Source organism: Geotrypetes seraphini, chromosome 8 (assembly GCF_902459505.1).
Source record: "Geotrypetes seraphini chromosome 8, aGeoSer1.1, whole genome shotgun sequence".
Classification (NCBI taxonomy): Eukaryota; Metazoa; Chordata; class Amphibia; order Gymnophiona; family Dermophiidae; genus Geotrypetes; species Geotrypetes seraphini.
Window position 1 is genome coordinate 94179338 of NC_047091.1, and position 1086234 is coordinate 95265571.

The 1086234-nt window shown below is 44.6% G+C and overlaps 4 protein-coding genes and 2 long non-coding RNA genes across 10 annotated transcripts; 3 read left to right on the top strand and 3 right to left on the bottom strand.

Annotated features, from left to right (window-relative positions):
• Nucleotides 1–9465: 9465 nt before the first annotated feature.
• SF3A2 (splicing factor 3a subunit 2) lies at nucleotides 9466–36710 on the bottom strand. 3 transcript variants are annotated; one of them, XM_033955137.1, is made up of 10 exons: nucleotides 36455–36710; nucleotides 35926–36205; nucleotides 31516–31673; nucleotides 28576–28647; nucleotides 27214–27260; nucleotides 26383–26492; nucleotides 19911–19960; nucleotides 17633–17773; nucleotides 16175–16243; nucleotides 9466–10210 (listed from the first exon to the last, which is right to left on the bottom strand). In XM_033955137.1, exons 3-10 carry the CDS (start codon nucleotides 31639–31641, stop codon nucleotides 9683–9685), a joined length of 1143 nt encoding a protein of 380 aa, XP_033811028.1. In that variant the 5' UTR covers nucleotides 31642–31673; nucleotides 35926–36205; nucleotides 36455–36710; the 3' UTR covers nucleotides 9466–9682. The 3 variants fall into 3 exon arrangements, with proteins under 3 accessions (XP_033811028.1, XP_033811029.1, XP_033811030.1); XM_033955138.1 differs by having other exon boundaries at nucleotides 36387–36691; XM_033955139.1 differs by lacking the exon at nucleotides 35926–36205 and having other exon boundaries at nucleotides 36455–36691.
• Nucleotides 36711–36758: 48 nt separating this feature from the next.
• Nucleotides 36759–92268, top strand: PLEKHJ1 (pleckstrin homology domain containing J1). Its single transcript, XM_033955141.1, has 6 exons — nucleotides 36759–37080; nucleotides 48723–48790; nucleotides 54386–54452; nucleotides 68784–68874; nucleotides 77721–77784; nucleotides 90705–92268. The coding sequence occupies exons 1-6, from the start codon at nucleotides 36987–36989 to the stop codon at nucleotides 90768–90770; spliced, it is 450 nt and encodes a 149-aa protein (XP_033811032.1). The 5' UTR covers nucleotides 36759–36986; the 3' UTR covers nucleotides 90771–92268.
• Nucleotides 92269–144187: 51919 nt separating this feature from the next.
• DOT1L (DOT1 like histone lysine methyltransferase) lies at nucleotides 144188–748580 on the bottom strand. Of its 3 annotated transcripts, none has more exons than XM_033954025.1 (29): nucleotides 748281–748580; nucleotides 681976–682019; nucleotides 664638–664712; nucleotides 654874–654937; nucleotides 645593–645821; nucleotides 617038–617132; nucleotides 569964–570026; nucleotides 552105–552160; nucleotides 482389–482468; nucleotides 453983–454051; nucleotides 436604–436710; nucleotides 408723–408764; nucleotides 394823–394906; nucleotides 364414–364645; nucleotides 344681–344794; nucleotides 334023–334114; nucleotides 333613–333714; nucleotides 327243–327380; nucleotides 304298–304423; nucleotides 285396–285877; nucleotides 249849–249984; nucleotides 213878–214024; nucleotides 206097–206223; nucleotides 186055–186668; nucleotides 183607–183812; nucleotides 171103–171173; nucleotides 168857–169810; nucleotides 167261–167878; nucleotides 144188–144372 (listed from the first exon to the last, which is right to left on the bottom strand). In XM_033954025.1, the coding sequence occupies exons 1-28, from the start codon at nucleotides 748359–748361 to the stop codon at nucleotides 167286–167288; spliced, it is 5223 nt and encodes a 1740-aa protein (XP_033809916.1). In that variant the 5' UTR covers nucleotides 748362–748580; the 3' UTR covers nucleotides 144188–144372; nucleotides 167261–167285. The 3 variants fall into 3 exon arrangements, with proteins under 3 accessions (XP_033809916.1, XP_033809915.1, XP_033809917.1); XM_033954024.1 differs by having other exon boundaries at nucleotides 168857–169813; XM_033954026.1 differs by lacking the exon at nucleotides 167261–167878 and having other exon boundaries at nucleotides 168857–169813.
• Nucleotides 748581–749136: 556 nt separating this feature from the next.
• On the top strand, nucleotides 749137–813118 carry LOC117364630. Its single transcript, XR_004540287.1, has 3 exons — nucleotides 749137–749261; nucleotides 778875–778975; nucleotides 812713–813118. It is a non-coding gene; the product is annotated as an uncharacterized LOC117364630 (long non-coding RNA).
• A 186599-nt stretch (nucleotides 813119–999717) lies between these two features.
• LOC117366125 lies at nucleotides 999718–1000252 on the bottom strand. Its single transcript, XR_004540496.1, has 2 exons — nucleotides 1000004–1000252; nucleotides 999718–999923 (listed from the first exon to the last, which is right to left on the bottom strand). It is a non-coding gene; the product is annotated as an uncharacterized LOC117366125 (long non-coding RNA).
• Nucleotides 1000217–1002902, top strand: KLF2 (Kruppel like factor 2). The gene is made up of 3 exons (XM_033957257.1): nucleotides 1000217–1000654; nucleotides 1000983–1001892; nucleotides 1002197–1002902. Exons 1-3 carry the CDS (start codon nucleotides 1000457–1000459, stop codon nucleotides 1002370–1002372), a joined length of 1284 nt encoding a protein of 427 aa, XP_033813148.1. The 5' UTR covers nucleotides 1000217–1000456; the 3' UTR covers nucleotides 1002373–1002902.
• Nucleotides 1002903–1086234: the final 83332 nt, after the last annotated feature.

Sequence of the window (1086234 nt, forward strand, 5' to 3'; positions counted from 1 at the left end):
AACACCTGCCATTTGGCTAGTAACTGTTTAGTATCCGCAAGGAGTTTATCCAAGTTAAGACGATACAATTGGGCCACATCCATAGTCAGCAGGATCCCCAGATATCTAAAGGAGGAGTCAGCCCAGCGCAACGGGAAACTATCCCCCCAAAACCGCCGAAGGTGAGCCGAGGAAGCCAGCGCCTCAGATTTCGCGAAATTCAAGACGAAACCGGAGAAATCTCCATATTCCCGAAGGCTTTCCAACAATACTGGCAAAGATCGCTGCGGTTCCGTTAAAAAGACCAATAGGTCATCCGCAAACGCCGCCAGTTTAAAATGGGAATCTCCCAAGACCAATCCCCGAATATCCGCATTTCCCTGAAGCTCCCGAAGAAGCGGGTCTAAAGAAAGCACAAACAGGAGCGGCGACAAGGGGCAGCCCTGGCGAGTCCCTCGGCAAATAGGAAAAAAACCCGAGCAAGTCCCACCGACCGAGATCCTCGCCTCTGGATCACTATACAGCGCCAGGATTGCACCAAAAAAGAAGGGGCCCAATCCGTACGACCTCAGGACCGCAAAAAGGTAGCCCCAACGCACCTTATCGAACGCCTTCTCGGCATCAAAACTAATGAGCATGGTGGGGCTACCGTCCTGTCCCACCCGTTCCAACGCTAACAAAATGCGCCGGATATTCTTAGCCACCGGCCTATCCCGCACAAACCCCACCTGAGAGTCAGATATCACCGATGGCAAAACGCGCGCCAGGCGGGTAGCCAAAAGTTTAGCCAAAAGCTTCTCCTCATAGTTCAACAATGATATAGGACGGTACGATTCCGGCAAAAGAGGGTCCTTACCAGGCTTCGGGAAAACTACAATAGACGCTAGATTTACGTAGCGAGGGAGAAAGCCCTTAGCAACACTCAGATTGTAAACCTCAGCGAGCACCGGCGCCACGTCCGTCACCAACAACTTATAGAACTCACTCCGAAACCCATCCGGGCCCAGCGCCTTTCCCAACGGACTGACCCCAATCGCCCCTTCCACCTCCTCTGCGGTAATGGGAAGATCCAAAACGGCCGCCTCCCGCTGAGATAAGCTAGGCAAATCGAGGCTGTCAAGGTAAAGTTGCCCATCCAAAAGCTCAGGGCCAGGATCTTTATACACCTCAGCGAAAAATTCCCGCAACAGTTCACAAATCTCCTCCGGCCTATGATGCAGCTTCCCAGAAGGGCCCCGAAGCACCGATATGCTCTCAGGTCCACCCCTCGGATGCGCCAGGCGGGCCAACAATCGACTACTCTTATTCGCAAATCGAAATAAATGAAACTTAAAGTACTCCCTCGTCCGCAGAGCCCGGAGATGCAACAATTCATTCAGTTCCTGCTGGACCTCCAAAAGTTGCGCTCGAAGCTGGAATGAGGGCGCTCTACCGTACTGGCGTCTCAACACAGTCGCCTTCCGCTCTAACGCCAGAATCCGCCTATGCTTCAGCTTCGACTCCCTGGCCACATAAGAAATGACATCCCCCCCTTAAAACAGCCTTAGCCGTCTCCCAGTAGAGAATGGGATCATCACGATGCTGCTGATTATTAAGTTGGAAATCCCGCCAGCGCTGTATCAAAAACTCGTGAAAACGGGTATCCCTATACAGGTAGCAGGGAAACCACCAGGACCCTCTGTTGTTCGGAGAGTCTCCCCAAGTCCACCGAAATCCCACCCAAGCGTGGTCAGATATTTCAATGGGGCCCATAGTAACCCCCAGTACCCGGGGAAGCAGCGCGCGAGAAATAAGGATAAAATCAATTCGGGAAAGCGTCCCGTGCGCCCTGGGCAAGTGGGAGTAATCCCTCTAAACGGGTGTAGCACCCGCCACGCATCAAGCAACCCCAAGGAGGATTCCAAAAGTTGGCCACCCGTATAAAGTTTAGAGGTCTCTCTGCCCGACGAAGCAGAGCGATCCAACTTTGGGTCCGGTACCTCATTAAAGTCCCCGCCCACCAGCATCGGAACATCTCCAAACTGTAAGAGTTGATTGCGAAGCCCCCTAAAAAACCTGGCCGAAGGATTATTAGGAGCGTAAACATTGCAGAGCAAAAGTGGCCGATTATCAAGGGACACTAAGGCAGCTATGTAACGCTCGCTGGGGTCGCGGAGCACTTTCTGGGTGAGTAGGCGAAGACCCTTACGAAACAAAATAACAACACCTCCCTTTCCCCCCACAGCGGGCGCCTCCAAATAGGAACCCACCCACCAGGTACAGAGCTTGGCATGCTCCACTGATGATAAACGGGTCTCCTGTAAAAAGGCAATAGAGGTTTTAGAACGATTTAAACGCTGCAATATTTTGGAGCGCTTAATAGGGGTGTGAATCCCCCCAACATTCCAAGAAGTTAAAGTGTATTCCAGAGTAAACCTCTCAATAGCCAAGTCACACAAGAAGAAAGATACAATATAATGCCAGAGAAGCGTCCCAGCCACCGCTCCCCCGGCTTCTCGCCCCCTCCTGCCCCAAGAATCAAGCCATACCCCTGCCACCAAGTCAAACCCCTAGCACAGAAACCCCCAACCCAACCACCCCAAAATTCCACCAAATCCCTGACACCCAGCAAGACCCACTCCCACCCCCCAACTCCCCCCTCCCCACCCCACTATCCCCCCTCCACCACCAACCCTCACCCAATCTACACCCATGACACCCCAAAAAGGGCATCACTTCCAGGAAACTAGGTACACCTTCCCACGGGATAATGACCAGTACCCCCCAACCCACAAACCCCTAAATGCAGAGAATAGTAAGAGATATCCTCCATCATCCAAACCCCCAAAGACCCTCAGCCCCCCCTCCCCTCCCCGAACACCACAGCCACAACACCAACCCTCGAAGCCCACTCACCATCCAAATTCCCAACGCTCAAACCAGACAGAACAGGAACAGACCCAACCTAATAGACAACAACCAGGTCAACCCCCCTCCATCCACACACACACCAACCAGGCAGTCCCTCAAAAAAAAACCCAAAAAAAACATAGGGACTCCACACAGGGGGAAAAGAGAGAAACCCCCAGTCCAAACTCAAACCACAGACCAGTCCCCAAAAATGGTTCTCCTCAGTCCACAGCAGCTCCCGGAGGTGGGTCTTCAGGCATCATCTCCGTCACAAAACGCTGAGCGGCTTCCAAGGTGTCGAAATGATGAGCTCTACCCAGATGTGTCAATCTCAGGCGCGCCGGGTACTGCAGAGAAAAAGCAATGTGGCGCTGGATGAGACGGGTGCAGAGAGGTGAAAACCTGCGCCGTGCCTGAGAGACCTCCGCCGAGTAGTCCTGAAAGCAAAGAATTGGCTTGTTGTCATACAAGAGCTTCTTGCCCTGCCGCAACGCACGCAGGACCTCCATCTTGTGATGATAATTCAGGATACGGCAGATAACCACTCGAGGTCTGTCGGCATTCTCTCTCCTCTGCCCCAAGCGATGTGCCCTCTCCACTCTCAGGGGGCCCGAAGAAGATGGTAAAGACAAAGACTCAGGCAACCAGCGTTCCAATAACGCCCCCAGCTCCACATCCCGCACCGATTCAGGCAGGCCAACAAACCGAAGATTATTACGGCGGGACCTATTCTCCAGGTCATCCACCTTGGCACGCAACGCCGCCAACGCTGTGGTGTGGGCGGGCTGCTCCTGGGCAAGCTGCTGGACGTGATCCTCAGCAGCACTCACCCGCTGCTGAGTCTCCTTGACCTCTGATGTGAGGGAGGCAAAGCGCTGGTCCAACGTGTCCAGTTTATCAAGGATGCGCTGGAGTTTGTCCCCCAGAGAGCTCTCCAGGGCAGCCTGAACCTCTGCTGTGACTGCGGTAACCCAGGAGGAGTGAGGAGCCTCCGGCGACGGGGGCGCCCCGGGATCCGCCATCTTGGCCTCTGGCGGCTTACTCCGCTCCCGATCCTTCCGGACCGCCTTAGCTGCCATGGTGACCCCTCCCAGGCCCCCAGATCTCGCCACACCACCAAGAATCGTCCCAGCACCAGGAGGAAACCGAGCCCAAAATCAGTCTTGCGGTGGAAAAGCCACGCCACGCACCGGCGGGCAGCGTCGCAGTCACACGCCTCCCGCGGAGCCTCGTGTCCGCCGGGAGTCCCGGGACCAAATCAGCAGGGCCACCAAGCAAATCAAGGCTGAGTCGCGCCACACCTCCAGCTGACTCCCCAGCACAGGGAGATTACCGCTCCCGACAACCGGCCTGCAGGTGAGGAGCCGCGCCGCATGTCAGTGGGCAAAGATGCTGCCGTTCCCCGTCGGCAGCGCCACGTGGCCTCCGGGCGTCCCGCGACCGCAACAGCAGGGCAGCAATGAAAATAGAGTCGAGTCTCACCGCGTCTCCAACACGCTCCTCAGTGCCGCGGGAGACCCGAACCAGAGGGAGTAAAGCAGTTTAAGTGCCGCGCCGTGGTCGGGTGTATCGGAGCCGCAGCAACACGCTGTCTACAGCTCCATGTTTCCGCCGGAAGTCAATCGTTTGTCTTTTAGGTGAGCTTACACATCACTAATACAAAACATTTAAAGCTTTAAAGGATTCTCATTACAATTAAATTGGGTCTCCTGAAGAAGAAAAACGAAACGGGGCCACGTTGGGACCCCTAACTTTTCATAAAGCTAAGTAACAGCATTACAATTTATCTATTTAAAGTGATGTTTGTTTTATGAAATTCATGAAGAAAGAACGCCATCAAAGTTTTGAAGTGGCTTTAAAAGACTGTGACATCTTCTTTAAAAAATTTTTGCGTTCTGTCTTGGAGCGTGATCAGTATTGTAATAGCTGCAATGACTGGAAGGTAAAACTCTGTACCAACACTAGGAGGGTGCGTACCTTCCTTGTAGAGTTTCACGTCTCTGAGCAACTTAAAAATTCTTGATCATTCTCCATAGACAGATTTTAAAGTGAGGTCAGTTTACTTTTTCATATAAGCATTTTCTGAATTCCTTCTGTTTTCAATCAGAAGTTTCCCTGTAATTTCTAAAGGAACATAGAGGTAGGCCATTCTTTTTTTTTTTTTTTTAAAACACCTCATTTGGGATGTTTTTTTTTAATATGGACATTTTCCCTGCTGCTACTTTCAGCGTTTAGGGCCTTAGGCCAAAAAGGGATTTAGATGGTTTTTTTTTATTATGCCCCTCTGTGTACATAACTGTGTATTAGGGCTGTACATTGATTAAATATTTTAATCACACAATTATTCACATAAAGCGTTCCCTATACATTGCAGTATAGAGATAGATGTAAATTCTCAAAATTGACATATTTCAACTAAACAAATCATTTATCTTACCGTTATCTTCTCATTACCTGACTCTGGTGCCGTTTCCCTGTGTACGCAGCACAGTTCTATGCTGTCAACTCTGGTTCCAGGGTTTCCAGACTATTCACTATTTCTTTTTTCTCCTTCAGTTCCTGCTCTATATCAATCTTTCATATTCAACTTCCATTCATTTTTCTTCCTCCATCTCAAATTTAGTTTCCATCTTTTCCATTACCTTCCCTTTCCTGGGCACCATCTCTCTTCTCCTCGAGCATCATCTCCACCCATCTCTCAGGTCTACCTTTCCTCTCCTCGTGCACCATCTCCCCTCCCCCTTCCATGGGCACCAGCTCTTCCATGGTCCACCATTTCTCCCCTCTCCTCCATCCATGATCATCATCACCTTCTTTAATTTTCCACTTTCTATTTCCAGCATCTCTCAAAAATACCCCATCCACATCTCTCATTCTTTCTTCTGGCACTTCTTAACTTTCACATCCCCCCCATCTTGTCTGTATTCTCACTCTTCTACCTGGTCCTCTTGGCCTTACAATTTTGCCTTTAGCGCTGTAGTGCTGAAGGAATGTTATTTATTTATTTAGATTTATATCCTGTCCTCCCCAAAGAGCTCAGAACAGGTTACAGTTTACATTCAGTGTAATAATATAGGATTTACATAGTGTGTTGCAATATAACTTCATACATGATTACCTACTAATGCTGGTGAAGGGTTGAGGGAGTAACTACAGGCACCCACCTAAAGCTCCCCCCTCCCTTCGTAGCATCCAATTCCATGTCTCTTCTCTTCACCACTCCACTCCCCACATCTGTCAGGCACCTGCCCCCCCCCCAATGCATCATCATTCTCATATAAATAAATTATTATTATTATATCTTGATTCTCTTCCTTCTTTCCCCCAGCAGTTCTTTAGCCTCCCAGTGCCTTCTTGTTGGCATTGGTGCTTGAAGCAGGGAACCGCCAGCCACTCCAGGGGCTTATTCTCTGGCACATCCCGCCTACATAGAAACAGAAAGTTACATCAGAGGAGGCAGGAGGTGCTAAAGGGCCTCTAGATCCAGTCAGAGGTGCCCTGCTTCAATCGCCTGCCAGGGAGGTTGGAAGACCACCTAGAAAGAGGAGGAAGGGAATCATGATCCAGCTGGCAGCGCCCTGCTTCAATCGCCTGTGCCACCAGGGGGAGGTGCTGGGGGTTGGAAAACCACCTAGAGCAGGGGTGCCCACACTTTTTGGGCTTGCGAGCTACTTTTAAAATGACCAAGTCAAAATGATCTACCTACAATAAAATTTTAAAAAACATCAGGCCGCCAGGTGGTATAAATTAATTTCCGAATTTGTGAATAAGAAACCCAAAAACGCGCTTAGAGACATTTGGAGCATTGAGATTAAGCAATATATTTCTGCATCTCGATGGCCACGCATTTGGTCTTGGAGAATAAAGTGTACAACGTCAGCATCTATGAGACAAACTTGGTTTTTTCTGTTACATCGTTCTTATTAGACCCCAGTTAAATGGAATAAGTTAGATAATTCTAGGTCTAAATGATGCTGGCACTGTCATCTAGACATAGGTACTTTGGATCATTTACTGTTTTATTGTCCTATGATTTTGAGCTTTTGGAAGTCGATTTGGGGACATATTAATAATATTTTAGATTCTGAGTTTCCTTTAACTTATGAAGTAGTGATTTGTGGGACTATATTGTATGTTAAAGATCACTTAGGCATAAGAAGTGGATTTCCCCAAGCCATCTCAAGAATGGCCTGTGGATTTCTCTTTTAGGAAATTATCCAAGCCTTTTTTTTTTAACTGCTCCGTGTGCAGTGTATGGCTTTATAATCGCATTTGATTTTTCATATCGGTTCCTAGCAATGAGGCTGTGAAATATTGTAAAAATATCCGATTAGTAATGGCTTACTAGCCATTGCTTACGCCCGCAGGGGTGTCCAATGTCGGTCCTCGAGGGCTGCAATCTAGTCGGGTTTTCAGGATTTCCCCAATGAATATGCATGAGATCTATTTGCATGCACTGCTTTTCATTGTATGCTAATAGATCTCATGCATATTCATTGGGGAAATCCTGAAAACCCGACTGGATTGCGGCCCTTGATGACCGACATTGGACACCCCTGCCTTAGATAAATATAGGAGGTGATTGTTTTTAATTATGACAGGTACAGCTATACAATTGATTATGCGAAACTGGAAAAATTGGGACCGTCTAAATTTCACATTCTGGTGGGCAAATTTATGTTTAATTTATAAATATGAGAAAATGAAAGCTGATTTGTCAGGGAATATAAAAATTTTTAAATTAATATGAGGCCCATTGATGTCGTTTGTAGAATTATTATAGTTTTGAATTTGTTGATATATCAAATGCACATCCAGGGGGAGGGGAGGGGGTTGATTTTTCTTTGAACTTAATTTTTGAATTTTTTTTATTGATTGATGGGGTGGGTTGGATTGGTTTGGGTTTTGAATAATTAAATATTTATATAGGTGCTTACTATTTCCTTATAAAGATGAAAAATATGCTATTTGCACTTTTTGAAGGATATGAATATATTTCATTAATAACTATATAATAATTTTTGATGGGAAAAATGTGTTGATCTATTTATATATTGTAAGGATTTTAAGTGATGTATAAAGTGTAAAATGAATTTTTCTTGTATTCACTTAATGAAAGTGTTAAAAATGAATAAAGATATTTAAAAAAAAATTTTTTTTAAACAAAGCACACTGTACACATACAAAATGTTAATTATCATTCCTATTCCGGGGTTTTTTCAAAAAGGTCAAGACAGATGACTCTATGCACCTCAGTAACAACCATACAAAAATAGACAAATATACCCCCCTCCCTTTTTACTAAACCACGATAGCAGTTTTTAGTGCAGGGAGCTGCGCTGAATGCCCAGGGCTGCTCTCGACGCTCATAGGCTCCCTGTGCTAAAAAACAGTATTGTGGTTTAGTAAAAGGGGACCATAGTATAAAATATAGACAGCAGATATAAATTCAGACACATTTTGATCACTAAATTTAAAATAAAATCATTTTTCCTACCTTTGTTGTCTGGAGATTTCAAAATCTCTGGTTGCACTTTCTTCTTCTTCTTCTGACTGTGCATCCAATCTTTCTTCCCTTCTTTCAGCCTTTATGCTTCTTCTCCTCCAGACCTCATTCCCTCCCCCAACTTTTTCTTCCTTTCTCCCTGCCTCCCTTTCTTTTTTTTCTCTCTTCATGCCCCTTTTCTTTTTTTCTGTTTTTTTTTCTTTCCTTTTGTTTCCCTGCCTGCCCCCTTTCTTTCTTTCTCCCTGTCCTCCCCCAAGCCACTGTTGCTACCATCGGGGAACAGGCCCCCAAGCTGCCGCCACAAGCTCTCCCTGTACTGGCACAAAAATGCTTAGAGGGAGAAAGCTGCGTTAACTTGTGTCAACATTTTTAACATACGTTAAACATTTAACACATTAATTGTGTTATTAACATGTTCAGCCCTAATGTATATATTTATATAATTGATTCAATCAGCAAATGGCACCAAATTTGGGCACAAAAACTAAAATGCGCAAAGCCCTATTCTATAAACAGCACTCAAAGTTGGGTGCTGTTTATAGAATAGTGCTTGGATCCATGCCCAATTTTGGGTGCAAGGATTTACACCAACTGAACCCTAGTGTAAATTCACGTGCCTAAATTAGGCATGGATCCCCTGAATTCTATAACACTGCTTGCAAATCCTAGAAACATCCTTGATCTGCCCATGCTCTTCGCATGGCCATGCCCCTTTTGGATAGCATCTATCAAGATGTGCATGTAAATTCCAATTATTGCCAATGATTTTTAGCACCCATTATTACTAATTGTCTCGTTAAGCAATTAAATTGCACACACAATTTGGCCCAAATGTGCACACTATATCTAGAATTAGGGGGAATATGTACCTACATCAGATCTTGGCCTCATCTACATCCTGGAACTGCCCACATATAATTTACTTGAAAGTAGGCACTTTCTATGCATCTACATTTTACATGAGTATTCAGCCACAACAATTTAAAACAGCCCTATTCTGCATATAATGCATGCTTTACACATGAAAGCTTTTCAAAATTACCCCATGACAGTTATAAACCAAAGTCTTGAGCACATAAATCACTGCACACTTTTTCCAACTTACATTTTTACTATTTAAGATTCAAGCAAAAGTTTCAATTTCTCAAGGTTATTAACCAAATATACAACCCAAAAAAGTATTTGCAACTTTTTAATAAATCTACACAAAATTCCAATGTAAAGTTATTTAAAAAATTTCTATCTGACAGAATGCACTGTAAGAAATACTAAGACAAAAATCAAAGAGTAGATGAGTTATGTTCATTTTTAATTGCCTGGGGGTGGGGGTGGAACATTTCCAGGCCCTTCATTTGGCAGAGGTGGCCTCATCAATGTAGGCATTGGAGCTGGTGGGTGCACTCCTGGAGCTGGAGGTGGCACTGACGGAGGTGGTACTGACGGAGGCGGCACGGATGGAAGCGGCACTGAAGGAAGTGGCACCGATGGAGGCGGAACCGATGGAGGCGGAACTGATGGAGGTGGCACTGAAGGAGGCGGTACTGAAGGAGGTGGTACCGATGGAGGCGGAACAGATGGAGGTGGCACCGAAGGAGGTGGAACCGAAGGAGGCGGCCCTGTTGGAGGCGGCCCTGAAGGAGGAGGCACCGATGGAGGTGGCCCTGGAGGTACAGGGCCAGCAGGTGGCATCGGTGGTAACGGCAAACCTCCTGGAGGAGGGGGTGGCAATCCATTCATTAGAGTTGGTGGGGCTGGCCTCTTCACAGCAGGTGTTGCAGCAGGAACTGTTTGGGGTACTGCAGGTTTCTCCATTTTAAAATGAAACTGAAGGAAAAACTAGAAAAAAGGAGGAAAATCCATTAGAATGATTAACGCTTCTAATGTAAAGGTTTCTTCTTCCAGAATACAATAGATTAAAACATTTCTCTTACTCTTCACAAGAACCAATGCTTAACTTCTAACACAGTTCTTCAAAATTGCAACACTCTTAAAGTAAACATCAAAACTATTGCATTCAGTTTTTTTCAATTTCTAATATGCTTCGATAAATATTTTCATTATTTCACATCTTTAAAACCTCTCATAATCTTCTATTCCTCAATTGACCTCAGGGCTACATTCGAATAATCTATTTCATGTATAATTCGAATATATTGTAGCAAGCCTCCTCATAGAAACATAGAAAGATGACGGCAGATAAGGGCTACAGCCCATCAAGTCTGCCCACCCTATTGACCCTCCCTATTAAGTCTAATGACCCCCTTAAGTATGATTGTAATTATACTTCCACTCTACTGACCCGCTCTTTCAAGTCTATACCTTAGTGACCCTATCCCTTGGCATGACCCTCGTAGGGATCCCACATAGGTATCCCATTTTTTCTTGAAGTCTGAGATGCTGCGTGCCTCGATCACCTGCACTGGAAGCTTGTTCCAATGCTCAATCACTCTTTCCGTGAAGAAGTATTTCCTGGCGTCTCCACGAAACTTCCCTCCCCTGAGTTTGAGCGGATGACCTCTTGTGGTCGAGGGTCCCTTCAGAAGAAAGATATCATCTTCCACCTCGATCCGTCCTGTGATGTACTTAAATGTCTCAATCATGTCTCCCCTCTCCCTACGCTCCTCGTCAGTCAAATTTAATCAAGTACTTTATAAAGATTAATATTATGCATGTAGGCACTTATCTTAGGTTAGCAGCATGGAGGGACTCTGACGTGAATTCGCGTTTCGCTATTAGCTGTTTCAAGGAAAGTCCCCTATTACAAACATGAAGCACCATTAGAACACACCTAACAAACTAAACTACACCTTAAATTTGTATACCGCATCATCTCCACAATCGTAGAGCTCGGCACGGTTTACAGGAACTGGTATAAAGAAGGAACTCCATAGCAAGGGTTGCAGGAACTTAGTATAAAGAAGGTTTACAGGAACTTAGTATAAAGATAGATTTTGAGAACAGCCAAGTTTTCAGAATAGTTGGAGGAGCCCAGATTCCGAAGTGGGGTAGTAAGGTTATTCCAAAGCTCTGCGATTCTGAAGGAGAGAAATGTCCCTAATTTTCCTGCATGGAGGACGCCTTTTAACGAGGGGAAGGATAGTTTGAATTTTTGGGTGGATCTTGTGGTATCAGGACTTGAGGAATACCAAGATAGTGGCTTTAGGGGAGGAAGGATGCCGTGTAGGATCTTCAAAGTTAGGCAGGCGCATTTAAAGTGAACCCTGGAAATTATTGGAAGCCAGTGAAGTTTGGACAGAAGCGGGGAGACATGGTCAAATTTACTTTTTGCGAAGAATAGCTTAGCCGCAGTGTTCTGAATCTAACAGACAATTAACTAAATAGGTTAAATAACCCAACAGCATATATCTACATAAACATATTCTCACCATTTAGATCAGACCACCACACTCTCCGTGCTGTTCTAATATGGCGTTGTCGTCTTAGTCTGGCAGGTAAATGTAAAGTCAGTTCTCATTCATCCAATCGCAAAGCTCTCCATGCAAAACCCTTCCACATTCAAAGCAACGTCATCCATTCAACCTTGGCGTTCAGCCCCATAGGTCTGACAGCTCTTAACTCAAAGATCCACTTCTGCTTGCGGTAATTAAGAAATGTTTCCAGATCACCACCCTCCCACCCTACTGTGATCTGATCAATGACTCACCATCTAAGATCTTTTACACTATGGCCCTTTTCCAACCAATGTGCCACTATCGGGGCTTGTTCAGACTTCGTGACAATCCTGGATTTATGTTCCGTCAGGCGGATCTTGATCTGCCTGCTACTTCTCCCTATATATACTAAATTACAGGGGCATACTAAAGCGTATATAACATGACTACTAGATAATTCTTGTAGTCATGTTATATACGCTTTAGTATGCCCCTGTAAACTTCACTGGCTTCCAGTAATTTCCAGGGTTCACTTTAAATGCGCCTGCCTAACTTTTAAGATCCTACACGGCATCCTTTCTCCCCTAAATCCACTATCTTGGTATTCCTCGAGTCCTGATACCACATGATCCACCCAAAAATTCAAACTATCCTTCCCCTCGTTAAAAGGCGTCCTCCATGCAGGAAAATTAGGGACATCTCTCTCCTTCAGAATCACAGAGCTTTGGAATAACCTTACTACCCCACTTCGGAATCTGGGTTCCTTCCAACTATTCTGAAAACTTGATTATTCACAAAAATGTAATACTTCCTTCCCTTTTTGGTGTTTTATCTTTATATTAAGTTCCTGTAAACCTTCTTTATACTAAGTTCCTGCAACCCTTGTTATTTAGTTCCTTCTTTATACCAGTTCCTGTAAACCGTGCCAAGCTCTACGATTGTGGAGATGATGCGGTATACAAACTTAAGGTTTAGTTTAGTTTGTTAGGTGTGTTCTAATGGTGCTTCATGTTTATAATAGGGGGACTTTCCTTGAATAGCTAATAGTGAAACGTGAATTCACATCGGAGTCCCTCCATGCTGCTAACCTAAGATAAGTGCCTACATGCATAATATATTAATCTTTATAAAATATTTGATTAAATTTGACTGACGAGGAGGCTTGCTACAATATATTCGAATTATACATGAAATAGATTATTCGAATGTAGCCCTGAGGTCAATTGAGGAATAGAAGATTATGAGAGGTTTTAAAGATGTGAAATAATGAAGATATTTATTGAAGCATATTAGAAATTGAAAAAATTTGAATACAATAGTTTTGATGTTTACTTTAAAAGTGTTGCGATTTTGAAGAACTAAGTTATTAGCTTCACTCAAAGATATTTATACATTATACAGTAGGCCTAGTATTTGGTGATTAACTTCTAACACAAACATGAATAGGCACATTCTCAAACCATGTGACTGAATATATATGGTTGGCAAACATCGCAGATAAAAAACAAACAAAGACTGGGCAAAAGACTGCTGACGGATCTATTTGGTGCAAGGTGCGAATGAACTGGTATATTTTTACAAAGAATTCTGGGCATTACATGAATTCTGGGCATTACCATTCTGGCCATCAACCCTAGCACTATATACAACCACAATTAAGCACTGGGTTCTGCCTAAACTGCTCCCAGTCAAGAAAGGAACTGGGATCTAACAGATATTAAACTGGGTAGAACCTTCATAACTGACCCTATAGGCTACCTAGAGCTCCCTGTTATATGTAGAAGTTAATTAAAGTTCTAAGTGCAAAAAGGTGTTTGATTTAAAAAAGTCATCTTTCTTCTTCTTTTCCTTATCTAGCAGCAAAAGCGTGGAATATTCTACCAACTGATATAAGATTTCATCTCTAAATTTGACAATTTAAAAAAAAATCTGGAAAAACCATACTATTTCAAAAGTATGTTTTATTATATTAATACCATCTATAACGGTTCTCAATTCCTAGATAATTGATCTAGTCTCTTCTTCTTTGAACTGTGAGGTATTGATGGAATATAAAAAATATATGTGATGCAATGTAATGTACCATGAACATCCAAAAAGCTCCTTCAACTCTACCCTTAGGAATGGGGGAGGGAATCCCAGGTTGCTAGGATTCTTCAGAAATCCCAGTGCACAATTACTATACTCAATGGCCCTAGGGCAGTTGTCAGCAAACTGCGGCTCACGGCTCTGGTAGCTAGAGCAGGGGTGCCCAACCTGCTTCCCTTCCCTGTAAAGAGGACGCTGAAATGCTGGGCCAACCAACCTTCCCCACCCAACATCAATTCTGACCTCGGAGAGAAAGGTCCAGGCCAGCCAATCGCTGCCTGGCTGGCTCGGAACGTCGGGTGGGGAAGGTTGGTCAGCCCGGCACTTCAGCGTCCTCTTTACGGGGAAGGGAAGCAGGGAGACCTCAGAACTCAGTGGTGGTTTGGGGGAGGGCAGGGAGACAGAAAAAAAGAAAGAAGGGAGGCAGAAAGAAAGGGGGCATGCAGAGAGAAAGACAGAAAGAAAGAAAGAAAGGGGGCACGGAGAAAGACAGACATACAGAAAGAAAGGGAGTATGGAGAAAAGAGTGAAAGAAAGAAGGGGACAGGGAGAAAGAAAGTTGGAGTAGGGAATGAGGTCTGGAGGAGAGGAAGCATGCAGGAGGCTGAAAGAAGGGAAGAAATAGTAGATGCACAGTTAGAAGAATAAAGTGCAACCAGAGACTCATGAAATTACCAGACAACAAAGGTAGAAAAAATGATTTTATTTTCAACTTAGTGATCAAAATGTGTCCATTTTGAGAATTTATATCTGCTGTCTATATTTTGCACTATGGCCCCCTTTTACTAAACCGCAAAAGCGGTTTTTAGCACAGGGAGCCTATGAGCATTGAGAGCAGCGCAAGGCATTCAGCACAGCTCCCTGCACTAAAAAGCGCTATCGCGGTTTAGTAAAAAGGGAGGGGGTATATTTGTCTATTTTTGTATGGTTGTTACTGAGGTGACATTGCATAATGTCATCTACCTTGACCTCTTTGAAAACCCATGGAACATAAATGATAATTAACATTTTCTCTGCGTACAGTGTGCTTTGTGTTTTAAAATTTTTTATTGTTGGTAGATCATTTTGACTTGGTCATTTTAAAAATAGCTCGCAAGCCCAAAAAGTGTGGGCACCCTGAGCTAGAGAATGACACGTCACTGATCGGGCATCTCCCTTCCTCCCCCTTACCTTCGTGGCGATTTTCTTTTTTGTCTTCCAGCTGCCCAAGCCAGTTATCATCAAGTCGCGTGTGGCTGCCAAAACTTCTCCTCTGACACAACCGGAAACAGGAAGTTGCATCAGAGAAGTTTTGGCAGCCACACGCGACTTGATGAAAGCCAGCTTGGGCAGCTAGAAGACAAAAAAGAAAATCGCCACGAAGGTAAGGGGGAGGGAGGGGAGCTGCTGAAAGACATCTAGTAATCCTTGCAGGCTTGACTGTGCAGGGAATTATTTTAGTAAAATCATGTTTTGTTATATGACTGGCATTATTTAGCCTTTAATTTCTATGAATGAATAGAATGAAAATGATATAAAATTGCTTGTTTGATTTTATGCACGTGCGCTGAAGGGAAGTGGAGACAGAGTGGACTGAGGATGCTGAAGGGAAATGGGGAAGAGAAGTGGAGAATGGGGTGAAGGCGCTGAAGGGAAATGGGCAAGAGAAGTGGAGAGTGGGGAGAAATGCTTAAGGGAAATGGGGAAGAGAGTGGGGAGAAGAAGCTGATTTATAAATTGACAATTGTACAGAATATTGTTTCTTTTTATACTTTAATAAGTTTAGTATAAAACTATTCGAGGCTTGTGTGGATGAGATCAGATGGTTTGCGGTAACGGGTCCAAATTTTTTCCCCATGTCATTCTCTAGGCTCTGCCCCGAATCGATTTAGACTATATGCGGGCGAGCGGGGTGTCATTAAATACATGTTTTGTCATATTTATATTTTAATGTAAAAAATATTTTTTGTCAATAAATAAGATTATTATTATTATGATATCTGGTTTTATTGAATGTTAGCAGCTAGTTTAAAACGATTCCTAAAAACATGGTTCTTGAAAAGAAATTTAGCTCTCAAAAAAATCTTAAATCGTTGTACTGCTGATCTTTGGCTCTTTTGACTAATGAGTTTGACTACCACTGCCCTAGGGTGTCTTAACAACACCTTCTTTCATCCAGTGATAGACAGGTTAGGCACCGCATGTAAGATAGAAACCGTAGGGGGAAATAGGCAAAAGCTTAAAAAACCAAGTCTACCTGGTACAAAAATGCCAAAATAAAATAGTGAATATCTGAGAAAAAGAACAGATGCATTACAATATCAGGTAAAATTTCAGCTACCTGTTTTGTTTCTCTGTTCCAGTGGGTCCAGAACTTCGTTTCTGCTTTGTCAATTTCCCTGCTTGGTACCTGCAGTTCAGAGGGTTTGAAAAGAAAAATTAACAACTCTGATCATTTGGTCGCCAGCTAATCAGAATGCTTATGCTACCCATATTCTTTGTCACAAAGTGGAGACAGAGTCATGGACAAATTCTGAGACCATATCAGCCAATGTGACTGGTGACAGTAGAAAACTACAATTTGAGGTTGCTGCTCCTATACTGTACATAATTTTAAACTCAGACAAAATCTGCTTCCACCTTCCCAACAGGAAAAGATCACAAAGACAAAGCACTTTTTAAATTTAGGGACGCTTACGACATGCAATATCCTCCTACACCACCACCTCCTCTGAAAATCTAAATAAGGACGATCATAACCTCCCCTCCCTACTGTGTCGCCCATCTCTGTCTTTCTTTCCTATTACGATTGTAGTTCTACCCCCCTCTCCTATTCATTCTAGTACATCTTGTTTTGTTTCTTGTCATAATTATATACCCCCAAAGTTTTTATATCTTAATTTTTTTAATGGAATGTACACCGCTTAGACAATTTTTAAGCAGTATATCAAATTTTATTAAACTTGAAATATTAACTATGGAGACTGCCAAAATTGTTTTTCTTTTCTAGACATGTCAGTTTTTTTGTTTAAATTTTTGCTGTAGACTACTTTGAGTCCCATTTTTGTTAAGAAAAAGGTAGTACAGAAAATTCTTCCTCTTTTATCTTGGTTTTTAGATCAATTAAAACCATCTAATATTGGGCCCCTTCCACCTCCTTCCCATCAGCTTCCCCACTACAGCAACAATCCTCTCACTGGTCAGATGGATGAAAGAGTTCTATATCTATGGGAAAAATGCTTGATGCAGATCCCTCTAAGAGGTACAAACCATAGTTTCCACTAGAGCATGCTAAAAGCTTGCTCTTAAGCTACTCAACTAGTGTTACTGTTGCAAGATGGCTTGGACCTTTCCAGACTCATGAGGCCGACATCACTGCCCCTTATAATTCATATCCTCAGACAGCCCAAAATCAGAGGGACATATACTAAATTTATAAAAATATGGGGGCCATTGACAAAATATTGTAGTGAATAGTCATCACTTCTTTTCTTTCTTTTGGCACACCAAAGGGGGGAGGGTGTTGGGTACAATTTTACATAATATGTTATAATATATTCTATAATATGTGTATATTCTGATTGAAAATATGATGAAGGTTGGGAGGTGGGGGGGGGGGGGTAAATGTATCACTAGATTTTTATGTAGTAGATATCAAAGTGCTATTGTGTAATAACTTGTTGAAATATATTATTTTGTGCACTTATCGTCAAATTTGAAAATGAATAAAGAAGAAAAAAAAAAAAAAAGAAGCTGGTTCACAACATTAGGTCTAGCTATGAAGGCCACCGATTCTAACCTTGAAAGCAATGGTTTCATAGGGCTCAGCTGCCATGAGAAGGTACTGCCAGCGTCTATCTGGGGGTTCAATTCTTTGCTCGTATGCAGACATGAACCGATGCCGGGGCATGATGGTTTCTGCAATCTCTGGATAGTCAATCTGCGAGGAAAGAGGCACCACATTAGAAAAAGCCAGTTGAAGTTTATTTTGCTGGTGACTCTCACAGTAATAAGTGGAGAAAGTTCTGCATACCTCTGTCTACCAAGGAAGGTTAGCTATTCAGCATGGGCAGGGAGGAGGAGATTGAGAGACACGTAAATAGTATCCTTTTTGAGCAATGGAGAATAAATTTGGCAAAGAATAATTCCTTCTTTTTTAGATTTTTATTCTTTTCAACTCAATGGAATTTTGGAATTGTACATAAAGGGGCTCATAATCGAAACAGAAAAACGTCTAAAAACCAGCCTAAATCGGCACTTGGACAATCAGTAACAAAAGTCGTCCAAGTGCCGATAATCGAACCGGGTTTCAGATGTATTTAAAAATGACCTAGGCCTTCACAGTGCTGCTGAACGACCAGAGCTAAAAGGGGCGTTTCAGGAGGAGTGTCAAGGGCGGGATTTGGACGGGACGTGGGCCTTCCTAGACTTAGTCATACTGCATTTATAACCAAAAGTTTTACAACACTGCCAAGACGGACGTTGTGACTTAGGCCATCTAAAACCAGGTCTAAGTCCACAAAAGATATCCAAAGTGACCAGATAAGTACTGCAGACACAAAGTACAGATCCCACACACACTGCCCCCCCACCCCGATAAAAATCATAACAACAACTTTACATATCTGCCTCCAGAACATCAGCACCTGGCAAAGGAAAGCCTAGTAGAGCTGCATAGAGGTGGCTTACGTGGTCTTGGGGGTGGGTTAGTGAACCATGGAGAGGACCCAGGCCCATAAGCCACTTTAATTACTGCATTCATGGTGAAAAATGTGCACCCCCAAAAAAAAACCATTTGTACTGCCATATAAGTGGCTCCTGCAGGCATAAGGGTTATTGGGGTGGTAGATAGGTGGGTCTAGTAGATTCTGGGGGTGTTTTGGGGGCTCACCATGACCTATAAGGGAGCTGTAGTGAGATGTTGATGTGGGACCCTTTTTGTGAAGTTCACAACAGTACCCCACTACTCTGGTGCCATGTCTGGGTGTCCAGTCCATCACTTTTCTGGCTCCTCCCGTGCCCAAAAGGTCTTTTTCTAGGCGTTTGTGACTTGGACAAATTTTTGGACGACTTAATGGTTTGAGTGATCAGACGGCTGCATCCACCATGCACATGAGGGGAAGAGGAGAGGAAAGAGACAGGATAATAGTAGATGTGAAAAGAAATGGGGCAATGTTGGCTGGTAGGAGTCAGACAGAGATGAGATCAGACCAGACCAGACAGGGTAGGGGGTGTGGGTCAACAGAAAAAGAGGGCAGATGCTGCATGGCTGGGGGGAGAGACACACACAGATGAGATGCTGCATAGCTGTGGAGAGTCATACATACAAAGTAGATGCTGTATGACTGGGAGAGAAAGACGTATACACCAAATAGATGCTACATGGTTGAGAGGGAGGCACACTCAGAGAGGGAATGATGCAGGGCTGGGGGAGAGAGTCACACAGAGTGTGGAGATACTGGGAATTAGGAACGATTGGGACACAGAAAAGGATGATAGATATGGAGAGAGAACTGTCAAATGGAGAGGGACCCTGGAAAGAAAGTTAAGATAAAAAACAGAAAAGCAGTTATCAGATACTTGGACAACATGACTAGAAAAATAAAATGACCATGCAACAAAGACAGAAAAATGTAATGTTATTTTCCGTTTTGTGATTAGTTTTGGAATGCATATCTGCTAAAACCGAGCAGAGCTTGGGGGTACTTGATTGAAATTTGTTTGACATAGGGGGCACTTGGCTTGAAGAAGTTGGGAAACACTGGGTTACATGACAGGAGTTCAAGCCTTTTTTTTTTTTTTTAATAATCTTTATTCATTTTTAAAAACACTTTCAACAAGTGAAAATAGAGATAATTAAAACATTGTACACGTTAGACATATTACAGGATTAATACAGATCAATACCTTCCCCCCACCCACCTTATTCACTATCATTAAGATATCTATTAAGAAATCTCAGGATTCCAGATTGCTTAGTGAACTCACTAGAGGGCTGTAGAAACCTGAAAATGTGCATGTGCTTCTAAAGTGTCACACTCGGTTGATTGGGGGAAATGCCATACTATTTCACTTACCTGAAAGAGGAGACTCTGCTGGCCTGTTTCTGGATCCCTCTGTTTTGTTACTGTAAGAGAGAAAAGGAGCTGCATTTTATTTCAGAACCTTGCTCTGGCACAAGACTTTGCACTGTGCTGAAACACTACTCATATTAGTTATTAGCACTCAAGGTTTTTCTGTACCACTTGTTTCCAGCTACACACAGGGCCCAATCCTCCTTCCTTGCTACCACCAGTCAGTGAAGTTGTTTACTTTTATAATGTAGATTCTCTGTGGGCAGCAGGTTAAAACCACCCATGCATATGGAGTTGACTAATGGCTGCAGACTAGACCCTCTCTCCCAAAGCCCAGAAGACTAGAAAAACTCTGGGCATTCAAGAATACTCCTGTCCCAGCAACTAATGCACCTCCTCTTCAGTCTGTTCTATAAGAGCAACTTCAAGTGAGAGGTGAGATGGTTGTATGGTGATCACAGAGGACCTATGTTACAAGCAAGCAATTTCACTTGCTCCATGGACAAGCAGGATATAATCAATCACACATAGGGCAAGTCCCAAACCAAGGGTACATGGGAGTCTACTATCTATCTATCTATCTATTCTATATATATATATATATAAAATCAGATATGTTCCAGCATAACTCTGAAACGCATGGACAGATTTCAACCAAACTTAACTTGGTATACATATCACTTACAATCTGGGAACAAACACTGTGGGGGTGGGAAAGGGGTGACATGTAAAAATGATCAAAAACAACAGATTTTAGTGTCTACCCCATAGTTTTCATAGTATTCAGGCTCACAGAGATGAATACTCAACATAACTCTGAAATGCATGGACAGATTTCTACCAAACTTAGTATACATATCACTTACTATGTAGGGACAAATACTGTGGGGGTGGGAAGGGGGTGACATATAAAAATTATCTATAAACAACAGATTTTAGTGTTTTCGGGCTCGCTGAGATGAATAATCAGCATAACTCTGAAACGTATGGAGAGATTTCAACCAAACTTGGCATACATATCACTTACTATCTGGGGACAAATACTGTGGAGGAGGAAGGTAGTGACATGTGGGTGGGGAGCAGGGGGTGACATTGAAAATGACATATATTAGTGCCTTATCCATAAACGCATAGACAGATTTCAACCAAACTTGGTATACATAAGACTTATTATCTGGCCACAAATACTGGGGGGGGAGGGGGTAACATGTGGGTGGGGCGAAGGGGGTGACATCGAAAATGACAGATATTAGTGTCTAATCCATAAACGCACGGAGAGATTTCAACCTAACTTGGTACACATATGACTTACTATCTTGGGCACTTTCGCCTTCTAATATTCATGTCCCCTATTAACGAAGAAGAGCTGCAGAAACGAACCATAACTACCAGGAAAAAAATTGAATCTGAATTTATCTGGTCTAAATTAATAAAAATATTACCAGATGTCTCCACTGATAAATTATCAGAAAACATCTGGAAGGATTGGATGAGACTGTCTGAAAGTACTTTTCAAGCATTATCCATTTAACAACAAAAACGATGAGCTATACGCATACAGCACCCTGACATTCAGCTTACCATCGGGAATTGAAACAGGGATGTAGAAAATTGGAACGGAAATGGAAAAAAAATGAATTTAGATTTGGATAAGAGGATCTGTAGAGTTAATATTAAGAAATATAATCTGGAGATTAGAATTGCAAGAAAAATTATGGTATTAAGATAGCTAAATCAAATAACCAAAGTAGCACTCTTTTTAAACTTTGGCGTTCATTATCTTCAATAAAAACAAAACTGAAGCAAACTGTATTCCAACTGCTGAGAAAATTTTTAATAGCGAAATCACTTTTATTAGAGATACTTTTCTAGCTATCAATCCTGATGATTTCTCCTTAGGCTCTAATGGGTTCATGTAAACCCTTGTACATCACTTTTGGAACGTATTTGATCCTATTTTGGAACTGCAAGTTCTAAAATTATATGATAAATTGAAGAGGTGCAGTTGCACTCTGGACCCTTTTCCTTCCTATCTCTATGGTAAGAAACCTTCACAGGCTATTTCTTGGCCAACTTCATTATTAAATCACTTTCTTAGTAATGGCCACTTTTCAATGAAAATGGGTAATATTATCCTAATGCCCCTGTTGAAAGGTGCTGATCTAGACCCTTCGGCTTCTTCTCACTATCGCCCAATTGCGAATATACCTTTAATGACAAAAATGATGGAATCAATTATTTCTAGCCAATTTTCCAACTAGAGAAATTTTCTATCCTATTGCCATTTCAACATGGGTTCAGACTGAACTTTAGCACAGAAACTCTTTTCATTTCTTTAATTGCAAAGATTAAAAATTTACAGCTGTATAACAAGTATGCAGTGTTGTTACAATTTGATGTCAGCTGCATTTGACATGGTCTATCATGATATTTTGATTCATATGTTCGCCGATATAGGTCTAAATCATGTGGTTTTGGACTGGTTTAGCAAATTTATTTCGCAACGTTCCTATGAGGTATGTTTAGAGAGTGAGGTCTCCTCATGGACACCCAAATGTGGGGTACCACAGGGCTCCCCTTTTGTCACCAATTCTGTTTAGCATCTACATGACTTCATTGAAAAGTTACTACCTTTCGTCTGCTGAGACTATATTTACTTATGCAGATGATATTTTCATCCTATTAGAAGTTGGTCACGATCTTAGCGATTTGGTTATAGGCATCGACAATTGAATCTCTAAACTTCAGAGATGGGCGAACTCCATCCAAATGAAATTGAATGCTTCAAAAACCAAATTGCTTTGGATCGGACCCAGACTATAAATTCTCCCCGCTAATGTCATATTGAAGTCAGGTAACCTATTACAACTTGATTTCACTTCTAGAGTCTTGGGCATTATTCTGGATTCCTCTCTTACTTTTAATGACCAGATAAACACTCTGGCAAAGAAATGTTTCTTTAGTCTGAGTATGCTGAGAAAAGTCGGGTCATTATTTTATCATGAACACAATTCATTATTGGTACAGTCCACCGTGCTTGCTCAGTTGGACTATTGTAACTCTGTTTATTTGGGTATCAAACAAGGTAGTCTAGACCAACTTCAGTTAATACAGAATACAGCAGCTAAACTTATTTTTGGAAAGAGAAAATACAACTATGTATCCCCTTTATTAAGAAAGCTTCACTGACTTCCAGTCCATCATAGGATACAGTTTAAGTGTGCATGTGTTGTTTTTAAATTCCTCTATGGAATATTTGATCCTTTAATCCCTCTATATTGGAATGCTATTAGATCTTGTCACTCAAGGATTACAACAATTTATAAATTATCATTTCCATCTTCTAAAGGACTTAAATGTGCTGGGAAGCTTAGTAAATCTATGGCATTTAAATTGGTGGCGATTTGGAACAAACTCCCAGACTCTTTAAGATGGTTAAGTCAGCTACAGCAATTCCAGAAAATTTTAAAACTTGGCTGTTTACACAATAGTATTCAAGATTATCAACTGACAAACTGTAATAAGTACATTTTATTTTTTTAATTTTCTATCTTAACTTAATTAATAGTGCTGATTTAGGAATTTTTATTCTATTAGTACTCTTCTCCTTATGGTCTATTATTATGTCATTTCTACTTTTAATAATAATAACAACAGCTTATATACCGCAATACCGTGAAGTTCTATGCGGTTTACAAAGATTAAGCAAAGGTACAAATTGATTGACTTTAAGAGGGGAGGAAGAAAAAGGGTTACCGAGTTGAGCTCCTTAGGGAAATGATCCGGTATATAAAATGAAGCTTAGATTAGATTACTGAGTGGGTAATACGTAAAAATTATCGAGAACGATAGATATTAGTGTCTAACCCATAGTTTTCGGGCTCACTAAGATGAATACTGACACTCCCGATGCTGTTTTAAGTCCAAGTTCAGCCCCATAGAGAAGGACATTCCTGTGGGACATGTGGGGGGTGGGACATTTTGGGATAAATAAATATCTGGACAATGCCGGGTAGTCTACTAGTATTCAATAAACCCTGGCATCCTGGAAGTAATGCTGTGGTAGGCTGAAGTTAGGCTGCCATGTGAAGGAGAAAATTACTGGGGAGTGAATCAAAGTAAATGTGAAATATGAAGGACTAAAATGAAAAGTGTTAAAGTATTCTATCATTTCAAAATACAAAGAAAATGAGAAAGAGTTTTGATGTATTTTGGAGATGGAAACCTATTAGCAGTGATAGATAACTGCATAGAGGATTTCAACAGTGAATATATGGATATAGACTAGCGTATGTTTCCTGCTTCTCATAATATGGAAAAATATCTACTGGACATTCCTATTATGTTAGTGTATTAAGAAGGTACAATCCTAATAAGGGAAGATTAGGTTGTTACTTTGATAATCTTCTTTCTAATAGAAAGACATATGAATTTTGAACAGCCCAGAAGATCTAAATAAAAATTTAAAAAATTCAGGAAAAGGTTTTCTGGAGGTAGGGGAACCCAAATCCTAGCCCCAGAAACCTACAAAAATGCAATTAAAGACCCCCCCCCCCCGATGTTTCCCATAGACTACAATGGACTGTACTCACATTTCAGTTGGTGTTGTGCCTATTTCAGCTTAAACAGTGTTTGGAACTTGGAGAAGATTACTGCCTTAGACAAACATATTAATAAGATTCAAATTCTTGTTTCTTTAGGCTGCCCATCAGACCATCAAATGGACTGAGATACCGAACTTCCACAGCAACATGCTCATAGTTGGGAGGGCGGAGAGAGTGTTGTGGAAACACAGCCAGCACCTGATAAAGTCCTTAGGATTGACACAGGGCCACACAGCCTGCACTTGAGCTCCGGTAATAACCAGGAGCGAGCCTTACTACTAGGCAAGCTGTCCCCGAGCCTTCCAAAAGTGCTAATCCAGGCTGGCTAGGTAGGCACATAGTATATTAGTACACAATTTGGTTCAGAATTTTTTTTTCTTGTTTTCCCACTCTAAATGTAGGGTGCGTCTTATGGTCAGGTATGTCTTATGGAGCAAAAAATACAGTACATTGATATATAAAATGTTATATGGTATGGGACCTGAAGGTTTATTAAGATATTTATCCTTTCCAGTAAGTAGGATTGCTTCTCATTTCTAGCATTCTTAGAAGCTCAGTTATTCAACAAGTATTCATTTGAAATATTTGATAAGTAAATCTTTTGAATGTGTAGGAAACAAACTTTGGAATGATCTTCCTATTGAATTAAGGAAAGTTTCTTGATATATATTTTGAAAATTTTTAAAAACTCATTATTTTTAATTGGTTTATTGTAAATTTGCTGAGAACTTTTTTAAAAATTAGGTATTTATATCTATCGAGGTTATCTAAGCGGTTTACAATCAGGCATTCAAGCATTTTCCCTGTCCTGAAGGGCTTGCAATGGAGGATTGAGCAACTTGCCCAGGATCATAAGGAGCAGTTTTGATAAATTCACTTTGAGTAATAAAAAATATGTGAGATACAACTCTCTATCATTGAATTTTTAAACAATATAATTTTAATTTATTATAACCAATATTATATAAAATCATCTCAAAGTTTTATAACCTCATACATAAATCTTACAAAAGTTTAGACATGAATGGAAAACCCCAACCCCCACCAATCATAACATTCAGCATTCAACCCCTTCACATAATCATTCACTTTGTTTTCTTTATCATATACACTTCTCCCTCCGTATTCGCGGTTTCAGCAATCCCAGTTTCGATTATTCACGGTTTTTAGCTTGCTAGCTCCTCCCCCCAAATTATGTCAGCTTGCATAGAGAAATTACTGATTCCAAGCGTTTACAGAAAATCGCTGATTCCCGGCACTTTCTTCACCGTGTTTGCCTCTCCTTCAGGAACAGGCCAGGTCTCCCACCATGTTATTTGCGGTTTCACCATATTCACGATGGTTTTTAATAGAAAAGAGCGAATAACATATGAAAAAGTTATTTGCGGTTTTTCTGTATTCACGGGTCTGTTAATCCCCTATCACAGTGAATATGGAGGGAGATGTGTAAGTCATTTATAACCACCACTCAGGTATATTGAATGCTACTGGTAACCAGTGCAACTTCCAAAGGACTGGGGTTATGTGCTCATTTCTTGCAACACCCATAACCAACCGTGCTGCTGCATTTTGAACCAACTGCAACGCACTGCTCCTTGTTTTAGTTATTCCAAGGTACAGTGCATTACAGTAGTCCAGTCTGGAGATATCCATTCCCTGAACTACAGTTCTAAAATCAAAAAGTGTCAGAATCAGTTTTAAATAATATAGCCTGCTTGTCCATGGAAAACTGCACATACTCAAATCTTGGGCTGGCAAGCATCTCCTCCACATGTGGGGTACTTCCTCTTGATAAAAGCATCCTTCTGTGTCCAAACAATTCAGACCAACAAAGTGGAAAAAAGAATGTGGTTTTGAAAATCATTCTGTACCTTTGTAACCTGGTCGGCCAATTTTCACAAACTTTTTCACCTCTACTTTAACTTTTTCTGGAGCAGGCTGGGCAGGTGCCTCCTTTGCTTCTTTAGCTGCTCTGCGAGCTCTGAAATTGATGACAAAAGGTCATACTAGTGCTTAAAAAGAGCTTTTTCACATAATACAAGTAGGAATGCTGCAAAACAAATATTTCTCTCCATTTCTCCACTAATTCCCTTAATCCTGCTACAAACCCAATACTTCAGACACCAGCTGAGTGCTATAGCAGTCCATACTATAGTAGCTGAGGAGGGAAGCTTAAAGTTTTTCAGATACAAACATATGACTTTTCCCTCTCTTTGCTCAAAGCATTATGGCTGAAATATATAAAACTTCTTGACAGTATATTCTGCAGAAGCCCTGCACCAAATATATTACTGCAGTCCACTGTATGCTATGACTCCATCACATTAAGTTACTTTGTTTTTTCTTCTCCCCTCCCATCCTCACTGAATGGTAGATAGCAATCCTTATTGCAACATGAAACACACAATTCCAGTGAGCGGTGGGCTGACAACCAGGGAAGTCTGGGTTCAAATCCTACTCCTTGTGACCTTGGACAAATACTTGACCCTTTACTGTGCTTAAATGTGCAATTTATCTTGAGTTTGGATTTGGACAGGCAAATAATCACATTTAAAATTCAGTCCAAATTCAAGAGAAAACTCTGCTGGTCCAACTCCAGAATAGGAAGGAGTTAGTTCCTCAATGATTCTCATAATGATGCTTTCTGCACCCTCCATGCTATCAACCCGCTGATATATTGTACCAAGAACTGTTGAACTTACAAGTTTGTCTGATGCTTTTTCCCTTGAGTATGTGCTAAATAGCTTCCCTGAAACAGAATGAAGAGTTCAGTATTATACATAAGAATTTACAAAAACAAACCAAAAAGAAGGATGAGTAATAGCAAGTAGATTACTGAAAGATAGCTAGTGCAGCTAGGTTTAAAAAGGAAGCATTTCTAAGTCATTACTAGTCATGTAGACTTGGGAAAGCCACTACGTATCCTTGGGAGTAAGTAAAAAGGAATGGATCTACAGTATTCTTTGGGATTCTGCTAGGAACTTTCGAACTGACTTGATGGTTCTTTAGAATTAACTAGTAAGCCAGTTCTTTTTTTTTAATCTTTATTAATTTTTCAAAACTAATACAAAGTGCCAGGAATTATACAGACATTAATAATCAAAATAAGCACTTATATTCAATCAATAACAATGCAGAAGAAAAATATCCCTCCCCTCTCATCCAACATATTTAATCAAAGAATAAACCAAAAAGATATCCCCCCCCCACCCACCCTGTCCTGGATATATATGGATATAAACAAAAATTAAAACAAAAGACAACTATAATGAAGTAACAAAGGATGTCAACTGGCCCCCAAACCAGTTTAAATAAATTGCTATGCCCCAACATATCCACATTCATCTTTTCATATCTGTAGCATAAACATAAACTTGCCCACCAAAAAGGAAAATTGAGGCGATCGCAATGTTTACAATTGCGAGTTACTATTTGCATGGCTCTCCCTGTCATAATTAGGAAAAGCCTGCATTTGTAGCGATCCATGGGGGGGCTTAATATGCAGTAATGTACCACAAATAATTACCTCATGTGTCAATGGAATTGTTGATTACAATATGAGATTAATCTGTCCCCATATTGACTTCCAAAAGTTAAGTATCAAAGGACAATAGAACAACAGATGATCCAGTGTCCCAATGGCTAGATGACAGTGCCAGCATCTATTAGATTTAGAACTGTGTAACCTAACAGTAAGCCAGTTCTTATACTTGTTTCTTCTTCCTACCTAGATTTCAAAACATCAGCACTCATATATCCCATATTATATGACAGAAGGTCAAGAAAGAACCAGCCTGAGCTCAACTTCCTACCAACATTTGATCTTATCGTCAAGTTATTTCAGACACTCAGATAGGTTCCTTCAATAGAATAAAATAACACTCTTCCTCACCCCCCTATTTTGTCTTTTGAAGAGATGACTGTGAAATTTTCTTGGTGCAAACTGATAGAATAAGTTATCAAATAACATTAGTACCAAAGAACTAACCCTCCCAGGATATTCTTTCATGCTTCAGTCTAAACATCAAAATATAGTGTCTCGGCACTTTCCTAACCAGACTCACCTCATTGTTGTGAAGGGTTAAACAGAGTTTGCATTCATAAGAACCCAGGTGATTTTTCATAAAGTAAGGATCCTGAAAGGGAAGGAAATAAAAAAAAATGAAAGGAACAAAACTGCATGTATTACTGTATCAAATTGTTTTAAAATAAATAATTAAATATGAAGGCAGAGTAGGCATGCAGACACTATCTTTAGCGAAAAAAACCCTGCACAAGGTAACCCTGGCAGGAAGATCATTCCTGGACTGGTCTGGTTGTTCATAGCCTGCACAAAACTATGGAAAGACCCAATCACTAGTCGGACACAACATAAAGCAAACCAGATTCACCTTTTTCCCATAGAAAAGTTCAAAAACAGTTTAAACAAAATATCAGAATAACATGAAGAGACCAGAATTCACAATCTTGACACTTTGGGTCACTCACAGATCATCCCTAATGCCTTAATGGGCTACTCATAACAACAATCCTTGGTATAGAAATGATGTTGTCCTTATCACCTAGACCTAGACAGCTGACCCACTTCCCTCTTTCCCCTCTCTTGCCCTTTCTCCCAATTGTTCCCCACATCCCTTAAGTTAATTCAACTTGTACGTCAACTCAACTTGTACCCCAATAATCTTTTGTAAACCGCATGGAACTTAACGGTATTGCGGTATATAAACTGGTATTATTATTATTATTATTATCATCACCAAAACTTGCAATCCTTAAAAAATCTTTTATTGATTGAATTTTTAATTTTTTTAATCTGTTGGTGAATCATTGGAAATGCTTCTTGGGCATGATCTGACTTCCATAGAAGTGCAAGAGTAACCTAATGGCTAGTGCAAGTGGCCTAAGGACCAAGGTTTGTAGCTCCTTGTAACTCTTAACCCTCCAATGCCCCAAGTACGAAATAAGTATCTGCATATAATATTTAATCTGCTTTGATTTTAACCACTGTGATACAGTATATCAAAATCCCACCCCCTTTCCCTTTGGGAAAAGGTGGTTTCTCCCTCAGATGTGGAATCCTGAGAGTTTGTCTGACATTGTTGCCTGGATGTCCCTCCACTACCTAAAACTAAACATGTTCATAACTGAGCTGCTCTTCTTTCCTCCTAAAACCTCCGCTCCACTCCCTTAATTCTCTTTTTCTGTAAATATGACATACTGTTATCGTTCCCGTCTCCTCTGCTCGTAACCTTGGAGTCGTCTTCAGCTCCAACCTCTCATTTTCTATGTACATCCAACAGACTGCTAAAGCCTGTCGCTTCTATTTCTACAATATCTCCGAAATTTGCCCCTTCCTCTTGGAGCACACTAGCCAGACCCTTGTAACCTCAAGCTTAGACTACACTTCTCCCTCCGTATCCGCGGATTTGCTTATTCGCGATTTTTTGGCTGCTGACTCTGCCCCCTAATTTTCGTCACTGAACCCGGCATTTCACATTGGAAATGGCTGCTCCCAGTGGTTCATGGAGGAAATCGCTGCTCCCGGTGGGTTCTTGAAGGAAATCGCTGCTCCCAGCGTTGTACGGAGCAAGTCGCAGGTCGGGTTATTCACGGTTTACTATCTTTTCAGGTATATTTTACCGAAAAACAGCGAATAACATGCAAAAAGTTATTCACGGCTATGTTCGACCCACATCCCCTGCGAATACAGAGGGAGAAGTGTACTTCAATTTACTTCCAACAGGTCTCCCGCTGAACTGCCTCTCCCCTTTGCAATCTGTACAAAACTCAGCTGCACAACTTATCTTCTAGCAACCTTGCTACATGCCTGTTAACCCTCTCCTCAAATCAGTTTACTGGCTCCCTATCTGCCTTTGCATACAGTTCAAACTCCTAGTACTAACATACAAATGTGTTCATTATGCAGCCTCTCAGTATCTCTCCTTAAAAGCTCCCCCGAGAACTCTGTTCCGTGGATAAGTTGCTTTTATCTGTACTCTTCTTCTTCGCAACCAATTCCAGACATTGTTCCTTTCATCTTGCTGTCCCATATGCCTGGAATAAACTACCTAAGCCCGTGCATCATGACCCTTCCTTTACCTTGTTCAAAAGTAGGCTGAACACTCACTTTTATGAAACAGCCTTCAATTCATAACCCTAGTCCCCCCACTGCTCTCTGCTTATCACCCTAGCCAGCTGTTTAACCACCTCCACTAATTGCAACCTCTACCCTGACATCCTGTCTGTATTGATTGTGAGCTCATTTTGAGCAGGAATTGTCTCCTCTGTGACTCTGTACAGCGCTGCGTACATCTGGTAGCACTTTAGAAACAATTAATAGTAGTAGTAGAGAAGGAAAAGTGCCTCTTGTATGTCTTTCAATGCTATATAAGTGATAAGCAGTAGTAACAGTAGTCTGATAGCAATGGGTCTGAGGCCAGAAAGTCAGCCACTACATATTATTGACAATGACCATGGCTCCCATCCCTTAGGGGCTGAACATAGCTATCTTTGCCACATCCCTAGCCCACTCAGGGGCAGGGGACAAACCCAATTTGGGAATAACACTATGGATCTTCTGCGTGGCAGTGCCACTGACCCCCTGGGCCAACCGTGGTGTTCTTTTCTAACTTTCATATCCTGCTGATTTTAAATTCAGACTTTCAGATTTTGCTTCAGGTCTTCCGAAACATTCTAAAAACCATGCTGTTTCAACGTTTTTGAAACAATAATTTTTAAGGACTGTACTGCTCTCTCTTTTAGATACATTGTTGTAAAGTGTAAACAGAGTCAAGCCCTATTTTTCTTAGGGATGACTCGGTATATAAATCTAAGATTAAATTAGATTAGAATACTGATGAATGCTTTTATGTCCTAGATCCAGAACCAGTCAGCAATGTTTTTTAACACATGAGCCAAAAAATATCCACTTTATAAAAAGAAAAGGAAAAGCATGGAAAGGACCCCATGGGGAGCCACCTTTAGAAAAAACAATTACAACTTACTTTGTTAATATCTATAGTTTCCAAGGCCAGCTGTCGTAGTCTCTCCCTGCGGTCTCGATTACTTTCTGAAGAGGAGGCGACACCCCCACTTCCAGTTTTACCACCAGGGCGATGCTGGAAATCCATGATGAGAACCTTTGCTCTTCAGTAAATGAAATCTGGGAGGAAAAAAAAGGACAAACGGTGAAAATATATAAAAATAGTTCTAAGGAAGAAAATCCTATATATAAACCAACAGTCAATCCCTCTTTCCCATGTCCATATTAAAGAAAAGTACCATTGCCTTTTAGGGATGCAACTGTCACTCCTCGTACAGATTACCACTAATGCTACCACATTCTTGGATTTTAACTACCGTGTTTCCTCGAAAATAAGCCCTAGCATGATTTTCGGGGTAGGTCTTAATATAAGCCCTAACCCCCAAATAAGCTGTAGTTATATTGACCCCAGAAGCCTAACCCAAATGTCCCTGGATTCACCAGCAGCAGTACTTCCCCCTGCCGTGCCGCCCAATCCCCACTGACCCTCCCATCTTTCCATCTCTCCCTCCCAACTGAATCCTATCGACCCTCCCACCGTAAAGAACCGACATACCTCCTAAAAGCAGTGTCGGCAGCATTTTAAACAGGCTGCTTTGCGGTATTCTCCTGCCAGGTCTACCCTCTGCCACGTCACTGATGATGTCATCAGCGATGCAGCACAGGGAAGGCCCCGGTGGGAGGCCGTGAAGCAGCCTGTTTAGAGTACTGCTGACGCTGCTATTAAGGAGGTATGTTGGTCTTTGCGGTGGGAGGGTCAGCAGAGTTTGGATGGGAGGGAAAGATGGAAGGGTCAGCGGGGGTTCGGCTGCAAGGGGGGGTGAGAGGGAGGGAGGGATAGAAAGATGCTTGCTCAAGGGTTCTGCTGCATGAGGGGAGGGAGGGATAGAAAGATGTTGTGCAAGGGTTCTGCTTCACAGGGGGATGGGAGGGATAGAAAGATGCTGCAGAGGGAAGGAACAGGATGGGTGAGAGGGAGAGGAAAGATGCTGCATATGTGGGGGAGAGAAAGGAAAGAGGAAGAATTGGGTTGAAGGAGAGCTGATCATTCTACATGAAAAAAAAAAAGACCTACCCCGAAAATAAACCCTGGTGCATTTTTTGGACCCAAAATTAATATGACACTGTCTTAATTTCAGGGAAACACAGTAGGTTCTAACTGCTGCTCTATGCAGGCTTCCCCAGTGTTTCATTTTCATTCTTTTCCATCTAAGGATCCTCCAAGTTTATTCCATTCTTTTTTGAGTTCTTCTATTTTTTTGGTCTTAAATCATTAACTATGAGAACATTTTTTGTCTTAAATCACCAACTTATGAGAAAATAAATTAGCAGCAATATTATGGTATCACTAGTCTTTAAGCCCGTTACATTAACGGGTGCTAGAATATATGTTTGTCTGTCTTTCTTTATTTCTGTCTCTCTCCCTGCCCCTTTCTCTTTTTTCTTTCCTTTCTGTCTCCCTCCCTCCCACTATCTGTCTTTCTTTCTCTCCCCACTTCTTTCCAACATCTGCTCCTCCTGTCCCTCAGACTTCCATTCAGCGGCTGTCCCTCCTCTCCCCCACACTTTCATTCAGTGTCTGACTCCCTCTCTCACCTCTTTTATCTACTGTTCACCCTCTTGTTTTTCCCCTTCCATTCACTGCCCTCTCTTCTCTTTCCATCCAGTGTCCGCCTTCTCTCTCTCTCTGTTCCATTTGGCATCTCCTCCTTCCTTTTCACTTGGTGTGGCATACCTTCCTCCTTCCCTGCCATGTCTTTTTCCCTCTAAGCCATTCTCTCCCCCTCTGCTCCCTTTCCTCCTTGAACTTCATCGGGCAGCAGCAGCATTCATAATTCATTGCTGTTGCCAGGCTTCAGGTCTTCCTCTCTGGCCGGTCCTGTCTTCATGAAAACAGGAAGTAGGCAGGACCCGCCAGAGAGTAAGGCCTGAAGTCGGCAACAGCAGCAAATTTTAAATGCTGCTGCTGCCCGAAGAAGCCAGGCCTTAACAACAAAGCTCCCTCCAGTGTTGGTAGCCGCGAGAGCGAGGTAGGGATACCGCTGGACTACCAGGTTTAAAAAAAAACAAACAAAAAAAAACAACTTACCAACGATGGCGGCGGTGCTGTGGGGGGGGGGGGGCGGTTTGAAAAGCCATCGGCCATGAAGTATTCCACCTGCATACTTCATGGCCGACGGCTTTTCAGGACTTTAAAAACTTAGCAACGATAGTGGCAGTGCTGGGGAGGGTTTGAAAAGGTGCCGCAGCTCCTCTGTCGATCCCCGCCTGACATGTCTCACAACAGCAGTTTAAGTCTGAGGTAGGGTGAGAGGAGCCGACATGGAGAGCAGGAAGTCCAGCGCTAGTGGCGAGTGGTAGGTGCTGGAAACTTAAGTAAGGCTGGGGACTCGCACATGCGCACTCCTGCAAAGCCACGGACCTACATCTCACGGAACAGAGATCACAGAAGCACGCAGTTGAGTGCGCATGCGTGGCTAGCGTTTTATTATTTTAGATAGAGAGGCATTCTGATCTTGGTTTTAATATGAGGCAACTACAGTAAATATAGCTGTGAACACATTAGTGAAAGCTTTTACACAGTGGAACCAACATATATTAAATTAACCCCACTGGAGCCTTAACAGTAAGATTGATTCCCATCATTATATACACAAAACTAACTCATTTAGAACATTACCAATGTGAAATCTATAAGGCATCAAGCCATACAGCCCAAAGTACAACATTCTCTCATCTGCAGAAAATGAATAGGCTCAAAAAACTAACGGCCTCTTTTACAAAGCCGCGTTAGAAGCCCATAGAGATTTAAAGGGCTTCGGGGCTGTTGCCCCACGGCAGCCGCTAGCGCGGCTTTGTAAAAGAGGCCGCAAATAAAATCTACTCAGGAATGTTAATTATTATTACATATTTTCAGCATTTCAAAAGTACTTAATCTGTAGTTTTTTCAAATGATGCAGAAGGCTGGGAAACGGCATTACAGCAAAGCATACGTAGAAGAGATTTTGCAAAATCACCTACGGCCTCTTTTACAAAGTCATGCTAGCGGCTGCCGCACGGCAACAGCACTTTAAATCTCTATGGACTTCAGGGCTGTTAGCGCAGCTTTGTAAAAGAGGCCACTAGTTCTGTTAGTCCATTCTCCAAGCTGGATCGTCTGTTTCCAGTCTACACCGAGAAAGGCTGAAAAGCTACCAGTAATAATACTCCTGCCTGTCCATAGCAAAAGATGTTTAGGCACCACAATACAGAAAATATGCTCATCCCTCAATTTCCCCTACAGTATTTTACTGTCCCTCAGCAAACAAGGAAAGCTGCTACTGTGACCCATTCTGCAGGTTAGAAATCGGTTTCCTCAATCCAGGGCTCAAGATCTACTGGCAGACTAGGTTTTCAGGATATCCACAATGAATATGCATGAGAGAGATTTGCATACCAAGAAGGCAGTGCAGGCAAATCTTTCTCATGCATATTCATTGTGGATATCCTGAAAACCTAGCCTGCCAGTAGATCTCGAGGACTGGACTTGGGCAGCCCTGCCTCAATCTACCTCCAGATCCTAAACGTTCCAACCAAATAGCTATCTTGTAATCGTCTGGATATGACCAGAATCTCCTCTTATTGTAATCCACCTAGAACCGCAAGGTATTGGTGGAATAAAAGACACCAATGTAATGTAAATCTGACTTCCCGTTACAAATCCAGAGCTGCCAAGTTACCCAGTTACAAGAGGGAACTTTCAATCCAGTCCTGGATTTCTAACATCTCCATTCTATTATACTATGAAGACCCACAGCACTAATTATGTATGGTTGTGACTTTTTCACTATCAATAAAAATATGTAAAAAAACCAAAATGATAAAATTAGGGAGTACAAATACCAAACTGCTCATCTTGGTTAGAGTTGTCTCCTATATGGTCTTCTAGGCATTTTAGACGAAATTTGAAAAACTATCTATATTGTAAGTTTATGTAGGAGTAGTACGTTTCCTCTTTTTGTATTTGTGCTGAAAGATGTTCAGTATACTAGAATTGTTAACCGCATCGAATTATGTGGTGTATTGCGGTATATAAATAAAATGTTATATTATGGGATGTGAAATCAAGACCAACATTGGCCAAATAGTCTCCCTCCTAGAATTGGGTAATTTAGCAGCTCCGCCAACCAAGTACAGTACCACTGGAGGTAGCTGCCCCTCCCCCATTCTCAATCTCTAGTCTAAACGAAAGAAACGATCAAATCAATAACCACGTCATCAATCCGCATAAAACCCGCAGGCCGAAGGCATCCAGCGCTTTGTCCGTAGAAGGGGGGTAAGGTAAGGCGCACACGTTTTGGGGGAAAGCAGCACAAGCTATGAGCGAGATTACCTCTCGGCGACCCCTCTTTTCCGCTCACCCAACGCCGCCACACGTTCAGGCCCAGGCCTCGGCGCGCATGCGCCTCAACGCAGCCAACTTTTATCAGCACCGCCGGATGCCCGTGGCTGCAGTGACGTCTCAGGTTGCCTTCTTAGGACCCGTTTTCAGGCTTTTTTTTTTTTTTTTTTTGGTATCGTGATATTGGCTGTGTGGACGAGGTCTTTTCGTTTGCGCTGTCTTGTGACTCCCCACCGCTATACTGGGATGGGTGTTGTCAAAAAGTTTTAAGCTACAATGGAAAAAGAAAAATTGCATATACCTTGTGTGATTAATCATGATTACAAATTTTAATAAAAATGCAACCCCCCCCCTAAAAAAAGTACAAATTTAAATTACAAAATTAAGGACTCCTTTTACAAAGCCGCAGTAGTGATTCCCACACGGCAAATATGTTGCAGCCTATTCAGTACCTATGGGCTGCATCACTTTTGCTATGCTGGGACTCAACCCAGCCAGCTGATTAACCGTTCCCCTTAACTGTATCTGTGACGTCCTGTTTGGCTGTTTAGAGTGTAAGCTCTTTCCAGCAGGGACTGGTTTTCTTCTTCTTGTGACTCTGTGCAGCGCTGCGTGCGTCTGATAGCGCTATAGAAATAATTAGTAGTAGTAGCAGTAGTCCTTCCTTCCGAAAGCATGAATCGAGCGTGATTTTTGATTTAAAGAAACAAATATCCAACTTCATTAGGACAGGTCAGATTCATACACACAAAAAAAGGGAAATACAGTATATGTCGATTTACAAAAAAAAAACAACCCAGAAAAATCATAAATATCCGAGGGCGTGACCGTTGCGTCACTTCCGGCCGCGTTTGAATGTTTACTGAACACTCGCCGCCGCACAGGTAGGCGGAGTGGGTTACTGGGAATAATGGAGAGCAGCCGGCTTGTGAGGCACTGAGGGGGGGAGGGTCTCTCAGACTTGTACGTGGCTTGAAAAGAGACGCCAATGCCTTGCTAATAATAATAAACGTACTGTCTGCTTGGGCCGCGAACTCAATGCTGTAGCCATCATGAGGTACAATGAGAAGGAGCTGCTGACCCTGGCTAAGCAGCCGGCCGAGAAGGCGGACGAATTGTGGATGAAGGGCCCCAAGAAAGGAAGTGGTGAGTGACAGACACGCGCTCCCCTCTTTCCCCCTACCTGTGAGGAATGCCTAGGATAAGTGTCGGCAGTGCTTATAGAGAGAGCCACCAGAAACCCTCATCTTGACGTTAGTGAAGCGCCCTGTCCCTTTTACTTTCATTTCTGGCTAGGATTAAAAGTGGGTTGTTGGTTTGTTTTCACTTCTTCTAAGGAGGCACCAAGACGGACTGGCATATTGCACCTAGAAATGCATCCTCTTGCCCAGGGCAGGATTAATTCTTGGGCCCCTAGGCACACAAGTACACTGGGCCCCTAGCCCCGCCCATACCCCACTCATGCCCGCCTATGCCCCGCCCTTATTTAATTACCTGATTTCTTATTTACTTATTTATTTCCACTTGTATTTCTTTTTTTCTTTTATTAGAAAATTCAAAACAACAAAGATTACCATACCAGTGCCTGTATACAGTTTTTATTCTATGCAAGCCCCAAACATCTGAACAAATTCCCCCTTCCTTACCACCTATTGCCCAGGACTTTAACTCTGAACCCTTTCCATATGTATATAAAAGTGTTCAAATGCATTGTAAAGCAGTAATACTATCCAAAATATGTCTATATTAATAACCAAGTTTGCAACTCCTCTCAACTGCCTCACTCTATGTTGTCCAACTTTAACCCATATGTATGTATAAACAACCAAATCTGTAACTCCTCTGGTACGTTCCACTCCATGTATGTTAAATTGTAACAAAACAACAAGGCAAGTGGTCCACCAAAGAATCCAATGTGGAACAAAAGAAGATTGGCAGACAATAAGGAGATTGAAATCAGGTTTATTCAAGGTGCTCCCAGGAGCCATGCCTGATGCATTTCGCCAAACAAAGCTGGTCACTGCTAACAGAAAACCATGTCTTTCATACATACGGGACACAGAACCACCCTTATCCAGTATGGAATAAGTAATCACAAAATACCCTCCCCCCCCTTTTTTAACAAAAGCACAGAAGAGGTTTTTAGCGCTGGCGGGCTGAATGTTCTGTGCTGTTTTGACAATTATAGGAATTCTATGACCATCGGAGTAGTGCAGAGCATTCAGCATTCTGGCTTGTGCTACAAACTGAAGGAACTGTACAGTTTAGGGGGTGAAGAAACAGTAGTGCATATCCCCCAATACTGAACAAAATATAAAGATAGCAGATGTAAATTTGAAAAAAGATAAAATAACAAATCACTTTACAAATTAAATAAAAATAAAACAAAAAATGGAAAATAAGATACCATTTTATTGCACTAATACATTTTTAAATTAGCTTTCAGAAGTCAAACCCTCTTTCCTTAGGTCAGTAAAGCATTACAGTATCCTGTCCTGACTTGAAGGAGAATTTGGTCTCTGAAAGTTAGTCAAAATGTATTAAAATTAGTCCAATAAAACAATCGCCGTATTTGCATTTTCTATTTATAAACACATATATCAAAATTGAATTTTTTTTCTACCTTTGTCATCTTGATTTTCATATAGGCTCTCTCTCCATCAGCTGAATTATGTGTTTGGGTATTCCCATTTGCACTAGAGTTCTCCATAGTTTATTGTAATTCACATAGTCAAAAGCTTTGATGTAGTCAATGAAGCAAAGGTATAGGGGGTTTTGGTATTATTTGCTCTTCTCCAATATTCATCTAGGATTCGAGCACGAGTTGATGGCACCTAACAACCTTTGTCTCCCAGTTTCTGATTTCCTCATCTTGTCATTTTCTTTCTTCCATCTACTGCGCCTTCCAGAAACTGTCAGCCAACCTCCTTCCATCTTTCCATTTCTCCTCCTGCCCTCCCCCTGTCCCCTTGGTCTGGCATCCATCTTCTTCCCTCTGTTCCCCTCATGGTCTGGCATCTCTCTCCTTCCTTCCCCCCTCTCTTCTCATTTCCTCCACTCAGATCTGATATTTGTCTCCTCCCCCTTTCCCCCCCATGCTCTGGCATCTCTTTTTTCTCTGTTTTCTGCTTCTGTCTAAACTAAATTCTCTCTTGCTATTCAGTCCTCAGTTTCCTTTTTTTTTTTTTTTTTTTTTTACTGTGTCTACCCATAGATTGCTACTCCTTTCATTCACCCCTCTACTATTTCACTAGCTCTCTTCTTCTTCCATCCAGTATATGCCCTTTTTGTTTATCCCCTCCTTCCATCCAGAATGTGTTCTTTCTCCACTTCCATTCAAGCATTTGCTCTCTCCTCTGAACTGATATCCATCTGCCACCTTCTCTCTCTCTCTCCCCGCTTCCATCATCTGCCCCTTCTCTCTCTCCACCCCAGGCCCCTCTCCCTCCTTTCCCCTCACCTTTGCGGGTCACCATTCATCTATCTTTTATTTTTTTGTGTGTTTTTTTAAAATGGTGACAAGTAAGATCAGAAATAACCCCCCCCCCCAAGAGTGGCAATGCCCTCATCCCTCCGGCATCAACGACATGTAAGATCAGCATCGGCAACGACCTTACCATCTTCCTTCAGCTTGCCCTTTTTTTCTTCAAACGGCTAAGGCAAGTAAGATCGGCTACGCACCCCCCCCCCTTAAGATTGGGACAAATGATGTCAGCAGGAGAGACTACAGTAGGAATGCACTGATCGAACAGTTCAAGCACAGTTCTGGTAAGGAAGTTGAAGATGAGGACTCAGAAGATAGTGTTTTCGGAGATCCTACCAGTACCGAGGACAGATGTGAAGAGGCAGACGGAACTACAATCAAATGCATGAATGAGGAGATGGTGTAAGGAAGAGGGGTTCCACTTTGTGAGGAACTAGACAACGTTATGGGGCAAAAACAAGCTCTTCAGGAGAGATGGACTACATCTGAGTGCGGCGGCAGGAACAAGACTTCTAGCAAACAATGTCAGAAGAGGAATAGAGCAGGCTTTAAACTAAGAAGAAGGGGAAAGCTGACAGTCGACCAAATGTAGATGATTCGGAAAAAGGTATCCCGAGAAGATACTGAGAGGGAAAAATGCTGGTAAAAATCAATGGGCAAAAAACAAGACTTGACAGACCAAGAGGACGATAAGAAGAACGTAGCACAAGGGGAAGACACAATGGGCAAAAATATAAGAGCTGACAGCTCGAGATGAGGATGATAAGAAGAACGTAATGCAGGAAAAGAAAACAAAGACAAAAAAACACCAGGACTTAAACTGCATTTATACTAATGCAAGGAGCCTAAGGAACAAAATGGGAGAATTAGAAGTCGTGGCCAAAAATGAGAACCTAGACATCATTAGAGTCTCTGAAACATGGTGGAATGAAGAAAACAAATGGGACATAGTACTACGAGGGTACAAACTTTATCGCAAAGACAGGTCAGGTCAGAAAGGAGGAGGAATAACCCTATACATAAAGGATAACATGCACTCGACCAGAGTGGACACAGTGGCGACCGACAAATTGGAATCACTATAGGTTAAAATATCAGGAAGAAATGGGCCCGAGATAAAGATAGGCCTGTACTATCGTCTACTTGGGCAATCCGAAGCAAGCGACAAAGAAATGAAAGCCGAGATGAGGCGAGAATGCAAAAGTGGTAACATGATTATTATGGGAGACTTAAGTCTATCCCGGGATAGACTGCAGTCTTGGAGACCTAAAATGTGCTAGGGAGACCAGATTCCTGGAGGCTATACAGGACTGCTTCATGGAGCAGCTTGTCAGAGAACCGACGAGAGGAAATGCCACTCTGGACCTTATCCTCAATGGGCTAAGAGGACCTGCAAAGGAAGTGGAAGTAGTGGGACTGTTGGGAAACAGCGATCACAACGTGATCAAGTTCAAAGTTGAAGTAGGAATATCGGAAGGGAAGAGAACCGCAGCAACAACTTTAAACTTCAAGAAAGGAAACTACGAAGCGATGAGAGTAATGGTAAGAAAGAAACTTAGGAACAACTCAAAGAAATCCCAGACTATAGAACAAGCCTGGTCACTATTCAAGGACACGGTGAGCGAAGCGCAAAATCTGTACATCCCTAGATTTAGAAAAGGATGCAAAAAGAACCGAACTAGAAACCCAGTGTGGATAACCAAAGAAGTGAAGAAAGCGATAGGAGACAAGAAACATTCATTCCAGAAATGGAAATAGGACAAAACCGGGGAGAACTGGAAAGAACACAGGAAGCATCAAAAGAATATCACCGCGTGGTTAGAAGAGCAAAAAGAGAATATGAAGAGAGGCTAGCCAGGGAAGCAGGAAATTTCAAAACTGTTCTTCAGATATGTTAAAGGGAAGCAGCCGGCTAGGGAGGAGGTGGGACCGCTGGGTGACGGAGATAGAAAAGGAGTGGTGAAGGAGGAAAAAGAGGTGGCGGATAGACTAGACTAACCTTGTTCTTTTTGTCAGTATTTACAAAGGAGGACACATCCAACGTGCCGGAACCTGAAAAAATCTTCACAGGGGACCAGGTAGAGAAAATGGAGGTAAGCCTCGAAGATGTACACAGGCAGATAGATAGATTAAAAAGTGACAAATCTCCATGCCCGGATGGAATCCACCCCAGGGTTTTGAAGGAACTAAAGGAGGAAATAGCAGAACTACTACAGCAGGTTTGTAACCTATCCCTGAGTACAGGCGTGGTCCCAGAGTATTGGAAGATAGCAAATGTTACGCCCATCTTCAGAAAGGGATCAAGGGGTGACCCGGGGAACTACAGACTGGTAAGTCTGACTTCGGTTCCGGGGAAGATGGCGGAAGCGCTGATAAAAGACAGCATCAATGAGCATCTAGAAATAAATAAACTGATGAAAACAAGCCAGAATGGCTTCTGCAAGGGAAGATCGTGCCTAACGAACTTATTACACTTCTTTGAAGGAATTAACAAACGAATGGACAAAGGGGACCCCATAGACATCGTATACCTGGATTTACCTTTGACAAGGTACCCCATGAACGCCTACTATGGAAACTAAAGAGCCATGGGGTGGAAGGAGACGTACATAGATGGATCAAAAATTGGTTGACGGGTAGGAAGCAGAGGGTAAGAGTGAAGAGCTACTACTCTGACTGGAGGAGGGTCATGAGTGGTGTTCCGCAGGGGTCAGTGCTCGGACCGCTGCTGTTCAATGTATTTATAAACGATCTAGAAATGGGGATGAAGTGCAAGGTAATAAAATTTGCAGACGACATCAAACTATTTAGAGGACTGTGAAGATTTACAAAGGGACCTGAACAAACTAGAAGAGTGGGCAGTGAGATGGCAGATGAAATTTAATGTAGAGAAATGTAAAGTCCTACATGAAGGAAACAGAAACCCGAAGTACAGCTATACGATGGGAGGGCTGGAAATGGGTGAGAGCACCCTAGAAAAGGACTTGGGGGTAATGGTAACAGTGTGTAGCGACCTCAAAGAAGGCAAATAGAATGCTAGGTATTATGAAGAAAGGTATTACAGCCAGAATGAAAGAGGTTATCCTGCCGTTGTATCGGGCGATGGTGCGCCCGCATCTGGAGTACTGCGTTCAATAAGAAGGATATGGCGTTACTCGAGAGGGTTCAGAAAAGAGCGATGCAATTAAAAGGTATGGAAAACCTTTCATATGCTGAAAGACTAGAGAAACTGGGGCTCTTTTCACTGGAAAAGCGGAGATTAGAGGGGACATGATAGAGACTTACAAGATCATGAAGGGCATAGAGAAAGTGGAGAGGGAAAAATTCTTCAAACTTTTGAAAACTACAAGAACGAGAGGACACTCAGAAAAATTTAAAAGGGGACAGATTCAGAACCAACGCTAGGAAGTTCTTCACCCAAAGGGTGGTGGACACTTGGAATGAGCTTCCAGAGGGTGTGATAGGACAGAGCACGATATCAGGATTCAAGAAAGGATTAGATAAATTCCTGAAGGAAAAAGGGGTAGAAGGGTATAGATAGAAAAATGCTATACAGGTCCTGGACCTGATGGGCTGCCACGTGGGCGGACTGCTGGGCATGATGGACCTCTGGTTTGACCCAGCAGAGGCATTGCTTATGTTCTTAAAAAATAAGAGAATTAGAGTAAGACCAAGAGGCTGAGGCGCCACAACGAATATTCACCACAAAGGGATTGTCAAAAGGTTTATCTCTACTGAATAAACTCCTCGCCCATTTTGGAGACATGGACCCAAACATTGAACAATTTGCAAGGATTGAACGGATGACACGCGACACATTTTGTCCTTATTGTGAAATTTATGAAGAGAAAAAAAAGCAAACAATTCAGACGAAGCTCACTATGTTTATGAAAAGAGCTACTCTACCCATCACACCGTCTGCAGCATCGCCTAATGAAGGAGATATCGACAACCTGCAGCCAAGCACCAGTGGTGCCAGGAATTAAATGTACTTTACTGTATTTCTTATTTTTGTATGTTTTTACACAATTGTACTGTGGTTTGACTTAGAAAGAAAATGTTGTTAACAGATTTCTTTAAGATGATTAAAATATCATTGCCTAGTCTAATATTCTTGCTTTAATTTAACATAGGCCGACTTACGTTCTCATCAACTTATGACCTGTCAGTCGGAACCAATTACGGTCGTAAGTCGATGAGTACCTACCTGTATATTAGTTGTGTTGATAAACAAAGCCCTGCCGGCTGAACATCTCTTTCTCTAGTTCAGCTGCCAGAACTTTGATTTATAAAATGGCAATTGTACAGAATATTGTTTCTTTTTATACTTTTAATAAAATAAGTTCAGTATAAAACTATTCGAGGCTTGTGTGGATGAGATCAGATGGTTGCGGAGATGGGGTGGGGACAGGGACCGAGCTCGCGGGGACGGGACGGGTTTGACCCCTTTGTCAAATTTAAGAATCCATTGTGGCCTACAAGTCAAAAAGTTTGTCTACCCCTGTTCTAAAGCATTAAAAAAAAAAAATCCTTTTTCTAACTATTATCATCTCTGGTTTCTGTTTTCCTCATTTTCTCTTCACTCTATTCCATTTAGCATCCACCCTCTTTCTCTATCCCTTCCATTTTTTCTCTTTCTGTCTCAATTCCCTCCCCTGTGCTCTGGCATCTCTCCCTCATCCTTCCCACCCCAACTCACCCCATGGTCTGGCATCTGCTCCCTTCCCCCATGCCCTGCGATTTCTTTCCTCTCTTCTCCTTCCATCTCTCCCTCCATTCTCTGGCATCTCCTTCCTTTCCCTCCTTCTCTGATGCTCTGGCATCTTTCGCCTCTCTTTCCCTTCCCTTCCCTTTCCTCTCTCCCTCTCCTTCCATGCTTTCGTATCTCCTGAGTGTTTTCTTTACCTGCTGTTATTATGAAACGCAGAGATCGGGAATGCCCCTGTGACTGGTCAGATAGACCAATTTGTTCAGCGAGCTTTGGATTCTATGTCCAGAGCAGTGAAGAACATGAAAAAGCAGGAGCTACAGGTGAACCTTTTGGGCATGATAATCTCATTAAGCCCAGACCTGGAGGATTCCTCTTAGCAGTCGTCCACATCTAATGATGCTTCAGCCTCCCTAGCGTCTCCTTTATCGAAGTGGTTTCGGTTTTACTGGGAGGAGGAAAAGTAAGTAGAATGGGAGAAGTCCCCTGCACAATGTATGAACGGGGCGCTGAGCTGCATTTACAGGAAGTTTCGGCACTGGAGTTGGAGGGAAGCATGTCTGGTGCAGACACTCTTAAAGGCTGTTAGGATGCCGTGGAAGTGCTGAATCAATTGTAATATTACCTATTCCTTTAATTACTCTGGATGCTATATGGCAGTGTATTGCAAATGGTGTGCTTCCTGAGATTTCAGGTGTGCAGCAATATACTAATCTAATCTAAACCTTAGGTTTGTATACCGCATCATCTCTACATTCGTAAAGCTCGACACGGTTAACAAGAGTTAGGGTAGAAAGGAACTCCAGTGGAGGGAAGAGGCAAAATGAAGAGAAAATTTAGAGGACTAGAATAACCAGAGAGGGAGGAGGAGTTACATTTTTGAGAATAACCAGGTTTTCAGATGTTTGCGGAAGAGTTGGAGGGAGCTCAGATTCCTAAGAGGGGAGGTAAGATTGTTCCAGAGCTGAGTGATTCTGAAAGGGAGGGAAGAACCTAGTTTTCCTACAAGCGAAACGCCTTTTAGAGAGGGAAAGGAAAGTTTCAGTTTTGGGGTGGATCTGGCAGAATTGGGGTTAGAGGAGTTCCAAGAAAGAGGAATGAAGGGAGGGAGAATACCGTGTAGGATCTTGAAAGTGAGGCAGGCACATTTGAAGTGGACTCTGGAGATAATCGGAAGCCAGTGGAGCTTGGATAAAAGCGGTGAGACGTGGTCGAATTTGCTTTTTGCGAAGATAAGCTTAGCAGCGGTATTCTGAATCCGCTGGAGTCTTTGAAGGTTTTTCTTTGTTAGGATAAGGTAGTTAGAGTTGCAGTAGTCCAGTCTGGAAAGGATGGTGGATTGGACAAGGAAGGCAAAGTGTTTTTGATGGAAACAGGATCTCACTTTTCTCAGCATGTGAAGGCTGAAGAAACATTTTTTTACTAGGGAGTTGAGGTGGTCGTTGAAGGAAAGTGTAGAGTCAATGATGACTCCCAGAACTTTACTAGAATACTCAAGATTCAGAGTGGGGCCAGAGGACAGTGGGATGGTGAGGAGGAGAGTCATCCACGCCAGCTGACTGCCTACACGACGTGCTTCTCGATGACTCCTCCTGGCTGGCGTCTCCTCCTCCTCTCCCCATACCTCCCGGATCCCTCCACTGAAGTGGATTGCGGCCAGATGGGCCTCCACGCATGCACGGATGTCAATACAATGGCACGCGTTCGCATGACATCATGCCGACGTCCATACACTTCCGGGTGCCTTCCGGCTGGGGCAATAGATTTAGTGTGCCGCCGGCTGGAAAGTTTGCGAGACACTGCTATATGGGAAGCCTTGTGCTAAATACTGGAGTCCAAATGGTGGAAGATAAACTAGAGAAAATTATTGTGGACATTACACTTTGGTCTATTAAAGTGGAAGATTTGAATAATAAAATTCGTAATATCCAGCTTTAAATGAGAATTTAATGAAAGATAATTTGAATTTAAGATTCAAGGTGGAAAATTTGGAGAACACTTCTAGAGCTCAGATTTTTGAATTTCTCTAAGCTTGTAACAGCTTTGCCACAAGATATGTTTAAGAACTATGTAATAATGGAAGTCCTAAGAGTGGCAGCTGAACTTCTGCCAACTATTAAGTCATAATTTAACTGCCTTTAAGAGACAAACAGAAAAAACACAGGGAGAGACTGCAGTAGAGATTTTCTAGATATTTCTAATATATTAGAACATTCAGATGCTGAAAATGTTGTATCATCCACCATGGTGGTGACTTTTGCTTTAATTTCTGATAGAGTGATTACTTAGGTTGTTTTCCGTAATTGTCCTAAGATATTTCTTAATCTGAAAATGAATGTATTTTCTGATATCTTGTGAGAGACACAAAAGAGGAGGTAATTTCTTTTGTCAAAGCCCAGAGTGTTGTAATTGGGAGCATTATTATACTTTTAGAAATTTCCATGTGAATGTATTGTTAAAGTTGGTTTGTGATATTTTCTTTGATCCAGCTCATCTATCTAGTTTTCTCTTGGCAAAGAGATCTTTGATTCCAGCTACTCCGCCTGTTTCTAGTGCTGGTGGAATTACTCAGGATAAAAATTTTGGAAGTATCTTCTGCCATGTCACAACTCTGGTTAAAGTATTGTCATTAATGTTTTCTTTTTGTGATTTCCTTCTCTGCTTCTTTATATATAGTGGACTTGTGCTAAATCGATTAGTGGATGGTTTTATTTTCTCTCCTTTCTCCTTATTTATCCCTCCCCACCTTTTTTATTTTTTTTACAAAACCGTGCAAGAGACTTTTAGCGCCAACTGATGTGCTGGACGCTGTGTACTGCTCCAACAGTAATAGAGTTCCTATGAGCATCGGAGCAGCGCAGAGCATTCAGCATGCCGGCCGCTGCTAAAAACGTCTTGCGTGGTTTCATAAAAGGGGGGGGGGGGTAATTGTTATTTATGCTTTCGAATGGTATTGGCTTTTATGTACAAACAAGATTATTCAAATAACTAGTCATTAAGCCCTTTACATTAACGGGTGCTAGAATACTGTTCACCCTCTATGTTGCCCCTTCCATTCACTGCCCTCTCTTCTCTTTCCATCCAGTGTCCGCCCTCTCTCTCTCTCTCTGTCCCATATGGCCTCTCTCTCCATCTCCTCCTTCCTTTTGCCTTGGTCTGGCATACCTTCCTCCTTCCCTCCAAGCCATTCTCTCCCCCTCTGCTCTCTTTCCTCATTTAACTACTTCATTGGTCAGCAGCAGCATTCACAATTCATTGCTGTTGCTGGCTTCAGGTCTTTCTCTCTGGCCGGTCCTGTCTTCATGAAAACAGGAAGTAGGCAGGACCGGCCAGAGAGGAAGGCCTGAAGCCAGTAACAGCAGCGAATTGTAAACGCTGCTGCTGCCTGAAGCACCCGAGGCAGACGCTTCTCTCGCTTCCCAGCCCAACCCCCGCTGACTCTGCGACCCTCCCAGCGAGATGACTTTAATAACAAACCTCCCTCCAGCATTGGCAGCCGCAGCACGCTAAACAGGCTGCTTCAGCTTTCTTCTGCTGTTGAGTCTCTCTGTCGCGTCATTGATGATGTCATCAGTGACGCGGCAGAGGGACTCAACTGCAGGAGAAAGTCGCGAAGCAGCTTGTTTAATGTGCAGCGACTGCCAACGCTGGAGGGATGTTTGTACCGGTGCAGAAGCGATATGTCTCTCCCCCTCCAGTACCTGTGCAGCACTTTGCTGCGGCGCATCCTCCCATCGTGAGTCGGCCACAGCGCTCGAGTCTGTTTCTCCTGCTTTGTCTAGCCACCGCATATGCACTCTGGCCACGGACCTACAGATCACGGATCAGGGATTACAGATCACGCAGGTCTGAGTGCGCATGCGCGGCTAGCGTTTTATTATATAGGATTCAATCAAGAAATAATCTATTAATATTTAACCCCCCCCAAAAAAAAAAACCCCCCACAAAAAAAACAACCCCTCAAAACAAACCAACCCTGGAGTGGTGGTTCCCAAAACTATCCTGGCTGGGGGTATTCCAGGATAGGGTTGGAAACCACTATCTTAATAGAGAGAAGAGACTAGTTCTGGGTAAGATATTATTACCTTGTTTCTTTCATAACACTAAAAGGAGCAAACCTTTTTCAGAGGAAAAGTTATTTTAGAACATGGAGGAAACTAGGTAGAGTGTTTTAGCAATGTGTTATATTGTAAGTAGGATTCACTGGACTTTAAAGCAGGAATACTAACAAAAATGTGTTTGTTATTAAAGGAAAACTGTTGAAAGTTTAATTTCTATTATTAATAACTTTATATATATTGGAGGGAGATTAGCCAATTACTGCTTGTGATGTTAAATGATAGATAGATTTCATTTCCTATTCAATACTGGTGACCATTATAATGTGGACTATATCATGGTTGACTTATTTCCTTTATATGAAAAGTTGTATTTTATATACAGAATTTGGTGGATATTTGTGAATATTTGTTATTGTAATGAATAATCAAATAAAGAATTAAATATAAAAAAAAAGAAAATGTGTTTGTTACAATATCTGACTTTGTGCCACTTATATCTTATCCCCCATCTAAAATATTTGTAATTATTGTGCAGTTCTGAAGAAGCGCCTTGTGAAGCTGGTGGTGAACTTCCTCTTTTATTTTCGCATAGATGAAGAAGAGGTAAAAAAAATGCAGACTTCAATAATAGTAATCCTTTTGATAGTGACTTTGACTGGGGGGGGGTTAAACAGCATGCTGGTGTCATGGATTTAACTTTCCCTTTAAAAAGTTGTCTAGAAATGTTTCCATTAATATAAAAAGAACTTATACCGAAAGGCTGGAGAAGCTGGGGCTCTTTACCCTGGAAAAGCGGAGACTTGTTTTTACTTTACTTTGTTGATTTGTATTTTACTTCCCCATTTACCCAATGTTATGAGTATGCTTAGTTAAATTTCAATCCCTTGTCATTATATAAATTTTGTTTTGTATTGTATTGTTTCCCATCAAATGTAATTTAAACTGTTTATCGCTTAGAAGTATGATTAAGCGATTAATCAAAAAAAGCTATTAAACTTGAAACTTGAAACATGATTGAAACATATCAAATCATGAAAGGTATAGAGATGGTAGAGAGGGACAGATTATTCAGGCTAGCAGGGACATCAAAAACAAGAGGGCACTCAGAAAAACTGAAAGGAGACAGATTCAAGACGAATGCTCGGAAGTACTTCTTCACTTAGAGGGTGGTGGACACCTGGAATTCGCTTCCAGGAGAGGTGATAGGACAGAGTACAATAATGGGTTTCAAAAAGGGCTTGGATGACTTCTTAAAGGAGAAAGGGATTACAGGGTATAGATAGAGGGGTACTATACAAGGTACTTCAGGATTAGTGCATAAACAATTCAGGTGGTGGGAACTTACAGGTCAAGGACCTGGAGGTCCGCCGCGGGAGCGGGCTGCTGGGCGCGATGGACCCCTGGTCTGACCCAGCAGAGGCGATACTTATGTTCTTAACTGCCTCACTGTTTTTCTCAAAGTACTTTGTTGATCACTGAAACACAGTTGGGATTAATTGCAAAGTTATTTGTTTAATTGTGAATAGAATACAAATGGATATTCAGTAGTTAGTTTTCGTCACATATTACAACCTTTAATAACCCAAAGTCCATTTATTTATAGCCAGCAACAGGACAGTTTTAGTTCAAAACTAGAAATGCCAAACTCAGAAGCCCAAGTTGATGTCAGTGTGACTAAGGTCACACTGGAAATGGTGAGAGAGTATTCAGTTCACTTCAGGACTTCTCCTGGATTACAGTTTGAAGGTCTAGTATTTTTTTTTTTTTTTTTTTTTAAAAAGCTTATTACAGCATCTTATCCATTTCCAAAGTGAAGTACAATCATATTAAGAAAATACAATATAGTAAAAACAAAATTTCAGTTAAACTGTACTACCACAACAACCATCTCCCCTGACCACTGATTAAAAAAACAAACATAAGTCCACCCCCTCCCTCACCAATAAAATCTCAGAAGAGGAAATTTGCCCCACTTTGGCTTAGAAATAACCTTACCATCAGCATGTAGTGCTGTTTCACTATATTTCCTTAGATCTTGCAGTTTGAGTTAGATGCACTGTGTTATGCTATGTGTTTACTGATTTCCCTAATGTATTTTTCCTTTGTTTTTCTTTATTAATTGTATTTCAAACCCTTATCTTACCCTATGTAATGAGTATAATGTACTATGTATTAGTTTTCCACCCAATTATTTTTTAAAGTCTGTATTGTATTGTCTCTATTTGACTATATTTTAATATGTTCATCGCTTAGAATTTGATTAAGCGATCAATCAAGAAAAATAATAAACTTGAAACTAAAAAGGGTTGGTAGTACTGTGTGGGTCTGCTGTGATCCAATTTTTGGCTGATCCCAAAAAAGCAATTGATGCACTAACAAATTTCCATGCAAATGATTTGCACAAAGGTTCACTGTAATCCCCGTCTCGCCTGTCTGATGGATCGCTGTGAGAGCGACTCACACATGCGCAGAGCTGGCAGGGGAAGCCCCCCCCTTCAATGTTCTCTGGGAGCAAGGATGCCCAATCCCTCCTGCCAATTCATGTGAACCCCCCCCATGTTCCCCGGAAGGAGGGATGCCCAATCCCTCCCTTCCCCCCTGAAAGTTCACCCCTAACCCAACACCCCCACCAGGACCCCACCCAGACAGTTCCTGTCTGCATCCAGCCGGCAGGCCCACCTTCCAGTGCATCTTGGAGGGGCCTAGGGTGTTCTGGCCAGTTAGAATCTTAGGCCATGCCTAGTGCATCCCAGAATGCACTGGGAGATGGGTCTAACATTCCTGTTAGCCCAGGTGCCTATGGAGGGGCCTTAATAATAATAATAATAATAATAACTTTATTCTTGTATACCGCATTACCATGGAAGTTCTATGCGGTTAACAGAAGAAGAGACTGTACATTTACAGCGATGTTACAATTTCGTTAATATTAGATTTACATTTTGGATGATACATATTTGGTCAAGTTGCCTTTACTTTTTTGACAGTAACTATCCTGTGAAGTTATTTTGGCAGCTAGGTTATATGTTCAGAGCTGTTACAATTGCTATACAATTGCTATAGTTAGATACAGCAGCGTTAACAGGTAGCAGTGTTGCATGAGGCGGTAAGGGTCAAGGGGGGGGAGGTCAGGAGGGAAGGGAGGAGGAGGGAGGGATAATCAGAGGAACTTGTCAAAGAGGTAGGTTTTGGTTAGTTTCCGGAATGTTTGATAGTGGGGGGAATTGGAGATGAGGGTAGAGAGGCATTTGTTCCATTTGCCAGCTTGGAATGCTAGAGATTGGTCAAGGAATTTTTTGTAGAGGCAGCCCTTCAGGGAGGGAAAGGAGAACAGGAAGGCCCCTTCCTGGTGTATCCCAAGATGCTTTGGAAAGGGGCAGGCCTGTCATTCCTTCAAAGGTGGGCCTGCTGGCTGGATGCAGGCAGGATCCAGCTAGCTGGCCAACAAAATCAGGTTGGGGGGTTTGCGGGGTGTCAGCAGGAGTGATTGAGCATCCCTCCTGCCATGATTGTTGGGGGGTGGTAGTGGGGATTTCTGACAGGAGGGATTGGGCATCCCTTCTCCAGGGGGTGGGATACTGTTAAACTTATTGCGACAGGGAGATCTCTTGCCGCTATAAGCTCAGCAGCAACCCGATTCTCTAACTGGTGCTTGTAATATGGACATAGGTTAGAGAATCTGTTTTTTAGGTGGGCTTAGGTGCAATTCTTTATAGGATGCCCATGTGCGATTCTCAAAAGCCGCTTAGGCAGCTTCTGAGACTGGGCGTCCTATACAGAATCTGAGCCTAAGTGCTGAGTATCTGCATTCCTGTTTCAGCCACATGTTAGGAGAGAATGTTAAATAGGGCCACCTTGTGCAAGAATAATTAGCAGTGGCGTAAGGGGGGAAGGTGGTCCACCCCAAGTGCTGTCTTGGTGGGGGGGTTCTGGCACCCGTCTTCCTCTCTGCCCCCTCCCCCGTACCTATTTAATTTTCCTGACGCGAGCAGCATCACGAACCTGCTACCTTCTTCAATGTTGGCTCTCTCTCTGATGTCACTTCTGGGTCCCGTGCCTAGAAAGTGATGTCTGAGGGAGAGCCGACACCGAAGTGGGCAACAAATTCGTGATGCTGCTCGTGCCAGGAAAATTAAAGAGGTATGGGGGAAAGGAAGGGGCGTGTATGGCAGACAGGGGGATCGGGAGGGGCACCACTCGCCCTCACTACTCCACTGATAATTAGAATGATTGAGACAGACTCTTATAGGACATAATCCTATTTGAATGGCTGCTTTTTTTTTGCTTAGCGTTTCTCATTACTACACAAACCATAACTACCTATTCTTTCCCTAGTTTGTGGGCTAGGAGGACAGCCCCCCCCCAATGCTATGGCAAGGAATATAATTTAACTATAAAAGAAACCCAAAGGAGGGTTGTGTGACAAATGTTACCAAATATGAAAAAGCTTCCACATAAACGTCAAACAGGAGCAGACAGAATATATTCAAAGGTTTACAGTTTTAGTTTGTTCTACCACCTTTTCTGTAGACATAACAAGATAGTTTACAAACCAAGATTAAAATTAAGAAATTAAATGAACGCTATTCAGTTGATAGGAAAGAGGTTAGAGAGGGAGAAAGTACTGTATTTTTCGCTTCATAAGACGCACCTGACCATAAGACGCACCTTAGATTTAGTGGAGGAAAATGAGAAAAATAACATTCTGAACCAAATTCTCCCTGCCAGGCTCGGCACCTAACTCCACACTCCTTGCCAAGCTCTGCACCCTGTCTCACCTCCCTGCCAGGCTCTCTACCCTGTCCCCCCCTCTGGTGGTCTAGTGGTAGGCTGGGACAGAGCAAACAGGGATAGGGCAGGCAGGTCTAGTGGCTGACAGGCAGGTAGAGACAGGTCAGGCATGCAGGCCTCCCCCCTCCCAGGCAAGCAACTAGGCAGGCCTCCCCCCCTCCCAGGCAGGCCAGGCCTCTCCCTGCTCCCTCCCTATTTTTAATTTGGCAGGGCAGGCCCTGGCCTCCCTCTCCTCCTCCCCCATTACTTTTTTTATCATTATGGCGCCCCCTCTCGCTGCGAGAACTCAAGGGAAGCAGCGCAGGACCGGGCAGACAGGAAGCCTTGTGCGCCGCTCTGCCTCAAGGGAAAATAACGGGACTCGGAGGCAGCCGCGTCAGCTGTCACTGTTCGCGGGGACCAGGCAGGAAGCTGCGTCCAGTGAGGGAGGGCGCTAGATTAGAAAAAAAGGTAACCGGTGGGGTGGGGGGGGGGTGTTATTTGCTCCATAAGACGCACCCTTATTTTCATCCCCTTTTTGGGGGTGAAAAAAGTGCGTCTTATGGAGCGAAAAATATGGTAATTGCAACTGAGGTAATAGAACGACTGGCATAATGATACAGGACCATTTCCAATCAGTGTTAAGTTGTATTTGACTATTTTTTATGAATGGTTATAACTGATTTCCAAATGACCATTATCATTCACTTCACTGCACTGTGCAACTGTGTTTCAAATATAGCTCAACCATTTTTCTGTTCATTGTATAAAAAAGAATTTTTATTCTTACTCCCACTCCGATCCAAATGTGCAGCTTCGTTGTTCAAATGATATCAGCAAATAGTAACCGTTCATACAGTGCAGTACTTTTATCAACTATTGAAAAACCGTCCTTATCTGAGCAATAAAAATGCAGTGCAGACCAACACAGCATCAGGAACTAGTGTTGTGTAATTGTCTGACCAATTTTTTTTGAATGGTTATAATTGAATACCAATTAACAGTGGTTCTGGTAGCTATTTTTTATTTTTTTATTTTTTTTTTTTATGATCCTGAGTTTTTCACTTTCATTTGAGGATATATATATATATTTTTTGTGATATTCCTCTTGGACACACATTTATGTGGTGACAAGGCAGAAGGAGAGGTGGGGCCGCCCTGCATTCCTTGATGACCTAAAATCTAGGGCTCACGTGTTGATAGAAAAGGACCTCCCCTGCAGCATGCAGCCTTACCTCCTACCCCACTCCCTCTAGCTTACCTAGATAAACTGTAAACCAGTACATCATGCTTTACTGATTCAGACTATCGCACGCCCTCTCCTCCTTTTCTTCTTGCCCCGCTCTGCTGTTTTTTTAATGTTGATATCTGGCATTAGAGTTGCTATGGGAAGTAGTTTCCAAAAACTTGTCTTTCTCATTCTTTTAGCCCATTGGTGCCCTTCTGCTGGAGCATTGCACACTCACCCAAGAAGATGACAATGCCTTCTCTATTCGTGAGTTCCTGCACAATATCTTCATGTTTGCATGATGTGGTCATGGGGGGAAGGGGGAGGGAATACTATTGATCACTTTTCAAGAAAGTTGTGGCAAAAAACCCTGGGTAAGAGAGACAAGTATAATGAAAAAATACATAAGGGGAGTGGAGTAGAGCCTCGTGTAACATTGTTTTACTTTTCTTTCTTTGTATAATAATGAACTGAGAGCACTATAGCTGAAATAGGGAAAGTGCATCAGATTTTTAAGTCAGTTGTGAGAGTTTGGTTTTCTGCAATAGTACACTTAAATATTTCAAACCAATCAAACAATAATATAGTAGTGCAAAACTATGAAACGGGACTCCTGCATATCATGACAAAAAAATTGTGGCGAAAGAGACCTAAGAACAAAAGAATAGCCTTACTGGGTCAGACCAATGGTCCTTCAAGCCCAGTAGCCCGTTCTCACGGCGGTCAATCCAGGTCACTAGTTTCTGGCCAAAATCCAAGGAGTAGCAATATTCTATGCTACCAATCCAGGGCAAGCAGTGGCTTCCTCTGTGTCTTTCTCAATAACAGACTATGGACTTTTCCTCCAGGAACTTATCCAAACCTTTCTTAAAACTGGCTACCTTAGCTCTTGCCACAACCTTTGCCAATGCTTGCCAAAGCTTAATTATTCTCTGAGTGAAAAAAAAAATTCCTCCTATTGGTTTTAAAAGTATTTCCCTGTAACTTCATCGAGTGTCCCCTAGTCTTTGTAATTTTTTGCCATCTCTTAATGTTACCATCGCAAATTGATATGATTATTCAAATCAGAGATTGAATGACTAGAAACCAGTGCAGAAAGCAAAATATTTTGTCCTTATGGAGCAATGAATTAACTTGAAATATATTTGATTTTAATTTCACTTGGTTATACATCATGTTATGCAAGTGTAGATAAGCTCTTTGAAAAACCCACCTTAGCTGAAAGACAAGAATATTGAATTTGTTGGCTATTTGATGTTCTTTTAATCTCACCGTACTATGCTTGGAGCAAAACACTAGAGCATTGTTAAAGAACAAGAGATGATAAACCTATTTTGGGGATGAGAAACCAGATTTTTCCTCCCTCTTCTTGTCCTTGTGTTGATAGCAGTAATTCCAGCTGCCTTCGAGTGAATTCCTTTTTAAACAGCCCTTTCATCCCACAAACGTTCCTTGTGAGGCACAAAGAACGGCATGGTTGGTATCAAGGACACAGCAATCATCTGCTGGCCTGACTCACAACTGCTTCAATAGGAAGAAAAGCCTGTACTTCAGGGAAGATGGCATCAATCCCAGATAAAAAGCCTGTTACTTTTAGGACTGGAGAGCTTAAGGGCAAGCCAGAGGAATACACAACCTTGTTATCTCTAGGACTGAAGGGCTCAGGGATATGGATCCTGTTTCTTCAAATACTGCTGGGCACAGAGATACCAAGCCCTGTCACCTCTGCTTATAGAAGTGGATACAAAAGCTATCACCTGTAGGACTGGAGGGCTTGGGAGCCAAGTACAGAACCTTTTACAGTTTACCTTTACGTTGCCTAGTAAATCTGGCTCTGTTGCATAGAGACTGTTATTCCAGTAAGCAGCAAGAAATTTGATGATGGTTAATTTCAGTGTCTTAGTTGGTTCCGGTTATTAGCTCATTTCACAAGGTTGACATCCTTTTCCAGCCTTAGAAAAGACAGGACAGTAAGTGGAGGACAGTTAACAGACAGGTAATCTCATTCATGAGGGAAACAGCTCTTAACATCCAGTACCTTTGACTACTCTTGAGCTTAACATTACAGTATATGTGAAGTTGGTCTTCCAGATTTAACAAACATTCTCCCTCTTTTTTTTATTTTTATTTATATATCTTTATTCATTTTTAAAGTATAAAAACAAGTGTACATTAAATCAAGTCTTAATATACATTCTTCACTTGAAACTCTACAGTCATCTTATACTATAAATTACTTCCCATCCCACCCTTTCCAAATATTTTTGTAATTACCTATCACATATCCATAAACCCCCCCCACCATATACATACTAAATGGGGATAAATACAATTATTTATTATAGTAATCTATTAATGGTCCCCACATATCTTTAAATTTCTTATAATACCCTTTCCTAACCGCCAATGTTTTTTCCATTTCATATACATGACACACCGAACTCCACCAGAAACAGTAGTTCAACCCTCTATAGTCTTTCCAATTGTGTGTTATTTGTTGGATGGCAACTCTTGTTAAAATCATTAACAGCTTATTATTATTCGAGGAGATTTGACTTTTGGCCCTCATAGACATCCCAAACAAAACTGTGTCATATGACAGGGCCACATGATTCTCTAACATACAATTTATTTGACCCCAGATCAATTTCATTCTCCCTCTTTTACAAACGCACAGCACGAGTTTTAGCGCTGGCAGCGGCAGTAACTGCTCTGACGCTCATAGGAATTCTATGAGCATGGAGCAGTTACCACCGCTGCCGGCGCTAAGACCCGCGCTATGCGTTTGTAAAAGAGGGAGATTATGAGTAGTCTTCATTTATTATTGTACTTTACATTAAGGTAAACCTGTATGTCAGCTAAAATTACTTATTTATTTAAAAAATTTATATACTGCCTAAAGTCTAGGCAGTTTACAAAACAAAAATAAATAATAACAATACAACATAGACTCTCCTACATCTACCACTATGTACATACTTGTTTCATTCACATAAATGCATTGTCCTATAATTAAACCTTATATATTTAAGAAGCGGATGTTTATGTTGGGAGAGCAGTTTACTAGAGGCCATCTGTAAATAACATGCGTTCTACTTTCAAGGGGGTATAATCGGAAGTACCCAAAACCCAATCCCTTAGATGTCTAAGCTCACATCCTATATAATAAAACCCTAAGCGCGCATGCGCACTTAAGGTTTCGTGTACCCTGCCGCCGTGTTTTGTATTCTGTGGCCGTATTCCATTTTGGAACACAGCGGCAGGGAACACGCTGGCGACTCCCCCCTCCCGCCCTGACTCACTGTAAGGCCCCCGTTGTTCCTCATCATCACCCCCCCCTCGGCGCACCTCTCCCCGCCGCATCCGAATCCCCGTTGACCCTCCCATCTGATCCACCCACCGTGAGACGACCAGAAACCTCCAGCAGTGCCCTCGACGCAAACCCCCCCTCCCCCCAACGACCGCCCCCCCCAAGAACCTCCGACCGCCCCCCCAGCCGACCCGCGACCCCCCTGGCCGACCCCCACGACACCCCCAACCCCCTTCCCCGTACCTTTCTGTAGTTGGCCGGACAGACGGGAGCCAAACCCGCCTGTCCGGCAGGCAGCCATCGACGGAATGAGGCCGGATTGGCCCATCCGTCCCAAAGCTCCGCCTACTGGTGGGGCCTAAGGCGCCTGGGCCAATCAGAATAGGCCCGGGAGCCTTAGGTCCCTCCTGGGGGCAGGGCCTGAGGCACATGGTCGGGTTGGGCCCATGTGCCTCAGGCCCCGCCCCCAGGAGGGACCTAAGGCTCCCGGGCCTATTCTGATTGGCCCAGGCGCCTTAGGCCCCACCAGTAGGCGGAGCTTTTGGACGGATGGACCAATCCGGCCTCATTCCGTCGTTGGCTGCCTGCCGGACAGGCGGGTTTGGCTCCCGTCTGTCCGGCCATCTACAGAAAGGTACGGGGAAGGGGATTGGGGGTGTCGTGGGGGTCGGCCAGGGGGGTCGCGGGGCGGCTGGGGGGGGCGGTCGGAGGTTCTTCTGGGGGGGCGGTCGTTGGGGGGAGGGGGGGTTTGCGTCGAGGGCAGGAGGGCCTGGGATCCCTCCTGCCCGTAATGTAGTGCAGGGTGGGGTTAGGGGGTCGCCGTGGCCAGGAGGACTTGGGCTCCCTCCTGGCCCGATATTGTCGGGGAGTTGGGGAATCGGCGGGGCAAGAGGGCTTGGGCTCCTTTTTGCCCCGATCGTGTCGGGGAGTCGGGGGGGCAAGAGGGAGCCAGGCGGAGAGAGGGCAGTTAAGCGCAGTGCCTGCGCGGAAGGATGCAGCTCGGGCGACTTCGTTGTGTGAAACGAAGTTCGTTGTACGAATCAAGACATAAAGTTCGTTGTGCGCAGCGTGCGCTGTGCGAGGCGTCCGTTGTGTGAGGCACCACTGTAAATCAAAGTTCCTGCTGCTGAACTAGAGAAAGAGATGTTCAGCTGGCAGGGCTTTGTTTATAAATTTTTATCAACACAACTAATATACTACTTTATCCTAAAGCAAAAAATAAATAAATAGAATTTTTTTTCTACCTTTGTTGTCTGGTTTCTGCTTTCCACATCTTCTCATTCAATTCCTTCCATCCACTGTGTGTCTTCTCTCTGCGTCTTCCATTTGCTGTTACTGTGCCTTTCCCTTCACCCCCCCCCCAATTGGTCTAGCACCCATCTTCTTCCCTCCGCTCCCCCATAGTCTGGCATCTGTCTTCTTCCCATTCTGTCTTCCACATTTCCCTTCAGGGTCTGTTCCTCTCCACCCTCCTTCAATGTCTGTCCTATTCCTTTCCACCACCACCCTCCTTTACCATCTGTTCCTTTCTACCACCCTTCAGCTCCTCTCACGTGGCCTATCTATCTACCTTCCTCCCTCTTATTTTCATGGCACGTTACAATGTAATTTGTGCAAGCCACTGGAGCCTGCAAGCTCGGTTCCTGTCCCATCCCCACAAACCATCTCGCTTCTGTGCTCCTATTTTCCCCATTTCTAATATCTCCCCTATGTATCTGCCATTGCCCCCCCCCCCCTGTGTCCCTATGTATCTGCCATTGCCCCCCCCCGTGTCCATATACCATCCCCATGGCATGTCCCCTTTATGTCTCTGTCCCTTTGCCCCATGCACATAATTTCCCCTCTTTCTGTTACCTTTCTGTGTCCAGATTTCCCCTATCTTCCTCTTCCATACCAGTGTGTCTCTTCTTTTCGACCCCATCTAGCTTTTTTCCCTCTTTCTTCCTCCCCCCCCCCTGCTTCTAGTATCTGGCTCACCTGCCTGTCCTTCCCTTTCTTTCCTGCTGTGGGTTTTTCTTTCCATCTTCATCCCCTTGGCCCAGAATCCTTTTCCATTTCACTCCCTCCTTCCAGTTTGAGCCGGGAACATGGGCGATCGCACGGTCCCCGCAGCCCCCACCCGCCTTCCTAATCGATCCTAGTGTTTAGCCAGCTCTCTCCCTTCTCCTCACCTTAGTTTGCAGGCTTTCTTTTTCGGAAACCTGCACGCTTTCCCAAAGAGCCGCGCACGTGCGGCTGCTCAGTCTTCAATCTTCTGCTCTGCTGCAACTTCCTGTTTCCGGTTGCGTCGGAGCAGAAGATCGAAACTGAGCAGCAGCTGTTGCGCGGCTCTTTGATAGTGTGCGGGTCGCCGAAAAAGAAAACCTACAAACTAAGGTGAGGAGAAGGGAGAGAGCTGGCTAATCACTAGGATCGATTGGGCAGGCGGGTGTGGGCTGCGGGGACCGCGCAATCCTTCATGCCTCACTGCGGGGATAAGACCATTCACCGCTCCACGGGGCGGTGAATGGCCTTGTCCCCATCCCCGCAGCGACTGCTAGTTTTCGTTCCCCTTTTTGGCGGGTTACCCGCAGCTAAACGTGGTGGCCGCGGGTAAACCGCCACCGTGTCATTCTCTAATTCATACCACTATTAGGCTGTATATAAAAAGGCCCTGCTTTGTCCTAGAGAGCATAAAGGTAGTACAATGTGTTTAGTAGTCCTGAACCCTAGGGTTGTGCATTTGAACCCACAAATTGCTTGCAGAATGTTGTCGATCATCTTTCAACATCTGTCCCAGGAAGCAGCTCATGGCCCCTCCGTTTTTTTTTTTTCTATAAGCAAGTTAAAGGCTCTGTGCCCTGCCTGGAAGAATATACAGACTCGTGCGGCAGAAATCTGCTGCTAGCAGGATTAGCCCTCAGGGACACCTAGCTAGCCAGCCTGCTTTCATATTTTTGGATCTTGGGGGCCATCCCTTGTGTAGCTGCTCATATTCCTGATTTATCAGGAACTTGAGCGCAGGCTGTTTGGCTCTTTTTCCAGCTTGGGTGGGTTAATAGGCTAGCTGTGTGGTTTTCTCCCCCCCCCCCCCCCCCCATTGCCACATGAGGTTTTCCAAGGGTTGAGGCTCAGTCCAACATCGGTCCAAATGGCAGCACAAATACCAAGTTTGTCACATGTGTACCAAGTGTGACAGAATTCTCCATTTGTCGTAGCTGCACTCAGGACACTCTCTAAAGTTAAAAGGGGATAGATTCCGTACAAACGAAAGATAGTTCTTCTTCACCCAGAGAGTGGTGGAAAACTGGAACGCTCTTCCGGAGGCTGTTATAGGGGAAAACACCCTCCAGGGATTCAAGACAAAGTTATACAAGTTCCTGCTGAACCGGAACGTACGCAGGTAGGGCTTGTCTCAGTTAGGGCACTGGTCTTTGACCTAGGGGCCGCCATGGGGGGTATCTCCAAAAGTAAGATTTGAAAGTTTTTGCAAACAGAGTTAGGGTCCCCCACCTCTAAAACTCCTTTTCCTATATTTTTTGTACCTCAGATTAGTCTTCACGGGCCGTTTTTGGTGCAATTTTGCTGGTGATGGCCATCTTGGATTTTTACATTATCTTTTTTCTTTTTTTTTTTTCTAAAGCCTTCATCTGCCTCAAAACCCTTCGATTGTACTTAAAATTGATAGGGAGGGACCCCTCAGACCTTTCTCCCCCTGTATAATGCCAGGTTTGCACTGGATGGCCAATTGAAGAGCGTCCATGTCCCATGTGTGGGGGAGGGGCGGGAGCCTTGGACTCGACCTCCTCTGAGTTCTCCAGGGCTGGGGATTTGCAAGATGCTCAATCCCAGGGCTGGGGATTTGCAAGAGACCCTTTCCAGAGCCCTCCAAATGCGCTTTGGTGAAGTGCAGGTGTGTGGTCGCCATGGAACCTAGGAGAACCAGCAGGGTGTCCCTGCCTAGGTCCAGTATAAGACTCTGTGGGCCTGATGTGGAATGCCTGTTTGAACTGCCAGGGGTCCTCAATGTCTTCATTGGGTGTGACGGAGGTAATGGCACAGAGGATCAGTCATCAATTTCCGCTCCTGTCAGAAGAGGTCACAGAACTGAACCAGGAAGTTTGGCTGACATAGCCTAGGAAGATATAAAGTCTGTTTCCATGCCATTATTGTCCCAGGATGCAGTCTCTCTGGCAGAGTCTGGTTCCTTGCATGAGAACATCAGTCAAGAAGCAGTAGTGACCCTAGACCAGTAGGAAGATCACATGGTTCACCAGCTATTCAAAGCCTCCGCACTTCCAGGCATCATATCTACCTTGTTGCGAGAACTGGGGCTGGAAGTTCCTCCAGCCCCCTCATCCCAGTGCTCAATTATGAGTGGCTCAGTTACTCCAGTTGTGTTCTTTCTCTTACATATTGTGACAGGGAAGCTCCTGTCACGTTGAAAACTACTACTAGAACTCCCCAGAATGCAGCACAAGGCTGGATAAAACCAGGCATGGAGTCAGGACAGCTGGCTCAGGCAAAAGAAAGCAAGCCCAGGCAGGTTCCAGCACAGCTGAAGAGCCAATTAAGAAAGGCTCTGCAGACCACTGATTTCCCCTATCACTCCTTTCCTGAAGTCAGGGAGAAACCTGAGGCTAATTTAGAAGGGGGTGGAGTTAGACCCCGGGGTTGGCCTTATAGGAAAGATCAATTTACTACAGGAGGAGGAAGGGAGGAAACGAGAGAAGGAACGAGAGTGCGGAGAGAGGAGAACCAGAAGGAGTGGTTGAGAAGCCAAACTACTCACGTGGGTTCCAGGTCACAGAGGGTGCCTCAAGCCCAGCAGGATAGGGCAAGAAGCCCACACCTAGGGAAAGGTGTTACTGGCCTGGAGAGGTATTGTGACTGGCAACTCAAGTCCCAAAGAGCAGGGCTGGGAAAGTCTCCCCAGAGAAAAGCTGCAGATAGTTTTGCAGACGTACAGAGAGGGGGAGGGGAAGCACAAACAGAAAGAAGTGAAGAAACTTCAAGCCAGAGTTCCCGGGAGTGTGAATGGGAAATGGGCAGCGTGCTAAGTAATGAGATAAGTGAAGAGGGCATGGACCTGGGAGAATATGATGTTTGCATGTCCTAAGTTAAACTCCTGAAGAACGGTCTCCTATTGTTTGTATACCCGACAGCATGAGCAGTGCGGGCCAAGTTAACAAGGTGCTAATAAAGTGTTAAACAAATGCAGGGAGCTGAGAAGGAAAGGCTGGACGCAAGCCGTGCTCAGCTAACTAGGCTGTAAAAGGTGAAGACCAGAGTGAGAGCAATCAAGCCCGGCAGGGGCTACGAGCCAAGGAAGGCATTAACTGACTTATACGTTTGCTGGTATTTTACTTGTGATAAGGAAGTACAATCTTGCTCCTTAATAGCACCTGGACTGTAAGAGTATAATGTGGGAGAAGCACTCGAAGCACTGTAACCAACTGAAGTGAATGTTTTATGTTTTTCCTTCGGCTGTTTTATTTTCTTTGAACTTTGGGTTAGTAATAAACCTGATACTTTATTCTAAAGAATCCGGTATCCGGGTCTTCCTTCCACTGCCCTATAAAAGGCGTATCAAAAATCTTACTTGTGGTCCGGGCCGCAGTTTCCCACTTACTCAGGGACGGGCCCGGCCACAATATGGACATCACAAAGCTAGTCGTGGACCACATGAGTCACTACGCTGGTAGCGCAGGTCATTAAACGAACTTCCTTGCCCAATGAAGGAGGTGTTATAAAGCAAAACAGAATTGTAGTGTCAAATTTTTTTCCCATTTCCCTCCTTCCAATTATGTCTTCCATTACAGTGTTGCTTGATTGCTTTTGTACAGAGAGGGCAGGATTAGCTCCTTAGGAAGGAGGCAGAGTTGAAAGATGGTTGAAAGCATTCTGCAAACAACTTGTGGGTTCAGATGCATAACCCTAGTGTTTGGAACTACTAGACACATCCACAAAAAAGAAGATTATCGAGGTAAGAACCTAATCTTTCTATAAGGAAGTTAAGTGGGAGCTCACGTAATGCTTAGCTAGAGAGCAGACGTGCATGCCTTGAGCTCCTGAACCCTTCTCTCCAAATCGGCATTTTTATCAGCTTTAAACTAACCAAATTTCGCTTCTTACATTTGCTCAGGAATGGTGCAGAGGGCTGCTTTGCCTGGTTACTGCCTGTACTGCGATTATGACCTCTAAATCTCTCTGCAAGGAGAAAACCAAACCTGCGGAGCCCAAGATGGCGGATGGCAACAGCCTGGAGGGCCCCACGGTGAGCTCCTTGTGGCTGCAGGAGATAGTGATTGAAGTGAAAGAGGTGATTAAGTCATCCTTAGACCAGCATCTCCAGGCCCTCACAGACAAGCTGAATGTTGTGGATGGCCGAATGGAATCTTTGACTGGGGAGTTTTCGTCCTGCTGTCAGTGAGTGTTGGCGCTGGAGGACTCAATGGCCCAGGTCGCGACCACGCAATCTGCCCTGCAAACTAAACTTCCGCTCTTAGAAGATAAGGTGGATGACCTGGAAAATCGATCTCGTCGGGGGAATTTATGCTTGGTGGGACACCCGGAATGCATTTCAGAAGCCGATCTTTGAGCCGATCCTGGAGCGTTGGCTGGTGGACACATTAGTTTTGAGTTCTGCGGTTCATATTGAGCGGGCACACCGGCTTGGGCCTAAAAGATCTCCATCAGAAAAACTGTGCATTGTGATCCTGAAGCTACTCAGTTATGCTCATAAAATGAAAATCCTCCATGCAATCCGGCTTAAGGGGCCCTTTTGCTATGAGAATACCACCGTTCTTTGCTTCCAAGACTACTCACCTAGAGTTTCTGGTCAGCATCAGGCTTATGCTCCCCTCTGCAGTTTTTCTTCATCGCCGGCACGTGCAGTTTGTTCTCTTGTACCCTGCTAAATTGAAGATTTTCTATGAGGGTAAACCTAATTTTTTTGACCAGCTAGCCAATGCCACCTGCTTTGTAGCACAGATGGCTACCCCATCTACGAGTTCGGCGCCATAACAATGCCCCGGACTGATTCTGGGACTCTGGGTTACTGTTGCCTGTTGAATTCTGGGGTGGCGGCTCCCGCTTTGGTGGTCGAGCCTGCTGTGCTGGCTGCTTTGCTTCGGGGTTTTGGGTTTTTTTTGCCTGCCATTTGGGATCCCTGCCTGCTCTGGACTACCCTTCCTTCTTGTAACCCTGTGATTCTCCCCTTAGCGGTCCGGGTGGTGTCTCTGGTTTCAGCCTTTTTTTTAAGGGGGTATCGGGCTTGCTTGTGGTTGCCACTGGTATGCCGGACGAGAGCTTCTCCCGCGGGCTGCCCTTGGCCTGCCCAGTGCAGTCGACTGTGTTCTGCCTGGTACAGATGATTTCAACTGGGATATCAACTTACGGGACCTTGAACTGCATTGGCTCCCCTTTTGCTCTCCTAAGCATGCCCCATTGGACATTATAGAACTTGACTGGTTGGTGGATAAGGGGAGGCATTGCTGGGGTCCTTTGTGGTAGGCTGTTGGGTGGGGTGTGGGAGTTGGTGTTATACACGATCTACAGTAAGTTATGGAAACCTGGGGGAGGTTTCTTTAGAGGGGGCTTGGGCAGGTGGGCTGGATTTTATTTGTAATTTTTGGGGACGATGGGGGGTTTAGGTTGGTTTGTTTCTGAGTCAGGTGGGCTGTGGGCTTTGTATGAAGGTTTGCCTGAAAGTGCCTGGACACTGTATAGGGCTTTCTGGCCCTGTTTCTTTCTTTGAGCATTCTTTGACAGCATTATCTACTCCTTGGTTAGGATTCTGATTGGGGGGGGGGGGGGATTGGGTGGCTCTGGGCATCCCAGGGTTGTCCTCAGGGACATAGGAATATTTACTTAAGAAATGGCAGGATTATCAGTTACATAATGGGGCCCATCTGGATGATCCTGTGTTATATTGGGATGTGGCTAAAGCAGTGTTGCGAGGCGAAGTTATTGCATATGCTAGTTTTAAGAAGAATGCACGAGATAGGAGATCCTACACCTGGAAAGACAGGTTCAGGCGGACAGGATGTGGTCATCCCACCCCTTTCCGCAGGAGCACTCTGTTGGCCTCGCAGGCCTCCTTAAATGAGTTATTGCAGGCCGGTACTGCCCGCTCACTTCAATACTTTAAGCATCAATTTTATTTACATGGTAATAAGGGTGGATGGCTTTTAGCTCATTTGGTATGTACTTCGGATGGCCCTCGGCAGATGCTCTGGATGAAGCGATTGTGAAGGTTTTTCCTCCAGTTTTATCAGCAGCTGTATACTAGTTCTGTGGATCCAGAGATGCTGAGTGAGTTGTATCTCGATTATATTTCCACTCCCCGAGCATCTGTTCATCATCTGCAGATGTTAAACGCTCCTATCTCAGCTGAGGAGATTGCTTTGGTAATCCAGTCTAGCGAACTTTGGAAGGCTCCCAGATCTGACTATTTTTGTGCTGAGTTTTATAAATTGCTTTCCAAGGAAATTACACTGGTGTTGACCTCTACCTTCAATGCGTATATTGAGAGGGGGTCTTTACCACTGTCTTTGCGTGATGCTCATATCGTGGTGATCTTGAAACCAGAACAGGATCCCACCTTGGCCTATATCCCTTCTTAATACTGAGGCAAAATTTTTTGCTAAGATCTTGGCTAACCGGTTGGCCCATATTGTTCCTGATCTTATCGCTGACCCTCAGGTAGGCTTTGTTAGACACCGTTGGATGGTGTGCAACATTAGACACATTTTAACCTCTCTGGAATATGTGGCTTCTCGTCATGTACCTTCTCTGCTGGTCAGCTTTGACGCAGAGAAAGTCTTCAACCGGGTTTCTTGGACATTCTTGCTTCCCACGTTACGCCATTATGACTTTGCTGGATTTTTTTTTACGCTATTTCTGCTCTTTATGCTTCACCTTTGGTGGCTATTTGGGTTAATGGGCTGCTCTCTGACCCTTTTGAAATTCAGCAGGGTACTAGACAGGGCTGTCCTTTATTCCCCCTTCTGTTTGTCCTTACCTTGGATCCTTTAGTGCGAGATGTCTTGCAAAACCCTGGTATTAGTGGGGTGACCATTGGTATGGTGAAATTTAAATTATCGGTGTTTGCGGATGATCTCCTGGTTCACCTTACTCATCCTGTCACAGCCTTGCCTGCTCTCTTAATGGTGATGGCTGAATGAATATATATATATTGTGACAGGGAAGCTCCTGTCACGGTGAAAACTACTACTGAAACTCCCCAGAATGCAGCACAAGGCTGGATAAAACCAGACATGGAGTCAGGACAGCTGGCTCAGGCAAAAGAAGGCAAGCCCAGGCAGGTTCCAGCACAGCTGAAGAGCCAATTAAGAAAGGCTCTGCAGACCACTGATTTCCCCTATCACTCCTTTCCTGAAGGCAGGGAGCAACCTGAGGCTAATTTAGAAGGGGGTGGAGTCAGACCCCGGGGTTGGCCTTATAGGAGAGATCAATTTACAGAGAGAGGACGAAGGAGAAGGGAGGAACCTAGAGAAGGAACGAGAGTGGAGAGAGAGGAGAACCAGAAGGAGTGGTTGAAAAGCCAAACTACTCACGTGGGTTCCAGGTCACAGAGGGTGCCTCAAGTCCAGCAGGAACGGAGGGCAAGAAGCCCACACCTAGGGAAAGGTGTTACTGCCCTGGAGAGGTATTGTGACTGGCAACTCAAGCCCCAAAGAGCAGGGCTGGGAAAGCCTCCCCAGAGAAAAGCTGCAGATAGTTTTGCAGACGTACAGAGAGGGGGAGGGGAAGCACAAACAGAAAGAAGTGAAGAAACTTCAAGCCAGAGTTCCCGGGAGTGTGAATGGGAAATGGACAGCATACTAAGTAATGAGATAAGTGAAGAGGGCATGGACCTTGGAGAATATGATGTTTGCATGTCCTAGGTTAAACTCCTGAAGAACGGTCTCCTATTGTCTGTATACCGACAGCATGAGCAGTGCGGGCAGAGTTAACAAGGTGCTAATCAAGTGTTAAACAAATGCAGAGAGCTGAGAAGGAGGCTGAACGCAAGTCATGCTCAGCTAGCTAGGCTCATAAAAGGTGAAGTCCAGAGTGAGAGCAATCAAGCCCGGCAGGGGCTACGAGCCAAGGAAAGCTTTAACTGACTTATATGTTTGCTGAGATTTTACGGGTGCTAAGGAAGTACCATCTTGCTCCTTAATAGAACCTGGACTGTAAGAATATAAAGGGGGGGGAGAGGCCCTCTAAGCACTGTAACCAACTGAGGTGAATGTTTTATGTTTTTTTCTTCTGCGGTGTATTTTCTTTGAACTTTGGGTTAGTAATAAACCTGATACTTTATTCTAAAGAATCCGGTATCCGGGTCTTCCTTCCACTGCCCTATAAAAGGCGTATCAAAAATCTTACTTGTGGTCCGGGCCGCAGTTTCCTACTTACTCAGGGACGGGCCCGGTCACAATATATATATATATATATATATATATATATATATATATAGCTGAATTGATAGATAGATACACACACACTCACCCTCACACACACACACACCCTCATAGAACCTGTAGTATAATCCTTAATACCTTGCCTGTTTAATTTGCTTTGAGCGGTGAGGGGTTGGTGGTCTTGGGGTGGCCTTTCCCCAGCTGGTCTGTCCTTCCTTCCTCCCCAGAGTTGGGTTTTGTTAGTTGCATAAGGCCTCCTCCCCAGAGTCCCATCCCACACCCCCGAGAGAGAGAGAGGAACTCTGGGGAGGAGGCCCTATGCATTGTCTCTTGGGGCTCAACAGAGTCCAGGGCCCCGAGTGTCCAGCTTTCACTTTGGTCTTGTTCAGGCCTCTTTCCTCATGCCTGCAGCATTTTCTGTCATTTCTTGTGCTTGGTTCTTCTGACAGTTCACTATTCATTTGTATATTCTGATTTATCTTGTTATGAAGGGTGGGTGTTGGGAGAAGGTGGGGCTGGGATATTGGGATCGGGGAATACATGCTGTATATAGTTCCTGAACGACTGTTATTTTTTTACTGTGTTCATTATCTGTTTTTTCTGGCTTGTTCAATAAAACTTGTTTCAAAGTAAAGAAGTTAAGTGGCTTAGGGTGATAAAGAAAGTGGTAGCAAGAGGCCTGGACACAGAATACCAGGATTTAAGCACTTGTTAAAACTGCTGGTATTGTGCCACAAGCTGCTCAGAGCCTGGCTCAGATTTGCACTGGCTGACCGAGGTGAGGACTGCACTCTCTCTCTTCTCAAATTCCCAAACCTAGGAATCCATGCTTTGGAAGAAGTTTCTTTTAATCTATTTTTTTTTTTTGTACCTTCACAGACTTCGGAGAAGAGTCAGAGAGGAAGTACTTTTTTAAATGTGCCAGTAAAGACCAGTGTGGTGAGTGGGTAGAAGCCCTCACAAATGCTAGGTAAGGCAATGTTTAATTTGAATTTCTTTGCATCTGTCACGATGCAATACAGTAAAAAATAAAAATCAGTATTGTCATTGTCAAAAATCTAAAAAATAAAAAGATGCATAGACTAATACAGTGCAAACAAAGTAGTAAAAATATATCTGAAGATAAATCGTCAAGAAGCAGGCACATTAAGAGAATCATTTGAACAGGCTGAGCCCATAAATTAGTGTAATCAGTTCTTTCCAAAGTATTCTTAAATTGTCTGTCTGATGCTCAATGGATAAGTATAATGTATTATCCCAGGACAAGCAGGCAGCATATTCTTAACGCATGGGTGACGTCACCGACGGAGCCCCGGTACGGACACTTTTAACTAGAAAGTTCTAGTTGGCCGCACCGCGCATGCGCGTGTGCCTTCCCGCCCGACGGAGGAGTGTGTGGTCCCCAGTTTCTTCATTTCCGCGGAGCGAAGAAGACGCATGTGTTTTCAATGGCCGTTGAAAAATCAGTTTCTGCCTTCCCGCTCGTGTAATTTTTCGTTTTTCTTCTATTTTTTTCCCTTTGGATTACTTTACTTCTATTTAAAAAAAAAAAAACTCGTCGAGTTTTCTTTATTTTTTCAGGCCGGCCCCGGCGGGGCCTGTTGCCACCATACAGGCCTCCGGCTTCGATTTTGCGGAGGCCGTGTTTCCCTTCATGCCCCCTCAACTGGGCTTTAAGAAGTGCCAGCGGTGTGCACGCCCGATCTCTGTCACCGACCCGCACAATTGGTGCCTGCAGTGCTTGGGTTCGGAGCATCGGGCTGACACCTGCACCCGCTGTGCGACTCTTAAAAAGCGCACCTTGAAAAATAGGCAGATCCAGCAAAATATTCTCTTCAGTACCAGATCTGCCATGGAACCTGCCGCGACGTCGACGGCACCTCAAAAGTCGGCACCGACTATTTCGACGCCACCGGATCCTTCTTCGGGGTCACTGGCCCCAGGTAAGCCGGCTAAGAAGCCTTCCACTTCCCTTGAGTGCCCTCCTGCCACGGCTACGACGCCGGTCCTCCCGGCACCGCACCGACCCCGCAAATGCTCCGCTCCGATATTGGTGAGTGCCTCGTCATCGGCCTCCTCATCGCCGGAGCGTAGAGCGGCACCTATGGTACCGAAGAAGAAAAAAGCGGTACCGGTGCCTCCCTTGGACGACCACATCGCGGCCATACTCCAAGCCCAATTACAAGAACAGCTGCAGCAGCAACTCCAGTAACTGTTGCCGGTGATGTTGGCCCCACACCTTCCGGTACCAGACCGGTCCGAGCCTCGCACGATCCCATCGGTGTCGACCCCCTCGGTACCGCTTAACACTTCCATGCCGGTGCTCTCGGCTGAACCACACCGTTCCCAACCTACGGTGCAGGCCCGCTCTGATACCGACCCTTCCCGGTACCAGGAACGGCACCGATCTTCCTTTCCCGGTACCGCCTCAGTACGCTCCGGCAAGTCTCTCTCTAAGACCCGCCATGCCGAGCGCTCCACACCAATGTCCCGCCGTGCGCACCCCGACATCAGGGACCCGGACTTATGGGAAGAATGCCCGCACGGTACCGAGGAAGATGCTTCGTCGACAGACGAGGAACCCTCGGTGGCTGATACCGGTTCAAAACCCGAACAGTCCTCTTTCACCAAATTCCTCAGGGAGATGTCGACGGCTCTTTCCATTCCCTTAGAGTCCGACTCTAAAAAGTCCCAGGCTTTTCTCGATGCCCTAGACTTTGAACAACCTCCCAAGGAATTTCTTAAGTTACCCGTCCACGACATCCTACGGGAAACTTTTTATAAAAACTGGGAGAACCCCCTCACTGTCCCCGGGGCCCCTCGCAAACTGGATAGCTTGTACCGGGTCATTCCAATCCCAGGGTTTGACAAGCCTCAATTGCCCCATGAATCTCTCCTGGTAGAGTCCACCTTAAAGAAAACTCAGGGCTCCAGTGTCTATGCCTCCACCCCTCCTGGCAGAGAGGGAAAAACTATGGATAAGTTTGGCAAGCGCCTTTTCCAGAATGCGATGCTGGCCAACAGGGCAAATAATTACACCTTTCACTTCTCCTTCTACATGAAGCATCTGGTGCAACAACTCTCCTCCTTACAGAAATACATTCCTGAACGTAAGGTCCCCCTCTTCCAACAGCAAATTTCCAGTCTGCTCCAACTCCGGAAATTCATGGTTCGCTCCATTTATGACTCGTTTGAGCTGACCTCTCGAGCATCTGCCACGGTTGTTGCCATGCGGCGTCTGGCCTGGCTGAGGGTTTCTGACCTCGACATTAACCACCAAGACCACCTGGCTAACGCACCTTGTCTTGGTGATGAACTCTTCGGGGAGTCCCTGAACTCAACAACCCAGAAACTCGGCACACGAGACCAGGTGGGATACTCTGGTGAAACCTAAAAAGAAGACTCCGCCTGCTCGCCCCTACAGACAGCAGTCTTCCTACCAGCGCAGGTTCTCGGCCAGACCTCTCAACCTGCCGCCTCAGCAACCTCGCCGACCTCGTCACCAGCATCAATCTCAGGCTCGCTCCCAGTCTCACCAACCTGCCAAGTCTCTCCCTCCGTCAAAACCATCTCAACCCTTTTGACTCTTTTCTCCAGGACATAGCCAGTCTCCCACCATCATTGCCTCTTCCTCAGCCTATTGGAGGACGTCTCCATCTTTTCCTCAGCCGTTGGGAGGTCATCACATCGGACCAGTGGGTCCTCAACATCATTCGCCACGGCTACTCTCTCAACTTTCAGACTCTTCCACCAGACAGTCCTCCCAAAGAGTCTGCTTTCCGCTCCTCCTGAGAGAGGTCCACTCCCTCCTTCTTCTCAACGCCATCGAAGAGGTACCCTCAGACCAAAGGGGTCAGGGATTCTACTCCCGCTACTTCCTGGTTCCCAAGAAGACAGGAGACCTCCGTCCCATCCTCGATCTCCGGGACCTCAACAAGTGTCTGGTCAAGGAAAAGTTCAGAATGCTCTCCCTTGCCATGCTTTATCCTCTTCTCTCTCAACACGACTGGCTATGTTCCCTAGACCTCAAAGAGGCCTACACACACATTCCAATCCATCCGGCTTCACGTCGCTACCTCCGATTTCAGATGCAGCACCGCCACTATCAGTACAAAGTGCTACCCTTTGGCCTCGCATCATCGCCCAGGGTGTTCACCAAGTGCCTTATTGTGGTGGCGGCCTTTCTCAGGTCTCATAACCTCCAGGTGTTCCCATACTTGGACGATTGGTTGGTGAAAGCGCCTACGTCTCCTCTTGTGCTACAAGCCACTCAGCACACCATCTCCTTCCTCCATCTCCTGGGGTTCGAGATCAACTACCCCAAGTCGCATCTGCTTCCCACACAGCGACTTCAGTTCATTGGAGCCGTTCTCGACACCACTCTGATGAGGGCGTTTCTCCCCTCCGACCGCCAACGGACCCTGCTCCACCTCTGCCGTCAGGTGCTCCTTCATCACTCCATTCCAGCTCGGCAGATGATGGTCCTCCTGGGCCACGTGGCCTCGACGGTCCATGTGCTTCCTCTGGCGCGGCTCCACCTCAGGACACCTCAGTGGACTCTGGCCAACCAATGGTCACAGACCACGGATCCTCTTTCTCGTCCCATCTCTGTGACATCATCTCTTCAGCAGTCTCTTCAATGGTGGTTGAACTCCTCCAATCTTTCCAGGGGTCTACTCTTTCATCTACCCCCTCACTCCATGATCATAACCACAGATGCCTTCCCCTATGCATGGGGAGCTCACCTGGGAGATCTTCGCACCCAGGGTCTCTGGACCCCTCAGGAGCGTCAACATCACATCAATTTCCTGGAACTCAGGGCCATGCTCTATGCTCTCAAGGCCTTCCAGCACCTTCTCTACCCTCAGGTTCTTCTCCTGTGCACAGACAACCAAGTCGCCATGTACTACATAAACAAGCAAGGCGGCACCGGATCTCCCCTCCTCTCCCAGGAGACCATCCACATCTGGACCTGGGCCACGGCCCACAGTCTCTTCCTCAAGGCTGTCTACATCCAGGGCGAACAGAACTCCCTGGCCGACAATCTCAGCCGCATCCTTCAACCTCACGAGTGGACTCTGGATCCTCCCACACTCCGCTCCATCTTTGCTCGGTGGGGCACTCCTCAGGTGGACCTCTTTGCAGCTCCTCACAATCATCAGCTGCCCCATTTCTGTTCCAGACTCTTCTCTCCTCATCGTCTGGCCCCGGATGCATTCCTGCTCAACTGGACGGATCGGTTCCTCTATGCCTTTCCTCCACTGCCTCTGATGTTGCGGACGTTATTCAAACTCCGCAGGGACAGAGCCACCATGATTCTCATCGCCCCTCGGTGGCCTCGCCAACACTGGTTCTCCCTCCTGCTCCAGCTCAGCTCCAGAGATCCCATTCCTCTCCCTGTGTTTCCTACTCTACTTACACAGCAACGTCAGTCTCTACTGCATCCCAATCTGTCCTCGCTCCACCTGACAGCTTGGTTTCTCTCGGGCTGACCTCTCCAGAGAATCTGTCTCAGCCTGTCCGTCGTATTTTGGATGCCTCCAGGAAACCGGCCACCCTCCAATGTTACCATCAGAAGTGGACCTGGTTCTCCTCTTGGTGTCTACTACATCACCACGATCCCACCTCATTGGCGGTGGAAACTGTACTGGACTATTTGCTCTCTCTGTCTGACGCTGGCCTCAAGTTTACCTCAATCAGAGTCCACCTCAGTGCCATCACTGCGTTTCATGAACCTATCCTCGGAAAACCTCTCACGGCTCATCCCCTGGTTTCCCGGTTCATGAGAGGCCTCTTCAATGTCAAACCACCTCTGAAGCCTCCTCCAGTCGTCTGGGACCTGAATGTGGTTTTATCAGCCCTCATGAAACCTCCTTTTGAGCCTCTTGCCACAACTTCGCTCAAATTTCTTACGTGGAAGGTGCTTTTCCTCATTGCCATCACCTCTGCCAGGAGGGTTAGTGAGCTGCATGCACTGGTTGCCGACCCACCTTTCACTGTTTTTCACCATGACAAGGTGGTTCTGCGTACCCATCCTAAATTCCTTCCCAAGGTGGTCTCGGAATTTCACCTCAACCAGTCCATTGTGTTGCCTGTCTTTTTCCCTAAGCCCCATTCTCATCCTGGGGAACAGACGTTGCACACGCTGGACTGTAAGCGTGCCCTTGCATACTATCTTGACCGTACCAGGGCTCACCGCTCGTCACCTCAGCTCTTTTTGTCCTTCGACCCTAACCGTCTAGGTCGTCCTGTCTCTAAACGGACGCTTTCCAACTGGCTTGCTGCCTGCATTGCGTTCTGTTATGCTCGGGCCGGTCTCTCACTGGAAGGTGCTGTTACGGCCCACAGGGTCAGAGCTATGGCTGCTTCTGTGGCTTTCCTCCGTTCCACGCCCATCGAGGAAATCTGCAAGGCTGCCACTTGGTCCTCAGTTCACACGTTCACTACTCACTACTGTCTGGATACCTTCTCCAGACGGGATGGACACTTCGGCCAATCTGTGTTACATAATTTATTTTCTTAATGGCCAACCATCCCTCCTCCCTCTCTGTTCGCTTAGAGGTCACCCATGCGTTAAGAATATGCTGCCTGCTTGTCCTGGGATAAAGCACAGTTACTTACCGTAACAGGTGTTATCCAGGGACAGCAGGCAGATATTCTTACGTCCCACCCACCTCCCCGGGTTGGCTTCTTAGCTGGCTTATACTAACTGGGGACCACGCACTCCTCCGTCGGGCGGGAAGGCACTCGCGCACGCGCGGTGCGGCCAACTAGAAACTTCTAGTTAAAAAGGTCCGTACCGAGGGCTCCGTCGGTGACGTCACCCATGTGTTAAGAATATCTGCCTGCTGTCCCTGGATAACACCTGTTACGGTAAGTAACTGTGCTTTCATGTCACTTTTTATATACTGCAGAGACAACTTTGCTGAAGAAAAAGAATAAGCCTCCAAACTCTGGATCTTTCTGCCCTCTGATATAGGAAGGAAAGAGAATTGCATATAAAGGCTTCAAGTTTTTTTTTATTTGTGTAAAACAAAACAAAACATGAATCCTATAACTAATTATCTTAAGTTTGATTTTGGAAACATCTATTTTTAAAATGAAAAGGGGGAGAGAATACAAACATTCTGGCCATCTTATCTAATAAAGCCTTACCCGTGCATAGGCTGTTAAAACGGTATGATCCCTGCCGCCGTGATTTCTGTTCCATGGCCGTATTCTATTTAGGGCACGTGCGGCCGCTTGCCAAACGCACCCCGGTTTCTGATGTCTTCAGGTGCGTGCAGGCATCTCAATGGCGGTGGCGGTTTGTTATGGTACACAGGAACGACAGGAGGGTGTCGTGCGACGCAGGTGGGGATCGTAAGAGGAGCTGTGGCGGCAGCTTTAAACTCAAAAATAACTTCGGCCAGGGTAAGGGAGCCGGCCAGAAATAAACAAATGCTGCTGCACAGGGAAGTGGGGTGGGGGGAAGTGAGGGAAATGCTGCTGCTGTTGCACAGGGAAATGGAGGGGAGAGAATGCTGCTGCTGCACAGGGAAGTGGGGTGGGGGAGGGAAATGCTGCTGCTGCTGCACAGGGAAGTGGAGTGGGTGGAGGGAAATGCTGATACTGCACAGGGAAATGGAGGGGGAGGGATTGCTGCTGCACAGGGAAAGGGTAATGCTGCTGCTGCTGCACAGGGAAGTGGGAGTGGGAGAAAGGGAAAGGGGCCAAGGAGCAAACATGCTTTGCTTTTGGGGGGAGGGGTGTTCTGGGGGGCCACGGAGAAAGACAAAGAAAGGCAGGCAGGCAGGGGGCCTTGGAGAGAGACAGAAAGACAGGCAGGCAGTGCACGAGAACGGGAAGAGAGACACAGAAAGACAGACAGACAAAGGGGGAAAGAGAGAGAGAGAGAGACAGACAGAAAGAAAGACAGACAGCGGGAGGGGGAGAGAGAAAGAAAGAAAGATAGATAGTGGGAGGGAGAGAGACAGAAGGAAAGACAGACAGACATATATTCTAGCACTCGTTAATGTAACGGGCTTAAACACTAGTTTATTATATTTTACTTACAGACTATATTGAGTAAACGGATCCCTTTGAGAGCTGACCTAATGTTATTTTTTAATGTAAGGTCATTGGGTCTGTCTAGGGAGGAAATGCATTGTTGTATAAAGCTTCATTTATTGTATTTATTCAATTTTCTGTACTGTTCTCCCAGGGGAGCTCAGAATGGTTTACATGCATTTATTCAGGTACTCAAGCAGTTTTCCTCCTCTGTCCCAGCGGGTTCACAATCTATCTAATGTACCTGGGGCAATGGGGGGATTAAGTGACTTGCCCAGGGTCACAAGGTGCAGCGTGGGTTTGAACCCACAACCTCAGGGTGCTGAGGCTGTAGCTTTAACCACTGCGCCACACTCTCCCCTTAACCACACTCTTTACATTAGAGACAATCTGATACCCCCACTTTCACCTTATGGAGAAATGTTTACATTGTTAAAAATGGAATATTTGGATGTTAAGCAAGGGTCACCTCGATTGTAGAAATGGTATAAAGAAATTTGGTCACCTATATGGGATGGTTTGTCCCATAGAGCACATAGTCTGCTATTGAATTCATGATGCTGGAGCTCTCAGGGAGTGGAAGGGGTAGGGGGAGGTGGGTTGTTTAGTTTCCACTGTTACTTGTTACATTACTCAAAGCTTCCCTGAAGAATCCACGTGGATAGCTTTATATTGCCTGTTTGTTTTGAAGATTGTTATTTTTACAAGATGTATTCCGTTCCAGTGTATATTAATGGAAAATCAGTAAATATAATTAAAAAAAATGAAAAGGGGAGGGATCCTTTAGGATGCCTTTTCCAATCATTTTTCAGTTGTTTGATATGGTGCTTGTAATTGATTTTCAGAGTACTTGATAAATGGGATTGGGCTTTTGATGTCAATCTGGGAGAGCAGCACTTTGCAAGAGATGCTGTGGCAAAAGCATGCCACAGGAGGACAGCATCCCACAGGGCATGGCTGTGGCAAGTGCAGAGACATACAGGGGAACTTATAGTGAGTTGGGGGGGGGGAGGAAACAGATTGGATGAGCCTGAGAATGGTGGCAATCTCAACAGTCTTCCTAGCACTTCATGCTTCCTTCATTGTCAGAAGTTCTTATTAGCAATTGGAAAAGTTGTGACTGTCTCAGCTTTCCTTTTTGGTGGGCCAGTTTATGTTTAGGTTACAAATATGAAAAGATGAATGCTCATCTATTGGGGCATAGCAGTTTTTTAAATTTGGTTTGGGGCCCGCTGACATCCTTTGTTACTTCAAAATAGTTGTCTTATTTTATTTTGTTTATTTCTATACATATCCGGGAGGGGGGGAAAAATGTTTTTGCTTTATTTCTTGATTAAATTGTTGGGTGGGAAGGGAGGGATATTTTTCTTCTGCATTGTTATTGATTGAATTTAAGTGCTTACTTTGATTATTAATGTCTGTACAATTCTTGGCACTTTGTATTAGTTTTGAAAATTAATAAAGATTAAAAAAAAAAAAAAAGAAGTTCTTATTATCACAGTATTGCACAGAAAATCCGTTTCCATATTCCCAGATTCATCTGATAGCTTTAATAGTGTATTATAGCCATCATGATAGGGCTGTTTCCGTCTGAGGTTAGTCTTGATGGTGAATGAACGGGACTCAACTAATTTCATGTGACTAGGTAGAGGATGTGCTGTCTTCTCCAAGAAGAGACTCTGCCTGATTTTTTTTAAAAATTTTCCTTCATGCAAAACATCCACTCCTCCAATGCTCACTGACCTAAATCTGCTTTTTGTCTTCCAGCTACGAGTTCATGAGGAAGAGTTTAATCTTCTATCGCAATGAGATTAAAAAAATGACTGGAAAGGTATGTGCAGTGTTTTATAGACTGCATACTACAAGAGCTTTTACCCTGTCTGCCTTTCCATTAACCAATAACCACAAATAATGTTTATTTAAAGCCCCCAGTGCTGTTAACTCAACAGCCAATTTGAATTTCCCTAGCAACAGCAGCAGATGAATCCAGAGACCAATGGGATAGCCCATATCTACTAGCAGGCGGAGATAGAGAAACTGATTAACAGGTGGTCCTATTGGCTGGCACTCCTCCTGTTTATACAGTATTCTCTATCTCCCAGCAGGAAAAGGTCGCTATTCAACTAGCTCCTGAATTCTGGCTGTGACTGGAACTTTATTTTCTCCTGTTGAGATTTTCTCTTCAGTGAGACAGGGGTGTCCGGCTGAACGGTGCCGCCTTTAGGGGTTACATCTGGCCCCCCCAGGTCCCTGCCTCACCCTCCCTCCAGTGATAGAGGGTCTGACTGGGTCTCAATTTTTTTCTTCTTTCCCTTCTCTGTTAAAAAAAAAAAAAAAAAGAGACCACAGTTCCTCCATTCTGCTCGGTTACTGCTGATCAACCAGCTTTAACTGGCTTCAACCGGCCCTAACAACAAGCTTGTGAGAATGTCTGTTTGAACTTTAGGTTCTGTTTGGGAGTCTTAGTAATGTGGGTTCAGTCAACGTACGTTTAAGGCATAGATATTTTATTAAGGCTAAGTTTTTTATGACTAGAAATCTGTGGAGGGAGCTGGGACTTCCCGCCCTTTGCATGCACGCGCTTGGTTTCCTTGTTGGTTACAGCGCGGCAGTAGTGGTGCGATTTCATGCTCGCACTTGTTCTCATTGTTGGGTTTCAGTGTAGCAATAGTAGTCCTGTTTATTCTGAGGCTCTCTTTCATCGGTGTTTGTCACGGCCATGTGCAGCTGATTGTGCAGGTGCCTGTTTATGGCAGCATGAGATGGCACATGTTTTTTCCGGCGCTGTGGGACGTTCTTCTGGTTATTCCCTGAGTCTGATTTTATTTCTATGCAAGCCGCGGCAGGGTAAATTTTGCGGGGCTTGAATCCGACTATGTTTCTAGGAGCGTTGATGCAGCGGCCACGTGTCAGTGAGAATCAGGCGTGCGCTTGGGTCTCTGGCGATGGTGGGAGAGCTGCAGCATTCCGGTAGTTTGTTTCCAGCTGACTTTGGTCAGGGTATGCTGGGGCTTTTCTCCTTTCCGGTTCAGACAAGTTGTATGTGTTTCACCAGCTTTGGGACAAGCTTGGGCAGCTTTATATGTCTATGTCTGCGTTCCTGCTGTACTCCCTTGAAGGAAGCTGCTTGTTTAATCGGACTCTGGGGTTAGCACTCAAGGGGTTTACCAGAGAGACCCTGACCTGTGCTAGGTCACCCAGTCTCGGTTTGTCTCCGGACTGGGGCGACATACGGCAACTCACGGCACGGTGAGATCAGCAGTAAGATAGTGCCCTGTATTTCACACAGGTATCTCATTGTCTCTCTTGGGGTCCCTGCAGATTGAGCCTTTGTCTGTTGGTAACTGTCCTTATTTGGGCCTCTGTGCTGAGCTTCATGTGTCTAGTAGTGGCACAGGATATATATGCCTAAAGGTAGTACAAACAGTTTCCAAGTTCGGGCTGTCTCTATGGGCATAATGACACTGCGCATCTTCCTGCGGCCAGGACTCTTTCTCTATTTCTGAGGGGGCCTGGACTTCAGATTTCCATGCTTATCACGCTGGTTTCTCCCGTCACCATTTTCTCATGGCACATGCTAGACGGGCCCCCCGACCAGACAGGAAGGGCTGTACAGCTCCTTTTAACCAGGAGCCAGTTACCTATTCTATCAAACTCGCGGAGGATCACGCGCTATAATAATAATAATTTATTTTCTTATATACCACCAAAGCCATGGTAGATCGAGGCGGTTTACAACAAGAGGAGCTGGACAGTCAGCGATAAGTTACAAAATAGAATCAATGAATACAAGTACACTGGAAGCTGTTAGCCTCATCCCTGAAGCTCTCATTAGCGATGTGAGCTTTGTCTGATATCTGTAAGGATGCTATTGTTTTGCACAGGGCAATAGATGCAGCATCTTGATTGAGTCTAGTACGTATTCACTTTAAAGGACATACATATTTCGCTCATGTTGCATGGGGTTAGTACTGTTTTCATGGTTCCAGTATATTCCTCTTTACATTGTGAAACTTGATTTTTCCTAGGAGAATCTTCTTGCAGATCCTTACTATGCGCCATCCTTACTATGCGGATTTGATGAGTCTTTCGACAGCCGGACTAAGAAGTTTCCTGGTATCTCCGGCTTTGCTCGCCTAGGGTCCGATCAACATGGATATTTGTACTACTTTAGTATTACGACCTAGTTTTTTGAAAAATCTTGGCTGACTTGTAAGGGTTATGCGAAGCAACTATAGACCTGTGAGTCTTACGTCTGTCCCCGGCAAGATGGTTGAAGCACTGATCAAGGATAGCATGGTCCGGCACTTGGACGCACACGACTTGATGAAACCCAGTCAACATGGATTCAGGAAAGGGAAATCATGTTTGACGAATTTACTCCAATTTTTTGAGACCGTGAACGAACCAATTGATAGTGGGAAGCCGGTGGACATAATATACTTGGACTTCCAGAAAGCGTTCGACAAAGTTCCACACGAAAGACTTCTCAGGAAACTACAAAGCCATGGCATAGAGGGGGATATACAAAGATGGATAGGCAAATGGCTGGAAAACCGAAAGCAGAGAGTGGGCATAAATGGGAAGTTCTCCGACTGGGAGAAAGTGACTAGTGGTGTACCCCAGGGCTCGGTACTTGGGCCGATCCTTTTTAATATTTATATCAATGACCTGGAGGAAGGAACATCCAGTGAGATCATCAAGTTTGCAGACGATACAAAACTATGCCGGGCGATCAGATCGCAGGAGGATAGAGAGAAACTCCAGAGCGACTTGTGTCGGTTAGAAACATGGGCGGAGAAATGGCAGATGAAGTTCAATGTGGAGAAATGCAAGGTAATGCATTTAGGCAATAAGAATAAGGAATACGAGTATACAATGTCAGGTGCAACTCTGGGGAAGAGTGAACAAGAAAAGGACCTGGGTGTACTGATAGATAGGACCCTGAAGCCGTCGGCACAATGCGTGGCAGCGGCAAAGAAGACAAATAGAATGTTGGGCATGATAAAGAAAGGAATCTCGAGTAGATCGGAGAAAGTTATAATGCCGCTTTATAGGGCAATGGTCAGACCACACTTGGAATACTGCGTCCAACATTGGTCTCCCTACCTAAAGAAGGATATAAAACTGCTGGAGAGGGTGCAGAGACGAGCAACAAAACTGGTGAAGGGTATGGAGAAACTGGAATACAAGGACAGACTTATAACACTAGGATTGTTCTCCCTTGAGAAAAGGAGACTGCGTGGGGATATGATCGAGACCTTCAAAATACTGAAAGGAATTGACAAAATAGAGCAGAGAAGATTATTTACATTGTCCAATTTGACACGGACTAGAGGACATGTAATGAAGCTAAGGGGGGACAGGTTCAGGACTAATGTCAGGAAGTTCTGCTTCACTCAGAGAGTGGTTGACACCTGGAATGCCCTCCCAGATGAGATTATTGCGGAATCGACCGTCCTAGGCTTCAAGAGCAAACTAGATGCATATCTCCTTAAGAGAGGCATATAAGGATATGGTGGACTATAAATTACGTGTGGATTTTGTACGTATTGTTAAATATAGTTATTAGCAGGGACTCATTCAAGCTGCATCCAACAGAAGCATTGACGTCACTTAGAACATATAGAAAATCAAAACAATAATAATAATAACAATAACACGGAGAAAAATAAACCTCAATTGTGAGAGGTTGGGACTACACAAGTACCCAGCCCTCAACACATCATCACAGGTTTATAAAAAAACTCCGTATACGATTATATAAATAGGATTTTCATTCATTCATAGTCACTTTTTTTCAAACACTTTTTTTTAAATATATATAGAGCAACTGTGAGTATATCAAAGATTCATGGTAAGAACCCCAAGCTTAACTAAATTAGTGATGAAGGCTACAGCTCAGTTTCATTTGTGCGAGAGGTTTCGGAGGCACAGAATGCAAAAAATCGCAATTAAGGGAGAAATACACTCATCTGAAAAGATGAAGATTCCAGAGAGGCTTTCAACTCCTAACCCGACAGAAAAGACTTTCTGTTTCGCCTAAACCGGCTACTTCAGGGGATATATGCCATCTTCAAGTGTCTCCTTATTTCTTGCAATCCGTTGGAAATAAAGCTGGCTCTTCTCAAAATGGAAGAGCCAGCTTTATTTCCAACGGATTGCAAGAAATAAGGAGACACTTGAAGATGGCATATATCCCCTGAAGTAGCCGGTTTAGGCGAAACAGAAAGTCTTTTCTGTCGGGTTAGGAATTGAAAGCCTCTCTGGAATCTTCATCTTTTCAGATGAGTGTATTTCTCCCTTAATTGCGATTTTTTGCATTCTGTGCCTCCGAAACCTCTCGCACAAATGAAACTGAGCTGTAGCCTTCATCACTAATTTAGTTAAGCTTGGGGTTCTTACCATGAATCTTTGATATACTCACAGTTGCTCTATATATATTTAAAAAAAAGTGTTTGAAAAAAAGTGACTATGAATGAATGAAAATCCTATTTATATAATCGTATACGGAGTTTTTTTATAAACCTGTGATGATGTGTTGAGGGCTGGGTACTTGTGTAGTCCCAACCTCTCACAATTGAGGTTTATTTTTTCCGTGTTATTGTTATTATTATTATTGTTTTGATTTTCTATATGTTCTAAGTGATGTCAATGCTTCTGTTGGATGCAGCTTGAATGAGTCCCTGCTAATAACTATATTTAACAATACGTACAAAATCCACATATATTGACTATTACGATTGTATCCCAGAAAATTGCTAGTCGGACTATAAATTACGACAGGTGTACACCTGGCAGGGCCTCCGCGTGTGCGGATCGCCGGACTTGATGGACCGAAGGTCTGATCCGGAGATGGCAGTTCTTATGTTCTTATCCAGGTGCTACGGACGTCTTCTCCTGTGGCTTCTGCTTCCTTTTGGAGGTTTTTCCTTTCTTGGGTGCTTCTTAACGTTTGAACCACTCCAGAGTTCCTTTCTGGCGCAAGTGTATTGCCGAGGGCTTAGCGTTCAATTCCCTTCAGCTTCTAGTGCCATTCTTGGCTTGTTACAAGGGCTAGGTATATTGCTCTTCGCTTACTTCTCAGCTTCATGTAGTTCAGTTCCTAAACAGAGTGCGGTATATTCATGCGCCTCTTAGAAAGCCCGGTTTGGAGTACAATCTTCACGTACTTCTTCTCAGTTTACCGAAGGCTTCATTTCATCCTTGTCTTTTGGGACTCTAAAGGGCTGTGCCGTTGAACATGGGGTTTCTTGTGGCCATGGCTTCAGCTCTGCAGTTTTCTATGTTGCAGGCCTTGTTCAACGGGGATTCCTATTTCTGATTTCCGAAATATGGGGTATCAGTTCGGATGGTACCACTATTTCTTTCTAGGGGGGTGTCAACCTTTCTTTTATGTCATGCTCGCTTTTCCTTCCTTCTTCCTGGGAGGAGAAATTGGGAGCAGTGCTTTTATTCACTGCATTTTTTGATACGTACATAGCGTTCTCTGTGAGCTCGGTTTCTAACGACTTTTAGTTGTTTATATCTCCTTTTTGTATTCTTCAAGGGACGCCTCAAACGTATGGCGGCGTCCGAAGCCTCCATCGCTCGATGGGTCCAGGAGGACATTCTTTATGCTTGCTTGCTGGCAGGGAGGCGGTTGGCGAAAGAACTTCATGACCATTCCGCCGGAGCGATGGCTACTTCTTGGGCTCGGCCCAGAGGTTTTTTCCTTGGAGGAGATTTGTCTCGCGGCTAATTGGTCTTCCGAGAGTGCTTTCTCTCCGCATTTCTGCTTGGATGTGGGGGCGCATGCGGTAGGGGCGTTTTGTGCTTCGGTTGTTGCGGAGGCGGCGTTTACTTCCCACCCAGATTGAGGATTGCTTTGCTACATCCCATTGGTCTCTGGATTCATCTGCTGCTGTTGCTAGGGAAGGAAAAATTATGTTCTTACCTGTTAATTTTCTTTCCCTTAGACGCAGCAGATGAATCAAGAGCTCCACCCTTTCTGGATATTGTCTCTCGGTTTTTTCTTTTGCAACTTTCGCAGTTTGTTGTTATGGCAGGTTGTTTTCTGTATTATTGCATTTTGAGATTTGTTATGGGAAATAAGTTTTTTACATGCTATGCCTATTGATGGTTACGGATGCTTGGGCAAGGAGTGCCAGCCAATAGGACCACCTGTTAATCAGTTTCTCTATCTCCACCTGCTGGTAGATATGGGCTATCCCATTGGTCTCTGGATTCATCTGCTGCGTCTAAGGGAAAGAAAATTAACAGGTAAGAACATAATTTTTCCATATGTGCCAGATAAGAAGGTAACGCCTGTAAACAATGTTTTAACATAAGAGGCATGAATCCATATATAGGACAGATAAGAATCAAGCATGGAATTTGGAATGAACCTCCTGATGCTTAAATTCATGTGAGAAGGAGCAGTCAAACCCCAATATTAGTGCAAGGGTAGTAACATAGTAAATGATGGCAGATAAAGACCCGAATGGTCCATCCAGTCTGACCAACCATACATGCTCTATAAATTAATAATTTAATTTAAATGGTCCTTTTTCTTAGATATTTTTGGGCCAAAAACCCAGAGTTCTGTCCGGTAGTGTGCTTAGGTTCTATCTACTGGAGTCTCCGTCAAAGCTCACTCCAGCCCATCTAAACTATCCCCAGCCCATCCTCAACTGAATGGCCATATACGGGACACAGACTGTAAAAGTCTGCCCAGTACTGGCCTTAGTTCCTTCAATATGTACCCATTTTCTGATTAGAGATCCTCTGTGTTCATCCCATACTTTTTTGAACTATGTCACCATTTTTAAAAGTCCCTGAGATAAAATGTGGAGCTCCCTAGACACCTTAAGGAAGGTCTCTATGCTATCTGTCGCGTCTTTCTGTCCTGACGGCCATTTCAGCAGATACTTTTTGATTGAGTTGGATGACTTAGCAGGCAAAGAGCTCAAGATCTTAGAGGGTGGGGATTCTAATTAGCAATTTATTTTATTTATTTAAAATCTGCTTTATCCATTGGGAGTCATAATCCATGTGGCCAGTTCTCAGTGTGCGTTTTATCTTTTAAGTTGCTCTGCTTGGACCAATCCTCATATGGGTAGATCATATGATTATGCCAGAAAACAACTTGTAAATCTTCGTGGGTGGTGTACATCATCATAAGTCCATTCAGTTTGATTTATGTAGGGCAAACTAGTAGAAACGTCAGAACTAGATTATTGGAGCACAAAAGTAGAATTCATTTGAGAGTTCTTATGGCTCCCATTGTCCTTCATTGCACTGAGTTTGGTCATACTTTTGAGGACCTAAGATGGCTAATCATTGAACAGATTCCAGAAGATTACATTGGTGACAAAACAGCTCATGTACAATTGAGAGAACAATTTTGGATTTTTGAATTGGATGCTGTTATGCCTAAGGGACTCAAGGAATTCATTGAATGGAACACTTATTTGATGATAGTAACATCAGTAATAATTTCATAATAGTGTTTTCTCTTGTTGGCTTTTAACTTTCCAGCAAATCTAATTTATAGCAAGCGTCTTTACCATCAAATGTTCTGTTTCAAGTAACAGTTTGGTTTTCTAAATGGCATTGCTTCAAAGAGATTTATCAAGTAGGCCTTTAATATTTAAAAATGGGTTTGGCTCCGGAACAGTATATGGGGGTATTGTTGGGTTGTGGGTTTGTTTGTTTTTTGTTTGTTTGTTTGTTTGTTTGTTTTGCATTAAAGGAATTAATAAAGTTGAGTGAACTTGACGTCATGGAGTACGTTTATCTTGCAGAAACACGGTGTTCTTGCTTCTCAGGCAGCACTAGGTTTACACACGTGTAATAGCAGCACGCACTACAAACACATTCCAAAAGAAGGAAATTTGGGTTCCTGATTAAGGGGAACCGTTAACCTCAAAAATGAGCTCTGTCAAACCCTGGTTTGTAGTGCAGGTTTCTGCAGCGTGAAAAACTATTTAATTTGAAAAGCACAGTGGCCGCCATAGATTGATCACCAAAGAAAAATGTTATCTATATTGTGTTATTGATCTGCCTAGCTATTCTCTGGAAGCATAAGAATACTGATGTACTGTAGCACATTTAAAAAGCACACTTTATTTTTATATCACATATTACACGCAATATGTATTTCTCATGATGGTGTGTGTCAATTTATTAAGCCCTTGGGAAGTCTTAAGCAATGAAACCAATTGAGCGCTACCTTTACAGGGTGGGCGCTCTCAGTGCTTATGACTAGAGAATGATACGGGGACAAATTTTCCCCCATCCTGTCCCTGTGAGTTTTGTCGCTGTCCTTGCCCCATTCCTGTAAGCTCTGCCTTAACAGCACAAGCCTCCAACACTTATGATTTTAAAGTGTTTGAGGCTTGTGCAGATGAGGACAGAGCTTGCAGGAATGGGGCAGGAAAAGAACTCACAGGGAAAATTTTGTATCCATGTCAGTCTCTACTTATGACTGACATGAGGATATACATTCACAATATATAAATTTAATGTGAATGAGTTATTTCGTTTTTGTGTGCTTCCAGAGTTACTAGCTTACTTCCATTGGATTTTTCGATTGTGAGTTTCTTACTCGGCATAGGAGGGGTCTACCTGTAGTGATATTTCTATCCACAGTTCTAGGCAGAGCAGAGGTTTACGTTCATGGTATTAACTATTGGCAATGTAACAAAGATGCACAACCATAAACATTAAAGCCCAATTGGAGAAGGCTTGATAAAAAGAGAGCTGCTTTTAAGATGTTTAAGAGCCAGTTTATTCTATTCAAATGTACCTTTGTACAGGTAGTCTCCAGGTTAAGAACGAGTTATGTTTTTAGAAATGTTCTTAAGTCAGATTTGTATGTAACTTGGAACATGTGAGAATCTGTGTGTATTTGGCCTAGTTAGTTTGAAGGAGCAATGGATAGGGATGTCGGATTTTCAGGGAGAGGGAGAGTACAAATCTCTCTGGACTAGCATGGAGTTGTGAAAAACTTTTTTTCCCTCCCAAAGTCTGATACTACCGTATTTCCCTGAAAATAAGCCCTAGCATGATTTTTGGGGTAGGTCTTAATATATGCCCTACCCAAAAAATAAACCCTAGTTAGATTGCCCCTGAAGCCCCTCCTGAATGTCCCCGCTCTCCCTTCCCCATCCCCCTGCGCAGCACCTTTCCATCTCTCCCTCCCATCCAAACCCTGCTGACCCTCCCACTGCAAGATCGACATACCTCCCTCCAAACAGCATCGTCAGCAGCATTTTAAACAGGCTGCTTTGCGGCCTTCTCCCGCCGGGTCCTACCCTCTTCCGCATCACTGATAATGTCATCAGTGACTTGGCATAGGGAAGGCCTTGAAACAGCCTGTTTAAAATGCTGCTGTTTGGAGAGAGGTATGTTGGTCTCGCTGCGATGCAGCAGAGAGTAGGTCCCGACGGGAGAAGACCACGAAGCAGCCTGTTTAAAATGCTGCCGACACTGATATTTGGCAGGAGGTTTGACGGTTTTGCAGTGGGAGGGTCGATGTGGTTCTGCTGCGAGGATGGGAGGGAGGGATAGGAAAGATGCTGCTCAAGGATTCTGCTTCACTGGGGGGAATGGGAGGGAGGGATAGAAAGATGCTGTGCAAGGGTTCTGCTTTACAGGGAGGGAGGGAAGGTTATAAAGATGCTGCAGAGGGAAGGCACAAGGGGATGAGTGAGAGGGGAGGAAAGATGCTGCACATGTGGGGAAGAGAAAGGAAAGAGGATTGGGGTGGAGAAGAGGAAGGGAGAGAGATGATCATTGTACATGAAATAAGACATCTCCTGAAAATAAGCCCTAGTGCGTTTTTTTGGACCCAAAATGAATATAAGACAGTATCTTATTTTCGGGGAAATAATGGTAGTATTTTTCCCACCACCTCATTGAGGCCTCTCTCCATCACCATATCCAGTTTTCTTCCTTCTTACTTAGAAACATAGAAACATGATGGCAGATAAAGGCCATCCACAGTAACCATTATGTCTCTCTGAGAGATCCCATGTGACTATCCCAGGCCCTTTTGAATTCAGACAGTCTCTTTTTCCACCATCTCTTCTGGGAGACTGTTCCACACATCTCCCTCTCATCTCTTTCCCAAGCATCTCTACCTCGCTCCTCTCCCACCATTGCGTCTAATAATTCTCTCTCCCTCCCTATACCCAACAATTATTTTCTTTCTGCCTTTTCCCTTGTGTACCATCTCTTTCCCTATCACTCAAGACACCAATGCTCAACAATTCTCCCTTTTTATTCCCTCCCCCATCTCAGCATCTCTTTCCCTTTCTCCCTCTATCCTGTGTCCCAAGTTCATGCTCGCTTCCCTCTTGTGGGTATTTACTTTTGTTCTGGCTTTAAAATGTCCAAGTAGTCCTTATCCCTTCCAGCTGCAGGCAGCGGCTCCTACATACTGCCTGCAGCTGAGTCTGAAGCCTTCCCTCTGATTTCAAAGGGAAGGCTTCCAGGTCAGCCAAGGGCAACATGTAGGAACCGCTGCTGTGACTTTGAGAAGAAACAGTTGTAGCTGGAAGGGAGGAGGCCTAGTTGAGAGGGGAGGAACAGAGAAGCCAGACCCTCATGTTCGTAACTACAAGTCTGACGTAAGTCAGATCCATAACTCAGGGGCTGCCTGTGCTTTGTAGGATAAAGGGATAACTTAAGGGGGGAGTCTTTCATCAGATAATCTCTAGCTGTATATGTTGTAGGCCATAGTAGCAACCAGTTACATACAATGCAAGTAAATTTTAAACCAAACCCTAATCTTACTGGTTCATTTTTATAGGAGACAATGCTGTTTTTTTTGTACAGTTTCCTCACTAGCACAGATACTATATCTGGGTGATGACTGATTACCATGCTGCCTTGTTCTGCATTCAGTTGAATGTGAGGATTACCTGGTCCAATATCTTGGTCTAAATGTTAGCTAATTCTGTGTATACAATGGCTGTCTGTCAGTTTACGCCTTGTTTTAAACCAAGATGGTTTAATTTTAACTGTAAGTTATGAAAGCAGCTGGTGTCTCTATTTCTTTGCATTCCCAACCCCATTTTGTTAATTCCTTGTTTGTTTAGTTTGGTACTTACAGATACCACTTAACTAGAAGTGGGGGGATATCGAGAATGAGAGATGAAAGGAGGCAATCGGAATCTTCCAGGGGAGGTTGTGTCTTAGCTCACAGTTAAATTTATGATGGTACTTGTGTTCGTTTTTAATCCTAAACCTTTCAATAAAAGTCTTGTTGATACTTCCTTCTCCGTTTGACTGTGTTGGATATACAACCACAACCACATTTAAAATATCTTGGAAAGTTGTGGCATATTGCCTAGACCAGTGTTTCTCAACTTCTACCCCTGCCCAAGCTCCGCCCCAGACCCCACCCCCATAATAATAGTATTAATTGTAATGCAGTTTCTTCCATTCATTTTTCTTATACACATAATATAATCTTATTAATACATAATGGTAACCACAAAATTTTAAAAAAACCAAAGCACATGGGGTTTTTTTTCCCAGAGGTCAAGGCAGATGACTTTAAAATATTCAATGTCACCTTAGTAACAACTATAGAAAAATAGACAAATGTAGTGCAAAATATAGACAGCAGATATAAATTCTCCAAACTGACACATTTCGATCACTAAATTGAAAATAAAATCATTTTTCCTACCTTTGTTATCTGGTGATTTCATGAGTCTCTGGTTACACTTCCTTCTGATTGTGCATCCAATAGTTCTTTATTTCTGCCTCCTACACGCTTCCTCTCCTCCGGACCTCATTCTGTTCCCCAACCAACATCTCTCTCTGTCCCTCCTTGAGTCCAACTTTTGCTGACCAAAAAGGCTTCCCTCTGATGTCAGAGCTTACGTTAGAGGGCAGGCTTGGACATAGGGTGGAGGGCAGGGAGAGATGGTGCATGGGAAGAGCGAAAAAATGTTGTATGTGGGGAGGAAGGAAAGGAAAGATGCTGCATGGAGGGGAATAGAGAAGCTTGACCCAGGGCACAAAGCAGGGGGAGGGGGGAGAGAGAGAGAGATGGTAGATAATGGGAAAGAAACAAATGTTGGTTATGGCAGTGGAAGGTAGAAATAAAATAATTTATTATTTTCTGTTTTGTGATTACAATATATCAGATTTAAAATTGTGTAACCTGCCACAGCTGGTGTTAGGTCCTAGCTCATGCTCACTGTCTTAGAGAGAGGAAAAGTCTTTTTTGTTTGTTTACACCACAGCACCCTCATGGGGTTGGAGAGGGCAAAGAAGGGTGGGGTGGGTGGAGGCTACAAAATGAACCCACTAGGATGTTTAAAAAAAACAACCAAAACAACCGCTTGGGCAGGAAAAGCAAATCGAATTAAAAAAAAAAAATCAATTCAATAGGCCAAATTGAATTAAAAAATGTTCCCCTGAATTGGGCAGCACTACTGTGTAGGGGAAAATTGTATTGATTGATGAGAGAAATAATATCCATGACACAATCCCCGCATGATAGTGGGAAAGGACCAGTTGCAATCACAACACAGCAGGCCATGCCATGCAGCTTGTTGTTCTGTGAAAGGTACAGCAGGACAGGACTGGGATCTCTAGCAGAGGCCATGTTAGGTGATTCACATTTTTCCCCTCCCTCCAACACTTGGGCAGATAGGCCATGTTTGTTCATATCTCAGATTGCATTCTCAGGTCTTGCGCACACATTTCCCAGTAATTTATTCCGTTTGACATTTTTTTATTTTGCTGTAGGACCCGCTGGAGCAGTATGGCATATCAGAAGATAGCAGATTCCAGCTGGCAACCACCAAAGTGTGAACATGATTGGGGAGGAGGGTCTTTCCACAACTGCACCTACACTCCAACTCAGGGAGTCTGAACCCTCAGCAACTAAAGGCCTATGTAACATTCTTTTTAAATAATGAGACTTAGTGTTGTTTTATTGACTGTTAGAATTTTTTAATATTTCTGGTACAAATCTGGGATTTTATTTTTGTAAAGATTTTGCTGAAATGCCTTGATCTAACACTTGATTCTGTAAACGTTTGGTTAGACTACTTATATGTTTGCTAAGCAAGAGCCTACAACACTTCAAAGCAGTGCGCTACAGACTCAGGCTCTGGACAAGGAGAGAGATGTGGATCACTCGCACAACTAGTAAATTGGAAGTTTCAAATTCAAATTTATTAAAATTTGTTATACTGTCTAATTAGTCTTCAAGGCGGTTTATAAAGATAAAATACATAAACCAATAAACAGGAGACAATATCATAATAGAATACAATAGTACACAGGTGCGACAGAAACAATAGGATAAAGGGAAGAACTATAGTGTTTAAAGAAAAAGGAGGAAATAGGGAGGGAAAACAAAACAACCAGCAATTGTGCAGAATTAAAATGCATCAAAGACGTCCTTAAAAGGATGATTATAGTACAAAGGCATCTTTGAACAGGAATGTTTTTAAGCTGATCTTAACGGTATTTAAAGATTTCTCCTCTCTTAGGTGGTTAGGTGCTGAATTCCAAAGCATTGGAGCTGTTACAGAAAAAATGTTAGTTTGCATTGTGCAGAATATCAGCTTTGTTGCCATAAGTTAATTCTGTGCTTTCTGGGAACCATGTCTGTCTTCAAAAAAGGTTGAGCTAGTGTTGTAGCACATAGGAGCCAGCTCTGGGGGTGCTGAGTGCTCCCAGTACTGTGCAAGCTCCTTCATTGTGTCCAGGGAGGGTTATCTTATAGTGTGTGGCACCTCCAGTCATTTTGAAATATTGGTGCTTGTGCTATGGCATGATCGGTGCCTAATGTTGCATAAGGCAGGGGGTTCGCCATGCAACTCTTTTGTACTGCTTGTTTGCTTCCTGGAGCTTATTTTATTCTGATCACAATATTTATTTTAAAAGTGGTGTCAAAAAATCCTTATATGCTGTTTAGAAAACCAGGGCTGTGTTCTACATTGGTGTAGAAGTTATAACAAAAGAAAAGCCCATAGGCTGGTGCAGAGCATTGCTCCTGTTTTTATTTGTTTTGGCCTCTATGGATAGAGGGGAGAAACCTTTGGCTTAAAGCTGGGCATTTTTAACTCCTGTACTCGGCAGTCTAGGGATGGGGCTGAAAAGGGTACCCCTCCTTCCCCCACTCGGCCTGCTTTTGGGTGTAGGGCAGCCTAGCAAACAGACCCCCCTTTGAAGCTGCATTAGGGTTTTTTATCGCCAGCCATGGTGCTAAAAAGCTCTGCAGTGCATAGAATTCTTGTGCATGTTGGAGCTTTTACTGCCATGTCTGGCACTAAAAAAACCATAATGTGGCTTTTTAAAAGGAGGGTGAGGGTGAGTGATTGATATCTTGTGGCACTTTCTCCAAAATACTTATGAACCCTAGACATTTATCCATTGTTTTCACTATCTTTTCAGTTGGTCAGTTTTTCAGTTATGTTCTTTAGTTGTAAAAATAGGCCAAAGACATGTTCTTAGCTCCTGCTGGACAACTTCCAAATCCTTGCTTATCCCAGGACAAGCAGGCAGGTATTCTCACTAGTGGGTGATGTCATCAGACAGAGCCCCGGTACGGACGTCTCACAAGCACGTGTTGCTTGTAGAAACTTAAAGTTTCTAGATGCCCGCACCGCGCATGCGCCGGTGCCTTCCTACCCGGAGATCCGGGCGTGTCTCCTCAGTTCTTTCTTTTCCGCGGAGCTGAGAAGTTCAACTTCATCATGCGCTAGCTGAATTCAGTTAAATTTGCCTTCCTTGTCCGCGTTTTCGCTTTCTTTTAATTACAGTTAACAGTTCTTTTCTTTTCGGTAAAAAAAAAAAAAAAAAAAAAGAAGATTATTTCCTCCGGCGGGTCGAACGGGCCGGCCACGTGGCTCAGGCCCACTGGCTTCGACCTCGCGGCGGAGATTTTCCGGCCTATGTCCCGGCCAATCACCGGGTTTAAAAAGTGCAGCAAGTGCCAACGCGCGATTTCACTCACGGACCCTCACTGGCGCTGTTTGCAGTGTTTGGGCCCTGACCACATTCCGAAATCGTGCAGGCCTTGCTCTACCCTTACGGTACGCTCATTCAAGCGGCGTTGCCTATTGTGGGAATCGATGTTCAAGATGGACGCAGCTAAGGATCCCTCAGCCTCCACTTCATCCGATACCTCCCCGGTTCGGGCAAAACCGGCATCGACCCCTCCTGCATCGAGCGTGGTGAAACCGGCATCGCTCGCCCCGACACCATCCACGAGCTCGACGTCGGTGCCTGCCCCGGTCTCCTCGGTTCAGGTACCTCTTCCTTCCACAGTGCCACCAATGGTCATCAAAGTGCCGAAAGCTACTAAGCAGAAGCACTCGGCCTCGAAGGAGCGCGATGTCCGTGCAGGAGGACCCCCTTTCGGTGCGGATCCCTCCTTATCGGCTTCGCTACGGTCCGTGCTGGAAGCTCAATTCGTTGAGCTCATGCAGACCATCGGACCCGGGCTCATCGCTGCCATACAGGGTGACCTCCCGGTACCGATCCAAAGGGGCGGTCCGCCCCCTCCCCCTCCCCCACACCGTTCGACCTCGACAACCGACGAGGACGAACGGGGGAGGGCGGCGATGCCCACGCGGCAAGCCTCGCTTACCGATATGCCGCCATTAGAACCCATTACGCCTCCGCGCCAACATGGGACCAGACCTCCGATCGATACTCGAAGCCCTGGGCATAGTCAGGAAGAGTTCTTCCGTACTCCTTACCAGACTTGGGTAGCATCGCAAGAACCCGCATCGCAAACCCAGTTACGATCCACCGCTTCCAGCCCTATCCACTTGGGGGCCTCGGGAGACCATGCGATGCACAGACGATCCCGATCCCCGTCCCGCCACCGAGACGGGCACCGATCGAGACACTCATCCTGGCACTCCTCACGCCATTCGGAGGTGTCACCGCAGAAAAAACTGCAACGTAGGGGATACTCCTCATCAGAGGTGTCCCCTCCGAGGGGCCCGGAGTACGAGGAGACACCGGTGCCCGATTCTCCTTGTCACTCCCCGATGTCCACGGACCTGGAGGCCTCATCCTCCTCCAGCCCGTCCCACAGACCGACGCTGGCGGAACAATTGTCCTTCTCATCATTCCTCCGACAAATGGCGGATGATCTGGATGTGACCCTTGACACGGGCTCCAGATACTCCAAAGAGTATCTGGACACCATGCATTTACCTAACCCTCCAACGGAGTCGCTTCGGCTCCCCTTGCATAAATTACTGGACCAGACCTTCATGCAGTGCTTCGAAACGCCGTATTCCATACCGGCGATCCCCAGCAAACTCGATGCTCGATACCGCATCGTGCACCATAAAGGGTTCGAGGGCCCTCAACTCTCCCACCAATCCCTACTGGTCGAGTCCTCCCTTAAACGCTCTCATCCCTCCCAGGTCTACGCCTCTGTACCGCCGGGCCGAGAGGGAAGAACGATGGACAAATTTGGTAGAAAATTCTACCAAAACTCCATGATGGCGTCACGGGTGCTAAACTACAACTTCTTTTTCTCTTCCTATCTGGAGTTCTTCTTGCCGGTGCTCCGCAAGTTCACTCCGTTCATAGACAACCAAGCTCGATTCGAGTTCGAGGAAGTGGTAGCCTCCCTCTCCCAATTACGCCTCCAGCTGATGCAATCCTCCTTCGATGCATTCGAACTCTCGGCACGCGCCGCCGCAAGCGCGGTAGCTATGCGTCGCCTGGCATGGCTCCGTACTATCGATATGGATCCCAACCTACAGGACAGACTCGCCAACGTACCATGTGCTGGAGCTGACCTGTTCGATGAGTCTATCGAAACTGTTACCAAGAAGCTGTCGGATCATGAAAAATCCTTTCAATCCATCCTACGGCCCAAACCCAAACCTCAACAGTCTCGACCTTCCAGGCCACCCCTGATTTACCAGCGGCGTTACATGCCCAGACAAACGCCTGCTGCGAGACAGCCTGCGAAGAGACAACCTCCCCAGAAGTCTCGGCAAAAACTTCAGCCACCGGCTGTACCTAAGGCTCCCCAGCCCTTTTGACGCCCCTCCCGGGAGCATAACCTCGGCCTCTCCCATAGGGGGCCGCCTCCATCTTTTTTACCACCGATGGGAGGCCATAACCACGGACCTATGGGTCCTCTCCATCATAAGAGAAGGATACTCTCTTCAATTCCACCGGGTCCCCCCGGACCATCCTCCAAGAGAGTATCCTTCAAGCTCGACGCAGACCGCCCTTCTTCTTCAGGAAGTCCAAACCTTACTTCAGCTTCGGGCTGTCGAGCCGGTCCCGTCAGACCAATTGAACCGAGGGTTTTACTCCCGGTACTTCCTCGTCCCGAAGAAAACGGGCGACCTGCGACCCATTTTAGACCTTCGGGCCCTCAACAAGTTCCTGGTCAAAGAGAAGTTTCGCATGTTGACTTTGGCTTCTCTATACCCCCTCCTCGAGCAGAACGACTGGTTATGCTCCCTGGATCTCAAGGAGGCCTACACTCACATCCCCATTCACCTGGCCTCCCGAAAGTTCCTCAGATTTCGGGTGGGAAATCTGCACCTACAGTATCGAGTGCTACCATTCGGCCTATCTTCGTCCCCCAGAGTCTTCACAAAGTGCCTGGTGGTAGTGGCCGCAGCACTCCGGGACAGGGGTCTACAGGTGTTTCCATACCTCGACGACTGGCTCATCAAGGCCCCGTCAGCCCCAGAGGTCACTTCGGCGGCCTTGGCTACAACCTACTTCCTCCAGAATTTGGGCTTCGAGATCAACTTCTCCAAGTCTCATCTACAACCCACCCAGTCCCCCCCCTTCATCGGAGCGGTCCTGGACACCACCCGACTCCGAGCATTCCTGCCCCGGCAACGCATGGAGTCTCTTCTTCATCTCTGTCAGTCGGTGGCTACTCGCCAAACACTACCGGCGAGACAACTGATGGTGCTCCTGGGCCATATGGCCTCCACAGTACACGTGACACCCTTTGCCAGACTCCACCTCAGGATCCCCCAGTGGACCCTGGCATCACAGTGGAATCAGACATCCGATCCACTATCCAAACGCATCGTAGTCACACCTGCTCTTCGGCAGTCTCTACTTTGGTGGATGACCTCTTCGAATCTATCCAGAGGTTTGCTGATGCACTCTCCCCCCCATCAGAAAGTTCTCACAACCGATTCGTCGAATTACGCATGGGGGGCCCACCTGGAGGGTCTCCGCACCCAAGGATTCTGGACCAGTGCGGAAAGACTACACCAAATCAATCTACTGGAACTCAGAGCCATCTTCAATGCGCTCCAAGCTTTCCAACACCTACTCCACGACATGGTAATCCTCATTCGCACAGACAATCAGGCTGCCATGTATTATATCAACAAGCAAGGAGGCACGGGCTCGGCCCTCCTTTGCCAGGAAGCTCTACGAGTCTGGGACTGGGCGGTGCGCCACAACGCCCTACTCAGAGCAGTATACATCCAGGGGGAGAACAACGTCTTAGCAGACAAACTAAGCCGTCTGCTACAACCGCACGAATGGACTCTCCATTCCAACCCCCTTCACCAAATCTTCACGCAATGGGGGACGCCTCAGATAGACCTCTTTGCGGCTCCCCACAACGCCAAACTGCCTCAGTTTTGCTCCAGGATCTACACTCCTCATCGCCTCGAGGCAGATGCTTTTCTACTGAACTGGGGGAAACGATTTCTATATGCGTTCCCACCATTCCCGCTGATCCAGAAGACTCTGGTCAAGCTGAAACTCGAACGGGCCACCATGATTCTAATAGCTCCTCGGTGGCCCAGACAACCTTGGTTCTCCCTCCTACTTCAACTCAGCAGCAGGGAACCAGTACCACTTCCAGTGTTTCCTTCACTACTTACTCAACATCAAGGATCACTACTTCATCCCAACCTGCAGTCTCTCCACCTGACAGCTTGGTTCCTCTCAACGTAACCCCTCACCAATTCTCACAAGAAGTGAGGGAGGTCTTGGAAGCTTCCAGGAAGCCCGCCACTCGACAATGCTACTCCCAGAAATGGACCAGATTCTCCTCATGGTGTGTTTCTAAGTCAAAGGAACCTCAGCGAGCTTCCTTATCCTCCGTGCTGGACTATCTCCTACACCTATCTCAATCTGGGCTCAAGTCCACATCCATACGAGTCCACCTGAGCGCTATTGCGGCGTTCCACCAGCCTCTACAAGGGAAACCCCTCTCGGCCCATCCGGTGGTCGCCAGATTTATGAAAGGACTCTTCCATGTTAACCCTCCTCTCAAACCACCCCCAGTAGTTTGGGACCTCAATGTAGTCCTTTCCCACCTCATGAAGCCCCCGTTTGAACCACTCAACAGGGCCCCTCTGAAGTATCTCACCTGGAAAGTGCTTTTCCTTGTAGCCCTTACGTCCGCTCGCAGAGTCAGCGAACTCCAGGCATTGATGGCGGACCCACCATTCACAGTATTCCACCATGACAAGGTGGTCCTCCGCACTCACCCGAAATTCCTGCCTAAGGTGGTCTCCGAATTTCATCTCAACCAATCCATTGTACTTCCAGTATTCTTCCCTAAGCCTCATTCTCACCACGGAGAATCGGCCCTTCACACTCTAGACTGTAAACGTGCCTTGGCTTTCTACCTGGATCGCACCAAGCCACACAGAACCACTCCTCAACTTTTTGTCTCCTTCGATCCTAACAAGTTGGGAAGACCCGTATCAAAGCGCACCATCTCTAATTGGATGGCGGCTTGTATCTCTTTCTGCTATGCCCAGGCTGGATTATCACTTCCTTGTAAGGTCACAGCCCATAAGGTCAGAGCAATGGCAGCCTCAGTAGCATTCCTCAGATCAACACCAATCGAGGAAATTTGCAAGGCTGCCACCTGGTCCTCGGTTCACACATTCACCTCACATTATTGTCTGGATACCCTCTCCAGACGGGATGGACAGTTTGGCCAAACAGTATTGAAAAATTTATTCTCTTAAGTCGCCAACTCCCCCTCCATCCCACTGAGGTTAGCTTGGAGGTCACCCACTAGTGAGAATACCTGCCTGCTTGTCCTGGGATAAAGCAATGTTACTTACCGTAACAGTTGTTATCCAGGGACAGCAGGCAGCTATTCTCACGTCCCACCCACCTCCTCTGGGTTGGCTTCTCAGGCTAGCTACCTGAACTGAGGAGACACGCCCGGATCTCCGGGTAGGAAGGCACCGGCGCATGCGCGGTGCGGGCATCTAGAAACTTTAAGTTTCTACAAGCAACACGTGCTTGTGAGACGTCCGTACCGGGGCTCTGTCTGATGACATCACCTACTAGTGAGAATAGCTGCCTGCTGTCCTTGGATAACAACTGTTACGGTAAGTAACATTGCTTTTTCAGTAACTACCTGGACTTATATATATATATATATATATATATATATATTTTTTTTACTTACATAGTGGACCAGGATCGGTCCCTATTATTTCAATATGTCAAATTGACTGATTATGGAACTTATGTTCTGTTAATATTTGTCTGTCTTAAACATTTTAAAGATTTAAATGGACAAAAGTCACATGGCAGCACCTTGATCTGCTTCTTTCATGCCCTGTGTGACATTACAACCATGTACTAAGCAGCTGCCCCTTCTGTGAATAAGCCTGCTGCTTTTGTGATCCTAGTGCAAAGGTCATTTAGGAGGGGGTGGTACTGCTTGGTCTTTTTACTTACTGAATATTACATAGCACCCAGAAAGCTTTCTGAAAGAGGCATAATTATATACTCTCTCCTCCAGCACCTGTGCTATAACCAAAAACTCCTTGAGATTAGGCAATGCCAGGCTGCCTGCCTTCTCCTTTACCAAGCATGCCATTTCACATTATAAGTGCTAACTGAGGTTGTGGCAGCAGTGTTTTGTCGGTTTGAGTATCTCATTGTTCCCTTAGTTTCTATCGCACATTATCCCTATAATATAGATCTTATGCATGGTGTGAGAAAATGAGACAAGCAAGCAAAGCTTCCATGATTTTTAAAGAATTGGACAAATGTACAAATCTAAATGCTGTAATTAAAGTGACAGTGAGTGACCTTCCCCTGTTGCCCTCTTGACTTCAGGGGAAACAATTTTTCCTACCTTATCTCTATCACTAAATACACTGGCCAGTGAGTGGCTTGATGCTGACTTGTTTAAGAATAAATCTTTTTTTTCCCTCTGCCCATTGCTTATGAAACAAGTGGAGGAAATGTTTCAAATAGTTTATATCCTCCTTAGCGGGTTATGTATTGCAAATCTTTATTAAAGATGTCTCGGCTGCTGCTTTAGAAAAGTGTTCTTGAACAATTTGTGAGGCTTGGGCTATAATGAGGGTCTATGACAATTGACAGATCCTACTGACTGTTGCCCTACTAAGTGTTGTCCCACGTCTTACATATACCAATTGTCAGAAATAGGAAGCTGATCCTTTCCCCCCTGCCCTGCAAGAAACAGTAGCAGCTTGGTGGCAGGGGAGGGGAGGCCATGTCCCCCCACCACCCCCCCAGAAGAAACAGCAGTGTGGTGGCAACTCCTCTGGAAGACCCAACCCCCTGGAAGAAGCAGTTTGGTGCCATGGGATGGCCACTAGAAGAAACAGCAGCTTGGTGACAATTCCCTAGAAGACCCTCCAATCCCCTGGAAGAAAAAGCAGAGCCTAGGCCTAGGCTTGCTCCTTCTCTTTCTCCTCCTGCACAGTTGTTCACATATCTGAAGCAGTGGCTGACCTGGAAGTGTTCCATCTGATGTCAGAAAGGCATGCTTCTGGGTCAGCTGCTGCCTGTGGTTTTCAATGTGGACCCTATAGCTGGCAAGGAGGAGGAGAAAAGAGAAGGAGTAGACCTATGCAGAGAGGTACAGGCTTACATGGAAGTACAAAATCCCATGGGAGCGGGACACAAAGTAGTACATATAACAACAGGGCCTCCTGTTCTGACACAGTAGGCTAATGCAAAGAGGTACAAAAAACCCTGTTGGGGGAGGGGGGGCAATGAAGAAGTGGAGCGGTATAAAAAAAAAACCTGTTGGGGTGGGGGGGAGTCATGAAGCGGTACGTATAACAGGAGAGGGCCTGCCCCCCCCCCTCCTGCAGGCAGACCTCATTCTGACACAGTTTAGCTTATGTGGAGAGGTACAAAAAATGTGGGAGGTAGGGTAACAATTGGTAGGATTTTCCTTCCAGTTGTCTGGTCCCCGGCATCAGTCTTTGCTGATGGCCAGCTAGTTCAGGGGTAGGCAATTCCAGTCCTTGAAAGCCACAGGCAGGTCAAGTTTTCAGGATAGCCACAATAAATATGCATGCGATAGATTTGCATGCAAATCCATCTCATACATATTCATTGTGGCTCTCGAGGACTGGAATTGCCTATCCCTGATCTAATGAAAAGCATTTATACATAAGTCACTATATAATATATGACCACCCTTTGCACTGCCAGTGCTGTGATTAGGATTCTGGTTAAACCGGTTAGGAATAGTTCTTTTCATGCAGAAAGATGGAATAGATTCTGGTTGGTGAAATGAAATCACAGAAAACTTATAATATAATGTAATCTTCAGTTTATATACTGAATCATTTACAGAGGTAACATTGAAGCAACTTTGATGTGGCCTTAACATATTTCAAAGACAATTTTCAAAGGAAATTTTCTTTAGCAGTCATACCAGCCCAGCCAAAAGCATGTGGGTTATGTTCATCAAAGTAGTTCTGTGTAATATTCCTCTTGAGGGCTCCTGTTAATGCTCGGTATTAGTTGAGCAGAGGAGTACCTTATTTGAGGTTTTAAGTTCTATTAAAAAAAGGGAAGCAATTTGATTTGGATGATATGTGTAAGTTGCTCTGGCTTCCTGCTTCACTGCTGTTTTCTTCCCACTGAAAGGGATTCAAAAACTTAGATGGGAAGTTGCTTCCTCATGTCAAGATGGCAGAAGAACTCTGCAGGATTTGTCCCAGTGAAATAGGTAGGAGGGAGTATGCACCTATACAGTAAAGAGGGAAGGATGATTTCCTTTCTTCAGCTAGCCCGTAAGGAGCTTGGGTTAGAGACCCTGTTCAGACTGGCAGCGGTGTTTCTGCCAGAGCCACTAGGCTGAAGCCCACACAATTGAGGTACTTTTCAGGGTGCATTTCTGGATCCATGCTTCAGTGGAAGGAGTTACAGTGCAGGAAGTGGTGTCCCTAGCGGTCATTTTAAATGCAATGCCTGTGTGTATTGTGAATATGCTCTGGAATGTGATCATGTGACAGTTCTGTCAACAGGCAAGCAATTTCAACTACGTACCCACATGGATTGTAACACAAAGCAAGTGGTATATATGGTATCATATGCCCTTATAGAAAGTGGTATGTGGGGGCAGATCAAACAGAGGGTTAAACTAAGGATAGCCCAGTATTTGAGCAATATAAGATTGGGGAAAACTGATATGCCATTGGGTTGAGGCAGGTCATCAAATAGGGGAGGTGCGATTCTCAGGTATTCTGATGGGGTGGGGGGAATGTGAATGATGTTTTATTTCATAAGGAACAGTGGCTTATCCACCAATGGAAAACAGTAAAGCCTAGAGGACTCAATAAGGAAGTGGAATGGCACGCCTTGTGACTTTTTGGACACAGGTGATTGCAATTCAGATTGAGGAAGGAGGAGGTCCATATAAAAAAACCAAAGAACAGAAGTGTGGCAGTATTTGTCTTGTGGCCCCAGTATGGAAAGTTGATACAGAGGCTATATGATAAAACAACAGCATAGCAAAAAACTCTGAAAAAAATGTCAAATAACAAAACAAAAAAGCATTGACAGTGCCCAATATTAGATTCTCAAAAGAATATTCACGGACTGAATAAGAATAATAAATAAATAAATGTGAGACACCTCAGTTCGTGCCTAAATGTGTATCGAGTGACTTTTTTGGCCCCGGGCAGAAACTCATGGGTGACCTGTACCAGGTTTTCAACCTAAATAAGCTCTGCCCCGTACATCATATGGTCTCAGTTAACACAAATAATTAATGTGCACAAACGATCAGTGAAAAATTCTAAGAGGAAATAATAAAGGGACGGAAAAAGCGGCTCACAAAAGCCCCGCCCATAAAGAACCTTGATCAAAAAGTGCAAAGTGCCTTCATAAAAGTGCAAAAAATAAAAAAGTTTGTATATATATATATATAAATTATTTATCATTCAAAAATTTATCCATAGGAAAATTCAGGTATAATGCCAATGCTACAAAGTTCCAGTTCACAGTTAATGATTCATTGAGTAACTTTATCTGAATCCCAACAGGTGGGCATCCCGGTTCAAATCACAATTCATTCAAAAGAATCCAATTCAATATACTTCAATGTAGTTCAATGTCCCAAAAAAAGGATCACAATTCAGGTCAAATCACAATTCATTGATCCATCAAATCACAATTCATTCGGTCTATATAACAGACTTATCTAAGTCCCAACGAGTAGTTGTCTCAGCTCAGAATGACATGGTAAATATTAAAAAATATTACAGTAAAACCTTGGATTGCAAGTAACTTGGTTTGCAAGTGTTTTGCAAGACAAGCAAAACATTTTATTAAATTTTAACTTGATATAAAAGCAATGTCTTGCAATACAAGTACATACGATATACACACATCACAACTGAGCCGATGGTTCTTCTCTCTCTGACGCTGCAAGAGTGTAGTGACTGTTCTAAACAAGCAAAGTCTTGCAATACAAGTACATACAGTATACACACGTCACATCAGCACAACTGAGCCAATGGTTCTTCTCTCTCTGATGCTGTGGGAGTGTAGTGACTGTTCTAAACGAGCGAGGTCTTGCAATACAAGTACGTACAGTGTTTTGTATTAAAGTTTTTGGGTTGTGGAATGAATATTCTGAGTTTCCATTATTTTCTATGGGGAAATTTGCTTTGATATATGAGTGCTTTGGATTACAAGCATGCCTCTGGAACGAATTATGCTCACAAACCAAGGTTTTATTGTTATTTGTATTTGAACTGATTTATATGATTTAAGGAAGTATTAAGTATGAATGAGTCCACACTGGTAAATTGATATTTATTATGTAGATGGAATAATGCAATGAAAACCTGAAGCATTTGCAGCTCCTGAAGACACTGGCTCAGCAAAAAACAGTGCGGTGTCGAGCTGGTTGAAGAAAAATTTTCATTAAGCATTGGAGTGGTGGAGAACCAGGACATGAGTTGCAGCTAAGATCATTGGAAATTTTATCATTGAGGCAACATACAGCATACAATATTGAGACTTTAGGAAATTGGTAGTGGTAAAGTGAAAGGAGCAGTTGAAAGAACTTAAATCCACTCCGGGTTTTCTATCTCACTGAGGATTTTTTTTTTAAATTTCTCTGAGCTTTATAGGGAATAGGTGAATTTATTTATGTGCACGTTGTGGTTATATAAATGTTGTTTATAAATGTACACTTTCCCTCCTTATTCGTGGTTTCAGCAATTTTTACCATGCTGGCTCCTCCCCCCAAATTACATTACAGTAGGCATTTTGCAAGTGCAATCCGTCCTCTGGCAGCTTCAGACCATCAATGTTTCTGGCTTCTTCCCCCAACTTTTTAAACTTTCTGTTATGTTTGCGGTTTTATCATATTCTCGAAGGTTTCTAACAGAAAACCGCGAATAACATATGAGAGTTATTTATGGTTTTTACATATTCGCTGTTCTGGTCATCCCCAATCACCGCGAATATGGAGGGAGAAGTGTATGTAATTTAAAAATCTTAAATATCTGATTGTTTGACAATAAATTTATTAGAAATTACCCAAAAGGTGGCTTATTGATATTGTATTGTATTGTAAACATAAGCAGGAGCCATTTTAGTAGGTTATAGCCCTAGTTTGTATTGTTTGGGTATGCATATTCAGTAGGGATATCTTAAAAACCCAACTGGCTGGTGGTCCTCCAGGACAGGGTTGGGAACCACTGGTATAGACTCTAAGAAAGGAGAAATTATGTCTTAATTGTCTTTTTGTTAGTCCTACCCAACCAGTCCAGAAAACCTTCCTATTTTGAAATTCTTACTTATCAGATTTTCTGTTGGAGATCTGTGTGGCAGTAGAGTTTTATAGGTGTGCATAATGGATGAATGCAACATTTGATCTGATATGTGAGTATAAGCTCCATTTTTTTGGTCATTCAAAATACTGAGTAATTCTAAGGCTGCAGGGTGCCCAAAAAATGGAGCTTAAGGCAGAGGTAAGAATCCTTTACAGTATTTTTCTTTTTTAGGTCCTCTGGGTCAGTTTGATTGATACAAGCTTGATTTTGGTAGTAACCTAGAATTGTATATATTCCATACCCTAATACAAATCCTTGAATCAGAAAAAGTGGATAAGCTTATTTAATGCATTTTAAAAAATTAAATATTTATGGTTGTTGCTCTTGTAAGGAAAAATTATGATCTTACCTGTTACTTTTCTTTCCTCTAGACACAGCAGATAAATCCAGAGACTAGTGGGATAGCATACATCTACCAGCAGGTGGAGATAGAGAACTGATTAACAGGTGGTCCTATTGGTTGGCATGCTCCCTGTATCTTCAGTATTGCTCCTTGCTAAGCAGTTGGAACCAGAAATATGGTTAACATGTAAAAAACTTCTTTCCCATAATAAATTGTAAAGGTAATAATAGAGAAAACAACTACCAACTATAACAAAACTTCTGAAACATGTGAAACATAAACAGAGATCCAATAGTCAGAAAGGGTGGGGCTCTGGATTCATCTGCTGCATCTAGAGGAAAGAAAATTAAGTTAAGAACATAATTTTTTCTTCCTCAGCAACAGCAGCAGATGAATCCAGAGACTAGTGTGATGTAGCAAAGCAATCCTCAATCAGGGTGGGAAGCGAACGCCGCCTCTGCAATAACCAAAGCACCAAAAGCAGTATCCGCACGCATCGCCACATCCAACCAGTAATGCTTAGAAAAAGTATTATTAGAAGACCAAGTAGCCGCACGACAAATCTCCAAAGAAAAACCTCTGAATGAGCATGAAGCTTGTCCGGTAACCACTTATCTGACGTCAAGTAAGTGGAAGCAATGGTTTCCTTGACCCATTGAGCAATGGAAGCTTTGGACGCTGCTATACTTTTGTTGTGGCCCGCAAATAACACAAAGAGGTGATCTGAACGGCGAAAGTTGTTAATAAGCTGGAGATAATGTAGAAGTATCCTACGTACATCTAGGAAATGCAGTGAAGAGAATTTCTCCCCCCAGTCCTCCTTCCGGAAGGCTGGAAGGAAGAGAGACTGGTTAACATGAAAGGTTGATACCACTTTAAGACGAAACGATGGAACAGTCCTAACAGACACATCTGAATCTGAAATGTGCAAAAAAAGATCTCTACAAGACAACACCTGCAACTCAAGACACCCACCTGGCCGAAGCCATTGCGACAAGAAAAACCGCTTTCAATGTCACATCCTTCAAAGTTGCTTTTGACAAAGGCTCAAAGGGAGGTTTTTGTAACCCTCCCCAAGGACCACTTTAAGACTCCACTCCGGACAGATCTTTTTAATAGGGGGGACGATTATGTTGCACCCCTTTGAGAAATCGAACTACATCAGGTTGTGACGCAAAGGAAGAACGAGCCACGCAGCCTCTGTAACAAGCAATAGCGGCCACTTGAACTTTAAGAGAATTATATGCCAATCCCTTGGTTACTCCATCTTGAAGAAAAGAAAGATGTTTGAGAGAGAAGCCCGGAAGGGGAAAAGATCCCGAGTAATACACCAAGAATCGAAAACCCTCCAGACTCTAGCATACGAGGCAGAGGTAAATCTCTTTTGTGCTTGAAGAAGAGTGGAAATAACCTGTTCTGAATATCCCCTACGTCTCAGCCGTGACCTTTCAAGAGCCAGACCGTAAGACCAAAGTGGGATGGATTTTCCATGTTGATCGGACCCTGAGTTAGTAAGTCTGGAGTCACCAGAAATGTTAACCGATCGCCCTTCGACAAATGTATCAGGTCCGCATACCAAGGACGATGTGGCCAATCTGGAGCTACCAGGATCACCTTGCCTGGAAAGTGAGATATGCGATGAAACATAGAAACATAGAAGATGACGGCAGAAAAGGGCTACAGCCCATCAAGTCTGCCCACTCTGCTTACCCACCCCCTGTCTATGCCCTAATGACCCAATTTCCTTATCTTGACCCTCGTAGGGATCCCACATGGGTATCCCATTTATTCTTAAAGTCTGGCACGCTGTCTGCCTCGATCACCTGCACTGGAAGCTTGTTCCAATGATCAACCACTCTCTCTGTGAAGAAATACTTTCTGGTGTCGCCATGAAATTTTCCGCCCCTGAGTTTGAGCGGGTGCCCTCTTGTGGCTGAGGGTCCCTTGAGAAAGAAAATATCATCTTCCACTTCGACACGTCCCGTGAGGTACTTAAATGTTTCGATCATGTCTCCCCTCTCCCTACGTTCCTCAAGAGTGTAGAGCTGCAATTTGTTCAGTCTCTCTTCGTACGAGAGACCCTTGAGCCCCAAGATCATCCTGGTGGCCGTCCGTTGAACCAATTCAATTCTGCGCACATCTTTACTGTAATGTGGCCTCCAGAATTGCACACAGTACTCCAGATGAGGTCTCACCATGGCCCTATACAACGGCATTATGACTTCAGGCTTTCGGCTGACGAAACTTCTATTGATACAACCCAACCTATCATCGGCCAAGGAGGAAACACATAAAGGAGACAACTCGGAGGCCATGGAAGAGCTAACGAGTCTACCCCTTCTGCCGCCTGCTCCCTGCGTCTGCTGAAGAATCGATGAAGTTTGGCATTTTGAGATGAGGCCATGAGGTCTATTTCCGGGAGACCCCACCTTTGCACAATGAGGTCGAATGCCTGATTGGAGAGCTCCCATTCTCCGGGATCTAGAAGATTTCTGCTGAGGAAGTTTGCCTGAACATTCGCCTGACCCGCAATGTGAGCCGCCGAGAGTAGAGGAAGATGAAGTTCTCCCCATTGAAGGAGAAGCATTGCTTTGTTTGCCAACTGAGGACTTCGGATACCTCCCTGCCTGTTGATATATGCTACAGCTGTGACACTGTCTGAAAAAACCCTCGTTGATCGGCCCTGAATCAGGGTTTGGAACGCCTGAAGTGCTAGCCTGGTCGCGCTCAACCTAGAAAGTTGATAGACCACTGAGTCTCCTCCGGAGACCAGACTCCCTGCACTGAGGATTGAAGGCAGTGAGCCCCCCAACCCAACTGGCATCTGTGGTAACTATAATCCATTCTGGAGTCGCTAGAGGCATGCCTTTGAATAGATTGAGATCGTTGAGCCACCAATTCATGCTGAGCGATGCTTGAGGAGTCCTTTGTAGACGACGAGTGTAATCCTGAGATACCGGGGACCACCGGGAGAGAAGAGATTGCTGCAGTGGTCTCATGTGAAAGCGCACCAAAGGCACCACTTCCAGCGTTGCCACCATGGATCCTAGAACTTGCACATAATCCCATACTCTCGGTCTGGGCGACTGTAGAAGAAGGCGAATTTGAGACTTTAACTTCTCTCCCCGGTCTTTGGGTAGAAACCCGTTCCCCACCTTCGTGTCGAACAGCACCCCCAGATGTTCCAATGACTGGGACGGTGTAAGAGAGCTCTTTGGAAAGTTGATGACCCACCCTAAGAATTGAAGAAGGGAGATCACCCTTTGGGTTATGGAAAAACTTTCCTGTCTGGAAGATGCCCAAATCAACCAGTTGTCCAAGTAAGGATGCACTTGAACCCTTCCTGGTGAAGAAAAGCCGCCACTACTACCATGACCTTTGAGAACATCCGTGGAGCCGTGGCTAGGCCAAATGGCGTGGCTCGAAACTGATAGTGCTGGCCAAGGATGGCAAAGCGAAGATACCTCTGATGTGGCCATATGTGTAGGTAAGCTTCCTTGAGGTTGAGTGCTGTAAGGAATTCCCCCGGTTGAACAGCCACTATGACCGACCTCACCGTTTCCATCCAGAAATGCCTGACCTGTAGAAATTGATTGACCCTCTTGAGATCCAAAACTGGTCTGATCGAACCCCCCTTTTTTGGCACTACGAATTTAATGTAATATCTTCCTTGTCCCCTTTCTTCCTGAGGAACTGGAATTACAGCCCCAATCTCCAAAAGAACTTGAAGGGTGGACTGAACTGATGCTCTCTTGGCTGCCCCTGTACAAGGGGATACCAAGAAAGAATCTGCGATGGGAGAGGAAAAAAATTAATTTGTAACCTTCTCAAATAATGTCCAATACCCATTGATCGGACATGATCTTGGCCCACTCCGCCAGAAATGAAGACAGCCGACCCCCTATGGTCACGACGGAGGGAGCCGACATCCCGTCATTGGGAAGTACATAAGGCTGGGGTTCGGGTCGGTTGAGCAGCTTGGAGTTTTGCAGGACAAAAGGAATTCTGAGGAAACCCTGGCCTAGAATTATAGGAAGAACCGTAAGATGGCGTAAAGGACGGCCTTCCAGGCCTATATCTCTTAACATCCCTGAAGCGATTTCTGGCAGACCAAGCCTTCAAAGGCGCTTTAGGGTTATCTTCTGGTAACCTCTGCGTTTTGGTATTACCAAAATCTTTTACCAATTTTTCTAAATCATCTCCAAATAACAAATGACCTTTAAAAGGAAGCCTCACGAGTCTAAGTTTGGAAGCAGCATCTGCTGCCCAGTGACGTAGCCACAATGATCTTTGAGAGACAACAGAAAGAGACATTTGTTTCGCAGAAGCACAAATAATATCATAGAGGGCATCCGCCAAATATGCTAGACCCATTTCCATATCTGGAAAGTTGGATGGAACAGAAATCCCTGTCTCCATCATTTTATCTGCCATACGTTGAGCCCATTGCAGACATGCCCATGCCGCATATGAACTGCACACAGCTGCCTGTAAGGTAACCGCCGCTACATCAAAGGACAATTTAAGTGAAGATTCAAGCTTCCTATCCTGAATGTCTTTGAGCGCTATACCTCCCCTTAACCGGCAATGTAGTCTTTTTGGTAACCGCAGCCACCAAAGCCCTGGGGTTTTTAAATTTGTCTAGTTCATCCTGAGATACTGGATACAACTGGCGCATGGCCTTTGCTACAAGGAGACCTGCCTCTGGCATGTCCCACTGAGCTGAAATAAGTTCTTGCAGTGCTTCGTGGACCAGAAACATTTTAGCAGGTTTTTTTTGTGCCTGCCATAAGAGGATTAGCCGATTCTGTTGCTTGCGGATCATGCTGAGAGATATTAAGGCCTTGCAGCGCCTTGGAAATAAGAGGGCAATTCCTCCTTATGAAAAAGATGGAGTGCTGTAGGATCATCCACCTCCCTAGCCAGCGCATCTTCAAACTCTAAATCTGCCACTTCACCATCTTCCAGAGATTCTGGAAGAGTAACAGATAAGGTGGAGTCTGAGGGAGGGTCACCTCCGTCCACAGGCGCCACTCTGCGCCTTTTTGCTGCCTGAGACTCCAGAGGAGGTCTACCGGCCTGGAGCACAGAAAACCTGCTGTGCAGGCCAAGAGCTCTGCATTAAAAATGCCTTATGCATCAACATAAACTTCGGGAAAAATGCCACCGTTATTAGTTTGTGCCCGCATCGAATGAATCTGCTCCTGCCCAGAAACTGGCCCCGCACAGGAAGAAAAACAGCTGATATTGGGCTCAGCCGCTGACGTGCACTGAATGGAATCGGCCGTGAGTGCAGGAGAAGTAGGCCTGACTTCAACTGCACGGGGAAACAACCGCTACCTCAGGCGTGATCTGCACTTCTTCCCCCACGGCGTCTGCACAACCTGATGAACAGAGGCCCGATGGTGTTCGCCGCTTCACACAGTGGGAACACCTTTTAACTGCTTCTGCTGCCATTCCCCTCCGAACAAAACGCTGAGCAACCCGAAACAGAAAGCAAACCAAACAAAACCGCGTTTCAATTAAATCCCAGGAACAAAACCGGCAGATCAAACAACCAAGAGTAAAGAAGGCAATAAAGAAAATTTCTCTCACCCGAGCTTACTGTTGTTAAAACTGGCAGTTGTAGACTGGAACGACAGGAAAGTACAGTCCAGCTACAGCACTCTGGCCCAAATTTAGGTTTTTTTTTTTGTGGAAAGAAGAAAAATAGAGGACCAGGAATAAACCTCAATCCATTGGAGAGGAGGGTGGAGTAGGTACCTAGGGGAGGGGGGGGGGCCCAGGTGTAACTCCCAAAGTTGGCACTGCTCAGCCAAACACCCCTATCTACCTGAAGAGAAAATTCTTAACAGAAGATGAAATAAGATTCCAGCCAGAATTCAGGAGCTAGTTGAAAAGCGACCATCACCTGCTGGGAGATAGAGAATACTGAAGATACAGGGAGCATGCCAACCATTAGGATCACCTATTAATCAGTTCTCTACCTCCACCTGCTGGTAGATGTGTGCTATCCCACTAATCTCTGGATTCATCTGCTGTTGCTGAGGAAATATCATTTGCCACTCTCACTTTGCTGCCTGTGTTTGTTTGTTTTTTTAATTGGAGCAGCACAAGACTTACCCCAGGATGCTAGAGGAAACTTTTCAGGTAATGTAAGTACTGTGGCCTACAGTATAAAGTTTAGATATTCTCTTACTACCGTAGTAGAGAGCTAGGCCCTAGGCAGGTAGAGATATTCAGTCACTAAGACTTCTTGGTGGTGGAGCTGTTTCATGTAATGAAATTAAAGGAAATTAGAGCTGCTCACCACCAGCAACACAATACTTAAAAATTGGTGGCGTCATGGTATTCCCCCTCTCCCCCCTCCTTCCCATCAAGCAGGATTTCTCCTTACCTAATTCCTGCTTTGCATCAAGCATTAGTCTGACAATTTAATGCAGCCTTTTTGTGTAATACTGTTTTAACCACTGTGCTGTGCTGGCTATCCAGTGTAGCCAGCAGTGCTGTCCCATTCCTGCTTCTGGCTACTGTGTGGAGAAAAGGTACCTAGAGCTACCTTCATTAGCAAAGATTGGGCTCCATGGGAGAATTACAAAGTAAAGCCCTCACTTAATAGCAGGCATCTGAAACAAGCTACATAATATTTCAGATGCAGAAGACGAGGAAGATCATTGGTTTTAAGCCATGAGGGAAAAGCAGAGATGGTCCTCTTATTAAATTTTTTTTTTTAAAGCACAATTTTTTATTTTTTTTTAAGCATAAACCAATGCACATAAGTGATCAGGTGTAGGGCACAACCTGACCGGTCCACTCAGCCTTGGTTACAGGTATTATTTCAGAAAACAAAAATCTTCATTCAAGAAAGTAGGATTAACATTGGCTTAGTACATGTGCACTGATATCAGGCCACTTTGACATGCCAATGTCAGGTACAAGACTAAGGGCTCCTTTTATGAAGTTGCGGTAGCGGCTTTAGCACATGCAACTTTTAATCACGTGCTAACCTCCGCGCTAGCTGAAAAACTACCGCCTGCTCAAGAGGAGGCGGTAGTGGCTAGTGTGTCCGGCGGTTTAGCACGCGCTATTATGCACGCTTTGTAAAAGGAGCCCTAAGTGAATTTACCATCCTCATAAGCAGTCAGATGAGCTGGCCTTGAATCTCAGACCTAATCTAGTAGGGGGATGACTGGAAGTTTTTGGATCCAGTAGTAATTTTCTGCAAGGCTCACCAACCTAGAACCTTTTTTAAAATTTGGTTTCTTTTATCCAGTTGCAACTGGATTCAAAAGGTAAAAGCTTCCTCAACTCATCCTGACAACCCCCCCCCCCTTTTTAATTTTTTTTTTTTTTTTAAATAAATTATTGTCTAGTAAGTATGCTTTACAATAAAACCTAATGACTGTCTTAGCAATACTACAAGGGCCACATAGAAGGTGCTGTAGCTAGCATGGGCTGTGTAAAAATGCCTTTGCTACCCTACAAATGAGTGTCTTTGAAAATTGATAAAATAGTCTTGTTGCAATACAAGCCTATAATTTAAATGCAATGCAAACTCATACCAAACTTAACTACCTCATGAGAGTTTAAAATTTTCTGAGCTCTACATTTGGCTCCAATTGTGAGTTTTGTGGTGAGGTGTGTCTCTGGTGTGAAGCAATTTTTTCAAGCTACACTGAGGTTATTTTACTTCCCTCCCCTTCCCTGAATAATTGCCCAGGTGTTGGCAAGATGAGATAGAACCTAAATGCTGCAAATACTAAGGAAAAATGTTTTAACAGATCACATGTTACAACACTCAAATCCATTTTAATAAAAGACCAAAAATTAATCTGAAATATGGAGGTCCTTTTATCAAGCTGTGGTAGGGGTTTAACGTGTGTAATACCGCGCGTTAAACCGCCTGCCGCGCTAGCTGCTAACGTCTGCATTGAGCAGGCGGTAGTTTTTTTAGCCGGCTGCAGGGGTTAGCGCGTGATGAAATGTCTGACGTGCTAACCCCGCTAGCGCGGCTTGATAAAAGGACCCCATAGTTTCCTTGACAAATAAGAGATAATTGAAACTCCAAATTCCATGAAAAAGAAAGGGTGAGTCTTAAAACTATACTGTGGAGGATCACAAGAGAATATGATAGAGTGGTCACTAGTTCCACAGCAGATGCTTGAAAGAAAAAGTGAACAAGAAAATGTCAGTCATTCCAGATAAATGAAATGAGCTTGCATGTGGAACCTTAAATAATTGACAACAGCATCAGTAAATGTGTAGAAACTAAACTTTTACAAAACCATGGTAACGATTCACGGCACAGCAAATGCGACAGCCCACAGGAATTGAATGGGCCTTGTTGCCAAATGAGAATTGCTATAGTGGCTTTGTAAAAGAAACCCTAAATTTCTATCCTTTAGGAAGACAATGGCGTTCATTTTAAATTTATTTAAAAATAATTTGCTCTTCTTTTTGTTTACAAGAATTTTATTTTTATACATTGATTCCTGAGCATGAATTTTAGAGCCTGCCTCATGCCCCCAACGATGCAGAAGGCCACAACCTGAAAAAAAAAATCTTTTTAGGAAAATTAATTAAATGTTAAAAGTTTTATTTCATAAATCACACTCTCTGAACAAGTGCATGTATACTGCCTTTGTTTTAATTTCTAGGCTTTCAAATTTTGAAATATTATTTCTCTATGATTGGTATTTACAGTGCTGGGGCAGGTACGAAAATAACTGCCAAGACTTCAAGGGGCAGTCTCGCGAGGCTATGAGTAGCCTCACGATACTGCTGCTGGAAGTCTCAGCAGCTATTTTAGTCGCTGACACAGCATGGGCAGGAGCGAGTAGGATTGCTGATACCCCAGCGCTGCCGCTAGACCACCAGGGAAACAAGCTAGGCCTGGGGTCTTTCCTCTGGGTCTGGGAAGGGGTTGGTCATGCCTGTTCAGGGAGGGAGGGGGAATGCTGCCTTTTCTTGGGGGGGGAGGGGGGTGCACTGAAGGTATTTTTTAATCAACAATTATTAAACCACAGAAAATAAATTCATGTCCAATCATCTGAATTTTTGATTATCCGGGCTACCCACTGCTGAGGTTAGTCTGGATAATCAGTGTTCCACAGTATATAAACTTCTGATGCCACCTAGTGGCACTCAGAGGCAAAGTCAGTTTCCAAGTAGCTTCAATACCCAGATACACCACATCATCCACCAAACCCCCCTTCCTCCCCCCCCCATAGGCATGCTCACCCCCCTGGCATGCCAACCCATATTCAAACCCCCCAGCCTACCCGTAAGAAGCCTCCCTCTACCCAGGAAACCCCAAATCCGCAGCCCCACAGGACTAAAACAGAAAACTCAGAAGAAAAACAAAGCAGAACATGAGAATGCAAAACAAGGCAAAGCAGCCGGACCTGGCAAGCAGCAGAGTGACAGAAAGCCTGGACTGACTCTCCCATGTTCCACCGGGTCTAGCCCCTCCAATGCACTGGCGTGAATCAACCCACTCCCATACATGCGGGTCACAGGCCCCCACCAGAGGCCCTAGGACAGGAAGGCTGGCCACATTTCCCTGATGACGGCAACACCAGCCCGCCAGGAAAAACAGCAGGCCTAGGATGACCCCCCTCCAGAGAATCACACTCTGGAAGGTCCCTCGAGGGCCCGGAGACCAAATCGCAGATCCCCAGGGCAGTCATTAGGCAGTGCCAGGCACGATCACGGAGCCCTCTTGTCCAGCAGAGCAGGACCATTGTGTGCAAGCAAGGAAGTGCTGCCAAGGGAGCTTGGGTGCCTCCACTTCAGGCCAGTAAACAGTAGCTTCAGGCTGACCTCTGGGGTGCCCTGTGTGCACCGCTCTGCCAATGCAGAAATTGTAGCAAGTCAGGGCAGTTCATAGTCATAAGGCACAAAGAAAAGGACGTTGGGCCCCCACAATGCATGACCCAGCAATCAGGCACCTAGGCAGCCTGACAGCAGGAGACAGGGAGGTCCATAAGTCCAGCGGACCAAAGGCAGATATCAGGCGGCCAGCTGCTCCACAAAAGCGCAGGCCTTGTCAACCATGGAGAGGTTAGTAGTCTTACCAGCGTGCCAGACTCGCAATTTGGCTGGAAAGACCAAGGCAAATTTAAATGCCCTTATTGTGCAGGGCTGTGCGGAATGGGGACATGATCTTACGATGGGCTACTACACGGACAGAGTACTTGTTAAAGACCAGTACCTTATGGCCTTCATAATCCAGGGCTCCTGCCCTCCGGAACATCTTGAGAAGGAGCTCCTTGGCTCGTCAGTTGGTGTAATGGGCTATGGCTGTTCGTAGTCGCCCCTCACCCGATGGCCGCACACCAATTCGGTAGGCCTGCTCGTATCAAAGCGTGCTGGGCCATCTTTCTGACCCAGCTTCTCCAGCAGCCACTGGCTGAAGATTTTATAGAGGTCCGGGTCACTCACTGTCTCTGGGAGTCCCACCAAGCAGAGGTTGTTGCGCCAGCTCCGGTTCTCATATTCCTCCAATTTGTCAGCCAGCTCTCCCGACTGCTTTTTCAGGTCCGCCACCTGTGCTGCCAGGCCTGTGCACGTCTCCTCCTGGTCGGACACTCGCTGCTTCACTTCCATTAGCCGCTGACTGTAGGAATCATATTTCTCATGCATCTCGTCAACCACGGACTGAATTTTATTGAGCCGATTCGCCAAAGCAGCTGACACTGATTTGGTGATGTCGGTAATCCAGTCACCACCTGGAATAATGAACGTAGTCTGTTCAGCCGCCATCTTAGGAGGATGGTGCTTGTCTTTAAGGCCTCTCGCCAATTTAATAGGCATGCCCAGTGTGGCTACCCAAAACAAAAGCTCCCGGCGAAAGCAAAGATGCTCTCCCAGCACCCAAGCGCAGAAAACACACAGGGAACTGCAGGTAATACAGGGTAAGTGGCAGATTTTAGCAGGGTAGGAGCGGAGTTTTCCTCACACACGTCCAGTTAGGTAGGTTGCATCACATGACCCCCCCCCCCCAAATAGCTTCAATACCAATGTTAGCTTATATACAGCCCTTAAGTGGTATACAATGTTCCAGGCTCATAGAGTCTGGAAACCAATTAAAAACACACAATTCTTTGGTGAAACTAGTTGAAATCTAGTCAAGTGAACACCTATACAGTTTAAAGATGCCAGGGAGTTAGGACAGTGGAGTTGATTCTTTAATCGCCTGGTGAGGGAGAGAGAGATGCTGGGAGGGGGCAGGGTAATCATGCCCACCCAAAATTGGATATCTGGCTATACTCCTAGTTTTTTCAATGTTGTACAACCACCTCAGGCCAGAAAGACTTCAAAACAGTAATTGTTGAGCATTTTTTCAGTAAAAAGAATTGAAGTACCCCTTATCTATCTCAAGTCATTGTTTGAAAGGACTTCTACTCTAGGGCCTTTGAAAAAAGGCATGAGTGTGCTGAGAGCAAAGGGTGAGGAAGACTGAAAATAAATGTGTGTGTGTGTGGTGGTGGTGGGGGGGGGAGGGGGCATGGAGTGAGAATCTGTCAATGGACTACTTCACAACCACGCCACTCCCCTTACACATGTCTAGGGTGTAGTGCTGCCTGATTCAGAGAAAAAAAAATTTGATTCAGCCTACTGAATTGATTTTTCAATTTGATTTGCTTTTCCTGCTCAATTGGGTGGGGTTTTTTTCCCCCCCCCCAAACATCCTGGTGGGTTTATTTTGTAGCCTCTTCACCCACCTCACCCCCCTTTGCCCTCTCCAACCCCACTTCAGCGCTGTGGTGTAAACACACAAAAGACTTTTCCTCTCTCTGTTAGGGCCTAGCTCACACTCGCTGTCTAACACAAAAGATCTGGCAGAATACACATTTCAAATCCAACATATTGTAACCACATAATGGAAAATAACATTTTTTTCTACTTTTTGTTGTCTGGTCATTTTATTATTGAAATCATGTTGATTCCAGGTTCTGGTTTGTTTGTCTTCTGTTAACTCGCTCACCAGGGTCTCCTGCCCATTTGATGTTTTCGTCTTTCTCAGTGCTCACTATCCATCTTCCATCTCTGTACCTTTCCTTCCACTGCAATATCCAAAATTTCTTTATCACTGTCTGTCTACCATCTCTCTCTTTCTCCTAGCTTTGTGCCCTGGCTCAAAGCTATTTCCCTCCATACAGAATCTCTCCCTTCCTCCCCTACATTATTATGTGAGATATTTCTCTCCTCTCCCCTATGCACCATCTATCCCTACCCTCCACCATATGTCCAACATTTCTCCCTCTCCTCCACCATATACAGGATTTCTCCCTCTCACCCCTTTCTACCTTTTTGTTGCACTTCCTTCCTCTCTTCCACCCCATGTCCAACAATTCTTCCTCAATGCCATGTGCAACAGTTTTACATCCCTCCTTTCCCTGTGTGGCAGCTTTCCATCCCCCTGTGCATCACTTCCTTACCACCCCCTCCTCCCCCCCCCCAAGATCTGACATACCATTGGGTCTCCTATTGCAGCAGCAGCTGCAGGCACTGAACAGGCTGTTTGCAGCCTGCCCTGCCAAGGCTTTTCTCTTCTGCATCATCAGTGATGTCATTAGTGATGCAGCAGAGGGAAGGCCCCAGTGGGGCAGGCCATGAGCAGCCTGTTCAGGTCCTGCGTCTGCTGGCCATCCACTGCCACTGCTGCTTTAGGAGGTCCTGGAGGTATGTCAGGCCTCACTGGGGGTGGGGGTAGGACTGTTAATTGAATTGGTGAATCTGATATTTTAGGAAAGTGAATCAATTTGAATCTGTGAATTGGGCAGCACTACCAGTGAGGAACACATTCTCCTTCAATAGCCCTAGTACCTTAATGCTTCCAATGTTCATTGTCTTAAACAATAGAGGGCGATTGTTAGGGATATAAGGAATAGGCTGATCAGGTCCTGGATTTATTCTAAAGCATCTATGGACATGTAGCTCTAATATCTTCAAAATTAGCAGCAGTCAAGTACATTATTAATCTGTGGTAAAATCAGAACTAACTCACCCCTCTTATGATAAACCTTGGCAGGCTTGAAGACATAAAAATACAGCACAAGCAAGAGGGACAGGTAAAACATTCTGTGCTAAGTACTGAAAGTAACCATGACAAGTCTTTAACAAAAGATCTTTGCTATAACAATTGGCACCTTCAGGTTCTCATGAAATTTAATTCAGACGATAAAACAATAGTTTAGAAAGCAGGAATTTTCTTCTTCAAAAGGAACACGTTGATTCCACTTAGCCCAAGTCTCAAAACTAATAGCTAAAAGGCAGTGTATGCAAATCTCTTACAAATTTTCATTGTAAATACTTTGAAAATCAGACTGGTTGATCCTGCAAGGCAGGTTTGGGAACTAATGTACGAGTCGAGTCTACAGTAGAGAGCTGCATGGGAACGGGGATGACGGGGATCCCGCAGGTTCCCCCTTTGGGTCACGGGGATCCTGTGGGGATGCCCCCTAGGGTCACAGGGATCCCGTGGGGACGCCTCCGAGGGTTGCGGCGTTCCTGCGGGGTTGGATCGCACTCGAGCCGCGAGGCTAGTCTCCTTCTCCTTACCTGCCCTGCCACAGCCGAACGGAAGTCTTCCCGATGTCAGCGCTGACATCAGAGGGAGGGCTTAAGCAAAGCCCTCCCTTCCTCCAACGTCAGCGCTCACATCAGGAAGACTTTCGGTCGGCTGTGTGCGGCAGGGCAGGTAGGGAGAAGGCAATGGCGTACCAAAAGGGGGGGGGGGGTCCGTCCCGGTTGTAGCCATGGGGGAGATTGTACACAGCCGGTCAGGTCCCCTTACCCTTTTGGCGCTTCCCCCAACCGACCGACAACAGGTCCGTCCGATAAACCTCCCTGCCCTGTAGCCGCGAATCTAAATTACCTTCTTACAGCAGCTTCAATATTCCAGCTGCTGTAAGAAGGTAATTTAGATTCGCGGCTACAAGACAGGGAGGTTTGTCTGACCGGGCCTGTTCTGTTGTCGGTCGGGTGGGGAAGCACCACAAAGGTAAGGGGCAGGGAGGGAGAAAGGGAGGAAGGTGGATTGGAGAAGAAAAGACGCTTAAGGGAAATGGGTAAAACTGAGGGGGGAGAAGGCCGCTGAAAGCACTGGGGAAGACAAAGGGGTAGAGAAGGCCGCTGAAAGGACATGGGGAAGACGGGAGGGGGGAGAAGGATGCTGAAAGCACATGGGGAAGACAAAGGGGTGGAGAAGGACGCTGAAAGCACATGGGGAAGACAAAAGGGTGGAGAAGGACGCTGAAAGGACATGGGAAGACGGGGGAGAAGGACGCTGAAAGGACATGGGAAGACCGGGGGGGGGGGAGGATGCTGAAAGGACATGGGGAAGACGGGGAGGGGGAGAAGAACGCTGAAAGGACATGGGGAAGACAGAGGGGGAGAAGGACGCTGAAAGCACATGTGGAAGGCAGAGGGGGGAGAAGGATGCTGCCTGACAGGACATGGGGAAGATGGGGGGGAGAAGGACGCTGAAAGGAAATGGGGAAGAGAGAGTGGGGAGAAGATGCTGGCAGGGAAGAAGACAGAGATGCCAGACTATGGGGGGAGCGGAGGGAAGAAGATGGGTGCCAGACCAATTTGGGAGGGGGGAGAAAGGGAGAGGCACAGTAACAGAGCAAATGGAAGATGCAGAGAGAAGAGAGACAGTGGATGGAAGGAATTGAATGAGAACATGAGGAAAGCAGAAACCAGGCAACAAAGGTAGGAAAAAAATTATATTTCTTTTTTTTTTGCTTTAGGATAAAGTAGTATATTAGTTGTGTTGATAAAAATTTATAAACATTAGAGGCTCTGGTAGAAACCCGTTTACAAAGTATGTATTCTTCCCACATAATAAGTTAAAAATTAAAATCCACCAGTGATGAAAACCAACCCCAATTGGCTATGGTCTTTTTGATTCATATTCCAGGGGTTTTTTGAGGTCTTTTCTCCTCTGTTTTAAACATACATTATATGTAACAATTAGGTGATCCATCCTGTTCATTGATAAAAATTTATAAACATTAGAGGCTCTGGTAGAAACCCGTTTACAAAGTATGTATTCTTCCCAATTAATATTTCCAAATTAATAAAGTCTTTTTGCTTATTTTTAAATGGGTTTCTACTAGAGCCTTTAATTCAGTAGCATAATTAAATGAAATAACTATTTCTGTAGTTTATAGGGACGGGCGGGGACGGAGGGGATTCCTTGCGGGGACGGAGGGGATTCCTTGCGGGGACGGGTGGGGACGGAGGGATTCCTCGCGGGGACGGGTGGGAGTCCTCACGGGGACGGGTGGGGACGGAGGGATTCCTTGCGGGGACGGGTGGGAGTCCTCAAGGGGATGGGTGGGACTTTGGCGGGGACGGGTGTGATTTCTGTCTCCGCGCAACTCTCTAGTCTACAGTAGAGAGTTGCGCAGGAACAGAAATCCCACACATCCCGCCAGAATCCTGCCTGTCCCCATCCGTCCCCACCAGAATTCCGCCCATCCCCACGAGGAATCCCCTCCATCCCCCCTAAAACTGACCTATTCCCATAAAATGCAGCAATTACTTCTGACAGTTTTGATTTATTTTAATTGAGGTTTACAGAAAATTCAAAACAAAATCAGACATCTGCCAGAACAAGCATAAAACCAATACCCCTTCTTCCTTTCCCCAGTCAGGTGGGGTTGGCATATCAACAAAATGCTATCCCAAAGTAGATTAAAGGCAGAATTTGATGAACAGAAAGAAGATGCCCCCTGCTGCAATTCTCTCCCTCTCTGCTCTTTTTTTTTTAAGTTACATATTTAATGTTGGTACCTGCTGGGCTGAAGCAGTTTAATGCAGGGTAGTCTGGCTCTAGAGATGCACAGTTATGCTGTCCAGTCTCTCCCGTGCTCCTCTGCACAGCCACAGTGAGTGGTGGTAGGCTTGAGCCAATGAGATTCTTGAGGGGAGGTCTCATGCCAAGGCTCACTTCTGGGAGAGCTCTGCACATCCACCAATCTAGGAACACTTCTACAAGGAAGTGCTCTTGATTGGCCTTTAAGCTCCAGCTCTGTCTCCCTGATTGGTGGATGGACAGAGCTCTCCCATGTGAGTGGCAATCAGTGCGCTGAGGGATCAAAGAAGCTTAGAGGGAACATTGGAACAAAGATAAGCTGGCATTTCTGTGGGAACCCCGGAGAACCAGTGTCCATCCCCATGGGAGTCCCGTGGACCTAGGGGGGATTCCCATGGGAATCCCATGGAACTGGGGGGATTCCTGCAGGACTCCCATAATCCCCGATCCCGTGCAGACCTCTAGTCTACAGGAGAAGTGTCAATTCTAAAAAAAAAAAAAAGTGTGTTCTGTAAATTATAACAAGATATTTATCTATCTGTGTGTGTGGTGTGTAAATCAGCACTTGTTAAGATTGCTATTCATAATCCATAAGTGAAGACATTTTAAATATGAAATGGGAATAACTGCTAATTACAAGTTTAAAAAAATCTGTTAGAAATAGCTTAAAGGAACACTCAATCCTATCAACAAAAGCCACTCCTATTTTGTGGTGGATGGGTTAAATGGATTGTCACCCAAAGAAAACCAAAATAAAAGTAATAATTGTTACTTGAACGCAATCTAATATGACTCACACACACTGTTCCTCTGCCAGCTCTACAGTAAATGACAGCACCAGGGCTTTGAAAATTACCTAATGCTGCATTACCAGAACTGAATCCTTTTATCCTTTGTCCACATTTTAGTGGGGCTTTCTTCAAGTTTTCTTTGCAAGGTAGTTCCAGGTCAAGTCCCAGATTTTCCACCTTTAAGTTCAATAGCTGGAAGATTTAAGGTCACCACTAGCTGGGGTCAGACATGGCAAACAAAAAAACAACAACCCTAAAATCATCAGAAAAGTCTGAAGACATATGGCAAGGATTAGACCTAGAACAGTTTGAACCCTGTTCCTGATACTGGAGTTGCAACATGCTTTGATGCCAGCTTTCCAGTTTATAGTACCAAAATTCAGTCATGAAGGGATCAAAGTTCAAATTGTCTGTACTGAATAGATTACACTGACCGAGAAACACAACTCAATTTTTGCTAAAGATCTTGCTTTTCCAAGTACAAAATTTGCAGAGGCGAACCACGAAGCTAGTAAAAGGCATCAAGAATTTGAGCTACAATGAACGCCTCGGAAAACTGGGATTGTTCACCCTCGAGAAGAGAAGGCTGCGAGGGGATATGATAGAGACTTTCAAAATACTAAAAGGATTCGACAAAATAGAGCAAGAAACATCATTATTCACATTGTCAAATGTGACTTGGACAAGGGGTCATGGACTGAAACTGAGGGGCAACAGGCCAAGGACAAATATCAGAAAATTCTGTTTCATTCAGCGAGTGGTGGACGCCTGGAATGCTCTCCCGGAGGAGGTTGTGTCGGAGACCACCATTCCAGGATTCAAGGGCAAGTTGGATGCACACCTTCTTGCAAAACACATTGAGGGATATGGGTAAACAGGGTCTTCAGCAGGGAACGCGTGTGCGGGTCACCGGACTGGATGGACCTAGGGTCTGATCCGGTGAGGGCATTTCTTATGTTCTTGTTCTTTGTGTAGGCAAAACTTTTACAGGAAAGGTATACACCGATTTAGAAATTGCTATCTATGCATGTATTTTTCTTCCTTAAACATTTTTTTAGTGCAGCTAAATGCATAACATGCACACTTTTAGCCATTTGTGTAAAGGAAAGTTTCAGACAAGGGATTAACATGCTAAAATGCTTTCAAATTTTAACCTCAAAACTCTTAAAATGCAATAATAGAAAGTATAACAATTTTATAGTAGTCCTTTTTGTATTTAAGCCTGGAAAGTTATTTTACTGCATGGATTTTAGCTTATTCTATAAGATAAGAAAATTGGGTCATTAGGGCATAGACAGGGGGTGGGTAAGCAGAGTGGGCAGACTTGATGGGCTGTAGCCCTTTTCTGCCGTCATCTTCTATGTTTCTATAAGATTAAACTGCTGGGTCTCCTGATTCGAGGTACGTGCCAAGGGTGTCCTCTGCTCTATTTGAAGCCTCTTCTTTGTACACTCCATGTAGATCCGGATGCAGCTGGTGTAACTATGGGAGGACAGACTGTGAAGGCTTTAAGCGGATGACTTTCTTTTTTATTATTATTTATTTATTATTTTCAACTTAAATTTCAAGTATTACACTTGTACAGAAAGCAAGAATAGGATAGATATCAAATACAAAGCAATATAAATCTTAAATTAAACAAATATACTATTTATGCTCAAGTCCACAATTAGGATCCAAGAATTATTGAAAATTGGCGAAATTATCTAAAAAGAAAATTGTAAAAGAAGCTGAGAACTATAGCACTGAGATGAGGTCACAATATCCTAAATATAGGGCTCAAAGATTGTTAACATTCAGGCGAGACATAGCCACAAAGTTTGTCAATTGTGATGGTTCAAAAAACACATATTTAAGAGTACGGTGATATACATTTACACGGATGTCTCAAATAAAAGGTTGCTCCCAAAGATAAAACTCCAGGTTTCAAAAGAAGAAATTCACGGCGACGCCTTTGCGTCTCCCGTGCCAAATCTGGGAACATTTGTATTTTATAACCAAGAAAGCTTTTTTGTCTATTTTTAAAGAAAAGTTTTAACAACCATGTTTTATCAATTGGCAAAGCTAAAGTAATAATCATGGTGGCTGGTGATGCTAGATCTTTCTAAGATCTGTGATATATTTGGAAGTTCTTGATCTGAAGGTTTTTCTTTTAGTTGTTGATTTTGTTCTTTATCAGGCAAATAATAAACCCATGAAAATGGTGGTAATGAATCTTCGGGTATCTCTAAGTTCTCTACTAGATATCTCTTAAGCATTTCTCTAGGTGTTACTAACTCAATCCTTGGAAAGTTAATTAACCTTAAGTTATTACTGCGTGAATTGTTCTCAAGCATTTCAGTCGGAGTGCCGCTTCTGCCTCGTGGCGTTCTGGAGCCCCGGGTCTCGGGAATATTCAGGATTTACTGCGGCGCATGCAGGAGGTCGCAGTGACGTCAGATGGCAGCCCGCTGACAACACAGGGAGGCGAAACCAACGTGGATGTTCCTGGGCCCGACACTACCCTGAGCCCCGACGTTAGGGCACCGCCCCCGCAACCCCAGACGACCAGCTCTCCCAGGGGCGGGGAAACCCCGGATTCACTGGTTTTCTCCTCTCCAGAGGCAAGGGAAGATTTACTCGAGAGTTTGGAGACTGGGGCCCACTTTTCTAGGGCCCCTATGGAGGTACCTGGGGGAATATCATCTCAACATGAGGGGGAAGGGCTGAAGACACCCCCCGAAGGACTTCAGAACGGTGAGCACTCTACACCTACACAAATCTCAATTGAATTGATTAAACCTGCAGAAGTGACTTTAGACTCTATCTGGGACTTATTGGCTGGTTTTGTTAAAAAAATTACTCCTACACTTCAACAAATTGAAGGGAAAATTAAGGAACATGATAAAGAATTGAAGGATTTAAGAAAAGAAACGAATATTTCTAATTTATCTGTTCTAAAAATGGAAAAAGAAATTGTATCATTGAAACAAGTTCAAGAGGCATTAGTTAAAGATAATATTAACCTAAGGAAGCGGATGACTTTCTTTTGGTTTTAACTCGGGTTCATTTCTCTATCCCAGCAATGCTGGGTGTATTGGATGAGTTTTCTTTTTATTCTGGGTTTCAACTAAATCTACTGAAATCAGTAGTCATTCCTCTCCCTGGCCAATGGGTTGGGGAGTTCCCTTTAACCTGGACCACAGATGCTATTAAATATTTGGGCTGATCTGCGTGATCAATAGGGTTTTATGGAATGAGAAAAAACCTCGGCTGTCTTATTCAACTGTAGCCTCTCCAAAGAACAGGAGTGACTTGGGTCTTGTGAATATTCATCTCTTGTCTTGTGTATGCCAGCTCCGCCATATCGATTGGTTCCATTCTGTCTCTTATTTTTCCTTTATTTCAGTAGAGTTGCCGGCAGACCTGGCATTGGCTTTGCACAATCTTAAAATTGCGGGCCAACGTATCTCCTTTGTTACCCAAAACTGGTAATTCAGCCTTTGTACCTGGAATGATGTCTGCAGTCTTTTAGCACTGGACTACTAAAAGTTTGTCTTATGTGCATCAACTTGTGCGGGATGATGGCTTTATCTGGATTTGAAGTCTGAGTTTCGACTCGGATCTGGAGATCTTTTTGATTATTGGCTCTTTACCTCAATCTTCTCTTTCTTTGGAGGTCTTTGAATCCTTTAATGAAGCTTTATGTTTGGAGGCTCAAAGGGCTATCCCATTGCATTATCATCATCGGTATATACAAGAAATGCTATGATTATACGTGGCTCTGTTCTAGGTGGTCCAGGGATTAGTGGGTCAAAATTTTGGAGGACTGTCAGGCTTGAAACTATCTATACCTTTGTGTGAAATAGCTTTAGAGTGACCATGCAATTACACATGTCTCTAAGCATGCTCAACGTATTGGATTGTGGCTGAATTCTTGTCTGAAGTGTCGGCAGGATGAGGCCTCTTTAGGTCATATGTTTCACTCTTGTCACTTCATACATTTTTGGAGGAGGGTCTTGATACTTATCTCTCTTTTGTGGTGTGCCAGCTGTCTCCTGTCACCACAATTACTGAGCATGAGAGGCATGAGAGGTTTTCCAAAACAAGCATTCCTGTTGGGCCAAAATCATCCTTATGGTAGTTGGAGGTGGAAGCTCCTTCTCTGGCACACTGGAAGGCAACCATGATCCAGCTTCTACAACTGGAGAAGCAGTGGGTATCTAACATGGATTCTCTGGAGGGCAAACTCTTGCAAATTACTTGGAAGCCTTTCTAGTCTTCATTGTCTGTTGCTGCTTGAAGCCATCTGCTAAACTTATAATGTGACTCAGTCCCGATGCTGTATACCTGACAGTCTGCTATATTTGGTCATTTGTGTGGGATGGACGGGGCCCTTAGGCAACTAGGCCAATCAGGCCCTAGGTCCCTCCTCGCTGCATCCCATAATGCACCGGGAAGGGGCAGGCCCATTTGGAAAACAGCAGGCCTGTCGGCCGGAGAACCCATCTGTCCAGCCATCTGTTAAGGTTAGTGGAGGGGGTCTGTCAATTTGGGGGATAGTCCGGGGGTGCGTTTAGGGGTTTGCCTTCCGACAGGAGAGCTTGGACTCCCTCCTGCCAGCTCAGGGTGGTTCGCCTTCCGGCAGAAGGATTTGGGCTTCCTCCTGCCACAATTGGGCTTTTGTTGGCTGGGGGGTGCGGCAGGAGGGTTTGGGCTCCCTCCTGCTGGTTAGCAGTTTGGGGGTGGAATTCTTTCTGGCAGGAGAGATTGGGCATCTCTCCTGCTGCTAATCGTGAAATTCAGGGGGGAAGGGGACAGTTAAAGGATTCTATAACCGGCGTTGTGACAGACGCCGGTTACAGAATTCTGCTTTTAAGTGAAGGATTAGCCCCTCCTTCGCCTAAAAGGTTTGGTTTTTGGTATTTGGGACTTGGGAGATTTTTTGGTCAGGAATGTGTTCTAGGGATAGACATAATGGCAGTCTGGGCAAGTAGATTGCTGAATGTGGAGGTAGGCCATTCTAAAAAAAAAAAACTCATTTTGGACTTTTTTTGCCTACTTTCTGCATGTTGGGCAGTGTATCACAAACTGTGTTCCTCCTGAGATTCCAAGTATGCCACAGCTCATAGAGGAGGAAGAGAAGCACCGGCCAGCTGACTTGCCTCTTGCCGCGTATCTCCCTGGACTCCTGCCTTCCGTGTCTTCTCTGAACCTCTGGAACAGCAGCGGCAGCTCAGTGTGCTTTTTAACTTGGAAAATGGCAACTTTGTGATTTTAAGGGGTGGGGGCTAGGGCACACTCCTAAACCGACTAAAACACCCTTTTTAAGATCCCCCCAAATTGCTGATTTAGGCTGTTAGCCTTTTACTCAATGTACCATGTGTTGCCTGGAATTGCATGGAGAGAAGCTGAAACTGTTTACAGGGAGATCCTCTGTCTGAACAAGCAAGCAAACTGGACTGCTGATTTTCTGACTGCCCCCCTCCCCTGGCCCCAATACCCATGGCTGGGACCTCTGCCACTCTCAGACACCCCAAAGACATGCCTGATGGAAGAAAACACAGTCAACCCCGATCCTGGGAAAACCTCCATGGAGCCATGCAGCCTGCACCCGACCTACTATTGGACAAACCTGGGGTAAGCTCCAAGGGAACGATCCCCGAGCCCTGATCTGAAGTACAGGCTGTCCAGCAGACACTGCCAAGCAGCCAAGCCCCTGGAAGCAGACTTAGTGTAAAGTTTGAAATCTCCCGCAGTCAGAGCTGTCCCTGCGGGGAACCTCTGCAGCACAAGGGCCAAAAACGTGATTGAAAGGACGGAATAGCAGTTACTTACCGTAACAGGTGTTATCCAGGGACAGCAGACATATTCTCATATATGGGCGATGTCATCCACGGAGCCCCGATGCGGACAGCCTTGCAAGCAGACTTGCTTGAAGAACTTTTAGAAAGTTTGCGACTGATGCACTGTGCATGTGGAAGTGCCTTTCCGCCCAACGTAGGGCACGCATTTCCTCAGTTCAGATAGCTAGCTAAGAAGCCAACCAGGGGAGGTGGGTGGGTTGTGAGAATATCTGCCTGCTGTCCCTGGATAACACCTGTTATGGTAACTGTGATTTATCCCAGGACAAGCAAGCAGCATATTCTCACATATGGGTGACCTCCAAGCTAATCAGAATGGGATGGTGGGAGTGTTGACAATTCAGGAAAATAAATTTTGTAATACTGCCTGGCCAAAGTGGCCATCCCGTCTGGAAAAAGAATCCAGACAATAATGAGAGGTGAAGGTATGAACCGAGGACTGAGTGGCAGATTTCCTCAATAGGAGTAGATCTATGGAAAGCTACAGATGCCGCCATGGCTCTAACTTTATGGTCTGTGACTCGACCCTCTAGATCAGGGATCGCGTAGACCTTCCTTGAGGGCCGCAATCCATTCGGGTTTTCAGGATTTCCCCAATGAATATGCATTGAAAGCAGTGCATGCACATAGATCTCATGCATATTCATTGGGGAAATCTTGAAAACCTGAATGTATTGCAACCCTCAAGGAGGGACTTTGAGACCCCTGCTCTAGATGTAGTCCAGCCTGAGCATAGCAGAAAAAAATGCAAACAGCCAACCAGTTGGAGATGGTGCGCTTGGAAACTGGATGTCCCAACTTGGATCAAAGGAGACAAAAAGTTGAGGAGAAGATCGCTGTGACTTAGTTCTTTGCAAGTAGAAAGCCAAAGCATGTTTACAGTCCAGAGTATGAAGAGCTGTTTCTTCAGGATGAGATTGAGGCTTTGGAAAAAACACTGGAAGAACAATGGATTGATTGAGATGAAATTCTGAAACCACTTTAGGTAATAATTTAGGATGAGTATGGAGGACCACCTTGTCGTGATGTACCTATGGGGAATTCAGGAAACACCTAAAAACACATCCGTTCCTGAAATACTTAAGAAACCAACCTATACAATCTTAGTCCTCAACAAACGATCGCTAGAACTATCAATCACTAAGTCTGTACTTTGTTTATTCCATTAAATCCGTAACATTTCCAATCATTGTAAACCGCATAGAACTTCACGGTCCTACGGTATATAAACTGTTATTATTATTATTATTATTACTGTGAAAGGTGGGTCCACTACTAAAGCTTGTAGCTCACTGACTCTGCGAGCAGACTTGAGAGGAAGACCACTTTCCAAGTGAGATGTTTTAAATGAGCCAGACTTGAGAAGAAGACCACTTTCCAAGTGAGATGTTTTAGATGAACCAAAATATACCACTATAGACTCGGGCTAGAACAACATTAACCAGTTTTTTTGTTGCTGCTAAAGGAAAGCCTCAGCCCCACCACTCCACCGCTAGTTATGAAATTCAAATGCGGGAAGAATTATGCAGGAACTCATCATCGGCTGCCAATAGCGTGTTTTATCAAACTAATTTTCTTGTGTGTATATATCTTAATACTTATATAGTAAATATTTTCAATTGTCATGTTTTTAAAGCTTGTACTTAGCTCATTCAATTACAGCCAATATCCAGGAGTGGAACCCGACATGCATGTTTCGCACCATAGACTAGTGCTGTGTCAAGGGTCTCCCTAGGACAAAAAGGGAAAAAAGGGGGCCATTAAAAACATTCATAACCCCCTCCCCCCACCTATGAAAACATTCACATCAAATTTACCACTCTACCCATGCCTACCAGAAATGCTCATGTCATCCGACTCCACTAGTTAAAGGAGTAAAAGATGGCTGCGGCGTCCTGACCGGGAGTTTAAATAACCCGCTCAAACAGAGTAAAAGAAGTCACGCCCCTAGAGTCCCATTGGCCTGAACTCTTACCCAATCAAAGAGACCCACTCGATTTCACCATTTAACCCCCGTGGCTCCACTGTATCAAGCATAAAAATATGCCTCTGTTCGCATTCATTGAGTTTGAAAGGATCCTTAACCCCATCCCTCCCAACCACCTGATCAATAACTCGCCACCGAATTTGATCCACTGTATGTTGGTATCTCAACCAATGGGCAACAAGGGGGGCTTGGATGACAGAATTGGCGATGCGGGACTTGTGCTCAGTAAGACGAACCCGAATCGCCCTACTTGTTCTGCCAACGTAAAGAAGATCACAGGGGCACACGATGACATATACCACGTCCTGTGTCGTGCAATTAGTGACAAATCTTGATTTTAAGGTAATATCTCTCCCTGGAACCTTCCAACTCCCCCCTTGAATAGCTAAAGAGCACCATTGGCACCTGCCACAGTTGGTATGACATCCCACCTGATTTTCACCCCCCTTCCCATACCACAAACAACTGAATTTTTGTCCCAGTGTCATGCCCCTAGAGAAAGCCACCCGTGGGAACTGCCTCAACACCTTATGAGCTTGAAGAATATGCCAATGACGTTTCATAATGGATAAAAGCGGATTGGCTGCCCTAGAGAAAGGGAGTATACAAGTAAGTACCCCTTCCTCACATTCCTGGGACTTGTCGGATGCGTGCAACAATAGCTCACGCTGGGCATATTTAGCCCTTAGATAGGCCAACCGTATAGACCGTTCAGGATAACCCCGGGTTTTAAATCTACTTGAAAGGGCACTGGCTTGTTCCTTAAATTCCATCAAAGTGGAACATACTCGCCGAACCCGGAGGAATTGGGCAATAGGAAGGTTAAACCGGAGCTTGTAAGGGTGGAAACTATCAAAGTGTAGAAGAGAATTTCGCGTGACAGGCTTCCTATAGAGAGATGTTTGAATTCTATTATTAACTACAGTAATAGCAATGTCAAGAAAATCAATACTCTCTAGATGATACTTTCATGATATGGGGCGGTACTAGGGAACAGCTCCAACAATTTTTTGATTATCTTAATTCCGTTGACAACAACATCAAGTTCACCATGACTTGCCATCTAGAGAGTATTGATTTTCTTGACATTGCTATTACTGTAGTTAATAATAGAATTCAAACATCTCTCTATAGGAAGCCTGTCACGCGAAATTCTCTTCTACACTTTGATAGTTTCCACCCTTACAAGCTTCGGTTTAACCTTCCTATTGCCCAATTCCTCCGGGTTCGGCGAGTATGTTCCACTTTGATGGAATTTAAGGAACAAGCCAGTGCCCTTTCAAGTAGATTTAAAACCCGGGGTTATCCTGAACGGTCTATACGGTTGGCCTATCTAAGGGCTAAATATGCCCAGCGTGAGCTATTGTTGCACGCATCCGACAAGTCCCAGGAATGTGAGGAAGGGGTACTTACTTGTATACTCCCTTTCTCTAGGGCAGCCAATCCGCTTTTATCCATTATGAAACGTCATTGGCATATTCTTCAAGCTCATAAGGTGTTGAGGCAGTTCCCACGGGTGGCTTTCTCTAGGGGCATGACACTGGGACAAAAATTCAGTTGTTTGTGGTATGGGAAGGGGGGTGAAAATCAGGTGGGATGTCATACCAACTGTGGCAGGTGCCAATGGTGCTCTTTAGCTATTCAAGGGGGGAGTTGGAAGGTTCCAGGGAGAGATATTACCTTAAAATCAAGATTTGTCACTAATTGCACGTCACAGGACGTGGTATATGTCATCGTGTGCCCCTGTGATCTTCTTTACGTTGGCAGAACAAGTAGGGCGATTCGGGTTCGTCTTACTGAGCACAAGTCCCGCATCGCCAATTCTGTCATCCAAGCCCCCCTTGTTGCCCATTGGTTGAGATACCAACATACAGTGGATCAAATTCGGTGGCGAGTTATTGATCAGGTGGTTGGGAGGGATGGGGTTAAGGATCCTTTCAAACTCAATGAATGCGAACAGAGGCATATTTTTATGCTTGATACAGTGGAGCCACGGGGGTTAAATGGTGAAATCGAGTGGGTCTCTTTGATTGGGTAAGAGTTCAGGCCAATGGGACTCTAGGGGCGTGACTTCTTTTACTCTGTTTGAGCGGGTTATTTAAACTCCCGGTCAGGACGCCGCAGCCATCTTTTACTCCTTTAACTAGTGGAGTCGGATGACATGAGCGTTTCTGGTAGGCATGGGTAGAGTGGTAAATTTGATGTGAATGTTTTCATAGGTGGGGGGAGGGGGTTATGAATGTTTTTAATGGCCCCCTTTTTTCCCTTTTTGTCCTAGGGAGACCCTTGACACAGCACTAGTCTATGGTGCGAAACATGCATGTCGGGTTCCACTCCTGGATATTGGCTGTAATTGAATGAGCTAAGTACAAGCTTTAAAAACATGACAATTGAAAATATTTACTATATAAGTATTAAGATATATACACACAAGAAAATTAGTTTGATAAAACACGCTATTGGCAGCCGATGATGAGTTCCTGCATAATTCTTCCCGCATTTGAATTTCATAACTAGCGGTGGAGTGGTGGGGCTGAGGCTTTCCTTTAGCAGCAACAAAAAAACTGGTTAATGTTGTTCTAGCCCGAGTCTATAGTGGTATATTTTGACTTGTTTGAATGACCTGGGCTTTCATCATTATTTTGCTTTAATCTAAGCCATTTATTTTGTTAGATGAACCAAAGACATTGGTTCAAAGGGAGGCTTCATCAACTGAGCAAGAACTACATTGAAATCTCAAACCACTAGAGGTGATTTGACATTGAAAAGTCCTTTCATAAATCTGGAAACCACAAGATGAGCAGAGAGGGGTTTCCCTTCTATAGGCTGATGGAAAGCAGCAATAGCATTGAGATGAAATCAAATAGATGTGGATTTGAGGCCTGATTGAGATAAATGCAACAGGTAATCCAGAACTGAAAACGAGGTAGATTGAGGCTCCTTGTGATGAATGGTGCACCAAGCAGAAAATCTAGTCCATTTCTGGTTGTAACATTGCCTAGTGGTAGGCTTCCTAGAAGCCTCTAAAATGTCCTTGACAGATTGAGAGAACTGGAAATTGGCAGTTATGTTGAAAGGTACCAAGCTGTCAGGTGTAGAGACTGTAGGTTGGGATGAAGCAGAGACCCCTGACTCTGTGTAAGCACAGACGGAAAAACTGGTGGAAGGAATGGCTCCCTGCTGCTGAGTTGAAGTAGAAGAGAGAACCACAGTTGTCTGGGCCACCGAGGAGCTATGAGAATCATGGTGGCATGTTGTGTTTGAATTTGACGAGTGTCTTGAGAATAAGAGGAAATGGAGGAAATACATACAGAAACTGATTCCTCCATTCCAGAAGAAAAGCATCTGCCTCCAGACGTTGAGGAGAGTATATGCTGGAGCAGAACTGAGGCAGTTTGTTGTTGTGGGGAGATGCAGAGAGATCTATTTGAAGAGTTCCCCACTGAGAAAAAATGTGATGGAGAGGCGACGAAATGAGCGTCCATTTGTGAGGTTGTAGAAGACGACTCAATTTGTCCGCCAGACAGTTTTTCTCTCCTTGAATGTTGACCGCTTTTAGAAAGATGTTGTGAAGAATTGCCCAATTCCAAACCTTCTGAGCTTCCTGGCAAAGAGGGAGAGATCCTGTTCCTCTCTACTTGTTGACATAGTACATGGCAACTTGATTGTCTGTACGAATGAGGACTACTTGATCGTGAAGAAGATGCTGAAAAGTTTTGAGAGCATTGAAGATCGCTCTGAGTTCCAACAGATTTATGTGACACCGACGAACTGTGCTGGACCAATGCCCTTGAGTATGGACACCATCGAGATGAGCCCCCTAGGCATAGGTCGAGGAATCTGTTGTGAGGACCTTTTGATGAGGGGGCGTTTGAAACAGTAAACCTCTGGAGAGATTGGAAGAGAGCATCCACCACTGGAGAGCAACAAAGGAGTCACTATAATGTGCTGAGTGGGTCGAAAGCCTGCGCCCACTGAGATGCCAGGGTCCACTGAGGAATTCTGAGGTGAAGTCTGGCAAAAGGAGTCACATGAACTGTAGAGGCCATGTGACCTAGCAGAACCATCATATGTCTTGCTGAGAGTGAAGTGAGGGATGAGACTTTTTGACAAAGTTAAATGAGAGCATCTTGACGTTGAGGAAGGAATGCTCTGAATTTCACAGTGTCCAATACAGCTCCAATGAACTGTAGAGTCTGAGAGGGCTGTAGCTGGGATTTTGGAAAGATGATTTCGAACCCCAAACTTTGGAGGAACCAAGTAGTCCGTTGGGTTGCTACAATAACCCCCAAAATCTCAGGAAAGACATACAAAACTCCTAAAACTAATGAATTATGCCCTATTGGAAACCAGGTCTACCCACTGCACTCATACAAAGACCCGCTCATTCACATAACACACAAACAACAAGAAAAAAAGTGGAGAAAAAGCCTCAGTTCATCTTCATATGGCAAAAAACTCCACTTATAAACAACCAATAGCAAACTAAAAATTTAGTCGGATGGATCCTGATCTAAGGCAAGGTAGTGTTGCCCCTGTCCCAACTGGGCATTAGCCTCAGACAAATACTGACTACGTCCCCAAATAACTATAGCACCCCCCTTGTCCGCCTGATGACTACCGAGGTAGCAGAACGTAATCTAGTCACGGCTTCCCGTTCCTCACAGGTAAGATTATGATGGAAACGACCATCAGCCCTTTCCACCACCTCAATGTCCTTTAAAACAGCAAGGCGAAAGGCAGTCAAAACAAGATCAAGCGGACCAGGGGGGGTCCAAGTAGATTTATTCCTCACCACCGAACGGTCCAAACAAGGGGGGTGCTATAGTTATTTGGGGACGTCGTCAGTATTTGTTGCTGATGGAGTACGCTGGAATCATTCTCCTGACACAGCTCAGCGAAATGGAGGTTTCCCCATCGGGAAAGAGTGGCTACGGGGCCAGGCAGGCTTGCACTTTTTGGATGCATGGAAGACAGCCTGGATACCGTCTGCAGCTAAGTGTTTGTGTTTTCCTGCTTACCATTGACTGTGTTTGAGACTCATATATGTGCTGCTTGCTTTACTCACATTTTTTGAAGCTTTGTTATTTGTTGTGCTAGATTTTTTTTGAGGTGGTTCCTACGAGGGCTACTATAGTGTTTCTCACTGCTGAGTGAACTGATACATTTTGGACCTTGCTTAATGGTTGTTTATAAGTGGAGTTTTTTGCCATATGAAGATGAAACATAGAAGCATAGAAATAGATGGCAGATAAGGGCCACGGCCCATCAAGTCTGCCCACCCCAAAGACCCTCCCCTACCTTTCTCTGTGAATAGATCCCACGTGTCTATCCCATTTGGCCTTAAAATCAGGCACGCTGCTGGCCTTAATAACCTGAAGTGGAAGACTATTCCAGCGATCAACCACCCTTTCAGTGAAAAAGAATTTCCTGGTGTCCCTGTGCAGTTTCCCGCCCCTGATTTTCCACGGATGCCCCCTTGTTGCCGCGGGACCCTTGAAAAAGAAGATATCTTCTTCCACCTCGATGCGGTCCATGAGATACTTGAATGTCTCGATCATGTCACCCCTCTCTCTGCGTTCCTCGAGTATAGCTGTAATTTATCCAGCCGTTCCTCGTACGGGAGATCCTTGAGTCCCGAGACCATCCGGGTGGCCATTCTCTGGACCGACTCAAGTCTCAGAACATCCTTACGGTAATGCGGCCTCCAGAATTGCACCCAGTACTCCAGGTGGGGCCTCACTAAGGATCTATACAATGGCATAATGACTTCAGGCTTACGGCTGACGAAACTCCTGCGTATGCAACCTATGATTTGCCTTGCCTTGGATGAAGCTTGCTCCACTTGATTGGCAGTCTTCATGTTCTCACTGACGATCACCCCTAAGTCTCGTTCTGCTTCAGTTCTTGTTAGGATCTCACCATTAAGGGTGTAAGTCTTGCATGGATTTTGGCTGCCCAGGTGCATGACTTTGCATTTTTTGGCATTGAAGCTGAGTTGCCAGGATCTAGACCAGCGCTCCAGTAGTAGTAGGTCGTGCATCATGTTGTCGGGCATTGAATTTGTGTCCGTTGTGCTTTTGCCCACTACATTGCTTAGTTTGGCGTCATCGGCGAATAATATTATTTTACCTCGCAGCCCTTCTGCCAAGTCTCTTATAAAGATGTTGAATAGGATCAGGCCCAGGACAGAGCCCTGCGGCACTCCACTGATCGCCTCCGTCATTTCAGAAGGGGTGCCATTCACCACTACCACCCTCTGAAGCCTACCTCCAAGCCAGTTCCCTACCCATTTCGTCAATGTGTCGCCCAATCCTATAGAGCTCATCTTGCTCAGCAACTTGCGGTATGGTATGCTATCGAATGCTTTGCTGAAGTCCAGGTATATGATGTCCAGGGACTCCCCAACATCCAGCTTCCTCGTCACCCAGTCAAAGAAGCTGATCAGGTTGGATTGGCAGGATCTCCCCTTAGTAAATCCATGTTGACGGGGATCCCGTAGATTCTCCTCGTTCAGGATCGTATCCAATTGGCGTTTGATTAGAGTTTCCATTAGTTTGCTCACTATCGATGTGAGACTCACCGGTCTGTAGTTTGCCATCTCCATCTTGGGACCTTTCTTGTGGAGTGGAATGACGTTACCCGTACTAAGGAAGAGATTGAGGCTTTTTCTCCACTTTTTTTTCTTTTTGTTTGTGTGTTAAGTGAATGAGCGGGTCTTTGTATCAGTGCAGTGGGTAGACCTGGTAGTGTCTAGGCAGGTCCCTCCTATGATTTCCAATAGGGCATAATTTGCTATAATAACCCTCTGAGATGTTGAATCTTTGATGAGCCAATCATCCAGGTACGGGAAAACCTGAAGACCATAGTTGCGCAGAGCTGTTGCTACTACTACTAGGCACTTGGTGAAAACTCTGGGAGATGATGCCAGGCCGAAAGGTAGCACTCTGTATTGAAAATGATGATTTCCCACCTGAAATCTGAGAAACTTGCGAGAGGCTGGATGAATGGGGATGTGAATGTAAGCCTCTTTGAGATCCAGAGAGCATAACCAATCGTTGTGATCTAGAAGGGGACACAAGGATGCTAGAGACAGCATCCAAAATTTTTCTCTGACAAGAAATTTGTTGAGAGCTCTGAGATCCAATATAGGTCACAGATCTCCCATCTTCTTCAGGACAAGGAAGTAACGGGAGTAAAACCCCCTGCTCTTCTGTTCCAGGGGAACTTCCTTGATGGCACGGAGACGAAGCAGAGCTTGAGATTCCTGAAGAAGAAGGGTGGTCTGCGACAGATTGGAAGGATACTCTCTTGGGGGGAAGATCTGGTGGAACCTGGATGAAGTTAAAAGAGTAACCTTCCCTGATGATAGTGAGGACCCAGAGGTCGGATGTAATGAGCTCCCATCATTGGTAAAAATGATGGAGACGACCCCCAATGGGAAGGGGAGAGAACAGAGGCAGAATGATTGCGGTTATGCTCTGTGTTAGATGGTCAAAAAGACTGAAAGGCCTTGGGTGCAGCAGGAGTCTGAGGTTTTTGGTGCCGTTGCTGTTGCTGCTGTTGTTTCTTAGGAGGCGGCCTTGAATAAGGTGCTGCCTTCTGAGGAAAATACCTCTGGTAAGAAGCAGTAGGCCTAAAACCCTTAGCGGTGGAAGGCTTTGGCCTGATTATGGAAGCAAATGACTTCTCATACTCAGATAAGCGCTTTGTAGCTGCCTCAATAGAGTCATCAAACAACTCATTGCCCTGGCATGGGATGTTAGCAAGTTGATCTTTTAGATTAGGGTCCATATCTACAGTGTGGAGCCAGGCCAGTCGGCGCATCGCCACCAAGAACGCAGTGACTCTAGAGGACATTTCAAATGCATCATATGCAGCTTATACCATATGAATGCGAAGTTGACCCAGAGTGTGATGCATGTGTTGAAACTCTGGAAGCCGATATTGAGGAAGATATTTGAAAAAATCAGGCATGGCGTTGACCAAATGCTTCAGGTAAGATATGAAGACAAAGTTGTAGTTCAAAATTTGGTTTATCATTGAATGTTGATACAGTCGATGACCAGACTTGTCCATTGTCCTGCCCTCTCTTCCAGGAGGGTTGGTGGCATAAACTTTGGCAGGATTGGTTCTTTTTAAAGACTCCATGAGAAGAGACTGCATCACACTCTGAGATTTCTCAAATCTCTTACAATGAACCATCTTGTAGCGAGATTCCAACTTAGCTGGCACAGCAGGAACGGAATATGGTGTATCAAGATTTCTTTTGAAAGTTTGAGAAAAAATGGCATTCATGGGTAATTTGAGAGACTCTCTAGGAGGATGAGGCATACCAGTTCTTCCAAATATTCCTTAGAGTATTTTGAGTCAGATTCCAAAGTGATGTTGAGGTCTTTACTCATTTGACATAGAAACTTGGTAAAGGATACTGGATCTGAAGAAGTATGACCTCATTGAGAAGGTAATTGGGAACCCCTCGAGGTACCTCTCATAGCAGAGAAGGAAGGTGAAGCCTCTCTGGAGTATTGATACCTGAGATCTGAGTCCATAGGCAAAGATGACCCACTTCTGGAATGTGAAGAAAACCTCGCATGAGAAAAACTCGACTGATGAGAATGGCGGGGCTCTACAACAGATCTCCTTAACAAAGGAGTTGGTGGTCTCTAAGAGTTTCGATGCCTGGTTAAATGAAACCTGTCTCGAGAAGAAGACCTGGGTCTCGATGAATGCTTCGACAAATGATGTGGAGAACCATGCCTCGAATCATAGTCCTGTGATTGAGTCGGATCCAGCCTCGAAGATGAATGTCAATGAGTTCTCATCCTGTGCCTCAAAAAGGGCAACGCCTTATGTGAAGAGGCAGGACTGGAAGTCAGAGATCGACGTCGAAATACTGATACAGACTCAGCTCCTTGTGTAAAGGTATCTTGAGGCACTCTTAAGGACTCGAATCCTTGTTTAGAGTGTGTAGGTTGAGCTCGAGACACTCTCAAGGACTCAACTCCTTACATAGAGTGTGTAGGTTGAACTCGAGACACTCTCAAGGACTCGACTCCTTGTAATACTGCTGAGAGCTCAGGCTGGACTGCAGGAAGCAAAGTCGAGGCAGGAGTTAATTTGGCAAGCATGTTACCAAACTCCTGTTGCAGAATAGTTTCCAACATATTCTGCAAAGCCGGCACCGAGACCTGAATCTGGTATATTTGGTGTGTTTAAAGTCTCTGAGGAAGACGACCTTGAGGAAGAGTGGTGCCTCGATTTTGAGACACGTTTCCTGGGCAGCCTAGGACCCACTGGTTCTAAGGGTGGCATGTCCTGAGGGAGACAGTAAGGATAACGGCGTCTCAGGAGAAGATTTAGCTAGACAAGGATTTCCCCACCGAGGAAGGTTTAAGCGAGGTTGAGGTTAAAGGTTTATGCCCCTAAAAGACTTTGCTGGAGTCAAGGTCAGGGCCGGAATCGGGGTCAAGGCCTTAGGTAGAGGCCGATCCATTCCCCCGAATATTTTTTCAGCCTGAACTCGACGACGTTTAAGGACTTGATTTTGAAGTGTAGCACAGCGGGTGCACGACTCTGGACGGTGATCAGGTCTTAAACACTGTACACACCACTTGTGTAGGTCAGTGATGGAGATTGCGCGTTGACACCGGCTACACTTCTTGAACCCTGTAACCGGCTAGGACATGGAATGAAACATGGCTGTGGCAAAATCGAAGTCTGCAGGTTAAGGCCGAGTAGGCCCCGCCGTGACACAAACAAAAAAAACAACAATAAAAAAAAAATCAAACGCATAAATAACACAGCGACAATGCAAATAAGATACACGAGCTGCGGTAAGAGAAGGCATGAGTTTAGAACTAACTCTCGTGCAAAGCTTTGAAACGAGGGCTTCTCGGCTTCACAGAAAACTTAGAACTGAGGAGACGTGCGCCCTACATTGGGCGGGAAGGCACACGCAAGTGCGGTGCGGCAGTCGCAAACTTTCTAAAAGTTCTTCAAGCAAGTCTGCTTGCGAGGCTGTCCGCATCGGGGATCCGTGGATGAGATCACCCATTTGTGAGAATATGCTGCCTGCTTGTCCTGGGATAATTAAAGAAAGTAAACACAAGCAGAAAAGACAAGCTCCTATAGTCAGGCTTATAGGAAAGAAACTGATTTCCTGGTGGGTAGTCCTGAGGTAAAAGGGGAGAGCCGGAGGCTCAAGACTCTGTGTTATGAGGCTTCCTACAAACTCTTACAAGTATGGGAAAATAACCCACTAGTCCAGGAATAGAGTGGGATTGTACAAGAACATTTACATAAGTTTGATAAAAAGCCACATAAAATTTTCAGAGTTCCCCCCCCCCAAAAAAAAAAAAAAAATTCTGAATGTTTGTGAGGCCCTAAACTTTAGCTTATTTAATTTATAGGTAAATCCGGCATTAGTTGCTATGCTGGACTCTGTTGGATGACATCACACATTGGTGTGGAGATATCATTCTGCTTGTTCTCTGGGAAACACTTTCTGCATAAAACAAGGCCACATAAGAACAACAAAGAACAGAAGCCACAAAACTTGATCAAAACAAGAAAGACAGACAAGTCCAAGCATTTCTTAGATCTTTTATATTATTAAAACATTTTCACTTGCCACTTCCTTAAAATATATGCAATCATAAATTAGGATTTTCTCTAGGAAAAAAACAAAATATAATTACATTTAAAAAGTTTTATCTCATGTGGGAGCTTAAAAAAATTTAAGCCATACAGAATTTACTGAAACCTCTTTTTTTTGTAAGGTCTTTGTCACTATGCACAAAATATTTATTAAAGACCGCATAAGAATTCTATAAATGATTTCCTTCGGGTTTATAAAACAGTGCATGCATCACACCTCTGTACACAGCTTGCCACCAAAATCTGAATACATATATCTATATATTTAGATATATATATATAGTTTTATTTTAATGCACCATTTCCAAAAGAAGGCTATAGCAAAGCCTCTTTAAAAGGGCTGTTTTTGTGAACTACCTTTTAAAAGGTATGTATCAAAAGTAAAAACAAAAACAAAACAAAAAAAGCCCAACAAAAAACCCCTACCTAAAATAAAATACAGAACACGATCTTAAAAATCTGTCAACTTTACAAAGACTGAGTTAAGCCATTTCTTTTCCTCTTTGTATCAAGTATCAAAACTTTATAAACAAGATAGCACAGCCAAAAAATCAAGCTCCATTTCATGTGCAGTGGACAGTGCGCCAAATGTGCTGCATTGAATAGAATTACTATTCTGTGTGATTCAACTATTCATTTGGGCACATTTTTTTAAACTCCTTTCCTGCAATTCCCTGCTCTCCCCCCCAATAAAAAACAACCCTCAAAACCACCAAGAGCAGTTAGGTTCAGGAAAGCATCAAACAGGATTAACCAGCTGACCTCGTCACCCAGAAATCAAGGTTTTTTTGCTAGATGTTTTCCACTCAATGGCAAAGTTTTAATACAATAATTAAAAATGATCAACCCAAAGCAGGCCAGATCAGTCAATGCAGAGAGATTTAATTCAGATTTCCTATCCATGCACTAGCACCTGGTTTATACAGTAAGGCGTAAACCTGGACACTGCTAATACAGATGTCAGATCTGCATGAGATCCAACCTATGAAACTTGGCAGAGGAAGACGTAGTACACTTGCTTAAAGTATTTAAAATATGATAAACTCACAAGCAAACTATTTCCTTGAAGAGCATGATGGCTGTTGCTGTGTGTCACATCTAACACTGTACAGTGCATCATGGGGAGGAGCTTGCTTTTCAAACTGGAGCAAAAAAATTCAGAGACAGTTTCCTGTCCCAACTCAGGCATCTCTGCTTCTTAAACTCTGCCTGAACAATAAAGAAGGGACTGACCAACACCTTCAAATCTGCAAAACTCCTCAGGTGTCAAACATCCTCAGAAGCTAGCAGTGATATGAAGAACAGCCCAAGGTCTGAGGTTCAAAGCAACAGCAGCAGCCACCAACCACTGCTGGCTCTAGGAAACTTCTAAGGAGTCAAGATGCTCTTGCATTCTAGCTTCCTTTTTATGAGGCTCTGATCACCACAGCTGGACTGGTGGCTACACATGGCATGGAGCATCCACGGAAAACATCTTCTACAACTAATAAAAAAGGACATGTGTAAACATCTTCATCTCTTTCTTCAGAGCAAGCATCAAGTTCAAATGTTCATTTTCTCAAAATGGAATTTGAAATAAACACAATCTGGAGTTCCGATGAAGCATCTGTCCTAAAGGCATTATTTTATTTTGGTTCCTTTAGCCTGAAGAAAATTTATCCTTTCTAGTCAAGTTATCCAGTGTTTGAATTAGCAAGAGAGAGGCACCTGAAAGTGAAGCTGAACTGTTGCAGAGCTGAGGATATAATTGGATCCCTAGCCCCTTGAACATAAGCTGCATGATGTTTAGTGCCATTTAGTCAGCTGTGAACAGCTCCTGCCAAGCTAAATAGTGCTAAGTTGGCTATCTCCTGCTGAATATCCTGGTCAGTGACATTATTCATTTGCTGATCGGCTAACTTTAGTAGCCAGACAGATCCACCTAAATAGCAGGTCTATCTTTGGCCGCCATGAAGATGTTGATCAGCAGATGAATATTGCCTTGGCTGGCTATGTCTACCGCGGCTGAAATCAGACCAGAATTTAATACCAGTGGGTGGATATGGTCATGGCACTGAATTTCCGGGACCACCGCCCACTGTGGAAGATAGCCAAGCTGCCTTCTTGTGATCTGAATAATGACCCATGGTGCTTACAGCAAAGGTCATGTCAGAATGCACAAAAATTAAACACTTTCAAAAATATGTGCAAAGGCAACTTTTAGGACTATACACTTCCCCCTCCCCATTCGTGGTTTCGACACTCGCGATTTCACATATTTGTGATTTTTTTTGGGGGAGGGGGAAAACCCCCCCATAGTTTAGCACATTCCCGCCTCTTTCCAGACTGCAAAATTTTACACTTTATTTTTTTACTTTCTCTGTTGCCTGCTTTTTAAATACACTTCTCCCTCAGTATTCACAGGGAATAGGGGCAGAGCCGGACCGCGAAATGAGAAAAACCTCAAATATCTTCTCATCCGGCTCTGACCCACCCCTGCCTCCCTCCCGCCTTCTCCTCTGGCATCCAGGCCTTACCTGGTGGTCTAGCAGGCTTTCGGGGCAGGAGCGATCTTCCTACGCTCCTGCCCCGTGTAGAACGCCAATAGGAAATGGCTGCCATGAGCTCCTGTCGTAGTCTCGAGAGACTACGGGAACTCACAGCAGTCATTTCCTATTGGTGATCTGCACGGGGCAGGAGCGTAGGAAGATCGCTCCTGCCCCGAAAGCCTGCTAGACCACCAGTTAAGGCCAGGATGCCGGAGGAGAAGGCGGGAGGGAGGCAGGGGTGGGTCAGAGCCGGATGAGAAGATATTTGAGGTTTTTCTCATTTCGCGGTCCGGCTCTGCCCCTATTCCCCGTGAATACTGAGGGAGAAGTGTATTTAAAAAGCAGGCAACAGAGAAAGTAAAAAAATAAAGTGTAAAATTTTGCAGTCAGTTTGATTGCACAATTCTGAAATGACATCTTAATTTAGGAATTTTAATTTCTTAGCTTCTGAAAAGGGTGCAAATTCCACAAACAAGAACTTTCACAGAAAATACTAAAATGTATGCATTGAGAAGCTGCCCCTGCAATGTTTTTTTGCAATAATTCTGACTCGCATAAGATTTTTTAGGGCTTCTTCTCCATTCCATAAGTTGTGAGAAATGAAAATCTTGGACTTAAGATGCATGTAAACTGATGACCTTTGTCTCTCTTGCTTTCGTGCTCAGTATCTTCACTCCTCTGGTTTCTGCCTGAAGGATGTTTCAGCTGCTAAGATACAGAGGTCACTTCCAGGGGAACAGAGATGCTTCAAATACCTAGACGTTGCACAGTTCAGCTAAATAGACAATGAGAGAAACATGGAGACAAAACTTGTATAGTGGACAAAAGCTTAGTCAAAACTCCAGTTTGATACGGGAAGTAGAAATTATACTTCTGTATTTGGCTAGAATAATACCTTGAGACAAGACATGAGATTTTAAGGCCTGGGGAGAGGGTCATTTCAATGCAGTTCAAAATTTCTGCTTATATCAGCAAATGAACTGTACTTTTTTCTAGTTACCCAATCCAAATTTCTCTTAGTTTACTGCATCTCACTGAGAGACCATAGGACTATCCCCATTGTCTGCTCTTCCAAACCACTTCCAAATGTTGGCAGTGGTGTCCGAGTATATATTTTCAGTGTATTGTACATAATATGTTGGCCTAATAAAGTGTAGTGTTCAAAGTTTTAACCTATTACTCCTATACCCTATTAAAAACCAAAAGCCACGTTCAAGAAAATAGATGATGCATGCCCAGTCACGGAAGCCACCAGATCCTCTGCAAAAAAAAGCTGCTTTGCAGTGATTCCAATAAAGCTCTCTATATGGTCGAAGGAAGCTGAGTTTGTGCCACCTGACTCTATGGCACATCCATCATATATGGGCTAGCTGCCACGAGTGCATTCTTTGAGTTATGGACTACGTTTGACACCAGAGTTTTACAGAGCTCTAGAACAAAGGAAAAAGAAAGCCAAACAAATCTTTCGACCTCTATTTGTTGCAAATGAACAAACTTTGGTATATGAAAAAAGTGAACTCAAATAAATAAAAAATAAAAATTTAGCAAAATATACATATATATATGCATATAGATGTTTTTTCTTTTTGAGAACTGGTATTGGTCAGCCCTCCCAGAATTCAGCACCATTATTCAGAGGCACAGTTCTGATAGCCAGTAGCACCGAAGAACAAGCTTTATCATTTATCTCTGCTGGTGTGCCAAGCAAAGCCCATAATCTCACCTTGAATTACCAAGGGATGCTTGTCCAAGTCCTTGATTTTTAAATTCCCACCCCAAGCTTTACCTAGCGTGGGCTGATTCAGTTCAGGTTTTACCCCAATCAATGCATGGAGATGCTCTTCTGACTTTCCTAAGACAAGCAGTCATGCCCTTCTCCATGTGTTATCACAGGATAAAACCAGGATTGATACAAAATTTCCCAGGTGAAAATCACATGTTGACCTTCAGTTTAGGGTGTGTGGGTGGAACAGAACTGGACCAAACTGCTTGGCAAAATTAAGTAAGGCAAGCAACAGTGCAAGTCCTACTCAATTTTATTATTATTGTCATTTATGACTTAAGATGGAATAACTTAAGCCACACTTTTGTCTTCTCTTTTAAAAAATAATCCAGATAAATACAATATCTAAAGTATTAACAATCAAAACTGGAGCCGGCGATTTGTTGCCACTTTTTACATTTCCATTTGCAATATTTTTCCATTCACAGTAGAATATTCTTTTTTTTTTGTACAGGTCTATAACTTGTGTGTGTCCAGTAGTAACATAAAGGCCAGTCAAGCACCTTTCAGTGGAAGCTGAGTAAACTTGGTCCACATTGTCCTTGCATAGGTCCCATTGGGTTGAGGTAGAAATCCTAATTACCTGTAGGGAATAAATAAGGAATAAAAACTCTTGCATATTGTGGTAAGACAAGGGTGATTAAAACCTAATATTGTAGCTCAGTGGTTCTTAAACCTGTCCTGAAGAACCCCCAGCCAGTCAGGTTTTCAAGATATCCCTGACAGGTGACAGGCATGCAAATCTGCCTCTTGCATATTCATTAGGGAGCCATTAACGTCTTTTTGTCATGATTGATGCCATTTTTCTAATATTTTTCTATTAATTATGTAAGATTTAGGGTTGGGTGGGGGGTGGGTTTCCATTTTATGAAAATATAATAAGTAGAGGAATTCGAGGGTGGGAGGGGGAGGGTTATATTTTTAATTATAAGATATAATGATAAGATGCACAAGTGCTTAGATTTATTTTATTTATTATAAATTTTTGTACACTTGATGAAATTTTTAAAATGAATAAAGAATTAAAAAAAAAAAAAAAAAAAGGGATATCTTGAAAACCCAACTGGACAGTTTTAAGAACCACTGCTGTAGCTAACTGAACATACTCATTAAAGCAATTCAGATCAGTGCTAAAAAAAAGGGAGACTGCAGCTATTTAGGGGCAGTGCATGCTTGCATATCTTTGGATAAAAATCCTATACCTATGCATAAAAACAGGCCTGACCAACCAAATGGATTCCAAATTCAGTTAAGTATCCAAAGGGAAAAAAGTTGTTTTCCAAAGAACACCTTATTAATACATGCAAACCATTTCTGAAAATAAGTAACAATTACTGCATTGCTACACTTACTTAGTAAATGTGAGATGTTAGAAGCAACAGGAGTAAAGAAGCAACAAGTCATCACAGATGAGCAGCAGCAAAGAGCAAAAAAAGTGAGGTCCAACAAAACGAGGAATTCAAAGATGTGAAGACAAATATAATTTTATTCAGAAAAATCAATGGGCTAGATTCACTAACCCCCGAGTCTGTCTTTGATCCGTTCCAGATTGCAGGCAGGCCGACAAATTCACAAAAGGCCTGCATGCAAATGCAGATGATCGTTGACATGCCCCCCACCCATGATCCTGGAGCATGCGCAGATGCTGACAGTAGTGACAGGAGAAGCAGCCTCCTGTCACTGCTGTCAGGGCTTTCGCAGGCTTTTTTTTTTTAATAGGCCACAAAATATCAACAGGTCTATAAAAAAAAAAAGAAGAAAAAAGCCTCCCCCCTATACGCCCCCCCCTCGACTGGCACAGCCCAAACCGACACCCCCAAACTTTTAAAAATTGGGAGCAGGAGGGGTGCTCAGTCCCTCCTGCTCCGTAGGCCTCCCTCCTGCGACTGGCACGGCCCATGGCCCTCACCCGGCACCAAAAAGTTGGGAGCAGGAGGGGTGCTCACTCCCACCCGCTGCCTGCCCCGGCCCGGCACCCCAGTTCCTCTACTTTGGGAGCAGGAGGGGTACTCAGTCCCTCCTGCTCCTTAGGCCTCCAGCAACGTCTTCTGTGCATGTGATACACGGGGAGAAGCCTAAGGCCCTGATTGGCTCAGACACCTCAGGCTCTTCCCTTGGGAGGGGCCTATGGCGCCTGAGCCAATCAAGGACTTCCATAGGGCTGAGCCTAAGGAAGTCCCTTATTGGTCAAAGTAATAGCCAATAAAGCTGAGCCTAAGGAAGTCCCTGATTGGCTCAGGCGCCACAGGCTCCTCCCAAGGGAGGCGGCTGAGCCAATCAGGGCCTTAGTCTCCTCTCTGTGCATCACATGATGCACCGGGGCAGGGTCTACATTTGCGGTGTGTCATCCATTGAGGAGCAGGAGGAGGCGAAGGAGCAGGACTTTGTGGTTCCTACTGCTCCGGAAGACGTCGCCTAAGGAGCAGGAGGGACTGAGTACCCCTCCTGCTCTCAACTGTTAGGTACAGAGGAGGTGTCAGGTCAGGGGGTGGTGCGGTGGGCCGGTCAGGGGTGGGCCGAGGGAGAGAGTTGGGGGGTGACTCAGTTGGTGGTAGGAGGAGTTGGCATCCCTCCTGCTATAGTCACAAGGGCAGGGAGGGCAGCATCGGGTGGTGGCAGGAGGGAGTGGGCATCCCTTCTGCTATTTGTGGGTCACCGGTGAGGATTGTTTCTTAGGGGGCCCTCGGCCGTTTTTTGACAGGCCTGCCTGTCTTTTCATTTTTTTTTATGGGGCAGATATTTTGCGTGTGTAACACACACAAAATATCTGTGCCATGGAAATAAAATAAATAAAAAAAGACAGGCAGGCCTGTCAAAAAACCTGCATACCTGTCTGCAGCAGTCGGGTTTGCCAATTGTAAAACCCGATTCAAAATAGCCAATCGCTTGGCTATTTTGCATGGGATTTTACTAATTTGCATGGGAGGATCAGGATCGGATCACTACAGGCGTTAGTGAATAGTGCAGGAGGGAAATCTGGTCGCAAAGGGGTCGCAAACCGATCGGTTTGCTTTGTGAATCTAGACCAATGTGTTAAAAAGACAACACAGCAGTGTTTCAGTGATAGCATCTGCATCAGGAAACTGTTAGTATCTAAAAATGTCATTAAGAATAAAGTACTTTAATATACTCAATTAGAACATTTTGAAAACCAATTACAAACAAATAATATTGAATGGTAACATTACAGTGCTCTTAAAGCACAGTTACTTACCGTAACAGGTGTTATCCAGGGACAGCAGGCAGATGTTCTCACATGTGGGTGACATCATCTGGTACGGACAGCTGTACAAGTGCACTGGCACTTTAAGAACTTTAGAAAGTTTGCAACTGACTGCACTATGCATGCGCGAGTGCCTTTCTGCCCAACATAGGTGCATGGCTCCTCAGTTCAGTAAGCCAGCTAAGAAGCCAACCAGGGAAGGTCAACCAGGGAATTCACAGGAGCCAGTCAAAGAAGCCGTTGAGCACCGAGCAGGTGCATCAAAGCACACTCCTGCTCGTTGCTTCTGAGCGGCAGAAGAAACTAGATCCCGCAGGTGAAGAGCCTGACAGGGGTTGGGAGGGAAGGGGGCTGGGGCTGTGCTCGTTGATGCTCGTTTCGATTCCGTGGGTGAAGAGTTGACAGGGGAGGGAGGGATGGAAGGAGGCTGGGTGAAGAGCCTGACCAGGGAGGGAAGGAGGGGAGCTGGGTGCAGAGCCTGACAGGAGGGGGAGGGAAGGGAAGGGAGCTGGGTACAGAGCCTGACAGGGAGAGGCTGGGTGCAGGGGGTAGGGAGTTGGGAAGGCAGGGAAGACAGATACTCAGGGGATTGGGAGGACAGATACTGCACATACTGGGAGAGGGTTGAGAAGGACAAATGCTGGGGTTGGGGTAGGAAAGGAGAGATGCTGCACAGGTGGAGTAGTAGGAAGGGAGCGAATGAAATGCTGCCAGTGGGGGAGAGAAAAGGAACAGAGAATTTTTGGGACATAGGTGTGTGGTGTGAGAGGGAAAGAGAGATGATGTATATGGGGAAATGAAGAAAGAGGAAGAACTGTTGGACATGATAGTGGTGGAGAGGAGGGAGGGAGAAAGGAGAGATGACCCAAAGAAGGGAGAGATGTCAGACCACTGGAATGGGAAGGAGAGAGAGATGCCAGACCACAGAATGGAAGGGAAAGAGGGGGGAGAGAGAGATGCCAGACTGCAGAAAGGAGAGGAGAGATATATTAGACCTTGGGAAGGGGGAGGGAAGGAGAGAGACATGCCAGACCATAGGAAAGGAGAAAGATTTCAGGCTTTGGGAAGGAGAGGAGAAAGATGCCAGACCATGGAAGAGCGATGAAATGGTCTGGGTGGAAATGGGATGGGTGCGGCAGGGAAGAGATAAGAAGAAATGCTTCTTCTGGATAGATGGGAGTAGGGGAGAAGAAAGAGGGAGGAGATGGTACACATGGATAGATGGGAAGGGAAGGCATGGAAAAGTAGTATTTGAGAAGAAAGTTTAATGTTAAAAGTTAATGATGGATGTATAACTTCGTTAGAAAAACATACAGGGACTCATATGTAAATACTAGTCAGTAAATTGAATGGAATAATAGGTAAGAGACTGACTATAATGGTACTATATACCAGTGGGGAGAGAGCAAATGACTCCTAAAAACGCTCAGAGAAGTGAAACTCTGAAGGGGAGGTGGATACCTTCCCTTGGGACAAGAGTTTACCGTCCAGTCATTGCATTTTACTTTGTAGAACTTCACTTTCTGGCCACTGGTAAAATTATGAACTGTTTAAATGATTTGTTAAATCGACAAAAAATTGTTCAAAAATGTTATACAAAAAGACTCTTGCTCATTGGAAACTATACACTTATCTGTGCAAGCTTTTTTAAGGTTTGTGGTTGTAAAGGCTCTTAGGGGTCTCAACGCGGCCCCGTTTCGAATATTCTGCTTCAGGAGACCCGATGCTACACACTGTGAACCTCTGTTGTAACCACATTTCTTTCCAAGAGATGATCGTTTATCAACTTCAAAGACTTCAAACGACCAGCTTGCACAGATAAGTGTATAGTTTCCAATGAGCAAGAGTCTTTTTGTATAACATTTTTGAACAATTTTTTGTCGATTTAACAAATCATTTAAACAGTTCATAATTTTACCAGTGGCCAGAAAGTGAAGTTCTACAAAGTAAAATGCAATGACTGGACGGTAAACTCTTGTCCCAAGGGAAGGTATCCACCTCCCCTTCAGAGTTTCACTTCTCTGAGCGTTTTTAGGAGTCATTTGCTCTCTCCCCACTGATATATAGTACCATTATAGTCAGTCTCTTACCTATTATAAAGATGGATGTATGGCAGAAAGTGAAGGAGAGAAAAACAGCAAATGCTTAAGGTGGCCTTGGATACACAGTTAAGAGCACAGACAGAAGGAAGTGCAGCCAGAGACTGGGAAAGATAGTTTGAAAACCAAAATCACCATAGGGGAAATGATTTTATTTTTAATTTAGTGATTGAATTGTGCCAATTTTGGGACTTTACATCTGCTGTCTATATTTTGCACTGTTAAGGAAGAAATGCACTTGTTTCTATTTCTCTGGGGTTTACTGCAAGCAGAGTCTTGAATCTTAGGGTTTCATTTATATCTTAGTACTTTTAGTTTGTAGTCCTGTATTTGCATAGGGGTTATCTGTGTTCTGGTAGGAATGAATGTTGAGAAGCATAAGTACAGTGTGATTTGTGTAGTTTAATTTTGTTGTTAACCATTATGTATTGTTAATAAGATTACCGTATTTTTCACTCCATAAGGCAGTGGTTCCCAACCCTGTCCTGGAGGAACACCAGGCCAATTGGGTTTTCAGGCTAGCCCTAATGAATATGCATGAAGCAAATTTGCATGCCTATCACTTCCATCATATGCAAATCTCTCTCATGCATATTCATTAGGGCTAGCCTGAAAACCCGATTGGCCTGGTGTTCCTCCAGGACAGGGTTGGGAATCACTGCCATAAGACGCACCTGACCATAAGACGCATCCTAGATTTAGAGGAGGAAAAAAAGAAAAAACCCATTCTGAACCCAGGCTCTACACACAGCCCCCCTCACTCCTTGCCAGGCTGTGCACCCAAGCCCCCACTGCTTGCCAGGCTCTGCACCCAACCCCACACTCCTTGTCAAGCTCTGCACTCTGACCCCCTCCCTGCCAGAGTCTGTACCCTGCGCCCCCCTCTGATGGTCTAGTGGTAGGCCGACAGGGCACAAGGTGGACAGGGCATAAGTCAAGCAGGCAGGACCCCCCCCTACCTGTTTTTAATCCCAACAATGAAAAGAAGTAGCAACTCGTACAGCACTCCCACCACAATGGGTCACCTGCCTACCCAGCCCATTACTGAACCTCCATCCAGCCTCCAATTAAGTTAGGCCCCCTGGAGGAGGCACCAACCCCAACAGCAAGTGTGAGGACACCCACACTAAGATCCCACAAAAGCCAAGTGCCGCGCCTCTACATCACCTGCAGTCAGAAAATGGCAGGAGCCATACCCCACAAGCCAGACTGTGTCCAACACTCTCCACCAAACCACCGACTCCCCCCTTGAACCCCAGCTCCCCGCCATCACTCGATGCACAGCTCGCAGTCCATTCTGAAGAGTGACTTATGCAACTCTTAATGGCAAGGAATGGTCGGGTGGTTGGCATGAATGGACTTGATGCCAGAATGATCTGCGACTGGTGGCTCGTGGAGCAGAGACACCGGTACCTTAGGCTTCTCTGTCAGTACTGTTAGTGTTGCGGCTCGCCTTGAAGAGGGTGACTTGGATAAGTTGCGACCATATATGGAAGATAAGTGAGCCGCAAGAATGGTCGCTGTAAGGACGGCATGAATGGACTCGATACAATAATGACCTACGACACCGTTGTAACATCTCCGACACTGATGTAGACGTCTTCGATGTCGATGATTTGTCGACAACTGATTGAAAAAGTGCCCATGGCACCTGCTGCACTTATCAAAAATCCCATGAACAGGCAGGACATCGACAGGGAGTCCGTCTCAGCCAAAATTAAATCAAAGGCTGAGGCAAGCGAAGAGACCCTCCGACCGAACGCCTGTGAGGGAAAAGTAAGGTAAAGAATAGTAGACTAAAAAAATTAAAATAAAATATGCGTGAGTGGGAAGGCAAAAGGCAAAAACGAAGGAATGTTTGAAAACACGACTTAGCTCTGCAGAAAACTAAGAACTGAGGAGCTGTGTGCATACATCACGTGAGAAGGCACTCGTGCATGCGCGGTTAGTTGTGAACTTTCTAAAGTTCTTAAAGTGCCAATGCACTTGTACAGCTTTCCGTATCGGGGCTCCATGGATTACATCACCCACACGTGAGAATATGCTGCCTGCTTGTCCTGGGATAAGACATGATACAAATTTAAATATGGTTAACAATCTGCATTCGAAAAGCATAGAGTACAGTTTACAGAGTTTGCTCTTTGCTGCTGCTCATCCATGAAGACTTTTTGTTCTTTTACTTCTGTTTCAAATACTTCACATTTATTCTTCTTCTGTCTGGTGTACTCTCTATATATCTGTATTGTGGTATACTGTTCTACTTTCTAACCTAGACCTCTTTATTCCTAAAAAAAAAAAAAGCTTTTCCTTCCTTTTCTGGCTAACCCTGGTACAAGTCTTTCTTGAGCTGCTAATTTTTCTAAACTTTCCGAACTTGGGTTCTAGATAAGCTCTGTAAGGATTATTTTACATTGCCAAAGCTTGGATAGGTAGCAGATTAAGTCTTGCAGCTGATTTATTGGGCAGGCACTTGGAATATATACATCTGCTAGCCTCCTCCCCACACATCCTTATTGTAGGCAGGCTCTATTACAGTATATAGAAAGGTGTTTTAATAGAAAATTACATTGAAGATAGGTTTCATTGCTAAAACAGCTCACAGATCTCTGGTTGCCTAGGTCCACCCACCCCTGTGCTTACACTACTTAAATACCTAATTCTCATTTGCTTGGTTCCCTGCAGAATTAAGGACAAATTGTTCCACCCATCCCTGGATTATCACTGATAATTATTTTTCTTGTCTATATATCAGTCACTTCATATACCATCCAATCAAGATGACCTTTATTCAGTGGCGCTTTAGTTCCAAGGATGGGAGAGGGACCTTGGGGTGATAGTGTCTGAAGATCTAAAGGCGAAAAAACAGTGCGACAAGGCGGTGGCTACTGCCAGAAGATGCTGGGCTGCATAAAGAGAGGCGTAACCAGTAGAAGAACAAAGGTGTTGATGCCCTTGTACAGGTCGTTGGTGAGTATTGTGTTCAGTTTTGGAGACCATATCTGGCGAAGGACACAAAAAGGCTTGAAGTGAGCCAGAGGAGGGCAATGAAAATGATAGGAGGTTTGCACCAAAAGATGTATGAGAAGAGACAGGAAGCCCTGAATATGTATACCCTAGAGCAAAGGAGGGACAGAAGAGATATGATTCAGACATTCAAGTACTTGAAAGGTATTAACGTAGAACAAAATCTTTTCCAGCGAAAGGAAAATAGTAAAAAAACAGAAGGCATAATTTGAGGCTGAGGGGTGCTAGGCTCAACAGCAGTGTTAGGAAATTCTACTTTACGAAGAGGGTGGTGGATGCCTGGAATGCGCTCCCGAGAGAGGTGGTGGAGAGTAAAACTGTGACTGAGTTCAAAGAAGCGTGGGATGAACACAGAGGATCTAGAATCAGAAAATAATATTAAAAATTGAACTAAGGCCAGTACTGGGCAGACTTGCACAGTCTGTGTCTGTATATGGCCGTTTAGTGGAGGATGGCTGGGGAGGGCTTCAAAGGCTGGGAGGGTGTAGATGGACTGGAGTGAGCTTTGATGGAGACTAATGGCCACGGAGAGAACACATACAACAGCCGTTGGCCATGGCTGAACCAGAGCATCCAGGTCCTCGGCCTGACTGTCTCTGCGACGAGTGAAGAAGCGGGGCGTTTTGGCGTTGACACTTGTGGCCATCAGGTCCATGAGGGGCTGACCCCCAAGACTGCACTATCAACTGAAAAGCCACGGGGCTTAAACACTACTCTCCAGGATCTAGCACGTGACAACTTAGGAAGTCTGCTTGAACATTCTCCACTCCGGCTATGTGGGAGGCTGAAAGTTCTTGAAGATAAGACTCCGCCCAGACCATGAGCAGAGCTGCCTCTTGTGCCACCAAAGTGCTCCTGCTGCCCCCCTGATGATTGACATAGGCCACTGCCGTGGCATTATCGGACAGAACCCTGACTCACTTGCCCATCAGAAAGGACTGGAAGGCTAACAGCGCCAAAGGGATGGCTCTGGTCTCCAAAACATTGATCGACCAAGAAGCCTCCTCCGTGGAACAAGTGACCTAGGCACTGAGCTCCTCAACCGAGAAGACTGGCATCCGTGAGAAGCACTGTCCATTGTGGCTGTCCAGACTTGCCCCTTGCACAAGATAGGAGGTCTGGAGCCACTAATGAAGACTGTGCCGAGCCAAACCCAGAAGTGGAACAGGATGATCCAGATTGTGCCTCTGAGGCGACCACCTCCGAAGAAGAGCATACTGAAGAGGACGCATGTAGACTCGTGACCACCTCACTACATCGAGGGAAGCCGCCATCGACCCCAATATTTGGAGAAAATCTTGCGCCGAAGGACACCGGGATGCCATAAGCAGGCGAATCTGAGATTTCAATTTGCTTACCAGGGCCTCCGGAAGGAAGGCCTTCCCCAGGGAGGTGTCTAACAGTATTCCTAGATACTCCAGACGCTGAGAGGGAGACAACCGGCTCTTGGAAAGGTTGACGACCTATCCCAGCGACTGCACAAACTCCACCACCCGAGCCGAGACCAGGGTGCTCCCCTGGAGCAACTTCGCTCGAATCAACCAGTCGTCCAGGTAGGGATGGTCTAGAATGCCCTCTTTTTGCAACGCCGCTACGACGACCTCCATCATAAGAACATAAGAATTGCTGCTGCTTGGTCAGACCAGTGGTCCATCGTGCCCAGCAGTCCGCTCCCGTGGTGGCCCCCAGGTCAAAGACCAGAACCCTAAACGAGACCAGCCCTACCTGCGTACGTTCTAGTTCCGCAGGAACTTGTCTAACTTTGACTTGAATCAAAGGGTGTTTTCCCCTACAACAGCCTCCGGAAGAGCGTTCCAATTTTCCACCACTCTCTGGGTGAAAAAGAACTTCCTTACGCTTGTACGGAATCTATCCCCTTTTAATTTTAGAGAGTGCCCTCTTGTTCTCCCTAACTTGGAGAGGGTGAACAACCTGTCTTTATCTACTAAATCTATTCCCTTCATTATCTTGAAGGTTTCAATCATGTCCCCTCTCAGTCTCCTCTTTTCAAGGGAGAAGAGGCCCAGTTTCTCTAATCTCTCACTGTATGACAACTCCTCCAGCCCCTTAACCATTTTAGTCGCTCTTCTCTGGACCCTTTAGAGTAGTACTGTGTCCTTCTTCAAGTACGGTGACCAGTGCTGGATACAGTATTCCAGGTGAGGGTGCACCATGGCCCGGTATAGTGGCATGATAACCTTCTCCGATCTGTTCGTGATCCCCTTCTTAATCATTCCAAGCATTCTGTTTGCTGTTTTTGCCGACCAGTACTCCCAAATTTCTTTCCTGGGGTGTCTCTCCGAGTACTGCACCAGACATCCTGTGTTCATGTACAAGATTTTTGTTACCAACATGCATCACCTTACACTTGTCCACGTTAAACTTCATTTGCCATGTCGCAGCCCATTTCTCGAGTGTGTTTATGTCCTGTTGCAAGTCTTCGCAATCCTCTTGCGTCTTTACTACTCTGAATAATTCGTATCATCTGCAAATTTAATCACCTCGCTCATCGTTCCAATTTCCAGGTCGTTTATAAATATGTTGAAGAGCACAGGCCCAAGCACAGAACCCTGTGGCACTCCACTGATGACGCTTTTCCAATCCAAGTATTGTCCATTTAACCCAACTCTTTGCTTTCTATCTGCCAACCAGTTTTTGATCCACGTGTGTATTTCACCCTCAATCCCATGGCTCTCAATTTTTTGAAGTAGTCGTTCATGCGGGACCTTGTCAAATGCCTTCTGAAAATCCAGATATACAATGTCGACCGGGTCACCTTTGCCTATCTGCCTGTTAACTCCCTTGAAAAAGTGCAGCAAGTCCGTCAAGCAAGATCTTCCTTTGCTGAAGCCGTGCTGGCTGGTTCTCATCAGATTGTGTCCTTCAAGGTGGTCAACGATGCGATCCTTTATCAGTGCCTCTATCATCTTTCCCGGTTCCGAGGTCAGACTCACCGGCCTGTAGTTTCCTGGATCTTCCCTCGAACCTTTCTTGAAGATCGGCGTAACATTCGCCACTTTCCAGTCTTCCGGAATCCTGCCCAATTTGATCGACAGATTGACTATTAGTTGAAGCAGTTCAGCTATAACCCCTTTCAATTCCTTGATTACCCTTGGATGGATGCCATCCGGTCCTGGGGATTTCTCGCTCTTGAGCCTATCAATCTGCCTGTATACCTCTTCTAGACTGACTGTCAACCCAGTCAATTTCCCGTCTTCGTTTCCTAGGTATAGCCTGTCAGCTTCTGGTATGTTGCATATATCCTCTTCTGTAAATATAGATGCAAAAAACGTGTTCAGTTTGTCGGCTATGGCTTTGTCCTTCTTTAGCACTCCCTTTATTCCATGGTTATCCAACGGCCCCACCGCTTCCTTCGCAGGTTGTTTCTCCTTAATATATCGAAAGTACGGCTTGAAGTTTTTCGCCTCCTTGGCAATTTTTTCCTTGTATTTCCTTTTGGCCCCTCTTATCGCTTTATGGCACCTGCGTTGATGTTGCTTGTGTTTTTTCCAGTTTTCGTCTGTTTTTGACCTTTTCCATACTTTAAAAGAAATCTTCTTGTCTCTGATTGCTTCTTTCAGTGCTACAAGGATCCATGCCGGTTCCTTGTTTTTTTTCCTCTTGGATCCCTTGTTGATACGCGGTATATATAGATTTTATTCCTCGGTGACTGTGTCCATGCTTGCTCTAGCGTTTTTACAGCACCTATCCTTTTCTTAATCTTCTTCCCCACCATGAGTCTCATCCCTTCGTAATTTCCTTTTCGGAAGTTCAGCGTCGTTCTGGATCGTTGTTTCACCCCCGTGTCCAGGTTGAAGCAGATCATATTATGATCACTGCTTCCCAGTGTCCCTTCTACTTCTAAGTCTTGTGCCGGTCCTCGTAGTCCATTTAGAAGTAAGTCCAGAATTGCATTTACTCTTGTGTTTTCCTTGACAAGTTGTTCCAGGAAGCAATCGCCCACTGCATCCAGGAACTTGGTTTCCCTATTGCAGCCGGAGGTGCCCAGGTTCTAGTTTATCCCCGGGTAATTGAAGTCACCCATGATAACTGCATTTTCTCCCTTCCAGTTGAGTTTAATCTCAGCCGTCATTTCTTCATCAATTTCTTCGGAATGCCCTGGGGGGTCGGTAGTAAATGCTGATCTTCATTTCCGTTCCATTTGTTCCCGGAATTTTGACCCATAGAGATTCTAACTTATTCTTTGTTTCCAGTGTGTTCTCTCTGGCAGACTCTATTCCCTCTTTGACGTACAGGGCAATGCCCCCACCTTTTTGACCCACTCTTTCTCTGCAGTATAGCTTGTATCCCGGTAGCACAGTGTCCCAGACGTTTTCCTCGTTCCACCATGCCGATGATGTCAAGGTTCTCTTTTTGTGCCATAGTTTCTAATTCACCCATCTTATTCTTTAAACTCCTTGCATTCGTATATATACATTTGAGTTTCGGCATGTTACTTTCTTACACTTTCTTCCTTCTTGCATCCCATTTAATCCATCCGGATTTCTGTCCTGTCCATGATCTGCTGAGTCTTCCCCGCTAACTTCTTGCACAGTATCCTCTGGGTATACTGGTTCCCGAACTATCGACTTTCGGTCGACTGTAGGCTTTCCCCTTCTTCCTAGTTTAAAAACTTCTCAATCTCTCTCCTGATGTTACTTGCAAGAAGCCTCGTTCTGTCTCCGCTGAGGTGGAGTCCATCCTTCCTGAATAGTTTGTTCTTCCCCCAGAACGTCATCCAGTTGCGCACGAAGTGAAATCCTTCTTCCTCACACCAGTGAACATCCGTGGAGCCGTGGCCAGACCAAAAGGAAGAGCACAGAATTGATAGTGTTTCCCCAAGATCGCAAAGTGCAGGAAGCGATGATGGGAGGCCCGAATAGGAAAGTGTAAGTAGGCCTCGGTCAGATCTAGAGAGGTCAGAAACTCCCCTGGCTGAACTGCCAGAATCATCGACCACAGAGTTTCCACGCGGAAGGTACATGAAGAGCCCTGTTGACCCCCTTCAAATCCAAGATGAGTCAAAAGGTCCCTTCCTTCTTTGGCACCACAAAGTAAATCGAGTACCAACCTATGCCCCACTCCTGTGGGGGAACTGGAACCACCATAATGAGATCCAACAATCTTTGAAGGGTCTGGCGAAAGGCCTCCTGCTTCTACGCCACCTGCGAGGGTGAAGCGAGAAAATGGTCTGGCAAGGAATGGGTGAACTCCAGAGCACAGCCATCCAAAATCAACTCCAGAACCGACTGATAGGACTTGATGTCTGCCCATTTCAGATAAAAGTCTTGCAGCCAGGCGCCCACCAGAACCAGGACGGGCGGAAGGGGACCTGGCGGGGGCGCTACTCGCACCCCGGTGGGCCCCATGAAAGGACTACATGCGCTGGAAGAACCTGCCTCTAGAGAGCCCAGAAGACTGAAAAGAGACAGCCACTCACCCAGGGCATAAATCACGCCCATGAGCAATGCCACCTTGAGCCAGTGGCCTAGGCCTATCATCAGGCAAACGAGGCACTTTAGAGTCAGTGAAAGTCTGAACCAACCTGTCCAGGTCCTCACCAAACAAGAAAGATCCCTTAAAAGGAAACTTTGTTAACTTAGCTTTGGATGCTGAATCCGCCGACCAAGCGCAAAGCAGTAAGGTACGGCAGGCTGCCATGGAAATTGCCAACGACTTGGCAGAAGCTCGCAAGAGGTCATACATGGCATCTGAAAGATAAGAAACACCCAATTCAATCTTTGCCACTTCGCGCTTGTGCAATTCCACAGCAAAAAAACACCCGAGTCATTAGCACGCCACACATCGTCGCCTGGACTGCCAGAGCTGTCACATCAAAACTCTATTTAAGGAGGGACTCCAACTTATGCTCCTCCGGGTCCTTCAAGGCCGCACCGCCTTTAACAGGTACGGTATGCCTCTTAGAGATGGCCGAGACCACCGCGTCCACTACAGACAATTTCAGGAATGGGATACAGGCAGGCCATGGAGCACACAAAATGAAAGGGACCTACTGGCACCTGCCACTGAGCGAGCATAATATCCCGAATATCCTGATGCATAGGAAAAGAGTGAGAAGCAGAGCGGATCCCCTTAAGCAAGGGGCTCCGACACAGTGTCCTCAAAGTGCAAAACCGAGGAGACCTGAATTAGCTCATGAAGCTCATCCTGCTGAAAAATGCGCACCACAGATGCATCTTCGCCAGCTGGGGGGTGCTCGAACCCCTTGCTGCCGGAGTCCGACCCCCCAAGAGGATCCTGGAAATCTCCCTCAGGGTCCAGGCCCTCCTCAATTACATCCTGCTCCTCTGTGCAAAAATCCTCATCCCAAGAGACCCTCGGGCGTTTGGATGAGAGAAGAGTAGAGGGGAACAAAACCGCCGGTGTGGGGCCGCACTGGGGAAGATGTCGAGGGCAAACCCCCCCAAGACCCCTGAAGTGGACAAGGAACCTCCTGCCGCCAGCACATAAGCTTTACAAAGTGCTAACATAAATTCAGGGGGAAAGACCCCTGGCGGCCCCAAGGGACTCCCTGTATTTCCAGAACAGGGGGAAGGTCACCTGAGGTCACTGAGATGACAGAGGAGGTTCCCGCCGAAATTGGACCCAAACCTGCCAAAATTGGAGCTCCTGCGGCCTGCCGCATCTGAAAAGCCTGGGACTTTCCTGACGCTGAGGCCGAAGAAACAACCGATGCGAAAAGGGAATCCTTTGCTTCCTGACTATCAGCAGCTGGGGAACTCTCCGCGTGGGCATTGGGGGAAAGCCCGGGCTTCCTCGCGATCCAAAGCCGACTCGCGAGGCACCATCAGTGGGGCGCCCTGGCCTCCGGCATCCGCTGCCCCACTGCTCCAGCCTGCACAACACTTGCACAAGCCGGACGCGAGTACCTCACAGCTGGAGCACAATGAGCACTTTTTCCCTTTAAGTGCTCATTGTGCCGGAAAATGCCCTAGCTGAAAGAAAAAGTGCCGGTTAGTTGAGAAAAACACAGACAAACAGTCAGTTTTACAGGGAAATGATCCCTGCAGACCGCCACACCTCAGGTTTGTTTTTCTAAGTCAGAACAGACTCCATGGCTCTCAAAGCTGGAGGGCTGACCAACCAGGGGGCCAGGCCAACTGCTGAGGCACATCTACAAAAATATGGGGAGGTGGAGGAAGGTGTGGGGAGGGACCCAGCACGAGACCCACTGGGTTTAATACCCCCGAGGTCGGACGGATCCCCAAACAGAACCCGTCCAAGCTCTATCCAGTACAAAAGGGGAACCCAGGAGTTCAAACAAAGTTCCAACAGTGCTAAGACGGGAGCTGAAAAGCCTTACCACCTGCTATGGAGACTGAGATAGACTGGATTTCTAAGGGGGAAGCTATACCGATATTTTTAGATACTAGCAGACTCCTGATACAGGCACTATTGCCGAAACAAGGCCATGTTAAGTTTTTTAAACACAGACTTTTCTAAATAAAATTACAGTGACATCTTGGTTTGCGAGCATAATTCATTCCAGAAGAATGCTTGTAATCCAAAGCGCTTGTATATCAAAGTTTCCCAATAGGAAGTAATGGAAACTCGGATGATTCGTTCCACATCCCAAAAACAGGCCCTATGTTGCACTCAACTTCAGTGACTTAATACATCTCTCATCCCCTCCCCCCAGCCTAAACTTGACCAGAAACTAGCCAACCCCAGCTTAGCTTTCGCTAAATCTGCTACCAAGTTCAGCTCAAGAGGCCTTATATTCATGTGAGATTCTTGGATGTTCAGAGAGAAAAGAGATTCAGCATCCTTCCCTTTGTGTCATAGTACCTGGGATGAAATAAACAGGGCTGCTAACACTAAACCTGCTTCAGCAGCGTGGGATAAGTCAACCCCTCATTTAAGAGTTTTAAGCTCCGTTTGACTCCCTCTAACAGCTGCAAGCACTCCTCCCTAAGAGCTAAGAGCTTCCAGCCTGACAGTACCGCTCGTAAAGAAGCAAAGTTCCCCATTCCGACACAGCCACTTACCACACCTCCATCCTTCATCGTATTCCTGTGGGCCACCATGGCAGTCGAAGGGCACAGGACCCTCCGTTCTCCCAAGCAACTCACGGCGCTGCCATCGCTGCACCTCGCATTCTGCACCAAAAGAAGTCCAAACCACCCGGGCTACAGCTCTTGCACGTCACAAGCAAAACTCCACCCACCCAACACCACCCGTGAGAACCACAACGCATGAGCATTAACATCTAGAAGGCATGGTGTCCGTTGGACATAAGGGTTTGGGGGTGGGCCGTGGGGGGAGAGAAGCCGGTTCCTGGGGGGACGCGCTTGTTGATCGAGTCAACGCTCGTTTTACGAGTTAAAGTTTGCTCGAGTGTTTTGCTCATCTTGCAAAACGCTCGCAAACCGCGGTTTGACTGTATACTGTATTTGCTTGAGATCTTGGATTTTTCGTTTTGTTGGATCTCACTTTTTTTTGCAGATATTTGAAGCACACATTATAATATGCTAATTAAAATTTTGACACCGTCTTCCTTTTATCATAGAACCATGATGGCAGATAAAAGCCAAATGGCCCATCCACAGCATCCATTATCTCCTCCTCTCCCTAAGAGATCCCATGTGCCTGACCCACACTTTCATGAATTCAGATACAGTCTTTGTGGAGGAGTGTGTGGCGCAGTGGTTGAAGCTACAGCTTCGGCACCCTGGGGTTGTGAGTTCAAACCCCACGCTGCTCCTTGTGATCCTGGGCAAGTCACTTAATCCTCCATAGCCCCAGGTACGTTAGATAGATTGTGAGCCCACCGGGACAGAGAGGGAAAATGCTTGAGTACCTGATTGTAAAACCGCTTAGATAACCTTGATAGGCGGTATATAAAATCCTAATAATAATAATAATAACAACCTATACCAGAAGACTACCGAAAGAGTGGTAGAAGTGTGAAATAGTCTCCCAGTAGTATTTCTTAGATTACTTCTGAGCCTATCACCTCTTAACTTCATCCTAAGCTCTCTCATTCCAGAGCTTTTATGCCACTTAGGTATTTACCATAAATCTGGCAGATACCTTGCATGACCTCTCTGCTTTGGACAGCTTTTTTTATTCAAAGAGCAAATCAACAATGCACAAAAGTATAAGCAAGGAGTCCAGACTCCGTAAAGAAGTTCTGCAAAATGGAAAGTGACAATGATTAAATCAACACACAATCCCCTTTAACAAAACCACAGCTTTTTCCTTCCCATACCCTTATGATTTACTTTTGAATAACTCTATACTGAAACATATGTTGTGACTTACCCCTTTTGTTATCTCTCAACTTCATTTACACAGTTATTGCTAATTGCTATAGGTAGTAAATTTAAACAAAACCAACTGTTTAAAAAACTGAAAACTAAGCAAAAAGAAACAAACAAATATCATTTCCGAGCAGTCACGAAATGGTAAATTCCTGTGAAACCCATCTATAAACTGGGTTTTGATAGAATATAATTTTTGTGTTAATCAGACTGGCTTTGATCTGTGAGATTTTTTTTTTCTTAGTTTTTGATATTAATATGTGTGCAACAAGAACAAGCTGTCAGAAAATATATAATTTTTCTTCTCCGTGACAACCAGTGCTACGGCAAAAAGGGGGAGGAGTTTTCTGAGGAGGGAAAATATCAATGAGTATTTTCTCTGCTTGGGGAAGGAGGGAGAATTCTGTGGAAACTGTCAGTGAAGTTAGAACACAGAAGAGAGAGTGAGACAGGTTTTAAGAGCTGAATCTACATAAGATTTGTAATTTCCTGATGGGAAGGGAGGAAAATCTTGCCCATAATACCTTTTCCAGTGCAATAGGTGAGACATTCTAGACAGATTGGTTATTTCCCTATAGCTGTGTGCTGCTGCAGAAGGAATTCACTTTGGATTTTTAACTCTGCCTCTGCTGTACTTCACTGGGTTCTCTAGCTCCACCTATAGTTCTTTCCTTCTACACGTGTGCCTACAGGAGTGTTTGTTTCTGCTCTCCCCATTATTTTTATTCGGTGTAATTTTGTCCTTTTTTCAGAAATTTTGTTGTTTGGAATTTTAAAGCTCTGCCTGTTTCAGAATACACAGACTTTGGTCTGTAGCTGACAGGCCGATCCCACTGGATACCTGTTAGCCAGCCTACATAGTTTTCTCTGGAGCTCAGGGTTGTCCCTGACATGGTCTTACCCACTGTTAAGCAGGGCTCGAGTGCAGACTGTTGGGCACCCATAGGAGACTTGGCGGTGGTCCCTGTTACTTCAAAACTGCAAATTTTGCCCTAGAAAACTGCTGGGATGGAGTCATTGGACTCTCCTCATGTGGATTCTTGCTAGGATAACATAAATTCAGTGCTTTTAGAGTATCCTTGCGCCATTTGCTGCATGGTGCAGTCAGGGCGGTAGCATCAGCTTAGCCTCTCTCCTACTGAAACAGGTGACCAAACGCTCAGCTAGCCCAGCAGGACAGCCTTCATTGCTTTCAGGGCTTAGCATGGCTGGCAATTCTGTTTGCCAGGCTGCTGACCCTCCGCAGCCTAGGAAACGCAAATTTAAGTCAAATAAGGATGACTCTATGCCCCAGGAGCCAGATACTTTTCCAAATCTATGACATTTTTGTGGTGTGAGTTTCAAAACAAATGTTCTCCCCCTGAACAGTCCCAATCTGTCTCTGCGGCATCTCTGAGTGCTTTCGCACTGCCTAACCCTGATCTAGGGGACCTTGATGCAGATGGTTTGGCTTACTTATCCTTTGTTTGCAGGTACAGTGCTTCCTGGAGTGGCAGATCAGAGGCTGTATAGTGGCAGTGCTTGCTGGATATTCAAGCTATATAGAGCTGGTGCTCGGGTAGATACTCTATATACTTTATTGTGCCAAAGAAAGGCTCCGAAGATTGGAGGCCTATTATGGATCTTCAGCATGTGAATGCGGCTCTCAAGGTTCCAAACTTTCATATGGAGACCATGCGTTCAGTCATTGCAGCAGTGGCCCCAGGAGAGTTTCTTGTCTCTCTGGATCTCATGGAGACATACTTGCACATTCCCATTTTTCTGGCTCACTGCAAATTTTTGCAATTTCATGTTCTAGAACAGTATTATCAATTCTCAGCTCTGCCTTTTGGGCTGACGACTGTGCCCCAGACCTTCACCGAGGTGATGATGGTAGTGGTGGCTTACCTGCGAAAGATGGGTTTCCAGGTTCACCTTTACTTGGATCACTGACAGATCAGAGCTCCCTCGTTGGCCAAGGGATGGTGCATTGTGGAACAGGTGCTCCAGGTGCTGGAGAACCTGGGCTGGATTGTCAACTTCAGGAAGAGCCATCTGACGCCCACGCATTCTCTTTGACACAGCTGCGGGCCGCATATATCTACCAGAAGCCCACAGGCAGAAACTGTGTGCCCAGATTTTTTCCCTTCTAGAGTGGCCAACTCCTTCAGCATGGGATTATCTTCATGTTCTGGGATCCATGGTTGCCACGCTGGATGTGGTTCCTTGGGTGAGGGCGCACTTGCATCCTCTTCAGCATGCTTTGTTCTCTCATTGGGCTCTGCACAGGGATGCCTTGCAGGCCTGTCTATCTTGGACTCTGGAAGCTTGAAGAAGCATGGACTGGTGGTTTCTCCAGCAATTGCTCCGCAAGGGCATACCGCTTCACATTGTCTCCTGGATCCATTGTGATGTCAGATGCCAGCCTTCAGGACTGGGGAGCCTACTGCAATCGTTGTCCTGTTCAGGGGTGTTGGATGCTCTCGTAGTGAAAATGGTCAATCAACCGGTTAGAACTCAGGGCCATTTGGCTGGCTCTGATGAGATTGGAGGATCAAGTGGTCAGGGTCTTCTCTGACAATACGACAGCAGTAGCCTACATCAATCACCAGAAAGGGACCAAGAACACTCCTCTGGCTCAGGAAGCCCACCTTCTTTTCTTTGGGCAGAATGTAATCTCCTAGTGCTGAAGGAAGCACATGTGGTGGGAGTAGACAATGCTCAAGCAGAATTCCTCAGCAGATAGACTCTGGATCCTGGCGAATGGGCCCTGTTCGCAGCAGCATTCTAAGCAATAGTGGACCGCTGGAGTTGGCTCCGCTTTGACCTCATGGCCATGGCATGAAACAAGAAAGCGAATCGTTTCTTTAGTCGAAGATCCGAGCCCGGAAGTTAGGGGCCCAACACTCTGGTACAGCCGTGGCCTCAGGAGATTCTCCTGTATGTCTTTCCTCCATGGCTGATGATCGGTCAGGTCATTTGATGGATCGTGGCTCATCTGGGCCATGTCATTCTGGTGGCTCCAGATTGGCCTCTCAGACCGCGGTACTCAGATCTTTTGTGTCCGCGTAGAGGTTGCAGCTTTCAGCTGAGTGCCAATCTGGACCTCCTCATGCAGGGTCGAGGGAGGATCCGAGTCACGTTGCTCTTACGTCATGGTTCTTGAGTGTGCAGCCTTAGATCACAAAGGATATTCTGCTCTGGTTTTTGATACTCTACTCAAGTCTAGGTCGTCGTCCATGGTTTCACCTTTCAAACATTGGTGTGCCCAAGACCAGGTGGACCCCTTATTCAGTTCCGGTCTCGCTGATTCTTGCCTTTTTTCAGGCTGGTTTGGATAGAGGCCTCACTGTGGATTCTCTTCGGGTCTAGGTGGCCGGGCTCTCTTGCTTTAGATTCCGGGAGCATCAGTCCTTGTTGCCACCTCATCCTGTCACCAGATTTCTGAAGGAGGCTATTCATGTCAGACTGCCAGTTAAGTAACCTTTGCCTTCCTGGGACCTTAGCCTGTTGCTGTCTAGCCTTACCAAGACTCCTTTTGAGCCTCTTCAAGATGCTTCCCTCTTTGACTTGATGCTCAAGACCGTTTTTTCAGGTTGCCATTACTTTGGTGCATCGTGTGTTGGAACTATAGGCTTTGTGTTGCAGACACCTTTTCCTCCATATTTTGGAAGCTGGGATGTCCCTTCAGACTGTTCCTTCCTTCCTGCCGAAGGTGGTTTCAGTTTTCCATATTAATCAGGAAGTGCGTCTACCTGCCTTTCAGCCTAATGGTTCCAGGACACAAGATCGTCTGTTGAAGAAACTAGATGTGTGCAGAGTTCTGCATTATCTGGAGGTCACTAACGAGTTTTTTTTCTGACCATTTGTTTGCGCTGACTCATTCAGTTAAGCATGGCACTCCTGCTTCCAAGGCCACGATTTCCAGATGGATCTATAGGGCCATTGTCAACCTACATTCTTTCTGAGAAAGTGTCCCCTGTTTCTGTCAAGATGCATTCTATCAGGAGTTTGGCTTCTTTGTGAGACGAAGCTAGATCTGTCTCCCTTGAGGTTTTATTTTCAGGGTATGCACATGATCATTTCTCCCTTCCTCTCTTTCACCCCAATTCTTCCTCTTTCCTTTCTTTCCCCCACATGTGTAGCATTTTTCCTCCCCTCCCATCTTCCTGTGCAGCTTCTATCCTTTCCTCCCTCCCATGTGCAGCATAACCCTTACCCAGCTTTTATCCTTCCCACCCTCCCATCCCTTGTGCAGCATAACCCTTGCCCAGGTTCTATCCATCCTTCCCTCCCTCCCTCGTGCAGCAGAACCCTTGAGCACACCACCCTCACCTCCACCATGCAGCTGAACCCCTGCTGGCCCTCCATCCTTCCCTTCCCGCTGACCATTAGCGAGCCCTACCTTCATCACTTAGAGTGCTGCCGGCCTGATGTGGTCAGCAGTGAGGGAAGTATGGAGGGTCACCAGGGGTTCGACTGCACGGTGGGGAGTGTTTGAACAGTTGCTGCCGGTGAATCTCGGGACTAGGGCTTATTTTTGGGGTAAAGCTTATATTAAGACCTTCCCTGAAAATGATGCTAGGGCTTATTTTCAGGAAAACACGGTAGTTCGATTTGGTTCTGATGTTTGTTGGGAGGCTGTTCCATGTTTTTGTTCCAATACATGTAAATGTGGTGTTAAATATGCATTTGCACTTGAGGTTTTTTGTTGGGGGGAGGTTCAGCTGGAGTTTGTAGAGATTTCTTTGCAAAGAGAGCCATGCCGAGGAGAATAAGTCATGCTGCTGCAGAGCTTCCGTTGAGTATGTGGAACATTGTGCAGGAGATTTTGAAACTTATTTGGGTAGGGATAGGTAGCCAGTGTAGTTGTTTGTGGTAGGTAGAGATTGAGTCATATTTCTTCAGCTTGAATATGAGCATTATTGCTATGGTCTGTATGAACTGCAGTCTGTGTAGATCAGTGGTTCCCAACCCTGCTCTGGAGGACCACCAGCCAGTTGGGTTTTTGGGATAACCCTAATGAATATGCATAAGAGATATTTGCATATAATGGAGGTGACAGGCATACAAATCTGCTCCATGCATATTCATTAGGGCTATCCTGAAAACCTGACAGGCTGGTGGTCTTCCAGGACAGGGCTGGGAACCACTGGTGTAGATGGAGTTGCAGTAGTCCAGTTGTATTAGGATTAGCATCTGTATAAGTAGTACGAAATGTTGTTGGTGGAAGTAAGGTCTCATGAATCTCAGCTGGTAGGGATCAATCAATACTCACCAACTATTGTAAAGTTTAGGGTAAATTCAACTTGCATAGAGTACCTTAACCTTATTTGCCAGCTTTAGAACATTTATAATATGATCATAAGTACCTATTATTATTTTAATTGTTTTGTTTTTTATTTTTGTATTGATCATGAAATCACTTTGGATGACTTTCAGTCAGCAAGGCAGTATATAAATTTGTTACATAAAGAAAGATTGACCTCATAAATAAACATATTAAAGCTTGTAATACAGTGGTATCCAAGACCAAATTATAACTGTAGTTCAGGAGCAGTATTTAAATTTTATCATGGACATCACTGAAGTTCATCAGTGGTAAATCCCAACTCCCCTTATCCAAATTTCAACATATTATCTTAACTGACAGTACTTAGGTATTGAGAGGCTAATGCATGTGCCCACTGTACCATTTTGCCCTCTCCTTTAGTAACTACTCCACCCCATTTCTACTCTGGTATATCTCTGTACCCGAGACTGGTTCATGATACCAATCACAGATTCTGAAAAGCCTGAAAAAAAAGAAAGCCATTGAAACTGCCTAAAAATAAAACACACCTGTTTTTATTCTAGCCTTACCTTACAAAATAGCTAATCAAGTTCTTTATCGTGGCTTTACCCCAGAAAGGTGCGAAGCATAAGGAGACTGCATGCCAAGTGTGACCCACATAGCAGATGAACTTGAAGTGTTGGACTGTGGGATCAGGGGTGTGGACTGTGCCACAGCCAAGCAGGGCAAAGGCTGATGGTGGACTGTAAAAGAAGGCAAGGATGCTTTTTGCTGCATGGATGCTAGCTTGATAGATAAGGAGTTAGCAGATTGGACAGGAACAGTGGAACAGGGTGGTAAAAATGCATCATTAGTGGATATAGATGACAAGCTTGGTAGACGTGCAGGCTCAGCAGAATTTGAAGCAAGTAATGGAGGTGGCAGAGGTAAAGAGATGTTAAGGGGTGGAGGGGTGCGAGGGACACATTGTACAGAGGCTGGGCTCCGGTGATGTGTGGCCTTGCTCTCACTACTAGGAACAGAGCTAGAGGAAGCTGGCTGAAAAGGAGGGGAGGTTTTGGCAGCAGCGGCAGCAGCAGCAGCAGCTTGAAACTGGTTTAACATCATGCTGCTAGGACTTGCACCATTGACAAAACTGGTTCCAAACTGATGAGAAGCAGCAGAAGACATCGCATGGTTAAAAATACCTGCAAACAGGAGAAAAGAAAACAAAAAACAAAACAAAAACAAAACAAAACACAAAATGTAGCTTCAAATGATGGGCAGTCACAGTACAAGAACCACACACAAAAAATGAAATCAAAATTATAGCTGGTATGATTCAAATATGCAGCACAAAAAGCACAGACAGCAATGGAGCTTTAATTGAAAGGCCAAAGCACTAGCTATATGGGTGCTGAATCTTCAATTTCTGTCTCTAAACTTTATCCAGGTACAAATGTGACACACTTCTACAGAACCAATATCTGTAGGACAATGGCATTAGAGACAAGCAACAGTAACACTTGTATCATCCCCTTACTTCTGTTTCAGGTGACTGCAACAATATTTAAGAGGGAAGGTACTAAAAGATAGAGGGATTCCAGCATACTAAGGACATTTGGAGAGTCAGGATTTTACCACAAGCAGCTTTAACATTACAAAAAAATGGAAATTAACTTCTGTTGCACAGATGTGAATTCTGACAGTCTCCAATTAAAGAATTCATTGAAAAGGTACTAGTACAGCAACAGTTTAGATCAAATTTTAAAATAGTCACACTTAATTAATTTGATTTATATATGTACTAATGCTGGACATCTATAGTACTGACTTAAAAAAATATGTGGTGGCATGCAATGCACCTTCTGGTGTGATGCTAGGATGGATGGCAGCTACAGAAGAGTTTGGATAAGAACATAAGAAGTTGCCTCCGCTGAGGCAGACCAGAGGTCCATCTCGCCCAGCAGTCCGCTCCCGCGGCGGCCCATCAGGCCCATTGCCTGAGCAGTGGTCCCTGACTAGCTCTATAACCTATCTCCACTCCTATCCCTATACTTACCTCTTCTCCTATCCCTATAGCCTACCTCTACACCTATCTGCACTGCAATGTTTAGTTTCAATCCTAACTATGTACCAACACCATTTTAAATATTTCATATAAGAAGCAGCAAAATTCTTCCTACCTCCAACAGTTCCACTTGTCACGCCAGGAGTGGTGAAGTTTCCCACAGCCTGTGAATTGGTCAATCTGGTTGCGGCAGATGATACATGGACCAGGCTGGCCGCAGCTGGCATAGAACTGAACAGTGACTGTAACACCGATGAGCTGGCCACAGAGTTGAGGTTTCCCTGCAGGGAAACTGGGCTAAGAGGGAACTGTGATCCAGTGCTGAGTGTGTTTAAGAAGTGATGGTGAGCCTCAACAGATGAGGCCAGGCTCCCTAGGGATGATACTGAGGTGGGCAGGCTTTTGCCATTGAGAAGACCTCCAGAAGCAGTGGAGATAAAACGGTTATGACCATTTTTAAACTCCACCTCTCGGTCCCGCCCTTTGCAAATCATGCCATTGTGCTGCAAGGAGCCCTTTTCCATCCGGAGTCCTAATTCTGCTACTTCTTTGCTCTTGATCAATAACCTAGTGAGGTCATCCCCTTTTATGCTGTTTAAGCCCTCCAGCTGTCTCTTACTCAAAAAGAGATTGGCCTCCGAGATGCTGGCATCTTTGTTACGCTGGGATTGAAAGCTCAGCCCAGAGTTTAAGATCGCCACATCTGATATTTTGTGTGAGAGAGAAGCACCATTGTTGAAATTGTGTAAACTGCTATCAGCTGACAGTGCACCACTGTAAGTATATCCATTTGTTAGGGTTGTGTTGGGGCTAGATCCATCCATTACTGAGAAGATTGCAGGGTTCTTCCTTGTGTGAGTCACAGTCTTGGCCTCAGCACAGAGACCATCCTCAGGCAATGGCCTATGAACAAACATAGCATTGTGGCTCAAAGGTGAGAGAGCCTGTGATGGGCTGTCCGGAGTTCTGATCAAGTTTATGTCAGATATTGGGGAAAAAGTTGACTTCCATTTACTGCTATTTATGTTCTCATTGGTTTGTGCTTGCTTCCGCCCAGATAAACTTTCTCCTGCTTGAAAATACAAGATAAAAAAGTCAACTCAGTTAATACAATCTAATCATAATAAAAGGAGAACAGGACTATTTAATGCTTCTAACCCTTCTCTACAACTTCCTTATGAGAAATCAATGGGACATAGCAATCATATAGTATGTCTTTACATTTTTTCCTGTCCAGTTCAGATCAGGAAGAACACCCTCAAAATTTCATTTTATAGAAATTTACCTGAAAAGGTGATGTGTGGTAACATCCCATTGTGGCCAGGATATCAGACTGCATCTCTTCCAAGAGTCAATACAGCTGCTCTCCAGCCAATCAAAAATAGCCACTATAAAACCAGACTTTTACTTCAGTAACCAAGGTGATTCCAATTAATCCACTAAAGAAATTCACTATGACAGCAGTTCTCAGTTCCTTACTCAAGGCCCTCAATAAGGTCTGATTTGCATATCATGTTACCATTAAAGTCAGACCAGGTTAAGGATCTCAAAATCCTAGCTTAAAAATTACTGTACCCTGCTATTAAAATGTAGAAGATGCTGGCAGATGAAGACCACACTAGTCCACTCATTGAGCTAACAGTTTTGAATAGAAAATACAATAAGCAGTTTATCCTGCCACTCACTCCAGCTTACTAGCTCATTTAAAAAACTTTTCTATATCACAAGTCAAGGAACGCGACTTGAATGTTGAGTTTGAAATTTTCTGTTACAGTCACCAACTATAAGTTCCAAGCAAGCCTTCTCCTCCCTAACCAGGCAAACATGTAAGATCCAGATTTCTTTTTTTTTTTTTTTTTCAAATTCTTTATTCATTTTTTGATCTTACACCAAGTGAACAATATTACATCAATTAATTTATATACATCACTTCCTAGATTTCATAGTAATGGGGGAGTAATCCTTTCTACCAGTGTAGAAAAATAAAGACAATAAGTCAGTGACAGATATGGAAAGGGATACTGTACAGGCATGAAACCTTCTCTTTAATCTAATGTGAAAAATATACATAAACCACTTCTCTTCTTTCCTTCTTTCCAGATCCTAGTCCTACTAATTCCCTTTTCCCAAATCATCATGCATCAGTCAATCTGACTTATATTTCTTGTAGTGAGAGATGATTGTGGGTTATATTGGCAAAACGATACAATTAACTTAAGGACATCTACTCATGACCTCCTATGTATGTTCCTTCCCCTCTATACATACATTGCTCCCTCCCTCCCAAGTCCAAACTCCAGTAGACTGTGTGAGATCAGCTTTTGATTCTAGGTAATTTACTAAGGGTGGTACTGCATTTACCTTTCTCACTGTCGCACTTCTGAGGAGAATCTCTGCTTTCCAGTGAGATTGTTGCAATTTTTCTTTCAATCCTATAAGGATAAAAAGTTTGAATAATTTGTAACCAAAGTTCACCCATATGAAATTGTCAGATATTCAATATTTATTTTTAGGTACACCTTACCCTTCACATGAGCTTCCAAGTCCAGTTGGACCTGCTCTAGCTCCTGTTCACTGTCATTTATTAAGAGAACATCTGAAGTCGAGATGCCAAGACCTATCGTTCATTGCCAATTGAGTCCCTCTTCCTCCCCCATATTGCTCTCACTTTCTTCTTCTTATATCCCAATCAACATAATGGAAATATTAATTCTTACTTGATAATTTTTCTTTCCTTCAGACTATTGCAGAACTTGTGGGTAATGTGTCCATAGGCCAGCAGGTGGAAATATACAACACTGTGCAATTCTATATGCTCTAAGTCAGTTTCAGATACACACAATATAATCTTATTAACAATACATAATAACTACAAAATTAAACTACACAAAGCACAATATATGCAGCGGAAATGTTAATCATCATTTATATTCTGTTTTTTTTTTAGAGGTCAAGGTAGACTTTAAAGTTGTGTTTGATTCCACGCTGTCCTTTAAAGCTCAAATTAAGGCTGTTATATCTGCCATGTTTTCCAAGTTGCATTTATTACGAAGGTTGCGTGACTATCTTTCAGACGATAACTTTCGAACAGTCATCACATTGATGATAACACCTTTGCTTGACTATTGTAATTCCATTTATTTAGGTTTGCCTAAATAAATGAAAGATGCATACCTCCAGGGGAGGGAAGGGAAACGGAAGGGGAGGACAGAGATGGACGATGGATAGTTAGCACAGAGAAAGAAGAAATTGACAAATGGGCAGGAGACCCAGGCAAGCGAGTTATCAGAAGACAACCAGAGCCTGGGACCAACATGATTTGAATAATGACCACACAACAAAAGGTAGAAAAAATAATTTTATTTTTTGTTTTGTGATTACAATATGTCAGATTTGAAATGTGTATTCTGTTAGAGCTGGTGTTAGACAGCAAGTGTGAACTAGGACCTAAAAGAGAGAGGAAAAGTCTTTCTTATTTATTTTGTTTACATCACAGAGCTGGCGGGTTGGAGCGGTTGTAACGCTATACTAAGACTAAGGGGTCCTTTTATTAAGGTGCGCATTTAGTACGTGCTAAATAGGTTAGCATACCTTAATGAAAGGACTCCTAAGTATCTTAATTAAAAATCTGGCCATTGATTTAGCCTATTGCTTTAGATTTCGGCCCCTTTTGTGATTGAGTTGGACACCGCTGTCCTAGGATAACAATTTATACTCTATATACCATAGTCAGCCAATATAGGGTAATGAAATATGAGGAAACATGGTCATATCTCTGCATTCCAAACAAAGCACGAATGATAGAATTCTGTGTGACTTGTAACGCATGCATAGTAGAAGATGACATTGCAAGAAATACGTTACAGTAATCTATACTAGATAATGCCACACATGATAATTACCAGATACTAGATACCAGATAATTACCAGATATGTATTTCCGAAGATTACTTAAGAACTGTAATTTCAAATACCGTATTTTTCGCTCTATAAGACACACCTGACCATAAGACGCACCCTAGATTTAGAGGAGGAAAACAAGAAAAAAAAACATTCTGAACCTAGGCTTTGCACCCAGCCCCCCTCATTTCCTTCCAGGCTCTGCACCCAATCCCCCACACTCCCTGCCAGGCTCTGCACCCAACCCTACGCTCCTTGCCAGGCTCTATCTCCCCCTCCCTGCTAGGCTCTGCACCCTGTCTCCCCTGTATCTTTTAAAAACACCCCTGCCCACCTGTATCTTTTCAAAACATCCCCCAACCACGTCATGTCTTTTTAAAACACCCCTGCCCGTCGTACCTTTTGAAAACACCCTTATAGCCTGGTAGTCCAGCGTGTATCAGCATGGGCAGGAGGCAGCTTTCCGCATTGCTGCCTATGCCCACGCCGCTTCCTGACTGGCTGCCGTCAGTTCTCGCAGGACTTGGGAGAACTGACGGCAGCCATTCAGGAAGCAGCACGGGCCCAGGCAGCAATGCAGAAAGCTGCCTCCTGCCCATGCCGATACGCGCTGGACCACCAGGCTATAAGGGTGTTTTTAAAAGGCAGGAGGGGGCGGGGGGGTGTGTGTGTGTGTGTTTTAAAAAGGTACAGGGGTTGTGGTAAAAATTTGTATCTTCGCTGCATAAGACGCACTGACATTTCCATCCACTTTTGGGTGGAAAAAGTGCCTCTTATGGAGCAAAAAAGGCAGTAGGTCTTTATTTAAATCACATTTTGTATATGTGATTTGAATGTCAACTGCAAGTCTAAGATCACACTGAAGTAACGAACTTCGCTAGAGAAGTTCATCACTACTTGCGGCCCGGAGGCCACATTTGGCCCGCCAGGTACTAAACTAAATTAAAACTTAACCAAAGGAAGCTCGACGCGGTTAACAATAAATTTAAAAAAAAAAGTAAACTGAAATACAAGAGTTAGTTTTCAAAATGTTTAGCGAATAAAAAAGTTTTTAGATGTTTACGGAAGAGTTGGAAGGAACTGGGACATCTCAAAATTAGGGGAAGTTCATTCCATAGTTGGGGAAATTTAAACACCAGAGAGCTGCTAAAAATCTTAACTGCTTGAATTCCTTTCTTAGAAGGAAGAGAAAGTTTAAATCGATGAATGCCTCTCGCATATGAAAATCTATAAACATTCCATAGCAGAGGAACAAGAGGAGCAAAGATACCATGTAAAATCTTAAAAACAATACATAAACACTTAAACTGAATTATAAAATAAACCGGGAGCCAATGAAGAGAGAAAAGCAAAGGAGTCATATGGTCAAATTTGCTCTTTCCATAGATCAACTTTGTGACAGTATATGAATCAATTGTAGTGTTTGAAGGCAGTTCTTAGTGATGCCAAGATAAATGGTGTCACAGTAATCTAACCAGGATAATATAATAGACTGGACCAAAACAGAAAAATGACGTTGAAACATAGAAATAGACGGCAGATAAGGGCCAAGGCCCATCTAGTCTGCCCACCTTAATGTCCCTCACCTACCTTCGCCCTATGAATAAATCCCTCCCCTACCTTCGCCCTGTGAATAGATCCCATGTGACGATCCCATTTGGCCTTAAAATCAGGCACGCTGCTGGCCTCGATCACATGCAGTGGAAGACTATTCCAGCGATCAACTACCCTTTCTGTGAAAAATAATTTCCTGGTGTCAGCTCATAGTTTCCCTCCCCTAATTTTCCACGGATGCCCTCTTGTTGTCGTGGGACCCTTGAAAAGGAAGATATCTTCCTCCGTCTCTATGCGGCCCGAGAGAAACTTGAACGTCTCAATCATGTCCCCCCTCTCTATGCGCTCCTCGAGTGAGTATAGCTGCAATTTGTTTAGCCGTTCCTCGTATGGGAGATCCTTGAGTCCTGAGACCATCCGGGTGGCCATTCTCTGAACCGACTCCAGTCTCAGCACATCCTTGCGATAATGCGGCCTCCACAATTGCACACAGTATTCCAGATGGGGCCTCACCATGGATCTATACAGCGGCATAATGACTTCCGGCTTTCGGCTGACGAAACCCCTGCGTATGCAACCTATGACTTGTCTTGCTTTGGATGAAGCTTGCTCCACTTGATTGGCAGCCTTCATGTCCTCACTGACGATCACCCCTAGGTCACGTTCTGCTTCAGTTCTTGTTAGGATCTCTCCATTTAGGGTGCAAGTCTTGCATGGATTTTGGTTGCCCAGGTGCATAACTTTGCATTTTTTGGCATTGAAGCTGAGTTGCCAGGACCTAGACCAGCGCTCCAGTAGGAGTAGGTCGTGCATCATGTTGTCGGGCATTGAAACATCATCTATTGTGCATTTGCCCACTACATTACTTAGTTTGGCGTCATCGGCGAATAATGCTATTTTACCCCGAAGCCCTTCTGCCAAGTCCCTTATAAAGATATTGAATGGAATTCTTTAAATCCCCAAATAAAAAGTCTGGATAAAGAATTAAAAGTACAAAAAGAAGAATTAAATGTCCTAAAGCAGGATATGTCACAACTTAAAACCGAGTCACAAAATACAAATAAGGAGCTAATGCTTTTGAAACAAAATCAAGATTTGTTGGTTAAAGATAATATAATACTCAGGAAGAAGTTGGAAGTGCAAGAGAATAATGGTCGAATTAATAATTTGAGGTTTATAAATTTTCCAAAGATCCTGTCAATTTCTCCTAGAGAAATGGTGAAAAGGTATTTTATGGAAATATTGGAAATTTCTGAAAGTTCCTTACCTCCTCTTACAAGAGTGTATTATCTCCCTGCCAAGCCCCAATTCAAAGAAGAAAAAATTGAAGAACCCCAGGAGAGGTCATTGGACATTTCCGCAATATTAGAACAATCAGATAGAGAACTGGCCGTTCCAGCCACTCTCTTGTTGTCTGTCGCTTTGGCCCCAGACAAGGATTGGATATTGAAACTTTTCTTTAAAAATAGGTCCAAAGACTTCCTGGGACAGCACATACAGATTTTCCCTGATGTCTCTAGAGAGACTCAAAAAAGAAGGAAATAATTTCTACTTTTAAAACCTGGAGTGACTCAAATAGGTGGCATTTTCTTCTTGAGATATCCATGTAAATGTGTGGTTAGATATTTATCATTGAAGTATATTTTTACAGAGCCATCTCAACTAATTGGTTTTCTCTCGGGGAAACGTCTTGAAAAAGGAATAACAACAATAGCGCCCATGGAAAGTTAACTCCCTGCACTTTAGTAACACATGGACTTTTTCTTTTAAATTAATTTGTATTACATTAGTTCTACTCTTCAATCTTGGATCCAATAATTTCGAGGACTAGTGTGAGATCAGCTAGGATATTATTACTTTACTTAATCATTTTTATTTTTCAATTGAATTATGATTGTGGTATATCTTAATCTTGGAATTTCAGTTTAGTATGTTGTTTGATCTCACTTTACTGTACAAGATGTATATGCTTGGTGATATTGTAAAATTCTATAAATAAATAATAATAATAAAAAAAAAAAAAGATATTGAATAGGATTGGGCCCAAGACCGAGCCCTGTGGCACTCCACTGATCACCTCCATCATTTCAGAGGGTGTGCCGTTCACCACCACCCTTTGAAGCCTACCTCCAAGCCAGTTCCCAACCCATTTCGTCAATGTGTCACCTAATCCTATAGAACTCATCTTGCTCAGCAACCTGCGGTGTGGTACGCTATCCAATGCTTTGCTAAAGTCCAGGTACACGATGTCCAGGGACTCCCCAATATCTAGCTTCCCCGTCACCCAGTCAAAGAAGCTGATCAGGTTGGATTGGCACGATCTCCCTTTTGTAAATCCATGTTGACGGGGATCCCGTAGATTCTCCTCATCCAGGATCTTATCCAATTGGTGTTTTATTAGAGTTTCCATTAGTTTGCTCACTATCGATGTTAGACTCACTGGTCTGTAGTTTGCTGTCTCCATCTTAGAGCCTTTCTTGTGGAGTGGAATGATGTTAGCCGTCCTCCAGTCTGACGGGATGCTGCCTTTCCTAAGGGAGAGGTTGAAGAGCTTGGATAGTGGCTCCGCCAGGACATCACGCAGCTCCCTTAGCACCCTGGGGTGTAGGTTGTCAGGCCCCATTGCCTTATTAACCTTGAGCCTTGATAGCTCACTGTAGACACTGCTGGGCATAAACTTGAAGTTACTGAACGGGTCAACTGAGTCAACCCTTGTCTGTAGCTGAGGGCCAAGTCCCGGCGCTTCTCGGGTGAAGACTGAGCTGAAGTATTCATTTAATAGTTGGGCTTTTTCTGAATCCTTTTCCACATAGTCTCCATCTGGTTTCCTAAGACGTACAATCCCGCCTGAGTTTTTACTTCTGTCACTGATATACCTAAAGAAGGATTTATCTCCCTTCTTGATGTTTTTTGCCAGAGACTCCTCCATGTGAAACTTAGCCTCCCTGACTGCCGTTTTGACGGCTTTTGATTTGGTCAAGTAGTCTGCTCTAGAGACCTGTTTCCCTGATTGTTTGAAAGAGATGAATGCTTTTTTCTTCTCCTTGATAAGGGCTGAGATCTCCGCAGTGAACCACTTCGGCTTATTGTTCCTTCGCCGTTTACTTACTAATTTAACATAGCGGTTTGTCGCTTCCTGTATGGTGGTTTTCAAAGTTGACCACATTTCTTCCACACTATCGGTTTCTGCTTGTCCTTGTAGCGCCTAGTGAACAAAGTCTCCCATTTCTTTGAAGTTTGTATCCTTGAATTGGAGGACCTTGGTCAGTGTGGTAGATTTAGTGAAACCTTTCCTAAGATTGAACCATACCATGTTGTGGTCACTGGAGGCTAATGTGTCGCCCACCGAGACCTCTGTGACACTTTCTCCATTGGTAAGTAATAGGTCCAGTATTGCCTGATCCCTTGTTGGGTCCAACACCAGTTGCTTGAGACCAGCTCCTTTCATAGAGTTTAATAGCCTCCTGCTGCTGCCGGAAGCAGAGGTAAGTGTATCCCAATCCACATCAGGCATGTTGAAGTCACCTAACACTACTGTGTCCCCACGCAAGGTGATATTTTCTATATCACTAATTATTTCCATATCCAGGTCATCATGTTGTCTTGGGAGTCTGTAAATTACGCCAAGATTCAAGCATTTGTCCTTCCCTCTGGCCAAATTAACCCAAAGGGATTCACCAGTGTACTGGACATCTGAGATTCTTGTGACCATAATGTCATCTTTAGTATATAATGCTACACCTCCCCCTATTCTGCCCTCCTTGTCCCGGCGAAGCAAGTTGTAACCCGGTAAGACCATGTCCCACCCGAGTCTGTGAGCCAGGTCTCAGATATTGCCACCACATCCAGGTCGGCATTCCTTATTTCCGTTTCTAATTCCAGGATCTTGTTTCCCAAACTGTGTGCGTTGACGTACATAGCCCTCCATGTTGTATTTTTGTTACGTCTCAGTGGGGATGTTCCTGCTTGAGCTACTTGAACACCTTTAGCATTGTTTGTATTCTCCCTAGACTCATAACTACAATGTGTACTTGTATTCTCCCTAGACTCATAACTACAATGTGTACTCCCCTTGGACCCAGAATTACAATGTGTGCTCCCTCTAGACTCAAAATTACAATGTGACCCATAATTGTCATATAAACATACCCCCGATTCGAAAGTTTTCGTACTCGCCCCTGACCCAGAATTACGGTGACTACTTTCCTCAGCCCCAAAAAAGTATTGGCAGTTTAGTTCGCCAGGTATGTTGTTTTGTGTGCCTGTACCCTCCCCCGACTTACCTAGTTTAAAGCCCTGTGAAGTAGGCGGGCTAGACGGTGTCCAAGGACATTCTTTCCTCTTCTGGTCAGGTGTAGCCCGTCGTGTCCCTGTAGACCTTGCAAAGCTTCTCCATGGTGCAGGAACCCGAAGTTCATCTCCTTGCACCATCCTCGCAGCCAGTCGTTCGCCTTCTCTATTCGATCCTCTCTGGCTCTGCCCTTGCCCCTCACTGGGAGAATCGAGGAGAAGACTACCTGCGCATCCATCCTCCTCAGCTTCTCCCCCAGGGCTTTGAAGTCTTCAGATATGCTGTCTGGGGTGCTCCTGGCGGTGTCGTTGGTCCCAACGTGGATTAGAATCATGGGGAAGTGATCAAGGGGCTTGATGAGTCTGTCAAGGCAAGTGGTTACATCCCGGATCCTAGCCCCTGGCAAACAGCAGACCTCTCTTGATTGTAGGTCTGATCTGCAAATTGGTCCCTCGGTGCCCCTCAGCAGCGAATCTCCGATGACCACTACTCTGCGCTTCTTAGGGGTGGGCCTTACTGTTGATTCCGGAGCTGGAACTGTTTGCCGAACAATTTCTTGAACAACATCTCGTACTTCGTTCTCAGGACCTTCTTGTAGCAGCTGATATCTGTTCCTCAGGACGATTTGTGGTGTCGATGTAGAGCTGCCCTGTATGTGAGAAAAAGAGACAGAGTTAGGTCCTCTGCGTTTTCCTGTGGAGGAAGTCACCAGCTGCTAGGAGTCAGCGTCTCCAGTAACTTCCTGCATTCCGATGGTTTTTCTCAAGTTAACAGGTTTGGATGCTTTGGGTGTTCCCAGGGTGATCTTATCAGGTTCCTGTTCCGTGATCTGTGACAGCTCCTGGATGACTCCATCGATGAAGGTCTCGTCGTCTCGGATGCTCCTTAAGCGCTGAACCTCCTCTCTCAGGCTCCTCAGCTCCATCAAAAGGCTTTCGTCCGGCTGATCAATTACTTCTGTCTGCGTTGAGACTGTAGCCATCTTTGAGGGGATGGCCTCGGTCTGTACAGAGATCTGACCTTCCTCCAGTGGCGTACCAAGGGAAGGGGGGGGCGCGATCCGCCCCGGGTGCACGGCCCAAGGGGGTGCACAGCTGGCCACTCACCGGGGAATAGGCTGCCGCTGGAGAAAGGCTGCCATTGCCGTCATCAGAAAGAAGCCGGCGCCGAGTTCTCCCTCCCTGCTTCTCTTCCCTGCGAGCCTACCAACTCTAGCCGTCCAACATCAATTCTGACGTCGGAGAGGACGTTCTGGGCCAGCCAATCGCTGCCTGGCTGGCCCGGAACGTCCTCTCCGACATTAGAATTGATGTCGGGCAGCCAGAGTTGGTCGGCCCATGGGAAAAGAAGCAGGGTGAATTCGGTGCTGGCCTGTTTCCAATGGCCAGTGGCAGCAGCAGTAAGTTTCCCAATGGCGGTGGCATGGGGGAGGGCAGGGAGAGAGAAAGAAAGAAAGGGGGGGGGAGACAGAAAAAAAGAAAGGTGGGGGGACAGGGATCCAGAAAGAAAGGGGGCAGGGTGAAAGAGAAAAAAATGGGGCATGGGGAGAGAAAGACAGACACAGAGAAAGAAAGGGGGCAGGGTGAAAGAAAGAAAGAAATGGGGCACGGAGAGAGAGAGAAAGACACATACAGAAAGAAAGGGGGCATGGAGAGAGAAAGAAGGGGGCAGGGTGAAAGAAAGAAATGGGGCACGGAGAGAGAGAGAGAGAAAGACAGACATACAGAAAAAAAGGGGGCATGAAGGAGAAAGAAAGAAGGGGACAGGATGAAACAAAGAAAAAGTTGCGGGAGGGATTGAGGTCTGGAGGAGAAGCATACAGGAGGCTGAAAGAAGGGAAGAAATATTGGATGCACAGTCAGAAGAATAAAGTGCAACCAGAGACTGATGAAATTACCAAACAAAGGTAGGAAAAATGAATTTATTTTCAATTTAGTGATCAAAATGTGTCCGTTTTGAGAATTTATATATGCTGTCTATATTTTGCACTATGGGCCTCTTTTACTAAACTGCAATAGCAGTTTTTAGTGCAGGGAGCCTATGAGCGTTGAGAGCAGCGTGGGGCATTCAGCGCAGCTCCCTGTGCTAAAAAACGCTATCGTGGTTTAGTAAAAAGGGAGGGGGTATATTTGTCTATTTTTGTATAGTTGTTACTGAGGTGACATTGCATGAAGTCATCTGCCTTGACCTCTTTGAAAACCCGCGGAATATAAATGATAATTAACATTTTCTCTGCGTACAGTGTGCTTTGTATTTTTAAAATTTTATTGTTGGTAGATCATTTTGACTTGGCCACGAAGATAAGGGGGAAGGAGGGAGGGGAGCTGCTGAAAGACATCTAGTATTCCTTGCAGGCTTGACTGTGCAGGGAATTATTTTTGTAAAATCATGTTTTGTTATGTGACTGGCATTATTTAGACTTTAATTTCTATGAATGAATAGAATGAAAATGATATAAAATTACTTGCTTGTTTTTATGTGCGTGCGCTGAAGGAAAGTGGAGAGAGAGTGGGCTGAGGACGCTGAAGGGAAATGGGGAAGAGAGAGTGGGGAAAAGACGCTGATTTATAAATTGACAATTGTACAGAATATTGTTTCTTTTTATACTTTAATATAATAAATTCAATATAAAACAATTCAAGGCTTGTGTGGATGGAATCAGGTGGTTTGTAGGGATGAGGACCGAGCTTACGGGGATTAGTCCAATAAAATGGTATTTTCTTATTTCTCATTATTTGTTTTATTTTTATTTGTTAATTTGTAAAGTGGTGATTGTTATGTATCAGTTTTTTCAAATTTACATCTACTGTCTTTATATTTTGCACAGTATTAGAGGACATGTATTACTGTTTTTGTGGTGTTGTGGTGTTGCATTGTATGCAGAGTCTGGTTTCTTGGCAGTTCAGTTTAACTTTTGTCTACATATTTCTATTTTTAGTTTGTGATTATTCCATATTGGGCGAGGGTGTATCTGTCTGTGTGTATGAAAGGGACATGGCTTTCTGATAGCATCGACTGTACAGGATCAATTGACTGTGCAGGATCTGGTTTGTTTAGTTTTACAATGTATGTGTTGGTGTTCTAGTGCTCACTGCAGTGTTTAAGATGCTGCCTTTTCCTAGGTACACTCTTGTTGTGCGATATGTAGATTGTTACTAAAAATCATATTTTTCATATAGATGGGGGGGGGGGGGGTGTAAAAAAATGATGGGACCCGGGTGTCACATATGCTAGGCACGACACTGCCTTCCTCAACATTCGTAAGCTGAAAAAACATTTCTTAACCAGAGAGTTTATTTGATCCTTAAAAGTAAGAGAAGAATCAAAAAGTATTCCCAAAATCTTAGAGGAAAACTCAGTTTGTATTTTGAGGCCCTCGGTATATTTATCATAATCACAAAAGTAAAATAAAGCAGCTTCTTGATCATATGTCTCTTAAGCTATAAATTACAATATTATTATTAAGACTTAGCCAAAAGGAAAGATTTATAAACTATAAAGAGTTACCTCATCCAAATTGTCATTTCTTTAATAAGATATTAACTATTTTTTCTGAGGCCCTCCAAGTACCTACAAATCCAAAACGTGGCCCTGCAAAGGGTTTGAGTTTGAGACCACTGATTTAAAGGGACTTGAGTATCTAAATCTGGATCTTTCAATATCTTTCATATCATTTGATCTCTTTTCGCCTGTGATGATGAACATACAATTTAAAAGAAAAACTGAATATCATCAGCATACAACCTATATGAAACCCCAAGCTTTTTCAATGTACACAATGGGAGGAGATACAAGTTAAACAATACTGCTGATAATGCAGATCCTTGTGGGACACCTGCTCTAACTATTCTTTGTGTTGAACTGGGCCTCCTAATACAAACTCCCTGTTTTCTATCAGTTACAAATGATTGAAACGAATGGTGTACAGTCCCACAAAGTCTGCATTCACAGAATCTTTCTAATAAAATCATGTGGTCAAGGGGGGTTGGAGCTTGGATCGCTGAGAGATGGCAGCATAATTCAACCTCTCTTCTCCTCCTGACTAATAATTTCAAAGTTCAACCAGCTCATATCTGGAATCTGGATACTGCACTTTCAAAAAGATATAAACAGGATGGAGTCGGTCCACAGGAAGGCTACTAAAATGGTCAGTGGCCCAAGTCATAAGTCGTATGGGGACAGACTTAAAGATCTCAATATGTATACTTTGGAGGAAAAGTGGGTGAGGGGGAGATATGAGACATTTAAAAAATCTGCATGGCATAAATATGCAAGAGATTAGTCTCTTTCAAATGAAAAGAAACTCCAGAGTGAGAGGGCATGGAATGAAGTTAAGGAAACACTTTTTTACAGAAAGGGTAATAGATGCATGGAATAATCTCTTGGTAGAGGTGGTGGTGACAAAGACTGTGTCTGAATTCAGAAAGCATGGGACAGACTTGTAGGATCTCTTAGGGAGTGGGTGGATCTGCGGATGGGCAGACTGGATGGGCCGTTTGGCCTTTATCTGCCGTTCCTTACGGAGAGGGTGGTGGATGCCTGGAATGCGCTCCCGAGAGAGGTGGTGGAGATGAAAACAGTTACGGAGTTCAAAAAAGCATGGGATGAACACAGAGGATCTAGAATCAGAAAATAATAGTAAATATTGAAGAACTAAGGCCAGTACTGGGCAGACTTGCACGGTCTGTGTCTCTATATGGCCGTTTGGTGGAGGATGGGCTGGGGAGGGCTTCAATGACGGGGAGGGTGTAGATGGACTGGAGTGAGCTTTGACGAGATTTCAGTAGTTGGAACCTAAGAACAGTACCTGGCATAACTTTGGATTCTTGCCAAGAAATAGCTAATTAGAAGAAGAAAAAAAAACCCAACAAATTTTTAGATTGAATCAGGTTGGGCAGACTAGATGGACCATTCGGGTCTTTATCTGCCGTCATCTACTATGTTGTCATCATGTTTCCAAGAATTGCACAAAACATAGATTGAGTTTTCAACTAGAATAGAAGTGCTACTGCTTGCCAAATGAGTACTAGCATGTCTAACTTACTTGAAGCAAAAACTAATTTGCCATAATCCTGTTGCATGCGGTATTTGTATACTATGACGCATTCCCAATGACTCACCTAGTGCTATTGTGCTCATCTTCAGATTCTTGCTCTTCATCGGAGGTCACTGGCAGAAAATGGATGCCATTAGACTGACCAATTGGTTTCTCTTTTTTCAAAACTGGGGGTTGGTCATTGTCTTGATAAGGGGCTGGAGAATTTTTCAGCGAGTTCTCAGGTGAAGAAATGGCTGTTATCTCTAAAGGCTGGTTAATGTTACTGACCTGTTATTAAAATAAAAGGCAAAAGCCTTTCATAAGCATGTTATAAAAAATATTATCAAGCCTGTCAGGTGGGTGTAATACAATTTGCTAATGAAATTTTTCTAAGCATGTTATTAAAATTCTTTGGTCCGGATTCTGTAACTGGTGGCGTTGTCGGCAGCTGCCGATCCCATGTCAATCCACAACAATGATACAGAATTACGCCTCCAGCACAGATAGGCACCGGAAATGTAGATCAGATTTTCCAGGCCTACATTTCCAGTGCCTACCTTTGATGTGAATCATGCTTCCATAGGCACTTTAGGCTACCTAATGCCACTTCCAGCATTAAGCACGCCCACAGTGGTGTTAGGCAGCCTAAAGTGCCTACAGAGGTGTGATTCTGGCGCCAATTTTTTAGGTGCCCTGAAACTCAGTTAAAAATGTTGTTTAAATGACATTTTTAAATTGAGTTTGGGCACCTACCGGTACCTAAAAAATTGGCGCCGATTAGAAAATCTAGGCCTATATTCATACTTTTTCCCCCCCATCAAGTCCCGTGTATTTGGTCAAGACCATGACTGGGTAAATCATGTACCTCTTGGTCAGAGAGAACACCTTCTTTTGTTTCCATGGTCAACTTAGATAGAGGGAAGCAGCAGTTGAGCTATGTCCCAAGCAGCTACCTAATTTGCCTGCTTCTTCTGACAACTTACATCTTTCACATGTAAGATATATTTCTTTCACATGTAAGATATATTAAGAAAGGACTCATGTGGTATCAAAAGCTAACAAATTTAAAGCAGGAGTTTTCAACCCAGTCCTGGGGATTGCATTACATTACAGGATATACATAGTCAATCAGGTTTTCAGGATACCCATAATGAATATATGTGCCACAGATTTACATATAATGGAGAAAGTGCATGCAAACTATTTTGGTGTGTCCCGAGGACTGTGTTGGGAACCTTTGATTTAAAGGATCAATATAAATGATGCAAAATTATTAGCCCCTAGCAAGAATCTAGCTTTCTCCTGGAAAGTTTGGCTAGTAGAATTACAACATATAGGTCATCTGAAGGAAAACAAATCACAATGTAAACAGATCAAGATAATACCATCCAAAACTGCTTCAATGAGTCTTTCTAGGTAAATACTACACATCCCTATTAAATGCAGTATTTAATTTTTTCCTCCCGCTACTACTGCGTGAGCTTGCTGTTTTGGCAGCACTTCCATCTTTGGTCTGACCAAAGAGAAGACAGCGGACAAGTTGACCTGATTGTTGACCCGTCGGTGTGAAACAATGAGGCTAAAAGATGAACACCTTTCCTAACTAATCTTCAGAATGGGACGTTTCATTTTGGCTACGATGAAATGTCCCATTATGGAGAAGCTGGACTTCAGGTGGTAAGCCGGGAATGTAGGGAGGGAGAGAAGTGGAATGTAATTTAAACTTGCTTTGATTGCTGAAAGCTCCGGCGGCCTGGGCTCCCCATTGAAATCTTCTCCTGCAGGGTCCAGGCTCCCCACCAGCCATTGCCACAGAGATGCCCCAGCTCCCTCCCTGGTATCTGGACTCCCTGCCAGCCACTGCCGCCCAAGCAGCTGAAGGATGCAGCAGCTTTGGTGGCACTTCTCCCCCCAGGGCCTGGGCTGCCCGCCTGCTATCGCTGCCTGCTTCCTGGTCTCGCCCTGCAGCCTGTTGCGAGGGGGCTGATGTGAGGGGAGTGTGTGTGTGGGGCATCACACCCCTAATTCACGGTCAATTCATTGTGCTAACAGCTGCGCTGAATCGTTCTAGACCCCCAATCTTTACATTTACATTTTCTCATTCCTACAAAGCAAATTCCAGGCGCAACACAAGCTGGGATCGACTTACTAATTTCCAAAAATGCAAATACAGAAATAGGATTACATGAAATCAGATACCCAAGAAAGCTGGACCCTGGAATAAGCAGAAATGTTTTCCAAAAGGAAAAGGATAAATGGGCAGATGCTCCATGACCACTGTAACTGTAACTTAGAAATCTCCCATTCAAATCTATCTGGCAGGACCTGGACAAAGTTCATAAGCTATATGCTCAGACTTTGGAGAGTTCTGCTAGGAAACATTCTTTAAAAGGGCCTCTTTTTTCCCCAGTTCCTTATTAGGAACTGCACCAGAGATTCTAACCAGAAACTAAAAAGAAATAGTAAATGGGAGAAAGGGTGGGACAGCTCTGAGAAGCTAACAACTGTCCATTTTTTCTGTTCTCCTTACCATAGAGTTAATGTTGAGTGGGGAACCAGAGGACTGAGCAGACAGACTTGCTACAGTAGGCAAAGATTTGCGTTTGGGTGACACTCCCAGATTTGAAGTCCCATTAGACAATCGCTTCCTTCTGCCTCGTTTCTTGCCATCCTGCACAAATGCTGGCCCACAGTCCATCCTGATGGTTGCTGTTAGGGGGCTATACTTACTTGAGGGAGACTGCCTTGCTGAGCCTGAGAGGGTTAAGATTATTCTCCTCTTTGACTCACTCTCTGGATCTGAAAACCCACTGTCATGTTGTAAATCCCCTTTTGCTCCTTCAGCAAATATTTTTGGAGGATCAGAATACTGTAATACTCCTCCTATACTCTGAGAAGAACCATTCAACCTTGGACTTGCTGAGTGCTGGTGGGCAGGGGAATTCTGCCCAGAGCCCCGAGATTGCATTAAAAGCAAAGCAGGATGTAATGGAGTAGAGCTTCGAGATCCTGATGAGTTAAACAAGGAACCCGAACTTGATGAGTCTTCAAAAGCTGCCTGATCAACACCATGGTTATTGAGCTGAGCTTGGGCATTGAAAACTGCTCCATTCACTGCCATCGAGCCAGAAAAATAAGAAAAACCTAAGAGAGACAGAGGAGACAACAGTTTTATTCTATGCGATTCATGTTCCAAGATATATACATACACATTATATAATCAATCAAGAAGGGGCTCTAAAAATTCCTCCCCTTTTTTAATTTTATTTATCAGTTTTCAAAATAATTTACAAGAATTAACTCTTGTGACAGCAATACAGCTTAAATTTGGATAACCTCCCCTTTTTAAAAATCAGCAATAGAAAATAGAACATTTATGTCAGGCAGTCAGCAGTAGGGAGTTAATATGCATTTAATGAAGAGCGCATCAATAGCAAGCAGCCTCTTATGACACCAGACAATCACATGGACCTGAAGTCATATGCTCTAAGACAAACCATGGGCTGTGCCGCACAGAAATTTTTAATTTTATTTACATTACAGGCAGTCCCCAGGTTCTGGGCGGCTCCCTCCTCCTAGCTGCACTTCTTTTCACAAAGTTGCAAGCACCAGTTCCTACATGTTACCCGTGGCCAACTCAGAAGCCTTCCCTGTAGACTTCTGGGTCAGCCACGGGCTGAATGTAGGAACTGCAGCCACTGCTTTGTGAAAAGAAGTGCGGCTGGAAGGAGGGAGCCGGCTAGAACAGGTAAACACCCGTGGGAGGGAGCTTGAGACACAGAGTAGAGGGAGGGAATGACAAAGAGGGATGCGTTGGGACATGACAGAGAGAAGGCACATTGGGACACAAAAGAAAGGGAGGGAGCACAAACCGGACAGAGGATGGAAAGTAGGAAGAAAGAAGGGAAGAGGCATGAACTTGGGATACAGAATGGAAGGAGAGAGGGGGAGCATGAACTTTGGGACATAGGATGGAAGAATGGAGGGAGTGAGCAAAAGAGATGCTGAAGTGGGGGAGGGAACAGAAAGGGAGAATTGTTGAGCAGGGGTGTCTGAGTGAGAGGGAAAGAGAGATGGTGTACATGGGGAAATGAAGAAAAAATTGTTCGGCATAGGGAGGGAGAGAGAATTAATGGACATAGTGGTGGGAGATGAGTGACGTACAGATGCATGGGGAAGAAAGAGATGAGAGGGAGAAATGTTGAATGTGATGGTGGTGGAGAGGAAACAGTGGAACAGATGGAAAGGGATGAAAGAGGGGCCTCAAGGAGGTGGAGAAGGTAGGAAGAATACTAGGATCAGACTTTAAGAGGGAAAAAAGTTGCTCAGAGGGCAGGCTTTTGGGTTAGCTGTGGGCAGCATGGTGTGAGGGAGGAATGTTGGACTTGGTGGTGGATGCAATGGAGGGAGAGATGAGGCATGGTGCTGGAGAGAGGTGATACAAGGAGAAATGTTGGGTATGGGGCTGGTGGGCAGGGGTGAAAGGTGCTGTACATGGTCCTGATGATGAGAGAAGGAGAAATGTTGGATGTGGCAGTACAGGTGGTGGGAGAGATGCACCATGAGGGGGGAAAAAGAATGTGCTTTTGTGTAGTTTAATTTTGTGGTTACCATAATGTATTAGTAAGATTATATTGTGTGTACAGTACAATGGAGATTATATATTATGCACTTTATTGATTATGTGCTTGAATCAAGTTTCAAGTTTAATTCTAATTTGATTAAATTGCATTATCAAAATATCAAAGCGATGTACAATTTATTGAAAGAAGGAAGGACAGATAACATTTAAGGTCACCCAGGATGCAGACGAAGTCATAAACAAACATTGATGGAGAACAAAAGGGATGTGGAGAGAACTACAATATAATATAGAAAAGGAGTACATAAAAGGGAAAAACATAAAGCAAGGGCATGTTGGTTTAAATTAAGAAGGAAAAGTCTCGTATTAGTTTTGGGATTCAAATGCATCTTTAAACCAAAAATATTTTAATTTTCCTTTGAATCGATCTAGGATCTTTTCCTCCCTCAATTGTACCGGTAGTAAATTCTAGATTTGGAGGGTTGTGACTGAAAAAATAGTGTCCCATCATGTATTAATGAATCTGAGGGAAGGAACAGAAAGTAAGCTTTTATCTTCCGATCTTAAAGTTATTGTTGGAGAGTAAGGAATAAATACTCTTTCTAAGAATAGTGGGGCTTTAACCATTTGGACATTGAAAGTTAATAAGGAACATCAATGAGGACACAGAGTCAAATTTCGTCTAATAATAATAAGCTTTTATTGATCATGACAGGAGTCGCCATACAACAAATCACATTTAATTGGAAAAATTGGAGTAGACTTAATTATTGCTTCTGGTGGAATTCATTATGTCATATTTATAAAATGGAAAGAGTAATTGCTATACAAAGAGGAAACTATAATAAATTTAATGAAATCTGGGGGTCATTGACAAGATATTGTAATGAATAGATACCATTTTTCCATTATAAATACAATAAAAAGGAAGGGATGGGGAGAGATTTTATAATTTTATTAATATTTAGACCAATAATAAAGAATATTATATAGTTTTGAGAATGCATAGATTATGGTTGGGTTGGGAGGGATTGGGTTAAAATTATAATGTTTTAATGCTGAATATGATAAAGTTACAAGTGTTATATTCAATTTTAACTGTTATTTATTGTTACATGATGCAAAATGAATAAAGATTTGTAAAAAAAAAAAAAAAGAAAGTTAATAAGGCTAATTTGAAAATGATTCTGTGTATAATGGGCAGCCAATGTGCTCTCTGTAAGAGTGGCGTTACATGGCCAAATTTTCTGGTTTTAGAAATAATTTTTATTGCTGTATTTTGAATTTAAAGCTGCCTTAATTCTTCTAGTGTAACTCCCTTGTATAATAATAATAATAACAACTTTATTTTTCTATACCGCCATAGTCAAAATGACTTCTAGGTGGTTTACATTGAAAGAAGGCTGGACAATCAGCGAAGGAGAGAAATGTTACATAAGAAATAGGAGTTGCGTGAGGAATTGTATAGTGAGTTGCAATAGTCTAATTTTGATTCATTACTAGTGAATGTATTAAAGTATTAAAGGAAGGTGGATCAAGAAAATTTGCTATGGATCTAATCGTACGCAATCCATGAAAACTGCTTTTAACCACAGCACTTATTTGTTTGTGGTAATTGGAGTTTTTAAGGATGACACCTAGGATTTTAATCTTACCAACTTCTTGTAGCAGAATGTCTTCAATATTAATTGGTGAATGAGCTTAAGTCCGCTTTTCCAAGGGAAAAGCATGGTTTTTGACTTGGTGACATTCAAAGACAGCATGTTTTCATTTAACCATTGGCAAATTTTGGATAATTTCTTGTTGATACTAAGAATTTTTGCGATCGAGTTTGAATTTGTGTAAGAGCTGTAGATTGTCTGCATAGGCCAAAATCGTGAACCCAATTGATTGGCTGAGTGTTACTAATGGAGCCATGAAGATATTAAACAATAGATGGGATAAAGTTGAGCCCTGTGGAATACTATAGTTAGAGGAATAAGGTTTTGAGGATGAATTAAAAGATAACCTTTGACGATCATTCAGAAAAGTAGGAGCGAAACCAATGTAAGACTTGTTCACTGATTCCTATAGACATAAGTCTATTTAATAGAAGTTGGTGGTCTATTGTATTGAAAGCAACAGATAAATCAAGGGATATAAGAAGGATTGATGATGGTCTAGGAAATAGAGAACTGAGGTTGTCACACCAATCAGAGTCTTCAGTTTAGTGATTCTAATGACCGCCGGTCTGATTTGGATGCAGCACTTTATTTTTTTCCCCCCAATTCTTTATTCATTTTTTCATCTTACATCAAGTACACAATGTTACATCAATTGAATCATACACATCAGTTGAAATTCTTTCTATTATCATCTTAAATACATAAATTATCTCCCTCCCCCACCCACCCTTCTCACAAATATTGTAATAAAAAAAATCATACATGTGCTATATTCATAAATATTGATTAAACCTTTGATATAACTATATACCACCCCTTCCCATAATTATACTTTCAGTGTAAAAAGGCGTCTAATCATTACAATAAGTTATCAATGACCCCAAATTTTTTTAAAATTATTATAATTCCCTTTTTGTATGGCAATTGTTCTTTCCATTTTGTATATATGGCACAACAAATTCCACCAGAAGGTATAATTAAATCTAGTGTAATTTTTCCAATTTCTGGTGATATGTTGAATGGCGACTCCTGTCATTATCAATAAAAGTTTATTATTGCTTGATGAAATTTGACTTTTTATTCTCATTGACGTCCCAAATAGAATTGTATCATATGATAGAGCTACATGGTTTTTTAATAAACAATTAATTTGAGACCAAATTGATTTCAAAAAGGACATGATACAGGGACAAAAGAATATTAAATGATCTAGAGACCCTGCTTCCAGATTAGGATGCAGCACTTTAGTTTTCTTTACAAACTCTGATATTTGGTTAAATACCACTGTCTCTGTTAATTTGGCTAGAAATGGAATGTTGGCAATAGGGTGAAAATTTGCACAATCATTGTGGTTTATCTTTGCTAACTGAGTGAATAAGTGACTTTTTCCATGATTTTGGGACAGCCCCAATATTGGACTGATAGTGATGAATTTGTGTATAAACAGACCACAGCAAGTGAAAAAAATGTTTTATAATGAATGGAGGAATTGAGTCAGTGCTAGAAGCGTTTGTATTTACGAAGGTGCGCTAAGCGTTTTAGCGCACGCACCAGATTAGCGCGCGCTATAGCCAAAAATCTACTGCTCAAAAGGAGGCGGTAGTGGCTAGCGCATGTGGAAATTTAGCATGCGCTATTCCACGCGTTAAGGCCCTAGCGCGGCTTTGTAAAAAGAGCCCTTAATGATGGGAGAGTGATTCGTGAGGATTTAGATAAGAGGAAAGGAACATTCATAATCTAATTCAGTGTTCTTCAACCTTTTTACACCTATGGACCGGCGGAAATAAAAGAATTATTTCATGGACCGGAAAACTACTAAGACTGAAATTTTAAAAAACCCCATCGCCACCCCGACCCCACGAGCTCGGTCCCGCAAACCATCTGATCCCATCTGCACAAGCCTCAAATAGTTATGATTTTGTATTGAACTTATTTTATTAAAGTATAAAAAGAAACAATATTCTGTACATTTGTCATTTTATAAATACAAATAATACAGGGCAATGATCAACAAAACCCCCGTCTCCCCTCCCCTTCACATATATCCCCTCAAGAAAACTAAATAAGCCAAATTATTACAGAATGCTACACAAATATCATGCTAACAGAATACCACAGTCACATATGGCAGGAATGGTGTTAGGGGGAGTGCAACTTGGACAACTGCCCCCTGGTCAGAGAGAGCCCTAAGCCAGCTGGAAGCTAAAGAAGCACTGTGCTGCCTGGGCTTTGCACTCCCCAGTTATGTCTAACATCAGCTCTAGCAGGATACATATTTCATATCTGATATATTCTAATCACAAGATAGAAATAAAATTATTTTGATTCCGGAACTTGGAGGCTTAGCAGATGGCAGGCTAACTGCTGAGTTCCCTCCTATGGGCATACTTTATTAGTTTTAAAGTAATAAATATTGGGGGGCGTGGCTTGGAGCCGCAATAAGATGGTCGGGTGATAGCGCAGCTCCTCCATAACAGGTTAAAGAACTGTAATTATAAGCTACAAAACTTGAAATTTTTATCTGATTTTGTGCTTCTGGATTGTATGATGGTATCGTCTAAACATCTGAAGGAAGAGATGGCTGGTACAAGCGTAGTGTGTGCTAAGAAATCAAAAACAGAGCTCATGGCCCCCTCAAAAGTTCCGTTGCCGGGTGATGACAGTTGCGATATCGTGGCTGAGCTCAGACAGATTAAAGAAATTTTGTTAAATAACTCAAAGAAGATACAGGAGGCTATAGATTAAGTGGATAGCCTCACACGTCAAATGGCAGTCATGGATGTTAAAATGGAACAACTAGAAAAAAGAACTGAGGCAAATGAAATTGAAATAAGACAGCTGAAACCAGATAAAAAGTTAATTGAGAGTCTGTCAAGGGATCTGGAGGATTGCATTAACCGTGGCAAACGGAACAATTTGAGAATAATTGGTTTGCCGGAAGGCATAGAAAAGAATGATCCGATCTCGTTTTTGGAAAGCTTTTTACCAAAGATATTACCGCTGAAATTCAAATACCCGATGGAATTCGAGAGAGCCCATAGAATCCCGAATAAAAGATCAGACAAACAGCTGGGACCGCGGCCTTTGATCTTTAAATTATTAAAATATCAACAGATTACAGAGATTCTTAGATTGGCAAAAGAAAATCGTAATTTAAAATGTCAGGATTCTAAAATTTTCATTGTGTCTGATTTTGCCAAGGCCATGGCACAGAAAAGGAAAAAAATTGCTGGAGCTGAGGCCAAAATTGAAAAGTCTTGGGGCTAGGTATGGGCTGCTATACCCAGCCATAATGAGAGTCACCTATGAAAATAGGACTCTTAATTTTGAAGACCTGGTGAAATTAAATGAATTTTTGGAAAACTGTGATCACCAGATGTCTATGTAATATACATTCATATATAAATATTTTGATATTGGATTACATGAAGTCCTTTTGAATAAGCATTCTAAACGGTCCTGTTCATCAGACACAGTTGGCAACATTCTCTGTTAATGTGGATAGAATGTTGTGGGGTTTTTTTTTTTTTTTTTTTACTGACAGCATCTCTAAGTTTTGATGTTATTATTCACAGATTATATAGATTCATGAGAATGGGTTAGATAGCTCAAGTTTGTTCTAAGGAGATGAAATTGCTATGATATGATAGAATTGTCATTGGATTTGAACTACTCACAATAAAATCATTAATGGTGACTCAGGAAATATAATGGTCAGTCATGTGTTTTAGCGATATCAACATTTCACAGCAGGAAGTAGATTTTTTGAAGGAACCACAGCATGGCGGCTTATTAAGGATCCAGATATATATATGTCAATCAAAATAAATGATTCTTCTGGAAACTGTTTAAGAGGAATTTAAATGCATTGATTTGACTGCATCTTTTATGATTCAGGATAATATGGATACAAAGGATGGTTTTGGATATATTAAGTTCCTGGTTTTCTTTTGGTGATGCAGAGAAGGAAAGAATGCTGTTCATATTTTGATATTTAATATGCTATGTTCCTGAAGGCTGACTGAAGTGTTGGTTTATTGAAGACTGAGAGTTACCTGTATTGTGGATGAAGATTGTACAACAATGGCAGTTCACATTTAACATCAATATACAGTTTTGTTTGCACAATAAATTTTTATGTGCAGAATATTAGTTTAATTTGAAAGCCAGACTGAGACTGATAGGAAATTTTTTATTATAATACTATAGATTGTGTTTTTATTTTGTGATTTGAGGTTATGGTTGTTTTAATTTTTATAAATCACTATATATGAGTTCTTTTAATTTTGTTTTATTTCTTTCAAAAGTAATTGATATGAATTATATTGTTGTTTTTAAATTTTAATTGGTTAAGAAATATTATAGTTTCTTGTTTAATTAAAAAGTAAGATATGAAGCTTAGATATTTTCATTGCTATTTATGATTATATTTTATTTTTGCATAATAAGAAGATAAATTTGAATAATTGATATTTTATTGATATATTGCTAGTAGCTGAAATGTATTCATTGTGATTTTGTTAAAAGTATTGATTTATGGGGAATCTTTTATGATTGAGCAATATGGTGATTGGTTTTATATTGTTATGGAATGTTTTATTCTATAAGGGTTTGATAATTAATGACTGGGTAATTGTTAATTACTTGTTTTGGGTTAGTTTGGGTATTCCTAATAGTTTTTATTAAAGTCAAATAGTTTTACACATGAGGAAAATAATAATTAACATGAAATATGGGCTTTTGTTGGGTAAATTGGGTAAATGTTATCAAAAAATTAATTTTTAAATTTGTTAATTTTTATTGGAGATATTTTGGATGGACTAAATTTAGGTAGCTTATTATTTTTAAAGAATGTGATATAATATAATTGACCTGTAGGAGTTTCTTGTCACTTGTTACCACATGTGTGTTTCCAAGTTTTCACTTTTATTGAGGGGAGGGTGGGTGGTGGTAGGGTGGAGGAGTGGAAAGGGGAGTGTGGGAGGGGGGATTTACGTTTTTTTAGTTCTTGAATTTGGGAGAAGTGTAAATTTTGATTTGATTCAATATAATTTTATTTACTGGATGATTTCTGGATGTATAATTTATACATATTTACAATGATTTTTAAAATATTTTCATTAAATGTAAATGGTCTAAACCATCTGATTAAGAGGAAAAAAACGCTCTTATTCTTAAAACAGCAGAACGCGGATATTTGTTTTATCCAAGAGTCTCATCTGTCTGCTGAAGAGTCCAAAAAGCTGGAAGGGAATTGGGTGAAGCATTGTTTTTTTGCCCCCGCGGTGGAGAAAAAGGCTGGAGTCGCTATTTTGGTTAATAAAAAATGTAATGCAGTGTTTAATATGATAGCTTTTGATCCTTTAGGAAGATGGGTACATTTTGACATGAGTATGGCACTTTTCAATGTGTATGCCCCTAATTTGAACCAAATAGAGTTTTTTAAATCTCTTCAACAGTTGGTTTTTTGCCACTGGCTGCTTCTAATTTAGTAGTGGCGGGAGATTTTAATGCTGTTATGGATCCTGTTATGAATAAAAAACCTAGTAAAATTATAAAGTCATTAGGTTTAGATAATTTTATACAATCTTCCAATTTAAAAGATATACGGCGTAGTCTTCATTTTAATGATCGGGAATTTTCTTTTTGTTCCCATGTTCATAAATCATTTCCAAGAATTGATTATGTTTTTATTTCAGATCATTTAGTACATCAAGTAACACAAGCCTCCATAGATCCAATTGTTTTATCTGATCATGGGGGTGTGTGGGTTGAATTTAACGTCATTGATCAAGATAATAGTAGACCAATGTGGAGATTTGATAATGCTTTGCTTGCAGATTCCCTTATCCAACAGTAACTCTCTTTCCTTCTCCCCTGTCCAGCAGTACCCCTTTCCCTTCCCTTGTCCAGGAGTACCCCTTCTCCTTTCCCTCTCTAGCAAATGTTTCCTTTCTTTAGGCTAGCGGCAGCTCTGTGTGCTTTTAAATTCGGCACACAGCTACCCCTAAGCAGTAGTTTAGCCGCAGTTTCATGAGGTAGCCTCTGGGCCTTTGGGAGGATGGCTCACATCGCATCATCGAAGTGGGCCGGCCTAGCAAAGGCCCCGAGACTGTCTCATGAAACCGCGGCTAAACTACTGCTTAGGGGCAGCTGTGTGTCAAAGTTAAAAGCACACAGAGCTGCCGCTGCTGGTCTGGGGGTGCAGAGACAAAGGCAGGAGACATACGCGGCATGAGTCCCGGCATACGCAGTGGAAGCAGGAGTCCCGGCATAACGACGGCAACGGGAAGTTGCAAATCAGCTGACGCCGTCACCTTTTGTTGCGGCGGTGTCCCGAATCCTTCATGGACCGGCAAGATTTTTTTGCGGACCGACACTGGTCCACGGACCGACAGTTGAAGAACACTGATCTAATTCACTGTCTGGGATTAATTTGGATTGGATTTGGCTTTGAATATTAATTACTTTTTCTGTGAAGAAATTGGCCAAATCCTGAGCAGTTAGCGAGATATCTGGTACAGAAACATTTTTTGGTTTGAACGCCGTTAAGGACTTTAGGATTAAAAAGAGCGCTGAAGACTTTCTAGATTTGGGGATGCGGTTTGTGTAGTACCATATTTTTTGTTCCATAAGATGCACTTTTCCCCCCCAAAAAAGTGGGAGGAAAAAAGGGTGCGTTCTATGGAGTGAATACCCAAATCCCGCCCCCCATTACCTTGCAGGACTGCCACCCGCCCCTCGCCTGCTGCCACTGGTTGCTCACTGCCGCCAAAAGTAGAAGGGAAAGGTCAGGCGAGTGCAGCGATTGCACGCCGCCAGCCCAGAAGCCTTACCCCCGTTGTCAATTCTGACGTCAGGGGTAAGGCTTCTGGGCCGGCGGCGTGCAATCGCTGCACCCGCCTGGCCCTTCCGGGAGCCGCACTGCTGAGCCAGGAGTCCTCCCCCTGCTGCTGCTACTTCGGCGACATGTCCTTACAGCAGCGGGAGGTAATTAAATCCAGCGGGCAGGCAGGCTTTGGGGGGGGGGGGGCGAAGAAGACAGAGGCTGAAAGGCAGTGAGAGGAACAGGAGGGAGAGAAAAAGGGACAATTGTTGGGCCTGAGGAAGGAAAGAAAAATCACCAGACAACGGGGGGGGGGGGGGGGGGGGTTGGAAGAGGACAAAGACTGAAAGGCATTGAGGGGAACATAGGAAGGAGGGAGAAAGGGACAATTGTTGGGCCTGAGGAAGGAAAGAAAAAGAAATTACCTTACAATAAAGGTAGGAAAAATGATTTTATTTTCAATTTAGTGATCAAAATGTGTCAGTTTTGAGAATTTATATCTGCTGTCTATATTTTGCACTATATTTGTCAATTTTTCTATAGTTGTTTCTGAGGTGACATTGCATATTTTAAAAAGTCATCTGCTTTGACATCTGTGCTCTGTCCCTTCCTGCTCTATACTCTGTCCCTGCCCGCCCTGTCCCAGCCTACCACTAGACCACCAGAGGGGGGACAGGGTACAGAGCCTGGCAGGGAAGGGGAAACAGGGTGCAGAGTCTGGTAAGGAGTGTGGGGTTGGGTGCCGAGCCTGTCAGGTAGAATTTGGTTCAGAATGTTTTTTTTCTTGTTTTCCTCCTCTAAACCTAGGGTGTGACTTATGGTCTGGTGTGTTTTATGGTGCAAAAAAATACAGCGATTCTTTTTGGCTACATTAATTTTACTTTTGTAATAATTAGCCTACTCTAAATATTTTGATAAGTTAGCTGATTTTTTTAATGTTGCCACTTCCTTTCCAAAGAACGTAATTGGTTTTTAATTAATGACAATTCTGCTGTATAACAAGAATTTTTTGAGCTCTTTGCTGGAATTGAGCAAGGGATAATGGGTGCGAGGTTATAAAAGAAAAGGAACTACGACTGAATGGTCAAACTTTCTTAATTTCTGCCTCTATTAAAATCTTGGGTGTTATACTGGACTGCCATTTAACTCTGGATGATCACTCAAATCTATTGACAAAAAAATGTTTCACAATTTTGTGGAAACTTCGGACGATAAAAAATTTTTTTGATAGTGTATCATTTAGATTATTAGTACAATCCTTCATTTTATCTGTTCTGGATTATTGTAATATAATATATGTGGGATCTCATAAAAAGCTTCAAAAGAGATTGAAACTTTTCCAGAACATGGTGGTCCGTTTGATTTTCAGACTGAAAAAGTATAACCATGTTACTCCATCTTATCGACAGCTGCACTGGTTGCCTTTTGAGGCTAGAGTATTATTTAAATTTGGTTGTATCTGTTTTAAAGTATTGTTTGGCGCCTATTTATCTGTCCTCGTGCTTTGAACGATATAAACCTACTAGGATTACTCGAGAGCAATATTTATTTGTCTATCCGACTATCAAATCTTGCCGTTACAAGAGATTTTTCGATAAATTGCTCGGTTTTCAGGCAGGTAAAATGAACTTATGGTTAAGTACCGTTATTTCTCAGGCTCATTCATATATGTCCTTTAGAAAACTGCTAAAAACTGATTTGTTTGATAAATTTTTAAACTGATGTTTTAGAATTTTGATTGATAAATAGTACACAGTTTTTACAGTTTGTTTATTTTAGCTGATTTTAACGCATTCTTAGTAAATTGTATTCTATCTATTGTTTTTTAATTAATTGCATTTTACTTACTGATTGTATAATTCTTTACTGTATGTGAACCACCTAGAACTATGTGGTATGGCGGTATATAAAAATAAAATAATTATTATCTAGAAGGGCTTTACATGTATTTTCTCATTTGGTTACTTGGTCTTCAAGGGGTAAATTATAGAGATCATCAATTTGTAGTTGAAAAGATGATGTTATGAAAGAGGCATGAAGCTTCCTAAAATCTCTGAAGGTTACTGTTTGGATGAATGGGATATTTTAGGTGGTTTATGATGATATTTTATCATGATTAGACTATGATCTGACCAGGGGACCAAGCGAATCAAGGGGGTGGAAAAATCAATAATTATTGATTTAGGGCAGGGGTGCCCACACTTTTTGGGCTTGCGAGCTACTTTTAAAATGACCAAGTCAAAATGATCTACCAACAATAAAATTTTAAAAAAACACAATGCACACATAGAATTGTTAATTATCATTCCTATTCCGGGTTTTTTTCAAAGAGGTCAAAGCAGATGACTCTATGCACTGTCACCTCAGTAACAACCATACAAAAAATAGACAAAACCCACCCCCCTCCCTTTTTACTAAACCACGATAGCAGTTTTTAGTGCAGGGAGCAGCGCTGAATGCCCAGCGCTGCTCTCGACGCTCATAGGCTCCCTGCGCTAAAAACCTCTATTGCGGTTTAGTAAAAGGGGACCATATTGTAAAATATAGAGAGCAGATATAAATTCAGACACATTTTGATCACTAAATTTAAAATAAAATCATTTTTCCTACCTTGTCTGGTGATTTCATGAGTCTCTGGTTGCACTTTCTTCTTCTGACTGTGCATCCAATCTTTCTTCCCTTCTTTTAGCCTCTCCTTTAGCTTCCTCTCCTCCTGACCTCATTCCCCCCCCCAACGTTTTCTTCTTCTCTCCCTGCCCTTTCTTTCTTTATTCATGCCCCCTTTCTTTTTTTCTGTTTCTCTTGTTTCCTTCTGTCTCCCTGCCTGCCCTCTTTCTCCCTCCCTGCCCTCCCCCAAGCCACTGCCACTGCCATCGGATAACAGGCCCCCAAAGCCGCCCGCCGCCGGCCAGGCTCTCCTTGCTTCGGGCCCACCAGCATTCCTCTCCCCAACGTCAATTTTGCTGTCGGAGAGGAAGTTCCGCTGGCCAGAACTTCCTCTCCGACGGCAGAATTGACGTCGGGGAGAGGAAGGCTGATCGGCCCAAGATCGACCTATTGGGAGAAATGCTGCCGGGTCCTGCCTTTGAGGAAACAGAAAGTAGGCAGGACCTGGCAGCATGAAGAGCAAATCGCAAGCTTCACTGACCTGTCTCCCGCTTTAGCCCGCGAATGGGGCTCTAACATGTGTGTGCCGGCTTCCCTTCTCTCCCCCCCCGGGCATAACTTCCGGTTTCAGAGGGAAGAGGAGGGAAGCCGGTACAAGCACACGTTAGCCCCCGGAGCATAAATTCTCCAAGCATTTTTTTTGTTTGGTTTTTTTTTTTTAAATGTTGAGCAGCGGAGGCAGCAGCAGAATTCAGGAGCAGGCCAGTCAGGAGGGGAAAAAAGAGAAGAGAAGAAGGGAACCCGCTCTGCGATCAACTGGGTCGCCTGAGCGAGCGACCTGTCGATCGTGATCGACGTGATGGGCACCCCTGATTTAGGGATTAGGATCATGTCTAGGGAATGACCAGCTACATGAGTAAGCTCTGCTTTCGTTGGGAATATGTCAGTGAAGAAATTTAGTAGTTCTGATGAAATTGCATTGTTATGTTCGTCAAAATGGACATTGAAATCACCAAGAATTAATGGATTTCTAGCAGATGTACTAAAATCGAATAAGGTTGATTGCAAAAGTGTGAGGGTAACGCGGCTGATCAGGGGAGAAAAAATTGTCTTGCATGAAACCAGCCCCTGGTGCAAAAAAGGTTGGGGACCACTGCTCTAAGACCAATGACACAAGGTATGTAATTGTTACAGGAAGGTTGACTGACAGAAGAGCCTGCTGACAAAAGAACTTATCTCTAGGAATTTATTGAGAGTTTTAATTTTGTTTTAGAAAGTTTCACATCAATATTGAGCTTTAGCTAGCATCTGTCAGAACAAGCAACTGCAGTTTTGTTAACAGCTTCAGCACAATTATGTATAGTATAGCATATATTTTTGTTCATGAATAACATGATTTAACTGCCACAAAAATTTGATGACATCATCAAGTCGCTAGGACTCGAACTCGAGTTGATGGCACCTAACAAGTTATTCTAAATCGATCAAAAAAAAAAAATAAATAAAAAAATTACAGCAAATGGTGATCAAAACCAGGTCCAAAGTTTAAATTGGAACATAAATGTACCAAGGTATAAATGTAAAAGTAGATATAGAAAAATGGCACAGTCTAACGAAGTACTCTAAATACAAACAGGCCCAAAGTACAGGCTTACTGATTAGATGGACATGCAATGGATATGAATAAGTAGGAATACAAAGCCAAGAGTAATCTTAAGAGGTCTTTTGGGACAGTTTGTACTCTACCCCACCAAGATAAATGTAGAGGATTCCATTGCTGGAAAACATTGTGTAAGATTTGCTTGACCCCATTTGATCGTGATTGGCGTGTGTTTGTTATCTTTTATGCAGTTTGCTTTATACCTTAACCACCATGGACCCCTGAGGAAGGCGTGTTATCCGAAACACGGACTGTGTCGGGTCCCTTGGTTGGCTATAAGGTTGTATATGTTACTGCATTTACTAATAAACAACACCTGCATCTTGTACATTATCTGCAGTCTGTTCGTTGTTTTGAGGATTCCATTTCTCACACATTTCTGTTACCTTTTGTAATAAATTTTTTTCATTAATTTTCATTGTATCATCCACTGATTTTGCAATCCAAATTCCTAAGTATTTTATACCATCTTCCTTCCAAATAAAAGAAAATGGATCAAATAAACCTTTTGTACAGTGTACATTTAGTGGAAGAACTTATGATTTATTCCAATTTATCTTGTAACCGGAAAATTTTCCAAATTTCTCAATTAACTCAAGCAAACATGGAATGTTTTTTTTCTGGATTTCTCAAATAAAGCAAGATATCATCCGCATATGCCGATACTTTATATTCTCTATCTGAACGCGGAATACCCTGTATCTCCTTCACCTGTTGAATAGCTAACAACAAGGGCTCCAAAACAATATCAAAAAGCAAAGGAGATAGTGGACAACCTTGTCTAACCCCCCTCTGCAAATTAAAACGTTCTGAAAATGTATTATTAATATATAATCTAGCAGGAGGGGAGCTATACAACATTTTAATTATTTATATAAATCCTGAACCTATACCAAACCAGTCCATTGCCTGATACATGAAGGACCATTCTACTCGATCAAAGGCCTTGATGATTTTACCTGTAGTTTGTTATCAAATGGGTATGATACCAATTTTTTTTCAGGGATCTTTTTATAAAAAAGTAAATAGGGTTCTAACCAATTTTATTTGGCTGGGAAAAATTCCTAGAATTGCTTTAGTTTCTTTGCAAAGGCCAATTGTGGAGGGTGGGGTAAATTTTCCAAATTTTTATAGGTATCATCAAGCCTATATTTTGCGTCAAGGTATGTATTGGATCCTCCCAGAGCCCATTGATAATATACCAGATTGGTTCTGGTTAGAGTGGAGACTCATGTTTCCTTTGCGTCTTGGTCATGTTGTTAGTATCAAAACGCCAAGGTTATATAAAGATCATAAAATATTTGTAGATACCTGGAAAACTTTAAAGTATATAAGTAGTCTGACTCCTATTCCAATAAATAAATCAACAACTCAAACGATTTGGCTAAACCCCAAGATCAAAATAGGCGGTTTTAAAATCATTTGGAAGCATTGGATGTTGGCAGGGATACGTATTTTAGAGGATGTAATAATTAATGGTAAACTGCTTGAGTTTTCACAATTGCAACATAAATTTGGTCTAAATAAATCACAATATTTTAGGTGGTTGCAATTGAAGCAGGCCATTCAGGCGGGGTTCCCTGAATGGGAAAATCTTAATAATTATCATAGCCTAGAATTCTTGTGCTTTCAAATGGTTTCTACTGGTCACCAGGCCACAATGTGGTACAAATTAATATCTGGATTTGTAAATAAAAAGCCAAAACATGGTCTTAGAGACATTTGGAGCATTGAGATTAAGCATCAAATTAATGCATCTCAATGGCCACGACTTTGGTCTTGGAGGATAAGATGTACAGTTTCAGCATCTATGAGACAAACATGGTTTTTTCTTTTGCATAGAGCTTTTTGGACCCCTGTTCGTTTACAAAAATTAGATAGCTCCAAGTCTAATAGATGTTGGCACTGTCATCTTGAGGCTGGGACATTAGATCATCTTTTATTCTATTGTCCATTTATATTATTATTTTGGAAATCAATTTGGCCTCAAATAAGTAGGATGATGGATAATCCAGTAGCCTTGACTTATGATACTATTTTATTTGGTACAACAATGAGAGCAAAGAGTCAAATTTTGTCACATAATAACAAACTTTTATTCATATTGACTGGAGTAGCAATTCAACAAATAACATACAATTGGAAAAATTATGACAGATTAAGTTATAACTTTTGGTGGAATTCGGTATGCCATATATATAAAATGGAGCGCACAATAGCAACACAGAAAGGTTATTTTGGTAAATTTCAGAAGATTTGGAGACCATTAGCAGATTTTTGTAATGATTAATAACATTTTCCCATAATAAGATATTTGTTAAGTGGGGATGGGGGTGGGTATTATTTTATTTATCTCATAATATGTATGAATTAATTAATACATTTTGATGTATTAGGTTAGATTTTCTGAAATAGGTAGGGAGGGATTGGGGGGTTTTCTATTTTATTTACATTTGTCATATTTATTAAATGTATTACATAATATTTAAATCATTATAAAATATGAATATAAGTATGATATATTTTACTTAAAGTGTTCATGAAGAAAATCAAGTGTGTATTTATAAGATTATATGAATTTTTCTGATACACTTGTTGTAATATGCAAAACTGAATAAAGAAATTAAAAAAAAAAACAAGAGGTCTTTTGGGAATGAAAGACTAAGAGCTCCTTTTACAAAGATGCGCGAGTGCTTTTAGCGCATGCATCGGATTAGCGCGTGCTACCCGATAAACTACTGCCTGCTCAAGAGGAGGCGCTAGCGCATGCAGCATTTTAGCACGCGTTAAGACCCTAATGCACCTTTATAAAAGGAGCCCTAAGTATCTAGTATAAGTAAGAGAAAAATAAATCTATAAGAGGCAATTTTCACCATGAAAGGCTAAACAGAAACATACTACAGAAAATTCACATTTACTGTAGATGTCAAATGGTTTAAAAAAAAAAAAAAAATCCACAAAAAATTCTTTACAAGCTCACAATTTAGCTCCAGTAATTAAGGATAGGTCAGCATAAGTACACATGGATCAAGTGAAAAACAAATTTTGGGATTAAAAGATCTGACCACTCCTTTTTGCCAAGAAAGTGAAGTTGCTTACCTGTAACAGGAGTTCTCTGTAAACAGCTGAAGAATGCAGCCACACTTGATGGTGAAGTCCTCAGATTGACCATTTGTGCAATGCTCATCCCTAGCTATAGTAAAGCCTTTAAGATTACTGGGCATGTGCAGGAGTTTCTGTGTTTGAAGTGCTCTTTCCCACTGTATTCATTTGGTTCCTAACTCGATGAATGAGAAACAGAGGGGATGGTGGAAGGGTTAAGTGTAGCTACATTCCTCTGCTGTCTAAGGAAAATCCCTGTAACTGGTAAGCAAATTTGCTTTCTCCATAGACAAGTGGGAAGATGCAGGCACACTTGATTGTGTCCCTAGCTGTTGCTGGATAGCTGGCGATGACTTCAGTGATGAGAAAATCCTAGCCTCCAAGGAGTAAATAGATTAAAGGACAAATTGACCAAAACACATGTCATAAGATAAGTCCTGCTCCACACAGTAATGTTTAGTGAAAATATGTATAAAGTAGAGAGCTGAACCGAACAACACCCCACAGGAATCCCCTCCATGTTTAAAGGATTCCATGGGGATGGATGCAGGCCTGTGGGGTTCTCGCAGTAATCCAGGCTAGCATAAGACTTTAGATCATTTATTATTCTATTGCCCATTCATTTTGGCTTTTTGGAGATCGATTTGGGGCCAAATAAATTGTTTGTTAGAAAATCCTGTGGCTCTATCCTATGATACTATTTTATTTGGAATGTCAATGAGGAAAAAAAGTCAAATTTCTGCAAATAATAATAAATTATTACTTATTATGACAGAAGTTGCCATTCAGCAGATTATGTTTAATTGGAAAAACTGGAATAGATTAAATTACAGTTTTTGGTGAAATTCACTGTGTCATATGTATAAGATGGAAAGAATGTTAGCGTTGCAGAACGGAAATTTTAATAAATTTCAGGAGGTTTGGAGACCATTAATAGAATATTGTAATAAATGAATAATAATTTTTCCCAAGCTGATATAATTGTACAGGGAAGTGGGGTGGGAGGAAGTTTAATTATAAATTGATGGGTTGAATTAATAAAGAACAATATATATATGTAATCACATGTGTAAGAATAGGGTTGGGAGGGAGGGATTTATTTTTAATTGTGAAATTACTAAGAACAGATACTCAAGTGATATTGTATAAGTTTAACTGTTAATATTTGTTGCACTTGTTGTTAGATGAAAAAATGAATAAAGAATATTTAAAAAAAAAAGAACATAAGAATTGCCGCTGCTGGATCAGACCAGTGGTCCATCATGCCCAGCAGTCCGCTCATGCGGCGGCCCTTAGGTCAACGACCAGTGCCCTGAGTCTAGCCTTATCTACGTATGTTCTGGTTCAGCAGGAACTTGTCTAACTTTATCTTGAATCCCTGGAGGGTGTTTTCCCCTATAACAGCCTCCGGAAGAGCGGTCCAGTTTTCTACCACTCTCTGGGGAAGAAGAACTTCCTTACGTTTGTACAGAATCTATCCCCATTTAACTTTAGAGAGTGCCCTCTTGTTCTCTTTACCTTGAAGAGGGTGAACAACCTGTCTTTATCTACTAAGTCTATTTCCTTCATTATCTTGAATGTTTCGATCATGTCCCCTCTCAGTCTCCTCTTTTCAAGGGAGAAGAGGCCCAGTTTCTCTGATCCTGAAATTTATTCCACAGTATTGTTCTAAAGCAGGAGGGACTGCTCCACAGAATGTGATGGTGAGGAGTCTTTGATGGATGGAAGACCGGGGTGGGGATGGAGGCAGGGGTGAAGTTGAGATGATATCCTGGACCCACTTCTCCAAAGTGATGGCCTGTCAAGGGTGAAATGGCTAAGCTGCTCACCCACAGGCAATGTGTCAAAAGAGAAGGAAGAGCTCCAACCGACCAGGAAAGGCCAGACCCCCCCCCCCAAAAGAAACCAAAATGAAGGCGGGGGAGCAGCACACCAGATATGGGAACTTCTGCAAATACCCAGTAAGCTTAAAGGTTTAATAGGAGGACAGCACTAACAAACAGGATTAAACTAAGGTCTTCACCATTAAGTGTGACTGCATCTCCCTTGCTTGTCTCTGGAGAATGTAATCTCTTCTGGTGAAACCACCTTGTTGTTGGCAACCCTACAAAACGTGGAAGGCTATTATTACCTGAGGTAGCCAAGGACAGTGGCTTGTTTCCTGCAGCATTGCTTATACTGTTATTGGAAGTAGCACCAAATGGTTTGTCAAGGACAGATGACTCTCTGCTCTGATGAACTGGACTAGGTGTGCTTCTCTGAAGGAGGAAAAATAAGATTTTACTGAGAAATCTAATATGCATCTATGATTTGATAAATATTCAGTTTTTCAGGTTTGAGAAGGAAAATCAGTCTGAAAACTTCTTTAAGCGTTCTTTAAGGGTAAGCTCTTAGTACTTCTAAAAGGAAAATTTTTAGCATAGTAAAGATCTAGACATACTGGGCAAAAGGTTTATGAGACTTTCAATCACAATGTCAATCTATTATCACAGATGTTATAGTAATATTGTACTTCACTTACGTTTGAGCATAAAATAAATTAATTAAAAAAACAAAAACAAACCCTAGACTTCTTGTATAAGAGCCTGCTTTTTTTAACATTTCTATTAATTTTGAGAGAAGCTAATTTATCACAGGTTACTGAATCTCAGTGACAAGTTCTGGATAGGGAAATTCAAACAAGAGGAAGTACAAAATGCTATAGCTTCTCTTCAACCAGGAAAATCACTGGGTTTAGACAGCTGGACATTAAACATTTTACATAAAATTCTTTGGAATGTTAATTTTTTTTTCATTCTACTTTTTTTTGTGCATTTGATATTTGGTTATAGAATTACTGCATTTTTGTTTTGTTATTGGAGAGGAAAACAGTGACAGAGTTTAAAGAAGCTTGGGATGAGCATAGAGGATCGAATCACACTTCTGGCAGCAGCCACCGCCTTGTCACACTGTTTTTTCACCTTTAGATTTTCAGACACTACCACCCAAGGTCCTCTCCCATCCGTGCATATCAGCCTCTCACCTCCCAGCACATATGGTTCCATCCGATTAATCCTCAAATGCATTACTCTGCATTTCTTTGCATTGAATTTTAGTTTCTAAGAAATGTGGGAAAAACTTTGCGTATATTATACTGTGATGGTAATGTACTTCTCTCGGGAGCATTAAATTTTAGTTGCCAGATATTAGACCATTCCTCTAACTTTTGCAGATCCTTTTTCATGTTTTCCACTCCCTCCTTGGTGTTTACTCTGTTACAAATCTTGGTATCATCCACAAAAAGGCAAACCTTTCCTTCTATAACTTCTTTCAATGTCACTCACAAACATATTGAACAGGATCGGCCGCAGCACTGAACCTTGAGGGACTCTCTATTCCAGGGGTAGGGAACTCCGGTCCTCGAGAGCCATATTCCAGTTGGGTTTTCAGGATTTCCCCAATGTGCATAAGATCTATCTATTTGCATGCACTGCTTTCAATGCATATTCATTGGGGAAATCCTGAAAACCTGACTGGAATATGGCTCTCGAGGACCGGAGTTCCCTACCCCTGCTCTACTCACATTTGCGAATTTCAAGATACAATTAAAGGCATACTACTTCTCCTTGGCTTTCTTTTCTTAATTTTCTAGGTAACCTTTCTCTAAAGCTCTATCTTTGGCTTTATCTCAACTAATGTGGGCAGAACAAATTTTACTTTTTTTCCCTTACCATATTGTTCATTCCTTCCCTTTCCCTAACCTTTTTTGTTTTATTGTAACCTACCGACTCCCTCCTTTACTCATATTTCCTAGTTGGTTCGACTATTTAACTGTATTTTATGTTTTGGTTTTTTTTTTGTTCCCTACCCTATTTAATATTTATATTTACTTTATTTTAAACTTTTATTGTAAACCACTTAGATTTACCTTTGATTTTATATTTGCGGTAAACAGTATTAAATAAATTTAACTTGATATTCTAGCCTCCAAGTTTCTTTCATCTCCACAGAAGATTATTTTTCTTTATCTAGAAGAAGCACCCTCCTAGAGTGGAATGGCAAGTTTTAAAATATAGGAGGTCTGTAGGGGGCATGGGGTGTCTGATTTGAAGAGGTATTATGGTCATCTCAGGTTAAGCCTTTCATTGAATGGTTTGAACCTAAACTTAAAATGTGGGTAAGGGTAGAAAGGATATATATTAATCAACATCTCTGACCTAATTTGCTGTGGGCTTTGACTCCTCCAAGTCTTTCATGGGCACCATGAAGTATATGGAATATCTGCCCCAGCCCAACTCCCCTGACTTCACCTGTTGCACAATCTGTAGAGCTAAGAGCCATCTTATTATGGCTCTTTTTATTTTTTGCTTTCTCCAGGCATCCACCGGGAGAGTCCACAAATACATTTGGAAGAGGGGATGAGAATTACAGCTTGTAGCCTTCCTGAATGATGTTCAACACTCCCTGGTCTGAGCATATCGCAGTCCAGGCCTCTCAGTGGGCTGACAGCCGCGCTCCTATCTGGGGTACATTGACCTTCCTCCTGGCATCATTGGGACTTCTTGGGGGCCACTGCTGCATGCGAAGCGGAACCCAGAGAGCATCTGGCTCCCCTGAAACATTACTGGGAAACTGAAAATGCTCTCTATGTGGAATAGACCATCAATCTCTGGTGGAAATGTTGAGAGCCTCGAAAGGAGCCCTGACCGGTCCCACAAGGGTCCTGTGATTTACTGTTGAGGAGAGCTCTAGGCCACCACTCCATCACACAGATCATGAAATTGTCCAGGCCCTTCCCAAACAGAATCTGACCCTTAAAGGGTAGCTGACAGTGTGGCTTTAGATGAAGAGTCTCCAGCCCATTGCTAAATCCAGAGCAATCTGTGAGCCGAGATAAAAAAAGGCTGAGACCTTATTCATAACCTGAAAGATGTCAGAGAGTATCCATTACATAATCCACCCCCCAATAACAGAAACTAGGGATAGGCATTCTCCTCCTCCTCCTCCTTTGTGGGAGCCTGATTCAGGAGAGTACGGTAGGTGCAAGCCATGAAAGAGGCTACCACTGTCGCCTTCAGACCCAATGACAGTGCTTCAAACTGTCTTTTGAGTGCCAAGTTCATCCTGCGGCCTTGCGCATTCTTGAGAACCACCCTGCCCTCAATGGCCAAGAAAGTGCGGCGGGTGATTTGCAATACCAAGGAATCTACTTCAGGCAAAAACAAAAATTCCTCAGCCAGGAGGTACAATTTAGACATGAAACATCCCACTGCTTTGTCAGCATCATGGAGATAGTCGGATGAGAAGAGAAGCAGGTAGACTGAAGGCTTAGTGTTGCGCACGACATTCTCTGTACAGCAGCAGTCTGAGGAGAATTTAATTTTAGAATTTGCAAGGGAAGTTTAGGTTCTTACTTTGATAATCTTTCTAGATCATGGACAGGCATATGTGTTTTGAACCATTCACCTCTAATCACGAGTTGTGTAGAAGGCATCAGCTATATTTTTTGGCTCTGAGGGCTGTGCTGTTGCTCCTCAGTTCATACCAAAGTAGTTGACAACCACTATAAGAGGATAAATAAAGAGGATCACAGGAAACCCCCCCAACAAATCCAAGTCTGCACTGCTCTTAAACGAGTACAATTAAAGAAATCAGTGCCAATAGGAACATAACATAAAACAAAGTAGAACCGAGCAAGCCACCTACCTAAGTGCAACCAGCACTAATACTTGTGTAGTTATCAGTCTCCCCATTTGCCTTTTTGCAATAAAGAGTTAGCTCATCACTATTCAGACCTGTAGGATAAGAGAAAGTCAAGCATCTAAAAATACATACGTGTCTGAGATATTAAGCAGGCTAATTAAAATCTGACAGGGTGGGCCTTCAAGACTCATATGCCTTTCCTATTAGAAAGAAGATTATCAAGAACCTAATCTTTTCTTCTAGTGCAAAAGGCATACGAGTCAAACCAGTGGGACTTACATGTCCAAAGTACCTCTTCTTCCTGTCCAGCAATACCGCTCCTCTCCCTAGCAAGCAGCTCACTGCGTGCTTTTAACTTCCCCACACAGCTGCTGCTAGTGTTAGTTTAGCCGCAGTTTCATCAGGCAGCCTTAGGGCCTTTGCTAGGCTGGCCCGCCTCCAATGATGCAACTTCCTCTTTTGTTGGCGGTGGTCCAGTCTAGCAAAGGCCCCAAGGCTGCCTGATGGAACCGTGGCTAAACTAACGCTAGCGGCAGCTGCGTGGGGAAGTTAAAAGCATGCAGTAAGCTGCCGCTAGGAGAGGTACTGCTGAGCTAGTGATTCAATCAGGCAGCCTCGGGGCCTTTGCTAGTCCGGCTCGCCTCCAATGATGCAACGTCCTCTTTTGTTGGAGGCAGGCTGGCCTAGCAAAGGTCACACAGTGAACTGCTGCTGCTGTTCGGGGGAGGGGAGGGAGGCTGGTGAGAGAAGATGAGGAAGGGGGGAGATACATGACGGCAGGAGGGAGACACAGCATTGGCGCTGCATATATGTGATGGCAGAAGGAAGTTGGGAGACATACAGCACCAGCGCTGCGTACCCCTGTGTGAGGCAGATGCACTACGGGAGCCCCCGCCCCTTTGTGCACCTTCAGGAGTGCTGCCAGACCTCCCTTTGGAAGTTTGGCTGTCCTGAATGACTCTCCCCATCAAACTAACAAATTCCACAAAAATGCTGTACTAGGCAGTGTTGAGACTCCTGTACAGGACTCCAACTTACATCTCCTGGGCTACGCGCCCCTGCGTTTAGGATGACCCCCATTCTGGGGCTCTAAATGAATTTAGCCCCAACCGGCTTCTCGCCCATTCCTCAGCCCTAGAGTGCAAAGGGGAGAGTAAGCTGAATGCTCCCGCCCCTTCACATGCTACGTGGCACAAGGGCACTCTTCAGGCACCCATCCAGTGCAAACCTGGCATGAAGTAGGCTCAAAAGAACCTTTCAATCAACATACTGATTCATACACTCGTCATCTCAATCCTAGGACTATTGTAATGCCCTTTACCAAGGAATAACCCAGAAAGAAATCTGTCGCCTCCAACTAATACAAAACACTGCTGTTAAACTTCTCTAACAAGCAAAAAAATACGATCATGTTACTCCCCTGCTCTGCAAAGCTCATTGGCTGCCCATCACTTACCGTTTTACTTATAAAATATTACTTCTTGCTTTCAAAACAAAAAACACGCATCAACCAGCCTTCATTGATAAACTTTTAATTCCATATGCATCTAGTAATCAAAACCTGCTCACCATTCTTCCAATAAGAGAACTCTTACGACACTACATGCAAATCCATCTTCTCTGTCACAGCTTCCACACTGTGGAATGCTCTTCCTACTGATCTTCGTCTAGAAAACTCTTTAGATAAATTCAAATCCAAACTTAAAACGTTCCTTTTTAAAGACGCCTTTACCTTGTAAATACTAGTTCCTTTGAAATTCTATTGTCCTTTACAGAAATCTTAAGGCAACTAAAACGCTTTTGTAGAAGCGACCTCCCCAGCCTAACTGTACCTCCCTCTCCCATTTTCCTCTTTTATTTTTATTCTCATCTCGATGTATTTATTAATCTTTCGTTCCCATCCACTCCTAATGTATCATGTACGTTCATGTGTAAATGCTTCCCTTTTTTTTTTTTTTAAGTTTAGATAAGTTTTTATTCTTTTTTTAACTTTTACTACATATTGTACACTGTTTTTATTCTTTTTTTAACTTTTACTACATATTATTGTAAACTGTTTAGATACCAGTATGATAAACGGTATATCAAAAATAAAGAAACTTGAAGGCGATTTGGAGCTTCTGGAGAACTTAGAAAAAAATAAAATAAAATCGGGAAACCCAAGATGGCAGTGGTGGCAGCATTTTTGTACCAAAAATGGCTCCAAAACGCTGGTTTGCGAGTGTTTTGCAAGACAAGTAAAACATTTGCAAAATTGGTGCCTTGCAAACCGAGCTTGCCTTGATGTACGAGCGCCTCCCCCCGCGATCCGGCACCCCCTACGCTGCGATCCAGCACCCCCCCACGTCCGAACACTTCGCTTACCCTCCATCTGGAACCCGGCACCAACGCACAGGACATGCCAGTGCCCGAAGATCTGCAGTCCTTTTTTGCTGGGCCTTGAGCATCTGCGCATGCTCAAGGCCTTCGAGTTCCCTCCACTGTATGTATGTATGTATATATATATATATATATAGCGATTTTATAGGTGGGGGAACAGGCAGAAACTTTTAAAAATAAAATTTACAGCCCCCCAAAAAAATTTCCCTCAGAGTTTGTAATAGCATTACTCCCTGTGACCTGTGCTGTAGCCTGCCTCACCTCCAAAGGTTGCTAGCTCTGGAAGAAATCATTGCCTCAAAACTATATGCCTTTCCAGTGCTGAATCTTTGGGCTGCCAGTCTGACCAGTGTCTGACTGAGCTTTCAACCCCCGCTGACCTGCGGATGTGAAAAGGGGGAGGTGAAACAGCTAACACCCTGCAAGACCTTGCTAAGTCACCTTCGGATGCCTAACAGCCTGCACTCAAGCCCTTTTAAAAGCAGTAGGCGAGCAATGCTACAAGGGGAACATCCCCAATCTCCAAAAAGGCTTTTGCAGGGTGTCCAACAGGTACCACAAGGGATCGGCCTGTCAAGCTGCAGACAGTCTGCTTCTCCACTCAGGCAGAGCTTGACCCTCGACCAGGGAAGCTCTTAGCACTGAAAGAAATGAAAAATTCACAAAAATACAAAAAAAGAAATACGCAGAGCAGAGCAGAAAGACTCCTGGCTTGCATGCAGAAGGAAAAGAGACAGCAGAGCCCTCTGGTGAAGTAGGAGGGATTAAAAAACCAGAGTGGATTCCTTTTGCACAGCTCGCAAGCATTGGAATAGTATCCATCCATCCAGAATGATACACCTATTGCGCTAGAAAAACATACTTCTCAATTGAGTCCCAAAAGAAAATGTTTAAACCTACACAGAAACAAACCCACTGGAACCAACACAAAAGAAAACTGTTACCACACTATAGAATTATTTTATTTTTAGCCAATTACCAAACCACATAAAACGACATTAGCCTGTCTACCTATCCATGCTATCCAAGTACAGTCGACTCTGCTTAAGTGCAAGTCCTTCGGACTGGTTCGCCATGTGCACTTAAATGGAGTGTGCACTTAATCAGAGTACCATGTGAAGACAGTCGAGCACCGTCATTTTTCTCGCGATATCAGCAGCTTGGGGGCAGGATTCCATACTTGCATCGATCACTGCCATCACATATCTTAGGACGAGTGACCTATAATGACATTTAAAGTTTGCGATTATCCCTTGGATTTTGTTGCTTTCATATTCAACAGGCAGGCACCTTGAAGCCAACAGCTTTGCTATGTTTGAAAGCGGTGTATAGGTCTCTGGAGTACACCATTCTCATGGGGACAGGCCTTTCCAATTTATGTACAAGTATACTGTAATAACAACTCCTAAGTGGCGTTTGACATCAGCATGGTGGACATATTTAGCCAAAGACAATGATTTTTGTCCAAGCGACGCCATGGTGTGGTTCCGAAAGTTCGAACACATGGCCAGGCCTAGACTGCTGTTCTAAAACATATGGCTCATCTACGTGATTACTTTTAATTGGAGTGAATGTTACATGAAAGAATAGAGGTGGGACCTACGACATCAGTCCGCATAAGCGGATTGTGTGTTCATCAGAATTGCAAATACCTGGAGTTTACGTCCATTGACTTTAATGTAAAAAAAACGGGACCATGGTGGTCTGGTGCGGATAACCGAAGCATGCGCTTAACTGACGTGCACTTAGGTGGAGTCGACTACTTTAAACCATGACCTTCTTACTTCTGATTTCACCCCAAATGTTTTATTTTACAAATATCAAAGAATAAGTTGACAATGCCTTACTCACCACCTTCTCAACACGGCTAGGCAGAACCACGCTGGCCAGTGGGATACTAACAGGGAGTTTGTTAGGCTGCACGGTGCTGAGGGGAATACTGATAGGCAGGCTGGTGATTGTTTCAGGATTACCTGGAGAGGTTCTTTCGCGCAACACCTGTAACACATGAATCAACAGGGTCATGGAAAAATTAGATCTCACTTGCTAGTTTACTATCCTTTGGTCCCACCAGACCAGTCCTAAACCTGTGGAGAGAGAGAAACAAAATACAGACATTCTGGGTGATTTACCCTTTAAAGGCATTGTACAATCTTAGATACTTAGTATTTTAGCATTCAATACAATGGCCAAGTTGTGGCCCCCTTTTGCTTGAGTTGTCGCACTTAAAGTACTCTTATTGATATATTGATGAATGAAAGATTAGGTTCTTACCTGGATAATCTTCTTTCAGTTAATCTACTATGTATTCTGTAAGCAAGATGATTTTTCCTTTCTCACAAACTGGCTTTCAGACAGAAATACTTACAAATTTGAGCACCTCCCCTATAAAGGCAGAGCCCCAGTCCACAGATCAGTTGAGTCCTAAAGCAATCAAGCTTCACTGAAGCAAAAGACAAAGAGGAGAGGAACAGGAAAACTCCCTGCAAACAACAAACAATTCTGGTCTGCTCTGCAACTTAGATATCATAACAACTGAAAACAACCAGAGAAAAACAACCTGCTGTGTGCAACTAGCAATAACATTCAGTGAGCTAGAGGCTGAGGAATACACTTATGCATACCGGGGTTCTTGGCGAATAGCCATCTGGCTGACAGAAGAATTCCAGACCTGGAACAAAGAAATATTTTGAAGTTTGTGGCATCACTGTTGGTGATTGACTCAAGAGGTATGTTGATGTACCCAAGAATGAGCAGTCAGGAGTAGTAGCAGGTAAGGTTTGCTATTATTTCTAGCAATTTTGTAGTTGTGCTTGGTTAAGAGTTAGGGAAAAAGCCTCTATAATGGGGGATTCCCCCCCACACAACACTCCTCCAACAGCAGTACCAATTCTATTAAGTTAAGTGCAGTGGTTTCTTCCTCCCCCCCCACAACTCCCCTCGGAGCACTTTCAAATTGAGTTTAAATCCGGCACGCTGATGTCCTGCGCACAATTGTCAGCCCGGATTTATCTGTGTGTGATTGTCTCGCGCAGTTTTAACTATGAGTATCAGTAGGGTGGGGGTGGGGATATATTCTTTTGTTCTTGATGATATGATTAAGATTTTCAAGTGTTACATTGAAATTTAATGGATATATTATTGTATACTTGTTTATGATTTAAAATGAATAAAGAATTTATAAAAAAAAACAACAAAGTATGAACTGCGTGGCAATGACCATATCAGAAAAACCCTCTTCGGTGTCTACTCTGTTACAAATCTTGGTATCATCTGCAAAAAGGCACACTTTTCCTTCTAACCCTTCAGCAATGTCACTCACAAACATATTGAACAGGATCGGCCCTAGCACCGAACCCTGAGGGACTCCACTACTCACCTTTCCTTCCTCCGAGCGACTTCCATTAACCACCACCCTCTGGCGTCTGTCCGATAGCCAGTTTCTAACCCAGTTCACCACTTTGGGTCCTAACTTCAGCCCTTCAAGTTTGTTCAACAGCCTCCTATTGTGGTATGCGAGACAAGCCTGCTAAGATTGGGCCTAGTACAAACCCCATGCCTAGAGCAGGTAATCCCTATGCTGTTCAAGATAAAGAACATTTTGCCTTCTTGCCTGATATTCCCACTAAATCCAGCAGAGGGAGCTTAGGGGTTGAATTCCAGACTTCCCCTCCCCCTCACCTTCCCAAGGTTGATGACCGGAAATGCTTTGCACCTGGGAAGGTTGGGCGGGGCTGTAAGTTGCTTAACCTCAGAGCTGGGCAGTTGGAAAGGCAGAGGGAGAACTGGAGAGCAGGAGAAAGGTCACAGGAACAGCACTGGCAGTCTAGCTCAGGACTGAGAGCTCTGCAGGATCTTCAAAGCCCTGAATGCATGGAGATTACTGAAGCTGATACTGACCTGACTCCTGACATCTCTGCAATTCCTCAAGCCATGGAGTTGGGGCCGGAACCGTGCTCAGAGGTACCGCTGGAAATACAACCTATGGAAATATGTTACTCCATGCCAAGTAAGGAAACTACATATTGAAGATTTCCATTGCTAAGGAGTTTGCTGAACTGTTTTGTTTTTTTTCTTTTTTGGGTAAAGCTGTGCTTTGTTCTCCCTATTAAGTTGATGCAGGGAATCACAGAGTCTTGTGACTGAATGAACCTAAGTACATTTGTTGGTTATGCTTGTTCCTGTTCTGGAGAAAATAATCCTTTTTTTCCAGCCAGTGTGGTGGGGGATTTAGCCCCACGTTTTTGAGGTGGGATTGAGGGCTCGTTTGTGTAGCAAATTATTACAACACGTGGAGCACACCACCTGGCCAGCATTTCCATTTGCTGCAGGAGCACAGTGCTGTGTCACTGATCTCTGGACCAGTTTCTATTAAAAGGAAGAGACTGTTTATTTTAGTTAGTTTTATTTTTGGTAAGAACTTTAAAGCTGAGACTCATGAATACAGAGTCCTTCTCACTTTAACTGTGAGTTTGAACTTTAAATCAGATAATATTGAAATTGAGTTTTTGAAGACTGCATGATTTTTGTTTGGAATCCTGATGAAAAGTTTGTTTTTGTTTCTTGTTTACTGCTATGCAGCAGAATAAAGTCCATTCCTGATTTGCAAGAAAACTTACCTGACTTTTGGCAAAATCCTTGCTCTAAACCTTTTTCTTTCCTTGTGGAGCCTTCCGCGGCTCACAAGGATACAAATCTTGCTCCCGCAGTCCGGGAGCCATTGCCCTGAGAGTGCGGGTGACACTATGAGGAACCGTATCAAAGGCTTTGCTGAAATCTAAGTAAATTACATCTAGCATATGTCCTCGATCCAGCTCTCTGGTCACCCAATCAAAAAATTCAAACAGATTTGTTTGGCACGATTTACCTTTTGTAAAGCCATGTTGCCTCGGATCCTGTAACCCATTAGATTCAAGGAAGTACACTATCCTTTCTTTCAGCAACACTTCCATTATTTTTCCAACAACCGAAGTGAGGCTCACCGGCCTGTAGTTTCCCGCTTCATCCCTGTGACCACTTTTATGAATAGGGACCACATCCGCTCTCCTCCAATCCCCAGGAACCACTCCCGTCTCCAGAGATTTGTCGAACAAGTCTTTAGTAGGACTCTTCAGAACCTCTCTGAGCTCCCTTAGTATCCTGGGATGGAACCCATCTGGTCCCATCGCTTTGTCCACCTTCAGTTTTTCAAGTTGCTCATAAACACTCTCCTCTGTGAACGGCGCAGAATCTACTCCATTTTCTTGTGTATCTTTGCCAGACAATCTCGGTCCTTCTCCAGGATTTTCTTCTGTGAACACAGAACAGAAGTATTTGTTTAGTACATTTGCTTTTTCCTCATCACTCTCCACATATCGGTTCCCAGCATCTTTTAGTTTAGCAATTCCATTTTTCATCTTCCTCCTTTCACTAACATATCTGAAAAAATTTTTGTCTCCCTTTTTTTACATTTTTTAGCCATTTGTTCTTCCGCCTGTGCTTTCACCAGACGTATCTCTCTCTCGGCTTCTTTCAGTTTCACCCTGTAGTCCTTTCTGCACTCCTCTTCTTGGGTTTTTTAATATTTCACGAACGCCAACACTTTTGCCTTTATTTTCTTCGCCACTAGTTTGGAGAACCATATTGGCTTCCTTTCGCTCTTGTTTTTATTTATTTTCTTCACATAAAGGTCCGTAGCCATTTTTATTGCTCCTTTCAGCTTAGACCACTATCTTTCCACTTCTCTTATATCCTCCCATCCTAACAGCTCTTTCTTCAGGTACTCTCCCATTGCATTAAAGTCCGTATGTTTGAAATTTAGGACTTTAAGTATCGTGCGGCTGCTCTCCACTTTAGCCGTTATATCAAACCAAACCGTTTGATGATCGCTACTTCCCAGGTGAGCACCCACTCGAACATTAGAGATACTCTCTCCATTTGTGAGGACCAGATCCAATATCGCTTTTTCCCTCGTGGGTTCTGTCACCATTTGTCTGAGCAGAGCCTCCACAATTTCCCTACTTCTTTTCGATTCATCAGACGGAACACATTCCAGTCCACATCCGGCAGGTTGAAATTTCCCAACAGCAGCTACTCCTCTTTCCTTCCAAACTTTTGGATATCCACAATCAGATCCTTATCAATTTGCTGCGATTGAGTCCGAGATCTGTAGACTACACCCACGTAAATAGAAGTTCCATTTTCTCTTTTCAGAGCGATCCATATCGCTTCTTCCTCTCCCCAGGTCCCTTGCATTTCGCTTGGATATTGATCTTTACATAGCGAGCTACTCCTTCACCTTTTCGACCATCTTTGTCCTTCCTAAAAAGATTATATCCCGGTATGTTTGCATCCCATCCATCTGATTCACTGAACCACGTCTCTGTGATAGTGACAATATCTAGGTCTGCCTCTAACATCAGGGCTTGCAGATCATGAAATTTGTTGCTTAGACTGCGAGCATTTGTGGTCATCGCTTTACAGCTATTTTTCAGCGGTAATCTCCTTTTTCATATAGATTTTTGTTTCGTTTCACTTTCTGTTGCAATGCTAAGAAATGAGTTGCTGATACTGTTTATGTTGCAATCTTTACTACTATCACATCTTTTCTTTTGCCGGGGGTGGTCTCTACAATTGTCCTTCATACCTACACCACCCCCACCTTCTAGTTTAAATGCCTAGAAACATATTTTCTAAATTTCTCTGTAAGGTTTCTTTTTCCTGCTGTAGTAATATGTAGCCTATCAGTGCAATATAGCTTCTTGTCCTTCCATGTATTTCCCCATCCTCCTATGTACCTGAAGCCTTTTTGATGACACCAGGCTTTGAGCCATCTATTAAAGTCCTCTGTGTTTTCACTCTTTGCTCTCCCTTTCCATATGCAGGCAGTATTTCAGAAAAAGCTAAAGTCTTTACAAAAGATTTCAAGCCAAAGCTAAAGTCTTTACAAAAGATTTCAAGCCTTCACCAAGCTCTCGAAAAGCTTTCTGTGCTGCAAGTGTGGAGTTGATGGCCAGGTCATTTGTTCTCAGATGGATAAAAATATCAGTGTTAAAATCCTTAGTTTCTTCCTTAATTATAGTCTGTATTTGCCTGGAACTCTTGGTAGCTGAGGATCTTGGAAGACATTTCACTATTTTGGTCTCCTCGCCTTGTGTTCCAAGGTTAATGCCTCTGATGATGGAATCCCCCAACAGTAATAGTTTTCTGTTTTTGGCTTTTTTATTTGTGCTTAGGGTGCACTTGCTCTCTTGAGTTACCTTCACTGGTTCCAGTCCCAGTTCCAGTTTACATCAAGGTTAGAGACTCGGAGCCAGGCCAGCTGTCTCATGGCAATGGACATGGCTGATGTTCGAGATGCCACATTGAAAACATTGAATACAGAACGAGCCATGAAATTGTGTTACCTCCTGAAATTGTTTGAGACAGTAAGTCAGGATAAATTGTTCAAAGTCTGAAAGAGATTTAATGAGTTATTTTAAGTAGAAAGACATATGAAAAGTATAACTCAGTGCCCTACTAGTGGTCATGGAATTCTGGAAAAGAAGTCACCCAAACTTATTAAGAGTGCGGATTTCCCTGTATGGAGGAACATAGCATATACTCGAGTTCTAGAAAACTTCTTCAAGGTGGATTCCAGTAGTAGAGGACTGGTGCTGTAACTGCAGCCGGTCAAAACCCAGGCAGGATTGAACTCTATAAGAGCATCTATTCTCCTGGGTGCTGTTGGAAAAGTTAAAGGCGTCTCCCAGTTTTTAAGCATCATATCCATGAGGGGACTCATCAGAATCCAAGGCTCTTTCTATCTGTTTCTATACAGATCGTAACACCTTTTTGAAATTTGACAGCAGTCATCCAATGAAACTCAAAGAAAGCTTCCCATTCTCACAAAGGGTGGTCGACCGATGGAATGATCTTCCACTTCAGGTAGTTGATTGAGGCCAGTAACGTGACTGACTTTAAGATCAAATGGGATCAATACGTAGGCTCACTTCAAAGAAGAACTTAGAAGGGAGGGTTATTTGAGTGGGCAGACTTGTTGGGCCGTAGGCCCTCTTCTGCCGTCATATTCTATGTTTCTATGTTTAATTAGAAGAAATTGTTCATCTTCGAGGGACTACAAAATACAATCTAAAGCATTGCAAAATAAATTAGAATTGAGGGGTTATCCAAGAAAAGTTGTAAATAGAGCGCGAAGGCGTGCCAAGTTTCTAAATCGAGATCATCTACTACACCAACTAAAAGGTGTTACGGCTGAAGAAGAAAGAGACATTTGTTTTGCGATATTGTTCCAAAAGCACCATGGTAGTAGAAATCATCAAAAGAAATTGGGATATAGTGAATTTACACCCTATTTTTGAAAATAAGTTTGCAGATAGCATTTTCTAGAAATCAAAATGTCAAAGAAATTTTATGCCCAATATAACAACTGGGTGAAATTCAAACAAAATTTCTTTACTAACAAAAACAAAAAAGGAAACAAAAAACAAAATGAAAATGCCTTTAAACCTCGAAGGTGCTCAGAATCAATATATGGTAAGAAAGTGACCAAACCGGGGCAACAACCCCTGTAAGTGCTTTCAAAGAGTCTAACATTGCACCATCCTCAAATGGTAGAAAGGTATTTAAATTTTGATGGATATCTTTTTTTACTTTTTTTCTTCTTTTTTCTATTAAATGTCCATTTAAAGTGTCCAATGCTTAAATGAAAACTATGAACCTCAGAGTAGGCAAAACTTAACTGTGAGTCTTTAGGAAGCCAACTTGCTACAGCAAATACAGGTGGGTCAACAGGAAATGCAATTGGTGTAGAAGTGAAGATTCAGGAAGTTGTTGAACTTGATGTTCCATCCAGCATGGGGGTTCCCTGAAGAAGCCTTTCGGTGAAACACGTTAGGACCCACCTATATTTGGGGTTTAAAGGCATTTTCATTTTGTTTTTTGTTTCCTTTTTGTTAGTAAAGAAATTTTAAGTCCATCCTCTATACGTTCCAGAAAAGATACAACAGCAATACGTGACAGGGTGTTGGGTCATTACAAATGTGGTAGTTGTAACATCTGCAATATCACTCAAGAATTTACCATCCCACAAGATCACAAAAAATATGCCCTTAGACATTTCACCAATTGTAAAATGACTTATGTAATTTATCTCATCATTTGTCCATGCGACAAGTTTTATGTCGTATGACATGAGATTTGAGAACAAGAAAGCACAGTTACTTACCGTAACAGGTGTTATCCAGGGACAGCAGGCAGATATTCTTAACGCATGGGTGACGTCACCGACAGAGCCCCGGTACGGACACTTTTAACTAGAAAGTTCTAGTTGGCCACACCGCGCATGCGCGAGTGCCTTCCTGCCCGACGGAGGAGAGCGTGGTCCCCAGTTAAGATAAGCCAGCTAAGAAGCCAACCCGGGGAGGAGGGTGGGACGTAAGAATATCTGCCTGCTGTCCCTGGATAACACCTGTTACGGTAAGTAACTGTGCTTTATCCCAGGACAAGCAGGCAGCATATTCTTAACGCATGGGTGACCTCCAAGCTAACAGAGAGGGAGGAGGGATGGTTGGCCATTAGTAAAATAAATTTTGTAACACAGATTGGCCGAAGTGTCCATCCCGTCTGGAGAAGGCATCCAGACAGTAGTGAGTAGTGAACGTGTAAACTGAGGACCAAGTGGCAGCCTTGCAGATTTCCTCGATGGGCGTGGAACGGAGGAAAGCCACAGAAGCAGCCATAGCTCTGACCCTGTGGGCCGTGACAGCACCTTCCAGTGAGAGACCGGCCCGAGCATAACAGAACGCAATACAGGCAGCAAGCCAGTTGGAAAGCGTCCGTTTAGAGACAGGACGACCTAGACGGTTAGGATCGAAGGTCAGAAAGAGCTGAGAGGACGAGCGGTGAGCCCTGGTACGGTCAAGGTAGTATGCAAGGGCACGCTTACAATCCAGCGTGTGCAACGCCTGTTCCCCAGGATGAGAATGGGGTTTAGGGAAAAAGACAGGCAACACAATGGACTGGTTGAGGTGAAAAGCCGAGACCACCTTGGAAAGGAATTTAGGATGGGTACGCAGAACCACCTTGTCATGGTGAAAAACAGTGAACGGTGGATCGGCGACCAGTGCATGCATCTCACTAACCCTCCTGGCAGAGGTGATGGCAATGAGGAAAAGCACCTTCCATGTTAGAAGTTTGAGCGAAGTTGTGGCAAGAGGCTCAAAAGGGGGTTTCATGAGGGCTGATAAAACCACATTCAGGTCCCAGACGACAGGAGGAGGCTTCAGAGGTGGTTTGACATTGAAGAGGCCTCTCATGAACCGGGAAACCAGTGGATGAGCCGTGAGAGGTTTTCCGAGGATAGGCTCATGAAACGCAGTGATGGCACTGAGGTGGACTCTGATTGAGGTAGACTTGAGGCCAGCATCGGACAGAGAGAGCAAATAGTCCAGTACAGTTTCCACCGCTAATGAGGTGGGATCGTGATGATGCAGTAGACACCAAGAGGAGAACCTGGTCCACTTCTGATGGTAACATTGGAGGGTGGCCGGTTTCCTCGAGGCATCCAAAATGCGACGGACAGGCTGAGACAGATTCTCTGGAGAGGTCAGCCCGAGAGAAACCAAGCTGTCAGGTGGAGCGAAGACAGATTGGGATGCAGTAGAGACTGACGTTGCTGCGTAAGTAGGGTAGGAAACACAGGAAGAGGAATGGGCTCCCTGGAGCTGAGCTGAAGCAGGAGGGAGAACCAGTGTTGGCGAGGCCACCGAGGAGCGATGAGAATCATGGTGGCCCTGTCCCTGCTGAGTTTGGATAACGTCCGCAACATCAGAGGTAGTGGAGGAAAGGCATAGAGGAACCGATTCGTCCAGTCGAGTAGAATGCATCTGGGGTCAGACGATGAGGAGAGAAGAGTCTGGAACAGAACTGGGGCAGCTGATGGTTGTGAGGCGCTGCAAAGAGGTCCACCTGTGGAGTGCCCCAGCGAGCAAAGATGGAGTGGAGTGTTGAAGGGTCCAGAGTCCACTCGTGAGGTTGAAGGATGCGGCTGAGATTGTCGGCCAGGGAGTACTGTTCGCCCTGGATATAGACAGCCTTGAGGAAGAGATTGCGGGCCGTGGCCCAGGTCCAGATGCTGAGAGCCTCCTGACAAAGGAGGCGAGATCCGGTGCCACCTTGCTTGTTTATGTAGTACATGGCGACTTGATTGTCTGTGCACAGGAGAAGAACCTGAGGGCAGAGAAGGTGCTGGAAGGCCTTGAGAGCATAGAACATGGCTCTGAGTTCCAAATCTTGTGGCAGGAAATTGATGTGATGTTGACGCTCCTGAGGGGTCCAGATTCCCTGGGTGTGTAGATCTCCCAGGTGAGCTCCCCACGCATAGGGGGAGGCATCCGTGGTTATGATCATGGAGTGAGGGGGTAGATGAAAGAGTAGACCCCTGGAAAGATTTGAGGAGTTCAACCACCATTGAAGAGATTGCTGAAGAGACGATGTCACAGAGATGGGATGAGAAAGAAGATCCGTGGTCTGTGACCATTGGTTGGCAAGAGTCCATTGAGGTGTCCTGAGGTGGAGTCGCGCCAGAGGAAACACATGGACCGTCGAGGCCATGTGGCCTAGGAGGATCATCATCTGTCGGGCAGGAATGGAGTGATGAAGGAGCACCTGACGGCAGAGGTGGAGCAGGGTCCGTTGACGGTCGGAGGGGAGAAACGCCCTCATTAGTGTGGTGTCGAGAACTGCTCCAATGAACTGAAGTTGCTGTGTGGGAAGCAGATGCGACTTGGGGTAGTTGATCTCGAACCCCAGGAGATGGAGGAAAGAGATGGTGTGATGAGTGGCTTGTAGCACAAGTGGAGACTGTCACAAACCCTCTGCAGCGGCAGGCTGTCGTGTGACAAACACAAGGATTCTGGCGTGTCCCCTCTAACCAGGGGTACCTTCAGGACTTTTCAAGGTAGCACTAGGCAACTGCCCAGGCTTGGGAGAGACAAGGCAAGCAAAGGGCTTCAAAATATCACCAGTCAAACCAAGTTCTTAAGAAAGAATAGGATGTTTATTCTGACCCAGAGGTCAAAAAGATGCAGCATAAAACAAAAATCACTTTTGCATTTCATTCAAAAATAAAGTCAATTGTAAAATAAAGATATCACAAAACAGCAATCTCCTGTAGTTGGTTATTCCTGGAATCATGTGCTCTGACTCAGGATTGCTTTACACTGGTGTTCACTCATAATTCAAACTTTCTCTCAGCATTAATATCAAAGGCATGTAACAGCAGATTTCAGCAGCCAAATAAAGTTTGAAATAAACCTTTGCTGTAAATCCAAATTAAACCAAAACTCTTTAGGCAATATAGCTCTTGCAAACGGATCAGCTTTTCCCTCAGCTCCCTGTGCAGGCAAAACAAACAGCTGAGGGAGATAAGCTAATTAGCTCTTCAGGAACGGGAGCCACAGCAGGATTTCTAAAGTTCAAAACACAAACTTAAAATGTTCTATCTTGAGCTTCTTGTTTCCAAACTTGACTTTAAATCACTTCCATAGTTTAGGATTCAGGTAAGTGTTATTCTTAACCCAAAAATACTCATAAAGTCCAAACCTATCTCACATTCTTCAGGCTTGTTTGCACAGCAGAAAAACATAGGCAAAAGGGGAAAAAAACCCACAAACCACTAATGGTTTCCCAGTTACTCACTTTCTTCATTCAGTTTCCATACATTCTGTCTGGCTCTCTAGCATAGGGCCAGCTACTTGTACCTCCATGCTTTCCACACGGTCTGGAATCTGGAAGTTTGAAGTGGGAAGGATTTCTTCCAAATCCTGCATGGGCAAATCTGGCACGGTTGTCTCTCCTGCTCTGCTCCACAGCTCCTCACCTGCCTTAGGCTGTGGGAGTGACTCACCTTGGTCACTCGCTCCTCCTCCTCCTGCTTGTCTCAGCCTGCTTTTAAACAGCTCAGAGCCAATCCCCTTCAGCCTGTAGCGGGGGATGGGCTTTGGCTCTAAAGCAGCTTTTCTCTGCCTGGGTTTATCTAATGCAGCTATATCCCTTGTGGCTTCTCTAGCTGCCCTAAAGCCTGGAGGCTGCTGTTGCCAGTCTGCCTGCCTCTGCTCCAGATCACTACTGCTCTGATCATAGGGGCAAGGGAGGTCAGCCTCTAGTTGAGCGCCAGAATCAATCTGATCAGCTCTTCTGCACCCGATCCTATTAGGGACCGAACTAGTGCTGGTGCTGGGTTTGTCACAAGACGTAGGTGCTTTCACCAACCAATCGTCCAAGTAGGGGAATACCTGGAGGTTGTGAGACCTGAGGAAGGCCGCCACCACAATAAGGCACTTGGTGAACACCCTGGGCGATGAAGCGAGGCCAAAAGGTAGCACTTTGTACTGATAGTGACGGTGCTGTATCTGAAACCGTAGGTAGCGACGTGAAGTCGGATTGATTGGGATGTGAGTGTAGGCCTCTTTGAGGTCCAGGGAACATAGCCAGTCGTGTTGAGAGAGAAGAGGGTAAAGCGTGGCAAGGGAGAGCATTCTGAACTTCTCCTTGACCAGACACTTGTTGAGGTCCCTGAGATCGAGGATGGGACGAAGGTCTCCTGTCTTCTTGGGAACCAGGAAGTAGCGGGAGTAGAATCCCTGACCCCTTTGGTCCGGAGGCACCTCTTCGATGGCATTGAGAAGAAGGAGGGATTGGATCTCCCCCAGGAGGAGGGGGGTTTGGGAGGAGTGAGAAGCAGACTCTACGGGAGGATTGTCTGGTGGAAGAGTCTGGAAGTTGAGAGAGTAGCCGTGGCGAATGATGTTGAGGACCCATTGGTCTGATGTGATGACCTCCCAACGGCTGAGGAAGATTTGGAGGCGACCTCCGATAGGCTGAGGAAGAGGCAACGATGATGGGAGACTGGCTATGCCTGGAGGAAAAAGTCAAAAGGGCTGGGATGGTTTTGACGGAGGGAGAGGCTTGGCAGGTTGGTGAGACTGTGAGCGAGCCTGAGATTGATGCTGTTGACGAGGTCGGCGAGGCTGCTGTTGAGGCGGGTTGAGAGGTCTGGCCGAGAACCTGAGCTGGTAGGAAGACTGCTGTCTGTAGGTGCGAGCAGGTGGAGTCTTCTTTTTAGGTTTAATCAGAGTGTCCCACCTGGTCTCATGTGCTGAGAGTTTCTGGGTTGTTGAGTCCAGGGACTCTCCGAAGAGTTCATCACCCAGACAAGGTGCGTTAGCCAGGCGGTCCTGGTGGTTAATGTCCAGGTCAGAGACTCTCAGCCATGCCAAACGTCGCATGGCCAACGCCATGGCAGATGCGCGAGAGGTGAGCTCAAATGAGTCGTAGATGGAGCGAACCATGAATTTCCTGAGATGGAGGAGGCTGGAAATATGTTGCTGGAAAAGAGGGACCTTACGTTCAGGAAGGTATTTCTGTAAGGAGGAGAGCTGTTGCACCAGATGCTTCATGTAGAAGGAGAAGTGGAAGGTGTAGTTGTTGGCTCTATTGGCTAACATGGCATTTTGGAAAAGGCGCTTACCAAATTTATCCATGGTTTTTCCCTCTCTGCCAGGAGGGGTGGAGGCATATACACTGGAACCCTGAGATTTTTTCAAAGTAGATTCCACCAGGAGGGACTCGTGGGGCAATTGAGGCTTATCAAATTCTGGGATTGGAATAACCCGGTACAAGCTATCCAATTTACGAGGGGCTCCAGGAACCGTGAGGGGAGCTTCCCAGTTTTTATAGAAAGTTTCCCGTAAGATGTCGTGGACGGGCAACTTCAGAAATTCTTTGGGAGGTTGCTCAAAGTCTAGGGCATCGAGGAAAGCCTGAGACTTTTTAGAGTCGGACTCTAAGGGAATGGAAAGAGCTGCTGACATCACCCTAAGGAATTTGGAGAAAGAGGATTGCTCAGGTTTGGAGACGGTGTCGGTCATGGAAAGTTCTTCGTCAGTTGACGAAGCGTCCTCCTCGGTACTGTGAGGGGAGTCTTCCCACAAATCTGGGTCCCTAACGTCGGGGTGCGTACGTTTGGACATCGGTGTGGAGGGCTCGGCATGGCGGGTCTTTGAAAGAGATTTGCCTGAGCGCACCGAGGCGGTACCGGGTGAGGAAGACCGATGTCGTTCCTGGGACCGGACAGGGTCGGCAGCATCACGGGTATGTACTGTAGGTGTTTCTGCCAAGAGCACCAGCATGGAAGTATTAATCGGTACCGAGGGGGTCGACACCGATGGGACAGTGTGAGGCTCGGACCGGTCCCGTACCGGAAGGTGCGGTGCCAGCAATGCCGGCAACAGTTGTTGGAGCTGTTGTTGCAGCTGCTCCTGTAACTGTTTGGAGTATGGCCGCGATGTGGTCGTCCAAGGGAGGCACCGGTACCGCTTTTTTCTTCTTCGGTACCATAAGTGCCGCTCTACGCTCCGGCGATGAGGAGGCCGATGATGAGGCACTCACCGAGATAGGAGCGGAGCGTTTGCGGGGCCGGTGTCGCAACCGTGGCAGGAGGGCGCTCAAGGGAAGTGGGAGGCTTCTTAGCCGGCTTACCTGGGCCCAACGACCCCGAGGAAGGGTCCGGTGGTGTCGATGTCGTCGGTGCCGGTACCAAACAAAATATGTTGCTGGATCTGCCGATTTTTCAAAGTACGCTTTTTAAGCGTAGCACAGCGGGTGCAGGTGTCAGCCCGATGCTCTGGACCCAAGCACTGGAGGCACCAATTGTGTGGGTCGGTGAGGGAGATCGGGCGTGCACACCGCTGGCACTTCTTAAAACCCGGTTGAGGGGGCATGAATGGAAACACGGCCTCCGCAAAATTGAACCCGGAGGCCTGTATGGTGGCAACAGGCCCCGCCGGGGCCGGCCTGAAAAAATAAGGAAAACTCGACGAGTTTTTTTTTTTTTTTTTGAAAACAAAAATAAAGGGAATCCGATAAGAAAAAAGGAAAGAAAGTGAAAAAATACGCGAGCGGGAAGGCAAAAATTAGTTTTTCAACGGCCGTTGAAAACACATGCGTCTTCTTCGCTCCGCAGAAACGAAGAAACTGGGGACCACGCTCTCCTCCGTCGGGCGGGAAGGCACTCGCGCATGCGCGGTGCGGCCAACTAGAACTTTCTAGTTAAAAAGGTCTGTACCGGGGCTCCGTCGGTGACGTCACCCATGCGTTAAGAATATGCTGCCTGCTTGTCCTGGGATAATGCAAGAACATAAATCTAATCTCAAACATGAACGGTGCTCTGACGTTATCGTTAAGCACTATGAACCACCTATTCAAGGATTTACGGTGTCTTGTCATTGATGTGGAACCTACGTCATCTAGAGGTGGAGATAGATTTAATCGCCTTAAACAACGGGAATCCAGATGGATATTTAGCATACACCCATATTATCTCAACACCAAATTGGAGTGGTCAGCTTTCATTTAGATTTTTATATAAATCGTTTTGGCTTTTCATTACACTCACTGACGAGTTACCCACGCTAGTTGGACTTTGTTGTTTTTTAAAATCGCCCAGTATTCCTTTAAAGCACTTTAAATAATTTTCTAAATTAATAGCATAAATACTATCATATTTATTTATTAAGCTGTATAAATGTGACATACTTTTAGAACCAATCATTACGCTCGAATGTGCATGCCTAATGCGTTCTCTTAGGATTTAAGTGCCATTTTGAGTTGAATCTGATTTGATGGTAAAGGATCAACTGAATACTTGCAGTAAGTTATTTTGTGTGTTATTAGAAATATTTGGCAGTTATTTTGAATTAATTTCTAACATATTTTCTCGTTCTTGATTTATATTTTGATTAGCTCGTTTCCTGATGAAGCCTATCTAATAAGGTGAAACGGGACCCGTTGAGCAATACTACATTCAGCACTTTATCTCCGTGCGAGTAATATTACATTACATTACATTAGTGACCTCTATTCCACCCGTACCTTGCAGTTCTAGGCGGATTACAAAAGAAGCTAACTGGACATTTCCAGGAAAATTACAATTTAGGAAATTATAGGATTACAAAAAGATAACTGGACATTTCCAGGAGAATTACAATTTAGGGAGCTGTTTACATGGTTGAGACTTTGAAGAGAAAGATTGCAAGAGAGGGAGAGACTTTGAGGGGGAATTTATAAGGGAGGGAGGACAAGAGGAAGAGTTAAGATATCTGGATAAATTTTTTGAATAGCAGGGTTTTGATTTCTTTTCCAAAATGATTTGAAGTCGCTCGTTTTGTCAGCAAGTTGGAGATGGAGTGGTCATGTTTCGCTGCTTGCGTCGCTAGTAGGATGTTAAACATCTTCTTGGCACTCAGCACTTTACCTTTGTGCAATACAGCACTAAAGCACTTTAACTTTATGTAGTGCCTCATCAATTGCAGATAAGTTATTTTCTTTTTCTGCATTTTGTTCATGATATTTTCAGGGAGCCATTTTTGAATATTGAATTTTGTGGGCCCCTGTTATTAGATTCATTCAAATATTGTTATGATGCTATCATTAATTTTAAAAATAATATAAAAAGTTAAAAAATGTTTTATTAATGACTAGCAATTAGGATAGGATGGAGGTTTTTTTGATCGATGAAAGCAACCCAACACCACAATATCTCTGGAGCTGATAAGTCAGGCTCTGGCTCAGTGTCATTATGGTGAGAAATGTCAGTATCATACTCAAGTTTACCCAACAATTCTCTATAAGATGGTGGAGAGGCAGGAACCTAATGGTGACTTTGACGTTGAGAAGGTCTCTGATGCTGGTGTCAGTACTGATCTAATGATGAAGATGAAGGGGATCAACGTCTTGAATGCCTCGAGGAAGATTTATGTTGAGGAGTCCGGGATTCAGTACCGATTGACCTTGATGCTCTCCAAGAACTGGCTTTAGCAGGAGGAGAGCGAGATGCGGTACCATCGGGCCTCAATGCGCTATGGTGAAGCTGGGCTGGTACCGAGGGAGACTTAACTGCACCGGTGCCACTTGCATTTGTAAACTAGGTAAGTCGGGGGAGGGCACATACACAAACAACATACCTGGCAAACTAAACTGCCAATACTTTTTTGAGGATGAGGTAAGCAGTCACCAAAATTCTGGGTCAGGGGCGAGTACACACACTTTCGAGTCGGGGGTAGTTGCACATCATAAGTATGGGCCACATTGTAATTCTGGGTCTTTGGGGAATACACATTGTAGCTCTGGGTCTAGGGGGAACACAAATAATGCTAAAGGTGTTCAAGTAGCTCAAGCAGGAATATCCCCACTGAGACGTAACAAAAATACAACATGGAGGGCTATGTACGTCAACGCACACAGTTTGGGAAACAAGATCCTGGAATTGGAAACAGAAATAAGGAATGCCGACCTGGATGTGGTGGCGATATCTGAGACCTGGCTCATAGACTCCCATGGGTGGGACATGGTCATACCGGGTTACAACTTGCTTCGCTGGGACAGAGAGGGCAGATTGGGAGGAGGTGTAGCATTATATACTAAAGATGACATTAAGGTCACAAGAATCTCAGATGTCCAGTACACTGGGGAATCCCTTTGGGTTAATTTGGCCAGAGGGAAAGATAAATGCTTGTATCTTGGTGTAATTTATAGACCCCCAAGACAACAGGATGACCTGGATATGGAAATAATCGGAGATATAAAAAATATCACCTTGCGTGGGGACACAGTATTGTTAGGTGACTTCAACATGCCTGATGTGGATTGGGATACACTCACCTCTGCTTCCGGCAGCAGCAGGAGGCTATTAAACTCTATGAAGGGAGTTGGTCTCAAGCAACTGGTGTTGGACCCAACAAGGGATCAGGCAATACTTGACCTATTACTTACCAATGGAGAAAATGTCACAGAGGTCTTGGTGGGCGTAACATTGGCCTCCAGTGACCACAACATGGTATGGTTCAATGCTAGGAAAGGTTTCACTAAATCTACCACGATGACCAAGGTGCTCAAATTCAGGGACACAAACTTCCAAGACATGGGTTCCTTTGTTCACCAGGTGCTACAAAGCCAAGCAGAAACCGATAGCGTGGAAGAAATGTGGTCGACTTTGAAAGCCACCATACAGGAAGCGACAAACCGCTATGTTAAATTAGTAAGTAAACGGCGAAGGAACAATAAGCCGCAGTGGTTCACTGCGGAGATCTCAGACCTCATCAAGGAGAAGAAAAAAGCATTCATCTCTTACAAACAATCGGGGAAACAAGACACTAGAGCAGATTACCTGACCAGGTCAAAAGCTGTCAAAACAGCAGTCAAAGAGGCTAAATTCCACATGGAGGAGTCTCTGGCAAGGAATATCCAGAAGAGAGAGAAATCCTTCTTCAGGTATATCAGTGACAGAAGTAAAAACTCAGGCGGGATTGTACGTCTTAGGAAACCAGATGAAGACTATGTGGAAAAGGATTCCGAAAAAGCCCAGCTATTAAATGAATTCTTCTGCTCAGTCTTCACCCGTGAAGCGCCGGGGCTTGGCCCTCAGCTACAGACAAGGGCTGACTCAGTTGACCCATTTAGTAACTTCGAGTTTTCGCCTAGCAGTGTTTATGGTGAATTGTCAAAGCTCAAGATTAACAAGGCAATGGGGCCTGACAACCTACACCCCAGGGTGCTTAGGGAGTTGAGTGATGTCTTGGCGGAGCCACTGTCAGCGCTCTTCAACCTCTCACTTAGTACAGGCAGCGTCCCGTTGGACTGGAGGATGGCTAACGTCATTCCACTCCACAAGAAAGGCTCAAAGATGGAAACTGCAAACTACAGACCAGTGAGTCTAACATCGATAGTGAGTAAACTAATGGAAACTCTAATCAAACACCAATTGGATAAGATCCTGGATGAGGAGAATCTACGGGACCCCCGTCAACATGGATTTACTAAGGGGAGATCATGCCAATCCAACCTGATCAGCTTCTTTGACTGGGTGACGGGGAAGCTGGATGTTGGGAAGTCCCTGGACATCGTGTACCTGGACTTTAGCAAAGCATTCGATAGCGTGCCACACCGCAGGTTGCTGAGCAAGATGAGTTCTATAGGATTAGGTGACACATTGACGAAATGGGTTGGGAACTGGCTTGGAGGTAGGCTTCAAAGGGTAGTGGTGAATGGCACCCCCTCCGAAATGACGGAGGTGATCAGTGGAGTGCCACAGGGCTCGATCTTGGGCACGATCCTATTCAACATCTTTATGAGAGACTTGGCAGAAGGCCTTCGAGGTAAAATAACATTATTTGCCGATGACGCCAAACTAAGTAATGTAGTGGGCAAATGCACAACGGACGAAGATTCAATGCCCGACAACATGATGCACGACCTACTCCTACTAGAGCGCTGGTCTAGGACCTGGCAACTTAGCTTCAATGCCAAAAAATGCAAGGTTATGCACCTAGGCAACCATAATCCATGCAAGACTTATACCCTCAATGGTGAGATTCTAGCAAGAACGGTAGCAGAATGAGACTTGGGAGTGATCGTCAGTGAGGACATGAAGGCTGCCAGTCAGGTGGAGCAAGCCTCATCCAAGGCAAGACAGATCATAGGTTGCATATGCAGGGGTTTCGTCAGCCATAAGCCGGAAGTCATTATGCCTTTGTATAGATCCATAGTGAGGCCCCACCTGGAATACTGTGTGCAATTCTGGAGGCCACATTATCGCAAGGATGTGCTGAGACTGGAGTCGGTTCAGAGAATGGCCACCCGGATGGTCTCGGGACTTAAGGATCTCCCGAACGAAGAACGATTAGACAAACTACAGCTATACTCGCTCGAGGTGCGCAGAGAGAGGGGGGGACATGATCGAGACCTTCAAGTATCTCACGGGCCGCATCGAAGCGGAAGAAGATATCTTCTTTTTCAAGGGACCCACGGCAACAAGAGGGCATCCGTGGAAAATCAGGGGCGAGAAACTACGAGGTGACATCAGGAAATTCTTTGTCACTGAAAGGGTGGTTGATCGCTGGAATAGTCTTCCACTGCAGGTGATTGAGGCCAGCAGCGTGTCTGATTTTAAGGCCAAATGGATCGGCACATGGGATCTATTCACAAGGCAAAGGTAGGGGAGGTCATTAGGGTGGGCAGACTAGATGGGCCGTGGCCCTTTTCTGCCATCTGTTTCTATGTTTAGGTCCATCAAGTCCAGCGATCTGCTCACGCGGAGGCCCAGCCAGGTATAACCTGGCGAAAACTTAGTCACCCGTATCCCTCTATGCGTCTTTTGAGGAGATGTGCATCTAACTTGCCCTTAAATCCTAGAACGGTGGGTTCTGCAGCAATCTCCACTGGGAGAGCGTTCCAGGTGTCCATCACTCGCTTTGTGAAGCAGAACTTCCTGGCATTTGTCCTGGGCTTGTCCCCCCTCAGCTTCAGTCCATGACCTCGTGTCCTAGTCACATTTGACATTGTAAATAACTTTTTATCCTGCTGTATCTTGTCGATTACTTTTATTATTTTAAAAGTCTCAATCAGATCCCCTCGCAGTCTGCTCTTCTCAAGGGAGAACAGTCCCAGTTTTCTAAGTCATTCTTTGTAGTTCAAGTTCTCCATACCTTTTACCAGCTTCGTTGCTTGCCTCTGCACCCTCTCGAGCAGTTTTATATCCTTCTTTAGGTAGGGAGACCAGTGTTGGACACAGTATTCCAAGTGTGGCCTGACCATTGCTCTATAAAGCGGCATTATGACCTTCTCCGATCTACTCGTGATTCCCTTCTTTATCATGCCCAACATTCTATTTGCTTTCTTAGCCGCCGCCGCACATTGTGCTGACGTTTTCAGGGTCCTGTCTATCAGTAACCCCAGGTCTTTTTCTTGTTCACTCTTACCCAGAGTTGCACCTGACATGCTGTACTCGTGCTCCTTGTTCTTTCTTCCCAAATGCATTACCTTGCATTTTTCCACATTAAACTTCATCTGCCATTTCTCTGCCCATCTCTCTAACTGGCTCAAGTCTCTCTGTAGTTCCTCGCTGTCCTTTTGTGATCTGATTGTCCGACATAGCTTCGTGTCGTCTGCAAACTTGATGATTTCACTGGATGTTCCTTCTTCTAGATCGTTGATGAAAATATTAAATAAGATGGGCCCAAAAACCGAGCCCTGGGGCACACCGCTAGTCACTTTCTCCCAGTCTGAGAGCTTCCCATTTATGCCTACCCTCTGCATTCTATTTTCCAGCCATTTGCCTATCCACCTTAGTATGTCTCCCTCTATTCCGTGTCTTTGTAATTTCCTGAGAAGTCTTTTGTGTGGAACTTTGTCGAACACTTTCTGCAAGTCCAAGTATATTATGTCCACTGGTTCCCCATTATCGATTTGTTTGTTTACTGTTTCAAAGAATTGTAGTAAATTCGTCAAGCATGACTTCCCTTTCCTGAAGCCATTTTGACTGGCTCTCATCAGGTCGTGTGTATCCAAGTGCCGGACTATGCTATCTTTAATCAGTGCCTCAACTATCTTTCCAGGGACAGACGTAAGACTCACAGGTCTGTAGCTGTCCGGTTCTCCTCTTGATCCTTTTTTGAAAATTGGGGTGACGTTCGCTATCTTCCAGTCGTCGGTATCTGTCCAGTTCTAATTGACAGGTTGGCAAGGTTTTGCAGTAGTTCTCCGATTTCTACCTTCAGTTCCTTTAATACTCTCGGGTGAATTCCATCCGGTCCAGGGGATTTATCACTTTTAAGTTTGTCGATCTGGTAGTATATCTGGTCCAAATCCACTTCTAATATGGTGAGGCTGTCCACTATTTCTTCCTTGAACACTTTCACTGTTTCAGGTATTGATGTAATGTCCCTCTTCGTAAAGACAGACGCAAAGAAGGAGTTTAGTCTGTCTGCAGTTTGTTTGTCTTCTTTAATGCACCATTTTCTTCCCTGGTCGTCCAGTGGACCCACTGCCTCTTTTGCAGGTTTTTTCCCTTTTACGTATCTAAAAAAGGGCTTGAAGTTTTTGGCCTCTTACGCTATTTTCTCCTCATAGACCTTTTTGGCATCCCTCACCGCCTTGTGACATTTCTTCTGATCGTCTTTGTGGCTGTTCGAGGCTTCGGTAGTTCTTTCGCGTTTCCATTTTTTAAAGGAGTTCTTCTTTTCTCTTACGGCATCCTTCACCTTGAGTAAGCCATGCTGGTTCTCCTCTGCTTTTATTTTTCCGTCCTTTGGATATCTGCGGAATGTAAAGATTTTGTGCTTCCGTGATAGTATTTTTCAGTAGGGACCATGCCTGATCCACCGTTTAATTGTGTACATCCTTTTCTTGAGTCGTTTTTTACCAAGGTTCTCATGCTATCATATCTTCCTTTCTTAAAGTTGAGGATCGTGGTTAAGGTTCTGATACGTTTCCCCTTCCTGATGTCAATTTTAAAGTTGATCATGTTGTGATCGCTCATCCCTAGGGGGAATGTGACTTCTACTTCTTTAGCCTGACCAGTAATGCCATTAAGGAACAAGTCCAAGGTGGCATTCCCTCTCGTCGGCTCTCTCACCATTTGATCTAGGAAGCAGTCCCCTATCGTTTCTAGGAACTTTGTTTCTTTGCTGCAGTTTGAGGTTCCCAGGTTCCAGTCTATCCCTGGAAAGTTAAAGTCTCCCATGATCATTACATTGCCTGTCTTACAACCTTGTTTGATTTCCTCTATCATATCCGAGTCTGTCTCCTCCGACTGTCCTGGGGGTCGATAATAAAGGCCAATTTTTGTGTTCGTACTGTTGTGTCTAGGAATCTTAATCCAGAGGGACTCCAACTTCCCTTTCCCCCCCCCCCTGTCTTCATCTCTCTAACAGATTCTATTCCTTCTTGAACATATAGGGCAATACCTCCTCCTTTCTGCCCTGTTTTGTCCCTCCTGTATAGTTTATATCCCTGCAGTACTGTATCTCATTCATTTTCATCATTCCACCATGTTTCTGTTATGCCAATGATTTCTAGTTCGTCGCGTCTTGTTATTGTCTATAACTCTCCATTTTGTTTCTCAAGCTCCTAGCATTCGTGTACATACATTTAAGTTCCCTTCGTGATCCCTTCTTGGACTTTCTGAGCTTTGCAGCCCCTACTGTGTCTTTTGTGGCATCTATCTGCACTTCTGCGTAGTCTTCCTCGTTTGCTTCGTGCTCTTCTCACCCTATGTCTGAGTAGTTGTCTATAGCTCCTTCTTCAGGGCATTTCGTCGCCCGGGCCATCGACTGATGGTTGACTGTCGGCTTTCCCCTGACCTTTAGTTTAAAGCATTCTCAATGGCCCTCTTCATGTTACTTGCCAATACTCTTGCTCCTTCCTTGGTGAGGTGTAATCCGTCTTTTCTGTAGTACCTGTTTCTTTCCCAAAATGCCGTCCAGTTGCGCACGAAGTCAAAGCCTTCTTCTTCGCACCATCTTCTCATCCAGGTGTTGATCGCTCGCAATTTCTCTTGCCTCTTCTCGTCGCTCTTGGTACCGGGAGGATCTCAAAGGCCACCTTCACCTCCCTGACTTTCAGTCTTCTTCCCAGTGAGCGGAGCTGGCCCTTCATTTCTTCTGTCGTACTTCCATCCGCTCACATCGTTGGTTCCCACGTGGATAAGCACAGCAGTGTCCTCTCCTCCTGCGTTGTCTATGATTCTGGTGATCCTGTTAGCCACATCTTTCACTCTTGCTCCGGGCAGGCAAGTGACGAGTCTATCCTCTCTTCCTCCTGCGATGTGGCTGTCCACATGTCGTTTAATGGAGTCTCCTATGATGATCCTCATCTTCTTTATTCGGGGGTTCCTTGGGGGTCATAAGTCCATATCCATGGTGCAGGGCTGATCTTCTCTCTCCTGTGACACATCCCTATGCAGTCTCCTTCTTCCTCTAAGTGAATGGTTGCCCTCTGTCTCTGGTTCAGACCCATCAGTGCTTTTAGTGGTGTCTCGTCTCGTCTAAGCCTTCTTCCTTGGTTTCTTGGGTATAGCTCTCCAGCCCTGGGGCCTCCACATGTTGCTGGTGGGCTTCCTCAATGAATCTCTCGAGCTCCTTGATTTCTTTGTCAGTACTGGGACTCCATTAGTAGCTTCTCCTGTTCATGGATTTCCTCTTCAAAGTTGATGAGTTCTCTTAATTCCATCACTGTCTCCTCTAGCAGCTGGACTTGGCGTTTCAGGCTATCCAGCTCCATGCACCAACTGCAAATGTACGCCCGTGTCCCCGAAGGGAGGTAGTCATACATATTGCAGTTGGTGCAGAAGACTGGAAAGCCCATCTTCTGACTTCCTTGGGCGATCATTACCTGCTCCCCTTCTGAGTTGTCCTGTGAACATAAGAATTGCCGCTGCTGGGTCAGACCAGTGGTCCATCCTGACCAGTAGTCCGCTCACGCGGTGGTCCTCAGGTCAAAGACCAGTACTCTAAATGAGTCCTGCCTCACCTGCGTATATTCCAGTTTTGCAAGAACTTTTCCAACTTTGTTTTGAAACCCTGAAGTATGTTTTTCTCTATAACAGATTCTGGAAGAGCGCTCCAGTTTTCCACTACTCTCTGGGTGAAGAAGAATTTCTTTGTTTGTACAGAATCTATCCCCTTTCAACTTTAGAGAGTGCCCTCTCGTTCTCCCTACCTTGGAAAGCGTCAACAGTCTGTCTTTATCTACTAAGTCTATTCCCTTCAGTATTTTGAACGTTTCGATCAAGTCCCCTCTCAGTCTCCTCTTTCCAAGGGAGAAGAGGCCCAGTTTCTTCAATCTCTCACTGTACTGCAACTCCTCCAGCCCCTTAACCATTTTAGTCGCTCTTCTCTGGACCCTTTCGAGTAGTACCGTGTCCTTCTTCATGTACGGCGACCAGTGCTGGATGCAGTATTCCAGGTGAGGGTGCACCATGGTCCTGTACAGCGGCATGATAACCCTCTCCGATCTGTTTGTGATCCCCTTTTTAATCATTCCTAGCATTCTGATCGCCCTTTTTGCAGCCGACGCACATTGCATAGACCAGGGGTGTCCAATGTCGGTCCTCGAGGGCCGCAATCCAGTCGGGTTTTCAGGATTTCCCCAATGAATATGCATGAGATCTATTAGCATACAATGAAAGCAGTGCATGCAAATAGACCTCATGTATATTCATTGGGGAAATCCTGAAAATCCGACTGGACTGCGGCCCTCGAGGACCGACATTGGATACCCCTGGCATAGACGGCTTCATTGACATGTCGATCAGAAATCCCAAGTTTCTTTCCTGGGAGGTCACTCCAAGTACAGCCCCGCACATCCTGAATTCGTGCATGAGATTTTTGTTACCGACATGCATCACCTTACACTTATCCATGTTGAACCTCATTTGCCTTGTCGCAGCCCATTTCTCAAGCATGTTTATGTCACGTTGCAGATCATCGCAATCCTCCTGCGTCTTCACTACTCTGAATAGCTTAGTATCGTCCGCAAATTTAATCACCTCGCTTGTCGTACCAATTTCCAGATCATTTATAAAGATGTTGAAGAGCACAGGTCCAAGCACCGAGCCCTGCGGCACCCCACTGGTGACACTCTTCCAGTCCGAGTATTGTTCATTTATACCCACTCTCTGTTTCCTATGCTCCAGCCAGTTTTTGATCCATGTGAGTATTTCACTCTCGATTCCATGACTCGCAATCTTCTGAAGTAGTCGTTCATGTGGAACCTTGTCGAACGCCTTCTGAAAATCCAGATAAACAATGACGACTGGATCGCCCTTGTCTATCCCGTTTACCCCCTTGAAGAAGTGCAGCAAGTTTGTCAGACAAAATCTGCCTTTGCTGAAGCCATGCTGGTTGGTCCTCATCAGACTGTGTCCATCAAGGTGATCAATGATGTGGTCCTTTATCAGCGCCTCTACCATCTTTCCCGGTACTGAGGTCAGACTCACTGGTCTGTAGTTTCCTGGATCTCCCCTTGAACACTTTTTGAAGATCGGCGTAACATTTGCCACCTTCCAGTCTTCCGGAATCTTCCCCGATTTGATTGACAAGTTGGCTATTAGTTGAAGCAATTCAGCTATAGTCCCTTTCAGTTCCTTGATGACCCTCGGATGGATGCCATCCAGTCACGGGGATTTGTTGCTCTTTAGCCTATCAATTTGTCTGTATACCTCTTCCAGACTGACTGTCAGCCCTGTCAGTTTCCCGTCTTCGTTTCCAGCATAGAGCCTGATGGGTTCAGGTATGTTGCGTATATCCTCTACGGTAAATACAGATGTAAAAAAATGTGTTCAGTTTTTCAGCGATTTCTTTATCTTCCTTTAGTACTCCCTTTATTCCATGGTCATCCAACAGCCCCACCACTTCCTTCGCGGGTCGTTTCCCCTTAATGTATCGAAAGAATGGCTTGAAGTTTTTCGCTTCCTTGGCTATTTTTTCCTCGCAGTCTCTTTTGGCTCCTTTTACCACCTTATGGCACCTGTGTTGATGTTGTGTTTATTCCAGTTTTCATCCATTTTTGACCTTTTCCATTCCTTAAATGAGGTTTTCTTGTCTCTGATCGCTTCCTTCACCTCTACAGTGAGCCACGCCGGTTCTTTGTTCTTTTTCCTCTTGGATCCTTTGTTGATACGTAGTATATGAAGATCTTGCGCCTCGGTGACTGTGTTCTTGAAAAGGGACCAAGCTTGCTCTAGCGTTTTTACAGCACTTATCCTCTTCTTAATCTTCTTCCCCACCATGAGTCTCATTCCTTCATAATTCTCTTTAAGGAAGTTCAATGCAGTGGCTGTTGTTCTGGTCCGATATTTTGCCCCTGTATCCAGGTCGAAGCGGATCATGTTGTGATTGCTGTTTTCCAGCGTTCCTTCTACTTCTACACCTTGTGCCGTCCATTTAGAATTAAGTCCAGCATTGCATTTCCTCTAGTATTTTCCTTGACAAGTTGTTCCAGAAAGCAATCGCCTACAGCATCCAGGAACTTGGTCTCCCTAGCGCAGCCGGAGGTGCCTAGGTTCCAGTCTATCCCCGGATCGTTGAAGTCACCCATGATAACTGTGATGCCTCCCTTGCAGTTGCGTTTAATCTCGTCCGTCATTTCTCGATCAATTTCCTCGGACTGCCCTGGGGTCGGTATTAGATGCCGATCTTCATTTCCAGTCCATTCATTCCCGGAAGTTTGACCCATACAGAATCTAACTTATCCGTCATTTGTGGCGTACTCTCTCCAGTGGATTCAATTCCTTCTTTGGCGTATATGGCAATGCCCCCACCTTTTTGAGCCACTCTGTCTCTGCGGTATAGCTTGTATCCCGGTATCACAGTGTCCCAGACGTTTTCCTCAGTCCACCATGTTTCCGTGAATCCGATGATGTCAACGTTATCTTTTTGTGCCATTGCTTCTAATTCACCCATATTATTCCTTAGGCTCCTTGCTTTTGTGTACAAACACTTGAGTTTGTGGCCTGATCCCTTCTTGCACTTTCTTCCCTCTTGTGTCCCTATCGGTCTGTCTTGCCTATGATCTGGTAAGTCTTCCCCTATGTCTTTCTGCACGGTATCCGCCGATGAGTCTCCCCCTCTATCTTCCTGTACGGTATCCTCTGGGTATACCAGTTCCCGAACCATCGACTCTTTCTCTTGGTCGACTGTCGACTTTCCTCTTCTTCCTAGTTTAAAAACTTCTCAACTTCTCTCTTGAAGTTGCTTGCAAGTAACCTCGTTCCGTCTCTGCTAAGGTGGAGTCCGTCCTTCCTGTACAGCTTGCTCTTCCTCAGAACGTTGTCCAGTTGCGCACGAAGTGGAATCCTTCTTCCTCACACCAGCAGCGCATCCACGTGTTGACTTCTTGCAGCTCTATCTGCCTCTTCTCGTCGGCCCTGGGTACCGGCAGGATCTCAGAGAACGCTATCCTCTGTGTTCTGGTCTTCAGCTTCCTTCCTAGCATTCGGAACTGGTCCTTCAGTGCTTCTCTGTTGTAGTTCCTGCTACTCACGTTGTTCGTCCCCACATGGATCATCACCACTGTATCTTCTTCTTCCATACTGTCGATGATCCTGTCGATGCGGCTCACAAAGTCTTCAACCTTGGCTCCTGGTAGACAGGTCACCAGTCAATCCAGTCTTCCTCCTGCTATGCGACTGTCGACTTGTCTGATGATGGAGTCCCCCACCTTCTGTTTCTGTTGGCTGGATGTGCCCTGGTTTCCTGTTTGCTGTCTCCCTGTTTGTTGTGAGTCTGCTGGTGCTGCTGTGTTTTTTGGTGAGTGCTCGATTCCCCTCTTGGTGTGTGGTGTGCGAAAAGTGGTCTCTGCTGTGCAGCTAGCTAAAGAAAAAAGAACTTGTGGCTAACGTTCTAGGTCACTCTGCTGGGCAGCCTAGTTTCTTGGCTCCTTCTTAAGGCGCTCTCGCTAAGGCGAGCGCCTTCGCCACTCACCTTTGCTGCGCGCCGTTGGCTCCTTTCCTTTTAAGGGGGAGCCCGGGTGCTGATGCTGCCTCTGATGTGGTGGGGGTGGGCGGAGCTCCCTCTCGCCGCTACCTGCCTTCGCTCCAGTTCTCTGCCTCTCCTTCAGCTTCCTCCCTCCTGCCTCTCCTGTTTGCACGCGGATTACAAAAGATATCTGATCATTTTCTGGGGAGATAGAGAGAATATCTGGTCATTTCCAGGGAAGATAAAGAGTAGAGCAGGTTTTTTTTTTTTGGGGGGGAGGGGGGGCCTGGGAATTACTGAGAGAAAAAAGGAAACTTGTGCTGTTAAGTCTTTTTCAGGGATTTCTTGAAAAGTATAGGCTTTATTTCTATTCTGAATGTTTTGTAGTCTGGGGTCGCTATCAGAGATTTGGTTGTCTAGTTTTGCTACTTGAGTGGCTAGGAGGCCATCATATAGATTTTTCCGTTTAACTTCTTTGATTGGAGGGTGTGTGAATGGGGTGTGAGTTTTTCTATGCCTGGTTGAGGTGGTTTGGATGAGGCGGTTGCTCAGGTAGGTTGGGCTGTCTCCGTTTATAATTTTAAATAGTAGACAGTAGAATTTAAATAGTATTCTTGCTGGAATTGGAAGCCAGTGTGAGTTGAGGTATGCCTCTGTAATGTGGTCGTGTTTCCTCAATGAGTAGATGAGTCTCAGTGCTATGTTTTGAATTGTTTGCAATTGTTTTGTTATTGTTTCAGGGCATGGGAGATAGAGGATGTTGCAATAGTCTAGTAGACCTAGTATTAGGGATTGTACTATGAGCTGGAATTGTGTTTTCTCGAAGAATTTTTGAACTCGTCTTAAGTTTCTCATAACTACGAATGATTTCTGTATTGTTTTATTGATTTGCGGTTGCATGGTGCAGCATCTGCCTATTGTCATTCCTAGTAGTTTTAGGGTGGGCTGTATGGGGTAATTAATTGCGTTGATTTCTATATTGGTTATGGTTGGGACTTTGTTATTTTCGAGGAGGATGAATTTTGTTTTCCTTCTGTATGGCTTGCGAGCAAGGGGGAGAATATTCTACTATCCAGAATGACACACCTATTGCACTAGACGTAGTATTATGTAAGTGAATTACAGCATGCCTGGCTTTTAGCTTTTGAAGTGCATTTTGAGTTCCTGGTACCTCAATTTTTGTATTGTGAATATATACCAAGTTCATTTTTATTTTTTTTAGTTATTACCTATATATCTACAGGGTAAAAGTAAATGCAGAACCTAAGCTTCATAACCTTGCAAATTTGAAAGTATAATCAGAAGTGTACAAATTCATGCTTGCTCCTTTTGTATTTACCCAGTCTTTACCAAGCTTTGAACTACCACTATGATCTTTCATTCACAGTCGCTCAGGCACTTTTTCTCTTATTCTACCTTCCCCCTATATACACAGAGACAGATGCACAAAGCCTACATGTCTCTTAGTTAGACTGGTTTTAACCAGTGTAACTGAAACATTATTTTTGAGGGCAATGCACATGGCCACTGCTTTGTTGTACATAGAAAAAGTGACAGAAATTCCTATGCTAATAAGTTTGCTGGTATTTAAACAAGCTCATTAGCCAATTCTCTGTAATGCTCAGAAAATAATTCCTGCTCTAATGGCCAAAAACTTCAGACAGCTCTGAGCTGTCGATAGTCCTGTGCTAACTTTCCTGTCAAGTGCCTGTGCATTGATTGGATCAGGCACTGACAGGAAAATCAGCACAGGCAGTGGCCATCCTTTACCCCCAAACCACAGCCATTTCCCCCAAATATAAAAATTCCCATGCTGTCTAGTGGACCCCTAATCCTACCTCCAACCAAATTTCCTGGTTGTCCCCTTGACCCCACTCCAACCTTGAGAAATTCTCTGGTGGTCCAGTGGACCTCTGATCCCCACCACTCTGACCTAATCTGACTGCTTGGGGCCTCAGGCCAGGCCCTCTAGTAAACACATTGCCTTAGTGGCCTAATGAAATCCATCCCCTTGTACCTTTAGCGGGAGGAAAGCTACCTCCTTCCTGCCTCTCCTGGGCCTGCCTATGTCAATTTGGTGGTGCCCAGCCCTGCCCATCCTGGGATGTAATGGGAGGGGCCTAGTTACCTTATAAGAAAGGTAGCTTCGCCCACCCCTCCAACGTCAGGCAAGCACTGATCCGGAGCTCCCCCTTAGAAGGGGAGGAGCTAATGGCGCTCAGCCATTCGGCGCATGTCGAAGGCGAGCGTTAAAGGCACTCGCCTTAGCAAGAACACCTTTGCGAAAGGCCTTAAGAAGGGACGAGTCACTGCAAAGAAGAGCAAAGGGCAACCACAGCAGACACACGAGCAACAAGCAAGCAAGGGTAGCAGGTTTAAAAGCAAGAGAGAGATTTCACAGTAACAACAAGGATGCTACACAGATTCCAACACAAGGAGAAGCCACTTCAGACAAAGTGTGAGAAGGCATACAGAGAAACGCCACGTCAGACTGGCAAGCGGGCAGCAATGGAAGCAGCAGACAGAAGCAGGATGTTGAGCTACCCAACGTTTGTCTGCAACATTTGCCATATGTATGACTACCTCCCCTCTGGGAGGTGGTCTTATGTATGCACTCGATGTGATGAACTGGAGGGTCTGACGAAACAAGTCAGACTCCTGGATGGCAGAATACTGGAACTAGAAGCACTTCAAGCAATGGAGGAGGAGGAGGAGGACAGAGAGGCAAAAAACTTCAAGACAGAGGAAACCATTGAGAAAGAAGTCCGGGAGTTAGAGAAGTTCATTGAGGAGACATACAGGGAGGCTGTGGAAAATCACGAACAACAAAGGAACTGCCAAGATACAACTACAGTGAGTGAGAACCACCTGGAGGACAATCACAAGGAAGAGATAGGTGAAACAGCAGCTAGACCTGGAAACAGTGGAGGGAACCCACAGGAAGACGAGTCCGGTGCAAACCAATGCCAGGATGAGGGAAGATGGAAGTGCACAGAGGACATGGACCTACAGCTGGAGAGATGGACATACAACGGGGACACGGACCTGAAACTAGAGAGACAAAAGAAGATAGAGAGGACAGCAATCGTCGTGGGGGACTCCATCATCAGACAAGTTGACAGCCACATAGCAGGAGGAAGACAAGATCATCTGGTGACCTGCCTACCGGGAACCAAGGTAGAAGATATAGGGAATCGCATCTACAAGATCATCGACAGTGTGGAAGAGGAAGATATGGCAGTAATAATCCACATGGGGACAAACAATGTGAGCAACAGGAACTACAGCAGGGAAGCACTGAAGGACCAGTTCCAGATGCTAGGAGGAAAGCTGAAGACCAGAACGCCGAGGGTAGCGTTCTAGGAGATCCTGCTGGTACCCAGGGCTGACGAGAAAAGGCAGACAGAGCTGCAAGCAGTCAACGCATGAATGAGGAGCTGGTGTGAGGAAGAAGGATTCCACTTTGTGCACAACTGGACGACGTTCTGGGGGAAGAGCAAGCTATACAGGAAGGATGGATTCCACCTCAGCGGAGACGGAATGAGGCTACTTGCAAGCAACATCAAGCGAGAAATTGAGAAGTTTTTAAACTAGGAAGAAGGGGAAAGCTGACAGTCGACCAAGAGTCGATGGTTTGGGAAATGGTATATCCAGAGGATACCATGAAGGAAGATTGCAGGGAAGACTCACCAGATCATAGGCAAGAAAGAAATCCTGATGGATTGAAAGGGACACAAGAGGGAAGGAAATGCAAGAAAGTAACAGGCCGCAAACTTAAGTGTATGTACACGAACGCAAGGAGCCTAAGGAATAAGATGGGGGAATTGGAAGCTATGGCACAAAAAGAAAACCTCGGCATCACGGAAACATGGTGAAACGAGGAAAACTTCTGGGACACTGTACTACCGGGATACAAGCTATACTGCAGAGACAGAGTAGGTCAAAAAGGTGGGGGTATTGCCCTATACATCAAAGAGGGAATTGAGTCTACTGGAGAGAACACGCCAGAAATGAAAAATAAGGTAGAATCTCTATGGGCTAAAATTCCGGGAACAAATGGAACGGAAACGAAGATCAGCATCTACTACCGACCCCCAGGGCAGTCCGAAGAAACTGATGCAGAAATGACGGACGAGATTAAACGCAACTGCAAGGGAGGCAACACAGTTATCATGGGCGACTTCAATTATCCGGGGATAGACTAGAACCTAGGCACCTCCAGCTGAAGTAGGGAGACCAAGTTCCTGGATGCTGTAGGTAATTGCTTCCTGGAAGAACTTGTCAAGGAAAATAAGAGAGGAAATGCAATTTTGGACTGAAATGGACTACGAGGACCGGCGCAAGGTGTAGAAGTAGAAGGGATGTTGGGAAGCAGTGATCACAATATGATCCACTTCAACCTAGACACAGGGGCAAAACATTGATCCAGAACGACGGCCACAGCACTGAACTTCCGAAAAAGGAATTACGAAGGGATGAGACCCATGGTGGGGCAGAAGATTAAGAAGAGGATAAGCAATGTAAAAACGCTAGAGCAAGCATGGTCCCTTTTTAAGGACACAGTCACCGAGGCGCAAAATCTCTATATACCATGTATCAACAAGGGATCCAAGAGGAAAAAGAACAAGGAACCGGCGTGGTTCACTGTAGCGGTGAAGGAAACGATCAAAGACAATAAGACTTTGTTTAAGGAATGGAAAAGGTAATAAACGGACGAAAACTGGAATAAGCACAAACAACATCAAAGCAGGTGCCATAAGGTGGTAAGAGTGGCCAAAAGAGACAATGAGGAAAAAACAGCCAAGGAGGCAAAAAACTTCAAGCCGTTCTTTTGATATATTAAGAGGAAACGACCCACGAAGGAAGCGGTGGGGCTGTTGGATGACCATGGAATAAAGGGAATGCTAAAGGAGGACAAAGCCATCGCTGACAAACTGAACACATTTTTTGCGTCTGTATTTACCGAAGAGGATATACACAACATATCAAAAGCCAACAGGCTATACACAGGAAACGAAGAAGGGAAACTGACAGGGTTGACAGTCAGTCTAGAAGAGGTATGCAGGCAGATTGATAGGCTTAAAAACGATAAATTCCCGGAACCGGATAGCATCCATCCGAGGGTAATCAAGAAACTGAAAGGGGTTATAGTTGAACTGCTCCAACTAATAGCCAATCTGTCGATCAAATCAGGAAGGATTCCGGAAGACTGGAAAGTAACAAATGTTACGCCGATCTTCAAGAAAGGTTTGAGGGGAGATCCAGGAAACTACAGACCGGTGAGTCTGACCTCAGTACTGGGAAAGATGGTAGAGGCGCTGATAAAGGACCGCATCATTGATCACCTTGGCAGACACAATCTGATGAGGACCAGCCAGCAAGGCTTCAGAAAAGGAAGATCTTGCTTGACGAACTTGCACTTCTTCGAAGGAGTAAACAGGCAGATAGACAAGGGTGACCTGGTCAACATTGTATATCTGGATTTTCAGAAGGTGTTCGACAAGGTCCCGCATGAACGACTACTTTGAAAAATTGCGATCCATGGAATCGAGGGCGAAATACTTGCGTGGATTAAAAATTGGTTGGCAGATAGGAAACAGAGAGTGGGGATAAATGGACAATACTCAGACTGGAAAAGCATCACGAGTGGAGTGCCGCAGGGTTCAGTGCTTGGACCCGTGCTCTTCAACATATTTATAAATGACCAGGAAATTGGTACGACGAGTGAGGTGATTAAATTTGTAGATGATACGAAGCTATTCAGAGTAGTGAAGACACAGAAAAATTGCGAAGATCTGCAACGTGACATAAACACGCTCGAGAAATGGGCCGTGACATGGCAAATGAGGTTTAACGTGGATAAGTGTAAGGTGATGCATGTCGGTAACAAAAATCTTATACACGAATACAGGATGTCCAGTGCGGTACTCGGAGAGACTCCCCAGTGAAGAGACTTGGGAGTACTGGTCAACAAGTCAATGAAGTCGTCTGCGCAATGCGCAGCTGCAGAGAAAAGGGCAAACAGAATGTTAGGAATGATTAAGAAGGGGATCACAAACAGATCGGAGAAGGTTATCATGTTGCTGTACCGGGCCTGGTACGTCCCCACCTGGAATACTGCATCCAGCACTGGTCACCGTACATGAAGGATACAGTACTACTCGAAAGGGCCCAGAGAAGAGCGACTAAAATGGTTAAGGGATTGGAGGAGTTGCTGCATAGTGAGAGATTAGAGAAACTGGGCCTCTTCTTCCTTGAAAAGAGGAGATTGAGAGGGGACATGATCTAAACATTCAAGATAATGAAGGGAATAGACTTAGTAGATAAAGACAGGTTGTTCACCCTCTTCAAGGTAGAGAGAACGAGAGGGCACTCTCTAAAGTTAAAAGGGGATAGATTTCATACAAACGTAAGGAAGTTCTTCTTCATCCAGAGAGTGATAGAAACCTGGAACGCTCTTCCGGAGGCTGTTATAGGGCAAAACACCTTCCAGGGATTCAAGACAAAGTTAGACAAGTTCCTGCTAAACCAGAACATACGCAAGTAAGGCTAGACTCAGTTAGGGCACTGGTTTTTGACCTAAGGGCCGCATCATGAGCGGACTGCTGGGCACGATGGACCACTGGTCTGACCCAGCAGTGGCAATTCTTATGTTCTTATGTAAAAAACTTCTTTAGTGTGTGGCATAGTGGTTATAGCTACAGCCTCAACATCCTGAGGTTGTGGGTTAAAACCCCATGCTGCTCCTTGTCCAGGGCAAGTCACTTAATCCTCCACTGCCCCAGGTACATTAGATAAGACTGTGAGCCCATCAGGACAGATATGGAAAACGCTCAAGTACCTGATATCTAACCTCTTCTGAGTTTTTTTGGGAGGACATGCTAAAAAAACCCAAAAACCAAACAAAAACCCTAATTAACTAACTAGCTAACAAAGAATATTGTAACTGGGCCCCTTCCAGTGCATACCAGAATGCACCAGGAAGGGCTGGGCACCACCATTTTGACAAAGGTGGGCTTAGGAGAAGCATGAGGGGAGACGAGAGTGAAAGATTCCACTAGGCCACCAGGGCAATGTGTTTGTGCTAGGGGGTCTGGGGTCAGAGGGGTCCACCTGACCACTGAGGAATTTGCCATGGTTGGGAATGGGGGTTCAGGGGGAAGTCCAATAGACCACTGGGGAATTTCAGGTCAGGAGTATTCGGGGGTTCAAGGGAATTTGTCAGGAGGGGTCCAGACTTAGACTTATTGCACAGCTCTTGTGAGCAGGTGTCAAGTTAGGCTTGGATTTCTTTACCAACCAATGCTTAACACTAACAGCCTGTATATAAAATTTGCTTGCTGCTATAATGTTGAGCACTCACTGTTCCTCTACAATGACAGAGTTGTGTGCATCTGCCCATTAGTTGGGTCACTGTAGCAGCTACTCTGAACCAAGAGCTATCTGGTCCATCTCCCTTCAGAACCTTCCTTACAACCATGGGGCCCAACTTAGCCCATCCAGAGCAGAGGCAGGCAAACTTGGTACTCAAGGGCCACAACCCAATCAGGTTTTCACAATGACTATGCATAAGATTTATTTGCATACAATGGAAGCAGTACATGCAAATCAATCTCATGCATATTCATTTTGAAACCCCAACTGGGCTGTGAGTCTCATGAACCATGGCTTCCTGCCCCTGATCTGCCTTCACAGTAAACTCGACCCTAGCTGGCCAAGGAAGCACTACAAAAATCAAACCACTTGGCAGTGTATAGCATGTACTACCTGAGCAACCCAGCCAGCCATTTAGATTTTTTCTGAATCTCCCCCTTTCTTTTCATCCTTCCATCCTTCACCCCCACAATACAGAAAATCTAGATGGATTAAGAACCCTCCTTTAAGATGCATCCTCAGCCAGCTGCTACTGGTCTTCATCTTTCCCTGGCCCAAGTGTTTGTCAACTTTGTTTTCATGTGTTTATTTTTCTATAGAAAACATATACCACCTTGCTTGAAAAAAATAGAGGGCAGTTAAACAAGTATTTGACTAAACAAAACTTCAAGCATGCTGTAAAATAAGTACAGATCGTGCAAGTGGGGTTGGAACTGTACACATCAACCAGGGATAGGTCAAACAAGTAAATCTTTATTAAGATATTACTATAACAGTCTCTATCATCATTTATTCACTGCTTGTCGTGGACCCAACATGGTCCGTGTTTTGGCTAGAAAACCTAATTTAGGGGTATAATCGACATCCAGCGGGTGGTACTCTTGGCCTTAAAATAACAACCTTTAACTGTTTTAGTCGTGGTGTAATCTATGCAGTGAGTGAATAAATAATAAAGATGTACTGTACTTGTTTGACCTATCCCTGGTTGATGTTTACAGTTCCAACCCCACTTGCACGATCTCTAGTGTTTCTTCGTGGGGCTCATTTCCTTGTTTTCTGCATCAAGTAAAATATAGTACCACCAAGGTCCTATTACAGGAAAATAACTCTTATTGTAATTCATGGCTTTCATTTTACCACCCTGAATTGACACGCACCTTCTCATCACTCCTCTCTCCTGCAATCTGTAAGGCCGCTGGGGAAGAAGGGTGAGATTCCTGAGGGCTCAACTGGATGCCGCTGGAATTGCTAGGGCTTGGATGAGTGAAGCCATTCTCTTTTATATTTTCCACTCTGAAAAAAAGTTACTTCCAAATGAATACTTCTAACTTAAGGTCAGTTCATCACAAAATTTCAAGTTATGTCAGATATTTGCTTCTATCACAATTTCTGGAATTTTCCCTATTAAAGTCATATTTTCCTCTAAGTCATGAGAATTTGGTGCAGCAGACTTGTTCATAGAACTGAGCAAACAAGCAAAAACTGAATCAAAGTGTGCCATAGCAATCATGATGGAGACAGAGAGTTTGGGGTGTGTGTGTTAAACTGCAAAGGCACAAGAAACTCACTGCTGTAGTTCTTCCCTAGCACAGAATGCCTGAAGAACTGTGGGTGGGGGACCGTTCAGAGCAGAGATAATGAGAAAATTGGCCTGTGCAAATGATACACAGGCACTATCTCCTGGGGAGTGCAATAAAAATGAACTTTAACTTACACAAGTGCAGTTTGGAAATATTATGCATTGTATGTATGTGTGCATATATTTCACATGACTACTTATACGGTTCTTCAGTGCATTATCAGTGCTGTGAATCTTCTGCAGCCTTGCATCTTGTCTGTCTGTTTATGCTTGGAGCTCTCTGAACCTGCTTGTGCTAGGGAGTTTCAAAGGGAATTGATACAATAATAATAATAATAATTTATTGTTTATATACCACCAAAGCCAAAGCAGTTCGAGGCGGTTTACAATAAAGAAGAGCTGGACATACAGCGAAATAAACAATGAAGTCTTTGAGTACATGAATATTTGTACAGAGTAAGGTAACATTGTAGGGGCGGGTTTACAATAAAAAGTAAGTCGAGACGATTTACAATAGGAAGAGCAGGTCGTACAGTGTGGGATAAGCAATAAAGATTTTAGGAATTCTTGGTCAATAGGAAGTAGATCGAGGCATTTTACAATAAGAAGGGTTGGTCATACAGTGTGGGATAAGCAGTGAAGACTTTAGGAATTCTTGGTCACAAATCGGTTGAACAGGTTGGTTTTAATTAGTTTTCTGAAGTTGAGGTAGGATGAGGAGTGCATGATGATGCTGCTTAGCCAGTCGTTCTGTAGACTTGCTTGGAAGGCCAGCGCTCTAACAAGGAATCTTTTGTATTGGCAGGTTTTTATTGTAGGATGGCTAAACATCCGTATTCTGCGTGTAGGCCTGGTGGAGCAGTCTAGTTTAAAGTGGGAGACCAGGTACAGAGGGGCCAAACCGAGACTGGATTTGAAACAGAGACAGGCGAATTTGAACAATCCTCTTGCCTCCAGGGGCAACCAGTGGAGTTTTTGGTAGTAGGGGGTTATGTGATCCCATTTCTTTATGCCGAAAATCAGTCTACTACCAAAAACTCCACTGGTTGCCCCTGGAGGCAAGAGTATTGTTCAAATTCTCCTGTCTCTGTTTCAAATCAATTCTCGGTTTGGCCCCTCTGTACCTGGTCTCCCACTTTAAACTAGACTGCTCCACCAGGCCTACACGCAGAATACGCATGTTTAGCCACCCTACAATAAAAACCTGCCGATACAAAAGATTCCTGCTAGCTCCAGCAACTGTTAAAGCCCAAGTCAAGGGTTCTGGTAGTTCCTGAAAGCATATTCTAGTAGAAGCCAAGGTAGCTCTTGGATTTTCTGAAGGGATGGGTTAGTGGCAGTAGCTATAACTAGTTACCAAATTGCCTCTTTAGAAAAAGAGGACATGTGGCTCCACCCCATTCTGCCCCTGGCCCCGCCCCCACATAGACCTCATGCTTCTCTCCCCAAACTCCGGTCTGCATCTAGCGTGCCTCTGTGCGTGTGTGGATGTTGACATCACACTTATACATGCATGCATGTGATGTCATCATGTCAACATCTGCATATGGGCAGAGTCTCTCCAGATGCAGCCTTCCAAAACCCGGACAAACTGCCAACAAATATCTTCCTAGTTGGGGCCATGGCACTAATAATGCTTCACAACATTCATTCCTACCAGAACATCTGGCCTTGGTCACACGTGCAGAAAACAGATAAACCCTATGCAAATACAGGATCACAAACTAAAAGTCCTTATATACACAAATGAAACCCTAAGATGCCAGACTCTGCATGCAGTACAATAACAGAGAAACAGAAATACATTTCTTCCTGAACAGTGCAAAATATAGACGACAGATTTAAATTCTAAAAACGGACACATTTCAATCACTAAATTGAAAATAAAATCACTTTTCTACCTTTGTCTGGTGATTTTATTTTTCTACTCATCTTTTCCCAATCTCTGGTTGCACTTCCTTTTGTCTGTGCTCTTAACTCGATTTCCAAGGACTTCTTATTCATTTGCTGTTTTCTCTCCTTTACTTTCTTCCCTACATCCATCCAAGTACGTTATTATAAATCTTCACAATGTATACTTTAGAACAAGATGCTTCTTTAGAATCATAATTTATACTTAGTTTATTCTGAATTTTGTTTATTTTTAGAGAACTGCAGCCCTGATGCAGATAGCGAAACAAACATGTCAGCAATGTGTTTGGCTAAATACCTATTTTAACAACTTTAAAGATAAGTGTGTTTGCTTACAAATATAATTTAATATAAGACAATAAGTGAAATAAGATATATGTTAAAAGATAGTATGGGGCTTGTTCAGAGATCCAAGATGGTCGCTGGCTTGTTCAGCTGAGTAACAGTCTGTTACTTTTTGCAAAATAAATTTTCATAGTAGAGAGAAAGGTTTCTTTTCCCTACCTGCTATGCCTAAGCACCGCGGCCGGAGCGCTGCTGCTGCCTCGCATCGCCCCGCAGGAGTCCCGATGGGCACAATAGAGGATCTCCTACAGTGAATGCAGAGTGCTCCAGTTGCATTGGCGAGCAGCCCACAGAAGTGCCGCGTTTGGGCGAGACCACTGTAGCCTTCCAAGGGCCAGACACAACCCTTAGCCCTGACGCTCGAGCTCCACCCCCGCAGCCCCAGACAATGAGCTCTGCAAGGAATGAGGAAACCTTGGAGATAGGGCTGTTTCCGTCCCCTGAGGCAAGCTTACCAGCGTTGGAAAGCTCAGAGAGAGGGGCACTCTATTGGGAGAGTCCAGCTAAGAAACCGGAGGCGATTTCACCTGCGAGTCTGGGAAATCTCCAGCCAGAGGAGAGGAAAGAGGTCTCTTCAATTGGTGAGCACTTTTTCACTTGTCAGCAACAAATTGTTCTTAACAAACCCTCTGAAGTTACTCTAGAGCAGTGGTCTCAAACTCAAACCCTTTGCGGGGCCACATTTTGGATTTGTAGGTACTTGGAGGGCCACAGAAAAAATAGTTAATGTCTTATTAAAGAAATGACAATTTTGCATGAGGTAAAACTCTTTATAGTTTATAAAACTTTCCTTTAACAGGATGGGGATGAACACAACAATGCTCAGAGGCTGGCAACCCATGAGGAGGTTGGCAGGAGAGCCAAACCACGAGGAGAACCAGCGAAAAAGGCAAACAACCAGGACCTAAATTGCCTATACACTAATGCTAGGAGCCTAAGAGCCAAAATGGGAGAACTAGAAGTCATAGCCAGTACAAAGGACCTGGACATAATTGGAGTCACAGAAACGTGGTGGACTGATGACAACAAATGGGATGTGGCCATACCAGGGTACAAACTCTACAGAAGAGACAGGACACACAAGAAGGGTGGAGGAATAGCGCTTTATATAAAGGACTCCATACCTTCAACCAGGATGGAAACAACAGTAAGGGAGGACGACTTGGAATCACTATGGGTTAAGCTACCTGGAGGAACTGGAGCAGACATAAAATTGGGTCTGTACTATCGCCCACCTGGACAACCGGAAGCACTCGACCAGGACCTGGAGGCTGAGCTGAGGCAGGTATGCAAAAGTGGAAGTGTGATGGTGATGGGGGATTTCAACTACCCTGGGATAGACTGGAGTATTGGACACTCAAACTGCATGAGGGAGACCAAATTCCTGGAAACCACGAGGGACTGTTTCATGGAGCAGCTGGTCACGGAACCAACACGGGGAGACGCCACTCTTGACCTAATCCTCAACGGGCTAGGGGGACCTGCAAAGGAGGTGGCGGTGCTAGGACCCCTAGGAAACAGCGATCACAACATGATCCAGTGAAAGCTGGAAATTGGATCATCAAAGGTGAAAAGAACCACAGTGACAGCACTCAACTTCAAAAAAGGGAATTATGATGGCATGAGGAAAATGGTGGGAAAGAAACTCAATGGCAACGCAAGGAAGATGGAGTCTGTAGAAAAAGCCTGGTCCCTACTCATGGGCACGGTGCAAGAGGCACAGAACCTGTACATCCCCAGATTCAGGAAGGGGTGCAAAAAAAAAAAAATCGAACAAAAAACCCAGCGTGGATAACAACTGCAGTGAAAAAGGCGATAAGTGACAAGAAAGCATCGTTCAAAAAATGGAAAAAGGACCAAACAAAGGACAACCAAAAGGAGCACTAAGAACACCAAAGGGAGTGTCACCGTGTGGTTAGGAAAGCTAAAAGAGAATATGAGGAGAGACTGGCGAGGGAAGCAACAAACTTCAAATCGTTCTTCAGATATGTGAAGGGGAAGCAACCGGCAAGGGAGGAAGTGGGACCATTGGATGATGGAGACAAAAAGGGAGTGGTAAAGGAGGAAAAAGAGATAGCTGACAGGTTAAATAAGTTCTTCACGTCAGTCTTCACGAGGGAGGACACATCCAATATTCTGGAACCGGAGGACATCGTAAATGGGGATCGGGATGAAAAGCTGGTCCAACTAGTGGTAAGTCAAGAGGATGTCCTCAGGCAGATAGACAGACTAAAGAGCGACAAATCGCCAGGTCCGGACGGCATTCTCCCAAGGGTACTCAAGGAACTAAGGAACGAAATAGCAGAGCCACTTCGCCAAATATGTAACCTATCCTTAAAAACTGGAGAGATCCCGGAGGACTGGAAAATTGCAAATGTCACGCCCATCTTCAAGAAGGGTTCAAGGGGGGACCCGAGAAACTACAGGCCGGTGAGCTTGACCTCGGTCCCTGGAAAGATGATGGAAGCACTGATTAAGGACAGCATCTGTGAACACATAGAAAACAATGGACAGCTAAAGTCGAGTCAGCACGGCTTCTGCAAGGGTAGGTCATGCCTCACAAACTTATTGTACTTCTTTGAGGAGGTAAACAGCCAGGTGGATAAAGGGGAATCCATTGACATCATTTACCTTGACTTTCAAAAAGCCTTCGACAAGGTAGAAACATAGAAAGATGACGGCAGAAAAGGGTATAGCCCATCAAGTCTGCCCACTCTACTGTCCCACCCCATTAAGTCAGAGTGCTGCTCGACCCACGTAGAGATCCCACGTGGATGTCCCATTTATTCTTAAAGTCGAGCACGCTAGTAGCACGAAAGACTGCTTAAAAAGCTGTGGAAACACGGGGTGCAAGGGGAGGTCCACCGATGGATCAAAAACTGGCTGGCAGGCAGGAAACAGAGGGTTGGAGTAAAGGGCCATTACTCAGACTGGCAATGGGTCACGAGCGGAGTTCCGCAGGGGTCGGTGCTGGGACCGCTTCTGTTCAATATATTTATTAATGACCTGGAGGCGGGAACAAATTGCGAAGTCATTAAATTTGCGGATGACACAAAACTCTACCGCAGGGTAAAAACCATGGAAAACTGCGAAGATCTGCAAAGGGACCTAACGACACTAGAAGAATGGGCCAAAAAGTGACAAATGAGCTTTAACATAGGGAAATGCAAGGTCATGCATGTAGGGAAAAAGAACCCTATGTTCAGCTACAAAATGGGGGGATCACTGCTAGGGGTAAGTAACCTTGAAAGAGACCTGGGAGTGATGGCAGACACAACTTTGAAGGTGTCGGCACAGTGCGCCACAGCCTCAAGAAAAGCCAACAGAATGTTGGGTATCATTAAAAAGGGTATCACGACCAGGACGAAGGAGGTCATCCTGCCACTGTATCGTGCAATGGTGCGCCCGCATCTGGAATACTGTGTCCAGTACTGGTCGCCGTACCTCAAGAAGGACATGGCGGTACTTGAGGGAGTCCAGAGAAGAGCAACGAAACTGATAAGGGGTATGGAAAACCTCTCATATACTGACAGACTGAAAAAGCTGGGGCTGTTCTCCCTGGAAACGCGGAGACTTAGAGGAGACATGATAGAAACCTTCAAGATCCTGAAGGGTATAGAAAAGGTTGACAGGGACAGATTTTTCAGATTATGGGGAACCACAAGTACAAGGGGGCACTTGGAGAAATTAAAAGGGGACAGGTTTAGAACAAATGCCAGAAAGTTCTTTTTCACCCAGAGGGTGGTGGATACATGGAACATGCTTCCGGAGGCTGTGATAGGCCGGAGCACGTTACAAGGCTTCAAAGAAGGTTTGGATAGGTTCCTAGAGGATAAAGGAATTGAGGGGTACAGATAGGAGTAGAGGTAGGTTATAGGGATAGTCTGGGACCACTGCTCAGGCAATGGGCCGCAGCGGGAGCGGACCGCTGGGCGAGATGGACCTCTGGTCTGCCTCAGCGGAGGCAACTTCTTATGTTCTTATATATAAACTATAAAGAGTTTTACCTTATGCAAAATAGTCATTTCTTTAATAAGAAATTAACTATTTTTTCTGCGGCCCTCCAAGTACTCTATTTTTTCTGCAGCCCTCACATTTAAAGTTTAATATCTTTTCTTTCTCAAAACTGACACATTTCAATCACTATATTGAAAATAAAATCATTTTCCCTACCTTTGTTGTCTGGTGACTATTTTTCTGTGCTTTTAACTATGTTTCCAGGGCCTTCTTGTCCTTTGACTGTTTTTCTCTCCGTCTTCACTTTCTGCCTTGCATCCATCTTTTGGAAGGACTTTTTAATTTGGAAACGGTATATTGATGACATCTTCGCTGTATGGACAGGTCCCTCTGCAGATTTACAGATATTTCTAGCCTGGCTGAACTCATGTGATAGTAATTTACAATTTGTTATGCATACAGATTCACAACAGGTATCTTTTTTTAGATATTCAAATTTGTTTACATCATGGACATTTTTCTACCACCATTTTTCGTAAGTCTACTGATAGGAACAATTTACTAGAATACAGTAGTTTCCACCCCAGACATTTAAGAAATAACATTCCAGTGGGACAATTTTTACATCTCTGAAGACTCTGCACCACGGTCCAGGAATATATTATAAAAGCTGGTGAAATGAAATTCAGATTTCAACAAAGGGAGTATCCTCACTCAGTGATACAGAAAGCATATAAGCGAGCTTTATATGCAAATAGAACTTTATTACTGTCTTCACCATCAAAATCAGATGAGAACTCTCTAGTATGTGTCCTCCCTTATTCAGTTCGGGCGTTTGATATTAAACATATCATTAAACAACACTGGGGAATTATGCAATTCCATGAGGCATTCCAACAGGTGCCCAGATTCGCGTTCTCCAAACAGCGCAACCTGAAGCAGCATTTGGTCCATTCCCAGTTCATTAAACAACCACGGACACAAACATCAGGTCAACATTCTCAGTGTGGTCGTTGCAAAATATGCAAACATAAGAACATAACATAAGAACATAAGCAATGCCTCTGCTGGGCCAGACCTGAGGTCCATCTTGCCCAGCAGTCCGCTCATGCGGCGGCCCAACAGGTCCAGGACCTGAGCAGTAATCCTCTATTTATACCCTTCTATTCCCTTTTCCAGCAGGAAAATGTCCAATCCTCTCTTAAATCCCAGTACTGTATTCTGCCCTATAACATCCTCTGGAAGTGCATTCCAAGTGTCCACCACACGTTGGGTAAAGAAGAACTTCCTGGCATTTGTATTGAATCTGTCCCCTTTCAACTTTTCCGAATGCCCTCTTGTTCTTTTATTTTTTGAAAGTTCGAAGAATCTGTCCCTCTCTACTCTCTCTATGCCCCTCATGATCTTATAAGTCTCTATCATATCCCCTCTAAGTCTCCTCTTCTCCAGGGAAAAGAGACCCAGTTTCTCCAATCTCTCAGCGTATGAAAGGTTTTCCATCCCTTTTATCAGACGTGTCGCTCTTCTCTGAACTCTCTCGAGTAACGCCATATCCTTCTTAAGGTATGGCGACCAAAACTGGACGCAGTATTCCAGGTGTGGGCGCACCATCGCCCGATACAGCGGCAGGATAACTTCTTTCGTCCTGGTTGTAATACCCTTCTTGATTATACCTAGCATTCTATTCGCTCTCTTAGCGGCCGCCCCGCACTGTGCCGTCGGCTTCATTGACCTGTCCACCATTACCCCCAAGTCCCTCTCTTGGGTACTCTCATTCAATAACATCCCTCCCATCGTATAGTTGTACCTTGGGTTTCTGCTTCCCACGTGCAATACTTTACATTTCTCAACGTTGAACTTCATTTGCCATTTTGTTGCCCATTCCCCTAGTTTGTTCAAGTCCCTTTGCAATTCCTCACAGTCCTCTTTAGTCCGAGCTCCCCTAAATAGTTTGGTGTCATCTGCAAATTTTATTATCTCACACTTCGTCCCTGTTTCTAGATCATTTATGAATATATTAAATAACAGCGGCCCGAGTACCGAGCCCTGCGGAACACCACTCGTGACCCTCCTCCAGTCAGAGTAGTGGCCCTTCAACCCTACCCTTTGTTTCCTACCTGCCAACCAGTTTCTGATCCATCTATGTACGTCTCCGTCCACCCCATGGTTCTTCAGTTTCCGGAGTAATCGTTCATGAGGCACCTTGTCAAAGGCTTTTTGGAAATCAAGGTATATGATGTCTATGGGGTCACCTCTGTCCATCTGTTTGTTAATTCCTTCGAAGAAGTGTAGTAAGTTGGTTAGGCACGATCTCCCCCTGCAGAAACCATGTTGGCTGGTTATCAGAAGTTTGTTTCTTTCCAAGTGATCATCGATGTTTTCTTTTATCAGTGCTTCCGCCATTTTTCCGGGAACCGAGGTCAGACTCACCAGTCTGTAGTTTCCCGGGTCACCTCTTGATCCCTTTTTAAAGATGGGCGTGATGTTGGCCATCTTCAAATCCTCTGGGATCACGCCTGTTTTCAGGGATAGATTGCATATTTGCTGCAGTAATTCCGCTATCTCCTCCTTTAGTTCCTTCAGAACCCTTGGATGGATTCCGTCCGGACCTGGAGATTTGTCAATTTTTAGTTTATCTATCTGCCTGCGCACATCTTCAAGGCTCACTTCCATGAATGTTAATTTTTCTGCTTGATTTCCATTGAAGAATTGCTCAGGTTCCGGTATGTTGGTTGTGTCTTCGTTCGTAAATACAGACGAAAAGAACATGTTCAGTCTTTCCGCGACTTCTTTCTCCTCCTTCACTACTCCCTTCCTGACTCCATCATTCAGCGGTCCCACCTCCTCCCTAGCTGGCTGTTTCCCTTTAACATATCTGAAGAACGGTTTGAAATTTCGAGTCTCCCTGGCTAACCTCTCTTCATACTCTCTTTTGGCTTTTCGAACCACACGGTGACATTCTTTTTGATACTTCCTGTGCTCTATCCAGTTTCCTTCAGTTTTGTCCTTTTTCCATCTCCTGAATGAATTTTTCTTATTACTTATCGCTTCCTTCACTATTTTAGTCATCCATATCGGGTCCTTTATTCGACTCTTTTTGCTCCCCTTTCTGAATCTGGGGATGTACAGATTTTGCGCCTCGCTCACCGTGTCCTTGAAAAAAGACCAGGCATGTTCTACCATCTCCATTTCTTGGAAGTGTTCCTAAGTTTCTTCCTTACCATTTTCCTCATTGCTTCATAGTTTCCTTTTCTGAAGTTGAAAGTTGTCGCCATGGTTCTCTTTCCTTTTGGTATTCCTGCTTCAACCTTGAACTTGATCATGTTATGGTCACTGTTTCCCAACGGTCCCACTATTTCCACTTCCTTTGCAGGTCCCATTAACCCATTTAGGATTAGATCCAAAGTGGCATTTCCTCTCGTCGGTTCTCTAACAAGCTGCTCCATGAAGCAATCTTGTGTAGCCTCCAGGAATTCTGTTTCCCTAGCGCATTTTGAGTTTCCAAGACTCCAGTCTATCCCGGGGTAGTTGAAGTCTCCCATAATAACTGTGCAACCGTTTTTGCATTCTTGTTTCATCTCGGCTTCCATTTCCTTATCGATATCTCCGGTTTGCCCGCGTGGACGATAGTATAGGCCCATTTTTATTTCATGTCCCTTTCTACCTGGTATTTTAACCCATAGCGATTCCAGCTTGTTGGTTGTCTCCGCTGTGTCTATTCTTGTTGATTGTATGGTTTCTTTTATGTATAGGGCTATTCCACCTCCTTTCTGTCCTGACCTGTCCTGGCGATAGAGCTTAAATCCCGGCAGTGCTGTATCCCATTTGCTTTCCTCATTCCACCATGTTTCAGAGATTCCAATGATGTCTAAGTCTTCTGCATTGGCCATGGCTTCTAATTCCCCCATTTTGTTTCCTAGGCTCCTTGCATTAGTATATATGCAGTTTAGATCCTGGCATTTAAGTGTCTTCATTTCCTTTCCATGTGTTTCGGTCTTTAGTGTCTTCTCTTTTGGTACACTCCTTCTAACCTCTTCTTCTGGGTTAGTCGACTCCTGTAATTTGTCCGTTGTTTCTTCCGAGCCTTGCATCCCCTTAGTATCATCACGTGATACCTTCTTCCGAATCATCGACGCTAGGTCGACTGTCGGCTTTCCCCTTCCTCTTAGTTTAAAGCATGTTCTATTCCTCTCTTGACATTGTTTGATAGAAGTCTTGTTCCCGCCGCGCTCAGGTGCAGTCCATCTCTCCTGTAGAGCTTGCTCTTGCCCCAGAACGTTGTCCAGTTCCTCACGAAGTGGAATCCTTCTTCCTCACATCATTTCCTCATCCACGCATTTATTGATTGTAGTTCCTCCTGCCTTTTCACATCTGCCCTTGGTACCGGTAGGATCTCTGAGAACGCTATCTTCTGGGTCCTCATCTTCAGCTTCATTCCCAGGATCTTGAACTGTTCTATCAGTGTGCTCCTTCTGTAGTCTCTCCTGCTGACATCATTTGTCCCGATGTGGATCATCACTGCGGTCTCTTCCGTCTCCGCTACTTCCAGGATCTTCCCAATTTTGTCCACGATGTCCTTGGTTCTTGCTCCTGGAAGGCAGGTCACCAGTCGATCCTCTCTCCCTCCTGCTATGTCACTTTACAACAAATGTCTACCTGTTTAAGTCATCTTAGTCATATCAAGTGCCCCGCTAGTAATTGTGCCTCTCGACAAGTAGTGTACATCATCCAATGCCCATGTCAGTTGTTTTATGTAGGGTGCACTACCCGAAGTATCAAGACCCGGATCGGAGAACACATCAGCAGGATTCGCACAGGAGTGAAAGAGGCCCCCCTAGTACAGCATTGGTTGGATCATCAACATGCACCCATGGATCTCATCTTTTCTATTCTCAATGTCATAGTTCCTACTAGAGGAGGAGATGTTGCAAGGATGCTTTGGAAACAAGAACAGAAGTGGATTTTTATCCTCAATACCTTGCACCCACATGGACTGAACAGCGAGATGGAGTGGGTTGCATTTCTATGACTCTTAACATTATTTTGTTCCTTAACCAGGTGGTAACATTGCAGATTATTGTATTATTTTTGTTTTATTTTTATTTTTAATTCATTTTCATTCATTTTTTACAGCATTTTACAGTTTTTTTGCCTCACAGTTTTTTTTCAGTTTTGATTATCGCAAAGGAGCCTTGAGAAGGAGCACAGGCAGCCCAGCAGCAAACCTAACTTCAACCCAAATATAAAAAAAATAAATAAAAAAATATTTCTTCTCACCACTTTCTTCCTTCTCTACCCTTTCGGCTTATCATTCTTCTCTCTCTCTCTCTCTCTCTCTACCCTTGCAGCTTCTCACTCTTCTCTCTCTCTCTCTACACTTTCAACTAGCTGCACGCCAAAAGCCACTCTCAACCACCGAGGGACCGTAGGAGCAAGGAGAAAGAAATGGAGGCTACAGGAACCCAGCAGAGCTACCCAGTTTACTGCGTTGAGTGTCATTTGTATGACTACCTCCCCTCCGGGAGGCGGGCATACATATGCGGTCGGTGTCAGGAACTGGAAAGCCTGAGGATGGAGGTCAGCAGATTGAGGGTCAAGGTCCAGGAACTGGAGGGACTGGAGGGACTGCGCAACATAGAGGAGACGAGCTGGTCAACCAAGGACACAGATGGAGCAGGCCTCATTGTGGACCAGGTGAGGGACCTTGAGAGATTCATCGAGGAGGCCTATAGGAAGGCGGAAGGACAGGACCAGCAGCTGCACAGACGGATGTCGGCAGACGAGACCCAGGATCCACAAGGCGACACCGGGGAAGGACCTAGCGGAGGAACCACACAAGAGGAGGAGACCGTGACTCACCGAGACCCCGAGGGTGAGACACCTCACTACACCAAGGACACGGACCTGAGACAGAGGAGATTGCTGAGGAAAGGGAAGTCTGCTATTGTGGTGGGAGACTCGATCTTGAGAGAGGTAGATAGTCACGTAGCTGGAGGAAGGGAGGATCGGCTAGTGACTTGTCTCCCAGGGGCCAAGACACGAGACGTCACTGATAGGATCGAGAGGATCCTGGACGGAGCAGAGACAGAGGAGACTGCGGTGATAATCCACGTCGGAACAAATGATGTGAGCCGGAGGAACTTCAGCATGGCCACGCTGACTGACCAGTTCAGGGTCCTGGGACGAAAACTGAAGCGGTGTACCCAGAGGATAGCATTCTCAGAGATCCTGCCTGTGCCGAGAGCAGATGCAAAAAGGCAGGCAGACCTCCAGGCTGTGAATGCATGGTTGAGGAGATGGTGCCAGGAGGAGGGCTTCCACTTTGTAAGGAACTGGACGTCCTTCTGGGGAAAGAGTAAGCTCTACCGGCGGGACGGCCTGCACCTGAGCACAGAGGGAACTAGACTACTGGCTGCCAATGTGAGGAAGGAGATCGAGAGGGCTTTAAACTAAGGAGAGGGGGAAAGCCGACAGCTGATCTGATGTTGACGCTTCGGACAACAGTATCCAGAACAGATGCTGAACGGGCTGACTGCACGGAGGAAGTAGAGAGACCAGTGGATCTCAGGATCAGACAGCGAGGGAAACAACAGGTAAAGGGAGCTTGCTGGGTGGAGACTAAGGGGCATGGAGACACAGGGGGACTGGGTGGCAAGAGGGCGAAAGCTGAGGGCATTATAGGGGCTACACAAGGCGAGGGGGATCGAACAGAGGCCGGGACCCAGGAGGGGGCAAGAAAACCCAGAGGAAAAGCGGGGAAGTGGGGTGGCGGAAATGTGGGGAAGCTGAAAGCTACGAGGGCAAAGGCAAAGGGCAAAACAGAAGTACAGGGAGCAGGAGAGGCGGCCCAGGTGAATGCAGAGGTGATTGCAGAGGTGAATGCAGAGGTGAATGCAGAGGTGGAGGAAAAACGATGGGACCTGCGGTGCTTATACGCAAATGCAAGAAGCCTCATTGCCAAGATGGATGAACTAGAGGTCGTGGCCAAGGGGGAAGACCTGGATATAATTGGAATTACAGAAACATGGTGGACAGAAGAGAATCAGTGGGATGTGGCGCTGCCGGGGTACAAGCTCTACAGGAGAGACAGGACCCACAAGAAGGGGGGAGGCATAGCACTATATATAAAGGACTCTTATCTACTCGGTCGGGATGGATATGGCAACGAAGGCAGAGGGGCTGGAATCGCTATGGGTCAAATTGCCGGGAAACAAGGGTGCAGGCATAAAACTGGGGCTGTACTATCACCCACCTGGCATGCCGGAAGGACTCGGACACGACCTGGAAGCTGAACTGAGACAGGAGTGCAGGGCTGGAAGTGTAACAGTGATGGGGGACTTCAACTACCCAGGGATAGACTGGAGTACGGGTCACTCCAACTGCACTAGGGAAACAGGATTTGTAGAAACTGTGAGGGACTGCTTCATAGAGCAACTGGTCAGGGAACCGACGCGAGGGAGTGCTACCCTTGACCTCATCCTGAACGGATTAGGGGGGCCTGCAAGAGGGGTAGAAGTGGGAGGACCACTAGGCAACAGCGACCACAATGCGATCAGATTCACATTAGAAAGGGGGACACCCATAGTAAGGAGAACCGCAACAACTGCGCTCAACTTCAAGAAAGGGAACTATGTTGCTATGAGGGAAATGGTGGGGAGGAAGCTCAAACATCTTTAGGATGGAGACTGTGGAAAGCGCCTGGACCCTATTCAGGGACACCCTGCAGGAAGCACAAAAAACATACGTCCCCAGTTTCAGGAAAGGCTGCAAGAACAAGCGGTCAAAGGACCCGATTTAGATCTCAGCAGAAGTAAAGAAGGCAATAAATGACAAAAAAGTATCTTTCCGGAGATGGAAAAAGGATCCAACGGAGGAAAATCACCAGGCGCACAGGAAATGCCAAAAAGAATGCCACCGAGAGGTTAGAAAAGCAAAAGGGAAATACAAAGAGGGGCTGGCCAGGGAAGCAAAAAACTTCAAGGCATTCTTCAGTTACGTAAAGGGGAAACGACCAGCGAGAGAGGAGGTGGGGCCGTTGGACGATGGGGATAGGAAGGGAGTGATTAAGGAGGATAAAGAGGTAGCTGAGAGGTTGAACACGTTCTTCTCGTCGGTTTTCACGAGAGAAGACACATCTAATATACCGGACTCAGAGGAGCTCATGAGTGGGGAACAGGCTGAAAAATTGGAACACATAGAGGTAAGTAAGGAGGATGTCCTCAAACAGATAGACAGGTTAAAATGCGGCAAATCACCGGGTCCGGACGGGATCCACCCAAGGGTTCTGAAGGAACTAAGACAAGAAATAGCAGGCACAATCCAGCATGTTTGTAACCTATCCTTGAAAGCTGGAGAGGTACCAGAGGACTGGAAATTGGCGAATGTCACACCTATCTTCAAGAAGGGATCGAGAGGTGACCCCGGGAACTACAGGCCGGTGAGCCTGACTTCAATTATAGGGAAGATGGTGGAAGCTATGATAAAGGACGGCATTTGCGAGCACATTGAGAGAAATGGCCTACTGAGAACAAGCCAGCACGGATTCTGTAAGGGAAGGTCGTGCCTAACGAACCTTCTGTACTTCTTTGAGGGAATAAGCAGTCGGGTGGACAATGGGGAACCAATCGACATCATTTACCTCGATTTTCGAAAGGCTTTTGACAAGGTACCACATGAAAGGCTGCTTAGGAAACTGTGGAACCACGGGGTGGGAGGGGATGTGCACAGATGGATCGAGCACTGGTTGTCGGGTAGACTGCAGAGGGTCGGAGTAAAGGGACAATACTCTGACTGGCGGGGAGTCACGAGCGGTGTGCCGCAGGGATCGGTGCTGGGGCCGTTACTCTTCAACATATTTATCAATGACCTGGAAAAGGAGGCAAAGTGCGAGGTTATAAAATTTGCAGACGATACCAAACTGTGCAGTAGAGTTAGCTCCAGGGAGGAGTGTGAGGACCTGCAAAGGGACCTAGACAAGCTGGAAGACTGGGCAAACAAATGGCAAATGCGCTTTAATGTGGAAAAATGCAAGGTTATGCATATAGGGAAAAAGAACCCGTTGTTCAACTACAAATTGGGGGGGGCATTGTTGGGAGAAAGCAATCTTGAGAGAGACTTTGGTGTGCTGGTGGATGCATCACTGAAGCCATCTGCACAGTGCGCAGCGGCCTCAAAAAAAGCCAACAGAATGCTGGGCATCATAAAGAGGGGCATAATTACCAGGACGCGGGAAGTCATCATGCCACTGTATCGAGCGATGGTGCGTCCGCATCTGGAATACTGCGTTCAATATTGGTCGCCGTACCTCAAGAAAGACATGGAGGTACTTGAGAGAGTCCAAAGGAGAGCAACGAAACTAGTAAGAGGGCTGGAACACTACCCATATGCTGAGAGGTTGGATAGGCTGGGGCTCTTCTCTCTGAAAAAAAGGAGGCTCAGGGGTGATATGATAGAGACCTTCAAGATCATGAGGGGCATAGAGAGGGTGGATAGGGACAGATTCTTCAGGCTGAAGGGGACAACAGGTACGAGGGGGCATTCGGAGAAACTGAAGGGAGATAGGTTCAAAACGAATGCAAGGAAGTTTTTTTTCACCCAGAGGGTCGTGGACACTTGGAATGCGCTACCGGAGGAAGTGATCAGGCAGAGTACGGTACAGGGATTCAAACAGAGACTGGATGGATTCCTGAGGGATAAAGGGATCATGGGATACTGAGAAAGCTAACCAGAAAATAAATGTAGAAACCCAACCAGGTCGTGCAGGTGCAAGACCGGAGGGCTAGGACTTTGATAGGAAGATAGGACTCAATTAGGAAACCAAGGAGGCATGGGGGCCCCTTCTGGTGAGTTAGACAGGTCGTGACCTGTTTGGGCCGCCGCGGGAGCGGACTGCTGGGCAGGATGGACCTATGGTCTGACCCAGCGGAGGCACTGCTTATGTTCTTATGTTCTTATCAAATCCCTCCCCCTTCTCTCTATTTAAATCAGGAGTGTACTGCTGTGTCCTTTCTGGCAGTTTGAATACACTTTGTGGTGTGAGAGCTTTTCAGTTTTGGTATGTATTTTGTGCATTCCCTCCTCTAGTTTAGCCTTAAAAAGTAATACTTTTCATCGAGGTGTGGTTATGGATTTTTACTCACACCTGATGTTGTAAATGATTTTTGTATTGCAGAAATGTTGTCGTATCACTAACTTTAACATAACTGAAGTTTAAAAGACTACAGCCAGTTTTCCAGCAATCGTGAGTGGGTCTCCTGACGAAGGACACAAAACGGGGCCGCGTCGGGACCCCAAACCCCTCATTTGAGCTAAGTTATGATTCTATTAATCATGCTTAAGTGATGTTCTGACAAGCATAAAACAAGGATAAGAAGAAAGGAGAAAATCCTATACTTTATATCATTTCAAGGATTGTAACAATTTTTTATTAACTAACATCCTGGCTTGAAGTGTGATTTCTACAGAAACAGTTGCAATGACTGGGAAGTAAACTCTGTTCCCATTCTAGGGGGGTGCGTTCCCCCCTTGTTGAGTTTCACATTTCTGAGCAACTTAAAACATATTGATTACACTTCATAGACAGGTTTGTGTTGAATGCGAAGTCAGTTCATATATTATTTATCAAAGCAATTTCTGACTTCTTCTAGTTTTCACTAGTAACATCCCCGCCATCTCATAAGGAAAATTATTTGCATCCATCTTTGGCATTAACTTAATATTCAATTTTTCTGCTTTCTTTTCAAAATCTATGTTTCCATGTCTTACCTTTCCTTCTATCTCTCTCTTCTTCCATCCCTATTTCCATGGTCTGACATCTCTTTCCTTCCTTTTCTCCCTCCCTCCTTCTTTCCTTTTCCCTGGTCTTGCATCTGTCTCCTTCCCTCCCCCCTTGCCCTGGCATCTCTCCCTCCCCCTCTATGGTCTGATATCTCCTTTCCTTCTCTCCCTCTCATGAACTTGGCATCTCTTGTTCCTCTCCTCTCCCTTGTCTTCCTTCTCCTTCCTTCCCTCTTTTTCCCCAATTGGGTGCAGCAGCAGCAGAAGCAGCATTTCCCTCCCCCTCTTTCCTGTGCAGTAGAGGCATTTCTCTTCCCCCTTCCCTCCCTTTCCCTGTGCAGCAGCAGCAGCATTTCCCTAGGGTCCTCCTTTCCATATGCAACAGAGCATTTCTCTTTCCCCTCCCCTTCGGTTCCCTTCCTTGTGTAGCAGCAGCGTGTCTGGCTGGCTCCCAATCGATCGCTCCGTTCAAAGCCGCGGGTGGTGGCTCCTTGCGAGATCCGCGCCTGCGTCAGAAGCCTCTCTGATGTTGTGACGTCGGAGAGGCTTCCGATGCAGGAGTGGATAGCGCAAGGAGCCGCCACCCGCGGCTTTGTATGGATCGATCGACTTGAGCCGGCCAGACACGCTGCTGCTCCACAAGGGAAGGGGGAAGAGAAATGCGCGAGGAGCTGCCGCCGCTTTACAGTTGATCATCGCGTCCAGACCGCGGACCGCAAAATAGCACCTGGCCCGCGGCCCGCGTGTTTGAGACCGCTGCTCTAGAGGCACTTTGGGATTTGGTGGCTAATTTTGGTAAAGCCATAAACCCACATGTTCAGTATATAGAAGGGAAACTGATTAAACATACAAAAGAATTGAAAGAAGTTAAAACGGAACTAAGTGACTCTAAATCCACCATTCAGAAAGTTGAACAAGATTTATTTTCCTCCAAACAGATTCAAGAGACAATAATTAAAGATAACGTTAACCTTAGGAGGAAAGTTGAAATGTTGGAGAATACAGCACGGAGTAATAACTTAAGACTGATTACCGTATTTTCACGCATATAATGCACGCGTTATACACGGTTTTTACAAACCGTGCATAACCTTGCACATTATACGCGTGAGTACGTTGTACAAAATTTTTTTACATAGTTCCCCCCCCCCCGACGTCCGATTCACCCCCACGCAGGACTGCTCGCACCCCACCCCGAAGGACCGCGCACACGCACCTGCACCCCCACCCCGAAGGACCGCTCGCACGCACTCCCACCCGCACCCCCACCCTGAAGGACCGCTCGCACCTCCACAGCCTCCCGACCCCCCCCCCCATCATGTAGAAGCTCCTACTGGTGTCCTGTTGCTTCCTCTTGGCGGTCCTGGCCCTTCTGTGAGCCTTGCGCCTGCGCTGCTTCTTCCGGCGGTCCCGCCCTTTCTCTGACATCAAGCCCTCTTGCCCCGCCGACTCCCCGACACAATCGGGGCAAGAGGGAGCTCAAGCCCTCTTGCCCCAGCCAACCGCGGCACCCCCGACACGATCGGGGCAAGAGGGAGCTCAAGCCCTCTTGCCCCCCCGACTCGATCGGGGCAAAAGGGAGCCCAACCCGACCATGTGCCCAAGGCCCCTCCCCCAGGAGGGACCTAAGGCTCCCGGGCCTATTCTGATTGGCCCAGGCACCTTAGGCCCCACGAGTAGGCGAAGCTTTGGGACGGATGGGCCAATCCGGCCTCATTCCGTTGTTGGCTGCCTGCCGGACAGGCGGGTTTGGCTCCCGTCTGTCCAGCCAACTACACAAAGGTACGGGAAAGGGGGGTGGGGGTCAGCAAGGGGGGTCGCAGGTCATCTGGGGGGTGGTCGGAGGTTCTTTGGGGGGGGGCGGTCGTTGGGGGGAGGGGGGTTTGCGTCGAGGGCAGGAGGGCCTGGGATCCCTCCTGCCCGTAATGTAGTGCGGGGTGGGGGTAGGGGGTCACCGTGGCCAGGAGGGTTTGGGCTCCCTCCTGGCCCGAACAACTAGCGGGGGGGGGGGGGGGGTCGCCAGGGCCAGGAGGACTTGGGCTCCCTCCTGGCCTGAACAACTAGCAGGGGGGGGGGGGGGTCGCCAGAGCCAGGAGGGCTTGGGCTCCCTCCTGGCCCGATATTGTCGGGGAGTTGGAGAGTCGGCGGGGCAAGAGGGCTTGGGCTCCCTCTTGCCCCGATCGTGTCAGGGGTGCCGCGGTTGGCTGGGGCAAGAGGGCTTGACGTCAGAGAAAGGGCGGGACCGCCGGAAGAGGAAGCAGCGCAGGCGCAGGGCTCACAGAAGGGCCAGGACCGCCAAGAGGAGGCAGCAGGACACCGGTAGGAGCTTCTACATGATGGGGGGGGGGGGGGGCGGGAGGCTGTGGGGGGTGCGAGCGGTCCTTCAGGGTGGGGGTGCGGGTGGGAGTGCGTGCGAGCGGTCCTTCGGGGTGGGGGTGCAAGCGGTCCTGCGGGGAGGTGAATCGGACATCGGGGGGGGGGGGGCATCAGGCTTTCAGGGTGGGGACAGGACTTCAAGGGGGAGAGGAGAGTCGGGGCAGGCGAAAGGAGAGTCGGGGTCTCCAGAGGAGAGTCGGGGCGGGCGAAAGGAGAGTCGGGCGGTGACGGGAGAGTCGGGCAGCATGCGCGGTATACGGCTGTGCGCGGTATACAAAATTTTTTTACATATATTTCGGTTTCCCGCGCACTATACCCATGTGCGCGTTTTACACGGGTGCGCGTTATCTACGTGAAAATACTGTAATTTCCCTAACGTCACTTTGGTGAATCCAAGGGAAATGATCAAGAGATAGTTTCAGGAAATTCAGATGAACTTTTACCTCCACTTTTTCAAGTGTATTACTTGCCTTCTGGTGGTCAAAGTCAACAACAGAGGTCTATTGGTCAAGAGGTACTGGATGTCTCAGTGTTACTTGAGACATCGGACAAAGAAATTGCGACCCCAGGAACATTATTATCTGTAGCTCTCCAACCAGATAAGGCATGGATTTTGAACCCATTCTTTAAAAATAAGCAGAAATAATTTCTTGGACACAAAATACAGATGTTCCCCAATATGTCACGCGAGACGCAGAAGCGTAGGTGTAAATTTCTTCTACTTAAGCCAGGAGTGTTAGCTTTAGGGGCTACTTTTTACTTGAGACATCCCTGCAAGTATATTGTCCATCACCAAATGAATAAGTATGTTTTCTTTAACCTTTTCAATTAACTACTTTCCTGTCTAAAATCCCGGTTGGATAAAGGAAAATCTTAAGCTCGTTAGAAAGATATGCATTTTGCTTTCCGTTTCAAGCAGTGATTATTTAAGTTTATTTCTTATTTTCTCGCTAATTCTGTAAATTTTGGATCCAATTTGAGGACGAGTAAAGTTAAGCCAATGAAATTTTATTTCCTATTATGATTCAATTGTTTAACATCCAATTTTATTGGAATGTGATAGGTTGTTCTAGGCTTAATTTCTTTCTGTACAAGTTATGCTTGATAATTATGTTGAAATTTATTAAAAAAAAAAAAAAAGATAGTATGAACTTAGAGCTGATGAGAAGAAGCTTGTGGCTGAATGAGTGAAATCGGGTGAAATTTTTCCCGTTACCTTGCTGCTTCTGAGTGCTCTACGATAGCTGTATAAAGCTTAATACTATAAGTGTCCTTCAAACAAAGTTTGTATTGAAGACGGTCTAGTGATTGAGTCGATGTAACTAGCAGTTATTTTGCAATTAGTTAATTCTACTGCTGGATAAAAAGGCTACATCCATCTTTGGCATTAACTTTTAATATTCAACTTTCTTCTATTTTTCTGCTTCCTCCTCAGATCTATCTACTTTTTCAGTCTTTTCTTCCCATCTATCCATGCGCACTATTCTCCTCCTTCTCTCTGCCCTTCCCCACCATCCATATGTGCCATCTCATCCTGCTCTCTTCTCCCCTATTCCCATCTATCCATAAAACAGCATTTTTTCCATTTCTCTTCCCTTCCCCATCCCTCCCATCCCTGTGTACCAGGTCTTCCCACTCTCTCCCCTTCCCCTCCTTCCCTATATAACATCTCCTCCTCCTGTGGCCTGACATCTGTCTTCTCCCTTTCCCCCTCCTATGGTCTGGGATATTTATACTCTCCTTCCCACAGTTTGGCACTCTCTCCCCTCCTTCCTTTCCCTCCTCCCCCCTTTGTGGTCTGGAATCTCTGTCTTTAAACACAACAACAAAAAAAAACAACCCAGTAATCCACCATGAAAAAGGAGGGGCAATAAACAAACCACCTGCATAAAAATGCTAGCAAGGGTGGATTAGATGAGCTGGATGTTACCAGGTTTAGTAATAAAATAACAGATTTATTATGATGACAAAACAAATCAATCATAATTAAACCCTTAGCATGCATGCACACTTGAAACTCCGTTCCTCCTTGCCGCCGCATGCGCGGTAGAGTAGAACCGCCCAGCAGGGAAGCAGGGCTGACGTGGAGAGAAGACACAGCGTCAGGAAAGGGAAAGATGGCAAAAGAGGTGAGAGAGTGTGAAAGGGAGAGATGGAAATGGTAGGACTGGAAGCAAAATCTCGCTCCCTCGACGGAGGGGACAGGAAAGGGAAAGATGGTAAAAGGGGTGAAACAGGGTCAGAAAGAGATGGTAGAGGGTGTGAAAGGGAGAGATGGAAATGGTAGAGTGAGAAAATGGGGGGAGTGCAGATGTGCCGCTCATTCCCTGCAGGATCGGGGGTCTGGCGTGCGGCCACCTTTCTGCCCCGCCCGTGTCTCCAATGAGCTGTTGATGGCTGAAGCCTGGCTGGAGGAGGACGAGAAGGAGCTGCGAGAGCTCTGCAGAGGCAGGATGTGCTGGATTCGGGAGATGAAGTGGGAGAAGGGATAGATGTTGGACTCAAGTGAGGAAAGGAGAGAGAGAGAGAGAGAGAGAGAGAGAGATATGAATGAGAAGGACAGAGGGGCTACAAGGGGGACAGGGAGAGATGATAGGGGATAGGGAGAGATAGACTTCAGGGAGGATGGAGGGGGCAGGAGAGAGAGCGCGATGGCCTTGGGGAAGTACGGGGGGATAGGAAAGACAGAGAGATGGTAGAGGGTGTGAAAGGGAGAGATGGAAATGGTAGGACCGCTGCTGCTTTGGGGCACTGAGGGAGGAGGGGTTGGTACATCAGGACTGCTGCTGCTGCCTCAGGTAATTAATGGGGTCCAGGAGGCCAGACTCACATGGAGAGAAAGGCTTTGTTTGGTGATAAATGCAGTGGAGAATCTATGAGGGTCAAAAGGGTACAGAGGACTAAGTAAATGGTGAAAGGTGAGGTGATGGGACTGGGATCAGTGGGATGCAGGATCCGGGCATGGTAGAGGCTGGGCAAGGGTGGGGTCAGGGTATAGGTGGGGCTATTCTAGCACCCGTTACTGTAACAAATGTAACGGGCTAAAACACTAGTATGTATATAAAACAACAGTTATCAATGGTGTCAAATAATCTCTAACAGGTGCAAATAGTCTCTAATAGGTGATTTTTTTGGAAGTTATCACCACCTATATGTATGTATCTTAAATCAGTCCACAATGTAGAGCAATACAGCAGCCGGCTGACGGTGTTAAGGTACCAAAGGTTCGGTGGGACCCTACATGGTCCATGTTTTGGCCTTTCAGAAAATCCGACCTTTCCTCTCTTAGCAGACTACCCTTAACCATGCCCTCATCACCTTGCACTGCAACTTGCTACTCTCAGGCCTTCCACTTAGCCATCTTGATCCCCTCCAATCCATTCAAAATTCAGCTACACTATTCATATTCCATGAGAGTCGCTGTACTTATGTTACACCTCTTCTAAAGTCACTTCATTGGTTTCCCATCCGTTTCCGAATATGATTCAAACTCCTCTTACTGATCTACAAATGCACTCACTCAGCTGCCCCTCACTATCTCTCTTCACTTATCTCCCCCTCCCCCGCCACTGAGCTCCGCTCAACTGGTAAGTCCCTTCTATTTGTGCCCTTCTCTTCCTCTGCCAACTCCAGACTCTGTCCTTTCTACCTTGCTGCTCTATAGGCTTGGAACAAGATGCCTTCATCTCTGGCAGTGTTCATGGCCCAGTTAAAAACCCACCTCTTCGAAAGTGCATTCAACTCCTAACTTTTCTCACCTTGGGTTCTGCACCCCCAACTCTATATATCATGTCTGGCTGTCCAAAATAGATTGTAAGCTCTTCTGAGCAGGGACCGTCTATTAAATGTCAAAATGTACAGCGCAGTACACTTCCCTCTCTGTATTCGCGAATTCCGTATCTACGGATTCGCTTATTCGCGGTTTTAAACAAAAAAAAAATTACTTTCATTTTTTGGGCTATTTTAAGCCCTGTAAGCCCCCCCTTAAACCTTACCAGGTGGTATAGCGGGTTTTCGGGGCAGGAGCGATCTTCCCACGCTCTTGCCCTGTGTAGATCGATCACAGGAAATGGCTCAAGAGACTATAGGATCCTGGGATAAATACATCTGGTCAGATCACTATATCGGCAAGGTCAGCCTACGCTGGCAAAAACAGAGCACACAACCTAAACTCAAAAGCGACAACACGAAAACAATAACCAGTCGCGGTACTATAAACCCTACCGAATTCTGGACTCATTATGAGCTAAGTCCCACAACCAAAGAAATTCAGGACTTCCCAACTCTTAGTGCCTCCCTGTCTGCTGACATAAGCCACCACTGTGGCACTGTCTGAGAAGACCCTGACTGACTGGCTTTCCAGGATTGTCCCCCAATGCCTGCAGGGCTAGACAAATGTCTCTATGTTCCAATCTGTTGATTGACCATTTTCTCAGTGAGGGTAACCAGTGGCCCTGAGCCATCCACTCCTGCAATGACACCCCTAGCCGTACAGACTGGTTCTTACCTTGCTAATATATTTTCTAGTATATAGGTGTGTCATTCTGGACAAGTGAATTATATCCCAGTGCTTGTGAGCCTTGCAGAAGGAATCCACTCCAGAATCTGATTCCCTCCTACTTCATAGTGGGCTCTGTTACCCCTACAGTTAGTTGAGATGTTATTGAGGCAGATTGAGAGAGATTGAAAAATCCAAGATGGCCGCTACAGTTGTGATTTTGCGCCAAAAAGGCCTGGGAGAGCAATATTAAAAGCCAAAAAATTCAGAAAAGGGATTTTTGGAGATGGGGGAACATCTGTTCTTTCTGCCTCTTTAAACCATCTATTAGCTGTAGATGTCTTACATGATGACCACCTTATATGGCGCTCACAAGAGCATATCTTTATAGCTTTCCACTAACTGCCAATAACTCATTTGCACCTCCTTATGGACCTCACTAGACCTGCCTAAACAGGGCTTACTCGCATGCTCAAGCCAAAAAGCACAGTTACTTACTGTAACAGGTGTTATCCAGGGACAGCAGGCAGATATTCTCCACATGTGGGTGACGTCATCTATGGAGCCCCGATTGGACACTCTTGCAAGCAAACTTGCTTGAAGATCTTCAAACTTGTGAAAGTACCGCGCATGCGCAGGTGCCTTCCCATTCGAACTAGGGGGCGCGTCTCCTCCTCGTGGCCTCAGTTCAGATAGCTAGCAAAGAAGCCAACCCCGGGGAGGTGGGTGGGTTGTGAGAATATCTGCCTCCTGTCCCTGGATAACACACGTTAAGTAACTGTGCTTTAGCCCAGGACAAGCAGGCGCATATTCTCCACATGTGGGTGACCTCAAAGCTTACCAGAAAGGGAGGAGGGAAGTTGGCAATTCAGGAAAACAGATTACGCAACACAGACTGGCCAAACTGGCCGTCTCACCTGGAGAAAGTGTCCAGACAGTAGTGCAGATTTCCACAATAGACATGGACCGAGGAAAGCAACAGACGCCGCCATCGCTCTGACTTTATGCCCCGTGACCCAACCCTGCAGCGGGAGACCAGCCTAAGCATAGCAGAAAGAAATACAAGCAGCTAACCAGTTGGATAAGATGCGGTTGGATAAGATGCGATTGGACATGAGACGCCCTAACCGATTCGGATCAAAAGATATGAAGAGTTGAGGAGCAGTCTGATGAGTCTGAGTGCGTTGCAAATAAAAAGCCAACACCCTCTTACAGTCAAGAGTGTGAAGAGCCACCTCTCCAGGATGAGAATGGGGCTTAGGAAAAAACACAGGAAGAACAATGGATTGGTTGAGATGAAAATCCGAAACCACCTTAGGCAAGAACCTAGGATAGGTGCGAGAACCACCTTATCATGATGAAAGACGGTGAAAGGCGGGTCCGCAACCAAAGCTGTAGCTCACTGACCCTGCGGGCAGACGTGAGCACAATAAGGAAGACCACTTTCCAAGTAAGATACTTCAGATGAGCCCAATCGATAGGTTCAAAAGGAGGCTTCATCAACTGGGCAAGGACAACATTGAGATCCCAAACCACAGGAGGAGGTTTGAGGGGAGGATGAACATTGAAAAGGCCCTTCATAAACCGGGAAACTACCGGATGAACCGAAAGCGGTTTCCCCTCCAGCGGCCGATGAAAAGCCGCGATGGCACTCAGGTGGACTCGAATAGAAGTGGATTTGAGACCAGACCGGGACAAGTGCAACAGATAATCTAGCACAGAAGGCAAGGAGGCACTGTGGCTCCAGGCTCAGCGAAGAACACCAAGAGGAAAACGGGTCCACTTCTGAGAATAACACTGCTGAGTGGACCGCTTCCTAGACGCCTCGAGAACCTCCTGAACAGATTGAGAGAGGCGGTCAGGTGCTGAGAAACCAAGCCGTCAAATGCAGGGACCGCTGGTTGGGATGCAGAAGAGAACCCCGACTGAGAAAGCAGAGAAGGAAAAACCGGAAGAAGGAGAGGCTCCCTGGCACTTAGTTAAAGAAGCAGGGAGAACCAGGGCTGCCAGGGCAGCTATGAGAATCATGGTGGCATGCACAGACTTGAGCATGACTAGAGTCTTCAGAATCAGAGGAAAAGGCGGGAATACATAGAGAAACAGGCCCGCCCAGTCCTGGAGGAACGCATCCGACTCGAGACGGCGTGGGGAATAAATCCTGGAGTAGTTTTGAGGCAGCTTGTGGTTCAGGGGAGAAGCAAACAGATCTACCTGTGGAGTCCCCCACCGATCGAACACCTGTCGCAGAATCCGCGAACTTGAGACCATTCGTGAGGTTTCAGCAGACGAATGATCCCATCGGCCAGGCAGTTCCGCTGACCCTGAATGTAGACCGCTCTGAGAAAGATGTTGTGGCAGATCGCCCATTCCCAAATCTTGAGAGCTTCCTGGCAAAGAGACAGGGATCCTGTACCCCTCTGCTTGTTGACATAATACATGGCCACCTGGTCGTGAAGCAGGTGAAGAAAGGTCTCGAGAGCGTTGAAAATGGCTCGAAGCTCCAAAAGACAGCGCCGCTCCCTGCTGGACCAAGGCCCCTGCATCCGGAGGCCGTCAAGGTGAGCTCCCCATGTGTAGGCGGACGAGTCGGTCGTCAAGATCTTCTGCGCCGGAGGAGTGTGAAACAGAAAACCTCTGGAAAGATTGGAACAGCTCATCCACCAGCGGAGAGATCGCTTCAAGGAAGGAGTCATCGCGATCCTGGCGGTGACCGTATCACGATCCTGACACCACTGCGAGGCCAGGGTCCACTGCGGAACGCGAAGGTGAAGTCTGGCAAAAGGCATCACATGCACGGTGGAGGCCATCGAAAGGAGGAAGACCTGCCGACAAAGGCAGATGATGGAATCCTGATGAGGATGAGGCAGGAATGAACGGAGACGCAGCGTATCCAATACCATCCCGATGAACTGGAGAGATTGGGATGGACACATATGGGATTTCGGAAAGTTATCTCAAATCCCAGATGCTCTTTCTACAGCGTCTGGGATTTGAGATAACTTTCCGAAATCCCATATGTGTCCATCCCAATCTCTCCAGTTCATTGGGGTGGTATTGGATACGCTGCGTCTACGTTCATTCCTGCCTCGTTGGATCGCTAAGATAACCTCTGAACGAGACGATGCCTTGATTAGCCAGTCGTCCAGGTACGGGAAAACCTGAAGCTCCTGCGTCCGCAGGGCCGCGGCCACCACCACCAGACACTTCGTGAACACCCTCGGTGAAGGCGCAAGGCCGAAGGGGAGAACACGGTACTGCAGATGGAAATCCCCCACCCGAAATCTCAAGTATGGGTGAGAGGCCAGATGAATCGGGATGTCCGTATAGGCCTCTTTCAGACAGGGAGCAAAGCCAATCCCCCTCGTCCATGAGGGGATACAACGTCGGAAGAGTGAGCATGCGAAATTTCTCCTTGTCCAGGCATTTGTTGAGAGCCCGAAGGTCAAGAATGAGACGCAAGCCCCCGGTTTTCTTGGGGACCAGAAAAAAACAGGAGTAGAACCCCGAGTCCCGTTGATGCTCTGGAACCTCCTCGACCGCCCGAAGGCGGAGAAGAGCCCAGGCCTCCTGAAGCAGGAGGGGAAGATGTGCCCGTGTCGGAGGGAAACTCCCGGAACAACTGGGCTGGAGGCGCATTCTGAACGCGAAAAGAGTACCCCTCTCGAATTATGGAGAGGACCCAAGCGTCGGTCGTCAGCATCTCTCACTGATGGTAAAAAAGACTAAGTCAACTCCTGATGGGAAATGGGAACGGCTCCTGGGCGTAGGACACCAGGGTGTCTAGCCCGTAATTGTCAAAAAGACGGCGTCGGCTTCGCCGCTGCAGGCGGCCGAGACTTAGCCGGATGCTGCTGCTGAGGGCACTGAGGTGGCGAATAAGAAAGAGGAGGAGTGGACTTCTGCGGATAGCGCCGTGGAGGAAGCTTATACTGCCAAGCAGGAGGGGCTTTCGCCTTAGGACGCACCAGAGAGGCAAAGGATCTCTCGTGTTCCGAGAGACGTTTCGTAGCCGCTTCGATCGAGTCATCGAAGAGCTCGTTCCCCACACAGGGAAGATTTGCCAAGCGATCCTGCAAATTGGGGTCCATGTCCACCAGATGCAGCCAAGCCAAGCGACGCATCACCACCACAAAGGCTGTGACCTGGGACGACAGCTCAAAGGCATCATATGCAGCCTGCAGCATGTAGAGACGGAGACTGGACAACGTCTCCAAAAGGCGAGCGAACGCCTGCTGACGGCGGGAGGGGACATCAGGAAGGAAAGACTGCAGATCCTTCAGGCAGTGCTTGAGGTAGGAAGTAAACGTAAAATTGCCATCATCGAGTTTTGATACAGGCGGTGACCGAACTTGTCCATCGTACGGCCCTCCCTGCCCGGAGAGACAGCAGCATAGACCCTGGAGGGGTTGGACTTCTTGAGAGAGGACTCGACCACCAGGGACTGATGGGAGAGCTGCAACTTCCCGAAACCCTTACACGGTACCGTACGGTATCGAGACTCTATCTTGGAAGGGATGGCCGGGATGGCATAAGGCGCTTCCAGATTACGGAGGAAAGTCTGTTTGAGAACTGGATTCAGAGGAAGCTGCAAGGACTCCTTAGGGGGATGAGGCAGCTCCAACTCTTCCAGGTATTCCTTGGTGTATTGAGATTCAGACTGGAGATCCAACTGGAGAGCCCGACCCATATCCGAGTCAAATCTAGCAAAAGAGGAAGTCCGAGATGAAGAAGGGGGGTCTCATGAGGCGAGGAGGATCCGGAACGTTGAGCCACCGAAAAGGACGGGGATGCTTCCCAGGAATAAAGAGCAGGCATGTCCGAGTCCCGAGAGAAGGACAGAGAAGACGTTCTGCTCTGAGGGCGCGGAGAGGCAGAGAAGCCCCCGCGGCGACCCCCACTTTGGGAAGAGCCCAGGGTATGAGGAACCAAAGGGGAAACCAACTTCCCCGAGGGCCTCGAGGGAGGAGTCTGCGACCCTGAACCACCCTGACCCGGGGACAGCTCTCCGAAATGCCTCGAGGAATGCGGGGCAGGGGATCTGCCCCGAGGAGGCGAGTCTCTCGACCTCTTCGAGGGTGGAAGCCTTGAAGAAGGAGCAGACTTAGAGACCTGCTTCGAATGAGGTACAAAGGGCGGAAACCTGGGCCTCGAAGTAGTAGGGGATGAACTGCTCGAGGAAACCCGTTGAGACCGCCCGCAAGGGACATTGAGTGGGCGCTCAGGTTGGCAAGCCGGGTTCGAGGTCGAAGCCGGGGCAAGCTGGCAGGACCGAACATTGGCACTGAGACCATCGGATCAGGTCGAGGAGGTGCAGCAGTGCGCTCCAAGGGCGACCTCGAGGAAGAGTATTCCCTTTGAGTGGAGGCACGCTTTGAAGGAGGTCTGGATGGGGCATAGACTGCTGCACCCCCCTGAGGCCCCAGTGCAGGCTTCTTCGCTAGGGAACCTGAGGAAGGAAGAGGAGACTTACCCGAAGCCACAGGTTTCGCCGAAGCAGTCGAAGGTTTTACAGACGAGGGTGACTTCGATGAAGTCGAGGCCTTCGAGGCCGGGCCCGGAGCAGGATCCATGCTTCCAAACAATTTGAGGATCCTGGCCCTTTTCCTCCGAAGCGCCCGCGGTTGAAGGGTAGCACAACGCGGGCAGCAGTCCAAACGATGGTCGGCCCCGAGGCACTCGATGCACCAACGGTGGGAGTCGGTGATGGAGATCACCCGACTGCACTGAGTGCACTCTTTGAAACCAGAGACCGGCCAGGACATAGGCCTGCAAGGCTCACTGGCCAGGTCGGACCCGGAGCCCCAGGTCAACGATGGAAGTCGGAGAAAAAAGTTTTATTTTTTATTTATTTATTTTTATTAAAGTTGAAAAACGCGCCGCACAGCGACTCACCTGAAAATAAAAAAACGAAGTAAGCCGCGGTGCAAGAGCACTCCGATCTCGCAGAGCAGAGGAACTGGGCTTCTGGCTCCACGGAAAACGAAGAACTGAGGCCACGAGGAGGAGACGCGCCCCCTAGCTCGAATGGAAAAGCACCCGCGCATGTGCGGTACTCTCACAAGCTTGAAGATCTTCAAGCAAGTTTGCTTGCGAAAGTGTCCGATCGGGGCTCCGTAGATGACGTCACCCACACGTGGAGAATATGCTGCCTGCTTGTCCTGGGATAATACAGTACTTCTCAACCCTGTGCCCGTCAGGTTTCAGGATTACCAAATGAATATGCATTAGATAAATCTGCATACCTTATAATGGGTCTCTCTTATATGCAAATTTTTCTCAAATATATTCATTGTGGTAGTTCTAAAAATCCACCTGGTTAAATGTGCACTACCTACTCCTGACAGAATTCTGCGCAAAAAAATTCAAAATTATGTGCACAAAATTTGCAGGTTTATTTGACAACACTTAAGCAATATTTTTCTTATTATGATCCAGAATTTCAGTACAATTCAGTATTTTCATTAAATCATACTAGAGAAAACAGAGCCTACTAGGTTTTCTTGCTTTGTGACTTTCTTCTAGCAGCACACCTTTGTAAAAGTTCAGCTTAGTGAAGTCTGACTAGTTTGTTTTCATTAGTACTTCATTTTGTCTTTATGCTGTTGAAAAACATTTCTGAAAGCCAACAATATTTCGATAACTTCAGAATAAAAAACTTTTTTATACCTTTTGTGGTCTGAGCAGTTTATTTTTTCCTTCACATAGGTCCCAGAGTCCGTTATGCTGCTTTTCTTCATTGTTGGGGTTTTTTTTTCCCCGTTAACTGTGTTCCCAGGATAACCTGGCCATTTTACATTTGTTCCAATCTGTCCTTTCTAGCATCCATCCCCCTGTCCTATCCTGAGCCTCTCCTCTCTGTGACCCTCTCCATTCCCCTGCATCAATCATCCCTCTGTCAGAATCATCCCTTTTCGAGCAATGTCTCTGTTTCAATGCTTTCTCCCCATCAAGCATTCTTCTCCATGTCTGTCTGTGTCCAGCATTGTTTTAGTGTCCCTGTCTCCATGTTCAGTCCCCATGTAGGATCTCTTCTCTATGCTTCTGTGTCTCTCGGTGTGCAGGATCTTCTACCCCTGATCCAGCCTCTCTCCCCTACCCCATCAAGTCTGCATCTTTCACTCATCCTTCTCCCCTATCCCCTCACAAGCCAGAATCTCTCCCCTCCCCAACACCCCCAGCCAGCATCTCATGCTATCTACTCCTATCCCCATGAGCCAGCATCTTTCTCCCCATTCATCCCTAGTTCACACTCTGTCTTCTCTCTATCCTTTCTGAGCCAGCATCTTTCTCACCCCTGCCGTGCAAAAGAACATAAGAATAGCTTTACTGGGTCAGACCAATGGTCCATCAAGCCCAGTAGCCCGTTCTTACGGTGGCCAATCCAGGTCCCTAGTAGCTGGCCAAAACCCAAGGAGTAGCAATATTTCATGCTACTGATCCAGGGCAAGCAGTGGCTTCCCCCATGTCTTTCTCAATAACGGACTATGGACTTTTCCTCCAGGTAATTGTCCAAACCTTTCTTAAAACCAGCTACGCTATCCGCTCTTACCATAGTAACTGGCAATGCGTTCCAAAGCTTAACTATTCTTTTAGTGAAAAAATATTTCCTCCTATTGGTTTTAAAAGTATTTCCCTGTAACTTCATCGAGTGTCCCCTAATCTTTGTAATTTTTGACAGAGTTAAAAAAAAAAAAAAAAAAAATCGATCTACTTGTACCTGTTCTACTCCACTCATGATTTTGTAGACTTCAATCCTATCTCCCATCAGCCGTCTCTTTCCCAAGCTGAAGAGCCCTAACAGTTTTAGTCTTTCCTCATACAAGGGGAGTTCCAACCCTCTTATCATCTTGGTCACTCTTCTTTGAACCTTTTCTAGTGCTGCTATATCTTTCTTGAGATAAGGAGACCAGAATTGAACGCAATACTCCAGGTAAGGTTGCACCATGGAGTGATACAGGAGCTCTTTAAATCAGTAGTGAGTCGGATCACAGAAGCGGCCACAGGAGACCCTTGATAAAGCACGTTTGTGCGAAACATGTCGGGTCATCTTCTCCCGGGTCATTTCAGCTAAAAGATAAGTAGCTTAAAAGTTGGAAATGATTTTGGATGATTAGTGCAATGGCATGATAAAGACTGATATTAATCACCGTAAATAATGTCAGCAGTATAAAAAAAACAAAGACAATTGTTGTTAACCCTCCTTCTATGTTTATCCTATAAACGCATGATATATCGCCCAATTAACGTTTATAATTATATATAATGAGCCTCATCACAAAAATGTGACATGCTAGTGAAAAACTAAACACAGATGCGTTAATTCCTAGCATCCTGTTTGCTTTATTGGCCACCGCCGCCCATTGGGTGGAAAGTTTCATTGACACCCAGATCCTTTTCTTGGGTGTTAATCGCCAAGGTGGATCCTAGCATCTGGTATCTTTCTTACCCCTGTCCCATCAGACAACATCTCTCACCCTTGTGCCTCCCAAGCCTTCATCTCTCTCTCTCTCACACACACCACTGTCCTCCCCAGCCTTCATCTCTCAATCTCACTACTGTTCCCCCAGCCTTCATCTCTCTCTCACCACTGTCCTCCCTAGCCTTCATCTCTCACTCTCTTACCCCTGTCCCCCCAGCCTTCATCTCTCACTCTCTTACCCCTATCCCCCCAGCCTTCATCTCTCACTCTCTTACCCCTATCCCCCCAAGCCTACATCTCCCACTCTCTCTCCCCTATCATCCCCATCCAGCACTCTCTCCCTTATCATACCCAGCCAGCACTCTCTCCCGTATTATCCCCAACCAGCACTCTCTCCCTTATCATCCCTAGCCAGCACTCTCTCCCCTGTCCCCCAATCCAGCATTTGGGGTATCTCAGTGATGATTTCAATTGGGAACCTGCAGCTGAGTCTGCAGTCTTCCCTCCACAATGGTCCTGCCTGAAGAAAAAGGGAATGACATCTTCAAGGGCGGGAATGCAGGGTGCCCGAGGATGTCATGGCAGCAATTTGGGCCACAGAGAGGCAGTGCTGATGTGATTCTGAGCTGCAGAGAGGGACTGACAATGCGATTTTGGGCCACAGAGAGGGACTGTCAATGCGCTTCTGGGCCACAGCAGAGATTCTGCGCAGAACACAGGCATTCTGGGTACCTGGGGAATACTGTGCAAATTCTGCATTGTGCAGTTGCACAGAACTCCACCAGGAGTAACTGTCATAACACATAAAATATAACTAGAAAACAGAGTGGAAGAAAACATAGGGCAGGTGAACCACCATCATTCTTTCTTAAATGTAGACAAACTCAATATTGAAATAGTGGAACATGCCTGAATATCTAAATTACTAATACTGCAAGCCAGAGCTCAACAAACCCCAGATGCTAGGTTGCCATGGCCCCTAAAAAAAAAAAATTAAAAAAAATCAGACCTGGCGCCTGGGTTTGTCTCTCCCTCATCTCCTGTCCTCCTCCTGCCTAGGCAGCCTGTCCAGGCAGCGAGTCTCTCCCTCATCTTCCTGCCCTATGACCACCCTGGAGTCTAGCGTGTTTTTTTCTCCCAAACTCATACGCCCCCTTTCACCAGGGGTCCTCTAAATTTGTCAGACTGCCGGCACTGATTAAGATACATTGCTATGGTGCATCAGGGTCTTCCTTCTGCTGGGTCTCTCTGTGAGGTAACTTCCTGCTTCCACACAGGCGTAACCCAGCAGAGGGAAGGCCCAGACATGAAAGTGCAACATGGCTTAATCACTGCTAGTAATCAAGCAAGTTTAGGTCAGGTGGGAGGGATAGAGACACTGGTTGGACATGGACGGGAGGAAGGAAGGAAGGAAAAGGGAGATGGAAATTGGGGTGGAGGGAAGGGTCATGAAGATGTGTTGGACCCAAGGAGGAGCTGGAGGGACATGGAAATTGCTGGACCCTAAAGTGGGGGAAAAGCCTAGCATGAGCATTGCTGTAACCTTGGGTGGAAAGATGGAGATTGCTGGACCCTGGGGTGGGAAGGGGTTTGAAAGAGATAGAAATTACTGGACCCTTGGTAGGAAAGGAGAGAAAAGGAAGGGGTGGGTAGGGATAGGGAGAGAAAAGTGATGTGCTAGACCTTGGGAGGACTGGAGGAAAATGGAGCATGATGGATACTGAGGTGGAGGGGGAATTAGAGATGTTCCGGAGGGACATGGAGATATGCTGGACCTGCTGGGAAGGAGAACACAAGGGGGGGGGGGGCAAGAGAGAGAGATCAGACTGGTAAGGGATGAGACAGACTAGATGTTTGGAACAGAGGAGAGATGCTGGACCAATAGACGGAGAGGAGTTATGCCAGAATATAAGGTGGTCAGGGAGGAGAGAGAGGAAGGGATGCTGGATCTGGAGTGTGGAAGGGAATAGAAAGGGGAGATACAAGGCACAGACAAGAAATGCTGGGCACAGAATTAGAATAGAGACAAGGACACAGAGCAATAGTGGAAAAGAAGTCAGATAGAAACACCAAGAGGCACTGTTAATCACAGAGGGAAGGATAGGGACACAGAGGACAGAGACACTAAAAAATCAGATGCTAAACATAGGGGGGAAGATAGGAACAGGAGAGATAAGAACGAGATGTTAGAGAGGACAAATAGATACACAGAGAGAAGATAGATGGTAAACATGGGGAGAAGAAATGTTGAACAGACAGGAGACCCTGAAAAGGCAGGAATACAGAGAAAAGCAGAATAGATGTAAAAAAAAAAATCAAATGTTAAAATATAATGCTCAGACTACAAATGTAGAAAAAATATTTTATTTATCAATTGGACAATGTCATCTTTGGGAATGTTTCTTTAGTGTTGCTGGGGATGGAGGGGAAGTATGCACTGAGTGTTTGGGCTACTGGAGGGAAGGGGAGGAGAGTAAAAGCTGACATCACTGTGCTGAGTTGGGGAGGTATGTGCAGATGAAGAAGAAAATAAAGTTGGAGAGCAGTAATGAGAATTCAGTTTGAGAAGGGAGTCCTCAATGAGAGAAAGCTACTGGGGTGGGGGTAGGGGTGTACATGCCACAAGAGATTTTATGGGGTGGTGAATGACAGATCTATGGGTATGTGCATGCTGGGGGGGAGGCAGAGAGCTATGGGTTGGTGGGCATATTCTGGCTCATTACAAGTCTGGCTCCTAGAGCCTAAGAAAGTTTGTTGAGCCCTGATGTAAGCCACCTTGAGAATATATCTGGAAGGTTAAAAATCTAAATTTGTATTATATGAGGCTGAAAAGACTCTCTTACCTATGATGTACTTCATTCACTGTTGCTTTTCCACTGATAGCATGATCCTGATTCAAGTGCCTTCGTAGGGCAATCTTAGCTGGAGAAAACCGGGTGTAATCTGGCAAGGACAAACTGGAGGACTTATCTTTCTGTCTGCTGTTGTGGTTTGGGGTGCAGGGAACAATTTCTTGGTCCATATGAGATGTCAAGTACTGAGGGGTGTTCTGCTTGGATGAGGACCTGCTCAGAGCACTATGGATTTCATATGAGGTGGCATGACCATTCATAGAGAGCTCTGGGCTCATGCCATTTACTTGGGACACAGGGAACTTGGTGCATTCCAGCTCTAGCTGGAACCTGCGGTGATCTGTGTCGGGTTCATGGTTTAAAAGGCTTTTATTGCGTAGGTTCACTGGCAGTGCATCTTCTGATGGCATGCATGACTTCAGCTGCATAAGCTCCTGCTGTCTTTGGGTCTTTTCCAGCTCCACAATGCTGATCTTTAAGCAAAGGAAAACAAGACAAGTTACCTATAATAATTTCACTATGCCAGTGGAACTTTACAAAAGAATACTAGTGGGGAAAACAATTAACATTTAAGGTGGATTTGGCCAGTCCAAGCCCCCCAAACAGATATACTGATCCTAGTAGTCTAACATATGTTGTATTCCCTCTCTACTTCAAAACTAGTCATCTATTGTAAGTAACTGTAAATATTATGAGAAAGGGTTCACACTACTCCTTGCAAAATGCCAACAAGGTCTTGCAGATAAAAGTCCATATAAAAAACAGTTGTGTTAAAACAAACCTAGGTGTATTCTTTCCTACTGGCAAATCCATAGACTAATGTCCTTTTCTTCTTGAATCATACTATGCTCTGTGTTTTACTGCACCAGCATTGCCTGTGAGCCATATAAAAGTGGGTGCTGAGAAGTTCTGAGCCCAACCAACTTCCTAAATTCTGAGTGTTATTTTGCTTCTGTAGCTAAAGAGAGTGCTATTTTATTTTGCAAAGTGCCAATTTACAGAATCGTAGTGCTATGTTTTGACTGTTTCAGATCATTGATTGAACCATGTCATCGAAAAGTGCGGAATTTTCAAGTGTGGAACTCCGAGCCATCATGAAGTTCCAATTCCTGTACAAGAAAACTTCAAAGGAAATCCATGAATGTATGATGCAAAAATTGAGTGACAAATGCCCATCATACTCCAATAGGTGTGCAAAATTTCAGCATGGAGATTTTGATCGAAATCGAAGATGCGGCAAGGTCTGAAAGGCTTCAAACAGTGTCAACTCCTGAAATTGTTGACTATGTCCATGACCTGATTTTGGCAGATCAGTCATTATCAGCTAAAAAATTGATGAGACACTACAGTAATCCAGGGAATGTGTTGGGTGTATAATGCATGAGCAGCAGGGTATGCAGAAGCTGGCAGCCAAATGGATGTCCAAATGTTTGAATGCTGATGAGAAACAACATCGAGCAGACATTTCCAAGCTGATTTTGCAGCATTTTTAGTGAGCTGGAATGACTAGCTACTTTTGACGAAACATGGTTCCACTACTATGATCCTGAGACAAAACAACAATCCATGTGATGGCAGCACTCAGGTTCACCAAGGCCAAGGAAATTCAAGACCCAAAAGTCAACAGGAAAGGTCATGGCCACAGTGTTTTGGGATTAGGAAGGTGTTGTACTGACTATCTTCCAAGGGGCCAAACAGTTAATGCAGAATACTACTGTAACTTGCTGTGCCGATTAAAGGAGGCACTGAAAGAAAAAAGGAGAGGGAAGCTGTGGAAAGGAGTTCTCTTTTTGCAAGACAATGCACTGCTCCCAAGGCTGGCAAAACGATAGATGTTTGACACAATTGGGGTTTCAGTGCATAGCCCATCCCACCCTACTCACCAGAACTTGCACCATCTATTTTCTGTTTCCAAACCTTAAAAAGAGTTTGAAAGGGTGACAATTTTCTAGTGATTTGGAGGTGATTGAAGCAGCTGAGCAGTATTTCAATGACCAGAGTATTTTTTTGTGTTGAACTTAGAGGTGAACATGTGGAATAACTTGTAAGTTTTATGGCTCCATATCATTCCCTTCTTGGTTGGCCTGAGAACTTTTCAGCACCTCACAGAGGAAGTATATGCAAATCATCTCATGTATATTCATTGTGGATATCCCAAAAATCAACTGTGCTAGGTATTAGAGTGAGGACGTCTGTCAAAAATGCTCTTCCTATTTTGGTGTCAATATGTGCTCCTGTAAAGTGTATTGACTGCATGGTAACAAGCATGGGTTATTCTTTGTTGACTAGATATCTTAATGTCTGGAGTCCTACAGAGTCTTAAGGACAAAATGTCATTAGATCATCAGATATTAGCCAATCATCCAGATGGGGATAGCATCTTATCTGCTCCTACACAGATGGGTGACAACTACTGCTAGGCACTTTGGGTGCCAAAGAGTTTGAAAATGAATTGGGGGAATCTGCCATTGCTTTGGATGGATCTAAATGTGGATGAAGACATCTTGAGGCAAGTCAATCATTGTTGTCCAGGAGGGATAAAGTTCAAGGCTAGGGAATTCATTTTGAAATTTTCCTTTTCAAATTCAAATTGAGATTGCAGAGGTCACAAGAGTCTCTACAGAAGAAAGTAACCACCAAGTTGGATGCACTTGCATATGTTCTATGGGAGGTTATCATCATGGCTGTGCTCATTAGAGGGACAGGCTGCAAGGATGCGTTGGGAAATTTAAGGAGAGCTGAAGTGTCCCACACAAAGTACATCATCAATTTCAAGAGAGATTTCTGTAAGCTTCAGAAGATAGTTGCTAGGACTGCCATGGGAAGTTCTGGTGACAGGATGGGCATGGGCATGGACATGGGCATGACCTGGGAGGAATGCAACTTCATTGCTAGTTTGGAAGCCCTCTTCTTCTACACCCCATTGCCCTTTGGTGTTTTTAGTTTCTTATTTTTTCCTGGGCTGTGAGGGGATTTGTGATCAGAGGATTTCTCCCTACCTTCATAATTATTGCTGGTCCAGTGCACTTCCCTACAGTCTGCCTAAAGCAGGGCAGCCTTGTGGGAAGAAGTTTTGTATTTGTCTGGTCAAACTGCCTTCAACAAAACAGAAGAGGGTGAGGGATTATGTAGAAAACCTTGCAACAGGCAAGAATTAATGAAAAGCAATAGCTACCTAACAAGAGCTTTTATTTTGTTTTTTGTGGTTTTTTGTTTGGTTTTTTTTGGGAGGGTGGGGGATGTAGTTAGGTATGTAGTCTGGAACAGAAAATAAATGGGCCTAGGGTGTGGAGTTGGTTTCTAGACCTCAAAGGGTTTCTGAAGGATTGTTTGGACAAACTAACTGTCACATCAGAAGTCCCTTCCAAATAGTAATGGGATATGAATGTGCAGACAAGGATATAATGTATTGAAAACCTTGCATCATAAGGACAACTATAGCAAATTGTAAACAGTAAACTTTATGTTATGCATATTAATATTAGACCCTAGTATGTATCAAGTTAGAATAAAAACTTGTACAGAAATTATATATGTTAAACCTGTAACCCGTTGTTATGCCTATGACCAGGGGATAATTGAAATTCAAAATACTACGTAATGTCTCCTCAAGTCTGCTTATCTGATCTGGGTGTTGCCAAGACAACATGAAAGGTTTCCACAACAAGTATCTGCTATCTTGACCTTTTTGACCTGGGAGTTGCCCAAACCTCATCAAAAGGATGGGAAGCTGATTTCTTCAACACCTCCCAGCTTAACTAACATCCTGACTTCCTTTTGCCTGCGTGTCTCTCAAATCACATCAGTAAAGCCAGATGGGAAACCGGGCTCTGTAACACCTCCTTGATAACATCAAAGTCTGCTTCTCTGACATCCTGACTTCCTTTTGCCTGCGTGTCTCTCAATTAACATCAAAAGGACAATAAAGCCAGATGGGCCGGTCTCTGCAACACCTCCTTGACCTAGGTGTTGTCAAAACAAGGAACAAAAGACCAGCACCAGCTGTTTTACTAATCGTAATAGCAGGACCAGCTGTTTATGCTTTTTTAACTCAACAGCTTTCACCCTTTTAAAAGGACGGGATTCTGCTCCTAACATGAGAATCCAAGATGTCTCCAGGAACAGAATCCAAAGATGTCTAAAGGGGTAGTCTCCCGTGTCTACTCGCCTATCTATTGAGGGATTCCCAATTGTGAAGGAAGAGTGTTTGCCTGAGATACGGTGATGCTATTTTATTCTTATATTCATCTATATATATAAGTATAATAAAGTGTTATTGTTTATGCTTTATATTGTCTGTGTGCTTTTCTGAGTGTCACTGATCATCCCATTTGACAGAAATAAGTGGCGGAACACCTGTTCTGAGCTCCTGGGGAACAACAGAATAGAAATCAAATTAAATAAATAAATATGTCATAGCTCTGTAAATTTCCTCTATGAAGCTGATCTCAAGTGGACTACAAATACAACCATAGCTCTGACATTATGAGCTGAGCTATGACATAACCCTCTAGAGTAAGCTCAGGATGAGCATTTAAAAAAGTAATGTAGTCTGCCAGCCAGTTTGAAAGAGTATGTTTCCAATGACAGCCCCCATCTTGTTTAGGTAAAAAATAAAGCTGGGCAGGATTTCTCTGGGCGTTAGTGCACTCCAAAAAGGCGGCCAAGGCTTCTTGCAGTCCAAACTGCAATGCACCTTCAGCTTTGGGTGCATGAGGTGTTGAAGATGCCTGGAATTTACAGGTGTGACAGTTGTTACCGATGATATTAAAACTGAGACTGTGAATGAATCAAACTTAAATGAATAAATTAAAATACAGTATCTGCACATTGCATTGGAAACTCAGCCTTGAGGACTTGTAATAAATAGATTTAGCTAGCTCACAGATTGGCATTCGCTGTCTAAATTGCTGATTCTACATTTCAGCTAATGCTAGGAAGTTCAGAAGGTTGATTTGGTTGATTTTGTGACTCTTAAGAGACATATATTTATGTACCATTCTTCACATAATCCATGGGGATAAGGTTCTCTGAGGAATTTGGGTGTATTAGAAAATACAATACTGTTTTGAAAGCCATACAGAAGTTAAGATGTGTCTGCAGGAAGAAGGGCTTTTACTGACATGATTGATAATATGGAGAGGTCAAAGATCAAGGGTGATTTAGGAAGAAAAGTGAAACACTGCCACCTGCTGGGTTTAAAAAAACTTAACAGAATCGACTTTTAATGTTAACATTGACGTAAGGCATTTTTGGAAAGGAAGTCATGTGATCAACTGTGCCATTGTATTCTAAAGCATGATAATTATTACAAATGATGTCACATAGGGTATAAATCTGTTTGCCTTGTTTTCTCTCTTTGAAGAGCACTGAAATTCTGAGGGCCTGCTCTTCCCAAGCTATGGGAGCTTTGTCAATAAACATATTCGTTTTTACATGGCTTTTCCTTGTCTGTTATTTGAATTCACAGAACGGAGTCTCTAGCCCAATCATGTGGGAAAGAGAATCCATTCTGGCAATTCTTCTGGCCTCGATGTTCAAGTCTCCAACCAACTTTTTTTTTTTTTTTAATTCTTTATTCATTTTCATATGTTACAACAAGTGTAGCAAATAAACTCATTTAAAACTTAAAGATACACACTTGATTAACTCTCATATAAGCATCAAATTTAACATTTCATTACAAATTAAAATTCTATAATATTTTAAATATTATGAAAGAAATCTAACATTTATATCATCCTTATTGACTCTAATAATCCATCCCCCTCCCTCCCTCCCTATTCAATAAATCATAAAATCATCCTTACTGTGAAATTATTGAAATACTCATGTATTATATAATAACAAGTAAAACCCACCCTTTCCCCCCCTAATCAAATACCTTAACATGGGAAAAGTTAATCATTCATTACAAAAATCTGTTAACGGTCCCCAGACTTTCTGAAATTTACTAATATAACCTTTTTGCGTTGCTATTGTGAGCTCCATTTTGTATATATGACACACAGAATTCCACCAAAAATTATAATTTAACCTGTCATATGTTTTCCAATTGTATGTTATTTGTTGTATTGCTATTCCAGTTAAAATAAACAAAAGCTTGTTGTTATCTGACGAGATTTGACTTCTTGCTCTCATAGTTGTTCCAAATAAAATAGTCTCCAGCCAACTTGAACAGAGGTCTTAGAAAATATGAAGGGAGAATAACTGATCGGTTATGATAGAATGCCAACTCTACCTTAGAAAGCAAATTAAGATGAGTGTGGAGGACCACTCTACTGATGGTACTTTAGGTGACAGGTAGTAGTTCAAAGGAAAATTTCATCAGCTGATTTAAAATGACATTCAGTTCCCTGTACACTGCAAAAGCCGTGATAGGAGGCTTCATCAGAGGCAAGCCCTGTGTAAAGAAAACAACTAGAGCAAGGCTGCCCAAGTCCAGTCCTCGAGATCTACTGGCAGACCAGGTTTTCAGGATATCCACAATGAATATGCATGAGAGAGATTTGCATTAACTGCCTTCTTGGTATGCAAATCTCTCTCCTGCATGTTCATTGTGGATATCCTGAAAACCTGGCCTGCCAGTAGATCTCGAGGACCGGACTCGGGCAGCCCTGAACTAGAGGCTTAGCAGACATAGTTTTGCCTTCTACTTGGTGGAATAAGCACCAGCACCACTAAGGTGGACCCTAATAGAGCTGGTCTTGAGACCTGACTGACAAATGTAGAAGGTATTTAAGCTGTTTTTGTGTAGAACAGGGAAATAGAACTAGGGCCTTTCCCTCATTCCAGACAGCAAATCTCTTCCATTTAAAAGTGTACAGCTTTCTAGTGAAAGCTCTTCTGGAAGCCAGAGAAACACTCAAAGTTCAGCAAGTCCACTACTACCCTCTCAACATCTTGTCTTGGCTTATTGGAAGTTCCTTAAAATGTCAAAGAAGATGTGCAATCTTCACGTTTGGAGTGCTTCAAGGATATCGGCGATCTCGGTGGCTCAGTGCTTTCACGCCCAGATGCACTAAAGTCAGTGAGCATCGCTAAATCAGTTTTGACTGCTTTAGCGATGATTGCAATTGCCAACCCGATGCACAAAACAGCTCACTGCATGTTTTTCCCCTCATTGCCCATTTTACGATCCAGTCATGCAAATTAGCTAAAAACCCATGTAAACTAGCCAAGTGATTGATGCAATAACATCGCTTAGCTGTGCACAAAAAGCCCCCCAGGGGTTTTAATGATCCATAAAAAGTGACTGATCAAGACCTGTGTAACCACAGTTCAGCCCCTTTTTTATTTTAATGGGCACAAATGCTGTGCATGTTACCCATGTACAATATCTGCGGAGGGATGATGTCTATAGCATGGTGGAGTCAAGGTGAGACCGTATTTTGTCTACTTTGTGAGCAAAGTAGTCAGAGCGTTTTGCTGTCGAATTTGGTATTAAGGCATCTGTTGTCTCCTTGCGATGTATCTTTTTTGTTAGTTGAAAAAGGTTTTTTGATCTATTGGGGTTCTTTAATAGTTGATGGGGAGATTAGCCATGGGCTGTGAAATAAAGGAATAAATTAAGTTACCAAAATCAAAAAAAAAGTTGGGGGGGAGGGGAATGATCAGACACTCCAAAATGGAGCACAAAAAAGTACAAGAAGAGAAGCAAAAAACCTGAAGGAACATGCCAAGTCTGGTCAGATCTGCAGGGATAAAAAGACTGGCAGACTTGTGTGACTCTAGTGGGCGGTCTTATCAAAGGCCTCTTAAAGAAGGATGAATGTCGGGTAACATTTACACCAGAGCTCCGTGGGAACATTACCTGTACGTCAGAATCTAAGTCCTGTTTCTCCTCAGAGAAACTCTGCTCTGGTACCCTCTGGGGATATTAACTAGCTAAAAGTTGCACTCTGATGGAGTGCCACCATGATCTATCCAGGAAGCAGAGCCATTGCAGTAAAACCCAGTGTGCCCTGATGCAGTTTTTCTACTGCAACACCAAGAGCAGTGTTTAACTTACTCCACCAGTGCCTCCATAGTGAAGCTGAAGAAAAGCCACCATTGGAATGCAATCGCAAACTGTTTCCATGCTGCTCTCTGGCACTCAGCATGAAAAGAATTTAAGCCAGCAGCATAAAAAGCGCAGTCTGAAGAAATACTGACTTTCCACTCAAGATAGTTCAATACTATGGTCCATCTCCACAGGTTTTTTTATTTTGCTGAGGTTGTGTCCAAAAATCAAGCCCCATGTATAAACTGTGCTGTTTTTTTTTTTGTTTTTTTTTTTGGGGGGGGGGGGTAAGTTAAAAATAGCTGATTCCTAAGGAGGTGGGAATGGGGGCTAGGAAGATGAATTCAGACTCCTCTTAGGTATCCCCTACAGGTGATATACTGAAACAATTCTGAAACCCCCTTCTCCGACTGGTACAGGAGTCATCTTCTAGAAGCTGAAGGGAAGAATCTTAACCATCTGCTAGATATATAGAATATTGAAAACTCAGGCAGTAAAGTGCTCTTATAGGCAGGGCTCACAATGCTTTGTTCTCTGTCTCCATCTGCTGGTCAATGGACAGAACCTACAGATTCTGGACTGGTCTGGTGAGGACAATAAGGATGCATGACTTTAGGTAAGTAGAGTTCAAACACAACTATTCAAAGCCACCTCTCTGGTGCAAATGAAACAAATAATTCAAGCAGCACCACTTTGTACCATACTGAGGGGTAGGGAAATGTAGAAGCTGGTACAGAATTTAACAAGGATACCAGTGTTAATTCTTTTCTGAAACTATGTCCCTGGAATATACACAGCCTCCACAGGATGAGAAAGGAGTGGCCTAGTGGTTAGAGCTACAGTATGGCACCCTGAAGTTGTAGGTTCAAACCCTGCACTGCTCCTTGGGCAAGTCACTTAATCCTCCACTGCCCCAGGTAGCTTATTAGCCCACTGGGACAGATAAGGAAAAATAATTGAATACCTGAATATAAAACTGCTTAGACAGCCTCCATAAGAACATAAGAATTTCTGCTGCTGGATCAGACCAGTGGTCCATTGTGCCCAGCAGTCCACTCACACGGCGGCCCCAAGGTCAAAGACCAGTGCTCTAAATGAGTCCAGCCTCACCTTCGTACATTCCAGTTTAGCAGTAACTTGTCCTACTTTGTCTTGAATCTCTGGAGGGTGTTTTCCCCTATATCAGACTCTGGAAGAGCGTTCCAGTTTTCTACCACTCTCTGGGTGAAGAAAAACTTCCTTACATTTGTACGGAATCTATCCTCTTTCAACTTTAGAGAGTGCCCTCTTGTTCTCCCTATCTTGGAGAGGGTGAACAATCTATCTTTATCTGCTAAGTCTATTCCCTTCAGTATTTTGAATGTTTTGATCATGTCCCCTCTCAGTCTCCTCTTTTCAAGGGAAGAGAGGCCCAGTTTCTCCAATCCCTCACTGTATGACAACTCCTCCAGCCCCTTAACCATTTTAGTCGCTCTTCTCTGGATCCTTTCGAGTAATACCGTGTCCTTCTTCATGCATGACGACCAGTGCTGGATGCAGTTCTCCAGGTGCGGGCGCACCATGGCTGGTACAGCGACATGATAACCTTCTCCGATCTGTTCGTGATCCCCTTCTTAATCATTCCTAGCATTCTGTTCGCCCTTTTCACTGCCGCCATGCATTGCATGGATGGCTTCATTGACTTGTCGATCAGAACTCCCAAGTCTCTTTCCTGGGAGGTCTCTCCAAGTATCGCCCCGGACATCCTGTATTCGTGCATGAGATTTTTGTACTGACATGCATCACTTTACACTTATCCATGTTGCTTAGAGGGGAGGGCTCTTCGAGTGGGCAGATTTGTTGGGCCGATGGCCCTTTTCTACTGTCATATTCTATTCTAACCTCATTTGCCATGTCAATGCCCATTTCTCGAGCTTGATTATGTCACATTACAAATATTCACAATCCCCCTGTGTCTTCACTACTCTGAATAACTTTGTATCGTCCGCAAATTTAATCACTCGTCGTACCAATGTCCAGATTGTTTATATAGATTTTGAAGAGCACGGGTCCAAGCACTGAGCCCTGCGGCACCCCACTGGTGACGCTCTTCCAGTTCGAGTATTGCCCATTTACCCTCACTCTCTGTTTCCTATGCTCCAGACAGTTTTTAATCCACATGAATATTTCACCCTCGATTCCATGGCTCGCAATTTTCCGAAGTAGTCATTCATGTGGATCCTTGTCAAACGCCTTCTGAAAATCCAGATATACAATGTCGACTGGGTCACCCTTGTCTTTCTGCCTGTTTACTCCCTCGAAGGAGTGCAGCAAGTTCGTCAAACAAGATCTGCCTTTGCTGAAACCGTGCTGGCTGGTCCTCATCAGACCGTGCCTGTCAAGGTGATCAATGATGAGGTCCTTTATCAGCGCCTCTACCATCTTTTCCAGTACTGAGGTCAGACTCGCCGGTTTGTAGTGTCAAGGATTTCCCCTCAAACCTTTTTTGAAGATCGGCCACCTTCCAGTCTTCCAGAATCTTTCCCGATTTGATTGACAGATTGGCTAATAGTTGAAGCAGTTCAGCTATAGTACCCCTTTCAGTTCCTTGATGACCCTCGGATGGATGCCATCCGGTCCTGGGGATTTATCGCTCTTAAGCCTATCAATCTGCCTGCATACCTCTTCTAGACTGACCATCAACCCTGTCAGTTTCCTATCTTCGTTTCCAGCATACAGCCTGATGAGTATGCTGTGTATATCCTCTTCAGTAAATACAGACGCAAAAAATGTGTTCAGTTTGTCAGCGATTGCTTTGTCCTCCTTTAGCACTCCCTTTATTAAATGGTCATCCAACGGTCCCACTGCTTCCTTTGCAGGTCGTTTACCCTTAATATATCGAAAGAACGGCTTGAAGTTTTTCACCTCCTTGGCTCTTTTTTCCTCATAGTCTCTTTTGGCCCCTTTTACCGCCTTATGGCATGTGCGTTGATGTGGTTTGTGCTTATTCCACATTTCATCCGTTCTTGACCTTTTCCATTCCTTAAACAAAGTTTTCTTGTCTCTGATCGCTTCCTTCACCTCTACAGTGAGCCACGCCAGTTCCTTGTTCTTTTTCCTCTTGGATCCCTTGTTGATACGCGGTATATATAGATTTTGCACCTTAAAAAGGGACCAAGCTTGCTCTAGCGCAGCCGGAGACCAAGGTTCCAGTCTATCCCCGATACGAAGAGGAAAGCAGGAGTATTGGCAGCAGAAGGCATGAAGTTGCAAGTTAGTTAACGTCGGCGCCGCTCTTCCTGCCCTGCATGCCGCGGCACATTTAAAATCAGAGAAAAGGAAAGCAGGAGTCCTGGCAGCTTCTCTCCTGGACCAGCAGCGGTAGCTCAGTGTGATTTTAACTTACCACATTGCTGCTGTGAGCATTAGTTTAGACTCAGTTTCATCAGGCAGCCGCGGGGCTTTTGCTAGGCCAGCCCACTTCGATGATGCGAGGCAGGCTGGCCTAGCAAAAGCCCAGAGGCTGCCTGATGAAACCGCGTTTATACTAATGCTAGCGGCCGCTCTGTGGCTAAGTTAAAAAGTACACAGTGAGCTGCCACTAGGCTAGAGAGGAGAGGTATTGCTGGACAGGGGAGGAGGGAAAGGGAAGAGAGGACAGTTACTGCTGGCCAGGGGTGAGGATGGAATGAAGAAGTACTGCTGGACATGGGAAACAGGGAAGGGAGAAGGGGTACTGCTGGAAAGGGGGGGAGGAGGGAAGGGAGAAGGGTACTGCTGGACAGGAGGGAAGTAAAAGGAAGGGAGAAGAGGTGCTGCTGGACCTGGCAGAGAGGGAGAGATTGGAAAGGTGCTACACACTGGAGGGGAGGGTGAGATGGTGCACGGGGAGAGAGAGCATGTTGGATTGGAGGGTGGGAAGGAGGGATGCCACTCGAGGGAAGAGGCACGGACAGAGAGAGAAAGCATGCAGGAGGCAGAAAGTGTTGAACTCATGGAGGGAAAAAGTGCGATGTTGGGAGGGAGAGTGCGATGTTGGTTGGGAGAGTGCGATGTTGGTTGGGAGAGGGAAGGAGAACATAACATAACCGTGATTTTCAGACCACATAACCATGAATTTGATGCGGTTAACAAAAAATTATATTTTAAAAAAAAACCCAAACGCATGTTATAATGTGAAGAATGCAAAGGATTTAATTAGTCAGAAATTTTGAAAACAGAAAGAACCAGAGGAGAAGCATGCAGGAGGAAAATAAAAAAAAATGTTGGACTGGTGGAAAGGAAGGAGAAATGTTGGACTGGGAGGGGGGCCCGAAAGAAGGAAGGGAAAGAAAATGCTACACTGGGGGGAGGAGAGATGACTAAAGGAAGGGAGAGATATCAGACCAGGGAATGGAAGGGAAGGAGGGGAGTCTAGTAGCGCTATAGAAATAATAGAAACATAGAAACATGACAGCAGATAAAGGCCAAATGGCCCATCTACTCTGCCCTTCCACAATAACCATTATCTCTGTCTCTCTCTGAGAGATCCCATATGCCTATCCCAGGCCCTCTTGAATTCAGATACATTCTCTGTTTCCACCACCTTTTCCGGGAGACTGTTCCACGCATCTACCACACTTTCTGTAAAAAAGTATTTCCTCAGATTACTCTGGAGCCTATCACCTCTTAACTTCATCCTATGTCCTCGCATTGCTGAGTTTCCTTTCAAATGAAAGAGACTCGACTCATGCACATTTATATTACGTAGGTTATTTAACCATTTCTATCATTTCTCCCCTCTCCCGCCTTTCCTCTAAGGTATACACATTGAGATATTTAAGTCTGTCCCTATATGCCTTATCACGAAGACCACACACCATTTTACTAGCCTTCTTCTGGACCGACTCCATCCTTTTTATATCTTTTTTGAAGGTGCGGCCTCCAGAATTGCGACACACATTCTAAATGAGGTCTCACCAGAGTCTAATACAGAGGCATCAATACCTCCTTTTTCCTACTAGCCATACCTCTCCATATGCAACCTAGCATCCTTCTAGCTTTTGCCGTCACCTTTTCAACCTGTTTGGCCACCTTAAGATCATCACATACACTCACACCCAAGTCCCATTCTTCTGTCATGCACATAAGATCTTCACTCCCTATTCTGTACTGTTCCCTCAGGTTTTTGCAGCCCAAATGCATGACCTTGCATTTCTTAGCATTAAATTTTAGCTGCCAAATATCAGACCATTCTTCAAGCTTCGCCAGGTCTTTCTTCATGTTATTCACACCATCCAGCGTGTCTACTCTATTGCAGATTTTGGTATTATCTGCAAAGAGGCAAATTTTACCCAACAACCCTTCAGCAATATCATTTATAAAAATGTTAAAAAGAACAAGCCCAAGAACATAACCTTGAGGCACACCACTGATAACATCCCTTTCCTCAGAGCGATCTCTATTGATCACTACCCTCTGTCGCATTTCCACTCAACCAGTTCCTGATCCAGCCAGTCACTTTGGGACCCGTCCTGAGGGCACTCAGTCTATTTATCAGACATCTGTGTGGAACACTGCCAAAGGCTTTGCTTAAATCTAAATACACCACATCTAGTGCACATCCTCTATCCAATTCTCCTTCCCATAATCTGGCATCTCTCTCTTTACTACTACTACTACTACTACCTGATGACTAGTGCACATCTAGTCAAAGAAATTTATCAGATTTGTCTTACAAGACCTACCTCTAGTGAATCCATGTTGCCTCCAGTTCTGTAATCCACAGGATTCCAGAAACTTGACAAATTCTCTGTTTTAAAAGCGTTTCCATTAATTTGCTTACTACAGAAGTCAGACTTACCGGCCTGTAATTCACTATTTCTTCCTTACTTCCACTTTTATGAAGAGGGACCATATCCACCCTTCTTCAGTCCTCAAGTACCACTCCTGACTCTAGGGACTCATTGAAAAGGTCAGTCAGCGGAGCTACTAGAACTTCCCTAAGTTCCTTCAGCACCATGGGATGTGCACCATCCGGCCCCAACGCTTTGTCTACCTTTATTTTAGCTAGTTCCTCACGAACACAACCCTCTGAAAATCGATAAGGGTCTATTACTCCTCCATCCCTATTCACGTTTGTCTTCTGCGGTCCCACTCTTGGTGCTTCAGCCTTGAACAATGAACAGAAATATTTGTTAAGCAATTCGGCCTTTTCTTTATCAGCTTTTACATATTCCTCCCCTTCACCTTTGAGTCTCACAATGTCACTTTTGCACTTCTTTCTATCATTAATATATCTAAAAATGTCTCGTCTCCCCGTTTAGCGTGTTAGCTATTTTTTTTTTCTATTTGCATCTTTGATTTGCTGACTACACGACCAGCCTCTCTTAACTTTTCCAGATATTTTTGCCTGTCTTCTTCTTTCCGCAATCTTTTGTAATTTATGAAAGCTAACCTCTTATTGCTTACCTTCTCAGCTACTACTTTTGAGAAACAAAGCGGCCTTCTTTTCCTCTCACTTTTACTTATTTGCTTCACAAAAAGATTCGTTGCCCTTACAATTGCTCATTTCAGTTTTGCCCACCGCATATCCACTCCTTCCAGACGTTCCCACTCATACAACAATTCCTTGACGTAAACCCCCATCCAAACAAAGTTAGTTTTTTTTAAAGTCTAGAATCTTTGCTTTTGAATCAGCCCTCTCTATGCCCATCTTAATATTAAACCGTACCATGCAGTGATCACTGGATGCCCATTTGTAAGCACTAAGTCCAGTATGACCCCATCCCGCTTGGGTTCCATTACCAACAGCTGGAACAATTCTCTTTGTAGAGAATCCAGAATCTCCCTACTTCTAGAAGACCCCGCAATAGGGATACCCCAATCAACATCCGGCATGTTTAAATCACCTATTAGATATATTAGATATTAGATATATTATGAATGTCTACTATTAAATCTCTCTCAATTTCTTCCGTCTGTGAAGGAGGCCTGCGAATGTAAATATATTCATCATTCCCTCTTTCCAAATTGATCCATAGTGCCTCTTCCTTGTCCTGCAAAGCATGCAATTGTGTGGCTTTAATATAATCTTTAACATATAATACTCCGCCCCCTCCTTTTCTTCCTACCCTGTCTTTCCTTAACAGATTATAGCCCAGTATAACTACATCCCAGTCATGGTTCTCTGTGAATTATGTCTCCATGATCGCCACTATATCCAACCCCTCTTATTCCATCACAGCTTCTAGATTCAGAATCTTGTTTCCCATATTTTGGGCATTAGTATATACAGCTTTCCAGACATTGCCCCCTTTTTCCATCTGTGTAGAGGTATTCAGTGATTTACTTACCTGAGGGCATATTCTCACCCAGGAGCTTTGATCACCCTGCACCATCACTTCTAATTAAAGCCATCTTCAGTAGAGGTCTGCATGGGAATGGGGATCGCGGGAATCCCCCCTAACTCACGGGACTCCCACAGGGACCCCCCTCTAGCCCACGGGACTCCCACGGGGACCCCCCTCTAGTCAACGGGACTCCCATGGGGATGAAAGGCTTTGGAAGCAGGGTTCATCCATAAAATATAATGGACACATCAGCCTTAGCAAAAGAGGGGGTTTATAAGTTAATTACCTGAACAGAAAACAAAAAAAGGGTTCCACCAAAGAGATTCTACAAGGAAAACAGCAGTGGAAACACAAAAGAAACTGTGGAATTGATGATCCTGTCAGAAGTAATTGCTGCTTTTTATGGGGACGGGCGAGGATGGAGGTAATTCCTTGCGGGGATGGGTGGGGATGGAGAGGAACCTGGCGGGGATGGGTGGGGATGGAGAGGATCCTGGCGGGGATGGGTGGGATTTCTGTCCCTGCGCAACTCTCTACTCTTCAGTAAATTAGCTAGCCTGCCGGCAGACATTTCTGCCCTTCTTTGATGGATGCACACCATCCCTGCTCAGCAGCCCTTGGAAAATCATCCCATGGTCCAGGAAGCCAAAATGCTTTCGATGACACCATTCACATAGCCACACATTCATCTCCAGGATGTGAGCTTCTCTGCCCTGGCCTTTACCCTCGACAGGGAAGATGGACGAGAATACCAAACGTACACCCTGACTGCTTAACCTTCTCTCCCTTGTTCGCAGGGGTACCTGGCAGTAACGTTAGTGCCAATGTGGATGAGCAGCATCGGATAATAGTCATCAGGTAGTAGTAGTAGTAGTAGTAAAGAGAGAGATGCCAGATTATGGGAAGGAGAGGAGAGAGATGCCAGACTGGGAAGGGGGGAAAGGAAGGAGAGATATGACGGAGTACTGGGGGGGATGGAAGGCCAGAGATGTCAGAGCATGGAAATAGGGAGGGAAGTAGAGCGAGATAGGGAGGGAAGACATGGAAAGTAGATTTTGAGAAGCAGAAAAATTGAATGTTAAGTTAATGCCAAAGATGGATGCAAGGCAGAAAGTGAAGATGGAGAGAAAAACAGTCAATGGATAAGAAGGCACTGGAAACATAGTTAAAAATGGGAGCAATGTAGAGGGAGGAGCCTAAGTAAGATGGCTCAATGACTGTGTTTGGCGGAACACCGTCGACCTTCTTCTTGATCTAAATGGTTAAACACAAATATAAGACCCGGGTCTTTCCCTCTTAACCCGGGCTGTCACCTCAATCTTCAGGTCCGATGGATCCTTTCGTCACTCGTACACCCAGAGGGGAACCAGATGAGAAATCCTCGGTGCAAGACAAGAGCTCGTCGGAGAGTTCACAAGCCTCTTTCGAGGTTGCCAATCTCTCTCCGGAGGAGCGGAGAACGCCAGCGCGACCACTCCCATGGCCATTGGCGTGCAGTATGGCCGGTGAGGGGAGTGAGACTGCGATTTTGGAGAGCAGCGGGGAAGTTGAAGACCCAGCTGTACAGAGGGCATCAGTGGTTCCAGAGATACAGCAATCACCGTGCAAACTCCTAGAGTCGGCAGAGGAACGCCAGAACTTCAGCTTCAGGTACTGTGAAACCAAAACCAATAGAGCCAAATTTTACAATAGCTCCTTTAAAAAAGCCCCCCAGTCATAGACCTGAATTCCATATGGGACACCATATCCCAGTTACAGTCCTCTTTGGGAACTCGGATGCAAAACTTGACTACCTACTGTTCTGGAGTACTTTCAGAAACTGTAGCAAAGAGTGGATAGAATTGAAATGGACCTTGAGCAACAAAAACAGAAAGTGGACACAGTTGGGGTACAAAATAAACTTCTGATGAAAGAAAATGGAAATATTAATTTTAAATTAGAAATGCTGGAGAATATTTCAAGAAAACAAAATTGAGGTTAATAAATTTTCCTAAGATGTTAACAGTTTCGGCTCTGGACATGTTTACGAAATATCTTATTGAGATTTTGAATATTCCTCAAAATAATTACACCCTTGTTTCAAAAATCTACTATCTTCCAACTGGGAAAAAGAAATCATCAGAAGATCAACAGGCTCCGGAGATGGATCTGTTAGAGCTTACAAACATCATAGAAACTGAACAAATGGATGTAGCTAAACTCTTTATACAATTGGCACTGGACTCAGATAGAGACTGGCTTTTGAAAATTTTCTTTAGATACAAAGATAAATTTGAAACAAAAAATAAGAATGTACCCAGATGTTTCTAGAATAACCCAAAAAAAGAGAAAACAGTTTCTTCTTTTAGCTCAGGACTTGAAGCTGGGAGCTACATTTTTATTAAGGTTTCCTTGTAAATGCTATGTTAATTTTCAAGGAGCTAAATATATTTTCTTTGAGTCTTCACAGATGTTAAGTTTTATAACTAGTAAAAATGTGATTTCTGGGAGCTCTTCTGCTAATGTACAGGAGGAAGGCTCTTGAAATTAGATTCTGGGTTGTCATTCTTTTTTTCCTTATGATGGTTTTTTATTTTGACATTGTCCGACTTCTTTTAGCTCGCTCCCTCATATATGGTGGACTAATTAACAGAACAAATGAAATAATTTTTCCTTTTTAATTTTGTTTTTGTTATTCCTTGTAGTACTTGTTTCTGTTTATTTGTAATTATGATTATGTAACATTGAAATATTAATAAATAAATAAATAAATAAAAAAGAAACAGTTAAAAACACAGAAAAATAAAGTCACCAGACAACAAAGGTAGGGAAAATGATTTTATTTTCAACATAGTGATTGAAATGCGTCAGTTTTGAGAATTTATATCTGCTGTGTATATTGTGTGTATATGAAAAATGAATGGAAAAAACTGCATTACAATTAGTAAAGGGGTGGGATCAGGGGAAGAGCTTGGGTGGGTCAAGGGTGGAGCTTGGGAGGTCTGTGGTTGGGGGTACTCAGTTGATATTTGTTAGACTTCCCTGCTGGCATGCCCTACTGGCATTTCAGGGCCTGTCTGGAGGGTCTCTGCGCAAGCGTGGATGTCAACGTGATGTCATCACAGTGATGTCCGCGCACTTCTGGGTGCCTCGAGCAGTGGCCACTACCTTTAGTGTGCCCCAGCTCGAGAAAGTTTGAGAGACACTGCTCTAGAAGTATACTGCTGTAGCACTGCTCTTTAGCTAGAGTTGCAATATCACAGAAATCAAGAGAAGTGGATGAGTAGCCTCATGGTTAAAGTAGTGGGCTGAAAATCAGAGAAGCCAGAGTTCAAACCCCACTGACACTCTTTGGGATCTTGACCAACTCACTTAACCCTCCATTGCCTCAGCTACAAATTTAAATTGTAAGCTCTCTCAGGACAGGTAAATACATAATGTACTTGAATATAACTTGCTTTGAACTATTGAGAAAAGCATGAACTAAATTCAAATCCCTTTAAGCTTTACTTCCAATTAAAAAGCATCAATACCAAAAGACAAATATGAAGAAAGCAAATGACTAGATTGCATTATAAGGAGTCAAAATCCTGCATCATTACCTGTAGTTCCAAGCAGTGTTTTTGCTTCTCGGAAATCTGATTCTTCAGAACCTGCTTTTCTTTCAGCAAGTTCTCCAGTGAAAGTGTATGCCAGTCCAGCTTCAGTTCCTCGCACCGAGCCTTAAGCTATAAGCACATTGAAAGGAAGGGTTAAAAGAAGATCTGAGAATCCTCCAATTAAAGGATGCCTTAGCACTCTTGGAACTAGGGATAAAGATGCTCTCAGAAGAGGAATTATTCCACATGACAGAACACACAAGAGAACAAACATAAGTTGAAAGCCTTATGTTTAGTGTGCTCAGCCTATATACTGAAACCACAGGAGTGGCCCATTTTACTGCATAGCAGTTGGTGTAACACTGCTCAACCAACTGGACTGTTTGGCTTCTTACTCCAGGCCTTCTTGTTCTGTATATAGCTGATGGTCCAGAATAGTCATTATAGTCCAAAGAACAAGACAAACTACCAAACTGTAGATACACAACAGACAAGAGTGGAGAATGAACTGTACACATCAACCTGAGATAAAGCAGAGTTTGAATTCAATCAGCTAATATAGAACATATAGAAAAGGCCAATCTATTTTGTGGTTCCTTCAAGACCCAAATCTTAATGCTTGGTAATAACTTTGAAAATTAATAAATATATAATAAATAAAATAACCAAATCTTGTAAAAAAAAAGAGTAAACAATCAAACATATAACGGCAAAGCAAGATAATAAAACAAAGGCTTAAATATCTTGAATATAAAATTGTTTTCATGTTATATATAAAATTGTTTCCATGCCAATGTAAAAAACTAATACATAATGAAACTGAATAAAAACATCAATATACACAGATAAAATAAGCATTCATTTACCATAGTTACTGAGAAGTCAAGGATGTAATATAAAACATACCTAGTAGATGGCGCAGAAACACTTAAACATCTAAGAGAATATACAACAGAAAGAAAAAAGGAGGAAAAGAAGAGGAGATATCAGCAAATGAAATATCTACCATAAATGTGTGGCATTTACTAAAACCTTGTAATGGTGGGTAAAGTCTAAAAAGCAAACTGTAGACAAACCTCGGACTATTTCTGATTCTAAAACAGAAAACAAAGACATTGGCCAATCACAAGAAAACCTTGGAGACCTTATGCTTTAAAATAAATAATATGAAAAGAAGGGGGGAACAAATGAAACAAAATCTGCATAGCACAGAAGGGTAACCCATAATATACCTATATCTCACAACATGAGAACTTGATGAGTAATCTTTGGAAAAGTAGGGTATCTGTGAACGAAATGGTAGTGTCCATATTTTGCCATTCTCATATACATGTTTTTTCACTAGCGTTAGCCCCTGGACATGTTATCTTTTTTATACATACATCCACTTTTTCTTTTTTGAGCTGCCCTTTATTTGTATGTGTGACCATTCGTCATCACTATGCTGCGTCAGAGTGCATTTTTAAAAAGATTTTCTGCCCCAATTTACCTTCCAAGCATTTCCTAGTTTTCAGTTTCATTTTGAGGGCCCAGGTCTGCTTTTGCCATACTACCGTTATCACTTTTTAGAGATAATTTTATTATATCGAATATTTACGAAGAGCCGCATTTTTTTGACATCACTGATATGCACTAGATCAGTGTTCTTCAACCTTTTTACACCTATGGACCGGCGGAAATAAAATAATTATTTTGTGGACCGGCAAACTAATAAGACTGAAATTTAAAAAAACCCCATTGCCACCCTGTCCTCGTGAGCTCGGTCCCGTTAACCATCTGATCCCATCCGCACAAGCCTCAAATAGTTATGATTTTATACTGAACATATTTTATTAAAGTATAAAAAGAAACAATATTCTGTACAATTGTCATTTTATAAATATAAATAATACAGGGCAAGGATCAACAAAACCCCCGTCTCCCCTCCCCTTCACATATGTAATGTAATGTAATGTAATTTATTTCTTATATACCGCTAAACTCCTTTAAGATTCTAAGCGGTTTACAGAAAATAGACAATAGTGTGGATTAAAATTATAAGTAATATAGGTTTACAGAGAAATATACATTAAAGCAGTGTTTTTCAACCTTTTTTGGGCAAAGGCACACTTGTTTCATGAAAAAAATCACGAGGCACACCACCATTAGAAAATGTTAAAAAATTTAACTCTGTGCCTATATTGACTATATATAAAGTAATTCACTTGAGTGCCACCGCCACCATCGGGAACAGGCCGGCGCCAAGTTCTCCCTGCTTCTCTTCCCCGCGGGGCCGACCAACTCTCGCCACCCGTCGTCAATTCTAACGTCGGAGAGGACGTTCTAGGCCAGCCAGGCAGCGATTGGCTGGCCCAGAACGTCCTCTCCGACGTCAGAATTGACGCGAGTGGCGAGAGTTGGCCGGCCCCACAGGGAAAAGCAGGGAGAACTTGGCGCCGGCCTGTTCCCGATGGCGGCGGCGGTGGCACTCAAGTGGCTAAAGAGCCGCAGTTTGCCGGCCTAGGGACAACACTGGAGGGTGGCCAGCTGTGCACCCCCTTGGGACGTAAACCCGGGGTGGGGCAGACCGCCCCCCCCCACCCTGGTATGCCACTATCTGTACCTCACTCCCTCCCTATGACCAAAAATTCTCCTTTCTTCTATTCCCCGTGTACACAACCATCTCTTTCCCTCCCTTCCTCTCTCCAAAGTCCATGCCTTCTGTGTTCAAACACTCATTCCCTCCCCCACCTCAGCATCTCTTTCCCTCCCTTCCTCTCTCCCAAGTCCATTTCTTCTGTGTCCAAAAACGCATTCCCTCCCCCACCTCAGCATCTCTTTCCCTCCCTTCCTCTCTCCCAAGTCCATGCCTTCTGTGTCCAAAAACCCATTCCCTCCCCCACCTCAGCATCTCTTTCCCTCCCTTCCTCTCTCTCAAGTTCATGCCTTGTGTCCAAAACGCACTCCCTCCCCCCTTTTGTGTTCCGTGTTTGCCTCCCAGCCCATCTTTGCAACTTTCTCAGCTAAACGAAGCTCAAGCCGCGAGGCTTGTCTTCTGCTTCCTGCCTGCCCTGCCGCGCACAAATAGCCGAACGGAAGTATTCTCCGACGTCAGCGCTGACGTCAGAGGGCAGGCTTTGCTTAAGCCCTCCCTCCGACGTCAGCGCTGACATCGGGGAACACTTGCGATCGGCTATATGTGAGCGGCAGGGCAGGCAGGAACAGAAGACGAGCCTCGCGGCTCGAGATGTATTGAATTCCGCGGGTCCCCCGTCCAGCTCTCTCCTGTCCACGTGGGGTGGACCGCCCCTCTCCCTAGACTGGTGGTACTGCCCTGATGGCGGCCCTGACCGTACGGCACACCAGGCAACATCTCGCGGCACACTAGTGTGCCGCGGAACAGCGGTTGAAAAACACTGCATTAAAGGATACAATAAAAATAAGATAAAGAATAGGTACTTAGAAATTCCCTTCACATATATCCCCTCTATTATCAAGAAAACTGAATAAGCCAAATTATTACAGAATGCTACACAAATATCATGCTAACAGAATACCGCAGTCACACATGGCAGGAATGGTGTTAGGGGGAGTGCAACTAGGGCAACTGCCTCCTGGTCAGAGAAAGCCCTAAGCCAGCTGGAAGCTAAAGACGCACTGCCTGGGCTTTGCACTCCCCAGATATGTCTAACATCAGCTCTAGCAGGATACATATTTTAAATCTGATATATTCTAATCACAAGATAGAAATAAAATTATTTTTTCTACCTTTTGTCGTCTCTGGTTTCTGCTTTCATCGTCTTTTCACTCTCTTCCATCCAGCGTCTGCCCTCTGTCTCTTCAATCCAGCATCTGCCTCTTCCATCCACTGTCTGCCCTCTACCCCTCCCCCTCCCATATGGTATCTGCGTTCTTTCTATGCCCCTCTCTCCTACACCAGATCTAGCATCTTTGTCCCTCTTTCCTTATTTTTCATCTGACCCCCCTTCCCAGCATCAATATCTCTCTACCTTGTCATTCCTCTGTCTCTCCCCTTTCTCTCATCTGATCTCTCCATTCCACCCTGACTCCTTCCCCTCCTCTAATCTCCCTGCCAGATGTTTCCTTCCAATGTTCCAGCAGTACCTTCTCCCTTTCTTCCTCCCCTTATCCAACAGTAACTCTCTTTCCCTTTCCCTTCCCCTTCTCCCCTGTCAGCAGTAGCCCCTTCCCCTCCCTTGTCCAGGAGTACCCCTTCTCCAACAGTAATTCTCATCCCTTCCCTTTCCCTTCTCCCCTGCCAGCAGTAGCCCCTTCCCCTCCCTTGTCTAGGAGCACCTTTACTCCCTTCCCTCTCCAGCAAATGTTTCCTCGATGTAGGCTAGCGGCAGCTCTGTGTGCTTTTAACTTCGGCACACAGCTGCCCCTAAGCAGTATTTTAGCGCGGTTTAATGAGGCAGCCTCGGGGCCTTTGGTAGGCCGGCCCGCTTCGATGATGCGATGTGGGCCGGCCTACCAAAGGCCCCGAGGCTGCCTCATGAAACCGCGCTAAAATACTGCCTAGGGGCAGCTGTGTGTCGAAGTTAAAAAGCACACAGACCTGCCGCTGCTTTTCTGGGGGTGCGGAGACATACGCGGCAGGAGTCGGTGGTGGCAGGTAGGAGTGCCGGCATAGTGACAGCAACAGGAAGTTGCACGTCAGCTGACACCGGCACCTTTTGCTGCGGCGGGGTCCTGAATCCTTTGCGGACCGGCAAGATTTTTTTTGCGGACCGACACCGGTCCGCGGACCAGTGGTTGAAGAACTGTGCACTAGATGTCTTCATTGATTTCCTGACACACATGCTCAAATAAGTTCAATTCTGGCAGGGCTTGTTTTCAATTTATGCTGTTTCTGTGTATGAAGGTACGCAGCTCTTAAATGGTAAGTTATACAGTTTTACATTTTTTTCATATCTTTTTGCAGTTTTTATTGATAAGCACAGTATAATCAGTAAAAAAAACACTCATGGACACTTTATTATTTAGTTCACAGATACGCTAGTTTTCCAAAGATTACTCACCAGTTTCTCACGTTGAGAGATATAGGTATTTGCTATTTCCAGCGTTTTTTTGTCAAAGCAGTGTTATGTTTTTGTATGTTATGGTTTACGCTTCTGTGCCATGTAGATTTTGTTTGTTCCCCCCTTCTTTTCATATTATTTATTTTAAAACATGAGGTCTCCAAGGCTTTCTTGTGATTGGCCAATGTCTTTGTGTTTTCTGTTTTAGAATTTGTCTACAGTTCACTTTTAGACTTTACCCGCAATTACAAGGTTTTAGTAAATACCACACAATTTTGGCAATAGAAAAATTCTTTCTTATACAACCCACAGGGAAATAAAGGTTCACTTATATAAATGTTCTTATATCAACTGTTCTATCAAAAGAATCACAACATAAGTGTATGAGTGGTAATGTGAAGGTGGTGCTCAGTATTCACAACTCAATCAGCCAATGCTAGTTATTAAAGTTGAGAGCTTATTAACCCAAAAGAGTCCAATAAGTGTGATACATCCCTGGACCGCAGCATTTTGCTACACAGTCAATTGGAGTTCCTGTTTGCTCCCGGCGTCTTTCTCGTCCTTCAGTGCATTTGCTCCTGAAGAGGGAGGCTGTTGCCTCCGTAACGGAGCTCTGTATAGCCTAATTCTGCACGGACTTATGAGAAACAATATATACAACAGACACTTCACGCCATTGGAGATAAATACCCCTCTTTATTATAAGAATTGTGAGAACTGTCCCTTCAATGTTTGGGCGTTGGATTAGGGGATCTATTTTCTGACACATTTTGAAATAATTTGACCCTTTATTTCCCTGTGGGTTGTATAAGAGAGAATTTTTCTAGTATATCACATTGTTGCCATTCTTTCTACTTGGGTTCTATTTTTGTGAAAGACACAATTATGGCAGACATTTAATTTGATGATATCTCTTTTCTACTTTCTTCTTTATGTTGTATATTCTCTTCCTAGATGTTTAAGCATTTCTGCTCCATTTACTGGGTATGTTTTATATTACATCCTTGTCACTTCTTTTCTCAGTAACTATGATAAACAAATGCTTATTTTATCTGTGTACAAGATATTGATGTTCTCATTTCAATTTCATTATGTATTCGTTTTTTACATTGTTTCCATGTTATATATATATGCCAATTTTATATTTAAGATCTGTACACCTTTGTTTTATTATCTTGTTTTGCCATTACATATTTGGTTGTTTACTCTAATTTTACAAGATTTTCTTATTATAGATGGCAAATAAAGGCCAAAAGGCCCATCAAGTCTGCCCATCCGCAGTAACCATTATCTCTTTCTCTCTCTGAGAGATCCTACGTGCCTATCCCAGGCCCTTTTGAATTCAGACACAGTCTCTGTCTCCATCACCTCTTCTGGGAGACTGTTCCATGCATCTACCACCCTTTCTGTTAAAAAGTATTTCCTTAGAATAAATACTCTGAAGCCTATCACCTCTTAACTTCATCCTATGCCCTCTCATTGCAGAGTTTCCTGTCAAATTAAAGAGACTTGACTCATGCGCATTTACATTATGTAGGCATCTCAATCCCCCAAAGTAACCCACTCAACTATGTAATCTCTTCTGGAATTGTCCAGATAACCTCTTATGTAATCAGTCTTGAACTGCAAGGTAATGGCGGAATAAAAGTCACTAATGTAATGTAATGTCTCTATCATATCTCCCCTCTCCCACCTTTCCTCCAAAATATACAGATTGAGATCTTTAAGTCTGTCCCCATATGCCTTATGATGAAGACCACATACCATTTTAGTAGCCTTCCTCTGGACTGACTCCATCCTTTTTATATCTTTTTGAAGGTGCGGCCTCCAGAATTGTATACAATATTCTAAATGAGGTCTCACCAAAGTCTTATACAGGGACATCAATACCTCCTTTTTCCTACTAGTCATACCTCTCTCTATGCAACCTAGCATCCTTCTAGCTTTCTCCGTTAACTTTTCAACCTGTTTGGCCACCTTATGATCATCACATACAATCACACCCAAGTCCTGCTCTTCTGTCATGCACATAAGATCTTCACTCCCTAATCTGTACCATTCTTTCGGGTTTTTGCAGCCCAAATGTATGACCTTGCATTTCTTAGCATTAAATTTTAGTTGCCAAATATCAGACCATTCTTCAAGCTTCTCCATGTCTTTCTTCATGTTATTCATACCATCCGGCGTGTCTACTCTATTGCAGATTTTGGTATCATCTGCAAAGAAGCAAATCTTACCCGACAACCCTTCAGCAATATCGTTTATAAAAATATTAAAAAGAACAGGTCCAAGAACAGAACCTTGAGGCATACCACTGGTAATATCCCTTTCCTCAGAGCAATCTCCATTGATCACTACCCTCTGTTGCCTTTCACTCAACCAGTTCTTGACCCAGCCTGTCACTTTGGGACCCATCCCGAGGGCACTCAGTTTATTTATTAGATGTTTATGTGGAACATGTCAAAGGCTTTGCTAAAATCTAAATACACCACATCTAGCGGGTTCACAGACAAAATCGCATGAGACAACGGCGCGCAGACAACTGAGCGCAAGGTTGACGGTGTGCCAAAGAAAAGCACTATTTTAAAGGGTTCTGACGGGGGGTGTTGGTGGGGAACCCCCCTGTTTTACTTAACAGACATCGCGCTGGTGTTGTGGGGGGTTTGTAACCCCCCTCATTATACTTGAAACCAAACTTTTTGCCTGTTTTTTAGGGAAAAAGTTCAGTTTTAAGTATAATGTGGGGGGTTACAACCCCCCAAAACGCCAGCACAATGTCTGTTAAGTAAAGTGGGGGGTTCCCCCCCCACTCCCCGTCGGAGCCCTTTAAAATAGTGCTTTTCTTCGGCGCGCCGTCAGCCTTGCACTCAGTTGTCTGCGCGCCGTTGTCGGCGCGCGATTTAGTCCCATCACCCATCTAGCGTACATCCTCTATCCAATTCTCTGGTCATCCAGTCAAAGAAATTTATCAAATTTGTCTGACAAGACCTACCTCTGGTGAATCCATGCTGCCTCCGGTCCTGTAATCCCACAGGATTCCAGAAACTTGACTATTCTCTGTTGTAAAAATGTTTCCATTAATTTGCTTACCACAGAAATCAGACTTACATTACATTAGTGTCTTCTAACCCGCCAATACCTTTCAGTTCTAGGCGGTTTACAACAAGAAATTAGCCTGGGCATTCTCAGGGAGATTATAAGGTTGATAGCTATAGTATGCATCGGGATCTGGGAAAGGTCGATACGCATTGATCATTTGACAATATTTTGAATAGTATGGCTTTCAGTTCTTTCCTGAATGTTTTGTAGTTTGACGTTTTGATCAACAGATTTGAGAGGTGGCGGCGGTCTATTTTTGCTGCTCTGGTGGCTAGTAGACCGTCATATATTTTTTTGCTTTGCATGCCTTTGATTGGGGGGTGGGTAAAGAATGCTTGAGTTCTCCTTGGTCTGGATGTGTTTTTTCTGATTAGGTAGTTGTTCAGATAGAACATAAGAATTGCCGCTGCTGGATTAGACCAATGGTCCATCCTGCCCAGCAGTCCGCTCACGCGGCGGCCCCAAGGTCAATACCAGTGCTCCAAATGAGACCAGTCTCACCAGTTTAGCATGATACGCAACCTTGTCTTGAAACCCTGGAGGGTGTTTTCCCCTATAACAAACTCTGGAAGAGCATTCCAGTTTTCTACCACTCTCTGGGTGAAGAATAGCTTGGTCTATTTCCAATTAGGGCAGTAGAATTTGTGTTGTATGCATGCTTGTACTGGGAGCCAATGTGAGTCTTGGAAAGCTGAGGTAATGTGGTCATATTTTTTCAGCAAGTATATTAGTCTTAGGGCTCTATTTTGGACTGTTTGTAATTGTTTTAGCATGTTGGCGGGGCAAAACAGGTAAAGTATGTTACACTAGTCCAGGAGTCCTAGGATTAGTGCTTGTACTAAGAGTTTGAATTGTTCTTTGTTGAAGCATTTTCGGATTTGTGTTAAGTTACGCATGGTTGCACATGCCTTCTGAACCATTTTTTTTTTCATAGAGTATGACAGCAGTAAAGGGCCAACGGCCCAACAAGTCTGCCCACTCAAGATCCCTCCATCCCTTGAGAATCCATTTTTTAAGTATAACTATGCAGCAACCCCACCTATTTGTTCCATCGACTCCTGAAGTCGACTCTTGACTTCCATTTTTTTAAGTATAACTATGCCGCAACTCTACCTGTTTGTCCCATCGACTCTTGAAGTCGGGCACGCTACTGGCCTCGACCACCTGGCGTGATTTGAAGTTGCATGGTGCAGCCTTTGTCTATCATTATTCCCAGAAGTTTTAGGTTGGGTTGTAAGGAATATGTAATGGAGTTTATTTCTAGGTTTGTTATGGTTGGAATTTTGTTTCTTTCTAGAAGTAAGAATTTGGTTTTGTCTTGGTTCAGTTTTAATTTGTGGTCTGTCATCCATTTGAAACTGTTTCTAGTGCAATGTGTAGTTTGTTCGTTGTGTTGGGGGTGGTTTGGTCGTGGTGATCGTCTGCGTAGTTGTATGACGTTATGCCTATTTTATCTAAGCATGTGCCAAATGTGGCTATGTAAAGGTTGAAGAGTGTTGGCGATAGTGGGGAGCCTTGGGGGACTCCGCAAGGGTTATTCCATGATTCCGATTGTTCACTGTTTGCTTTTACTCTGTATCTTCTTGAGCGGAGGAATCCTTCAAACCAATTGTAGACTTTGCCTGTGATTCCTATTGCCTCCAGTGCTTGCAGTAGGATGTTGTGATCTACTAGGTCGAATGTCGTAGTGAGATCGAGTTGTATGAGTAGCATTTTTTTTGCTTTTGCTTAGGTGTTGTTTGGCTGTGTCTAGGAGAGAGCCTAGTAGTGTTTCTGTACTGTAGTTGCCTCTGAAGCCTGTGTGAGAGGTGGAGTATGTTGTGAGTTTATAAGTATTTGGTGAGAAGTTTTGCTACGAGGCTTTCCATTAGTTTGACGTATAGCGGTATTGAGGCTATAGGTCTGTAATTGGATGGCTGATCTGTTTTTCCCTTTGGGTCTTTCAGAATAGGGGTTATGATGATTTCAGCGAGTTCTTGTGGAAACTGGCCCTCTGTGAGCATGCAACTAATCCACCGCATGAGGTGGGTGAGGAATCTAATGTTGGTGGCTTTTAACAGGTATAGGGGACAGTGGTTGAGGTCACAGGCTGCATGATTGTATTTTTTGTAGAGTTTGTCTAGGTCATGCCATTGTGTGTCTGGGAAGTCTGACCAGTTTCTGTCTGCTGCATAGGCCTCGTTTTCTATAGGTGGTATTGAGATTTCATTGAGGTGGTTCAGGGTCCCGGTGAAGGTATTTCTGGCTGTTGAGATTTTGTTTGTGAAGAATTCAGCCAATTGATTGGCTGTGGGGGGAGGGGCGGTTTTGCTGGCCAGGTAGGGTTTGGAGTCTGTGAGTTCCTTTAGTAGTTTGAAAAGTTTTTTGGTGTCTTGGATTTCTATGCCTATCTGATTGGTGTTGTATGACTTTCTTTTTTCTTTTAGCTTTTGTTTCTATTGTTTGTTCAGTGTTCTCCACGTTGTTTTTGTGTCTTCTCAGTTATTTTTTCTCTATTCTCTTTCAAGACATCTGCATTGTCGTTTTGAGTTGCAGTAGTTTGTTGTAATTCACTACTTCTTCCTTACTTCCACTTTTATGGAAAGGGACCGCATCCGCCCTTCGTCAGTCCTCCGGTACCACTCCTGACTCTAGAGGCTCATTGAAAAGGTCAGTCAGTGGAGCTACCAGAACTTCCCTAAGTTCCTTCAGCACCCTGGGATGTACACCATCCGGTCACATTGCTTTGTTTACCTTTATTTTAGTTAGCTCCTCACGAACACAACCGTCTGAAAATCAATCTGTCTATTACTCCTCCATCTCTATTCAAGTTTCAAATTTATTAAAATTTTAATATGCCGACCATCACAGGTATCTGGTCGGTTTACAATAGTATGAAATACAATTTGTAAAAATAAATAAAAAATAAAAATAAACTGAGGGAGTAACATCGATACAAAAGACTTAATAACAAAGGGTATGAGACATAAGGGAGAAGAGGGTAGGGCAAGTTTGTAAATTACATTGTATAAATTGAAAAAAAATAAGGTGACGAGAGAAAGGGAGGGTAAAACGAAAGGAAAAATTGAGGTATCGCTTCCTGGAAGCTTTTTTGTTTATGAACTTAATTGGAATTTTGATAAGTATCTTTAAAGAGAAATGTCTTAAGGAGTGTTTTGAATTTGCTTAGGGAATTTTCAGAACGAAGATTCGTTGGCATGGCATTCCAAAGGGAGGGTGCGACGACAGAGAAAATGGTGTTTCTGGTATAATATAAATCTTTGATTGGGGGGATTGTTAATAGGTTCTGATTGGTGGACCTGAGGGCCCTGGAAGGGGTGTGTGGTATTACATGTTTGTCAAGGAAGGCTGGCTGATGAGAAATCTTGATCTTAAAGGTTAAGGAAAGAATTTTATAAGTTGATCTATGAGAGGCTGGTAACCAATGAGATTCTCATAGTAGGGGGGTGACGTGGACATATTTTTTAGCTTTATGAATGAGTTTGATTGCTGTATTTTGAATTAGTTGAATTCGACGAGTTTCTTTTTGAGTTATTCCATGATAACGAGAGTTACAGTAATCTATATGTGAAATGATCAGAGAGTGGATTAGGGTTTGAATAGAGGGGGGTTCTAACACTGAGGTTATGGATTGAATTAGGCGGAGTTTATAAAAACAGTTTTTGGTCATGGAGCTAATTTGATCATGATAGGTGAGATATTTATCAAAAGTGATTCCTAGGAGTTTGAGTTTGGACTCGATTTGTAAGGGAACAGAATGGATAGATATTTGTCCAACTAGGGAATCATTGTTTTTAATTGAAAATAAAATCCCTCTAGATTTAGCTACGTTTAATGAGAGTCTATTATTTCTAAGCCATGTGCTTATTTTATCCAATTTGAGATTAATTTCTAGAATGTCGTTAGGATTTGAAGGATTGATAAGGTGAAAAAGCTGAATATCGTCAGCATAGGCGAAAGGAGTGAAACCAATAGACTGTGCAAGAGTCAAGAGAGGGGCTAAGAAGACATTGAATAGTAAGGGAGATAGGATTAAGCCTTGTGGAACACCATAGGTTTGGGAAATGGGGGAGGAAGTAGTTCCTTTAGAATGGACTTGGAAATTCCGGTCAGCGAAATAAGAAGAAAACCAGAAAAGAGCTGAATCAGTTATTCCACTGTTTTCAAGACGATTTAAGAGTAAGTTGTGATCTATCGTGTCAAAAGCGGCTGATAGATTGAGGGAGATCAAGAGAGCAGATTTTCTGTGGTCATGAAAATAATATATGGAAATAGTAAGGCCTAGCAGAGAGAGTTCTGTTGAGTAATTTGGCGAAATCCAGGGTGAAGGGTAATTGTTTGTTCGAAGAAGACTGAAATCTGCTAGAAGACCATTTTTTTCTGTTAATTTGGCAATGAAAGGTAAATTAGCAATCGGTTGGTAATTGACACTTTGACTTGCGTTCAGAGTTTGATTTTTTTAACTTAGGGAAAACTAGGGCTGATTTCTTTTTTTTTTTAACTTTATTTTTTATTGAATTTAACATACTTTACAAGTATAACTACTTGGTTTAGAAATACAGAATCATGTTCCAAAAGAAAACATCATTAAACATTACAATATTTAAAATAAATATATATATGAAACTTAACTCTTCCTTAGACCTCAATTAGGAGGAGGAAAAAGAAAACAAAGATATTATAGGGAGTAATATTACAATAATACAACGAAATCTTTCTTTGATGTTCAGCTTCTCGAAAAAGGCAGTCATCGCTCACTTGAATACATGTTAGCCTCAGTCAACGATGAGCTCCATCCTCACCCACTGGGTATCTTATCATTATATCGCCCGCCCACCCCCTGGAGCAATTCCTCCGAGCTTGTTTATGAAACCATATCTAACGCGTTCCTTAAATTCCAAAGACTCCTGATCATCGGAGATATCAACCTCCACCTCGATGACTCCACCAGCAAGGATGCATCTGATTTCAATAATTTCCTCACCTCCCTTGGCTTCTCTCCCCCCGCCTCCTCTCCAACCCACGACAGAGGCCACACACTAGACATCATCAGCTTCCTCGATCTCACGGATTACAAAACTTCGACCAATGACATCCGTTGGGACCACGTCCCCTGGTCCGACCACTTCTTAGGTACCTTCTCCCTCCCCATCTTCATGTCACACCTTGGAACCTCATCCCATACCCCTAAGTCCATTACTTTCCGCAAGAAAATTTCAAGTGATCAGTTCTGGTCCAAATTTCTCGACAATCTCTCATCCAAGCCTAAGCCTCCAGATTCTGTAACCAACTGGCACAACTGGATTACTCTCTCGGAAGCCACCTACCACTCTCTTGCCCCGCCCTCCACCAAAACCGTCACCTACTCCCGTAAGGCCCCCTGGTACCTCCCACACCACAGGGTACTAAAACAAAAATGTCGATCCCTGGAACGCATCTGGAAAAAATCTAAATCCCCCACAGACAAACAAATCTGGAGAGTCAACATTAAATTTTACAACAACGCACTCAAAAGCGCTAGGAAAAACTTTTATGGGGACAAGATCTCCAGATCAAACAACCAGAACAGCATGCTGTTCAATATCTGACGCTCCCTAATCCCCAACACCAACCCTTCCTTACTCCCCTCCTCCCCATCAGCCGACCTACTAGCAAACTTCTTCAATGGAAAGGTCACCACCTTAAGAAGCTCCTTCCCTCCTGCAGTCTCCTACAATTCTCTAGTGTTCGCCACCCCCAATCCTACTCCAAATGTCATCACCCCTGTCCCAGTCAACAGATCCTGGACTGCCTTTGAGCAAGTATCCGAATCGCAGGTCCTCAAGCTCTGCCAGAAATTGAAATCCTGTAACTGCACCTTGGATCCATTTCCATCCTATCTATTTGAGAAAATACCCACACAGGCCATCTCATCACTCACCAAACTCATAAACTCTGCTCTACTATCGGGCCTCTTCTCACCTGAAATAGGACACATTGCATTGACCCCCCCTACTGAAGAAAGCTGACCTAGATCCCTCCATCCCATCCAATTATCGCCCTATAGCGAACATCCCGCTCCTAACCAAATTGCTTGAATCTATTGTCTCCTCCCAACTCTCAGCCTACCTGGAAAGATTCTCTATCCTCCTACCCTATCAATACGGCTTCAGACCTAATTTCAGTACTGAAACCCTCCTGGCCTCCCTAATCTCGAAGATCCAACAACTCCACTCTCACAAAAAATATGCCGTTCTACTCCAATTCGACCTCTCTGCAGCCTTTGACGTTGTCCATCATGACATTCTAATCTTCCTACTCTCCGAGATAGGCATCAGCTCCACGGTCCTTGACTGGTTCTCGAATTTCTTACGTTCTCGCTCCTACATCGTCACCAAGAATGGTACCTCATCCTCCCCGTGGAAACCGACATGTGGAGTTTCACAAGGCTCCCCCCTATCCCCTATCCTCTTCAACATTTATATGTCCTCCCTGAACCTCCTCCACCTTTCCCCCCTAGAAATACTTTACACTTACGCTGACGATATCCTGATCCTCCTCGAGACCGACGCAAACCTCACCAATCTCGCAGCAAACATCTCTTCATGCATAACCAAACTTCAATCCTGGGCTCTTGCTGTACAAATGAAACTGAATGAGTCCAAAACCAAACTACTTTGGCTTGGCCCTAAACTTGATCATTTACCCACTTCCATCCCACTGCCCACAGGCTCCTCTCTACAACTAGAGTTCTCTAGCAAAGTTCTGGGCTTCACCATAGATTCCTCGCTATCCTTCAACGACCACCTCAACTCACTGATAAAAACATGCTTTCACAGCCTTCACATGCTGAGGAAAGTGAGGTCCTGCTTCCACCAAAAACACTTTGCCGTGCTCGTACAGTCCATCATCCTCTCCAGATTGGACTACTGCAATTCCATTTACCTTAGCTTAACAAAGAAAAGCCTCCACAGACTCCAACTAATCCAGAACACCGCGGCCAAACTTATCTTCTCCAAAAGCAAATTTGACCATGTCTCTCCGCTCCTGTCCAAGCTGCACTGGCTTCCTGTCATCTCCAGGGTCCATTTTAAATGTGCCTGCTTAACCTTCAAGATGCTCCACGGCATCCTTCCACCTCTTATTCCTCTATCCTGGAATTCCTCAAATCCATTCTCCACCAGATCCACGCAAACAATTAAAACTATCCTTCCCCTCCTCAAAGGGTATCTCCCTCGTCGGTAAACTCGGGTCCTCCCTCCACTTCAGAATCGCTCAGCTCTGGAATAGTCTCCCTTCTCCTCTCCGCAACTTGAGCCCCCTTCTACCATTCCGTAAGCTTCTGAAGACTTGGCTCTTCTCCAAAACGTAACCCGTCCCCTCCCTATTACTATCACACCTAACCTCTCTCCTACTTACTTCTATAAATCCACTGGAATTCCGTTGCTTCCCTAACCATGTAAACCGTGTCGAGCTCCACCTGTGGAGATGATGCGGTATATAAACCCAAGATTTAGTTTAGTTTAGAAAAAGTAAAGGCTTAAACACTACAACCCGGCATTTCCTTTAAGCTACGTTCCCTCCACTAGATAAACCTTTGAGATCTAAAAAGGAACGTAGATGATCTGGTGTAAAGTACACATATTTCAGACCCCTAAACTTAATAACACATTTGCATGGATAAGCTAGCAAAAAAGTAGCACCTAGCTTCCTTGTCTCTTCTCTCATGCCCAAAAACATTTTCCGTCTTTCCTGGGTTATTCTAGTTACATCATGATATAACCATAAACGTTGACCACAAAAAAGTGATCCAGACTTCTTAAAGAATAACCTCATAACTGCATTAAGATCTTGTTCAAAGACAAGTTAACAATTAAAGTTCCTCTTTCTTTAACTTCCATAGATGATTCCTCTAATATTGCCGTAAGATTTTGCAAGTCTTTATCAGAGACCAAATTCTCACCCTTAGGTATATCAGAATTTCTTTTTGAAGTAGGTAAAAAGTATACTTTATTTAGGGGCGGAATCTGATCTTGCGGAAAATTCAAGCATTCTATCAGAAATTTTTTAAAAATCTCAATGGGTGATATTGCCGAAATCCTTGGGCAATTTAGGATTCTCAAGTTCAATCTTCTGTTAAAGTTCTCAATCATTTCTATTTTACGGGCAGTAGAATTTTGTTCTTTAACGATAGTGGTAATTGAATTTTTCAATGAAGCTGACTCATGCACTCTTGCTTGACTTTTACTAGACTATCAGAAAAGTTATCCATTTTCTTAACCATTACCTCAATATCTGAGGCAGTCTTCTCCACCTTCACATCCAGTCTCTTGATAGCCTCTAGAAGTGTCTCTAGTGTCACTGCTGGGGTGCTTGTTGGTACTCCTTCTCCTTCAGCAACCCTTCTACCCAGCGTTCCAGCTAGGGCAGTAGCTCCTCCCATTGCCTGCTCCGGGGTCTCCAGCTCTTCTCCCTCAGGGCCAAGCTCAACACTCTGCGCCTCTGCTGGACATGGAGGCGCAGAGAGATGCGGTGGAGACAGTGATGTCATCAAGTCCAGAGACCCGAGTGCTTCCTCACTCAGGTCCGATGCGGAACTCTCCCGCCGCGGGGAACTAGGGCTGATTTCCAGGATTTTGGAACTACATTGCTTGAGAGGCTTCCAGTGATCATTTCGTGTAGATAAGGGCCAAACGAGGAAAATAATTTTTTTAGGATTGTAGGAGGAATACTCTCCAATGGGTTGTTAAAAGTGTTCAAAGACTGAATAGTTTTCAGTAGTTCAGCTAAAGAAGGCGGTTTGAATTTAGAGAATGTGCTAAAAGGGAGATGATGGACCTGGTTCAGAGAATCTGCGAGATTAAAGGAGGAACTGATACTAAAGCTTGATCGGATATCTTTTATTTTTTTGTCAAAGTAAGTGGACAAGTCAGTAGCTGATGGCTGATCGGGAGAGATTGGAGTTTTTTAATTTTTTGGGTAGGGAGAAAGAGATCGAACTATGGCATATAGTGCTGAGGTATTACGAGCTGTTATACAGTTTGAGTAGTACTCTTTTTTTGCTGTTTGTATTGTATGTTTGTATAGAGTAGCTAATTCTTTATATTGGTGGTGGAGGAAGGGGAGTGTGATTTCCTCCATTTATGTTCTGAGGAGCAGAGCTGATGACGAAGGAGTTTTAGATTTTCAGAAAACCATGGTTTCTTTTTAGGGTGAGTGATGAGTTCTTTTTTGCATGGGGGCTATTGATTCTATGAGGCGGTGTGTTTTGTCATTCCAGATAGCTGATTGTTCTTCGGGATCTAAGAAGGCGAATAGTTTCAAATCGAGATGTTTGTCTTCTGCGATCCCGCTCCTTGTGCTTCAACCGTGAACACAGAACAGAAATATCTATTAAACAATTTGGCCTTTTCCTTATCTGCTTCCACATATTCCTCCCCTTCACCTTTGAGTCTCACAATGCCACTTTTGCACTTCTTCCTATCATTAATATATCTAAACAATGTCTTGTCTCCCCGTTTTACCGTATCAACTATTTTTTTCTTCCACTTGCATCATTGCTTTCCTGATTACAAGACCAGCCTCTCTTAACTTTTCCAGATATTTTTGCCTGTCTTCCTCTTTCTGCGACCTTTTGTACTTTATGAAAGCTAACCTCTTATTCCTTACCTTCTCAGCTACTACTATTGAGAACCAAAGTGGCCTTTTTTCCCCTGTTACTTTTACTTACTTGCCTCACAAAAAGGTTTGTCGCCCTTACAATTGCTCCTTTCAGTTTTGCCTACCGCATTTCTACTCCTTCCAGATGTTCCCATCCAGAAAATAATTCCTTGATGTAAACCCTCATCCAAACAGTTAGTTTTTTAAAAGTCTAGAACCTTTGCTTTTAAATGAGCCCTCTTTATACCCAACTTAATATTAAACCGTACCATGCAGTGATCACTGGATGCCAGATGATCACCCACTGTAACATCAGAAACACTTCCTCGTTTGTAAACACTAAGTCCAGTATGACCCCATCCCGCTGGGCTCCATTACCAACTGCTGGAACAGTTCTCCTTGTAGAGAATCCAGAATCTCCCTACTCTACAATAGGGATATCCCAATCAACATCCGACATGTTTAAATCACCTATTAGCAAGACTTCCCCTTTTTAGATATATGCTGAATGTCTACTATTAAATCTCTATCTACTTCTTCCATCTGTGAAGGAGGCCTGTATATCACACCAATATAAATATATTCACCATTCCCTCTTTCCAAATTGATCCACAGTGCCTCTTCCTTGTCCTTCAAAGCATGCAATTGTGCTTTAATATGATCTTTAACATATAACGCTACGCCCCCCCTCCTATTCTTCCTACCCTGTCTTTCCCTAAACAGATTATAGCCCGGTATAACTACATCCCAGACATGGTTCTCCGTGATCACGACTATATCCAACCCCTCTTCTTCCATCACAACTTCTAGATCCAGAATCTTGTTTACCATACTTCAAGCATTAGTATATACTGCTTTTCAGACATTGCCCTTTTCCCATCTGTGTAGAGCAGTGGTCTCAAAATCAAACCCTTTGCAGGGCCACATTTTGGATTTGTAGGTACTTGGAGGGCTGCAGAAAAAAATAGTTAATGTCTTATTAAAGAAATGACAATTTTGCATGAGGTAAAACTCTTTATAGTTTATAAATCTTTTCTTTTGGCTAAATCTTAATAATAATATTGTAATTTATAGCTAAAGAGACATATGATCATGAAACTGTTTTATTTTACTTTTGTGATTATGATAAACATACCGAAGGCCTCAAAATATTACCTGGCGGGCCGCATGTGGCCCCCAGGCCGTGTGTTTGAGACCACTGGTGTAGAGGTATTCAGTGATTTATTACCTGAGGGCTTATACTCACCCGGGAGCTTTGATCACCCTGCCCCATCACTTCTAATTTAAAGTCCTTTTCTGTAGATTAGCCAGCCTGCCGGCAAAGACATTTCTTCCCTTCTTTGATAGATGCCCATCATCCCTGCTCAGCAGCCCTAATTATGTTTTACATTTGTCCAAGTTTCAAGTTTATTCAAAATTTGATGAATCGCTTATACGTAAAATACTAAGCGATTTACATTAAAATCCAAATTTGAACATACGTTAAAATACAAAATAATAATAACAAATAAAATATTAAGCGAATTACAATAAAATCCAAATTTGAACATATGTTAAGATACAAGGTAATAATAATAATAACAATAACAAATCCAAAAAAAAAAGGGGGTTGGACCTACAGACCAACAGACTCAACTGGATGGAAGGAAAGAAGGAATCAGGTTACAATATTAATCATTTTACAAAGAGAGAAACACGAAAGGAAAAAAACATTAGGAAGGGTGTTTTTGTTTTGTTTTTTATTATAAAGGACTGCTGCACTGCAATTATTCCATATAGGAGGTAAACGCATCTTTGAACAGAAGAGTTTTTAAATTAATTTTGAAACGGCTAATATCTTTTTCGTCTCTAATATATTGGGGGAGAGAATTCCAGGTTTGAGGAGCTACTACTGAAAATATATCGTGTCGTCTTGTGCCGATCACTTTCAAAGAAGGGACTACTAAAAGACCTTGAGTTGATGAGCGAAGGGAGCGAGAAGAGTTGTATGGAATAAGTACCCTGTTTATGAATTGCGGTTCGTTTGTGGATAAAGTTTTAAATACCAAAAGTAGAATTTTGAAGATGATGCGATGATTGATGGGAAGCCAATGTGAGGCAACCAGAAAGGGGGATACATGGTCATATTTTTTCCCGTTGTGAATTAATTTAACGGCAAGATTTTGAATAATCTGTAGCCGTTTCTTTTCTTTTTGAGTAATATTTAGCAGTAATGAGTTACAATAGTCTAGCTTAGAGATGATAAGTAAATGTATAAGTATATTAAGGGATTTTGGTTCCAAGAACTTAGAAATGGAACGGATTTGACGTATGCGATAAAAGCAGGATTTAACTATGCTACCTATGTGCTCATGATAAGAGAGATTTTCATCAATAATGACTCCTAATAATTTTAATGATGAAATGATGTTGATAGGAGTGTTATTGATGTTGAAAGTGGAGCACAACTGTATTCCTTGTTTGTGTGAAAAGAGCATGGCTTTTGTTTTATTAATGTTTAACGATAATCTATTGGATTTCAACCAGTTTTTGATTGTTTCTAATTTCTGATTAATCTGATATACGTCTTCTAATTTTTCTGGATTTATAGGATGAGACAGTTGAATATCATCCGCATGTGTGTAAATTGTGAAACCTATGGATTGACATAGGCTCAGAAGGGGCGATAGAAAAATATTGAACAGTAATGGGGATAGTATGGAACCCTGGGGGATGCCGTAATTTAGGGAGTAAGATTTGGAAGTAGTATTGTTAAAGTGTACAGTATATTTACTATCTGACAAAAAGGAAGTAAACCATTGTAAAACTTGGTCGCAGACACCGATAGATTTTAGCCTATTTAGAAGTAAGATGTGATCGATGGTGTCAAATGCGTCCGATAAATCTAAGGAGAAGAAGATAACTGAATTGTGATGGTCCAGATGATAAATTATGTTTGTGGTTAGCCCGATCAGTGAGTATTCTGTATTGTGATTTTTCCGAAATCCTGTCTGATTGGGATGCAACACATTGGTTGCTTCAATAAAGTCAGATAATTGGTCAAAAACTACTCGTTCCGTTAGTTTTGCCAAGAAAGGGATATTTGTGATGGGGCGATAATTTGAGGCTTCCTCTGGGCTTATCTTACGGTCTTTTAGAATAGGAAAAATTGCTGCAGATTTCCAGGGGGAAGGAACAAGGCCTGTACTAATGCTGTTTAGTACAAAGTGATGAATGAATGGGCCAAAACAGGGAAAAATTTTTTTTTAGGATTAGTGGAGGGATAATTTCTAAGCTTGAACCCTTTAAGTTGACTTTGAGGAAAAGGCGTTCAATATCCTCTAAGGATGGGAGGTTAAAAGCGGATCATTTTGCAAGTGGGAGAAGTCTTATCTGGGTTATCAGTGGGACCGTCAGATATAGGTTGATCAAAGGTTTTACGTATAATATTGATTTTTTCACAGAAGTGGTTGGTGAGATCTTGAGCTGTTAAATTGTTTTTCTTAACCTCTGTTTGTGCATTAGGTGATAGGGATTTTAGAATTGAATACAAAATAGAGGGGTTTCTTGCTTTCGAGATTTTTTTAGAATAATATTGTTTTTTTTGTGGAATTGATTTTAGTCTTGTAAAGGCATGCGAGTTCTTTATATGATTTTCGGTTTTCGTCAGATTTATTTTTCTGCCATCTTCTTTCCAGGCACCTCAGTTGCCGTTTAAGCAATAAGAGTTCATGAGAAAACCAAGGATTGCGTATTTTTTGAAAAGGAATGAATTTGCTGATGGTTGGGGCTTCCTTGTCCAATAAAGATTGTATTGATGTGTTCCAGATTGTTAAATGCTCGTCAAGGGTGCCTGCCTGAAAATTTAAAATTTCTAAATTTATGATTGATTGGATATATTTATGATTTATAATGACTTTTTGTTGTACATCTGTATTGAGTTACTTTATCTGGGTTTTGTTGTTACAAGTATATATGTACCTTTTTAGATTGCCATCAGTACCCCTGAAGCAGACTTCTCTTTCAAAGTCAAATAATGGGCAGTGTCGACGAACCGCAAATTAGATTGGCATTTTATATATATGCTCTATATTAGCTGATTGTATTCAAATTCTGCTTTATCTCAGATTCATGTGTATAGTTCCTTCCCCACTCTTTTGTTTGCCCAGAATTGTTATTAGCCATCTAAGGCCAAAACAGAATATTTACCTAGGCTCAGGACTGATAATATCCTTATAGCCTTTTTTTTCATCATACTCTGGATTCACATGATGGTAGGGATTAGAATATAATGAAAACAGAAGGATGATAAATCTTTCTTTCAGCCTACAATGCCCTGATAAGCATGGACAGCCATCAAAGGAAGGTTCTTGAGCTTAATTTAAAATTGCAATGTAATGACTGTTGAATGACACAGAAATCAATACACTGTAATTACACAATTAAAAGATGCAACTTCATCTCTCTAATTTGATCAGGCTTTTCAATTAGGTCTAATTAAAGCATTTCTGTACAGCCAATAGACATGGAGCTAAAGACCTTATTTAAATAGTCTCTCTTAATGTGATCTTCCAACCCATCAAGGATGGACAAATTTAACTTACTACCTTGCTTCCCCAAAAATAAGACACTGTCTTATATGTAATTTTGGGTCCAAAAACACTAGATCTTATTTTCGGGGTAGGTCTTATTTTTTTCATGTACAATGATCATCTGTCCCTTCCTCTCCTCCACCCTAATTCTTCCTATTTCCTTTCTCTCCCCCACATGTGCAGCATCTTTCATCCTCTTTCACTCATCCCCTTATGCAGCATAACTCTTGCAGCTTCTATCCCTCCCTCCCTCCCATCCCTTGTGCAACAAAATCCTTGCGCAGCAGAACCCTTGCAGTGTCTATCACTACGTTCAATAAAGCTCTTTGGTTAACCGCTGCTACAATTACATGCAACTATACCTTTCTCAAAATTTCAATGAGACAATTCAGCTTTGTATCCAATAAGCTTAACTACTGTGAGCACATATTACTAACCATAAGGTCACAGGGGTAGGCATATCTAATACTTGAAAAATGTGCACAGGTTGGGCTTTAAAGCAGAGACTCCCAAAGCTGACCTGGAGAACTCTAGCCAGTCAAATTTTCAGGAAATTCACAATGAATATGCATGGGGAAAATGAGCATGGATCATTTCCAGAATTGACAGGATCCTCACCAGCTGCAAGCTCTGCTTTCTGAGTTCACCATTGTCTTTTGCCAGTTGCCTTGTCTGCTCCTTCAGCTGCTGGTTGTGAGCAGAGATCTCCTTCTGTGCCTGGATCAGGTCATCATATGTCAGAGCTTTCACACCCAGCTACATGCAAAAACAAATTAAAGTAAGATCCCTTTCACTGCATACAGGACACAATTAGAAGTACATTTTCATTAAATCTCCAAATAATGTGCTTATAACTAACAGTGAAAAAAAAAAGAAACTATCACAGAAGAGTAAATGTAGCTATGAAGCAGCACCTGTATGAAAGTCTGTCTGAGGAGTTGCAATTTTACTTTTTAACCAGTGATGAATAAAATCAGTTTCTTTTCCATCAATGCCCTTAAGAACTGATATAACAACACAGGAAATGACTGGTGGATGATGGTAATTATTTTATTAAATTTGAATGAGAGCAAAACAAAATATAAAGCAATAAGCCTTACAAAATGATATAAAATAGCAAGGGCTACCATATTACCTGATTATATTTTTGGCCATTACTTAATCAATTTAATTGTTTTGTAAACCACTTCAAATCCTTTGGGAGATTTAGCAGTATATGAGACACTACATTAAATTAAATATTCTCACTGATCTTACTTATTGAAACCAATTCCAACCCACCCCCCATCTCCCCACAACATCCCCTCCCCTTTCCATAGAACAGGCAAGTCCAACTGAACAAAGGACAACTTTAATGTGTGACAAGCTCCATCCAAGTCTAAAATTATAACTAATAATTCCAGTAATTTAATTCTGATCAGGAGTTCTCCATGATATACATCCCAAACCTTATGAAAAGCAATTAATTGGTCATTATGAATTGCTGTCAGTTTAGTCATCTGATATATACATTGTATAATCCATCTTGTGAAGTATCATGTCCATTGTTGGTACACACTGTTTCCATGTTGCTGCTAAAGTTATCTGACTAGAAGTAAAAAGGCTGGTGGCTAACTTTTGATATTCTGGCTTCAATCCATAAAGGATTCTAAGTATTTTTAACTCAGATGACTTCCGGGTTCTATCTGACATGTAGATGTTACAACACTCACGAGGATTTATTGCAATTTAACCTTTCCCTCATTTCATAAGAAATTACATGGTTCTATGTACAGAAATTAGTCTATGCATGGGATTACAAGGTTCTAACTGCGAGCCAACAGCAATGATTTTCGGTACAGTTAGAACCATGTAATTCTAAGGTCACAAACGCACTAAATTTCATAAGAATCAACAGAGTTCTGTGGAAGATACAACAAAAAACATTTTTGTGGAGTGTTGTTTTTTTTGTTTTTGTTCTGAGCCTGCCAAGTATCCCACCAAATGGATCCCTAACCCAATTCTACCAATTCTACTAAAGATGACATTAAAGTCACCAGAATTGCAGATGTCAGGTACACAGGGGAATCCCTTTGGGTAAATTTGGCCAGGGGGAAAGACAAATGCCTGTATCTTGGCGTAATATACAGACCCCCAAGTCAACAGGAGGACCTGGATATGGAATTGATTGGAGACATAGAGAATATCACCTTGCGTGGGGATACAGTACTGTTAGGTGACTTCAATATGCCTGGTGTGGATTGGAACACACTTTCCTCTGCATCCAGCAGCAGCAGGAGGCTATTGAACTCTATAAAGGGAGCAAGACTGAAACAACTGGTACTGGAGCCAACAAGGAAGCAGGCAATACTGGACCTGTTATTTACAAATGGCGAAAGTGTCACAGAGGTCTCAGTGGGCGAAGCGTTGGCCTCCAGTGACCACAATATGGTATGGTTCAATCTCAAAAAGGGGTTCGCCAAAGCTAACACATTGACCAAGGTCCTAAGCTTCAAGGACGCCAACTTCGAGGACATAGGGGAATTCATCCATCAAGCGGTACAAAACCAAGCGGTAACAGATAACGTAGAAGAAATGTGGTCAGCTCTGAAAGATACCATACAGGAGGCAACCAACCGATATATAAAATCAGTAAGTAAACGGCGATGGAACAATAGGCCACAGTGGTTCTCTGTGGAGATCTCGGGCCTCATAAAAGAAAAGAGGTTTCATTTCTTACAAACAATCAGGGAATCAGGACTCGAGAGAAGACTACCTGGTCAAGGCAAGAGCCATCAAAACAGCAGTTAGAGAGGCCAAATTCCGAAACGAGGAGACGTTAGCAAAGAACATCAAGAAGGGCGATAAATCCTTCTTCAGGTATATTAGCGACAGAAACAGAAACACAGGCGGGATAGTACGCCTTAGGAAACCAGACGGGAACTATGTAGAAGCGGACTCGGAAAAGGCTAAACTTTTAAACGAATACTTCTGCTCGGTCTTCACCCGCGAGGAGCCGGGATCTGGCCCTCTGCTACAGACAAGGGATTGTTCAGTAGACACGTTTAGTAGCTTCGAGTTTACACCAGGCAGTGTCTACTGTGAGCTGTCTAAACTCAAGGTTAACAAAGCGATGGGGCCAGACAACCTACACCCCAGGGTGCTCAGGGAGTTAAGTGATGTCTTGGCAGAACCACTATCCGCGCTCTTCAATCTCTCCCTTAGTATGGGTATAGTCCCGTTGGACTGGAAAACGGCTAACGTCATTCCACTCCATAAAAAAGGTTGCAAAATGGAGGATGCAAACTATAGACCAGTGAGTCTCACATCAATAGTGAGCAAGCTGATGGAAACTCTAATCAAACGTCAATTGGATACGATCATGAACGAGGAGAATCTACGGGATCCCCGTCAACATGGATTTACTATGGGGAGATCCTGCCAATCCAACCTGATCAGCTTCTTTGACTGGGTGACGAGGAAGCTGGATGTTGGGGAGCCCCTGGACATCGTATACTTAGACTTCAGCAAAGCTTTCGATAGCGTACCACACCGCAGGCTGTTGAACAAAATGAGTTCTATAGGATTGGGTGACACTTTGACAAAATGTGTTGAGAACTGGCTTGGAGGCAGGCTTCAGCAGGTGGTGGTGAATGGCACCCCCTCTGAAATGACAGAGGTGATCAGTGGAGTGCCGCAGGGATTGGTCTTGGGCCCGATCCTGTTCAATATCTTTATAAGAGACTTAGCAGAAGGGCTTCGAGGTAAAATAATGTTATTCGCAGATGACGCCAAACTATGCAATGTAGTAGAAAGGAGTGCAACGGTCAAAAACTCAATATCCGACAATATGACGCACAACCTACTCCTATTGGAGCGCTGGTCTAGGATCTGGCAACTAGGTTTCAATGCCAAAAAATGCAAGGTCATGCACCTTGGCAGCCAAAACCCATGCAGAAGTTACACCCTTAATGGCGAGATCCTAGCAAGGACTGTAGCAGAACGGGACTTAGGGGTGATCATCAGTGAAGACATGAAGACTGCCAATCAAGTGGAGTAGGCTTCATCTAAGGCTAGACAAATCATAGGGTGTATACGTAGGGGTTTCGTCAATCATAAGCCTGAAGTCATTATGCCATTGTATAGATCCATGGTGAGACCCCATCTGGAATACTGTGTACAATTCTGGAGGCCTCATTACCGCAAAGATGTGCTGAGACTGGAGTCGGTCCAGCGAATGGCCACCCGGATGGTCTCAGGACTCAAGGACCTCCCATACGAGGAACGGCTGGATAAGTTGCGGCTATACTCACTCGAGGAACGCAGAGAGAGGGGAGACATGATCGAGACATTCAAATATCTCACGGGCCGCATCAAGGTGGAAGAAGATATCTTCTTTTTCAAGGGTCCCACGACTACAAGAGGGCATCCGTGGAAAATCAGGGGAGGGAAGCTGCATGGTGACACCAGAAAATACTTTTTCACTGAGAGAGTGGTAGATCGCTGGAATGGTCTTCCACTTCAGGTGATTGAGGCCAGCAGCGTGACCGATTTTAAGACAAAATTGGATCGTCACGTGGGTTCTCTTCACAGAGAAAGGTAGGGGTGGGTCATTAAGGTGGGCAGACTAGATGGGCCGTGGCCCTTATCTGCCGTCTATTTCTATGTTTCTATGGTTATGCACAAGGAACTTTCAGAAATACTGAAACAGCTACGACCTTCAAACACAATCCTCGATCCATGCCCATCCAACCTCCTCCTATCTATCGAAGACACGCTTATAGAATCAATCCTCCCTGTCATAAACACCTCCCTCTTGGCTGGGAAGGTGCAAATTATTTGGAAATCTGCTGTCATCAGGCCCACCCTCAAGAAACTCACTCTCAACCCCAATGTCCCAATCAACTACCGGCCTGTATCCAACCTGCCCTTCGCCTCCAAGATACTGGAAAAGATAGTGCTTCAACAACTACAACCATTCTTAGAACAACAGGAAACTCTCTCTCCATTTCAGTCTGGCTTCCGAACAAGCCATAGCACAGAAACATTCTTTCTGGACATCGACGACAGCTGGTCAATCCTTGATAAAGTTATCGATGCCCTACTGGTCCTGCTTGACCTCAGTGCTGCCTTTGACATCATTGACCATCAGCTCCTCCTCAACAGACTCACCAACCTCGGAATCACAGACTTGGCTCTCAAATGGTTTGCCTCCTTCCTATCCCAGAGAACTCAAACAGTACTACTAGGCCCGGATAAATCAAAGCCTAAGCCCATTAAATATGGAGTCCCTTAGGGTGCTTTGCTCTCCCCACTCCTCTTCAACCTGTACATCAGACCTGTCATTGACATTGCCCGCAGATACATCAAGGTTCACTCCTATGCTGACGACATACAGCTACTTATCCCACTGGGCAAGGACAGGCCCACCCAACTTTCCAACCTCCACCTCTGCCTCTCCCACATGAAGAGCTGGATGACCTGCAACCAGCTCCAACTCAATGCCACTAAAACTGAACTTCTCTGGATCAGAAAGGACTGTAGCTTCACCCGCCTGACATTATCTTGGGAAGCCACCTCCCTAATGGCAAAGGACCAAGTGTGCAGCCTGGGAGTGATTCTAGATGGCCATTTATCTCTCTTCGTACATATCTCACAAGTAGTCTCCACCTCCTTCAATTATCTTCGCCAGCTATGGAAGATCAAACCTTACCTCTCAATCCCAGACTTTGCCCAGCTCCTCTATGCTTATGTACTCTCACGAACAGACTACTGCAACTCTGCTACTCCCTGTTCAATGGCATCACCACGCCTCCAGCGAGTGCAGAATTCAGCTATCCGCCTCCTGTATAATCTCAACCTCCATGACCCCGTCATAACAGCGCTGAAAGCAACCTACTGGCTACCCTTCAACAAGCGATGTGCCTTTAAGGCCCTTGTACTGGCACATAAAATCTTCCGGCATACAGCACAGGAGAATCACCTCAACAAGTCAACCACAAGCTGACAGTGGAGATTCCCAAAAAAAACAGGCGAGTTGGTGTAATTCATGACTCTGCTTTATTCACTCAGTGACTCGACATGTACATGTTTCGGCCAAACCGGCCTGCATCAGGAGTCTTATCTTTAGTAGAAACCCTGGTAAGGTTAATGGCGCACTTTGTATAATGAGCATGTTTGAGTTTATACACCACTCCTGTGGTGAGGCTCAGACAGGAATCTTCTGTGGCACATAAAATCTTCCACCACAAGAAGCCTGCCTATGTCTCTGCCAAACTTATACAGTACACCTCCAACTGTTCCCTCCACTCTGAAGTAGAGAATCGACTCAGCAACCCCCAGGGATACCTCTCCAAATTAAAACCGTATGCAAACGCTCCTATAGCCACTTTATCCTTCGACTATGGAACCAACTGTCCGCACAAACCAGAAGACTAGACTCACTGATGGCTTTCCTAAAGGAAATGAACACTCTCTTTTTCAGTCAATAATGATTATAACAAACAGACTCCTCTCTGTAGAAATGCCTCCATCAATTAGACTCTAGCCCGTTATGTCATGTCCATGGACTTATTTTGTGTCTGTCTTCTTGTAACCTGTTCTGAGCTTTTTGGGAGGATGGGATAAAAATCAAAATAAATAAATAAATAATATATCCTTAAAAACAAGAGGGTAGAGTATCTTGAACCTAGTACAAAGGATCCAGGTTTGGATCATCTGTGCAACATGGCTAGTTGCACTGAGATGGTGCATTTAGACCTGGGGAAGGAGGAAGGATACACAGCTGCTGCTACAGTAGTAGACCCTGCCTACCAATTGATAAAGCCTCTGCAACACAGTTCCAGAGTCACCCATAACTTGCCTCTCATGCACACACTCTCAAAACACATTTCATAACTTCATCTCAGAGTCACAGAACAAAGTGAAACACTCTAACACACATCTGTACTAGTTTCAAAAGAAGGGCACTGCACTGATGGAAAAAATGTGGACGAAGCTACTTTATTACCTCATTGAGTTTCTGCTGAAACAGCCGCTTGATCTCCTCTTTCTGTGCCTGGCAGTGGCTGAAGAGCTGCTGAGCTGTACCCAACAACTGAGTGTTTTTCTCCTAAAAGCAAGGGACACATAATCAGTCAGCCGATGAAACAGTCCATTTTTGTGCCTCCCTTTTCACTTCCTTTCATTTAGTTTCCTTTCATTTAGTTTTTTTTTTAACAGAAGGACAACTACAAGACAACCATTTTTATTTACATATCCATATCTTCTACAAAAATTCTTTAAAAAAAGATAAACTAACTGAAAACTACTGGTTACACTGATCAGCTTTACAGGTGCACGTGCAACATCTCTGCATCCAAGATGAAGCAAATAGTTCAATGAAAAGCCTAAAAGCACAACATGAATAACACAACTAACCTTTTCCTGTTCCAGTAACTGCTGCAAGTTTGCTTTATACTGAGGAGTTTTCATGTAAGCCATGAACTGCATATACTGGATCTTGAAAGAGTCTACAAAAAAAGAAAGCAAGATGTAAAGACATTCAGGGGGAATAATAGAAAATACCCCAGAGTTCAAAAATAGGGTAGAGTGGATATACTAGTTCTCTGATGGAAGATCAATTTAATGGTATGATTAGGCAGATATCTAGCTTCACTCAGAGAATAGTTAAGCTCTGGAACACGTTGCCAGAGGATGTGGTAAGAGCGGATAGCATAGCTGGTTTTAAGAAAGGTTTGGACAAGTTCCTGGAGGAAAAGGCCATAGTCTGTTATTGAGAAAGACTTGGGGGAAGCCACTGCTTGCCCTGGATCGGTAGCATGGAATATTGCTACTCCTTGGGTTTTGGCCAGGTACTAGTGACCTAGATTGGCTACCTTGGGAACGGGCTACTGGGCTTGATGTACCATTGGTCTGACCCAGTAAAGTTATTCTTTTGTTCTTATGTTAATCAAAATATATCATATAAAACAAAGTAAAATCACCAGGCCACCTATCAGAGTGCAACCAGAACTAACATTTATGGAGTCTGTATACTCCCAATTGTATTTGTAACGATAACAGGGCTTTCTACTCATAATATCTGACTGTCATATTTGTCCAAGACAGCGAGCAGGAAAATAAATACACTGACAGGACAGATTGTCAATCAAGGTAAGAACCTAATCTATTCTTCCGGTGCACGGTTGTGACAGGATGTACGTCTCATCATGGGAAATGAGGTATCTCAGGGAGAATTCCTTTAGGGGAAAACCATATACAAAGACAACCTGGGTCGAGTCTAGATCTGGATAGGTCCTTTTAATTATCAGGGCGAGGGGTTCTATGCTCTGCCAATAGGTGGAAGTAGCTAGTAAGGGGAAGCCATGTGGGAGGTGGCATTAGCATCCCATCCAGCAATATTGACCGAAATTAATTCCCTGAGACTTAGAATTGACTGAGTGATTTCTACTGCTAAAAAAAAGAGGACCTATTTTGAATACTAATTTGCATATATTTTCAGAAAGAATTGCTGTTTGAAAGGTGTTTTGGACCTTTTTTGACTTTAGAGAGTTTGGGGCCTAACAAGTTTGACTCTGGCCCTAGGATTGGGATAAAAAGGGCCGAAAAACTGTATCCTAATTTGGAGTGAACTTTTCTCACACTAATCATAAAAAGAGCATTGAGGAAGGACCTTTGGCTGGTCTAGCCCATAGATCCCCCAACTCTCATCATGAAGCCACCTTCATGGCTCCTTCTTCTCCTACTCTGCTCTTCTCTCAAACTCACCTCCTGCCTGACACCCTCTTCCCCCAACCTCCTCGACCCCGCAAATGTCCGCAGTACCTGCCCTGGCCTCAGAATTCCCACCCTGATACGCCACAAACACCACCCATCCTATAAAACCCCCCGTAAAGTCAACCACGCCTCTCTAAAACCTGTCCCCGCCTCCACTCTCCCCGACCTTACCTCTGATTCTCTCACCCCAGACCCGACACTTTATTGCAATGCCAGATCCGCTTGTAATAAGATTCAAATCTTGAAGGACCTACTTGAGGACTCAGACCCCGGATTCCTATTCATCACAGAATCTTGGATCACAAAAGATGACCAATTTACTCAAAATGAACTTTGCTCCCACGGCTACCAAGGCCTCTTCTCTCCTAGAACTAACCGAAAAGGAGGCGGCCTGGCTCTCCTTTTCAAATCATTCTTCGATGTCCAGCTCTTTGAAAAGGGCAGCCTCTCCTCATTAGAATACATTTTAGCCTCATCCACTGGATATCCTGCTCCTACACCGCTCACCTACCCCTTGGAATAATTTTTCTGAACTCGTCTTTGAAACCATAACAAACGCCTTCCTCAAATTTCAAAGATTACTGACCATCGGAGATATCAATCTCCACCTTGACGATGTCACCAGCAAGGATGCAATTGAATGTAATAGCTTCCTCTCCTCTTTAGGCTTCCCCCCCACTCCACACTCTCCCCAACCCACGAAAAAGGCCACACACTAGACCTCATCAATTTTCTAGATCTCACTACCCACAAAACCTACGACATTCGCTGGAAAATCATCCCCTGGTCCGACCACTTCCTAGGGGCTTTCTGTCTCCCAATCTTCATGTCACATCTTGGGTCCCCATCCCGCACCTCAAATTCTATTACCTTCCGAAAAAAAATCTCGAGCGATCTGTTCTGGACCAATTTTCTTGACAAATTTTCCCCCATCCCTAAACCTGCAGAACCAGAAACTAACTGGCAAAACTGGGTTGCCCTCTCCGAGTCCACCTTCCATTCCCTCGCCCCTCTCTCCACTAAAACCATCTCCTATTCCCGTAAGGCCCCTTGGTCGATTGGAATCAAAGATTTGTAGGAGATTGCAGGTGGGAAGAAGCGCCTCAAGGTGGAGACCTTATCGCTGAAGAACTTTGCTAGAGAATCGGCTGAGGGGGAGGATGGAGTCATTTTTGGAGGTTAAGGAACGCCAGATGTTAAATAATGTGCTACTCTGGTTGTTGGATTTGGAGATTTTGTCACCGTAGAAGTTTTTCCTTGCTTTTTTTAGAACAGTATTGTAGAATTTAATATTGACCCTCCAGGAGTGTCTGTCTGTAGGGGATTTAGATTTTTTCCATTTTCGTTCCAGAGCTCGGCATTTCTGTTTCAGTTCTCTGTGGTATGGGAGGTACCAAGGGGCCTTACGGGAATAGGAGATGGTTTTAGTGGAGAGAGGGGCGAGGGAATGGAAGGTGGACTCGGAGAGGACAACCCAGTTTTGCCAGTTAGTTTCTGGTTCTGCAGGTTTAGCGATGGGGGAAAATTTGTCAAGAAAATTGGTCCAGAACAGATCGCTCGAGATTTTTTTTCGGAAGGTAATAGAATTTGAGGTGCGGGATGGGGGCCCAAGATGTGACATGAAGATTGGGAGACAGAAAGCCCCTAGGAAGTGGTCGGATTATTGACAAGTCAGGGCTGCAATTCAAGATAGACTGGACCTCTCCCCTGAACACTATAAGAAGAAAATTTAGGAAGTGGGACTTCCAAGTTTCAGAAAAGCCTTGGGCCGTGGCCCAAAGTTTGATGGATTTGGGCCATATGTTGGCTCAAGCCATACAGACATATAAGCCCTGGAAATAGTTAACACCATGGCACTGTAACAAATCATAAATATTTTACCTCTTGCTGTACAAGTATGGGTCACTAGACAGACACGACTTTGGAAGAGGTTGATACATTAAAGGGCAGGAAACCAAGAGCAGGGTTCTGAAAAAGAATTATTCTTTACCCGTCCCCAAGGGCCCTCAAAGAAGACCACTGAAGGGAGAGGTTAATTGAGGGGACACCACCTAAAGGGGTAGGAATCCTGGGAAGGGAATGGAAAGGGAGACTCCTCTGACCACACCTTGTTCACCCTAAGATGTTTCAGTTGTAGAGAGGAAGGCCACTTTAAAAAGGAATATCCTTAAAAGGACTGTTCTTTTACAGGGGTAGGAGTAACCTCTGATGACTGGGATGAGATCAATCTAGATCAAGGAATTATGGGGGCGAGGATAATGGGGGTGGATGTGGTAGTTCTTCTGGATATAGCTACTGGACAATCTTTGATGTCTAGACTAGAGAATGACACGGGGAAAAAATCTGTCCCCGTCACCGGCCCACCATCCTCTGTACTGCCCCATCACCGCCATTCCTTTCACCGCCCCGTCACCGCCACTGCCATCCCATTCACCGCCCCATCACTGTCCCCGCTGCATCCATATAAGTACTGTAATATTTAGCTTATTCCTTTCTTATAAATCAAAGTTCCTGCTGCTAAACTAGAGAAAGAGATGTTCAGCTGGCAGGGCTTTGTTTATAAATTTTTATCAATATAATATAATTTTTATCAATTTATATCAATAAATAAATATAATTTTTTTTCTACCTTTGTTGTCTGGTTTCTGCTTTCCACATCTTCTCATTCAATTCCTTCCATCCACTGTGTGTCTTCTCTCTGCATCTTCCATTTGCTGTTACTGTGCCTCTCCCTTCACTCTCCCCCAATTGGTCTAGCACCCATCTTCTTCCCTCCGCTCCCCCATAGTCTGGCATCTGTCTTCTTCCCTTCCAGCATCTTCTCCCCACTCTGTCTTCCACATTTCCCTTCAGGGTCTTTTCCTCTACCCTCTTTCAATGTCTGTTCTATTCCTTTCCACCACCACCCTTCCCTCCCTCCTTTACCATCTGTTCCTTTCTACCACTCTTCAGCTCCTCTCGCGTGGCCTAACTATCTACCTCCCTCCCTCTTATTTTTGTGGCACGTTACAATGTAATTTGTGCAAGCCACTGGAGCCTGCGAGCTCGGTCCCTGTCCTATCCCCACAAACCATCTCGCTTCTGTGCTATTTTCCCCATTTCTAATATCTCTCCTATGTATCTGCCATTGCCACCCCCCCCGTGTCCATATACCATCCCCATGGCATGTCCCCTTTATGTCTCTGTCCCTATGACCCATGCACATAATTTCCCCTCTTTCTGTTACCTTCCTCTGTCCAGATTTCCCCTATCTTCCTCTTCCATACCAGTGTGTCTCTTCTTTTCAACCCCATCTAGCTTCTTTCCCTCTTTCTCCCCCCCCCCCTGCTTCCAGCATCTGACTCACCTGTCTTCCCCTTTCTCTCCTGCTGTGGGTTTCTTTCTTTCCCTCTTCATCCCCTTGGCCCAGAATTTTTTTTCCTTTCACTCCCTTCTTCCTAGTATGAGCCGGGAACACACGCGATCGCACGATCTAGCAGCCCCCACCTACCCGATCGCAGCGTTTAGCCAGCTCCCTCCCTCCACCTCACCTTATATTCAGAGTTTTGCCGGATTCCTTTTTCCTGAGCTGCACGCGTTCAAAAAGACGTGCACGCGCGGCTGCGTGAGTCCATCAAACTTCTCCTCTCCTGCAACTTCCTGTTTCCAGTTGCATCAGAGGAGAAGATTGATGGACTCGCGCAGCTGCGCGTGCACGGCTTTTTGAACGCGTGCAGCTCAGGAAAAAGGAAGCCGGCAAACTCAGAATATAAGGTGAGGTGGAGGGAGGGAGCTGGCTAAACGCTACGGGCAGGCGGTGGCTGTGGGGACCGCGATCCTTAATGCCTCACTGCGGAGACAAGACCATTCACTGAAGCGACTGTTATTTTTCTTTCCCCGTTCCGGCGGGTTACCCGCAGCTAAATGCAGCTAGCCGCGGGTAACCGCCACCGTGTCATTCTCTAGTCTAGACCAGTGTTTCTCAACATAGTAAGGTCTTTATCCAAACCAGCCTGAAGAAAGGTGAGAATTAGCACAATCAGAGCTGAATAAGAGTCCACTTGGTCCTGGACACACCAATGTTGGAAGGCCTTCCACGCCTCAGCATAAGCAGACACCTTAGATGACTTCTTAGACTTCAGAAGAGTACATAAGAACATAAGAATTGCTGCTGCTGGGTCAGACCAGTGGTCCATCCTGCTCAGCAGTCCGCTCACGCGGCGGCCCCTAGGTCAAGACCAGTGCTCCAAATGAGTCCAGTCTCACCAGTTTAGCATGAACTTGTCCAACCCTGGAGGGTGTTTTCCCCTATAACAACCAGGGTAGAATATCTCTTATGCTCTAAGGCTGCGCGCTCAATAGCTATGCCATAAGAGAAAAGTGACCTGAATCTCCATGGATACCAGACCCTGCATGAGAAACTCCAGATAGATGCTCAGCCAAAGGCTGCAACCCTTGTGCAGCCTCATCAGATCTGCGTACCATGGTCTTTGAGGCAAATCTGGAGCCATTAAAATGATGTGGCCCGGATGAGCCTTGATCCTCCGAATGACCTGGCCCAGCTTTGGCCAAAGAGGAAAAACATACAGGAGAATCTCCTGAGGCCCCAGCTACACCAGAGCATCGAGCCCCTCGCATCCAGACTCAGATCTTCGACTGAAGAAGCGATCCATTTTTTAGTTTCTTGCCGCGGCCATGAGATTGAAACGGGGCCACCCCACTAATGCTTGAAATGCCTCTCGGGACAGGACCCACTCGCCTGGATCCAAAGTCTCTCTGCTTGAACGTTGTTTACTCCACCACTCTGTCGCTAGTGCTAGGAGATAATGCTCTGCCCAAGGAAAAAGAAGGTGGGCTTCCTGAGCCAGAGAAGCGCTCTTGGTCCCTCCCAGGCAATTGATATAAGCTACTGCTGTTGCATTGTCGGAGAAGACCCTGACTGTTTGGCCCTCCAGTGTCTTCTCCATTCTCATGAGAGCTAGTTGAATAGCTCTGTGCTCCAACCGGTTGATTGACCACTTTCGCTGAGAGGATGTCCAACACCCCTGAACAGGACAACAATTGCAATGCACTCCCCAACCCCAAAGGCTGGCATCTGTCATCACCACAATCCAGGAGGCAATGTGTAGCAGTAAGCCCCTGCAGAGCAATTGCGGGAGAAGCCACCAGTCCATGCTTGCTCAGGCTTACAGAGTCCAAGGTAGATGGGTATGCAATGCATCGCTGTGCGGAGACAAGTGAGAGAACAAAGCATGCTGAAAAGGACACTTGTGCACCCTCACCCAAGATAGCTCAGCGTGGCAACCATAGATCCCAGAACATGAAGATAATCCCATGCCGTTCCAGAAAGAAGAAATCTGGGCACAGTTTCTGCCTGCAGGCTTCTGGTGTTGAAAAGGACTCCCAGGAATTCTAGCAATTGCGTGGGCGTCAGATAGTTCTTCCTGAAGTTGACAATCCAGCCCAGGTCTTCCAGCACCACCGTGTGTCATCTCTCAGCCAACGAGGGAGCTCTGATCAGCCAGTTGTCCAAGTAAGGGTGAACCTGGAGACCCATGTTCCGCAGGTAAGTTGCCACTACTACCATCACCCTTGGTGAAGGTCCGGGGTTCTGTCGTTAGCCCAAAAGGCAGTGCCGAGAACTGATAATGCTGGTCCAGAACATGAAACCGCAAGAATTTGCAGAGGGCTGGAAAAATAGGAATGTGTAAGTACACCTCTGTGAGATCCAGAGAGGAAAGAAACTGCTACAATAACTAAACGCACAGTTTCCATTTGGAATCGAGGAATCTTGAGACACATTCATGGTACCGCCCAAGGGTACCATGCTGAAGATCCAGAATAGGTCTCCAATCTTGAGACGGTCTGGAATGCTGTGATCCCTGAAAATTAGAACATCCAGAACCAGGGTCTGGGTCTACTATTGAGCAAAGTCTTAGGGCGACAGTCCATCACCGAATCCATAAGATCATCCAGACTTTTGCCAAACAATAACTGCCCCTTAAAAGGCAACCTAGCCAAAATAGTCTTGGAAATGGAATCACCAGCCCATTGGCGGACCCAGAGCATCTGGGGCAGAGATGGAGTACGCTGACACCTTTGTCAAAACTCTCATGAGATCATACAATGTATCTGACATATAATCTGTCCCAGTCATCAGAAGTTGAAGAGGGGGATCCACTGCCTTACTATCCAGGGCACGCAGTCAAGACCGGCATGTTCCACAAACAATGTCGCCAAAGCATCCTTGATACCTAAAGTAGCTGCATCAAAATGTTTCCTGAGGACCACACCACCCAGCGGTCCTGCATGTCCTTTAACAAAGCACCATCTTTACTGGGGAGAGAGATGCACTTAGTCATCTGCGCCACCAAAGAATCTACCCTGGGCTGACCAAAAAGTTGCTGACACTCCTATATAAACGGGACCTAGCTCTAGCAATTTTCAGAGAACCCTCTGGAGAGTCAAACTGCTCTGAGACCAGAACACTCATATCAGGGTGCCAGGGAAAGGTAGCTGACTGCAAGCGCACACCACATAATAAGGAGGAAGAAGTGAACGGAGCCGGCTGAGTGACTAAATTCAATTCTTGCAACTATTCAGAAATAAGGTCTGGCAGGGCTGCGAACTTAAATAAATGCAAGACAGCAGAATCATTCACAGGATCTAAGACCACAGAGGGATCTGCAGATCCAGCACAAAGCCCCTGATTCCCACTCCAGGAAGCGCTGTACTTGCAAACAAGGGATCAGTAAGGGAAACATCAGCATCTGGGTCCCCCAGATCAGGATCAAGTAGCGCAAAAGCCGCAGCAGGCTGTGGCGAGGCCTTTCCCAGAGGCACCATGCCACTAAGAGATGCCACGGAGGAGGATTAAGACTGTTTAGGGGGAGAACACTTGGTCTGAAACTCTGACCACAAAAATTTTATAAATTTTAAAAAAGTGTACCGCTCCTGGGGCAGAAAGTCACATTTAGATGATTTGCATTTGCGTTTCTTTGGCTGCAGAGGGTCCGCAGCCTGGCTGACAAACTACTAAAACACTGAAAATTGGTACAGGAATGATATGATCCCCGTACAATTCTTAACCATCGATGGTGTGAGTAAATGCACTGCCAATTAAATCCTAGGAAAATTAAATCAAGGAAAAGGCACTATTCAGTACGAGCCTGCAGAAACCCTTAAGAAGACCAATGGCTCCAGGCAGGTATTTATTGAGTGACAAGCACTTTAGATTGAAATCTAAATAAATCCTGCCCCGTACATCACCAGTTATTGGCAAGGGAAAACTTTTGGATCTTCAATTTACAAGCATTTTCCCCTCATGGATTGAATGAAAATGTTGATAAGTGCTTTACTTAACCTTGTATATGCTAATTTCTGTTTGCTGGTTCCCCCAGCGTTATGACGTAGGTGCGTTGCGGTGGGTGGGGCCTCTTTGGTGATTTTAAAAAGGGCCCTTCATTCCAATATGTCTGTGAAAGCAGCGTGATTGTGCCGCAGCCCGTGGGCGTCTTGAACCTTTGATTAAGTTTTGGTTCTTTGGACATCCATTCATTTAATGTTTTTCGGTGATTATTCCTCCCTCCTGATGAGGGCATTGGAACAGGACCTGTCGAGCAGAGTGAGTGAGCGGAGCGAGTGGAAAAAAGAGTGGATGGATTCATGACTGCAGTTGAAGATACAGCATGCAGTGGAAACCCAGTGTGGACTAATCACTGAATATGAATTTTTCTCGGATTCATAATATGGATTCGGTATCCGCCTTTGACTGACTTCCCCAGCTGCTTGGCTAAGTACTTTATTTACTCTTTGATGTGGATGGGGCATTTCATTTTATTTTGCCCTTTTTTTAGAGTGAATCATATTATTAGTCCCTTGATTGAATTTTAGGACTGCTCCAGCTGGAGCATCAGGGAGTTTTTGTTTTCAGCTTGTTCACGGACTTCTTATATTACTTTTGATTGTGGACTCTTTCACTTTTCTACATTTTTTCTTTTGGGGGTACATTTATTCTGTCATGCATTTTTTCATTATTTTTTTCACTTTTTTGAGTTTTTCACTGGTTGTATTGTGTGGACTTTGGACTTCCGGGGGATTTTTTGTTTAATTTTTTTGACCCCGGTCTTCAGTTTATGGTTATTTTTGGATTTATATATATTTTTATGAGAATTCCCCTGGCAGGGCTTTTTCTATCATCTCCTTATATGTTGATATTTTCCCTTTCTGGTACCTCTTTGGTGGCGTTCATGCACTTGATTATTGTACCAGTTTATTTATTTCATTTTATTTATAAGTGGCATGATGATGTACGGGGCAGAATTTATTTAGATTTCAATCTAAAGTGCTTGTCACTCAATAAATACCTGCCTGGAGCCATTGGTCTTCTTAAGGGTTTCTGCAGGCTCATACTGAATAGTGCCTTTTCCTTGATTTCATTTTCCTAGGATTTAACTGGCAGTGCATTTACTCACACCATCGATGGTTAAGAATTGTACGGGGATCATATCATTCCTGTACCAATTTTCAGTGTTTTGATTTACATTTTGTGTATTGGTACATATTTAGGTTTTTGTTGGCCGAGTTGACAAAGTACTAGCCATACCAAGCCCCGAAAACAATGATGGCTGCCTCGCTGGGCTAGCTAAGCGTTTAGTCACCTGCTTTAGTAGTGGGGAAGCTAAGTTGGGCACTATGGTAGCACATGGCACAAGAACGCTCTAAAAGCCCTAAATTTGCACAATCCTGGCAAGAATCCATATTAGGAGAGCCTAAGGATTCCATCCCAGCAGTTTACTAGGCAAAATTTGCAGTTTTGAAGAAGCAGAGAACTTTAGAAAAAAAGATAGCTAAAAATCCAAGATAGCCGCCGTCAAAAAATTAATCGTGATATTTTTCACACTTCCCAAACGGTAAAAATAGTGATTTTAGGAATTTTCAGAGGGGGGGGAGAACATAGGGGAACATCTAGAAACCTTCAAAACTCCACTTCTCCAATCTCTCTCAATGATCACTGCTGCAGCCTGCTTTCAGATCTAACAATGACTTCATGATAAACCTGACTTCTAATATCTCAGGAAGCTGAAGATGCAATTTCACAAGACTGCTGCCAAACCACTCTCAATTCATAATCATCTGATAGCTCTAATATTGCTTTAGAATTTTTTGCCTTACTCAACTAAAACACTTGAAACTGTGTCATCCTAGACTACTTGAAAAGTGTTACAATAAAAAGGGATCCTTCATAATATTGAATTCACACAATACATGTTCTTCCTTACCTCTTTTCTAACATTGTCTATGGAAAACAAGTTTATTACCTAGCAGCTTCTGTAGTGCAGGTGGGGTGGGTGCCACTAACAGCTGATTGGATGGATGTCGTTGTACTTTAGGAGGTAGCTGGTAGTATGGACTATGAGGTGACTTGTAGGTATCTGCAAAGAAATAAAAGGTGACTAAGGATTAAAATAGAGACAATGTTTAAAAATGAAATACAATTTTTTCTCATATATATTTGTTTATATGATCAGACCTATTTGTGAAACCATATTTTTGAGCTAAAAGTAAAATCACACCAAGTGATGACCACAATTAATAAAACAGACTGTAAAAATGGAAAGCATGACTAGGGACCCCACTGGTACGAGTATTTTGCTATACAATTATTGGGGATGTGGAACCTTGATCCAGTTGTAGCATGTGAGCCTAGTATCCCTAACAAAGGGATCAATTACAGACAGATATACCATACCACAATTACAGTTATGTTTTCTCAATTAAGTGAACTGGCTGGAGAATAGGGCAAAAGAATGGTGTCAGCAAACATCGGGATACTGAAATCATTGCTCAAAGAAACCTGAATGTATCGTTTCTGTCACCAGAGGAATCCTTTCAGTTTTCCCCTAAACAGAGCAGTCCCTGCAGTTACTGTCCCAGCCCGACGGGCTTATTGTACTTATGAAAGACTTTCTAAACTAGATTGGACTTTCTTTGATTTATCATAGTTACTTACCATAACAGGTGTTATCCGGAGACAGCAGGCAGATAGTCTCACATATGGGTGACATCATCAACGGAGCCCAGTATGGACAGTTTGACAAGTAAACTGTCACTAAGTTTTTAGAAACTTCGTGACTGCCCGCACCGCACATGTGTGACTGCCTTCCCACCCACTGAGGCTGGCGGTACCTCAGTTCCGTAAGCAAGTAAGAAGCTAACCAGGGGAAGTGGGAGGGATATGAAAATATCTGCCTGCTATCTCCGGATAACACCTGTTATGGTAAGTAACTGTGCTTTATCCTAGGACAAGCAGGCAGCATATTCTCACATATGGGACTCCCTAGCTTACTGCAATGGGATGGAGGGAGAGTTGGCCATCAAGAAAATAAATTTTGTAAAACTGCTTGGCCAAATTGCCCATTTCATCTGAAATATGATCCAGACAGTAATGAGACATAAACGTGTGAACTGAGGACTAAATAGCTGCTTTGCAGATTTCATCAATGGGGAGTGGAATGAATGCAACTGAAGCTGCCATAGCTCAAACTTTATGCACTGTAACATGACCTCTGAGCTGCAGTCCAGCCTGAGCACAGCAGAAGGAAATACAGGCCGCAAGCCATGTAAAAATAGTTCTCTTGGTTACTGGACAGCCAATCTGTTGGGATCAAAGGAGATGAACAATTGAGGAGACGGTTCTGTGTGGCTTATTCCTGTGTAAGTAAGAAGCCAAGGTCTTTTACAGTCCAAGGTTTGAAGAGTTGTTTTGCCAGGGTGAGAATGAGGCTTTGGAAAGAAAACTGAAAGCATAATTGACTGATTTAGATGAAATTCCATGACCACTTTTGGCAAGAATTTAGGATGGGTGCAGAGAACCACCTTATTATGGTGGAAAACTGTAAAAGATGGGTCTGACACCAACGCTTGAAGCTCACTTACTCGACGAGCAGAATTGATGGAAATTAAAAATACCACTTTCCAAGTTAGATATTTAAGATGAGCAGAAGACATTGGTCCAAATGGAGGGTTCATCAGTCTGGTGAGAACAACATTACGATCCCAAACCACTGGACGTGGTTTGATGTTGAAAAGACCCTTCCAAACAATGGTCCTACTCCTACTTCATACCAAGCCACTGGAATCGACTGCCATCGCAGATCAGATCTCTTGAAGGTCTCCTCAACTTCAGAAAAGTAATAAAAACATACCTCTTCATCTGATCCCCTGCTCTAGATCCATGGAATTGTATATTGGTAACCAAACCAGTCTGTGCGATGTAAGGATAACTACACCTAATATGTGCCAACTAGGAGGAAAACTTGCATTGTAATCTTATACTGATATTATGTATATTTAACCTGTAAGCCATTCTGCGCTCTTTTGGAACAACAGGATAGAAAATGAATTAAATAAATAAATCTGAAAACAAGAGGATGAACAGCAAGAGATTTATTGCTGACTTGAACATGGAAGGCACTGATAGCACTGCACAACAATTTTTTGGTTAAGTCTTGATTCCTGAAAAGTTTTTGGTGATTATGACAGGTACCAACTTGGTATGCTCAAATATGGTTTTGGTTTTACTGCATCACGTAAGAACTATGAGAAATAGACATTTTTATGTTTACTGACAATAAAATATATAGTCAAGTTTACGTTTCGCACAAGCGACTAAATGAAACAGAATTAAAAGTGTTTTGCTCCCGAGTTTCTTTTATATTCAGTGTCTGGTGCATCACGTTGTAGCATCCAACAATAGTCGGCAAGCATTGACGGATTCCAATTGCCCTGGTATCGTTTCTCCATCGTAGCTATGTCTTGATGAAACCTTTCACCGTGCTCGTCACTCACAGCACCGAGATTTGCGGGGAAGAAGTCCAAGTGTGAATGGAGGAAATGAATCTTGAGTGACATATTGCACTTCATTCTCTTGTATGCTTTGAGAAGTTTGTCTACCAGCTGAATGTAGTTTGGGGCTCTGTAATTGCCCAGAAAATTGTCAACAACGTCTTTCAAGGCTTTCCAGCCAATTTTTTCCGGCCCAACTAACAGATCTTCAAATCGCTTGTCACTCATAACATGTCTGATCTGGGGGCCAACAAAAATACCCTCTTTGATCTTGGCATCAGTTATTCTTGGGAACATCTATCTTAAATAACGAAAACCTTCCCCTTCCTTGTTCATTGCTTTCACAAAATTCTTCATGAGTCCCAGTTTAATGTGAAGAGGAGGCAAAAATATCTTTGTCGGGTCAACAAGCGATTCATGTGCTACATTTTTCTGTCCTGGAACTAACTTTTTACGGAGTGGCCAGTTCTTTCTAGAATAGTGCGACTCTCTGTCTCGGCTGTCCCATTCGCAGATGAAACAGCAGTACTTTGTATAGCCAAGCTGCAGTCCTAGTAACAGAGCAATGACTTTGAGGTCTCCACAGATATTCCAGTTATACCTGGTATACTGGACATACTTTAGTAACATTTCCATATTCTCATATGTTTCTTTCATATGTGCTGCATAGCCAACAGGTACTGAAGGATAAACGTTGCCATTGTGCAACAGAACAGCTTTCAGGCTTAACATTGACGAATCAATGAAAAGACGCCACTCTTCCGGGTTGTGATCACAACCAAAGACCGAGAACAATCCTTCAATGTCACAACAGAAACAGAGACTGTCGACTTGTGCAAAAAATTTGGTTATATCATGATGCCGGTCTCGAAACACAGAAATTTTCGTACCTGGTGATAGCAAACACCATTCCTGCAGTCTCGAACCTAGCAGCTCAGCTTTTGCTTTTGACAGACCCAAATCTCTGACCAAATCGTTCAATTCGGACTGTGTTATCAGATGTGGATCGCCTGATGAGGATGGTTCAAAATCCGGGTCAATGTCACTGTTAGAACCCTGCACTGCAGTTTCTTCATCTGGTTCGTCTAAGGTCCAATCCTCTGGTGGTTTCGGAACTGGAAGACTGTCATCATGTGGCATGGGTCTCATTGCTGAAGGCAGATTAGGATATTCAATTGACTTCTTGTTTTTGGCAGAGAAACCAGACACATTAGTCAAACAGAAATAACAGTCCGTCACATGGTCTTTCTGTTCTCGCCATATCATCGGAACAGCAAATGGCATCGTCTTTCGAGTACCTCTGAGCCAGGCTCTCAGACTAACAGCACATGTCGCACAGCAAATGTGAGGCGCCCATTGCTTGTCTTGATCACCTATTTTGCAGCCAAAATGATAGGCTTTCTTTACAAGGGCAGTCATCGAACGTCTCTGAGGCGTAAGTGTATATTTCCCACAGATATAGCAGAATGTGTCGCGGCTGTTACGACACCGACGAGACATATTGCCCGACACCAAAACGTCTATAGCATCAAGCTTACTTACTGTTATATTGCTACAGCTACTATACTACTATACTTTACTATACTGATACTATATACACACACGGACTATCTATATTAACCAAATGAGCAGGATCGGTGTATGGAAGCCACCATTATAGCATGGTGAGACAGCGCAAGCTCGTTCAGACCTGCCCAGACATGCCCAGGATGTCATCTTCCATAAAACAGCTTCCAACCTGGCTAGATTTTATGCATGGACATACCCAGGCGGCACAAACCGTTGTTGATAAGACACTTATGGGAGAAAAAATTGTTTGCATCCAAATATAAGAAAAAATCACGACAAAATTGAAGATTTCTCTGAAATGGTACGTGATGGGTAATTTTTGATGTAATATTCATGATCAGCACCCAAAATTCTATAAGAAACACCCAGCAGTGTTCAGGAAGCAAAAACTTTGTTGTGCAGTGTAGTACTAAAATGAACCCTTACTGAAGTGGTTTTAAGGCCTGAGTTGGGTAAGTGTAGAAGATATGGAGGAATATGAAGCATCTTCATTATGATCACACCATGCTGAAAACCGTGTCCACTTCTGTGGTAGCACTGCTGTGTAGAAGGTTTTCTGGATGCTTCTAAAATGACTCTGACTGAATCAGAAAGATCAGCATCTACTGAGGTTAGGCTGAGAGGTACCAAGCTGTCAGGTTTAACGACTGCAGACTGGGATGTAAAAGAGACCCTTGACTCTGAGTGAGAAGAGATGAAAAGATCTGCAGTGTTATTGGATCTTTGACCATGAGCTAAAGTAGAAGGGAGAACCACTGAGGTGCTATAAGGATCATGGTAGCCAAATCTTTGAACTTGAACAATATCTTGAGAATGAGAGGAATTGGAGGGAACACATAAAGGAACTTGTCCCTCCAATCCAAAAGGAAGGCATCTGCCTCCAGACGATGAGGAGAGTATTGCCTGGAACAGAATTGAGGCAGTTGTGATTGCTGGGGGGATGCAAATAGGTCTATCTGAGGAGTCCCCCAATGAGAAAATATCTGATGCAAGACCTTGGAGTGGAACATCCATTCGTGCAGTCGAAGATATCTGCTGAGTTTTTCGGCAAGTGTATTTTGTGCTCCTTGAACATAGACAGCTTTGAGGTATAAGTTTCGAGCAACTGCCAAGTTCCAAATCTTCTCGTTTTTTGGGCAGAGAGTCAGAGAACCGGTCCCTCCTTGCTTGTTTATGTAATACATTGCGACTTGATTATCCGTGCGGACCAGGAGGATGTGATTGGATATATTGTGCTGAAAAGTCTTCAAAACATTGTGAATCATTCTGACTTCCAAGAGATTTATGTGGAGCTTCTGCTCTTGCGCAGACCAGTGACCTTGCGACTGGAGACTGTCCAGGTGACTTCCCCAAGCATGAGTCTGTGGTCTTGACCTTCTGATGTGGAGGTGTTTGAAACAGAAGCCCTTTGGAAAGATTTGACAAATTCATATACCACTGAAGAGATTGACACAGCAATGATGTCACAGTAATTTTCTGTGAAAAAGAATCTAAAGCTTGAGACCATTGAGACGCCAGGGACCACTGAGCTGTTCTGAGATGAAGTTTCACAAAAGGGGTAACGTGGACTATAGATGTCATATGATCTAAGAGTCTCATCATTTGCCTGGCTGAGATGGACGGAAAGCACAGTTACTTACCGTAACAGGTGTTATCCAGGGACCGTAGGCAGATATTCTCACATGTGGGTGATGTCATCCATGGAGACCCCACACAGAAGGTCCTAAGTGCATCACCACTTTAAGAACTTTAGAAAGTTTGTGACTGACCAGTCCGCGCATGCGCGAGTACCTTCCTGCCCAACGTAGGCGCGCGGCTCCTCAGTTCAGATAGCCAGCTAAGAAGCTAATGCTTGTTTGCAGTCCAAAGTATGAAGAGCCATCTCCCCAGGATGAGAATGAGACTTTGGAAAAAATATTGGAAGCACAATCGATTGAGATGAAATTCAGTAACAACCTTTGGTAAGAACCTTGGATGAGTGCGAAGCACAACCTTGTCATGATGAAATACTGTGAATGGTGGGTCCGCCACCAAAGCTTGAAGTTCACTCACCTTTCTGGCAGAAGTGAGAGAAATGAGGAAGACAACTTTCCAAGTAAGGTATTTAAGATAAACCGTAGACATTGGTTCAAATGGAAGCTTCATCGACTTAGCAAGAACCACATTAAGATCCCATACCATTGGAGGTGGTTTTAGAGGTAGTTTGACATTGAAAAATCCTTTCATGAACCTAGAAATGAGAGGATGGGCAGTGAGAGATTTACCATCCACTGACTGATGAAAGGCTGTGATTGCGCTGAGATGAATTCAAATAGATGTAGATTTGAGTCCAGAATCAGACAAATGGAGAAGATAATCCAAGATTCGAAAAACCGAGATGGATTTCAGTTGTTCATGATTAAGAAGACACCACAAAGAGAATCTTGTCCACTTTGGGTGATAGCATTGTTGAGTGGACGGTTTTCTGGAGGCTTCTACGTGAGAGGTGAAGATCAGCAGAACTCAGCCCGAGAGGTACCAAGCTCTCAGGTGTAGAGACTGAAGGTTGGGATGCAGAAGAGAACCTTGATTCTGCGTGAGAAGAAATGGAAAAATTTGTGTAGAGACTGGTTCCTTGGTATTGAGTTGAAGGGTTGTCTGGGCCACCGAGGAGCTATCAGAATCATGGTGGCAGACTCCTGCTTGAGCTTGACAAGTTTCCTGAGAACAAGAGGAAAAGGTGGAAATGTGTAAAGGAACTTATTTGTCCAATCCAAAGAGAAAAGCATCTGCTTCCAGGCGATGAGGTGAGTAGAGCTGGGAGCAAAAATGGGGTAGCTTGTGATTGTGGGGAGATGCAAAGAGATCTACTTGTGGTGTCCCCTTTTGGGAAAAAATGGAATGGAGCGTTGTTGAATTCAGGATCCATTCGTGTGGTTGAAGAATGCGATTGAGCTTGTCTGCCAGAGAATTATTTTCCCCCTGAATGTAAACTGCTTTGAGAAAGATGGTGCGAGGAATTGCCCAATTCCAAATCTTTAGTGCCTCCTGACAGAGGAGGATAGACCCTGTTCCTCTCTGCTTGTTTACATAGTACATTGCTACTTGATTGTCCGTCTGGACAAGGAGAACTTGATCTTGTATGAGATGCTGAAAAGCTTTGAGAGCATTGAAAATAGCTCTGAGTTCTAATAGATTTATATGATGGTGTCTGTCTCTAGAGGTCCATAGACTTTGAGTGCATAGGCCATCTAGATGAGCCCCCCAAGCATAGGTTGATGAATCCGTAGTGAGAACTTTCTGATGGTGAGGCATTTGAAAAAGCAAACCTCTGGAAAGATTAGAAGATTGCATCCACCACTGTTGTGACTGTTGAAGAGATGACTCACTGCAATACGTTGGGAGAGAGGATCCAGAGCCTGTGACCACTGAGAAGCCAGAGTCCATTGAGGGATTCTTAGGTGGAGTCTCGCAAATTGAGAACCATCATATGTCTTGCCGACAGAGACTGGAGCTGGACAATTTTATGGCAGAGTTAACAAGGGCGTCTTGATGTTGTTTAGGGAGAAACGCCCTGAGTTGAGTCGTGTCTAGGAGAGATCCAATGAATTGGAGTTGCAGAGATGGTTGAAGTTGTGATTTGGGGAAGTTGATTTTGAATCCCATAGTTTGAAGAAAACACACCGTCCAGTGTGTCGCTGAAAGTACATTTTGATAAGAGAGCCAGTTTTCCATATAGGGAAAGACTTGAATGCCCTGAGACCTCAAGGCCGCTGCCACTACTACCAGGCACTTGGTAAAGACTCTGGGAGAGGATGCCAGGCTGAAAGGTAGAACCTTTTATTGGTAGTGGTGTTGCACTACCAATAGTGAAAGCCGGATGAATTGGGATATGAGTGTAGGCCTCCTTTAGGTCAATCATTGTGATTCAGTAGGGGATAAGTTGCTAGGAATAACATTCTGAATTTCTCTTTGACCAGATCTGTTGAGAGCTCTGAGATCCAATATAGACAGAAGACTGCCCTGTCTTTTTGGTGATGAGAAAGTTAACGAGAATAAAACCCCATGTTCTCTTGTTCCGGAGGAACCTTCTTGATGACAATGAGGAGTAAATTCTCGATCTCCTGAAGAAGGGAGGGCTGAAGGAGAATGGAAACAGACTCTCTTGGAGGATGATCTGGAGGAATGGTGAGAAAATGAAGGGAGTACCCTTCCTGAATGATGTTGAGAACCCAGAGGTTGGATGTAATTAACTCCCAACAATGAGAATAAAGTTGTAGACGACCTCCGATGGATTGAGAGAGAGGCTGAGGAAACTGGATTGAAACTATGCTCTCGAGTAAGCAGTCAAAAAGACTGAGTAGACTTAGCAGGAGCAGACTGTTGAGGTTTCTGAGACATCTGCTGTTTTTGCTTCTTCTGCTGAGGTCTTGAAAGGGGGAGTGTATGGTGCAGTGGTTAAAGCTACAGCCCCAGCACCCTGGGGTTGTGGGTTCAAATCCCGCACTGCTCCTTGTGACCCTGGGCAAGTCACTTCAATCTCCCAGTGCCCCAGGTACATTAGATTGAGTATGAGCCCACTGGGACAGATAGGAAAAAATGCTTGAGTACCTAAATAATTTGTAATCCGTAGAGAATTGTAGGATATGCAGAATATAAATATCAAATAAAATAAAAAGAGGGTTTAAGAGCATAAAGTCGTTGGTAGGACGTAGATGGTTTAAATGGACGCGATGTGGAAGCCTTAGGATTAGGTTTGACTAACGAGACCCAAGTTTTTTCATGAGTGATGAGCTTTTGAGTGGCATTCTCAATTGTATCTCCAAAAAGCTTATCATTAAGACATGATATGTTAGCCAACCAATCTTGAAGATTAACATCCATGTCTGCCACTCTGAGCAAGCAGCCTTCTCATGACCAGAGACATAGAAGAAGCTTGAGAGGACAGCTCAAAAGAATCATAGGCTGATTGAACCAAATGTTGTCGTAACTCTAGAAGGGTGGAAACCAATTGTTGAAACCCCTTAGCACGATGAGAAGGAAGATATTTTTGTTTCACAGCCAATTGCTTCAAATAGAATGTGAAGTGGAACGTGTAGATATTCACTCTACTATTCAACATAGAATTTTGATAGAGGCGTCTGCCAAATCTATCCATAGTGCGACCATCTCTCCAAGGTAGAACAGAGGCATACAACTTAGAGGAGGTAGATTTTTAAAGGATTAGTGAGAATGCTGAGGTTTATCATATCCTGCAGTAGGAATAATTTTGTAAGTGGAGTCCAGTAGAGAATGACATGGTGACAAAATTCATCACCATTCCCGTCCCCGCGGATAACCGCGGGAAATAATCGCTTGTCATTTTTTAGTGTATTTCAGCCTCAGTCTTTCTACACCAGAATTCTTCAAAGCAAAGCTTGAGGGTCAGTGTAATGTAATGTAATGTAATTTATTTCTTATATACCGCTAAACTCCGTTAGGATTCTAAGCGGTTTACAGAAAAATAGACAATAGGGTGCATTAAAATTATAAGTAAAATAGGTACTTAGAAATACCCTTACTGTCCCGAAGCAGTGGTTGTGGCCATTCATACTCTGATTCTTCCCTCTCTCCTTAAAGAATGACATGAAGATTGTTTACCGCGGTTATCTGCGGGGACGGGAATGGTGATGAATTTTGTCACCGTGTCATTCTCTAGAGTCCAGCTTTCTAGGAGCCATTGGCACTGATAAGGGAGAGTCCCAATTTTTATAAAGAGTGTTTTTCAAAATTGCATGAAGAGGAAGCTTGACCACCTCCTTTGGAGGTTGCTTGATGTCCATAGTTTCTATGTATTCAGGTGTACGAGGGCTGTTCAAAAAGTATCAGACCTTAATTTATCTTGCGTAAACAAATAAAGCTAGGGAGGCGTGGTTTGGTGCATGCATGTAGGCAACCCTAATGCACATGCTTGAATTTTTTCCCGCCTACAGAAGCTGTCAGTCACCGGCAGACTGCCGATGAGTGAGGAAGTGCAAGTGACAAAATGAAAGAAAAAACTGAACAACGCTACTGCATTAAATTTTGTGTAATGCTTGGTGATTCCCAAGTGGAAACGATCCACAAAATTCAACAGGCCTTCGAGGACGAAACAATGGGCACCACACAGATAAAGGAGTGGTACAACTGCTTCAAAGATGGCCACACATCAGTGGAGAGTGAAGCACGTTCTTGTAGGCCCTCAACATCCAGAAATGAGATCGTCATTGACCAAGTGAGGATCCTGGTGATGCAGGATCATCGAATCACCAAGGGGTACTACCAAGAGGTTTTGTGTCGCCTTTGTAATGCTGTGAGACACAAACGACCGCACCTGTGGGCAGCGGGCAACTGGCAACTCCATCACGATAACGCACCTGCCCATTCTTCACATTTGATACAGAGTTTCCTGGCCAAACACAACACACCTGTGATTCCTCTGGCTCCCCACACTCCCGACATGGCTCTGTGTGACTTCTGGCTTTTCCCCAAGCTGAAAATGTCTCTGAAAGAAACCAGATTTCAGTCAAGAGAAGACATCATGCAGAATGCAACAGACCAGTTGCGAGCAATCTCAAAAGAGGTGTTCCAGCGCTGCTTCCGACAGTGGTAGAACCGTTGGAAGAAGTGTGTGGCAGCCCAAGGGGACTACTTTGAAGGAGATTAGTATAAGATTGTTATATCTGAATACAAGTATTTTTTATGCATAAAGGTCTGATACTTTTTGAACAGCCCTTGTATATTTGGAGTCAGCTTCCAGCTTAAGAGACATGTCTTTACCAAGTTGTCAAATAAAACGAGAGAAAGAGTCTCTGGAGGGGATGACTCTTTAGGAGAGAGAGGTGGCGAACCCTCAGGAAAGTCATCAACTTCTGTTGTTGAAGGAGAAGCACCAAGCGAAGACTGAAGGTGAAGATCAGAATTCACTAGAGTTAATTGAGATCTATGTCTCTTGTGACATCAGTACCGATCCTGGGAAGGAGAAGGAGTCCGATGCTTACATATTTCAGAATGTTTAGAAGAGAAATGCATGGATTTGTGAGAAGACTTATTGAATGTGAGCGTTGAGGAGAAGGGAAATGATGCTTGGAAGAGCTGCGACTGGAAGCAGTAGTCTTGGATGCATGCCTGGATGACGGACAGTGCCGAAGTCCACGAGATGGTTCTGAAGACTGAGTACTGGTACCGGCATCCCTGGTGTTATTACACTCAAGCTGGACCAGAATCACCAAAGCCAATGCCAGGGTCAAAAGATTGAATATGTGTCTATACTCTGCACAAAAGACATAGTAACATAATAATATAGTAGATGATGGCAGATAAAGACCCGAATGGTCCATCCAGTCTGCCCAACCTGATTCAATTTAAATTTTTTCTTCTTGGCTATTTCTAGGCAAGAATCCAAAGCTTTACCCGGTACTGTGCTTGGGTTCAAACTGCCGAAATCTCTGTTAAGACTTACTCCAGCCCATCTACACCCTCCCAGCCATTGAAGCCCTCCCCAGTCCATCCTCCACCAACGGCCATATACAGACACAGACTGTGCAAGTCTGCCCAGTACTGGCCTTAGTTCAATATTTAATATTATTTTCTGATTCTAAATCCTCTGTGTTCATCCTACGCTTCTTTGAACTCAGTCACAGTTTTACTCTCCACCACCTCTCTCGGGAACACATGCCAGGCATCCACTACCCTCTCCGTAAAGTAGAATTTCCTAACATTACCCCTGAATCTACCACCCCTCAACCTCAAATTATGTCCTCTGGTTTTACCATTTTCCTTTCTCTGGAAAATATTTTGTTCTACGTTAATACCCTTCAAGTATTTGAATGTCTGAATCATATCTCCCCTATCTCTCCTTTCCTCTAGGGCAGCGGTCTCAAACACGCAGCTCGCGGGCCACATGCGGCTCTCTAGATGCTATTTTGCGGCCCGCAGTCTGGACGCGATCAAAACAACATTTCACTTCCTCCTTCCCTTCCTTTAGGAGCAGCAGCGTGTCTGGCCAGCTCAGTCGATCGTTCCGTTCAAAGCCGCGGGTTGGCAGCTCCTCGCACTATCCACTTCTGCATCAGAAGCCTCTCTGACGTCACAACATCAGAGAGGCTTCAGACGCAGGCACGGATCTCGCGAGGAGCCGCCACCCGCGGCTTTGAATGGAACAATCAACTGAGCCGGCCAGACACGCTGCTGCTCCACAAGAAAGAGAACGGAAGGGGAGGGGAAGAGAAATGCTTCTGCTGCATAGGAAAGGGGGACCCTAGAGAAATGCTGCTGCTGCTGCTGCTGTACAGGGAAAGGGGGAAGAGAAATGCTTCTGATGCACAGGAAAGGGGGAAGGGAAATGCTGCTTCTGTTGCTGCTGCACCCAATTGGGGAAAGAGAGGGAAGGAAGGAGAAGGAAGACAAGGGAGAGGAGAGGAACAAGAGAAGCCAAGTTCATGGGAAGGAGGGAAGGAAAGGAGATATCAGACCATGGAGGGGGAGATGCCAGGGCATGGGGGAAGGGAAGGAGACAGATGCCAGACCAGGGGAAAGGAAGGAAGGAGGGAGGGAGGGAGAGAAAGGAAGGAAAGAGATGCCAGACCATGGAAATAGGATGGAAGAAGAGAGAGATAGGAAGGGAAGGTAAGACATGGAAATGTAGATTTTGAAAAGAAAGCAGAAAAATTGAACATTAAGTTAATGCCAAAGATGGATGCAAGGCAGAAAGTGAAGACGGAGAGAAAAACAGTCAAAGGACAAGTTGAAACATAGTTGAAAGCACAGAAAAATAAAGACACCAGACAACAAAGGTAGGGAAAATGATTTTATTTTCAATATAGAAACATAGAAAATGGTGGCAGAAAAGGGCCAGTGTCAGTTTTGAGAAAGAAAAGATATTAAACTTTAAATGTGAGGGCTGCAGAAAAAATAGAGTACTTGGAGGGCCGCAGAAAAAATAGTTAATGTCTTATTAAAGAAATGACAATTTTGCATAAGGTAAAACTCTTTTATAGTTTATATATCTTTCCTTTTAACTGTTAAAGGAAAGTTTTATAAATTATAAAGAGTTTTACCTCATGCAAAATTGTCATTTCTTTAATAAGGCATTAACTATTTTTTCTGCGGCCATCCAAGTACCTACAAATCCAAAATGTGGCCCCACAAAGGGTTTGAGTTTGAGACCACTGCTCTAGAGTATACATATTCAGGGCTTCCAGTCTCTCCTCATACGTCATATCATTTTCGTCGCCCTCCTCTGGACCGCCTCAAGTCTTCTTACGTCCTTCACCAGATACAGTCTCCAAAACTGAACACAATACTCCAAGTGGGGCCTTACCAATGACCTGTACAGGGGCATCAACACCTTCTTCCTTCTACTGACTACGCCTCTCTTTATACAGCCCAGCATCCTTCTGGCAGCAGCCACTGCCTTGTCCCACTGTTTTTTCGCCTTTAGATCTTCGGACACTATCACCCTAAGGTCCCTCTCCCTGTCCGTGCATATCAGCTTCTCTCCTCCCAGCATATACGGTTCTTCCTATTATTAATCCCCAAATGCATTACTCTGCATTTCTTTGCATTGAATTTTAGTTGCCAGGCATTAGACCATTCCTCTAACTTTTGCAGATCCTTTTTCATATTTTCCACTCCCTCTTCGGTGTCTACTCTGTTACAAATCTTGGTATCATCTGCAAAAAGGCACACTTTTCCTTCTAACCCTTCAGCAATGTCACTCACAAACATATTGAACAGGATTGGCCCCAGCACCGAACCCTGAGGGACTCCACTACTCACTTTTCCTTCCTTCGAGCGACTTCCATTAACCACCACCCTCTGGCGTCTGTCTGACAGCCAGTTTCTGACCCAGTTCACCACTTTGGGTCCTAACTTCAGCCCTTCAAGTTTGTTCAACAGCCTCCTATGAGGAACTGTATCAAAGGCCTTGCTGAAATCCAAGTAAATTACATCTAGCATAATGGTACCCTCTCTAAAACATCGGAGGTGACCAGTGGAGTGCCGCAGGGCTCGGTCCTGGGTCCACTCCTTTTCAACATATTCATAGGGGATCTGACTCAAGGGCTTCAAGGTAAAATAACACTATTCGCCGATGACGCCAAACTATGTAATATAGTAAGTGAATGCAGTTTACAGAATTATATGGCGCAGGACCTGTTATATTGGAAAGTTGGTCCTCAACCTGGCAGCTAGGCTTCAATGCTAAGAAATGTAAGGTCATGCACCTCGGAAGCGGAAATCCATGCAGGACGTACTTCTTGAATGGAGAAACTTTAACTAGGACTTCAGCAGAACGAGATTTAGGAGTAATCATCAGTGCAGACATGAAAACTGCCAATCAAGTGGAGAAGGCTTCATCTAAGGCAAGGCAGATATTGGGTTGTATCAATAGAAGTTTCGTCAGCCGAAAGCCTGAAGTCATAATGCCGTTGTACAGGGCCATGGTGAGACCTCATCTGGAGTACTGTGTGCAATTCTGGAGGCCACATTACAGTAAAGATGTGCGCAGAATTGAATCGGTTCAACGGCGGCCACTAGGATGATCTCGGGGCTCAAGGGTCTCTCGTACGAAGAGAGACTGAACAAATTGCAGCTCTACACTCTCGAGGAACGTAGGGAGAGGGGAGACATGATCGAAACATTTAAGTACCTCACGGGACGTGTCGAAGTGGAAGATGATATTTTCTTTCTCAAGGGACCCTCGGCCACAGGAGGGCACCCGCTCAAACTCAGGGGCGGAAAATTTCATGGCGACACCAGAAAGTATTTCTTCACAGAGAGAGTGGTTGATCATTGGAACAAGCTTCCAGTGCAGGTGATCGAGGCAGACAGCGTGCCAGACTTTAAGAATAAATGGGATACCCATGTGGGATCCCTACGAGGGTCAAGATAAGGGAATTGGGTCATTAGGGCATAGACAGGGGGTGGGTAAGCAGAGTGGGCAGACTTGATGGGCTGTAGTCCTTTTCTGCCGTCATCTTCTATGATTCTATGTTTCTAAGTCCTCGATCCAGCTCTCTGGTCACCCAATCAAAAAATTCAATCAGGTTCGTTTGGCACGATTTACCTTTTGTAAAGCCATGTTGCCTCGGATCCTGTAACCAATTAGATTCAAGGAAGTACACTATTCTTTCTTTCAGCAACACTTCCATTATTTTTCCAACAACTGAAGTGAGGCTCACCGGCCTGTAGTTTCCTGCTTCATCTCTGTGACCACTTTTATGAATAGGGACCACATCCGCTCTCCTCCAATCCCCAGGAATCACTCCCGTCTCCAGAGATTTGTTGAACAAGTAGGACTCGCCAGAACATCTCTGAGCTCCCTTAGTATCCTGAGATGTCTTTCCACTTCTCTTATGTCCTCCCATCCTAACAGCTCTTTCTTCAGGTACTCTTCCATTGCATTAAAGACCTGTTTAAATTATTTTTTCAAAGTAGCTACCAGTTCCTGTAGCGTTGTTGCCAGTACCATCTGTGCCGCTACTTGCTCCACAAATGGCAATGGTACCTGTGGCTTTAATGCTGGTACCATTGGTGCTGTGACCCACTCCAAAAAGGATGACTCCAATGAGGAGAAACCCCTAGATTTTGGAGCGAGTCACAAAATGGGTCGTCATTTGACTGACATGACTGGTCTTTCAATGTCTTAATGGCCGACCCCACCAGGGAGACTGGTGCCGCTCACTGCAGCGCCTTTGTAGTTGGTGCCGTAAAAGTTGAAAGCGAAAATGATCCTCTTCCATGCTGGCACTGAAAAGTTGTTTTGCTGTAGAAGGTGGCTTTTTAAGATACGCTTTAAGGTGGAACAATGTGTTCACGAGTCGATGCGGTGTTCCGATCCTAAACATTGTATGCATCAACTATGTGGATCTGTTACCGAGATAGTCTGTTGACATCTGCTGCACTTTTTAAAATTGGTTAACAGCCAGGACATTAAGTTAGGAAATACCACCTCAGCCAAATCAAAAGCAAGAGGCTGAGGAAAGAAAAAAGGCCCCGCCGTCAAAAGCCCAAAGGCGAACAAAAAAGAAATAAAGTCTCTCTTTTTAAGAAAAATAGTAAAGAAAAGAAGAAAAAGTACATGCAAGCGAGAAGGCAAGCACAAAAACGAACAAATGTTCAAAGACGTGACTGAACAGCTTCATGGAAAACATTGAACTGAGGAGCCGCGCGCCTAAGTCGGTTGGGAAGGTACTCGCACATGGTGTGGTTCTTAAAGTGGCGATGCACTTGGGACATCCGTGCCAGGGCTCCATTGATGATGTCACCCACATGTGAGAATATGCTACCTGCTTGTACTGGGATAAGATGGTATACTTGATTGCAAAGTTGAATCAGGTTGTCTTATCTTTGTTGAGGTAGGAACGCCCTGAGCTGAATGGTATTGAGCAGGGTTCCAATGAACTGTAGAGTTAGAGAGGGGTGAAGTTGAGATTTTGGAAAGTTGACTTCAAACCCTAAGTGCTGAAGGAACAGGATTGTTGACTGTGTTGCTGAGCACACCCCCTGGGGAGAGGTGTCTTATTAGCCAGTCATCTAGATAGGGGAAAACTTGAAACCCTTGATTTCTTAAAGCTGCTGCCACTACTACGAGGCATTTGGTGAACACTCTTAGAGAGGATGCCAAGCAGAAGGGCAGAACTTTGTATTGAAAGTGTTGATGGGCAATTCAACTTCCTGTAAGCAGGATGAATTGGTACATGGGTATAAGCTTCTTTTAGATCTAGAGAGCATAGCCAATCATTCTGATCCAATAATGGGTATAGAGTTCCTAGAGATAGCATTTGAAACCTTTCTCTGACCTGGAACTTGTTGAGGTGTCGGAGGTCGAGAATTGGACTTAGACCTCCCGGTTTTCTTTGGGATGAGAAAATATCTGGAGTAGAACCCCTGATTTCTCTGAGAGGGGGGCACTACCTCTATGGAATTTGGTTGAAGCAAAGCCTCTATTTCCCAAAGAAGGGACATCTGCTGCAGGTTGAAAGAGGACTCTTTTGGAGGTATGGTGACAAAATGAAGAGAGTAACAACCTTCCTTAATGACTTTGAAAACCCACAGGTCGAAGGTTATCAGAGTCCAACGCTGATGGTAGGTTTGTAGATGACCTCTGATTGGATGAGGAAGAGACTGAGATAGGGGAACAGCAGCTATACTCAAGAAGCGTGTCAAAAAGACTGAGCAGGCTTTTGAGGAGCTGCTGTCTGAGCTTTCTGAGACCACTGTTGCTTCTGCTTCTTTTGTGGTGGCAGTCTAGAAACAGAAGGTTTAGTAGAATATTGCCTTTGATATGAATAAGAAGGCTTGGCTGACTGTCTTGAAATCGGAGGCTTAGTCTTTGTTCTGACCAAAGAATTCCAACTGCTTTCATGCAAAGTCAATTTTTGCATGACTGCCACGATGGAATCACCAAAAGGCTCATCTCCTAAGCATGGAATATTGGCTAACTGTCCTGAGGATTGATGTCCATATCCAAAACTTTTAGCCAAGCTAGACGTCGTATAGCCAGACATAGCAGATGCTCTAGATGACATCTCAAAAGCATCATAGGCTGACCTTGGTATATATTGACTAGACTGTGAGAGAGTTTGCATTATCTGTTGATATTGTGCAAGGTGCTGTGAAAAGAATATACTGGTCAAAGCTAGGTAATTGCCTTATCAATTGTTTTAAATAACAGGAAATGTAAAAATTGTAATTAAGGATCCTGCTCATCAGCACAAAATTCTGATAAAGGTGACGACCAAATTTGTCCATAGTATGGCCTTCACGCCCTGGAGGCACCGAGGGATAAACTTTTGCATTGGAATATTTTTTAAGGGTTGATTCCACCACTAATGATTGATGTTGAAGCTATGGCTCATCAAACCCTGGACAAGAAATGATTCTGTATAGGGAATAAAGTTCTCTCGAAGCTATCGTGATAGTTAAAGGCGTTTTCCAATTTTTGAGAAGTGTCTCTTTAAGAATGCCATGCAATGGTAACTTGAGGAGTTTTTTGGGAGGTTCATCATAATCCAAGGCCTCCAAGTATTCCGCACTGTGACCAGTGTCAGCTTCCAATTTAAGAGGTAGGGCTTTGCCTGCCTACCTAATGTATCTAGTAAAAGAAAGTATTTCTGAAGGAGATTTTATTTCATGAGGCATTTTTTTTGTGGCGACTGTTCCAAACGAATGCCATAAGACTCAGGTGCAGATAAAGTAGGTGAGCAGTGAGTCAGAATGTAAATCTGAATCAAATAGAAGACTTGCAGACACTGTGCGTTGAGAAGAACGATGTCTACGAGAAGATTTCAGACTTCTTCAGTACCAATCTGAAGAAGACGAGGAAGAGGACCGATGAGTTTCTCTTACGTTTCAAAGCATGAGATTGATGCGATGAGGCGCAATGATATCTTGAAGTCGAACACCCTGAAGAAGAGTATTGATGTTACGAGGTAGAGGATCAATGCTTCAATGAGGAGCGTCAGTGAGACGAGAAAGATATGAAGATTGGTATGAAGATTGATGTCTGGAAGGTGAACGTCATTGAGAAGGGGAATGATGGTGTCTCACAGGAGATCCATGAGGAGTTTGATGCTCCAATGAATAGCTGACAGTGATACCTTGAGGCCTTGTAACGCTATGCTCAAGCTGGGCCAGTACCAAAGGAGTCAATGTTAGCACCAGCATAGAGTGCAGTTTAAATATATTACCGAGCTCCCTTTGGAAGAACTCAAGTTTCTCCCTAAAAGAAGGCACCGGTACTGATGGCTCGACAGCCAGTACCATCGGTGCAGCTGGCTGTCTCGGAGTAGGTGACTTCGATGAGAATGCACACCATATAGTGGAGACAACTTGCAAAGCTGGAGAGCTGTGACATCGTTGTTTGGTCTGCATCAAAAAACTCAATGCTGTAGAGACCTGTAACGCTTGTTTGAAAGCGGGTGGCTTCTTAGCTGGCTTCCCTGATGCCGGAATCTCTTGTGATGTTGAAGTCAATGTGGAGTTTTCAACGTTGACGCCTGTGAAGATTTGGCAATATCTATGGCAATGCCGAATAACTGCTCTTGATAAGCGCAACAGGCTTTAAGAGAGCATTACTTTAAAGTTGAACAGCGAGAACAAGTCTCAATTTTGTGTTCAGGGCCTAAACATTGTAGACACCATTTATGAGGGTCTGCACCACTGACACCTGCCACACTTTTTAAAACCTATCAACAATTTTGACATAAATGGAAAAATTACTTCAGTGAGATTGAACTGAATTGTCGCCGAAATTTACGAGAGAAAAACAATTAAAGAAGAAAAATTGCTTAGGCTGAATGAAGTCCAGTCAAACAGTACTACATCGCTCCGCAGAAAATGAAGAACTGATGTATCACGAGCCTCAGCAGGTGGGAAGGCAGTTACGCATGCACAGTGCGGGCAGTTGTGAAGTTTCTAAAAACTTATCACTTGTCAAACTGTCCTTACTGGGCTCAGTGGATGACGTCACTCGTATATGAGAATATGCTGCCTGCTTGTCCTAGGATAATCCTCTCTTTACCTTCCCATCATCACAGTATATTTATGAGACATGTAGCAACTTTGTTGGAGGAAGAGGAAAGATCCAGGATCAGATTTTGAATCCTGCAATAAAAGTCATGGACTCTCTGCTTACCCTGAGGGGAAGATGTCGTCTGGGACACAGTTTGAGCATGCAGGATATCCAGTGCAGTTTGGTTCTTCTTGGCCTTGCGTTCTGAGTTTGCTATGCTCATCTTCTTGGGACGACCACGCTTCCTGCCAGCCATCTTTCTTCCTTTCTTACTCAGCTTCTTCTTGCGTGGCTTCACAGGAGATGGCTTTTTAACCACTGCTGTCCCAGTTTTATCTTCTTCAGCACCAGAATCCTAACATGAAAACAATAATTAAAAAAAAAGTTCCATGCATGTAACTCTATTGTGTAGACATGGGATATTATTGGGTTTTATTAGCTTGCACTGAACATTGTTATTGGAGGAAACCAACAAACATTTAGCTTTTAAAAAATCTGTATTTAGTTACTTCTGCATGCTTATAAACACATTAGGCAATTCAGAATACTCATTTTATTTGCTTTTATTTCCCTCAAAAGGGAAATAAAAGCAAAAGTACATTTTTCAATTATACAAGCCACTTGTCTTAAAGGCTACCATGACAAGTAAGAGGTAGAAGGGTGGCCTTGCATTTAGAACAATAAGCTGAGAACCCTGCAAAGTTTTCTTTTGAAAAATGGGGGAAGGAAGGGTGGGGAACAGGACTGCCACTGAAGGTCCCAGCAACTATTTTGAGATTGGAGCCAGCATGAACAGGAGCAACTGGGATCGCTCCTGCCACAACTAGGTCATTAGACCACCAAGGCTTCTAAGGTAAGTGCAAGGAGGGTCTTTGGGTCATAGGAAAGTGGCACATTTGTTCAGGGTTGCAGCTTTCTATTGTGGGAGGTAGGATATCCAGCCTGATTTAGATTAGGGAGGGGGCACTGCCCGATTTTGGTTTTGGCCAAAAATGTGTGGCAAATTATGGCATAAATTTCATTTTGGAACCCTTTAACATAATGGATCATTATTTTAAATGGCTTACCATAAGGATGAAAAATTCTCTTCCACGTTTTCAAGTAATTAAAGACAGGGTTAGCATCCACCTCACTCACTGCCTGAACAAATCTAGATATCTGTGGATGCTGATATTGCAAGGCCCTCACAAAACTGTTCTCAGCAGAAGGAACCAGTCTTTCACTTAAAAGCCACGGTAACTAGAAAAGAAATCCATTCCTAGCTTCTATTTTTTAGTGACAGTAGATAGATCTTAATTCTGCTGTTTCTCGTTAAACTATTTGTTTTCTTCTTGCTTAGCATCTATTACATAGTCTGGTCCTCCAAACAACTATAAATTTTGAATAAAGATAACATGACAAAAGCAAACTCCTCTTCTTTTGAGCAGTTGACTTGCACAAGTGAGGATGCATGTTAATGGAACATAACCTTAGGAGTAGATCACCAATGAGAATCACTGCAATGTTTCCCAGTGTTCAGAGATCAGTAATTTTGAAAATATATACATCTCTCTGATAAAAATGATATAAAAACCATCTTACCATGGATCTCTGAATCATCTTACCATGGATCTCTAAATCCCTATTAGTCCATTATGCAGCAAGCAAAAGGGAATAATCAGAAATCCCCAACGACACTATGTTTAAGTCACTGAGTTTCTAAACTTCAAAATATCATGCTCAACAAATTAAATTTAATTAGTTAATATCAGTATATGACTATTAAGGAGCAAAGGAATGTCTATTATTCATGACAACTTATCTAGATTCAAGATCATGCGAGGGAGAAGCATAGCAGGAGAGGGGGGAGAGAGTTCTACTGCTGCACTATGCACAAACTCCTGCAGGCTTCTTCATTTATTAAGTAAACTCAGGGCTATGATATTTACACCAGACACCCCAGTTAAACTGCTTGCTCCAAAATTTTACTTTGTGGGATGTGGGAACTGCAGTCATGCGTTCATGGATCTCCTTTGGCTTTGACCCTTCTTTTGTGAGATTTTTGATCACTAAATGGTGCTCCAATTCTAGTAGTTTCTTACTTAATTTGCAAGACAACTCTCATGACATCCTGCGTCTTGAAATATTAGACTCACACTGAGCCGCAACTATGCATGACTAACCTTGAGACATGATGCAACATGAACAGACTTGTTTCAACACACTTGCTACATTCTTTCTTACTCAAGTAGATTAATTATTGAATGTCCCTGGTACATTCACTATTATTACAGCTTCCTTTCTCTCAGCTGGTCTTCTTAATGTTCGCTCTATTCGTAAACAAACATCATCTGGTAAAGGACTCTTCCTAACATGGAAACTTGATCTTTTGTGTCTTATAGAAACCTGACTCATCTAATGAACAGGCTTACCTATTTCAGGCATGCCCTCCAGGCTACCTGTCCTTTCAAACTTCCCATGACAACCACTGTGGTGGTGGTGGTTGTGTTGCTATTATCTACACTAAGTACCTTCTCATTGCCTCATAATCATCCATTATAACACCTGCTCTTGAAACACTTGCATTTCGTATCTTAGGTCAGGCTCCCTTAGATTTTCTTCTCATCTACCTTCTCCCTCCAGTTAACTGCATCTACACTACTCACCTTATAATCCACTCTATTTAATCTTTATGTATTAACCAATAACCTAGTAATGTTAGGCGATTTCAATATCCACTTGATCATCCACATAACCCAATTACCGTATTTTTCACTCCATAAGACACACTTTTTTCCATCCAAAAGTGGATGGAAATGTTGGTGCATCTTATGCAGCGAAGATACCTTTTTTTTTTTTTAAACACTCTCCCCACACCGAATCTTTTTCAATGCCCACGCCCGATACGGCTCTCCCTAGCGTCAGTGAGCGCCCGGCTGTCTTCCTCCTCAGCGTCCTCTGTATTCCCCCCCATTAAAGCTAATTATGGCTGTCCAGATCCAGCGTCCCGCTGGGGCTCTCACAACGGGTGGGGCCTTACCTCCAAGCTGCTTCATGCACTCAGCGAGAGGTCATTTTCCACACTATGACTGCCGCTGAGCAAATTACGGCAGCTTGTAGAGCAAACCTAGCAGGCTGCCGTCAGTCTCCGAAGCATGTCAGAGGAGGGGCAGGACCACGGCAGAGGGAGAGAGACTGCAGAGAGGTGGAAAGATTCTGGACCAGGGAGGGAGGAAGGAAGTTGAGAGAGAGAAGCAGAGAAAGACCTGGAAGAAATGAGAACAAATGCTGGACATGGGGATGAGATGAAGGGGGGTGTAAACGGAAGAAAGACAGAGAGAGAGAGAGGCCTGGACCAAAGGGGAAAGACAAAAGGCAGATGCTGGACTATTGGAGATGCATACAGAAGAGACAGAGGGGGGAGAGACCCTGAGGAAGAACAGAGAGATGGGAGGGAGAGGGAGACCTGAAACAAAGGTGGTGTTAGGTATAAAGGAGAACTGACACTGGATCTGGGGAGGGGAAGCAGAGGGAAAAGAGATAGAGACCTGGACCCAAAGGGGGTGGGGCTGGATTGTAAAAGAAATGTTGGATGCACAGTCAGAAGGAAGTCCAATCAGAAACTATTTAAATCACCAGACAACAAAGGTAGGAAAAATTATTTTATCTTCAATTTAGTGATCGAAACGTGTCAGTTTTAAGAATTTATATCTGCTGTGTGTATATGAAAAATGAAAGGAAAAAATTGCATTACAATTAGTAGGGGAGGGGGACAGGGTGCAGAGCCTGGCAAGGAGTGTGGGTTTGGGTGTAGAGCCTGGTAGGGAGTGAGTGGGGCTGGGTGCAGAGCCTGGTATATGTTAGTACAGAATTTGATCCAGAATGGGTTTTTTCTTGTTTTCCTACTCTAAATCTAGGGTGCGTCTTATGGTCAGGTGCACCTTATGGAGCGAAAAATATGGTACTAAAAATCTTTCAATACCCTTACAGAAGAATTATCACTTCATTCACTCCTCTTATCTCCAACACATAAATGTGGTCATACATTGACATGATTCTAAACCCCCTCTCCCTTATATACTACATAATATCATCCATTTCCTTGTGCGGGTGGTGCAGGCAGGTATCTCCAACGGTGCCTGAAGCTTCTATGGATAGGTTGGCTTCGGGGGAGTACAGGCAGGCGGGGCAGGCATGGATCTCCAGCATGCAACTTAATTTTGGGACAAAGCTACAAGGTAGGGAAGGGGCACCAACGACAGAAGAAAGGGGAATGAACATTGGACACAGAAGGGAGGGAGAGAATAGAAAGGGAGATTTAATAGGCATGAGTGTGTGAGTGAGAGATGGTGCACATGGGAAAAGGTGGTGAGGAAAATTGGGCACAGAGAGAGGAGTGAGATAGATATGCATGGGGAATAGAAAGATGAGAGTGAGAAATGTTGGATATGGTGGTGGAGAGAGCAGATTGAAGGGGATGCAAGGGGGATATAGTGATGAAGGGAAAAATGTGACATTGTGCTGAAGAGGGGTGATAGAAGGAGAAATGGGCATGGGGCTGGTAGGCAGTGGTGAAAAATGATGCACATAGTCTGGAGGATGAGACAGGGAGGAATGTTGGATGTGGCAGTAGAGGGGGTGGGAGAGATGCCTGGATCTCTCAAGATAGATGGACAGTGAGAGAGAGAGGGAGACATACTGCCAATAGGGGTGGAGGAGAGGGGAAGAAAAGTTGGACTTGTGGAGGTACAGAGAGATAGAGATGTTGGTTGGGGAAGCATGCAGGAGGCAGAAAGAAAGAAATACTGGTTACACAGCCAGAACGAAATGCAACCAGAGACTCATGAAATCACCAAAGGTAGGAAAAATAATTTTATTTTCAATTTAGTGATCAAAATGTGTCAAGTTTTGTGAATTTATATCTGTTGTCTATGTCTCTATAATTGTTACTGATTGCATATTTTAAAGTCATCTGCCTTGATCTCTTTTTAAAAACAAAAATCAAATATAAATGATAATTAACATTTTCTCTGCGTACAGAGTGCTTTGTATTTTTTTAATTTTGTGGTTATCATTATGTATTAATAAGATCATATTGTGTGTATATGAAAAATGGATGGAAGAAATTGCATTACAATTAGTACTATTATTATGGGGTGGGTCAAGGCGGAGCTTGGGTGGGTCTGGGGTAGAGATAGGGCGGTATTTGAGCTCGGGCGGTATTTGTTAGGCTTAGGGGGTACTTGGCTTGAAGATGTTGAGAAACACTGGTATATGGCACATGTTCTGTATCTCAAAAACTAGAGCTGATATGAGAAAACTGGTGCCATTTTTGGAATCAGCATGTCAAATATACCCAGAAACAGGTCTAACCATTTGAGACACCAAAATGAGTCACCAAAATGAGTGTTGGCCAGTGTAACAGGAGTAGCGCTTAGGGTTGTAAAAATGTTTGGCAGATTGAGGTTTAGTAGACTTTGCAGCCGAGAGAGTAGTCATGCACGGTTCATGCTTTGTGATCTTTTCGGTGGTCTCGTCTATCTTGTCCCCAAAAGGTTTACCCAAGCATGGAACATTTGCCAAAGCCAAATCAGAAACTCTCAACCATGCTTGTCTCCTCATAGCAACAGATTATGCTGATGTGGCAGATGTCAGTGGTGTGCTCTATCCATAACGGGGGAATGTTGGGTGCATCCCGATACTGAGACTAAATATTATACCTATGTATCCACTAACTGTGACTCCACCTGTGTGGTTTATTTGATCCAATGTCCGTATAATACAATCTACATTGGGCGGACAATGCGATCTATTAAAATCCGCCTAAATGAACATAAATCCCGAGTTTGCACTGAAAGCACAGTTACTTACCGTAACAGGTGTTATCCAGGGACAGCAGGCATATATTCTCACATGTGGGTGACGTCATCTACGGAGCCCCGGCGCGGACAGCTTTTCAAGCAAACTTGATTGAAGTTTCAAGTTTGCACACTGCACCACGCATGTGCGTGCCTTCTCGCCCACTAGAGGGCGCATCCCACCTCGTGGTCCTCAGTTCCATAACTAGCAAGGAAGCCATCCCCGGGGAGGCGGGCGGGTTGTGAGAATATATGCCTGCTGTCCCTGGATAACACCTGTTACGGTAAGTAACTGTGCTTTATCCCAGGACAAGCAGGCATGATATTCTCACATGTGGGTGACCTCCAAGCTAACCAAAAAAGGGCAGGTGGGAGGATGGCAATTTAGGAAAACAGATTTTGCAAAACTGACTGGCCAAACCGGCCGTCACTCCTGGATAAAGTGTCCAGACAGTAATGAGAGGTGAATGTATGAACCGAAGACCAAGTGGCAGCCTTACATATGTCCTCTATCGGAGTGGATCGGAGGAAAGCTATCGAAGCTGCCATCGCTCGGACCTTGTGCCCCGTGACTCGACCCGGGGGAGGAAGGCCAGCCTGAGCGTAGCAAAAGGAAATGCAAGCGGCCAACCAGTTAGACAGAGTGCGCTTGGAAACTGGGTGCCCTAATCGATTGGGATCGAAGGACAAAAACAATTGAGGAACCTTCCGATGAGGCCTGGTGCGTTGAAGATAAAATGCCAACGCCCTCTTACAGTCAAGCGTGTGAAGCGCCGTCTCGCCAGGATGGGAGTGGGGCTTCGGGAAGAACACAGGAAGGACAATGGACTGATTGAGGTGGAAGTCAGAAACAACTTTAGGTAAAAACTTAGGATGGGTGCGGAGAACCACCTTGTCGTGGTGAAAGACAGTGAAAGGAGGGTCCGCAACCAAGGCTTGCAACTCCCCAATCCGCCTGGCGGAGGTGAGGGCAATTAGAAACACCGCCTTCCAAGTCAGAAATTTCAAGAGGGACTTGTTGAGTGGCTCAAACGGGGGTTTCATCAGTTGAGCCAGAACCACATTCAAATTCCACACGATAGACGGAGGCTTAAGAGGGGGACAAACCCTGAGTAACCCTTTCATGAAGCGTGTCACCAAGGGATGGAGTGACAGAGGTCGTCCCTCCAGAGGTTGGTGGAAAGCAGAAATCGCACTGAGATGAACCCGCACCGAAGTGGTTTTCAAGCCGGAGCGCGACAAATGAAACAAGTATTCTAAAACCGAGGATACCGGAACTGATACCGGATCCAGGTGAAAAGACGAGCACCAGGTGGAAAACCTGGTCCATTTCTGCGCATAGCAAAGCCTCGTCGAGATCTTGCGGGAGGCTTCCAACACCTCCTTCACCGATTGAGACAGGTCCGGAGGAGTCAGGGAACAAGAAACCAGGCTGTCAGGTGCAATGACTGCAGATTGGGATGTAACATGGATCCTTGACTCTGAGACAGCAGAGAAGGAGAGACAGGCAGGGGAAGAGGCTCTCTGGCACTGAGCTGTAGCAGCAGGGAGAACCAGTGCTGACGCGGCCACCGAGGTGCTATGAGAATCATCGTGGCCGTGGACGATTTTAGGTGTACCAACGTTCGCATGATCAGAGGGAACGGCGGGAATGCATACAGGAACCTCCCTTCCCAGTCGAGTAGGAAGGCATCCGCTTCCAGACGGTCCTGCGAGTACATCCGAGAACAATATAGTGGTAGTTTGTGTGTCTCCGGAGAGGCAAACAGATCCACCTGTGGCGTTCCCCAGCGAGCGAAGATCTCGCGTAGAACTGCTGAGTGTAGAGTCCACTTGTGCGGTTGCAGAAGTCGACTCAGTTTGTCCGCCAGGCAATTCCGTTCTCCTTGGATGTAGACTGCCCGGAGGAAGATGTTCCGGGAGGCCGCCCACTCCCAGAGGCGAAGAGCTTCGGAGCAGAGGGGCCATGACCCTGTTCCTCCCTGCTTGTTCACATAATACATTGCCACCTGATTGTCCGTGCGGACGAGGACCACCTGGTCCTGCAATATGTGAACGAAGGCTCGAAGTGCTAGGAAGATGGCTCGCAGTTCTAGCACGTTGATATGACACTGACGGTCTTCTGACGACCACAGGCCCTGCGTGCGAAGACCGTCGAGATGGGCTCCCCACGCGTACTCCGAGGAGTCCGTGGTCAGGACCTTGCGAAAAGGCGGAGTGCGAAACAATAGCCCCATGGACAGATTTGAAGAGTCTGTCCACCAACGCAGCGATTTCCGCAAGGGCGGAGTTACCGAAATGAGGCGAGACACCGGGTCGCACTCCTGGCGCCACTGGGACGCGAGGGTCCACTGAGGGATCCTCAGGTGTAGCCTCGCAAACGGCGTGACATGTACCGTCGAGGCCATATGGCCCAGCAGCATCATCATGCGCTTGGCCGACACCCTCGATAGTTGGGAGACCTGGCGGCTCATCCGTACCAAGGTTTCCGCCCGCTGGGTCGGCAGGTAGGAGCGTAGGCGCACCGTGTCCAGCACCGCACCTATGAATTGAAGAGACTGCGACGGTCTCAACTGAGACTTTGGAAAGTTTATCTCAAACCCGAGAGTTTGCAGGAAGGCAATAGACTGTCGGGTCGCTGAGATAACCCCCTCCCTGGTCGGGGCTTTGATGAGCCAATCGTCCAGGTAAGGGAACACATGGAGTCCACGTGACCTGAGGGCTGCTGCCACCACCACCATGCACTTCGTGAAAACTCGTGGGGACGCGGCCAGGCCGAAGGGCAGTACCCTGTACTGGAGGTGGAGGTCCCCCACCTGGAATCGTAAGAATCTTCGACAGGCGGGGTGCACCGGAACATGGGTGTATGCTTCCTTCAGGTCGAGGGAGCACATCCAGTCCCCTTCCCCCAAGAGGGGGTACAAAACCGGGAGAGATAGCATTCGAAACTTCTCCCGGGCCAGGAATTTGTTGAGCTTCCTGAGGTCCAGTATGGGGCGCAGGTCCCCGGTCTTTTTTGGGACCAAAAAGTAGCGGGAGTAAAACCCCGTACCCCACTGGTCCTTGGGGACCGGCTCGACCGCCCGAAGCTTCAAGAGGGCTTTGGCTTCGGTTATAAGGGTCGGTAGCTGCGAACGGTTGCAGGGGACTAAACTTGGGGGACTGTCCGGCGGCGAGGACACAAAGTTGAGCGAGTAGCCCTCGGAGACGATCCGGAGCACCTAAGCGTCTGAGGTAATCCCGGTCCATGCCTCCCGGAAGAACCGAAGACGGCCCCCGATAGGAAGGGGTTCCTGAGAAAGTGCGGAGGGGAACCCGCCCCGTCCGCTCATCCCGTCAAAAGGAAGGCGCTGGCTTAGAAGGGCCCTGCGCCGGGGCTTGGGGTTGTCCCCCTCTGCCTCGCTGAGACGGACGTCTCGGGGGCGGTCTCGAGAAAGCCGGGGTCGACTTCTGAGGGTATCGGCGCGGTGGAGGCCGAAAGGGTTTCTGCGGCGGGGGCCTAGGTTTGGGGCGGACCAGGGATGCTAGAGAGCGCTCCTGTTCCGACAAGCGCTTGGTCGCCGCATCCAATGACTCGTCGAATAACTCGGACCCCACACAAGGCAAGTCTGCCAGGCGTTCCTGCAGGTTTGGGTCCATGTCGAGGGTGCGAAGCCAGGCCAAGCGGCGCATGGCCACCGCGAGGGCCGACACCCTCGAAACCAGCTCAAAGGCGTCGTACACTGCATGGAATAGGTACAACCGCAATTGAGACAGGTTGGACATAAACTTGTCGAATCCTGCTCTTTGGGAGTCCGGTAACGAGTTCCGATATTGAGGAAGGTCCTTCACCATACCACGCAAAAAGGAGGAAAAGGTGAAGGCGTAGTTTAGAACCCTGGTGGCCATCAGGGAATTTGAATAGAGGCGGCGGCCAAACTTGTCCAGGGTCCGCCCCTCCCTGCCTGGTGGAACCGCCGCAGAAACCCGTGAGGGCTGTGATTTTTTAAGAGCAGACTCCACCAGAAGAGACTGGTGTGAGAGCTGCGCCTTATCGAACCCTTTAGGGGGAATCGTCCTATACTTCGATTCCATTTTTGAAGGCACAGACGTGACTGTAAGAGGGTTTGACAAGTTCTTCAGCCAGGTTTGCAGAAGGACACTGTTGAGAGGGAGTCTAGGCACCTCCCTAGGAAGAATGGGGAGGTCCTGTTCCTCCAAAAATTCTTTGGAATACCGAGAGCCTACCATCAGGTCAATCCCCAGGGCTTGGGCCATGTCCTGAACGAAGGATGAAAATGAGGACGGCCTAGCCTGGGGAGAGGGGGTTCTCGACCGCCCCACCGAGGAGAGGGGGGAGGCCTCATGGGAATAATGAGGATCCCTAACCGATCCCGAATCCCAGGATCCCCTCTCGAGGGCCCTCGAGGGGGAAGGGGAAGTTGTCCTCCTCGCAGAACCCTTGGGTGAGGACCCCGGGGTTCGTGGGACACTCTCCCGTTTCCTCGGCGAGGCGGCCCGGGAAGACTTCCCATGGGGTGAGCGGAGGAGCCTCGGGTTGTCGAGGCGCAACTCCGACACCTGCAACGCCTCGCCCCCGAACGGCAAGGAACGGTCGCGCCGAGGCGAGCCTCGGGGCCGCTTGGACTTCCTCGATCGACGCCCCGTCCGAGGTCGCGTCGAGGGCGAGGCGTGTCTGGAAGACCCGGAGGAAGAGGAGGAAAGACGGCGCACTCTGCGCAACTTTTCTTTGGGCCTTACACTCCGCTCAGGGGGTTCCCCCGAGGTCGAGGTCCGGGGCGGGGCCGAGACCGAGGTGAACGGGGTCCCAGTACCCGAGACCGAGGTCGCCGAGGCCGGGGCTCCCGAGGGAGCCGAGGCCGGGGCCTCCGAGACCGAAGGCGTCGAGGCCGCCGGAACCGCAGCACGCTGCAACACTTCCAGGGCTCCCGACAGCTCCGATGAGATCAGAGCTCGGAGGAGATCCTGGAAGGCCGGAATCCCCACGAAGGTGGGGAGTTCCGAGTCCGGGGCACACTCCCTGGAGGGCGACCTCGGTCTCGAGTATTCCCTCGGGGTGTGCGGAGTCGAGGTCCGATGCGGGGCCGGGGTCGACCCACCCGCCTTGGCCTGACTCGAGGATGGCTTCTTTGCTGAAGGGGATGGAACAGAGGACTTACCCGAAGCTTGCTTCACTGACGACGCCTTCGAGGAAGAGGGCCGAGGCGAGGCCGAGGCCCCCGATGACGCCGAGGCCGAGGTCAAGGCCGGGGCCGAAGCCGAGGCCGACGTCGAGGCCTTAGGCGGCGCGTCGACGGCGAACAATTCGGCCATTCTTGCCTTACGGCGACGGAGGGCCCTGTTTTGGAAGGTAGCACAGCGATCGCACGAGTCTGTCGGATGTTCGGGCCCAAGACAGACAATGCACCACCGGTGAGGGTCAGTGATGGAAAGCAACCTCTCACACCGGCTGCACTTTTTGAATCCCGTAACAGGACGGGACATCCACGAAGAAAAAGAAGAAGGCCGGGAACGTACCGACGTCCCGCGGCCACGGCTTCCGGGAGCCCCCGGAACCCGACGAAAAACGAAAGACTTTTTTTTTTTTTGAAAAGAAACGAAAGGAAAAGAGTACCGCGAACTAATTCGAAGGGAAAAACAAACTAAACGCGGCAGCTAGAAGGCAAAAACACTGGAGCTCAGATCCACAGGGCTTTCTTGCTCCGCGGAAAATTTTGAACTGAGGACCACGAGGTGGGATGCGCCCTCTAGTGGGCGAGAAGGCACGCACATGCGTGGTGCAGTGTGCAAACTTGAAACTTCAATCAAGTTTGCTTGAAAAGCTGTCCGCGCCGGGGCTCCGTAGATGACGTCACCCACATGTGAGAATATCATGCCTGCTTGTCCTGGGATAACAGGATACCACTCTACTGGTAAAACATTGGCAACTAATGGTCCATAAATGGTCCGACATTAAATGGAGAATTATTGACTCTGTTACAGTAGGGTGGGAGGGAGGTAACATTCAGAAAGCTTTAGCTATCAAAGGACAAAAATGGATATTTAGATTAAAATCATTAGCTCCAGCAGGATTAAATGAGGAAATAGAATGGTTATCCCCTCAGTGATTCCTGCTGCCAGGTCTCTTTCGTGGTTTTGAGTCCCGCATTGTTGCTGTCTGTGACTTCAGACACTCCGTTGTGTGAGTCTGGTCAGCTGTATTTAATGGCACTAATTTCAAACCACGGCCATGTTGTAAATTCGGCATAGGCTCCCTCAAATGGTAAGCGACTTATTTTGTATTATTATAGAGGCAAATATTCTGTTGTTAGTGAGTTCTTGTTATACATATGAAAACTTCAAGGAGTTGATAGATATATGAGCAGTGTGTATTTCATTGCAATTTTCCCTCGACCCTGAAGAAAAGTTTCATCTGTAACATGCATGTCGGGAGAAGTGAATGAATAATGAAGGATAGTTCACTATAAGTTAAGTAGCGTTCTTTCGTTTTTATATTTGAAAAATAAGGATAAGGAAAAAAAATCAAACTAAATTAAATTGAAAATTAAATTAAAAATAAAATATGGATACACAATAAAAGTTGGACCAACGAAGAGGTTAGCAACTGGTAGCATTTGGTGCCCGGCTGCGGTCTGAAGGTCCATACAATTAAGTAGAAGGTGATTTCATCTATCTTCAACCTTGTTGAGAGATATAAGTCAAGATAAGGTGTGAAACAATCCGGGTGATTTTGAGCTGACATCAAAGGCATCAAATACTGATCTTATCACAAATTTTCTTGTTTCTAACAAGTTATTAGAAATCTGATAAAAATCAGTCAATTGGTCATCAGGAATATATTCATAATGATTCTGAGCTAGTGACTTCACATAGAAATTATAACATTATTCTATTGTATAACATTGCAATTTGGAATAGTTTATGGTCAAATTTGTCCATCGTTCTTCCTTCTCTGCCAGGTGGGGATGCTAGTGTAGGGTCATGAAATGGTTAACTGTTGTTTAAAATATTGCTCTGGCCTACATAGCTGAAAACAGTGTACAATCTATTGACTTCATCTGCCTGAAATGTATGTCCCTGCCTTACCACATTGTAAGCTAAATAGATAAGAGTTTGAGCCATGATGTACCCTGCCCTTCTGTACATTTAACATTTAGAACTGTAAGAGTTAGATAAGTGACCTGCTAGTGTGAGCTTAGGACCAATAATAATTGTAGAAAAGTTATAGAAGTAACAAATGAAAATTGTAGTTTTTGCATATATTAGTTTGCGAAAAGAGCATAAAAGTCCGTGCATTTCCTGATTCTAACACTCTAGTAGGCAGGCTATTAACTGCACTAGAGTCCGGTATGCTGTAATAAACCTCTCTTGTACTTTCTTCACGCCTCTGACTTTGTGTGTCCAAGTGACCTTTCATTTGGCTTCCGCACAGGGACTTGAAGGTCTCTTGACCACTGGTTACTTGATTGGTCACTTGTTTCTGGCCTACGGCTGATGTGTCTGCTTAGCCGGCTGCCTTCCTTTAGGGGGGTTGGCAGACCTCAGGATGTTTGACCACTTCAACTGACTTATCTAGTCTCAGTTTAAAGTACAAGAATCTGTTATCAGTTTAATTCTGTCCTGGAGTGGCCACCATCTGGTAAGTGGGAATTGATCATCCCTATCCTGTCTCTCATCTCCTGTCTAGTAAGCCACTTGATCAGTCGCTGAAGTCGTGGGGAGGGATTCTAGGAACTGTTATTTTCTGGTTGAATAACTAAACTGAAATTTGTTGTGTTTTGTGTGTTTGAGAGTGTCTGAGACGTCCTTGAGGACGAAGCGAGTGCGGACCTGTTAGTACTGCGTTTCCCTAGTCCGGAGACGGGCAGGACCAGGAATACAGGGAAGTGTTTTTGTCCTCCATTGCACAATGGGGGGATGTCAGTCTACCTGTGGGGACCCCTTGATATGTTAACTAATTTTAAAACGGGATTTGGCTCTGATTACACTTAACAAATCAACCCTTATTCGTCTGTGCCAGTTAGAATGGCCGATATTTGGTGTGGGCTGGCTCTCTCTGGCTCCCTGGAAGAGGACATAACCCGTCAGGTTTTTATGCATTCTTTTGCCCCTTCCAGTCAGCCAATTTTTGCATTCCAATGGGAAAACCCTTCCACTGGACAAACCTCCCAAGTAACCTGGACCCGTCTACCCCAGGGCTTTAAAAATAGCTCCACTCTATTCAGCACCACCCTTGCTTCAGACCTTGCCAATTTCTTCCCTTCATTCGATTCCCAAGTCCTGCAGTATCCCGGGTTCTTTATGAGTTCTGTCTGTCCAAATGTATCAGTGAAGTTTTAAACTGTCAGTTGTTCAAAGCATGAGAGGGGAGTACCCCTCCTCCTCCTTTTGTGTTGATAAGGGCCATGAAGTGTTTAGCACTTCAAATGCGGTTTCTCCTGAAACAGATAAGTGGTTTTGGATTTGTTATGGAATGTTTTTGGCTAAGTTATAAAATGTTTATGTATATTCAGAAATGAATGTAAACAAAAAGTATGATTTCTGGTACTTATATTCCATGCTAAAAAGAAGTGATTTGTCCAAATTTAAGGACTGTCTCTCTTTTAAACCTAAGGAACTAATTCTGAAAAGACTACATCTGTAATTTAATCTCTTTGATCTTTAAGCAGCTCTTTCTCCTTTGTGAAATTCTGTAGGAAGGGGGAATAAGTCTCTATTGAGACCCATGTTGATTGTAAAAAAAAAAAAAAAAAATGAACAATGTTTAAACTTGTGAGTACAGTAAAACCTTGGTTTAGGAGCATAATTTGTTCCAGAAGCATGCTTGTAGTCTAGGGCACTCGTGTACAAAAATATACATACTTGTATTGCAAGCCCTTGCTCGTTTGGAACAGTCACTGTACTTCTGCAGCGTCATATAGAGAGGAACCATTGGCTCAGTTGTGATAATGTGATGCTTGCATACTGTATGTACGGGTATTACAAGACGTTGCTGGTATAGCAAGTTAAAATTTAATCATTGCTTGTCTTATAGAACACTTGCAAACCAAGTTATTTGCAATCCAAAGTTTTACTGTATATTCCAATCTTTGTTTTGTATTTCTGTTTATAAATCATGTAAGTTTAGGTATAAGAATGTAATTTTTAGGAATGCTTTTGTATGGAAGTAAATATTTTTGCCAGTCAGATGATAGTGAAGGGACTGAAGCTGAATTTTAGCTTAATTTTACAAGTCAGCTCTTAGGGGTAGGAACCAGATACAGATAGTGGGTCTGCCTTTTAAATTTTCCTGTGGCCATATTTACATTGATTTCAAGTATGCCTTCCTCGTATCACCTACCTTGGCTTTCAAATCTCCCAGGGAACCAGGTCCCTTCCTACACCCAGGTCCAGGCCGTCTGTAGTCTCTCTGTCCCTGATAACTGCAAGGCTCTGCACCTTCCTTGGTATTGTCAGATACTGTCGTATCTGGATCCCTGATTTCTCTACTATTGCCCACCCTCTGTATGATGCCTCCAAAACTTCTGACTCAGGCCCCTGCCCTCTGGCCCTTCCGCCCAAGCAGCTGAGCTGTATGCCCTCACTTCTGCCCTGCGCCCTTCTGCCTTTCAGTCTTGCAACATCTACACTGACTCCAAATATGCTTTCCTTACCTTGCATTCCCATAGGGCCATCTGGAAACATTGAGGTTTTGTTACAGCCTCTGGCCGCCTGATCCATTATGCTCCCCTCATTCTTGACCTTCTCGAGGCCATCAAATTGCCCTCCCATATTGCGGTTATGCACTGCCGTGCTTACAGATGCGTGACGGACCTTGTCTCTCGTGGCAATGCCCTTGCTGACCGCACAGCCCGAGCAGCCAGTCTCTGCCCTCTCCTTTGGCTCCTCTGTACACCATCATTCCTTTTCTGGACACCCATACACCCAAGACACTTCTCAGGAACAGACTTGGGCATGCACTATTTTGGGCCAGTCTGTCCTGAAAGGGGGGGTGGATACAAAATGCGTGGATACAAAATGCGCCAATTCAAGTGCCAATCCAGACCCACACACTGATACTTCAAATGCAAGCACAGCGGGTACCCTCATAGTTATTCCTCAACACCTGGCCCTCACGATTGTCAAAAGATTATGGTCCGACAGCGTGTTGTCGGTTTTAGAATAAAATCCCCAATCAGATGACTGCCACCTCTTGGACATCAACCCATTGGAACATATCCGATGCAGGTTCTGCCTGTAGATTTCACCCACATGCCCACCTCTCATTCCTTCAGTCACCTCCTAATCTTCACAGACACTCTGACTAGGTGGGTTGAAGCCTTCCCTTCTCGCACTGAATGCGCCGGGGAAGTAACCAAACACTTCCTAAATGACATAATTCCGCGCTTTGGTCTCCCTGTTTCTATAGGCAGTGACAATGGCCCTGCTTTCATTGACAATGTTGTCCAACAAACTGCTCAGGCCCTCCAAATTGAATAGAAATTATATGCTGCTTAACATCCTTAAGAGCTCTGGTCAGGTCGAAAGAATGAACAGAACTCTTAAGACCCTTCTCACAAAACGAATTGAAGAAACCAATCTGTCCTGCTGCCCTCTGTCCTATTTCAGATTAGATGCACCCCATCTAAACCCACTAAATTGTCCCCATTTGAGCTCATATTTGGCCGGCCATCACCCATTATGAACTCAGATCCTGGTTCCTTTGCTACTCTGGGATCAGATATCTTCCAGAGTCAGGTTCAATCTTTAGCTAAAGCCCTTCAAGAACTCCACAAATGGGTCCTGGAAAGGACCCAACTACCGATAGCTACACAAGTTCATGGGTATGTCCCTGGAAATACAGTATGGCTAAAACTTGGAAGTCAGACCCCCCTGAAACCTAGGTGGATAGGTCCTTTTACAGTCCTAATTTCTTCTCTTACAGTTGTCAAGGTGTCCGGACACGAAACTTGGTTCCACTACAATACGGATCTTCAGCTGAAGCTTTCTAAAACCTCAAAAGTTCTGAATATTTACCACTGTACTTAGCAGGTGTTCTGAATATAATTCTTTATACGTGTTTGAGTTTAATTGACTGCCTGTGGTTCACCACTGCCTTTAGCAAGTGTCTTGAGTATAACTGTTTAAAGTTTTCAAAGTTGTGCCTGAAAGAAAAATGAGCTTCTTATGTTAGCATTGTAGGCGCCTTTTGTCTTATATATATCTGATATTTGTGTTGCCCTCACTGCCTTATGCTTCTTGCTTCTGTATTTCTGTCCTATTGTACTTAATAAGCCCCTAGCCCCTTTGCCTGATGTTTATTTGCATGAAGGAGTTAAGTACAGAAAGTGTCAAACATCAGAGGGTATTTTCTGTTTCCAACCTACTGGTGATGAAGTTTAAAAGTGGGCGGAAATCTGCATTGATAATGTTGAGGGTCCACTTATCAACTAGACTCTTAGGCCCTGATTCTCTAAAAGTGCGTCCCGATTTTAGGCAGCTGTAGATGTCCTACAGCTGTCTAATCAGCCAATCGGGATGCACGTTTTTAAAAAAAAAAATGCTCCCCAGGCAGGCCTGAAGGCGCCTCAGGGAGCCTAGGGAAACCCGCAAGATGCCTAAGCTCGTCTAAGGGCCTTAGGCGGGCCTTAGGCTGAACCTAGGCGGCCCTACGCGTCTCCCTAGTAGATGAGAAGCTTAAAAATGGAGGCCAGCAAAATGCTGGTCTACATTGTAACTAGACGCGGCCGCTATACTTATCGCGGCAAGGGATCTCTCTGCCGCTATAAGTATAGCGGCCGCGGCCCCTGACCGATCACTGGCAGGAGGGTGCCCAAACCCTCCTGCCCGAAGACGCACTCCCCCCCCTGCCACTACCGCCCGCCCCCCCCCCCCCCGACACTACCGACCGCCCCCCCCCCCCGACATTACTGATCCCCCCCCCCCCGACAATATCGGTCGCTGGCAGGAGGGTGCCCAATCCCTCCTGCCCGAAGACGCACCTTCCCCCCCCGGCGCTAACAACCCCCACTCCACCAAACCTGTTCTTACAGATGGGTCTTGCACGTCGAGCAAGCAGGCACGCCTCGTCGAAATGAGGCGGGCCCGCCCCTTCCCGGCCCATCCCGCCGAAGCCTAAGGCCTGATTGGCCCAGGCTCTAGAAGCCTGGACCAATCAGGCCTTAGGCATAGCGGGTCCGCCCATCCCCACTTAATCTAAGGCCTGATTGGCCAATCAGACCTTAGACTTAGTAGGGATGGGCGGACCCGCTATTCCTAAGGCCTGATTGGTCCAGGCTTCTAGAGCCTGGGCAAATCAGGCCTTAGGCTTCGACGGGATGGGCCGGGCCCGCCTCATTTCGACGAGGCGTGCCTGCTTGCTCGACGTGCAAGACCCATCTGTAAGAACAGGTTTGGTGGAGTGGGGGTTGTTAGCGCCGGGGGGGGTGCGTCTTCGGGCAGGAGGGATTGGGCACCCTCCTGCCAGCGACCGATATTGTCGGGGGGGGGGGGGTGATTGGTAGTGTCGGGGGGGGGGGGGGCGGTCGGTGGTGGCGGGGAGGGGGGTGCGTCTTCGGGCAGGAGGGTTTGGGCACCCTCCTGCCAGTGATCGGTCAGGGGGCCACGGCCCGCTATACTTATAGCGGCAGAGAGATCCCTTGCCGCGATAAGTGTAGCGGGCCGTGTCTAATCTAACCCGATTCTCTAACCCGCGTCTGTAACATGGACGCCGGTTACAGAATCGGGGTTTAGTTTAGGCCGATTCTGAATAGGACGCCTCTCCCGGGCGTCCTATACAGAATCAGGGCCTAGGTGTCTTGCGGGCCTCGCCTTCAATATAAGCGGCCTGCCTGGGGAGCATTTTTAAAAAAAAAAACGTGCATCCCGATTGGCTGATTAGACAGCTGTAGGACGCCTACGGCTGCCTAAAATCGGGACGCACTTTTAGAGAATCAGGGCCTTATTGTAGACCCCACTCGCCCGGTGTTTGTATTTTGATACATGTGTGCTATCTGATGTTGCCCAGGGTCATAGTTTTGCCCTAAAATAGTTTTATGTGGCTCCCTAGAGTGTACAGCGTTATTATACCAAATATGCTAAGTATATATGTCTGTATAACCTGATGCCTTTAAGAACTGCCCCTATGAGGAAACCTTCACTAATGATGGAGCCTGTCCTTTATGAGAAAGTGTCTCATGGGCTACCTACAATAACCCACACAAATATCCCCCTAATACCCCCTCTGCCTCCCTTACTATAGGTCCTAGCTCCGACCCCTTGTATACTACAGGCTACTGTAATCTCATGGTTTTCACTATCACTGACCCACATAACTGGAATGCCAATGTCCAAGTCCAGAAGGCCAGAGACCGCATGGCATTGTATATTGATGGTAAAAGGTGAGACCCAGGTACTGATGTATATGTCCATATTGTATCCCGCTCATGTGCTCCTGTCCATCACTCTGTGGTGTTTCCCCAGTTTTATGAAATTATGAAAGTAGATACTGATATTCCTGTAATCACTAGAAATCTGTTTATACAGTTTGCTGAAACTATAGGTCAGACTCTTAATGTTAGCAATTTTTTTGATACGGAGGGACTGGTATGGGAGAACAGTGGCTATGGGAGGCAAAGCAGCTGGACATGTTAAACCTGACTTCACAGACCCTCCCTTTTACGTCAGGTCCACGACCTTCACGATGGGCCTTGCGAACCTCCATTGTTGCTTCCCACTGTTTTCAGTGCCCTTCAGACACTGCTTAATGGAACTTCCTATGAATGATGGTCAGCTCCTGATAGTTGATATTGGCTCTGTGATCTGTTTGCCTACTCTTGGTTGCCTGCTAACTGGACTGGTACATGTGTACGTTGCATGATCCATCCCAGCTTCTTCCTGTTACCGCTGGCCGATGGTGAACACCTGGGAGCCCCTGTATTCAACACCAGGGTTCGCCAAAAGTGGTCTATTTCCACCAATTCCCTTAAAATAGGTGAATGGGGTGATGACTGTCCTGCAGAATGGATCATTGCTGTTTACGGACCTGCCACATGGGCTGAAGATGACACCTGGGGCTATCGGACCCCAATCTACATGCTGAACTGCATTATTCGTCTACAAGCTGTACTCGAACTGATAACTAATGAGACCACCCAAGCTATGAGTACCATTGGCAGAGCAAATTCTAAAATGCGCACTGCTATTTATCAGAATCGTCTAGCTTTGGACTATTTACTAACTGCTGTGTCTGTGGCAAATTCAACCTCACCAACTGCTGCCTTGAACTTGAGTAAAGTGATTTAGGACGTTGTGGATCGTATCACCAAACTGGCTCATGTTCCTGTCCAGACCTGGCGTGACCTTACTGCAGACTGGATCTCTGGTTCCCTGGGCTCTTGGTTACCGTCTGGTACAACACTGAAAACAATTCTGCTGATAGCTGCTTTGTCCTCCCTGGTATGTTGTCTACCTTGTTTAGTTCCACTGGCTATGAAATTTCTTCACCGCACTATGGACTCTGCTGTCAACCGTTCCACTGCTGCATTGGCCCTTGCCCTTGCCCTCTCCCAGTATCGTCCCTTATCCACTGAGAACCCCAACTTTCCTGATCCCTAACTTTATTTTGTCAGGCTTGGCTCCTTAGGTACGCCAGCCTGAAAGGGGGGAATGTAGGGTCATGAAATGGTTAACTTTTGTTTAAAATATTGCTCTGGCCTACATAGCTGAAAACAGTGTACAATCTATTGACTTCATCTGCCTGAAATGTATGTCCCTGCCTTACCACATTGTAAGCTAAATAGATAAGAGTTTGAGCCATGATGTACCCTGCCCTTCTGTACATTTAACATTTAGAACTGTAAGAGTTAGATAAGTGACCTGCTAGTGTGAGCTTAGGACCAATAATAATTGTAGAAAAGTTATAGAAGTATCAAATGAAAATTGTAGTTTTTGCTTATATTAGTTTGCGAAAAGGGCATAAAAGTCCGTACATTTCCTGATTCTAACACTCTAGTAGGCAGGCTATTAAATGCACTAGAGTCCGGTATGCTGTAATAAACCTCTCTTGTACTTTCTTCACATCTCTGACTTTGTGTGTCCAAGTGACCTTTCACTAGCATAAGACCTGAACTGCTAGCTTTCTTCAACCCAGATTCTACAAGCAACAATTGATGCTGGAGTTGAGGTTTGTCAAATCCTGGGCAAATTTGAACTCTCTACAGTCTAGTTTTCTTGGAGCTACCGGAACTAGAAGGGGTGCTTCCCAATTTTTAAACATAGGCCCTCTTTTACTAAGGTGCGCTAAATGCTAACGCATGCATGTTAGTCTATGGACACGTTAGCATTTAGCGCGTTCTAATCGGTTAGTACACCTTAGTAAAAGAGGGGGATAGTATCTTTCATGAAATTGTGAAAGGGAAGCTTTAGACAATTCTTTGGTATCTGCTCATAGTCCAAAGTGTCAAACAGCTCTGCCCTAGGTTCAGACTCTTAACTCCATCTTAATTGGCAGAGTTTCTCCTATCTGTCTAATAAATTTTGTAAAGGAGAGGCTCTCTGGTGGTGATCTCCTGTGAGGAGGCGGAGGGGGTGGATTTGAAGAAATCCCATAGGATTCCTCAGCCAAGAGATCTGGACACTCAGAGGAGGAATGGTGAGACAAATCAGTCACATTCCTAGATGTCATGTGATGGAAAGGGTCAAAAAAGTTGACAAGGTGAGTATCGAGACATACGCTGAGTTGGAGAAATCAGTCATGATGTCGAGAGTGTCCAAGATGTACTTCTAGATGTTCTGTGACTTCGATGTGATGTAGATCTAGAGGAGGAACTTTGATGTCTCAATTATGTTTCTCTCCTTGACCTCGAACGACATCGATGGGAAGTGCATGACCTGGCTCTCAATGGCTGCTTAGAGCTTTGCTCAGGCTGGGCTACTAGCGGTTGTTGTCACTGCAGTGGTGTGGAACTGCTTGGGGCTGTAACATGCCAGCCAACTCTCTGACACAAAAGGGGTTAACTAAGAAAGTGTGGCTAAGGGAGCTAAGTTGCACACTCTGTAACCGGTGGTTGCTAAGGGTTACAAAGCAAGAAGAGAACAGGATGGAGATAAATTAGAGTCAGTTGTAGTGATCAGTAGACATCCAAGACTGCCAAAGGAACAGGGCTACACAGAACGGCATGAATGTTCACCAGAAAGAAAGGCTCCTGCTCCTTTATGCTCAAGGAACTCTGCTTTCAGGGAGAACCGGATTGCGAAAGTTCAGATTCTTAATCCCAGGTTAGCAGGTAGGGTAAAACCGGGAGATGGTAGAGATTTTGAAGCTGTCCCGAGTTGCTATTTGTCCCCACAGTCAGAGAGCAGTGAGAAGCCATTGAAAAATGAATGTTTAATGGAACTAGGAGCCAGTGATCCTGTTTGCAGTGACCCAGAGTACAGCATGGAGTGGATATCTGCTGGAGAAGACAGTTTGATTGAAGGTATGAATGATTAAAGCCATATAATATGAAAATGGGTTTTTGAAAGTGAACGAAGAAGTTGGTTCTAAGATGTACAAAGTGTGATGTGAGTGTATGAGAATCCGCTGAGATATGAAAGGGGTTTGATGTGTTTATTGATTAAGGGAAAAGCAGAACCCTGTGAAAGAAAAGCAGAAATTAGGTTCTTACCTGCTAATTTTCTTTCTGTTAGCTTGTAGAACGGTATAGTTCCTTACGGATTGGATGGGTATTATACCTCACTGCTACCAGCAGGTGGAGACTGAGATCAAACTTGTATATCAGTACAGCTTCCCCTCTACTGATCCAGTCTGCCGAATAGCCAAGCAAAACCTAGGAAAATTCGTAACTGAAAAACAGTAAAACACACTCTGAACAGGAAAGGATAAAACAACAAACATCTGTAAACAACTGTTGGAACATGTGTAGAACATAAACCTGATATAGAAAACATCCCCACAGCTCACCAGCTAAGCCAGCGGAGCCATAGCCATTGTTCTTACTTCTCCCCGGCCCTACAAAAATACTAGAACCTGCAGAAAAATTCATAATCTGCACATGAGCAAAAACCCGCAATCACTGCACAAAGACAGATAGGGTGGGGAACTATACCGGTCTTCAATTTAACAGAAAGAAAATTAGCAGGTAAGAACTTAATTTCTCCTTCTGTATCGCCTGATAGACTGATATAGTTCCTTATGGATGGGATGTACCAAAGTAGTACCCATCAAGGGTGGAACCCCCAAAGGGCCGACACCAGAACACATTCACTGAACACCGCGTCCCGATGCACTTGAATATCCACACGGTAGTGTCTGACAAAGGAATGCAGAGAAGACCAAACTGCAGCCTTGCAAATATCCACTGGAGGCACTAGAGAAGACTCAGCCCAAGAAGCTGCCTGACCCCTAGTGGAATGAGCCTTGAGAAATTCTGGAACCGGCTTCTTCTTCAGAAGATAAGCGGAAGCAATAGTCTCCTTGATCCAGCGTGCAATAGTAGCCTTAGAAGCACCATCCTCTTTACGAGGACCCACTAGAAGGACAAAGAAATGATCTGATTTCCTGATCTCCTGGGTCCTCCACACATAAGAACCAAGGACCTGACTGACATCCAACTTGTGCAGCTGTCGTTGCTCAGAAGAGCCCTCCCGACTACCCAATACCGGGAGGACTACAGATTGATTGACATGTAAAGGAGAAACTACTTTTGGCAGAAAAGACGGAACAGGCCTCAAGACAACCCGCTTCCTAGAAAACTCCAAGAAGGGAGCCCTACAAAAGAAAGCCTGCAGTTCAGAAACACATCTAGTTGAAGTAATGGCCACCAAGAAGATCGCCTTGAGTAAGGTCCTTCAAAGAGCAGTCGCCCAACGGTTCAAAAAGAGGGCGCACTAGAGCTGACAGAACTAGATTCAGATCCCAAGAAGGAACAGAGGGCCGCACGGTAGGCCTGAGTAATTTGGCCGCTCGCAAAGAAGCAAATCACAGCAGGAATGGCAGTAAACACTGACCTTTCACTAACCCCTGAAAGGCTAACACCCAAAGAGAAGACCAAGCCAGTCCCCCGTCCAGGCCATCCTGCAAGAACTCTAAGATGTTAGGCAGGTAAGCACGAAAAGAGACTACTCCACGCACATCACACCATTCCTCAAAGAGACGCCAAACCTTCACATAAGCCCGAGAGGTGGAAAGCCTCCGAAACCCCAAGAGATCACTTGATCTGAATACCCCTTCTTACCTAGGGGACCCCTTAAAAGAGTCAAGCCGTAAGACAAAAGGTACCCAGATTGAACATTGGAATGGGACCTTGAGTGAGAAGGTCGTCCAAGAGAGGCAGAGGAAGAGGAACCGCCACCAGATGCCTCACCAGATCTGCGTAACATGGTCGTCAAGGCCAATACAGAGCCACCAGAACCATGAGGCCCGGATGGCGAATTATGCGGAGAAGAACTCTGCCCACTAATAGCCACGGAGGGAACACATACAACAGCCCCTCCATTGGCCATGATTGAACCAGAGCATCCAGGCCCTCGGACTGACCGTCTCTGCGACGACTGAAAAAGCGGGGTGTTTTGGCATTGACACTTGTGGCCATCAGGTCCATGAGGGGCTGACCCCAAGACTACACTTTCAACTGAAAAGCCACGGGGCTTAGACACCACTCTGCGGGATCTAGCATGTGACGACTTAGAAGTCCGCTTGAACATTCTCCTCTCTGGCTATGTGGGATGCTGATATTTCTTGAAGATGCGACTCCACCCAGACCACGAGCAGAGTCGCCTCCTGTGCCACCCCTGATGATTGACATGGGCCACTGTCGTGGCATTGTTGGATAGAACCCTGACTGACTTGCCCATCAGAAAGGACTGGAAGGATAGCAACGCCAGATGGATGGCTCTGGTCTCCAAGAAACTGATCAACCAAGAATCCTCCTCCGTGGACCAGGTGCCCTGAGCTCCCCAACCGAGAAGACTGGCATTCGTGAGAAGCACCACCTACTGTGGCTGGTCCAGACTCGCCCCTTGTACAAGATGGGGGGGTTTGGAGCCACCAACGAAGACTACCCTGAGCTAAGCCCGGAAGCGGAAAGGTTGATCCAAACTGTGCCTCTGAGGCGACCACCTCCGAAAAAGAGCATACTGAAGAGGACGCATGGGGGTCCACAACCACCTCACTACCTCGAGGGAGGCCGCCATCAACCCCATGACTTGGAGAAAATCCTACGCCTGAGGATACCGGGATGCCATAAGCAGACGAATCTGGAGGTGTCGAACAGGACCCCTAGATATTCCAGGCGACAACCAGCTCTTGGCAAGATTGACCACCCATCCCAGTGACTGCAGAAACTCCACGTGCGCTCCTAGAACGACTTTGCTCAAATCAACCAGGCGTCCACGGAGGGATAAACAAGAATGCCCTCTATTCGCAATGCCGCTGCAACAACCACCAGCACCCTGATGAATGTCTGCGGAGCCATGGCCAGACCAAAGGGAAGTGCACACAACTGATAATGGTGCCCCAAGATCGCAAAGCACAGGAAGCGATGATGTGAGGCCCGAATGAGAATGTGCAAGAATGCCTCGGACAGATCTAGAGAGGTCAGAAAACTCCCCCGGCTGAACCGCCAGAATCACAGACCGCAGAGTTTTCATACAGAAGGAAGGCACAGGTAAATTGAGTACCAACCTGTGCCCCACTCCTGTGGGGGAACTGGAACCACCACGTGGAGAGCTAACAATCCTTGAAGGGTCTGGCGAAAGGCTTGCTGCTTCCATGCCACCTGCGAGGGAGAAGCGAGAAACCGGTCTGGCAAGGAACGGGCAAACTCCAAAGCATAGCCATTCCGAATCACCTCCAGAATCCACTGGTCAGACGTAATGTCTGCCCACTTTGGATAAAAATTCCGCAGCCGGGCACCCACCAGAACCTAGACGGGCGCCGGCAAGGAGTCATTGGGCAGGAAGGATGGCAGAAAACACAGCAGGGGCACTACCAGCCCCCCTGGTGGGCCCCACAAAAGGACTGCATGCGCTGGAAGAATCTGCCTCTAGAGAACCCAGAAGAGGGAATAATGTTAGCCCCTCTACCAGGGCGGAAGCCATGCCCACATCCCCGAGCAGCGCCACCTCGAGCCAGCAGCCTAGGCCTATCCTCAGGCAAGCGAGGCACTCTGGAATCAGTGAGAGTCTGAACCAACCTGTCCAGGTCCTCACCAAACAAGAAAGATCCTTTAAAAGAAAACTTTGTCAACTTAGCTTTGGATACCGAAGCCGCCGACCAAATGCGAAGCCACAAGGTAAGGCGTGCTGCCACTCCAAAAGCCAAAGGCTAGGCAGAAGCTCGCAAGAGGTCATACATAGCATCCAAGAGATAAGAAGCACCCAATTCAATTTTGGCAACTGCTTGCATTAGCAAGTCCCAGTCTCATATTTACTGTCAAGGACATGCTGGGCCAAGCAAAAAACACACCCAAGCCACTAGTCCGCCACACATCGCTGCCAGGACCGACAGAGTTGTCACATCAAAACTCTGTAAGGAGGTACACCAACATACGCTCCTCCGGGTCCTTCAAGGCGGCACCACCCTCAACAGGCACGGCATGCCGCTTAGAAATGGCCGAGACCACCACACCCATTACGGGTGACTTCAAAGTGTCCCCATCTCCTTCAGGCGTGGGATACAGGTGGGCAATGGAGCGCGTAAAATGAAAACGGGCTTCCGGCACCTGCCACTGTGCGAGCATAATATCCCAAATATCCTGATGCAAAGGAAAAGAGCGGGAAGCAGAATGGATCCCCTTACGCAAGGGGTTCACCGAACGTAGGGACTCCGACACGGTGTCCTCAAAAGTGCAAAACCAAGACATGCAGAATTAACACATGAAGCTTGTCCTGCTGAAAAATGCACAGCACAGATGCATCTTCGCCAGCTGGGGGGGAGGGACTCGAACCCCCGCTGGCAGAATCCGACCCCCCAAGAGGATCCTGGAAGACTCCAAAGGGTCCAGGTCCTCATCAATAACATCTTGCTCCTCTAGGTAAAAATCCTCATCCCAAGAGGCCCTTGGGCGTTTGGATGAGAGAGGAGTAGGAGGAGCAAAACTGCCGCTGTGTGGGGCCGCGCCGGGGAAGACATTGTGAGTAATTTCCCCCCCCCATAAGATTTACAAAGTGCTAACCTAAATGCAGGGGTAAAGACCCCTGGCAGCCCCAAGGGGATCCCTGCCCCAGCAGGGGACCCTGTCATACCTTGCTCCTTTATGTCCAGAACAGGGGGAAGGTCACCTGAAGTAACTGAGAGGAAGTTGGAGGTTCCCGTCGAAAATGGATCCAAAACTGCCAAAATCGGAGTTCCTGCGGCCTACCGCGTCTGAAAAGCCTAGGAAGCTGAGACCGAGGAACCGAGCAATGCAAAAAGGGAATCCCCAACTGGACCGGTGGTAAAGGAATCCTTACTCCCGGACCATTGGCCGCTGGGGACCCCTCCGTGTAGGCCTTGGGGGAAGCCCGGGCTTCCCCGCGATCTGAAGCCGACTTGCGAGGCACCATCAGTGAGGCACCCTGGCCGCTGCTGCCAACGAGGCTGCCCCACTTCTCCGGCCTGCATAACGCTTGCACAGGTCGGCCGCGAGTACCTCGTGTATGGATCACAATGAGTATGTTTCCCCTCTAAAAATGCTCATTGTGCCGGAAAACGCCCCAGCTGTAAGGAAAGTGCCAGTTAGTTGAGAAAAAACTGTAAAAACGGTAGTTTCAAAGGGAATTTAGCCCTTTAGACCGGCACACCTAAGGATTTTTTTTAACTTACAGAACAGACTCCACGGCTCTCAAAGCTGGAGGGCTGACCAACCAGGTGGTCAGGCCACTGGCTGAGGCCCCTACAAAAATATGGGGAGGTGGAGGAAGGTGGGGGGAGGGACCCAACATGAGACCCGCTGGATTTAACACCCCCGAGGTCGGACGGATCCCAAACAGGACCTACCCAAGCTCTATCCAGCACAAAAAGGGGAACCAGGAGTCCAAATACAAAAATCCAACAGTGCTAAGAGGGGAGCCGAAATTAGTCTACCACTCTGCTACCGGAGACTGGATCAGTAGAGGGGAAGCTGTACTGATATACAGGTTTGATCTCAGTCTCCACCTGCTGGTAGCAGTGAGGTATAATACCCATCTGATCCGTAAGGAACTATAACGGTCTATCAAGCGATACAGAAGAGGGGTTTAAAGCTGGGAAGCTTGCCCTTATCCTAGATACAGGAAACACTTGATAAGGGGATTGGGGGGAGGATTAGAACCAACTGATCAATAAAGGTGGTATGTCCCCTGCACACTGGGCAGCATGCTGAGAAGATTTTTGCTAGTGTCATTAATAGAGCAGTGGAAAAAGTGTAAAGAATACTGTAGGAGATGGCCATGGTGAGAGACAGTGCATTTCACCAGTAAGATGGGGTGGGGGAGGGGGGCTGAGGCTCTAGTTCCAGAGTGGGGTGCTGCCTGGACTGAGCTGAACAGGACAGCCCTATCATATACAGTGGTGCCTCACACAACGAACTTAATTCGTTCCAGGAGCAAGTTTGTTATGCGAAAAGTTCGTTATGTGAAACGCGTTTTCCCATAACAATACATGTTAAAAAAAATAATTCGTTCTGTAGCATAAAATATGCTAAGATGACATAAAAAAAGATAAATTTTTGGTTATTATTTTTATTTAGATACATCTAAAAACATAATTGTTTTTTAAAACAACACACATTTTTTAAATTTAAAGACAGACTAAGTAGAGTCTAATTTTACAGTGAGAGGGCAGAGTCTCAGCGGCAAAAACTGGGACTTAACTGTTCATTTTTTTTTTTTTTTCTACCGTGTTTCCCCGATGATAAGGCAGGGCCATCAAATAAGACAGCCCCCCCTTTTTAGAAAAAAATGTAAAATAAGGCACCCCCCCGCAAATAAGCCACCCACCGATACCTGCGCTTACCCGAATCGGGTGGTACGGTGGGTGACTCCGTGTGGTCCCTGGCACCCCCGACACGATCGGGGCAAGAGGGAGCTCAAGCCCTCTTGCCCCCCCGACTCCCCGACACGATCGGGGCAAGAGGGAGCTCAAGCCCTCTTGCCCCCCCGACTCCCCGACACGATCGGGGCAAAAGGGAGCCCAAGCCCTCTTGCCCCGCCGATTCCCCAACTCCCCGACAATATCGGGCCAGGAGGGAGCCCAAGTCCTCCTGGCCACGGCGACCCCCTAACCCCACCCTGCACTACATTACGGGCAGGAGGGATCCCAGGCCCTCCTGCCCTCGACGCATACCCCCCTCCCCCCAACGACCGCCCCCCCCCAAGAACCTCCGACCGCCCCCCCAGCCGACCCGCGACCCCCCTGGCCGACCCCCACGACACCCCCAACCCCCTTCCCCGTACCTTTCTGTAGTTGGCCGGACAGACGGGAGCCAAACCCGCCTGTCCGGCAGGCAGCCATCGACGGAATGAGGCCGGATTGGCCCATCCGTCCCAAAGCTCCGCCTACTGGTGGGGCCTAAGACGCCTGGGCCAATCAGAATAGGCCCGGGAGCCTTAGGTCCCTCCTGGGGGCAGGGCCTGAGGCACATGGTCGGGTTGGGCCCATGTGCCTCAGGCCCCGCCCCCAGGAGGGACCTAAGGCTCCCGGGCCTATTCTGATTGGCCCAGGCGCCTTAGGCCCCACCAGTAGGCGGAGCTTTGGGACGGATGGGCCAATCCGGCCTCATTCCGTCGTTGGCTGCCTGCCGGACAGGCGGGTTTGGCTCCCGTCTGTCCGGCCAACTACAGAAAGGTACGGGGAAGGGGGTTGGGGGTGTCGTGGGGGTCGGCCAGGGGGGTCGCGGGTCGGCTGGGGGGGGCGGTCGGAGGTTCTTGGGGGGGGGCGGTCGTTGGGGGGAGGGGGGGTTTGCGTCGAGGGCAGGAGGGCCTGGGATCCCTCCTGCCCATAATGTAGTGCAGGGTGGGGTTAGGGGGTCGCCGTGGCCAGGAGGACTTGGGCTCCCTCCTGGCCCGATATTGTGTGGGGAGTTGGGGAATCGGCGGGGCAAGAGGGCTTGGGCTCCTTTTTGCCCCGATCGTGTCGGGGAGTCGGGGGGGGCAAGAGGGAACCAGGCGGAGAGAGGGCAGTTAAGCGCAGTGCCTGCGCGGAAGGATGCAGCTCGGGCGACTTCGTTGTGTGAAACGAAGTTCGTTGTACGGATCAAGACATAAAGTTCGTTGTGCGCAGCGTTCGCTGTGCGAGGCGTCCGTTATGCGAGGCACCACTGTACTGGTATCACCATTCTGACGGAAACTGGATTATAATTGAACAGAGAAAGTTTATTTTTCCCTTCTGCATGTCCTCAGTCTAGGGACTCTTTGTGGACTGTGCAAAGTAATGTTCATGAGTGAATGCCTATGAGAAGAAGAGCTATTTGATGGGAATAAAAAGTGTTTATCTTTTGGAAATTGTGAAGACTTAGGAGATTTGCTTTGTCAGTCTTAAGAGGCCTAGTACTACTGGCACTCCAAGGGAAGTGTAGGATCGGGCGCTTGTTAGACCAGAAAGTTCCCCTTCAGATTTATTTATACAGTGCCAGGAAAGATGGGAAGAAATCAAAAGGTCAGACTCTCAATTGTGAACAGATTAGCATTCTCAGGTCTTCAAGGCATGATATACAAGGTGATCAGAGGATAAAAAGGAAACAGAAATGAAGAGCTACCTTGTTTTCCTGAACCTTTGTTGGAGTAGTTGTGTTGCTCTTGTTGTCTCTCTGCTGTCGACGCCTAGCTGCTTCTTGTTCTTCCTGAAAAGTAAATTTAAGAAACTGATTTGTAATTTTGTACCTCTATTATCACTTTTATTCCAATTTTGGAGCCTCCTCTTTGTACATTTACAATGAAAAGGGAGCAAATTCATATCACCCCTTCAAAGCAAAATTCTACCACTTCATAAGATGCATCATAACATACACTTAAGTTCTACAGAGAGACTAGTATACCACCTTCATGTGGTTACACATTCCAAGCAGTTTACATATATAAAGGTACAGTATATACTCAAATATAAACAGAGATTTTGGGCCACAAAAATGGCCCAAAAATTGGGTCTTGGTTTATATTTGGGTCAGCGCTGGCCCATCCTCCCTCCCAAACCTGTTGCAGGACTCTGCCGAGCCTGCTGTGAAACCTGGTGGTCCAGCAGTGGCTGGTACAGGAGGGATCCCTCCCACCACTTGTTACAGCTGATTCTAAGAATCTTTAACCTCCCTCCCGCCTCCTCCCCCGTGGCGTCTCCTCCCTTTAGTACAGTGGTCTCAAACACGCGGCCCGCAGGCCGCATGTGGCTCTCCAAGTTTTATTTGCGGCCCGCAGTATGGACTGGATCATTCTCTTCCTTTTGGAGCAGCAGAGTGTCTGGCCGGTTCATTCTGTTCAAAGCCGTGGGTTGGTGGCTCCTCGCGCTATCCACTCCTGCATCGGAAGCCTCTCTGACATCACAACATCAGAGAGGCTTCAGACACAGGCGCGGATCTCGCAAGGAGCTGCCACCCGCGGCTTTGAACGGAACGAGCCGGTCAGACACGCTGCTGCTCCAGTGGCGTACCAAAGGGGGGGGGCGGTCCGCACAGCTGGCCACCCTCCACTGTTCTCCCTATAGTGCGGCTCGTCTAGAGCAGTGGTGCCCAACCTGCTTCCCTTCCCTTCTCACCGCTGCCATCGGGGAACAGGCCGGCACCGTGCTCTTTAATCCCCCTGCTTCTCTCGCCGCCCGACGTCAATTCTGACGACGAGAGGATGTTCTGGCTAGCCAATCGCTGCCTGGCTGCCCGGAACGTCCTTTCCGACGTTAGAATTGATGTCGGGCGGGGAGAGTTGGTCGGCTCCGGAGATCTCGGCCTGTTCCCGATGGCGGTAGCAGCAGCAGCCTATTCCACGGTGGCGGTGGCATGGGGGAGGGCAGGAAGGAAGAAAGAAAGAAGGGGGGACAGGGAGCTGGAAACAAAGCAAAAAATAGGACACGGAATCAGAGAAAGACAGACAGAGAAAGAAAGAAAAAGTTGGGGGAGGGAATGAGGTCTGGAGGAGAGGAAGCATACAGGAGGCTGAAAGAAGGGAAGAAATATTGGATGCACAGTCAGAAGAATAAAGTGCAACCAGAGACTGATGAAATTACCAAACAAAGGTAGGAAAATGATTTTATTTTCAATTTAGTGATTGAAATGTGCCAGTTTTGAGAAAGAAAAGATATTAAACTTTAAATGTGAGTGCTGCAGAAAAAATAGAGTACTTGGAGGGCCGCAGAAATAATAGTTAATGTCTTATTAAAGAAATGACAATTTTGCATAAGGTAAAACTCTTTATAGTTTATATATCTTTCCTTTTAACTGTTAAAGGAAAGTTTTATAAACTATAAAGAGTTTAACCTCATGCAAAATTGTCATTTCTTTAATAAGACATTAACTATTTTTTTCTGCAGCCCTCCAACTATCTACAAATCCAAAATGTGGCCCTGCAAAGGGTTTGAGTTTGAGACCACTGCTTTAGTATACCTGATAGTCCAGCGGTGAATTGCAGCAGGATTCCTTCCTTTGCTCCTGCCCATGCAGAGCTGCTAGTTGATTGGCTGCTGCAAGTTCACCTCTTCTGGCTGGCTCTCTCCTCCCAGGCACACTCTTCTTCACAAAGCCGAAAACAGCAGCTCCTGCCCGTGGATGACTCTGAAGCCTTCTCTGACATCAGAGGAAATGCTTCCAGGTCAGCCGCGGCTTGCAAATAGGAACCGTGGCCGTGGTTTTGTGAAGACAAGTACGGCTGGGAGGAGGGAGCTGGCCAGAGTAGGTAAACACACACAGGAGGGAGGCATGAATTGGGGGGACAGCACAGAGGGAGGGAAGGATAACGAGGGTTGCATTGAACACAGAAGCGAGGAAGAAGGGCACGTGGGGACAGGAAGGGAGGAAGAGGGATGCGTGATAACAGGAAGCGAAGAAGAGGGGCACTTTGAGACACTGTGACAGAGTGAAGTTCCTGTGACTAGCCAGCAGAGGGGGCCTGAGCCATGGAGTGTTTGGAACTGATTTGCATAAGAGCTGCAAATGCTGCTGGAAGCTGTCTACTCACCCTTACTGTGGTGCTGAAAAGGACAGTTCCCAAGCTGATTGCTGGAAAAGGCAAGCGCTCCTCTGGGAACTAGGATGACCCTTGGGAGGAGGAATGCTGGCTTTAGCTTAACTCCTGGTAAACCCTTAACGCCAGTGCTGATAGGGGGCCTGGTGCAGTGGAGTAGTGACCAGGCTGACTATTTCTGAGAGGGGGGACTGGTGCAGCAGAGAGAACGTAAAAGCCCAGTGGTGCTAGGGTCCATAGGGACCTATACTTTGGGAGACAGATCTGGTCACGAGTGGGGTCCCACAGGGATCGGTTCTTGGGCCGCTGCTATTTAATATATTCATAAATGATCTAGAAACAGGGACGAAGTGTGAGATAATAAAATTTGCAGACGACACCAAACTATTTAGTGGAGCTCGGACTAAAGAGGACTGCGAAGAACTGCAAAGGGACTTGAACAAACTAGGGAAATGGGCGACGAGATGGCAGATAAAGTTCAACGTTGAGAAATGTAAAGTATTACATATGGGAAACAGAAACCCGAGGTACAACTATACGATATATTATTAAATGAGAGTACCCAAGAAAGGGACTTGGGGGTAATGGTAGACATGACAATGAAGCCGATGGCACAGTGTGCAGCGGCCGCTAATAAGGCAAACAGAATGCTAGGCATAATCAAGAAGGGTATTACAACCAGAACGAAAGAAGTTATCCTGCTATTGTATCGGGCTACGGTGCATCTGCATCTGGAGTACTGCTTCCAATATTGGTCGCCGTACCTTAAGAAGGACATGGCGTTACTCAAGAGGGTTCAGAGGAGAGCGACGCGTCTAATAAAGGGGATGTAAAGCACAGTTACTTACCGTAACAGTTGTTATCCAGGGACAGCAGGCAGATATTCCCACACATGGGTGACGTCACCGACGGAGCCCCGCAGCGGACAGCCTCGAAAGCAAACTTGCTTGAAGATCTCGAACTTTCGAGCACTGCACCGCGCCTGCGCGCGTGCCTTCCCGCCCGAACTAGGGGGCGCATCTCCTGAGAGGATCCTCAGTTCAGATACCTAGCCAAGAAGCCAACCAGGGGAGGTGGGAGGGTTGTGGGAATATCTGCCTGCTGTCCCTGGATAACAACTGTTACGGTAAGTAACTGTGCTTTATCCCAGGACAAGCAGGCAGCATATTCCCACACATGGGTGACCTCCAAGCTAAATAGAAGGGATGGAGGGAAGTTGGCATATTACGAAAAAAGATTTTGCAAAACAGATTGGCCAAAATGGCCATCCCTCCTGGATAAGGTATCCAGACAATAATGAGAGGTGAAAGTATGAACCGAGGACCAAGTGGCAGCCTTGCAGATTTCCTCAATAGGAGTCGATCGGAGGAAAGCTACAGACGCCGCCATAGCTCTAACTTTGTGGCCCGTCACTCGACCTTGCAAGGAAAGACCAGCCTGAGCATAGCAGAATGAAATGCAAGCAGCCATCCAGTTGGAGATTGTGCGTTTTGATATAGGACATCCCAACCTGTTCGGATCAAAAGATATGAAAAGTTGAGGAGATGTTCTGTGAAGTTGAGTGCGTTGAAGGTAGAAGGCCAAAGCACGTTTACAGTCCAATGTATGAAGAGCCGCCTCTCCTGGATGAGAATGAGGCTTTGGAAAAAATACAGGCAAAACAATAGACTGATTGATATGAAATTCTGAAACAACTTTAGGTAAGAATTTAGGATGAGTACGTAGAACAACCTTGTCATGGTGAAAAACTGTGAAAGGTGGATCAGCCACTAACGCTTGTAACTCACTAACACGTCGAGCAGAAGTGAGGGCGATCAGGAAAACAGTTTTCCAAGTGAGATACTTGAGATGAGCTTTGTCAAGTGGTTCAAAAGGAGATTTCATAAGTTGAGCTAAAACAACATTGAGATCCCAAATCACAGGAGGTGGTTTAATAGGAGGATGGAGATTGAGAAGTCCTTTCATAAAACGAGAAATCATAGGATGTGCAGAAAGAGGTTTTCCATCCAAAGGCTGATGGAAAGCAGCTATAGCACTAAGGTGGACTCGGATAGATGTAGTCTGAAGTCCAGATTGTGATAAATGAAGTAAATAGTCCAGAATTGATGTCAAGGAAGCAGATCTGGGAAGTAAATTACGTGTAGAACACCAAGCAGAGAATCTTGTCCACTTTTGACCATAACATTGTCTAGTTGATGGTTTTCTGGAAGCAAGTAAAATATCTTGAACAGACGGAGAAAATTGAGAAAATATAGAAAGGTATATAGAAAGGTACCAAGCTGTCAAATGTACAGACTGTAGATTGGGATGAAGCAAAGATCCTTGATTCTGCGTGAGAAGAGAAGGAAATATTGGTAGAAGAAGAGGCTCCCTGGTGCTGAGTTGAAGTAGAAGGGAGAACCAAGGTTGCCTGGGCCACCGAGGAGCTATCAGAATCATGGTGGCCCGGTCTGATTTCAGCTTGACTAGAGTCTTGAGAATCAGAGGAAACGGAGGAAAAGCATAAAGGAATTGATTCCTCCAGTCCAGTAGAAACGCATCCGCTTCGAGACGCTGAGGAGTATGGATGCGAGAGCAAAATTGAGGCAGTTTGAAGTTGAGAGGTGACGCAAACAGATCTATCTGTGGAGTCCCCCATCGAGCAAAAATTTGGCGAAGAGTAGGAGAATTGATTGTCCATTCGTGAGGTTGTAGAAATCGACTCAATTTGTCCGCTAAACAATTTTGTTGACCCTGAATATAAACCGCTCTGAGGAAGATGTTGTGAAGAATCGCCCATTGCCACAATTTCAGAGCCTCTTGACAGAGGGAGTGAGATCCCGTCCCTCCCTGTTTGTTGACATAATACATGGCTACTTGGTTGTCGGTACGTACTAGAATCACCATGTCGTGAAGTAGATGCTGAAAAGCTTTGAGAGCATAGAATATCGCTCTGAGTTCCAACAGATTTATAGGACACCGCCGGTCCGCTTGGGTCCAAAGCCCTTGAGTGCAAAGACCGTCCACATGAGCTCCCCATGCATACATTGACGAGTCGGTTGTGAGGACCTTTTGATGAGGAAGAGGATAAAACAGTAAACCTCTTGAAAGATTCAAAGAGAGCATCCACCAGCGGAGAGACTTCTTTAATGAAGGCGTGATGGAAATTAGTCGAGTTGGTGGATCCACTGATTGTTGCCATTGAGATGCCAGTGTCCATTGAGGAATGCGAAGGTGAAGTCTGGCAAAGGGCACCACATGAACTGTAGAAGCCATGTGACCAAGCAGAACCATAATTTTCCTTGCTGGAACAGAGGAAAGTTGGCAGAATTGGTGAGACAGTTGAAGGAGTGCATCCTGACGTGGTTGTGGAAGATATGCTCTCAGATTGATAGTGTCCAGAGTAGCTCCTATGAACTGGAGGGACTAAGAAGGAGTCAGCTGAGATTTGGGAAAATTGATGTGAAATCCCAAACTTTGCAGAAAAAGAATAGTCTGTTGGGTCGCTGCAATAACCCCTGAAAAAGAGGGAGCCTTGATGAGCCAGTCGTCTAGGTATGGAAATACTTGAAGACCTTGGTTGCGAAGAGCTGTAGCTACAACCACTAGGCATTTGGTGAAAACTCTGGGAGAAGAAGCCAGTCCGAAGGGGAGAACTCTGTACTGAAGATGAAGATTTCCTACCTGGAATCTGAGATACTTGCGAAAGTCTGGATGAATAGAGATATGAGTATAGGCCTCTTTGAGATCTAGAGAGCACATCCAATCCCCTTGATCCATCAAGGAATATAGAGTCGGCAGAGTGAGCATTCGAAATTTCTCTTTGACTAGATATTTGTTGAGAGCTCTGAGATCCAAAATCGGTCGCAAATCCCCCGTCTTTTTGGGAACTAGAAAATAACGGGAATAAAATCCCAAGTTCCTTTGTGGAAGAGGAACTTCCTCCACTGCTCGCAGGAGAAGAAGAGCTCGAGCTTCTTGAAGAAGAAGGGGAAAATGCGACTGATTTGAAAGACACTCTCTTGGATGGCGATCTGGAGGTGCCTGAAGGAGTCGAAGAGAGTATCCCTCTCGTATGATGGTAAGTACCCAGAGGTCTGAAGTAATGAGCTCCCATTGGTGATAAAAAGTGGACAGGCGACCTCCTATGGGGAGGTGAGAATTTGGAAACAGAGAAATTTGAATGCTCAGGTCGAGATTGTCAAAAAGACTGAGCAGGTTTGGTGGCAGCAGGAGTCTGAGATTTTTGTTGCCTTTGTTGTGGAGGAGGCCGACGAGCAGGAGGTCTAGAAAAAGCAGGAGTTGTTTTCTGCGGATAGCGACGTGGAGTTTGTTTGAAACCTCTAGTTGGTACAGGTTTAGGTTTTGGACGAATGAGGGAAGCAAAAGAGCGCTCATGTTCTGAAAGACGCTTTGTAGCTGCCTCAATAGAGTCATCGAATAATTCATTTCCTTGACAAGGAAGATTAGCCAATCTATCCTGAAGGTTTGGATCCATGTCCACTATCCGTAACCATGCTAATCTACGCATGGCTACTGCAAATGCCGACACTCTAGACGAGAGTTCAAAGGCATCATAGGAAGCTTGTAGCATGAAAAGTCTCAACTGAGAAAGAGTCTTAAGGATATTTTTAAATTCTGATAGGCGATTGGTAGAGATGTCCGGATAAAATGAAGATAAAATCTTTAAAAAATGGTTGAAGTAGGACGTAAATATGTAATTATAATTAAGAACTCTATTTCCCATCATAGAGTTCTGGTATAAACGACGTCCAAACTTATCCATGGTACGGCCTTCCCTACCAGGAGGAACCGAAGCATAGATTTTGGAGGGATGTGCTTTCTTCAATGATGATTCTACAACTAGAGATTGATGAGAAAGTTGAGACTTTTCATATCCTTTACATGGGACCGTTCTATAACGAGATTCTAATTTGGATGGGATAGCAGTGATAGAATAAGGAGTTTCCATATTGCGAGTGAAGGTCTGCTGTAGAACAGGAGTCATAGGTAATCTGAGTGACTCTTTTGGAGGATGGGGAAGCTCCATATCCGCTAAGTACTCAGGAGTATATTTTGAGTCTGAATGAAGGTCAATCTTGAGAGCTTGGCCCATGTCAAAGATAAATTTGGCAAAAGAAACTGATTTTGGATCAGATGTTTCCTCAGGAGAACCACTGCGTGATTTATGTTGAACTGAATAGGATGGAGAAGCCTCTCTAGAATATGGTGAAAGGTCTGATTCCAGACGCAGAGTGACCGAAGAAGCTGCACTGTGAGTTGGAGTAAGAGAATGCTTTCTTTTCAAACTCCTGGAAGGAGAAGTAGCAGGTGTACGAGTTACAGAATGAGTCGAGGTATGTGTAGGACTGTCTCGACGGACTGGCTTCGACGGTGTTCTGGATCGAGAAGGGCTTCGAGTCGAGGCTCGTCGAGATCCATGCTTCGACTTTGACTTCGAAGAACAAGGTAAAGAAGCCTCGGTATCCAAATTCGAAGACTCCCTCCGAAGCTTAGAAGGAACAGGTCTTGAATGCTTCGATCGATGCTTCGGAGGAGGTGAGCCCGGAGAAGACTCTGATGAAGAAATGTTCTTCGGTGTCCGGGATCGGCCTCGGGAGACTGGAAGCTCTGGTTGAGTGACAGGCTGATCAGTCCGAGGCAAGGTCGAGGACGGGACCAATTGAGCTACCAAGGAGGAAATCTGAGTTGTGAGTATAGATTTCAACATGTCCTCTAGCATCGGCACCGAGACAGAAGATTCTGACCTCGTAGGTGCAGCAGTACGCTCCGAAGAGGGCGACCTCGAAGGTGAGTATTCCCTTATCTTGGAGGTACGCTTCGAAGGAGGACGTGCCGAGGACTCTGGTGGCTTCTTGGATACGGCACCTGAAAGAGAACTCGGAGACTTACCCCCCGTAGAAGACTTCGTGGATGGCGTCGTCTTCGAGGCAACCGAGGTAGAATAGGTCGAGGCCTTCGAGACCGAAACTCCAGCCGGAGCCTGGGTCGAGGCCTTCGAGACCACAGGTGTCGAGGTCGTCGGAGTCGAAGCCTTCGAGACCGGAGCAGCCGCTACGGTCGAGGCCGGGTCCGAAGATTGCTCCATGCCGAAAAGTTGAAAAAATTGAGCACAACGTCGTCGAAAGGCCCGAGGAGTAAGGGTGAAGCAGCGATGACAATCTTCTGGAGAATGAGAAGAACCCAGGCACTGTAAACAACGGCAGTGGGGATCGGTGACAGAAATCACCCGATTACACTGTCGACAACGTTTAAACCCGGTAAGAGGCCGGGACATGGAAAAAATAAAGTCCGTGTCGAACGAAGGAGCCTAGGCCTAGGCCCAAAGCTTGACGGCCGAACAAAAAAAGAAAAACAATATATATATATTTTTTTTTTTTTATATTTTTTATGAAAAGAAAAAGAAAGGATTAAGAAACAAGCACAGCGACCGACTTTAAGAAAGAAACAGCCGCGGTGATGAGAAGGCAATTGCTGCAGAGCAAGAGAACGTGTCTTCTTGTCTCCGCGGAAATAAACGAACTGAGGATCCTCTCAGGAGATGCGCCCCCTAGTTCGGGCGGGAAGGCACGCGCGCAGGCGCGGTGCAGTGCTCGAAAGTTCGAGATCTTCAAGCAAGCTTGCTTTCGAGGCTGTCCGCTGCGGGGCTCCGTCGGTGACGTCACCCATGTGTGGGAATATGCTGCCTGCTTGTCCTGGGATAAAACCTTTCATACGCTGAGAGATTGGAGAAACTGGCTCTCTTTTCCCTGAAGAAGAGGAGACTTAGAGGGGATTTAATAGAGACTTACAAGATCATGAAGGGCATAGAGAGAGTAGATAGGGACAGATTCTTCAAACTTTAGAAAAATAAAAGAACAAGAGGGCATTCAGAAAAGTTGAAAGGGGACAGATTCAAAACGAATGCTAAGAAGTTCTTCTTTACCCAACGTGTGGTGGATACCTGGAATGTGCTTCCAGAGAGCGTAATAGGGCAGAGTAAGGTACTGGGGTTCAAGAAAGGATTGGACAATTTCCTGCTGGTAAAGGGGATAGAGGGTTATACATAGAGGATTACTGCACAGGTCCTGGACCTGTTGGGCCGCCGCATGAGTGGATTGCTGGGCATGATGGACCTCAGGTCTGACCCAGCAGAGGCATTGCTTATGTTCCTTTTTTTAATGTCGCATTCTAGAGCATGAATTTCTGCAGCTTGTGATTTCCTAATTTTGGAGTTCAGTAAAATTATTATGCCTCGAATATATGCTTTGAATGCGTCCCATGTAATAATTCAGTTAGTATCTTTTGGATTATTAAACTGAAAAAATTCTTTAATAGCTGTGATCTTTAAATTCCGCTTCAAGTTAAAGACTAGAATTAAATCTCCAATTTCTGGAAACAGTCACTTGAGTAATATTTTCTAAAGTAAGAGTTATTGCAGCATGATCCGATATTGAGATTTCTTCAATAGTGGCGTCTTTTATAAAATGGCGAATAGAATGACTGATAGAAACATGTCTATGCAATGAGGTGGTGAATAAAAAGTGAAATCTTTGTTGGTTGGATGAAGATCTCTCCAAATATCAATCAGGTTCAGGTGTGCCATGAGAATAGACTTGGCCTTAGGTGTTCTATAAGGTGCTTTCGATATTCTATCAATGAGGGGGTTCATAATTATATTGTAATCACCAACTACAATATGATGCAACACATTAGTTGCAGTTAATTGATTAGCAATTTCTTGAAAGAACTCGGTGGAGTCAGTTGTAGGAGCGTAGATGGAGTTGTTTATATTCAAAGTAATTTGTACCCACCTACAATGAACATCATTAGTTGTAGATAGTATTGTAATATCAGGTCGATTTCTAACTAAAATGAGAACTCCATTTTTAATCCCAACTGCAGGAGAGAAAAAGAGCTGATGAGTCCATTTGACTTTTACTTTGGCAGCCTCAGACACATTAAGATAAGTCTCTTGTAGCAGAATTATGTCTGGATGTTTGGAATTTAATTATGACAATATTTTTTTCCGTTTTATGACATTATTTAGAGTGACCCTTGACATTCAGTGAAATTAATTTAAGGGACTTGTGAGAAATAATATATGAGAATCGTCATCAGTATTGTAAGTAGAAAACAAGCAAAAAGATAATTGATGCTCATTGGGAAAATTGTTACAGATGAAAGATGCAAATGAGAGATAGCGTACCACCTTATATGTACTGGAAGTGTAGACACCTGTGGTGCTAAACAGTGGTGCCACATTTTGGGAGAGAGGAAAGAAGGGAGTGAGCAAGCCACAAAAGGCAGACTCCCTCATAGCATATTACAGACAGTTTTTGTAATAATAGAGAAGCAAGTATATTAAATAAAGAAACTTATCAATTTAAAATGTTAGACATTTCAGAGGAATCATACTTCACAGACATATATATATATACTTCACAGTCATATATATATATATATATATATATATATATATATATATATATATATATATATATATATATATATATATATATATATATATATACCTAGACCAGTGGTAGGCAAACTCATTAGTCAAAAGAGCCAAAATCAGCAGTACGATTAAGATTTTTTTTGAGAGCCATACCCCCGTGCCTGCTTGCGCTACGACGGCTAAGTCAACCCGATTGACACCCTGCTCGCACTTAATCGAAATTGATTCGTGGCACAGCCTAGAGAATGTCATGGGGAAAAAATTTGTCTCCGTTCCCGCCCCGTCCCCGTGAGCTCGGTCCACATCCTCAAAAACCACCTGATCCCATCCACACAAGCCTTGAATAGTTTTATACTGAACTTATTATATTAAAGTATAAAAAGAAACAATATTTTGTACAACTGTCAATTTATAAATCAGCATCTTCTCCCCACTCTCTCTTCCCCAATTCCCTTCAGCATCCTCAGCCACTCAGCATCTCCACTTCCCTTCAGCACACGCACATAAAAACAAGCAAGCAATTTTATATCATTTTCATTCTATTCATTCATAGAAATTAAAGTCTAAATAATGCCAGTCACATAGCAAAGCATGATTTTACAAAAATAATTCCCTGCACAGTCAAGCCTGCAAGGATTACTAGATGTCTTTCAGCAGCTCCCCTCTCTCCCCCTTACCTTCGTGGCCAAGTCAAAATGATCTACCAACAATAAAATTTTAAAAAACACAAAGCACACTGTACGCAGAGAAAATGTTAATTATCATTTACATTCCGCGGGTTTTCAAAGAGGTCAAGACAGATGACTTTATGCAATGTCACCTCAGTAACAACTATACAAAAATAGACAAATATACCCCCCTTTTTACTAAACCGTGATAACGGTTTTTAGTGCAGGGAGCTGCGCTGAATGCCCTGCGCTGCTCTCGATGCTCATAGGCTTCCCTGCGCTAAAAAACACTATTGCGGTTTAGTAAAAGGGGGCCATAGTGCAAAATATAGACAGCAGATATAAATTCTCAAAATGGACACATTTTGATCACTAAATTGAAAATAAAATCATTTTTCCAACCTTTGTTTGGTAATTTCATCAGTCTCTGGTTGCACTTTATTCTTCTGACTGTGCGTCCAATATTTCTTCCCTTCTTTCAGCCTCCTGTATGCTTCTTCTCCTCCAGACCTCATTCCCTCTCCCAACTTTTTCTTTCTTTCACCCTGCCCCCTTCTTTCTTTCTTTCTTTCTATCTGTCTTTCTCTCTCTCTCCGTGCCCCATTTCTTTCTTCCTTCCTTTTTTTTGTTTCTCCATGCCCCCTTTCTTTCTTTTTTTTCCTTCTTTCTCTCTCCATGCCCCCTTTCTGTCTGTCTCCCATCTCCCTTATTTCTTTCTGTCTCCCTGTCCCCCCCTTTCTTTATTTTTCCCTGCCCTCCCCACAAGCTACCAACATTGGGGAACAGGCCGGCGCAGAATTCTGAGCTCTCCCTGCTTCCCTTCCCCGCGGGGCCAACAAACTCTCGTCACCCGTCGGAGAGGAAGTTCTGGGCCAGCCAGGCAGCAATTGACCAGCCCAGAACGTCCTCTACGACATCAGAATTGACATTGGGTGGCGAGAGTTGGTCGGTCCAGCGGGGAAGGGAAGCAGGAAGAGCTCAGAACTCGGCACCAGCTTGTTCCCCGATGGCGGCGGTGGCAGCCTATTCCCCGATGGCGGCAGTGGCAGCCTGTTCCCCAATGGCGGTGGCTTGGGGGAAGGCAGTAAGAAGGGAAGGGAAGCTGGTTGGGCACCCTTGCTCTAGATGAGCCGCGATCCGCACTCAAGTGGCTAAAGAGCCACATGCAGCTCGAGAGCCGCAGTTTGCCGACCACTGACTTAGACTAATAAATCATGTTATAAAGATACCTATTAAGTCAGTTCAATTGTCCTAAATACATTTGAATATATAAGTATGTATGTATATGTGTGAAACCTTAATGTAATTTAGTTGATTAATTATCAAATACATGATATTAATTATATATTATATAAAATATATATAGTGGTACCTTGGTTTACGAGTGCACCGGTTTGCGAGTGTTTTGCAAGAGGAGCAAAACATTTGCAAAATCGGTGCCTCGGAAACCGAGCATGGCTCGATTTACGAGCACCCCTCCCCCCCTCCCACAATCCGGCACCCCCCTGCCTCGAACCGGCACCCCCCCCCCCCCGCCACGATCCAACCCCCCCCTCGACACGATTGGCCACCCCCCTGACACGATCCGACCCCCCCCCACCCCGACACAATTGGGCACCCCCCGCCGCTTCTTACCCTCATCTGGGCACTCTTGAAGATCGGCCCTCGTCTGCTGGGCCTTGAGCATCTGAGCATGCTCAAGGCCTGCGAGTTCACGTTCTGAACGTGAATGTGAACTCGCAGGCCTTGAGCAAGCTCAGATGCTCAAGGCCCAGCAGACGAGGAGTCCGATCTTCTAGAGTGCCCAGATGAGGGTAAGAAGCGGCGGGGGGGGGGGGGGCGTGCCCAATTGTGTCAGGGGGGATGTCGGATCGGGGCGGGGGGGGGGGTGCCCAATCGTGGCGGGGGGATGGGGGGTGTCGGATCGTGGCGGGGGGGTGCTGGTTCGAGGCAGGGGGGGCCTTCAAGGGGAGCAATGCCGGTTCTCGGGGGGGGGGGGGGGAGGAACGCATCAAAGCGAGTTTCCATTATTTCCTATGGGGAAACTCGCTTTGATAAACGAGCATTTTGGATTACGAGCATGCTCCTGGAACGAATTATACTCGTAATCCAAGGTACTACTGTATTATAAATTATGTATTGTAATTATTAAATCAATTAATTATTGAGTATGTGTTATGTATTATATATTGTAAAATATGGCATAGTAAAAGAGTTTACTATAACTAGCTTAGTTCAATGATGAAAAGGAGACAACTACTTCTAAGCTATCCCATCCTAAACACAGCCCTGGATTTAGGGCACAAAAGCTATAAGCCAATGCCTTCACTGTGCTACTTGAACTAACAGTAAAAGTTTAAAACATTTAAAAAATGAATAACTTACCCTGAGTTTTGGATTTTTGAGACTAGAAAAATAATTTTCAAGCTGAAAGGAAAAAAAAAAAAAAGTTTATTTTATGATATCCTATATAAAGTGGAAATGCAGTATTCTAAACAGTCTTAACATCTAATATTACTACCATATCTCAAGATAAAAGCTGAATTCTGATGAAAACTATTTAAAATCTTCGACTGGAAGTTCACAGATATTTTCTAGCTTGGGTTAGTTTCTAATCTGTCCCCAGAAGTTTTCCCACTGAACAAATATTTAGAGTTTGTGGTAGAAACAACTTTATAATAAATATTATAAGTTTGGGCCTGATTATATAAGAGTTGAATTCTCCAGGGGAAATTTGGAAGAAAGCTCTTAAACTAAATCAAAAGGCCTTCTGCCTGAGACATTCAGAGCTATATAAAGGACACAGGCAGAGGAACAAATCAGCTGATTAAAACAAGAAAAAATACAAACACCCCCCCATATATCTAGCTCATCATACCATTCACAAATATTTCTTGAAGGTCACACTGATTATCACCAACATAACTTGATGCACAATACCTAAAGAAAAACATTCATATTGTGCAGGGATCTCAGTTTACTACTTTGAGAAATTCACTAGTAGTTCCTGGACACTTCATCTTCAAGTTTTGCCATTATGACCCTCTCTTGTCTGAGTTTTCTATGGAATATTATACTGCACTAAGGGCCTCTTCTATCAAACTGCACTAGCAGTTTTTAGCACAGAGAGCCGCGCTGAATGGCCCATGCCACTCCTGTGCTAAAAATTGCTAGCGCAGTTTGATAGAAGAGGCTCTAAAGTTTTCTAGATATTTGAATATTTCTATCATATCCCACCTTTTCCAAATTATATTCTGACTTCCTTAAGCTTTCTGCCTGGATTTCATGCTTCTAGCCTTGTACCTTTACGGAAGCCTACAAAACTGAACATGGTTATTCAAGGTGGGCTCTACATATAGTGAAGTTACTTACCTGTAGCAGGTAGATATTCTCACATGTGGGTGACATCATCTATGGAACCCGGTACGATCAGTGCAAAAGTGCACTATCACTTTTAAAATGAAAAAAAAAATAAAAATCTCGAACTGACCATACCACGCATGTGCAAATGCCCTCCCACCCACTGCTGGCTTGAAGGACCATCAGTTCAGTTACAAAGCTAAGAAGCCAAACAGGGGAGGTAGGCAGTTTGTGAGAATATCTGCCTACTGTCCATGGATAACACCTGCTACAGGTAAGTAATCTAACTTTATCTAAGGACATGCAAGTAGCATATTCTTACATGTGGGACTTCCTAGCTGCCAGGCTCATGCCTCTCAGAAAAGGGTTATTAATAATTATCATGAGCCTGGCGAAACAACATGGTTAGTATGGAATTTGGCTTCTAAATGGAAAATAAACTTTGTAGAACCGTTTAGCCAAAAGACTATCCCTTCTGGAATGAATGTCTAGGCAATAGTGGGATGTGAAGTAGAGAATGACACGGTGACAAAATTCATCACCGTTCCCGTCCCCGCGGATAACCGCGGGAAATAATCCCATGTCATTTTCTACTGTCTATTTCAACCTCAGTCTTTCTACACCAGCATTCTTCAAAGCAAAGCTTGCGGGTCAGTGGTTGTGGCCATTCATACTCTGATTCTGCCCTCTCTCCTTAAAGAATGACATGAAGATAGTTTCCCGCGGTTATCCGTGGGGGCGGAAACGGTGATGAATTTTGTCACCGTGTCATTCTCTGATGTGAAGGTATGACTTGAGGGCCAGGTGGTTGCTCTACAGATGTCCTCAATTGCCATTGCTCAAAATTTATGTGCTATTAGCACGGCCTTTAAGCACCAGCCTAGTCTGAGTATAGCAAAAAGAGATACAGTCCGCCAACCATGTAGTGATGGTTCTCTTGGTGACAGGAGTTCCTAGTCTGTTAGAAACAGATGAGTAGAAGTTCTGTGAGGCTTGGTTCAATCCAAATAATAAGCTAGATAACGTTTACAGTCCAACGTGTAGAAACATAGAAACATGATGGCAGATAAAGGCCAAATGGACCATCTACTCTGCCCATCCCTAGTAACCATTATCTCTCTCTCTCTCTCTCTCTCATAGTAACATAGTAGATGACGGCATATAAAGACCCAAATGGTCCATCCAGTCTGCCCAACCTGATTCAATTTAAATTTATTTATTTTTTCTTCTTAGCTATTTCTGGGCAAGAATCCAAAGCTCTACCCAATACAGTGCATGGGTTCCAGCTGCTGAAGTCTCCGTCACAGCTCACTCCAGCCCATCTACACCCTCCTAGCAATTGAAGCCATTCCCAGTCCATCCTCAACCAAAAGGCCATATATAGACACATACCATGCAAGTCTTCAATATTTACTATTAATTTCTGATTCTAGATCCTCTGTGTTCATCCCACGCTTCTTTGAACTCAGTCACTGTTTTTCTCTTCACCACCTTTCCCGTAAAGAAGAATTTCCTTACATTGCTCTTGAGTCTACCACCCCTCAACCTCAAATTATGTCCTCTGGTTTTACCATTTTCCTTTCTCTGGAAAAGATTATGTTCTACGTTAAAACCTTTAAAGTATTTGAATGTTTGAATCATATCTCCCTTGTCCCTCCTTTCCTCTCTATTGTATACATATTCAGGGCTTCCAGTCTCTCCTTGTATGTCTTCTGGCGCAAACCTCCTATCATTTTTGTCACCCTCCTCTGGACCGCTTCAAGTCTTCCTATGTCCTTCACCAGATACGGTCTCCAAAACTTAACACAATACGCCAAGTGAGGCCTCATCAACGACCTGTACAGGAGCATCAACACCTTCTTCCTTCTACTGGCTACACCTCTCTTTATACAGCCCAGCATCCTTCTGGCAGCAGCTATCGCCTGGTCACACTGTTTTATCACCTTTAGATCTTTGGGTACTATCACCCCAATGTCCCTCTCCCCATCCATGCATACCAGCCTCTCACTTCCCAGCATATACGGTTCCTTCTGATTATTAATCCCCAAATGCATTACTCTGCATTTCTTTGCATTAAATTTTAGTTGCCAGATATTAGACCATTCCTCTAACTTTTTTGCAGATACTTTTTCATATTTTCCACTCCCTCCTCGGTGTCTACTCTGTTACAAATCTTGGTATCATCCGCAAAAAAGGCAAACTTTACCTTCTAACCCTTCAGCAATGCCACTCACAAACAGTGAAAATTTACATAAATGCATAAAGCCATATTTTCGGATGGTCATATCTTCAGCTTCACTTGACTATAAAAGCTCATATTGCAAATCTTGGAAGTACCTCATGATACATGTCTGCTGGTAAAGTTGTACCCTCAGCAGTATGGAGCCAAACTATGCCAAAATTTTCATTCATGAATTTTTTTTGCCTACTTTGCTGACTTGTAGAAATGGAAGCACGTTCCAAAAGATTTCAAACTTGGCACAGAAACTTACTCCAAGGTGTTATACCAAACTGCAAAATTTCAGACTCCTAGATAGTTTCCTTCTCCTGCAATGCTTAAGCAAAGTTGATGTTTTAGTTCACACGAGGCATGGGAGTGGATCGATTGCTTTTGTTCAACCACCCCTAGCTCCTGATCAAATTGAGATAGATCCAAAAAATTTTGCAGTTTCATTTGAGATCCAACACCCCTGTAAAATTTGGTTGGATTTCAAGGGGGTCTAGCGTGGGAGGTTTTCAGTATTGGTCCACTTGACATGGAATAACCCTAAGGTAACCCGGGGAGGGGAGGGGTTGGGTATTCGTTCCATAAGACGCACCCTTATTTCCACCCACTTTTTTAGGGGAAAAAGTACATCTTATGAAGCGAAAAATACGGTATTTATTTATTTATTTAAAAGATTTCTTAACCACCTATAATTAGGCGGTTTTACAAAAAACAATCACATAAAATTAAAAACATACAACACATATTATACAAATAATAGGTCCTTCATATCAGCCTTATTTTACAGCACTCGAAAATGTATCAATACAGAGCTTCTACATATTTCTCACCTTCACCTTTGAGTCTCACAGTGCCACTTTTGCACCAGGGTGAGAATGTGGTCTTGGAAAGAAGACAGGAAGAACTATAATCTGGCTGTGATGAAATTCTGAGATGACTTTCAGGAGGAACTTGGGATGAGTGCAAAGAACCACTCTCTCATGGTAGAATGTTGTATAAAGTAGATCTGACACAAGAACTTCAAGTTCACTGACTTGATGTGAAAACACAATAGCTGTAAGGACTATCACTTTCCACATTAGATGTTTCAGAGATTAAGTTGAAAGAGGCTCAAATGGAGGATTCATCAGAGCTGAAAGTATAACATTAAGATCACAAGCCACTGGATGCGGTTTAATTGGAGGTCTGGTAGGGAGAACGCCTTTCATGAATCTTGAAATCAAAGAATGTACAATGACTTTATATCTAGTTGTGACTAGATAAAATTAGATTCTTCTAACTGAAGTAGTTTTTAGACCACAGTCAGAGATCTGTTAAAAGATAGCCCAGGACAGATGGAAGAGGACAGGAGACTAGATCTAGTGATATGTTATTGCATCAGACTTGTGAAACGAGTCCCTTTGAAACGATAGCAGCACTGGGTAGCTGGCTTTCTAGAGGCTTCAATGATGGCCAACACTGGTGCAGACATTACTAATGTATTTAGCGGCTGAGAAAGAGATACTATGCTGTGAGAACCAATGAGCTTAGATTGGGATGGAGGAGAGACCCTTTGTTCTGTGTCAGCAAGGTAGGAAAGATTTGAAGTGTGATGGATTCCCAAACATTGAGCTATAGGAAGAGAGGGAACCATGGTTGTTGTGGCCACCGAGGAGCTATTAGAATCATGATAGCTTGTTTTTGGCAAAGTTTAAGAGCTTTGCCAAGTAGAGGAACTGGAGGAAAAGAAAAAGTAACTTGTTTCACCAGTTGAGGAGAAAAGCATCCAACTCCAGAAGGATGGGTGTGTAGAGTCTCGAACAGAAGAGTGGAAGTTTGTGATTGCAGGGGAAACAAAGAGATCCCACAAAGATCTAATGTAGAGTGGTTGAGCTGAGTGACCACTCATGTGGCTGCAGGTGTCTGCTCAACTTATCTCCCAAGATATTCTGTTTTCCTGCTAGATAAACTGCTTTCAGGAAAAATGTTGCGAGGTATTGCCCAAAACTAAATTTTGATTGCGACTTGGCAGAGCAGTAAGACTCTGATCCTTTATGCAGTACATGGCTACTTGGTTGTCCATGCATACGAGCACTACATGGTTGAAGAGACAATCCTAGAATGTGCACAAAGCATTGCATATTGCTCAAAGCTCAAGGAGACTGATATGAGAGCTTTCTCAGGAAGAGACCAGGAGCCTTAGGCATGTAGGCCATCAAGGTGGGCTCTCCAACCAAGCATGGAAAGATCAGTTGTCAATATCTTTTGATGCAGTGTGTCAGCATAGCTATTGCTAGCAATCAGCATTTTCAGTTGGCATAACTAATGTCAGCAAAGGCCTATGGGAAATTATATCAATCTGACTCTGGCATGTGAATGCAGATAGACCCTGAGGGCAGGGAGACGGTTTCAAGTAGCCCTGATTAAATCATGATTAGCTAAAAGGTGTTAATGTGTTAATGTCTGATTAAGAGGGTGCTTAGGACAATGGGTCCAGGTGCACAGATAACTAAAGTTAATCAGAAACTATTGTCAAGAGACATACTGGAAATACATATATGACTTCAGCCTATTATTCGTCTGTCTAGCACAAGTTTACTAAGGAGGGGGAGATTTAACTTCTCTTGAAGCTCAATAGTTTCTATATTCAGAATAAGATTCCAAGCTATAAAAGTCTCCTTTCTGCAACACATCTCTAGCTCTCTTTCTCTGTCTATCTCTCTGTCTATCCTTCTCTTTATCTATGGAACCCGAAGCTTAGACCATCACCCCATCCCCCTTTCTCTCTCTCTCTCTCTCTGGCTCTCCCTAGAACTTCAGACTCTCTGTCTCTTTGCCTCTGAACTCTGTAAAGCAGGGAAATTGCTTTGCTCTCTCCTTAATTGTAATGCTTAATGGTAATGCTTCTGAATATTGCTTTTCTGTAAGCCTATTTCTATAATATATTCTTTATGCAATCACCTCTGGCTGTGTTTCTTATTTGATTCTACTCATGGTGAATCTTCTGTGAGGGAACTGAACCTGGGACCTGGCATTTGTAAGGGTGCCTCTCAAGTGACCCCACCAACCATATATTGTGGGGGCCTGACTAACAATCCTTACACAGTGGTGCTTGGAATAGCAGGCCTGTGGATAGATTGGACAGAAATAGCCACCACTGAAGAAACTGTCACAGTTGCGAGGTTACTCCGATCCTTTGCAATAGTAGACTGGTGGCTTAAGACCACTGGATCAAAAGCACCCACTAAGGTTCCCTGAAATATAAATGGGCAGAGTTACATGTACTGTAGAGGCCTTCTTGCCTAGAAGTTGAAGCATTTGTTGTGCTGTTATGAAACAATGTGAGGCGATCCTCTGACATATCTGAAGTAGAGTATCAAGTCTCTGTTGAGACAGGTAGGCTCAAGTTTGGGTCATGTCTAAGAGGGCTCCAATAAACTCTAGAGTTTGCGTGGGTTCTCAATGTGATTTCTTGTAGCTGACTGCAAATGCTAAAAATTCAAGCTGACACATCTGTTGCATTCATTGCCTGGTGAGCCTGTTCAGGGTAAAGGCTTTGATCAACCATTTGTCTAGGTAATGGAGCACATGAAAACCGTGTGAGCGAAGAATTACAGCCATGATAAGGCATTTTGTGAATACTCTGGGTGCTGATGCCAGTCCAAAAGAGAGCACCTTGTATTGATAGTGTTGTTCTCCCAGTTGAAAATGAAGATATTTCTTGTAGGCTGGGAGGATGTGTTTCTTTGAGGTCTTGAGAACAAAGCCAGTCTTTCTTCTCTATTAGAGGTAATAAAGTTCCAAGAGAGACCATTCAAAATTTTTCCTTCACCAAGTATTTGTTGAGGGCACAGAGGTCTAGAATTGGTTAGAGACTTCCAGTCTTTTTTGATATGAGAAAATACTTTGAGTAGAATCCTCTGTCCCTCTCCTGCAGGGAACTTCTTCTATAGCATTGAGCTGGAGACGCCTGAGAGCTCCTGGCAAATGAGGGTCTTTTGTTGGGAGTTGAAAAAAACACTCTTGGAGGATAATTCAGGGATCTTTTCTGCAATTGAAGGGCACAGCCCCGACTCACCACTTGAAGGATCCAGTGATCTGAAGTTATAAGGATCCAAGTTGATGATAATGAGTGAGTCATCCCCTGATAGGTAGTCTGAGATGAAGATTGAGAAAAGCAAAGTTACTTACCGTAACAGTTGTTATCCAGGGACAACAGGCAGATATTCTCACACGTGGGCGACATCACTGATGGAGCCCTGCAATGGACAGGCTCGAAAGCAAACTTGCTTGAAGATCTTTGAACTTTCGAGTGCTGCACCGCGCATGCGCGCGTGCCTTCCTGCCCGAACTAGGGGGCGCGTCTCCTGTGAGGATCCTCAGTTCAGATACCTAGCTAAGAAGCCAACCAGGGGAGGTGGGAGGGTTGTGAGAATATCTGCCTGCTGCCCCTGGATAACAACTGTTACGGTAAGTAACTGTGCTTTATCCCAGGACAAGCAGGCAGCATATTCTCACACATGGGTGACCTCCAAGCTAAGCAAAATGGGATGGAGGGAGTGTTGGCAATTTAAGAAAAAAGATTTTGCAAAACAGATTGGTCAAAATGGCCATCCCTCCTGGATAAAGTATCCAGACAGTAATGAGAGGTGAAAGTATGAACCGAGGACCAAGTGGCAGCCTTGCAGATTTCCTCAATAGGAGTTGATCTGAGGAAAGCTACAGATGCCACCATAGCTCGAACTTTGTGGCCCGTAACTCGACCCTGCAGAGGAAGACCAGTCTGAGCATAGCAGAAAGAGATGCAAGCAGCCATCCAGTTGGAAATGGTACGATTCGAGATAGGACGACCCAACTTATTCTGATCAAAGGAGATGAAAAGTTGAGGAGATGTTCTGTGAGGTTGAGTGCGTTGGAGGTAGAAAGCCAAGGCATGTTTGCAGTCCAAAGTATGAAGTGCCGCTTCTCCCTGATGAGAAAGAGGCTTTGGAAAAAATACTGGCAGAACAATAGATTGATTGATGTGAAATTCTGAAACAACTTTAGGTAAGAATTTGGGATGAGTACGGAGGACCACCTTCTCATGGTGAAAAACTGTGAAAGGTGGGTCCACAACCAACGCTTGTAACTCACTGACTCTTCGAGCAGATGTGAGGGCAATCAGGAATACAGCTTTCCAAGTGAGATACTTGAGGTGAGCTTTGTCAAGTGGTTCAAAAGCAGGCTTCATCAGTTGAGCCAAAACAACATTAAGATCCCAAACCACTGGAGGCGGTTTAAGTGGTGGATGAACATTAAAAAGTCCTTTCATAAAGCGGGAAACCACGGGATGTGCAGAGAGAGGTTTCCCTTCAAGAGGCTGATGAAAAGCAGCAATAGCACTGAGATGGACTCGAATAGATGTGGATTGAAGTCCAGATTGTGACAAGTGAAGCAAATAGTCCAGAACAGATGCCAAGGAGGAAGACATTGGCTGCAGCTGACGTGTGGAACACCAAGCAGAAAATCTAGTCCATTTCTGGCTGCAACATTGACAAGTGGATGGTTTCCTGGAAGCAAGTAAAATATCTTGAACAGACTCAGAAAAAAGAGAAGAGTCTGTCAGGTAGAAAGGTACCAAGCTGTTAAGTGTAGAGACTGCAGATTGGGATGAACCGTTTAGTAATTTCAAGTTTACACCCAGCGGTGACTACTGCGAGCTGTCAAAGCTTAAGGTTAACAAGGCAATGGGGCCTGCCAACCTACACCCCAGGGTGCTCAGGGAGTTGTGTGATGTCTTGGCGGAACCGCTATCCGCGCTCTTCAATCTCTCCCTTAGTACAGGTAACATTCCGTTGGACTGGAAGATGGCTAACGTCATTCCACTCCACAAGAAAGGCTCCAAGATGGAGACAGCAAACTACAGACTGGTGAGTCTCACATCAATAGTGTGCAAACTAATGGAAACTCTAATCAAACGACAATTGGATACGATTCTGAACAGGGAGAATCTACGGGATCCCCGTCAACATGGATTTACTAAGGGGAGATCCTGCCAATCCAACCTGATCAGCTTCTTTGACTGGGTGACGAGGAAGCTGGATGTGGGGAGTCCCTGGACACCTGGACTTCAGTAAAGCATTCGATAGCGTACCACACCGCAGGTTGCTGAGCAAGATGAGTTCTATAGGATTGGGCGACACATTGACGAAATGGGTTGGGAAGTAGGCTTCAGAGGGTAGTGGTGAATGGCACCCCTTCCGAAATGACGGAGGTAATCAGTGGAGTGCCGCAGGGCTAGGTCCTGGGCCCGATCCTATTCAACATCTGTATAAGAGACTTGGCAGAAGGGCTAAAATAACATTATTTGCCGATGACGCCAAACTAAGCAATGTAGTGGGCAAAAGCACAACAGACATAAATTCAATGTCCAACAACATGATGCACGACCTACTACTCCTGGAGCACTGGTCTAGGTCCTGGCAACTCAGCTACAATGCCAAAAAATGCAAAGTCATGCACCTGGGCAGCCAAAATCCATGCAAGACTTACACCCTTAATGGCGAGATCCTAACAAGAACTGAAGCAGAACGAGACTTAGGGGTGATCGTTAGTGAGAACATGAAGACTGCCAATCAAGTGGAGCAAGCTTCATCCAAGGCAAGGCAAATCATAGGTTGCATACGCAGGAGTTTCGTCAGCCGTAAGCCTGAAGTCATTATGCCATTGTATAGATCCATGGTGAGGCCCCACCTGGAATACTGTGTGCAATTCTGGAGGCCGCATTACCGTAAGGATGTGCTGAGACTGGAGTCGGTCCAGAGAATGGCCACCCGGATGGTCTCGGGACTCAAGGATCTCCCGTACGAGGAACGGCTGGATAAGTTGCAGCTGTACTCACTCGAGGAACGCAGAGAGAGGGGTGACATGATCGAGACATTCAAGTATCTCATGGGCCGGATCGAGGTGGAAGAAGATATCTTCTTTTTCAAGGGTCCCGCGGCAACAAGAGGGCGTCCGTGGAAAATCAGGGGCGGGAAACTGCACGGGGACACCAGGAAATTCTTTTTCACTGAAAGGGTGGTTGATCGCTGGAATAGTCTTCCACTTCAGGTTATTGAGGCCAGCAGCGTGCCTGATTTTAAGGCCAAATGGGATAGACACGTGGGATCTATTCACAGAGAAAGGTAGGAGAGGGTCATTGGAGTGGGCAGACTAGATGGGCCGTGGCCCTTATCTGCCGTCTGTTTCTATGTTTCTATGAAGTAAGGAACCTTGACTATGAGTGAGCAGAGAAGGAAAAATTGGAAGAAACAGAGGCTCCCTGGTGCTGAATTGAAGTAGAAGGGGGTACCACGGTTGTCTGGGCCACTGAGGAGCTATCAGAATCATGGTGGCGTGCTCTGACTTTAGTTTGACTAGAGTCCTGAGAATCAGAGGAAATGGAGGAAAGGCATAAAGGAACTGAGCCCTCCAGTCCAGGAGAAACGCATCCACTTCGAGACGTTGCAGAGTGTAAATGCGGGAACAAAACTGAGGCAGTTTGAAGTTGAGGAGGGACGCAAAAAGATCTATTTGGGGGGTCCCCCAGCGGGCAAATATTTTACGAAGTATGGGAGAATTGAGTGTCCATTCGTGAGGCTGTAGAAGATGACTCAATTTGTCCGCTAAACAGTTCCGTTGACCTTGAATGTAAACAGCTCTGAGGAAGATGTTGTGAAGAATCGCCCAATGCCACAGCTTCAGAGCTTCCTTACAGAGGGAGTGAGATCCCGTACCTCCCTGTTTGTTGACATAATACATGGCCACTTGGTTGTCTGTCCGAACAAGAACTACCATGTCGTGGAGGATATGCTGAAAAGCTTTGAGAGCATAGAAGATCGCTCTGAGTTCCAACAGATTGATATGGCACTGACGGTCCGTTGAAGTCCATAGACCCTGAGTACGGAGACCGTTGACATGGGCTCCCCATGCGTAGGCGGACGAATCAGTTGTGAGAACCTTCTGATGAGGGAGATTGTGGAACAGCAAACCTCTGGAAAGATTGGAAGAGAGCATCCACCAACGGAGAGCCTTCTGCAACAAAGGGGTTATTGTAATTTGTTGAGATGGCGGGTTCGTGGCTCGTTGCCCTTGAGATGCCAGGGTCCACTGAGGAATGCAAAGGTGAAGTCTGGCAAAAGGAGTCACATGAACTGCAGAAGCCATGTGACAGAGCAGAACCATCATTTGCTGTGCAGAAATGGACGGAAGATGAGAGACCTGATGACAAAGTCAAATGAGGATATCTTCAAGTGGTTGTGGAAGGTATGCCCTCAGGAGGACAGTGTTCAGAGTTGCCCCAATGAACTGGAGAGATTAAGATGGAGTTAACTGAGACTTGGGAAAGTTTATCTGGAACCCCAGAGCGTTTGCGGGGTTGGCGCGATGCCGGGAGGACCGGTGTCACCGTTGTGGCAGGAGGGCGCTCAAGGGAAGTTGAAGGCTTCTTAGCCGGCTTACCTGGCGCTATCGACCCCGAGGAAGGATCAGGTGGTGTCGATGTAGTCGGTGCCGACTTCGGTGGCGCCGTCGATGGTGTGGCAGATTCCATGGCAGAACCGGTGCCGAAAAGAATATTCTGCTGGATCTGCCGATTTTTTAACGTACGTTTTTTAAGAGTGGCACAGCGGGTGCAGGTGTCAGCCCGATGCTCTGGACCCAGGCACTGTAAACACCAATTGTGTGGGTCAGTGAGAGAGATCGGGCGTGCACACCGCTGGCACTTCTTAAAGCCCGGCTGAGGGGGCATGAATGGAAATACGGCCTCCGCAAAATCAAACCCGGAGGCCTGTATGTTGGCAACAGGCCCCGCCGAGGCCAGCCAGAAAAATAAGGAAAAAAACTAATTAATAATGGTTTTTTTTTGAACGAAACAAAGAAAACCCGAAGGGAAAAGTAAAATAAGAAAAATACGCGAGCGGGAAGGCAAGGAAAGAGATTTCAACAGCCGTTGAAAGCACATGCGTCTTCTTCGCTCCGCGGAAATGAAGAAACTGGGGACCATGCTCTCCTCCGTCGGGCGGGAAGGCACTCGCGCATGCGCGGTGCGGCCAACTAGAACTTTCTAGTTAAAAAGGTCTGTACCGGGGCTCCGTCGGTGATGTCACCCATGCGTTAAGAATATGCTGCCTGCTTGTCCTGGGATAATAGTCTGTTGGGTCGCTGCAATAACCCCTGGAAGAGAGGGGGCCTTGATAAGCCAGTCGTCTAGGTATGGAAATACTTGAAGACCTTGGGTGCGAAGAGCTGCAGCTACCACCACCAGACATTTTGTAAATACTCTGGGGGATGAGGCCAAGCCGAAAGGAAGAACTCTGTACTGCAGATGAAGATCCCCCACTTTGAATCTGAGGTACATGAGAAAGGCTAGATGAATGGGGATATGAGTATAAGCCTCCTTGAGATCCAGCGAGCACATCTAATCTCCCTGATCCATCAGGGAATACAAAGTCGGCAAAGAGAGCATCCGGAATTTCTCTTTGACTAGGAATTTGTTGAGAGCTCTGAGGTCCAGAATAGGTCGCAAATCCCCCGTCTTCTTTGGAACCAGAAAGTAGCGGGAATAGAACCCCAAGTTCCGCTGGGACAGAGGAATCTCCTCGACAGCTCGAAGGCGAAGAAGAGCCCGGGCTTCTTGAAGAAGAAGGGGAAGTTGCGACTGATTAGAAGGACACTCTCTTGGAGGATGATCTGGAGGTACCTGAAGCAAGCGAAGAGAGTATCCCTCTCGTAGGATGGTAAGAACCCAGAGATCTGAGGTGATGAGCTCCCACTGGTGATAAAAAGTGGACAGGCGACCCCCTATGGGAAGAGGAGAATTCTGAAATAGGGAGATTGGAATGCTCAAGCTGAGAACGTCAAAAAGGCTAAGCTGGCTTGGTGGCAGCAGGAGTTTGTGACTTCTGTTGACGCTGCTGCTGCTGAGGACAGCAAGGTGGAGGCCTGGAAAAAGCAGGAGTCGTTTTCTGAGGGTAACGACATGGAGTCTGTTTATACGCCCTAGCTAGTGTAGTCTTGGGTTTAGGGCGAATGAGAGAAGCAAAACAGCGTTCATGTTCTGAGAGACCCTTAGTGGCTGCTTCAATAGTCATCAAATAACTCATTCCCTTGACAAGGTAGGTTTGCCAAACGATCCTGGGGATTGGGATCCATGTCAACAATACGTAGCCATGCCAGTCTACGCATGGCTACAGCAAAGGCAGAGACTCGGGAAGACAATTTGAAAGCATCATAAGAGGCTTGCAACATGAAGAGTCTCAACTGAGAAAGAGTCTTGAGGATTTGCTTGAACTCAGAAAGACGTGTCTTGGAAACATCAGGATAAAAAGAAGGCAACAATTTGAGAAAATGGTTGAAATAATTGGTCAAAATGTAATTATAGTTAAGAATCCGATTTGCCATCATAGAATTTTGGTATAAATGGTGACCAAATTTGTCCATAGTACGACCCTCCCTGCCTGGAGGGACTGCAGCATAGATCTTGGAAAGATGGGCTTTCTTCAAAGATGATTCCACCATCAAGGATTGATGAGAGAGTTGGGACTTCTCAAATCTTTTACAAGGAACAGTGCGATAACGGGATTCCAGCATAGATGGAATAGCAGTGATGGAATAAGGAGTTTCCATGTTATGAATAAAAGTCTGTTTAAGAAATGGAGTCATAGGCAATCTCAAAGACTCTTTAGGTGGATGAGGGAGTTCCATGTCTGCCAAATATTCAGGAGTATATTTGGAGTCTGAATGGAGGTCCAGTTTGAGAGCTTGTCCCATGTCAAACACAAACTTGGCAAAGGAAGTTGACTTGGAATCAGAGGCTTCATCTGGGGAAGGACTATGAGACTTTGGAGCCGCCGAGTAGGAAGGAGAAGCCTCCCTAGAGTATTGAGAAACTGGTTCAGACTCAAGATGCATGATAACAGAAGAAGCTGCACTGTGAGGTGGAGTCATGGAATGTTTTCGCTTCAGGCTCCGTGATGGAGATGCACCCGGAGTGCGAGGCACAGAATGAGTCGAAGCAGGAGGAGAAGAGTTCCGGCGAGCCGGCTTCGAAGGAGGAGTCCTCGACCTGGATGGACTTCGGGTCGAGGCAGAATGCAGTCGAGACCTATGCTTCGAGGTGGAAGAGCGAGGCAGAGAAGTCTCGGTGTCCAGAGAAGAATGCACTGTAGAGGTCTTACGACGAAGCTTGGAAGCAAGATACCTCAAATGCTTCGAGCAATGCTTCGAACGAGGCAACTCAGGTGAAGAATCACTGGAGGACAATCGCTTTGATGCACGAGACCTGCCTCGAGACACGAGGGCTGGAGGATCCAGTTGGGTCTCAGGCTGGTCTACCCGAGGCAGAGTCGAGGACGGAAGCAGTTGAGCCACGATGGAGGATATCTGAGTGGTCAAGATGGACTTGAGCATGTCCTCGAGCATTGGCACCGAGACAAAAGGATCTGATCTCGTAGGTGCAGCAGTGCGCTCCAAAGAGGGCGACCTCGAAGGTGAGTGTTCCCTTATCTTGGAGACACGCTTAGAAGGAGGGCGCAAGGAGGACTCTGGTGGCTTCTTAGGTATGGCACCTGAAAGAGACACAGGAGACTTACTCATCGAGGACGTCTTCACAGAAGGCACTGTCGAGACCTTCAAGGGCGTCGAAGTCGGTGCAGGAGTGGAAGTCACGGTCGAGGCCTTCGAGACTGAAGCTCCAGCCGAAGCCAAGGTCGAGGCCTTCGAGACCGGAACACCCATCGACGTCGGAGTCAAGGCCTTCGAGACCGGGGCCGCCGCCGGGGTCGAATCCGAAGGTTGTTCCATATCACCAAAAAGTTGTCGAAACTGGGCACACCTCCGACGAAAAGCTCAAGGTGTAAGGGTGAAACAATAGTGACAATCTTCCAGTGAATGGACCGAACCCAAACACTGTAAACGACGACAGTGAGGATCGGTGACAGAAATCACACAATTACACTGACGACAGCACTTGAACCCGGTAAGAGGCCGGGACATAGAAAAAATAAAGTCCGTGTCGAACGAAGTGAGCGGTTGGGCCTAGGCCCAAGGCTCACCGACCAGACGAAAGGAGACGGAGAGAAAATAAAAACAAAATTTTTTAAATTTTTTTTTGTAATTTACAAAAGAAAAGACACACACAGCGACCAAACTTTAAAAAGAAAAGAAACAGCTGCGGTGACTAGAAGGCAAGTTTCGCTGCAGAGCTGAAGAAAAAAACGTCTTCTTGGCTCTGCGGAAAATAACGAACTGAGGATCCTCACAGGAGACGCGCTCCCTAGTTCGGGCGGGAAGGCACACGCGCATGCTCGGTGCAGCACTCGAAAGTTCAAAGATCTTCAAGCAAGTTTGCTTTCGAGGCTGTCCGCTGAGGTGCTCCGTCGGTGACGTCACCCATTTGTGAGAATATGCTGCCTGCTTGTCCTGGAATAATACAGATTATGCTCTCCAGAAGGAAGTAGAGGAAAAACTGCTGTGGTTTGGATTGAGAAGGCACAGAAGCTTTCTGCTCCCTTTGTTGTCTGGATCATCTTTGAGTTGCTGGTCAAGTAGAACTAGCAGGCTGATAATATCTGTGTTTTGAGTAGAAATTTGTGCGCTTGAAAGTGCTTGAATATCTCCTTATAGAATGAGATTAATGACATTTCAAGGACAAGGTCATGCAGTCAGTATGATGTTTGATTTTTTTTTTGAGTGGTCTCCAAATAGATTATCTCCTATGTAGGCATCCAGATGAGATAACCACAGAGACAAGCTTGTCTGCACATTGTGATGGATACTGCAAAGGATCGAGAGGTAATATCAAAAGTGTCAAATGTAGAACAAACCATGTATTTCCTTGTCTCGAGATCACTGACTAATTGATGGTACAAGTGAAGATGTTCTGATGGAATATATTGGTCATAAAAAGATATCTTTTGGACCAGAGATTTCAGATAAAATGTCATGTAAAAATTGTAGTTTAAAATTCTGATTGCCAGCATGATTGCTTGGAACATTTTGCGTCCAAATTTATCAAGGGTTCTACCTTCTCTCCCGAGGAAATTACTGGCATGAGACCTGGTACTGAATGCTTTCTTCAAAGCAGACTCTCCGAACAAAAATTGGTGTTGTAATTGAGGTCAATCAAAGGCAGGGCAGGATTGGATTCTGTAAAGGTTGTCCAACTTGCATGGCACTACTTGGACGTTAAGAGGAGATTCCCAGTTTTTTAATAAGGCAATCTTTAGGCCACTCTTTGTAGTCAGGTTCATTCACGTGTTCTGCTCATAGCAATGCCTGCCCTATTTGTCTGATAAACATTACAAAGGAAAATCTTTATGTGGGCAACCTATGGGGTGATTTTGATGGTGCATTGTAAAAGCCTTCCGTTGACAGGTCTGGACAGCTGTTGGTAGAGCAGATAGACATATCAAAGTCATATCTCTGGACACCAGGTCCTGGAGATTCAGATCATATAGGGGAATGTTGAAAGTGATATGATGAACTCTGTTCCCTCGATAATGGATACCTCTGGCTTGCGCCAACGTTGTGCATCTGTATTATGGGTCGGTATCCAATGGTGTTGTACTTCAGCATCATATATGATGGACAGTAAAAGATATACAGAAAAAAGATGAGGCTCCCTGCTTCAAAACAAGCTGAAAAAGGACCAGGAAGCCCATAAACAAAAATTTAGTCAAAAATCAAAAATTTTTGTATCAAACAAAAGGGATAAGAAGAAAATCAAACATTATGACTCAAAGATGGGAAGGCACAAAAAGTATGCATACAATGTACGCATTAAATGTGTGTATAAAAAAGGCACACTTAAAGGAATTCTAAGAGTATCTTTTCTATTCTACAGAAAATATAGAATTGATGAGTCCCGTGAGCCGGAAGCAGGCAGGAGGGCACTCACGTATGTGCAGTAAAGGAATTTCTAGATTTTTTTTCATTTTAAAAGTGGCAATACATTTTTGCACTGGGATCTGTGGATGACATCACCCACATGTGAGAATATGCTGCCTGCTTGTCCTCGGATAAAAATGTAACATTCCCTCCTTGGTTCCTCTGGTAATATCATTTTTTTATGCACCCAAGTATCTGTTTCTTTATCAATACTGACTGGAAGTTTTCAGGTCATTCAAAATATTATGTCCTATACCCTTGGAAGTTGTAAGCATTCATCCTGACAACGAGGTACAAGAAGTGGTTGAACAGACGGTTCCGGTTCCAGAGTCCACAGGTCGGCCCACCCCTAGGAAGCGCAGAGTTGTGGTCATCGGGGATTCACTCCTAAGGGGCACCGAGGGACCGATTTGTAGACCAGATCTGCAATCAAGAGAGGTCTGCTGCTTGCCGGGGGCCAAGATCCGGGATGTAACTGCTAGCCTTGGCAGACTCATCAAGCCCCAAGATCACTTCCCTATGATTCTCATCCATGTCGGAACCAACGACACTGCCAGGGGCACCCTAGAAAGCATACCCGAAGACTTCAGAGCCCTAGGAGAGAAGCTGAGGAGGATGGATGCGCAGGTGGTCTTCTCCTCGATCCTCCCAGTGAGGGGCAAGGGCAGTGCCAGGGAGGATCGTGTCCGGAGGGTGAACGACTGGCTGCAGGAATAGTGCAAGGAGATGAACTTTGGGTTCCTGCACCACGGAGAGGCACTGCAAGGACTGCTTGGACCAGACGGGTTACACCTGACCAAGAGGGGGAAGAACGTCCTTGGACACCGTCTAGCCTGCCTACTACACAGGGCTTTAAACTAGGTAAGTTGGGGGAGGGTACGGGCTTTAAACTAGGTGAGTTGGGGGAGGGTACGGGCTACCAATACTATTTTGGAACTGAACTAAGTAAACACTGCATTGGGTCACATTACAATTCTGGGTCTAAGGGGAGTACACGTAGCAATTCTAGGTCTAGAGGGAGTACACACTGTAATTCTGGGACCAGCGAGAGTGCACACGCTGCAAATTGCACTAAAGGAGCTCAAGTAGCCCAAACGGGAATACCCCCACAGGGTACACACATTACCAAGTCTCTGATAGGAGCGCACTGCAGTTATGGGGAGTCCAGGATAGGTACACGCTGTAGCTCTGGGTCTAGGGAGTGTAAGAGACAAGCGAAAAATACTAATGGTGGTCTAGTTGATATAGAGGGATTGTCCCCACTGAGATACAACAAGCACACAACATGGAGGGCTATGTACGTCAACGCCCACAGTCTGGGAAACAAGATCCTAGATTTGGAGACAGAAATGAGGAATGCCGACCTGGATGTGGTGGCGATATCTGAGACCTGGCTCACAGACTCCCACGGGTGGGACATGGTCATACCAGGTTACAACTTGCTTCGTCGGGACAGGGAGGGCAAAATGGGAGGTGGGGTAGCATTATATACTAAAGATGACATTAAGGTCACCAGAATCACAGATGTACAGTACACTGGGGAATCCCTTTGGGTAAATTTGGCCAGAGGGAAGGACAAATGCCTATATCTTGGTGTGGTATACAGACCCCCAAAACATCAAGAAGACCTAGATTTGGAATTAATCGGAGATATAGAGAATATCACCTTGCGGGGGGACACAGTATTGGTAGGTGACTTCAACATGCCCGATGTGGATTGGGTCACGCTTTCCTCTGCTTCCGGCAGCAGCAGGAAGCTATTAAACTCTTTGAATGGAGCAGGACTCAGGCAACTGGTATTTGAGCCAACAAGGGATCAGGCAATTTTGGACCTGGTACTTACCAACGGAGAAAGTATCACAGAGGTCTCGGTGGGTGAAACTTTGGCCTCCAGTGACCACAATATGATATGGTTCAATCTCAGGAAAGGTTTCACGAAATCTACCACATTGACCAAGGTTCTCAAGTTCAAGGACAGAAACTTCCAGGACATGGGAGACTTCGTTCACCAGGCGCTACAAACCCAAGCAGATACCGACAGCATGGAAGAAATGTGGTCAACTTTGAAAACCACCATACAGGAAGCAACAAACCGCTATGTTAAATCAGTAAGCAAACGGAGTAGGAACAACAAGCCACAGTGGTTCTCTATGGAGATCTCAGACCTCATCAAAGAGAAGAAAAAAGCATTCATCTCTTACAAACAATCAGGGACACAGGACTCCAGAGTAGATTATCTGACCAAATCAAGAGCCGTCAAAGCGGCAGTTAGAGAGGCCAAATTCCGCATGGAGGAGTCTCTAGCAAAGAATATCCAGAAGGGAGATAAATCCTTCTTCAAGTATATTAGTGACAGGAAAAAGAACTCAGGTGGGATAGTACGACTCAGAAAACCAGACGGAGACCATGTGGAGACGGACTCGGAAAAGGCCCAACTGTTAAATAAATACTTCTGTTCAGTCTTCACCCGCGAGGTGCCGGGAATCGGCCCTCAACCACATACAAGGATTAAATCAGTAGACCCGTTTAGTAATTTCAAATTTACACCCAGCAGCGTCTACTGCGAGCTGTCAAAAATCAAGGTCAACAAGGCAATGGGGCCTGACAACCTACACCCTAGGGTACTCAGGGAGTTGGGAGATGTCTTGGCGGAACCACTATCCGCGCTCTTTAATCTCTCCCTTAGTACAGGCAACGTCCCGATGGACTGGAAGACGGCTAATGTCATTCCACTACACAAGAAAGGCTCCAGGGTGGATATGGCAAACTACAGACCAGTGAGTCTCACTTCAATAGTGAGCAAACTAATGGAAACCCTAATCAAACACCAAATGGATAGGATCATGGACGAGGAGAATCTGCGGGATCCCCGCCAACATGGATTTACTAAGGGGAGATCGTGCCAATCCAACCTGATCGGCTTCTTTGACTGGGTGACGAGGAAGCTGGATGTTGGTGAGTCCCTGGACATCGTCTATCTGGATTTCAGCAAAGCATTTGATAGCGTGCCACACCGCAGGTTGCTGAACAAGATGAGTTCTTTAGGTTTGGGCGACACTTTAACCAAATGGGTTGGGAACTGGCTTGGAGGTAGGCTTCAGAGGGTGATGGTGAATGGCACTCCCTCCGAGATGTCAGAGGTGATAAGTGGAGTGCCACAGGGCTCCGTCCTGGGCCCGATCTTGTTCAACATCTATATAAGAGACCTGACAGAAGGGCTTCGAGGTAAAACAACATTGTTTGCCGATGATGCCAAACTGTGCAATGTAGTGAGCAAAAGCACAACAGATAAAAAAGCAATGACAGACGATATGGTGCATGACTTACTTCTGCTGGAGCACTGGTCTAGGTCCTGGCAACTCAGTTTCAATGCCAAAAAATGCAAAGTCATGCACCTGGGAAGCCAGAATCCATGCAAGATCTACACCCTAAATGGCGAGATCCTGACAAGAACTGTAGCAGAAAGAGACTTGGGAGTGATTGTCAGGGAAGACATGAAGTCGGCAAACCAAGTGGAGCAAGCTTCATCCAAAGCAAGGCAAATCATAGGTTGCATACGCAGGAGTTTCATCAGCCGTAAACCTGAAGTCATTATGCCACTATATAGATCCATGGTGAGACCGCACCTGGAGTACTGTGTGCAATTCTGGAGGCCGCATTACCGCAAGGATGTGCTGAGACTGGAGTCGGTCCAGAGGATGGCCACCAGGATGGTCTCGGGACTCAGGGAGCTCCCGTACGAGGAGCGGTTGGGGAATTTGCAGCTCTACTCACTCGAGGAGCGTCGAGAGAGGGGAGATATGATCGAGACATTCAAATATCTCACGGGCCGCATCAAGGTGGAAGAAGACATCTTCTTCTTCAAGGGTCCCGCGGCAACAAGGGGGCATTCGTGGAAAATCAGGGGCGGGAAACTGCACAGTGACACTAGGAAGTTCTTCTTCACTGAAAGGGTGGTTGATCGCTGGAATAGTCTTCCACTTCAGGTTATTGAGGCCACCAGTGTGGCGGATTTTAAGGCCAGATGGGATAGACATGTGGGATCTATCCGCAAAGATAGATAGCGAGGCTCACTGGAGTGGGCAGACTTGATGGGCCGTGGCCCTTATCTGCCGTCTATTTCTATGTTTCTATGTATCCTCACCCTCCTAACTGAAGAGCGGTGAATAGATTTGTGCCTCAGCTATCTGATTTTACACTTTTTGCATCCAAGCACAACTGTCAAACAATTAATCGCTCTTCTATATTAAGGCTGTGCATTGTTTAAAAGTTTTAAATTGCACAATTAATCTCAAAGTGTCCCCCCTCCCATTTCCTCCTGTAAATAGACAGCAGATCTAAATACTTAAAACAATACAGTTATTTACCGTAACAGGTGTTATCCAGGGACAGCAGGCAGATATTCTCACATGTGGGTGATGTCATCCACAGAGCCCCGATAAGGACAGCTATCAAAGTGTACTTGCACTTTAAGAACTTTAGAAAGTTCTCGGCTGACCGCACCGCGCATGCCTTCCTGCCCGACGTAGGCACGCGTCTCCTCAGTTCAGATACCCATAAGAACATAGAACATAAGAACATAAGAAATGCCTTCACTGGATCAGACCCAAGGTCCATCCTGTCCGGAGACCCACACACGCGGAGGCCAAGCCAGGTGTTCCCAAATGTGTTGCAACATGATTTGCAAGAAGGTGTGCATCCAACTTGCCCTTGAATCCCAGAATGGTGGTCTCTGTCACCACCTCCTCCGGGAGAGCATTCCAAACGTCCACCACTCGCTGTGTGAAACAGAACTTCCTGACATTAGTCCTGGGTCTGCCGCCCCTCAGTTTTAGTCCATGACCTCTTGTTCGAGTCACTTTTGACAATGTGAATAACGAAGTTTCTTGCTCTATTTTGTCGAAACCTTTTAGTATTTTAAAAGCCTCTATCATATCCCCTCGCAGCCTTCTCTTCTGGAGGGTGAACAATCCCAGTTTTTCGGGCGTTATTTGTAGCTCAAATTCTCCATACCTTTTATTACCCAGCTAAGAAGCCAACAAAGGGTGGGTGGGTTGTGAGAATATCTGCCTGCTGTCCCTGGATAACACCTGTTACGGTAAGTAACTGTGCTGTGAGCAGAGCTCGATGACTATGATCGGTGTCGAGAAAGTGGTACCAATGAGGCAGTAGTGTTACGTGCATCTTGCATGGATCAACGTTCAGGCTGGGCCGGTACTGGAGGAGCTGACATGAGAGTAAGCATCTGGAACATATCCCCAAACTCCAATTTAAAGAGAGCATCGAGCTTCTCTTTTAAGGCTTGCATCGATACCTGTGGCTTGGACACCGGTATCAAAGGTGCTGCTCACTCCGGAGAGGATGACAGATGAAGATGCACCTCTCGAAGTTGAAGTGAGCTGCATTAATGGTCTCTGTTTGGCCGGTACAACTTGACTTTGTACTTTAGTGGCCTGAGACACTGTCTGGGAAGCTGTTGACTTTTTAGCTGGCTTAACTGTGACACTGACATGGAAGCAGGTACCTCAGACAACTGTGACACTGACATGGAAGCAGGTACCTCAGACAATGGTGATACCTTTGATGTCAAGGGCTTGGACGGTGTCTAAGGTGCCTGTGATGTCTCCATGGTACCGAAAGGTAGTTTCTGTTGGAGAAGGCGAGTTTCAATGGAGCGCTTCTGAAGCGTAGAACAGCGCGAACAAGATTCTATGCGATGGTCTGGGCCCAGGCACTGGATACACCACTTGTTGGGATCAATTAAAGAAATAGTGCGCTGGCACTTGCCACACTTTTTAAAACCAATTAATGGGTGGGACATGGAAAGGAAAACTGCCTCAGCCAAGCCAAAACCCCAGGGCTGAGGCGGAGACAAATGCCCCACCGTCAGAAACGGCTAAACAGAAATAAAAGGAACGGAAAGTTATTTCTTTCTTTCTTTCTTTTTTTTTTTTTTGAAAAGAAACTATACACAAGAAAAGTAAGAAATTATATGTAAAAAATACGCGCGAGCGGGAAGGCAAGCACACAAAATTAACTTTCAATGGCGAGACTGAACAGCTCCGTGGAAAACATTGAACTGAGGAAATGCGCGCCTACATCGGGCGGGAAGGCACTCGTGCATGCGCGATGTGGTCAGACACAAACTTTCTAAAGTTCTTAAAGTGCACGTACACTTTGGTAGCTGTCCGTACCGGGGCTCCATGTATGACATCACCCACATGTGAGAATATGCTGCCTGCTTGTCCTGGGATAATGACTTTTCAATTACTAAACTGAAAATAAAATCAATTTTTCTTACCTTTGCTGTCTGGGTGATTTTATTTTTCTAATCACTTGTTTCTCGCTTCTGGTTCTGCTTCCATGGCACCCTGTCCATTCATTATTTCTTTTCTCTCCTCCTTTATTTTCTGCCCTATATCCATCTTTCAAATTTAGTTTTCTTCCATTTTACTTCTTCCTGAAATCTGTCTCGTTTCTGTCTTATCTCTTTTGTTCCCCTCCATGTGCACATCTCCTTTCTTCTCTTTCCTCTATAAACACCTCCTCCTCCCTTCCCTTTGCCCGCACTCTGCCATCTCAATCTACACCCCACCCCAAGAGAATGACATGGTGACTGTTTCCCGCAACTAGCTGGAGGTAACTCGCAGGAACAGGGGAAAAAATCAACTGGTTGCTGCGGGTACAGGGGACAAGGCCATTCACTGCCCCATAGAGCGGTGAATGACCTTGTCCCTGTAGTAAATGATCTGCCACGAGTTGACTCCCTTGCCACCCCTTCCGGTCAGCGATTGTGGGTGTAGCAGCAGCCCCCCCCTCCCTCATGAATCCAACAGCCCCCCTCCCTCTCACAGTTTCAACAGTCCTCAAACCCTCCTTCTCTCTCCCCAATCGCCAGCGGCAAAAAAAAAAAAAAAAATACACAAACCCGCGACTCTCCTGGGATGGCACCTTCCCAAGTTCTGTGGCAGGCCTACCAGCCAGTTGGAAGCTTCTTGCACACAGTGCTGCTCCGGGAACCTTCTTGCTGCAAGTTACATTGAAAGGAGGAATTAGATAGCAAGAAAGTTCCTGGAGCAGTGCTGTGTGCAGGAAGCTTTCAACTGGCTGGTAGGCCTGCCACGGAAGGCGGGAAGGGGTCAACCCAGGAACGTCACGGGTTTGTGTATTGTTTTTGTAGCCACCAGCGATTGGGGAGAGAAAGAGTGGGTGTGAGGGGCTGATGGAACCGTGAGAAGGAGGGAGCGAGGCTGCTGGTCTCACGAGGGGGGCTACTGCTGTATCTGTGAAGGAGGGAGGGATTGGGGAGGGGTTTGCTTAGACTGCTGAAGGGAAGGGTAACAGTTATTGGATCTGGTCTGGGCCTGAAGGAAGGGTGACAATTACTGAATCTAGTCTGGGGATTGGGAAGAGAAGAGAAACAGGTGCTGGGCCCATGTGATGGGTGGAGTAGAGCTGGATGGAAGGGAGAGATGCCATGCCCAAACCTGGGCGCTGAAGGGAGGGGATAGAGGTGTAAGACCCATGGGAAGGGAGCTAGAGGGAAGAGAGAAAGGTGCAGGGATAAGAGAGAGAAGGATAGGGAAAGGGAAAAGCTAAACCAAGGGGTTGAAGGAAGAGTGAGTGAAATACTGAACATAGAAGAGGGAGGGAGGAGAGAGTGTAAGAGACACATTACTGTAAGGGAGTAAGAGGGAAGAAGCTGGACACAGGGAGATATATAAAAAGAAGGGAGATGATGGGAATGGATAGGAGCACAGAAACAGGGACGAAAAGGGGAATGCTGCATGGGGGTGGCATATGGACACAGAGGGGTAATAATGCTAGACACTGTAGGGCATATGGACACAGAGAGAAGATGGCTAGACATGGAGGAGAATAAGAATGCAGAAGGGAGATGCTGGACAGTGGGGATATAGGGGAATGATATTCTATACACGGGGGAGGGGGTCATAGAAAAGAGAGATGATGAAGGCAGGGAGATGGGCACAGGGGAAATACTAGAAAGGAATGTATAGGAGACAGAGAAGGGAGATGCTGAACATGGGGAACAATACATACACAGAGATAGAAGATGGATGTGTGCAAGTTGAAAGAAGAAATGTCAAACGGTCAGAAGACCCTGACAAGTGAGTTAAGAGAAGACAAAAGAAAACAGAGACCAGCGCCTGAGACCAGCATGATTTGAAGAATAAAATGACGAGACAACATAAGGTAGAAAAAAATAATCTTATTTTCTATTTTGTAATTAGAAAATATCAGATTTGAAATATGTATCCTGCTAGAGCTGGTGTTAAGACATAACTGGGGAATGCAAAGCCCCTGTGCTTCTTTAGCTTCCAGCTGGCTTAGGGTTCTCTCTGACCAGGGGGTAGTTGCTCTCCCCTAGCACTATTCCTGCCATGCGTGACTTGAAGTACAGTATTCCCCCGATATTCACAGGGGTTCCATTCCAGGAACCCCTGCGAATGTTGAAAAAACGTGAATACGGTTTCTAAGCAGGGGAGACAGGAGAGGGCAGCTGGAGAGGCAGGAGAGGGCAGCCGGAGTGCTGGCGTGTGAAGGAAATCACTCGCGGTATGCTCCGACTGCCTCTTCCTGTACTAAAGTCAGGCCTTACCAATCAGGAAGAGGCGGTTGGAGCATACCACGAGTGATTTCCTTCACTCGCCGGTGCTCCGGCTGCCCCCTCTTGCCTCTCCAACTGTCCTCTCCTACCTCCCCTTCGCTGTCAGAAAATACCATGAATGACCGGGACCACGAATTTGCGGGGGGAGCACTGTATTCTGTTAGCTTGATTTTTCTATGTAGCATTCTATATAGTAATTTGACTTCAGTTTTCTCAAAAGTGGAAGAGAAATTTGTGAGGGGGAGGAGAAGGAAGACAGGAGTTTTGTTGATCCTTGCTCTATGATTTATAAAATGACAATTGTACAGAATATTGTTTCTTTCTATACGTTAATAAAATAAGTTCAGTATAAAATCATAACTATTCGAGGCTTGTGCAAATGGATCAGATGGTTTGTGGGGACAGGACAGGGATCGAGCTCGTGGGGACAGAGTGGGGATGGGGACCAAACTGGCAGGGATGGGGCCGAGCTTGCGGGGAAGGAGACAAATTTTTTCCCCGCATCATTCTCTAGTCTAGATCTCTCCTGCAGGTCTCGGATCTTTGTCTGCCTCTTACTCCACTCAGGCATCTAATTCTTTTCTCCAGTCTTCCGTGCTTGCTGTTATAGTCACCTGCTGCTGCCACACCACCACCTGCGCATGCACGCACACTTACACTTAGCATCTCCTGCTCCTTTCCCTTGCTGGCCCTTCCCAGCTTGCTTTCATAGTCTGCAGCACTAGATACACCCAGTTTCTCTTGAGCTGCATGCTCTCCCTCTGCAGCGTCCTGCCTGCAGGAAACAGAAAGTTTTGTTCAGAGGAGGCAGGATCTACAAAGGGAGTGTTCACAGCTCAAGAGAAGCTGGGTTCCTCCAGCACTGCAGACTATGAAAACAAGCTAGAAGGGCCAGCAAGGGAAGGGAGGGGCCACATGTGCATACAGGCGTGCACATGAGAAGGGGTGGAGGAAGGAGGGAGAGGTAACAGAAGGAGGAAAAGGCAGAAAGGGTGAGACATACAGGTAGCGAGGCAGGAAGTTTGATGCAGTTAACACATGAAAATTAACATGAGTTAAAATTTTAATGCATTAAAAACGTATTAAATGTGCAGCCTTATTATAATTTTTTTTTAATTTACATAATCACCTCCTGGTAATTGTTGTTATCAAATGAACAATTATTTATTCATTTATTAGCATTTATATACCACTTATAGCCTAAGTGGTTTACAGTCAGGTACTCAAGCATTTTTCCCTATCTGTCCTGTTGGGCTCACATTCTATTTAAATGAACGTGGGGCAATGAGGGATTAAGTGACTTGCCTAAGGTCACAAGGAGCAGTGTGGGATTTGAACCTACAACCTCAGGGTGCTGAAACTATAGCTCTAACCACTACACCACACCCTCCCCCCTTCACTAGTCCTTCTACAAGGCATCTAATAAAAGATATTTTAAGGTACCATAAGAACATAAGAATAGCCTTACTGGGCCAGACCAATGGTCCATCAAGCCCAGTAGCCCGTTCTCATGGTGGCCAATCCAGGTTACTAGTACCTGGCCAAAACCCAAGGAGTAGTAATATTCCATGCTACCGATACAGGGCAAGCAATGGCCTCCCCCATGTCTTTCTCAATAACAGACTATGGACTTTTCCTCCAGGAACTTGTCCAAACCTTTCTTAAAACCAGCTATGCTATCCGCTCTTACCACATCCTCTTGCAACGCGTTCCAGAGCTTAACTATTCTCTGAATGAAAAAATGTTTCCTCCTATTGGTTTTAAAAGTATTTCCCTATAACTATTCACAGGGACTTAGTTGAAATGTATATAAATATTTTACAAGATAAATGTGTACAAGCTTAATGGACATGCACACATTTACACCTTCTTCAAAACTGTTTAAATCTGTATATTACTGAGAGACATTCAGTTGCTTTTCTGGATATTTCAAATAGGCATCCTATTATGAAACTATACCTAAATGATACCTATTATTACTACCCATGCATTACAGCTAGCCTACAGTACCAATATAGTAATGTACTGAATCTGTATACAGATATGCTTAAAAAAAAAGAGAGAGAAGATACGATCTCACTATTCATTTACAAACAACCCTTCCTTCCTAAGAATCAGAAATCCTAATGGATCTTTGGGGCAAATGCCTCAGATAATACTCACTATTGTTCGATCAATAGTATGCAGGTAGTAAGAAACTGGTTTTCCGGTCCATGAGACTGATCCCTTAAGTGGTGATAGCTCCACAACTCTCATGATAGTGCCAATATCTGAAGTGGGGGAGGAAAAACACATTTGATGGCCAAGGTGCACTCAGTTTTCACACTCATTTCAAGACATTTAGGACAAGATTCTCAAAAGTTTAACACCGTCACTAAACTGTTTTCTGTCAGTTTAGCCTGTGCAATTTAGCAGTGGATTATCAAAAGAGATTATCTCCGTCTTTAGCGAGGATTCTAGCAGTCTCCAATACTGACATGCAAATGGGCTCTTCAACATTGAAATGAACCCTCTGGTGGATTCTTAAGAAATTCAGAGTTATTTTCAAAAAGTGTCAGCTTTTGGCGACAAAAAAAAACAACTGGTCCAGGGGTGCCAGTCAGTGTCAGAGACTGCTAGAAAGCTCTGTGTTGTGATGCAGCGGGAGAGATGCCCATTCTCTCTGCTGCATCACAACACTCCTTCTCTAAAATCCCACCCGGGACTCTCTCCTGCTGCACTAAAATCCCCGAAGTGACTGCCGCAACCCAACTGCACTCATGCAGCAGGAGAGATAAACACTCTCCTGCTGCACTAAAATACCCGATTTGACCACCCCAACGCGATCTGAACACCACCACGGGAGCAGGAACAATGAGAATCTCGCAGGTTCCCCCTTCGGGTCACGGGGATCCTGTGGAACACCCCCTCATGGTCTTAGGGATCCCGCGGGGTTGGAGACAGCTTGAGCCAAGAGGACCATCTTCTTTTTCTACCTGCAGCACGCACATGTAGCCGATCGGAAATAAGGGTGCATCTTATGGAGCGAATACCCCCCGTAGGCAGCCCCCCCGGTACCTTTTTTTAAAGGTCCCTTTCCGCGCTCCTGCCTGTCTTCCTTGCCGGACAGCTTTTCTTCAGTTTTGGCACAGCGGCGCAGAAGGCAGGTGCGTACTGTCCATGTTCCTGCCTGGTCCAGTGCCACTCCCCAATTGGCTGCAGCCGCTTTGCCTGAACTGAGGAAAAGCCGTCTGGCTAGGGAGACAGGCATGAGCGCGGAAAGGGGACTTTAAAAAAAGGTACCGGGGGGTGCCTGTGCTGCCTACGGAAGGGGGTCCTACGCTGCCTATGGATTTTTTTGCTCTATAAGACCTTGTCCCGGCCTACCACTAGACCACCAGAGGGGGTACAGGGCAGGGTGGTAGGAATGTTTTTTCTTGGGTTTTCCTCCTCTATGGGTGGATGCATCTTATGGTCAGGTGTGTCATACCTTCCAAATCTTTTCAAGATTCAGCTTTACATGCTACTAATCTTGCTTACATTTTGTTGCAACAAATTCCAAAACTTAACAGTGCACTGGATTTTAAATTTAACTCTCTTACTTAGTCACCCTTCCACAAACCTGTCAGATCAAGTTATTAATTCAAGTACAGAAAGTAAGTCCCTAACCAAGAACGTGTACAGTGTTAAAACGGTAGCTGAGGCAATGAAAAGTGATGTGGCTTACCTAAGGTCACTAGAAATATCAGAGAGAGAAGACTGGTGCACTCTAGATTTCTCTAGTATTCTCTACCTCCAGCAGATTGTGCAGGTTGGTCTGGATCAATGCAGCACATCCTAGGCTTGACTCCCTAAGCCACAGTGCATGGCCTGCATGCCTTACAGTTTAGTCTTTGGGCTTTTTGTTCCTATGGCTTTGGTCACAGCCCTTATCTTGTCAGGGTGAGAAGACCTTTGATCCTCTACAACTCCAAGCTTGGTGTAAGACAATTCACTGCAGCCATTTCAGCGTGGCTAACTCATCGTGGCCGTTTCAGCACTGAATCAGCCACAATGAATCATCGTAGAATTATGGTGGCTAGTCTCTCCTTCCCATGGTCCCTCTGCCTCTCTCTTCCACTCACCCCGGTTCAACGTCTCACTCTCTCCTCCCAATGAAACTTCTACCTGAGGTCACCCACCACTATTCCCATGGCTTTCCTTCTCCAGTGCCCCATCCCCTTCATCACAACTTCTCTCCCTCTCAGGCATCCTGCCTTTCAAATAGGAATTTGTGTCTGGAATGCTACAGGGCCTCATTTGGGGGATGTGATGCCACCCCTCCAATACCTCCCCAACCTACAACCTACAACCACCATACCCCCTCCCCTAAATTATATCTGCTCAAGTTGCATCTGGAATGCTGTGGAGCCATTTTTGGAGGGGGTGATGCCCCACACACTCCCAAACTACAACCTCAACACCCCCATAAACTACACCCGCTCCCCTCCCATGGGAAGATCTAACCGTTCTCTCCCAGACAATTCAGCATGGTTGCAATGACACATCCTGCAATGAACTGGCAGAAAAGCACAGTTACTTACTGTAACAGGTGTTATCCAGGGACAGCATAAGAACATAAGCAATGCTTCTGCTGGATCAGACCTGAGGTCCATCATGCCCAGCAGTCCGCTCACACGATGGCCCAACAGGTCCAGGACCTGTGCAGTAATCCTCTATTTATACCCCTCTATCCCCTTTTCCAGCAGAAAATTGTCCAATCCTTTCTTAAACCCCAGTACTGTATTCTGCCCTATTACGCCCTCTGGAAGCGCATTCCAGGTGTCCACCACTCGTTGGGTAAAGAAGAACTTCCTAGCATTCGTTTTGAATCTGTCCCCTTTCAACTTTTCCGAATGCCCTCTTGTTCTTTTATTTTTCGAAGACAGCAGACAGATATTCTCACATTTGGGCGACGTCATCCACGGAGCCCCAGTACGGACACTTCAAAAGTGCATCACCACTTTAAGATTTTAGAAAGTTTGCGATAGCACATGCCGCCCATGCGTGAGTGCCTTCCCGCCCGATGTAGGCGTGCAGTCCCTCGGTTCAGTAAGCCAGCTACGAAGCCAATTATGGGAGGTGAGTGGGTTGTGAGAATATCTGCCTGCTGTCCCTGGATAACACCTGTTACAGTAAGTAACTGTGCTTTATCCCAGGACAAGCAGGCAGCATATTCTCACATGTGGGTGACCTCCAAGCTAACCAGAATAGAAAAATAAATTTTGTAATACTGATTGGCCAAAGTGCCCATCTTGCCTGGAAAAAGATTCCAGACAGTAATATGAGATGAATGTATGAACCGAGGACCATGTAGCAGCTTTACAAATTTCCTCAATAGGGGTAGATCGGAAGAAAGCTATTGAAATTGCCATAACTCTAACTTTATGATCTGTGATATGACTCTCCAGTTGCAGCCCAGCCTGAGTATAACAGAACGAGATGCATGCAGCCAACCAGTTGGATATCGTTCTCTTGGTAATCGGATGCACCAACTTGTTAGGATCAAAGGAGACAAAAAATTGAGGAGATGTTCTATAAGGCTTTGTTCTGTTGAGATAACAGACCAAAGCTTGTTTACAATCAAGAGTGTGAAGTGCCATTTCTCCTACATGAGAATGAGGCTTAGAGAAAAAAACGGCTCGCAAACAGATGTTTCGAGCAGTTGCCCAAAGCCAAATCTTTTGAGCTTCCTAGCAAACAAGGAGAGATCCTGTGTCTCCTTGCTTGTTTATATAGTACATCGCTACTTGATTGTCCGTGCGACACAAAACGGACTTGATTGGTTAGGAGATGCTGAAAAGCTTTGAGAGCATAATAAATTGCTCTGCGTTCCAGAAGGCTGATATGGAACTTCTGCTCTCTGGATGACCAATAACCTTGAGTTTGAAGACCATCCAGATGTGTTCCCCATGCATAAGTTGACGCATCCGTGGTCAATACTTTTTGAGGAGGAGGTAGATGAAAAAGCAGACCTCTGTCTGGAGAGAATTAGAAGCTGTGGCACAAAGGGATAACATTGACATCATCGGCATCACAGAAACATGGTGGACTGATAAAAATGTCTGGGATACAGTGCTACCGGAATACAAACTATACCGCAGATACAGATTGACTCAAAAAGGAGGAGGCATTACCATATACGTCAAAGAGGGAATTGAATCTACTGGAGAGAACATGCCACAACGGACGGATAAGTTAGAGTCTCTATGGGTCAAAATTCTGGGAACAAATGGACCGTAAATGAGGATAGGCATCTACTACTGACCCCCAGGGCAGTGTGAAGAAATTGATGGAGAAATGACGGATGAGATTAAACGCAACTGGAAGGGAGGCAACGCAGTTATCATGGGCGACTTCAACTATCCAGGGATAGAATGGAACCTAGGCACCTTCGGCTGTGCTAGAGACCAAGTTCCTGGAAACTGTAGGCGATTGCTTCCTGGAACAACTTGTCAAGGAAAACACGAGAGGAACGCAATTCTGGACTTAATTCTAAATGGGCTGCAAGGACTGGCACAGGATGTAGAAGTAGAAGGGACGCTGGGAAACAGCGATCACAATATGATCCGCTTCAACCTGGAAATAGGGGCAAAACATCGGTCCAGAACGATAGCCACGGCACTAAACTTCCGAAAAGGGAATTACGAAGGGATGAGATGCATGGTGGGGAAGAAGATTAAGAAGAGGATAAACACTGTAAAGGAGCTGGAGCAAGCTTGGTCTCTTTTTAAGGATACAGTCAACGAGACGCAAAATCTATATATACCACGTATCAACAAGAGATCAAAGAGGAAAAAGAATAAAGAATCGGCGTGGCTCACTGTAGAGGTTAAGGAAGGGATCAGAGACCAAAAAAACCTCGTTTAAGGAATGGAAAAGATCAAAAACGGATGAAAACTGGAATAAGCACAAACAACATCAACGCAGGTGCCATAAGGCGGTAAAAGGGGCCAAACGAGACTATGAGGAAAAAATAACCAAGGAGGCAAAAAACTTCAAGCCATTCTTTGATATATTAAAGGGAAACGACCCGCAAAGGAAGCAGTGGGACCGTTGGATGACCAAGGAATAAAGGGAGCACTAAAGGAGGACAAAGCAATCGCCGATAGACTGAACACATTTTTTGCATCTGTATTTACTGAAGAGGATATTCACAGCATACCGGAACCCCTCAGGCTGTATGCTGGAAGTGAAAACAGGAAACTGACAGGGTTAACAGTCAGTCTAGAAGAGGTATGCAGGCAGATTGATAGGCTTAAGAGCGATAAATCCCCGGGAACGGATGGCATTCATCCAAGGGTCATCAAGGAACTGAAAGGGACCATAGCTGAACTGCTTCAACTAATAGCCAATCTGTCAATCAAAACGGGAAAGATTCCGGAGGACTGGAAGGTGGCAAAGGTTACGTCGATCTTCAAGGTTCGAGGGGAGACCCAGGAAACTACAGACCGGTGAGTCTGGTCTCGGTACTGGGAAAGATGGTAGAGGTGCTGATAAAGGACCGCATCATTGATCACCTTGATGGATACGGTCCGATGAGAACCAGTCCGCATGGTTTCAGCAAAGGCAGATCTTGTTTGACAAACTTGCTGCACTTCTTCGAGGGAGTAAACAGGCAGATAGACAAGGGCAACCCGGTCGACATTGTATATCTGGACTTTCAGAAGGCGTTCGGCAAGGTTTCGCATGAACGACTACTTCGGAAAATTGCGAGCCATGGAATCGAAGGTGAAATACTCACGTGGATTAAAAACTGGCTGGAGCATAGGAAACAGGGTGGGGGTAAATGGACAATACTCAGACTGGAAGAATGCAGAGGAGGGAAAAACGTTGGTAAGGTTATAGTTTGGTTGAGATGAAAATCTGTTGCAACGTTCGGAAGAAATTTTGGATGAATTCTGAGTTGTACTTTAGAAGGGGAAAATTGAAGATAACTAATGCTTGTAGTTCACTGACTCTTCTGGCAGAAGTTAGAGCTGTGAGAAAAACTGTTTTCCAAGTAAGAAAAGAAAGTGAAGCAGAACCCAAAGGTTCAAATAGGACATGCATCAAGATATCTAACACCAAATTCAGGTCCCACGCTGGAGGAGGATCACAGATGAGAGGTTTGAGATTGTGAAGACCTTGGAGAAATCTAGAGATGAGGGGATGATGTGAAAGAGGCTTACCATCCACAGGAATATGAAAATCTGAGATTGCTGCCAAATGGTATCAAACTGAGTTAGATTTAAGACCAGACTGACAAATGCAGGAGATACGACAAAATGTGTTCCGTTAGACAGTTGAGAGGATTGTGATGGTGATTTTCAGACCAGATGGAAAACCGTTTCCATTTAGAATGATATTTCCTGGTAGAAGCAGTGCTGTGGAGTCGGAGTCAATTTCGGGTACCTGCCAAACAATGCACCAACTCCGACTAAATTTAGATTGGGGAAAAAAGTATCCTAAACAATGGCAAAAAGACTGCAAACAACAAACACGACAAAGTCTACTGTTATGAGCACTTTGCATTATCAAGTGATGGAAAACATTACGTGTGCCAATGTATTAGAAAAGATTATGATGGTGAAAAACAATGTGATGCAAAAATTAGCAGTTTCGGTGGGCCTGATAAAAATGCACCTACAAGAGCATCAAATTTAAAAAGACACTTACAGCGTTTTCATCCCAAAGTGTTAGAAGCCTTGAATGAGAAAGATAGCAATGAAAACATTGCATCTACTTCTGTGACAAAAAACGTTAAGAAATCTACTGGAGAACAATCGCAAATAAGAAAATTCTTTATATCTGACAAAGTTACCATAAGGATGACACCAGAAAAATTCAAACAACACATTATTGAAATAGTAGTAAAGAATAGTGTACCACTATCCTTCTTTTCACAGACAGCCTTTTTAGGCCTAAATGGAGAAATGGCAGAAAAACTTGGTGTTTCTCTGGAAATAGAAAGTATAAGGAAACTTACAATTGAGGAGGCAAAATATAAAAAGGAAGAACTACAGAAAGTTCTGAAAGGACGTTTTGTCTTCCTTAAAATGGATGCATGCACACGTCACAGAGTCAATTATTTTGCTATTAATGTTAAATTTGTGGATGAAAATAACAAAACAATAACACGGACCCTCGGATTAAAGGACACTCAGGCACATCACACCAGTGATTACCTTCAGAAGTTAGTGGAGGGTGTTCTAGAAGATTTTGAAATTAAAGAGGAACAGATTTTATGTGTTGTGACAGATAACGCTTCTAATATGTTGAGCACAATTGAGAAGATGAACGCAGATGAAGAAGGTAACAAACAGATATTAGAGTTAGAGGAAGACAGCTCTGCAAGTATTGGAGAAAGCTTAGAAACTGAAGAGAATGCTGACATTTTTTTAGACAACTTTATTGAAGAAGCATTGAAGATTTCTACTATTCATCATATGCGATGTGCTATTCATACATTACAACTTGCCATAAGAGATGGATTAAAAGATTGCCATGCAGCTACACTAATTGGCAAATTATGGCAAGTAACTGTTGCAGCCAGGGCCCCGAAAACAGATGCAATTTTGAAAAGATGTGCAGGAAAAGGAGCCATCTTGGATCAAACAACTCGCTGGGGAAGCACTTATTTAATGGTGAAGCGTTTGCTTGAACTTAAAGACTTCATAGAAGAAATGGACAATGAAAATCTTGCATTAACTGAAAGCCAGTGGACACAAACAAAAGAGCTGGAGAACCTTCTTTCTCACCCCTTCAATGTCACCAAGAGGTTGCAATGTGACAATCTAACCCCGGGCAGAAGTACAAAAAATTGAGGAGTCGGAGTCAGAAGTACAAAAAACTGAGGAGTCGGAGTATTTACCTACCGACTCCACAGCCCTGGGTAGAAGGACGTCTTCCTGCTAGAAGAACAATTTTCACTTGCTACGTAAGTAGGAAACTGTCTAGGACTGAGCTTTCAATTTCCAAGCTGTCAAGCTGAGACTGCGAAGGTTGGGGTGAAGTAACTGGCCCTGCTGTTGAGATAGCAGAGACGGATAGTCTCCGAGAGGAATTGGGGGAGCATCCAGAAGGTCCAGGAGGAATGGATAACAAATTTGACGGGGCCAATGAGGTGCAATGAGAATAATGTGAGCCCTGTCCATAGCAACTTTCTGACGCACCTTGGATATTAAAGGAAACGGAGGAAAAGCATAGAGAAGGTTGTTGCCCCAATGTATGGAGAAAGCATCACTTGCTATTGCTCGAGAAGTTGGACTTAGAGAGCAAAAGACTGTGCATATGGCATTGTCTTGCGAAGCAAAGAGATCCACTGTTGGAGTTCCCCAAAGAAGGAATGACTGATGTAAAATGGCAGGGTCGAGGGGCCACTCGTATGGGTCGAGTTTCCTTTGCAAGGATGTTGTGTTCTCCCGGAATATAGACCACTTGCAGATGGACCCCTATAGAGAGAGCATAAGTCCATAGACAAAAAGCTTCTCTGCAGAGAGGGAGAGATCCTGAACCTTCCTGCTTGTTCATAGAACATTGTGACTTGATTGTCCGTTTGAATCAGAACTTGTTTGTTGGGAAGCCACTGATGGAAGGCCCGAAGAGCATAGAATACTGCCCGGAGTTCCGGTGGTTGATATGTAGCTTTTGTTCACTCGAACAGTGCCCTTGAGTGCACCACTGGTCGAGATGTGGAATGTCGAATGTGGAAGCATCTGTTGTTATCGTGATGGATGGAGGAAGAGGCTGGAAAGGACAACCCTCCTTCAAAGAATGGGAGTGAATTCACCATAGGAGGAATTATTGAATGTGCTTTGGAAGCGGAATCATTCTGGCAAGGGAATGATGACATTGATTCCAATGCAATCTGAGGTGCCACTGCAGCGGTCTCATGTGCAGCCTCGCATTTGGTACTAAGGATAAAGAAGCTGTCATGTGTCCTAGAAGTCGTAAGATGGTTCGAGCTGGCATGGTTGAAACCTGCCTGAAGTACTCTGTTAGGGTAATGATGGTCCGATGTCTTTCTGGAAGAAGATAGGCTCTTGCATGTTCTATATTCAGGAGTGCTCCGATGAACATAAGGGAGCGAGTTGGAAGTAGATTGGGCTTTTGATGATTGATGATGAATCCTAGAGAGTGAAGGGTTTGAACTGTGGCCTGGATGGTTAGAAACAACTGGTCTTCGGAATGTGTCACCAGGAGCCAATCGTCCAAGTAAGGAAAGACCATATGATGTTGTTTTTGCAGATGTGCTGCTATTACAGCCAGGCACTTCGTGAAAATTCTTGGTGCTAAAGAACGGTTGAAAGTCAGGAATTTGAACTGCAGGAAGTGCGAGTGAGAAGGATGAATTGGAATGTGGGTATAGGCATCTTTGAGGTCTAGGGAAGCTGGCCAATCGTATTGTTTCAAAATATGTAGGATAGTTGGTAGAGATATCATCTGAAATTTTTCTCTTTTGAGGCAGGCATTTAGAGGTCTGAAGTCTAAAATGGGTCATAGACCTTGCGTCTTCTTGGGAATGAGGAAGAAACGGGAGTAAAATCCCTGATTTGTTGACTTGATGGCATTGTTGTTTAGTAGAATAGTGACTTCTGCCGCAAATTGCGGAATGTGCTGATGAGGAATCACAGGAGGTGGAGGAGGTTGAGAGGGAGTTACCTTGGGCAGTGGCATACCTAGTATATGTGATACCCGGGGCCCATCATTTTTTGACACCCCCCCCCCCATCTATATGAAAAACATGATTTTTAGTAACCATCCACATGCCACACATGAATATCTAGGAAAAGGCAGCATCTTACATACTGCAGTGAGCAGTACATCAATAAACCCATTGTAAAACTAAACAAGCCAAACTAGTACAGATCAATCCTACACAGTCAATCCTAACAGAAAACCATGTCTTTTCGAACACACAGAACACAGAAAACACCTTCGCCTAGTATGTAATCACAAACTAACTCCTCCCCCTTTTACAAAACTGTAGTGTGGTTTTTAGCCACACTGGTAACAGCTCAGATGCCAACACTAAAAAACGCTCTGGGGGCGTCACGTGCCTGCAAAATAAGATGGCCGCTTAGTGCTTCGTCTCCGCCGCAGCCTCGCCTGTTTAACATTTTTCAGCCCGAAAAAGTGTACGTTCAAGCTGCAAATCGCTACCTGTGCTTTCGGAAATGGCCAGCAAATCTGGTAAGACCGACTCCGCTCTCACTACGAGCTCAGCCACGACGCACCCAGCTCCCAAACGGTCCAAGCATGAGCCGCCATCTCCCGGTAAGGCCCTGACCTCTGACACCGCCGATAGCGGAGGCTCGATCGCGCGTGATTTGCAAGTCCTGCGCGAACTTATGCAAGAGAATTTGGCCGCAACCGCAGATATCAAATCTGAAATGAGCACTATAGTTGTGCAGCTAAAACAACATAATGCCCGCTTAGAACTCGTGGAAGAACGCTTGGCGGCCCATGATTCCCAGTACAGGGACATTAACCGCGACCTGCAAAAACTCACTGTTCTTCAATCTGATATGGAGGATTTATCTAATCGTATGCGCCGGAGCAATGTGCGCCTCATAGGTCTACCTGAATCCAAAGAAGGGAAAGATATGCTCCAATTTCTACATTCTTTTATTCCTGACATCCTTAACCTCCATTTCTCTCCCCCATTGGAAATTGAAAGAGCGCACAGGGTCCCCTCGGGTCCTCCATCACTCTCTAAACCTCCACGTCCCATTGTTTTCAAGCTACTACGGTACCCGCAAGCCCTTCAAATATTACAAGCTGCAAAATCTGCTCAGAGTCCTTCAGTGGATGGTAAAAGGATCCTTTTTGTCCCTGACGTCTCCAAAGCCACTGCTCAAAAAAGAAAGGCCTTCCTATCCATGCGACCTCAGCTTAAGAGCATTGGAGCACAATATGGGCTCTATTACCCCGCCAGGATGCGTATAACCTACCATAACACCACTAAAAATTTTGACTCTCCAACGGACCTCCAAAAATACCTTGATGACTCAGTGGGAGCTATGTCTTGACTCTTAAGTTATGCCTTTCTCCGTATGCGCAGGCTCTGAAAGGGCTGAATCTTATTCTTTTCATGGTTTCCCCAGGGGCGAGCGATGGAGCGGTTCACTGAGCTCCTCTTAACAGCATGCGACCCCATTTCTTGTGCTTTGTTTGTTTTATCATATTAGATCATTGCAAACATGAGTCCGTCAATTTCCCCTTACACTTTCTCCCTCACTTGGCTCATTGGTGTGGATACCTCTCTCCTTTTCTGCATTTATTGACTTTGACCGCTCTCAGCCTGCTCTGGTCTACACTCAGGTCCTTTTTTACACATGGCTAAACTCAATATTATATCTCTGAATGTTAAAGGGTTAAATAACCCAATTAAGAGGAAGAAAATCCTGCACTACCTCAAACACTTCAATGCTGATATTTGCATGCTCCAAGAAACTCACCTCTCCTCCGAAGAGGCACAGAAGATGTCTGGTGGCTGGGTCCAGCATTGCTTTTCTGCTCCGGCTCAAGGAAAGAAAAATGGTGTTATTACCCTCTTGAAAGGATCTCTAAATTTCCAGCTATCCTCCCATAAATATGATCCTGCTGGCAGATGGTCTTATGTTGAGGGCTCTATAGCAGGTCAACCTCTGAATCTCTTCAACATCTACGCCCCCAACGCTGATGACTCCGCATTCTTTCAATCATTTCATACGATCAGCACAACTTCACTGTCTTCCCACACTATATTTGCAGGGGATTTCAATTTCCCCATCGACCCCTTCATTGACAGATCCTCCACCTGCCGCCCAGCTAAACTGGGAGTCCGCTCTGCACTTCGCCGATTAATGGATTCATATGGATGGATTGACTTTTGGAGAATTCTACATCCTACTACTAGGGACTATACCTTTTATTCCGCATCTCATAAATCTCACTCAAGGATTGATTATATATTGGGCTCTAAAGACCTGATGAGTCTAGTTTCTTCTGCAAAAATACATGACATCACTATCTCGGATCATGCAGCTGTATCCTGTACTATTCAATGGTCTGCTTATCCTACTTCTCGTCACTGGCGCCTCAACAATTTTCTCTTGCAAGACGAGACCTTCCTCTCTCACATCAGGACTGAATCGCAAGCTTTTTTCGACACAAATACTTCTTCAGTATCGGACTTTTCCATTGTTTGGGAATCCTATAAAGCCTGGCTTAGAGGGGAAGTCATCAGCTACTCAGCCTATCAACTCAAACAACGCAAATCTACTTTGAACCAATTGGAATCGGACATTCATATTTACGAGACACAGCTTTATCATCGTCATGATCCTTCCCTATACAAAACGCTGCAATCGCTAAAGTTCCAGTACAATGAAATCTTCAGCTCTATGGCCTCAGCATCCATATTTAGAAGATCTGCTACTTACTATTCTTCTTCTAATAAATCGGGCCATCTCCTTGCTAATTACCTCAAAGGACGGCGCTCCAAACAAAGGATCTCTCACATCAAATCCTCTAACGGTCTCCTGCGCACCTCTACCCAAGATATCCTTGAGGAATTCCGCGTTTTCTACAATGAACTCTACTCCTCTGAGTCTTCCTCTGATGATAACTCCATATCGGACTTTCTTCGCTCTCTCAAATTACCCACTCTATCAGCTCTTCAACAACGACCCTTACAACAGCCATTATCTTCAGAAGAAATTCTTCATGCCATCTCCTCCATGCCCTCTGCTAAGACTCCCGGTCCTGATGGTTTGACTTCCGAATTCTTTAAGTCGTTCTCCTCCTTCCTGTCACCACATCTACTATCATACTATCAAGGTCTGATGTCCACCTCAGCTAACCTTCACCGATTTCTTGAAGCCAACATTATTGTTCTGCCCAAACCGGACAGAGACCCCCAGCTTGTTAAGAACTATCGTCCTATTTCCCTACTCAACCTGGACTATAAAATCTTTACTAAAATATTAGTGTTTCGACTAGAGAAAGTTATGCCTGCTCTGATTCACAGGGACCAAGTTGGTTTTATGAAGGGTCGATATGGGGCAGATAATACCAGATTGTTATGTCATATGCTCCATTCCACCTCGTCGAACTCCGAGCCAACCATTCTCGTTTCTCTTGATGCCGAGAAGGCGTTCGACAGGGTGGAATGGAAATATTTATTTGCTGTTCTTTCTGCATTTGGATTACCTCCTATGTTTATCCACATGATCTCCCTTCTCTACAATAACCCTACTGCTAGGCTAATTGTTAATGATACTGCCTCCTCCCCCTTTACACTACACAGAGGCACAAGGCAGGGATGCCCCATGTCCCCTTTATTGTTTAATTTGGCCTTAGAACCCCTTCTTGTAGCTATTAGGCAATCCTTAGATATCAAGGGAATATCTATATCCAACATCGAATTCAAAATCTCCGCTTATGCTGACGACGTCCTATTATATCTCTCCGACCCAGAACCTTCCTTAACTTCCCTAATACGCTTGATCTCCTCCTTTTCTCTAATCTCGGGATACAAAATCAACTGGGACAAAATGGAAATTATGCCTCTTAATGATTCGTGTATCCCTTTCAATGTCTCCTCTCAGCCCTTTACATGGGTCTCCACTGGAATTAAATACTTAGGTTTGCCTTTTGATAGAGATCTACGATCATCCATGCAACTAATCTCCTCTAAACTATTTACACAATTAACCACCACTCTCTCTAAATGGTCACCCCTACATCTCTCATGGTGGGGTCGATTGGATACCTTAAAAATGATGGTGGTCCCTAAAATTACTTATATTTTCAACATGTTCCCATTATTGTTTCCACCGTCTACATACAAACATCTGGAATCAAAAATGTCTCATTTCCTGTGGAATGATAAACCTCATAGGATCTCACTTCAAAAACTGAAAGCTTCTACTCAACAGGGTGGTGTTAACTTCCCAGATCTTTACTGCTACCATAAGGCCTTTATACTGAGACAGGGTGCTGAGTGGCTTTCCTCCCCTCTATCTTCGGACATACCCAACTGGTTAAGACTTGAATCCTCTGTTATGAGCCCTTTCCCTCTTTTACGCTTGATGGGCACTAGGAACATACCCAACCATCTCAATCATCCCATCATATCTACGACCCACAAAGTTCTCGCTGATCTTGACGCACGACTTGATATCCCCTGGATTCAATCCTCACTTTGCCCTATTTGGCATAATAAACTGCTTTTAATAGATAAGAAGCATATATCATGGCCCTCCTGGTTTCATCTAGGTATCTGGGACATTGGATCCTTATGTCACCCAAATGGGACCTTACTCACGTTCCACGAGCTAATGAGTTCCTTCTCTGTCAATGCTTCCCACTTTTATAGATGGCTTCAACTTCGATCCTCACTCAAAAAATCAGGTTTATATCCGATCTTACACACTACTGCTCCTTCTCTATTTACTCTCTCACACCAATTTCTATCCCTAGGTCACTCTGCCTCACACTTTTACAAATTACTTAAATCGTTCCTCCCTGACCCCCTAACTCAATTACAATCCTCATGGGAGAATGACTTGGGTACCCCCATATCCGAAGAAGCTTGGTCTCACATCTATTTTTCCACTTTTCATACATCTCGTTTAGCCTCGAATCTCCAACATATGGTCTTCCTACTTCATAGAGCGCCCTGGACTCCCCTCAAATCCCATAAGATTAATCCCGCTTATTCTAATCAATGTTGGACTTGCCACTCCGAGGTGGGCTCTCTAAAGCATCTTCTCTTCTCCTGTCCAGCTATTTCCTCATTTTGGACCACCCTTTGGGATACTGTCTGTTCCATCTTCCACATAAATATCCCTTTGACATATCAAATGTTACTGCTGAAATCCTTTTCTGTTTCCACCCTAATCTCTGACTCAGATGCTTTTCTATTTGACTTGTTGCTATCCCTAGCCTTGAAAGTTCTTCTTACATGCTGGAAGGACTTGTCTCAAGCCTCTTGTTCTCAATGGTGGAACCTGGTATGTCTTATTTACTGAACTGAAGCTTATTTGGCCAAATCTTCCAACAAATCTCTGAAATTTCATTTGAAATGGTCCTTATTGAGGTCCTATTTGCATACCACTTCTCACCAATAGGACAGCTACTCGCTTCCACCATTCACACCATCCACACATACTTTTCTATTTCTCACTTCTTACTCCTCTTCCTTCCCTCCGCCCCTTGTCACTACATTCTTTTCCACTGTTCTCATGCTTGCACACACATGGATGGACATCCAATCTTGTTATATACGATTTGTTTGGACGATTGATATGGTTAATTGTTTAATTGCGCCCACTATACTGAACTGCTTAGAAAGCTACCTGTTTAACGTTGAGCATATCTAATGTTGTTCACTTCATGTGTATGTACCTTCCTTGTTCTGTATTTTATAAAATACTAATAAACAAACCTTGACTAAAAAAAAAAACAAAAAACGCTCTAATCTAATCTAAACCTTAAGTTTATATACCGCATCATCTCCACAGTTTTGTAAATGGGGAGATAGAATAAAAATACGTAGACAAAGGTTAAACTGAAGCACCAAGAAGCTGGACTCTGCATACAATGCAACATCACAGAAACAGCGATGCATCTCACTTAAAGCAAAAAATAAATAAATAAATATAATTTTTTTTTCTATCTTGTCTTCTCTGGTTTCTGCTTTCCTCATCTTTTTGTCACTCTCTTCCTTTCATCCACTGTCTACCCTCTCTCTCTCTGCCCCTTCTATATGGCATCTTCTCTCTTTCTATTCCCGTTCTAGAAACTTTATGTATCCTCCTTCCATTTCTCCCTTCACCCCCATTAGTCTGCCATCCATCTTCCTCCCTTCCCTCCTCGAATGGTCTGTCATCTCTCCTCTCCTCTTTTTCCCTTTCCTCTCCAACACCCACATGGTCTGGCATTTCACTCTCTCCTCTCCCTTCCCCCCACTTCCATCAGCATCTGCACCCTTTCTCTCCCTCCAACCCAATCCCATGCAGTATCCTTCCCCCTTGTCTCTTTCCCTGCAATCCCATCAGCATCTGCCCCTTTCTCTCCACCACGCTTCCATACCACCCTGACCCCCTTTCTCACCCTTCACCATGATTCCATACCACCCTGACCCCCTTTGTCACCCTTCATCATGATTCCATATCACCCTGACCCCCTTTGTCACCCTTCAGCATAATTCCATACCACCCTGACTCCCTTTCTCACCCTCCACACCCTTCCATGCCACTCTGACCTCTTTTCACCACCCTACTATGCTCCTTTCTTTCTCCATCCCAAAGGTCCCGCGATGACTGCTTCTGCTCTGGATGGAAGAGGTAAGTGACATTAGATGGGGCTGGGCCGGCAGACGCAGTTAGTTGCGGCAAGATCCCGCGATGACTGTGGCTGCCGGTCCACACCCCCCACGTCACTTACCTCTTCCGGAACAGAGGCGGTAGACGGCGCAGTCATTGCGGGACCTTCGTTCACTTCAGTGCAGCTGCCGACTCTGCTCTAAGTACGGCAGCCGCGCTGAGGTGCCGTTTGCAGCAGCGCGGGAGGTTCCGGATCTGGCCGGCTGTGCACCCCCTTGGAGCATGCACCCGGGGCGGACTGCCCCCCCCCCTGGTACGCCACTGACCTTGGGAGGGAAATTGAGAAAGTAACCCTGTACTACAATGGAAAGAACTCAATGATCTGTCGTGATAGCCTGCCAGGTTGAAAGTAAATGATTGGCTGGCCCAGAACGTCCTCTCCGACGTCAGATTTGACGTCGGAAAGAAGACTTCCTGTCGGCTTTAGCAGCAGCAGCAGGGCGGTAAGATAGCAGCCGACCCAGGGAAAGGAAGGAGAAAGGCATTTTTTTTTTTTGCACACGACAGGTAGGGATAGGAAATGATTGCCTGTCCCGCTATCCCGAAGCTGTGTGTAGGGACAACGGGACAGGAGGTCTGAAAACTGGACCTATGGTCACTTTAATCTTGCCGGCCCTGCGTGGACCAGCAGAAATTTCCTGCGGACCGGCGGTTGAAGAACAGTGCTCTAGCCAATAATTTTCCTCTCTGGCAGAGTTGATGAACTATTCATCTTTGTTATGCAAAAGCTATGGTATTATTATGGTAAAGTTATGATTTCTGAGGATTGTTTGCATATTTATTCTATCATGTTTTTGTTTTAAAATTATGTATGTAAATTATGCAAACCGTTTAGTTTTAAACATTATAAAATAAATAATTCTGGTACAGTGATGTTACAGTGTCTACACTATGCCAATTTATTGCATTTTTCATACAGGCCTTCTAACATTAGCATATTACAGGTAGCCATGAGATGTGTAACTTGTTTCTAGATCCATCTTACAGGATCTATGTTTATCTTACTTCAAAGTGCTTACTGTCTACAAACCACAATTAAAGATTTAGCATTAAGTCTGTCTCTAATTCTGCAGTGTATCAGAATAATTGTTTACACTAATGCTCCTGGAGAATTTTATCACATGCTACACTTACGCAATGAAAAAATGGTGTTAAGATGGAATCTTACCGCTCAAGTTTCGACTATTTATTCTAAAATTCAGAGGTGCAAAAGGCTTGGAGGACACGATTCTACCACCTGGCAGAGAAATAAAGGGGAAAAAAAATCCACATATCAAATACATAGTCCTGGAAAAGGGAGAAGGTGAAAATTAAAAGAAACAAGTAACAATATGAAAAAGGTTTACCCAACACTGAACATTTACTAATATCTTCCATTTATTACAGTATTATTTTTAGTCAAACATTACGTTACAATGGCAAATAGCCAGTCACCCTTATATTTCATATGTTGGGCTAGAAAAAAAACAAACACAAAAACAGAAGTTTTACAGCTTTAATCTGCCCTATGCCTTTGCACGGAAAACTTTCTTTTTTGTTTTTAGAGTATATGCCTATTTTAAGTCTATGGATCTTTATAAAATACCAGCACAAAATCAGCTAAAATCATGGCTATGGTGTGACTGCATATGTTTACACCAATTTGAGAGCTGGTGCAAATGTATATGACTGAAGTGTATGCATACGCAAGCATTTTATCCACCCATAAATATGACTACACTCTGATCCTATATAAATACCCACAGATCTCAGCATGTTCTTGAATGCTGGAGGTAATATTTTTAAGAGGCCTCTTATAACCACAAAGGTATATACATATACATAAGAAATAAAAGCCTTTATAAAATTACCTCCCCCGTTAAAGGATAAGGAAAAGAGGGTAACCTTAAAGAAAACACTCCATAACTATTTTTCAAACCCATCATAACTCCCCTTCTCTTTCACCAAAAAGGGAGCCAAAGGAGGCCTCAACGAGACAATCAAGGTACAACAAAGGAGTCGTGAGGAGGAGATGTCAATAATTCAGCCACAGGTATACAATTCAAAGTTCACATTATTGATAGTAGCACTGCGAGGATTCGAAGACTTAACACTGACAGTGTTTCAACATCTATGCCTTTGTCAAGAGCTTCAATGGCTGGTAGTTCTATTACATAAAAAGAGCATTCAATAAAGGTCAAATTAGAAGCGAGCAGGAAAATATCTGGTGTCCAAAGCAAAGCTGAATTACTGACATGTCCTCCTCTTCTCTATCAGCCAGAATGGGGCCGATATAAGGACACATCCAGCTATTTAATATTACAGGAGAATTTCCCTGTAAACTTGCATGAAGGAACTGCCCTTATGTTCATACTGGTACCAACAGTATAGCCTCTCTTCTCCTTCATGTGGTGACATGCTCAAACACAGCCGGAGGTCAAACACAGAAATGAAATTAAAAAAAATAAAAACAACTTGTAGAAAAAGATAGGAATGAGAAAAATCCCCTTTCCTGAATATCTCATTGGTCTCCTTTGACCATTATTATCTTTTACTAAAGGACTGGCTCAAAAGCTCAGCAGTTATGCTAGGATCTGATTTCCAGGCAACCAAGCATGCTCTGTAGACAAAAGCATGATTTACAGGCCCAGGTGGAATCTGCTGGCCACAATCAAGATCAAAGGTTTTCAACAGAAATGATGCTATACAACAGAGGAACATTAGGTGTGCAACAGAAGTTTTCCTGTGCATAAAAATGATGGCAGATCAAAGCTGTCGTTGCCAGCAGCAAAGCCCTGATCTGGCTCCCTCTGTCCCCATGTTATCCCCTCTAGCCAGCAGAGGAAGTAAACAGCAGGACTTGCTACTACCGTGAAAATGGGCTACTGGGCTTGATAGACCATTGGTCTAACCCAGTAAGACTATTCTTTTGTTCTTACCCCTCCTCCTATATCAGCTTTCTTCTGAAGTCAAATCATGGGGTAGGTAGCATTCATAGAACTATGAGGTCCCTAGTTTTCAATTTTACAGGAAATCCAGCGGAGAAGGCTGAAGAAGGTAAGGTAATGATTCACTCAATTTACATGGCTGGCTTAAAGCAATCTGGAGAAGAACATAAGAATAGCCTTACTGGGTCAGAACAATGGTTCATCAAGCCCAGTAACCCGTTCTTATGATGACCAATCAAGATCACTAGTACCTGGCCAAAACCCAAGGAGTAGCAATATTCCATGCTACCTATCCAGGATATGCAGTGGCTTCCCCCATGTCTTTCTCAATAACAGACTATGGACTTTTCCTTCAGAAAATTGTCCAAACTTTTCTTAAAACCAGCTACGCTATCCACTCTTACCACAACCTCTGGCAATGCGTTCCAGAGCTTAACTATTCTCGGAATGAAAAAAAATTTCCTACTATTGGTTTTAAAAGTATTTCCCTGTAACTTCATCGAGTGTCCCCTAGTCTTGACGGAATGAAAAATCGATCCACTTATACCCGTTCTACTCCACTCATGATTTTGTAGACTTCAATCATATCTCTCCCCTCAGCCGACTCTTTTCCAAGCTGAAGAGTCCTAACCATTTTAGTCTTTCCTCATATGAGAGGAGTTCCATCCCCTCTACCATCTTGGTCGCTCTTCTTTGAATCTTTTCTAGCACCACTATATCCTTCTTGAGATAAGAGACCAGAATTGAACACAATACTCCAGATGAGCGAGACATGGGCATTATAACATTCTTAGTCTTGTTAACCATCCCTTTTTTTAATAATTCCTAGCATCCTGTTTGCTTTTTTGGCTGATGCCACACATTGGGCAGAAGGTTTTCATCGTATTGTCTACAATGACACCCAGATCCTTTTATTGGCGCTAACCCTACCCAAGGTGGATCCTGGCATCCGGTAACTGTGATTCAAGTTATTCTTCCCAATATGCATCACTTTGCATTTGTCCACATTAAATTTCATCTGCCACTTGGATGCCCAGTCTTCCAATTTCCTAAGGTCTGCCTGCAATTTTTCACAACCCACATGAGTTTTAACAACTTTGAACAGTTTTATGTCATCTGTAAATTGAATTACCTCACTTGTCATTTCAATTTCCAGATCATTTATAAATAAATGAAATACTACCGATCCCAATGCAGACCCCTGAGGCACTCCACTGTTTACTCTCCTCCATTGAGAAAAATGGCCATTTAACCCTACCCTTTGTTTCCTATCTGATAACCAATTCCTAATCCACAATTGAACTTTGTCACCTATCCCATGACTCTTTAATTTTCTCAGGAGCCTCTCGTGAGGAACTTTATCAAAAGCTTTCTGAAAATCTAGATACACTATATCAACCGGTTCACCTTTATCCACATATTTATTCACAACTTCAAAGACGTCAAGCAAATTGGTAAGGCAAGATCTCCTCGGCTGAACCCATGCTGACTCCGTCTCATTAAATCAGTGTCTCAAACTTTTTTTTAGTTCTGGCACACTAAAAGGAGAAAATGTTTCTCAGGGCACATTATAATTGAAATTATAAAATTGCAAAAACCAAAAAAAAAAAAAAAAATTTAATTTGAGTTATTTATTTAAAGTTCTTTAAGTTATGTATGAGTAATTGTAACAATGGTGAAACTAATGTAGCTAGAACAGAATTGCAAATCAGCTTGATAGTTGACTAGGAAACATGCATTTCATCATCCGCAATCTGCAGTCATTCTCTTTTTTTCGATTTAATTTCTGTCAGCTGAAATTCCAAGTTCGCAAAGATAAGAAGATTCAAACGGTAACAAAGCTACGATTGCTTTGTTGCTCAAGTTAGGATAACTACAGCATAAAAACTAAAACTAAAATTACTTGCCGTTAGTTTTCAAGGACCAATCATATGAAAGAATGATGTTTGTCTGGGCGGTTGTATTCTTACGTAACTTACACCCTCATAACATTGAGAGACTGTTGCGTACACGACGTACATGTCATCTATTCTAGTGTATACTTATGAAGTGACTTTTTAAAAATAAAGTAAAATTCTGGAATCTCTTTTGGCACACCCAGAATCTCTCAGGGCACACCACTGTGCCTTGGCACACAGTTGGAGAGACACACTGCATTAAATCATGTTAGTCTACGTGTTACATAATTTATTTTTTATAATCGTTTCCACCATTTTGCCTGGCACAGAAGTGAAGCTTATCGCTCTGTAATTTCCTGGATCTCCCCTGGAGCCCTTTTTAAAAACTGGCGTAACATTGGCCACCCTCCAATCTTCAGGTACTACATATGATTTTAGCGACAGGTTACAGATCACTAACAGCAGGTCAGCAATTTCATGTTTGAGTTGTTTTAGTACCCTGGGTTGTAAACCATCCGGTACGGGCAATTTATCACTTTTTAACTTGTCGATTTGGCTTAGTACATCTTTCAGATTCACCGAGATTTCTTTCAGTTCCTCCGCATCATCACCCTTGAAAACCATTCCCAGTTTAGGTAGATCTCTTACGTCTTCTTCCATAAAGACTGAAGCAAAGAATTAATTCAGTCTTTCCATTATGGCCTTATCCTCCCTGAACGCCCCTTTTGCTCCTTGATCATCCAACTGTCCCACAGATTCACTCACAGGTTTTCTGCTTCTGTTGTACCTAAAAAAAATTGCTATGAGTTTTTGCCTCTTTTGCAAGTTTCTCTTAATATTCTTTCTTAGCTGTCTTTATCAATGCTTTGCATCCAACTTGCCAGTGCTTTCATTCAGATCCTTTTTCCATTTTTTAAAGGATGTCTTTTGGCTCTAATAGCCTTTTTCACTTCACCTTTTTACCACGCCGGCTCTCATTTCCTCTTCTTTCCACCTTTGCTGATGCGTGGAATATATCTGGTCTGGGTTTCCACGACAGTATTTTTAAATAACATCCACGCCTGGTTTACAGACCTAACCTTTGAAACTGATCCTTTTAGCTTCTTTTTAACCATTTTCCTCATTTTATCATAGTTGTCCTTACGAAAATTAAACACCTCTACAGTACATTTCTTTTGCAATGTCATTCGCTGTATCAGCTCAAATTTAATCACATTATGATCACTGTTTCCCAGTGGATCCAACACAGTTAACACCTGTACTATGCCTTGCATTCCACTAAGGACCAAATCTAAAATAGCTCCCCCTCTTGATTGTTCCCGGACCAGTTACTCCAAGAAGCAGTCATTTATGACATCTAGGAATTTTACCTCCCTAGCACTCCCCACTGTAACATTTAACCAGTCAATGCTGAGGTAATTGAAATCACTCCAGCTTTCCTAATCTCTGAAAACATTTCTTCATCTGTCTGTTTATTTTGTCCCAGGGTCGGTAGTAGAGAGTTGCACGGGGACAGAAATCCCACCCGTCCCCGCCAGGATCCTCTCCGTCCCCACCCGTCCCCATCAGGATCCTCTCCGTCCCCACCCATCCCCGCAAGGAATTACCTCCATCCCCGCCTGTCCCCATAAAAAGCAGCAATTACTTCTGACAGGATCATCAATTCCACAGTTTCTTTTGTGTTTGCGCTGCTGTTTTCCTTGTGGAATCTCTTTGGTGGAACACTTTTTTGTTTTCTGTTCAGGTAATTAACTTATAAACCCTCTCTTTTACTAAGGCTGACGTTTCCATTATATTATATGGACGAACCCTGCTTCCAAAGCCTTCCATCCCTGTGGGAGTCCCATTGGCTAGAGGGGGGTCCATGTGGGAATCCTGTGGGCCAGAGGGGGGGTCCCCGTGGGAGTCCCGTGGGTTAAGGGGGGATTCCCACGGGAACACTGCGGGACCTGCGAGATTCCCGCAATCCCCGTGCAGACCTCTAGACGGTAGTATAACCCTACCTTTATATTCCTGCCCTTCACATGGAATTTCTATTCATAAGGATTCCACACTGCTATTATGTCATGCAGAATGTTTATTTGATTCAATTCCTTTTTTAACATATAGCGCAACCTCCCTCCTCCCCCCCCCCTCCAATTTGATCTACTCTATCCTTGCGATATAATTTGTACTCAGGTAACAAAACGTCCCATTGATTGTCCTCTTTCCACCAAGTCTCCGAGATGCCTATTATATCTATCTCATCATTCAGTGCTATATACTCCAACTCTCCTTTTTTTGGGCTTCTACCATTTGTATACAGACACTTCAAATTGTGTTTTTTCCTTGCAACTACAGGTTGCAGAGAAGACAGGGAAAATTTGAGTCTTTTACTCTGCCTTCTTGTTAAACCGTCCTGGCTTTCTTTCACCATTATTGTAACCTCTCTACTGGGACTCCCTAAATATCCTCTTTCAATAGTATCCTCCAAGGATACCTCACACCAAACCATCCGCTCCTGTGTAACTGTCGGCTTTCCCCCACATCTCAGTTTAAAAGCTGCTCTAAGAACATAAGCAATGCCTTCACTGGGTCAGACCTGAGGTCCATCGTGCCCAGCAGTCCGCTCACGTGGCGGCCCAACAGGTCCAGGACCTGTGCAGTAATCCTCTATCTATACTCCTGTATCCCTTTTTCCAGCAGGAAATTGTCCAATCCTTTCTTGAACCCCAGTACCGTACTCTGCCCAATTACGCCCTCTGGAAGCGCATTCCAGGTATCCACCACACGTTGGGTAAAGAAAACTTTCTAGCATTCGTTTTGAATCTGTCCCCTTTCAACTTTTCCGAATGCCCTCTTGTTCTCTTATTTTTCAAAAGGTTGAAGAATTTGTCCCTCTCTACTCTCTCTATGCCCTTCATGATCTTGTAAGTCTCTATCATATCCCCTCTAAGTCTCCTCTTCTCCAGGGAAAAGAGACCCAGTTTTTCCAATCTCTCAGCATATGAAAGGTTTTCCATACCTTTTATCAGACGTGTCACTCTCCTCTGAACCCTCTCGAGCAACACCATAACCTTCTTAAGGTACGGCGACCAATATTGGAGGCAGTACTCCAGATGTGGACGCACCATCGCCCGATACAACGGCAGGATAACTTCTTTCGTTCTGGTAGTAATACCCTTCTTGATTATACCTAGCATTCTATTCGCTCTCTTTGCGGCCGCTGCGTACTGTGCTGTCGGCTTCATTGTCATGTCCATTACCCCCAAGTCCCTTTCTTGGGTACTCTCCTTCAATAAAATCCCTCCCATCATATAGTTGTACCTCGGGTTTCTGCTTCCCACATGTAGTACTTTACATTTCTCAACGTTGAACTTCATCTGCCATCTCGTTGCCCATTTCCCTAGTTTGTTCAAGTCCCTTCGCAATTCTTCGCAGTCCTCTTTAGTCCGAGCTCCATTAAATAGTCCGCAAATTTTATTATCTCACACATCGTCCCTGTGGGACACCACTCGTGACCCTTCTCCAGTCTGCGTAGTGGCCCTTCACTCCTACCCTCTGTTTCCTACCCAACCAGTTTTTGATCCATCTATGTACGTCTCCTTCCATTCCATGATTCTTCAGTTTCTGGTTCATGGGGCACCTTGTCAAAGGCTTTTTGGAAATCTAGATATATGATGTCTATGGGGTCTCCTCCGTCCATCTGTTTGTTAATTCCTTCGAAGAAGTGCAATAAGTTCGTTAGGCACGATCTCCCCTTGCAGAAACCATTTTGGCTGGTTATCAGAAGTTTGTTTCTTGCAAAATGTTCAATGTTGTCTTTTATCAGTGCTTCCACCATTTTCCCTGGAACGGAGGTCAGACTCACTGGTCTGTAGTTTCCCGGGTCACCTCTTGATCCCTTTTTAAAGATGGGCGTAACGTTTGCTATCTTCCAATCCTCCAGGATCACACCTGTTTTCAGTGATAGATTGCAAATTTGCTGCAGTAGTTCCGCTATCTCCTCCTTTAGTTCCTTCAGAACCCTTGGATGGATTCCGTCCCGACCCGGGGATTTGTCAGTTTTTAATTTTTCTAGCTGCCTGCGTACGTCTTCAAGGCTCACTTCCATGGATGTTAATTTTTCTGCTTGATCTCCATTGAAGATTTGCTCGGGTTCCGGTATGTTGGATATGTCTTCGTTTGTAAATACAGACGAAAAGAACACGTTAAGTCTTTCTGCTACTTCTTTCTCCTCCTTCACTACTCCTTCCTGTCTCTATCTCCTTTTTAAACATTAGCACCAGCAGCCTGTTCCTTTCGGAACAAGCTCCCCCTTTCCCAAAAGGTTGCCCTGTTCCTAACAAATCTAAATCCCTTATCCCTGCACCATCATCTCAACCACGCATTGAGACTTCAGAGCTCTACCTGCCTCTTGGGTCCTGCGCGTGGAACTGGGAGCATTTCTGAACATGCTACCCTGGAGGATCTGGATTATAGCTTTCTATCTAAGAGCCTAAATTTGGCTTCCAGAACCTCCCTCCCACATTTTACTATGTCACTGGTACCTACATGTACCAAGAAAGCTGGCTCCTCCCCAACACTATCTAAAATCCTATCTATGTGACGCGTGAGGTCTGCCACCTTCGCACCAGGCAGACAAGTGACCAGGCGATCCTCACGCCCACCAGCCACCCAGCTATCTACATGCCTAATGATTGAATCAGCAACTACAACTAAATCCTAACTTTTTCCTCCTGGGCAGACAGAGACACATCCTCAGTGCGAGAAGTTATTGCATCAACTAGTGGGCAGGTCCTAGCTACAGGATTATTTCCTATTTCACCAGGGTGATGCTCTCCTTCTAGGAGACCTCTGTCCTCCAAGACAGCACAGGGGATACCAGACTGGAGGTGGGACTTCTCTACAACATCCCTGTACGTCTCCTCTATGTACTTCTCTGCATCCCTCAGCTCCTCCAAGTCTGCTACTCTAGCCTCAAGGAAATGTACTTATTTTCCAAGAGCTAGGAGCTCTTTGCAGTGAGCACACACATATAACTTCTCACCAACTGGGAGAAAATCATACATGTGACACTCAATACAAAAGACTAAATAGCAACCCTCTTGCTGCTGGACTACTGTCTGCATCTTGTAATTGAGCTGATTAATTAATTAACCTTATTAAGCTACTAGGAATATATTAAACTAGAATATAGAGCCTTAGGATTTTATTATATGCTTTATTTAGTGTTTGTTTCTTAGATAGTCTAAGGATTAAATTGTATGCTTATTTACTGTTTGATTCGTTACAGGTAATGAAATATAAAGAGTTCTCCTGTTGTCCTAATTAGAATAATTGACAATAAATTAAGACTAAGTATAGAAATGAGCTAGGGGTGGGCAGGAGAGAATGGAGACTAAGCCAGACCCTGCTCTGCCTGCCAGAAACTATCTCTAGCAGTAGGTTCAAGCTTACAAAACTGTAGAACTATATGGAGACTAGAAAAGTAAAGTTTGTTCTTTTAAGATCTACATAAACATCTACAGAACTGTCTGTAGAAGGGAACCTACAACTGAGCTTTTCTCCCCAAACCTATCAAAACTCAGAGCAAAATAATGTATACTTTACCCAAAGATATGTCTTCTAATCAGAAAGAGAATGCCCTCGTCCCTCTTTCTCTCTTCTCAGAAGGAGGAGGAGGAAGATAATGGTATGCCACAATAAAGTGAACCAGGTGCTGGATTAGCCACAACAGACTAAAGATTGGGAACTATAGCTCTAGACAAATTCAAGCCCCTCCCTCTCCACTCCAACAGACCTGCAGTTTAAGGACTTGATGCTCTAAAGACCACGTTAAAATCCTGTATGTCATTACAGTGCTGGTAAAATTTATGTTTTATAAAAGATGAGCGATGCTCTAAAACAGGGGTGTCCAACCTGCGGCCCGTGAAGTATTTTGTGTGGCCCCGGTCAAGGGCGATGCAGTGTTTTCCTCTGCTGCCCCCGAGTGTTTACCGTCTTGCCGGCTCCCTCCTCTATCTTGCTGCAGAATTTGTGCGGCCCCAGAAACATTTTTTTCGGCCAATGCGGCCCAGGGAAGCCAAAAGGTTGGACACCCCTGCTCTAAAAAGTTCCCATGCAAATGAGGTCCGCAGAAATCCCAGCAGATCAATTGTTGGAGAAAGCGACTGACGTGTAGAATAGTCCATGGAAAGAGGCATAAATATATGCATGTACCATAAAAAGCTATTTTTAAAAAAAAAGCTATGTCATAGGTACACATGAGCATCAATCTTGTGTGCCTTATTGAAGTGCACCATTGGCGGACATCATAAGCTCACGTCAAAGGGGCAGAGAACTACCAGGAAATCATGTAAATGTGAAAACGCCAATATATATGTTTTTTTTTCTAATTAGCTTCTGCAAGATGTACCCTTTGCTTTTCCCTTATTTTTTATCAACTTCCATTCTCATGTAATTGGCAGCCCACCTTTTAATGAACACACATGAAATGCACCTTTAAAACGTGCGCCTCATATGCGCTTTAAATGCGTATATGTATGGTGCCCCACAACTATGATCCTCACTACTAGGATGATAAATATGTTTAAAGTATATTTTCTTTTTGAACTTCCACCTCATGCAATTGGCAGCCCCAGACCACACGCTTTCAATGAACATGCATGAGATGCGCCTTTAACACACATAATAATAATAATAATAATAACTTTATTTTTCTATACCGCCATAGTCAGGCGACTTCTAGGCAGTTCACATTGAAAGAAGGCTGGACAGTCAGCGAATGATAAGGAGTCTAAAATAGAAAAGTTACATAAACAAGGTACATACTAATTTAAGTTCCATGGGTAAAGAATACATGAAAATTGGAGCTTCCTGGGAGATTGAATAGCATTTACGGGTGGTTTGTTTAGTTTAAGGGAGGTCTGTTTTAGTCAATGAATTTGTCGAATAGGACGGTTTTTATTGCTTTTCGGAATGCATTGTAAGTCAGTTTGGGTTCATTTATGCAGTTTCGCAACCAGATTTGTTGTCTATTCGCTTGGAACATGAAGGTTCTATCCAGGAAGGATTTGTATCTGCAGCCTGAGATCTTTGGGTAGGCAAAGATGTTTTTGTTTCTGGTAGTTCGTGTGGGGTTGTACAGAACGAAGTGAGTTTGCAGGTAGGAAGGTGCTAGTCCCCAGACTTGTTTGAAACAGATACATGTAAATTTGAATAGTATTCGCGCTTCTATTGGTAACCAGTGTAGTTTTTTGTAGTAGGGGCTGATGTGGTCTTTTTTTCTCAGTCCGAAGATTAAGCGAACAGCGGTATTTTGTACTAATCTCAACTTTTTTACTGTTTTTTGTGGGATACCAGGTAGATGATGTTACAGTAGTCAAGGAGGGATAGGATCAGCGATTGCACCAACAACCTGAAGGATGTTGGGTCAAAGTATTTTTTTATGGTCCTTAGCTTCCACAGCGTGTAGAAACATTTTTTCACCAGTAAGTTTGTGTGGTCAGCCATGGTTAGATGTGTATCTAGAGTGATACCCAGTATTTTTATGGTATTGGATATTGGGTATTCGTGGTTGTTGATTTTTAGCGATGATCTCGTAATTTTGTCACTGGGGCTTGCCAAAAAGATTTTTGTTTTCGCTGTGTTTAATTTCAGTTTTTCGATTTCTGTCATTTTTCGATTTCTGTCATTGTGTTTGAGAGGTTGTGATTGTGATGTCGGTTAGAGGGATTAAGATGGATATGTCATCTGCGTATATGTAGTGCTTTAAGTTTAGCTTTTGTAGGAGGTGACCTAAGGATGTGACGTAGATGTTGAACAGAGTGGGCGATAGGGGGGAGCCTGAGACGCCCTTTACTACCGGCACCTTCTGACTTGCTGTTAAATTTGGAGCATCATCAGGTAATGTCTGGGCATCGGCCAATTTAATATTGAAGAGCTTGTTGTAATATATTTCCATACAATTATCAGAGGCTACTGAAAAGCAAGGAAGAGACTGTAATTAGCTATTTTTGGCATCGGTGCTGAAATACTTCAACACTAAACCAATCAGATTTGGTTTAGTGTTGATTGTTAAAGGCACAGTAAGCTTAGAGCATCGGGGTCTAAGTCTCCTAATCCCTGAATCAAGAGCTGCTATTGGATACCTGAACTAGATGAGAGAGAATGGTTTTTAAAAAATTGGGGGTAGTATAGGTATTGGCAAATTCAGTTTCAGTCTCACAGCATGGGGCAGATTTCAACAAAGTTGAATGCCCAATGAACAGGTGGAAACTCCTGATCAAAAAGTAAAAACAGAATACAAGGGGGAGAACAAAATACCACATTCGTATGAAAAGGAGTATCAGATTATGAAAACATTGGGGTTTTTTTGTTGCACCGAGCTTTCTGGAGCCTGGTTCGTTTACAAAAGTTAGATAGCTCTAAAACAAATAAATGTTGGCATATTGTCATCTTGAAGCAGGGACTTTAGATCACTTATTATTCCACTGTCCATTCATTTTGGAGATCGATTTGGGGCCAAATAAATTGTTTGTTAGAAAATCCTATGGCTTTAACCTATGATACTATTTTATTTGGAATGTCAATGAGGAAGAAAAGTCAAATTTCTGCAAATAATAATAAGTTACTACTTATTATGACAGGAGTTGCCATTCAGCAGATTACATTTAATTGGAAAAACTAAAATAGATTAAATTACAGTTTTTGGTGGAATTCACCATGTCATATGTATAAGATGGAAAGAACGTTAACGTTGCAGAAAGGACATTTTAATAATTTTCAGGAGGTTTGGAGACCATTAATAGAATATTGTAATGAATAAAATATAATTTTTCCCCAGTTGGTATAACTGTACAGGGATGGGGGGTGGGAGTAAGTTTAATTATATATTGATGGGTTAGATTAATAGATAATAAGATTTATATGTAATCACATGTGCAATAATAGGGTTGGGAAGGAGGGATTTATTTATATTTTTAACTGTAAATTTAATAATGATAGATACTCAAGTGATATTATATAAGTTTAACTGTTATTTTCTGACGCACTTGTTGTAAGATGAAAAAAGTAATAAAGAATTTAAAAAAAAACACAAAAAAACAACGTTTTTTCATTCAGCAGATCTTACACAAATAAAGGTATTTAAAAAGTCACACAATCAATAGGTTCTTAAAACAATAAACTTTACCAAGGAAGTCTATCAAAAAGTTTTATTGAGAGTGAGAAATTATAGTAACTAAAGATAAACAGAACTAACAAAGCTTTAAGAAATGTTAACACCTCTATCCATGTTGCTATTATGTTCCAATACAATTACTTATTTATATAGCACTGAAAGGCATACGCAACACTGTACATTTGACATGTAATAGACACATCTAATTTTGTTTTTATTTTGTTACTGTGCATACACTTTCAGAAATTTGATGAAAGATATGAGACATTACATACTAAAAACTGGCAGATCACTAAACAAAATCTAAAAACATATTTTTTTTGTTAGAGAATTTAGGAATTATTGGGGGGAGGAGGATGGAGTCACACTGATAACTCTCAAAGTTCTACATTTACCTACCCAGAGATAAGGACACAGGCAGAAAACTGTGATTTTCATTTTGGTTATCTGCTTCATTTTACTTTGCATTTTGTTATAATATGCTAAAACTGTCAACTAAATATTAGGGCTGCATTTCTTAAGTAGGCCCTGAAAATTGTAAGGCTGTTTAATAGCTATTTTACATGCTTTTTTAGAGTCTTTAATTTGCAATTTGTCTATTTGTATTTCTTATCTTTTGATGACATTTTATTCTTTAATTTATTTAGGATTGCATTTTGATTAAAATGTGTGATCGTGATAAATCATGCGATTAATTCTACAATTAAAGGTAATTTTTTTATTTTGTTCCCAATGCAGCTCCTTTTGACTCTGGGCAACAAATTGTTACTTGACTTGCTCAGAGTCATAAGGAGCTGCACTGGGGAAAAAATTAACTAACTATACCTTTAATCATGCAATTAATTGCAATTAAAAGGGAAGATTAGGTTCTTACCTTGATAATCTTCTTTCTAGTAGAAAAGCATATGAGTCTTGAACTAGTTGGGTTATTCTCCTTTACTTGCGAGTTTGTACAAGACATCATCTACCTTTTTCTTTTGAGCTCCCCCTCCTGCATCTCTGGGCTGTAGAGGAGCTTTCGCCCATTGAACGGCCATTGTGGATGCCAGCATCGGACCACAGCATCTGCAGATAGTACCAAGCCATGGGGCTTAGCAAGGCCCAGACCTCTGAAATCTGGCATCTTAGTTTCAGTTTGCGTGGCTCTGGCAGAAAAACATGGCTTTCTGCCCTGCTGAAGCAAATCTAATCTAATCTAATCTAAATCTTGGGTTTATATACCGCATCATCTCCGCAGATGGAGCTCGACACGGTTTACATGGTTAGTCCCTAAGTATTCTAGAGACGTGGGCTCCAAAGTGACTCTTACGACAGCTGATGATTCAACCTAGGTCCTGCAGCAGTTGGACAACTTGCGCCCCTACTGTCTCTCTGTGCTTGGACAGAGATCTGATCAGTCAGTCGTCTGTATGGATGCACCTAGATTCTTGCCTTCCACAGGTACACTTGGTTACATTGAAGTTGAATAATTGTAATATCGTATATTCAGGGCTCCCATAGGTATCTATAAAGAAACTTCAGACTGTTCAAAATGCTGCCATTAGAATTCTTACTAATGCTTGTAGATACGATCATGTGTCTCCTCTCTTTAAGGAGTATCACTGGCTTCCTATTACATATCGCTTAATGAATAAGTCTTTAACTTTAGCATTTAAGGTATTGCATACTGGCCAGCCTGATTATTTGGCAAAATTGCTTGTGCCATATAAACCTACTCATACTTTATGTTTATCAACTTCTCACCAGCTATTTTCAACGCTGCCACTAGACCACCAGCGTGCCAATAGACCACCAGGGAAACAAGGTAGGTCTGGGGTCCTTCCTCTGGGTCCGGCAGGGGGAGTTAATGGTGTTTGTCTGGGGAGGGAGGGGGAATGCTCTTTTCTTGTAGGGAGCATGCTGAAGGTAAGGAAAAGTTTCCCGGTTCAGGGGGGAGGGCTGGGCCGATGGCAGCAGCAGAGAAGGAAAAACCATTGGGAGGGAGAGTGATAGGAATGGTACTTCAGGGAGGGGGAACTCAAATATAAACTGAGACCCCCCAAAGCAATCCGTATAATTAGACATCTGGCTAATCAGCATTCGGCTAATCGATGTTCTACTGTATGCATAGACTTTCCCTTTGAAAATATGTATAAAGTCCAAAGCTGCAGTCCAAGAGACTGGAAGATTAGGTTCTTACCTCATTAATCTTTCTGTTATAAGACATAGGATTCTGTACTAGAACTGTTCCTTCCCCCTAGTTACGACCTTTGCAGAAAGATGTCACTCAAATATTCCAACCCCTTCCCTTCTGCACTGGAGAACAACTCCCTCTTCAGTTAATACCAAAGCAATCAAACTCCACTGAAACAGAAGAAAGGAGAATGAGAGGCATGGGGCACTTCCCCGGCGAGAAACCATATTCTGTTTTGCTCTGTAACTAACTTATGACAAAAGAACCATGAATAACAACAATCAAGCACATGAGTAGTTAAGAAACAACATGCTAAGTGTAATAATGAGGCCCCATAAGAACCCCAAAGGGTAAAGGGAAATGGCGCTCTAATGTTACTACTGAATCTTAAAGAAAGGAGAGGTCATCCCATAATGGACAATGGCAATGTCAGAGGCAGAAATCAGGCGATTTAAATATCAGCACAGGGAGAATAACAGAAAGAAAATTAAAGAGGTAAGAACCTAATCTTCCATTCTGTTGCAAAGACATAGGATTCTGTACTATAGCTGATGTACCAAAGCAGTGGCAGACGTCTAGGAAGGGACAGATGAGCATGACCACAAAACTAAGGACCCAAGAGAGGCATCCTCTCGAGCCACCACATCCATTCTGTAGAACCTCATGAAGATATAGAGAGTAGACTAGGTAGCTGCTCTACTGATTCCATCAAGAGAAACAGCTCGGGACTATACCTAGGAAGCAGCCATGCCTCTAGTCAAATGTGATGCGATTGAGATAGAGGGCTGTTTACTACAAGCAATGTAGAAAGAAGAAATTGTCCCACAAATTTATCTAGTAATTGAAGCCTTGGAAGCTGACTTGCTCCATCTTAATTGACTGGTCAGCACAAAGAGATGGTCAGAGAGGCACGAATCATTAGTCCTCTCCAGGTAGTGGAGCAGGACTCTTCGCACATCCAGCCTCTGCAAAATCTTGTCCTGCTTCACCAAACTGGTGAGGTGAAAGGTGTGTAAGCAGATCTCTCCATTGATGTGGAAGGAAGAAACCACCTTCGACAGAAAGAAGGTACCGTCTGCAGAGAAACACCGGCCTATAGTAGAGAGCAGGGCTGTGGAGTTGGAGACATTTTGGGTACCTGGAGTCATAGTCAGGGGTAGCAAAAACTGAGGAGTCGGTGTTGAAAGATTTATCCACCGATTCCTGTGGAGTCGGAGACAATTTTGGATACCTGGAGTTGGAGTCGGCGTCGTGGGTACTAGAAACTGAAGAGTCAGAGTTGAAGGATTTATCTACCGACTCCACAGCTCTGATAGAGCCTGTAACTCTGAGATTCGCCTTGCTGAGACTATGACAACCAAGAACACAGTCTTTACCATAAGATCCAAGAGTGGCACGTCTGGTAGAGGCTCATATGGAACATGAGAAAGATCCTGGAGTACAATGTTCAGGTCCCAAGATGAAAATGACATACGCAGAGGGGTATGCAATATGAGCACCCCCCCTCAAAAACTGAGTGACATCTGAGTGAGACACCAGTGACTGCATATCTCTCTCTAACCCTTAAAGCACAAGAGACCAGCTACTTGTACCTTGCCTTTTTCCAGACAGGCTTGTAGGAATGCTAGAATGACCAGGATGAGCTCCCTCTCAGGCTCCACCTGTTCCTTGGCGCACTGTAACTGGAAAGCTTTCCAGGTCTTAGCAAAAGAAGAACACATCACTAAGACCAAAGCGCTCTGGATTCTCCATAGGGACCAAATCCTGGCTCAGTGGGATAAACCACCAGTCTCAGAGATCTGCCTCTTTGGAGGCACACCAAATCTGCATACCAAGGCCAACAAGGCCAGACCAGAGCTACCAGGATCACCAACCCCTATCTGGTTTACCCCAACTTTGTACAATGAGGGAAAACATCCTCTGGGACAGAAACCACTCCCTTGGATCCAAAGTCTGTCTGCTGAGAAAGTCGATCTTCTGTTCCACAATGTTTTGCTGAGAAAGTCGGCCTAGACTTTCTCTACCCCTGCCATGAGGGCAGCTGAGAGGGCTTGCAAATGAACTTCCACCCATTGGAATAACATCTGTGCCTCCAGGCGTAGTGAAGCACTTCTGGTGCTTCCTTGTCTGTTCACATAAGCTACTACTGTGGAACTGTCTGATAACATCCTGTCCTCCCTTTCGGGTAAGATTGCAACTCCTCAGTGACAAACAAATGGCTCTCAAGTCCAGATGGTTTATTGACACTTGCTCTCTGCCTGGGTCCATTTGCCCTGTAGAGGTTGGTCATAGCAGTGGGCTCCCCAACCAATCAGGCTAATATCGGACGTAAGGATCACTCATGAGGTGATTCTGAGCTGCATGCCCTCAATAAGGCATCCCCCTGCAGCTACTAACGTAAGCTGCTTTTAGCCTCTGAAGTCTAGGGAAGCCGCACCTGTAGGGAGTGCCACTGTAGAGACCATTTAGAGAAGAGAGAGTCCTGGAGAGGCCGCAAATGTGCTCTCACCAGGGGACAACTTTCAAGAAGGCCACCATCAAGCTCATCACCTGCAGGTAATGCCAGGCTGTGGGGCTCGAAAGGGCCAGGATCTCTGAGATCTGTTTCCTGAGCTTCTATTTGCATGGCTTAGCAAGAAAAACACAGCCCTGCGCCGTGTCGAAGCTGACTTCCAGATATTCCAAGCATTGAATCAGCAGAAGCTGACTTTTCTGAAAGTTGACTATCCAACCAAGTCTCTGAAGGTGATCCACCACCTGTCACACTGCATGCTCACATTCCTGACGAGAGAAGGCCCAGATAAGTCAATCTTCCAGGTAAGGATACTGCTACTACAACCATCACCTTGGTAAAGGTGCAATGTGCCATGGCCAATCCAAAAGGGAGCACCACAAACTGGAAATGTCAGTGGAAGACATTAAATCTTAAGACATTTTCTGTGACCTGGAAAGATGGAAGGCCAGGAATTCCCCTGGAGCCACCACTGTGATGACCAAGCAGATGTCTCCATGTGGAAGCAGGGATCTCTCAATGCTTCATTCACAGACTTTAGGTCCAAAATAGGACTTCAATCTTCTGTGCCTTTCTTGGGCACTATGGAGTATCTTGGGCATATGGAGTATCTGCCAGATCCCGATTTTGCTTCGGGAACTGGTTCTATGGCGTGGATGTCCAAGAGAAACTGTACCGTTGCTCGGACTTTGGCAGGCAACCTGAAGGAGAATCGATGAACAAATCTTGAGGAGGGTGAGAAAACTATCATGTGCCCCTCCCAAATAATATCCAGAACCCATTGGTCTGAAGAGATCTGTTTCCATTCCCATCAGAACCCTGACAGCTGCCCACCAATGTGAGTAAACTAAACTAAAATTTAGCTTTACATACCGGGTCATCAGCCAGAAAGGAGCTCGACTCTGTTAACAGTAACTAAAAAAATACTTTAAAGAGTTAATAATCAGAAAATATTAATATGACTAGTTTCCAAAGTGTTTGGCAAATAAAATAGTTTTTAAATATTTACGAAAAAGTTGAAAAGGACCAGGACCCCTTAAAATAAGAGTTCATTCCATAGTTGAGAAAATTTGAAAACCAAGTATTGGCTCCTTTGATTCCTTTCAATGAAGGAAGGGAGAGTTTGAATTGTTGGGTGCCTCTTGAATAGGAGAATCTATAAGCATTCCACAATAAATGGACAAGAGGGATGAAGATACCATATAAAATTATAAAAGTAATACATGCACATTTAAAGTGAATCCTGAGATAGACTGGAAGCCAATGAAGGTTTAAAAGCAAAGGAGACACATGGTCAAATTTACTTTCTCCAAAAATTAATTTTGCAGCAGTATTTTGTATCATGGTGGCTTCTTGTTGGCTGAACCACCACGTGAACCCAAAGGTTGCTGGCATCTGTAGTTATCAAATATTTGTCTGAACCCCTGGAAGTACCTCTGGAAAGAGGAACCGGAGAAAAACTGGCGGGGTCTCTGAGAGGAACAAAAAATTGCCTCTGCTGCTCCCAGTGGAATGACAAACCCTGCTTTCCAAGAGGGATTTTAGACGGCGATCTACCACGCTGGTCATCAGTTCATCCAAATCTTTACCAAAAAGCATCTGTCCCTTACAGGGTAATTTACTAAGAGTGGCCTTGAAAGCTGAATCGCCCACCCACTGTCCAATCGAGCATCCGATGGGTAGAAACAGAGTAAGCAGAAACTTTGCTGATGACTCTAATGATGTCATAAAGAGCATCATCTATATAATCCACTCCCTCAATAATCACATAGGGACAGGTGTCCCCCAGCTCCAATGAAATATTCCACAATCTGGTATGGTAGACTTGTGTTATGAAGGAGGCAGCTGCTGCTGCTTTGATACCCAAAGTTAGCACTTCAAGCTGTCTTTTAAGGATCACGTCCACCTTACGATGCTATGCATCCTTCAGAACTTCACCCTCACTAGGAAAGGAGGTGCGCTTAGTCACTTATGCTACCACAGAATCCACTTTCAGCTCTGAAAACAGCTGTTGGAAGTCCAGAGCTATAGGATAAAGCCTAGACATAGCTTTATCTACCTTTAGGGAACCCTAAGGTATCCACCACTAGTCAGTGACTAAGAAGGTGATGTCCAGATGAGCTGGAAAAAAGGTCATCTGTGAAATGTGCCATTCATAACAGAACACTGAGGGTTGTTTAGAATCCAGCTTCAACATACAGAGGGTGTCAGAAATGGCATGTGAAACGGAAGCATATCTGAAATGATGGCACACAGAGGTATTATCCTGTGATCAACAGTCACCACAGCTTCTTGACCTCTGGTCCCTGAAAGAGATCCCAAATCATCCAAGGACACAGCAGAGCCTTGTGACAACAAAGGTGTGAAAACTGACTTCAGTCCTCCCAGCTCTGCTCTGAATTGTCACTGGCACTAGGAGCTGATGTGTTATGAGGCAGAGATGCCTGCTTGGGACATGAATCCCCATGAGGTGAAACTGATGCACTCACGGGCAGCACAGCGTTTCCCAGGCCCATAAAGCATAGTTACTTACCGTAACAGTTGTTATCCAGGGACAGCAGGCAGCTATTATCACATATGGGTTACATCATCCATGGAGCCCCGATGCGGACAACCTCGCAAGCAGACTTGCTTGTAGAAACTTCAGAAGTTTTGAGTCAGCCGCACCGCGCATGCGCGAGTGCCTTCCAGCCCAGCAAAGGGCAAGTCTCCTCAGTTCAGATAGCTAGCAGAGAAGCCAACCAGGGGAGGTGAGTGGGTTGTGAGAATAGTTGCCTGCTGTCCCTGGATAACATGGTAAGTAACTGCTTTATCCCAGAACAAGCAGGTAGCCCATTCTCACATATGGGTGACCTCCAAGCTAACCAGAATGGGATGGTGGAAGCGTTGGCAACTTAGGAGAATAAATTTTGTAATATTCTCTGGCCAAAATGGCCATCCCATCTGGAGAAAACAACCAGACAATAATGAGAGGTGAAAGTATGAACCGAGGACCAGGTGGCAACTTTACAAATTTCCTCAATAGGAGTAGATCTAAGGAAAGCTACTGAAGCCGCCATGGCTCTGACTTTATGGGCTGTGACTCGACTCTGTATATGTAGTCCAGCCTGGGAATAGCAAAAAGATATACAAGCAACCATCCAGCTGGAGATTGGATGTCCCGTTTGGATCGAAGGAGACAAAAAGTTGATGAGCACTTCTGATGGTTTGGTGCGTTCCAAGTAAAAGGCCAAAGCACGTTTACAGTCCAGAGTATGAAGAGCTGGTTCTCCAGGGTGAGAATGAGGCTTTTGAAAAAAACACTGGAAGAACAACATTGAGATCTCAAACCACTGGAGGAGGTTTGAGTCCTTTCATAAATTTGGAAACCACCAGATGAGCAGAGTGGGGATTCCCTTCAATAGGCTGATGGAAAGCAGCAATTACACTGAGATGGACTCGGATCGATGTAGATCGATGTCTCCCCTCTTCCTACGTTCCTCAAGAGTGTAGAGCTGCAATTTGTTCAGTCTCTCTTCGTACGAGAGACCCTTGAGCCCCGAGATCATCCTGGTGGCCGTCCGTTGAACCGATTCAATTCTGGAGGCCACATTACAGTAAAGATGTGCGCAGAATTGAATCGGTTCAGCGGACGGCCACCAGGATGATCTCGGGGCTCAAGGGTCTCTCGTACGAAGAGAGACTGAACAAATTGCAGCTCTACACTCTTGAGGAACGTAGGAAGAGGGGAGACATGATCGAAACATTTAAGTACCTCACGGGACGTGTCGAAGTGGAAGATGATATTTTCTTTCTCAAGGGACCCTCGGCCACAAGAGGGCACCGCTCAAACTCAGGGGCGGAAAATTTCATGGTGACACCAGAAAGTATTTCTTCACAGAGAGAGTGGTTGATCATTGGAACAAGCTTCCAGTGCAGGTGATCGAGGCAGACAGCGTGCCAGACTTTAAGAATAAATGGGATACCCATGTGGGATCCCTACGAGGGTCAAGATAAGGAAATTGGGTCATTAGGGCATAGACAGGGGGTGGGTAAGCAGAGTGGGCAGACTTGATGGGCTGTAGCCCTTTTCTGCCGTCATCTTCTATGTTTCTATGTTTCTATGATGTAACATCGCCTACTTAGCCATTTCCCAAAAAAATATGCGACGTGTACAACTAATGCAAAATGCAGCTGTCAGATTAATCTTCGGACTAAAGAAATTTGATCATGTATCACCTTACTACTGGCAGTTACATTGGCTACCGATGGAACCACGCATAAAGTTTAAATTCGCCTGCTTCTGTTTTAAAGCGCTAAACGGACTTGCCCCTAAATACATAATTGACCTTTTCTCCTTCTCTGCCAACAGACACAAGAGAAGCTCTCATTCCTACTTCGTTTCCCCCCCCCCCCCCCCCAGTTAGAGGTTGTAAACTGAAAAAACACCATGAACACCTTCTCTTTAGGAACTCAACTGTTCCTAAAGTATCTAGACAACTGACCCATTCATCTTCTTTCTCCTCCATAGCGATTCCTCTGTCCTATTAATCTCTTTCTCCTCAACAACGCATTTCTGGCCCTATTAACTCTCCTCTTCCCCCTCTTAAATTCAATCAATTTGTACCTCGCTTAATCTATTGTAAACCGCATAGAACTTAACGGTATTGCGGTATATAAACTGTTATTATTATTAGACTTGAGGCCAGAAGGTATAAGTGCAAAAGATAATCCAGAACAGAAGATAAGGAGGAATTTTGAGGCTCCTTATCATGAGAGATGCACCACGTAGAAAATCTAGTCCATTTTTGGTGGTAGCATTGTCTAGTGGCAGACTTTCTAGAAGCCTCTAAAATGTCTCTTACAGGTTGAGAAAACTGAAGAGGAGTTATGTTGAGAGGTACCAAGCTGTCATGTGCAGAGACTGCAGGTTGGGATGAAGTAGAGATCCTTGACTCTGTGTAAGCAGAGACGGAAAAAACTGGTAGAAGGTATGACTCCCTGCTGCTGAGTTGAAGTAGAAGGGAGTACACCAAGGTCGTCTCGGTCACCGAGGAGCTATCAGGATCATGGTGGCATGATCGTTCTTCAACTTGACAAGAGTCTTGAGAATGAGAGGGAATGCATACAGGAAGAGATTTGTCCATTCCAGTAGAAAAGCATCTGCCTCAAGGAGAATATATCCTGGAGCAGAACTAAGGCAGTTTGTGGTTGTGGAGAGCTGCAAAGAGATCTATCTGAGGAGTTCCCCACTGCGAAAAAATGTGATGAAGAGGCGAGGAATTGAGTGTCCATTTGTGAGGTTGCAGAAGATGACTCAATTTGTCCGCCAAACAGTTTTTCGCCCCTTGGATGTAGATAGCTTTCAGGAAGGTGTTGTGAAGGATTGCCCAGTCCCAAATCTTCAGAGTTTCTTGTCAAAGGGAAGGAGATCCCGTTCCTCCCTGTTTGTTGACAAAGTACATGGCGACTTGGTTGTCCATCAAAATGAAGACTCCCTGGTCGTGAAGATGATGTTGAAAAGCTTTGAGAGCATTGAAGATCGCTCTGAGTTCCAACAGATTGATGTGACACTGACGATCTGTACTGGTTCCGTGGCCTTGAGTATGGAGACTATCGAGATGAGCCCCCCAAGCGTAGGTTGAGGAATCTGTTAAGAACCTTCTGATGAGGGGGTGTTTGAAACAGCAAGCCCCTGGAGAGATTGGAAGAGTGCATTCACCAGCGGAGAGACTGTCTCAACGAAGGAGTGACTGTAATGTGTTGAGAGATTGGTTCGCAAGCCTGCGTCCACTGAGATGCCAGGGTTCACTGAGGAATTCTGAGGTGAAGTCTGGCAAAAGGCGTCACGTGCACTGTGGAGGCCATGTGACCTAGGAGGACCATCATGTGTCTCGTTGAGATTGAAGAGCGGGAAGACACTGCATGACATGAAGAAGAGCATCCAGACGTTGTTGAGAAAGGAAAGCTCGAAGTTGGATAGTGTCCAGAACAGCTCTGATGAACTGTAGATTCTGAGAGGGCTGAAGCTGGGATTTGGGGAAGTTGATTTCAAATCCCAAGCTTTGTAGGAACCACATAGTCCGTTGAGTCGCTACAATAACCCCCTGAGATGTTGAATCTTTGATGAGCCAGTTGTCTAGGTAGGGAAACATCTGAAGACCATGGTTCCTTAGAGCTGCTGCTACCACCACCAGGCACTTGGTGAACACTCTGGGAGATGAAGCCAGGCCAAAAGCTAGAACTCTGTATTGGTAATGCAGATTCCCGAACCGAAATCTGAGGTACTGACGGGAGGTCGGATGAATGAGGATGCGAGTATAAGCCTCCTTGAGATCTAGAGAACATAACCAATTGTTCTGATCTAGAAGGGGGTAAAGGGACGCTGAGATCCAGATCCAGATCCAGAATGGGTTGCAGATCACCCGTCTTCTTCGAAACTAGGAAGTAACGGGAGTAAAACCCCCTGCTCTACTATTCCAGAGGAACTTCTTTGATGGCACGGAGATGAAGCAGAGCTTGAGCTTCCTGAAGAAGGGCGGGCTGGGATGGATTGGAAGGATATTCTCTTGAAGGCAGCTCTGGTAGAACCTGAGTAAAATGAAGAGAATATCCTTCCCTGATGATTGACAGCACCCAGAGGTCGGATGTAATGGTCTCCCATCGATGGTAAAAATGATGGAGATGACCGCCTATGGGGGGAAGGGAGGACAGAGGCATAACAACGGAGGTTATGCTTAACGTGACCATTTCTTTTTTTTTCATCAAAAGGGGACATCTATTGTCAGTCCCATCCCCAATGCGCCCTAGCCCTGCCCCAATCCCGCCCTAGCCCCACCCCCAATCTCTTCCATTCATTTTTCATGTACACATAATATCTTATTAATTCATAATTGTAACCATAAAATTTTACAAAGCTCACTATATGCAGAGTAAATGTTAATTATCATTTATATTTGGGGGGGTTTCAAAGATTTCAAGGCAGATGACTTTAAAATATGCAATGTCACTTCAGTAACTATAGAAAAATAGACAAATATAGTGCAGATATAAATTCTCAAAACTGAAACATTTTGATCACTAAATTGAAAATAAAATCATTTTTCTTCCTTTGCTGTCTGGTGATTTCACGAGTCTCTGGTTGCGTTTCCTTCTGACTATGTATCCTTTCTTTCATTTCTTTCTTTCTGCACTTAAGCCCAAGAATTGTCCCTTTCTATTCCCTCAATCTTTCCTTCCTATGTCCTTATTGCACCCGGTGCCTCCATCCCATGTCTTTAGTGCCCCCGGTGCCTCCTTCCCATGTCCTTAGTGCCCCCAGTGCCTCCCTTCCCATGTCCTTAGTGCCCCTTCCCATGTCCTTAGTGCCCCTTCCCATGTCCTTAGTGCCCCTTCCCATGTCCTTAGTGCCCCTTCCCATGTCTTTAGTGCCCCCAGTGACTCCTTCCCATGTCTTTAGTGCCCCCAGTGACTCCTTCCCATGTCCTTAGTGCCTCCAGTGCCTCCATCCCATGTCTTTAGTGCCCCTTCCTATGTCTTTAGTGCCCCCAGCGCTAGATGCACGTCGATGGTCAGTAAATTAAAATTAATGAAACTTGAAACTTCCTTCCTATGTCTTTAGTGCTCCCAGTGCCTCCTTCCTATGTCCCTCTCACTGCCTTCCAGACTTTGTCCCACCCCCACTCCTGAAGCCAGCCTGCGTGCCTGTCTACCTCCCCCTCCCTGGCCAAAGCCATCCAGCTTGCCTGCCTACCTCCTTCCCTCCCTACCGCGCCAAAAAAAAATTAAAAAAAAGCTTCCCTCCTTCCTTTCCCCCGGTCTGCTGTTATCTAACCGCCCTGCTATTGCTTCTGCTAATGCTGACACGAAGTCTTCTTTCTGACGTCAAGCAGGTGTACTCAAGGCTAAAGACGATCCAAACAATGACGTTCTGTTGAGAATCGAGGTCAGAGTCGTGGAAGCAGAAGGACCCTCGGTGGAAGGTGGGACTGAGACAGCATTCGAGGTCGAGGGTGTCACTGAAAAGTCCATCCTGAAGAGTTTTTCTACTAAAACCCGACATTTAAGGGCTCAAGGTTGAAGAGTAGCACAGCGCTCGCACGACTTAGGACTATGGTCAGGCCCGAGGCACTTGAGACACCAGAGGTGTAGGTCCGTGAGAGAAATCGCACGCTGGCACTGGCTACACTTCTTGAAGCCTGTTACTGGCCAGGACATAGGAGGGAAGATAGCCGCTGCGAAGTCGAAGCCCGCAGGCTGCGGCCGAGCGGCCTGCCCCGCCAATCAGTCAACGAAGAAAAATAAAATAGTCTTTTTTTTAATTTATAAATTAAAAGAAAATAAGTAACACAGCGATTAAAAATAACACAAACCGCAGTGAGAGAAGGCATGAAGTGAACGAAGTTCAGCGCAGAACGTTAAAGTACAGATTTCTCAGCTCCGCAGAAAACTGACAACTGAGGAGACTCGCCCTGTGCTGGGCAGGAAGGCACTTGTGCATGCGCGGTGCGGCTGACTTGAAACTTCTGAAGTTTCTACAAGCAAGTCTGCTTGCGAGGCTGTCCGCATTGGGGCTCTGTGAGAATGGGCTACCTGCTTGTCCTGGGATAAAGTAAGCTTTTCACAGGAGAATGACAGTCAGAATATCCTTGGACCAGAGGCCTCTGGAGACTGGATAGGTCAGGCCTCCTCTGCCTCCACGTTCTTGAGTTTAGCCCACTTGCTATGTGCGGGATCTCTTTCCCAAAGACCGAGCTTTCTGGGGCTCTAGCACCCTGGAGGACTGAAGAATGGCTGAGCCTGAAGCTCCCGCCTCTTCCTCTCCTGTCCTAGAGCACGGCCACTCTTCAGCTGGTAACTCCACACAAAAAATGCATGTATTAGGGCTAAACTGACCTGGAGAATCCATTACAGATGATCTCTAGCCAAAATGAGGGGTTTTGAGGCAGGAAAAACAACTTTGAAGAAAGAAAAAAAAAAATTCGCTAAAAATTCAAGATGGTCACCGCTAGAAAATTCATGGTAAAAATGGTCCATTGAGAACTGAAAAACAAAAAATATTGAAAAAGGGGGTTTTGGAGGTAGGGAAACCTTGACCCTAGAATCTAGGTATTTCAGAGCCCCCCCCCCCCCCATTTTACCCATAGTGAATAATGGGAATACTCACTATGACTTCTGGTGCCTGTCAGCTTGCAGCAGCCTGCCTTCAGGGAAATTAATTTTGTCTCAGAAAGTATCAGGAATAAGTCCACTGCTGGAAATCTTCTGGATGCCAATCAGTCAGACCCCAACCACAGATGCCAACCCCCAAAAGCTACACAATACATCAGGAGGGAAAATTTGCAGGGTTGTTACACAGGGGCCACTCAGTCTCTAATAAATCAGCAGGCGAGCAAGCTCCCAGTGGAATGGATCCTATGCTCCTGAAGGGACATAAAGCAGGCTAGCTCCACAGGTACTCTTGTGTGAGATTGGCCCGCAACCAGCAACATGGGATTGTGTCCGTTCCCAAGTGGAATAAGCCTAAGAAGGGGACTTCCAAGCACCGAAACCATGCAGAATTATAGAAAATTGATGGCAAAAATACCCAATAATAAGAAAAGAAAGCAGATCAGATCAAAACACACCTTCTGAGTTCACCTGCAAAAGGAAAACCTGAAGAGGGAGCTGTTCTCCAGTGCAAAAGGGAAGGAGTTAGAAGATTTGAATGAAACCCTTCTGCAAAGTTCATGAATAGGGGGAAGGAACAGCTATAGTACATAATTTTGTATATCTTTGCAACAGAATTTGAACTTCAGTGCCTGCAGCTACAAATTTCAGCATCCTTTATATGGAAACTAACCAAATACATTATTCAGCCATCAGTGGTGAGTTTATATAGTATATATTTCTCTTTCTTTTTTTTAAAATGCTGAATTCAGCAGGTAGAATTAGAACCCCGATATTCAATGCCAGGTCATATCTGACCACTGGCATAGATTATTCAGGGCTAACCGGATAGAAGAAAGCTGCCATTAAGCAGGACCTGGCTGATATTCAACCAGAGTCCTTCTTATGCAGGTCCTAATTGCATATCACCTGGGACACACATAAGGCTATCTGACTAGGTCTGCCCCCTTCCCCCTCAAAGAGTATGCCATCCCCCTGCCAACCAACACCCCCCACCCCTCGGAAGATTGATCCTCCTTCTCCAGACACACCTGCACAATCCCATGGTCTAGCACATAAGGGCAGGAATAATGCCCACTCACTCCTGCATATTGTGGATCCTCCTTCAAAATGTCTGCTGCAACCTCCAACAACAGTCTCGTGATACTTCGGTAGTTCTATAAGGCTGCCACCTGAGGTTATGGCAGCCAATGTAGAGGAACCATGATGGGCAAGAGTGAATGGGCATCACTCCTGCTCTCTGTCTACTAGACTACCATGGATTGTAGAGGTAAGACGATGATGGTGGTGGGGAGAAGAGTCTTGTGGGAGGGTGCTTTTATGGTTGGAGGGGTCTGGGAGCAGATGGTATATCAAATAAAGACAACCATAACCATGTGCTGGCACCAGACCATATTCAGTGCCAGAACCAGCATAGATAAATGGGCATAGTTAGGACTGCTTCTTGCGCGGACCTGTTTGCCTGCTTAGCTATGCACTGAATTTTGCTGGTACTAGCATAACTGTTGGTTTCTGCCCCACTCCACCTCTAGAACGCCTCTCTGTTGCTTCAAATTAAGATGGCCTCACTGGCCAATATTAAGCTGTACAACCTGGTTAAGTGCTGCTGAATACTGGTCAGAAGTCCACTGAGCCCAATTTAAGTCTCTCCTGCCTGGATAAATCACTTTGAATATCAACCCCACATTATCTTATTTAGAGTTCAACAAATAAAATATGAGAAAAAAAACTGCATTTCAGATTAATCCTATTACCTTCCTTCATGTTGGCAAATCGCTCCTTCAGTTGGTGATCCACCTCAGGACCAAAGGCAAAATTATTCACAAAAATAACACTGCAAGATAATGTTTCAACATTTTAATATAGAAATTTCAATCTCTGTAATAGCTCTTAACTGTCACAATTTTCAAAGATGTTAATCTTGGCACCTAAAATTAATGGTTTATGATTTTTTTCCCCCAAATAAATCAAAGGTATATTACAAAATTTTCAAAAATCATAACATTAAGAATTCTTGCTTGCACACTGTGATTTCTAACTTGTTATAAAATACTTAATTATAACTTTGATTTGTATCTGCATTCAGTTTATAATCTGCTCTCATATACAACTATACTGAAATCAGAGGTACAAAATGATCATCAATTTTAGCAAGAGGCTACATAAAACACAAAACACCTCATATTCTGACCAAAATTATTTAGCCCACACAATGTAAATAGGGAAAATATTATTTAAAACTTGCTTATGAAAATGCTAAACAAAGAGTACAGCAATATAATCTATAATAATAATATGCTAAGTGCGCATGCGCACTCTTATCCCGTGCTTCCCTGATCCCTGATCTTTCGCGCTGTGCTGGCAGAGTGCGAATGCGCGCGTTGAAGAACCGGCCAGGTAACACACCATTACTCCCCCTCCTTCCCCCCCCCGCCGCCGACCCTACCCAGCACACCACTAACACGCCGCGACTCTCCCCCGCCGACCCTACCCGCCATATCAGAAACCCCCATTGACCCTCCCACCGCTACACGGCCAACAAACCTCGCAGCTCCAGCAGCGTCCCAGGCACACTAAACATGCTGCTTCGGCTCTTCTGCTGCGTAACTGATGACGTCATCAGGGATACGGCAGAGGAAATTAGGCCAGTAGAAGAGCCGAAGCAGCGTGTTTACTGTGCCTGGGACGCTGCTGGAGCTGCGAGGTTTGTCGGCCGTGTAGCGGTGGGAGGATCGGCTGGGAGGGTCAACGGGGGGTTCTGGTGTGCCGGGTAGGGTCAGCGGGGAGGGCGGGGATTAAAAACATACTGCTCAGGGGGATGGGAGGCAGGCAAGCTGGCATGGAGTGGGGGGTTCAATGGAAGGGGGATGGAAGGCAGGCAGGCAGGCATCGGAGGGGAGGTGAAGGGTTTCAATGCAAACATGCTGCTCAGGGGGATGGGAGGCAGGCAGGCAGGCTGGCATCGGAGGGGTTAATGGAAACATGCTGCTCAGGGGGATGGGAGATAGGCAGACTGGCATCGAGGGTTAAATGGAAAAATGTTGCTTAGGAGGATGGGAGGCAGGCAAGCTGGCATCGGGGGTGGGGGTGGGACAAAGTCTGGAAGATAATGATGAGGACATAAAGAGGCACTCGGGGCACTAAGGACATAGAAATGGGCACTGAGGGCACTAAAGACATAGGATGCACTGAGGGCACTAAGCAGGACAGAGGCACTGGGGGCACTAAGGACAAAGGAAGGAGGCACTGGGGGCACTAAGGACAAAGGAAGGAGGCATTGGGGGCATTAAGGACACAGTACGCTGGCACTGGGGCAATAAGGACACAGTACGCAGGCACTGGGGCAATAAGGACACAGTACGCAGGCACTGGGGCACTAAGGACACAGTACAGAGGCACTGGGGGCACTAAGGACATAGGAAGAGGTACTAAGGACATGGGAAGGAGGCACTAGGGACACTATGGACATAGGAAGGGGCACTAAGGACACAGGAAGGAGGTAATGGGGACACTAAGGACATAGGAAGAGGTACTAAGGACATAGGAAGGAGGCAATGAGGGCACTAAGGACATAGGGAGAGACACAGACAGAAAAAATAACAGACAGGCAGCGTGCAAGGAGAGAGACACAAAGAAAAAAAAAACCCCAGACAGACATCTATTCTAGCACCCGTTAATGTAACAGGCTTAAAGACTAGTTCCAATATAAACAAAACAGTTCCGAGATATATTTTATACATCTGTTACCTAAGTCACAACATTACATACAAAAAACTTTCAGTTATACGGCACCCATGGGGACTGATGGCTGCTGCATAACTGTAGTTTATGGTTGCTTGAGAGTTACTGTAAAAATAGTTTTGTCTCCCTTCCCACCTCTATCATCCCCCACTAGTAGGTCTAGTATCTGTTCTTCCCTTCTTTCTAGGTCACTTTATCTCTCCCCCCACTTGTGGGTCCAGCATCCATCCATTTCCCCTCCCCTGCTCCCTGCTGGACCCTCCCACCATAGGTCCACACATACTTCCTCTAAGTTGAGGGTACTGGGTAAGTTTGTCTGCTTACCTTTCATGGGGCAATTATAAACATGTCCTTCAGTCAGTTGCGATGTCTAGCCTCGACTATTGTAATATTGTTCTACTTGGCTTGCCTTCCACTGTTTTTCACGTGTTGAAGGTAGTGCAAAATTCCATCAAATGGACATTGTTCAGATTAACAAAAGGCGAACATGTATCCGACTATTACATCAAGCTATATTGGCTTAACATGTATTTCCGCGTCAGATAAAAGCTGCTGTTGGTAATTTATCAGAGTCTACATGGGCTGGCCCCCAAATACCTCATTGACTATCATATTATGTTGCGCTTCAAAGTTGCGTTCCTCTGACCACTGGGATTTCAAGACCCGTCGAGAAAGGAGCTAAAATTGCAAACAACAAGGGCAGGTGTGTTCTCCTGCACTGGTCCAGAGGAATGGAACAGGCTTCTGCAATATATATGGTGACAGGGGAATTTGAAAAAATTTAAAAGATTACTGAAACGCTATCTGTTCTTCAAAATGAAATATAGGTGAAGAATGAGGGACTATGTTTGTGGCTATGTGAAGATGTGCTTTGAATATTGAAGCTTAATCACTGCTAACCGTTTTATGTTCTTATGTTTTTTAGATTGTAATTCGGAATGGTTTTATGTTTGTAATCCGAACAATAATTGGGAAATATACAATGTTACTCTGTGAATAACTAAAATTAGTATACTACTATGTTTCACAGATATTATAACTATATATTCTTATCCTTTAGTAATTTTATATAAAAAGATTTTTTGGTGATGTGCTCAGACCTGTAACCCAATAAATAGTGTAGTCACTGTATTGAGTTTAACAAGGGGACCATCATTGCAATCACCTGTCCCCGACCCTCCCTGAATGAACTTGAACTTATTCAGATTCTATAATAGTACTTATCTGAATGGAGAGGTATTTGTTGTTAAACTTGGGCTGGTTAAATCTCAATGGTGACTGTGGTCAAACGAATAAAGTGATGCTTAAAATCCAAAGGTGATAATTTATGTAGTCATCAATCCCCGTCCCCCCGACTCGAGTTTCGTATTCTTCGTCGGGGAGGGACACTGAAAATCTAAATCTAAATCAAAACATGGTCATTATTTTATTTTACTTTGCTTAACAATTATTTTATAAGATCCAAGCTTCAACTTGTCTAAATATTATTACAGTTTTTCTAATTAAATTGTCTAAATACCTGTTACTGGCTAACTGAGGCCAGACACGTTCAAAATCTTCTGGCCATCTGCAAAGCACTGCTGTAACTGTGCGCTTTTAAAGGAAGCTAAGCGGAAAAGGGGGTTGATCCTGTTAGACCCCGGATGTAAACAGCGCCATTCAGATAAGTACTATTATAGAATCTGAATAAGTTCAAGTTCATTCAGGGAGGGTCGGGGACAGGTGATTGCAATGATGGTCCCCTTGTTAAACTCAATACAGTGACTACACTATTTATTGGGTTACAGGTCTGAGCACATCACCAAAAAATCTTTTTATATAAAATTACTAAAGGATAAGAATATATAGTTATAATATCTGTGAAACATAGTAGTATACTAATTTATGTTTGTAATGACATTTATTATGTTTGTTAATTTGTACTTCACTTTGTATAAGGCAAGTAATAAATAAACACACAATACAATATAATACTTCAGGTCCACCAGCAAACCTGCTCCCCCCAACCCTCCCTCTGCGTGGGTCTGGCCTCCTGGACCCCCTCACTTACTAAAACGGCAGCCAGTCAGCAGAGGCAGTGCTGAAAACAGGCTGCTCATGACCAGCCCTGGCAAGGCCTATCCTCTGCTGCATCAGAAGTGTCACATCAGAGGAAAGGCCCTGCCAGGGCTGGCTATGAGCAGCCTGTTTTCAGTGCTGCCTCTGCTCACTGGCTGCCACTGCTGCTTTGGATAAGTGAGGGAGGGGGAGTTCACAGCTCAGGACTGCTGCTACTGCTTCGGAGCTGGAAGGGAGGGGGGATTTGCAGCTCAGGACCGCTACCACTGCTTTGGAGCTGGAGGGAGGGGGGCTCGCAGCTCAGGACCGCTGCTGCTTCGGGGACAATTTTATTTTTTTTGCCGGTTAGGTGAGTATGCTAGTTGCTTGAATATCAGTTAAATCGGGATTCTAATGTATCACCAAATTTGAAGAGCAGTTTGTATATTCAGCAAAGAAAGATTAGGTTTATACCTTTGATAATCTTCATTCAGTTTCATCCCTGGAGGATTCCATATGCTAGGTGTTCAATCCCAACCCGCAGTCCAGGTGCTGCAGATATCCACATCTTTTCAGAACACATGCTGCACTTCACCTAGTGTTAGAATTAGTTCAGTCTGAACGCCAAGCCCATTCCTGCAAATCCAGGTCAAGGGGGTACAGGGAAGAATCCCCATAAACATTTAAGTAACTCACAAACTAGTTTGCTCTGTAAAATATTAACAAGTAATAAACAGAGACAAAGGCAACTCAGATAAACATTGAGGAACAATGTAGAACTAACCTGCTGTGTGCAATGAGCACCCCAAGAAAGGCCTTTGGTAAAGCAGTTATTTACCATAACAGGTGTTATCCAGGGACAGGAGGCAGATATTCTTACATGTGGGTGACGTCATCCATGAAGTCCTGGTTCAGACACTTTAAAAGTGCATCACCACTTTAAGAAATTTAGAAAGTTCATGATAGCCCGCATGCACGCGTGTAGCTCCTCAGTTCAGTACACAAGCTAAGAAGCCAACCACGGGAGGTGGGTGGGTTGTGAGAATATTTGCCTGCTGACCCTGGATAACTCCTGATACGGTAAGTAACTGTGCTTTATCCCAGGACATGCAGGCAGCATATTCTCACATGTAGGTGACTTCCAAGTTAACCAGAATGGGATGGTGGGAATGTTGGCCTTTTAGGAAAATAAATTTTGTAATTCTGATTGGACGAACTGCCCATCCCAGTAATGTGAGGTGAATGTATGAACAGAGGACCAAGTAGCAGCTTTGCATATTTCTCAAGAGGGGTAGATCAGAGGAAAGCTACTGAAGCTGAAATAGCTCTAACTTTATGGGCTGTGACACAACTCTCCAGTTGCAGCCCAGCCTGAGTGTAACAGAACAATATGCAGGAAGCCAACCAGTTGGAAATTGTCCTCTTGGAAATAGGATGCCTCAAATTGTTAGGATCAAAGGAGACAAAAACTTGAGGAGATGTTCTAGCGGCTTTGTCCTGCTGAGATAATAGGTTAAAGCCCGCTTGCAATCCAGAGTGTGAAGTGTCGTTTCTTCTGAATGAGAATGAGGCTTAGGAAAAAATACTGGAAGCACAATCAATTGATTGAAATGGAATTCAGTGACAACTTTCGGAAGAAATTTTGTATGTGTGTGGAGCACCACCTTGTCGTGGTGGAATACAGTGAATAGTGGGTCTGCCACCAATGCTTGAAGCTCACTCTTCTGGCAGAAGCGCGTGAGATGGTAGATGGTTCTGGAAATGATATACCCACAGGATACCATGCAAGAAGATTGCAGAGAAGACTCACCGGATCATAGGCAAGATAGAAATCCTGACGGATCAAAAGGGTCAGAAGCGAGGGAGACAGAAGGAGGAAGAAAGTGCAAGAAAATAACAGGCCGAAAACTTAAGTACATGTACACAAACTCAAGGAGCCTACGGAATAAAATGGGGGAAGTGGAAGCTATAGCACAAAAAGATAACCTAGACATCATTGGCATCACAGAAACATTGTGGAACGAGGACAACGTCTGGGACACTGTATTACCAGGATACAAGCTATACCGCAGAGACAGAGTAGGACAAAAATATGGGGGTATTGCCTTATACATAAAAGAGGGAACTGAGACTACCAGAGAGAACACGCCAAAAACGAACAATAAGGTAGAGTCTCTATGGGCCAAAATACCGGGAACATATGGAACAGATACGAAGATCGGCATCTACTACCGACCCCCAGGCCAGTCTGAAGAGACTAATGAAGAAATGACAGATGAGATTAAATACGAATACAAAGGAGACAACACAATTATCACGGGTGACTTCAATTATCCGGGGATAGATTGGAACCTAGGCAACTCCAGCTGCAGTAGAGAGACCAAGTTCCTGGATGCTTAGGCGATTGCTTCCTAGAACAACTTGTCATGGAAAATACGAGAGAAAATGAAATTCTAGACATAATTGTAAATGGACTACGAGGACCAGCATAAGGTATAGAAGTAGAAGGGACACTGGGAAACAGTGATCACAACATGATCCACTTTAACCTAGACACAGGAACAAAAAATTGAATCAGAATGACGGCCATGGCACTGAACTTCTGAAAAGGGTTGAGAGTCATGGTGAAGAAGAAGATTAGGAAGAGGATAAGCACTGTAAATAAGCTAGAGCAAACACGGTCCCTTTTTAAGGACACAGTCACAGAGGCGCAAAATTTATATATACCGCATATCAACAAGGGTTCGAAGAGGAAAAACAAGAAGGAACTGGTATGGCTCACTGTAGCGGTGAAGAAAGCGACCAGAGACGAGAAGACTTCGTTTAAGGAATAGAAAAGGACAAAAACGGATGAAAACTGGAAAAACACACAAACATCAAAGCAAGTGCCATAAGAGGGGACAAAAGAGACTACAAAGAAAAAATAGCCAAGGAGGCAAAAACTTGGGACCCTCGAAGGAAGCAAAGGGGCCGTTAGATGACCAGGGAATAAAGGGAGTACTAAAGGAGAACAAAGCAATCGCTGACAAACTAAACATATTTTTTGCATCTGTATTTACCGAAGAGGATATATCCAGTATACCAGAAGCGGACAGGCTATACACAGAAAATGAAGACAGGAAACTGTCTAGAAGAGGTATGCAGACAGATTGATAGGCTTAAAAACGATAAATCCCCGGGACCGGACGGCATCCACCTGAGGGTAATCAAGGAACTGAATGGGGTTATAGATGAACTGCTCCAATTAATATTCAATCTGTCGATCAAATCAGGAAAGATTCCGGAAGATTGGAAAGTGGTAAATTTTATGCCGATCTTCAAGAAAAGTTCGAAGGGAGATCCGGGAAACTATAGACCAGTGAGTCTGACTTCGGTACTGGGAAAGATGGTAGAGGAGCTGATAAAGAACCGCACCATCGATTACCTTGACGGACACAAACTGATGAGGACCAGCCAGCAAGGCTTCAGCAAAGGAAGATCTTGCTTGTCAAACTTACTGCACTTCTTCAAAGGAGTAAATGGGCAGATAGACAAGGGTGACCCGGTTCACATCGTATATCTAGATTTTCAGAAGGGGCTCGACAAGGTTCCGCATGAACGTCTACTTTGAAAAATTGTGAGCCATGGAATTGAGGATGATATACTCAAGTGGATTAAAAACTGGTTGGCGGATAGGAAACAGAGTGGGGGTGAAGGGACAATACTTGGACTGAAAAAACGTCCTGAGTGGAGTGACGCAGGGTTTGACCTGTGCTCTTCAACATATTTATAAACAACCTGGAAATTGGCACGACAAGTGAGGTGATTAAATTAGAGGATGATACAAAGTTATTCAGAGTAGCGAGGATACAGAAGGACTACGAAGACCTATAACGAGACAAATACGCTTGAGGAATGGGCCACGAAATGGCAAATGAGGTTCAACGTGGATAAGTGTAAGGTGATGCATGTCGGTAACAAAAATCATATGCACAAATACAGGATATCCGGTGCTATACTCGGTGAGAGCCCCAGGAAAGAAACTTGGGAGTACTTGTAGATAAGTCAATGAAACCGTCTGTGCAATTTGTGGCGGTAGCAAAAAGGGCAAACAGAATGCTAGGAATGATTAAGAAGGGGATCACAAACAGACTTGAAAAGGTTATCATGCCGTTATATCGGGCCATGGTACGCCCCCACCTGGAATACTGCGTCCAAAACTTGTCGCCGTACATGAAAATGGACATAGTACTACTCGAAAGGGTCCAGAGAAGAATGACAAAAATGGTTAAGAGAGTAGGGGGTGTTGCCGTACAACGAGAGGCTAGAAAGCAGGGCCTCTTCTCCCTTGAAAAGAGAAGACTGAGAAGGGACATGATCGAAACATTCAAGATATTGATTGAATTGACTTAGTAGAGAAAGAGAGATTATACACCCTCTCCAAGGTGAAGAGAACGAGAGGGCACTCGCTAAAGTTAGAAGGGAAAAAGTTCCATAAAAACGTAAAGAGGGGAAAGCACCCTTCAGGGATTCAAGACAAGGTTGGATAAGTTCCTACTGGAACAGAACATACGCAAGTAAGGCTAGACTAAAAAGGGGACTGGTCTTTGACCTAAGGGCCGCCACATGAGCGGACTGCTGGGCACAGTGGATCACTGTTCTGACCCAGCAGCGGCAAATCTTATGTTCTTATGTAAAGTATTTAAGATGAGCCGTAGACATCGGTTCAAATAAAGGCTTCATCAATTGAGCAAGAACCACACTGAGATCACAGACCACTAGAGGTGGTTTGAGAGGTGGTTTAACATTGAAAAGACCTTTCATGAATCTGGAGACCAGAGGATCAGCAGTTAGAGGTTTACCTTCTACTGCTTGATGAAAAGTTGTAATAGCGCTGAGATAGACTAATAGTAGTAGACTTGAGTCCCGAGTCAGACAAATGGAGAAGTTAATCCAAGAACAGTGAAACTGAGATAGACATCAGATCATAGTGATGAAGACACCAGGAAGAAAAACGTGTCCACTTTTGTTGATAACACTGCTGAGTGGCTGGTTTCCTGGAGGCTTCTAAAAAGCACAGTTACTTACCGTAACAGTTGTTATACAGGGACAGCAGGCAGCTATTCTCACATATGGGTGATGTCATCCATGGAGCCCGGATGCGGACAGCCTCGCAAGCAGACTTGCTTATAAAAACGTAGAAGTTTCGAGTCGCCCGCACCGCGCATGCGTGAGAGCCTTACCCCCCCCCCCCCCCACCACCACCACCACCACAGGGAGCGTCTCCTCAGTTCAGATAGCTAGCAGAGAAGCCAACCAGGGAAGGTGGGTGGGTTGTGAGAATAGCTGCCTGCTGTCCCTGGATAACAACTGTTACGGTAAGTAACTGTGCTTTATCCCAGGAAAAGCAAGCAGCCTATTTTCACATATGGCTGACCTCCAAGCTAACCAGAATGGAATGGTGGGAGCGTTGGCAACTTAGGAGAATAAATTTTATAATACTCTCTGGCCAAAATGGCCATCCCATCTGGAGAAAACATCCAGACAATAGTGAGAAGTGAAAGTATGAACCAACGACCAGGTAGCAGCTTTACAAATTTCCTCAATAGGTGTGTTTCTGAGGAAAGTCACTGAAGCTGCCATTACTCTGACTTTGTGGGCTGTAACTCAACTCTGTGTTCTAACCCAGCCTGTGCATAGCAGAAAGAGATACAAGCAGCCATCCAGTTGGAGATGGTATGCTTAGAAATTGGATCGAAGGAGACAAAAAGTTAAGGAGCAGTACTGTGTGGTTTGGTGCGTTCCAAGTAGAAGGCCAAAGCACGTTTACAGTCCAGAATATGAAGAGCTGGTTCTCCAGGGTGAGAATGAGGCATTGGAAAAACAATGGATTGGTTGAGATGAAATTCTGAAACCACTTTAGGTAAGAATTTAGGATGAGTACGAAGGACCACCTTGTCATGATGGAACACAGTGAAAGGTGGATCAGCAACTAATGCTTGCAGCTCACTGACTCTTCGAGCAGATGTGAGGGCAATGAGAAAAACCACCTTCCAAGTAAGACCCCCACACCTGTATGTGAAGAAGACAGCAGGAGGAATGCCCAATCCCGCCTGCTCTTAGGCCTGCCACTCCAAAATGGTGGGCCTTCCCAGTGAATCTTGGGATGTACGGGGATAGGCCTAGTCTGAGCCATTCAGGTCCTTATGCTCCTTCCAGTATATCCCAGGATGCACTGGGAAGGCCCACCATTTTGGAGCTAACCAAAATGGGATGGAGGGAGTGTTGGCAATTTAAGAGAATAAATTTTGTAATACTGTTTGGTCAAACTGTCCATCCCATCTGGAGACAGTATCCAGACAATAGTGAGAAGTGAAAGTATGAACCGAGGACCAAGTAGCAGCCTTGCAAATTTCCTCAATAGGTGTAGATCTGAGGAAAGCTACTGAAGCTGCCATTGTTCTAACTTTATGGGCTGTGACTCTACTGTGTAGGAGTAATCCAGCCTGGGCATAGCAGAATAAGATACAAGCAGCCATCCAGTTGGAGATGGTACGCTTAGAGATAGGATGTCCCAACTTATTGGGATCAAAGGAGACAAAAAGTTGAGGAGCAGTTCTGTGTGATTTGGTGCGTTCCAAATAGAAGGCCAAAGCACGTTTACAGTCCAGAGTATGAAGAGCTATTTATCCAGGTTGAGAATGAGGCTTTGGAAAGAAGACTGGAAGAACAATGGATTGGTTAAGATGAAATTCTGAGACCACTTTAGGGAGGAATTTAGGATGAGTGCGATGAAATATCGTGAAAGTGGATCAGCAATTAAAGCTTGCAGGTCACTGACTGGTCGAGCAGAAGTGAGGGCAATGAGAAACACCACTTTCCAAGTGAGATACTTCAGATGAGCCTTGTCAATTGGTTCAAATGGAGGCTTCATCAGTTGAGCAAGGAAAACATTGAGGTCCCAAACCACTGGAGGCGGTTTGAGAGGAGGTTTGACATTGAAAAGTCCTTTCATGAATCTGGAAACCACCGGATGAGCAGAGAGGGTTGAGATGAGGTTTGACATTGAAAAGTCCTTTCATGAATCTGGAAACCACCAGATGAGCAGAGAGGGGTTTCCCTTCGATAGGTTGATGAAAAGCTGCAATTGCACTGAGATGGACTCGGATTGATGTAGACTTGAGGCCAGAAGTCGATAAGTGCAAAAGATAATCCAAAACAGAAGATAAGGAGGAATGTTGGGGCTCCTTATCATGAGAAAAGCACCACATAGAAAATCTAGTCCATTTTTGGTGATAGCATTGTCTAGTGGTAGGTTTCCTAGAAGCCTCCAAAATGTCTCTGACAGGTTGAGAAAACTGCATAGGAGTCAAGTTGAGAGGTACCAAGCTGTCAGGTGTAGAGACTGCAGGTTGTGATGAAGCAGAGATCCCTGACTCTGTGTAAGCAGAGATGTAAAAACTGGTAGAAGGTATGGCTCCCTGCTGTTGAGTTGAAGTAGAAGGGAGTACCAAGGTTGTCTCGGCCACCGGGGAGCAATCAGAATCATGGTGGCATGATTGTTCTTTAACTTGACCAGAGTCTTGAGAATGAGAGGAAAAGGAGGGAATGCATAGAAGAAGAGATTCGTCCATTCCAGGAGAAAAGCATCTGCCTCAAGGCGATGAGGAGAGTATATCCTGGAGCAGAACTGAGGCAGTTTGTAGTTGTGGGGAGCTGCAAAGAGGTCTATCTGAGGTGTTCCCCACTGTGAAAAAATGTGATGAAGAGGCGAGGAATGGAGTGTCCATTCGTGAGGTTGCAGAAAACGATTCAATTTTTCTGTCAAGCAATTTTTCACCCCTTGGATATAGACAGCTTTGAAGAAGGTGCTGTGGCGGATTGCCCAGTCCCAAACCTTCAGAGCTTCTTGACAAAGGGAAGCAGATCCCGTCCCTCCCTGTTTGTTGATATAATACATGGCAACTTGGTTGTCTGTCCGAATGACTACCTGGTCGTGAAGAAGATGTTGGAAAGCATTGAGAGCCTTGAGGATCGCTCTGAGTTCCAATAGATTGATATGACACCGACGATCCGTACTGGTCCAGTGGTCTTGGATACAGAGACCATCGAGATGAGCGCCCCAAGCGTAGGTCGAAGAATCTGTTGTGAGGACCTTCTGATGGGGGGGGTGTTTGAAAAAGCAAGCCTCTGGAGAGACTGGAAGAGAGCATCCACCAATGGAGAGACTGCTTCAATGAAGGAGTGACTGTTATGTGTCAAGAAAGTGGGTCGCAAACCTACGTCCATTGAGATGCCAGGGTCCACTGAGGAATTCTGAGGTGAAGTCTGGCAAATGGAGTCACGTGTACTGTGGAGGCCATGTGACCCAGAAGTGCCATCATGTGTCTCGCTGAGATGAAAGAGTGGGAAGACACTGTATGACAGAGTTGAAGAGCTTCCAGACGTTGTTGTGGAAGGAATGCTTTGAGCTGGATAGCATCCAGAACAGCTCCTATGAATTGTAGATTCTGTGAGGGCTGAAGATGGGATTTGGGAAAGTTGATTTCGAATCCCAAACTTTGTAGGAACCAGGTAGTCCGTTGGGTCGCTACAATAACACCCTGAGATGTTGAATCTTTGATGAGCCAGTCGTCGAGGTAGGGAAATACCTGAAGACCATGGTTCCTTAGAGCTGCTGCTATCACAACCAGGCACTTGGTGAACACTCTGGGAGAGGAAGCCAGGCCGAAGGGTAGCACTCTGTATTGATAATGCAGATTCCCCACCCGAAATCTGAGGTATTGACGGGAGGCCGGATGAATGGGAATGTGAGTATAGGCCTCTTTGAGATCCAGAGAGCATAACCAGTCGTTCTGCTCGAGAAGGGGATAGAGATGCCAGGGACAACATTCAAAATTTTTCTTTAACCAAAAATTTGTTGAGAGCCCTGAGATCCAGAATGGGCCGCAGATCGCCCGTCTTCTACGGAACAAGGAAGTAACGGGAGTAAAACCCCCTGTTCTGCTGGTCCAGAGGAACTGGTTCGATAGCATGGAGACGAAGCAGAGCTTGAGCTTCCTGAAGAAGGGCGGTCTGGGAAGGATTGGAATACTCTCTTGGAGGAAGCTCTGGTGGAACCTGAGTGAAATGAAGAGAGTATCCTTCCCTGATGATAGTCAGTACCCAGAGGTCGGATGTAATTGACATCCATCAGTAGTAAAAAAGATGAAGATGACCTCCTATAGGGGGAAAAGAAGGCAGAGTCAGAACGGTAGAGGTTATGCTCTGTTTTAAACAGTCAAAAAGGCTGAGTAGCCTTAGGTGCAGCAGAAGGTTGAGGTTTTTGTTGCTTCTGAGGTTACTGTTTTTTAAGAGGAGGGCGATTGTAAGGAGCCGTCCTTGGAGCAAAACGCTGTTGATAGATAGAGGCAAGGTGTGTAGGTTTGGAAGGATCTGGCTTTCGCTTAGGTCTGACAATAGAAGCAAATAATTTTTCATGTTCAGACAATTTCTTGGTGGCTGCCTCGATAATTCATCAAAGAGGTCATTGCCTGCACAAGGAATATTAGCTAAGCGATCCTGAAGATTAGGGTCCATGTCAATGGTACGAAGCCAGGCAAGGCAACGCATGGCTACAGAGCAAGCAGCTGCCCGGGCAGACAACTCAAAGGCATCATAAGATGACTGGAGGAGATGTAATCGGAGTTGAGATAAAGAAGCAAGGACTTCTTGAAATTCAAAGTGCTTTTGAGTATCCAAATAAGTAATAAAATGAAAATTATAATTGAGGACTCTAGAGCAGTGATTCCCAACCCTGTCCTGGAGGAACACCAGGCCAATCGGGTTTTCAGGCTAGCCCTAATGAATATGCATGAGAGAGATTTGCATATGATGGAAGTGATAGGCATGCAAATTTGCTTCATGCATATTCATTAGGGCTAGCCTGAAAACCCAATTGGCCTGGTGTTCCTCCAGGACAGGGTTGGGAACCACTGCTCTAGAGGATATCATGGCATTTTGATAGATGCGACGTCAGAATTTATCCATAGTTTTCCCTTCCCTTCCAGAAGGAACAGTGGCATAAACCTTGCAAGGATGGGACCTCTTCAAGGAGGACTCGACTAGCAGGGATTGATGAGATAACTGTGAGTTGTCAAACCCTTTGTGATGTACAGTTTTATACCTAGAGTCCAATTTGTCTGGAACAGCTGGTATGGTATAAGGGGTCTCCAGGCATCGACCAAAAGTCTGAGATAAAAGCTTGTGAAGAGGAAGCTTAAGTGACTCTGCCAGAGGTTGAGGGAGATGCATGACTTTAAGGTACTCCTTAGAGTATTTGGAACCAGCATCTAATTCAAGATCCACGTCAACAGCCATCTGATGAAGAAAAGATGAGAAAGATAGCTGATCCGCCAATGCTTTGTCTCCAGAAGTTCTCGAGTACGTCGAGGCAGCCTGGATCGAAGATGAAGCTTCGGCAGGAAAAAAGATTCAAAAGAATATGGAGACTTGGACGAAGCAATCGAAACCACTGCATCCTCGAGGTTCAGATGTGGAGACCTCGAGCGAGGAGTCGGCGGTCTAGTCAAAGTAGGAGTAGAGCGAGGCTTAGTTGAAAAGGGACATTCTTTAGAAGAAGAACTATGCCTGGAAGTATGCCTCGATAAAGGCCTCGATCGTCAGTGAAAACGGTGCTTGGAAGCAGATCTCGAAGATCGAGAAGACTTTGCCTCGGACACAGAAGCAGCCGATGCCACCCGAGGCTTAATGGAGGAACCTCGATACACTCCCAAAGACTTTGCTCCTTGTACAGAGTGTGAGGATTCCTGCCGAGGCAGTTGCAAAGATTATGCTCCTTGCTTCACGTGCTTGGATGCCAGACCAGACACTCGCAGAGACTCTGCTCCCTGCAAAGAGTGTGTAAGCTCAGACTGAGGCAAAGGAAGCGGCTCAACCTCGCAGGAGTCTGCTGAATGCCCAGGCTCGATGAGAGGAAAAAGCTTCGGTCCCATATTAGTAAGGAACTGAATTCTCCAACATGGTCTGGAAAGAAGCCGACAAGGATGGATCCGCGTCTGAAATCGGACCACCTGCTTTGGCTGGAGATTCCACCGAGGCAGTGTAAATGTGCTTCGACTTGGAAGTCTTAGGCACTTTAAGCTCCACCGCTGGAACTTTCTGCTGAGCTATCTGACCTGAGGAAACAGGGGAAGATACAGCAGGTGTCATCGAAGAGAGAGCCACTGCAAATGACAAAGGTCTGATGAGGCTCGAGGTGGAAGCAGTAGAAGCAGGAGAAGTCTCGGTCGAAGGTGAGGCCGAGGGCGTGAGTTCTTCACTTCAGTTTTCATGAGGGAGGACACAACCAACATTCCGGAACCCGAGGAGATCGTAAAGGGAGATCAGGATGAAAATCTGGTCCAACTAGAGGTGAGCAAGGTGGATGTCCTCAGGCAGATAGACAGGCTAAAGAGCGACAAATCGCCAGGTCCGGACGGCATTTACCCAAGGGTACTCAAGGAACTAAGGAACGAAATAGCTGAGCCACTTCGACAAATATGCAACCTATCCTTAAAAACTGGAGAGATTCCGGAAGACTGGAAAATAGTAAATGTCACGCCCATCTTCAAGAAAGGCTCAAGGGGAGACCCAGGAAACTACAGGCCGGTGAACTTGACCTCGGTCCCGGGAAAGACGATGGAAGCGCTGATTAAAGACAGCATCTGGGAACACATCGAAAACACTGGGCAGCTAAAGCCGAGCCAGCATGGCTTCTGCAAGGGCAGGTCATGCCTCACAAACTTATTATACTTCTTTGAGGGGGTAAACAGCCAGGTGGATAAAGGGGAATCTATAGACATCATTTACCTTGACTTCTAAAAAGCTTTCGACAAAGTACCACACGAAAGACTGCTAAGGAAGTTATGGAACCACGGGGTGCAAGGGGAGGTCCACTGATGGATCAAAAACTGGCTGGTGGACAGGAAACAGAGGGTTGGAATAAAGGGCCATTACTCAGACTGGCAATGGGTCACGAGCGGAGTTCCGCAGGGGTCAGTGCTGGGACCGCTCCTGTTCAATATATTTATTAACGACCTGGAGGTAGGAAAAAAATGTGAGGTTATTAAATTTGCGGATGACACCAAACTATACAGCAGGGTTGAAAACACGGAGGACTGCAAAGATCTCCAAAAAGATCTGACAGCGCTGGAAGAGTGGGCCAAAAAGTGGCAAATGAGCTTCAACATAGGGATATGCAAGGTCATGCATGTAGGGAAAAAGAACCCGATGTTCACTTACAAAACGGGGGGGGGGGGGGGGGGGGGGGGGGGGGGGGTCACCGCTAGGGGTGAGTAACCTTGAAAGAGACCTGGGAGTGATGGTAGACACATCATTGAAGGCGTCGGCGCAGTGCGCCACAGCCTCAAGGAAGGCAAACAAAATGTTGGGCATCATTAAGAAGGGTATCACGACCAGGAAGAAGGAAGTCATCCTGCCACTGTATCGTGCAATGGTGCGCCCGCACCTGGAGTACTGTGTCCAGTAATGGTCGCCGTACCTCAAGAAGGTCATGGCGGTACTTGAGAGAGTCCAGAGAAGAGCAACTAAGCTAATAAAGGGTATGGAGGACCTCTCATATACTGACAGACTGAAAAAGCTGGGGCTTTTCTCCCTGGAAAAGCGGAGACTTAGAGGAGACATGATAGAAACCTTCAAGATCATGAAGGGCATAGAAAGAGTAGACAGGGACAAATTTTTCAAATTATGGGGAACCACAAGTACAAGGGGGCACTCAGAGAAATTGAAAGGGGGAAGGTTTAGAACAAACGCCAGGAAGTTCTTTTTCACCCAGAGGGTGGTGGATACATGGAACGCGCTACCGGAGGATGTGATAAGTAGGAGCACGCTACAGGGCTTCAAAGAAGGTTTGGATAGGTACCTGGAAGACACAGGGATTGAGGGGTACAGATAGGAGTAGAGGTAGGTTATAGGGACAGGATTAGAGGATCAGAGGCAGTTACAAAATTAGTCAGGGACACTGTTCAGGCAATTAGACCTGATGGGCAGCAGCGGGAGCGGACCGCTGAGCAAGATGGACCTCTGGTCTGCCTCAGCGGAGGCAACTTCTTATGTTCTTATGTTGATGTCGAGGGATCGGAGGAAGAATCCATCCCGATCAGCTTCTCCACCAAAAGAGGACGACGTTTAAGGGCTCGAGGTTGAAGAGTAGCTCCGCGCTTGCACGACTTCGGGTGATGTTCCGGCCCAAAGCACTTGAGGCACCGACGGTGTGGGTCCGTAAGGGAAATCACACGCTGGCACTGGCTACACTTCTTGAAGCTTGTGACAGGCCAGGAAATAGAGGGAAAAATAGCCGCCGCAAGATCGAAGCCCTTGGGCTGAGGCTGAGCAGCCTGCCCCAGCAGACTGACGGAAGATTGAAAAAAAATTTATTTATTTATTTTTTTTAAACTAGAAATAAAAGAAATAAAGCAAGAACAGCGATTCATGAAGAAAAAAATACAAACCGCGGTTCATAGAAGGCACGAAGTAACAAAGTTAAACACAGAGAGTCAAAGACGGACTTCTCGGCTCCACAGAAAACTGAGAACTGAGGAGACGCACCCTACGCTGGGCGGGAAGGCACTTGCGCATACGCGGTGCGGTTGACCCAAAACTTTGAGTTTTCTTCAAGCAAGTCTACTTGCGAGCTTCCGTATCCGGGCTCCGCTGATGACGTCACCCATATGTGAGAATAGGCTGCCTTCTTGTCCTGGGATAAGGTATTTTACACTTAAAAGTCCTTGTGCAGTTTTGATTAATGAGTATAGACAGAATGAGACAGGAATCGAAAGACCTTGGGAAACCCTTTGACTGGATGACACACTGGTAAAAAGTTCCAGTAATATTGTGGGGTTTATACTTGGTGAGATTTTACTTATCAATAGGCTTTTGTATATTTTTGTTCTATAGACAGAGTGAGATAGGAATCAAAAGACCTTGGGCAACCCTTTGTGTTTTAGACTGGATGACACATTGGTGAAAAGTTCCAGTAATATTGTGGGTTTTATACTTGCTAAGATTTTACTATCAAAAGGCTTTGTAGTTTTACCTGTGCCAGTTTACATTTTATGATTTGCTATTATAGGCTTGCCAGAATGTGGTGCATGCAAAAAAATTTGTTTTAATATTTGAGCTGCTCTGAAAAAAAGCATGGTCCAAAGTTAAAACAGTCACTCAATTAAGACGCCACATCTGAACTAGTAACTTTTACTTTTTTTTTTTTTTTTACTTTGTGCTTTTAATTCTATTTCTTGTCAGTCTCTGCCCTGGTGAAGGACCAGTGCAGACTGGGCTGGAACTGGCAGCTGGAATCTCTGTTCTTTTAACAAATTCCTTATATTTTTTTCTGCTAAACTACTGCCTGTAAATTTCAGGTAGTAACCTTTGCATTTAAAGTGTGGGCAAGTGTGGGCATAAGTGTATTCTTTATGCTGGTGACTCTTGCTTAACATGTTTTACCTCCATCTTTCTACCTATTACTAAAGTCTCCCTCCTCCATAAGTAGGAGCATTTCAATCTCAAAGGCTACACACGGACAGGGCCATTTAGAAGACCATATAAATATATGAGCAAGGCCCACGTACAAAAGCAGACTTCTGCTGCCTCAAATATGGACACTTTTGATTTTCAAGAACTCACAGATATTATACAGAAATATTTTGACAGGAAGGGCGGCCCATATGAGGGTGATTTTCCAGAACACACATGGTACGATATTCAGAAACAAATGGCTAATTATTCTCAGGAGTTTAGAAAGAAAACAAAAATGCCTTTTCAACCAAGGCCTATGTAGGGAAATTATAGGCATAAGACAAGAAAATACTGACTTGAACATTCAGACTCGGATTCTGTATAGGACGCCCGAGAGAGGCATCCTATACAGAATCGGGCCTACACTAACCCCAATTCTGTAACTGGCATCCATGTTACAGACGCCAGCTACAGAATCGGGTTAAGAGTAGACAGGGCTGCTACACTTATTGCGGCAAGGAATCTCCCTGCCGCAATAAGTATCGCGGCCGCCTGTCCAATCGTCGGCAGGAGGGTGCCCAACCTCTCATGCCGGAACGCCACCCCCCCCCCCCCCCCCCCCCGACACCCCCAATCACCGGCAGGAGGGTGACCAACCCCTCCAGTCGGAATGCCGCCCCCACCCCGACACTCCCGATTGCCAGAAGGGTGCCCAACCCCTCCTGCTGGAAGGCCACCTCCCCTCTGGACACCCCCCCACACTAATGCTCCTCCTCGCGCTAACACCCCCCGATGACCCTCCTAACTAACCTCCCCCCAACTAACCTCTAATTGTTGGCCAGCCGGACGGGTCTTGCTGCCGTCCAGCCAGCAGACCCGCCACGTCAAAATAAGGCACGTCCCCCCCTTCCCGGCCCATCCCCGCTAAGCCTAAGGCCTGATTGGCCCAGGCTCTAGAAGCCTGGACCAATCAGGCCTTAGGCATAGCAGGTCTGCCCAACTGCACTAAGCCTAAGGCCTGATTGGCCCAGGTGTCTAGAGCCTGGGCCAATCAAGCCTTAGGCTTAGTGGGGATGGGCGGACCCGATAAGCTTAAGACTTGATTGGTCCAGGCTTCTAGAGTCTGGGCCAATCAGGCCTTAGGCTTAGCGGGGATGGGCCGGGAAAGGGTGGGCCTTCTGGCAGGAGGGTGCCCAACCCCTCCTGCTGGCGATCAGAAATGTTGGGGGGGGGGGGCGGCATTCCGGCAGGAGGGGTTGGGCACCCTCCTGCTGGCGATTGGACAAACGCCTGCGGCCACTATACTTATCATGACAGGGAGATCCCTTGCCGCAATAAGTATGGCGGCCGCGTTTACTTACAATGTAGGCCAGCATTTTGCTGGCCTACATTGTAAGCGTCTCTTCCTCTACGAGGGAGACGCATAGGGCCGCCTAAGTTTGCCTAAAGCCCTTAGGCGAGCTTAGGCGGTCTTGTGGGCCTCCCTAGGCTCCCGGAGGCGCCTTCAATATAGGCGGCCTGCCTGGGGAGCATTTTTTTTTTTTTAAGTGCATCCCGATTGGCTGATTAGACATCGGGATGCACTTTGCAGAATCAGAGCCTCAGTGCCATCAGTTGTCCAGAGACTTAGATGAGGCACAAATTAATATATCCATGCTACGAACCCAAATTGTTCAAGCTACAAATTCCTTTTTAGCTGTAAATAAGAACATAAGAAGCGCCATCTCCGGATCAGACCTTCGGTCCATCAAGTCCGGCGATCCGCACACGCGGAGGCCCTGCCAGGTGTATACCTGGCGTAATTTTTAGTCATTAAACCTAACGTAATATAACCCTGTGGTATTAGCTATAAATACAAGCAATAGGAGTAGAATACCACTCTATCAGACCCTACACCTCAGTATACTCACACTATTATTATCTATTTTTTATAATTTTTATAGATTTTTGTACTTATCCAACTAAATAGCCTCAGAAATGGAGCCTACGCATAGCGACAGTCATCAACTGAGAAAATCTGCGTAGTATACATGCTCCTGCTCCAATCATTGGCCTCTAAATCTAATGTTATCAAACATCTTATATACTTGCTGAATTTACTAAAACTTAATAGAGTAACCCCACACTCTAAAGTGCTATAGACTTAATGACATTAAATTGGGTACTCCATATCAAACTACTGTGTGTAAAGTCCAAATTTGAAAAACTCGACCAAGCAACTTATCTTGTTAGTTGAGTGTTCTTCATTGTCGAAGTTTAAGCAATAAAATTCTCAAAACATTCCGTTCACCAACGCGGCCAGCGTTTCGCGGGTATATTATACAACCGCTGCGTCAGGGCCATCGGAACATTCACACACACATATCCTAACGAGCCTTTGCTCTCGCCTTTACCGGCTCCTCTTCTCCCAAGTTGTAGCTTTTTTTTTTTTTTTCTTCTTCTTTTTCTCTGAAACTGTCAGTCCACCTTTTACCTCTAGGGTTCTCTTTCAACGCTCATAATCTCAGGGAGAAGGGGAAAAAAAACCCTCAACGGTTTTTTTTTCCCCTTCTCCCTGAGATTATGAGCGTTGAAAGAGAACCCTAGAGGTAAAAGGTGGACTGACAGTTTCAGAGAAAAAGAAGAAGAAAAAAAAAAAAAAGCTACAACTTGGGAGAAGAGGAGCCGGTAAAGGCGAGAGCAAAGGCTCGTTAGGATATGTGTGTGTGAATGTTCCGATGGCCCTGATGCAGCGGTTGTATAATATACCCGCGAAACGCTGGCCGCGTTGGTGAACGGAATGTTTTGAGAATTTTATTGCTTAAACTTCGACAATGAAGAACACTCAACTAACAAGATAAGTTGCTTGGTCGAGTTTTTCAAATTTGGACTTTACACACAGTAGTTTGATATGGAGTACCCAATTTAATGTCATTAAGTCTATAGCACTTTAGAGTGTGGGGTTACTCTATTAAGTTTTAGTAAATTCAGCAAGTATATAAGATGTTTGATAACATTAGATTTAGAGGCCAATGATTGGAGCAGGAGCATGTATACTACGCAGATTTTCTCAGTTGATGACTGTGTCGCTATGCGTAGGCTCCATTTCTGAGGCTATTTAGTTGGATAAGTACAAAAATCTATAAAAATTATAAAAAATAGATAATAATAGTGTGAGTATACTGAGGTGTAGGGTCTGATAGAGTGGTATTCTACTCCTATTGCTTGTAATTTTTAGTCACCCATATCCTTCTATGCCTCGCATAAGGAGATGTGCATCTAGCTTGCTTTTGAATCCTAGGACAGTCGATTCCGCAATAATCTCCTCTGGGAGAGCATTCCAGGTGTCAACCACTCTCTGCGTGAAGCAGAACTTCCTGATATTTGTCCTGAACTTGTCCCCCCTTAGCTTCAGTCCGTGTCCTCTTGTCCATGTCAAATTGGACAATGTAAATAATTTTTTCTGCTCTATTTTGCATATTCCTTTCAGTATTTGGAAGGTCTCGATCATATCCCCTCGCAGTCTCTTTTTCTCAAGGGAGAACAATCCCAGTCTCTTAAATAGATCCTCGTATTACAATTTCTCAATACCTTTTACTAGCTTCGTTGCTTGTCTGTGCACCCTCTCCAGCAATTTTATATCCTTCTTTAGGTTGGGAGACCAATGTTGAACGCAGTATTCCAAGTGGGGTCTGACCATTGCTCCATAAAGCTGCATTATGACCCTCTCCGATCTACTCGTGATTCCCTTCTTTATCATGCCCAACATTCTCTTTGCTTTCTTTGCCGCTACCGCACATTGTGTTGATGGTTTCAGTGTCCTATCTATCAGTACACCCAGGTCCTTTTCTTGTTCGCTCTTACTCAGAGTTGCACTTAACATTCTATACTCGTGTTCCTTATTCTGACTGCCTAAATGCATTACTTTCATTTCTCCACATTAAACTTCATCTGTCATTTCTCTGCCCATTTCTCTAACTGACACAAGTCGCTATGGAGTTCCTCACTATCCTTCTGCGATCTGATTGCCCGGCATAGCTTTGTGTCGTCTGCAAACTTGATGATCTCACTGGATGTTCCTTCTTCTAAGTCATTGATATAAATATTAAACAAGATCGGCCCAAGTACCGAGCCCTGGGGTACACCACTAGTCACTTTCTCCCAGTCGGAGAACTTCCCATTTATGCCCACTCTCTGTTTTCTGTTCTCCAGCCATTTGTCTATCCATCTTTGTATATCCCTCTCTATTCCATGGCTTTGAACATAAGAACATAAGAATTGCCTCTGTCGAGTCAGACCGGAGGTCCATCGTGCCCAGCAGTACGCTCACGCGGCGGCCCCTCAGGTCCAGGTCCAGGTCCTGAAAGTGCTCCTACCCTAAAACTCACATACGCTTTTCGCTTTTGTCCTGTAGAGTAACCTTCTATCTATACCCTGCAATCCCCTTCGCTTCCAGGAAGTCATCCAGTCCCTTTTTGAAACCCAGTATTGTACTCTGTCCTATTACCTCCTTTGGAAGCGTGTTCCAGGTGTCCACCACTCTCTGAGTGAAGAAAAAATTCCTTGCATTCGTTTTGAATCTGTCCCCTCTCAGTTTTTCTGGATGACCTCTTGTTTTTGTTGTCCCCGCTAATCTGAAGAATCTGTCCCTCTCCACTCTCTCTATGCCTTTCATGATTTTATACATCTGTATCATGTCTCCTCTCAGTCTCCTCTTTTCCAGGGTAAAGAGCCCCAGTTTGTCTAACCTTTCGGCATATGAAAGGTTCTCCATTCCTTTTATCATCCTAGTTGCTCTCCTCTGGACCCTCTCAAGTATCGCCATGTCTTTCTTAGGGTACGGTAACCAGTATTGGACACAGTATTCCAGATGTGGTCGCACCATTGCTCGATACAATGGCAAGATAACCTCCTTCGTTCTGGTAGTGATACCTTTTCTGATAATGCCCAGCATTCTGTTCGCTTTCTTTGAGGCCGCTGCACATTGCGCCGCTGGCTTCATTGTTGTATCCACCAATACCCCCAGGTCTTTTTCTAGGGTGCCTTTCCCCATCACCCTTCCTCCCATCGTATAGCTGTATATTGGGTTCCCTTTCCCCATGTGCAAGACCTTACATTTCTCCACATTGAAGCTCATCTGCCATCTTTTTGCCCACTCACACAGTTTGTTCAGGTCGCTCTGCAGTTCTTTGCATTCCTCAACAGTTTTGACCCTGTTGGAGAGTTTTGTATCGTCCGTGAACTTGATAACTTCGCACTTCGTGCCCGTTTCCAGATCGTTAATGAATATATTGAACAGCAGCGGTCCCAGCACTGACCCCTGCAGGACACCACTCGTGACCCCTTTCCAGTCAGAGTAGTATCCTTTTACTACTACCCTCTGCTTCCTATCCGCCTTTGAGAAGTCTTTCGTGTGGAACTTTGTCGAACACTTTCTGGAAGTCTAAGTATATTATTTCCACCGGTTCTCCACTATCAATTTGTTCGTTCACAGTCTCAAAAAATTGAAGTTAATTCGTCAAACATGATTTCCCTTTCCTGAAGCCATGTTGACTGGCTTTCATCAGGTCGTGTGTGCCGGACTATGCTATCTTTAATCAGTGCTTCAACCATGTTTCCAGGGACAGACGTAAGGCTCACAGGTCTGTAGTTGCCCGGTTCTCCTCTCTATCCTTTTTTGAAAAGTGGCGTGACATTTGGCGTGACATTCGCTATCTTCCAGTTTTCCGGTATCTGTCCAGTTCTAATTGTCAGATTGGCAAGTTTTTGCAATAACTCTCCGATTTCAACCTTCAATTCTTTTAAGACTCTCGGGTGAATTCCATCCGGTCCAGGGGATTTGTCACTTTTAAGTTTGCTGATCTGGTAGTATATCTGGTCCAAGTCCACTTCTACTGTGGTAAGGCTGTCTTCTATTACTCCTTTAAACACTTCCACTGCTACTGGTATTGTTGCGGTGTCCTCCTTTGTACAGACGGATGCAAAGAAGGAATTTAGTCTGTCTGCAATTTGTTTGTTTTCCTTGATGTACCCTTTTCTTCCCTGGTCGTCCAGCGGTCCCACCGCCTCTTTTGCGGGGTTTTTCCCTTTTACGTATCTAAAGAAGGGCTTGAAATTTTTGGCCTCTTGCGCTATTTTCTCTTCATAGTCCTTTTTGGCATCCCTCAAATCCTTGTGACATTTCTTCTCATCATCTTTATGTTTGTTCCAAGCTTCGATTGTTTTCATGCGTTTCCATTTTTTTGAAAGAGTCCTTTTCTTTTATGGCTTCCTTCACCTGTCTGGTAAGCCATGCCGGTTCTCCTTTGTCTTTAGTTCTCCTTTCTTTGGAAATCCGCGGAATGTAGAGATTTTGGTCCTGATTCTGTATAGGACGCCCAGGAGAGGTGTCCTATACAGAATCGGGCCTACACTAACCCCGATTCTGTAACCGGCATCCATGTTACAGACGCCGCTTAGAGAATCGGGTTAGAGTAGACGCGGCCGCTACACTTATCGCGGCAAGGGATAAGTATAGCGGCCACCTGTCTGATCGCCGGCAGGAGGGTGCCCAACCCCTCCTGCCGGAACACCCGCCCCCAAACTACCAATCGCCGGCATGAGGGTGCCCAACCCCTCCTGCCAGAAATCCGGACCCCCTCCGAACCCCCCATGCTAATGACCCCCCACCCCCCGATGACTCCCCTAACCTCCCCCCCAACTAACCTCTAAATTGTTGGCCGACTGGACGGGTCTTGCTGCCGTCCAGCCGACTGGCCCGTCTCGTCAAAATGAGACGGGCCCACCCCTTCCCGGTCCATCCCCGCTAAGTCTAAGGCCTGATTAGCCCAAGCTCTAGAAGCCTGTGCCAATCAGGCCTTATGCATAGCGGGTCCGCCCATCCCCACTAATCCTAAGGCCTGATTGGCCCAGGTGCCTACGAGCCTGGGCCAATCACACCTTAGGGTTAGTGGGGATGGGCGGACCCGCTATGCCTAAGGCCTGATTGGTCCAGGCCCTTCCTCCCTCCGACGTCAGCGCTGACATCGGGAAGACTTCCGTTCCGATCGGCTGTGGGCTGCGATCAGCAGTGGCGTACCAAGGGAGGGCGGGGAGGGCAGTCCGCCCCGGGTGCAGCCATGGGGGGGTGCACTGCCGGCCAGGTCCCCTTACCTTGGTGGCGCTTCCTCCGACCGACCGACAACAGGCCCGGTCCGACAAACCTCCCTGCCCTGTAGCCAGTAATCTAAATTACTTTCCTACAGCAGCTTCAATACTCCAGCTGCTGTAAGACGGTAATTTAGATTTGCGGCTATAGGGCAGGGAGGTTTGTCGGACCGGGCCTGTTCTGGTGTCAGTCGGGCGGGGAAGCGCCACAAAGGTAAGGGGCAGGGAGGGAGAAAGGGAGGAAAGATGGAGTGGAGAGGAAAAGACGCTTAAGGTAAAACTGAGGGGGAAGAAGGACGCTGGAAGCACTTGGGAATACAAAGGGGTGGAGAAGGACGCTGAAAGGACATGGGGAAGACGGAGGGGGAGAAGGACGTTGAAAGGACATGGGGAAGACAAAGGGGTGGAGAAGGATGCTGAAAAGACATGGGGAAGACGGGGAGAGAAGGACGCTGAAAGGACATGGGGAAGACGGAGGGGGAGAAGGACGCTGAAAGGACAGGGGGAAGACGGGGGAAGAAGGACGCTGAATGGACATGGGGAAGACAGAGGGGGGAGAAGGACACTGAAAGGAAATGGAGAAGAGAGAGTGGGGAGAAGACGTTGGCAGGGAAGAAGACAGAGATGCCAGATTATGGTGGGAGCGGAGGGAAGAAGATGGGTGCCAGACCAATTTGGAAGGGGGGGAGAAAGGGAGAGGCACAGTAACAGAGCAAATGGAAGACGCAGAGAGAAGAGAGATAGTGGATGGAAGGAAATGAATGAGAACATGAGGAAAGCAGAAATCAGGCAACAAAGGTAGGAAAAAAAATTATATTTCTTTTTTTTTTTTTTTTGCTTTAGGATAAAGTAGTATATTAGTTGTGTTGATAAAAATGTATAAACATTAGAGGCTCTGGTTGAAACCATTTACAAAGTATGTATTCTTCCCAATTAATATTTCCAAATTAATAAAGTCTTTTTGCTTATTTGTAAATGGGTTTCTACCAGAGCCTTTAATTCAGTAGCATAATAAAATGAAATAACTATTTCTGTAGTTTATAGGACGGGTGGGGACGGAGGGGATTCCTCGCGGGGACGGGTGGAAATTCTGTCCCCACGCAACTCTCCAGTGTGGTTGTTCTTTCCTGCCTTGTCTCCCTTATTTGCTGTGAGGTCGTCCTCTCCTGTGTATGAGTAGTTGCCCGAGAATTCATGGGAGCCAATAAGGAAGCCGCTCAGCACCGAGAAGCAGCACAAAATCGCACTGCTGCTCGTGCCGCTGATTTAGACTAAGTGGATCCGCGCAGCCGGTTAGCGGGGTAGGAGTTCAGAAAGCTTGCTCCTCCCCACTGCACCTCCACCAAGGATCAGCAGAGGACCCCCTGCACCTCCACCAGATTGGCAGATGTAGGAAGATAGGGCAGGGAGGAGGAGGGAGGCAGAGCCTGGCCGCGGCTGCCTTAAAAAATTCTGGGAGGAGGCAATGACCCAAATATAAACAGAGACCCCCATTTTTTGGGTCAATTTTTTGGCCCCAAAAATCCTGGTTTATATTCGAGTATATACGGTAAACCAGTTGCAGACAAAGAACAGAAAAATGAAGGTGAGGAAAATTCACTACCATGCCAGAGCAATATCAATAGTGACAAGGAGGATACAGTAACCCCTATAAGTGGCACAGCACCAGTAACAGTAATGCTGCAGGGACATATGAAAGACAGTGACATTGAAAGAATAGTGGAGAAAGTGGGCCCTATGCCTTTTAACATAAATGAATGGTGGAAATGGGCTACTGATATACTGATTCACTGGGGTCTAGGGAAATACAAAAGAAACAATGAAGATTTTGATAAGCTTATGCACCTAGCCCTGGGACCACACTATTTTAAATTTGGCTCTCTCACTCATCCATACCAGTTTGTAAAGATAGGCATTGAACAATTATTTCGCTGCACCTCTTTGCAAGTACTTAGAACTCTTTCACTCCTGCCAACTGATACACTAGAGCAGTTTGCATATAGGATGTGGGTAATACACGCTGTACTTAAAGAGCATGAACACTGGCCCAGTTCAGCAGATTATGGTCAGAGAGAGCATAAAGAATTTCTATTAGAATTATTATTCCCTGAGATTACTAAACACCTTCTGTTGTTTTTTGAGGACCCTAAAGCTACCCCTTTCGACACTTTACTGCTCAGGATTGGGTCTGTGTGAAATACCCAGCCAGATCACATTATTTCAGTATCAGAAGCCAAGAGATGGCGTGCGGAGGGATCGCCCCAATACAAGAAAACACCACACACAGGAAACATAGGGCATGGCAGAGGTAATTACAGAAATTCCTCTACTTACATTCCTTTCCATGAGCTCAGAGCACAGACAGAAGCATTAGAAAAAGAGAAAATTAAATGGGAACAGGATAGACATACAATACAGTTAGAATTGGACAAAGTAAAGAGTGATTTGACAGCCAGGAAAAATAGCACTACAGCTTAGGGATGTCCTGACTCTCTGTGTCCAAATACCAGAGTGACTCAAGCCTTCACAGCCCTGCCGGACTCCTTTCACTTACCAGTGGACTCACATCCGGAGATGCAGGATAAGGGAAATAAGTCAGACTCAGAATTCAGCTTGATATTGGACACTTGCAGCAGCCCCAATGTTAATACTACCATAGAGTGTCAGGATAAATTATCTTTGATTGATAAAGGGGCCAGAATCAGTTTTACAGATAGAGCACCTCCTACTGGAGATCAGAAAAATTTGGAAATGTATGAGATTCAGGGTTTAAATGACACAGCTTCAAAGTGTGTATCTATCCCTGTAGACAAGGAACATATGAAAGACATTGTAGAATGTGAGAATGCAGAGACAGAAATAATGGATGTGGCTGGCTTTGCATTGTGGCAGGATACAGGAATTCCAAATGCTTCTAAAACCTTGGTTCAGGTCATTCCTATGCAGATAGTCAAAGAATGTACTATGCCAGTGCAGCAGAATGGCCTTACTGTTACTCACTCAGAGGCTGCAGATGTTCCAGTTTGGGCACAAGAGAAGCTAGATTGTGTGAAAATGTACACTGAAATTTTGTTAGAGGGCGAAGATTCTCAACCATAAACAGCACCCAGTACTTCCTCCAGCAACAGAACTGTTACCTAAGATGGAGGAGAGGGGTCTGAGTGGACTTATCTCTTCAGCAGGTGGCTCTCCAGCTTGGTCAGCTGCTAAACCAGAGGGCTCTGTTAGGCTCACTATAGACTCTCGGGCCCTAAATAAGGTTTCAAAGTCTGTGGTACCAGTGGCAGCCTCTTACTCTGAACTTACTCTGAAATTTACCTCAAATGTGCATTTTTCTCCGTCTTAGACATGTCTAATGGTTTTTGGAATCTGCCCCTTGCTTCTGAATGCCAGAACACATCAGTGCAGACAAAAGAAGACACATCCAGTCTGCACCTGAACTCTCCACAGCAGTGCCTACTCCTCAGAGTGCAGTGGGACCCAGGTGGCAGACATGTGGTCCAGGTCGGCTTGAATCAAATATGGACGAAGTTTGCTCTAAGTGACCTTGAGGATGTTGTTGATTTTTAATGTTTTTTTTATTTTTCTCAGCAGCCAGTTAGAATACCTACATAGCCATCCCATACCAGTTTTGGCACAGAGATATTCTTAATGTATTCCAAGGATCCTCTTTATCACTATAGAGATAGACACGCTCCAAGGAGACATTAGCTTTATGCCTTTTCTGAATATGGGATAGTTATGCTATGCTTTATTTGTCCATATACTTTACGCATGTGTGCATCTTTGTTGTGTTTTGTTTTGTATAACAATGTGTTGGGGTTTTTTTGCAGAGTTAAGTTCAGCCCTGAATCCTTGACAAATGGAAGAATAGTTTCAAGCTTAAAATTTTGTGTTTTTTGTTGTGTCTGTGCCATGTGGTCTCAGTTTTGTCTATTTGTTTTAGTTTATGGGGTACACCAGGATACATAACATTGGCCATTTCTAGAGCTCTTTTCCCCACTTTTTACTAGCCAAATTACGCAATGTTGTTTTAACTATAGCTTTCATATCCTAAATGTAGCTTAGTTAGGGGTTATATTTTTAAGAAAAGGTTTTATACAGTGTTTATTCTATGGTGCTCACTAGATATGAACAATTCAGCACACATTTCTGACATATTTGTTTTGTTCAATACACTCAGTACATAATTATGGTCTCTCTAAAGTGCAACAATAGTTGTGTGCAGCACACAAAAACATCTTTTTTTGATTAAGTACATTAAGTGCCTGAATACGGTATCTCTCTCTCTTTTTCCATACCTATACCAAGTAAATGCATTAATATTGCCACATGTTGCCACATTCATTACAGGAAACCTGGTCTCTTTCTCTCTCTCTCTTTTTCTATCTCTTCTTTGGATCACCTCACTGGAGTACAACCGCTGGATGATACTGAACTCCTTTCAAGCCAGTGTATCCCTCCCTGTATGCACAGATACCATTTCATCCCAAGTCTGCACCTCACCAGTTTAAAGAGACTGTCAGCTCCTACTGGACTAATTCATCTTCCTGCACCCTGACAGCAAAGACCTCCTACTTCTCTACTTCCTCACACATGCTGTATCACCTCACAGCTGGACACTTGTTTTCACCTGTTCTTTACACAAAATGTTTCCTGTTTGTTGGATTCCCGGATTCATGATAGCCACCTTCCTAGAACGCTTTGTAGTACAGTTCAAGCTATTTACCCGGTGTAGTCATTCACCTCTGTCCTCCTTCACCATTAATGGGACAACTTATTCTACACCTCTGGTAACTCATGATTCTATGGACATTCCAGACTATTTCATATGCTGTGCATCCACTCCCTCTTGGCATGGGGAACGAGACATTCCACAAGCTGCCGAATTTTACAGAACTCCATGACTACATTGAAATACAGTGGTACCTTGGATTACGAGCATAATCCGTTCCAGGAGCATGCTCGTAATCCAAAATGCTCGTTTATCAAAGCAAGTTTCCCCATAGGAAATAATGGAAACTCGCTTTGATGCTCAAGGCCTGCGAGTTCACGTTAGCAGTAGCAGCAGGGCGGTAAGAGCAGGGGAAAGGAAGGAGGGAGACTTTTTTTATTTTTTTTTGTGGGGCAGGGAGGGAAGGTGGTAGACAGGCAAGCAGGCTGTTTAGCCATGGAGGGAGGGAGAGAGGTAGACAGGCAGGCAGGCTGGCTTCGGGGGTGGGGACAAAGTGTAAGGCAGTGAGAGGAACATGGGAAGGATGCACTGGGGGCACTAAAGACAGGAAGGGGCACTAAGGACATGGGAAGGAGGCACTGGGGGCACTAAAGACATGGGAAGGAGGCACTGTGGGCACAAAAGACAGGAAGGGGCACTAAGGACATGGGAAGGTGGCATTGGGGGCACTAAGGACATAGGAAAGAAAGAGGGAGGGAATAGAAAGGGACAATTCTTGGGCCTGAGTGCAGAAAAAAAGAAATGAAAGAAAGGATACACAGACAGAAGGAAACGCAACCAGAGACTCATGAAATCACCAGACAGCAAAGGTAGGAAAAATGATTTTATTTTAAATCTAGAGATCAAAACGTGTCAGTTTTAAGAATTTATATCTACTGTTTATATTTTGCACTATATTTGTCTATTTTTCTATAGTTACTGAGGTGACCGAGCTCGCGGAGATGGGGCGGAAACAGGGGTTTAAAATTTTAGTCCTAGTAGTTTGCCGGTCCACAAAATAATGCTTTTATTTCTGCCGGTCCACGGGTGTAAAAAGGTTGAAAAACACTGGTCTAACACAGATAGTTAGGTTCATCAGAAACCATTCAGAGGGATACTGGAAATTCTCCCTCTTTTCTTCTCCAATATCTCACACTCCACTCACCTTATTCACCATTGTTTCAAACAGTTTACTGGGACATACAATAGTATGAGCAAATTGATAGTGGGAAGCCGGTGGACATAATATACTTGGACTTCCAGAAAGCGTTCGACAAAGTTCCACACGAAAGACTTCTCAGGAAACTACAAAGCCATGGCATAGAGGGGGATATACAATGATGGATAGGCAAATGGCTGGAAAACCAAAAGCAGAGAGTGGGCATAAAGCACAGTTACTTACCGTAACAGGTGTTATCCAGGGACAGCAGGCATATATTCTCACATGTGGGTGACGTCATCTACGGAGCCCCGGCGCGGACAGCTTTTCAAGCAAACTTGATTGAAGTTTCAAGTTTGCACACTGCACCACGCATGTGCGTGCCTTCTCGCCCACTAGAGGGCGCATCCCACCTCGTGGTCCTCAGTTCCATAACTAGCAAGGAAGCCATCCCCGGGGAGGCGGGCGGGTTGTGAGAATATATGCCTGCTGTCCCTGGATAACACCTGTTACGGTAAGTAACTGTGCTTTATCCCAGGACAAGCAGGCATGATATTCTCACATGTGGGTGACCTCCAAGCTAACCAAAACAGGGCAGGTGGGAGGATGGCAATTAGGAAAACAGATTTTGCAATACTGACTGGCCAAACCGGCCATCACTCCTGGATAGAGTGTCCAGACAGTAATGAGAGGTGAATGTATGAACCGAAGACCAAGTGGCAGCCTTACATATTTCCTCCATCGGAGTGGATCGGAGAAAGGCTATCGAAGCTGCCATTGCTCGGACCTTGTGCCCCGTGACTCGACCCGGGGGAGGGAGGCCAGCCTGAGCGTAGCAAAAGGAAATGCAAGCGGCTAACCAGTTAGACAGAGTGCGCTTGGAAACTGGATGCCCTAATCGATTGGGATCGAAGGACAAAAACAATTGAGGAACCTTCCGATGAGACCTGGTGCGTTGAAGATAATATGCCAACGCCCTCTTACAGTCAAGCGTGTGAAGCGCCGTCTCGCCAGGATGGGAGTGGGGCTTCGGGAAGAACACAGGAAGGACAATGGACTGATTGATGTGGAAGTCCGAAACAACTTTAGGTAAAAACTTAGGATGGGTGCGGAGAACCACCTTGTCGTGATGAAAGACAGTGAAAGGAGGGTCCGCAACCAAGGCTTGCAACTCCCCAATCCGCCTGGCGGAGGTGAGGGCAATCAGAAACACCGCCTTCCAAGTCAGAAATTTCAAGGGGGACTTGTTGAGTGGCTCAAAGGGGGGTTTCATCAGTTGAGCCAGAACTACATTCAGGTTCCACACGACAGACGGAGGCTTAAGAGGGGGGCAAACCCTGAGTAACCCTTTCATGAAGCGTGTCACCAAGGGGTGGAGTGACAGGGGGCGTCCCTCCAGAGGTTGGTGGAAAGCAGAAATCGCACTGAGATGAACCCGCACCGAAGTGGTTTTCAAGCCGGAGCGCGACAAATGAAATAAATATTCTAAAACCGAGGATACCGGAACTGATACCGGATCCAGGTGAAAAGACGAACACCAGGTGGAAAACCTGGTCCATTTCTGCGCATAGCAAAGCCTCGTCGAGATCTTGCGGGAGGCTTCCAACACCTCCTTCACCGATTGAGACAGGTCCGGAGGAGTCAGGGAACAAGAAACCAGGCTGTCAGGTGCAATGACTGCAGATTGGGATGTAACATGGATCCTTGACTCTGAGACAGCAGAGAAGGAGAGACAGGCAGGGGAAGAGGCTCCCTGGCACTGAGCTGGAGCAGCAGGGAGAACCAGTGCTGACGCGGCCACCGAGGTGCTATGAGAATCATCGTGGCCGTGGACGATTTTAGGTGTACCAACGTTCGCATGATCAGAGGGAACGGAGGGAATGCGTACAGGAACCTCCCTTCCCAGTCGAGTAGGAAGGCATCCGCTTCCAGACGGTCCTGCGAGTACATCCGAGAACAATATAGTGGTAGTTTGTGTGTCTCCGGAGAGGCAAACAGATCCACCTGTGGCGTTCCCCAGCGAGCGAAAACCTCGCGTAGAACTGCTGAGTGTAGAGTCCACTCGTGCGGTTGCAGAAGTCGACTGAGTTTGTCCGCCAGGCAATTCCGTTCTCCTTGGATGTAGACCGCCCGGAGGAAGATATTCCGGGAGGCCGCCCACTCCCAGAGGCGAAGAGCTTCGGAGCAGAGGGGCCATGACCCCGTTCCTCCCTGCTTGTTCACATAATACATTGCCACCTGATTGTCCGTGCGGACGAGGACCACCTGGTCCTGCAATATGTGAACGAAGGCTCGAAGTGCTAGGAAGATGGCCCGCAGCTCTAGCACGTTGATGTGACACTGACGGTCTTCTGCCGACCACAGGCCCTGCGTGCGAAGACCGTCGAGGTGGGCTCCCCACGCGTACTCCGAGGAGTCCGTGGTCAGGACCTTGCGAAAAGGCGGAGTGCGGAACAATAGCCCCATGGACAGATTTGAAGAGTCTGTCCACCAACGCAGCGATTTCCGCAAGGGCGGAGTCACCGAAATGAGGCGAGACACAGGGTCGCACTCCTGACGCCACTGGGACGCGAGGGTCCACTGAGGGATCCTCAGATGTAGCCTCGCAAACGGCGTGACATGTACCGTCGAGGCCATATGGCCCAGCAGCATCATCATGCGCTTGGCCGACACCTTCGACAGTTGAGAGACCTGGTGGCTCATCCGTACCGGGGCTTCCAACCGCTGGGTCGGCAGGTAGGAGCGTAGGCGCACCGTGTCCAGCACCGCACCTATGAATTGAAGAGACTGCGACGGCCTCAACTGAGACTTTGGAAAGTTTATCTCGAACCCGAGAGTTTGCAGGAAGGCAATAGACTGTCGGGTCGCTGAGATAACCCCCTCCCTGGTCGGGGCTTTGATCAGCCAATCGTCCAGGTAAGGGAACACGTGAAGTCCACGCGACCTGAGGGCTGCTGCAACCACCACCATGCACTTCGTGAATACTCGTGGGGACGCGGCCAGGCCGAAGGGCAGTACCCTGTACTGGAGGTGGAGGTCCCCCACCTGGATATCGTAAGAATCTTCGACAGGCAGGGTGCACCGGAACATGGGTGTATGCTTCCTTCAGGTCGAGGGAGCACATCCAGTCCCCTTCCTCCAAGAGGGGATACAGAACCGGGAGAGATAGCATTCGAAACTTCTCCCGGGCCAGGAATTTGTTGAGCTTCCTGAGGTCCAGTATGGGGCGCAGGTCCCCGGTCTTTTTTGGGACCAAGAAGTAGCGGGAGTAAAACCCCGTACCCCACTGGTCCTTGGGGACCGGCTCGACCGCCCGAAGCTTCAAGAGGGCTTTGGCTTCGGTTATAAGGGTCGGTAGCTGCGAACGGTTGCAGGGGACTAAACTTGGGGGACTGTCCGGCGGCGAGGACACAAAGTTGAGCGAGTAGCCCTCGGAGACGATCCGGAGCACCCAAGCGTCTGAGGTAATCCCGGTCCATGCCTCCCGGAAGGACCGAAGACGGCCCCCGATAGGAAGGGGTTCTTGTGAAAGTGCGGAGGGGAACCCGCCCCGTCCGCTCAGCCCGTCAAAAGGAAGGCGCTGGCTTAGAAGGGCCCTGCGCCGGGGCTTGGGGTTGTCCCCCTCTGCCTCGCTGAGACGGACGTCTCGGAGGCGGTCTCGAGAAAGCCGGGGTCGACTTCTGAGGGTATCGGCGCGGCGGAGGCCGAAAGGGTTTCTGCGGCGGGGGCCTAGGTTTGGGGCGGACCAGGGATGCTAGAGAGCGCTCCTGTTCCGACAAGCGCTTGGTCGCCGCGTCCAATGACTCGTCGAATAACTCGGACCCCACACAAGGCAAGTCTGCCAGGCGTTCCTGCAGGTTTGGGTCCATGTCGAGGGTGCGAAGCCAGGCCAAGCGGCGCATGGCCACCGCGAGGGCCGACACCCTCGAAACCAGCTCAAAGGCGTCGTACACTGCATGGAATAGGTACAACCGCAATTGAGACAGGTTGGACATAAACTTGTCGAATCCTGCTCTTTGGGAGTCCGGTAACGAGTTTCGATATTGAGGAAGGTCCTTCACCATACCACGCAAAAAGGAGGAAAAGGTGAAGGCGTAATTTAGAACCCTGGTGGCCATCAGGGAATTTGAATAGAGGCGACGGCCAAACTTGTCCAGGGTCCGCCCCTCCCTGCCTGGTGGAACCGCCGCAGAAACCCGTGAGGGCTGTGATTTTTTAAGAGCAGACTCCACCAGAAGAGACTGGTGTGAGAGCTGCGCCTTATCGAACCCTTTAGGGGGAATCGTCCTATACTTCGATTCCATTTTTGAAGGCACAGACGTGACTGTAAGAGGGTTTGACAAGTTCTTCAGCCAGGTTTGCAGAAGGACACTGTTGAGAGGGAGTCTAGGCACCTCCCTAGGAAGAGTGGGGAGGTCCTGTTCCTCCAAAAATTCTTTGGAATACCTAGAGCCTACCATCAGGTCAATCCCCAGGGCTTGGGCCATGTCCTGAACGAAGGATGAAAATGAGGACGGCCTAGCCTGGGGAGAGGGGGTTCTCGACCGCCCCACCGAGGAGAGGGGGGAGGCCTCATGGGAATAATGAGGATCCCTAACCGATCCCGAATCCCAGGATCCCCTCTCGAGGGCCCTCGAGGGGGAAGGGGAAGTTATCCTCCTCGCAGAACCCTTGGGTGAGGACCCCGGGGTTCGTGGGACACTCTCCCGTTTCCTCGGCGAGGCGGCCCGGGAAGACTTCCCATGGGGTGAGCGGAGGAGCCTCGGGTTGTCGAGGCGCAACTCCGACACCTGCAGCGCCTCGCCCCCAAACGACGAGGAACGGTCGCGCCGAGGCGAGCCTCGGGGCCGCTTAGACTTCCTCGATCGACGCCCCGTCCGAGGTCGCGTCGAGGGCGAGGCGTGTCTGGAAGACCCGGAGGAAGAGGAGGAAAGACGGCGCACTCTGCGCAACTTTTCTTTGGGCCTTACACTCCGCTCAGGGGGTTCCCCCGAGGTCGAGGTCCGGGGCGGGGCCGAGACCGAGGTGAAAGGGGCCCCAGTACCCGAGACCGAGGTCGCCGAGGCCGGGGCTCCCGAGGGAGCCGAGGCCGGGGCCTCCGAGACCGAAGGCGCCCAGGCCGAGGTCGAGGCCGTCGGAACCGCAGCACGCTGCAACACTTCCAGGGCTCCCGACAGCTCCGATGAGATCAGAGCTCGGAGGAGATCCTGGAAGGCCGGAATCCCCACGAAGGTGGGGAGTTCCGAGTCCGGGGCACACTCCCTGGAGGGCGACCTCGGTCTCGAGTATTCCCTCGGGGTGTGCGGAGTCGAGGTCCGATGCGGGGCCGGGGTTGACCCACCCGCCTTGGCCTGACTCGAGGATGGCTTCTTTGCTGAAGGGGATGGAACAGAGGACTTACCCGAAGCTTGCTTCACTGACGACGCCTTCGAGGAAGAGGGCCGAGGCGAGGCCGAGGCCTCCGAGGACGCCGAGGCCGAGGTCAAGGCCGGGGCCGAAACCGAGGCCGACGTCGAGGCCTTAGGCGGCGCGTCGACGGCGAACAATTCGGCCATTCTTGCCTTACGGCGACGGAGGGCCCTGTTTTGGAAGGTAGCACAGCGATCACACGAGTCTGTCGGATGTTCGGGCCCAAGACAGACAATGCACCACCGGTGAGGGTCAGTGATGGAAAGCAACCTCTCACATCGGCTGCACTTTTTGAATCCCGTAACAGGACGGGACATCCACGAAGAAAAAGAAGAAGGCCGGGAACGTACCGACGTCCCGCGGCCACGGCTTCCGGGAGCCCCCGGAGCCCGACGAAAAACGAAAGGAAAACAGCACCGCGAACTAATTCGAAGGGAAAAACAAACTAAACGCGGCAGCTAGAAGGCAAAAACACTGGAGCTCAGATCCACAGGGCTTTCTTGCTCCGCGGAAAAATTTGAACTGAGGACCACGAGGTGGGATGCGCCCTCTAGTGGGCGAGAAGGCACGCACATGCGTGGTGCAGTGTGCAAACTTGAAACTTCAATCAAGTTTGCTTGAAAAGCTGTCCGCGCCGGGGCTCCGTAGATGACGTCACCCACATGTGAGAATATCATGCCTGCTTGTCCTGGGATAAATGGGAAGTTCTCCGACTGGGAGAAAGTGACTAGTGGTGTACCCCAGGGCTCGGTACTTGGGCCGATCCTTTTTAATATTTATATCAATGACCTGGAGGAAGGAACATCCAGTGAGATCATCAAGTTTGCAGACGATACAAAACTATGCCGGGCGATCAGATCGCAGGAGGATAGAGAGAAACTCCAGAGCGACTTGTGTCGGTTAGAAACATGGGCGGAGAAATGGCAGATGAAGTTCAATGTGGAGAAATGCAAGGTAATGCATTTAGGCAATAAGAATAAGGAATACGAGTATACAATGTCAGGTGCAACTCTGGGGAAGAGTGAACAAGAAAAGGACCTGGGTGTACTGATAGATAGGACCCTGAAGCCGTCGGCACAATGCGCGGCAGCGGCAAAGAAGGCAAATAGAATGTTGGGCATGATAAAGAAAGGAATCTCGAGTAGATCGGAGAAAGTTATAATGCCGCTTTATAGGGCAATGGTCAGACCACACTTGGAATACTGCGTCCAACATTGGTCTCCCTACCTAAAGAAGGATATAAAACTGCTGGAGAGGGTGCAGAGACGAGCAACAAAACTGGTGAAGGGTATGGAGAAACTGGAATACGAGGATAGACTTATAACACTAGGATTGTTCTCCCTTGAGAAAAGGAGACTGCGTGGGGATATGATCGAGACCTTCAAAATACTGAAAGGAATCGACAAAATAGAGCAGAGAAGATTATTTACATTGTCCAATTTGACACGGACTAGAGGACATGTAATGAAGCTAAGGGGGGACAGGTTCAGGACTAATGCCAGGAAGTTCTGCTTCACTCAGAGAGTGGTTGACACCTGGAATGCCCTCCCAGATGAGATTATTGCGGAATCGACCGTCCTAGGCTTTAAGAGCAAACTAGATGCATATCTCCTTAAGAGAGGCATATAAGGATATGGTGGACTATAAATTACGACAGGTGTACCATGGCAGGGCCTCCGCGTGTGCGGATCACCGGACTTGATGGACCGAAGGTCTGATCCGGAGATGGCATTTCTTATGTTCTTATGTTCTATTTTTAGTATAAGACTCCAACCTAAAAACGCCCCCTCTCTGCAACACCCCCCTCTTCTCTGTCTGGAATATCACCCCTCCCCTCTCTCTCTTTTCCTCTGGACTCTGTAAGGCAGGTAAACTGTCTTTTCTATCTTATTAACTGTAATGTTTGATGCATCTTTATAAAATTTTGCTTTTCTGTAATATTAAGCTTATTTCTGCATAATATATATACTCTTTATGAAAGCACTCTTAGTTGTCTTTGTCAATAATTTTACTGCCTACTGAATCTTCAGTGAGGGTATTGAACCTGGGACCTGGCGGATTGTAAGGCCGCTTCAACATTACCCCTCCAAAACCATATATTTTGGGGGCTAAACTTTACAGGGGGGGGGGTTTGGGGGGGAAGCATCTGGTGGCAGGAGGGCTTGGGCATTCCTCCTGCCAATTTATTTTGTAAAGTACGGGGAGTTGGGGGCAGGGGTGGTTCTGCGGGAGAGTGGGCATCCCTCCTGCTGATTTTTATTAAAGTACTGGGAGGGGGGATAATTGGGGGTGGGAGTTTTACAGTGGCAGGAGGGTGTGGGCATCCCTCCTGCATCTATTTTTGTTATAGGGTGGGGTGAGGGCGTCATTGGTGACAGGCAGCTCAACTATTTCTTTATGAGGCAAATATTGTGCTTGTGTTAAAAATCACACAACATATCTGCCCATAGAAAAAAAATGAAAAAAAACCAAACATGCAGTTCTTTTAGTAATACAGTTACTTTCAGGTCCTAGACCAGTCATCTTTTTTGGGTTGGTATTAGTGGTCCACTTATGGCTTTGCAATGTTAGGCCATTGACTGGATGGTTCATTTTAACATTAATGATGTCATTTTAATAGTAATGAGGTCATTTGCAAGCCAAAGTCAGAGAATGTGCAAACACATAGAAAATAACACAGTGAAACGCTTTGAACATTGGGTCAAAATTCTGTCAGTCACGAACCAGTCAGATTGGTTGAGTGGCCATCGACACACAATTGGAGTGTTTAGTGCATCTAGACTAGAGAGTTGCATGGGGACAGAAATCCCACCCGTCCCCGCCAAAGTCCCACCCGTCCCCACCTATCCCCGTGAGGTATCCCACCCATCCCCACCTGTCCCTGTGAGGAATCCCTCCATCCCCACCCGTCCTCGCAAGGAATTCTCTCCGTCCCCACGAGGAATCCCCTCCGTCCCCGCCCGTCCTTATAAACTTCAGAAATAGTTATTTAATTTAATTATGCTACTGAATTAAAGGCTCTGGTAGAAACCCATTTACAAATAAGCAAAAAGACTTTATTAATTTGGAAATATTAATTGGGAAGAATGCATACTTTGTAAACGGCTTTCTACCAGAGCCTCTAATGTTTATAAATTTTTATCAACACAACTAATATACATTTTATCCTGAAGCAAAAAAAAAAAAAAAAAAAATTTGATTTTTTTCCTACCTTTGTTGCCTGGTTTCTGCTTTCCTCATGTTCTCATTCAATTCCTTCTATCCACTGTCTCTCTTCCCTCTGCGTCTTCCATTTGCTCTGTTACTGTGCCTCTCCCTTTCTCCCCCCCTTCCAAATTGGTCTGGCACCCATCTTCTTCCCTTCGCTCCCACCATAGTCTGGCATCTCTGTCTTCTTCCCTGCCAGCGTCTTCTCCCCACTCTCTCTTCCCCATTTCCTTTCAGCGTCCTTCTCCCCCCCCCATCTTCCCCATGTCCTGTCAGCGTCCTTCTCCCCCCCTGTCTTCCACATGTGCTTTCAGTGTCCTTCTCCACCCCTTTGTCTTCCCCAGTGCTTTCAGCGTCCTTCTCCCCCCTCAGTTTTACCCATTTCCCTTAAGCGTCTTTTCCTCTCCACTCCACCTTTCCTCCCTTTCTCTCTTCCTGCCGCTTCCCCGCCCGACCAATAGAACAGGCCCGGTCCGACAAACCTCCCTGCCCTTAACCGCGAATCTAAATTACCTTCTTACAGCTGCTGTAAGAAGGTAATTTAGATTCGCGGCTACAGGGCTGGGAGGTTTGTCGGACCGGGGCTGTTGTCGGTCGGTCGGTCGGGGAAGCGCCACAAAAGTAAGGGGACCTGGTCGGCTGTGCTGCACCCGGGGCGGACCGCCCCCTCCCTTGGTACGCCACTCGAACCGCGAGGCTACTCTCCTTCTCCTTACCTGCCCTGCCTGAAGCACAGAGAGCCGAATGGAAGTCTTCCCAATTTCAGCGCTGACGTCGTAGGGAGGGAGGGCTTTGTTTAAGCCCTCCCTCCCCTCCGACGTCAGCGCTGACGTCGGGAAGACTTCCGTTCGGCTCTGTGCTGCAAGCAGAGCAGGTAGGGAGAAGAGGAGCCGCGCGACTGAGTACATCCAGCCCCGCAGGAACCCCGCGACCCTCGGAGGCGTCCCCACGGGATCCCCGCGACCCTAGGGGGCGTCCCCACGGGATTCCCGCGACCCTAGGGGGCGTCCCAACAAGATCCCCGTGACCCGAAAGGGGAACCCACGGGATTCCCGTCGTCCCCGTTCAGCTCTCTAATCTAGACCTTAGACCAGGGGTGTCCAACCTTTTGGCTTCCCTGGGCCACACTGGCCGAAAAAAATGTTTCTGGGACTGCACAAACGCTGCAGCAAGACAGAGGAAGGAACTGGCAAGACGGTAAACACCCGGGGGCAGCAGAAATAAACACTGCATCGCCCTCAACCAGGGCTGCACAAAATACTTCACGGGGCTGCAGGTTTGACACCCCTGCCTTAGACTTTTGTCTGGGAAACATTGGTCTGGATGCATTAAAGATACCGACTGGATCAGTTGACCACTTCTTCAGAAGCGATCAATGCTATATCAAATTTGCATGCAAACCTGACAGATCAATTGCTCAAGGCTGCCCTGTGAACTTCAAAAAGCTAAGTGCTCAGCATTTCATATTCTGCTCTTTTCACTGGTTTTCAGCATAATATCTGCTTAATTTCTCTTCTCCTCCCTGTTTCTTACTTTAAAAAAACACAAAAAAGCACAAAATATATATATATATATATATATATATATATATATATATATATATATATATATATAAACCCTTCTCTTTCCTCTGTTAAATCTTATTTCCTCTTCCTCTTCATAGGAATAAGGGTAAGACTTTATTAACTCTAATTAAATCCTGGTGCCTGTGGCTCAGGGTGACTAAAGTAGGGAAAATTCTGTTATAAATCCTGTGTTTTAGGGTAGCCACTGATTTGTTATAGAACCTGCATTTTTGTTTAAAATACTGTGTTTTAGGTGGTATAGAGCCTGTATTTCTGACTTACTAGTTTTTAGCCATTGTGTCTGCTGATTAGGTGGAGAAGGGAGGGGCTCTGATTTACTTCTAAGGTTAACTGCATTATCTTTGGGACAGTGCTGTGAACAAGGCTGCCCTGTGAACTTCAAAAAGTTAAGTGCTCAGCATTTCATATCCTGCTCTTTTCACAGGTTTTCAGCATTATATCTGCTTAATTTCTCTTCTCCTCTCTGTTTCTTACTTAAAAAAAAACAAAAAAGCACAAAAAAATAAACCCTTCTTTTTCCTCTGTTAAATCTTATTTCCTCTTTCCCTTTCCCTTCATAGGAATAAGGGTAAGACTTATAGTCCCACCCACCCCAGGGACCACTTTTCATATATAGAGACCCAAATAATCAGGACTACTCAAATCAAGTCACTTTACAACCAATCAAGATGACCTTTATTCTATGCAATCACTGTGGTGCTTTAATTCCAAGACACACTATTTGGAGTCTTAAGGCTTGCCCCATCTGTCTTCAACTTGCTAGTATTAAGGAGGAGCTCTGTAAACTTAAACAGGAACTGAATACAATTAAAGCAGCTTCCATCGCTCCACAAAATCATACCAACTTACCACCTCTACCTCAAAGAATAAAACAACCCAGGAATAAATGGGTCACAGTAGGCTCAGGAAGACTGCGACATGTAACACAGAAACATCTACCTTCACAAATATTATCTCTACAGAATTCCTTCACTCCACTAGTGCACTGCGATACTCAAGAAAACAGAAGGGAGGTGGGACTGGAACCAATGAAGGTAACTCAAGAGAACAAGCGCACCCTAAACACAAATAAAAAAGCCAAAAACAGAAAACTATTACTGTTGGGGGATTCCATCATCAGAGGCATTAACCTTGGAACACAAGGTGAGCAGACCAAAATAGTGAAATGTCTTCCAGGATCCTCAGCTACCAGGAGTTCCAGGCAAATACAGACTATAATTAAGGAAGAAACTAAAGATTTTAACACTGATGTTGTTATCCATCTGGGAACAAATGACCTGGCCAACAACTCCACACTTGCAGCATAGAAAGCTTTTCTGGAGCTTGGTGAAGGCGTGAAACCTTTTGTAAAGACTTTAGCTTTTTCTGAAATACTGCCTGCATATGGAAAGGGAGAGCAAAGAGTGAAAAACACAGAGGACTTTAATAGATGGCTCAGAGCCTGGTGTCATCAAGAAGGCTTCAGGTACATAGGAGGATGGGGAAATACATGGAAGGACAAGAAGCTATATTGCACTGATGGGCTACATATTACTACAGCAGGAAAAAGAAATCTTGCAGAGAAATTTAGACAATATTTTACTAGGCATTTAAACTAGAAAGTGGGGGTGGTGTATGTACGAAGGACAATAATAGAGACCACCCCCGGCAAAAAAAAAAAGATGTGATAGTAGTAAAGACTGCAACATAAACAATATCAGCAACTCATTTCTTAGTATTGCAACGGAAAGTGAAACGAAACAAAAATCCATACGAAAATGGAGATTATCGCTGAAAAATAGCTTGAAAGCAATGACCACAAATGCTCGCAGTCTAAGCAACAAAGTTCATGATCTGCAAGCCCTGATGTTAGAGGCAGATCTAGATATTGTCACTATCACAGAGACATGGTTCAGTGAATCACATGGATGGGATGCAAACATACCGGGATATAATCTTTTTAGGAAGGACAGAGATGGTCAAAAAGGTAGAGGAGTAGCTCTCTATGTAAAGATCAATATCCAAGCGACCAAAATGCAAGGGACCTGGGGAGAGGAAGAAGCGATATGGATTGCTCTGAAAAGAGAAGATGGAACTTCTATCTACGTGGGTGTAGTCTACAGACCTCTGCCTCAATCGCAGCAAATTGATAAGGATCTGATTGTGGATATCCAAAAGTTTGGAATGAAAGAGGAGGTTCTGCTGAGAGAAGGATAAAGCATGGAAGCTCTGATCCCTGTAAGTCCTGACATTAGCAAGCCAGGTGAAGTGGGATACATCCCTGTAAGTCCTGACATTAGCAAGCCAGGTGAAGGGGGATGGGAGAAAGACAAAAAGTACTTTTCTCTTTACAGAAAAACTACCCTCATCCCCTGCAACTGACATCTACCTTATCTATCTCTGCAGATGATAGAAACAGTAGATTAACTATGGAAAGATATTTCACCATTAACTGAAGAGCATGCAAAGATGGAGAAATACGCTGTTTTATGAGTTCAATTAGCTACTGTAGAAGTAAAACTAGAGAAAAAGCAACAGGTCCTGAGGCTGTGGGCTAGCTGTGGTTTTACACCAAGGCCCACCCAGCCAGATACCATAAAGAGATAAACAGACCATGGTCAGAAGACAGAATTCTCAGAAGAAAGAATTCATCTAATAGAAAGTATCAGGGATGTTTAAAGTTGGGAGGGGGGCTTGTGCTCGGAAATACTAATATGGTGGGGAAACCGTCATTTCGGGGGAAAAGGTAGGTTTTACGGAAAACAGAGTGAACATATAACATGACGTAGTTGAGAATAGCCAATAAATGAATGTAGTTATGCAGTAATGCATAAGTAAATAACCAATAAGGATGTATCATGTGATGTAAACCAACATGGTGTTGGCCACTAAGAAATGTATAAAAACCAGGCCTTTAGAAGGGAGAGGTCAGAACAGACATCGGAGGACCTCTAGGCCTAGAGATCACCTTCTGTTACGCTATATGCTAAATAATTTATTCCTGTAAGCTGTTATTGATTGGCTAAATAAATATATACTTATTGAATCCAGTATATAGCGTTCGAGGTCTCATTACCGAGGTAGGCCTGGACAGCAGCCTACATCAGTGGTGAACCCCGACGTTGAAAAAGGGAACATGCCCCTTTAGAGACCTCACTGGATTGCAGGCCTATACTCTGCTTGTCAGATTGCCTCTCCATATTACTTTTGGCCAAAAGTTTGCTCCTGGGTCTAGGGTTTGCTTTATGGGTTACTTATGTATTGTTTGTACCTGAACTTCATTCTTTTCTTGCAGATTTGTTGCCTTATCCTTCCTATCTTGCTTACCCTGTTACACCGTTTTTTTTGTTTTTTCTCTCTTTTCCTGACCGGCAATAGAATGTAGTCTGCCCTGAAACTTGTGTTTTTTTTTACTAATCCTGTTTGTTTGTCGTTACACAGGCCCTGTGGCGTCAACTTTGGACGATCCCGGACCCTGGAGCAGGAGTTCACGTCAATTCGCCCAGGACCGGGCTACCATCCTTAGCTGTCCTACGGGTCCTGTATAGCACGTTGGGTAGTCAGTCGGACTGACCGGTGATAGGCAGTCAATAGTTCATAGGTTTTAGTATATATATTTGCTTGCGGACGGGTCGAGTAGTCCGCCGATAGCTTAGGTAGTCAATAGCTTAGGTTTTAGGATATGTTTGCTTGCTGACGGTCGTGTAGTCAGCTGAAAGCTTAGTCAATCGATAGTGCAGGGTTGTAGTCGATATACATACGTAGGTAATTAATAGTTGATCAATTACTGGCGGGTCGGGTAGCCGGTGTTTAGGTATAGTCTCAGCGCAGCTCTATTGCCACCCATTGACACTTCCTCTTATGTATCCTCTATATACTCTTCTTTAAGAATTCCCTTTTTTGTTGGTGCAGACTCTGAGTCGATTGCTGGTTGAGCTTCAGCTTTTTCCTCTCCGCGGCCGACGACTGGCCCTCCGGTCTACCACCTTATTCTCTTCTTAGGTTCAGTTCAGAAGACACTTCACGTCCAGGTAAATATATTAGTTTGGTTTTCTTATATGATTGCTGAAATTTGTTGAGACACTATGCTCCCTTTAGCCCTGCTGAAAAGTGTTACGCACCCTGAATTACATAAGCTCCTACACCATTTCCATGACAAATGGGTTAAACATACTTCCAAGAAACATCCCCCAAATTCGCCAGAATGGACATGGCCCCCACAGGGGTCCCTCTTTTACAATGATTTACTTTCCCTCCGTACCATTATACTTAATGACAAACAGGGCAAGTCAAGAGATAAACACTTAGAAATGTGGAAACTGTGGCGAGCTCAATGTGTTGACCCGCCCCTTCCACCTTCACCACTCATAACAAACACTGACCCTTCAGCCCCAGATTTGACGACCGAGTCTGGTACCCATAAGAGTGCTTCCCCACCCCCATATACCAAAGCTCCTACCACACCTAGCTCGCCCATACCATCATCTGGTATATATCCTTCCCTGCAACCCCCGGCTTGCGGATATGACCAGGCCCCCTATGTGCCCCCAGAAAATGCACGTCCTCGCGGCCAGATGAAAGCTGCCTCCCCTGCCCCCTGCTCCACGCCCTCTTACCAGATAAATGGCTTTGTGGATCTGTCTCCCATACCTCCCGATGTCCTCTTTCCCCCTGACACTTCATCTTTACCTGCCCCTCCTTCCAAGCCCTGTTCCCTTGAACCTCACTCCAAAAACGCCCAGGTACATTGGCAAGACGATGACTTATCCAAGTTTAAAACTGATCTTGACTCCTGTGCCACCCGTATCCTTCAGGGTACAGGTGCTCACACTGGTTTTTCCCAAGGATTGGCTACCTTGTCTTCCCCGACATCCCGCTGCCCCAATCCCACTGATTGCCTTTTTACTGACTGCCATGGCCTTACTGATCATGTCAGTTTCGCTCAAAAGCATGACGATTCCCGTTGTCAATACGAACATCTCGGTTGTCGTGTCTGTCGTCATTTGTCCTCTTGTCCTGACCCACATGATTGTACTGCCTTTGGTGCTTGTACTATCGCAGCAGCTCATAAGAATCTTTCGGATGGCCTTGTCCATTCTTGGGCTCCTGTCTATACGCAGCCCACTCTGGATAACCCCACATGTACAGTTCTGGCCACCCACGAGGTCCCTCGGGGAGACTCTCTTGGCACGCCTCCGAGGGAACGGTCCACAGCACCATTACCCTCGTCACCCACACCCTGCATTGATCGTCCTGCCCCTGCAGCAACACTGGCCCCCTCAGCCACATCCCAGGGCTCTAGGCCGGAGCCTGCACCCCGGCCATCCCTTGCCCTCTTAGGTTCCCCCGTGCCTACTCCATGTACCAAACCCAAAAAGAAAACTGTCTATATCGATCTGACAGATAACAATTCTTTTCATATTGATCTGGCAAAACTTCGGACTCCTGGTACAAATCTCTTCCCCTTGACCAGTCTGTCCCCGCCACTATCTTGACTCCCCAAGCCTCTCCGTCCTTGGGTGACCCTATGTCAGACACTCTCAACCATGCCTCTCCTTCCATGTATACTCAGACACCTCCCGCCCTTACAACACATCCCCTTTATTCTCCCTCTGTCCCATCTCTTACCTCACCATCTTCTTCTCCTGCCGATCGCCCTACCACTCCCTTTACTCCCGACTGGAAGCTTACATCTTGCCCTGCCCCTGCTGATTGTGCCCTTAATGCTGGCTGCGGTGGCCGCTCCTTCCACGTTAGTTACGCCCAGCGTCATATGGTTTCCAACTGTCAGTGCCAGTATTGCCGGGTGTGTTTAGGCCTCCCGTCTTGCCCTAACCCCCAAGACTGTACGGCCTATGGAGCCTGTATTCATCTTCCCCCTCATATTAGTCTCTCTACGGGCCGCTCACGACCCTTCCCAGCACCCCTCCGACCGCTATTGTTTTCTGAATATGTCCCTCCTGTCCCCCTTGCTTCATTGACTACTGACTTTGCAGGGACCTACTATAAATCTTGCCTTACCCCTAAGCAGATCATCGCTCAGCATGAGCACTCTACTCATTATGTCCACCCGTGGCTTGATAATCTTGCCGGTTGGACAGAGTCTTGTGCTCCCCAACTTATCCCCTTCTCCCGGGAGGGCTCCTTTGAAACCAAACATATGAATACGGCCCGTTTATGCATTCGCCAGGGGTTCCAGGACTCTGGGTGGGATTTGCAATATATGAAAGATGGCCTTAAAATTTGGGAAAAATATGAGCGGAGATTTTTTGGCCAGCCTGCTGAACCCCCTTCTAAACCGCTTTCCTTTCCCGAATCTCTCCCCACTACCCCCAACCCTACTGTCACCTTTACCACCTCCCCTACCAGCGCCACTCCTGCCACTTTAACGGTTTCTACCACCCCCGCTTTACAGGCCCCTCTTATTACTAAACAGACCCATGCTGGCTCCACTACAACTGAGTATGATGCTTGGAGCTTTGCCGATAAATTGTCTATCAAAGCTCAACTCCCCCCCTTGTTGAAGGGGGCGTCCCCATGGATTTCTAAATTCGAGCAAATTACCTCCCAATGGGAACTTGCCCTGGGGGATGTCCGTTCCCTACTGGTCGACTGCATAGGCAAAGTAACAACAGATGTTTTTGCTGATGCAGGTATTGACAATTATACCATTGATGTCAAAAATTTTGACGGCGACCGTTTTAATAATTATCGGTCCTCTGTCTGGAAATCCCTTCGTGTCCACTATCCCGATGAAAAGGACATGTCCCAACTTACCTCCCTGCAATATAAGGTTGGCTCTGACATTTACTCCTTCATTCGTGACTTTGAGGACACATGGGACCTACAAATTGGTGACCCTTGTTCCAAGGAAAATATTAAAGGCTTGGCCTTTCAAACATTGCGTGCCACCATGCCTAAGGCCATCCAAACCAAATTGGATGGGGTCGTAGGCATGGCAGGTAAACCGTGGTCCGAAATCATTACACATATTATTCATTATTCCCAACTCTTGTCCGATGCTGACACCAAAGAGCAGAAAGAATTGCTCCAATTACAAAAGAAGGCTTTAACTTCTCAAATTCAGGCTCACTCTCAACCTCTGCCTACCCCTATGCCTCCTCAGTCCCCTGCCCCGGCAGTACCTGATGCTCTCTCCCAGATGAAGCAGGCTGTCCGCCTTGCTCAGCAAGAGGCTGTTCAGCTTGCTCACATTCAATGGGCTCAGCCCCCTTTCCCCTGGAGACCCTGGCAGCCCTCGGCATCTCCTACTTCTGCCCCTCGCGGTCTGCGCCGCATGGGCCGTAACGGTCTCTTTCAGCCACGTGACCGTTCCCAGATCCAATGTTGGACCTGTAATATGCATGGGCACATGTCTGCTGAATGCCCCCAGAACCCCTTTACCCGTGCCGCCAGGGATGGGGTCCGTGGCCGGGGTCGGCCTGCTCCTCCCACCTTTCCCTACCCTTATACTCCTCCGCTACCATGGCACGACCCCACCGAACCCTCTGCTCCCAATCTTTCCCCTGATTCCTTATGACTACCTCTTCTTTCCCACTATGTTCACATTTCTGTTTTTAATCACTCTGAACCTATTAAATTGGTACAGATCGGTGACCAAATCGACATCCCCTTTATTGTTGATACTGGTGCCACATTAACCTCTATCAATTTCATTCCTCCTCACTATCCCGTTTCTACCCGTACTGTCCCGACAATTGGTATTGAAGGGGCTGCCCAGCAACACCACATCATCCCTGATGTGTTGTTAATTATTGACGGCCAGGTCGTACTGTCTGATATTCTATATGTTTCTTCTTGTCCTGTCAACCTCCTGGGTCGTGATGTGCTTTCTAAAATTAAGGCCGTCATCACATTTGTTGGCTTTCATCGTTCCGCTCCCTTATTGGACCCTGCCACTCGTTATGGCTGTGTGACTAGTGTTCTTGGAGTTAAGCTTCTCCTTAAGGACCCCACCACCGGTCCTACTATCCAGCAATACCCTCTGAAGCCGGATGCTTTGCAAGGTATCCGCGCTTTAATCCAAGACCTCTTGGTCCATAATATCATTGAGCCCACTGAGTCTCCCTGGAACACCCCCCTCTTCCCCATTCGCAAGGCAGATGGCAAAACCTGGCGCCTGGTACATGATTTACGTGGTCTCAATCGCCTCCTGCAACAGGAATTTCCCGTTGTCCCTAATCCCATCACATTGCTGACCTCATCTACTTTACATGCTTGGTTCTCTGTTATTGATCTCAAAAATGCTTTTTATTCCATTCTCTTGCACCCTGATTCCCGTCCTCTCACATGTGGCAGCGTCTTCCCCAGGGCCTCTACGAAAGTCCGGATATATTCTCTCGTGTCATTGCCCATGACCTGCAGGGGTTCCGTGCCACCATGCCCCCGGATTCCCAAGCCTCCCTTTTTGCTTACGTTGATGATCTTCTCTTGTCTGCCGACACTGAGTCGCTCTGTCAACGTCTCACTGATGATCTCCTGGCCCATTTGATTGCAAAAGGGTATGCCATTAACTCTGACAAATTACAATATTGTTAACAGGAGGTCACTTTTTTGGGCCACGCCATTAGAGCAGATAGTAAGTTTCTCTGCCCTACTTTACTCAATGAAATCGACACTCTTTCTATTCCCCACACGGTCCATGATCTCCGTGCCTTACTGGGTTTACTTAACTACTGCCGGGACTATATTCCCTGTCTAAGCACCCGTGTTCTGCCTCTCCGCTCTCATTTAAAAGGGAGCCCAGAGGGGAAACATGCAATTCATCTCTCCTTTTCGGATATCGCCATTATCAAATCCCTACAGACTGATCTCAAATTGGCTCCACAATTTATGTTACCCCTTCACTCGCTCCCGGTTCACTTATATGTCATTGACCACCCAGAGGGGTGGGCTGCTGTGGCCTGTCAGGATGACCGTACCATTTGTTACTTGTCAGGCTCTTTCTCACCGGTCGAAGCATGCTTCAACCGGTGTGAACAGGGGGTAGTGGCAGCAGTCAATGCAGTTTTAAAAATTTACCAGTTCCTACCTTACGCCTGCATTACTTTACATTCTACACATACACTGTCCAAAATTCTATCCCTTCCCACTGTCACTTTCACCACACGGAGACTGGCTACTTACCTAGCGGTTCTCCTCACAGGGAACATTGATATTCAGCCTGCCTCGAAGGATGATGTCCTGAAGGATAAAGTGCAGCCATTCCTTGCTTTCTTCGGTCCCGAGGCCACAGCCCTACATGGCTGCCCCCAAGAACCACCTGCTAACCCTGTTATAAAACCATACAAAGATGGTTTTCATGTTTTTGTCGATGGTTCACAGACCAGTGCAGGCACGGCCTTTGCTTGGTTTGTTTATAATATTGAAGAGCAAATTTGGGAAAGCAGTTGGAGCATCATGCCCACATCCCTTACAGCACAAGCAGCAGAGCTGGCGGTTTTGTTACATGTCCTTGAAACCTATCCTGATAAAAATTTGACAATCTATTCTGATTCTATCTATGCTATTAAATGCATTACAGAAAATCACGACAAATGGCAGGTAAGAGGGTTCATTGATAGTACGGGGAAACCACTACAACATATTGCTCTTCTAGAACGGCTTATGACAGCCATACAGAATAGGAACATCCCTGCAGCTATTGTAAAAATCAAAGCCCACGACACATCAGCATGTTGATTCTTTGGCCAAAGAAGCCACCACGTATTCACAGTCCGCTCCTTTGTATGTAAACACAAGGGCTCGCTCTACCGAGCTTGCAGTCTCCTTTGCTGAGGGAGCCACGATAGAAGAGTTACGAAAATGGCAGGAAATGGGGTGTAAACAAGTAAAAGGCTTCTGGAGAACACAAGATATGAGAACATGTATATCGACAGCCTCATTATGGCTGTATGCCCAAAATTACCATGTGAAAACACATGCCCCTTTCTCATACCTTAGTGCTCGACTCAAGCCGTTAGTTTGGCATCCCAAACTAGATGCCATCTTAAAAGAAATACCCCGATCATGTCCCACTTGTATTAAAACAAATCCTAGGGGCACTCCCACCCCTCTAGGGGTTATACCCATTCCAGAAGGGCCCTGCAGGAAGTGGCACGTTGATTACACTGATATGATATTTGAAAACCAAGGGAAACGATACCTCCTGGTATGTATTTGCCCTTTTTCACAGTGGATCGAAGCCTATCCATGTGCCTCCGAAACAGGGAAGAAGGCGGCTCAAAAAATTTGTACTGAAATCATAAGTAGACATGGGGTACCGGAAGCCATTATTTCAGATAATGGAAGTCATTTCCGAAATGATCTCATAAAAGAATTATGTGGCTCGTTAGGCATTGAACAGAAATTTGTCACTATCTATAGACCACAAGCTAATGGATTAGTTGAAAAGGCTAATGATCTCATTAAAGTAGCCTTAAAGAAACTAATGCCTTTAGAGTCCAAAAATTGGCTGAAGTACTTACCGGCAGCACTCTATGCCATCCGGAATCGGACCCTACAGCTTAAGGACCTGGTAACCAGTCCATTCCAGTTGTGCACTGGAAGGCTACCATACTTTCCGCCCTTCCAGCAGCCAGGCCAGAGGGCCTTGCCTCAAGTCATATCTGATTATGTGTTTTCTTTGCAGACAGCACTACAATTGCTGGACGACAAGAGACGATCCTCAGCAAGGGCCCCAACGCCGTGGGTCTACAAATACCACAAGGGACAACAAGTGTACAAGCGAAACTACCAGAAACAGAACTGGAAACAGCTGGCCTTCCACGGACCGTATACCATCGAGGAAGCATACCCATTCGCGGTCAAGTTGCAAGGACAGGTTACATTGGTGCACCATAAAGATCTCAAGCCGGCTCCTACTGCAGTGTCAACCCTGACCGAAACTTAAAGCACAAACAAGTAATCCAGCTTATGAGCTGGTGGACTAGATTACTGTCCTCTGACTTTATTTGGTTTTTTTATATATTCAGTATTTCTTGGTTGTTAGGATATGTTATATTAGTATTATGTTCCAAAAAGTGTAGAACAGCCATAGAATTTGGGTTTCATGTACACTTTCTCAAAGTGTACATGAAACCCCCCCCCCCCCGCGTCAGAGGCAGCGCCGGACTAACCCTTAAAGGGGGAGGAGCCAGCGCGGCACACGCGGTGCCGAAGAGAGGAGAAGAGGAGCAGTGAGGAGAAAGGCAGCGTTTCACTGCTCAGTGGGGAGGAAGACAGCGTCGGTGCCGAGCACCGAAGAAAGGAGTCAGGAACCAGGCTCGGGGAAGCAGCGAGAGTTCGCTCCGCCCCCCCCCCCCCCCCCGCGTCAGAGGCAGCGCCGGACTAACCCTTAAAGGGGGAGGAGCCAGCAGCGCCCAGCCGTTCGGCGCCCGGCGAAGGCGCGCGGCAAAGGTGCTCGCCTTAGCGAGAGCGCCTTTGCGAAGGGCCTCAAGAAGGGCCAAGTTACTACACCCAGGAACACCAGGGAAAGACTGAAAGGTACGGAAGAAGCAGGCGCAGAAGGAACGACACACACAAACAACAGTAAGGTAAGGTAGAGCAAGGGCAGTACACACAAGAAGAAGGCAAGAAGCAGGCACACAAAGAACAAACACAAACAAAGTATAGTAAGGTAGAGCGAGGGCAGCACACACAAGAAGAAAGCGCTGAAGAAAGCAGGCACACAAGGAGCACGTAATCTTAAGTGTTATCTTAAAGTAGGAACAACTATGGAAGCAGAGGGAAACCAGAAGATGAGCTTTCCAGTGTTCTGCACCGGCTGTCATATGTATGACTACCTCCCCTCGGGGAGACAGTCATATGTATGCAGTCGGTGTCAGGAGCTGGAAAGCTTGAAGAAGGAAGTCAAGCGACTAGAGGACAAGATACAGGAACTAGAAGGACTTTACACCACGGAAGACCCAGTCAGGACAGCTGAAGATTTCACGAGCGAGAGACACATCGAGGAGGAAGTCAGGGAACTTGAGAAATTCATTGAAGAAGCATACAAGAGGAGGGTGGAAGAGAACGAGCTTCAGATGATAGAAGAAGCTACACCTACATCGAAGGGAGAACAAGAAGCAGAAGACCTCAAAGAAGACACCCACAAAGAGAAATTGACCAGTCGATGCCCAGAAGAAGAGAGGACACCGAGGACATTGACCTGAGACCGAAGCGAACATTGAAGAAGGGAAAATCAGCGATCCTAGTGGGGGACTCAATCCTGAGACATGTGGACAGCCACATAGCAGGAGGGAGGGAGGACCGACTGGTGACCTGCCTCCCAGGAGCGAGAACCAAGGACATCGTGGACAAAATTGGAAAGATCCTGGAAGGTACGGAGACGGAAGAGACCGCAGTAATGATCCACATTAATGATGTCAGCAGGAGAGACTACAAAAGAAGTTAGAACAAAGTTCGCTGATAGAACAGTTCAAGATTCTGGGAAGGAAGCTGAAGATGAGGACCCAGAAGATAGCATTCTCAGAGATCCTACCGGTACCGAGGGCAGATGTGAAAAGGCAGGATGAACTACAATCAATAAATGCGTGGATGAGGAGATGCTGTGAGGAAGAAGGATTCCACTTCGTGAGGAACTGGACGACGTTCTGGGGCAAGAGCAAGCTCTACAGGAGAGATGGATTGCACCTGAGCACAGCGGGAACTAGACTTCTAGCAAACAATGTCAAGAGAGGAATAGAACAGGCTTTAAACTAAGAAGAAGGGGAAAGCCGACAGTCGACCAAGCGTCGATGTCTCGGAAAAAGGTATCCCATGAAGATACTTAGGGGAAAAAAGGCTGGGAAGAAACAATGGACAAATTACAGGAGTCGACTAACCAAGAAGAGAAGGTTAGAAAGATTGTAGCCCAAGAGAAGTATCTAAAGACCGAAGCACAGGGAAAGGAATTAAAGGCAGCAAAATTCCAGGAGCTAAATTGCATATATACTAATGCAAGGAGCCTAAGAAACAAAATGGGGGAATTAGAAGCCATGATCATTGCAGAAGACATAGACATCATTGGAATCTCTGAAACATGGTGGAATGAGGAAAGCAAATGGGATACAGCACTGCCGGGGTACAAGCTCTATCGCCAGGACAGGTCAGGACAGAAAGGAGGTGGAATAGCACTATACATAAAAGAAAGCATACAATCGACAAGAATGGACACAGCGGAGACGACCAACAAGCTAGAATCACTATGGGTTAAAATACCAGGAAGGAAAGGGCCTGAAATAAAGATAGGCCTATACTATCGTCCACCCGGACAAACCGGAGACATCGATGAAGAAATGGAAGCCGAGATGAAGCGAGAATGCTAAGGCGGCAACACGGTTATTATGGGAGACTTCAACTACCCTGGGATAGACTGGAGTCTCGGAAGCTCAAGATGCGCTAGGGAGACAGAATTTCTGAAGGCTGTACAAGATTGCTTCATGGAACAGCTTGTTAGAGAACCGACAAGAGAAAATGCCACTCTGGATCTAATCCTAAATGGGCTAAGGGGACCTGCAAAGGAAGTGGAAGTAGTGGGACCGTTGGGAAACAGCGATCATAATATGATCAAGTTCAAGATGGAAGTAGGAATACTGAAAGGAAAGAGAACCATAGCGACAACTTTTAACTTCAGGAAGGGTAACTACGAAGCAATGAGGGGAATGGTAAAGAAGAAACTTAGGAACACTTCCCAAAAATGGCAGACGGTAGAACATGCCTGGTCCTTTTTCAAGGACACGGTGAGCGAGGTGCAAAATCTATATATCCCCAAATTCAGAAAAGGGTGCAACAAGAATCGAATAAAAGACCCGGCGTGGATAACTAAAATAGTGAAGGAAGTGATAAGCAATAAGAAAAATTCATTCAGAAAATGGAAAAGGGACAAAACTGAGGTAAACTGGAGAGAACACAGGAAGTATCAAAAAGAATGTCACCGTGTGGTACGAAAAGCCAAAAGAGAGTATGAAGAGAGACTAGCCAGGGAAGCATGAAATTTCAAACCGTTCTTTAGATATGTTAAAGGGAAACAGCCGGCTAGGGAGGAGGTGGGACCACTGGATGACGGAGACAGGAAGGGAGCGGTGAAGGAAGAGAAAGAGGTCGCAGAAAGACTTAACATGTTCTTTTCATCTGTATTCACAAACGAAGACACAACCAACATACCGGAACCTGAGCAATTCTTCAATGGAAATCAAGCACAAAAGTTAACATCCATAGAAGTGAGCCTTGATGATGTGCGCAGACAGATAGAAAAACTAAAAACTGACAAATCCCCGGGTCCGGATGGAATCCAAGGGTGCTGAAGGAACTAAACGAGGAAATAGCGGAACTACTACAGCAAATTTGCAACCTGTCTCTGAAAACAGGTGTGATTCCGGAGGATTGGAAGATAGCCAACGTTACGCCCATCTTTAAAAAGGGATCAAGAGGAGACCCGGGAAACTACAGACCGGTGAGTCTGACCTCTGTTCCGGGGAAAATGGCGGAAGCACTAATAAAAGAAAAAATTGATGAACATTTTGAAAAACACGAACTTCTGATAACCAGCCAACATGGTTTCTGCAGGGGGAGATCGTGTCTGACCAACTTATTGCACTTCTTCGAGGGAATTAACAAACAGATGGACAAAGGAGACCCCATAGACATCATATACCTAGATTTCCAGAAAGCCTTTGACAAGGTGCCTCATGAACGTCTACTCCGGAAACTGAAGAACCATGGGGGTGGACGGAGCCGTGCATAGATGGATCAGAAACTGGTTAGCGGGTAGGAAACAGAGGGTAGGGGTGAAGGGACACTACTCAGACTGGAGGAAAGTCACGAGTGGTGTCCCGCAGGGCTCAGTGCTCGGGCCACTGCTATTTAATATATTCATAAATGATCTAGAAACAGGAACAAAGAGTGAGATAATAAAATTTGCGGACGACACCAAACTATTTAGTGGAGCTCGGACAAAGGAAGACTGTGAAAAATTGCAAAGGGACTTGGACAAATTGGGAGAATGGGCAGAGAGATGGCAGATGAAGTTCAATGTTGAGAAATGTAAAGTATTGCATGTGGGAATCAGAAACCCGAGGCACAGCTATACGATGGGAGGGATGTTATTGAATGAGAGTACCCAAGAAAGGGACTTGGGGGTAATGGTGGACATGACAATGAAGCCGACGGCACAGTGCGCAGCGGCCGCCAAGAGAGCGAATAAAATGCTGGGGATAATCAAGAAGGGTATTACAACAAGAACGAAAGAAGTTATCCTGCCGCTGTACCGGGCGATGGTGCGCCCACACCTGGAATACTGCGTCCAGTTTTGGTCGCCATACCTTAAGAAGGATATGGTGTTACTCGAGAGAGTTCAGAGGAGAGCGACACGACTGATTAAGGGGATGGAAAACCTTTCATACGCTGAGAGATTGGAGAAACTGGGTCTCTTTTCCCTGGAGAAGAGAAGACTTAGAGGGGATATGATAGAGACTTACAAGATCATGAAGGGCATAGAGAGAGTAGAGAGGGACAGATTCTTCAAACTTTCAGAACATAAAAAAACAAGAGGGCATTCGGAAAAGTTAAAAGGGGACAGATTCAAAACGAATGCTAGGAAGTTCTTCTTTACCCAACGTGTGGTGGACACCTGGAATGCGCTTCCAGAGGACGTTATAGGGCAGCGAACGGTACTGGGGTTTAAGAAAGGATTGGACAATTTCCTGCTGGAAAAGGGGATAGAGGGGTATAGATAAAAGATTACTGCACAGGTCCTGGACCTGATGGGCCGCCGTGTGAGCAGACTGCTGGGCGCGATGGACCTTAGGTCTGACCCAGCGGAGGCATTTCTTATGTTCTTATGATAAAGTACACACCCCATTTACCTTTCATGAGTAGTAACAACGACATATGTGTAGGTATAGTTAAGACTTTAGCATATTCATCCGCCGCCCTTATCCTGTTCTTTTCCTTGTGGGGCCTCTTTTCTGCACTGCAAGCCCTCGTCTGGTTCTGGGGTTACCAGCTTCCCGGGTGGATTTGTTGCACTTTCCCTCGCTGTTTTCCCCCGTTAGCCCAAACCCGGCCCCCTTCTTCCGATTCTCTGACCGTGTGACCCAGTACCCTTAAATGGGAGCTCCAAGTAGTCTCTTCCCTAACCCTCATCCAGGTAGACTCCCCCACTCCCGATTTATGGGCCACAAACTAACCAGCCTACTTCTAAGGTTGGTCATCTTTTTCTGGCTCTGTGTAAGTGTTCTTACAACCCCTTCGGGGGAATCCTGGGATGGGACACCTCCCCCTTTACCGGGTTGCACCCCTTGTGTGCATCAGACACAAACAGGCACCCACATCACTAATACGTTAATCTATTTCAAACATTTTGCTTGTAATACTACTATCACTGAATGTGCACATAAAGGCTAAATCTATCATATGTGTGCAGGTCCCCGGGGGAGGGGGGGACAATACCTCCACTTATATTTGCTTCGATCCTCAAGCCCGACCCTCCTATCAGTTGTATATGCGTTCCTGTGATAATCATAGACGCATAGGGGGGTTTCGTTGCTGGAATACAAAAACCAGCTCTGTAAAACTCCCTTCCCTCAATACCCCTATAGGTTTCTCCATGGATGTTTGCACTGTCATCAACTACCAGAAGTTTTCACATCATAACTGTGATAAACTTAATCCTTTTAAATATTTCCCCCTTAGGAAATATCTCTGTCCACAACGGGACTGGTACACCTATGATACTAACGATGGGTATTATTGGTGTAGCTCCTGGTCCCTGGTAATAGCAGACACCCAAAACCCTGCTTTTGGAGGAGATCCTTTAGTAAAAATAACACAAAGCTCCTCACTCCCAGATAAACAATGCGTTCGCCACAACAACTGTTCCTTAATTTATTTTCATATCCAGAACCCTAAAGCTTTCTTAACCCCTCAACGATATCAGATAGCTATTGAGATGGGAGGAAGAGCCCCCTATGGGTTCATGGAGATAGGCCTTAGACTCACCCAGCCTGTCTCCTCCCATAAGACCTATCATATTGAGGAAATAGAACATTCAGTTGAATATGGCACCTCCGCAAACAACCTGTTCCTCACCTTAGCTGAAACTATAGCAAGCAGCTTAAATATTACTAACTGCTATGTTTGTGGAGGTACTCATATGGGGGAACACTGGCCGTGGGAAGCACAGGAAGTTGATCTTACTAAAACATCGCCATTTATTGTGAATCTCACTAGGCCTCCCCCGACAATAATAGGCTCCCCTTGGGTTCTAAAATCACTTTTTGTCCCTCGATATTGTCTGGTAAGACCCCAGACATCCCAGACTGCTGGGGCTTTCCAAGCAGGATGGTCTGCCTGCACCCACACTTATATCTGGAATCACTCCCGATGGGTCACCTGGCCCACTGACTCACAACCTTTCACAGATATTTTCTTCCAATTATTACGCCACTCCCGTTATTCCAAGCTCCAGAAAGGCCCCCCCGCGTTAGTTAATTGGCCAGCTCCAGATGGTCTTTATTGGATATGTGAGAACAAAGTGTATATTTGGTTACCCAAGAATTGGGAAGGATCATGTACCTTAGGTATAATTCGCCCCAGCTTCTTTCTACTCCCTCTTGCACACGTAGACCACCTAAAGTTCCAAGTGTACCAATCCCTCAGCCGATCCAAGCGGGCTGTAGATATTAGTAATAACTTGCAAATTGGTGCCTGGACAGATAAAGAATGGCCCCCTGCCCGTATTATCAGTTATTATGGGCCTGCCACGTGGGCAGCTGATGGCATGTGGGGATATCGTACCCCTATTTACATGTTGAATAGGCTTATTCGACTCCAGGCAGTGGTAGAAACTATTACAAATGCTACCTCCCTTGCCCTAAATCTTCTGGCAGCCCATGATGATCAACTCAGAAATGCCATTTACCAAAATCGCTTAGCTCTGGATTATTTACTGGCCACCGAAGGAGGCGTATGTGGTAAATTTAATTTGTCTAATTGCTGTTTGCACATTGATGAAATAGGCCAAGTTGTGAAGGATATTACTGATAGTATGAAGGAGGTCGCGCATGTCCCTGTACAATCATGGAGTGGAGTTGCACCTGATTGGTTCACTTCCTGGTTCCCTGACATAGGTGTTTTACGTCCTATTTTGATCTTCTTAGGTATCCTGTGTCTCTTTTTTTTGCTTGTACTTTGCTGTGTCCCCTGCTGCATCAGCCTTGTACGTAATACTACCACATCGGTGTCCCGACAAATGCTAGCCGCCCAGATATACTGTCCTCTTAACCCCTCACGACTGAAGGCGAATACCTGCCTATGTTACCAATACACAATCGTTTTAACGACTGTGCTCGGTTTAATGAATGTGACTCTGCTGATAGTAACGCCCCTCCCTCTGAAACCACATCACCTGAGGTTCTTTCTCATGAGCCGTTACCTCCTCCTCCTCCTCCTCCGATATCGGCAATTTATGCTGATGTTTCTATCACGGCCTGACAGGTATAAGGTTTTGTAGCATTCAAATGCTTACATGATTTCTGCTTTGCACAAAAATCTGAATCATTAACAGCTTAGCCTAGTATTATATGCAATAAGTACACTACGACATGTTATACTGCTCTGTCCTCGGTATTATAGCAAGGGTGGGTACTTGACTCTTTCCTTTACCATGGGTGATTCCTAGCACATAGCCCCGGGCCCATAATGTACAGTTTCTGATACAAACTAACTCCTCACCGAATGAACAGGGGTCAAAGCCACCTGGAGGGGCTTTGAAGAGGGGATGAGAGAAGGATAAAGCATGGAAGCTCTGATCCCTGTAAGTCCTGACATTAGCAAGCCAGGTGAAGGGGGATGGGAGAAAGACAAAAAGCACTTTTCTCTTTACAGAAAAATTACCCTCATCCCCTGCAACTGACATCTACCTTATCTATCTCTGCAGATGATAGAAACAGTAGATTAACTATGGAAAAATATTTCACCATTAACTGAAGAGCATGCAAAGATGGAGAAATACGCTGTTTTATGAGTTCAATTAGCTACTGTAGAAGTAAAACTAGAGAAAAAGCAACAGGTCCTGAGGCTGTGGGCTAGCTGTGGTTTTACACCAAGGCCCACCCAGCCAGATACAATAAAGAGATAAATAGACCATGGTCAGAAGACAGAATTCTCAGAAGAAAGAATTCATAAGAAAAATCATCTAATAGAAAGTATCAGGGATGTTTAAAGTTGGGAGGGGGGCTTGTGCTCGGAAATACTAATATGGTGGGGAAACAGGCATTTTGGGGAAAAAGGTAGGTTTTACGGAAAACAGAGTGAACATATAACATGACGTAGTTGAGAATAGCCAATAAATGAATGTAGTTAGGCAGTAATGCATAAGTAAATAACCAATAAGGATGTATCATGTGATGTAAACCAACGTGATGTTGGCCACTAAGAAATGTATAAAAACCAGGCCTTTAGAAGGGAGAGGTCAGAACAGACATCGGAGAACCTCTAGGCCTAGAGATCACCTTCTGTTACGCTATATGCTAAATAATTTATTCCTGTAAGCTGTTATTGATTGGCTAAATAAATATATACTTATTGAATCCAGTATATAGCGTTCGAGGTCTCATTACCGAGGTAGGCCTGGACAGCAGCCTACATCACTGCTGTTGGGAGATTTCAACCTGCCAGATGCGGACTGGAATGTTCCATCTGTGGAATCGGAAAGAAGTAAGGAGATTATGGATGCCTTTTAAGAGGCTCTGCTCAGACAAATGGTGACGGAACCAAGGGAAAAAGCGATATTGGATCTGGTTCTCACAAATGGAAAGAGTATCGCTAATGTTCGAGTGGGTGCTCACCTGGGAAGTAGCGATCATCAAACGGTTTGGTTTGATATAACGGCTAAAGTGGAGAGCGGCCGCACGATACTTAAAGTCCTAGATTTCAAACGTACGGACTTTAATGCAATGGGAGAGTACCTGAAGAAAGAGCTGTTAGGATGGGAGGACATAAGAGAAGTGGAAAGACAGTGGTCTAAGCTGAAAGGAGCGATAAAAATGGCTACGGACCTTTATGTAAAAAAAATCAATAAAAACAAGAGAAAAAGGAAGCCGATATGGTTCTCCAACCTAATGGCTGAGAAAATAAAGGCAAAAGAGTTGGCGTTCATGAAATATAAAAAAAAACCAAGAAGAGGAGAGCAGAAAGGACTACAGGGTGAAACTGAAAGAAGCCAAGAGAGAGATACGTCTGGCGAAAGCACAGGCGGAAGAACAAATGGCTAAAAATGTAAAAACGGGAGACAAAATTTTTTTCAGATATATTAGTGAAAGGAGGAAGATGAAAAATGGAATTGCTAGGCTAAAAGATGCTGGGAACCAATATGTGGAGAGTGATGAGGAGAAAGCAAATGTGCTAAACAAATACTTCTGTTCTGTGTTCACAGAAGAAAATCCTGGAGAAGGACCGAGATTGTCTGGCAAAGTTACACGAGAAAATGGAGTAGATTCTGCGCCGTTCACGGAGGAGGGTGTTTATGAGCAACTTGAAAAACTGAAGGTGGACAAAGCGATGGGACCAGACGGGATCCATCCCAGGATACTAAGGGAGCTCAGAGAGGTTCTGGCAAGTCCTATTAAAGACTTGTTCAACAAATCTCTGGAGACGGGAGTGATTCCTGGGGACTGGAGGAGAGCGGATGTGGTCCCTATTCATAAAAGTGGTCACAGGAATAAAGCAGGAAACTACAGGCAGGTGAGCCTCACTTCGGTTGTTGGAAAAATAATGGAAGTGTTGCTGAAAGAAAGAATAGTGTACTTCCTTGAATCTAATGGGTTACAGGATCCAAGGCAACATGGCTTTACAAAAGGTAAATCGTGCCAAACGAACCTGATTGAATTTTTTGATTGGGTGACCTGAGAGCTGGATCGAGGACATATGCTAGATGTAATTTACTTGGATTTCACAGTTCCTCATAGGAGACTGTTGAACAAACTTGAAGGGCTGAAGTTAGGACCCAAAGTGGTGAACTGGGTCAGAAACTGGCTGTCAGACAGACGCCAGAGGGTGGTGGTTAATGGAAGTCGCTCGAAGGAAGGAAAGGTGAGTAGTGGAGTCCCTCAGGGTTCGATGCTGGGGCCGATCCTATTCAATATGTTTGTGAGCGACATTGCTGAAGGGTTAGAAGGAAAAGTGTGCCTTTTTGCAGATGATACCAAGATTTGTAACAGAGTAGACACCGAAGAGGGAGTGGAAAATATGAAAAAGGATCTGCAAAAGTTAGAGGAATGGTCTAATGCCTGGCAACTAAAATTCAATGCAAAGAAATGCAGAGTAATGCATTTGGGGACTAATAATAGGAAGGAACCGTATATGCTGGGAGGAGGGAAGCTGATATGCACGGACGGGGAGAGGGACCTTGGGGTGATAGTGTCCGAAGATCTAAAGGCAAAAAAACAGTGTGACAAGGCAGTGGCTGCTGCCAGTAGGATGCTGGGCTGTATAAAGAGAGGCGTAGTCAGTAGAAGGAAGAAGGTGTTGATGCCCCTGTACAGGTCATTGGTAAGGCCCCACTTGGAGTATTGTGTTCAGTTTTGGAGACCGTATGTGGCAAAGGACGTAAGAAGACTTGAGGCGGTCCAGAGGAGGGCGATGAAAATGATAGGAGGCTTATGCCAAAAGACGTATGAGGAGAGACTGGAAGCCCCGAATATGTATACCCTAGAGGAAAGGAGAGACAGGGGAGATATGATTCAGACGTTCAAATACTTGAAGGGTATTAACGTAGAACAAAATTTTTTCCAGAGAAAGGAAAATGGTAAAACCAGAGGACATAATTTGAGGTTGAGGGGTGGTAGATTCAGGGGCAATGTTAGGAAATTCTACTTTACGGAGAGGGTAGTGGATGCCTGGAATGCGCTCCCGAGAGAGGTGGTGGAGAATAAAACTGTGACTGAGTTCAAAGAAGCTTGGGATGAACACAGATGATTTAGAATCAGAAAATAATATTAAATATTGAACTAAGGCCAGTACTGGGCAGACTTGCACGGTCTGTGTCTGTATATGGCCGTTTGGTGGAGGATGGGCTGGGGAGAGCTTCAATGGCTGGGAGGGTGTAGATGGGCTGCATTTAATCTTAACAGAGATTTCGGCAGTTGGAACCCAAGCACAGTACCGGGTAAAGCTTTGGATTCTTGCCCAGAAATAGATAAGAAGAAAATTAAAAAATTTAAATTGAATCAGGTTGGGCAGACTGGATGGACCATTCGGGTCTTTATCTGCCGTCATCTACTACGTTACTATGTTACTATGTGTGTGTTACACACAAACAAATTGCCCCATTTAAAAAAAAAAGCCCCCCATGCGCTGATGGCCCTCCACAATGATCCCCCCAAAGGCAGTAAAAATGGCAAGAGGGATGCCTACTCCCTCCTGCCTGACCTCCCCACCACCGACTCCCCCAAACAAATCCCCTCCCACAAAATAAGCAGGAGGCTCGACCAATCAGGCTTTAGGCTCCTCCCTCAGTATCCTGGATACAGAGGGAGGTGCCTAAGGCCTGCTTGACTCATACTGAACCAATCAAGGCCTTTGGCCCCTCCCCATGTGCACCGGGGAGGGGAAGGCCCATCATTTAGGACTGGCAGGTGTGAAGTAGAGTTGTGCAGAAACATAAATTCCATCTGTCCCGCCAGAATGCTTCCCGACCCTACCTGTCTATGCAAGAATTCCGCTCATCCCCGTCCATTCTGACCAGAATTTCCTCCGTCCCCACGAGGAATCCCCTCCATCCCTCCATAAAAATTACTTGTTCCCATAAAAAGCAGCAATTACTTCTGACAGTTTTGATTTTAGTTTTAATTGAGTTTTATAGAAAATTCAAAACAAAGTCAGACATCTACCAGAATAGGCATAAAACCAATACCCTTTCTCCCTCCCAGTCGGATGGGGTTGGCATATCAACAAAATGCTATCCCAAAGAAGTAGATTTAAGGCAGAATTTGATGAACAGAAAGAAGATGCCCGGTGCAGCAATTATCTCCCCCCTCTGCTCTTTTTTTTTTTAAGTTACATATTCGGTGTTGGTATCTGCTGAGCTGAAGCAGTTTAATGCAGGGTAGTCCGGCTCCAGGACTGCACAGTTATGCTGCCCAGTCTCTCCCGTGCTCCTCTGCACAGCCGCAGTGAGTGGTGGCAGGCTTGACTCAATGAGATTCTTGAGGGGAGGTCTCACACCAAGGCTCACTACTGGGAGAGCTCTGCACATCCACCAATCTGGGAGCACTTCTACAAGGAAGTGCTCATGACTGGCCTCAAACTCCAGCTCTGTCTCCCCGATTGGTGGATGCAGAGCTCTCCCATGTGAGTGGCAATCAGCAACTGGTGCGCTGAGGGATCGAAGCAGCTTAGAGGGAACACTGGAACAAAGGTAGGCTGGCAATTCTGTGGAAACCCCAGAGAACCAGCCTCCATCTCGATGATGGAGACGACCCTCGGTGTGAATCGCCCAAAGCTCCAGGATTGATCATTTGCACTCTGATGGCACCCACCAGCCCTGAACCAGGACAATCAGGCACACTGCTCCCCAGCTGTTTGGACTTGCATCTGACAACAGGATTACCCAATCCGAGACCCGGAGCAGAAAGCCCCTGGACAGCATGAGAGGACGCAACTGCCATGCTAGACCGTTGCAAACCATTGCCGACAATGACAGGGGTGCATGTAAAGAGTCCCGCTGTGGATTCCAGCACGAAAGTAAAGCCTCCTGCAGCAAACACAGATGTACTCTGACCCATGGGACCACATCAATCGTTGTCATCATGGTCCCCAGAACAAGGAGATACTTCCACACCATCAGGAATGGAGTGGCCAGAAGGCCTCTGACCACCTGATGTAGCTTTTCCTGACGGGACATGGGTAGAAACAATGTTCTGACCCGTGTGAAATTGAAATGCCAGATATTCCAAGTCTTGGGCGGGCTCGAGGTGACTTTCAGAAACTGATCACCCAGCCTAGATGTTGCAGCAATTGCACTATCTGCTGGACAGCAAGATGCCCCTCTAATAGTGAGAGAGCTCTGGACAACCAGTCATTTAGGAACAGGCAAACTAGGACATCCAGGCGAAGACAGGCTGCTGCCACCACCACCATGGCCAATCCAAATAATAATGCCTCAAACTGGAAATACTGCCCCAGAACACAGAATTGCAGATACATCCATTGGTCTGGGAAAATGTGAATGAGGAAATATACCTTCGTCAGATCCAAGGAGGCTAAAAACTCCCCTGGCACCACTAACACGATCACTGCAGAATCAAGGAAACTTCAGGGCTGCATTGACCGCCCTGAGGTCCAGAACTGGTCTCTAATCGTTGGATCCTGTCTTTGGAACAATGAAGTATATAGAGTATCTCCCAGAGCTTAAGTCTCGCTCTGGCACAGGGCAATTGCCACAAGATCCAAAAAGTCTGAGGCCTGCACCTAAACCACCTTCTCAGGGAGGCCCCACAGGTGAATCCAGAAAACACTCAGTCAGAGGACAGAGAAACTCCAATTTGCAGCCATCTTTGAGAACTTCTAGAACCCAGCGGTCAGAGGTTATGGCCTCCCATTCCAGCAGAAAAGTCAACAACCACCCTCCGACGTGTGGAGGAGGCTACATCAGCCTGAAGTCAGAACTGTTTCTGAGCAGAAGTCGCCGACCAATTTTCCGCAGACTGCTGACACTGGGCCCGCTGAAACATGGTCTGGCAGTGAAAGGCCCGAGTACGGACAAAAACACCTGAAGGGATAAAAATTAGAACGCGCAGAACTCCTAGAAGGGCAGGACCTGCTCCCAGGCAATGCCTTGGGTTTACAATCTTGAACACTGGCTACAAGATCATCCAGACCCTGGCAGAACAGGAGCTAACCCGGAAACAACAGGCATCCCGTTTGGTGCAAGCTTTCAAGATGTCGTACAAGGCATCAGCCATGCAATGAGAAATCCAAATCATAAAGCACCAGTGTCAGGATCATGGCGCAGCTTGGAATGACATGCCCAGGCCATAAAGGAGGAGGCTGTCGCCACCTTAACACCAACCGTGGCTGAAGTAAATAGATGCTTAAGGATGAAATCCACGCGTCGGTCCTGGACATCCTTCAGGACCACCCCTTCATCTATGGGGAGAGATGTGCACTTGGGGACTGGCGCCAACGAAGAATCCACCTTCAGTGAAATATAGCATTTGTTAAAGCCATCTGCCATGGGATAAAGCCGTACCATGGCTCAAGCCCATTTCAAGAGACCCACTGGAATATCCCAGATATCAGTAAGAATCTGAACAACAACCGGAGTATCCGGAAAAAAAGGTAAATTGTGCTCTCTGGACACTCATGAGTGAACATTCAGCAGTGACTGGCTGTTCTGTCTGCAGCTTCAATTCCTGCAGAGATTCAGATATTAAATGCACAAGGTGCATGGGCTAAAAGAATCTGCATACTGTGGGACCCTCCCCCAAATCACAGACTCCACACGGGTCCAGATCCTGGAGATTCACCAGATTCGCCACATCCATGGCTGCCGCAGTGCCATCCAGCTAAAGCAGAGGAATGGAAAGTGTGTCTGGTGCAACTGTGGGCACAGCCAGCTTTTACTCCTTGGTACCTCCACAGGGAGGCAAGAAGATAAACCCTGGTCTCTTGAAGCAGGGATCCATGTGATCGGCACCGAGTTTGGTGGAAGGGAAACAGGCATAGCCTTTTTAACTAAGTATGCCTGATAAAGCATATTCATAAATTCCGGTGAAAAACCCTCCTCTGCAGTGGAAGCTGACTTCTGCATGACAGATTTGGAATGCTTGGAAGATATATGAGGCTTATTGCTGGAGCAGAACTTACGTTTCACCGAAACACCGCCAACTTACTCCCCAGGGCCCCCTGACACCAGTTTCATGGGAGTCGGGGCATAAGGCACTTGAAGATCCTCCCCGGAGGTCAAAGGCACCACATTCGAGCAAATCTCACCTCCCTCCCTGTAAAAATCCAAAATGGCCACTGAGACCCTATTTTGACTAAAATGACCCGGGAAAAACACACAGAACCCTCAAATACAGAGATTTTAGGATTCAGCGGCGGGGGGCATAGGGAATGCAGGGAAACCACCTAAAAACCCATTTAAAGACACACACACACCCCCAAAAAAATCTCTGATTCAAGCTGTTAGTTTGCTCTCACAGAAACATCTTGGTCGTTCTTCTAAAAAAGGTTCAAAGAAGAATGACCAAGATAGCAAAGAGCTCTTCAGCTTGGTTGAAAAGAGATGGCTGAGAGGAATTTGAAGTCTACAAAATCCTAAGTGGAGTAGAACGGGTACAAGTGGATCAATTTTTCGCTCTGTCAAAAATTACAAAGACTAGAGACACTCGATGAAGATATAGGGAAATACTTTTAAAACCAATAGGAGGAATATTTTTTTTCACTCGGAGAATAGTTAAGCTCTGGAATGTGTTGCCGGAGGATATGGTAAGAGCGGATAGCTTAGCTGGTTTTAAGAAAGTTTGGACAAGTTCCTGGAAGAAAAGTCCATAGTCTGTTATTGAGAAAGACATGGGGGAAGCCTCTGCTTGCCCTGTATCGGTAGTATGGAATACTGCTACTCATTGGGTTTTGGCCAGGTACTAGTGACCTGGATTGGCCACCGTGAGAACGGGCTATTGGGCTTGATGGACCATTGGTCTGACCCAGTAAGGCTATTCTTATGTTCTTATGTGCTGACAGAAAACTGCAACACTTACACTCACTGTGCTGAGAGAAACTGTATGCAAAGCTGAGCACAGCTTACAGAAAGATCCTTTGCCTCAGTGAACTGAAAATCTGACTACCCCATTGGCTTGACTAGCACGGCCGGAGACCTGGAAATCTAGATTTCAAGTCTTCTGACTGCCCCAAAGGCCTGACCACCACAGCCGGAGACCTCTGCCTCCCTTGGACACGTCACGCAAATGCCTGGCAGAGGAACACACTCTGGCTCCGATCCCGGCCGCACCTCCACGGAACCGTTGAGCCTGCGCTACACCCAACTAGTGGACAAACCTAGAGTGAGCTAACTCCCAAGGGAGCAGTCCTGGAACCCCGATTTGATGTGCAGGCTTGTCCAGGGGGCTTACTGCTGAGCAGGGAACCCCTCAGAAGCAGACATTCTCCAACAGTCTGAGATCTCCAGCAGGCAAGGATGTCCCTGCAGAGAACCTCCACAGCACAAGGGTGAAACCGCAACCGAAAATTACTGAAATTATTGTAAAATCACGAAAAGAAACACAAGCAAAAAAGATAAGCTCCAACAGCCTGGCTTGCAGGAATTAAGACTTGCGTGCACAGGAGCATGCTCAGTGGTAAGGTGTGAGGAGGAGGGGTTAAAAGCTTCAAATGTTTTGAGGCTTCCTACAGATCCCTGGCGGGAGGAGGGAAATAGCCCACTGGTCCTGGAATAAAGTGGGATTGTACAAGAACCCTTGATTGTGTGACATGCATGTCTCCTTTTTTCTGTAACCAGTGGATATCAATGCAAGCCTCTGATGCATGCTTTAGCTAAATTGTGGCTACACTGAGCACTCTCTCAAAGTGATTGCTATACTGTATATAATATTTATATAATCTTGGGCTGAGGTTCACTAAACCCTATCTAAAAGGAAACATCCAGAAAATGTGGTGTATTAAAACAAATCACCTCTATTAGTGGTAAAGGATTACAACTTACCTAAAATACTTCCACAAAACTACAAATGTTGGTACATTTTCCTTTCTATGGCCTCATTTTAGAAAGTAAATGCTTTTACTAATTGTTCCTTAGAACAATGGCTGAATTATTTCACCAAGGCTTACCATCATTTGTTAAGCACTGAACAAATCTGAAAAAGCAGCAGTACCCTCATTTCTGCTTAACAATTATCACTTCATTTGGACTAGTCCCACCCCCACTCAACTTCCATAACATTGACTAAAGTAGCACAGATAAAATAGTATCCAAGGCTTAAAAGTCATATATACCTTGTATTTGCTATTCTCTCTTTCCACTCTTCTGAGAGGAAGTCCCCTCTTTCCAGCTAGAAAAAAAGAGAAAAATTAATACAATCAACAAAACAAAGGTTTCAGCTGTCCTTATCTTATTATTGTGTGGGGTGTTTTTTTTTACTATGAAATCTACTGTGCTAGAAAACAGACAAAAAATGTTCAAACTTAGTGATTGATGCACTAACATCATTTGGCTAAGCAAAAAAAAAAAAAAAAACCAAAAAAAACCCCCAGGGATTATTTTAGCTGTCAGAAAAAACCCGACGTTTAGACCTGTTGGTAACTGAGTTACCACAGAATAAAGCCTTTAAAACATCAGACCCGTATGTAAATCTTTTATAACAAAAAATGGGCCATCAAGAAGATTAATGAAAACTTTTTATAATGAATTTTTGATCATATATTAATTGTCATCACAACTATTAGGCTATCATAGTTATTTCCTAGCACTAAATTCTACTTCTTGTTTAAAAGGAATTTTTTTCTCCATTCAAATTTGGGGTCACTCCGGAAAAGATTTTCATCGGAGACAACGCCGTTCGGTTGGCAGTTACAGCAAATAAGACAAATGCTCACAGTTTTGAGGAAATTTGGAATAAGTCCATATATAAGTTTTGGAGAGGCAGCTTATATGTAACATCCCCCAAAGAAGACTCATCTGGGGGTCAAAATGTCCACATAAATAAAGGGCGTCGGGAGTCTCTACTACACGTCAACGTTGATGGTGACAGGATCCACTGAGATAAGTGTTGCCTTTCATACAGAGTACCAACTATTTTTCTGTCATATGATTTACACCAATGATTTTTAGAGTTATTAATTATGGGTATGTATTTATATATATATATATATATATATATATATATATATATATATATATATACATATATATATATATATATATATATATATATATATATATATATCATAAGAGGTTCTGAGGATTGATGTCTGTATAGTTATGATGTGCCTGCCATCGGTTTAATTACTCAAAGGGGGAAATAACAGGAGCATCGATTAAAACAAGAAGTAGAATTTATAACTATGATAGCCTACTAGTTGTGATGACAATTAATATATGATCAAAAATTCATTATAAAAAGTTCTCATTAATCATCTTAATGGCCCCTTTTTCGCTATAAAAGGTAACTGTGTTACTGACAGGTCAGCCTAGTTTTGTTTTTTATTCACTTTTTTTCAATGTCCCATAAGGAAAAAAAAAAGAAAAGAGCACTCCTCCCCCCATCAATGACGGCCCTCCCTCCCCGATGAACCTGCTCCATGAAATGTCCCCCATGCCAGCGAAAACAGCAGGAGGAATGCCCTTTTCCTTCTGCCATGCCGAACCCCCTCCCCCTAAAAAAAAAAAAAAAAAAGAAAATTGGTAGGAGGGAGGAGCCTTAGGTGTCTGAGCCAATCAGGGCCTTAGGCCCCTCCCCATGCATTCTGGAGTGGCAAGCCTAAGAGCAGGACGGACTAAGCTTCCATCCTGCTCTGTCGTCTCTGAGACGGTACGTGGGGAGGTGAGATGGGACCTCCAGTGGCAGAAGGGAGTGGGCATCTATCCTGTCTTATTTTCAGGGGGGGAAGGGGGAGGGTAGAGGATGTTGGGGGGCACCTGGAACAAAAGTGGGCCTTCGGTGGCAGGAGGGAGTGGGCATCCCCCCTTCCACATTGCTGCCATGGGGGGGGGGGAGTTCCACTGGCAGAAGGGAATAGGCATCTCTCCTGCCATTTTTGCTGCCATAGGGGGGGTCACGGTGTCCTAACAGCAGTGACAGGAGGTTGCTTCCTCTGTAACTGCTCTTAGGACTCTACCCATGCGTCAATCGCTCACGTTTGCATGCAAATTTGATAGCGCATCGATCGCTGCTGGTCAGAGAATCGGCCAACAGCGATTGAGTCGGTATCTTTAGTGCATCTAGCTCTTAATCTGCTGTTCAAATTGCATCTGCCAAAACTGAGGTGTCACCTATGTCAGTAACAATGATACTAGCAAAGATGATAAAGATGACAAAGTTATCCTTCCAGATCCAAGCTTCTGACCATATACAATGTCACACAACATGAAAAACAACTGTACATGTTATATACTCCTTGTGCAGGTATAGAAGAACAGTACAAGGATTACTACTTCTGTACATGGACCTGAATGAACTATGGAACCTTTTACCATCTCATCTAAGACTTCAAAAATCATTAAATCAATTTAAGAAAAATCTTAAGACATTTATCTTTTCTGATGCCTATAGATAAGTTGAGTATATATTTAGAGAGGCATGACCAGTTGTGCAGGAGAACAATACCTTTTGTGTTTTCCCTCCCCTCTTTACTATTTAAAATTGTAGTTCATTCCCTTTTTCCCTTACTATCATATTTAGTCTTAACGCTTCCTAATTTTTTACTGTAAGCCGCTTAGACATTTTATGATAGGCGCAATATCAAGATTGAAATAAACTTCAAAATTATATAGTGCTAATCTCAATGCTCCAAATATCCCTATATCGGCGAATAATAACAAACTTTTATTGATCATGACAGGAGTTGCCATTTAACATATTACTAATAATTGGAAAGATCATAGCAGACTTAACTTTAATGGAATTCGCTATGTCATTTATATAACATGGAGCGTTCAATAGCGGTACAAAATGGAAATTATAAAAATTTTATTAAAATATGGGAGCCATTAACATTGTTTTGTAATGAATAGATACCATTTTTTTCTTTTGAAGATGCATCATTTAAGGAAGGGAGGGGGAGGGGTTGTTTTGATAAAGTGATGAAATAAAATTACTAATAGGGATGGAGGGAGGGTAGGGTAAGGATTTCTTTTATGTTTATATAGTATAATGATAAGATTTTCAAGTGTTTAACTAAGTGTTGTTCTAATGATTCTTGTACACTTGATGAGAGGTTAAAAATGAATAAAGAAAAATAATGTTGGGAGGGAGGGGGGTTATGGGTTTATATATATACAATTGTTATTTGTCTTGTTGAATTTTTCAAGTGTTGTTTCTGAGACTATGTATGGGTTTTTTTTCTTGTACACTTGTTGAACGATTAAAAAGGAATAAAGATTTTAAAAAAAAAACGAACAACAAAATTATATAGTGCTGTATATATATATATACAAAGTTACTGCACATACAGGTATGTGCAGTAACTTTTTAGCAATTAAATCTAGATACACATTATCTTTACTCCAGCAGAATAAACTAATTTCTACTCAACCACAAGCTCCTAGTGTTCTGATCTTTCAGGACCCACAGCTCTCTGTCTCCCATGTCCAGAGGAAGCACAGAGCAACCTCACATGGAAAACAATGTGAAGTATCCCTAACTGAAAACATTCTCTTCAAAAAAGCTGTGTCATTCGCATGACACTGAAACGTAATCCCCACTTTGAATAATTAAAGTATAGAAGTGGACCATCTGTACCATGAATATTCTTATCTAACTAGACAAAGTAACAGTTATTAGTAAAAAGATAATTACCTACTTAAAAAGAAAATGATATCCTTGAGCAATTCTGTATCTAGACATGCAATAGGGTTTATCTGCTGAGATTTTTTTTTTTTTTGGGGGGGGGAGGGGGGCAGAGGGGGTTTCAGTTGGCAATTTCAATTTCCTTGTCCCTTTTTTTCCTCTCTAGGCCCTGAATGGGAATCTATTTTTGATTTAGTGTTTCATTATATTGTCTAAATATTAAAAAGAGATTAGGTTCTTACCTTAATAATATATTTTCCAGTAGATAGTAATGGTAAAGCTGAACCTTAGGGTACTCTTACCATTCTCACGAGCATACTGCAGAATGATATCATAGAAACATAGAAAAATAGAAAAATGATGGCAGAAAAGGGCCTCGGCCCATCCACTCTGCCCACAATAATGACCCAGCCCTAGCTACCTCCATGAAGAGATCCTACATGCCAATCCCATCTTTTCTTAAAATCTGGCACGCTGCTGGCCTCAATTACCTGTTGTGGAAGATTATTCCAGCGATCAACCACCCTTTCGGTGAAGAAATTTTCTGGTGTCGCCATGAAATTTCCCACTCCTGATTTTCAACGGATGCCCTCTTGTTGCCGAGGGTCCTTTAAGAAAGAAAGAGATCTTCTTCCACCTCGATACAGCCCGTGACATATTTGAACGTCTCGATCATGTCTCCCCTCTCTCTGCGTTCCTCGAGTGAGTATAACTCCAACTTACCCAGTCGTTCCTCATATGGGAGATCCTTGAGTCCTGAGATTATCCTGGTGGCCATTCGCTGAACCGACTCAACTCTCAGCACGTCTTTTTGATAATGCGGCCTCTAGAATTGTACACAGTATTTCAGATGGGGTCTCACCATGGATCTGTACAACGGCATTATGACCTCGGGCTTATGGCTGATGAAACTTCTACAGATACAGCCCATGATTTGTCTAGCCATGGATGAAGCTTTCTCCACTTAATTGCAGTCTTTATGTCTTCGCTAATGATCATCTCCCAAGTCACGTTCTGCTACAGTCCTTGTTAGGATCTCACCATTTAGGGTGTAAGTCTTGCATGGATTTTTGCCGCCAAAGTGCATGACCTTGCATTTTTTGGCATTGAAACTTAGTTGCCAAGTCTTTGACCAATGCTTCAGCAGGAGTAGGTCCTGCATCATACTGTCAGGCATTGAGCTTTTGTCGGGCACTATGCTTTCGTCTATTGTGCTTTTGTCTACTATGTTGCATAGTTTGGCGTCATCGGCGAATAATGTAATTTTACCTCGAAGCCCCTCAGCCAAGTCTCTTACGAAGATGTTAAATAGGATCGGGCCCAAGACCGAGCCCTGCGGCATTCCGCTTATCACCTCCATCGTATCGGAGAGGGTACCGTTTACCACTACCCTCTGAAGTCTACCTCTAAGCCAGTCCTTAACCCATGCGGTTAACGATTCACCCAATCCCATCGAGCCCATCTTGCTCAATAACCTGTGGTGCGGGACGCTATCAAACGCTTTGCTGAAGTCTAAGTACACGATGTCCATGGACTCCCCTATATCCAGCTTTCTTGTTACCCAGTCAAAGAAGCTGATCAGATTTGATTGACAGGACCTTCCCTTCGTAAAAACCATGTTGATGGGGATCTCGTAGATTCTCCTCGTTTAGGATCATATCTAATTGGCGTTTGATTAGTGTTTCCATAAGTTTACTCACTATCGATGTGAGACTCACCGGTCTATAATTCTCAGCCTCCATCCTGCATCCCTTTTTGTGGAGTGGAATGATGGCCGTTTTCCAATCCAACGGGACTCTTCCTGTACTTAGAGAAATATTGAAGAGCGTGGATAATGGCTCCGCCAGGACGTCACTCAACTCCCTGAGCACCCTAGGGTGTAGTTTGTCCGGTCCCATAGCTTTAGCTCATCGTAGACACTGCTGGGCGTAAACACGAAATTTCAAAACGGGTCTTCTGAGCTTTCCCTTGTCGGCAGCTGAGGGCTGGATCCTGGTGCCTCGCAAGTGAAGACCGAGCAGAAGTATTCATTTAAAAGTTTGGCTTTATCGGAGTCCGATTCTACATAGTTCCTGTCGGATTTCCTAAGGTGTACTATCCCATCTGTTTCTTTTTCTGTCACTAATATACCTGAAGAAGGATTTATCACCCTTCTTGATGTTCTTTGCAAGGTTCTCCTCCATTCGGAGTTTGGCCTCTCTGACTGCCGTTTTGACCACTTTTGACTTGGCCAGATAGTCTTCCTTGGATTCTTGCTTCTCTGATTGTTTGTAGAAGATGAATGCTCTTTTCTTCTTTTTTATGAGGTCTGAGATCTCCACAGAGAACCACTGTGGTCTGTTCTTTCTTCGCCGTTTACTTACTGATTTTACGTAGCGGTTGGTTGCTTCGTGTATGGTTGATTTCAGAGTTGACCACAGTACCTCTACATTATCTCTTTCGGCTTGGTTTAGCAGTGCCTGATGGACGAAATCTCCCATGCTTTCGAAGTTTGTGCCCTTAAAGTTGAGGACCTTGGTTGATGTGCTTGACTTAGTGAAACCTTTCCCGAGGTTGAACCATATCATGTTGTGGTCACTGGAGGCCAACGTATCGCCTACTGAGACCTCTGTGACACTTTCTCCGTTGGTGAGTATTACGTCCAGTATCGCCCGATCCCTGGTGGGCTCTAATACCATTTGTCTGAGTCTTGCTCCCTTTATAGAGGTTAATAGCTTCCTGCTGCCGCTAGTCGTAGCGGAAAGTTTGTTCCAATCCACATCCGGCATATTGAAGTCTCCTAACAATACTGTGTCTCCACGCAAAGTGATATTCTCTATGTCTTCGACTAATTCTATATCCATGTCATCCTGTTGTCTTGGAGGTCTGTATGCTACGCCAAGATACAGGCATTTGTCCTTCCCCCTGGCCAAATTCACCCAGAGGGATTCTCCGGTGCACTTGACATCTGCGATTTTGGTAACTTTGATGTCCCCTTTAGTGTATAGTGCTACCTCCCCCCCCCCTCCCATTTTGCCCTCTCTGTCCCGACGAAGTAAGTTGTATCCCGGTATAGCCATATCCCACCCATGGGAGTCTGTGAACCAAGTCTCGGATATTGCCACATCTAGGTCGGCGTTCCTCATTTCCGTCTCTAATTCCAGAATCTTATTGCCCAAACTGTGGGCAAGGTTCTCATCTGCTCATATAACTTTATAACAGTCAATAATGAAACTGTAATGTATAAATGAACAAACATTACAACTGAACAGTAAAACACATCAAATAAAAGCAGAGCTCAATTATCTCTTTAGATTCTGAACCTATAGTCCTACTGACAGAGAAGTCTTAGCTATGAAAAGGACCATGAAGCTTAAGACAGAAACAGGCACATTAGAAATTACCGGGCCGAGGTAGGGGGTTCAGCATGCCATTCTTATCTACTGGAAAAGATATTATCAAGGTAAGAACCTAATCTCTTTTTCCAGTTCAATAGGAATGGTATGCTGAACTTTAGGGATTCACCTAAGCAGTCCCTGAAGTCCCAAGTGGGAGAGATATGCCTGCTCTCAGTACTGAGGATCCAAAAGCAGAATCCACTTGCGCTGCCAAATCTACCCTATAACATTTAGTGAAAGTGTGTAGGGAAAACCATGCCGCAGATGTACACATCTCTTCCAGAGTTCTCTCCCTTGATTCCGCCCAAGAGGAGGCTATTCTTCTGGTCGAATGTGCTTTCAACAACACCGGCAGTTAGCTGCAGACAATGTAGGAGGAGGAAATCGCTGCTGAATCCACCAGGAAATGGTGGCCTTGGAGGCTGGTCTGCTTTGGATTGACTTGATTGGGACAAAGAGATGGTCCAATACACAAAACTTAGTCACTTCCAGGAAACGCAAGAGAACTCTGCGGGCATCCAGCAGCTTTAAAGTCTTGTTTTTCTTCTTAGAGCCTGCAGGTTAAAAGGCTGGTAGCATGACTTCCTGGTTGATGTGAAATGCTGAAACAACCTTTGGTAAAAAGGAAGGTACTATACGCAAGATTGTATTTATTTATTTGTAGTATTTATATACCACTTATAGTCTAAGTGGTTTACATTCAGGTACTCAAGCATTTTCCCTCTCTGTCCTGGCAGGCTCACATTCTATCTAATATACTTGGGGCAATGGGGTATTAAGTGACTTGCCCAGATCACATCCGTTTTTATGATTCTCAGAAACAGTTCCCTGCACAACAAAGCTTGCAATTCTGACACTCTTCTGGCCGAGGAAATTGCAGCTAGGAGCAAACATCACTTTGATCGTGAGATCTATGAAAGAAGTTGATCGCAGTCATTTTGTATTCACATCATCTTCAGCAAAGTGTCCCTTGAAGAAGGCGTCTTCTAAATGCCGAAACTAGGATCTTTGTTGGGACTTATTGTTTTGAATAAGGGATTTACTGTTTTGAACAAAGATCCATTTCAGTTGTTTCAGACATCTCCCTTGTCTTTCTTTGTTGTTTTTGCCTATATCCTAAGACAAGGTGCTCTTCTGTTTTGCCTGCTTACTCTGTTAAACTGCATAAATCTGAAAAGTTTACGACGAGCGGTAACGTACGAGATAATGTCCCCCCGGAGGACTACCTTGGCCGTCTCCCAAAAGAGGTCAGGAGTAGATTGATGCTGCCATAACTCTAATGTAGTGGACTGTGACACGACTCTCCAGTGCCAGTCCAGTCTGAGAATAACAGAACGAGATGCAGGCAGTCAGCCAGATGAAAATTGTTCTCTTGGAAACAGGATGCCCCAACTTGTTTGGATCAAAAGAGAGGACCAGTTGAGGAGATGTGTGATGTGGCTTTGTCCGGTCAATATAATAGACCAAAGCCCGTTTACAGTCCAAAGTTTGTAAAGCGGTTTCTCCAGCATGAGAATGAGGCTTAGGAAAAAATACTGGAGAAGAATTGACCGATTAAGATGAAATCCAGAGACAACTTTCAGAAGAAACTTTGCATGTGTATGTAGAACCATCTTGTCATGATGAAAACTGTAAAGGGTGGATCTACTACCCAGGCTTGTAAATCACTGACCCTCCTGGCAGAGTTGAGAGCAATAAAGAAAATCACTGTCCAGGTGAGAAACTTGAGATGAGCTGTGGCCATTGGTTCAAATGGTGGAAATACCACATTAAGGTCCCAGACAACAGGTGGGGAACTGTAGAGGTGGTTTCACATTGAAAAACCTGGAGATCAAAGGATGAGCAGAAAGAGGTGTTCCTGTGATTGCTGTGTGAAAAGCTGTAAGAGCGCTGAGATGGACTCTGACAGATGTAGATTTAAGACCAGAATCAGATAGATGAAGCAGAGAATCCAACACCAAATCCACTGATAAAGAAGTTGGATCGTGATGATGGAGACACCAAGAAGAGAACCTAGTCCACTTTTGTTGATAACATTGTTGAGTGGCTAGTTACCTGGATGCATCAAGAATTTGTCGAACATGCTGAGAGGGATGTAAGGTAGATGGATTCAGCCCAAGAGAACCCAAGCTGACAGGTGTAGTGATGGCAGGTTGAGATGCAGAAGAGATCCCTGACTCTGTGTAAGCAGAGTAGGAAATACTGGAAGAGGGATGGGCTCCCTGAAACTGAGTTGAAGTAGAAGGGGAGGGGGGGGAACCAATGTTGCCTGGGCCATCATGGAGTAATGAGAATCATGGTGGCTGCTTTGCTCTTGAGCTTGAACAGAGCTTTCAAGATGAGAGGAATTGGCAAAAATGCATATAGACATAGGCCTGTCCAATCCTAGAGAAAGGCATCTGCTTCCAGGCAGAGAGGAGAGTAAAGCTCGGAGCAAAACTGGTGATTGTGAAGAGCCGTAAACAAGTCCACTTGGGGGGGGGGGGAGTCCTATTGAGCAAAGATGTACTGGAGAGCTGAAAGTCCCTTTGTGAGGCTGAAGAATTCTGCTAAGGTTGTCTGCTATGTAATAATTTTCCCCTTAAAAGTAGAGTTTTAGATGCAAATGGTTGCCCAAGTCCAGAACTTATGGGCCTCCTGATATAACAGGAGAGAGCCCATGCCTCCTTGTTTGATGATGCAGTACATCACTACTTGATTGTGCAAAGGAGGAAGACTTGGGACCAGAGAAGATGATGGAACACCTTGAGGACATAAAAAAAAAAATCACTCTGAAGTGAAATATCTGCTTCTTGACGTCCAAATACCCTGAGTCTGAAGATCATCCATATGAAACCCCCCCCCCCCATACACACACACACCAAGCATAAGGGGATGCATCCGTCGTGATGACCTTGTGATGAGGGGGTAAGTGGAAAGGGAAAGACAGAGTCTTGCTAGTAGTGCTCCAGGACACAGGAAAGTCAGGTGACCTGAAAACCTTCACGTGCCATGCAAAGAAGAAAAAGTTCAGAAGAAGAAATGCTCTCATTAGAGAAAAAGGCCAAATTCTGGAGACCCTTGGCAGAATCACCGTGAAAATTGAAGTGTAGTAGTCGTACTGGAAAAGATAAATCCGAAGATGGCAGAGTGGTGGAGTCACAAACGGAAGCACTCCTTTTTAATATGAAAAAAGATGTGAGGCTTTTAGAATGGCCTGATAGTGCAAACTGTGCTAGGTGACTGAAAAGCTTAAGCACATAAAGGAAGCCCTAAGGAATGAAAGAAAAGAGGCGGCTTCCCTGAAATCCAAAAAGCAAAAACTCAGGAAGAGCAAGAATACTGCACCTGGGAGCGAAAACAACAGCAGAACCGAAAGGTATGAAAACCAATCAAAAGTGGGAAGGAGAAAAAAAAACTCCAGACCCCCTAGGAATGAATTTCTTTTTTATTATTATTATTGTAAAAAAGAAAAGAATCAAAGAAATGAAAGAAAAGAATCGAACGCGCAAGCGGGAAGGCAAAAGTTAAATGAAAAACACACGACTTCTTAGCGGAAAACTAAGAATTGAGGAGTTATGCGCCTACATTGGGTAGGAAGGCACTCGTGTATGCACGATGCGGTCAGTCGCAAACTTTCTAAAGTTCTTAAGTGCCCATACACTTTAGCAGCTATCCATACCGGGGCTCCGTGGATGACATCACCCACACGTGAGAATATGCTGCCTGCTTGTCCTGGGATAATGTTAATAATCATTTATATTCGTGTTTGGGTTTTTTTACAAAAAGGTCAAGGCACATGACTTTAAAATATGCAATGTCGCCTCAGTAACAACTATAGAAAAATAGACAAATATAGTGCAAAACATAGACAGCAGATATAAATTCTCAGAACTAGCGCTGCCCGATTCAGGAAAAAAAATATGATTCGATTTAGCCTATTAAATCAATTTTTCGATTCAATTTGATTTTCCTGCCCAATTGAGTGTTTTTTTCAAGCATCCTGGTGAGTTTATTTTATTATAATAATAATAACTTTATTTTTCTATACCGCCAACAATCAAATGACTTCTAGGCAATTTGCACAGAAGAGAAACTGGACAATCAGCGATTTTATAATAATAATAACTTTATTCTTCTATACCACCAACAATCAAATGACTTCTAGGCAGTTTACACAGAAGAGAAACTGGACAATCAGCGAAGTACAAAGTATTGAGAAAAGAAGTACAGCATGTTATTTAAAGTACAGGCAGATTAAAAGTATTGTTATTAACATTACATTAGGGATTTCTATTCCGCCATTATCTTGCAGTTCAAGACGGATTACAAAAGAATTATCCAAGATGTATTACAACAAGAACTTACAAAAAAAAAAAAAAAAAAATTGGTCATTTTCAAAAAGAGTAAGAAATGGGCAAGGTTATTTGTTTGGGGTAGTGAGAGGTGGAGTTTGAGACTTGCGGTATTATTTCTTTTTTCAGAGTTTTCTTGAAGAGTATGGTCTTTGTATGGTCTTTATAATGAGACTTCAGTTAAGAAATGAATGTATCAAATAGTGTAGTCTTAATCCCTTTTCAAAATGCGCTGTAAGATTGCTTGGTTCCGTTGATATAATTGCCCAACCAGGATTGTTGTTTATTTGCTTGGAATGCTAGAATCTTGTCCAAAAAAGACTTGTATTTACAGCCAATGATCCTGGAGTAGGTAAATAAATTGCAGTTCTTGGTTATCCTGGTAGGGTTTAATAGAACGAAATGTGGTAATAGGTAGTTAGGGATCAGTCCCCAGACCAATTTAAAACAAATACAAGATAACTTAAATATTACTTGTGCTTCAGCTTGGCAACCAGTGTAATAATCGATAATAGGTACTGGCGTGATCATTTTTCCTTAGCCCAAATATCAGGCGGACAGCCGTACTTTGCACTATTCTTATTTTTCTCAATAGTTTATTTCGTGCTCCCATACAGTGGCGTACCAAGGGGAGGGAAGGGGGGCGGTCCGCCCCGGGTGAACGGCCCAAGGGGGTGCACAGCTGGCCACTCACCGGGGAATAGGCTGCTGCCGGGGAGAGGCTACCATTGCCGTCAACAGAAAGAAGCCGGCGCCGAGTTCTCCTTCCCTGCGAGCCGACCAACTCTAGCCATCCGACGTCAATTCTGACGTCGGAGAAGACGTTCTGGGCCAGCCAATCGCTGTATGGCTGGCCCAGAACGTCCTCTCTAACATTAGAATTAACGTTGGGCAGTCAGAGTTGGTCGACGGGAAAAAAAGCCGGGCGAATTCGGCGCCGGCCTGTTTCTGATGGCCAGTGGCAGCATTTCCCCGGCGGTGGTGGCATGGGGGAGGGCAGGGAGAAAGAAAGAAAGGGGGGGCAGGGAGAAAGAAAGAAAGAAAGGGGGCAGGGTAAAAGAAAGAAAAAATTGGGGCATGGGGGAGAGAGAGAGAAAGACAGACATAGAGAAAGAAAGGGGGCATGGAGAGAGAAAGAAAGAAGGGGGCAGGGTGAAAGAAAGAAAGAAATGGGGCACAGAAAGAGAGAGAGAGAAAGACAGACATACAGAAAGAAAGGGGGCATGGAGAGAGAAAGAAAGAAGGGGACAGGATGAAACAAAGAAAAAGTTGGGGGAAGGAATGAGGTCTGGAGTAGAGGAAGCATACAGGAGGCTGAAAGAAGGGAAGAAATATTGGATGCACAGTCAGAAGAATAAAGTGCAACCAGAGACTGATGAAATTGCCAAAGGTAGGAAAAATGATTTTATTTTCAATTTAGTGATCAAAATGTGTCCGTTTTGAGAATTTATATATGCTGTCTATATTTTGCACTATGGGCCCCTTTTACTAAACTGCAATAGCAGTTTTTAGCGCAGGGAGCCTATGAGTGTTGAGAGCAGCGTGGGGCATTCAGCGCAGCTCCCTGCGCTAAAAAATGCTATCGCGGTTTAGTAAAAAGGGAGGGGATATATTTGTCTATTTTTGTATAGTTGTTACTGAGGTGACATTGCATAAAGTCATCTGCCTTGACCTCTTTGAAAACCTGCGGAATATAAATGATAATTAACATTTTCTCTGCGTACAGTGTGCTTTGTGTTTTTAAAACTTTATTGTTGGTAGATCATTTTGACTTGGCCACGAAGGTAAGGGGGAGGGAGGGAGGGGAGCTGCTGAAAGACATCTAGTAATCCTTGCAGGCTTGACTGTGCAGGGAATTATTTTTGTAAAATCATGTTTGTTATGTGACTGGCATTATTTAGACTTTAATTTTTATGAATGAATAGAATGAAAATGATATAAAATTACTTGCTTGTTTTTATGTGCGTGCGCTGAAGGAAAGTGGAGAGAGAGTGGGCTGAGGACGCTGAAGGGAAATGGGGAAGAGAGAGTGGGGAGAAGACGCTGATTTATAAATTGACAATTGTACAGAATATTGTTTCTTTTTATACTTTAATATAATAAATTCAATATACAGTGGTGCCTCGCATAAAGAACGCCTCGCACAGCGAACTTCATGTCATGATTCATACAACGAACTTCGTTTCACACAACGAAGTCGCCCGAGCTTCCACGATCGCTGCCGATGTATTGCATCCTTCCACGCAGGCACTGCAGGCAGTCGTTAGTCACTGCGCTTAACGCGTTTCACATAACGAACTTTTCGCATAACAAACTTGCTCCTGGAACGAATTAAGTTCGTTGTGTGAGGCACCACTGTAAAACAATTCAAGGCTTGTGTGGATGGAATCAGGTGGTTTGTGGGGATGAGGACCGAGTTTACGGGGATTAATCCAATAAAATGGTATTTTCTTATTTCTCATTATTTGTTTTATTTTTATTTGTTAATTTGTAAAGTGGTGATTGTTATGTATCAGTTTTTTCATATTTACATCTACTGTCTTTATATTTTGCACAATATTAGAGGACATGTATTACTGTTTTTGTGGTGTTGTGGTGTTGCATTGTATGCAGAGTTTGGTTTCTTGGCAGTTCAGTTTAACTTTTGTCTACATATTTCTATTTTTAGTTTGTGATTATTCCATATTGGGCGAGGGTGTATCTGTCTGTGTGTATGAAAGGGACATGGCTTTCTGATAGCATCGACTGTACAGGATCAATTGACTGTGCAGGATCTGGTTTGTTTAGTTTTACAATGTGTTCTAGTGCTCACTGCAGTGTTTAAGATGCTGCCTTTTCCTAGGTACACTCTTGTTGTGCTATATGTAGATTGTTACTAAAAATCATATTTTTCATATAGATGGGGGGGTGTCAAAAAATGATGGGCCCCGGGTGTCACATATGCTAGGTACGCCACTGCTCCCAGATACACTATGTTGCAATAGTTCAGTATAGATAATACTAGTGCTTGTACCAATAGTCTAAAGGATGGAGGGTCAAAATAATTTTGATGGTTTTTAATTTCCATAGGGCAAAAAAGCATTTTTTTACCACTAAATTTGTGTGTTCTACCATTGTTAGGTGGGAGTCTAAAGTGACTCCTAAAATTTTTGAAATTGGGTAATCATGACCGTTTAAATGAAGCAATTGTGCAGTTATTTTATCGTTTGGGTTTGCTAGAAAGATTTTTGCCTTTTCTGTATTTAATTTCAGTCTGAAATTGGTTGTCCATTGTTCTATTTCGGTCATAATTTGAGAGATTTGTTCTAAAATTTCATTAATTATGTTGTTTAGAGCAGTGATTCCCAACCCTGTCCTGGAGGAACACCAGGCCAATTGGGTTTTCAGGCTAGCCCTAATGAATATGCATGAAATTTTCATGCCTATCACTTCCATCATATGCAAATCTCTCTCATGCATATTCATTAGGGCTAGCCTGAAAACCCGATTGGCCTGGTGTTCCTCCAGAACAGGGTTGGGAATCACTGGTTTAGAGGAAGTAAAATGGAGATATCATCTGCATATATGTAAAAGTGTAAGTTCAACTTCTGTAGTAGATGTCCTAGGGGTGAAATGTAGATGTTAAACAATGTGGGAGATAACGGGGAACCTTATGGTACTCCAGATGGATTACTCCATGTATGAAAGTATTTTCCTTCGCTAATCACTCGATAGGTTCTTTTTGTCAGGAAACCCTGAAACCAATTCCAGACTCTTTCCGAGAGTCCCACTGCATCCAGGGAATGAAGCATTGTTTTGTGGTCAACCAAGTCGAAGCGCTGCTAAAGTCCAGCTGTAAGATTAAGGCGCTAGTGCCTGTGCTAAAAAGACCATACAAGTGGTTTAAAATTGAAGCTATAAACTGTCTCTGTGCTAAAACCTTTCCTAAATCCTGATTGGTGTTCATTGAGGATATTGAATTTGTCTAAGTATTTCTCTTCTCTTATAGCCTTTTCACCCCCTTTGCCCTCTCCTATCCACACTGGCGCTGTGGTGGCAACAAAATAAACAAACTTTTCCTCTCTCTGTTAAATCCTAGCTCACGTTTGCTGTCTAACACCAGCTCTGCAGGATACACATTTCAAATCTGACATATTGTAATCACAAAACAGAATAAAATTATTTTTTCTACTTTTTGTGTCTGGTCATTATTCAAATCATGTTGGTCCCACACTCTGGTTGTCTTCTGATAACTTTCTTGCCAGGGTCTCCTGCCCATTTGTCGTTTTCTTCTTTCTCGGTGCTAACCATCCATCTTCCATCTCTGTCCTCCCCTTCCGTTTCCCTTCCCTGGAGGACTGGCATCTTTCCTTTTTTTGTCTCCATCCCCACAGATGCAGCGATGGACCCCACCATCTGCAGATCCACCCTCTCTCATTTTCTTAACTATCCTTTCATCCAAAATCTCTCCCTCCTTCCCAACTACTCCACAGCGGGATTGCGTCCTTTCCTCCGGCAGGGGACCACCGGGAAGGCCTCAAGGCACTGAAGATACCGAGAAAATGAACTTTAAATGGAAAAAAATAAGAAAAAGAAGCATTGCAACTGTTCAGATTGAACACCTAGGCCCTGATTCTCTAAAAGTGCGTCCCGATTTTAGGCGATTTGAGGCGTCCTACAGCTGTCTAATCAGCCAATCGGGATGCACGTTTTAAAAAAAAAAATGCTCCCCAGGCAGGCCGCCTATATTGAAGGCGAGGCCCGCAAGACACCTAGGCCCTGATTCTGTATAGGACGCCCGGGAGAGGCGTCCTATTCAGAATCGGCCTAAACTAAACCCCGATTCTGTAACCGGCGTCCATGTTACAGACGCGGGTTAAAGAATCGGGTTAGATTAGACACGGCCCGCTACACTTATCGCGGCAAGGGATCTCTCTGCCGCTATAAGTATAGTGGGCCATGGCCCCCTGGCCAATCACTGGCAGGAGGGTGCCCAAACCCTCCTTCCCGAAGACGCACCCCCCTCCCCGACACTACCGACCGCCCCCCCCCCCCGACACTACCGACCGCCCCCCCCCCCACCCCGACATTACCAATCCCACCCCGACAATATCGGTCACTGGCAGGAGGGTGCCCAATCCCTCCTGCCCGAAGATGCACACACCCCCCCCGGCGCTAACAACCCCCACTCCACCAAACCTGTTCTTACAGATGGGTCTTGCACGTCGAGCAAGCAGGCACGCCTCGTCGAAATGAGGCGGGCCCGCCCCTTCCCGGCCCATCCCGCCGAAGCCTAAGGCCTGATTGGCCCAGGCTCTAGAAGCCTGGATCAATCAGGCCTTAGGAATAGCAGGTCCGCCCTTCCATACTAAGTCTAAGGTCTGATTGGCCAATCAGGCCTTAGATTAAGTGGGGATGGGCGGACCCGCTATGCCTAAGGCCTGATTGGTCCAGGCTTCTAGAGCCTGGGCCAATCAGGCCTTAGGCTTCGGCGGGATGGGCCGGGAAGGGGCGGGCCCGCCTCATTTCGACGAGGCGTGCCTGCTTGCTCGACATGCAAGACCCATCTGTAAGAACAGGTTTGGTGGAGTGGGGGTTGTTAGCGCCGGGGGGGGGGTGCGTCTTCGGTCAGGAGGGATTGGGCACCCTCCTGCCAGCGATCGGTAATGTCGGGGGGGGGGGGGCGGTCGGTAGTGTCGGGGGGGGGCGGTCGGTAGTGTCGGGGAGGGGGGTGCGTCTTCGGGCAGGAGGGTTTGGGCACCCTCCTGCCAGTGATCGGTCAGGGGCCACGGTCCGCTATACTTATAGCGGCAGAGAGATCCCTTGCCGCGATAAGTATAGCGGCCGCATCTACTTACAATGTAGACCAGCATTTTGCTGGCCTACATTTTTAAGCTTCTCATCTACTAGGGAGACACGTAGGGCCGCCTAGGTTCAGCCTAAGGCCCGCCTAAGGCCCTAAGACGAGCTTAGGCATCTTGCGGGTCTCCCTAGGCTCCCGGAGGCGCCTTCAGGCCTGCCTGGGGAGCATTTTTTTTTTTTTAAATGTGCATCCCGATTGGCTGATTAGACAGCTGTAGGACGTCTACAGCTGCCTAAAATCGGGACGCACTTTTAGAGAATCAGGGCCTAGTGTATGGAACACCTAGGGCTCCTTTTACTAAGGTGCGCTAGCGTTTTTAGCGCATGCACAAAATTACCGCACGCTAAACCGCGTGGTACGCTTCTAGAATAACGCCAGCTCAATGCTGGCTTTAAGGTTTAGTGCGCGTTATTCTATGTGTTAAGGCCCTAACGCACCTTAGCAAAAGGAGCCCCTAGTGTATGGAATCCAGAAGGGACATAAGAGAAGTGGCAAAATAGTGCAAGGACATAAAATCACCCCTTTTTTTTACCACTCATTTTCCAGCAAGCAAACAGATGTACCTCAGTTAAAAACATACAGCTCTCAAAGGCCAAAAAAAAAAGACATAAATCAAGAAATACCTTTGGCACACTTTAAAGTGCCAAACCCTCTCAGTGAAACAAGGCTCTCAAGTTCATGGTGTTCAAAGATGCCTTCCTTGCAATCTGTAATGTTCAAGGCATCTAGCACAGCACATATGTTGCTAGCACCAACACATTTAAGTTGCACTAAGCCTCTTGAAGTTCACTTACTGTATATTCTCCATGCTTCTTCCCATACCATTTCATCCATTTTCTGAACTCTTTATCCATGGTCTATAAGAGAGATCAACAGAACAAACTGTGACATCACATACTGCAATGAGATTAAAAAAAAAAAAAAGTCCCTCATCATTGCTTTGTATTGACTGAAGTGTGGCATGTTTGGGAAATGGGTTGACCTAGAGGTTAGAACTAAATACAGAGCACTAGAATTGCCTGGACTTTACTGCACAGGTTTATGTGTTCAATCCTGGAATAAGCAGATATGGATAGAAATTGTAAATAGATTTGACAGCTTATTTTATATTTTGTTTTACTTAGATGGTAATAGATCTCAATCAAATGTTTCTTCTCCTTTCCAGTGCAGACAATTACCCATAACACTGCCAACAAACAAGAGGCAAGTTTGTTGGAGATAAGGCTAGTCTTTTTGTTTTGGTCCATTGTGACACCCAAGATTTGACTGCTATTTCCTTACAAACATACATACATACATATATACAGTAGACTCTCAGTTATCCGGCACCCAAGGGGATTAGTAGATGCCAGATAAATGTGGTTTCTGGTTGCTTGAGAGTTACTATTTAAAAAAAGGTCTAACTACTATGATACTATACCCCAGTGGTTCCCAAACTTTTTCTGTTCACGGCTCACTAAAAGTTTCAAAGTTTTTCCATAGCTCCCCAGGTCAAACAATCATTCTGTAATCTAACACATATCTGATAGTTGTTAGGCTTGAGACGATGATTAATTTAACAAATTAAAACAACTTATTATAAAGGTTATCACAATAATCTTGAATTATTTATTTGAAAACAATTCAACGAATATAAAAAATAATCACAAAAAAATAGTTAGAACTAGTGAGATAGATGAGCTTGCTGTTCATTACAAATCTTCTCAAACCTCAGAACCATATTTGATACAGCCAATCTCATTTCTTGTTCCTCACTGATTTTTGCTCAGTATTTGCTTTTTATCACAGCGAGCGCCGAAAACCCAACCTTGCATAAATAGGATGTCACAAACGGAATTAAGATTCTCTGTACTCTAATGCTTAACAGCGGATATTCATCTTTTACTGAACACCAAAATTCTGTAAATATCCATGCTGCTAAATCGTGTCTTGAGCGAATTGTTGCAAGACAGCTCAATGAGATTTTCTTCTGAAGAAATTCGCTTGGATTTAGGATCTCTTCAGAGCCAAACCTCCAGCTAACTTTACTTCTGAAGGTTAGCTGGAGGTTTGCTCTGAAGAGATCCTAAATCCAAGCGAATTTCGTAGGATCATCCTCTTGAAAATATTTTTCAAACCATTTGTTACTTTGTGATAGGTGATCATCAAAAACTGATTTTATATTGTCAGACAAAACAATTTCATTGATGAACAAAGGGGAAAACAATGTTTGCCACCATCTTCATGCATTTTTCTCCACCATAATTGTAATTTTATTTTTTTTGAAAGCTGAAATCTTCTTGATCAATTTCACCTCCTTGCAAGGAGAGATTCAGCATAATTAACTTTTCAAAAATATCACACAAGTATGCCAGTTTCATCAAAAACTCTGTCTCTTCAAGAAAAATTTAGAATTCTTGTCGTAATTGAAATATATGGGCCAACATATTGCCACAAAAAAGCCAGTGTGAGTGGCAGTAGTATAACAAAGACATGTTTTCAGCTCCGATATCGTCACACAATTTTGAGAAATTGTGCTTTTACTGGGCAAATTTTTATAAAGTTTACCACATCCACCACGTGTACTAGGACCAAATGCTTTGATGCGAGTACTTCTCTATGTATTATACAATGGGTCCACATTGCAGCCAGAGTTTTCTTTTGAATAAGTGCTTATAATCCTCTATAAAGGCCTGTCATCGAACTAACCCAAAACATTTTTTCCCACTATAAATTATTTTTGCTCCATAAGACACACTTTTTCCCCCCCAAAAAAGTGGGTGGAAAAAGGGATGCGTCCTATGGAGCGAATACCCAAATCCCCCCTTCCGTTACCTTATTTAGACTACCGCCACTGCTCACCCCTCGCTGCTGCTGGTGGTTGCTCACTGCCACGGAAAGTAGAGGAAGGGAAAGGCCAGGTGAGTGCAGCAATTGCTTGCTGCCGGCCCAGAAGCCTTACCCAAGATGTCAATTCTGACATTGGCGAGAAGGTCCGGGCCATCCATTGGCTGGCCCGGACCTCCTCACCGACATCAGAATTGACGTCAGGAGTAAGGCTTCTGGGCCGGCGTGCAATTGCCATCTGCACCTGCCTGACCCTTCCTAGTAAGTAGCAACATCTTCTGTTTCAGGTGCCGCGCTGAGCCAGGAGTCCCCCACCCCACCCGCTGCTGCTGCTTCGTCGACGTCAGGGGTAAGGCTTCTGGACTAGCTGCATGCAATCGCTGCACCTGCCTGGCCCTTCCTAGCAACATCTTCTGTTATAGGTGCCACGCTGCTGAGCCAGGAGTCCTCGCAGTAGCTGGAGGTAATTAAATTGGGCGGGCAGGCAGGCTTGGGGGGCGGCGGAAGAGGACAGAAGCTGGAAGGCAGTGAGGGGAACAGGAGGGAGAGAGGAAGGGACAATTGTTGGGCCTGAGTTAGGGGGAGAGGGAAGAGGACAAAGACTGGAAGGCAGTGAGGGGAACATAGGAGGGAGGGAGGAAGGGACAATTGTCAATTGTTGGGCCTGAGAAGAAAATAAATAAATAAATCACCAGACAATGGGCGGAGGAAGAGGACAAAGGCTGGGAGGCATTGAGGGGGACATAGGAAGGAATGAGGGAGGAAGGGACAATTGTTGGGCCTGAAGAAGGAAAGAAAGAAATCATCAAACAATAAAGGTAGGAAAAATGATTTTATTTTCAATTTAGTGATCAAAATATGTCAGTTTTGAGAATTTATATCTGCTGTGTATATTTTGCACTATATTTGTCTATTTTTCTATAGTTGTTACTTAGGTGACATTGCATATTTTAAAAAGTTATCTGCCTTGAAATCTGTCCCCTGTCCCTGCCTGCTCTATGCCTGTCCCTGCCCACCACTAGACCATCAGAGGGGGGACAGTGTACAGAGCCTGGCAGGGAAGGGGACAGGGTGCAGAGCCTGGCAAGGAGTGTGGGGTTGGGTGCAGAGCTGGCAGGGAGAATTTGGTTCAGGGTGCGTCTTATGGTCAGGTGCGTCTTATGGAGCAAAAAATATGGTATATTTAGGATCTTAAACAAGTCCTGAGCCTTTGCACTTGCAGTGATTTATTTTTTATTTTTATTTTTTTTACAAAAAAAGAAGTTCTTCCACAATGGCATTTCCATCTACAAAATATATCTAACAAATCAAATGTGCATCCTTATTTTTATCCATGGTCACATCCAACTGCAAGCCAAATTCCCTTTCTTTTAGTTTTTCAATCAATTGGTCACTGATGTCTTCTGACATATTATGTTGAATTCTCCGACTGATAGTATTATTAGATAAAGGTACATTTGAATGTACTTTCCCAGCAGATTTGCCGATCATAATGTTCACCATATCTATAGCAGCAGGCAGAATCAGTTGTTCCGCAATGGTAAGGGGTTTTTTTTTTGGGGGGGGGGGGTTTACAATTAGCAACACTACATGCAACCTTGTATGAGGTTAGCAGAACATTATTTGGTATGGACAAATGCCAAGAAAATGTACCTTGCTGTCCTTTTAATTCTTCTAATTTTCTGTTAAAGAAGTCATGAGTTTTATTAATTGAGTTTGATTAGTTTCTAAATGACGCTTCAGTTTACTTGAAAGCATATAGTCTGGCGCCAAAATTTTCAAACATATTACACATTGTGGTCTTTCTTTTCTGTTAATATTTGTTGACGTGAAGCCAAAGACCAAGATAACTATCGTCATATTTACGATATTTTCGCTTTTTTGCACACCCGCTACTCGTTTGTGGTGCATGATCTTCGATTTGTGCTGTCGTATACTTATTAAAAACGTGTCCATTTTTAGGGTTCTGAAACAAATTTTAAAAATTATGTTGATCAGAACTTGGCACACAAAAAGATGATTACTCAACGACAATATATGAGTAAAATACTTACAGTATTATTATTTTACCAGTAAAGTGATAAATACTAGTATAACAGCTAGCTGAGTTTGCTCCAACAATCCACTGATTACAGTACTTGCATTCAAAGAGTTCACTAGTCATGCACAAATCCACTAGGCATGCGTATTAGTCATATGCATAGTGTCTCCCCCATGGTGATTACATTCACACGATAACAGAAAACAAACTGTTTTACCGGTCATAAACATCAAAACAGTAACTATGAATAACCTGAAGATTCAGTTGTAGTATTTTTATTTCTATTTTTTTTTTTAATTTCTCAAGGTTGTAAAATATGTCTAATATAAGAATAATCTGTGACTCCCCAGTATGTTAGTCATGGCTCCCCAGGGAGTCGAGGCTCACAACTTGGGAACTGCTGCTATACCTTTCTGGTCTGAGTCACTCACTTTCAATCATACCCCCACTTGTAGGTCTAGCATCTGTTCCTCCCTTCCCACCCTCTTTTCTGTACTGGGTTACTTTGTCTCCCCCCCCCCCATGCCCCCCCCCAGATACCCACTTATGGGTCCAGCATCCACCCATCTTCCCTCCCCTTTGCCCTGCAAGTCGGACATCCATGTGTCCCCCCCCCCTCGATTTGGCCTCTGACGGAGCCCCTTTTCACTCTATAGAGCAGGTAATTCTTATACCTGCAGCTCTCCCGACGCAGCAGCAGCAGTCAGTCAGCAGAAGCAGCACTGTATAAAGGCTTTCAGTCAACCCCAGCAGGGCCTTTCCTCTACCACGTCAGAAATAACGCAGCAGAGGAAAAGCCCTGCTGGTGCTGGCCACTAGCAGCCTGTTTACAGCACTGCCTCTGCCGACCCGCTGCCACTTCAGAAGCTGGAGGAAGTGAGGAAAGGGGTTGTCGGGTCAGGATCAGCAGCCGCTGTTGCTTTGGGGGGGAGGAAGGGAGGGGGTTGTAGGGTCAAGACCGGTTGCCGCTGCTGCTTTGGGAGCTGGAGGAAGGGAGGGAGACGGGTTGTCGGGTCAGGACTGGCTGCCGCTACTGTTCAGGGGCTGGAGGGAGGGATTTTTTTGCCGTCTAGTTGAAAGTGCCACTTGGTTGAGTACCAGTTAACTGGAATTCTACTGTATTTGTTTTAAATGTTGAAACATTGTCATTATCATTGGTTCTACTAGAAATTTTGTACCACTGACTTGGTTATGCAGGAGCACCAAAATCTCCTTCATTTTTAAGTTTCCTAGATTTTTTTTTGGGGGGAGGGGATGGAAAAGAGGGCAACGAGCTAAATATTTTCTGGGGGTCAGAAAGGAATTTTTCCCCCAATTGTTTCCATTGTGCAACATTTTAGCTATCCTTACTCTGGGCTCGCCATAAATAATTACTGAAATCTGGGTATTATGACAAAGAATAAACTTGCTGGACGAAATAATTTATTTTAAGTGTAGATTCACATGGTCTATGTGCATTGCTAGCACTGGATTTTGCATATGCCAAAATCTGAGTCAATGGCACAAAGCCACAGCTATCCAAAAAAACAAACAAAAAAAAAAACATGCTAGTTTTATATGAATGATAGCACTGTCTATGCATGAAAACCAATCCAGCAGAACAAACAATGATGTCATCAGCTTTGAGACAATTTGCTTAATTATAATAGCAATATTGCTTAGTTTTAAGGAAGAAAGGGCTGATACAAGGCTATTGGGCAACGCGTTTCAGAGCTTAACTATTCTCAGAGTGAAAAAATATTTCCTCCTACTGGTTTTAAAAGTATTTCCCTGTAACTTCATCGAGTGTCCCCCCTAGTCTTTGTAATTTTTGACAAAGTGAAAAATCGATCCTCTTGTACCCATTCTACTCCACTCAGGATTTTGTAGACTTCAATCATATCTCCCCTCAGCCGTCTCTTTTCCAAGCTGAAGAGCCCTAATCGTTTTAGTCTTTCCTTATACAAGAGAAGTTCCATCCCCTTTACCATCTTGGTCAGGAGAAGAGGTACTGCTGGACATGGGGAAGGGCCTGGGGAAGGGAGAAGGGGTACTGCTGGACATGGGGAGAGGTGATGCAAGACAAGGGGGAGGGAAAGGGAAGGGAGAAGAGGTGCTGCTAGACTTAGCAAAAGGGGAGAGGATGGGAAAGGTGCTGCACGCTAGAGGTGAGGGTGAGATGGTGCATGGGGAGAGAGCATATTAGTTGTGAGTGGAGTTGGGAGGAGGGAAGGAAAGAAAATTGTTTCAGGATGAGCGAGAATGATGAGACAAGGAGAAATGGACATGGTGTGGAGGAGAGGGAGAAATGGGGCATGGGGAGAGAACATGTCAGTGGGGTTGGGGAGAGATGGACTGGGAAGTGGGAAGGAGGGAAGGGGTGAGAAGAAAGAGAAAGCGTGCAGAAAGCAGAAAGTTTTGGACTCATAGAGAGAGGGAGAGATGAATGGGGAGAGCAGAAAGGAGGGAAAAAGAAATGTCATACTAACGGGAAGGGAGAGAGGGCAGAAAGTAAAAGGTTGGACTCATGGAGGAGAGAGAGATATTGGTTGGGGGAGGAAATGAGGACTGGAGGAGAAGAAGCGTGCAGGAGGCAGAGAGAAAGAAAAGTTGGACTTGGTGGGAAGGAGAGGAAAAATGTTGGATGTGGTAGTAGAGGGAGTGGGAGCAGCAAGGGAGGGAATGAGAGAAGGACTGTGAGAAGAGAGGGAGACATGTTGCCAATAGGGGTGGAGGAGAGAGGAAGAAAAGTTGAACTCATGGAGGGACAAAGAGAGATGTTGGTTGGGGAAGGGAATGAGGTCTGGAGGAAAGGAAGTGTGCAAAGGGCAGAAAGAAATAAATATTGGATGCACAATCAGAAAGAACTGCAACCAGTTGGATGTGATAGTAGAGGGAGTGGGAGAACTGCAATGTTGGATGTGGTAGTAGAGGGAGTGGGAGCAGCAAGGGAGGGAATGAGAGAAGGACTGTGAGAAGAGAGGGAGACATGTTGCCAATAGGGGTGGAGGAGAGAGGAAGAAAAGTTGGACTCATGGAGGGACAAAGAGAGATGTTGGTTGGGGAAGGGAATGAGGTCTGGAGGAAAGGAAGTGTGCAGAGGGCAGAAAGAAATAAATATTGGATGCACAATCAGAAAGAACTGCAACCAGAGACTCATGAAATCACCAGACAACAAAGGTAATAAAAATTATTTTATTTTCAATTTAGTGATCGAAATGCGTCAGTTTTGAGAATTTATATCTGCTTTCTATACATTACACTATATTTGTCTATTTTTCTATAAGTGACATTTCTATATAAGTGACATTGCATATTTTAAAGTCATCTGCCTTGACCTCTTTGAAAAAACCCCGAATACAAATGATAATTAACATCTTCTCTGCGTACAGTGTGCTTTGTGTTTTTTTAATTTTGTGGTTACCATTATGTTTTAATAAGATTATATTGTGAGTATATGAAAAATGGATGGAAGAAATTGCATTATTATGGGAATGGGGTCTGGTGCGGAGCTTGGGCCAAAATCAGTTGTTATCAGCGTCCAATGTTGATGTATAATTGGAGCCAACCTCCAATTGGCTGAAGAAGAGGCTGAGAAAGAGGGACAGCGGCTATGCTCTCCAAGAGCACATCAAAAAGACTGAGCATGTTTTTGAGGAGCTGTTGGTGGAGATTTTTGAGGCTGATTTTGCTTCTTCTCCTGAGGTGGATGAGGGGCAGAAGGTTTAGCATAATATCACCTCAGATATGAGGACGCAGTTTTAGATGACTGTGAAGCCGAGGGAGGCTTATTCTTTGTTCCGACCAAAGAATTCCAGTTCTTTTCATGTTGAGTCAACTTTTGCGTGGCTACTGTAGAAAGATTTATGGTATTAATAATTAGCGTAACATAAATAAGTTACGTGTCTCTTCGTTTTCTAGGGGAAAACCATAATCTCCTTACCCAAGGTTCGTTATTTTGCCAGTTTATACTAAGAATAGAGACCCAGGCTAATGAGAAATACTTTTATTATGAAAATAGAAAAATATAATTCATAAGCCAGCAGCAATAACTAATTATTATTCACAAAATATCCGAATACATATATGAAACTCAGTACATAATTATCACACAACACTTGTTAGATAAATGAGTAAACTAATCCTTACACTCTAAATAATTCCTTATAATAATAATTCCTGATTAGAAGCAAACTAAATATATCGCTTATCACCACAGGTGCTTTACGAATCCTTATCCTAAAGACAATAGGTCTCTCTCTCTAACCCAGCTGAAAAGACATATAATTCCTTATCCTCACCATCCTATTAGGCCGTAGCACAGAATCAGGTAAACTGGAAGACGTCTTCCCTCAGCTTAGCAGATATAGAAATTCTTCTGTTTAGGAACAGTCCATAAGCAACTGGAGAAGTTGTAATTTAGGTTGGCAGCAAAGGTTTCCTTGATGTGATGGAATCCAGATCTGTTTAAAGTCCGGTTTCTCTCTCTCTCTCTCAGGCAGAGAGTCACAAGAGGTAACTTTTCAGGTCTTAATTATTATAGAAAATACAGAGTAACCTATGATAAGATGCGAGTTCACTCACATCCTGGCACAGACTAAATAATAATTAGTTCGCACCTTCTATCTGGTTCTCGTCAGATGACTTCTCCGGACCAATCCAGAAACATAACGTAGATGAATAGCCTTTCTGTATAGAGTCTTGTACAGGCTATGAGACAGAGGCGCATTCGTTAGATAAGATGTATAAGAGCAATTCCTCCCCCAAGATTCACACAGGCTAAGCATGGAGGCATAGATGGATGTCCTTGACTAAAATACAATTCTGGTACATACCCAGAATGCATCAGACAGAAACAGCAAAGATGTATTCTTCTTTCTCTTCTTGCAAGGTTTTGGCTGGAATGATTTCTTGCATACAGTGGTTCAGGCTTGATGATGTCAGAGAGGCCTAACCTTCAGGTGCAAATACGGAAACACCCCTACACTACCTCGATAGAATCACCAAAGTTCTTCTCCCAAACATGGAATGTTTGCCAATCTGTCTTGGAGGTTGATGTCTATATCTGAGACTCTCAACTCATAGCTACTGACATAGCAGATGCTCTAGATCAGTGTTTTTCAACCTTTTTACACCTATGGACCGGCAGAAATAAAAGGATTATTCCATGGACCAGCATTGGTCCGTGAACCGGCAGTTGAAGAACACGGGGCTAAGTTGTGGGCCAGACCCCGCCCATCTCTACCCAATCTCCACCCCAGACCCCGCCCCCATGATAGTACTAATTGCACCTTGCAGGTCCCGTGCCTCATCTGGAAGCCTTGCCTCTGACGTTGCAATGTAGGATGCTCGTAGGAGCCGCTGCCCGTGGCTTTGTGCACTGAATCAGTTAGGAAGAGGGAGCTGGCTTGAAGATAACGCCGCATCGATCGTACCGTGGACCGGCGTTTGAAGAACACTGTTTTGGGCCTGATGCACGTGCTGGCCCTGTGGACCGGCAGGAAATTTCTGTGGACCGGTCCATGGACCGGTGGTTGAAGAACACTGCTCTAAATGAGTCCAGCCTGAGCTGCAAACGTTCCAGTTTAGCAGGAATTTGTCCAACTTTGTCTTGAATCCCTGGAGGGTATTTCCCCCTATAACAGCCTCCGGAAGAGCGTTCCAGATTTCTACCACTCTCTGGATGAAGAAGAACTTCCTTACATTTGTATGGAATCTATCCCCTTTCAACTTTAGAGAGTGCCCTCTTGTTCTCTCTACCTTGGAGAGGGTGAACAATCTGTCTTTATCTGCTAAGTCTATTCCCTTCAGTATTTTGAATGTTTCGATCATGTCCCCTCTCAGTCTCCTCTTTTCAAGGGAGAAGAGGCCTAGTGAGATTTCTGAGATGGATTAAGTCAACTTGCACCTTCTGTTATGAGATTCTATTCAATTAATGTAAATAAAAAAATAAGCAGCCAGAAGCGCTAAATGTTCTGATGCTGCTTTAATGCTCATGAGTGTCGGAGCAGCGTCAGAGCATTTAGCACTCTGGGCAATGGTAGAAACCTCTCCCGTGGCTTAGTAAAAGAGGGGAGGGGAAGGGAACCATCAAGTATTACTTGTGTCCTTTCATTTTTGTGGTCCTTTTCCTAAGCTATGGGAAAAATAGGTCTTAGTGTTCCCTTATAGATCTTTTCCGCACACTGAAGCTATAAAACCTCCAACTTTCTATTTTTTGCATTAATAGTCATACATTAATGTTGCCGTTAGCCTACGGCCATTATTTAAAATTTTCTATGGGAGCTCTTGCCAACACCTAAGACTCCTGAGTTATCTGTGCGCTAACCAGATAGCTTGCAGTAATGTAGATGCACTAATTAGTTAGTGAAGATCGCCTACTCTCTGCCCCTGACATGCCTCCTCTAAAATGTACAAAAATTATTTGGCATGCAGTTAGTGTATCACATTCTCAAATTACCACATGACACTGTAGCAGGCCCATTATTTTGCTGCATTAGGTGCACACGAGAACCTAACTGTTTAGTAAAGGACCCCTTTATTAACTGATTAGCAAGAAAATATTGCTGAACTCAAGAAGGACATGGCAATAGTTGAGAAAGTACAGAGAAGAGCAACTAAACTAATAAAGGGCATGGAGGACCTCTCATATACTGACAGACTGAAAAAGTTGGGGCTTTTCTCCCTGGAAAAGCAGAGACTTAGAGGAGACATGATAGAAACCTTCAAGATCATGAAGGGTATAGAAAAAATAGACAGGGACAGACTTTTCAAATTAAGGGGAACCACACGTACAAGGGGACACTCAGAGAAATTGAAAGGGGAGAGGTTTAGATCAAAAGCCAGGAAGTTCTTCTTCACACAGAGGGTGGTGGATACATGGAATGCGCTGCCGGAGGATGTGATAAACAGGAGCACGCTACAGGGCTTCAAAGAATCTTTGGATAGGTACTTGGAGGACAAAGGGATAGAAGGATACAGATAAGAATAGAGGTAGAGGTAAGTTATAAAATTAGTCAGGGACCACTGTTTCAGGCAATAGGCCTGATGGGCCGCCGCAGGTGCGGACCGCTGAGCAAGATGGACCTATGGTCTGCCTCAGCGGAGGCAACTCTTATGTTCTTAACTGTTTATACCTTTTACTACTACTACTATTAATGATTTCTATAGTGCTACCAGAGGCACGCAGGGCTGCACAGTGTCACAAAGAAGAAGAAACAGTCCCTGCTCGAAAGAGCTTACAATCTAAACAGCCAAGACAGACAAACAGGATGTCATGGATACATTTAAGGGGAATGGTTAATCAGCTGGCTAGGTTGGAGGGCAGAGGAGTAGGGTTAAGGAATGAAGGCTATATCAAAAAGATGGATTTTCAGTCTGCTTTTAAACAAGGGAAGGGGCCTGATGGACAAACTCGGGTAATTTATTCCAGGCATAGGGGGCAGCTAGATGAAAGGAACGAAGTCTGGAATTGGCAGTGGAGGAGAAAGGTAAAGCTAAGTGCGACTTATCTGAGGAACGGAGTTCTCTGGGAGGTGTATAAGGAGAGAGAAATGAGGAGGAATATTGAGGGGCAGCAGAATGAACACACTTGTAGGTCAGCAATAAGATCTTGAACTGTATGAGATGGCAGATAGGGAGCCAGTGAAGTGACAAGGAGAGGGGTTACATGAGCGTAGCGAAGTTGGTAGAAGATGAGTCATGCTGCAGAGTTTTGCACAGGTTGCAAGGGGGAAAGGCAACACTGCGGGAGACCAGTTAGAAGTAGATTGCAGTAATCTAAGCTTGAGATTATGAGAGCTTGGACAAGGGTCCGTGTAGTGTGCTCAGAGAGGAAGGGGTGAATTTTGATGATATTGAAGAGATAGAAGCGACAGGTCTTAGCAGCTTGTTGGATGTGCATAGAAAATGAGAGGTTGGAACTAGAGAATGACACGGGGAGCGATCCCCGCAGCGAACCGCTGCGTGGCTGCGGTTTGGCTGCGGGTTATGGTGACCTCATTAGTAAATCGCCGCAGACGCGGGGACAAATCCTTTCACCGACCGCAAAAACGGTGAATAGATTTGTCCCCGCAGGCCAATGTCCCCCCCTCTAGGAACCGCAATTTACCTGTGTTTTCACCGTGCTCCTCATTTGTCAGATCAACCCTTCCTGCCAATAGAACCCCCCCCCCGACGATCGCCCTCACTGGTAGGAGGGTGCCCAACCCCTCCTGCCGGCACCCCCAACGGCCCCCTATATCGCCAATAGGAGGGTGCCCAACCCCTCCTGCCGGTCCCTCCCCCAACAAACCCCGCCATCCCGAAACACCACCCTTAGTCTTACTTTCCAAGTTGGACCGGACAGCTCCTCGCTCGTCTGGCCAGCAGGCCTGCCTCCGTCCAAATGAGGCGGGCCCGCCCCTCCCCTCCCCTGCCTAACCCACAGGATCCTAGGGCCTGATTGGCCCAAGCACCTAAGGCCCCTCCTATAGCGGGAGTGGCTTTAGGTGCCTAGACCAATCAGGCCCTAGGATCCTGTGGGTTGGGCAGGGTAGGGGCGGGCCCGCCTCATTTGGACGGAGGCAAGCCTGCTGGCCATACGTGTGAGGAGCCGTCCGGTCCAACTTGGAAAGTAAGACTAAGGGGGTTACGGGGTGGGAGGGTTCGTTGGGGGGGGGGGTCCAGCAGGAGGGGTTGGGTACCCTCCTGCCGGCGATCTTAGGGGAGGCCATTGGGAGGACCGGCAGGAGGGGTTGGGTACCCTTCTGCTGCGATTGTCGGGAGGGCCGTTGGGGGGGTCTACAGGAGGGGTTGGGTGCCCTCCTGCCGTGATCGCTGGGGGGAGGGGAGACTTGCAGCCGTAGCCGCGGTCACTATGCTAATCACGGCAGGGAGATCTTTGCCGCGATTAGGTACAGCGGCCGCGTCTACTTACCATATAGGCTAACATTGTAAGCATTTAAAGTACATGTCGTGTTTGTTTTTGCATTGCTAGCCCCAGGGGTGGTGGAAGATTAGTGATTGAAAAACTGTATGAAAAATAACTATTTTAAATTTAGTGATCAAAATGTGTCAGTTTTGAGAATTTATATTAATTAATTTTTTCTCTGCGTGTTTTGTTTTTGTATAGTTATTAACTAATATTTAACAAAGTTTTAAAGAATGTTTCCTTTATACGTAAATAAAGAAAAGTGAATGGGATTGCAGTGGCGGTGACGGGGCGGTGAATGGGGTGGCAGTGGCGGTGACGGGGCGGTGAAGAGGATGGTGAGACGGGGACGGGGCGGTGACGGGGATGGTGAGACGGGGACGGGGCGGTGACGGGGATGGTGAGACGGGGACGGGGCGGTGACGGGGACCAATTTTTTCACCGTGTCATTCTCTAGTTGGAACCAAAGACCACTTAAAGACTGCGAGCAGAGGAAACTGAAACAATGACAGTATTATTTACCGAGATGGAGAAAGGAGGAGCAGAGGGTTTAGGAGGAAAGAGGAGCAGCTCAGTCTTGGACATATTTAGTTTCAGATGACGGCAGGATATCTAGGCAGCAATGTCAGCCAAACAAGCAGAGACTTTTTCTTGGACTTTAGGTGAAATTTCAGGTGTAAAGAGGTAGATCTGGGAGTTATCAGCATATAGTGGAAGCCATGGGAGGAAATCAGGGCACCGAGTGAAGAGGTGTAGAGAGAGAAGAGATCCTATGACAGAACCCGGGGGTACACCAACCACTAGTGGGGTAGCAGCAGAAGAGGACCAACCAACACAGACATTAAAGGTGCGTTGGGACAGGTAGGAGGCAAACCAGGAGAGGACAGATTCACGGAATCCAAATGAGGACAGCGTATCATGGACAAGTCATTGCAGACCTTAGTGAGGGCAGATCTGCGTTGGGGGTTAAAACCAGATTGTAGAGGATCGAGAATCTGTCGAGTTGAAAGGAAGTCCAGGCAATGGAGAATAGCATGCTCGAGTATCTTGGATAGAAATGAAAGAAGGGTGACAGGGTGATAGTTGGATGGGCAGGAGGGGTCCAGCAAGGGTTTTTTGAGAAGTGGCTTAACTACTGCATGTTTGAAGGCAGTAGGGACAGTTGCAGTGGAAACAGATTGAGAATATGGCATATAGAAGGGATAACAGTATGTGAGATGGGTGGGTAGAGGGGTGGGAATAGGGTCTGAGGGGCATGTAGTAAGCTTAGCTGAAGACAGAAGTTTTGCAGTTTCTTCCTCTGTGATTTCAGAGAAGGAAGAAAAGTCAGAAGTAGTTGACGGAGAGACAAGAGGGTAGGACCAGACAGGGAAGCTCCCTGAGCTGTTTGGGTGAAGGATGAAGGAGAAGTGCGAGATTGAAGTTCAGGAGAGTGGATGGTGGGTAGGGGAGAAGGATGTGACTTTGTAGTGAATTCAAAGGCAATCTTGCGGACTTTGTCATGGAAGTAATCAGTCATAATCTGGGGAGATAGAGAAGGAAGGGTTGGAAGTGGGGACACTTTGAGGAGGGAGTTAAGCGTGTCAAAGATACGACAGGGGTTGGAAGAAAGGGAGTTAGTTGGATGTAGTAGTCTTGCTTGACCCGTGTAAGTGCAGAATTAAAGGAGGTCAGCATAAATTTAAAGTTAAGAAAGTCAGCACGTGTGTGAGATTTGAGCCAAAGGCGCTCAGCACAGCAGGTGCAGGAACGTAAGTAATGGACACTGGGAGTGAGCCAAGGTTGAGGTTTGGTATGCCTGACAGAGTGAGGAACAGGAGGAGCAATGGTGTCCAGAGCAGAGGAGAGAATAGTAATCAACCAGAATTCATCAATAGACTTCTTATTCTTTATACCCCCCCCTCAGAACCCTTCGTTCCATTACACAACATCTTCTCAATATTCCATCTTTAAAACATATTAACACCATGCGATTGAATATTTTTTTCAGTTACTGTACCTTCCCTCTGGAACGCCATACCAAACTACATAAGAGAAGAATCAAACCTAAAACATTTCAAATCCAAATTAAAAACCTTTCTGTTTAAAGCTTTTGAGTAGCAACTGTCCTTATAAGGACAGCCCGACATTCCACACCTAGGATTAATCCCATACCTTTTGTCTGTTCCTTCCATGTTCCTTTTCTTTTAATTTTTTAGTTCTACCCTTTTTCCTTTCGTTCAAGTGTGTCTTGTTAAACTTTTTCCAGTTATGTTTATATTTATTAATCTAGTTGTTTTAATTGATTGATGTACATCACCTAGAAGCCTGATTAGGCAGTATAATAAATTTTTAAATAAACTTGAAACTTGAACTTGAATAGAGACAACCTCATGGACGGACTTAGATAACTTAGTGGAGGCAAGGAGAGATGAAACAGTGGATGAGAGCGTGGAAGGATCGAGGGCTTGAAGATTTTGAAATCTCTTGGAGTTGACTGGGTGTGGCGGAGGGGGAGTAATGGTGGAGGAGGAGGGGGAGGGGGGATCAAATAGTGATCAGAGATGGGGAGCAGTAAGGAAGAGAAGTTAGAGAGAGAGCAGTTGGAGAAAAAAACAAGATCAAGGGAGTGGCCATCATAGTGAGTGGGGGTTGTGGAGCAAAGCTGGAGGTCAAATGAGGAGGTTAAGGCAAGAAAATTAGAAGCATACTTGTCAGTGGGATTATCAGGGTGAAAGTTAAAGTTCCCAAGAATGAGGGAGGGAGAAGATGAATCATGGAAACCCAAAAGCCAGCAGCCAAATTCAGTGAGAAAGGAGGAAGGGGACTTGGGCGGACGATAAATGGCTGCTATCTGCAGAGGTAAAGGAGTGAATAGGCGGATGGACTAGACTTCAAATGAGAAAAGGCTGTGGGATAGAGAGAGAAGAGGTTGGAATCTGCAAGAAGGAGAGATAAGAAGCCCAACACTTCCGCCTCGACCAGTAGGACGATGTGTGTGGGAGAAGTGGTAGCCAACATGGGAGAGGGCAGCAGATGCAGTGGAGTCCTCAGGGCAAATCCATGATTCAGCACCATGAGGCTGTGGGTTCAAACCCACGCTGCTCCTTGTGACCCTGGGAAAGTTACTTAATACCCCCATTGCCCCAGATATATTAGACAGATTGTTAGCCAGGGGAAAATGCTTGAGTACCTGCATAAATTCATGTAAACTGTTCTGAGCTCCCCTGGAGAACAGTATAGAAAATTGAATAAATAAATAAATACATAATCTTTATTGAATAGTGCTTAGAGTGGATTCCTGCTGAAATCTTGTATAAATACCAGTACTCTATATCATGTCTAATTTCTTGAAATGCCCTGACCCTCTTATAGTCCCACCTCTTTTGGGTTACATGCTATGAAATTTAAGTACCCATGTTATAGAATAGGATGTAGAGCAGATATGCATGTAACTCATAATTATTGCCAATTAAATGCCAATGCACTCCAATTGCTGTCACCTATTTGACTAATTGCTTTCCATGTGCATCTGGAATCTGTGCCCAATGACCCTTATAGAATCCAGAATACAATAGGAGAACAGTTTAGTAAATAAGTCCCCAAGTTAAGGCAACAGAAGGTGAAATAACTTGCCTAAGGTCACAAGAAGCTTCACTGGGAAAAGCTGTGTTTGAATTCTGACTTCCCTAGTTCCCATCTTGCTGCTCAAATCACTAGATATCTCCTCCACTAGAAGGATGATATATAGAGAAAAGCTCACATTACCTTTTGCACATTTTGGATTATTCAATATTATCTGCATAATAATTTTTCATGCACTTGAAACGATTTGGCTCATTTGGCAGTGCCACAGTTTGGCAGGCAAACATTGTTTACCAGGAAACATATGTCTAGCCTAAAGCCTCTTTACAATTATACAATAAAATATTGACTTTTCTTCTTAATCTTACAAACTTTATTGTCAAAATGATGTTGTATAAGTCACCACTTCCAAGTTAGGGTAGTATAGTTTGGATGTAAATTTGAGGTGTGTGGGGGTAATCAAATACATAAGGGCTCATAATCGAATAAAAAATACATCTAAAAACCCACCCAAATCGGCACTTGGATGACCTAAAAGACAGTTCGTCCAAATGCTGATAATCAAAACGGATTTTAGATGTATCCAGAGACTTTTTAGTCCTCTGAATGCTGCTGTGTACTCAAGAGCTTAAAGGGGCGTTTTTGAAGGAGTGGTTAGGGCGGCATGTGGGTGAGATGTGGGCTGATCTAGACTTAGTCATACCGCAGGGATAATTGAAAGTTTTACAAAGCTGCCTGGACGGAACTTATACATTGTGACTTAGACCAGTGTTCTTCAACCTTTTTACACCCGTGGACCGGCAGAAATAAAATAATTATTTTGTGGACCGGCAAACTACTAGGACTAAAATTTAAAAACCCCGTTTACGCCCCATCTCCGCAAGCTCGGTCCCCGCAAACCATTTGATCCCATCTGCGCAAGCCGCAATTATGATTTTATATTGAACGTATTTTATTAAAGTATAAAAAGAAACAATATTCTGAACAATTGTGATTTTATAAATACAAATATACAGAGCACGGACCAACAAAACCCCTGTCTCACCTCCCCTTCACATATATCCCCTCTACTATCAAGAAAACTGAACAAGCCAAGTTATTATAGAATGCTACATAGAAATATCATGCTAACAGAATACTGCAGTCCCCAGCTATGTCTCTAGCAGGATATATAATTCAAATCTGATATAGTCTAATGACAAAATAGAAATAAAATTATTTTTTCCTACCTTTTGTTGTCTCTGGTTTCTGCTTTCATCTTCTTTTCACTCTTTTCCTTCCAGCATCTGCCCGTTCCAGCCAATGTCTGCCCTCTCCCCCTTCCATATGTATCTGACTTCTTTCTATGCCCCTTTTCCTTGTCCATCCTCCTCTCTCCTTTTTACATAATTCATTCCAGCTTCACTGCCTTCTTCATTTTTATCTCTCCTACACCAGATCTAGCATCTTTATCCCTCTCTCATTTCTCTGCTGACCCCTTTCCAGCATCAATGTCTCTCTACTTTCTCATTCCTCTCTCTCCCCTTTCTCTCATCTGATCTCTCCATTCCACCCTGACCCCCCTTCCCCTCCTGTAATCTCACTGCCAGCTGTTTCCTTCCTTTTTTCTTTCTCCCTACCCTCCTTCCTTTTTTTCCTTCTCCCTTCCCTCCTCCCTCTATCCAACATTAACTCTCTTCCCATCCCTTTCCCTCCTCCCCTCCCAGGAGCATATCTCCTTCTTCTCCCTTCCCTCCTTCCCTCTATCCAACAGTAACTCTCTTCCCATCCCTTTCCCTCCTCCCCTCCCAGCAGCTTCTCTCCTTCTTCTCCCTTCCCTCCTCCCTCTATCCAACATTAACTCTCTTCCCATATCTTTCCCTCCTCCCCTTCCAGCAGCATCTCTCCTTCTTCTCCCTTCCCTCCTCCCTCTATCCAACATTAACTTTCTTCCCATCCCTTTCCCTCCTCCCCTCCCAGCAGCATCTCTCCTTCTAACTCCCTTCAAGTCCAGTAACAGCTCTCCCTTTATCCAGCAGCTTTCCAGCCTCCTACAGTGGCTTCCTCCCCTTCCAGCAGCTCTTGGTACTTGCCTGCAGGAAGTTGCCGGTAAATCACTGCCCTGGCAAATTGGAGAGCTGGTGGGAGGGGAGACAGCCACTGTGAAGAAATGATTCTGTAAATGGAATCAAGTTTTCTTGGAGCTACTGTGACAGAGGTGTTTCCCAATTCTTGAGGAGAGTCTCTTTGAGAATGCCATGCAGCAGTAATTTGAGGAGCTCTTTGGGAGGCTCATCATAGTCTGAAGCTTCCAAGTATTCAGCACTGAAGCCAAAGTCAGGCAAAGACTTACCTGTCAAACTGGAAGCTGTCTAATATATTTATTAAGACAGTCTTTCTGTAGGATATCTTGTTTTCAGAGGAGTTTTCTGTAGAGACTGTTTCCAAAGGGGTGTCATAAGCCTCAGTTGCAGAACAGTGAAGTCACCTTCTGATTCAGAATGTAAACCACAATCATATACAAGCTTTGAAGAAGCTGTGCATCGAGGAGATCGATGCTTACGACCTCTTCAGTACCAATCCAAGGAAGAAGATGAAGATCGATGCTTCCTTGACCTCGAGCATTGGGTAGAAGAACGACGCCGATGTCTCGAAGCAGTGGATCGATGGACCTTCAATGTGATGATTGATGTCAGGGAGTAGAATGTAGAGCCCAAGATCAACGATTTCTTGGTGAAGATCCATGTTAACGTTCTGAAGGAGAGCTGACTGTGGTACAGTGGGACCTCATGGATCTATGCTCAGACTGGGTCGGTACCGAGGGTCGATGTAAGCACTGGCGCTCCTTGCAGTTTCAAAAGATCACCGAGCTCCCTCTGGAAGAACTCATTGAGCTTCTCCCTAAATGAAAGCACTGGTACTCTTGATTTATCTGCCGATACCATCGGTGCAGCAGCTTGCCTCGGAGAGGGTGACCTCAACGAGGATGCATACGTCGAAGGAGAGATAAGCCGCAAGAGTGGTGAACATTGGCATCGCTGTTTGGTCTGCATCAAGGGACACTATGTTGCTGCGATCAGCGTCACTGGTTAGGAAGCAGATGGCTTCTTACCTGGCTTCCCTGATGGTGCAAGATCTCCTAACATCTATATTTATTTATTTAATCAGTCATTTATTTAGCCTGTCCTCCCAAAAGGAGACCAATTTTACAGCATTTACAGTATAGATATACAGACTTTACAGCATTTACAATATAGACAAAGGGGGTTTAGATTTCAGCATTTACAGTGTAGACATAACATACAGACTTAGTGGACATAGGGTGGATTAATGTCTTGTTGATGTCCATGGCCACGCTGAACAAGTTCTCCTGCTGAAAACAATGGGCTTTGATAGAACGCTTCTGTAAGGTGGAACACCGGGCTCATTGCCTAAACACTGCAAACACCAACTATGAAGGTCGGTGACAGAAATAGGCCACTGACAGCTAAAGCACTTTTTAAAGCCCAGAAAAATGGCTTCAGCGAAATTAAACTCAATTTTGCCCCGAGGGAAAAATCTGAAGGCCGAAGCTGACGAGAAAAGAAAAAAAATTCAGTTTTATTTTTTACAATTTTTTTTTTTTAAATAAAGAATGAAACAAGAGAAAGAAAAAAGATACACTAGAAAAACTAGTAAGAAGAAAACGTGAAGCGGGAAGGTTCCACAGACTGACAGAGTTCAGTCAGAAAAGTACTTCTTTGCTCCGCAAAAAATGAAGAACTGAGGAAATGCAAGCCTACGTCAGGTGGGAAGGCACTCATGCATGCGCAGTGCGGGCAGTTGCAAAGTTTCTAAAAACTTAAAGTGGTGATACACTTTTACTACTGTCTATACTGGAGCTCAGTGGATGATGTCACCCACATGTGAGAATATGTGGCCTGCTTGTCTTGGGATAAGCACTAATACACTGAGATAAACTTTAACTGAAGTAGTTTTGAGACCAGAGTTGGAAAGGTGTAGAAGATAGTCTAAAATTAATGGGAGAGAGCAAGTGATCGGAACTAGTGAGTGGAAATTATACCAGATTGTGAAGCGAGTTCACTTGAAACGATAGCAGTATTGTAAAGTTTCTAGATGCTTCAATAATGATTGATATTGGTGCACAGAGCACAAAAGCATCAACTTAGTGGGAGAGAGATACCATGCAGTGAGTGCTAATGAACTTAGATTGGGATGAAGGAGAGCCCTCATTCTGTGTTAGCAAGGTTGAAAAGATTTGAAGTGTGATGGGCTCCTGTATACTGAGTTGTAGGAGGCAAGGAAGCCATGGTTGAAGTGGCCACCGAGGTGCTATGAGCATCATGGTAGCTGGGTCTTGGTGAAGTTTGAGTAGTCTTCCTGACTAGAGGAATTGGAGAAAAAGCATAAAGAAAATTGTCTTGCCAGTCAAGAAAGAAGGCATCCATCTCCAGACAATTGGAGTGTAGAGTCTGAAACAAAAGAGCAGAGGTTTGTGGTCCTGAAGGAAGAGTGTAGGACCCTGTGCCTCTCTGTTTGTTCACGTAGTACATAGCTACCTATCTGTTCAAATGAGTACTACTTGATTGAGGAGGTGATCTTGGAACGTATGGAGAGCATTGCGGATTGCACGAAGTTCTAGGAGATTGACATGGAGAGTTTTCTCGTGAGGAGTCCAGCTATCTTAGGTATAGAGGTCATCGAGGTGGGCTCCCCAACCAAGCATGGAAGCATTCATTATAATATTTTTTGATGTGATGGAGTGTGGAAAAGGCGGTCCCTGGAAAGATTGACCAGTAACAGACACCACTGAAGGGACTGACGAAGGTCTGAGATCACCTGAATTTTTTTGTGAAAGCGCTCCGGTGGCATGAGATCATTGGGTCGAAAGGTCCAGAGGTTCTCCAAGATGTTGGGCAAATGGAGTCACGTAAACTGTAGATGCCATGTGGCCAAGGAGACACAACATTTGACATGTAGTGATGCACTGGGGAGAGGAGACATTTTGACAGATGTGAATCAGTGTTGAGCCATTGTTAGGGTAGAAAGACTCAAGCATGAGTTGTGTCTAGGAGTACTCCAAAGAATTCTAAGGTTGAAGATGAATTCTAAGGTTGAAGATGAGATGCAAAACCCAAAAGTTCCAATAGACAAATCGTGGAACTGATGGCATGGTGAGTGTGTTGCGATGAGGTAGCCTTAATTAACCAGTCACGGTAAGGAAACACATGAAAGCTGCATGAGCAAATGGTTGCAGCTACTACCACCAACCATTTTGTGAACACTCTTAGTTCTGATGCTAGTCCAAATGGTAGTACTTTGTACTGGAACTGATGTCTCCCCACTTGAAAGCGAAAATATTTCCTTTGGATGGATAAGATGGAAATATGGGTGTATGCTTCCTTTAGGTCTAGAGAACAGAACAATTGTTCTTTTCTAACAGTGGTAATAGGGTTCCCAGAGAGACCATGTAAAACAACTCCTTCACTAAGTATTTGAGAGCTTGGAGATCCAGAATTGGACACAGACCTCTGGTCTTTTTCAGTATCAGCCCCACTCCTGCAGGGGAACTTGTTCTATGCATTTAGCCAGAAGAGAGCTGAGAGCTCTTGATGAAGAAGGGTCTTTTGAAGGGAGTTGAAAAAGAGATTCTTTTGGAGGATGAGTTGAAGGTTTTCACTGTAAACAAAGGGTATACCTATACCCACTGTATCATTTCCTCTACCATTATTTCCCCAACCCTGAAATGTCCTGTCTGAGCAGGGACTGTTTATTGTATGATAAAATGTAGAGTGCTGCGTACGCCTTTCAGCACTATAGAAATAATAAATAGTAGTAGTAGTAGTAGTAGTTATGAGGGTCCATCAATAGTAAATGTAGTGGAGCTAACCTCCTATGGCAAAGTGTTTACGCAAGCTATGCTATTAGGGAGTCAAAAAGACTGATGTTGTTTGGATTGAGTCTTCTGCTAACTTTGTTGTCTAGGACGCCTCCGATTCATTGAGGAGGTAGATGTACTCGGTTGATTATACTTTCGTTTAGAATAGTAATTTGAACATTTGGCGGTATTGGACTATCTCCTTAAGGTTTTTTAAACTGCATTGACATAGAAGTTGACAAGGTTGTCATGCACTCAACATGTATTTAGATTTTTTTGTGTTGCCACTTCCATATGGTCTCCAAAGGTCATCTTCTATACAGGGAATGTTGGAGAGTCAGTCTTTTCCAGTTGGCATCTAGGTCTGAAATTCAAAGCGAAGACTGTCTGCGCTTGGCAATGAAGACTGCTGAGGTGAAAGAGGTGATATCAAAGGCATCAAATGTAGAACACACCATGTACTTCCTGGTTTTTAGGAGATTATTTGTCAAATATTGGTAAAATTTAAGATGCTCCAATGGTAAAAAGAGGGTATTTTTTTCTATAAGGGTCATTTCCATGTCAAGTGGACCAGAAGCCCACACTCGACGCCCTTGAAATCCAACCAAATTTTACAGGGGTTTTCTAGGGTCTCTGCAAAATTTTTGGATCTATCTCAATTTGGTCAGGAGCTAGGGGTGGTTGAACAAAAGCAATCGATCCACTTCCATGCCTCATGTGACCTAAAATGCCAACTTTGCTTAAGTACTACGGCAGAAGGAAACTACTTAGGAGTCTGAAATTTTGCAGTTTGGTACAACACCTTGGGGCAAGTTTCTGTGCCAAGTTTGAAATCTTTTGCGAACGTGCTTTCATTTCTATAGTTCAGCAAAGTAGGCAAAAAAATTGGCAAAGTTTGGCTCCTTACGGCTGCTGGTAGGTATGTCAGCTGAGGGTACAACTTTATCAGCAGACATGTACCATGAGGTACTTCCAAGATTTGCAATATGAGCTTTTACAGTCAAGTGCAGCTGAAGATATGACCATTCAAAATATGGCTTTATGCATTTATGCAAATTTTCACTGTTTTTCAGATTCAAATATCTTTAATGTGTAGTTTTGTTTTGTTTTTTATATCATTTGAAAGAGTATGTTTTTTGCTATAGAAGCTATCCTGTTTCATCTTGGACCCGACCTTTCTTTGGTGAGAATTAAAGCTTCAAAGATAAGCATTAGTTGTATATACGCACAAATGTTTAATATTGAAAAGAGGCATGTTTAACACAAACTATGTTGTATGCAAATGAACAAGGTACATGAAGTTTCACAGTTAAGTTCAGATTGTTACTGTTTTATGATCCCCTTCCCTGTATCCATGCATTTTCATATACCCACTGTTACTGGTCGTGAAAATCATGACAAGTATATTATACGCTGAGACCACATATTAACCAGTTATTGGTCCACTGTCTGAAAGACATGTCCAATAGTCAGATAATACCATATAAATTTCTAAGCTTTATTAAGAACATAAGAATTTGACTCCACTGGGTCAGACCAGAGGTCCATCCCGCCCAGCGGTCCACTCCCGCGGCGGCCCCTCAGGCCTATCACCTGTGCAGTGGTCCCTGACTATTCCTATAACCTAGCTCAACTCCTATTGTACCCCTCAATCCCTTTATCCTCTAGGAACCTATCCAAACCTTCTTTGAAGCCCTGTAACGTGCTCTGGCCTATCACGGCCTCCGAAAGCGCATTCCATGTGTCCACCACCCTCTGGGTAAAAAAGAACTTCCTAGCGTTTGTTCTAAACCTGTCCCCTTTTAATTTCTCCGAGTGCCCCCTTGTACTTGTGGTTCCCCACATTGTGAAGAATCTGTCCCTGTCTACCTTTTCTATGCCCTTCAGGATTTTAAAGGTTTCTATCATGTCTCCTCTAAGTCTCCGCTTTTCCAGGGAGAATAGCCCCAGCTTTTTCAATCTATCAGCATATAAGAAGTTTTCCATACCCTTTATCAGTTTAGTTGCTCTTCTCTGGACTCTCTGAAGTACTGCCATGTCCTTCTTGAGGTATGGCGACCAGTACTGGACACAGTACTCCAGATGTGGGTGCACCATTGCACGATACAGCGGCATGATGACTTCCTTCATCCTGGCAGTGATACCCTTTTTAATGATACCCAACATTTGGTTTGCTTTCCTTGAGGCTGTCGCGCATTGTGCCGACGCCTTCATTGTTGTGTCTACCATCACCCCCAGGTCTCTTTCAAGGTTACTTACCCTAGCAGCGATCCCCCATTTTGTAGCTGAACATCGGGTTCTTTTTCCCTACATGCATGACCTTGCATTTCTCTATGTTGAAGCTCATTTGCCCCTTTTTTGCTCACCCTTCCAGCCTCGTTAGGTCCCTTTGCAGGTCTTCGCAGTCTTCCGCGGTTTTAACCCTGCTGCAGAGTTTGGTGTCATCCGCAAATTTTATAACCTCACATTTTGTTCCCGCCTCCAGGTCGTTAATAAATATATTGAACAGGAGCGGTCCCAGCACCGACCCCTGCGGGACTCCACTCGTGACGCATAGCCAGTCTAAGTAGTGGCCCTTTACTCCAACCCTCTGTTTCCTGCCTGCCAGCCAGTTTTTGATCCATCGGTGGACAGCCCCTTGCACCCCGTGGTTCCACAGCTTCTTAAGCAGCCGTTCGTGGGGTACCTTGTCGAAGGCTTTCTGTAAGTCAAGGTAAATGATGTCCATGGATTCCCCTTTATCCATCCGGCTGTTTATTCCCTCAAAGAAGTACAGTAAGTTTGTGAGGCACGATCTTCCCTTGCAGAAGCCGTGCTGGCTCGCCTTCAGCTGTCCATTGTTTTCTATGTGTTCACAGATGCTGTCCTTAACCAGTGCTTCCATCATCTTTCCCGGAATCGAGGTCAAGCTCACCGGCCTGTAGTTTCCCGGGTTCCCCTTGAACCCTTTTTAAAGATGGGCATGACATTTGCTATTTTCCAGTCCTCCGGTATCTCCCCAGTTTTTAAGGATAGGTTACAAATTTGGCGAAGTGGTTCCGCTATTTCGTTCCTTAACTCTTTGAGTACCCTTGGGTGGAAGCCGTCCGGCCCCGGTGATTTGTCGCTCTTTAGTCTGTCTATCTGTCGGAGGACATCCTCTTGTCTTACCTCTAGTTGGACCAGCTTTTCATCCTGATCCCCATTTATGATCTCCTCGGGTTCTGGGATATTGGATGTGTCCTCTCTCGTGAAGACCAACGAGAAGAACTCATTTAACCTGTCAGCTATCTCTTTTTCCTCCTTTACCACTCCCTTCTTATCTCCATCGTCCAAAGGTCCCACTTCTTCCCTGGCCGGTTTCTTCCCCTTTACGTACCTGAAGATCCAGCATATGTCTCTGCGAGGAGGCCAGTGAAATGACCATGCAGGACCTTGTGGATGCAAAAAATTAACCAGGATGTCGCATTCTTCCTTTGAAATTTCACATATATGACCAATCCACCAAGAATTGTCATATATGCAAGCTAAGTATTGTTCAGGTTTAAAGCTGGATGCTTGAAAGGTAGGGACATGTTCAGGATCAGACTCTAAGACATTGGCAATGAATGAGCTGGTGTCATTTGAAATTTTGCTAATGCAGAGTCTAGTAGTGGCTATGGGCTTAAATTGGTGATTTTCTCTTGTTCCAGCCACTGTGTGGCCCTTACTAAACCTTTGCTCCTGAGCAGGTCTTATTGCTTCAATATCTTCCTTAGCAATGAAGACAAATTTGATTCCTGAGACAGATTTATTGCAGAATTCAGATAGATCCCTTGGTGTCAAAATTTGGTATTGAGAGGGCGTTGTAAGCTGGCATGGGCACCTAAACGCTTAGCTGTTCCCCCAATCCCATCACATGGAGATGTGCCATGGCTGGTGCCAAAGAAGTTCCGCTCAGCAGTAATTTGAAAGTCAGTATCATGGCTGCAGAGGTTAACGAAATTCTTGAAGTTTTTATATTGTGCAACAGAACCATCACTAAAGTAGTGAATATGGCTTAAGACAGGCAAGACTTCCTTCAGATGCAGAATAAGCTTCCTCAAAAATGCATGAACAGCAATAGTATTGTGATGCAAGTAGTCACTGATCATGCATATGCAAAGGCTTTGGATATCAGGATTGCAGAAGTAAACAGTGAAGGGGTGTAATGTTGCTTGGCTATTTTCCCAGTGAAACCCCTGTACTGCATCCTGAACGATGAAGGAATAGTTTTCAGCGAAGTTCATCAAAACAATAGCATGCCCCTCCTTTATATTCGATTTCAGTTCCTTCAGATAAGCACTTTGGTACTTGGAAATAAAATGGTGGCTGGCCAAATTATAAATTTTTCCAATTAATTCAGAAGTGAAGTCCTATCTATGGATAACTGTCGAGTTTCCAGTATATTCCGATCAGTGTGAATCCACTGCTTAAATTCAAGAACTCAGTAAAATATTCCTCCAGAGGGATCTGCCCAGGACATATTTCATACCGCTGCAACATGCATTTTTTTGAGTTCATATCACAGACAGTTTTATTCAGAAGCACCTTGTAGTCATCTGGAACTGCATTTGCTAAAAGCATAAGTTTCACATTCTGGTGGATTGTGCAGACACAGACTGAATGAGTCCTTGATGAACTGACTGGGACACACCACTTTGGCCGAAGCTCACAGAACTTTGAGAACCCAATTTCAGGCACATGCTGACTGCAATAGGTGGTATACAGTTCCTTCAGATTGCATAATAGCAATCTTTTCTGCTTTTGCACTTTTTCACCACTGATCCGAACAGACACAATCTTTTTTGCCTGGGCATATTCTAGAGATTTCATCGTCTTCATAAAAATCCAGGACTTTCTGTGTAATCTGCTGAGCAAGCACTTTTCCTCTCTTTGTTGCTGGAACAGCAAGAATGCCATCCTGCTGTTTCAGCTTCCTGGCCTTTGTAAACATTCTTGTTGAATCACCAAATTCCAAAGCAGTTTTCTCAATAGTCCAGCTGTGTGGAGCAAGAGTGAGAATTGGTATTTTCTCCCTATTACTAGATAGTTCCAACTTCTGCTTCAATTCAGTCAATAGAAGGTCATAGTTAGGATACCTTTTACTTTGGCCACTTTCTGGTTCTGCTTTGATATCAGCTGGAGTTAAGTCACCAATAACTGCAATTGCATTATGGGCATCAGAGAGTTTGCGTTTAGCATAACTTAAGGAATTTTGCTTGCTAATCCATTGAATCTTTAGAGATTCCTAGTGGTGAAAAGCTGGCATTGAGGTTTTCAGATGCATTGGTAGGGTCATCACTGTCAGAATCAGACTTAGGGCTACTTAGATCTTGCAGTTTGACACACAAGTCTTGCCTGCATCTTGGGCAAAACTTTTGGCATCGTTTAAACTCGTGCTTTGTGATAGCTTTTAAATGATCAGCTGCAGAAAGATCAATTGGGCATAGACCTTTAATATTGCTGAGATTCTGTTTTCTAAATAGATTACAGCAGTTTTTCTGTAAAAATTCAAACTTTGTCAGAATCAAGGCTTCATGATGAGTACAGATATTAGATTCCAAGGACAAAGTAGAAAGTCCAAAGCGTCTTTAATTAATTCTTGGGCAGGCAAAGAGAAATCAGAAATAAGCTTCAAGCAGCTTTCTCCAGAATAGAAGGTAGATGGTTTCTGGCACTCAGAACTATCATAGATTCCAATACTGCAGGGCTCTAGCTTATTATTAGTCTCCATAAGATAAGAGTCACCTAAAAATACAGAATAAAAGTAAGGTGAAAAATATCAGTGTGAGAACACAATGAAAATAGAGCAAAGCAAGTTGCACTTGTCAGCAAGTGCAGAATAAGTTTCCAAAATCCACAAAGGCATAGCCTAGTTAACTAGGGAAAGAACCAGATGCTGCACAGAAAGAATAGACGGAAAGCAACATGCCAAAGGCAAGCTTTGTCAAATAATGAAGTTATATGGTGTTATAAGGTCATGATGAACCTTAAAGCTAAACTTGTTCATACAGCCCCTGTACTGTGATAGTTGCAAGTCAGAACATGTTCAGAAAAGCTGCATGTATCAGACATACTACTACAGCTATGCGTACATTCTTGTGAATTACATGATTATGCATTTGGTCTTGCACGCAGTAAGTAGTTTGTGCAAGCCAATGCATGTTTGACTGTCATCTTGCAAAAGTGCACAGTAAGTTTGTCAAATGCTGAGCATAGTACGAGATGAGTACTTGTGGCTGGCAAAGCTTGGTTATGAGTTTTCAGATCAATATAGTTCCACTGCACATTCGCAATGCAGTGTCAACGACCCTTCAACATAACATGTTTACGCAAGCAAGTAATGCTTATTATCTTTGAAGCTTTAATTCTCACCAAAAAAAGGTCGGGTGCCGCCGCAGAACATCAGCTTCTGTTGGATAAGGTGGAAGATCTGGAGAACCGGACCAGGCGTAATAACCTGCGGGTGCGGGGCCTGCCTGAACTGCCGGAATACAAAGATGTCAGCGCTACCACTACTACTTTGCTTCGCTGGCTGTTGCAGAATGACACGTTAGATCCAGGTCTGGAGCGTGCCCATAGGGCAATGGGGCCCCGCACATCTGATCAGCCTAAAGACATTGTGCTGTGTCTGAGGAGCTTTGTGCTTAAAGAACAGATTTTCCGCAGAGCTCGAGAGATGGGCACGGTGACCTGGGAGGGTCATAGGCTGAAATTCTATCAAGATCTGGCAGCGAGTACACTACAGAAGCGCAGGGCATTCCGAGAAGTGACCAAGGCCCTGCAGCGTGGCAATCTGCGCTACCGTTGGACTTATCCCTTTGGAGTGGTCATTACTATAAATGGAGTGCATACCAGAGTTACTACAGTGCGTGAAGCCCGGGCCCTGCTGCAAAAGGCTGGCATCAAGATTCCGGAGGAGCCTGCCTCTTCAGCGGGTGCTGGGCCCAACAGCAGGGGGCTCCCGGCGGCCTTGAGATGGCAGCGTGTGGATCGGGGGTCCCGAGGTGGGAGGGGGGGCCGAGGCGGTGGCCCCTCATCTCAGAATGTTGCTCCCGCCTGATGTATTCTCCATTGCGAGAGGACCATTCATTTTGCTTGGCTGTTCCTACCCCCTTGAGCTGCCTGGGGGCTGTTCCTCCTATGGGGGGGCAGTTTGCCCTCGGCGATTGTGCTCCACTGTTCTAGTTATGGGGAGGAGTACTTGGAGGGACACTGTTGCACTGGACATGCTGTGGGGGGTGGGGTGCTGAGGGAGAATGGGGAGGGATGGCGAGCTGGAGGTGGGGAGTGGATTATGGAGGGTGGATGGAAGGGTGTGTTTGATTTGGGGTGGATGTTGTTTGTTATTTGACAATTTTGTCTGGTTGTGGGGTGGTGTGATAGGGGCTTCGGGGATTGTTACATTCCTTTTATGCTGGTGGGAGATCTGTGGACTCTCACGTGGGGGAGTGGGGGGTGGAGGGGTGGGGGAGTGGGGGGGAGGGGGTTGTTGGGGAGACAGGTGTTGGGTAGGATTTCTCTTGTCTTTTCTCTTTCCTCTGTACTATGGGGGTGTTTTTTCTTGTGGGGGTGGGGGGGTAGGATGGGGGGGAGCAGGGGACATATCGGTTGGGGTTGGGGTTGCATTCTCTCTATACTTATTTGAGTTATGGGGGTGTTTAACTTAGTGTCTTATAACATTAGAGGTCTCAATTCCCCTAACAAGAGAAGGGCCTTCTATAGGGAATTGCTCCGTTTGAAGGCTGATGTTTGCTTTGTCCAGGAAACTCATTTACTGCAGTCCCATGAATCATTGGTTGGGGATCACAGGTTCCCGCAAGCCTTTTGGGCTTCCCGGGTGGGCACTTCTAAGAGGTGTGGGGTGGGTATTCTTATCCGTAGGGGGATTCGCTGCGAGGTGCATAGGGTGGTAAGGGATCCTCAGGGCAGATACATCATGTTGGAGGCTATGATTGAGGGGGTCCTGTACTCCCTGGTAAATGTTTATGCCCCTAATGAGGACCAAGGGATCTTCTTCCGTGAGTTGGTCCCTCGGATCCTCAAGTTTAAGGGGGGGGGCCCTGGTCCTCGGTGGGGATTTCAATCTTACTGTGACCCCTCACTTGGATAATTCGGGGAGGGCGGATCATTATGGGAGAAGGGATCGTAAACTGTTGCGGGAGGCATTGGCCGGTTTGAATGTGGTGGATTGCTGGAGGTGGCTCCATCCTTCGGTGAAGGACTTTACCTACTTTTCGGGTATACACTCCTCTTATTCCAGAATTGATTATGTTTTTGTGGAGAGGGGACTTCTCCGGAGGGTGGAGTCGGCAGGGATTGAGTCCCTTACGTGGTCGGACCATGCCCCAGTGTGGTTGCGATTCCAGGGGGCGGGAGGGGGGGTAGGACGGAAATTTTGGCGCTTTAATGATAGCCTTCTAGATGACCCAGAGGTGGGACTGCAGATTGAAGGGTGGATACAAGAATATCTAGATGTGAATGTGGAGTGTGGAGCCTCGTTGGAGGCGGTCTGGGAGGGGTTAAAGGCTACCCTTAGGGGCAGGCTGATAGCCCTGTCGTCGGCTCGGCAACGTAAACGGCGGGAGGAGGCAGCTGGCCTGTTGGTTGTTATTGGTAGGTTGGAAAGTTTACATAAACGTTCCCCCTGGAATATAGTGTTGAGGGAGCGCTTGCTCCAGGCCCGTAGGGATCTTCAGGCCTTGGACTTGGATAGATTACACTATAATTTACAGCTCCTCCAGCAGAGATATTTTGAATTTTCCAATAAAGCTAGTCGCCTGGTTGCACATCGCCTTAAGGTGCGACAGACGCGAAATCAGATCCTTTCCCTGCGGGCAGCCTCTGGGGAGGTGTTGCAGACTGAGGAAGCTATTCGTGCACGCTTTGTGGAATATTATTCACAACTCTATACCCCGGAAGCTTCAGGGCCTGTACAGGACCAGGTTGCTTATTTGACTTCAGCAGAGTTGCCCCAGATTACACAGGGTGATGCGGCCAGGTTGGACCGCCCTCTCACATTGATTGAGGCTCGCAGTGCGCTGCGTTCTATGAAACTTGGCAAGTCTCCTGGACTGGACGGTTTTACTGTTCGGTACTATAAACGTTTTCAAGATCTGCTGCTGCCCCCTTTGTTGCGTTTTCTTAATTCTTTGCAAGGGAATAGTGCCCTCCTCTTCTTTATGCGCTTGGTGGGGGTGACGGTGTTGGCTAAGGAGGGGAAGGACCCTCTCCAATGTGCATCCTATAGGCCGATATCCCTATTGGGGGTGGATACTAAGATCTTCACGCGCATTCTGGCGGACCGCTTGATGAGTTGGATCCCTCGGCTGATCCATCCGGATCAGTCGGGATTTGTGGTTGGCAGACAGGTGGGGGATAACACGCGTAGGGTCTATAATCTGTATGACCGGGCCGGGGGGGGGGGTGAGAGAAACGGTGTTTTTGTCTATCGATGCTGAGAAGGTGTTCGATAGAGTTTCTTGGCCCTTCTTGTTTAAGGTTTTGGAGTCTGTGGGACTGGGCCCGAGAATGCGGGACTGGATTCGGGTCCTCTATAGTGGCCCTCTGAGTTGTATCAAGGTGAATGGTAGTTATTCGGAGACTTTTTCTCTAGCAAGGGGAACTCGTCAGGGGTGTCCCCTCTCTCCGCTTCTTTTTGCTTTGACAGTGGAACCCCTAGCGCAGCGGGTGCGAATGAATCCGGATATTAAGGGAGTTACGGTACCGGGAGGGGATTTTAAGTTGGCTTTGTTTGCGGATGATATTTTGTTCACGGTGGAAGACCCGGCAGCCTCCTTGCCGGCTATATTGCGGGAGTTGGAGATTTATGGGGATGTGTCAGGATTTCAGGTTAATGTTGGTAAATCGGAGCTCCTCAACATTAACTTACCGGCTGACCGGGTTTCCTACCTTCGAGATCGATATCCGTTTCGGTGGGTTACCCATTCATTGCGCTATCTAGGGGTCTATTTTGGACCGCCGGGAGTGGGGTTATATGACCTTAACTTTCCACCGCTTTTTCGTCGCATTCGCCAAGATTTACTTAATTGGAAAGATCTGTATTTCTCTTGGTTGGGCCGGGTGGCCATCGTGAAGATGATGATTCTGCCTCGATTGTTGTTCTTATTCCAGGTATTGCCTCTTTGGATTGATAGGAAAATCTTGGAGGGGGTGCAGAGACAGAACTTTCATTTCATCTGGGCTGGCAGACGGCCAAGGGTGAGTAGGAAAGTCTTGCACATGGGGAGAGGGGATGGGGGGTTGGGGGTCCCGGATGTGGTGAAATATTATCAGGCTGCTCAGCTGCGCGCCCTTCTAGAATGGCAGACGCAGACACCGAAACTGTGGGTGGAAATTGAGCAACGGTTAAGTGAGGGGGTACCTTTGTTACATCGGCCGTGGGTGCCTGGTAGGGCGAGCCTGACGGGGGGGTGGGGGTGTCCTCGGTGGTGACTTCCTTGAGGGTATGGAATCAGACCAGGGCTTGTTTGCTGGGGAGTAAGAGACATTCCTGGTATACTCCGTTGAGATATAATCCTGGCTTTCCACCGGGAGGGGATGGGGGAGTGTTTGCGGATTGGGAGTCACGGGGCTTAGACCCTTTGCGGAACTCAGGGGCAAGTATGGGCTTGGGATAAGGGATTTGTTCCCCTACCTGCAGGTCCTTCATTATATTAGGTCTTCGGGTCTTTTGGGAGACTTGAGGGGTGGTAAGACGCCCTTTGAGCTATTACTGGGCCCAGTGCTTCGGAAGGGAGCTCTCTCCGCTATATATAGGTGCCTTAATGGTCGGGGGGCTTCCCTTCCGTATATGACGGCCTGGGAGGATGATTGTGGTTCTGCTATTTCCTGGGACACTTGGAGCGACATATGGTCGGAGATCTCCTCGGCGGGTATAGCCGCTTTGTTGATTGAAAACGGATATAAGGTACTTTTTCGTTGGTATTATACCCCTCAAACTGTGGCTCGCTGGCAGGGGGGTGCGAGCGTGCTATGCTGGAGGGGCTGCGGGGAGGTTGGTACCTATTTGCATATGTGGTGGCAGTGTGGGCGGGTGTGTGGATTCTGGACTGAGGTCTTTGCTCGGGTGTCCCGGATCCTGGATGTCCAGATTCCGGCCGATTGGCGACATGCCTTATTGTTTTGGCATCAATTGGACCTGGCTCGGGGGGACTCTTTGTTCTGTAAATTGGCCTTTACTGCTGCTTGATTGGCCATTGCCTCTCGGTGGAATCAGGTGCCTCCTCCCACGTGGGCCTTGGTGGAACAACGTCTGCTCTCTTGGCAGAATCTGTATCACTTAACGGCTTTGAGGCATGGTAAACTGCATGGCTATGCCCATGTGTGGCGTCAATTTCGGGCTTCTGTGGGGGTTTGTGGTCAGGGTGGTCGAGGGCTATGAGCTGGTCATGGAGTTGTACTGGGTGGGTGAAGCCGGGGGGGATCTCATATATCTATTTATTCCCAATTGGTGGTTTATGTTTAGTATAGACTGTTCTCAACCTTATTGAAAGCTGTGGGTACTGTGGTTTGTCCCTGGGGGGTGGGTGGGGGGTATTGGTTGTGTGTGGGTGGGGATTATAGAGTGTTATTCTTAGTTGGTAGGACTTGCACATGTCTATATAGCTGATTGTATTGCTGTGCGTAGTCTTGGAATGTGATATTTTGCTCTTTGTATTTTTGTTCTTGTATCTCATGTGCAATTGCTATGTATTGTTTGGAGTGTTTTCTCAATAAAAGTTTTTCAATTGAAAAAAAAAAAAGGTCGGGTCCAAGATGAAACAGGATAGCTTCTGTAGCAATAAACATGCTCTTTCAAATGATTTTAAAAAAACAAGAAAAAAAACCTATGCATTAGAAATATTTGAATCTGAAAAACAATGAAAATTTGCATAAATTCATAAAGCCATATTTTTTGAATGGTCATATCTTCAGCTGCACTTCACTGTAAAGGCTCGTATTGCAAATCTTGGAAGTACCTCATGGTACATGTCTGCTGGTAAAGTTGTATCCTCAGCTGACTTATCTACCAGCAGCAGTAAGGAGCCAAACTTTGCCAAAATTTTATTTCGGGAATTTTTTTGCCTACTTTGCTGACCTGTAGAATTGGAAGCACGTTCGCAATAGATTTAAAACTTGGCACAGAAATTTGCCCCAAGGTGTTGTACCAAAGTGCAAAAATTCAGATTCCTAGATAGTTTCCTTCTGCTGCAGTGCTTAAGCAAAGTTGGCGTTTTAGGTCACACGAGGCATGGGATTGGATCGACTGCTTTTGTTCAACCACCCCTAGCTCCTGACCAAATTGAGATAGATCCAAAATTTTTGCAGAGTTTCATTTGAGACCCTAAATAACACCCCTGTAAAGTTTGGTTGGATTTCAAAGGGTCAAGCGTGAGCGGTTTTCAGTATTGGTCCACTTGACATAGAATGACCCATAAGTTATTTCATGTAAAATACATACAAAAACTGTAGTTTAAGATTCTATTAGCGAGCATGAAATCTTGGAATACGCTTCTTCCAAATTTATCCAGGGATCTGCATTTTCTGCCCAGTGAAATGTTCTCAGCACTGCAGTTTCGCGTTGTGTATTCAGACTCCCATATCTGGATTCCCAAGACTTTTCTCCAAATCTATATAAGACTGCACATCACATCTTGGATCCCTGAAGAAGGCGTGTTTGATGAAACACGACCCGTGTTGGGTCCTTTTATGACACATGTGGAGCGAGTCTTTGTGTTAATATTGTTTTTATCAAAGAATTGTTTATATCAAGGAATCTTTTAATAAACTACTACCAAAGATCCTCCATCATATTTGTATTTTTCATTAAATTTTAAAAAGTTGAACTTTTATGGCAACACCAACAATTTATATAAGAACTCCTCTTTTAGAAATCAAGTATTAGAATATTTTGCTGGTATTATTACAAACTAAAAGGTCAAAGTCACCTGAACTTCTTAAATCTACAACAGTGGCAGTAAATAAATGAAAATAATCTTACAAACTTGAAACATCAAGGACTATTTGTGATTTTATTTATTCTAATAACAGAATAATGTTCTACAAATCATATTGACCCTGGCAAACTATGCTACTTTTATAGACTTCTGAGCCCTTTTACTAAACTGTGTTAGGCACTAATGTGCATCTAATGCAGCTTATAATGGTATACAGCGTGCTCAGGAACCTGCAGTGGCTACCAAAAGTGTGTGATAACCGCAGGCTAAAAAGTTGTTTTTCTTTTTTTTTTAAGACATATAATCATGTGGAAAAATTAGGACACCCCATGAAATATTCAGTTCTTTCTTAAGAAATGTTCACATATCAATGTCAAATCTTTTTATTTTTCTCTGGAAAAGAAAGTGATATAATTGCAGGTAAACAACAAAAATTTTCCTTGATTTACTCATGAAACAAAAGATATCCACAAAAATGTGCATTCTAACTGAGGAATAAATTAGGACACCCTACAACCTAATAGTTAGTGTTACCCCCTTTGAAATAACTGCAGTGAGATGCTTCTTATAGCCATCTACCAGCCTCTGTCATCAGTCTGAGGAAAGCTTGGCCTACCCCTCAATGCAGAATTCTTTCAGCTGTGAGATGTTTGAGGGGTTTCTTGCGTGTACAGCTTGTTTCAAATCACCCTACAGCATCTCAATGGGATTAAGATCAGGGCTTTGACTCGGTCACTCCAGGACTCTCCATTTCTTAGTTTTCAGCCAGTCCTTGGTAGATTTACTGGTATGTTTTGGGTCATTGTTGTGTTGCAGGATCCAGTTCCACGTCTGCTTGAATTTTCTTGTTCCTCATGGTAGAATTCAAGGTAGATTCTATGATAGTGATCTGGCTAGGTCCTGCTGCAGCAAAGCATACCCAAACCATGACACTTTCACCTCCATGCTTCACAGTTGGTATGAGGTTCTTTTCCTGGATGGTATGAGGTTTTTCCTGGAATGCTACATTTGGAATACACCAAACATGTCCTCTTTTCTGGTGTCCAGATAATTCAATTTTAGACTCATCTGTCCATGGAACATTATTTCAGAAGTCCTGGTGTTTGTCTATGTTTTTTCTGGCAGACTTCAGTCTGGCCTTGATGTTTTTCTTAGAGAGTAAAGGTTTCCTCCTTGCACACCTCCCAGGCAAGTTAAATTTGTGCAGTCTCTTTCTGATTGTAGAGACATGCACTTTCACATCAACAGTAGGAAGAGCATGCTGTAGGTCCCATGATGACATTTTAGGGTTTTGGGAGACTTCTTTTAGCATCTTGCGGTCTGCTCTGGAGGTCAACTTGCTTGGACAGCCAGACTTGGCCTTGTTGGCAGTTGTTAGGAAAGTCCTCTACTTGTACACTATTTTCCGGATCATGGAATGGCTAATATCAAATTCTTTCGAGATCTTTTTAAATCCCTTACCAGATTTATAAGCTGTTACAATCTTCTTTCTGAAGGCCTCAGACAGCTCTTTGTGGTATACACCAAACTAAATGTCTGAGGTCTAAGTAGGGCAAACCTCCTTCAAAATGCTGAGTAACGATGTTCTAATCATGTGCACCTGATGTGATACACCTATGTGTGATCTGAGCCACCTAAGTGGGAGGATATTCCTCAGTTAGAATACACATTTTTGTGGATATCTTTTGTTTCATGAGTAAATCAAGGAAAAGTTTTGTTTACCTGCAATTACATCATTTTCCTTTCCAGAGACAAAAATTAAAAAAAGATTTGAAATCAATATGTGATCATTTCTTAAGAAAGAACTGAATATTTCATGGGGTGTCCTAATTTTTTTCACATGACTATATCAGGGGGTGGAGAATGGGCACATCTATGTTAGTGCACACTTACTGGTTAGTGAAGGAATACTACAGGAGGCCTTAATGCAATAGTAGCGCATGGCCATTAATACAAAAAATAGAAAATTGGCCATTTTAGGTCTGTGATACAAATTACCTTAGCACAGAGGCAAGACCTGCCTAAGGACATGCTAAGGCCACTTTTTACTGCAGCTTATTAAAAGGATCCCTTGGACTCTTGATCTTGAAAGCTTACATCTCAGCAACAAGGTAGTGCTAGCCTTTACATTGGTTTTATTACTACAGAGTAACTCACCTATCTCTCTGGATTCCTTATAGATGGTGATACCTTTTACTAAACACAAGAGATCACAGACTTTCAAAGCAAAATCCAACAAACAGATCTCAATCTATCTAGAATGGAGGAAAAAAGCCTCAGAGGTCCAGAGGTGAACAGCTATAACAGCATATGTCACAACACCTCACATGTGGACTCAATATCTTTCATAGACACAAAAAAAATAAATAAATAAAATCCATATAACTAATCTAACTCAGAATGTGATAATCATAATAATAATAGCTTTACACTTCTCTGTATTCGCAGGGGTTAGGTGCAGAGCCGGCCCACGAAGATCGAAAAATCACGAATAAGTTTTTGGGCTGGCTCTGACCCACCCCCGCCGCCCTCCTGCATCCTCGGACCTTACCTGGTGATCTAACAGTGACGCGGGGCATGAGCGATCTTCCTATGCTCCTGCCTCATGCAGAGCTGTCATCAAAATGGCTGCCGTGAGTTCCCACTGTAGTCTCGAGACTACAACGGGTACTCATGTGTGTGAGAGGCAGAGTTTGTTTTGGAAAACTAAGTGTTTCATAAGGTAGGTGGTTGCAGTAACGAATAGTGTTTTGAAGCATAGGCAACCAAATTTGAAAATTATTCTGGCCTCAACTGGTAACCAGTGCAGTGTTTTTTTGAAATAAGGAATGATGTGGTCAGATTTTTTTCACTGCTTCAAGCTAGACGCGCTGAGCTGTTCGCGTCGGGTTGGCGACTCAACTTAGAAATTTTCCTTGCGCTGTATACTTATAATTATGCCCAAGAGAAGAGGCCGGAGCGCTGCTGCTGCCTCGCAGCATCCCGAAGTTCCCCCTCTTGGCAATATAGACAAACTCTTGAGGCGAATGCAGGAGGTCTCCTGGACGTCGGATGGCAGCCTACTGAGGACACAGGGAGGCGAACCCATAGTTGTTTCTCCAGGGCATGATGTTACACTGAGCCCCGATGTAAGGGTGCCGCCCCCACAACCTCAGGTCACTAGCTCTCCCAGGGGTGGGGAAACCCCGGAGCCTGTGGTGTTCTCTCCATCAGAGGCAAGTTTGGATCCGGGAGAAGGTCATAGTCAAGGAGCCCTAATGGACATACCTGGGGATAATCCAACTTTACAAGGGGGCGATAGCCAGGAGGCATGCCCTGAAGAACACCCATAGAATGGTGAGCACTCTATGTTACAAACTTCAATTTTTCTGGTTAAATCTGCAGAGGTAACCTTAGATTCCTTATGGGATCTTATCGCTGGCTTTGCAAAGTCTATTACCCCTAAATTTCAACACTTGGAAGAGAAAATTACAAAACATACTAAAGAATTGAATGATTTAAGAAAGGAATTGACTAATTCAAATGCATCTATACAGAAATTTGAAAAGGAAATCTCCATGTCTAAACAACTTCAAGAGACTCTGATTAAAGATAATACCAACTTGAGAAGGAAAGTTGAAATACTTGAGAATAATTCTCGTAGTAATAATTTAAGGTTAATTAATTTTCCTGTGCTTGATATGGTAACTCCCAGAGACAGGGCAGGATTAATTCATCGAGGGCCCCTAGGCACACAAGTACACTGGGCCCCTGCCCTGCCCCACCCCACCATGCGCCCAGGCGGAAACAGGAAGCTGCATCAGAGGGAAGCTTTGGGCAAGCAGCACCGCTTGCACAATTACAGTTCCCGTTGCCTTTCTTATCCGCGTTGCTTGCTTGTCTTACTTTCCGATGATGGGGGGGGGGAGCGTTGCTGATCGGGGTGGGGCCCGCATTGCCGATCGATGCTGGAGGGGCCCATTGCCATTTTGAAAAAACAATGTTGATGCCTTCCTTCATCGGGCCCCCCTGACCATTTCGGGTCCTAGGCACATGCCTACTTGGCCTATTGGTTAATCCTACCCTGCCCAGAGATATGCTTAAGAGATATTTAGTGGAAATTTTAGAAGTATCAGAGGAAATGTTACCACCATTTTCACGTGTTTATTACTTACCTGTTAAAGCTCATGAAGAGCAGCAAAAAAATTTGGCTCAACAAGCCTTAAATGTTTCAGAACTATTAGAGACTTCCAATAAAGACAGCATTACCAGCAACTCTGATTATAACTGTTGCGCTTCCGTTAGATAAAACATGGTTGTTAAGACTTTTCTTTAAAAATAGACAAAAAGTTTTTCTTGGTTGTAAAATACAGATGTTCCCTGATTTTACAAGGGAGACGCAGAAGCGCCGCCGTGAATTTCTTCTTTTGAAACCTGGGGTTACATCTTTGGGGGCTACCTTTTATTTGAGACACCCATGTAAATGTATTGTGTGTTAACGTTCTGTTAAGTATGTGTTCTTTGAACCATCTCAATTGACAACCTTTGTGGTAATGTCTCATCTGGATAGAGGACTATCTTGAACCCTATATGATAAATATGAGATCTCACCTTCAGTGCTAGAGCTTCTAGCATCTTGCTATAATATATTTTATTTTTCCTAGTTTTTGTTATTTTTTCGCTGCTTCTAAAACTTGGATCTAGAGAGAGGACTTGAGCATAAATAGTTAAATAATGTTTTCTTTATTGGATGTATAATTAATTATATGTTACTATTATTATTGCTTTCTGTACAAGTGTTATGCTTGAATTTTAAATTGAAAATCAATAAAGATTTAATTATAAGACACAGAACTTGGATCCCCTGAAGAAGCTAGTATGTGAAATGGGTTCCCGTTGGACCACAAGATAAGTGCTGATTTATTATTTATATTTATTCATTGCATCATGAATTAGATTAGTTATATGGAGGGTTTTTGTGTGCCTATGAAAGATATCGAGTCCATATATGAGGTGTTGTGACATATGCTGTTATAGTTCACCTCTGGACCTCTCAGGCTTTTCCCCTCCATTCTAGGTAGGTTGAGATCTGTTTTGTTGGATATCTTTTACCAAAGCAGCATAAGAAAATTATCAATATTACAAACCTATGTGATCTCAAATATCATATAGTATGCTAGTCTCAACTATTCTTATATTAAACTAATGAAAGATATCACAATCTACAAAGAATCTCATTTTCTAAAGACAGACTGACTTCAAAGAAAACTTACATTTGTACAAGCATTTAAAGGATATAATGCAAGATGACAGAACAGTGCATATGGCTTTCCTTATTTTAGAAACCTGTTCTACATTATGATCTTCTTACAGGGGACTGAAAGATTGAGAAAGACATTTCAGTTACTCAGCAAGTCTCTTCAGAAAATGTAGTCTTCAAAAGGCTAAACTTAGCTTTTTTCTTTTTAATTCTTAAGAATAAACTGAAGCTCTACTCCACTATGTTGTGCTGTCATTATGTCCTTAACTTGATATTATTTTCCAGTAGATAGGTAAGACATTCTAGACAAGTGAACATTCCAAGTGGGTTATTTCTCAATGGCCGCATGCCATATGCAAAAGGAATCCACTCCAGATTTTTTTCTGCAACACTTCTCTACTTTACTGGGAGCTCTAGCACCACCTCCTCCAACACAGGATGTGAAGTATGAACACCAATGAGAACAATCCCAAGAAGCAACTGTTCTGCTCAAAGAAGCAACATGTAAAACTCAAAACCAAACAGCGAACAAAGTATTAAAGGACCTCAGGAAAGACCCCTGCATGCATTAGGAACATATATACAGAATTATTCCCAGTCCAAAGAGCTGACTGGCATCCAAGAATCAACTTGGAGAGGCATAAACAGAATGAGACCTTAGGCAGGTGCAGGAAGGACAGGGTGGGAGTCTAGAATGTCTCACCTATCTACTGGAACAGATAACATCAAGATAAGGACAATCTCTTTTTCCAGTGCAATAGGTGAAACATTCTAGACAAGTGGGATGAATAAAAACAGTCCCAAAAAAATAGGGCTGACTATGCTGACCCTCAAGACCGAAGACCCAAAGGCAGAATCCTGTCTTGCCACCACATCCACTCTGTAAAATCTGGCATACATGTGCAGAGTAGACTAAGTAGCAGCCCTACAAATCTCCTCAAGGGAGATTGTCCTAGCCTCAGCCCACAAGGAGGCCATACTCTTGGCAGAAACTGGAGACTGTTTAGCATAAAGAATCTAAGCTAACAAAACGGTCTTATAGATCCATCTGGAAATAGTGGCCATGGAAGCAGGGAGCATCCCACTTAGGAGAATGAGTCAGCACAAAAAGATGGTCAGAGGCGAAACTCATTTATGACCTCTAGATAACGCAGAAGAACTCTGTACATCCAACTTCTTCAAAATATGATCCTGTTTCCTAAACCAGTAGGCTGAATAACAGGCAAATGCACTTCTTCATTGACATGGAATGCCGATACCACCTTCAGCAGAAATTAAGGAACGTGCAGAGAGAGATCCTAATCTCTGAAATCCTCAGGAAAAGCTCTATAAGACAGAGTCTGAAGTTCCGAGACACACCTCGCTGAGGTAATGGCAACCAGCAAAAACTGCCTTGAGCTTTAGGTCCAAGACAGAAGCATCCTTCAGAGGCTCAAATGGAGCTTTAGTGAGGCCAGACAAAACCAAGTTAAGAACCCACGAAGCGAACAGCGGTTTGAGTGGAGGTCTAATGCGAATAGCTCCTTTCAGAAATCTGGCCACGACAGGGTGAGATGGAAGCGGACTATGGTCCTGGGCTCTGAAGTAAGAGAGCCCAGCGACTTGGACCCGAAGGGAAGCCACAGTGAGGCCCTTGTCAAGACCCGCCTGGGAAAAGGCAAGCGCTACTGAAACTGGAGCAGAATACGGCTCCACATTTTCCTGATCACACCAATGCTCCAAGCCTTAGCATAGGCAGACACAGTAGTCAACTTCTTAGATTTCAGAAGAATAGAAATGACTACGTCAGAACAGCTTTTGCACTCTTAACGCTTAGCGCTCAATAGCAAAGCAATCGGGATCCTCAATGAAGACTGGACCCAGAGAGAGGAGGTATGGAAAAGCCCACAACCGAAAGCTGTGACCTATGCGAAGGCATATCAGATCTGCAGACCACAGTCTGCAAGGCCAATCTGGAGCCTCCAGAATGACCCTTCCCTGATGAGTCACAATCCCGACCTATCATGGGACAGGGAGGAAAAACATACAGAAGAACTCCCTGCAGCCACAACTGTACTAGAGCATCAAGGTTTTCGCTTCCGGTCTCGGACCTGTGACTGAAGAATCAGGTGGCTTTTGAGTTCCTTGCCGCTGCCATTAGGTCGAAATGAGGCCAACCCCAGCACCACACAATGGTTTGAAATGCTGCCAAGGACAGTGCCCACTCACCCAGATCCAAAGTCTGTCTACTGAGGAAATCTGCTTGAACACTGTCAACTCCCACAACATGTGCTGCCGAAAGGGCCTAGAGATGACACTCAACAGAGAAAGAGCAGGTGAACTTCCTAAGCTAGAGAAACACTCTTGGTTCCTCCCTAGCGATTAACATATGCCATGATGTCGCATTGTCGAAGAACACTCTGACTGCTAGGCCTTCCAGAGTCATTTGCGATTTCACCAAAGCGAATGGACCAGTTCCAAGAGGTTGATTGACCATTTCCTCTGAGAGGGCGTCAAACGTCCCAGAATGGGATGACAGTTGTAATGGGCTCCCTAGCCGTGGAGACTGGCATCTGTCATCACAATCACCCACGATGTAGTCCCTGAAGAACTACGGAAGGATCCAAAAAATTCCTGCTGGCCCGGGTCTCTGGAGTCCAAGGAAGAGCTGCCTGCAATACTTCCATCTGCAGAGCCCAGAGTGAGAGCAACGCTTGCTTCAGAGGACGCATATATACCCTTGCCCAAAGGACCACCTTTATGGAGGCTGCTATGGACCCCAGGACCTGTAATAAGTCCCACACAGATGGAGCTGCTTTTTCGAGAAGGTAAGAAATCTGAGAGTACAGCTTCTGACTGCTTGCCTCTGGAAGATAAACTTGGCCAGCTGTCGTGTCGAACAAGACCCCCAGATATTCCAGGCACTGTGTCGGTGTCAAATTGCTTTTCCTATAATTTATGATCCAACCCAGGCCTTCCAGGACCTGGACCGCCTGATCCACCTTGCGCCAACCCTCAGTCAACAAAGGGGCTCTGATCAGCCAAACGTCTAAGAACAGATGCACCTGCAGCCCCCATCTACCTCAAATGAGCTGCCACGACCACCATCACCTTGTTGAAGGTATGAAGCACAGTAGTCAGGCCAAAAGGCAGAGCTGAAAACTGGTAATGATTTTCCAGAACACGAAACTGGAGGAATTTCCAGTGCGCCTGATAAATAGGAATATGTAAATAAGCCTGTGAGATCCAGAGAGGCAAGGAACTCTCCCGGGGCCACCACCACTATGACAGACCACACTATCTCCATGTGAAAGGGTGGAACTTTGAGCACTGCATTGACATGCGTAAGATCCAGAATTTGTCTCCAATTGTCTGAGCCTTTCTTTGGCATGATAAAGTATATAGATTATCTGCCCGAGCATTAGGAGAGCACTGGTTCTATGGCCTGAATACCCCAAAATCTTTCTACAATGGCTTGCACTTTGACTGCCTTGCAAGGCACCCCGCGGGAGAGTCCACAAACTAATCTGTGAGAAGTCAGACAAATTCCAGCTTGTAGCCAGAGTGAATAACGTCCAGAATCAACTGGTAGGACGAGATACACACCCAGGCCTGCAGGAACACTGAGAGTCTGCTCCTAATATGCAGAGACACCTCCCTCGGCCTGTCTCATAAGTCACCCCCAAAGCAACAGAAGTATTAAATCGGATGGAGCAATGGATGACCAAATTCAGACTACAACTAAACTCAGAGAAAACAAAATTTTTCATAGCAGCGCCATACCCACTTGACACTAAAGCACCAATGTGCATCAACAACCTTAGTTATCCAATTCAACCCACAATGAAGATATTGGGTGTAACACTGGACCAGAACCTGACCATGAAAGACCAGGTAGACTCCTTGATCAGAAAAATCTTTCACACCCTCTGGAAACTTCGGTCCATCAGAGCTTACTTCGATGCCTCATCATTTTGAATTCTAGTACAATCCCTTATTCTGAGTCAACTTGATTATTGTAACATCGCCTACTTGGCACTCCCCCAAAGTACATGCGGCGATTGCAACTAGTTCAAAATACAGCGGTTAGACTACTTTGTGGACTGAAGAAGTTTGATCATGTGACACCTTCCTATCGACTTTTACACTGGCTACCGATGGAGGCACGTGTGAAATTCAAGTTTGGTTGTTTTTGCTTCAAGGTACTCTATGGCTTAGCCTCTAAATATATAACAGACCTTTTCTCTTTCTCAACCAACAGACACAAGCGAAGCTCACACCTGAACTTCGTTTCTCCACCGGTTAGAGGTTGTAAATTTAAAAGTCATCATCAACATCTTCTCGCATATCAAGCAGCATTATGGGGTAAAGACCTTGAACAATTGCTTGTGCCTACTACCTATGGAGAATTCAGGAAACGCCTGAAAACATATCTATTCCTGAAATACTTAGGAAACCAACCTATTCAATCTTAGTCCTTAACAACCGAGCGCAAGAACCACCTTTCGCTAAATCTGTACTTTGTTTATTCATTCAATCTGTAACTTTGTTTATTCACTCAATCTGTAACATTTCTAATCATTGTAAACCGCATAGAACTTCACAGTCCTGCGGTATATATACTGTTGTTATTATTATCACTGTACCTTTTAATCAGAGGGAGCCAAATGGGAGGTGGAAGGCTTGAGCCAGAGAACCTCTGCCTGTAGCCCTGTGAAAATCTCTAAGACATGGAGCTTGAATAAAGAAAGGAACACCTGGAGCTATGAAAATCAGAGCTTCCCAAACCTCTAGAGGGTTTTGGGTCTGGCATCAGGCAGAGTCTTAGGGTGACAGTCCACCACAGAATTCATGAGATTGTCCAAGCCCTTGGCAAATAACTATTGCCCTTTAAAAGGAAGCCTAGCAAGAGTAGCCTTAGAGGTGGATTCTCCGGCCCACTGTCTAATCCAGAGCATATGGTGAGCAGAGATTGAATACGCTGACACCTTACCCACCACCTGATAAGGTCATACAGGGGTGTCAGCAACATAATATACTCTAGCAAAAAAAAAAGCTGAGGAGGCGGCTCCACAGCCTCATTTTCCAGAATACGTAGCCTGGACAAGCAAGTGCGCGTGACAAAGGATGCCACAGAGGCAGTTTTGACTCCTAAATCCGCTGCCTCAAAAAGTCTCCCGAGAACCACATCCTTAAGCACCACACCACCCTCACTGGGAAGGAAGGTGCATTTAATCACCTGCACAACCAAAGAGTCCACTTTAAGCTGACCAATAAACTGCAGACACTCCTGCTGTATAGAGTACAAACAGCACATAGCCCTCGTCACCTTGAGAGCGCCTTCTGGAGAATCCCATTGCTTTGAGATCAGAATGCTCATATCAGGATGCCAGGAAAAAGCGGAAAATTGAGCTCATACTCTGTAAAGGAGAGAGGAGGTAGAAGGAGCCAGTTGAATGAGTAAATTCAATTCCTGCAGAGTCTCCAAAATGAGATCAGACAAAGCAGCAGACTTAAATGAAGAACCGTGGAATCATCCCCAGGATCTAAAGCCTGAGAAAAATCTGAAGATCTGACATACTGTCCCAAGTCCCCCTGCCACATCATACATTGTGACAGCCTTTACTCACTCCTGTGCTGGAAATGTGCTGCAGCCTGCCTCAGCTCTCATACAGTAGCTGGAATCAGAGAATCACTGCCTCATGTTAGTAATGCCTCTTTAATGCTGATCTTCGGGCTGCCAGTCAAACACGGTATCTGACCGTACCTCCACCCCCACGGACCGATGGATGCAATCAGGGAAGCGCGGAGGTGAAAAAACACAGCTGGCATCCTGCGAGACACTGCTGAGCCTCCTAGGTATGCCAAACAGCCTACACTCAGACCCCTGTTTGACAGGAGGAGAGAAAAAGTGGGAATGGTCCCAAGCTCCCAACAAAAATATGCAGGCTGGCCAATGGGTACCACCAAGGATTGGCCTGTCAGCTGCAGACCGAAGCCAGTAAGTTCTCTATGCATGTAGAGCTGAAGAATCACTCCGAGCACAAAGAAATCCTGCAAACTGGACAAAAATGCTGAAGAAAATAAGAAAAAAGGAAGAGCAGAACAGAAACACTCCTTCAGACAAACGTGCAGAAGGGAAAAACTGCAGGTGGTGCTAGAGTTCCCAGTGAAGTAGCGAGTCACAGAAAAAATCTGGAGTGGATTCTTTCTGCATATGGCACATGGACATTGGGAGATAATCCACTTGGAACATTCACTTGTCTAAAATGTCTCACCTATTGCACTGGAAAATATTTTATGGCACTACACTGTTCCAAAGAGCCAAAATGTGGCCTCCTAGTCTCAAGAAGAATAAAATCTAGACATTCCACAGAACTGATAGAGACTATATATATAGGAACAAATATTTGATTTGCTTAGCTTTGTTTGTTTAACTGTCAGGCATAACATTAGATGATACATCACTAATGAATGCAAAAACAGACCCTGTCAAACATTCAAACAACTCACCTCTGCATACTTTGCTGGAATATCCGCTTTCTCAATGCCATAGTGATGTTTACAGCTCGTGGCTGCAGCAACCTGAAGCACAACCTGACCCACTCCTATCAGTTAAAAGACAAAAGGCATAGTTAAAGCCAGCCCAATAAATTCCTAAGGCACCCTAAAATACAAATGCTTATCACATGCTTAATGATTTCATTGTTTAAGCACAAACTAGCAAAAATGGGAAATTATTATTATAAAACAAAGCATTATTTGCATTATTTTCTAAAAATTAAGCCTTTCTAGCTCATTCTCTCTCATTAATTCTCCAACATTCTGTCTAAGAGCAGCCAAGCAAGTATGCAACGACTAAAATCAGTTTAATCTACCCATTCCTTATCAGATGAGGCAACAGCAGCTAGCCACCAATAACACACATCACAGATAAGTGAAATTATTTTTTACCATAGAAATGAATTCTGGCCTAAGATCATCAGAACAGTTCATGTGTGGGCAGAGATAGTGATATCAAACTTAGCAGCCCGGAGTATTTAAGTACGTAATTTTGAAGTTCTCCCACAATGCTCTGGAGAAGGTTGAAAAACTAAATCCACTAGCAACTGTGGAGGAGAGCAGTGAGACCTTTGAGGCAACATAACAGCTATAGTTCAACACTTGCTAAGCAGTCAAAAAGTATTAATAATGTAATGTCCGTGAACAATAATCTGCAATGCAAAGAATAAACATAAGAATGCACACGTGATATGAGCACTGAGTTTCTAATAACCACATATCCGTGCCGGCTAAAAAGTACTTGTAGCTGCATCATACACAACATACCCTGTCAGACCTTAAATTTACTGTATTGGACTGTATAACCCACTCCACGGGTGGAGATACTGCTCGTATTTTGTGGAGGAAAGAGCAAAAATGGATATACACATTGAACACTCTCCACCCACATGGCCTTAATAATGAAATCGAATGGATTTCCTTCCTTTGATGTCTTACAAATCATCCATAGCTCTCATAACATCTTCTTTGTTTTCGTTGTCAGTGAATGAGTGATGTCATCACATGTATCACGCATGGGTTCCTCCTCCCCCTCCGGTTTAAAAGTCGGAGCGGTGGCCGGCGTTTCCCGTTGCGTGGAATCTTTTTGAAGTGTTACCTCTTTAACTGGTATGTACTATTTGTGTGCTTTCTTTTCACTACGGCAGCTACAAGTACTTTTTAGCCGGCACGGATACGTGGTTATTAGAAACTCAGTGCTCGTATCACGTGTGTTGAACTATAGCTGGTGGGATCTCCTGAAGCAGACGCCGAAACGGGGCCGCGTTGGAACCCTGTTGAACCCCTCCTTCACAAAAGCTAAGTGAGATTTATCTAACATTCCAGTGAAAACCTGAATGCAAAAACTTTTGACTATTTTGAAACATATTCAATTTTATTACAACATATACAAAGTTACAAGTTTTGTTACACCTCAGAGATTGACCTGCTATAATATTAATGGCGCAATGACTGGATGGTAAACTCTTGCCCTAAGAGGGGGTTACCTCCCCCTCTTCAGTTTCATTTCTCTGAGCGAAATAATTGAAAAGTGGGTCTCACTCTCTGAAGTTGTAGTTTAATTCAGTCAGTTTTTTTGATAGTAGCCAAATTACTTTACTGACTCCTTTTTAGGATACATTGTCCCTGTATTTTGTTTGGTCCGCACAGGACCGGCAAGATCGACGAGCTGTAGTTCATGCAGTCCGACAGTGTGCTCTCTCCCCTCCCAGCGGCTCTCCTTACTTACAAGCGCAGCGATTCAGAAAGGAAGCCTTGGGGCTTTTGCTGAGTCGCGGCCGTCTCTGATGATGCAACTTCCGCTTTCCTCGGAGGCGGTGCGACCCAACAAAGGACCCAAGGCTGCCTTCCTGAATCGCTGGGCTGGCAAGTAAGGAGAGTTGCTGGGAGGGGAGAAAGCCACAGAGGCTGGAAAGCTGCTGGGCATGGTGAGAAAAAAAGGGACTGCTGCTACTGGGTCTGGAGAGGGATAAGGAGAGATGCTGCTGGGAGGAGAGGAGGGAAAGGAGTCTGGGAAGCTGCTGGGCAAGGGGAAAAAGGGACAGCTGCTACTGGACCTGGAGAGGGATAAGGAGAGATGCTGCTGGGAGGGGAGGAGGGAAAGGAGTCTGGGAAGCTGCTGGGCAAGGGGAAAAAGGGACAGCTGCTACTGGACCTGGAGAGGGATAAGGAGAAATGCTGCTGGAAGGGGAGGAGGGAAAGGAGTCTGGAAAGCTACTGGGCAAGGGGAAAAAGGGACAGCTGCTACTGGACCTGGAGAGGGATAAGGAGAGATGCTGCTGGGAAGGGAGGAGGGAAAGGGAAGGGAAGAGAGTTACTGCTGAACAGGGGGAAGAGGGAAGGGAGAAGAAAAAATGAAGGAAACATCTGGCAGGGAGATTAGAGGAGGGGAAGGGGAGAGACAGGAATGAGATGGGAAGGGGGGTCAGCAGAGAAATTGAGAGGGACAAAGATGTTAGATCTGGTGTAGGAGAGATAAAAATGAAGAGAGCAGTGAATCTGGAATGAATCATGTAAAAACGAGAGAGGGGGCATAGGCTGGATGGAAAGGGGAGAGGGGCATAGAAAGAAGACAAACACCATATGGAAGGGGGAGAGGTCAGACAGTAGATGGAAGGGGCAGATGCTGGATTGAAGAGACAGAGAAGGCAGACGCTGGAAGGAAGAGAGTGAAAAGAAGATGAAAGCAGAAACCAGAGACAACAAAAGGTAGAAACAAATAATTTTATTTCTATTTTGTGATTTGAATATATCAGATTTGAAATATATATCCTGCTAGAGCTGGTGTTAGACATAACTTGGGGACTGCAAAGTCCAGGCAGTGGCTTAGGGTTCTCTCTGACCAGGGGGGCAGTTGCCCTAGTTGCACTCCCCTAACCCTATTCCTGCTATGTGTGACTGCGGTATTCTGTTAGCATGATATTTCTGTGTAGCATTCTGTAATAATTTGGCTTATTCAGTTTTCTTGATAGTAGAGGGGAGACAAGGGTTTTGTTGATCCTTGCTCTGTATTATTTGTATTTATAAAATGACAATTGTACAGAATATTGTTTCTTTTTATACTTTAATAAAATACATTCAGAATAAAATCATAATTTAGGCTTGTGCGGATGGGATCAGATGGTTTGCGAGGACCGAGCTCGCGGAGACGGGGCGGAAACGGGTTTTTGGAAAACTGGAAAGAATCGAAAAGAATATTTGTGAAGATTGAAGAACTGATGATATTACGTAATTAAAAATACTTTAAGTAAATTATTTTTCTTCTAAGTCTTGAGTATTTAACCCTCCCACAATCTCAAGGGCACTCGTCCTCCGCGCCTGCTCATAAATTTGTGGAGTATGTAACTTGTCGCTCATGCATATTTTTTTTCGCACACACCTCATCAATCCTTAAATTTCAGTTACGGTGTCAAAACCTGGACACAAATCCTTTTTCTGCCTGGTACTGGTTGAAAGGCTAAAGCCACAGTTTCAGTTGAAACCGAAAATATATGCTTTGTCCCATTTGACTCCCTTTCCCTCCCCTCTGAACAGAAGTTGACCCCACCCCCACCCCAAAATCTTACAATTCCTGGTGATCTAGGATAGAAGGGATCCCCACAGTTGCTCCTGCCCATGTTGGCTCTGCTCTCAAAATGGCTACCATGACCTCTAGTGGCAATCCCACGAGCATGCTGAAAATAGCCTCTCTGTGGAGATATGATAATCAGCTGTCACTCCAAATGTGGCATCAAGACAGCACTGTTGCTTGTAGTTTTAGTTTTCATTAGCTGAGGTCCATAAGGAAGGAGGTTATTTTGCTTGGAGGTAAAATATGGTCTCATTTAAATTATTATATATATTTTCTGGGTGACTCTTAAAAGAATTTTCAGGCTCTGTTGGGTATGATGAAGATGCAAAGTTTTAATCAAACTTGTGGCATGCATAAACTAGATTCTATGAGCAACAAGAGCAGGAGCGCGAGTTGGCGCTGCTGCTCGGTACTGAGAGGCATCCTTACTGGCTCCCGCAAATTCTCGGTAGCGGCTAACACGCAGCAATGCTCCAACATCCATTAAATCCCTAAGGGCATCGGAGCAATTTCTGCAGCTTTGTAAAAGGAGTCCTCAGTGATTTCCAAACCTATCCTAAGAGAACCCCAGCCAGTCAGATGCAATTTCTACTAAAAGCCAGTGCCAGGATCTTATTTCAGGGTGGATAAAAATCAATGATTTAAATAAATAAATTCAGATTTTTTTTTAATATGTTTTGAGGAAAAATCTATCTAAAGATAGTTTTCTATTTAAGATACATTATAGTCTAAATGTTATTCATCATGAAATATAGATTCGTTTTTAATTATATAGCATGAGGTTTACCGTATATTCATGCTATGTTTATATTTTTTGGTAAATGAATTCCATTAATCCATTCATAATGTCATGGGCAATTTTTCTATCTAGAAGATATTATTACAGATGCCTGGTTTTGCATTTCTGAAAACTGTGAATTTGTATCTGCAGAGATAACAACCTGCTGCTTCTTCAAAGCAAAAATATTATGTTTAAATGTATTTATTAAATTTCAGTGTGCCAGCAAACATTAACAGCAAAACCAATCAGTACATTTACAATTATGCACAATTAAGAACCTCACCCCTCTCCATTCCTCCCCATCCCCCCCAACACAAACAAAAACAAAAGGAGAAACGGGACGGGAAAGAAAAGCACAATCAAATTATAAGTTCAGTAGTCGACTTCTAGCTAGAGGAGTAAGGCTCAACCAAAAATGTTCCCATATCAAACAGAATCTGCGGCCCAGGCCAGAGTCCAAGTCTGAAAAATGCAGCCTCTCCAGTGAAGCTTGTATGATCATCAGTGATCTCCATTGACTGTAAGTCGGGGGTTCACTTGTCAACCATTGGGACAAAATTGCCTTCTTGCCCAGTAACATTATTCTAGCCACAAATGCGGAAAGTCCTTTGGGCTTGGGAGAAGCAATAGTATAAAAACCAAATAGTGCTCTGGGAGTCGGAGTCCACCGTCTACCCCAGAGAGATGTGGTGTAGAGACAGCACAGTTACTTACCGTAACAGTTGTTATCCAGGGACAGCAGGCAGATATTCCCACATATGGGTGACGTCACCAACGGAGCCCCGCAGCGGACAGCCTCGAAAGCAAACTTGCTTGAAGATCTCGAACTTTCGAGTGCTGCACCGCGCCTGCGCGCGTGCCTTCCCGCCCGAACTAGGGGGCGCATCTCCTGAGAGGATCCTCAGTTCAGATACCTAGCCAAGAAGCCAACCAGGGGAGGTGGGAGGGTTGTGGGAATATCTGCCTGCTGTCCCTGGATAACAACTGTTACGGTAAGTAACTGTGCTTTATCCCAGGACAAGCAGGCAGCATATTCCCACATATGGGTGACCTCCAAGCTAAGTAAAAAGGGATGGAGGGAAGTTGGCAATTTACGAAAAAAGATTTTGCAAAACAGATTGGCCAAAATGGCCATCCCTCCTGGATAAAGTATCCAGACAATAATGAGAGGTGAAAGTATGAACCGAGGTGAAAACCCTGGGAGAAGAAGCCAGTCCGAAGGGGAGAACTTTGTACTGAAGATGAAGATTTCCTACTTGGAATCTGAGGTACTTGCGAAAAGCTGGATGAATGGGGATATGAGTATAGGCCTCTTTGAGATCGAGGGAGCACATCCAATCCCCATGATCCATCAAGGAATATAGAGTTGGCAGAGTGAGCATTCGAAATTTCTCTTTGACTAGAAATTTGTTGAGAGCTCTGAGATCCAAGATCGGTCGCAAATCCCCCGTCTTTTTGGGAACTAGAAAATAACGGGAGTAGAATCCCGAGTTCCTTTGGGAGAGAGGAACTTCCTCCACAGCTCGCAGGAGAAGAAGAGCCCGAGCTTCTTGAAGAAGAAGAGGAAGATGCGACTGATTTGAAAGACACTCTCTTGGATGGCGATCTGGAGGCACCTGAAGGAGTCGAAGAGAGTATCCCTCTCTGATAATGGTAAGTACCCAGAGATCTGATGTTATGAGCTCCCATTGATGATAAAAATTGGATAGGCGACCCCCTATGGGGAGGGGAGAATTTGGAAACAGAGAAATTTGAATGCTCAAGTTGAGATTGTCAAAAAGACTGAGCAGGCTTAGTGTTAGCAGGGGTCTGTGACTTTTGTTGTCGTTGTTGTGGAGGAGGCCGACGAGCAGGAGGTCTAGAAAAAGCAGGAGTTGTTTTCTGTGGATAGCGACGTGGAGTTTGTTTGAAACCTCTAGTTGGTGTAGGTTTAGGTTTTGGACGGATGAGGGAAGCAAAAGAGCGCTCATGTTCTGAAAGACGTTTTGTAGTTGCTTCAATAGAGTCATCGAATAATTCATTTCCTTGACAAGGAAGATTAGCCAATCTATCCTGAAGGTTAGGATCCATGTCCACTATCCTTAACCATGCTAATCTACGCATGGCTACTGCAAATGCCGAGACTCTAGACGAGAGTTCAAAGGCATCATAGGAAGCTTGTAGCATGAATAGTCTCAATTGAGAAAGAGTCTTAAGGATATTCTTAAATTCTGATAGACGATTGGTGGAGACATCCGGGTAAAAGGAAGACAAAATCTTTAAAAAATGATTGAAATAGGACGTAAAAATGTAATTATAATTCAGAACTCTATTTGCCATCATAGAATTCTGGTATAAACGTCGACCAAATTTATCCATGGTACGGCCTTCCCTACCAGGAGGAACTGAAGCATAAATTTTGGAGGGATGTGCTTTCTTCAATGATGACTCTACCACCAGAGATTGATGAGAAAGTTGAGACTTTTCATATCCTTTAGATGGAACCGTTCTGTAACGAGATTCCAATTTAGATGGGATGGCAGTGATAGAATAAGGAGTCTCCATATTGCGAGTGAAGGTCTGCTGGAGAACAGGAGTCATAGGCAATCTGAGTGACTCTTTAGGAGGATGGGGAAGCTCCATATCCGCCAAGTACTCAGGAGTATATTTAGAGTCTGAATGAAGGTCTAGTTTGAGAGCTTGACCCATATCAAAAATAAATTTGGCAAAAGAAACTGATTTTGGATCAGATGATTCTTCAGGAGAGCCACTGCGAGATTTATGTTGTACTGAGTAGGATGGAGAATTTTCTCTAGAGTATGTGGAAATGTCCGATTCCATACGCACAGTAGGAGAAGAAGCTGTACTGTGAAGTGGAGTAAGAGAATGTTTCCTCTTCAGACTCCTGGATGGAGAAGTACCCGGTGTACGTGGTATAGAATGAGTCGAGGTGTGTGGAGAACTGTCTCGACGAACTGGCTTCGATGGGGTTCTGGATCGAGAAGGGCTTCGAGTGGAGGCTCGATGGTGAGAACCCTGCTTCGCCTTCGAAGAACGAGACAAAGAAGCCTCGGTATCCAACGTCGAAGACTCCCTCCGAAGCTTGGAGGCCCCATGTCTGGAATGCTTCGACCGATGCTTCGGAGGAGGTGAGCCCGGGGACGACTCCGATGAAGAAATGTTTTTCGGTGTCTGGGATCGGCTTCGGGAGACTGGAAGCTCCGGTTGAGTGACAGGCTGGTCAGCCCGAGGCAAGGTCGAGGACGGGACCAGTTGAGCCACCAAAGAATTAATCTGAGTGGTGAGGATAGATTTTAACATGTCCTCCAGCATCGGCACCGAGACAGAAGGTTCTGACCTCGTATGTGCAGCAGTACGCTCCGAAGAGGGCGACCTCGAAGGTGAGTATTCCCTTATCTTGGAGGTACGCTTTGAAAGTGGTCGTGCCGAGGACTCTGGTGGCTTCTTGGATACGGCACCTGAAAGGGAACTCGGAGACTTACCCCCCATAGAAGGCTTCGTGGAAGACGTCGTCTTCGAGGCAACCGAAGTAGAAGAGGTCGAGGCCTTCGAGACCGAAACTCCAGCCGGAGTCTGGGTCGAGGCCTTCGAGACCACAGGTGTCGAGGTCGTCGGAGTCGAGGCCTTCGAGACCGGTGCAGCCGCCACGGTCGAGGCCGGCTCCGAAGATTGCTCCATACCGAAAAGTTGAAAAAATTGAGCACAACGCCGCCGAAAAGCTCGTGGAGTGAGGGTAAAGCAGCGATGACAATCTTCTGGGGAATGAGAGGAACCCAGGCACTGTAAACAACGGCAGTGGGGATCGGTGACCGAAATCACCCGATTACACTGTCGACAACGTTTAAACCCGGTAAGAGGCCGGGACATGGAAAAAAGAATATACTTTTTTTTTTTTTTTTTTTTAACACGAAAAATAAAAGAAGATAAAATTAACACAGCGACCGACTTTAAATTAAAAGAAACAGCCGCGGTGATGAGAAGGCAATGCTGCAGAGAAAGAAAGCGTGTCTTCTTGTCTCCGCGGAAATAAACGAACTGAGGATCCTCTCAGGAGATGCGCCCCCTAGTTCGGGCGGGAAGGCACGCGCGCAGGCGCGGTGCAGCACTCGAAAGTTCGAGATCTTCAAGCAAGTTTGCTTTCGAGGCTGTCCGCTGCGGGGCTCCGTTGGTGACGTCACCCATATGTGGGAATATGCTGCCTGCTTGTCCTGGGATAACCAAGCGCTGCCAAAATTGAAGAATACTAAGGCAAGACCAGAACATATGTCCCAGCGAAGCATGTAATTGAGTACATTTCAGGCATTGATGTACCTGGGTGATACCCATCTGATAGGCTCGAATGGGTGATATATAAAGGCGAAGTACAAACTTAAGCTGCAATTCCCAGTGAAGTATATTAGTGGACACTTTCCTCAAGTTTTTCACCACTTGCTGTACCTGACGAGTGGAAAGCTCACACTGGAGATCTTCTGCCCAAGCAGCAGCTAATATAGTAAAGTTTGGGCCTGGTTGACAGTCTTGAATACCCACATGATGAAAACGGAGAGGAATCAGTTGTTGTGCTGATAAACTAAACATCTCTGAAAGTGCCTCCTGACAAGCATCCGACAAGTGACAAGCAGGTAGGGAGCGAACATAATGTCTGACTTGTAAATATGCAAAAACGTCCGTGTCAGAAAATCCAAATGTACGTTGCAAAGAAGCAAAGGAGGCTAATTGACCCCCTTCAGTAAACAGTTGGAAAACATATCGTAAACCAGAGGTGGCCCACCGCTGAAAAGATACAGATTGCATTCCCAGTAGAAAATCCCCATTTCCCTGAAGTGAGAGAAAAGGAGAAATCTTATGCGACAGTTTCAGACAACCACACACCCAGCGCCATGTCCGCTTTGCAGGGGCAAATATAGGATAATGTGCCACCCCAGAGCGGAGAGTCGGTATTGTGACATGTAGAAAATAACTAATATGATAAGGGGATAACAGTGACAATTCTAAGTCAGTAACAGAGATAAGAGGTATCCCGAAACCAATCATTAATATGCCTTATTTGGCAGGCCATCGCATACCAATGAATATTTAACAATCCATATCCTCCCTTATCTTTAGGAAGGCAAATCCTAGCAAAGGTCATACAGGGTTCCCCCCCAAAAAATAACATATCGTTGAATCCCTCTAATAAGTTGAACCCTATGGGCTAGGGACAGTAAGAGGGGAAGCACCTGAAATCAGTATAACCACTTTGGGAAAAGTAGCATATTGTAAAGGGCCACCCGTCCCACTACAGACAAAGGAAAAGTTTTCCAAAGTTGGAGCAGCTGTAAAGTGTCCTCCAGCAAAGAGGTTACATTGTAAGTACAGTGGTACCTCGGTTTACGAGTGCACCGGTTTGCGAGTGTTTTGCAAGACGAGCAAAACATTCGCAAAATCAGCGCCTCGGAAACCGAGCGCGCTTCGATTTGTGAGCGCCCCCCCCCCTGCGAACCGGCTCCCTCCCTCCTGCGATCCGGCACCCCCCCCCCCCCCCCCGCCGCCATCGGGCACCCCCCCCGCCGCGACCTGAGGTCCCCCCAACCCACCCGAACCCTCTTCTTACTTTTCTGTAGCCTCCGCTGCGGCACCGGCACCAGCACCAGCATGTCCTGTGCGTGGTGCCGGTGTCTGAAGATCTGCTTCCTGTGCAAGGCCTGAGAGTTCACGACGTCGAACGTGAACTCTCAAGGCCCAGCACAGGAAGCAGATCTTCAGGCACCGGCACCACGCACAGGACATGCTGGTGCTGGTGCCGGTGCCGCTGCGGAGGCTACAGAAAAGTAAGAAGAAGGTTCAGGTGGGTTGGGGGGACCTCAGGTCGCAGCGGGGGGGTGCCCGATGGCGGCAGGGGGGTGCCCAATGGCGGCGGGGGATACCAGATCGCGGAGGGGGGAGGGTGCCGGTTCGCGGGGGGGCCTTCGGGGGGAGCAATGCCGGTTCTCGGGGGGGGGGGGAGCAGCGCTGCTGGCCTCGGGGGGGGAAGGTGGGGGGGGGGAAACATATCAAAGCAAGTTTCCCTTACTTCCTATGGGGAAGCTTGCTTTGATATACGAGCATTTTGGATTACGAGCATGCTCCTGGAACGGATTATGCTCGTAATCCAAGGTACCACTGTATATAAGGTAGAGAGATCCCTAGGTATCCACATCCCCAAGTACTTGATAGATGTCTGGGCCCAAGAGAACGGAAAGTTACCCTCCCAAGTGTCTGATATTGTAGAAGGAATAGCCAAAACCGTGGATTTTTGATAATTAAGGGCACAGCCAGAATAAAAGTGGAATTCCTCTAAGCAGTTCAAAAGGTGGGTAATGCAGTGCTGTGGTTGAGTCAGTGTAAAAATCAAGTCATCTACAAAGGCTAGTACCTTGACCGTCTGACTAGGAAACACAACTCCCACTACATTCAGATCATTAATTATGGTACATAGGTAGGGCTCTAAATAAAGTAAAAAAAGGAGTGGAGATAACGGGCATCCCTGTCGGGTTCCTTGGCCAATCGGAAACGCTTCAGTCATGATCTCATTAACCAACAACTGTGCAACCGGTCCTCTATATAAAGTCCGTATCGCCCGTGCGTATCAGCTGGAGATGCCTAAATATTCCAAAACTGCAAACAAATAATTCCAATCTACCTGATCAAAAGCTCTAGCCGCATCTAAACTAACCAATAACATGGGTATATCCTGGGATTGAGCATGGGCCATGGCCAAAAGCACCTTCCGGACATTATGCACCACTTGTCTACCCTTCACAAATCCCACCTGAGCAGGACCTATAAGTTTGGGAAGGAAAGAAGACAGGCGGATCTGCCAATATTTTGTCAAAAATTTTTAATATCAACATTAAGAAGCGATATAGGGCGATATGAGTCAGGAGAGGTGACATCCTTGCCCGGTTTTAAAATTAGCGTTATGAGGGCTTCTTTAGCTCCTGCAGGAAAACTCCCTCCCTCTATAACACGATCATAATAGTCTCGCAATGGAGGTCCAAGCTGAGATGACAGCAGCTTATAAAATTTGGCGGTAAAGCCGTCGGGTCCTAGGGCAGAATAATTGCATTGAATCTGAATCGCCTTCTGTAATTTTTTAAGGGTAAGGAGCGCATTAAGGATCTCCACTTCTGATTCAGTTAACTTCGGGAGACCCGAATCCTCCAAATAATCCCCCAGAAGAGTATCCACTCCCCGGTCCCTGCACTCATAAAATTCTTGAAAATATTTTAAGAATATATTAGCTATCTGGTCCATTTTATATTGCAGAGTTCCCACTTCATCATTGGGACCAAATATAAACCACTGTCCTCTCGCCCTTTTTATCAAATAAGCCAATAATTTCCCTGAACGATTACCATAACGATGATATTTAAATTTCTGGTAAAACAGCATCTTTTGTCGTATGCTCATGTATATGGGAATTAAAAGCCGTTTCTATAGACCAGGGGTAGGGAACTCCGGTCCTCGAGAGCCGTATTCCAGTCGGGTTTTCAGGATTTTCCCAATGAATATGCATGAGATCTATTTGCATGCACTACTTTCAATGCATATTCATTGGGGAAATCCTGAAAATCCGACTGGAATATGGCTCTTGAGGACCGGAGTTCCCTACCCCTGCTATAGACAATAAAGTTTCCTTCAAGGCTGGAATTGGGCAAACAATGTAATGGCGCTTTGCAGCTGCCAAATCACATTCCAAACGAAGACTGCCTCTAGATAACCTCCTATTGCGCGCGATGACATAAGCAATACAATCCCCCCGTAATACTACTTTAGCTGTATTGCAAATAATTCCGGCTCATGAAGATGCTGACCATTAAATTCCAAAAAATTTTCCCACTTCTCCTGTAGAAAAGTGCAAAAATGTGCATCCTGAAACAAATAGCTAGGGAAACGCCAGCAAGAGGGACCTTGGATACCAAAGCCCAAATTGATATCTATCCAGATCAGTGCATGATCCGAAATAACCGAGGGTCTAATAGTGGCCTCGTCAATATTAAGAAAAGACGGTTTAGTAGTTAAAATGTAATCGATGTGAGAAAGTGTACCATGAGCACGGGATCTATGTGTATAATCTCGCTCCTGGACATAAAGCAAACGCCAAGGATCAACCAAATCCAAGGTTGTACATAAATACGGGATGCCACGTAGACCTTCCCCCCTAGATGGAACTCCTGGGCTGGACCGATCACAAGTCTGATCAAGTACCTTATTGAAATCACCCGTCACATACACTGGGTCAGCTACATGCTCCAACAGTATAGCAACAATATGTTCAAAGAAGAAATGATCATACACATTGGGGGCATAAACATTTAGCAAGTAAAATGAATAGGTACCCACTGTAATATAAAGTAATAGAAACCGGCCCTGCGGATCAGACTCCACAAGGCGGGTCTTACACGGCAAAGATTTTGAATTAAAATAGCTATCCCAGTTTTTTTCTGGGGAGAGGAGGCTGCATATACTGCCCCCACCCAAGATCTTCTCAATTTAGCATGTTCAAAATCTGTCAGACGAGTTTCTTGTAGACAAACTATATCTACCTTATGGCGTTGTAACTGATTCAGAATTTTTGTTCGTTTAATAGGGGATGTAATGCCAGAGACATTCCTGGGCATCTGATGGAAATGATGCTGCATTGCCACACCATTCTGGTAACAGATCCCAGGCTCCCAGCCACACCCAGGACAGACAAAAAGAAAAAATGGGGTCCAGAGAGAATAAAATTTCCAAAGATGGCATGACTTCCTCCCCATCACCAATCATAGCATTCACGGAGCTGTCCCGATCAGAACTCCCCTCCTCAGGAAAAAAGAAAAACAAAAAAGAAGCCCCCTACCTACTCCCCCCACCACCTCCTCCCCAATCCTCCCAGAACCTCCCCCATCCCAATCCAGTCCCTCCCCCTGTGCAAAACACAGCAACAGAACCTCTCCCAAGTGGTCACGCTGGTGTGTAAGGGCTCAATAGGATGCCTTCCCGAGCCCTGAGTCAACAATAGTATCAACACAAAGTAGAGAATCAAAAATATATAGGTAACCCACACAATAGTACAATAAATCTTAGAAAGTATAGAAAGTGCAAACAGGAACCATAATAACAAATATTGTGGAAATACAACTCGCCCCGTCATAGTCCCAAAAAGGTCTCAAACTGAATCCCAGTAAGGCTGCCTCGTTGCAAGCAGCATAGCAGCATACAAAAGAAGGATAGAAAGCGTGCAGTCGACAGCCACCTCAGCCCATGGGACTCTGTGGATACAGCAAGTGGGTGTTGAAATAATTGGCAGCTTCTACAGAGGAATCAAAGGAGTGCCACTGACCATGATGGTGAAATCGCAAGGTAGCTGGATAAAGGAACAAGAAGCGCACCTTTTTCTCCACCAGAGTGGTACATAAAGGGTAGAATAATTTCCGTTTTTCTGTTAATGCAGCAGAGTAGTCCTGGAAAATCCGAATCTCAGCATCCCCAAATTTTAATATATCACGTTGTTGTTTATACTGACATAGAATTTCCACTTTATGATGGTAGTTAAACACTTTGGCGATGATCATCCGTGGTCGTGTGTCCCCCAGTTCGCTCCCGTCCTATATGATGGGCGCGCTCAAGACGGAGGGGGCCCACGTCTCCTCGCATGGGAAAGGTTTCGCGTAACCAAAACTCCAGTGTGTCTAACAGAGCAGGGCCCACCACCGTTTCGGAGAACTCCATAAATCTGAGGTTAGATCTATTTTCCAGATCCTCCAGGCATTCCGCCTGCTGCCGAGTAAGGTCCTTCAAAGCCTGTAGATCGGTGGCCCGGGCCCCCTGAGCGTCTTCTATCCCCGACACCCTAGTCTTTAGCTCATTAGTGCGGCGGACTGTGTCTGTTATAGTAGATTCCAGATGCAATAGATGCTCAGAGAGACGATCAAGGCCTGGCTGTAGCGCCAGCGCTACAGCCTGTGTAATATCCCTCAAAGCCTCCGAGGAAAGATGACTCACCGCTGCCGAAGAGCCGGCCGCCATCTTGTCCTCCGCGGGTCATCAGCAGCGTCAGCAACACTAGGAATTTGTCCATGCACCAGCCCTCCTGAAAAGTGTTGCGGTCTGGGGCTCTACGCGTCCGAAGCTGACCAAAAAAAAACGCCGATTTCTGACTCGGGGCTCGGGAGCTCAGGCAAGTAACGTCTGCCCGGGCTTACTGCATCACGTGACCCCCCTAAAGCAAAAATATTTAAAAATATACATATTTCCTCAATCCATAAATGAAAGCATGCAGCTGGGCGAAAAAGAAAGCCGGCAAACTCTGCATATAAGGTGAGGTGGAAGGAGGGAGATGGCAGAGTGCTGCGATCGGGCGGGACCGCGCAATCCTTGATTGCCTCACTGCGGAGACAAGACCATTCACAGCTCCACAGGGCGGTGAATGGCCTTGTCCCCGTCCCCGCAGCGACCATTATTTCCCCCCCCTCCCCGTTTCGGCGGGTTACCCACGGCTACTCGCAGCTAGCCGTGGATAACAACCACCGTATCATTCTCTACTAAAAACCTCTTCCCTGGTTTTGTAAAAAGAGGAGGGGGGTTAGTTTGTGATTACTTATTCCATACTGGGTGAGGGTGGTTCGGTGTCCTGTGTGTATTAAAGACATGGTTTTCTGTTAGCATTGACCAGCCTTGTTTGGCGAAATGCATCAGGCATGGTTCCTGGGAGCACCTTGAATAAACCTGATTTGAATCTCCTTATTGTCTGCCGATCTTCTTTTGTTCTACATTGGATTCTTTGGCAGACTGCTTGCCAAGTCAATGAAGCCGTCCGTGCAATATGCGATGGTGGCGAAAAGGGCGAACAGAATGCTACGAATGATTAAGAAAGGGATCACAAACAGATTGGAGAAGGTTATCATGCCGCTGTACCGGGCCATGGTACGCCCTCACTTGGAATACTGCATCCAGCACTGGTCGCCATACATGAAGGAGGACACAGTACTACTTGAACGGGCCCAGAGAAGAGCGACTAAAATGGTTAAGGGGTTGGAGGAGTTGCCGTACAGTGAGAGATTAGAGAAACTGGGCCTCTTCTCCCTTGAAAAGAAGAGACTGAGAGGGGACATGATCGAAACATTCAAGATAATGAATGACCACAGGGTCATGGCGTAGTTTGGAGTGGCACACATGAGCAATAAAGAACGAGGCTGTCGTCACCTTGACACCGGCCACAGCTGAATCAAAAAGGTGTTTAAGGATAAAATCCACAGGTCCGTCTTTAACATCTTTCAGGACCACCCCTCCATCAGTAGGAGGGAAGTACGCGTGGTGACCTGAGCTACAGCTGAATCCACCTTCAGAGAAGTAAAGCGCTTGGTAAAACCAACCTCGCTATAGAATAAAGCCTTGCCATGGCCCAAACGCATTTCAAGGGACCCTCCGGGTTATTCCAAATCTCTGACAGGATACGGACCACATCGGGGTTATCAGGAAAGAAGGCAGTTAGCGGCCTCTGATCACTCATGAGAGAACATTCCACCTGGACTGGCTGATCCGGCTGCAGCTTTAATTCTTGCAGAGATTCCGTAATGAGGTCCTCCAGAAGAGCAGGATTGAAGAACCTGCATACTTGTGGGATCGTCAGCCAGGTCCCGGGACTCACAAGGATCCTGATTGCAGGACTATGCCAGATTTGCCACATCTGTGGACGCCGCCGAACCTCCCTACGAGAGCAGAGGGTTCGAGAGCATGCCCGACGCAATTGCAGGCATCGCCCTTTTCCGCTCCAGGATCCCCACCGGGAAACAAAGTAAAAGACTCTGGTCCAGCACAGGCGAAGTCCCACAGACGGCCCAGATGTCAGTGGGGTGACCACAGGCACGGACTTAACTAAGTATGCCTGATAGAGCATATTCACAAATTCCGGGGGGGGGAAAAGATCTCCCGCGGTGAGAGCCGCCCTGTACACCTCAGACTTAGAGTGCTTGGAAGACTTCTTTTTTAAAAAAATATCTTTATTAGCAATTGCAAAGGGAACATACAACCAAAAAGGGAAGTAGATAAAAGCAAGGCAAAACAGCCAGGTAATTCAACAAGTGAAAGAACATGGCAACAATGAGACAAAGTAAATCCCTCAATTGGATGCCCAACACAACTGACATTTTAAGTAATATAAAACCCCCAGGCAAACACAACAAAACCCCAAGCAACCGGCCTCAAGTCACAACAATCACTCACCAGGCACCCCAGCAGTCATGCCCCCCAAATAGCCAAACACATGTGCATCTACCCAGGGGAGAAAGCAAGGAAGAAAAGAGTGTCAATCACCCTGAGGTGAATCAGAGTATAGGATCTGCATCTGCAGGTGCAGTACCAGGACACAAAAGCAAGGCTCTCCTCCAAAGAGCTATGTAACACTGGTATGCAACATGCCCATACTGAGGAGTGCGCTGCATTTCATAGCACCCCACTTCAGCTAAATGAGCAAGCCACTGCAGAAAAGAGGCCACCGTGTCAGCCACCCAATGTTGCAACAGGAGCTTTTTTGCCACCAAGACAGCCATGTAGAGAACCTTTCGCTGGGGTAACGTGAGCCCTCCCTCAATCGAGCCGCGCTGATTTCCCATTAACAGGAAACCATAGTCCCATAGCACAGCGCGTTGAACAAGGCATTCCAAAAATGGAAGAACTTGCAGCCACAAGGCGGAGGCAGGAGATTCCAAAAAATTGTGAGTGAGGGTACCCAAAGAGCAATGGCATTTAGTACAGACCGCTCCCTCTCACAGGCCCATATGGGCCCCCTGCGCCCTGGAGATGTAAGGTCGGTGCAAGATTTTAAACTGCATCTCCCGAAAGTATGTGGAGCCCTCCAAGGCTTGTACATTGGCAAAGAGATCAAGAAATGCCCTCCGATCAAATATAATAGCAAGTTTTGATTGCCACTGTGAAGCCAACCTATCAATAGATCCCAGAGCTGAAGCATTCTTCAAAATGCGATACCAGGTGGCTAATTTGTTCAAAGCAGGAGGCACCTGAAAAAACTGAATGTCCAGGGGACCACAAAGCCAATCAGCCCCCCATTTGTGACCAAGGGACAGGTAGTAATGCCGGGCTTGAAGGTAAGCCCAGAAATGGGTCTGGGGCAGGTGCCAGTGGGATTGCAGCTGAGCAAATGTAGGAAACTGGCCACCCCCCACAGTAAGAAGGTCCTGAAGGGATCTGCACCCCCTCTGCTCCCACTGCCGAAACAAAGAGTGTCCCACTCCCGAAGAAGAGCCAACAATCTCATACAGCTGTAACAAGGGGGAAGCTACCGGAGTTTTTCCTTGCTGACGCCACCGCACAGCCACCACCACAGCCACCGCCACCACCACGCGTGTCGCAAGGGTATAGGAGAAATGTAAATTTAGGCCCCCTCCTAGGTAACCAACAGCAGAACATGAAGAAGGGACAAAACTGAGTGAGGGGAGCACCATGTCTCCACCCATCCCCGAGGAGAATATTTATAACAACCTGACCAGTCTTTGTGAATAAACTGGACAAAGCTGCCACACTATAAAAACTAAGATCAGGAAGATTCAAGCCGCCCTGAGATTTATCCAAGGCCAAAGTGGCATAACTAATCCGGGCTCGCTTATGACGCCAAATGAAAGAGGAGAGTATAGAGCGAAACAGTCGCACATCCTTATCAGTAACCCAAAGGGGTATAGTCTGCAGAGGTACAGGATCTTGGGGAGAAGTATCATCTTAGTCAGAGCCACTCGACCCCAAACTCCCAGTGGAAGGTCCCTCCATTTATTACACAAACGCTGGATCTCGTCCAGGTGATGTCACACAGTATATTGGTACAAAAGCTTGAGATCGAGGCTTAAATACACACTAAGGTATCGCATTGGCCCCTGCACTGGTGGTATCTCTAGGCCCGCATGCCAGGCCTCCAGCTTAGTGAATCGCAGCAGGAGAAGTTCAGATTTATCACAATTGACTCGCAGGCCACAAATGTCCCCAAAGGAGCGAACAAGAGCCAGGGCACGCCTCAAATCCTGTTGGAGATGGTCTAGATAAAAGAGAATATCATCAGCAAATAAATTAATGCGGCTCTCCCTCTCCCCAAGACAGATGCCCCGAAGATTCGGGTCCATGCGTAGCTTAGCGGCTAAAGATTCTATGGCTAACACAAAAAGTAGCGGAGATAACAGGCAGCCCTGTCGCATCCCCCTACCCGAGGCAAACGGGTCCATAAACTGACATTCACTAAAAGTCTGGCCTGCAGCCGCATATGCCCCTCTATGCCAAACTTACGTAAAACCCAGAAGAGATACTGCCAGGAGATGCTATCAAGTTTATTTTAATTTGATGAGTCGCTTAATTTAATTTTTACTAAGCGAGTTACAACATTGGAAAAAAAAAAACAACATTTATTTTAACATAACGTTTCAAAATTTTAAAACAATAGTTAAGACCAACAGACTTACAGACCAACCGAGACACTAGGTAAAAAAAGGGCAGAACTACAATTCAATATTTTTAGAGTGCAGGAGAGAACCATAAATGGAAAAACATTAGGGGGAGAGGTGGAAACCTGGAAGACGGTAATGTAAAATTTTTGAACAAAATTTAAAGATTAAAAGCATCTTTAAAAAGAAAACTTTTTAAGTTACTTTTAAAATGACTCAAATTATTTTCCTCTCTCAATTGCTGAGGTAAAGTGTTCCAAAGTTGTGGAGCCATCACCGAGAACATATCTTGTCGTCGAGTTCCAATAATTTTCAGGGAGGGAACTATTAAGAGCTTTTGGTTAGTAGACCGAAGGGAACGCAGCGTACTATAACGCCTTCTCCATATCCAGACCAAAAATAGCCGATGCACCCTCTATCCCATGCCTGGAATGAAGGGCCATCAGAGCATGAGCAAGATCCATCGACATGTAACAGCCTGGCATGAACCCAGCCTGGTCCACGTGAATCAAGAGAGGCAGAAATGCATGTTTGGAAGACTTATGAGGCTTTACTCCAGAACTGTGCTTGCATTTCAACAATACACCACCAGCACTCTGCCGAGAGCCCCAGACACGATTTTTGCAGAAATTGGGGCAGAAGGCTCAAGCAAGGTCTCCCTGGAGGTGGAAGGCACTGCATCTATACAAACTTTATCCCCCTCGCAGGCCGCAGCGCACGTGGAACATGGCTGCACATCCAACAGCTATTCACCACAAACGAAGCACGAATCCTTCCCATCACGACCTGAGGAGGCCATCTGTGAAGTTTGGAGCAAAAACAAAGCTCCTAAGTATAAAAAAATATAGTTATATTCAAATCGGGAAAAATCCAAGATGGTCACTACAGGTGCCGATTTTGCATAAAAATAGCCCAGGAAAGGAACAGGAACCCATAAAAAAATGGCGATTTGGGGATTTTAGAGGTGGGGAGGGGTAGGACATGCAGGGAAACCACCCAAAACCCCCTTTTAAAGGCCCCCTCCCAAAAAAATCGCTAAAAAAACACATCAGTCTGTTCCATTGTGCTGTATGGGAAAAACTTCAGGCAATGCTGGAACAGCATGTAGGGAGATCTAAAGCCTCAGGAAGCTGGAAAGCTGAATTTCAAATTTTCTGACTGCCCCACCAATCTGACCACCATGGCCTGTGACCTCCACCACCAACGGATATGTTGCACAACCACTTGGCAGAGGCACGCAGTCCGGCTCCTATCCCAGTCACACCTCCATGGAACCTCTCAGCCTGCGCTACACCCACTAGTAGACAAACCTCGGGTGAGCTAGCTCCTGATCCCGGAGACCCGATCTGACCAGCAGGCTGTCCAGGGGGCTTACTATAGTGCAGGGAACCCCCCAGAAGCAGACGTCTCCAACAGTCCGAGACCTCCTAAACCAACAGCGGTGGCAGGTCAGAAGTGGCATCACTGTGAATGGGATATTCACGGCCTGCCCTACAAGGGCTTCCCTCTGCCATGTCATCAGTGATGCGGCACCAGAAGATCCCAGTGGGGCAGGGCAGGCCGCAAGCAGCCCATTCAAAGTGGTGCCGCTGCTGACCGTCTACTGCTGCTGCTGCTTTAGGAAGCCTCGGAGGTATGTCAGGTCTCATCGGGGGAGGGGTTAGTGTGGGTGGAGGGGAGTGTTGGCCACTGATTTGATAAGTCTAATTTTCTCGGACAATGAATCGATTCAATTCGACTAATCAGGCAGCACTAGTATTTAGTTAGTTTTATAGCCTGTTCTCCCCAGGAGCCCAAGATACAAACACAGAAGTCTTCAGGATCAATAATACACATGCTACAGAGAACATAAGATAACATGCTATGGAGAAACTAAGAACACATACATAGTACATACTGATATATAAACATGGTCTGAACACAATCTAGTTTACTACTATTATTTATTATTTCTATAATACTACCAGATGCACACAGCAATGTATAGGGAGAGGGGAGTTTACTTTGGGAATGGAACAAAGAGGAGCATGGTAGGTAAATTAAGCTTATTACAGGAAGAAATTATCCTATGTGAGGTAGAAAAGGGCATGAATTATCTTGGACTTTAATGACACAGGGGAAATGAAAGTAGGAATGGTGTGGGAAGGCCTTAAGGCAGTGGTGTGGGGGGTTATTCATGAACAAGGTGCTAAGGAAAAACCAAAAATTAGAGAGGGAAAAGACCTTATTGGATGAAATTTAAGAAGTGGAAGCAAAATATGCACATACACAAGAGATCTCCATTGTCTGGAGCATTTTAGAACCAACTTAAACAACTTTACGTAGATAAATTGATCATAAGATGTTAATGGTCCTATAGAAGTATTTTTAGTTTGGAAATAAGCCGGGAACTTTGTTGGCATGGAAACTAAACCAGAAGCAGAAAAAGCACAGTTACTTACCGTAACAGGTGTTATCCAGGGACAGCAGGCAGATATTCTCTACACGTGGGTGACGTCACCGACGGAGCCCCCTAGCGGACGTTTTCGCAAGCAAACTTGCTTGAAGACCTTCAAAGCTTGCAATTGGCCCACACATGCGTGCGTGCACCTCCCGCCCGACCTAGGGCATGCATCTCCTCAGCGTGGCCTCAGTTCAGATAGCTAGCAAAGAAGCCAACCACGGGGAGGTGGGTGGGTTGCAAGAATATCTGCCTGCTGTCCCTGGATAACACCTGTTATGGTAAGTAACTCTGCTTTATCCCAGGACAAGCAGGCAGCATATTCTCTACATGTGGGAGACCTCCCAGCTAACCAGAATGGGTTGGAGGGCGAGTTGGCAATTTAGGAGAACAGATTTTGCAAAACAGACTGGCCAAAATGGCCGTCACACCTGGCGAAAGCATCCAGACAGTAATGCGAGGTAAACGTATGAACCAAGGATCAAGTGGCAGCCTTACAGATATCCTCAATCGGAGTCGAGCAGAGGAAAGCAACAGATGCCGCCATCGCTCTGACCTTGTAGCCCGAGACTCAACCCGGCAGGGAGAGACCAGCCTGAGCGTAATAGAAAGAGATACAAGCGGCCAACCAGTTAGAAATGGTCCGCTTAGAAACAGAGCGACCCAAGCGATTAGGATCGAAGGAGAGGAACAGCTGGGGAGCAAAACGGTGAGGAGCGGTGCGCTTCAAGTAGAAGGCCAGCGCACACTTACAATCAAGAGAATGCAGAGCCGCTTCTCCAGGATGAGAATGGGGCTTCGGAAAAACACAGAAAGAACAATGGATTGGTTGATGTGAAACTCAAAAACAACCTTAGGAAAGAACTTAGGATGGGTACGGAGAACCACCTTATCATGATGGAAGACAGTGAAGGGTGGGTCCGCCACCAAGGTTTGAAGCTCACTGACTCGACGGGCAGAAGTGAGAACAATAAGAAACACAACCTTCCAAGTAAGATACTTCAAGTGAGCCCACACTAGCGGCTCGAACGGGGGTTTCATCAAACGAGCAAGGACCACGTTAAGATCCCAAACCACAGGAGGAGGTTTAAGGGGCGGAAGAACGTGGAAAAGGCCCTTCATGAAGCAGGAAACAACAGGATGAATAGAAATAGGCTTCCCGTCAATCGGCTGATGAAAAGCACTAATGGCACTAAGGTAGACTCGAACCGAAGAGGACTGTGCAACAGATAATCCAGGACAGCAGACAAGGAGGCAGAGATCGGCTCCAGCTGCCGAGTAGCACACCAGGAAGAAAAGCGGGTCAATTTCTGAAGGTAACATCGGCGAGTGGACTCTTTCCAAGACGCCTCCAGGACATCCAGCACAGGCTGAGAGAACTGGAACGAGGGCATTAAGTCTCGAGGAACCAAGCCGTTAAGTGCAGAGACTGTAGGTTGGGATGAAGAAGAGAACCTTGACTCTGCGTAAGCAGAGAAGGAAAAACAGGCAGAAGAAGAGGCTCCCTGGAACTGAGTTGCAACAGAAGGGAGAACCACAGCTGACGAGGCCACCAAGGAGCTATCAGAATCATGGTGGCACACATGGACTTGAGCCTGACGAGAGTCTTCAGAATCAGAGGGAATGGTGAGAATGCATACAGAAAAAGGTTTGTCCAAACCAGTAGGAAAGCATCCGCTTTGAGCCTGACAGGGATGTAAACCCTGGAGCAGAAGCGGGACAACTTGTGATTGAGGGGGAACGCGAACAGATCGACATCCGGAGTCCCCCAACGAGCAAACACTTGACGCAGGGTCAAGGAATGGATGGACCACTCGTGAGATTGCAGAAGATGACTCAACCTGTCCGCCAGACAATTATGCTGGTCCTGAATGTAGACCGCTCGAAGGAATATGTTGCGGCAGATAACCCAATCCCAGAGCTGCATCGCCTCTTGGCACAGGAACAGGGACCCCGTGCCCCTTGTTTGTTGATATAATACATGACGACCTGGTTGTCCGTGCGGATCAGCACCATTCGGTCGCGAAGCAGGTGACAAAAAGCTTTCAGAGCGAGGGAAATCACTCGAAGCTCCAGCAGATTGATGTGACAAAGGCGGTCAGCATTAGACCAAAGACCCTGAGAGTGCGAAGACTGTCCAGATGAGCCCCCCAAGCATAGGTCGACGAGTGCATCGTGAGGACCTTCTGCGGAAGGGGGGGCATGAAACAGAAAACCTCTGGAAAGATTGGAAAAGAGCATCCACCAACCGAGAGACTTCTTCAACAAAGGAGTCACGACAATGAGTCGAGAGACAGGATCTCGATCCTGGTTCCATTGGGATGCAAGAGTCAATTGAGGAATACGGAGGTGAAGTCTGGCAAAAGGAGTCGCGTGAACCATAGAGGCCATGTGACCGAGGAGGACCATCAAGAGCCGAGCCAGGGCCGAGGACAGATGGGCCACCCTCTGGCATAAACGAACAAGGGCCGAGGCAAGAAGGAGTGGAGACGAGCCGTGTCCAGGACCACTCCGATGAATTCCAGAGACTGGGACGGACAGAGGTGGGACTTGGGGAAGTTCACCTCGAAGCCGAGACTTTGAAGGAGCAAGATGGTCTGATTCGTGGCTCGCAGAACTTTGAGGCACGAGGATGCTTTGATCAACCAGTCGTCGAGGTAGGGAAACACCTGCAGGCCGCGGAGACACAGGGCCGCAGCTAACACAACTAGACATTTCGTGAAAACCCTCGGAGAGGCCGCTAGGCCGAAGGGAAGAACCCAATATTGGAGGTGGAGATCCCCCACCCGGAATCTCAGATACCGGCGAGAGGCCGGGTGTATCGGAATGTGCGTGTACGCCTCCTTGATGTCCAGTGAACACAGCCAGTCCCCCTCGGCCAAGAGGGGGTACAGGTTAGGAAGGGTGACCATTCTGAACCGTTCCCTGACCAGAAACTTGTTCAGAGCAGAGGTCCAGGATCAGGCGCAAATCCCCCGTCTTCTTGGGTACCAGAAAGTACCGGGAATAAAATCCCGGATTCCACTGGTCCGGAGGAACCTCCTCGTCCGCCCAAAGGCGAAGGGCCCGAGCTTCCCGCAGAGGGAGAGGCAGCTGAGACCGGGACGAAGGAAACCCTCTTGGAGGAAGGTCCGGGGGTACGTGACTGAAATAAAGGGAGTACCCCTCCCGGATGATGGAAAGCACCCAACTGTCGGTGGTAAGACTTTCCCAGTGGGTGTAGAAATGATGTTGACACCCCCCGATGGAGAGGGGGGAAGTCTCCAGAAGGAAGGGAGCCCGAAGGCTCATACCGGAATTGTCAAAAAGACGGCCCAGGCTTCGCTGGAGCCGGCGGCTGGGCCTTCGCTTGCCGCTGCTGCTATTGTTGCAGCCGCTTCAAAGGAGGCCGAGAGAATGCAGGAGTAGATTTCTTCGGGTACCTCCGGAGAGGAATTTTGTATTGCCGAGCTGGAGGGGTCTTCGGCTTAAGTCTCACCAGAGAGGCGAAGGACCGTTCATGTTCCAAGAGGTGCTTGGTGGCCGACTCTATGGAATCATCAAAGAGCTCATTACCCACGCAAGGGAGATTGGCTAGATGATCCTGGAGATTCGGATCCATATCCACAATCCTGAGCTAAGCGAGGTGACGCATGGCAATCGCAAAAGCCGTGACCCTTGAGGACAACTCAAAGGCGTCATAGGCCGCCTGAAACATATAGAGGCGGAGCTGGGAGAGAGTCTCCTCGAGGAGACAAAACTCCTGACGACGAGAATCCGGCACGTCCACCCGGAACAAGTGGAAGGCTTCCACACAGAACCAGAGATAGGACGTGAAGATAAAGTTATAATTGAGGACACGGTTCACCATCATTGAGTTTTGATAAAGACAGCGACCAAACTTGTCCATCATACGGCCCTCCCGGCCGGGAGGGATGGCTGCGTATACCTTTGAAGGGTTGGATTTCTTCAAGGAAGATTCAACCACCAAGGATTGGTGAGAATTTTCAAACTCCTTGACAGGGATCATCCAGTAACGGGACTCCAATTTGGAGGGAATAGCCGGGACCACATAAGGGGTCTCCAGGTTCCAGAGAAACGTTTGCAACTGCAAGCGCAGCGCCTCACGGGGCGGATAAGCAACACCCATTTCCGCCAGGAATTCCTGGGTATAACGGGACTCAGACTGGAGGTCCAGGTTCAAGGCCCTACCCATGTCAGAAATGAAACCAGTGAAGGAGGAGTTTCGAGAAGAAGATTCATCCTCCTGAGGAGACCCCGAGCGAGATCTGGGGGCAGCAGAGAAAGAAGGAGAAATTTCCCTCGAATAGCATGCCGGAGCCTCGGAGTCCCGAGAATGGGAAATCGAGGAGGCTCGACTAAAGCGCCTCGGGGGCGTCGAAGAACAACCCCGCATCAGGTGGGTCGGGGAGGACCCCGGAGTCCGAGGGACCATCTTGTGGAGCCCCGGAGAAGACGGGGCAAATGAAAATTCCTCCACTGGGTGTGAAGAAGACCCTTGAGAGGCAATCATCCACCTCGAGGGGGAATGCACAGTAGAGTCCAACTCGAGGACAAGGATGTGCCTGGTAGGTTTCGCGGTTGGAGACCTACCCCGAAGGGGCGGAGAAGACTGCAGCCTTTTAGAAGGGGCAAACCTCGGCAAAGTAGCGGGCAAAAGGCATGTTCCCAGCACGGGCCCCCAAAAAGTCATAGTCCCCGATTCCAGAGACGAAGAATCGCTCGAGGGAACCCTGCGAGTCTTGCGGGCACAGCTCTGAGACACAAGAGAAGGACGCTCAGGTTGATCAGACCAGGGCTGGGTTGAGACCGAGGTCAGAGACGTCGAGGTCGGGACCAGTTGGTTCACCACCGAGGAAAGCTGCGAGGTAAGGATAGCCTTAAGCATGTCCTCGAATATATGCACCGAGACCAAAGGATGTTGGGTCATAGGTGCAGCAGTGCGTTCCTTCGGGGGCAACCTCGAGGAAGAGCATTCCCTACATGAGGAGGCACACTTAGAATGAGGTCTCGAAGATGCCGACGAGGCGGCACTCGCATGAGACTCAGAGGTAGGCTTCTTTGCCGGCACACTTGAAGAGTAAAGAGGAGATTTACCCGAGGCCGGAGTAGCAGGAGCAGCCGAGGCCAAGGGGGACTTCGAGGCCAAGGCACCTAACACCAGTGCAGAGGCTGAACTCGAGGCCTGTTCCTCAGGATCCATCGGGCCAAAAAGTTGAAGAATCTTGCCCACCCTCCGACGAAGAGCCCACGGTTGCAAAGTCGCACAACGCAGACACGACTCAGCGCGGTGCTCTGCACCCAGGCACTTCATACACCAACGATGAGGATCGGTGATGGAGATAACCCAGTTGAACTTGGTGCAGTTCTTGAACCCGGTGCGAGGCCGGAACATAAGAAAAAACACAGCCACAGCCCCGTGAGGCCAAGCGGCCAGAGCAAGACCGGAGACCCGGTCAAAAAGACACGAAAGAAAATAACAAAGAAAGACGCCAGCACAGTGACTCAAACGAAAATAACAAAGAAAGCCACGGTGCAAGAGGGACAACGAGATCGCGCGTAGCAAGGGAGCAGTGCTTCTGGCTCCGCCGAAAACATAGAACTGAGGCCACTCTGGTCAGGCGGGAGGGGCACGTGTGCATGCGCAGGCCAATCGCAAGCTTGAAGGTCTTCAAGCAAGTTTGCTTGCGAAAATGTCCGCTAGAGGGCTCTGTCGGTGACGTCACCCACATGTAAAGAATATGCTGCCTGCTTGTCCTGGGATAATGGCCACTATCTTGAAGATCAAAGGGGTGAGGAGGACAGCTGTTGAATAAAGATAAAGCTATTCAGGCTCAATTTGCAAGAAACGGAATAGTTTGGTCCTCAATAATAAAGCTGGATAAGCTTACCTACATCCCTTGGTGGGGCAGGGGGAGTCTTGGCAGGAGTGATCCCCACTAGCAGCTCCATGCACATATTATATAGGAAGGGATTCTAGCAGGTTTACCATGAGACCATTGCTACAGTTCACAGCAGCCATTTTAGTATATGGAGCCACTAGGAGCAAAAGAAAGTGGGAATCACTCCTGCCTGGATATCCTCACCTCCCCGAATACCAGAGTTGTAGGTAGAGTAGACTCGGGGGGGAGGGGGAATCCAACAAGGTCTGCCACTACCTGGAAGCTATATGTTGCTGCCTGATATTCAGTACTGGTACCACATAGCTAAGCAACCAAAGTTAGGATTGTTCTTGCTGGATAGATTTAAGAATAACTTAAAATGCTCTCTTTTTAGAGATGCCTTTGACCTTTAGCTCTTTAAGTCAGGCCTTAACAGAGATTTCAGCAGTTGGAACCCAAGCACAGTACCGGGTAAAGCTTTGGATTCTTGCCCAGAAATAGCTAAGAAGAAAAAATTTAAAAATTTAAATTGAATCAGGTTGGGCAGACTAGAAGGACCATTCGGGTCTTTATCTGCCGTCATCTACTATGTTATCGACCTTTCTTTCTCTACAGTTAATCTTCTCTTTCTTTATTCTTGCTCTCTTTCATTTTCATTCCAGTTTCTTTATTTCTTTTCTAGTTGCTTTTCTCTCCGCTTTCTTTTTGGTTCCTACTTACCCCTTCCCCTATTTGTCTTCTTTCCTATCCGATATTGTATTTCTTACCCTCCTTTCCCATTGTTACAGTAAGTCCTGTACGTCTTTTGTACATTTGACATATTGTATCCCCTGAATGTTTTAAAACTTTTTAGCTATGTTCATTGCTTAGAAGTATGATTAAGCGATTTATCAAATTTTAAATAAAACTTGAAACTTGTCCTATTTGGTTGCTTAGCTATGTAGGCACCGACACCAAATACTGCTGGCTTCTGCACAGCTGTCAGTTCCTCCCCACTCCACCCTCAGAATGCCCCCTCCTACGCACTTAAAAAATTTGAAGTCAGAGCCAATATTCAGTGGCACTGTCCAGTTAAATACCGCTGAATAGTGTCTGCTGGCCTGCAGAGCCTCTCCTGCATGTTTAAATAACTTTCAGTAATGACTGGACTAATTTATATATATATTCTATATATTTATATATATTTATATATATTATATATATTTATATATATAGATCTAATTTATTAGATCTAGTTTTACATGGTCTGATTAACAAAATTTTCCCTTGTTTGACAAAATATCTCTGAATTTCACTTAGCTGATCCTAAAGGTCATGGCTATGCCACCATCTCTCCCCAATTCTTAGTATCATCATATATTATTTCATATAGATCTGTAGACTTACCACTGCCCAAGTCAACAAACAAGTCATCCTCAGTCATTTTGATTTCATCAATCATCTGGGCCACCAAGTCAAAGGAAGTTTCTCCATATACCTCGGGGGAAAAGGGCTCGTAGTTGTTGAGTTTCTCTGGGTCTGTCACCGAGTGGTTATATACCTGCTGCAGGATATGCCGAAGGAGTCCATTGGAAGGTCGTTTGTTTAGTTTCATGGGCTGCGTGGTTCCTTTCCACTACATGAAGATAAGACAACTTATTTAGTAGCTCAATACATAACACATTAACCTGCAGCAATATTTTGGGACAGGAATCTTATTAACAAATATTTTATAGAATGTAGAAAGGAAAGAAAATTCTTATGCAAAGATGTAGCTCAACCTGTGTCAAGATATTTGCAGAATGTTTCAAGTTACAGCAAAATTTCTCTCAAAAGATTCAGAACTAACACAATGAGGGAAATGACAAGAAACCTCTTGCATAACAGAACACATAGTTAATAATAATTACCAACGATAAGGAAACCTTTGATTTTTAACCTGCTAATTTTCTTTCCAGTTTAGGAGTGTATGGGTTGTGTCCATCAACCAACAGATGGCGACAAACTAAGAGTGTATGGGTTGTGTCCATCAACCAACAGATGGCGACAAACTAAGTGAGTTACAAGCTCTCTGCTGTAAAAGGTTCTGCACAAGCCAACAGCCACCAGTATCTCTATAATAAAGTAAATGATGGCCCTTATACTGTAATTAGGAGCATGACAAAACATGTTTTAGGAAGGCATTCAGTATTCTGCTTCATACAAACTCCTAGTCAATAAACTTTTCAGAGGTTGTTATCCCTCCTAAAAAAAAAAAAAAAAAAAAAAAAAAAAAGAAGTTGAAACAAAACAATAAAGTAAACTGGAGAACCCATTCAAGCAACAGGGTAGGTGTCTGATGTTGTCTGGTTAGATTTAAGGAAAGAAAATTAGCCTGTATGAACAAATTTTTCTTCCTTTTTATCCTACCAGACCAGTCCAGATTGCATGGGATGTAGCAAAGCAATAACCAAACTGAACAGGAAGACAACACCCTTGCCAATAACGTCCAAAAAGCAGAATCTTCTCTGGCTTGAATATCCAGTCTATAAAACTTTGTAAATAAATGTAAAGACCATCAAACAGCAGCTCTACAAATCTCCCAATGAGGAAACAGTGAAAGTTTCCACCCAGGAAGCTGCCATGAACCTGGTCAAATGCATTAAGATGCAAAGCAGGCTCTTAACCTTTTAGCAAACAGACTTCTCCTTCAACCACCTTGCAGTTGTCCCTTTGGAAGTTGCTTGCCATTTTTATATCTGCAAACTCACAAAAATAAAGTCCGACACTTGAAATTCATTAATAACCTCTATGTAATATAATATAACATAATATCAGATTTCTAAACCGCATAGCCATTAGTTCAATACGGTTAACAAAAGATTATGCTATGATAAAATACAGGAATAATATGATATACAGGAATCTAGTTGATCAGAAATTTAGTAAAAAGAAAAGTTTTCAAGAGTTTTCTGTAATGTTCATAAGACGTACTGTATATATTCGAATATAAGGAAAAATGGTTGACTCGAATATAAGTCGGGCGACTTAATATTCAAGTGCCATGCCCTGTCAGGCTCTGCACTAGAGAGTTGCGCGGGGACAGAAATCCCACCCGTCCCCACCCGTCCCCGCCAAAGTCCCACCCGTCCCCGTGAGGAATCCCTCCGTCCCCACCCGTCCCCGTGAGGAATCCCTCCGTCCCCACCCGTCCCCGCGAGGAATCCCCTCCGTCCCCACCCGTCCCCGCGAGGAATCCCCTCCGTCCCCGCCCGTCCATATAAACTTCAGAAATAGTTATTTCATTTAATTATGCTACTGAATTAAAGGCTCTGGTAGAAACCCATTTACAAATAAGCAAAAAGACTTTATTAATTTGAAAATATTAATTGGGAAGAATACATACTTTGCAAATGGGTTTCTACCAGAGCCTCTAATGTTTATAAATTTTTATCAACACAACTAATATACTACTTTATCCTGAAGCAAAATAAAAAAAAAGAAATATAATTCTTTTCCTACCTTTGTTGCCTGGTTTCTGCTTTCCTCATGTTCTCATTCAATTCCTTCCATCCACTGTCTCTCTTCCTTCTGCATCTTCCATTTGCTCTGTTACTGTGCCTCTCCCTTTCTTCCCCCTTCCAAATTGGTCTGGCACCCATCTTCTTCTCTCCGCTCCCCCATAGTCTGGCATCTGTCTTCTTCCCTGCCAGTGTCTTCTCCCTACTCTCTCTTCCCCATTTCCTTTCAGCGTCCTTCTCCCCCCCCATCTTCCCCATGTCCTGTCAGCGTCCTTCTCCCCCCTCTGTCTTCCACATGTGCTTTCAGTGTCCTTCTCCCCCCTCTGCTTCCCCATGTCCTTTCAGCGTCCTTCTCCCTCTCTGTCTTCCCCATGGCCTTTCAGCGTCCTTCTCCACCCACCCCCCCGTCTTCCCCATGTCCTTTCAGCGTCCTTCTCCACCCCTTTGTCTTCCCCATGTGCTTTCAGCATCCTTCTCCCCCCTCTGTCTTCCACAAGTGCTTTCAGAGTCCTTCCCCCCCCCCCGCCCTTCCCATGGCCTTTCAGCGTCCTTCTCCACCCCTTTGTCTTCCCCATGTCCTTTCAGCGTCCTTCTCCACCCCTTTGTCTTCCCCATGTGCTTTCAGCATCCTTCTCCCCCCTCTGTCTTCCACAAGTGCTTTCAGATTCCTTCACCCCCCCCCCCGCCCTTCCCATGGCCTTTCAGCGTCCTTCTCCACCCCTTTGTATTCCCCATGTGCTTTCAGCGTCCTTCTCCCTCCTCTGTCTTCAAGTGCTTTCAGAGTCCTTCCCCCCCTCCTCCCGTCTTCCTCATGGCCTTTCAGCGTCCTTCTCCCCACTCCTTCTCTACCGCCCTGGGTGCAGTACAGCCGGCCAGGTCCCCTTACTTTTGTGGCACTTCCCCGACCGACTGACAACAGCCCCGGTCCGACAAACCTCCCTGCCCTTAACTGCGAATCTAAATTACCTTATTACAGCTGCTGTAAGAAGATAATTTAGATTCGCGGCTACAGGGCAGGGAGGATTGTCGGACCGGGGCTGTTGTCGGTCGGTCGGTCGGGGAAGTGCCACAAAAGTAAGGGGACCTGGCCGGCTGTGCGGACCGCCCCCTCCCTTGGTAGCCACTCGAACCGCGAGGCTACTCTCCTCCTTACCTCACTGCCTGCAGCACAGAGCCAAACGGAAGTCTTCCCGACGTCAGCGCTGACGTCGGAGGGAGGGAGGGCTTTGTTTAAGCCCTCCCTCCCCTCCGACGTCAGCGCTGACGTCGGGAAGACTTCCGTTCGGCTCTGTGCTGCAAGCAGAGAAGGTAGGGAGAAGAGCCGCGCGACTGAGTACATCCAGCTTTGTTTAAGCCCTCCCTCCCCTCCGACGTCAGCGCTGACGTCGGGAAGACTTCCGTTCGGCTCTGTGCTGCAAGCAGAGAAGGTACGGAGAAGAGCCGCGCGACTGAGTACATCCAGCCCCGCAGGAACCCCGCGACCCTCGGAGGCGTCCCCACGGGATCCCCGCGACCCTAGGGGGCGTCCCCACGGGATCCCCGCGACCCTAGGGGCGTCCCCACGGGATCCCCGTGACCCAAAGGGGGAACCCGCGGGTCCCGCGGGATTCCCGTCGTCCCCGTTCCCGTGCAGCTCTCTACTCTGCTCTAGCTCCCTTTCTGCCAGGCACTGCACCCAGCACTATTCCCTCCCTCCCTCCCTCCCCTGTCAGGCACTGCACCCAGCACCCTTCCCTCCCTCCCCTGTCAGGCACTGCATCCAGCTCCCTTTCTTCCTTCCCTCCCTCCCCCATCAAACTCTGCAAACTTCCTTCCCTCCCCCATCAGACTCTGCACCCTCCCTCCCTCCCAGGCTCTGCAACCTGCCCCCTCCCTGCCCTAGCCTCATACCTCTACTGCCAATCCCCAGTGGAGGTGCAGCAGGCAGGAGCAAACTTTCCAAGTTCCTGCCCTGCTGTTAACTGGCTGCCGTGTCTTCAGCCGCTGAGCAGCACAAGCAGGCGTGTGATTTGGAGCTGCTCAGTGCTTAGCAGCTTCCTTAATGGCTCCTGAGAAGGGAGAAAGGAGGAGGGGGAAGGGGAAGAGAGAGGGGGAGGGGGGAGGAGGGGGGGAGGGAAGAGGAAGAAGAAAGAAAGAAGGTTTGGATAGGTTCCTAGAGGATAAAGGAATTGAGGGGTACAGATAGGAGTAGAGGTAGATCATAGGGATAGTCTGGGACCACTGCTCAGGCAATGGGCCTGATGGGCCGCCACAGGAGCAGACCGCTGGGCGAGATGGACCTCTGGTCTGCCTCAGCGGAGGCAACTTCTTATGTTCTTAAGATGAAGAAAGAAAGAAGAAACGAGGGGGAGAGAGGAGGAATAAGGAAGAAGAAAGGAAAAAGAAAGGAGAGAAGAGAAGGAAGAAGAAAATAGAAAAGGAAAAAGGAAGGAAGGAAGAAGTAAAGAAGAAAGGAAAAAAGAAAGAAAAAGAAGGAAGAAGAAAGAAGGAAAGAGAAGAAAGAGAAAGAAAAAGGAAGAAGAAGGAGAAGAAAGAAGGAAAGAGAAGGAAAAAGAAGAAAGAAGTAAAAAGAAGAAAGAGAAGAAAGAAAAAGAAGGAAGAAAGAAAAAGAAGGACGACGACGACATCACCTGAGCACAAGAGTGGCAGACAGCTTGGAATTCTGTACCCATCATCACCACCACTACTAAGGTTCACTGGGCCCCTTTCTAGTGCAGTACAGGGAGCTTGAGAGGGAAAGACTCCTCCAGGTCCTTCCCAAAAGCAAACTGCCCTTGAAAGGGTGTTGATTCAGGTGTTTCCTCAAAGCAGCAACTACCACCCTTTGGCAAAGCCAGAGCCACCTCTTTGCCACCAACACTGAGGCCACTGAACGAAAGATTATCTGTACTACATCAGAGGACATCCACCAGGAAGGCCCCTCTGGGGACTCCAATAGCTGTTGCAATCAATGCAACATGGTCTGCAGCACATAATCATCATACACACAGCAACCTGAAAACTCACGGTAGTGAAGATGGTGGCCAGCTTACATTGCTGCTGCTTTTCCTCCATCATTATCTTATCCATCTCATTGAGGACCAAGGTCCCCTCTACAGGGATGGAGGACTTCCTGGTCACGGCCATGACCAGAGTATCCACACTGGGGAACTGCCAATATCGCCCCACCTCCTCTGTATGGAGTGGGAACAGCCTATCCAGCACCTTGGACCCCCAGGAGATCCCATCTGGAAACTTCTACTCCTCATTTAGAATATTGTACACAATTCTGGAGACCGCACCTTCAAAAAGATATAAAAAGGATGGAGTCTGACTAGATGAAGGCTACTAAAATGGTGCATGGTCTTCATCATAAGACATATAGAGACAGACTTAAAGATCTCAATATGTATACTTTAGAGGAAAAGCAGGAGAGGGGAGATAGGATAGAGACATTTAAATACCTACGTGGTGTAAATGCACATGAGTCGAGTCTCTTTCATTTGAAAGGAAGCTCTGGAATGAGAGGGCAAAGAATGAAGTTAAGAGGTGATAGGCTCATGAGTAATCTAAGGAAATACTTTTTAAAGAAACAGTGGTAGATGCACGGAATAGTCTCCCGAAAGAAGTGGTGGAGATGTCTGAATTCAAGAAGGCACATGAGATTTCTTAGAAAGAGGAAGAGATAATGGTTACTGCAGCTCAGGAGTAATCTAAGGAAATACTTTTTTAACAGAAACAGTGGTAGATGCATGGAACAGTCTCCCCAAAGAAGTGGTGGAGACAGAGACTGTCTGAATTCAAGAAGTCGTGGGATAGGCACGTGAGATTTCTTAGAGAGAGGAAGAGATAATGGTTACGCAGATAGGCAGCCTAGAAAGGCCATTTGGCCTTTATCTGCCATCATGTTTCTATCATCATCATGTGTGGGTGCACTTTGTGGAGGGAGAAGTGTTTGGGAGCCCTGAGAAGCCCTTCAAGATTGGGTCCCCCTCCGAGAGCTCAGATATTGAGGAGGCCTAGAGCTTCTAAAACCAAATTAATAAAACTGAACATCTTTCCCCACCCAACACACCAGGGAGGGTTCAGCATCCAATCACAATCTTTGGGAGACCAACTTCTTCTCAGCTGTCCCCGGAGGTCAAGGAACTTCCCACTGGCAGGAGATCACCATCTCATGGCTCCAGGAAAGGGTCCACTGTGTGGCCTCCCAAGACAGGGGACTATCTCCCACAAAGGAAGGGCTAGGTTCAGCTACCAGCACCTGACTGACCAGCAGGAACACTTGCTGCATCCAATCAACACTAAGGACCCCACTCCACCAAGCCCCAGTGGGGGACTATTCCTGCTGTACAGAAACTGCAGCAGGAACTAACATGGCTGCCTTCCCGCCAAAGTCATCAGGACCATGGATCCCAATGCTGAGGCAAAAGAAGCCTCAGGTGCCTCCAGGAGAACCTTCAAAACCACCCACCCTCAGGCCTTTTGAAGTCAGAAATGGCCCTTAACACTGCAAGCAAAGGGACACAGCAGCTGAGTTCAGCTGCCAGCTCCATGAGCCTGCACCTCGCACCAGAAGCAGACGCCAGCCCAGGATTCACCAAGATCCTGTAGTCTCCCCCTGTTTGGCTCTTTGATGCAGTGAGTTCTTTTTTTGATTTGTTTGTTTAAACTGGCTTTATTTCCTTAACAGGGGAATGAAGCTAAACCAGGTCGCCTGGACAAATTTGAAAAAACAAACACTGCCAACAGCTGTTGCAGGGATCTTGGCTGGGGGGGTGGAAGGAAGGAAAAAACCTCCAAAGGGTTATAGGAAAGCAGATGAAGACCCACAATCCCCATCAGCAAGGACCCTGCAGGGACCAAGTTGAGAACCACACCAAGTTAATGCCTTTGAGCAATGCCTTAGGGTTGCAGCGCCAGGCTGTGCATTCTACTAAGGCAAATACTTGGACAGAAGCCCTAGAAGCAACACTATTGAGACTCTAACAAACAGTGCAGCCATAACCTGCATGGTTGGGACCTAGGCCTGGGACCAACTGCACCAGATCATACAACATACCATCTGCTGGATAATGTCACATACATGTAGCAAACTCATCCTGCTTGCCCATGGAGAAACTGAAGTTTTCCAGGGAGCATTACCTTTACCAATGTTGTCATAGGAAGAAAATCAGTTTCTCTACCTCCATCTGGGGATACAACCTAATCATGCAAACTCATGAAGCTGGATGCTAAGAAAAAATAGATTTAATGAGCTGCCTTTCTTTTTTTTTTTTTAATCAAAATTTTTTTTTTAATGAATCAAATACAGTGGTGCCTCACACAACGAACTTAATTGGTTCCAGGAGCAAGTTTGTTATGCGAAAAGTTCGTTATGTGAAACGCGTTTTCCCATAACAATACATGTAAAAAAAAAATAATTCGTTCTGTAGCATAAAATATGCTAAGATGACATAAAAAAAGATAAATTTTTTGTTATTATTTTTATTTAGATACATCTAAAAACATAATTGTTTTTTAAAACAACACACATTTTTTAAATTTAAAGACAGACTAAGTAGAGTCTAATTTTACAGTGAGAGAGGGCAGTTAAGCGCAGTGCCATCAGTTATCCTGCCCCTCTCAGTGAATTGCCTGGGATGGAGGGAGGGAGAGAAGAAGGCAGATGATGGAAGTGGGAAGAACTTGTGCCGTCAGCATCAGGCACAAGCGGGAAAGCAGCAGCGGTGAGGGGCTAGAAGTTATCTTCCTTTCATTCATGTCCTTGCCACCCCCGTCCCTTGGTCGGTCCCACAATTTCACAATTTCCTGCATATCTCCTCCCTCCATTCTTGTAGCCCATAATCTCCTCTCCTGACATCTCCCTGTCCTTTTACTTCCACTATCTTCCTATCCCATCTCTATTCCCTTTTGTCCCTCTCCCCATGATCAATCATCTCACCACCTCTCTCTTCCCTCACCCTCAGGGTTCAAGATTGCTTCCACTCTTTTTCCTGTTGTTCTCTCTGCCTGTCACCCTATGATTTAGCATCCCTTCTGCCCTTGTCCAATATTTCCCCTTCTCTCCCTCCCTCTCATCCCCTGCTCCAACATACCGTATTTCGACTGCCCTTCCATCCCCAGGCCTGCCAACTTCCACTCATTTACTGCTTTCTCCCACCTCTGCCAAAGCCCGCCCCCTCCCCGCAGTGATCGGCAACACCAGGCACCCCCCCTCAATCGGTGAAACAGGGCCCCCCCTCGATCGGCGAAACAGGGCCGGCGACTGCTTTCTCCCGCTGCTGTTGAAGTCTGTAAACAACTTTAACACAAGCCACGGGGCTCTAACAGTGCGTATGCTGCCAACGGCTTCCTTCCTCCTTCCTCTCCCCTCATGATGTAACTTCCCATTTGGTTGATGGAGGAGGAGGAGGGTAACCGGTAGCGTCACGCACACTGCGCGGAAGGATGCAGCTCGGGCGACTTCGTTGTGTGAAACGAAGTTCGTTGTGGGAAGCAAGACCTGAAGTTCGTTGTGTGCAGTGTTCGCTGTGCGAGGCGTCCGTTATGCGAGGCACCACTGTATTTGAACAATGTTAAACAGGCAGTGCAATATACCCATCAAGGGCTGCATACAACCGAGTACTACACCACAACAGTTACAGCAAAAACTTGATAGTATACTCATCTGTAGAAGATCATTCCTACCATAAAATTTTTAAGTAATCCTCTGTCTGTTTCGGGTTTTTTGTTCCAAAACATCCTCCAATCTTTCAGTAAACCACTCTAACCTCTCTGGATCAACACCCAACCTTATTAATTAGCGTCATCTTGCATCCCTAGCATTCCATTCATCCATCCACACTCACATCTAATACAAACAGTAGCTCTCAGGCAACAGCTATAACACATAATGCATAAGAAATTCCTGCATATTAAGTTCTTTCTGGAACTCAATCAGATGATAATAGAGATAAATAAACCCTAACTTCCCCCATTAGACTACAGTAGAAGAAAAAGACTGAATTTTTTTCCACAAGTCTATGTAACGTAGGTATCTCATTGTTTGGACCTTTTATAAGTTGCAATTTCCTCATACAGCACATCCAACTAGAAAAAAACAGACCTTCCTCTGATGTACAGGTACTGAGGAAGACATTATAAATAAAACACTGTTCTGGCATTCATGAGCTTTAATATTTAAATTTTTTTTTAAAAAATACATACCAACTGATGAATGCTATCAATGGCTCGATTATATTTTTCACATAGCCTCTGCATACTCTCAAAACTGTAAAAGGAAATACATTATACCATGAACAATAAAGAAAGATCTTCTCCTGCTGCATGATTGTGTATAGGGTAGTACTGATTCTCCCAGAATTCTAACATATCCATATTCTAGTTCCTTGGAAGACACATGTGCAGGTATTATATGTTGGGAGATCCCCTGCCGCAGCTGCTCATCTGATTACAGCAGAGGTATTCTTCCACCCCCCCCACCCCAATCAGCTGAGCCAGCAGGACTCCCTGAAGTGGCAGCTTTGGGGAGCACTGCCGGCTCAGCTGATCGGGAATAACTTCCCCTGCTATCATCAGCTTATGGCTGCTGTGGCCTGACTTTAGGATCCCGCAGCAGCATAGATATGTGGCTGAAATGTAGGCCTGGGTTTTCCGGACCTACATTTCAGCCGCCTATCTTGCAGGGAATCGTGGCTAGGTAGATTTTAGCCCACTTAATAGAGAATGACACAGGGACAAATTTGCCCCCATAAGTTTTGTTGTTTTCCCTGTCCCAATCCTGTAAGCTCTGCCTTAACTGCACAAGCCTTGAACCCTTATGATTTTAAAGTGTTTGAGGCTTGTGCAGATGAGGATGGAGCTTGCAGGAATGGAGCAGGGACAGGAAAAGAACTCATAGGGCCATGGGACAGGACAGGAAAATGAATTCCCGCGAGGACAGGGAAAAATTTGTCCCCATGTCATTCTCTATTACCTAATACCTCTTCCGGCGTTGACCACGCCTGCTTTGGCATTCCATGGCCTAAAGTGGCTACCTCGCCGTGATTCCAGTCACCTTTTATTTAGGTGTTAGTAGGCAGTTCAACACTGCCGTGTTTTGTCAATTAACAGACATCTGCAGGGCACCAACCGAAGTGGTTAGAGAATTTCCTTGTATGCATATATGTGTGCTTGTATTTTATATTTAAAAAGTTATACCTACATATACCTGGCATATAAATAAATACTTCTGTGGAAGCACTTTTACTGTGTCATATCAGATGAATAGATATTCTTATCAGCTTCCAAAGTCAAGGTCACTAGGCCACAGGGAACAAAAGGTGACCAACAAAAAAGTGTCAGATTATAATTAGGGAGCAACCATGCTGTGGATCCCCAGAAAAAGCATAGTTACTCACCTGTAGCATGAACATAAGAATTACCATACTGGGACAGACTGAAGGTCCATCAAGCCCAGTATCCTGTTTCCAACAATTGGCCAATACAGGTCCCAAGTACCTAAGCTAGATCCCAAGTACTAAAACAGGTTTTATGCTGTTTATCCTAGGAATAAGCAGTGGATTTCCCCTAACCATCACAATAATGCCCTTTGGACCTCTCTTTTAGAAAATTATCTAAGCCTTTTTTAAACCCCGCTAAACTAACTACAGGAAGTAGGCAGATATTCTCACATGTGGGTAATGTCATCCACAGAGCCCCATACTGCTCATGCACCAATCCCTTCCTACCTGTTGTCAGCTCACAGGACCATCAATTCAGTAACAAAGCTAAGAAGTCAACTAGGGAAGGTGGGAGGGTTGTGAGAATATCTGCCTGCTGTCCTCAAACAACACCTGCTATAGGTGAGTAACACTTCTTTATCAGGCAAAATATTCACATGTGTGGGACTTCAGTATCATGCCTCTGAGAAGGTTATTGACAACTACCATGAGCCTGGTGAAAGAAAGTTGGAATCTAAGTAGAGAATAAATTTTGTAGAACTGCTTGGCCGAACCTTGTACTTAGATCCACTGCCTACGGAATCTGTACATTGCTCCTTGATGATAATTTATTAGCCTTTAATATTGTACCTAGGTTCCCTCTGTTTTCTGTATCCCCACCAGTTCTTCTGTTACCTTCCCTGAGCTTCCTGGGAGGGCAGGAAATAAATAAAAACAAACAAACAAACAAAACAACTCAACCAACTAACCCGTCTGGAATGGTTCTCCAAACAACAGTGGGATTTGAAAATATGGATTAAGGACCAGGTGGCTGCTTACAAATGTCCTCGAAGGGAGTGGAACGTAGATGAGCTACTGAAGTCGCCATTGCTCAAACTTTATGTGCAGTGACACAGCCTTCAAGCATCAGCCCAGCCCGAGCATAGCAAAAGGAGATACAGTCTGCGACCCATACAGATAGTTCTCTTAGTGATAGGAGCTTTAAGTCTGTTAGGATCAAATGAGAAGAACAGGCTGCGTAGAAGTTCTGTGAGGATTGGTGCATTAACGTCGTGCCTTTGGCTTTTCACTTTGTATCATCAATTCAAGACTCTGATTACTAGTTCCACATTTGCATAATTTATCAACACTAGCTTCTTGAACCCTTGAGGAAGGCTAGTTTGCCGGAACACGGCCCATGTCAGGTCCATTGTATTTCGATGTAATCAATGTGGACAAGTTTTTAACATTGTTTGAAGATTTTTGCAAGAAATAAAAGGAAAGTGGAGTACATTACAGTTTTCACAGTTTCTTTGTGTAAGGATTGCTCCTGTTTCTGTGGAATATTGGGTCTTTTTTCTGCTTTTCCTACTCTAAAAACCCCAAAAAGTACCAACATTCCGTGCTACCAATCCAGGGTAAACAGTGGCTTCAAAAGTGTAGTTTGCAGTGTGATGGCTTCCCATCGACTGAGTTGTAGCAGCAGAAGGAGAACCATGCTTGGCATGACCACCAGGGTGCTATGAGAATCATGTTGTCCTGTTCCTGGCAAAGTTTCAGTAAAGCCTTCCTGAGTAGAGGTATTGAAAGGTAAGCATACAGAAACTTGTCTCACCAGTTGAAGAGAAAGGCATCTGCTTCCAGGCAATTGGGGATATAGACGACTGGCACAAGGTATAGAAGTAGAAGGGACACTGGGAAACAGAGATCACAACATGATCCACTTCAACCTAGACACAGGAACAAAAAATCAATCCAGAACGACGGCCACGGCACTGAACTTCCAAAAAGGGAACTACGAAGGGATGAGAGTCATGGTGAAGAAGAAGATTAGGAAGAGGATAAGCACTGTAAATACGCTAGAGCAAGCATGGTCCCTTTTTAAGGACACAGTTACAGAGGCACAAAATTTATATATACCACGTATCAACAACAGTTCCAAGAGGAAGAAGAACAAGGAACCAGCGTGGTTCACTGTTGCGGTGAAGGAAGCGATCAGATACAAGAAGACTTCATTTAAGGGATTGAAAAGGACAAAAATGGAAGAAAATTGGAAAAAGCACAAACAACATCAAAGCAAGTGCCATAAGGCGGTAAGCGAGGTCAAAAGAGACTATGAAGGAAAAATAGCCGAGGCAAAAAACTTTAAGCCGTTCTTTCGATACAATAAGGGGATACGACCCATGAAGGAAGCGATGGGGCCGTTAGATGACCAAGGAATAAAGGAAAGGAGGACAAAGTCATTGCCAACAAACTGAACACATTTTTTTGCGTCTGTATTTACCAAAGAGGATATATCCAATATACCGGAAGCCGACATGCTATACACAGGTAATGAAGACAGGAAACTGACAGGGACGACGGTCAGTCTAGAGGAGGTATGCAGACAGATTGATAGGCTTAAAAACGATAAATCCTCGGGACTGGACGGCATCCACCTGAGGGTAATCAAGGAACTGAAAGGGTTTATAGCTGAACTGCTCCAACTAATAGCCAATCAGTCGATCAAATCAGGAAAGATTTAGGAAGAAAGTGGTGAATGTTACACCGATCTTCAAGAAAGGTTCGAAGGGAGATCCGAGAAACTACAGACCAGTGAGTCAGACTTCGGTATCGGGAAAGATGGTAGAGGCGGACAGATCAGAGAAGGTTATCATGCCGCTGTACTGGGCCATGGAGCGCCCCCACCTGGAATTCTGCGTCCAATACTGGTTGCCATACATGAAAAAGGACATAGTACTACTTGAAAGGGTCCAGAGAAGAGCAACAAAAATGGTTGAGGGGCTGGAGTTGCCGCCATATAATGAGAGACTGGGCCTCTTCTCCCTTGAAAAGAGGAGAATGAGAGGGGACATGATCGAAACATTCAAGATATTGAAAGGAATTGACTTAGTAGAGAAAGAGAGATTGTTCACCCTCTCCAAGGTGGAGAGAACGAGAGGGCACACTCTAAAGTTAAAGGGGGATAGATTCCGTACAAACGTAAGGAAGTTCTTCTTCACCCAGATTGGTAGAAATCTGGAACGCTCTTCCAGAGGCTGTTATATGGTAAAGCACCCCCCAGGGATTTAAGAAAAGGTTACATAAGTTCCTGCTAAACTAGAACGTACGCAGGTAAGGCTAGACTCAAATAGGGCACTGGTCTTTGACCTAAGGGCGGCCGCGTAAGCAGACTGCTGGGCAAGATGGACCACTGGTCTGACCCAGCATCGGCAATTCTTATGTTCTTAATAATTCTCAAATATGGGCATCCCTAGCTACCAGGCTCACCAAAAGCAATTCAAGGGCAACAGGGGCTTGCAATGGCAAAGCCAACCCAAAACAATTAAATTAAAACTATATACAGTCTTGTAAGGATGTAGTCTGGAACAGAAGAAAACTGGGCCTATAGGGGCAAAGCTGGATTCTGCAGGACTGACTGACCAAACCGGCAGTCACATTGGGTATGCTGCTCAAAGTAGTAATGAGATGTGAATGTGTGAACTGAAGACTACATTACAGCTCTGCAAGTCTCCTAAATGGAAACCAATCTCAAGAGGGCTACAGATGCAGCGCCATGGTTATAAAATTATAAGCAAAACAATGACCCTCTAAAGTCAGAACACCTAAGGTATAAGTGAAGGAGATACAGTTTGCTAGACAACTGGACAATGTGAGTTTTCCGATGGATGTCCCTATCCTCTTTGGATCAAAAGAAACAAAAAGCTGGGTAGACTGTCTATGGGCCCAAGTTCAATCCAGATAGAAGGCCAAGGTGCTAGAGAGGTAAAATTCCTAGATGTCATAAATGACTGCTTCTTGGAGCAACTGGTCCGGGAACCGACAAGAGGGGGTGCTATTTTAGATTTGGGTCTTAGTGGAATACAAGACATAGTACAGGAGTTAATTGTGTTGGGTCTGCTGGGAAACAGTGATCACAACATGATCAAATTTGAGCTGATATCGGGAGAAACGTCGCAAAAGAAATCTACTGAAGGGGCGTTTAATTTTCAAAAGGGCCACTATGACAAAATGAGGAAAATGGTTAAAAAGGGAAAAAAAAGGATCAGTTGCAAAGGTTAGGACTGTAAACCAGGCATGGATGTTATTTAAAAATACCATCGTGGAAGCCCTGACCAGATGTATTACACATATCAGCAAAGGTGGAAAAGAGAGGAAACTAGAGCAGGCGTGGTTAAAAAGGTGAAGTGAAAGAGGCTATTAGAACCAAAAAACATCCTTTAAAGAATGGAAAAAGGATCCGAAGAAAAAAATAAGAAGAAACACAAGCACTGGCAAGTTAGATGCAAAGCATTGATAAAGACAACTAAGAAAGAATATGAAGAGAAGCTTGCAAAAGAGGCAAAAACTCATAGCAATCATTTTAGGTACATCAGAAGCAGAAAACCAGTGAGGGAATCTGTGGGACCATTGGATGATCAAAGAGCAAAAGGGGCGCTTAGGGAAGATAAGGCCACAGCAGAAAGACTGAATGAATTCTTTGCTTCGGTCTTTACGGAAGAAGTTGTACGAGATCTACCTGAACCGGAAATGGGTGAGGAGGAGGAACTGAAAGAAATCTCAGTGAATCTGGAAGATGTACTAATCCAAATCGACAAGTTAAAAAGTGATAAATAGCTAGGACCGGATGGTATACATCCCAGGGTACTAAAACAACTCAAACATGCTGTTAGTGATCTATAACCTGTCACTAAAATTATCTGTAGTACCTGAAGATTGGAGGGTGGCCAATGTTACGCTGATTTTTAAAAGGGCTCCAGGGGTGATCCAGGAAATTACAGACCAGTAAGCCTCACTTCAGTGCCGGGCAAAATGGTAGAAACAATTATAAAAAATAAAATTCTGGAATACATACACAAACATGATTTAATGACACGGAGTCAGAATGGGTTCAGCTGAGGGAGATCGTGCCTCACAAATTTTCTTGACTTCTTTGAAGCTGTGAATAAACATGTGGATAAAGGTGAGCTGGTTTATATAGTGTATCTAGATTTTCAGAAAGCTTTTGATAAAGTTCCTCTGAGAGGCCTCTGATAAAATTTAAGTGTCATGAGATAAGTGGCAAAGTTCAGTTGTGGATTAGGAATTGGTTATCGGATAGAAAACAGAGGGTAGGGTTAAATGGTCATATTTCTCAATGGAGGAGAGTAAACAATGGAGTGCCCTAGGGGGTCTGTACTAGGACTGGTGCTATTTAACTTATTTATAAATGATCTGGAAATTGGAACGACAAGTGAGGTGATTAAATTTGCAGATGACACTAAACTGTTCAAAGTTGTTAAAACACATGCGGATTGTGAAAAATTGCAGGCGGGCCTTAGAAAATTGGAAAACTGGACGTCCAAATGGCAGATGAAATTTAATGAGACAAATGCAAAGTGATGCACATTGGGAAGAATAACCTGAATCACAGTTACTGGATGCTAGGGTCCACCTTGGGGATTAGCGCCCAAGAAAAGGATCTGGGTATCATCGTAGACAATACGATGAAACCTTCCGCCCAATGTTCAATGGCGGCCAAAAAAGTAAACATGATGCCAGGAATTATTTAAAAAGGGATGGGTTAACAAGACTAAGAATATTATAATGCCTCTGTATTACTCCATGGTGCGACCTCATCTGGAGTATTGTGTTCAATTCTGATCTCCTTATCTCAAGAAAGATATAGTGGCGCTAGAAAAGGTTCAAAGAAGAGCGACCAAGATGGTAAAGGGAATGGAGCTCCTCTCGTATGAGAAAAGACTAAAATGGTTAGGGATCTTCAGCTTGGAAAAGAGACGGCTGAGGGGAGATATGATTGAAGTCTACAAAATCCTGAGTAGAGTAGAACAGGTAGAAGTGGATCGATTTTTCACTCCGTCAAAAATTACAAAGAATAGGGGACACTCGAACTTACAAGGAAATACTTTTAAAACCAATCGGAGGAAAAAATTTTCACTCAGAGAATAGTTAAGCTCTGGAACGTGTTGCCAGAGGATGTGGTAAGAGCGGATAGAGTAGCTGGTTTTAACAAAGGTTTGGACAAGTTCTTGGAGGGAAAGTTCATAGTCTGTTATTGAGAAAGATACGAGGGAAGCCACTGCTTGCCCTGTATCGGTAGCATGGAATATTGCTACTCCTTGGGTTTTGGCCAGGTACTAGTGACCTGGATTAGCCACCGTGAGAATGGGCTACTGGGCTTGATGGACTATTGGTCTGACCTAGTAAAGCTAGTCTTATGTTCTTATGGTGTACAATGCGTCTTCACCAGGACAGGCATGCAGTTTTGGGAAGAAAGAATGTTGGCAGGACGACTGACTGGTTAAGACACAACTCAGACAATACCTTAGGAAATAACTTGGTGTATGTGCAAAGAACTACTCTGTTATGATGAAACCTTGTGAATCAGCTACTAAGGCCTGAAACTCAATGACACTAGAAGTTGCAAAGGACCACCACCAAAAATAAGACCTTCCTAGTTAAGTACTTCAGATGACAGGGATCAAGTGGCTCAACAGGAGCTTTCATCTGCTGGAAGAGGATGTCTGAGGTCCCATAACACAGCAAACCTCTCATGAAGCAAACAACTAGAAGCTGTAGAGATGGCCTTTCCTCTCACATGTCAATGCACACCAACTACACTGAAATGAACCCTTGCATAGTTGGTCTTCAAACCAGAATTGGAAAGGAGCAATGGTGTTTAAGCAAGCTTTATAAAGGGCAAGAAAGAGATCTAGGGCCTTGCCCTCCACCAGATGGCAAACTTCTGCCATTTAAAAATATAGCAACTCTTAATGGAATCTTTCTTTTTTTATCTTTAAGTTTTCAAAGCTAACAAAAGTGCAAAACAATATATATATATATATATATATATATATATATATATATATACACATACACACACATATATTAATAATCATAATAAGCACTAATAATCAATCAATAGTAATACAGAAAAAAATAAAAACCCCTCTCCCATCCAACATATTCATCAAGAAATAAAACCAGACAAAATAAATATTCCCCTCCCACCCCTGAATGTGTGTGTACTAAAACAATGGAAAAAAAATAAGACAACTACAACGAAGCCACAAAAGACGTCAATGGACCCCAAACTAATTTGAATAACTTATTATGCCCCAGCATGTCAGCATTCATCTTCTCATACTTATAACATAAGCATAAGTTCGCCCACCAAAAAGTAAAACTAAGGCGATCCCAATTTTTCCAGTTACAAGTAACCATTTGCATGGCTATCCCTGTCTTAATTAGAAAAGGCCGGCATTTATAGCGAGACTATAACAAGAGCTCAAGGCAGCCATTTCCTATGAGCAATCTGCAAAGGGCAGGAGCGTGGGAAGATCGCTCCTGCCCCGAAAACCCACTAGACCACCAGGTAAGGCTTAAGGGTGGGCTTACAGGGCTTAAAATAGCTGGGAGGAAGCGGGGGTTAGGGGCAGAACTGGCCCAAATATTATTTGCGATTTTTTAATATTCACAGGCCTGTTCTGCCCCTAACCCCCATGGATACGGAGAGAGAAGTGTACAATCTCCAAAGCCAGCATGCCTCAAAGGCCCGAGCTATATAACTAAGCTTATAGGGGAGGTGGGGGGGGGAATATGGTAGTGCAACTGGCAAAGTAGGACTGTTTGTTAAAATGGGGTTGCAATCACATTGTTAAGCACTGTCCTGATCTTTCTCTACATACAACCAAGATTAAAAACTAGAGAACAAATTTAATAATCCATCTTCTATACAAAATAATCATATAAAGCAATCATCTATTTTCCTTTCAATATGAAAAAATGCATCTATTAAAGTATCTTCTTTCTATAGTTTAATTCAGGGTGTACTAAAAATGCTGTGACAGGGTAGAGGGAAGATGAGTACAGTCAGATTTGTATGTAACTCAGAACTTGTAGATTTTAAGATTCTTGCTGCTTACCTCTGCTCTCACTAACAAAAGGGCCAACTATCCCTACCAGTGTACCCTCTAAGGTACAGCATGCACAACCACACGCTGATCATAATGTGGCCATGCATCATTCCAGAATCTGCTACAGGAGAAGTGTAGTAGTCTATGCCCCTGGAAATACTACTCAGTGAAAGCAAATGAAGCAGCAACCACATTCTTAAGTATGAGTTGTACTTAAATAGGGCGTCTAACTCAGGGACTGCCTGTACATGCAAATTCATAATAGCAGCTCTGGGGCTCCAGACAAAAAAAATGAATTACAATGAATTAATATAGAATTCACTCTTTTCCAAGCACCAGCACTGGCTCCATTCCAACACTACAAATACTTCACATTGTTTCACAATGAGTAATTGCAACATACTTGAAACTCAAATCCATGCTATATGGAGTTCCAATTATGTCCTTTATCTGCTGGCCTGTGCCAATTTTTTTTAACATGCATGTCCAACCAAAATAACTGCAGGGTCTGAAGCCAGTTTTTAAAATAAGTTTAAGCTCAGTCTAGAAAATGTGGAAGTAATTACCAGCAAATATAGGCTGCCTATCCCTTTCTCAGTCCCACGAAAAAACACTTAACAGAAATAATTCTTACCATTTTGTATCATAATCAATTAGCACATAGTTTTCCATTGCAAGTTTGAGATCTGGGATTTCTTCACAGACCCATCTGAAACAAAACCAAAACAACAACAAAAAAATTAAGTCAGTAGCTTACAGCTTGGCAACAACACTATACAATGTAACAAAAGCCTCCCAAAGTTAGATTGAACCACTGGCCTCAAAACTGTCCTAAAATCAAAGTCTCATGGAGGGTGGCAACTTAAGGTAAATGGGAAGATTAGGTTCTTACCTCAATCTTCTTTCCAGTAGAAAGGCATACAAGTCTAGAACCAGTGGGTTATTCACCTCTAATCACAAGTTGTGTAGAACAGTGTTTTTCAACCTATTTACACCCGTGGACCGGCAAACTACTAAGACTGAAATTTTAAAAAAAACACATTTCTGCCCCATCTCCGCAAGCTCAGTCCCCGCAAACCATCTGATCCCATCCACACAAGCCTCAGTTATGATTTTATATTGAACGTATTTTATTAAAGTATAAAAAGAAACAATATTCTGTACAATTGTCATTTTATAAATACAAATATACAGAGCAAGAACCAACAAAACTCCTGTCTCCCCTCCCCTTCACATATATCCCCTCTACTATCAAGAAAACTGAACAAGCCAAATTATTACAGAATGCTACACAGAAATATCATGCTAACAGAATACTGCAGTCACATATGACAGGAATAGTGTTAGAGGAGTACCCCCTGGTCCGAGTGAGCCCTAAGCCAGCTGGAAGCTAAAGAAGCACTGCCTGGGCTTTGCAGTCCCCAGTTATGTCTCTAGCAGGATATATATTTCAAATCTGATATTATTCTAATGACAAAATAGAAATAAAATGATTTTTTTCTACCTTTTGTTATCTCTGGTTTCTGCTTTGATCTTCTTTTCACTCTTTTCCTTCCAGCATCTGCCCTGTCTCTTCAATTCAGCATCTGCCCGTTCCATCCACTGTCTGCCCCTTCCAGAAACTGTCTTTCTCCCTCCTGCCATCTCTCCTCTAGACCTCCCCCCCTTTGGTCTGGCATCCATCATCTTCCCTCTGTTCCCTCATGGTCTGGCATCTTTCTCCTTTCATCTCTCTTTCCCTCCCCCCCCCCCTGTGGTTTTTAGCATCTCTCTCTTCTCATTTCCTCTGTTCAGATCTGATATCTCTGTCTCATTCTCCATTCTCTGGCATCTCTCTCTTCCCTTTCCTTCTCTGGTCTTCTTTCTTTATTTTCTGCCTCCATCTAAATTAAATTCTTTCTTACTATGCAGTCCTCAGTTTCCCTCTTTTCACTGTCTACCCACATCATGCCACCCCTTTACTTCACCCCTCCACTATCTCACTAACTCTATCTTCTTCCCCCATCCAGCATATGTCTTTTTTCTTTATCCCTCCTTCCATCCAGTATGTATTCTCTTTCTCCACTTCCATTCAGCATTTGCTCTCCCTTCTCCCCACTTCCATCATCTGCCCTCTTCCCTTCCCCCTTCTCCCCACTTCCATCATCTGCCTCTTCTCTCTCTTCCCCCCACTTCCATCATCTGCCCCTTCTCTCTTCTCCCCCCCACTTCCATCATCTGCCCCTTCTCTCTCTTTCCCCCCACTTCCATCATCTGCCCCTTCTCCCCACTTCCATCATCTGCCCTCTTCTCTCTCACCCTTCTCCCCACTTCCATCATCTGCCCCCTTCTTTCAATCTCTCCATCCACCACAGGCCCATCTCTCTCCCTTCCTCTCACTTTCTTTCTGATTTTGGCAACAAGATCGGCAACGCACCCCCACCTCCCCCCTCCCCGCAATGATACTCAAGATCAGCAACGGGCCTCCTTCTCTCCCCCGGCATCAACAGCCCTTCAGATCAGCAACGCGGTGCTCAGTCCAAAGCTTCCCTCTGACTCGAACTGCCTGGGCGGAAACAGGAAGCTGAGTCAGAGGGAAGCTTTGGGTTAAGCACCATGTTGCCGATCTGAAGTACTATTGATGCCGGGGGGAGGAGGCCCGTTGCCGAACTTGAATTGTGTCGCAGGGGGGGGCCACCGATGCCGCTCATCGCCGTTGCAGCCCAGATGCTGCTGAAGGCCCCAATCCGATCTCGCCAGCCCTGCGCGGACCAGCAGGAATTTTCTGCAGACTGGCACCGGTCCGCCAGTTGAAGAACAGTGGTGTAGAAAACACCATCTACTTTTTCCAGCTCCGCCTCCACTATCTCTGCTCTGTGCACCTGCTCCTCAGTTCATCCCAAAGCAGTTGAAATACACTAGAATAGGGAAAAAAAGAAATAGGAAAGGCACAGGAACTCCCCAATGAAACCAAGTCTGCTCTGATAAGTACAAATAGAGAACAAAGTACAGGGAACAGAAACCCCACGTAAAATCCAACAAAGAGAGAACAAGTGGGGAGTGGGATAGAACATGTCAACCTTGGGACAAACAATCTTTTATTTCCATAAACTCAAATTAATAAAGAAACACATGAATAAAAACACATGTATAAAAGTCCTGTGAGCGTGATGTCCTTATTGAAAGGATCCAGCCGATGACCCGAAATGGTCCATGTTTCGGCCCCCAGGTGAAGGCCTGCCTCAGGGGTGTGTATATTGGTCCACTAGGTGTCACTACAGCGCTAGGAATACAAACTTTAAATTTTAAATTTTGATCTGGACAATTCCATTCTGGTTTCTTTGTATTTGAGTCTGTGGTTTTGTTTTCCCCTGTTTGTTCTTTCTCTTGCACTGCTTTCAATGCATATTCATTGGGGAAATCCTAACCCAACTGGATTGCGGCCCTCAAGGAGGGACTTTGAGATCCCTGGTCTAGAATGTCTCACCTATGGCACTAGAACAGCTAAGTTTTAGTTTCACGGGGCCAGAGAAGGAATACGACGAGACAGCCAAGTTGGTGCACACAAGCAAGGAACATCCCCAGAGTGCAAGCTGGAAGGGAACAGCGTACAGAAGCCAGAACAAATGGTGAGGAAATCTGACCTTTGGGAATGGTTTCAGGAGCTATAACAAGACATGGAAGGAATGAAAAAAAAAAAAGAGCTGAATATGTGGCTGGCAGTGTTGAGAGCAGACATCGAAGAGTTGGGAACCCAGGTCTCAAAATGAATTCAGGTTGATGATTGTGCAACAAAGCTAGATTCAGGGCTGAACTGGGTTAGAGCTGAGCAGAGTGCTGAAAATCTACAGTTAAGGCTGGAGGACATGGAAAATCAAGCCTTACAGAGGAATTACCAAATGCAGGGGCTCCCGGAGACTATGCAATGCATTCCTTATGAGGAACTGGCTCAGCTACAGTTTAAAATAACTACATAGAAACATAGAAACATGACGGCAGAAAAGGGCTATAGCCCATCAAGTCTGCCCACTCTACTGACCCACCCCATTAAGTCTGAGTACTAATGACCTAGTTCCTTAACTCGACCCTCGTAAGGATCCTACTAGGGCATCCCATTTATTCTTAAAGTCAATAACGCTGGTGGGCCTTGATCACCTGCTCTGGAAGCTTGTTCCAGTGATCTATGACCCTTTCTGTGAAGAAATACTTCCTTATGTCACTATCGAATTTCCCTCCTCTGAGTTTGAACGGATGCCCCCTTGTGACCGAGGGTCCCTTGAGAAAGAAGATGTCTTCTTCCACCTCGACACGTCCCGTGATGTATTTAAATGTCTCAATCATGTCCCCCCTCTCCCTGCGCTCCTCTAGAGTGTAGAGCTGCAATTTGTTTAGTCTTTCTTCGTACGAGAGACCCTTGAGCCCCGAGATCATCCTAGTGGCCATCCGCTGAACCGACTCAACTCTAAGCACGTCTTTACGGTAATGTGGCCTCCAGAATTGCACACAGTACTCCAGATGAGGTCTCACCATGGTTCTGTACAGTGGCATTATGACTTCAGATTTGCGGCTAACGAAGCTTCTGTTGATACATCCCATAAGTTGCCTTGCTTTGGATGAGGCCTTCTCTACTTGTTTGGCAGCCTTCATGTCTGCACTGATGATTACTCCCAAGTCTCTTTCTTCTGAAGTCCTAGCTAGTGTTTCTCCATTTAAGGTGTAAGGTTTGCATGGATTTCTGCTACCGAGATGCATAACCTTACATTTCTTAGCGTTGAAGCCCAGCTGCCATGTCGAGGACCAGTTTTCCAACGTAAGCAGATCCTGCGTCATACTATCCTGCAGATTGCTTTCACTTACTATATTACATAGTTTGGCGTCATCAGCGAAAAGAGTTACTTTACCCTGAAGCCCTTGGGTCAAGTCCCTTATGAATATGTTAAAAAGGAGTGGACCCAGGACCGAGCCCTGTGGCACTCCGCTGGTCACCTCCGATGTCTCAGAGAGGGTGCCGTTGACCACCACCCTCTGACGTCTTCCACTCAGCCAATCATTGACCCATGCAATTAGTGTCTCACCTAACCCCATCGATTTCATCTTGTTTAAAAGTCTACGGTGTGGGACGCTGTCGAAAGCCTTACTGAAATCCAAGTACACTATGTCCAGAGACTCTCCCGAGTCTAGCTTTCCTGTTACCCAATCAAAGAAGCTGATAAGATTGGATTGGCATGACCTACCCCTAGTGAATCCATGTTGACTAGGATCCCTTAGATTCCCCTCATCCAAAATCGTATCTAATTTACATTTAAGTAATGTTTCCATGAGTTTACACACTATTGATGTGAGACTCACTGGTCTGTAATTCGCAGCCTCCGCTCTGCAACCCTTTTTGTGCAGAGGAACGACGTTAGCTGTTTTCCAGTCCAGGGGGACTCTCCCCGTATTTAGGGAGAGATTGAAGAGCATGGTTAACGGTTCCGCCAGGACATCGCACAGCTCCCTGAGCACTCGTGGGTGCAATTTGTCTGGTCCCATGGCTTTGCTCACCTTGAGTCTTGACAGTTCGCTGTAAACATCAGCTGGTGAGAACCTGAAATTCTGAAATGGGTCTTCCTTGCTTGGCTTTGCTTCCAGCTGTGGCCCGTGTCCAGGTGCCTCGCAGGTAAAGACTGAGCAGAAGTAATCGTTCAGTAGTTTGGCTTTTTCGGAATCTGTTTCCACATAAATCCCGTCTGCTGTTCTAAGGCGTACTATCCCATTTGTGTTCTTCTGCCTGTCATTAATATACCTGAAGAAGGATTTGTCCCCTTTCTTAATGTTCTTTGCTAGAGTTTCTTCCACTCGAAGTTTGGCCTCCCTGACTGCTGTTTTGACCGTTAAACACATTTGTCATCAAAACCAAAACAGGTACATATGTATGGCACAAACACTAATACAGGGGCACTACAACAAGTGCCCAGAGAAGCAAAGTAACCAATAAAATGAAAAATGAGGAGGAAAAAGTCTCAGATCCCAACCTCCACCCTACAGCTACACAAAGGCACACCCCACAGGATGAGAGATTTAGGAATTCTACCTCAAATGGAGGAAAGCACAAACATCCGAAGGTTGCCTGGAGTCCCATCATCTCAACCTTATTGGCAGAGGATCAGAATGACCAGTAAAGATTAAAACATAATCCCACTCAATTGGATGCTAATAATTCATCAGCAACATGAAGAGATGGATGTTGTTCCTTGCTAAATTTGATTTTTCTTCTTAAAGTGGGTTTGACTTGAATGTCTAATATTAAGAGGATATGAATGCTTAGAGTTTGTATTTGTGAAAATGCAGAGTGGAATATTTTATAGGAGTTAGGCCATTAAAGGTAGGGGTGGGGGGAAATGAATGTGACATTTTAAGGGTTGATATTTAAACAGCAGGTGCAGTCACTTCGTATTCTGGCCTGCATCTTTTAGTGGCAGGCTAGCTAACATTCGGGGGGAGGGGGGTAAGTTTCACCGAAAGGATGAAGGAGATATTTGGGGCTTATAGGAATTGGAGGGCTTTAATATGCAGGACCTAAACAGCCCTAAAAAGCATCAATTGCTGTTTCAGAAAGTGCTTGAATTAAAGACAGCTGTTGCCTTTATCCAACGGACCAACTTGCTGCATTGAGGATGAGAAAATTATTGTTATTGTTATTATTTCACTCAAAAGTTGGGCCTACTCTTTACCAAAGAGGTGGATGTTTGCTTGTTAGACTGGATGGCTTCTGGGGCAGAAGATCATAGAGCATTCTTAATTCATTACGTCATGTCAGCAGCTCAAATGACAACAACACAGGGATGGAAGGCTAGTGTACTGCTTCAGCTGGATCATATAGAAAACAGACTGAACCAAATATACCTGATGAACAACTTACTACCATTCAACACAAGCATCTATACACCTTTGAGGAGACCTGGAGACCTTATAACAGATGGTTTGGGATCAGCTTGATTCGACCATAATGACTTGTGAATCTCAATATACCTTTTGGGCTTTAAGCCAAAGTATAACAGCAACATAATGGTTGAATTTTTCATAAAGCACAGTTATTTACCCTAACAGTTGTTATCCAGGGACAGCAGGCAGATATTCTCAACAGTGGGTGACGTCACCGACGGAGCCTCGCAGCGGACAGCCTCGAAAGCAGACTTGCTTGAAGATCTTTGTAAGAGCTTCCGAGTGCTGCACTGCGCATGCGTGAATGCCTTCCCGCCCGAGTTAGGGCGCGCGTTTCCTGTGAGGAACCTCAGTTCAGATACCTAGCTAAGAAGCCGACCAGGGGAGGAGGGTGGGTTGTGAGAATATCTGCCTGCTGTCCCTGGATAACAACTGTTACGGTAATGAAACACTGTGAAGGGCGGATCCGCAACCAATGCTTGAAGTTCACTCACTCGACGGGCAGAAGTGAGGCCAATGAGAAGCACCACTTTCCAAGTGAGGAATTTCAGAGAAGCCTTGTTAAGAGGTTCAAATGGAGGCTTCATAAGTTGAGAAAGAACGACATTGAGGTCCCAAACCACTGGAGGCGGATTGACGTGGAAAAGTTCTTTCATGAATCTGGAAACCACAGGATGTGCAGAAAGAGGTTTCCCTTGAAGAGGCTGGTGGAAAGCAGCAATTGCACTAAGATGGACTCTGATCGATGTAGACCTGAGGCCAGATTGAGACAGATGCAAAAGATAGTCCAAAACAGAGGACAAGGAGGCATGTTGAGGCTCCTTGTGCTGAGAAAAATACCAAGTAGAGAATCTAGTCCATTTCTGGGAATAGCATTGTCTAGTAGCAGGCTTCCTTGAAGCTTCCAAAACATCCCGCACAGCTGGTGAAAACTGAAGGGAAGTTACGCTGAGAGGAACCAAGCTGTCAGGTGTAGCGACTGCAGGTTGGGATAAAGCAGAGATCCCTGATGCTGTGTAAGCAGAGACGGAAACACTGGTAGAAGGAAGGGCTCCCTGCTGCTGAGTTGCAGAAGAAGGGAGTACCAAGGTTGCCTGGGCCACCGAGCAATCAGAATTATGGTGGCCTGGTCGGACTTGAGCTTGACCAGAGTCTTTTGAATGAGAGGAAACGGAGAAAACGCATACAGAAAGAGATTCCCCCAGTCCAGAAGAAAAGCATCTGCCTCGAGACGATGAGGAGTGTAGATCCTGGAGCAGAACTGAGGCAGTTTGAAGTTGTAGGGAGCTGCAAAGAGGTCTATCTGAGGCGTTCCCCACAGGGAGAAGATTTGATGAAGGGGCATGGAATGGAGAGTCCACTCGTGAGGCTGTAGTAGACGACTCAAGTTGTTCGCCAAGGCATTGTCCGCCCCCTGAATGTAGACAGCTTTGAGGAAGGCGTTGTGGCGAATCACCCAATCCAAAACTTTCAGAGCTTCCTGACAGAGGGAGGCCGATCCCGTGCCTCCCTGCTTGTTGACATAATACATGGCGACCTGATTGTCCGTACGAATGATGACCACCATGTCGTGAAATAGATGCTGAAAAGCAGTGAAAGCATGGAAAATCGCCCTGAGTTCCAGGAGATTGATATGGCACAGACGATCCGCACTCGTCCAATAGCCCTGGGTGCGGAGCCCGTCCAGATGAGCCCGCCAAGCATAGGTCAAGGAGTCGGTCGTGAGGACCTTCTGATGGGTAGGCATGTGAAACAGCAAACCTCTGGAAAGATTGGAAGAGAGCATCCACCAGCGAAGCGACTGCAGCAGAGCAGGAGTGACCTGAATGTGATGAGTCAGAGGATCGGAGATCTGCGACCATTGAGAAGTTAGGGTCCACTGAGGAATCCGCAGGTGAAGTCTGGCAAAAGGAGTCACGTGAACCGTAGAGGCCATGTGGCCCAGGAACACCATCATGTGTCTCGCCGAGATAGATGGGTGAGAAGAGACTGAGTGACAAAGATGAAGAGCCGCCAGGCGCTGAGGAGGAAGGAACGTTCTGAGTTGAATAGTATCCAGAACAGCTCCGATGAAGGGGAGAGTCTGTGAAGGTTGAAGATGGGATTTAGGAAAGTTGATCTCGAATCCCAGACTCTGTAGAAACCAGATTATCCTCTGAGTGGCCCGGACGGCCCCCTGAGAGGTGGAATCCTTGATGAGCCAGTCGTCGAGGTAGGGAAACACCTGCAGACCATGATTCCTGAGTGCTGCGGCCACCACAACCAGGCACTTGGTGAAGACTCTGGGAGACGAAGCAAGGCCGAAAGGAAGCACTCTGTACTGAAGATGAAGGTGTCCCACCCGAAATCTGAGGTATTGACAGGAGGCCAGATGGATGGGAATATGAGTGTAGGCCACCTTGAGATCCAGGGAGCATAACCAGTCGTTCTGCTCGAGGAGGGGAGAGAAGCCAGGGTCAACATGCGAAATTTCTCCCTAACCAGGAACTTGTTGAGCACCCTGAGGTCCAAAATAGGACGCAGGTCGCCCGTCTTCTTCGGAACAAGGAAGTACCAGGAGTAAAAACCCCTGTTCTGTTGGTCCACAGGGACCGGCTCGACGGCACGAAGCCGGAGCAAAGCCTGAGCTTCCTGAAGAAGAAGGGCGGTCTGGGTTAAGTTGGAAGGATATTCTCTTGGAGGATGTTCCGGAGAAACATGATGGAACTGAAGAGAGTATCCCTCTCTTACGATGGAAAGGACCCAGAGGTCGGAGGTAATTAGTTGTCCATCGATGGTAAAAATGATGGAGACAACCTCCGATGGGCAAAAGCGGGGAGGGCAGAACGATGGAAGTTATGCTCCCTACGAGACAGTCAAAAAGGCTGGGGAGCCTTGGGGACAGCAGAAGGTTGAGGCTTTTGTTGGGGCTTCTGCTGATGCTGCCTCTTCACTGGCGGCCGAATGGCGGGGGCCTGCTTCGGCGGGTAGCGCCGTTGATAAATCATAGGAGGACGAGACGGATGAGAGATGGCAGGCTTGGGCTTCCAGTGGAGAATAGACTGAAGAGATTTTTCATGCTTGTATAGCTTCTCCGTTGCCGCCTCGATGGACTCGTTGAAAAGGTCCGCTCCCGCACAGGGAACGTTCGCCAGCCTGTCCTGGAGATTCAGGTCCATATCAATGGTGCGAAGCCACGTCAAGTGTCTCATAGCCACCGAACAGGCCGCTGCTCTGGCCGAGAGCTCAAAAGCGTCGTAAGACGATTGCATCATCTGCAGGCGGAGTTGGAACAATGATTCCAGCACCTCCGAGTACTCGAAGCGAGCCTGAGAGTCCAGATAGGGTAAAAACTTTTGAAGAATGAAGAGAAAAAACTCAAAGTAGGTTGCAAAATGAAAGCTGTAGTTGAGGACTCGAGAAGCCATCATCGAGTTCTGGTAGATGCGCCTGCCAAATCTGTCCATGGTTTTGCCCTCCCGGCCAGGAGGAGTGGAAGCATAGACCTGGGAGGGATGAGACCGCTTCAGAGAGGATTCAACCAAGAGAGACTGGTGCGAGAGCTGTGCCCCGTCAAAGCCCTTATGGTGCACCGTGCGGTATCGAGTATCCAACTTCCCCGGGACCGCCGGAATGGAGTACGGGGTCTCGAAGCATCTCATGAAAGTCTGGTCCAGAAGCTTGTGTAGAGGCAGGCGTAGAGACTCGGCCAGAGGTTGAGGAAGATGCATCGTCTCCAGATACTCCTTCGAGAACTTGGAACCCGAATCCAGGGTGATATCCAGATCCACCGCCATCTGCCTCAGGAAGGACAAGAACGACAACTGGTCCGCCAGAGCCGGCCCTCGAGGCGGGCTCGAAGACGATGAGGCGGCCTAGTCCGCCGATGCCGAGGACCGGCACGGAGAGAATGAACCCCCGCAGTCTTCAAGTTCCGGCATGGGAGGAGGGGGGCGAGTATTCCGTAGAAAACTCCCGGAAAGGTTGCTTCCGACGAGGCGAGGCGTGTCTCGATGAATGCCTCGAGGAGTGCCTCAATCGACGTCCGGAGCTGTGTCGAGAAGCAGGCCTCGAGCGACGAGGCAAGCGACACCCAGACGAGGCAGCCACCGAGTAGATGGGACTGGAGGCCGTGGATCGAAGCATCAGAGGCTGAGACGAGGCCCCCCAAGGCGCTCCCCAAGGTTCGAGACCCGGCATCGCAGAGGAAGGGTCCAGACCAGGCAAGCCATGGATCGAGGGTATCGGCTCCAAAGGTGGCATGGGCAAAGACTCTGCTCCTTGCGAGACATGTCCCGGAGCCAGACCCAACACTCGCCGAGACTCTGCTCCCAGCAGCGAGAGTGTGCGCCGAGGAGGCACCGGAGGTGGCTCGACCTCGCGGGAGGCTTCCGCGTGCCCAGGCTGGATCTGGGAGAGAAGTGTCGGCCCAATTTTGGTAAAGAGCTCGACAAATCGCTCGACAAACCACAGCACGGAAACGGTCCTAGCTGCTCTAACTAACTACCTCCTCCAATTATTTTCCCTGGGCAAAAGCACCCTAGTACTCCAATTCGACCTAAGCAGCGCTTTTGACCTAGTCGACCATGATATCATGCTCCGCTGCCTTGACTCCATCGGCATTTCCGGCCAGGTACTACACTGGTTCTCAAGCTTCCTAACTAGCCGTACCTATCAAGTCCACAGCAATGGAACCTTCTCCCATCAATGGCGTAATTCCTGTAGAGTCCCACAATGCTCCCCACTATCCCCCTCACTCTTTAACATCTACTTGGCACCTCTAGCACGGACACTAGCTGACCTTAACCTTAAATCATTCATTTATGCTGATGACATCACCATCATCCCCCTAACTTCATTCACCCTACAGATGGAACAACTCGCATCCTCCATCCTCACCAAATTAGAACAATGGACCTCACAATTTAAATTAAAATTGAACACTGAAAAAAATAAAATCTTCTTCGCAAGCCCTACCCATAAAATATCAAACACCTCCATAAAACTGAACGGCCTAGATTATCCTATCAACCCCTCCATAAAAATACTCGGAGTCATCCTAGATAGATGCTTAACTTTCGAAGACCATACCAATGCCCAGGTCAAAAAATGCTTCTGTACCCTCTGGAAACTTCGCACTATCAAACACCACTTCGATCACCTCTCCTTCCGCTTACTAGTCCAATCATTAATCTTAAGCATATTGGACTACTGTAATATCATATACCTAGGAGCCTACAAAAACACCATCAAACGCCTAAGAATAGTACAAAATGCCGCCGTCCGCCTCATCTTCGGCCTCAAAAAATACGACCACGTTAGCCCCTATTATGCTAAACTCCACTGGCTGCCGGTGGAGGCAAGAATCACCTTTAAATTCGCTTGCCTCTGCTTCAAAACCTTAGCAGGCTCTTCACCAATCTACCTATCTGAACACCTTGAAATTGCACGCCCCTCTCGCACCCGAAACACCTTCCTATTCTCCTTTCCCTCCCTGAAGGGCTGCCTCTACAAAAAAATTCCTTGACCGATCTCTAGCATTCCAAGCGGGCAAATGGAACAAATGCCTCTCTACCCTCATCTCCAATTCCCCCCACTATCAAACATTCCGGAAACTAACCAAAACCCTCCCTCCTCCTCCCTTCTCTCCTGACCTCCCCCCCTTGACCCTTACCGCCTCATGCAACACTGCTACCTGTTAACGCTGCTGTATCTAACTATAGCAATTGTATAGAAATTGTAACAGCTCTGAACATATAACCTAGCTGCCAAAATAACTTCACAGGATAGTTACTGTCAAAAATGTAAAGGTAACTTGACCGAATATGTATCATCCAAAATGTAAATTTAATATTAACGAAATTGTAACATCGCTGTAAATGTACAGTCTCTTCTTCTGTTAACCGCATAGAACTTCCATGGTAATGCGATATACAAGAATAAAGTTATTATTATTATTCTCCATCAAGGCGTGAAACGACACCAGCAAAGAGGGATCCACATCAGAAATGGGACCTCCTGCACGGACGTTGGTCATTCGGCCACCAGGGGGCTTGGATTTGGAGGCCTTGGGCACCTTAAGCACCATTGGAGGGATAGGAGGCTGTGCTATCTGACCTGAAGAGACATCGGAAGGCACCGCAGCCTGCGTCGAGGTCGAAGCCGGCACGAACGAGGCAGGCTTGAGCAGACTCGAGGCCGAAGATGTAGAATCGGAAGTCGAAGGCGTGGTGCTCTGGAAAGAGGGCAACACCGGGACGCCTCCAAGCCAAACAGCGACTCCCACAAAATACAGCGACGCTTAAACGCACGTGCTGTGAGTGTGGAGCAAGGCCGGCACGATTTCGGAAGGTGTTGAGACACTGAAGACAGCGTCGATGCGGGTCCATCAACGAAATCGCGCGCTGGCACTTCACACTTTTTAAAACCGGTAACAGGCCGGGACATAGGCTGAAAAAGCTCTGCCGCAAGGTCGAAGCTGCGGGGCCACGGCCACACGACCTGCCCCGTCGAACGATCGAACGAAAATTTTTTTTTAAATAAAACAACAAAACGTAACGTGAGCCAACAGGAATGAGCACAAAAAACCCAAACTCGCGGGCAGAGAAGGCACAAAAAAGGAACTTCGCGCAGAGAGTTTCAAAGGCAAACTTCTCAGCTCCACGGAAGAGAAAGAACTGAGGAGACACGCCCGGTGCATCGGGCGGGAAGGCACTCGCGCATGCGCGGTGAGGGCAACTCGAAACTTCTAAAAGTTTCTGCAAGCAAGTATGCTTGTGAGATGTCCACATCGGGGCTCCGTTGGATGACGTCACCCACTAGTGAGAATACCTGCCTGCTTGTCCTGGGATAATGCATGAGTACCTAAATAAAATTCATGTAAACCATTCTGAACTCCCCTGGGAGAACTGTATAGAAAATTTAATGAATGAATAAACAAATAAATAAATTTAGGGGTCCTTTTATCAAGGTGCGGTAGGGGTTTAACACGCAAAATACCGCGCATTAAACCGTCTGCCGCGCTAGTCGCTAACACCTCCATTGACCAGCGTTAGTTTTTTTGCTTGCCGCAGAGGTTAGCGCATGATGAAATGTCCGATGCGCTAACCCTGCTAGCGCGACTTGATTAAAGGACCCCTTAGGCTCAAGGTATAATCATTGAACACAATGTTTCTTCACTTTATGGAAACTTCATACAATTAAACATTATTTTGATTTCTTCTCTTTTCGATTGCTGGTTTAATCTTTCATCTTAAGTATCTTAGATTATTACAATATCATATACTTGGGATCTTTTAAGAAAACCATCAAACAACTGAGAATCGTTCAGAATGCTGAAGTCCGTCTCATTTACGGTCTCAAAAAATCGGATCATGTAAGCTCGTATTACAAAAAACTACATTGGCTGCCTTTGGAAGCAAGGGTCATTTTTAAGTTTGCTTGCCTTTGCTTCAAAACCATAACAGGTTCATCCCCAATCTGTCTCATCATTTCGAATTTCCAGGTACAACTTGTACATGTGGAGGGGCATAATCAAAAAAAGCGTCTAAGTCACCTTTTGGCCTAAGTCCTTAAACGTTCAACGCAGAAGCAGGGAAAGTGTCCATAACCAAACCAAACATCCTTGTTTTGATTATCGCCTTCCTCTGCCTAAATGTCCAATCACCACTACACCCACACCACGTCTACACTTTTCAGCCATAATGAAACAAAAAACACCTAAGCCCCAAACGTCCAACAGAAGGGCTTTTAAGCGAAGGAGGAGCCAGTCCTTCGCCTAAAAGCTGGATTCTGTAACCGGTGTCTGTCAAAAACAACACCGGTTACAGAATCCCCCCCCCCACAACCATCCAGGCATGAGGTTGCCCAAGCCCTCCTGCCATGTCAAACCGTGACCCCCCCCCCCCCCGACATCGGGGCAAGAGGGAGCCCAAGCCCTCTTGCCCCACCGATTAATATCGGGCCAGGAGAAAGCCCAAGCTCTCCTGGCCCCAGGGCCCCCCCCGCGACTGGCTTGGGCCAGGAGGGAGCCCAAGCCCTCCTGGCCCCGGCAACCCCCCCCGCCGCTACATGATTGGGCCAGGAGGGAGCCCAAACCCTCCTGGCTCCGGCGACCCCCCTACCCCCACCCCCCACTACAATACGGGCAGGACGAATCCCAGGCCCTCCTGCCCTCGACGGAACCCCCCTCCCCCCCCAACGATCGCCCCCCCCCAACCCCCAATCTCCCCCCCCCAGCCGATCCGTGACCCCCCGGCTGACCCCACGACCCCCCCACCCCCACCCCCCTTCCCCGTACCTTTTTAAAGTTAGCCGGACAGACGGGAGCCAAACCCACCTGTCCGGCAGGCAGCCACCAGCAGAATAGGGCCGGATTGGCCCAGCAGTCCCAAAGGCCTGCCCACAGGTGGGGCCTAAGGCACCTGGGCCAATCAGAATAGGCCCGGGAGCCTTAGGCCCCTCCTGGGGGCGGGGCCTGAGGCACATGGGCCCAACCCGGCCCACCTCCCGCCCACTGCCCGCCCTTTCCCCTCCTCTAAACACACCTCTTTTCTCTCTGTGCGTTTAGTGGCAAGGGAAAGGCCTAAGCTGTTTTTAGATACGTCTAAAAACCAGCTTTGATTATGGGTACTTGGACGATCAGGCTTTTTGATCGTCCAAGTAGCCATTTAGGACACTTTTTAGACGTGTTTTTTTTTTTATTATTACCCCCATAGTGCTTACTTGTTCACTTTTCCATCCTTGAAGGACTGTATCTACAAGAGATTCCTTGATAGAACATTATCATTCCAAGCAGGCAAATGGAATAAATGTTTAACCAACTTTATTTCAAACGCACTTTCTTACCAAACTTTTAGGAAGTCAATCAAAACTACTCTCTTTGATAAATTTCTATGATTCCATTTCTGCCTTGAAGTATTTTTAAAACACTTCCAGATAAATTTGATTACTCTTAACATGCTAATGTAATTTAAGTTTTATGTAATATCGCTGTCTGTATACAGTTTCTTCCTCTGTAAACCGTTCTGAATTGTTTGTGGTAGTGCGGTGTATAAAAATAAAGTTATTATCATCATCATCATAGCAAAATCTCCAAAACATAAATAAATGTGGAAAAATATGAAAGAACTCTTTATACTTAGTTTGACAAAATCAGAGTTCCAATATGGCCCATATTTTGATATCTGCTTCAGGGAACCCAATGAAAGGTTTAACCAAAAAACTTCAAATCTTTTAAGAATGTCTCTGTTAGGAAGTGCCTAATTTGCGCAATCCTGGCAATAAATCACATTAGAAGAGCCTAAGGACTACATCCCAACAAGATTTGAGGTATAAATTTAAGTTTAGGAGAAGAAAGGAGCTTTTGGAAAAAAAAAAAGAATTGCTAAAAATCCAAGATGGTTGCCCCTGTGCAATTTGCGCCAAAATTGCGATATTTACCACACTTAGCAAAGTTTAAAAAATGGCAATTTTAGGATTTTTCAGTGGGGGAACACAGGGGGACATGCAGAAACCATGAAAAGCCCCACTTTTCAGACCTCCCCCGATCCATCTCACAAACTGTAACAGCCTAAATTCACTGTGACCTGTTTGTGGATCTGTACTGCAGCCTGGATTAGAGAATCACTGCCTCATGCTGGGAATGGCTCGGCAAAGCTGATCTTCGGGCTGCCAATTAGACCCCATGCCTGAATGCATCTCCACCCCTGCGGACTGACGGACAAGCATCGGGACAGGCGGGAGGTGAGAAGATGCAGCCGGCACCCTGTAAGACACCGAGCATCCTAAGGGCGCCTAACAGCCTGTACTCGACCCTTGCTTACAGTAGGTGAGCTGGCTAACAGGTAGCTACTGGGATTGGCCAGTCAGCTACAGACAGAAGTCTGTGCGTTATCAATGCAAGCAAAATGAAAGAAACACACCGAGCACAAGAATTCCAAAGAAAAAAGGACTAAAAACACTTAATAAAATGTAGAGAGTAGAATGAACACACACCTGCAGGCAAGCGTACAGAAGGGATAAACTGTAGGTGGAGCTTGGGAGCTCAGTGAAGTACAGAAGCACAGATAAAAATCCGGACAGGATTCCTTCTGCAGATGGCATGTGGCCATGGGGACACTATCCACTTGTCTAGAATGTCTCACCTATTGCACTGGAAATACTTTTTAAACCAATAGGAAGAAATAGTTTTTCACTCACAGAATAGTTGAGCTCTGGAGCTTATTGTTAGAGGATGTGGTAACAGTGGTTAATGTAAATGGATTTATAAAAGGTTTGGACAAGCTCCTGAAGGAAAATCCATAGTCTGCTATTGAGATAAACATGGGGGAAGCCATGGAATGTTGCTGCTATTTGGATTTTTCCCATGTACCTGTGACCTGAACTGGCCTCTGTGGAAACAGGATATTGGGCTAGATGGACCTTTGGTCTTACCCAGTATGGTTAATCTTATGCTCTTGTGTAAATAAGAAGTGAGCAAGCAGAATGGGATGAAGAGATGAGAAAAAGAAATGAGCGAACAGTATGGAGGTAGGGATGTAAATACAAGTAACAGCAGGAGCACTTTTCAGTCTTCACCCCATCCTGGATTCTTCACCATCCCACCACTCTCTACCTTATCCCAACTCCCCCCTCCACTCACTAATCCCCTCCCCATCTTGGATTCTTAATCATCCTACCATCCTCTAGGACTCCATCACCATACCCATCATAACCATCAACCTTTAAGAGCTTCCCTCCTTTTGTGTTTATATTCTTCCCACTTCTTTCTTCAATCTATGTTCTTTTATCTGTTATTATAAAGATCTCCCTTTCTCCCTATGCTAAGATCACCTTTCTTCCTTTCTCATCCCAAAGAATCCCTCTCTGCCATACTAATTCCTTTCCCATCCCAAAGAATCCCTCTCTGCCATACTAATTCCTAATATTCCTTTTCTCTACCCAAGAGATACATAAGTTGAGCAAACTTCTCACAGACTGGGTTGACTAATTCTTTTTTGCTGACATTCTCTATATTTCTAATCTGTACTTGTAAGCAAGATGAGCAAAGCAAATACAGTAAATGGTTTATATCATTTTGATGATCTCACCGAATTGTTTCAATAATTTCATGAGCAGCATCATGGTGTTTGTCCTGAAAGAGAGAAAAAATAGTATCATGATCACCGTCATCTGCTCATTACCAACAGATCATACAGCATAATACTCTGGTACTATAAGCCATTGTTTCTTAAGTCAGTCCTGGAGTACCCCCTTGCCAGTCAGGTTTTCAGGATATCTAAAATGAATATGTATGAACTTGATTTGCATATACTGCCTCCACTGTATGTAAATTTCTTTCGTACATATTCATTGTGGATATCCTGAAAACCTGACTAGCAAGGAGGTACTTCAGGACTGACTTGGGAAATATTGCTATAAGGAACAACTGGAAAAACATTACTTGGTACATCAGTTGGAAAAGGCTTCATAAAATGGAGTAAGACTGAAAATAGGTCTGTTTTCAGGGTAACCAAACAATTCAAATTAAAACATCTCCCATAAATACTTGAAAAATCAAAGAACACATAAAAAAGGTGAAATATATGTTCTTATCTGTTAACTTTCTCTCCTCAAATCCTACTAAACCAGTCCAAATTTATGGGTTATGTACCCTTACCGTCAGATCAGGGGTGTCAAAGTCCCTCCTTGAGGGCCACAACCCAGTCGGTTTTTCAGGATTTCCCCAATAAATATGCATGCGATCTATTAGCATACAATGAAAGCAGTGCATGCAACTAGATCTCATGCATATTCATTGTGGAAATCCTGAAAACCAGACTGGATTGCGGCCCTCAAGGAGGGACTTTGACACCCCTGCATCAGATGGTGACAGGGAACTTGAAGATTCTAATGGCATAATCAACATAAGGCAGTGGTCTCAAATTCGTGGCCCACAGGCCACATGCAGCCCGCCAGGTACTATTTTGAGGCCCTCAGTATGTTTATCATAATTACAAAAGTAAAATAAAACAGTTTTTTGATCATATGTCTCTTTAGCTATAAATTACAATATTATTATTAAGACTTAGCCAAAAGGAAAGATTTATAACTATAAAGAATTTTACCTCATGTAAAATTGTCATTTCTTTAATAAGACATTAACTATTTTTTCTGAGGCCCTCCAAGTACCTACAAATCCAAAATGTGGCCCTGCAAAGGGTTTGAGTTTGAGACCACTGACATAAAGAGAGTTGCAGGAAAAAAAAAAAATAAATCCACCACAATCATCACCACCCCAATTCTAAAAGACCCCAAAGGAGCAATAGACCAACTGTCCAACTACAGACCCATAACCTCAATACCGCTCTATGTCAAGCTAATAGAAGGCCTCGTAGCTAAAGCCCTAACCGCATACCTAGAAAACCTCAACTTACTCCACCCTACACAGTCCGGATTCAGAACCAATGACCCTCCTAAGTTCTCTCATGGACACCGCTAGACCACACCTCTCCACAGGCAAAAAAATGCTGATTATTCAACTAGATCTCTCCGCAGCTTTTGATCTGGTGGACCATGACATCCTTCTACAAATACTAGACTCGATAGGAATCACCGGCAAGGTACTATCATGGTTTAAAGGATTTCTACAATCCAGAACCTACAGAATCAAAACAAACAATGAAAAATCTGAACCATGGTTCAACCCATGCGGAGCACCCCAAGGATCACCTCTGTCACCCACGCTATTCAACCTCAGCTTCCACCTCAGCCTCCCTCAGCTTCCACCTAGATCAGTGGTCTCAAACTCAAACCCTTTGCAGGGTCACATTTTGGATTTGTAGGTACTTGGAGGGCCGCAGAAAAAATTGTTAATGTCTTATTAAAGAAATGACAATTTTGCATGAGGTAAAACTCTTTATAGTTTATAAAACTTTCCTTTAACAGTTAAAAGGAAAGATATATAAACTATAAAGAGTTTTACCTCATGCAAAATTGTCATCTTAAATAATAAAATGCTAGCCGCGCATGCGCACTTGCCTCGCGTGTTCCCTGATCCCTTTTCTGTCGGGATGTGGCAAGACAAGTGCGCATGCGCGCCCTTCCCTGCTCTCCACCTCACAATACGGCCCTACCGGCCAAAGCCGCGGCAAGGCAGTGCCGAGCGGCAGCTGCCGGGAGGAGGCAGTGGCAGCTTCAGGCGAAACGCGGTGCAGAGCGGCGGCTGCCGGCCGCTAGCACCCCCTGCCCTCTCCGTCGTGGCCCAAGAAAGACGTGGCAGTGCGAGGCCTGGACGTCACCACCGCGCGATGCGACGCCTGCGCGCTGCACAAAAAAAGAAAACGCTGCGTTTCGCATGTTGGTGGTGGCGGCTGTGGAAGAGGGAATGGGAGCAGACACCAGCTCCCCGCGACCCGGCAGAGGCCCTACACACTCCCCCAACTCTGCTGACCCTTGCCCCTGCCTGTCCCACAGGGCACCCCTAGCAATCCTGGCCCACAATAGTCGGCCCAGACCCAAGGAAGAGGAGACATTGGAACACCAACAATGCAACAGGTACTCTGGATGGGGTGAAAAAGGTGGAAATAGGAAAGGTAAAAGGGGAAATGGGAATATTGGTAGGTAAAAAGAAGGGAGAAGGGCTACTGATGGACAGGGGGGAGCAGGGAAGGGGTACTGCTGGACAGAGGGGAGGTAAAAGGAAGGGAGAAGGGCTACTGCTGGACAGGGAGGAGAGACAGAAAGAAAAGACAGAAAGAAAGGGGGGCAGGGAGAAAGAAAGACACACATACAGAAAGAGAGAAATAAATGCCTAAGTCTACACATCTATTCTAGCACCCGTTAATGTAACGGGCTAAAAAATTAGTTTCTTTAATAAGACATTAACTATTTTTTCTGCGGCCTCCAAGTACTTTATTTTTTTCTGCAGCACTCACATTTAAAGTTCAATATCTTTTCTTTCTCAAAACTGGCACATTTCAATCACTAAATTGAAAATAAAATCATTTTCCTACCTTTGTTTGGTAATTTCATCAGTCTCTGGTTGCACTTTATTCTTCTGACTGTGCATCCAATACTTCTTCCCTTCTTTCAGCCTCCTGTATGCTTCCTCTCCTCCAGACCTCATTCCCTCCCCCAACTTTTTCTTTCTTTCTCTATGTCTGTCTTTCTCCGATTCTGTGCCCCATTTTTTGCTTTGTTTCTGGTTCCCTGTCCCCCCTCCTTCTTTCTTTCTTCCTTCCTTCCTCCTTGCCCCATTTTTGCTTTTTTTTCTGGCTCCCTGTCCCCACCCCACCTTCTTTCTTTCTTTCTTCCTTCCTGCCCTCCCCCATGCCACCGCCGCCACGGAATAGGCTGCTGCCACTATCGGGAACAGGCCGAGATCTCCCTGCTTCTCTTCTGCACGGGGCCAACCAACTCTCGCTGCCTGACGTCAATTCTAACGTCGGAAAGGACGTTCCGGGAAGCCAGGCAGCGATTGGCTAGCCAGAACGTCCTCTCGACAGAACTGACGTCGGGCCGCGAGAGTTGGTCGGCCCCGCAGGGAAGAGAAGCAGGGAGATCAAAGAACACGGTGCCGGCCTGATCCCCGATGGCAGCAGTGAGAAGGGAAGGGAAGCAGGTTGGACACCACTGCTCTAGACGAGCTGCACTCTAGGGAGAACAGTGGACCGCCCTCTCCCTTGGTACACCACTGGAGCAGCAGCGTGTCTGGCCGGCTCGTTCATTCAAAGCCGCGGGTGGCGGCTCCTTGCGAGATCCGTGCCTGCGTCTGAAGCCTCTCTGATGTTGTGACATCAGAGAGGCTTCCGATGCAGGAGTGGATAGCGCAAGGAGCCGCCAACCCGCGGCTTTGAACGAACGAGCCGGCTGCTGCTCCAAAAGGAAGAGAATGATCGCCTCCAGACCGCGGGCCACAAATAAAACCTGGAGAGCCACATGCGGCCCGCAGGCCGTGTGTTTGAGACCGCTGACCTAGATAAACTAGACTTAACCTCTTACAGCTATGCAGACAACATTATCATCTTCCTTCCTTTTGACCAACAAATACCCTCCATGGCAGACACAATACACAGAACACTCAAAATAATAGCAACAAAGATGAAAGAACACAAACTAAAACTAAACCCAGACAAAACAAACTTCATTCTACTAGAAAACAGGAAAACCACAACCATAACAAACCTAGTCATAAACTCTATCTCATACCCCATTCAACCCACTTTAAAACTCCTGGGAGTGCTGATAGACAGACACTGTACCATGCAGCCACAAATCAATAAAACACTAAAAAAATCATTTGCAGTTATGAGAAACCTAAGGCAAGTTCGAAAATTCTTCGACAGAAGGAAAAATTATGTTCTTACCTGTTAATTTTCTTTCCTTTAGATGCAGCAGATGAATCCAGAGACCAATGGGATAGCACACATCTATCAGCAGGCGGAGATAGAGAAACTGATTAACAGGTGGTCCTATTGGCTGGCACTCCTCCTGTATCTCCAGTATAGCTCCTTGCCCAAGCATCCATAACCATCAATAGGCATAGCATGTAAAAAACTTCTTTCCCATAACAAATCTCAAAAGGCAATAATATAGAATACAACCATCAATAATAACAAACTTCGAAAGTTGGAAAAGAAAAAAAAAAAACAACAGACAATATCCAGAAAAGGTGGGGCTCTGGATTCATCTGCTGCGTCTAAAGCAGGGGTTTCCAATGTCGGTCCTCGAGGGCCGCAATCCAGTCGGGTTTTCAGGATTTCCCCAATGAATATGCATGAGATCTATTAGCATACAATGAAAGCAGTGCATGCAAATAGACCTCATGTATATTCACTGGGGAAATCCTGAAAATCCGACTGGACTGCGGCCCTCGAGGACTGACATTGGACACCCCTGGTCTAAAGGAAAGAAAATTAACAGGTAAGAACATAATTTTCCTTCCTTAGCAACAGCAGCAGATGAATCCAGAGACCAATGAGATGTAGCAAAGCAATCCTCAATCTGGGTGGGAAGCAAACGCCGCCTCCGCAACAACCAAAAAGCACTAAACACATCTACCGCATGCGCCCCCACATCCAACCAGTAATGCTGAGAGAAAGCACTCTCGGAAGACCAAGTAGCCACGAGACAAAACTCCTCCAAGGAAAAAAAAACCTCTGGACCGAGTCCAAGAAGTAGCCATCGTTCTGGCGGAATGGTCATGAAGTTCTTTCACCAACCGCTTCCCTGCCATCAAGCAAGCGTAAAGAATGTCCTCCTGGACCCATCGAGCGATGGAGGCTTTGGATACCGCCATACGTTTGAGGCGTCCTGTGAAGAATACAAAAAGGTGATCTAAACAACTAAAAGTCGTTAGAAACCTAGCTCGCGGAGAACACTACGCACTTTCAAAAAAATGCAGTGAATAAAAGCACGTCTCCCCATTTCTCCTCTCAGGAAGAAGCAAGGAAAAGTGAGTGTCATAAAAGAAAGGATGACACCTCCTTAGAAAGAAATTGTGGTACTGTCCAAACTGACATCCCAGATTTTGTAAATCAGAAATAGGAATCCCAGCCAAACAAGGCCTGCAACTCAGAAAACTGCCGAGCTGAAGCCATGGCCACAAGAAACCCCGTGTTCAACGGCACAGCCCTTTAGAGTCTCAAAAGACGAGGATGAAATGAGGCCTTCGGTAAACTGCGAAGAAGTACCTTAAGACTGTACTCCGGACAGGGCTTTCTAAGTGTTGTACATTTGGGAACTGAACTATATGAAGCTGAGAAGTAATCGAAGAGCAATATACCTAGTCCTTGTAACAAGCTAAGAATGGCACTTGAAGCTGAAGGGAATTGAACGCTAAGCCCTTGGCAATACACTTGTGCCAAAAAAGAACTCTGGAAGGGTGCAAATGTTGAGAAGTACCTAAGAAAGGAAAAACCTCCAAAAGGAAGCAGAAGCCACAGGTGAAGACGTCTGTATCGCCTGGATAAGAGAAGAAACAACTTGCTTCGCATAACCTTTACACGTCAGCCATGACTTTTCAAAAGCAAGGTCGCAATACCAAAGTAGTACGAATATCCATGTTGATCGGACCCTAGGTGAGCAAATCCAGAGATACCAGGAAACTCAACAGTCCGGCTGTCGAAAGACTCATCAGATCCGCATAGCAAGGATGGCGCAGCCATTCCAGAGATTCTACAAATACTGTGCCCTGAAAGCGAGCTTGCGATGGCAAATCCAAGCCATCATCAGCCAGGGGAAAACACTTAAAAAGAGAAACCAGAGGCGAGAAAGAAGCCACGCTGCTACCCCCTCTGACTCCCAATCCCTGTGCCCGCCGAAGAAGCTAGGAAGCTTAGAATTTTGAGACGAGGCCATGAGGTCTAGTTCCAGGAGATCTCACTTCCATAAAAAGAGCTGGAACGCCTGAGTCAAAATTCTCAATATCCAGGAAGTAGAAGATTTCACTAGTACTAACCTTTATACGTTCTAGAGCGTACACAGCACTGTACACTGTAACATACAATAAATGGGCCATGCACAGATTTCGCAGAGAGAAAGTCTATCCAAACTCTTTTCCTGACCCATAAAATGATCTACCAACAGAAAAGGAAGATGAGGGTCCACTCATTGAAATAGAACCACAACTTTACCCGCCAACTGAGTACATCACCTACTGCCCAGGCTGTAGAGAAATACCCCCATCATAATACTGACTGAAAAGACCTTCAGCGTCATTCCGGAAGAATGGTCTGAAGCTCCAGAAACGGTAGCCTGACCATGCTCCAGAGTAGAAGAATGAACGAGTACTGAGTCGCCTCTTAAGACCAGACTCCTGGAGCTGAGGATGGAAGACACCGAGCCCCCCAACCCGACAGCCCAGGATTATTGGTGGCCATGAGCTAGTGCAGCAAAGACCGAGGCACGCCTTTGAAAAGAGAAATCTCGCCGAGCCACTGAATATACAGAGTGATGCTTGAGGAGCCTACCAAATAATTGGAGCCCTGAGATACCAGGAACCACCGGAACAAAAGTGACTGCTGTAGCGTTATAATGAGAAAGCAAGCCGAAGTTCCCAGTGGAGTCAGCAATATGGATCCTAAAACCTGTACAGAATCCCATACTCTTGGTCACGGTGACCGAAGAATGCAAACCTGAGACTGTGACCCATCGCCCTAGTTTCTGGGAAGAAACACATTCTCTCCTATGAATAAAAACATCTCCCCGATTTACCTATAAATAGTACAGGAGCAAAGAGCGCTGTGCAAATTCGAAGATTCACATCCAAAGAACTGAGGAAAAGAAACCACCCTTTTCGTGTCAGTCAAATGGTCCAACTGGAAGACGTCCGAATCAAGCAGTCAGTCAAGAAGAAATTAGGTGAATCGCCTGGTAAGCCAAAACGGTACCACTGCCCACATTTTCTAAAATGTTCGTGAAGCCTTGGGTAGGTGAAATGGCATGTGCCAAAACCGAAAGCGCTGCTCCAAGAGAGGCAAGCAAACCTAGTGCAGATTCGGAGTCCATAGTGAAAATGTAAATATTCTCCCAGTTTTTCTGCAGAAATGTGTAACCCTGAGAAACTAATTCAGCAGAATGGGATCCAGCCTGCCCAATGCCCCCGTCTTGGGCACCATGCAGTAAGTGGAACAACGTCCCTTAGTTCCCGAAGAACTACAAGAACTGCCCTGAGGACCAGTAACACTTAAAAGGGAAACACAAAACATAGAGACTCCAAGAATGAACCGGAAACCTGAGGAGGATGCAAAGTTGCAAGCATCCTGAAAAATGTTCACAGCCCCCTGACCTGACATTATAGCATCTTCTCCCTCATGAGAAAGCCTGAAGAGTCATTGGAAGAAGTAAAGATCCCCTCAGAATGAAGTGCAGAAGGGCAGGGAATGGCAGGATGAGAACTGTAGGATCTGTAAGAAGAAAGAAATTCCCCTAGGAAAAATCAAGTTTCGCAATATAAATAGGAGTATACTGGAACCATGAAAACAGTACTAGCTCCATGCAACATGAGCGAAATACGTATGTCCTTTAAAGTGAATACGTACTAGACGCAATCAAGATGCTGCATCTACTGCCCCGTGGAAAACAGCAGCATTCTAACAGGTATCAGACAAAGCTCACATCGCTGAGAGCTTCAGGGATGAGGCTAACTGCCACATAGCGCCTGCTCCTCCGCGGGTTTGATAGAATATGGAACGAAAATGGAAAAAATCGAAATCCCCTTCAGATAGTCAAGCCTGGAGAGAAAACATCAAATTCTACAATTCCGTTCTAAAAAAAGCTAGGAAGAATTTCTATGGAGATAAAATCTCCAGGTCAAAAAACCAAAACAGTACACTGTTCCACATCTGGCGAAACCTAACTTCTAAAAACGACTCCTCCCCCTCCCCCTCCCTCCCATCTCCAAATGACCTAGCCAAATTCTTCAACGAGAAGATCTCTACCATAAAGAGTTCATTCCCCCAGCTATCTCGTACAACTCTCTTCCTCCAAATGACTCCGACCCTATCCCCGCTGACAGATCATGGACTACTTTTGAACCCATATCCATAACCCAGATCTCTAAACTCTGCCTCAAACTTAAATCCTGCAAGTGCATCTTAGACCCTTTCCCATCCTACCTTTATGAAAACATCCCTGTACAGGCCATCTCTTCCCTTACCAACCTTATAAATAAAGTTTTACTATCGGGCCTGTTCTCCACAGAAATGGGACACATTGCCTTATCCCCTCTTCTAAAGAAAGCCGATCTCGACCCTTCCTTACCATCGAACTACCGCCCCATAGCAAACATCCCTCTTTTAACAAAACTTCTAGAGACCATAGTCGCTACTCAGCTTTCCTCTTACCTAGAAAGATTCTCCATTCTCCAACACTACCAATACGGATTTAGACCCAATTTCAGCACCGAGTCCCTCCTAGTCTCCTTAATTTCAAAGGTGCAACAATTACACGTTCGAAACAAATTTGCTGTTCTTCTACAGTTCGATCTCTCCGCGGCTTTCGATGTCGTGCACCATGACATATTAATCTACCAACTTTCTGAGATAGGAAAAGACTCCTTTGTCCTAAAGTGGTTCCCAAACTTCCTTCGCGCGCGTTCCTACATTGTCAACACAAACGGCTCCAATTTCGCTCCGTGGTCACCATCCTGTGGTGTCCCACAGGGCTCCCCCCTATCCCCTATTCTCTTCAACATGTACATGACCTCCCTGAAGCTCCTCAAATTAACCCCCCTTGAAACAATATACACATACGCAGACGACATACTTATCCTCCTAGAAACAGACCAGAACCTCACAAACCTCCAAGAGAATATCACTTCATGCATAATGAGACTTCACGCCTGGTCCCTCTCTGTACAGATGAAATTAAATGAATCAAAAACAAAATTACTCTGGCTCAGCCCAAAATTATTACACCTGCCCACCCTCTTCACACTGCCCATAGGCCCTGCTCTGCACCTTGAATTCTCAAGCAAGGTCCTCGGCATCACTATCGATTCCTCCCTCTCCCTCAACGATCACCTGAATTCCCTGACAAAATCATGCTTTTTCAGCCTTCACATGCTGAGGAAAGTAAGATCCTATTTTCACCAACAACATTTCACCGTCCTTGTACAATCCATCATCCTATCCAAACTCGATTACTGTAACGCCATTTATTTATGCCTAACAAAAAAAAAGTCTTCGCAGACTCCAACTTATCCAAAATACTGCAGCCAAGCTGATTTTTGCTAAATGCAAATTTGATCATGTCTCCCCTCTACTTACCAATCTCCACTGGCTCCCAGTACTTTCCAGAATTCATTTCAAATGCTCCTGCCTGGCCTTCAAGATCATTCACGGCATCCTTCCTCCCCTAATCCCTTTATCCTTCCTCGTCCGGACGCCTGCTACCACCAGATCCACTCACAGATATAAACTATCCTTCCCCTCTCTACATGGCATCCTCCACGCTGGCAAACTGGGAAAATCCCTTCTCTCCAAAATCACAGGCCTTTGGAATGATCTCACTATTCCGCTGCGGAACCTGGGCTCCCTCCAACTATTCCGAAAACAACTGAAAACCTGGCTTTTCTCTAACATCTCTTCCCCTGTCCACATCCTCCTCTATTCACATGGTCTTGTAAATCTCTCTCCTCTCTCTTCCTATATTTTTAAACATTGTAAACCGTGTCGAGCTCCACTTCCGTGGAGATGATGCGGTATATAAACTTAAGGCTTAGTTTAGTTTAGTTTAGTTTAGAATAGGTAACTGGCTCCTGGTTAGAAGGAGCTGCACAGCCCTTCCTGTCTGGTCGGGGGTCCGTCTAGCATTTGCCATGAGAAGATGGCGACAGGAGAAACCAGCGTGATAAGCATGGAAATCTGAAGTCCAGGCCCTCTCAGAAATAGAGAAAGAGAGTCCTGGTCGCAGGAAGATACGAAGTGTCAATATGCCCATAGAGACAGCCCGAAATTGAAACTGTTAGTACTACCTTTAGGCATATATATCCTATGCCACTATTAGACACATGCAGTGCAGCACAGAGGCCCAAATAAGAAGGACAGTTACCAACAGACAAAGGCTCAATCTGTAGGGACCCAAGAGAGACAATGAGATACCCATGTGAAATACAGGGCACTATCTTACTGCTGATCTCACTGTGCCGTGAGTTGCCGAATGTCGGCTCAGTCCTTGATAAACCAAGACTGGGTGACCTAGCACAGGTCAGAGTCTCTCTGGTAATCCCCTTGAGTGCTAACCCCAGAGTCCGATTAAACTAGCAGCTTCCTTCAAGGGAATATATCAGGAACACAGAAAAGACATATAAATCTGCCCAAGCTTGTCCTAAAGCTGGTGAAACACATACAACTTGTCTGAACCGGAAAGGAAAGAAGCCGCGGCATACCCTGACCAAAGTCAGCTGTAAATAAACTACCAGAACGCTGCAGAACTCCCGCCATCGCCGGATACCCCAGCGCATGCCTGATTCTCGCCGACATGTGGCTGCTGCATCAACGCTCCTAGAAATATAGTCGGATTCAAGCCCCGCAAAATTTACCCTGCCACGGCCTGTATAGAAAGAAAATCAGACTTGGGGAATAACCAGAAGAACGCTGCGGTGCTTTCCACAGCGCCGGAAAAAACATGTCCCATCTCATGCACGCTGCTATAAACCAGCACCGGCACAATCAGCTTTACATGGCCCCGACAAACACCGACAAAAGAGAGCCTTGGAATAAACAGGACTACTACTGCTGCACTGAAACTCAACGAGGAGAACAAGTGCGAGCATGAAATCGCACCGCTACTGCCGCGCTGTAACCAACAAGGAAACCAAGCGTGTGCATGCAAAGGGCAGGAAAGTCCCGGCTCCCTCAACGGATTTCTAGTCATAAAACTTAGCCTCAATAAAATATCCATTCCTTAAACGTACGTTGACCGAACCCACAGTACTAAGACTCCCAAACAGAATCTAAAGTTCAAACAGTAAAAACCACATACATACTCACAAGCTTGTTGTTAGGGCCGGTTGAAGCCAGTTAGAGCTGGTTCTGCAGCACTTAGACTTCTTAGACTCTCACTGGCTACCCATACAAGCACGAATCCAATTCAAATTCTACTGCCTGATATTCAAAGCATTACACGGCTCTTCCCCCTCCTATCTAAATAACCGCTTAAACCAAATCTCCACCTCAAGACACAGAAGAACCTCGAACCCTTTCGCCTTCCCCCCACTCAAAGGCACACAACGCAAGAAAATGTTTGACAACCTTCTAGCAACACAAGCAGCAAAAATCAACCATTCCATCTCCAATCTTATGACAATATCAGACAACTTCAAAACATTCAGAAAAGAAATCAAAACCCTGCTTTTCAAAAAATTAATCCAAATATCTTAACCCCTCCTCTTTTACCTCCAGAAGATTCACTAACCTTCCCCCAAATTACCCACCTTAACACCTCCAATTAAACAAATACCATAAATAGATTGTAACCTACCCTCTCTAACTGCATTCCATATGTATTTTTCATACAGTTCTTCACAGTCAGTTTAATTTCCATCCTATAAATTCACATCGAATTCTTCTTTTTTCAACCATCTTTATTTTCTCTTCTTTATTAATTTCTAGGTACTTTAGTTAGATTGTGAGCCTTCGGGACAGTAAGGGAATTTTTTAAGTACTTTCTTACTTCTCATTTATAATCTTAATGTATATTTTCTTCAAACCGCTTAGAACCTAACGGATGTAGCGGTATATAAGAAATAAATTACATTACATTACACTAACAGAGCAGAATGCAGCAACTGTGGTCTCCTTTTTTTTTTTTTTTTAAACAGAGAAGGGAAAGAAGAAAAAAATTGAGACCCAGTCAGACCCTCTAGCAATGGAGGGAGGGGGGGGCAGAGACCTGGGGGGGGGCCCAGGTGTAACCCCTAAAGCCGGCACCGTTCAGCCGCACACCCCTGTCTCACTGAAGAGAAAATCTTAACAGGAGAAATAGCATTGCCAGCTCACTGAAGAGAAACCTCAACAGGAGAAACAGAATGGCAGTCTCACTGAAGAGAAACCTCAACAAGAGAAAATAATTTTCCAGTCACAGCCAGAATTCAGGAGCTAGTTGAATAGCGACCATTTCCTGCTGTGAGATAGAGAATACTGGAGATACAGGAGGAGTGCCAGCCAATAGGACCACCTGTTAATCAGTTTCTCTATCTCCGCCTGCTAATAGATGTGTGCTATCCCATTGGTCTCTGGATTCATCTGCTGTTGTTGCTAAGGAAAACAGTTTCAACTCGTGGTACAATCCCTAGTCCTAGGACTAATAGATTACTGCAACATACTATGTCTCCCATGCCCAGCAAACATGATAAAACAACTTCAAACAATACAAAACACAGCCCTAAGACTTATCTACTCGCTGAAGAAATACGACCATATCACTGAGGCATACCTCGAAACACACTGGCTCCCAGTCCAAGCGAGAGTACTCTTCAAATTCTACTCCCTACTATTTAAACCCATAAATGGAGACAGCCCAGAATACTGGAATAATCGACTAATTCAATCCTCCTCAACCAGACAAAGAAGAACCCACACACCATTCACGTACCCGCCGACAAAAAATGTCAAACGAAAGAAACTTTATGACAACCTTCTAGCTACTAAAGCTGCAAAACTGGACCACCAACTCTCCAACCTACTAATCACGACCACAGACTTCAAAACCTTCAAAAAAGAAACAAAAACCCTACTATTCAAAAAATACATTAAACTAAACTAACACAACCAGACTTGACCCAAGCACCACCTGTAACACTCCCTGATCCTTCCCATCTTAATAAAGCTCCAGACTACTTCTTATGTATCTCCAATCAACCCAATACCTGTAAACTGTAATAACTGTAATAATGTAATCCACCTTGAACCGCAAGGTAATGGCGGAATAGAAATCACTAATGTAACCCTGAGAAAGGGGTAGAAGGAAAGGACCCAAAAGCAATGTTACTTACCGTAATAGTTGTTATCCAGGGACAGCAGACAGCTATTCTCACTAATGGGTGACGTGATCCAACGTAGCCCCGATGCGGACGCCTCACAAGCATTTTTGCTTGAAGAAACTCGAAGTTTCGAGTCGCACGCACCGCGCATGCGCGAGTACCCTCCCGCCCAGACCAGGGCGCGTCTCCTCAGTTTAGATAGCTAGCAGAGAAGCCAACCAAGGGGAGGTGGGTGGGATGTGAGAATAGCTGCCTGCTGTCCCTGGATAACAACTGTTACAGTAAGTAACATTGCTTTATCCCAGGACAAGCAGGCAGGTATTCTCACTAATGGGTGACCTCCAAGCTAACTACAATGGGATGGTGGGAGAGTTGGCAACTTAGAAGAATAAATTTTGTAATACTGTTTGGCCAAACTGTCCATCCCGTCTGGAAAAGGTGTCCAGACAATAATGAGAAGTGAACGTGTGAACCGAGGACCAAGTGGCAGCCTTACAAATCTCCTCAATCGGGGTCAATCTGAGGAAGGCTACAGAGGCTGCCATTGCTCTGAACTTATGGCCTGTGACTTTACTGGGAAGGGGTAATCCAGCCTGGGCATAGCAGGAGATACAATCCGCCATCCAGTTGGAGATGATACGCTTAGAGATGAGACGTCCCAACTTGTTCAGATCAAAGGAGATGAAAAGTTGAGGAGCAGTTCTGTGTGGCTTGGTGTGTTCCAGGTAGAAAGCCAAGGTATGTTTACAGTCCAGAGTATGAAGAGCTGATTCTCCAGGATGAGAATGAGGCTTTGGAAAAAACACTGGAAGAACAATGGATTGATTTAGATGAAATTCCGAGACCACTTTGGGGAGGAATTTTGGATGAGTGCGAAAGACCACCTTGTCATGGTGGAACACTGTGAAAGGTGGATCCGCAACCAATGCTTGAAGCTCACTAACTCGGCAGGCCGAAGTGAGGCCAATAAGAAACACCACTTTCCAAGTGAGATACTTTAGATGAGCCTTGTGAAGAGATTCAAATGGAGGTTTCATAAGCTGAGAAAGAACCACATTGAGGTCTCAAACCACTGGAGGCGGTTTGAGGGGAGGATTGACATGGAAGAGTCCTTTCATGAATCTGGAAACCATTGGGTGAGCAGAGAGAATTTTCCCTTGAAGAGGCTGATGGAAAGCAGCGACTGCACTAAGATGGACTCGTATCGATGTAGACTTGAGACCAGAATGAGAAAGGTGCAAAAAATAATCCAAAACTGAAGACAAGGAGGAGTGTTGTGACTCATGTTGATGAGAAAAACACCAAGCAGAAAATCTAGTCCACTTTTGGTGGTAGCATTGTCTAGTAGCGGGCTTTCTTGAAGCTTCCAGGACATCTCTCACAGGTTGGGAAAACTGGAGAGGGGTTATGTTGAGAGGAACCAAGCTGTCAGGTGTAGAGACTGCAGGTTGGGATGAAGTAGAGATCCCTTATGCTGTGTAAGCACCGATGGAAACACTGGTAGAAGGAAGGGCTCCCTGCTGCTGAGTTGAAGTAGAAGGGAGTACAGGGAGTACCAAGGCTGTCTGGGCCACCGTGGAGCGATCAGGATCATGATGGCATGGTCTGACTTAAGATTGACTAGAGTCTTCTGGATGAGAGGAAATGGAGGAAACGCATATAGAAAGAGATTCGTCCAATCCAGAAGAAAAGCATCTGCCTCGAGGCGGTGAGAAGTGTAGATCCTGGAGCAAAACTGAGGCAGTTTGAAGTTGTGGGGGGCTGCAAAGAGGTCGATCTGAGGAGTTCCCCACTGAGAAAAGATGTGATGGAGGGGCGTTGAGTGGAGGGTCCACTCGTGAGGTTGCAGCAGACAGCTCAAGTTGTCTGCCAAGGCATTGTCCGCCCCCTGAATGTAGACAGCTTTGAGGAAGGTGTTGTGGCGAATCGCCCAATCCCAAACTTTCAGAGCTTCCTGGCAGAAGGAGGCCGATCCCGTGCCCCCCTGCTTGTTGACATAATACATGGAGACTTGGTTGTCCGTGCGAATGAGGACCACCTTGTCCTGAAGCAGGTGCTGGAAAGCGTTGAGGGCATTGAAAATCGCTCTGAGTTCCAGGAGATTGATGTGGTGCTGGCGGTCCTTGCTGGTCCAATAACCCTGAGTGCGGAGACCATCCAGATGAGCCCCTCAAGCATAAGTGGACGAGTCAGTCGTGAGGACTTTCTGGTGGGGGGGCATTTGGAACAACAAACCTTTGGATAGATTGGAGGATAGCATCCACCAGCGAAGAGACTGTTGCAGAGCAGGAGTGACCTGGATGTGTCGGGACAGAGGGTCGGATATCTGCGTCCACCAAGATGCCAGGGTCCACTGGGGAATCCTGAGGTGAAGTCTGGCAAAAGGAGTTACATGAACTGTAGATGCCATGTAGCCCAGGAGGACCATCATTTGTCTCGCCGAGATGGATAGGCAAGAGGACACCAAGTGGCAAAGATGGAGGAGAGCTTCCAGACATTCGGGAGGAACGCTCTGAGTTGGGTAGTATCCAGAACAGCTCCGATGAAGGGAAGAGTCTGGGAAGGTTGTAGATGGGATTTCGTGAAGTTTATCTCGAACCCCAGATGTTGTAGTAGCCAAATCGTCTTCTGGGTGGAATCCTTGATGAGCCAGTCGCCCAGGTAGGGGAACACCTGGAGGCCGTGGTTCCTGAGCGCAGCGACCACCACTACCAGGCAATTGGTGAAGACTCTGGGTGAAGAGGATAGGCCGAAGGGGAGCACTCGGTATTGAAGATGAAGATGTCCCACCCTGAATCTGAGGTATTGACGTGAGGCTGGATGAATGGGAATGTGGGTGTAGGCCTCCTTGAGATCCAGAGAGCATAACCAGTTGTTCTGCTCGAGGAGGGGATACAGGGATGCCAGGGTCAACATGCGAAACTTTTCTTTGACCAGAAACTTGTTGAGGGCCCTGAGATCCAAAATGGGGCGCAGATCGCCCATCTTCTTCGGCACAAGGAAGTACCAGGAGTAAAAACCCTTGTTCTGTTGGGCCAAAGGGACTGGCTCGACAGCCCCCAGCTGTAGTAGAGCCTGAGTTTCCTGAAGAAGAAGGGTGGTCTGGGTCAAGTTGGAAGGATACTCTCTTAGAGGATGTTCTGGGGGAACTTGGTGAAATTGCAGGGAGTATCCCTCCTTGATGATGGAGAGGACCCAGAGGTCAGAGGTAATCGTCGTCCATCGATGGTGAAAGTGATGGAGACGACCTCCAATCGGTGGTAAACTTGAAAACGGCAGAACGACAGAAGTTATGCCCTCTTTGAGACAGTTTGAGCCTTAGGGGCAGCAGACAAATGTGGCTTCTGCTGTTGCTTTTGAGGATGCGGTCTCTTAACAGGCTGACGGATGGGCGGGGCCTGTTTAGGTGGGTAACGCCGCTGGTAGATTAACGGTGGGCGTGATGGACGAGGAGGAACAGGCTTGGGCTTCGGACGCAGGAGGTCGGTACCAGCGCATGGCACATTGGTAAGTCTGTCCTGGAGTTTGGGGTCCATGTCGATGGTCCTAAGCCACGCCAGCCGGCGCATAGCCACCGCGCATGCAGTGGCCCGTGCCGAGAGCTCGAAGGCATCGTAGGAGGACTGCATTAATTGAAGCCGGAGTTGGGACAACAAGGCCAGAACCTCCTGGTACTCGAACTGTGCTCTGGAGTCCAGATAGGGCATGAACTTCTGGAGTGCGGTCAGGAAGGATTCAAAGTATGTGATGAAATGGAAGTTGTAATTCAGAACTCTGGAAGTCATCATGGAGTTCTGATAAATTCTCCTGCCAAATCGGTCCATGGTCTTGCCCTCCCTACCAGGTGGAACGGTGGCGTAGACCTGGGAGGGGTGAGACCGCTTCAGTGAGGACTCCACCAAAAGGGATTGATGGGAGAGTTGGGAGCCATCGAACCCTTTGTGGTGAACCGTGCGGTACCTGGCATCCAATTTTCCCGGCACGTCGGGGATGGAATAAGGTGTTTCAAGGCACCGCACAAAGGTCTAGTCCAGCAGCTTGTGTAAGGGAAGCTTGAGGGATTCAGCCGGAGGTTGAGGAAGGTGCATCGTCTCCAGGTATTCCTTTGAAAATTTAGACCCTGTGTCCAGGTGTATGTCCAAATCAGTTGCCATCTGCAGGAGGAACGAAGAGAAGGACAACTGATCAGCTAGTGCGGGGCCCCGAGAAGGACTCGAGGACGTCGAGGCCTCTGGATCCAATGAGGATGGGGACCGTGGGGGTGATAACGATCCCAGGGTGTCCTCGAGCTCCGGCATCGGAGGAGGTGAAGTAGCCGGTAGTGAATACTCGAGAAAAGGCTGCTTCCGATGAGGCGAGGCATGCCTGGAAGAGTGCCTCGATGAATGCCTCAAACGGTGGTGCGAGCTGTGCCTGGAAGTCGGCCTCGATGGGCGGGGCGAGGCGAGCGGATCTTCGCTAAGGCCCCTAGATAGTGGATGGGGCTGGAAGCAGTTGATCGCTGCAGTGGTTGTTGGCTGTGCTCGCCCCAAGGGACTCGTAGAGGCTCGAGTCCCGGTATCGGGTGGATCGGCTCCAATGGAGGCACTCACAAAGACTCTGCTCTTTGCATCAAGTGGATCGGTTCCAGTGGAGGCACTCGCAAAGATTCTGCTCCTTGCATCGAGTGGATCGGATCCAGTGGAGGCACTCGTAAAGACTCTACTCCTTGCATCGAGTGAATCGGTTCCAACGGAGGCATGGGCAAAGACTTTGCTCCTTGCGATACATGCATCGATGCCAGACCAGACACTCGCAGAGACTCTGCTCCTTGTTGAGAATGTGTGTATCGCTGAGGCACCGGAGGCGGCTCAACCTCACGGGAGGCCTCCGTGTGCCCAGGCTGGATTCGGGAGAGAAGCTTGAGCCCTATGGTGGTGAAGAGCTCAATGAATTGCTTCTCTAACAAGGTCTGGAACAAGGCCGGCAAGGTCGGATCCGCATCTGCAATGGGACCACCTGCACGGGCCTCGCGTTCTTTGGGAGTAGTGTGTGAGTGCTTGGGCCTAGAAGCCTTGGGCACTTTTAGCTCTACCGGTGGAATAGGCTGCTGTGCTACCTGATCTGAAGAGACTGAGGAAGGCATCGCAGCAGGCGCTGGAGTCGGGGCCGGCACGAACGATGCAGGCTTGATGAGACTCAGTGCCGCAGAGGTGGAAGGCAGGGGAGCAGCCGGATGAAGTCGAGGGTGAAGGGCCTTTCAATGAAAACTGCTTCATCGAGGACTCCATGCTGAACAGCAACTTCCACAAGACGCAACGGCACTTGAAAGCACGTGTAGTGAGTGTGGAGCAAGGCCGGCACGATTTCGGAAGATTTTCAGGCCCGAGACACCGAACACAGCATCGATGAGGGTCCGTTAGTGAAATCGCGCGCTGGTACTTGGCACACTTTTTAAAAAACTGGTGATAGGCCGGGACATAGGCCGGAAAAGCTCCGCCGCAAGTTCGAAGTCGCAGGGCTGCGGCCACGTGGCCTGCCCGGTCGAACGGATGGAAGAAATTTTTTTATTTTTTGAAAACAATAAAGAACGACGAAAATCGGCTACTAAGAGAAAAATAACCCAAAACCGCGGACTTTAGAAGGCACAAGTGAAAAATCTTCACGCAGAGAGTCGAAGACGGACTTCTCAGCTCCGCGGAAAAGTAAGAACTGAGGAGACATGCCCTGGTCTGGGTGGGAGGGCACTCGCGCACCCGTGGTGCGGGCGACTCAAAACTTCGAGTTTCTTCAAGCAAAAATGCTTGTGAGGCGTCCGCATTGGGGCTTCGTTGGATCACGTCACCCATTAATGAGAATACCAGCCTTCTTGTCCTGGGATAAAGAGATGCTATCAAGCTAACAGCGGCAGACCAAGACCCCAAGAGACATCTGTATTCTCTTATTTTCCGGGACACATACTAGACTGGTCTAGCAGGTTTCAAAGTACCAGTGCAAATATGTACCAAAGCTGTTATCCCAAATATACAGCCTCCAAGACTGCCCTACCAAAGGCAGTAGTGTCTTAATTATTATTTTGAGCTTGTAATGCTTGACAAAAAAAATGCAAATATGATTGTATTGCTGCCCTGAAAATATTTGGAGCCACAATTCTTGCTTCTGACCAGCCTGAGACTTGGTAGAGTGGGCTCTGAGAGACTGACTTGTCCCAAAGAAAGTAGGCTGACTCAATAGCTGACTTAATCCAACACTCAAGTGATGATTTAGAAGCAGCGCACCCCTTCTGAGGTCTCTGGAAGACGGAAAAAAGATAATTCAATAAATGGAAAGGAGTTATCTCAAGGCAGGGAAAATAAAACTCTTGAGATTGTGAATTAAGGTTGTCCAGAAAACAAAATAAATGGAATAAACAGAATGTATCTAACTTCCTTCTGTTTTTCTTAAAAGTTCCTATTATTTTTGCTTAATAGAGCAAATTACTTGGTATTATAGCTATAATTTTTATGTTTTCACACTCAGTAATGATACATTGATAAAAAGAGATTATGTACTTACCCCGGTAAGCTCTTTTCCAGTAGATAGGCGAAACATTTATTTCCCCACTAGTGTTTAAGCCCGTTACATTAACGGGTGCTAGAGTAGATAGATGTCTGTCTGTCTGGGTTTTTTTCTTTGCCTCTCTCTCCATGGAAGCTGTCTGTCTGTCTTTCTGTCTGTCTGTATTTCTCTATTGCGCCATGCCTGCCTGTCTCTCCGTTGCCCCCTTCTGTTCCCCCCCTCCCAGAGAAAAGCATGATTGCTGTCTGCCCCCAGCATACCCCTCCCCTCTCTTCCTCCACTTCTTACCAACATGGAACACATGATTGCTATCTGCCCCCAGCACACCCCTCCCCCCAAAGCAGCCCCCTTTCCCTCTCCCCCTGTTGTGCCATGCCTGCCTGCTCTGTGGCCCCCTTCTGTTCCCCCCCTCCCAGAGCAAAGCATGATTGCTGTCTGCCCCCAGCATACCTCTCCCCCTAAAGCAGCCCCCTTTCCCTCTCTTCCTCCACTTCTTACCAACATGAGACACATGATTGCTATCTGCCCCAGCACACCCCTTCCCCCAAAGCAGCCCCCTTTCCCTCTCCCCCTGTTGTGCCATGCCTACCTGCTCTGTGGCCCCCTTCTGTTCCCCCCCTCCCAGAGCAAAGCATGATTGTTGTCTGCCTCCGGAACATCCCTCCCCCCCAAAGCAGCCCCCTTTCCCTCTCCCCCTGGCCCCTGTTGTGCCATGCCTGCCTGCTCCCCTTCTGTCCCCCCCCCATGATGGCTGTCTGCCCGCAGCACACCCCTCCCCCCACAGCAGCCCCCTTTCCCTCTCCCCCTGGTCCCCTGTTGTGCCATGCCTGCCTGCTCCGTGGCCCCCTTCTATTTCCCCCCACCCTCCCGTTATTACCCTCCCTCCATCCATGGTTCCTGGTGTCTTCTGGCCCACCGGCACGAACCACTGCCGCCGCTGCTGCTCCTCTTCAACAAAACAGACTGCTGAGGTTCACCGACCGGCTGTAGCGAACCTTGCATGCCGCTCTCCACCTCGGTAGCACGTTCCCTCTGACGCGAGGTGGAGAGCGGCCTGCGAGGTTCGCTACAGCTGGCCGGCAAACCTCAACAGGATGCTTTGAAGAGGAGCAGCAGCAGTAGTTGGTGAGTGAGGGCGGGATGGCTGAGTTGCCGGCTTGTTCCCTACCTCCGTGTTCCAAAATGGAATTCGGCACAGAGGGACACAGCATGGCGCAGCGATCACAAAACCCTAAGTGCGCTTGAGACCACTGAGATGCGAGAGTCCATTGAGGCATCCCGAGATGAAGTCTCGCAAATGGAGTAGCATGCACTGTGGAAGCCATGTAACCCAGTAGTACCATCATTTTCCTGGCTGAGAGTGATTGCAGGTGAGAAGTCTGAGTGCAAAGCTGAATCAAATTTTCTAGTCTTTGCGGAGGGAGAAACGCTCCGAGATGGTGTCTAGCAGAGCTACAATAAATTGCAGATTCTGAGAGGGTTGAAGTTAGGATTTGGGAAAATTGATTTCGAAATCCACCTGCTGAAGGAAGAGAATTGTTAAGCAAGTCGCAGCAATCACCCCTTTAGAGATTGGATCTTTGATCAGCCAATCATCCAGATAAGGGAATACCTGGAAACTCTGCGTCTGAAATGCCCCTGCCACTACCACCAGGCATTTGGTGAATACTCTGGGAGAGGATGCAAGACCAAAGGGCAGAAACTTGTATTGATAATGGTACTGTGCCACCTGAAATCTGAGGAATTTCCTGGAGGTCAGATTTACTGGAATGTGAGTATAAGTCTCTTTGAGATCTAGAGAGCAGAGCCAGTTGTTGCGATCTAAGAGGGGATATAAAGTTGCCAGGGACAACATCCAAAACTTTTCCTTCACTAGAAACCTGTTGAGGCCCCCGAGATTGGACGTAGACCTCCCATCTTCTTTGCGATGAGAAAATACCGGGAGTAAAACCCCCAGTTTCTCTGCACAGGTGGAACTTCCTCTATAGCATTGAGAAGGATGGATTCTATCTCCTGAAGAAGGGATGTCTGCTGAGAGTTGAAAGAAGACTCACTTGGCGGATGATCTGGAGGCATATTGATGAAGTGAAAAGTATCTCTCTCGAATGAATTTTAGCATCCAGAGGTCTGTGGTTATCAGTTCCCAACGGGGATAATACTGCTGGAGCCGACCTCCAACTGGTTGAGAAAGACTGAGAAATACTGAAAAACTTACTGTAACAGTTGTTATCCAGGGACAGCAGGCAGCTATTCTCACTAATGGGTGACGTGATCCAACGGAGCCCCGATGTGGACGCCTCACAAGCAGTCTTGCTTGAAGAAACTCAAAGTTTCAAGTCGCCCGCACCGCGCATGCGCGAGTGCCTTCCCGCCCAGCACAGGGCGCGTCTCCTCAGTTCAGATAGCTAGCAGAGAAGCCAATCCAGGGGAGGTGGGTAGGACGTGAGAATAGCTGCCTGCTGTCCCTGGATAACAACCGTTACGATAAGCAACTGTGCTTTATCCCAGGACAAGCAAGCAGGTATTCTCACTAATGGGTGACCTCCAAGCTAACCTCAATGGGATGGTGGGAGAGTTGGCAACTTAGCAGAATAAATTTTGCAATACTGTTTGGCCAAACTGTCCATCCCGTCTGGAGAAAGTATCCAGACAATAATGAGAAGTGAAGGTATGAACCGAGGACCAAGTGACAGCTTTACAAATCTCCTCAATCGGTGTCGATCTGAGGAAAGCTACAGAAGCTGCCATTGCTCTGACCTTATGGGCTGTGACTTTACTGTGAAGGGGTAATCCAGCCTGGGCATAGCAGAAAGAGATACAAGCCGCCATCCAGTTAGAGATGGTACGCTTAGAGATAGGACGTCCCAACTTGTTCGGATCAAAGGAGATGAAAAGTTGACGAGCAGTTCTGTGCGATTTGGTGCGTTCCAGATAGAAAGCCAAAGCACGCTTACAGTCCAGAATATGAAGAGCTGATTCTCCAGGATGAGAATGAGGCTTTGGAAAAAACACTGGAAGAACAATGGATTGATTGCGATGAAATTCCGAGACAACTTTAGGAAGGAATTTCAGATGAGTGCGAAAAACCATCTTGTCATGATGGAACACTGTAAAAGGTGGATCCGCAACCAATGCTTGAAGCTCACTAACTCAACGAGCAGAAGTGAGGCCAATGAGAAACACAACTTTCCAAGTGAGATACTTCGGGTGAGCCTTGTCAATAGGTTCAAATGGATGTTTCATAAGCTGAGAAAGAACAATATTGAGGTCCCAAACCATTGGAGGCGGTTTGAGAGGAGGATTGACATGGAAAAGTCCTTTCATGAATCTGGAAACCACAGGATGAGCAGAGAGAGGTTTCCCTTGAAGCGGCTGATGGAAAGCAGCAATTGCACTCAGATGGACTCGTATCGATGTAGACTTGAGGCCAGAATGAGAAAGGTGCAAAAGAAAGTCCAAAACTGAAGATAAGGAGGAATGTTCAGGCTCCTGATGATGAGAAAAACACAAAGTAGAAAATCTAGTCCATTTTTGGGTATAGCATTGTCTAGTAGCAGGCTTCCGTGAAGCTTCCAAAACATCCCTCACAGCTTGCGAAAACTGGAGAGGAGTTACGTTGAGAGGAACCAAGCTGTCAGGTGGAGAGACTGCAGGTTGGGATGAAGCAGAGATCCCTGATGCTGTGTAAGTAGCGATGGAAACACTGGTAGAAGGAAGGGCTCCCTGCTGCTGAGTTGAAGTAGAAGGGAGTACCAAGGTTGCCTGGGCCACCGAGGAGCAATCAGAATCATGGTGGCATGGTCGGATCTCAGCTTGACCAGAGTCTGTTGAATGCGAGGAAATGGAGGAAACACATACAGAAAGAGATTCATCCAGTCCAGAAGAAAAGCATCTGCCTCGAGGCGATGAGGAGTGTAGATCCTGGAGCAGAACTGAAGTTGTGGGGGGCTGCAAAGAGGTCTATCTGAGGCATTCCCCACAGAGAGAAAATGTGATGAAGGGGCGTGGAATGGAGAGTCCACTCGTGAGGCTGCAGAAGACCACTCAAATTGTCTACTAAGGCATTGTCCGGGATCCCTGAATGTAGACAGCTTTGAGGAAGGTGTTGTGGCTGAGTTGAATAGTGTCCAGAACAGCTTCGATGAAGGGAAGAGTCGGAGAAGGTTGCAGATGCGATTTTGGGAAGTTGATCTCGAACCCCAGACTCTGCAGGAACCAGATAGTGCTCTGAGTCGTCAGGACGACTCCGTGAGACGTAGAATCCTTTATGAGCCAGTCACCAGGTATGGAAACACCTGCAGACCATGGTTCCTGAGCACTGCGGCCACTACAACCAGACACTTGGTGAAGACTCTGGGTGACGATGCCAGGCCAAAAGGGAGCACTCGGTATTGAAGATGAAGATGTCCCACCCGAAATCTGAGGTATTGACGGGAGGCTGGATGGATGGGAATGTGAGTGTAGGCTTCCTTGAGATCCAGAGAGCATAACTAGTCGTTCTGCTCGAGGAGGGGATACAGAGATGCTAGGGTCAGCATGCGAAACCTTTCTTTGACCAGATGTTTCTTGAGCACTCTGAGATCCAGAAAAGGACGCAGATCGCCCGTCTTCTTCGGAACAGGGCATCCCAACTTGTTCGGATCAAAGGAGACGAAAAGTTGAGGCGCAGTTCTGTGTGGTTTACATAGAAACATAGAAACATAGAAATAGACGGCAGATAAGGACCCACGGCCCATCTAGTCTGCCCACCTTAATGTCCCTCCCCTACCTTTGCCCTGTGAATAGATCCCATGTGCCGATCCCATTTGGCCTTAAAATCAGGCACGCTGCTGGCCTCAATCACCTGTAGTGGAAGACTATTCCAACGATCAACCACTCTTTCAGTGAAAAAGAATTTCCTGGTGTCACCTCGTAGTTTCCCGCCCTTGATTTTCAACGGATGCCCTCTTGTTGTCGTGGGACCCTTGAAAAAGAAGATATCTTCCTCCGCCTCGATGCGGCCCGTAAGATACTTGAACGTCTCGATCATGTCTCCCCTCTCTCTGCGCTCCTCGAGCGAGTATAGCTGTAATTTGTCAAGCCGTTTTTCGTATGGTAGATCCTTGAGTCCCGAGACCATCCGGGTGGCCATTCTTTGCACCGACTCCAGTCTCAGCACATCCTTGCGATAATGCGGCCTCCAGAATTGCACACAGTATTCCAGGTGGGGCCTCACCATGGATCTATACAATGGCATAATGACTTCCGCCTTACGACTGACGAAACCCCTTCGTATGCAGCCCATGATTTGTCTTGCCTTGGACGAAGCCTGCTCCACTTGATTGGCAGACTTCATGTCCTCACTGACGATTACCCCCAAGTCTCGTTCTGCTACCGTTTTTGCTAGGATCTCGCCATTAAGGGTATAAGACTTGCATGGATTCTGGCTGCCCAGGTGCATAACTTTGCATTTTTTGGCATTGAAGTTGAGTTGCCATGTCCTAGACCATCGCACCAGTAGGAGTAGGTCGTGCATCATGCTGTCGGGCATTGAATCTTCGTCTGTTGTGCATTTGCCCACTACATTACTCAGTTTGGCGTCATCGGCGAATAATGTTATTTTACCTCGAAGCCCTTCTGCCAAGTCTCTTATAAAGATGTTGAATAGGATTGGGCCCAAGACTGAGCCCTGTGGTACTCCACTAATCACCTCCGTCATTTCGGAGGGGGTGCCGTTCACCACCACCCTTTGGAGCCTACCTCCAAGCCAGCTCCCAACCCATTTGGTCAATGTGTTACCTAATCCTATAGAACTCATCTTGCTCAGTAACCTGCGGTGTGGTACGCTATCGAATGCTTTGCTAAAGTCCAGGTACACGATGTCCAGGGACTCCCCAATATCCAGCTTCCCTGTCACCCAATCAAAGAAGATGATCAGGTTGGATTAGCAGGATCTCCCCTTAGTAAATCCATGTTGTCGGGGATCCCGTAGATTCTCCTCATCCAGGATCTTATCTAATTGGTGTTTGATTAGAGTTTCCATTAGTTTGCTCACTATCGATGTTAGACTCACTGGTCTGTAGTTTGCTGTCTCCATCTTTGAGCCTTTCTTGTGGAGTGGAATGACGTTAGCCGTCCTCCAGTCCAACAGGACGCTGCCTGTACTAAGGGAGAGGTTGAAGAGCGCGGACAGTGGCTCCGCCAAGACATCACTCGGCTCCCTAAGCACCCTGGGGTGCAGGTTGTCCGGCCCCATTGCTTTGTTAACCTTGAGCTTTGACAGCTCACCGTAGACACTGCTGGGCGTAAACTCAAAGTTACTAAACGGGTCAACTGAGCCAACCCTTGTCTGTAGCTGAGGGCCGAGCCCTGGCGCTTCTCGGGTGAAGACTGAGCAGAAGTATTCATTTAATAGTTGCGCTTTTTCCGAATCCTTTTCCACATAGTCTCCGTCTGGATTCCTAAGACGTACAATCCCGCCTGAGTTTTTTCTTCTATCACTGATATACCTGAAGAAGGATTTATCTCCCTTCTGGATGTTCTTTGCTAGAGACTCCTCCATGAGGAATTTAGTTTCCCTGACTGCTGTTTTGACGGCTTTTGATTTGGCCAGGTAGTCTGCTCTAGAGTCCTGCTTCCCTGATTGTTTGTAAGAGATGAATGCTTTTTTCTTCTCCTTGATCAGGTCTGAGATCTCCGCAGTAAACCACTGTGGCTTATTGTTCCTTCTCCGTTTACTTACTGATTTTACATAGCGGTTTGTTGCTTCTTGTATGGTTGCTTTCAAAGTCGACCACATGTCTTCCACGTTATCGGTTTCTTCTTGGCTTTGTAGCGCCTGGTGAATGAAGTCTCCCATTTCTTTGAAATTTGTGTCCTTGAATTTGAGGACTTTGGTTAGTGTAGTAGATTTAGTGAAACCTTTCCTGATATTGAACCATACCATGTTGTGGTCACTGGAGGCCAATGTGTCGCCCACCGAGACCTCTGTGACACTTTCTCCATTGGTAAGTATCAGGTCCAGTATTGCCTGATCCCTTGTCGGTTCCAACACCAGTTGCCTGAGGCTTGCTCCTTTCATAGAGTTTAATAGCCTCCTGCTGCTGCCGGAAGCAGAGGTAAGTGTAACCCAATCCACATCAGGCATGTTGAAGTCACCTAGCAATACTGTGTCCCCACGCAAGGTGATATTTTCTATATCTTCGATTATTTCCATATCCAGGTCATCCTGTTGTCTTGGGGGTCTGTAAATTACGCCAAGATACAAGCATTTGTCCTTCCCTCTGGCCAAATTAACCCAAAGGGATTCCCCAGTATACTGGACATCTGAGATTCTCGTGACCTTAATGTCATCTTTAGTATATAATGCTACACCCCCTCCCATCCTACCCTCTCTGTCCCGGCGAAGCAAGTTGTAACCCGGTATGACCATGTCCCACCCGTGGGAGTCTGTGAGCCAGGTTTCGGATATCGCCACCACATCCAGGTCGGCATTCCTTATTTCTGTTTCCAATTCCAGGATCTTGTTTCCTAAACTGTGTGCGTTGACGTTCATAGCCCTCCATGTTATATTTTTGTTACGTCTCAGTAGGGATATTCCTGCTTGAGCTATTTGAACACCTTTAACATTGTTTGTGTTATTTGTGCTTTCCTGAGGCTCAGAACCACAATGTGTACTCCCCATATACCCAGAACTACAGTGTGTACTCCCCCTAGACCCGGAATTACAATGTGACCCATAAATATGATGTGACCCTACTCCCGACTCAAAAGTGTGTGCACTCACCCCTGACCCAGAATTTCGGTGACTACTTTCCTCAGCCTCAAAAATGTATTGGCATTTTAGTTCGCCTGGTATGTTGTTTGTGCCTGTACCCTCCCCCGACTTACCTAGTTTAAAGCCCTGTGGAGTAGGCGGGCTAGGCGGTGTCCAAGGACATTCTTCCCTCTTCTGGTTAGGTGTAGCCCGTCGTGTCCCTGTAGTCCTTGCAATGCTTCTCCATGGTGCAGAAACCCGAAGTTCATCTCCTTGCACCATCCTCGCAGCCAGTCGTTCGCCCTCTGTATTCGATCCTCTCTGGCTCTGCCCTTGCCCCTCACTGGGAGAATCGAGGAGAAGACTACCTGCGCATCCATCCTCCTCAGCTTCTCCCCCAGGGCCCTGAAGTCTTCAGGTATAATGTCCGGGCTGCTCCTTGCGGTGTCGTTGGTTCCGACGTGGATTAGAACCATGGGGAAGTGGTCTCGGGGCTTGATGAGTTTGTCAATGCAAGCAGTGACATCCCGGATCCTGGCCCCTGGCAAACAGCAGACCTCTCTTGATTGTAGGTCTGGTCTGCAGATTGGTCCCTCGGTGCCCCTCAGCAGCGAATCTCCGATGACCACCACTCTGCGCTTCTTAGGGGTGGGCTGTACTGTTGATTCTGGAGTTGGAACCGTCTGCTGAACAACTACTTGTAGCTCTTTCTCCGGACCTTCCTGTAGCAGCTGATATCTGTTCCTCAGGGCGATATGAGGTGTCGATGTTGGTTTGGTGCGATCCAGGTAGAAAGCCAAAGCACATTTACAGTCCAGAGTGTGAAGAGCTGATTCTCCAGGATGAGAATGAGGCTTTGGAAAAAACACAGGAAGAACTATGGATTGGTTGAGATGAAATTCAGAGACCACTTTAGGCAGGAATTTCGGATGAGTGCAAAGGACCACCTTGTCATGATGGAATACTGTGAAAGGTGGATCCACCACTAAGGCCTGAAGCTCACTGACTCTGCGGGCAGAAGTGAGGGCAACAAGAAAAACCACTTTCCAAGTGAGATACATCAGCGGAGCCTTGTTGAGAGGCTCAAAAGTAGGTTTCATAAGTTGAGAAAGGACAACATTGAGATCCCAAACCACTGGAGGAGGTTTGAGAGGAGGATTGACATGGAAAAGTCCTTTCATAAATCTGGAAACCACAGAATGAACAGAGAGAGGTTTCCCTTGCAGAGGCTGATGGAAAGCCACAATTGCACTCAGATGGACTCGTATCAATGTAGACTTGAGGCCAGAATGAGACAGGTGTAGAAGATAGTCTAATACAGAAGATAGGGAGGCTCGTTGAGGCTCCTTACGATTAGAAACACATCAGGTAGAAAATCTAGTCCATTTTTGGGAGTAGCATTGTCTAGTAGCAGGCTTCCTGGAAGCCTCCAACACATCCCTCACCGCTTTGGAAAACTGGAGGGGAGTTACGTTGAGAGGAACCAAGCTGTCAGGTGGAAAGACTGCAGGTTGGGATGGAGCAGAGATCCTTGATGCTGAGTAAGCAGTGAAGGAAACACTGGAAGAAGGAATGGCTCCCTGCTGCTGAGTTGAAGTAGAAGGGAGTACAAAGGCTGTCTAGGCCACCGAGGAGAAATCAGAATCATGGTGGCATGGTCTGACTTCAGCTTGACCAGAGTCTTTTGAATGAGAGGAAACGGAGGAAACGCATATAGAAAGGGATTCTTCCAGTCCAGAAGAAAGGCATCTGCCTCAAGGCGATGAGGAGTGTAGATCCTGGAGCAGAATTGAGGCAGTTTGAAGTTGTGGGGAGCCGCAAAGAGGTCTATCTGAGGCGTTCCCCACTGAGAGAAGAGCTGATGAAGGGGCTTGGAATGGAGTGTCCATTCGTGAGGTTGGAGGAGACGACTTAAGTTGTCCGCCAAGGCATTGTCCGCCCCCCGAATGTAGACAGCTTTGAGGAAGGTGTTGTGGCGAATCGCCCAATCCCAGACTCTGAGAGCTTCCTGGCAGAGGGAGGCCAATCCCGTGCCCCCCTGCTTGTTGACATAATACATGGCGACCTGATTGTCCGTTTGAATGAGGACCACCAGGTCATGAAGCAGATGTTGAAAAGCTTGAAGAGCATTGAAAATCGCCCTGAGTTCCAGAAGATTGATATGGCACAGCCGGTCCGCACTGGTCCAGAAGCCTTGAGTGCGAAGACCGTCCAGATGAGCCCCCCATACATAGGTCGAGGAATCGGTCGTGAGAACCTTCTGGTGGGGAGGAGTGTGAAACAGCAAACCTCTGGATAGATTTGAAGAGATCATCCACCAACGTAGACTGCTGAAGAGCAGGAGTGACCAGGATGTGACGAGTCAAAGGATCTGACACCTGTGTCCATTGAGAAGCCAGGGTCCACTGAGGAATCCGCAGGTGAAGTCTGGCAAAAGGAGTCACGTGAACTGTAAAGGCCATGTGGTACAGGAGAACCATCATGTGTCTCGCTGAGATGGACTGGCGAGAAGACACTGACTGGCAGAGATGAAGAAGAGCATCCAGGCGCTGAGGAGGAAGGAATGTTTTGAGTTGAATAGTATCGAGAACCACCCCGATGAAGGGAAGAGACTGGGTCGGTTGCAGATGAGATTTTGGGAAGTTGATCTCGAACCCCAGACTCTGCAGGAACCAAATAGTCCTTTGGGTCGCCAAGATGACCCCTGGAGCCGAGGCAGCTTTGATGAGCCAGTCGTCGAGGTAGGGAAACACCTGAAGACCATGGTTCCGGAGTGCAGCGGCCACCATCACCAGACACTTTGTGAAGACTCTGGGAGACGAGGACAGGCCGAAGGGAAGCACTCGATACTGCAGATGCAGATGTCCCACCCGAAATCTGAGGAATTTGCGAGAGGCCGGATGAATGGGAATGTGAGTGTAGGCCTCCTTGAGATCCAGAGAGCATAACCAGTCGTTCTGCTTGAGGAGGGGGTAGAGAGAAGCTAGGGTCAGCATGCGAAATCTCTCCTTGACCAGGAACTTGTTGAGCACCCTGAGGTCCAGAATTGGACGCAGGTCGCCCCGTCTTCTTCGGAACAAGAAAGTACAAGGAGTAAAACCCCCGGTTGTGTTGGTCCACAGGGACCGGCTCGACAGCCCAGAGCCGGAGCAAAGCCTGAGCTTCCTGAAGAAGAAGGGCGGTCTGGGTCAAGTTGGAAGGATACTCTCTTGGAGGATGGTCCCGGGGGACCCGATGGAACTGAAGAGAGTATCCTTCCCTGATGATGGTAAGGACCCAAAGGTCGGTGGTTATAGCCATCCATCGATGATAAAAATGATGGAGGCGACCCCCAATTGGAAAGACAGGAAATAGCAGAACAGTGTTGGTTATGCTCCCGACAAGAGAGTCAAAAAGGCTGAGGAGCCTTGGGAACAGCAGAAGGCTGAGGTTTTTGTTGAGACTTCTGCGGCGGCTGTCTTTTCGTTGGTTGCCTCGCAGCAGGAGCCTGCCTGGGAGTGTAACGCCGTTGATATATCAAGGGCGGTCGAGAAGGTCGAGACTGAGCAGGTTTAGGCTTGGGACGAAGGATGGACTGGAATGACTTTTCATGGTCCGACAGCTTCTTCGTCACGGTCTCAATAGACTCATCAAACAAATCCGCACCTGCACATGGGACGTTGGCAAGCCTGTCCTGGAGGTTCGGGTCCATGTCAATGGTTCGAAGCCATGCCAAGCGACGCATGGCCACGGAACAGGCGGCAGCCCGTGCCAAGAGCTCAAATGCATCATATGAGGATTGCATCAATTGAAGACGCAGCTGGGACAGCGAGGCGACGATCTGCTCGAATTCAAAACGAGCTTGAGATTCGATGTAAGGCATAAACTTCCGAAGCACTGGAAGGAAGAACTCCAAACAGGCAAAATGGAAGGTGTAATTGAGAACTCGGGAAGCCATCATCGAGTTCTGGTAGATGCGCCTCCCGAACTTATCCATGGTCCTCCCCTCTCGGCCCGGTGGCACCGAGGCATACACCTGGGACAGATGAGATCGCTTGAGGGAGGACTCGACCAACCGTGACTGATGGGAGAGCTGGGAGCCCTCAAACCCCTTATGATGCACCGTGCGATACCGGGCATTCAGTTTGCCAGGAACGGCAGGAATGGAGTACGGCGTTTCAAAACAACGCATGAAGGTTTGGTCGAGGAGCTTGTGGAGAGGCAGGCGAAGAGACTCAGCAGGAGGATGAGGCAGATGCATGGTATCCAGGTACTCCTTGGAGTAGCGGGAACCCGAGTCCAAGGTGATGTCGAGATCATCCGCCATCTGCCACAGAAAAGATGAAAAAGACGGTACATCCGCCAAGACAGGACGCTGAGATGGACTTGATGAAGTCGAGGCCTCCTGATCCAAGGAAACATGGGATCTACAAGGAGAGAACGACCTGTAGGCATCCTCGAACTCCGGGCCCGGAGGAGGGGAGATATCCGAAGATGAATACCCCACACGAGGAAGCTTCTTCTGAGGCGAGACTGTAGAATGCCTAGACGAATGCCTCGAAGAATGCTGCCCCTCCCTTCGTCTCGAAGGAGATCTGGAATGGCGGCGCCCAGATGGCTCCGCAGAGGCTTCCAATGAATAGATGGGGCTGGAGGCCGTAGAGCGAAGAGGAGGATGGGCCGACGCCTCTCGAGCAGCATTCCATGGGTCGAGAGATGGTTTGGCAGGGAAGGGGCTCCGGAAGAATTCCTCCTGACGACGCCCAGGGCTTCGACTACCCGAAGGCACATCCCAATTGTCTTTGCCCGGGACGGGGATGTTCCGGAGGCGGCATCTCACTAAACGAAGCAAGCCTCGATGAACTGGCGGCCAAGCGCCGCTCCTCCTCCCCTAGCAGTGAGAGCGAGCGGCGAGGCGGAGGAGGAGGGGGCGGTTCGCCCCCACGAGGAGGTTCCACTTGCCCATGCTGGATTGTGGCAAGCCACTTGGGCCCCATGGTAGTCATTATCTCAATGAATTGGGCCTCCATGATCGACCGCAGCGAAGCCGACAAGGGGGGAGCCGCACTCGAAGTGGGACCCACTGTACGGTCTTCGCGGTCCCGTGTGGTCGAGTGCTTAGCCTTAGAAGCCTTAGGCACCTTAAGAACCACCGGGGGAACGGTCTGAGGAGGTACCTGATCTGAGGAGACCGAAACAGGCACCGGAGCAGGAGACGGGGTCGAAGCCGGAACGAATGAGGCCGGCTTCAAAGACCCGATGCAGCAGGAGTAGATGACGACTTCGCAGGTAAAGGCGAAGCGCTGGTCGAAGTCGAAGGTTCCTTGGAAGCTTCCGTCGCGAACATCGACTCCCACAGGAAACAGCAATGCTTGAAAGCACGTGCTGTTAGAGTGGAACAAGGCCGGCACGATTTCGGAAGATGTTCAGGCCCGAGACACTGCAAACAGCGTCGATACAGGTCCGTCAACGAAATCGCGCGCTGGCACTTGATACACTTCTTAAAACCGGTAATAGGCCGGGACATAGGCCAAAAAAGCTCCGCCGCTAGATCGAAGGAGCGGGGCCCCAGCCACGCGGCCGACCCGGTCGAATCTTCGTAAAAAAAATTTTTTTTTTTTTTTCAAAATAATAAAACGACAGAAGAACACACACAATTAAGAGAAATTAAACTCAAAATCACGGCACTAGAAGGCAAGAACACGGGTTCACTCAGCGCAGAGAGTTGAAGCAAACTTCTCAGCTCCGCGGAAAGAAAAGAACTGAGGAGACACGCCCGGTGCATCGGGCGGGAAGGTACTCGCGCATGCGCGGTGCGGGCATCTCAAAACTTCTGAAGTTTCTTCAAGCAAGTATGCTTGTGAAACGTCCGCATTGGGGCTCTGTCGGATGACATCACCCACTAGTGAGAATACCTGCCTGCTTGTCCTGGGATAAAATCCCTTATACTGTGCCAACTCGATTATTGTAATATCGCCTATCTGGCAATCTCCCAGAAGAATCTGCAGCAATTACAACTGGTGCAAAATGCGGCGGTCAGGCTGATTTTTGGGTTGAAGAAGTTCGATCATGTAACTTCTTCCTACCGACTACTGCATTGGTTGCCGATGGAGGCACGTGTGAAGTTTAAATTTGGATGTTTTTGCTTTAAGGTACTATTAGGTTTAGCCCCCTAAATATATAACTGACCTTTTTCTCTTTCTCAACCAATAAACATAAGAGAAGCTCACACTTGAATTTTGTTTCTCCATCGGTTAGAGAATGTAAATTTAAAAGTCATCATCAACATCTTTTCTCATATCAAGCAGTATTATAGGGTAAAGATCTGGAACAATTACTTATGCTTGCTAATACTTATGGGGAATTTAGGAGACACTTAAAAACATATCTGCTCCTGAAGTACTTAGGCAGCTGATTTGTACAATCTCTCCCACAATAACTGATATCTAGAGCTGTTAGTCACTAGTTCTTAAATTGTTAGTTCTACTCAATTTGATGCATTATTAATCATTGTAAACTGCACAGAACTTCACGGTCCTGCAATATATAAAGCAATGTTACTTACCGTAACAGTTGTTATCCAGGGACAGCAGGCAGCTATTCTCACTAGTGGGTGATGTCATCCGACAGAGCCCCGATACGGACGTCTCACAAGCATACTTGCTTGCAGAAACTTCAGAGGTTTCGAGATGCCCACACCGCGCATGCACCAGTGCCTTCCTGCCTGATGGTCCGGGCGTGTCTCCTCAGTTCAGGTAGCTAGCAGAGAAGCCAACCCAGGGGAGGTGGGTGGTATGTGAGAATAGCTGCCTGCTGTCCCTGGATAACAACTGTTACGGTAAGTAACATTGCTTTATCCCAGGACAAGCAGGCAGGTATTCTCACTAGTGGGTGACCTCCAAGCTAACCTCAATGGGATGGTGGGAGAGTTGGCAACTTAAGAGAATAAATTTTGTAATACTGTTTGGCCAAACTGTCCATCCCGTCTGGAGAAAGTATCCAGACAATAATGAGAGGTGAATGTATGAACCGAGGACCAAGTGGCAGCCTTACAAATCTCCTCAATCGGTGTCGATCTGAGGAAGCCTACAGAGGCCGCCATTGCTCTGACCCTATGGGCTGTGACTTTACAGGGAAGTGGTAATCCAGCCTGGGCATAGCAGAAAGAGATGCAAGCCACCATCCAGTTGGAGATGGTACGCTTCGAGACAGGTCGTCCCAACTTGTTCGGATCAAAGGAGACGAAAAGTTGAGGAGCAGTTCTGTGTGGTTTGGTGCGATCCAGGTAGAAAGCCAAAGCACGTTTACAGTCCAGAGTGTGAAGAGCTGATTCCCCAGGATGAGAATGAGGTTTTGGAAAAAACACAGGAAGAACTATGGATTGGTTGAGATGAAATTCAGTGACCACTTTAGGCAGGAATTTCGGATGAGTGCGAAGGACCACCTTGTCATGATGGAATACTAAGGCCACTAAGGCCTGAAGCTCACTGACCCTGCCAGCAGAAGTGAGAGCAACCAGAAAAACCACTCTCCAAGTGAGAAACTTCAGCGGAGCCTTGTTGAGAGGCTCGAAAGGAGGTTTCATAAGTTGAGAAAGGACGTTGAGATCCCAAACCACTGGAGGAGGTTTGAGAAGAGGATTGACATGGAAAAGTCCTTTCATAAATCTGGAAACCACAGGATGAGCAGAGAGAGGTTTCCCTTGTAGAGGCTGATGGAAAGCCGCAATAGCACTCAGGTGGACTCGTATGGATGTAGACTTGAGGCCAGACTGAGACAGGTGTAGAAGATAGTCCAATACAGAAGATAGGGAGGCTCGTTGAGGCTCCTTACGATTAGAAACACACCAGGAAGAAAATCTAGTCCACTTTTAGGAGTAGCATTGTCGAGTAGCAGGCTTCCGGGAAGCCTCCAATACATCCCTCACCGCCTGGGAAAACTGGTGAGGAGTTACGTTGAGAGGAACCAAGCTGTCAGGTGGAGAGACCGCAGGTTGGGATGGAGTAGAGATCCCTGTTGCTGAGTAAGCAGTGAAGGAAACATGGGAAGAAGGAATGGCTCCCTGCTGCTGAGTTGAAGTAGAAGGGAGTACCAAGGCTGTCTGGGCCACCGAGGAGCTATCAGAATCATGGTGGCATTGTCGGATTTCAATTTGACCAGAGTCTTTTGAATGAGTGGAAAAGGAGGAAACGCATACAGAAAGCGATTCTCCCAATCCAGCAGAAAAGCATCCGCCTCGAGGCGATAAGGAGTGTAGATCCTGGAGCAGAATTGAGGCAGTTTGAAGTTGTGGGGAGCCGCAAAGAGGTCTATCTGAGGCGTCCCCCACTGAGAGAAGATCTGATGAAGGGGCCTGGAATGGAGGGTCCATTCGTGAGGTTGGAGAAGACGACTCAAGTTGTCTGCCAGGGCATTGTCCTTCCCCTGAATGTAGACAGCTTTGAGGAAGGTGTTGTGGCGAATCGCCCATTCCCAGACTCTGAGTGCTTCCAGGCAGAGGGAGGCCGAACCCATGCCCCCCTGCTTGTTGACATAATACATGGCAAACTGATTGTCCGTGCGAATGAGGACCACCATGTCGTGAAGCAGATGTTGAAACGCTTGAAGAGCATTGAAGATTGCTCTGAGCTCCAGAAGATTGATAGGATATAGCCGGTCCGCACTGGTCCAGAATCCCTGAGTGCGAAGGCCGTCCAGATGAGTTCCCCATGCATAGGTCGAAGAATCTGTCATGAGAACCTTCTGATGGGGAGGAGTGTGAAAGAGCAAACCTCTGGATAGATTCGAAGAGGTCATCCACCAAAGTAGAGACTGCCAAAGAGCAGGAGTGACTATGATGTGACGAGTCAAAGGATCTGACACCCGAGTCCATTGAGAAGCTAGGGTCCACTGAGGGATTCTGAGGTGAAGTCTGGCAAAAGGCGTCACATGAACTGTAGAGGCCATGTGGCCCAGGAGAACCATCATGTGTCTCGCTGAGATATACGGGCGAGAAGACACAGACTGGCAGAGACGAAGAAGACCATCCATGCGCTGAGGAGGAAGGAATGCTCTGAGTTGAATGGTATCCAGAACCGCCCCGATGAAGGGGAGAGACTGGGTAGGCTGTAGATGAGATTTGGGGAAGTTGATCTCGAAGCCCAAACTCTGTAGGAAGCAAATCGTGGTTAGGGACGCCGAGATGACCCCTGGAGCCGAGGCGGCCTTGATGAGCCAGTCGAGGTAGGGAAATACCTGAAGACCCTGGTTCCGGAGTGCAGCGGCCAGTACCACCAGACACTTCGTGAAGACTCTGGGAGACGAGGACAGGCCGAATGGAAGCACTCGATACTGCAGATGTAGATGTCCCACCCGAAATCTGAGGAACTTGCGAGAGGCCGGATGAATGGGAATGTGAGTGTAGGCCTCCTTGAGATCCAGAGAGCATAACCAGTCGTTTTGCTCGAGGAGGGGGTAGAGAGAAGCAAGGGTCAGCATGCGAAATCTCTCCTTGACCAGGAACTTGTTGAGAATCCTGAGGTCCAGAATAGGTCGCAGGTCGCCCCGTCTTCTTCGGAACGAGGAAGTACCGGGAGTAAAATCCCCAGTTGTGTTGGTCCACCGGGACCGGCTCGACGGCCCGGAGCCGGAGCAAAGCCTGAGCTTCCTGAAGAAGAAGGGCGGTCTGTGTCAAGTTGGAAGGATGCTCTCTTGGAGGATGGTCCGGGGGGACCCGATGGAACTGAAGAGAGTACCCTTCCCTGATGATGGTAAGGACCCAGAGGTCGGAGGTGATAGCCTCCCATCGATGATAAAAATGATGGAGGCGACCCCCAATGGGAAAAACAGGGAATGGTAGAACGAGGTTGGTTATGCTCCTTAAGAGAGAGTCAAAAAGGCTGAGGAGCCTTGGGGACAGTAGAAGGCTGAGGTTTTTGTTGAGCCTTCTGTGGAGGCTGTCTCTTCGCTGGTTGTCTCGCAACAGGAGCCTGCCTGGGTGCATAGCGCCGCTGATAGATCAAGGGTGGTCGAGAAGGTCGAGACTGCGCCGGCTTAGGCTTGGGACAAAGAATGGACTGAAAGGATTTTTCATGGTTAGACAGCTTCTTCGTCACGGTCTCAATGGATTCGTCGAACAAATCCGCCCCCACACAAGGAACGTTGGCAAGGCTGTCCTGGAGGTTCGGGTCCATGTCAATGGTCCGAAGCCATGCCAAGCGATGCATAGCCACGGAACAGGCGGCGGTCCGTTCCGAGAGCTCGAAGGCATCGTAGGAAGATTGCATTAGTTGAAGGCGCAGCTGGGACAGCGAGGCGACCACTTCCTCAAATTCGAAACGAGCTTGAGACTCGATGTAAGGTGTAAACTTCCGAAGCACAGGCAGGAAGAACTCAAAATAAGTTGCAAAATGAAAAGTGTAATTGAGAACTCTGGAGGCCATCATCGAGTTCTGGTATATGCGCCTCCCGAACTTATCCATGGTCCGGCCCTCTCTGTCCGGAGGCCCCGAGGCATACACTTGGGACGGATGAGACCTTTTGAGGGAGGATTCGACCAACAGGGATTGATGAGAGAGTTGAGAACCCTCGAACCCCTTGTGATGCACCGTTCGGTACCTGGCATCCAACTTGCCAGGAACAGCAGGAATGGAGTACGGCATTTCAAAACACCTCATGAAAGTTTGGTCGAGGAGTTTGTGCAGAGGTAGACGAAGAGACTTGGCAGGAGGATGAGGCAAATGCACGGTATCGAGATATTCCTTGGAGTATCGGGAACCGGAGTCCAAGGTGATGTCCAGGTCATCCGTCATCTGCCTGAGGAAAGACGAAAAGGACAATTGGTCTGCCAACACAGGTCGGCGGGACGGACTGGACGAAGTCGAGGCCTCGGGATCCAGAGACCTGTGATCGACAGGGCGAGAACGAGCCATAGGGATCCTCGTACTCCGGCCCCGGAGGAGGAGAGACATCCGAAGAGGAATACCCCACACGAGGAAGCTTCTTCTGAGGCGAGACTGTAGAATGTCTAGAGGAATGCCTCGAAGAATGCCTGGACCGATGCCCCTCCCGATGTCTGGAAGGGGATCTGGATCGGCGGTGCTTAGAATGATCTCCAGAAGCCTCCAAGGAGTAGATAGGACTCGAGGCAGTAGAATGAAGAGGCGGAAGATTCGACGCCTCTCGGGACACATTCCAGGCCTGATAAGGAGTGCGGAAGAACTCTTCCTGCTTGCGATGCCCAGGACTTCGGATTACCCGAAGGGGAATTCCAAACATCCTCGCCCGGAGGCATAACGGGCTCTAAAGGGGGCATGTCACTAAACGAGGCCCGCCTCGAGGGACCGGCCACCGAGCGCCGCTCCTCCTCTCCGAGCAGCGAGAGCGAACTGCGAGGAGGAGGCGGAGGGGGCGGCTCGCCCCCCCCGAGGAGGAACCGGCTGGTCACCCTGAATCGTGGCCAGCCACTTGGGTCCCATTGTGGTCATAATCTCGATAAACTGAGCCTCCATAATTGACCATAACGAAGCCGACAAGGAGGGAGCCACACCCGAAGTGGGACATCCTGAACGGTCTTCGCGGTCCCTCGTGGTTGAGTGCTTTGGCTTGGAAGCCTTCGGCACTTTGATAACCACCGGTGGAATGGTAGGAGGAGGTACCTGATCCGAGGAGACGGAGGAAGGCACCGGAGCAGGAGGCGGGGTCGAAGCCGGAATGAAGGAGGCCGGCTTCAGGAGACCCAGCGCCGTGGTAGCGATGGAAGGCTTCGCGGGTGCAGGTGAAGCGCTGGTCAAAGTCGAAGCCGAAGGTTCTTTAGCAGCTTCCATCTTGAACATCGACTCCCACAAAAAACAGCGACGTTTAAAAGCACGTGCTGTGAGAGTGGAACAAGGCCGGCATGATTTCGGAATATGTTCTGGACCAAGACACTGCAGGCAGCGTCGATGCGGGTCCGTCAACGAAATCGCGCGATAGTACTTGCTGCACTTTTTAAAACCGGTAATTGGCCGGGACATAGGCCGAAAAAGCTCCGCCGCAAGATCGAAGGCGCAGGGCCTGAGCCACGCGGCCGACCCGGTCGAGTCACCGGAAGAAATTTTTTTTTTTTTTTTTGAAAATAAGAAACCGAAGAAAGAGAACACACGATAAAGAGTAAAATAACTCAAAACCGCGGCGATTAGAAGGCAAAAAGCACAGGTTCAATTAGCGCAGAATTGAAGAAAACTTCTCAGCTCCGCGGAAAGAAATGAACTGAGGAGACACGCCCGGACCATCGGGCGGGAAGGCACTGGCACATGCGCGGTGCGGGCATCTCGAAACTTCTGAAGTTTCTGCAAGCAAGTATGCTTGTGAGACGTCCGTGTCGGGGCTGTTGGATGACATCATCCACTAGTGAGAATACCTGCCTGCTTGTCCTGGGATAAACTGTTGTTATTATTAAATGTAAAAATGTACAGCACAGCGTATGCCTTTCAGCGCTATGTAAGTGACAAATAGTAATAGTAGTAGTCCCCGCTGGGAACCTCTGCAGTACAAAGACGCAAAATGCGTAAAAATACTGAGTAGAAGAAAATTAAACATGAGCAGAAAAGACTAGCTCCTACAGTCTCGCTTACAGGAAAGCAACTGGATTCCTGAGGGCAGTCTTGAGGTAAGGGTCTGGAAAAATTATGTAAATGAGGCTTCCTACAAGTAGTCTCATGACATGGAATAGGATGCATAACCCACTTGTCCAGGAATAGCACGTGATTGTACAAGAATTTTTGGATACAACTATAAAACTAATCTGAAAAGTTATTTTTCAAAAAATGAAACCTTCATCTGGTTGTAAATATTAAAATTATACCACAAGAATGAGACTTTCAGTAGAAAACAATGATTTAAATCAAGTCTGACTAGTGATTTAAACCAATTTGATTTAAATCAAATCTACCATGAATAAACAGTGTCCAGCTTGAAGCGCTGTTTACAGAGTATCGTTTAGTGCTCCTTTTTCATATCATATATAGGATTTGGTCTGTAATACATAAAAAGCAACACATCAGCTGTTTTCCTTCTTAGCAGGCTAAGAGTTAATAAGTAATTGTAAAATTAAAGCCCACTTCAGGGCTGATTTAGCAAGGTTTGCTCATAAAACACACCAAAAACTATTTTCTGAGTCAGGGAAGGCATTACTCACCATGCATCTGCTATTCAAGTTACTCAGAAATGCATGTCCCAGACACTCACTAACCACTCATTAAGAAATCAGAGGCTTCCTCAAGAAAGAAGCAGAGGGTGTAGGTGAGTTTAAAAAAATTCTCTCAAATGTGTGTGCAAGCCAGTTGGTAACTAGTATAGACTAATATCTGCAACACTGACCCTTTCTATTCCCATGGCCTGAATTAGCTTTGAGGGGGAGACAAAACTGTGTGCAAAAGAAACATTATGTATCATACCTGATAATGTTCATTCCTTTAGTCAGAGCAGATGAATCCAGACAAGTGGGTAGTGTCCACCTACCAGCAGGCAGAGATCAAGAGTACAAAGTTGAGCTCTGCCATATATGTGATGGTCTGCTCACTGGAACTTCAGCATTCCTCTTGACAAAGCAGTAGAATCAACTGAACAGGCCCATTGGCCCAGAACTCCCTCCTCACAGCTGATGAGTGCACTTTGAGGACATCCCCAGCCCGATTCCTATGGAGCTAAGGGGAAACAGAACGCAAACTGAACATAAAGAGTGGGCTCTGGATTCATCTGCTATGACTAAAGGAACAAACATCATCAGGTATGGTATAATATGTTTCTTTCCTTGTCATCAAACACAGATGAATTCAGACGAGTGGGATGTAACAAAGCAATCCATATTAGGATGGGACAGAAATCAACTAACGGAACCCAAGATCCAGGGCTCATAATCTCTGAAAGACGGGCCAACAGAGAATCACTGCAGTAGAGTGCCAAGACTGGCATAAACTACCAGCCGGTGCGGGCAGTCAATGCAAGTGCAAGACCAATGCCCAGCCAAAGGCCGTGCGCAACAGTCAAGAGACCGAGCTGTACCTCAGTAGGGAGCCGTACCCAGTCACAAGTGTGGACTGTAGAGCAAAAGAGCGATATGGGGTAAGCAGCCATGGAGCTGTTGTGGAATAGATCCCACTGGGCCTTGCTAGCGCTTAAGAAGGTGCTTCGCCAAAGGAGAGAGGCCCCGAGCAGTGACAAGCAGGAAGCTGGAATTGTGCTCCATATCGAGAAATGGAGCAGGGCCAGAGGGGCAGCAGAAGCCGCTCTGTATGACCAGAGATGGAGCAGGGCCAAACAGGCAGCCAAAGCCGCTCTGTACGACCAGAGATGGAGCAGGGCCAGATGGACAGCCGAAGCTGCTCTGTACAACCAGAGATGGAGCAGGGTCAGATAGACAGCCAAAGCAGCTATATTCATGCAGAGAAAGAGGAATGCAAGACAGACAGCTGATGTCGCCTTGTGCGTTCAAAGGTGGAGCAGTGCCAGACAGGCAGCCAAAGCCACTCTGTGCATTCAGAGATGGAGCAGTGCCAGACAGGCAGCTGGAGTCACTCTAAATAACCAGCAATGGAGCAGTGCTAAAAAACCGGGAACCAACGTCAACACAGTAGGTCAAGCATCGGTCTGCATCCAGAGATGTAGCCTGGGCCTGCATGCAGTTAGAACTGCTCTCAACGTCCAGCAATGTTTCCATAGCAGACATGTAGACCAAGCTGCGCTCCACAGTCAGTGAAGCAGTCATGGCATATGTGCAGCCAGAGCTGCGCTCCACATTCAGAAATGAAGCTGTGACACAGAGATTGAGTCTGGGCCAGCATGAAGTTGGAACAGCACTCTATGTCCAGCAATGTATCCATGGCACAGATGAAGGCTAAACTGTGCTCCACATTCAACAAAGTAGCCGTGGAACAGATTTAGCAGGAGCCATTTTTCACATTCAGCAATGGAGCCAAGGCACAGATGCAGCCAAAACTGTGCTCCGCATTCAGTGAAGAAGCCATGGCACAAATGCTCACAAGCAGCCGTCACTGTACTCCAACAACGGAGCCGTATCACAGGTAGCCAGAGTTGCACTCTACCTCAAGCAGAGCTGTGGCTACTGCCCAGTCACAGCTGTGTTTTACCTTCAGCAAAGGGGCCGTGTCAAACAGGCCGAAGGTGCCCTGGATGGTATCCAGAGACAGGGGAACCCCGAACATGAAATAGGCAAATCCCCAAGCCCATTTGACCTATAACATCTGACAATCTGTTTCCATCCTCTACCAGACATTAATTCCCCCTCCTATTTGTATTACCCTTCTATGTCTTCCTATCCTATTCAAAATTGTATTTCTCCCCTTCTACCTCCTGTAATTATTGTCAGTCCATAATGTCCATGTAAATACGTATATTGTTTTGTTTAATGGCAAATGTTTCTATATCCTCCTTTTTAAAAATTTTTTATTGTAAAACCACTTAGAAATCTGATAAGCAGGATGACAAACTTTAATAAAACTTGGAAACTTAGGTGAACCATGGAAAGGAGTCGACATACTGGCTGTAAGCATCCTGTTTTAAATCCATAAATGGAGCAAGAGCTATAGCTGGAATAGTGCCAGAAGGAAGGAGTTACCACCTCCAGATTCCCTGGTAGCCCTAGACGGAGACACCCTAAATAGAAAGGAGGCACCATATGTACAAATGGAACAGGGTCCAAGGTGGGGTAAGGCAGAACGGGCAGGATGAATCTTACCTGATAGCCCAAAACAGGACCAATACACAGAAGCATTGAAGCCCACACATGTAAGAGCCACATGCTCCTTCCAGAAGTGGAGGGAGTTATCGATGGAGTTCATCCAGGAGAGACACTGAACAGAATAGGCATAAGGCGCAATGCATTGCAGCAGACAAGGAAACTGCCAGGTGGATACAAAAAAACATGGAAGGAAGGTGAGCCAGAAGCTGCACCCAGCATAACTGCAGCTGAAGCAACCACTCGCTCTCCTTGTGGAGCCCTTGCAGCCCTCCTGAGCTGTAGGATATCCCTAGGAGGCTGCAGCCAATAGGTAATGTAGACCCGGCCTTGTCACTGATAGAAAGATATTTTTTTTAAACAGACCTAGGCAGGGGTCAAATAGGAGGAGCTAAGCCATGAAGACAGAATCATAGCTGGTCCACACAACAGTACCAGGGAAAGATTGGCAATGTCAAAGGATGAGGTAACCGCAAGTAACTTGGTGAGTTCTCAGGAAATCAGAGACCATGTCTAGTTGTGCCCAAATTCCCCCTGCATGCTACAGTCACCACAGAGGATATTGGGCAGAGAGAAACCATAATAATGTGGACTAACATGGCTCTCTCTAACCTTGCATAGGGCCGAGCTAGCAAGGGGGCTCTGGTACTTTGATGGAGCTACCAAAAAGGCACAGAAGTCATGGATGACCAAGCAGACTCCAGAAATTAAACCCCCAACAGGCTTTGCGACTGGCCCTAGACAGAAGGACTCTAGGATCTCCGCAGTGGCAAAGTTGCCCACACAGAGAGCAGAAGGTAGAGGACCCCAGTCAGTGGAAAAGGGAGACTGATCACTAAAAGACTAGAGCAGAAGGATGCTGCCCTAATGGGAGGAAGCAGGACCCCTGGAACATACCCAAGTGCCCCTTCCTAAAAGGGAAGGGCCCCTACCTCCAGAGACCCCATAAGGAGACTAAGATCAATACCTCCAAGCTGACTAAACATGGGAAGGGAACCTACTGAAGGGGGTATTGCATGGGAAGGAAACCTACTGAAGGGGGTATTGCAATACCAATGTGAGAAGTGACAGCGAGTCAAAAGATCAGAAAGAACCCTGAATGCCTCTCCAGAGGACTCAAGTCAGAGAGAAGCAGACCATAAGTTAGAGGACTCCAGTAAAGAATAGGAGTATATATCTGGAGTACCCAGCTGACCCATGGAAAAAGCATGTGCCACAGTGGAAAGGTGCAGGTTGGCATTCCAGCAGAGGAGAAAAAAAGGTGCAAATGGCACTGAAAAGAACCGAATGAAAATACTGGATCCTCAGAGTTTGTCCACCTACCACACTGAAGGCTTCCTGTGGTCGGAGCAGCCCTTTATGGAGCAAGCCACAGTCCACCTACCAGCCTCATGATGGTGACCGTAGCCGATATAGAAAGAGCAAAAAAATTGGCAGACACAGCTCCGCCAGAACACGGGCAAAAGAAGCATGGCCAGCAATGCCGATGAACAACTCCACCTGCCCCGGCCCGAACAGCAGAGGCAGGCAAAATGCAATCAATGCGCAACAAGAAGCTGAGTCTTCCCGCCAAATTGAGCTGCCGTTGGAGAGCAAATGGCAACCGCTGGAAGCCGAGACACTGCCTGGCAAAAGCCGAGCCGCCGGTAAGATTCAAGCAGCAACTACTGAAGTCACCTATGGATGGGGAGAAGGAGTTGAGAGTGGGTGCTACACCTGCCGAGAGCACACTTTGTGCTGGAAAAGCTCACCAACCCCATGTAACAGCCCCGCCAAAAGACCGCGACTCAGAAAACAAGGCCTGCATATTGGCCAGTGAAACAATATGCTTGCCGCCAAAGAAAGGAAAGGCGGCCAGATTGCTCAAGTGCAGAAGGCGAGGCAAGAAGCCACTGACCAAGGCACGGTTTCACTTCCAAAGGGGACCACAACTGTGGGGAGGGGAGACCACAGCCAATTCCCCCACCAAACACTAGTTTCCTGCCCCAATTAAACTGCTGCAAACAGCAGCTGCCAGTTTCCTAACAAAGGGGAATTGTAACAGGGGGGGAGGAGGAAGGGGCACTGCCAACAGTCCCACTCTGGACTGTCATTGCCTAGGAGCTACTGCCCCCACCCAGTCCGACTGAGAGGCGTGTTGCTCAGCCTGGGAGCAATAAAGCACAGTTACTTACCGTAACAGGTGTTATCCAGGGACAGCAGGCAGCTATTCTCACATATGGGTGACGTCATCAGTGGAGCCCGGATGCGGAAGCTCACAAGCATACTTGCTTGAAGAAACCAGAAGTTGCGAGTCGACCGCACCGCACATGCGCGAGTGCCTTCCCGCCCAGCGTAGGGCGCATCTCCTCAGTTCAGATAGCTAACAGAGAAGCCAACCAGGGAAGTGGGTGGGTTGTGAGAATAGCTGCCTGCTGTCCCTGGATAACATCTGTTACGGTAAGTAACTGTGCTTTATCCCAGGACAAGCAGGCAGGCTATTCTCACATATGGGTGACCTCCAAGCTAACCAGAATGGGATGGTGAGAGTGTTGGCAATTTAGGAGAATAAATTTTGTAATACTGTTTGGCCAAACTGTCCATCCCGTCTGGAGAAAGTATCCAGACAATAGTGAGAAGTGAAAATATGAACCGAGGACCAAGTAGCAGCATTGCAAATTTCCTCAATAGGTGTAGATCTGAGGAAAGCTATTGAAGCTGCCATTGCTCTAACTTTATGGGCTGTGACTCTACTGTGTAGGAGTAATCCAGCCTGGGCATAGCAGAATGAGATACAAGCAGCCATCCAGTTGGAGATGGTATGCTTAGAGATAGGATGTCCCAACTAATTTGGGTCAAAGGAGATAAAAAGTTGAGGAGCAGTTCTGTGTGGTTATGCTCTGTTTGAGACAGTCAAAAAGGCTGTGAAGCTTTAGGTGCAGCAGAAGGTTGAGATTTTTTTTGCTTCTGAGGCTGCTGTTTCTTAGGAGGAGGGCAATTGTAAGGAGCTGCTCTTGGAGCAAAACGCCTCTGATAGATAGGAGGAGGACGTATAGTTTTGGCAGTAGCTGGCTTTGGCTTAGGTCTGACAATAGAAGCAAAGGATTTTTCATGTTCAGACAATTTATTGGTGGCTGCCTCGATAGATTCATCAAAGAGGTCATTGCCTGCACAAGGAATATTGGCCAAGCGGTCCTGAAGATTAGGGTTCATGTCAATGGTACGAAGCCAGGCAAGGAGACGCATGGCTACAGAGCAAGCAGCTGCCCGGGCAGATAACTCGAAGGCATCATAAGGCGACTGAAGGAGATATAATCTGAGTTGTGATAAAGAAGCAATGACTTCTTGAAATTCAAAGTGTTTTTGAGTATCCAAATAACTCAGAAATTTAGGCAGTGTTCTCCCCAGGGCCTTTTAGCCAGGCGCTCCGCCCGCCTAATTTAGATGACCGTCCAGCTGTCATCTATCGGGAATCCTGCAGCTGCCGCCGCTCAATGTAAAAAAAATCCCCCCCAAAACCACCTCTCACCGGCTTGGAGATGCGAACTCATGCTTCGGGGCTCTAAGGTGTGTGTGCCGGCTTTCCTTCTCTTCCCCTCCAAAACCGGAAGTTACATCCGGGGGGGGGGGGGGGAGAAGAGAAGGGAAGCCAACACACATACCTTAGAGCAGGGGTGTCAAAGTCCCTCCTCGAGGGTCGTAATCCAGTCGGGTTTTCAGGATTTCCCCAATGAATATGCATTGAAAGCAGTGCATGCACATAGATCTCATGCATATTCATTGGGGAAATCCTGAAAACCCGAATGGATTCCGGCCCTCGAGGACCGACTTTGACACCTGTGCCTTAGAGCCCCGAAGCATGAGTTCGCTGCGGGCTAAGGCAGGAGACTGGTCAACGATGGATGGAGGCTTACAACTCGCTGCCGGGTCCTGCCTACTTTTTGTTTCCGCGAAGGCAGGACCCGGCAACAAGGAAGGCCCGAAGCAAATTGTAAGTTTCCCTCCGTCGCTGACCTATGGAGGGAAGCTTACGATTTGCCTAGCGACTTTGCCGACGGATGTGTGAGTTTGGAGGGGCAGCTGGGCAGGGCTGATGCTGTCGATGCTCATCTCTCCGCCCTTGTTCTTGTTGCGCGGCCTGTGGCCGAAACAGTGTAGAGCTAGAGCTGGCCGTGGACCGGGAGCAGGCGTTGTTGGCTCAGCGGTGGCAGTTGCACGTGCTTTTCACACGCTACGGTGACAACAGCTCGCTGACGGTGCAAGGCTTTCGGCAGCTCCTGCTCAGCATCGGTTTGGGGCAAGTCAAGTCAAGTGGCTACCGGGGGAAGAGGAGGTGGAAGATGCCCGGTACCGGGCTGGAACCACGGCGGCCATGGCTCTGGCTGCCCGGCTCCTGTTGCCCACTGCAGCTTGGCTCTGGCAGCGCCCACAAGCCCCAAACCGCTAACCAGACACAACTATCCCAAGGCCATTTACAGTCGGAGCCTCAGGAGTTGAGACACCGAGTGCCACTGTGACTAAACTAATTCATTATTTGCCTGTGACTTTCTGGTATTTAGGATTAACTCTTTCCATTCAACCCTTGACTTTAAACACACAAGTCTGGAAGTCTAAGCACATTTATTTATTTATGTTTACACGTATTTTGGAACATAAAACATAGTGAAAGCTACTTCTGACCGGTGATAGGACAAAAGCGCGCGAGACTTCGGCGCGCCCACATTTCAGCACAGACAAATTGGCGCAAGACCCCAGCGCGCCGCCTAAAAAGTTACTTTTAAAGAGCTTTGATGGGGGTGGGGGGGGAACCTCCCCACTTTACTTCATATTTTTTGCGCTGCCGTTGGGGGGGTGTCTTTATAGAGAAAACTGAACTTTTTCCTAAAAAAATCAGGAAAAAGTTAAATTTACTCTATAATGGAGGGTTCCAACCCCACAACTCCCCCTAATGGCAGCGTGAACAGTATGAAGTAAACTGGGGGGGGGGTTCCCAACTCACACCCCGCATCGGAGCTCTTTAAAAGTAACTTTTTAGGCGGCCTGCTGGAGTCTTGTGCTGATCTGTCTGCGCTGAAATGTTGGTGCGCTGAAGTCCCGCGCACGAATGACTATGAACTGTTGTGACCTTGCCCCCCTCCCCCCAAAAAAATGATTTTGCAGTGGGAGGGTCTTAACTGGTGTTATTTAATAGAGTAGGGACTGGATGCTTGAAGAATGTATGGTAGTCCTGGGTTTATTGATGCAGTTGCAGTGCTGTAGAGAAATACTTTTCTAGATTATACATCTTATTGTTTGGGGGTGTATTGGGGGAGGCTTATCCTTGCTTTTAAAGTTGGACTTATAAATGTATTTTGCATTATTATTATTTTTGTATTAATAGGATTTTTATAATTTTGACATTGGGGAGGAGTATTTTAATGGTTGTACAGTAGGGTTGTGTGTACATGAAAAATGAATGGAAGAAATTGCATTACAATTAGTACTATTATAATGGGAGTGGGGTCAGGGACGGAGCTTGGACTGAGGTACTCAGTTGGTATTTGTTAGACTTAGGGGGGTACTTGGCTTGAAGAAGTTGAGAAACATTGGTCTCTAGGTGACTAGTATGGAGTTCACTAAGTAAGGGTCCCTTTTACAAAGCCACAGTAGCAATTCTCCCATAGCAAATGAACCAAAGTCCATTCAATTTCTATGGGCTTCAGTGCATTTGCTGTGGCAGAATTGCTATCGCAGTTTTGTATAAAGAGCCCTAAGGCAGGAACTACTGTCTTTGTGCTGTGTCTTAAAACACAGATTGCCGGGGATGCAAAGCATTAACTGATTCAACTTGAGTTTGAAGTACGGTAGTTTTGAAAGAAATGGAAGGTTTGATACTGGTCATTAATTATTCGGAATAAGAGGATCTGCATTACTTTTTTTCAAGGGTGGCTTAAATGCTACTGGAACACTGCCTAAGTGTCAAACCTTAAAAAAGGAAGTCATATTGAGCGTTGGAAAATAATTAACTAATAAAAATCGTGCACATTTTGTGATCTTTTTACTAAGGCGTGCTAGCTATTTTAGCGCACACTAAACGCTAATGCATCCATAAACTATGATGGACACGTTAGCGTGTGTTAAAATGGCTATAGCAAGCCTTAGTAAAAGTACCTTTTCATTTTCCCCACCACCAAATTTCCCCATCCCGCCCGGCTACTTTTTCATGCCACCCGGCTGGAAAAAATTTCTGGGGAGAACACTGTTTAGGTAAAAGAGTTATGAGGAATTCAAAATAAGTAATAAAATGAAAATTATAATTGAGGACTCTAGAGAACATCATAGAATTTTGATAGATGCGACGTCCGAATTTGTCCTTAGTTTTCCCTTCCCTTCCAGGAGGAACGGTGGCATAAACCTTGGAAGGATGGGATCTTTTTAAGGAGGACTCCACAAGCAGGGATTGATGAGATAACTGTGAGTTGTCAAACCCTTTGCGATGTACAGTTTTATACCTAGAGTCCAATTAGACTGGAACAGCTGTTATGGTATAAGGAGTCTCCAGGCATCTGGCAAAAGTCTGAGACAAAAGCTTGTGAGGAGGAAGCTTAAGGGACTCTGCCGGAGGTTGAGGTAGATGCATGACTTTGAGATACTCCTTAGAGTATTTGGAACCAGCATTTAATTGAAGGTCCAAGTCAATAGCCATCTGACGAAGAAAAGAGGAAAAAGATAGCTGATCTGCCAATGCTTTGCTTCGAGAAGGACTCGAGGTCGTCAAATCAGCCTGGGTCGAAGATGAAGCTTCGGCAAGAATAAAGGCATCAAAAGAATATGGAGACTTGGAAGAAGCAATCGAAACCGCTGCATCCTCGAGGTGTGGAAGTGGAGACCTCGATCGAGGAGTCGGCGGTCTAGTCAAAGTAGGAATAGATCGAGACTTAGTTGAAGAGGGACATTCTTTAGAAGAAGAACTATGCCTGGAAGTATGCCTCGATGAGGGCCTCGATCGTCGGTGAGAACGGTGCTTGGAAGCAGATCTCGAAGATCGAGGAGACTTCGCTTCGGAGACAGAAGCAGCCGATACCACCAAAGAATGGATAGGCCTGGAGGCTGTAGATCGAAGCTCCAGAGGCTTGGAGGAGGAACCTTGATGCACTCACAAAGACTCTGCTCCTTGTAAAGTGTGAGGATTCCTGCCGAGGCACTTGCAAAGATTCTGCTCCTTGCTTTACGTGCTTAGATGCCAGACCAGACACTCGCAGAGACTCTGCTCCCTGCAAAGAATGTGTAAGCTCAGACTGAGGCAAAGGAAGCGGCTCAACCTTGCGGGAGTCTGCAGAATGCCCAGGCTGGATGAGAGGAAGAAGCTTCGGTCCCATATTAGTAAGGAACTGAATGAATTGCTTCTCCAACATGGTCTGGAAAGAAGCCGGCAAGGATGGATCCGCGTCTGAAACCGGACTACCTGCTTTGGCTGGAGGTTCCACCGAGGCAGTGTAAATGTTCTTCGACTTGGAAATCATAGGCACTTTAAGCACCACTGCTGGAACTTTCTGCTGAGCTATCTGACCTGAGGATACAGGGGAAGATAAAGCAGACGTCGTCGAGGAGAGAGCCGCTGCAAACGATGAAGGTCTGATGAGGCTCGAGGTGGAAGCAGTAGAAGCAGGAGTCTCCTCGGTCGAAGGTGAGGCCAAGGTCGCCTTCGAAGTCGAGGGATCGGAGGAGGAATCCATACCAAAGAGCTTCTCCACCAAAAGACAACGACATTTAAGGGCTCGAGGTTGAAGAGTAGCACAGCGCTCGCACGACTTCGTTTGATAATCCAGCCCAAGGCACTTGAGGCACCGATGGTGTGGGTTCGTAAGGGAAACGCACGCTGGCACTGGCTACACTTCTTGAAGCCTTACAGGCCAGGACATAGAAGGAAAAACGGCCGCCGCAAAATCGACTGCGGCCGAGCGGTCTGCCCCGGCAGTCGGACGGAAGATTGAAAAAAAATTTTTTTTTTAAAACTAGAAATAAAAGAAATAAAGAACAGCGATTCGTGAAGAAAAAAATACAAACCGCGGTTCAGAGAAGGCATGAAGTAACGAAGTTAAACGCAGAGAGTCAAAGACGGACTTCTCAGATCCGCAGAAAACTGAGAACTGAGGAGACACATCCTACACTGGGCGGGAAGGCACTCGCGCATGCGCGGTGTGGTCAACTCAAAACTTCTGGTTTCTTCAAGCAAGTATGCTTGCAAGCTTCCGCATCCGGGCTCCCTTGATGATGTCACCCATATGTGAGAATAGCCTGCCTGCTTGTCCTGGGATAAATAAGCATACTCACAGTTACCTACAGACTGATAGTTGGCTGCTGTTACCTGCAAATGTGCCAAGACTACTGCACTCCCTCTCGGTTTGCCTGTATTTGTAATTTTGGTTTGTTTGTTTTTAACTGTGAAGAGGGAGTAGTAGCACAGGGCAAGCAGTACAGAGGACCACAGGGTAGGGGACTGGCACCACCAGCTGTAACCAAATATGCAACCAGGAAGCCTAAGACCCATGCTCAATGGAATAAGCAGAGCACAAACAGAAGCGAAATCAAACCTTATGGAGACAGATTGAGCTACTACCAGCTGGCCATGTAACACAGCATATGAAACCAGAAAAAGAAGAGGGACCATCTATCCGCCTGCAGAGATAGAAAATACTGAAGTTCCAGTGAGCAGATCATCGAATAATTGGCAGAGCTCTCTATCTCCAGCTGCTGGATTCATCTGCTGCTGATGACAAGGAAGTAATGAGGGGTTAAGTCTGCAAAGATTAGTTTTTCTTCTCCATAGACCATACTAAAGAGCATATATATATATACTATAAGTATAATGGGTGAACCATTTATCTCTCCATTCAGTTGTGACAACCTCCCTTCAGAATGGAAATGATTTGCAAATAAGGGTAACTACTCCATTCTTTTTCTTGCTTGCAGGCGATGTATAACATTGATCAAATTAATTACCATTGAGTTTTTTTAGCTTCAGACTCACTCAGATGGGCTTCTTTAAGAAAGCAAATGTCAGTTCAATTTTTTCAGATATATAAGAATTGTTTTCCTCTTCATGGGGTTAAGGAAGCCTTTAACATTTAAAGATGTGATTTTAATCTTTAGCATTAAGGCTCATTATTGTTAATGAGAGAGACTGTGAACTGCAAACAATTATCCATATTCTAAATTTAATATCATGAGGAGACCCTTTCTTATACAGGCAAAAAACCAAGATGATAAAGTCAATGATGAAATGCAAATAATACCGAACAGGATAATTCACACAAAAAAAACCAAAATAAAGAAGCATGGAAATATAGTTGAGGCACATATCTAGCAGGAAAAAGCACATTTCTTCATGTTGGCATATGAAAATAATCACTGAATTGATATAAGCTACAGAGATTGGTCAGAATAAACATTTCAAAAGGTAAATTCAGGGTGTTCAGAATGTTCATTTACAAATTTCTGCAACACAGCAGGATCATACTTCTTAGAAACATTGTTATAAGTGACTTTCATTTTGGTAGGGTAAAATAAACTATATTGTGCTTTCATGCTTTTAACTTCGGACGGAGATCCCAAATCAGTTTATACCATTTAGTCTTGGCATTGGAGAGATCAGGCACAAACAATTGAATTTTTTGCCTTCATACTATAAATTAGGACTAGCTCTGGCTGCTTGTAATATCTGCAGCATATAGGAATATCTCAACAATTTTATGATCAGTGGTCTAGGAGAAGGTTTAACCATAGAAAATCTAGATGGGCCCACTCAACTTCTAACAGTGGAGTAAATTGTAAGTTCAGAAGCTTGGGTATTACAGAGTGTAAGAATGAGATAGCATCATTACCTTCCGATGCTTCAGGAAGTACAAGGATTCTTATATTGTTCCTTCTCATTCTATTAATCATGTCCTCACGCTCCGTTAGTAGAAATTCAATCTTGTTCAATCGTCGTTGAAATACCATGTGTTGTCCAGCATGCGTCGCTTCTCCACATATCGGTTCCTAGCATCTTTTAGATTAGCAATTCCATTTTTCATCTTCCTCCTTTCACTGATATATTTGAAAAAAAATTCTGTCTCCCTTTTTTACATTTTTAGGGATTTGCGCTTTCGCTAGACATATCTCCATTTTGGCTTCTTTCAGTTTCACCCGGTAGTCCTTTTTGTACTCTTCTTCTTGGGTTTTTTAATATTTCAGGACGCTGCAGAGGGAATCACCAGAAGAAGGCCGACGAGTACTGGAGGGAGGTTTTCCGGTCGCCTTGGGGTGGGTCAGTGGGATTCGCATGGGAGGAAGAGCTAATTGTTCCTTTTCAGAGGGGCCCCGGCTACAGAGAGAGAAGTGGTCTGCCCTGGGTGCTCCAAGGCCTGGCATCTTTAACTTCTTTGGGCAGCAATAGCGTTTACAATTAGCTGCTGTTGCCGGCTTTGAGCCTTCTCTGCTGAGTCCTGCCTACTTCCTGTTTCCATGAAAGCAGGACCCAACAGAGAAGAAGGCCCGAAGCCGGCAACAGCAGCAAATTGTGAATGCTGCTGCTGCTGCCTGAAGAAGTTCATGACACCAGACCTTGGAGCACCCGCTTAAGGGCTGCACTGCCGACCGGGGACGGGGTGACAGAAGGAAGAAAGGAAGCATAGGGGGAGAGAATTGCCGTACCCAACTGGAGGGAAAGGAAGGAATGAAAGCAGATGCCAGGGCTTGGAGGGAAGGGAGGAAGAGATGCCAGGTCATGGAGAGAAGAGGGAGGGAGGGAGAGATGCCAAGACATGGAGGAAAGGAGGAAGGTATGCCAGACCAAGGGAAAAGGAAGGAGGAGATGTCAGAGCATGGATGGGGAGGGAGAGATGAAAGTAAAGGAGAGAGATGCCAGGGAAGGGAAGGATACAGATGCCAGACCGTGGGGTGGGAAGGAAAGAAGAGAGAGATACCAGAGCATAGGAGAGGGGGTGGTGACAGAGAAAAATGGAGAGGTGGCAGATCTGAAATGAATCATATACAAAGGAGAGAAGGGGCACGAGATAGACAGTTTATGGAAGGAGCATAGAAAGAAGGAAGATGCCATATGGAATGGAGAAAGGGCGGACAGTGGATGGCAGGGGCAGAGAGAGAGGGCAGACATGGAAGGGGCTGATGCTGCATGGAAGACAGAGAGGACAGATGCTGGCTAGAAAGAAGTGAGTGAAGACAAGATGATTAAAGCAGAAACGACAAAAGGTAGAAAAAGATTTTTTTTGTCAATAAATAAAATTATTATTATATCTGGTTTTATTTAATGTTAGTAGCTAATTTAAACAGACTCCTAAAAACATGGTTCTTGAAAAGAAATTTGGCTCTCAAAAGAAATCTTAATTGTTGTACTGCTGATCTTTGGCCCTTTTGACTAATGAGTTTGCCTACCACTGGCTTAGACCACTGTTTTTCCACTTCTCTTATGTCCTCCCATCCTAACAGTTCTTTCGTCAGGTACTTTCCCATTTTATTAAAGTCCATAAGTTTGAAATCTAGGAGTTTTAATTATTTATTTTTATTTATTTTTTTATTTTTTTATTTATTCAATTTTCTATACCGTTCTCCCAGGGGAGCTCAGAACGGTTTACATGTATTTATTCAGGCACTCAAGCAGTTTTTCCCTCTCTGTCCCGGTGGGCTCACAATCTATCTAATGTACCTGGGGCAATGGGGGGATTAAGTGACTTGCCCAGGGTCACAAGGAGCAGCGTGGGTTTGAACCCACAACCTCATTGTGCAGCCTCCCTCCACTTTAGCTGTTATATCAAACCAAACCATTTGATGATCGCTACTTCCATAGAGGGCTCTATCTTTCCCTGCATTGACTTTAATGCAGGCAGGACAGATTTGCAAATATTCAATGACCTCACAATGTGCTCTGACTTAGTTGAGATTTCAACCTCACTAAGGCCCTCCTTTACCTTTGTAAAGGCTTTCCATGCTAGCGTTTTGGCACCGGCCACAACGGTAAGAACTCCGACACTCATAGAATTCCCATGACCATCCGAGCTGTTGCCGCTGCAGCAGGCGCTGGGAATGCTGGCATGGCTTTGTAAAGTAGGAGGTAAACGAGCTTATTTCCTTGCAGAAAATGAAGGTAAAGAAACAAACAACAAAGGTAAATTTGGGGTACAAGCAAAAACAGAGTGACTTGAAAATTATAGAGTACCATAAATACTCGAATGTAAGTTGATCCGAATATAAGTCAAGACTCCCAATTTCCCCCCCAAAAGGAGGAAAATTGGTTGTCTCGAATATAAGATGAGGCTTAATATTCAAGTGTCATGTCCTGCCAGGATCTACACCCAGTGTCCCCTCCCTCACACCCTCCCCTGCCAGGGTCTGCACTCAAGACCCCCCTCCCTGCCAGGTTCTGCACCTAGCCCCTTCCCTCCCTTCCCTGCAAGGTTCTGCACCCAGCCCCCTTCTCTACCAGGCTCTGCATCTAGCTCCCTTCCTTCCCTGCCCTACCAGGCTATGCAGCCAGTCCCCCTCAATCCCTGCCAGGCAGTGAGAGATTAGAGAAACTGGGCTTCTTCTCCCTTGAAAAGAGGAGACTGAGAGGGGACATGATCAAAATATTCAAAATAATGAAGGGAATAGATTTAGTAGATAAAGACAGGTTGTTCACCCTCTCCAAGGTAGAGAAAACGAGAGGGCACTCTCTAAAGTTAAAGTTAGGATTGCAGAATCCTGATGAGTACAGCTGATAAGATTCTTCAAATATACTTAGCCGACAGGAGAGAGTGTTTTATGCGTCTATGCTGGTTGCAGTCACGTGATTTCCCCTAATACTTGCAGGCTTTCAAATTACCACTTATAGTGGGGCAAAGGTGTCTTTCTTAAAACCCTCATACATGTAAAAAATCTGAACATAGCTTAGGTGAATCTTCCTGTCAACTAAACCCCAAGCCAGGGTGGGAAATTAAGTCTTTTAATCTTTTATTTTATGTTAGCATTGTAAACATAAGAACATAAGCAATGCCTCTGCTGGGTCAGACCTGAGGTGTATCGTGCCCAGCAGACCGCTCACGTGGCGGCCCAACAGGTCCAGGACCTGTACAGTAATCCTCTATCTATACCTCTCTATCCCCTTTTCCAGCAGGAAATTGTCCAATCCTTTATTGAACCCCAGTACCGTACTCTGCCCTATTACGCTCTCTGGAAGCGCATTCCAGGTGTCCACCACACGTTGGGTAAAGAAGAACTTCCTAGCATTCGTTTTGAATCTGTCCCCTTTCAACTTTTCTGAATGCCCTCTTGTTCTTTTATTATTCGAAAGTTTGAAGAATCTGTCCATCTCTACTCTCTCTATGCCCTTCATGATCATGTAAGTCTCTATCATATCCCCTCTAAGTCTCCTCTTCTCCAGGGAAAAGAGACCCAGTTTCTCCAATCTCTCAGCATATGAAAGGTTTTCCATCCCCTTTATCAGACACGTCGCTCTCTTCTGAACCCTCTCGAGTAACGCCATGTCCTTCTTAAAGTACGGAGACCAATATTGGATGCAGTACTCCAGATGCGGACGCACCATCGCCCGATACAATGGCAGGATAACTTCTTTCATTCTGGTTGTAATACCCTTCTTGATTATGCCTAGCATTCTGTTTGCCTTCTTAGCGGTTGCTGCACACTGTGTCGTCGGCTTCATTGTCATGTCCACCATTACTCCCAAGTCCCTTCCTTACGTACTCTCATTTAATAACATCCTTCCCATCGTATAGTTGTACCTCGGGTTTCTGTTTCCCACATGTAATACTTTACATTTCTCAACGTTGAACTTCATCTGCCATCGTCACCCATTCCCCTAGTTTGTTCAAGTCCCTTTGCAATTCTTCGCAGTCCTCTTTATTCCGAGCTCCACTAAATAGTTTGGTGTTGTCTGCAAATTTTATTATCTCATACTTCCTCCCTGTTTCTAGATCATTTATGAATATATTAAATAGCAGCAGCCCGAGCATCGAGCCCTGCAGGACCCCATTCGTGACCCTCCTCCATTCTGAGTAGTGGCCATTTACTCCTACCCTCTGTTTCCTACCCGCCAACCAGTTTCTGATCCATCTATGTACGTCTCCTTCCACCCCATGGTTCTTCAGTTTCCAGAGTAGGCATTCATGGGGCACCTTGTCAAAGGCTTTTTGGAAATCTAGATATATGATGTCTATGGGGTCTCCTTTGTCTATCCGTTTGTTAATTCCTTCGAAGAAGTGCAATAAGTTTGTTAGACATGATCTCCCCCTGAAGAAACCATGTTGGCTGGTTATCAGAAGTTCGTTTCTTTCAAAATGTTCATCGATGTTTTCTTTTATCAGTGCTTCCGCCATTTTTCACGGAACCGAGGTCAGACTCACCGTTCTGTAGTTTCCCAGGTCATCTCTTGATCCCTTTTTAAAGATGGGCGTAACATTGGCTATCTTCTAGTCCTCCGGGATCATGCTTGTTTTCACGGATAGATTGCAAATTTGCTGCAGTAAGTTCCGCTATCTCCTCCTTTAATTCCTTCAGAACCCTTAGATGGATTCCGTCCGGACCCAGGGATTTGTCAGTTTTTAGTTTTTCTATCTGCCTGCGTACATCAGCTAGATACTTGTCAATGGTCGGTATATTAAAAATAATAAAACTTGAAACTACTACTGTTTTTGAACCCTGCTTTAATCAGAATCAAAACAGGGGACAATTTATTCTGAATGCATTTAAGTCAAATGGTTTCTTTATGTCAACCAAGCTTAGAAAAATAACAGTACAGTCGACTCCACCTAAGTGCATGCTTCGGTTATCACACCTGACCACCATGGTCCCATTTTTGTTTTTTGTTTTTTACATTAAAGTCAATGGCCGTAAACTCAGGATATTTGCAATTCTGATAAGCACACAATCCGCTTTTGCGTACTATTATAGGTCCCACCTCTATTCGTTCACTTTACGTTCACTCCAGTTAAAAGAAATCATGTTCTGACGTGGATGAGCTACGTGTTTCAGAACAGCAGTCTAAGCCTGGCCAGGTGTTCGAACTTTCGGAACTGCACCATGGCGTTGTGTGGACAAAAATCATAGCCTTTGGCTGAACGTGTCGATATCTTAAAGAGACTTGACCAAAGGGAGAGTCAGATCTCTATTGCAAAACATTACAGCGTTCATCCTAGCCTGATTTCTCGGATTTATAAAAAAAAGCAAGCCATATTGAGAGACTGGCAAAACAGCAGCAATCCTACCAGAAAATGGAAAAGAATTGGGAAGGCTAGAGACGTTAAACAGGCGCTGCTGCGATGGTTTGCTGAAGCTAAAAGTCGGCAACTGCCAATCAGTGGACCTCTGCTGATGGAGAAAGCGGCACAGTTATCTGAAGAACTGGGCATAGAAGACTTCAAAGCAACAAATGGATGATTAGAGAGGTGATTATGCTCCAATACCTAATTTTAATCAGACTTTACGTATAAGTCGCAATCTCCTTTACCTTCTCCTCTAGGCTTAGCCATGCTATCAAGATTATTTTTATTACCCTCCAGATGTTTTTTTCCCTAAATGTAACTCTATTTTCTTTAAAGATTATAGTTCACCCTCCTTTCCTTTTGTATCAGTAATTATTTGTACGTATACACTGTACATTTGTATAAAATTATTTTATTTTTTGTCTCCTAATTTTAAACTGTCATACACATTGAAGAACTTGACATTGCGTGTACAACAAACTTTTAATAAAATTGAAACTTGGAAAGTTTGTAACGGCATAAAATTTAAGAAGCAGCATGGCGAAAACAAAACACGGATGAGAAAGATGGGTCCTGGAAGAAAGAAAGACACAGATGAGAAAGATGGGTCCTCTAAGAAAGAAAGACAAGGATGAGAAAGATGGGTCCTGGAAGTGTTGCCATCGGTCACTGGTGGATATGAACAATGTGACATTTTCAACGCTGATAAGACGGGCCTGTACTGGCGTGCCATCCCTGATGGAACACTGGCTTTCAAACGCAGCAAAACTGTTGGCTTCAAGGTGCCAAAGGAACGATTGGCATTGCTGCTCAGTTGCAATATGGACGGTAGTGAAAAGCTCGAACCACTGGTGATTGGGAAGAATCAAAATCCTCGGTGCTTCAAAAACATTAAACACCTACCTGCCTGTTGAATATGAAAACAACAAAAATGCATGGATAACAGCGACATTGTGGATTGAATGGTTGCAGAAGCTTGACAATCTGATGAGAAGGCGTAGAAGGCACATTGTAATATTGGTTTAAAAAGTTTACAGTGTTCTGCATTAGACGGAACAGTTCTGTTTCTATAAATGAACCGTTTTACATTGTATTCGGTTTGTCTTTTTTAATAAAAGTTTTATTGCATTTGACTACAGTGTACTGTGATTTTTCATGACTAAAAATTGGTACTCCAATTAAGCGCTCATTCTGTTTAAGCGCACGTAGCGATCCAGTCCAAAGGGCTTGCACTTAAGCGGGGTCGACTGTACTTGATCACAGATTTTACCTCATTTATTTTACACAATTAGAAATACTTGTATAAAGTCATGGTGAACACTTCAATGTGAGGCTCATGTCACACTTCCTAGATTTGTTTACATCTAAACAAATATGCACACCAAATGTCAGTGTAATTAACTGCTCCCAGGGAATTTGAGAATCATGAATTTATATACAAAATCTATTTAGGCTTATCGGTGCTAGAAAAAAAAAAATAAATAAAGACACCAAGGGCCAGATTCTCTAATATCACCGGTAAAATCCAATGGGCTGCTGTAACAGCCATAAACCTAACGATTCCAAAAGACAAGCAATTCTCAAAGAACAGTGCATGCAAATGAGGTTTGTGGAGGTTCACCAAATTTACATGAGATCAGTTGCAGGTGATAGCAATCAGCACATGCACAGAATAGTACACAGAAAGGTGTGTAAATGTGCACATGTGCCAGGAAAAGCTATACCATACAGTCATGTGAAAAAATTAGGATACCCCATGAAATATTCACTTCTTTCTTAAGAAATGTTCACATATCGATGCCAAATCTTTTTTTTTTAACTCTGTAAAAGAAAGTGATGTAATTGCAGGTAAACAACAAATTTTTTTTTTAATTTTTTTTATTTACTCATGAAAAAAGATATCCCCAAAATGTGTGTTCTAACTGAGGAATAAATTAGGACACCCCCACATATCCTCCCACTTAAAGTGGCTCAAATCACACACAGGTGTATCACATCAGGTGCACATGAATAGAATATCGTTATTCAGCATTTTGAAGGAGGTTTGCCCTACTTAAACCTCAGACATTTAGTTTGGTGTGCTCATGACTGCTACGGTGAGAGTGAACACCATGGTGAGATCACAAGAGCTGCTGAGACCTTCAGAAAGAAGATTGTAGCAGCAGCATCCTGGTAAGGGATTTAACAAGATCTCAAAAGAATTTGACATTAGCCATTCCACGGTCCAGAAAATAGTGTACAAATGGAGGACTTTCCAAACAACTGCCAACATGCCCAGTTCTGGCTGTCCAAGCAAGTTGACCCCCAGAGCAGACCGCAAGATGCTAAAAGAAGTCTCCAAAAACCCTAAAATGTCTTCACGGAACCTACAACAGGCTTTTGCTACTGTTGATGTGAAAGTGCATGCCTTTACAATCAGAGAGACTGCACAAATTTAACTTGCATGGGAGGTGTGCAAGGAGGAAACCTTTGCTCTCTAAGAGAAACATCAAGGTCAGAATAAAGTTTGCAAGAGAGAACATAGACAAACACCAGGACTTCTGAAATAGTGTTCTATGGACAGATGGGTCTAAAATGTAATTATTTGGACAACAGAAAAGAGGATGTTTGGCGTACACAAAATACAGCATTCCAGGAAAAGAACCTCATACCAACTATGAAGCATGGAGGTGGAACTGTCACAGTTTGGAGATGCTTTGCTGCAGCAGGACCTGGCCAGCTCATCATCATAGAATCCACCATGAATTCTACCGGAATTCTAGCAGAACTGGACCCTGCAACACAAAAATGATCCAAAACATACAAGGACTGGCTGAAAACTAAGAAATGGAGAGTCCTGGAGTGGCCGAGTCAAAGCCCTGATCGTAATCCCATTGAGATTCTGTGGGGCGATTTGAAAAGGGCTGTACATGCAAGAAACCCCTCAAACATCTCACAACTGAAAGAATTTTACATTGAGGAGTGGGCCAAATTTCCTCAGATCGATGTCAGAGACTGGTAGATGGCTACAAGAAGCGTCTCACAGCAGTTATTTCAGCCAAAGGGTAACACTAGCTATTGGGGTGTAGGGTGTCCTAATTTATTCCTCAGTTAGAATACACATTTTTGTGGATATCTTTTGTTTCATGAGTAAATCAAGGAAAATTTTTGTTGACCTGCAATTACATCCCTTTTTTTTTCCAGAGATAAATAACATCGATATATGAACATTTCTTAAGAAAGAACTGAATATTTCATGAACATCCTAATTTTTTCACATGAATGTATGCATGCATTTCATAGACGTCTCTTACTGGAACGCAATATGGTCACATGGCAGACGCATGACACATGCCGTAAAGTAAATATATGCCTATGAACATCATATACGTGCGCCCATGGATGGCATGGGTAGATAGGAAGAGAGAACTACCAGCAAACACTATTGTCAGCATAGCTATTGCTAGAAATCAGCATTTTTGGTTGTCCTAACCAATGTCAGCAAAGGCCTATGGGAAATTATATCAATCTGGCTCTGGGATATGGATGCAGATAGACCCTCAAGTGCTCATGCACAGAATTCACATACAGAAAGCATCCAGGCAGACTGTTTCAAACAGCCCTAATTAAATCATGCTTAAAAGGTAACAAACAAACTTGCAGCTAAGAAGGGCGAAGAGGTGCTAAGAAGATGTGTTAATGTCTGATGCTTAGGATGGACAGCTTAGGATATACAATGGATCCAGGTGGTCAGTGAAACTAACTATTGTTTCAAACAGTTTACAAATTCTAAACAGAAAGATACTGGGAAATACAATAGTTTCTATATTTAGAATAAGATTCCAAGTTATAAAAGCCCCCTCGCAACATCACCCCTTTTCTTGCTCTATCTCTGGAATCTGAAGCTTAGACCATCACCCCCATCCCCCTTTCTCTCTGCCTCTCCTTGGAACTTCACGCTTCTCTCTGGACTCTGTAAGGCAGGGAAACTACTTTGATCTCTCCTTAATTGTAATGCTTATGAATATTGTTTTTCTGTAAGTCTATTTCTATATTATATTCTTTATGCAATCACATCTGGCTGTGCTTATTTGATTACATAGTAACATAGTAGATGACGGCAGATAAAGACCCGAATGGTCCATCCAGTCTGCCCAACCTGATTCAATTTAAAAAAATTTTTTTTATTTTTATTTTTTTTCTTCTTAGCTATTTCTGGGCGAGAATCCAAAGCTTTACCCGGTACTGTGCTTGGGTTCCAACTGCCGAAATCTCTGTTAAGACTTACTCCAGCCCATCTACACCCTCCCAGCCATTGAAGCCCTCCCCTGCCCATCCTCCTCCAAACGGCCATACACAGACACAGACCGTACAAGTCTGCCCAGTAACTGGCCTAGTTCAATCTTTAATATTATTTTCTGATTCTAAATCTTCTGTGTTCATCCCACGCTTCTTTGAACTCAGTCACAGTTTTACTCTCCACCACCTCTCCCGGGAGCGCATTCCAGGCATCCACCACCCTCTCCGTAAAGTAGAATTTCCTAACATTGCCCCTGAATCTACCACCCCTCAACCTCAAATTATGTCCTCTGGTTTTACCATTTTCCTTTCTCTGGAAAAGATTTTGTTCTACGTTAATACCCTTTAAGTATTTGAACGTCTGAATCATATCTCCCCTGTCTCTCCTTTCCTCTAGGGTATACATATTCAGGGCTTCCAGTCTCTCCTCATATGTCTTCTGGTGCAAGCCTCCTATCATTTTCGTCGCCCTCCTCTGGACCGCCTCAAGTCTTCTTACGTCTTTCGCCAGATACGGTCTCCAAAACTGAACACAATACTCCAAGTGGGGCCTCACCAATGACCTGTACAGGGGCATCAACACCTTCTTTCTTCTACTGACTACGCCTCTCTTTATACAGCCCAGAATCCTTCTGGCAGCAGCCACTGCCTTGTCACACTGTTTTTTCGCCTTTAGATCTTCGGACACTATCACCCCGAGGTCCCTCTCCCCGTCCGTGCATATCAGCTTCTCTCCTCCCAGCATATACGGTTCCTTCCTATTATTAATCCCCAAATGCATTACTCTGCATTTCTTTGCATTGAATTTTAGTTGCCAGGCATTAGACCATTCCTCTAACTTTTGCAGATCCTTTTTCATATTTTCCACTCCCTCTTCGGTGTCTACTCTGTTACAAATCTTGGTATCATCTGCAAAAAGGCACACTTTACCAAGATTGATTCTATCCCTAATGAAACTTCTGTGAAGGTATTGAACCCGGGACTGCGGATTGTAAGGCCGCTTCAACCATAACCCCTCAAACCTAACATTGGGGGGGTGCGACCATCCGTACAACTATGTCATTGTGTCAAGGTGCGCCAGTGCTATTGAATGGAGGGGAAGGAGGGGGCAATTATCGGCTTTCAACAAAGCGCATATAAAACACACCTTTAATACATGCGCTTGAGACGTGCTTTTGAGATTTTTTCCCATTACTATTATACTACTATAATTTATGTGAATAGTGTGTTTTGTTTCAGGTTTGTTTGTTTTTTGGAGGAGATTGTTGTTTCTTTTTTATTTTTATCATGTGCCACAGCCAGATACACGCACCTGAGACATGTTTTCACCAGCACTCCCTGACAAGCCGGTAATTTTTGGTTGTTAAAAGCCAGCTTTTCGTTTGAAGAATCACCCGGAGTGCTCATTTAAATATTTAAGACCCCATTTTACTACCATTTTAATAGTAATAACCTCGTTGTACTACATTTGCATGTCAGAATCGAAGTCTGCCAGGAAGCTCAGAAAAGACCACAGTGAGCCATTCTGATAACTGTTGGGTGGTAAAATTCTGGCACACTAAACCAGTTGGAACCAGCTTAGCAATCATCAAAGGCACGGTAAGTTTTGAAAATCCGTCCACAAAACTGGTGTCCCTTTATATATCTCTTACCTGGCAAATTGAGCTCTCGCCCTCACATTGGAACTTAAGATGTCATCATCCTCCATTTTATTTTTGCTACTCTAAACTAACCAGATTACTCCTTCTAAAATGCTCAAAAAGGCTAGTAAGTCACATGTTTAGATTTTAAAAACATGCAAAGTGCAAAAACTGTTTTAAGTAGCTAACAATCAAAATTATTTTAACATTTGTATTTCCACAATTTACCATTTTATGCAAAAGAGAAAAAAACAGGATTTCAGCAGCAGAATAGCACATTCAAGTGTTATTCTATTAAACTTCAAAAGCAGAAATAACTGAATTATATGCATGGGAGCTTACTGTGAAGCCTACATGTTGCTATGACCATGGTTTCTAAAAATAGATGGTGTAGTACTCACTGCATTAGAAACCACAACCAGAAAGAGAGTGCAATGTAGGTACTAGTCATGCACACTTGTCAGCCTAAAGCTGCATTCAGACACTTGCAAGTTGTTTTGGTTGATATCCTTTGAAACTGAAAGTATTCAGGATAAAGCTTCCTAAAGACGATTTTGACAATCAATAACACGGAAGTGTAAGGAAGAAATAGCATGATCCCACTGACAGGACAAAAAAGTATCTTAAACCTTAAAAACAACATCAGGTCACAGAACACATGATAATACTCATCAATTTTACTTTTTATCCAAGAGGTACATAAATATATAAATATTAAACACTCTAAAACACAACTGAGTAACTTAGTTCTCAAACCTAATCTCTAACATGCAAATTGGCTTGTGAATTTTCATTTCGGTTTCAGTTTAGAATTTCCAGGAAGTCTCTTATCATAGTACAGTACTTGACAACTGTCATTCTTAGTAAGCAAAATAAATAATGGAAAAAGACTTTCTTTAAAAAAACACAAAGGAATAAAATTATGTGCATTCTCTATCATCACACTCCACAAACAACTTCTACTGAACGGAAATACAGTTTATGTGTAATGTTTCAGCCAGCCCTAATCAGACTGAATATTAATAATTAAATCGCTGGACTAACTAACTACAATCTGCAGCAAAGTTCACAGTTTCCTCCTGGGAGGCCATCAATCAGCTAAAGCTGTCAAAAGCAAAGGAAAAATATCAAACTAAAAACTAATGCTTCTTCATAAAAACAGAAGCACATTGTAAAAAAAAAAAAAAAAAAAAAGACACGCACTTTTTGAAACAACATATTACATGTTCAAAAAGGGACGTCGGTTACAAGTCTGCTTTCCAACGGCTGAAAGGGAAAAACAAGGTAAGTACGGATTAAGAAAAGGTGATAGCAAATTAAAAACAAGACTACACATGATCAACAAGCAACTCCTAGACATAAGTCAATCTCGGGTGTGGGAGACTTCAAGAGTAAATATTGAAGAAGAAAAAAAAGGAACATTTTTCAACTTTGCAGAATTACAATGGGAAAGAAGTGTGGTTTTTTTGTTGCAAAATGTCTAAAAAAATTTAAATATTAAATTTAAAAAACAACTCCGCCGTACCCCACCCCCCACCCCAAAGTTTAAGTTCCTTGCTCGTTCTCTCTCTCTCGTAACCCACATACAAGCAAAAAAAGATATTTATTTGATCACCCCCAAGTTTCCAGCGAGGGAGGGGAAATCTCTAATCGGATTTTCTCTTTTAGGACTCGTGATTTACTGGATAGAAGACTATGGACATTGGATGATAGGAAGGGGAAGAAGGTCAGGGCTGTCTCTCCTTCTCCTCTCCACCTCCTCCCTCTCCCTTTTGTATGTCTAGATACAGTATCTAAGTAAAAAAATTATCATTTGAGTCGCGTACTCACGTAAACAGGTAGAGGCCAAGGGTAGACAGCTGGTTCGGCTCCGACGGGGGACTTCAGCCTCAGTTCCAGCTTCTCGCCCATCTTTCCCGGCGCCACACCACCATAATAAACGGCAGCCGAAAGCGAAGGGGGCCCCAGCGTGCCGGACGGCAGGACCGAGAGCTTCAATTAAAAAAAAAAAAAATACAAACAGTAGTGGCGAGGGTGGTAACTCCTCGGCGGGGGTATCAAGAGGGAGGGTTTCAGCCTTGTTCCTGCCCCTTCTCCACCTCCTCCTCCCTCGCTCCCCCTCGTATTGTAGTTACAGTCCCCGGCTCCACAGCGCCAGCGCCATCTTGGACCGGGCGCGTGAAGAGAGAAGGAGTCAGGGGAGGGTTGGGAGGAACCAAGTCTCCAGAGGAGTGGGGGTATAGGAAGAGAAGTGAAGCAGGTGTAGAGAACCAGAGATGTCTGGGCGATACCACTACAAACCTCCCCCTCCCCTCAAGCTTAGGGGAGCAGTGTCCTCATCTGCCCCCGAGGTGCGCTTTTTTTATTTTTTCCTTCCCTTTGACGAAGTAGGGTTGGGTCGGGAACAGTGTGAAGGGGAAATTCACTGCTTGAGTTTTCTGGTCTACTTTTGTGCGGTATTATTATTTGAGCGATTTCTATTCTGATTATTTCTCGCGTCCGCCTCCATTGAGACCACAGAGTTTATAGTACCACCTCTCCAGCACTTGGGGTGGAAGGTGAAGAAGAGCCTTGAGGTAAAAAGTTGTTTATCAGAAAGCGCTTTATGATCGGCATGTACCAAACTGCAAAAGCATAACAGGGTTGGAGAAGAGACCGTGGACTGTCTGGAAATATTCCATTCCCAGAACGACACTGCCCCGTGTATGACGTCATTTGACCGCCATCTTGTGCTTGGCAACAACCAACCGGAGCTCAATTTCCCCCTCCCGAGGGAGGCGGGGGTCGGGGGAGGACAATTACGGAGGACTGGTATGTGCACTGTCTGACATCACGCAGGCACACGCTGGTTCTTAAAATAGAAAGGATGGTTCATAGTAAAATGGAATTAGGGTGACGAGGCTTGTGCTTGGGAAATGATAAATGGTTGCCATGTTGGTCTGCTCGTATTTATGGAAAACAATGATAAATAATTTAAAAAAAAGTCCTTGTGGTACCTGAAAGTTTTACAATTTCGATTGACCTTTAAATATTCTAAAATCAAAATATGTTGAATTTTGACGTATCAAAATACAGAATGGTTCTTCCGTGGCATCCACAAATTGAACACATAATAACAGTTAGTGAACGCTATTGATGGCCTGAACTGGATTTCAACTTATTAGATAAATTTAGGTTCAGTCACTGAAAATTGTACAAATGGTATTCTTCCAGTATGACTTCCTTAAGGGACATCTAATAAGTCAACATCAGAGGATCTCAAAGCTTGCACTGGTTGGTAAATGTGTAAAGTTGATGCAAGAATTGGTGAATCCAGATTATTTAACACCTTAAAACCAAAACTAATATGACAGTATTGTGGAAACCCAAAAAGAACATGGGAAGCAGCAGTCTGTGCAACTTGTAAACCTTCTGAGATTCTCCATGCAATCCCATTAATAAGCCATTGCAGTACAGTGAAACATGGTATTATCACACTCTGGATAACTGATCTAAAGTTTGAAAATTTTAAAAGGTCACATAATCTCCTAATTAATTTCAGTTTACCAAACACTAAACTAATCATTTTCATAACCTGGGTTTCACAGAAAGTGCATACCGTATACAGTATGCTCAAATATAAACCAAATAGGAGGAAAAAAGGTTGACTGGAATATAAACCAAGATTAGAAATTTGAATGATCCTGGTTAGAGTCTTCAAAGACTAGACATCTTGCCATAAGATTTATATTTTTTAAACTTTAAATATTTTTATTAGCGCAAAAACCCAATTTATTCAAGACCATTCTTAAGGTAAAAAGGCCAAAACACAAAATCTTCCAGCAAAACACTCTAGGCTAGTCTGAATAACCTTTAATTTCCATGACTGAGTACTAACTGGTTTCACAATGTCTCTCTCACTTTTTACTTTTTTTTTCAATTTAAACATTTTTTTCTGTTTAAATAATAAATCAAGAACAGGCAGTACAATGCAGCAATAGCACTCTATTTTATCACAGTGACTTTTAAATTTTTGTACATCACCATCCCCCGTCTGTCAGATCACTAGATGGACTCTGGAACTTCAGGAAGGCCGTGAAAACCTTCCTCTTTAACTAATCTAGCGCCTTAAAGTCATTCATCCAGAAATGCCACTCAGTCAACACACCTAAGCCACCTAATCTCACCAGATGCTACTTAGTGCATATGTTTTATTTTCATGTCTATATTGTAAATTATTGTCATGTCTATATTGTAATTTATATAAATTATGTCATCTCTGTTCTGTCTGGATTATTATGGATGTACTTTGTAACCCGTTCTGGGCTCCTTTGGGAGGATGGGCTAAAAAATTGAATAAATAAATAAATAAAATATCTTGCTTTAAGATCACAATCTGAAAAAGTGACTTCTATGATCCTGAAATGTACAGTACAACCTACCCCCACAAAAAAATCCAGTTTCTCCTGTTTTATATTCTGTATTACTGTAAATCCATACTCTTTTATCTTTTCTTAAAATTCATGTACCTTTGCACCCATTCCCATGCTGCCTGAAGCAAGAAGAGGGGTCTCAACCTCTGCTTCTCAAGAACTTGTCTCAGTTGCTAACCCCACTCAAACTTTAGGATCCCTGCAGGACCTGCATTGCACTCCCAGCAATTTCAATGCCTCTTTTCTACAGGCCTGGCAGTAGCAGGAACGGACAATGTTAAAAGCTCGGCTGCCAAACACACATGGTAAACTTGCAAAGAAAACTATCTCCCCCACCACCCCCAGTCACCTGTTGCACAGAAGGGATAAAAGGAGAGGACAATCAATACAACGAATAAATACTTGAAGGACTCCAAGAACAACTTCCAGAGCCACGACCACTGACAATGTTTGCACATCAAGTGTGGGGCCTTGAGCATTTGCTCATGCTCAAGGCCTGCTGGCTCCTGCCTTCTCCAAGATTCTTGGAGGGAGAGGGAGCCGGCAGGCCTTGAGCATGTGCAAATGCTCAAGGCCCTGCATTGGATCTGTGTACGCCATCAGCAGTCACGGCTTTCTTCTGTGTCATGACATCATTTACCTTGATTTTCAAAAGGCTTTCGACAAGGTGCCACATGAAAGGCTGCTTAGAAAGCTGTGGAACCACGGGGTGGGAGGGGATGTGCACAGATGGATCGAGCACTGGTTGTCGGGTAGACTGCAGAGGGTCGGAGTAAAGGGACAATACTCTGACTGGCGGGGAGTCACGAGCGGTGTGCCACAGGGATCGGTGCTGGGGCCGTTACTCTTCAACATATTTATCAATGACCTGGAAAAGGAGGCAAAGTGCGAGGTTATAAAATTTGCAGACGATACCAAACTGTGCGGCAAAGTTAGGTCCAGGGAGGAATGTGAGGACCTGCAAAGGGACCTGGACAAGCTGGAAGACTGGGCAAACAAATGGCAAATGAGCTTTAACGTGGAAAAATGCAAGGTCATGCATATAGGGAAAAAGAACCCGTTGTTCAACTACAAATTGGGGGGGGCAATGTTGGGAGACAGCAGTCTTGAGAGAGACTTGGGTGTGCTGGTGGATGCATCACTGAAGCCATCTGCACAGTGCGCAGCAGCCTCGAAAAAAGCCAACAGAATGCTGGGCATCATAAAGAGGGGCATAACAACCAGGACGCGGGAAGTCATCATGCCATTGTATCGAGCGATGGTGCGTCCACATCTGGAATACTGTGTTCAATATTGGTCGCCGTACCTCAAGAAGGACATGGCGGTACTTGAGAGAGTCCAAAGGAGAGCAACGAAGCTGGTAAGAGGGCTAGAACACTGCCCATACGCCGAGAGGTTGGATAGGCTGGGGCTCTTCTCTCTGGAAAAAAGGAGGCTCAGGGGAGATATGATAGAGACCTTCAAGATCATGAGGGGCATAGAGAGGGTGGATAGGGACAGATTCTTCAGGCTGAAGGGGTCAACAGGCACGAGGGGGCATTCGGAGAAACTGAAGGGAGATAGGTTCAGAACAAATGCAAGGAAGTTTTTTTTCACCCAAAGGGTCGTGGACACTTGGAATGCGCTACCGGAGGAAATGATCAGGCAGAGTACGGTACAAGGATTCAAACAGGGATTGGACGGATTCCTGAGGGATAGGGGGATCGTGGGATACTGAGAGAGGTGCTGAGATATAACACAGGTATAGAAAGCTAACTAGGTAATAAGTATAGAAATCCAACCAGGTCGTGCATGTGCAAGACCGGAGGGTTAGGACTTCGATGGGAAGATAGGACTCAATGGGAAACCAAGGTGGCAAGGGGGCCCCTTCTGGTGACTCAGACAGGCTGTGACCTGTTCGGGCCGCCGCGGGAGCGGACTGCCGGGCAGGATGGACCTATGGTCTGACCCGGCGGAGGCACTGCTTATGTTCTTATGGCAGCAGCTTTCTTCTGCACCAACTGGTAAGCTGCTGGCTGGAGAGGGGATAGTTAAGTAAGATAGCAGTGCTACATTCATCGGTGAGTCTCTATAATAGACAACAGCACTGGTATTCATTGCTGGGGGGAGGCATCGTATGGCAATGCACAGCCGTGGTGGTCATTTGGGGTTGAGTGGAGGAGGAAGAAGAAGACAGCCATGCCAGTGGTCAGGTGGTGGCTCGAATATAAACCGAGATCATAATTTTTTTGGCCCCAAAATCTCAGTTTATATTCGAGACTACAGTATATGGTAATCAAATATATAACTCCTAGGTTACAAAGATTATTAACAATTGGAATAGACAGATCATCAATGTGAAAATGCAAAGGAACATCATCTAGTGAAAAACTAGACAAAAGTAAGATCTGAGTTTTAGCCATATTCAGCTTTAAGTGATCGCTTTGTAACCTAATAGCATTAATCGGAATTACCTTTGAAAGCTAATCAATCAAAAAATGTATTAAAGTCCTCTTTTATCAAGCCATGGTAGCAAGTGCTGTGCAGCAAATTCACTGAAGCCCATTAAATTCCTATGGGCTTTGATCCATTTACCGCGCTGGACCATGCTATTCAGCTTGATAAAAGAGGCCCTATGTTAGTCCAGAAAAAAAAGATATCATCTTATTTTCTATGTTTCTCTGTTTTACTACCTTTAAAAGTGGGCTAACTTGGCTACCTTCCAGTCATAGTACATAGGCTTGTCGTGCCACTGGGGCTTGCATGCATCTGTGAAGCTGAAAGCCATGCCGTTGGTAGTTTCATTACTAGTAGGGCCTCCCAAGGCAGACAGGTTTCAGTGGACATGTCACTTAATGATGTACCACCCATCTGGGCAGCAGCAGATGGGCAGTGTTGGAGATGGAGGATTGCGTTTGATGCGACTACAGTGACAACATCTAATTTATACTGCGCAAAAGAAAGGCCTCGCAATCTACTTCTGTATTCTGCCATGAAAACTTTATATCATTATCAAGTCGCTAGGACTCAAACATGAGTCAATGGCACCTAACCTAACTTGGTTACCACACAAATTTACATTAGAATGCAGGGTGGCATTTTTAGTTCCTGATTCTACCCATTCAAATCAACACTGTAGCAGATGGTGGCCTATTTAAAAACTGGAGATGTTTATCTGTGTTTGAGATTTAAGGTCAACAAATTATTTTTTTTTCCACAGACCCCAGCCATGTCTAACACAAGTTCTGGCAGATGTACATTCCAAAAAAACTGACATTTAATCAATAAATATAATTTCATTTTTCTACCTTTGTTGTCTGGTCATTTTATTTTCCCATTCCTTTTTGTTTCTAACAAATTAGTCGTCCTTCGACCAGAAGATGGAGACTGAGTAAGAAAGAGGTTCTCTGTGATGCCTCTCTTGCACACAGTTACTCAGTATTTGCACACATTTACTCAGTATTTCTCTGACTCCCAAACGGATAGTCAACAGAATAACTATGCAGTTCCATTTTATATTCCTAATCATTTTGGCACCAGATTCTGGTTTATACTTTTTAAAAAATCTTTTTTTTAACTCTCTTACCAGTGTCTGTTTGTCCAATTGGCATTTCTTGTCTCTTGTGTTCATCATTCATCTTCCTTCTGTATTCCTATCTGCTTTTTTCCAGCATCTTCCCTCTATGTCCTGCTCCTGTTTTACTTCCATGTTGAGCATCTCCCCGCTCTGTCTTTACTTTATACCTTCTTCAGCATCTCCCTTCTGTGTTCATATTCTTTGCCCCTATCTCCTTCCTATTTCTAGCATCGCCCTTCTGTGTTCTTATCCCTCCCGATGTGCTTCTCCCCTCCCTTTCTTTCTGCACAGCCACCCTTCCCTAGGACCAGCATTTCTCTATCTTCTTTCCCTCCTGCCCCCTCCCTGCAAGTCCACCAAGTAGTACTTTCCTTCTCTCTTTCTTGCATCCTGTTCCCCACTTCTCCCATTCCACAGGTCCAGCATCTATCCTTCATACTTTCAAAGCAAGTTCTGCCATCTCCCTCTTTTTCCCAAAGATCTAGTGAGTATCCTTTGCCCTTGCCCCATGTGTCCAGCATTTCTCCTCTGTCTTTTCCTCTACAAGTCCTGGCATCTCTTCCTTTCCCTCCCTCCCCTCATAGGTCTAGCATTTCCCCCTCTTTCTCCTTTCCTTCCAGGTCCTAGCATCTCTTTCTATCCCCTGTAGGGGTGATTCCTACTTTACCTATTGAAACACTGCAGGCCTGAAACTTAGGCCAAGAACCATCTTTGATGTCCTGAAGCATTCTGGATGTGTTCACAAGATCTGTGTATATACAGCCAAGGACATTTACCATCTCTGGAAGTCTGTTGCCATGTGAATGTGGAGGAGAGCTACTTTCTCATCTATGGCTATGAATAGTGCCCTTATGTTGTTATCATCTGGGCATGTCTTGCTGTCTGCTGAGGACCTGTCACAAGAAGACTATTCATTAGTCCTATGTGTGACCAAAAAGCCCCTGCTGGTCTGATGCTGATTGGTCCTCTTCGGGTCACCTGTGCACACCCTAGGAATCTGTGTGCTATCCAGAATTAGACAATTTTGGGTTCTGAGGAAGCTCAAACCTACAGTTATGTTGCTCCTTTACACTGTACAGAGGAATATAAGAACTGATAAGAAAGAATTTCCCTGGTGTGTCCATGCTCTCGGCTGAGCTAGAAAATCAGAAATGGTTCTTTTGGGGACTGCTGAACTTTCAGATGTATAACGTGCATGACAAAGGACTGGCAATCATATGCATTGGCTGTTAACTGGAGAGAAACAATCTTGTGTTGACTAAACAAGGAATCTCCAACTGCAGGACTGTCTTAAGGCTCACTTTAGGCTTGTAGCCTAAAGCAGATTATTCCATCATCAGGGTCAGCGGACTGCTGCTGGATCCAAGGGTGAGGCAGGAATTTTCTCTTAGTCTTGCTGGGTTAGGATAGAATCTTGTTTTGATTGGATTAGGTTCATTTGGGACTCTTGGTTAATGCCAAGCTAATCATAAGCTTTGCTGATTCTACTTATTAGGAATCATTTTGTAAGGAATTATATATTGTGTGATAATTAGTCATATTTTCTAATTATTTAGTGATTACATACGTACTAGTTGTGTGCCAACATATCTAAAGAGATATTTCTGAATAATTATTAATTTGTTATTATTTATAGCTGGCTATATAAATATATATATTTTCTACCTTTATAATAAAATCAGTTTCAGATATTCTGGTCTCCTTATCAGTCTAATAAGACTGCATAAATCTGAACCTGGCTAGCAGCAGTTGATGTACTATTTTTCTAGGCACAAGTAGCGCTATAGAAATAATTAATAGTAGTAGTAAGTTACAGATGTTTATGTAACAGATTCATTACACCTACTCATTACCTGCTATACCCCCTCCAGCCTGCCAACCTTGCCTTTTGTGGGTGACAATACTGAAGATATGCTGTTTCAGAGAAAAGAAGGGTCTTCCTTCTGTATCCCACTCACCAGAAACATGAAGTTACATCAAAGGAAATGCCCTGCGTTAACCAGAGACAGCATGTCTTCAGAGCTGTAGCTTACAAAAGCAAGGTTGGTGGACAGCAGGGGCAGGGAGCTAGGAACCAATGGGTGTGAGCTGGAGAAGGTGCCCAAATTCATGTGTTAAATGCCCAATGATACTCCTAGCAGAATTCTGTGCAAAAAAAATTCAAAGTTCTGTGCAAAAAGTTTCAAAATTCTGTCACAAACCCCCCTTTTATCAAGTTGCGTTAGTTTTTTATCGTTTGCTGTGGCTATAAAAGCTCTGACACGCATAGAATTCCTATGAGCATCGGAGCTTTTACCGCCAGGGCCAGCAATAAAAAACCCTAATGCAGCTTGATAAAAGAGAGGGTAAATTAGCAAATTCTGCAAATTTATTTGTCAAAATTTAAACAATATTGTTGCTAATTATCCATATTTCATGCTGTTCATACAGCATGGCAGGGAGAGGGAAGCTCCGAAGCCGGCCACTATAATTGAGGGTCACGGTATGGTATACAGTACAGATGCCAAACTTGTCATATTACAAGTGGAAACAGCTCTAATTTTCTCAAGAAGTTTGTTATGCCTATGGCCAGGGGGTAACTGAAACTCAGCATACTATGTGACATGTCTCCTCAAGTCTGCTTATCTGCTATCCTGACCTCAGTGACCTGGGTGTTGCCAAAACAAAGAACAAAAGGACAGTAAAACCAGGTTGACCAGGTGTCCGAGTGAAGACAGCTGGTTTCTGCAACAAGCCTGCTTATCTCCTATCCTGACCTTCTGACCTCAGTGACCTGGGTGTTGCCAAAACAAAGAACAGAAGACAGCTGGTTTCTGCAACAAGCCTGCTTATCTCCTATCCTGACCTTCTGACCTCAGTGACCTGGGTGTTGCCAAAACAAAGAACAGAAGAACAGGACCGGGTGTGCCTGAGTCGTAGTGAAGGACGCTGGTTACTGCAGGATCTGCTTGTATAACTATGAACTCAGCAGTTTTCACCCTATATAAGAACGGGACTTTTCCCCCAACATTAGAATCCATTTTGTTGCAACCATGGGACTGTCTCCCCTAGTCCACCCACCTATCAATTGCAGGGATTCCCAACTGTGAAGGATGGTGTTGCCTGGGATCACGGTGAAGCTATTTTATTATTATACTAGCTGATGCCCCGGCGTTGCACGGGTATTTAATTATAGCAATAACACTGTAAATGGATTCAAATAAAGATACTTTATAGTGGTGAATGAAATTATTTTTTTACAGCTTAATAAAAAGTACAATATTCAAATTATAATGTGAAATATTTGACAAAATGAATACAATACAACTAACGCAAAACGTGATTATAAACAACAATTTTAGTTTCACCTCCTGGAGCAAGAACATATAAATTCTTGGGTGAACCCACCCTTGAGCAAGCAACATAGAGTTGTGGGCCGCAAGACCCCCAGAACATATCACCCCAGGTAGTGAGGGATCTGCATACCAAGTTTCGTTCAAATCGGTCAAGCCGTTTTTGAATTACTGTGAGAATGGCAGCTTTTTACATTTTTTCCATTGACATGAATGGGTGAAATCTGATTTTCTGTTTGTAGCTCCGCCCACGTGTGCAGGTGGGCCGCGAGACCCCCAGAACATATCACCCCAGGTAGTGAGGGATCTGCATACAAAGTTTCGTTCAAATCGGTCAAGCCGTTTTTGAATTACAGTGAGAATGGCAGCTTTTTACATTTTTTCCATTGACATGAATGGGTGAAATCTGATTTTCTGTTTGTAGCTCCGCCCACGTGTGCATTTGGGCGAGACCCCCAGAACATATCACCCCAGGTAGTGAGGGACCTGCATACCAAGTTTCGTTAAAATCGGTCAAGCCGGTTTTGAATTACTGTGAGAATGGCAGCTTTTTACATTTTTTCCATTGACATGAATGGGTGATATCTACTTATCTGTTTGTAGCTCCGCCCACGTGTGCAGGTGGGCCGGGAGACCCCCAGAACATATCACCCCAGGTAGTGAGGGATCTGCATACCAAGTTTCGTTCAAATCGGTCAAGCCGTTTTTAAATTACTGTGAAAATGGCAGCTTTTTACATTTTTTCCATTGACATGAATGGGTGATATCTGCTTATCTGTTTGTAGCTCCGTCCACGTGTGCAGATGGGCCGCGAGACCCCAGAACATATCAGCCCAGGTAGTGAGGGACCTGCATACAAAGGTTCGTTCAAATCGGTCAAGCCGTTTTTGAATTACAGTGAGAATGGCAGCTTTTTACATTTTTTCCATTGACATGAATGGGTGAAATCTGATTTTCTGTTTATAGCTCCGCCCATGTGTGCATTTGGGCCGCGAGACCCCCAGAACATATCACCCCAGGTAGTGAGGGATCTGCATACCAAGTTTCGTTAAAATCGGTCAAGCCGGTTTTGAATTACCGTGAGAATGGCAGCTTTTTACATTTTATCCATTGACATGAATGGGTGAAATCTGATTTTCTGTTTGTAGCTCCGCCCACGTGTGCAGGTGGGCAATTTTAGTTTCACCTCCTGGAGCAAGAACATATAAATTCTTGGGTGAACCCACCCTTGAGCAAGCAACATAGAGTTGTGGGCCGCGAGACCCCCAGAACATATCACCCCAGGTAGTGAGGGATCTGCATACCAAGTTTCGTTCAAATCGGTCAAGCCGTTTTTGAATTACTGTGAGAATGGCAGCTTTTTACATATTTTCCATTGACATGAATAGGTGAAATCTGATTTTCTGTTTGTAGCTCCGCCCACATGTGCAGGTGGGCCGCGAGACCCCCAGAACATATCACCCCAGGTAGTGAGGGATCTGCATACCAAGTTTCGTTCAAATCGGTCAAGCCGTTTTTGAATTACAGTGAGAATGGCAGCTTTTTACATTTTTTCCATTGACATGAATGGGTGAAATCTGATTTTCTGTTTGTAGCTCCGCCCACGTGTGCAGGTAAGCTGCGAGACCCCCAGAACATATCACCCCAGATAGTGAGGGATCTGCATACAAAGTTTCGTTCAAATCGGTCAAGCCGTTTTTGAATTACAGTGAGAATGGCAGCTTTTTACATTTTTTCCATTGACATGAATGGGTGAAATCTGATTTTCTGTTTGTAGCTCCGCCCACGTGTGCATTTGGGCCGCGAGACCCCCAGAACATATCACCCCAGATAGTGAGGGATCTGCATACCAAGTTTCGTTAAAATCGGTCAAGCCGGTTTTGAATTACTGAGAGAATGGCAGCTTTTTACATTTTATCCATTGACATGAATGGGTGAAATCTGATTTTCTGTTTGTAGCTCCGCCCACGTGTGCAGGTGGGCCGCGAGACCCCCAGAACATATCACCCCAGGTAGTGAGGGATCTGCATACCAAGTTTCGTTCAAAGCGGTCAAGCCGTTTTTGAATTACTGTGAGAATGGCAGCTTTTTACATTTTTTCCATTGACATGAATGGGTGTAATCCGATTTTCTGTTTGTAGCTCCGCCCACGTGTGCAGGTGGGATGTGAGACCCTCAGAACATATCATCCCAGGTAGTAAGGGATCTGCATACCAAGTTTTGTTCAAATCGGTCAAGCCGTTTTTGCGTGATCGCAGCACATACACACACACACACATACATACACACATACATACCTCCGATTTTATATATATAGATTAGTAACATAGTAGATGATGGCAGATAAAGACCCAAATGGTCCATCTAGTCTGCCCAACCTGATTCAATCTAAAAATTCTTTGGACTTCTTTTTTTCTTCTTCTTCTTCTTAGCTATTTCTGGGCAAGAATCCAAAGTTCTGCCCGGTACTGTTCTTAGGTTTCAACTACTGAAGTCTCTGCCAAAGCTCACTGCAGTCCATCTACACCCTCCCAGCCATTGAAGCCCTCCCCAGCCCATCCTCCACCATATACAGACACAGACCGTACAAGTCTGCCCAGTACTAGCCTAAGTTCTTCAATATTTACTATTATTTTCTGATTCTAGATCCTCTGTGTTCATCCCATGCTTTTTTGAACTCTGTCACCATTTTCATCTCCACCACCTCTCTCGGGAGCACATTCCAGGCATCCACCACCCTCTCGGTAAAGAAGAATTTCCTTACATTGCTCTTGAGTCTACCACCCCTCAACCTCAAATTATGTCCTCTGGTTTTACCATTTTCCTTTCTCTGGAAAAGATTATGTTCTACGTTAATGTCTTTTAAATATTTGAACGTCTGAATCATATCTCCCCTGTCTCTCCTTTCCTCTAAGGCAGGGGTGTCAAACTCAATCACATTAATGGGCCAGAATCTAAAACACAGGCTAAGTCGCGGGCCAGACACCACCCAATCTCCGCCCCAGACCCTGCCCTCATAATAGTACTAATTGTAATACCATTTTTTCCATTCATTTTTTGCCTTCCTCTGGACCACTTCAAGCCTTTTTGTGTCTTTCACCAGATACGGTCTCCAAAACAATACTCCAAGTGGGGCCTCACCAACAACCTGTACAGGGGCATCAACACCTTCGTTCTTCTACTGGTTATGCTTCTCTTTATACAGCCTAGCATCCATCTGGGAGCAGCCACCACCTTGTCGTAATTTTTCGCCTTTAGATCTTCGGACACTATCACCCTAAGGTCCCTCTCCCCTCCCAGCATATATGGCTCCTTCAGATTGTTAATCCCCAAATGCATTACTCTGCATTTCTTTGCATTGAATTTTAGTTGCCAGATATTAGACCATTCCTCTAACTTTTGTAAATCCTTTTTCATGTTTTCCACTCCCTCCTTGGTGTCCCTTCAGCATTGATCTTAATGTTCTCATTGGTGTATAAGGGATTACTAAAGAATGTAAATATTTGGGTTGATGATGGTAAAAAACCTGATGGACCAAAATCAAAGTTTTAAATTGTATCCTATAACAAATAGGCAACCAGTGATATTTCAAATACAAAGGTCTTGAAGGAGCTGAAAAGAGCATGATAATAACATATAGTAGATGACGGCAGATAAAGACCCGAATAGTCCATCCAGTCTGCCCAACCTGATTCAATTTAAATTTTTTAATTTTTTCTTCTTAGCTATTTTTGGGCAAGAATCCAAAGCTTTACCCTGTACTGTGCTTGGGTTCTAACTGCCGAAATCTCTGTTAAGACTTACTCCAGCCCTTCTACACCCTCCCAACCATTGAAGCCCTCCCCAGCCCATCCTCCACCATATACAGACACAGACCGTGCAAGTCTGCCCAGTACTGGCCTTAGTTCAATATTTGATATTATTTTCTGATTCTAAATCCTGTGTTCATCCCACACTTCTTAGCAAGAAACAATTGAAAAAATAAATAAATAAATTATTTTTTAAGTAAATTTTAATCTGTAAAGGAATATTATAATTTTTAATAAAAGTAAATAAAATATTTTAATTGGCAGTTTGTTTTATTAAAAGTTGTTGAGCATGCACAGATCTTTGTGATCTGTAAGTAGGGTTACCAAATTTTCCAAATGGAAAATCCAAACCCCTAGTCCCTCCCCTAGGCCCACCCAGTTCCACTTATTCCCGCCCCATTACACCCCAATTCCACCCTAGCCCTGCCCCCTGCCTGCTCTCATCGAGCAGGAGGGCATCCACGCATGCACAGATGCCTTCCTGCCCAACAGCGATTTGTTAAAAGTTTTTCAAAATCCGGACAAAGTGCTGGGTTTTGAAAAGCCATCTGGATCCTCGGACATATCTTCAAAAGGAGGACATGTCTGGTGGTGGAGACAGAAACTGTGTCTGAATTTAAAATGGCCTGGGATAGGCACGTAGGATCTCTTGGAGAGAGAAAGAGATAATGGTTACTGTGGATGGGCAGACTAGATGGGCCATTTGGCCTTTATCTGCCATCATGTTTCAATGTTTTTATCTGTAAGAAACTTCCTAGTGACACAAATTAGCCGCTGTTAGAGAAAGAATATTGGGCCTGATGGATTGGTCTGGCCCAGCATGACATTTCTTATGAAGTACGTGCTTAGTGGAGATGTATTTTATAATTCTGGATGACCTTTGAGTGAGCAGTGTAAGAGGGAATTAAAAATAGCTGAGTGTTTGGAGAATTAGCGGAATTACAATGATTTTTCTCAGTGAAAATCTGGTAGTCTGGATTTATAAAAACACTGAATAGGACTTTGGAACCATAATAATAAAGTATGTCATAGAAGCTTTTCTTGCAATCTCTCATTATTAGAAAGGCTCATCAGTTTACTTGGCCTTGATTCCTAAGGGGAAAAAAACACAATGGGCACGGCTCAGAATACTTCTGTGGCGTGGGAGCTTTCAGTGGTAAATGAACAATGATTTCTCAAGAAGGTATGTCAAAGTAGCTTCTCAGGTCACAATGCTCTATCATAATATCTAAGTTAAGTTATTTTAAGCTACAGGAAAGCAGGGTGTGAGTTAGTACAGGCTTCTGCCTGCCCTGCAGCTCATAAATACATAGAAGGAGTTTTCATCTTTATACCTCATTTCTGAAAGATTCCCCGTCTTTACTAACAGTGTGATTCTTGTCAAGCCTCTGTCTTCTCTCTTCCTTATAGCATCAATAATGCAACTTAGGCTATTTTCCAGCATTTTAAACCCTGCTTTGAATAGATATCAATTACGGTAGATCAGCAGAGAGAGCAGTATCTAGAATGAAGGAGTGGAGACTAGGACATTGTGAACAGCCTCCAAAACTGAACACAACACTCCAAGTGCAGCCTCATCATAACCTATATAGGGGCATCAACACCTTACTTTTTCTGATAGTTATTCCTCTTTCTATACAGCCTAGCATTCTACTGGCTACAGCCACCGTCTTATCACACTGTTTAGATGCCTCTAGTCTAGATCCTCAACACAATCACCCCAAGGTCTCTCTCTCCATCAGTGCTTATCAACATCTCACCTCCCAGCACGTATGGATCCCTTGGATTTCTACCCCCCCCCCCCTATGCATCAATCTGCACTTTTTCGCATTGAATTTTAGTTGCCATTAGACCATTCTTCTAACTTTTGGAGGTCCTTGTTCATGTTTTCCACTCTCTTCCGGGGTGTCCAATCTTGGTACATCCACAAAAAGGATAACCTTACCTTCTAACCCTTCAGCAATTTCACTCACAAACATATTGAATAAAATCGGTCCCAGCACTGATCGCTGAGACACTCCACTACTCACCTTTCCCTCCTCTGAGCAAATTCCAATAACCACCACCCTCTGGCCGTCAACCAGCTTCTAATCCAGTTCATCACTTTGGGCCCTGACTTCAGCCCATGAAGTTTGTTTAAGAGCCTCCTATGAGGAACCGTGTCAAAGGATTTGCTGAAATCTAAGTAAATTACATCTAGCACATGTCCTTGATCTAGTTCTCTGGTTATCCCATCAAATAATTAATTCAGATTCATTTGGTATGATTTACCTTTAGTAAACCCATGTTGACTCGGATCTTGTAATGTTTCTATTATTTTTCCAATAACCAAAGTGAGGCTTACCAGCCTATAGTTTCCTGCTTTATCTCTACAACCACTTTTGAGAAGAGAGACCACATCTGCTCTTCTCCAATCCTGCAGAACCTCTTCTGTCTCTAAAGATTTATTGAACAAATCTTTAAGAAGACCCTCCAGAATCTCTCGAAGCTTCCTCAATATCCTGGGATGGATCCCAGCTTTGTCCAACTTCAGTTTTTCAAATTGTTCACAAACGCTTTCTTCCGTGAACAGTGCAGTATCCACTCCATTCTCAGGTGTAACTTTTCTAACCAATCGCGGTCCTTCTCCATGCTTTTCTTCCGTAAATACCGAACAGAAGCATTTGTTTAGCACGTTTGCTTTGTCCTCATCACTCTCCACATAGCAGTTCATACCTTCTTTCAATCTCGTAATTCAATTTTTTGTCTTTCTCCTTTCATTAATATACCTGTAAACTTTTCTGTCTCCCTTTTTTTGTATTCATAGCCATTTGCTCTTCCACTTGCGTTTTCGCCAGACATATCTCTCTCTTGACTTTTTTCAGTTTCATCCGATATTCCTTTCTGTACTCCTCTTCTTGAATTTTTTTATATTTCATAAACGCTAAGGTGCTCTTAATCGAATTGGAAATACGTCTAAAATCCAGCCTAAATTGGCACTTGGACGATCAAAAAGACAGGTCGTCCAAGTGCTGATAATCAAAACGGGTTTTAGATGTATCTAAAAACAGCTTAGGCCTTTTCAGTGCCGCTGTATGCCCAGAGCTGAAAAAGGCGTTTTAGGAGGGGTGGTGAGGGCAGGACATGGGTTGGCCTAGACTTAGTCGTACTGCAAGTATAACCGAAAGTTTAATGGGACATAGGCAATCTAAGAACAGGTCTAAGTGCCCAGAAGGTATCCAGAAGTGACCAGATAACCATTGCAGACACAAAGTACAGACCCCCACACACTGCCCCAGTGATCACCGACCCCCCCCCCCATACCATAAATATGAATAAAAACATACAACCCTGCCTCCAGAACATCAGCACCTAGTAAAGCTGCAAAGAGGTGGCTTAAGTAGTCTGGGGAGTGGACTATTGAACCATAGAGAGGAGTACCCAGGCCCATAAGCCTCTCTAACCACTGCATTCATGGTGAAACATGTGCACCCCTCAAACCTCCCAAAACCCTATTGTACTACCATATTGGCGACACCTGCAGCCATAAGGGCTATTGGGGTGGTAGACATGTGAGTCTAGTAGGTTTTGGGGCGCTCACCATGATCTATAAGGGAGTTGTGGTGAGATGTTTATGTGGCACCCTTTTTGTGAAGTTCGCAGCAGTGCCCTGTAAGGTGCCCCACTACTCTGTTGCCATGTCTGGGTATGCAGTCCATTACTTTGCTGACTCTGCCCATGTCCAAAAGATCTTGTTCTAGGCGTTTTTGACTTGGATGAATTTTTGGGACGAGAATGGGGTATAAAGATAGACAACTTAGCGGTCTGGACAATCAAACAACTGGACATAGAAGTAGATGATTCTCAAAAAAAGAAATATTTTAGACATATTTTTCAAGAATGGACTTTTGACATGTCCGACTTTGGGCAACTAGCAACTTAGGCTCAAAAACAGACTTAGACGTATTTTTTTATTATGCCCCTCCACTTCTTTTGCCTTTATTTTTTCCACCACTAGTTTGGAGAACCATATGTTTCCTTTTTCTCCTAATTTTATTTATTTTCTTCACATAAAGGTCAGTAGCTCTTGTTATTGTTATTATGATTATTAGTAACAGAAGGGTCCCATCCAATTGTTCTTCCCTTTATTGTCTTTCTTTTTCTATAGGCTATGTAGTTCTACCCCTCTTCCCTAGTGTTAGTTTGTTATATTGTTTGTGTCCCCCAGATTTTACTTTTTAATGTAATTTTACTTGTACTCTGCTTAGAAATTTGATATGTGAAATATCAAATTTTTAATAAAACTTGAAAACTTGATACCTGATGCCTTCAAAACCACATATGCAATGGTTGGCAAGGGGGGTATATAGACGCACACATGAATAAACAAACTTGAAATAGTGGAGGATGCAATGCATTAAGAGTTAGTGGTGTTAAGGAAGGTTTGTATCAGCACCATATCCACCATTCACAAATAAAATGTAAGGAAAACAGAAAGTTTCTATCAAATATGATCAGGTTAGAATAAGTCAGTTTGCTGCTGTTCAGGCTATAGAAACAGAAGCCTGTAGGAGGCCTCATGAGAGCTGAAGCCATATGTCTAAACCAGTATTTTTTGAGACTGATTTTAAATCTTAACCTCTTATTTGCCTAATTAAATCTTATTTGTTCTATTTATCTCTCTTGAACAGGGACTGTATCTTATGTTTGTGTAAAGCTCTGAATACTTGTTGGGATGCTCATATCTTGTCTCTATCTCTGTTTTTTATCTTTTCTATCTTTACCATTTTTTAAATTTTTTTTTTAATAATTGTTTTCTCAGGTACTTTAGTTAGATTGTGAGCCTTCGGGACAGTTAGAGAACTTCCAAGTACCTATCTTTAATTATTTTTATTTTATTGTATCTTTAATGCATCTTTATTGTAAACCGCTTTGAACCTCACAGTATAGCGGTATATAAGAAAAAAAATTTAAATTAAATTAAATTAAATTATTGCACCTTTCAACTTATACCATTGTTTTTCCATCCAATCAGCTCTTTCTTCAGGTACTCTCCTATGCTACAAGTCTGTACGTTTGAAATCCAGGACTTTGAGATTTGTGTGGCCATCCTCCACTTTGGCTGCTATATCGAACCAAACCATATGATGATTGCTACTTCCCAGTTGGGCCCCCACTCGGACATTACCACTCGGACATTAGAGACATACCGGGCTATAATTGTTTTAGGAAGGACAGAGATGGTTGAAAAGGTGGAGGAGTAGCTCTCTATGTAAAGACAGATATCCAAGTGAATGAAATGCAGGGGACCTGGGGAATGTAAGAAGCAATATGGATTGTTTTGAAAAGAGAAGATGGAACTTCTATCCACTTGGGTGTTGTCTACAGACCTCCGATTCAATTGCAGCAAATTGATATAGATCTTCCTCAATAATCAGAGATCTATGTCAATTTGCTGCAATTGATTTTTTTTTTAAATTCTTTATTGATTTTCCAAACATCAAAAGTGCAAAACACAAATATATATCCATATAATAAGTCAATAAAGCACAGTTACTTACCGTAACAGGTGTTATCCAGGGACAGCAGGCATATATTCTCACATGTGGGTGACGTCATCTACGGAGCCCCGATGCGGAAGCATTTTCAAGCAAACTTGATTGAAGATTTAAGTTTGCTCTGCTGCTCCACGCATGCGTGCCTTCCTGCTCCACTAGGGGGCGCATCCCCTCGTGGTCTCCAGTTCGCTTAACTAGCAAAGAAGCCAACCTCGGGGAGGTGGGCGGGTTGTGAGAATATATGCCTGCTGTCCCTGGATAACACCTGTTACGGTAAGTAACTGTGCTTTATCCCAGGACAAGCAGGCATGATATTCTCACATGTGGGTGACCTCCAAGCTAACTGAAAAGGGATGGAGGGAAGTTGGCAATTTAAGCAAATAGATTTCGCAATACCGATTGGCCGAATCGGCCATCGCTTCTGGACAGTGAGTCCAGACAGTAGTGGGAGGTGAAAGTATGAACCGAAGACCACGTGGCAGCCTTGCAGATTTCCTCAATAGGTGTGGACCTGAGGAACGCTACGGAGGCTGCCATCGCTCGGACCTTGTGTCCCGTTACTCAACCATGCAGCGCGAGACCAGCCTGAGCGTAGCAAAAGGTGATGCAATCGGCCAACCAGTTGGACAAGGTGCGTTTGGAAACTGGGTGGCCTAACCGGTTTGGGTCAAAGGACAAAAACAATTGTGGGACTTTCCGGTGTGGTTGAGTGCGTTGGAGGTAAAAGGCCAACGCTCTCTTGCAGTCAAGAGTGTGAAGCGCCACCTCTCCGGGGTGAGAGTGGGGCTTGGGAAAAAACACGGGCAAGACGATGGACTGATTGAGGTGAAAATCAGACACTACTTTAGGCAAGAACTTTGGATGTGTGCGGAGTACCACCTTGTCATGGTGGAAAACAGTGAAGGGTGGGTCCGCTACCAGAGCCTGTAGCTCACTAACTCGCCGGGCGGAAGTGAGTGCAAGCAGGAAAATCACCTTCCACGTGAGGAATTTAGGATGGCATTTGTCTAGGGGCTCAAATGGAGGTTTCATTAGTTGAGCCAGAACCACGTTAAGGTCCCAAACCTCCGGAGGGGGTTTGAGAGGAGAGTGGACATTCAGAAGACCCTTCATGAAGCGAGAGACTAAGGGGTGGAGCGAGAGGGCTTTTCCTTCCAGGGGCTGATGAAAGGCCGCAATCGCACTGAGGTGTACTCGAATGGAGTTGGTCTTTAGGCCGGAGTGAGATAATTGAAGTAAATAGTCAAGGACCAGAGGGACGGGGACTGACACTGGGTCCTGGCTGTGAGAGGAGCACCAGGCTGAGAATCTGGTCCACTTTTGAGAATAGCAGGTTCTCGTCGAGGTCGTTCTAGAGGCCTCCAATATCTCCTTGACTGATTGAAACACGGGGAGAGAAGTCAGGGGGAAAGAAACCAAGCATTCAGATGAAGAGATTAAAGATTGGGATGTAACAGCGAACCCTGACTCTGTGATAGTAGAGAGGGAAACCGAGGCAGAGGCAGTGGATCTCTGACACTGAGTTGAAGTAGAAGGGAAAACCAAGGCTGGCGTGGCCAGTGAGGAGCAATTAGGATCAGGGTGGCTTTCACCGTTTTCAGGTGGACCAGCATCCGCAGGATCAGAGGAAATGGCGGAAACGCGTACAGAAACCTTCCCTCCCAGTCGAGGAGGAAGGCGTCGGCCTCGAGTCGGTCCGGGGAGTGTATCCGGGAGCAGAAGAGGGGCAGTTTGTGATTGTGGGGAGATGCGAACAGATCTATTTGAGGCGTCCCCCACTTTTCGAACACCTGTCGTAGGGTCTGAGAGTGCAGCGACCACTCATGTGGCTGGAGGAGGCGGCTGAGTCTGTCTGCCAGACAGTTTTGTTCTCCTTGTATGTACACCGCTCGAAGGAAAGTGTTGTTGGAGATTGCCCATTTCCAGAGGCGCATGGCTTCCCGACAGAGGGACCAAGACCCTGTCCCCCCTTGTTTGTTTACGTAGTACATTGCTACCTGGTTGTCGGTTCGGATGAGGACCACCCGGTCGTGAAGCAGATGTTGAAAAGCTACAGCTGCGAGATAGATGGCCCGGAGCTCTAGCACGTTGATGTGACAGCGGCGGTCTTCTGCTGACCACATCCCCTGAGTGCGGAGGCCGTCCAGGTGGGCTCCCCAAGCGTACTCCGACGAGTCCGTGGTGAGTACCTTGCTGTGAGGAGGGGCAAGGAAGAGTAAACCTTTGGAAAGATTTGAAGAGTCGGCCCACCAGCAGAGCGATCGTTGCAAGGAAGGAGTCACTGTCACGGGACGATCGATCAGGTCCCAGTCTTGACGCCATTGAGAGGCCAGGGTCCATTGAGGGATTCTCAGATGGAGATGGGCGAAGGGTGTGACATGGACGGTGGAGGCCATGTGGCCCAGGAGAGTCATCATCTGTCAAGCTGATACCGAGGTCAGCAGTGAGATCCTTCGGCTCAGACTTACTAACGCCTCTAGACGCGGAGGGGGGAGGAAGGAGCGGAGGCGAACCGTCTCCAGCGTGGCCCCGATGAATTGTAGGGACTGCGAGGGGCGTAGTTGGGATTTTGGGAAGTTTATCTCGAACCCCAGACTCTGTAGGTAGATAATAGTCTGTTGGGTCGCTTTGATCAGCCAGTCGTCCAGGTAGGGGAATACCTGAAGACCTTGGGAGCGTAAGGTAGCTGCGACCACCACGAGGCACTTGGTGAAGACCCGAGGTGAAGATGCTAGGCCGAAGGGGAGGACTCGGTATTGCAGGTGCAGGTCTCGCACCTGAAAACGCAAGAACTTGCGGTGAGCGGGGTGCACTGGAACATGTGTGTACGCCTCCTTCAGATCGAGGGAGCAGAGCCAGTCGCCCTCGTCGATCAGGGGGTAGAGGGTCGGTAGGGAAAGCATCCGAAATTTTTCCCGTACCAGAAATTTGTTGAGGCGTCTCAAGTCTAGTATTGGGCGAAGGTCTCCCGTTTTTTTCGGTACCAGGAAGTAACGGGAGTAGAAGCCCTTCCCCCGTTGGCCGGGGGGAACCTCCTCCACTGCTCTCAGGTGAAGCAGATCTCGAGCTTCGGAGAGGAGTAGGGGTAGCTGCGTCCGGTTGGGAGGGCAATTCCTTGGGGGGTTGTCTGGAGGAATGGCCCGAAAGTTGAGAGAGTATCCTGATGAGATCACGCCAAGGACCCATGCGTCCGATGTGACTTGTTCCCAGCGAGGGTAAAAGACTTTGAGGCGACCCCCGATGGGCCTGGGACTATGGCGAAGGGGGCCCGCCCCCTTCCGCGTATCCCGTCAAAAGGACGGGGATGGTTTGGTAGTCGCAGGTGGTTGGGACTTGGGCAGAGCCCAATGGTGGGCTTGTGGACGCGTGGGCGGAGGCCGCGAGAAGGCAGGAGTGGATTTTTGTGGGTAGCGGCGCGGAGGGGCCCTGAACGGCCTGGACGCGGGCGGTTTAGGCTTTTGCCGCACGAGGGAGGCAAACGAGCGTTCGTGATCGGAGAGGCGTTTTGTAGCCGCCTCGATAGTGTCATCGAACAGTTCTTTACCCACGCAGGGGAGGTTAGCCAACCGGTCCTGTAAGTTGGGGTCCATGTCGACCAGGTGCAGCCAAGCTAGGCGGCGCATGGCGATAGCAAAGGCTGCCTCTCTGGAGGAGAGTTCGAAGCCATCGTAGGCCGCATGGAATAGATGGAGGCGTAGGTTGGAGAGGGACTCTGAAAGCAGGCTAAACGCTTCTTGGCGGGAGGCCGGTAAGTCAATCTCAAAGGCTCTCAGTAGTCCAATGAGGTGTTTGAGGTAGGATGTGAAGGTGAAAGTGTAGCTTTGCACCCTAGAGGCCATCATCGCATTTTGATATAGTCTCCTGCCGAACTTGTCTAGGGTTCAGCCTTCTCGGCCTGGGGGGACCGCCGCTGAGACCCTGGAGGGGTGAGCCTTTTTCAAGGAGGATTCTACTAACAGCGACTGGTGGGAGAGCTGCGGTTGTTCAAATCCCGGGAAGGTTACTGTACGGTACTTGGCCTCCATTTTGGAGGGTACTGCTGTGACCATATAGGGGGTCTCCAGGTTCCTGAAGAAAGCCTGTTGGAGTACCGGGTTAGGCGGTAAGCGAAGGGACTCTCTGGGCAGTGATGGCATATCCAGCTCCGCTAGGTACTCCTTAGAGTATCTGGAGTCGGACTGGAGGTCCAAGTCCAAAGCGTGGCCCATGTCCTGGACAAAGCGAGAGAAGGATGGGCGGGATGTTCCCGAGGCCCCGTGTGGGGTCGGTGAACGAGACCTCCATCGGGTGGAGAAGGATGGGGAGGCTACCCTCGAGTATCGAGGCTCCTGCTCTGATCCATGCTCCGAGACCGGGGAAGCACTGTGAAAGTGTTCCGGGGTCGTGGATCTCCGACGTCTCGAGGAGCCCCTCGGAGACGATGCCGGGGTTCGGGGTACCGATCGATGTCAAATTGGTGACCTCGACCAGGACTCCCTCGGTGAAAGCCTGAAACCTCGGATCGGAGCCCAGGTCCGAGGGGGAGTTCGGAGGATCTGCGGGTTGGAGAGTGATAGCTCCGCCACCCTCAGCGGTCCCGTACGAGGTGTAGGTGAACGGCCTCGTAGAGTGGGGGAACCCCGGGCCTTCTTGGAGGTACGGCGGTTCGAGGTTTCTGTCGTTTTAGCACGACGTTTTGCCCCGCGGCGGTCTGTGGAGGGAGAGCGCCTTGGGTGTCTCGGCGAGGAGTCCGAGGAGGATGGGATGCGGCGAAGCTTGCGCGCTTTTCCCCGAAGTGGCTCGACACGAGGCTCAGGCTGGTCTGGCACATGCGGGGTTGAGGTCAAGGCCGGTTGTAGATGGGCCATTGCAGCAGACAGCTCCGATGAGATCATCGCTCGGAGTAGGTCCTGGAAAACGGGCACGGACAGCATCGAGGGCATGTCCACTGCCTCGGTGTGCTCCACCGGGGGCGACCTCGTATCAGAGTATTCCCTTGTGGTGGAGGCACGGCCCGAAGGCTTGGAGGGCTTTGCCGGGGCTGTAAGCATGGGACTTCCGCCATGCGTCGCCGGTGTCCCCGAGACTGGCTTCTTCGCTGTTACGGGACCTGAAGAGGGAAGAGGGGACTTACCCGGAGCCGAGGCTTTCTGTTGTCCCGAGGACTTCGGATTCAAGTCTCGAGGCGATGCCGAGGTATTCGGGGCCGAGGTCAAGGCCGGGGCCGAGGCCGGGGCCGACCTCAAGGCCGAGGTAGAGGGTTGGTTGGCGGCGAAGAGATCCACCATGCGGGCTTTTCTTCGGCGGAGGGCCCAGTTCTGGAAAGTAGCACACTGGGGGTAGGAGTCGGTTGGATGAGCGGCCCCCAGGCAGAGGATGCACCGGCGATGCGGGTCTGTGATGGAAAGAAGCCGCTCGCACCGGGTGCACTTTTTAAAGCCGGTCAAAGGCCGGGACATAGAATCGAAACTGGCCGCGGCTCAAGTAGCCACGTGGCCACGGGGACCCGGAAGTCTCCGGGTCGGTCAAAAACGAAGCAGGAACAAGTTGAAACAAGAAAAAATTCGCGCACAGCGACTTAATCGAGAAAAATAAGAAAAATCGCGGTGCTAGAAGGCAGTTGGGGCAGAGCCTGAAAAAACACGACTTCTAGGCTCAGCGGAAAATTTTGAACTGGAGACCACGAGGGGATGCGCCCCCTAGTGGAGCAGGAAGGCACGCATGCGTGGAGCAGCAGAGCAAACTTAAATCTTCAATCAAGTTTGCTTGAAAATGCTTCCGCATCGGGGCTCCGTAGATGACGTCACCCACATGTGAGAATATCATGCCTACTTGTCCTGGGATAAAAGCACATTCATTGTACAAATATACATGAACAACCATTTTTCCCCACAACTTGACTAAGGACAAGGAAGATAGCCTTCTCAGAGATCCTGCCAGTACCGAGAGCGGACACAAAAAGACAGAGCGAACTACAATCAATTAACGTTTGGCTGAGGAGATGGTGCGAGGAGGAGGGTTTCCACTTTGTTAGGAACTGGACTACTTTCTTGGGGAAGAACAAGCTCTACAGACGAGATGGACTGCACCTTAGCACAGATGGGACGAGGATGCTGGCACGCAACGTCCAGAACGTCATAGACTTGGCTTTAAACTGAGGAGAAGGGGAAAGCCGATAGTCGACCTGACCTTGACACATCGGACATCAGTACCTGACAAGGATACTGAACTGGGACATTGTAAAGGAGGACTCGGGACTGAGCGTCTATGTTTTGAAAAGGGACCTAAAGATGCTTTGCAGGGATCGAGGGTACAAATGGACCTGGTAAGCGGCACCAATACAGAACAACAGGAACCAGAGGGTCAAAGACATTGTGTAAAAGAGCCCAGGACTGAGTGGGAATTAGGAGAGCAGGAGATGCAAGGGAAGCAGGCAGAGGACGTCACACACACACAGCAGGAGGAGGACGAAGCTCAGGGGCTGGTAAACCATGAAGAAAACCGCAAGAGTACCAAAGCACGAGGGAAACAAAATGAGAGGACAAAAAACAGGGTCTTAAACTGCCTATACACAAATGCTAGGAGCCTGAGGGCCAAAATGGGAGAACTGGAATTCACTGCCAGCAATAAGGACCTAGACATAATTGGAGTCACAGAAACGTGGTGGACTGAGGAAAATCAATGGGATGTGGCCATACCAGGGTACAAACTGTACAGGAGAGACAGGACACATAAAAAGGGTGGAGGAATAGCGCTGTACATAAAAGACTCCATACCATCAGCCAAGATGGAAACAACAGTACGGGCGGATGGCTTGGAATCACTATGGGTTAAACTACAGGGAGGAGCAGGGGCAGACATTAAATTGGGTCTGTACTACCGCCCACCTGGACAACCGGAATAAATCGACCAGGAGCTGGAAGCTGAACTGAGGCAAGTATGCAAAAGCGGAAGTGTGGTGGTGATGGGGGACTTCAACTATCCTGGGATAGACTGGAGTATTGGGCACTCAAACTGCGCAAGAGAGACCAAATTCATAGAGGTCACGAGGGACTGTTTCATGGAGCAACTGGTCACGAAACCAACACGGGGCGATGCCACTCTTGACCTAATCTTCAACGGCCTAGGAGGGCCAGCAAAGGAGGTGGCGGTATTACCCCCGCTAGGTAACAGCGATCACAACACGATCCAGTGCAGGCTTGAAATTGGATCATCAAAGGGGAAAAGAACCACAACGACGGCACTCAATTTCAAAAAAGGAAATTATGATGCCATGAGGAAAATAGTGGGAAAGAAACTCAAAGGCAACATAGGGAAGACGGAATCCGTAGAACAAGCCTGGACCTTACTCAAGGAGACTATGCACGAAGCGCAAAACCTATGCATCCCCAAGTTCAGAAAAGGGTGCAAAAAAAATAGAACGAAAAATCCAGTGTGGATAACAAATGCAGTGAAGAAGGCAATAAGCGACAAGAAGGCATCGTTCAGGAAATGGAAAAAAGACCAAACAGAGGAGAACCAAAGAGTGCACAAACAACACCAGAAGGAGTGTCACCGAGTGGTTAGAAAAGCAAAAAGAGAATACGAAGAGAGACTTGCAGAGGAAGCAACAAACTTCAAGTCGTTCTTCAGATACGTCAAGGGGAAGCAACCGACGAGAGAAGAAGTGGGACCATTGGACGATGGTGACAGAAAGGGAGTAGTAAAAGAAGAGAAAGAGATAGCTGACAGGTTAAATGAGTTCTTCACGTCAGTCTTCACAATGGAAAATATAACCAACATTCCGGAACCCGAGGAGATCGTAATAAGAGACCAAGATGATAAGCTGGTCGATTTAGAAGTAAGCCAAGAGGATGTACTTAAGCAGATTGACAGACTAAAGAACGACAAATCGCCAGGTCCGGACGGCATTCACCCAAGGGTACTCAAGGAGCTAAAAAATGAAATAGCGGAGCCATTTCGACAGATATGCAACCTATCCTTAAAAACCGGTGAGATCCCGGAGGATTGGAAAATAGCAAATGTCACGCCCATCTTCAAGAAGGGCGCAAGAGGAGACCCGGGAAACTACAGGCCGGTAAGCCTGACCTCAGTCCCGGGAAAGATGATGGAGGCACTGATCAAAGACAGCATCAGTGAGCACATCGAAAAAAATGGGCAGCTAAAACCGAGTCAACACGGCTTCTGCAAGGGTAGGTCATGCCTCACTAACTTATTGTACTTCTTTGAGGGGGTGAGCAGTCAGGTGGATAAAGGGGAATCTATAGACATCATTTACCTTGACTTCCAAAAAGCCTTCGACAAGGTGCCACACGAGAGACTGCTTAAAAAGATATGGAACCACGGGGTACAAGGGGAGGTCCACCGATGGATCAAGGTCTGGCTGGCAAACAGGAAGCAGAGGGTTGGCGTAAAGGGCCACTACTCAGACTGGAAAGGGGTCACGAGCGGAGTTCCGCAGGGGTCAGTGCTGGGACCGCTCCTGTTCAATATCTACATAAACGACCTAGAGGCGGGAATCAAGTGTGAGGTCATTAAATTTGCAGATGACACCAAACTATGCAGCAGGGCTCAAACCAGGGAAGACTGCGAAGATCTTCAAAAGGATCTAACACAGCTGGAAAAGTGGGCCGAAAAATGGCAGATGAGCTTCAACGTGGGGAAATGCAAGGTCATGCACGTGGGGAAAAAGAACCCGATGTTCACATACAAAATGGGGGGAACATCACTAGGGGTCAGCAACCTGGAGAGAGACCTGGGAGTGATGGTAGATGAAACACTGAAGGCATCAGCACAATGCGCCACGGCCTCAAGGAAAGCAAACAGAATGTTGGGTATCATTAAGAAGGGTATTACAACCAGGACGAAAGAAGTCATCATGCCGCTATATCGTGCAATGGTGCGGCCGCACCTGGAGTACTGCGTCCAGTACTGGTCGCCGTACCTCAAGAAAGACATGGCGGTACTTGAGGGAGTACAAAGAAGAGCAACTAGACTGATAAAGGGAATGGAAAAACTTCCATATACCGAAAGATTGAAGCAGTTGGGACTTTTCTCCCTGGAGAAGCGAAGACTTAGAGGAGACATGATAGAAACCTTCAAGATCCTGAAGGGCATAGAAAAAGTAGACAGGGACAGATTTTTCAAATTAAGGGGCGCCACAAGTACAAGGGGGCACTCGGAGAAATTGAAAGGGGACAGGTTTAGAACAAACGCTAGGAAGTTCTTTTTCACTCAGAGGGTGGTGGATACGTGGAACGCGCTTCCAGAGGCTGTTGTAGACAAGAAAACATTAAATGGTTTCAAAGAAGGTTTGGATAGATTCCTAGAAGAAAAAGGGATTGAGGGGTATAGATAGGTATAGACCATTGCTCAGGAAATGGGCCTGATGGGCCGCCGCGGGAGCGGACCGCTGAGCAGGATGGACCTAGGGTCTGCCTCAGCGGAGGCAACTTCTTATGTTCTTATGTTCTTAACTTGACTAGAAGACACAACTTGACTAGAAAAAGTACATAATTGTGCTATTTTCCCTTTAAGCAAATTCTCAGTCTGGGTGACAACTTGCCAAATATCTATTAAGGAAATATCACCCTCCGGAACATACTACTTCTATTTATTATTTCTATAGCGCTGAAAGGTGTATGCAGCGCTGTACATTGTAACATACAATATAGACAGTCCCTCAGAAGAGCTTACAATCTAATTTAGACAGGACATTTCAGGGTTGGGGAGATAATGGTAGAGGAAATGATACAGTGGGTCTAGGATGGAAACCATCTCAACCGTATCAAAACTGACCAGTTACAATTTAGCTAAGTTATCAGTCCCTTGAGATGCAACAATGAAATTTTGCACTATTTCAGGTTTGTCCTGCAACCCATTAGGTACGGACTCCACCTGAATATTTACATCTGCAGGCAGGGGTAGTGGGGATCTAGTGTCGGGACTCAGAGATAACCCATCTGAAGAGAGAGAGGGTGAAAAAGTACTTACTGTTTGAGTAATTTCAGTCAAATGTTTGTCCATAGGACCTTTAATCACTGGTGTAGATGCAGCAAGTTTTTTCACATATCCCCTTTGTTTCCGCATAACTCACTCACTGTATAGTACAGCTGGCTAATATACCTCACTCTATAACAGAACTGGGAGATGTACCAGGTGAGGGGAGTGAAATCTGTAAATATTGCAGGCAGAGATGGAAGGCTCTTTTCTCAATTCCAACACTCTCCAGAGCCTCCTGTCCTCAAACTCTATCACCTCACTCTGAAATAGAGCTGGCTGATATACTCCACTCCAGTGAACTGAGTTATGGGGCCCACCCAAAGAGTATAAGAAGGCAGTAGAGTGCATCTAGTTTTTTGGGGAGGTTGGGGGAAGAAAAACATGCAGATCTACAGTAGGCAAGGTAAGAGACAGAGGAGACTGGCAAATTGATGATGCCCATGGTCACACACACACAGAAAGTGCTTGCTGTGGGTATGCTTAAGGCTGGCATGGTAAACCATTTTGAAAAATCAAAAGGATATTCATTGCTATTGCCCAGACATGGCCTGGCATTGAAAATCTGGGCTCATTTCAGTGTGCGGCTTAAAAAACACTAACCACTGCAAGCTGAGTATTGACCACTATATTTTAAGGTGCTCTAACTTTTTAAAAAATAATGTTTTGTTTCCTAATATAATGCATTGATGTTTATATTGTGCTATGCCCTGATGCTTTAGGGAACTAAACAGCTCTTTAAAAGGCATAGGTGCTACACAGGCAGGGGCCTAGCAGGGATGGTAAAAAGAATTGTTTGGCTTTTCCATAGGGTGCTATTATTCCTAATGCTGGATTTGGTAGGAATTTACCAAATACTGCAAAGCCCATCCAGGAAAGATGATTGGAAAACAAAATAAAGAGTCGATGCATCTTTCCCAAACTAGACTATTATGTATAATAGTGTGCCATTGCCTCCCCGCAGGAAAACCATTCACTGTTGCCCTTTACACTTTGTAACTCTGTTTTAGTTCCTCCCAGTGGCGATGTAAGCGGGATGGGGGTAGGCAGTCCGCCCCAGGTGCCGTCTTGGTGAGCACACCGGCATCCCTCCTCCTCTCCTCCCCCCACCACACGCGCACCTTCACTTCCCCCCAACCGTACCTCTATCTCTTCGCTGGCAAGAGCCGCAACTCCAACCTGCTGCTTGCATCGGCTCTCCATCTGACGTCAATTCAGGGTTCCGTACCTAGGAAGTGACGTCAGAGGGAGAGCCGACGCTGACAGCGAGTTGACGATGCTGCTTGCGCCAGGGAAGTTAAAAGAGGTACGGGGTAGGAAAGGGGTGTGCGCATGTTACCCGGGGGGAGGGGGAGGAAGGAGCAAGGGGGTAGAGAAGAGGGCGGGGAGGGGCATCACCACTGCAGGCATCTTTCACCCTCGCTACACTACTGGTTCCTCCCTCATGCATGTGGGGGTATATAAACCATACCCATCCCTGGGTATCTCATCCCCCCAACCCTGAGAAGATGGAGGAGCAGTTAGGTTTCTGTGGGCAGAAGCTTGACTTCATGGAAAGAGAGGTGCAGTGTCCAACAGGAAATTTCTTTGCAGTTCTGTCTGCTTCGCTCTGGGGTTGTGAGGGGGGCTAAGGGCACCAGTTTTCTCTCTCTTCTCTAGCACTGTGTCTATGCCCCTCTCCCCTTTTTTATTCAGAAAGTTTCTTTGCAGTTCTCCTGTCTGCTTTTCTCCTTTTTGATATTCATTTTGTAGTAAACAATAGTCCATAGATGTCAATTTGTGATAATGGCATTTTTGCAGGGATTTGCATGTGGAAGAACTGAAGAAGTGGGCAAGGCAGCTCTGTCTGCGCCAAGCAGAGTGGATAGCTACTATCCATGCTAACTTGGACAACACCCCAGGTACTGTTTTAATACATATGAGTGGGTGGTATAGTGGCATGTGGAGATTGGTATGAGAGGGGCAATCCTGTATTTTCAACTCTCTTCTGTGGCAGGGTTGCCAGATTTCCTCTTTGAGAAAAAAAAAGAGGATGCCTGGCCCCACCCTGCTCCATCCCCAGTTGTGCCCCATTCCGCCTCCAGTCCAGCCCCCACATGAACCTCCCCGAGCTCAAAGGCCACATTTGGAAGCCTTTGTGCATGCGCGGACATTGATGCAATGATGTCACACGCATAAATGTGTGCGTATGACATCATCACGGTGATGGCCGCGCATGTGCAAAGGCTTCCAGACATGGCCTCCAAGCTCAGTATTTGCAAAATCCAGACAAACTGCCAGGTTTTGGAAATCCTTCTGGGTCCTGAACAGTCCTCTAAAAATAGGACATGTCTGGGTTTTCCCCCGTACATAAGGTATCCCTAGTAATGACTATTCCCCTCTGTACTCTCTTCAGATGTGAGTCCAGAGGAGAAGGAGGCAGCAGTAGCTGCTCCCACCCCATTCCCCTCTATCTGTCTCCTATGCTGGCACACCCAGCCATACTTAGGGCAAGCATCCCGCTCAGCAAAGCCAGCTCGAAAAGCCCTCAGCAGAGAAATAAAGGCTCTATGCAAAAATTTGTATTCCTGTTCCCTGTGTACCATACTCCAAGATACTGTTGCTACATAACCAAAGCCATGGGAGAGTATATCAGGCGCTATGTCTACCTGGAGATCTGAGCTCCAGGCCCGAGCCAAACGGCAAGACTGGATGTCAGGGCAAAGGGACAGGAGAATAGAGGTGTAGTATCCCGACCTAGGGGCCACTGGTTCCCATAGAGCCAAGCACAATCCCATTCGCTCAGAAATATCTACTCTCAACGCAGAGGCGTCCAATCCGGACATATAATGTAAATACCCAAACATATCTATCGAATCGAGATCATACAAAGTCATAAGTTCCGAGGGAGTAAGAATACGTTCCCGCTCATGCAAAAGATCTCCCATCCGTTTAATCCCCCGTGCATGCCAAGCTGAAAAGGTACACGTCTCATCCCCAGGACAAAATCCAAATTTCCCACCAGGAGTAGGAAAGGAGTCATACTAAAATTCACAGATAACTTTTTGCACAATAATTTCCAATCCCATCGCATATAGTCTCAAACTAAGTGATTCTTGAGGGAGAGAGGCAGGCGCACAGATGGAGCATGGAGAACATACAACCCCGCCAGTGGCACTAATAAGTCCCGTTCAAGCGAGTAAGTCAGAGCTACGGAAGTTTCAAGACACCAATCTCGCAACACCCGCAACCCACAAGCAAGGTTGTAAGTCCTAAGATCAAGCAGACCAAACACACCCTTAGATACAGGCAACATCAGTACTTGTAAAGGAATACGTGGCTGCTTACCTCCCCACAAAAACACACGAAGCTCCTTGTGTAAGGTATCCAAATCACAACGCTTCAACCAAATAGGCAGTGTCTGCAGAAGATACAACCAGCGAGGTACCAGCATCATATTATAAAGATAGATACACCCTGACAATGATATGGGGAGAACACCCCAGAGATGTAGAAGCTCAACAGATTTCTTAAGTAAGGGCCCTAGATTAAAATCATACAACTTGCTCAAGAACGATGGAACGTAGACCTCCAATGTTTTTTATTATTTTTTTATTCAGCATCCAGTACATAAAATCTCCCAGAAAGCAGGGAGATAAAAATACAGGTCAGTAACAATGCCCTCTGGCAAACCCGCGAGTAAAATACCTAATACAGTATTAAAGCACAAGGCACAAAACCTCCAAGTTGACCACCAACAAATACAAACTACCTCTTAAGTAATACAGACTGATGCAAATGATACATTTGCTGTTTGTCACGAGAATGATTCACTTCTATTGGTTGGAGCTGTGAACCTACAACTTTTGCATGGGAGCTTGATTTGCCCAGTTTTTTCCTCTCTGGCTAGCAGCAGTCATTTTTGTGGTTTGCTGGAGGCTTGTGATTTATTGGGGAAGTAGCAAACCTGGATGTCTTTACTGTGCTGTACGGGAACTTTTTACATTACCTGCAAAGTTTTCCATTTTCTTCATTTTCCAAAATCCCCCTTTGCTTCAGTCTCTGCACTCCATTTTGGGGCTTGCAAACACGTTTTATCATCCTTACAACATCAGGCAGGTCCCCGGCCACAGCCCCCTTGCTGATAACTCACCAGGCTGGCCCCCGAAGAGAAGAGCCGCTCTCCTTCACTCGCATTCCACCCCATGAACAGAGCAGCCGAGTTCAAAAACATGTCCTGCACCGGCATCCTGCCTGCTTATACTGCAGCCCACAATCATGTGGCGAGCTGCTGCCACTGGAGGTCAAATTTATATCCGCGACTCAGCACCTCTCCCTGGGAAAAAATCCCTCCCCATACTACCGTCAAACTCATACCTGAAGTCGCCCATCATCAATCTCGCAGGGTGCCCCATCAAAAGCGTCCTAACAATCGCACGCCGACCTATTCTTCACTGACACAACCCCTTCCCCTTGTATGCATCCCGTCTTAATCGGAAGCGGAAGTTGCGTTAGAGCAGGTCAAAGCAGCAGTTGGCTTGTAGGAGGTGACATCTTGAGTGGATGCACGTGTCCCCAGCTCTTCCAGGGTTTTGAACAGGACCATCCTGTTATTACATTGCCCTCACCACTGAAAACGGGACATTTCGGTGTCCTGAAGCAGTGCGTTGGAACAATGGGACAGGCAGTGTAATAACGGGACGGTCCCATTCAAAATGGGACGTATGGTCACTTGTGCTCTTTTGCTCTACAGAAAACATTGTAAACCTCACCTAGCTTCCTTTCCCCACCACTGTTCACCATTCCACCTGCCCTTTGCCTGTATCCACCCATTCCACTTACCTTCCACTTTCCTGCATTGACTGTGCTACATCTCCAGTTCCCCCAACCCTGATGTCCTTCACACCACAGGGGAGCTCAGGGAAGCAGCACAGCTGTTGCACATGTGAGGTGATATGCTCCAAGAGCTTTCACAGGCACTTGAGCATGTCACCTCATGCATTGCACCAGCTATACAGCCCTCCCCCCTCCTGCCTCCCTCCCCACTTTGCTGCCCCTCTCTTCCCCACTTTGTATCTGTTTGTATGCATAAGACCTGGGGCCTATCAGCCTATGACCAGAGGGCAGCAGCTGCAGCAAAGACTACACTGTCTCATGGTTGTTATCAGACTCTTTACAGCACAGGACACCACCCTTCCAAAGAACTGCTGGAGTCTTGCTTTCCAGTTTGTAACCAACAGTGTCCTGCTGCACATAAATGCTATCTGACCAGAGGGCAGCAGCAGTAGCAGTATTGTGATGTGTATATATTTCTGGATTGCATGGGCTCTGTCTTGCAGGGCTCCTGCTTTCTGGTTGTAACCAAAGTAAAACAGTATCTTTCTCCTACATGGCTCTTAGGTCAGTATATCATATGTCCATATTTATATTTTTTTTATATTACCAAGACACTGTGATGTGTATATATTTCTGGAGCATGGATCCTATCATGCAGGGTTCCTGCTTTCTGGTTGTAACCAGAGTGAACCAGTACCTTTTCCCCACATGGCTCTTAGACCAGTACATATGTACATATCTGTATTTTTTTTTATATTACCAAGACACTGTGATGTGCAAATATGAGGCCTGACAATTAAATTTGTGAACTCATCCTAGAAAAAGTGCTACATACCTACCTCATTGCTGAATATCACTATGGTCACATTCAAAGTACTCCCCTTGGGAAGCTATGCACTGACACCAGCATCTAGACCACCCTTCAAAGCAATTTTGGAACTCTTTTTCTGGAATAGCCATCAGAGCTGTCGTCATATTACCCTTGATGTCCTGAAAGTCATAAAAAATGTCTTCCTTTCAATATTTCCTTTATCTTCAGGTAAAGAAAAAAGTCATTGGTCCAGATCAGGTGAGTAGGGAGGGCTAAAAACTCCTTTAGAGACAGTGCCGTGTGAGCTTGTGCATTGTCGTGATGCAAGAGCCATGAGTTGGCGAAAAGTTCAGGTCATTTTTGTCTAACTTTTTCATGTAGCCTTTCCAGCACTTCCAAATAGTAAACTTGATTAACTGCTTGTCTAGTTAGTACAAATTCATAATTAACAATCCCTCTAATATCAAAAAAGGTTAGCAACATCGTTTTGACTCTTGATTTGGACTGGCAGAACTTTTATGGTTGTGAAGAATTGGCTGACTTCCATAGTGCACTTTGACGCTTTGTTTCAGGGTCATATTGGACCACTGATGTTTCATCACCAGTGATAACATGGCCCAAAATATTGTCTTGCCCAAAACATTATCTTGCCTCTCCAAAAGGTCTTGGCAAACTTCGACTCTCCTTTGCTTTAGTTCATTGGTGAGCTCCTTTGGGACCTTTTTTGCACACAGATTTCTTATGCCAAGATTTTCAGTTAAGATTTTCCTAACTGTTTCTCTGTCAATGTCTACTTGATCTGCTATGCTTCTCACAGTCAGCCAACGATTTTGATGCACAATTCGATTAATTTTTGTCAGTTCTGACCTTTCTTCATCAGTGACGCTTTCTCTCCCCTCAGAAAAACATTTAATCCATTTGTACAGTGCCGTTTTCTTCATGGCATTTTCCTCATAAACTTGGACTAACATGTCTCTGATTTCACTTCCACTCTTGCCAAGTTTAACAAGAAAATTAATTTATGTTCATTGCTCCAATTCAAGCTCTGACATTCTCGCGATGGCACAGAAAAACATGCAATAATAATGAATGCCACTCAGCAAGATACTGCCACATATCAACATAAACAAAGCTGTGAGACACTGATATACCAAAATTATGAAACCTTACCAAGTTGTATGTACAGTGCTGCCAACGTAAGTGCATGGAGGCAAGTATGCAAACTTAATTGTCAGACCTCGTATTGCTGGAGCATGGCCCTGTCTTGCAGGGTTCCTGCTTTCTGGTTGTAACCAGAGTGAACCTTTTTCCCACATGGCTCATAGGCCAGTGTATCATATGTACATATCCATAATTTTTTTTTTATATTACAAAGACACTGTGATGTCTCTATATTTCTGGTTCTAACCTAAGTGATACACAAAACTGTAAGCCTACTACTACTACTACTACTATTTATTATTTCTATAGTGCTGAAAGGCGTACGCAGCGCTGTACATTTTAACAAAAATAGTACCTTCTCAGAAGAGCTTACAATCTAATTTAGACAGGACATTTCAGGGTTGGGGAGATTATGGTAGAGGAAATGATACAGTGGGTATAGGTATCTAACAGCAGTTAGTGGGAGTTAAGAGAGTTGAAACAGATTTTAAAAAGTGGGCTTTTAGCTTGGATTTGAATACTGCTAGGAATGTGAACCAGTACCTTTCTCCCATATGGTATAGTTCTCAGGACAGTATATCATATGTACATCTCTATATTTTTTTATTACCAAGTCACTGTGATATGTATACTATATATTAGAAAATGATATGGTGACTGTTACTCACAGCTAGCCATGGGTAGCCACAGGTAACCCGCAGGAATGGGGGGAAGAAAATTGACTGGTTGCCACAGGTACGGGGACAAGTTCATTCACCGCCCTGTGAAGCAGTGAATGGCCTTGTCCACGCAGTAAAGGATATGCCGTGAGTTGCCTTCCTTCCCAACCCTCCCAGTCAGCATCTCCCCTTGTAATCACGGGTGCAGCAGAAGCCCCCTCGCAAGTCCAGCAGCCCCCTTCCTATCGCGGGTTCAACAGCCCTCACACCCTCCCTCCCTGGCTACTGACTGCAGGCAGCAACCCCCACCCCCCAAAAAAAAAACAATAAACCTACAACTCTCCTGGGTTGGCCCCTTCATGCCTCCTGGGGCGGGCCTACCAGCCTCGTAGAAGCTTCCTGCTTCTACATCGGAAGTTACACCAGAAGTTACATCAGAAGGAGGGGCTCAGTGGCAAGAAGGTTCCAGAGCAGCACTGCATGCAGGAAGCTTCTACGAGGCTAGTAGGCCCGCCCTGTGAGGTGCGAAGGGGCTGACCCAGGAGAATTGCAGGTTTATTGTTTTGGTTTGGTTTGATTGCTGCCTGTGATTGGTAGCCAGGGAGGGAGGGTGTGAGGTGGGGGGGATATTGGACCCACTATAGAAAGGGAGGGAAGGGGGTTGCTGGATTAATGAGAGTGGGCTGTTGCTGCACCCATGAAGGGGGAAGAGGGTTGCTTGGGTTGCTGGACTGGCTGGATTTGAAAGGAAGGGAGACAGTTGCTGGATGTGGTCTGGTGATTGGGGGGAAGGGAAACAGGTACTGGGCCCATGTGGTGGGTGGAGTAGAGCTGGAGGGAAGAGAGAGGTGCCAGACCCCACCTGGGCACTGAAGGGAGGGGATAGATGTGTTGGACCCAGGGGAAGGGGGCTAGAGGGAAGGGAGAGAGGTGCAGGACCTGCAGGGAAGAAGAGAGAAAAGGAAAGGGAAATAGAAATGTTGAACCAAGGGGATGAAGGAAGAGTGAGTTAAATATTGGACATAGCAGAGGGAAGTAGGAAAGAAAGAGTGTGAGAAACACATTAGTGTAAGGGAGTAAGAGAGGGAAGAAGCTGGACACCGGGAGATATAAAAAAAAAAGAGGTGAGAGATTGAACATGGATGGGAGCATAGGAACAGGGACAAAAAGGTAAATGCTGCATGGGGGTGGTATATGGACAGAGAGGGGTAATGCTTGACATGGAAGGGCATGGACACAAAGAGAAGATGGCTAGACATAGAAAAGAATAAGAATGCAGAAGGAAGATGCTGAACAGGGAGGCATAGGGATAGATTCTGTACACAGGAGGAGGGGATCATAGAATGGTGAGATGATGAAGGCAGGGAGATGGGCACAGGGGAAATACTAGAGAGGGATGTATAGGTGACATAGAGAAGGGAGATGTTGAACATGGAGAACAATACATACACAAAGATAGAAGATGGATGGTGAGAATGGAGAAAGAAGAAATGTCAAATGGTCAGGAGTGAGTTAATAGAAAACAAAAGAAAACAGACCAGCACCTGAGACCAACATGATTTAAAGAATAAAATGACAAGACAACAAAAGATAGAAAAAAACAATGTTTTTCTCTATTTTGTGACTAGAATATATCAGATTTGAAATATGTATCCTGCTAGAGCTGCTGTTAGACATAACTGGGGACCGCAAAGCCCGGGCCTTGCTTCTTTAGTTTCTAGCTGGCATAGGGCTCTCTCTGACCAGGGGGCAGTTGCCCTAGTTGCACTCCCCTAACACTATTCCTGTCATGTGTGACTGCGGTATTCTGTTAACATGAATTTTCTGTGTAGCATTCTGTAATAATTTGGCTTATTCAGTTTTCTCGAAAGTGGAGGTGATATTTTGTGAAGGGGAGGGGAGACAGAGATTTTGTTGATCCTCGGTCTGTATTTGTGTTTATAAAATGACAATTGTACAGAATATTGTTTCTTTTTATACTTTAATAGAAATAAGTTCAATATAAAATCATAACTATTTGAGGCTTGTGCAGATGGGATCAGATGTTTTGCGGGAATGGGGCAGGGACCGAGCTCATGGGGATGGGGCAGAGAAGGGGACTTAGCTCGTGGGGTTGGGGTATAGACAGGGACTAAGCTCACAGGGATGGGACGGGGACCAAGCTCACAGGGACAGGGACAGGGGACAGGGACAGGGATACATTTTTTCCCTGTGTCATTCTCTACTGTATATTTCTGGATTCCATGGGCCCTGTCTTGCAGGGTTCCTGCTTTCTGGTTGTAACCTGAGTAAACTAGTATGTTTCTCACAGGCACACATGATTTTGGGGGGGAATAAATAAGAGTGAAACCCATTTGTTTGTTTTGTTGTATTAAAAAATCAATAAACCAGCATATATACAATGTATATACAAAGCAAAAGAGATGGGGGAAAATAAATTAGATAATTGTTAAAGTGTTACATAAGGGAGGGAAATAAATTAACAGTTAACTACTGACAGCAATATAAGAGGGCATCAATCAAATCTCTGTCAAACAGTTAACATGATTAACAGTGTTGATTCTCCTCTCTGTATACCACATATAGGGCTATAAGGAAAAGAAAAAAATGAGTGATGGTGGCAATAAAGGATGCAAGCTGAGAGAAAAGAGTGAGCGGTACGTACCTCACTGTACAGCTTCTCCTGTATCAGTGGGTGGCCTGAGGGGGGTATCAGCATTGAAGTCTCTGCCAGAAGTAGAAGGAAGATGATCAGAGCTGGTTGTATAGAATTGTTAGGTTAGAGGGTGTGCAACAAAACATATTACACATGGAAGATACTTACCATGCTGTGTAGGACTTGGAGATATTGGGGTGGACAGGGGGTGGGGGGCTACAGTGTAACTGTTATGGAAGCCTGTGGAAAACAAAACACATTAAAAGGTCAATTATGGAATGCACCATACAGCACAGAATAGTAAAAACTATCAAAAAGCATTGTGGTGACCTACCCACTGCCTGGTTCTGTCTCTACAGTAGAGAATGACACGGGGAAGGGTTCCCATGGTAAACCGCAGTTAGTCCGCAGGAACGGGAAAAAATGTGGCCAGTGTATGGCGGGAATGAGATCAAGGCCTTCTATCATCCTGTAGGAGCAGTAAAAGGCCTTATTCCCGCGGCAAAAAAAATTGCACCAGGGCCAGCAATAGCAGCAACACCCCCTCTCCCCACAGGTCAGCATCTCTATCTGAGCTCTCATCGTGCCTACCTTACCCAAATGAGTCAGCCATGCCATGCCAAAAAATCTTCAGAGGCCTGTTCCGAGGCGTTCCATCTACCGACAAGCCCATTCTTGATGTAACTTCCAGTTTTGCAGGGGTGGGTGGGTGGTGATGCTGGCTAGTTCCAGAGCTGCAGCTGAAGGAGGGTACCAGATCTGGGCTGAGGCAACAGAGGTGTTGGACCCATGGGGAGAGATACTAGACCTATGTGAAGGGGGAACTGGATTTGAAGGGATGAGAGAGATGCCAGACCTGCAGCTAGAGGGAAGGGGGAGGTACCAGATTTTCAGCTCAGAGCTGGAGAGACGGGATAGGTACTGATCGCACATCTCAGAGCTGAAACTAGAGGGAAGGGATAGAAATGTTGGATCCATGGAAGGGGGGCTAAAGGGAATAGAGAGAGGTGCTGGATCTTTTGGGAGTGTTGAGAGAAGGGAGAGAGGTTCTGGACTGCAGGGTGGGGGGAGCTGGAGGGAGGAAAGCTAGGTGTTCAAGCTATGGGATAAGTGCTGCTGAGGGAAGGGAGAGAGGTGCTGGAGCTGTAGGGAGGAGGAGAGATAAGGGAAGGCAAAGAGAGATGTTGAATCAAGGAAGGAGTGAAATATTTAACACAGTGGAGGAGTAGAGGGAGGGAGGAAAGAAAGAGAGAGAGGGTGAGAGCTATACTGATGTAAGGGTGTAAGAGGGGAGAAGCTGGACACAGGAAGATATACAAAAAGAGGGGAGATGGTAGGCATTGATGGGAGCATAGGGACAAGGACACAAAAGGGAATGCTGCATGGGGGTGGTATATGGACACACAGCGGGGCAGTGCCAGATTTAGGAGGGAAGATGGACACAGAGGGAAGATTGCTAGATATGAGGGAGGAGAGGAATGCAGAAGAGAGATATTGAACTGTGGGGGAGGGCATGGGACACAGAATAGTGTTGATGATGAAGGCAGGGAGATGGGCACAGGTGAAATACTAGAAAGGGAAGTATAGGAGAAAGAGAAGGGAGATGCTGAACATGGGGGAAAACATATACAGAGATGGAAAATGAATGGTGAGCATGGGGAAAGAAGACATGTCAAATGGTCAGGAGATACTGGCAAGTGAGTTAAGAGTAGACAGAAGGAAACAGAAACTAGAGCTTGAGACCAATGTGATTTGAAGAATGAAATGACCAGACAACAATAGGTAGAAAAATAATTTTATTTTCTATTTTGTGATTAGAATATATCAGATTTGAAATATGTATCCTGCTAGAGCTAGTGTTAGATATAACTGGGGACCACCAAGCCCAGGCTGTGCTTCTTTAGCTTCCAACCAGCTTAGGGCTCTCTCTAACCAGGGATAGTTGCCCTAGTTGCACTCCCCTAACACTGTTTCTGCCATGTGTGACTAAAGTATTCTGTTAGCTTGATTTTTCTTTGTAGCTTTCTGTAGTAATTTGGCTTTTTCAATTTCTCGCTAATGGAGAGGATATTTGTGAAGGGGAGAGAGGGGTTTTTGTTGATCCTTGCTCTGTACTATTTGTGATTTATAAAAGGACAATTGTACAGAATATTGTTTCTTTTTATATTTTAATAAAATACGTTCTGTATAAAATGATAACTATTCGAAGCTTGTGCAGATGGGATCAGATGGTTTGCGGGAATGAGGACTGAGTTTGTTGGGACGGGGTAAGGATGGCGACAGACTCATAGGGACAGGGACTGAGCTCAAAGGGACGGGGATAAATTTTTTCCCTGCATCATTCCCTACTCTACAGCTCCACAACCAGCTTCCGGTTGTCTCTGCAGCTCCATAATTCCCTGAAACATGGCCTCTGTTCCCTCAGCAATCTGTCTCAGCAGGCTATGGGTGTCATCACTCCCATTTGTACTGCTTCTCCCACACACAAGGAAGATCTGCCTCAGGAGCCATAGCTGGCCTTGGGGGGAACACACAGGAGCGGGAGCTAAGACCTATGGGGATTCACAGGCTCTGGTGCAAAGGCCAAGACCTGCTTCTTTCTGGGGTGACTCACAGTCTTTGAAGCATGAGCCAAAACCTTTATATCCCTGGGGAGGATACACAAGAGTCTGAGCCTGTATCTCCTCTTCCTATGCCTCCATTGGATACTTGAAGAGGTCCTTGGGACACAAAAGGGGCACAGCTTCTAAAATGGAACAAAATGGAAACTGGATAATGTTATTACATATAGATCACAAACTGTAGTATTTTACCTGAATCCCCTCCCTCACCATGCATAATGCACCTACACAACTCACCATCCTCTTCAGATGTGCCTGATTGACATGGAATCCCTGGCACCCTGCTAGATGTTCCCTCATCCAGATCCTCTACAGGAAAAAACCACAAAGCAGTTGCAATCAAACTATTCAGTCTATACCAGAAACCTAATGTCTCCCATCTAACTACACCCAACTCACCATATACTCCACCGCTGGACACCACAAACGTATACTAGAGCTGTCCAATTTCCGATTCAAATCAATTCACCGATTCACTTGGGTTGAATCGATTCAATCTGGGGAAAAAATCGGCCTCACTGATTCAGTGCAGGCCCAGTGTCATCTTGATCTGGGAACTTTTCCACAGTGGCAGCCTTCACAACACACTGTTCTTGCCAGTATTGGGCCTTCGTTTCTGCCAGATCCTGCCTTTGTGGTAACAGGAAGTAGGCGAGATCTGGCAGAGAGGAAGGTCTGATGCTGGCTAAGAGCAGTGTGTTGTGAAGGCTGCGCTGCCAATGGTGTGTGTGTGTTGGTGTGTGTGTGTGTGTGTGTGTGAGACAGAGCAAGTAAGGGAAGGAGGGATAGGGGAAGGGAATAGAGAGAGTTATCAAACCTCGGGGGGGGGGCATGGATCTCACAGAGGGGGGAGGAAAAAAAAGATGTTTTACTACAGGGCAGTCAGGGAAGGAGATGGCCTGAAGATAAAAGATTAGATAAGGCACTGGGGAAGAGTGGGAGCAGCTGAAGTCATGGAGGGAGGAAAAGAGAGAAAGATGCTGGGACAGGGGAGCTGGAGGAGTAGAGGGAAGAGAGAAATGAAGAGAGAAGAGTGGGAAAGATGCTAAATCCACAAATGGAGAGAAAAAGGAGAGAGAGATGCTTGCTCTGGGATGAGGGGTGTAGGAGGAGAAAAGGAACAGAGGTGGAAAAGTTGGACAGGAGAGGCAGGACCACAGGGGGAGGGATGGGCATACAGTGGATGGAAGGGGCAGAGAGAGAGAGGGCAGATGCATGAAAGGGAGAGAGAGGACAGATGCTTGATGGAAAGAAGAAAGTGAAGAGGATGATTAAAGCAGAAATGACAAAAGGTAAAAAAAATATTTGATTTTGTTGCTTTATTGTAGCTGTACAACAGTACAGTACTAGAAAAGACAGATAGAAAGTGCATGCACTTGTGTATGTTTCTGTGTCTCTGGAAAGAACAGTATCATATATGTAGCCTGGGGTAAATTCATGCACTAGGAATAGTGAGGTTAAGTGCATGAGTTTTTATTAGATTAATTTTAATACATTTTTTACTAACCAGGTCAGGACATGATACTGTAACAGCAGTATACTGTACTGAGCTGAAGAATGAGGTTTTGGCCTCTGAAAGTTACTCCCCCCCCCCCCCACACACACTTTTTTTTACAAAACCGTGAAAGCGGTATATCCAGCTTTTTAAATAAACATATAGAAGTCCCATCCCCCTGTACTCTTTATTAAACTCTTTGCCAAGGATGTTCAATAATCTAGTGCCTTCCACATAAAATATCTTTGATCTGGATTCATCTAGTGTAATTTGCTTAAAAGATGAAACATTCAATAGCAACTTGTCAATTGAGTGCAATGGGCGCAGAGGACCGTAGACTCTTAGTGAAGTTGCCACATAAATGGTAGCCCTGCCTATGCTCCTCCCTTGCCCCAACCATGTAAACTGCCCCCTCCCATTGCATTTACACGATATGCCACTTATGTGCACCCTTATAGAATAGTGTTTACATTTATTAGTGAAGGTGACAGTATTCTGTACATTTATGTGCTCAAAATGGCATCTATGTGAAGGCATCTTGTTTTAGAATTGCTCTTATTATGCATGTTTTATCTTACTATGGCTATAATCTTTGCTCCCAGTGAAAAAGGGAGGTGACCAGATTTGCCAACGGGGGGGAGCAAAAGCTATGTGTTGGAGGGGAGGGGGAGGGGAATCCTCAACACTCCATGATTTAGGGTACCAACGGGCTTCTCAGCTAACAGCTACTATGCGTAAAACCTTTGTTACTACATTTTCTTTGGTTTTAATTGAGAAATGACCCACATGTTCCAGTTCAGCCTTCTTCAGGCTGTCTGTAACTGATTCAGCCCAGCAGTTGGAACATCACCTCCTGAACTCATTCCATCTGCTCCTAAACTTGCTCATTGATGCTGGCTACACAGTCTCACTAGGCAGAATATCCTGATACCCTAATAGGAGAACTAGTGGTGAAGAAGAAATACACCAGAACTAAATTGATAATAGAGGGCCCTCCAAAACAAATAGGCAAACGATCTGCAAGATTACAAGGAAAATTTAAGGGTGCACTTTGACCTTTCCACACCTGCTCATTAAAGCAGCCTTTGCAGTAGCTATGGCTAATTCATTGTGAACAGCATGCTGTGATTTTAGTCTATGACTGAATAATTTGGTGAGCAACAAATGCTTTATTAAATGTTGGGCTGAGGTTTGTTGTAGACAAATATTTATTGGATAGTCTATGGTCTAACTAAAGTGGTTCTAATTATATATTAATTTGTTTGTAATCTCTGCCAGAATTGGAACAGCCTCCCAGCAACTATCAAAACAGGTAGTAAGTAACCTCAGGTTTCGGAAGAAAATAAAAGCTCTCCTCTTTGGGACAATATATTCCATTGACAATTGACAGAAAGCTCAATATCTTCAACAGATGTTATAACTCCACTCACTCAATGTTAACCGTACCTCTAGTATCACCTCACATCTCCCTTTACATCCTCTCTTCATTCTATTTCTCTCCTTCTTAATTACTGTCCACTTAACCTTTGCGTTCAATACATGATGTATTCTCATTGATTTGTATGTCGCCTTGAACCTAGTTAGGTATAGAGCAGTGTTCTTCAACCTTTTGACACCCATGGACCAGCGGAAATAAAATAATTATTTTGTGGACCAGCACCGGTCTGCAGACATGCAGTTAAAGAACACAGGGCTAAGTCGTGCCCATCTCCACTCAATCTCCACCCCAGACCCCGCCCCATAATAGTACTAATTGTAACACCATTTTTTCCATTTATGTTTCATATATACATCACAATATGATTGTATTAACAGCACATAATGGTTAACCACAAAATTAAAATACACAAAGCACACTATGATTTTCAACATTCATTCATACCAGAAAACAGATAACCCCATGCAAATGCAGGACCAAAAACTAAAAATACTAATATTTACAAACAAACCCTAAGATGCAAGACTCTGCAAGCAGTACAACCCCAGAGGAAAAGAAACAAATGCATTTCTTCCTGAACAGACAAATCAATCACTAAATAAAAAAATAAAATAAAAGCATTTCCCCTACCATTGTTGTCTCTCTCCCTCCATGTGCCTTGCCTTCTGGCCTACCTCCCCGGTGTTATCTTTGGGCCGGTCTACTGTGCGATCAACGCAGTGTCTTCGGGCCGGCTCACTGAGTGCTGCATTGCACAAAGCTGTGGGCAGCGGCTCCTCACACGCGTCCCGTCCCTCGCCTCATCTGGAAGCCTTCCCTCTGACGTTGCAATGTCAGAGAGAAGGCTTCCGGTTCAGGCGCAGGCTGCACGTAGGAGCCTTTTCCCACGGTTTTGTGCACTGCAGCACTCAGGGACCGGCCCGAAGATGCCGCATTGATCACACCGTGGACCGGTGGCTAAAGAACGTTGTCTTGGGCCCGATGGACATGCCGGCCCTGTGGATGACATAAAATTTCAGCGGACAACCGCCGGTTGTAGAACACTGGTATAGAGTGACTAATAAATATTAGATTAGATTAGATAAATAGAAGTTTAAAGTTGCACCTTCGGGGTATGTACACCTCTCTCTATATACGGTATATTTTTTAAAATAGTTTAAAAATGATGGAATACATATAGGGCTCCTTTTACCAAGGTGTGCTAGCGTTTTTAGCAAATGCAGGAAATTACCGTGCGCTACAACACGTGCTACGCTTCTAGAACTAACGCCAGCTCAATGCTGGCGTTAAGGCCTAGCGTGCGGGGCAATGTAGCACGCACTATTCCACGCATTAAAGCCCTAGTGCACCTTAGTAAAAGGAGCCCATAGTATATTGTTGGTCTCCTGTAGCTGTTTAACTGTGTTTGTTGTCAGATACGTATATTGCATTTGGTTATTATATTTAGATTATTGACGGCTTTAATTTATTACCAATGCTGATTGTGTTTTATGTATTTATCTTACAGTTTTGTATTCAGCCCCTGATGCAGCCCTTGAGTAGGCGAAACATGGCCATGACGAGCTTTTAGAAAGTGTTTTGTATTCTTAATTTGTCTCCAACAAATCATACACAAGTTTTGTTGTGTTTTAGTCTGTTTCATATTTTTTTTGCTGTACTTGATAATAGAGGGGTCAGTGCCAAGTGATAGTCTGTGAATTCTGTGGCGAGAGAAAATCCTCAGCTACCAATAAATGTAGTCTCAGACCAAGAAAATGTGACAGAACATAAGAACATAAGAAGCGCCATCTCCGGCTCAGACCTTCGGTCCATCAAGTCTGGCGATCCACACATGTGGAGGCCCTGCCAGGAGTACACCTGGCGTAATTTTTAGTCACCCATATCCTTCTATGCCTCGCGTAAGGAGATGTGCATCTAGTTTGCTTTTGAATCCTAGGACGGTCGATTCCGCAATAACCTCCTCTGGGAGAGCATTCCAGGTGTCAACCACTCTGTGTGTGAAGCAGAACTTCCTGATATTTGTCCTGAACTTGTCCCCCCTTAGCTTCAGTCCGTGTCCTCTTGTCTGTGTCAAATTGGACAATATAAATAATTTTTTCTGCTCTATTTTGCCGATTCCTTTCAGTATTTTGAATGTCTCAATCATATCCCCTCGCAGTCTCTTTTTCTCAAGGGAGAACAATCCCAGTCTCTTAAATAGATCCTCGTATTACAGTTTCTCCATACCTTTTACTAGCTTCGTTGCTTGTCTGTGCACCCTCTCCAGCAATTTTATATCCTTCTTTAGGTTGGGAGACCAATGTTAGATGCAGTATTCCAAGTGGGGTCTGATCATTGCTCTATAAAGCAGCATTATGACCCTCTCTGATCTACTCGTGATTCTTTTCTTTATCATGCCCAACATTCTATCTGTTTTCTTTGCCGCCGCCGCACATTGTGCTGACGGTTTCAGGGTCCTATCTATCAATACACCCAGGTCCTTTTCTTGTTCGCTCTTACCCAGAGTTGCACCTGACATTCTATACTCGTGTTCCTTATTCTTTCTGCCTAAATGCATTATTTTGCATTTCTCCACATTAAACTTCATCTGCCATTTCTCTGCCCATTTCTCTAACTGACACAAATCGCTCTGGAGTTCCTCACTATCCTTCTGCGATCTGATTGCCTGGCATAGCTTTATGTCGTCTGCAAACTTGACGATCTCACTGGATGTTCCTTCTTCTAAGACACTGATATAAATATTAAATAAGATTGGCCCAAGTACCGAGCCCTGGGGTACACTGCTAGTCACTTTCTCCCAGTCGGAGAACTTCCCATTTATGCCCACTCTCTGTTTTCTGTTCTCCAGCCATTTCCCAATGTTTTTGACTACCATAGACTTGATTAACAGGAATTTTTAAGCCACTTGGATAAGTTGCCTACAGGGGCAGTCTTATAATGAGGCCAACTGAGGCAGTGACCTCAGGCTGTAGGTTTCAGAGAGTGGCATGACAGATAGTCTGCCACTGCCCTGCACGGCCAACTGCCTTTTGCTGCTGCCACCCATCTTCCATGCAAATTCAGAAAGTCCTACCCCCATGACTAGGGTTACCATATGGCTCCAGAAAAAGGAGGATGGATTAAGACATCTGGGTTTTACTTCCATTGCTTTCAATGGAAGTAAAACCCAGATATCTCTATCTGTCCTCCTTATTTCTATTACTTTCAGTGCAAGTGAAACCCTGATGTCTCAATTCTCCTTTTTCTGGAGCTATATGGTAACCTTACCCATGACGGCTCTCTTTTCTTTCCAATTCTGGCTTCTTCAGTCCAACAGTTCCCCTGGTCTGGTAGTTCTTGCAGTCGTCCCCCACCCCCCCATACACTTTCCCCCATTAAACTTCATCTGCCATTTCTCTGCCCATTTCTCTAACTGACACAAATCGCTCTGGAGTTCCTCACTATCCTTCTGCGATCTGATTGCCTGGCATAGCTTTATGTCGTCTGCAAACTTGACGATCTCACTGGATGTTCCTTCTTCTAAGACACTGATATAAATATTAAATAAGATTGGCCCATACACTTTCCAATCTGGAAGCTCTCCTTCCCTCTTGCCTGGTCTACCTTCACTAAACACTTGCTATCTAGAGGTCATTGGCAGCAGCCATTTCGGTAAGCTGCTTGCTGGGATGCTGAATAGGCTGCCATACAAGAAGATGCCAGAGTTGGTAGCTAGGCAGGCAGGCACCATATCAGAATGGATGGTGCCAGTGACTTTGTTTTTACATATTTCAATCATTTCACTTCAAATAAAAGACTTGTATCCATCAGTTGGCTGTGACATCTCCATTGCCTCTTCTTGTTGTTTTTTGCATCACAGTCTGAGGCTTGGTCTCTTCTTTCCTTTTCTTCTGGATAAAAGAAGATGGCATAAGGCATAAGGCATAAGGGGGAATGGAAGCCTAAATAAGAGGATAAGACATAATAAAAAGCCTGGAGTTTGGGAGGGGATGATGAATAACAGGGAAGGAGCAGATGAATAACAGGGAAGGAGCAGAGTCAGAGAGACAAGTACAGAGGATGTCAGCACTAGAGGGCATAACCTGTTGGAATGGACTTAATACCTTTTCTTTTTGTGTGAAAGCTGACTCCTATTAGGCTATTCAACTTGGTTTTATGTGCATATAGTGGCGTAGTAAGGGGGAGGCGGACCGCCCCAGGTGCTCTCTTTGCAGGGGACGCAGGCACAGTCTTTGCGGGGGCGCCGGTGCCTCTCCTCTGCTCCGCCCCCTTGTGCCTCTTGAAATGTTCGCTGGTGCAAGTAGCATTTTCCAATTGCTGTTTGCACTGGCCTTGGCTCCTTTCTGATGTCACTTCCTGGTCACAGGGGAGGGGGAGTGCTCAAATGGCGGGGAAGATCAGAGGGCATATGGTGTGGTGATGCCGGGCGTCAACCTCGCTCACTGTGCCACTGTGTGCATATAATATATACAGTACATCTGTGCTTTATGCATTTTAAACCATTCTTCAAACTTAGCTAGAGCCTTCCTTATGCTATCCACACCATCAGGGATATTGACCCTATTACAGAGTTTGCTTTTGTCTACAAAGAGGCAAACCTTACCAGACATTCCTTCTGCAATGTCACTCACAAAAATGTTAAAGAATCAGATTAAGAACCAATCCCTTTAGCACACTACTAGTGAAACGATTTTACCAGTGGTGTACTTGATATGGTTCTTTATCTTGTTAGTAAGTGATTTTGTATGACCCTATTTAGAGTACCAACTAATCCTCAGATGCACCACTCCACGTTCAATTAGATTTCATAACGTTAAGCTTAATGTGCATTGTCTTGACCGGATCCTATTTTATAAAGTTATGTATTGTTCTATTAACTTTATAAATAATTTTAAATAATTTTAACTTATCTTTTAGTTGTGGTCTCTCTTTCTTAGGGACTTCCTTTAGCCAACATGTTTCGCTGAAGAGAGCTTTTTCAAGGCCCGGTCCCTAATAGTTATACACCATCCATCTAGACCACACTTCTCAATGAATCAAGAAACGATTGTTGAATAAAATTTATGAATAAGGTGCTGTGAGTTGGCCTATTTAGAGTACTGCATGCAATTCTGTACTTTCTGAAAAGTATATACAGAGGGTGAATACTAAAATGATTGATGGTCCTTGACATAAAGCATATAGGGAAAGACTTAAAGATCTCAATATACTTTGGAAAAAATATGCAAGAGGGGAGGAATGAGGGGACATATGATGAAGGTGAAAGGGAGTATACTCAGGAGTACTTTAAGGAAATACTTCTTTACAGAAAGAGTGGTGGAAGCATGGAACAGCCGCCTTGTGGAGGTGGTGAAGACAAAATCTGTATTTGAATTCAAGAGAGCTTGGGTTAGGCATGTTGGATCTCTGAGGGAGAGGAATGGATAATATATGGAATGGAGCAGCAGATTGGATGGGCCATGTGGTCCTTATCTGCCATTATTGTCTTTGTTTTTATCTAATCTAATCTAATCTAATCTAATGCTTGACTTTATATACCGAATCATCATTCAAGGAAAGCTCGACTCGGTTTACAATAGTTAAGTTAACAAGCAAAAAGCATAAAAGAATAAGACTAAATTTGAAGAAGTTAATTTTCAAAGTGTTTAGCAAATAACATGGTTTTTAAAGATTTGCGAAAAGATTGAAGTGAGCCAGAACTCCTTAAAAGAAGTGGAAGGTCATTCCATAGTTGGGATACCTTAAAAATCAGAGATTGACTAAAAAACTTGACTCCTTTAATCCTTTTTTTGGAAGGAAGAGATAATTTGAATTGTTGATCACCTCTTGCAAAAGAGAATCTATAAGCATTCCAGGATAGAGGAAGGAGAGGAGTAAAAATACCATATAGGATTTTAAAAACAACACAGGCACATGTAAATTGAACTCTAAAACAAACCGGGAGCCAATGAAGACTCTGATGCAACGGAGTCACGTGATCAAATTTATGTTTCCCAAAAAACAATTTCCCAGCAGTGTTTTGAAGTAATTGCAATCTATAAAGACAAGTTTTTGTAATACTAAGGTAAACTTAGTTTGATTCCTGTCAGTTTGCTATTTTCTATGACTCCCAACCCCTTTACATTCTATTTGAATATCTGGTGCCTGGAGGGAGGATGGGTGCCATCTCATTTCTTGCCTCAGGCAGTAGATTGCCTTGAGCTGCACCTGGTTGCCTATCCAGTATGTTACATCTTATGAAATCCCAAAAGAAGCTTAACATACATTTGAGAGACTGCAGTCATACACCACCTACCCTGGTTTATGGATGAAGTTATTACTGTCGTGGTATGAACAAAGAAAACCCGTTTGAAGACATTTGTCCCTAAGAAAATTGATCTTTCCTAAAATCATCTTAGGTATCATCTTAGAATGACAAATGTAGACCAGCCCTGTGACTTAGCCTTGAACAGTAAATTTGGTTTTTGGCTGGGTTGGGGATGAAGGAGTCCTAATCATTGTGGGACAGTGACATCTAGTGATCAGTTTAGGAACCGTCACTGTACACTGTGGTGACTAGGAAGAGGTTATATAAACTAGAGGGGGGGGGGGGGACTGAAACCCCCGATTATTTGTCAGTGAAGATGCAAAATGCCAACAGAGTTAGGTCCAATTGAGCTGAAAGTCCAAAGGAAGCAGGAATGAAAGGTCAGGTCCATAAAAATAAAATAAAGGAAGGCATTCCACAACCTAAGGAAGGAAAGAAAGCACCAGGTTTTAAGAAATCTTGCAGAGAAACAAGAAAGAAAAGACAAGAAAAAGAAAGACAGAAAAAGATAAGTATGGATTGGCTGACTATACTTCTAAAGTGTTTGAGAAACCAGCAAGACCTGTCAAAACACTGTACTGAAGAGCAAGAATTAGAAAGGAATAAAGAATTAAAAAGAGAATATTATAATACCTCTGTACAAATCCATGTGTGACCACACCTTGAGCATTTAGTTCCATTTTAGAGCAAAGGTAGAAATCAAAATTGCTATGTCCAGGTCACGATGTGTACAATTCCAGCATTTTAGCATTATTTTAATTTTTAAAAAAGCATCAAAAAGAAAGTAAGATATTACCTTTTTATTGGACCAACACATTTTTTTATTAGCTTTTAAAGTTAATACTTCTTCAGATTAGTATAGACTTCGAAAACTAATTAAAAAACATATTAAGTTAGTCCAATAAAAAAGGTATCATTTAATTTATTTTCTATGCTTTATTTCTACATATTACCTTTAAAGGTGGACTAATATGGCTACCACAGCATTTTACTCAGAACAGAGCCTAATTTATGAATTTCTTTATTTACTGTATTTCTTTATTATTTTATTTTATATTCCATCCTCCCCAATGAGCTCAGAATGGGTTACAGATTAACATACATAAGAATAGTCAAAGTGGGTTATAAGTTGAGTAGGATTGGTGTCTGGTGCTCTGGAGTTGGAGCGAACAGCAAGGGAGTATTTGCAGACATGTTTCCTCCTGGGAGCAGAGCGATCTATTCAGGGCATATGGGGGAAGCTTAGCTGCTGAAATATAGCCGGGCGCCATGTTGTGTAAGGACTTAAACGCTAATATCAAACCCTTAAAGATGTGGAGGGGCATAAAACAAACATCTAAGTCCATTTTGGGCCTAGGGCGCTAGTCGCCCAAAGTTGGCAGTGTGCAAAGTCCATTCTCAAAAAATACGTCCAAATTTTTTTTTCTCCTAAAATCGTCTACTTCTAATTTCCAGCCATTTGATTGTCCTGACCAAACACCAAAATACAGGGGGCAATGAGGACAAGAGCAAACACGAGCCACAGATCTGTAGCTGGCCATCATTAATAAAAGCAACATACAACATTACTTTTAACCCTCTTATCAGTCCCCATATTCCCCCTCCCCACACCCTGTTTACACTACATCTGGAAAAAGAAGGTCCTGCTAAGAAAACAAAATGACCCAAACTGTGTCCAAAAGGAGGACATGGTAATAATCCCTCCTTGTGGTTGTTACTGCTTCGCTGGAATTTTAGAATACAGTTCTCAAGAATATTCAGATATGAATTCGAGGGATAGGAAAATGAGTTCCCGTGGGGCAGGGGGAAAATTTGTCCCCGTGTCATTCTCTAGTCTACAAGTCTTGAATTTGGTAAGAGAAGATAGCTTTTGGCTGAATACTATTTTTTTCCTCCTTTTCTGTGTGTGTACCACTACTCCTCCATATTCATGTGTTCTGCACTCGCAACTTCAATTATTTGCGGTTTTTATTCCCTTCCCGGACCTCTCCACAACTTGCTTTCTAAAGCCTGGTGGTCTAGCGGTGAAGAGGGACAGGAACGATCTTCCTAAGCTCCTGCCCTGTGCAGAACCATAAACAAAAATGGCTTTCATGAGTTTCTGCTATAGTGTCGTGAGACCATGGGAACTCGCGGCAGCCATTTTTATTTGCAGTGTAGTGGGGTCCTGGAGGCGGGGTTGGTTCAGAGTCAGCCCTAAAGTTATACATAAATTTTTCTTATTTGCGAGCTGGCTTTACCCCTAACCCCTGCGAATATGGAGGGGGAAGTGCACTTTTGTGTCATCTACCCAGGGCCAGATTAACACTATGTTGGGCCCTAGGCAAACATATATTTGGGGCCCCCTACTAAGATCCCCTCGCCCGCCATCATTTCACCTTTCCAGAAGTAGCAGGGAAAAGTGCAGAGCCTGGCTGTGAGTATGATAGCAGTAATAGTTTATGAGTGAGAACGGAGACTGTGCAAGCATATGTTTTGAATGAAGAAGCTTAATGGGTAGAGCTGGAGAGCAGCCAAGTTATCCAATTCATAAGGGAAACTTAAGTCCTGGATTTTTGCCACCATATCCTGGTATTATGATTTAATAATATGATATCACGCCTGCACCATCCAAGGACTTAGGTGACTTACAATGTTAAAAGCAATAAAAATAAAAGTGAAAAGAACGCCAATAATATATAGGATAGTAAACAACTTAATTATCCATCCATTCTTCTATCCATTATGGGACCTGAAGTGCTGATTTCAATTGGTGGTATTAGGGACTACAAATGCAAACTGAATTGGGTTATAAGTAGGGTTACCATATGGCTCCAGAAAAAAAGAGGATGGATTGAGACATCCAGATTTTACTTCCATTGAAAGTAATAGAAGTAAAACCTGGATGTCTCAATTCATCCTCCTTTGGTAACCTTACTCCCCTCTTCTATTAAACTGCGCTAGCAGTTTGTAGCGTAGAGAGCTGCGATGAATGGCCCGCGCTGCTCCCGACGCTCATAGGAACTCTTTCTTTTTTTTTTTTAATTGAGTTTAAACATTACACATAATAACAAGGAAAGGATATTACAGAGAAGTCAAAAAATAAATAAAGTTCCTAATTACAAAACCTCTAGTCCACATCATGGGAGAGTAACCTGATCAGTAAGGAAATTAAAACATAATCATGATCAAACAATCAACTATCAATGGTGCTTGAATATTTCACCAAACTTCTTTCCTATTCAAGTCTAATGGAAATGACTCTTTAGTTTCATGTAATTGCAAAAATTGTTCCAAGCTGTACTGAATCCCAAAATATATATTCACAATCTTTGAATTTCAAGAAACTTAAGATAGAATGTAGCTTCCAAGGCTCATAGGAACTCTATGAGCGTCGGGAGCATCACGGGCCATTCAGCGAGGCTCACTGCGCTACAAACTGCTGGCGCAGTTTAATAGAAGAGGGCCTTAGTTAATAAGTTGAAAAAAAGGACCGACCAAAAAGTCTCTCTCCTGGAGCTGAGTAACTTGGCAACTCTGAAGCAGTGGACTGAAAATCAGGGGAGCTGAGTGAGTCACTTACACTCTCCAGTGCCTCTGGTACAAACCTCTACCACTGTTTAGTAAAACCCAGCATGACCTTTTTAAGTTATAACTGCTGTTTGCTGTGGTCCCCCCCCCCATGAATAAGGGCTCCTTTTATCAAGCCGCGCTAGCGGTTTAACGCACGTAATACCGCATGCTAAGTCGCCGGTCGCACTAGCCGCTAACGTCTCCCTTGAGCAGGCGGTAGTTTTTAGGCCAGCGCGGGGGTTAACGAATGATGAAAAGTCATGCGGGTTAAACCCCGCTAGCGCGGCTTGATTAAAGGAGGCCTAAATGTGTTCAAAGAGTGGTTTGAATGTTGGCAGATAAATGTTCTCCCTGTCTCCAGTCTCTCCAGAGGCTGTTATAGGGGAAAACACCCTCCAAGGATTCAAGACAAAGTTAGACAAGTTCCTGCTGAACAAGAGCGTGCGCTGGTAGGGCTAGTCTCAGTTAGGGTGCTGGTAGGGCTGCCGCGTGAGCGGACTGCTGGGCGTGATGGACCACTGGTCTGACTCAGCAATTCTTATGTTCTTATGACAGAAAAATACGTACTGTACTTGATCGTACGCCACTTTGATAGCGTTCAGGCAGTATAAATACATAAATAAAATAGATTTGGGGCAATTGGCTCCCAGTCATTCACCGGATAACATACAAACTCTGTTTACTTACCTTTAAAACTCTTTTATACAAAACACCAGCATTTATATATAAATCATTAATTCTGTATCAACTATCTAGAACAGGGGTGTCAAAGTCGATCCTCGAGGGCCGCAATCCAGTCGGGTTTTCAAGATTTCCCCAATGAATATGCATGAGATCTATGTGCATGCACTGCTTTCAATGCATATTCATTGGGGAAATTCTGAAAACCCAACTGGATTGCGGCCCTCGAGGACCGACTTCGACACCTGTGATCTAGAACATTAAGATCCAATGAGCAACATCTTTTAACTATTCCATCACTTAAAATCATTAATACTAGACGGCAATTCATCTTCTCTGTGACGGCCCCACAGACGTGGAATTCCCTCCCAATTTATTTACGTATGGAGCAAGACCTCGGAAAATTTAAAAGTAATTTAAAAACCTTTCTTTTTAAAGATGCTTTTAGTAACCCCTAGGCCACGGATTACATAATATTTAACTATGTTTTAATTTGTCTTCCTATTATACTTTTCTTATGTATTGTTTTATTATTCCTAGCTGTACTTCGTTATCCCTTCCTTCCCTATATATATATATTTTTTAATGATGTCCTAGTTTTTAACCTAATGTTACTATTCAAAGTTTGTATTATATTGTACTAGCTGATGCCCCGGCGTTGCACGGGTATTTAATTATAGCAATAACACTGTAAATGGATTCAAATAAAGATACTTTATAGTGGTGAATGAATGCAAGTCTCACTGGAATTAGCAATCTCTTAAACTGAAAAGGAAGATCTGTTGGAATAAGTGGCATCCAAAAGTTTCAGTATTGATTTAAACAACTCAATATGTGGAAACTCAGGTTGAAAAGAAACTCTATGCAGTTTTTTCCCGGTTCAGAATGGAACCTGTGTGCCTAGTTCAGCATATGTGAGTACTCATGTAATGTAATAACATTATGAACTGGGGTGCATGAAGGAAACAGTTACAAACACAGTTAGAACATACAAACTCTATATGTATGGTGTCCGTGGTAGAATAGAAAAGATGTCCCTAGTGGTTATAGTGTCATATAAAGTGTTTTATAGTTGGAATTACTGTGAGAATGGCAGCTTTTTACATCCTTTCCATTGACATGAATGGGTGAAATAAGATTTTCTGTTTGTAGCTCCGCCCATGTGTGCAGGTGGGCCGCGAGACCCCCAGAACTTATCACACCAGGTAGTGAGGGATCTGCATACCAAGTATCGTTCAAATCGGTCAAGCCGTTTTTGAATTACTGTGAGAATGGCAGCTTTTTACATTTTTTCCATTGACATGAATGGGTGAAATCTGATGTTCTGTTTGTAGCTCCGCCCACGTGTGCAGGTGGGCCGCGAGACCCCCAGAACATATCACCCCAGTAGTGAGGGATCTGCATACCAAGTTTCGTTCAAATCAGTCAAGCCGTTTTTGCGTGATCGCGGCACATACACACATACACACACATACATTCCTCCGATTTTATATATATAGATTGTTTACTTTGTAATTGCTAATGAATGTATTTTATGTTCAAATGTTTTTTATTGTTTCAACAATAAACACTCAACACAATCAGTAGTATAGTTCAGTAAACAATGATGCAACTATCCCCCCCCCCTCCCATCCCTCCCCATCCCCGGAGTCCAGTGCCGGATCAAAAACCTGAGAGTCCAAGTCCGCTAATGAATGTATTTTAATTGTTCATCGCTTTGAATTCTGACTAAGCGATCAATCAAGAGATATATTAAACTTGAAACTTGAAACTTGCAATCATCAAGTTGACGAATCAAAATTTATCTATTAGCCTGTACAAGAGCTGACTGAATAAGTCTTTGGAATATCAATCTGATCCAAGTTTTTGCTTATTTTATACTGACTGTTGGTAGATCCAAGTTGACAACCTTGCCTCTTTCAGCTCCACAAGTTGCCACATTCCTTGGACAAGTGAGGATTTTCTTAAAATATAAGAAGAAGGTCTGCAAATTCGTCTCACTCCTATTCGCTGAAAACCCAATTGACTGTGGAGCTCATTAGGGCAGCTATGGGGGCGCCTGAATTATACCAGAAGTTTGCTTAATAAAAACATGCTCAGAGTTCCTGTGCTACCAGTATTTACTTTAGATTTGATGGGGGAGGTGAGGAGAGGAACGACTCTTGCTTAGGTGGATATGTTAAGATGTGCTTTTAACTCCTGGCTAATATCTATGAAAATCATTTGTTCATGGAGCACAGGATTGCTTGAGAGGTCCAGAAGGGGGGTTAGCATGCCATCTGAGGTGCAGACAGGGGAGAAATGCAGTGTTCCTAGCATTATATTAACCACTAAAAGAATGAGAAAACATTTATCTTCTCTTCCAGGAGGAAGCCTGAGTTTCTTGCTTATTTGCAGAAATTCAGAACTCATTTATTAACACCCCCCCCCCATTTTACAAAAGCATGGAAGATGTTTTTAGCGCCAGCTAGTGCAATGAATTCTCTGCGCTGCTCTGATGCTCATAGGAACTCTATGACCATTGGAGCAGTGCAGAGCATTCAGCGTACCAACAGGCACTAATGACCTCTTCGTCACTTTTGTAAAACAGGGGGTTAGTTTGATTCACAGTAGCTTCTGATACAATTTGGGAGGGGGGGGAGCATGGTATTTTCCTCCCACTCCTTTGAGCCTCTAGCTTCATCAGCAATGGCCTCCTTCTTCTGGAGAGAGGGGAGGGTTGTTTTATGTTTTTAATGCCCCTTCTAATCAACCATTCTTAACCAGGGCTCATAGACCACAGTTCTGTCTAGAACAGTGGTCTCAAAGTTGTGGCCCAGGGGCCACATGCGGCCCACCAGGTACTATTTTGAGGCCCTTGGTATTATAAAGAATGATTCTTTTTGGCAAACTTGTGCCTTAAGTGTCCAGCGGTCACATTCTGGAACGTTGCCCGCCTGACTGCTGTAACCTCATGCAAGTACTTTCCTGAATTTGTACACGATTGTCCTTTCCACTCCACCTCACAATCGCATGCAGACCCAGGAAAGTGCTTGCGTGAGGTTACAGCAGTCAGGTGGGCAACGTTCCAGAACGTAAGGTAACCATTGGAGGGAGTGCAGCTTGTGCGTGTGTCCGGTGCTGGAGGAGGTGAGAGCTGAAGGCGGTTGCGGATGCGACACCGGACACTTAAGGCACAGGTTTTCCATAAAGAATCATTCTATATAGTACCGAGGGCCTCAAAATAGTTGGTCCAAAATCTTGTCTCTTGCAGGAGATACTTTGATAGTTTTTCACTTTCTGCATGTTGCACTGCTTTCAGCTGTGTATAGCTGAAATTATCCGAAGCAATTAAGGAAAGATTTATAAACTATATAAATCTTTCCTTAATTGCTTCGGATAATTTCAGATAATCCACAGTTTGGATTTGTAGGCACTTACCTCATGCAAAGTTGTCATTTCTTTAATAAGACATTAACTATTTTTTCTGCGGCCCTCCAAGTACCTACATATCCAAAATGTAGTCCTGCAAAGGGTTTGAGTTTGAGTCCATTGGTCTAGAACAGGGGTCCCCAAAGTCCCTCCTTGAGGGATGAATCCAGTCAGGTTTTCAGGATTTCCCCAATGAATATGCATTGAAAGCAGTGCATGCACATAGATCTCTTGCATATTCATTGGGGAAATCCTGAAAATCCGACTGCATTCGGCCCTCAAGGAGGGACTTTGGGGACCCCTGGTCTAGAAGATCCAGTTACATATACTGTATCTTGGAGCAAAATATTGCTTAATAATTTCTTCTCTCCTGAAAGTCTTAAGTTTAGAGGAAGGTGAGCATGGCAAATATTACACTTACCTTTAACAGGCTTGCTGTACCACCTCACAACATCTTTCTTCAATTACTGTAAAATTGCTTGATTCCACCCCCTCCCTCCCCCAGCAGCTGGAGAAGCACTTAAACACATCATCCTTTTCTGCCAGGACCATGTTTTGCGATAACAGCCATGAAATCATATGTCTCTCATGAGACTTGGCCTCAGCAACAGGGATGATGTGCTTAAGTGTTTCTTAGAGGGAGGGAGTTGGGAAAGACAGAATAACAAATTTGAATTAAAGAAAGATGTTGGGAAGCTGTGCAGCAACATTGTAAAGGTAGGTACAGTTCTTGCCACATTCTAGACTTCTTTTACAAAACTGTGGTAGCGATGTTGTCTCGGTAAATGCACTGAAGCCCGTTCAATTCATATGATCTTCAGAGAATACCATGGCAGCATTGCTACTGCAGCTTTGTAAAACAGTATGGCTCTTTGGGCACTATTTACACTCTAGTGCATCCCAAAGCTTGGCTACCTTGGCTACCAGGCTCTATTGTATTGCAACCCCCAGGGTTCCTTTCCTCCTATGGACTATGACCTCTGGTTCCATAGCATCCACAAGCCTGACTGCTGCAAAGACCATGAGCTCAGCTTGGGCATCAAACTTAAAAATCTCCCTTATGATAGCATCACTGATTGGTGATCACTGATCATACCTTTACATTTTCTGGTTGATTGTACCTTTTCTAAAATACCACTAGAGGGCAGGAGACTTTGCATTTTTCTCAAGATTGCATCAGAGCAATTTGTGATCATTTTCAGCAGAGCACCTGCCTAATTGGCACCAGCTAGAAACACCCCCTAAACCGTACTGTTCCTTCGGGTCTTTGCAGCCCAAATGCATGACCTTGCATGTCTTAGTATTAAATTTTAGCTGCCAAATTTCAGACCATTCTTCAAGCTTTGCTAGGTCTTTCTTCATATTATTCACACCATCATGGGTGTCTATTGCAGATTTTGGTATCATCCGCAAAGAGGCAAATTTTACTTGACAGACCTTCAGCAAAATTGCTTATAAAAATATTAAAAAGAACAGGCCAAAGACCAGAAGCTTGAGGCACACCACTGGTAACATCCCTTTCCTCAGAGCGATCTCCATTGACCACTACCCTCTGTCGCCTTCCACTCAACCAGTTCCTGACCCAGCCTGTCACTTTGGGACCCATCCTGAGGGCACTCAGTTTATTTATTAGAACCAGGAGAGTATGAAACCCTGGGATCCCAGGGAGGCCAGTGTGGTGACAAGTAGGTGGTGATCAACAATGTTTAATGCAGCAGAGAGATCAAGGAGGATGAGGATGGAATAGAGGCCTTTGAATCTAGCCAGGAAGAAGTCATTAGAGACTTTATCAAGGGTCCTTTTGGTGGAGTGCAGAGGGCAAAAACCTGAGTGAAGTGGGTCAAGGATATGTTGTGATGAGAGGAAGTCCAGGCAATGGCGATGGACCACACGTTCAAGTAGATTGAATAGGAAGAGGAGGAGGGAGATTGGGTGATAATTATAGGGGTAGGTGGAGTAAAGTGAAGTTTTATGAGGAGGGGAGTGACTACAGCATGTTTGAAGATATCAGGGACGGTTGCATTGGAAAGTGAGAGGTTGAGGGGGTGACTGGGGAGGATGATGCTGAGCAGGTGGGTTGGAATTGGGTCAGAGGAACAGGTAGTGGGCTTGGAGGAGGAGAGAAGAAGATTAACTTCCTCTTCAGTAATTTCAGAATAGGAATGTGGCATGGGTGGATGGGAGCTGGAAGGTGATCTGGTAGGTCGAGAATTCAAGGTTGATCTTGTGAACCTGGTTGTAGAAGCACTCAGTCATGGTCTGGAGAGAGAGTGATGGGGGATGGAAGGTGAGGGCACTTTGAGTAGGAAGTTTAGTGTGGCAAAGAGACTTCTATCATATCTCCCCTGAGCTGTCTCTTCATCAAGCTGAATAGACCTAGCCTCTTTAGCTTTTAGCCATCCTTTTTATCATTTTCTTCACCCTGTACCTCTTAGTTACTACTTTCTGAAGAAATTCATCCAAGGCAGTATACAGAATGAACAATCTGAATACAGGCAATAGACAATTTCAGCAGAAAAAATATTCAAATAACATATTATAATGTGGGGGGCCAGTTTCGATATGACATCCAAATTTGAGTTTAGATGTTTTGTGGAAGATGCACAAAAATCCAATACCAAACATGCCCATTTTCGAAACTGCAAAATGTCTATCTTGTGTTTTCGAAAATGGATTTGTACTCAGTGTGTCTATCTTTTTGAGCCATTAAAAAAAACCCCCCACAAAAAAACCCCACTGGGATGTAGGGGGGGGGGTGGTGGTCAGCATTCCTAATAGACTAACTGCACAGACACCCCAACAGAGCAGTAGGGGAACATCTCATCATAGCCCCCTTATATTGTATTCAAAACCCACTGTACACCACAACAATAGCCCTACAGTATATGTGGGTATAGTGCAGTGGTCTCAAACTCAAACCCTTTGCAGGGCCACATTTTGGATTTGTAGGTACTTGGAGGGCCTCAGAAAAAATAGTTAATGTCTTATTAAAGAAATGACAATTTTGCATGAGATAAAACTCTTTCCTTTTGGCTAAGTCTTAATAATAATATTGTAATTTATAGCTAAAGAGACATATGATCAAGAAACTGTTTTATTTTACTTTTGTGATTATGATAAATATACCGAGGACCTTAAAATAGTACTTGGCGGGCCGCGAGTTTGAGACCACTGGTATAGTAAGATTAAGATGGAGTTCGGAAGACTCACAAATTCTACTGTGAGTGTAGTGATTAGAGTGGAGTATGGACCTGAGTCCCCATCTTCCTGGTTCACTACACTGCCCAACAGGTTTCTCCAGGAACCTGCTTCCTGCTCTACTAGGACTGGCCAAAACATCTGATGCTGTCATACAAGCCGGTATGTACTGTTTCATTCACATATTTGGGGGATAGAAGTGATCATTGGGTGAGCGTGGAGGGGTCATGCTTACATCCTTCCAGTGATTATCTGGTGAGTTTGAGCACCTTTACGGGCACTTATTCATTGTTAAAACAGGTCTAGCCCCAGATGTCCAAGATGTACCCTGGATATATTCTTAAATGTTTGATTATGACAGAAAAATGTCCAACTCCATTCATCACAGAGTGAACATTTTAAATCAAATTAATAGTGTATTTAAAATAATGAAATATTATAGTGAAGTGCTCAGACCAGCCACCAAAGTGTTCAACAGGGTTGAGCAATGGTAGCTGTCGGGACCATCATAGCACGTAAACAGTCCTGTACCGCCTACTTATAAATTCAAGCTGAACAATAGCACTTATCTTTTCTTGTTTTTCATTTTGACAGACTCCTTGTCCAGCTGGCGGTATTGCTCTGTACTTGGCAACTTCTTGCATGTAGGGATTTGTAGAAAGTTTTAAAGTCACAAAGCTTCAAGCATTACATTCACAAAATCAGAGTCAAAACCCTAAACTGGATCTCCTAAGGACCTCTGCAGGGATATTTCTTATCTCCTCATGGGTTCCGAGGCATCTGTGTATTTGCGTTCGCTGACGATGTCAAGTTGCAATTTGAGAGCTCTAGGAGGGATTTTAGATTCAACATTCAAGCCTCCTGTGACTCTAAAACCATGGAAGGACCAAAGGGGGCTGCGCCCAGCGCTTCTGCCCCCCCCACTCTCACTTGCCCCGTGGCACGTGGTACATGGATGCTCCTCAGCCAGCCACCCAGCACAAACCAGGCATGATACAGAGGTAGAAAGACCTGGGGAATCCATAAAAACTTGATTATTAGTAAAATGGAAGTGTTATGAGGCAGATAGAGGCTTTTGAAATTAAATAAGAAAATCTAAGATGGCTACCACAGTTGCATTTTGGTGCCAAAAAATGGCCTAAGAGATCTAGATAAAAGTTTCAAAAACTGAGAAAAGGGGTTTTTGGAGGTGGGGGGGCCTACAGGAAGCCCCAGATATCCTCAAATCATCCACTTATGAACCACCCCAAAGTCTCCCATAGACAGTAATAGACTGTACTCACAGGACTGACTGGTGTCGTGCCTGTATCAGCTCACACTGCAACTGGATAAAGGAGAAGATTTCTGCCTTGGACAAGCATATAACATCCTCCAGAAGCTTGTCTTTTAGGCTGCCTTGTAGACAGGCTCTAAGAGCCCAAACCATAAACCTAACTAGCATCTCACGCGTCTTTAGCCAGCACCCGCTACAACCCTCTGAACCAACAAGAGGCCACTCAGCCTGTGCTCAAACACCTGATATATCAGGGGTGAGCTAAGCTCTCAAGGGAATGTACCCTGAGCTACCCTAAGGGTTAGTGCAGGATGGCTAGGCAGGTGCTCTGCAAAAGAGTTTCCCCCCTTCTAAACTAGAGGCTATATTTACTCTCAGGCAGAGCTATCCCAGAAATGCTGGGAACCTCTGGGGCACTGTGAAGCCTTGAACTTCGGATTGAAAACCTGAAAATAATAATAAACATCAGAACAACTCACTTGCAGAAGGTAAAACTGAGGAGATGGGAACTGCCCACTGACACAAAAAGGCGGAACTGAAACGCTGTAAATGATTCCTTCTGCAAAACTCATAGGCAGAGGTGAAAAACCCACTGGTCAAGACTCATGTTCTTTTTGCACTGGAGAAAGGATTTCTAAGTGAGAAGGGTGAACTAAGGGGCCCATGCAGAAAGATGCACATACAAGCTACACACAGATGATTCTGCACCACAAAAGTAATACAAAATCTGGTCCTGTAATGCTACAATCGAATAATATACAAATTACTATGCACAGTTAAATTGTGCTGTTAAACAATGAAGTCATAGGAACGCCTGCACATTATAATGACATGAAACAATGCAGTTTTCTTGCATTCTTCTATTCATTGCGTGTCATACACATAAGTATGTGTGCCTATTACATGTGCATGCCATCTTCTCCGTTCTGTCCTGCCCCGCAGAACCCTGAACATACAAAGCATCCAGCACGAATAGATATCCCCAAGGTTTTGTTCAAACAACCTTACAAAAAAAAAACCCCAAACAACCCTTGGGTAGTAATTTATGATGTTCTAAGTTTAAATGCACTTCCGTTTAAAGCTTCAATGGAGCCACTCAGTGCTCAAACTATTTCATCGCACCAAGCTTTACATCCCTACTTCGTCATCAGCTCTTTTCTAATCAAATCTAAACTTATATGCTTTTATAAACGTTTTTATGAACGGATACAATTTCAGGACATTGACTCTTCTTTGGGCTGTCACTTTAGGTGGACATGGCGGCTTTTTGGGCTACATTGACTCCCAGAGTGCGTAGTTGTCTTTTGAATAGGTAGCTGGTGTATAGAGTTGCAGGCACTCCTCTCTTGTTGGTTTTGATGTGTTGGGTGGGGGATATTGGGGATAATGTTATAATTTGAGCATTTTTTGGATGTTTCCTTTGACTTATACTTTGTTAGCTGTAATGCACTTGTGCTGTTTATGTTGCTTTATTGATGCTCAATAAAAATGACTTCAATCATAAACGTTTTTATGAACTTATCTCTTTAAAACGATTATTGTTTTTCACTTATCTCAAAGGTTTCTGTCCATCGGCCAGGTGCAGTCACATCGTGGCTTTATCAAGGATCTCCCCTACAGGTTAAGGACAAAGAAAAGTTACTATTTGCTTTGATCTCAAACATTACTCTCATATCAAAGCATGCTATACCTTTTCCTGCCGAGAAACCATCTGCCCCTGAATATTTTGGACAAAATGGCCACGGCATGCCAATCTGACAGCTTTTAAACCAGAAGAATGGTGAAGGTGTGAACTTTGAATAGCAAATCCCAGATGCCTGTAAAAAGGAGGTTTGCTTCTACCTACCATTGAGACTGCCCAGTTATGTGGAATTTTTATTTTCTACTTATGCAGTGATTGTGTGACTAGTATAGAGTAAAAGTGGACATATTATATTAAAAAATATAAAGAAAAAATGGTCGTAGTCCTGGGAGGCACGGGGCGGGGGGAGGGTGGAGGGGGGGAGGTTTGGGTTTGATATTAAAAATTGGACTTTGCATGGGAGCTGTTTTGCTGTTGGTTTGACTATTTTCTTGCTGTATCTTGTATAATCCCTTGCATTTTGGTTGAGTTTGTACTCTCTCTTATGCAATGATCCTTTAATAAAAATATTTTCAAAAAGAAAGAGAAGAAAAGAAAAAAAACCCCCAAATACAATAAAACCTTGGATTGCAAGTAATTTGGTTTGCAAGTGTTTTGCAAGACAAGCAAAACATTTTATTAAATTTTGACTAGATATACAAGCAATGTCTTGCAATACAAGTACATATGGTGTACACACATCACAGCTGAGCTGATGGTTCTTCTCTCTGACACTGCAAGAGTGTAGTGACTGTTCTAAACGAGCAAAGTCTTGCAATACAAGTACATACAGTATACACGCATCACATCATCACAACTGAGTCGATGATTCTTCTTTCTCTGACGCGGCAGGAATGTAGTGCAGTGGTGTACCTAGCATGTGTGACGCCCGGGGCCCATCATTTTTTGGCACCCCCCCCCATCTGTACAAAAAACATGATTTTTAGTAACAAGCCACATGTCACACATGAGTACCTAGGAAAAGGCAGCAACTAACATACTGCAGTGAGCAGTACAACATCAATACACCCATTGTAAAACTAAACAAGCCAGACTAGTACAGATCAATTCTGCAGTCAATTCCAACAGAAAACCATGTCTTTTCAGCACACAGAACACAGGAAACACTTTCGCCTAGTATGGAATATGTCATCACAAACTAACCCCTCCCCATTTTACAAACTGTAGTGTGGATTTTAGCCACAGTGGTAACAGTTCTGATGCATCAGAGCTGCTACCACCACGGCTGGTGCTAAAAAACACTCCACAGTTTTGTAAAAGGGGAGATAAAATAGAAATACATAGACAAAGGTTAAATTGAACTGCAAGAAGCTGGACTCTGCATACAATGCAACACTACAGAAACAGTGACACATGTCTCCTAAAGCAATAAATAAATTTTTGTTCTACCTTTGTCATCTCTGGTTTCTGCTTTCCTCATCTTCTTGTTACTCTCTTCCTTCCATCCACTGTCTGCCATCTCTCTGCCCCTATATGGCATCTTCTCTCCTTCTATGCCCCTTCCAGAAACTGAATGCTTCCCCCCTTCCATCTCTCCTTTAACCCCCACTGGTCTGGTATCTGTCTCCTCTCCTTCCCCCCTGCTCTTGCATCTCTCTCTCTGCTCCCTTCCTCCTGTTCATCCCTGGTCTTCCTTCTCAATTTATTTTCTGCCTCTGTCTAAATTCTTTTTTACTATTCAGTCCTCAATTTCCCTCTTTCACTGTGTCTACCTATAGCTTGCCACCTCTTTCCCTCATCCCTTCCAGTAACTAACTCTATCCTCTTCCCTCAATCCTGTATGTGCCTTTTTTTTTTCTTTCTCCTCCCCACTTCCTTCCAACATCTGCTCCCCCTTTCCCTCACACTTCCATTCAGCAGCTGTCCTTCCTCTCCCCCACACTTCCATTCAGTGTCTGTTTCCCTCTCTCTACCCGTTCCATCTACTGTTCACCCTCTATCTCGCCCCTTCCATTCACTGCCCTCTGTGCTCTTTCCATCCAGTGTCCACCCTCTCTCTCTCTTCCATATGGCATCTTCCCTTTTCTATGCTTCTTCCATATACTATCTAGCCCATGCCCCTTCTCTCCTTTGTACATGATTGATTTCAACTCTGTCACCTCTCCATTTTTCTCTCACTGTTACCACCCCCTCCCCTATGCTTTTGCATCTCTCTCTTCTCCTTTCTTTCCTTCCCACCCCACGGTCTGGCATCATCTCTTCCCTGATTCCTGGCATCTCTCTCCTTTCCTTTTCTTCCATCTCTCCCTCCCCCTCCATGATCTGACATCTCCTCCTTTCTTTCTCCCTTCCTTTTCCCTTGTTCTGGCATACCTTCCTCCTTCCCTCCATGACCTGGCATCTCTTCTTCCCTCTAAGCCCTGGCATCTCCTTTCATTCCCTCCAGTTGGGTACAGCAACACTCTCCCCAGTTCTCTCCCCCTCTGCTCCCTTTCCTCCTTCTGTCACCCAAGGCCTGGTGTCCTGAATTTCATCGGGCAGCAGCAGCATTCACAATTTGCTGCTGTTGCTGGCTTCAGGCCTTCCTCTCTGTCGGGTCCTGTCTTCATGAAAACAGGAAGTAGGCAGGACCCGGCAGAGAGGATTGTAAACGCTGCTGCTGCCCAAAGAAGGTAATGGCACCAGGCGTTGGAGCACCGAGGCAGACCGCTTCTCCCCCCTCCCAGCCGAACCCCCGCGGACCCTCCTATATCTCCCCCCCAAGTGAACCCTTCCAACCCTCCCAGCGAGAGCAGCAAACCACCCTCCAGTAGCGTTGGCAACCGCAGTGCTAAACAGGCTGCTTCGCGGCTTTCTCCTGCCGGTGAAGCATCAATGATGACGTCATCAGTGACGCTTCACCGGCAGGAGATAGCCGCGAAGCAGCCTGTTTAGCGCTGCGGCTGCCGACGTTACTGGAGGGAGGTTTGCTGCTCGGTCATCTCGCTGTTCACCTTAAGTAAGGAGGGAGTGCAATAGGGACCGGGCCGGCTGTGCACCCCTCCTAAGGCTGCACCTGGGGTGGACACCCCCCCCCCCCCCGCACCCCTCTCACCCCCCTTGGTACGCCACTGATGTACTGACTGTTCTAAACAAGCAAAGTCTTGCAATACGAGTACATACAGTGTACACGCGTCACATCATCACAACTGAGCCAATGGGGTCTTCTCTCTCTGACGCTGCAGGAGTGCAGTGACTGTTCTAAATGAGTGAGGTCTTTCAATACAAGTACGTATAGTATTTTGTATTAAAGTTTTGGGTTGTGGAACGAATCGTCTGAGTTTCCATTATTTCCTATGGGGAAATTTGCTTTGATATACGAGTGCTTTGGAGTACAAGCATACTTCTGGAATGAATTATGCTCACAAACCAAGGCTTTACTGTATATTATGTTTTTGTTCCAAAGTCTTATCTCTCTGTGAGCTCTTGAAGTCTTTTCCTCCTCTTAAGGTTAATTGTTACATTTTGTATAACAAGTGGAAACAATTTAACAGCTTTGTAACTTTATGGTTATTTTGTGTCTTTCTAGTAGACATTGTTTTGTGAGCACTTGATAATAGCTTCATTAACATCCGTGTGAATACAATTCAATGCAATTTGCAGCAATCTCTACAGCTTATGTTAATATATGTGCTTACCCTCTTCCTGAATAACATGGCTAGGAGTGGATCCCCTGACTGTCACTTGGTTCTTTACTATATGTCATCACATTTGAATGAATTTGGATAAACAGTGAAGATCTCTTATAAGGCCAGAGAGGCCAGAAGCCAGCAGGGGGAGCCCAGTATCTGTTTTATACTGTATATAAAAGGACTGGCCAAGAGTCCACAGATTGCAAAGGGAATCACAGCAGTTCCCTGCACTGAATGTGCTTAGATTCTGTGGAGCACTTTGATTTCAGTACTCTATGTATTTATCTGCATTTTTGCCTCACACCCAGGGCTGGATTAACACTATATTGTGTGCTTGGCAAACAAATATTTGTGTGACTCCCCTTCCAGGATTTCCCCTTCTCCCTCTCCCTTTTATTTTTTTTAGTTCAATCTTTATTAAGTTTTAACATCTTACAGAAAAATGCAACACACAAATATATTATAAACATACATTAGAAAATTCTTAATGAAAAACATGTCATTATCTACCCATCCCTCCCTCCCTGACTCAAACCCCTCCCTGACCCTATCCCCCACCCTACCTCCCTCCCATATGTCTGGCAGGTCAATCATTCCATCACACGCATTGCTAACAAAACCCTCTAAAGCAGTGGTCTCAAATTCACGGCCTGGGGGCATGGCCCGCCAGGTACTATTTTGAGGCCCTCGGTATGTTTATCATAATCACAAAAGTAAAATAAAACAGTTTCTTGATCATATGTCTCTTTAGCTATAAATTACAATATTATTATTAAGACTTAGCCAAAAGGAAAGATTTATAAACTATAAAGAGTTTTGCCTCATGTAAAATTGTCATTTCTTTAATAAGACATTAACTACTTTTTCTGAGACCCTCCAAAATGTGGCCCTGCAAAGGGTTTGAGTTTGAGACCACTGTTCTAAAGGGCTCCAAACATCCTTAAATGATGCCATATTCCCTGATCTTTCAGCTAAATTAGCTTCAAATTTATAAAAGTTTCCTACCAAAAATGAAAATTCAACAACATGAAATCCTTCTAGTTCTTAATGATTGATTGTAGTGCCACTCCAGATAGTATCATGAGCAATTTATTTTTATTTACTGTCAAATAGGCTGTTGAAGTAGCAACGTGCTCCACATTCCATAAGAAAGAGGTATACGAACTTCCAATATATTTTGTATTTTATTCCACACCTCCTGCCAGAATGTTTGAACCAGCGGGCAGTACAACAAAAGATGATCAAATGTACCCACTTCTTTCTTGCAGCTTCAACACGGATTGGACTTGTTAGCATCCAATTTCTGTAACTTAACTGGGGTCCACCATGTTCTATGAGGCACAAAGAAAAGAGTTTGTCTTAATGATGCAGAAGCCGTACATCTTATCCTTTGAGTCCATATTTCTTCCAGTTTTCAGATGGAACAGAACATTGTAATTCTCTGGACCATATAGAATGAAGCCCAGAAAACAGTTTCTTATGTAGGTATGAGCATAGGAGCTTGAAGCTTCATGGCCTTGAACCCCCACAGTATAACATATAATAGGCAAGCTTGGTTGTTCCTTTAAAATATTAAGCAATGGGAAACCAGCCTTAATAGCGTGTCGGAGTTGTATCCATTTAAAACATTGTGAGAATGGCAAGGCGAATTTCTGCTGCAAAGACTGAAACGACATCAAACATCCTTGACTCATCACATCTTGCAGGGTTATAATTCCTGCTTGCATCCAAATTTTCCAAAGGATCATAGAGCCATTAATGGTAATTGCAGGATTCAGCCATAGGGATATTTGCGTGGAGCTTTTAGTAGAAGTAACGAGTAAGTCATCCAAAAACATCAATGCTTGCCATGTGGATTTAAAGACTTCATTGCCCCTATATATATATATATATCTACTATAATAAAATGCTAAGCGCACATGCACATTTTTACCTGCATGATCTGTGATCCGTAGGTCCATGGCCAGCAGGAGTGCGCATGCACGCTTAGATGTGCCAGTGGCTGACAAAGAAATTGCGAAGTGGAAGTTCTCCATCAAGAAAATACGGCCCTATCGGATGAAATTTATTTTTAAGTTACAAGCCGCAGCGGAGCCTCCTCTCACGAGCCACAGTAGCGCGCTGTGGGATGGACGTGGTCAGAGAGTGCTGTGTGCGGTGACTGCGTGCTGCAGAGGGTGTTCGGGGAGGCTTCCTGGTGGCTGGGAACTTCCGATGTGCAGCGGCACCGCATAGTGTGAGCAACGAGAGGGGGGAAGAGAACGTCACTCTTCAGCGGAGGTGTTATTGTCAGCCGTGGACTGGGTTTAACGCCTAAATTAAACTAAACTAAACCTTAAGTTTATATATCGCATCATCTCCACGGAAGTAGAGCTCGGCACGGTTTACAAGAACTTAAAAATGAGAAAGGGTAGGAAAAGGTTTACATAAGTTTATAAATCGAGTGAAAAAGTAAGGGAAAAGAAATTACATGTTAGAGAAGAGCCAGGTTTTTAGTTGCTTGCGGAATAAATGGAGGGAGCTCAGGTTCCGCAGCGGGATAGTAAGGTCATTCCAGAGACCTGTGATTTTGAAAAGAAGTGATTTTCCCAGTTTACCTGCGTGGAGAATACCATGTAGGGAGGGGAAGGACTGGGTTTAACGCTGACAAATAGTTGTCCGGGTGATAGGAAACGGGCCTACAGATGAAGGGATGGATGGAGGGGGATTCCATGGAGACGGCATGCGGACTTTCACTGGCCACATGGAGAGTAGGCTACAGCGGTATGGCTGTGGCGGCTTGACTGAAAGGTTCCTAAGGGAAAAAAAGGGGGAGTTGGTAGTGGCAAACCTGTTGATTGTGAGCTGCTGGATTATGGATGCTGGACAGGGGAATTCAGGGAGGATGGAAGGGGCAGGAGAGAGACAGACGAGTGGACCTGAAACGAAAAGATGGCAAAAGGGGTGGCATAGGATCAGAGAGAGGTGCTAGAGGGTGTGAAAGGGGGAAAGGGAGCAATGGAAATGGTATGAGGGCGAAAATGGTACAGAGGAGTACGGAAATGGTGAAAGGTGAGATGGTGGGACTGGGGTCAGTGGGAGGCACGATCCGGCCATGGTAAGGTGGGGCATGGGTGGTGTCAGGGTATAGGTGTGGCTATTCTAGCACCCGTTACTGTAACAAATGGAATGGGTTTAAACACTAGTATATGTATGGAATATATACTGTATATCTGTCAAATGGCTAAGTTGGAGTGGTGACATCAGAGCAGATTCTAATTGTAAACAGTCAGGCACCTGATCATATAACTCCAGTATTATCCAATACATTCCCTGTCTTAAAAGCATGATGGTATAGTTTAAAATGAGGAAGGTTAACTCCCCCCAATTCTTCAACTTTTTGTAATTTTGTCATAGCAATTCTAGGTGTCTTTCCCAACCATATGAATTTGGTAAGCAATCTATTAATCTGTTTATAACAACCCTCCTCTCTCCAACTTTCAGGTCTCCAGAAGTAGCAGGGAAAATGCAGAGCCTATCTGTAGGCATGGTGGCAGAAATACTTTATGTGTAAGCAGGCGGACCCTGCAAAGCACATGTCTCAAACGGAGTGGATAATGGTTAGAGCTCTAAAGCTGCCAAGTTACCCAGTTCTAGGAGGAATAGGGTTACCAGACATCTGGATTTCCCAGGACCTGTCATCCGTTGTGAGGACATGTCCAGATGGCTTTCCAAAACCTGGCACTTTGTCTGGGTTTTGAAAAGCTTCCTCGAAATTACATCGGGCAGGAGGGCATCTGCGCATGTACGGATGCCAGACAAGAGCAGACAGCAGGGGGCAGGTCTAGGGTAGAATTAGGGGTGGGACTGGGGCATAACGAGGTGGGGAGGAGTGGAACTGAGCAGGTCTAGGGGTCTGTATTTTACTAAAGTAAAAACTGGTAACCCTAAGGAGGGAGATTCTGATCTAGTCCTGGATTTCTGCAACTCTCTCCTGGTACATTATGGGGCATGAAACGCTGATTCACTTGTAGTATTGGGGGCTACAAATGGCACACTGAGAATTAAGATGTTAAGTTCAACAACTGGACTGGCCAAAAACTCTCTCTGCTGTGATTGGCAGCTCTGCATCAGTGAGTTAAGAACCAAAAAATTTCTGCAAGTCATTTTCACCTTCCATTGCCTCTGGTATAAACTGGAGGTGCCAAGGGGCATTATCATTGAGGCATATATTTACAAAGTTGGATGTGTGAGAAAAGCTTCACATATGGAAGCAAAATTCCTTCCCCCCCCCCCCCCGCTGTGTGAGTGCCCCCTTCCCTTTTTAACTTTTCCAGTGTGAGCAGCATGCCCACATCGGTGTCTGCTCGCCCTTTGACATCACTTCCTAGGTGCGGGTCCCGGAAGTGACATCAGAGAGAGCACCGATGCCGACACGGGCAGCAACTTACTGCCGAGGAAGTAAAGAAGGTATGGTGAAGGCAAGGGTGCGCGCACACGATAAGGAGAAGAGCGCGGCGGGAGGGGTCAGAGAGGAGGAGGGGTGGCGCACCTTTAGGAAGACTGCACCTGAGGCGGACTGCACCCCATTACTACACAACTGTGTCATATTAACCTGTTCCTTCCACGATTTTGTATGATATGGGCATAAATTCTGGCTTCTTCATCCCCTATCCATGCTCCACCCACATGTACAGTCTCCTACATTTACAAACTAAGTGAATTGTGCATAAAATTATAGAAGAGCCCTGACTGTGCACATACGCAGGTAAGTACGTGCTAGTATTCTTTAGGCCCAATAGTCTGCCAGAAATTCAGTGTCAGGCTATGTCTGGGCTTCAGCACTGAATTTCCAGGTAAACAAAGCACCTAAAATGTACCCCTCCTATGTCCAGGCCCCTTTTGAGTTGTACATGATCCAATGTAGGCACCTATTTTTATAGAATAATGCATCAGATTGGTGCCCAAATCATAATTAATGCCAATTAAATGCTTGTCAGCTCCAATAATTAAATCATTGGAGCCCATTAACTAGTTTTTGTTTTGGGTGCCGATCTGGGATATGGGCACCCTTTGACCTGTTTTTGAATACCATGAGCTGAGTCTGCTTCTGTGTCCAAGCACTGATAACCATGCCTTGAAGTGAAGTCTTTGAAGTAAACAGACATGTGTGTAAAGAAATGCACTAAGGAAAGTCCGCACTTTACGTTGGAGTCTGCTGTTTATAAACCAGGATCCTGCTGGACCTGTTAATTTTCTCTTTTGAATAAAGCCAGATTGGGAGCCCTGCAAGAGACTGCAGCTTGCACGTACAGAGGCTGAAAAGCTGAGGGATGTCATTGCCTCACTGCAGTTCCACAAAGGGGAAGGCAGGAATGCCATGATAGGAATGCAGAAACATAAAAAGCCAAGTTGCCATGATCTCAGAACTCTGTTGAAAAATCTAAAAGGAAAAATAGGGGCTTTATCCAAAAATCACGGCTTAAACATAAAATTCTTTACAAACTCCACAGTCTATAAGATTTGTATGTGAGCATTATGCTGATTGTTAACAGATAACGCTAAGGAAGACATACCTTTTAATTCATATGTTCTAAGTTAAATTCCACTCTTCAGCCTTTCACTGCTATGAGATGAACATTGAGCAGCTGGACAGTGGCTCTGCTCATATGCTCTTTTTCCACACAGTTTGACAATATCCACAGTCACATTTTTTTAATGTGGAGGCTGTCAATCAAACCGTATAATACTCCAGCTACTACAGTCCTTTTAATAAATTAAATTTGTATCTACTGTACTGTATATAGGACCATCAGAAGATAGGTAAATCATTGGAACACAGTCCACCATTATTTGTTTACTTGTCCGCTTTCTCATTGGTTCATTTTTTATTTTTTTTTTTAACTTATATTAAATGTGATGCCATGACAAATATTCCTTATAAAATTGTTATCAAAATTCATTCTCTTCTTTCCTTATTTTTGTGCTTATCAGAAATTGTAAACTTATCTAACCACCAACATTAACTCACATTTTGGTTTCTGCATCAGGGTAGAGCAGTGGTCTCAAACTCAAACCCTTTGAGAGGGACTCTACTACAAAAAGCCGTAGTGGAGAAAAAGATCTCAGTGTCACACCAGATGAGCTAACTTCAACTACAAATTTGAAGAAGACACATTCCTGGTTACAAAAAACTCCACTCCAGATATAAGCTTTTTAACAGGATATATTGTAATAGATATTACAATAGATTAAAATATCATCTACTAAGTCTTTCAAAAGGAGATAAATCAATAGCACTTATCTTTAGCAAAATCTTTGGTAGAAGTCTCCTCAACACATAGCTTCATATAGAAGACACAAGAGGTGCTCTCAACCAGCTAATATAGTAGAATGATCTGCTTCTCAGTATCTAATTAGCAATCTCCATATATATAAAAACTTATCTTATCTGGAGTGGAGTTTTTTGTGACCAGTGATGTGCCTTCTTCTTCAAACTATGGCTTTTTGTAGTAGGGTCCTTCTCACAAGCAGATACAGCCATACCTTGGTTTGTGAGCATAATTCGTTCCGGAAGCATGCTTGTAATCCAAAGCACTCGTATATCAAAGCGAATTTCCCCATAGGAAATAATGGAAACTCAGACGATTCATTCCACAACCCAAAAACATTAATGAAAAATGCTATACGTGCTTGTATTGCAAGACCTTGCTGGTTTAGAACAGTCACTACACTCCTGCAGCGTCAGAGAGAGAAGAACCATCGGCTCAGATGTGATGTGTGTATATCGTATGTACTTGTATTGCAAGACATTGCTTGTATATCAAGTTAAAATTTAATAAAATGTTTTGCTTGTATTGCAAAACACTTGCAAACCAAGTTACTTGCAATCCAAGGTTTTACTGTATTTGAATGTATTTTGCTTTGACTTCAGCACAGGACATTACATACTTCAGCTACAGTTCTTCAATACATAGAAACATAGAAAGATGACGGCAGAAAAGGGCTATAGCCCATCAAGTCTACCCACTCTACTAACCTACCGCAATAAGTCTAGATGCTAGTGACTCGTCCTACGTAGGGATCCCATGTAAATGTCCCATTTACTCTTAAAGTCAAGCACGCTGGTGGCCTCGATCACCTGCACCGGAAGCTTATTCCAGTGATCTACCACCCTTTCCGTGAAAAAATACTTCCTGGTGTCACTACTAAATTTCCCCTCTCTGAGTTTAAGCGGATGCCCTCTTGTGGTCGAGGGTCCTTTGGGGAAGAGAATGTCATCTTCCACCTCGACACGTCCTGTGATGTATTTAAATGTCTTAATCATGTCCCCCCTCTCCCTGCGTTCCTCTACAGCAGGAGTGCCCACACTTTAAGGGCTTGCGAGCTACTTTTATAATGACTAAGTCAAAATGATCTACCAACAATAAAATTAAAAAAAAAAACACAAAGCACACTGAAAGGCAGAGAAAATGTTAATTATTCATATTCCGGGTTTTTTCAAAGAGGTCACGGCAGATGACTCTATGCAATGTCACCTCAGTAACAAAATACAAAAATAGACAAATACAACCCCTCCCTTTTTACTAAACCACAATAGTAGGTTTTAGCACAGGGAGTTACGCTGAATGCTTCGTGCTGCTCTCAATGCTCATAGGCTTCCTGCACTAAAAAATGCTATTGCAGTTTAGTAAAAGGGAGCCATAGTGCAAAATATAGACAGCAGATATAAATTCTCAAAACCGACACATTTTGATCACTAAATTGAAAATAAAATCATTTTTCCTACCTTTGCTGTTTGGTGATTTCATGAGTCTCTGGTTGCACTTTCTTCTTCTGACTATGCATCCAATCTTTCTTCCTTTCTTTCAGCCTCCTGTATGTTTCCTCTCCTCCAGACCTTATTCTCTCCCCAACTTTTTCTTTCTGTCTCCCTGTTCCCCCTTCTTTCCGTCTCCCTGTCTGCCCCCTTTCTTTCTTTCTCCGTGCCCTCCCCCAAGCCACTCGGTTTGCTGCCACCGCCATCGGGGAACAGCCCCCAAGCCACCGCCGTCCCAAGCTTTCCCTGCAGAAGCGTCGCGCTGACCAGCATTCCACTCCCTGACGTCAATTCTGACGTCAGGGAGGAAGTTCCGGGCCAACAAGGCATTTCTCCTCATTCCATCCAGCCTGAGCCCCATCTCTCCTTGATCCAGCATTTCCCTTCTGTGTCTATCAGAATTACCATTCCACCTATTTTCCAGCATCACCCTTCTTTGTGTCCATCTCATCTATATCCCTATCTCACCACTTTTTCAGAATCTTCATTTGTCTCTGTCCTTGTCTTTACCCCATGTTCACCATTTACCCTTTCAGTGTCTTTATCTCCCCCCGCACACACTTTTTCAGCATTACTTCTATGTCTCTATTTCACCTCCTCTTCATGTCCCCTCTGTATCTCTATCCTTATTCAGTAGGTCCTGCTTACTCTTTCTCTTCTTTGTGTCACTATCTCCATTTTCAGCTTTCCCCCCTTTTCCTTTGTTAATGCACCCTGTAGCCAGAATCTTTCCACCCTCCCTCCACTCCGGCCCAGCCCAGTATGAAATATTTCCTTTTGTTTCCCTCCCCTCTCTCTTTCTCTCTCTCTTCTGCTCCCTCACCCACGAGTCCTGCATCTGGCCCTCTCCCTTCTACCTGCACCTGGCAAAATCCCCCTGGCTCTGCGGCTCTCTTAAGCAACTCATCAGCAGCGGTGATCAAGACAAGCTGCCGACATCGAGGCCTTCCCTCTACGAGTCCCGCCTTTGTGGAAAAGGAAGTTGAAACAAGCGGGACTTGCAGAGGGTAGGCCCCGACGTCAGAAGCTTGTGTCGATCACTGCTGCTGAGTTGCCGAAGAGAGCCGCGGAGCAGGGGGTGTGGCCGGAAGCAGGTAGAAGGGAGAGGGAGATAGGAAGGCTGTAGAAGCTCCGGAGCATGACACCGACCCCGGCCAGGATGATTTATTTTTCAGGCTGTTGCTGCTGCCGCCGCCACGCCCCCCCCCCCGAAATGACAAAAAAACAGCCTAATGCCCGGCGTCGGCGTCTTTGACGTCGGGGAGAGGAAGGCTAATAGGCCCGGTAGATCGGGACGGCAACACGAGTCTATCACAGAGCCCGGGATGGGCTCTGCGATCGACTCGTGTTGCCTTCCTGAGCTACCGGTCGATCGCGATCGACACGTTGGGCACCCCTGCTCTAGAGTGTAGAGCCGCAGTCTGCTCAGTCTCTCTTCGTACGAGAGACCCTTGAACCCCAAGATCATCCTAGTGGCCATCCGCTGAACCGACTCGACTCTAAGCACGTCTTTACGGTAATGTGGCCTCCAGAATTGCACACAGTATTCCAGATGAGGTCTCACCATGGTTCTGTACGTGAGGTGCATGTGAAAAAAAGGGACAGAAATATTACAAGTTAGTTCTCATTTACCTATGTTCATCAAATAAGCCTGAAACTAATACAGAACTGATGTGAAGCCACTTTGAACCAAAAGAAAGAATGGTCTTGAATTACTTTAAAATGTACCTGAAGCCGCTTTCAAATGATTTGTCTGTGGACTACTTCTTATTGGTAATTGGAGGAGGCACATTGTCTTCTTAACCCCAGGGCAAAATTAATCCTTTGCTGGGTCCTAGGATCATAATATCAATATATTTTAAAACTCTCACTAATGGGGTTCCCCTTTGGTTCTGACTGCAGAGAAGGGGGCAGCAGGTAAATAAATATACAGGGCACAGGGACAATAGACAGATCTCTGCAGAGTGTAGTGACTCTGGCCCTGATGTTCCGAACTTATCTTTAAAATCCTATGGGTCATTGCAGTGCCAGTAAATTTTCCAATTGCAAAAAAGCTGAGCGATGCTGCAAAAATTTGCATGCAAATGAGGTGTGCGGAGGTCCATGGAAATTCCATCCAATCAGCCGTTGGAAAAAGCAACTGGCACATGTGCAGAATAGTCCACGGAAAGAGGCATAAATGTGTGCATGCGTCAGAAAATGCTACATTATAGGCATACATGAGCGTCAATCATAGGTGTGCCTTATTGTAGCACATCATGGGTGCACATCATAAGAATCTATCGATGTCATAGGCAGAGGGGAGGGGCAGACAACTACCAGCAAACCATGGAATTTTTTTTTTCTACACTGGTTCTGCGGAACATATATGCTGCCCCCATAATATTTTTTTAACTTCCACCTCTGGTCATCCCTATCTCACAACCCCCTCCATCTACCCCCCCCCCCAGCAACTCCTCTTTCTGCCACCAGCTAACTTACCTTGATAAAAATCTGCCTTGGAAATCATTGGATTAGCACATCTGAGGAGGCTGGTTTGCTTATGTTTTAATGCTTGGAGGCTGTATCTGGTCACGGATATTGAAAGACTTGAAGCAGTCCAGAGAAAAGTGACAAAAATGATAGGGAGTTTGCGCCAACAGAAGTATGAGAAGTGACTAGAAGACCTCGACATGTATATTCTGGAGGAGAGGAGGGACAGGGACGATATGATACAGACATTTAATATTTGAAAGGTACTAATATAGGACCAAATCTTTTCCAGTGCACTGGAAGCCTGGTTAGATGAAATGCTTTCTATCAGTGCTTCTCAAGCTGGTCTTGGATTGTCCTTTACTCAGTTGGGTTTTCAGGATATTATTACTTCTCAAGAATTCTGTGCAATGCAGAATTCCCCTCCAGCACAGAACTCTGCCTTTGTCTTGAAGAATTCTGCACCGTGAGTAAGAAGCAACTGCAGTTCAGGTAGAAAAGACAGTCTACAATCTAATAGCAGCCTAATAATATTTGTATTTTATTCAAATTTTGATATTGTTTGTCTTACTCCCCCTTTTACAAAACCGCGCAAGAGACTGACACACTGAATGCGCTGCTCCGATGGTCATAGAGTTCCTATGAGCATTGGAGCAACGCAGAGTATTCAGTGCGCTGGTGCTAAAAAAAATCCTCTTGCGCAGTTTTGTAAAAGGGGGTTGGTTTACACAAAGCTTGTTTGTTCTGTAATACTAGTTTCTTATAACTCTGTCATTTGTACCAAGTTCTTTTCCTTTCAATAGGGTTACCAGATTTTACTTTAGTAAAATCCGGATCCCTAGACCTGCCTCCCCGGCCCGCCTAGTTCCACCCATCCCTGCCCCGTTACACCCCAGTCCTGCCCCAGCAATGACCCAGCCCTTCCCCCACTGCCTGCTGTCATTGGGCAGGAGGGCATCCATGCATGCGCAGATGCCCTCCTGCCTGACGTGATTTCAAGAAAGCTTTTCAAACCCAAAGTGCCAGGTTTTGAAAAGCTGTCCGGACCTCTGGACATGTCCAGGGAAATCCGGACGTCCGGTAACCCTATCTTTCAATAAAAATAGAAAGACTAAAGAAAAGACAGTCTGAAGCTGTCAACACCAGCTCAACTGGACACAAGATGAAGGTGTGCAACTGTTTGGACCAGGGGACAGATGACTACAATCTTAGGTAAAAGCTGAAGCTGTGAGAGGCCCTAAGTGAAAAGCTATGCATGTGTTTAAAAAAAAAGCTACAGTCATGAAAGTCAGCTTGTGTGCACCAGGGGAGGATCGTGCACCCACCACAAGTACCGGCTGTATGCTTAAGAAAAAACAGTTTCAGCCACAGGAGCCAGTTTGAGGCAGTCTGGTGTGAAGGCTGCAGCCATGAGCACCACTGCACACAGTGAGAAATTAAGACGCTGCAGCTCTGCAGGCCCAGTGAGTTGCAGCTTCAGCCATTTTTGTTGACAAGGCTACTGGTAAGACCAAATCTGGCAAGGAGAAGACAGCAATGAGGGTATTGCCAAGGGAGAGAAATGAGGATGTTACTTGAGAAATAAGAAAGAAAGAGAGATTATGGAAGGCAACCAAGCCGGGAAAGGGGGGCAGTGTGGGGGGGCAGTGTGGGGGGGGGGGAGGAGAAAGAGGTAAAAGCAACAGAACTGAGAGATGTGGAGGATGGGGGAACAGAAAAAGGGGTAGAAAACTGGAGGAGAGAAAGAATAAAGCTGGGGTGGAGGCAGATATCAAATTCATCAAAGTCCATACATCCAGCGAATGCAGGATAAGGCTCTTCTCATTGCCTCCTAATATGATGTAACTTGTCAAATTACTTCTGTATAATTTAATCCAGAAATAAAGACTAGTAGACAAAAGAATTAATTTTTACTTATTGTTTTAATGCAGTGTCTCTAGCATGCCCGACGGGACCCGTTTTGCCCATAAGGCTTTCTCAAGGGTTCATGGAGGCGCTAATTTACAGCGTCCCTCCTCGTGTAGGGCTAGAGAAAAACCTCCTTATGGGTGAAACGGGTCCCGTTGGAGCATGCAAATGTTTTCCTTTTTTGCAAAGGATTTTCCCAGTATAAAAGCCTGGCCACTCTGTGGTCCTAATCCAGTGGTCTTCGCCAATTTTGAAGTGGAGGCAATGTTGGATCCTAATAAACTGAAGGAGAGCCACCAAATACCTTTTCATGTGATGCCTCGACACTGCTGATTAGTGTGTGTCAAACTTTTCATGGAGTGTGTCCTCAAGAAGGGAGGCATTTGCAAATATGTTCTCTTTGTCGATTGAGAAATGCCTTGTCCTTCGAGCATGAGGCTCTTCCTCCCACTCACTTCCTCCTTTCTGCTGTGAGCCTGGGTAGAGAGGTAGAGCAAAGCAGAAAAAAAAAATCAGACTGATGAGGACTGCCCCAGATGTCTCCTGGGGCATCCATTAGCCATGGGGCCTCTCATTGAAGAACACTACCCTCACCTGACACTCCCAGCCTCTCTTCTAGCAGTCTTGCTCCCCAACTAACCCTTCCCTAAGCTTAATCTCCTTCCCACCTTATGCACTGAGAATGATTTTCATTCCCCAGTTTTCCCCACCTCCCTCTCTAAGGTGGAGATGTCCATTTCTTTTTTTCACTCTTCACATCTAAGCCAGACTCCCCAGCTCTCTCTCACATCACTTCCTGGGCATGCACCCCCCCCCTCCCCCATAGCTCTCTCTCTCTTAATTTAACTCCCCACAGAGACACCCATAGTACTTCTCACACCTTCCCCTGCTTCAGCCCATAAGTCACCTTGCTCTCTTTCTAAAATCCTTACCTTCTAGTCCACTAATATCCTAACTGCATTTTTAAAATCCCTCTTGCCCCCTGACCATACACACTCTGAGCATCCTCCCCTGCATGCCACATCATAGCTCTTTTTCAAGCCTTACACCTTCCCCATTAGGCACATACGCCCAGCATAGCTCTCAACATCCCCCTCCCCCCCCTTCTCCGGCACTTACAGCTGACTCTCTAAAACTGAATCCCTCCTCCATATTTTCTCCCATTGATTTCTGTAAATCTTCCCACTATAGCAGGGCCACATTTTGGATTTGAAGTTATTTGGAGGGCCTCAGAAAAAATAGTTAATGTCTTATTAAAGAAATGACAATTTTGCATGAGGTAAAACTCGTTATAGTTTATAAATCTTTCCTTTTGGCTAAGTCTTAATAATAATATTGTAATTTATAGCTAACGAGACATATGATCAAAAAACTGTTTTATTTTACTTTTGTGTTAATGATAAACATACCGAGGGCCTCAAATAGTACCTGGTGGGCTGCATGTGGCTCCCGGGCCACGAGTTTGAGACCACTACACTACAGTAATAGTGATGTAGCAAGGGAGGGCGGAGGGGCACCAGCACCTCTCCTGCTTTCCACTCATTCACTTCGTCAAAATCTTCAATGGCAATGAGCAGCATCTCCTAGCTCTCGTTCTGATGTCACTTCCTGGTCGTGTGACCAGGAAATCTAATCTAATATTTGTGTGTTGCGAGCACCTAAACAGGCTATAGGCGACTTGAGGAGAGGAAAGGGAGAGGAAGAGAGACTGGAAACATATAACTTAGGCGAATTAAATAAAGGTCAGGTGCTTAAGATGATCCTAGAAGAATTAGTTGTTGAAGATCGAAGTTTTCAGTTTCTTTTGGAATAGGGTATGACATCAGAGGGAGACATGAGGCCGGCATGAGCAGTAGCTACTCACTGCCACCAAAGATTTTTAAGCATTACGTGGGGGAGGGGGGACATGCATGATGGTGAAAGGTCACTTGGACACACAAAGACAGAGGCGTGAAGAAGGTACAAGAGGTTTATTTACAGCATGCCGGACCCTTATGCAGTGAACAGCCTGCTTACAAGAGTATTAGAAACAGGAAATGCATGGACTTTTATGCCTTTTTCACTAAGCATATGCAAACTAATATATGCAAAAACTACAATTTTCATTTGTTACTTCTATAACTTTTCTACAATTATTATTGGTCCTAAGCCAGCACTTATGATAGGTTCAGGGATACAACTTATAGTCCTATAGGAAGCTAGCTCATTTGTCTGCTTATCTAAGCCTTGCAGTTCTAAATGTTACATGTTCAGGAGGGCAGGGTACATCATAGCTCAAACTCTTATCTATTTAGCTTACAATGTAGTAAGGTAGGGACATACATATCAAGCAGATGATGTCAATAGATTATACACTGTTTTCAGCTATGTAGGCCAGAGCAGTATTTCAAACAACAGTTAACCATTTCATGACCCTACATTGGGAAAGAGGTATGGGGGCACACAGCGCAGCAATTCCAGGTGCCACTGCCCCGGGTGCCTCCTTCACTCACTAAGCCACTGCCTCTGCTCTTGTCCCCTTCCTCTGCAGTTGTGCACACACACCTCACCTATGGTAACCCATCCATCTTCTCACATTCTCCCATGGTACCCCTCCCCCAGCACTCAGGTGTGTGCATACACACACAGTACCCACTACACACACCTCCCTCCCTAAACATTCCCCAGCTTACAATCCATCTTTCCTCCCTTTCCTGCACTTTTTCCATGAGGATGAGAGCACCGGCATACCAGGCTGCATCCTAATCCTTTGCATTACTGGCTCAGGCTGCAGAAACTGTACTGCACAGACACCATTATTCAGAAAGATGCAACACATACAGATGATCCTAAACAGTGGAGAAAGGGTAAATAAAAGTGAAAATGAAAAAGGCTTGTGCGGTATTGTGACAGGAAGTGGGAAATAGACAGACAGCATTGGGCCTGGGCACATTTATCTGCCATCTGCATATAGCTCTTTAGGGAAACCAGAGCAGGCTGGGAGATGAAGTGCCCATCACAGACCCCAAGATACCTTCACCGGTTTCACTCTGTCTGTAGGCCTGACTTATGCCAGATTTTCTCCACAGCAGAGGAATGCAACAAAACTTTTCCAAGCAGGCCCTAGGATGCCAGCCACTGTCTACACTTCACTATCTCACACCATCTCACTGCCACCTTATGTACTTCTCTCTCACTTCCCTTGGGTACTACTCTCTTTTCTGTCACTTTCATTGTAAAACTCTCTCTGACAATCTTCCTGTTTAGTTTTTTTTTATATATATAGGTCTTTGACACTGTTATATTATGTCAGCTCAAGAAACTGCAGGCAGATCTTAGATATGGAGCAGTCTTCCAGTATCAAACAGGGGAGGAAGGAGGAATCATGCTTCTGGCCTAAGTACACAATTGAAAACCAGCTGCATCACTCAGGGCTGCATCCTGCAGAGCAAAGGTTAAGTGATGACAGCTAAGTGGTCCAAGATCACAAAGGGTACAAGCCAAGGATGCATCTTCTCTCCTTTTCTTTTCAACCTCTATGCGGAAGTAATCGTGAGGAAGCTGGACTTAGATGATTCAAGTGTTGAGGTGAAAATAGGTGGAAGAACCATCCACAATCTGAGATACGCAGATGATACTACCCTGCTGGCAGAGAGCGAGAAGGACCTCAAGAAGTTGATCCTGAAGCTGAAAGAAGAAAGCAAGAAGATGGGACTTTATCTGAACCAGAAAGACCAAAATAATAATAATAATAATAATAATTTATTATTGTATACCGCCAAAGCCATAATAATTTGAGGTGGTTTACAATAAGTACTGGACGATCAGTGAAAAAAAAAATACAATACAAATCATCAGAAATACATACAAGATAAAAGAATAAAAACAGTGAATCAGGACGGGTTACAAATTGATCAAACAACTGTGTTTTTACTAATTTTCTAAAAGTAAAATAAGATGGAGCACGCATAATAATATTACCCAGCAAGTTATTCAATTTGCCTGCCCGAAATGCAAGAGTTCTATCCAGAAATCTTTTAAAGTGACAAGCATTTACTGTTGGGTAAGCAAGCATATGGATTCTGCATGTAGGCCTGTTAAAATGGTCTAGACTCTAGAATAAAATGAGAGACCAGGTACTCAGGAGCCATACCAAATATTGATTTAAAACAGGTACAGGAAAATTTCAACAAAACTCTTGCCTCCATCGGTAACCAATCACAACTACTGCCAACAAGAAAGTCAACATAAAGATCAATAATGAAGAAATAGAAGTGGTTGACAGCTTCATTGTCTTTGGGTCCCTCACTGATCATGGTGGTGGTTCGACAGCAGAGATCAAGCGTCAATTAGCACTGGGGCATTTAGCCACAGTGAGCATGGATCAAATATGGAAGTATAAGGACGTCTCGGTCACTGTTTGCCCAGGTTTTGGGAAGCCCTGAGCTCGGGGCCATGTCTGGAGGACCTCTTGAGTACGCACAGGTGCGACATTGTGATGTCCCGCATCCATGCATGCTCAGAGGCCCTCATGGAATAACAGACAAGGTTTGTATGTGTGTGTGTGTGTGGTGGGGGCTGGGGGTAGGACACGGCGGGGCTGGGGGTCAGAACGGAGCAGGGTCATGTGTTCTCTTTTTTAATGAAGAAATCTGGTAACTTTGTGTGTCTGAACAGAACTGAAGGTAAAAGCAGTCATTGATGCCTGTTGTTATGTGCCTAAATAAAAGCCTTGCAAAAGTTTTATTTGTGAGAAATTTGTGCAAGGCTCTTATTTAGGCACAGAAGAACAGGTGCTGATGTGTGCTGGCACTTCTGGTTTCCTTTAGCTTGCATGCAAAGAAGATGTGCTTACCGAGAAACCTTTGCTTGCATGCATCAGGCACACCTAGGGTTAACAGATTTTCTCGAAGGAAAATCCGGACCCAAGGCCACGCCACGCCCGCCCAGTTCCGCCTGTACCACGCTCTGTTCCACCCCACAGCCCTGCCCCTAGACAGCATCCAAGCATGCGCAGATGCGATGTGATGACATCACGTGCACACGCGTGTTTGCGTGACATCACTGTGTTGTGTCTGAAGGTGCACAGATGCCTCCTCCCAAAGTGAATTTTCACAGGAAACTTTTCAAAACCTGGACAAAGTGCCGGGTTTTGTAAAGCCGTCCGGACCCCTGGACATTTCCCAAAAAAGAGGACATGTCTGGGGAAATCCAGATGTCTGGTAACCTTAGGCATCCCTCCCCCCCCCCCAATTAGTTGCAAGTTTTCGATGCATAAAATTTAAAAACAGTTTTCTGCATGCCACAGTATTGTAGTACAAGCTGCACACTTAGACATCCGTGCACGGCTCTACATTATAATGTGCCTTGAAAAACATTTGCTTTGTGTAGTGTGCTGGAGCTAAAGAAGTTTGAGAGACACTGAGGGTTCCTTTTACGAAGGCACGTTAGGGCCTTAACACGCGGAATAATGCACGCTAAAATGCTGCACGCTAGCCGCTACCGCCTCCTCTTGAGCAGGCGGTAGTTTTTTGGCTAGTGCACGCTATGGCGCACGCTAATCCAGTGCGTGCGCTAAAAACGCTAGTGCACCTTCGTAAAAGGATCCCTGAATGAAGAGGTTAATGTGTAGGTTCTTCAAGGTCACGCTTTATGAGAAGGTTATTTCCTGACATCTGTGGATCAACCTCTATTCATATTTAATTACCTACCATGGTTTCAATTGTATCCTGGTACAGCTAAGGTGAATCTTATTTATTTACTAGTCTTTAAGCCCGTTACATTAACGGGTGCTAGAATATATGTCTGTCTTTCTTTCTGTCTCTCTCCCTACCCCTGTCTTTTTCTTTCTGTCTCTCTCCCTCCCGCTGTCTTTCTTTCTGTCTGTCTTTCTGTGTCTCTCCCTGCCCCTGTGCCTTTCTTTCTTTATTTCTGTCTCCCTCCCTACTTCCCTGTGCAGCAGCATTCCCTTTCCCTCCATTTCCCTGTGCAGCAGCAATTTTCCCTCCCTTCCACTTCCCTGTGCAGAAGCTGAAGCAGCATCCCCTCCCCCTCCATTTCTCTGTGCAGCAGCATTTGTTTCCATCCCCCCCACTTCCCTGTGCCACAGCTGCAGCATTCCCTCCCCCTCCATTTACCTGTGCAGTAGCATTTTTACGCAGGCGGGGATCATGAGAGGAGCCACCGCCACGTCTTTCAACTTATAAATACAGTACGGCAAGGCGAGCAGGGAGCAGGTCAGACCGAGCAACAGCACGGAAAAACCACCGCTGCGTCTTTCAACTTAAAAATACAGTACGGCAAGGTGAGCAGGGAACAGGCCAGACCGAACAACAGCACGGAAAACAGAACCCTAAGCGCGCATGCGCACTCCTACCTGCCAGAGATCTACAGCTCACGGAAAACGGAACACGCAGGTAACAGTGCACATGCGCGCTTAGGGTTTTATTATACTAGATTTATTTGGACTTTCAGAGGTTGTACGCAGGTTCACATGTGCTTGAGCAAATGCACAAGTGTACGGGTTGATTTTATTTTATTTTTTTTAGGGTGCGGGGGATGCAAACAAGGGGATTGCCTGTTTGAAATTGAAGGAGATGCCGCCTGTTGATAAACTTTGGGAATCTCCTCTCAAATTTCAGTTCAGGGCCTCAGCGTGTTTAACAGCAGCCCTGAGTGTTAGCGCAGAGTGACCTCAAATTCATATGTTTGGGGGGAGGGGAGTGAACAACAGCTATTTTTCACTGTAATTCAGAATTTCTTTCTTTTTTTTTTTTTAAGAATATATTCCATTTGATTTTTTAAAATCTTTTTATTATTATTATTACATTTCAGTAATTTGCAAATTATATGATCTTCTTACACTCTTGACTCGTGCAGAGATGCTATCTGAATAGCCACCACGAGTTATCATGGAAACCTTGGAGTTCCCACAGTCTCATGAGGTTGCCATGAGAAGTCTTGGCAGCCATTCAGATAGCAACTTTGCATGGAGCAGGAGCGTAGGAAGACCGCTCCTGCCCTGGTTCACCACTGGTTGGACCACTGGGGATTTAAAAAAGGTATGCTTTTACTAATTGGGGAGGCGGGCGGGAGGTAAGAGATGTTAGAGCCAGCTCGGACAGGAGGCAGGAGGGATCCCTTCTGTCCTAGCCCGCCTCTGGCCCACCAGAGATTTTAAAGGTACACTTTTTACTAATCTGGGAAGCGGGAGGGAGGTAAGAGATGTTAGAGCCAGCTCGGACAGGAGGCAGGAGGGATCCCTTCTGTCCTAGCCCGCCTCTGGCCCACCAGAGATTTTAAAGGTACACTTTTTACTAATCTGGGAAGCGGGAGGGAGGTGAGAGATGTTAGAGCCGTCCAGGACGAGGGGCAGGAGAGATCCCACCGCTGGACCATCATGTCTAACAGCAGCCCCGGTGGAGGCCTGCAACAGGTCCGGGAGGGGGGTGGGTAGGCGCTGATCCTAATATAAACCGAGACCCCCATTTTTGGGCTTTTTCTTTGGCCCAAAAATCTCAGTTTATATTCAATTATATAAAGTAGCATAGAAATGATTCAATGTTGGCATTCTACCAATGAAACACTTAATAGGCCATTAGAACATTTGAATAAGCTGTATTTACTAAGTTGCATTAGGTGCTAACACAAACCTAACACAACTTAAAATGGCATACTGTGAGATGCGCTCAGGCATCCTGCAGTAAGTGTTATTTTAGCACGTGGTCATCCACTTGCTTAAAAATTTTGTATTTTGCGGGGGAGGGAGGAAGGGGCATGCCAGAGGCCATTCCTGCGCTAATCAGGTCGGCTACCATTGCCATGTACTAAGCCCCAAACTCTGCATAAGGCGCCTTACACAAATCGGTGTGCAAAGCCAACTTGCTTGTACAAACCTAATTGTGCCTAATTGGCTATTAACACCTTGCATTCAATGCTAATGGGCGTTAATTAAAAGTTACGCACACAACTTGGAAAGCGCAGTTCTATAAAAGATACGCGCCAGTTCTAGTGTGTGAATTTGGAAAGGGGGGCATGGCCAGGGGAGGAGCAAGGAAGGATCGTGGGTGTTCTTAAACGTTAGGTACACTGTTTATCCTGATGCGAGCATAAATTAGGCGCAGGGATTGGGGCCTGTTTTTCCTTGGCCTAAATGGGTATGCCTAAAAGCTATGTGACGCACAGATGCTTAGCGCAATTCTACAAAAAAAGAACACCGATTTCTTGGTGCTTCTACACAATCAGGTTCTGACTGGTATAACGCAGCATTATTGTGTGAGCTCTTAGGGTCTGATTCTATAAATGGCACCTAAATTGGTAGGCGCCTAGGGATATGTTAACTAGAGAATGACATGGGGACAAATTTTTCCCCGTCCCCGCAGGAACTCATTTTCCCATTCCAGAGAGTTCTTTTCCTGCCCTTGCCCCATTCCTGCAAGCTCTGTCCTCATCTACACAAGCCTCAAACACTTTAAAATCATAAGTAGCAACATTCTACAGCTCAGATTGTGATGTCATAATGCCTCATTCCACCTATGCCTAAGCTCCGTTCTCATCTGCACAAGCCTCAAACACTTTAAAATCATAAGTGGCAACATTCTAGAGCTCAGATTGTGATGTCATAATGCCTCATTCCACCAATGCCTAAGCTCTATCCTCATCTGCACAAGTCTCAAAGTGTTTGAGACTTGTGCGGCTAAGGCAGAGCTTACAGGAATAGGGCAGGGACAGCAACAAAACTCACCGAGATGGGACGGGGCAATTGATTTCCTGCAGGGACGGGGACACATTTGTCCCTGTGGCATTCTCTAGTACCCTTTGCATGTCAATCAAGTTTAGACACCATTTGTAGAACTGCACTTACCAGCGCCTAAATCAATTTAGGGACTACCAGTAAGCATTTACAACGTAGGCACCAGTATATTAGGCCAGGGTGTTTTCTGGTCTAAAATACCAGTGCCTAATGCTTTTCATCCCCAAACTCCACCCCTAAACGTTCCTACTTTTCCTGTTGGCACCTCGATGTAGTTGCCGGTATGCGTCTTGCCGATTTCTGCAAGGAACTTAAATTATCCCCCCTTTTACAAAACCACAATAGCGTTTTTTAGCGTGGGCCAGTGCGCTGAATGCTCTGCACTGCTCTCGGCGCTTTTAGGAACTCTATGAGTGTTGGGAGCAGCGCAGAGCATTCAGTGCACCGGCTCACGCTAAAAACTGCTATCGTGGTTTTATAAAAAGGGGGGGGGGAGTGTTAATAATTTTTAAGTGTTTTTTTTTAAAAATTGGGTTGTAATGGTGCTTTCATTTATAATACCACTTTAAAAATGTTAAGTTCCACGTGGAAATTGCCGCCGATCTAGATGCCATTTATAGAATTGGCCTTACTGTGTACAAAATGGATGGTGGCAAGTGCTCACACAGTAATCATTATTACTAGCCACATTAGTGTATGACCATTAATATATATATATAAATATATATATTAAAAAAACTGGCCATTTTACAGCTGCAGCAAAATGGCTTTAATGCATAGGACAAACCCACGTAAGGGTAAGCTAAGAACATTTTCTACTGTTGCATTGTGAAAGGGCCTCTTACATTTGATAGTACAATGAAATATCTTACTATATAACCAAGGGGTTAGGTGCAGTTGTGATGTAGAGAGAGGACAAGCTGAGAGCACAGAGTCAGATGAGATAAATAGATGGAGAGCTTCCAGAGTGGAGGAGTGGTCTAGTGGTTAGAGCAGCTTCCTCAGCACCCGCAGGTTGTGAGTTCAATTCCCACTGCAGTTCCTTGTGATTCTGGGCAAATCACTTAACACTTACTTGCCCCTTGGGCAAACCACACAGAAATAGCATCTATTAAGTCCCATCCTCATTTAAAGTGACGGCTGAATATGTCCCTGCCTCAGAGAGCTTACAATCTAAGTGGGTACCTGAGGCAACCAGAGATAGAGTGCTTTGCCCAAGGTCACATAGCTTGCTAATGGGGTAAATGAGATAGGGACTCTGATTTCTCCAGTTCTCAGCCCACTGCTCTAACCAGTCTAATACTGGTTTCGTTCTGCTTCCTGCTTAAGATCAGCATGCCAACCCCTCTCTCTACATGCCATAGAACTGAAGTTGAAAACTATAATGTTGACATTCCCTGTTCCTGGTGGGCCAGTCCATTAGACGCTCAACACCTAAAACCTACAGCTCTTTTGTGTCAGGCAGAGATGTGATTTTTCTGTAATAGTGAATTGATGGGTGAAAGGAACATTTATATTTTCTCAGTTTCACTGTTTTCATGACATTCCCCAACCTATCCTTTCTACCAATAAATTTCAGAGAAACCACCAGTTGAAAAGAAAAAAAAAAAAATGATGAGTAATCGCTGCACACAATGTTTACTTTCTTAAAGTCTTTAATAGCAGAAAAATAGAAAGACGCATGTGATCGGTGAGTGCTTAGAAGAACTACGGAACTGTTACAATTTCTCACAAGGTTGCAAAAGGGCAAAAGATAACATGAGCAGCTGAAGAGCAAGAAAAAAATGTCCCTTTGGGCCTATCAACAGGAAACATCTTTAACATTACAGGAAGTGCGACTTCATAATTGGCCTGGTGTGAGGAAATGACAACACTGTTCTTGGCCAATCAAGAGGGGGATATTTTGGGAGCTGGTATATAAGGTGCCTAAGAACAGGCAGTGGGAATCTTGTGCCAAGAGAGAATGGGAACTCGCTGGTACAGTGAAATTCTAAAGAGCTTCCGTCTTTCGAAATAATTTGTCTTGAACTTGTGCCTATCTAAAGGCATATTCAAAACACTACATGATGTTTCTAGCATCCAGAGTCTCATTTCCCCTGAAGAAGTCAATTAGATTACCCATATCCATACCATACAAGATTAAAAAAGAATGTAAATAATAACCAGAATATTTTTTAATGTGAAAAGGTCATGGAAATTGGTACTATCTAATTTCTTGTGGAAGAAAACTAAAAAGCGACCAAGGAAAATAGTGTTCTTCTTTTTCTTTCACTTAATTTTTTTTTTTATTGCATTCTCAATTAAAGCTACAGTATAATACGTACATATACAATGTCCAATATAAATAACAGACTCAGGACCCCTTTTACAAAACTGTGGTAGCAATTCCTACGCAGCAAATGTGATGCTGCCCATTCAGTTCCTTTGGGCTGTGTCTCATTTGCCACGGTGGGACTCGCTACTGTGGCTTTGTAAAAGGGGCCCTCAGTATAACAAAACATCTCTGTCTGAATATTCATTGATGTCTGTGTAACTTTATTGATACAGTCAGTTGGGCTCTTCTTTTCTCTGTTTTGGGGGCGGGGGAAAGGGGATCTTGAATTTAGCTTACACCTTTTGCTTGGCAGGTTAAATTTAGATTTAGATTTAAAAAAAAAATAAAAAATTATAATCTGCCTTAAACCACAGCAGATATCAAAGCACACACATAATTAAAACAATATAAATAACTCAGACAATATCCAAGACATTGTTAAGTCTACATTTTCCACTTATCAGGGCATGTTATAAGCCAGGCAATACAGATGAGGCCTCAGCAGCTATTAAATGAGTGCAAGGTACATTGTTTCTTAAATCAGTCCACATAAAAGTCTGTATTATCTTTATGGTGTGTCACTTAGGCCTGGATTCACTAAACTTACTGATCTGGATCGTTGTTGGGTGATTCTTGGCCAAGTTTTGCCGAGTGACCGATTCACTACAGATTCTACATGCAAATGATCGGATCGGACGCACGCCCTATAGCGATCCCACTGATCGCTGTAAGAGCGATCGAAACGCATGCGCAGAATATCCTTGTTGTTTACGGACGCAATTTACGCATGCACTAGCTCTTCACCCTTATTACGTAGTTAGTGGGCGGGGTTTATTCCCGCACATCATTGGCGACAAAGCACAGGCAAGCTCAAAAGAAAGGGGGAGGGGTGGCTGCAGGTTACTTTTGCTGGCCCTACAAGTTGGACATTTAAAAAAAAGAATGATTTGTGACTGACGCAGTGAATTATTTTGTGTAGCCAGATTATCGAACAGAACACGCTTTAAACCCACGAGTTAAACCCATGGGTTAAAACTACGGGCTCGCAATGCGCTTTTTACAGAATAAATAAAAAAAGAATTCTTACGCATATGTCAAGATATTTTACAGTTTTATTTTTAATTTTGATGGATGTTTTATATGGGGTTGTAAGTAACTTGATACTGATATTTCAGGGCGGCAGACGGCAGGAGAGTCAGCAAGGTTAGTAAGCGACTGGCCCTCAGCAGTTGCTTCTTTTCGGATTGTCAAACCCAATCAGTGTTTCTTCTTCTGCTTAGTGAGTCAATCGCTTCCTACTTTTGCATGCCATTTCCCCTCATTTGCATGGATGGATTGGATCGGATCGGAGATTGATCGGGAAGCTGTTAAGTGAATTGTGTCGAGGCCATTACAGGATGGGTAAGTTTAGTGAATCTAGGCCTTAGGCGGTTAAGTGCTGAATATTGCACTTTACCATATAAAAGATAGCTGGCCACATTAATTAAAAAAGAATAGGATGAACACAGAGGGTCTCTAATTAGAATATGAATGGGCAAACTTTCATGGTGAATGCCACAAAGGAGATGGTTTGGATAGGCTGGAGTGAGCTTCAATGGTAACTCTAGTGCTTGGAACTTAAGGACAGTACTGGGTGGACTTCTAAGGTGTATGACCCAGAAATAATAAGGAAAAAATACATTTTAATTTAATCATTAAATCATAATGCATGTCATTACAGGGCAGGCTGGATGGACTATCCAGGTCCTCACCTGCTGTCATTTACTATGTTACTGTGAACCTGGGTTTTCAATGCTTGTGCCAAGCCATAGCCTGGCATTGAATATTTGGGAATGCTTACTGCCACCAGCTGACTATTGATCCCCATATGTTTATCCCTGCCTTAAATTTAAAGGAACTCTCCATTCTCAGGGATATAAGCAGAGAATTTTAAAGGGGAAGAACCAGAGAAACAGGAATATCATGTAAAATTGAAATGAGCAAGTAGGTCCAATGAGCAAATTAGCTTTCTGAATGTCCGCCTTAGTGGTAAGGGGGGAGGGTCACTGGAGGTGGGGGAGGTGTTGTATGGTGGGGGGGGGGGTCACTTGGCAGCGGGAGAGAGTGGGTATCTCCCGCTGCAGGAGAGGCGTGCAGCTGGGCAGCAGCAGGTGCTTCTTGGCATCTCTCCTGCTGCAAGGGGAGGTGTCGCTACCACTGCAGGAGGGGGTGTTCGCTGTCGCTGCAGGGGAGAGGTGTTGTAATGTAAGGGGAGAGATTGAGCATCTCTCCCTCTGCATGACAACATGGCTTTCTAGCCGTCTCTGAGGCTAACATGCCTTTACCGTCACCCCTGGACCAGTTGCTTATTTTTGTCGCCAAAAGCCGACGCCGCTTTTCGAAAATGGCTCAGCATTTTTAAAGAATCCACCGGATTCAGCTCAATTCAATGTTGAAGAGACCATGTCATTGTCAGAGACTGCCAGAAAGCTCATTATTGATAGAGCTAATCCATTTTGATAATCCGCCACAAATATGCTTACAGGCTAACTGTCGGTAAACAGTTTAGCGACAGCATTAAAGTTTTGAGAATCTGGGCCTAAGACTGATACAGTTCAGATAATATAGGAGACAAGAATAGAAATCGTGGGAGATCAGCATCACAAATTGTTGGGTTGTTTTTTAAAAAAAATAATTTTTATTCAAAAAAGAATAATAACGCAACGTGATAAATTGCAGGCGGACCTTAGGAAATTGGAAGACTGGGCGTCCAAATGGCAGATGAAATTTAATGTGGACAAATGCAAAGTGATGCACATTGGGAAGAATAACCTGAATCAAAGTTACTGGATGCTAGAGTTCACCTTGGGGATTAGCACCCAAGAAAAGGATCCGGGTATCATCGCAGACAATACGATAAAACCTTTTGGCCAATGTGCGGCGGCAGCCAAAAAAACAAACAGGATGCTAGTAATTATTTAAAAAAAGGGATGGTTAACAAGACTAAGAATGCTATAATGCCCCTGTATTGCTCCATGGTGCGACCTCATCTGGATATTGTGTTCAATTCTGGTTTCCTTATCTCAAGAAAGATATAGTGGTGCTAGAAAAGGTTCAAAGAAGAATGACCAAGATGGTAAAGGGGATGGAACTCCTCTCATATATGGAAAGACTAAAACGGTTAGGGCTCTTCAGCTTGGAAAAGAGACGGCTGAGGGGAGATATGATTGAAGTCTACAAAATCCTGAGTGAAGTACAAGTGGATCGATTTTTCACTCTGTCAAAAATGACAAAGACTAGGGGACACTTGATGAAGTTACAGGGAAATACTTTTAAAACCAATAGGAGGAAATTTTTTTTCACTCAGAGAATAGTTAAGCTCTGGAATGTGTTGCCAGAGGATGTGGTATGAGCGGATAGCGTAGCTGGTTTTAACAAAGGTTTGGACAAGTTCCTGGAGGAAAAATCCATAGTCTGTTATTGAGAAAGACAAGGGGGAAGCCACTGCTTGCCCTGTATCGGTAGCATGGAATATTGCTACTCCTTGAGTTTTGGCCAGGTACTAGTGACCTGGATTGGCCACTGTGAGAACGGGCTACTGGGCTTGATGGACCATTGGTCTGGCCCAGTAAGGCTATTCTTATGTTTTTACTTAAAAAAACATATAAATTTTACAAAACAACACTGTTATTACAACCCAGCTCTCTCCCTTCTACCAAAAGAATCTAAAGATTTCCAGATCTAGTGTACTCTTATCCAGCTCAGAGTGGGACATAGTCTTGGGTGACACACAAATGTAACTATTTTTTGCAGTTTAAAATAGAACTCCTTGCTCTATGTGGCATGACATTCCATATCAACTCCCAAATCTGCTGGAACTTTTTCCAATTGTGTGGGTTGATTCAGCATCAATAATTTAAACAAATGGATTTAAACAAATGTTTGCCTCACTCTTGGGAAGATATTTAGATTTCAGGTTTAATTACTTGCTCTTCCACACCCAAGCTCAAGAAGAGTTACATTCAGATACTCAAGACATCAACCTGTACCATAGGGCTTCCAAAGGATTCATTAATTTCTTAACACACTAATTTGTGTTATATTGTACATTGACATGCATTACTTAATGAAAGCCCTGTTATTTTCAATGGGCCACTGAAAAGTTCTCAGCCCAACCAAGAAGAGAATGATGTGGAGCCATGAAACTTACAAGTTATTCCACACTTTTTGTTTCAGTGAGGCAGATGCACAAGTATAGGGAAACCAAGCCAATGTAGCATCACCAATAAAGTTGGCTCTTAGCCATTGGTGAAATGGGGCATTATGACATCACAATACAAGGGGCTGCTGAAAGTTCTCAGCCCAACCAAGAAGAGAATGATGTGGAGCCATGAAACTTACAAGTTATTTCACACTTTTCTTGACATTTATTGTTTTGTTTCATATCATTGAAATGAAAAGTGTCAAAAAAAGGTGTGGGATAACTTGTAGGTTTCATGGCTCCACATTATTCTCTTCTTGGTTAGGCTGAGAACTTTTCAGCGACCCCCTCGTAATTGATAACTCACATTAATTAAATTAATGTGCCTTAAATGCACATCATTGTGTTAATACATTGAGGCACATTAGTAAATATAGCCCTAACTTTGCTCCTGAAACAGTAGAGGGATATCATGAGAAATTCTAGTCCTAGGTTATAGATTATCAGTCTAAGGTATGCAATTCCATATTCGATATTCTGCAAGGAGAATTTTAAGATCTAACGAACAAAACTTATTGTCTATTCCTTCGCTGAAAATTATAAACACGAGACGACAATTTATTTTTTCATGTACGGCGCCACAGACTTGGAATGCCCTCCCTATTTCTTTAAGGGAGGAGAAGGAATTTGGAAAATTTAAAAGTAACTTAAAAACTTTTCTTTTTAAAGATGCCTTTGCAAACTAATTTTATTATCTTACTACTCCACTTTCCTTTATTATATTTTTTATTTATTACCCTCTTGTATTTTCCCTTAATGTCTCTTCTTTACTTTAATGAATTGTATTTCATCCCTCCTTACCTAATGTTAAGAATATGTTAAACAGAGTGTAATTTAGTCTTTTTTAAGTATTCGAATGTATTGTACTGTCACCTAACAAATGTAAATTTTAATGTGTACATCGCTTAGAAGTTTGATGAAGCGATTAATCAAGACACCTAATAAACTTGAAACTTGAATTTCATATTTGTGTTCTTCAGAATTCTGGGTTAGCTACAGTTATCTCCTGTTGATTTGCTACTTTTTAAGTTTGGCAATTTGCATTACCACTTGTGCACAGTGAATTGTTTCAGTTCTTTTGAATCTTTATCAGCATCCCATGCAGATCTCACATGTAAAGTATGAATTCGACATGAACAACTGACAAATTTGCTTGAGAAAGGACAATTTTTTAAAAAAACAGGTAATGTGGCCATAAGTGTTTGTCTTTATAACAAACTAATTTTTCCCCCCCAAGAAACTGCAGAATTATGAAATAAAGTATATTTAGAACAAAAAAAGAGAAACGAGAGTTGAAACTGAGCCCAAAAGAGAGTGAAAGAGAGTCAAAAAGCAGAAGAATGTAGCTTTAATTGAAATCCCATTTAAAGCAGTTACGTTCAAGAAAGAGGGCATTTCTAGGTATTACTAGCTGCAATCTGACCAGCCAGGTTGCCTAACATTACCACTGAAAATTGCCAGATAATCCTAGCCAGTGGTACTTATGCAGAGAGCAAATGCAGCTCTTCAGATAAGTGCTTCTAAGTATTGCCTATCAGCTTTGGCGTCTACAGTATTCTCTCTAGCACAGGGTCTCCCTAATCAATCCTGGTGATCCCAAAGCCATTTGGGTTTTCAGGCTAGCCCTAATGAATATGCATGGAGCAAATTTGCATGCCTATCACTTCCATTATATGCAAATCTCTCTCATGCATAATCATTAGGGCTAGCCTGAAAACCCGATTGGCCTGGTGGTCCTCCAGGACAGGGTTGGGAACCATTGGTCTACAGTATTCTCTCTAGCACTGGGTCTCCCTAATCAATCCTGGTGATCCTACAGCCAGTTGGGTTTTCAGGCTAGCCCTAATGAATATGCATGAGAGAGATTTGCACATATTGGAAGTGACAGGCATGCAAATCTGCTGTATATTCATTAGGGCTAGCCTGAAAACGCAATTGGCCTGGTGATCCTCCAGGGCAGGGTCGGGGACCATTGCTCTAGCACAGGGTCTCCCTAATTCAGTGGTTCTCAACCCTGCCCTAGGGGACCCCCAGCCAGTCGGGTTTTCAAGATATCCCTAATGAATATGCATAAGACATATTTGCATGCCTGTCTCCTCCATTATATGCAAATCTCTCTCATGCATATTCATTAGGGATAGCTTGAAAACCCGACTGGCTGGGGGGTCCCCTAGGGCAGGGTTGAGAACCACTGCCCTAATCAATCCTGGCGATTCCATAGCCAGTGGGGTTTTCAGGACAGTCACAATGAATATGCACGAAACAAATTTGAATATGCTGGTTCTCTAGTACTTGCTAATTTATCTAACACCCTTAGGTGGTCACTGTTTGGGGAGGCTACGTTAGGCAGGACTAAAGTGGGGTTTGGTGGAGCAAGGTAAAATCTGATGGATCACAAAGAAATGTATATTGATACTAGATCCTCGGTATATGTTGCATTAGGATAAAACTTGTATTGAAACATCTTGAACTGTAACTATGGAAAATTTAACCTGAAAACTGTATATTATATACCTGTATATTGGTACAGTATTACCATAGATACCTAGTATGTATCGAGTTAGGGTAAAAACTTGTACTGTAACTACGGTAAGTTGTAACCTGTTAATTGTATATTATGTAACTTGTTCTGAGCTCTTTGGGTAAAATGGGATAAAAAAAACTAACTAACTAACTAAATCAATCCTTAGGGTAAGGGGGCAACACCCAGGTCAGCAGTAAAGGTACAGTAGGGGCATTTTAACAGAGCAAGAAAGGACCCTTTCACTGTGTCTCAGGTACAACTACATCAGCTGCCTTTCCCTATTACCAGTATCACGTTTCTCAAGTTTATTAGGATTTTATATACCGCCTATCAAGGTTATCTAAGCGGTTTTTACAATCAGGTACTCAAGCATGTACACTGAATACAGTGCAGAGAATTATGTACTCAAAACACAAACCCCAAACCCAAAACACCCAAACAGCTTAAAATAATGCACACTAAAACAATACTCAATAGACGCCTAGTGCTATCACCAAGTTAGACCGCTATTTCCACGCAGTACATGGAACCAATATTCGGTACTCAGGTCATTCATACTGTACTTTAAATTGGCTTCAGAAACACCACTCCATCACCCTGAAAACCTTTTTTTCTTGCGGCAAGCCTTAAGTGTTAGCATCCTCACGGGCATTAATTTATAATATTTTCAAATAGGTTTTACTGTGTTTTTGTCTTCAGTCTTATTTATAACATTAAGAGTGAGGATAAATATGATTGAAGATAAAAACACAGTAAAATCATAATATCATAAGCGATACATAACTGGGTACTAACACCAGATAATACAACACTTTAGCTCTGAGGCCTTTTTACCCACCTAAAGAATGAATAAATAAATAAATATACACTAATTTAAGAAATTTCATACATTTTGAAGTTAGTAGGTATGATACTTTTATTCAATGGATTAGAGGAATATTGATCAAGTTACATAGGTTCCAATATAGAACAGACTCCCACCATGTTGAGGCACCATGTTGTCTTTCTTAGGAAAACCAGGATTAGGCCACTGGCTGGATTAGTGGAAGCTCTCCCAGCTAGTGAAGCCATAAGGATGGATGCCGGCTTTGCTCCTATTTAACTTATTCCAGGTGTGATCAAGAGAAAGAGAATCATTTTAGCTGTTGACCCCAAAATAAAGAATGACACAGGGTCAAAGTCTATCCCCGTCCCTGCAGGCTTCATCTCCATCTCTGCCCTGTCCCATCCCCATAGACTTTGTCCTCATTTGTATAAGCCTCAAACACATGATTTTATATTTAAATCTTTTCAATAAAGTATAAAAAGGGACAATATTCTGTAGAACTGTTTATAAATCACAAATAGAGCCTTCTATTTCTGTCTGGTTTTGGTACAACCTTCCCAAAGATTTAGTTACCCATGTTTTTACATGATCTGGGAAGATAATTGGATTGTCTTTCAGACATGGATGTAGAAAAGAATCTAAACTGTGTAGTGGATTAACAGGGAAATAATTCTCTATTAAATATTAGAAATGTTCCTTGATGCCAACAATGATGGATGAATCTGTTGCAGTAACAGTAAGATGTTTGAGCAGCTGGGCACATGATGGAAAGACAAGACACAAATGATATGATTTAACAGCAGTTCATTGAAATCCAAAAGCAGCTTCTGCAGTTGGTTGGGTTTTTGGGTTAAAAAAAAAAAATTGAATTCAGTTGCCAATTGTCTAAGATGTACTAAGTTTTTACATATTGATACTGGTCTCAAGTTTTTAGAGAATGACATGGGGACAAAGTTGTCCCTGCCCCCAAGGGTACCCATTCCCATGTCATTCCCTACCCCAAAGTCACACCACACTGTGATGCTTTTCAGGATACAGTCCCCTCCTAAAAGGTTTGGGACATCCTAGGAAAACAAGGAGATAAGCTGAGCTAAGGTCACTTTATGATGATACGCTTAGATCTTAGATTCAGATTTTGACACCCACAGGCAGGACTTAAAGATTTAGGTTTCCTATCATCTTAGAAACCATAAAATTATACTGCCTTGTCATCTTCTGATCACTTACCATTGCTCCCTGTTTCTCAACCCACCCATCCCCACCTCTTCCAGTGAGATTGTCTCTGGAATGCTTTTACAAGTGTTTTGCTTATATATTTTGATATTTGTCAACATTTATTTCTGATCTGAAGAAAAAGGTATTGCCTTTGAAAGCTAATAAAAAAAAATATTGTTAGCCAATAAAAAAAATCATCTTATTTTGCCTTATTTCTTCTTATTGCCGCATGCACCCTAGATAAGGATTTTAGAAGATGAGCAGAGAAAAGATTAGGCATAAACTTTCAAAGCAAGGCAGTCAATACTAGGGCTGAGTGAGTCCTGTCAAATTTGTTCACTTCCCTGCCTACTGAAGTACCCCAGGTTCTACTCTCTTAAGAACATAAGAATTGCCGCTGCTGGGTCAGACCAGTGGTCCATCGTGCCAAAGCAGTGTGCTCACGCGGCGGCCCTCTTCTTCACTACAGATCCTCTGTGCTTTATTCCATTAAAATCAGCTGTCAGAAACTGGTGGATATTTTCCCATTCGCACCCCCCCCCCCATACACGCAGCACCTTGTTCTCTCATTCGGTCCAGCTTTAGCTCCTGTAAGCAAGCCAATGCAGCATGTGATATATAAATCATTTTCCACCTATTTGGAAGTGAAACAGCACAATGTCAGGAAATGATTATCCCTGGAAACTAAGCTTTTAGTCAGGAGCCAGGTGGCATGTAGCCAGGGATCACCATTGGTCAGGCAGCACTTGGCCACTAGGATCACCGCTGTTCCATGCCATGAAAAACTCCCTACTTTGTTCTGCGGGATTTTCCCTCTCTTTTCCATTTGCCTCTTGGGCTTACAGGTACAATTAACCACAGTCATGGAAAAATTATTAGGGGGAGAACATTTCAAGTATATTTAATAATTCTAAAGCCCCTGAGAGCAGGTCTCCAATCGGACCCTGCAGGTGGATGAACATTTCAAGCACTATTAACCTTTCAGGAAGGAACTGGCAACAGGTCATTCTAGCATACAAGAAAAGGGCTGATCCTTTTCCCAAATCAGTTCCTTTATTTCCCATAGAGCAAATTGGAGTCACAAATGATACTTTATTCTGGCTTGACATGGGCGGGTTACTTGGCACAGTGGTTAGAGTTCAGATTTGCAAGCCCAGAGCCACACTGCTGTTAAAGGCACACAGTGAGCTGCTGCTAGAGACAGGAGAAGTACTGCTGGACAGGGGAGGAGGGAAAGGGAAGGGAGAAGGGGTACTGCTGGCCATGGGGAGAGGAAGAGGTGCTGCTGGACAGGAGGCAGGGAAAGGGAAGGGAGAAGAGGTGTTGCTGGACCTGGCAGAAGGGGAGGGATAGGAAAGATGCTATTCACTGGAGGGGAGGGTGAGATGGTGGTTGGAGAGAGAACATTTAGCGGTGAGTGAGTTTGGGTGGAGGGAAGAAGGAAAATTGTTACAGGAGGAGGGAGAGTGATAAGAGAGGGAGAAATGGACATGGGGTGGAGGAGAGGAACACAAGTCAAGGAGTGGAAATGTCCAAAACAGACTGGTGGACTCAGATGTATTTCACAACAATCCCTTTATTTCATCAAAAAAGTAACTCAATGACTCGATATGTACATGTTTCGGCTGAAATGGCCTGCCTCTGGAGTCTTATAAATCACGTAGTTGAATGGAAAAGATCAGTCCACATAAAGGCATTTGCTCAAATTGCTCATACACAGCTATGGAAAATTGGAAGCTCTGTACTAAATGCTGGAGCACAATTGATTCCATTCAACTACGTGATATGTAAGACTCCTGAGGCAGGCCCTTTCAGCCGAAACATGTATATGTTGAGTCATTGAGTTACTTTTTTGATGAAATAAAGGATCGTTGTGAAATACATCTGAGTCCACCAGTCTATTTTGGACATTTCCACTCCTTGCCTTGAATACTTGAGTTTGTGGATTTGACTCTCCTGTCTTGTACTACTGTGGAGGAGAGGGAGAAATGGTGCATGAAGAGAGAACATGTGTTGGGGAGTGGGAAGGAAGGATGTCATTCGAGGGAAATGGCAAGGGGAGAGAGAGAGAGAAAGTATGCAGGAGGCAGAAAGAGTTGGACTCTTGGAGAGGGTGAGGGGATGGGGAGGACAGAAAAGAGGGAAGGAGAAATGTCACACTTAGGGGAAGGGGGAGAGGGCAGAGAGTAAAAAGTTGGATTCATGGAAGGAGAGAGAGAGAGATGTTGGCTATAGGAGGGAAGGAGGACTGGAGGAGAAGAAGCATGCAGGAGGAAGAGAGAAAGAAATGTTGGACTGGTGGAAAGGAGGGAGAAATATTGGACTGGGAGGGGTCCAGAAAGAAGGAAGGGAAGGGAGATAGACTGCAGGGGGCATAAAGGAGGATACACGGGGGAGGGGAAAGGACAGATGACTAAAAGAAGGGAGAGATACCAGACCAGGGAATGGAAGGGAAGGAGGGGAGTTTGGTAGTGCTATAGAAATAATAATAGTAGTAGAGAGAGATGCAAGATTATGGGAAGGAGAGGAGAGAGATTCCAGACTGGGAAGGGAGAAAAAAAGGAGAGAGATGTCGGACTACTAAGAGGAGAGAGGGAAGGAGAGAAATGTCAGACCATGGAAACCGGGAAGGAAGGAGAGAGAGAGGAAGGGAAGGTAAGATATGGAAAAGTGGATTTTGAGAAGAAAGCAGTAAAATGGAAAAACTGAATGTTAAGATGGTGCTGGGGATGGATGCAGGGCGGAAAGTGAAGGAGAGAAAAACAGTCAATGGATCTGTCATCATGTTTCTATGATCTTCTATCACTCACAGTAGGATGTTGCATAAACGAAGGCTTTCAGGACAGGGGTATTGTAAATTTGTGAGTTATCTTTTACATTATGATTACCGTATACACATATAAAACTAACCAATATTTAGCACTTAATCAGCCAAGGCACTGGCTCTCAACCAGTGTGTCCTCAAGAGGTGGGAAGTGTATCACAAAAATTTTGATATAGACAGCAAGCCTGTACTTTCTTTAATAACCATCTATGTCTTTAAGTCAGGTTCTTGAGTTCCTCATCAATGGCCCTTTATTTCTGCTTCCTGACTACCCTCAATAATAACTGCTGCCACAATTTGTTTTGTAGGACAAGCAATAAATCTGGTCCTCATCTGCACAAGACTCGAACACTTTAAACTCATAAGTGTTTTAGGCTGGTACAGTTAAGGAAGAGCTTGCAGGAATGAGGCAGGGACTGGGACAGAACTTGTGGTGATGGGACAGAACTTGAGATCCCGCAGGGATCCCCGTGTCATTCCTGAAATTCAATGCTGGAACCTGAACAGGGCCTGGCATTGAATTTCTGGGCATAATACCAGCAGCGGTCAGCAAAGTGCTTCACTATGATAATAATTATTTAGCTAGAGTTAAGACTATAACTCAAAGTCCTTCAATTAAGCAAGTACATGAGGCAATTGGTGTTAAAGTAACTTCCCTTGGTCTCCATATGTGTCAGTGGCAAAAATGGGATTTGAACACCAACTTTCTTGGTTCTCAATCCATTGCTTTCCCCACTAACTACTATATTACATTACATTATATTACATTAATGACTTCTATTCCGCCTATATCTTGCAGTTCAAGACGGATTACAAAAGAGCTAACTGGGCATTTCCAGTAACGTTACAACTGTTTTTTGGTTACAAAAGAGGTAAGATAGCTGGATAATTTTCAGGAAAATTTGCAAATTGGATAGTAAAATGACTGGACATTTCTAGGTAATATTACAAATAAGTTACAAATAAGATTACATTACATTTTAAGGATCTGTATTCTTGATTGGTATTTTGAGGAGGAAGAGATTACCAGAGTGGAGGCTTTGGGAGGGGAATTTACCAGGGAGAAGAGGGAAGAGGGTTAAGGCATCTGGATAAATTTTTTAAATAGCAGGGTTTTGATTTCTTTTCAAAATGATTTGAGGTCGCCCGTTGCCGTCAGCAGATTGGAGTGGTCAAGTTTCGCTGCTTGCGTCACAAGAAGGTTGTCAAACATCTTCTTGCGCTGAGTGCCTTTGAGCGGAGGGTAGGCAAATGGGGTCAGGCAAATAAATGGATATCTGGGGACAATTGGTATATGAGACAATTTAACTAGTCAACTCATCTTCCATTAGCCTTCAAATTTATTAGATTCTATCTCAAGTTTGCTCATGTCCTTTGATAGAATGTACAGTGATTTCAAGACCATGGTTAGGGACAGGTCAAAGTCATAACGATGTGACCAAGGTAGTGCCAAGAAAGGACAAAGGCAGGGCAGTCAAAATAATGAAATAAGTGTAGTTTAATCAGCTGGAAGTAAGCTTTCTTTATTGGCTAAATGCAAATATTACTCCTTTTCATGTGAGTTCTGGTCATCTCCAGACTAAACGATGGATCAAAGTGTAGATGCTCAAGTCCAAGACTTTGACTTTCTCAACGAGTTTAGTTTTCTGGACAACTAAATAAGGAAAACAACCCAATCTCATGAAAATTCATTGGATGTATCTTATTCTACTCATTGTGAGGGGAAGGGGGCATAATCAAAGGGCCAAGGACTAGAACTGCCTACTCTAGAACTTTTCAGAATATCTCCAAGCTATGTATGATATATAACCATGGGGAGAGTTTAATGCACATTTCACAGATGAGAACATGGTGGAGAAACTCCTGCAGAGCCATACATGAACAAGCAAGATCATCTAAACAAGATAAGTGCCGATTTGAGAATTGATCGAAACAGTAGGATTATGTTGTTAATAATCTTACATTTACTCTATGCAGGAGATACAGGCTCTGAGCACTTCAAATAGTTTACAATATGTCTTTATTTATTTAATTAATAGTTTGACTTTAGTGCTTAAGTAATGAGTATATAAAGCAGTGTCTCACAAACTTTGTTGAGCTGGGGCACACTAAACCTAGTGTCCCCGGCTCAAGACACTTGGAAGTGCACTGGCATTGGCGTGATGATGTCACATGCATGTGTGATGTCAGCGCGTTGACATCAGTGCACACGTCGAGAGAAGGACCTGCGCTGGAGAGAAGGGTCGGTAGAGAGAAGTGGTGCCGGCGTCGGGAGATTGCTTACAGGATGTGCCTCTCTTCATGAGAGGCACATCCTGTAGACAGCTGGCACCGGCATTTCTCCTCTTCCCCAGTGTATCGCAGCACACCTGAAATCTCAGGAGGCACACAGTTTACAATACACTGATATAAAATATGCACTATAGACTTCACTGGATTATACTCTTTTTTGTAGTTAGTTGATATATAACCATACATGAAAATATAAATCATGCATATGCTTTGGGGAAACCCTAACAACTCAACCAACTACCAAAAGATAGATTTGGTAAGCACCAGTGATGGAAAGAAGGTGTTCTCTGTGCACTGACCTTCCGCTCCAGTGAGCCAAGGCTGCACTTTTCAAGCCCTGCCAAATTCATTTGCTCTCTCAAATATGGGAATTCTGGTGGGCAAATTTATGTTTAATTTATAAATATGAGAAAATGAATGCTGATTTTTTGGGGAATATAAAAATTTTTAAATTAATATGGGGCCCATTGATGTAGAATTATTCTAGTTTTGAATTTGTTGATATATCAAATGCACATCCAGGGGGGGGGGATTTTTCTTTGAATTTAATTTTTGAATTTTTTTTGTTGATTGATGGGGTGGGTTGGATTGGTTTGGGTTTTGAATAATTAAATATTTATATAGGTGCTTACTATTTCCTTATAAAGATGAAAAATATGCTATTTGCACTTTTTGAAGGATATGAATATATTTCATTAATAACTATATAATAATTTTTGATGGGAAAAATGTGTTGATCTATTTATATATTGTAAGGATTTTAAGTGATGTATAAAGTGTAAAATGAATTTTTCTTGTATTCACTTAATGAAAGTGTTAAAAATGAATACAGATATTTTAAAAAAAGGAGTTCCCCCCCCCCCCACTCCTTGTCTTCAAATCCAGGTACTAAATGGTTATCCCACTTGTTCTTGCTTGTCTGATTGCCAATCCCCCCCATCTTCAGATATTATGCAAGCTGCAGACCCTAGTTTTTAGAGATCCTTGTCTTGGATGAATAAAATTGATGACCCTCCCACCTTGCCTGCAACCAACCACACATTGTTGCATTCTCTATGACTTATTTTATGCTCATGGAAATAGGGTTAGTTATTCTCTGTATCCATCCCAATACTGCCTGTCTGATGATGTCATTCTTTGACTCTTATGCCAACACTAGCTCCTTTGCAATCTTTGCAGAGTGGCAGAAAAATGCCCATTTGCAGAGCCCTGGCTGAACGGAACATCTGTGGCAGAGCATGTGTTACTCCGCCTTTCAGTTCCCATGGGTATATGAACAGGATACACATGCCAGGGGTTCAGAGAATGATTTTAGATGTGAGAATACTAAAAAAACACACCAAAAAACAACATTCACAGCACAAGTGAAAATAAAAATAAATCTCCAGCTAATTCTGGCTTTCTTATATATGCATCCAAAATTATATCAGCTCATTTCTCATGAGCATTTCCAAGATGATTATAGTTAAACTCCTGAGGCAATGACTTTTTTGATTGCATAAGGCTTCTGTTCAATAAGAAACTGATTCTTGTCCTTATGAGCTAGAGTTCTGCAGGGATAGTCCCCATTATGTTATGTAATAGTATCTGTAATTGGTCAATGATTTATTGTATGTTCAAAATTTTAATAAAGATGATTGAACTTAAAAAAAAATAAGAAAAGAAAAAAGCCTCTGGTGGGAGATTGAGGTAGAGAGGAGATCCAATACTAGATGTATCAGAACATCTCATGATCAGCTAAAGTGCACTGGCCATATCTATCCATGAAGAGTAGGAATGGCGTATTAGTTAAGTTGATGGTCTCATTCCCAGGGCCAGCTTGACCATTAGGGCAGATTAGGTGGTCACCTAGAGTGGCAGCTTCTGGGTGGGGAGGGGGGAGGGCAGAAAAAAATTTCTGCTGTAAAAGTAAAGCAATATGCAAAATAGCTACAATAACGAAAGACCCAGAAGCACCTTGTGCCTGCAAGAAGGCCGAGTCATTTTCCAAATAGATGGCTTTTGGAAATTGCTCAGAAGAGAAACAGGAGAACAAAAATGTTCTGCAGAGAATGGAAGCAACATAAAGCAGAGATGGCCAGGGGGCTAATGATGACACTAAAGTTATTTTGACAAGTACCAGCCTCGAAAGTCCTTGTTGTTCAATGTAAGTAAGCACATGGGCCTGTTAACAGTCAGTGGAGGGCAGCACTTTTACTGTCTGCTGCCAGCGTTAAGCTCAGATATTCAATGCTGGGCTGTTTCTGGCAACCAGCATTGAATATCTGGTTTCATTGTTGGTTGCAGCCACTTAATCAGCTATGCCAATATTCATCACTAACTGGTTAAGTGCTTAGTGGGTAAAGATAGGCCCGCTATTACGCTGTTTTAGATAGGCGCTGCTAAGTGTGATTCTACAAAAAGGTGCCTGAAATGTAGGCCTTTAAAACCCTGGCCTACATTTCAGGCACCTACATTTTTACATAGGCACCGCTAGCCGTGATTCTGTAAACGGCACCTAAGTGTGATTGACACGTGGCTGGCACCATTATTTTTTAAGCCTTGCCTTGCCCTGCCCTAACAGCCTCTGCACCCTGTTCCCTCTCCCTCACTGCTTTGCCAGGTTCTGTATCCAGTCCCCTCACTCACTCCCTCCCCTGTCCTGCCAGTCTCTGCACCCAGTCCCACTCCTTTCCTGACATGTTCTGTACCCTGTCCCCCCTCCTTCCCGATGACTTGCAGGCCTCCACCGGGCCTGCCGTGAAACCTGGTGGTCCAGCGGTGGCCAGGACAGGAGAGATCCCTCCTGCCTCCTGTCCCAGCCACGAGTCAATCAGCTAGTGTCTCTGCATGGGCAGGAGTGATTGAAGGTCGCCCCCGCCGTGATTCACCGCTGGATCACCAGGGATACTAAAGGTACGTGGGGGAGATGGGAGGGAGGTAAAAATTCTTAGAATCGGCTGGGACAGGAGGTGGGAGGGTTCCCTCCTGTTCCGGCCACTACTGGACCACCAGGTCTCATTGCAGGCCCAGCAGAGGCCTGCAACAGGTTCAGGAGGGGGGAGGGGTCAGCGCTGACCCGAATATAAACAAAGACCCCCTCCCCCCATTTTGGGGCCTTTTTTTGGCGCATAAATCATGGTTTATAATAGAGTATATACATTAGGTGCCTATTTTTGAGTTTAGAGCCGTTGGGCCCTTAACTTAGGCATAGGCATGTAGACCAAGAAAACACTGGCATAAATACCTTAAATTACCTTAAAGTTAGAATGCTTAGCACCACCTATGCACACTTAGGTGGCATGAAGTGTGATTCTATGATGGGTGCCTAACTTTTATAGAATCAAGTTTAGCGCTGCACTAGCCAGTGCCAAATTTTTAAGTGACATATATAGAATCAGGCCCCTAGTGTTTAAGCATGGGTGGCTGTGGGCTGCACAGATTGGTGAGTGGAGCTCTAGCTACTTTGTAGGGCAGACTGGATGGCCAATGCGGGTCTTTATCTGCCGTCATTTACAGGCACTCCTGTAAATGACGTGTCAGGATTGTTGCCCATCCTATCAGGAGATTGTGTTCCTATAAGATCATTCTGAAAGGCTTAGCAAGTTCTTTTCTCCCTTCCAGAGTGAACTGTGCCATATATAAACTCTGAACACTCTTATTAATTCATCGTAGCCTGTCAGGCCATGCAGATTTTGGGTTCATAAAGGCTGAGATACTCTTCTCATCTTTTCTTCCTCCTCTTCACTGCCAGATGTGATGGGCTGTCATATCAATGTTTGGTGCCATGGTTTAGTCCAAAGATGGTTGGGTGAAAGGTTTCTGATAGATTAATCACTAAGGGTACGGCCAGATTAATATAATTTGTAATTCTTTTTTTTTTGAATTTTGAGTGAAATCAGTGTAAGCACTTTGGGGCTCATAATCAAAAATAAAAACATCCAAAAGCTGTCATAAGTCGGCACTTGGGCATCCTACTCACTGGGATGTCTAAGTGCTGTTTTCCAAAAGTCATTTTTCTGGATGTCTAGCGAAGCATTTTGCCCACTGTGCATCTAAAATTCCTGGGAGCATGTTGCGGCGATAATCAAACCATTCCCAATACATCATGGCTGGAACTTAGACTTTCAGAGCTAGACCAGTTTTAGAAGTATCTAAGTGCCACAAAGGTACTCAAACTAACCATATGACCATTGGATACATAAAGGTATGATCCTCTCCACACTCCCCCCCTGCTCACTGACCCACTTCCATCCCTCCCAAAATCTGAATTAAAGAATACATACCTATTTTGGTATGGGAAAGCCTACTAAAGCATCACACATATTTCTTAAGTAGCCTGGTCTATAGGCTAATGACTTGAAGGAACAGGAGATACTGCCTCCCAGAACTTGGAAAGCAAGAAACAACAACGAAGGAGACCGGTGCTCAATCACTTTATTGTGTAATAAGACTCAATACAATCATGTTTCGGTTTTAAAAGACCTGCCTCAGGAGTCTCAGAAATTCAGACCCTCATGTGTCATCATGTATAGCCCACAGGAACATTGTAGAATCCCAGTAGTTTTCAATGGTGCTTCCTCTATTCTTCTCAAAACAGACTGCAGATACCTCTTGTCCCTTGGATAGTTTTGTTTCTTTTTCTCTCTTTAGTGGAACAAATCTAGAGCCTGGCACCAGCTTGACTTCTGGACTCTTTTTGTCAGAAGGTCTGAATTTCTGAGACTCCTGAGACAGGCCTTTTAATGCTGAAGCACCATTGTGTCAAGTCTTATTTCACAATAAAGCGATTGAGCACCGAAGGTCTCCTTCGTGGATGAGGACCCAGTCTCAGAAGCCACTCTAACCACTACATTTATGGTGGAAAGTGTGAGACCATTAAATCCCACCAAAACTCTACTATACTGCCATATAGGTGCCACCTGCAGCCATAAGGGTTATTGGAATGGTAGATAGGTGGTTATAGTAAGTTGTGGGGGAGTTTTGGAAGGCTCACCATAAATTAAAAGGGGGTTATGGTGAGATGTACACATGGCACTCTTTATATGAAGTTCACAGCAGTGCCCTCTAAGGTGTCCCACTGCTCTGTTGGCATGTCTATGTGGCCAGTCCATCACAATGATGGCCACTCCCATGTCCAAATGGTCTAGATTTCTAGATTTGGATGTTTTCAACTTGGATGTTTCTGTGGTTGAAAATGGGGTATAAAGCTAGGCATCGTAAGGGTTGGGTGTCTTCTCAGCCCAGACATCCAACCAGGCGATTTTCTAAAAAAAATTATTTTTGGACATCTAGTAGTTCAATTTTCAAAAGTGGACATTTCTGTGCCTCTGATTTTGGTTGTTTAGTGGGAAATGTCCAAATTGGACTTAGACATCCTTTTTGAAAATGGCCTTCCATGGATCCCTAAAAGCTACGAATGTCTTATATGGTACAATATATTTCTTACATACTACATGCAATTTTTACAGTTCATTGCAGAATACCAACGAGACAAGACATTCCTAGGAATTACAACATATCACAAATTTCTGAAATAAAACAGCTTTCTTTTCAAAATAAAATATAATTAGTCATCAATCTTATCTCAGATGGCAGGGTATTCCATAACTTGGTGTCTAATAAGTAAAAGATAACAAATATTTTTTTCTATCTCACCCTTTTCAAATTAGGTTGATTGTAAGTGACAATATCACAAGATCTAGACCAGTGGTCTTCATTGCAAGGCCCACTAGCCAAAGGCATCCAACAGAGAGCTTCTGGGTGGTCCTCGCTGCAGTCCGAGTTTCCATGCTCCCCCACCCCCATAAGATCCAATGCTTCTCCTTCAAAAAATTTGTTACTTGATTGATGACTATGTCATAGTTTCTTATTGTATTTTTCACTATTGAAATATTGTACTGCTTTTCTGTGTGCTTTATATCATCACTGGAATGTCCAGTCCTCTTTATTCTGTGAACCGCCTAGAACTTTTTGGGTGTTGGCGGTATAGAAAAATAAAGTTATTATTATTATTATTCCCTGCAGCTGCTCTTTCACTCTTCAGGCCGCAGGTAGCGTGAGTGAGGTAAACATGTAGCCTTCAGTCACCCGGAAGCTTTCCCTCTGCTACTGCTTTCTGTCCCTCAATAGGCAGCAAGCAGTAGCAGAGGGAATGTGTCTGGGCTGCCAAAGGCAGCATGTTTACCTCACTCATGCTGCTGGCAGCCCGACGAATGCAAGAGCAGCTACCAGGAAGGAGAAGGGTGAGGAACTACCTGATCACATGGGGATGGTGGGTTCATGGGGGATCACAGGGGGCTGGTTACTAGAGAGATGCTGGACCGAGGGAAAAAAGAAAGAGATGCCAAATCTCCGGGGGAGGAAAGGAGAGGACAGAGATGCTAGACCATGGTAGGGAGTAGAAGAGAAGTGGAGATACCAGACCACATGAAGGGAGAAGGGAAGAAGAGAAATGTCAGACTACTGGAGGGGGGAGGGAAGGAGAGAGAGAGATGCCAGGCCAGGGAAGGGAAGAAGGAGAGAGAGAGATTCCAGATTAAGGTAGAGAGGAAGAAGAAGGAAGGGAGGGCAAGGAGAGAGATACCAGACCACAAGAATGGAGAAGGGAAGGAAAGAGATGTTGGACTACTGAAGGGGGAGGGAAGGAGAAAGGGATGCCAGACCAGGGAAGGGAAATAGGAAAGAGAGGCTCCAGTCTAAGGTAGGGGAGAGGGGAAAGAGAAGGATAGAGAGATGCCAAACCACATGGGGGGGGGTAAGGAAAGGGAAGGAAGGGAGAGAGATGCCAGACTGTGGGAAAGAGAGGAGTAAGATTTGAGACCACCAGTGAAGGAGAGAGAGGGAGGAGATGATGCATAGGGATGGGAGAGGTGGGGAAGAGAAGAGAGATGGAAAAAATGCTGATTAATAAAAGATGGGAATAGGGGAGAAAAAAAGAGGGAGGAGATGGTACACATGAAAGGAGGGGAGGGGAAGGACAGAGAGAGGGAAGAGATGGTGCATATAATAATAATAATAATAACAACTTTATTTTTTCTATACCGCCACAATCTTATGACTTCTAGGCAGTTTACAGTGAAGAGAGCTGGATAGTCTGCAAATTACAGAATACAAATAGCGAGGATGTCACAGTACATTCAGCGAATTACAGAATACAATTAGTAAAATACAATACAATACAATTAGTACAATACACATATTTCTCAAGTTATCAGCATGGTGTTAATTGTTTTAGAAATGGTAACTGATTAGAAGATAAATCTATTGAATAGTGCTGTCTTAATTTCTTTCCGAAATGCGCCGTAGGTCAACCTAGCTCTGTTGATGTAGTTGCCTAGCCAGGTCTGCTGTTTGCTAGCTTGAAACTTCAAAGTTCTGTCCATAAAGGACCTATATTTGCAATCAGTGATCCTTGGATAGGCAAAAAGATTGGAATTTCTGGTTGTCTTAATGGGGATGTGTAGCTCGAAATGTGATAAGAGATAGGTAGGGGCCATTCCCCACACCAGTTTAAAGCAGAAGCAAGAGAACTTGAACATTATTCACGCCTCCATTGGCAACCAGTGTTGCAGTTTGTAGTAGGGGCTAACATGCTTGTTTTTCTTTAGTCCGAATATTAAGAGGACGGCCGTGTTCTGCACTATTCTTAAATTTTTTACAGTTTTTTTTTAGGTATACCCACATAAATGATATTGCAGTAGTCCAATGTGGATAGGACCAGTGACTGAACCAGTAGTCTAAAAGATAGAGGGTATTCTAAAAGATAGATGGGAAGAGATGACATGGAAAAGAAGATAGTTTTGAGAAGGAAGCAGGAAAATTGAAGAAAGCTGAATATTAAAATTTAATGTCAAAGATGGATGTAGGACAGAAAGTGAAGAAGGAGAAACAGAGTTAACAGCACATACAGAAGTGCAACCAGAGCCTGGGAAAAGATGATTAGAAAAATAAAATCACCAAACAAAGGTAGGAAAAATGATTTTATTTTCAATTTAATGATTGAAATATGTCAGTTTTTAGAATTCATATCTGCTGCCTATATTTTGCACTGTTCAGGAATAATTTAATTTCTATTTCTTTGCTGTTGTACTGCTTACAGAGTCTGGCATTTTAGGGTTTCATTTGTGGATATTAGGACTTTTAGGGCTAGATTCACTAAACAAACTGATTGTGTACCGATCGGTTTGCGAGCCCTTTGCGACCCAATTTCCCTCCGACCCGATTCACTAACCTCTGTCCCGATTATCCTCTGATCCGCGCATGCACATGAGGGGGAACGGCATTCAAATGCAGACAGGATGTGATTCACAAAAATAAAAAAGCAACACTGACTGGGCTGGCCGATCCAAAGTAAGCAACTGCTGAGGACCAGTCACTGAGGTCCTTTCCGACTGCCCTGCCTTCTGCCGCTCGGTTTCTTTGCCCCATCTCAACCCTGATCTCCTGCCCTTCCCCGCATTGCGAGCCCGTGGTTTTAACCCGCGGGTTTAAAGCAAGTTAAAACCATGGGCTCGCTGGGCTGTTTAAAGAAAAAGATTTTTTTTAAAAAGTTGCGGGTCATAGACGCATGCACAGACCATCTACAGATAGTCTGCGCATACGTCGGGATCGCTCTCTAGCGATCTGTGCGGTGGGTGGGGGTGGGGGGGGCGTGTCAACGATCATCCCCATTTGCATGCAGGCCTTTTGTGAATTCATCGGCCTGCATGCAATTGGGCACGGATCGGACACGGAATCGGGGGTTAGTGAATCTAGCCCTTAGTTTTTGGTCCTGTATTTGCATAGGGTTTATCTGTGTTCTGCATGTGTAATGAAAGGTAGGAATGAAAGTCGAGAAGCTTTATTGGTGTCATGGGCCAAAGTTGGAACATATTTGTCAGCTCTCCTTCACCCCTTTTGGACCCAAAACAGCCCTCGCTTTAAAATTAGTGAAGACCATTGATCTAGAGTTCTAGACAAATAAAAAGTTAATGGAGAGGAGGCATAAAGAGATAAGAGTGAATTACCAAAGAGTTTGATGGAAGAAAATAAAGGAGAGATTAAATAGGAAACCTCACCAATGTCACCCCAAATGAAGGGGGTCGTGAGGGAATAAGAGATAACTGGAGAAAAGAGACATATGGGAACTGAATCAGGCATGAAAGTCTTGGCCTGGCTTTCTTCTATGATATCTGAAGCCCTTGCGTGCAAGTTCCTGGAGGAAGGAAACTAAGTGTGGCTTATGGACTGGGATGAGAGTATTCTTAACATCTGTAACTTTGTGCCTGCTGTGAATAGTCCAGGAAACAGACCTTTTGCCCAGCGCCATAGAGCAACAAAGGAATGTTAGCTAACCATCAGGAAGGCAATAGATTCTCTAACAGCTGACTCAGAGTGGGGGAGGTAAGGAAGGATCTCTACAGTATAAGTATGGCAGCATTTTTATGTAGGGGAGGGTGATAAGACATCCCACTGAACTCAACCATTTCCCCTCAGCTACCCAACTTACTCTTTGCTACTGTGAGATAGGAACTGCATTTTCTGTATGTATTTATTTATTTGAAACATTTATAGTTATTATTTCAGATCTTGCTCTTAACTGGTTATAAAACAATGGTAAACAACAAAGATAAAAACCATTGAACTTAAAAAAATCAAACATAAAATTATAAACAAAAGGGCAATAGATAGCATAAAGGAAATGACCAATAACTTGAACCCTGTAAAAATGCATTATTGAACATCATATGTTAAATGAAACTTTCCCCCTCTTCTACGAAACCGCAATAGCGGTTTTTAGCACAAAGAGCCTTGTTGAATGGCCTGCACTGCTCCTGACGCTCATAGGAACTCAATGAGCGTCAGGAGCAGTGCAGGCCATTCAGCGCAACTCCTCGCACTAGAAACTGCTAGCGCAGTTTCGTAGAAGAAAAGGTTTGTTTCATGTATGAGGGAAAAATTCTCCTCAATGAAGTCAATTTTATAACAGGGCAACTATGTCAAAGTTTGGAAAAGATATCTATTTTAAGCCTATTTAATAAAAACAAAAAAGGTACTTATGTGCCTTTATGAAATACTAAATCTCAAAACTAGGAGCTAATATATAAATTGCTCGTGTTGAAAATCAATACTCTCAAATTCTTTCCACAAGACTATTTATTCTAAAAAATACAAAAAGCTAAAACACTTAAATAAGTGTATTACATTTATAAGTGCTCAGTTACCAACCAAACAGTGTCATATAAAATGCCAATTATGGTTGCATAGAGCAGCGGTCTCAAACACGAGGCCCACGGGCCGCATGTGGCTCTCCAGGTTTTATTTGCGGCCCGTGGTCTGGACGCGATCAACAGCATTTCTCTTCCCCTTTCCCTTCCTTTTGGAGCAGCAGCGTGTCTGGCTGGCTCGTTCCGTTCAAAGCCGCGGGTTGGCGGCTCCTCGCGCTATCCACTCCAGCATTGGAAGCCTCTCTGACGTCACAACATCAGAGAGGCTTCAGACGCAAGGAGCCGCCTCCCGTGGCTTTGAACGGAACGAGCTGGCCAGACACGCTGCTACTCCACAAGGAAGAGAACGTAAGGGGAGGGGAAAGAGAAATGCTTCTGCTACATAGGAAAGGGGGAAGGGAAATGCTTCTGTTGCTGCTGCACCCAATTGGGAAAGAGAGGGAAGGAAGGAGAAGGGAGAGGAGAGGAACAAGAGAAGAAGCCAAGTTCATGGGAGGGAGGGAAGGAAAGGAGATATCAGACCATGGAGGGGGAGGGAGAGATGCCAGGGCATGGGAGAAGGGAAGGAGACAGATGCCAGACCAGGGGAAAGGAAGGAAGGAGGGAGGGAGAGAAAGGAAGGAAAGGGATGCCAGACCATGGAAATAGGACGGAAGAAGAGAGAGATAGGAAGGAAAGGTAAGACATGGAAACGTAGATTTTGAAAAGAAAGCAGAAAAATTGAACATTAAGTTAATGCCAAAGATGGATGCAAGGCAGAAAGTCAAGACGGAGAGAAAAACAGTCAAAGGACAAGAAGGCCCTGGAAACAGTTGAAAGCACAGAAAAATAAAGTCACCAGACAACAAAGGTAGGGAAAATGATTTTATTTTCAATATAGTGATTGAAATGTGCCAGTTTTGAGAAAGAACAGATATTAAACTTTAAATGTGAGGATTGCAGAAAAAATAGAGTACTTGGAGAGCCGCAGAAAAAATAGTTAATATCTTATTAAAGAAATGACAATTTTGCATGAGGTAAAACTCTTTATAGTTTATATATCTTTCCTTTTAACTGTTAAAGGAAAGTTTTATAAACTATAAAAAGTTTTACCTCATGCAAAATTGTAATTTCTTTAATAAGACATTAACTATTTTTTCTGCGGCCCTCCAAGTACCTACAAATCCAAAATGTGGCCCCGCAAAAGGTTTGACTTTGAGACCACTGGCATAGAGGGACCTTTATGAAATAATCATCCAGAACCAGTCCCAATATCACACAAACGGCCATTCACAAATTCACACCTGCCCCAAGGATGGTATAAATGTAACACAGTAAATGAAGGCAGAAAAAGACCCTCACAGCCCATCTAGTCTGCCCAACAAGGTGACCAGAGCCTTGCCCACCACTCTAGTTTGACCCGGGTCACCCATGTTTAAATACTGGCTGTGAAATCACCACCATGCCAGCCAAGATGGGGATGATATGTGGTGTATTGCTGACAGCATTCAACTTAACAATCAAGATGTCTTCCCCTCCCTCCAAAGCTGCACAGTTCCCCCACTCACAGTATGTGACAATAAAATGATCAGCACACTGGAGTTGTTGAACCTTCGCCTGTCTCTCACAACGTGTGGGACACAAACCATACAAGTCTGTCCAGCACTGGGCTCAGCCCCTACCATTCTTGCTCAAGGTAACACCTGAAGAGCCATGTTGCGTTGCCATCTTCTTGCTTTATAAGCATCCCCTGTGTCTATCCCATGCATTTTTGAATTTGTTCAGTCTTGGACTCTACCATCTCCCTCCGAAGGGCATTCCAAGCATCCACAACCCTCATTGTGAAAAAGTATTTCCTGACATTATTCTTGGGTCTACCTCCCTGCAACCTCTATTCATGACCTCTAGTCCTACCGTCTTTACATTTCTGAAAGAAGTTTGTTTGAATATTAATACCTTTCACGAATCTTGTGCCACATAATTACCATGGCATGCTCAGAATAATGAGTGTGCAAATTAATGTGGCATTAAAATCACAATATTAATTAGCTGCTCACTAATGTTCCTGTCAGTGCCTGAGCACCAATTGGCTCAGACACTGACAGGAATATTGATGTTTATAAAAGAAAAGGAAAGCATGACTTTGACCTTGATCCTGACCTTGGCCCTGGTCTGAATCCTTCCCTCCCCTCCACAATGGGCATAAATTCTCTTTTCTCTCCCCCAATATTGAGTGACCTCCTCCCACTTAAAAAAATTCACTGGTAGTCCAGTGGACTCCTCCCAACCGTACTCACAATTCCTGGTAGTCCACTGGATCTCTCCTGGTCCCCTCACAAAAGATCCCAGTGGTCCAGTGAATCCCAACCCTCCAAATCTACCCAAAGCCCTGGTGGCCTAGTGGTAGCCCTGGCCCAGCGACATACCTTCACTACAAGGGAATAGGTATCCTTCCCTCCTCCCTCCTGGGTGGCATCATCAAGATGGCATCACCCCGTCCTGCCCGGTGTATTCTGGGATGCACTGGGTGGGACCTGTCTACCAAATAAGGGGAAAACTTCTAATGCCACCCCAGACCTGTTGTTTTTTTCCGGTGCTAAATGCATCTGACAGCTCTTTTCATTTTGAGGGTACTGAATGACCTCATTTAAATGCAGTCTGTGCTAATGATTTCAGCACCCACACTGAAACCATTAGAGCATTGGACGGCACACTAATGCCAGTCCTAATCACCTTTAGGTTTTGAGCATCGAGTGAGTTTCTATGGCTGTTAGGAACTATAGTTTTGCTTTGACCATAGGCTCCTAGAAGCTGCCACTCTAGGCCATCTCCTGATCTTTCTGATAGAAACATAGAAAGATGACGGCAGATAAGGGCTACAGCCCATCAAGTCTGCCTACACTATTGACCCACCCTTTTAAGTCTACTGACCCTCTTAAGTATAATTGTAATTATACTGCCACTCTACTGACCCTCTCTTTCAAGTCTATACCCTAGTGACCCTATCCCTTGGCATGACCCTCATAGGGATCCCACATAGGTATCCCATTTGTTCTTGAAGTCTGGGATGCTGCGTGCCTCGATCACCTGCACTGGAAGCTTGTTCCAATGCTCAATCACTCTCTAACTGAAGAAGTACTTCCTGGCGTCTCCACGAAACTTCCCTCCCTTGAGTTTGAGCGGATGTCCTCTTGTGGTCGAGGGTCCCCTGAGAAGAAAGATATCATCTTCCACCTCGACCCGTCTCGAGATGTACTTAAATGTCTCAATCATGTCTCCCCTCTCCCTACGCTCCTCGAGAGTGTAGAGCTGCAGTTTGCTCAGTCTTTCTTCGTACGGGAGACCCTTTAGCCCCGAGACCATCCTGGTGGCCATCCGCTGAACCGATTCAATTCTGAGCACATCTTTACGGTAATGTGGCCTCCAGAATGGCACACAGTATTCCAGAATGGTTAATCCATTTCTGTCCCCAGGTTTTGCAGCTCTCTGTTTTAATGCACAAGCTCCCCACTGTTAGATCTCCCTTCTCTCAGCTCCTCTACCCGGACGTACTTCATATCTGAGACAGTGGCCAATACAGAAGGCAGATGTTTTCAAGAACGAGGTACAACGCTTCAATTCTATACAATCTGAAAACCCAAAGCCACAAGCAGCACCCTGGTTACATGAAGGCACTTATTCTAGGTATCTTTTGTCAAACAGGGGAGTTTTTGTATCTGTCTGTCTCACTGCCTTCCTTTCTGAGAAGGGAAGCTCACACATTTGCTCACCGTTGCCAGTGGCACACAAACAGCATGTTTTGCGCTACAGCACCAAAACGAGAAGAAAGGCAAATTCATCTTCTTTTATCTTCCCCATCCCCCACTCAACATCTGCTTTGATGAAGACAGTGCTATTGTTTCAAATTTAAAAAAAAAAAAACCCAACAAAGCAGAACCCCACAGCAAATACAAAAGCAACCTCTCTAGGACTGAAGTCTGTCAATATTTCAGCTTCACGACTTGTTTACCACCACTTATCTTGAACTGATCTTCTGCGGTTTATTGTTATTTTTCTAACCTCTGTCCAGATGTGATAAACTAGTCATTGCTTGCACTATGGGGGGAAACTGTATAGCAGTACATATATACAGTATACAGTATATATAGGGTTACCATATAGCTCCAGAAAAAGAAGGACAGATTGAGACATCCAGATTTTACGTCCCTTGAAAGTAAAGAAAGTAAAGCTTGGATGTCTCAATCTGTCCTCTTTTTTTCTGGAGCCATATGGTAACTCTATGTACATAGGTGCCCAGAGGCTTCAGGATTGGCATATATTCTATCATATACAGTATAATCAGGCATATAGATTCATATGTGTTTATGCCAGCCAGAGACCTGGTATAAATGGTTACATCTATGATCTAGAGCAGTGTATCGCAAACTGTGTGCCTTCTGAGATTTCAGGTGTGCCGCGAGACGCTGAGGAGGAGGAGAGGTGCCTCTTGCGGCAAGAGACACATCCTGTAAGCAATCAGCTGGCGCCAGTGCCTCTCCTTCTCTCCGCATGTCTTCCCTTTTGGCATCCCCACTGGTGGCTCAGGGCTCGTCTGGAGGGCCTTTGCTCATGCACAGATAAAGACGTGATGACATCATGCATGTGTGAGACATGTCTGCGTACCTCTGGATGCCTTGAACCTCAGCCACTACGTTTAGTGTGCCAGGGCTCGACAAAGTTTGTGAGATACTGCTCTACAGATACACAGGCAACTTACAATATTCTATAAGTTGCATACATAACTTTATGCTCTGCCCAGACTCCATCCATGCGTACCTCTACCTGCAAACTGCACACTATCAGAGAATATCTGGCATGCATATCTGGCATGTACACACACATGTGCACACACATGCATGTGTAAGCTGGTATTTTTGTGTATGTGTTAGTGACTACTTTTTAACACTAACTCCCCCCTCATGTGTCGTGGTGAACATAGCATGATGCATTTGTTCAAAAGCTGTTATATAAGAACTGAGAAACTGGGTAGAAGCTGACTGAATTTCAGTTTCAGTTACACGGTCTCAAACACGTGGCCCGCGGGCCGCATGTGGCTCTCCAGGTTTTATTTGCAGCCCGCGGTCTGGACGCGATCAACAGCATTTCTCTTCCCCTTTCCCTTCCTTTTGGAGCAGCAGCGTGTCTGGCTGGCTCGTTCCGTTCAAAGCCGCGGGTTGGCGGCTCCTCGCGCTATCCACTCCTGCATCGGAAGCCTCTCTGACGTCACAACATCAGAGAGGCTTCAGACGCAGGTGCGGATCTCGCAAGGAGCCGCCTCCCGTGGCTTTGAACAGAACGAGCTGGCCAGACACGCTGCTGCTCCACAAGGAAGAGAACGGAAGGGGAGGGGAAAGAGAAATGCTTCTGCTACATAGGAAAGGGGGACCCTAGGGGTGTCCAACCTTTTGGCTTCCCTGGGCCGCATTAGCCGAAAAAAAATTTCTGGGGCCGCACAAACACACAAACGCTGCAGCAAGACAGAGGAGGGAGCCGGCAAGACAGTAAACACCCGGGGCAGCAGAGGAAAACACTGCATTGCCCTCTGCTGGGGCCGCACAAAATACTTCACGAGGCCGCATGCGGTCCTCGGGTCTCAGGTTGGACACCCCTGCTCTAGGTCTACCTGAATAACAGATTATGGATTTCTCCTCCAGAAACATGCTCACCAACTGCTTTTACTGCATTTCCCAGCAAAGAACTGCAGAACCCAAGTGGACCCCAGAAGAAGGTTATTATTAACTGAAACACAGACCGTTTCGAGTCCATACCACACTCATTGCTGTGTTTCATATGGATTAACCTATCGATTTGCATAGTTTCATTGTTTTGCATTATCTGTGAAGACTTTTATTGAACTGCATTGTTTTTATTGTGAAGACGTTTATTAAACCTTTACATCAAGAGCATCAGTTCCACAGCTTTGCTTTTTGTGTAGAATGTTTTGGTGATATTTGTTATTGTGGGCTGGGTCTTATATAACTAGCTAAATCACATAATTGACAGTGGGTTTGGAAGACTCCCTGCTTTTCCATTAATGCCATGCCCCCCCCCCCCCCCCCGCTTGAATGCTTTAACTTTTCATATTAGTCTGCCTAGTTGTCATGGAATCATGGTCCTTCTCCCTTAACACTACTGTTAGTAGCTCTACCTCAGGGGTGCCAAAGTCCCTCCTCGAGGGCCGCAATCCAGTCAGGTTTTCAGGATTCCCCCAATGAATATGCATGAGATCTATTAGCATACAATGAAAGCAGTGCATGCAAATAGATCTCATGCATATTCATTGGGGAAATCCTGAAAACCCGACTGGATCGCAGCCCTTGAAGAGGGACTTTGACACCCCTGCTGTACCTACAAAACAGCCAATGTTTGCCTCTCTCCTCCTCTGAGCTGCTGTGCTTGTACTGTACAGAGCTTAATGTGGGAAGAGTGTGGCGCAGTGGTTAAAGCTATAGCCTCAGCACCCTGAGGTTGTGGGTTCAAAACCCACACTGCTACTTGTGACCTTGGGCAAGTCACTTAATTCCCCCCATTGCCCCAGGTACATTAGATAGATTATAAGCCTGCCAGGATAGACAAGAAAAAATGCTGAAGTACCTGAATAAATTCATGTAAACTGTTCTGAGCTTCCGTGGGAGAACAGTATAGAAAAATGAATGTACAAGGGCTGGAACTAAGCAGCCTTGAAGGGCACAACGGTCAAAGGACATGACTGAAAGGTTTACTGTACTATTGTAAACAACTGACTCTTCACTCCCTCAAGAAAAGAGGCAAGGGAGAGATGACAAGGAAAAAAACCAAAAGGGCAGAGAATGGAAGCCAAGCTAGCAATTTTGCAGGACATAAGGTACCAAGGTTGGTGCCAGCTGGCTATGATTCCTTAGAAACTAACCAAGTCTATGTTGGCAGGTTGATGATTGCCATGAATAGGTACTGTCCAGTTGGATCATAGGAGGCCAGATATTAGGTCAACAGCCTTCCAATTTTGATAGATATAACTGTGAAAGCAGTTTTTAGCGCCAGCTGGCATGCTGACTACTCCACGCGGTTTCAATGCTCATAGAGTTCCTATGAGGGTCAGGAGCAGTGCAGAGCATTCAGTGCACTGGCCAGTGCTAAAAACCGCTTTCACAGTTTTGCAAAGGGAGGGGGATAAAAGATTCTTACAAAGCTCGATAGCAAGACGTGTGTAGGAGGGCAGAAGTGGTTAAGTATATTTTATGCTCATCTACCCAGGAGAACATAGAAGTAACCTGCGTGGAGTGGGCAATATGCTGGTAACAACTGCTGGGGCCACAAATAAACTACACTGGGCCACAATTAAGAGTTCTTTTGCATTCCTCATATGTGGTAAGCAGGGCTTGATTGGTGCTGGAATGGTGTTCCAACAATTTTTTGTAGCTGGAAGTGACATCACCATCCCTTTCCCACCTCATGCTCCAACTATGCCCACTCCTGTCCCTCCCCAGCCAGCAACCCAGCGTCTTTCCTTGTCTCTTAACACCCCGGGTATATTTTTTTTAAAAACTTGTCTTCACTGTTGGAAGCAGCCGGCAGTGAACAGTGATTCAGATGCTTTGTTTGTGGCAACCTCAGAACCTTCTTTCTGATGCACTTCTTGTTTCTGCAGAAGCAGGAAGTAGGGCTATTCACTGCTGACTGCCTCCAGCAGCGAGGACCAGTTTTAAAAATGTATACCTGGGGTGTTCAGAGGCATGAAAAGATGCTGTTTCTGGCTGGGAGGGGGGTGAAGAAGAATGCTGCTCTGTGGAGGAGGGGGAGAAAAAAATGCTAGACCATAGGAGTTGGCCTAGCAGTGGAGATGGTAGATTTTTGACATGCTTAGGGATAGATATAGAAGTAGTGGCGGGAAGGTGTTTGGGAGATTAAGGAGAAGGCATGGGGGGATGAGGGAGAGGATTGTTGGTGTTACTTTACTTATGGGAATTCATATACTCATTTACCCTAAGTAGTCATAAACTAGAGGAAGAATCTCAGCTGGCTAGACTGGTATGGATTTGCAATCATTTATTATTAAGGCCACTTTGTTTGATAAGTTTATTACTTAGTGAGTTTTATTATTGAAATTCTATTTTATAAATATTTGTATTTTTTACTGTATTATTGTATTTCGCTGATTGTCCAACTCTTTTTAGTGTAAACCGCCTAGAACTTTTGGTTATGGCAGTATAAAAGAATAAAGTTATTATTATTATAATATATATTTTATTTACAATTGCAGTGTTTAATATTTACAATGTTATTGTGACAAATGAGATGGCAAGCAGGGCTCTTCTCAAGTAAATTCAGTATGTACAAGTCAGCACCTTGTGGTTTTCTACAGAACCGAACTGTATATAGGACAGAAGCTCTGTGGAGAGATTTAGAGCTTATGAACCGGCAGATGAAGCTCTGACACATTCAAAACATACCTCTGTAAGAAGCAATTTGGCAGCTTAATTAAACTAGAGTTGCAGGTGTCTATGGACTGAGTACAAAAAGTGACTGAACAGGCAGGAAAAAGGATGTTGTACAAGACCTTTAAATGTCATATAGGAGGAAATGTTATCTGTGCATGAAATGCTTAATAAAATTATATCACATGTACAAGTCCCACGATACAATTAGGCATGTACTAGGGATCTTCAAAAAAGTTTCCGCACCTTTATTTTTTTAAACACTATTTGTTAAACATCTCAAAAGGAAATGATGTCACTTTCCCACATAATCACCCGTTTTGCGATACATTTTTCCCAGCTTCCTATTACTTAATGCCATCAGAAAAGAATGTTTGTGGCTGAGCCTGAGAAAGTATGAAAGGGTGGAAACTTTTGGAAGAACCTTCGTACTTGTATGCAACTAGAGTAGGTGTGTTCAGGGGAGGAGTTTGGTAGAGTATGAGCAGAATCACAATTCATATACAGTAAAACCTTGGATTGTGAGTAACTTGGTGTGTGAGTGTTTTGCAAGACGAGCAAAATGTTTTATTAAATTTTAACTTGATAAATGAGCGATGTCTTACAATATGAGTATGTATACGTGTGGCACATCATCACAACTGAGCCAAAGACACTGCGAAGTCTTGCAATACAGGTACGCACTGTATACGCGCGTTACAACTGAGCCGATGGTTCTTCTCTCTCTGACGCTGTGAGGTCTTGCAATACAAGTATGTACTACAGTACAGTATTTTCTCTTAAAGTTTTTGGGTTGTGGAACGAATCATCTGAATTTCCATTATTTCTTATGGGGAAATTTGCTTTGATATATGAGTGCTTTGGATTACAAGCGTATTTCCGGAATTATGCTCGCAAACCAAGGTTTTACTGAATATATTTTATATCATTTAAGTGTATGTGCACACTTTGCATGCTAACATTTCTGCCTGTCCCTGTGCATCTATAAACGTCCACGCCTTCAGTTTAGGCGTGATGTGCTAGTGTTTCATAGAGACACATCGAAGGGAACCTGATCTTCACTTCAGGGGGTCTGCTGTCGGCGGCGCCTGGCCTTGCCTGCCTGGTGACTGGTGTCCTGGTGGTCTTCATTGGCGTGGTTCCTGGTCCTGCTTCTTTGGTGGCGGCCGGTTGACCTGCTTCTGCAGACTGAACTTACTATCAAGCCGCCTCAGAGACTTTTCTGTCTACCGATGGAAGCACGCATAAAGTTTAAATTCGCCTGCTTCTGCTTTAAAGTGCTAAAAGGACTTGCCCCTAAATACATAATTGACCTTTTTTCCTTCTCTGCCAACAGACACAAGAGAAGCTCTCATTCCTACTTCGTTTCCCCCCCAGTTAGAGGTTGTAAACTGAAAAAACACCATGAACACCTTCTTTCACATCAAGCAGCATCGTGGGGTAAAGACCTAGATCAACTGCTTTCGCCCACTACTTATGAGGAATTCAGAAAACGTCTAAAAACTCAACTGTTCCTAAAGTTTTAAACACTATCGGCACTATTCATGGAACCGGCATAATAAAGGGGAAAATACCTTGATAAAGCCTTCTGGGCGAAACATAGCCTATGTTGGTGAAGAGCCCCTGCTATGCTTTTCTAAAGAGATGAGTACCTTTCTAATCTATTTATTAAATGAAGTATTTAAATAAGAAAAATATAAAAATATATAAAATATCGAGACCGATGAAGACTTTAGTGCAAACAATTCTGTGAATGAAATGTTCTCACAGCTTGCACCGCTGAGGTCCTAAACGGGATTAATAATATCTCTATCTAAGGTTGTAAGAAGCTAACCGCTTCTCACCGATATAGCTCCCCCTTTGATCCACCCCTAAAAAAAAAAAAAAAAAAAATTAATTAAAAAACTCTCATCCCTTCTCTTGGCCCTGCACTCAGCCAGTTTAATCCAAGTTCTCCTGCTACTCCCTCCTCTACCTCTCTCCCCCCCCCCCCTGCTGCAGACTCTCACACATCAACCTCCCAGTCCTAATTCCCCGCCATGAACCCTTCCTTCTGGATCCTTCTCCTCCTACTCTGCTCACCTCTCTATACCTCCCTCTGTCTGAAACCTCCCTCTCCCAACCTACTCGACCCCGCTCACTCCAATAACATCTGCCCTGGACTCAAAATCCCCACACTGATTCGCACCAGAATTCCCCCTCTCAAGAAAAACCCTCGAAAAGTCAACCAAGATTCTCTAAAACCCCTGCCCACTGCCAATCTTCCCAACACTGCCTCAGACTCTCTCACCCCAGTCCCGACACTTTATTGCAATGCCAGATCCGTGTGCAATAAGACCCAAATCTTGAAAGACCTTCTAGACGAGCACGACCCTGGATTCCTATGCATCACTGAATCATGGATCGCCAAAGACGATCTATTCACACAAAACGAACTCCTCCCCCACGGTTACCAAGGCCTCTTCTCCCCCAGACCCAATCGAAAAGGAGGTGGTCTAGCACTCCTCTACAAATCTTTCTTTGACGTCCAGCTCCTTGAGACGGGCACTCACGCTTCCCTAGAATATTTGCTTGCCTCAGTCAATGACGAACTCCGCACCCACCCATTGGGCATCCTGTTACTATACCGCCCACCCACCCCTTGGACCAAATCCTCCAATCTCGTCTTTGAGACCATAACAAATGCCTTCCTTAAATTTCAAAGACTTCTGATCGTTGGTGATATTAACCTCCACCTTGATGACACCAACAGCAAGGACACGACTGAATTCAACAACTTCCTTAACTCTCTAGGCTTCCCCTCACCCACCCCTTCTCCAACCCACGAAAAAGGGCACACTCTAGACCTCACCACTTTCCTTGATCTCACCAACTACAAAACTTCAACCGACGACACTCGCTGGGAACAAGTCCCTTGGTCCGATCACTTCTTAGGGACTACCTGCCTCCCCATTTTCATGTCCCATCTTGACTCCCCACCCCACCCCTCTCATTCCATAACCTTTCGCAAAAAAACCTCGAGCAATCTATTCTGGTCCAAATTCCTCAACCAACTCTCCTCCAACCCTAGACCTACAGACCCCGAATCCCATTGGCGCAACTGGACTGCCCTCTCCGAGTCCACCTACCACTCCCTTGCTCCAATATCCACTAAAACCATCTCCTACCCCCGAAAGGCCCCCTGGTACTTACCTCTTCACAGAGAACTGAAACAGAAATGTCGCGCTCTAGAGCGAAAATGGAAAAAATCCAAATCCCCCTCTGATAGACAGACCTGGAGGATCAATATTAAACTTTACAATTCTACACTAAAAAAAGCCAGGAAAAACTTCTTCGGAGACAAGATCTCTAGATCCAACAACCAGATCAGTGCGCTGTTCAACATCTGGCGCTCCCTAACTACAAAAAAGGACCCATCTGTGCTCCCACCGTCTCTATCAGCCGATGCCCTCGCAAATTTCTTTAATGAAAAGGTTACCACCCTAAGATCCTCCTTCCCACCCACAGTCTCCTACAATTCCCTGACCTCTACTGACCTCAACCCTACCTTACCTATATCCACCCCCATTCCCGCCGACAGATCTTGGACCGCCTTCGAGCCTGTTTCCGAATCGCAAGTCTCCAAACTCTGCCTCAAACTAAAAACCTGCAAGTGCACTCTGGATCCTTTCCCCTCCTATCTATTCGAGAATATCCCTACACAGGCCATCGCTTCCCTCACCGAACTCATAAACTCTGCCCTAACATCGGGCCTTTTCTCCCCCAACATGGGACACATTTCATTGACTCCTCTACTGAAAAAGGCCGAACTTGACCCCTCCATGCCATCAAACTACCGCCCCATAGCAAATATCCCTCTCCTAACCAAGTTATTAGAATCCATCATATCCACCCAACTCTCATTCTACCTAGAAAGATTCTCTATTCTCCTACCCCACCAATTCGGCTTCAGACCCAACTTTAGCACCGAATCCCTCTTGGCCTCACTAATCTCTAAGGTGCAACATCTCCATTCTCGCAACAAATTTGCTGTTCTCCTACAATTTGACCTCTCCGCAGCCTTTGATGTCGTCCACCACGACATCCTAATCTTCCAACTCTCCGAAATAGGCATAAGCTCCACAGTCCTAGATTGGTTCTCGAAATTCTTACGCTTCCGCTCCTACACCGTTAACACAAACGGTACCTCTTCCCCCCCCTGGAAGCCAAAATGTGGAGTCCCGCAAGGCTCACCCCTCTCCCCTATCCTTTTCAACATCTACATGTCCTCTTTGAAACTCCTCCATCTATCCCCCCTAGAAACTCTCTACTCCTACGCTGATGACATCCTCATCCTCCTCGAGTCCGACTCAAACCTCTCAAACCTTGCTGATAACATATCCACATGTATAACGAATCTCCAATCCTGGGCCCAATCTGTACAAATGAAACTGAATGAGTCCAAAACAAAACTACTTTGGCTCGGCCCAATTTTAGATCATTTACCCACCTCCATCCCACTACCATCCGGCCCCACTCTTCAGCTTGAATTTTCAAGCAAAGTCCTAGGCATCGTCACAGACTCCTCTCTCTCCTTCAATGATCACCTCAACTCCTTGGTAAAAAAATGCTTCTTTAGCCTTCATATGCTGAGGAGAGTGAGATCCTGCTTTCATCATTCTCACTTCACCGTTCTCGTTCAATCTACCATCCTCTCTAGACTGGATTACTGTAATTCCATCTACATAAGCCTAACTAAGAAAAACCTCCATAGACTTCAGCTAATTCAGAACGCCGCAGCCAAGCTTATTTTCGCAAAAGGCAAGTACGATCACGTCTCCCCACTCCTCTCCAAGCTTCACTGGCTCCCAGTATACTCCAGAGTCCTCTATAAATGTGCCTGCTTAGTCTTCAAGATCCTACATGGCGTCCTCCCTCCCGTTATCCCACTCCTTTGGAACTCCTCAAACCCACACCCCACTAGACCCTCACAAAAACTGAAACTGTCTTTCCCCTCTATAAAAGGTATATCCCGCGCAGGAAAACTTGGAACATCCCTCCTCTTTAGAACCACAGAACTCTGGAACAACCTCACACCCCCGCTCAGAAATTCAAGCTCCTTCCAATCCTTCCGCAAACACTTGAAAACTTGGCTCTTCTCAAAAATCTAATTACTTCCCGTTCTCTAGCAACCGGTCCCTCTCTATCTTCTTAGTCCCTCTCCTTTATCCCTTCATTGTAGTTCCTTTCCTCTTAACTTCTGTAAACCGTGCCGAGCTCTGCGCCTGCGGAGATGGCGCGGTATACAAACCTAAGATTTAGTTTAGTTTAGTTTAGTTTATTGGAGTTTAACCTTGGAAAAACAAATTTTCTATTGCCTTATTATACTTGTGTACCTAAAGTATCTAGACAACTGACCCACTCATCTTCTTTCTCCTCTATAGTGATTCCTCTGTCCTATTAATCTCTTTCTCCTCAATAACGCATTTCCGGTTCTATTAACTCTCCTCTTCCCCCCTCTTAAATTCAATCAATTTGTACCTCACTTAATCTATTGTAAACCGTTTAGAACTTAATGGTATTGCGGTATATAAACTGTTATTATTATTATTATTTTATTTTATTTTTATTTTTTTTATCTTCATTCATTATTTCTATTTTCTATTTCTTTGATTTTTGATCGTAGAAAAGTATTTACATAGTTTAATTTTAATCAGGTACTTTAGCTAGATTGTGAGCCTTCGGGACAGATAGGGCAGTTTTTCTCACTTGAAGGGTATTAACGTAGAACAAAATCTTTTCCAGAGAAAGGAAAATGGTAAAACCAGAGGACATAATTTGAGGTTGAGGGGTGGTAGATTCAGGGGCAATGTTAGGAAATTCTACTTTACAGAGAGGGCAGTGGATGCCTGGAATGCGCTCCCGAGAGAGGTGGTGGAGAGTAAAACTGTGACTGAGTTCAAAGAAGCGTGGGATGAACACAGAAGATTTAGAATCAGAAAATAATATTAAATATTGAACTAGGCCAGTTACTGGGCAGACTTGCACGGTCTGTGTCTGTGTATGGCCGTTTGGTGGAGGATGGGCAGGGGAGGGCTTCAATGGCTGGGAGGGTGTAGATGGGCTGGAGTAAGTCTTGACAGAGATTTTGGCAGTTGGAACCCAAGCACAGTACCGGGTAAAGCTTTGGATTCTTGCCCAGAAATAGCTAAGAAGAAAAATTAAAAAAAAAATAAAATAAAATAAAAAAAATTTAAATTGAATCAGGTTGGGCAGACTGGATGGACCATTCGGGTCTTTATCTGCCGTCATCTACTATGTTACTATGTTATGTTACCTAATTTCATTTTAGTTTGATACATTGTAAACCACTTAGATCAGTAGAATGCAGGAGCGGTATATTAAATCTTAAATAAACATAAACATATAGGTGCTTATGAGAGTAATTCTATAAAGGGCTCCTTTTACTAAGCTGCAATAGCGGTTTTAATGTGCACTGAATCACCGCGCATGCTAGACCCTAACGCGAGCATTGAGTTGGTGTTAGTTCTAGCCGCGTAGCGTGGGTTTAGTGCACGCTAAAATTCTGCGTGCGCTAAAAATGCTTTCGCAGCTTAGTAAAAGGAGCCCAAAGTGGGCACTAACATTTACAGTCCATGTGGACAGTGGCGTAGTGAGGGTGAGAGGTGCCAGGGGTGGTGATGCCCCTCCCCCATCCTCTTCTCCGCAAGATTGTAGATAAGGATTATAATGCCCATCTGATACCCAGTTTATTGTGCCAGTTGATTTCTTGTACACCAGGAAAGAGAGAAAGAGTGAGGTAAAGGACTTAAGGCCAAGAAGAAAAGGAACATGGCAAAAGAAAGATAACAACTGGAGAAAATATTTCAAGAAAATACTTGTTTCTTCAAAAATTTGGGTTAGTATAATAAAATTTACAACCCTGAATCAGAATATAACCTTGCAAAATTTCTGTCATGCAGGGTTTGGCTGAAATGTGTACTTCACTGTCCACACACAACCAATGTGAATTGGTGCAATTATTTCACAATATTCACTGTAATAAGACTGTCAATTCAGCAATGTCAAAATTGTTTTGTCAAAATTTATAGTCAGTGTCAGAAATTCCTCTAATTAAAGTCATGCTTGGACTCCACTTCCCCTACGCTGTTTTTCCATTGTTTGCAATGTCCTAATGAAACCTCTCATCATGTTCATCACTGCCATCTCTGAGATTGGTGGGGAAGAAATCTGTATGTGAGTGTAAGAAATGTATCTTTAGTGACATATTGCTCTTTATCATCTAAAAGGCTTTGAGCAAGTTGTCATAGGCCGGTGACTTGTTGTTACCCAGAAAATTTTACACAATGTCCTTCACCAGACTTACATGCTACCAACTCAGTGTTGTCTATAAGCTTCTCAAATTTACCGTCCATTGCTTCCCCGATTGGAGGACCAGCAAAAATGCCTTCGTTAATTTTGATTTCTGGTATTGAAATCCTTTCTTTCCTTGTTCATAGCTTTGACAAAGCTCTTCAAGAGTCTCAGCTTGATGTGAAGAAGTGGCAAGAAGATCTTCAACAGATCTACACGTGGCTCATGTACTACATTCTAGCCAGGTAACGAGCATTTGTGGCGTGGCCATTACTTCCTGACAAGTGGAAATATGTGTTCTCTCCATATCATTGTGACAGCGAATAATATGGCTGACTGTGAACCTTTGATTCAAGGTCTCAGATTAACTTCACATGATGATTGACAAATAGGGGGGGGGGCCTGGCTTTTGCCTTGATCACCTACTTTACATTCAAAGTACAGCTCATAGGTTTTTTTCACCAGCAGAGTCATGGTTCTTTTTTGTGCCTTTAGACAGAACTCACCATGTAATGTAACAGAAAGTGTCAGCATGATTAATACATTTTCACAACATTTCATTTTAATTAACCAGCAGGTCATGCAATAACTAGCTATTCATCAACTTTTCCTAGAAGAAATTTATACGCGTAGGGCTAAGTGACATCATAATATATTTAAATTGAACAGCTTTTCTTTTTTTTACTAGTGATGTTGTGTTGATGCACACGTCTAACACATTTCTGTATATATCTGGAAAACCCATAAATTATGGAAACATTGTGATGTCATTTCTTTGATCAGCATCCAAAAATCCAGATCTCAGTCCTAGTTCCAACTGAGCTGGAAGCAGCAGCCTGGGTCTGAAAGGAAAAAAACAAACAAACACAATAACAGATGAATGGATGAGACAAGAAAACAAAGCATAACAAAAACTGAACAACATTCAAGACATAAATTAAAAATGAACTACTAAAAGAAAGGCAATGAAGAGATGCCAGCAAGATTTGTTCATTCTCAGAAGTCCCTGGGTATGTGACTTTCACTTGTTAGAGGAGGGCAAGAACCTCTCTCAGGCTATCATAAGCTTCTAGTAATCTGGGGGAGAGGGAAGGTGTGGCTCACTGGCAGAGCCCCTGCACCCAGAGGCCATGATACCAAATCCCAGCACTGCACCCTGTGACCCTGGGCAAGCCACCCAATCTCCCAGTGCCCATCACCATGAATGTCAGCCTTGAAATGCCAAAGCCACAAAAAGGCAGCATACAAATCCCCATTCCCCCTCCCCACACACACACACATACACACAACACACAACCTTATTTTGAATAGAATCCCTTTAATGAAGTACTTGTATAATCTCCGGAAGGTTCCATATGCATGGGCCTTCTTGTTAAAACTAGTTCTTACCATGCATTCTTATTGGGGGCTGATGTTAAACATGCTGGGGTCCAAGGCAGAAATTTAAAAGGGGCTCTAAAGCCCACCAAGAGGCTGTGTCTCCTTCAGATTTAAGCAGACTTGAGGCGCCCTGTGGCATTAGGACCCAGTTTGCATTGGGCTGCCCTATTTGCAGCCCTGTAACACCAATCCTGATTCTTACTGCTAGAAGAATTTGTTTTATTTTATAAAAAAATGTTTTTCATAGAGAAAAGGAAGTATTGAAAATCTAGAGGGGGAAGGGCTGAGGGAGTATATTAGAGAGATGTTAGGAGTTACGAATTCTCAAAACGGCACCATTTGGAAGGTACCAGTAGGTGCCCGAATGGTGCCTAAGTTAAGTGTTTTTAATTGGCCATTAAAACTGCGCCATTAAAAACCAATTAAAAACTAATTAAGAAAAAATAGTAGGCACCTGAATCACATCTATGCAGATGCTTCTTGGTGCCAAACATCAAAAGAGTCATGGTTATGGGTGGGGTTGACATTTGGCAGTGCTACGCGTGATTCCACGCCTGTATAACCCTTGCCTACATTCCTGGTGCCTATGTTCGATGCAAAGCACAATTCTCAAAATGTAGCCAGCTCACACAGAGATTTTGGATCAGTGTTTACCTTCAATCTATTCAGGCTATTGTTCTTTTTCTGTTTGCGGCTTAATTTGATACCATGCCAACCTAGGAACCAAAACACGGACCATGTCGGGTCTCTAGGTTTGTGTAAAGGTGGTAACATTAACCAGAATCATTAATTGATATAATAAACATAGCCTGCATCTTGTACGTTTGTCTGCAGTTCTCCTTTGTTTTGCCATAGTTTGAGTGGCATGTGACTGGCGCCGTTTTATCAGGCACCATCCGATTCCGAGCCTTTGTTTTCTTCTGATGCATTATACTAAAGAGTCACAGTGTGCATTATGAATATTGACTATTGTTATTCCTTTGTGTGGTAAAATAAATATATTCAAAGATTTAGGGCCTGCAGCAGTCAACAGTTTTTAAGCTGCAGGCTAAATTAAAGTTCCCCCCACCCCCAATATTTAGCCCCCCAACATCAGCCTGCATGGTGACTGCCCAATGACAGTGGTCAGACTGGATATTCAATGCTGGGCCTTATCTGACGATTGCAATTGAATTTCTGGTCTCATTTTTGACGGCGGCAACTTAACCGTTTAAGCCACTATTTGGTGCTAACCAGTTAAGTGCTATTTATGTAGCCTGTTTTAAACATTAAACAGAGCTGGTTTGGCGCTGAATATTCGTACCTAACCCGCTATGTCACACGATATAGCCAGTTAACTGATAGCTGGTTATCTCCCAGTGACTATCCATGGTTAGGTGCTAAAACGCTATTTAACCGGTTAGCAGCCATTCCTGGCCAGTTAAATATTTTTGAATATCTACAATGTCATTTGTACCGCAGGTTGTTTACCCACTGATGCGTTGTGTTAATTATCGTGATTGTATCTGACGCAGAACTTATCTTGCTCCTAGACTGATGGTATTTATACCCTCACCGCCTATGTACTTTCGTTAGATAATTTTTGATAACCGCATCGAACTTCATGGTGTATCGCGGTATACAAATAACATTTTATGTTAAGTTATATTAAGGACATAAGAATAGCCTTACTGGGACAGACCAATGGTCCATCTAGCCCAGTAGCCAGTTTTCACGGTGGCCAATCCAGGTCACTAGAACCTGGCAAAAACCCAAATAGTAGTAACATTCCATGTTACCGATCCAGGACAAGCAGTGGGTTCGGTTCATAGTCTTAAGTGCGCGAGACACACGTATGCCAACAAATGAATGCTGACAATTCAGCGCAGGACTTCATCGTGTCGAAGAAAAAACTTCTTTTAAAGGGCTTCGACGGGGGGGGGGGTCTTGGTGGGGAACACCCCCCACTCTATTTAATAGTGATTGCGCTGGCGTTGGGGGGGGTTGGGGGGGTTGTAACCCCACATTATACTGTAAACTTAACTTTTTCTCTATTTTTTAGGGAACAAGTTAAGTTTTCTGTATAATGTGGGGGGGTTACACCCCCCACAACCCCCCAACACCAGCGCGATCCCTATTAAGTAGAGTGGGGGGTTCCCCCCCAACCCCCGTTGGAGCCCTTTAAAAGAAGGTTTTTCTTCGGCGCGATGGAAGTCCTGCTCTGAATTGTCGGTGCTCGTTTGTCACCGTGGTTTCTCCCATTGTCTAAACCTTTCTTACAACCAGCAAATATTGCCAAGCAAATATTCAATGCAAGACAGAGTCTGGGCTCCGGCACTGAATACCCGAGTCAATGCAGTCACCTGGCCAGTACTCAATGGTGTCTGGTTAGCTTGGAGGACAAAGTTAGGAAAGCCTTTTTACAGTCCTAAGATAATGTGTTTATTTAACTCATAGGGCGTTGAATGATCATCAGCCCCATTATTTGGCATCCTCATCTACTATAATAAAACGCTAAGCGCGCATGCGTACTCCTATCTGCGTGTTCCATGATCCGTATGTCCGTGGCAGGTAGGCCCAAATTGTAACAGTTGACGAAAGAACATCAGGCATTGCTTGCAATCCTGGCCGCGTTTTCCAGTAAGCCAGTTTGTTGTCGTTGACCCCCCGCCGCACCTGAACCTCCGTTGACCCTCCCACCCGCCCCGCCCACCGCGAGACCACAAACCTCCAGCAGCGTCCACAGCACTACAAACATGCTGCATCGTGGCCTTCCACCGCCCCGATTTCCTCTGCCGCATCCATGATGACATTATCAGAGACACGGCAGAGGAAATCAGGGCAGCAGAAGGCTGTGAAGCAGCGCGCCCAGAGTGCTGCGGACGCTGCCGGAGCCGGGAGGCCCATCGGTCAACTCGCAATGGGAGGGTCAGTGGGGTCGGCTGCATGGTGGCGGTAGTGGGAGGGGGGGGGAAGATGGAAACATGCTTCTCAAGAGTTATACTGCAAAGGGAGATGGGAGGGAGGCAGGCAGGCTGGCTTCGGAGAGTGGGGGTGGGACAAATTCTGGAAGGCAGTGAGGGGGGACATAGGAAGGAGGCACTGGGGGGCACTAAGTACATAGGAAGGGGTACTAAGGACATTGGAAGGAGGCACTAAGGACATAGGAAGGGGCACTAAGGATATAGGAAGGGGCACTGAGGGCACTAAGGACGCTCAGACAGGGGGACCAGAGGGAGACACAGACAGAAAGAATGACAGACAGACAGCATCCAAGAAGAGAGAGAGACAAAGAAAAAAAACTCCAGACAGACAGACATCTACTCTAGCACCCGTTAATGTAACAGGCTTAAACACTAGTTAAGGGATTATAACCCAATTAGGACGTTACAGTCTGCAGATTCTCAATTGTTGATATAACCTCCTGCAGGGATACCCGAGAGCAAAAGCTCCTGTTTTGTGGCATGGTCTTCCTGTGAATTTGCTGGAAGAACACTCATTGTTATGTTTTAAAAAGAAATTAAAAACTTATCTTTTTGAAAAGGCGATTTGGGGGGGGTGGAAGGTTGTTCACCAATGCGGAATCAGCCATTCTCTTCTTTTGTTTTAAGTGGTTAAAATTGGTATTGGTGAGACGTTTATTAATGCATTGCTATTTTTAATGTGCTGTTTTATTATATAAATTGTTTTAGGTATTGTACATCACTCTGACACTATTTGAAGGGTAAATCACTCCCCTAATGGCTACCACCAGACTGACAACCTAATTAATATCAGTCACTCTCTTATGTCTATTGGTTGAAAAGGAGAATAGGTCGGTTATGTATCTGGGGGCTAGTCCAATTAGTACCTTAAAGCAAGAGCAGCCGAATTTAAACTTCACACGTACCTCCATTGGCAGCCAATGCAGGAGTCGGTAGGAGGGAGTTATGTGATTGAACTTCTTCAACCCGAAGATTAGCCTGATTGCCGCATTCTGCACTAGTTGTAATCACTGCATATTCTTCTGGGAAATTGCCAGATAGGCGATATTGCAGTAATCCAGTTGGCTCAGTATGAGGGATTGTACCAGGATTGTAAATGATGGTGCATCAAAATATGCTCTAATGGATTGAAGCTTCCAGAGAGTAAAAAAAACCTTTTTAACCAAAGAGTCTACCAGAACAGGGAGGGGCTGGGGTTTACAGATGTGTTGTTTCTTTTTAAAATTATGAGGAAGCGACAATGTTTCTGGGGGGGTTTTTCTGGAAAATTCTCATCTAAAATGACTCAAACTCAAAATAAATAATATGCCTGAGAGAGATTTACATACAATAAAGGTACCGTAGTTGGCATGCAAATTTATCTCATGAAATGGAAGATCCACCAGTAACGCTATAAAGATAAGTACACTGGATATATATATATATATGTATATATACTTATATTTATATAAGATGGTGATAAAATATTGTAAAAGTGTGGTAAGGCAAGGGTGATTGTGACATTGATGTGGCTGTGATGGTCCCGTGGTAACCTTTGCCTAGCCTGTGGCATTTTGGTTATGGGTCAGAGCACATCATATTTGTTTAAAAATTATTTTGATCAAGGAGTTGACTTGGTTCAAAGTGGACTTATGTTTTCTGGTGGAACTTTATTACACACAAGCAGTGATTTTCAGTGTACTCTATGTGTGAATGGTAATGCATATTCATTAGGGATATTATGGAAACCTGACTTGTTGGCAGCCCCTGAGGACTTGGAATGATGACTAAGGTTCAACTGTGTGACCTTTGATCATCCATCAGTGATGGAAGTTAATTTGCAATTGTTCAGGACAAGGACTTTCTTGGTGGTAGCTCCTGAATTGTGATAGGAAAAAGATGATTTGTGCTATCATGAAGCAGTGAAGGCCTGGCTGGAAGAAGGTCTATGATTAGAATGGTTTTTCCTGTTGCTTAGAGCATTCTGGCCCCCTGTTCGTTTACAAAAATTAGATTGCTCTAAGTCTAATAGATGTTGGCATTGTCATCTCAAAGCAGGGACTTTAGATCATTTATTGTTCTATTGTCCATTTATTTTGGCTTTTTGGAAATCAATTTGGGGCCAAATAAATTGCTTGTTAGAGAATCATGTGGCATTATCGTATGACACAGTTTTATTTGGCATGCCTATGAGAGCTAAGAGCCAAATATCTTCTAAAAATAATAAACTTTTGCTGATTCTGACAGGAGTTGCCATTCAACAAATAACATATAATTGGAAAGATTGGTAAAGACTGAATTATAGTTTTTGGTAGAGTTCAGTGTGTCACATGTTAGCTGTTCAAAAAGGATATTTTAATAAGTTTAAGGATGTGTGGGGGCCATTGATAAATTATTGTAAAGAATAGTTATCATTTTTCCCTGGTTTTACATAAATGAAAGATTGGGCAGGGGGATGGGTTTTTGACTTTTTATTATTGATTATGAAAAGAATGAATGATTTTATTATATTGTATGTATTAAATGTTATTAGAAGGGTGGGTGGGAAGGGGATAAATTTTATTTTGGGAAAATTTTGTGGTATTTCAAGTGATGTATTAAGTTAATCTGTTATTTCTTTCTGTACACTTGATGTAAATATAAAATGAATAAAGAATATTTAAAAAAAAAAGATGATTGGCTGTATGAATCTTTGGGGTTCCTGAGTGATGTAATTGTATTAGTAAGCATGGTGGTAGGAGGATTCATGTTTTATTGGTTGTTTTGTGTAGTTTTATTTTTGTTTTGTGGTAGAACAAAGGATTATTATTATTATTACTATTAGTAGTAGTAGAGGTAATTAATAAGTTGATATTAAATACATTAATTAAACAAAAATTAAATATCGTAAATCAGAAGAGAGCTGGATGGAAATGAGTAGGGTTACCAGATGTCCAGGAAAACCCGGACATGTCCTCTTTTTAGAGGACTGTATGGGTGCCTGGATGGACATTCCAAAACCCAACAGTTTGTCCAGGGTTTGGAGAGCTCTAGCCATGTCTGGAGGGTCTCTGAGCATGCGCGGATGACATCACACGCATCCACACATGCTTGGAGGCCCTCGGATGCGCAGGTCAGGAATAAAAAGATGAAGCTGGGACGGGGCTGGGGGAAGAACAGGGCGGGGCTAGAGGTAGAATGGGGTAGGGCGGGGGCTGGGGGAAGAATGGAGCATGGCCATGCATCTGGGATTTTTTGACACAAAATATGGTAACTCTAGGAATGGGAAGAGAAAAAGATCAGATGTGCATAAACCAAACTAGGACTGAAATTGTTTTTATTGAAGACCTGGAACAATACAAACACACTTGAACAACCTATACAAAACCTATACAGAAAACCTATACAGAGCCTATATAAAACCTATACAAAAAAATCATGCAGCTAGAGAAATAAATTAGAGTGAACCCCCTCCCCCCACATAAAAATAGAGAGCGACAAAGCAATGGTGGACATTAAGAATGCTGTAAGGTTAAAAAGACTTGGGGGGGGGAAGGAGGGGGATAGCTTGTTGGGATAGAAAGGAGGTTTCAATGAAACAGTCCCACACCTGCTTCTTCTCCAATTTTCTGGTAGTCGTAGGGCAGCATCTGAAGTGTTTGCTTCAGGTCAGCAATGAAACAATCCAGCCTGTTCTTCCTAACTCTGCAGGCATACCCTTAGGACCAAGGCCTGGAGCAATGAAATGTGTCTTCGATTGTGCTACGGAATGTGGCAAGAGATGCACAGGCTACATTGCAACTGGAAGATAACGGGGGGGGGGGGGGGGGGGGAGAGAGGAGGGGTGCAGGGAACAAATTCCAAGGCCTGAAAACTTTGAAATTCTATTTGTTTTTCAAACCAAAATAGCCTGATAAAACTTCAAAGCTGGAATCAACAAGAAACCTATGCTTTAACTCGCTCTGGCATATTTGGACAGCTGGCACCACTTAGTCCGGCTTGTGTGAATGTGTGTGAGATTTTGCGGTGGCCGTCATATATAAAAATAAGGTAGCACGCTCCTGCTTTAGGAACTAAACCTCGACTTCCAGTGCCCCCCCTCTGTAATTCTGTCTCCAAATAAAAGGACGACTATTCCTGCCTCCCAATTTCGCAGTTCTGTGGCTTCTGCAACTGTAAAGAACAGAGTCTGGAATGTTTAAAAATTACACAGTCCCTGCCAACAACTAAGCCAGAATAATTTGGGGTTTTAAATGATTTGAAGTTTATATTTTGAGTCTGTTATTTTATAACTCTTCCCCCAGACCCTCTTTTTAGGTTGTGTATTATGTTTTCAAAAGTATTTCTGCTCAGGAACAGAGCTCTTTTGAAAACAGAGCCCTATGTGTGTTATACTGTTGATTCAGACTTTTTCGTTTTCACTGACTAACAAAATTTTTCAAAATTATAAAATAAATAAAACGCTACACGGTAAGAAAGAGAAAGAAAGAAGCTAGAGTATCCATTCACTGCACATGAGATGAAACAGAGAAGTCCTTCTATTACATAAATGGGAAATGAAGCAGTCAACCAATCAAATGGCCCAATATCACTGCAGGTTGTGCACTCTTATGAACATAAGAATTTCAGAAGAGACTCAGAAAAGAGGCAGCACCATGGAAAGCTGCCCACATCGAGTCAAGCCAACATGTGATATGTAACAGGTATTATAGGACTGATCTGTCCCACACAGGTTACTATTAGAGGTTGTGGAGAAGGGGCAGTGAGGATTTTTTAAAAAAGACTCTTTACACCCGTTTTGATCCCTCGTCTGCGCCCACAGATAGGCTACAATAATAATTTGGCATTTTTTGTCTAAAAAAATGCAGAGCCCACACCCTTTAGTATAGGTGGTGCTCCAGCAGGGGTCACCCTTTCTAGCCATTATTAAGTGGAATGGAGGAATGGCTTGGTGATTTGAACTGCTGCCCAGCACCCTGAAGTTGTGAGTTCAATCCCAGCGCTGTTCCTTGTGACCCTGGGCAAGGCACAATCTTCCAGGTAGCATAGTTAGATTTTGAGCCAATTGGGACCGATAGGAAAATACTTATGCCTATTCACTGTAAACCACTTAGATATATGAGGGCTGACTTGAAAAGTAATAATAATAATAATTTATTCTTATATACCACCAAACCGAAAAGTTTCTAGGCGGTTCACAACAAATAGAACTAATACATACAATGCAGATAAAATACAACAAATTATGAATGAAAAAGAACTTATTAAAAGTTAAAACAGGATGCATTAAGATACCAACCTATCAAATAGTTGTGTCTTTAACAGTTTTCTAACATCAAAATAAGAAGAAACCTCTAACATACTTTTTCCAAGCCATACATTCAATTTAGCGGCCTGAAACGATAGGGTTCTCTCAAGGAACTTCTTGTAACGACAAGATTTTATGGAGGGATAATGAGACTGCCTCTGGTTTTCTTTCTAAGAAGTAGACGTGGCAATGCTGGGCTGGTTCTTGTGAAGCTCATACATCGATGTTTCTAAACCTTCAGTTGGACTGCTGTAATCTTCATTGCTGGGCCATAGCGAGTGGAAGAACTTTGTACGTTTCATCATGGCAGATGAGGAAGAAGTGTCTGTGAGAGTACGCAGCGTGGTTAACTGTTTCACCACTGTATGTTTGCCATAACATTTCAAGAGTTTCATTACGGCTCTTTCCAGTTGTAACACACAATTCAATCACACACCTCTGGTGTTCTCACAGACACGTCTTCCTCAGCTGCCATGACGAAGCATACGAAGTTCTTCCTCTCGCTGGGACCCGACAATGAGGACGACAGCAGTCCAGCTGCAGATTCAGAAACGCCGATGTATGAGCTTCACAAGAACCAGCACAGCGTTGCCACGTCTACTTCTTGGAAAGAAAAGCAGAGGCAGTCTCATTACTTTTCAATCAGCTCTCAGGTAAGCAGTACAGAAATCACTCATGTGTCATAGAGATTTTTTTTTTTTTTAATTCTTTAAAAATTTTTTTTAAATTCTTTATTCGTCTCCAACCTCTTGACAGCAACAAGTGACTTCAAATCATTTCGAAAAGAAATCAAAACCTTGCTTTTCAAAAAATTTATCCAGATATCTTAACTCCTATCTGATCCTTCCCCCCTCCCCTGTAAACTTCCCCCTCAATTCTCCTCTCCTCCTGTAATTTCCCCCCTAAGACTCAACCATGTAACCAGCCCCCCATACTGTAATTTCCCTGTAAATATCCAGCTTTCTTCTGATGTAATCCTTAACTTTCTACTTAGCTTGTAATTTCTCCCCAAGACCCAACTATATAACCAGCTCCCTAAATTGTAATTCTTCCTGGAAATGTCCAGTTATCTTCTGATGTAATCTGCCTAAAACTGCAAGGTACAGGCGGAATAGAAGTCAGTAATGTAATGTAAATTAATTACATAATGCAAAACAGATGAACGATCAAGTATTATAATATATTGCACTCTATTCCAACAAATTGATACAAAGCTGTTTAACCCCCATCCCCACCCCCACCCCCACCCTCCCCCCTTCCCCCTCCCCTCCTGGATGTGTATAACAATCTTTCATGAATCAAAGGGAAATAATGTTAATAATTCACATTTATATTTTACAATACTTTGTTAATGGGCCCCAAATTTCCTTGAATTTGCTATGGTGTCCCCTCTGTAAAGAATTAATATTCTCAAACTTATATATCTGGCGTAAGGATTCCCACCAGAAACTATAATTTAAGTTATCCCAACTTTTCCAATTATTCATTATAAGCTGCATGGCTACTCCTGTCATGATGAGGAGCAATTTATTCTGGTTTGCATTGATTGGTTTCTTGGGGAATAATATCATTCCAAACAATATTACATCATATGATAATGATAATGGAACTTCCAATATTGTAATAATTTGACCCCAATGGATTTCCAGAATTTAAGTATCAAGGGACAATAGTATAGCAAATGATCTAGTGTCCCTATATCGAGATGACAGTGCCAGCATCTATTAGATTTAGAACCTAACAGGGGTCCGAAAAGATCTATGTAACAAGAAAAACCAGGATTGTCTCATAGATGTTGACGCTGTACATCTCATCCTCCAATTCCAAATTCGTGGCCATTGAGATGCAGAAATTTGCTGCTTTGTCTCAATACTCCAAATGTCTGTAAGGCTAATTTTTGGCTTTTTATTCAAAACTTCATAGAGATGTTTGAAAGTGAGCCATGCTCAGACTGGTGTAGAATATGCTGGCGATTAGAGCAGCAGACTGATAACCAAGGAGGCAATGGTTCAAATCCAGTCTTGCCCACTTCCACACTTTGGGCAATTCTTTCACCCTCAAGTACCTCAAGATTGTGAACATTTACGCCATATGAATGGTTGGTGTAAGTGCTGGTGCCTAAATGCTGATAGTTAGGTATATTACCACTAGTTTTCTATAACCCACACCATGCCCCTGAAAGAAGATGCACGTTATAGAAATTGCACGCGCAGCTTCCAGAATAGTGACTAAGGGGATTTGCATGCACAACTACCAATTGGTGCCAATTTACCAATTTAAGTCAATAATTGGCTGTGAACTCCAATTAACAGCCAATTAGTATATTAAACTGAATGTGTAGCTGACCAATTCTGTAAATTGCTATGCAGCTTTGTGCGCCTCGTGTAATGTTGGGTGCCCAGTGTCTCTCAAACTGTGGTGTGCCCCGAAGAGATTCCGAGTGTGTCACGAGAGATTCCAGAATTTTACTTTATTTTTAAAATTTTCCTTCATAAGTTTATGCTAGAATAGATGACATGTACATCACATACGCAAGAGTTTGTCAACGTTATGAGCGTCTGTGTGTGTAAGGATACAACCGCCTAGACAAGCATCATTCTTTGATGAAACTGGTTCTTCGAAACAGCAAGTAATTTTATTTTTATTTATGCAGTAGATATCCTAACTTGAGCAACAAAGCAATCAAGGCTTTGTTACTGTTTTGATCTTCTTATCTTTGCAAACTTGGATTTTCAGCTCTGACAGAAATTAAATAAAAAAATGAGAACGACTGCAGATGGATGATGAAATGTGTGTTTGCTTGTCGACTATCAAGCTACGTTTTGATTAAATTTGCACTCAAAAACAAGCACTTCCATCATATTGATTAGCAATTCTATTCTATCTACTTGTAGTTTCACCATTGCTAGAATTATCCATACATAACTTAAAGAATTTTAAATAAATAACTATCAAATTTAATTTTTTGTTGGTTTTGCAATTTTATAATTTCAATTATAATGTGCCACGAAAAGCATTTGCTCTGTTTAGTGTGCCGGAGCTAAAAAAAAAAAAAGTTTGAGAGACACTGAATTATGGGGTTAATGTGTAGGTGGATAACACAGCACAATTAATGCAAGAAGTGTAGCTAAGTCCATCATGTTATCTAATGTTCAGTTAACACACAGTTTAGAACTTTATTAACCAAATGGCAAATGTTGGGAGTGTTCCAAACAGTTAATACAGAGGGTGTGCAGGCATCGTAGGTTAATACTGTCCTTTAACCTGTGTTTACTGTAAAATCATAAGAACATAAAAATTGCCATACTGGGACAAACCAAAAGTCCATCAAGCCCAACAGTGACAAACTCAGGTCCCATGTATCTACAAGCTAGATCCCCAAGTAGTAAAACAGATTTTATGCTGCTTATCCTAGGAATAAGCACTGAATTTCCATAAGCCATCTTGATAATGGCCTATGGACTTCTCTTTTAGGAAATTATCCAAACCTTTTTTCAAATCCCGCTAAGCTAACTGATTTCACCACATTCTTTGACAATGAATTCCAGAGTTTAATTACACGTTGTGTGAAGAAATATTTTCTCCAGTTTGTTATATATCTACTACTTAGGAGCTTCATCGCATGCCCCCAGTCTAAGTATTTTTGGAAAGAGTGAACAAGCAATTGACATCTACCCTTTCCACTCCACTCAGTATTTTATAGACCTCTATCATATCACCCCTGAGCTGTCTCTTTTCCAAGCTGAAGAGCTCTAGTTGCTCTAGCCTTTCCTCATAGGGAAGTCATCCCAAACCGTTTTCATTTTCGTCACCCTTCTCTGCACCTTTTCTAATTCCGCTATATCTTTTTTGACATAGGGTGACCAGAAGTGCACACAGTATTCAAGATGTGGCCATACCATAGGGGCCCTTTTACCAAGGCGTGCTAGCCATTTTAGCGTGTGCTAAACGCTAACGCATCCATTATAGTCTGTGGACGCGTCAGCATTAGTAGCGGTATAGAAGCTTCCAATAAAGATAGAGATAATTCCTAACATTCTAATTGCTTTCTTTGCTGCCACCACACATTGAACTGAGGGTTTCAACGTATCCTCAACAATTACACCTAGATCTTTTTCCTGAGACTCTTAGGAAGACTGAGAAGAACCTTTCTTTAGTTTTCTATCCCATATTCCCCAAAGATCTCAGAATGGGTTACAGGTTGACATACATGATATACATTTAACAAATTACAATTACAAGTGTTTTTGATATAAATTTCTATCCTAATTTGACACATACTAGGGATCATAATACGCAGGTTACAGGATAAATTTCTCAATCATAAATTACTTCCCTCCATGTAAGATAGAAGGGAGTACAGTCACGGACCGAAGCTCAGTAAATAGAATGCAGATGTAGCTCCGGACCCAATTGAAGCGAAACTACATGCTGTTCTGAAGAAGCTCTTATTAATTTCACCAGAGCGAAACGGAGACCCTCCGTCTGTGAACCGGGTGTGGGACGCTCGTCGGCTCTTGAACTTGAGCTGCGTACCACACGTTTACAGCATAACTATTAGAATAACAACTAGAGCAACTATAAATTTACTACAATTCAACCCACAGCATTAATTTTATACATCAAATAAAAAGGCTCATAAAGAAAATAAGACAATATTCGATGATAGCCCTGTCATCGGTTCAACAACCATGATTTGCTCTGGCCGCTGACCTTGGGCACTTGAGAAATTAAGTCTTCATCTCTGCTTGTGAGCCAGTTTTACTCCTTAGTTCCTTGGTTGGCCTAGCACAGGAGTTTGAGTACAGGATAAATTTGACATAGTTACAGTGCAAGATTTATTTATTTGTTTTTTTTTTTCAATACTGTTCTCCTCAGGGAGCTCAGAATAGTTTACATGAATTTATTCAGTTACTCAAGCATTTTTCCCTGTCTGTCCCAGTGGGCTCACAATCTATCTAATGTACCTGGGGCAATGTGGGAATTAAATGACTTGCCCAGGGTTACGAGGAGCAGCGTGGTGTTGAACTCATAACCTCAGGGTACCAAGGCTATAGCTCTAACCACTGCACCACACTCCTTTGTAATCTATCGGCCTTAGGCAGGGGAGTTAGGTGAAGAAGCATGTTTTTATTGCTTTGCTAAAATTGAGGAGTCCTTTAAGGGATCTTCAGCCTCAAGGAAACTTCCATTGAGTAACATATCTCTATTATTACACCTTAGCATACTGTAAGCTACCATGCTTTGAATAAATAATTATTTCTACCATGGGAAACACAGCACACTAAGCAGCTTTGACACAGTACAGACCCATGCATCGCAATACTAAAAAGCCACTCTGTTCCCATCCGTTGATCTGGTGCCACCCGGTCTTCATAGTGCCAATAATTGTGCTGCCTGGAAACTAAAAATAAATCTATTTAAAAATATACATAAAGGCCTATTTTCACAGTCTTTCCTTTTGACTCTACAAAATAAGGGAATTTGGAACATTTTTTAAGGTTGGCCCGGGTCAATGGTACAATTGATCCTTTTCTTCCAGTATCAAATGCCCCTGGCTTGGTATGTGAATGCACATTTCCCACTGTTTACCTTGCTGGGCTGCAGCCAAAGAAGTCTGCTGTGGTTTCCTAAATAGAGATGGCCAAAACCAAAAGCACTTTTCCTTCCAAAGGGTGAAAAATGCATTTTCGTCTTGGCTTTACTTTGAGCAGACCAAGAGTAAATAAAAAGGACCTACAGGAGGGAGGCCCTGAGACCTCGCAAAAGGCATTTTCCGGGCCTCATGGTTCTGTTAATTCACTGCAAAGGAACAGGGTTACTACAGCTATAATGTGGAATGTGGGTGGCAGCCAGCTGCTGTCAGACCTGCTGCTAGGTGCCGACTCTGCAGTATAGTACCAGACCATCAAAGCAGGATTCCATTTACTGGGTGCACTTGAGTCTGGCACCCAATATATTTCCAGCACATTTGTGATTAGATTTGGTGTAGACTCAATAAAGAGAAGATAGCTCTACATCTCCTAGGCTAGGTTCAAAGCCACCAGAAGGATATACAAATATTCCTTTCATACTTCAGTTATTATAATCTTCAGTCCCTCTTGTGTCTGGGCTTAAACTAATGTAAGCAACTGAATTTCAACGCAATCGCTGGTTGTATAAAGATGCTTGATTTATTTTGTGGAATAATCAATGGAATACTAATACTGATTTACATCAGTCTTGAATAGCAATTTTTCATATCAAGAAAACAGAGAGGAAAAAAAAAGGATAAAGAGAGAAGCAGCTCCTTAAAAATGCCAAAAGAATATGAAAACTTTAGACCACCATCAGAAGGAAATCCAGTAAAAAGAAATACTACAGAGAAAAACATTAAGAAAACTCTACAAAGAAATCTCTCTGACTATCTCCAAACCCTTACTAAGATCTTAGGTGTTATATTGGACCACCACTTAACTTTGGATGATCACACAAATCTATTGACAAAAAAATGTTTCACAATTTTGTGGAAACTTCGAATGATAAAAAAATTTTTTTGACAGTATATCATTTAGGTTATTAGTGCAATCCTCCATTTTATCTGTTCTGGATTATTGCAATATAAATATATTTGGGATCTCATAAAAAGCTTCAAAAAAGAATGAGACTTATCCAGAACACGGCGGTCCGTCTGATTTTCGGTTTGAAAACATATGAACATGTTACTCCATCTTAACAGTTGCACTGGCTGCCTTTTGAGGCTAGAGTATTGTTTAAATTCGGTTGTATTTGTTTTAAGGTCCTGTTTGGTATGATGCCTATTTACCTGTCCTCATGCTTTGAACATTATAAACCTAATAGGATCACTCGAGGGCACTATTTATTTGTTCATCCGACTATTAAAGCTTGTCGATACAAGAGATTTTCTGATAAATTATTCGGTTTTCAGGCAGGTAAAATGAACTTATGGTTTCTAGTCAATTGTATTTTATTTACTGATTGTATAATTTTTTTTACTGTATATGAACTGCCTAGAACTATATGGTATGGCAGTATACAAAAATAAAATTATTATTATTATACCAAAATCTCTATGAACTTATACAACAGAAGTTTCCATGCTTGATATTTTTTTAAATTTTATTTTGAATGAAGGATCACAGTTGCACAGGTTCATAAAATACAAAAGAAGCATCTCTCAGCTGTATCTTTTGCAAGGAAACCTAAGAAAAAAAGCTTTGCTCCCAGGGCCACAGCTTCTTGTTTTAAAGCAAGGAACTATTTTATTCCACTCCTGGGTCTTTACATACATTCTTATTTTAGAACCAAGAAATTCAACATTCTGATAATAAAAGTGTAGACGCATGCCAGAGTCTTTGGGCTCCTTTTACGAAGCCGCGTTAACGGCTTTATCGCATGCACCATTTTAGCGTGTGCTAACCCCTGTGCTAGCCAAAAAACTACCGCCTGCTCAAGAGGAGGTGGTAGAAGCTAGCGCGGCCGGCAAATTAGCACTCGCTATTACGCGTGTTAAACCGCTAATGCGGCTTCGTAAAAGGAGCTCTTTGTCTTGGGCAAACACAAATGTTACAACCAAAGTTGCTTTACCAATCACAGAGTTTCCAGAAGTTTCTAAAAGGCTGGTAACATCTAATGTAGATTCCACTGGATGTGATTACCTCTCTCCTGATTTATGCCAGATGGTACTACATAATATATTTTTATTTAAAGGAGGCATGTGTAGTGTTTTCTGGAAATTTCAACACAAAGGGGGAGGAAGTGACGTCACCGATGCGAAAGGGAGCTTGATCTGAGAGCTCCGTTCGGGCCCGGCGATAAACTATCAAATTCGCTGAGTAAACAGCGCAAAAATTTCATTTCGGGCAGCGGCGTGGAGGGAGCGGGACGCACAGACCCCATGGCAACGCGCAAAAAGTTACCGCTGGAGAAAACCGGCCAGCGCACGCTAGAACAGGCGCTGAGCCGGACGGCACGTGGGGGAGCGGGCCTAGACACCAGCAGCGGCGAGGCGGCGCACTTGAGTGGGGCTCTAGCGGCGGTGGCTGATATGCTGACTGAGCCGGTCCCGGAATGCTCCTCCGTGGAACCGCTCACAAAAGGTGACATGCAACGCTGGATCTCAGAAGTTAAAGCTGAGATTTCAGCAGTGGCGGTGCAGGTTCGAGAGGCGGTGCAGGAGTTACGCACGGACCTGGTAGAAGTGGGTACAAGTGTGGAAGTTATGGAAATGCGTATGGATACTTGTGAGGAGACTGTGACCGGAGTGCAGCGCTCCTTGGAGAGTGCTGCTGCGGACCATCAGCTTCTTTTGGACAAGGTGGAAGACCTGGAGAACCGCACCCGGCGTAATAACCTGCGGGTGCGGGGTCTCCCTGACCTACCGGAATATAAAGATGTGCGGGCTACCACTACTGCTTTGCTTCGTTGGTTGTTACAGAATGACACCCTGGAGCCGGGTCTTGAGCATGCACATCGGGCGTTGGGGCCACGCACCTCTGATCAACCTAAAGATATCGTGTTGTGCCTTCAGAGCTTTGTGCTTAAAGAACAGATCTTCCGTCGAGCCCGAGAGTTGGGTACCGTGACCTGGGAAGGTCACCGGCTGGAGTTTTATCAGGACCTGGCGGCAGGCACACTCCAGAAGCGCCGGGCATTTCGTGAAGTGACTAAGGCTCTGCAGCGTAGCAACCTGCGCTATCGTTGGACTTATCCATTTGGAGTGGTCATCACTATTAATGGAATACATACTAGAGTCGCCACGGTCCGTGAAGCTAGGACCCTGCTGCAGCAAGCAGGAATTGAAGTTCCTGAAGTACCTGCTTCCTCCATGGGCACGGAGTCCAATCGAGGGGGACTTTCTACCGCCTCCAGATGGCAGCGAGTGGGTCGTGGCTCCCAGAGCGGGAGGGGAGGCCGTGGAGGGGGACCTTCACTTCAAGCTGCTGCTTCATCTTCGAGTGGCCTCCCATGATGGCGGCCTGCCACCTTTTGTCTTGCTGTACATTTTTTTTTTTTTCCCCTCTACTATCGTGGGGGATACACTTCTTGGTGAGGTGCTTTCCACCCCTGGTGACTGTGCTCCTGAGTGTTTGTTATGGTTTGGAGCTTGAGAGGGACTCTTGTGGACTGGGCAAGATGGGGGGGGAGGGGTGGTATGGAGCTGTGAGGGGACCTGATGGAGCAGTGGGAGGGTGGGGGGGAGAGGATTTTGAGGTGCTGTTTTGCTGTGGGGTGCGGGTGGGCTGGTGTGATTGAGTCTGAGATAGTAGTGATTGTTATTTTGATAGTTCATGTTTGGTTGTGGGATTTTGTGACACGGGCTTCGGGGATTGTTATCTTCCTTGCATGTTGGTGAGAGATCCGTGGACTCTCACATGGGAACGAGGGGGGAGGAGGGGAGGGGGGACGGGGGATACAGGGAAGCCAATGTTTGGGTAGGATCTACATCTAGTTGGTGGCTTTTCAAATATGGGTGGGTTTAGGTTGGTCTCTTACAATGTCCGAGGTCTTAATTCTCCCAATAAGAGAAGGGCTTTCTATAGGGAATTGATCCGTTTGAAAGCGGATGTCTGTTTTGTACAGGAAACCCATTTGCTCTCAACCCATGAATATCTGTGTCGGGATTCCCGCTTTCCCCAGTCCTTTTGGGCCTCTAAGGCAGGCACGTCTAAGAGAGGTGGGGTGGGGATCCTACTACGTAAGGGGCTTCGGAGCGAAGTACAACGGGTGGTCAGGGATCCTCAGGGAAGGTATATTATGCTGGAAATTCTTATTGAGGGGTGTTTATATACCATGGTTAATGTCTATGCCCCCAATGAGGGCCAAGGGGCCTTCTTTCGGGATATGGTGCCTCGAATTCTTAAGTTCAAGGGGGGTGCCTTGGTGTTGGGTGGGGATTTTAATCTTACTGTTACTCCACGTTTGGATAATTCGGGGAGGGCGGATCATTATGGGAGGAGGGAGCGTAAGATGCTGAGGGAGGCGCTGACCGCTTTGAATGTGGTGGATGGGTGGCGCTGGCTACATCCTTTTGATAGGGACTACACGTATTTTTCGGGGCTGCACTCCACTTACTCAAGAATTGATGTTATATTTGTGGAAAGGGGATTGCTCAGGCGGGTGGAGTCGGCAGGGATAGAATCGATTACGTGGTCGGATCATGCCCCTGTCTGGACCAGGTTCTGCGGGGAGGGGGGTAGCTCGGGCCAAAAATTCTGGCGTTTTAATGACAGCCTCCTTGATGACCCGGAGGTTGTAGTACAGATTGAGGGGTGGTTACGGGAATATTTGGAGATGAACTTGGATTGCGGGGCCTCGCAGGAAGCGATTTGGGAGGGTCTGAAGGCTACCCTACGGGGTAGGTTGATTGCTTTGGCCTCTGCTCGGCAGCGTACACGTAGGGCGGCTGCGGCGGCCTTGATTAATACTACTGGGAGTTTGGAGAGTCTCCATAAGCGCCGACCTTGGGATATGGCACTGCGTGGCCCTTTGTTCCAGGCACGGCGAGATCTTCAGGCGTTGGATTTGGAGCGCTTGCGCTTCAATCTGCAGCTATTGCAACAGAGATACTTTGAGTTCTCTAACAAGGCTAGCCGACTGGTAGCACATCGCTTGAAAGTGAGGCAGACACGCAATCAAATTTTGTCTGTTCGGGCGGCTTCCGGAGAGTTATTGCGTAAAGATGATGATATTCGAGCTCGTTTTGTAGAGTTTTATTCCCACCTATATTCTCCGGAAGGGGCTGGGTCCGCGCATGACATCGATAGCTATTTAACTTCGGCGGAGCTACCTAAGATCGCGCTAGCGGATGTGGCCCGGTTGGATCATCCCCTTACGTTGATAGAGGCTCGGGGAGCTTTGCGCTCAATGAAACTAGGCAAATCGCCAGAGATGGATGGCTTTACAGTTGGCTATTATAAGCGATTTCAGGATTTGTTGTTACCTCCCCTGATTAGCTTTCTAAATTCTATGGAGGGTGACTGTGCGCTTCCGTTTTTCATGCGCTTGGCTGGGATAACAGTTCTAGCTAAGGAGGGGAAGGATCCCCTTCACTGTGCATCCTATCGACCGATTTCATTGTTGGGAGTGGATACGAAGATCTTTACGCGGATTTTAGCGGATAGACTGATGAGCTGGATTCCTCGATTGATACATCCGGATCAATCGGGCTTTGTGGTGGGGAGGCAGGTGGGGGATAATACTCGTCGGATTTGTAACCTATTCGAGAGGGCTAGGTGTGGGGGGGCGGGAAGCAGTATTCTTGTCGGTAGATGCCGAAAAGGCTTTTGACAGGGTTTCCTGGCCTTTTTTGTTTCGGGTTTTAGATTTTGTTGGTTTGGGACCTCGTATGCAGGAATGGATTCGCATCCTATACACTAGTCCTGTTGGATGTATTAAAGTGAATGGGGGTTATTCCGATATTTTCTCGTTGGGCAGGGGGACGAGGCAGGGATGCCCTCTTTCCCCGCTACTCTTTGCATTGACAGTGGAACCTTTAGCACAGAGGGTGCAGTTGAATCGGGAAATCAGGGGGATAACGGTTCCGGGTAGCAACTATAAGTTGTCCCTGTTCGTGGATGATCTTCTCTTCACGGTGGAGGATCCGGAGACCTCCCTGTCTACTATCTTGCGGGAGTTAGAGGAGTTTGGTAGGGTGTCGGGGTTCCGGGTTAATCTGAGCTGCTTAATGTTAATTTACCCCCGGACAGAGTGAATTCACTTCAGGCACAGTTTCCGTTTTGTTGGGTACAACAGTCTATGCGTTTTCTTGGGGTCTATTTTGGCCCACTGGGAACGGAGATCTATGATCTTAATTTTCACCCACTTTTTCCTCGTATCCAGCGAGATTTGACAAGTTGGAAGGATCAATTTTTTTCCTGGTTAGGGAGGGTGGAAATAGTGAAGATGATGATTTTGCCTCGTCTTTTGTTCGTATTCCAGGTGTTGCCTCTCTGGGTGAACAGGCGTATGTTAGAGGGGGTGCAGCGGCACATTTTTGATTTTATTTGGGCTGGTCGGAGGCCTCGCGTGAGTAGGTCTGTAATGTGCTTGGGTCGGAGTGATGGGGGTTTGGCTGTCCCCAATGTGGTGAAGTATTATCAGGCTGCTCAGTTGCGAGCCCTGTTGGAGTGGCAAGCGCAAGACCCGAAGCCGTGGGTGGAGCTTGAACAATGTGTATCTGCTGGGGTGCCCCTGTTACATCGGCCCTGGGTGCCTGAGAGGATTCGGCCCGGGCGCGTCTTATCCTCAGTAGACACAGCCCTGAGGGTCTGGAATATAACCCGGAGTAGTTTGTTGCTGGGTAGGCGCCATTCTTGGTATATGCCACTGCGCCATAATGTGGCCTTTGAGCCTGGTCGGGGAGAGGGTGCGTTTGCTAGATGGGAGTCTCGTGGATTGGTATGTGTGGGTCAACTGTGGGATCCGATATTGGGCAGTATTAGGTCCTTTGCTGAGCTTCAGGACCGTTATGGTCTTCTGGCTCGGGATTTTTTTTCCTACTTGCAGGCTGTTCACTATTTGCGGGCCTCAGGGGCCCTACGAGACTTGCGGGCGGGTAAGACCCCCTTTGAGTTGTTGCTGGGCCCGACTCTCAGGAAGGGTGCTTTATCTGCTATATATCGGTGCCTTAATGGTCGGGGGGCTCGGCCCTTGCCTTACATGTTAGCTTGGGAAGGGGATTGGGAGTCTGCTATTTCTTTGGATATTTGGGGGGATATTTGGAGGGAAGTGGCGTCGGCGGGCATTGCAGCTTTGTTGGTTGAAAATGGGTATAAAGTTCTATTCCGGTGGTATTATACTCCTCAGGTTCTGGCGTGTTGGCGCGGGGGGACGAGTGCTCTTTGTTGGAGGCGATGTGGGGAGGTGGGCACTTACCTGCATATGTGGTGGTATTGTGGGAGGGTGAGAGGTTTTTGGACTGAGGTGTTCTCTCGAGTTTCCCGGATTCTCGCCTTACAGGTTCCGGAAGACTGGAGACATGCCCTGTTATTTTGGCATCAATTGGATCTCGATTGGGGAGACTCTTTATTTTGTAAGTTGGCTTTTACTGCTGCCAGGCTGGCCCTAGCATCTTTGTGGAATCAGGGACGATTCCCCACTTGGCTGATGGTGGAACAGCGCTTAACTAACTGGCAGCTTCTTTATCAGTTGACGGCTTTACGCCATGGCAAATACCATGGCTATGCTCATATTTGGCGTCGGTTCAGGACTTCTATAGGGCTTAGTGGGAGAGGGGAGTGGGGGGTTGGATCGGGTGTTTAATTGGGAGCCTGGGACTGGAGAGACCGTATTATGGTTACTTTTCTAGGTGGGGTGTGGTGATCCTGTACCCATTAGGGTGGTGTGGGCATGGTGATATCTCTGTGGGGGGGGGGGGGGTAGGGGGGATTTTGCTGTGGTATTGCTGGATTTGTGGTGGGTTTTTGCTATGTTGGGGTTATGATTACTGTGTATTTGCTGACAGCAATGTTGATCTTTGCCTTTGCGCTTGGCTGTGGCTATGTGTACTTGCTGTATCCTTCAGTTTATTTTTCAATAAAAGTTTTCATTTAAAAAAAGAAATTTCAACACATCTTTCAGATATTTATAGAACACATTTTTAGGTGTCATAGAGTCAATTCATGGAAAGTTCAAAACACGTATATTCAAACATCTACTGTAGCTCTGTTTTCCATAAATTCTAGACGTCGATGAATCACCATTTTATCAACTACTAGAGAGGAGTGAGTCTGTTTAATACAGTAGCCTCTTGGTCCAAAATATCCACGTTCCCTTTCACAGCTTCAACTTGGACTCTACCACGTGAGATCCTGCTGAAGTTTAAGAAGCAAACTGAGCAAAAATTCCACAAAGTTTGTGCATGGACAGCATTGCAAGGCAGGCATCTTGTGCTGAGATATAGCATCTCGCCAGAGGAGGGACTGAAAAAGATGTTAAGGGAGCCACCATATCTCCTGCTCCACTCAGCTGGATAGGAAGTTCTTCCCTTCTCCCTACCTCCATAAGCTCCTATGCAAATCCTATGGTTCACCTGATCTCTCCAACTGAAGCAGAAGCTAGTGTTACAGACAGCTCCTCTATTTGAGCCAAAGTGCCGGTGGAGGGGTTGGAGAGATGGGGCTCAAGAAAACTTAGTTCCCCAGCGGGAGGACCCAAAGTAGGTTGAGATGCTGTCGTAAATTGCCTAATGAATGTCTGTCCCAAAGGCAGAGAAGCAGGGGTCGATACAGGTATGGGAATCCTGATCCTCCCTCATCTCTTAGGCATTGTGAAAACAAGGAAAAATGGTAAAAGTGGTAATAATATGGATAGAGTTCAGGAGTCTTGCTATAGTACGTCAAAAGTGTTGGCTGTCTTGGATTGCCCCCACCTTTTTAAAAATATTTTTATTAGCATATTTAACAACCAGTATGGCAGGACAGTGTGTCCCCAAGATGTAGGAGATGTGTCTCAAACAATTTGTATAGACAGCAGGTCTGCACTTTCTTTAGCAACCATCTGTGCCTGCAACTGGAGAGATCAGAGATACTTAGAGTCAGATTCTTGAAATCACCATAACTATGGTTACCAGATGTCCAGGAAAACCTGGACATGTCCTGGTTTTATAGAGGTGCCCGGTTGAACTTTCCAAAACCTGGCAGTTTGTCTGGGTTTTGGAAGGCCCCTAGTTCAGGGCTTACATCTTGAGGGTCTCTGCGCATGCGTGGACATCAGCGTGATGATGTCACACACCTGCTCACATGTGTATCATGTCATTGTGTCAACATCTATGAATGCGCTGAGGCTCTCCAGACATGGCTCAGAGCTCAGGGAAGGAGACACAAGGTTTGTGTGGGGGCAGGGATGGGAGTGGAATGGGGAGGGGATGGGGCAGAAGAAGACGTGGCTGGAGTCAGGACAAGGTGGGGCCATATGTCCTCTTTTTTTAAAAGAGGAAATCTGGTAATCCTAGGACTGCATAAAAGTCAGTCCTATCTTTTTGTGGTGCCCCCACCAGTTAGAATCATAGAAACATAGAACATGATGGCAGAAAAGGGCCACGGCCCATCTAGTCTGCCCACACTAATGGCCCACCCCCTAACTACCTCCATGAAGAGATCCCACATGCCAATCCCATCTTTTCTTAAAATCGGGCACGATGCTGGCCTCAATTACCTGTTGTGGAAGATTATTCCAGCGATCAACCACCCTTTCGGTGAAGAAATATTTTCTGGTGTCGCCATGAAATTTCCCACCCCTGATTTTCAACGGATGCCCTCTTGTTGTCGTGGGTCCTTTAAGGAAAAAGAGATCCTCTTCCACCTCGATACAGCCCGTGACATATTTGAACGTCTCGATCATGTCTCCCCTCTCTCTGCGTTCCTCGAGTGAGTACAGCTGCAACTTACCCAGTCGTTCCTCATACGGGAGATCCTTGAGACCTGAGACCATCCTGGTGGCCATTCGCTGAACCGACTCAACTCTCCGCACATCCTTTTGATAATGCGGCCTCCAGAATTGTACACAGTATTCCAGATGGGGTCTCACCATGGATCTGTACAACGGCATTATGACCTCGGGCTTACGGCTGATGAAACTTCTATGGACAGCCCATGATTTGTCCAGCCCCAGTTGGTTAAGTAATGAATTTTGCACTTAACCAGCTATGGTATAGCTGGCTCCAGAATTCCAATGTTGAGGCCCGGGCATAGTCTGGTATTGAATATCTAGGTATAATACCGACAGTGGCCAACAAAACGCTGAACATCACTAGCTGAATATCAACCCCTTAATGTTTTTGTTCAGCTGTGAATTTTAACGTTCAGTCTGTTAGATGTGTCACTATAGAAGAAAGATTAAGAACCACTGATTTACATCAAGACTATACATTCTTGAATAGCAATTTTTCATATCAAAGAAACTGAGAAAGAAAAAGGGAAAACAGAGGAGCAAATGATTCTAGGATTTCTATCTCAATCCCCAAAACAGAAAGGTAATAGAACTAGAGTCCATGAACTGAAGTGGCAAAGAGGAAAACTTAAAAGCGACATCAGGAAATATTTTTTTTCACATAGACGGTGGTGGATGCCTGGAATGTTCTTTGCTGGAAGTGGTGGGGTCAAGAACAGTAGAGGAATTCAACAAGGTGTGGGATTAAAAACAACGGTTCCTTATGTGGTATGAAGTAGGAATAAAAGTATAGAGCCTTTCCACTCACAGCAAAGCTTAAATAACTTTTACACTTTAATGAAGAAAAAAAAAAGTAAAAGAAAGGCATAGTGTGAATAGATTGCACCCGGCATCAACTACAACTCTAAAGACATTAAAGTGGGGGAGGGGTTAACCCTCACAGAGTTGAAAGTATCACCCTGGCCACCTTTCTAGGCAGACTGAATAGGTCATGCTGGTCTTTGGTTTTTTTTTGCCATCAATTATAATGTTACTATGTTCCATTTCATAAATAGATTTCATTTCCTGAGCCCATTCAGCAGGGCTGACTCAACTATTTGACCAGGTAAAGCTTTGGCCCAGGGTTTTGGTGCCAATAACCAGCCTCTGACTTCATTTGGTTTACAGGATAAGCCTTTTCTTCTTTTCCCCACTGCACCCCAGAGGTCTGGCATTGCTCCCTTTCTTTCACCCCTTCCCCCCCCCCCCCAACAGTCCTGTACAGTTTACATTGGTTGCCTGTGGCAGCAGCTACAACAGCACCATGAAAAGGTTGCCTTCAGCTAGCCCCTGGGTTTTCCCTCTGCCTTATCCCACACACAGGAAATTGCATCAGAGAAGGTAGGATGCAGTAGAGAGAAGATCCAGGGGCTGGATGAAGGCAACCTGTCATGCCACTGCCACCACCAGTGACCAATGTAAACTTTATAGGACCATGGAGGAGTGAGAAAGATGAGGGAATGGTGACAAACCCACAGGGAGGGGGTAAGAGACTGGTGAGGGAGAGATGCCAAACCTGTGTGTGTGTGGAGGGCGCTGGAAGCGATACAGAGGGGGGGGGGGGGGGACACATAGCCAAAGCAAGTTGGCTCAGGGTGCCACTATCCCTCGAGCCTGATAGCAATGAAAGAAAACACACTTCTGGAATGATCTATCTATACTAACAGTTGACTTTGCCAAGGGCACAGAGTCTCTATTTCCCAGGTACTTGATCCCAGTGACAATATGGAACCACTTCACATAGCTTTCCTTTGTGACTGGTTTGCAACAAGAACTAAAAGCAGATTCTAACAATTGTAGCACAGCAGAATTGCCCCAAACCCAGTGGTCCCCTCTCTAATTAGGTTCACAAAAGAGTAGATCCTCTGTTTTCATCTCCTTCAGTCCCCCCCTCTGAATTTTCTCATCCCTCCAAAGCTCAGATATCAATCTACTGGGCCTTTCTAACTCCTCTCATTTATTCTGCGACAGGGTATTTATTGGATCCTTCCTGAACTAATTGAGCATCTTCCAGATGGGCTAATATTAGAATGGCAACTCCTGTCTCCATTAAGATTGTGTTATATTTTGAGTATCAAGTTACCTAGGATTTATAAGGACAATAGAATCTTATTTTCCACCTGGCAGACTTTAAAATTTATTAATAATTTAACCCCTATTCCGATTCATCAATTCACGTGTCAATCCTTATGGTTGAACTCCAAGATTCAAATTGGCGAGTATAAGATCCTCTGGAAGCATTGGCTGCAAGCAGGTATACATACTTTAGGTATACATATTGCTCAGAGTGGAGTCGGTTCAGCGAATGGCCACCTGGATGGTCTCAGGGCTCAAGGATCTCCCATATGAAGAAAGTCTAGGTAAGTTGCAGCTATACACTCTCGAGGAACGCAGAGAGAGGGGAGATATGATAGAGACGTTCAAACATGTTACTGGCCGTATTGAGGTAGAAGAAGATATCTTTTTCCTTACAGGACCTACGGCAACAAGAGGGAATCCATTGAAACTCAGGGGTGGGAGATTTCATAGCAACACTAGGAAGTATTTCTTCACCGAAAGGGTGGTTGATCGTTGGAAGGGTGGTTGATTTTCCACTTCAGGTAATTGAGGCAAGCAACGCTCTCGATTTTAAGAAAAAATGGGATAAGCATGTGGGTTCACTTCGAGGAAGTGCTTAGGGTGGAGGGTCCTTTGAGTGGGCAGACTTATTGGGCCGGTGGCCCTTTTCTGCCGTCATATTCTATGTTTCCATGATGTGTTATCAAATGGGGAAATGCTTGATTTTTCACAACTGCAACAATTATTCGGCATTACAAAGTCTCAAGCATATAAGTGGTTGCAGTTGAAGCAGGCCATTTAGAAGGGGTTCCCTGAGTGGTAAAATTTAAATAATCAGTATAGTTTGCCAAGCCTATGCTTTCAGATAGATTTGTTAGGGCATCAGGCAGCCAAGTAGTATAAATTATTATCTGAATATTTGGACAAGAAACCTAAAACTAGTCTGAAAGACATTTGGAGCATTGAGACTAAGCATCAGATTTCTGCTATTCAATGGCCACGGATTTGGCCTTGGAGAATGAGATGTACAGCATCAACATCTATGGTTTTTTCTGTTGTATAGAATTTTATGGACCCCTGTTCGGTTGCAAAAGTTAGATAGTTCTAAGTCAAATAGATGCTGGCATTGTCATCTCGATATAGGGACACTGGATCGTCTGCTGTTCTATTGTCCCTAGATACTTAAATTCTGGAGATCCATATGGAATCAAATCAATATGATATTGGAGGTTTCATTGTCATTGACATAGTGTTATTTGGAACTCTCTTACTACCCAAATAAGAATAGATTGCTGCTTATAATGACAGGAGTTGCTATGCAGCTTATTACAAAAAAACTGGAAAAAATGGGATAGGATAAATTATAACTTTTGGTGGGAAACCTTGTGCCAGTTTTATAAGTTTGAGAGAATAAACTCAACACAATTGGGACACTATAATAAGTTCAATGAGATCTGATGTCCATTGGCGAAGTATTGCAAGAATTGATCATTAGTATCATCCTTTGATTCCTGAATGAGTGACATACATATCCAGGATGGGTGGGAGTGAAATGTATTTTATCTTATTATTATTTGATTGTTATTAGTGCTGTCTATTGTATCACTTATTTATAATTGGTTGCACTTTGTATTGGTTGTTTAAAAATGAATAAAGAATTGGGAAAAAAAAGAAATACGATAAGCAGAATATCAAATTTTTAATAAATTTGAATAAATTTAATTTAATAAATAAATTTAATAAATATATGTAATTAATTAATTAATTTAATTAATACATTTAATTTAATAAATAGATTTAACAAATTTAATAAATTTGAATAAACTTGAAAACTTGGACTTCTTTTCTCCATCTACATGTCTTCTCTTAGTGCTCTAATTTCCTCCCATGCTCTATGCACCACCTCTATGCAGGTGACTTGCAAATCTACCTTTCTACACCTGAAATTTCTACAGGAATCCAGGCCCAAGTCTTTACCTGCCTCTGACATTTTTGCCTGGTTGTCTCACCACCATCTAAATTTAAACATAGCCAAAACTGAACTCCTTATCTTTCCACCTAAACCCGCCTCTCCCTTTCCTCATCTCTATATTGATGGATAACACTCTCATCCTCCCTGTCTCGTCAGCTCGCAACCTCAAGGTCATCTTTGACTCACCTCTCTTCTTCTCTTCGCATATCCAAAAGACCGCCAAAACTTGTAATTTCTTTCTTTATAATATTGCTAAAATCCATCCTTTTCTTTCTAAGCACGCTTCCTAGACTCTTATCCAGGCTTTTGTCATCTCTCGTATGGATTGCTGTTATGTTCTTCTTGTGGGTCTTCCAGTAAGCCATATCTCTCCCATTCAATCTGTTCAAACCACTGCTGCACACCTCATATTCTGCCAGGGTTATTATACCCACATTACTTCTCTCCTCAAACTGCTTCACTGGCTCTCTATCCGTCTCCGCATACAGTTCAAACTCCTCTTACTGACATTCAAGTGTACTCGATCTGTGGCTCCTCAGTATCTCTCTCCTCTCTTATTACTCCTTATACTACACCTCCCCCCCCCCCCCCGGAACTCTGTTCACCAGACAAGTCCCTCCTGTCAGTACCTTTCTTCTCCCAACTCCCACCTCCATCCCTTCTACATATTCAGGGCTTCCAGTCTCTCCTCATACGTCTTCTGACGCAAGCCTCCTATCATTTTCGTCACCCTCCTCTGGACTGCTTCAAGTCTTCTTACTTCCTTCGCCAGATACGGTCTCCAAACTGAACACAATACTCCAAGTGGGGCCTTACCAATGATCTGTACAGGGGCATCAACACCTTCTTCCTACTACTGGCTACGCCTCTCTTTATACAGCCCAGCATCCTTCTGGCAGCAGCCACTGCCTTGTCACACTGTTTTTTCGCCTTTAGATCTTTGGACGCTATCACTCCAAGGTCCCTCTCCCCGTCCTTGTATATCAGCTTCTCACCTCCCAGCATATATGGTTTCTTCCGATTATTAATCCCCAAATGCATTACTCTGCATTTCTTTGCATTGAATTTTAGTTGCCAGGCTTTAGATCATTCCTCTAACTTTTGCAGTTCCTTTTTCATATTTTCCACTCCCTCTTCGGTGTCTACTCTGTTACAAATCTTGGTATTATCTGCAAAAAGGCACACTTTTCCTTCTAACCCTTCAGCAATATCACTTACAAACATATTGAACAGGATCAGCCCCAGCACCGAACCCTGAGGGACTCCACTACTCACCTTTCCTTCCTCCGAGCGACTTTCATTAATCACCACCCTCTGGCGTCTGTCCGACAGTCAATTTCTAACCCAGTTCACCACTTTGGGTCCTAACTTCAGCCCTTCAAGTTTGTTCAACAGCCTCCTATGAGGAGCCGTATCAAAGGCTTTGCTGAAATCTAAGTAAATTACATCTAGCATATGTCCTTGATCCAGCTCTCTGGTCACCCAATCAAAAAATTCAATCAGGTTCGTTTGGCACGATTTACCTTTTGTAAAGCCATATTGCCTTGGATCCTTTAACCAATTAGATTCAAGGAAGTTCACTATCCTTTCTTTCAGCAACACTTCCATTATTTTTCCAACAACCGAAGTGAGGCTCACCGGCCTGTAGTGTCCTGCTTAATCCCTGTGACCACTTTTGTGAATAGGGACCACATCCGCTCTCCTCCAATCCCCAGGAATCACTCCCGTCTCCAGAGATTTGTTGAACAAGTCTTTAATAGGACTCGCCAGAACCTCTCTGAGCTCCCTTAGTATCCTGGGATGGATCCCATCTGGTCCCATCGCTTTGTCCACCTTCAGTTTTTCAAGTTGCTCATAAACACTCTCCTCCGTGAATGGCGCAGAATCTACTCCATTTTCTCGTGTAACTTTGCCAGACAATCTCGGTCATTCTCCAGGATTTTCTTCTGTGAACACAGAACAGAAGTATTTGTTTAGCACATTTGTTTTTTCCTCATCACTCTCCACATATCGGTTCCCAGCATCTTTTAGTTTACAATTCCATTTTTCATCTTCCTCCTTTCACTAATATATCTGAAAAAAAAATTGTCTCCCTTTTTTACATTTTTAGCCATTTGTTCTTCCGCCTGTGCTTTCGCCAGACATAGCTCTCTCTTGGCTTTAACTTGGCATTAATTTAACTTTGAGTCCAACATAACACTCAGACACTTGCACTGTGTTTGACTGGTTGCACGGGTAAGCCAAATAAAAAGGAGAGTAAGGGAGGGAGTGCAAAGATGTCCGGTTAAGATGTTCGTTTAACAAGCTGTTGTCTTTTGAGGGTTGAGAACCAAGTTATGTTCTTTTAACCAGGTTGCAGCTTTATCTAGGCAAGATTGCAATAGTAAAATGTCAGGATTATCAATAGAAATATAATGGACCAGAAAAATGTCATTTGCATAGATACTGGCACTTACGGTAGTGTCAGAGCTAATACCGCTGTGGCCGGTGATAAAAAAAAAAAGCCTAATGCAGCTTTGTAAAAAGGGGGGTTAGTGTGGGTTAAATCTACAAACAAAATGTAGTTTAAAAAAGGGAGAATAGTTTAAGTAGTTGTAAATGAAGGCCTACAGAAGCCATAGCCTAATTCCTGGCCTTTTGGGGTTTTAGCTTGATTGGAATGAGCTCCCGTTTAGTCACAAGCCTTCATTACAACTCAGCAGAGATTTTTTTCACATTTCAAACCTTCTCTAACAAACATACCTTTCATCCACTGTACCCTCTAAGCTGAGCAGGAGTCCTACAGCTACATTGCTGCCAGTGAGGGGGTGGCGCTTCCATATTGTATTTTCAATCACTAGAGTCAGGCAAGTTCCCTCTAGTCCTGACAGTGGCTTAGCAAGGATGAGAGGCCGCCCAGGGCGATGGCACCCCTCCCCATCCCTCTTCGCTGCCCCCCAACCTCCACACACTCCTTCCCTGCCTCTCCTGCCATGCATATGCCACTTCCCTCTGTAACATTCATGATGAGCAGCAGCCCCCAACCTGCTGTCATGCCAGTGTCAGCTCTTCCTGTGATGTTACTTCCTAGGCATGGGTCCGAGAAGTGACATCAGAGGAAGAGATGATGCTGGTGTGACATCAGAGGAAAAGATGATGCTGGTGTGACAGCAGGTTGGGGTTGCTGCTCATACCAGGAACGTTACAGAGGTACAGAGGAAGGGAAGCAGCATGCATGTGGAGCAGTGGAGAGGCAACCGGGGCAGGCTGCCTCCCTCCATTAATATGACACTGCTGCCAGTGATGAGTGGTGCTTCCATATTGGGTTTTCAGTCACTAGAGTCAGGCAAGTTCCCTCTAGTCCTGCAAAGCTTACCCATCCCTCACTATTGAAAATGTGATAATGACACAGCACTCCCCACTGGCAGGACTATAGCTGGAGGATTCCCGCTCAGCTTAGGGAACAGTGCTTTTATGTAGCCCAGTGACTCGCAAACTTTGTCAAGCCATGGCACACTAAACGTAATGGCTGCGGCCTGAGGCATCCATAAGTGCGTGGACGTTGATGTGATGATGTCGCACACAAATGTGATGTCATCATGTCAACATCCATGCATGCGCGAAGGCCCTCCAGATGGACCCTCAGCTGCCAGTGGGGTGTGCCAGATGGAAAGACGCGAGGAGAGAAGGAGAGGAACGTCCTGTAGGCAGTCAGCTGGCACTGGTGTCTCTCTTCTTCCCTGGCGTCTCGCTGCACACCTGAAATCTCAGGAGGCACACTAGTTTGCCACGGCATTCAGTTTGCGATACACCTTTGCAGTCTGTGATACATGCATCCTAAATCTGGACACTTGGGCCTGGATTCTAGAGATGGCACCATAAGTTAGACAGCTGTAAGCATCCTACCGCCATCTAAATTAATTGCTTTAATTGGTTTTAACTGCCACGGTAATTGACCATGCCATTAACAACCAATTAAAACCTCGTTAAAAAAAGTAGGTGCCAGATTCACATCTAAGATCAAAGTAGGCCTGGTTGGGGCAGAGATGACCTTAGGCGCCATTAGCTGCAATTCTCAATCAAACTTAGGCCCCAGTAATTTAGGCTTTTAAAACTCTGGCCTACATTACCAGCACCTAAGTTTTTCTGTAGCCGCAATTCTGTAAACTGTGCTTATGCATGATTGACATGTGAATGTTGCTGTTTTTGTAGCCGCCACCATTTACAGAATCTGGCCCTTGGTGTTGTAGAAGGAGCCAAAGCTGAGTTCAGATATGAAAGACAGCTTTTTCTCCCTAAACCAGTGTCTTGCAAACTTTCCGGCTGGTGGCACACTAAACCCCTCTTTTAAGAAACTGCGATAGCTCCGGTTGACTTCCTGCAGGACGTGCCTCTCGCGGCGAGAGGCAGGTCCTGTAGGCAGTCAGCCGGCGTGGATGAATCTCTTCCTCGCCAGTGTGTTGCGGCACACCTCAAATCTCTGGAGGCACACAGTTTGCGATACACTGCCCTAAACTCTTAGCTGTTCAGGTGTGGCTAATTAAGATAAAAAGTAACAGCTGAAATGCAATGGAAGTGTTCAAATAGTCTACCCTGGCAATGGTTGGGTTCAATATATTTTATTGTAGAGATAATATTTCTTGGTACTGTTTGCTCTTAAAAGGTTTTGATAAGATGCTAGTAATTTTATCTAGTTGCTATAGTGCTGGTGTGATGCCATAAGACTATAAATGTCCAAGATAGCCCAACTGCTGTCTTTTGGACACAATCAATACCTAAAGCCAAAGCATACTCGTATTTATTTGGTAATGTGACCAGATCTCAATCACTTCCCAATGGGATACCTTAAAGCATCTTAGAAGGAGGGGGCATCTTTTGGCAGGTGTAAGTGCAAAAGAAAAGCATTTTCTTATTTTCAGATAATCTAGGAAAGAGAACAAAGTTTCACTTTCTTTGAAGCGTATTATCTGCAAACAACTGGATTTAAATCTCTAGCTTTTTCACCACAACCCCAGAGCTTAACCACAAGGCCACATCGTGCTGGGGCTGATTCTTATAAGCTGCAGGCGTCATGCTTTTTATAGGACATGGAAGGTTGTAATTTCACTTCTGTTTGAAGAAGGATTGCTTTCCTCAGCTTGAAAAGAACAGGGGCGGGGGTGGGTATACCTCCTGTTTCTTGGGTAACTCTTGCCAAGTGATATCTACAGATGCAGTTTAAGTTAACCAGAGCAGTGAAAACAGCCCAAACACTTCAAAAATGGTAAACAGCTACCACTACCACTATAATGAATAGCACTACCAGATGTACACAGTACTATACAGAAACACCTATAGAGATTCCACCCAATAGTCAGTGCTAGTTAGTTGGCCAGGAACAGCTCTTGGACAGCTAAATAGCGCTAAAACAGCTAATTGCTAATATTCAGTGGCTAGTCTGGTGGCTATATCACGCAATATTCATTGGCTGACCGGCTATGTTTAGCTGCTAGATAGACCCACCTAAATCTATCTTTGGCCACTATGACTTAGTCAGCCAATGAATATTGGCTTTGCTGGCTATGTCAACTGTGGCTAAAAATAGACTGGAAACTCAATGCTGGTTGCCAGATATGGCCCAGCATTGAATTTCTAGGTTCACTGCCAACCGCTGGAAGTAGCTTGGCTGCCTCCTGCGGCCTGACAATTGGTCCCATTGTCTCTGCTTTATGGTACTTACAGTCTAATCATAACATAAAGAAAAGACAGTGCCATTCCTCTCCATTCCCCCCCTTCCCGCTCCTTCTGTGCCACCCCTACTCCTTCCACACACCCCATGTCATACTTGCACCCTCCCTTCCCATCCCTGTATCTCTCTTAAATCTTCACCAGCACAAGCAGCTTCTGCGACCTGCTGATCGCACCGGCATTGGCTTTCCCTCCTGGCCCCATGACCCAGAAGTGATTTCAGAGGGAGCCAGGCCAGCACGAGCAGCAGGCCAGAGTAGTTGCACTTGTGAAGATCTAAAGAGGTATGGAGATGGGAAGGGAGGGTGTGAGCATGGCATGAGGGGGGTGGGGGTGGGGGTGGAGAGGTGTTTTGATTAGGAAATACTTCCTTAGAGAAATGCTATTATTTACCTAATAAGTGTTTGATGGAGGACAGCTAGTAGGATAAATTGTTAGAAGAGGGTCCACCAAAGAGTGTCAATTTGACTGCCTTTCTGGAGGACTCATCTGACACTGTTTCAACTACATCTACCTTGCTGGTCATCTTCTTTAACAAAGTGCATACATCTGCAGTATTAAGAATGTATTTCAGAAAGAAAGCTGTGTTATTTTGTGGGAAGATGATTCAAGTTTTTTCGGATGTGTCTCGTTGAACCCAGCTGAAGAGAAAGTTTCAAGTTTATTTAAGATTTGATAAAATTGCTTTTTTCATAGATTACAAAGCGATGAACAGTAAAAAATGGGAGAGACAGATAATTATTGGGGGAATCACTGACATACTTCCAATGAGAAAGAAATAGAGGGAGGAACTACAAATTAGTATAGGAAAGAAAACAAAGAAGGGGAAAAACCAAAAGGGAATTTAATTGATCGAGGCTTGCCTACTTTAAGAGGAGATATCAGATGGACTCTAGGATCAGATTAATTAAAGGTGTCCCTGAATAGGTAGCTTTTTAATTTCCCTTTGAACTTGTCAAGGGATTTTTTCTTCCCTTACCAGGGCTGGTAGCAGGTTCCAAATTTGAGGAACAGTAACTGAGGAAAGTATGTTTCGCCGAGTGTTGATTGTTCGTAGGGATGGAATTGTGAGATTTTTATCCTGTGATCGTAGAGTACAGAAAGGATTATAAGGGATAATGACTCTATCCCGGAATAGTGGGGCTTTGGATAATAGGTTTTTCTAGCTTTGAAAAGACAAGTGATAGCTAAGGGGGAAACATTTTTTTTTACACTTCCCCTGTAAGCGTTAGTCATTTTTCAGAGCAAGCAATATATTTTCTTTGATTGACATCAACTGGAGAATTTTCTAAGTGAGCATAGATCCTGAAGAGGTTGAGATGTGTGAAATAGGAGTTATTTGAATTTTTTAACTCTGTATAATGTCAAGATCTTTGTTTTGTATAACTGCCTCATATAATGTCTTTCTTTTCCATAGATGTGGGCTTGATTTTCTTGGTAAATCTAAGTTGTAAAAATTGTATTTCTTTAAATTTGCTTGCTATGATTATGAGAAATGTTACTTAGTAACATAACATAGTAGATGACGGCAGATAAAGACCCGAATGGTCCATCCAATCTGCCCAACCTGATTCAATTTAAATTTTTAATTTTTTCTTCTTAGCTATTTCTGGGCAAGAATCCAAAGCTCTATCCCGTACTGTGCTTGGGTTCCAAATATGCATAATAATAATAAAAAAAAGAAATCAGGTCCCTAATACAGGGTTGTCTTGAGATAGAAACACAACCTGTATGAACCCTCCCCCCAGTGCTCCTGCCTAGAGAAAGGCACGGGGACAAATTTTTCCCCATCCCAGTGGGAACTCATTTTTCCGTCCCATCCCCGCAAGTTCTTTTCCTGTCCCTGCCCCATTCCTGCATCCTGTGTCCTCATCTACACAAGCCACAACCGCTTTAAAATCACAAATGTCTGAGACTTGTGCAGTTAAGGCAGAGCTTACAGGAATGGGGCGAGGACAGAGACAGGGATAGTGACAAAACTCACGGGGACAGAGTGGGGAAATTGAGTTCCTTTGGCGACAGGAAAAATTTGTCCCCGTGTCATTCTCTACTCCTGCCTAACCCAGTACATCAGGCCCTAAAAAATTGGCGCTGATCATAACGGTGCTAAGCGCAAGTCTATAAAAGACATGCTCCTTGTATATAATCATGCCGTATGCATCACTAACATTTAGATGTATCCATTTAGGCAAAAAAAGAAAGAAAAAAAGCCAGGCCTAAATATCTGCACCTAAGATGTGCACGGATCTGGCGTATTCTATAAGAGGTTTTTTTTACAGTTTTATTGATACTTTCTATACCGCTTTTTTTTTTTTTTTTTTTTAATTATTATTTATTTATCATTTTAATACATCCTATATACAAAGATGTTTAAAGGCAAATACAGAAATATAATACTCTCTTAGTCATAACACAAACTAAGAACTAAAGATTAAACATCCATAATAAGTCATCTAATACAGTCCACAACCTGAGGAGAAGAGACAAGATGAAATAAAGCCCCTCGGGAAAGGGGACATATACAAAAGAAAATGAAAATATTAAAAAATAGAGCAGCTAGATCTTATCCTATCCAAAAAATTAAATACCGCATAAGTAACCTGTATCATTCGGACTGTACAGAGATTCTTTTACCTTCAAGGAAAAAGCCTAATTGGGCAGGTTCAAAGAAAATATATTTACTCCCCTGATAGGAGACAAAACATTTACAAGGAAATCTCAACTGAAAACCTGCCCCTATACCGCTTTTAACTGGCAACGCACAGCCAATATGCACATACAATTTAATTCTTAAAGAAGACCAATTAGCACTGATAATTTCAATTAACACCTTATAATTGATGTCAATTGGCACTAATTAGAAGTTACGTGCACAACCTGGTCGGTGCATTCTATAAAATGGTGCACGTCAGTTTGAGTGCGCAAATCTCAAAGGGGGAGCGGCCAGGGGAGGAGCATGGGCAGATCGTAGGCATTCCTAAAAGTTATGCACACTAATCTAAAGAGATTTTCTGCTGAAATACACTGAATGACCTTATGAGATGTATACTCGCTTTTCTTTCTTTTTTTATTATATTCTTTATTCATTTTTAAAACTTTCAATAAGTGTAACATAAAATACAATCACTTTACACTTTAACATCACTTAATATTCCATCAAAGTCTAAATCACATCAAATATCCGTCCACCCCCCTTATACCCAACAATTATTCTTAAGCATAAGAAAACATAAAATATCCCCACCCCCCTCCCCACCCTGGACGTGTATGAACAAAGGGAAAAAATAATACTCATTCTGTACAATATTTTGTTAATGGCTCCCAAACATCCCTAAATTTCTTAAAATGCCCCTGCTGTACGGCTATTACCCGCTCCATTTTAAAGATATGGCATCACGAATTCCACCCAAAATTATAATTCAGCCGATCCCAATTTTTCTAATTTTTCATCATTTGTTGTATGGCAACCCCTGTCATAATGAGCAAAAGTTTATTATTATTAGCAGAAATTTGGCTCTTAGCTCTCATTGATATACCAAATAATACCGTATCATATGATAATGCCACCGGATTCTCCAGTAAATTATTCATTTGACCCCAAATGGAGTTCCAAAAGTGAAGTATCAATGAATACTCGCTTTTCTAACTGAAGTACTGATAGGTCATCTTATGCACATTCATATATCACTGTTTCACTTATTCATCCACAAGTTCAATTTGCATTCACACACTAAACGTGACAATACAATATGAATTCTCACATATGTATCCTAATACTTTATAGGACCCCTGAGGAAGGTGTGTTGAGTCCGCATCGTTGTTAGTCAGTATGGATGAACGTGTATTTTTCAGATGTTGGACTGAATAAAAACCTGTATCAAGAACATCCATTCCACAACACTTTTTTATTGTTTGTTTGTTTTTTCTTTTCACTGTGGCATAGCTGGGTTTTCTTGTCTGAGGTCAGATTTGTCCGACGCCGGTACTAGACAGACTTGCATGGTCTGTGTCCCATATGTGATGATTTGGTGTAGGATGGACTGGGGAGGGCATCAATGGGATCTCCACTAACTTGGAACGTGAGGATGTTACTGGCCAGACTTTATGATAGATATCCTGCGAACAGGATGGTTGGATAGGTTGGAGTGAGCTTGGATGGCAACGTCAGCATTTGGAACCTAGGACAATACCAGGTGGACTTTACAGTCTATGACCCAGAAATATCAAAGAAGAGACAAGTTAATTTAATCATGCATTTTTTATGGGTATAACTAATGGGCAGACTGGATGGACCATTCAGGTCTTTATCTGCCGTCATTTACTATGTTACTATGTGAATTCAAGATGCCAGCCTGCTTGGTTTTGCCAAGGAACCCTGTAGAATAAACTGGGCGCTCTCCTTTCTTTGAAAGCAGATTTAGATGGAATCAGTATGTTCATAAAATCACTAGGAGTAGGTGGTCTGATGTCAGGTTTGCATCTTCTTTCTCAAAACTGTTTGCATCTATGAAGGCTACATTCAAAACTGAATTGCTCTCCCCTTCCCCCCAGAGGTGCCTGCACTGCATTATACGAGTCCAAAATCTGTCCTCTTAAATTGTATGCACAAGGTCACCTGCAGACTGGATCAGGGTCTGGTGTGCCAGTCCACCCAAGACTGACTGAACAGGCTGAAAAAGTTCTTATTTATATCCAAACACATACGACAGACAATTCTCTGTACCTGCGTTTAAAAAAATACATGAGAATAATGTTTAAAGACATCTTTCAGTGTGGTTCCTCATGGAGATCACAGCGACTAGGAAAACTCTCAAATTCAATAGGAACAAAAATATGTAATAATACTTCGACATGACATCATGTTTGAGTATTATTCTCTGCTTTGGGCCATTAATCATTCTTGGTAGAACAGAAGACTGGAGATAAAATGGACCTTATAGAAAATGATTAACAGCCCTGAAGTAAAGAGTATTAATTCTAAGCTAGATTGATTTTTTTTAAGTTAAGTTTTATTACATAATTATGGGGTCCTTTTACTAAGCCGTGCTAGGAAATGAACTTAGAGCAGGGACAGCCTATAATGAGGCCAACGGAGGTGGCAGCCTTAGGCAATCACCATGAGGAAGTGGTATCTTGCTGCCGGCTAGCTTACCTACTGGTCAGCACTCTCTGCCGCTCCCCTTCCCGGCCTCTAATCTTTTCACCCTCTCCCTCCCAATCGGTATTTTTTTCTCTCCCCCCTCCCCATTGTCTACATTTAAATTTGTTAGTGGTGGCACTGATTCACAGAGCGGCCTTGCCAACCCCGGCGCTTCTTTCTACTGTGGCCCGCCCTCTCTGACAACTTCCTGTTTCCACTGGGATGGGCCCCAGTGGAGAGAAGCGCCGGGGTCAGCAGAGCTGTTCTGTGAAAATCACTGCCGCCGCCTGGTAGTGAAGAGCTCACATAACATAAAAATCAGGAATTATTTTTGTATGGTGACTTCCAAAGAGAAATGTTCTATTTCTGATCTGCACATTGTGGGGAAGTAGAAAATCAGCTCCCATATACCTAATCTTATTATGGCGTGTTAAACTGAGCTTTTCTTTTGCTTTCTTTTAGAGAATGACACGGTGACAAAATTCATCACCGTTCCCATCCCCGTGGATAACCGCGGGAAATAATCCCATGTCATTTTCTATTGTCTATTTCAACTTCAGTCCTTCTACACCAACATTCTTCAAAGCAAAGCTTGCGGGTCAGTGGTTGTGGCCATTCATACTCTGATTCTGCCCTCTCTCTTTATTTTTTTTTTTGAGTTCAATAGTTTTTTATTGAGTATTTTTAGAAAATACAGGAAGCAGTTCAAATACATGAAGTCAAAATAAAGCTTTCTGTATAAAGAGCATATAAATCTATATTTTACTATAGAGGAACATAACAGTGAGAAAGGTTCCTACTATTAGAACTGCATGTGAAGAGAATATAAGAAGAAAGTGAGGGAGAACAACAGAAAAAAGGGAGAAAGATGAAAGAAAAATAAAGAAAAGGAAATTAAAGAAAAGGAAGACAGGAGTGTCTACGAAGCAGAACGTACATAGGTATCTAGGAATGACCAAGGTGATTTGTTAAACTTCAAGTTCGTGAGGGTTCTGGATGTAATTTTTTTCTCATATGCATATGATTCAAATCTATGGTACATACACAGAGAGTTCCACCAAAAAGTATAGTCTAATAACGAAAATGATTTCCAGTTTTTCAGAATGTGCATGAGAGCAGTCTCTCTTTAAAGAATGACATGAAGATGGTTTCCCATGGTTATCCGCGGGGACGGGAACGGTGATGAATTTTGTCACCGTGTCATTCTCTACTTTCTTTCTTTTTTGCTCCTTGATTGAGCATCGTATACAGTAAAACCTTGGATTGCAAGTAAGTTGTTTTGCAAGTGTTTTGCAAGACAAGCAAAACATTTGATTAAATTTTAACTTGATATACAAGCAATGTCTTGCAGTACAATTACATACAGTATACACCCGTCACATCATCACAACTGAGCCGATGGTTCTTCTCTCTCTGATTCTGCAGGAGTGTAGTGACTGTTCTAAATGAGCGAGGTCTTGCAATACAAGTACGTATAGTTTTTGTATTAAAGTTATGGGGTTGTGGAATGAATCGTCTGAGTTTCCATTATTTCCTATGGGGAAATTTGCTTTGATATATGAGTGCTTTGGAGTACAAGCATGCTTCTGGAACGAATTATGCTCGCAAACCAAGGTTTTACTGTATCTCCTTTGTGTATTTGCAGAAAAGCAGGTGTGGAGAGAAATATGGTTCTTTGAGTTTGTCTGGCAGGATCTATTGTTTTGCTTTAAACATGGGTGACCTGGGCTTAAAAGAAGTGGCATGTGATGCTCTGCTGTTATTTATTGTGTTACTGAAGCTACTATTCTCTAAGAAGCTTCTGCTATAGGCAGCTGGCCAGTCTTGCCTAATAGTTGGGGCAGCCCTTGCCCCACCCTTATTATGGATGCATGGGGGGAGGGGGTGCCAGCTCATCCCTCGCCTCAGGCAGCAGATTGCCTTGAGCCGCCCCTGACTTAGAGCATTTCTAGTGCAGGGGTCTCAAAGTCCCTCCTTGAGGGCCGCAATCCAGTCGGATTTTCAGGATTTCCCCAATGAATATGCATGAGATCTATGTGCATGCACTGCTTTCAACACATATTCATTGGGGAAATCCTGAAAACCCGACTGGATTGCGGCCAAGGAGGGACTTTGAGATCCCTGTTCTAGCGTGACCATTTGATTCATTAATGCCTGGACACTGTTAGCATAAGCATAACTCATTAAAAAAAATTGCCATGAGAGCATGCCACACGCGTGCCTCTTTCCTTTCATGTACCTCTTTAAAGTCCCTGGCGTGAGCAGCAACCCCAACCTGCTGCTTGCGCCAGTGTCGGCTCTTCCTCTGATGTCACTTCCTAGACACGGGTCCAGGAAGTGATGTTAGAGGAAGAGCCGACATTGGCACGAGCAACAGGTTGGGGTTGCTAGGAACATTAAAGAGGTGTGGGGGAAGAGGCATGGGTGCACATGCACAGTAGTGGGGAGGGGGGAGGGCAGAGAGGAGGACTAGTGCCAGCGCCCTCACAAAGATGGCGCCCGGGACGGACCATCCCCGACCCCCTTACTAAGCCACTGCTTACTATTATGGGCATTATGGGTTCCCGCATTACGGATATACTAGCCAGTTAGGACTAGATTCAGTAAATATGTAATGCTGAAAAAACAATTTCAAAAAGAATCCATGCAGAGCACTATTCTATACATAGTGCTGCAAGTTGTGCACCATTTATAGACTATCACTTAGGCCTTGGTTCTATAAGATCCACATAAAGTTAGGTGTCTACTAGTGCTGCCCGATTCACGATTCGAATCGGTTCACCGATTCACTTCGGGTGAATCAATTTGAATCGATTCAAAACAAAAAAAAATCGGCTTCCCAATTTGGCTAACCCTCCCCCCTCGCCCCATAAAGCAGGAGTGGCAGCGCTGCTCTTGCTGGCCGGCCGCTGCTGCACCTGCTTTAGAAGGCAAGGGGGGAGCACCAGCCGGTTAGTGCTGCTGTCCAGTTCCCCCCTGCGGTGTCCGGCTTCCCCCCCTGATTCTTGCTCCCCCCCCTGCATCTTGCTTCCCCCCGGCATCTCGCTTCCCCCTCTGGCCTCCAAAGCATCTCGCTTCCCCCCCTGGCCTCCCCGCACTGGCATTTACCTTAATGAAGCAGCCTGCAGCAAGATTGCGATGCCAGCGATCTTTGCACTGCTTCAGAGCTGTTTCCTCCACCGCGGTTCCGCCCCTCCTCTGATGTGCAGTCCCACTTTAAATCCGTGGGCTTGCACTGCAGGGAAGACAGCAGAGATCCAGGGCTCCAAGCAGACATGGGGAAGAAAGCAGGGCAGGAAAAAACCTCTGAGGCCAGAGTGCAGGGCAGCAGTGGAAGATCGGGGCTGAGTGCAGGGCGGCAATGGAGCAGGAGAGTTGGCAGAGATGTGTGCGACTGATCCCCAGCAGTCACTTCTATTCTTGATCGGCCAGCCCAGTCGGGTGTGAAATTTTGTGTTGTGAATTGCATCCCTGCCTACTTTGCATGTGTTTCACCTCATTTGCATGCACGGATTCAAAGCGGATCGCAGGAGATGTTAGTGAATAGTGCAGGAGGGAAATCTGGTCGCAAAGGAGTCACAAACCAATCGGTACATGATTGGTTTGCTTTGTGAATCTAGCCCATAATGCTGCAAGTTGTGCACCATTTATAGACTAGCACTTAGGCCTTGATTCTATAAGGTCCACCTAAAGTTAGGTGCCTACATTGGTGTGCCTAACTGATGTAGACACTTAATTGATAAATAGGCTTAATTGGCATTTAACACTTCATAGTTGGCTTTAATTGAACTTAACTGAATGTTAGGTGCATAACTTGGTAGATGTCTAGTCCTCTGTGTTGACAAAGTGTTCAGCAGTATGAAAGTAGTTTAATGATACAGCCGAGTGAGGTGTTAAACTGATATCACCACAGACCCAGGGCAGCGTGAGGCTTTGTTGCAAGGAATTGAATAGCATTACAGGCTTTATCCTGACTCTCTCATGAAGACATCGAGGGCTGGATTCTGAAAGCAGCGCCATAACTGGCGGACGCCTGAAGAAAAATGGTGCCGGTCACATGTCACTCTGATTGTGGCACTGTTTTCAGAATCACAGCTTGAGTCAAAGGTAGGCGCTGGAAATGTAGGCCAAGATTTTATAGGCCTACTTTTCTTTGACGTAGAATCACACTTAGCGGCACCATCAACCTCGCCCATAACCATTCCTCTTTTGACATTCAGCACCACTAAGCATCCGCATAGATGTGATTCTAGCACCATGCTTTATAGGCATCTCTTGGCGCCTACTTTTTTCTTTTAATTTGATTTTAATTGGCTTTTAATGGCGTAGTCAATTACCATGCCATTAATAGACAAATAAAACAATTAAGCGCCGGTAGAGCACCTAACAGTGTTGGTTCTAGAATCCGGGCCTGAATGCTTGAGTATTTGGAACACCATTGGTAGATGATTACACCAAAGTGTACATGTTTAGCTATTAACATAGTCCCCCTCTTTCACTAACGCATAGCGCGGGTTTTAGCAACGGCAGCGGCGGTAACTGCTTCGACGCTCATAGAATTCCTATGAGCGTCGGAGCAGTTACCGCTGCTGCCGGTGCCAAAACCCACGCTATGCGCTAGTAAAAGAGGAATAGGTTAAATTTCTGTTATTTTCCAGAATAAAGTGCAGATATTGAAGATTCGTTTAATAAAAAACTACTAGATCTTTTGCATAAAATGTCTTTTTATCAATGTATCATTGCTGAGTATGAAAACATAAAAGTTATAGCAAGAAATTTGTTCCATTAAGCATAAATAATAGCAAATTGTAAAAAAACCAGGAGCTTTATGTAATCATTGGCTTTGAAAGACCCCAAGTTGGGTTTTAAAACATTTTTAAAAATTATTTTCTTATCAAGCACAATTAAATTCAGGGGAAAACCCATCAATCTGCACAGTTTTTCCAACTTTAGGTTTTTCAGGACAACCCTAATGCTCAGTGACATCACAATGGGCTCCTTTTACAAAGGTGCGCTAGGGTTTTTAGTGCACGCACAAAATTACCGCATGCTATAGCATGCGGTAGCCGAAAATCTACCACCTCCTAAAAAGGAGGTGGTAGTGGCTAGCACGCTATTGCACACGTTAAGGCCCTAACGCACCTTTGTAAAAGGAGCCCAATGTGTTCTGACCTCCTTGACATTTCAAATGAATTGAACTGGTCTCTTTCCTTGTAGAAAAGAAAAAGAAAAAAAAAAAAGCATTCTAAGTGTTGGAGACATGAAAAAACTATGAGTCAGGGATCACTGTGTCAAAAATATGAATAATGAATCAATGAATGCACAATTCAAAAGATATTAGACTGAGACAAACCCAAGCAAATCATCTCATAAGGTCAATTTTCTCATTGGAAACCAAGTGAAAAGTTAAGGATATAGAGTGGATGTGGTTTTACATTTTAACTATGGCTAACCTTGTGACCCTTTATCAAATCAAAACACATTTCAGTGCATTCAAGTGAGCCTACAATTTGATATTAACAACAGTAAAAATGGGAATCTAAAAAAAATTACAGTGCATGTAGAGAAAATATCATTGTAGCCAGCTGCCAAAATAGTGTATTCCAGAGGACATGGAAGGCGCTTGTAAATAAAAAGGCAATCAATTTGAAAGAAAGAAAAAAAACAGCCAAGTTAATTAGTGATATAAGACCGTCCTGCATTTTTGGAGGCCTTCCAAGGCTTTGAAAGGTTTTCTGTCACGCTTGAGTTTTTGCCAAGGTTTCTCTTTAACTTTTTTTATTATTAATTTTCCCGTGGAGTCTGGCAGTCTCTGCACTTGTTGTTCTCCAAGCCAGGGCCGCATGTTAGCAGGAAAGGGAGCCAAGCACGCTTCCTGAGCGTCTGAGAGAGGAAGCACTGCAGTGAGCATGGAGGTCGAGGTTAAAAATAACTCCAGTATATAAAGGGCCGCAGAAGTTCCCTCACATTCTCAGTCTGATGCTCTCCTGGCTCGCACGTTTGCACTCACTCCATGTGCCTGGGCAATTCTGCTGTCGGTGAAAAAGACGATTAATGTTAAGCCATTCCAGGTGGCAGGTTTACAGATTTTGCTCTGTTCTCTAATATTTGTTTCTTTCTTTTCTGTTTTGACCTTTAAATAATGTTTTTCCATGAACGCACACTTTATGGAATAAAATAATTTTACCATCAAGTGTATGGAAAAGTTTTAGCTATGAAACACTTCTGCCATTCTGTTCTTGGGCAGAAGCTCTGATCACTGCTCAATGGTGGGTTATGGTGAGATGTGTACCTGGGCCTTTTTACGTGAAGGTCACTTTGAGATGTCTGTCTAGCCAGTCTACTAAAACTGCTGGTCCCTGCTATATGCCAATGGCTTGTTTTGTGCATTTTTCTTTGGGGCGTTTTTTTGGTTTTGGTTTTTTTTTTTTTTTTTTTTTTTAAATGGTTCAAAAAGATAAATACACATCTGAAAAATGGTAATTTAAAAAAAACCCCAAAACAAAAACAGGATAGACGTTTTGCTGTTTTAAAAATGGGCAAGTTCACTACTGGATTTTTGTGCATCTTCTGCAAAACATCCAAATTTGGATTTGGACATCATATCGAAAATGGCTCTCCACATGATATTTAGATCAATGTTCCTTCTGTACACATGTGCAACTGTACGCACAAAATTTTTTGCTATCTGTCTTTATTGTGAACATATAGGCCAGGGCTGCCCAAGTCTGGACCTCTAGATCTACTGGCAGGCCAGGTTTTCAGGATATCCACAAAGAATATGCATGAGAGAGATTTGAATACCAAGAAGGCATTGCAGGCAAATCTCTCTCATGCATATTCATTGTGAATATCCTGAAAACCTGGCCTGCCAGTAGATCTCGAGGACCGGACTTGGGCAGCCCTGATATAGGCCATACTGCACACATTGAGTTGAGGCTGAAAACTTAAGAATATAAAAACATAAGAATTGCCACTGCTGAGTCAGACCAGTGGTCAATCATGCCCAGCAGTCCGCTCACGCGGCGGCCCTCTGGTCTAAGATCAGCACTCTAACTGAGACTAGCCCTACCAGCGCACGTTCTTGTTCAGCAGAAACTTGTCTAACTTTGTCTTGAATCCTTGGAGGGTGTTTTCCCCTATAACAGCCTCTGGAAAAGCGTTCCAGCTCTCTACCACTCTCTGGGTGAAGAAGAACTTCCTTATGTTTGTACGGAATCTATCCCCTTTCAACTTTAGAGAATGCCCTCTTGTTCTCCCTACCATTTATAGAACTTGAGCACAAAGGGCCCAGTTCTGTAAATGGTGCTTGAATTGTAGGCATTTAGGAATGTGGTGCTTAACGCATGTCAATCTCAAGCTGGTACAGTTTATAGAATCGCACCTAGTGCCACCCAAAGTGTACTTAGGCATCTGAACCTTAGGCATACCCTATTTATGCCAGGGTTTTCTTGTCCTAAATACTGCCACCTAAGTCCAAAACAGGTGCCTACATGCAAAACACACCCATGATCCGTCCCTAAACATGCCTACTTTCTGGTGGGTACCTTGGACTAGGTGCCCACCTAAAAGCGGTAGATGCCTTCCGAGTTAGATGCCTACCACCCAATTAATTTTAATTTAAGCCAATTATCAGGAGCTAATTGCTTGTTATTAGCACCAATTAAGCTTTTTAAATAAGTTCTGCGAGGCGCGCCAATCGAAGTGCCTATCTTTAGATGTCATTTATAGAATCAGGACCAAAATGGTTTTTATGCGCGTATGGGCCAGCAAAACTTAGAGAGAACATTGATTTAGATCCATCCATATAAAATCTTGCACGTCATTTATTAGACGTTGAGCAATGAGCTTTTTATAAAATACAGCATTATGTAAGTATATGTACATGTGACCCTACACACTGAAAATTCATTGTACTAATGTATACACACGCACACAAAGCATACCAGAGGGATATACGAGTACATATACACTGAGATTTTATAAATTGCCATTACATATACATAATTGTAGCATTTCTTATATGTGTACATAGTGGATCTTATAGGGGTTTATGTACAATACTTAGGGCTCCTTTTACGAAGGTGCGCTAGCGTTTTTAGCGCACGCACCGGATTAGTGCGCGCTATAGTGCATACTAGCCAAAAAACTACCGCCTGCTCAAGAAGAGGCAGTAGCAGCTAGCGCGCAGGGCATTTTGGCGTGCACTATTCCGTGCGTTAAGACCCTAACGCACCTTCGTAAAAGGAGCCCTTAGTAATTAGAGAGCCTTCCTCAAAAAGTAAAACTTTGCCCCTAGGGTTGGATTTGCCATTCAGAGAGATGAATATATCTTGATCATCAAATGTTCCTGTATAGGGTTCTTATGTCCAGGTTTTCCCGGACATGTCTGTAAGGATGGTCGCAGGGTCTATCTGCATCGACATTCCAGAGTCAGATTGATATAATTTCCCTTAGGCCTTTGCTGACATTGATTAGGGCAACCAAAAATGCTGATTGCTAGCAATAGCTATGCTGACAATGTCCTCTTTTGCAGGGCTCCATTGGGCGTCCGGGTGGCTGCCCCAGGTACATTGATAGATTGTGAGCCCACCAGCACAGATAGGGAAAATGCTTGAAGTACCTGTATGTAAACCACTTTGAGTGTGGTTGCATAACTACAAAAAGGCAGTATAAAAGTCCCAATCCATTTCCCCTTTTTTATTTTCCAACTTTTGTATGGTTTCGGGGCAGTAGTGAGCAGTAGTAACTCACAAGAAAAACCACAACAAAAACAGGCACACAGAGGTGCATGTTGTGCCAGTCTTCTGCCCTCTCTGGTGTCAGTTCTGGGGCAGAGGGCTATGCATGTCTGTTTCTTCTTGCCATTGCAGATTGGAATCAGCATCAGTAGGAGGGAACCCAAGGTAAGCCGGGAGGGGGCAGGAAGAAAGGGTATGGGAGAGCTGGATGGAAGGGTAGGGAGAACGGGATGATGCTGGATGGAAGGATGGAAAAATGGGGGCGAGAGAGGGAATCTTGTTAATGGAAGTATGAGGAGAGAAAAAGGGGACCCTGGGAAAAGGGATAGAGGGAAGATGCTGGATGGAAGGATGGGGGAGGGAGGGGGGACATGCAAAATAGATGAATTAGGAGAAATAAAGTGAACACGATGGAAAATGGGTAGGAGGAAATGTTGGATGGGATAGAGAAAGAGGGGACATGCTACATGAAAGGATGAGGAGAGAAAAAAGGAACCCTGAATGGAAAAGGGTTAGAGTGAGGATACTGAATGGAAAGATAGGAAGAAAGAATGAGGGAGAGGGAAGGAGGACATGCTAAATGGAAGGATGGGAAGGGAAAAAGGTGACACTGGATAGAAAAGGGGTAGAGAGATGGATGGAAGGATGAGGAGAGAAAGAGGGGACACTGGATAGAAAAGAGAGATAACAGATAGAAGGATACGGAGAGCAGGGAAATTCTTGATGGAAGGATAGGGGAGGGGCATACTAAATGGAAGAATAAGGATAGAAAAAGGGAACATGCTGGATGGACAATGCATAAAGAGATGCTGGATGGAAGGGTAATGATGTCCTTCTGGTGCTGCTGGATCTCAGTGTGATGTTTGACACTATTGACCATTCTCTCCTTCTTACATGGCTCTCTGAAATTGGTATCCGAGACGCTGTGTTACAATGGTTTGTCTCCTTCCTGAATAATAGATCTGCATACTGCTCAACGGTGCACTATCAAAACCGAAACCGACCAAATACGGTGTTCCACAGGAGGCTCTGCTATCCCCCCTATTATTCAATCTCTACATTAGACTTGTCCTAGACATAGCCCGCATCCACCAAATACAGATTCACTCCTTCGCAGATGACATCCAACTGTACCTACTGCTAAGAGAAACCCGTGATGCCCAAATTGCAAAAATCCTGAACTGCCTCTCAGAAATCAAAAACTGGATGTCTGTCAACAAATTATAACTAAACGCCTCCAAGAAGGAACTCCTTTGGATCCACAAAGAACATTGCAACTACATCCGTCCCTCTCTACAGTGGGACTCGACTACCATAACTAAAAAAGACCAAGCACACTGCCTAGGAATACTCCATGACTCCAACCTATCGCTCTCCAACCACATCTCTCAGGTGATATCTTCCTCATTTTACTACCTGCGACAACTCCAAAAAATAAGGAACTACTTTTCTGAGTCTGACTTCACCCAGCTACTTTATGCCTTAGTCCTCTCCCACATGGACTACTGCAATGCCCTATTCAATGGTCTCACAGCAAAGAACATATGACATCTCCAGCGTGTACAAAACGCAGCAATCAGACTTCTAAAGAACCTCCACCCCGCAACCCGGTCTCTCATTGGCTCACTGGCTTCCTGTAGCCAAACGTGTTTTCAAGGGCCGGATGTTAACATTCAAATCTTTGTACAACATGGCGCTGGGCTACGTGACAGCCAAGCTTCCTCTGTACATGCTGAACAGGTCCCTCCGCTTCCAAGATGAAATATGTGCCCTTCAACTGTAAACCGTCAAACAATGTTCCTACTCCCACTTCATACCGACCCTCTGGAATCGACTGCCCCTGCAGATAAGATACCTTGAAGGACTCCTCAACTTTAGGAAAGCAATGAAAACATACCTGTTCAGCTAACCCCCACAACCGATATATTACAAAGAAATGTATATTGATACAAGATCCTTGGTATGTGTCACATTAGCATAAAAATTTGTATTGCTAAATCTTGTACTGTAACTGTGACAAAGGGGAAATAGGTGGGGAGAGAGAGAGGGTGCACTGGATGGGAGAGAAAGAATGAGAATACACTGGATGGAAATGGGAAGAGAGAGAGAGAAGGAAGGATTAGGGTTACCATATTTGTGGTCAAAAAAGAGGAACATGACCCAGCTCCATCCCTGGCCCGCCTCCCACTAGTCTCGCCCCCTTTCCATCATCTGCATTTTTTTAGTGCTTCTCTCATTCCTTCACTCCAACTCTCCCCCTACAGGTGTTTCTCCCTCTTCTTCCCTCCAACCCCCGATGGGTGCTACTCCCTCCCTCCTTTCACCTCCCTTTGGGTGCTTTTCTCTCTCTCCCAACCCCCTCTCTCGCATGTTCTCTCTCATCCTCCCTCTGTCCAACTCCCCTCTCGCAGGTGCTTCTCTCTCTCTCTTGGTCGTGATCACTTTGGTTAGAAGGGTGGCAGATCTGCAGATGTTATCTTGTAGAAAGCCTTTCCTCAGATTCACAGAGGCAGAAGTCTCCTTGTGCACCATGCCTTCCTTTCTTCCAAAGATGGTTTGGGCCTTCCATGTCAAACAGGAAGTGTGGATTTTCACCTTTCAGCCCATGGACAAGAAGAAAAAGGACAGAAAATTGAAGTTGCTGGATGTCAGGAGTGTTCTTTGTAATCTTGAGGTGACAAATGAGTTCCACTTGTTGGATCACCTATTTGTCAACCAGTTCTAGCTGTCGGGGAAGACCAGCCTGTAGATCTTCTATTTCCTGATGGATCCACATGGCTGTTTTCTCGGCGTACATCGGCTGTGGCAAGCAGTCTCCAATTGTCATGAAAAATCACTCTACCAGGCTTCCTCCTGGGCAGCGTTCAGGGTAGTGCTGCTCAAAATTTGTAGGGCAATCACATGGTCTTCTCTCCATACCCTTACAAAATTTTACAGAGTGAACGTGACCACAAAACAGATGGGGCTTTAGGGTCCTCTGTACTGGGTGCAGGCTCATCTGTCCCGCCCTAGACTCAAGGGACTGTTTTGGTACATCCAATCCGTAAGGAATCATATGCTGTTTGCAAAGGAAGGAAAAATTAGGTTCTTACCTTGATAATCCTCTTTCCTGTAGAACAGCATACGATTCCTTCGCCCCGCCCTGTCAGATGTCTGTTATGCCTGCGTTAACTTGTAGGCCAGGAAGAGTATCCAGCAGTTTGGTTCAAGGCAGCCAAGGAAGAGAAACAGAGTCCTTCGAATGCTGACATATAATACCGAGATAGATATCAGCCCATTTTGTTTTGTACACAGTTAGGTGGTTGCTTTCTCCACCATTATTTGTTGCTCTGTTGGGTAGTTGTTTACTAACTCTTGTTTACTATTGCAGAGCAGATTGAAATCTGGAACGGGGAGTTCTCTGAGCCCTCCCCCCTTGTTTGCATTTCCTGTCCCAATGGTTCTCACTTGCTTTAGTACAGACTGAGGAGAGGGGGCGTTGCCCAGAAAGACAAAGGGGTGGAGAGAAGAAAATGATTGATGTCTACTGCAAGCAATTCGTGAGTTGGGGTGCTTAATTCATCCAAAAGGAATCATATGCTGTTCTACAGGAAAGGATTTTCGAGGTAAGAACCTAATCCTTCCATAGTACTAGAATACATCCATCCTTATGCTTTCTTTCAGCCAAAAAGATACATTTTTAAAAAATGGCTAAATTACTGTATATACTTGAATATAAACAGATTTTTGGGCCAAAAAATGGACCAAAAATGGAGGTTTCAATTTATATTTGGGTCCTCAAGTCTGCACGCTCCCCAACCCTCACCTGGACCCATTGCATGCCACCTGTGGGCCTGCCTTAAGCTCTAGTGGTCCAGGGGTGAGGTTGGACAGGAGCAATCCTTCCCACCTCCTGTCCCAGCCAGCTGTTAACCACCCCGCTTCCCTCTTGCCTCCTGGAGACCTCTCCAACATACCTTATGAACCCTAGAACCCCGTGTGGAGCTGCAATCAGAAACAGCTGCATAAGTTCCCAGAGCAGTCTCGTGAAACTGTGAGAACTCGTGAGAATGCCCTGGAAATTTGCGCAGCCATTTCTGATCATGGCTCTGCATGGGGCAGGAGTAAAAAAAAAAATGCTCCTACCCTGCACCAGGGTTCAAAAGGTATGTTGGAGAGGGGTCTGGGAGGTGGGGGAAAAGTAGGGTGGTTAACTCCTGTCCCAGCTCACCACTGGACCATCAGGGCTTAAGGCAAGCCCATGGGAGGGTTGCAACAGGTCTGGGAGGTGGGGTACTTAACAGATGGCCAGGACAGGATTCGGGAAGGATCGCTCCCATCCCGGCTCACCGCTGGAACACCAGGGTTTAAGGGAGGCCTGCCCTGGGAGGCTGGGTGCAGAGTTGGGCAGGAAGGGAAGGAAGGAGGGAGGGAAGGAGGGCTGGGTGCAAGGCAGGGCAATTGATTATAATCCACCACCCTCACCCCATTTATATTCGAGTGAATCTTTTTCCTTCTTTTTTAGGGGGAAATAGGTTACCTTGGTTTATAATCGGATCGGCTTATATTTGAGTATATATGGTAGGTCTGCAATATCAGATGGCCAAATTATGGAATTCATTGTCTTTATCTCTCTGTCAGATTTAAAATTATTCTGTATTTAGAAAGCATTTAAAAACCTTTTTTTATTCAAAAGGTTTTTAATGGTATCCTAGACTGTTATTGTTTGCTCTTTAATGTCTATCAATTATTGCAGTATTATTGTTTAATGTATTTCCCAGAAATATTCTGGCTTTTTGAGATTATAATCTGCATAGAACTGCTCAGGCTTTCTGCAGACTATAAGGTGATATATTAGTGTTATTATATACAGTATGTATTGATCTACTTTTGATCATCCTTGATCCTTGTAGCCAGGCTCTGTTCATTATCTCTTCTGACACTTTTGAGTTCCATTTATTATGCAATCTCTTTTACTTTATATATTGCCACAGTATTTTCCCTTTATTTTTTTTTTTAATGCTTCTCTTTTTATTCACTCATTTCCTCTTTTCACTTCACTGGTGGTCCACCCCTGATTACGATAAAAGTCCCCACTTTCCCATGTTTTCTTAGGAAGGAAATATAGTTGAGCTTTGCATTTTATTTTCACTGTGTGCTAAATTTTGTGTAATAAATAGTAATAATAAAAAATGGGCATTTTATGCATTACAGTGAGACAATCAAAATGAAAATTCACAGAACAGCTTGGGGCCCTCTGGCACCGTGCAGGGCAGCCTATAGCTGTTGTGTCTAGTTGATGGGTTTTATGGGCAATAAATACCAGTGCAAAATATTTTTTTGTAAGGACCTGCTTCTCTCTTTCTTTTCTTGGACTTATTAGTTTCATCCTGTTCTTTTTTTACTTCTGGCTCCTCTGTGGCCTAGAACTTTATTAGCCCTCTTTGAATGCCAAAGCCACAAAAAGGCAGTTTAAAGTCCCCATTCCCTATCCCTTTCACAGCTAACTGGGGATTTGGCTTCTATTTTTATATCCCCCCAACTCACTTAGGGCAGCTGCCGCAGAAACAGACATCTGCTTTGGGCCGTACACCATGGAACACTCTGGAACTCTTCAACCATGTGTATTGAATCCAAGAGCTATGTGTCACCATTATGTGATGGTGGTTTCCTCTCCAACTGCCTGTAAATGCTACCTATAGAGCATCTCCAGACCAGACCAGCTAGGGGAGCAGATGCCTACCCCAATAATGAAATTAAATTATTTCATTTGGTAGTGAGCGACACTTGTTGCTGAGTTTTAGGGGTAGGAGGGTTGACCATGATCCTCTGATATATTTCACTGCATATCAGCTAATCTAAGTATAACAGTGTATTGCAAACTGTGTGCCGTGGCAAACTAGTGTGCCATGGCAAGATTCTGAGTGTGCTGCGAGAAGCCGGCAAGGAGGAGATGCGCAGGCGCCAGCTGACTGCTTTAAGGATGTGACTCTCAACGTAGCTTGAAGTTGAGATATTCAATGGGCTGCTTTCGGCAGGGGTTATAATGAAGTTAATGTCGTCTAAAAAGTCACTGCTGTTGAAACTAATCCAAATGTTGAAAAAAACGTGGAAAAAATCCCATAACCACCAAAACCGAAACTGGTGGTTATGGGATTTTTTCACGTTTTTTCAACATTTGGATTAGTTTCAACAGCAGTGACTTTTTAGACCAGCGTTCTTCAACCACCGGTCCATGGACCAGTGCCGGTCCACAGAAATTTCCTGCTGGTCCACAGGGCCAGCACGTGCATCAGGCCCAAAACAGTGTTCTTCAACTGCCGGTCCACGGTGCGATCGATGCGGTGTTATCTTCGAGCCAGTTCCCCTCTTTCTAACTGATTCAGTGCACAAAGCCACAGGCAATGGCTCCTACGGGCATCCTGCGCCTGAACTGCAAACCTTCTCTCTGATGTTGCAATGTCAGAGGGAAGGCTTCCAGATGAGGCACGGGATGTGCCAGATATAATTAGTACTATTATGGGGGCGGGGTCTGGGGTGGAGATGGGCGGGGACTGGCCCACGACTTAGCCCAGTGTTCTTCAACCGCCGGTCCACAGACCGATGCCGGTCCACAGAATAATTCTTTTATTTCTGCCGGTCCATAGGTGTAAAAATGTTGAAAAACACTGTTTTAGACGACATTATCTTCATTGTAACCCCTGCCGAAAGCAGCCCACTGAATGTCTCAACTTCAAGCTAAGTAACAGCTTTATATATTATACATTTTCAATAGCTTGTGAATAACTTGGGCGGTTATGGACTCATTGAGAATTTTTTTTTAATTTACTAGCAGTGATTAGGGCAGGCAGGTGGGTGCAATGATGTCTTGTAACACCAGATTATAATGCTGCTTTTGAGCTTATTTGGTGTTTTAAACTGAGCATTCACTTTAGTAATAGATTTATTTTAGACATATGTTACTATTGTATGTAGTATATATTTTTTTGATGAAGTTTTTTTGATATACTTTGAATTTTCATTGAATTTTGATATTAGTGATGTGGCATATGATCTCAGTCTTTCAATTTTACTGGTAATGCTCACCATACCAAATAGAGCTTCCTTCTAGAATTCTTAAGATTTAACATGTATAAGCAACCTATCCAGAAGGAGTGTAGCTACCATCTAATGAGCCTGGCAAAATGACCAGGGTTGCCAAGTGGTAAGGGCCACCTGGTGTCAGACTGCTGCTCTCCATCCCTGCTCTCCAGTATCTCTCTCTCTGCCTTCCTCTTCCCCCTCCCCCTCCTCTGCAGGTCCAGCATCTCTCTCTGCCTTCCCAATCCTACAAACTCGGGCCAGCAATGGTGGTGTTGAAAGCAGATAGCCTCTGGCCAATTCTGCCAAAGCCTTTCTTCCGCCACGATTTGCCTTCTTTGATGTATCTTCTTGTGGTGAAGAAATAGCAAAGGCGGTCCAAGAAAGAGAGATAAATGAAGTTACAACCATTTGATTTTTTTTATTTTTTTTTAAATCTAATTAGGCACCACTGAACCATCAATCTTTAGACTCAGGGTTCCTTTTACAAAGCTGTGCTAGCGGTTTTAGTGCGCTAGACGCTAACGCCAGTATTGATCTGGTGTTAGTTCTAGCCGCGTTGCATTTGTTTAGCACACGCTAAAATTCTGCGTGCGCTAAAAACGCTATTGTAGCTTTGTAAAAGGAGCCCTCAGTGAATTCTGTTTTTTTAAAAATTCTTTATTCATCATTTTCACATACAGATCACAAGAATATATCTTACCCCTGAAGCACAGGGAAAAAACCAATTTAAGCAGTAAGAAAGAAACAAAGCCTCCCATAAAGGAAAAAAACTCTACCCCTTTCTTAAACCTCAACAATTAGGAGAGAGGCCATATTTTAAATTGGAGACTTATAAAGACAATACATTTTTAAAGAAAAAGCTTAATGTGAATACAGTTGCTAATATTAATCCAGCCCTTCATAATCAGTCCTTGATGATTTTCTTGACATCCAGAAATTCCTTCAGATGTTCCGGAGGAAAAAAAGGTATATTTAATTCCCAGATACCTTACAAGGCATGTACAGGGATTTGCTAATAGGAAAGTAGCACCTCATTTTATTGTATCTTGTCGAAAAGCAAGAAACTCTTTCCTTCGCTCTTGAGTTGTTTTGGACACATCTGGGTATGTCCAAATGTTTTAATCTCCAAATAATTTTTGCGAGTACTTGAAATATAACTTCAGAATCTTGTTAACGTCCTGCTCAAAAACAAAAGCCACCACAAGAGTGGCTCTTTCCGTTTCAGCTGTCAGAGTTTGTTCAAGTAGAGCAGTTCCATTTCCAAAGTCCATCTGTTTGTCAATTCCGTTCTTTTTTTCTAATTCACTAGAAGAAACTTTTTTATTTGGTAAATAGTATATCTTGTTAATAGGAGGAAAATTATTTGAGGGAATATTTAAATTCTCAGTCAGATGCCTCTTAAAGATGTCAATACGCATAATTCCTGGTGCAACAGAAAAATTCAAAAGGCAAAGGTTTAACCTTCTATTGACATTTTCTATCTGTTCCAGCTTTCAATGAATTGAAGATCTATCTTTAATTGTTGCTAATTTAAATTGCTGCAATTGTTGTATGTCCTCCTGAGTTTGCCTTGTTTGATCTGAGAATTCTGCTTTCATTAAATTTACTGCCTTTGGGCTAGATTCACGAACCTGCCCGATCGGGCCCGATCCAGGCAAGTCCAATGAATTCTCCAAAGCCCAATATGCAGATGGGGGCAATCGGAGGAACGCCCCCATCTGCCTGCCCGGATCACTCTAAAGTGATCCCAGCGCATGCGCCAACCATCTGTAGATGGTCTGCACAAGCGCTGGACCTCTGGGCCCATCAGAGATTTTTTTTTCTACTTTTTATAATGGAGCCCTTGCTAGACAGGGCCCTGCTGATCTTCCACCCAGGGTTGATAATGTTTAGGCTTTCGGATGAATACTAGTATCCAGCCAGGGGATGTTACAAGGAACATGGCACGATCAAATAAAATTGTTACAGACATCTTCTAGATTCAAGTGGAAGATCTTTAAAATCCTGTGTTAACGCAGCCCTTCCTTCTCAGGAAAATGAGGCTCTTTAATTCTGAAGGGTATGGTGCCTTCGTTCCATACCAGAATGAAGGCACCTCATTTTTCAACTGTTCCCTCCCCTCCCCCCCCCCCCCCATTCTTTGCTTGTCAATTCGGTACATTACTTGCGCGATAACTTCTACTGTAAAGGATGCAAAAAAAAAAAAAAAACCTCCGGGTCCGTCAGAGATTTTTTTTTTTTTCTTTTTTTTAACAGAGCCCACGGTTTTAACCCACTTAAGCCTACGGGTTAAAACCATGGGCTTGCACTGCGGGGAAGGGTTGTAGAGTCGAGGCAGGCAGGCATTCGGGGAAGACAGGAGATCAGGGCAGTTTGGGTAGGCAGGAAAAGAGCATCAGGGGAGGAAGGCAGGAGAGATTCGGGGCAGCAGAGAGCAGGGTATGCAGATAGCAGGGCTTCGGAGAGTCAGAAAGACGTTTTTGACTGGTCCCCAGCAGTTGCTTCTTGGGATGATCGGCCAGCCCAGTCGGTTTGAAAAATTTGGTTGGTGAATCATGTCCCTGTCTACTTTGCATGCATTTCTCCTCATTTGCATGCATGGATTCGAAGTGGATTGCAGGAGAGGTAAGTGAATCAGGCCGTAGGGAAATTTGCTCGTAAAGGGGTCGCAAACTGATCGGTACACGATCGGTTTGCTTTGTGAATCTAGCCCTTTTTCAAATTTTCCAAATGAGAAGAAATTTTTAATACCTCCTGAGTTGATTTCCCTGTAGTAATTTCCAATCATTGAAGGAGCTGCCAGATGTCCTTTAATGAAGCCTCCGTGGGGGGCAGGCAAACCTCCTGCATTCTCAGTTGGAATCCCAGTCACTTCTGCCTCCGCCACTGTGCCCTCACTGGGAGACCCCGTAGGAGCCCTTCCGGGTTCACTCATCTCCTGCTCCAGTGTACCGGTAGTGGCTTGACATGGTGGCTCGAAGGGTGCTGGAGGGAGATAACGATATTTCTGACCCAAATAGGGAAGAAGGCTCTTCAACGCCGCTCCCCAAAGCCGGGTCTATTCCGGGGTAGAAGTAAGTGCTGGTGAGGGTACAGCTCTAACCACTCCCTTCCTCTTCGAATGCAGCATTGTGTAAATGTTGTTAAGCGCCGTACGACTCAAAAAAGAAAAAAGCCTGAAATTCTCTTACTCGAAAAATTTCCGATATCGGCAAGCAACAACTCAGCGCTCAAACAGGGTTAAAGAGGAACAGGCAGCAGCTGTTAACTCCGTGTTCTTAGCGGCTTCTCACATTGCTGCCATCTTGACCTCTGTTTTTTCATTTTTAACCTGAAAGTTTCTTCCTTCTCCGTCATAGTTCCAGCTCGGTGGAAACATGGCTGGGATTTTTCCCCTATTTTACATCTTTCCTTACTTAGTTTGGTCATTGTAGTAGTGATGGTCCAGACATAACTTGTCCAAACCCTGCAATCTTAAATTTTGACTCCAGCCACTAGGTGGAACTCTTAAGCAATGATCCCTTTCTCCTACCCAGGGACTGTATGAACGCTGCCTCCTTAGCAGTCTCAAGGCCGAATTCACAGAACTTAACACCAGTGCTAGCGGCAAGAAACACCAGGATAGCACTGCACCAGAGCTGGCCCTGGCCCAAATTGCATGTAAATGTACCCAAATTATTTCATATTGTATCCAGCCTAATGATAAAGAACAGTGCAGAAGTAGACTGTTCCCTTACTACCAAATTGGGAATGGTGGTAAATGTTTGAAAGAGAGTATTTCTGCTGGATCTCCCTCCACCTTTGGTTTGTTTTCTAATTTATTTCATTTTCTATACTGTTCTCCCAGGGGAGCTCAGAACAGTTTACATGAATTTATTCAGGTACTCAAGCATTTTTCCCTGTCTGTCCTGGCAGGCTCACAATTTATCTAATGTAGTTGGGGCAATTAATTGACTTGCCCAGGGCCACAAGGAGCAGTGTGTGTTTGAACCCACAATCTCAGGGTGCTGACGCTTTAGCTTTAACCACCTATGCCACACATGCCCCCAGGGACGTCTGTGCTACCTAAGCACTTATAAGAAAAGCCCACTGCAGAAGGCGCAGCTAAAAAGGGCAGGCATGGAAAGGAAAGCTGTTTGCAGAGCTTTCGGGAGGGCTGTTTGGGCACTACCATCCCTGTCATCGCCTACAGCCTCTGGTTCTGACTTAGCATGTGCATAAGAGTTCTGCTTATTGCACAGTTCTTGTGCACATGCACCAGGCATGTTCCTTCCCCTTAACTTCCCAATGCTCAATGCTAGCAGCATACATATAATTTGCATGCTACTGTATTAGTGTTGAGTAATGACATAGCAAGAGAGGTTGGCGACCAGCTTCGCCACTCCATGCACCCTCCCCACCCCCACACACTCTTCCCCACCACCTGGCTGCCCCTGTGTACCTCTTGAAACATTTGCTGGTGCAAGCACCATCTTCCACCTGCTGCTCACGCCAGCCTGGGCTCCCTTCTGATGTCACGTCCTGGTGCCGTGACCAAGAAGTAACATCAAAAGAGAGCCAAGGCCGACACGGGCAGCATGTGGAAGATCCTGCTCGTGCCAGTGAACATTTAAAGAGGTACACGGGGTTTTGTTTCTGTGCTGTTGCCATGGTATTTCTCGGCATTGTTCTCTGCAGCATCAGAGTTCTGAGAATCGGCCCCCCTCTGTTCCAGATGATTCAGGGAATGTGAAAGACCTGACTGAGGGATCAAACTAAGGCCTTCTGATCTGCTGAGTTAGCCGAGTCCTGTTTTGAAACCCTCTTTTCGCTATTTGTCTCCACCAGATTAATTATTGTGTTTGATTTAAACCTGATTGCCTAATCATTTTATCATCAGATGCCCCCTCCCCATGTGGGACATGTAATAAATAAATAAATAAATAAAGATGGGATTGTTGACTGCTTTGACGCAGTGCTTTTCCACAATTTTGTGTGACTTCTGTAAAAATGAACTTCCTCGAAATCACAGGTGATCTCAAACCCAGATTTGAGTTACCTCCTCCCTCCCTTCCCCATTTGAGCTCAGAAAAAGCATCAATAAACTCTGGCCTGCCTCTCCGGTGGCATTTTTCCCATTTTCCTAATGATGGTCTGCCTTCTAACACATTTTATGGTCCTCTCTAACAGGTCAAGAAATATCAGGTCATCCTCACTACACGTACAGGAGACCCTCACTGGCTGGGGCTCTTGTGAGTCACAGACTACGATTTCAGTATATTTATTCAGCTGAATCACTAGGATGTAATCATCTGTTTTGACATTTCTGAGAGAATTCTGAACAGAAAACAGATCATCAGCAGCCATGCTACTGTAGGCAGACTGTTTATTTTTTCTTTTCTGTATGTAAGCACAACTTTACCAGTTTTCATAGTGTATTTCTGTATTATTAACAGTTGCTTGGGCACACTGTTATTATACCACTAGCCTATACTTTTTATACAAGATTACCGTGCAGACATTTCTGCTCTCATGATGTCATGAAACATTCTTTTGTTATATTGATTTCCTATTTAAAAGAAACATTAACTTACCTGACTCAGAAAGCATATTAGCTTCAAACAACACCTATAAGTTTTCATACATTGTTATTAATATCTGTGTGGCACAGGGAAGACCAAAGGACCGTTGGCTGGATACCATCAAGAATGACACAGGAATGAACATCAAGCAAGTGAAAGAAGCCGTGGAAAACAGGGAAGCATGGCGAGGACTGGCCTACAGAATACTGAATAATAACTTTATTTTTATATACCGCCATACCACAAATAGTTTCCGAGCGGTTTACAGAGGAAGAGACTGTATACAGACAGCGATAATACAAAGAACTTTTGAAATTACATTAGCATGTTAAGATTAATCGAGTTTATCTGGGATTGTTTTAAGAATACATCAAGGCAGAAGTGGAGTCAGAGAAATTTGTCAAAGAGATACGTTTTGATTGACTTCCTGAAAGTTTGGTAAGAAAGTACATTTGAAATAAAGTTGGTTAAACGTTTGTTCCATTTGCCTGCTTGGAATGATAGTGTTCAATCAAGGAATCTCATGTAGATACAGCCCTTAAAGGATGGAAAGGCGATTAAGTAAGCACTACGTGTACAGGTTGAGCCTAGAAATTCGAAATGGTGAGACAGATAGATCGGGGATGAACCTGTTATGGTTTTGAAGCAAAGGCAAGCAAACTTAAAGAGGTAATAGTAGTGCCTCCACACAGCTCTTTAGAGAAAATGTATACTAGATGGTCCCTACTTTTTGAAACTTAAGATAGGCAAGATACCTGGAGGATTTTAAAGTTGAAACAGTGGGATCAATAGCAAGACCATTAACATACAGCACTATAGACTTTCAGAAGGAGGAAAGGGATTTTAAGTCCAGTAATCCAGGGCATGGCACCATGCAACCCACTGCTCCCTGGTTCTCTAATGCTTTACAACCAAATCAGATAAACATGCAAGACAGAGGATAGAGAAGTATCGAAGCACTCCTGTCCCTCTGGATTTGCATTTCCTGCTAATGCTCCACGCCATCTCTTTTCCCCAGCCTGTCTCATGCCAATGATCAGTGATTATATTCCATATGGGACTCCATTTCTACTGTCCAGAGCTGTGTCTCGCAAACTTTTTCCTCCAGGGCACACTAAACTCAGGGCCGCGTCTACAGGGCCTATCAGCATGCGCAGGCATCGACCAGTGATGTCACACACATCTGTGTGATGTAATCATGTTGACGTCTGTGCATGCTCAGAGGCCCTGTAGATGCAGCCTTGAGCTCGGGGGCCTTCCAAAACCCAGGCAAACTGCTGGGTTTTGGAAATTCCTCCATTTCCGGGGCGGTGTGGGGCAGAGAGGAGGAGAGGTGCTGGTACCGGCAGTGACCGATTCGTCTCTTTCACGGCGCACCTGGAATCAAACACTATTGTGCCGTGGCACACAGTTTGTGATACACTGGTCCCGAGAAAGAGGATCTCTGGGGTCACAGTACATTTCTTGGCTGGGTAAAAATTTAAACAAGTTGCTTCAATATGATCAGCCCAAGTGCACTCACCCTCTTCTGTCTGGCTTTCTGATCTCTGTTGACTGTTCTTCTGTCTCTGTGGGATTCTCATTTATAATATTGCATACAATTCGGAGACTATACCTTCAAAAATATATAAGCAGGATGGAGTCTGTTCTGAACCAAGGTCAATCTAGCCATGTTTTTCGTAGTGCTCGTCAAATAAACAATATTACAGTAATCTAGTAGCCATGGAAGGGCCTGGGTGGGCCAGAGCCTACCCAGTTTGGGCTCAGGCCCTCCCAAAATTTAATCTCCTTTAATGTGGCTGGCAGGGATTCCAAAGCTCAGCGAAAGACTTCCTCCCCACCAAAAGAATTTACATGTTGGGTGGCCACTGGCGCTGTCCCGGAGCTGGCACTGTTCCCAGTTGCAGGCCACTCCCTCTGTCGCACATGCTCAATTTTCACGCTTACACAAAACTTAGCATATGTGCACGGAGGCTGGCTGCTGGTGGCAGTGGGTCCAGTATAGGGCCGCCCAACATTTAAACTCTTTGGTGGGGAGTACGTCTTCAGCTGATGGGACTCGGGGATCCCTGCCAGCACAGGTATGCCATTTACCTTGGGGCCCCCTGGTTGAGGGGGGTGGGATGGTGGAGGAGCAGAAATTAAATTTGGGTTTGTTTTAGTTGGGGGGGGGCAAAGATTAAGGGGTCCTTTTATTAAGGCACGCTAACCAATTTAGCGCATGCTAAAGATTAGCATATGCTAAATGCTAAGGCATCCATTATATTCTTTGAGCAGCAGCCTGGCTATGTTACTGGCTTGCAGACAGCAGTATATAAATATATAAAAGCTATCAATAAGTTCCATAGAAATGGATGAGGCAGGTAGACAGATAAAAATGAGTACTGACCAATAATAGCTGATGATTAAGAGATCTGTGGAAACTCTGAAGAATGCCACTATGATGCTTGAATGCATTGCCATTAAACAACAGACTCGGAGCAGGAGCGTAGGAATATCGCTCCTGTCCCGAAAGCCCTCTAGACCACCAGGTAAGGCCGGGAAGGTGGCAGGAAGTGGGGGTGGGTCAGAGCCGGATAATCGTGGTTTTTCGCCATTCGTGGTCCGGCTCTGCCCGTATCCCCCGCGAATAACAAGGGAAAAGTGTAATTAATTTTAGGTATTTATATACTGCCTATCAAGGTTAAGTAAGCGGTTTACAATCAGGTACTCCAGGATTTTCCCTATCTGTCCCAGTGGGCTCACAAGGAGCAGCGCAGGATTGTAACCCACAACCTTCAAAAGCTAATCTAACTATGCTCCAGTTAGTCCACTGTCTCTCAAACTTTCTCGAGCCAGGGCACACCAAAGGTAGTGGCCACGGCTTGAGGTACCCAGATGTGCGGGAATGTCGCCGTGATGACATCATGCATGTGCGTGGCATCATCACGGCGACATCCTCACATGTGCAGAGACACACTAGATGTGCTCTTAGACAAAAGTAGGGGGTGCCAGCAGGGAAGAGGGCCAGAGTGATGGCCTACAGCAGTGTTTCTCAACTACTTCAAGCTAAGCAAATATTAACTGAGTACCCTAACCACAGACCTCCCTACGCCCACCCAAGCTCCACCCCAGATCCCATCCCCTTTACTAATTGTAATGCAATTTTTTCCATTCATTTTTCATATACACACAATATACACAGCAGATATAAATTCTCAAAACTGACACATTTTAATCACTATATTGAAAATAAAATCATTTTACCTACCGGCGATCCTCTGCAGGCTGCTGTAATTAGCTTTAAAGGTAAGACTGGGAGGCCAGGGAAGAAGCCGGAGGACGCTAGAGAGAAGGGGGAAACATGCAGGCCTTCGGCAAATCGTGCAGCGCTGGTGCTGTATCGCGTAGGGAAGTCAGCTGGCAGGCGCCTCTCTTCTTCCTCAGTGTGCTGCGGCACACTTGGAATCTCAGGAGGCACAGTTTGAGATACACTGAGTTAGTCCAATAAAAAGGGTATTACCTGATTATTTTTGGGGTTTTTAAAAATTGTTTTTATTTTTACATATTAATTTATAAAAGGGAAAGACTCAAAGAATATAGGGGAGTCATTTTTTAGGGGGAAGGGTGGGAGGAGGAGGAAGAAGATGATTAGGGAGGGTGCCTGGAAATGCACTCCATAAATTTTGGCCTTCCAGCACGATCACATCCTGCTCCAACTAAAGCAAGGAACTTTCATTTAGAGCCACTTAGGGCTTCCTCCATTTTAATCCTTATGTCACCCCTCATGTCTTTCTCAGCCTTCGCAATGGCAGCAAGCCTCCAGCAGAGGAAGATACACAAACTGCAGTTATGCCCAGATTCTACCATTAAGAAACTTTTAAAGCAGATGATCAATGTTGCTATTGTTTGAAGGCTGGGGAATGTCTTCCCTTAACCACTGTTCAGTGGCATAGTGAGGGTGAGAGGCGCCCGGGTGGTGGTGCCCCTTCCTGCCCTCATCTCTATCCCCCTCCCCCATTCCTTCCCTGATCCCACCTGCTGCATATGCCCCCCTTCCCTTCCCCTGTACCTCTAGTTGAAATTGTTGCTCTCGACGGTCAACAATGAGCTCCTCGCAACCCCGTCGTCTCTCCCTCTGACATCACTTCCTATGTGCGATGCCCAGAAGTGACATCAGCGGGAGAGCCGACGTGGTCGTGAAGAGCAAGTTGCTGACTGCCACGAACAACTTCTTCAACCAGAGGTGTGGGGGAAGGGTAGGGGGCGCATGCTTGAAGGGGAGGAATGGGAAGAGGCGGAGGGAAGGAGAAGAAGAGGGGTGCCGGAGCCCCCCTCGCCCTCCCCTTACTACGCCACTGCCATTGTTTCCTCCAAGCTGAGTGAGAGTCCTCCAATTGCATTGCTACCAGTAGGGGGTGCTGCTTCAATATTGTATTTTCAATTGCTAAGGACAGACAAGTGCCATAGAGTCCTGCAGAATTAGTCTATCCCTCACTATTGAAAATGTGATAGTGAAACAGTACCTCTGCTGGCAGGATTATAGGTGAATGACTTACACTGAGCTTAGAGAGAACAGTGTTGGAGACTAGCAACAATTGGCTCCAGACGTTCAGGACACATTGACCCAGACCTGGTTTTACCCCACTGAATGCAGGGACATGTAGTTCTGATTTCCTTTTTCTTGCATTCCCTAAGTTCAGCAAGATCCAGCAACAGTGTTTGAGGTAAGGGTCACAGGCAGCTCCTTGGAGAGAGGGCTGTGTTGCTAACTGGCTCCATATTTTCACAACAAGTCGATCTGACACTGGTTTAATCCATTGTATGCAGTGTATTGCTGGTCATTGCTGGCCGGAAGAATAGGAATGTAACCTGGCCATTTCCTGGCCACTGCTGAGCTAGATCAGTTTGTTTTTTAAAGAGAAAGGAGACAGACAGCATCCTGCCACAAACTGGCAAGACAGCAAGGCAAATGAGGCTTCAATGTCCAATGAACCAGCTGTGTTAATTTGCACAAAATTTTTGTCATGTTTTCAAAAACCTGAACATGTGCTTTGGATTAAATGTACCGGGCTTTGCACAACTTAAATTTAAACCGGATAAGAAGAAGATAATTAGCAGACAAAACTCTGGCCAGAGCTTACAAAAACCCACCTGTACACAGTCAGATTTGACTGTTATTTAGTTCTTAACTGAAACCAAACAATCAGAAAGCAAGCATGTTTTTCCCTCTATATTTCTCTAAAGTAAGACTCGGAGCCCATGAAACAATCTGTGGAAAATATATTTCCACAAAAAAATCCAGAGCTGTTCTCTGAAAGGACTTCCAACAACTGGGTAAAATGAATGGTCTTTTCCAAACACTTTTCTTTGTGCCTATGCCCATAATGGCGGTAGTGGGGACAGCATAGTTACCATGAATAATAATATTTACCATAGGAGTAGTAGGGTCAGTAGCCCTGTGACACACTTGCAATACAACAGTGATTTGGTAAATGGGGTGAAGTGTTCCAAGTAACATTTCTGGATTTTAGAACAAGGGACCAAGATATAAGAACAGAGGAGGATGGATTCGGAAGTTAACAAGATGAGGAAGTGATAGACATATAGAGCTGCCTCAGGGGGAGGGGAAGCAGAGGCCAAAGCTGTATTGGAATTAAAGAGAGCCTGAGATATGCACAGAGGATCCTTAGGAATGAAGAAAGCGGGTTAAAACTAGAAATGAAACAGAGTCCACACTACTGAGACAGAAAAGGAATTGGGCAGACTAGATGGACCTTGGGGCTTTTTGCTGCCCTTGTAAACCAGTTTGCTGTACTTGCAATTAGAGAATGACATGGTGACAAAATTCATCACCATTCCCATCCCCGCGGATAACCGCGGGAAACCATCTTCATGTCATTCTTTAAGGACAGAGGAAAGAATCAGAGTATAATTGGGCACAACCACTGACCCGCAAGCTTTGCTTTGAAGAATGATGGTGTAGAAGGACCGAGGTTGAAATAGACACTAGAAAATGACATGGGATTATTTCCCACGGTTATCCGCGGGGACGGGAACGGTGATGAATTTTGTCACCGTGTCATTCTCTACTTGGAACATACTGCTTGATACAGCTTTGGTTGTGAAGAGTGACCTAGCAAGCATGCTCAGGGCACAAACCAAGGAGTGGCCCCGACCACTTCCAGGTCCCTGACTTTACCAAGGAGAGCAGCTTATGGCACTGACTGTGGATCAGAATTGTCAACTGGCTCCAGAGTTGCCCAACAGGGACAAACTAGTCCTGATTTTACCCCATTGCATTAGGGGTATATCATAAATGTAGTTCTATATATATAATTACTAGCTGATGCCCCGGCGTTGCACGGGTATTTAATTATAGCAATAACACTGTAAATGGATTCAAATAAAGATACTTTATAGTGGTGAATGAATGCAAGTCTCACTGGAATTAGCAATCTCTTAAACTGAAAAGGAAGATCTGTGGAATAAGTGGCATCCAAAAGTTTCAGTATTGATTTAAACAACTCAATATGTGGAAACTCAGGTTGAAAAGAAACTCCATGCAGTTTTTTCCCGGTTCAGAATGGAACCTGTGTGACTAGTTCAGCATATGTGAGTACTCATGTAATGTAATAACATTATGAACTGGGGTGCATAAAGGAAACAGTTACAAACACAGTTAGAACATACAAACTCTATATGTATGGTGTCCGTGGTAGAATAGAAAAGATGTCCCTAGCGGTTCTAGTGTCATATGAAGTGTTTTATAGTTGGAATTACTGTGAGAATGGCAGCTTTTTACATCCTTTCCATTGACATGAATGGGTGAAATAAGATTTTCTGTTTGTAGCTCCGCCCACGTGTGCAGGTGGGCCGCGAGACCCCCAGAACATATCACCCCAGGTAGTGAGGGATCTGCATACCAAGTTTCGTTCAAAGCGGTCAAGCCGTTTTTGAATTACTGTGAGAATGGCAGCTTTTTACATTTTTTCCATTGACATGAATGGGTGAAATCTGATGTTCTGTTTGTAGCTCCGCCCACGTGTAAAGGTGGGCCGCGAGACCCCCAGAACATATCACCCCAGGTAGTTGGAATTACTGTGAGAATGGCAGCTTTTTACATTTTTTCTATTGACATGAATGGGTGAAATCTGATTTTATGTTTCTAGCTCCGCCCATGTGTGCAGGTGGGCCGCGAGACCTCCAGAACATATCACCCCAGGTAGTGAGGTATCTGCATACCAAGTTTCGTGCAAATCGGTCAAGCCGTTTTTGATTTACTGTGAGAATGGCAGCTGTTTACATTTTTTCCATTGACATAAATGGGTGAAATCTGATTTTCTGTTTGTAGCTCCGCCCATGTGTGCAGGTGGGCCGCGAGACCCCCAGAACATATCACCCCAGGTAGTGAGGGATCTGCATACCAAGTTTCGTTCAAATCGGTCAAGCAGTTTTTTAAATACTCTGAGAATGGCAGCTTTTTACATTTTTTCCATTGACATGAATGGGTGAAATCAGATGTTCTGTTTGTAGCTCCACCCATGTGTGCAGGTGGGCCGCGAGACCCCCAGAACATATCACCCCAGGTAGTTGGAATTACTGTGAGAATGGCAGCTTTTTACATTTTTTTCCATTGACATGAATGGTGAAATCAGATGTTCTGTTTGTAGCTCCGCCCACGTGTGCAGGTGAGCCGCAAGACCCCCCAGAACATATCATCCCAGGTAGTGAGGGATCTGCATACCAAGTTTTGTTCAAATCAGTCAAGCCGTTTTTGCGTGATCGCGGCACATACACACATACACACACACATACATACCTCCGATTTTATATATATAGATATCGTAGCTGCAGTTCTGATTTCTCTAATGCATTTCCAAACAAAAATAAGACTGGATCAACTTGTAGAGCAAGCCCAGAGGCAGGCTACAACCCTTCTGAGGCACTGTGCAATTATCCTGCTTGTCCCTTTCCCCCCTAAAAGAACAGCTCTGACCGTGATTATTGCAATGTGATAGATTTTTCTAGTATTTGGCATCTGCCATTAACACTAAAGCTTTTTTTTGTCTTTTCACCAGTCAAGGGCAGCAGATGCAAAAGATATGATAGAACTCTCTCTTTCCAGGTTGCATTATTGGCTAAAGATTTCAAATGGCTATTATCAAAGTCTATCTCTGATCTTCATTACAGAAAACAATTGAAAACTTTATTGTTTTCAAAGTTCTTTAGCTCTTAAAAACTAACTCGTGTGTCATTCCGAATTATGTATTATAGCTAATCTATTGTAAACCGCATTGAACTCTCAGGTTATTGCGGTCTAGAAATAAATTCTTATGTTATCAATGATGTTACAGGAGGGTTGAGTGTTGCGTTAATTTATTTACAATTATTCTTAACTCACCTATCACATCTTTCTAGATGGAAATAGCACGCGTATTTGATAACAGCATATTGAATTCATAACAAAATCATAGACATTCTTAGGCTTATATATGTCTATAAATTACTTTATTTCGTCACAAAGAGACCAAAGTGGTTTTTCCATCATAAGCAACACAAAAGTAGAAACATAGGGCTCCTTTTACTAAGCTGCATTAGGGTTTTAACGCGTGGAATTTCGTGCGCTACATTGCCACATGTGCCAGACCTTAACACCAGCATTGAGCTGGCATTAGTTCTAGCCGCATAGCGCGTGGTGCAGCGCTAAAAACGCTAGCGCACCTTAGTAAAAGGGGCCCATAGTATAGAACATAGTTCAACTCCAAACATTCCTTAATACAGCTCTGAACTTTCAAAGGTCTCCCTAATCTACTTATTGATTTCAAAAGAGTGATGCTTGGGCTTTTTGGTGACCCTTGCTGGGCACAAGGCAGAAGGGAGCTAAACCTGCCCATCTGACATTAGGGCTGTGTTGTACCCGCACTAGGAGTTCCCACGATGGAAACATGACTAACAATCCAGGTGCAGATGAAAGTAAACTCTCTGTATTACAAGTGTCAGTTCGCCCCAGAGGGAACTGATCTGTTCTGACACAGCTTCCCGTACCCAGTCACCTCTGGAATCCCTTTCCTGAGGACTGAATGTACCGGCGTGACAGAGTTATGCTTCTCTTTATAATGGCAGAGGCTCCCTAGAGAGGTTCATGTAGTAAATTTTTTATTTTACTCTAGGTCTGGACAATTTGTCCAATTTTTTCATCCCTTATCACGTTCTGCTTTTGCAGTATCATTTTTTTCTAATGATGATGTACCAAGCAGACTTGAAAGCTTTCTTGCCCCTATTCCTCCTGCTCTGGGTCTTATTTCCAGGCCACCTTTTTTTTTTTTTTAATTGAATTTCAGAAAGCTCCTTAAAACTCTCCTTTTACCCAAACAAGACGACCCATCTTAAATTTTCCTTGAAAAGACTCCCGACCCACTGACTCTCTATTCCAAGTTGTTGCTCTAAGACTTGAACATTCCTACCTATTTATTTATCCCCCTCCTTATAAAACCCTGATTAACCTTCCTCCATGCAATATATACAATTTTCAGTCCTTTCTCCATTGCTGTAGTTCACTGACGCTCTTCAGCCATTTTTCCTGTAAATCGCCTCGAACTGAAAGGCTTTCACGGGGGGGGGGGTCGTGGGTCAGTGGGGGGGTGGCAATCAGGATTTTGGGGGGGGGCCCTTGCATCAAGGGCAGGAGAGCTTTGGCTCCCTCCTGACCAATCCTGTCGGGGAGTTCATGGTGCCCGGAGCAGGAGGGCTTGGGTTTCCTCCTGCCCTGATCATTGTCGGGGGGAGGGGGGGGAGGAAAGGGGGGGGGAGGGTGGATCACGGCAGGGGAGATGAGCCATCTCTCCTGCCGCGATCATTGCTTTAGGGAGTAGGCAGGTTGCTGGGACCGCTGAGCTGATCGCAGCAGCCACGATCAGCTCAGTGGCCCCTTTTTGGCACTTATACCTGTTTTGACTTGGTCTAAGTCAAAACGTATAAGTGCCGACTAGGCAACCTGTCTAAAGTTTTGGTTATACCTGCTGCACACCTAGGTCTAGGTCGGCCCACCGCCTGCCCTTTCCCCTCCTCTAAAAATGCCTCTTTTCTCTCTGTGTGTTTAGAGGCAGGGGAAAGGCCTAAGCTGGTTTTAGATATGTCTAAAACCAGCTTTGATTATGGGTACTTGGATGATCAGGCTTTTTGATCGTCCAAGTACCCATTTAGACCACTTTTTAGACGTTTTGTTTTGGGTTTTTTTATTATGAGCCCCAGAGGGTTGCCACACCTTTATCAAAAGTCACAGTAAATCACCCTTGTTGCCCCCCCCCCCCGGGCTAGATGTATAATTAGACAATTCTCAAAAAAAAAAATTGGGATGTATTTTTCAAGAATGGATTTTGGACGCTGTAGGCCCAAAACGGACTTAGATGTTTTATTTATTATGGCGCTCCACATGATTGAAGGTGTGCTCAAGGAAAAATTTTCCTAAGGTACTATTAGTATGTTAAAGCAGTTTTTAGGTGGTCAGATCTTGAATTTTTTTTTTAATTGCAGGAGCCTATTCCTTGATGCAAGACAAAAAATGATGTCATATCAAAGAGAAGAATGGAGCTGTGTAAGGAATTTGGTATAGAGTTGGAAACAAAATGGAATGCTGAACCTACTGTCTGATAGTCCAACAATTCAAGTTATTGAGTTTAAGAAACCTAACTGTTTTTAACTTGCCTTTTTGAAAATTTTTATAGATAACATAGTAACATAGTAGATGACGGCAGATAACGACCCAAATGGTCCGTCCAGCCTGCCCAAATTTTTATATTTTATTTTTTCTTCTTAGCTATTTCTGGGTAAGAAGATGCACCCAAGATATATCACTTTTTTTTTTGCTTGTTTAACCACAGCTCTTATGACTAGACTTTGCATGATTGCCTAGGAGGATATAGGATTATAGTATAGATTCCTAGAGGGAAGGGGGGGAGGGGAATTTGTCTGATATGGAGTGGGGTTGAGGGAAAAGAATAAGGAAGAGAGAGGGACGGGGAGCTCCTTAGGGAGTTGTTGATACTGTGGTTCCCTGGGAATGCATGGAGCGACTATATGAATACAGGCCTTTTTCTGAAAACATTTGTGAGCGACTACAGTTTGAAAATGATGGGGCAGGAGCATGGAGGAGGGTAGCAGGAGGATGGGGAGGCTTTCTAAAAATGCACAAATAATGGTTTTTTGATAGACTTTGAGCTTACTGATATGAAGTTTACTCACCAATACTAGACTGTTATATGAGTTGTTATTTTATTTCCATTCTATAAAAAGAATTAACCAAGACTAGGCTTTGCATTTGCTTCAATTTTCCTTCACTCACATCAACTATTGAGGTGTTTGTACTGTATTCAACGTGATATCTGCTTAGGGCTCTGTTGACAATCTGCTCTTCAGCTGTCTATGCTTTGCATGCATGAGTGTAATGCCTGCATAGGGCTTTGACAAAGATCCTCTCTTCATCTGTCTGTGCTGTGTTCATGTTTTATATGTATCATGTTGCCAACAGAGTGTGTCTCAGGAAATTAAATCTATTTTCTGCCCAAAAGTTGGGTTCAAGCAATAGTATCACACCCAACCAAATAGGGTGGATATGCTGACAACCCAGATTTCTTCAAGTAAAATCTGGATGTGAAACCACTTCACTAGTATAAATGATTACTTTTCATTTTGCTAAATATCCTCTGGCCAGAAAAGTAACCTCTCCTGTCTACAAAGGCTATTTCTTATGGATGAAATATCCCATTAAAAAAAGGAATTTTATTTTTCATTTTTAAATTATATATGTTGCATATCAAAATTTCATAGAATTTGTTGCCAGAGAATGTGGTAAAAGCAGGTAGCTTAGCAGGGTTTAAAAAAGGTTTGTATAAATTCCTAAAAGAAATGTCCATAAACCATTTTTAAAATGGCTTGGGGAAATCCACTGCTTATGCCTAGAATAAGCTTCATAAAATCTGTTGGTTTTTTTCTCCTTGGGTTGGCCACTTTTGGAAACAGGATACTGGGCTTTATGGACCTTCGGTTTGTCTCAGTATGTTCTTATAATTGTTACCACCAGAGACTAAAATTAGATATACTTTCTTCACCCCCACAAATTGTTTTGCTCACTTGGTCTCTGACTTGCTTTTTACATGGCTTTCATGGAGTTCAGAGAATTTTTCAAGGTGTTATATGTGATGACAGGCTAAAAGTTAGCTTCAGCAAATTTATCAAAGAACATCATTACTGGGTGTGGCTGTTTCTTCAGCACTCTGACAAGAGCCCCCAGAAGTCAAAATGAGATCTTAAGTGCTGGAATCCTGATTGTTGGAACATATTATGCAATAGCAGTCCATGCCTTTGAAGGGTAGGTAGGTATGGAATCAAATGAAGCGAAAAGCAGAAGAGATGACATTTATAAATTAAGGATGGGAGAAGACAGGATGCTAGAATAGAGCTTATAATCTATGTAAGAAAAGGAGAAACTTTGGCTATAGTGATCTCATCCAGGATTCTTGGATTTGGAGTGGATTCTAGTCATTCCTTTGAAAGGCAAGTGAATCAGTTATATAAGAAATGTTTAGAATGAAACAACTTTGAACTGTTCATCATTATTTTACGATTCTCATTTTATAGTTTTAGTACAGGCTGTAGTGCGTCACAGTTGGATTAGGCTAACTCTCTTTATTCTGGAATTTCAAGTTCAAATTATATTTAAATTAGCTTGTGTGGTATTTAAAATATTATAGGGTGGAGCACCAGAAGATATGATGGAATTAGTCCCAAGTTTCATCTGGAAGAAGGGCACTGAGTTTACAGTATTCTCTGACCCAGATGTTCCTTTCTTTTAGAGCAGGGGTGTCAAAGTCCCTCCTTGAGGGCTGCAATCCAGTCGGGTTTTCAGGATTTCCCCAATGAATATGCATGAGACCTATTAGCATACAATGAAAGCAGCGCATGCAAATAGATCTCATACATATTCATTGGGGAAATCCTGAATTCTGCCCTCAAGGAGGGACTTTGGGGACCCCTGAGTTAGATTGAATTCTTCTTATGAAATGTTCTGTAAGAGTATTAAAATAGAATTATTCCAGAGATTTCTAACTTGATTTTATTGTCATGTCTGTATTCTAGACCAGTGGTTCCCAACCCTGTCCTGGAGGAACACCAGGCCAATCGGGTTTTCAGGCTAGCCCTAATGAATATGCATGAGAGAGATTTGCATATGATGGAAGTGATAGGCATGCAAATTTGCTTCATGCATATTCATTAGGGCTAGCCTGAAAACCCAATTGGCCTAGTGTTCCTCCAGGACAGGGTTGGGAACCACTGGTCTAGACCAGGGGTAGGCAATTCCAGTCCTCGAGAGCCGGAGCCAAGTCAGGTTTTCAGGATATCCACAATGAATATGTATGAGATGGATTTGCATGCACTGCCTCCTTGAGATTCAAATCTATCTCATGCATATTTATTGTGGATATCCTGAAAACCTGACCTGGCTCTGGCTCTCAAGGACCGGAATTGTCTACCCCTGCTCTAGGTGAAGCAATATTTATAGTCCAACTTCATAAAATACTTCACTCCAAATCAGCTTTAGCTATTTCAGTTCTTCTCCATTACTTATAAAGACACATCAACTAATTCTTAACATTTTATTTATTTTTAAAATTTCTATACCATTTTATTCCAGCGGCTACACACGAACAGTATATTTCATGTAAAGTTCGAGTTTACTGTAGCAAGCCTCCTCATCGGTCAGCCCTTAGCTTTACTCATAACTATTATAGCTTCATACAATCAATGACTTATCTTAGTCAGCAGACTTTGTGTAATTGATCATGACTGCTGTTATGTGTAGTTGATTATCGCCTCCGCTTTTATCAAGCTGCACTAGAGGTTTTTAGCGCAGGCCGGCAAGGTAAGTGCTCCAATGCTCACAGGAATTCTATGAGCGTTGGAGCATTTACCACATCGGCCTGCGAGAAAAACCTTTAGCGCAGCTTGATAAAAGTATGACTGCTGTAAACCATTTTGGACTTCATTTTGGGGATAACAGCAGTATATAAAAATCATATTAGTTTAGATTAGATTAGATAAGAAGCTGTAAATTGTTCAGTTCAAAGTGCTCAAGAGGGTTTATTTTCAAACCATATCCTTCCAATCTGTGTGACAAATTTTTCTGAAAAACAGTGATTTCAAGTCTCTGGATAGGACACATATTCATGACTCATTTTCTTCCCCCCCAATGTTCAAGGCTGGTGGTTGCCAAGTCATCCCAGGTTGACCAAAGAGGCTGACCAGTCCTGGTTTTGCTCCGTTACATGCAGGGATTTGTAGTTGCGATCATCTCATTGGTTTCTCTTACATAATCCAAACTACAACTCCATGCATGCAACAGGGCTGCATCAGTCTTTTCAGTCAACTAGATGTGAGCTAGCAATCTTATCAAGACAGGGCAAAATTGCTGACTCTGCTCAATAGTAAAGTTTTAGATCCAGGTAGGCTGTGAACTTGTGAACCATGGGTAGCCAAAGAGACATGTGGAGGTAGTCCCAGTTGTACCCCATTGTGGCAATTAATTTGTAAAATCAGAACTGATTCTGCCTGTTCAGATGACATGGGATTAGCTGGCACCCCAAGCATGCCATGGGGCAAAACTAGCACTGGAGTAACTTATTTAGGTTGACCTCTGTGAAGTGGCAACCTATACATCAAGGGACCCTTTTACTAAAGCTTGGTGTATGGTAACATCAAATTTATACTGTGCAGAAGAAAGGCCCGGCAATCTACATACACCCGGCAAGACGTACACCTTTAATGGTAAAATCCTACAAAGGACTGTAGCAGAACGTGACTTAGGGGTGATCATCAGTGAGGACATGAAGACTGCCAAGCAAGTGGAGAAAGCTTCATCTAAGGCTAGACAAATCATAGGTTGTATACGTAGGGGTTTCGTCAGCCGGAAGCCCGAAGTCATTATGCCATTGTACAGATCCATGGTGAGACCCCATCTGGAGTACTGTGTACAATTTTGGAGGCCACATTACCGCAAAGATGTGCTGAGACTTGAGTCGGTCCAGCGTATGGCCACCCGGATGGTCTCGGGGCTCAAGGATCTCCCGTATGAGGAAAGGCTGAAAAAATTGCAGCTATACTCACTCGAGGAACGCAGAGAGAGGGGGGACATGATCGAGACGTTTAAATATCTCACGGGCCGTATAGAGGTGGAGGAGGATATCTTCTTTTTCAAAGGCCCCACGGCAACAAGAGGGCATCCATGGAAAATCAGGGGCGGAAAACTACACGGTGACACCAGGAAATACTTCTTCACCGAGAGGGTGGTTGATCACTGGAATAATCTTCCACTGCAGGTGGTCGAGGCCAGGAGCATGCCTGATTTTAAGTCAAAATGGGATCGCCACGTGGGATCTCTTCACAGAGAAAGGTAGGGGAGGGTTATTGGGGTGGGCAGACTTGGTGTGCCGTGGCCCTTATCTGCCATCTATTTCTATGTTTCTATGTTTCTATTCTGCCATGAAAACTTGATGATGTTCATCAAGTCGCTAGGACTCAAATATAAGTTGATGGCACCTTTCATATCAAATTCTAAGAATCCATTTCATATCTATGGGCTTCTTAGCATTTAGGGCCAGATTCTATAAATGGCACCTAACTCCTTAGGCGCCTAGCAAATATTTCTGGATGTCAATCAAAGATAGGTGCCATTTGTAGAAATGTGCCTAGTGGCACCTAAATCGACTTAGATGCCAGCATGCGTCATAATCTTAGGTGCCGGTATATTAAGCCAGGGTTTTCTTGGCCTGATATACCAGCACCTAACATATACGCCTACTGGCGCTTAACTCAATCCATACTCATATTTTGCTCCTAACCACACCTACTCTCCTTGTAGGCACCTTGGTGTAGACGCCTACCATAAAGTGGTAGGCGCCTACTGGCTAATTAACTCCCTCCTTTACAAAGCCACACTAGCATTTTTAGCACTGGCTGCCATGGTAACAGCTCCGATGTTTGTAGGATTCCTAAAAACACTAGCGTGGCTTTGTAAAGGAGGGGCTAATTTTTTTTAATTGTTTTTTTTAATCGGTTTTTAATGGTGCTTTTAATTATCAGCGCCATTTAAAAAAATTAAGTTAGGCACCTAAATTGGTAGGTGCCCCAATCTAGGCACCAACCGGTAGGCGCCTTTTATAGAATTAGGGCCTTAGTATGTACTAAGCTTTAGTAAAAATACTCGGTGTCAGGTCAAAAGCGCGCCGGGACAAAGGCGCGCGCAGACAACTGAGCGCAACGTGGAGGCACACGCTGAAGAAAATGACTGTTTTAAAGGGCTCCGATGGGGGGTGTGGGAGGGAACCCCCCCACTTTACTTTCCCACATTTTACTGAAAACTTTACTTTTTCCCTAAAAAACAGGGAAACAGTTAAGTTTACAGTATAATGAGGGCGGTTACAACCCCCCAAACCCCCCACAATGCCACCGTGATCTGTATTAAGTAAAGTAGGGGGCTCCCCAACAAAAACTCCCGTCAGAGCCCCTAAAAACACTCTTTTTCTTTGGCGCGCGCTTCCATCTTGCGCTCAGTTGTCGGCGCATTCCTTTGTCTTCGGCAGTTTTGTCTAAGAACCAAAATACTCTTATGCATGGTTTTACATTATAGTACAAAAAAAAAAATGTCACACCTCTGGTCTTTTTCTTCTAATTCTGCAATTCCACCGTTTACAGTTTTATTCAGTTTTGATATAACACTCATCAAAAATTTTCTAAGCCATTTATAGGCAAATAATCATATGTATGAAAGAAAAATGAAGTTACATTAAAAAGAAAATATAGTGTGTTATCTGCTGACCAGGTCATTACAGCCAATATTCCTAATACTACTACTAATCATTTCTATAATGCTACTAGACATACACAACGCTGTACAACAAAACTTGGAGAGACAGTCCCTGCTCAAAAGAGCTTACAATCTAGTCAAGACAGACAAACTGGACAAGAAGGTGCTTCTATACACAGTGCTCAGGTTGGAGAATTACAGAGGGAATGATAAGACAAATATTGGTGCTTATTAGCAGGTGGGTTGGAGTTTGAAATTAAAAGCAGCTGCAAAGAAGTGGGCTTTGAATATTGCCAGGGGTGGAGCTGGACATACCGAGTCAGGCAGTTTGTTCCTGGCATATGGTGCAGCAAAGTAGAAAGGACAAAATCTGGAGTTGGCCATAGAGGAGAAGGGTACAGATAAGAGAGACTTACCCGATGAGCGGAGTGCCTGGGGGGAGGGGGGTGAGTATAGGGAGAAATGAGAAATGCTGCGGAGTGAATACACTTGTAGGTCATTAAAAGGAGAAATTAACCAACTATAGTTATGTGATGCAGAATTCCACACAGGAGTCACAGCCCAGGAAAAGGATCTAAATACCATGAAGACTGCCAATCAAGTGGAGCAAGCTTCATCCAAGGCAAGGCAAATCATAGGTTGCATACGCAGGAGTTTTGTCAGCCATAAGCCTGAAGTCATTATGCCATTGTATAGATCCATGGTAAGGCCCCACCTGGAATACTGTGTGCAGTTCTGGAGGCCGCATTACCGTAAAGATGTGCTGAGACTGGAGTCGGTCCAGAGAATGGCCACCTGGATGGTCTCGGGACTCAAGGCTCTCCCGTACGAGGAACGGCTGGATAAGTTGCAGCTGTACTCACTCGAGGAACGCAGAGAGAGGGGTGACATGATCGAGACATTCAAGTATCTCACGGGCCGCATTGAGGTGGAAGAAGATATCTTCTGTTTCAAGGGTCCTGCGGCAACAAGGGGGCATCCGTGGAAAATCAGGGGCGGGAAACTGCACGGGGACACCAGGAAATTCTTTTTCACTGAAAGGGTGGTTGATCGCTGGAATAGTCTTCCACTTCAGGTTATTGAGGCCAGCAGCGTGCCTGATTTTAAGGCCAAATGGGATAGACACGTGGGATCTATTCACAGAGAAAGGTAGGGGAGGGTCATTGGGGTGGGCAGACTAGATGGGCCGTGGCCCTTATCTGCCGTCTATTTCTATGTTTCTATGTATGTTTGACCTGTAACCCGTTCTGAGTTCTTTGGGGAAAAGGGGATCGAAAACAAAATAAATGACCCCCCCAAGTTAGCAAAGGACAGGCAGACCAGAGCAAAACTGGGTTTATTTACTGCTGAACCTTACTTGGTAGTTTAAGGAGTTTGTCCTGGCTAATAAATGTCTTTTGCTTTTGGAAAAAAAAAAATCAAACAAAGCAACCCAGAACAAATGATATACAACAGCTTTCTAAATCAGACACTTTTGCAGCTTGTTATTTTGCTAAATATCACAACTTCAAAGTCAGCCTCAAGAGCCACATTCTCCAATTGATGGCTAGGAAGGAGGAAGCCATGACTGGTTCATTTATGTTTAAACTGCACATTGGCAAAGGAAGAAAGCACTCCAATTACTCCTCTAAGAAATGTCAGGTAGCTTATGAGCTTACAGAAGCACTTCTGGGTTGCTGTTTCCCTAAATAACTCAGGGTAGCCAGTGCTGAGCAATGGATTATAAACTCTCACACAAGGAAACCCCCCAGCTCTCAAACTTTGACCACAAGGGCTAGAGTGGCACTGTAGCTGCACGGAACAGCATTTTGCAAAGGATATCCAAGTCAGAATATCTGAAGTTCCGCTAATATCTTAGAACAGGATCTGCCGACAGGAACAGCCTGCTCTACAACACATGGAGAAATGGGCATTCGTGTGACAGTGATGTGCGCGAATATCCATTTTAGAAAAGTAGACGTCTACAATGTGAGGGTTCTTCAAAAAGTTTCCACACTTTCATATTTTTGCTAGAAACTGTTGGGGCGGGAGAAGTGGTAAGAGGACATATCGTAGAATGTCATGTGACAGGGTGATGGGTGATGCGCATGCAGGGGGAGTGAGCTGCGCCGGTGGGTGCGTGTCAAAGGAGAAGGAAGTTGGTCCCATGAGCCACTTTCTCTCCTGCTGCTTCGGCGTCCATGTTGGCTGCCTTTACGGTCCTACATTTGGCTTCATGCTGTTATTGCCGTCTTGTGGGCCCCGGGAGTGGGCCTGGCAGGATGCTCCAACCCGTGAGGAAGTGCGGGCTTTCCGGTGAAAGATGAGGACACAGAGACAGCGTGGGCTGCAAGTGCTTTTTCATCATCAAGGTGGGTTGTGAAACGAATCATTTGAGTTTCCATTATCCCCTATGGCAGGGGTCTCAAAGTCCCTCTTTGAGGGCCGCAATCCAGTCGGGTTTTCAGGATTTCCCTAATGAATATGCATGAGATCTATGTGCATGCACTGCTTTCAGTGCATATTCATTGGGGAAATCCTGAAAACCTAACTGGATTGCGGCCCTCAAGGAGGGACTTTGAGATCCCTGCCCTATGGGGAAAGTTGCTTTGATATACGAGTGGTTTGGATTACGAGCATGCTTCTGGAACGAATTATGCCATAAACCAAGGTAGCAATGTAATTTGTTTTTGAGATATTTAATAAATAGTGTTTAAGAAAATCAAAGCGCAGAAACCTTTTGAAGATCCCTCGTATCAAGGAGGCCAACACAGGAACATAAATGTCTCTGTGGCAGAATATAGACATCTATGTTATGAAATGGTAATATAGACATACTGTATATGTGCTGGAACATAAAGTGTTAGTCATTTTAGAAACATGCCAGTCAATATTCAGCCAGCAGCAGTCAGCGTGTTTTTAAAGAAAGATCGCTGCTGGTTAAATTAGCCACAGATATTCAATGCTGGGTCATGTCTGGGCACTGGCAGTGAATATTTGACTCTCACTGATGTGTATTGGCCTCAGAGAGCTATTTAAATCTCAGCCGATATTTAGCCAGGACCGCATAAGAAACATAGGTTTTGGCTGAATATTGGCCGCCAGAACCTGCATAAGAGGATTCTTCAACTCCCCCCACCCCACCAAGTCTGAACTTCTCTCCTGTACTCCTCACCCTGCAAAAAGCCCCCTCTGCCACCTCTCTAGTCCAACAGGCTTCATCCCCCAAGGCATACTGTGCCAGGCCTGGTGGTTTAGTAATTGTCAGGTTAGAGGTGAGCCCTGCTTGCTCTTCCTCATAGCAACATAGTAGATGACAGCAGATAAAGACCCGAATGGTCCATCTAGTCTGCCCAACCTAATTCAATCTAAAAATTCATTGGGGGGAGGGGGTGTTTCTTCTTCTTCTCCTTCTTAGCTATTTCTGGGCAAGAATCAAACACTCTGCCCAGTATTGTTCTTAGGTTACAACTACTGAAGTCTCCGTCAAGGCTCACTCCAGTCCATCTACACCCTCCTAAGCCCACCCTCCCCCAAACGGCCATATACAGCTACAGACTGTGCAAGTCTGCCCAGTACTGGCCTTAGTTCTTTAATATTTACTATTATTTTCTGATTCTAGATCCTCTGTGTTCATCCCATGCTTTTTTGAACTCCGTCACCATTGTCATCTCCACCACCTCTTTCAGGAGCACATTCCAGGTATCCACCACCCTCTCCGTAAAGAAGAATTTCCTTACATTGCTCTTGAGTCTACCACCCCTCATCCTCAAATTATGTCCTCAGGTTTTACCATTTTCCTTTCTCTGGAAAAGATTATGTTTTACGTTAATACCTTTCAAGTATTTGAATGTCTGAATCATATCTCCCCTCATGGGGACCCTGATGCGTCTAGTGGCTCTGGATTAAAAATGGCCACCATAAACTCTAGAAGTAGTCTTTTGATACTGCTACTAAGGGTTAGCCTCTCGTGTACTGCATATTTAATCTAAAGCCACTGGGGGCAAGAGTGAATGGGTTTGCTCTTGCCCTGACGACTACTAGACAACGAAATAGGGCATAGCAGGTCCAGGGGAGGGGCTGCTGGGACTTAGAAGGGTAAAGGGGGTCCTTGTCAGAGCGAGTGTTTGGAAGTTGAAGAAGCAGGAGGGGGCATTGGAATTGGTGGATTGGGGGAGGGCAGCAGGAGGGAAAGAAGATCGGTTATTGACTGATACCTGGATGTTATGTGGATGCCAGCCAATTTTCAGCATTGGCACCCACATAGCTTTTTATGCAGTCCTATCTGCCTCTGTCCGCTTAGCTATGCTGGCAAACACTGAGAACTTCAACTCAAAACAGAAGTGAAATGGCATTGCATGTGTTAATAAGGCAGTCGGTGGCAGAAGGTAGATACAACTCTAATACCTTAGTATGCAGACTGAATGGGCTAATTTTGTCTTTATCTGCCATCATTTACTCATTTATTCCTGTATTACAGTAGATCTGAGTGCCTGCAGGGATGGTGTAAAAGGGAGGGTAATTGATCCCCTTCTCCCCCAAACTTTAATTCATAATTATTTGTGTACCTATTCATGTGATATTGTTATGCCCCTCCCCCCTATAAAAAATGTCCTGCAGGCACTCATGCCAGTGAGCCTGCCACTGGAAGTTTTCTAAGAGTCCACAGGAGTGAGACGTGCAGAGCTTTGCGTTGGCCTTTTGTGTCATGGCTTGGCAATGTTCTTTAGTCCAAGGTGTGGTGCAGACCTGGCTCTCTGTATACCCAGGTGCAGCCTGGGACAGATAAGGTTTCACTCTGTAACTGAGACCCAGCCTGCCTCTCTGCTTGCTGTAAGTTGTATCAAGACCTTTATGTATCATCAATTACAGATGACTCACTGAATGTTTTAGCACTGTCATTCCAGCCCAGTCAAACATTACCAGTGTATTTCCCTTCCTTGACATTATAAATCTATCTCGATTAGCAGCAAATTCTAGAAGAACAACTTTGCCTGGCGCTCTGGTGTAACCCAGCTGGTTTGTTTGGCTTATGTTTGTGTGGTTTCCTTAGCTTTTTATATACATACATAGCTTTCTGTCATCACTTGTATGTTGCCTCCTTTGAAAAAAAAAACAAAAAAAAAAACCTGGAAGATTCCTTCTCTGTGTCAGAGGTCTCAGTAGGGGGATTCTACTGAAGATGAAAAATTTCAATAAATGAAAAAAAAAAGGTTTCCCTTTTTGATTGCTCAACAGCTTGCCTTTATCTCCAGGAGTCTATTAAATGCAGGCTGAATTTTCCATAAAATCAAAAACTCATTTCACTGATTTAGACCATCAGTTGTAGAAACATAAAAGAAAGCCAGAACCTCAAGCCACACTTGTCTATCGGTGACATCAGAAGCAATTACAAATGCATTATGTCAAAATAATATCTTTTTTGTTTTCTTTTAGTTTTACATTCATTCTTGCTATTTCTCCTCAAGAATGACTCAAGAAACTGGGACTGTTCTCCCTTGAGAAGAGGAGGCTGCGAGGGGACATGATCGAGACGTTCAAAATACTGAAAGGCATCGATAAAATAGAGCAGGAAAATAAATTATTTACATTGTCCAACGTGACACGGACAAGAGGACATGGTTTGAAGCTAAGGGAGGACAAGTCTAGGACAAATGTCCGGAAATTCTGCTTCACGCAGCGAGTGGCAGACGCCTGGAATGCTCTCCCAAAGGAGGTTATTAAGGAATCCACTGTGCTAGGATTCAAAGGCAAATTAGATGCACATCTCCTTACGAGAGGCATAGAGAGATATGGGTGACTAAAACTACATCAGGTGTATACCTGACTGGGCCTCCGTGTGTGCGGATCGCCGGACTTGATGGACCATGGGTCTGATCCGGAGATGGCAGTTCTTATGTTCCTCCTTTTTTTCCCCCGACTTGACTTAAGATTTGTGTTGATTATGTTTAAATATTTCTTATTTGCTGTATTGCAGTGCTGAAGATATGTATATTTCTGTTGTTTTTTCCTATTTTGAGTAGGGTACATGTACATTTCACAAAAGCAAACAAATGCATCAAAGGGTTCTATGGGGGGGAGGTGCTGAAAAGTTCTTGGCCCCACCAACTCTAAATCTGACGTTATTTTGCCACTGTAGCTGAAAAGAGTGTTATTTTAGTTCAGCTACAGTGGCAAAGTAACGTCAGATTTAGGATGTTGGTGGGGCTGAGAACTTTTCAGCACCCCCTTGGACCCTGATGGACACATCACCCAACAGAGCACATAACCGTTTGTATACCATGTACTGTCAAAATGTATCTTTACTGTAAACCGCTTTGAACTTCACGGTATAGCGGTATATAAGAAATAAATTATTATTATGGACTCAGTTTTATAAATAGCACAAAAAAATTGACTCTGACAATAAATGTGCTATGCACTGTTCTATAAATGGTGCTCAAAGCCAGATATAATATAAAGAAACCCATATAGGCAAAATACGATGGGCCGCTGAAAAGTTCTCAGCCCAACCAAGAAGAGAATGATGTGGAGCCATGAAACTTACAAGTTTTTCCACATTTTTCTCGATGTGATATGAAATGAAACAAAAAGTGAGGAACAACTTGTAAGTTTCATGGTTCCACATCATTCTCTTCTTGGTAGGGCTGAGAACTTTTCAGTGGCACCTCGTATACACTTTCATTAAATCACTTCTTAGGAGGAAAAAAACCTCAGTGGCTCGAAATGTCTCCAGTCATAACGTGCTTCACAATCAGCTCACCATCATCGGTCTGAAAAACCTCCTGTACCAACCTAATCATTCAACGATATGCAATAGTATTAAATCCAGTCATCATTTAAAACATTTTTTCAATATCTTACTTTTTGTACACAAATATCCTGGCGTACAATGGCACTTAACTCAAAGCTCTACGGAGCTGTCCATTTCGCCAAAACTGACTTCTTCACCATTCTATTCAACCTACAAAAAAAACAATAATGATAAAAGGGATGAGGCGACTTCTCTATGAGGAAAGGCTAAAGTGTCTAGGCGTCTTCAGCCTGGAGAAGAGATGGCTCAGGGGAGATATGATAGAGGTCTATAAAATACTGAATGGAATGGAACAAGTAGATGTGAATTGCTTGTTTACTCTTTCCTAAAATATTAGAACTAGGGCGCATGTGATGAAACTATTAAGTAGTAGACTTGATACATAATGGAGAAAATATTTCTTCACTCAGTGTGTAATTAAACTCTGGAATCTATTGCCGGAGAAAGTGGTGCAAGCAGTTAGCTTAGCAGGGTTTTAAAAAGGTTTGGACAATTTCCTAAACGAGAAGTCCATAAGCCATTATTAAAATAGATGGTTTGGGGAAAATCCACTGCTTATTGCTAGGATAAGCCGCATAAAATCTTTTTTCTCCTTCGGATTTTGCCAGGTACTTATGACCTGGACTGGCCACTGTTGGAAACAGGATACTGGCCTTGATGGACCTTCGGTCTATCCCAGTATGGCAATTCTTATGTTCTTAATTCTTATGCATCAAGAACCATTCCTACCCAAAATGTATTGCTATCTAGTTATTATTGGCTAAATAGACCTCCTACCATTTCCCCCTCAACATGACGATTTGACAGGTTGGGGTTTAAAACTCCACAAAATATCAATTATTGAGATTGGGATGCCAACAAACCCCTCGTCCAATCAATGCCTCTCTGAATCCTCACATGACATTAATTATCATAAACACACCCTCTCCATGTAAGTCAGTAGAATCATCAGACTGGAACAGACTGTAGATCCATCAAGGCCAGTATCCTGTTTCCAAAAGCGGCCAATCCAGTGCTGCTGAATATTCCCTCTAACTGTGAAAGTGGAAATTGGCTATTTTATGGGCAGTTTGAGGGTGGAGTCGAAGCAGAGTTGGCACTTAACTGGATAAGTGTTAATATTCAGCCTTTAATCAGTTAAGTTAACCAGTCAAATAGGACTGCACAGATAGCAGTTTGTACATATCTTTGTCTGTTTAACTTAATCAGTTTAGAGCTGAATCTTGGCACTTATCCGTTAAATGCTGGTTGGCCGCACGTACCCGGATATTTAATGCTTGTCCCAGGCATGACCTGGCATTTCATATTCGGGCAAAGAGCTCAAAAAAAAAATCACTGAATATTTACCCCTTGGGTTTGTATTTGGTGAAGGGACCCACGGCAACAAGAGGGCATTTGTGGAAAATCAGGGGCGGGAAACTACGAGGTGACACCAGGAAATTATTTTTCACTGAAAGGGTGGTTGATCACTGGAATAGTCTTCCACTGCAGGTGATTGAGACCAGCAGCGTGCCTGATTTTAAGGCCAAATGGGATCGGCACATGGGATCTATTCACAAGGCAAAGGTAGGAGAGGGTCATTAGGGTGGGCAGACTAGATGGGCCGTGGCCCTTATCTGCCGTCTGTTTCTATGTTTCTATGAGTGACTTAGGCCAAATATTTCTGTTAGCATACAGTTTCTAAGTAATGATTTGAAATAATCTGGCTTGTTTAGGTTTCCCAACAGGTATACTAATGTTCTAGAGCCCAATGTGTGTTTACGGTGCTGCCTTTTCCTAGATATCGTCCTTGTTATGTGAGTTTTGAAAGTTACATTGGAATGGTAGATTTTCTTACTTCCAAAAACAAAAACACTATGAAGATGTCCAAGATGCAGGCTTTATTGAAGATACAGTCATAAAATCCACATAATAAAATGTCTAGGACCCATAAGATGGGAACTGTGGACCCAACACGGACCGTGTTTCGATGACCCTGTCTTCCTCGGGGGTCCCTAAGAGTCAAAGAATGTGGATCAAAGGCTGAGAACAGTCCTGCTCGAGAGCTCTGCACGATAGAGTAATGCTCTAATGTTCTCAGCCTTTGATCCACGTTCTTTGACTTAGGACTCTTAGGGACCCCTGAGGAAGACAGGGTCGTCGAAACACGGACCGTGTTGGGTCCACAGTTCCTATCTTATGGGTCCTAGACATTTTATTATGTGGATTTTATGACTGTATCTTCAGTAAAGCCTGCATCTTGGACATCTTCTCCACAGTGTTTTTGTTTTTGGTTGCTTTTTGATTCTGTGGAGTACCAGGGTCAATTTCTGTTTGGTTGAGATTTTCTTACTTCACAATATGCTTTTCTCCAAGTGGTACTGTGGATGCAGAAGATATGTTTGGTTTTAATATTATGCAGAGGAAGCATAGATTGTGAAACCATCAGGATAAATAGGGGAAATGCTTGTAGCCTGTTCCAAGTTCCTTTGGGAAGATGGGCTCAAAAATTAAATAAATAAATATGTTGAGAAACTGCAGAGGTACCTGTGGCTCAATGGGGGGGATGGGGGGGGGTTAAAGAGTGCAACCTGTTATACTACCTTGCCATCCCCCCCAGTATTCAATATAGCCTACAGGGGTGTCAGGTCAAAACTGCGGAAGACAAAGGCGCGCGCCGACAACTGAGCGCAGCGTGGAGGCGCGCGCCAAAGAAAATAACTGTTTTTAGGGGCTCTGATGGGGGTGTGTGTGGGGGAACCCCTCCCCTCCCACTTTACTTTATACAGATCGCGCCGCGTTGTGGGGGTTTGGGGGGTTTTAACCCCCCACAATTTACTGTAAACGTCACGTTTTCCCTAAAAACAGTGAAAAAGTTAAGTTTACATTATAATGAGGGGGGTTACATCCCCAAACCACCCACAACGCCGCCGCAATCTGTATTAAGTAAAGTGGGGGGCTCCCCCCCAAAAACCCCATCGGAGCCCCTAAAAACTGTCATTTTCTTCAGCGCGCGCCTCCGTCTTGTGCTCAGTTGTCAGCGCGCGACTTTGTCTTCCGTGGTTTTGTCTATGAACCGCCTACAGGTGCTGAATCCTGCACTGCTGCCCTCACCGCAATTATTTATGTATTCATTCATTCGTGAGCATTTGTTATACTGTCATTCTTGGGACTTCATAACGATTTACAAAATATTAAAGCTGAAGCTTTGAACAATTAAGGCAAGTACAAGACCAAATGCAATAAAAGACAACACTCAATCAATAAATAGGCTGTGGTTGGCACCAGCATTGAACCGTCTTTTTGAAGATGAAATTTTAAGATTATGTAAAGATGTTCAGATGTTTTATGATTTTTATGCGTATTGCCATTGTACTTTGTTGTTTGTTAATTGCTGTTTGTGCATGTGTAAATTGTATTCTGTATAGCAATAAAATTTAAACCATAAACAGTGCTTTAGAATTACAAACTTAGCAATCCACATAAGGGAGAGAATACTCAATTATAAAAAGCTCTGTGCCCCAAAAAAGGTGGAACAGGGGCAATCTGTCAGGTTTTTCTCTTTCAAAAAGTCTGAAACCCTAGACACATTATTCATGTAGCTGGCAGGGATCTTTTTAAACATAGGTTGGCAGTCTGTGGATGTCTGCAGCTGGTGGGGCTTGGGGATCCCTGGCAGTGAATGCATGCACCTGGTAAAATTCAGCTGGTGGCAGTCCGCTCTGAAATGCCGACCACCACAGATAGAATTAACATAGTAGATGATGGCAGATAAAAACTTGTATGGCCCATCCAGTCTTCCCAACAACGTAAACAAAAACCTCAAACTTCCACTAAACAAGCTAAAACCACACCGAGAATTTTTGGAGAGGCCATGGCCCTTGTAGTCTCCCCCATTCTGACGCCTATGGTTTGGTTCAATGTCTTCCATACAGGATTCCTTAACAGATACAATCTGATGAGGAGCAGCCAGCATGGCTTCAGCAAGGGGAGATCTTGCTTGATGAACTTGGTGCACTTCATCGAGGGAGTAAACAGGCAGATAGACAAGGGCGAGCCGGTCAACATTGTATATCTGGATTTTCAGAAAGCGTTCGACAAGGTCCCACATGAACGACTACTACAAAAAATTGCGAGCCATGGAATCGAGGGTGACATACTCATATGGATAAAAAACTGGTTGGCGGATAGGAAACAGAGAGTGGGGGGTAAATGGACAATACTCGGACTGGAAAAGCATCATGTGTGGAGTGCCGCAGGGTGCTTGGACCCGTGCTCTTCAACATATTTATAAACAACCTGGAAATTGGTACGACGAGCAAGGTGATTAAATTTTCAGACAATACGAAGCTATTCAGAGTAGTGAAGATGCAGAAGGATTGCGAAGACCTGCAACAGGACATAAACACGCTCAAGAAATGGGCCGCTACATGGCAAATGAGATTTAACATGGATAAGTGTAAGGTGATACATGTTAATAACAAAAATCTTATACATGAATACAGGATGTCTGGGGCGGTACTTGGAGAGACCTCCCAGAAAAGAGACTTGGGAGTACTGGTCGACAAGTCGATAAAGCCATCCATGCAACGTGCGGTGGCTGCGAAGAGGGTGAACAGAATGCTAGGAATGATTAAGAAGGGGATCATGAACAGTTCGGAGAAGGTTATCGTGCCTCTGTATCGAGCCATGGTATGCCCTCACCTGGAATACTGTGTCCAGCACTGGTCACCGTACATGAAAAAGGACACAGTACTACTCAAAAGGGTCCAGAGAAGAGCAACTAAAATAGTTAAGTGGCTGGAGGAGTTGCCATACAGCGAAAGATTAGAGAAACTTGGCCTCTTCTCCCTTGAAAAGAGGAGACTGAGAGGGGACATGAAAGAATCATTCAAGATAATGAAGGGAATAGACTTAGTAGATAAAAACAGGTTGTTCATCCTCTCCAAGGTAGGAAGAACGAGAGGGCACTCTTTAAAGTTAAAAGGGGATAGATTCCGTACAAACGTACGGAAATTCTTCTTCACCCAGAGAGTGATGGAAAACTGGAACGCTCTTCCGGAGGTTGTTATAAGGGATTCAAGACAAGGTTGGACAAGTTCCTGCTGAACAGGAACATACGCAGGTAGGGTTGATCTTAGTTAGGGCTCTGGTCTTTGACCTGGGGGCCGCCTCGGGAGCGGACTGCTGGGCATGATGGACCACTAGTCTGACCCAGCAGTGGCAATTCTTATGTTCTTAACTGCTTCTATGATGTTAACTCAACAGCCTTCTCTAGGACTCTGGCAATAGTTGTTGGCTGCATGGCTCTGGCAGCTTTGCCTGATTGTTTTCTTTCAGCTTCATTCTGGCTCTAAATGGTACCTCCTTCAGTGGCACCTTATGTCTATTCTGCTCCAGCTTTCTTAATAAGTATGCTTCCTTTGGTCACTAGTTTGGTGTCTTTCCAGTCTTCCATCTTGTGCAGACCTCCTCTTTTGGAGGCATCTAAGGTTTGGTAGTTTAGCATGACTCCTCATTGAATCATAAGCCTTCATCTTTCTATGTCTACAGTGTTCATGAGCTGGTTATTCTGGGCCTATCATCCTTTTTTTTGCTCTCTCCTATATCTCATCATTTTGCCCTGTGGTTTAGGTCCCAATATTTAATGCCAGTCCATGTCCATGCTTGTTGGACCCCTAGAATGCCATTTATCTTAAATATAGTCCCAGGGGCATACAGGGATGGGATGTCTTGTTGGGGAATCTAGTTCTTAAAGAGCAGAGAACCTGTTAAGCTGTACCCAATCAAATTGGTTTACATATTTTAGACAGGTACTTATTTTGTACCTGGGGTAATGAAGTTCTAAGTGACTTGCCCAGAGTCACAAGGAGCTGCTGTGGGAATTGAGCTCACAACCTCAGGGTGCTGAGGCAGCCGCTTTAATCACTAGGCCACTCCTCCACTCCCAGCATCTCTATTTCAGAGTCTGAAAAATTAATTTCGCAGCTGAGTTGCTGGTTCTGCTTTCTCTGCTTTTTCAAAGTCATCTCCACTGAAACTCCGCTGAAACTTTTTAAAATGGCATTTAGGGCATTTATATAGCCATGTCTAAATGTCTCAGTTGCAGGTAGATGAATGTTTTCTAGATAGATGGCCCAAGTTCTGATTATGGTCAAATTGGAAAAACATCTATAGGAGATCCCGGACCTTAGTCACCATTTTTGAATGTTTGATTCACTTGAATATCTACGCTCTGGAATGGCCATGTACAGTTTGTTATCTGCAGCACCTGGAACATTAACTAGTGGACTGATGCTGGGGTATGCACAGTCTGTTAGACCTTCCCCCAGTGCCTGTCCTCGGGTAAGCTACCACCCCTGCTCAGACTACTCACCCTGGCCTTAGCCTGGCAGCTGATCCAGCTCATTATCTTTTGAAGCAGTGGAGACAAAGAATGTGTTTGAATTCAAGAAAGCATGGGATGGGCACGTGGGATCTCCGAGAGAGAGGAAGAGATAATGGTTACAGTGGATGGGCAGACTAGATGGGCCATTTGGCCTTTATCTGCCAGCACATTTCTATGTTTGATCTATTGCAGGACCTGGCTGCTGGACAGCAGATGTGACTGCCACTAGCCACCAGAGAAGCTATGGATTTTGATTCCTGTACCCCTCCCTGCGCCTCCTTCCTCTACCTGGTCTGTTTTGTGCCTCCTCCCTGTGTCCATCCCCTCATCCTTTGTGTGTCCTTGGCCCCCTCCAGCACCTGTTCCTGTCAGTGCTCCCAAGTTCACATCACCTCCACAGGGAAAAGGGGAGAGATGTGTGTGCTGGCCATCTCTCTAACCTTCTGCAATTCACCGCCACTCCTGTCTTTGTCCCTCCAGGTCACCCTTCTACACTTTTTTCCTCCCACTTTATCTGTCCTGAGCCTCCTCCCTCTCCCTTTGTCTATCTTTCCTGTTCAGCACAGGCAGAGCAGAGACACCCTCCTCCCAATCCCAGGGCCCTACATATAACTGGGGGGGGGGAGGGGATGGGCGCTGCATGCACAGCTTCCACTGGCCCTCCCAGATGTCCCTGTTATCATGGTGGACTTGGTTGAGTCCTCACAGATGGCCACCCACTCTTTCCTCATGTTGAGCCAGCACAAGAGAGAAACAGCAGGGAGCAGATGGAGAGAGAGAAAGAGAGCCAGCAGTAGGGAGAAAGGAGCAGAGAGAGACAGAGAGGAGAAGCAGAGAGCGATCCAGGGGGCAGCGGTGAGAGTAAGCTCCGCCCACCCCCACCGCATCAGAGGAGTCATCATCCGAGCTCCCCCTTAAAAGGGGAGGAGCCAATGGCCGACTAAGGCAGGAGCCAGCACAAGAGAGAACCAGCACATGCACACTTGAACTGTATCCTAAGATGGACCAGAAGCCAATGAAGTTTTCTCAGCAATGGGAAAACATGGTCGTACTTTCTCTTTCCAAAAATAAGTTTGGTTGCTGTATTCTGTATTAACTGGAGATGATCTAAGCTGCCCTGTTTAATACCCAGATATCTAGAATTACAGTAGTCCAACTGGGCCAACACAGTGGATTAGAAACATAGAAACATAGAAATAGACGGCAGATAAGGGCCACGGCCCATCTAGTCTGCCCACCCCAATGACCCTCCCCTACCTTTTTCTGTGAATAGATCCCACATGTCTATCCCATTTGGCCTTAAAATCAGGCACGCTGCTGGCCTCAATAACCTGAAGTGGAAGACTATTCCAGCGATTGTACTAGTAATAAATAATGTTCTTGATAAAATAGTGACCTGACTTTCTGTAAACAATAATTTGAATTTTAATAATTTGTATTTGATAATATGATAATTTACAAATAATGTCCTTAAAAGCATTTCGGATCTGGACAGCAATCATGGGCAAGTTGTTAGAAGTGGACAAAATGAGAATCCAGACACTGTGTATAAAAGATTTCGGAGCAAAGACAATAGCCGCTGTGATTCAGCTTATGAACTGGAAGCTCCAAACTTGCTGGACCTAAACATCTTGGACTAATATTTTTGGGGAGCAATGTTGGAAAGGCCTACCACAAGCTCCATTCAAAGCCAAACAATCGCCAAATTTAAGGAAGTGCTGTAGATGATTTGGGACAGCCTGTCACAGGGACCCATGAACAAAGCTGTTAAGAACTTCCCAAAGCAACTGAAGGCTTGTGTTAAAGCCGGGGGGTGGCCACTTTGAGCAGTCACAATGACTGCAAAATTCTGACATATTGTTTGAATGATAGGTAGTAACGCTAAAGTGTCAGTAACATCAACAGCTTAAGATACATTTTATTTAATAGTAATATATAAGTATGTTGACTAAATAAGTATGTAAAAATTATTGGTGAAATTCAAAGCAGTTGTTGAGAAAACGGATCTTTTCCAGATAAGCCCCGCCAAAAAGTTAACCCCCGCCACCCAAAAAAAATTATAAAAAAGAGGCGCGATCTGTAGAAAGTAAAGTGGGGGGGTTCCCCCCCCCCCCGTCGGAGCCCTTAAAAAAATGGTCGACAGTTTATCCTATTTTTTTATAATGTTAAGTTTCATATCCTCTTTTTTATAATATTTTTTGGGTGCTCCGACGGGGGGGCATGGGGGGACCCCCCCCCCCACTTTACTTTATACACATCGCGCCGCGTTGTGGGGCTGTTGTGCTGAGAACTTCACTGGTTAAGGTTGCGTGCGCTGGCAAAAGGTGGCCGGGCTTAACTTTCGGCGCGTCCACTTTTTCCATTAGTGGTGGGGCTTATCTGGAAAAGATCCGAGAAAACTGTAGAGGGTTACTTTTATTGCCTCGCCCTGTAGAATTTATGAGGCTTATATACCTGATTGCAACTCACGTTGAGCTACAGTTGAAGAAGCAGGTAAGCTAAAACCAAAATCCCTTCTTTTAAAGCCGGTGAGCTAAAACCAAAATCCCTTCTCTTGAATTAAACAGGCTATAGCTGTCAAGCCACAATGTCAACGCACAGAGACAAAGAGACTATCAGACTTGTGCCCCAAGAAGAAATTCAATGGCCAGAGCGCTGCAGGCTATAAATAGCTGGCACGCGGTTGATGACAAATGCAATGTGTGATGAACATCAGAATATGTCTGAATGCTGGAAGGAATGTTTGAGATGGCAGGTAAACCCTTCTCAGATTCCATGTTCAGCATACCAAGAATACTGTAAATGGGAGCAGGTTAGACAAGACTTAGAAAGGCATACTTCACAGAGTACACAACATTTCCAAAGGTGTGATTTAGGTGGCTGCCTTTTCTGACAGAAGTACTTGAAAAGTATCAAAACACTCAAATATCAAATTTCACTCAAACAGGGCCAGTTTAACCATTAGACAGACCAAGCAGCTGGAGGGAGTAGGGTTGGAGGGAACAGCAGCTACAGTCAAGCAAAATGATAGAACTTAACAACCACACAAGCTCCACCATCTGCCCAGGCTTTCACTCACAGCATATATATATATATTTATATATATTAGTTATTATCTATATTATAGTTATTAATATATTTTATATTAGTTATATATTATTTAAAGGATTGATGCATTTTTACAGGACTGTTCTAGGAGGGGAGGTATTGGTGTAATCAGTGTTTTTTTTGGGGGGGAGAGGGAGGTTCTAGGAGCCCAACAGTGAATAGAATGAGGGGCACAAGACTGACGGCCTCTTTTACAAAGCCGTGCTAGCGGCTGCGCTGTGCTAAGGGTCCCGAAGCCCATAGAGATTTAAAGGGCTTCGGGGCTGTTGCCGCGCGGCAGTCGCTAGCGTGGCTTTGTAAAAGAGGGCTGTGAATGTTCGCCTAGTGCAGTGTCTCTCAAACTTTCTCGAGCTGGGGCATACTAAAGGTAGTGGCCAAGGCTTGAGGCACCCAGAAGTGCGCGGATGTCGCCGTGATGGCATCATGCGTGTGTGTGACATCATCACGTCGATGTCTGCGCATGTGCAGAGGCCCTCCAGAAGGGCCCTGAGTGCCAATAGGGGGTGCCAGTAGGGTAGAGGGCCAGAGAGAAGGAGAGGTACTGGCGCCAGCTGATGGCCTACAGCAGTGTTTCTCACCTACTTCAAGCTAAGCACCCCCTAAGTCTAACAAATATCAACCACAGACCTCCCTAGGCCCACCCAAGCTCTGCCCCAGATCCCATCCCCTTAACTAACCTGCATACATCAGAAGTGGCTCATCTGTACGCCTGCCCAGGTGCAGTGGTGTAGTAAGGGTGAGCAGTGCCCGGGGTGGTGGCGCCACTCCCCCGCCCTACCTGCTTCACATGCACCCCCTTCACTCGTACCTTTATAACTTCTCCGGTGTGAGCAGCATGCCCTCGCCAGTGTCAGCTCGCCCTTTGATGTCACTTCATAGGCGTGGGTCCCAGAAGTGATGTCAGAGAAAGCGCCGATGCAGGCAGTAACCTCACACTGGGGAAGTAAAAAAGGTAAAGGGGAAGGCAAGGGGCAAGGAGAGGAGTGGGGGGGGGGCAGAGAGAAGGAGTGCTATGCCTTTAGGAAGGCTGCGCCTCCCCCCTACACCCTTCTTACTGTAGGCCTATAAAATGTTGGTCTACATCAGGGGTGTCAAAGTCCCTCCGCGAGGTCCGCAATCCAGTCGGGTTTTCGGGATTTCCCCAATGAATATGCATGAGATCTATTAGCATACAATGAAAGCAGTGCATGCAAATAGATCTCATGCATATTCATGGGGAAATCCCAAAAACCCTACTGGATTGCGGCCCTCGAGGAGGGACTTTGACACCCCTGGTCTACATTTAAGACGCCTGTAGAAGAAAATAGATACAATTCTAGGCGCAGTGCCTACTGGTGATTGAGAAGTGGTAGGCTCCCGTTTTGCGGGTGTCTACTGTGGCAGGCGCCATTTACAGAATCATTATATTACATTAGGGATTTCTATTCTGCCATTACCTCGCGGTTCAAGGCGGATTACAAAAGAGTTAAAGTAGGTGGATTACAGAAGATGTCAGGCCAATTTCAGGGAGAATAAAGAGTAGAGTAGGTTGTTTCTGGGGGTTGGGGAGTTAGTGGAGGGAAGGAAGAGGACTTGTGGTGTTATGTCTTTTTCAGGAATTTCTTAAACAGTGTAGACTTTATTTTTTTTCTGAATCAGGCCCCATGTTTGTTGGATCGCAGACAAGCTCAAATGGACGACAAGACGTAATGTAAAATATTTGTTACCCAGCCCCTTTGACCTTTTCAAAGGATAAATGGAAAGATTGTGTAGGGTGGTGGGGAGGGGTCAGCAGCATCTTTGGCTAGAGTGCTATACAAAAACAACAGAAAAATTGTGCTAGAGGGGATCTTGGCAGTCAGCAGGTGGGAGAATCTTTCCCTACCGTTTTTGACCAGCCACACTCTGACAGGTCTACAATGCTCAGCACCTGCAAAATTCACAAAGGCTGTGCTAATCTTGTACATGTTAGATTAACAAAGTAGGCCAGCAAAGTTTCAAAAATTCCCCCCCCCCCATCACCCACCCCTACCCCACGGTGGTCGGTACTGTAACACAGCTGTGTACACCTTTCAGCGCTATATAGGTGATAAATAGTAGTAGGAGTAGCAGTAGAATGGCCAGCCAGGGATTGCTGACCCCTGATGGTAGTAGATGAGTTTTGGGACATGCCACTGGTCCCTTCTTCAGATGTGAGACTGTTTGGTATCAAAAGCTCACCCAGAAGATTAAAAAAAAAATCAAAGGCCTCAAGTACTGCAGTGTTTTCCAGGACTAATACAGCTACTGAAATGCTAAATTCACTTGTATACTGTGCTCCGTTCACCAAAGTTATTTTCCTACAGTGTTACCCTGTATTTGAAAATTTTTTTTAAAACATTAAAAAAAATTTTTTTAAAAACAAACCCAAACAAACTTAATAGAGCAGTTGATTTATTGAAAGTTTGAGGGTAAGACTCCACTTCATCAGATATGTCTTATCAAAGTAGATCTCTGTCCTCAAAAGCAGATGCCCCATTAAACTAGTTAGTCTCTGAGGTGCCACCAGATTCTTTATCATTTTTGCTCCGGACTAACACAGCTAGCCCTCCACATGTTATCTGTCAACAGCTTCTCAAAAGGATGCCACAAGTAGCAATAATCACCCCTTTGTTAATAAAGTTGTTACTGTTAAATACTTTTAATTTTTATTTTCAGAGCCCTATCCCTACCCTGCAAACCCCTATGTTGGAACCCTTACAAATGACTTCATACTGCACTAGATGCAATTGGTTCCTGCACTGTGTGATGTCATATGTGACATCACAACCAATATGGGACAATGGGATCCAGGGACTACTGCTACTAGTCATTGTTTAAAAAATAATTACATAGCAGGAGCACCTTTTAAATGTGGTAGTAAATCCTGACATAGCAGATTCAATCATTCAATCTTCTGAAGTAAATTAAATAACAATTGTATACAGTATTGCCTCTGCAAAGGTGGTAAGTTGGTTCAATGATCATGAAAGACTAGCGTCACGTACATTGAGTTATGTTTAGCAGCAGTTATACAATGAGTACATACCAATCAAGGTGACACTTGAGGTGTGTTATTCTGCAAACACATTTCTCTGATGAATGCCAGTGTTCAAGTAACAGCTTCTTGGCACACATACACTAACCCTATCTGACAAGACTATCGTAACCATCTTATCTGTGTGAATCATTAACCTCTGTGTGGTAGCCTTTTGCCTACTACCCAGACCACAAATTTGTGCATGAACTAAAAAAAAAAAAAAAAGTAAAATTCAGTTCAATACAAAATTTCCTTCTGCTGAGATGCAATTATTCAGTGCTCCAATGTAACACCCCACAAGCCCTCTGGGGACAAATATAACCTTAAAAAAATATTGTTTTCTACATCAACTGAACTTGCTACTGCTGGTGCTCAATGGTCAGCTAAAATCCAATCTTCTTCCACAGCCGTATCCAGATCACCAACACCTAATAATAGGTTCCTGATATTCATTCCTAGTCCTACAAGGCTGCCAATGGGCCAGGTTTTCAGGATTCCCCTAATAAATATGCATGACATAAATTTACATGCTTACTACCTCTACTGTATGCAAATCTTGATGGAGATCAACCTAGGTCAATGGTGTTTACTCCCAGTCCTCAAAAGCTGCAAAGGGAACAGGTTTTCAAGATATCCCTAATAAATATACATGAAAATATTTGCATACAGTGGAGGTAGTAGGCACTCAAACTTCTCCCAAGCATTAGGGAAATCCTGAAAACCTAGCCCCTTGGCAGCCCTTGAGGATTGGGAGTAAATACCATTGACCTAGGTTGACCTCCAGCTAGGTTTTTGAATGCCACAAGGATAGGAACAGACAGTACCCTGGCATGCACAATATATGCAGTTAAATATCAGATTTGATTGCAAGCATGACTATGTTATTTTAACGTGGAACTGGAAAACACTTTAGCACACAAAGCATTTCAACACGGATTACTTCAATGTGGTTTATGATACACAATAGCAAAACGCTGGACAGGATTTTAAGAAGATAGCATGCTTTGAATGATATGAACCATAAGAAGAATCATATAAGTAACTTTAATAATAGTGATTTTTCAATGTTTAAGTCATTGTATATAATGCTTATGGAAGGAAGAGAACAGTAAAGTGCAATGATGGTTCCATAACTATCGTGATCTGAACAGCGTTAGCAATGGCCTGGTGGTGGCACTGAACACTTATACCATTATTTATTTAATTATTTATACTCATTTTAGAAATTAGTCATTGGTTATGAATGTAAATTTAAACACAATATAATAAAATTAAAATTGAATGAAAGTGGCATTACAAATATATGGAATATTTAAATTAGAATGCCTATGAATACAAATAGTGGTTCCCATATACTGTTTCTTTAGAGTGATCTATGCACAATAAATGACCAAACCATAAAAATAAATCCTTCCATACTAAAACTTCAATGTAAATGTTACACCCCAAAACAAAAGTATTATAATTACAATTGTTGCACTCAGGGCTCCTTTTACAAAGGTGCGCTAAATTGCCCCGCACGCTAGCCGCTACCGCCTCCTTTTGAGCAGGCGGTAGATTTTCAGCTAGCACGCACTACAGCGCACGCTCATCCGGTGCGTGCGCTAAAACCGCTAGCGCACCTTCGTAAAAGGAGCCCTCAGACTTTGCAGACCAAATGAGGCCAAAGTCCCAAATAAATATCTTATTCTCCAATCATCGCACACATAATTTTTCTATTTTCTTTGGTTTTCAATGTGAACAGTCCCCAAAACCAATTTTATAAGCACTACATTTCTCCATTAAGTTTATACTATAGGAAAGTACTTGTTAATAATTTAACTTGACAAACAGCTGCTTAAGGGCTCCAACATGGACCATGTTTCTCAATGCTGCTTCAGGGAACCCGATATCAGAACGGTTTTCACAAATGGCTTTAATCATTGATCTCAGGTTCTAAGGGCTCCTTTTATTAAGGTGCGCTAGCATTTTTAGCACGCGCTACATTGCCGCGTGCGCTAACCCTGCGCTACACGCCAAAAACTAATGCCAGCTTAATGGAGGCGTTAGCATCTAGCGCGCACAGTATTGCAGCGTGCATTAAAACCGCTAGCGCAGCTTAGTAAAAGGAGCCCTAAATGTCCATACAATGATAACACAGTGTTCATCTGTACATATCTTAACACTTACTGATTGCATATATATATCAAAACAGTATAAGGAGCTACTTTTATGAGTCTGACTTCATCCATCTACTCTATGCCTTAATACTCTTCCGCATAGATTACTGCAATGTGCTATTCAACAGTCTCATGGTACAAAAAGGTACGTCTCCAGCATGTTACAATGCGACAATCAGACTCCTAAAAAATCTCTGTGCCTGTGACCCTGTCTCCCAGGTTCTATTGTTGGTTCACTGGCTGCCCGTAACCAAATGTTGTATCCTCAAGGGCCTGATGCTAGTGTTCAAATCCGTACACAACATGGCGCCAGGCTACATGATGACCAAGTTCCCTCTGTACATGCCAAACAGGTCCCTCCGCTCCCAAGATGATATACACCTCAAATTACTGCGTCTCAATGGCCACGAATTTGGTCTTGGAGGATGAGATGTACGATGTCTGCATCTATGAGACAAACATGGTTTTTCCTATTACATAGAGCATTCTGGACCCCTGTTCGTTTAAAAAAAATTAGATTGCTCCAAGTCGGATAGATGTTGGCATTGTCATCTTGAAGCAGAGACTTTAGATCATTTATTGTTCTATTGTCCATTTATTATGGCTTTATGGAAATCAATTTGGGGCCAAATTAATAGTTTGTTAGAAAATTATGTGGCATTATCGTATGATACAGTATTATTTGGCATGTCTTTGAGGATTAAGAGCCAAATATCTTCCAAAAATAATAAACTCTTACTTATTTTAACAGGAGTCGCCATACAACAAATAACATGCAATTGGAAAAATTGGAGTAGATTAAACTATAGTTTTTGGTGGAATTCAGTGTGTCATATTAATAAAATGGAAAGAAGATTAGCTCTTCAGAAAGGAAATTTTAATAAATTTCAAGATGTGTGGGGGCCATTAACAAATTATTACAATGAATAAATATCATTTCCCTGGTCAGTACAAATGAAATAATGAGGGGGGGGGGGTAATTTTTTGAATTTTCACTAGGTGCTTTGAATGAAAGGAAAGTCTTTATTATATGATATATGTGTTATGATATATTGAAGAGTTGGGAGGGAATGGGATAAAATATATTGAGTATGATTAATTATAGAATCTCAAGTGATATATTTAAGTTAAAATGATGTTACTTTTTGTTACACTTGATGTAAGTTCTAAAAATGAATAAAGAATTAAAAAAAAAAAAGAAATACACCTCAAAACATCCCCTGATCATCCCCTTCAACTACAAACCACCAAACGACATTCCTTCCTACTCCCACTTCACTCCAAGACACTGGAATTGACTGGCCCCGCAGATCAGATCCCTTGATGGACTCCTCAGTTTTAGGAAAGCAATAAAAATATACCTCTTCACCTAACTTCCCTGCCCATGACAAATGGATTACAAAGAAATGTATATTTGCACTAGATCCCGGTAGTGTTAGGCTAAAAACTTGTATTGAAAAATCTTGCACTGTAACTATGGCAAATTGAATCTGTAAACTGTATAATATGTATATTGGTATTAGATCCCTAGTATGCATTGAGTTAGGATGAAAACTTATATTGATAAACCTTGCACTGTAACTATGGCAAATTGTAACCTGTAACCAGTATATTATGTACTGTATATTGGTTTTAGGTCCCTAGTATGTCTCAAGTTAGGATACAAACCTGTACTGTAACTATAGCAATTTGTAACCTGTGAACTTCATATTACAGTATGTACTGTATGTTTAACCTGTAACCCATTCTGAGCTCTTTGGGGAGAATGGAATAGAAAACAAATTAAATATATATATATATATACATACAGTATATACCCTGTTTCCCCGATGGTAAGACACTGTCTTATTTTTTTTGGAAGGCCAAAATATGCTCTAGGGCTTATTTTCGGGGGGATGCCTTATTTACCCATGAAGAAGACTACAGTACACAGTTATTGTTGAAAAAAAAACAGAATTTTATTACGTTCGCGATAGGTACGTTCGCAATGCGTTCGTTGGAGGAAGAAAACGGTCGGCTGAAGAATCGGTCGGCCGAAAAATCATACCGTGTATGGCCAGCTTTATCCATCATACCATATATTGTACCATTTAATGTCCCCAATGTTCTCCATCAGGGAAACACAGTAAAGAGATTATTCTGTAGTGCAGCATCAGAGGGGACTTGACAATGTGAAACCATTGTTTATATACCGTATGCATTTTAAACAGGCTTTATATACAGTAAGTGGTATTGCTCACAGCAAAAGAAACCTGTCTGCGTGTCTCACTTTTGGATGTTCTGGCCGTGAACAAACTCCTGCAGTCTCCGTTAGGGAGGGATGAGGGAAGCTGCCTGTGTTTCCTTGCGCGGAGTCACGTGCGCGCGCTGCAGTCCTGTCACTTCCTCCTCTTCACTTCATGACGAGGCGCGGCACGCAGCCATGGAGGCAAATACGGTAAACGGAGGGACCACACGGAGTCACCCACCGTACCACCCGATTCGGGTAAGCGCAGGTATCGGAGGGTGGCTTATTTGCGGGGGGGTGCCTTATTTTACATTTTTTTCTAAAAAGGGGGGGCTGTCTTATTTGATGGCCCTGCCTTATCATCGGGGAAACAGGGTATATATATATACACAGTATATGGTACATGTGACTATCTCTGGGAAAATGTAATTTGTAATTGGTCGCCGTACCTCAAAAAGGACATGGCGGTACTTGAGAGAGTCCAGAGAAGAGCAACTAAACTGATAAGAGGTATGGAAAACCTCTCATATACTGACAGACTGAAAAAGCTGGGGCTGTTCTCCCTGGAAAAGCGGAGACTTAGAGGAGACATGATAGAAACCTTCAAGATCCTGAAGGGTATAGAAAAAGTAGACAGGGACAGATTTTTCAGATTACGGGGAACCACAAGTACAAGGGGGCACTCGGAAAAACTAAAAGGAGACAGGTTTAAAACAAATGCCAGAAAGTTCTTTTTCACCCAGAGGGTGGTGGACACATGGAACGCGCTTCCGGAGGCTGTGATAGGCCGGAGCACGTTACAAGGCTTCAAAGAAGGTTTGGATAGGTTCCTAGAGGATAAAGGAATTGAGGGGTACAGATAAGAGTAGCGGTAGGTTATAGGGATAGTCTGGGACCACTGCTTAGGCAATGGGCCTGATGGGCCGCCGCGGGAGCGGACCGCTGGGCGAGATGGACCTCTGGTCTGCCTCAGCGGAGGCAACTTCTTATGTTCTTATGTTCTTATGTAATACAACAGTTCAAACCTCATCTTTTTATGTTTTAAAAAAAATATATTATACTAGAGAAATTCAAACATAACTTTTTCATGACATGGAAAATCGTCCATTCTCAGCATTTTTAATCTGAGACTTTAGTCACCTTTTCCCAGAGACAGTTGCATATGGCATGGAGCATTAGATTAGTGGTCAGTGCAGAACCCAGGGGAGCTGGGTTTGATTCCTACTGTAGCTCCTTCTGACTCTGGGCAATTCCCCTAACACTCCATTGCTCCAGGTACAAAATAAATGCCTGTACTGTATATAATTGATTGTAACCAAGTTTATTATTATTTTCATATACCGCCAATTGAAGCCAACAAGGCGGTTTACAATATATAATACAAATTCAAATATACAGATAGAAAAATTACACTGCTGTAAAAATGAGAAAGACAAGTTAGGAGAGGAGAAGAAGATGCAGGAGAGAGAAGGGGAAACTGGGGAGAACTACAGTTTTGAGACAGAAAAGGGGGGAAACAAAGGGAGGGATGCAGGCTCGTAGGCTAATCTTGCTGGAAATAAATCCTCTGTTATTGTCTCTAGACAGGGTTATGCTCTCTGACTGAAGGACGGAGCAAAAATCAAAGGCATCCTGAAACAGAAATATTTTCAGTGATGTTTTGCATTTATCTAAAGCAGTTGTGTCAAAGTCCCTCCTCGAGGGCCGCAATCCAGTCGGGTTTTCAGGATTTCCCCAATGAATATGCATGAGATCTATTAGCATACAATGAAAGCAGTGCATGCAAATAGATCTCATGCATATTCATTGGGGAAATCCTGAAAATCCTATTGGTTTGCAGACCCTCGAGGAGGGACTTTGACACTCCTGATCTAGAGATTTCTCCAATCTCCAAGTCCCATCCCCTTTCTTACGTACAAAAAAACTAAACAAAACCCAAAAACCTACAGATCCACCTAGCCTTCAGGCAAGAGTACATCTGTTAACCATCTAGCAGCATCCTAATGGAGCATCTCACAGGAGCCAGCTTTTCCAAAATTATTGGGAGTGCTAAACTCAACAGCAGTTACCGCTTCCTAGACACAATCAAGGAATTTGTTCAACATTAGGGGTGCTCAAGCACCCAGAAAGCTGGTTCCTATGGAGCATCTTATGGAATAACAAACTAACGCCTCCCCTCCCCCCCCCCCCGTTACAAAGCTGCGTTAGGCTTTTTTATCACCAGCAGTGATGCTCATAGAATTCCTATGAGCGTCGGAGCTAACATCACCGCATCTGGCAATAAAAAAGCCTAACGCAGCTTTGTAAAAAGGGAAGGGGGTAAATGCCCAAAACCCTGGGCTACTAACCCCTCTATACGGAAACTGAACATGCTAAAGTGAAAAAGATACCTACCTCTTGCATTCCTCTGCAATTTTCCTTGACTTTGCTCTTCCTGTGATGCAATTTTTAGAGAGTAGCTGCCATTCACTGGGTCTGTGCAAAAATGTTTAACAAATTTCAAGTGCCCACTAATCTCTCCTGCCACTCTTTATTTTAAAGATGGGGGTGGGGGGTCAGAGGTGTGTGGGGTCCGGGTGGCCAAGGCAGGAGAGAGTGGGCTTCCCTTTTGCCAATATTTTTAAAGTTCAGGGGTGTGGGCTGTTGGAGGGGTGTCATGCCATGGCTTTTTTTTTTTTTTTAATGGACACAGATGTTGTATGTAATACACACACATCTGTGCCCATTAAACAAGAACAAAACTACTCTTCCAGCCCCGAAATGCTGAGCGGCAGGAAGCTGCTTCAGGGCTTCCCCTGCCAGCTCTGCGCATGTTTCAGTCGCTTTCTCTGATTGGACGGGATTACGGCGGAACTCCGGGAAACTCATTTGCAGGTGAAATTGTTTTTAACAAGAATCACCGTTTTCAAATCGGATAATTAATTGGCCCCACAGTGACCCACAGGATTTTAAGAACAATTTTTGTGCATCTGGCCCTAAATCAAACAACTATCAAGAGATGGATCCCTCCACCTCTGTAATTCTTCAATACATTAGTCTCCCACTTTATCAATGTTCCAAGCTCTTCAAAGACTTTTGCATTCAAAGGCTACTCAGATTCCTTTTTATGTGTGTTGTTGCTGACAATTAAAGTTTCCATTTATTTATTTTTTTTATTGACACATCTGAAGGATGAACCTATGTGATCTCAACAACATCATCATCTTTGATCTCTGCTCTTCCAAATGAGGTATCACAGCCAACAAAAATTCCAGGGGTTTCTTTCCCAGCACCAAGACGGCTCCCAGGCTTGTTTCTATTGTGAGGCTTTTGTGTTTTGTTAATTTTAAGAGCCAAGCAGTCTTTTACTAAAGCAGAAAGGGAATATGTGCAGACTGGATGAATCACATGGTCTTTATCTGCCATCACATTCATTGTTCCAATGAAAGCACCCTACTAATGTTACAGACATTCCCCTGGACAGAAACTGTTAATTTTCATCTGAGTCTACAGGGAAGTGTCTGGAATTTCATCACTTCAGAGCAGTAATAATCTTTTGGATGCTGCTTGAGGCTGTAAAGGAAAATGGATTTTATTACGTAAACAATTGCTAACTGGTATCACTTGAAAGTTTGTAACTAGCATAAGGCACACCTCCAAATTTCTTATGCATTAAAGGTCAAAGTAAAAGTGCATGGAGAAGACTAAAGAAAATAGAATCCATACAATATTCATAAAACTGTATTAAAATAATCAGTGTTAAAGCAGACAAAAGACTGAAGAAAAGCAGAGAGAAAGAGACAAGATAGTTGCAGTTGCAGTGGTGTAGTACGGGATGGGTAATGTGGCTGACCATCCTGAGTGCCATCTTTGCAGGGGGTGCCAGCGCCTTTCTTCTTCTCTGCTGCCCCCTCCCCCCCCCCCCAACATATACTTCTTTAAAAGTTCACCGGCGCAAGTAGCAGAGTTGCCAGGTCTGCAGTTTTCTCACCCAATTGTGCTGCTATAGAAAGTTGGTTGCGGGAAATTTTGAATAGAAACATAGAATATAACGGCAGAAAAGGGCCTACGGCCCATCAAGTCTGCCCACTCAAATAACCCTCCCCTCTAAGTTCCTCTTTGAAGTGAACCCACGTGTTGATCCCATTTGATCTTACGTCAGTCACGTTACTGGCCTCAACTACCTGAAGTGGAAGATCATTCCAACGGTCGACCACCCTTTCGGTGAAGAAGTAATTCCTAGTGTCACCATGGAATCTCCCGCCCCTGATTTTCAGCGGATGCCCCCTTGTTGCCGTAGGGCCTGTAAGAATAGGTTGGGTTGCAGTTTTTTGGACTGGTTTCTGGTTTTTGTCCCTATAATCTGGGCTGCATTACATTTTTATTAAGATACTTATGGGTCCTTTCATTAAGGTACGCTGATTTAGCGCACGCTAAATGCGCAACTTGATAAAAGGGTCCCTTAGTCTTAGTATAGCGTTACAACCGCTCCAACCCGCCAGCTCTGTGATGTAAACAAAATAAATAAGAAAGACTTTTCCTCTCTCTTTTAGGTCCACGCTTGCTGTCTAACACCAGCTCTAACAGAATACACATTTCAAATCTGACATATTGTAATCACAAAACAGAAAATAAAATTATTATTTTTACCTTTTGTTGTCTGGTCATTATTCAAATCATGTTGGTCCCAGACTTATGTACTTACATGCCCTTTTTTATTCAGATCTATAAAGCACTATTTAAATTCCTATTGAATGATTGAGAACTTTCCTCAAGTTTTACTTATTCATGTGTAATACTTGTATGATTTTGGTAAAATGCAAATAAAGATAAAAGCACTGCTGTCCATGAAGATATAGAGTTAACTATAGAAGTTAACATGAAGTTAACATGAAGAGTTGAAAGTTAAGTGCTTCACTGTTAAGTCTGTTTTCCCTCTTCTGCAGCAATGAGAACATTCAAGAACTCTACTGAATTTGATTGAACATAAGCAAATGTAAATAAGTCATAATTGGCGTTAGATTACATTTGGAAGCAAGTAGTTTTATTTCCATACCTGTATTTCATACCTGTTCTGTGGGTTACACATTCTTCCAGGTAGGTTCATGTCGCATCATCTGTAGGTTCACACAGCCTGCAGAGGATCGCTGGTCGGCTGTAGCAATCCTAGCAGGCCACCGTAGTCTCAGCTGCATGTTCCCTCTGGTGCGGTCCTGCTGACGTACAGGACCGCGCCAGAGGGAATGTGCAGCTGAGGCTACGGCGGCCTGCTAGGATTGCTACAGTCAACCAGCGATCCTCTGCAGACTGCGTGAACCTACAGATTATGTGGCGTGAACCTACAGATGAGCGGCGCTTGTACTGGCGGGCCAGCTTTAGGGGAAATTTGAAATTGTCTGGCGGGCCAAATTTCAGCACACTGCGGGCCAGAGTTTGACATGTCTGACTTAAGAGTTTATGAAAGACAATGCACCTCACTCCAACTCTCTCATTCTACCACACACACCCCTCACACACACAGTTGTGTCAATGCACCCTATTCCTGCCCTGCTATACCTTTTCCTATTCCAATAATGGAACTTTCCCACCCATCCCCCATCCCCACCCCCACCCCAACACACACAAAGCTATGTCAGTATATCTTACTCCTGCCCTGTTATAATCTGTTTTACCTAACAAATATTTTGCGGTAACAGATGAATAAAGTTTGTTATGATTTTATTATAGCTGATTATGGCATTCTTATCTTATTTACTCAAGTTTCAGTTTCTGGGCCTGTTCTATTTAACATTTTTGTAAGCGATATTGCTGAAGGGCTGACTAGTAAGATTTGCCTCTTTGCGGATACCAAAATCTGCAATAGAGAAGATACCCCTGATGGTGTCTGGCAAACACGAGGAAAGACCTAGCGAAGCTTGAGGAATGGTCTGAAATTTGGCAGCTAAGATTTAACGTAGAGAATGACACGGTGACAAAATTCATCACCGTTCCCATCCCCGCGGATAACCGCGGGAAATAAACCCATGTCATTTTCTAGTGTCTATTTCATCCTCTGTCCTTCTACACCAGCATTATTCAAAGCAAACCCTGCAATGCTCTGGGCTATCACAACCTCCGGAAGCGCGTTCCATGTGTCCACCACCCTCTGGATAAAAAAGAACCCCCTAGCATTTGTTCTATACCTGTCCCCTCTCAATTTCTCCGAGTGACCCCTTGTGTTAGTGGTTCCCCACAGTCTGAAAAATCTGTCCCTGTCCACTTTCTCTATGCCCCTCAGGATTTTGAAGGTTTCTATCATGTCTCCTCTAAGTCTCCACTTTTCCAGGGAGAAGAGCCCCAGCATCTTCAACCTGTCAGCATACGAAAAGTTTTCCATACCTTTTATCATTTTAGTTGCTCTCCTCTGGACCCCCTCGAGTACTGCCATGTCCTTCTTGAGGTACGGCGACCAGTACTGGACACAGTACTCCAGATGTGGGCGCTCCATTGCACGATACAGCGGCATGATGACTTCCTTCGTCATGGTCGTGATACCCTTTTTAATGATACCCAACATTCTGTTCGCTTTCTTTGAGGCCGTTGCGCACTGAGTTGATGCTTTCAATGTTGTGTCCACCATCACCCCCAGGTCTCTTTCAAGGTTGCTCACCCCTAGCAGTGATCCCCCCCATTTTGTAGCTGAACATCGGGTTCTTTTTCCCTACATGCATGACCTTACATTTCTCTATATTAAAACTCATTTGCCATTTTTTTGCCCACTCTTCCAGTCTTGTTAGGTCTCTTTGCAGGACCTCACAGTCCCGCATTTCTAACCCTGCTGCAAAGCTTGATGTCATCAGCAAATTTGATAACCTCACATGTCGTTCCCGTCTCCAGAGTAAATCACACATTGGTGCCTGTTTTTCTGAACTTAAATATGACCCTTTCAAAAATTAAGGTGCAAACAATTTAAAAGCACAGAATATGTGTGGTTCTTATCCGGACATGTGCACCAGAGCAGCACTTACTGCAAAACCTTTGTGCACATGCGCCAGGCATGATTTGCCGTTTTTGTTTGTTAGTGCATATTAACTGTGCACATTATTTGCATATGATTTTTTTTATTTTTTATTTTTAGCATTGCTATTGTTTTATGGGCTTTCGGGTTATGAGATTTTAAGCATTCACCTCTGTGTAGTCCAGTTGATTAAAAAGGATACAGAGAAATGCATTAAAGTAATCCAATCCATAAGTATATTCTTTGTCTTGTTAGCCTTTATTTTCATCTCTAGGGACATAACACCAGCTCATCTTCCAAAATACTTCAGTCGGGGGTGGGGGTGGAGGTATCAGCTGTACACCTTGGCCCCATATACTTAATCTTGATTCCAAACCCAGACCGGCTCTCAGCAGGCTCAACATGGGTCTTATTCTAATTCTTATTCTGGAAGCCAAGCAACTGGATGGCATTGTGGTCGGGGGAGGGGGGGAGTGGTGGTAAAGATGATGCCAAACACTCCCCCTCAGAAAGAAAGCAACGGCTTGGCAATAAGCATGAGAAGAGCCTGTGTTCCTGGAAGTGCTTTGCACTTAAAAACCTGCAATGCAAACTCATTAGCTTCTGTGAAAGAAATGGGCCGCCGCCGCTTCGGTTAATGCCTAAAGGGGGGCTTCAGTGTAAACAGCGCCGGGACCTTTAAAAGTCGAGGGCGCGCGGCGTTTCCCGCCTTCGTGGCGCGAGCGGTTATTTGCACCTGAATGGGGCAGGTAGCGGTCGCCTAAGGTGCTTTTTGTGAGGGGTCTAGGTCTGGCGCCTCCTGGCTCAGGAGCTTTGCAGATTGACGCTGGGAGGAGGGCTGAGGGGGTGAAGTGAGCCCGCGGCAGGGCCTCTGTTGCACTAGGCCTCCCCTACCTTGTATCTTCTCCATTGTACTCAGTGTTCCAGCCCGGGACGTTCTTACTATTATATTTTATTTTTGGTACATTGACCAGCCTGCACTTTGCTGAACTATTCTCTGCTCCTTTGCTGGAAAAGTTAGATCATCTGCATTTACCTGCTATTGGGGGTGGGGAGGGGGAGGGGCAGGTTTTCCCATAATCCATACAGATTTTCTTTCAACTTCTAGTCTGGCTAGCTCCTGGGCCTATAGCTAATACAAAACACCTGTACATGTAATCCAAAAATAATTCCCTAGTTGGAATCCTCTTGGAACCCCTGACCTAATGCACAAAATTTGGTGTGCCTAGGACACCAAACAGAAAAGTTATTGGGGAATAGGGTAAAGGGGACCTACACAAAGTCATGGCAATTCCATAAATCTTTTTGCAATCTCCAGAGTAAATAGATGTCTGAATTATAAAGGGGATGGGACTTATAAGCTTTTTCTGTTTGGTTTATATATTTTAGACAGGGACTTATTTTGTACCTGGGGCAACAAAGTGTAAAGTAACTTGCCCAGAGTGGCAAGGAGCTGTGGTGGGAATGGAACCCACAACCTCACGGTGCTGAGGCAGCAGCACTAACCACTGGGCCACACATAAGAGAGGAAAGATTCAAAGGAATTAGAGAAACAAAAATGTACCCTTCATTGAAAATAATCGAATGGTTGCAAAAATAAATACAAATGATGTCTTGGGCATCCAGTAGCAAATTACCCAGTGTCACTTCATTTTAAGAGAAGGGAATTGCAGTTTAGCTTCTGCCTTTTTCAACTGTAGCTCAAGGTGAGTTACATTCAGATACAGTAGGTCCAATGCACTTGGGATTGGAAAAAGTAGAATTGTCTCAAGAAAATTATTATATTGTCACCTTAAACTTTAGGAACAGGAATTTCACTTTCATTCCTTTCTGTTCATGGCATCTCGATGAGAGAGATCTGCATATAATGGAAGTGACAGGCATGCAAATCTGCTCCATGCATATTCATTAGGGCTATCCTGAAAACCCGATTGGCATGGTGGTCCTCCAGGACAGGGTTGGGGACCACGGCCTGGGCCAATGGAATGTTAAGTGACTTGCCCAGGGTCATAAGGAGCTTCAGTGGGAATCAAACCCAGTTCACAATGGAAAAAGGCAACTTGGGTGTAATTATCAGGATAGAATAAACCAGAAAACACACCCGTTATATAGCACAGCTAATAAGAATGTATACTGCAGGGAGAAAAAGACCTTGGAGTCCTTTAAAGCAACAACACTGCATCAGATTAGTGAATGTAGCAGGTCATTGTCTCGATCACCGGTCAAAAAACTCTCCAGTGTGGTGCAGCCTATTGTATTGACTGGTCTAGCTGCACAAGACATCAGCACTGAAGTTGCATTCCCTACGGGGCCTCCATTTCACCTTCATATGAGAGGCTTCATCAGGGGATGTGCTGTAATTCTTAATGATAAACTGCTTTCAAAAATGGTGCTGGCGTCTCATGTGGCGTTTCTCTTTGCTGCATGTTCAAGATAAGTGCTATAATTTAAATATAGGCGCTATCTGTAATATTAAATATATCACTCCATTGTAATTTATTATTCATAGGACCCCTGAAGAAGACATCGTGTCGAAACGCGAACCGTGACTATGTCCTTTTGATTTGTATGTGGATTTTTATTTTTGATGTGGATTATTTTTCTTGTTTGGAAATTGGATTTTCAATGTATATTTGGAACTTTGATTCTTTCATTAAAGTCCCTCTCAGGATCATCGTCTTTCCACAGTGTTTTTTTGGTTTCTCTTGGACTTTCTTCTCTGTGGATTTCTTGGGGTCAATTCTCTTTGATTTATATTAAATAATGTAGCATTAAAGTCGCTAGACCAGTCAATACGATAGGCTTCACCACACTGGGAGTTTTTTTGACCAATGATTGAGACAATGACCTGCTACATTCACTAATCTGAAACGATGTTGTTGCTTTAAAGGTCTCTGAGGTCTTTTTCTCCCTGCAGTATAAATTCTTGTAAGCTGTGATATGTAACGGGTGTGTTTTCTGGTTTATTCTAATCAAACCCAGTTCTCCGGGATCTTAGTCTGCTGTACTGATTAGGTGGTAAGCTCTAATGCAATATGTCGCAAACATTTTAAGCTGCAGCTCACTAATCTTGGGGCTGTGGCTGGAGGACATCTGGAAATGCGCGGATGTCCTCCAGCCGCGGCCCTGAGCCTCCTGTTACCGCCGGTGGGGGAGGGGGTGCCGCAGAAAGAGAGATGAGGAGAAGGAGCAGAGGCGCCGGCGAGGAGGAGAGGCGCAGGTTGTCTAAATACAGGATGTGCCTCTCACCACGAGAGGTACATCCTATAAGCAGTCAGCCAGCACCTCTGTTCCTCCCAGACATCGTGGGACAAACCTGGAATCTGCCAGGCCACACGGTTTGCGATAAGCTGCTCTAATGTGTGCTTACTGCAGGTGTCCCACAGTTTTGGGATCAGTGTCCACTAAAAAATAGATTTTATTTTTTATCCTGGGGCAGAGTAGGTGTGCCCTGAATTAATCAGCACAGTTATATCGTTGCACACAAACCAATTAGCATGTGACTAACAAGGGAACTCTTACACCTAGAGAATAAGTGGCAATAAGGGATTATATGATAATGGCATGTTTGGGGGGGGGGGGGTGTGTGGAAAAAAAAGGCTTAACTTGTAGACCAGATGAGGTCAGAGACTAAGGGCTAGATTCACAAAGCAAACTGATCGGTTTGCGACCAGATTTCCCTCGGGTCCCATTCACTAACCTCTCCTGTGATCCGCTTCGAATCCAAGCATGCAAATGAAGTGAAACGCATGCAAAGTAGGCAGGGGCACGATTCACAACACAAAATTTCACATCTGACTGGGCTGGCCGATCAACTGAAGAAGCAACTGCTGGGGATCAGTTGAAAACGTCTTTCCGACTCTGGAAGCCCTGCTCGCCACCCTCTCCTGCCTGCTTGCCCTGAATCGCTGCATCGCCACCTTGGTTTTCTCCTGCCCTTCTTCCCCGAAGCTCCTGCCTTCCTGTTCACTGCATTGCTGCCCCAGTTTTCTCCTGCCCTTGCCCCGAAACTCCTGCCTGCCTGCTCGCCACATTGCCACCCCAGTTTTCTCCTGCCCTTCCCCGCCCTGCGAGCCCGTAGTTTTAACCCACAGGTTTAAAGCGGATTAAAACCACGGGCTCGCAGGACTAAAAACTAATAATAAAAGTTAAAGTTAAAGTTAAAAAAAAAAAAGATCATAGCTCCGACGGGCACGTGCAGACCATCTACAGAAGTGGGGATCGCAGAAAAGCGATCTGTGCTGGCAGATGGGGGCATTCCTCCGATCACTCCCATCTCCATATTTTAGTTTGCTGAATTCGTCGGACTTGCCTGGATCAGGCCCGATTGGGCAGGTTGGTGAATCTGGCCCTAAGAGATATGTTTACTAAAGCTATGGCAAAAGTGGCCATTAGTGTGTCTTAGGCCACTTATGCTGCAGCAGGAAATTGGCCGACATTTCCATTTTCCCCAATTAAAGGCCACGCGCTAATCTCACCATTGGCACACGGCCATTAAAAAAAGTCACTGCAGGAGCCTTTATGACATCTATTTTATAGGCGGTAAGGGTCTAGACTCTAACAGCATGCCAGTCAATTAGGCTAACGCTGTGCTAATCAATTAGCACGTGGCAATGCCTCACACACTAACTGATTAGCGCTGTCACGCTCACTCTCCACCTCCTGAACTCCCCCCCCCCCCCCTCAAGAGAAGATTAGGAGAAATGATTGAAGCGCCCAGTGTATAAACACAGATAGGCAAATTTACTGCAGGATGACAATTCACGTCCTGTTTAACATGTGGTAAGCGTGCGCAAGTGTTGACTGCAGTTTAGTAAAAGGACCCTAAGTATTTTTGTGCCCTTAATCGCTGCTGCCCTGGGCCAGTGCTTCAACTGGTAAGTTGGCCTTGTTTATTATATTACTACTAGTGTTTTAGCCCATTACATTCGTTACAGTAAAGGGTGCTAGAATAGCCCCACCTATGCCCCGCCTCTATCATACCCGGACCCTGCCTCCCACTGATCCCAGTCCCACCACCTCACCTTTCACCATTTCTTTTGTACCCTTTTGGTCCTCCTGACTTATCTGAGGCGGCAGCAGTGGTCCTACCATTTTCATCTCTCCCTTTCCCCCTTTCACACCCTCTACCATCTCTCTCTGACCCTGTTTCACCTCTTTTGCCATCTTTCCCTTTCCTGTCCCCCTCTGTCCTTCCCCAAGACCATCTCTCTCTCCTGCCCCCTCCACACTCCCTGAAGTCTATCTCTCCCTATCCCCTACCATCTCTCCTGGTCCCCCTAGTAGCCCCTCTGTCCTTCTCATCCATCTGTCTCTGTCTCTCTCTCCTCACCTCCTGCCTCTGCGGAGCTCTCGCAGCTCCTCCTCGTCCTCCTCCAGCCAGGCTTCAGCCATCTGCCGCCGCAGCCGACATCCACCTTGGGAGATTCTCGCACATGCGCACTCCTACCTGCGGTGACCTACAGCGCACGGAAAACGGGAGCACGCAGCTGGGAGTGCGCATGCGCGCTTAGGGCTTTATTATATTAGATGTTAAATTTAAAAAAAAAAAAAGTCTGCAAAGATTCTATATGGATCAGCAGTTTGTAAGTGTGAAGTAATAAATGTGTGTCAAAGGTGTCACCTATCTTAATATAATAAGATAAAAGAAAAAAGTTTTAAGAAGTGAAAAGGGATTACTTGGTTACTACTAATATTTTTAGCCAGGCAGTCACTTGGGATTAGTTACCACTGGTTTGGGACAAAATAATAGCCTTTCTCTGCCTCAGCTTATAGCTGACGTCAATAGAAGTGGTTGGCCGACAGCCAGCTTTTCCTACACAATGTGGGAAGCAAAGTTTAGTAATAAATTATGCAGAAAAGGAAAGTTGCGTAAAGTTAAAAAGAGCTGGAAAAAAATAGACAAGGAACTAGAATATCTTGAAATAGAAGGAAGTACAAGTTGCTCATAGTTTTTTTTTCTGGTCTTGGTTTGGACTTGTCTCACACAGACTCATTTATACCTTTGTACTCAGAATAAATTTAGAATAAACAAAAAAAAAAAAAAAGATTTTTTTTTTTTTTAAGATTTGCTCTTACGAACATGTAATACAGCCTTTTATTAGCCACAGGGATGATGCATGCATGAAACATGAAACCTGTGTTTAGAGCAGTGAAACGCAAACTGTGTGCTGCAGCACATTACACTTCCCCCTCCGTATTCGTGAATTCCGTATTTACGGATTCGCTTATTCGCGGTTTTAAATCAAAAAATGCATTTTAATTTTTCAGACTATTTTCAGCCCTGTAAGGCCCCCCCCCCCTCCCCTTAAGACTTACCTGGTGGTCTAGCGGGTTTTCGGGGCAGGAGTGATCTTCCCACGCTCCTGCCCCGTGCAGATCGCTCACAGGAAATGGCTCGAGAGACTACGGGAGCTCAAGGCAGCAGTGTTTTTCAACCTTTTTGTACCTATGGACCGTCGGAAATGGAGGACTTGTTTTGTGGACCGGCAGTTGAGGAGTGCTGGTGTGGACTCGGGTGCCGCTACTGGACTGCCAAGGGAGATGGGGAGGAGGGAGTGACTTTTCCTATTAGAAGGCTTCTCCTCAGCCTATCTGGGGGCTCAGGAGGTCACGTCTTGCTGCTCCGGTTCCGTGCCGCATGTTGCAGCAGCGGGACCTTCATTCCTTATGGCTGGGTCTGGGAGCGGGGGGACCATCCGCTCCTTCCGGGGAGGACCGAGAGTAGAGCACAGGCCGGGGAAGCTGTGGCTTTCTGTGCATGCACAGCGGATGCCTTCGGGCAGTACGGTCGGTGGACTCACCACGTGGCGCCCGCTTCGTGCACCTCCAGTTCTCCAGTGGTCTTTGACCCAGAGTTGTCCATCGGCCACTGCACCAGGTTCCTTGCGAGCTCCCCGTTGGCTGCCTAGAGGTGTTGGAGGACGGCTGCACTGGTGTTTTTGCCTGGTTGGCCCATGAGGCGTTTGCAGGGAGCCACCTTTTTAACTCGGTACCTGCGGGGGATGCTAGTCCTTTGCAGACCGGTGGGAGATTTTTGTGGATTGGCACTGGGCCATGGACCAGCAGTTGAAGAGCACTGCTCTACATCACTGTACCCTGTTAGGTTTTATTATGTATGTAAACTTGTAACCCGTTCTGAGCTGTTCTGGGAGGATGGGATATAAGTCCAAGAAAATAAAGGGACACCCAGCGCAATATGGGGTAGTTTACAACGAAATGTGTCACCAAGGAAAATGTGATACTATGTAACAGCGGTTGTAATCCCTGGTGTTCAGCACATCAAATACAATGTATCGACTTCAATAGCGCTCAGAAAAAAAAAGTTTTGAGAGACCAGACGTAGAGCAATGCCCCGACATTGCAGATATATCTCCTTTTCCAATCACAGCACCTTCAAAAGCTTTTCATTTAAGAGGCTGTTGCTTATATCAAACATAAGACAAGAGTCACGAGGAAGTAAAACACAGCGGGACCCGCATTTGAAAGAATTAGCGTTGAGTTTTCTGAGGAAGCTAGATGCGAAACACATCAAAACCTGGAAAGTTTGGCCTTGCTCCAGCACAGATAAGTTCTTTAACTTGTCTTATATTTGAGCAGAACTGTCAACAAAGAGTCCAAAATGGTGCAGTGCGACTCCTAAAAAACCTTGGCCCTTTCAACCATATCTCCCCAGCACTGATCCAGGTCCACTGGCTCCCAATACAACGCAGTATTAGCGTTTAAAGCAGCGTTTAAAGCATCGATCGCAATCTAATGGTCGATTGCAAAGGCAATGCCGGTAAATTGCAGAGCCAGGGTTCTCCCTAGCATCTTTAGCATGCCCCCCGTGGTTACTGTCTCACCTTTAAAGTAATTACAGCAGCCTGCAGAGTGACCCTAGCAGGCTACCGTCAGCCTCCACAGTACGTTCCCTCTGCCACGGTCCCGCCCCTGACGTCAGAGGAGGTGCAGGACAGTAGCAGAGGGAACGTGGTATAGAGGCCTACGGCAGCCTGCTAGGTTCGCACTGCAGGCTGCCAAAATGAACTTTAAACTGTGGTAGTTAGGTCCAGAGGGAAGAATGGAGGTGAGAACTGACAGTTGCAATCCTGCTCGATGTTCCAGTCTGAGGTCCTGACAGTCACTGTGTGTGGGAAGCAGCGGAGGTAAGGCCCCACATGTTGGGGTAAGGCTGTGCCCATCGCGAGAGCTCCGGTGGGATGGGGGTTGCCTTAGAGATGCTGGATCGGGGGGGGGGAAGAGAGACAAAAGGACCTTGAGGAGGGGTGGAAAATCAGACTTGAACCAAAAGGAAGGGGGAATTCAGGGCAGATGCTAGACTATAGGGGATAGAGAGGGGAAACACCCTGAACCGAGGAGAGAGATGCCAGGCCCTGGGGAGGGGGAAGACAAAGAGAGTGAGAGACAGAAAGACCTGGATCAAAAGTGGGAGGACTCAAAATGTTAGCAGAGGGAAGAGAGAGGGAGAAACCTGAAACAAAGGGGAGGCAGAAGAGAGGGGGGTAGATGCTGGACTATGGGAGGTGCAGACGGAAGAACAGAGAGACACAAGATCATAACAGAGGAAGGAGAGAGAGGGAAACATGTTGCCAATAGGAGTAGAGGAGAAAGGAAGAAAAATTGGACTCCTGAAGGGACAGAGAAATATGTTGGTTGGGGAATGGAATGAAGTCAGGAGGACAGAAGAGGTGCACTTGGTATATATATATATATGAGTCTTTTACTAAGGCACATTGGCCAATTTAGCGCGCACTAATCCATAGAATATAATGGACGCATTAGCACTTAGCGTGCACTAAATCGGCTAACGCACCTTGGTAAAAGAGGGGGTATATGTTTAGTATTTTTTATTGTTGGTAGATCATTTTGACTTGGTCATTTTAAAAGTAGCTCACAAGCCAAAAAAGTGAGGGCACCACTTCCACTCTCAACAGTCCCTCCGTTCACAACGGGAACTCAGACTTTCCAACCCTCCAGCAAACAGCCTCCACCTGGAGACAGCCCGAAAGCAATCATATTCCTATAGCATACCTAAATTATGGAATCAACTCCCTCCTGCCCTTAGGGCAATTGATAACCTACTGACCTTTCGGAAAGCAGTAAAGATGTTTCTTAAAAAAGGAAAATATGGAAAAATGGAAAAAAAACCAAGCAAACTCCAGCCTATTAAATGAAAAGCTTTGAAGGTGCTGTGATTGAAAAAGGATTGAGAAGATATTAAAAGTACAGTTTACATTGGATGAAGATGAAATCTTTGAGTTAGAACAAGCTACTGATTGTCAATGGAGTGTGTTGTCTCGAAGAGAAGAGTCTTTAGTTTCTTTCAAAATTTGAGATAACAGGGTTCTATTTTGATGGTTATCAGGAGGCTGTTCCAGGTCTTTGTGCCAATGTAGGTGATAAGTGTGTTAAATATGCACTTGAACTTAATTCCTTTAGGAGATGGGAGGATGAGAAGAAGTTTCTTGATGTTTCTGGTTGAATTGGACAAAGAATTGTTGAAAAGGTTTATGAGAGGTTCAGCTGAGCTTGCATATAAGATGTAACACATTATGCATGATATTTTGAATTTAACTTGTGCAGCGATTGGCAGTCAGTGAAGTCTGTTGGAATAGGGCGATATGGAGTCAAATTTTTTCAGTTTGAAGATTAGCCATATTGATGTGTTTTGAATCAGTTGTAGTTTGCGGATGAGGGTGTTTTATACCTGCATAAAGGGAGTTGCAGTAGTCCAGTTGAGACAGTACTAGCATTTGTGTCAGTATTGCGAAGTGATGACTGTGGAAAAAGGGTCTGATCAATTGGAGTTGTCTCATGCTATAGAAGGTTTTTCTTTGTAAGTTGGAGATCTGGGGTTCGTAGGAAAGGGTTGAGTCCAATGCGACCCCGAGAATTTTGGAGGTTTTGTTGATATCTACCCCCTCCTTTACTAACGTGTAGCATGGGTTTTAGTACTGATGGCGGCGGTAACTGCTCCGATGCTCATAGTGAGCGTCGGAGCAGTTACCGCCGCTGCCAGTGCTAACACCCGCGCAATGTGTTAGTAAAGGAGGGGGCTAGTTTGGTTCCTGAGGGCAGGGTGATGGTTGTAGGGACTGTTTGCTGGAGACTGTGAAACCACAGTTCTATGTTTTTTGCTGTGTTCAGTTTGAGCTTTGTGAGTGTGGGCCATGTTTGTATCTCTGAGGGATATCCATCGGAATCGCGTTCAATTGGGATGAGGAGTATGTTGTGAAATAATAGGCTCATTGTTATTGAAGGTAATATTGCCTAGGGAACTCATGAATAGATTATAGATTATAGGGGAGAGGGGGAATCCTTGTGGAACACAACAGAATGCCTGCCAGCTTTGTGAGCATTCCTCACCTTTCCAGACAATTACATTACATTAGTGATTTCTATTCCGCCATTACCTTGTGATTCAAGGCGGATTACATCCAAACTAAAACAAGAATTACATTTCAACTTGAAGTAATAGACAATGTAATTCCTATTCTGTAGGAAGTCTTTGAATCAGTTGTATACTGTGCCCATTATGCCTATTTCACTGAGTATGTTTAGGTTGACAAAGTCAAATCCTGCTGAAATGTCGAATACGTATATTTTTCTATAGTGCTAGCAGACCCACTCAGCACTGTACATTAAACAAGCAAGAGACAGTCCCTTCTGAAAGAGCTTATATCTAATTTATGATAGCTACACAGGACAAAAAGGGTGAATCTATACAGGCTGCTCAGGAAGGAAATTACAAAGGGAATGATGAGGTGGATAGGGTAGAGGACTACAGAGGGAATGACAAACAGATATGGGTGCTTTACAAGTGGGTTGGGTTAGGCCCTAACCGTTAGTGCTTTAAACGCAGCTCTGGTTTGTAAAGGCACTGAATGCTCTTATGATTGTAACCATTTTTTTTTCCAGTTTATTTGCTTGGATTCTGCAAATTGCCATGTGTGAAAGAAAACATAACAATTGCACACTCGTATGAACTAAGCGCTTCCTTCCACCTGTCAAGAGTTTTTGTTTTGTTTACTTTCCAATATAATCTACACGAATTATTTTTCTGATAGCATGCACAATGTGGGGAAATAGTGCACGCTCTTGGCAAAATACGGATCTTTTCCAGATAAGCCCCGCCAAAAAGTTAATCCCCGCCACAGTTTTAGCTAACACCATGCTAAGTGAATACTTGGGGAAAGTGATATACCCCCCTTGAACCCTCCGAGTCATTATTCAAATCATGTGAATAATTTCCTCGGAGGGCTTCAATAGTTTAATAATTTATAAGGTGGCGTGGCTTAAGTTTTCGCCTGTGCACTTTTTGCATTAGTGGTGGGGCTTATCTGGAAAAGACCCCAAAATACAATATGAAATAATATGGAAAATGTAATTTCACACAAATGCACACAATCTAGAATGTAAAACCAACCAGAGTTTCATTGTAATAAAGCACTACAAATCGGTAAACACATCAAAACCATTATTGTTTAGCAACCACAGTACAACGGTCAGGTGAGCCTCTGCTTGCGATCACTTTCGTTTTCCGCTTGGAAAGAGAGGGAAAGTAAAACATCTATAGCATTTCTTGCTCTCGTTGTCCGATGCGAAGAAGAAACATCTGCAGAACAAAAAATAAAATAAATCCAACATAAAGAAAGAGTTGTGAGCTAGCAGTGCCAAGTGCAGCGGCAGCAGTACCAAATGCCAAGTGATGCAACAGCACCCATGCAGCAGGCACGGTAGTGCACTTGGGTCCTCGAGCTCTCTCCTGCGTCATAATGACGCGGCGCACGCTCCCCAGAGGCATCCTATGAGTATGTATGTGTGTGTTGCCTTTGTTGACTCGGTTGCCGGGGCGACGAAGAGCTGGGGGCGGGGCCAAGCTCCTTTTAAGAGATGCCGGGAGAGGGAGAGAGCTGCGTGCCCCCCTCTCACGTTCCCTTTCCTCAGTTCTCCGCGTGCCCCTCTGCTCGCTCAGCCTTATATACTAGAGCTAAATTTAGGCTGGAGCTCGCGTTCAGCCTCCATCCTGAACGTGTTTCCTCTGCTGTTCGCAATTGGCTCCGGCGCCCCCCCTCCACGCCGCTGCCGTCCCCCCGCCCCTGCCTTATAAGCGGAGTCCCCTGGTCCACTAATGGCCAAAGCTCGCGCATGTCTTTGACAACCCGGCAGAGGAACTCGTGCCCTGCCAGCAAACTTTCGCCCGGCGGCTTCCGACAAGAAAAGCCTTTTTTTTTATTTATTTTTTTCGCATCTTGCAACCCGGGAGACTCGGAGATGGCCTTAAGGGAGAGCAGCCTGCCTTCCTTCTCCACTTTTGCAACTCCCCGAGAAAAATGCTTCCAAGAAGTAAGTCTTTCTTGAGCTCTGTCTAGCAAAATGCATGCGTGCAAACAGTTGGATAAATGTATACGCATTCCTAGCTATTTCTGTTTATTTAAACCTACGTGTTTGGAAACAGAGAACATAGTTTGTGCTTGGTGAGTGGGAAATAGAATTACACGAGAAAGCAAAAGTATATATGCAACTTAATAAATCCCCAAGCTGGCGACTAAAGTTCTGGATTCTAATTGTAACTGTTAACATTCGTGATTAAGCTAGAACTCAATTGCAAAAGTTTCCTTTGAATAGTCTTTCAAACATTAATGTTTGTGTTTTTATGTTACACTTTTTTCAGAGGTGGAAATGTGACGCTGAGATAAAGTCATCTCAAAGTAGCTGTGGGATTCCTGACATGATCGCGAATTCCGATAGTATCTCTAGTAAGAAAGATGACGAAGACTTGAACAGTGTATTGGATTTTATTCTTTCAATGGGTGGCGATAATCTCAGTCAAAGTTCACCGAGTGGAGACTATCCCGCGGCAACCACTGAGCCCAGCAATTTCTACCAAATGGCATCATCTCCTGACACCTACAGCTGTTTGGAGCAAGGGAGTCCTCCTCCATACAGCTCTAGCCTCATGGCAGAACTCATCAGGGGAGACGTGGACTCCAGCTACTGTCACCCTAGCAATGTGCATGGAAGGTTTTTTGTTACTTCAAACTTTGGGAACCCAAGTTTTGTTGACAGCATCAAACCTGAACCAAATATGGACTCTTATGGACCTGTCATGGGCATGGTACCCCAGTCATGCACCAAGATCAAACAAGAAGGCAATACAGCCTGCATGATGGCCTATGACCAGCCAAGATTGGCCAACTCCCCTCAGATACCTTGCAGTGAAACACCTCCCCTGAGCCCTGATGATCTGCTGATTAGTGAATGCCACACACAGATGATTTGCCACCCCTTCCAGCAAAGTTATCAATCTGCCACCAGCTTCCATCATCAGTCGAGCCAACTCCAATATCAGAATGTTTCCCAGTTTAGCATGTTTGAAGAAGGTCTTGCACTCCAGTCTACAGTTTCCAGAGGCATGCTGACCCCCCCTTCATCTCCCTTGGAACTCCTAGATGCCAAACCCAAGAGAGGTCGCAGATCCTGGCCTAGGAAGCGAACTGCAACCCACACGTGCACTTATGCTGGCTGTGGGAAGACATACACCAAGAGTTCCCATCTGAAAGCACATCTCCGAACCCATACAGGTAATAATGTAAATATATTATCTCTTCAAAACCACAAATAAACTTAATTTCAACCTATTAAAATGGAATTTCCAAAAGTGTTAGAATTTTATGGGGAATAACAATAGGGTTTATTTTATAGACAATTCCTATATCTGTATTTAATTTGGAATAGATTATTCTGCCTTGAAAGATTGGTGGAGCTGCATGGAAATGATAGAACAATTTAATTGGCTATTGCTAGTTTCCAATCTACATGCAATTTAATTTCTGATATATGTATATATATATATATATATATTTTTTTTTCTTCTTTTTGTTACAGGTGAGAAACCCTACCATTGTAACTGGGAAGGCTGTGGCTGGAAATTTGCCCGGTCAGATGAGCTGACCCGTCACTATCGGAAGCACACAGGTCACCGGCCCTTTCAGTGCCACCTCTGTGACAGGGCATTCTCCAGGTCTGACCACCTGGCACTGCACATGAAAAGGCATATGTAGATTTCAAAGACTGGGACTATTAAGAGCAGCAAAGAATGGGTATGCCCTAAATAAGTCAAGTCTTTTGAACGGGAACACTGCCTGAAGCTGGTACTACCTGGGGGGCGGTTGGGGAGGGGAAGGGGGAAGAGTGTTACAGGAGAGAGACTGACTTAGAAACTTTTTGCAAAAAGTTTCACTTGACACAAGGAAGGCTGGACCTACTGAACTCCTTAAAGAAAACTGGAATAGCACAGAACTGTATAATCTGATTACCATCTCCAACCAGAAAAAAAGACAATGAGTGATATATTATTTGTGTCTCCGGCTTCTGTGATGGCAGAAGCTACTGTGACAGCATTGTATTCTAAGACAATCAGCTGTAAGAGTTGTATTCTTGATTGTATACTGCCAAATACCATTAGCTTTTTTTAAGACAATGTTTGTATGGAAACTGCCTAAAGATAGACCCTAGATGGGATTAAGTGAATGTTAACTAATTCATATTTGAAACTTCATGGCAGAAAGAAACACATCTTATTTTTCAGATTTTTTTTAAAAAAAACCCAATTACCAGAGCAAAGCAGCTTTGTCTGTTCCAGCCATGATTTTACACTATAAATACAGGGCTAGATGCCTTGTAAAAGAATTAACTATTTCATTCCTGAAATGTTTTATATGAATGTGTATATATACATATATGTAAATAATGTTTTATAATGTATTTATGTAAATAGGAAGACAACAAATGGCATTTTGCCTTTTTTCTGTTTTGTTTTTAAAGTTATTGCTCGGTGCTGAAATAAATATTTTCACTTTTGTAAAAAAAACAAACCAATAAAAAGCAGACTCATTTATTTGAGAGTTTCCACTGCTGCCACTCTCTCACTAAATGTTGAAAATTATCAAGAGACCTTAAAAAATAAACACCCCACATTCTAAAATGATCTGGCCACAAGTTTTAAAAATAGTAAAGCTATTTTAATCTGGTACAATGTTATGACAAACATGGCCCTACCATACTTTATAAATGGAAGGCTATCTAAGAACAGTTGTTTACCAAATGACTTTAAAAAAATCCAACCCTCTAATTTCTGGATAAGGTTCTATGGTGTACTATTTTGATAGCGTCCTTAATGCTTCCCAGCTGTACTCGCTGTTGCCAACAATGTGTGGGCTTTTCCTATAAATTTAAACACTGCATTTCTGTAATTAGGGAGGGTTATTCTAAGACATTCCTCTATATAAGTAACCATTTCTCTCCAGGGCTTCAAGCAAACATCTGAGAGGGTGGTAGCTAAACTAACCCTTTTGTTTTGGGGGGTTTTCTTTAATGAATATTTTTTTCCAAATCTTTCCCAGGCAGATTCAGACCAGAGCAGTATACAGTATATCCCTTAGGGCTTTTTTGAGATTGAAAGGCTAAGGTGGAATCAGAGAGAAACTGAGTTACTAGTAAGGGTGATAAAATCAAATCTCTAAATTTAAACCGAAAAACAAAACAAAACCCCAAACCCCAAACAAACTCAGCTTCATTTACTATTTCCTGTTATTTAAATGTTCTAAGCTGACACAGAGTAACCAAGAATTAATAGCAGGTACCGAGAACCCACATAAAAGCAAGGTTTGTCACCTCAAAAGCATGTTCTGGTTTCTCATCGGCTCAAAGCAACTGGAGTGCCGTTTTTGGCTGGGATCCAGGTACAAGGATGGAGCCAGAAGGTGAGGATAGACCTTTATTGGCTTTTTGACTGAGATTGAGAATCTAAGGTGCTTTAATACCCTCAATGACTCCTGATCCCACTGGGGATACCATCATGGAATGACCAGCGCCAAAGTAGATGGATTTTGTCACCTGAAAAATATTTTCGCCAAGGACCCGAGGAAATGAAATTACTCAGCACAGCCTACAGAACTGAAACCAGCTTTTTAAAAAAATGCCTAATCAGTTCCTAAGTGAAAGTTCCACGGCTCATGCAAATATTTTTTTAACTGATTGCAATGGTCTGGGAAACCAATAAGAATTATTATTTTTGCTTCTTTACAGAAATGAAGATGTTATTTTGCACTTAAATACCCAAAAAGCAACATACTGGAATCAGCAATAAGAAACTGTCATTAATTGTAGCTGTAAACCATTCAAATTATGTATTACTCAGTTCTTTTTTTTATTTCATCTGTATACAGATAAATTGCTGAAATGTGAGTAAGACATCGTAACTCATAAATGCCAAATACATTAATGCTGTTATTGCAAAAGAGTATTTTACAAGAAACATCTCTCTTTTTTTTTTTGGCATAGCTGTTTCATACTGCTCCTCTGTGATTCCCGCTCAGTTGGATCTGGTCTCTACTAAAGAATGGCATGGGGATAAATTTTTCCCCGTCTCCGTGGGAACTCATTTTCTTGTCCCATCCCGGCAAGATCTTTTCCTGCCCCATTCCTGCAAGCTCTGTCCTCATCTGCACAAGCCTCAAACACTTTAAAATTATGTATTCGAGGCTTGTGAGGTTAAGGCAGAGCTTACAGGAATGGGACAGTTAAAAAAAATCATGGGGACAGGGTGGGAAAATTGGGTTACTGTGGGGACGGGGACATATTTGTCCCCGTGCCATTCTCTAGTCTCTACAAGTGATATAGTGCCATCAGCCTTTATTCCAGCTGGGAGAAGGGAATGGTTTCTCAATTCTAACCTCGTTATTGCTGCCCAGTTTCAACTATGGTTCCTGGGGAATCTTATATACCTGAACCCTGAATCTGCCTACTGGGTGCAATGGCTAAAATGAATAGTGATTATCTAGGAACACATTTACCAAAAAAAAAAAAAAAAATACAAAACCCAAACAACCATCCTGCTGGGGCCAAAGGCAGCTCAAAATTGCGATATGTGTGCCAATACTGTGAAACAGAAGTATAGGGCTCCTTTTACAAAGGTGCGCTAGGGCCTTAACACGCGGAATAGCTCACGCTAAAATGCCATGCGCGCTAGCCACTACCGCCTCCTCTTGAGCAGGCGGTATTTTTGGGGTAGCATGCGCTAATCCGGTGCGTGCGCTAAAAACGCTAGCGCACCTTTTGTAAAAGGAGCCCATAATGGACCAAAGAAAGATAATGAAGTTAATGTCAGCTCCCAGCTTCCACTCGGGTCACAGTGCCAAAAGGAGGCAATTTGTTATAGTTTTAAAGGGATCTAGGCCAGCAACCTGGTGCGAACAAGCAGAAAATCAGCACTGACCAGGTCTTTCTCAACCTTAATCACTCCTGCCCCCAGGCTGTGGATATTAATGTTGCTGTTGCTGTTGTTGCTGCCACCACTAGGGTGGGCTAGACACAACTGATTTGTCTTCAGCCTTGTGTATCCCTTCAATTGATTTTCAGCCTCTCAAGTCCCCACCCCCAAGTTATTAAACTCAACAACTATTAACACACCAACACCACCCCTATAAAAATGCATAACTAAACATCCTAGATAAATAGATGTACATAAATTTATTTGTTGTGATTATTTGATATGGGAAGATTATGTACTTACCTTATTAATCTTCTTTCTAGGAAACTTGTCCTCCATGGCAACCTCCAGCCTTTCTTGCGTTGCCCCCACCCTTTCCCCCATGATATATCAGACTTTCAGTTGTGAGTTTTGTACTTTATTCAAAATTAAAAATACAATTCTTTTTTCTACCTGTCTAATTTTTCTAATCATGTTGGTCCCAGTCTCTGCTTTCTGCTTCCTTCTGTCTTCTCTTAACTCTCATGCCAGGTTTTTGTGTCCATTTTACCATTTTTCTCTCCCCTCCTGTCTTCTTCATCTCCACTACTACATCCACCTCTAACATTGATTTTTTTTTCATTCTCAGTGTTCTTCGATTTATTTTTCTCCCTCTCTTCATTCATTCTTACTATATATCTTGCACTGTAACTAAGACTAATTTAACCTGTCCGTTGGTATTAGATCCCTAGTATGTGTTGAATTAGGATAAAAACTTGTACCTGAAAAAAACTTGTACTGTAACTACGGCAAATTGTAACCTGTTAACGGTATATTATGTATATTGACCTGTAACCCATCCTGGGCTCTTTGGGAAGGATGGGATAGAAAACAAATTAAATAACATTTTTCTGCTTTGCTTCCCTTCTCCCTGGGCTGTCCTGTATGCCTCAGTTTGTATAAAAGCAGAGGGTTAACCCTGGGAAATAAGCAGACAAAAAGGGAGGGGCATAAGGACTTTCCTCGAGAAACAAGTCTGTTATGCTCATAACACTACAAAGAGCAATAGCATCAACAATAATGGAACACTTTATAACACATAAAGAAATGGAACATAGTTCACCCTGTGGCATAGTAAGAGGTGGAGGGGGGTGGGGGAGAGATCCGCCTCAGGCGCCATGTTAGTGGGGGCACCGGCACCCCTCCTCCTCTCCACCCTGCTTCCCACTCCTCCCCTCGCCACGTGTGCGCCCCCCTTCCCCCATATCTCTAGTTGTTCACCACTGCAAGCAACAACTTTGACATGCTCCTCACGACTGTGTTGTCTCTCTCACTGATGTCACTTCCGGGTGCCGCACATAGGAAGTGACGTCAGCAGGGAGATAACGGGGTTGCAAGGAGCACATTGAAGTTCTTGTTGCTCATGGTGGTGAACAACTAGAGGTATGGGGAAGGGAAGGGGGTGCATGGGCGGCAGGAGGGATTGGGGAAAGAGTGTGGGGGGGGGCAGAGAAAAGGGCAGGAGAGGGGCGCCACCATCCCAGGCACCTCTCACCCTCTCTACCCCTGCAGTAATAGTCACAGGGTTGTGGCAGATATCCCCTGTATTCTTGAGATAGGTGAGCTCCTGCTAGAGGTCACAGAAAGAAGCAAACTGTCTGATGCTACAGGCAAATCTGAGACAGAATGGTTAGGAATCATCTGACAGGATGGGCTTCAAGACTGATTTTCTGATCTCCTAAAAAGGTAGATACTTAATCTTCCCTTCTAGTTCAATAAGAATGTGAGTCTTGAACCACTGGGACAGATGAGCCTGCTGACAGCCCTGAAGCTCTGAAAGTGGTATCCAATTTTGCCACTACCTCCATCCTGTAAAAGTTTGTAAAAGTATGGAGAGATGACCAAGTAGCCGTTCTACCTCATTCATGGACACTGCCTTGAACTCTGCCCGTGAGGAAACAATGCTTCTAGTGGAGTGGGCCTTCAGGGAAGTTGGAGCTATCTTTCCACTCCTGATATAAGCAAAATAATTGGCTTTTCAAATCCATCTGGAAATGGTCGCTTTTGAAGCTGGATGACCCCAGCGACTAGTGCCCTCTATGACAAAACTCATTAGTCACTCCTAGATGGTACAGTAACATTTCGCATGTCTAGAAATTTCATGATCCTGTCCGTCTTGGATCCCGAAGGTGTACATTCAGGCTACAGGTGCCACTGAGATTGCCAACAGATGGTTCTCTGCCCAATCAAATGGCATTTGGGTCTCCAAGCGCAGAGGAGGTCTCTTGGTGCCTCCCTTCCGATTGACATGCACTACTGTTGTTGCATTGTCCAACAATATTCGTACTACTTTGCCCTGTAGGAAGCTCCCTAGTGTCTGCAGCCCCAGGCAATAGCTCTTAGTTCCAATCTGTTGATCGACCACTTCCTCTGTGTGTGGGACCTCTGCACCGGCCATACCTCACAATGCACTCCCCAGCCAAACAGGCTGGTCTCTGTTGTGAGCCTCACCCAGGAGGAAATTCAAAGTGGCATTCCTCAGGTCAAAGATTGTGGCTGTCCAAAGAAGTGGCATCTGCAATGCATCCTTTTTGTGGAAACCAGTGGGAGAAAAGTGCCTCCTGTAGGGGACACAAATGTGCCCTTGCCCAAGGGACCACATCTATGGCCGCCACCATCGAGCTCAGTACCTGCAAATACCACCAAGCTGTTGGTACAGGCTTGTCCTGCAGCTTCCTGATCTGCCATGTGAGCCTCCATTACTAGTTACATGGGATAAAAAGTAACTAGTTACTGATTTCAGTTACTCTTCACTAAATAGTTACTTTACTAGTTAATGTAGTAGCGCTACTGGAGCTCCGTGGCTGCACAGTCGCAAGCAAGGTATAAAGAGACTTTATACGTTGCTCGCGGCACTACAGTAGCATTACTACATTTTTGAACAGCTATTTTATTTTGCGCCATAAAGCATTTTTCCTTCTGACAATAGGTGTTGCAGCGCCATGTATTGGATTTCATCTATGCCCCCGAGGCAGGTTTTGTCTCCAAAGCCGAAACACAGACCGTGTCGGGTCTGGAAGAATAACAAGGAAAGACTGATTATCATACGTGTTCTATGTCTTAAAAGATGACTGTATTTAATAAACTCGCTTTCCCCTACTTTTTTCCTTTGTTATATTTATTGGGGGGGGGGAGGGATGCTTTGTTTCTTGAATTGCTGTTATTGAGACAGACATGGCAGAAGCCACTGCTTGTCCTGGATCGGTAGCATAGAATGTTGCTACTTTTTTGGGTTTTGCCAGGTACTAGTGACCTGGATTGGCCACTATGAGGATGGGCTACTGGTCTGACCCAGTAAGGCTATTCTTATGTTAAGATTGAGGAACCTTAGATAAAAAGAGTGAAAATTTATCTGGGGCTCTAGTGGAATCTTATTTTATGTTGGAGACTGTGGAAAACTTTGACATAGATCTGTGAAATCTTGCAATGAACATAAGCAGCTGGAATAGTTCAAGGCAGCTTAAGATCAGAGCTGATTTTGAAGACACTGCAAATATCATGCTGAAAATAAAGTTAAATTTAATAGCATAAAGCCCTTTCATTGCATCAACACAATCTTTAGGTCCCTGACAAATGATTCTTTGTCACATACTGTTTCTCAGAGAGGAACTTAAATAAACCCATCATCTAATTATAGACTTGTCTTTGATCTGAAAGTTTAATCATCTAAATGCCACCAACGCTAAGAACTGCATTATTAAGGTGTGATAGGAAGGAAAGAAATTCTTCTGTTTCTCTAGACGGTACTAAGGTATTGCTAGATTCACTAAGCAAACCGATCGTGTACCCTATCATGAGCCCTTTGTGACCCGATTTCCCTCCGACCCTATTCACTAACCTCTCCTCCGATCCAATCCCAATGCGTGCATGCAAATGAGGGGAATCGGCGTGCAAAGCAGGAAAGACGCGATTCACTAAACTTATCAACTGGCTGGCCGATCAAAAAACTAACGACTGGTGAGGACCAGTTGCTTGTGCTAAAACTCCAGATTCTCCTGCCCTGGCCGCCCTGCTCTCTGCCCCGATGTCTGCGATTTAGCAACTAGAGCTCTCAAATGATCAACTTCCTCTTTCTTGACCTTGCTTCTTCTTTGGGTCTTATTGCTAGTTCCTCTCAATTTTTTTTGTGTAAACACATTCTGGAGCTCATTTTCAAAAAAGGAAAAGCTCCAAAAAGCAGAATGGGACGATTCATCATGGCCGTTTAAGAGCCGCCAGTTCAGGGCTAGATCATTGGATCATCTGATGTGGGGCTGGATCATCTGATTTGGAAGGGGTGGGGGGGGGGGCATTGCCTCCCCATCCACTTGCCGGATCATCCCCACACTGAACTTATCCCACAATTGTCTGAATTGGAGAGTGTGTGTCGAGCAATGCCCCCCACCCACTCGCTGCCTCATCCCTGTACTGAATTCAGTGGGGGCCAAGGAGCAGGAGCTGTGCTAGAGCCTGGTGCAGTTACAGCAAGTGGGAGTAGCAGTGGGTGCCACGCCGAACTCAACCTGTGATGAAAGGGCTGCGCTGAACTGGTGGCTCTTGAACAACTGCAATGGATCATCCTCAGGGCAGGATTAATTCGTCAAGGGCCCCTAGGGCCCCCCTGCCCCGCCCCACTCCACCATGCGCCCAGGTGGAAACAGGAAGCTGCGTCAGAGGGAAGCATCGCTTGCACAATTACAGTTCCCGTTGCCTTTCATACCCGCGTTGCTTGCTTGTCTTACTTTCTGTTGATTGGGGGGGGCGCGTTGCCGATCGGGGTGGGGCCCGCATTACCGATTGGGGGGGGGGGGGTGACCCACGTTGCCGATCGATGCTGGAGGGGTCCATCGCCGTTTGGAAAAAACAATGTTGATGCCCTCCTTCATCAGGCTCACCTGACCATTTCGGGCCCTAGGCATATGCCTACTTGGCCTACTGGTTAATCCTGCCCTGATCATCCTAGACCCTCCAAAAAGGGGCAGAAAGGCGTTTTTATCACCAAACCCTTCCAATTTGCTATTTTCAAACCCTGTTTTCTAGATGGATTTCTGTGCTGTTCGTCTGCAGTTCATCTAAATCTCAAGGGAGTGTGTTAGAGGCATGCGGTGGTCAGGACTAGGGCTGGCTTTTGTAGGATTTACCCGGACATGTCTGGACGGCTTTTCAGAACCCGGCACTTTGTCCGGGTTTTGAAAAGCTTCCAGCTTGGGAACACGTCATGAGGGTATCTCCGTATGCGTGGATGCAATGCGGTGATGTCACACCTGCGCATGCGCAGATGCCCTCCCGACGCGGCTCCGAGCACAAAAATAGGTTAAGGGTGGCGTGGCTGGGGTAGAATGGGGTGTGACTTGGGTGGAATGGGGCGGGGCTGGGGGGCCATGTGCCTGGATTTTGCAATAGTAAAATCTGGTAACCCTAGGCTTATGACTTGGACATTTTTCTGCCATAATCGAACATTTAAGAATACATCCAGGACACAATTTGGACGACTGGGGCTAGTTCTGGGGAGAGTGTGGCGCAGTGGTTAAAGCTACAGCCTCAGCCCCCTAGGGTTGTGGGTTCAAACCCACGCTGCTCCTTGTGACCCTGGGCAAGTCATTTAATCCCCCCATTGCCCCAGGTACATTAGATAGATTGTGAGCCCACCGGGACAGACAGGGAAAAATGCTTGAGTACCTGAATAAATTAATTTAAACCGTTCTAAGCTCGCCTGGGAGAACGGTATAGAAAATTGAATAAATAGTGTGAAGAGTTTCAGCCTCTGATAACCAGAGCTGGTATTGTGACATCATAATGCCACATTCCACCAGTGCCTAAGAGCCAACCTCATCAGTGATGTCACAATGGCTTCATTGTCCTGTACTTGGCTCACTTCTGCTACATTTTGATTTCTAGAGTGGTGCAATGGTTAAAGCTACAGCCTCAGCACCCTGAGGCTGTGGGTTCAAACCCTCGCTGCTCCTTGTGACCCTGGGCAACTCACTTAATCCCCCCATTGCCCCAGGTACATTAGACAGATTGTGAGCCCTCAGGGACAGACAGGGACAAATGCTTGAGTACCTGAATAAATTAATGTAAACCGTTCTGAGCTCCCTTGGGAGAACGGTATAGAAAATTGAATAAATAAATAATGACGAATAAGTGCCAAAAAGGTGTTTAAACTGACAAGATGATCACTAGAGGAATGTAAGCAGAACCCGTCCATACTTCCGCAGTGGCTTCTGATCCCTTCCCACCTCTTAAAGATGTGAATGAAACAGTACGTAGCGGCTTGCATGACAGCTTCAGTAAAGCAGCAAGCAGGTCCCTATTGTAGCATAGTGGGTGGTATAGTTAACCACAGAGGTGGGAGCTCAGGCCTATATTCCACTCTAACTACTACACTTATGGTGGAATTTGTGAACCCCATCTTAATCCCATTGTACCCACATATAGGTGTCACCTGCAAGCATAAGGGCTATTGTTGCAGTGTACAGTGGATTTTGGAGGGCTCATCTTACAATATAAGGGGGCTATGGTGAAATGTGTACCTGGAGCATTTTATGTGAGGTTTACTACAGTACCCACTAGGGCAATGTATCGCAAACTGTGTGCCTCCTGAGATTTCAGGTGTGCCGCAACACACTGGAGAGGAGAGGCTGACTACAGGACGTGCTTCTTGCTGGTGCCAGTGCCTCTCCTCTCCAGCCCTTTTCCTTGCTGGCACTCCCCACTGCTGGCACAGGGCCCGTTTAAAGGGCCTTTTTGCATTCGCCGACGTTGGTGAGGTCGCACACTTCAAGGTCTCTTGCGCCGCAGACACTAAGGCCAGGATTCACTAATCTGTCCGATCGGGCCTGATCTGGGCAGGTCCGACGAATTCTGCAAACTCTAACATGCAGATGAGGGTGATCGGAGGAACGCCCCCATCTGCAGGCACAGATCTCTTTACAGGGAACCCCGCGCATACGCAGACCATCTGTAGATGGTCTGAGCATACGCGGGACCTCCAGGCCGTTGGAGTTGGTTTTGGGAGATTTTTTTGTTCTTCTATTTTTTAGCGCACCTGCCTGCCTGCCCCGAACACATCTGCCTTCCAGCCCCGAACCCGAACATCCTGCCTGCCTGCCCCGACTCTCCCACCCTTCCCCGCACTGCAAGGCAATCAAGGAACTTTTGGGACCCTGTGGTTTTAACCCGCTTAAGCCCGTGAGTTAAAACCATAGGCTAGCAGTGCGGGGAAGGCTGGGAGAGTCGGGGCAGGCAGGCAGGCAGGCAGGGTGTTCGGGGCTGCAGGATAGGGGCTGACAGGGCAGAAAGCAGGGTGGCAGAAGGCAGGGCAGCCGGAAAGGGCTTCAGCGACTGGTCCTCAGCAATTGCTTTTTTTTGATCAACCAGCCCAGTTGGTGTTGCAGGGTTTTGGTTTGTGAATTGAGTCCCTGCCTACTGTGCATGCCATTGCCTTCATTTGCATGCGCGGATCTGAGGATGGTCGGAAGACAGGTAAGTGAATTGGGCCGGGGTCGCTAAGGGGTCGCAAACCAATTGGTACACGATCAGTTTGCTTAGTGAATCTAGACCTAGGTTTAGTGTGCCATGGCTTGAGAAAGATTGCAAGACACTGCCCTAGGTTGCCCCAGTGCTCTACTGGAATGTCTGTGTGGCCATTCTACTAAAAATGCTGGCCCTTCCTACATCCCAATGGCTTGTTCTGTGCATTTTTCTTTTGGATATGATTTAAAAAAAAAAAAAATGATTCAAAAGGATAGATGCACTGAGCACAAACACATCCATTTATTGAAAAGGAGAAAAAACAAAAACAACCCCCAAGAAAGATGTTTCAAAGTTATGAAAATGGGCGTTTGGTACCAGAATTTTGTGTATGTTCTACAAAACATCTAAACTTGGACTTAGACGTCATATCGAAAATGCCTCTCCACATCACACATATGTATTTATTTTAACATAATACATGCACCTCTTCATATGACACACTCCTGCTTCCAAATCTTTCCTTCACTTTTCCTCTCATCCCCTGTAGGTGTCAATGCTATACTGATTCCTCCATGTACTTAATAAGAATAATCACACTACTGGTGGATTCGTTATGCCATATTTATAAAATGGAAAGAGTGATTGCTTTGCAGAAGGGGAATTATAATAAATTTATAAAGATTTGGGGGCCATTAGAAAATTATTAAGAACATAAGAACATAAGCAATGCCTCTACTGGGTCAGACCCGAGGTCCATCATGCCCAGCAGTCCACTCACGCAGCGGCCCAACAGGTCCAGGACCTGTGCAGTAGCCCTCTATCTATACCCCTCTATCCCTTTTTCCAGCAGGAAATTGTCCAATCCTTTCTTGAACTTCAGTACCGTACTCTGTCCTATTATGTCTTCTGGAAGCGCATTCCAGGTGTCCACCACACGCTGGGTAAAGAAAAACTTCCTAGCATTCGTTCTGAATCTGTCTCCTTCCAACTTTTCCAAATGCCCTCTTGTTCTTTTATGTTTTGAAAGTTTGAAGAATCTGTCCCTCTCCACTCTCTCTATGCCCTTCATGATCTTGTAGGTCTCTATCATGTCTCCTCTGAGTCTCCTCTTTTCCAGGGAGAAGAGCCCCAATCTCTCCAATCTTTCAGCGTATGAAAGGTTTTCCATGCCCTTAATCATTCGTGTCGCTCTCCTCTGGACCCTCTCAAATATTGCCATATCCTTCTTAAGGTACGGTGATCAATACTGAACACAGTAATCCAGGTGCGGGTGCACCATTGCCCGATACAACGGCAGAATGACTTCTCTCGTTCTGGTTGTAATACCCTTCTTAATAATACCCAACATTCTGTTTGCCTTCTTCGCGGCTGCTGCGCATTATGCTGTTGACTTCATTGTTGTGTCCACCAGTACACCCAAATCTCTTTCAAGGCTACTTCTCTCTAACAGTAATCCCCCCATTTGGTAGCTGAACATCGGGTTTTTTATCCCTAAAATGTAATGAGTAGACGTCATTTTCCTTAGATAATATAGGTACACATATGGGGGGAGGGGAGATGTTTTGTGGAGCTTTGCTGAATATTCAGTGCATAATATTACTATGATGTGTCTATTTGGAACAATTAAGGAAGGGTGGGTGGGAAGGGTTATAATATTTATATATTTATGATGATTGTTAGTAAGATTTTCAAGTGCTATTAATAGATATTAATTGATATATTTCTCTACACTTGTTGTATGATATAAAATGAATAAATTGAAAAAAAAAAAAGAATAATCACACTATTAAGAACATAAGAACATAAGCAGTGCCTCTGCCGGGTCAGACCACAGGTCCATCCTGCCCAGCAGTCCGCTCCCGCGGTGGCCAAAAACAGGTCAAGGCCTGTCTGAATCATCAGAAGGGGCTCCCCTGCCACCTTGGTTTCCCATTTAAGTTCTGCCCTCCTATCGAAGTCCTAGCCCTCCGGTCTTGCACATGCACGACCAGGTTGGTTTACTCAGTACCCCACGATCCCTCTATCCCTCAGGAATCCATCCAATCCCTGCTTGAATCCCTGTACCGTACTCTGCCTGATCACTTCCTCCGGTAGCGCATTCCAAGTGTCCATGACCCTTTGGGTGAAAAAAAACTTCCTTGCATTTGTTTTGAACCTGTCTCCCTTCAGTTTCTCAGAATGCCCCCTCGTATTTGCTGTCCCCTTCAGTCTGAAGAATCTGTCCCTATCCACCCTCTCTATGCCCCTCATGATCTTGAAGGTCTCTATCATATCTCCCCTGAGTCTCCTTTTCTCCAGAGAGAAGAGCCCCAGCCTATCCAGCCTCTCGGCGTATGAGCAGTGTTCCAGCCCTTTTACCATTTTTGTTGCTCTCCTTTGGACTCTCTCAAGTACCGCCATTAAATGTGGATTGAGCTTCCATATTTCTCAGAAGGTCAAGGTGAGTTACATTTGGCATATTCCTGTCCCCGGAGGGTTTACAATACAGTAGACTCTCAGTTAACTGGCACCCATGGCGCATAAATGTAGTTTCTGGTTGCTTGAGAGGTATTATTAAAAACAGGCCTAATACTATGCCATACCATAAACTGTTCCACACAAACTACTGGACATGTGGTAGGCAAAGCATGGGTGTAACAAACTAACCATAGCACTTGAAACTGTTTTTAATACTGCTGAACTTGTTTTCAAAAATTAATCAGACATTTTTCTTAAAGTTGTCATTGTGCAATCGGGTGTTGCACACTACGACGTATTAAGCAAGTGGAAATGCTTTTGACAAGATATGGCCCTGAGGGGCTAAAGTGATGGTCAGTCACTAATCTCCTCATATCATATTATGCATCAGCTTTCTTAATCTGCCCAAGGAAGAGAGAGGGATCCACGCAGAAAGCTGCATGGTTAGGGAGCAGTCTGCATGCTTCTTATGGGCTGCATGATGCAGAAAGGGGTTTAGCAAATGAAATTAACTCACACGACAGATATCAGTGTACAGCATATTAAAATGCATGGTAAATAGGCTATTAGTCAATCTGTAGCAATGCAGAGAAACTAATAGACTGTCCACTGTTGTCTGAAGTGCAAGAAATGTACCACCAGGTAGAAGCCGCTTAGAATAATAATAGTAATAATAATTTTATTCTTATATACCGCCATACCAAAAAAGTTCTAGGCGGTTCACAACAAGGTGAGCTAACACAAGGGATACAGATAAAATACAAATTAGAATAATGGACTTAAAAACAGATAAAAACAGAAAGCATTTACAATATAATGCAGAAAAGAAAACAACAGTTTAAAATTGGGGAAGCTTTGTTGACAGTTTAAAAAGAGCTGTTAAATGCCAGCCAGGCAATAAAATACCGGCATGGCAGGGAAAGAAGTAATACATAGAAGAACTCAGAATAGATAAAATACATCAAGTTGAATATAAGGAACTTGATTGAAAAAATGAAGCAGAATGTATTAAGATACCAACCAGATAGAAGGGTTAGAGGAAACCCCCAACGCAAACACCCTGTCCCCGGTAGCTTTCTACATTATTCCTTGAAAATCTAATACTCCTCCCTCCCAGTGTGTGGTGCAGGAGTTAGAGCTACAGCCTCAGCACCATGAGGCTGTGTGTTCAAATCCCTCGCTGTTCCATGTGACCCTGGGCAAGTCACTTAATCCCCTCGTTGCCCCAGGTACACTAGATAGAGTTTGAGCCCACTGGGACAGATAGGGAATATGATAAAGTACCTGAATGTAAACCACGTAGGATATAAGTGGTATATAAATAAATTAAAAATAAATTTGAACCCTTTCTGCCCCCCCACCCAACATACCAATAAGCTCTAGTTGTTTAGTAGCTCTCCCTGCATCTGTCCATTTCTCTGACCCAACATTATACGATCCTTGGTAGTCCCCCTCCGTCCTCCTGGAGATTTTTGGATTATTGGGGAGGGGGAGGCAGGCAGGAAGGGTTCAGATTGGTTTGGAGGTAGAGGGAGGGGACACTAGACTACTAGAGGACAATGTAGAAATCTACCAAGAGAAATCTACCTAGTCGGGCGCTTCCCCTAACCCTTCTGCAGTATGCTGCCTTAGACCTGACAGCAAATTTCTTGTATAATGGGGGTACCTGGCTCCGTGCAGTGCACCCTGGGAATTTTTCCCTTTTATGGCAGAATGACCCTGCCCAGTGTATCCCAGGACGCATTGTGTAAGATGGCAGTATCAGAAGCAGGAGGAAGTAGGCATTACTCCTGCCCCTTTTGAGGTACAGGTTTGGAAGGCTTGGGGTGCTGCTTGCATCAGGAATTTCTTTTTTTTAATGGGGAACAAGGGGGTCAGGTTGGGAGGAGGGAGGGGGCACTAGGCACAATGGAAGTATAATGCTGAAGGGCAGGGGAGAGGAGGATAGATTAACAGACAGAAGGAGGGAAGTGGCAACTAGACTACTGGGGCTATATGTTTAAATTTAGGGGCAGTGATGTCAGGGGAGGAAGGAGATTGTGGCTGAGTATAGACCAACCAGTGACTTTTTTTTAATGTCACCCTTCCTGTTAGTGCCTACGTCAATTACTACTCATATAGCATACAAGTGTTTGGTTTTTTTTAGCTAATTGTGAAGTAGAAATGGCTTACTGAGCTGATTCTACCTCTCGTCTTTCTGCATAGAGGAAGCTGCAATGATTGCCCTCATGCCAGCATCAGCATGGGTCTGATCCAGAGCCACAGAATCCAGCAGTGCCATTTTAGTGGCTATTGTAGTGCATTCTTGCCAGCTTATCTTAGAAATTATTGTTGGGCAGCAACTAGCTTCACAATAATAACTTCACAAGAAACCTCCAGTTGAAGTTCCCCTTCCAGTTTTGCTCTTTGAGGACCTGCTAGGTGAAATTAAAGCTTCTATAGCTGTATTCACAGGCTTATGTTGCAAAACGCGTGTTGATGTAATAAAAGATTATTACTCAACTTCTCTTCATAAAGGAAGCCAACTGATTCTGAATATTATGCTATGCTTAGGGCTTCTGATGTTGGATTTTAACTGATAACATTTATATAACATGCCAAAGCAAAAAAAAACAAAACAACCCCCCCTAAACAAACAAACAAACTTACTAGACCAGGGGTGCCCACACTTTTTTGGCTTGCGAGCTTCTTTTAAAATGACCAAGTCAAAATGATCTACCAACAATAAAATTTTTAAAAACACAAAGTATACTGTACGCAGAGAAATGTTAATTATCATTTGTATTTGGGGGTTTTTTTCCCAGAGGTCAAGGCAGATGACTTTAAAATATGCAATGTCACCTCAGTAACAACTATACAAAAATAGACAAATATACCCCTTCCCTTTTACTAAACCATGATAGCATTTTTTTTAGCGCAGGGAGCTACGCTGAATGCCCCTCGCAGCTCCCAATGCTAAAAACCACTATTGCGGTTTAGTAAAAAGGGGCCATAGTGCAAAATATAGACAGCAGATATAAATTCTCAAAACAGACACATTTTGATCACTAACTTGAAAATAAAATCATTTTTCCTACCTTTTTGTCTGGTGATTTCATGAGTCTCTTGTTGCACTTCCTTCTTCTGTAAATCCAATATTTCTTTCTTTGTGTCTTTCTGGTTTTCTTTCTTTCTGCCCCCTCCTCTTTACTTTCTGTCTCTCTTTCTTTCTCTCTCCCCTGCCCCCTCTTTATTTCTGTCTTTCTCTCTCCCCCTGCCCCCCCCAAGCCATCGTGCTGATTTCTCCACTTCCCCTGATTCTTTTCCTCTCTCCCTGCTGCCCTCCCCCCCTCCCAAGCCACCACATCGATTTCTTCCTTCCTCCCCGAGCCAGACGTCGGAGAAGACGTTCCAGACCAGCCAGGCAGTGATTGGCTGGCCTAGAACTTCCTCTCCGACGTCAGAATTGATGTCGGAGGTGAAGTCTTGTGGGTCCAGCGCTTGTACACACCTGGCTTGGCTAGGGGAGGAAGGAAGAAGATCGCAAAGGCGATCGACTCGCGTTGCCTTTGCGATCTACTGGCTGATCGCGATCGACCATTTGGGCATCCCTGTACTAGACAAACACCAAACACTACTTCATCTAATATTCTCTCATCCTTTTTCTAGCTTGTCTTGTATATTCCACTCAGTTTTGTACTGATGATACTTAAATATACAGGGTGAGGTAATAAAGTAACCCTCTATATATTTTTTTCAGTTCTCTCAGCAACCGCTTTGAATTTTAATGAAAAAATGTTCTTACTTATTTAATCATCATAGTTACATATTCCTATTAAACAACATTTACCCCCCTCCCTCCTTTTTACAAAAGCGTAGCATGGCTTTTGGCACCGACTGTGGCAGTAACAGCTCTGACGATCATAGAATTCCTATGAGCATCAGATCTGTTACCGCCGCTGCTGGCACTACACTTTTGTAAAAGGGGGGGGGGGAGAGTTAATGTAACATGATTTTTGTTCCTGGGCATTAAGTGTAATTTCCTAATTGCTCATGCCTAAGAAGTATAGAAAATGTCTATTTTTTCCATAAAACTTTTGATTTTGTGACCAGGATAGTCAAATTTTGCAATTTACCTAATTAAAACATGAAAACACTGAATTTTCATCTTTTCATTTGTATAAAGTCATAAAAAGCAACATATGAATCACAATTAATATGTATTTATATCGAAGTTATACAAAGATGACCACAGAAGATTTAGAAGTGAGTAGTTTTTCAAGATTTGCGATTATATTGTCATTTTCATGAATCAATCAGCTCCCAGATGTAGTCTCCCATCAGGTTCTCATTATACAAATATTGTCCTTGGTAGCAATGTTCAAAGTTCATTATATCCTGGTGGAAACGCCTACCTTGCTCCTTTTTGTAAAGGGTAAAGGAGATGGGACTTGATATACCTCTTCTTCTGTGTGGTTACAATCAAAATGTTTTACATATTTTAGGAAGATACTTATTTTGGGGTAATGAAGTGTTATATGATTTGCCCAGTCTCACAAGGAGCTGCAGTGGGAATTGAACCCACAATCTCAGGATGCTGAGACAGCTGCTCTAAACACTATGCCATTCCTCCACTCTCCCATGTTCTCCTTCAATTTCTCAAGATGAGCATTAAGGACATGGACTTTGAGAGACATCCTACAGTTCATTTTACCGTAATTCACCAGATTCTCAACCAACTCCATATAGTTTATGGCCCTGTGATTGCCCAGGAAGCCCCGAACCACTGCGACAAAGCTTTCCATGCCACTTTTTCCTTCCTAGTTAGCTTCTTGGGAAATTCCTTGCAGTCCAGGATCTTCTTTATCTGTGGTTTGATTACGGCACCTTTGCCTCAGAAGGATTAGGGAAGATGTCTTGAAGGTACTTGAAGGCTGCTGACTCCTTATCTAGAGCTCTGACAAAATGTTTCATTAGGCCCAATTTGATGTGTAGAGGTGGCATCAGCACCTTCTGGGGGTCCACCAGTGGTTCCCATTTGATGTTGTTTCTCCCCACACAGAACTTAGTCCGCTGTGGCCAGTCTTGCTTTTCGTAGTGTGCCTTAAAGATAGTAGGGAAACTTGGTAAAACCGTCTTAGAGACCCATTAGAAATGCCACCATTTTGAAGCCTCTAATAACCTCCCAGCCTTACTCATCATGCTTTCAAGGTGTCTAGTACGGTCTTGATGCTGTTGTAATGTAAACCTCTTTGCGGTACACTGAGTGAGCCAGTGGAAGAGCAGCACAGCTTTGATGCTCCTGGATAAGCTGTCAATGAAGAGATGCCACTCTTCAGGTTACAGACGATTCCAATTGTCTCAAACAGACTGGTCACATTGTGGCAAAAGCAGAGCCCATCTTGATGGGTGAAGAAGGTGGAGAAAGCTTGGTGACACTTCCGCTGATCTGTGATTTGCACACTTTCATCCAACAAGTTCTATCGTTTGAGCCTAGACATCAAAAGCTCAGCATTGGACTTGGTGAGACCAAGATCTCTGATAAAGTTATTGAGGTCTTTTTTGGTTTGGATAGTATGGGTTTCTCTCATCAGCTGCACCACTGATATTGTACACTGGACCTACAATGTCTCCCTCGCTCTCTGACTTGCTGTCTCTGAAGACAGCTGCTCTCTCTCTCTAGGAGAGTGGGTATGGGGAGCTCAGGGCAATATGGCATTGGGGCGATGAAGGGATGTCCAGAATATTGCAATTGCATGCTTGCCAATTCAATGTTTGGAAGGGTCCACAATACAGAAGAAGCAGTTGCTAGAGTGGTGAGTTCCTGCCAAATTTTTGGGATAGCAAACTTCATAGCTCTCTTATTCCCGCTATATCATCCTATAGAACAGTGTATAGCAAACTGTGTTCTGCAGCACACTGGTGTGCCTTCTGAGATTCCAAGTGTGCTGTGGCACACTGAAGAGGAAGGGAAGTGCCGGCCAGCTGACTTGCCTCTCGCCATGAGAGGCAGAGGTTCACATGCTGGCACTGCATATCGATTGGCAGCATCTCCCTGCAGCCATCACGTATCTCTAGGGACTCCTGCTTCCCTAGTCTTCTCTGCATCCCCGGACAAGCAGAGGCAGCTCAGTGTATTTTTAACTTGGCCAAAGAGCTGCTGCTAGAATTAATTTAGATGCCAGTTTCCTCAGGCAGCCTCGGGGCCTTTGCTAGCCTGGCCCATTTTAATGAAGCAACTTCCTTTTTCATCAGAGGCGGGCTGGCCTAGCAAAAGCCCTGAGGCTGCCTGAGGAAACCACAAGACAGTAGAAGTACTTCTTGGTAGGGAAGGAGGGAAAGGGAAGTGAGAAGGGGTACTACTGGACAGGGGGAAAGGGGATGATGAAGGAAGAAGGAATACTGCTGGAAATTGGGAGAGGAAGAGGTGCTGCTGGGCAGGGAAAGGGAAGAGAGAAGAGGAAAGATGCTACAGGGGAGGGTGAGATGATAGATGGGGAGAGAGCATATTAGTTGTAAATGGGGTTGGGGGAAGGGAAGGAAGAAAGGAAAATTGTTACAGGAGGAGGGAGAGCGATGAGAGAGGGAGAAATGAACATGGGGTGGAGGAGAGAGAGAATTGGTGCATGGGGAGAGAACATGGGTTGGGGAGTGGGAAGGAAGGAAGGATGTCACTCGAGGGAAGAGGCAAGGAGAGAGAAAGTGTGCAGGAGGCAGAATGGTTGGACTCATGGAGAAGGCGAGATGGATGGGAAGGGCAAAAAGGAGGGAAGGAGAAATGTCATACTCAAGGGGAAGGGGGAGAGGGCAGAGTGAAAAGTTGGAATCATGGAGGGGGAGAGAGAGAGATGTTAGTTAGGGGACAGTAAGAGGACCAGAGGAGAAGAAGCATGCAGGAGGAAGAAAGAAAGAAATGTTGGACTGGTGGAAAGGAGGGAGAAATGTTGGACTGGGAGGGGGGCCAGAAAGGAGGAAGGGAAGGGAAGGGAGATGGACTGCAGGGGGCAGAAAGGAGGAATGGAGAGAGAAATGTTACATTGGAGTGGTGGTAAGGGAGGGAGATGACTAAAGGAAGGGAGATACCAGACCAGGGAATGGAAGGAAAGGAGGGGAGTCTGGTAGCACTATGCCAGATTATGGGAAGGAAAGGAGAGAGATGCCAGACTGGAAGGGGGAAAGGAAGGAGAAAGATGTTGGACTATTGGGGGGGAGGGAAGGAGAGAGAGATAGGAAGGGAAGGTAAGACATGGAAAAGTAGATTTTGAGAAGAAAGCAGAAAAATGGAAAAACTGAATGTTAAGTTAATGCCAAAGATGAATGCAACTTCGTTAAGACCAAACACAGGGACTTTATGTAGACAGTAGTCAGTAAAGAGCTATAATTGTAAATGGAAAAACTGACTATAATGGTAACTACCAGTAAGGAGAAAGCGACAAACTCATTAGATGTATGCTCAGAGAAGTGAAACTCTGAAGAGGGGGTGAAAACCTCCTCTTGGGGTAAGAGTTTACCGTCCAGTCATTGCATATACTTTATGAATGATCACTCTCTGAACACTGGTAAAACATTATATTGATTATTAAATTTTCTTGCAAGGTTGGTGTGAATTCTTTCTAAATTTCTTATGCCAAAAAATCTCGCCGGAATGCTGATGTAATGCACTTATCTTATGGGTCCCAACGCGGGCCCGTTTCGTGTTCTGCTTCAGGAGACCCAGATACACTCATTTAAACACACTGTGCAACTGTAGTAGCTTTCCATGAGATAATCTGAAATAAAAAAAATTCTATCAAAACCACACACAACGTAGAAAAATTCTCAAATAAACTACGCTAAGGGGAGACTTAACATCTTATTGGCAATTGGTGAGTAAGAAGCGCAAAGAAATTACATACCATTTGCAAAATTCAAAGGTTCCAAGCAACGGAGAACGCTGCCCGCCTCACCCGATTTAAACTGAGGGAGAGGGGGGAGGAGGGACTCCGTAGGAAAACGTGATGACGAAATGACGTCAAAAGTTACTGATACGGATGAACAACTGTCACTGTAAATAAAGACAATTGAAAAAATGGAAAAAAATTTTGAAAAAACCAAACAAGTTAGAGAAAGGCAACCCATCCTGATTCATTATTCATATTATTTATTGTAATAAAAAATTGAAAAAAACTGAAAAAAAACAAAACAAATTAAAGAAAGGCAACCCATTCTATTTCATTATTCAGCCCGTGAGGATGTAATGTATTCAATTCATATATCCACTTTTGTTCTTTTCGCCAGAGGAGTTTGGCTATATCACCACCTCTAGTAGTGGCTACGGTGTCTAATACCGAAAATTTCAAGTCGGCTAGGTTATGCTGATGTTGAAGCCAATGTTGGACTAGGGGAGCTTCTTGTATGCCAGATTTGATTCTACTAATATGCTCGCCTATCCGGGTCTTGACACTGCGAATCGTGCAGCCCACGTACTGTAAGCCGCACGGACACTGTATTATGTACACCACTTGTTTCGAATTGCAGTCTGAAACCGTCAGAGTATGTTTCTTCTTGGTAGTGAGACTCATCTCTTGTAGTGTAACACAATGCTGACATATTTTGCAGTGACCACACGGGTTGTGACCACCCACGATGGCGGAAACTTCCTTAGATGAGTTTATGAACTGAGAATGAACCAATCTTTGTTTCAAATTCTGATTTTGGAAAATGCAAAGCGGGGGAGTTCTTGAAACTCTTGATGATATTGCATGATATGCCAGTGTTGTTTGATGGTTCGTTTGATTTGAAACGCTAAGTGTGAGTATGGTAAAACGCACACTAAAGATTGTTCCTCAGATTTAGGATGAGATTCTAGCAACAATGGATGATTGGCATATAGCCCCCTCTTGTAAGCTTTGTGAATAACTGTAGCAGGATACCCTTTTTCCCAGAACCTCTCTTTCATGGTATCTGATTTAGAGATATAATCCTTCACAGAGGTACAAAGTCTTCGGAGCCTTAAAAATTGCCCTGCTGGGATGTTATCCCTCAGATGTTTTGGATGGAAACTATCATATTGTAAGAGGTTGTTCCGGTCCGTGGGTTTGCGATATATGCATGGTCTGAATAATGAATCAGGATGGGTTGCCTTTCTCTAATTTGTTTGGTTTTTTCAAAATTTTTTTCCATTTTTTCAATTGTCTTTATTTATAGTGACAGTTGTTCATCCGTATCAGTAACTTTTGACGTCATTTCGTCATCACGTTTTCATACGGAGTCCTCCTCCCCCCTCTCCCTCAGTTTAAATCGGGTGAGGCGGGCAGCGTTCTCCGTTGCTTGGAACCTTTGAATTTTGCAAATGGTATGTAATTTCTTTGCGCTTCTTACTCACCAATTGCCAATAAGATGTTAAGTCTCCCCATAGCGTAGTTTATTTGAGAATTTTTCTACGGTTGTGTGTGGTTTTGATAGAATTTTTTGTATTTCAGATTATCTCATGGAAAGCCACTACAGTTGCACAGTGTGTTTAAATGAGTGTATCTGGGTCTCCTGAAGCAGAACACGAAACGGGGCCGCGTTACATCAGCATTCCGGCGAGATTTTTTGGCATAAGAAATTTAGAAAGAATTCACACCAACCTTGCAAGAAAATTTAATAATCAATATAATGTTTTACCAGTGTTCAGAGAGTGATCATTCATAAAGTATATGCAATGACTGGACGGTAAACTCTTACCCCAAGAGGAGGTTTTCACCCCCTCTTCAGAGTTTCACTTCTCTGAGCATACATCTAATGAGTTTGACGCTTTCTCCTTACTGGTAGTTACCATTATAGTCAGTTTTTCCATTTACAAAGATGAATGCAAGGCAGAAAGTGAAGATGGAGTGAAAAACAGTCAATGGATAAGAAGGCACTAGAAACAGTCAAAAGCACAGAAAAATAAAGTCACCAGACAACAAAGGTAGAGAAAATGATTTTATTTTCAATATAGTGATAGAAATGAGTCAGTTTTGAGAATTTATATCTGTGTACAGTATATTGTGTGTATATGAAAAATGAATGGAAAAAATTGCATTACAATTACTAAAGGGGGTGGGATCTGGGGAAGAGCTTGGGTGGGTCCAGGGTGGAGCTTGGGAGGTCTGTAGTTGGGGGTACTCAGATGCTATTTGTTAGACTTCCCTACTAGCATTTCAGGGCCTGTCTGTAGGGCCTCTGCGCATGCGTGGATGTCGACGTGATGATGTTACGCATGCACATGATGTAATGTAATTTATTTTGTAATGTAATTTATTTCTTATATACCGCTACATCCGTTAGGTTCTAAGCGGTTTGAAGAAAATATACATTAAGATTATAAATGAGAAGTAAGAAGGTACTTAAAAAATTCCCTTACTGTCCCGAAGGCTCACAATCTAACTAAAGTACCTGGAAATTAATAAAGAAGAGAAAATAAAGATGGTTGAAAAAAGAAAAATTCTATGTGAACTTATAGGATGGAAATTAAACTGACAGTGAAGAACTGTATGAAAAATACATATGGAATTCAGTTAGAGAGGGTAGGTTACAATCTATTTATGGTATTTGTTTAATTGGAAGGTGTTAAGGTGGGTAATTTGGGGGAAGGTTATCTGAAGGTAGGTGAATCTTCTGGAGGTAAAAGAGGAGGGGTTAAGATATTTGGATGAATTTTTTGAAAAGCAGGGTTTTGATTTCTTTTCTGAATGTTTTGAAGTTGTCTGATATTGTCATAAGATTGGAGATGGAATGGTTGATTTTTGCTGCTTGTGTTGCCAGAAGGTTGTCAAACATTTTCTTGCGTTGTGTGCCTTTGAGTGGGGGGAAGGCGAAAGGGTTCGAGGTTCTTCTGTGTCTTGAGGTGGAGATTTGGTTTAAGCGGTTGTTTAGATAGGAGGGGGAAAAGCCGTGTAATGCTTTGAATATCAGGCAGTGGAATTTGAATTGGATTCGTGCTTGTATGGGTAACCAGTGAGAGTCTAAGAAGGCAGTTGTTATGTGATCATATTTTTTGAGTGAGTAGATCAATCTGAGGGCGGTGTTTTGTATGGTCTGGAGTTGTTTTATCATAGTGGCTGGACAAGGAAGATATAGGGAGTTGCAATAATCCAGCAGACCTAAGACTAGGGATTGTACGATTAGTCTAAATTGTGCTTGGTCAAAGAATTTTCTGATTTTACGGAGATTTCTCATGGTTAGAAAAGCTTTCTGGGTTGTTTTGTTGATCTGGGGCTGCATTGTGCAACATCTGTCTATCGTAACTCTTAGTAGTTTTAGTTCGGGTTGTATTGGGTATTTAGTATTTTTGATTTTCAGTTCAGTGATGGTAGGAGTTTGGGCTTTTTCGAGCAAAAGGAATTTTGTTTTTTCAGAATTTAGTTTTAGTTTGTGATCCATCATCCATTTTTCTACTGTGTCTAATGATGTCATAACGGCGATGTCTGCACACTTCCAGGTGCCTCATGCCTTGGCCACTATCTTTACCCCCTCTTCTACTAAACCGTGCTAGCGGTTTTAGCGTGGGGAGCCGTGCTGAATAGCCCGCACTGCTCCTGACGCTCATAGAGCTCTTAGGAGCGTTGGGAGCAGCGTGGGTCATTCAGCGCAGCTCCCGGAGCTAAAATCGCTAGTGCGGTTTAGTAGAAGAGGCCCTTAGTGTGCCCCGGCTTGAGAAAATTTGAGAGACACTACTTTAGAAGAACAAAATGAAACTGGTAATGAAAACAATACATTTATATCACCTATGAATAATGTGTATGAGATTCTCACAATATATTTCATATATGATGTATTTCAAATAACACTAACAAATTTAAAATTTCAATTATTTTTTTTAAATGAAACATTCTAAAAAATTTTAGCTGAAAATTCTATCACAGTGAAAAATAAAATTGTCTTACCTTCCAGAGGTTTTTTTTTTTTTTAGCAGAGTTCGCATGTGAAGTGAGGTGTCCAAGGTTTGTTTGATCTCCAACAGGCATGCCAAAATATGCCTTGTAGGCATTGCACATCCTAGCAGATGCTTCTGTGGAGTACTTTTTTCCCTCATCGTGGTAAATTGACCACATACATAACAAAATGCATCTGCCAGATGTTTGCACCTTAGTAAAAGGGCCTCTGAGTTTACTCAGCTTGGAATCAATCTAGAATGTTCTGGAAATGTCCTTGTCACAAAAGCAAAGTTTGAGGGGAATGATAACCATTTTCTATACGTTTGTGGCAAAGACAATTAAGAAAGAACACAAAAAATTTGTTACATAGTGTTATCACACGCTATGTTGATTTTGCTGACATTTAAAACATTACTATTTGGTAATTATTGCATGTTAAAAATGTTAGAGCTAAATAACACTAAGATAGTGTCATTCAAGCAATACAATTAACAATGTGTCATATTTCACAGTCACCGTGGCTCTCAAAGTGTTCATTCCCAGCTTTAACACAGATCTTCAGTTGCTTTTGGAAGTTCTTAACAGCCTTGTCGATCTGGTGTCCCTGTGGTAGGCTGTCCCAGATCAATGATTATTTGCAGCTCTGGGTGGAGCTTGTCAAGGTCTCCAGTATTGCTCCCCAGACAAAGTCTACATCACTGTGAAGTCATTAGCAACAAGCTGGTACCTCTTTGTTCTCTAAATAATAGTCGTTTTACAGTGCTAACATTTTTGAGTGTGCAAAAATTGCTGGGTGGTAGAGCTACCAGATGTCGGGAAAAATCTGTACATGTCCTCTTTTTAGATAGCAGAGCTGCCAGAACTTCCCTTTGTTCCTTCATTACTCTCAGATGTATCCCATCTGGCCCCATTGGTTTGTCTACCTTTAGTTTAGCTAGCTCCTCATGAATACAGTCGTCTGAAATTTGGTCATCTATGACACATCCATTCTCAGCATTTGTCCTCTGTGATCCTACTCCTGGCACTTTATCTGTGAACATAGAACAGAAATTTTTGTTAAGCAATTCTGCCATATCCTCCCTTTCATTCTTGAGTCTCACAATGTCACTTTTACGCTTCATTCTGTCACTAATCACTAACATATTTTTTAAAAATGCCCCCATTTGACCAGTTGAATGATTTTCATAGAAACATGATGGCAGATAAAGGCCAAATGGCTCATCCAGTCTGCCCATCCGCAGTAACCATTATCTCTTCCTCTCTCTAACTGTCAAACTCAATCACATAAGGGGCCAAAATCTAAAACACAGGCTGTCGTGGGCCAAATCTTTTATTAAGATACTTAATCTTAATAGAAGTATAGATCCTTCCTCACCCTGAGACACCATTCCAGCGATTTTCACCTCATGGATGTTTACCATACATAATCCGAACGTTATTCAAATAGTCATTCTAGGCATAGGCAATGGAATGCTTTTTTGTTTGGGGGGGCTTGAAAGCTCCATCCCAGACCCTGCCCAAACTCTGCCCCAGACCCCACCCCCATAATAGTACTAATTGTAATACCATTTTTTCCATTCATTTTTCATATACACACACACAATATAATCTTATTAACAACACATAATGGTTAACCACAAAATTAAACTACACAAAGCATACTGTATTCTTCTCAACATTCATTCCTACCAGAACACCTGGCCTTGGTCACACATGCAGAACACAGATAACCCCTATGCAAATACGGGACCACAAACTAAAAGTACTAATATATACCAATGAAACCCTAAGATGCAAGACTCTGCATGTAGTACAACCCCAGAGAAATAGACACAAATGCATTTCTTCCTGAACAGTGCAAAATATAGACAGCAGATGTTGAAATGGGCTGCGTCCTCGTTTAAATATTTGGGGGTGCTCATACCGCTTGATTTATCTCGCTTGTATTTTTTGAATGTGGAACCACTTTTCCAGGCTTTAATTAATAAACTGCAGTAGTGGAGAGGCCTTCCTTTCTCGCTTCTTGGTCGGGTGGGCTTGTACAATATGCTTATTGTTCCATATTGGTTGTATGTTTTTCAGGTGCTTCCTCTCTATTTGACCTCCTGGGATGAACGACGGCTTGAACGTTTGGTTCAGCGGTTTCTTTGGGCTGGTAAACAAACTCACCTACCTTATCGATTGGTGGCGGCACCTTGGTATAAAGGAGGCCTGGGTCTGTTGAATCTTTGTTTTTTGACTATTGGATGTGGAATGCGCCATATTAATGATCTTTTCAGGGTTCTTCTACTTTTACTAACACTCCATTGGAACTTTCTTGTTTTACAACTACCCACTTTAGTGCGTACTTTCATTCTGTTCCTTCTACTCAGCCTGAGCTCCTTACCTGCAAGATCTTGCACCGTCCTCTGCGGTGGGTTTGGCACTGGGTCTGTAAATTTCACTCTGTCAGCCCTATTTCCCCTTTTTTGCCCCTTCGTATTAATGGTCATTTTCTTCCTGGGGTGGATGGGGCCAGCTTTGCCCGGTGGGAAGCAAAGGGGATTCATTATTTCAATTGGTGGAGGATGATGGGAAGACCAGGTCCTATGCACGTCTACAGAAAGACCTTGATCTCCCTTTTCACTGATGGGTTTGCCTATATGAAGATTCGTCATTACCTTAATTCCCTACCATCTTGTCATTTAACAGCCTCTTGTCAGAAGTTGACCATGGCATTCATCATTGGATCACAGCTCCCTGTTCCTCTTAGATTCTACCATTGCCACCTGCAGGATGAGTCCCCTCTGCTTTTTTTTTTTTTTAATAAATTCTTTATTCATTTTACATCTTACAAGTGTATCAGACAATATCATTTAAACTTATACAATATCACTTGATTAACTTTCATATACAACTTAAGTTATAATATTTAAACCCACCCCCATCCCCACTATTTCAAATGTGATTACATATATAACATATTATATAATCTTTTCTGTTTGCCTAAACGTTTAATAACAGATCCAAAATCCCTCCCCCCCTCACTTTACAATTGTACCAATATGGGAAAAATGATATCTACTCATCACAAAATTCCATTAATGGACCCCAAACCTCCTGAAATTTATTAAAATTTCCTTTTTGGGTGGCTAAAGTTCTTTCCATTTTAAATATGACAGAGTTCCACCAGAAACTCCAATTTTTCCAATTAAATGCAATTTGTTGAATGGCTAATCCTGTCATAATAAGTAATAACTTATTATTATTTGAAGAAATTTGACTTTTTTTCCTCATTGACATTCCAAATAATATAGTATTATATGATAAAACCACAGGATTTTCTAGTAAACAGTTTATTTTGCCCCATATTGATTTCCAAAAAGCCAAAATGAATGGACAATAGAATAATAAATGATCTAGAATCCCCGCTTCGAGATGACAATGCCAACATCTATTAGACTTAGAGTCCCCTCTGCTTGACCATACTAGATTGCGAAACGCTTGGGCTCGTGACCTCAATGTTGTATTGCCTGATGATGTGATATTACAAGATGTTCGAAAATTGCCTGCCTTCTGCAAATATACTACATTTTGGGAACAACATTATAAGCTGGTTTTACAATTGTACATTTCTCCTAAGAGGTCTTATCTCTCTGGGTTCCGGGCGTCGGCTGCCTGTCTTCGTTGTCAGGCACCTGAGGCTGGTTTGGGACATATGTTTTGGACTGTTCTGCTATTCGATCCTTCTGGGACACCATTTTTCTTTTTGTAGAGCGCATCTGGAACGTTCCCCTTTGTCCATATTTGGTGCATCTCTACATTATTTTCCCCGTTAAAGGGGGACTGCTGCTTTTCTCAGGTAGACGGTCCTTGTTGCTCTGAAATGCATTCTACTCAAATGGCTGGAGGCAGAGGCTCCTAATTACTCCCTTTGGCGGAGTCTTCTGATTACACTCCTGATGTGGGAACGCAGGGATGTGCTGGATTTTTTTTCTCTATAGGGGCGCCTTTTTCAACACACTTGGGAGCCTTTCTGAAACACTGACTTCCCTGGCTCGCAGCCACTTATTAAATTGTTGATATGATGCTCTTTATACTTTCTTGTGTTCACTACCTATGTATAATCTCTGTATTTGCCTGCCCATGTGGTTCCCTATATGATCTGTAGCTTGAAGGAGGACTGGGGGTGGAGGTGGGGGGTTGGGAGGGTGGGTATGGTGGTGTTCTGTTGTGGTTCTACCTGCCAAATTGAGCACTTGTTTTCTGTGTTATTTTGTACCATTGTCTTTCTTCTTTCTTGAGCTCAATAAAATATACTTGACAATAGACAACAGATGTAAATTCTCAAAACTGACACAATTCAATCACTGAATTGAAAATAAAATAATTTCCCCTACCTTTGTTGTCTGGTGATTTTGTTTTTCAAACCATATTTTCCCAGTTTCTGGCTGCACTTCTTTCTGTCTGTGCTCTTAACTGTGTATCCAGGGCCACCTTATCCATTTGCTGTTTTTCTCTCCTTCACTTTCTGCCATATAACCATCTTTGATCCAAACAGCCCAGGGATTTTGAATTAGAGTCCACTCGAGATAGCAATACTTTCAAAATAGAACAAAACAGCTTTTGTAGAGCCATAACATTTGCCACTCCAATAGAAGCAAGAATCCTTGCTCCATGCAATGTGTTATGATTAAAATTCAAGCACCTTTCCAGCGATGTTGTACCGCTGCTGTGGCGCCTTGCTGAAGAGCTTATAAGCACATTTAAATATTTAAATGTTATATGAAATTATTTGAGAAACTTGCCCAGTATTGATGAGAGGGGGGTATTTTGTGTTTTGTTCTATACAACCATCTTTTGCATTAACTTTTAACATTCAACTTTCTTCCATTTTTCTGCTTTCTTCTCAAAATCTATCTAATTTTCCATGCCTTCCCTTCCTATCTATCCATGTGTACCATTTCCTTCCTCTTTCTTCTCCCAAGTTTCCAAGTTTATTTATTCTTTGATATACCGTTTATCAAAAGCATACCTAAACGGTTTACAATTATCAGAATATTAAAATATAAAAACTTAAAAATAAAAAGGGGAGGGGGGAGACAAAACATAGACTTACTGGTACCAAAAGGAAAAGTGGGAAAGGGTGAGAGCCTAAATACAATGATAAAATAAAATCTAAAAGGGAGGAAGGAAAGGGGGGAGGGCTTAACTCACTAGGATAGAGTAGTTGTAGCTTCTAAAGAAGCGTTTCAATTCGGTACTGCCAACTGCGTAGAAGCTGTTAGGGCTCTTATTGAATGAAGCAAGTCAGAATGGGTAGGTGTCTTTGAAGAGGAATTATTTTAGTTTAGATATGAACTTTTCAAGAGATGTTTTTTGTATAAGATCCGACAGAAGGGCATTCCATAAAGTGGGGGCAGTGACTGAAAAAATGGTTTTGTGGGTGGAGTCAAGAAATAATTTGTGAATAGAAGGGACAGAAAGTAGATTTTGGGTAATGGAACACAGATTCCGGGTAGGGGCATATGGAATAAAAGGTTTGTTGATGAATGCAGGTGAGTTGGACTGCTTGGTTTTAAATGTTAGCAGAATTGTTTTGTAGGTGATGCGAAGAAGAAAAGGTAACCAGTGGATTTTGAACAAAAGAGGGGGGGTCACATGGTCAAATTTTTTAGCTTTGTAGATGAGTTTGACTGCAGTGTTTTGTAATAGTTGGAGCCAGCGAATTTCCTTTTGTGTAATACCTTGATACAAGGCATTGCAGTAGTCCCCTATGCCCATTTATCCATAAGAAGCATTTCTTCTTATTTCTTCCCTGCCACACCCATTGCTGTACACCATCTCCTCCCTCCATCTCCCCTTCCCCTTCATCCCTATGCACCATCTCATCCCTCTCCCATGGTCAGACAACTGTCTTTACCCTTCCCTCCTCATATGGTCTGGCATCTTTCTCCTCTCCTTCCCATAGCCTGGAATCTCTCTCCTCTCCCATGGTCTGGCATCTCTCTCTCCTTCCCTCAATCTTCCTGAGGTCTAACATCTCTCTCCTTCTCTCCTCTCCTTTCTGCAGTCTGGCATCTCTCCATGAGGTCTGGCATTTCTCTCTCTCCCCTCCTTCCCTTCCATTCTGTGGTCAGGCATCTCTCTCTCTCTCCTTCCCATTCCAGTGATCTGATATCTCTCTCTCTTCCCTCCTTCCATCATCCTTCTCTGGAATCTCACATTTCTCCCTTCTTTGAGTCATCTCTACTCCCTCCCAGTGTAACATTTCTCCCTCCCTCCTCTCCATCACTATCATGCCCAACAATTCTCTTTCTTCCCCATGTATACCATCTCTCTTTCCCTCCCACTTCACATACCTATGTCCAAAAATTTTCTTTTTCTCTTCCCTCACCCACAGCATCTCTCTTTCCCTCCCTTCCTAACCCCCAGCCCGTGCAGTCTCTGTCCTTCCCAAGCCCCTCCCAGCCCGTGCATCTGTCCTTCTTGCTTTCCCAACCCCCCACAGCCCATGCAACATGTCTTTCTCTCATTCACAATCCCTGCCCTCCCCTCTCAGATAGATCCTACAGTATGACCTGTCCCCAGTTCCCGACTCCCCCATCTACCACCTTCCCGTCGCTGAAATTTAAAATGTTTGAGCAGCCGACGGCGCAACGAAGCCAGCCTCCTGCTATCGGCCTGCCCTGGAAGTGTTCTTTTTGCAGCATTTCCTCTTCCATATAGGCAGGACGCTACAGAAAGAACATTTCTAAGGCAGGCCGACAGCGGGAGGCTGTTGCTCTATCGGCTGTGCATAGATTTTAAATTTCAGCTGTAGGGAGATGGTAGATGGGGAGTCAGGACTCAAGGTCGTTATTGGAAAGGGTTTCACTACAGTGTAGTGTCAGGCGCACAGTCACTGTGGGCCACATAAAATGGCCAGGTGGGCCGGATTCAGCCCACAGGCCTTGTGTTTGACACATATGCTCTAAGATATCCCACATGCCTATCCCAGGCTTTCTTGAATTCAGACACAATCTTTGTTTCCACCACCTCTTCCGGGAAACTGTTTCACGCATCTACCACCCTTTCTGTAAAAAAAAGTATTTCCTTAGATTACTCCTGAGCTTATCGTCACTTAACTTCATCCAATGCCATCTCATTCCAGAGCTTCCTTTCAAATGAAAGAGACTCGACTCATGCACATTTACATCACGTAGGTATTTAAATGTCTCTATCATATCTCCCCTCTCCTTCAAAGTATACAGATTGAGATCTTTAAGTCTGTCCCGATATGCCTTATGACGAAGCCAATGAACCGTTTTAGCAGCCTTCCTCTGGACTAACGCCATCCTTTTTATATCTTTTTGAAGGTGCGGCCTCCAGAATAGAAACATAGAAACATAGAAACATAGAAAGATGACGGCAGAAAAGGGCTACAGCCCATCAAGTCTGCCCACTCTACTGACCCACCCCATTAAGTCTGAGTGCATATGACTTAGTTCCTTAGCTCGACCTTCGTAGGGATCCCACGTGGATGTCCCATTTATTCTTAAAGTCGAGCACGCTGGTGGCCTTGATCACCTGCACCGGAAGTCTGTTCCATTGATCCACCACCCTTTCTGTGAAGAAGTACTTCCTGGTGTCACTACTAAATTTCCCTCCTCTAAGTTTAAGCGGGTGCCCCCTTGTGACCGAGGGTCCCTTGGGAACGAATATGTCGTCTTCCAGCTCTACACGACCTGTGACGTATTTAAATGTCTCAATCATGTCACCCCTTTCCCTGCGTTCCTCTAGAGTATAGAGCTGTAATTTGCCCAGTCTTTCTTCGTATGAGAGACCCTTGAGTCCGGAGACCATTCTAGTGGCCATCCGCTGGACCGACTCGGCTCGAAGCACATCTTTACGGTAATGTGGCCTCCAGAATTGCACACAGTATTCCAGATGAGGTCTCACCATGGCTCTATACAGTGGCATTATGACTTCAGGTTTGCGGCTGACGAAGCTTCTCTTGATACATCCCATCATTTGCCTTGCCTTGGACGAGGCCTTCTCTACTTGTTTGGCAGCTTTCATGTCTGCACTGATGATTACTCCCAAGTCCCGTTCTTCTGAAGTCCTAGCTAGTGCTTCTCCATTCAAGGTGTATGTTCTGCATGGATTTCTGCTGCCGAGATGCATGACCTTACACTTCTTAGCGTTGAATCCCAGCTGCACATAATATTCTGAATGAGGTCTCACCAAAGTCTTATACAGGGGCATGAATACCTCCTTTTTCCTAGCATCCTTCTAGCTTTTGCCATCGCCTTTTCAACCTGTTTGGTCACCTTAAGATCATCACATAAAGTCCTGCTCTTCTGTTGGGCACATAAGTTCTTCATCCCCTAAACTGTACCGTTCCCTCGGATTTTTGCAGCTCATATGCATGACCATTTTTCAAGCTTCACCAGATCTTTCTTCATGTTACTGCTGAAACAGTTCTCATTGTAGAGCATCCAGGATCTCCCTATTTCTAGAAGACCCCACAATAGGGATACCCCAATCAATATCCGGCATGTTAAAATCACCTATTAGTAAAACTTCCCATTTTTTAGCTATATTCTGAATGTCTACTATTAAATCTCTGCCAGAAGACTGTGTTTATGAAGAGCTAGCTAAACTACAGATAGACAAAGCAATGGGGCTCTTTCCCTTCCAGGTCTCATTATGTGTTCCCTCCCTTTTTCTTTCCTGTCTATACACCAAAATATGTCACACCTCAGTCTCCATTCCTGCCCTGTCCTCAACTTGCTGTCATCTTCCCCAAGCACCATATCATGCCTCAGTATCCATTCCTGCCCCATGCTTAGCTTGCTGTCTGTGGTCTCACACATCTCCAGCAGCTGCATCCTGTCTTGTGATCTCTCATGTGTTACTCTATGCATTCTATGAAAAAATAAGTTTTCAGTGTAGGGAGCCCCATCTAAATTATTGCACCTGTAGGATAATGTCTAGAGTTTTAGATTAATAGGGCAGAGTGGGAAGATGCTATTTTGGGGATGAAGACAAATTTGTCTATTGATTTGTCATGAAGGATCTGCCAGAGAGGCAGCGGAGGACAATGGAACATGATGGACACCTGTTCTGGATCTAACCTGCATGAATTGTGTTAAAATCTTATTCTAAGTCAAGGGCAGTGGAACATCTTTTTTGCTTGGGAGACTGGAACAAACCAAGTTCTGTCCCAGGCTCCTCTCTACTCTATCTGCTGATGCTATGTGGTATGAAAATTTGGTAGGGCTGTGGCCCGTGGCCCCATTGGGCTGCCTATGTTTCAACTTCTATTACCTGACTCCACAACACATGGTCAGGATTTTCTTTTTCTATACAAAACATGCCTAATACCTTCCAGTAGAACAATAGTAAATATCTTTAAAGTCAGTTGGCAGCTGAAATAAATCCAAGAATAAGTGGAAAGTATGGGAGGAAAAAGCCTCAGAAACTACATAGGAACTTTCCAAATGCAGCTATGAAGGAAGAGCTTGATTCACTGGCTCACCTTCACTTCTCTTCCATTGGCATAAAATACATCCCAGCATTACCGAACAGTTCTATTAGAAATTTTCATATACACTTCTTCCTCCGTATTTGCAGTTTCAGCAGTCGCAGTTTCGATTAGTCACATTTTTTAGCTTGCTGGCTCCTCCCCCCAAATTACATCAGCTTGCATAGAGAAATCGCTGATTCCAAGCGTTTACAGAGAAAATCGCTGATTCCCAGCACTTTCTTCATTGTGTTTTGCCTCTCCTTCAGGAACTGGCCAGGTCTCCCACCATGTTATTCGCGGTTTCACCATATTTACGAAGATTTTAATAGAAAACAGCGAATAACATATGAAAAAGTTATTTGCGGTTTTCTGTATTTGCGGTTCTGTTAATCCCCTATCACAGCGAATACGGAGGGAGAAGTGTACCATAATTCCAGAAAACAGATTAAAAATTAGGCTGGCTGAAGCATACAGCAAAAAACAAATACAAAAACAACAAAACTTATTTGTATCAGTAGATTGAATTAAAGCAGGCAGAAGCTTACAAAAAAATAGAAAGCAAGTTTATTTGTGTGTGTGGATTAGTGCTTCCAGTTATATTAGACTTTTATAGTAACTTTCATACTTCAGAATCCTCTTCTGACAATGGCCATTGTTTCATGACCTGCCAGTCACTGCATTAGGACTCCACATGAAAAATAAACACCAATGTTTCAAGCTGATGCATGCAGACTCTAATCACCATGAATTAACTTCTACCAGGCAGGATTTTTTTTTTCTATCATTTCACTTCATTTACAGCTATGGACTTGTTATCCTGCTTTTAATAGAAGCAATGTTGGAATAAGGATCAGCAAATAAGTGGTAGGTGATACCTTTTTATTTACGTAGCTCAATATATTTGACTAGAGTTTGAGAGTTCCCTGGGCTTTATCTTCACACATCTGACGAAGGGTGCATTGCTCTCAAAATCTTGGCAGCTAGTCAAGTGAAAAAATTTCACCTATCAATGTTTCTTGGCCCTTATTTCTAAAGTGTGGTGCAGTGGTTAAAACTCAGCACCCTGGAGTTGTGGGTTCAAACCCATGCTGCTCCTTGTGACCTTGGACAAGTCACTTAATCCCCCCATTGCCCCAGGTACATTAGATAGATTGTGAGCCTGCCGGGACAGAGAGGGACAAATGCTTGAGTACCTGAATAAATTAATGTAAACCGTTCTGAGCTCCCCTGGGAGAATGGTATAGAAAATTGAATAAATAAAAATAAATAAAAAATTAGGGCTATCCTGAAAACTTGACTGACCTGGTGGTCCTTTAGGACAGGGTTGGGAACCACTGTAGTAGACAGGGAGCCAAGGCTGAACCATCTCAGGATGAGATTTTTCAGATGATACATTCAGGATGAAAATATAGAAAGATTTAAGTGTAGTATTGCATTGCAAATGAAATAAGAACAGAGCTTCCGAGTTACCCTTTTCCAGAAGGGAGACTTTTGGGCCAGTTGTGGTTTTAAACATAAACCCCAAAGCACAGGGGGATATGTAATCCTTAATTCTACCCATTAAAATCAGTACTGTCTGCCCCATAACACATCAGGATTAGGACTGACCCCAAATCTTCTCCTTATCATAGGCTGGTATTTACTGCGGGTTTGCGAGGTAAATTCTCCAATGCTCATAGAATTCCTGTGAGCATTGGGGCATTTATAACGTGACCATTTATTTTTTTCATCATAAGGGGACATCTATTAATTGTCAGTCCCGTCCCCAATCCCGCCCTAGTCCCGGCCCAACCCCGCCCTAGCCTCGCCATAACCCTCCCTCCTTCCTTCCCATGTCCATAGAACACCCAGTGCCTCTGTCCTGTGTCCTTAGTGCCCCAGTGCCTCCTTCCAATGTGCATAGTGCCCCCCGTGCCTCTGTCATTAGTGCCCCAGTGTTTCCTTCCCATGTCCATAGTGCCCCCAGTGCCTGTCCTGTGTCCTTAGTGCCCCCAGTGCCTCATTCCCATGTCCCTAGTGCCCTCAATGCCTCCTTCCCATGTCCATAGTGTCCCCAATGCCTCTTTCCCATGTCCATAGTGCCCCCAGTGCCTGTTCTGTGTCCTTAGTGCCCCCAGTGCTTACATCCCATGTCCATAGTGCCCCCAGTGCCTGTCCTGTGTCCCTAGTGTCCCCAGTGCCTCCTTCCTATGTCTTCTCTTGCCTTTGTCCCTGCCCCTGAAGCCAGCCTTCCTGCCTACTTCCTTCCCTCTCTCCAGTGCCTGATTCAACACCCCCCCGGCAGATTCAACCCCCCCGCGATTCAACACTCCCCCCCCGCCGCGGATTCAACACCCCCACCCGCAGATTCAACCCCCCCCGCGGATTCAAACCCCCTGCCCGCCTGTGTACCGCCGCTGCCTTCCAGTCTGCCTCCCTGCCGTGCCGATTGAAACGCTGGACCGCCACCGCTGCTTCTTGACTTCTTCCCGACGTCAATTTTGATGTCGGAGAGGAAGTTCGGGGCCAGCCAATCGCTGCCTGACTGGCCTGAACTTCCTCTCTGACGTCAAAATTGACATTGGGAAGAAGCCAAGAAGCAGCGGCTGCGGCCCAGCGTTTCAATCGGTGCGGCAGGGAGGGAAAGTGATCGGCTGTCCTGGTGCCCCGCGCACAGCTTCGGGATGCTGTCCCTGAAAACGGGACATTTTTGGTGTCCCGAAGCGGTGGGTCGGGACAACGGGATGAACGGCCCGAAAACGGGACTGTACCGTTGAAAACCTTAGGCATTTAACTTGCTGGCTCGCAGTAGAAACCTCTACCGTGGCTTTGTAAAAGGAACCCATAATTTGGCAGCTCTGTACAAAGCGACATAAAGCATCTGCTTTCTCTGGAGCTTCTGAAAGAACACAGAATGGAGGCAATAGGGATAAATTCTCAGTGGCTAAATGTGCCTATCACTTTCAAAGCACATAAATGTAGGTGCTGGGGAAGGCAGTATGTGCAGGAAGATGTGCTCTGCTTTCTTCCTTCTGGCATGGCCACTTGGCTTTTCTTCTCTTGGGCTTAGATCTCAAGAAAGCAATGATCAAGACTGGTACCGAGACTTTAAGTAAGAGACAGGACTTTCAATGTGACACACTTCTGATAATTGAGACTTCACATCTCTAAGTGGGGTAAAACTAGAACTGGTTAATAAGTTAATACAGGAACAGAATTAAGGTTATCTCTGAACCCCTTGTAATCTGACTGCAACTTGCCTTGAACTGCTACTGAAAAAGTGAGCTAAATCCCCAAAATGCTGTATGCATAGTGTGACCATATGGCTCCAGAAAAAAGGGGACGGATTGAGACATCCGGGTTTTACCTCCATTGAAAGCAATGGAAGTAAGGAGAACAGATTGAGACATCTTGTTTGCTTTCAATGGAAGTAAAACCTGGATTTCTCAATCCGTCCCCTTTTTTCTGGAGCCATATGGTCACACTATGTATGCAGGAGCTTGTCAGCACCACAGAAAAAGAAAACATTTTCTGATGCACAGGGAGAAGCCTTAGGTGCCTGAGGCAATCAGGGCCTTAGGTCCATTTCAGGGCATCCCATGATGCACCAGAAGGGGTAGGGCTGCCATTTTGAAGAGGCAGGACCAGAGGCAGGAGGTACTCCTCCTGCTGATCTTTTCAACTAAAGGTATGGGGGATATGGGGGGGGTGGTCTCAGCCGAGGGGAGGTCTTTGAGCTGGGGATATTTGAGCCAATGCAGCCTGACCCATTAGACCACCAGCTGTATCTTTTGAGTGGGGGACTTGGTGGGAGGGAAGACGGGGTGTACTTTTTATCATTAAATATATTTTATTGAGCACCAAGATACAATCAAAATCAAGAACAAAGAACAACAAGGTAACTCAAAATTGTATACAAAAACCGTCAAACCCACCCTACCAACCCAACCCATTCCCCCACCCTCCCCCTCTTACTTTTTATTTTATTTTAATGGGCTCTGTTGTGCTGCAGAGCTGCCATACAATTTTTGCACTGATTATTTGATGTTGGGGGGAGGGAGGTGTTCCCTTTTGTGCATTGCTAGGAGAACTGATTTAAATAATATTGGGCTACTACCCTGTTTCCCCGAAAATAAGACCTATCGTGAAAATAAGTCCTAGTATGGTTCTTAAAGATGCTCCTAATATAAGCCCTATCCCCCAAATAAGCCCTAGTTATGATTGACTCCTGAAGCGCCCCCCCCTCCCCAGAATGTCCCGGATACTCCCTGACTCCATCCCTGACACTACTGCTGCCTGATTTATTGAAAAAAATCAGACTCATCGATTCAGCAACACCCCACCCCTGCTGCTTTAGGTGGCCTCAGAGTGGAGCTTTGCCAGTCTCACGGTGGGAGGGTTGGTGGGGTTCTGCTGCACAATGGGATGGGTAAGAGGGGAGGAATGATGTTGCAAATGGGGGAGGGGGAGAAAGGAAAGAGGAAGAATTGGGGTACAGGACAGGAGGGGAGAGATGATTGTTGTACATGAAAAAAATAAGACATACCCGAAAATAAGCCCTAGTCCGTTTTTTGGACCCAAAATTAATATAAGACACTATCTTATTTTTGGGGAAACACAGTAGTGATGTATTTGCATAGGGTGACTGCTACGATAATTGTTAGCAGCCATAGAGAACTCTTTTCTGCATTGGGATGACAGCTTTCCATGTCAGTAAAAGTGCTTTAACAGCTCTTACTGCCAAGGAAAGCTTTGTGCATTGGGGCCGAAATCCTAACAATCTCATCTGACCTGTTGATTTCAGGCAAAGGCCACCTGAAGATACAACTAGTATTTCTCATTGCTCCTTTACCTGCAGAGCTGGAAAACTTGGAATGGAGAAAGGCACAGATAAGAACTCCTTATCTGTTGAATGGAGTTTGCTAGCAGTGTGTAGGCTGTGATAAGCAAGGGGGTAATGAACTGCAGAGTGAAGGCACTCCAGTAAGAGAAGCTTCAACTATGGGGCACAACTGCCAAGATATTCAGTACCAGAGGAAGGCTTTTTGGCCAGCCCTGTAAACTTACATCCCAATGCAGTGTAGAATTTGTACAGAGATGCCACACTACCTAGTTCCAGGTTGAAGATTTTGGAGCAGTTCTGGATTTCTGATCACCCATCCTGGTGCATTATGGGACCTAGGGCCAGCTCAAGACGTTGTGGCACCTTGGATCAATTTCCCCTGCCCCACTGTGTTCCAGTCCTCTCTACAAGGCACACTGAGACTGGATGCCCAACCAGCATGCCTTCCAGGAGGCAGGAAGCAAGGGCAGTGGTTCCAGGTGCTCAGGGCACCTATCAGAGGCCAGCTCCCGTGAGATGGAGGAAGGCCTAAATAGCCTCAAGGAGTGGGAGGGGCATTGGCATCGCAGGCCAGCTGCTGCAAGGGATGAGAGTCTGAAACAGCAGGGGTACCAGTGCATCAACAGGGGGAAGAGGAAAACTGAAAGCTGACTCCTGTTCCCTGCCTGCACACCGCTAAGAATGGCAAGCAAGCTCAGCCACTCCCTTTTTGCTTGGCTTCAGCTAAATCTATAGGCTGGTGATGTCACAGGCTCAGGCGTTTGACACCCTTTAGCACAGTCACCCTAGGTTAGAGCCTTATCTAGTTCATAGCTTAAGCCAGTCCTGCAATGGAATCTGCAGAACTGAAATAACCTGGACCGGATGGTATACAACCCAGTGTACTAAAATAATTCAGACATTAAATTGCTGACCTGCTGTTAGTGATCTGTAACCTGTTGCTATAATCATCTGTAGTACCTGAAGATTGGAGGGTAGCCAATATTACGCCAATTTTTAAAAAGGGTTCCAGGGGACATCTGGGAAATTACAGACCAGTAAGCCTGACTTCAGTACCAGGCAAAATGGTTGAAACAATTATAAAAAATAAAATTGTGTAACATGTAAACAAACAGAGAGTCAGCATGGGTTCAGACGAGGGAGATCTTGCCTCACCAATTTGCTTGACTTCTTTGAAGGTGTGAATAAACATGTGGATAAAGGTGGGCCGGTTGATATAGTGCAGTGTTTTTCTCAACACACAGTACATGTACCCTTAGGGGTACGTGAGCCGCTTGTTGGGGGTATGCGGCACTGCACAGGTATCCCACCCCCTTTCTTCTTAATGGCCACCACTGAGTATCCCATGCCCTCCTTATTGCCTGCTTGCCTGCCCACCCCCCTCTGCCAACGACGCTGCTGGGGTTCCCATGCCCACCCTTCCTGCCCATCCCAGAGCTGACATCAGAGGAAAGGTCACCAGGGGATCCCAGTCACCTCCTTCCAGGTGGGCTGTTCCTTCCTGACTTCAGCGACACTTGTTGCAGGGATTTGTCAGCGGCTCTTTCATGCTGCATGTGGCTGACCCAGACACCTTCTCTCTGACATCAGAGCTGATGTGGGTCAGCCACATGCAGCAAGTGTCACTGAAAGCAGAAGGAGCAGCCCAGCTGGACAGCACTGAAGGGAGAGGAGAGGACGTGATCTGGGACAAAGGGAGAAATGAGGGGGGCGGGAAGGAGCGTGTTGGGACATTGGATGGGCACGATTTTGGGACAAAGGCTGAAAGGCGGGGGGGGGGGGGCATGAACTCAGGACACAGAAGGGAGGGAGGAAGGGGGAACTAACTTGGGAAATAGGCAGGAGGGAATAGAAAAGGAGAATTGTTGGGCATGAGTGTGTGAGTGAGAGGGAAAGAGATGGTGCACATGGGGAAAGAAAGAAAGAGGAAAATTAATTAATTAATTTATATATTTAAGACACTTGTAGTCCACATATCAACCATCTATGTGGATAACAACGTTACATATATAATTAAAACAAAACATTACATACATAATCAAACAAAACATAGCAGATTATTAAAATAACAGAATACAATAAACAACTTACACATGTGCCTTAAAATAAAAAGCCAAGCAAGTGCAAGATTATAAAGTAATCAAATTTGAAAAGGCATGTCAAAAAAAAAATGGGCTTTCAAACTTCTGAAATGCCAAAAAATCAAAGGTCAGACAGATAGAATCTGGAACCGAGTTCCATAGTAAAGGACTGGCTACTTGGAACATATATGATTGATTTGCAACTTTAGAGACAGAACGAAGAGTGGGAACAACCAAAAAAGCTCTCTATTGTGATCTCAAAGAATGAGAAGGAACATAAGTCAGTAGCAGAGAAGCAATCACCTTGGGCAACAGATCCCAGACAGATTTGAATACCAAGGTTAGAAGCTTAAACTGTATTCTTTAAACAACCAGCAACCAGTGAAGTTCGTCCAGCACAGGTGTAACATGGGAATAACGGGGCAATCTAGCTATTACCGTGGCAGCGATATTTTGAGCCACCTGAAGCTCTCTGAGTGAAGTTTTCAGCAAGCCTCAAAAAAGAGAATTACAATAGTCTAGATGTGGTAAGACATAACTCTGCATAACCAGTCTAAAATTTGTAGCTGACAGCAAATCCCATTGTTTTAACACCATCCTTATTTTAAAGAAAACAGTTATAACTACTGAGGAAATGTGGCTGTGAAATTTTAACAAGGTATCAAGGATTACTCCCAAACTCTTAATTTCCTGCTATATTAAAATGCTAACCCCAGAATACACAAAGTTCACCAGAGCTCCTTCGATACCAGTGGAGGAAAGCCATAAAATCTTAATCTTTGAAACATTTAGGCAAAGATGGTTCATAGTCATCTATTGTTGAATCTCATCCATATAATGCGAAAACAACAGGAAGCCCTGTATGCAATCTGCTGGAAATAAAAAAACACAAAACCTGCAGATCGTTTGCATAGATGCGATATTGCAGACCAAAGTCTGCAAACAAATTTCCAATAGGTGCCAGGAATAGATTAAATAACATTGCAGATAATGAAGATCCCTGAGGCACTCCGCATTTCAATGGGAAAAATGGAGATCGATTATTTCCATTAACCACACAAAAGGATCTATCACTCAAAAAAGATTGGAACCACTTCAGTACATTACCAGCAATCCCAAATCCACGTAACCTGTCCAGAAGTATAAGATGGTCTACGGCAGGGCTGCCCAAGTCTGGTCCTCGAGATCTACTGGCAGGCCAGGTTTTCAGGATATCCACAATGAACATGCATGAGAGAGATTTGCATACCAAGAAGGCAGTGCAGGCAAATCTCTCTCATGCATATTCATTGTGGATATCCTGAAAACCTGGCCTGCCAGTAGATCTCAAGGACCAGACTTGGGCAGACCTGGTCTAAGGTGTTGAAGGCAGATGCCACATCGAGTGAGACCAATAAGAAATGTTTTCCATTATCAAATTGTTCATGGATCTCATCACATAAAGTCAACAACAGTAACTCCGTACTGTGATCCTTCTGGAAACCAAATTGATAGTCATCCAAACACCTTCGTTCTGCCACAAAGTCTTCAATTGTTGTAATACTACTCATTCTAACACCTTCGCCATGAAACTCAAATTGGAGATAGGTCAAAAGCTTTCCTTCTTTGTAAGATCTAAACCAGAATTTTTTAACAGAGGAAGTGGGAGAGGTAGGAGAGAGCAGCTGGAGCGCCGGCGAGTGCAGGAAATCACTCACTGTATGCTCCGACCACCTCTTCCTGCACTAAGTCGGGCCTTAACCAATCAGGAGCTGCGTGCCAAAGCAGCTCCTGATTGGATAAGGCCCGACTTAGTGCAGGAAGAGGTGTTCAGCATATACAGCGAGTGATTTCCTGCACTCGCCGGCACTCCGGCTGCTCTCTTTGCCTCTCATGCTGCCCTCTCCTTGTCGGCAGTTCGCAGTCGGAAAATACCGTGAATGACCGGGACCGCCAACTGCCAACCACGAATGATCGGGGGAACACTGTACTCCAAAGATGGAGCTACAAGAGCATTTAGTGCCTTAAGCACTGCAGGAACACATAGGTTCAACAGACAATTAGATGGACTAACATAATCCATCACTTCAAGTACCTGTTTTGATTCCACCGTCAGAAAGTTGGTCCAGATTTCCGGCACATCTGCACAGGCCAAATCATTCACTAGTTGAGATAGAGAATTCACAACCTTTTGCTTAGACAAAAAGTAGGCAGCAAACTCATCACAGGTTAGGAATTTGCTTCTATCAACCTTTTGTGATGTTAATGCATTCACAATATAAAATAGCTCCTTAGAGCCTGAGGGAGCAGATGCAATTTGCTTATCAAAATATGCTTTTTTAGTACAAACCACAGCTGCCTTATAATCAGCCATAGCCTTTACGTAAGCCTCCCGATAATCAGAAACAGGACATTTCCTCCAACCATGCTCCATGTTTTAGGTCCTCTGAGTACCAGGGACTACGCTTTCCTTGGGTACTCTGGACAACCCGAAAAGGTGCTAAATCATCTAATGTAGCTTCTAAAGTGGAATGTCAAGAGAGGAGTGAGGTAGAGATGATGGGGAATAGAAGGATGAGAGGGAGAAATGTTGGCTATAGTGGTGGAGAGAGAACAAAGGGATAGATTGAAGGGGATGCAAGGGGGAGGAATGTTGGACATAATGATGGAAGGAGAGATGTGGCATTGTGCTGGAGAGTGGTTAGAGAAGGAGAAATGGGCATGGGGCTGGTGGGCAGTGGTGAAAAATGCTGGACATGATCTGGGGGATAAGAGAGGGAGAAATGGATGTAGCAGTAGAGAGGGTGGGAGAGATGCACCCTGGATCTCTCTCTCTCTCTCTCTCCACTCCCTTTGCAGTGAGAGAGAGAGAGGGAGACATGTTGCCAATAGGGGTGAAGGAGAGAGGAAGAAAAGTTGGACTCATGGAAGACAGAAAGAGATGTTGGTTGGGGAAGGGAATGAGGTCCGGAGGAGAGGAAGCCTGCAGGAGGCAGAAAGAAATAAATATTGGATGTACTTTCAGAAGGAAGTGCAACCAGAGACTCATGAAATTACCAGACAACAAAGGTAGGACAAATGATTTTATTTGCAATTTAGTGATCGCAATGTGTTAGTTTTGAGAATTTATATCTGCTGTCTATATTTTGCACTATATTTGCTTATTTTTTATAGTTGTTAATGAGTTGACTGCATATTTTAAAGTCATCTGCCTTGACCTCTTTGAATCCCCCCAAAATGTAAATGATAGTTAACATTTTCTCTGCATTCATTGTACTTTGTGTGTGGGGGGGTTATTTTATTTTGTGGTTACCATTATAAATTAATAAAATTTTATTATGTGTATATGAAAATAAATGGAAGAAATTGCATCACAATTAGTACTATTATTATGGGGGTTGGGTCAGGGGCGGAGCTTGGGCGGAGTACTCGGTTGATATTTCTTAGACTTAGGGAGTACTTGGCTTGAATAAGTTGAGAAACACTGATGTAATGTATCTAGATTTTCCAGAAAGCTTTTGACTAAGTTCCTCATGAGAGGCTCCTGAGAAAATTAAAGTGTCATAGGATAGGTATCAAAGTTCAGTTGTGGATTAGGAATTGGTTATTGGATAGAAAACAGAGGGTAGGGAGAGTAAACAATGGAGGAGAGTAAATAGTGAAGTGCTGCAGGGATCTGTATTGGGACCGGTGCTATTTAACCTATTTATAAATGATCTGAAAATTGGAATGACAAGTGAAGTGATTCCATTTGTGAATGACACTAAACTGTTCAAAGTTGTTAACACGTATGCAGATTGTGAAAAATTACAAGCATACCTTAGGAAATTGGAAGACTGAGCGCCCAAGTGGCAGATGAAATTTAATGTGGACAAATGGAAAGTGATGCACATTGGGAAGAATCAGTGGCGTACCTAGGGGGGGGCGGGGGGGGCGGGCCGCCCCGTGTACCAGCCCTGAGGGGGTGTTCCCGGCCTTGCCGCTCAGTCCCCCCCCACGCCCGAAGGACCGCTCGCCCCACTGACCTTCCAGCACACCTATGAAGCAGCCCGCAGCAGGATCGCGACGTCAGCAATCCCTCAGCTGCTTGGGCGCTGCTTCCTGCGCCGCGGTCCCATCCCTCCTCTGACGTCAGAGGAGGGGGCGGGACCGCGGCGCAGGAAGCAGCGCCCAAGCAGCTGAGGGATTGCTGACGTCGCGATCCTGCTGCGGGCTGCTTCATAGGTGTGCTGGAAGGTCAGTGGGGCGAGCGGTCCTTCGGGCGTGGGGGGGGCAGTAGCTTAAGGTAGCCCGGCGCAGGAAGCAGCTCCTAAGCAGCGCAAAGATAGCTGACGTCGCGATCCTGCTGCGGCTGCTTCATAGGTAGTGCGGGGAGGCCAGGGGGGCGAATGGTCCTTCGGGGTGGGTCGGGGCATCAGGCCTTCAGGGTGGGGCGGGCGGGCGGGCAGGCAGACTTTCAAGGGGGAGGGGGGGTGACAGGCAGGCAGGCAGGCCTTCAAGGGGGGGTGCAGGTCTTCGGGGGGGGGGTGCAGACCTTCAAGGGGGTGCAGGCCTTCAGGGGGGGGACAGGCAGGCAGGCCTTCAAGGGGGGGGACAGGCCTACAAGGGGGGGGGACAGGCCTACAAGGGGGTGCAGGCCTACAAGGGGGGGGAACAGGCCTTCAAGGGGGGACAGGCCTTCAGGGGGGGTGCATGCCTTCAGGGGGGGTGCCGACCTTCAAGGGGGTGCAGGCCTTCAAGGGGGGGACAGGCAGGCAGGCCTTCAAGTGGGGGGACAGGCCTTCGGGGGGGTGCAGGCCTTCGGGGGGGGTGCAGACCTTCAAGGGGGTGCAGGCCTTCAAGGGGGGGACAGGCAGGCAGGCCTTCAAGGGGGGGACAGGCCTACAAGGGGGTGGGACAGGCCTTCAAGGGGGTGCAGGCCTTTGGGGGGGTGCCAACCTTCAAGGGGGGGTGCAGGCCTTCAAGGGGGGGGACAGGCCTTCAAGGGGGGACAAGCAGGCAGGCCTTCAAGGGGGGGACAGGCCTACAAGGGGGTGGGACAGGCCTTCAAGGGGGTGCAGGCCTTTGGGGGGGGTGCCAACCTTCAAGGGGGGGACAGGCCTTCAAGGGGGGACAAGCAGGCAGGCCTTCAAGGGGGGGTCAGGCCTTCAAGGGGGGGACAGGCCTACAAGGGGGTGGGACAGGCAGACCTTTAAGGGGGGACAGGCCTACAAGGGGGTGGGACAGGCAGACCTTTAAGGGGGGATAGGCCTTCAAGGGGGGACAAGCAGGCAGGCCTTCAAGGGGGGGTCAGGCCTTCAAGGGACTGTTCAAGCAAATGTCTCCAGAACTGCTTTAATGGAAAAATGTGATTTTTTTTTTTTAAGTACTTTGTGAAATTTATTGTTGTTGTGAAATTTATTGTTATACTTTGTTTAAACTTAAAAAGCGGTGTCATTAACAGTGAATCTAATCGAAAAATCGATTCAACAGGGTGAATCGAATCGAATGAAATATTTTTCTCTGAATCGGGCAGCACTATTGGCTACCATGAGAATGGGCTACTGGGCATGATGGACCATTGGTGTGACCCAGTTAGGCTATTCTTATGTTATGTTCTCATCTGTAGGGGCCTTTGTTTTCACTTCTTATTTTAATGTATTTTTTTCCTGGGAACTTATCAGTGTTTTTTTATAATGGGAACAAAAATGGAAGAGAATTAATGTGTGTGGAATGGGGGGGTAACTAATTTCTTCAGCTAAATAATTCAATCCACTTCAAACAGACATAGGAGAACTCACGCACCATTCACACACCCTCCAACCAAAAACGTCAAAAGAAAAAAACTGTTCGACAACCTCCTAGCCATTCGAGCTGCAACACTTGACCCCCAACTCTACAACCTATTGACCTCGACCACAAACTACAAAACCTTAAAAAAAGAAATAAAAACCCTTCTATTCAAAAGACACATAAAACCAAACTAACATAATCAGAACTGTCCCAAGCATCACCTGCAACTACTCCATATGTACTTCTGATGTCATGACAATTACGACATAATTTATGTTATGTTATGTTTGGAATAATGGTTACATAAATGAGGTTCAATAAAAGAAAATTTTCACTGCCTGTTTCTATTCTGACCATTTATTCCATTTCATGGTTATTGCAAAAAAAAAAAAAAAAAAAAAAATTTTCCATGAGGGGGGGGGGGGGGGGGGTGTCAAAAAATGATGGGCCCCGGGTGCCACATACCCTAGGTACGCCACTGGGAAGAATAAACCAAATCATAGTTACCAGATGCTAGGCTCCATCTTGAGAGTTAGCGCCCAAGAAAAGGATCTGGGTGTTATTGTAGACAATACGATGAAACCTTCTGTCCAATGTGTGGTGGTGGCCACAAAAGCAAACAAGATGTTAGGAATTATTTTAAAAGGATGGTTAACAAGACTAAGAATGTTATAATGCCTCTGTATCGCCCCATGGTGTGACCTCACCTGGAGATATAGCGGCACTAGAAAAAGTTCAAAGAAGATCGACCAAGATGATAAAGGGGATGGAACGCCTCTCATATGAGGAAAGACTAAAAAGGTTAGGGCTCTTCAGCTTGGAAAAGAGACGGCCGAGGGGAGCTATGATTGAAGTCTACAAAATCCTGAGTGGAGTAGAATGGGTACAAGTGGAATGATTTTTCACTCCGTCAGAAATTACAAAGACTAGGGGACACTTGATGATGTTACAGGGAAATACTTTTAAAACCAAAAGGAGGAAATATTTTTTCCCTCAGAGAATAGTTAAGCTCTGTAATGCGTTGCCAGAGGTTGTAGTAATAGCATATAGCATAGCTGGTTTTAAGAAAGGTTTGGACAATTTCCTGGAGGAAAAGTCCATAGTCTGTTATTGAGAAAGACATGGGGGAAGCCACTACTTGCCCTGGATTGGTAGCATGGAATATTGCTACTCCTTGGGTTTTGGCCAGGTACTAGGGACCTGGATTGGCCACTGTGAGAACAGGCTACTGGGCATGATGGATCATTGGTCTGACCTAGTAAGGCTATTCTTATGTTCTAATGTTATGTTCTTATTTCAACGGGTAGGATCAGGCATTACAAATCCCATACTGCTTTGGGATGCAAATTCAAAACCAGGACAGGTTAAAAAGTCTCCAGCCTGGAATTAAGTAACTTGGTAACTCTGTTTGTAGACCCTGATTCCCCCCAATGGAATCAGTGCTGCAGATCTCATATTGCACTACAAAGGGATTGTCAGAAATCCAGGCCTGGTCAAAAATCCCTCTCCTGGAAGTGGGTAGCTTGGGTTATCTGGTTATAAAGGCAGTAGCAGAAAATAAGTTGGGTAGGTGAACTTTGGATTTATGTGGTAGGCTTGCGAAGCGGTGTTCACCTCAATACAGAGCTGATGTCTAAGGACTGATTTCCGTCTACTGGATTCAGAAGGAACTGGTGTAGCCTCCTGTACAATACCAGACTTTTATGGGCCAATAAAAGGAACTACAACCTAGGGAAGTTCCTTCTTTCTCTAGGATTGACCCTTTGACCAGATCTCTGCAGCATTGAAACTACAAGACTAGTAGTGAGCTAGAATGGTGCCCTGTGCAATATGCTCCCTAGTACCCCCTTCTCCCCTAACGTACCATGGCCAGGAAGAGGAGACAACAAGATGAGAAGAAAAAAGGGAACCATCATGTTGCCTTGTGATAATGTCCAAATGTGTACACGAGGAGACAACAGATGGTGAAGAACTTTATCACCTCCATTGCTCTTGTGCCCTGTGCAGCCGAACTACTCACATACCACTGCATAAGTCAGACAGTCTCTGTGGAGAGAAAAGACTTCAGCTGCAGTTAAGCATGAAGAAGGTTGAAGAAATGAATTACAATATTACCCGTCTGCAATAGCTGTTTTATGGTTGCCTTGTTGTTCTACTTAAGTGGAAATAAAGGCCAGCAAACTAGTAGAGAGCTTGTTACTAGAATCACTTAACATCTTTGAGGGTAATTTCTACAACAGGGTATTTAGGCAGAAAGGCCCTGTATCTAAAAGCAGCACCTTGCATGTAGGTGCCGAGAAGCAAAAGTGTCGATCATAAGTTAGGGCCATTTATAGAATTTAGGCACCAGTAGGCGTTGAAACCTTAGGCACACTCGATTTATGCCAGGGTTTCCTTGTCCTAAATTAGTGCGCTTAGGTGAAAACGCCCCATAATCCACCACCTAAATGCTAAACACGCCCATGATCCACCCTGTAACCACAACTACTTCTGGTAGGTGCCTACTTCTTTTCTAGTAGGTGCCTTGGAGTAGATGCCTATCTTGAATCAGTAGGCGCCTACCATCAAATCAATTGCAATTTTCAATTTATAGTGCTGATTAAGGCTTTTTATATAATTAAGTTAGGTGCCTAAATTGGCTAGGTACACCAAACTAAGCACCCTATGTTTAGGCGGATTTTTAAATAGATTCAGGGCCAAAAAGCACATTTACATATATGTTCCACCTGTTTTATAAATTCAACAGCTGTGCCTGTCCACCTTTAGAAAACAACCTACCCCAAATCTCTTGCACAAAGTGACAACTGTTCTTGAGTCAGTGGTGTAGTTGGGGGAAGGCCTTCCCACTTTGGTCTCAGGCCTCCTTTAATCTTGCAGCACCAGATTTATGGCTGATAGAGCTCAAGCCCTGCAGCCAAAGAGATTTGCTGCTGGGGCCTCTGCCTGTGTTGCCTGAGTAGCAAGAAGTCAGCGGGGTGTTCCAGTCACTCCAGTAGGGTGCTGGAACATCTGCATACGCTTTCAATTTTCAAGTTTTTTTATTTGGTGTACAGCCCATTAGAGTTCATCCGAGTGATTTACAAATATGTATGAAATTTCTGATATAGAATCATCGAAAGGAAATCTATTAGGACAGGAAAGTTTGAGAAAATAGTGCTATCCAGGACAATCTACTGCACCTGCAGTCTGGCCCTTGACCTAGTAAGGGGACGATTGGCTCATGAGAAAGGAATGGTTTTTTTTGTTCAAAATTTTTATTGAAATTTTTTGATATTAACATAAACTGTACAATGATACATACAACGATGCATAACATATGAAATTCAACAAACAGAAAGTTTATCTCTCCACTAGCATCTGGTCTAATAAATCACAGGTTTTTATATCAGTTTTAGATCTGATATCCTCAGTCTTATGTAATTGGGGAGAACATTCCAGAAGCTAGGGACTACTACAGTAAAGATTTTTTTTTCTAATGTTATCAAATATTATTTGTCTAAATGTGGGTATACCAAGAAGGTTTTGCTGACTTGATGTAACAGTTTGCTAAGGGACGTAGGGGACTAATATAAATGATAAGAAAAAGGGAAGATTAGTGTGTAAAGTTTTGAAAACCAGAAGTACTGTAACATCTTGCAGGATATGTGGTGAGTGAGTCGTAGCCGCTGTATGCCTCACATGATTGTATTTTCTAGCACCCCTGATGAATTTAATGGTGATGTTTTGGATCAATTGACCATGTCTAATGTCTGAGGCATTGAGACCCTGATAGAGCGCATTGCAATAGTCAATATTACTAATGACTAATGCTTGGACCAGTGTTTCAAGAGCAGTCTGATTAAAGAGATGTACCACAGACCTAATGTGTTTTAGTTTATAGAAACAGAATTGAATCACCAGTGAGATTTTTATCTGGAAGTTGAATTTGTCATCCAGTATTTATAGTGTGGAGACCAAAGGTATGGTGTTGCCTTGAACGGGTAGAGTTGTAGCAGGAGTGGTAGTACCTTGTTCTGAGATCATGAGTGCCTTGCATTTTTTGGGATTCAGAATCATCTTAATGTCAGATAACCAAAATGCTATAAAATTTAGCTTAATGTTGAGGGCTTGTATTTCTGATAAGTTAGTTGGCTCTAGACAAGTGAGGATCTGAATATCATCAGCGTATACATAGGGGGCTAAGCCCTGATATTGTATAAGAATTAAAAAAGGTACCAGAAATATATTGAACAGGATTGGAGCTAGTATGAAGCTCTGTGGGATGCCACATGTGAATGAATAGCATTTAGAAACAATGTTTTCCCAGTCGACCATATAGTCTCTATTCTCAAGATATGAACAAACTCAGTGTAAAGTGCAGTGTGTGGTGCAGTGGTTAAAGCTACAGGCGTGGAGCAGTGAGCATGTGCTTAGGTGGTAGAGTCTCATTTCAGCCTGCCATACTAGACGGGGAGCATATGAACATGTTCTGTCTTTTTTTCTGCAAATATGGTCCATGGGGACAGGGGAAGGGGGCTGATGGTCTTCCCAGCAACTCAGAATCTGCATGTGACCCTACCAATGTATGGTGCTTGCACATGACTGATGTTGGGCTCTTAGCATCCCTGCATGACAACTCATCTTTTCAAAGTAACATAGTAAATGATGGCAGATACAGACGTGAACAGTCCAGATTTGAACTTTGAGGCAGGAAAGAAAATCCATTGGTCATAAATTTGAATTTTGATGGGAAAGTTCATTAGACACAATTAAAAAATGTGACCAACAGACTCTCCCGCCAAAATTCAAATTCATAACCAACCAGTGGCGTACCTAGCATATGTGACACCCGGGGCCCATCATTTTTTTGACACCCCCCATCTGTATGAAAAATATGATTTTTAGTAACAATCCACATATCGCACAACAAGAGTGTACCTAGGAAAAGGCAGCATTTTAAACACTGCAGTGAGCACTAGAACACCAACACATACATTGTAAAACTAAACAAGCCAGATTCCGCACAGTCAATTGATCCTGCAGTCAATGCCAACTGAAAACTATGTTCTTTTCATACACACAGAACAGAGATACACCCTCGCCCAATATGGAATAATCACAAACTAAAAATAGAAATATGTAGACAAAAGTTAAACTGAATCGCCAAGAAACCAGACCCTGGATACAATGCAACACCACAAAAACAGTAACACATGTCTTCTAATACTGTGCAAAATATAAAGACAGTAGATGTAAATTTGAAAAAACTGATACATAACAATCACCACTTTATAAATTAACAAATAAAAATAAAACAAATAAGAAAATACCATTTTATTGGACTAATCACCGTAAGCTCGGTCCCCATCCCCGCAAACCACCTGATTCCATCAACACAAGCCTTGAATTATTTTATATTGAACTTATTATATTAAAGTATAAAAAGAAACAATATTCTGTACAATTGTCAATTTATAAATCAGCGTCTTCTCACCACTCTCTCTTCCCCATTTCCCTTCAGCGTCCTCAGCCCACTCTCTCTCCACTTTCCTTCAGCGCACACACATAAAAACAAGCAAGTCATTTTATATCATTTTCATTCTATTCATTCATAGAAATTAAAGTCTAAATAATTCCAGTCACATAACAAAATATGATTTTACAAATATAATTCCCTGCACAGTCAAGCCTGCAAGGATTACTAGATGTCTTTCAGCAGCTCCCCTCCCTCCCTCCCCCTTACCTTTGTGGCAAAGTCAAAATGATCTACCAACAATAAAATTTTAAAAACACAAAGCACATTGTACACAGAGAAAATGTTAATTAATATTTATATTCCACGGATTTTCAAAGAGGTCAAGGCAGATGACTTTATGCAATGTTACTTCAGTAACAACTATACAAAAATAGACAAATATATCCCCTTCCTTTTTACTAAACCGCGATAGTGGTTTTTAGCGTAGGGAGCTGCGCAGAATGTCCCACGCTACTCTCGACACTCATAGGCTCCCTGCACTAAAAACTGCTATTGCGGTTTAGTAAAAGGGGGGGCCATAGTGCAAAATATAGACAGCATATATAAATTCTCAAAACAGACACATTTTGATCACTAAATTGAAAATAAAATCATTTTTCCTACCTTTGTTTGGTAATTTCATCAGTCTCTGGTTGCACTTTATTCTTCTAACTGTGCATCCAATATTTCTTCTCTTCTTTTGGCCTCCTGTATGTTTCCTCTCCTCCAGACCCCTTCCCTCCCCCAACATTTTCTTTGTTTCATCCTGCCCCCTTCTTTCTTTCTCTCTCTATGCCCCCTTTCTTTCTGTATGTCTGCCTTTCTCTCTCTCTGTGCCCCATTTCTTTCTTTCACCTTGCCCCTTCTTTCTTTCTCTCTCCATGCCCCCTTTCTTTCTCTATATTTGTCTTTCTCTCTCTCCATGCCCTATTTCTTTCTTTCACCCTGCCCCCTTCTTTCTTTCTCTCTCTATGCCCCCTTTCTTTCTCTATGTCTGTCTTTCTCTCTCTCTCTGTGCCCCATTTCTTTTTTTCACCCTGCCCCCTTCTTTCTTTCTCTCTCCATGCCCCCTTTCTTTCTCTATATCTGTCTCTCTCTCTCTCCGTGCCCCATTTCTTTCTTTCACCCTGCCCCCATTCTTTCTCTCTCCATGCCCCCTTTCTTTGTCTAAGTCTGTCTTTCTCTCTCTACGTGCCCCTTTCTTTCTTTTAACCTGCCCCCTTCTTTCTTTCTCTCTCTATGCCCCCTTTCTTTCTGTATGTCTGCCTTTCTCTCTCTCCGTGCCCCATTTTTTTCTTTCTTTCTTTGTTTCACCCTTCCCCCTTTCTTTCTTTCTTTCTCCCTGCCCTCCCTCATGCCACCGCCATTGGGAAACATGCTGCTGCTACCGCTGCCGGGAAAAGGCTGCCACTGCAGCCATCAGGAACAGGCCAGCACCGAGGTCTCCCTCCCTGCTTTTCTTCCCCGCAGGACCTACCAACTCTCGCCACCCGACGTCAATCCTGATGTCGGAGAGGACGTTCCAAGCCAGCCAGGCAGCGATTGACGTCGGGTGGCGAGAGTTGGTCAGTCCCGCGGGGAAGAAAAGCAGGGAGAGTTCGGGGCCGGCTTGTTCCCTATGGCGGCAGTGGCAGCCTATTCCTTGGGGTGTGCACCTGGGGGTGGACCACCCCCCTCACCCCCCCCCTTGGTACGCCACTGTAACCAACAAACTTTCCTGCCTCAATAGCCTCAAACTCCAGCCAATCAGGTTAGAGGGCCCATTATATATAAAGAAAAATTGCATACCTCATAGCATACCCTGAAGAAAGCCACAGCATGATGGCTGAAATGTTGGTTCTACCAGATGCGGCAAGACCCGGACAATTGCAACAATCATATGAAAACATTCATTGGCTTATCCAAATGGGTAATTTTTTTTTAGGATGTTTTTTACTTAGACATCATTTTGAAAATGCCCCTCTTTATTTTAATGCATCTTTTTCATAAAGCTCACAAAGGTCTGCATTCCCTGAAAAATATCCAGTTTCCATCAGCTAGAACTAAGTATTTGTTTTAAGGAGAAGCTTCATTATTCAGCTTCAGTAGACCTGATGGTGCTATAATTTTAGAGAGGTTGAGTAATCATGGTATCATCAGGAAACATCTGTTATATTCTGATTAGTGATGGCATAACCCTCTTCCAGGAACATGCAATTTTTTAAAGTGAAATTAGTGCTTGTGCAAAGGGTAGACTGACAATGTAGAAAGTAAACATATACAAAATAGTAGATAGACAAGACATACACACACATTTATTACAAATTTTTGATATACTGTACTGCAGTATGGCCAAACTTTTGCTAATTCTAAAAGCTACCCAATCATAAGTCCCCCACCCATCTGCTAAGCCAGAGGTCTCAAACTCAAACCCTTTGCAGGGCCACATTTTGGATTTGTCTTATTAAAGAAATGTCTTATTAAAGAAATGACAATTTTGCATGAGGTAAAACTCTTTATAGTTTATAAATCTTTCCTTTTGGCTGAGTTTTAATAATAATATTGTAATTTATAGCTAAAGAGATATATGATCAAGAAACTGTTTTATTTTACTTTTGTGATTATGATAAATATACCAAGGGCCTCAAAATAGTACATGGCAGGCCGCATGTGGCCCGCGAGTTTGAGACCACTGCTCTAAGCCCTCTACTTCTAGAGGTGACACTAGATCCCTGTGTCCAGCCCCTAAGCCCTGCATTTATAAAAGTGAGGGGCTCTTTATCACTGTGGCCATCCCTTCTTATAATCTGTCTCTTCAGGCTCCTATTTTTATTTCCACCATCTCCATCCCCATCCCCATCTCATTCACTCCACTCAAATTTCAATTGGCTGTGCTGCTTTTGTTGCATTTTTCACAGGTAAACTTACTAAAATCTCCACATTTAAAATTTACCAAATAAACATAAAGCCCAGGCTTTAGTGCTGCAGGGTTTCTGGGTTTAAATTCCTTTTCTTTTGGTATCGGTGTGGGTATGGAGGCAGGAAAGCTGAGTCTGCAGTCAGTTTGGCTCATGCTTGCTGTGGCCCCAGGGTGGGATTAACGAATAGGCACAGTAGGCACGTGCCTAGGGCCCAAAAGTCAGGGGGGCCCGCTGAAGGACGGATTACCAATATGCCAATTTTTTTTTCAGACAGCAACGGGCCCCCACCCAACAACGATGACAACACTGGCTGCCCCCCCCCCCCACAGGGCATCGACGGACGGCAATGCAGCCTTCCATCAGCATCAAAGGCAACGCAGCCAACGCAACTCCAAGAAAGTCTCGCGATGAATGCATCTTCCGGTCCATCCCCCTCCTATGTCACTTACTTCTTCCAGCAGACACAGTCATCGCAGGATCTTAATGGAGCTGAGCCAGCTGCGTTGCCGTTGATTCCGGTGGAAGGCCGCATTGTTGTCCATCGATGCTGGGGGGGGGGGGGGCGATGTTGTCATCACTGTCGGGGGGGGTGTTGCTGGGGGGGGCGTTTCCATTGCCTTGTGGAAAGGGTGATGGAGGGGGAGAAAGGGGCAGATGCTGATTGAATTGGTGTGCAGGGATAGGGGGAAGACATAAGGGGGAAGGATACTGGATGGAATTGGGTTGGAGGGAAAGAAAGGGGGCTGATGCAGATGGAAGTGGGAAGGGAGAGGAGAGAGTGAAATGTCAGACCATGGGGGTGTGGGTGTGGGAGAGGGAAGGGAAGAAGAGGAAAGGAGAGAGATGCCAGACCATTGGAGGAGGGAATGGAAGAAGATGGATGCTAGACCAATGGGGGTGAAGGGAAAGATGGAAGGGGGAGGCATACAGTTTCTGGAAGTGGCACAGGACAGATGAAAGGAAGAGAGTGACAAGAAGATGAGGAGAGCAGAAACCAGAGAAGACAAAGGTAGAAAAAAAAAAATTATATTTATCTATTTTTTTGCTTTAGGGGACATGCATCGCTGTTTCTGTGGTGTTGCATTACATGCAGAGTCCAGCTTCTTGGTGGTTTTATTTAACCTTTGTCTACGTATTTCTATTTTATCCCCCCTTTTACAACACTGTAGAGCATTTTTTTAGTGCTGGCCATGGCTAAAAACCATACTACAGTTTTGTAAAAGGGGGAGAGGTTAGTTTGTGATTACATATTCCATACTAGGCATAGGTGTTTTCTGTGTTCTGTTTGTATGAAAGACATGTTTTTTTGTTAGTGTTGACTAGCCTTGTTTGGCGAAATGCATCAGGCATGGTTCTTGGGCGCACCTTGATTTAACCTGATTTGAATCTCCTTATTTTCTGCCAATCTGCTTTTGTTTCATGTTGGATTCTTTGGTGGACTGCTTGCCTTGTTGTTTCGTTGCAAGTTAACATACATGGAGTGGAACGTACAAGAGGAGTTACAGATTTGGTTGTTTATACATACATATGGGTTACAGTTGGTTGACGTAGAGTGAGGTGTTGTAAACTTGGTTATTAATATAGACTTATATTTCGGATAGTATTACTGCTTTACAAATATTTGAACACTTTTATATATGCATGGAAAGGGTTCAGAGTTAAAGTCCTGGGTAAGTAGGTGGGAAGGTGGATTTGTTCAGAGATGTTAGGGGGTTGCATAGAAGAAAAACTGTGCACTGGTATGCTAATCTTTGTTTGTTTTGAAAAAAGAAAGAAAGAAATACAAGTGGAAATAAAGAAGTAAATAAGAAAACAGATAAATGGGGGCGGGACATGGGTGGGGTATAGGCAGGGGCAGGGCAGAGCCAGGGAAGCCCAGTGTATTTGTGTGCCTAGGGGCCCTCGAAGAATTAATCCTGCCCTGTGTGGCCCTGATGCTTTTCTAGAAGGGAAAAGCTCTATTCCAGTGCTATTCCCAAAGCAGCAAAGCACTAGAACATCTGTCAAGCATTAGATCTCATTAAGAATCAGTTTTAAAATCATGTGACCTTTTTTATAGTGGAAATAAAATGAAAGTTGCATTGAATAAGATACTGAAAACTCCATCAGAGAGGGACATAGTTTTTGCACTGGACTATTAGCTTTCCTTGAAAACTCAAATGACATGATGTCAGCTTTCATAATTCTTCAGACACAGGATGTAAAGAGAAAGATACGCATGCCAAGGTTCAAGGTCAACACAAAGGAAGAAAATTGGCAATGTGATAGACTGATACAATAATAGCAGCTATGGATGCCTTTCTATCAACAATTAGCCACCGGTCTGAAGAATGAACACAGCATAGGATAACTATCGATAGGGTGACCAGGAATCAACATCAACTCAACGGCACATAACAATTGGCTTTTGATAGTATTAACAATATATTAAAGATGCATTGTAGCACAGCTAAATGGATAAATTGAATATGGAAGCATGTAAATGGTTGGGTTAAATTGACATTTCGTTATCCATTTAGGCAAAAAATGTAATGGTATCCTCATACAGCTCAAAGAGAGCAGGAACACACAGCAGCTCTGCTCTTCTGTCTTCACTTGAAGAAAGATTTGGACAAATTCCATGAGGAAGCCAGGAAGGTTTGAAATATAACATTTAAAAATCAATGGAGAATGAAGGGGTAGCATGCAACCCTTTCCCAATGCTTAGACAAAATGTTCTCTATCAGAATTATACACTTTGTTTAAGGAATATTTTTCCCAGAAGGCACAAGCAGCAAATCCTTCTCTGCACATACCCCTGTGAACACCTCTTGCAGTGGTGGGATAGTCAATACTTTTGATCTTGAATGTGTTACGGCCCACTTTCCAGATCAGCTGGGTGTTGCCAGCTGGCTCCAGATTCACCCAACAGGGTTAACCCAGCTCTCCACTGTATGCCTTAAGGTTCTGTTCTTGGTCCTATTCTTTTTAACATTTTTATTAAAGATATTGCTAAAGGGCTATCTGGTAAGATTTGCTTCTTTGCAGATGATACCAAAATCTGCAATAGAGCAAACACTCAGGATGGTGTAAATAACATGAAGAAAGACCTGGCGAAGCTTGAAGAATGGTCTGAAATTTGGCAGCTAAAATTTAATGCTAAGAAATGCAAGGTCATGCATTTGGATGGCAAAAACCCAAGGGAAAGGTACAGTTTAGGGAGTGAAGAACTTATGTGCATGACCGAAGAGCGGGACTTGGGTGTGATTGTGATAATCTTAAGGTGGCCAAACAGGTTTAAAAGGTGATGGCGAAAGCTAGAAGGATGCTAGGTTGCATAGGGAGAGGTATGGCCAATAGGAAAAAGGAGGTATTGATGCCCCTGTATAAGACTCTGGTGAGACCTAATATTGTGTACATTTCTGGAGGGCGCACCTTCAAAAAGATATATAAAGGATGGAGTCGGTCCAGAGGAAGGCTACTAAAATGGTGCGTGGTCTTCGTCATAAGGCATATGGGGGACAGACTTAAGGATCTCAATCTGTATACTTTGGAGGAAAGGCAGGAGAGGGGAGATATGATAGAGACGTTTAAATACCTACATGATGTAAATGCGCATGAGTCGAGTCTCTTTCATTTGAAAGGAAGCTCTGGAATAAGAGGGCATAGGATGAAGTTAAGAGGTGATAGGCTCCGGAGTAATCTAAGGAAATACTTTTTTACAGAAAGAGTAGTAGATGCGTGGGACAGTCTCCTGGTAGAGGTGGTGGAGACAGAGACTGATTTCAAGAAAGCCTGGGATAGTCACATTGGATCTCTTAAGAGAGAGGAAGAGATAATGGTTACTGCAGATGGACAGATTGGATGGGCTATTTGGCCTTTATCTGCCATCATGTTTCTATACAGAGCCTTGGGTATTCCCTAAGAAAAAGAGGACTACAAATCCTTGCATGCAATGGTATCACGCCAGGACTGGATCAACAAAGTTTGACCAGTATGGAGGCAGTTGGCATTTGTATAATTGAGGTTTTAACTTCACTTTTCATTTCTATGTTAGACATTGGGTAGTGCTGGTTACTCTTCCAGGAAGCCATAAGTCATAGGTCAAATATGCTGGAAATGGTTGATGGTGACACTAAAATAATGAACTTTTTAAATGGACCTAAACCAGAATGCTCAGTGCAATTACTTGATTAAATACACCAAATGAGGGTGGCTCTTAGTATTCCTTCATTTTTGGGTTCACAAACTAACTAAAAAGACAGCATGGTGTAACACCTAACCCCAATTTAGTAGCTAAGGTGGTCACCTTGTTTGTCCTCTCCATATAGCAGATCTGAGAATACAATGATTGCAAGGCACTAGTTCCATAAAAAGTGACATACGAGTACCTTGAAAGGATCCTTTTATAAGTGGATTTTAAACATTAATCACCACAACTTAAAATTATTTTAGATTGATTTTCTGAGTTAAAATTCACTTCCAGCACAACACAATCCCTTCTTGTGCATCAGCATTTTTATGGTTTCTTTAAATAAGCTAAATAAAATGGTAATATATAGAAATAAGACAAAACAAAGGAAATAAGGCGATACCTCTTTTATTGGACTAAATACATTTTTGATTAGCTTTTGAAGGGTCATCTTTAAAAGCTAATAAAAAACTGTATTGCTAGTCCAATAAAAATGGCATCACCTTATTTCCTTTATATTTTATTTCTATATATTGCCTTTAAATAAGCTAAACATAATACTGGATACAGAGTGGGAGGTGCCATACTGTGACAGCAGCAGAGTGTAAACTTGAGTGGTACCATATATGGTGAGGGCACAGTCCATGGCTGAAGGGGAGGGGCCAGAATTGTGACTGCAGCAAGGTGTAAGCAGTCTTGAAGGAAGAGTGAGACTTATAAGCATATGTCCTTTATTTGCTCACACAAACAGGTAAAGAATCATTTTAGATACATTTTCTGAAAGGACTGCAATTTGATTTTCCTACTAGTTTTGTATTATTTTTGTTAAAAATCAAAATGGGTGCAAAGCTGTTGACGCAGGTTATAGCAGGGAGGCAATTATAGCTATACAGACAGATAACCAACAGCTACTACAACACATTACAAAATGGGAATTTAAAGTAGGTTAGTTTCTTTTCTTCAGTCTTTAATTTCTCATTTTATTCAGAAAGTACCTGCAAAACACGCATCTTAACCGCTGTGGTTGTACCACAGAAAAATTGTATATCAAATCTATGACCCTTTACCCTTTAGAGTAGGTGCAGCTTCTTTCTTTAGAGTAGGAGCACTTCTTTCTCCGATTGATGGTAACAAGTGTTGCTTTTCGGTTGTCTCCCTCCTCTCACCATTTTAGATAGTGAACAAAAAGTAAAGTTTTTTTTTACTGATTTTCTGCTGTAGGAACTTATTGTAAACAAATTCTGCAGTAACAATGATGTAAAGTGCCATTATGAATCATTTGGGAATGTAGAATTTAAAAAATAAAACACCTTACTGCATGCAGCTAGGAAATAGTGTTTAACACCAAAATCAGGCCAACATTGCCAGCAGGTGGTGCTCTCTTGCTACTATGTTTTTCGCTCAGGCAGCTGCTAGCCAACAGCACAAGACCAAAGCAGAACAATACCAAGCAAGGAAACAGCAACACATCCCGTCACATCCAGGTTTCAGCCTGCATGAGAACTGATTAAAAAAACAAAACTGAAAAATTAAATAATTTTAAAATACCTAATTACAGCTGGGAAATAAATAACCTCTTGCACAGGATGAGATTGTTGATAGACATCAAGGAAATTTGGCAACAGTGTCTTTCCATCCGCAAAGCAGGTGAAGTAAAGCTGTGTGTTGCATGAGACAGCAAAAGTCAGGGTTTGTCTGCAGAAAAAGCTGCAGTAAATGCTAAGCAAATGTCTATGCAAATATGGAACTGGCTTACCGCTTAAGAAACGGAAAAGACAGAGGCAGTACAGGACTATTGACCGATGAAGTTTGCTCCATTCTGTCCATAGTGTAAGAATACAGCCCAGAACACTGTTTTTGTCTTCCTGCATTCTATTCCACCACTTTGGATAAACACTCTGTTTAGTTAATTCCCATACCCCATCTTTCCCATGTTTAACCATAAAGGTCTGAAATAATCCCAAACTGATGACGATACGAAGTTATTCAGAGTAGTGAAGACGCAGAGGGATTGCGATGATCTGCAATGTGACATAATCAGGCTCGAGGAATGGGCATCGACATGGCAGATGAGGTTCAACGTGAATAAGTGTAAAGTGATGCATGTCGGTAACAAAAATCTCATGCACGAATACAGGATGTCCGGGGCAGTACTTGGAGAGATCTCCCAGAATAGGAACTTGGGAGTTCTGATTGACAAGTCGATGAAGCCGTCCGCACAATGTGCGGCGGCAGCAAAAGGCAATGGAATGATAAAGAAGGGGATCATGAACAGATCAGAGAAGGTTATCATGCCGCTGTATCGGGCTATGGTGCGCCCTCACCTGGAGTACTGCATCCAGCACTGGTCACCGTACATGAAGAAGGACATGGTACTACTCGAAAGGGTCCATAGAAGAGCGACTAAAATAGTTAAGTGACTAGAGGAGTTGCCGTACAGTGAGAGATTAGAGAAACTCGGCCTCTTCTCTCTTGAAAAGAGGAGACAGAGGGGACATGATTGAAACATTAAAGATAATGAAGGGAATAGACTTAGTAGATAAAGACAGGTTGTTCACCCTCTCCAAGGTAGGGAGAACTAGAGGACACTCTCTAAAGTTAAAAGGGGATAGATTCCATACGAACATAAGGAAGTTTTTCTTCACCCAGAGAGTGGTAGAAAACTGGAACGCTCTTCCGGAGTCTGTCATAGGGGAAAACACCCTCCAGGGATTCAAGACAAAGTAAGATAAGTTCCTGATGAACCAGAATGTACGCAGGTAGGGCTAGTTTCAGTTAGGGCACTGGTCTTTGACCAGATTGCCGCCACGTAAGCGTACTGATGGGCATGATGGACCACTGGTCTGACCCAGCAGTGGCAATTCTTATGTTATTAATAGCAACATGGTTGTTAACTGACTATACAATCTCCCTAGGTCCAGGCCTGAATTTAGGAATAGTCAGTTAATCAGGGCACCAAACACCTGAGTTAAATAGCAGCCTGATTATTGCTTACAAAGACTCTGCTCTACAATCTCTGCAGGAGGCAGCTTCTCTCCAGTTCTGCTTCTGCAGCTCCTTGTACCTCTGGGCAAGTCACTTAACTTTTCATTGACACGGATATAAAACTTAGGTTGTGATCTCACTAGGGACAGAGAAAGTACCTGCATATAATAAACATAAACTGGTTTGATTACACTTCTCCCTCTGTATTCGCGGGGGTTAGGGGCAGAGCCGGCCCGCGAATATTAAAAAAACGTGAATAATATTTGGGCCAGTTCTGCCCCTAACCCCCACTTCCCCCGGCTATTTTAAGCCCTGAATGCCCCCCCTTAAGCCTTACCTGGTGGTCTAGCGGGTTTTCAGGCAGGAGCGATCTTCCCACGCTCCTGCCCCGTGTAGATCGCTCACAGGAAATGGCTGCCATGAGCTCCCGTAGTCTCTCGAGCCATTTCCTGTGAGTGATCTGCACAGGGCAGGAGCATGGGAAGATCGCTCCTGCCCTGAAAACCATGTGAGCGGACTGCTGGGCACGATGGACCACTGGTCTGACCCAGCAGCAGCAATTCTTATGTTCTTATGTCCAGCCACAAAAAGGGCACAGATCATAGGCTTCTGCCTGGTACTGGCTTTGTTTCCCAATTACTGGAGTTGTCGTCTAAGCACCGCAAAGATTGTCTGTTTCCGTTCTCTTTCCATACAGGATTCCATTGTGTAATCTGACAGATAGACAAAGCTATTTGAGTAACTATGGATTTGTGTGCTGTATAGAGGAAGGTTGGAAGATATGGGAGGATGCATCAGATTCAAATGTGCCTGGAACCTTTGCAACATTATTCCAGCCCTGACAAATGTGCAGATTTGTTTTATAGCTTTCATGAACAGTCAGAGAAAAATCAAGTCACCTTAATAGTAATGATAGCTCTTCAGAGCAGCCTATGATGATAGAAAGAACCTAGTAACTGAGCCCTGTACAGGCTGCAGGAACTCTATAAACCCCACCAAAACCATAGTTACTCAAATAGCTGGGTTTGTCTGGCAGACTACACAAAGTAATCCTGTATGGAAAGATGAATTTTATGCTGTTTTCATGGCAAATATTAAATTGAGAAGTGAATTTAAACTTATTACACAAACCATATTCTTGGGTGGGATACCAGATGAAGTTGAAGGAGGATAGACTCAAAAGTAATCTAAGGAATTGCTTCTTTATGGAACGAGTGGTACTCGCGTAGAACAAATCTCTGGTGGAGGTGGGAGGGATGAGGAGTGGACTGTGTCTGAATTTAAGAAAGCATAGGACAGGTATGTGGGATCTTTTAGGGAGAGGAGGAGATAGCAGATGCTATGGATGGGCAGACTGGATGGATCATTTGGCCTTTATCTGCCGTCATTTTCTCTGTTTATATATTTATGCAGATCTACTACTCTTCAGTCAATATCTGCTTCTGCCCTGAACAGTGTGGCTTTCTTCCTAAAAGTTTCATTTTTTCTCTTTTTCTCTCATCTCTCTACAATTTCCTTTTTCAAATGTGCTATTTTCTCGCTCTCCTAGTCTCTTCTTCTTATCCATCCTTCCTATAATCTCTTTTTTTCTTCCTTCTCATTTCCATCCCATTCACTCAAATTTCAGTTGTCTGTGTTTGTTCATATTGCACCTTCCACAGGCACAAAACATACTAAAAATCACCACTCTTCAAATGTGGAGCTTGCGCAGGCTGTAATGCAGCAGGATCTCTGGGTATAATCCCTTTTCTGTCAGCATGGTCCTGGAGACTACAGCCAGTATAGTTCATGCATTTTTGTGGCACTGATACATCTTGTCTCTAAGGGCACTGGTGTTAGATATTCACAGAAGAATTTTCTTTCCAGCCCTTCTTTGTTAGAGGAAAATATTGCCTAGAAAAATAAAAGAAATTTAAACTAACACTTTCAGATCAAATATGCACATTCAGCAGCATTGAATATATGGGTGAATGGCTGACTTCCAGTAGCTCCATGTATAAAAGGGATATTCAGCTGCTATACATATAGTTTATATATATATATATATATATATATATATATATATATATATATATATATGAATATAAACTGACTCCTATCCAATAAAGACAGCTATAGTTTCTTTTTTGTGTTTTCTTCTTTTTTTTGTTATATTTAAAGCTAAGTGAAGACTTCTTTAAACTGGTGATTTTTTGCTTTCTGAACACTTTTAAAGAAAACACAAAAAAGAAACATAAAAGTATGATATTGTTACAACTTAGGGCTCCTTTTACTAAGGTGCGCTAGCGTTTTTAGCGCACGCAGGAAATTACTGTGCGCTACACCGTGTGGTACGCTTCTAGAATAATGCCAGCTCAATGCTAGCGTTAAGGTCTAGCGCGTGCTATTCCACGCGTTAAGGCCCTAACGCACCTTAATAAAAGGAGCCCTTAGTATTCAGCCTCAGAGATTGATCATATGATCTAATACAGTGACTGGACGGTGAACTCCTGCGAGGGGGGGTGTTATTACTCCCCATTACAGTTTCATATCTCTGAGCGTACAAGTATTTGATCATTCTCTTGAGAATATAGCTCTCTTTATTGGATAGGAGTCAGTCTATATTAAGAACATAAGAAATGCCTTCACTGGATCCATCTAGTCTGGTGACCCGCACACACGGAGGCTAAGCTAAGTGTTCCCTGATGAAGACCTTGTTTACCCGTATCCCTCAATGTGATTTGCAAAAAGGTGTGCATCCAACTTGCCCTTGAATCCTAGAATGGTGGTCTCCATCACAACCTCTTCCGGGAGAGCATTCCAAGCGTCCACCACTCGCTGTGTGAAACAGAACTTCCTGACGTTTGTCCTGGGCTTGTTGCCCCTCAGTTTCAGTCCATGACCTCTTGTATGAGTCACATTTGACAGTGTGAATAACAATGTTTCTTGCTCTATTTTGAAGAATTCTTTAAGTATTTAAAAGTCTCTATCATATCCCCTCGCAGTCTTCTCTTCTCGAGGGTGAACAATCCCAATTTTCCGAGGTGTTCTTTGTAGTTCAAATTCCCCATACCTTTTACTAGCTTCATGGCTCGCCTCTGCACCCTCTCCAGCAGTGTTATATCCTTCTTTAGGTAAGGAGACCAGTGTTGAATACAGTATTCCAAGTGTGGGTCTGACCATTGCTCTGTAAAGTGGCATTATGACGTCCGCCAATCTACTCGTGATTCCCTTCTTTATCATGCCCAACATCATATTCATATATATTTAGTACATTTTACTGATCTCCCATTTTTGAGTCGTAGTACTCTGGTTGCTTCAATTGATACATATAGTTAAGCAATTTAATTTTGGAAAGTCTTTTTGCTGACCTAAATTAAATCACTTAGCTATATTTATTTAAAAATTTATAGCCCACTCTATCTTAAAAATTCTAGGCAGTGTACAGGAAAAATATACACATTAAAAAAAAAAGACAAAACGTAAAACACCATCAAATAACATCAACACCATTTCAATTTAGCTTTCAATTACTGTCATTGTTATCCATCTAGAAAAGAAAGAATATTACGGTAAATACCTTCAAAATAAGAATGTTTTAAGGGATTTCTTAAAACCTCTAGGCATTTAATTGATCTCATACAGTATTAGCAAGAATTGATATGGAAAGTAGATGAATATCATCACCACAGTATGTATAGTTAAATGCCCTCGCTCTAACCTGCCATTATCCAGTAATGCCTTAACATTTAGAGAGAATTTTTTGCTGATTAACATGGTTTATTAATCTATGTTTTAATTAGACAGATCACATTTGTACATACCCAAATACAAAATACATCAGTATAAAAATTACTTAAATAAGACAAACCTAACATACTAAAATCAATAATACAAATATAATTAAATCACCAATAATTAAATCTAAACTTATTAGTCATACAATCTACTTATTAGTCATACAATAAGTAACAAATGTGTGCCTTCTGATAATGCTCTATTTTAATATTATGCATATAGTGGTGGCCACCAAGAATAAAATTCCCTTCGATTATAGGCTTAATTTTTTGTTTATAGATTTCCATTAAACTTACCTGGCACTGCTTCAAACTGATACTGCTGGGCATTTCTTACTTCCCAGCTGATCTGCTTCTATAGACTGGGCATTTCTTCTGAGCTTGTCTACCAAAACATTCTAAATGAAGTCGAATAGGATTTAACATTTTTAAAGATTTTTTATCTTTGATCAGCCTTTGATTTTTTTTCCTATGAAGCCTCATACCTGAGATATGATGCCACAATATAGATATAAGGAGTCCAGCAAGAAGTGGGTGAGATTTCTGCTGCTTGTCTGGGGTTGTTTTTGTTTTTTTTATAAAGTTGGAGCAGGCACAGATAAACATTAGAAAAACTTTTGTTCATGATGGGAGAAAGCAAATTTAGAGGAACTCCACTGCACATCCATACATTCACACCATACAAGCAAACCACAAACCACTCCATAGACTCCACAACTCCAAAAAATTAACATTTCTTTTATTATAGTCAAACAATAACATTTCTCTTATATTAAACAATAAACACATAGAATGGGTTAAAATTCAAATTGCTCCCCCACCCTACCATCTGAGTTATACATTTTGAGGATAAATATACCTACAATATAATACACATTTGGGTACAGTAGTGAATTTCACAGAAAACTGCAGTACCCATGCATTTTCAGTGTCCCTCCATGGCCTGCTACATATCAAAAAAGGAAGAGCTCTCCTTTTTGAGACATTTAATAATAATAATAAAAAACAACCTCCCACAGAGTAGAACCTGTATTGCTGTTAACCTCCAGGACAACTTGGCATACAGCCTCAGCACACACCTTTTGCAAATGTTTCTGCATATCCAATCCAGATCACACAGCTCAGGAATTAATCACCAAAGTCTGAATCAGACCAATAGCCCACTGTCAGTCCTGCTCTTATCAAGCTATTCCAAGTTTCTTACCTGGGAGTTATTGCTTCTCGATTACTACCAGGTGCCCCCACCCCCTACCAGTGGGTATAACATCCCTCCTTCCATATTTTATGCATTCATACAATAACAAGGTGACCAAATAGCTGCAATCTACACTGGAATACTTTTGTCTGATTTACTTTGTTCTTGCTAAGTAAATAATTTTCTTCCCAAAGCATTCTGGGGCTTGTAGTCTTATTACATCCTTACATTGGAAAAAAGACTATAAATCCTAGACTACCTTGGAGATGGGTGTTTAAAAAGCACTTAAGGGAGACAGTCCAAAAATGTTCATGATGCCATCTTTCTTTAACAGCAATATTGCCACTGGAATGAACGCCAAAAAGACACACCAGGTTGGAATAGGTTTGCTGATAGTATTTCATAAGGAAAAAAATAGTAATTTAAAAAAAAAAAAACCCCAAACCCCCATAATAAAAATGTTTCACTAAAATTCCTGTTTCTGTGGTTTTAGGCATCTACGCTGGCTTATTCAGACATCTTTTGTGTAATGATAGTAAATCGCTATTGAGAGTACACAAATATAGATCAAAGAGTGAGAAATAGGATCAGATTTGTTCACCCATTCCCCCCAAAATCAGCACATTTTAAGTTAAAAAAGTGTATTTTTGAAAGTGTTCTTTTGCTTTCACACATGAGACGGTCAAGAGTAGTTTGATATTTGCTGAGAAAAACTTTTGAGTGCATTATGTGGACATACAATGAAGAACCATTGTGTGGTTTCTTGAAGCACAGAGTCACTCTTCTAGGAACGAGAATGCCATAGTGGTCATAGTCCTGTCACAGATCAAAACCCAAGAGAACTTTTTAAAAATTGCACTCACAAGCCACCAAAGCTTTTACCAGCTGCTTTGGTGTTCAAACTTTGCTCGCAAATCAAAACAGAGTGGATGCATCTTTATGGGACTGCCAGATGCTGGACACACTGAGGCTTTTCAGTAGATGAGATGATTTTGTGGAATGTGTGGAGTGTGATGATTTTGTGGAATGGATTATTTGCTGAAATGGGAGAAGAAGGGGAATGAAAAAACAGAGTTATTCAGGATTTCCAATTATTTTGCTGTTAAATTCACCGAACTCTGGAACAGCTTTACTACCCCGCTTCGGAGCCTGACCTCCCTCCAACTCTTCCGAAAACATTTGAAAACTTGGCTTTTCTCTAAAATGCAATGATCCCTCCCTCATCGATATACGAAGTCCCTCTAAACTTCTCTTTCTAAGTCCTTATACTTTTCATTGTAGTTCCTTTCTATACCAACTCCTGTAAACCGTGCCGAGCTCTACTTCTGTGGAGATGATGCAGTATACAAACTTAAGGTTTAGTTTAGTTTTTTTGTTTGAATCTAAATATAGAGAGCTTAGGGATTTTGTATTCTATTTTGAATTACTTGCCTTTTGCAAACTGGAGCTCAAGGTGGGTTATATTCCACTGCAGTTACCTTCTCCAGCTTCATTTATTAAACCTGATTTAGTGTGTGTTAATGCACATTATTTAGATGCATGTGAAATGTAAGCCTCACTATTATCAATGGGGCCTAGTTACTAACTAAGGAAGCAATTTTATAAATAATTTTCTGGATGTGAAGCACGTTTTCCATACAGAAATAGGATCTTCTAAAACTGCTTTTGGGCATACATGGTACAAGTGCACAGAAACAGACTCAACAAATGGCACTCGAAGTTAGGTGCGGCTGTTCTTTAAATGGTGCTTCCGGTTGACCGCTTAGTGCAGAGGACTTACACCAGCTGAAACCTGGCGTGCAAGTTGGGCGTGTAGCCCCAGTATAATACTGCACCTAAAGTTTTGGAACGCCCCTGACCAAGCCCATGCCTCTCCCAAGGCCCCACCTCCTTTGAATATGCAAATTTATAGAACAGCGCATAGGCAGAGGAGTGCGTAAATCCAAGCTAGTGACAATTAACTTGGCTGACAGCACCAAACTGACTAGTTTTCGCACGCATCTGGGCTCTGCTCCCAAATTTTGGCACCTGACAGAATCCGGGAGTCTGCATGTGCGTGTTCCCCAGGTGTAAAGTACACAGTATATACACCTCCTTCGAAGCAGTTGTAAATTTGTGTGTGAGGGTTTGCGCACTGCTGGGGATGGTTTGGAGTGTTATTTTATAAAGGCACACAGGTGCTTGCGTTGTCTTTATAAATTAGGGTTACAATAGACCAGTGGTCTTCACAAATTTTTAAGTCAGGGCCACTTTGGATGCAAAAGAGCTGAAGGAGAACCATCAAATATTTTTCATACGAGGCCATGACACTGCTGATCAGTTTGTGTCAATGATATCCACCCCACCTTCAAATTGCTGAAGAAGGTGGGCATATTTCCAAAGGTATTCTCTTCAGCTTTTGAGAAATGCCTTCTCCTTTCAAGCATGTGGCTCTTTTTCACCTTTCTGTTGTGAACTTGAGTAGAGAGGAAGAAAGGAGCAGATAATAAGCCAGAATGAGGAGGGCTGCTCTAGAGGTATCTGGGGGCCGCTACTGACTCCCTGGCCTTGCAAAACACTGCAATAGACCTTTGACATAGGTACCCATTATAAAACTACATTCTAGGTTTGTAACTCTCATTAATATGCTTTATGTTAATGTAGGATAGTAAATGAGGCTTTGTGTTAGTATCTGAGGCAATGGAGAGTGAAATAACTTGCCCAGGGTCAGAAAGAGACACAAGACTGGAATCCTGGCTTTTCTGATTCAGCTATGGTTTATTGTATATAATATGAATTCCTGTGGGCTTTTTCTGCTATGCACTTGGGAGTTTGAAGATCTGCATGATATTGCCGAGGACAGCAGAAATGCAACTCCAACAAAGAACCACAGAGACTGCAATGATGGTAAGATAGAGTAAAGTTACTGCCCAGGACTGAAGGATTAACTCCCACAAAGGACTATAGAGGCTGCAGGGATGGTTAGCTGAAGTAAAGCTGAATATCAAGAGCAGAGCTATATGGTTTTTGCTGAAATTTTGCTGCATTACCATAAGTCAGGGTTCCCTGTGAGAGAAGGGAAGCCTCCATTCCACAAATTACTGGCATGTATCACCATGCCATGGAACTGAATTTTAATTTCAAGTGTTCTGCCACCAGAGCTACAGGACAAACCTGTATAGCACACAACTATTAGCAAGGAAGTGTCCAGGAAATGGAAAGACAGATCTAATGCAAGCAAGCATATAACCATTGATTACATCCCAATTACATTCAATAAGAAATATTTACATTTATAAATATTCTTCTTGGAGTATCCTAGAGTTTAATATGTTCTGAATTTTTCTTCTGTGAGAATTGTATTCTTAATGGACCCTATGATAAATGTGATACAAGCTCAAATAATTTCTGCTTTTTTACTTTGGGCAGAGAGAGACTTGCCTAAGTGTTTACTGAGTCATAGAGAGAACCGTATCTGAACTTGTGTCCTCTTCCAGCAGCATTCCTGACTTTTATAGTTTAATGCTGTAACCACTACACTTCCCTTTTCTTTCTCTTTCACTGACCACTCTTTTGTAGCTTCACTACAGTGGTAATCAAGTTCTCTGGCCTTGGCTAACCTTCAAAAAGAAGGGTGGCCAATCGTAATTCTAAAAACCCACAAGTCAGTTGGGGTTTCAGGTGAATTCAAATCATATATGTGAGCTATATTCACTGATAATAAGGCAAAATATGCACATCTCTCTCACCTGTATAAAAGACAGCCTGAAAATTCCACTGGTTGCAAGCCTTGCCTTGAGGACTTTAGCTCCAACCCATGTCTTAAAACTCACCTACTATCAATATTTTCTAAATAGTATAAGCTTTCTATGCACCCAATGAAGCTACTTAATGTAATTTTTCTGCTTAACAATAACAAACACATTGTTACCATTAATCCTCAGCTTTAATGAATGGAATAGGCGCAAGATGACATCGGAACGCAAGTGCATTTTGCTCCAGTATGAGTTGTATATTCAAACTGTGCTGTGATGTCACTGGCATGCAACATTTTTGCTGCTTTTCTTTGGGATGGGGGAGGGAGAAAGACATTTAGAGCTTGACAGTATCATCCATGTATGGAGCTATGGATATTTACAGGAAACCCACAACTTTAAAGCCTATAGAGGAACCTGATGCTGTTGGGCAGATACTTCTGCATCACCTGATCCAGGAGGGAGTCTGGGAACCATACGTATGAGGAGCATCCCTATCCTAGAAATATACTAGAGCTCTCTTCAAATATACAAAAGCAATAGACACATCCAGGATCAGGAAGTGGTATGACTCTGGGGCCCCATGACTGCAAAATGTATGAGTTAAAGAGGGAGAATAGAAGGGGAGCAAATGGGGACCTTAAGTTCTACAATACAGATCTCATGCACACTAAAGTACTCATGTTACTTTTTCATAGAAAAGGGTCACCTCTTCCTCCAAATGTCTACCCAAAAAGCTACAGCATCAAAGGTGGTGAGAGGGCCTTTGGAAGGAAATATCTTAGCACTTCTGCCCCAACCACCTATTATCTAAGGATGTGGGCAAAGAAACTTTCAGAACTGTTTTCCCCATGGGAAAAACCACTGCAAAAACCACCCTACTCTTGTGGCAGCAAAAAGTTGTAGTAGTGTCGTGGGGAAGAATCTCAGAGATCAGGGAGAGAAAACAGACTTTCCATGGGTACTTTGGATCTGTTGTCTTCCTGTTGGCTGGATTTTCAAACAGAAATACATGAGTATATTGTTTGAAAATGCACTTCCCTTATTAATGTATGCAATATTATATATGCTTTTAAAAATATGTAATATTCTATATAGGAAGATAAATAAATACTCTCTTTCAATCCTTCAGTGGAGGATCTACTCACTTTTTCTTCTTTTCTACAAGGATTGTGAAATCCATTTCAGGGAAGTACCTTCCAGTAAGATTACGTCATGCACAAGGCAGCAAAGACACACAACAGGCTGATATACTAGACGGAACCGACTCTGTTATAGACATAGTTATATTGTTGTCTACTGTTAGCAACTACATCAGGGATTTCAAAGTCCCTCCTTGAGGGCCACAATCCAGTCGGGTTTTCAGGATTTCCCCAATTAATATGTATTGAAAGCAGTGCATGCACATAGATCTCATGCATATTCATTGGGGAAATCCTGAAAACCCGACTGGATTGTGGCCCTCAAGGAGGGACTTTGAGACCCCTGAACTACATTAATACTGCTGCCTGCCTGATACAAGTCAACATATAAAGGAAACCATTTTGAAGCTATCCTGCTGGCTCAGTGGTAATGCTGTGCATGATCATGCAAAGGACCTGGATTTGATTGCTAAGTCGGGTCTTCTGTTCCATGGGTATGGCTGAAGATACTGCAGAGGCAGTGCACACAGCAATACCTCATAGCTGTGTTTAAGGCCCATAGTTGTAAGCTTGCTAAAAGAGGCGTAGAGTGTGGCCCCCAGCCATGGTCTGCCACTGCAATACTCAAAGTGTACAGTGGTACCTCGGAATCCGAACGCCCCAGAACTCGAACGTTTTAGAATCCAAACTTTTTTTTTGTAGTAAATTTTGCCCCAGAATCCGAACTCTGCTTTGGAATCCGAACACTCTGCACACTGTATATGTATGTTTGTGCCCCAGAATCCGAACTTTGCTTTGGAATCCAAATGCCCTGCACATTGTATATGTATGTTTGTGCCCCAGAATCTGATCTCTGCTTTGGAATCCGAACACCCTGCACATTGTATGTGTGTGTTTCTGCCCCTAAAATCTAGTGTATTTATTGTTAAAATTTGAGTTTGTGGGACCCAGGAACGGATTAATCCAGTTTCCATTATTTTAAATGGGAAAAATTGTCTTGGAACTTGAACGTTTTGGAACTCGAACGGGGTTCTGGAACGGATTAAGTTCAGATTCCAAGGCATCACTGTATTTGGCAGAATATACAGTAAGGGTTTATCCCTGCTTGAAGACTAAAGGAAGAAGAAACTTGAGTCAAAAAAGCATCTATTTTTCTTAAAAGGGAAGATTTGGTACTTACCTTGATAATCTTTCTGGAAAAAGGACATATGAGCCCTGACAATAGGTGATATTCTCATACTTGTGAGTTGATTGTAGACATTCTTCAGCTCTGCCTCCTTCTCCAGTGCTGTAGAATCCCCTTCAGTTTGTACCAAAGCAATTTAACAGCAATATAATAGAGAAATAAGAATGAGGGGGAAACGAGGAGTCTCCCTGCAAAATATTTATATTTGCTCTGTAAGATATAGTAAACAATGTTAAACAATACTTTAAACAACTTAGGAGGATTAAACCAAAACCACCCAAATAATGCACCCAGAATTATTTATTTATTTATTCAATTTTCTATACTATTCTCCCAGTGTAGCTCATAAGAGTTTACTTGAATTTATTCAGGTACTCAAGCATTTTTCCCTGTCTGTCCCGGTGGGCTCACAATCTATCTAATGTACCTGGGGCAATGGGGGGATTAAGTGACTTGCCCAGGGTCACAAAGAACAATGTGGGTTTGAACCCACAACCTCAGGGTGCTGTGGCTATAGTTTTATGGAGTTTGGAGAACCTCCTTATCGCTTTATTCTTTTTCTTTCTTTTTAATTTTTTTGCATCTTTCTGACTGACAGGAGAAAATCTGCTCTGGACACATATTTGTTCGAACAGTAAGCAGGTGATCTCCAGGCTGACAGGGTAGGTGTCAGGATTCATATCTCTTTTTTCTAGAAAGAAGATTATCAAGATAAGAACCTAATTTTTCCTTCTAATGCAAAGGACATATGAGTCCTGACAACAGGTGATATACCAAAGCTGTCTCCTGAGACTAGGATGGGGCAGATGAGCCTGCCCTTAACACCAAGGACCCAAAAGCAGTATCCCCTCTCGCTGCTACATTCACCCTATAAAACTCTCAAGGCAAATGGTGGCTGTTTTCCACAGTCAATATGAATCCATCTGGAGATAGTCACCTTAGATGCTGGCTTGCCTAGTCTCACAGCATTAGTTAAGACAAAAAGAATATCAAAACAGATCAGAATCACAACAACTCGACTGCAAAAGGAAAAAATCGAAAGGGGCTCTGCATCACTGGAGGAGGCGAGAGAGCTGAAGAATGTAAATTTTCATTCTTCTGCAATCCACTTGCGAGTATAGGCATATCACCTATTGTCAGGACTCATATGTCCTTTTCACCAAAAGGAATGGTTATCTGCTGAATGTATCTGATTTCTTTTGCCTAGGGACATGGAGAAATGGATTGTTTCACTAGGAACAAAGCTCATAAACAAAGGTACCAGTCAAACTTAAATCGTTTCATACTTGCAGTATTTATAAATAATTTTCTGCATATAAAGTATGTTTTACATACAGAAATAGATCTTCTAAAATTGCACATGGGCATAGTGACTGTCTTGATAAACTACTAAAAAAAAAAATGGCCTGGAGTGCGAGGAATCTATAAGATTTAGTCTTTTAGTGGCCAAATCCCAGATCTAGAAGGCATCTTGGTAATTGAAGGGCTTCTTTCCAAAGCCTTCTAAATTGATACAACTAATATGGCTTTAGTGGGGTTTGAAAAGAAGCCCTTCATTTACACCTGAATGTGTTCTGGTGCCTGTAACTTCATGTTATATTTATAGGAAAATTACAAATCTAAGATTTGGAATAAACTTAATAGCAAAACAAACTCAAATAGTACAAAAGGTACTGCTGCTCATGAAGCTCATAGTTGTTTTATTATTCACTATAAGTTTGTATTTATTTATTTCAGCATTTGTCCTATCACCAAAAATGTCATGGTGTTATATTAAGAGTAGCAGACACGACAAAAACATAAACAGGATAATCAAGAGAGAACAGAAAAAAAAAGGTCAGGAAAGAAAGTAGCACAGCATCAATTTTCAACTACATTGTGATACAGATATGACACGGTGACAAAATTCATCACCGTTCCCGCCCCCGCGGATAACCGCGGGAAACCATCTTCATGTCATTCTTTAAGGAGAGAGGAAAGAATCGGAGTATAATTGGGCACAACCACTGACCCGCAAGCTTTGCTTTGAAGAATGCTGGTGTAGAAGGACCGAGGTTGAAATAGACACTAGAAAATGACATGGGATTATTTCCCGCGGTTATCCGCGGGGACGGTGATGAATTTTGTCACCGTGTCATTCTCTAATACAGATAAAGACAAAGGTGATAGAGACAGTAGATGAACTAGTTATTCGAGTACAAGGGAAAGACTTGCTTGATAAACCAGATCTTAAGAACTACTTTGAATTTTGGAAAGGTGGTTTCCAATCAGAGGGTAACAAATTCCGCAGAGAGGGAATATCTGAAATATCTGAATTTTATGCTTTTGGAAGAGTCAAGCTGAAGTCTGGCAGCAGAGGGAACTGTAAACAGATTGGAGAAGGAAGATCTAAGTGAGTGTGTGAGCTGGTAAGGAATCAAGGTAAAGGAGAGGTAAACTGGAAAACCAGAATAAAAAGCACAAAGAGCAAGCATAAGAACTTTAGAATGAATCCTGTATGAAATAGGAAGCTACTATTGTTTAACTAAAAGAGGGGTTAACATGATCAGATCATTTTGCACTATAGATGAGCTTTATTGCAGTATTTGAGTGCCCTGACAGATTCAGCTGACAGGGTCATAACATTAGCGGAACCAAGGAGCAGAAGGAAAGGTTAGGGGTAGGGGGGTGGGGTGGGGTGAACTAAGTAAAATGATTATAGAGGCGCGGGATTGGTGGGAGCAGTTGTTGGGGAAAGGGAGAGAGTGGGATGAAGAATAGGGATTGGTTTATGGGGTAGAGGATGGAATGTTGAGGAAAGTTTGGGCGGCTGAATTCATTCGAGGTTTGGGTGTGAGAGGGTAGAGGTGAGAGAGGAGGGGTGGAAAGAGTGTTCGTTCACTTACTGTTAGTTGGTGGGAAAGCGTTTTCTGGTGGTGAAGTGTGTGAAGACAATCATGGGTTGACAGCTGGTCGTGCTGTTTTTGGGTGCGGGACCAGCGAAAAGGTTATTAAAAAAAAAAACCCAACCCCACAACAAACCAACTAAAACATAGTCCTAACTGAGAGGAATCTTAATCGAGGGACAGTAAGGAGTCGCAAATTTGTGCAGGAGGGATAAAAGTGGTGGCTGTGCGGTTGGATGTGGAGAAGGTGAAGGGGGACGATTTCCTGTGCGATGAGTTGTTATTCCGGTCAGAAAACGCCTACACGGCAACATTGAGGAAGCCGGCTTTATCATGTAAAGGGAAAGAATCGGGCTGGGCGCAGTTCCGATTGGGGAGCGGTAACAGACGCGGCTATTTGAGGTGCAGGGGTCAGTAGGATAACTGGAGGGTGTGTGCGGGTTCAACTGCGGATTGTCGGGGGGGGGGGGCAACATAACAGGGCAGGTTAATAGAATGGGGAAGTGTGGTAACCAGTTGGCAGTCGGTTATAATGTAGACGATCAGGAGGGTAAGGGATAGTAGCGCTATTGCTATCATTTCAGTAAAAATAAAAAAACAAAAAGGACAAAACCCATAACCCAGTAACACGGGAAAGATACTGGTTGTGAGAGTTTTGTGGGGCTATTGGGAGAGTAAGGATTCAGGAGAGCTTGGTAGTGAGTGCTGAAATTTGTTAGTATAAATATTAAAAAAAAAAAAAAAAATCCTAAGCAAAACAAAGAACAAAATAAGAAGTAGGGCAATTAGAATCATGGCACCAAAAAAGGCTTGGTGTAAGACTGGGGAAAGGAATAAGACAACAGGAGGTAAGAAAGGTGCTTTAACCAGTAAACCTAGATGGGCAGGGAAGGCCCAGGGGGGTGAGGACAGTAGAGGAAGGGTAACAGGTGGGAAGACCGGAGGGAGGGGGAGTGCTGTGCCTGGTTTGAGTAACAGGAGTGCAGTTCAGGTGGGACGTGGATACAGACCATATGTGCGTCCAGCAGTTGCGGGTCATCTTCCAGTGGAGGATATGGTGGATCGGTACGCGGATGCAGCAAAGGCCAGCACTTCGAGGGAGTCTGGAAGATATGACCCGGAGGGTGAGTTATATAATGTACTGGCTAATGCTTTGGGGTCGGTTTTAATGAATAGGGGTAGTGAACAGCATCAGGGGAGTAGTGGAGGTGCTGGGGTTAGGAGTGAGAGTACAAAGTCTCTGTCAGCTAGTTTGAGAAATAAAAAATTTTTTAAACGTTTACATCATATGATAAAGCCCATGCATGTGGAAAAACGACAGAGGCGGGGGGACAAGGAGGTGACGGGGGATCCCATGCGAGTTTGGGATTTATCGGATTCCTGGGATTCATCCTCGTCATCCTCTTCGGAGGATATAGCAGTTGTTGGACAAGTGGGGGTTGAGGGTACTTCTGTACCTATTTCAGGAGGGACTGGGGAAGTTCCTTTAGTGTCTAGGCAAGGGCATACGTTATGTGCTATTGCGCCATTAGATTATATTAATTCACAAAAATGGAAACAGAGAATTTTGCGTGGCAGGTACATTGATTATTTGCGTTGTTAGCACGTGATGCAGAGAGTGGGGATAAGAAACAAAAGAGTGGGAATGTTGGGGGTAAAAAGAAGGTGAATAGAGTTTCTAAGACAATTTTTAATTGGATATTGGGTTTCAATGTTTTTGCAAGTGTATTGGGTGAGGCGAATCCTTCTTTATATCCGGGGTTATTGAGGTACTCAGATTTAATTTTGCGAGCATACAGGACACGTGGTGGATGGTCATGGCTCAATTATGATGAGCAATTCAGGAAAAATTTAGCTAGGGATAAGTCTGATGTGTGGGGGTTGAGAAATGTGGACCTTTGGTTGGCTGAGATGACTCCGCATAGAGGTTGGTCCTTTCGATATGGTGCCCCCTCTACGGGATTTTCCGCAGTTGGGGGGCAGTCTTCTGTGGGGCAGTCAGCAGGAGGATTTCTGTCAGGAATGGCGACTGGATCTAGAATTGCAACAGGAGTGGCCAGGGGTCAGCCCTTTGGGAACTTTTGTTTTCAATTCAATGCAGGGAGATGTGCACGGCCGGCATGTCATTTCCAGATTCCTGCAGTCAATGTACGGGAAGTCACCCTGCCTTCCGTTGTCTGGGAGTGGGAAGTGGGGGCAGAGTTTTTTCATTCAGGGGAGCTGGTCACATCGGCAGGGGACTGGTTCAGTAAAGCTCCTTCTCCTATTAAGTTATGTGCCTTGCAGGATTGGTTAGGTCGTTATCCGAATCAGGGAGATGCTTATCTGCTATGGATAGGATTTTCTGAAGGTTTCCCAATTCCTTATGAGGGTCCTACTTTATTGCGCCCTGCTCGTAATTCTTTGTCAGTGGTCTGTCACTCAGAGGTAGTCAGAGAAAAGATTGATAAGGAATTGAGTTTGGGTCGTATAGCAGGACCATTTGCATCTCATCCTTTGGTTAATTTTGTAGTTTCCCCTTTAGGAGTCATTTCCAAAAAAGCTCCTGGGTCATTCCGATTGATTCATAATTTATCTTATCCCGAAGGTGATAGTGTGAATGATTTTATAGACCCAGCATTTTGTTCCGTTCAGTATGCTTCCATAGATGATGCGGTAGTGCTTCTGCAGTGTTTGGGTAGGGGAGCTTTAATGGGGAAGACGGATATTGAGGCAGCATTTAGGTTATTGCCGGTTCACCCAAAGGATTTCCACTTGCTCAGCTTTCAGTTTGAGGGACAATTTTATTTTGACAGGTGTATGCCCATGGGCTGTGCAATCTCTTGTACCTATTTTGAAGCTTTCACAACATTTATTCATTGGGTGGTGCAAGAAGTGAGTGGGGATGCTTCTATTGTGCATTATCTAGATGACTTTTTATTTGGAGGGGTGGGTGCTACAGACCAATGCAAAGCCTTGATGCGAGCATTTGAGCATGTGGCAGAGATATTTGGTATTCCATTGGCTGCAGATAAAACAGAAGGACCATCAACTTGTTTGGTGTTCCTCGGAATAAAGCTGGATTCGAGATTGATGCAGTCGAGATTGCCTATGGAGAAGGTGGATGCTCTTCAGGAGGCAATACGTGTGGCATGTCAAAAAAAGAAATTGTGTTTACGGGAGATACAGTCTCTGGTTGGACATTTTAACTTTGCTGCCAGAGTTATACCCATGGGAAGAGTTTTTTCACATAGGCTGGCCTTGTTATCTGCTGGTCTGAGTCGGCCGCATTTTAAGGTGCGTTTGACCAGGGCAGTAAAGGCGGATTTTGCGATATGGGCTACCTTTTTAGCATCATTTAATGGGGTCTGTATATGGCAACAGCCAGCTGTGTCTTCAGCAGATTTGAAGCTTTTCACTGATGCATCGGGAGGCCATGGTTTTGGCATATATTTTGGTGGGCAATGGTGTGCTCATGCTTGGCCTGAGTGGTGGCGTGCTCGTGGTTGGTGTAACAACATTGCCTTGTTGGAATTGTTCCCGGTGTGGGTGGCGTTGTGGATTTCGGGAGATCGTTTAAAGAATAGGAGGATCATTTTGTTTTCGGACAATACTGTGGTGGTATATGCTATTAACCATCAGTCTTCTAGCTGTTTACTGTTGTTGGAATTGTTACGGTTTGTGGTATTGCGCTGTCTGCAGCTTAATACCTGTTTGAGGGCACGTCATGTGCCAGGAATTGATAATCAATTAGCTGATGCCCTTTCTCGATTTCAGTGGGCGAGATTTCAGGCATTGGATCCAGAGGCAGACAGCTTCCCCACAGAGATGCCAGTGACTTTATGGAGCACCTTCCAAGATGCGGTAGATTACTCCTGAGGCACGCGTTAGTGCCCAGCATGTGGAAGTCATATAGTACTGGGTGGCTACGCTTCTGGAGCTTTTTGGATAATATGGGTTTGAACTATCATTTCCCAGTGCCTGAAGAAAGTATTATTCAATTTTTGCTGTTTGCGGTGGAACAGGGCTGGTCATTTGGAATGGTGTCCCAGTCATTCCATTGGATTCCTAGCCAAGATATGAGGTTGGAGGGATCCTACTGGGACATTTTTGATTCGCAAGTTGATGTCTGGGTATTTAAGGTGTTGTGAGTTCAACGACTAGAGTTCGTTTGCCTCTTGACTATGACAAATTGTTAGCACTGATGGAGGTGTTGCCTATTTGTACTTCTTCTTATAAGGTGATTTTATTCAAGACAGCATTTACAGTGGCGTTTTTTGCTGCATGTCGGATTGGAGAATTGGTTGCCCCGGCAAAGTTAGCTAAGGGGGCAACTGTATTACTGCAGTCTGATGTGATATTGGAGGAGAAGAGATTATGGCTGTGTATTCACTGATCAAAAACTGATCAGGCAGGCAAAGGTGTGTGGGTTAAATTACAGAGCAATGAACAGTTACATGGTTGCCCGGTAAGGTGGGCTACAGAGTATGCTGGTATAAGACCATTGGATGGTTTGTTTTGGTTGGTACATGTTAATTGGTCACCCTTGACAAGATTTCAATTTGCAGCAGTTTTCAAAAAAGGATTGGCTGCTGCAGGTTTTAATCCAGGGGACTATGGTACTCATTCTTTTCATATAGGAGCTGCGTCTTATGCGGCTTGACAGGGGGGTTCAGATGAGTAAGTATCAGAGAAAAAGAGCTACTGGAACCATGGCTCAAGGCTTCGAACACTAGCATCTGGTGATGGAGAATAGCAGAATCCTACTATCCAGATAAAAACACTGTTATGTTGTCTGCACAGTCACATAACCCCAGTTACAAATATATCTAGACTTAATACAACTAGACACTAGTATGGTTAGATACCACCTCCAAGCAAGGATCTGCACTCATTCCTGCAGCTGTTAAGAAGTTTTAATCAGGCTGAATTAAAAGATTTCAGGGTCTTCACCTCTGAAGCACTTGTTCCCAAAACTGAACCTTGGTTTTCCTTCAATAGATCTGATATTCATTGTAACCAAAATAACTGTTTAGCCAAGTTATGAGATCATATGTGAGCAAACCCAGTACAAACCTTTCAGGCTCATACAACCAGTACATACTAACACAAACTAACAAAGAGTCAATCCAGAAATGCTTGGGGAAATAAATATGATTTATCCTCTTTAGAAAATGAAAATTAATCATCTTCCAGCTAATAAGAGTACATAATTATGAGTTCCGGGCAATTGGGCTTGATGAACCAAGGGGACCACTGAAAGCCTGGTATTTAATGATCACTATACACCGACAAAGTCCGGGGGTATTCCCAGGATTATGGCTACCTTATGTACCCCATAGTGTGCAAAACATCAAAGCAAGAACTTTGGATTGCATACACCATCCCATAGTCAACCAATGTGAGAACCTCAAGTGTTACAAGCTCATGCAAGATGCAGTTAGTCAACAACTTGACAATAACATTCCGAATCATTTGCAAAGCTTGCACTGAATAATTTGGACCTCCCCCCCAAATAGGAACTACAATAATCCATCATCATAAAATACTTCTTAAATGTCAAATTACATAGTTTAATAGAGGATGGGGGTGATCAACGTGGGCTACTTTTAATATGATATTTTAGTTTCTGACCTGGGGTTAACAGTAAAATAACATGAGTTAGTGGTAAAATAACCCATCTTAACGGTAGCCCACATTGATAATTCCCTCACTAAGTGTCAATTTAGAGTCATTCAATGTTTCCAGGTCTGTCATGTCGCCCAATAGGGGTACCACAGGGCCACTCTCCAATAACTGAAGACCTGGTTGAGGCATTACAAACAGCCTTTATTCAAATACAAAACGAGTTTATTTTGGGCCAGCCAAGTCTGAACTATGGTCATCGGATGGATGAGATCAACTCGGGCTGCAGACACATTGGACAGAAGAAACAACTGAATGTTTTGTCACTCTACATACAATATTATGGCCCTAATGTCAGTAAACACAAAATAGATTTCACAATATTTCATATTGCTGTTGAATGTAGACAGCATCCTATCACAAGAGTTAAGTATTCCTGCCTTACTATCTTTGTGGCTACCGTATTTTGTTATTTTGAGTTATTTTTCTGAGGAGGCAGGGAGGGTTTGTGCTATGATGTAAAGACCTAACATCTTTAATTGTGCCCTCCAGTGGCATCATGTGGTGTTTGTTACACTGAGCACAATTCACAATATTTTAAGTATTTTTCAATTGAATTCTCTTTATGGTTGGTCTAGAATGTAAGAACTGCCATACTACTGTAGGCCAGATCAAAGGTCCATCAAGTGCATTATCATGTTTCTAATAGTAGCCAATCCAGGTCACAAATGCTTGCTACATCCCCCCCCCCAAAGCTAATTTTGCATTGCTAAAGGATTGTTCTAGGAAGGGTGATGTTAGGATAATTATAGATACTGAGTTTAACTTTCAAAATCTCAAGGGGAAGCCTAGGGGCATGAAATGATGGGGTTAGTATGGTTACCGGTAGAGGGGTAATTAAGCAATAAATAGAAATAATTGGAGGAAGGGGGGATGGAAGACTGGAAGATTACCTTGATCTTTACTGTTATTCAAGTGTGTGTGTGTGTTGGGGGGGGGGCAATTTGTAAAAAAAAAAATAAAAAAAATTCAATGTGAGAGCCAAGACAAAGTGGCAGACACCCATTTAACCTCTACCATCCTGTTTCCACCTTATTCCCTTCAACCTGGCTCCCCCTCTTCAGTATTTAAATCTCCCTCTATACTTTCTTTGAAGGCTTATTTGTGGTGCCACCTTTTGAAGATATTCTGTTATCTTCCAGCACCACATAGCTCACAGGAAGTTTGAAGTGCCTGGTTTTCTCTCAGTCTTGTGAGAATAGAATGGGTTTTGGATAGCACATAGATTAGACTCATCCAGGGCTGCATGGGACAGAAAGCACAGTTACTTACCGTAACAGGTGTTATCCAGGGACAGCAGGCAGATATTCTTGACTGATGGGTGACGGCACCGACGGAGCCCCGGTACGGACAATTTTAGAGTGATTGCACTCTAAGAATTTGGAAAGTTCTAGTAGACCGCACCGCGCACGCGCGAGTGCCTTCCCGCCCGACAGAGGCGCGCGGTCCCCAGTTAGGATAAGCCAGCTAAGAAGCCAACCCGGGGAGGAGGGAGGGACGCAAGAATATCTGCCTGCTGTCCCTGGATAACACCTGTTACGGTAAGGACAAGCAGGCAGCATATT

What these genes read in the sequence shown, in the direction of transcription:
- DOT1L (XM_033954024.1), bottom strand. Translation starts at nt 748,361, where the DNA reads ATGGGCGAGAAGCTGGAACTGAGGCTGAAGTCCCCCGTCGGAGCCGAA. An exon ending in CAAAGGTTCAGGAAAACAAG is followed by an intron (nt 364,646 to 394,822) that starts GTAGCTCTTCAT and finishes TTTTCATGTTAG; the next exon opens with GATTCTGGTGCTGAAGAAGA. An exon ending in TGCACTACAGAAGCTGCTAG is followed by an intron (nt 334,115 to 344,680) that starts GTAATAAACTTG and finishes CTTTTTTTGTAG; the next exon opens with ACTCTTTCAAGATCCAGTAT.
- SF3A2 (XM_033955137.1), bottom strand. Translation starts at nt 31,641, where the DNA reads ATGGATTTCCAGCATCGCCCTGGTGGTAAAACTGGAAGTGGGGGTGTC. An exon ending in AAACTATAGATATTAACAAA is followed by an intron (nt 28,648 to 31,515) that starts GTAAGTTGTAAT and finishes CTTCCCTTTCAG; the next exon opens with GATCCTTACTTTATGAAAAA. An exon ending in ATGAAACCATTGCTTTCAAG is followed by an intron (nt 16,244 to 17,632) that starts GTTAGAATCGGT and finishes TCTGAACTGCAG; the next exon opens with GTACCAAGCAGGGAAATTGA.
- KLF2 (XM_033957257.1), top strand. Translation starts at nt 1,000,457, where the DNA reads ATGTCTTTGACAACCCGGCAGAGGAACTCGTGCCCTGCCAGCAAACTT. An exon ending in GAGAAAAATGCTTCCAAGAA is followed by an intron (nt 1,000,655 to 1,000,982) that starts GTAAGTCTTTCT and finishes CACTTTTTTCAG; the next exon opens with AGGTGGAAATGTGACGCTGA. An exon ending in ACATCTCCGAACCCATACAG is followed by an intron (nt 1,001,893 to 1,002,196) that starts GTAATAATGTAA and finishes TTTTTGTTACAG; the next exon opens with GTGAGAAACCCTACCATTGT.
- PLEKHJ1 (XM_033955141.1), top strand. Translation starts at nt 36,987, where the DNA reads ATGAGGTACAATGAGAAGGAGCTGCTGACCCTGGCTAAGCAGCCGGCC. An exon ending in GAAGCCCTCACAAATGCTAG is followed by an intron (nt 68,875 to 77,720) that starts GTAAGGCAATGT and finishes TTTGTCTTCCAG; the next exon opens with CTACGAGTTCATGAGGAAGA. An exon ending in TTAAAAAAATGACTGGAAAG is followed by an intron (nt 77,785 to 90,704) that starts GTATGTGCAGTG and finishes ATTTTGCTGTAG; the next exon opens with GACCCGCTGGAGCAGTATGG.